This window comes from Oryctolagus cuniculus, chromosome 20, assembly GCF_051225735.1.
Source record: "Oryctolagus cuniculus isolate XC-2025 breed Fujian yellow rabbit chromosome 20, ASM5122573v1, whole genome shotgun sequence".
NCBI lineage: Eukaryota > Metazoa > Chordata > Mammalia > Lagomorpha > Leporidae > Oryctolagus > Oryctolagus cuniculus.
Genome location: NC_142886.1, coordinates 16573700 through 17679835, shown reverse-complemented (window position 1 = coordinate 17679835; position 1106136 = coordinate 16573700). Strand labels below are relative to the sequence as shown.

General features: G+C 41.2%; 8 protein-coding genes, 2 non-coding genes and 3 pseudogenes across 58 annotated transcripts; 7 read left to right on the top strand and 6 right to left on the bottom strand.

The window, feature by feature from the left end:
* Positions 1 to 60263: 60263 nt before the first annotated feature.
* On the top strand, positions 60264 to 84917 carry PLEK2 (pleckstrin 2). 2 transcript variants are annotated; one of them, XM_002719514.6, is made up of 9 exons: positions 60264 to 60759; positions 69300 to 69464; positions 74180 to 74361; positions 75868 to 75959; positions 76213 to 76400; positions 76569 to 76670; positions 79313 to 79396; positions 82583 to 82661; positions 84417 to 84917. In XM_002719514.6, the coding sequence occupies exons 1-9, from the start codon at positions 60718 to 60720 to the stop codon at positions 84542 to 84544; spliced, it is 1062 nt and encodes a 353-aa protein (XP_002719560.3). In that variant the 5' UTR covers positions 60264 to 60717; the 3' UTR covers positions 84545 to 84917. The 2 variants fall into 2 exon arrangements, with proteins under 2 accessions (XP_002719560.3, XP_089178249.1); XM_089322123.1 differs by lacking the exons at positions 60264 to 60759; positions 69300 to 69464; positions 74180 to 74361 and adding an exon at positions 75480 to 75636.
* A 4019-nt stretch (positions 84918 to 88936) lies between these two features.
* On the bottom strand, positions 88937 to 116007 carry EIF2S1 (eukaryotic translation initiation factor 2 subunit alpha). 3 transcript variants are annotated; one of them, XM_089322125.1, is made up of 9 exons: positions 115881 to 116007; positions 115016 to 115104; positions 108572 to 108813; positions 101935 to 102014; positions 100072 to 100223; positions 95333 to 95439; positions 93807 to 93904; positions 93012 to 93155; positions 88937 to 89491 (listed from the first exon to the last, which is right to left on the bottom strand). In XM_089322125.1, the coding sequence occupies exons 3-9, from the start codon at positions 108810 to 108812 to the stop codon at positions 89366 to 89368; spliced, it is 948 nt and encodes a 315-aa protein (XP_089178251.1). In that variant the 5' UTR covers position 108813; positions 115016 to 115104; positions 115881 to 116007; the 3' UTR covers positions 88937 to 89365. The 3 variants fall into 3 exon arrangements, with proteins under 3 accessions (XP_089178251.1, XP_089178250.1, XP_002719561.1); XM_089322124.1 differs by having other exon boundaries at positions 115016 to 115089; XM_002719515.6 differs by lacking the exon at positions 115016 to 115104.
* Positions 116008 to 116534: 527 nt separating this feature from the next.
* Positions 116535 to 137361, top strand: ATP6V1D (ATPase H+ transporting V1 subunit D; the record flags this gene model as incomplete). The annotated part of the gene is given in 9 exon segments (NM_001082368.1): positions 116535 to 116679; positions 122341 to 122458; positions 124795 to 124874; positions 128845 to 128912; positions 129316 to 129360; positions 131375 to 131478; positions 132292 to 132358; positions 135076 to 135154; positions 136712 to 137361. Coding segments are annotated over 9 exon segments (744 nt in total). The 3' UTR covers positions 136854 to 137361.
* A 3192-nt stretch (positions 137362 to 140553) lies between these two features.
* On the bottom strand, positions 140554 to 220556 carry PALS1 (protein associated with LIN7 1, MAGUK p55 family member). 8 transcript variants are annotated; one of them, XM_017349352.4, is made up of 15 exons: positions 220339 to 220556; positions 195297 to 195380; positions 189791 to 190309; positions 174234 to 174442; positions 164111 to 164188; positions 162869 to 163015; positions 160649 to 160810; positions 158636 to 158713; positions 156765 to 156948; positions 154646 to 154717; positions 153663 to 153734; positions 151874 to 152041; positions 150517 to 150719; positions 148961 to 149071; positions 140554 to 143513 (listed from the first exon to the last, which is right to left on the bottom strand). In XM_017349352.4, exons 3-15 carry the CDS (start codon positions 190155 to 190157, stop codon positions 143337 to 143339), a joined length of 2028 nt encoding a protein of 675 aa, XP_017204841.1. In that variant the 5' UTR covers positions 190158 to 190309; positions 195297 to 195380; positions 220339 to 220556; the 3' UTR covers positions 140554 to 143336. The 8 variants fall into 8 exon arrangements, with proteins under 8 accessions (XP_017204841.1, XP_069921224.1, XP_089178244.1 ...); XM_070065123.2 differs by lacking the exon at positions 220339 to 220556 and adding an exon at positions 219764 to 220236; XM_089322118.1 differs by lacking the exon at positions 220339 to 220556 and adding an exon at positions 219573 to 220221.
* On the top strand, positions 214888 to 220711 carry LOC149120074 (uncharacterized; annotated as a pseudogene).
* A 15313-nt stretch (positions 220712 to 236024) lies between these two features.
* GARIN2 (golgi associated RAB2 interactor family member 2) lies at positions 236025 to 259223 on the bottom strand. Its single transcript, XM_089322117.1, has 6 exons — positions 259074 to 259223; positions 254180 to 254388; positions 252497 to 253031; positions 251005 to 251252; positions 238709 to 238737; positions 236025 to 236089 (listed from the first exon to the last, which is right to left on the bottom strand). Exons 1-6 carry the CDS (start codon positions 259221 to 259223, stop codon positions 236025 to 236027), a joined length of 1236 nt encoding a protein of 411 aa, XP_089178243.1.
* On the top strand, positions 243335 to 243449 carry LOC127484677 (U5 spliceosomal RNA). The gene has a single exon (XR_007911841.1). It is a non-coding gene; the product is annotated as a U5 spliceosomal RNA (small nuclear RNA).
* A 24538-nt stretch (positions 259224 to 283761) lies between the features above and the next one.
* Positions 283762 to 852621, bottom strand: GPHN (gephyrin). 26 transcript variants are annotated; one of them, XM_070065114.2, is made up of 26 exons: positions 852387 to 852523; positions 845004 to 845067; positions 712795 to 712873; positions 624738 to 624795; positions 578721 to 578813; positions 539295 to 539389; positions 524944 to 525010; positions 519838 to 520110; positions 518466 to 518573; positions 498183 to 498317; positions 482043 to 482099; positions 479856 to 479927; positions 436991 to 437033; positions 417210 to 417347; positions 388883 to 388975; positions 374876 to 374931; positions 365730 to 365849; positions 364199 to 364257; positions 362316 to 362469; positions 341030 to 341151; positions 317456 to 317543; positions 305744 to 305817; positions 300174 to 300238; positions 293000 to 293103; positions 287147 to 287243; positions 283762 to 284760 (listed from the first exon to the last, which is right to left on the bottom strand). In XM_070065114.2, the coding sequence occupies exons 6-26, from the start codon at positions 539351 to 539353 to the stop codon at positions 284627 to 284629; spliced, it is 2118 nt and encodes a 705-aa protein (XP_069921215.1). In that variant the 5' UTR covers positions 539354 to 539389; positions 578721 to 578813; positions 624738 to 624795; positions 712795 to 712873; positions 845004 to 845067; positions 852387 to 852523; the 3' UTR covers positions 283762 to 284626. The 26 variants fall into 26 exon arrangements, with proteins under 26 accessions (XP_069921215.1, XP_069921204.1, XP_089178230.1 ...); XM_070065103.2 differs by lacking the exon at positions 845004 to 845067 and adding an exon at positions 563477 to 563515 and having other exon boundaries at positions 852387 to 852521; XM_089322104.1 differs by lacking the exons at positions 479856 to 479927; positions 845004 to 845067 and adding exons at positions 473759 to 473800; positions 563477 to 563515 and having other exon boundaries at positions 852387 to 852521.
* On the bottom strand, positions 393960 to 394068 carry LOC127484683 (U6 spliceosomal RNA). Its single transcript, XR_007911848.1, has one exon. It is a non-coding gene; the product is annotated as a U6 spliceosomal RNA (small nuclear RNA).
* Positions 581067 to 582228, top strand: LOC103351653 (actin-related protein 2/3 complex subunit 1A pseudogene; annotated as a pseudogene).
* On the top strand, positions 668245 to 668658 carry LOC108178622 (nuclear nucleic acid-binding protein C1D pseudogene; annotated as a pseudogene). Its single transcript, XR_016226486.1, has one exon. The product of XR_016226486.1 is annotated as a nuclear nucleic acid-binding protein C1D pseudogene (transcript).
* On the top strand, positions 851406 to 927172 carry LOC108178623 (uncharacterized). Of its 13 annotated transcripts, none has more exons than XR_016226482.1 (7): positions 851406 to 851545; positions 888788 to 888841; positions 889062 to 889153; positions 896421 to 896506; positions 903624 to 903738; positions 904524 to 904606; positions 917490 to 917542. XR_016226482.1 is itself a non-coding variant. In XM_089322114.1 (4 exons), exons 1-4 carry the CDS (start codon positions 852449 to 852451, stop codon positions 924427 to 924429), a joined length of 573 nt encoding a protein of 190 aa, XP_089178240.1. In that variant the 3' UTR covers positions 924430 to 927172. The 13 variants fall into 13 exon arrangements, 3 of the variants coding, with proteins under 3 accessions (XP_089178240.1, XP_089178241.1, XP_089178242.1); XR_016226483.1 differs by lacking the exon at positions 851406 to 851545 and adding an exon at positions 851742 to 851881; XR_016226479.1 differs by lacking the exon at positions 889062 to 889153.
* Positions 861927 to 883323, bottom strand: CCDC196 (coiled-coil domain containing 196). The gene is made up of 11 exons (XM_089322798.1): positions 883310 to 883323; positions 880521 to 880587; positions 880268 to 880452; positions 878611 to 878707; positions 877282 to 877332; positions 875149 to 875226; positions 874860 to 874943; positions 873929 to 873988; positions 872390 to 872531; positions 863095 to 863153; positions 861927 to 862912 (listed from the first exon to the last, which is right to left on the bottom strand). The coding sequence occupies exons 1-11, from the start codon at positions 883321 to 883323 to the stop codon at positions 862793 to 862795; spliced, it is 957 nt and encodes a 318-aa protein (XP_089178924.1). The 3' UTR covers positions 861927 to 862792.
* Positions 927173 to 1106136: the final 178964 nt, after the last annotated feature.

Here is a 1106136-nt window from a genome sequence, read left to right as displayed (position 1 = left end):
TTCTCTTCTCATAAAAATGGACTAGCATAAAGTCCCAACAGTCATTCACATGTTACTATGAACAAATTTTCTTTTTTTTTTTTTTTGACAGGCAGAGTGGACAGTGTGAGAGAGAGACAGAGAGAAAGGTCTTCCTTTTTGCCGTTGGTTCACCCTCCCAATGGCCGCCACTGCAGCCGGCGCACCGCGCTGATCCGATGGCAGGAGCCAGGAGCCAGGTGCTTTTCCTGGTCTCCCATGGGGTGCAGGGCCCAAGCACCTGGGCCATCCTCCACTGCACTCCCTGGCCATAGCAGAGAGCTGGCCTGGAAGAGGGGCAACCGAGACAGAATCCGGCGCCCCGACCGGGACTAGAACCCGGTGTGCCGGCGCCGCAAGGCGGAGGATTAGCCTATTGAGCCACGGCGCCGGCACTATGAACAAATTTTTAAAAATTTATTGGAAATGCAGAATTACAGAGAGAGCAGGAGATACACACACACACACACCACAGTGATCTTCCATCACAAAGGCCAGGGTTAGACCAGGTAGGATACAGGAGCTCCATCCAGGTCTCCCATATGGGCCCAGGGGCCCAAGGACTTGGACCATCTACTGCTTTCCCAGGCACAGTTACAGGGAGCTGGGTCAGTAGTGGAGCAGCTAGGACTCAAACCAGAGCTCATATGGACAGTAATACAGACAGTGGCCTAACCTGCTATGCCACAATGCCGGCCCCTAAAATTTTTTTCCCTAATTCATTTATTTGAAAGGCAATGTGATAGATGTGGGAGGGGTGAGAGAGACCTTCCATCTGTGCTGGTTCACTCCCCCAAATGGCTGCAACAGCCAGGGCTGGGCCAGGCTGAAGCCAGGGGCCAGGAAGTCCATTCTGGTCTCCCACACGGGTGGCAGGGACCTGCGCACTTGAGCCATCCTCAGCTGCCTTTCCAGGAGCACTGGCAGGAAGCTGGATCTGAAGCAGAGTGGCTGGAACTTGAACTGGCACTTTGATATGGGATGCCGGCATCTGCGGCAGCTTAAGGCTTAACCACTGCACCACAATGCTGACCCGGTATGAACAGATCTTCAAGGTGCTTCTCTCAGAGCCAAATGTTATAGAAAGAAAGGCCAAGTCTGCTTTATAGAGCTTCAGAGGAGGCAGGCCCCGAGTGAGCAGATGGAGGGGACTCAAGACCCTTCTACACCCTGTAGAGTGGATGCCTTTCTTCCTCCCTCCCTTCCTTCCTTATATTTATTTATTTGAAAGGCAGAGTTAAAGAGAGGTGGAGGTAGAGAGAGACAGAGGTCTTCCATCCACTGGTTCACTCCCCAAATGGCCTGAACAGCCGGAGCGGGCCGATCTGAAGCCAGGAGCCAGGAGTTTCTTCCTGGTCTCCCACTGCTTTCTCAAGCCATAGCGGAGAGCTGGATCAGAAGTGGAGCAGGGTCTGGAGCTGTCATAGCAGGTAAAGCTGCCGCCTGCAGTGCCGGCATCACATATGGGTGCTGGTTCAATCCCAGCTGCTCCACTTCTGATTCAGCTCTCTGATAAGGCCTGGGAAAGAATGGAAGATGGCCTAAGTTCTTGGGCCCCTGCACCCACATGGGAGACCTGGAAGAGGCTCCTAGCTCCAGGTTGGCAAAGCTCTGGCCATTGCAGTCATCTGGAGAGTGAACAAGCAGATAGAAGACTTCTCTCTCTGCCTCTGCCTCTATGTAACTGCCTCTCAAATAAATAAATGAGTATTTAAAAAAAAGAAAAGAAAAAGAAGTAGAGCCCATATAGGTGCCCATTTGGGATGCTGGCACTGCAGGTGGCAGTTTTACCCACTAGGCCACAGCACCAGCCCCCTGCCTTCCTTTCTCGATCCTTTTCCTCCTTCCCTCCTCTGCCTCACCCCCACTCACGTTCCAAGAGCACCACATTGAGAAAAGGCCCGGGAGAGCTAATGCCAAGAACCTTGGCTGTGTCTTCTGAAATATTCCCAGCTTTTGCAAAAGCTGAGTGATTAACTAACAGCTGTGAGTAAATGGCCATGACCTTGCCTTGTCATCCCAGGGTGTCTTTCTCAGAGGCCCCATGCTCCACACTGCTCCCTGAGAAGCCAACGGACAGGGGAAGGCCTGTGTTTGGTGGGCAGAGAAGCAGGTATAGGAAAAGCGAGTGACTGACTCGTGGTCCCAAGAGATTCTGGCTGCCTCCAGAGCCCAGCCCGAGGAGGTGCTGTGTGCAAAGAGAAGTTACAGTGTCTGGGGGAGGGAGGGCGGGGGAGAGAATGGGCTGTGAGGAAGGAGGTAGAGGATGGCATCGTAGCCACCACTTACAATAGCTGGCACAGGGATTCTCTCTGGGGGGACGGCTGGGAAATGTTGGCCTGTGGTACTCCCGGGTTGAGCACTGGGCCCATTGTCATTATGTGGGTTGCAGCCTGAGCCCCCTTGGCTGCAGCTACTCTCAGAGGGTCTGGAGCTACCAGGCCAGTCCTTTCTCCTCCTAGAAATAAGAGCCTTCTGCCAGGCCCCTTCTGAAGACTCCAGCAGGCCTGAGAAGCGAGCTGTTCAGTCCATCAATGCCCTCTCGGACACCTGCAGTGAGCCAGAGACCAGGCCAGTTACTGCGACGCTGAGGGCTCATCAGGGAGAAAGGTTGAAGGGAACGTTATTACAGGCCACACCCCCAAGGGGAGGCTCTAACAGAGGGGTCTGACCTTCCACAGGAATAGGTAAGGATTCCCAGGAAATAGATACTTAGTGCAGACCCGAAGGCCGATTAGTTATGCTTTCAGAGCGGGGCTGGATTCTCAAGCTCAGAAATGCAGATGTGGAGGCACACATTGTGGTGCAGCAAGTTGAGCCGCTGCTTGGGACCCTGGCATCCCATATCACAGCACTGGGTTCCCGTCCCAGCAGCTCAGCTTCCAACTCAGCCTCCTGCCAATGTACACAGGAAAAAGTGGAACATGAACCAAGTGCCTGGGCCCCTGCCATCCAGATGGGAGACCCAGATGGAGTTTCTGGTTCCTGGCTTCAGCCTGGCTCAGCCCTGGCTGTTGCAGCCATTTGAGGAGTGAACCAGCAGATGGAAGATCTTTCTCTCTGTCTTTCCCTCTTTCTGTCACTCTTCCATTCAAATAAATAAATAATTAACACAACTTTAAAAGGGAGGGGGTAGGGTATACAGATGATTATTTGAAAGGTACCTGGCCAGGTTCAATGCAGATCAATGTTGGCACATAGTGGGTGCTTTAAGAAACTCTTGATCAGTAAAGTCTTACTGTGCATCAGCCCCTGTGAGTCCATCCCAAAGCCAGGCCGAGTGTTCAGAGCTCCACAGGCTCTTCTGAGACCCTGAAGCTAGGACTTCTGCTTAGACAACATCCACAGCCATCATCTCTCTGCCTACCACAATAGAGCAAGTCACAGTACACAGGTCCCTGCAGAGCCCAGCTCACATCCTTTCTCCCTTCTCAGAGCCTTCAGGCCTTGGCCAAAGATCTGTCCATTGGTTCCTTGTGGTTGTGCATTTCCTTGATTTGGGCAAAGGTGGCCTTTTTGGTGCCCACCCATGGATGGTCTGATTTGTGGGGAGCAACTCGGACTAGACTGTTACTCGAATTAAGACTTATTCTATGCATCTGCTCTCCCACAATATGGCACTGGGAGAGGAGGAAACAGCTTCTATACAGCTGCCTCCAGTTCAACCAATAAACAGCAGGACCTGCTCCTGATTGGAGGAGAGCAGCGTACTTGGCGTGTGGGTAGCAGAGTTGGGATTGGTGGAAGAGGACTATAAAGGAGGAGAGAGACAACATGCACCAGGAACATCTAAGGGGAACATCTGAGGGAACAGCTGAGCAGCCCCCGAGAGAGCCGGCCTGCGGTGTGCCGCTCCCCCGCGGAAGTGGGGAAAGTGGCAGGGGGAACCGCCCTTCCACGGAGGTGGAGGGACGGTAGCCAACCCGGGAAGAACCAGCAGCAAACCCAGGAAGGGCCGAGCAGACGAAAGAACGGCGCAGGGTCCTGTGTCGTTCCTCCGCAAAGAGGGGGAGCGACACTGATTGGGCTCTTTGCCTCTGTTGCAACACACCTGCTCAACAGAAAGGAATTTGATTTTTAAGGGTCCATGAGATGGTAAGAAGTCCTGAGGCTGAAGCTGCTCGGAGCGTGGGGTTGTATGAGGGAACTTCAAAAGTTCATGGAGGGGCCAGCGCCGTGGCTCTGTTAAGGTCGAGATATGTCCACCGCCCGAGAAATGACTCCAAGAGACTCTCCCATGCAAATTGCAAAGGGTTTATTATTTTTCCAGCAGGCTGGGGCTCTCTGATCATGCCAGAACAGAGCAGCCTCGAGGAACTAAAGTATAGGGTTTATAAAGGCAAAAACCGCAAAATCGGGAGAGGGGATACACGGTTGCTAAAATCAAAAGAGAGTACATAGTTACTGGGGTCAACATAACCCAAGTCCTAAGTGAAATTAATATCCATTATAATTTTGACAATACCAGTTACAATCTTACAATTATCAATTATGATCTTGACATTAATCCAAATTATAGGTAAGACATAGACAAATCACATCTTTATCTTTAACCCAGGTGCAACCTTTCTACTTTCAAGCTTGAGCAGTCATGCTAGGGGGTTTTTGTGCTCTGCCAAGGGTGATGTAGTGCACTGCTATTGTCCGACTATTTGAGATCATAGTTGCAGACCAGAGTCTCACGGTGGGGGGGTGCTTTCCCAGAATGGAGTCTCAAGTGTTCCAAAATGGAGTCCCTACTGTCAAGGTGCTACTTCAGCTCACTAGGCTAATCCTCTGCCTGCAGCGCCAGCATCCCATATGGGCACCGGGTTCTAGTCCCGGCTGCTCCTCTTGCAGTCCAGCTCTCTGCTGTGGCCTGGGAAGGCAGTGGAGGATGGCTCAAGTGCTTGGGCCCTGCACCCGTATGGGAGACCAGGAGGAAGCACCTGGCTCCTGGCTTTGGATTGGTGCAGCTCCAGCTGTGGCAGAGTGGGGAGTGAACCAACGGAGGGAAGACCTTTCTCTCTGTCTCTCTCTCTCTCTGTCTGTCAAATAAAAAAAGTTCATGGAGAAACGGAATGAAGAGCTAGTATATTTTGATGCAAAAACTGTTTGACATCGACATATATTTTTCATAATGCACATTGAAGATCCCTCATGTTAGTTTCCTAGGGTCGCTGTAACAAATTGCCACAGGTAGTTTATTCCAAATTTATCCACTCACATTTCCGGGAGCCAGGAATGTGAAATGCAGGTTTCAGTGGATCCTTGTTGCTTCCAGAGGCTCTGGGGGAGAATCGCCCCTTGCCTCTGCCACCTTCTGATGGCTCTGGCCAGCCCCTAACTTCCTAGGCCTGTAGCAGCATCGCTCCAACTCCTGCCTGCATAATCCCATGGCCTCCTCCTCTGTCTGTCTGAGCATTGACTTAGGGCCCACCCAGCTTATCCAGGGTGATCTTCAGAGACCCTTTTCTTTCCTTTTTTTTTTTTTTTTGACAGGCAGAGTTAGACAGTGAGAGAGAGACAGACAGAAAGGTCTTCCTTCCATTGGTGCACCCCCCAAATGGCCGCTACGGACAGCGCGCAGGGAGCCAGGTGCTTCTCCTGGTCTCCCATGTGGGTGCAGGGCCCAAGCACTTGGGCCATCCTCCACTGCACTCCCGGGCCACAGCAGAGAGCTGGCCTGGAAGAGGAGCAACTGGGACAGAATTGGGTGCCCCGACCAGGACTAGAACCCGAGGTGCTGGTGCCACAGGCAGAGGATTAGCCTAGTGAGTTGTGGCGCCAGCTGAACCCTTTTTTCAAAATAAGGCCACATTCGCAGGTTCCGGGATTTTGGATGTAGTTGTGGGACCATTCAATCCCTTACAGAAGTCGAAGAGGAGCTCTCTGTTGAAGCCCTTGCATTCTATACCCACTTGGGAGTTCCAACAAGACCAAGAGCTAGAGGTACAGTGTAGGGTAACCCAGGCGAGCACTTACGAATTTAGGATAAGGATGCCGCTCTGCTTCTGAAGACACTTTCAAGAGTGGTTGTGATTTTCCTGTTTAAAGTAGATCTGATCCTTTTGCTTCTAATTCGGGCTCTCTAATGATTTCCATTTGTCCTTAAAATGGGCTCACCTCCCCAGTGAGGCTTACAAAACCCTCTGTGGTTAGCATCATTTCTCACTCCCCCCCCCCCCAGTCTTGCACAATCCAGGGAGGCTGACTGTGGTTCCCCCTGCAGAAGCTGCCTGCTCACTGCTTCTGGGTCTTCAGCCTTGAGGGTTCCCTCTCCCTAAAGCCCGCTCACTCCTTCTTTTAACCCAACTGGAGACTGGAGATGAGCTCCACAAAGCCAGCGTGGTTGGTCTCCATTTACTTGGCACCCACCCTGGCCCAGCTCTCAGGAAACTTCAAGAACATTCAGCACGGGATCTGTCCCTGCCTCCATCCCTGAAACTCAGAAGGTGACAGTGGCCAGCAGTGGTAACCCAGTTCTTCCAACAGATTTTAGCTGTCCATTCCCCCTACTATCACTGAAGAAGGCAGACTTGGTCTCCGTCCTTACCACGTGGTGCCTTCATCCGAATTGCAAGGCACTAAGAATTCTGATGGGCTGACTTGGAGGGGAATGGAATTCACCCAGATGTGGAGGGTACATCAGTCAGCTTGCACTGTGACACTGAGCTACCTGAAGCAAGCTACTTGTGAGAGAGAGTTTTATTAAGCTCCCAGTTTTGGAGGCTGAAAAGCCAAATGGCTTGATGTAGATTCTGGTGAGGGCTGCATGACAGATGACTGAGAATGTGCAGGAAAAGGTTCACAGGGTGAACCTGGAAGCAGAGAGAAGAGAGGCTGGGCCCAAAGTCAGGCTTTTATTGCAACCCCCTTGAGAGAACTCCCTTCTAAGAGCACACCCCCAGTGACCCACGGCCTTCCACTAGGCCCTCCTCCTCAATGTCCCACCACGTCTCAACAGTGTGACCCTGGCACCACACTAACAGCACAAGGGCCTTTGGGGACCATTCAGCACCAGATCACAGCAGCAGATCAGGAACTATTTCTAGGCTGGATTTAACCAGGAAGGGGGTGGGGGGTGATGAGCAGCACCTGTAGGGGGGAAGGATACCATATGTGAAGGCTAAGGATTCAGAAACGGGAGCACTTGCAGGTGTAACTCCAGCCACAGATGGAGGAGCCCCCAGAAGCCAGATTCAGACAATGGAATACCTTTTAAAGCAAGGCAGGGACATCCAGATAAAAACAAACAAGAAAAAACACAACCAGATTGTTATCCATTAAAACAAGATAATGTGCAAAGGAACAGGGAGATGCTTCAGGTTGGGTAGCCCATAAGGTCTTTGGGAGGAGATTTATTTATTTACTTATATATACTAAATATGTATTTATCTGAAAGGCAGAGTTACAGAGAGATCTCCCATCTGCTGGTTCACTCCCCAAATGGCCGGAGCTGGGCCAGGCAGAAGCCAAGAGCCCGGAACTCTGCCCAAGTCGCCCACATGGGTAGTAGGGACGCAAGCCCTTGAGCCATCCTGTTGCTTTCCCACGTGCATTAGTGGGGAGTTGGATTGGAAGTGGGGCAGCTGGCACTTGAACTGACATCACAGGCAGTGGCTTAACCTGCTGCAACACACTGCTGGCCTACAGGAGATTTAGTCTGAAACCAGGATCCCTTCCCAGGGATGTGACCAGGCCAGGGAAGGGTGTAGGCTAAGCCTGTTCTTCCAGAGGCCACATCATGGATTGAGGTCAGCATGATGGAAATGTGGGCCTGTGTGGTTTCTGCAAACTCTCCTGCCCTGGGGCGGATTGCACCAGGCTGGGCTTTGCAGGGCTGCCGTCTCAATCTCTCTCTATCTCTCTCTCTCTCTCTCTCTCACACACACACACACACACTACACCTGACCTTCATGAGATGGGCCTGCTGAGACCATCCTGAAGCCACTTGGAAATTCAAGTTTCCATCCTTCCCACAGAACCCTTGGAGTCCCAGGGATCTTGGCAATATTAGGACAGGAGCAGGAGCAGGCGCAGGCAAGGGCGGAGAAGACACAGGGACTGAATCAGGCCCAAAGGAGAACCGGTCCAGCCCTGACTCTGTCGTTTAGCATTTGTATGACTTTTGAGAAGACACCGAGTCCCTCGGAGACTTAGTTCAGTGGCTTTCATTCAACTTTAGCCGGTTTAGTTTCCTGGGAGCGCGTTGTGGCCTCCCCCAAGCTGAGTGCAAAAGTGAGCACGTTGAAGCTTTCATGCAACCGAGGTAACACAGATGGCCGCTGGGCACAGCGAGCATCAGAAACTGGAATATTAGACACCCGTGTTAGTGACAGAGCTGTGGGCACTGCCCGTGGGGGATTTTTATTGGCTAACTCTGGCCCAACCCTGTTAGTTGCAAGATGACAGCCATCCAAGTTCGCCTGGGACACAGGGGTTTCTCAGGGCAGGGGACTTTTTCAGTTCCCTGCTTAGTGGACATTTACAATGCCCTTACTAACTGAAGTAGGATTTGGTTCCGACTTTGCAGAGTGACCCTTCTGCCACTGGATGTGGCGCCCTTGGGAATTCTTCAGAGGTGGCCAGGTCTGGCCCTCCGTGGTTTGCCCATTGGCAGCCCCTGGGGCACTCTGACCTGCCAAGAGGTCTAGGTCAGACCCTGGGCCAGTCTGACCAAGGCCAAAGGTCAAGGCCAGAGGTCAGGGCCAGAGGCAGAAGATTTCAGGACCTCTTCAACACCAAAAGTGAGCCTCTTCCTTGGATCCCTGTAGGTATGAAAACGATGACGTTAGGTATTATTTTGCTGACTTGCACTCGATCTGTCCCCCCAGGGTCACTGGCCTGCTGGCCAGCAGGACCAGATGCTCCCTTTGCAGGAATATCTCACTGTCGCTGCTTTCACGTGAGCACTGAGAATCCTAAGGAACACAGCATTGTCATCTGCTGACGGACGAATCTCTGCATCCCTTCTGCTCGCTTGTATATTTTTCCCTCACGTGGATCTGCTGAACTTGATGTCCAGCCCTGGCTTGACTCATCACCTTGGAGATAACAGCTGACTTTGTTGTCCAGAAAGAGGGAGGGTGAGGTTTAGGGAGGGAGAAGGAAAGGGGGAAGACCAGGACATGGAAGGAGACACTGTTCCATATTCGTAACTCTTTTTGCAACCAGCCCCTTTCCCAATCTTGCTGGAATGTGGCCATCTACACTCTGTGTACTTCTGGGAACGTCCAAGTTGCCCAACAAAGGCGTAGGGGTCACTAGACCTGAATTTGACTCACGGGTCTCTGACTCACTTGGGTTTGTAACATGACCCAGAGAGGTATCACCTGAAGTGGGGCTGATAACCATCTGGCCTCCAGGAGCGCTGGGATTGGATGAGACAATGACTGTCAGAGCTTAGCATGCAATCCATGTCATACACTGTGTTCGTCTCACAGATGTCGCTTCAGCAAGCACGCTGGCTTCCTGCTAGGTTTGGGGATGTTGCTGATCTAGCCTGGATCACCTATTATTAACAGGAAGGCGAATTACCCTATTTACACGTAAGTCTTCTTGCTTACAAAATGGGGGTGAAAAACTCGCTCTATAGGATTATTGAGAAGGTTGAGTTACATAAAATAATTTTTCCTAGGAGCTGGCATTGTAGTACAGTGGGTTAAGCTACTGCTTGTGATGCTGGCGTCCCATATCAGGGTGTCAGACTGAAGTCCAGCTACTCTGCTTCTAATCCAGCTCCCTGCTAATGTGCACGGGAAGGCAGAAGATGGCCCAAATGCTTGGGCCCCGTCACACACCTGGGAAACAAGGACTGAGTTTCTGGCCCCTGGCTTCAGCCTGACCCAGCCTTGGCTATTGCAGGCATTTAGGGAGTAAACTGAGAGATAGAAGATCTCTCTCTATATATATATTTGTGTGTGTGTGTGTGTGTGTGATTCTGCCTTTCAAATAAACACATGGTTTTTTAAAATTTTAAAAAGATTTATTTATTATTTATTTGAAGGGCAGAGTTACAGAGAGAGGAGGAGAGACGAGAGAGAGAGAGAGAGAGAGATCTTCTATCCACTAGTTCACTCCCCAAATGGCCGCAATGGCTGGGGCTGGGCCAGACCAAAGCCAGAAGCCAGGAGCTTCCTCTGGATGTCCATGTGGGTGTAGGGGCTCAAGGACTTGGACCATCCTCCACTGCTTTCCCAGGTATATTAGCAGGGAGCTGGATCAGAAGTGGAGCAGCCAGGACCCGAATATGTCCATATGGGCTGCTGGTACTGCAGTCTTACCTACTATGCCACAGTGCTGGCCCCAGTAAATACATCTCGAAAAAATAACTTATCTACTATGGTGCAGAGGGTTAATGCCCTGGCCTGAAGCACCAGCAACCCATATGGGCACCAGTTCTAGTCCCAGCTGCTCCTTTTCCGATCCAGCTCTCTGCTATGGCCTGGGATAGCAGTAAAAGATGGCCCAAGTCCTTGGGCCCCTGCACCCTTGTGGGAGACCGGGAAGAAGCTCCTGGCTCCTGGCTTCAGATCGGAGCCATTGTGGTCATTTGGGGAGCGAACCAGCAGATGGAAGACCTCTCTCTCTCTCTGAGTCTACCTCTCTCTGTAACTCTTTCAAGTAAATAAAATAAATCTTTAAAAAAATATAACTTATCTAACATGCTTGCTACAGGTCCATGATCCCTTGCCCAAAACCCATGGAATTTTGCAAGACTTTTTGGGTTCCAGAAAGGAAATAACATTTATAAGCTGCCTATTTTTTAATTCCTGAGTCCGGTGTGGGTCAGCACCCTATAGTCAAAGGCATTACTTGTACTATTCTACACTGAAACATGAATATCACAGTACATGGGGTTAAAGACTGGATCATCTCGTGTCCATAGCTTGAGCGACAGGCAGGACAAGCATTGTATTTCCTACTTCACAGCTAGCAGGCCGGTGTTCAGGAGAGTGGGTTTTGGTGATGTGGCCCAGGGACTCCTCCTGGGATACCACAGAGCGTGACGGACAACACCCTGTTCTAACCATCCCCTTGCTTGGTGAACCTTATTCCCCACCCCACCCCATCCCCCGCCAAAAAAAAAGTTGCCACTACATAGTCAAGTTCTCTTGACTCGTATTTCTACCTTCTTTTAAGATTCTGTTTTTCCTAATTTGGTCTCTACTCTGGACAACACACTTGCTCTTTAAATAATTGCAATCTTCCAAAATCTTTATATAACCCTGTTATCTTAGTTATTCCCTTCTTGCTGGCATTTGCATGTTTGCAGTTTTGCTCCGTTCTACAATAATGCTTCGGTCATTCACTTTCAACTTTGCCTTGGGGATGAGTAAGCACATGGATTTGAAATCACCTGTCCCTTGGGCCCCCGGCTGGCTGGCAGCCTTTGGGGATCATTTTTCCAGGCACTCCAACTATACAGTTGTTCCCAATCAGCTCATCAATTAGCATTTATTGAGAGCTAAGCAGGGTACAGCATGCTCTGTGCTGCTTGGAGGCAAAAGACGTATAAACTATGTCTCGTCTCTAACTCTCAAGGATCTGAGGTGTAGCCAGGAAGGCCTTTTGATTCCAGATCAAGCTGTGTTTGTGCCCAGGCAGTCAGGCCTGCTAAGCAGGGTTGTTAGGATGGGCACCAGGGGATGATGTACACGATGAAAGCAAGAACAACTTTAAATAGGTCCTGAGCCAGCCTCTTGCCAGTCAAGGGATTAGTTCCATTTAACAAGAAGGTGCTAAAGATGGAATGGTGAATGGAGAAAACCAGCTCTGGGTTCTGTGGAACCTGCTCTGCCCCATCAAGTTTGACTATCAGGCTAGCACTCAGAGGGGGCCACTCAAAATCAACATACAACACCAGTTCCCTTGCTCTCCTTGCTGGAGGGTCGGTGAAAGGACTAAGCAAGGCCTAGGGGGCTGCCTCAATCCAGCTTTTCCTGTCTCTGTCCCCCTTGGCCCATCTGTGACATGAGCACCATGGTGACGTTCTCATGGGCCTGAGGATTGTCCCAAGTATCAGCTGAGAACCTGACAAGTGCTTTATTTTATTTTTTTAAATCTTATTTATTTATTAGCTTTGGGTATTTTTTAAAGATTTACCTATTTATTTGAAAGAGTGACACAGAGAGAAGAGAAGTGGAGGGGGGAGTCTGCCATCCATTGGTTTACTCCCCAGTTGGCTGCAACAGCAGGAGCTGCACCAATCTGAAGCCAGAAGCTAGGAGCCAGGAGACAGAAGTCAGGAGCCAGGAGCTTCTTCCTGATCTCTCACGTGGGAGCAGGGATCCAAGAACTTGAGCCATCCTCTACTGCTTTCCCAGGCCATAGCAGAGAGCTGGATCGGAAGTGGAGCAGCCTGGACTCCAACCGGCGCTTCAGGCCAGGGCGTTAACCCACTGTGCCACAGCACCGGCCCTGACAAGTGCTTTAGAAAGAACAAAGAGCTACCCAAATGATCTGGGGAAGGTTGGGAATTCATTCTCTGCCCTATCCTAGCCCCAGCACGGTGTGGGCCTGGCACGTAGTAGGTGTTCAATAAACATTTCTTGAAGGTACCAGAGAGCTGGCTGCTATCAGTACAAAGGGTCTTTCAAGAATTCACAGAAGCTGTGTATAATTTTAAAAGCTGTGCATGGATTTCAAAAATTTTTGCATCAAAATAAACCAGTCTTTTAATTCCATTTTCCATGAATTTTTGAAGCACCCTCCATACGGGACAGAGAACCACATGCCATTAAGTCTATCGGACACATTCTTGTTCTACCCCACAAAGCCATCTTCCCCAGGGCAGTCCTCATCCTGACCCTGTCACCCTGAGTCCCCCAGAACGGTTCCTTCATTCAAGACATCAAAGATCCAAAGTCTGAGGTTCAGCCCAGGACAGGAGAGCAGAGATCCGTCCATCTCTGGTTTCAAGGGCTGCCCCTTCACTTCCCGCTCCTGGCTGCTGAGGCAGGCAATGTCACCAGCCAGCACAGCACTGGACGGCTGGAGCCGGCCTCGGCCGTGCCCTCATCCGCTCCCAGCCAGGACCTCAGGTGTCCTGTCGCCTCTCAGCCCTGCAGTCTGCTGATCTCGCGCCACTTGGCGCCAACAAGGAACTCCTCAGCCCACACTGGGGACTTATTTCAAAGTGGCCAGAGCCTGGCTCGCTGGCTGGTCTTTTCCAAAGAGGTTTCCTGCCAATGATATTCTTATTGTGAGCTCTTCGTGGCCAGGACACCCTCCGAAGGTCTCTCCTGCAGGTGTGGCGCTGGGACGACGCACTTTCCAGAGTCTCTGACTTCTTCCTTACGCGTTTGTGTGTCTCTTTATTCTCCGTCTCCTCCACCCCAATGTGAGCTCCAGGAGGCAGGGAGCGTGGCTCATGTGCATTGCTTTCTCAGCCTCGTGCGGGGAACCGTGCCTGATGCAAGACACGCACTTAATAACGCTCGTAAATGAATGAGTGGACAAGCAAATGAACCTTTTTGCATGTTATTATATGGGATAAACAAGTTATTATAAATAAATGCCTATTATAAATGGCTTTACAAGGAAATGGCCATCCCCATAGGCTCTTGGAATTAACATGTACATTGTCCTGCTTCCTCCATTTATTATTTGTTAATTCATCCATTCAGTTATTCTTTCAACTCTGCCTCTGATCTGTAGGAGAGATGCGAATTGGATACTCATATGACATGTGTGTGAGGACTACAAAATCGGGGTGCGTGGTTCTAGAAGCATCTGTAATGGGGGATTTGGCCCCGCTGGGGACATCGGGGAAGAGTGCCTGGAGGAAGTCACAACTGCACCAAGATGTAGAAGAAGAAGAACACTGCAGGCAAAGGGGATGGCACAGACAGGCTTGGTAGGGGAGAAGCCAAGGAGCACCGGGGAGTGAGCAGGGTGAGGGTGCCACTGGGCAGGATGAGAATGGACAGGCAGCTGCAGTCAGAGCTGGGCAGGTCCCTCGGGGAGGCCAGAACAGCAGCAGCTGGGCAGCAACACCCAGTTGTGTCCAGTAGAGCTGCCCTGGGTCAGGAGAGGTCACCTCCTCCAAGACCCTGTTCTCTGTCTCTCAACCTGGATGAGCGCCTCCCCTCTGTATTCCCATGGGACTCAGAACTTCCCTTTGTTATATGACGGTACTTCAAAAAGTTGATGGAGAAACTGAATTAAAATATCAGTCTGGGGAGCTGTGGGGAACAGGTGTTGCGGCACAGCAGGTTAAACTGCCCACTGGGATGCCTGAATCCCATGTCGGAGTACTTGTTGAGTCCCAGCTGTTCCACTTATAATCTAGCTTCTGGCTAATGTGCCTGGGGGGCAGTGGGTGATGACTCAAGTTCTTGAGTTCCTGCCACCCACGAGGGAGATCAGGATGGAGTTTCTGGTTCCTGGCTTTGGCTTAGCCCAACCCTGGCTATTGCACCCATTTGGAGAGTGAACCAGCAGATGGAAGATCTCTCTCTTCCTCAATTTCTTCCTGTCACTCTGCCTATCAAATAAATAAATAAAATAAATATTTAAAATAATTTTCTGCACCAAAATGGGCTGATATATATTTTATTTCATTTACTAATATTTTAAAAAATTTATTTATGGCCCAGCACTGTGTACCAGGTAAAACTGCCATACTTGACACTGACATCCCATATGGTCGCCAGTGTGAGTCCCAGCCGCTCCACTTCCAATCCAGCTCCCTGCTTAATGCACCTGGGAAAGCAGCAGAGTATGACCCAAGTCCTTGGGCCCTGCACCCACATGGGAGATCCAGAAGAAGCTCCTGGGTCCTGGCCTCAGTCTGGCCTAGCTCCAGCCATAGTAGCCATTTGGGAGGTGAACCAACAGATAGAAGACACCTCTCTCTCTCTCTGTCTCTCTCTCTATCTCTCTCTCTCTGTCCTTCTCTCTCCCTGTAACTCTACCTATCAAATAAATAAATAAACCTTAAAAGAAAAAAAGATGCCCACATCCCATACTGGAAGGCCTGGGTTAAAAAAAAAATTTATTTATTTTAAAGGCAGAGTTAGAGACAGGGAAAGATGGGGGTGGGGTGAGATCTTCCATCTGCTGGTTCACTCCTCAAATGGCCACATGGCCAGGGCTGGGTCAGGCTGAAGCCAGGAGCCTGGACCTCCATTCAGATCTCCCACATGGGTGGCAGAGGCCCAAGCACTTGGGCCATCTTCTGCTGTTTTCCCAGGCACATTAATAGGGAGCTGAATTGGAAGTGGTGCTGCCTGGACTTAACTGGTGTTCATATGGGATACTGGTGGTGTAGGAGGCATTTTAACCCACTGTGCCACAACACCAACCCCCTATTTCTATTTTGTAAATATTTATATTATTATTTATTTGAAAGGTAAAGCAACAGAGAGAAAAGGGGAGAGAGAGAATAGGTTACTATCTGCTGGTTCACTCCCTAAATAGCTGTTAACAGCCAGGGCTAGGCCAGGCCAAAGCCAGAAGCCGGAAACTTCATCCTGTCTCCCACATGGTTGGCAGGGGCCCCACTTCTTGGGCCATCATCCAAAGGCTTCCTAGGTGCATTAGCAGGAAGCTGAATCAGAAGCAGAGCAGCTGGGACTCAAACTGGCACTTCAATATGGAACATGAGCACAATGCCAACCCCTGGTGCATAAATTTTTGAAACCTAGGCATAGTTTTTTCATATACACATTGGCCATGGAATTTTTGTAACTTATCAAAGTATACATTGGATCAATGAATGAGTGAGTCCCTGTGGGTCAAGCAGTACATCGGACAGGTGTTTGGAGTTCCACACACCCAGGGAGCCCCAGCCAAGTCAGGAATGCCCACAAGCGAGTGTGGACAAGGGTTTGCCCTGATATTTGGAGAAGGAACCAGAAAACTGGGGGGGTTGGGGGGGTGGGGAGGAGAGACAGGTCAGATGTATGCAGTTGGTGCCACATGAAGGAAATAAGGGCAGGAGGTGCCATCCCTGGCAGGAAGGAGGGATGACAGCTTCAAGGTGCTGGCAAGGACTGTCAACAGGCAGAGCTGCCTGGGTTGATAGGGATGAACAAGATCATCAGCTGTGCAATCAGTAGACGCTCATGACCTATGGCTGTGTCGAGTCCTAAGTGCTTTGCAAGTATTAAGCCATTTAAATCCTCCTAACAATTACTCAGAGCTGTGCTATGCTTTGACTATTACCACACCCATTTTATAGACGAGGAAACTGAGGGGCAGAGAGGTTAAGTACACACATCTGCACCCCCACCCACAGGGATGCAGCCAATCTGTGAAGCCAAGCAGGCTGGCCCAGGGAGGCTCTCACCCCTGCCCTGTGCTGCCCTCCAGCCACGATGGCTCTGCTGCCAGTGCTCATTCAGGCCCCAATTTTCTTTTCTTTTTCAAAATCTTCTTAGAGAGATGGAGATATGATTTTCTCCCATTTTGCAGAGGAGAAAGCTGAGGCTCAGAGATGGTCACAGCTCAGCCAGCTGACAAGCAGCAGGGCCAGAATCTGCAGTTGCAACCGTTCTCTCTGTGTCCAGGGCCTGCGGATGGCGGGGGGCTGAGCTCTCAGCCCAGGTCTCCTCCTCTGCATGGGAACCGCCACCAAGGGCCGGCAGATGGTCGCTCGCCCTGCACACCGCTGACTCGGCAACCTTCTCTCCCTAGCCTCCCTTGTCAGCTCCGAACCTTGAACCCCCCGCACCCCAGACAGCGACACCCTGACCTGGCACAGATCAGGAACAACCCAGTCCATCAGCAACTTTGGTGGGATGGGGGGTGGGGGATAGGTGCAGCTGGAATCTATTTATACATCCCTGATAGGCAGGAAGATGATAGCCAGACAGAAGGGAAGGTTGTTCAAGGATTTGGCGAGTCAGCAGCCCGGGTCCCTGAGTGGGCTGATGGGAGGCATCGGGGCGGGGCTGGGAGCCTCTGGCCGACCCTGTCTCCCCACCTGCATGATAGGTGCCTTTGCTGGTTCTGCCCCGCCCCTGCCCTCTCACTGGCTCAGGAGGCACCCGAAACCAGGGGAAGGGGCAACGTGACAGCCCACCCAGCTTCCCGGACGCAGCCCTAGGGCCAAGCTGACCCCTAGGGGTAACTCAAGAAATTTTGAACACAATTTGGTCATTCTCAACCTCAAGAATTCAACTCAAAACGTACCAGGTGCAGGCTTCAGCTCCTGAGTACCGCTCCCTGGGGTGACGTCACTCGGGCTGTACTGTGCCTCAGTTTCCCCACCTGTGAGGATAAAAATTTCACACGCCAGCTTGACCAAGGAGGCCTCCCAGAAACAGTAACAGAAAACAGCCTTCTAGCCGGCGCTGTGGCTCAATAGGCTAATCCTCCACCTAGCGGCGCCGGCACACTGGGTTCTAGTTCCGGTTGGGGCGCCGGATTCTGTCCCGGTTGCCCCTCTTCCAGGCCAGCTCTCTGCTGTGGCCCAGGAAGGCAGTGGAGGATGGCCCAGGTGCTTGGGCCCTGCACCCCATGGGAGACCAGGATAAGCACCTGGCTCCTGCCTTTGGATCGGCGCGGTGCACCGGCCCCAGTGGCCATTGGAGGGTGAACCAACGGCAAAGGAAGATCTTTAAAAACAAAAACAAAAACAAACAGCCTTCTGTAGGCTGAGGGTAGCAGCCTGGTGAGGGTGGGGGCCAGGAGGAGCTCTGGTTTCAGAATCAGGCAGATTTGGGTTCAAATTCTGCACCTGCCTCTTCCTGTCTGCGTGATCCTGGGCAAATTTCTTACTCTCTCTGAGCCTTGGGAACAATAACCAGTCTGCTCTCCAGCCAGCCCTCTGCGGTAGGTACTGTCTCTGTGGCACAGAGAGGGAAATTCACTTGCTAGGTCACACAGACAGCTACTAAGAAGCAAAGGCAGAATTCAAACCTAGGTAGTCCGACCGTGGTCTGTGCTCCTAGTCACTATCCCACCCTTCCCTGCTTCCCAGGAAAGCCGGAAGAGCAGAATTCCAAGCCTGGCCCTGCCAGGAACTTGAGACACATGGCCACGGGGTCTCAACTCTGAAATGAGGGAGAAGACCTTGATGATACACAGGTAGCTATACCTTTGATGTAGTGTAGCTTAGATAGATAATTTTAGGTTCACAGGCTGGAAGCCGCACCTCCTTTGCTCCATGTTGCCACGTTCATCTCGTGTCAATCAGGGGACCCCTCCCCAGGAAGTACCTCCCCTTACCCTGGACATGGGGGTGGTACCACATAAACACTTCCATTTTTCCTAAGTGCATAAAAAGCTGGGGAGACCGGACGCTCCATCTCTCCTCCCGTGAACTCAGGATAAGCCAGGCAGGGTGTAATAATTCCCTTTCTTTTGCCCCATTCTCCCAAAATAAAGCCTTATCGGGCCTGTGTATTTTTCTCACTTTGTAAATAAAGTTTATCACACTGCATGCTGTGTTTGGGTCTGTACTTAGAATTCTTCTCTAAGTAAAAGACAAGAGTCTGGAAAATTAACTTAGGACCAAACCCAACCCATAATACCTTGGCCTCCAAGTTGCTTCTTTCTTTTTAAAATTTTTATTTAATTTGAGATAAAGAAAGCTCCTGCCCACTGGTTCATTTCTCAAACGCTTGAAAGGGCTGAGGCCGGGCCAGGCCGATCGTAGGAACAAGTTTCCCAATCCACATCTCCCACAGGGGTGGTGGGGACCCCAGCACTTGAGCCAGCACCTGCCCCTCTCAGGGTGCAGGAGAGCCAGGCAGAACTCAACCCCGGGGCCTGGTGAGATTGTTCCTGAGACGCGCCTGTCTTCTGCAGGGCTTGGTTACTCTGTGAGATATCCCAGCATCCTTCCAACACACCCCTCCTGCACTGAGCTGCCTAGTGCTACCACTGGTCACTTACATCCCAAACAGACCCACCTGCCTAATGTCATTGTCTCAACATTACGATGCTATTAATGTGGGCTAACTAGTTATGTCCTTTCTGCTTGCTAAATCTTTTTCACTTTAGCTGCTATCAATTCAAGTCTCTGTCTAAAGTTCCTGTGTTGCCATCCTAACCCAAGAGGTGATGAAGTCAGCAGGTGGGGGGCTGGGGAGGTGACCAGGTAATGAGAATGCAGCCCTGGTGAGTGGGATTAGTGAGCAAGATTCGTGCCCCTAGAGAAGAGGCTCAAGAAAGACCACTTTGTACCTTTTTAGAAAAAAAAAATTATTTGAAAGGCAGAGACAGAGACATCTTCCATCTGCTGGTTCAGTCCGCAAATGCCAGCGATAGCCAAGGCTGGGCCAGGCTGAAGCCGGGGGCCAGGAACTCTCAAGTCTCCCACATGGGTGGCAGGGACTCAAGTATGTGAGCCAGTAATTGCTGCCTCCCAGGCCGTGCAGGAGCAGGAAGCTGGAACTGGAAGTAGATGTGCGGGCATCGCAAGAAGCATCTTAAGCTGCTGGGCCAAATGCCCACCCACTCCTTGTCCCTTTTGCCATGTGAGGACACAGTGAGGAGGCACCGTCTTGGAACCAGGAAGTCAGGCCCCCACCAGGTACCCGATCTTGGACTTCCCTGTATCTGTATCAGTGAGCAATGAATTTCTATTGTTTTTAAGCCACACAGCTTATAATAATTCTTAAGCAACCCTAACAGACTAAGACACTTCCCATGAGGGCCTCCTTGTCTAGTTCGTGGATCAGAGTGACTCCCAACTCTGCCTGGTAGTAGGACAGCAGCCACAGAGAGTGTATACACTAAGGAACAGAATTGTGTGCCAGGAAAACTTGATTTTACACAAAACAGGCAGAAGGCTGGATCTGGCACCCAGACTGTAGTTTGTCACCTCTTGGTCTGGTTGGATCTCAGACTGGGATCCTCATTTCTCCTTGTTAAACCCAATCTGTGAGCTTCAGCGGTGTTGTTTCGTATCCAGAGTCTGTCACCCAGCATAGCAGATCGGTGCACACTGAATGAGCTCTCATATCTTAATGGGCCATCAGTTGCTAAGCAGGTACCTGGGGGTGACTGTGCTGCTCTCCTGGGTAAGAGCACTGTGGAGAGAGCCCAGGGCTGCAGTGGGTGGGGTGCCCACAAGACGCTCTGCTCACCCCCTGCAGCACAGCCTCTGCTGCTGGGGGGGGCCTGCACCCTCACTTCAGACTCAGGGAGGCCGTCTCCTGCCGGCTTCCCTGCAGAATTGCTTTAGCCAGCACCCTCTGTGATTCAGTGTGACGGCCCTAGATCTGGCTATGTTACTGTATCCTCTTGTGATCTCTGGGCTGGGTGTACCTTAGCGATCCAGTCCAGTACTCTCTTGCTTCATTGGGGAGAAAAATGAAGCCCAAGAGGGGAGCAACTTGCCCAAAGGCACTGAGGACATCAGGAAGAAGCAGGTTGAAATCCGGGTCCTGTGCCATGCAAGCCCAGGGGCCCCCTTGTCAGCCTGGCTGCAGGGAGGACAGGAGGCTGGGGAAACTTGCTGGCCAGCTTGCCGTTAAAATGAACAGAAGTTTGCGATGGGCATTAGACCTAGCAGTTAGACACCCACATCCCATATTAGAATGCCTGGGCTCAGTTCTCAGCTCCATTCTCAATTTCAGCTTCCTGCTAATGAGCGCCCTGGGAGGCATCAGGTGATGGCTCACGTGAGTGATTTCCTTGCTCTCAGCTTCAGCCAGCTGTTGCCGGTCAATTTGACAAGTGAAGCAGCAGATGGTAGCTCTTTCTCGTCTGTCTGCTTCTCAAATTAAAAAAAAAAAAAAAAAAAAAGGTGTAGTTTTTCCTGGTATAACAATTTGAATATTCCCTCTAAAATCATTTGGAATTTAATTGCTGATGCTGGCACTGTGGTGCGGAGGGTTAAACCACGTCTTCAAATGCTGGTATCCTGTATTGGAGTGCTGGTTCAAGCCCTGGCCATGACACTTCTGATCTGGTTTTCTGTTTGTGCACGTGGGAGACAGGAAGGCAATGGATGATGGCCCAAGTACTTGGGACTCTGCCATCACATAAGAGACTGGGATAGAGTTTTGGCTCCTGGGTTTTTTTGTTTGTTTATTTTTTAAAGATTTATTTATTTATTTGAAAGAGTTACAAAGAGACACAGAGAGGGAGAGATAGAGAAAAATATCTGCTGGTTCACCCCTCAAATGGCCGCAACTGTTAGAGCTGGGCTGATCTGAAGCCAGCCTGGCTCCTGCTTTTGATCTGGCCCAGCCCTGGCTGTTGCAGGCATTTGGCGAGTGAACCAGCAGATAGAAGATCTCTCTCCCTCTCTCTTGTCACTCTGCCTTTCTAATAAATAAATTAAAAAAAAAAACCTTATAGTGTATATTTTAAAAACCCTAAAATTTAATTGCCATTGTAACAGTATTGAGGTGGACCTGGAAGAGGTGATTTGGGCCATGAAGGCTACGCCCTCATGTGTGTTTAAAGCCTTTTTTAAAAAAGGCTTTAGGGAGTGGGCATCTGGCACAGCTGTGAAGTTGCGTCTTGAGACGTCCGCACCCCCATCTCGAAGCACCTGGTTTGAGTCCTGGTTCCTTCGCTTTTTATTTTTTTATTTTTATTTTTTGACAGGCAGAATTATACAGAGAGAGAGAGAGAGAGAGAGAGAGAGAGACAGAGAGAAAGGTCTTCCTTTTTGCTGTTGGTTCACCTTCCAATGGCCGCCGCAGCCGGTGCGCTGCGGCCATCGCATCACGCTGATCCGAAGCCAGAAGCCAGGTGCTTCCCCTGGTCTCCCATGAGGTGCAGGGCCCAAGCACTTGGGCCATCCTCCACTGCACTCCCAGGCCACAGCAGAGAGCTGGCCTGGAAGAGGAGCAACCGGGACAGAACTAGCACCCCAACCGGGACTAGAACCTGGGGTGCAGGTGCGCAGGCGGAGGATTAACCAGGTGAGCCGTGGCGCCAGTTCCTTCGCTTCTTATTGAGCTTCCTGCACACTCTGGGAGGCAGCAGGGGGTGGCTCAAGTACTTGAGTCCCTGCCACTCACATGGGAGATCCAGGTGGGGTTCCTGGCTCCTGGCTTTGGCCTAGCCTAGAGCTGGCAACTATAGGCATTTGGGGAGTGCACCAGCAGATGGAAGATCTCTCTTGTCTCTGTCTCTTTGACTTTTAAGTAAAATGAAAATAAATAAATAAAACTTGTTTAAAAGTCAAAAAGGACTTTCCGAGTCGGCTCCCTCTCCTCGCTCTTCAGCCATGTGAGGAACGGTGGTACCCTCTCCAGGGGATGCAGCCTGGAAGTGGGAACAGAGAAAAGAAAAAGGGAAATATGATGGCAGCAACACTGTAGGGGTTTTCCACAGTGGAGGCCAGTAGGAAGCCAGCCTCATGCGGAGAGCAGCAGCGTCCTGGCTTGGTTATCTTTATCCTTTGACTGCAGACTTTTTTTTTTTTTTTTTTTTTGACAGGCAGAGTGGACAGTGAGAGAAGAGAGACAGAGAGAAAGGTCTTCCTTTTGCCGTTGGTTCACCCTCCAATGGCCACTATGGCTGGCGCGCTGCGGCTGGCGCACGGCGCTGATCCGAAGGCAGGAGCCAGGTACTTATCCTAGTCTCCCATGGGGTGCAGGGTGCAGGGCCCAAGCACTTGGGCCATCCTCCACTGCACTCCCTGGCCACAGCAGAGAGCTGGCCTGGAAGAGGGGCAACCGGGACAGAATCCGGCGCCCCGACCGGAACTAGAACCTGGTGTGCCGGCGCCGCAAGGCGGAGGATTAGCCTAGTGAGCCGCGGCGCCGACCTGACTGCAGACTTCTAGAACAGGCAATCACATTGTGCCCAGAGACTCAAGGTGTATGACAGGTTATTGGACTCAGTTTTCATGGATATTTATGCTGAATATATATGTACATACATATTCCTTTGAAAAAAAATATTTATTATTTGAAAGGCAGAGTGACAGAGATAGCTTCTACCTGCTGGTTCATTTCCCAAATGGCCACAATGACTGGAGCTGGGCCAGGCTGAAGCCAGGAGGCAGGAACTCCATCCTGGTCTTCCTCGTGTGTGGCAGGGGCCCAAGTAGGGCCAGCAAACTAGCACTTAGATATGGGATGCTAACATTGCAAGTGGTGGCTTAACCCACTGCACCACAATGTTGGCCCCTAAGTATGCACATATTTTCTTTCTCTTCCATCACAAGCTCTTGTCATACAGCACCTGTTCCTTCTGAGTTTCTTTTTTAAGATTTTTTTTTTTTAGTATTTATTTATTTGAAAAGCAGAGTCACACAGAGGCAGAGAGAGAGAGAGTCTTCCATCTGCTGGTTCACTCCTCAAATGGCTGCAATGGCAGGAACTGAACTGATCTAGAGCCAGGAGCCAGGAGCCAGGAGCTTCTTCCTGGTCTCCCACACGGGTGCAGGGGCCCAAGGACTTGGGACATCTTTTACTGCTTTCCCAGGCCATAGCAGAGAGCTGGATTGGAAGTGGAGCAGCTGGGACTAGAACTGGTGCCCATATGGGATGCTGTCACTGCAGGTGGTAGCTTTACCCACTATGCCATAGTACCAGCCCCATGATTTACTTTTTATTTATTTGAAAGGGAGAGAGAGAGAGAGAGAGAGGTCTTCCAGCTGCTGGTTCACTCCCCAAATGGCTGCAACAGCCAGAGCTGGGCCAGGCTAAAACCAGGAGCGTGGAACTTGATCCAGGTCTCCCATGTGGGTGCTATCTTCTGCTGCTTTCCCAGGTGCATTATCAGGGAGTTAGATCAGAAGCAGAGCAGCTGGGACTCAAACCAGTGCTCATATGGGATGGCAGCGCTGCAGGCCTCAGCTTACCCCCTTGTACCACAATCCTGGTCCCCCCTTTCTGAATTTTTAAAAAATATTTATTTATTTATTTATTTGAAAGTCACAGTTACACAGAGATAGAAGGAGAGGCAGAGAGAGAGAGAGAGAGAGAGAGAGATCTTCCATCCTCTGGTTTACTCTCTAATTGGCCACAATGGCTAGAGCTGTCTGATCCAAAGCCAGGAGCCAGGAGCTTCTTCCAGGTCTCCCACGTGGGTGCAGGGGCCCAAGGACTTGAGCCATCTTCTACTGCTTTCCCAGGCCACAGCAGAGAGCTGGATCGGAAGTGGAGCAGCAGGGACTCGATTGGCACGCATATGGGATGCAGGCGGCAGCTTTACCCACTAAGCCACAGCGCTGGAGCCCGGAATGTCAATACAAGTTCCCTACAAAAGAATGTTTACCATGTTGCCCCCGTTTGCCCACTTAAGCTCTCACTTTTTTTCCCACCTGTCTTCTTTGGAAGACTGGTTCAGAGGTATTTGACCCCGTCTCTCTGGTTGCAATTCCTAAGAACCCAAAGAAAATCCCTTTTGCTTTTGTCATTTCTGAGTTTGTGTTGATTGACAAACACAGGCCCTCACCAGACATCAAACCTGCCAGTACCTCGACCTTGGACTTCCCAGCCCCAGGAGTGTGAGAAATAAGTCGCCATTCTTTGTAAATCACGCGACGTCAGGTTTTCTGTTAGACCAGCACCAAACACAAGGAGACAGCTGGGAAGCCCTGTTTTAGGGACTGCTTCTCACAGACTTAGCTCCAAAGCCAAAATGACTTTTTCTTACATTAGCCATAAGGAAACTGTAACGTCGCGAGCTGCTTTGTGAACTTAAACCTTAAACTAGGTTAGGGATGCTTCCTTGTGAATGCACATTCCTATGTGTATTTTTTTTTCTGTCACCAAATGTGTCTTTTTTTTCTGATACCAAATATGTGTTTTTCCACACCAATAATCCAATTCGCCAACAAAAATTGGGTGTCTAGGGCCAGCGTTGTGGCATAGTGATGGCTACTTCACCTCCAATGCAGCTGCCTGCTAATGCACCTGGGAAAGCAGTGGAGGATGGCTCAAGTGCTTGGGCCCTGCACCCACGTGGGAGACCTGGAAAAAACTCCCGGCTCCTGGCTTTGGATCAACCCAGCCCTGGCTGTTGTGGACATCTGGGGAGTGAGCCAGTGGATAGAAGATCTCTCTGTCTCTCCCTTTCTCTCTGTAACTCTATCAAATAAATAAATCTTAAAACAAAACAAAAAAAAAAAAACTGGGTGTCCAACAATTAAATCTAATTCAACACAATTGTGACACTGTCACACTGGAGTTAACACAGGGAAAGGGCCCGTCTCACAAGGCTGCCGCTGCTTCATACACCTGCAGTAAATGGAGCCCCAGGTGACTCACACTTGGCCAACTACAAATCTGAGGGTCCCACACCCTCCTCTCAGGGTTGATAATTCTCAAGAATCGCACTGAGGGCCAGTGCCACGGCTCACTAGGCTAATCCTCCGCCTTGTGGCGCCGGCACACTGGGTTCTAGTCCCGGTCGGGGCGCCGGATTCTGTCCCGGTTGCCCCTCTTCCAGGCCAGCTCTCTGCTGTGGCCCAGGAGGGCAGTGGAGGATGCCCCAAGTACTTGGGCCCTGCACCCGCATGGGAGACCAGGATAAGTACCTGGCTCCTGCCTACGGATAAGCGCGGTGCGCCGGCCGCGGCGGCCATTGGAGGGTGAACTAATGGCAAAAAAGGAAGACCTTTCTCTCTGTCTCTCTCTCTCACTGTCCACTCTGCCTGTCCAAAATAAAAAATAAATAAAGAATCGCACTGAGGAAAGGTGCCCAGCTGGTGCCTAGTGCTTTCTTACAGAGAACACAATTCAGGAACAGCCAAACGGAGGAGATGGGGTGAAACAGGTGCACCCAGAACTCTTGGAACCTCATTCTTCAAGATTTCCTATAACTTAAAGACGGCACTGTGGCACAGCGAGTTAATCCGCCGTTCCATACTGTAGTGTCAGTTCGAGTCCCAGCTGCTCAGCTTCCAATCTAGCTTCCTGTGAATGTACCTGGGAAAGCATCGGAAGATGGCTCAAGTGCTTGGACCCCTGCCACCCATGTGGAAGACCAGGATGGAATTCCTGGCTCCTGGTTTTGGCTTGTCCCAGCCCTGTGTGCTGTGGCCATTTGGGAAGTGAACCACTGGATAAAATATTCCTCTATCTCTCTGCCTTTCAAAAAATTAATCTTTAAAAACAAAACAAAACAAAAAAGCAAAGAATTTCTTTAACTCAATCTCTAGCCCTTCACCCACCCTTGGAGGTCAGGAAGTGAGGCTGAAGGTTCCCATCTTGTAATCATGTTGGGCCTTTTGGGTGAACAGCCCCCATCCTGAAGCTACTTATGGGCCCCACACCATTACCATTAGCTCAGGTGTATTCAAAAGAGGCTCCTATCACCCAAGAAATCCCAAGGGTGTTAGGAGCTCTGTGCCTAGAACCCAGCACAAAGACCAAACATGTATTTGTAGAAGACCACACTAAACTGTACAGCTCCTGTCATCTAGGATGTTCATAGGTTAGAGGCAAAAACAAAAACAAAAACAAAAAACAAGAGTCTGAACACAATCAAGGGACCTTCAAAAGGTTTGTGGAAAACAAAATTAAAAGATTAACTTCATTCTGGTGCAAATAAATTTTGATGTCTTTTTAAAAATTTTTATTTGTTTAAGATTTATTAATTTGAAAGGCAGAGTGATACAGAGAGAGAGAGAGAGGAAGAGACCTTCCATATGCTGGTTTATTCCCCAAATGGCTGTAATGGCCAGGCTGAAGCCAGGAGTCAGAAACTCCATCTGGGTCTCCCACATGGGAGGTAGGGATCCAAGCACTTCGGCCGTCATCTTGCTGCCTTCCCAGGTGCACTAGTAGGGAGCTAGATCAGCAGCAGAACCTGAGCTGGTACTCCAAAACGGGATGCTGGGGTCACAGGCGCCACACGCAGGCCCCGCATCCCTCCCTCCGTGCAGAACTGCCTGCCATTGCCAGGACACTCACACCGCCTCCTCTTTGCTTCTGCTGCGCCATCTGCCTGGAATGCCTTTCTTCCCTTTTAAAATAAAGATTTATTTATTTTCTAGAAAGAGTTATAGAGAAAGAGCAGGAGAGAAAGAGAGAGACAGAGAGGTCTCCATCCACTGGTTCACTCCCCAGATAGCCACAACCAGGGAGCTGGATCGGAAGTAAAGCAGCTGGGACTTGAACCAGTGCCCGTATAGGATGCTGCACCACAGGCAGCAGCTTTACGCACTATGCCACAGCCCTCTCTTTTCCTATCCAGATTGCAGGTGATTAAAAGGGCTGTGGGACAGAAAACACTTTATTGCCAAGGCAGGTATTCTACAACATGGTACTCTAATTTGCATTTATTTCTACATGCCATGGATGCTGCCCCTGGTCTATAGAACAGAGGTCAACCTCGTTAGACGAGAACAGGACAGGACACAGTGGTAAACTGGCGGTGGGAGCAGGGACCGATGCTCCTCGATAGTCACCCTCTTTGGAAAGAGAAGCTCTTACTTTTACTGCTTCTGGTTTACTCTGCCTTCTGTGCTGCTCAACCTGATCTCGTTGCTCACACTTACAATTCTATTAATAGATAAAACTTGGGGCTGGTGCTGTGGCACAGTGGGTTAAGCTGGCATCCCACGAGGGCACTGCTTCAAGCCTCAGCTGCTCCGCTTCTGATCCAGCTCCCTACTAATGCACCTGGGAAGGCAGCAGAGGATGGCCCAAGTGCATGTGCCCCTACACCCACGTGGGAGCCCTGGAGGAAGCTCCTGGCTTCAGTCTCTAACTCTGTCTGTAACTCTGCCTCTCAAATAAATAAATCTTTCAAGTTGATGAAAAAGTAGAATTAAAATATAAACATTTTGGCACCAAAAATATTGAAATCCGTGTATAGTTTGTTCAAATCTGCATTTTATGAACTTTTTGATGACCCTGCATGTATACAGTCATCTGTCAGTATCTAGAGGGGATTTGTTCCAGGAACGCCCACTGCCCCAGAGAAACTAAAATCTCTGGATGCTTAAGTGCCTTGTACAAAATGGTGTAGTATTTGCATGTAACCTATGCACACCCTCCTGTATCCTTTGAATTATGTCTAGCTTATTTATAATACCTAATAAAATGTGAATGCCAGATAAATAGTTGTTGTACTCTACTGTTTAAGGAATGGCAAAAAAAAAATGTTGGTACATGTTCAGTACAGGTGCAGTTTTTTTTCCCCCAAGTATGCTTGATCCATAAGTGGCTGAATCTTGAATGCAGAATCCATAGACATGAGATTGAAAGCCATGAAGGCGGAACAGTCCCATGATCCACGGCTGGCAAACTGGAGGCCCAGGGAGCCAATGGAGAAGCTGCTGTTCAAATCTGAAGACGGGAGAACTCCGATGTTTTAACCCAAAGACAGGCAGGCAGAAAGAGCCTGATTTTTGCTTACTGCACTTCTCCTTTCTCCTAGTCAAGCTTCCAAGATTGGAGAAGGCTCAGACACATTGGAGGGAGTAACTTGCTTACTCAGTCTGCTGATTCAAATGTCAGGCTCCTTCAGAAACACCCTCAGAGAGACCCAGAATAATATTTAACCAACTATCTGGCCAATCAAGTTGAAAAAATTAACTGCCACAGGGGTGGGTGTTTAGCCTGGTGATCAATGTGCCCGTGACCCACATCAGAATACCTGGGTTTGACACCTGGCTCCAGCTGCTGGGTCCAGTTTCATGCCAGTGCAGACCCCTGGGGACAGGGGTGATGGCACCAGTAATTGCATTCCTGATACTCACAGGGCAGAGCGGGATTGGGTTCCCAGCTCCCAACTTTGGCCCTGGTCCAGGCCCAGTTGTTGCATGCATTTGGGAAATGAATCAGCAGATGAGGTCTTGATATCTCTCTCTGCTTTCCTAAAACACACACACACACACACACACACACACACACACACAACTAAAAAGCTGTGTCTACTGAGCCTAATAGAGCAGTCATCCCTGAACATTATGGAGTAAATTACATTCAACCCTTTCCTTGGCGTTAGCACTGTGCAAGAGTTGATTGTATACACGCATTTACTTGGCCTCACTGTAGAGGCGCTTGAAGGCTAGTGGCCAACGCATCATAATTTCCAGTGGGAAGAGAAAAAGGCCAAGGCCTCAGAGGATGGACTTCTCATCTGCCTTCTGTCACAAACCATCTCCATCCCTTGACAAATATCTCCAGTCTATGTCAAGCCCCCAGGGATTTGAAGTTTGCCTAGCAGAATTTGAAGGCACAGAGCTTCCTCTAAGCCAGAGAAATCCAACCTTAGACCCTAGATCAGTTAGCTTGATCAATAGTGACAGCCACCATGGGGAAATGCCTTTTCAATTGAATTTTTAATTGAAAAAATAAATCATCTAAATTTTTCATTCTATACCCCATTATATTCATATTTACTCCTTGCAAAATATTTAAGTAAAAGTTGATGCTTCCTTTTTATCCCCTGGCCTCAATACCCTGTAATATTGGCTCTCTATCTGTAGGAACATAAGAGTAGAGAAAAGGCAAGGCCTGGGGCTCTTCATGAGGCACCAGTGACAGGACAACCGTTACGATCAATGTTCTGCCTTCGTCCCCTACCGTCTCTTCCTCCCTCCCATTGGTCAGATGGAGAATAGTGGAACACAGGGAACGGAGCCCATCTGCTCCATGTGTCAAGGCCAGTGGTAAAACAGATCAGGGCATCAACACGGAGAGCTGGGTGCATCTTCACGCCCTAGCCACGATTTGGCGGTGGGGCAAGGTGAGAGGCAGAAACCTGATAGCCGGGAGTTTCAGTGTCTATCCCAACCACCTACATGTCCACACCACAGGCCATTGTCCGCAGGCACGTTTCCTTTGATCTTACGTCCATATCAAGGAAGTTGGATCCTTGAAAAAATAAATAAATAAACATTTACCCATCTCGAAACCAGTCGGATCTCCTGCCATTTATTTTTAGTTCTGTGGATGTGTACAGATCACCAGCAAGACAATAAAGAATGCAGATGCTTCCATCACTACCAGCTAATAAATTCTGGCTGAAAAGCCACTGGGGACAGTGTGTTCTGATGACCTTTGCTGGGGGAGATGCTGTGTCTCTGAGGAACAGGGAAGAGCAGGTGGACTGGGGCTGGTTATTCTGAGAATGATTCCAGCGCATTCTGAGACAAGGCTGGAGTCAGTGTGGAATGAGCCAAAGAAGGGATTCTCAGGGCCCTGCTCAGAAAAGCGAATATGACTCTGTGTGTGTGTGTGTGTGTGTGTGTGTGTGCATGGGAGGGGGGATAGTGGTGACTCACAAGGACGAGGCCAGGGAAGCCTACTTGTGGGTTCTGAACCAGAAAGGGGAGACTCTGGCCCTGATGGGGTCTGTTTCCAGAGGCTTAATGAGCATCCAGTGTTTTTTCCTATCAAGAATCTACTTCTCTTTCTGGTTAAAATTCGTCTTGAATTTCCCTCTCTTAAGCCAATTTTAGTTGGGTTTCAATTGCCCGCAAGTGAAAAGGTCCTAATCAAGCTATGGAAAATCCAACAGAAGGAGGATTAGACCTAAAGCAGATCTAGGTTTTTGCGTTGGCTCTGTCGGAGCCTGGCTGTGACCTTGAGTGATCATAGATCCCTTCTAGGCACAATTAACCCATGTGTAAAGTGATTTTGACTTAGATCCCTTTAAGTCTTCATAAATTACCATAAATAAACACTTCACCAAGTGATCGCCAATATTCCCATGAAAGATAGGATTTTTTTAAAGATTTGTTTATTTGAAAGGCAGAGTGACAGAGAAAGAGAGAGAGAGAGAGAGCTTCTATCTGCTGGTTCACTCCCTAAATGTCCACAACATCCGGGGACTGGACCAGGCTGAATCCAGGAGCCAGGAACTCCATCCTTGTCTCCCACACAGGCGGCAATGGCCCTCTTCCGCTGCCTTCCCAGGTGCACCAGCAGGGAGCTGGATGGCACACGGGGTCGTAAGTGGAGACTTGGCTCCTCTTGTATTTCATGAGCTCCTAGGTCCGTTTCAAACTCCAGTAGGATGAGATTGATTTTCAGCTTTGCAACTTTTCTTAAAATTTCTTCTCAAAATTGTCAGTTTTTTCATCGTCACTAACCACTATCCATCCTTTCCTCTTCCACAGCTGAGAGAACATAGTGCCTGCTACACTGAAGACAAGTTTCCCGCTAAAGGAAATGTATTGAAGAAAACTTCCTGAAAACCTACTCCAACACAAACAACAGCCTATTCCTGACACAACTCCAAATCCCTTACAAGTTTAGTAGTTAAAAAGCTAACCCTCGGGGCATAGCAGGTAAAGCCGCCGCCTGCAGTGCCAGCATCCCACATGGGTGCCAGTTCAAGCCCAGCTGCACGACTTCCAATCCAGCTCTCTGCTATGGCCTGGGAAAGCAGTAGAAGATGGCCCAAGTCCTTGGGCCCCTGCATCTGCATGGGAGACCCAGAAGCTCCTGGTTCCTGGCTTTGGATTGTCCCAGCTCCTGATTGGCCTAGCTCTGGCTGTTGCAGCCATTTGGAGAGTGAACCAGTGGATGGAAGACCTTTCTCTCTCTCTCTCTCTGCCTCTGCCTCTCTGTAACTCTACCTTTCAAATCAATAAGTAAATAAATAAATATTTTTTAAAAAACCTAACCCACTTAAGCTTCACAACAACCCAGGGAGACAGGCACAATTATTACCCCATTTTACAGATGAGGATACTGAGGCACAGAGACAAAATGAGGAAGCCACAAAACCATACGCAGTCGCCTTGGGCTTGCCTAACTCCACAGGGGCCAGTCTAGAGTGGATGCGTGTGTTTCAGGCTTGGGACGTGCAGAGCAAGTCGACACCTCAGATCCTGTGATTTCCCACCTGTGCTGTTGCCTGAAGCCTGCCACCTGTTTCCTCGTGTTGTCAACAACAACCTGAGCCACCATTGGCTTGACGCTCTGAGTGTGAGGCACTCCACCACCAAAATCTCACGAGAGTCCATTAGGAGAGGGGATTACTATTCATTTCTATTTTGTAAGACATAACTGCAGATTAGAGGAGTCACGTGCCCAAGGTCACCCAGCTGGCTAGGATTTGAACTGAGGTCCTCCTAACTCCACAGCCCCTACTCCTAACCCAGGAAACAAAGGAGAGATTTGGGGGCTGGGTGGCCGGAGCAGTGGAGCCTGAGACGGAGCAGCCGGTACCTGAGGGAGACTGTCTTCCGGCATTTCCGGGGTGGGGCGGGGGAGCGTGGGACATGCTGGTGCTTTTAAGGAAAGGATTTTCTCTGGAGAGCTTGGCAGTCTTGCACAGGAAGCCCGCCCTGCGTTGGTCCTAGGTGGCATCCTCACTGGCAAAACGGCCTGAGCCTCTTTCTGCCTCTCTCCTGCGTGTATCTGGTCCAGCGAGCCACTCCTACCTTCCACTCCTGTAGTGAGCACCACCCGTGGGCATAAGGGAGGATCTGGGCCCCTGGGAGTCCTTCCTGGGCCAACAGGCTGGGAACCACAGGCAAGGAGCCCGGACGAAAGGCAGGAACCTCCAAGGGCTGTTCAGCATCGTGTGCTCCGCTCGAAGTCTTCATTTGCACCCGAGACTTGAGATAAATTTTTAACTAGTGTTCCAGATGAATGCATTGTAAAGCAAATGAAACTATCCCATGGAAATATACACAAGAGTCTTCAGGGACTTGGTAGACTCATTAGTAGACAAATGTAGTTTTTTGATAGAGAAGCTACTGTGATTTATACTGGAATCACCTTCAGTAATTAACAATTACAAAAAAGGAGGATTATGTCCCCTTTTGCAGTCAGAAATATACAATTCCAGGAACACTCACTCCATTTTTTGGAATGAAGTGTTGCCCAATCTAGAATCACAAAATAATATCAATCAAGCCCTTTAACAAAGCAAAGAAGAGAATGAGAGGAGGGAAGAAATGAGCCCAGATCAGATAGGAGTTGAAACCAGCACCAGGCCCAGATCGCCCCTCTTCCAGGTTCCTGCCCCAGCCCATGCACCTGCATCTTCTAGAGTCTAACCCAGGAGAGGGCACCGGAAAAAAGTATTTTGGGAAAACCAGGGAGGTTCAAGAGAGCTCAGGGATGAGACCTGGAGGCTGTGGCCAAGATGGCTGAAGGGGCCTTGGTGAGAGGTACGGGAGGGGGCGCTAGACTGAGCAGAAAAGATCCTACCTGGGAAACTGACTCCCGGCTGTCCTATCTCAGCCCTGACTCCCCTGGCCTCAGCCACACTTGCCTTAGCCTATCAACTGAGGGTTTCATAGCCTGGCTGGGATGGAGCGTAAGAGCATGACTGCTTTGACTGTGGAATGAGAAGATGGGCACCATGGCTCCCGCCCCTCACTCTTAGCGGCCCTCTCTCTCACCAGGCTTCTCCAAGGCTGGTACACGGCACACCTGTCTTGGGGTTGCTGAAGTTGGAAATGGAGATTCTGCCCTGATTCCTCCCTCTTCCGCACTCACCAGCCCATCAGGAAGTCCTCTAGGTAGGAGGGCTCCAAAAGTTCATGGCAAATGGGAATTAAGAGATACAGTTATTAGGGCCAGTACTGTGGTGAAGCGGGTTAGGCCACAGCCTACAATGTTGGCATTCCAAATGGCGACTGGTTCAAGTCCCTGCTGCTCCACTTCTGATCCAGCTCCTGCTACTGCGCCTGGGAAAGCAGTGAAGGATGGCCCAAGTCCCTGGCCCCTGCACCCCTCACCCAGATGAGGCTCCTAGCTTCTGGCTTCAGCCTGACCCAGCCCATTGTGGCTGTTTGGGGAGTGAGCCAGCAGTTGGAAAATCTCTCTTTCTCTGTAACTCTACCTTTCAGAGAAATACAATACAATACAATACAATACATGCATTAAAAGATACATTTATTGTGGTGCAAAAATTGTGAAATCTATGCATAGACTTTTCAAACTGCAGTTTAAAATTTTTTGAAGACTCCTCATAGACAAAGATTTTAAAATATTTTAATTTTTTATTTATTTGGAATGCAGAGAGAGAGAAACAGAGAGAGAGACCATCTCCTGCTTCACTCTCCAAATGGCCACAACAGCCACAGCTGGGCCAGGCCAAAGCCAGGATCCTGGAACTCAATCACATGGGTGGAAGGGGCCAAGGACTGGAGTTGTCAGCTGCCACCTCCTAGATACACATTAGCAGGAAACTAGACTCAGAAGCAGAGCTAAGACTCGAACCCAGGCTCTCCTACATGGGACTTGGACCCACATAACTGCTGTGCCAAACAGCTGCTCCAGGATTATGATTTTTTTTGGTGCCATAATAAACTTACTTTTCATTTTCCCACATACTTTTTGAAGGACCCTTGTCCAACCTTCCAAATGGGCCTCAAACCTCCCCAGCTCTCTCCTTCTGCTCCATCAGCAGGTCCGTGCCAGCATCCCTTTCATCTGGATACTGTGGACTTTCCCACATGATCTCCTGCCTCCGATCCCTGCCCCAACAGCCTGTTCTCAGCCCCGCAAGCCACAGTGATGCCTGTGCCTTGCTTAAAACCCAGCGCTGTGGCGTAGTGGGTAAAGCCACCGCCTGCAGGGCCGGCATCCCAGGTGGATGCTGGTTTGAGACCTGGCTGCTCCACTTCCCATCCAGCTCTCTGCTCTGGCCTGGGAAAGCCAAGTGCTTAGGCCCTTGCACCCATGTGGGAGACCCGGAAGAATTTCCTGGCTCCTGACTTCAGATTGGCTTCAGATTGGCCGTTGCGGCCATTTGGAGAGTGAACCAGCAAATGGAAGATTTTTATCTCTCTCTGCCTCTGCCTCTCTGTAACTCTGCCTTTCAAATAAATAAATCTTAAAAAAAAAAAAAAAAAAAACCTCCAGTGATTCAGGCAAAAATCAAGATCTCCAGACTTCCAGACTTGGTCCACGTGATCTGGCCCCTGCCCACCCCTGCAACCATCTCATGCCACAGGCTTTGCCCCTCACTCCCTGCACTCCGCCACCTTGAACCTGGGTTCCCTGGACACCATGCCCATTGCTCTTCAGAATCTTTGCACCTGTGTTCCCCAAGCCTAAAGCTCTTCCCCGTCACCCAGGATCAGCTCAGAGAGGCCTTTCCCTGGGAACCTTCTCTGCTGCAGAACCCTGTTTATTTTCTGTCACAGCCCCTGTTTATTTCCCTCTGAGTACTCATTACAATCTGATGATGTCACTTCCAGACGTCGCTCACCTGCTGATTATCTGCCCCTTCCCCTGGTCTGCAGCCTCCAGGAGGGTAAAGGTCACGGCTGGCTGTTCCTGGCTGCACCTTCCTAGCACAGCGATTGTCATCTGGTGGGCGCTTGAGTAACGCTTTGGGGTGAAAGATGAAAGGCCCATTATGCAAAGCACAGCAGGGCCCCGGCCATCTGCCAGGCGTCTTGCCCACACTCTCCCTTCTGCTGTCTCCCTCCAGAGGCCAGGTCACTGCACAAGAGGCTGAAGGAGTGCTGCACCTGCTCTCTGGGCTGGTGTCTGACCCTGCAGGAAGGATCTGCAAAACGGTAGAAGGTGACCGTGGGTTCTAAGGTGCTTATAAGGGTTATAAGATGGAGACTGGGGGCGAGTGATCCTGAAGGAATTCCTGCCCGAGCCTGGTGTCCAATATGAAAAAGGGACTCCCTCTGCTAGACGTTACAGGGCTGTCGGAGACTGGGTGCCACCTAAGCAAGCAGCTTTAGGATACCCAGGGTGACAGCCAGTATTTCAGAGCCAAGGGACGGGAGATTGAAAGGGGGAGTGGGTCCCCACCCCCAGGGCTGCAGGCTAGGCCTGGCTCCCCCAACATCCCCAGCAACTCAGCTACCTGCGTCTGCTGGCCTGGGGTCTTGGGGTAGCTGGCCAACCTGGGTGGGACAATAGTATCTTGTGACAGCCACAGATTCTGGCAAAAAGTCCCAAGGCTCTGGGTAAGAGTGGTCTGTAGGTTCCAGGAAAGAGGACGCGAAGAAGCAAGGGTGCTCAGATCAGCCCCTGGGGAAGGAAGCCCTGCACAGCCAAAGCAGCTCAGAGCTGCATTAGCAACTCGTCCCATCAGACTTGTGTCCCCTCCCCATCTGGAAAAGGAAATATTCAACAGTCTCCAGGAGGCTGCCGGCTGGGCTCATGCTTTGCTCATTTCAAAAAAAAAAATTTTTTTTCGGTATCAAAATGTATGGTCAGTGAGTTGTCCTGTTGCAAGGACTACACTCCCAGCCGGCATTGCCCCCACGGAGCTGCCAAGGACACGGAGGGTGAGGCGTATGGGATTCGCAGTCCTGTGACAGATTTCAAGGCATAAATGGCCTTGAAGTCACCTGGGGACTGTGGGGGCCGAGGGAGAAGGAGGGAAGAGGCAAGGATGACTTGAGACAAGACTCCGGGGCATCTTTGTGAGTGTTCTGTTAGCTTTTCAGGTGACTTTCCTGGGAGTTCAACAAATAACAAAAAATCATCTGATCACAATGAGTTTTAAAAACAATTCATAGGGATCAGCATTGTCGCAAGTAAAGCTGCCACTTGCGGTACCGGCATCCCATATGGTCACCAGTTCGAGTCCTAGCTGCTCCACTTCTGATCCAGCTCTCTGCTGTGGCCTGGGAAAGCAGTGGAGGATGGCCCAAGTCCTTGGGCCTCTGCACCCATGTGGGAGACCTGGAAAATGCTCCTGGCTCCTGGCCTCAAAGCAGCACAGCTCTGGCCATTGCAGCCATCTGGGGAGTGAACAACAAATAGAACACCGACCTCTCTCTCTCTCTCTCTCTCTGCCTCTGCCTCTGCCTCTGCCTCTAACTCTGACTTTCAAGTAAATAAATAAATCTTAAACTAAACAGTTCATAGAACAAAACAGATATAATGAGCCCCGATGACTTGAGTCCCAGGTCCTGTCGTGACTGCTGGTGTCCTCTCCGCAGTCGCCACTCCTCCCTCGTCCTCTTTCTGCACAGGCACGGGGTCCGTCCGTTACTTGAAACGCTCTTAAGGCTTCCAGAGGCTTTCCTGGCCTGTGGTTTGTGCAGAGCCTAGTGGCTCTCAAACTGGAGCGAGTAATGAATCCTCTGGTCTGCGTGATGAAATGCAGGCTCCCTGGATCCCTGCACTCTGCTTCACGGCCCGGACTCCGAGCTGTGGGATCCCTAGACTTCACGTTGAGAAACGCTGACTTCAAAATCATTGCACGAGTGGTTGGTTCCCAGTCTCTTTCTTTTCCAATAACATGGCAATGAGGGCTTTGTAGAAATAATATTTTTCTTATGCATGTGAAAATTTATTTATTTAGGGGCAACTAAATATGACACTGTGGCATAGCAGGTAAAGTGCCGACATCCCATATGGGCACAGGTTTGAGTCCCAGCTGTTCCACTTCCGATCCAGCTCTCTGCTCCTAGGATAGCAGTAGCAGATGGTCCAAGTGCTTGGGCCCCTGCATCCCACTGGGAGAGCTGGATGGAGTTCCAGGATCCTGGCTTCTGCCTGGCCCAGGTCTGGTTGTTGCGGCCATTTAGGGGAGTGAACCAGCCAATGGAAGATTTCTCTCTCTCTCTTTCTAACTCTGCCTTTCAAATAAAATAAAATTTTAAATTATTTGTTTATTTAAAAGAGAGACAGCACTCTCTCATCTGCTGGTTCAGTCTCCAAATGCTGCAACAGCTGGGACTGGGCCAGGCCAAAGCCAGAAACTAGTCATGCGGGCATCGGGTCTATTAACTTCACTCCAGACTCTTGTCTTGTACCCAGAAAAGCATGCTAAGTGCACATATAAAGTGCACACAGTGATAATGACTTTATTCAAAAGGTGAGAAAATGAACACACACACGTGATCGTGTGTGGATCGCCCCACACAGAGAAATGAGTGGGCAGTGGGCCAGAAGACTGCCGGAGGAGGAGGGGTGGGGGAGAGGGAGAAAGAGTGCGAGCGAACACACGAGCATCACCTCCAGCCGTGGTCTGCAGTAGAAGAGAGAGAGCCCCTCCCAGCTGCTGGCCTCCTCTATGAGGTCAGGGACGGTGCCCCTCCAGACAAGAGGCCACCTGACGTGGCACCTCCACAAGTCCCACGTGGAACACAGCTTCCATATTTTTGCGGCATTCCCCCCTTAGGTCCCAGATGACACGGACGCATCCCAGGAAAGGGGTGTTTTGATTGACAAGTAGGATAGAATGACATGGGAGCTTGCCACTTCCGGCTCAGCAAGCCTACCCAGCTGCCTGCCTATCCCACAGCTCTAGGAATCCAGTCTGGGACTCCCGCACAGCGTAGCCACCACCTGCTGTCTCCCAGGATCTGCGTGAGCAGAAACAGACCCGGCCGGAACCCAGGCACACCAATAGAAGTGTGATTATAGAATCAAAGGACGAGGCCGGTGCTGCGGCTCCCTTGGCTAACCCTCTACCTGCGGCGCTGGCATCCCAGGTTCTAGTCCTGGTCGGGGCGCCGGATTCTGTCCCGGTTGCTCCTCTTCCAGGCTAGCTCTCTCCTGTGGCCCGGGAAGGCAGTGGAGGATGGCCCAAGTGCTTGGGCCCTGCACCCATGGGAGACCAGGAGGAAGCACCTGGCTCCTGGCTTCGGATCGGCAGCCATTTGGGGGGTGAACCAACGGAAGGAAGACCTTTCTCTCTGTCCCTCTCTCACTAACTCTGCCTGTCAAAAAACAAAACAAAACAAAACAAAACAAAACAAAACAAAACCAAAAAAGGAATCAAAGGACAGGAACTGTTTTGTACATTTCACCAAATCAGTATCCAGGGAATCTGAACAATCACATGTTAGGTTTTACCATCTCAGTTGATTTTTACAACAACATAAAAGCTGTTTAAACTGCAAGTTCAAGATTTACAGTGGTACTGTTCATCTTTCTATGTAAAGATTGGTGTGCAAGCTGCTTGTTTCCTTTGACTACTTATTAAAGGGAGCAGGAGACTGGTCTTTTATACTTGGATCTGTTCTTTAGCTATTTTGTACAGAAAGCTTGATCTGTCACATACATTTCTTCCTTCTTGGGTTTTTCTTTTCTCACTCTCTTTGCTTCGTGGTTTTCATTTTTGTGTTTGGTTTATTACATTCTGTGGCACAAAGGCTTTTAAAAACACATTTGGATCCCTCCGTCCTGTCTCTGGTATCTATTTCATCAATAGTCAGAATGCTTTCTGCTCATCACAGCTGAAGCACGTTTGCTTTTCCATTTCTTTCTCTGGCTTTTTGTGATCCACTGGAAATGTACTGAGGTGCATGGTGTGAATAAATAAATAAATAAATAAATAAATAAATAAATAAAGTAATTCTAATCCATGCTGACATCCTACATTTAGATGACAGTTCCTCATTGCGTTGCTGTTCACTCATCTTCTATCAAGCCCTTAAATCACTTTTCTGTAGTCTATTCCAGTCCCTTGACCCATCTTGTCCTTACCCCAATGATGACCAATCACTTTAAATTGACCGCCTAGTTTCTCTTTCCTCGTCAAAATTTGTTGATGCCTTGTCCACTCTCTCTCCAGATGAATTTTATGATATATTTGCTAAATTCTATCATGTGTCAGCCCCAGTCTTGCAATCCTGCTTTTTGCTAATGCATCAGGGAAGTAGCAGATGATGGCCCAAGTACCTGCGTTCATGCCACCCACGTGGGAGACCCACATGGAGTTCCTGGCTCCTGGCTTTGTCCTGGCCTGGCCCTAGCAGTTATGGGAATTTGGGGAACCAGCTTGGGGAAGAAAACCAGCACTCTGCCACTCTGCTTTTAAATAAATAAGAGAGGGGCCAGCACTGTGGTGCAGCAGGTTAACACCCTGGCCTGAAGCACCGACATCCTATATGGGTGCCTGTTCAAGACCTGGCTCTCTGCTATGGCCTGGGAAAGCAGTAGAAGATGGTCCAAGTCCTTGGGCCCCTGAGCCTGCGTGGGAGACCCAGAGGAAGCTGCTGGCTCCTGGCTTCAGATAGGCGCAGAGCGGCTCTGGCTGTTCCAGCCATCTGGGGAGTGAACCAGAGAATGGAAGACCTCTCTCTCTCTCTCTCTCTCTCTCTGCCTCTCCTCTCTCTGTGTAACTCTGACTTTCAAATAAAATAAATAAGAGAAAGTGAGAGACTCGAGAGAGAGAGAGAGAATCTTCCATCTGCTGGTTTACTCCCCAGATGGCCACAATGGCCAGCTCTGAGCCGGGCCAAAGCCAGGAGGCACGGGCTTCATCCAGGTCTCCCAGATGGGTTGCTGGGCCCCAAACCCTTGGGCCGTCTTCTGCTGCTTTTCCCAGGCCACTACTGGGGAGCTGGATGAGAAAGGGAGCAGCTGGGACATGAACCAGAGCCCATATGGATGCTGGTGTTGCAGGCAGCAGCTTTACCAGCTACACCACAATGCCAGCCCCAATAAAATCTTTTTAAAAAATAGAGCCAGAGAGTTATCAGACACAGAGCTGGAGAACTACGTGATGGTCGGGCAGGAACCCGGTGATGCACCTGGAAACCCAGGAACGCCAAGGGCCATCAGCAGCCTCCTTGTGGCCAAGAGGCCCGGAGAGTCTGCATCATAGCCTGCAGAAGGAAACACTGTGCTGACACCTTGATTTCAGACTTCTGGCTCCTGAACTGCAAGAATAAACGTCTGGAGATTGAAGTCACCAAATTGGTGGTGATTTGTCAAGCTGGCTTTAAATATCCAGTCCACCTGGGAGCCCCGGTCTGGCCGGAAAGCTCCCCGCTGTGGTTTTAACTGTAGGATTATCTAAAACCCAGAGGAGAGGTGTCCTCGGGAGCCTGCCCCCGGCAGAGAGTGAACAGCTCACTCCGGAATGTAAACACTCAAGATGTGATGAGATTTTTCCTGTTTCCTGGCCGACCGCAAGTCTCTTTGTAGAAGGCGAACTATTTATGGCACATTGCAGGTTCTAAGCACCCAGGGCTCTTTTCTTTCTCCAAGGCAGGCAGGGACGCGGGATTCAAAGCCTTTAGAAGCTGGGCTGTGACCACTGGGCTCTGACCCTTGTGCAGCCTAACTCGGGGCAGATCCTGTAACCTCCTGGAGCTGGGCTCCCCTCTGTAAATGGGCACACGAGTCATTTATGCGCAACACATCTTAGGGAGCTGTTGCTGGGACCTGATGACATGATTATGGGGAAATGTTTCAACTGTAAAACACTGAGCAGATGTTACAATCAATAGTGGTTTCCTGTGAGCAGGAAGAACAGGGTGAAAGGGTAGGAGGGACACACACTTCCCACAGAATATTCCTCATTGTCCCATGTGTTAGTTCCACATCCAAGGCGACTTCAAAAAGTTTGTAGAAAATGGAATTACAAGATAAGCTTATTTTGGCACCAAAAAAAAATTTTTTTTTTAAATCCACACGTGGTTTTTTTTATAACACAAGTTTTCCATGAGCTTTTTGAAGACTCCATACACACGAGCTTTTTGAAGTACTCTCCTGCTGAAACGATACGTTGGGCGAGCACTTGACCTAGCTAAGACACTTTGTCCCACACCAGGGTCCCTGGGTTTGAAGCCCACCTCCATCTCCTGACTTCAGCTCCCTGCTAAGGCAGACCCTGGGAGGCAGCGGTGACAGCTCAAGGACCTGGGCTCCTGCCACCCATGTGGGACACCAGGATTGAATTCTGTAGTTCCCTGCTTCAGCCTCCCACGTTCACTGCCAAGATTCTGCTCTTCAAGTTCTGTCACCACCTTCACCTCCTCTGGGTCTCGACCCCTCTGGACTGTCCACCCTGGTCCATAAGACTCTGCTCAGTTACCTCTCTGCCAGGAGAAAAAGGCGAGCCCTTCCTTTTTTTAAAATATTTATTTAATTATTTATTTGAGAGGCAGAGTTAGAGAGAGAGAGAGAGAGAGATGGAAGCTAGGGGTTAGGAGCCTCTTCTGGGTCTCCCATGTGGGTGCAGGAACCCAAGGATTTGGGCCATCTTTTGCTGCTTTCCCAGGCCATTAGCAGGGAGCTGGATTGGCAGAGGAGCAGTCCAGACATGAACCAGCGCCCATATGGGATGCCGTCACTGTAGACCGAGGCTAAACCTTCTACACCACAGTCCTCCCGGCCAACCTGCCTCCTTCCTTTTTTGGGGAGAGGGGGACTTCCAGCAAAGCCACTTGGCGCCCTTAGGGGAATCCTCACTCAGTTCTGTCATAGAGCCCCTCCCTGAGAGCCCGTGGGCACTCCGGGGAGCCAGGTGTGGGTCCAGCACACGATGCCCAGCCTTTCACTCCGTCCTTCCTGACCCGTAGGTACCCACCACGAATGTAACATCCGCCCACCGGGCCAGGAGGCTCCCTCTTTCACACCAAGTCTCTTTGTCTTCCCTGAGCCCTGATGCTGTTTCCTGTAACCTACACTTCCCTAGCCCCTGCTCTGTCTGGACAAACTCAGACTGTGTACAGGGTTCCTGTTTCATCCCAGGGGACCCTGGGTCTGTGTCATCCAAGGTGTACGCTTTTGTCCCGTGTAGGAGGGGGCTGCACTGTGTGACTGAGGCCTGTCTTCACGTGCCATTGTGTGTCTCAGCTCCCACCAAGCTATAACCAGGATCTCTTCTTACAAGAGTTTTTCAAGAGTGCTTGTGACTCACTTATACAAAAGTTCACGGAGTGGGCGGGCATTAGGTGTGGTGGTTAATATGCTGCTTGGGACACCCACGTCCCATCTCAGCGTGCCTGGGTGTGAGTCCAGGCCCTGCCGCTTCAAATTCAGTCTCCCACTAATGCGTACACAAGGTAGCAGGGGCTTGGTGACCACAAGCGAGGCTCACACTGGGTTCTGGGCTCCTGGCTTTTGTCTAGCCCAGCCTTGGATGTTGAGATCTCTCTCTGTCTCTCAGCTTTTCAAATAAAGTGAAAAGGAATAAATACTTTTTTAAATTTAAAATGTAATTTTTAAAAAAGATTACTTATTTATTCACTTATTTGAAAGGCAGAGTGACAGAAAGAGGTGGGGGGAAGACAGAGAAAGAGAGAGAGAAAGAGAGAGAGAGGGGAGAGAGAGAGAGAGAGAGGGAGAGAGACTGTATGTCTTCCATACCCTAGTTCACTCAGCCCTCAGTGACTGGGGCTGAGCCAGGCAAAGCTAGAAATCTGGAATTCCATCGGGATCTTCCATGTGGGTGTCCGGTGCTCAAGGACTTGGACCGTGCTTCCTAGGTGCACCAGCAGAGGGCTGGATTAGAGGCAGAGCAGCCAGCGATGCGGGGATCCCCAGGGGTCGCTTCCCTCACTGCACAACACCCACCCTAGAGAAGCTTCTTTTGGTGCAAAATTTCTGAAACTCAAGCCCAGTCTTTTTCATAATACACATTTTCCACAAACGTTTTGAAGGCCCCTCACAGACGTGGATTTCACACCTTCATCGTTAAGAGCCTCAGCTTTGATGGGTGTCAAAGACAAACCTGGTTCAATGCCAGCTCCACAGGTTGAGAGCTGAGGGATCTTGAGTAAGCTGCTTAACCTCCGGGAGTCTCAGTTTGTTCACTGCTAAAATGAGGATAGCCACAGAGCCAGGTGACCGGGCTGTTGGAATCACTGAACGAGACAAGACACCCGGAAGGGCTCGATGCTGGTACTGGCAGTGAGTAAGCTCGCAATAAAAGTTGCTTCCATTGTTGTTATTGTTGACAGAATGATCCGGGTTTAGTCATGGCCTCAGACCGCTGAACTTGATGAACCTGAACAAGTTGTTTCATCGCTCTGGGCTCTGCTCAGGCGCTTCTACTTGCCAACACTAGGATCATCAGCTGAGGTGACTTGCTGCCTACGGGGCCTGGGAAGAGAGGCTGTCAAAGCCCACCCAGCTCCTCAACAGCAAAGCCCATGCCTCTCCCTCTCTCTTTCTCTCTCTCCCTAGCAGACTCTCCTGCTGTTAACTAATTCAAAGAAAAAATTTTTGCACCAAAATAAACTTAACTTTTTGTTCTGTTTTCCTTGAGTTTTCCGAAATAACGCTCGTACTAACAGAACAAGGGACAGCCCTCAAACACAAGGTCGGAGGAGAGGCAGGACAGCCGGCTCATCTCCTTGAAGAGATGGTGGGGCCGACCCCGCGGTGCAGCGGGTTAAGCTGCCACCTGTGACTTCGGCATCCCATACAAGCACCAGTTCAAGTCCCAGCTACTCTGCTTCCAATCCAGCTCCCTGCTAACAGGCCTGGGAAAGCAGTAGAAGATGACCCAAGTGCTTGGGCCCCAGCCACCCATGTGGGAGACTCTGATGGAGTTCCTGACTCCTGGCCATTTTGGGGGTGAACAAGAGGATGAAAAATCTCTTTCTCTCGCTTGTCTCTCTTTCTCTCTCTGTAACTCTGCTTTTGAAATAAATTACTTAATTAAAGAAACAAAAAGAGGTGGTGGGTGTACAGGCTGAGGATCTGTACTGCCGTGTGACCTTGCTCAAAGTACTTCACCTCTGTACATCTCAGAGGCCTCATTTTTTGGAACAGGAATAATAACAATAGCTCCCCCCAGTGGGTAGTGAAGAATAAATGTCCGTGAGTAGGAGGGGTGGCCAAAAAGCTCATGGAAAATGTGTTGTGTGAAAAAACTATGCATAGATTTCAAATTTTTGTACTAAAATATGCTTAGATTATATATAGTGTGTGTATGTGTTATATATTATATGTAGCGTATGTATGTGTTTACATTATATATAGTATATGCATAGTGTTTATTTATTTATTTGAAAGAGAGACAGAGATGCTGGTTCATTTTCCGAATACCCACAGCAGCAAGACCTGGGCCAGACCAAAACTGGGCGCTCAGAACCCAATCCAGGTCTCCCATGTGAGTGGCAGAGACCCAACTACTTGAGCCAGTATCTGCTGCCTCCTAGCAGGAAGCTAAGTAGAGCTGGGACTCAGACCCAGGCACTCCACCGTGGGGCACGTGGACATCCCACACAGTGTCTTACCCCTTCGTCCAAATACCTACCCCTAAACTCACCCTTCAATTCTACTTTCCAGGCACTTTTGAAATCCCCTTAGAAAAGTGCTAGGCCACTGTGTTGCCTGTGAATATGCTAGATTTGGGGAGCAACGTACAGCTTTGGGCTTGGGGCACTGAGGCCACCTTGACGGGGAGGGACATGGAGGACAGTGCCGCTACTATTACCCTGGTGGCAGCCAGCGGCGACCCGGAGCTGACTGTGAAGTCTGGGTATGGGTGAAGGCTGAAACCACACTTCTGAGCTCTGGGAGACAGCGGCTGAGGAGTCCTGGAAATGTGTGCAAGAGTTTTTGCGGATGGTCCCCGAGCAGTGGCAGAACACACCAGAATAATACGGTGTCTGACAGTGACCATCATCACCCAAGGCAAGAGCCCCAGGAAGCTGAGAGGACCTCACTGTGTGCTCCAGGGTCAAACCCCCTCAAATGCGAGTTCTGCAGGAAGAAAACACAGCTGCGTGCCCTTCATTCCTCCGTGAAAATCAGTTCATCCGAAGAGCTAATATTTTAGTGCAAGTTAAGGGAATAAGAACGAAAAGCGGACATTCAGGGTATGTTCTAGTACCCAGCTCACCGCACACCAGGCAGATGGGCTCCCGGGCAGTACGCAGTAGTTCTGTTTGAATGTGTTGGGCCGGCTTGAGCCTCGCCTTGGAAGCACCCCTGAGATCTGCCTTTGGCAGTATTTCCCCAGGCCACAGCTGGGGCCGCCCTCTCTGCCCCCTCCCCCTTTGGGGACCAAAGATCTTACCTGCCAGCGACCCTGGTGAATTGTGTGGGACTTGGCCTCCCCCTAGTGGTCACTGGGCAGAAGTGCTATTAAAATTGGCAACAGGATGATTCTCCAATATCATTGGGGCAGTGCTTTAGGGTTAGAAGGGACTGTCCACTGGACGGTGCCACCTACTTTCTCACAGTCATCGGCCTGCTTGAGCACTTCTGCCCCACGCAGCACAATCCACCCTGGCCACCTCCAACATGCCTGCTTTCCCATTCCTTCCGCTTACCTAGTTTCTCCTAATGGGCAGAGGACAGGGCCTGGAGCCTGGAGAAGCCTGGGGAGAATGGGATGGGTTTTTCCCTTTAAGATGTATTTTTTTTTTTTTGACAGGAAGAGTTAGACAGAGAGAGAGAGAGACAGAGAGAAAGGTCTTCCTTTTCCGTTGGTTCACCCACAAAATGACCACTATGGCTGGTGCGCTGCGGCCGGCGCACTGCACCGATCTGAAGCCAGGAGCCAGGTGCTTCCTCCTGGTCTCCCATGCGAGTGCAGGACCCAAGCACTTGGGCCATCCTCCACTGCACTCCTGGGCCACAGCAGAGAGCTGGCCTGGAAGAGGGGCAACCGGGACAGAACTGGCGCCCCAACTGGGACTAGAACCTGGGGTGCCGGCACCACATGTGGAGGATTAGCCAAGTGAGCCACGGCGCCAGCCAAGATGTATGTACATATGTATTTATTTATTTATTTATTTATTTTTGACAGGCAGAGTGGACAGTGAGAGAGAGAGACAGAAAGAAAGGTCTTCCTTTTGCCATTGGTTCACCCTCCAATGGCCGCTGCAGCTGGCGCTCTGCGGCTGGCGCACTGCGCTGATCTGAAGCCAGGAGCCAGGTGCTTCTCCTGGTCTCCCATGGGGTGCAGGGCCCAAGGACTTGGGCCATCCTCCTCTGCACTCCCAGGCCACAGCAGAGAGCTGGCCTGGAAGAGGGGCAACCGGGATAGAATCCGGCGCCCCGACCGGGACTAGAACCTGGTGTGCCAGCACCACAGGCGGAGGATTAGCCAAGTGAGCCGCGGCACCAGCCGTGTGTGTGTGTGTGTGTGTGTGTGTGTGTGTTTTAAGATTTTATTTATTTATTTGAGAGGCAGAGTTACAGACAAAGAGGTCTTCCATCTGCTGATTCACTCCCCAAATGGCTGCAACAGCTGGAGCCAGGAGCCAGGAGCTTCTCCTAGGCCGTAAGCAGAGAGCTGGATCAGAGGAATAGGAGCAGCTGGGACACAAACTGGTGCCCATATGGGATGTCAGCACCCCAGGCAGAGGATTAGCCCACTACACCACAGCGCCAGCCCCCGCCATTTGTGTTTTAAAAGGAGGTCGTGTCTGTCCCTATAACAAAGGGAACAGCATAAAATAAAACTTCCAATAGGTCAAGGTATAGGGTCTAATACTTTCTGTTTTATTTATTTAAGAGGCAGAGGGAGAATAGCAGAGAGAATGAGAACAAGAACGAGAATGAGAACGAGAAAGAGAGCATTCCATTCACTGCTTCATCCCCCAAATACCTGCAATGGCCAGGCCAGAGCCAGGGCCAGTCAGGAGTCAGGAACTCAATAGGAGTCTTCCGAATGGGTGGGAGCCATCATTACCTGAGCCACTGTCACTGTTAACCAGGTGCACATTAGCAGGAAGCCAGAATCAGGAGCAGAGCCAGGACGTGAATCCAGACATTCTGCTGCAGGATGTGGGCACCCAAAGTGACCCTCCCCCCTTTTAAAGATGTATTTAATTGGGACTGGCTTTGTGGTATAGCAGGTAAAGCTAACACCTACAATGCCAGCGTCCCATATGGTTTGTGTCCTGGCTGCTCCACTTCCAATCCAGTTCCCTGCTAATGCACCTGGGGAGGCAGCAGAGGGTGGCCCAAGTGCATGGGCCCCTGTATCCATGTGGGAGACCCTGATAAAGCTTTGGGCTTCTGGTTTGGGCCTGGCTCAGCTCTAGCCATTTCGGCCATTTGGGGAGTGAATCAGCAGATGGAAGACCTTTCTCTCTCTTTCTCTCTCTCTCTCTCTCTCTCTCTCTCTCTCTCATATTATTTATTTGAAAGGCACCACATAAGAGAGAGAGAGAGAGAGAGAACCTTCCATCTGCTGGTTCACTCCCCAAATGGCTACAATGGCCAAGGCTGGTCATGGCCAAAGCTAGGAGCCTGGAACTTCATCCAGGTTTCCCACCTGGGTGGCAGGGACCCAGGGACTTAGATAATTTTCTGTTGCTTTTCCAAGTACAAAAGCAGGGAGTTGGATCGGGAGGAAGGGGAGCAGCCGGCACGGGAACCAATGCTCATGTGGGCTGCTGCATTTCAGGTAGCAGCTTAACCCGTCGTACCACAGTGCTGGTCTCCCAGGCAGCATCTCAACCCTCGCGCCGAATGCCTGGCCCCTGCCTCCATGCATTTAAAGGCATCAGCCACAGTCCCTCGTCTTGTTTCTAACTCCTTTGCTGAGATCATCACTGAGAGCCTAAGGGTGCGGCTTCATTCGTCTCCCTTCCCCAGCAACCCCACCAGACAGCCCGTCAGACCCAACACTGGGAGGGGACCTCACAAAGTTCATGGAAAATGCTTACTATGAAAAAAAAAAACAAACCATGCATGGATTTCCTTTTTCTTTTTCACCCAAATGAACTGCTTTTCCATCCCACCCCCTGCGAACTCTCCGAAGCGCCCTCGTGTTCTCTGGGGACCGCCGCTGTGGTCATCTCTACAAGGAAGTCTGAGAGTCGCGTGAATATTGTAAATGCGAGCTATGGAGTCTGTCTGGGCTTCTCATGTGTTATCTAAGTGAACCTCCTAGAGATGTTTTCTCCCGGGCAGCACACGCCCAGCAGGTAGTGCTGGCCTTCCTAATTTCTGGTACACTTTGCTTCCCCAAACAAAGCCGCTGGGCCAACAGGGGTGATCTCTTTCCTTTCCCAGTGGAACTCTGGAAGAATGAGAGCCATGAGAAGGGAGCCCTGCCACCCAGGGTCAGCCTCTCGGAGGAGCGGACAGAGGCAGCTGGGCCTTCTCTGGTGGGCAAGAGCTGGGCGGGGTCCTTAGGAGAGCCCCCCTTCAGGCAGGAGACAGGATCAGAGCATGGGGTCCTGAGGCCAGCCTAACCCCAGGGCTCCCCTCCAAGAAGCATCAGCAGGGACCCTGCTCACCAGGCCACCCCCCAGGAAAGACGCTGAGATCTGGATGGATTTTTTCTAAAAATAAAATTAAATATGAGGCTGGTATTTGTGGCATAGAGTTAAGCTGTCGCCTGGGAGTCCTGGCTGCTCCACTTCTAATCCAGCTCCCTGCTACTACACCTGGGAAAAGCAGTAGAAGATGGCCCAAGTCCTTGGGCCCCTGCACCCACACGGGAGATCCGGAAGAAGCTCCTGGCTCCTGGCTCCTGTCTTTGGATTGGTGCAGCTCCGGCCATTGCGGCCATCTGGGGAGTGAACCAGCAGATGGAAGACCTCTCTCTCTGTCTGCCTCTTCTTCTCTGTGTAACGCTGACTTTCAAATAAATAAAAATTTTTTAAAAAAGCAAAAGAAAATAAACTTTTTTTTTTTCATTTGAGAGGCAGAGAGCCCCATCTGCTGGTTCACTGCCCAGGTGCCCACAACAGCAGGTCCCACCGGGGACACAATCCAGGTGTCAAATCAGGAGTGGAACTTGGACTTGGCCCCAGGCACCCGGATATGAGACAAGTTTCTCAACCGCTGTGCCAAACGCCCACTGCCAGCTCTTCTTTCACCCTCCATATTGTACCTGCCCCGTCTCTACCTGACCTTTTTTTAAGCGCCAAGCATTGAGCCTTGGATTCTGGAAAGAGGCAGGCCGATTTCAAGTCCCGTCAGCGACACCCCGGACCCCGGCTCACTTGCACACTTCTAGGTACGGTGCCAGCCCCAACTCACCAGGGCTGTGAGGAAAAACCCCCACTGAGAGGGGGCCTCAAGGCAGCTGGGCGGGCACCGACCTCAGGCGCTCACCGTTCCCTGTCTCAGCCTGCTTGCCACGACTCCCCCGTGTTTTCTCACTTACCACTTCCTCTTCCCTGTGCTGCGGACACCCCCAGGCCCGCGTTCCCTCCAGTCCCCCACTTCCGGCTGCAGACGCGGCCCCTGCCCGCCTGCCCGCCCACTCTAGGCCGGGTCAGAGATCCCTGCACCGTGCTAGGGGCCTGCAAAGCCAAGCCCTGCAGTTTGGCCTGCGCTGTGCAGAACCACGCTGGGGGAGCCCAGGGAAGGGGTGGCTCCGGGGAGAGAAAGCTTTAGGGGAGCAGGCTCAGCTGTTACGATGCTGCATGGGATGCCAGCGTCCCGGATCCCAGGGCCTGGTTTGAGTCCTGATTACTCTGCGTCCAATACAGCTTCTTGCTAAGGCACACATAGATACTTTGGTCCTGCCACCCATAGCGAGAGACCCAGATGGAGTTCTGGGCTCCTGGCTCAGCCTGACACACTCCTGCTTTTCTAGGCGTTTGGGGAGTGAACCAGTAGATGACAGATTCTCCTCTCTCTCTCTCTCTCCTTCTCTCTCTCTCTCTCCCCCCCCCTCCCTTTCAAATATATTTTAAAAATGAATAAAGAAACATTTTTAAGAAGAAACAATTACAAAGCCACGTCATGACACCATCCTCGTGGTGTCCACAGAGGGCTACTTAAATTTTTTTAAATTCAATTGTGCAAACACATGCTCTCCCTCACCTCCCTTTTGTCTCTTCTGCTTGGGACACTGTTTGGAGAGAATGTGATGTCTGTCGCTGTGGCAACCAACACAAGGATGATGACAGAGCAGAAAAAAGTGACAAGCCCGGGTTTGGAGGGCAGCCTTGAGCCACTGGAACAACTCCACAATCGCCTGCTCGGGACTTCTGGTTACATAAAGACCAACCTCTCCCTGGCACTGACTTTTCAGTTACTTGTAGCCCAGGGCATTCTAAATCTCATTTTCTTCCGTGTGTGAGAGAAGGTTGAGGATGGTCCCCGGGACGCACGAATCACAGTTCTAGTGATTACTCTGGGCAGGCCCCACTGGACCCACCTGGCCTTCATTCAGTTAACTGTCAGCTGATCATTATGGACTGGCTTCCACATGCCAGGATTCACAGGGAGCTGCCATTGCTAAAATCAAGAGCAGTAGTGGGTGTTTGATGGAGCATGTCCGCTTGGGACATGAGCTTCCTATAGCACAGTGCCTAACTTCGGGTCCTGGCTCCACGCCTGCCTCCAACTTCCTGCGAGTGTCACCAGTGTATGGAAACACTCTCTCTGTCTCTCCTTCCTTCCCACTCCCCCTCTCTCTGAAACTCTTTCAAATGAATAAATCTGTTAGAAGAAGAAGAAGGAGGAGGAGGAGGAGGAGGAGGAGAAAGAAAGTCAGACAACTGGCAAATTCAAGCCCACAGCTGACTCTGCCAGATCTGCCCATGCATCTGTCTCCTTACCAGACTATGTATCCAGCTCCAGCTCCAAGCCAATCAGCAGTAAGGAGCATCTCCAGACCTGAACCTCAAAAAGAGACCCCCTAGGGGCCAGCGTTGTGGCATATTCAGTAAAGCCACTGCCTGTGGTGCTGGCATCCCATATAGGGGCTGATTTGTGTCCCAGCTACTCCACTTCTGATCCAGCTCCTTGCTAATGTGCCTGGGAAAGGAGCAGGAGATGGCCCAAGTACCTGGGCCCCTGTACCTACATGGGAGACCCGGAAGAAGCTCCTGGCTTCTGGCTTTGGTCTGGCCCAGCCCTGGCCATTATGGCCATTTGGAGAGTGAACCAGTGGATGGAAAACCTCTCTCTCTCTCTCTCTCTCTCTCTGACTCTGCCTTTCAAATAAATAAAATCTTAACAACAACAAAAAAGAGGCCCCTATTGCCCTGCTAGGGACTACACCCCCACACTTCTCCCACCCCTACTTGCAAGCATGCTTGGAATAGCCCAATGTGACTGATGTGTGGCCTTCCTGGAGTGGTACTAGTGAGCAACACCGCCACTTGAAGCATGTATGTCTTGCACAAGATAATAAACAGCGCTTGCGTAGAACACTGAGCCAGGTACAGATGAGCTGGAAATCCAGGCCAGGTGCTGATCGAAGTGCACTACACCTCCTTGACCCCATCAAAGCACCTGTTCAGCTCCTGACGGACAGCCAGTCAGTGGAACCTCTTCCTGCTGTGCTGTCTCCCTGTGCCCAAGCATAAGCCCCAATAAACCTTGTCTGGCTTGCACATTGGCCTCTTGTCAAGTGCTGTTTGCAAGTGAATCAAAGAGCCTGAGGTCAGTAACACTTCCTCTGCTGGTTCACTCCCCAATGCCCTCAAGAGCAATGCCTGGACCTGGCTGAAACTAGGAACCAGGACCTCAGTATGGGTCTCCCACATGGGTGGCAGGGACCAAACTACTTGAGCCATCATCTGCTGCCTCCCAGGGTGCATCTTGGCAGGAAGCTGGAATCTGAAGCAGAGCTGGGAGCTAGAAAGTGACCTTTCAGCTGGAGCTGAAGGAGGAGGAAGGGGGGTGAGTTAGGCAGAAGCTATTGTGGGCTGGCAGTAGAGGAGAGGGAGCCGCGCATATGAAGGCCCTGGCACAGAGAGAACTGAGCTAGCTGGAGAGCCTGTGAGGAGGGGAATGGAGTTGAGCTGGTAGAAAAGCTGTCCTCTGATGTCTTTCCAAAATCTGGTCTCCCAGCATTTCCCGCCCATTGCCCTGCTTCTTGGCTTCTCCCACACTGGCTCCCAGGAACCTTGCATCCTCAAGGATCTTTGAAGCTCCCCATTTCCGGGGTTCCACCTTGAACTCACCGCCCTCCCAATGTCCCTCCCCCTTCTTCCATAGAGGAATTGGACAACTGCATGATCAAAAGACAGAAAAAACCCTGGGGTAGGCATTTGAGTTTCAGTTCAGATCCATTTTCCAGCTTCTTGCTAATGCACATCCTAGGATCAGTTCCTTTGACTAAGGGGGCAGGGCAGGGTGGGGAGGGGGGAGGATCTAAGCTATAGGGGTGGTCCCTTGTTGCCTGGCACCTGGCTCTGGGATGATTAAGGCTGAGCAATATTGTCTCCCCGGGGTGTGTGGGCCAGATAGGAGAGGCATGGCTCTGGATTGGTTAGTTCAGATATCACAGGCATGTTCCAGACCAAGCCCTTGCTATCTCTAAGAATTAGCTCACTCAGGGAGAAGTTGGCAGGTTTTTTTTTTTTTTTTTTTAAGATGTCAGCATGCAGAGCACAAAATACATGCACATCACTGGGAAGCTCCCTCCCCCGCCTGTCATCAGTCACGTACGACTTATCTTTATTCTAAGTATTGTTCTAATAACCCGAGTTATTTGTTTCAGTCTATTAGATTGTGAGCAATTTAAGTGAGTGTGGGAGATGGGCACCCTGACAGCAATTAGAAGCGGCAGCTGGCACTAAGAGAGAGGAAAAAAAAACAGGAGAAGCAGAGCAAGAACCTCACAGCCCAGGAGCCAGCCTTCCTTTCAGACACAAGATGTTTTGGGGGCCTCCCCCTGCAGCTCCTGGGCGATTCCACGCCTTTGCCAATGGCTCAGGCTCTGCATCTCTCGAAGTGCATTAAGCAAATGATCCAATGGTTAGGATTGCTGTGTCTTTAGTGCCAGTTAACTTTGTGCCTCTGTCCATCTGTCCAGGCTCCTGTTCTCAGCACATCTGGGAGATGAGGTGTTACCTCCCTACTGTCACCCTTTTTTTCTTTCTGGGGAGACAGCTTGTTCTTTGATTCCCTGCCACGGGGCTTGATTTCCTCTTTTATGTTGGTCTACATAAGCTCACCATCTGATGGTCCAGTCATACAGGGAGAGGCTCTCTGGGGCTGGCCAATGACCACTTGTATGTCCAGACTCACCATGCACCAGGTGCTTTTGAAATGCCTTACACTTGGGTTGTCCTCTCAACAGCCCTGTGCGGCTCCAGCAGGTGCATGGGGTCTCCTGTGCTTCAAAGGGCCCCACGCTTGTTTTAATGCTTTGCTGTCATTGTCTTGAAATTCTCACACTTTGATTTTGCACCAGGTTCTGCAAACTAGAAAGCTGGTCCAGGGCTCATGGTGGGAGACCTTTAGGGGAGCAGAGTAACTTGTCCAAGGTCATCTCAGTCCTTGCCACTCCAGGTGTCCTCGGTGACCCAAGGCATCCACCACAGCCTAGTGCACACCCAGAGCTCACCAGCAGTGCCACTCAGTCCTGGCACAGACCCCCAGAGCCAGATCCGCACTTGACCAAGCTCAGACCCAGACGGTTCTCCATTTACTGGAAATGTATCCTTAATTGCACAGGAAAGACCTCCGTTTCTGAGCCTCCCGAGAGCGATTACCTTCACCCTACTTAGAGGAGATGAGTTTTTAAGGGCCCGAAGGTGCAGCACAAGAGAGTGGGCGCCCCATAGGCGGTCAGGAGCGCCAGCTAATTGAGGCCTGCCCCACCTCTAGGCAAGGTAAGCCGGGAGCCGAGGGTGCACACTTAAGGAAGCCTGCACTCTCCGGGCTCGACTTTGCACCTGCAGGATCCTAGGAGCGCGCGCCTCCTTAAGTTTTGCGCCCAAGACTCTGCGCTTGCCACGTCCTGCCCCGCCAGGAGGAGGCGGGAGTCTCCCCGCCAGTCCTCGCTGCTGACGCCTGTGGGGCACCCGCCCACGCTGCGCCACAGCTCGGGGCTCTTCGCTAGGCTCCCGTCTTGGGAATTCCTGTATAGGGGACGCCAGGAATGATTGTGATTGCTTGGAATCAGAATTCAGTTCCTCCTATCATCTTACATTTTACTCCCAGGAAGCTCGCAGCCTCTCCCAACCTCCTTAGCGCACAGCCCTGCGTTGGAGGTGGTTGGGGCTGGCTTCACCCCTTGTGCCTCTCCATAGCAAACTGCTCCACCTAGCAACGAACTTGGCTCCCGTGGGCGGAGCGTGGGGACCGGGGACGCCTTGATGCCTGTTTCGGAGTGTGGGTGCGCGCCCGGAGGGACACAGGCTGCTCTTCAGAGCGCAGCCCCGGGCCAGGCTCAACACCTCGGAGCCAGCGAGCAGCAGACTCCCTCCCGCGGCGCCCACCTCCGGGGTCCAGCTCTGCAAGGATGCGCGGGTCCTCGGCTGGCACAGAGTTCTGGGAGCGTTCAGAAGCTCAGCGCTAGTCCACGGCCGAGGTCCCCAGAGCCCGCGCGCCTTCCAAGAGGCTTGGAGAGATTTCCTAGAAGGATTCCCCAACCCAGTAAAAGGGATTGCCCGTGACAGAACGGGCAGGTCCCTGCTACATTTCCGTCAAAGAAAAACACTCGCCGCTCTGGGTAGCCGCAGTCTCGAGGGCTGTGGCTCCCTAAGTGGTTAGAGCGTTTGCGTGGCGCCGAATCCCCCTCTCTGGGGCCTGCAGCCCTGTAGGGAGGTGCCGCTTGGACTATGGAACGTGGACTGCACTTTGGCCCCCTGTGAGCAGATTTCCGGGATGCTTTTGCTTTTCCGGCAGTAAACAACCAGCACTGCTGTAAGGGGTGGCCCTGGGAGGCGCTGGTGAAAATCCTGTAAGTGATTCTGACCACCAGTGCGAGTCCCTGAGGCCTTGGGGCCAGAGGCGGCCCACAGCATCAGCTGATCAGCTGGGGATTCCCATGGCCACCCCTTCCTGCACTGGGATTCCCCAAACACCTCCAAGCCAAGGCTCTGCTCCTCTATTTTTTCCCTGCACACAAAGCAGTCCAAAAGAAAGCAAACCTCCAGGGAAATCATCTAGGGAAGGGAGTCTAGGAGGAGGGGAGGGGCCCTTATCACTATCCTACAGGTTGAGCCCTGCCGCTCCCCAGCTGAGTCACAGCATGCATCCTGCCCCACCCCCACCCTCCCTAGTGCCAAGGGGCACTTCTCCTCCCTGGCTGGGTTCTGGGGCAGAAGGGTGGGCAGAGCTGGTGGGGATCATGGAATCTGGGCTCTGGGCTGCCCCAGGGACAGTGACAACAACCCGCCCAAGTTGTTGCAGCTTTTCCAGAATAGAGGTGGGCTTGAGGGTGTTAATGGGAGATGTCCCAAGCCTTGTAGCCCTTCTGGGTTTCCATGCAGCATCATGGTGGGAGAGGCAGCTGGAATGGAGGAGTGAGTGTAGTAGTCAGCTTTCCTGATTTCTACTGTGAGGGTCGGCGCTGTGGCACAGCGGGTTAACGCCCTGGCCTGAAGCGCCAACATCCCATATGGGCTCCAGTTGGGGTCCCTGCTGCTCCACTTCTGATCCGGCTCTCTGCTGGGGCCTGGGAAAGCAGTCGAAAATGGCTCAAGTCCTTGGGCCCCTGCACCCGCGTGGGAGACCCAGAAGAAGCTCCCAGCTCCTGGCTTTGGATAGGCACAGCTCCTGTCATTGGGGCCATCTGGGGAGTGAACCCTCGGATGGAAGACCTCTCTCTCTGCCTGTCTTCTTTCTGTGTAACTCTGGCTTTCAAATAAATAAATAAATCTTTAAAAAACAAAAGTACTGTGGTAACAAACACTCCCCCAACCTCGGTGTTTACAGCCACAAGGCATTACCTCTCACTCATGTTGGCAGCAGCATTCTTACCTGATTTAAACAGCTGCATTGTGGGACCTATCTGGGCCAAGCTGGACCTGGGGCACAGGACAAACAACATGGCAGAGCGAAGCAATGGTGCTTCCAGCCTCCACTAGGGGAGTAGGCAATTTGCCTAGTGTGGTTGACACCTGTGTCTCATATCAGAGTATCTGGGTTCAATTGCCAACTCTGGCTGCTCATTCTAGTTTCCTGCCAATGCACCTGGGAGGCAATGGTGACGGCCCAAGTAATTGGGTCTCTGCCACCCATGTGGGAGACCTGGACTGAGTTCCTGGCTCCTGGCTCTGGCACCTGCCCAGCCCTGGCCATTGTGGACATTTGAGGAGTGAACCAAGAGATAGAAGCTTCCTCCCCCCCCCCCCCCCGCCTCTGAAGTAAATAAAAAATAAATTTAAGGTGCTGGCACTGTGGCACAGTGGGTTAATGCCCTGGCCTGAAGCGCTGGCATCTCATGTGGGCGCCGGTTCAAGACCCGGCTGTTCCACTTCCAATCCAGCTTTCTGCTATGGCCTGGGAAAGCAGTACAAGATGGCCGAAGTCCTTGGGCCCCTGCACCCACACAGGAGACCCAGAAGAAGCTCCTGGCTCCTGGCTTTGGATCAGCACAGCTCCGACCATAGTAGCCAATTGGGGAGTGGACCATTTGATGAAAGACCTCTCTCTCTCTCTCTCTCTACCTCTCCTCTCTCTGTGTAGCTCTGACTTGCAAATAAATCTTTAAAAAAATAAAAATAATTTTTAAAGATTTGTTTTTTAGAAGGCTTCCACTGGGATATGCAAGTGTTGTTTCATTGTTCAAAGCAAGTCACAGGCTCAGAAGTTGGTCAATGGGTTAGGGAGACAGAATTCTGTCCCTACAGGCATAGGGCAATGAATAGTTAGGTACAGTATTGCAACCTACCACAGTGGGTCTCCTGACATAGGCTGAAAGATTCCTTTTCAGGAAGAGAGACGGTGTAGTAGAGAGATCGAAGCTTAGGAACAGACAGGTCTAGATTAATGTTGGCCAATTAATTTAACTTCTCTGAATGTTTTCATCTACAGAATGGGAACGATACCTAGTTCACATGGTAATTTTGAGGATCAATGAGATGGTACAGGTGACGCCTCTGGCATACTAAAGTAGGAGCACAGTGAATACTTGTCCCTATGATAATTCCTCCCCAGCTCCATAACTCTGGAGGTACTCATTACCAAAACTCCTACTAGCCTCACAGGATTGGAATCGAATTGAGATCCCAAATCAAGAGCACTCTGGGGGCTGGCAATGTGGTGTAGTGGGTAAAGCTGCCGTCTGCAGTGCCGGCATCCCACGTGGGTGCCGGTTTGAGTCCTGGTTGCTCCACTTCTGATCCAGCTCTCTGCTATGGCCTGGGAAAGCAGTGAAGATGGCCCAAGTCCTTGGGCTCCTGCACCTGAATGGAGACCCAGAAGAAGCTCCTGGCTCCTGGCTTTGGATCAGCCCAGCTCCAGCTGTTGTGGCCATCTGGGGAGTGAACCAGCAGATGGAAGACCTCTCTCTTTCTGCCTCTGCCTCTCTAACTCTGCCTTTCAAACAAATAAGTAAATCTTTAAACATTTATCTGAAGTAATCAGAGATGTGGCAAAAATGTTTATATAAAGAGATAGTTATCACATTTTATTTACATAGTGAAAAAAGAAATTCAACCTAAAAGGAAATGATTAAATATATTATAATACAATCATGATGAAATTCTATGAAGTAATTAAAATTATTTCTAATGATCTGGTAAGCTTATTAGCTATTACAAGTGAAGAAAGGCAGTCAAAGTAAGTTTTTAAATAAAATTTGGTAGAAGTGTTATGTATATAAAATATTAATCATGTATCTGAGTAATAGGATTTAGGTGGTTTTATCCTTTTTGGTATTTTCTAAATTTTCTCCAATGAGCACAAATTTATCTACACGATCAGAAAAAACACCTAGAGGGGCCGGTGCTGTGGTGTAGCTGGTAATGCCACCACCTTCATGCCGGTATTCCATATGGGTGCCGATTTGAACCCCGGCTGCTCCACTTCCGATCCAGCTCTCTGCTGTGGCCTGGGAAAGCAGTAGAAGATGGCCAAGTCCTTGGGCCCCTGCACCCACACGGGAGACCTGGAGGAAGCTGCTGGCTCCTGGCTTCGGATCAGCACAGCTCCAGCCGATGTGGCCATTTGTGGAGTGAACCAGTGGATGGAAGACCGCCTGCCTCTATCTCTCCTTTCTCTGTGTAACTCTTTCAAATACATAAATAAATCTTTAAAAAGAAAAAACACCTAGAGATGTTTTCTGAAGCCTTCTGCAGATGGAGCCCTCTAGGCCTGCACAGCACCCTCTCCCGGCCGATGCTCCGAGGCTCCGAGGCAGGTCACCGCCCTGTGTCTGCCAGGAGCCAGCTTTGCTAGACCGTCCTCTTACCCTGTTATCTGAACCTGGCTGCAGGACCTTGAACAGGCGTTTTATTTCTCTAAACTTAGGGCATTGTCTTCTATAAAATGAAGCGTCTGACTGAAGGATCTTTAAAGATTGGCTTCTGAGATTCAGATAATGTATTGAGATATTCATTGTGAATAATGCTCCATGACTGACCCTTCTTCAATGTATAGATCTGAAACACAGCACTGGTATGTATCTAAAGCTAAGGGAATGGCTAACAGTGGAATTCACATCAGACTGTGAATCACCTACACCCAAACACTGATGTAACAGCTTTTAACACACAGCTCACCGACTAGGTGTTATCTGGCCCAATGGTGACCAGACGGAGATGAGCACTGGGGCGGTCAGTACCCTGGGAGGGAGAGGAAGACACGTCTGCGTGGAGGAGCAAGCCAAGTTCCTGGGTGTGGAGCTCCCTTCCCTTTCCTGTCCCCTGCCTCCAGCCTCAGCTGTTCACTGCTGTCTGCTTCCTCTGTCTCCATCCACCTCCCTGTGGCTGAGTGAGGCTGATGTCAGCGTGGTTCCCCGGTGGCTGGTGGCTCAGCCACCACAGCCTAGGAAAGGAAAGGGTGTGATTCATGCCCAAGTCCACTGCGTCAGCCAGGTGGGCCTGCCCGGGGGCTCCTCTGGGGCAGGGAGCTGTCCTGGCAGACACAGAACCCATCTATCTCCCTTTCCCATCCACGAACCCCTCTTGTCCGAGAAGATTCCATCCCTTCTAAGCCCCAGAGGCTGTGCCTGGGTAGAGCCAAGACAACTCCACAAGGAAGAAAATAGGCCTGGTCAGAGCTGCCCAGCCCATCCTCTCAGGTGTTGGGCTGGAGCCCAGCCTGTCTGCAGGGCTGAGTCGTTTTCTTGCAAGGAGAGTGTATTTTCAGTGCCCCGGTGCTGGGTGACCCTGGGCAAGCTGGAGAACAGCCTGGAGTTTCCATTCCCCTGGCCAAAAATAAATGTGAAATAATAAACTCACCTCGTGGAGTTGCTGTGCCCTAAGTAAAACCTACAGGCCTGGCTTCGGAAGGTGCGGGGTCGATGTTCATTCTGAAATAGAAGAGAAGCCCCATTGCCTTTGAACTTGCCGGTAGATCTGAGAGCTGCTGAGCCATCATCCAGGAAACACAGTGTCGTGAACTCGCCAGGTTATCTGGGGTTGTTCGGTCTATGCCTGTGCCATCCACATAGGTGCAGCAGAGTGGCCGGAACTGCAGCCTGGGCACCTGGGATGGTTTGGGGGTCACCCTTTTAGGCTGTGAAAGGTGCCTTGGGCTGTCCAGAGCCTGGGGACCCTTCTATCCCAGGGGCCGCTGAGCGTCTCTCCCCTGCTTGGTGAAGAGTCGGGACAGGGCCCTTTGTCAGGGAGTGTAGACAAGGACAAAGGAGACCTGGCCCACGCATTACTAGCCTGGACCAGTACTTCGTGATTTAGCTTCCGCCATGGTCTTACAGGCCATTGTCACTAATCCTTTGTTCAAATTGTGGATGCTGCCCACCGTGGATATTTTGGTACTTAGAAAACGATTGCATTAAAATATTATTTACCTAAATGGCTCAATTTCTTGGCACTCCTTTAAATTCTGCTCCTACTGATGGAATCCTTGGCTCTAGCATTTTTGGGGGCGGGGGGGGGTGTTTCCAGGGCAGAGGTCCTTGCAGACACTGTGCCTGTCTCCTTAAACCTGTGCCCTTCTGGCTCTTGGGAATTTTTCTCTGCCCCGCCTCCCCACCCCCACCCACCCCCACCAACACCACCACCAGAGGCCCAGGGGAAAAGTCCCCAGTCCAGGTCCACACTGCCCATGCTTGCACTGAGCTCAGAGATGTTTCCGTATCTTCGCAGTCCTTTCAGCTCCGTTTCGTTCCCGTATTAACCGCGGGCAATAGGCCAAGTGCTAGGCAGGCGCTGGTTCGGGGCGGCGAAGGAGGAGGCTGGACAGAGCTGGAAGAGGACAGGCAGCGCACGGTGCACCTGGATGCGGTGCCCTGCGCGGGCGGGGCGTCCACGTTCCGAACCGTGAGGACGCACCGCGGGCCCCGAAGCCCCTCCAGCCGGGAAAGTTAGGGCAGAAACCCCGATCCGGCTCGACTTCCTGCCCGGGAGGCTCCGCGGCCGCGGGCGCTGGACCCGCGCCAGGGAGGCGTCGCTCCCGCCGCGTCGGAGCCGCTTCCTGAGCGCGGGCTGTGCGGGCGCCGGGACGGCGCACCTGGGCTGGCCTGGGCGACATGGAGGACGGCGTGCTCAAAGAGGGCTTCCTCGTGAAGCGGGTGAGTGCGCGCCCGGGGCCCGGGGGACCTTGCGTCTCACCGGAGCGGGGCGCACGCGCGCCCTAGCCCGGGCGTGCCCGGAGTGGGGTCCGGCAGCGTGGGGACGGCGGGGCAGGGGAGGGAGGAGGACAGTGAATGGACTTCAGGGAAAGCTTCAGCTGGCAGAGCGGGGGCCACTCACGGGCACCCGGTGAGAGCCCCGCCTGGTGGGTGCGGTGTGGCCACAGAAGCCTGACTTAAAGTAACTTACTGAGCCGTGGTGAATATTTAAATATATTTTGTGAAAGTAGCATAGACAGGCGCCATGGTTTGCAACCAGTGAGAAGGGAGGAATGCACTTACCGTGCCTGGCGGGCCAGGGAGGCTGGCTGCCGTAACTCCCAGTAGTACGGCCTTGCCCCTTTCACCCAGTGGGAAACAAAGCCCGGAGAGGGTCTGTGGCTTGCTCAGGGTCACAGAGGAGGTGGGTGATGGGGCCAGAGTCAGCCCCCCTCGGGTCGTCCCCCAGACCCTTCCTGTCTGCCCAGTGCTGTGCACAGTGGGTTTCGTGATCACTGTGTTACAGGTGAGGACACACAGAGGGTGAGAATGCTGGTGGCTGGTGGAGAGCTGGTCCTGGCCCTGTTCTGACCCTCCATGCCTAGCTCTTCCCCATCACCACTGCAAGCAAGCGGCAGTCCAGACAAAAGCAGGATGCCTGGGATCAAGAAATTGAATGAGAGCAGCTTCAAGGGGAAGTTTGGTATTTTCCAGTTATGTTTGATGTTCCTACTGAGGTTAGCATGAGCGTCTATGCTAACGTGCAGCAGTGTGCACAGGTAGCGAAGGCTGGGGACGAGCCTCAGGACTCTTCCACTGCTTTCCAGTTCTGTGTGTGTGTGTGTGTCTGTGTTGGGGGAGGATAATGACAGATGAAGGGGCTTTCCTTTCCGTGACTTCCCCTGGTGGCCAGATCAGCCCCACTGGCCCCTGAAAGCTCAAATCATTGAGCCTTCTGTTCCCTCTGTAACGTGTCTGTATTTTGTTATACGTTATTTGATGCAGGAGGGAGGGTGGATTATTTGCTCAAAACTGCACACAAGGAGAGTGGGAGGCTGCAGCCGATCAAGGGTCACACTGGACATACACAGTCCACAATTCCACACCCAGTTTGTGGCTACAATGGTAGGCGGGTCCTTTTATGCAGCTTGTGAGGGGACAGACAGTGTGTGAGGTGGGCAGAGGGGTTTTGGGTGGACTCTTGGTAGCTGGCCCTGCTAGGGGCCTAGGAAAGAATGGAGTCAATACAAAGGACAGACCCCACCCTCCTCAGATGGGGCCTTGGGGGCCTCCTCCTGTTCCCAGGGAATACATACATGATCCCCCCACCACCACCACCTTGCAGTGTCAGAGGGCTGGAGCTACAGGGCCCCCCGGGGATATCCCCGGGAAAGTACAGGATTACCCACCAGATGGCCTGGGCAGGGAATCCAGGGTGCAGCAAAGTGAGCAGAATCAACGGGTCTGGCCTGGAGGACGCAGAGGACTTGGCTGAGATGCCCAAAACTCCGTTCCCTCCTCTGAGGCAAGCAGAAGCCACGCCCCTCACTGCAGGTGAGGGAGTGGCCCCAATGCCCAGGTTGTGGTCTCCGCCTACTGAGCCCTTCAGTTCTGACTTTTTCTCCTCCACCCCAGTTTCCCTTCCTCCCGGGTGACTGCCTGAAAAGTTACAGGTCTGCGGCAGTGGGTCGCGCAGATTTAGGAGGGTTTAGAGCTCGAAGGTGGGGCCGGCCCCCACCCCACGCTGGAAGGCAGACAGCAGAATAGTGGTCACCGGGCAGGGCAAAGCTGCAGACGGGCAGGCAGGGGCACGATGGGCTTGGCTCTGAATTCCGCCCAGACAAGAAAGCAGCAAAACTCCAGACGAAATGCAGGGCCTGGCTGTTAGGAGAGTGGGGGAGGAGGAGGCATGGATCAGCTGCGGGCAGGACCGCCTTTCTGGTAAGAAGAGGCAGAATGGGGCAGGCATTTGGGCTAGTGGCTAAGCCAACTGTTAGGATGCCTGCATTTCACTTTGGAGTGCCTGGGTTTGATACCCAGCTTCAGCTCGCTCGCTCGCTCGCTCCTTCCTTCCTTCTTCCTTCCTAAGATTTATTTATTTATTTATTTGAAAGACAGTGTTAAAGAGACAGAGAGATTTTCCATCTGCTGGTTCACTCCCCAAATGGCCACAATGACTGGAGCTGGGCTGATCCGAAGCCAGGAGCCAGAAGTCTCTTCCAAGTCTCCCACATGGGTGCAGGGGCCCAAGACTTGGGCCATCTTCTGCTGCTTTCCCAGGTGCATTAGCAGGGTGCTGGATTGGCAGTGGAGCAGCTGGGACTTGAACCGGCACCCATATTGGAAACTTTACCCGGTACACCACAGCACCAGCTCCCAGCTTCAGCTCCTGACTCCAGCTTCCTGCTAATTCAGTCTCTGGGAGGCAGCGGTGATGGCTGAAATCACAGTGTTCCTGCCGCCCACATGGGAGGCCTGGATTGAGCTCCTGGCTCCTAGCGGTGGCTTCCTCCTTGAGGGCATTTGGGAAATGAATCAGCAAATGGAAGCTCTCTTGCCTGCACCTGCTCTCTCTCTCACTCTGTCCAGGCAGAAGCACTTGTAGGCCTTGCTCCGGGTTCCCAGCGTGAATGCCATAGCAGTATTCACACGTTTTAGCCTGGGAATTTCATCCGTAGGGCTCTATTCCAAGGAAACACCATACAAGCTTTCTGAATACTGCTTTTTTTTTTTTAAAGATATTATTTATTTATTTGAGAGGTAGAGTTACAGACAGTGAGAGGGAGAGACAGAGAGAAAGGTCTTCCTTCCGTTGGTTCACTCCCCAAATGGCTGCCACGGCCGGAGCTGCACCGATCCAAAGCCAGGGAGCCAGGAGCTTCATTCCAGGTCTCCTATGTGGGTGCAGGGGCCCAAGGACTTGGACCATCTTGTACTGCTTTCCTGGGCCACAGTAGAGAGCTGGATTGGAAGAGGAGCAGCTGGGACTAGAACCGGTGCCCATATGGGATGCCGGCACTGCAGGCGGAGGATTAACCTACTGCTCCACGGTGCCGGCCCCTGAATACCGTGTTATTTATGCATGGAAAAAACTGGAAAATACCTATATGTCCTCCCAAATAAAAAAATGATTAGATAGGTTATGGTTATGTGGGTGTTAAAATGTTTATAGTAGTAGAATGCACAGATTCAAATGATAAAAGGTATGAAGAAAGAAAAAAAATATGCATACAAGAGGAAAGGAGTTCTGGAGGTTACAAGTCCAAAATCAAGGTGTTGGCAGGGCTCCCCACCCCTTAGGGCTGGAACCCTCACTGCAGCCACGCCAGGCGCCATATTGTTATACAAGGGGTTCAAAAATGTTCCTAGAAAGTGCAATTAAAAGGTATATATTTTGGTGGAAAAAAATTATGAAATGCATGCATATGAGGGACTTAAAAACGTTCATGGGGAATGTGTATTATGAAAAAACTAGGCCGGCGCTGCGGCTCGCTAGGCTAATCCTCTGCCTGTGGCTCCGGCACCCCAAGTTCTAGTCCCGGTTGGGGCGCCGGATTCTATCCCGGTTGCTCCTCTTCCAGGCCAGCTCTCTGCTGTGGCCCGGGAAGGCAGTGGAGGATGGCCCAAGTGCTTGGGCCCTGCACCCACATGGGAGATCGGGAGGAAGCACCTGACTCCTGGCTTTGGATCGGTGCAGCTCCGGCCGTGGCAGCCATTTGGGGAGTGAACCAACGGAAGGAAGACCTTTCTCTCTGTCTCTCTCTCTCACTGTCTATAACTCTCTCTGTCTCTCTGAAAAAAAAAAACAAACAAACAAACAAAAAAAAAAAACACAAAAAACAAACCTATATGTGCATTTCAAAATTTTTTGCCCCCAAATAAACATCTTTAATTTGTTTTCCAGGAACTTTTGGAAATTCTCCTATATTTAGACTGTTTTCCTGTTCTGCTGCCCTTGCCACAGCGCCAGTTTCCCCATTGTCAATCATGCATTATTGCTCTGTGAGCAGGGTGGCAGAAGCTTGGTCACGTGTCTGTCCCCTAAGTGCCAGGGATTCTGGGAAATTAAATTTTTTGTCTAGGACTTCACAACAGCTCCGTGTGTGTTTTTTTTCTGCTCGACATCTCTTGGCTATGTTTTGCCCCCTTGCACATCCTGCCCCCTTCCACCTTTCCCTGTAGTAGTAGTGTGCTAGAACTGTCCCAAGAAACCACAGACTGGGGTGACTTCAACAACAGAGATTCATTTCCCGTGGTCTGGAGGCTACAGGTCCAAGGTGGTTTCTTCTGAGGTCCCTCTCTCCGGCTTGCAGATGGCTTTCCTCTGGGCCCAGGCCTCCCTGGTGGCTCTTGCATGTCCAATTGCCTGTCTTTATTAGGACACCAGTCAGGTCAGATCGGGGCCCTCCCTGTTGGGCCATCTTAATCACCTCTGGATGGGCCCTGTCTCTAACTATGGTCACAGCCACATTCTGAGGTCCTGGGGTTAGGGCTTCAACATAAGAATTTTGGAGGCAACAGAACTCATCTCACAACACCTTTGGTGTTTTTTGTTTTTGTTTGAGAAAGACATAGAGAAAGACAGAGAGCTCCCATTTGTTTGGTTCAACCCTGAATAGCCCCAGTGGCTGGGACTGGGCCACGCTGAAGTCAGGAGCTGGGAAATCAATTGGGGTCTCCCACGTGGGTGGCAGGGAGCCGACTACTTGAGCCATTACCCCTGCCTCTTGGGGTCTGCACTGGTAGGAAGCTGGAGCCAGGACTTTGAACTGCGATGGGGGATGAGGCCTCTTAGCTGCTAGACTGAGCATCTGCTTACGTACCTGTGCTTACGTACCTGTGCTTACGTACCTGTGCTTGCGTACCTGTGCTTGCGTACCTGTGCTTGCGTACCTGTGCTTTCGGTTGAAGAGATTTTGCACTTTCCTCCTCTGCACCGCACACCAGCCCTCAGACCATCAGTTTGGGTTGCATTCTCTTCTCCCTACAGCGGCCACAGCCTGGTCCCCCAGCCCTTACTGCCTTGAGTTCTGCAGCACCCAGATGCCCCAGGCCAGCTCCGCTCTGCTGCCTGGGTTTGGATGGGGGTGGGGAGCTGAGGCTGGGCTACAGAACCCCAGGAGCTGAGGGCTAAGACCCTGGTTTTGTAAAAAAAAAAAAAAAAAAAAAAAAAAGACCCTGGTTTTGTTGTTGCTATTTCTAGTTTTCCTGTGTCAGATAAAATTGTCACCCCTCAGGAGGCCACATGCATGTTCTAAGTAAGGAACAAAGTGAAGAGATAAAAACTGTCAAATTCAGGGGACACTATGAATACCACTAAGGCGTGTTAGTAAACTGTCGGATTAGCTCAGTTCTAAGTTTCTTTATTTTTTATTTTTATTTATTTATTTATTTTGACAGGCAGAGTGGACAGTGAGAGAGAGAGACAGAGAGAAAGGTCTTCCTTTGCTGTTGGTTCACCCTCCAATGGCCGCCGCGACTGTCGCGCTGTGGCCGGCGCACCGCGCTGATCAGATGGCAGGAGCCAGGTGCTTTTCCTGGTCTCCCATGGGGTGCAGGGCCCAAGCACTTGGGCCATCCTCCACTGCACTCCCTGGCCACAGCAGAGAGCTGGCCTGGAAGAGGGGCAACCGGGACAGAATCCGGCGCCCCGACCGGGACTAGAACCCGGTGTGCCGGCGCCGCAGGCAGAGGATTAGCCTATTGAGCCGCGGTGCCGGCCTTATTTTTCTTTAAAAAATTAAATTTTTTAAGGGAGAGAGAGAGTGTGAGCTTTCCCATCTGCTGGTTCACACCCCCCCCCCAAATGCCTGCAATGGCCAGGCTGAAGCCAGGGGTCAGGGACACAATCCAGGCCTCCCATGAGGATGGCAGAGACCCAATTGTTGAGCCATCACTGCTGCCTCCCAGTGTGTGCATTTGCAGGAAGCTGGAGTCCAGAGCTGGAACTGGGCGTGGAGTCCAGGCTGTCTGTTGTGGGACCTGGGCCTGTTTAACTGCTAGGCCAAACACCTGTTCCTGCTATAACTGTTATTTGGTTGCCATAGCAACTTCTATTTGGAGACAAATCAGTGCTCCTGAAGCATATTTGCATATAAATAAGTTTCAGCTGGCAATTCCTTTTACAACTTCTCTTCCCTAACAGCTCTCAGTGTGTGCTGAGCATGGGAAGAATCATATCAGTTGCACCATGAATGTGAGAATGCAGGGGCCTTTGATATTAGTAAGTCCTAGGAAGGAAATGAATTAGCTCAGTGTCCTTGATTCAGATAAAGCACAACCATGTCAGAACCTAGCCTTGAAGGATCCCTGCTCGGAAATATGCTGAGAATGCGCTCGCTTTCTTTCTTTTTTAAATTATTTTTTAAAAGATTTATTTTATTTATTTCAAAGGCAGAGTTACAGAGAGAGAGGGAGAGACAGACAGAGAGAGGTCTTCCATCTGCTGGTTCACTCCCCAAATGGCTGCAACAGTCAGGGCTGGGCCAGACCGAAGCCAGGAGCCAGGAGCTTCTTCCCAGTCTCCCACATGGGTGCAGGGGCCCAAACACTTGGGCCATCCTCTGCTGCTTTCCCAGGCACACTAACAGGGAGCTGGATTGGAAGTGGAGCAGCTGGAACATGAATCAGTGCCCATATGGGATGCCAGTGTCACAGGTGGCGGCTTTACCCGCTGTGCCACAATGCTGGCCCCAAGAATATGCTTTCATGAGTGCACACCAAAACCATTTCTTTCTTTCTGTTTTTAAAGATTTATTTTATTTGAAAGAGTTACAGAGAGAGAGGGAGACACACATACACACACACACACACACACACATACACACACAGATCTTCCATCTGCTAGTTCACTCCCCAAATGGCCTCCATGGCTGGGGTTGGACCAGGCTGTAGCCAGGAGCCTGGAATGCCATCTGAGTGGATGGCAGCACGTAGGCCATCTTCTGCTGCTTTCCCAGCTACAGCAGGGAGCTGGACAGGAAGTGAAGCATTCGGGAGTCGAACCAGTGCCCATGTGAGATGTCAGGGCTTAATTCTCTGTGCCACAGTGCTGGTCCCAGACCTGCTTCTTTCTGATCACTCAGCTGACACGGTCCTATCCGCTGGTCTATACTGGAAACAGGCTCTCTGCCTTCACCTGCCTACCCTGTCAATTGGGGTTCTCCCACCTAAGAACTCCCAAAATTACTCTTCCTTTAATGCCTACCACAGTTGTGGCTTCAACATAGAAACTGCCCACAGTCTGAGGGCCCCGCATTGTGGAACAGCTGGTTAAGTTGCTCCTATATGAGCTCCTATTGAAGTCTCGGCTGCTCCACTTCTGATCCAACTTCCTGATGATGCTACGGGAGAAGCAGTGGAAGATGGTTCAGGTGCTTGGCTTGCTGCACCCACATGGGAGACCGGTTGGAGTTCTGTAACTGTCTTTCAAATAAATAATTTTTAAAAAAATAGAAACTGTGACTGGCGCTGTGACGTAGTGGGTAAAGCCACTGCCTGCAGTGCCGGCATCCCATATGGGTGCTGGTTTGAGTCCCAGGTGCTCCACCTCCGATCCAGCTGTCTGCTGTGGCTGAGAAAGCAGTAGAAGATGGCCCAACTCCTTGGGCCCCTGTACCCACATGGGAGACCCAGAAGAAGCTCCTGGATCCTGGCTTTGGATTGGCACAGCTCCAGCCATTGCAGCCAATTGGGGAGTGAACCAGCAGATGGAAGATCTTGCTTTCTCTCTGCCTCTGCCTCTCTGTAACTCTGCCTTTCAAATAAATAAATAAGTATATAAATAAATAAATAAAAATAGAAAGTAAAAAGAAAAAAGTCTGGAAGGGATGCCAAATGCTAACAATGGCTATCTCTTGTCACTGGGATTATAGCTGAGTGATTTTTTTCCTCTTCTTTATATTTTTTAACACTTAGCATGCATACTTTTTTTTTTTTTAAGATTTACTTATTTATTTGAAAGTCAGAGTTACACAGAGAGAGGAGAGGCAGAGAGAGAGAGAGAGAGGTCTTCCATCCGCTGGTTCACTCCCCAGTTGACCGCAACAACTGGAGCTGCCCCAATCCAAAGCCAGGAGCCAGGAGCTTCTTCCAGGTCTCCCACGTGAGTGCAGGGGCCCAATGACTTTGGCCGTTTTCTACAGCTTTCCCAGGCCATAGCAGAGAGCTGGATTGGAAGTGGAGCAGCCGGGACTGGAACTGGCACCCATGTGGGATGCCGGCACTGCAGGTGGTGGCTTTTACCCACTACACCACAGTGCAGGGCCCCTCTTCTTCGCAGTTTCTTTCAAGGTTTTTAAGCAGGAAAAAGGCCAAATGGGAGTTAGAAGGTCAATGCCAAAGGTCTTTGCTTCAGACCAAAGGTCCAAACAAAGATGCTGTTCTCCCCATCATTGCCGGAAAGTACTTTCCGTGTGGTTCCCTGTGTGTGGGGACAGCTGCCTCCACGTGACACCCTGCCCTTGGCCACCTCGCCTCAGGGTTTTTCTGTCTGATTCTAGGGTCACATCGTCCACAACTGGAAGGCTCGATGGTTCATCCTTCGGCAGAACACGCTGCTGTACTACAAGCTGGAGGGGGGTCGGAGAGTGACCCCTCCCAAGGGCCGGATCCTCCTGGACGGCTGCACCATCACCTGCCCCTGCCTGGACTATGAGAACCGCCCTGTAAGTGAGCCCCTGCTGCCGAGCTCCTCCCTGCCCTACACACCTCTGGCTTCTCTGGGGAAGGAAGGGTGGGTAACAGGAAGAGCTAAGAGTTATCCCTGGAGCCTGGGATTCAGATCCTGGCGTCCCAACGTGCCGGGTCTGTGACACTGGGCAAATAGTTAAACCTCTCTGTGCCTTCCTTTATTAGCTGGAAAATGGGATGATATCACGCATGGTTGTGATGAAGATCATCAAGGCAATGCACTGTGAAAACACTTGCAGGCTAGGAAGCAGGCTCAACACCCATGTGGGTTGTTACCGCTGTCTTGGGGTTCATTGTGATGGATAAATAGTCTGCAGTTGCAGCGAAAATTCTATTCCTGAAGAGGAGGAAGAAGCCATCCTAATCTGTTTGGGTTAGGTATGGCTCCAGGAGTAGAGATTGGGGCACAGATTGAAAGAGGAGAGATGCAGAAGTTTGGGGAAGGTGGTATGTCTTGAGTAAAAGTTAGGAGAGGGGCCAGTGCGTTAAGCCGCGACTGCAATGTAGGTATCTCCAAAGGGTGCCTGTTCAAATCCCAGCTGCTCCACCTCTGATCCAGCTCCATGCTAATAAGCCTGGGAAAGCAGCGGAGGACGGTCCAAGTGCTTTGGTCCCTGCACCCACATGGGAGATCTGGAAGAAGCTCCTGGCTCCTGGGTCCAGCCTGGCACAGCCCTGGCCATTGCGGCCATTTGGGGGGTGAACCAGCAGATGGACGATCTCTCTTTCTCACTATCTCTGTAACTCTGACTTTCAAATAAATAAAATTAAGTTAAATTTTAAGAAAAGGAGAAGACTGTGCACGGAGAGAGATTGCAGTGGATTCTGGGAAGAAGGGCTGCCCTGTAGCCATAGGAGAGAAAGTGGAGCTGGGAGATTAGCTGGGGCAAGCGGAGGTAATGTGGAGCCACTGAAGGTCATGAGAGAGCTTGGATGGACTGACGAAAACCCTCTCAGAAAGACTGTGTGTGATCCTGTGTCTGGCCGGGGGGCTGCCCGCCCAGCCCGTGCAGGAAGTTAGGGGGTGTGGCACACCAAGCCTCCCTGGATAGCCTGACTGCTGGCAGGCGGCAGGAGTCCCAGGTACATTTCCTCTGCCCCCGACCCTTGAAGGGTCTTGTAATTGACAAACAGCTCCTGGGTGTGGCCCAGGCCCATTAGGACCACCTGGAAAGCTACTGTAGCCTACGTGACCTTCAAGCTGGTTGGAGAAACACGCTGGCACCAAGATTGGCTTTATCCTATAGAATCAGTGTTGCCCTGAATTAGCCACGCCCCCTCCGCCTGCTGTTTGAAAGCTGGAGACTGATTGTTAATAAGCAAACGCCGTCACCCCACCATCCTGGCAGTGCATGGGCCTCGCAGGACGAGCCCACAAAGCTCAGTGCTCTGGTGTTGATAAAGTTTTGGTGTCTCATGTATTGAAGGCCACACCTTTTTATTTATTTATTTATTTGAGAGGTAGAATTACAGGCAGAGAGAGGGAGAGATCTTCCATCTGCTGGTTCACTCCCCAAATTGCTGCAATGGCCGGAGCTGGGGCAGTCAGAAGCCAGGAACTTCTTTGGGGTCTTCTTTGTGGGTGCAGGGGCTCAAGTACTTGGGCCATCTTCCACTGCTTTCTTAAGCCATTACTAGAGAGCTGGATCAGAAGGGGAGCAGCCAGGACACGAACCGGTGTTCATATGGGTGCGAGTGTTGCAGGCAGAGGCTTAGCACCAGCCCAAGTTCTTGTAGTCTTATGTAAGTGGTGAATGGATTAAGGGCATAAACGTAATCTAATTGTGGTGGCTGAAGGCTGGGCCTCTGGGAGGTGATTAGATTGAATTAGATCCTTAGGGTGGGACCCCCAGGATCAAATCATGGTGGCTTTAAAAGGGGAACCACACAGCCATAGACAGTGTGTGCCTCCTCTCTGCTTCCTGGCTTGCCATGTGAGATCCTTCCTTCATACTGAGCTAATGGAGCCTGCCCAGTGAACTGGGAGCCTCCAAACGATGAGCTGAAATGAACCTTTTCCTTCATAAGTAATTCTGCATCGAGTGTTTAGTTATAGTGATGGAAGCTAATGCACTCAGTTACTAATACGATTTCGAGGCCGTGAAGAACCGCTTTATTCTTTCTCATCATGTTTTTCTTCTTGGAGTCTTCCATACCTGCTGTGAACAGGAGAAAAAGAGACTGGAAGGAGTGAGATCAATCAAGGAACCTTCTAAGTAAAAAAAAAAAAAAAGGTGGGGACAGCATTGTGGCATAGCGCATAGCTGGTATAGCTGGTAAAGCCGTCACCCACGATGCTAGCATCCCATATGGGCACCACTGATTCACTTCTGATCCAGCTACCTGCTAATAACCTGGGAAAAGCAGTAGAGGATGGCTGAATTGCTTGGGCCCCTGCCACTCACATGGGAGACCTGGGTGAAGCTCCTGGCTTTGGCTTGGCCCAGCCCTGGCTATTGTGGCCATCTGGGAAGTGAACCAATAGACAGAAAATATCTCTTTTGCTTCCTCTCTATCTGTGTAACTCTGACTTTGAAATATATAAATAAAAATCTTTAAATCAAAATTAACAGGGCAGGGTGTTTGGTATAGTGGTTAAGTCACCACTTGGGATAACCACATCCTATATCAGAGTGCCTGGTTTGAGTCCCAGCTACTCCACTTACATCTTTTACTAATGTGCATACTGGGAGGCAGCAAATGATGGCTCAAGTAACTGGGCTGCTGCCACCGACACGGGAGACCTGAATTGAGTTCTAGACTACTGGTTTTAGCCTAGCTTAGCCCTGGCTGTTCTGGGCATTTGGGGAGTGAATCAAACTTGGGGGAATATCTCTCTGTCTCTCTGCCTTTCAAATAAAATGAAAATAAATAAATAATTTTTTTTTGACAGGCAGAGTGGACAGTGAGAGAGAGAGACAGAGAGAAAGGTCTTCCTTTGCCGTTGGTTCACCCTCCAATGGCCGCTGTGGCTGGCGCGTTGCAGCTGGCGCACAGCGCTGATCCGATGGCAGGAGCCAGGTACTTATCCTGGTCTCCCATTGGGTGCAGGGCCCAAGCACTTGGGCCATCCTCCGCTGCACTCCCGGGCCACAGCAGAGAGCTGGCCTGGAAGAGGGGCAACCAGGACAGAATCTGGCGCCCCGACCGGGACTAGAACCCGGTGTGCCAGCGCCGCAAGGCGGAGGATTAGCCTAGTGAGCCGCGGCGCCGGCTAATAAATAATTTTTAAAGGTTGAGAGAGAGAGAGAGAGAGAGAGAGATCTTCCATCTGCTGGTTTACTCCCCAAATGGCTACAGTAGTCAGATCTGGGCCAGGCCAAATGCAGGAGTGAGGAATTCCATCCTGGTCTCCCACATGGGTGGCAAGGATCCAAGCCTTTTGGACCATTCTCTGCTGCCTTCCCAGGTGCATTAGCAGGGATCTGGATTGAAGTGGAGCAGCCAGGACTTGAACCAGTCCTCTTGGTAGGATGTCAGCATCACATGCAGAGGCTTAACCCACTGCATAACAATGCCAGCTCCCCAAGTGAAGATTTATTTTTTAATTAATTAATTTATTTGAAAGGCAGAGTTACAGAGAGGCAGAGGCAGAGAGAAAGATAGAGGTCTTCCATCCACTGATTCACTCCCTGGATGGCTGCAATGGCCGGAGCTGTGCTGATCTGAACCCAGGAGCTAGGAGTTTCTTCTAGGTCTGGCACATGGTGCAGGGGCGCTAGGAATTGGGCTGTCTTTTATTGCTTTCCCAGGCCATAGCAGAGAGCTGGATCAGAAGTGAAGCAGCCAGGACTAGAACCGGCGCCCATATGGGATGCTGGCCCTGCAGGCAGCCCCTTTATATGCCATACCACAGCACCGGACATGAATATTTATTTAAAAAAATATTTATTGGGGCCAGCACCGTGGTGCAGTAGGTTAATCCTCTGCCTGTGGTGCCGGCATCCCATATGGGCACCGGTTCTAGTCCCGGCTGCTCCTCTTCCAATCCAGCTCTCTGCTATGGCCTGGGAAATCCGTAGAAGATGGCCCAAGTCCTTGGGCCCCTGCACCCATGTGAGAGACCTGGAAGAAGCACCTGGCTCCTGGCTTCCGATCGGTGTAGCTCCGGCTGTTGCAGCCATTTGGGGAGTGAACCAACAGAAGGAAGACCTTTCTCTCTGTCTCTCCCTCTCACTGTCTGTCTACCTCTCAAATACATAAATAAAATCTTAAAAAATTTTCTAAAAAATATTTATTTACTCGAAAGGCAGAGAGAGAAAGAGAGAGCAATCTTCTGTCCACTGGTTCACTCCCCAAATGGCCACAACGGCCAGAGCCGGGGCAATCCAAAGCCAGGAGCCAGGAGCTTCTTCTAGGTCTCCCATGTGGGTGCAAAGGCCCAAGCACTTGGGCCATCTTCTGCTGCTTTCCCAGGTGCGTTAGCAAGGAGCTGGATCAGAAGTGGAGCCCCCAGAACTGGCGACCTTATGGGATACGCGCTGCAGGCAATAGCTTCCTACTATGCCACGGTGGTGCCTCCCCCCGCCCCCAGCCAAGTGAAGCTTTAAAAACCACCTGCTGGGGTGTGGGCAAGGAACTGGGGCCACAGGCAGTCAGTGGGCCCCACCGTCTCATAGGTTTGCAGTGGCCCTGTGGTATCTTCCGTGCAGCATTCTCTCACCGGCTCTGCCTCTGTCTCTTCCCACAGCTCCTCATTAAGCTGAAGACTCAGACGTCCACGGAGTACTTCCTGGAAGCGTGTTCTCGAGAGGAGAGGGACGCCTGGGCCTTTGAGATAACGGGGGCTATTCACGCAGGGCAGCCGGGGAAGGTGCAGCAACTGCACATACTGAAAAACTCGTTCAAGCTGCCGCCTCACATCAGCCTGCAGTGAGTGCCTCCCCCCCACCCCGCCGCCCCTGCAACCGCCCGGCCTCGCTGCAGCCTCTCCTGTCTGTGGCCAGTGGGAGGAGGACCAGGCCCGGCTGGGGGCTGTGGCTGCCACTCAGGGCCCTCAGCTGTCCCTGTCTGGTTTATATATATATATATATATATATTTTTTTTTTTTTTTCTCTCTGCCTGGAAGTGGCCTTGTGTACCCACCCTGCTTCTGTGTAATCTCTTGGCTGCTGATGCTTTTTCTTCTTCTTTGTTTTTATTTTTTAAGATTATTTGAAAGGCAGAGTTACAGAGAGAGAGAGAGAGAGAGAGATCTTCTATCTGCTGGTTTCCTCCCCAGATGGCCACAATGGTCAGACCAAGGCCAGGGGCCAGGAGCTCCATCTGGATCTCGCATGTGGGTGCAGAGGCCCAAGCAGTTGGAGCATCTTCTGCTGCTTCTCCAGGCACATTAGCAGGGAGCTGGATCAGAAGCGGAGCAGCCAGGACTCAAACCGGAGCCCATATGGGATGCCGGCACTGAAGGCGACGGCTTAACCTGCTGCACCGCAAATGCTCTTGGTTTCTGTTAGTGAATGAGGTGCACACCTCGCTTCATTTTCAGCCAGGGAGATCAGAGCCACATCACGGCTCCCCAGGAATCTCCACCTACCAAGTTGGTCTTGCTTGCTGCCTGGTGGCGAGAAGGATGCATTCTGGGAGCAGCTGGCTGCTTGCTCAGTGGGGGTCCTCATTCACCCAGCAGGCAGTCACTGAGTGCCTTCTGCATGCCATGCACGGAGCCGGGTGCTCAGCAGATGCAAATACAGATAAGCAAAGTCTCATCCAGCCCGAGTACAGAAGCAAGAAATGAAAAAAGCGTCTTCCGGTGGTGGTAGTAATTGTCTTCCAGGGCAGAGGGAAAGCTGGTCTGTGGCGGAGGTGATTTGGTGAGGTAGGGGCATGCAAAAGGAGTTCCCATCTTGGAAACTCTCTGGTTTGCAGGAGAAGCTGCTGACCTCCCAAGCAGCAGAACCGTTGTGCCCATCAACAGTGTGGCATCCGTGCAGTCCTGGGCTCCGAAACTCCAGCCCTGGCACCGAAATCTTGACTGTGCACCTTGCGTGCATAGGAGCTGCTACACTGTACTGAGTGCTGGGAGGAGCAGCAGAGGGTGGCTGAGGGGAGGACTCAGAGACGCGTGCCCTTGAGAAGTAGCTGGAGGGATGTGGACTTAATGCAGTCAATCAGTGAGAATCACCTGGCTGCTGTACGTTCCTGTTTAAGGTAAAACTCACAAGTCCTTGCTCTTACTCCCAAAGTAATACCTGTCTGGCACAGGAAGAACAGAACATTTAGAGGATCCAGGGGAAGGAAAGAAAGGTCTGCAAATCCTGCCTTTCAGATTCTGGAGTGTGACCGGGTGCTCCTTTGCTGGGGTGTCCCACGGTTTGGACCCGTGGCAGTGCCCGGCGGTGCTGATGCGAGTCCTCTCTCCTTTGCCTGCCTTCCCTGCAGTCACATCGTGGACAAGATGCGTGACAGCAGCAATGGGATCCGGTCAAGCCCCAACATGGAGCAAGGAAGCACCTACAAAAAGACCTTTCTAGGTGAGCCTGCCCCTCCCCGCGCAGGGGCTGGGCTGGGCAGTGGAAACCCGGGAGCTGATGATCGGGGCTCAGGCACATGTTTGACCGGCTCCTTAGGAAGCTGGCCAGAGTTGCCTGCTGGACAGTGGGCATGGCTACAGCTCTTACAGAGCTCCCCAGGGCTGCTCAGGGGGTCCAAGTCAGTGAGGTCACCACTTCCTGTGGCTGGTCTGTGGTCTCTCATCTGACGGGCGCTGCCCTTGCCTTGACGCAGGCTCCTCCTTGGTGGACTGGCTCATCTCCAGCAGCTTCGCCGCCAACCGTCTGGAGGCCGTGACCTTGGCCTCCATGCTCATGGAGGAGAACTTCCTCAGGCCAGTAGGTGTCCGGAGCACGGGAGCCATTCGCTCCGGGGATCTGGCGGACCAGTTTCTGGATGATTCCACGGCCCTGTACACTTTCGTGAGTTAGGGAGGGGGTTCCCCTGGCCACCAGGGCTGAGGGAAGGGAGAGGCAAAGGAGGGGGTGCAGGGGGCTTCACAGTCTTAGGGAGAGCTTCATCCCGAGCGCACCCTGCAGCCTGGGCTGGGGTCTCTTTTCTAACAGCGCTTGCTCTTTCCTTTCCACTAGGCTGAGAGCTGCAAGAAGAAGATAAGCTCCAGGGAAGAACTCAGTCTCAGCACCGTGGAGTTAAGTGGCACGGTGGTAAAACAGGGCTACCTGGCCAAGCAGGTATGGCTACCTTCGAGCAGGGAGGAGCAGGACGGTTGGCAGACCCCGGGGTCGGGGGTCAGTGGCAGGAAGGAGCCAGAGAGAGGGAAGGCTGGTAATGCCGTAGCGCACTGCCCACCAGCAGAATCTGCGAAAGCGGGGCCCTGGGTCAGCCATGGGAAGCGAGGTGAAGAGCAGTGCACACACACACACACACACGTGCTCACTCTTTCACACGTGTGTGTGGACCAGCTCCAGAAAAATGTACACACACAGAATCCTCACAACACTGAGAAAGAACTTCTACGCCATTGCCCATTCGCACTTACTTTTCTCAGAAAATATGGATGGCTGGCTGGCTTGATGTTTTGCACCTGCTGGCCTTCAGCCTCCTGGGGCTTCGTGGGGGCTCTGCCTTCCTTTGTGAGGCCCTAAACATCCCCTTGGAACACTCTCTGAACAAAAGCTAATAATTTTCCTCATCCAAGTCCATAGGGTGAAGATCAGATTCTTCAGGGTAAGCTCAGTGATGAAAAATTGGCCACGGCCACTGCTCCTAAATAGCTGTGGGACAGCAGTTGTGTTAAACTGGAAGCAAACCGTCTCCCAGTACCTGTGCGTACCTAAAGTTCTATTCTGTGAACAAAGCCACGTCCCGTACTGGAGGTGGAAGCGGTTTTGCCCAAGTCCTGTGAATGTGCGTGTCTGTACAGTGGGCAGGTACCCGGCTCAGCACCACTCCCACTGTGGTTCTGAGCAAGCACTGTCGTTGTCACCTGTGTCTTGCATGTAAGGATCCCCAGCTGCTCTTAGATGATTTACCATCCATGGAGTTGCCTGTCTGGCCCACGGACTCTGCTTCTACTGGGCCTGACTTGGGTCCTCGGTGAGGGGAAGGAGAGAGGCCCCTGGGAGGACATGGAGAGGCTCTGAGGGAGTTCCAGGCCATGCCAGAGGGCTAAGGAAGATCTGTGATCCGGAGTGTGGGGCTAATGAAGTCTCTCTCTCTTTCACAGACACACACACACACGTCTTCACATTTAGGGTTTTTAAAAATTATATATTTATTTTATTTATTTGAAAGGTGGGGGGGGATGAGCGAGGGAGAGAAAGAGAGAGAGAGAGAGAGAGAGAGAGAGAAAGAGAGATCTCCCATCCATTGGTTCATTCCCCAAATGTTGCAATGTCTGGGACTGGGCCAGGCTGAAGCCAGGAGCCTGGCTTCATGCAGGTCCTCATGTGGGTGGCAGGGCCCCAGGTAGTTGGGTTAACTTCTGCTGTTTCCCAGGTGCATTAGCAGGGAGCTGGATCAGAAGCTCAGCAGCTGGGACTCAAAGCTGCACAGTCATGGGACAGCAATGTTGCAGGTGGCAGCTTAACCCGCTGCACCACAATGCTGGCCCCTCACTTAGGTTTTGTCATATAATGAATTATTTCTTGGTCTTTTGCAAATGCAGAACGTTCGAGGAGTTTTGCGCATATGTGTGCACGTGTGTACACATACATGCTGCTGCAGGTTGGTTTTTGGACTAAGCTACCCTTCAGGTGTCGGTGGGTTCAGGTTTGCCTGTGAGCGCCCAGTCCAGCTGCCACCCTGCCCTCCTTTATGGAGTGGTGTCTGGGTAACGTGTTCCCTTTCCCTCAGTGGTAACTCCCTTTGGCTCTGTCCACTTGACTAATGTGACAGTGGTTTGTTATTTTTTTTTCAAAGAGGACTATTTTATTAATACTGATTTAGCTTCTGGTTCTTTTAAACTAAAAACTGGGTGCTTGCATTGTGGCATAATGGGTTAAGCTGCCAACTGTGATGTCGGCATCCCAAATAGGTGCCAGTTTGAGTCCTGGCTGCTGCACTTCTGATCCAGCTCTCTGCTAACACACCTGGGAAAGCAGTGGAGGATGGCCCAAGTGCTTGGGCCCCTGCACCCATGTTGGAGACCTGGAAGAAGCTCCTGGCTCCTGGCTTGGGCTTGGCCCAAGCCCAGCCATTGCAGGCATTGGGGGATGAAACAGTGGATGGAAGACCTCTCTTTCTGTCTTTCCCTCTCTCTGCAACTCTGACTTTGAAAAATAAATAAATATGGGGCTGGCACTGTGGCGTAGTAGGTTAATCCTCCACCTGCGGCTCCAGCATCCCATTTGGGCACCAGTTCTAGTCCTGGCTGCTCCTCTTCCAATCTAACTCTCTGCCGTGGCATGGGAAAGCAGTACAAGATGGCCCAAGTCCTTGGGCCCCTGCACCCCCATGGGAGACCAGGAAGAAGCTCCTGGCTCCTGGCTTCGGATCGGCGCAGCTCTGGCTGTTGCGGCCATTGGGGAGTGAACCAACAGACGGAAGACCTTTCTGTCCCTCTCACTGTCTAACGCTACCTCTCAAATAAATAAATAAAAACCTTAAAAATAAATATTTACACTAAAGGCTGTTTAAAAATTGACAGGTAACAATTGTCTGTATTGAAGGTGTTTTTGCTGAAGTGTCACGCGGCAGGGGCTGATGTCAGGGCAAGTCCGGGACCCATCGGTGCAATCCCAGGGTTTCCCGGATTGTTCTGAGAAGGCAGTTCCGCTGGCGCAGGCTGGCTTGGTGGGCTTTGGCGTTAGCTGCATGGAGGCGGGAAGGAGGGACATGGAGCTGTCTCTGATGAGCCCATTCTTTCCCCCAGGGGCACAAGCGGAAGAACTGGAAGGTGCGTCGCTTTGTCTTGAGGAAGGACCCTGCTTACCTGCATTACTACGACCCTTCTAAGGTGTGTGCAGCAGCTCACCTGGCACCTGCCTTGTGACGTCTCCCAGCACAGCAGGCCGCCCACCGGCCTTGATGCTGTTGCTCCCCCTCTTCGTGGAGGAACGACACTAAACCCTGCCCAGGCTTCCTATCCGAGTCACGGCACCATTATGTCGCTCCCCGTCTTCGTGGAGGAACGACACAGGACCCTGTGCTGTTCTTTTGTCTGCTCGGCCCTCCCCGGGTTTGCTGCTGGTTCTTCCCGGGTTGGCTACCGTCCCTTCCACCTCCGTGGAAGGGCGGTTCCCCCAGCCACATTCCCCACTTCTGCGGGGGAGCGGCACACTGCCGGCCGGCTCTCTCGGGGGCTGCACAGGTGTTCCTTCAGATAGATGTTCCCCTTAGATGTTCCTGGTGCATGTTGTCTCTCTCCTCCTTTATAGTCCTCTTCCACCAATCCCAACTCTGCTACCCACACGCCGAGTACGCTGCTCTCCTCCAATCAGGAGCAGGTCCTACAGTTTATTGGCTGAACTGGAGGCAGCTATGTAGAAGCTGTTTCCCTTCTCAGCGCCATATTGTGGGAGAGCAGATGCATAGAATAAGTCTTAATTCCAGTAACTTAGTCTAGTCCGAGTTGCTCCCCACAGATGCCTCTCCCAGCTTCCCCACCAAAGCTGCTGCCGTTCTGAGTCTGTCCCTTGCAGCGCTCTTGCTCTTCCCTGATCAGCGAGAGCTTTCTTCCATGTCCACTCACTTCTTGTGGCAAGGCAGCATCATTATTTTGAGAGAAAAACCCAATCTGTCTTGCTTATTCACTCCCCCAAATGCCTGCAGCCACTGGGATGGGGCCAGGTCCTAGGACACAATCCAGGTCTCCCAAGCAGGTGGCAGGAATCCAATTCCTTGCACTATCGCTGCTGCCTCCCGGAGTCTGCATCAGCAGGAAGCTGGAGTCAGAAGCCAGAACCAGGGATCAAACCTGGGCACACAGATGCAGGACACAGGCATCTTACCTGGTGTCTTAACCACTAGGCTAAACGCCCCCTTTCAAGAAAGCATCTTTTAGTTTCCCTAGAGCCTGCTTTGATCAGACTCCCAACTGGCTCTTCCCAGCCTCTTCATCCTCTTCTATCTAAACATCCCATTAATTCTGTCTCCGTTAACCTGTAGTTCCCACCTACGTTTGGAGGAGTTTCTTTTACCATATAATTTTCGAGCTATAATTCACTAATCATCTTGTTTTTAAAAGAATTCACCAAGGGATTGCTCTTCTGAACTTGAGATAATAAGCGTGACTGCCTATTGAATTAATTCCGATCAAAAGAAGAGAACAATGGCCTTTTGTTGGGTTGTTCAGCCTCGTCTTGGTGAATGTATGATTCACTTTCCGAAATAGGGAGGAGTGGGCAGCTTTGGGAGGCCCTGCTGTAAGTTGAGAGCAGGTGGGGAGACTCCACCAGGACACAAGGAAGGACTGAGGGTTGGGGAGAGGCATGGCGGGAGGGCTCTCTGAGGGGTTAACCGCAAGGAATTCCAGAAAGCACCCTGGCAGTGTCTCGGGCTAGCTACAGGACAGAGTTGAAACCCCCCAGTGGTTAGTAAGGAAAAAAATACACAAATGGATGCAATGGACGGTTGCATTTTGCATTGCACTGTGTGCCCAGGCAACGTACTCCCCTTGTGCCCTGAGTCCACTGCCTGAGTGCAGGTGCCACCCTACAGGCATCCTGGCTCCTTGCTCCCTGGCTGTGTGCTCGTCCTGCATCCCGCCCTGGCTGCAAGCCCTGACCCCTCTAAGGATCTGTTTCTCAAGTCTCTTCCCTGAGGCTGCCCTGGAATTCTGCAGGCGAACCACAACCTTCCCTCCTTGGGCGTCTCACGTGTCAACATCTCTGGTGTTGTTATTTTTTTTTTAATTTAATTTAATTTAATTTTTGACAGGCAGAGTGGACAGTGAGAGAGAGAGGGAGAGAGAAAGGTCTTCCTTTGCCGTTGGTTCACCCTCCAATGGCCGCCGTGGCTGGCGTGCTGCACCGCGCTGATCCGAAGGCAGGAGCCAGGTGCTTCTCCTGGTCTCCCATGGGGTGCAGGGCCCAAGCACTTGGGCCATCCTCCACTGCACTCCCGGGCCACAGCAGAGAGCTGGCCTGGAAGAGGGGCAACCGGGACAGAATCCGGCGCCCCGACCAGGACTAGAACCCGGTGTGCGGCGCCGCAAGGCGGAGGATTAGCCTAGTGAGCCAGGGTGCCGGCCTCTGGTGTTGTTATTTAACTGCTTTTTGTTTGCTGTTGTCTTATGAGGTTGATTATTGATTAATGGAGAGGATGCTGGGCCCGAGGCACTACTTGGTGTATGTAACTGCTCTGAGTAACCTGAGATACTGCAAACTACAGTTCTGTTTTGCCAGGCACGTATAGAGACTTGCGTAACAGTGTACAAGGTGCAGGAATGTCTGTTGGTTTTGCAGAAGTGACAACTATCACTCTGTGTCATTTCTGTTGGCTGGCAAGATGCACAAGAGGGTTAAGGAGGCTGGCACATGCTTCTGGCATAGTGCAGGTCAGAGGCTCTGAGACATCTCTGGACATGAAAAGCAGACCGGGTTTTTTAAAAATAAAACTTCTTTTTAACATTTACTTATTTATTTTATTTGAAAGGCAGATGCACACACACATAGAAAGAGAGATACCTTCCATCTGCTGGTTCACTCCCCAAATGCCTGTAACAGCCATGCTTGGGCCAGGCTGAAGCCAGGAGCCAGGAACTTAATCTGGGTCTCCCACATGGGGAGCAGGGACCCATACTTGAGCCGTCAGCTGCTGTGTTCCAGGATGTGCATTAGTGGGAAGGTGGAACTGAACGTGCCGTGGGGGTTGGAACCCCGACAGTACTTCAGTATGGGATGCGGGCAGCCCACACGGTGTCTTACTGCTGCACCAAATGCCTGCGTGCCGACTGATTTTCAAGTCTGCTAGACTGCTAACAGCAGCACTGGTGGGCACTGTTGCTACTGGCTATGAAACAGAGGCTCAGACCTCCTTACTGGTGCATGGATCTTGGCCATGCAGTGTCCAAGTTCAGCTGCTTCTTCTATTACGACCTGCACTGACTTGAGCTGGCCTGATCAAGGAGAGCTGTAGGGACAGCAGCTCTTGCCTTTGGTACATTCACAATGTTTCTAATTAGGTTTCCTTTCCTCTGCAGGAAGAGAACAGGCCAGTGGGTGGATTTTCCCTTCGTGGTTCCCTTGTGTCTGCCTTGGAAGATAATGGCGTTCCCACTGGTAAGGTGCAACTTCGGCCCTGGCCTGGAGATCTGAGGGTCCTCTCTAACCTCAGTAATGTCCACTCCTGCAAGACTAGGCTTTGGAAGCTGAGCAGGCCTTTCTCAGTGAGAGGATGGTGTGAGTGTTGAACGATTTCTGAAGTTAGACAAAAGGGCATGGTGTGTTAAGCATACAAGCAAATACTCCTTGTTTTTAATGTAGTTTCCCCTCAGTTTGTGTGCTGATGGCCCATAAACTTCCACCTAAGAATAGTAGCTAAGTCCCACACAGTGCTGAGGGTTAACAACACACTTTAGTACCCGTTAGCTCAATAATTTCCCTAGAGCTGGCTGTGTCAGCTTTCGGCACTATAACCAAGGGCCCGAGACAGACACATTTATGAAGAGTCTGGGAGGTTCAGAGCCCATACCCCATGGCACGGGCTCAGCAAGTGCTGCTCCCTGGCTGTGGGCCGTCATGGCAGATATGATGGCAGGAGCTTGTATGGAAGCAGAGAGCAAGAACTCCGAAGGAGTCGTGCAAGAACTGCCTCATGCCCCTGAGGATCTAAGTGCCTCCCACTAGGTCCCGCCTCTTGTTTTTTTTTTTTTTTTTTTGACAGGCAGAGTGGACAGTGAGAGAGAGAGACAGAGAGAAAGGTCTTCCTTTGCCGTTGGTTCACCCTCCAATGGCCGCTGCAGCTGGTGCGCTGCAGCCGGCGCACCGCGCTGATCAGATGGCAGGAGCCAGGTGCTTCTCCTGGTCTCCCATGGGGTGCAGGGCCCAAGCACTTGGGCCATCCTCCACTGCACTCCCTGGCCACAGCAGAGAGCTGGCCTGGAAGAGGGGCAACCGGGACAGAATCCGGTGCCCCGACCGGGACTAGAACCCGGTGTGCTGGCGCCGCAAGGCGGAGGATTAGCCTAGTGAGCCGCGGCGCCGGCCTATTTTTTTTTTTTTTTAGGAAATGAAGATTTAAAAAAATTTCAAAGATCTATTTATTCAATTGAAAGGCAGAGCAAGAGAGAGAGAGAGGGAGAGACAAAGATCTTCTGTTCTCTGGTTTACTGCCGAAATGGCCACCAGCAGCCAGGTCTGGGCTAAGCCTAAGCCAGGAGCCCAGAATTCCACCCTGGTCTCCCAAATGCGTATAGGGGCACCAGCACTTGGGCCATCTTCTGGTGCATTCCTGGGCACATTAGCAGGGAGTTGGATTAGAAGTAGAGTAGCTTAGACTTGAACCAGCATTCTGATACGGGATGCTGGCATTTCAGGCTACGGCTTAACCCACTGCACACCAAAACACCAGCCCCTAGGTTCTGTCTCATAAAGGCTCTATGGTACCAGTACGACTACCCTGAACTAATCCTCTAACATCTAGACCCATGGGAGACGACCACACCTTATCTAAACCATAGCACCAGCTATAGCAGGAAGAGAATATTATCCCCATCTCATGGATATAGAAATTGAGGTTCAAAGAAGTCACACAATTTGAAGTCAAGCCCCAAAATTCTGTGCTTGCTAACATTTTGATGGGAATGAATTTGTAGATTATGGTTAGCACAGAGGGCAGGCAAGAGGGTTTCTAGGAACAGACAGGCCAGGCCTGAATGCGAGGGAGGAAAGGGGAAGGCGTGCACCTGGGGGATGCTTCTAAGCTCACAGTTTGTATTTAAGAAATAGTTCCTTGTATTATTTCTGTTCCTGTCTCGGTTCAAGCTGAAAGCGGACAAGGCTATAAACCACTGATTTTTTTTTTCCTTTGCCCAGGGGTTAAAGGGAATGTCCAGGGAAACCTCTTCAAAGTGATTACTAAGGATGACACACACTATTACATCCAGGCCAGCAGCAAGGCTGAGCGCGCGGAGTGGATTGAAGCTATCAAAAAACTAACATGACAGCACCCGCGGAACAGGGTCAGCTTCCTCCCGGGAGATCCGGATTTCCTGGAGAACGGGAGTGTGTGGGGACTTTCACTTTCGTACGTTTTGTACTGCTTTGGAGTGAGACTGCTGGAGTCCCTTGGATCTGACGGCAGTGGTGCTGCCTCCTTCCCCGTCTTCAGAATGTCTGCAGCGAGGAGAGGTGTGAACAGCCTGTCACCGTCAGCAGCTGGACTCCTGCCCACCCAACAGCCATTCCTTGGCTCCTTCTGTTGGACGCTAACACTGGCCGCGCCGTAACATTAGACCTAACTCTGGTCTCCTGCGGCTTTCTCTGAAATGATGTCAACAGCTTAACTCCTTTAGAATGAATAAAGACTGACATTTATTTTTGGCTATTAGAATTCCTGTACAGTCTTATAGTTTTCCAAGGTTTCCCAGTTCCTGACTCTGTTGTTCAAGTTGGTTACTGAACCATTTTAGGTGATCTGTCACTAAGACATACTTCATATCTTAACATTTTTAAAGTTTATTTCAAAGGCAGAGACAGAACGAGAGGTGTCCTCCATGGATTCACTCCCCAAATACCCACCAACAGTCGGAGCTGGGTTAGGCTGAAGCCAGGACCTGTGAACTCAATCCAGGTCTCCCACATTTGTGGCAGGGACTCAATTATTAGACTCTCTCTCTGCTTCTCCTCTCTGTGTAACTCTTTCAAATAAATAAATAAATCATAAAAAATAGATTAAAAAAAAGCTATAAATGGCCCTAACAGCCAGGTGTGGGCCAGGCCAAAGCCAGTATCCAGGAACTCCAATCAGATCTCCCACATGGGTGACAGGGACTCAAGTACTTCAGTCATCACCCACTGCCTTCTGAGGCACATTAGCAGGGAGCTGGACCGGAAGCGGAGCAGCTGGGACTCAAACCAGCAGTGCAGTGGGGAATGTCCGCTTGATCACCAGCAGCAGCTTCAACTGCTGTGCCACAGCGCTGGCCTGCTTCTTAATTTAGGGAGGGCGGCAGACTTTGAACATTCAGAGAATACTGCCTTGCTTTGGAAAATAGGCCTGTAGAAATATACACTGCAGACAAGAAGTCATAGACTTAGTTGGACATAACAGTCAAGCATACCAAAATAAATAAATAAGAGTAACATTACAGCTTTTCTATGAAACATGGGCCCTTACAAAGATGCACGGGAGCCTAGAGAAAGATGTGAATAGGAGAGAGTTAAGGCATGGGATGTTGGTTTTAAAATGAACGTTTAACTGACACAAATTCGTCCCAAGAAACTCTCCCAGCGGGCGGTTAATCTGAAGTAGTGAAAAGTCTGTATCATACAGCATTTTTAAAAGAAGTTTTATTACTTTCAAGTTTATACAGTAATCTGGCACAAGCTATTGCCAGCATTCTTGCCAAGTACAAGTGCTTGGACTTCTTTAATGAGGAGATAAAATATGTAATTTACATTTAAGGGGGAATGGATACTTCCAAAGTGCTTAAGTAAAGAATTTAACAGTTTAAACTGTTTCCTCCTAATCTTGCCTGGAATACCTGACCCAACTGATAAGGAATTCCAGGCAAATGGTTTATTCTTTAGGTCGTGAGACTGTCTTCTACAGCACCCATTTCCCATATGGCGGTTCACTGAGGTCTAGTGCTCCTGGAATTACTTTATTGCTTTTTGACTATCAGCAAGCGTTTATCTTACATTTGGTCCGACGGCTGCCTGCCTTCAAACTTGCGTAACTGCCTCACTCTATGGGAGATGTCAGGATCTCCCTGGGTTCCCAAGTAGACGACCATGAGTTTGAGGTAACCCAATGAACAAGTGGTGGCAAGGTATTGGCACCTGAAGACATCTCTAACCATTTAGCTGTTCTTGATGTAAAACAGGCAGATCATGAATGGTTGAAATGTTCCTGCTTAGCATGTCTTTGTAGCTCCCACTAATTAAGTGTCTGACCATTATCCACACCAGAATTGGTTTGTCTTGTTTTGCTAAAAACTTGATATGAAAATGATTTGGATGCTATTACCCTATGGCCATTACAGATTTTCAATTTATGCAAAAATGAGACACACAGTATTGCTAATTTTCAGTTATGAGTTGACAACCACTTGAGTTCAATCACAGGCGGAGTAAGGGCATGAAACTGTTAAGATTTTAAATGAAAAGACTCTGGTGGGAAACCCATTTGGGTAAGCTGTTCAACTGTCTTAATTCTGCTTGTTATTCAGAGTCAGGTATGTATCTTGTCCTCATGTATTTTGCATATAATTTTAGTTTGTTAACTTCTTCTTCATGGCATCAGTTAAATACTGGTCTTTTCTATGGCTAGGGTCATCAATTCACAAAAACTGTTGTGGAACTTAGCAAAAAGCCTATATAAAAATGACTTATCATGGAGGATACCAGTATTTTTCCAAAGTGCAAGTAAACAAAAAAGAAAATAAAAAGAAAACCTAATTCCCCTGGCTCACAGCAAAAGAGCACCTGTAATAACTTTGATGACATTCTTGATATTATATGCTTTATAAATTTTGACATCTCAAAAAAAAAAAAGCCGGCGCCGTGGCTCAATAGGCTAATCCTCCGCCTTGCGGCGCCGGCACACCGGGTTCTAGTCCCGGTCAGGGTGCCGGATTCTGTCCCGGTTGCCCCTCTTCCAGGCCAGCTCTCTGCTATGGCCAGGGAGTGCAGTGGAGGATGGCCCAGGTGCTTGGGCCCTGCACCCCATGGGAGACCAGGAAAAGCACCTGGCTCCTGGCTCCTGCCATCGGATCAGCGCGGTGCACCGGCTGCAGCGGCGGCCATTGGAGGGTGAACCAACGGCAAAAAGGAAGACCTTTCTCTCTGTCTCTCTCTCACACTGTCCACTCTGCCTGTCAAAAAAAAAAAAAAAAAAAAAAAAAAGCATGAACATTACATGCTAATTCTGAGTACATTCAGATTCTCTAAATACTCCCAATGTAGCAAACCGGGAGCAGTCTTCATTACCTCTTGGAAACTGGCCATTTGAAGTTAAACTTCTGGATTTAAAAAGCTGGTATAGGTTGCTGCCACATTATAGGGATTAAGCTTCCTAATTGGCACAAACTCTAACACATCTTTCACTTCTGTTTTCCAGTCCCTTTAGTATTACGTCTAACCATGGACTGATCATAGTGGTTTATATTTAATCTTCTAAGCATTTCAAGCTACTCCTAGGGCTAATAAAATTAAGTATGACTGGCACCTTAAGAATCCTAACAGATTAAATCTACAAAGACAAGCAGACCAAATTATTCTGCACCTCACTGCTGCAGCTCTAACTTTGAAAACTGTGTTACCTATGAAACTGTGCGTATACTTTAACACAGGGGTAGGGATACTTTTTTCTGCCAAGGGCCAGAAAAAAGGTATCTGTGACATCATTTGCAGGTCATACAAAATTATCAACTTAAGACCGTGGCTCACTTGGTTAATCCTCTGCCTTGTGGCGCTGGCATCCCATATGGGCACTAGGTTCTAGTCCTGGTTGCTCCTCTTCCAGTCCAGTTCTCTGTTGTGGCCCGGGAGGGTAGGGGAGGATGGCCCAGGTGCTTGGGCCCCTGCACCCACATGGGAGACCAGGAGGAAGCACCTGGCTCCTGGCTTTGGATCGGCGCAGCGCCAGCCGTGGCAGCCATTTGGGGAATGAACCAGCAGAAGGAAAACCTTTCTCTCTGTCTCTCTCTCTCACTAACTACCTGTCAAATAAAAAAAAAAAAAAAAAAAAAAAGAAAGAAAGAAAAGAAAGAAGTTAGCCTGCTATAGATTGAATTTGGAGGCCTAACAATTTCATGGGCCTTAGATGGCCCACAGGCTGGACCTTCCCTACCCATGCTTAACATAACTAGCTCTTTAAGATAAAAATGACAGCAATGCTGATTGTGTTCAAACAGATCCCTGTTCTGTCAGAAAACTGAAGCTCTATGTGGAACCTAGTGGGTATTTTATTCTAAGGAGGAGGGGTATCAAATTTTGGGTGGTGATACCCAAAATAGCTAAATCAAAGCAGCAGCATTTTTTTTTAAAGGCAGAACAAATTCTACTGCCCCAAATTACAAATGCAAGGCAAGGAGCTTAGTACACCAAGGAACCAATTTTCTCTCACACCACAGGTTGTCATCAGCTTCAAGTAGGCAAAAGGCACACACCTAGTGTAATTCTTTAAGTGCTTGTTATTAAGTCTCTTTCCCCCTAAGGATCAACTTTCACTGCAGTTTTCCATAAACTCTCCTTTTGATAGGAGCTGTTAAATAGATCCACTGTTCACCTGTCCTTATATTTCTCTATCTAGACTAAAATGAAGGTAACAGAATGAGGGTTCTAGCATTCAGAATGCTCTCAACTGGTGACACGAAGGAAGAAACCTATAGTTAAATATCCCAGAGATTTATTTCATGTTTGCTTGAATACATTTTATATAGAAAGGTTGGGATTATCATCATTTACTCTCGGTGCCCCTGGCAAATCACATGGAGGCACTGAATTACAAAGGGGTGCCGATTTGGAGACATCAGAAATGGAAATCACAAGCCCAATTTTAGGACTGTTCTTAGCTTAAAGGTTTGTCTCTAGTGAAATTAGGCCGCTCCCTTAAAAAACGCTCAATCTGTTGGAGGTACTGTGTGAAAACAGCAGACAAATAGGAGGGCATTTCATATGTTCTGGTCTGTTGGAAAATTTAAATACTTGGAAATAAAAAATTCAGCTTTGAAGTTTTCAATACTGGAAAACTTTCAAGTCTAGGGTTTGCCACCAGGAAGGGCTGCTTTGTGTTCCTTAAACTGGACTACTTCCCAGAGTTAATCTTCAGCTTTCGCTTCCATTTCTTCTGCATCGTCATCTCCATCCACTTCCGCATTTTCTCTCTCGAGCCTCTCCAGCTGCCTTGCAAGTTCAGTCTCATCTGTATCTGTGACCACTTTGGGCTGTGAAACAGGCGTAAGTTCAAAGTGAAGTAGTTAAATAGTGTACAAATTCAATTTCAGTACTACTACTGCCTAGTGTTTTAATTTTAACTTGTAAACAATTCTCTAACAACTTTATTCACTCAAAAAAAGTTGATGCATTATTATTTGAGAGGCAGACACATCAGATGTCCAGTAAAAAAATGCATTTTCTGGCTTCAAAATACTCTTCTAAAGGTTTCATTATACACGTGTGTGCATGCACACATATGTATGTAGAGACACAGAGAAATTAGGCTTCATTCTTGAAGAGAGGAGGGGAAGATAGGAGACTACTCTTGCTTCTAATCTTGAAATCAAACTTTAAGCATACCACATTTCAATTCTGACAGTAAAACATTTCTCCCTGTGGGGAGAAAGCCTTAACACCATTGGGGGCAACAGGCCTGAATAACCATTGCAAAATTTGATATTCTAGAACTGACAGTTTTTAATTACCTATTGAAAACCCCTAAAGGGGCCCCAAGTCATCAATTAATTTATGCTCAGCAGATTGTAATCCTAAACGTATGGAGGTACTTCAAAGTTCATGGATTTTATGGAATTAATGATTTTTTTTTTAAGATTTACTTATTTATTTGAAAGTCAGAGTTACACACAGAGAGAGAAGGAGAGGCAGAGAGAGAGGTCTTCCATCTGCAATGGCCAGAGCTGCACCAATCCAAAGCCAGGAGCCTGGACCTTCTTCTGGGTCTCCTACATGGGTGCAGGGGCCCAAGGACTCGGGCCATCTTCTATTGCTTTCCCAGGCACATTACTAGGGAGCTAGATCAGAAGTGGAGCAGCCGCATATGGGATGCAGACACTGCAGATGGTAGTTTAACCCGCTATGCCACAGTGGCAGCCCCAGGGTGTCTGGACTTGACTGCTCGCTCCAGGGACTTAAGTTCCTGCCAATAACAGGGGAGACCTGAATTGCACTTCCAGCTCCTGACTCTGGTGTTGACCATTGTGGGCATTTGGGAAATAGTTTGCTCTGTATGTATCTTTCAAATAATTTAAAAAAAAGGATAGGGGACTGGCATTGCGCCATAGTGGGTACAGCTGTCACCTGCAGTGCTGGCATTCTACATGGGTGCCGGCTGCTCCTTTTCTGATCCAGCTCTCTGTTAGTGTGCTTGGAAAAGCAGTGGAAGATGACCCAAGTCCTTGCGCCCCTATTATCTGTGTGGGAGGCCCGGAAGAAGAAACTGAATCCTGGCTTCGGATCAGAGCAGCTCTGGCCATTGCGGCCAATTGGGGAGTCAACCATTGGATGGAAGACCTCTCTCTCTCTCTGTTACTCTGACTTTCAAATAAATATAAATCTTAAAATAAAAAAAAAGAGAGAGAGAGAGAGAGAAAAGGAAAGAGACCTTCCACCTGTTGCTTCCCTCCCCATTTGGCTGCAGTGGCCACAGTTGGGCCAGGCTAAAGCCAGGAGCTTCATCCTGGTCTTACACGGGGGTGGCAGGAGCCCAAGTACTTGGGCCATCTTCTGCTATTTTTCCCAGGCCATCATCAGGGTGCTGGATTGGAAGTGAAGCAGCCAGGACTTGAACCAGCATTCATATGGAATACTGGCATTGCAGGTGGTGGCTTCTAATGGCCATGCCACAATGTTGGTCCCCTACTTATTTTTTAAAAAAATTATTGTGGGGAGCAAACCGGACTAGACTGAGTTACTGGAATTAAGACTTATTCTATGCATCTGCTCTCCCACAATATGGCGCTGGGAGAGAAGTAAACAGCTTCCGCACAGCTGCCTCCAGTTCAACCAATAAACTGTAGGACTTGCTACTGATTGGAGGAGAGCAGCGTACTCGGCGTGTGGGCAGCCGAGTTGGGATTGGCGGAGGAGGACTATAAAGGAGGAGAGAGACGACATGCACCAGGAACATCTAAGGGAACATCTAAGGGGAACACCTGTGCAGCCCCCAGAGAGCCGGCCGGCAGTGTGCCGCTCCCCTGCGGAAGTGGGGAATGTGGCAGGGGGAACCGCCCTTCCACGGAGGTGGAAGGGATAGTAGCCAACCCGGGAAGAACCAGCAGCAAACCCGGGGAGGGCCGAGCAGACGAAAGAACAGCGCAGGGTCCTGTGTCGCTCCTCCACGAAGAGGGGGAGCGACAATTATTTATTTGAAAGAAGGAGAGAGAGAGAGACAGAGAGACAGAGAGACCTACACAAGTACTCCCAGTTGCTGGTTCACTCCCTCAGTGGCTGGGGCTGGGCAGGGCCAAAGCCAGAAACCAGAAACATGGTCCTGGTCTCCTAAGCGGGTGGCAGGAACCCAATTACTTGAGCCAACATTGCTGCATCCCAAGGTCTGCACTGGCAGGAAGCTGGAGTCAGGAGTAGAAGCCTGGTATCAAACTCATGTGTCCCAAAGTGGGATGTGGCACCTTAACTGCTAAGCTAAATGCCTGCCCCTAATCTCAGGCTTTTTTTTTTTAAATAAAAAAGCTTTATTTATGGGGCCAGCATTTGTAGCACAGTGGTAAAAGCCATGCCACCTACAATACTGACATCCCATATGGTTCCTGGCTGCTCCACTTTCGATCCAACTCCCTGCTGATGTGATGGCCTGTTTTAAAAGTAGCAGAAGATGGCCCAAGTATTTGGTCCCCTGCTTCCCACCTGGGAGACCCAGATGAAGCTCCTGGCTTGGGCCTGCCCCAGCCCTGGCCACTGCAGACATTTGGGGAGTGAACCAGTGGATGGATGATCCCTCTCTCTGTGTCTCTCCCTCTAACCCTTCCAAATTAAACAAACAAAAAAAAAAAAAAAAAAAAAAAAAAGAAAAAAGTATTTGAAAGGCAGTATGATTTGGGGGGGGGGGGGGCGGTGTGGGTAGAAATCAATGATTTTCCATCCACTGGTTCACTCCTGAAATGGCTGGAATAGCTAGGTCTGGACTAGGCCAATGCCAGGAGCCAAGAACTCCATTCTGATCTCCCACATGGATGGCAGGTGCCCAAGCACTTCCGCCATCTTCAGTGTCTTCCCAGGCACATTAGTAGGGAGCTGGATTGGAAGCCAGCTGCTGGAACTGGAATGAGCATTGCAATGTGGCAAGAATGGGGAATATCTGGTCCATGTGAATTGTATAAAGCCCCTGAAATCATCTGGCCTGGCCCTGCCAAAGCAACTGCAGGTGTGACTCGAGATTCAATAAATCTACAGCAGGTTAATTTTTAACTTGATAATTCTGTATAGCCCACGAATGAAATTATAAATACCCAGATGGACATTCACAGAAAAAAGGTTCCTCACCCCTTTGGGATGCTGGCGTTGTAAGCAGTGGCTTAGCTTGCTGCAGCACTATTTGCCAGCCCCTAAACTCATATTTAACATTCCATTTTCCATGAACTTTTTGAAGTGCTCTTGTATTTGATGTTTTAAAGGGCAGTGATTAGGTATTTTACAGAGCACATTATTTGCCATGATTTAAATTCCACAAAGACTTTAGGAACAGAGTAAAAATGAAGGTCTTGAGCTCACCTCCATTTGAACATTAAACACTCCCCTCTTTTCCTCGATCTTCTCTTTGATAACAGCCATAGCTTGATTGAGGACAGAGAGACCTTCTGTTCTCTCTAGGGTTGTTGTAGTCATCACGTATCGAGGAGGAGCTATTAGATTAATCTAAAAGAGAAATAAAATTCAGTTATGAGTTTACCTACGAAACGTAACAATTAGGATGCCTAAAAATTGTGTTATTAATTTGTGGCATTAACAAATCACCTCAAAACTCCCAATCCTGTAGATGTGCAATTTGGGACCATTTATCAATGTAGTAATAATAAAGTAACCTAGTCCAGTAGCATAAACAGTCCATTGCAATACAGACTATGAAGAATTAATTATAGCTTCTGGCTGGCACTGGTGGCTAAACTAGTCATTTCCAGCATAATGGACACTTTGGCTCTAAGCTAAGCCCACAGAAGGAATTCTAAAAGATTGTGAATAACAGCCATCCAGCTTATTGCTAGAGTCAGAACAAACTTCACAGAGGTTGTTTGTGTGTAGTTGAGAGAGAAGGCTAGCCTTTTCAAGGTACTAAGAACATCTGGGCATTACATCTCTTTACTGAAGTTAGCAAGAGGATTCCCCATCTACTGTGACAGCAGTAATCACAAAAAGCCTACACATTCCCTAGAAATAGCACCAAGAATCACGGTTCAATTTCAAGGACAAATCACTTTTGTTATGAACACGATCACAGAAAAAAAATCCAAATAAGGATCTCATTTGGTTTCAACATTTCATCAGGGAGAGAGAAAACTGAGGACTCACTTTGATGGGCATGGTTTCCGTAGAACAATTCAAACCTGCTCTCAGGGCTTCTTTCACAGCATCAATGCCTTCATAACCATAACACGCCACTTCAATATCTAAAATTACAAAAATTCAAAAGCTAACACAAAAAACCCAGGAAGGATTACTTAAAGATTTAAAAGATATCAAGAGATGAGGTAGATACACTAGCATTCAAATAATTATAAAGGCTTCTATCACCTTTTAATTAGCAATCAATCCCAGTTATTAATTTTTACAATGAAAAATATCTAAATATACAGTGAAATAGTATCTTTTAATTGACATCAAGTCACCTAATAACAAAATTACAAGTGATAAAGATATTTAATAAACACTTTAAATTCTGGTTACGACTGGGTTGAAGTACCGATTCCGACCTCTCTGATATTAGTTTCTTGTTTATAAATGGAGATTAGGAGGGTGTGAAGGCCGAGTGAAATAACCACTGCGGTGTGTCTGCAAACTACAGCCCCTCTGACTCACTGATTCTACTTTTGGGAATTGGTTTTGAAAACTCTTGTATAAATGTGTAATTATTAAAAAAGATTTATTTATTTGAAAGGCAGAGTTACAGAGAGACAGAGACAGAGAGAGAGACAGAGAGAGAGAGAGAGGTGTCTTCCATCTGCTGGTTCACTCCTCAGATGGCCTCAATGGCCAGAGCTGTGCTAATCCAAAGCCAGGAGCCAGGCGCTGCTTCCAGGTCTCCCACATGGGTATAGGGACCCAAACACATAGGCCATCTCCCACTGCTTTCTCAGGTCATAGCAGAGAATTGGGCTGGAAAAGGACCAGCCGGGACTTGAACTGGCGCCCATATGGGATGCCAGCACTGCAGGCAGTGGCTTTACCCATTACACCATAGCGCCGGCTCCCAGTACATTTCTTTCTTTCTTTCTTAAGATTTTATTTATTTATTTGAGAGGTAGAGTCACAGACATTGAGAGGGAAAAAGAGAGAGAAAGGTCTTCCTTCCACTGGTTCACTCCCCAAATGGCCACAACGGTCGGAGTTGTGCCGATCCAAAGCCAGGAGCCAGATGCTTCTTCCCGGTCTCGCATATGAGTGCAGAGGCTCAAGGACTTGGGCCATCTTCTACTGCTTTCCCAGGCCATAGCAGAGAGCTGGATTGGAAGAGGACCAGCTGGGACTAGAACTGGCGCCCATATGGGATGCCGGCGCCGCAGGCGGAGGATTAACCTACTGCGCCACAGTGCCGGCCCCACCCCCGCCAGTGCATTTCTTTTGTTCGTCATTGTGGAAAAAAGAACTAACACAACTTAAACACTCATCAAAAGGGGACTAGTTTGTTAAAGCTCATCTGCTCTCCCAGCCATGAAAAAGAATAAGATCCCTATGTTCTTTCTCATGGAAGGGTATCCATGATATTCTGGATGGAAAAAGGTAGTTTGAAAAAATTCTGTATGATATGACCCAATCTTTGTAAAAGCAAATATTTAACAGTTTTTCTGGTACATACAAGTATTTAAAAAATCATTTACCTGCTCGAATTTTCACAGCCTGTGGGGTCAAACGCCTATTAATATTATTAATGAGTACTTCCCGTTCATCTTCATTCAAATCTAAACTATCCAAAATAGATGGATCTCTGATTTAAAAGACAAAATAAAACAAAGGGTCAAGGTTATAGTACCAGTAAGTGTAAAACAAAACATACTATACCATGAAATAATGCTCACACCGAAACGCATGGGCTTTAGGGTCAGAAATATTAGTTTTGGATTTTAATAACTGTGTCACTGGGCCTTTTCAAATGGTAAAATTGAGATGAAAATTTCACAAGACCGTGGTGAACACTAAATAAGATAAGGCAAGTAAAGCACTTAGCAGGGGATGACAAACAGAACACAATCAATTACCAGTAGAAAAAAATTACAGAGATCTGACTAAAACAAGAAACCTAATGTCTCCCAACACATCTGACATCCCACTATAATTAAGGTTTTCTATATAATTAGCAGCCTTTGCTTCAAGGACTTTGTAATCTAGCTTCAAAAGAATAAAAACAAGGAAAAACTTATAGAAACCAACCAGGAGAGGAAAGTGTTACTTCTAGTTAGTGCAGTTAGGAAGGATTTTGTGCAGAACTTTATCTGGCTCTCCTCCCAGCTGCCACCAACAGGGGTCAGAGTCTCAGTCACTAAATGTTTGTCGACCACGTGAATGACTAAAAGAGTGGTGCTTTCACAAGCACAGGCAGAATCACTGTAAGAAAGTTATATTAAGAAAGGAACGGCATGGGCAAGCATCAGGGCTAGAGACCATGGGTCTGGTAAAGAATGAACGGCAACAAAATTTAGGTGAAGGAAACTTTCCAAAGTAATAAGATAAGCCAACAGATGTGTCCACAAAGCAACAAGAGAAAGGAAGGCAAATGAACAGAAAATGGGCAAACGAGATGCTCCACAGAAGAAATACAATTAATATGAATAATATTTCAATTAATATGAAAAGTTATTAGGAGTGCACAAAATAATTAGGAGTGTACAAAATCACAAAATGCCTGCTGTATGTCAATCAGATAGTAAAATGAAAACAACAAACCCCAAAGCACAAAACCCTACACATTTATACATAAAATGTTGGCAAGAATGGGGGAAATGGACTACCTATCCAATTGCTAGAGAATATAAATTGCATAATTTTGAAGTATACTTTGGCAAAATCATGTCAGCTTAAAGACAATACAATCAACCCAATGATCGGATTCCACTCCTAAGTATTTATTTTAGAAACTCTCAAACCCATACACATGGAGACATGAACAGACTATTCAACACAGCATTGTCTGAAAAACAGGATGTAAGGGAAAAATACCTCAGTATCTCTCAAAGGGGAAGAGAGAGAAAACATAATTCTCACAATGAAAAACAACACAGAAATTAATATAAAGTTGCTATATTGATAGCAATTTGGAGAAATTTTGCTCCATAACAGCATTATAAGTAAAAATACAAGGGCTGACACTGTGGTGCAGTAGGCTAAGCCCCCATCTGCAAGGCCGGCATCCCATATGGGCACTGGTTCCCATCTCAACTGCTCCTCGTCAGATTCAGCTCTCTGCTATGGCCTGGGAAAACAAAGGATGGCACTTGGCTCTTGGCTTCAGAAAGGCCCAGCTCTAGCTGTTGTGGCCATTGGGGGAGTGAACCAGTGGACTGAAGATCTCTCTGTCTCTCCCTATCTCTGGCCATAACTCTCTTACTTGAAAGACAGAGTGACACAGAGAGGGAGATATCGATCTTCCACCTGCTGGTTCACTCCCCAGTGCATTCAACAGCCAGGGCTGGGCCAGGCTAAAGCCAGGAGCCTAGAATTCCATCCAGGTCTCTCATGTGGCTGACAGGCACCCAAGTACTTGAGCCACATCTGATGCCTCCCAGGTACATTAGCAGAAGCTGGATGGGAAGCAAAAGCAGGACTTGATCTAAGGCAACCTGCTGCACCACAACATTTGCCCCCAAATCAGCTTATTTAAAAATCTATTCATGTATTTGAAAGGCAGAGAAAAAGATCTCTCTCCAACACCGGTTCACCCCCTGAATGCCTGCAACACGTAGAGATGAGTCATGCTGAAGTCGAGGGCAAGCAACTCAATCCAGGTCTCCCTCCTTGAGTGATGCAGGAATCCAAGTGAACCTACTGGCACTCAGGATGCACAGTAGAAGGAAGGTGGAATTGGAAGTGGAGCTGGCCCTTTACCCAGGCTTTCCAAACTGGGATGTGGATCTCTTATCTGAAATGCTTGGGACCAGAGGCATTTTGGATTTCAGATTTTTTTTGGAGTCTGGAACAGTATGTGTGTGTGTGTGTGTGTATGTTTAAACTTGTGTCCTATCCCTAAGGTAGTTCATTACATGTGTGTGTGTATATATATATGTGCGTGTATATACATACACACACACACACGTAATAAACTTAGGGATAGGACACAAGTTTAAACATGAAGTTTGTTTATGTTTCATGTTTACCTTATAAATAGACCCTGAAGGTGATTTTCTTTTTGGTAGTTTACTGAGAGGCAAAGTGCAATTTTTCTTTTTCTTCTTTTAATTTGAAAGGCAGAGACAGGGTGCTCCCATTCACTGATTCATTCTCCAAATGCCTGCACTGACTGGGACAGAACCAGGTGGAAGAAACAGCCTAGGTGTCCTATGTGGGTGGGAGGGACCAAACTATATAAGCCATCAATCACCTGCTTCTTCCAGCTGCCTGCTAATGTGTACCCTGGGGGGCAGCAGGCAGTGGTTCCAGTACTTAGGTCACTACCACTCACATGGGAGACCCAGACTGAGTTCCAAATTTCTGGCTTAAGCCCAGCCCTTTCTCAGCTGAAAGCATCTGGGGAGTGAGCTACTAGACAGAAGGTCTCTCTGCCTTAAAAAAATTTAACTGAAAGAAAAATATCGAAGAGCATGCGGCAAAGAGTTAGCATTTGTTAAATAAACTTGGACAGTTGTGACAGAGTGGTAAAGCAAGAAAAGAGTGTTACAACAAAGGGAATAACACAAGCCACAGCGTACTGGCAACCAAGGGGGAGCAAGAGACAGAAGCTTGCAATGTAAACTGGGGCCAGATGACCGCAAGCAAAGCTAAGAAATGCACTGACCGAGTGCAGGACAGACACATTAAGCAGTGCTTAATGGTAAGGAGCACAGACTGTGGGTGGATTCAGAATGGGCTTAAAACACTGGCTCCACAATTTGTTAGTAGTATGACCTGAACAAATTACTTAATCTCCAATGTTAACTATTATCATTACTCCCACCTTTCCCACAGTGTGATTAAAAAAGAGTGTTACACAAGGGTAGTAGACAGGAAGAGATCTGGCACCTTGGAGGGTTGGCTTGTTGGTGCTTCTAGTTCCCAGGTCCCACCTGGCTATTCTGAGCACCACAGGGACCAATATCTTGGCAGCACAAGGCTGGACATGAATTCAGTGCAGGGTAAGGCTGCTCACGGAACGTGAACATCTAGGAAGGTGAAGGTGCCAAGACAGCAAGCGCAGAGAACTGAAGAAGTCTGGCTGTTAAAAGGAGAGAATGTAGGTGCTTGCTACAAAGCAATGCAGGGGGAAGACTGAGAAGTTTGTTTTTTGGTATGAACTGAGGAAACTAATATAATTTTTTACTTTTTAATTTGAGAGGGAAAGAGAGAAGAGAAAGGGGCGCCCATCCACTGCTTCCACTCCTCAAATGCCCACAATGGCTGGAGCTAGGCTGAGGCCAGGAGCTGGAAACTCAAACTATGTTTCCTGTGAGTGGCAGGAGTCCAACCACTTGTGCTGTAACTGTTCCCTCCCAGGGTGTGCATCAGCAGGAAGGCAGAATCAGGGGCAGAGCTGGGACTCAAACTTAGGAACTCTGATTAAGGGATGTGGATGTCCAAGCAGTCTCTTAACCGCTAAGCCAAATGCTCTCTCCTCCTGAGAGTATGTTTATGCTCTTGGTGCAAAAGCAATAAAGGTAAAGGCTAAGAACCAAGGGAGGCAGTTAATGGATGCAAGAGATCCCTCAGCAGCAGTTGGGCATGCTAGGTAAGATTAGTCTAAGAGCAGGAAGGATATGAATTTCCATGTGACAGGAACTCAGGAAGAAATGAGAGGTGGAACGGGGCTAAGTCTGTTCAGTGAAAGAAGCAGAGGAGTACTGGTGCAATGGGTTCTGTTTTCCTTGTAACGTTAAAATAGGCATTGAGAAGTGCAAGAGCATGAAGCTCTGAAACAGACACTATAAAAACGGGAAAGAACGGAGCAGGAACACAGAGAATGTGTGGCAGCATCAACCTGCAAGACTAATCTTTCCTAGCAGCACCCAAGACTAGATGCAACAGAAGGAAAAACAGGACAAAAGTTCATGATACTTGTAAGGAAGCTGTTGAAACGATAGGTCACAGTGTGCCTCTGCTGGATAAGCCAGGGAAGAGCACAAAACAAGAACAAACTAACCCAGGCAGAAAAAAGGTTTGGAACCAGAGCCAAATCAAGAAGAAATCTAACTCTGTGGGAGCTGGAAGGAAAGAAGGCTGTGATAAAATAATAGAATGTGTGAAGTAAAGGCTTCAGAGGCAAAGCACACTCTGGTGGTAAGACCCAAGGTGAGGGGCCATCTAAACACAAGCTGGCAGTGTGCACTGAAGGCCAAAGGAACTGAGTGACCCAGCAGATGGGAACTCTTTCTTTCAAATACTAAGAAAATGACATAAAGAAAGGTGTTCTTACGATACTGCATGTTTAAACGCATCGTAGGCACCGTATCCAGGTCTCTTGTACTTATCATCAAAGACCCACGCAGTTCTCTGGAACAGGCTTTCCAGTTGCTCATCCTTGGTGTATTCTAACACCTCAGCAACATGACGAAGAATGCTATACACCTAGAAACAAAATGAAGAGCTCAACAATTCCAAGATGGGAAATCTATAAAACTAGGTATTTTTACATTGGTAGATAGTATAACTTGACTATAGTAATTCATTAACAATAAAAGAGCTCTGTTCTTTCTCCACAGAGAGATATTCACACTATCATAATAATGAACCCAAGTTGGTATACTTAGTAGAAGTAATACATAATTTAGTGTCCTAAGACCTGGACCAAGTCTTGACATTGGACAAATTAACATATCTGAATTTGTTTCCTCACTTGAAAATGGAGATACTAGCACCTCTTCATCTTACTGAAGGGATCTCTGTATAGGTCAAATATGTTTGTATACAAATACTAGGAGTAGACAATTTAAATAAACATGTATTATTAACAATTATCCTTCAATCTTACCCAATAGCCAAATTCCTTTTCTAACCTCCTAAAAATACAGGGCTTATAGAAGAGAAAGTTTTATTTATTTCATTTAAAAAGGAGGTTTTCAGATTAGTTAAATTAATAAGGAAAGGTACTAACAGTGACTGTTTCATTTCACCATCTTATCCGGATAAGATCTGTTAACAAAGCCATTTTAACAGCACCCTAAGCAGACAAAAAAAACGCGCAGTTTTCCTAGAGCAGTGCTTCTCAAATTTGATGGCACCCAGGATTCTACAGTTTTAATAAGCAGTCAGGTGATGTCAATGCTGTTGGCTCAGTGACTACATTTTGAGTGGTAAGGACCTATCAGAAAGAGATTTTACAGATAGTGTTTCCAAAAGTGCAAACCACACTGCAGTATCAGTAACAAATACATCTGTAAAACAAAGAGAAAGATCTGGGTAACACTCTGCTGGCTTTCAGACCTTTACTCTAACTGGGATTAAGCAAGATTTAAAAATCTTTCCTTCATTCAAATATTATTTCTTTAGCATTTTATCTTGAGGACAGAACATGCATGGAAGAAGAGGACAAAAGACATGAGAAAAGGGCAAAGATAAAAAAACAATGGAAACAGTATCGTCAAGAACTGAGGATCCAAGGAGCAAAGGATAATTTACATAGGACCTAAGAACAGAGAAATATGTTAGAAGAAATATGAATAAAAGGGCTGATTTTGATTTACTAGCACTTATTGTAGATGAGCAGGAAATTACAGCAAAAATAGTAAGAAAAGGAAAAGAAATAATCCTAACAAACTGGGAAGAAAAAAAAAGTCCTATTAAGAGGCGGCTGCCTTTTCATGGATTCAGACATCTTGAAAACTTGCTCATTCTTCACATAGAACAGCTGGTAGTTCCTTCCTCTTATCCCACACCAGAGCTGAATATCAAGAATGCTGTTAGGACATTCCAATGAGAAATGAACTAAGCCAGCTGAAATCAGTTAATCGGACCTGAAATGGCTTCAAAACACTACCTTCCAGAACTCATTCAAGAATACTAAATCTTAGTAAGCAATACTTTAAGGTTGTAGTCTCTTGAAATAAAAAACACTGTAGAGTTGAACTTTTAGAATTTAAAATTTTCAATTGTATTTCCAGGTAATATATGACGGAAAATAGCACAGTTTACAAAAACAAAGCAATACAAACAAAACCGCACACACACACACACACACACCCTGTATCAGTTTTTGCTTTTCATTTTTCTGTCAGGAACAATTCAACTCATTATTTATTAAACACACAGGTGAACTAATGTGATCCCAAAATGAACTTACAGTTTTAGATTTTGTGAATTTGTCTTCACATTTGATTGCCTCCTCCGGAGAAACTCTTCTTTTGGACAAGTCAATATATCCTATGAGAAATTTTGAAAATAAAATTATCTCTATTCAGGTGTCCATATAACAAGTGGCAATTCCCCACCTAAAATCACTCTAACAAAATTCTGTATGAGAAGTACAAGAAGATAGTATTTGGGGGCTGGTTTTGTGGTATAGCGGGTTGAGCTGCTGCCTATGAGCCAGCATCCCATATGGGTGCCAGCTTGAGACCCAGCCTCTCCACTTCCTATCCATTGCAGTGGGAAAGTCTGAGAAAATAGTAGAAGATGGCCCAAGTGTTTGGGTATGTGCACCGACGTGGGGAGACCTGGAAAGGCTCTGGGCTCCTGGTTTCAGCCTGGCCTTTATGGTCATTTGGGGAGTGGACCAGTAGATGGAGGATCTTTGTCTCTCTCTCTCTCTCTGCCTTACAAATAAAAATGTCACCATGGTATCTGGTTTATGATTTACATATAACAAAATTCACTTATATAGTTCATGTAGCCACCACAATCAAGATCCATCAACTTCCAAGCCACCATAAACAAAAATTTCCATTTCACTTGCATTAAATGCCCACAGTGGGATCTCTGGGTTGTAGAGTAGGTATGTTTAATTCTAACTGCCAAATTCTTTCCTCAAGTGGATATTCCATCTTGCATTACCATAACAATGAGCAACAACTCCAACTGCTCCACATCTATCAGTCTAACAGAGATGCAGCAGCATCTCATTGATATTAACTTGCATTCTGTTGACTAATGATGTTCACCATCTTTTCATGTGTACACTTGGCAGCCATTTATCTTCTTTGCTTAAGTGTCTGTCTGAATTTTTTTTTGAAGATTTTGCTTAATTTGAAAGGTAGATGACAGCATGGAAGGGACAGAGAATGAGAGATCTTCCATCTGCTAGGGCTAGGCCAGGCCAAAACCAGAACTCCACCTGGGTCTCCCATGTGGGTGGCAGGGGTCTGGGCCATCTTCTGCTATCCTCCCAGACACACTAGCAGAGAGCTGGATCAGAAGCGTGATAGCTGGGACTCAAACTGGTGCTCCAATATGGGCTGCTGGCACTGCAGGTGGCGATTTTAGCCTGCTGTGCCACAACATTGGCCCCTCCTCAAATCTTGCTCATTTTTTAAAGGATAGTTTAGGTTTAATATATATTCATATATATATATATATTTAAACAATTCTTTAAATTTTGTTTTTTTTTTTTAAATTCTGTTAAGTTTCTTAAAATAGTATTTTTAATACTTGATGAAGTCCAGTTTATTAATTGTTCCATTTATGGTTCAACACTTTTCTGGTGTTGTATCTAGGAAATCTTTGTTTAACCCAAATTCATAAAGATTTACTCATTTTCTTCTAAAAGTGTTATTTATAGTCTTAAATTTTTAAATTTAGGTCTATGATCCATTTTAAGTTAACTTTGTAAAATGGGAGATAACCCAAGGTTCTTTTGTTGCATATGGACATCCAGTTGTCAGCAAGACAATTCCTCAGGGCAGGCATTGTGTAGTGGGTAAAGCCACTGCCTGTGATGCAGGCATCCCATATGGACCCCGGTTCACGTCCTGGCTGCTCCACTTCTGATCCAGCTCCCTGCTAATGGCCTGGGAACTGCAGCGGAAGATGATCCAAGAGTTTGGCCCCTGTCACCCACACGGGAGACCCGGATGAAGCTCCTGGCTTTGGCCTGTCCCAGTGCTGGCAGAGGCAGCAGCAGCAATCTGGAGAGTGAACCAGTGGATACAAGCTCCCTGTGTCTCCCTCTATTCCTTCAAAATAAATAAATAACTCTTGAGAGAGAGAGACAATTCTCTACTGCCTCTGTACCTTTGTTGATGACTGAGTAAACATAAAGTGTGGAATGTTCAACAAAATCAGCATTCCATACACTTCACTTGGTCCTGCTTCGTCATCTTTTTTACATATTGCTGCATTTTATAAGCTTATATTTTATCATACATCTTGGCACTGATGCTCATCATAGGTTTGGTAATTTTCTCGTTTTAGAAATAATGTCTTAGTTTATTTTAAAGGGTAAGAATCATTATTTTAATATTTGAAAAGGGGAGTGGGGAGATACTGTGTACCTTCTGGTTTACTTCTCAATGTCTGCAACAGCTGGAGCTAGGCCAGGCACCTGGAACGCAAGGAGTCTGGAACTCAATCCGGGTCTCCCAAGTGGGTGGCAGGGACACTACTACTGGACCATCCTCTGTCTCTCAGGATGTACACAGCTGGAAGCTGGATCAAAAGTGGGAATGGGATGCAGGTGTTCTAAGCACCAATGTAACTGCTGCACCAAGTGTCTGCCTGGGTCATTTGCTTACTAGGCTTATGATGATGGACTCATGAAATTATCAGGGAAGTGTCCTACCTCCTCACCTTTTAAAAATTTCATATAAGGGTACGTCCTAAAGTTTGTGGAAAGATGGAATTAAAAGAAAAATTCTGGTGTAAAATATTTTTGAAATCCACGAATTTCTTTCCATACTTATTTCCCAAAAACTTTTAAAAAAGATTATTTATTTATTTGTAAGGCAGTTACAAAGAGAGGGAGACAGACACACACAATGTCTATCCCCTGTTCATTTCCCAAATGGTCCCATCAGCCAGGGCTGGGCCAGGCCCAAGCGAGGAGCCTGTAACTCCATCTGGACGCTCCAGGAGGATGCAGAGGCCCAACTACTCGGCCCACTTTCCACTGCTTTCTCACAGGTATTAGCAGGCAGTGGGATTAGAAGTGGAATGACTGGGACTGGTATTGGTATTCAAATGGGATGCTGCTGGCGCTGGCAGTAGCTTAACCTACTGTGCCACAATGCCAGCCCCTTCACAAAGTTTCTGAAATCCCTATACCTGTGGATTTCAATTTTTTTTTGTACCAAAATCAACTCATCTTTTGATTCCATTTTCCCATGAACTTTCTGAGATACTTTCATATAAGATTCTTAGTATTTTTGCCTTAAATGTTTGAGATAATTTGTTGGTGAGGCCATCTGGGCCTGCTGTTTTCATGATGGAAAACTTATGTTCAATTTCTCTAGAAGATACAGCAGTATTTAAATTTTTCCTTTAATGCTGTATCAGAGTGAGTTGAATTTTTCAAGGAATTTGCCCATTTCACTTGCTGAAATTATTGGCATAAAGTCAGTGATACTTGCTTAGCCCTTTTTAATGCCTGCAGCTTCTGTAGTAACAGCCCCAGTCTAATTGCTTAGCTGGCCTCTACTTTGTTTGTGAAGAATGTATTTTTTTATGCATTTCTTTTCTTATTTTTTTTTAAAGATTTATTTTATTCATTTGAAAGACAGTTACAGAGAGAGGGGTCTTTTATCTAATGGTTTACTCCCCAGATGGCTGCAATGGCTGGAGCTACAACGATCTGAAGCCAGGAGCCACGAGCTTCTTCCAGGTCTCCCATGCGGGTTCAGGGGCCCAAGCACTTGGGCCATTTTCTATTGCTTTCCCAGGCCACAGCAGAGAGCTGGACTGGAAGAGGAGCAGCTGGGACTAGAACTGGCAACCATATGGGATGCTGGCGCTTCAGGCCAGGGCTTTAACCCACTGCGCCTCAGTGCAGGCCCCTCTACCCATTTATTTGCAAGTAAGTATACTTCTCATAGACAACACTGTGGACTCTTGGTCTTTTAAAAAAACTTAAAAATCATTTTATTACTTTATTTCAAAGGCGAGGAGAAGGAGAGAAAGAGAAAGAGAAAATCTCCCCAAAGGAAAAGTTGGCAACCTAGTGCAGGACTCTTATGTGGCTGGCAGAGGCCCAATTACTTGAGCTCTACTGGCTGCCTCCCAGCATGCGCACTATCAGCAGGAATATGGAACAGGAAGTGGAGACGGGAAGTGAACCTAGGCATCTGACACAGGATGTGGGCATCCCAGGCAGCGTCTTTACTGCTATGCCTGCCACCTGGGTCCTGCTTTTTAATCTAACAATCTCTGACTTGTTGTTTGGCTTATGTTTAATTATTGATATAACTGGATTCAGATTTATATTTTAAATATTTTCTATCTGTTCATTCTGGTTTTGTTTCCCCTTTCCTGACTTTAATTTAACTGAAATTTTTTTTACAACTTCAATTAAATTTAACCTTGGCTTTTGCTTACTCCTCTATCTATCAGTGATTATTTTAGGAAATAAAAATATACTCTAAAGTTTCTTTTTTAGAATCAAAGTTGTATCTCTCCATGTAGAATGTAAGAGTTATATAGCTCTATTTATCATCCTCATCCTGGCCTTCATATTTAGTTGTCAAATCTATTAAGCCTGCTTTAAACAAGGTTCTATATGTGAGATTCCTATCTATTTGGCATCCATTCACCACAGAGCCATATGGGATAGTGATGCTGCAGGCGGAGGCTTTAACTTGTTGCGTCACAGTGCCAGCCCCAAAGCCTTGTCTGTTAATTCTAACGTCTGGATCACCTCTGGGATAGTCTTTACTGCCTGCCTTCTCTTCTGTGTAGTTCGTATTTTCCTGCTTTGTATGTTTAGCAATTCTGGACTGTATCCAGGACACCACGAATATCTGGATTCATTTATGCTTTCCTTAACATCGGATGTTTCATTTTAGGAGGCAGGTGAACTGTCTGAACTTAGAACTCTGTCTCCCAAGTGAGGAAACTGAAATTTGTTAGCCCTTTTATCCTGTTGGGCTGCCTGGAGTCTAACCTATGTATCAGTAGTTCAGAGGCCAGCCACAGATTTGGGCACAACTTATATTTGGACTTTGGGACTCTCGTTTTGTGTGTGTCTTTCCTCTAAAACCTGTCATTACCATCACTTTCCACCTGCTGTAGTTGTCAAGAGCTCTTGTCTCTGGTTCTCAAGCCTGCAAGACTTCAGAGCCTGCTTTTGCTTGTTCTCATTGTTTTTAGGTAGGCATTTTAAAATTTGCCCAGGGTTTACAGCTGTTTCTATCCAACAGGACCTGAGTCCCTGGTATTAAACACATCACATGATTCAGATTCTGTTCTGTATAAAATTGCACTGTGTGGCTATGCCATGATTTATTTAGCCAGTCCTCATTTTGGCTGTTTCTTTTTTTTTTTTTTTAATTTTAATTTTTTTTTTTTGACAGGCAGAGTGGACAGTGAGAGAGAGACAGACAGAAAGGTCCTCCTTTGCCGTTGGTTCACCCTCCAATGGCCGCTGCAGCTGGCGCACAGCGCTGATCCAAAGGCAGGAGCCAGGTGCTTCTCCTGGTCTCCCATGGGGTGCAGGGCCCAAGCACTTGGGCCATCCTCCACTGCACTCCCGGGCCATAGCAGAGAGCTGGCCTGGAAGAGGGGCAACCGGGACAGAATCCGGCGCCCCGACCGGGTCTAGAACCTGGTGTGCTGGCACCACAGGCAGAGGATTAGCCTATCGAGCTGCGACACCAGCCTGTTTCTTGTTTTTAATTAATACTTTTCAAATCTACCATGGGAATATTTTTACATGTAGCCATTATACTTATATGAGTATACCTTTCCATTTTTTTCTGAATATACTTGAAAATATATTTGATTCCTTCTTTTGTATATGCTTTTTATACAGTAAAAAATTAAACACACAACAAGACACTATCCTAGGTCCTATTAGGGCAGTAATGTGAAGATTTACCCAAGTTTAAGAACGGTCTCAGTATTCAAATAGTTTAATAATTTTGTCAAGCTACAAGCAAGTCATATTGAAATATTTATTACCAACAATGTGCTACTTCCTAGAGAACATAAAATATCCTCTAAGTGTAATATCTATAATTATACTCAGGAAAAATTAAAATATGTCAGTATGTACAATGATTACTTGCAGAAATGAGAAAGTATCAAACTGGAAGGCTGGGGAGATTCAGAAAGACAAGTTCTGTCAAGGTCACTGATATGTCGTCTTTCAAGCATGATGGTAATTACTTACCTGAAACTAACACCAAATAAATTATAGTGAGATGGTTGAAACAAAAACCCAGTTAATGGGACTGTACACTGTGTTTAGAAAATAAAGTGCTCACAAAGGTGATGATTTACATGGGGTCCACATAAAAGGCACCGCCTGAGTAAAAACTGAATACCCACTGTATACTCAACACTGTCTAGGGGACAGAAATGCAATACTGGATTTAAGGTGTGTGTACACACAAACTGCTTTGTGAAAGCTTATGAAATGTTCCTAAAATCCTTTACCTTTGCCCAGTTTTCATGCTCACCCAATAATCTAATTACTAATTATTATTAATCTAGCGTTAAATAAGCAAAAGACAACCGATGCATTCATACCCAGCAGTGCAGATGGATGAACTGCTATTCTGGTTTACTTAAGTTTGGTCAGTGTGAGTGCATCACCAAGATCCTTATAAAACCTGGGAATACAATTCAAGTTATCTGGCCCAGAGAAATGAATCTTGGGCTGTACTAATTAAACTACTACTAACGTAAAGAGGTGAGGTCTTATTTGGATGGCTCATCGGTATCCTTCTCTAACAACTTTGCATGCTGAAGAGTTTAGGTACAGAAAGAATTATCTTTCACAACTTGCAAACAGAAGTCTGGAATTTATATTTTAGATTTTTTTCTTCACGTACCTTTTTCTTTGTCCACTCTAATGACAACCACACATTCATTCCTGCCGATTCGGATGAGTTTGTTTATGGAACGAATACGCCTCCTGGATAATTCACTGAGAAGAATCATGCCTTCAATGTTGTTGTATTCCAACAAGCTGACGTAAGCCCCCATTTCAGCAATGGATCTTACATTCACCATCACTACATCTTCCACCTCAGGAAATTTGTGTTGATAAAATCTACAACTTAGACCTGGCATTCTGCAATTTAAACAAAGAAATACAATCAATGCCTTTAGTTCAGATCAAAATAAAGAAATGCCTGTGAATTTTCCACATACTGCAACTGAAAATAATTCTTATCTCTCTCTCTTTTAAAGGTTTAATTTATTTGAAAGGCAGAATTAAAGAGAGAGGAGAAACAGAGACATCTTCCATTTGCTGGTTCACTACCCAAATTGCCACAACGGCCAAAGCTGGGTCAGGCTGAAGCCAGGAGCCAGGAGCTTCTCCAGGTCTTCCACACGTGTGGAGAGACCTAAGGACTTGGGCCATCTTCCACTGCTTTCTCAGGCACATTAGCAAGGAGCTGAATGGGAAGTGGAGCAGCCAGGACTTGAACCGGCACCCATATGGGATGCCGGCGCTGCAGACGGTAGCTTAACCCACTGAGTGACAGTGCTGGCCGCTTTCTCATCTCTTAAATTTCTTAAATGGCACCAGAAAAAATAGATGTTCAAGAAGGCCACTTTAATTTGTTTTGCTCCACATTTCTGAAAGGCTTGGGCAATTCTCTGGCACCAGTTTCAGATGAATCATAAAACGTAATGACGAGTACTGAAGCACCCTGAGACGCAGGATTAAAGGAACACTCAGGAGGAAAGCCCTGCTTCAATACCACCACTTTCAGGAGCACTAAATGACGGGAAGCATCAGCACTCTTATAAACCTATCAGCAAAACTCGAGCTACTCTTTCTCTTTTGTTTTTAAAGATTTATTTATTTGAGAGGCAGAGCTACAGAGAGAGGAAGAGATGGAGAGAGAGGTCTTCCATCTGCTGCTTCGCTCCCCAAATGGCCGCAACAGCCAGAGCTGGGCTGATCCCAAGCCAAGAGCTTCTTTTGGGCTCCCCAAAAAGTCCTTGGGTGTAGGGGCCCAAGGACTTGGGCTATCTTCGGCTGCTTTCCCAGGCTATTAGCAGAGAGCAGGATCGGAAGTGCAACAGCCAGGATTTGAACCAACGCCCATACAGAAGGCTGGTGCCATCCCCAAAGTTACTCTTTTTTCCAAGTTAGCTATGACTATTTATGCTACCCACTGTATAAAAGAATTTTCTAATTTTCCTAAGTCTAAATTAATCTAAAAATGATATACCTTATCTTTTATTATAGTCAAAGTTCTAAGATATCACAAGTCAAGGAAACAAAAGCTAACATTTTATTAATCATGAAACATTGTTTAATGAATATATATGCTCTTCTCATACTACTATTCCCATTTTTTCTTTTGTTGAAGAGGTATACCTAATCTTGACAATGGTTTCATCCATCTTCATTATCTTCAAGTTGCTCTTAACCTCTAGGCACTACAGATATTTTTAGCACCAAACCTTTCATGACCCACAAGCCTGAAGTAGAAGTGCATTTTTTTTTTTTTTTTTGACAGGCAGAGTGGACAGTGAGAGAGAGAGACAGAGAGAGAAAGGTCTTCCTTTTGCCGTTGGTTCACCCTCCAATGGCCGCCGCTGCAGCCGGCGCACCGCGCTGATCCTGGCAGGAGCCAGGAGCCAGGTGCTTTTCCTGGTCTCCCATGGGGTGCAGGGCCCAAGCACCTGGGCCATCCTCCACTGCACTCCCTGGCCATAGCAGAGAGCTGGCCTGGAAGAGGGGCAACCGGGACAGAATCCGGCGCCCCAACCGGGACTAGAACCCGGTGTGCCGGCGCCGCAAGGTGGAGGATTAGCCTATTGAGCCACGGCGCCGGCTCAGAAGTGCATTTTAAAAAGGAAGCTCTCAGACCAACAATGGCTGATGATTTTCTTTTTCTAAAAGATTTATTTATCTGAAAGGCAGAACGACAGAGACAGAGATCTTCGTCTACTGGCTCACTCCCCAAATGGCCTAACGGCCCAGGGCTGGGTCAGGCTAGGACAAAGTCAGGAGCCACAAACTTCATCCAGGTCTTGAGCCATCATCTGCTGCTTTCCCAGGCACATTAGCAGGCAGGAGGTTGGAAATGAAGCAGCCAGGACTAGAAACAGTACTCAGATACTGGATGCTGACGCTGCAAACAGCAGCAGCTTAACCCACTGCACCACAACACTGGGCTCTGGCTGATGATTTTCATGTTTTCCTGTTAACGTTTTTACTGCTGAGAGCTCAGAAGACAGGCAGTAATAGAACCCAAAGGCCCAAAAAGAATTTGTGAAAATTCACTTAACAAATTGTTTTTTCTAATCACTTAATTGGGTAATTAAGGCTGCTAGTACCTGACCTTAGAGGTATCCAGCTAGCTCACTGAACATGAGTTTCTGCTCCAGTGCTACCTGATACCCACAAGCACCACCTACTGGGAAGAGACAGGTATATATATATACATCACTTCATCACCTACAGGGTCCATATGATTTGGCTCCTGCCAATCTCCTTGGGGTGTCACTTCCCCCCTATCTTATAAAGAAACTGAAGCACAGGTTAAGCAGTCTCTTTCATATAGATAAGAAGCAGTAAAGAGTCAGGATTTGGGGGCAGGCGCTGTGGCACAGCGGGTAAAGCCACCGCCTGTGGCACTGGCGTCCCTACTGCTCCACTTTCGATCCAGCTCCCTGCTAATGCGCCTGGGAAAGCAGCTGAAGATGGCCTACATACCTGGGCCCTTGCACCCGCATGGGAGACCCAGAAGAAGCTTCTAGCTCCTGGCTTCAGACCAGACCAGCTCTGGCCATTTTGGACAACTGGCGAGTAAACCAGCAGATGGAAGATCTCTCTGACTCTCTTTCTCGCTCTCTCTCTGCAACTCCGCATTTTAAATAAATATTTAAAACAAAGAGTCAGGATTTGAATTCAAGAAGTCTGGATCCAGAGCGTGTTCCTATCAATCTGACTGTATTTTTCTCTTAATATTATAGATATATTATAATTAGAAACATCTTACATACGCCAAAAGCACTGCTAATATATTCAGTACTGGAACATGTCTCAGACTAGTGGAAATTACTAGTAACAATCTATTTAACAATAAAAAGCAGCATACTAAACAGTGGAGAGGTATTTTTGGTGTAGCTTGACAGAACAGGGATTTAGCAAATAAAGGGAAGGAGTTTGTCAATGGCCAGAATTACCCACTAACAAACAGCTGAGCTGGCTGTTTCATTAAACAGGCCTTTTGGGAGGAGGCAGTGGTGGACAACTGTTGTCAAATACCTAAATGTGAAGTACTCACACTTGAGAGCTAAAAAAAGCTTCAAATTGGGTATCAAAATAAATCACAGAAATATGTAGCACAGTTTTATGCAATTTAACAGGAGTTACTCACATTCACTTAACCAAGTTTCTCTAAATAGTGAGGGTGATACTGTTGTGGAAGCAAGGCTTAATTTTTTAAAATTTATTTTTATATATTTGAAATGCAGAGAGAGATTGTCCATCCACTGGTTCACTCCTCCAATGCACACAGCAGCCATTTGCAAAGTCCAGGTTGAAGGCATCTCCCACATGAATGGCAGGGACCTAACGAGCCATCACCTACAGCCTCCCAGGATACATATTAATTTTTTATTTGACAGGTAGAGAGAGACAGATCTTCCTCCCGTTGGTTTACCCCCCAAATGGCCTCTATGGCTGGAACTATGCTGATCCGAAGCTAGGAGCCAGGTGCTTCTCCTGGTCTCCCATGGGGTGCAGGGCCCAAGCACTTGGGCCATTCTCCACTGCCTTCCTGGGTCACAGCAGAGAGCTGGACTGGAAGAGGTGCAGCCGGGACTAGAACCGGAACCGGCGCCCATATGGGATGCTGGTGCCGCAGGCAGAGAATTAACCAAGTGAGCCATGGTGCTGGTCCCCAGATACACATTAGCAGGAAGCTGGGCTGGAAGTGGAGGCAGGACTCGAGCCCAGGCTCTCTGACGTGGGAAGTGGGCTTCTTAACCATCGAACCAAACCCTAGCCCTGTAAAGCTTAATCTGATGATTAAAAACATACACACAGTGTAAAAAAATCCTGGAGGGAGATAGGGATATAACTTTAAGGGGCAGGAGTGTTTTTGCAATATACAGGGTGAATAATGGAACACCGCCAATGCAGCATTCAGGAAGCACAAGAACACATATCACAAAGCACCTGCACATTGTCTGAAAGATCTTCAAAGTACTGCTTTTGCCGGCACCGTAGCTCACTAGGCTAATCCTCCACCTTGCGGCGCCGGCACACCGGGTTCTAGTCCCGGTCGGGGCACTGGATTCTGTCCCGGTTGCTCCTCTTCCAGACCAGCTCTCTGCTGTGGCCAGGGAGTGCAGTGGAGGATGGCCCAAGTGCTTGGGCCCTGCACCCCATGGGAGACCAGGAGAAGCACCTGGCTCCTGCCATCAGATCAGCGTGGTGCGCCGGCCGCAGCGCGCCGGCCACGGCAGCCACTGGAGGGTGAACCAACGGCAAAGGAAGACCTTTCTCTCTCTCATTGTCCACTCTGCCTGTATAAAAAAAAAAAAAAAAAAGAAAGTACTGCTTTTATGAAAAGATAATTTTCTTGGGGGCTGGATTCTAGTCCTGGCTGCTCCTCTTCCAGTCCAGCTCTCTGCTGTGGCCCAGGAAGGCAGTGGAGGATGGCCCAAGTGCTTGGGCCCTGCACCCCATGGGAGACCAGGAGAAGCACCTGGCTCCTGGCTCCTGATCAGTGTAGCTCCGGCCGTGGCAGCCATTTGGGGGGTGAACCAACGGAGGGAGGACCTTTCTCTCTGTCTCTCTCTCACTAACTCTATCTGTCAAATAAATAAAGAAAAAAATGGAAAGAAAAGGATAATTTTCTTGTAAGGTTTTTTTTAAAACTTTTTTTTTCTTAGCTGAAGAGAAATCACATGATTTATCTGGCCCTTTCATCATTTTCATAGCATCTTGCCTTATTTTATTTGGTCTCCAAAAACAATGTTGAGTCAAACAAGTATCACGCGTCATGGTGAAATCTGGGAGCAGCCCTAAATTTGGGTTCCAGTCCTGCGCACCTGCCTCTGAGGTGTGGTTGTCTGGGAAGGTGTCCCTTTTCATCTCTGGTTTCTCCTTTGTGCCATATACTTCACAGATGTGATGGGTCTATCCAATGCAATCAAATGTATGCAACAACATTTTAAAAAGTGTAATGTGTTACACAAACATAAGGTATTAAAAGGCAAAGGAGGGACAGGCATTTAGCCTAACCTTAAAGATGCTAATTAACATGCTTGTGTCCCAGACCGGAATGCTTGGGTTCAATACTTGGCTGTCACTGCCGAGTCCAGCCCCCTGCTGATCCAGGCCTTGGGAAGCAGTGGGGATGGCTGGTTATTGGGTTCCTGTCATCCATATGGGAGACCTGGGTTGCCTGGGCCTACTCCAAGTCATTTTGGAAATTTAGAGAGTGAAATTAGTGAATGCTTTCTTTCCCTCTCTCTTAAAAAAAAAAAAAAAAAAAAAAAGCAAAGAAGTATTATTTCCATTTTGTAATTTACTTCATTAACCAATTTTCCCCCCAGTACCTAAGGTGTAAATATGGAGTAGGAAACAAACTAGTAAGCAAATAATTACAATACAGAGTACTAAGAAAGCAGCACAGTGAAGCAATCAATTATCAAAGAATAGAAATATTAAACGTCCTCCTCAAGGACAAATGCTTAATACAGACTAGAGCAGGAGCTAAATGTAAGTCTTCTGACCTTACATTCAGGGCTTCTCAGAGTCTCAGTGTGACAGAGGACAACACTGTTAGGTGTTCTGATGCAAAAAAATCCATCTTTCAAAATATCTTAACCCACCTCCAAACACCTCACATTGTATGTTTGCCATATGACTTTTTTTAAGTGTTTACTTACTTATTTAACAGGCAGACAGAGATCTCCCATCCACTGGTTTACCCTGTAAACGCCCCAAGGGTCTCCCACAAGGACAGCAGGGACCCAAGTACTTGACCTATCACTTGCTGCCTCCCAGGGTGCCCACGAGCAGAAAAGCTGGAATGCGACAGGGCCAGTGCTTGAATCCACACACTCCAGCACGCGGGAATGCCAGGCAGCACGTTAAACCCCATGCTAGATGTCTGGCCCAGAGCTGCCTCCTCCCACGAGCGCACAGGCAGGCACCGTCCGGGGCACAGGAAGTCGACATTTCTCTGCAGGGTAGGATGTGCTACGCGACGATTCTGTCGGCTCCAGCACTTACTCAGCAGCCGTGCTCTCTCTGAACGCGAGTTCTAGGCACAGGAGTGCCGCACGCTTACCTGCAGCTGATACCGGAAGTCCCACTCAACTGCACAGCCTGAGAAGTGATAACTGTCACTTGACGGGAAGCAAACTGAGGTAGGAAGCTCTATTTAAGTAACCCATGAGAGTCAGTCAGAAGTTCTTTTTTCCCCTTAACTAACAACTCAATAGAGGGGAGAAAAAAACAAATCGAGACGTCTCCGCTGTATTACTTCTCCAAGAAGTGTTCCTTGCTGAACAAAAACCGTATAAGGCAGGCTAAGTTTCAGGGATACAAGGATTTGGGGTGAATTCGTATTTAAGCTTAGTCTTTCCCTACCTTGAGCTTTTCGTACGACCAGAATACTACAAAGATCCATCGTTAGCAGGATACTGCAAACCGACAGTAACAGTAAGAGACTCCTGGGTCCCAAGATTTAGTTTCAGTTCGAGTTGTGACTCATCCTACAGAAATGCACAACTAGAGCGAAAAGGCAATAAGGCTACGTTCTCAAAAATCAGATTAATAAAGCACTTTATGGGCCCAGATGTTCTCAACACCTATCCTTAGAGAAGAGATTGGTTTGATTTCAAAAAAAAAAAAAAAAAAAAAAGATGCAAGCTGGGAGCCGGAAAAAGCAGAGCTGGGCGTCCCGGGGGCGGAGGCAGGGTGGCTAGGGCCCCACCTCGGGGGAACCCCACTTTGGGCATATTGCAGAGGCTGTACAAGCCACTCGGCCCAGGACACAGCCCGAGGGTGGCGGCCGCGGTGTCCACACTTCCCGCGCAGGCACGGGAAAGGGTGGGGGCTTCGGCCCGGGGCCTACCCTCTCTTGACCACCCATGTCAGCGGACACAACCCAAAGCGAGATCTTGGAGAAACCGAGCCACGCGGTTAGCGACCTGAAGTATGCGTGTGAATCCCACACCGGGGTCCCGCGTCGCGGCTTCCAATCGCAGAAATCGGACTTGATCCAGCCGCACCAGCCGCCGAACCTCAGCGTGCGCTTCGCTCAACTCCACCGCGCATGCGGAGCCGCCTCGTCCCGCGCAGGCGCCGACAGACTAGCGGCGCTCTTCACAACTGACTATAGAGCGTGGGTCCTCCGAGTACTATGATTCCTAGGAGATCCTGAAAAGCACGTTTTCTCAGGATCTTTAATTTTTGCTAAGTAACTTTCAAGGCCCAGGGACGATGTGGGACCATAATTCCTTGCCCCTGAGTAGGAATCCTCGCTGTAAGTTTTCGCCAACCATGAGATGGCGCTGTGACCAACGACGTAAAACGGAAGCAGAGACAGAGTGTCTTCTTCTCTCCTTTCTCGCTCCCCCTACCCCGGCGCGTGCTGCGATCTGCGCAGTCGCGGGAGAGTTGGGCTGAGGAGGAGTGTGGGGAGGCGAACCGGAAGTGAGAGGTAGTTCCGCGGTGCGCGCGCCTCCACATCCGGGCATTGCCCTCGTCCAGCACCCCACCCTTCCTCGCCCTGACAACCGGAAGCGGAAGTGAGCGATGGGTATCCTCGCTGCCTCTTAGCAACGCGCGGGGTCATCTGACAGAACCAGCTGACTCCGGTAGAGGAAGGCGCTGGGGCGGCCAGTCCTGGAGCTGTTGCAGCCACGGTTTCCCGGCGGGGTACCGAAGCCAGTCAGCCATCGTCAGAATGTCTGGCAAAGACCGAATTGAAATCTTCCCCTCGCGAATGTAAGTAAAAGGGGGCGGGTGAGGGGTGTTTCATTCTCGTAGGGTCGGGAAAGCCTGCGCGGAGGGTCCTTGTTTCTAGGGCCGACCCAGGTTCTTTTTGAGAGTCGGGGTCCCTCACTTTCCTTCTGAATGAGTCAGGCTGGACAGGAAAACGCGGCTGGACTGCCGATCGTGTGAAGGTCCGCTGTCTTTACTCCCTAATGGAACCGTTCGGTGTTCCGCGAACCCTCACTGGGCCGGGCACTGGATTTACGCAGCGTCGGGGAAGATGCATGTTATGCAAAACTGTGCACGGGATTCAGAAATGCTGTGCACCCAAACACACATCTTTGAATTCAGTTGTCCACCGGCTTTTTTTTTTTTTTTTTTAATTTCCTAAGTGACTGCACCGTCGCCACCTCTTGCCCTTACAGAACTCAGTTTATAGTGGAGAGAGAGAAAAGGAGGTTTGGTAAACCGGCTCCGAGAAGGCTAGTTGATTGCCATGGGAAGCATACGGAAGAGTTTGGTGTATCAGAGCGGGGAGTTGCGCCGGCGTGGGCGCTGGCTTGGATCTTGCAGTGCCATCCTCGTTGACCTAGCGGCCCCTGCTATGGGAACATGGCCCGTGTTTCTGTGCCACTCACCACACTGCCAAGTTTGCATGTCAAACTCTCCCTCCAGACGCCCGTGTCTTGATTATGAGCTCACAGAAAGGCCCCAAAGTTCCCCTGGAATCTGCTCACTGGTGGGCCGCCTTTCTCTTTTGGGCAGAACACTTTGTCGGGAGAAACAACTTAGCTCTGCAGGTGTCTGGCCAGTTTGTAAGAAGAGTTGGACATCGCCTGAAATGGGCCTAACAGCTATGGGGAGAGTAAAGCGTTTGCATTTGTGTGCTGCCTCTCTCTCTCTCTCTCCCTCCCTCCCTCCCTCTCTCCCTCCTTCCGTTTCCACCTCCCCCTCTCCCTCCCTCCCTCCCTCTTCCTCCCCCCACCCCTCTCCCCCACCTCTCACTCCCCCTCCCTCTCCCCTCCCTCCCCCTCCCTCTCTCTCCCTCCCCACTCTCTCTCTCCCTGTCCCCTCCCCCCTCCCTCCCTTCCTCCCTTCCTCCCTCCTCCCTTCTCCCTCCCTTCCTCCCTCCTCCCTTCTCCCTCCCTCTCTCTTCCTCTTTTTCTCTCTCCCTCCTTCTCCCTCTCTCCCCTCTCTCCCTCCCCCCACCTCTACTGAGGAAGCAGAAAATCAGCTGTGAATGTGACGGTCTGAGCTTTCCTTTGTGGCCGCATGTCTTTGGTGGAGGTGTGTTTTCCTCATCCTGTCTTTTTCTCAGAGGATCTGAGGATGCTTCAGGTAAAAGCTGTTACATTCAAGCTCCAGACCCCTGATCACAGTCTGCCAGGGCCACTGCAGCTCCTGGTGGAATGAGAGGGCCTTAAGACGTGGCTTTCCCTTCACTGCTGACTTTGTAACAGCTGCAACACTAGGCGAAAGCAAGCCAGTTGTGGAGAAAGCAGTGCCTGTGAAAGAGGGGCCATTAGGACTACTCTGGGGTGGTGAGGACTGCAGAATCCGCACAAACCTCTGGCTGAGAGGCAAGTGAGCTGTAACATGGCTGCCAGCGGCATCAAGTCGTGTCATTAGGATGGCCCTCCAGCCCCCTACGAGAATGCCAGAACAGCTGGGAGGGGGTCGGCAGTGCCACAGTGGATTAAGGTGCTGCCCGAGATCCAGGCATCCCACGTGAGCGCTGGTTCAGGTCTCAGCTGTTCCACTTCTCATCCAGCTCCCTGCTAAGGCGCCTGAAAAGGCAGTAGAAGGTGGCCCGGTGCTTGGGTCCCTGCACTCCCATAGGAGACCCAGATGGAGTTCCAGGCTCCTGGCTTTGGCCTGGCCTACCTCTGGCTGTTGCAGCCATTTGCAGAGTGAACCAGTGGATAGAAGATACGTTTCTCTCCCTCCCTTCCTCCCCTCTTCCTCTCCTTCTCCGTAACTGCCTTTCAAATAAATTTTAAAAATTAAAAAAAAAAAAGGCAAAGATAATTTACTATTTCTTCTAGTCAACACCTGATTGATAGACCCTTGATTTCCCATTCTTAGATTTACTACAAAGGGCTCACAATCATGAATACGTAGCTATTACTGGGCAGAAGGGTAACACTCAGATTTATGCATGTATTTATTTGAGAGGCAGGAGGAGAGGGGGAGGAAGAGGCAGAATGAGAGCTCTTGCATCTATTTGCTTGCTCCCCACACGGCCACAATGGCAGGGCTGGGCCGGGTGAAATGTGGTCATCAGGAAGGAGGGTCTCCCTGCCTCTGGGAAGGTGGACTCCCACTTCCATAATTGCCAGCTAGCAAACATCCCTGGCCTAAGCGTATTTACACAGCCACCCCTCTGTAATCGTTCATTTCTTTGACTATTTGGGGCCTGCTCCACTCCATTCTCTTTAAAGAGAGAATTATCCATTAAAAAGCCCACTCTCCTCCATAGAAATCAGAAAGGAACTCTCTTCTTTCCTTGATTATCAGTGGCTACTGAATAAAGTCTGTTATCACTCTTGTAAATAATGTCTGGCTGTTCATCTTCCACAGGAGTCAGAATGTTAACATTTCTTCTTTTTACTTTGGAACTTTTATTTGGAAACTAAAAAGCAAAAATTGACCTTTTCAGGCTTAGACAAGAAAAATAATTGGTTTGTGAAGGAGAAAACTGCTATTGGAGACTGCTCAGCTTGCTGCTTGAGAGGAAAATCTGGTGCAGGGAGTAAATATTTTCCCCAAGGCCCAACAGCAGTTTCTTTGTCATATAGTCATATGTCTTTGATTCAGCTAGAAACAAAGTCATTGTCCTAGCTGAAGGTCAGACTTTGTTTTGTAGTTCTGAGCAGCTCTGAAACATGTACAAGAACAGGTTTTAAAAATCGTAAGCTGACCGTGGCGGCCATTGGAAGGTGAACCAACGGCAAAAGGAAGACCTTTCTCTCTGTCTCTCTCTCTCACTGTCTACTCTGCCTGTTAAAAAAAAAAAAAAAGAAAAAAGAAAAAATCGTAAGCTGGGTCCAGTGCTTTGGCTTAGCAGGTGGAGCCGCCACCTGCAGTGCTGGCATCCCTTGTGGGCTCAGGTTCAAGTCCTGGCTGCTCCTCTTCCTGTCTAGCTCTACTGTGGCCTGGGAAAGCAGTGGAAGATGGCCCAAGTCATGGGAGACTCAGAGGAAGCTCCTGGCTCCTGGCTTTGGATCAGCCCACCTCTGGCTGTTGCAGCCATTTTGAGAGTGAGCCGGCAGATGGAGAACCGACCTCTCTCTCTCCACCTCTCTGTAACTCTGCCTTTCAAATAAGATAAATAAATCATTAAAAAAATGTCCTAAGCTATGGAACATCTCTCTATCTCTCCTCTCTCTCTGTAACTCTTCTTTCAAATAAATAAACCATAAAAAAATGCTAAACTAGGGAACAGGCCTTTGGCCTAGAGATTAAGATACAGATTAAAACTCCAGCATCCTGTAAATGCAGACTCTGGGAGGCAGCAAGTGATGGTCCCTGCCATTCATGTGGGAGATCTCGATTGAGTTTCTGGTTTCCGGCTTTGACCTGGCTGACTTGTGGCTGTTCAGGACATTAGGGGAGTGAACCAGGAGATAGGAGCTCTGTCTCTTTCTCTGTCTCTCAAAAAACAAAGAAACAAAAATAAACAAGGATAACAGGGTTAAAACATTCCAGACTATAGTATTATCATCTGACATGTTCTTTTCACCCACTTAAACACCAGAGTAAACAAAACAACAAATTGAGAATGGAAACAAAAGAGGCACGAAAGAGGGGTCGATGTTGTGATGCAATGGGTTCCAGTCCCAGCTGCTCCACTTCAGATCCAGCTCCCTGGTGATGTACCTGGGAAGGGGTTGGAAAATGGCCCAAGTGCTTGGGCCCTTACCACCCACGTGGGAGGCCTGGATGGAGTTCCAGGCTTCTGGCTTTGACCTGGCCCAGCCCCAGCTGTTGTGACCATTTAGGAAGTAAGGCAGTGAATGGAAGATCCATCTCTCTTCTCTCTGCCTCCACCTTTCAAATAAATATGGGCATCAGTCTAAGTCCCAGCTGTTCCACTTATGATCCAGCTCCCTGCTACTGTGCCTGGGGAGGCAGTGGAGAATGACCAAAAAAATCTTTGGGCCCCTGTAGCCATGTGGGAGACCAGGTAGAGTTCAGCTCTTGGCTTTGGCCCATCCAGTTCCAGGCTGTTGCAGCCATTTGGGGAGTGAACCAGTAGATGGAAAAATCTGTATGTGTGTGTGTGTTTGTGTGTCTGTCTGTCTGTAACAATGCCTTTTAAATAAATGAATATATCCTTAAAAGAATTTAAAAAATCTGGTTCAAGCTGCTATCCTGCCTTTTCACTGAGTGTGAGGATGTTGTTCTACTTTTCTAAGCCTTATTTTCTTCATCTTTGTTAATGCTTAAAGTCTCTTCCAGCTATAGGATTGTCTTGATAACCTTAATCATAGAGTAATATTCGGTATATATAATAAGAATCTGGTGAAAAGGTCCATTGTTACATGCTGTTTTGCAGTGATTGTAACATGTTACAATATAGATACTTAAATCATTGTATATCTAGTTTGTACAATCTCTTGTTGAATTTTATTACCTGAACTTTTTTTCCCATATTTTATCTGGCATATGGTTGCAAGAAGAGAAATGTCGATTTTTGTATAATTTCAGTTTTGGGGCTTCTGATGGGGAAAAAATCAAAATGAAGGGAGAATTGAGTGTAAGTTCAGCTTGTCACTTCTCAGCAGCCTTATATATGTCATTTGTTACCTAGAGTCATTTACAGATTAATAAAACAGTTGGCATTTTAATAGAAAATGGTTATTATAAAATGCAGTAGGGGCAGAAGTTGTGGCTTGTATTTAAAATGATGCTTGGAGTGCCTGGGTTTGAGTCTGATCCAGCTTCCTGCTGATGTATACTCTGGGGAGCAGCAGATGATGGCTCTAGTGTACTTGTGTCTCTGCCACCCCAGCTGAGTTTCAGATTACTGATTTCAGCCCGACCCAGCCCTGGCTGTTGTGGGCTTGTAGGAAATAAACCAGCAGAAGGAAGATAATTTCTTTCCGATTCTTTTTCAGCTGGGAATCTGGAACTCCGTTTGGGTCTCCCACATTGGAACATCTTCTACTTTCCAAGGCACATTAGAAGAAAGCTGGATAGGAAGTGGAGACCCAGGGCTTGAACCAGCACCCATATGGGATGCTGGTGTTGCAGGCAGTGGCTTAACCCAGTGCACCACAATGCTGGCCCGGATCAATTTGTTTTTGTTTTGTCTTAATATACCTGTAATGGCAACTGAACCATTATTTGCGTTATTTTAACTTAAAAATCAAATAAGTACTTGAACTATACTGGTATTAGGAAATAAGTCTCCTGATAATTTTTATTATGCCCTAATACTTACTCCAGATCATTGACTGCAGAATTGTTTCTGATGTAAGTAAATAAACTTCATTTATGGAACACTCATGATAGAAAGCTTTTGTATTAAGAAACCATTTTAACCTGTCAGTTGCAAATGCTGTATATTCTTGATGTCACTACCTCAAAAAATAAAGGAGGTATTTTTGTGTCTCTTAAACACAATGAGTCTATGAGAATAAATGTCTTTAATTCTACGTCTTTGTATAGGGCACAGACCATCATGAAGGCTCGATTAAAAGGAGCACAGACGGGCCGAAACCTCCTGAAGAAAAAATCCGATGCCTTAACGCTTCGATTTCGACAAATCCTAAAGAAGATAATAGAGGTAGCATGAATGTTGCTTGGAGCAGTATTTTTTTTTTTTTTTCAAGTTTTATTTGAATTTATTTGAAATGCATAGTGACAGAGAGAGGGAGACAGAGAAAGAAAGAAATCTTCCACACAATGGTTCATTCCCCAGATGGCTGCAGTCACCAGGGCTGTGCCAGGCTGAAGCCAGGAACCAAGAACTTGATCTGGGTCTCCTGTGTGGGTGGCAGGGGCCCAAGCACTTGGATCCTCATCTGCTGCTTTCTCAGGTGTGTCAGCAGGGAGCTAGATTGGAAGCAGAGCAGCTGGGATCCATACTGGCACTCTGATACAGGATGCTCGTGTCGCAGGCAGTGAGTTAATCCACTGTGCCACAAGGCCACCCCCAGCAGTATTTATTTAGAAATATCTAATAAGGAAAATTGGCCCTTGGCATTTTTCTTTTTTATTAAAATAAATGATCCATTAAAACAATTATTTGAAATTCCAAGAGACCGAGATAGCAAGGGACAGTTGGTCCATCTGCTGCTTCACTTCCCAAATGCCTGTAATAGCCGAGTTAGGTCAGGCTGAACCCATAGGTGCAGAATTCCATCTGGGTCTCCACATAGGTGACAGGAACCCAAGTATTCAGGCCATTATCTGCTTTCTCCCAGGTGTGCATTAGCAGTAAGCTGGAATTAGATATCCTATTGATGGCTTAACTGGTAGGACAAACACCCACTCCTAATTTTCCTTTAAGTGATTTTTTAAAAAAGATTAATTTATTTATTTGAAAGGCAGAGTTACAGAGAGGCAGTGGCAGAGGGAGAGAGATCTTCCATTTGTTGGTTCACTCCCCAGATGACCACAATGGCCGGAGCTGGGCCGATCCAAAGCCAGGAGCTTCCCCCAGGTCTCCCACATGGGTGCAGGGGCCTAAGGCCTTGGCCCGTCTTCTACTGCTTTCCCAAGCACACAGGGAGCTAGATCCTAAGCAAAGGAGCTGGTACTCCAACTGTCCCTTCCTTCTGTGTGGGATGCTGAGGTTATGAGTGGCAGTTTCAATTTGCTGTACCACAGTGCCAGCCTGCAGTAATTTGATTTTCTTGATGAAATTTTTTGTGAAAATTCTATAAATAATCTGATTTATGTGTAACATGCTAAACAGATTTTCTACACAGCTTATCTTTTGACTTTCAGAAAAGGTGTCTTAATCTTTATTTGATCTAATCTATTAGTCTATATAGTTTTGAAGTTGGATATAAGGCTAAGGAAGGTCTAAAGAGATTAAGAAAATGTTCTCCTGTACTGTCTTGGTTACTTTACAGGTTTTTGAAAGCTGTTATCTATAACATCTGGATTAAAAATATTTTTTTTAAATTAAGAGATCAATTTGACCAAATCAGAAATAAAATAGGGAGCCCTGTCAGTAAAGATTCAGTTTTTTATTTCTTAATGCATTTATTCTAATATTTTAATTATTGTTTTTAAATATTTATTTATTTATTTGAAAGTTACAGAGAGTTACAGAGAGACACAGGTACAGGGAAAGAGAATCTTCCATCCATTGGTTCATTCCCCAAATGACTGCAATGGCTAGAGCTGAGCTGATCCAAATCTAGGAGCCAGGAGCTTCTTCCAGGTCTCCCACATGGATGCAGGGGTCCAAGCACTTGGGCCATCTTCTACTGCTTTCCCAGGCCATAGCAGAGCTGGATCAAAAGTGGAATAGCCAGGTCTCGAACCGGCGCCCATATGGGATACTGGCACTGTAGGCAGTGGCTTTACCTGCTATACCACAACGCTGGCCCCTCTAACATTGTAATTATAAAACTTATGATTTTGGGGACCGGCGCTGTGGCTCACTTGGTTAATCTTCCGCCTGCGGCGCCGGCATCCCATATGGGCGCTGGGTTCTAGTCACCAGTTGTTCCTCTTCCAGTATAGCTCTCTTCTGTGGCCCAGGAGGGCAGTGGAGGATGGCCCAAGTGCTCAGGCCCCTGCACTCGCATGAGGGACCAGGAAGAAGCACCTGGCTCCTGGCTATGGATTGGCGCAGCGCGCCGGCCATAGCGGCCATTTGGGGGGTGAACCAATGAAAGGCAGACCTTTCTCTCTGTCTCTCTCTCTCACTGTCTACAACTCTACCTGTCAAATAAATAAATTTAAAAAAAAAAAACATGATTTTGCAACATTGTTAGTGGTCATAATCGAATTATTCATAATTGGAAGTTTTCATTTGCTTTATCATTATTAAATATTTATATCCACACCTAGCATAAAATACTGGTGGTTATTAAGGAAACTTTATTTGATATAATTTTTCCCTATAGAAATCTTGGTTGAATTTGTTGGTTAATGCTTTTTCAGACTAAAATGTTGATGGGTGAAGTCATGAGAGAAGCTGCCTTTTCACTAGCTGAGGCCAAATTCACAGCAGGAGACTTCAGGTAAGCAGACTAAAGTGGGTGTTTTGAAAAAAAAAAAAACAAAAACAAAGTGCTTTCAAGTTCGTAATTTTCCTTTTTTTTCCCCTAATTTTCATTTAATTTTGATTTATTTGAAAGGCAGAGTTAGAGAAGGAGAGACACAGAGATCTTTTATTATCTGGTTCACTCCCCAAATGGGGGCAGTAGCTGGGGTTAAAGCCAAGAGCTTTATCCAGGTCTCCCACGTGGGTAGCAGTGCCCAAGCACTTAGGCTATCTTCCCCTGCTTTCCCAGGTGCAGTAGGAGGGAACTGTACAGGAAATAGAGCAGCTGGAACTCAAACCAGCACCCATATGGGATGCCAGTGTTGCAGGTGATGGCTTAACCTGCTGTGCCACAGCACCTGCCCCCCTAATTTTCATTTAAAGATCATTTTAGTATAAAATTATATAAGCATTAAAGAAATTACGTTAATATTAGGGGGCTTCAGAAATTCATGGAAAATCCATGCTTCTTTTTTTGAAAAGCATAGAGAGCTCTTCCATCTGCTGGTTCAGTCTTTAGATCCCTGCAATAGCTGGGGCTTGGGCCAGGCTGAATTCAGGAGCCAGGAACTCAGTCTGTGTCTCCCATGTAGGTGGTAGGGATGCAAATACCTGGGACATTAGCCACTGCCTCCAGGGTGCACATTAGCAGGAAGCTGGAATACAGAATTAGAGCCATCCAGTGTGGGATGTGGGTGTCTTATGTGGCATTTTAATGGCTGTGCCAAATGCCCACTCCATACTTTTTGTTGTTGTTTTTAAAGAATTGTATATTTGGGCTGGTGCTGTGGTGTAGCAGGCTAAACTTCTGCCTTAGGCGCCGGCATCCCTTATGGGCACTGGTTCGTCGAGTTCTGGCTCCTCTTCTTCCAATCCAGCTCTCTGCTATGGCCTGGGAAAGCAGTGGAAGATGGTCCCAGATGTCCCAGAAGAAGCTCCTGGCTCCTGGCTTCGGATTGGCTCAGGTCTGGCTGTTGCAGCCATTTGGGAGAGTGAACCAGTGGATGGAAGACCTTTCTGTCTCTCCCTCTTCTCTGTAACTCTACCTCTCAAATATAAATTTACTTAGTTGAAAAGCTGATGGGGGATGTGGTGGGGGAAGAAGAGCATGGTATATCTTTCATTCTTTTTTCTTTTTTTTTTTTTTTTAAAGATTATTTATTTGAAAGAGTTACACAGAGGGATAAGGAGAGGCAGAGAGAGAGAGGTCTTCCATCCACTGGTTCACTCCCTAATTGGCCACAACGGCCAGAGCTGAGCCGATCCGAAGCCAGGAGCCAGAAGCTTCTTTCAGGTCTCCCATGTGGGTGCAGGAGCCCAAAGACTTGGCCCATCCTCCACTGCTTTCCCAGGCCATATCAGAGAGCTGGATTGGAAGTGGAGCAGCCAGGACTTGAACCAGCGCCCAAATGGGAATGCTGGCACTGCAGGTGGCGGCTTTATCCGCTCTGCCACAGTGCTGGCCCTGAAAGCAGTATCTTTCATTTTCTGATTTCTTTTTTTTTTTATTTTAAACATTTATTTATTTGAGAGTCAGAGTTACACAGAGAGAGAAGGAGAGGCAGAGAGAGGTGTTCCATCTGCTGGTTCACTCCCCAATTGGCTGCAACGGCTGGGGCTGTGCTGATCTGAAGCCAGGAGCTTCTTCCGGATCTCCCACATGGGTGCAGGGGCCCAAGGACTTGGACCATCTTCTTCTGCTTTCCCAGGCCACAGCAGAGACCTAGATCAGAAGTGGATCAGCTGGGACTCGAACCAGTGCCCATATGGGCTGCTGGCACTGCATTGGCAGCCTTACCTGCTATGCCACAGCACTGGCCCCACATTTTCTGGTTTATTTCCCAAATATTGGCAACAGCTGGGGCTGGGCTGAGCCAAAGCCAGGAGCCAGGAACTTTTTCTGGGTCTCTCATGTGGGTGGCAGGAATTCAAGTAATTGAACTATTCTCTGCTGTTTCCCAGTTGCATTAGGGAGCTGGATCAGAAGCAGAGTAGCCAGTACTCTAGCCAGCACTCCAATATGAGATGCAGGCATCCCAAGTGGCAGTTTAACTTGCTGCACCCCAATGCCTGCCCCTCCTTAGGATAAATTTTTGAGAATGCAATAGATTGTTTAAAAGGCATGAGTTTTATGGGTTGCCATATCATTCTATGTGTTACATAGCATATGAAATGATTTGTATGGAGCAGGCTTTTGGTCTAATGGTTAAAACACAGTTGTCATGCATCATAGTGTATGGGTTCATTTCTGGCTCTGAGTCCTGACTTTAGCTTAAGGTGCCAGTTGGGAGACCAGCACCCCTATCAGAGTGCCTGGGTTCAAGTCTTTGGCTCCACTCCTAATTCTAGCTTTCTGCTGCAGTGATGGCTCAAATACTTGGGTGTTTTTGTTTTGTTTTTAAGATTTATATTTATTTGAAAGGCAGAATTGTAGAGAGGCAGAGGCAGAGAGAGGTCTTCCATCTGCTGGTTTGTTCCCCAGAAGGCCGCAATGGCTGGAGCTGGGCAGATCCGAAGCCGGGAGCCAGGAGCTTCTTCCGGGTCTCCTGCGTGGGTGCAGGGGCCCATGGAGCACTTAGGCCATCTTCCACTGCTTTCCTCGGCCGTAACAGAGAGCTGGATCGTAAATGGAACAGCCAGAATCAGTGTCCATATAGATGCCAACACTATAGGCAATGGCTTTACCCTCTTTGCCACAGCGCCGGCCCCAAGTACTTAGTTTTTTACCACCCATATGAGAGACCTAGATTGTGTTCCCTGCTCCAGGCTCTGGACCCAGCTATTGTGGGCATTTGAGGAATGAACCAACAGATGGTTTACAATGGCTTATGCCAACTTATATGATTCTCCAAATAATTCTGTGAGGTAGTTAAGGCAAGCATTGTTATTCTTTTTTTTATAGTAAATAAACTTTATCTTTTCCTTCTAGATGACATTGCCAGCAGTCACAGATTTGCATGCAATAGTTACATATTGACTATTTACAATTTATAGTGTTTTCCTCTGAAAAATATAGGAACAAAGGATAAGCAAACAATGAGGTATTGCCTTTTGGGATTTATCTTATGTCATAGCTTAAAGAACTAGTCTTTAGCAAATATCAAAAATTAATCTTGATAAAATAGTCAATTAAATGCTCTGTTTATCAGGAAAAAAACCATTGTTTCATCTTAAAACTTATTGTATAAGTCTTTGAAAAAAAAAAAAAACCCTAAAAATAAATTAGAAAAGCAAGCAAGCAGTTCAAATTGTTATTCTTAGTTTAAGTTAAATGTCTTCCTGAAGTCACATGGCTAGTTAAGGGCAGAGGTGTAAGGTGTTTAGGGCTTTGATTTTCCCTAATAACATGATGCTTCCATTCTTAGGTCATTTTCTAGGAGCTCTCGTTGGTGGCCAACGAGGACCACGTGGCCAGTTGAAGTGGTAGACTTTTAATTTTTTGCCAGTGCTGGTGGATATCAGCTTGCACGACTTTTGCAGTAAAGGGAAGAAATCAATAGTGAGTAAGTGGTGGTATGGAGTATGTTTTAGGGTCATAATCTTATGATAATAATAGGTGGGGAGCCAGAGTCAGATTAAGTTTTACAGGTTCCACCAGCTTAACCAATTTAATAGCAAACTTAGAAGGAACATTTTCTCCAGAGTACACTAGCAGAATCAGCATCTGTGAAGTCATATCCGTGCACCACACGCCTGACTGAAAATATAAACAGTACACCTACTGTAAAATCTTAGTGGCTAATGGTTTAATGATTGCTCTTTCTCTGCTCTCTGAGGCCCTCTTCTGGCATCAGTGATTTTTCTCTTTCTGTGACAAAAAGATAATTTACAAAACATACTTAACCGTGACTTCTCGTTGTTGGTATCATGTAATGTTGAAATTATACAGTGAGTCCCTGTAGAATTATTTCTAAAACCACAAATAAAGGCCTTTTCTTTTCCTGCAGCACCACGGTTATCCAAAATGTAAATAAAGCCCAGGTGAAGATTCGAGCAAAGAAAGATAACGTAGCAGGTAACTTTTCAACCCTTTAAAATCCTTGAAGGAGAAAAGGTGCCATTTAAAAATTACCCTGTTTATACAAGATCTTGATGTCCCTGTCACTCTCTTCTCTCCCATCAAAGCACTAACCAAGCCCGACTCTGCTTAGCTTCCCAGATCAGATGAGGTCGGGCATGTTCAGAACAGTGTGGTCGTAGACTACTCTCTTCTCTTTACAACAGGTTGGCTTTACATGTAGGTTAAAGCCATTAGCAATCAGGTCCCTATTACCCAGGATAATTTGACTTTTGGATTGAAATGAACACTTACAAAGGAAGGGTCCCATATCGTTCATTAAAACCAATTGTAATTCTTGACTTTTGAGTATTTTTTCATGGCCATGCTTGTTAATCCATATATGTTTTGCTTTTAACAGGTGTTACTTTGCCAGTATTTGAACATTACCATGAAGGAACTGATAGTAAGTGTGAAACTTTTTATGTTAGTAGGTATCTCTAGGATCTCCTTTGGTCTTTAATTGAATTTTGTTCTGGAAAATGGTGCTAGGTAGACCCTAGAGTTCAGAAGTTCAGTGTTAGAAGCCCTTTTATCTGATAGGGCAATAGTTACCAGTTTATCAAAAAGGTCTAATGGCCAAAAGCCATAAAACATTATACCCTACATTTTATTTTAACTTAGAAATACATCAACATATAGTCATTTGCCACTTTATTTTTTTTATTTTTTATTTTTATTTTTATTTTTTTATTTTTATTTATTTTTTTTTTATTTTTGACAGGCAGAGTGGACAGTGAGAGAGAGAGAGACAGAGAGAAAGGTCTTCCTTTGCCGTTGGTTCACCCTCCAATGGCCGCCGCTGCAGCCGGCGCACCGCGCTGATCCGATGGCAGGAGCCAGGATCCAGGTGCTTTTCCTGGTCTCCCATGGGGTGCAGGGCCCAAGCACCTGGGCCATCCTCCACTGCACTCCCTGGCCATAGCAGAGAGCTGGCCTGGAAGAGGGGCAACCGGGACAGAATCCGGCGCCCCGACCGGGACTAGAACCCGGTGTGCCGGCGCCGCAAGGTGGAGGATTAGCCTATTGAGCCACGGCGCCGGCTTGCCACTTTAAAAAGATAAGGCCTTTTCTTTGATTATGAACCCCTGACCAGACTTCTCTGTTATCTTTCTGCATAAACTATAACCATAATGCATTGTTTATAGATTCCAGTTTTGGTTTCTTTAAAGTGGAATAAGATCTTGGATACTATGACATAACCTGAATGCTGAATCTTTCTAGATATTTATAGCTCACTCCCAATTTTTTGTAATGTCTTAGCTACTCCACTCCTAATTTGACAGCATTTAATGGGTTGTAATATATTTATTAAGTATTTCCAAGGTAAAGTAACTTTTTTTCATAGAAGCAATGTTCTGCTGGCACTGACTTCATTTGTTCATGTAATAGTTAATTAAATCATATAGAATATTATCTATGGATCATGTAAAAAATAGATCATTCTAGAGGACCACCCATTAACAGGGCCATTATACAGTGGGTATCCAAAAGGAATAGGGGGCATTGGCAAGTTCAGCTAGTGAAATGAAGGTTGGTTAAAAGTTTTTCCTCTTGGGGCCGGCGCTGTGGTGCAGCAGGTTAGGGCCCCAGTCTGCAGTGTCAGCATCCCATATGGGTGCTGGTTCGAGTCCTGGATGCTCCACTTTGAACCAGCTCTCTGCTACAGCCTGGGAAAGCAGTAGAAGATGGCCCAAGTGCTTAGGCCCCTGCACCCGTGTGGGAGACCCGGAAGAAGTTCCTGGCTCCTGGCTTCAGACCAGCACAATGCCAGCTGTTGCAGCCATTTGGGGAGTGAATCAGCAGATGGAAGACCTTTCTGCCTCTCTGTAACTGCCTTTCAAATAAATAAATAAATCTTTAAAAATAAAGTTTCTCTTCTAGTTACATTCACAATAGTATGTGTAGTGTGTAAACTGTATATTTATTTTTTACGATTTATTTATTTGAAAGGCAGAGTTATAGAGAGGCAGAGGCAGAGAGAGAGAGAGATCTTCCATCCGCTGATTCACTCCGCAGATGGCCACAACACCTGGAGCTGGGCAGATCTGAAGCCAGGAACTTCTTCCAGGTCTCCCCCATGGGTGCAAGGGCCCAAAGATTTTTCTAGGTTCATTAGTAGGAAGCTGGATTGGAAGTGGAGCAGCCGGGTCTTGAACTGGCACCCACATGAGATGCCAGCACCACAGGTAGCAGCTTTACCCGCCACGCCGCAGCGCCAGCCCCTGTAAACTGCATTGAACAGCGTGTTCCTACAGTGTTGGGGATTGTGATGGACATTCCATGTTTGCATTTAACAGTGGTTGGTCAATGTGTCTTACCATGTTTGGTATTATTCTGAATTCTCTTCCTTTGGGGAACGTTATGGGGAAGTATTATTTACTCTCTAATTACAAATGTCGTGTGACTGGTTCTCTCAGGTTATGAACTGACCGGTTTGGCCAGAGGTGGGGAACAGTTGGCTAAATTAAAGAGGAATTATGCCAAAGCAGTGGAGCTACTGGTGGAACTGGCTTCTCTGCAGGTGAGTCTCAAGCAGAGTTCAGGAACCCTGCGGGTTGGTTTCTAAGGCTTACGTGAGGAGATTTAGCCCTTGCACCGGATCACACTGCACCGTGTACTTGGAACTGTTCCCATGATCCTTCGGGGAGCAAGCCTAATGTTTCTGTTTCTGAAATGGTGACTTCTGTATCATTGTCCCGGTTTTTTATTATTAATAAAATGTATGTGTAGTGGTAGTTACGTTCTTTGCTAGATGAGAACAGCGAAGTTGATAACTAGATTTAATCGCAGCTACAACATGGTTTGTACAGGAAAGCCAGTTTTTCCTTTTGTGACTAGTTAAGATGTAGGTTTATGACTGCATGATTATTTCCTGATGTCATTTTTCTTTATTTAGTCTGATGTAAAGCTCTGTGTTAGCTCTGTGGAAATCTCATACAAATTTTGTTTTTAAAACATGTGGAAAAGAAGCTGCCTTGGTTCCCAAATATTTGTCTTTCTTTTTAAAAAATGTTATATAATCTACTTGAAAGGTAGAGAAAGAGAGAGACACTGGTTCACTCCCAGTGTCTCGTAGCTGGGAACTAATCCAAGTGTCCCACATGGGTGACGGGAACCCAGGTATTTGAGCCATCACTGCTGCCTCCCAGATATGGAGTCGGGACTAGAACCAGGCACTCTGGTATGGGATGCTATGTCCCAGCTGGCACCTTAGCCTCCGTGCCGCGTCTCCCTCAACAACGATTTTACTAATGCAGTCTGCGTGGAGCCAGGTGAACAGAGTATGATTAGAAAGACTTTGTGCTCGCCTTATTAATGTATCTTCTTATTTTAGACTTCCTTTGTTACTTTGGATGAAGCTATAAAGATAACCAACAGGCGTGTAAATGCCATTGAGCATGGTGAGTCTAAGCTGCTGTGAGGCACTTTGTTGGTTCACTTGCCCATCCTCATCTGCTTTGCACCTGCCAGGGAGATGCACTGTGCTGCAGATTGAAAGGAGAGTGAGACACTGCCCCTGCCCAGTGCAGGGCTGTGTCAACACTGCAAGCAGGTGTTGAGAGAGATGTATGGTATGTGATGTGCGTGAGTTACAGAGGGAAGTGAAGAGTAAAGAGTTACAGAATGTTCTGTTTCTGTTGTTCATGCAGTTGGTAAAGGCTGGAAACTTCCTAAGAGTGTTAGTGTTTTCTTTCGTTCTTTCTAACGGTTCAGTGATAAGTATTTTTTAATATATTCAGTATTTAACTTTACATTCCTCTCCTTTAGGCCATTCTCCTTGATTTCTAAAAACAAAATTTTTCTATTATCTTTTATTTCATTATTTTAAAAAAATTGGCCGGTGCCGCGGCTCACTAGGCTAATTCTCCACTTAGCGGCAAAAGCACACTGGGTTCTAGTCCCGGTCGGGGCGCCGGATTCTGTCCCGGTTGCCCCTCTTCCAGGCCAGCTCTCTGCTGTGGCCAGGGAGTGCAGTGGAGGATGGCCCAAATGCTTGGGCCCTGCACCCCATGGGAGACCAGGATAAGCACCTGGCTCGTGCCATTGGATCAGCGCGGTGCGCCGGCTGTAGCCCGCCGGCCGCGGCGGCCATTGGAGGGTAAACCAACGGCAAAAGGAAGACCTTTCTCTCTGTTTCTCTCTCACTGTCCACTTTGCCTGTCCAAAAAAAAAGTCTGTTTATTTGTTTACTTTTGACAATACTTTTTGCTCAAGAAACATTCAACTTTAAGGTAAAGAGCAAAAACTGGATGAAATAAATTTTTTTGATTAGGTTTACATTAGTGTTAAAAAAATTTTTTTTTAAAGCTTTTTTTATTTTTTTTTATTTGAAAGGCAGAGTCAGACAGAGTGGGGAAAGACAGAGAACCTCCGTCTGCTGGTTCATTCCCCAGATGGCTGCAACCACTAGGGCTGGGACTGGGCCAGGCCAACACAAGGAGCCGGGAGCTTCCTCTGAGTCTCCCACGTGGGTGCAGGGACCCAAGGATGTGGGCTGTCTTCTGCTGCTTTCCCAGGCATATTAGCAGGGAGCTGGATAGGAAATGAGATGCTGGCATCACAGCCAGTGGCCTAACCTGTTATGCCACAACCCCAGCCCCAAAAGTTTTCATTTTTTAAGAACTCAAAATCATATTTCTTTCTCACTTGCTAGTGCCATGAATTATACATGGCTACAGACAAAACAAAATGCATAAGGGTAATAGTTTTCACCCTCAAGGAGTTTATATTCTAGAAGCAAAATAGGCAAAGTTTGTAGAGTCCAGTGGCTGACATAAAAAATTTATTGCATTTTCTCTGCTACATTTAAGAAAATATTTTTTATTTTAATTTTATTTAAAAGGCAGAGACAGGCTGGCACTGTGGCATAGTGGGTAAAGCCACTGCCTGCAGTGCTGGCATCCTATATGGGCACCAGTTTGAGTCCTGGCTGCTCTACTTCCAATCCAGCTCTGCTGTGGCCTGGGACAGCAGTGAAAGATGGCCCAAATCCTTGGGTCCCTGCACCCATGTGGAGACTCAGAGGGAATTCCTGGATCCTGGCTTTAAATCAGTGCAGCTCTGGCCATTGCAGCCAGTTGGGGAGTGAACCAACAGATGGAAGACCTCTCTCTCTGTCTCTCTCTGCCTCTCCTTCTCTCTGTGTAACTCTCAAATGAATAAATAAATCTTAAAAATAAATAAATAAATAAAAGGCAGAGACAGTGGGGCTGGTGCTGTGGCATACTAGGCTAAGCCTCCACCTGCAGTGCCAGCATCCCATATGGGCACCAGTTCGAGTCCCGGCTGCTCCTCTTCTGATCCAGCTCTCTGCTATGGCCTGGGAAAGCAGTAGAAGATGGCCCAAGTGCTTGGGCCCCTGCACCCGTGTGGGGGCCCAGAAGAAGTTACTGGTTCCTGGCTTTTGATTAGCTCAGCTCCGGATATTGCATCCATTTGAGGAGTGAACCAACAGATGGAAGACCTTTCTCTCTGTCTCCCTCTCTGTGTGTATAACTCTACCTCTCAAGTAAGTAAAATCTTTAAAAAAAAAAAAAAAAAAAGGCAGAGACAGAGAAATATCTTTCATTGATTGGTTCACTCCAGGAGCCTGGAACTCAATCCAGGTCTCGCACATGGGTGACAGGGACCCAGTCACTTTTGCCCTTGTCTGCTGCCTTCCAGGGTGCACATTAGTAGAAAGCTACAATTGGGATCAGGGCCAGGATTGGAACCTAAGCTCTCAGAGGATGTAGACTTTCCAAATGATGTCCTAACTGCTGCACCAAACACCTGTCCCTGCTCCATTTTTTAAACAGTGAATCGCTATTATATTTAAATTAACATCTGTGGCTCAATGACATATTTTCATATCTATTCAATTTAGTATCTGTTTTGTTCCAATACATTATCTGGGCATAGAAAAGACACTAGTAGGGCACATAAAGAATATTCCCAGTAATTACTTTGGGTGGTTAGGTGATGCTTAATTTTTTCTTTGTGGTTTTTTCTTCTAAGTTCTGTGCATTAAATTTACATTAATTTTACAGTTAGAGATAAGTATTACACAGGTGAGCACTAGAAATTTGAAAACAGGGAGTTTGAAGTTCTCATGTATATATATTTTTTTGAACTCTAGTCATCATTCCTCGGATTGAACGTACCCTTGCTTATATCATCACAGAGCTGGATGAGAGAGAACGAGAAGAGTTCTATAGGTTTGTTGAAATTGGAAAGTTATTGATCATTTTTTTTTTTGTTTTCCATATGTCAAAGGCTTGATTTGCTGTAATTCATAAGTTGGCTTATGTTCTTAAGAATTAGCACAGCATATGTTCTGTTCTGGTAAATCAGAAGAAACACAGGAGTTTCCTTTATCTGCTATTTTACTTTCTATGGTTTCTACCAAAGTCTGAAAATATTAAATGGAAGTTTGAGAAATAGTTCATACATTTTAAATTGTGGCCATCTGAGCAATATGATTAATCTCATGCCATGTCACTGTCCTGCCCTGTCCCATCTGGGATGTGAATTATCTTTTTGTCTAGCGTATCCAAGCTGTATACTACCTGCCTATTAGTTAAGAGTTGATTAGTTAATTAGTTGATCAGACCACCTGTAGCAACATCAAAGTGCATGTGTTCAGTTAACGCTTATTTTAATTAATAATGGTCCCAGTGCACAAGAATCGCTATGTTGGCAATTTAGATATGCCAAAGAGAAGCTGCAAAGTGCTTCCTTTAAGTGAAAAGGTAAAAAGTTCTCAACTTAGAAAAAAATAGTTCTTACCGTACCCAATCTGTAAACAATTATCATTATGTATGTACACTATTTTCTATCTGTAGTGATTTTTGATCTGCAGTTGGTTGAATTTGAACATGTGAAACCAACATATATATGAAGTATATATATATATATCCCTATGGAAAAAATTATATATAGTTTGGAATTGTTCTGTTTAAGGAACCCCCTGGGGGTCTTGCAACATATCCCTCACGGCTAAGGGAGGAGAATGGTGTTGCTAGATGCTGTGGAGACAAATCCATGCTGTGTCTTGCACATGTTTAAAAATGATTTATTACTTCAACACAGCTATGATTTATAATGGGTGTCTTTTACAGAAAACCTGAGAGTAGAAACAAATTAGTCACTAGGCAGATATGCATAGCATGTTGAATATGTTCAGGAGAAGGTGTAAAGTACTTGGGAACATTACCAAATAGTATAAATCATACAATTAGAGAATTAGCACAGAACTGAAGAGAGAAAAGCTGCATGTCTGTGAATTGGTTATGATGTTAGAGCTGTCGGGATAAACAATTAAATCAGTGGTGTGTCAGGGTTGATACACCCAGTGTAGAGAAGTGGATGGTATGTGAAAACAGGAGTATTTAGGGGTGACATACAGGTCTTAGACTTTGAGTACCATCTCAATGTGATTTATGTTAATTATCAAAGATTATTTAGTTTTGCCCTCCAATGAAATTCAGAGTTGTGGTGACTGAGGATTTTAATACATACCTGAATGCTCAGAATATATTCTGTTAGGAAGATTTCAAAATCAGTTTGGGATAGGAGCTTCTGAAATTAGTTATTAGCTGAGTGTATTCTACCTCAAATCTTTTTTCAAAAATGGGTTATCAATAAATTACTGAAATTAATGGGCATACCAAATTTTGTTCTAGTTGTGTTTGTTATCCTTGTTACAAAACTAGAAGCAGTCAAGTCTACTCAGGACAAATAGCATTCAGAAGATACCCCCTTTAATCTTGCAGGCTAAAGAAAATACAGGAGAAGAAAAAAATTCTCAAGGAAAAATCCGAGAAGGATTTGGAGCAACGGAGAGCAGCAGGAGAGGTGATGGAGCCTGCTAATCTTCTGGCTGAGGAGAAGGATGAAGATCTCCTGTTTGAATAATCGCTCCTGCTCCGGTTCTTTCAGAAACCCTAAGCTGGCTCCATGTTAATCTGTGGTGTGTAGGCTGTTTTCTGTTTTTGGCCCAAGACTTTCACTGATTGTAAAACCTACCTGGATGCTCACTGATGAGATTACTTTTGCAGACTCCTAATTCTTCCGTTTAGCACAAGTGAATGAGAATTGTAAAACCTGTCCAGGAACTCACAGAATTTACTCTGCAGTGGTGTCACGTGTTCCATTTATCTCTGTTGTGTGTGAGCTGCTCGCCAGGCATTTTAGGAAGCACCCTTAAGAAACATTAGTGTTCTCTGGCCAACTACTGAGCAGCAGGCCTTATTCCTACCCACCTGCAAACCCGCACTGTTGTCAGATTGCTGCAGCCACCCTGCGTTGCCATGGTACCTCACTTACCTTTCCTTGCATGACAGGTGTTTATCTTGTCTGTCAGGGGAGCAGTTCTGCCAATTTAAATGTGACTATGATAGAGAGTAAAATTATTTAAAAATAAGCTGTTCGTTTCCACATTATTTACTGCTGAGTAAGTCATGTTCTTATGCTTAGTGCACAGTATTGTCATCCACAGAACTTTCTCTTCAAAGAAAACGTGATAGAATTCCCTCCTCCTCATCAGTAGACTAAAAGGCTGAGACAACTGTTGCATCTGGGCTAATGATAAATGATTGTCAGTGAGTTAACAGGGCTTCGTCATACTTCTTTCCTAATCTAAGGAAAATACTAACTGCTCTTTTGGAGTAAGTAATAAGGTAACTTATTATAACAACTTGATGTCTTTCATATATGAAGATGAGGTATTTGAACAGACTTATCAGGAGAGTTGATGTTTTTAGAACTGTTTGATTTGGCATGCATCCAATTCCAGGCATTTTGGTCGTGGAACAGTTAAACTGTGACACCACCCTTATTAATATTTTAATCATTTGATACCACAGTCTACCTTTTTAAAGTACTAAATTATTATGCATACATTTTTTATTTTTATTTTTTAAACGATTTATTTATTTGAAAGCCAGAGTTATAGAAAAGCAGAGGCAGAGAGTGAGAGAGATCTTCCATCTGCTGGTTCACTCCCCAAATGGCTGCAACAGGCAGAGCTGGGCCAATCTGAAGCCAGGAGCTTCTTCCAGGTCTCCTGTGCGAGTGCAGGAGCCCAAGGACTTGGGCCATCTTCCATCAGGCCATGACAGAGAGCTAGATCGGAAGTGGAGCAGCCAGGTCTCGAACTGGTGCCTATATGGGGTGCCAGCCCTGCAGCTGACCTATATGGGATGCCAGCCCTGCAGCTGGTGGCTTTTCCTGCTGTGTCACAGCGCTGGCCCCACATACACTTATACTACTATTTAAAGTAACATTAATTATTATGTTCCAAGCACTATTTTAAGTATTTCATTGATATTATCTAATAACCATGTGAGGCTCAAGGAGCTTGAGTAATTGGTCCTACCTTCAAAAGGTAACGTGGTAAATCCAGGATTTAATTCAAAGCAGTCTGCTTTCAAAGTTTTTATAAGATAGAAGTTCAACTTTTTTCTTGCTTCCCCTATATTGGAGACTTTGGATATTTAAAGGTAAGATAGGGCTTGTCTTGGAGGAGCTGATTTGCAGGAAATGCTGTTGTTACTTGCAGAATTAAATCTCACATTGTATATTTAATAGTAATTATAAGCTGAACAACTAAGTTCACAAATATTTTAAAACTAAGTTAACAACAGAATTAACATCTAATCCTGCTAAAATCCTGGTGAGGTATAAATTGTGTCCTGTTTTTACAGGAAACTTTTAGGGAAACAGGCTTGGATAGGTCAAACAGCACAGCTAAAATTCATGTCAAGCATTATATACTGCTTTTCCAGGAAGCAAAATTAGTTTGAAGGTGAGAGGGGGTAGACAGATTATTTAGTGATTTTTCATTTAGGTAAATTCATTGTTCACCTTAAAGCATGGGCCAAAGTATTTTAGATTTCCCGTGTGGTTTTTTAAAAGCCCTAATATTTATTGGCTTTGGTTAAATTGCCTATGAAAATGCCCTTATGGTTTAGCATTTTTTAAAAAAAATTTTATTTGAAACACAGAGTTAAAGAGAGAGGTAGAGACAGAGAGAGAGGTCTTCCATCCGCTGGTTCACTCCCCAGATGGTGGCAACGGCTGGAGCTGCACTGATCCGAAGCTAGGAGCCAGGAGGAGCTGCTTCTGGGTCTCCCACATGGGTGCAGGGGCCCAAGGATGTGGGCCATCTTCTACTGCCCTCCCAGGCCACAGCAGAGAGCTGGATGGGAAGAGGAGCATCCGGGACTACAACCGGAGCCCACATGGGATGCCGGTGCTTCAGGCCAGGGCTTTAATGCACCACGCCACAGCACCAGCCCCAGTTTAGCATTTGTTAAAATGAAATCAAGAGCAAACACCAGACAGGTAATTTGCTGTGTGAAGTCGAAGTAATCTGATCCCAAGGGGAGGGACCAGATCAGGAACGGGAATAGAAAGCTGGACTGGGGTGAAGAAGGTATGTCTGAGTATGATTTGTGTCCTCAGAGTGGTAGTGTAGGAAAAAGGGATATGAATAGAGGCATGTAATATGCTGAAGTTGTATATTTTCAACAACTATCATGCTATCCTCAGTGTTCTCAAGTCCCTGGCTGCTTTTGAGGTAAAATCTGTCCACGTATTACATTCTTCCTCCCACAAAAACCTTTCGGCTTCATAGCCTTAAGCTGTCCATCTCTAATAAAGTTTTTTTTTTTTTTTTTTTTTTTTTTTTTTAAGATTTATTTGAGTTACACAAAGTGCCACCTTGCTGGCCCTCGTTTTTTTAATTGTTAAAACTTTATTAGAGGGGCCAGTGCGGTGGCACAGTGGGTTAATGCCCTGGCCTGAAGCGCTGGCATCCCATTTGGGCGCTGGTTCTAGTCCCGGCTGCTCCACTTCCAATCCAGCTCTCTGCTGTGGCCTGGGAAAGCAACAGAAGATGGCCCAAGTCCTTGGGCCCCTGCACCCACGTGGGAGGCCCAGAGTAGGCTCCTGGCTCCTGGCTTCAGATTGGCGTGGCTCCAGCTGTGTGGCCACCTGGGGAGTAAACCAGCAGATGGAGGACCTCTCTTTCTGTCTCTACCTCTCTCTGTAACTCTTTCAAATAAATAAAATAAATCTTAAAATAAAACAAACAAACAAACAAACAAAACTGTGGGGCCAGTGTTGTGGTACAGCGGGTTAAGCCACTGCCTGCAATGCCAGCATCCCATATGAGCCCTGGTTCAAGTCCCAGCTGCTTCACTTCCGATCAAGCTCCTTGCTAATGTGCCTGGGAAAGCTGCGAAAGATGGCCCAAGCACTGAGGCCTTGCATCCACATGGGAGACCCAGATGAAGTTCCTGGCTTCAGTGCTACTGTTTGGGGAGTGTACCAGTCGATGGAAGACATCCACTATATCTAACTCTAATTCTGCCACTCACATAAATAATTAAATCTTAAAAAAAAAACCAAGAGAGAAACAGTAACTATTTAAGTCTGTGCCAAGAGGGGGCATGCCCCACATAAAGAACAAATTAAATACCCCCCTACTCTCCCACCTCAGAGCATCTGATGGTCTTGCTTCTGGCCAAAATCTGAAGAGGAGGGTGTCTTCACTTGTGTAGAAACCTTGAGTGGGAGAGGACATAAACAGCTAGAGAACGAACTCGGTGGCTTTAAAATTTGCAATATATTTTTCCTTTTATTTGTACAATACAGCATGTAGTATGACATCTCGAAATAACAAGAGTGCAGATGCAGGGCAAGAGGGTAGAAGGCAGATTAACAACAGATGCCAGAAAGGTCACCTTTATTAAGGCTAAATCCCTGGTTTATATTTCCACACACATTCGCAAAATTACATTCAAATCATTCCTTATCACTACTTATTCCTTAGAACATGAAAAAAGGGGAACAATCCAGACATTAGATTTTCATAGAAAGCAAATCTGGATTAGTTTAAATATTATTCTCCTTCCATTTGTTCTGACTTAACGAAAATTTGGAAATGAAGCTATTTCCTTATTTGGATTTTCCAAGTATATTTCTTAGCTATTAGTATCATTTCTGTCAGTGGTTAAGATTCCCCCTTGCACAGGGCTCTCCAATCAAGACCATAGAGGGACAGGAAATGGAACTGGCCAGAGCTGCTCTACAACTAGGTACACAACAAGGTGCTTTTATCCTCATTTTTTTGAGGAAGGCAGCAACAATGGTTTTCACTTTGTTTAGGGGTTGTGTTGAATATCAGCATATCCATATCACTTAGAAAAAGTTTGAGACACAGACATTTCTTCTATGCAATGGAAGGAGAGAATTACTTTAATGACCCTGAAAATATGTTACCTTGTACTTCCCAAAAGCATAGCATGGCAGGGACCTTGGTATAAAATCTGCTTATTAAAGCCGTGTGTCTGAGTCTTGATAGCACTTGGCCCTAGTAAAGCCCCTCTGTCTGCTGGGGCACAACAGCCGCTCACTGACTGCCTGAAACCTCACTCTACCAGGACTGCTGAAAACACCTATCAGTTACACTCAAGGCAGATCAGACAATTCTGCTGGCCAGACTACCTATCACTCCTAGAGAATGTAAGCTGGAAAACTGAGACGATTAAGTGCTAAGTATATGCCTTGGTTTTCAAAGCCAATCACTGGTGTGACCACTGTATTTTCCTGACCTAAGTTGGAGTGTTTCAGATTTGAAGAGACCATATATATGATATTCCTTCCCTCAACCCCAGGATACTTTCTTCCTAAGGAACATTATCTTGAAATATTTCCAAATAAGACACACTCTCTAGCCAACTTAAGTTACGCAAATGTGAACAAAAAAGGCAACATATAACTGTTTACATTTGTTCAAATAAAATTATATGGAAGAGAAAAAAAATGAAATATATACATCACACTGAAACAAAATACTCATTAAAAACAAACAACTACTTATGTTAAATTAAGTGATAAGTCAGTATATTCCAGTGTTTAGCTTGGGAGCAGGAAATGCTGTAGCTAAAGTCATCATAAAAATAAAATCAAGACATTCACATTTGAGGTTTGTCACACACACTATCCTTAAAGGCCTGAAAAGATTACAACTTTCCATGCCAGTAATAAATGTTGAGCTATAACTACACAGACAGTACAAAAATCCCATTAGCTTAAACATTGCTTTTATGATTTAGCAAGCTGTTCCATTCTTGTCATCACAGGCACACCTTATTGGGATAAAAACTCATTTCTATGTGCTTAAGAAATGCCCTCCACCCCCTCACAATGTTATTTTCCTAAAATGTTCAAGTGACTTTCAGGTCTTCCTTTCCTTCTGATCTCAAAGTCAATTGTCATAGTATTTCCCTAAGATATATATGTATATAAAATTTTATTCCAATGCTGAACAAGTGTTATCAATGACCATTTATCGATCTGTTAAAATTAGTATACAGTACAGCAGCTATATTCATCAACATAATTCCAGTTTATTACCTACATACATAGCATAGCCATAGACTTTTATGGTGCTCATGTATAAAAATGCAAAAATGGTCAAATGTGTTATGTCCTCCCATGTATATAAAAAACTATTTGCATCATGAGGAAGAAACTTTGAGTCAACACAGTTTTATATTAATGCCATTCATAAAAATCTAATAGTCTATTGTACTATGCAGATCAAAGAAAGGAAGTGAGGCTATCAAATCATTGTAATAATTTAAGAAAAATCAAATTATAAAAGATCAGCATAATCTGTAAGCCTTTAACTGGATTACAGCCTGCTGGGGGTGCAGTCTGAGCCACTAAGCTTGGGTTAAAAAGCTGGTGCTTCTAACAGAATGCTTCTTTTTTTTTTTTTTTTTTTTTTTTGTTAGAGGAAAAAGACAATACAAATAAATTCAAGCCTAAACAAAGTAGCTCCAAACCAGAGTGCCACCGTTTTGTTTTTTCTTTTCTTTTTCAGGAAAGTTCTTTTCACTAAACCAGTCTCCTAAGCCAATACTGTTTTTGCCCAATGCAGAAAAGCACAGTCCCTTCAAAATATTCCCATGAAGTCATTTAAGTGTTAAATGACATCAATATTTATAAGTACATGAGACATGGACTATTGTGTACATACATACAAGTTTTTTTTATAGAAATATAGCCAAGCAGAAAAGATTTAGGTGAAAACAAAAGGTTTTAAGAGGGTAAAATGGAACTGCTGTGTTGAAAGCTTCCATTTAGAATCCCAAAGTGAGGCAAGAACCTTTAAAAAGCCATTTGCAGAGAATGAAGAAAGCTGTGCACACAGTTGCCTAAGGGAACTTTCTCCTCACTAGTTTAAGGGATGTAAGGATGAAAACCAGGTCTACAGCTTACACTGCTGCCTTCCACCTTATCTTCAATCTTGCTGAAGTATCAGGATATCTTCCTGTTGACAGCTTGACAGATCCAATCCAATTATGCTGCCGAACGGATGTTTCTTCACCTCAGCCAAGTGGATGGCACCCACTGAGGTTCAGTGTCCAGTTTGTTAATTAACCTAAGCAATTCCTGATAGGCTTTATCAAGATCTGAATTCACAATTGCTGTGTCAAAGTAGTGGCCATTGTTCTGCTCCATCTCTCTAGTCTTCTCAATGATTTCTCTCAACTCCTCAGGCTGCAAAGAAGAGAATAAAATCTGTGAGGTGACTCTTCTCTTTACCAAAATATAGGATGAGTCAGAGCCAAAGAACAAAGGCTGACTTACATCACAGAATGCAGACTGTTACTGTGAATTCCCTACAAACTTGTTTTCAAACATTTTAGGGAATAATAATTTCTTCCCCAAAGTAACATCTTTTGTAACCTGGAATGGACCTTCTGCTTGGAGCAAGGACCCAAAACATCATCTACTCTTGGATCTTGTAAAGACCCCTGCTCTTTTTATCTGGCAGAGTTAGGTAGAGAAAACACCATGGGAAAAGAAAAGGATTAAAGAATGGGTATTCTTTTCTATGAAAACATGGCTGGTTAGCCCAAAATTTAACAAACTAATATATACTTTTGGGGAAAACACTCGCTGCTGTGTTTCAAAACACAAATGAAGTTGTTAAAAGGCAAAAAAAAAAAAAAAAAAAAAAAACCACCTACCAATTTAGGAAACTATGCAGAACAGAGTACTCTATTTAAAATACAGAGTAAAGGGAAGGGCTAGTTCACAGAGCCAACCAGGTGGCAAGGCTGTAGGCAAAACTTAACTAAATTCCTCTGATTTTGAGGCATAGGTGTTACTCAAGAAAGTGAAACAGCCCCCAAATCACCTGTCAAGGAAGATAACTAATTAACTTCAAGGCCAAATGTCTGGGGCTGGTGCTGTGGCATAGTGGGTAAAGCCGCCACCTGCAGTGCCAGCATCCTATATGGGCGCCAGTTTGAGACCCTACTGCTCCACTTCCAATCCAGCTCTCTGCTATGGCCTAGGAAGGCAGCAGAGAATGGCCCAAATTCTTAGGCCCCTGCACTTGCGTGGGGGACCCGAAGATGCTCCTGGCTCCTGGCTTCAGACTGGCCCAGTTCTGGCCATTGTGGCCATTTGGGGAGTGAACCAGCAGATTGGAAGCCCTCTCTCTACCTCTGCCTTTCAAATCAATCAATCTTTGGGGGGAAAAAAAAAAAAAAGACCAAATGTCTCAGGTGTAAGCCATATACTGTACTGAATCCACAGGACAAAACAATTTGATTCATTCAACAGAACTCCTCTGACAGTATGAAAAGATCAGACAACTCTGGCTTGTCCTGAGGCAGTTTCTCACATGGCTCTCTAATTTTCATTCTGGAATGTTGCGCATCTGAATATGGAACACAGAATCCTTTGTTCCTTAGCAGGGGCTCTACTTCACCATTGTAACTGAACACACTGACATTTTAGCTAAAATTTATGTGTACTCAAAGCTCAATATTATTGAAAGAACATTATAAGACTCCACAGGATAGAAAATTTGTGGTCCTAGAGTTGAAATGTAAATGCTAAGCCCCACTCCACCTAGTGTTAATCAAATTCAAGGCATTACTTCATCTTATGCTAAAATAATCACAATTTATTTAGTACTTTGTCTGAATTTCTCTTCCAAATTACAATCTAAGACTAAGATGAAGTAAAATGTGTTAGTTCAAAATATTTTGTAATAAAAAACAACCAAAAATAACAGCCAAAATTGACCATCAATTTATGCTGTTCAATTAACCACTCTCAAGATTCTGCACCAGCTGAATAGATTCAGTGCACAATTAGGTAACTGAATGAGTAGTTACACTTTTTCATCCAATTACACTACTTTCTTAACACAATTCCATAATTAAAATGGAAGATTTGTTTTCATTCAACATTTCAATCATGTGAGTAATAAAACACATGAGAAATAAAGGAGATAAAAAAAAGTGAAATAAAAAGAATTTGATACACCAATCCTCTACCTAATACAGAATACATGTTTTTTATAGGTGTACATGCAACACTGATGAAGCCAAAACTCAGAGGGTCTATAATCTGATCACAATGGAACTATAAATCATTAAGGTGTTAAATTTTTAAGTCCCCAAACAGGTGGAAGTGTGGCTAAGCAGAAAATGGAAATAACATACTTTTAAATAACTCCTGGGCTAAAGAAGAAAATGAAAAGGGAAATTAGAAAATATTTCTAACAAAATGATAATAAAAATATTATTTAAAAGCTACTGAGGGGCCAGCGATGTGGTGCAGTAGGTTAATCCTCCGCCTGCAGCGCCGGAATCCCATATGGGCACCGGTTGTAGTCCCGGCTACTGCTCTTCCAATCCAGCTCTCTGCTATGGCCCGGGAAAGCAGCAGCAGATGGCCTGAGTCCTTGGGCCCCTGCACCTGTGTGGGAGACCAGGCAGAGGCACTTGGCTCCTGGCCTTGGACTGGCGTAGCTCTGGCCGTTGTAGCCATTTGGGGAATGAACCAATGGATGGAAGACGTCTCTCTCTGTCTCTCCCTCTCACTGTCTGTAACTCTAACTCTCAAATAAATAAATAAAATTAAAAAAAAAAAAAAAAGCTTCTGAGGTGTATGTAATTAGAGAACTGCTTTTGCTTAGAGGAAAATATATAACCACCAATGCCTATATTTAAAAAGAAAGATTAAAATAAGTGTTTATCTTCAGAAACTATGGCAACTGCAAATTAAAAAATGAGGAGGGTTAAATAGAAAAAGACAAAAGCCATCTCCTTTCTTTTTCTAAAGTTTTATGGTTAAAACTTCTAATTTCCATATCAAGTTTTAAATTACAGAAAAATCTGCTGGGATTTTTTGTTTAATAGCATTATTGAGCTATGTTTAACTTATCCATATCCATACAATGTATCCATTTAAGGTATATAATTCAGCAGTGTTTAGTATTGTCACTGAGTGGTGTGACTGACACTGCAATCAATTTTAGAACATTTGCCTTACCCATTCCCTATTTCCCACACCCAAAAGAAGCTTAACTAGCAGTCACTCTCTTCTCCCAAGCCCCAGCTGTGAGTGACCACATCTATTTTAGGTCTATTTCCCATTCTGTACACTGTATATAAATGCAATAATAACATGTGATCTACTGTACTTGGTGTCATTTCATCTAGTACAATGTCTTAAGGTTCCATACTGCAGCATGTAAATATCAGTATTTCATTCCTTTTTATTGCCTTGTTTTTCAGACTTAAAGCTATAGTAATCAAGACAGTGTGGTATCAGCATACACAGGAAGAGAGTTCAAAAATAATCTGCCAGTCCTTTTTGACATATCAATATAATATAATGGGAAAAGGGAAAAGGACAGTCTTTTCAACGAACAGTGATAGAGAAACTGGATATCAACTTGCAATTAAAAACAAAACTCTTCACTCAAACCTCACATGAAAGCAAAGATGAATTTGAGATAGATTATAGATCTAGACATACACAACAATCATTAACCATAAGAAAAATTAAAGTGAATCTTATTAATTAAAGGTATTATTAAAAAATACTTGAACTATTTGCAATTTACACCCCTGATAATGGCTTCATATATCCATATGTCTTGTAACTCAGTAAGAAAAACAGCCCAGTTTTAAAAAATGAGAATGCTTGAGGCATTTCACAGAATATGCCCAAATGGCTGTATGGAAAGATTATCACTAGTCATCAGGAAAATGAAAATAAAAACCATAATAATATTAATAACACCTATTCCAATGATAAAATAATATTACAAACCAACAGTAGCCAAAGTTGGTAAAGATTTGGACAACTGGTACCATCACACTCTGGTGGTGGTGGTGGGGGCAGTAAAATGGTAAACTTTTTGAAACAGTTTAGCAGATTTTTTTAAGATTTCTTTTATTATGGGAAAGGCAGGGTGACAGAAACAGAGGGAGAGGCAGAGAAAGATCCCCCACCTGATGTTTTGCTCCACAAATCACTGCAATGACAGGCGCAGAACCTAGGAGCCCAGAACCCCATTGAGGTATCCCATGCGGGTGGCAAGGGTCCAGGTATTTGGGCCATCTCTGGCTGCCTTCTCTGGTGCATTAGCAGAGAGCTGCTTGAACCAGCGATCTGATTTGAGATGCTAATGTTATAGGCAGCAGTGTAACCTACTGCACGACGCTGCATCCAGTTTTAATACAGTTAAAACACAGACTATTTGATACAGCAATTCTAGTTATATAGCCAAGAGAAAGGAAAACATAGGTCCATCAAAACACTACGTAAATGTTCAGAGCAGCTTTAATTAGACAAGTTAAAAATGGGAAAAAAATCCAAATAGTTTAAACTGGAGAATAAACAACTTGTGGTATATTTACATTAAGAATGAATGAACTGTTAGATGCAATACAGATGAATCTCAAAAACATGCTGATCAAAAGCCAGACACAAAGTTAAACATACTGCATGGTTCCATTTAGATGCACTTTTGTTGACAGACAAAATAAATCTATGACAGGAAGCAGATTCACAGTTGCCCAAGGAAGAATGCAGAGGTTTTAACTTCAAAGGAGTATAAAAGGACTTTAACATGTTCTGGCCCCCATTTATGGCTCTTGATGAAATAACAATGTTCTCTTCAGCCTAAAAATAAATAAGTGTGCAATGTCAGGGCCGATGCTGTGGCATAGCAGGTAAAGCCACCATCTGCAGCGCTGGCATCCTACATGGGCACCTGTTTGAGTCCTGGCTGACCCACTTCCCATCCAGCTCTCTGCTATGGCCTGGGGAAACAGCAGAGGATGGCCCAAGTCTTTGGATCCCTGTATCCGCGTGGGAGACCCGGATGAAGCTCCTGGTTCCTGGTTTCAGACTGGCCCGGTTCTGGCCACTGCGGCCATTTGGGGAGTGAACCAGTGGATGGAAGACTTCTCATTCTGCCTCTGCTTTCAAATAAATAAATAAATCTTTTTTTTTAAAAAAAGTGTGCATGTCATAATGAAAACAGAAAATTAGACTGAAAAGGAGAATGGAGTCTTCCCTGGTCCCTTGTATACATCCTTTTGCTTTATCACCTACGGTACTTCTGGTCTAGTTTTCATACCATATGGACTATTTCTTCCACATCTAGCACAGATCTAAAATACTTTTTACAATTGCTTTTATCTATCAGATTGCAGTCTATCAGACTAAAAGAAGAAGAAAAACAGAACATAAATGCTTCAATATGAAAAAAAGAGAAAAGCAAAAACACTCAAATTTGGCTCCCTGCAAATGTGAACTATCTAAAGGAAAAAAATGTGTAATGCATGAGAGTTTGCTGAGAATTTTGGTGGGGTCCACATAATTCTCCTGGAAATGTCACAGACCACATAGAGAAGATTAAAGACGTTTTAAGGATCCTATCTCAAAGACTACCATACATTTGCAGATAACAACAGGGAATGTGTGGGGAAAAGAGAAGACTTCTACTTTGGAGAGCTGCCATAGTCTTACTGGTGGCAAACATGGCAATTTTGGGATAAGTGCTATCACACAAAGAATACTCAAACTGAAAGCCCAAGCTGATACCACTTTTAAGCACTGTGACAGATTAGATCAGGATGAAATTATGTTTCTCTTTAATGGAATAGTACAAGATCATCCAACTTTACCTTTGGATTCTTGCCCTCTTTGGCCAATAATGCTCGAAGTCTTTCTTGTGAAGGGGGTGCAATGAAGATAATATATGGTTTTAAATCTGAATTCCGGAGGGTCTTCAAAGACTGCAAAGAAAAGATATTTGGATTTTAAAAACAATTTCCATCATTTAAATACTTCTCAGTAATACAGTAATGTAATTTTAAAAAGTATTGTCAATGAGTGTTCCCAAATACTTTAGAAGAAACAAGTTCAATATTGTAACATAAAATCATTCACTGCAAGAAGATACTGTGTAGCTATATACATACATGTATGTATCTATGTATGTATAAAACATATATGTAATGTGCATATATATTTACATACATATGTGTGTATATATATACTTACATACATATGGCTTGTTCTTTTATGTAATGAAACTTAAGTGAATGATATAGTATGACATTCAAGCGTGACAACCATGTGAAACTAAAATAAGATCACATACAGATTATAATAACCATATTTTAAAAATCCACTTCAGGTGTTAGGATCAAGATGTCTGTCTGCCTTTAAGTACAAATACAACCAGAAAAACCTCATATACACATGCAAAGAAAATTCTGAAAAAGCACATGTAAGGGAAAAAAAAAGACTGTTTCAATTAGGAGATTGTGGTTTTCACTTTGTCTTCACTCCATCACAGTGTGTCTTTAAACTGAAGTGTTCCACCAAAATGGAGATTATAGGGAAATGGCCTTTTCAATGTTAAGATGTAAAACAGTATGTTTAACTACTCTGAGTTCTTTGGTAAAATCTGTCAGCCCAAATAATATAAGCCATTCTGAAAGAATTTAGTAAAACCATTTATCCTTCTCTAAATCAAATGTGTACAACTGAAATATGAATGATCTTCGACAGTTCATGGAAATGCATATTATGGAAAAAGTAAGCATGGAGTTAAAAAAGTTTTTTGCACCCAAATAGCTAACTTTCAATTCCATTTTTTTCATAAATTTTTTGAAGTCCTTTCATAATACAGCCTAAATGTTTTTATCCACTTAAAAAAAAAAAACTTAAGAACACCTAGCTACTATTTTAGGATAGCCATTTCAGAGTCAATTCATTATTCTGAAAGGCAGAGACAGACAACTGCCCACCTGCTGGTTCACTCCCCAAATGCCCACAACAGCCAACACTAGGCCAAAGTCAGGGGCCTGGAACACAATCTGGCTAGCAAGGGGTCAGGTACTTGAGGTATAGTGCAGGAAGCGGGAATCAGAAGTAGAGACGGGACACAGGCATCCCAAGTGGCATCCAATATGGCAACCTGTGGTGTGACTGCTGTACGAACAACACCAGCCCCTATATTTACTGTATTTTGAGAAAGTATGTTATCGTACATAAGAATGTGTGTATTTTCTCCTCTACGAAAACTGAAACTTAGCAACCTGATTTTACACAGCAAATCAGTCAGAAAACAGTTAAGAATGTAATTATGCCTTATTGTTACTAGACCAAAATAGTTTCTGCTAATTATGTTATCCTCTAATTTTCACACCCTGGATCAAAATTTTAGCTTTACCTGTGTACGTAGACTTAAAAGACATATTTTGCCAGAGTTGATCACTTGCCGTACAGAATCTATGCTGGTTCCATACAAATTTTTCTCAAATTCACCATGCTCAATGAACTTTCCAGCGGCTATGTCTGCCTCAAATGCTTGCCGTGAAACAAAGTGGTAATCTCTACCAGCTACTTCATGGTCTCGCCTACTCCGAGTTGTATCTAGGCAAATAAAATCAGATAAAAATAATGGACATGAATCAGAGTGAAGACGCAGGATTATTTTGCAAATTAGAATCATTTTGTAATACAGATTATGAAATAATGAACTGAGGAAATGTTAAGAGCTAGTGTATTTACACCTTCATTGAGGAACGAACAAAAATGTGTATTACCTTAACAGTTACATTTAATTACCCTAATATGTTTTTTAAGATTCATTTTTTATTTATTTGAAAGGTAGAATTACAGAGAGGAGGAGAGACAAAGAGAAAAAGAAAGAGGTCTTCCATCCACTGGTTCACTCCCCAAATGGCCCCAACAGCCAGTGCTGGGCCAGGCCGAAGCTAGGATCCTAAAGCTACTTCTAGGTCTCCCATAGGAGTCTAGGGGCCCAAGCACTTGGGTCATCCTCCACTGTTTTCACAGGCACGTCAGCAGGGAGCTGAATCGACAGTGGGGCAGCTGGGTCGTGAACCTACCTCCATTTGAGATGCCAGCATCACAGGCGGAGGCTTAACCTGCTATGCCACAACACCAGCCCTCCATTTTTAAAAATTAATTAATTAGAGAGGCAAAGACTGACAGAGCTCCCATCAGCTAGCTGGTTCACTCCCTAAAAGCCCTGGAGCCAGGAAGTCAATCCAGGTTTCCCATGTGGTACTTCAGCTACTTGACCATCACTTGCTGCCTCTCAGGTTCTGCACGTTAGCAGAAAAGAAGAATCAGGATTAAAGCCAGAACTTGAACTCAGGGACTTTGACATAGGATGAGTATCTAAGGCACCTTAACTTCTATGGCAATCACTCTCCCCTAATTATCTTAATATGTTTTATGCTTCCACTTTAAAAAGCATATATACATATACAAATATTTGAGAGGCAGAGTTATAGACAAAGAGAGGCAAAGATTTCCTGTCTGCTGGTTCACTCCCAAATGGCCGCAACAGCGTGAGCTGGGCCAGGCTGAAGCCAGGAGCCAAGAGCTTCTTCCAGGTCTTTTTCAAGAACAACTATCTTTAAAAAATTGTCAAACATCTGGTTAAACAAACATCCTCTTTCATTGACAACCTTGATGAAATATCTCCCTTCACAGTTACGTTCCGAGGGTGCAGGTAAATTGAGTAGACAGGAAAATGGGAGCGCATCCAAACTTACGAGGAACTGCAGATGCAAAGCGGTCCTTTTCTTTGTTCATGAGCCTCTGACGCAATTCATTCTGGCCACAGTTCTGTGGACCGATTAGAATGATAGGTCTTTTCCTATTTGCTGGCTGATGGTAAAGTGACATTTCCTCATAAGTTAAGATCTCCTCATTGTCATAATCTTTGGAAAAGAAAAAGTTAGCTCTTCAGACAAATTAGATTACTGCCATATAATGATATACAGATCTGTCCCTCCTCACCCTACCCCCAATTATGGACACTTTATTATCATTAAAATACTTAACTTTTTGGATCAAGATGGTAGTAGATGGTAGTACTATATCATGAGCATTTTCCCATGTCCTTATAGCTTTGCCAGGACACTAAGAAAATGAATCTAACAATATACTACTAATCTTTTGAGAATTTTTTTACAGCTTATCTTGTTTCATATTGTTTGAATGGCTAAAAAAGTTGTATTGACCCTTATATAAATTAATGAGAAAAATTATGTCATTTTTGTACAATGCAGATACTTCTACTCAAGAGGATAGTTTCAAGGATCAGACAGAATGTACATGCTGAGCACAACAGCTGACACAGGTATTTACACACTGCTATAACCAGCTATCAGAGAAGCTGGAAAACTTTCCTGTAGTTGTGTAACTTGTTAACAGGTCATACTCATGCTATTCATACTTTCTGCATTTATATTTACTTTATTTTGGAACACTATCCTAGAGTCATGATGGGTGGGGTAACATTCCTAAAGCCCATTATCCAGATGAAATCAGAGCTGTTAAGTGGCAAGAAAAAAAGCAGACAACCAGCAGTCTGCCTTGCCCTCACTCCTATTACTTCACCTGACTGGGACGCAGCAGCCTCATGTATGAGACCCAGTCAGCACTAGATTCCACAAGGGCAGAGACCCATCTTAGGTTTGTCAGCGCTCAGCAGAGCCTGGCCCAGAATAAGTGTTCAAAGCAACTGTTCACAGGTTCTGTGCAGAGCACTGGCAAAGCTACAGATACACAAACCAAATTTGTAAATCAAAATGTTACCACATTATAAATATTATAAATATTGGAAGAAACCTGGTATTTTTGAGAGAAACATGTGCTGAGAAGGGAATTAAATATGCTGCTTATTAAAGTGGCTCAAATCTCAGATTTAGCTTTGTGTGGAATATCTCAACCATCCGTAAACATTTTATCTTCATTAGTGTATAAGAAACTGGGAGTGGTGGAAACTATTTGACTAAATAAAAGGTGCCCAATGGTAGGGCAATAGCCATCTGTCAGGTCCAGGGGACTTGTCATTGGGAATACAAGCCCAGGGTCATTAGAGCTTTTGATTTTAAGGGCAGCAATGACTTTAAATCTTTTTAATCTTAATAGTCAATTAAAGAGTGTGCCTCACTCAGTTAGTGGGCTCTGTGGAATGGATTGGCTCTGTAACGTGAGTTATGTTTTACTTCAAATACATCTGTTTTTAAAGAACTTGTTAGAAGCAAGTGTTAATTTTACAGGTTTAAATAATAAAAAAATGGAAACCATCAATTTTATACCACATACACATATACTACATAGTACTCTAATGTTTATACCATTTTCCCCCAATTATACACTGCATTACTCACGGGACTCCAAAAGAAAATTCCTACTGAAAAATTTTCTCAAGCACATATTCCATTAATAGGCAAAATGGGACTAGAAATAAAACTTCATGAAAATATCAGTTCACGTATTATTAGATTCAGACCCCTTCAGATATAAATTCCACCACCTGAGAGTAGAACTTACCATCATTTTTATTGGCATTATATAAAACCTTTTTCCTTTTCTTTTTATTTTTCTTTGCACACCATAGTTTTCCTGTTGAGCAATCAAATGAATTAATAAATATGGCATGTTTTCTTGAACAAAGTACATATTTTAAATAATTCAAATTGTTTAACAAGTTTTTCAAAATTTTTTTTCATTTTATTTGAAAGGTAAAGATACACACACACACACACACACACACACCCCTCTTCCATGTGCTGGTTCACTCCCCAAATGCCCCAACCATCTGGGCTGGCCCAGGCCAAAACCAGGAACCAGGAATTCAATCCTTGTTTTCCACATGGGTGGCAGGGTCCCAAGTACTTGAGTCACTACTGTCTGCTGCCTCCCAGGGTGCACATTAGCTGGAATCAGAAGTCAAGCTGGGACTTTATATGGGAGGTGGGTATCTCAAGCAACATGTTAACTGCTGTGCCAAATGCTTGCCCCAATTAATTTAAGTGTATCTACTCTTATTAAACTGTTCATAGATCATTTTTTAGTCTAGCTTTCCATAATAATAAATAATAAATAATAAAAAAATCTTTAATATCTAAATTTTGTATTTTTTAGCAATTTATTTTATTTGAAAGAGTGAGAGAGAGAGAAAAATGAATCTTTTATCTGCTGGTTCCTTTCCCCAGGCTGAGGCCAGGAGCCTCAAATTCCATCTGGGTCCTCCACACAGGTGATCATTGGGCCATTTCGGCCATTTTCCATGCTTTTTCAGGTGCATTAAACAAGAAGCTGACTAGAAGTGCAGCTTCACTGTAAGTAGTGGCTTAACCTGGCATATCACATCAGCCCTGTGGTCCATTCTTTATAGTCCTAAGGAAATCACTTTTGTTTCTCACATCACTCTTTTCACAAATTTATTTCTTAAAAGTTCTGATACACAAATTTAAACATGATTAAAGACGAAGACTCAAGAAACCTCTTACTAAGGTAAACATATATCTAACCTGATTTTTCTGGCTCCTTATCTTCTTCTATGGTATGCTTCATGGCTTCCCTTTGTTGTTGAAAGCTTTTTCCTTAACAGCAAAAAGAAAGAAAAGGGCAAAATAGTTAAGATAAAGTCTTTTTTCAATCAATGAGAAAATACCATGCTAACTCTTCATTTATATTTCCTTCCAAATCTTCCTACACCCTATGAAAGTAATGCTAGCTCTGGTATATAAACCTCCAACTGTTGAAAATATTGTTTCAACTCTATTCAACTAATCCTATGATATGCATTACTGGAACATATATTATGTATTAGAAAATATACATAAAAGCAAATACTAGAAAATTTAATAGCTCAACTGTTTAAAAGCTCTCAGTGAGCATTTTCTATGTCAAAGGAGAGACAGAGAGAAAGGTCTTCCATACGCTGGTTCATTCTCCAAATGGCTGCAGTGGCTAGAACTGAGCTAATCAGAAGCCAAGAGCTTCTTCCAGGACTCCCACATGGGCACAACGACCCAAGCACTTGGGCCATCTTCCACTGCTTTTCCAGGCTGTAAACAGAGAGCTAGATAGGAAGAGGAACAGCTGGGACACGAACTGGCGCCCATATGGGATGCTGGTGCCATAGGCAGAGGTTTTGCCTATGATGCCACAGCATTAAATATAGGAAGCTTTCAAAGTTTCTGTCTTCTTTTCAGACCTCTACCTTACTATATAATTTTTTTTCGAAGGACAAAGAGATTTTTCTTAGAAAATTCTGGATTACACTGGAGATTTAGTTTTATATCCAATTCTTCAAGCAGGGGTTCTTTAAGAAACAAATTCTATGTATGTTGGTATAACCTGTAGAATTTAGTACATTTCATAAAGAGCACAAGCAAAAACACTGAGGGTGAGACATGTAAGAAGCATTAAAAGAAACCTGGTTATCTCCAGGAGCTCTGCATTGTATTCATTGTAAACCAAGTAACTATGACTACAGAAAATTTTTAAGAGCATTCAAAATTTAAAATAAATATTTCATAGCCTCTAAGAATCATTCACATATTAAAATGTTTAAAAGCATTACAGTTATGTACTTCTGTGGCATTTATTTTTCATGATATGAACACTGTAAGATGTTTATAATGGCCACTTAATCCTTCTGATTATTGAAAACCATTGTCAAACTAAGGTGGGTCCATTTAGTAGTCCTCTAAAAAGACTTAGAAATGTCACTGAAATCTATTTACATTCAAAAAATCAATCCATCAACATTAGTTCTAAATAGTTATGGGCTAAGGCTCGCATGTTAAGATATCAAATTGACATCTGGCACAACGAATACATAGAAGTATGATGGCTGCCTAACATTCCAGGATTCCAGAGGATATCCTGTAACTGCTGCTCTGAAGAATCAGATTATAGCATCCTCTGTAGCCCTTATCTCTTTGAAATATGACTGACTACAGACAAAATCTGTTTCCAGCTTTGGAGTTTTAATTTTTATTTATTTTCATTTTATTTGAGGAGCAGAGAATCAGAGAGAGATCTATATGCTGGTTCACTCCCCAAATGCCTGCCATAGATGGGGATGGGTCAGGCTGAAGCCAGGAGCAAGGAATTCAATCTGGGCCTCCCACCTGGTGGCAGTGATGCAAGTACTTATCACCTCCCAGAATGCGCATTAGGAGGAAACTAGATTAGAAGCAGAGCTGGGTCTCAAACATAGACTCTCCATTTAATGGGATGTGGGCATCCCAAGCAGCACCTCAACCACTGTGCAAACAACTGTCCTGGCTTTAGGGTTTTAGAGCGAAAAGACCTCAGACATATAAGAACAAAAGTAAACATTATGTTGAAATTTTTCACACCCAAAAAAATCTTCTTGATTTTTAGCTATGATAAATCTGGTGGTGTTATTTTTCTTCTGATCACACTGCCATTCAAGAAAATACATCCGGCAGCTACTGCATAAAAACACAACTACATGGGAAGTGGGAACAGGAAGGTGGGGAAAACAATACAACTACATGAAAAAGCAAATCTGTTTCAAAGCATGAAAAAGTAAGTTTTTCTTCGTGAGGGTTTGGATTTCACTTTTTTTTTTTTTTTTTAATACCATGTACTTTCTACTACATTGTCTCTTACCTGGAACAAGCCCAGCTAAAGGTTGGTTATCTTCATCCCCCTCCCTGTAGGCCTGCCACCAGTTTGGATCTTCTTGACTGATCACATGAAGAATATCCCCTTTTTGAAAAGACAGACCTAACTCTCGACATGGAACATAAGGGTCATCTGAGGGGTCATAGTCAAAATGAGCCTTAACATGGATCTAAAAGATAAAATAAAAAATAAAATAACAGTAAAATGGCAATATAAATATTTAACAGATATATACTGTTAGGGATTTTTCATTAGTGCAAATAAATTATGAGTTGAAAAAAGGGTGTTCATTTAAGTAATCGTATTTTTGGGTAGTATTTGCCCAGGCTCAGCTGTTGTCTTCTCTATGATGAGTGTGAACACTTAAAGAGTATCTAAATCATTTTATTTTTAGCAGCTAATAAGCTGGTATACACAAAGGTGGCCCAAGGGCTTGAGTGAAGCAGAAGAAACAGAAACCACCTGGCATGTGAAAACAATGACTTTTGCAATAAGGTATGCAGTTTCTAAACCACTGCTATCAAAAAGGACAGACTTTCAACCTTATTATAGCTCATTTTATAAGCAGGTGTGTCCGTTTTCCTGGGATGTTAGTCTCTTGATTCCACTGTCAGTGCAACCACACCTTAATCTCTCTCAGTGTTTCTTTTAAAATGTCAGGTTCATGAATAGGTCACCCCAAATTGTTAAAATTATCTAAATCAATTTCTTTTTTTTCTTTTTTTTTTTTTTTGACAGGCAGAGTGGGGTTCAGGGCCCAAGCACTTGGGCCATCCTCCACTGCACTCCCTCGCCACAGCAGAGAGCTGGCTGGAAGAGGGGCAACTGGGACAGAATCTGGCGCCCCGACTGGGACTACAACCCGGTGTGCCAGCGCCGCTAGGCGGAGGATTAGCCTAGTGAGCCACGGCGCCGGCCCTAAATCAATTTCCCTGCACTCCAATTATCAATCACTCCCATTTTCTCCTAAGTCCCCACCTCCACTTACAAGGGACTCCTACTCAACTTTCAGTCCCTATAGATTTACCTATGCTGGACAATTCATGTAAATTAACTAATTCATGGCCCCTTGTGACTGGCTTCTTTCTCTTAGCATAATTTTTTAAAGGTTCATCCATATTGTAGCACATGTATATACTTTAGCCTTTCCTATTACCAAGAACTATCCCATTGGAAAATAAAATATGGTCTATATATAAATTCATCATCGGGAGGGCATTTGACTGTTTCTATTTTCTGGCTATATTATACGAACAATGCTCTTACGAACAAGGACTCCAAGTCCTTGTGAGAATGTACAAAGGTACCAAAAAGTTCACAGAAATGGCCTATCATGAAAAAAAATTATGCAGAGTTCAAAACCTTTTTCCACCAAAATAAATACCTTTAAATCAACTTTTTCATTAAGTTTTTGACATACCCTTATATATATTCAATTACCTTGGATATAAACCTAGGAGTGGAATTACTGGGTCAGTAATGAAGTTTATGTTTTAATAGAACTAGCTGAATAAATGCTTAAGATACAGCAATACACTCTCTAAAAACACTTTTTCCCCCTATACGAAGTATGTTTAAGTTAAATAAGCTCACTTATAACTACAAAAATGAGAAAGTTCAATGTTAGAAGTCACAAAAAAAATCTTTTCTATTTTTTATTTTACAAAGGTTGTTTATCCAATTTGAAATTTTGCAATTTTATATATTTTTTTAAAAAAAACTACTGAATTTACCTCTTTTTACATGAGTGTAGGAAATATTTAGAGTGCCATTTCTGATACAGAGAAATAAACAGAGCCACGGGGTGGGGTGGAGAAACCAATGAACATTAAAGGGGGAAAAAAAAAAAAACTTACTACAGTTTCTTTGGCAGGAGGAGGTTTGATGTGTTGACTGGGAATCAGAACAAATGTCAAAGTACCATGCATATCAGACTGTAATAGAAAGATCCAGTTAGTTTTAAAATCTGCATTTATTAAAATAATTCCATCATCATCTTATGATCAGTATTTCCCAACCTAGACTACTCAAGAACCCCTTTGTAAACTTTAAAAAAAAATCAATACAGATGAGCTACTTTTCATCAGGAAATGTAACTTAATCCTTCATGGATTCTGTTATATTAGTTATCCCAGATTATGACATTCTATAATTAATTCTGGTCCTTTGGGGGAAGCCATTTAGCCTACAAATCTTGGGTTTTTATTTTTTATTCAAGTTAAGTTTAGGAAGATCCTATAACGAAGGGCTGAAAGATGCTGTACTGCTGTAACAGTTATGGGTTATCTACTCTGATTAAAACAAAATTTGAAAAATTGTGACTGGGATGAGAAAAACAGCACAAATATACTCAACTCCCAGATGCCTCATTTTTGTCACTCATTCTAATTTTTTTTGAAGATTTTATTTATTTGAGAGGTAGTTACAGACAGAGAGAGGGAGAGACAGAGAGAAAGGTATTCCATCAGCTGGTTCACTCCTCAAATGACTGCAATGGCCAGAGTTGGGCTCATCTGGTCTCCCACATAGGTGCAGGGGTCCAAGGACTTGGGGCCATCTTCCACTGCTTTCCCAGGCCACAGCAGAGAGCTGGATGGGAAGAGGAGCAGCCGGGACACAAACTGGAGCCCATATGGGATGCTGGCACTGCAGATGGAGGGCTCAGCTTACTATACCACAGTGCTGGCCCTGCATTCTGATTTTTAACTGTAGGGTATCTAACTGCCAGATTCACTATTATTTCCCAGTATATCATTAACTGCTTTGTTTAGAAACCTCTAGCAAAGTAATCATCACAACTTCTGCTACTAATATCGCAGAAAACAGTGCTCAACCTAAATTTACCAGCTAATAAAAGAGGGCTAAAAATGATGATCATGATCAGTGGTAGTTTGCTCTACCAAAGCAAAGAAGGAAGGAAGGGAGGGAGGGAGGGAGGACGGAACAGAACAGAACAGAACATGAGGATGTTTTCTACAATTTACAACTCTAACAACCAATGCTAAGGAAATGAGAATACACATCTGGTCTCTGAGTTCATACAAAGCGATCATAAACTGTCCTCACAAGATGACTATAAATAACATGCTTATTTCTGCAATTAATCTGCATCTTAATATGGTAGCCATTGGACATATATTGCTCTTCAGCACTTGAAGAAAACACAACAATTAAAATCATGAGGCAAAGGCAGAAGGTTAAGGTGCTGCATGAAATGCTGGCATCTCATATGTGAGCGCTGGTTGGAGTCCTGGCTGCTCCACTTCTGATCCAGCTTCCTGCTTATATGCCTGGAAAAGCAGCGAAGGATGGCCCATGTGCTTGGGCCCCTACCACCCACATGGAAGACCAGGATGGAGTTCTGGACACCTGGCTTTGCAGCCATTGGGAAGTGAACCAGCAGATGGAAGATCTCTCTCATTTTCTCCCTCCCTCTGTCACTCTTTCAAAAAAATAAATCTTACACACACACACACACACACACACAAAAAGACGACACTGGCTTTGTTTTGTTAATACTTCCCCAGTGTCTAGGGCATAGTAGGAACTCAGTATTATTGACTGAATTAATGAGTTATATTACTACTGATTGCACAAAGCAATATAGCTTTTAGTAATAAAGCCAAAAGTAAAAAAATTTTACATATATATGTATGTGTGTGTGTGTGTATATATAACTCAGCGGTACCCATCAGAAAAAAAAACCATAAAAATTCTCTATTAATAAATATTGTGGAACAATTAAATCATGCAAAAATCAGGCTAGAAATCATCAAGTACTCTTATCAGTTATTTTTAAAATGCTTCAAAAATAACTTATTCTAAAGTCTAGCAACAAATCAATTATTCTTCCACCTTTGTCAACTTACCAATATGTCAAAAACCTCATTGACATCTTTCCCTCGAATTTCAATGCCATTAATCTCCAGGACTTCATCTCCTTCGTGTAACAGACCACTTTTCTCAGCAGCACCACCTTTTACTATCCGGCTAATGATCACAGATTCCATTTCATTGCGAACTGTAGCACCCTAAAAAAAACAGAAACAAGAATAAAATAAAACATCTAATTTTAAAATAAAAATGCAATTTTTTTAAATATTTCTTCATTTTAAAGTACTAATTTGTTCTATTCAACAATACTAACCCTCCTAATGTGCCTGGGAAAGTAGCAGAAGATGGCTCAAGTTCATGGGTCTCTGAACCCACCTGGGAGATCTGAAGAAGCAGCTATTGGCTCTGGATTGGCCCAGTCACTTGGGGAGTGAACCAGCAGATGGAAGACCCATCTGTGTGTGTGTGTGTGTCTGTTGTGTACAAACTCTGCCCTCCAAATTAATACATCTTTAAAAACAACAAAAACTAAAAAACACTTGCCTTCAATAATCTTGAGAAAAAAATTTACTTACACAGAGTAGTAACTGTAATTAGATTTGAAAGCTGACCATATTCTCACAACATTTTCTGCTTCAGAAACACTCTACTGATTAGAATTCTGAAACGAAGCAGATTTTTGAAGTATACACCAGCAGAAGAATGCATTTGCTTAAAAACAAGACCTATAATCAAGTTTGTTCTCCACACGCCAGATCCTATTCAAATGATTATACCGCATTTTGGTGTGGTTAGTGAAAATGACTCTTAATTTACGAAAAGTTTTTTCAAATTTAATATGATGTAGTGGCAAATACCAATCTGGTTAGTTATTCAAATGTTAACTATTAGCTGCATCCAATTTACATTAAAATGTACTAAACATTAATATTATACAAATTGGAAGCAAAAATTAAAAATGTATGTTCAGACACTGGAAATACAAGATATAGAGTAACACTTGAAAGCAGACAAGAGTTTGTAATATTTTTTTCCTAAACATTCATTTAAAAACGTTGCCATTACTTTCCTAATTTCTATTTTTGAGGAAGGGGAGAAGGCCAGACTAGTTAAACTGTCTATAAAATACATTCCTTATTCCATATACCATGTTATTCAAGGTACAATCTGAACCACCAGGATTGAAGAATATTTCTCTTCTAATAAAGAAACTTATGGAAACAGACTAAGAAATTGAAAAAAGTTTCAACATACAAAAATTTTAAAGAATTACAGAATACAGACTTTTAATTATATCTAAGTAATTATATCAATAAACAACTGCATGAAAAGATCAGAATTTCTAATTATTAAGGAAGTTGGGGGAACAATGAAGTAAATTACTTATTTTTTTCCTCATATATAAACAAACTTTTCTCAACTATAACAGGTACAGGCAAGAACACAGAATTCCAACAAATAAGCTTTAAAAAGAAAAACAACCAATGAGTTAATAGGGTCTTCAACCACCTGCCACACCCAAGATCTTTGTGTAGAAATAATCTCAGATAAGAGATGTGGGACAGAGGGCCCAGCGTTGTGGCATAATGGGTTGAGTCACTGCCTATAATGCTGGCTGCTGGCATCCTATATGGACACTGGTTGGAGTTTCAACTGCTCCACTCTTTTTTTTTTTTTTTTTTTTGACAGGCAGAGTTAGACAGTGAGACAGAGAGAAGGTCTTCCTTCTGTTGGCTCACTCCCCAAATGGCCGCTATGGCGGCCGCACTGCACCAATCTGAAGCCAGGAGCCAGGTGCTTCCTCCTGGTCTCCCTCACAGGTGCAGGGCCCAAGCACTTGGGCCATCCTCCACTGCACTCCCGGGCCACAGCAGAGAGCTGGACTGGAAGAGGAGCAACCGGGACAGAATCCAGCACCCCGACCGGGACTAGAACCTGGGGTGCCGGCGCCACAGGCGGAGGATTAGCCAAGTGAGCCATGGCGCCAGCCAACTGCTCCACTTCTGATCCAGCTCCCTGCTAGTGTGCCTGAGAAAGCAGTAGAGAATAAGGTCCTTGGGCCTCTGGGCCCACATGGGAGATGCAGATGAAGCTCCTGGCTTCAGCCTGGCCTAATGTGGCCATTTAGGGAGTGAACCAATGGATAGAAGATCTCTATAACTCTCCTCCTCCTCTCTCTCTGTAACTCTGCCTTTCAAATAAATAAAATAAATTGTAAAATAAATAAATAAAAAAAAGAGATGTGGGACACTTACCAATGGAATATCACGAGCCTTTTCTATACGAACTATTTTTACAGTTTCTCCTCCATACTGGCCAATGCTTTCATAAACTCTCTCCTCTGAAATGGGCTCCAGCTGCATTTCCTGCTCAGCAACCTTATCATGGGCCAATAAAAGAGCCTGTTTCAAAGAAATCCATAGCATTTTAAGGAACAGCACAACTCACTTCTATACAGTTATTTTTTAATCTCCTCATGTACATGGCATGCTTTCAAATTTATCATGTATACATCCAAACTTGTATCTTACATGCTCACTATACTCCATAAAAACAAAATCAATCTAAGAGGCATAAACACCCTAGATAATTAAAAATGTATGAAAAGCCGTCGCTTGCAGTGACACATAGTCCCAGCTGCTCCACTTCCAATCCAGCTCTCTGCTATGACCTGGGAAAGCAGTAGAAGATGGCCCAAGACCTTGGGCCCCTGCACCCGTGTGGGAGACCTGGAGGAGGCTCCCGGCATCACACTGGCGCAGCTCTGACCATTGTGGCCAATTGGGGAGTGAACAGGTCAGTGGATGAAAGACCTCTCTCTCTCTCTCTCTCTCTCTGCCTCTCCTTCTGTGTGTAACTCTTTCAAATAAATAAATATCTAAAAAAAACTATGAAAAATAACAAAAAGGATGAATTTTTGTCCAATTTTTATTTTTATAAGAGATTTATTTCTTTGAAAGGTAGATATACATTGAAAGAAAAGGTTAGATAGTATCCAATTATTATAGCAAGAAGTATTTCAAAAATATTGTTTAGTTCTAAACATGAATATATAATCTAAGAATTACTTTTGCAGATGAGGTTGTAAACATCAAAATAAGCTACACAGGGGTAGGCACTGTGGCATGCAGGTTAAGCTGCTGCTTGGTACAACTGCATCCCACATCACAATCCCAGCTACTGTGAATTTGCAATCTATTTTCCTGTTAATGTGCCTGGGGGCAGCAGATGATGGACCAAATATTTGGGCTCATGTCACCCAGGTGGGAGACTCGGGGTTCCTGGCTCCTGGTTTCAGCCTTGCCCAGCTCTGCTTGTTGCAGGCATTTGGGGAGTCAACCAGTCTCTCTGCCACTCTGCCTTTCAAATAAATCAATAAATCTTTAAAACAACAACTAAAACAGCTAGATAATTTCTGAGGTCTTTTTCAGCCCTAAAAGAATTTGATAAAGAAAGAAAGAAAAACCTGGAAAACCACATATGTCTTTTTTTTTTACCTGAAAATGTGGAGCATTCAACAAAGCAGTTAATTCTTGTCCTTCCTTCTGATGAACCGGTTTCAAAACAGTTTGTACCTAAGAAAGAAAAAAAAAAGATTATTCTTCCTAGGTTACAGGAAATCAGTAACACCTATCCAGGGTAGCATTTTTAAAATACAAGTTAAAATGGTGAAAAATACTAGAAAGAAAGAAAAATACTCAGGGCCAGCCCTGTGGTGCAGCGGTTTAACGCCCTGCCTGAAGCACTGGCATCCCATATAGCTCTCTGCTATGGCCTGGGAAAGCAGTAGAAGATGGCCTAAGTCCTTGGGCCCCTGCACCCGTGTGGGAGACCCAGAAGAAGCTCCTGACTCATGGCTTTGACCTGGGCCAGCCCTAGCCATTGTGGGAGTGAACCAGCAGATAGAGGATCTCTTTCTCTTTCTCTTTCTCTGTCTCTCTGTCTAGAACTCTGCCTTTCAAATAAAATAAATCTCTTAAAAAAAAAAAAAAAGAATTGCCATTTCTAATGCTAAATGTAGTTACATAAATAGAGATTAAAAATATAAAGTAGCGGCCGGCGCCGCGGCTCACTAGGCTAGTCCTCCGCCTTGCGGCGCCGGCACACTGGGTTGTAGTCCCTGTCGGGGCCCCGGATTCTGTCCCGCTTGCCCCTCTTCCAGGCCAGCTCTCTGCTGTGGCCAGGGAATGCAGTGGAGGATGGCCCAAGTGCTTGGGCCCTGCACCCCATGGGAGACCAGGAGAAGCACCTGGCTCCTGCCATCGGATCAGCGTGGTGCGCCGGCCGCAGCAGCCATTGGAGGGTGAACCAACGGCAAAGGAAGACCTTTCTCTCTGTCTCTCTCTCTCACTGTCCACTCTGCCTGTCAAAAAATAAAATAAAATATATATATATATAAAGTAGCAAGGTAACTGTTGGAACAGTTTTTCTTCCCTTGCATAATCACTGTTAGTGTGTTTTAATGGAATGTTGAGAGAAACTTTTGAAATGGAAATAATTCATTCATAGGCATAAATACCAAAATACAAGGACTTTTCATGTTACTTATGATAACAAAACTGAAACCTTTGTGAGAAGAAATACTCTGATTTTTTCCACAGTTCTTTTGAGTATTTTTCTTTCTTTTTTTTCTTTTTTTTTAAGATTTATTTTATTTATTTGAAAGAATTACAGAGAGAGGTAGAGACAGAGAGAGGTCTTATTCCACTGCTTTCGCAGGCACATTAGTAGGAAGTTGGACTGGCAGTGGAACAGCTGGGACTTGAAACAGCACCTTTATGAAATGCCAGCATTGCAGGCAGCAGCTTCACCTGCTGAACTACAACACTGGCCCCTGACAATTGTTAGACAAAAACATCTATATGAATGAAATAGAATAATCATTGTAACACAGTGAATTCTATTTAAAATTATCCAAGGTTGAACAGTCCTTGCATTTCTAGAATATGCCCAGGGTTATGATGATTTTTGTTAACCTCTTGCTTTATCTGTAGAATGACACCTACGATTTAAGTCTATTCAGAGACTGAGATAATGCCAATCTGTCTGCATTCATGCTCCTTTTATTCCTTAATGTTACTGGTATTTTTTCCTTCATCTAATTTATCAAAGGTTTATCTATAGTCTTGTTCTTTTCAAAGAGGTAGCTATCTTTTAATATTATTAAATATACTGTTCCTTACATTTAAATAATTTCTTTTCAGTTTATCTTTAAAATTTCTTTATTTGAAAGGCAGGGTTACAGAGAGAGAAGAAGAAACACAGAGATTCTTCATCCACTGGTTCACTCCCCAAATGGCCAGGACTGGGCCAGGCCAAAGCCAGGGGCTTTATCCTAGTCTTCCATGTGGGTCCAGGGACCAAAGCATTTGGGCCATCTTTTGCTGCTTTCCCAGGCACATTAGCAGGGAGCTGGATCAGAAGTAGAGTAGCCAGGACTTGAACCAGCGCCCATTAGGGGATGCAGTGTTGCGAGCAGTGACTTAACCCACTACACCACACTGGCCAATCATGTTTATTGTTCAGTTGATTTATATTCAATCTTTTCTCTTCTACCATAAATATTTTATTTATTTATTTATTTTTAAAGGTTTATTTATTTGAAAGAGTTTCAGAGAGAGGTAGAGACAAGAGAGAGAGAGGTCTTCCATCCCCTGGTTTACTCCCCAGATGGCTGCAACAGCCAGAGCTGGGCCGAGCTGAAGCCAGGAGCCAGGAGCTTCTTCCACGTCTCCCACATGGGTTCAGGGGCCTAAGGACCTGGGCCATCTTCTGCTGCTTTCCCAGGCCACAGCAGAGAGCTGGATGGGTTGAGGAGCAGCTAGGATTAGAACCGGTGCCCAGGCCGGCGCCGCGGCTCACTAGGCTAATCCTCCGCCTAGCGGCGCCGGCACACCGGGTTCTAGTCCCGGTTGGGGTGCCGGATTCTGTCCCGGTTGCCCCTCTTCCAGGCCAACTCTCTGCTGTGGCCAGGGAGTGCAGTGGAGGATGGCCCAGGTGCTTGGGCCCTGCACCCCATGGGATACCAGGAAAAGCACCTGGCTCCTGGCTCCTGCCATCGGATCAGCGCGGTGTGCCGGCCACAGCGCGCCGGCCGCGGCGGCCATTGGAGGGTGAACCAACGGCAAAGGAAGACCTTTCTCTCTGTCTCTCTCTCTCTCACTGTCCACTCTGCCTGTCAAAAAAATAAAATAAAAATAATAATAAAAAAAGAACCGGTGCCCATATGGGATGCCAGCACTTCAGGCCAGGGTGGTAACCCACTTTGCCACAGTGCTGGCCCCTACCATAAATATTTAAAGGTAAAAATTCTGCTCTGCAGACTACACTTCCCTAAAGTCTAACCATACTATGTGTGCTCATCATCAAGACCTCTGATTTTTTTACTTTTTCTGCACCCAAACCCAACTGCTCATCCAAAACAGTACTTTGCAGTAGGTAGAAAACCAAAACTATCACCTTTAATAAAGATACAAATAAATATATAGAATTTTCAAATAAGAACTTACTAAAATAGGTACCAAATCTTTTGTCTATTTTATCAGTAATTCCCCTATCAAGAGGAGATAATTTTTGAATTGATAAGAGATAATTTTGGGATTAACTAATTTTATCACAACAGTGGATCAAAGCAATGACAAGATCAAAATCAATCTGTCCTCTGCTCTGGTACCTAGAAACAAGCTTCTAATTGTAGAGTCCCATATGAACAGGATAGACAGGGTAGCATAGCAAATATTATCTTCTTCAAGAACCCTGTCATGGTGTTACTTATGTACAGAGGCTGTGATCCAAATGTTTCCCTTATTTATCAAATCTACACTAATTTAAAATGGAATCCACAGTGCCTGATCAGACATACTTTTTGATAGTTGGAGAAAGTCTTCAGGAAAAAAGAAAATTTTGTGCTACAAATGTACCATAGGTATGCAAAAGGTAACTAGTCAATTCAAAAACAGTTTTTTCAAAACAGAGAGGTATAGATTTATATAGAGAGAGGTCTTTCAAATGTTCACTCCCCAAATGGCTGCAATGGCTGGAGCTGAGCCGATCTGAAGCTAGGAGCCAGGAGCCAAGAGCTTCTTCCAGACCTCCCACACGGGTCCTGGGGCCCAAGGCCTTGGGCCATTCTCCGCTGCTCTCCCAGGTGCATTAGTAGGGAGCTAGATTAGAAGTGGAGTAGCCAGGTCTCGAATGGACTCCCCTATGGGATGCCCACACTGAAGGAAGTGGCTTTATCCATTACACCATAGCACCAAGCCCTGAGAATATAAGGACTTTTATCACCCGATTTTTGCCTCTTTCCTGGCCCTACCTTGTATTCCTCAGACCTCAATATTTTTCGTCCAGAATTAAAGTTGCTCGTTTTTCTCTGCATAAACGATGACAGTGATTATGCTAGTTGTTTCAGCAACCTAAACAGCCCCATTCTACTTGTCTAGATAACATTACCCATAAGACTACACACATCTGATTTAAAACTGTTGGTGGTATTGCAGCCCACTAGATTGAGCTCATCAAAGATGGAACTGTGTCTCATTCAGCTTTGTCTCTGACTACTGGCAGAATGTCTGGCAAACAGCACTCAAGTAATTGATGAACTCAATAAAAGGAAAAAAGGGGAGGAACTTATTCTTATTGTCTCCTTCACCTTTATTACCCACAGATAATATGTCCACTTAACTTTCTATATTTGATGTCTAATTATTATTCAAAATCTTATATTTGGGGCTGGCACTGTGGCGTAGTGGGCTAAGGCTCCACCTGCGGCTCCGGTATCCCATATGGGCACCAGTTCATGTCCCGGCTGTTCCTTTCCCGATCCGGCTCTCTGCTACAGCCTGGGGAAGCAGCAGAGGATGGCCCAAGTGCTTGGGCCCCTGTACCCATGTGGGAGACCTGGAAGAAGCTCCTCGCTCCTGGCTTCCCATCAGCTCAATTCCTGCCACTGCGGTCATTTGGGGAGTGACCCAGTGGATGGAAGACTTTTTTCTCTGTCTCTCCCTCTGTCTGTCTGTAACTCTACCTCTCAAATAAATAAAATCTTCAAACAAACAAAATTCCAAAATCTTACATCTGGTACAATTACAGAAGCCTCCAATGGAAGAATGCTTGTGTTTGTCACCTCACACATTTTCCATAATATTATCAGAATACTACTTTAAATTAGAAGTCCATTTTATCACGCTTCTATTTAAAACCTTCACTAGGAGACAGGCCTTTGGTCTAGCAGAAAGATGCCTGTGCCCCATTATCAGAGGTTCCTGGATTCAATGCCCAGCTCGTTTCCTCTCTTCCTACCAGTGCAGATCTTGGGAGGCAGCAGTTGATGGTTCTAGTAGTTGGGTCCCTGCCACACAGGTGCTTGAGATGGATTCTGGCTCCTGGCTCTGGTGCCAGGCCAGTCAGTGCAGGCATCTGGGAAACTTGTCAGAGATACAAGCAACCTCTCTAATTAAATAACAAAACAAAAACCTCAAGTAGGTCTGTAATCGCATATAGAGTAAACTTATTTAAAATTTTCTTTAGAGAAACATAAAAAGATCTAAATAAGAGAATTACTACCCAATGATAGTTGAATCAAAAGATTTTGTTTTGTTCTTCATAATAAATTCAAGTAAGAACAAATTCCTATTTTCCCAGTCCCTCTACAACTTTGTATTTCATTACTTTTACTGTTTTATTGCACTAGTGAGTACCTCCAGAAAAATGCTGAAAATCAATGGTAACGTCTGGAGATTATTTATCTCACTGCAGCCTAAATGGAAACATGTTAGGTGTTTCACCATTAGGTAAGATGCTATTAATTTCTGGTATCCATAAACAAGTTAGCAAAATGCACCAAGCTTTCTAGAACTTTAATCATCAAGGATAAAATACTCTTTTTCAGATTTTTTTTCTGCACCAATCTATTTATATGGTTTTCTCCTCTTGTTTATTCACATAATGTATTTTAAATACTTACCAAAAATGGATTCATCATAAACTAAATTCAAACATTAATATGGCTCACTTGGCCTTCAGGATTTGGACTGTATCTTTTAAGACCATATCCTATCTCTTACTCATTATTTAAGAAATATGCTAGGCTTTCTCAGTTACTACTGCCTTTTTGTCTTTTGACAATGGAATGTCTTTTTTCTTCAACTTCTTGATGAATTCCCAGTCCTTTTCCAAGACTCAGCAAATTAAATTTCCTTCTATGTGTCTTTCTTCTTCCCCAAAACTCTCCCATCCTTCTTATACACACACAGCATTGGGCACATTTCATAATGCAGTTGGCACCTTCTCACACCACCATCATAGCTCTTCTCAATAGATTGTAATTTACTCTATTCATTGTTATTCCCTGGTAATAGCCTAGTTTAACTTTCAGAGGTAGATGGGCACTTGGATTATTTCCAATTTGTGACTACTATCAGGTTGTTGGGTTCATAGCCACATATGAACATTGTGAGGATGTATTTTTCATTTATCTTCAGTATACATCTAGGAATGGAATTGCTAGGTTAGAGTCTATGATAATTAGCTTTAATAGATAATACCAAACATTTTTCCAAAGTGACAGTACCAATTTATACTCTATCAGCAAGTTATCAGAGTTTTAGTTGTTCCATGAGTTCACCAACACTTGGTATTAGCAGCTTTTAAATTTTAATTATAGTTATTCTGGGCAGCACTCTTTCATTTTGTTTTAATTTCTATGTAGGCTAATGATGCTAAACATTTTTTCATGCTTATGGGCCACCTGGATTTCCCTTTTCTTAAATTTGAAATGTTCTTTGGCAATTTTTTAAAACTAAGTAGTCTTTTTATTATTAATTTTAAAGAGGTTTTTTTTTTTTTTTTTTTTGACAGGCAGAGTGGATAGTGAGAGAGAGAGAGAGAGAGAAAGGTCTTCCTTTTGCCGTTGGTTCACCCTCCAATGACCACCACAGCTGGCACGCTGTGGCCGGCGCACCGCGCTGATCCGAAGCCAGGAGCCAGGTGCTTCTCCTAGTCTCCCATGGGGTGCAGGGCCCAAGCACTTGGGCCATCCTTCACTGCCTTCCCAGGCCACAGCAGAGAGCTGGCCTGGAAGAGGGGCAACCGGGACAGAATCCGGCGCCCCGACCGGGACTAGAACCCAGTGTGCTGGCGCCGCTAAGTGGAGGATTAGCCTAGTGAGCCGCGGCGCCGGCCAAGAGTTCTTGATATATTCTGGATACAGTTTTTATCATAAATACATATACACTTCAATATATCAAAAATCAAGTAATCATTTTCTGGTGTGCTTTTTTTTTAACTCTCTTAAAGTGGTTTTGAGTAAACAAAAGTTAAAAACTTAATGAAGTCTAAATTCCTAACCTTTTCTTTATAAAAGGTTATAATGGCTTTTCTTTATAAAAGGTTATAATTCTTTATAATGGGGTTGGCACCGTGGTACAGTGGGTTAAGTCACTGTTTGCTTGCTGGCATTCCTTATTCAGACTGCCACTTCAAGCCCCAGCTTCTCTGCTTCCAATCCATCTTCCTGCTAATACACCTAGGGATGGCTGCAGATGGCACAAGTATTTGGGCTCTGGGCACCCATGAGGGAGAACAGGATGGAGTTCTTAGCTGCTGGCTTCAACCTGGCTGTTGTGGCCACTCAGGGAGTGAACCAGTGGATGGAAGACAGCTCTCCCTCTCTCCTCTGCCTTTCTAATAAATCAATCTTAGAAAAAGAATAAAAATAAAAATCACTATAGGGGCCAGTGCCGTGGTATAGCAGATAAAGCTGACGTCTTTGATGCCAACATTCCATATGGGCACCAGTTCATGTCCCAGCTGTGCCAGTTCTAATCCAGCTCCCTGCAAATGGCCCAGGAAAAGAGCAGAAGATGGCCCAAGTGTTTGGGCCCATGCCACCCACATGGGGACATTTGGAAGTTCTTGGCTCCTGGCTTTGGCCTGACCCAGTGCTGGCCATTGCTGCCATATGAGGAGTGAGCCACAGATTAAAGATCTCTGTCTCTCTCTACAACTCTTTCAAAACTAAATAAATAAATCTTTAAAAAAGCACTGCAATAACCAAAAATTTTGTTTTCTGTTTATTAGTAAACATCCTAGATCATCAAATATTTAATCTGTATCTTAATATTTGAAGCTTTCATAAGCCCTTTTTGTTTTTTTAAGACTTATTTATTATTAGAAAGGCAGAGAGAGAGAGATCTTCTATATGCTGGTTCACTCCCCAAATGGCCACAACAGCTGGGGTTGGGCCAAGCAGAAACCAGGAGCTAGGAGCTTCTTCTGGGTCCCCTATGTGGGTTCAGGGACCCAAGAACTTGGGCCATCTTCCATTGCTTTCCCAGGCACATCTGCAAGGAGCTGGATCAGAAGTGGAGCAGTGGGACTTAAACAGGGGCACAAATGGGATACCGGCACTGCAGGCAGAGGCTTAACCCTCTATGCCCCAGTGTTGGCACCAAAAAGCTTTATTATTATATACTTAATTTCCAACATATTTTCAGCTATAAAAACAAAGAATATTTCCCTAATGTTTCACTAAATTCCTTGGGTCTGTTTTTATTTACTTACTTAGTTAAATTAACTTTCTATTAAAAATGATACAATTGGGGCCGGTGCTCTGGCGCAGCGGGTTAACACCCTGGCCTGAAGCGCCCGCATCCCATATGGGCGCTGGTTCTAGTCCCAGCTGCTCCACTTCCAATCCAGCTCGCTGCTGTGGCCTGGGAAAGCAGTAGAAGATGGCCCAAGTCCTTGAGCCCCTGCACCCACATGGGAGACCTGGAAAAAGCTCCTGGCTTCGGATCGGCGCAGCTCCAGCCATTGTGGCCAATTAGGGAATGAACCATTGGATGGAAGACCTCTCTCATCCCCCTCTGCCTCTCCTCTCTCTGTGTAACTCTGAATTTCAAATAAATACATCTTTTAAAAAAATGATATATTTAAAGCATGAGGTGATTTATTTTATCAAATACTTCATATTGAAAGAAATATGAATGTTTAAAAAGCAAAAACATGGGCACAAGAGCAGCCTAGCTTATCTTATACCACCCACAAAGCCTTGCCTAGTTTCAATATTCACTAAATAAAACAAGGAGACAGATTAGGTGATCGCAAATTTTTTCCAGTAAAATAAAGGCAATGGGACTGTTTTTTTTTTTTTTTTAGTTTTTTCTTTTTTAGATTTATTTATTTATTTATTTGAAAAGCAGAGTTACAGAGAGGCAGAGGCAGAGGCAGAGAGAGAGAGAGAGAGAGAGGTCTTCCACCCTCTGGTTCACTCCCCAAATGGCCCCAGTGGCCAGCACTGGTCCAATCAGAAGCCAGGAGCTTCTTCTGGGTCTCCCACATGGGTATAGGGGCCCAAGGCCCTGGGCCATCTTCTACTGCTTTCCCAGGCTGTAGCAGAGAGCTGAATCAGAGTTGGAGCAGCCAAGACTCAAACCGGTGCCCATATGGGATGCCGGCACTGCAGGCAGCAGCTTTTATCTGCTATTCCACAGAATTGGCACCTACAATGACTACTTAAAATTTAGAATGCTTATCAAATTTAACACTCCTCTGATTAGCTTTCTGCTAATATGTCTGGGAAAGCAGTGGAAGATGGCCCAATCACTGCCACCCACTTGGGAGACACAGACGGAATTCCAGGCGCATGGCTTCAGCTTGGCCCAGCTCTGACCACTGCAGCCATTTGGGAAGTGACTCAGTGGATGGAGGATTTCTTTCTCTGTCTCTGCCCTTCTCTCTGTCACTCTGCCTTTCAAATAAGTAAAATAAATATTCTTTAAAAACCATCTATCACAGTACATTAAAAGGTAATAATTTGGAATTCCCACACAGTTTTTAATAGAGGAAAATCTTGGGGCTGGCACTGTGGCGCAGCGGGTTAATGCCCTGGCCTGAAACACTGGCATCCCATTTAGGTGCGGGTTCCAGTCCCGGCTGCTCTTCTTTCAATCCAGCTCTCTGCTGTGGCCTGGGATAGCAGTGGAAGATGGCCCAAGTCCTTGAGCCCCTGCACCTGCATGGGAGACCCAGAGGAAGCTCCTGGCTCCTGGCTTTGGATCGGCGCAGCTTCGGCTGCTGTGGCCAATTGGGGAGTGAACCATAGGATGGAAGACCTCTCTCTCTCTGCCTCTCCTCTCTCTCTGTGTAATTCTGACTTTCAAATAAATAAATTAAAAAAAAATAAAGGAAAATCTTGAAAATATTTATAAGTAATTAATCTTAGGAGTTATACACTCATATTTATTATACTTATAACTTTATATCTCACTAGTACTCATATATGAGTTTATAATATAAAATATTCATAATTACTATAATTACTAAAATTATATTAAAGCATTAGAAAACTGCCCTCCAGTAATTCAAGTATTTCCATTAGTATCCAAATTTATACTTTTATTTATAAAATGAACTCATTATGAAACATAACTCTTTGTGTGTATATATATATATATTCAGGATAAAATACATATAGCAAAGTTTTCCGATACAATAAATTATTAACATTAATAACAGTAATTAATACAAACAAGCTTTAAAGTCACATCACAATAGTATACTGATTTACTAGCACTAATATTACCTTGTAGGTATCAGAATGATGCTCAGAATACATACCTCTTGTGCAAGATCTTGTGCATTGGAGATAAGAGGAAATGGAGGACTGGCTTTGTTCATGTGTACTGTAACAGCGTTGTGTATCTTAAATGCATTCTGGAAATCTCTATTTTGTACGAGTTGTAAAAGTAGTGAAATATCCTCCTGGCTCTGAGAATCTACCAAAGTGTGTTGGATATGCTTAAGTGAAGAAAACAAGTCTTCCACTTCTAGTAGGAGGAAAAGGTATCTAAAATTAATTTGCTTTGCCTTAATTCAACATGTGTTTTAAGATAAAATTTCTTAAAACAGTAACAATTAAAGTTTTCAGAAATAAACTTAAATATATCTCAGTATCAAGCCATGTCACTTTACATTTTTGAATAAGACTCTTTAAAATTTATACAACAGAATAACTTACATTCTTGAAAGTTTTAATTATAAAACTAATCATCATAAAAATAAACGAGGAAAACAGCAATAAAGAAATGTAAAACTATCACCAGCGCCACGGCTCACTAGGCTAATCCTCCGCCTTGCGGCGCCGGCACACCGGGTTCTAGTCCCGGTCGGGGCGCCGGATTCTGTCCTGGTTGCCCCTCTTCCAGGCCAGCTCTCTGCTGTGGCCCGGGAGTGCAGTGGAGGATGGCCCAGGTGCTTGGGCCCTGCACCCCAAGGGAGACCAGGAGAAGCACCTGGCTCCTGGCTTCGGATCAGCGCGGTGCGCCGGCCACAGTGCGCCAGCCGTGGCGGCCATTGGAGGGTGAACCAATGGCAAAGGAAGACCTTTCTCTCTGTCTCTCTCACTGTCCACTCTGTCAAAAAATAAAAATAAATAAATAAAATAAAAAAATAAAACTACCAATAATTCCATCACCTAGAAGCAATTTTTTTCCCTTAACATCAGGATAGTTCCTTTTTCCATGTAACTATACATTGTATTTATTTCCCCCACATCACTTAACAGACTTTTAAAACATATATAATGGCTCCATAATATTCTATTACACAGCTAAACCATACTTATGGTAATGAGAACACTAAATTTGAACATTTAAGTTGCTTCCAAGTTTTTGCTTCTGTAAATAATATTTCACTGCATAAAAATCATTGCTGCATATAAATGTCTGATATTCTGATGTTTTCTTAGAATAACTCCCAGAAACAGAACTTCTAAACAAGATTCTGATATTGAAATAAGGGAGTTTTTACTAATTTACATCCTATTAACATATTTTCACCAATATTATTTTAAAAAACCTTCAATTTCTTTAATAGGGAGGTTTAGGTTTACTCATTTTACAAGGGACTTCTTTGTGGTCTATAACACTTGAAATGAACATGTTCATTTCCTAAAATTGTATTGAAAGTTGTAAGTATGTGTATACAGATTGTACCTGTTATTGTGTACATATAGCACATACATTCCCAAATGATTAAGAACAACTGGGATTTTCTTCCCTGTTCCTCAACAGGGAGAGGAGGGGTGTGAGGGTGTGTGTGTATGAGTTTTATATGTTAGTTATATTTGTGGTCATTTTAAAAAAATCAATTAAGGCTTTTTAAAATTTATTTGATGGGGCTGGAGTTGTGGCTTATCAAATAAAGCAGCTGAGTTCTTCCTGGCTGCTCCCCTCCCGATCCAGCTTCCTGAGAGTGGCCTGGGAAAGCTGCAGATTAGCCCAAGTGCTCGGGCTTCCTGCAGGCATGTATGTGGGAGACCAGGAAGAAGCTCCTGGCTACTAACTTCAGTCTGGCCCAGCCCCAACTGTAGTAGCCATCTGGAGAGTGGATCAACCAGAGGATGGAAATGTCTCTTTCTCCCTGTGTCTCTCTCCCTTTCTCTCTGTAACTTTTTCAAATAAATGAATAAATCTGTAAAAAGATATATCTGAGAGGCAGAGAGACAGAGAGTATGAGATACCATCCACTGAGCTGGTTTCCCAAATGTCCAAGGCTATAAACAGGAACTAAATCCAGGTCTTCCATATGGGTGGTCAGAACCCATCAGTAGAATGCAGTAGCAGGAAGCTAGAGTCAGGAGCCAGACCTAGAAATCAAACCTAGGCACTTGGACGTGGATTAATGTCTTAACTGGCAAATTTACCTCTAGCCAAACACTCGACCATGTGGACATTCTTATTGTAGGGCATTTTTATCACAGAAGTTTTCAACTCTTCATGCATTAAGAATGAACCACCTTTTCTTGTGTGATCTCTTTTAATCTCTTCTTCTAGCCTCTTTTTCATTTTAACTGTTTAATCCATATGAAATTTATTTTGGCAAAGATTTGAGGTGAAATTTTAACTTTTTAAAAATTCTGGTACCACTTATTGAATAATCCATCTTTTTTCAACTGACTTATGATCTACCAAGTTCATATATCAGAGTCTGTTTCTATTTCACTGGTTCTGCAGATTCTAGGGCTTAATTATGTCGTTTATCTGCTTTAGAACAAGTGGTATAACCTTTTTGCCTAACACAGCAACATGGAATGTATACTAACTAGTTTTTTGAGGGGCTTACACTTATCACCATGTAGCCTTAGTAGGAATTTCCTCCAATAATGTTTGTGCATGCTCACATATATACAGTCTAGACCAGTATTTTAATTTGCCCTCCAAATATTACTTTCATAATACTGTTGCATTTTTCTTCTGATATTTTAACCAAGTATTTATATTGAATTTTGTTTTGAGAGGCAAAAGAGAAGGTGACAGAGCTCCTATTCACTGGTTCATTCTTCAAATGCCTTCAAAGGCCAGAACTGAGCCAGAGCTTGGGTCAGGACTGAAACTGGGAGCAGGAAACTCGATCTAGGTCTCCTAGGTGGGTGGCAGGGACCCAATTACTTGAACCATCACTGCTGTCTCCCAAAGTCTGGATCAGCAGGAGGGTGGAGCTGTGTATCAAATTCAGGAATTACATTATGGAACATGGACATCTTACCCACTAGGCCAAATGCCCACCTTGTCTTTAAATATTTTCTCAGAGTATCCTACTTCATAACTGAAATTACAACACTAAGCTAAGGTAGTACACTGGAAAAGCTTAGAAATAGAAATCAAAGCTGCAATTTTTGTGAACACAGAGGCTAAAAAGTATCTTTGATAATGGGCAACCAACCAGTGCAGCAAAACTGCTTAACTATGATTTAAACTTTCAGATAAATTTCTTAGCTGTTTGTCACGACCAATTTAGTGTGGAAACTTTCCATATTCTTAGGAAGAAAAGCTGCCTAAAGTTCTGCTATCCTTCAGGCTCAAATGTTTCCATTAAAATTATCTAATGAATAAGATGAACAGATTAATTTATCAGGCACTCAAAGTTCTCAAAACTTTACTAAATACATGTACCTGAACAAGCAGATGTGATCAAAACAACATGCAATTGGAAAAAATGAACACTCGAGAAAATACAAAATAGCAAACCCTCTGATGAAATTAGCAAGTATTTAGAAACACCAATTTACAGAATATTAAATTAATTATTGGCAACATTAACTTAAGGATTCTTGTTTTGATACAGTCTCATTCATGTTTTGGTTTATATAAAAATTAATTTTAAAGGTCAGTGTATTTAGTTGTAGGTTTACAAAAGCTTTGTTTCTAAATGGTATAACTTTAAAAGAATTCACAAATCTATATTATTTACCAATGTTAATTTCCTACACAAAGAAATGTTCTGTTTTAACAAGAATCCACCTAAATTCTTTAAGATTCGGTAAATCCCAAAAGAAATGGCAAAACAATCCAATCAGATATAACTAAATCAGTCCTGCAGGAAACGCACAATCTTCTGTAATAAAGGTGAAGACACACAGACAAGAGAGAGAAAAAAAAGAGTACAAAAAGGAGAGATTCCTTTCCTCAATCCCATCTACAGACAACAGACAAGGATGAAGAAATACATGCACAGAGAAAACAAAGAAATGGACAACCATAGGTCTAGCAAAGATTGACCTAAGTGCTAGACGGGGAGTGGACACAACAGAACTGAAGTAGAGAGATACCCAGAGCAAGGCAGGATGGAAATACTTTACAGAGGGGAAGTCAGAGGTAGGCAAAGCAAATCTGCCTTTGGTAATCAATTCTAATCACATTCCTCCAAATGTTTTATAGCTAGTTTAAAATCCTTGCCCTGTCATTTGATTTTCAGCAGAAAGTGTTCTAAGTTTCCATCATCCTCTCTACCATTTCACAACACTTAGATCTTGACTACCTATAATAAACGAGAGGATATATGATCTTAAAATATGAAGCATTGGGGCTGGCACCGTGGCACAGCAGGTAAAGCCACTGACTGTAGTGCATTTATCCCATATGGGTCCATATTGAGTCCCAGCTGCTCCACTTTGATCCAGATTTCTGCTATGGCCTGAGAAAACAGTAGAAGATGACCCAAGGACTTGGTCCCCTACACCTGTGTAGGAGACCCGGAAGAAGCTCCTGGCTTCAGATCGGCTCAGTTCTGGCCTTTGTGGCCATCTGGGGAGTGAACCAGATGCCTCTGTCTCTCTGTAACTCTGCCTTCTAAATAAATAAATAAATTTTTAAAGAAAAAAAAAAAAAAACCTCAACAACAAAGGTACTATCAGGTGAGGCTTATTCCACAGCCTGGACTAGCTGCTGTTTTGAGACACAATTAATCAGAACAAGAGAAACATATACATAAGTCCATAAATCCACCTCCCTGAACTCTGTCCTCTTCTGGTAAACCTCACCTGGTAGTCTAAAATGTAAAAAAAAACAAAAAAACAAAAACAAACAAACAAACAAAAAAAAACCACACCTCAAAATAGGTGATAGAAAACAAAATCACCATAAGTTACTCTATCTACAAACCTGCAAGATTCTGGGCAGCCATATGGGAACATATTTTGGCTACAAGAGTAAACACTAAAATTACCTAAGGAAGCTAAGGAATCTTCATCTCCAGAGATGTTTCAAAGCAATGGAGACACCCACTTACATTGGATTAGCTTTATTTTTACTTATTGGTCACATTTACCCCCCATAAAAACAGTTTCTAGAGATCTATTCCAGCATTAAGATTCTTCCATTTCATTGTATAAATAATACCAGTTTTTTTTTTATTATTATTATTTTTGACAGGCAGAGTGGACAGTGAAAGAGAGAGAGACAGAGAGAAAGGTCTTCCTTTGCCGTTGGTTCACCCTCCAATGGCTGCCGCGGCCGGCACACCGCGATGATCCAAAGGCAGGAGCCAGGTGCTTCTCCTGGTCTCCCATGGGGTGCAGGGCCCAAGGACTTGGGCCATCCTCCACTGCACTCCCGGGCCACAGCAGAGAGCTGGCCTGGAAGAGGGGCAAGCGGGACAGAATCCGGCGCCCCGACCAGGACTAGAACCCGGTGTGCCGGCACCGCAAGGTGGAGGATTAGCCTAGTGAGCCGCGGCGCCGGCTAATACCAGTTCTTTAAACCTACACTCGGCCGGCACCACAACTCACTTGGCTAATCCTCCGCCTGTGGCGTCGGCACCCTGGGTTCTAGTCCCAGTTGCTCCTCTTCCAAGTCCAGCTCTCTGCTGTGGTCCGGGGGTGCAGTGGAGGATGGCCCAAGTGCTTGGGCCCTGCACCCGCATGGGAGACCAGGAGAAGCACCTGGCTCCTGGCTTCAGATCGGCGCAGCGCGCCGGCCGTAGCAGCCATTTGGGGGGGGTGAACCAACGGAAAAGGCAGACCTTTCTGTCTCTCTAACTCTGCCTGTATAAAATAAAAATAAATAAATAAATAAACAAACCCACACACAAGAATCTCAATCCAACCAGCTTCATAGTTTTTTTCTGAGATATTTAAGATTTCTTTTCCCCTGAAACTATACAGTCAGATAATATTTACATGAGGGACTTAATACTACTGAGTATAAGGAAATCATGACAGTTCTAGTATATCTACCTGTTGAATCAAAATTACGACATGCATTTCAGGGTATCTTTGCTTAAATGATAGGAAGTATTTCTTTTTCCTTTTCAATTTTTAAAAAACTATTTATTGATTTTAAAGGTAGAGTTTCGTGGAGAGAGAGAGAGACAGATCAATGTTCCATCTGCAGGTTCATTCTCCAGATGGCTACAACAGCCAGGGTTGGAGCAAGCCACATGCAGGAGCCAGGAGTTTCTTTTGGGTCTCCCACATGGGTGGCTGGGGCCCAAATACTTAGACCATCTTTTGCTGCTTTTCCCAGGCCATTAGTGGGAAGCTGGATAAGAAGTGGAGCAGCCAGGACACAAACCAGTACACATATGGGATACTGGTGTCACAGGTGGCAACTTAACCTGCTATGCCACAACACTGGCACCTCTTCTAAATTTAAGAATATAAATTTCAGATACCTGAACTTTGGTATTGAGTGGACTAAGTAAAAATGAATTTGTTAAAAAATAATCAGAAACTCATGAAAGATCCTAAATAGTAATTACTCACTGACACAAAGGGTTAATAATTAAAAACAAATACTAGACAAGTACAGAACAAAGTTGAGAGACAGCAGAGAAAAATTCTTGCCTCTAAATGTGGCAAGATGATGGAAAATTGTTTTGAGGTAACCACTATTCAGTTAAGCACAAAAGGGTTATGATTTTTCCCTGGATAAAACTGAAAGGCACTTGGGGCCGGTGCTGTGGCATCGTAGGCTAAGCCTCTGTCTGTGATGCTGACATCTCATATGGTCGCCAGTTCAAGTCCTGGATGCTCCGCTTCTGATCCAGCTCCCTGCTAATGGCCTGGGAAAGCAACAGAGGCTGTTCCAAGTGCTTGGGCACCTGTGTTCACATAGAAAACCTGGGTCAAATTCCTGGCTCCTGGCTTCAGTCTGGCCCAGCTCTCCCTGTTGTGGCCATTTGGGGAGTGAACCAGAGGATGGAAGATCTCTTTTTGTCTCTCCCTCTCTTTGTCTATAACTCTGCCTCTCAAATTAAATAAATAAATAAATAAATAAATAAATAAATTTTTAGAAACATATATTGAAAGGCACTTAATGAGAGGGAGAAAAAAATCCCCAAATTTGGAGTCAGAATAACTGGTTCCTAGTAATATTAGCTTGATCACTTATTAGTTGTATTTTTTTTTTAAAGTTTCCTCATCCTTTTACCTGAGGAACTTTTAAAATATATATTTATTTTATTTATTTGAGAGGCAGAGTTACAGAGAGAGGGAGGGACCGAGAGAGGTCTTCTATCTGCTGGTTCACTCCCCAAATGGCCACAACAGCCAGAGCTGAGTTGATCCGAAGCCAGGATCCAGGAGTTTCTTCTGGGTCTCCCATGCAGGTGCCAGGCCCAAACACTTGGGCTTTTCCACTGCTTTCCCAGGCCAGCAGCAGGGAGCTGGAGGGGAATTGAACAGCATGTTTCAAACCAGCACATGTATGGGATGCTAGTGCCACAGCACTGGCCTCTTATTAGTTGTATTTTAATGTCTGGACAACCAAACTCAAATCTCTGGGCCTTTCTATAAAAAGAAAGGATTTCCTTAGAACAGTATTTCTCAAATTCTTGTTGGATAGTCATTAAAAATATACTTTATTTCTCAATCTTGCATATACATACTTATCTGAAGTAAAAAATTTGTACTCAAGTACAATATATTTTAATATTTTCGGCTGGCGCCGCGGCTCAATAGGCTAATCCTCCACCTAGCAGCGCCAGCACACCAGGTTCTAGTCCCAGTTGGGGTGCCAGATTCTTTCCCGGTTGCCCCTCTTCCAGGCCAGTTCTTTGCTGTGGCCCGGGAAGGCAGTGGAGGATGGCCCAACTGCTTGGGCCCTGCACCCCATGGGAGACCAGGAGAAGCACCTGGCTCCTGACTTCGGATCAGCGTGGTGCGCCGGCCGCAGCACACCAGCCATGGCGGCCACTGGAGGGTGAACCAACGGCAAAAAGAAGACCCTTCTCTCTGTCTCTCTCTCTCACTATCCACTCTGCCTGTCAAAAAAAATTAATATTTTCTATTTTATTCTGGATCATAAGAAATTACTGGTTGGTAGGATGGCTAAAATTTAAAAGGCTAACAAGTGGTTGCAAGTATGTACAGAAACTAGAACTCTTACATACTCCTGATGTGAATGTCAAAGGCATAACTACTATGGAAAAGAATATGACAGTTCTTCAGTAAGTTACATGTAAAATTATCATATGACCCAGCAGCTATACTTCTGGACATACATCCAAAAAAACAGAGAACAGGTGTTAAAACAAAAACTTATACATGAATATTTGTAACAGTACTACTCACAATACTGAAAACAAGTAAATAATCCAAACCCTTCACCAATAAATGAATAGATAAACAAAATAGCACAAAAAGTAGTATAGCTATACAATGGAATATTCAGTTCTAAAAAACCCATAAAGTACTTATTTACACTGCAACATGGATGAACCTTAAAAACCTTTGAGAAGAGGCCCATCACAAAAGGGCACACACTGCATGATTCCATTCATAATGATATTCCAGAATAAGCAAACCCAAAAGACAGAGAGTATAAACTAGTGGTTGAAAGGGGGCTCGGAAGAAGGGAGAATGGGGAGTCAGTGCCTGCTAATGGGTATGGAGATTCCTTTTAGGTTGAGGAAGACATTTTGTAATTATATGATGGTGATGGTTGCATGGCCATGTGAATATACTAAAAATGAATTCTACATTTTTTATACTTCTAAAAGAATTGTATTTTAATAAAGCTGTTACTTTAAAATGAAATTTAAAAATGACTGGTTAAGATACACAAATTAACTATGTATTAAAGGGTAGATGATCTCTGGTAGCTTCTGGATCTTGCAAAAATAAATTTTTTCAAATTATACTGTGTCATTTACATATATATTTTTTCATTTGGTTCTTGAGGAAACTCTTTAACTGAGGCTCAGAAAAATTAAGTTGCCCAAGGTCTATACGATTTAAGTGACAATAAAATGTATTTAAGCTCAGGCCCAGCATCTGGCATGGCAGTGAAGATGTTCAGATGTCTTGTGTCCCTCATCAGAGTGTCTGGTTCAAATCCCACTTTGCTTCTGTTCTGGCTTCTTGTTAATATACACCTACATGGGAGAACCAGATGGAGAGTTCCTGGCCACTGCCAAAAGCCTGCCTACCATTATAGGCATTCTGAGAGTGAACCAAAAGAAGACAGATCTGTCATTCTACCTTCCAAATATATAAGCATTTTTTTTAAAGTGTACTGGGGGGCTGGAATCATGGTGTAGCAGGTGGAGCCTCAGCTTGCAATGCCAACATCCCATATGGGCGCCAGTTCAAGATCCAGCTGCTCCATTTCCGATCCAGTTCCCCGCTAATGTGCCTGAGAAAGCAGTGGAAGGTGGCTCAAGTGTTTGGGCCCCTGAATCTACATGGGAGACCTGGAAGAAACTCTTAGCTCCCGGCTTCAGCCTGGCCCAGCCCCGGCCACTATGGCCATTTGAAGAGTGAACTACCTCTCTGTCTCTCCCCCTCTTTCTGTAATTCTGCCTTTCAAAATAAAAGAAGAAAGAAAATCTTAAAAAGTACTAGTTCTGACTCTGAGGTTCCTGCACTTTCAATACAACTATGACATACATTTCTGAATGTGCTACAAAATGATGAAGTAACTCTTTGAAAGAAGGAAAAGTTGGGGCCGGCGCTGTGGAGCAATAGGTTAATCCTCCACCTGCGGCGCCGGCATCCCATAGGGGCGCCAGTTCTAGTTCCGGTTGCCCCTCTTCCAATCCAGCTCTTTGCTGTGGCCTGGGAAAGCAGTGGAAGATGGCCCAAGTCATTGGGTCCCTGCACCCACGTGGGAGACTGGGAAGAAGCTCCTAGCTCCTGGCTTCGGATCAATGCAGCTCTGGCCATTGCAGCCATCTGGGGAGTGAACCAGCGGGTGGAAGACCTCTCTGTCTCTCCCTCTCACTGTCAGTAACTCTACCTCTCAAATAAATAAATAAAATCTTTAAAAAAAAAAAAAAAGAAGGAAAAGTTAAAATCTACTGATAAGTAGTAAGAAAATTTGAAGTATTTTGTAAAATACTGATGTAGTGCTTTTTTTAGTTATCCATACTTAACCAAAATTTATACAATTTATACAATTATAGATATAATACTACGAATTTTTATATTTTTTAAAGGTTTATTTTATTTGAAAGGCAGAGAGAAAGAATAAGATCTTCCATCCACTGATTCACTCTCCAAATGGCTCTGAAGCCAAGGGCTTGGAACTCTATCAGGGTCTCCCACGTGGGCCCAAGTACTTGGGCCACCTTCCACTGCCTTCCCCATGCAAATTAAAAGGGAGCTGCTGGGTCACAAGTAGAGTAGCGGGGCAACGTTGTGGCGTAGGGGGCTAGGTTTCCGCCTGCGGTGACCGTATCCTATATGGGTGCTGGTTAGAGACCTAGCTGCTCTTCTGATCCAGCTCTCTGCTTGTGGCCTGGGAAAGCAGAAGATGGCCCAAAGGCTTGGGCCTTGCACCCAGGCGATAGACCCAGACGAAGCTCCTGGCTTTGGACTGGCTCAGCTCTGGCCCTTGTGGCCATTTGGGGAGTGGACCAGCAGATGGAAGACCTTTCTCTCTCTCTCTCTCTGTCTATAACTCTACCTCTCAGGTAAAAAAATAAAATCTTTAAAAAAAAAAAAAGGACATAGAGTAGCAGGGCTTGAACCTGGTGCTCATATGGTATGCTAGCATTGCAGGCGGTGGCTTAACCTGCTACTCCATGACACTGGCCCCTGAATTTTTTAATTTTTACTTTTTTGGTTAGCACTAATTTTAGCCATTTAACTAAATCAGAAAACTCTCCAATAGTCTTCACACTTTAAATATTAAAACCTAGTACTAACAAGTTTAATCGTTTCATGTCCAGAAGAAGTCTCCAAAAGAACAGCTAATAAAAATTTGTTTGGAAATATCTACAGCAGTTAAAGAAAAACTTGATAGCAAAATGAATTGCCATCCCAGAGGGGCTAAAAACTAAAACTCAAGATTTATTGGCAGTAGAATTTTGTTAGCTTTAAATAAGCTCTATCTTTATTTTTGTAAAGTCTACCCACACTTTACAATTTTATTATTTTCATTTATTTGAAAGGCAGATAGAGACAGAGACAGAGGTCCCATCTGCTGGTTCATTCCTCAAATGACTCAAACAGCCATGGCTGGGCCAGGCTGAAGCCAGGAACCCAGAACTCAATCCAGGTCTCATACATGGGTGGCAGAGACCCAACCACTTCAGCCATTAACTGTTGCCTCTCAGGGTATGCATTACAGGAAGCTGGAATCTAAAGCAGAGTTGGATCATAAACTCCTAAATGGGATGTAGGATTCCCAAGTATCACCTTAACCTCTGTACTAAATTCCTGCCCCTAAACTTTTCAAAGCCAATCTTAAAAAAAGCTTATCACAATCAGACAAAATTCCAGTATATCATATAGTCAATCAAAGTCAGTTAATTATAGAACTGTAGGAAAGCTATTTTACTTTCAAATATACAGGCATTAATCAAGACTGAAATATGTTATTAATAATATGAAATGTTTTATCCTTTAACTGTATTCATCCTAGCTTTCTTCCTTTTTTAAATTTTCTTCTAATATGGCTTAGATTGGAAAACTCCTAATTACAAATTAGGATAATCTATTAACCAGAAAACAGGTCACCATGGCTATATGGTGGATGGGTGTGTATGCTTCTCTTATGTCTCATCAAGGGTATAACAACCACACACACTGTCACATTTGAGGGTATTTCAAAAAGTACACTGAAAATGAAATTAAAAATTTTGGTATAAAAAAAGAAATCAATGCACAATTTTCTCAAAATAAGTATTTTCCATGTATTATGAAAAAAGTTCTACATCAAAACAAGCTCATACTTTTCATTTTTCTAAGATAGATGGCTTTCTTTCTAAATACTCTATCCACTGCATCCACTTATCTACATCACTGGCCCAAAATTAGTTATCTGTAAGCACAAACACAGTGAAATCTAACATCTAGAAATATCTGAACTACCCTACGGTACACCTCATCCCACTCTAACCAGTATCCTGTTCCTTTCTCAGTATTTTTCTCAGAAGGTAAATTTGCCTTGATTCTGAAAGAGAACAAAGACAACACTTTTTACTTGTAGCAAAGCAAGTCCTAAAAACTAATGCCAATTTTAAGGAAGCCTCCTTAATACATCAAAATTTTTATACTGTATAATAATTACTGGAACTAAATTGCTATATCACTATTTTCTAATTTTCAATCCAATTCAAACTGCTTTTAAACAAGACATTTCAGTTATCTTCTGAGAATTTTCCATCAATTCTATCCCCCTACTTTTATTATTAAGCACTGCCAAATTTACAATTATTTTCATTCAAGAAAACTCCTGACAATTAAAAACCTAACTTTTCTAAGTACAGTTTCAGGAGTATGTTTTCTACTCACAGGTAAATGATGTATCACTTGGAAACCGAAGGCTCCCTCTCAAAGAAATAAATCAGTTGCCCCAACTTTCCCTCTTTTCAAACAAGGCTGCTGTTTCTGGCTGTGAAAAAGGCTGAGGAGTTGTTTCCTGTAGTGTGTGCACTAATCAAAAACTGGCAAGGAGACACGTACAATTGCAAGGGAGTACTTCTATTACAGTTTGATGTGCTAGCACATTATAAACAGGAAAAAAAAAGTTTGGTCAAAAGCCATTACGCTTCCTTATAAATTAAAACTTCAAATTCAGTATATTCAAACACTGTGGTTGTGACTGACAGAAAACAGCTTATTCTAGCTTTTCATGTTAACTCTAAGTAGACATTTGTGTTGAGTCTGTTAACATTAAATCTATCACTTATTTCTCAAAATTTTCTCATGTCCAAGAAATTACTTATAAATAGCTGTTGCTACATTTCAAATTACTCAAGTAAAAAATGTAAAACATCCTTAAGTTCAAGGATCATACGAAGGTATTTTTGAAAACCACACTGGATTACAGATTGGAAGAAAATACAGCTGTCCTTTAAATTAAACTTGGAGAAAAGTCAGCAATGAGCAAATAGGTTCTATTTTCTAAACTCAGGCAAAAATAAAACAAAACTCTAGTTTTCCCTTAAGACAATCTGTCTTACGTTGTAGATTTTCATGGAAAAAACTGAATTACAAGTTTAAACCAGCAATACAGGGGAAAAAAATAGAGCATTTTAGTACAAATTTTGAAATCCATGAATAATTTTTTCATAATACAGTTTCATGAAATTTTTGAAGATTTATTGTGTTCATGGTCTTAAAAATTTTTTGCACCAAAATAAACATCTTTTAATTTCATTTTCCTCAAACTTTCTGAAGAAACCTTATATTTGTTTCTTTATTGTGATAAGTACATGTATTGATTCTACACTTGATCTTAGCCAAAAGGCCAACAAGCAATACATATGAGTTGATTCTAAGTAACGCTGATAACAATTATGTTAGTCTTAAAGGAACTTACACAGAAAAGCAGAAGATTCAATTTAGGCTTGGGCTGAATATATAACAACATAAATTTTCTCCAATAAAGAATATTTATAGAGTATTTAATAAATAAATAAATAAATAATGGAGTGGCAGGAAATGAAAGCTATTAAGAAGCAATCAGGAATAAAGTATTTTTACTCTAATAAAACCATTCATATAATTATACTGACAAAATATGTAATTTCAAAGTTTTCATTGAAATTACAATATCCATCTGAAGACAAACTATCACTGAACATGTATCTATGATTTCTTAAGACAGAGAGGAACACACACATTTGAAATGGGGATCATGATCAAATTTGTAAGTTAAACATTTTCATGGAAACATGAAATTTAAAGTTTAAACTACTGATACAGGCAAAACAAAAACAGATGTGATATAGTAGAAACTGTTCCAAACTTGAAAGACTTAATGTATACCTGGTAGTTGTGAACAAATCAGAAAAAATTTGGTACCCACTTCCCTAGCCTTATGAGTACAGTACAGGCTGAATCTCAGCCTTGACTCAAACCCTTCCGCTTTGTGCTGTATATCAACTCCTGATCTGGCAAATTCAAACTCAGTTCTACCACTTACTAGCTCGGCATCTTAAGTAAGTGATTTAACTGAGTTTACATTTCTTTTTTTTTTTTTTTTTTTTTTTTTTGATTTTTTGACAGGCAGAGTGGACAGTGAGAGAGAGAGACAGAGAGAAAGGTCTTCCTTTGCCGTTGGTTCACCCTCCAATGGCCGCCGCGGCCGGCGTGCTGCGGCCGGTGCACTGCACTGATCCGATGGCAGGAGCCAGGTACTTCTCCTGGTCTCCCATGGGGTGCAGGGCCCAAGCACTTGGGCCATCCTCCACTGCACTCCCTGGCCACAGCAGAGAGCTGGCCTGGAAGAGGGGCAACCAGGACAGAATCCGGCGCCCTGACCGGGACTAGAACCCGGTGTGCCGGCACCGCAAGGCAGAGGATTAGCCTAGTGAGCCGCGGCGCCGGCTGAGTTTACATTTCTTTATCAACAAAATTAAGATTATCATCTGTTAACAGGATTGTAACAGGTATTTTATAGAATGGTGTTTGTTAAAGCACCTAATGTGGGACTTAAATGAATGGCAAAATGATGACAATAAAACAAAAATTCTTTCCTTCCACAGAAAAGATGAATTATATTCCTTTTCACATCTAAAAACCAGTAAATCACCAAGAAATAAAATACTACATTTGAGTTGGCCTAGTTTAAAAGGTAGCAGAAATTAACAATATAAGGCAGCATTTCTCAAATTGACTTTTACCAATTCTTAACATTAGTTCAGTAAGCACTTATGCGCAGGAGGATGGACAGTAAATTCAATGACCAAATATTCGCAGGAGGATGGACAGTAAATTCAATGACCAAATATTCTAAGTCTGCATTCTGTATCAATCTCTCATATAGATTCAAGCCTAGCAACATTCAAAACACTCCAAGAAATGCTGTAATAAGAAACTGTTAATTCATTTAACTCAGAGTTCTCAAAATGCATTTAGTCACAGAACTCTTTTTGTTTGCCTGTTTCTATTAATATCTCATTGGACTAGTTTTTGTTTTTGTTTTTGTTTTTCCCCACAAGACTAAAATTTCGAAACAGTACAGGGAAATCTGAGCTGTGCTTTATGTGTCTGATGCCATATGAACAACACCAGCTCATCTTAGCTCATCTTATTAAGACACCAAACAGAACATTAGTTAATAATTTTATCACTTTTATAAACTTATGACATACAGAAATTCAAAATCTGAAAACTGCTTTTCAGTATTTTGATATAACAGTTTGTGAGTTTGATATAAAAAGTACATTTCAGGACTTCAAATTAGGCCACATGCAAATCTTTTTGTATCTAAAAATCATGTCACAATGACTGAACATTTATGCCATAAGCTTTAGCTCTATGTGGCTAACAGTAAGCAATCAGTCACACAGCCTTTCCAAAAAAAAGAGGTGTTCTTGGCCTAGAATTTAAATTGCCATTACTTATATTCTCTTAAATCCCTCTTCCTTTCCAAACACATTTATATTAAGATACAGATGAACTAAATCAAAACATTTTCTATAATTCTGCTATTTTTACTTACCTAATATTTTCACAGCATAATGAGGACTTTCTAAGATAATTCCTTCCTCTGTATCAAATATAGGGTTATCTATTCCAGTTTTTGGAGGAATTTGAGCCAGTTTCTTAAGTCTCATGGAGGAATTAAGGTCAAGTTCTTGTTTTTTCCCTTCTTCTTCTCGCCTACGTCTCATGTCTTCCTGCTGTTGCCGAATACGCTCCAACTGTGCACTTCGCCGAACTGGCATCATCCTGGTGCCCAAATCTCCAGGACAGTCCACAGCCATCTCTCGGTGCTTTGAATGTTCCTCTGGTGATGCAAGACCAACATTTTTTACTTCACTGTCTGATTCTTCTGTGACATGCCCATTCATATGGGATGTTGTCATGGTTATCTATATGAACTTGCACCAATTTCTATAAATCAATTTTTCCTATAAAGGCAATTCTCTTGAGATTTGGTAGTATAAAATCCATGTTACTTCAAAAAAAATTCTTACATCACATAATAACGCTATGAAAAAGTATCCATGAAGGAAATCTAAGGGGAAAAATGGGGGAGGGGAATATAAGAATTATAAAAGCAGATTGTACAAAGCTTACTTCTAATCTTCACACAATATAGAAAATATCTAATAAGCATACAATATTATATTACTATGTAGATTAAGTACTTTCATTTTACAGATAATTCTCTGGAAATCAACGTGTTGTAAAAGAAAAAAGTCTTCTCTCAAGAATTTAAAGCATACTAAGAAAAATTATATACAGCAAGTGAGAAAATACAGTTTTGGTGACTGGTTTGGTAGAGAAAGTTGCTCATAAAAAAGGTGTTTTAATCATCTTTTGTAGTTTCAACATTGTATTTTATGTTCAATTAACTAATACATGGGATTGAAATAACTTCCTAGTTTCTGTAAAGAAACTTAATCAACTGATCTAGCATATAGCGAGGCCATGTCAGTAGCTCACTTGAAAACAGGCAGTATTTTAGGGAACAATTCACTAATTTCTAGGAGTTTTTGAGATGAAGAAGAAACCCAACTTCAATTACCATTAAGGCATCTACAGGATAAAACTACACAAAGTCAGAAAAGGCCTTCCTGGGTTATTATCTTTATGACTAGTCAGATTAAAAGAAGGAACTGGGGTAAATGATTATGAGGATTTATTTAGAGAAAATAGTAGTATCTGTTCAAGTCAAAAGTTTTAGAAGCCATACTGTAGAGCAAAGAGAAAACTGAATTTTCTTTCCTTTTTTTAAGATTTATTTTATTTATTTGAAAGGCAGAGTTAGAGAGAGAGAAGGAGAGACAGACAGAAGTCTTCCATCAGCTGCTTAACTTCCCAAATCCTAAGGCTACACCCAGGTGGCCAAAGCCAGGAGCCTGGAGCTTCTTCCAGATCTCCCATATGGATGCAGGGCCCCAAAAACTGTACTTTCATTCTGGCTCTACTACTTCCTCTAGCTTTCTGATTTAAGAACAATTTCTCCCTCAAAATCTCAGATTTACTTAAAAAATTTATTTGCAGAATTGTTCTGAGTTTTAAACAATATATGCAAGTTACAAAACAAAAAATATATACTTATATTATTAGTATTAATTTGATTCTATTTAAAAATCCCATCAACACATTAAAAAAAAAATTTTATTGGGGCTGGTGCTGTGATGTAACAGGTAGAGCCATGCCTGCAATGCTGGCATCCCATACGGTGCTGGTTCAAGTCCTGGCTGCTCCACTTCTGATCCAGCTCTCTGTGATGGCCTGGGAAAGCAACTGAAGATGGCCTAACTCCTCGGGCCCTTGCACCTGGGTGGGAGACCCGGAAGAAGCTCCTGGCTTCGGATCAGCCCAGCTCCGGTAGTTGCAGCCATTTGGAAAGTGAACCAGCAGATGGAAGATCTCTCTCTCTCTCCCTGACTCTCTGTAACTTTTTTAAATAAATAAATAAATCTTTAAAAAAAATTTTGTGCTGGATTACACTGGCATCAAGCCATTTCTCAGGCATAAATAGGCAGATTGTTTGTGTGTTTGTAAACCCACACATTAAATCTAATTAGTCTTCATTCACTCAAGACTTTAAAAATATTTACAATAATAAACCTACTACCTCCTTGAGTTAAATATTACTTCAATAAATAGGTTGGTTAGAGTACAATGCCAACTAAGCAAAATTAGAGTTTTTCCAGGCAATATTTCAAATGCCAACCAATCTTCCTCAAATGTCTCAGGTCAGTGAAAATAGAGACAGAAGATAGACTGTTTAAGACAAATTCTTCTAGACTATGAGGAAGACTACCACACCACTGATCAGAAAAATGTATGTATGTCACATGAGCCATATGAATTACATTTTTGTAAGAATTTTGGTAGATTCTGTCTTCCATTCAAATTTTAGTTTCTTTTTAACTATGTGATCTACACATAAGTACTTTATTGACAGTAGCTTGCCTTCTTTTGCATTAAAATGAGAGCATTTAGATTTAAATCAATTCTTAAATTTTATACGTTGATCATATACAAATGCAAATTCAAATTTATTTAAAATTTATTTAAAACTATTTTTATTACAAGTAAGCAGAAACTTCTACAGGAGTTATAGTAGTGCTATGCTTAATTTTAATAATCCGAGTATATATATTTCCAGAAATTTAAAACTCTCAACCTTCACTACTTACAACAATTACTGTGTATTAAAAATAAAATTTGGCTCAATAGGCTAATCCTCCGCCTGCAGTGCCGGCATACCGGGTTCTAGTCCCAGTTGCTCCTCTTCCTGTCCAGCTCTCTGCTATGGCCCCAGAAGGCAGTAGAGGATGGCCAAATCTTTGGGCTCTGCACCCGCAATGGAGACCAGGAGAAGTACCTGGCTCCTGGCTTCAGATCAGTGTGGTGCGCTGGCCGCAGTGGCCATTGAGGGGTGAACCAATGGAAAAGGAAGACCTTTCTCTCTGTCTCTCTCTCTCACTGTCCACTCTGCCTGTCAAAAAATAACTAAATTAATTAATTAAATTAAATAAAATTTGGGGCCGGAGCTGCAGCTCACTTGGCTAATCCTCTACCTGCAGTACCAGCACCCTGGGTTCTAGTCCCAGTTGGGGCACCGGATTCTGTCCTGGTTGCTCCTCTTCCAAGTCAAGCTCTCTGCTGTGGCCCGGGAGTGCAGTGGAGGATGGCCCAAGTGCTTGGGCCCTGCACCTGCATGGGAGACCAGGAGGAAGCACTTGGCTCCTGGCTTCGGATCAGTGCAGCGCCAGCCATAGCGGCCATTTAGGGGGGTGAACCAAAGGAAGGAAGACCTTTCTCTCTGAATCTCTTTCACTGTCTAACTCTGTCTGTCCAAAATAAATAAATAAATAAAAGTAAATAAAATTTGGGGCCAGTGCCGTGGCTCACTTAGTTAATCCTCTGCCTGCAGCGCCAGCATCCCATATGGGCGCCGGGTTCTAGTCCCGGTTGCTTCTCTTCCAGTCCAGCTCTCTGCTGTGGCCCAAGAGGGCAGTAGAGGATGGCCCAGGTGTTTGGGCCCTGCACCCACATGGGAGACCAGGAAGAAACACCTGGCTCCTGGCTTCGGATCGGCACAGCTCTGCCCGTAGAGGGCATTTGGGGAGTGAACCAATGGAAGGAAGACCTTTCTCTCTCTCTCTCTCACACTGCCTATAACTCTGTCAAAAAAATAAAATAAAATAAAATTTAATAATTAACCATGCATTTTTACTTATGCTAGTAAAAAACATAAGCTAGTCTATAAAACTTATGAACTGATATTAAAACTCTAAGGTTATTTATTGCTATTCTTTGCACTAAATCATGAGGGAAAACTGAAAGTCATGTACAAGGGACTGAGCCAGGTGTGATCTGGGTCAGAATTCTCATGCTTGGACTATCGTCATGACTGACTATCTAGATCTAATCTTTAACTGTCAGAAAAACTTTGCAACCTGATAATAATCCACTTACAATTTCATTTCGGTTATCTGCATTGGAGTGTTCACATTCTACTGGGAGACAGCAAAGAATTTATTAGAGACAGGAATCACTGTCTAATTTTTTACTCCCAGTGCTTAGGTAATACACAACATATAGGGATTGCCTAATAAATATTTGTTCAACTAAATTTAGAATGGCATAAATTCATAGAACATAAATACACAGACAATGGACTCTAAACAGGCTGTGGTAAAGGACGTTTGGAAATACTCAAACCATAAGGATACATTTCTATGGACTGTATTTCAATAGGCAACTAAAAATCAGACAGACAGTAGAATATGATCCAGGCAGATGAAATCACATGATCAACAGGAAGGAAGAGTGTGAGAATGGTACTTTCAGAGAACAGAATAGAAGATAATCAAGCTGGATGGGACGAATGGGAGCATGTAAAAGGATAAAACTGAAAACGCAAGCAGGAGACCAGATTGAGACGAGTTTTAGAGCTAAAGACCTTTATCTTGAAATTGGTAAGAATCATTAAAAGATATTGAGCAGAAAATGTTGTGATCATATGCAATTTTACAGAAATATCACTCTGAAGTGTCCAAGCATAGAAGACTGACCGTAGGGTGGCAATGAGATCAGTTTGAAAGCACTCATAAGAAACAGTCCCTGGGGCGGGCGTTATGGTGTTGCAGGTTAAGCCACCATTTGCAATGCTGGCATCCTATATGGGTGTTAGTTGGAGACCTGGATGCTCTACTTCTGATCCAGCTCCCTGCTAATGTGCTTGGGAGAGTAGCAGAGGACAGCCCAAATGCCTGGGCCCCTGCACCTAAAGTGTGGGAGATCCAGAGGAAACTCCTGACTCTTGGCTTCAGCCTGGCCTGGCCCAGCACCAGCCACTGCGGCCATTTGGGGGAGAGAATCAGCGAATGGAAGACTGCTCTCTCTCTGTAACCCTTTCAAATAAGTAAATAAATCATTAAAAAAAGAAAGAAAGAAATGGAGTCCTGAACACTAAGACAATGATAATGAAGAAAAGTTATAATGAAGAAATATTTAAGTTATATAATTAGTAGAATTTAGTGTCTATTTCACACAGCATAGCAAAAAGATGGAGAAAGGTTTTGTTTGGTTATGGGAGACAGAGTTCTGTAAAAGGAAGCTAAACAAGCTTCAATAAATGCGAATGACTGAGATTAAGGGAACTGAAAATAGCTTAAGAGGTACAGGCCCACAGAAAACTTGGTAACAACAGAATCATTTATGTAAGAGCTGGGATGCAAGAAGGTTAGCAGAAATACAGTTTTCTACATAATTACTACTCTAATTTTTAGGCAAAGAGAAATGGATATGCATAACCATCTTCAGTCTATACTAGAGTCCAGAACTCTAGAATATTTTTCAATTCATCCTTCTCCCACTTCTACAACAAATACTGCCCTTTAACCAGCAGCTGGGATGTCTCATTTTAAGTCATCAGCATTCCTCTGACATTCTAAGAGGTTGGACTACTTGTTTCCATAGAAACAGCTTTGTCAGCTAACATAGGACTCAGGCCAAGAACAGTGAAAAGAACTTACATTGTGCAAACTGGAAAAACCTTGTCTACTGTCCTTAGTTTCTGTTCTTTGGTTTTTCATAAAACTCAGGCTAACTTTCTTAATCTGTAAAATAGAAAAACAAAACTTAATCAAGTGAAGAAGTCTGTAGTGTCTTTGAGGGGAAAAAGAAAGCTTAATCAATATAACACCAAACTCTGTTTACAGATAGGTAAAATTTCTTAGTATACAGTCATAAAAATACACCATTACCACCACCACCCCAGTCTCTAAGGGACATGAATTACAATCAATGTTGCTGTGTATTAGTGCTGTTGGGAATGTCAAAAGATGCAGCCACACTGAAAAATCTGGCAGTTCCTCAAAAGGTTAAAAATAGTTATCCTACATCCCAGCAATTCTGTTCCTAGGTATACAGCAACAGAAATGAAAACATACATTTACAGGTAAAAGTACATGCAAAAACATTCATAGCATTATAAACAGTCAAAAAGAAAAAATTAAAATGCCTATCAACTGATGAATCAAAAGTTGTAGATTCATAAAGAAGTAGTATTATTTTATAAAGAGAAATGAAGTACACACATATCCTACAATATAGCTGAATCTGGAAAACAGAAGTTAAAGACGCCAGTCACAGGGTGGGCCTTGGGCCCCGCAGTGAAGACTTTGGATGGGATGCCTGAGTCCAATATCAGTGTCTGATGATGAGCTCTGGCTCCTGACTCCAGCTTCCTGCTAAGGCTGGACCCTGGGAGGAAGCAGCGATGGCTTAAGTGGTTGGGTCCTAGCCACCCATGTGAGAGCCTTGCATTCTGAGCTTCCACCTCTGACCTTGGCCAAGCTCAGGCTGTCACAGCATTTAGAAAGTGAACCAACAGATGGGACCTCTCTTTATCTATCTGTCTCTCAAAATAATTAATTAATTAAAAATATGGAATTCTGTTTAGCAATAAAAAAGATGTTCTACTGATATACATGACAACATGGATGGCCTAAAAAACATAATCCCAAATATTAGAGTCCACACTGTATGATTCCATTTATATGAAATTTCTAGAAAGGGCAAAATTAATACTGTAACAGAAAGCAGTTTGGTGGTTTCCTGGGGCAAAGGGTGGGAGTAGAGAGTCACCTCAAAAGGACATGAGGAAATTTTTTTCCCTGTGAAACTAGTGTTTAAAAATTAATTTCAATATTATATAAATTTACCAAAATTCACACCATATCCATAAAAACATATGAATTTTATAGAATGTAAATTATACTTCAATGATGCTTTTAAAAACTCATTAAGTCAAACATTTAAAATTAGGGAATTTTAATGTAGTATATCTATTTAGCTGACTTTAAAAAAAAAAACAAAACCTCAAATCACACAGTTTAGATGACATCTTGTTGCACGGAAACTGTATCTGAAAGAGACTGATTAAAAGACCATCATTGGGAGGTTGGTATTGTGGTGCAGCAAGTTATCAGAGCACTAAGTGCCAGCTGCTCCACTTCCGATCCAGTTCCCTGCCAATGAGCCTGAGAAAGCAACAGAAGGTGGTCAAGTACTTGGATCACTGCCAACCACATAAGGGATCCTGGCTTCAGTTCCAGGCTGCTGGCTTCAGCTGGCAGCCCCATGCAGCCATCGGGGGGAGTGAACCAGCAGCTGGAACATCGATCTCCCTTAGCCTAATTTAAATAAATAAATCTTTAAAAAGAAAAAAGATCACTGTATATTCCAAAAACAAGTCATATACTAGCATCACATAAATGACCCTATTTACCCAATAAATGTTTAACTCTGAATAAATTTAATTTTCTAACAATGAACAGGCCACACATATTTATAGAAAGAATTTAGTTATGTACAAAACTAAGTGAATAGAAGTTTAATGGAAATATATTTGGGGCTAGTCATGGAGGATATTTCCTCAGAAATTATTAGTCAGTAAAAAAGGCACAATTTAAACAAAAGTAAATAGATCACTCAATATTTAATTGAAAAATTACTTCTTAAATTACAGAACTAAAAAACTTTTTAATATTAAGAAAATTTTAAACCACATATAAAATAAAAATTACTTTAAAAACTATTAAGCAAATTCATAAAACAGACAAATCAGGCCCCCTAAAAGACCAAGTGCAATGTCCTGTGTTTGGTTTTCAATGGAATACTCTGACAAGTCCTACAATAAGGACATTTCTAAAATTCCACAAAGTTCATGTTTTAGGTTTCAGATAGTATCATTTAGATAACGGCATTCCAAAAAAGCCAATGCTTTTCTCATAGCTTTAAAACTAACTGCATTTAGAATGCACAATGCCACTTAAATTTGTAAAGAATAGAAGCAAACTTCTCATAATAAAAGAGTCTTCAAAGTAAAAATCTAATAAATAAAGATCTCAAAGGAGAATAAAGGCAATATGAGTAACAACTTAAAAATCACTCAAATCATCTGCTTTCATGGGCAGAAAAAAAGCCCACACGATTCCAAACACTTGATTCAGTTAGATAACAATAAGGCAATATCATTAGATTAGAAGATAAATCTTTTTCAGATGCAAACATTCAGAGATCTGGTAGCTTTTCTAGTCCTGGCAAAAAAAAAAAAAAACATATATAAAACACATCTGGGGGAGACACTGAGGCATGGCATGTGAAGCTGCTGCTTGGAATACCCACATCCTATGTGAGAATGCCTGGTTCAAGTGTTGGCTACTCTGCGCTTCTGATTCAGATTCCTGCTAATGCACCTGGGAAGCAGTGGATGATGGCTCAAGTATTTGGGTGCCTAACACACACTTGGGAGACCCAGATGGAGTTCCTGGGCCCTGGCTTCAGCCTTGTCTACTCCTGGCTGTTGTGGGTATTTGGGGAATGAACTAGCAGATGAAGATCTCGCTTTCTCTCTCTGTCACTCTGACTTATAAATAAATAAATAAATACATCTAAAAGAAAAAACACATAGCAATTGAAAGATTTAATTTACAAGTTCCTATTCTCACCTTGATATTCTAGGCCATACAATTGCCTTGAGACAAAATAAGATTAACATGGACAAAACAGTTGAAAAAAAATACTGCTGCATTTACAATTTGCTATCTATATTCTAAAATACTCATAAAATTTTTCAAATATTTATTTCCAAACTGGATACTCACATGCAGAAGAATGAAACTGGACCATTATTTCACATCATAAAAGAAAATTTCAACTTGGGGCAGGGCATTGGCCTATCAGGTGAGTTACTACTTGGGATACCCACATCTCATATGGGTTCAAGTCCCGGTTTCATTCCCAATTCCAATTTCTTGCTAATGCACACCCTAGGAGGCAGAGGGCAATGAGGTTCAAATAGTTACATCCCTGCCACTCTGGGAGAGACCTGCATTGAGATCCTGATTCTCAGTTTCAGCTTGGACCAGCCCCAGCCATGGCAGCCATTGGGAAGTGAACCAGTGGGTTACTGATATTTTGGACTAGATAGCTCTTCGTTATGGGCAGTGTCCTTTGCATTTTTAGTAGCATCTCTGGCTTTTACGAAGTAGATGCCAGTTAGTACAACTGTCTTTCCCAAGTTACAGCAGTGAAAATGTTTCTGGACATTGTCAAATTTCCTGAGAGGGGATGATGAATGGCAAAAATCAACCTTGGTTGAGAAACCATTAGTATCCACAAATGTTTCAGAAGTACTAAGGAGATAATTGAAGATAAATTTCAGCCAAAGCTGAGACACCCTGAGTTAAACACGAGAATATTAACTAATATTTTCTAATATAACTCGTAACCTGCAGCATTCAGTCTTCAATATTATTCAAAGATTTCTCATGTACACTGTGGCACCATAGGTTAAGCCTTGGCCTGTTGTGCTAGCATCCCATATGGGCTCCAGTTCGAGTCCCGGCTGCTCTTCTAATCGTGCTCTCTCTGCTAATGGCGTAGGAAAGCAGTATATGGGATGCTGGTGTTGCAGATGGCAGCTTAACCTGAAGCGCTACAACACACAGGCCCTCTTGATTTTCTTTCACATCTCCATAGGGATTCTCTCTTTTAAACAAGGAGACTTTATGAGAAACATATTTGCAAATCCAAACACCTACCAGACTCTTCTTGCTTTTGTTATGCCTAAAATTTAGGCATGCCCTTAGGTACCCCCAGGGAACACTGGGGTTGCATACTGGATCCTACTTTACCACCTTCCTATACACATGTAGATACAACTGTAACAGAAGTACCTTGCAATATAAAGAATCATATTATGAGGGGACAAGAGAGCACTGAGATTCTTTCTTTTAGCCAGATAATTAAGTTCTCTATATATTTTAGGTATTAGCTTCATCCAGGTCTCCCACTTGGGTAGCAGGGATCCAAGTACCTGGGCCATTTTTCACCACTTTTCCCATGCTATGAGCAGGGAGCTGGATTGGAAGTAGAGCAGCCAGGACTTGAGCCAGCATCCATATGGGATGTCAGTGTCACAAGCAGCAGCTTTACCTGCCACACCACAATGCCAACCCTTCCTATATTTTTCAGATGACATTTCCTGAAGTGAAAAGTGTTTTGCTTTTAATCTGTGGGAAATTCTCTATTTGTTCATATCAAAGACAAAGCTGAAAGTCTTAGGATGATATTCAAGACCACACGCTCATAGCAGGAATTGGTTGGAAGCCAAAGAGTATCAAAGATATCAAATGGTTGGTTACTTGAACTGCTCCATTATCACCTTCAATTCCTTAGTAATAAAAGATTAAATGTACCCAAAAGGTTAACAAGTTTTTTTTAAAAAAGGCACTAGGACAAAAGTTAATTTTCAAACTACCTAGAAATGCATTTTTTTAACATGTGGTTTAAAATTACAAGCAATATGGCTTTTCTGTGGCTAACAGTCAAGAATGTATATGGCCTAGTTGCAGAATAAGAATGGTCTAGATAAGGGACAGTGTAAGAGATAGAAGATAAACCAGAGGATACTCTGAATGCTTAACTAAATTGTTTGAATTTTCTCCTGCAAGCACTGGGAAGAGTATAGGTTTCTGAGTTAGAAAACAAACATGGCTTTTCAGAAAGCAAAATCTATTCTATACTGTAACCAGAGTTTGACTAGGAAGGAAATAAAGCAGCCAGTGAAAACAACGTTTTAATACTTTGCACATGAGAGCATAAAGAGTAGTAGAAGGAATGGAAAGGGATAATTCCAAACAATGGTTTTACAAAAGGATAGATGTGACAGGATTGAGACCAGCCAAATATAATTCTAAAACACTGTTTGACTATTAAAGCTGAGAGAATTCTGGAACTTTAAAAAAGGAAAATTTAGAGAATAAGATTTATCACCTGGGTGGAAGGAGTCTGGAGACAAGAGCTGGAAAGGAGATTTATTATAAATTCCTTCTTACAAGTATTGCATTTAAAGTGAGAGTTTTAGCAAATTCTTAAATACTAGATAGGACACCAAGGAGAAAGGATAGAAATACATAATATATATCATAATATTCAACATTATACAACATTATATAAAATAGTTATATTATAACTCCTCAACATAGCATGAGGATTTACTTCTCATAAATCCTTATCTTACATTTGTAAAGTGTTGCAGCTTCTACAGCAAAATCAAGCACATTATATAGTTTAATCTCCCAATTTCCCTGAAAGGTAGGTAGGTCAGATGTCCCCGTTTGCCAGACATGTAAAAACTGAAAGTTAAACTGAAAGGACAAGAGCTAACCTCCAAAGGGGTGAACCCTTCTGTGATCTGTTTGTTACATCTCTATAAAATGACATATGCTGACACATACTCCCTTCAAAAACCACAAAATTATACCAGATCAGAGAAAACTCATCTTTTTCTTTCAACTGATTGCTTCATAAAATAAATTTTAATATGATAATTAACTTCACTGTTATATATGTTAAAAGACTACATGTTTATTTTAGCACCTGAATGTGGTAACAAGACATTTATTGCTCAAAGTTCCCAAACACTTAGCTAACCAAACAGCAGAAGCAGTCATGGGTAGAAATGTGAATGAATTTTCCTACTACCTATGAAAAGGGAAACTCAGCTACCAATATTCCAGTTTCCTAGTGATGTTCCTGGGTTTAGTACATACCTCCTGCTTCTGACTACAGTTTCCTGCTAATGCAGACCTGGGAAGCAGTAGTGATGGCTCAAATAATTGGGTCCTTATCACTCCTGTGGGAGACCTGGATTGAGTTCCAGGTTCCTAGCTTTGGTCCTAGACAGAATGTTGCAATCATTTGAAGAGTCAGTCAGTGCATGAGAGCTTGTGCTGGCTCTCTACTTCTTAAAAAAAAAAAAAAAAAAAAAAAAAGAAAGAGAGAAAGAGAGAGAAAGAGAGAGAGAAAGAGAGAGAGAAAGAAAGAGAGAAAGAGAGAGAGAAAGAAAGAGAGAAAGAGAGAAAGAGAGAGAGAAAGAGAGAAAGAGAGAAAGAAAGAAAGAAAGAAAGAGAGAGAAATCTAAATGGCACTGCTAGGGCACTTAAAAAAAAAACAAGATAACATTACAGATTTCTTAGCCTGACATACATTTGGCTTCCCTTGACTTTGTACCAGAATACTTTTCCCACTTTGTTTCTCCATCCTTCATCTTCCAAATCAGGTTACTCAGTATTTCTCACAGGAAGGGACTTCAAAAAGTTTATGAAAAATTAAGTTTATTTTGATGCAAAAAAGTGAAATCCATTTACTTTTTCATAACATGAATTTTCCATATTTTTTTGAAGTCTCCTCAAACAAGCCCTGAATTTTCCACCTCTACAGATTACACATTGTTTCTTATACCCAGAAAAATTCCTCTCTGTTCAATATTTTTAATTGTTAATTTTTCTTTTCCAGCAAGTGTCATGAAATGTTGCTTAATCCTGTCTGCTCCCTTCTACAACCTATTCTTCTAGAGAACTTAATCTAATTTTCTTCTATAGCATTTATTTTCTACCTTGAATACAGAACATTTATCAATTCAAGTATACTACAAATTTTTTAAGGTAGAATTTAATGAGCTCTAATTTGATGAGCTCATACTATGTGCAATATAGTTATCTCTCCTTATTTATATTTTGTTACTCCTTGTCAATAAGAACAAAGGAGAGTTTAATATGAAATATTGAGAGAGCACACATTCATACATATAGCTTTTATTATGATATATTGTTATAATTGTAGCTATTGTTAATCTCTTACTATGCCTAATTTATAAACTAAAGTCTACCATGTAAATGTATGTACAGGAGAAAACAACATAGTATAAGGAAATCACTTCAAAAACATTGTGAAAATATAATTAAACCATACATAATTTCATTTTTCCCAAACCAATTTTAATTACTTTCCTATATATAGAATTTGGCATCCATGGCGGGGCGGGGGCACACAGAATATATCCCCCAAAGATAAGGGGGGGCTGTAGTATATCATGTTATATACACAAATGTTTCATGAATGAAAATCTTTTTTGGCCAAAGAACTACTTATGGTGGGGTGAGGTGGCTGGACTTTCTTAGTACAAATGACAAATGTCCCTATTTATAATTTTACAAATACAGTTAAATCAATATGAATTGCAGGGAGATGGTGGGCTGGCCCTTACACCTAAGATTCATTCTATGGACAGACAGCTATTTATGAGAGAGATGCATATGAAAGTGAGTTACAGCCTTTCTTCTTACATCAAATGAACACTTTCCTTTAAATTAATAAAGAACTGAAGAACAGTATTAGTTGTGTGATTAAATATCTCTTCTGAGGACAATGCTCCTAAGACTGCAAGAATTATAAATTCTGGTAGAAGAAAGAAATACACAGGTTAAGATAGGAAAAACTTAAGAGCTAAATATATTTTTTATAAAATACAAATATTCCTAAATTGATGTGAATTAGAAGAACATCTGAGCCAGCTTTGTGACCCAGCAAGTTAAACTTCAGCTTGTGATGTTGGCATCTCACACTGAAGCACTGATTTGAGTTCTAGTCACTCCACTTCCTATCCACCTCTCTGCTATGTGCCTGGGAAGGCAGCAGATGATGGCCCAAGTCCTTGGGCTTCTGCTGTCCATGTAGGATACCAGGATGAACTCCTAGGTCGTGGATTTAGCCTGGCCCAGACCTGGATGTTGTGACCATTTTGGGAGTGAACCAGTGGATGAAAAAGCTCCCCTCTCTGTTGATCTGCCTTCCAAATAAGAAAAAAAATTTTTTTAAGAATATTTAATGGATTATTATTAAGGACTCTAAAGAATAGTCCCTTTAAAAAAAAGTCCTTTTTTTATACTTTTATTCATTTTAGCCTAAAGTAAAACTAAAAAAATAACAAACAGAAACATTTATAAAAACAAAAGTGTATTCAGCTCTGGCCTTTGCAGCCAGTTGGGGAGTGAACCAGTGGATGAAAGACCCCTCTCTCTCTCTCTGCCTCTCCTCTCTCTGACTTTCAAATAAGTAAATCTTAAATAATAAAAAAAAAAGATACAGCAAATATTTTTAAAAAATGTGTATTAAAGTGCACAAACACACACACATTTAGGGTACTATTTATGACAATGTTAAAAGTTAAAATGACCTAAACCTACTTCCCCATCAAAATAAAAGAATCATTAAAGCAAATAATTTAAAACAAAATATTTTAATAGGAATTATACTTTGTTATTAAAGAGCTAACAAAATCAAGACAGCATTCTGAAACAAATCATGCAGATTTAAATTTCCATTCCTAGCCTCCAATATCTTTCCCATACTGCCATGTACAGCTCAAGTCCCAGAAGGATTTACTGATGGTTCTAACTTAATCATTAAGCCTTAAAGTACTTATTTTCTCTGTTTGTCATTAATCTGTCCTATGTGGCCCTGTTATTAAATTTTCATGTAGGAATATCTTATCTTCTCAACTACACTGCAAATACTCTAACAATTTCAACCTACTGGTAGTGGGTCTTTAAGCCCCTGTACAGTGTTATGCATGCTCATATTAGAAACTCAATACCTGCCACATCAAACTTGAATGAGCATTTAGATAGTATATATACCAAGTATTTAAATTTATATATCCAACTATTGTAAAACATTTAATAACCCAAGAAAGAAATTTTCCCAAATTCTTTGATAATCATAATGAAAAAGGAGTGATACAAATAATCACAGCAATGTTTTTTATAACCACTTTAAATAATTGACCCCCCCAAACTATAAGTGTATATGTGTTGTATGTGTAGTTGTATGACACATAACTATGTGTGGGCATGAATGTGGTTTTGTAAAACAGCAAATGATTCCATAAACTTACTATAAGAAAAAAACAATTCAATGTCTTACTCACAGAACTCAAGTTCTGTCTAGAGAGGATGACTTTTAACTCATTCAACAGTTTCATCTTGAAGTTACATTCATATTTCCAGTAACATGTTTGAGAAGTGTGTATATATTACATATTATGTATTTTATATCCACATACACCACCATTTTTTGTTTTCTTTTTTCAGTAACATTATCTAATGATCACCTACCATTAAGATGAGAATTTAGCTCTCTTATATATCCTTCTCCCCTTAAGTTTCACTTTTTAGTTAAATCACTAATATACCCCTATATTCTCTGGTAGAAGAATTAATGTATTTTTAAATGTATACATTAAAATCTGTTTCATCTTTGTGAGACTTAGCTTCTGAAGCCCTCTACCCTCCAGCTCTATGCTAGACATCTTTCTGCCCAAATCTATCCCTGACCTTCTTCCATTTGCCTCAAGTTCTACTTAGAAGTTTGCAGTATCTATGTTCTCTTGCTCTCCAGCTCTTAAAGGGTTCAGACAGTAGGAAAAACCTACTGGAAGGAAGGAGAGTGATAGGGTTCTTTATTCTCCCAATATCCTCCTGTAATTTGGCAGAGGTTAGGTTCCTTTAAGGCCACAGATTCCATTCAGTAACCCTACTTCTATAGCTATAGCTCTGGCAAATTCTAGTAATTTCTGCTGTTTTGCTCCTTCAGGCTTAGGCTTAGGTTTTCTGCTGTTGGTAAATCTGGTATGCTTCATTCTCCTTTGTTAATTCCTGATCCTTGCCCACACCTTTATTAACAGTCTTTTCACTAAAGGCTCTTCATCTGTTTCCTGCATGGAATCTGACATAACCATGCTCCAATTTGAAATCCTACACACATTTAGAGACATGCCACAAACTTAGAGACATCATCATTCCTTCATCCTTATCCTGGGAAATTCTCTTCACGTTGCTTCTCTTTATCTGTTTTTCTCTTCTTGAGAGAATCCTTTAACGGCTTCCAGAGAAAGGGGTCCCTGTGGGTAAATTTTCTGAGACCTTGACCACATACTTTGTGAAATATCCTTTTGCTTCCTTGCCCCAACCTGAATTTATTACAGCTTCTAATGGCTTCTAGCCCAGCCCTTCTGTTGTTCTCACCAAGGATATATTTATGCCGAGAGTAAAAAAGGTGGCATAAATATGTAAAAAAATGCTTTGGTATAAGGTTCATGTGCATCTGTGTGAGTGACCAATAATGCCCAGTGTCAAACTACAAAGGGCAGGAAATGTTATGTATTGTTGATTTTACAAAACATTAAAACATTTCTGGAGGGCAATTTTCCAACATTTACCAAATTTTAAAAATGAACCTGATGTATTAATTCATCTTCTATCCTAAACAATATATTTATATCCTATGCAATATAATTCTATAATCTACTGTAGCATTATTTGTAATAGCAAAAATAGAGGATGGCTAACCATCCATTCATCAGCAGGAAACTGAGTACATAAATTATAGTAAATACACACGATGCAACATAGTGAAGCTGTTAAAACTACACTGTCAAACATGGTAGCTACTTAGCCACATACAGATACTGAGCACTTGAAATGTGGCAAGAATAACTGAGAAACTGAGCTTTAAATTTTATTTCATTTTAATTTTTTAAAAAGATTTACTTATTTATTTTGAAAGAGTTACAAAAAGAGAGAAAGAGGGATAGACAGAAGGGGGGAGAGAGAGAGACAGAGAGAGATGTTCCATCTGCTGGTTCACTACCCAGATGGCTGCAACGGCCAACTTGGGGGCAGGTCAAAGTCAGGAGCCAGGAGTTTCATCTAAGTCTACCACATGGGAGGCAGGGGTCCAAAAACTTGGGCCATCTTCTGTTGCTTCTCCCAGGTCATTAGCAGGGAGCTGGAATGGAAGAGGAGCAGCCAGGACATGAACCAGTTCCATATGGGATGCTGGTGCTGCAGGCAGTAGCTTTACCTGCTATGCCACAACATTAGTCCTTTAATTAATTTCAATTTAAAAGCCGATCCTTGATTCTATTTTTTTTTTTTGAAAACTTTTAAATATTTTTGTAACAAGTTAGGGATGTTAATCAATTTTTCTCAACTATAAATTTAATAAAATCCAAACAGAAAATCAAGTATAGTCATGCATCTCTTAATGACAGAGATATTTCTGAGAGAAATGTATCTAAGGCTGAAGCCAGGAGCTTCATCTGGGACTCCCATGTGGGTGCAGGGGCCCAAGCACTTGGGCCATCTTTGGCTGCTTTTCCGGGTGCATCAGCAAGGAGCTGAATCGGAAGTGGAGCAGCCAGGACTTGAACTGGCACCCACATCAGCCCTTGCACTGACTCTTGTATCATGTCTATAATTTACAAGGACAGGGACCAGAGTTGTGGCTGCTGCCTGCAATGCCAGCATTTCTTACTGGACTGCCAGTTCCAGTACTGGAACCTCCACTTCCCACCCTGCTCCCTGCTAATGCAATCTGGGAAAACAGCGGAAAATGGCCCAAGTGCTTATGCCCTTGCCACCCATGTGGAAGACCTGGATGGAGTGCCAGGCTCTTGGTTTGGGCTCAGACCAGCCCTGGCTGTTGCAGTCATTTTGGGAGTGAACCAGCAGATGGAAGATTTCTTTCTCCTTCTGCCTTTCAAGTAAGTAAATAAATATTTCTTTAAAATGCACAATAACAGGAGCCAGGGCTTAGGCTATGTGCTTGTGCCCCTCCACCTATGTGGGAGATCTGGAGGAGGCTCCTGGCTCCTGGCTCTGGCCAGGCTATTGCAATAATTTGGGGGAATGAACCAATGGATGGAAAATCTCTCTCTCTCTCTGCCTCTCTCTCTCTCTCTCTAACTCTGCCTTTCAAATAAAATAAATATTAAAAAAAAAAAAAAAAAGATTCTGGGGTAGCACTGTGGTGTAGCCAGTAAAGCTGCCGCCAGCAGTGGTAGCAGCAGCATCCCATATGGACACCTGTTCAAGTCCCAGCTTCTCCTCTTCCAATAAAGCTCCCTGCTAATGTGCCTGGGAAAGCAGCAGAGAATGGCCCAAATGCTTAGGACCCTGTAACCATGTGGGAGACCCAAAAGAAGCTCCTGGCTCCTGGCTTTGGATCCATCCAACTCTGGCTGTTGTGGCCATTTGGGGAACGAACCAGCAGACAGAAAATACCCCCCCACCGTGTTTTTCCATCTAACTCTGCCTTTCAAATAAATAAATAAATCTTAAAAAAAATTTCACAATGACAAATTCTAAAAGAATTCTAATTACCAAACTCACATAGCTACTGTTTTGCTCTCAATTTATTCCATATAGGTCTTCTCCATTCCCTTTATTTTTTCTTGAAACACTTACATCTAAATTTTTGGGCCTCTAAAAAGCTTTACAAGAGATTCCAACTTCTGATTCCAAATGATTTACTGCTTACTAGAGAGAAAAATATGCTCCAAAGGTCATCAAATTAGTAGATGATTATCTCTACCTAAATGGTTTATTGGTATGTAAATCAAAAACCCTGGCTAGAACTGGGGAGAGGGTAGGGTCAGAACAGAACAGGATCATTAATCAAAATTAAAATGAATAAAACTCATACTTGGCATTATTATAAAACTGACGCAATGACAATCCACACAGTATTTTCAGGACCGGAAGTAGAGTTAAGTCACCAAAACTGGAAAGGAAAAAAACTTTCAAGGAAGACTGGTGAAAATATAAACATCACCACATTTAGAATTCAATAAATTTTAGTAGTATTGTTAATTAAAGCTATGAATAATGTGATTTTGACCAATTTTAGAGGAGAGAAAAACACATGGGATAGTCTAAAATCAATGTAGACCATTACTATATAGTAAATCCTATGGCATTGTGGCAGACACTCACAACCCATATAGACGTGCTGATTCTAGTAGTCCCAGCTGCTGTGCTGCAGATTTAACTCCCTACTAGTGCACCCAGGAAGCAGCCCACGATGGCTCAAGTACTTAAGTTCCTGTCACCCATCGGGGAGACTCAGATGGAATTCTTGGCTCCTGGCTTTAGCCTGGCCCCATCTGTTGTGACCATCTGGAGAGTGAACCAGCAGATAGAAGATGGACACACTCTCTCTGCCTTTCAAATAAATAAATGCATCTTCTAAAAAAGTGGGGTGGGGGGTAGCTAGTTAAACTTTCATTTAACAATGTCAGGTACTCACCTGATACAAAATCTTAGATAGTGGGGCCAGCATTGTGGTGCAGCAAGTTAAGCTGCAGACTACAATGCTAGCATCCATATGGCCACTAGTTTATGTCTAGGCTGCTCCACTTACAATCTAGCTCCCAGTTAATATTCCTGGGAAAGCAGCAGAATATGGCCAAAGTGTTGGGTCCCTGCTCCCCACATGGAAAATCTGTACTGAATTTCTGGCTCCTGGTTTCAGTCTGGCACAACTCTTTAAAAAGATTCACTTGAAAGACAGAGTTGAGAGGGTGAGGGAGAAGAAGTGAGAGCAATCTTGCTTCTACTGGTCTATTCCCCAAATGACCACATTGACCAGGGCCAGACTGAAACCAGAAGCCAGGAACTCTATCCAGGTTTCCCACATGGGTGGCATGGATCTAAGCACTTGGGCTATCTTCTGCTACTTTCCCAGGTACATAAGCAGGGAGTTGGATGGGAAGTGGAGCAACTTGGACATCAACAGACACCCATGTGGGATGCCAACGTTGCAGGCGGTGGTTTAATCTATTGTTGCTGGGCCCAGAGTCCTTACCCTTAAGAAATGTAAAATCTAGTATGGAAATCAGGTAAGTAAAAAACAAACCAATACAGTTTGAAAAGTGCTGTATCAGAACTACAGGAAATGCCACAGAAATTACCTATAGTGGAAGAGTATTCTAAGAGAACTTGAATAAAGAAAAGAACACTCATTAAAGGTTCTAGACACGATACGAAAGACATCCATTATACAAAAGGGAAAAAAGTGAACAAATATTAACACAAACATACTGAATAGAATTTGTTCTCACTACATAAGTGAGCTGTTTAAAGTATGGCGACACATTGCTTTCCCCCACAGACTTTCAGTATTGTTTCAGAGATGAAAAAGTTGACCTTAACATACAGTCACAATTACTCACTACAACAACCATTTCACACAAGTACAAAATTACTTAATCAAATTATTCAAAACCATACAATGTATTTAAAATATGTTTAAACATACAATAGCTTATCACTATTAGTTTGAATACCACAAACCAAGTTTGTATTTTATCTATGTCTTATTTAATAGTAATGGAGTGCTTAATGTATTATGTCTAATACATTATTATATCCTAATGTATTATCTCAATTCTTAAAATAAGACCTTCTGAATTAAGACACTAATAGTATCCCCATTTGGCAGATAAGGAGTTAGACTCTGACAAGTTGCCTAGAGTCACACATAATGTCTAGAAGATACTACAACAAAGTCTGACTCTAGAGTCTGTATTTTAAGTCAGTGCAAGTGCTGTAAATGCATTGTAATGGCTGTAAGTGCCTGTGGAAAAACAAGACAGAGCTAACATTATCAAATTTAACTGTTTCTGTCTTTGTAAAGTTAACCCGAAACATGTGAAAGTTTGATTTTCTCCCAATTTATAATAAACGAAATCATGTTTTGAAGCTCAATTTTTCTCAGTTAACAGGTGACTAGGATGAAGCAGACTCTCATATTAAGTTCACAATCAAAGAAAGATAAAGTTTAAAAAAATAAATGATAGGTCCCAGCACTGTGGCGTAGTGGGTAAAGCTGTCACCTGCAGTGCCAACATCCCATATGGGCGCTGTTTTGTGTACTGGTTGCTCCACTTCTGATCTAGCTCTGTGCTATGGCCTGGGAAAGCAGTAGAAGATGGCCCAAGCACACCCAAAGAAGCTCCTGGCTCCTGGTTCCTGGCTTTGGATTGGCCCAGCTCCGGCCACTGTGGACATTTGGGGAGTGAACCAACAGATGGAAAACTTCTCTCTCTCTGCCTCTCTATAACTCTGCCTTTCAAATAAACAAATCTTTAAAAGAAATGATAAAAGTGGAACCAGGAATTACTATGTTCCACTTTGAGCTGTGTTTCACTTTCAACATTTGTGGTGGGTCTTTTCCTTACATCAACTAATCTCCAATTAACCAGATGTCAACTGGGTGTGCTACAATTCAATTCTGATACTACATGGAGTTAAGTAACAGATACCACAAGCTAATGGCTCATTTCTACAAGCCTGTCCCCACTTTGGATGTCAAACACAAGTCCTGAGCCCTCCAGAACTTCTGACTGCCAATCGTATTAATTATAGGGTCCCTTGACACCCTCATGTTAAATAATTTGCTAGAACGGCTCACTTTACTTACTGGTTTATTACAAAGAATGTTAACTGAAAAAAAACCAGCCAAATGGCCTAGAGTGTTTCACCTGGTAGTTCAGACAAAAGTTAAGATGTTAAGATGTCTGCTTCCCATACTGGAGTACTTGGACTTTACTGGAGTATGGGGTTGGCTCCCAACTCCAGTTTTCTGCTGATGCAGACCCTGGGAAGCACTGGGTATGGCTTTAGTGACTGGGTTCCTGCCACACATATGGGAGACATGGACTAATTATGGTCAAATAAACTAAAATTAAATCCTTGCTATCAGTTGCAACAGAACCTAGGATAAAATGAGCCTCAGTTTCCTCATTTGTAAAACAGAGATGGGGCCAGAGCTGTGGCAACGTGGGTAAAGCTACCGCCTGCAGTGCCGACATCCCATATGGGTGCCAGTTCGAGTCCTGGCTGCTCTACCTTTGATCCAGCACTCTGCTTTGGCCTGGGAAAGCAGTAGAAGATGGCCCAAGTCCTTGGCCTCTGCACATGTGTGGGAGACCCGGAACAAGCTCCTGGTTCCAGCTTTGGATTGGCCCAGCTCTGGCCATTGCCATCATTTGGGGAGTGAACCAGTTAATGGATGGATGGATGGATGGATGGATGGAAGGAAGGGAGGGAGGGAGGGAGGGAGGGAGGGAGGAAAAAAGGAGAGAGAAAGAAAGAAAGGAAGAAAGCAAGAAAGGAAGTTCCCACCCAGTGGTTCACAGTTATACTGATTACGATGGTAGTTATACAAATCTACTTCCAATAAGATAGCACCAATCTATACATACATACATTGTACTAATGTCAACTTCTTGCTATTAATATTGTTCTGATGTAAATATAACCATTAGGAAAAAGTTTCTCTCTCCCTTTCTCTGTTAACTCTACCTTTTAAATGAAATAAATCAAAAAAAGTTTTTGAGAGATAAGTAGAACCTCTCTGTAGGTTCACTTCCTATGAATCTATAAGAAAAAATCTCACAATGCCAAAATGTTGATAAGAAATACAATAAACTCAACAATTTGCTGCTGAAATTATATATTAATGAAATGAATCATGCTGAAAGAGTTTGGAATTATTTTAAAAAGAAAAAGAGGGACAATGGTTAGCCTGGCATTAAGACACACACTGGAGTATCTGGGTTTGACTCCCAGGTCCTGAGAACTTCCTGCCAATGCAGACCGTGGGAGGCAGCAGCTTATTGTCCAAGTAATTGAGTTCCTGCTACAAACATGCAAGATCTGGATAGAATTCCTGGCTCCCAACTTTGGCCCCAGTCATTGCGGGTATTTGGAGAGTAAACAAGCAGATGAGAGCTTTTTGTCTCTTTGCCTGATTCTCAAGTAAAAAAAAAAAAAAAAAAATAATAATAATAAAGTTTGCCATTAGTCCAGAAAAACTGACCACTATGCTCCATCAATAAGTGATTTCATTCCAAAACATGTATCTTAGAACAACACTAATAAAAATTTCTATATTAATTGAAATATTCTATATCTACTCTGTGCAATAACATAGCTATTAGCCATATATGGCTACTGAGAACTTGATATATGACTAGTGCAACTCAGTAAAAATTTACTTTTAGTCCATTTACACTGAAACAGTTGTATGTGGCTGATGGCTAGCACGAGAGCACAGCCCTAGAGAAACAAATGTACATATCTACATAACACTACTCATAACAACTGAAAACTAAGAATAATTTAGAGGCCTACCAACACTAAAATAACCAAACTGCATTTTTAAAAAAATGAACTTTAACAATAACCACAACAGATAGGTTTTATAACAGTGTAAGTACATTCCTAAAATTCATTTGCATACTATTTGGACAATTCTGTGATTCTGTCTTGAGTTTCAAACAACTAGCAAATTGTCTCAGTACAATCTAATTGTTTAGGGTCTGCCTATACTTACTTTTTTTTTTTTTTTTTAAGAGTTATTTATTTATTTGACAGAGTTACAAAGAGAGGAGAGGAGCGAAATCTTCCACCTGCTGGTACATTCTCTAGATGGCTACAATGGCCAAGGCTGGGCCAAGACAAAGCCAGGAGCTTCATCTGGGTCTCCCATATGGGTGGCAAGTGGGCCAACTTCTGCTTTTCCCAAGGCCATTAGCAGGAAGCTGGTTTGGAAGTGGGGCAGCCAGGACTCCAACTGGTACCCATGTGGGATGCTGTTTTACAGACAACAGCTTTACCTATTATGGCACAACATCAGCCCCACTATATTTATTTCACAGCCAGATCTTTGAGGGCAATTCCTTTACTTAATACTACTCTGCATTCTGCTCAGTCTTTCTTGCACATTGAAAATATAAATATTGGGGCCGGCGCCGTGGCTCACTTGGTTAATCCTCTGCCTGCGGTGTTGGCATCCCATATGGGCACTGGTTCTAGTCCTGGTTGCTCCTCTTCCAGTCCAGCTCTCTGCTGTGGCCTGGGAAAGCAGTGGAGGATGGCCCAAGTGCTTGGACTGCTGCACCCGCGTGGGAGACCAGGAGGAAGCACCTGGCTCCTGGCTTCGGATCAGAGCAGTGCCGGCCACAGCAGCCATTTGGAGGGTGAACCAACGGAAAAGAAAGACCTTTCTCTCTGTCTCTTTCTCTCTCACTGTCTAACTCTGCCTGTCAAATAAATAAATAAATAAATAACAAAAGTCTTCTTTTGCATTGTCAAGCATAACACACTTAACAGTTTAGGTTCTAACTGTAGTTGAACAACACACATTTTTTAAACTAAAATGTCTAAGACTTTGCCACAGCTTCTGTTAAGGTTTTAGAAGACACAGAATGTAAGAACCGAAAACTAGATTTCTGGGAGTGCAGCCAGGCAACAAGAGGCAACATACCAGGCAATACTGTATTGCAGTATTGTATGAAATTTATGTGTAATTAAGTGTATGAAATTTAGTAGCTGACATTCAACCTCAGTTCTGCTTTTCACTGTGAGGGCAAGATTACAATAGTCATCATTTGGCATCTCTGCTTCCAATCTTTGAAAGAACACAGATTTTTAAAAAAATGTTGGGCTGGAACTGTGGCTTAGTGGGTAAAGCCACCGCCTGCAGTGCTAGTATCCCATATGGGTGCTGGTTCAAGACCTGGCTGCTTCACTTCCGATCCAGCTCTCTGCTGTGGCCCGAGAGAGCAGTAGAAAATGGCCCAAGTCCTTGGGCCCCTGCACTTGCGTGGGAGACCTGGAAGAAACTCCTGGCTTTTGACTTTGGATCGGCTCAGCTCCAGTCACTGTGGCCATTTGGGTAGTGAACCAGCGGATGGAAGACCTCTCTCTCTCTCTAGCTCTGTCTTTCAAATAAAAATAAATAATCTTAAAACAATAAGATAAAGTAAATGCCCACCCCGGAAAACGTATTTCTAAAAAAAAAAAATGCTGACATGTTTTATATGTTTGTTTTCATCTACTTGAAAGGCAGAGAGAGAAAGAGAGACAAAGACAGAGATACTGTCCATCTACTGGTTCATTCCCCAGTGCTCTCAACAGCTAGGGCTGGGCCAGACCAAAGACAACAGCCCTAAACTCCATCCAGGTCTCCCATGTGGGTGTCAGGGGCCAAGACACTTGAATCATCATTGTTGCCTCCCAGGATGCACTAGCATGAAGATGGGCCAGAAGCAGAGCAGCCAGGACTTGAATTGGTACTCCCACATGGGATGCAGGTATCCCAAGTGGTGACACAATCTACTGCACCACAAATCCACCCCAAAACAGCTTACTTTTGAAATTTATTTTCATTTTTTCTTGAAAGAGATCTTATCTTCCATCCTCCAGTTAACCCACACCAAATTATTCCAACAGCCAGGGGTGGGCCAGGCTGAAGCCAGGAGCCTAGAACTCCATCTGGGTCTCTCATGTGAGCGGATTCAAGCACTTGAGCCATCATCCCTAGCCTTTCCAGGATATGCATGAGTAGCTGGTACTCCAGAATGGGATGTGGATGTCCCTGCAGCAGCTAAATCCACCGCACCACAACGCCAACCCTTTAAAGGCACTTCTGAAGAACATAAGCAAAATACAGAAAGTCTGTGTAAAAAAATTTTTTTGTTTGTTTTTTCAAAAGGCAAAGTGAAGGAGAGACAGGGAGAGACATATACAGAGATAGATATTGGTCTTAGATTAGTTGGTTCACTCCCCTCATGTCTTTTTTTATATTTGACAGAGTTAGGGAGAGAGAGAGAAAGGTCCTCCTTCCATTGGTTCACCCCCCAGATGGCCGCTACGGCCAGAGCTACACCAATCCGAAGACAGGAGCCAGGTGCCTCCTCCTGGTCTCCCATGCGGGTGCACAGGTGCAGAGGCCCAAACACTTGGGTCATCCTCCACTGCCTTCCCCAGCCACAGCAGAGAGCTGGACTGGAAGAGGAGCAAACGGGACTACAACCCGGCACCCATATGGGATCTGGCGCCGCCGGCGGAGGATTAACCACGTGAGCCACGGCACCGGGCCTCCCCTCATGTCTTAAACCCAGACATTCTGATACGGGATGAAGGTGTCCCAAGTGGTGCCTTAAACCCTACGCTAAATGCCCACTCTCCATTAACTTCTTGGCATACCCTCAGACACTACAAACTGTAAAATAAAACTGACTCTCTTTAAACATTACACATCTGTTGATCTGTCACAAAGAGCTAAGAAGACTGAAAACAGAGATAGGAGAAGTGAATATAGCACTTATCATCTACTGTGTGTCACACATTTTGCTAGGTGCTTTCCACACCTTATTGTAATCTTTTCAATCATCTTCCAAGGTAGCTACATATCACAGACAGGGTAAATGAAGTTTTGCCTGGAATTACAGCATGGAATCATTACTGCAAGGCTCCTTCCCATTATATTACTACAATTACTGTCAATTCCTTTACTGATTTTTTTTTTTGCCTTCAGGCAGAGGCACACAAGCTAAAGCCCAAAGGTCAAATCAAGGCTGCCCTGTCCTTGTCAAGTACAGTCATATACGCCCTCAACAACGGACCCATAAGATTAGAATGGAATGGAAAAACTCCTATCAACTACTTATGTCACAGCTTAACATATTACTCACATGTTTCTGGTGATGCTGGTATTAACAAACCTACAGGGTATAAAAGTCCAGTATGTACAATTATGTACAGTACTTAATAGATGATAAAGATGTTACTGGTTTATGTATTTATTATTCTATATTATATAGTTTGTTATTTTAGAATGTACCCATACTTAAAGTTTATTGTAAAAAAATACTCCATGTTAAGCTGACAGCAGTCTCATATACTGTTTAAAGAAACCTCGCAGAATCAGCTATACTATCTGAGTTTGTGTAAGTATACTCCTTGATGTTATGTTAGCAGATCAATGAAATAATCTAATGACACTTTTTACCAGTCATTAAGAAATGCATGTCTGTGAAGTTTTACTAGAACAATCATGTTCACTTGTTTGGCTACCTTTACCTATTTTTTTATTTTATTTTATTTTTTGACAGACAGAGTGGACAGTGAGAGAGAGAGACAGAGAGAAAGGTCTTCCTTTGCCATTGGTTCACCCTCCAATGGCCGCCGCGCTGCAGCCGGCGCACCGCGCTGATCCGATGGCAGGAGCCAGGTGCTTCTCCTGGTCTCCCATGGGGTGCAGGGCCCAAGTACTTGGGCCATCCTCCACTGTACTCCCTGGCCACAGCAGAGAGCTGGCCTGGCGCCAGCAAGGCGGAGGATTTGCCGCGGTGCTGGCTCCTTTACCTATTTTTAAATGTATTTATTTGGAAGGCAGAGTGATAGAGAGAGGGACACACACAGATTTTCAATCTGCTAGTTTACTCCCCAAATGGCCACAACTGCCTAGGTTGGGCAAGGTTGAAGCCAGCAGCCAGGAGCTTCATTTGGGTCTCCCATGAGGAGAGCAGGAACCCAAGCACTTGGGCCACCTTCTGCTTCCTTCCCCAGCACATTAGCAGGGAGCTGGATTGGAAGCAGAGCATCCGAGACTGGAACATAGACTCCAATATGGAATGTGGGTATCTCAGGCAGCAGCTGGACCCACTGTGCTACAACGTAGACCCCTACCTTTCTGCTACTAACAGCTGAATCGAGTACCTGCAAGAGACCATATAGCCTACAAAGTTTAAAATATTTACAGAAAGTAGTTGACTCATTTTAAAGAATCAAAAAATCCAAGAACCTTACCTTAACATGCCTCAACATTTTCCATGTATACAGTCTTTAAGGCAGGAGTGTAAAATCATATGAGACAAAAGGCTAAATTGAGGCTGGCGTTGCAGCACAGGTGAAACCAATGCTTGCAAACAACAGCCTCCCATAACAGAGTGCTGGTTGGAGTCCCAGCAACTTGGCTTCCAATTCAGCTGCCTGCTAACGCACCTGGAAAGGCAGCAGAGGATGGCCCAAGTACTTAGGCCCCTCCAACCCTTGTGAGAAACCAGAATGGAGTTTCTAGTTCCTGGCTTCAGCCAGGCCCTGTTTTGGCTTTTCTGGGGGTGGAGGTTGGGGGACGGACAGTGAACCAGTAGATAGAAGCTCAAGATCTCTCTCTTTCTCTGTTGCTGATAAATTGAATTATGAAGTTACTGAAATGTTATTCTTCACAGTTAAATAGTCTCCTGTAATTTGAATGGGTAAAGAAAAAGTTTCACAATTCAAAACATATTTAATGAGCACTCATTTTTCATATAGGAATATACTCAGTTAAAAAAAAAAAAAAAGAGCATTGGGGTGGACTTTTGACATAATGGTTTAGATGCTGCTTGGGATGCCCACAATCTGTATTAGAATGCGTGAGTTTGGGTCCTTGCTCGGCCTTATTTTTTGGCAGCAGCAGGTGTGGGGGGGGGGGGGGCTGGAGGGGTGGGGTATGGGGAGTGGAGGATGGGTATGGATTTATTTATTTGGAAGGCAGAGTTACAGAAAGAGAGAGAATGACAGAGAGAAAAAGAAAGAACTTCCATCCCCTGGTTCACTCCCCAGCAGCCACATCAGCAGGGAGCTGGATCAGAAGTGGAGCAGCCAAGACTTGAATCAACGTTCACATGGGATGCTGGAGTTGCAGGCAGTGACTTAACCCACTGTGCCACTAAGCCGGTGGCTCTGCTTTCAATTCCAGCTTCCTGCTAATGCATATCCAAGGAAGCAGCAGGTAGTGACCCAAGTACTTGAGTCCCTGCCACCCACACACATGGGAGACTTGGACTGAGTTCTGTCTGCAGGCTTCTGCCTGACCATGTCACAGCTGCTAGAAGCATTTGGACAGAGAACTAGCAAGGATGAGAAATCACTGCCATTCATAAATTGTTGACAAGAATGTAAATTATTACAACTTGCGAGGGTAGTCTGGCCATAACTAGTAAAACTGAAAATGCATATCAACCTATTACCAGCAATTCCACTAATAGGTAGGTATATATCCTACAGAAATCGCACATGTGCTCAAGGAGACAAGCACAAGGATATTCACTAGACATTATCTGAAATTTGACAAACTGAAAACAACCCTTCAGTAAACGAATGAACTGTGGTTAGTGGTTATTTACAAAGAAAAGGGAAAAACACGCTTAAAGGAAAGCTCAACGCTGCCAGTCATTTACATGGTTTGGAGACGGTAACCTATAGGTTTATTTAACAATAAGCAATAGTGAGAACAAGCATTTAGAATAAGGAAACATGCATTTCAGCATTTAGTTCCAACTCTGCCACAGACAGACTATTAGCTATAGACTATAAAACTCATGTTCTTTTTCCTTGAAAATGAAAAGTTTAGAGTATATAACCTCTAAAGGTATCTTCCAATTCAATGACTTAGTATTTAATAAAAAACATATTCTAATGTACATATCAAGATACTATTTTATCAAGACACCCTGAAACCCAAGAAAATATCAAAGAAATAGCATGTTCTGATACATCAATTAGATCGAGTACACTGTTATGTCTGTGCTGAGATTTTTTTTAATTAAGAACATAATTCATAACTTAGGATCATAAATACCTGAACTCACCATACTGACTTGGGTCACCTTCAGGTAGAACTTACATTCTACATGAACTCTCCCATTTTAACAATCTAAAACAAGTTAACAAGTCCTCTATTTCTCATCAAGTTCAAGTCTGTCTAGCAAAAGTCACTCAGCAACATGGTAAGATTTACTCAAATTTTTTAACAAAGATAAAATAACGAATTGTCTTTTTCACTTTTGCTTGTTTCACCTTTCAAGCATTTGAATTTTTATAGCTTCAGCCTGCTACAATAGTTTAGATGGCCTTTTAAAACTTGTAATATGCTATGTCCATACACAGACCTAGTAAAAACTCAGTAGTTCATAATTCAGCAAAGCTTATTTAATAATTTTCATAGCCACCAATACTTACACTTCAAAGACAGCAATAATCAACACGTCATTTGTGCCTATTGCAGAATTTAATAGGTTATTAACTTCTGGCATAATTTAAAAGCATAATTAGGATACCATTATTAAAACATGGTAATTGCCTTTTTTTGAAAAAAAAAAAAAAACAGAAATTTTGATCTTATCAGCCAAATCAAAATTTCAAAATTCGTGTTCTTTCTTACAAGCTTTCCAAATCTGAATTCTTAAAATTCTAAACGATTAGGAAGACAAAACACACTACCTTGTAGAAACCAAGGAGCTCTCAGATTTTAATTTTAGCGTGAACTGCCAGGAAAAATCTTTCGACCAAAACCTAAATTCCGTACAAGTATCCGTCAATCACCTAAACAGAAGGTGAGTTGATACCACGAAGGAAGTTACATAATTGGCTACAAAGATCGTTTAAAGAGCCTTTCATTGAAAGCAGCTTACACTTTACAGGCTTCAAAGTTCAACTTGGAATCTGAGAGTAAATCACGAGAAACCAGTAACGAAATCAGGCTTTTCTTTAAAAGTGGTCACAAGGAAGCAGGAACTGTTTATTCGTCTAAAGGAGCAGCGCGCAGCAGAAGAGCAGGAGCTGAGTCAGAGAGTAACTCACGGCACATCCCGTCTTCTGAAGGGCAGGATTCCCCACGCCGAGGTCCCCGCCTCGGCCAGGAGGGAGTCCCCGAAGCCAGGGCAGCAGGACCCAGGGCTCCCTGCCGCGCCCCCAGCAACTCGGACCCGGCGGGCTGGAGCCTGGGCCAAGGTGCGTCCCCGGCCGCGGCTCGGGGAGGCGGCACCACGCAGGCAGCTTTCCGCCGAGGGACAAAGGTTGGCCTCGCACCCGCCGCCACCGCGGCTCCCGCGGCTCCAGGCAGCCAGCAGAGCAGCTTACGGTCCCGCCCGGGCCCGAGCGCACCGCGTGGGGGAGGGGGCGAGCCTGCCGCCCCTCCCCCGCCGCGCTCCCGGGGACCTGTTGATTAAGATCTCCACAGCCCGGCCGCCGCGGGTCCGCCTCTTACCTCCGCACCGCCGCGGCCGCCGATCGCCCAGCCACGGCCGCGCCTAGACACGGCAGAGCGACAGCCCTCCGGCAGCCCTTAAAACACCGGACCAAGAATCCCGAAACTCCCGGTTCCCCACCTCAGAATCCTCAGTCCCCGCCCCCTCCCCACCGCCAGCCTCCTCCGTCGCCGCCGTCGCCGCCGCCGCCGCCTGCGACTCCGCCTCGAGACCGCGCGAGACCGGCCCCCGCGGCTGCCGCGAGACCGCGCACGCGCCCCCGGGACTCTAGCGCAGCGGGCGCGCCTATCCCAGTCCCGCCCTAGAGCGCCCCGCCCACTACGAGGCCGAGAGGCTGGCGCGGTTCGCCCAATTCCGAGCCAGCGCGAAGGGAGTGCCCGTTCATTGGTCCGTTGTGTAGCCCTGGGGCTGTCGGTCACGCGCTCGCGCGGGCCTCTCAATATAAAAGGCGAACCGCGACGGATTCGCAAGCATTGAGGGGCTACTTTGGGGTTCGCGTTGTGGGTTAGGTGGCCTGGGGTCGCAAGTTTCCCTGAGGCGGAGTTGGAAGCAGGCCCAAGTTATACAGCCTTTGGCTCTTTTACGCCTGGATGACAGCTCCTGAAGAAAAATCCCAACTCCTCATGCCCTGTCAGGCACTTCACAGAATCTAACGTTTGGAAGATAACCGTGACAGGAACACCTGGATATACGTAGTGTCCCACAGGATAATTCTCTCAGAGGGTCCTAGATTCCAAAAAGCCAGCAGCTGGGACCGAATTCTGGAAGCGAGACATGAAGATGCCAAGGGCCCACAGCTCTGTCATCTAACGCTCTCGAGTGGATTTCGCGCTTCTTAGGCCAACTCGTGCCCAGGGCAAGGCCGGCACTCTGGGCAGCTGTATATGCTACCCTCTGACTGGGAGGACTTGCGCAGGTGCTGGGAGACTAAGATCCGTTGCGGACAGAATGCAGAGCTCTGCAATGTGTTCAGGGTACAAATACCGCACCAGCGAATTTGCCTCAACGCTTCTGATTGCAAGCCGCCATATGGGCTCTGTTTTGACAATCTGAACTTTGCCTTCGGAGGCGTCATATCCCATCTTTGAACAGTTCTAACGTTCGTTAGTCTCTTCTATTAGGCCAAAATTTGCCTATTACTTCAGTCTATTGTTGCTAGTGTTCCCAATCAACTATGGAGCCCTGACTAAGCGAACCATGTAGTGAAGATCTTTTTGAATCCCTACTTTATGCATATTTTAAAAAATCATCCCCAAATCTGATAAGCATTTTATGCGAGTTGTTGCTAAGTGTTTAATAAGATAGAGCCAGGGGCAAAGCTACATGTCACTACAAGAAACCTTAATCTTGCCATCAAAAATTTCTCGGTAGACTTTGAAAACAAAGGGACAACCAGTTTCAAATCTACACAACTGAACTGTCCTCGTGGCCTATATTTCTCCACAAAGATGCCAGAGAACTTGTGAAATGCCTAACTGAAATCCAGATAAACAGTCTCCAGGATTCCTAGAAACTGTTAGCCATACCCAAAAAGGAAAAAAGGTTAGTGTGTGTAGCTTAATTCCTTTTCTATGTCCTTAAATACAAAACAACAACAAACAAACAAACAAAAAACAAAACCAGCATCAGTTCCAGACAATCCCTCCAGTTCCTCAATGAATTTTTCTCCCTGTAGCTCGCTGTTTCCCAACCTTGGCACTATTGACATTGGGCTGCACAATTCTGGTGTGTTGGGATTGGGTTTGGGGGCAGACAGGCAGTCCCGTACATTGGGATGTTTAGCAGCCTCTACCCATGGTAGTAGCACTGCCCCCTCCTCACTGTGACAATTAAAAATGTCTCTAGACATAGCCAGAGATCCCCTGGGAAACAAAATCACCTCAGTTAAAAATCATGATCTAACTGGTTAAACAGATGGGGCTCTTTAGATAGTATCTCTTTATCCATACCTTGTAAAAGCATGGAATAGGCAGTTTTCCACAACACTTTCACCAAAATGAACCCTCCAGTTACCTAGCCTCACTTCCTCAGCTGCTTACATTTCTTTGTTACAAGACCTCACCCCAGTAAAATGCTGATCACTAGCAGTTGTTGATCTCAAAATATATGGAGATTTCTTAATCAAGTGCTATATGAATGTGACTTTTTTTTATTTTTAGCTCTTAAATGTACTTTTATTTTAAAAGAGGACAGACTCTGTGGCAAATAGGAAATCTATTGTCTGGTGATTGGAGCCATTCCCAGAATCCCCAAATCACAGAAATTACTGACTTCATATGCAAAAAGTGAAGGGAAACTGGGAGAGTGGAAGAGACTAAAATTGGAGGCAAGGTGATTAGATTTAAGTATTAGCTTTGCTACTAGCTAGTTTTGTGACTTGGATGTGTGACAAGCTTCCTGGGATTAAAAATTTCTCAACTGTAAAATAAAAAGAATGAACTACTATTTTTATTTTTTTGGCTTCAAGATTCTGGTAACCTCTGCATAAGGACTCTAACATGGATAGCATAGGGGGCTAAAATAATATTCATCTCAAAAATCAAATAGATAATCGATGGTTTAAAATGCACTGTCAGAAGGGTTGTTCATCCTTGTCATGAGGTGGTTCATCTGCTGAGTCACCCTGGAAAATTTGTAACTAAGTATTATGGGTGAATGGTGAAAGCCAAATCAAGTGTAAGGTAGAGAATAACCATAGTAAATATCTTTGCTCTTTTCTCATCTTGGCATCTGCTTAACTCATCATCTGTCAATATTCCTCATTACATGCTCATCTAATAAAATGTCATGCTATTTTATTTCATTGATAGTTTTGGGGAAATGTGTTAACATCTCAACTCAGCCATTTATAATAGATTTGAAATTTCAGTTTTCAAGATTCTATCATTCACTATGATTTGTATTCTTGACTAAGGTTTTCATTTTGTGCAAATGAAAGTTGAGTTTTCATAACTGAATTAGTAGCCTAATCACTTTATGATTGAATAAACCAAATGGTAAGAGATAAATTAAAAATATGATACTCAGTGATTCACATAAAAGATATTGCAGGCTAGTGTTGGGGGTGGTGAAAGAATTCACTGGAGCAGAGCTAGATTTATTGAACACATGGCAAGGAAGTAGTGAGCAAACAGGATAGGTAGGAGGTGACTACTGATGCAAACGGACTATTCTGAGGGATATACTTGTAGCAGCAGACCCTTCTTAGGGTGACTGTTGCCATATGCTTGCAAGGGGGCAGTGGTTGCACTATGGACTACGATCTAAGAAGCATACTTGTAACTGCATTTTTTTCTCAGTTAGGGTGTTTCCTGTGGTCCAACAGGTTTTCCCAGGTAAGTGATTTGCATCCCTGGGTGGAGCTGGGGAGCCTGCAAGGCCTTTAGCTTGGGGTTGTCACCAAATGCCCTAGGGCCACCTTTCCCATAAGAGAAGTTATGAAACAACAAATTGATGGGCACATTAATTAGTAAATATGTATCTAAAATTTAAAAATAACAAATAACAGAAAGCAGTTTAACAAACCATAAGCTTTTCTTACTTAATTAGGTTTGATTATTATTATTTTGATGTTTTATAGTAGTATTTAACCTTTCATAAATCTATATAAAAATATTATGTCCCTAAGCTAAGAATATTATGCTCATACAGTTGTCTTGATAGAAGGCCTCACTGTCTTCACTTAGCATCAGTATAATTCAGTATAGGTCAGTATTATTTTTTAACAAATATTCACTCATTAGTAAAAAATATACTGAGTACATCCTCTGTGCTAAACATTGTATTGTGGGCAATGAAATGAGTGACAGTTCTCATCCTAAAAGAATTTACAGTAAAGTGGGGACAAGATAAATAAAATAAAAACAAGTAAATGAAAATAAGGTACCATTTGTGTACCAAGGAAAGACATGATCTTATACCAGGAGGAACTTTACTCTCCAACTAGGGGTGAGGGTGGGCTCAGATTTTAAACTGCTGTGAAAGTATGTATAATAATAGGAAAAACCAAGATTTTATACATGCTTTTAACAAGATAGAAATGAGAGGTGAGGAGTATTGGAGAGCTGTTGGTCAAAGTATAGAAAATTTCAGTTAGGAAGAATGAGTTCAATGTCTATTGTATAACATGTTGACTATAGTTAACATATGGTATACTTGAAAATCACTGAGAGTATATTTTAGGTATTCTCATCACAAAAGAATTGTAAGTATGTGAGATAATGTTAATTAGCTGTTTAGCCATTCTATGATGAATACATATTTCAAAACATCATGTTAAATATACAGCTTTTGTCAATATAAAACTTTAATGTTAAAATTTAAAATAAAAAAATACACCTTTTTCTAAACTTTAATGTCTGAGTGAGGTACACGGATAAAAGCAGCTTGGGCTTATTGTGGGAATAACAGGGTCAACAATAACATCAGTGTAGGATATACAATATTTAGGATGTCAGCCACTTATCACACTTTTATTTGTACCATTTTGGTGGTCCTGTGTCAGGCTGGGATGTTTAGAGAAATAAAACATAGTCCATGAGAAATTTTAGAGAGAAGAGATAGGTTAAATATGGAACTTGAAAATTTTTAAATAAATATTTTATTTATTTGAAAGAAAAAATGTCAGAGACAGAGTGGGAGACAGAGAGAGAGATATCTCCCATCATCTGGTTCAGTCCCCAGATGGCCACAATGGCTAGGGCTGGGCCAGGCGGAAGCCAGGAGCCAGGAGCTTTTTCTGGGTCTCCCGTGTGAGTGCGGGGGCCCAAGTGCTTGGGCCATCTAAGCACTATCAGCAGAGAGCTGGAAGCGTCAGGGCGCCGGATTCTGTCCCGGTTGCCCCTCTTCCAGGCCAGCTCTCTGCTGTGGCCAGGGAGTGCAGTGGAGGATGGCCCAAGTACTTGGGCCCTGCACCCCATGGGAGACCAGGATAAGTACCTGGCTCGTGCCATCGGATCAGCGTGTTGTGCCGGCCGAAGCGCGCCAGCTGCGGCAGCCATTGGAGGGTGAACCAACGGCAAAAGGAAGACCTTTCTCTCTGTCTCTCTCTCTCTCACTGTCCACTCTGCCTGTCAAAAAATAAATAAATAAAAGAAATGAAGCAGCCAGGAGTGGAACCAGTGCCCATATGTGATGCTGGCATTGCCGCAGGTGGCAACTTTACCCCCTGTGAGTCACCAACGATCCTGAAAAATTTTCTAATAAAGGAAAGATCAAGACCAAATGTCAAGAAAGAGGAAATCAAGTCTGTTCTCCTTGAAATTACCTGTATCCAGGGGCAAGATTTGATGCAGCAGTTAACACATCTCTTGGGATGCCCATATTTCATTTCAGAGTGCCTGTATTCAGGTTCCAGCTCTGCTTCTGATTCCAGCTTCCTGATAATGTGCTCCTTCGAAGGCAGTGGTGATGGCTTAAGTACTGGGATTCCTGTCATGCACATGACAGACCCAGATTTGAATTCTTGTGTCCTGGTGTATTGTGAGCACTTGAGGAGTGAAGCAGCAGATAAAAAAATCTGTGTGTGTCTTTCTGTCTTTCAAATAAATATAAATAAAAATATTAAACCAGTCGGAATGGCATAATGGCGTCTGGCTTGAACTCCAAGGAATTGAAATCTAATGTCTCTTCTATTTTTTTTCTTGAACTCACTCTAATTGAACTTTAACTCCATCACTGCTTCAAAACAGCTTTCATTAAGGTCACCAATTTCAGCTACTTTGTTAAATTCAAAGGTCAGTCCTCATTTTGCATGACTTGTGAGCAGTATTTGATCATTTTCTCCATTTTCTTCTCCAGGTTCCTGAAACACCATTCTTGCTTCTCTTCCAGTCTCTCTAAAACCTCCTTCTCAGTCTTCTTGGCTGTTCCTTTATCTCCTCTGATGCTAAACTTTCGAGTGTCCCGGAGCGCTAACACTGATAATTTATTTCTCTCTGCCTGTGTTTGAATACCAGTCCTGCCACTTGTTAGTGGCAGCTTTACCCATCATGTTTTTTATAACTCATTCCTCAGATGATTTCATCTCATTTCATGACTTCAAATCCCATCTATACACTGTTAATTCCACATTTTTATTAGTCTGAACTTCTGTCCCAAACTCTAGAATTTTATGTTCAATTGTCAGCTCAATATCTCCACCTAAATTTCTAATGAATGTTGAAATTTAACTTTTCAGAATTATTGATTTTTGTTGTTTCCAGTTGTGTATTCTTTCACACTGCACATCCAATCAATCACTAAATCTTGTTAAAGCTACTTTTCAAAACATATCCAGAATGCAGCTTATACTGACCCAGGTTCTCTGATTCCTTTGGAGTGGAAATTAATAAGAGACCAACGTGCAACTGAGAAATTTCTTTAGGGGTTAATGCTCAAACACAAGGGAGACAGCACAGTAGGTAGAGGTTTTCCACCGAGTGGTTCAATGAAGGGAATTGGGCAGGAAGTTTTATCAAGTGGGGAGGCAGGGTAGCACCCTCTTTGTGATTGGCACTTTGGTCTGCACCTCGTCCTGTGTTCTGGTTCATCCCCCTTGGCATGTGGCACTTTGATTTGCACCTGGCCCAGTGTTCTATGCAAACACTGTTTCTCTTGCACACAACACACTGAAAATGGTGGTGTTGCTCACACACCACTCCAGGAAGGACTACTCTTGGGCATGTGTGCAGTCAGTAGGTAGTCTCTGTGCTTAGCATGTGGACGTTCCTTATTCCTAATTGGTTTGGAGCTGTGTGGAGTGATCTGTGATTGGAGATGAATACATTTTGGTAAGGAGGGGCTTGATTTTGTGAGTCCTGTTTCCATTCTGTCTCACAAGTATTTATCCCCAGTTCTGCTGCTACCAACCTCACTGATACTGACCCCTGTACTACAAACCATCGTCATCTCTTGCCTGAATTACTATAACATCTTTCTTCCTGCTTCTATTTTCCTTTCTCGGTATAGCAGCCAGAGTTATAATGCTAAAATACAATTGAGATCAAGTCACTTTCTGCTTAGTACTCTATGACGCAACATGGTCTTGACCTCCCTGATCTCAGCTTACTACTCTTTCCTTTTTTCATTTCATGTCAAACACACTAACCCCTTTGCTGCTTCTCATATCTTCCAGCAGCTTCTGCCTCAAAGCCTTTGCATTTGCTATTTCTTATGCCTAAAATATCCAGTCTCCATGGGCTACTTTTTCACTTCCTTTAGGTTCCATTTCAGATGTTACCACCTGTTGCACCCTAGATAAACAGCAACATTTCCTACCTCTACCTTCTAGAACTCCTTATTTCTTTACCCAACTTTACTTTTCATTGTACCTATTCACGATCTGATATACTCTGTACGATATGTATTACAGATATTCCCAAACTGGAATGTAAGCTCCTTAAAGGCAAAGACTTTGTCTATTTTATTCACCACTATGTATTTTTAGATTTCCTAGTTTTTATATAGTACCTGACACATAGGTGATACTGAAAAAAATACTTGTTGAATAAGTGAATGTGTGAAATAGACATGAGTAGGTAGAACAGGGATGATGAAAATATCAAAGAGAGACTTTAGCTCTGTCAAATGTTTGGCCTGTGACTATCCCGTTTAACGAATAATTTTTATAAAAGGATGATTTTTTTTCTGTTTCTGTGTGGAGAGAGAAGTTAACAGGCAAATGCAAAGAGAAAACTACTTGTATTTTATCACCTCCTTCCTATGCTTGTTGGATCTACTACTATATTAAGTCAACTAATTGATACAGCTGAGAAAAAGTGCCTTCAAATAACAAAAGATACGACTAATTGTACTTAATTTTTACTCATGAATTTACACAAGTTTCTTGCAAGTTCAGATATCTTATGTGTGACACATAAATTATAAAGGCTTATCAAATATGTGATGTGTTACTGGATGTGTCAGTTCAGAGCATACATATTTATCATGAGACAGACTGGGGGAAATCAGCCTAAGGAAGGAAATTTTGGATGGAAATTACAGATTATATAGTTCTAGTTAGAAACTTCTAAAAACTGTCCTTGGAAGCAGATGAATGAACCTTTATAACTTCTTTCTCATGGAAAAGCCCTAACCTTCCACTGTGATAGACTATAGCAGAACTGGAATAGGTATTGGCCCTTAACCAGATTTTAAAACGTGTGTTGGTAGAGTGGGAGATCTGGAGCCCCAAAGTGGACTCCTTTAGAGCCATGAAGTAGAAAATAGTTTTCTTTTTCCAGAGTGATTTTTGCAGTTTTTTCAAACCATATTTGAGAATATAAACTGTTTTGAATCCAATAAATGTAAACAATGTGTAGTTGTTGTCAGAGCCTGACTAACCAAGTACTTAGACTAAAAGTTTTCAGGCTTCATGACCTTTGGGTAACAGTTCAAGCAAATGCAGAAGGGCAGAACAGCAAACAAGAGTGTCCCAAGCCTTGTAATGTCAGTTCAGGGCACTGGAAAGCTGAGAACAATTTGGTAACAGGAATAAAAATGCACTGATTTTTTTTCTCTTTGAAGTTTAGAATAAATGTAGGAAATGAATATTTCTAGGACCTTAGTATAAAATATATGTAAATTTTCTCTCATTAAGAAAATTAAATATTTGCAAAGAGTGTCCATAGCTTCCACTGAAATTGGGGTCAGTGCCGTGGTATAGTGGGTAAAGCCTCTGCCTACAGTGCCAGTATCCCATATAGGCACCGGTTCTAGTCCTGGCTGCTCCACTTCCAATCCAGCTCTCTGCTATGGCCTGGAAAAGCAGTGGAAGATGGCCCACCCTTGAGCCCCTGTACCTGTGTGGGAGACCCAGAGGAAGCTCCTGGCTCCTAGCTTTGGATCGGTACGGCTCTAGCTGTTGTGGCCAGTTGGGGAGTGAACCAGCGGATGGAAGACCTCTCTCTCTCTCTCTGCCTCTCTTTCTCTTGTATAACTCTGATTTTCAAATAAATAAAAAGATCTTTAAAAAATTATTTCATGAAACATTTGGAAGTTTTCATATAAATTATAACCTGGAGGACAAGCTCTTCTAATAGTAGTATTAAGGATAAATGAGATTTTGCGATGCAAAATTACAAGCAAATGTAATATCTTCATTTCTGTGGGTCAGGAAACCAGTAGTAGTTTACCTGGGTGGTTTTGTCTTAGAGGCTCTTCTGAGGTTACATCAGGATGTCAGCTGGGACTGCAGTTATCTGAGGCGTAACTGGTATGGGAGAATCTGCTTCTAAGAAAGTTCACTCATGGCTATTAGCTAGAGGCCTCCGTTTCTTATCTTTTGACCCTCTTTTCAGAATGTAACAACTTCCCAGAGCAGAGAGAGAGAGAGGGAGGGAGAGAGAGAGGGAGAGGGGACCTTTTTAGTTCCCAAAACCACACACCACCTCTGCCATTTTACTAATTAGAAGCAAGTTACTAAGTCCAGTGTGCACCCGGGGTAAGGAAATTAGGTTCTTCTTGAAGAGAGGACTATCAAGTATCTATGAACATATTTTTAAAATCACCAGATAATCAAATGTTAGATAGTTACTTTAGACACCAACAAGTTATCATATTACCATATTTAGGCTGAAGAATATTTTATCTGTGACCTTAAAGCTTTATTTCCCTTTGAGCAAATGACACAGGGTTAAATATACAAAATCAAATAATGTTCAAACCATTATCACACATTGTGTCCAAATTCAATATAATAATAGCTGTGTTAGTTATTTCCTTCCCAAGCTCTCCCAACCCCACCCAACTGCCTATTCCAGTTCTTACAGTCCATATCCATTCCTTTCTTATGACAAATATAGGAAATACCATACTCCCACAATCCATAGCTAAACCTTTTTATTGTGGCACTTTGTCAGAAGGTGTTGAAAGTTCAAATAAATTCATACTCCAAAATTATATGCAGTTGCCCTTGTCTTCTAATTTAGACCCCAGCAAAGTTTAGTAGAGTCCTATGGCATGTTTCCCTTTTAGAAGTTGGGTTGCTTTTGTTCTAGTAAGGTAAATTTGCTTATAAGCTCAGTGAACCATAGATACTCTGTGCTCTTCAAACTCTAAAACTGCTTGATGTATTTAAAGGTGCATGGATCCCTGAATAAACTATGATATGTTAATTAGCTTGTTTATTTGAAAGAGAAAGCTTATCTACTGATTCATTCCCCCAAATGTCTGCATAAGCCTGGCTGAGCCACCTGAAGTCAGGACCCAAGAACTCAATCTGGGTCCCTCACGTCCCTCCTGCTTTCCAGGGTGCACATTAGCAGGAAGCTGGATTAGAAGCAGTAGCAACACTGCATCTCAGGCATTCAAATACAAGATGCTGGTGTCCCAAGTGGCAATTGAACCCACTGCACCACAATACCAGCCCTGATAGTAATGATCTTATGTGAGTTTCAAAAACAAATACGAACCAAAAAAAATTTGATCTATAATATAGCTCCTTTAGCACTTTAATGCCAGCCTATTTGAAAATGTTGAAACTTCAGACTAGGAATTTCTTTCTGTACCACTCATGCTAGCTATCTACCTGGAATGTCTAGGACACTCCTACTTTCTCCTGGTACCAGGTAGTGGTAGCAGCATTATTTCTAGTAAGTGGACAGGTAAGTACTTTCTTTGTGGTACATGCTTCTATAGCCGTAGTAGTGACCAAGGAAGAGTGTGCACTGCTAATATCTTAGTCTGTATTCAAGGGTTCTTCTCTCCCAACTGTTTTATATTTGAGGACTGACTATATCTAAATCATGGAGATCGTTACTTCCTGGAAAAGTAACACTTGGCATCCACTTGCAATAGTCATGTGATTAGCTTATTGATCTTTTGTTGAATTTTTCTTCAGAAATAGCATTATTGAGTCTATTCCATTTAATTTGATGGTCAGCTACTGTCGCTCCCCGTCTTTGTGGAGGAACGACACAGGACCCTGCGCTGTTCTTTTGTCTGCTCGGCCCTCCCCGGGTTTGCTGCTGGTTCTTCCCTGGTTGGCTACCGTCCCTTCCACCTCCGTGGAAGGGCGGTTCCCCCTGCCACATTCCCCACTTCCGCAGGGGAGTGGCACACCGCCGGCCGGCTCTCTCGGGGGCTGCACAGGTGTTCCTTCAGATAGATGTTCCCCTTAGATGTTCCTGGTGCATGCCGTCTCTCTCCTCCTTTATAGTCCTCCTCCGCCAATCCCAACTCGGCTGCCCACACACCGAGTACGCTGCTCTCCTCCAATCAGGAGCAGGATCAGCTCCTGGAGGTCAGCACTCAAGTTGGCAAGAGGCAGCTGCGTAGAAGCTGTTTTCTCTTCTCCCAGCGCCATATTGTGGGAGAGCAGATGCATAGAATAAGTCTTAATTCCAGTAACTCAGTCCAGTCCAGGTTGCTCCCCACAAGCTACACTCAACATTTACATCTGATATTTCTATATACCTCTCATTTATCCATTCACATGGAATAGCATCTTTTATTTTTTAAAGAAAACTTTTATTTAATAAATAAAAAATTTGAAAGTACAACTTCTGGATTATAGCGGTTTTCCCCCCATAACCACCCTTCCACCCACAAACCATCCCATCTCCTACTTCCTCTCCCATCCCATTCTTCATTAAGATTCGTTTTTAATTATCTTTATGTACATAAGATCAACTTTGTATATACTAAATAAAGATTTCAACAGATTGCAGCCGCATGGACACACAAAGTATAAAATACTATTTGAAGACTAGTTTTGCCATTAATTCTCATAGTACAGCACATTAAGGGCAGAGATCCTACATGGGGAGTAAGTGCACAGTGACTCCTGTTGTTGATTTAACAATTGACACTCTTATTTATGATGTCAGTAATCACCCGAGGTGCTTATCATGAGATGCCAAGGCTATGGAAGCCTCTTGAGTTCACAAACTCTGACCTTATTTAGACAAGGCCATAATCAAAGTGAAGTTCTCTCCTCCCTTCAGAGAAAGGTACCTCCTTCTTTGATGGCCTGTTCTTCCCATTGTGAATTCACTCACAGAGATCTTTCATTTTGGTCATTTTTTGCCACAGTGTCTTGGCTTTCCATGCCAGGGAAACTCTCATGGGCTTTTTAGCCGGATCCGAATGCCTTAAGGGCTGATTCTGAGGCCAGAGTACTGTTCAGGGCATTTGCCACTCCATGAGTCTGAAATAGCATCTTTATCTTATTGAAAGACTTCCAGTGACCCCACAGGGTTCAATGTTAGTAACAACACAATGTTGGGCTAATGTCCAATTGAGAAAAATAAAAGACAGTAACGAGTTTTCCAAAAGCCCTCCAAAAGAAAGAATTCATACATGTAAAAACTGAGGTTATGAATTAAAAATATTATAGTTTTGCATGGTCTCTAGCTTCTTTTAAAATAGATATTCACAACTAAATAGTTAAGATTTAAGAAATTAGGTTGACATGGATTTGAATTCTTAATGATTAGTTGTAGCTTTTATTTCTGCCCCATGGAAGACACTGCTTTGTTCTCTTGCATTGTGTTTTCCTGAGCTGTGCTTCTTTTTAGTTTAGTAGTTTGTATTTATCTGACAAAAGAAAAGAAGATGAAGATAGAGAAATCAGTTTATTTAACTCAAGAGTCTGATATGAAGGATATTTTTGAAGTTATTACTACTAAAACTAAAACAAATGCAACACAAGTAAAATAAATTATGTAGCTTTTCTTCTTAATATAAAATAAATATTCTTTAGACAGATAATATTTCATTTTTTAAATCTAAAGGTTGAAATACCAATATTAAAAGAATCTCTTAATTTTCTAAAGTGTTTTTAAAAACTTTCTATACAAGTAAGAACTTAATCATTCAAGATTGAAGATATGGGCTTATACTCTTTAAGATTTATATACATGACATTGAATTATTTGCAAATACTTAATCTGTGCTGAACTGAGTCCTGAAATTTGATCATGAGATTTACAGTTACCATAATATGCCCATTGTAAATAGGGGCCAAGTAACCTTTACGTTGTTTTGGTTATGACAAGATAAAGTCTTTCACATTATTTTATTTGCAATAATATGAAGCCTTTATTAGTAAAAAACATTTTTTCACCACTGGAATAATCTACCTTTTCCTACATATTAGCCATTCACAATGTAAGCATTTGGGAGCTACTTTTTTAGTGTTAGAAGTCAAAATTTAGATGTGGCATGTATATCTTTTTGTGTGTGTGTCATTCTTTGCATTTGCCAGTCTCCCTTAAGGTGATCTCAGTGTTTGAAATTCCATTATTATTTAATATATCAGTTGAAGGATGAAATCATCATTAAATATTGGATTATCTTTAAAGGAATTTTTATTCTTCTGTGGTAGATGTAGGAGCTTGCACATATCACTCTGTATTCCTCCTTATCATTGTCTGCTACCACCATAGAACAAGTTAAAGGGAATATTAAGAGCATTCTTAAGAGGGAAAAGAAGTGACTATAGGCACAGAGTAAAGAATATATGAGAATACTTCAAAAAGTATGGTAAGATGAAATTGAAAGATAAATTTATTTTGATGCAAAAAATTTTGATATTCATGCATACTTCTTCATATTGTGCATTTTTCATGAACTTTTTGAAGACCTCTAATTTGTGGAGGCCAGGGGATTATGTGTATGTATATAGATAATGCTAGTTTAGGGTCACATTGTTCTCATTTGGTACATTTGGTGTATATCTTAATGGGATCCTGTTAATGAACTAAATGCCCAAATGCTAATCTAGCCTTGGTGACAGAGTGACAAAAGGGTGGGTACCTCAATTCTATTAGCAGAACCCTGACAAGATGGACAAGTGGTTCCTGCCAAGGGCAGCCCTGGTTTACCAATCTTCCTCTCAATTTTGTCAACTCAGACCTTACACACACACACACACACGAGAGAGAGAGAGAGAGAGAGAGAGAGAGAGAGAGAGAGAATGAGCTATGATGGAGGAGGCAGCTGAAAATGCAATGCCCTTAGGTGGTGGTACTATTGCTGAGAGAAATTTCATTTTTTAGCAATTCATTGCAAAATTGGTGTTTCAACAAAACTTCTGATAGCAGGCCAGGATCATTACATGCAGCTGTTCAGCTTATGGACTGCACATAAACTACAAGGCAAATGGTGCATCCAGCCTCATGCAGTGTACAAACTGCACTGCTATATATGACAGCCCTATAGGCACTGTCTAAATATTTATATAATTCTGGTATGAAAGAAAGAGGTCTTGGCTGTGTTGGCTAATCTGAGAAAGCAGGTTGGAAAGAACTTGATGAGGGAGCAGAGCAGTGTAGGAATGAGAAACAGAGGAATTACTATAGCAGCAGCAGAAGCAGCAGCAGCAACAGCAGCAACAGCACGTAATTGTTCCAAGGCTTCACCCGAAGCTCCCTGTGCTCCCTGTGCTGATGTTATCTTTTGACCCCTGATGGGTTCTCCAGCCAAAACCACAACTCCTTACATTCTGTTTCACATATACTGTTATTACAATAGAAGTAATGCGATGTTATCTCAATGTTATGAGATTTAATTTATTAACAACTTTTTGTGAAAGTGTTGTATGATTTATATCTATGGAGACATAATCTTTAAAAGTTACCTTTAAGTTGTCTTTCATGGTTTTCCATTGACTTTGTCTTTTTCTGTTTTACTTTGCTTTCTTTTCTCATATCCATCCCCCTGAGAATGGGGGGAGACAGATTAGAAAGGGAGAGACAGATAGGTACATGATTGAGGAAATTAGAAGATTTTATATGAAGGGAGAGAGCCAGAGGGAACAAAAGAAAAAGAATGGAGAGAAGTGGAAGAGAGATGGTTAGAAAGGAAGTGAGAAAGAGAAAAAGCCAAAAGCAGGAGAGAAAAAAAGCACAGAGGGAGAGAGAACTTAATTTGGGTCTTCAAATCATGTTCTAACCACCTTGTAACAGTTGTTGTTATTGTTTCCCATGGAATTCATTGTTAGATTTCATAAACACATTCCCTTTTAGGGGCTTCCCTCCCTTTTTCTTACTAGCCTGGGTTTTACAACAGGGAATGAATCTGGCTGCTTAGGATTCTAAGGAATTTGATTTGTAATATTTCATAAGTGGAAAACAAAGATGGTGGGCAGGGAATGGAATGGAAACTCCCAGTGTTTCATAAGTGACTTTCCCTTCTCATTTCTTGAATCTCTATCTTGGGTCTAATTTCTTTCCATCTGGGAAAAAAGTACTGTAGGATTATAGAAAGCCTATTTTTGGGATCACAGCAAATCAGAAAAGTTAGGAGAGAAAGCCTAGAAAAATAAAAAATTAAGTCAAGAAAGGAGAGAGATGGACTCAGATCTCGAGAGACAAGTTTAACCTGTACCCTGCCTTGTACATAATAAGCCTTGTCATAAAAACAGAACATTTGAAGTGCCACTTTACCCCAAGTCTGTGTAATTCTCTCAAACTGCTCAGATGTTTGAGAGGCGAATTGAGAACATGGTCCCCGACTAGCGTTGGCTCAGAGCTGGGTGAATGTGAATCAGATGAGCTTAATAGTACCAGCAATTTAATTTACTGCTGGGGGAAGCAGTTGTTATTCTGGCTTTCTGACTAGAATAGATAGTGGAATTACCGATTCGTTTTTATTCTTCACTCAGATCAAGTTAAAAGGAATTGGGGATTAAAATTAGACTAACCTTTGCTTTTCTTGGAGGTAAAAAGTGTTAAGGATAAGAGTGTGTGAAAAGGGAAATGATTTAGAGGAGAGTGAAAAAGGGTAAAGAAATGCTAATCAGGGGGAAAACTGCAAAACTATACAAGCCTAAGTCAGAAAAAAAATGGAAAGACATGAGAGAGGAAAGAAAAGAAATGACAAAGTACATGAAAGAAAACAAATAGGGAAAATAATTAATACTTTGTGGAAAACTGCATGCCAATTTTATATATTGTATCATCCTTGTGATTTAATAAGCTCCAGTGGGATTTTGCTGCTCATTTGCTTAACTCCTGTTTTCCTTTGCTCCGTATTTCAAATTGCCTGTCGGAATTAGAAAGACCGGCCACCAGGACCACAAACATGTCAGCTGTAGGATCACAACTGCCAAGAGGGCTGGAGACAGCTAATTGTGTCCTCATCTCCCCACCTAACCTTATGTACACACGTTTTAGAGTTGAAGAAATTGAGGCCTAGGGAGATAAATGACATGTGCATGTAACAAAGGAAGTTTATCTAGAACTGAAGCCTATACTTTTGACTCGGTTTAATAGCTGATTTCTTCATCTTTTCCTTTCAAATTTCCTCCAGTTCCTTTTCCTAGCTTGTTTCATGGAAACTACTTTTTACATGTTGTCTCCCAAACTTCCATTTCCCCCTGCCCCACAGGTAGTCAGTGGGTAGCGCTTGTTCACTGGGGAATCATGTCCTTGTTCTTTCTGACTGCTCCTTACTTGGTTCAAGACTTTGGCACCCTTCACCTGGACTTCCTCCCTCTAGCCACCTCCAGCTTCTCAGAGACTACAGTCAGAGTATCATCCTACAAGATGACACTAATTTTATCATTTCCCTGTTTTTTTAGACATCCCTCTTTCGTTACCTAATAGCTATATACAAATTTATAACATAACCCCACATTTCCATAATCTGGCCACTGTTTTGCTTTCCAGCTGCATCTCTTGTTACTGCTAAACTGAACATGCCCAGCACTTTCCCATGTCTTTGATTTTGCTCATATCATTCCCTGTGTGGAGGATATTCTGATGTCCCCTTTCCTAACTCAAAACTGCCTCCTTCTTCCGGCTTTGGATCGGCATGGTGGCCATTTGGGGAGTGAATTAACGGAAGGAAGACCTTTCTCTCTCTCTCTGTCTCACTGTCTATAACTCTACCTGTCCAATGGAAAAAAAAAAAAAAAAGAAAAAGAAAAAAGAAGCTCCATCATGGTCTCTCCCTTTGCCTAACATACACCTTTATTTAAAAACAAACAAACAAACAAACAAACAACAAAAAAAAAACTGCCTCTTTCATAGAATCTTTCATGATTTCCTCTCCTGAGCTAAAAATGAGTTCTTTTCTTTTGAAGTAGATATGACATTCTGATTAATGTTACTTGTGCACATGTCTCAAGGGCAAGTAACATGTTCTATTAGTTTTTTTTTTTCAATTTCCGGCGCCTTCCACAGTGCTTCATATATAATAGACATCAAATGCTTGTTCCATTGAACAAAATTGAGTTTGTACCAGAAGACAGGTGAAAGAATTAATCACATAAAGGGTGAAGTAACAGCATCAAAGCCCTACATAAATTTCAAGTTTCCATGAATAAATGAGTGCCTCTGAATGTGCTAATTATATACGATATTATAGTAGGGCTGCCACTAGGATTTATCCTTTCCTTTAGCAAATGAAAGGAAAAAATTTGCCTGTACTAGACATCTCTGAATTTCTATAAATTTAGTGTGATTTCTTTATGAAATACAATTTGGGGTAGAAATTGGTGAAGTTCTATAAACTGCAAAGGTTGCAAAGGAAATTTTTGCATTTTTCTTGTAACTATAATAGTATTTCCCCACAATATTCTCAAATTCAATACTATAGATCGGAATATAGGCCAAAACACATTACAGTATGGTTTATTGGTACTAAATGTGATTAAAAATGTCTTCAAGTATCTTGGTTTGTTGAAGTACTGTGTTTCATTTTTTTCCCTCTCCACTTAAGCCAAGTTAAATGTTCTTCTCTCTTCCCTCCGTAATTTTCTCTTGAGTGCTGAGGCTAAGGTCTGTTCCATCTCCCAGATTAGAAAGTAATGTAGATGTGAATCAGTTGCTAGTATAGGGAGCGATTTCCTAGGTGCCTATAAGACACCTCAAAATCTTGTTACAAGTCAAAGATTCTTAGACTTGGGAATGTGCAAAGAAAAAATATTACAATCCTCCCCAAACCCTGGCCCCCATCCCAAGTGAACACCTCATTAAACATTGTTACCTAACAGTGAGGCAGAAGCAAAGATGTAAGCAGGAAGGATACAGATCAGGATGATTTTAGATTTACTAAAAATTTCATTGTGAACCATTTCCTTTACAAATTAGCAAGAACAGGAGGTCCTGATTATAGTTGTAATTTTGGATTCTACTCCTACAACTAGCAGTGGAGTGATTTGTGACTGATGAGTTAGATTCAAGGAACTGGGAAAACCAACTCGACCACTAAAGAAAAAGAAAACTGAAGTATTGCTTATCATTTGAAAGCTATCTGGGATGGACTTTGAAAAAGAGTTTCTACAGTGTATGGCTCTCAAGTGGGGCAAAGTCAGGAAAGGGAATGTATTAAAAAGTCTTCCTGGATTCCTTTGCTCTTATCTACTCTACTGCTCCAGGAACCAGAGATGACTACTGAATACCGAGGATCACAATAAAACATGCAGTGGAATTTGTTCCATACCTGAAGTGTCTGAATCAGTTTTCACGTTCCTGTGAAAATAAACAGTACATTTCAAAAAATTGCCTGTGTTACCACAAGTGTTTAGAAAAGAATCACTACATCTGAGATAACCAGTCATTCTCTAAATGCCTCGTGAATAGTGATGAAACATATTTAGCAAGCCTAGGCTGTTATTGATTATGACAATAGATAAAATTACCTAAACTTCTGTAACATGCAGGCTGGCTATCCAGTCTGTAAAACCCATAAAAGTGAATTGTGTGTAATAACATACAATATATTTTTTATTACATTTGTCACCAGCCACTCAGTGAGGCTGTGGGCTTTCCTACCTCTTCCATGCCCTCCTACTGGGATAGAAACTGGGGGAAGCTAACTGCCACTGCTCAGAGGCTCCAGTAAACAGGGTCAATTGTACTGAGTATGTAGGGTCTGGTAGAGACCTGGGAGTAAATTCTGGAATGATTAGGTAAGAGAAATTGCCAACTTCTGTTAGCTTCTTCCCTGCCATCTCTCTAGCCCTGTTGGGGATGACAACAGTTAGGAATTTTGTAGGCAAAGAATATACCTTATTTACATTTATTACTTTCCTGTGGCTTATTGGATAAAATAGGAGACTAGCAGTTTTTCAGATTATTTTACTTTTACAAATGTCTTTGAATAATGCAGATTATTTTCTGTATCCCCGGTTTTTTTAAATTAAAAACAAAATTAAAACACTTATTTTCTTATTCTCACTGGCATACTAAAACAAGCTTAAGTCAGTTTTCACTAGATCCTTGTTTCTTGACTACATGTTCAATAAATATTTTGGAAGTACTGCTACATGAGTGAAACTAAGAATCCAAGAACAATGCTATTTTCCATAGATATTATTTCTATAAGTAGGGATATTATCTTCCCAGATAAATGTACATAGATTTTCTAAATTTTTATTTATTTATTTTCATTTTATTTGAAAGGCAGAGAGACAATGAGACAGAGATCTTCCATCTGCTAGTTCATTTCTCAAGGGTCCATAACTGCCAGGGATGGGCCAGCTGGAAACTAGAAGCCAGGAATTCCATCCGGGTCTTTAATATAGGTGTCAGGGATCCAAGTACGTAAGAGCCATCATTTGCAGCCTCCCAGTGTGCACAATAGCAAGGAGCTACATTAAAAAATCAAGCAGATGCCCGGTGCCACGGCTCACTAGGCTGGCTAATCCTCCACCTGCGGCGCCGGCACCCCAGGGTTCTAGTCCCAGTCGGGGCGCCGGATTCTGTCCTGGTTGCTCCTCTTCCAGTCCAGCTCTCTGCTATGGCCCAGGAAGGCAGTGGAGGATGGCCCAAGTGCTTGGGCCCTGCACCCGCATGGGAGATCAGGAGGAAGCACTTGGCTCCTGGCTTCGGATCGGTGCAGTGCACCAGCCATAGCGGCCATTTTGGGGGGGTGAACCAAAGGAAATTTTCTCTCTGTCTCTAACTCTGCCTATCCAAAAAGAAAAAAAAAGAAAAAAAAAAAGATATCGAGGAGCTGGGACTCAAACCAGGCACTCTAATGTGGAATGTGGGCATCCCAAGTGTTGACAACTGTTGAACCAAATACCCACTCCTATTATGATCTTCTTAGATGTCTGGCAATACCCCCAAGTTCCACAATGAATCTTTCAGGGAGTAAAAGTTAAAATACTTGTAGTAGTAATTTTCTGAAGACTTTACAAATAAATATTCATATAACCTTTACCAAATAGAACTCTTGAATTAAATGAAAGTTGATCTTAATGATGAAAGTTTTCCAGAGGCTGAGAAATATCAAGTAAATGTACCTTACAAAATAGATTCAGGGGTCGGCTAGTTGGCTTGCCAGTTACCCTTGAGCTCCCAGCTTTTTTAGTCCAGGGTAGGGCATTTGGCCTACTAGTTAAGAAATCTCTGTCCATATAGGAATGCCTGAGTTTGATACCTGGCTCTGGCTCCTGACTTCTGAGGCTAGTTACCAACTGATGCAGATTGAGTGATGCAGTTGTGATGGCTCAAGTGATTGGGTTCTCTAGCCACACATGTGGGAGACCTGAATTGAGTTCCTGGCTCCCAGCTTCACTCTGGTCCAGCTCTGGCTGTTATGGTCATTTGGGGAGTTAAATAGCAGATGGGAGCACTCTCTCTCTCTAAAATAAATAAATGAAAAGTTCAAAAAATAGATGAAAATTAAGATAAAGCCTGCCATTATCCTCTTTAAAGCAAAGAGCAGAGTTGTGGCAGCATTATTGTCAAGGAAAAGGAAGACTATAAATGCTTTATGTAGTAAATCCTTCTTTTCTAAAAGACCTAAAGTGACAGTAGAGAAAAGTTTAAATCTCTATTATCTTTCACATATCTATATTAACATTGCTCAATTTACATTTTAATAGCTAGTGAAGCTAAATGCAGAATTTCCAACAAGGTCATTGTTCAACATTTTTTCAGTGTTCCAAAGTATACAGTTATAAAGTGTCATTGAAATTAATGGTGTTAAAGAAGAAAAACAAAATATGGAACTATTCATCAACCTCCTAGTCCTGGCTAAATCCTACAAATGGCCCTGCAATAAATTGTCAGTGAATTCCATTCAGTTCTTATACTACTACATCTGTCATTCATAATTAACATTCTCAAATTAGACTCCAGCTAGTAATTCTGCCCCTGATGCAAATAGGCAATAAAAAGGAATCTGTGCTTTATTAAATTGATTGGGCTTAAGAAGATTACTTAGAACCAAATATATCTTTCTGGTTTTGTCATCTATTTATTTTTTCCTAGAAGAGTCAGCAGATTAATGGCACAGAAAGCTGAGGCAGTGGAAGAGCAGAGCCTTCAAGAATTTGAGATTTGCTAGCTTTCAAGATCCTTTAATCTTTAAAATTCTATATTTTTTGCTGTTTAAAGAATTTTTCTCACCATTTCTAGTAGTGATTATAATAATGTCAATGACAAAATTTAGCATCTGCAAACACATTTTTCAAAAAATGTAACCTAGCATCATAGTTTTTATAATATTTTATTAAGCAATTATGAGTTAGTCTAGGGATGGGCATTTGGCCAAGTAATTTAAGGTGCCAGTTAAGATGCCCACATCCCACACTGGAGTCTGAGTTCGATTCTTGGCTCTGGCTCCTGGTTCCAACTTCCTGCTGATGGAGAACCTGAGAGGCAGGGGTGATGGTTCAAATAATTGGGTTCCTGCCACTCTCTTGGAAGACCTGAATTGAGTTTCTAGCTCCTGGCTCTGGTCCTGACCTGACCCTACATTTTGTGGGGATTTGTGAAGTGAGTCACTAGCCACTGGTTGGGAACTCTGTCTCTCTCTGCCTCTTTAAAAAAAAAAAAAAAAAAAAAAAAAAAAAAAAAGACTAGTCTAGTACTGATTTTGAAGACAATGTGCATTTGTCATTTGTCAAAACCCAATAGAACTACAACTCAAAGAATGAGCCTTAGTGTAAGCTATGGACTATTATGGACTATGGTTAATAATGTGTTATCATTAACTCATTAATTGTAACTAAATGTACCACACATGATTTTTTCTTCTTTTTTTCATACAAATAAGATTTTTAACTCTATGTACCATTTGTTTAATTCTGTAACTCAAACTGTACTAAAAAGTTTGTTAATGAACTTTTAAAAGCTTTAAAAAAGGCATTAAAAGCTAATCCAATGGTTGAAGGCATTCATTACATGCAAAAGAGCAAGGAAAGAAGAAGCTGAAATGATTTACAGTAACCTTGTGAGATGTTGATTTGTAGTGTGTTTATGAAGTGTTAGATAAGTGGGAACAGTGATTTTGAGACATAATGAAATAAAACAAAGTAACACATCAGAGTGACCAGACCTGATCAATTTTTATTTAGGTCAAATTGAGAAATTTGATCTTCCTATTTGTCTTAGACTTATGCTGAAAGCCATACTCATCTTCTAGCCCCCTGCATCTTGTATTATTCTCTCCCTTATCTATTTCTGACCAATGGTTTATGTTTCTTGCTTGCTTCTTTATTCTTCCTCTCTCTTTTACCTTTTTTTATCCTCTAACATGTCAGACTTAACAGTGGCTCTTCTGGTCATTGTTCATTTCCACGGAAATAACTCAGTGGCTCCCATTAAGAAATAGCAAAACAGGGTTTTAGGTAAAATTTATCTATTTCAGCTACTCTGTACCCTCTGTAGGAAGCAGGAACATTTCTTTGGGAAATAAGTACAATTCCCACATCAAACCATATTTTTTTTCTTTTCTTTTTTTTTTTTTTTTTTTTTTTTTGAGCTCCTAGTTATATAGGATAGATTTCTGGAAGCAAGCTCTCTTGAGTTTGAGCTGGTAGTTCATCCCATGACTGTACTAGGGAATACTTTATTTTCTCTGTCCTCAAGAAGAGAAGAATCCTTGCTAACCCCTAACTTTGCACATAGGACTGGCTTCTCCTAAGGCAGAGGTTCTTAAGCTTGAGTGTGTGTGAGAATTACTTGGAGGTCTAGTAAACCACAGAATGCTGTGTGCTCTGCCCTCAGAGTTTATGATTCAGTAACATGGGGTGGGGCCTGACAATTTACAACTCCAACAAGTTCCCAGTTGCTACTGCTGCTGGCGGATTGGCAGCCACACCTAAGAACCACTGGTCTCTGATTTCTCTTCAGATCGCTTAAATCTTTCACCTTTTACTAGGGATTCCTGTGGCGAGAAACAATTCTGAGGCTTAAATCAGTTTTTGAGGCCTTGTTTTGGCAAGGCTAAAAGAAAAAAAAATTCAGTACCCAGGAGCTAAAACAAATATCATTCTGATTTCCAGGTCTATGGCTCTCCTAAGAGTCAACATTATTCTTTTGCTTCCCTTGACCATCCTTACTTTCTTGAGAAAGAAGATTAAAAAGCAAGCCAGCCTTGAGTAATTAATCTTCAGTTGATTTAGATATTTTTGAGTATGATGTATTTTTTACATACTAGCCAATTTTATGTAATTGAAAATGAATTATTAGTGTCAATCATTTACTGAGTACCTAATATGTTCTAAGTCCTTTATATACTTCTTTGTCTCTTTCTTTCTTGGAAACCTACAATATACCAGATGTGCTTACTGTTTTCATTCTACCACTCTCCTTTAAGGAACCCTCCAGAGCACACTTCAATTTCACTTTAGAAATAGTTTTAGCACTATCAGTCATTTGTTTTAGCAGATCTTCCCAGTGACTAAATCAAATAATAAGAAATAGGAAAGTGTCTAAGACACCTGGTGGGAGACCGTCTAACATCTATTCAGGACAAATGGCTTAATGTTTGCTTTTGAGAGGTTTCTGGAGATAAAGACTCCCCAACCTACAGAAACTGGTTCTGTTATTTACCAGTATCTAATTTATTATATATATATTTTAAATTGATCAATTAATTGCTATATCGCTCTATTACTTTATAGTATTTTCCTTTGTATTAAAATAATTTTTACTTTAAATCCACTTTTAAAATGTAGCCTTCTGTGAACTTTCTTGCACATTGGAATATGGTCATTGTCTCCTATTAATTCATACTTTCTTATTGCTTCATTTTTTTTACTACATTAAACATATTTTTTAAGTTTTGTGGTTTTTTTCACTATTTCTTCCTAGGTTCAGTTTATTGGATAGTATAGGACCATCTCTACACTGTATTCAATGTGATTTCAATTTCAATTTTTTTTCAAACTATTCTAGATTCTGAACCTGCCTTTCCCTCCCACCTTATATTTTAGATTTATATTATTTTGCAATTATCAAGTGCTTCGCACTGTGAACTTTTTTTAAAAATCAGCTATTTAATCTCTTTAGGGATCTACATGGCACATATTATTCCCATTTTATAAATGAAGAAACTAAGACCTGAAGAAGTTAAGTAACTTGCACAAGATCACAAAGCTAGTAAGATAGAGAAACCACAATTTGAATCCAAACCTCATTCTCTAGTTATGTTAAACTATTTCCCATATTTCCAGCATGAGTTTACTTTTAAAGTATATATGTACTCAGTTGTATAAATTTTAATAGAAACACTTATTAATAGCTAGAACAAATATCAGTTTCTTTAATCAGTTACACCCAAAACAGTAGTATTTTCCCTTCTGTATGTAGAAATAGAATACTATTGTAAGAGTACATTTTTTTTTGAATTTTACTTTTCTAGCTTGTGATTCCTTATTTGTCATGTAGCCCTTTCATTGACAATTTATTTAAAAATTTATTTATTGGAGCTAGAGTTGTAGCCTAATGGGTTAAGCTGCTGCCTGCAATGTCAGCATCCCATGTGGGTGCTGGTTCGAGTCCTGGCTGCAGTGTGCTTAGGAAAGCATGAGAAGATGGCTCAATTCCTTGAGCCCCTGCACCCACGTGGGAGACTGGGAAGAAGCTCCTGGCTCCTGGCTTAGGATTGGCCCAATTCCACCATTGTGGCCAGTGAGCCAGAGGATGGAAGATCTCTCTTTCTCCTTTCCCCTCTTTCTGCTAACTCTGCCCTTCAAATAATAAAATAAATATTTTTAAAAAATATTTATTTATTTGAGAGAGAAAGAAAGATCATATCTGCTAGTTCATTCTCCAAACAGAGAAACAAGGAAATCGATCCAGATCTCCCACAGGGAGGCAGGAGCCCAATTACTTGAGCTGTCACTGCTGCCTCCCAGGGTATACATTAGCAGGAAGTGGGAGTCAGGAGCAAACCAGGACTTGAACCTAGGTGATTTGGGATGCAGGCATCTTAACCATTAGGCTGAACCCTCACTCCTGTAATTCTGCCTATTTCTTTTCCTAATAGGACCCACAGTCTCGCTAAATTAACATACTATGAAATATCTTATTTAGCCATACCCCTGCCAGTGATCATTTGGGTTATTACAGGTTTTAATTATGAAACGCTATATTCAAATAAGTTACTTTCCTTTTTGAGTTATTTCTTTGACACGTGTTCCTGTATGTTAGTGGTATAATTATTTGTAATGTGAATTGCCAAGTTATTCTGCAGAAAACTCTCTACCATTTACAGTGACACCATGAGTGTTTGACATCTAATGAAAAGTAAGTTGGTTATTGTTGAATTTGTATTTCTTTAATTATTAGCAAGGTTGATCCCTCAAAAGTATTTGTATTTTGGAGTAAATTTTCTATTCGTGTCCTTAGACCATATGTTAATTTGATCTTTACAAATTCCCATCAGCTATTTATATATAGAGATAATCTATTATTATTCTTTCCGCATTCAGTTGTGAACACTCATGATGTATGTATGCATGTATTTAAAATGATTTATTTGGCAGGTGTTTGTAATTGTTATGCAATCAGTTTGGGACTCAATTGCCCCAGAGCTCCATACTTCCCCAAGTCTCTGCTGAAATATCCCTTCCTCAGAGAACTTGCCCTGATACTCTATAAAATCTCCTGGCCTTCCTCAAATTACTCCCTACTCTTTTATTATTTTTTTAAAAATCATAGTACATTCCAGCTGGCATAATAAATTTTGTTTATTATCTGTCTCTATTAGAATAAAGCACTTCATGAGATAGGAATTTAATTACTTTCACTTCTGTATCCTCAGTACCTGGCACAGGGGGTACTCAGTGACCTCAGCGGGTGAGAAAAGATCTTTCTTCTGTAATTAAGGCAGTGATATTCCATTTTCTTCTTGCTCGTTGTAGTTAATTTAAATAATTTATTCTTTTCCTAGGATACAGTATGAATTTTTTTTACTAGTATTTCCTGGAATTTCCCAAGCTTCTTTAGAATGTGTATCAGTTTGAATCTATTTTTGTATCTTTATTTCTAATTCTAAATTAGGCACTAGTGATTTTAATGGCCATTTAATTATAACATGGCTTAAGATTTTATAGGACCAACCCTCCTATAGATGTTTTCCATCTAATAGTTTCCTTGAGAGTCTTACCCTGTCTTTTGCACATTTTTTAACAGTTTTAAAATTTCCATGAGTTATTTTGAGATGTCAACTAGTATTGTTTTAAATATTAACTCATGACTAGTATTGTTGTGAGCAATAGCTTAACCTGCTATGCCACGATGCCAGCCCCTATTTATTTATTTTTATTTATTTGAAAGTCAAAATGACAGAAACAGAGAAGGAAAAATGGAGAGAGGAAGAGAGAGATCAATTTTCTATGTGCTGATTCACTCTTCAAATGCCTGCAGCAGCTGGGGGTAGGCCTGGCCAAAGCATGAGCCAGGAACACTATCCAGGTCTCCCATGTGGGTGCCATGTACTTGAGCTCTCATCTTCTGCCTTCCAGGAGGCAAATTAGCAGGAAGCTGGATCAGGTGTAGAGGGTGGGACTCCATCTCAGGTACCCTCATGTGGGATGCAGGTGTCCCAAACAGCAGCTTAACCTGCTGTTCCACAGAACTCTGTCCCTATTCTAAGTTTTTAATAGAACACTTTTAGAATTTCTTTGTTAAAAACTGTGGGGAGCAATCCGGACTGGACTGAGTTACTGGAATTAAGACTTATTCTATGCATCTGCTCTCCCACAATATGGCGCTGGGAGAGAAGTAAACAGCTTCTGCACAGCTGCCTCCAGTTCAACCAATAAACTGTAGGACTTGCTCCTGATTGGAGAGCAGCGTACTCGGCGTGTGGGCAGCCGAGTTGGGATTGGCGGAGGAGGACTATAAAGGAGGAGAGAGACGGCATGCACCAGGAACATCTATGGGGAACATCTAAAAGGAAAATCTATCTGAGGAACACCTGTGCAGCCCCCGAGAAGAGCCGGCCGGCGGTGTGCCGCTCCCCTGCGGAAGTGGGGAATGCGGCCAGGGGGAACTGCCCTTCCACGGAGGTGGAAGGGATAGTAGCCAACCCGGGAAGAACCAGCAGCAAACCCGGGGAGGGCCGAGCAGACGAAAGAACAGCGCAGGGTCCTGTGTCGTTCCTCCACGAAGACGGGGAGCGACAAAAACAATATTGGCTCTAGTTTGAAGTAAACATTCTTTAATATTATTAAAGGAAAACACCATTATGTGAATCTTTTCTCTGATCAAAAATATAAAAATGTATCAACTGTGCTTAAAGTGCTATGGTTTTTTTGGCTCTTTTTTTTTAAAAATTAAAATTTATTTGTTTATTTGAAAGGTAGAGTTAGAGAGTAAGAGAGAGAGAGAGAGAGAGAGGAGAGACAGAGGGAGAGATTTTTTTTTTTTAATTTCAAGACCTAATCATTTATTTGAGAGGTAGGGTTACAGACAGAGAGAGGGAGAGACAAAGAGAGATTTTCCATCCACTGGTTCACTCCCCAAATGACCATAATGGCCAGAGCTGGGCTAATCCTAAGCTAGGAGCTAGGAGCTAGAAGCTTCTTTTGGGTCTCCCACATGGTGCAGGGGCCCAAGCACTTGAACCATCTTCTACTGCTTTCCCAGGCCATGAGCAGAGAGCTGGATCGGAAGTGGAGCAGCTGGGACTCAAATGGCATCCATATGGTGCTGTGGTGTAGTAGGTTAAGCCTCTACCTGCGGCCCTGGCATCTTGTTGCAGCCATTTGGAGAGTGAACCAGTGGATGGAAGATCTCTCTTTCTTCTCTCTGTATCTCTGCCATTCAAATAAATAATAAAATAAATCTTTAACATTTTTTCTTAATTTTATACTAAGCTTGCTATATTTTGTCTGCTAAGATTCTAAGAATTCCGCATTTATTGTCACAAGTAGGATTAGTCTAGAATTCTTTTTTTTCTTTGTTTTGTTTTTGCCTGCTAAATTATTTGCTTCATGTAATTAGGGAAACTAAACAGTATTTTTTTCTGTGTGTCTATATTTAAAAGGAAACATACATAGCATAGAGATAATTACTATAGTATCTCAAAAACTGTTCAAAAAAAGTCAGAACTATGTTTTTAATGGGAACTCTTTGACAAATTTGCTCTATTTTCTTAAGGTCTCAATTTCTGATAGTGCCAGTTTTGTCTTTCATTTTTGTTAAAATCATTTGTTTACTTTAGTATTTCCAAGTTATTAAAGCACAGTTGCATATAATCTTCATCATAACATTGTACTAATTTTTCTATTAATTTTCCCTTCTACCCTTTTAAAAAATAGCCATTCCAATGGTTTGACAGTTTTGTTGTTCTTTTTGAAGACTCAGTCATAGTATTCTGGCATTTCAAACTATTCAAAAATTTTTGATTAATTTATTTTTTAAAATTTGGTATATAGAGTTAGTGAGAGAGAGAGAGAGACAGAGAGAAAGGTCTTCCTTCTGTTGGTTCACACCCAAAATGGCCGCCTCGGCTGGAGCTATGCCGATCCGAAGCCAGGAGCCAGGTGCTAAGCACTTGGGCCATCTCCACTGCCTTCCCGGGCCACAGCAGAGAGCTTGACTGGAAGAACAACTGGGACTAGAACCTGGTGCCCATATGGGTACTGGCGCCCCAGGCAGAGGATTAACCAAGTGAGCCATGGTGCCGGCCCCTGATTAATTTACTTTTAAGTTGATTTTTCCCTCTTTTCTTTGCTTATTTTTCCTTTTTTTTTTTTTTTTTTTTTTGACAGGCAGAGTGGACAGTGAGAGAGAGAGACAGAGAGAAAGGTCTTCCTTTGCCGTTGGTTCACCCTCAATGGCTGCTGCGGCCGGCGTGCTGTGGCCGGCGCACCACGCTGATCTGAAGGCAGGAACCAGGTGCTTCTCCTAGTCTCCCATGGGGTGCAGGGCCCAAGCACTTGGGCCATCCTCCACTGCACTCCCGGGCCACAGCAGAGAGCTGGCCTGGAAGAGGGGCAACCGGGACAGAATCTGGCGCCCCGACTGGGACTAGAACCTGATGTGCGGTGCCGCAAGGCGGAGGATTAGCCTATTGAGCCGCGGCGCTGGCCTTCCATTTTTTGCTTACTTTTCCATAAACATAATTCATTACAGTCCTTTTTCTTTTCTTTCTTTTTTTTTTTTTTTTTTTTTTTTGGTCTTACTAATAGAACCATTTAGATCTGGTGTCCTTGGCAGTGTTCTTCCAGAATGATCAGCTTAACTTTTTTTTTTTTTTTTTTTTTTTTGACAGGCAGAGTTAGAGAGAGAGACAGAGAGAAAGGTCCTCCTTTTTCCTCTGGTTCACTCCCAAAGTGGCTGCCATGGCCAGTGTGCTGCAGCCAGCGCGCTGTGCTGATCAGAAGCCAGGTGCCTCCTCCCCACTCCCATGCGGATACAGGGCCCAAGGACATGGGCCATCCTCCACTGCACTCCCAGGCCACAGCAGAGAGCTGGACTGGAAGAGGAGCAACCGAGACAGACTCCAGCGCCCCGATCGGGACTAGAACCCGGGGTGCTGGTGCCGCAGGCGGAGGATTAGCCTAGTGAGCTGTGGTGCCGGCTGATCAGCTTAACTTTTATCTTCCTAACACTCCAATACTCACTCACAGTGAACTTGTGATAGACCTATTGGAACTATGAAAATAGTTTTCTCACATTATTAAGTTATTCATTGGAAGTATAGAAAAGTATGATTGCTACATAAAGAGTATACAGAGGAGCCTGTGTTGTGGCACAGTGGGTTAAGCTGCTGCTTGTAATGCCAGCATCCCCTGTGAGCGCCATTTATACTTGATCTTAGTCAAAAGGCCGAGAAGTGATTAAAAGCACTATTTGAGTCCTGACTGCTTTGCTTCTGATCCAACTCCCTCCTAATGTGCCTGAGAAAGCACATTGAGAAAGCACACTGAGAAAGCAGTGGAGGATGGCCTGAATACTTAGGTCCCTGCCACCCACATGGGAGACCTGGATGGAGTTCCAGGCTCCTGGCTTTGGCCTGTCCTAGTACTGGTCATTGCAGTCTTTTGGGGGAGTAAAGCCGTGGGTCAAAGCCCTCTTTTTTTATCTCTATCTTCTCTCTGTAAATAAATAAATAAATAAATAACCAACCAACCAACCAAATAAATATTTCAAATAAATAAATCCTAAAACAGAGAAACAAATGAAAGGATATACAGAGAAGAAAATACAGAGAAGTATAACGATAAAAGAAAATGTCTCCATATTTACTCTAGAAATCATTGCCTCAACTTCAAAATGTGAATGATATGATTCTATGGTATTTTCTGAAGCACACAACAATGGTCATCCGAGCACACAGCCCAGAATGCCAACTGAATGATGTGAGAAAATAGTGTGAAAATAAAAATTTGCTAAGGTAGAACCAAATATGGATAGATGAAAGTTGACTTTTACAGAGTATCATCTAGCAACACTATGCCTGAGTTACAGTGACTTTAAAGCATGTCTCTATTTACATTGCTTCCTGTCTTAGAATCCCCTTCAGCATTTTCCCACCTCACATACCTGGATTCAACAAACTTGAGAGCCCTGCTTTTAAAATTAGTCATCTTTTTGGAAGAGGTTTTATCATACACTTCTTTGGATGTATTTGCTTCACTTTCTAGTGGAGTCAAAGTAGTTTGAAAACATCTTTCACCTTGGAAAGTCAGTGTTATGTTTGAGATGGTGACTCGTTTTGAGGATTCTTTGAATTCATTCCTACTTTTTGTATCTCGTAGACACCCCGGCTTCAGAACATTTTCTGTTTTTTCCTTTGAAAATAGAAAATAGCAGGAAATCAGGTAATAGAAGAGTACCACACAGAAATAGATTGTTTATGGAGAAGTAATACAGTAGTTATTTCATTCATACTTTCCGAGTCCCCATCAATGCACAGACATAATAAAGAGGGAGTGAGACTTAGTGTTGGCTGAATGGCCACTAGGTAAAGCACTGGAAGCAGATGGTGGAAGCAGAACCCAACCTACTATAGCCTGACATCGCATGTTCAAAAGCTCATATTGTCATGCACACCAGTGTAATTTCACACAAGACAATGAGCACTTAATTAGAGTACTTCCTCTTTGTGAGTTGTTGGAGCAGGGAAGATTTTCTGGAAATGCCTTGCTACTTACTCCCCAGTCTGAAGTTGTTCTTAATTAAAAGCATGTAATAAGATGAGATTTTGGGGGGTTCATTATAATTCTAAGGAGTTTGTTTTTCAAAAGATTTAGATCCAGGAACTCCATTCAGGTTTTCCCTGTGGGTGGCAAAAAACTCAAGCACTTGGGCTACCATCTGTTGTCTCCCGGGCACATTAGAAGGAAGCTAGACCAGAAGCAGAGTAGCTGGAACTCAAACCAGCCCTCTGATATGGGATGTCGCCATCCCAACCAGCCATTTAACCTGATGCACCACAACCTGGGTCTTCTGGGTCTGACTCCAGAGTTCTCCATTATACCCTTGCTTTCTGATGGGGTAAGTGCAGGGGTGAGGAGGGTCACTGCGTATTTCAGGAGTCATATTACAACTCCTCTATACCAGCATTCAGGGATTGGACCTCAGTGTTAAAATTAACTTACTCAGGAGCTGGCATTTGGCCTGATGATTAAGAAACCTGTGTCCCACATTGGAATGCCTGGGTTCATTACCTGCCTCTGGCTCCTTACTCCAGTTTGCTTCTGATGTGGACTCTGAGAGGCAGTGGGGATTGGGATTGGGTTCCTGCTACCCACACTGGGGACCTTAATTGCATTCCCAGTTCCTTGCTTTGGTCTTGCTCAGCCCTGGTCAATGTGAGCATTTGAGGAATGGACCAGCAGATAGGAACAGACTTATTTGTTCACTTTCTCTCTCTCTCTCTCCATCTATTAATGAATTTTGACAAATTTAATTAGTTTACTCTGAGTAGGTTCCATAGCATTTTAATAACCAGTATCAGCTAGCCAAGAAGCATCACATGGTTACTGCTCTAGTTCTTGATTATCAAAGACTGAAAGTCTTCTGGGTCACCTACCTTTTCCTCTTGCTTGGCCTTGATTATATCATCATTTTCAAAGACCACTGTGACCCCTGAGAAGTTTGTGACATCAAAGTTGTCAGTGACTTCTGTGACTTCTGTGACAATTCTTATATCTGGGACTTCTGGGATCACATTTTCTGGAACATCTGTGACATCGGTGACGTCGGTGACATCTGTGAATTCTGAGAAATCTATGCTCTCCGTGACTTGTATGGCATCTGTATATGAATACATGTGTGGGCTTGATACAGCTGAGAATGCTGTAATGTCCATGATGTCCATGGATTCTGTGATTTCTGTGCTGTTAGTGATTTCTGAGAGGCTTGAGACCTCTGACACCTTGGAAGCTTTGGCTTTCTCCTGATTCAAGAGGGAGATGAGGTCCATCCACTGAGAAAATAAGGTGTCCTGTTTGTCTGCAGGGGCACAGAGCTGTAGGTAGTAGGCTCGACCACTCACCAGCTTTACTTTTAGACGCATGTTCTCAGCATCATGCACAGAAAGAGTCACAAACTGCAGAGGGAGAAACCTGCAAACAAATGCAAAGGTAGCATTATTTGGAGAACTATTAAGAAACCTATAAAAGGGCTTTTCTCTTATATTTTATAGTAACTTAAACAGTGAGACTCAGGACAACAGGATTGTCTCCTAAGACTGATGTACTAAAATACTGGAATGTCAACTTTTTAAAAAATTTATTCATTTATTTATTTGAAGAGGTGAGGAAGAGAGAGAGAAAGAACTCTCCCACCTGCTGGGAGTCTCCAAATGCCTTCAATAGCTGAGGCTGGACCAGGTCAAAAGCAGGAGCCTGGAACTCAACCTAGGTCTTTCACATGGGTGGCAAGGACCCAATTACTTCAATCATTACCTGCTGCCTCCCAGGTTCTACATTAGCAGGAAATTGGAATCAGAAACAGAGCTGGAACTGTAACCCAGGTACCCTAACACAGGATGTTAGGGTGATATCTTTTTTTTTTTTTTTTTTGAAAGTCAGAATTACGGGAAAAAAAGAGAGAGAGAGACAGACAGACAGACACCATCCACTGGTTCACTCCCCAAATGGCTGCAAGGGCTGGACCTGGGCCAGGATGAAGCCAGGAGTTATGAGCTTCTTCTGTGTCTCCCACATGGGTGGAAGGGGCCCAAGTACTTGGGTCATCTTCTGCTGCTTTCCCAGGCTCATTAGCAGGGAGCCAGGTTGGAAGTGGAGCATCTGGTTCTTACTATGCGACAATGCCGGCTCCCCAAGTGAGCCACTGTGCCAAATGCCTGCTCTAGGATGTCAACTATTTACCATGGGAAATTGTCCATTTTAATTAATCCTACAGAGTTGAATCTTGGAGTTAAGTGATATACTCAAAATCAAAGTGGAGTTAGCTGCTGAGACAAGGCCAGAGTTAATGCTGATGGAGTTGGGACATTGTGGGAAGATGAAGCATGCCCCTGAGCTTCAGTTCTTGTTGCTTAGGTTTCACTTTTGAAAGATAACCACCTGTTTGACTGCCTTTGCCATAAACTATTTTCCCCAACATTAAGGACACTGCTGTTTGTCATTGGCAGCAGGAAGTACAAGTGAAGTGCTCCTTTGGAACAACTGTCATCAGTGTTTCCATTTTCAGCCCCACAGGAGTCAAGTGTATATTCTGTGAGATCCTTAACCTCTTTCTAACTCACCTTGTGAGCACCAGTTTCTCTGTGGAAGGACATGTCAGGAGACTTTCAAACAGGGGTTCTGTATCTTCTGTATCTTTTTGGGCAGCAGGTGTCAGATGTGCCAGCAGCATCACATTGGGAGTCTTCTGGGTGGAACTGGAAGAACAGATGCCTACGGTCACCCAGTTGGCTCGGTTGTGAAGGTAAATGGATTCACCTCTTCTGTTGACCTGAGTGCAGAGAACAGGAAGTTTTCTGATAAAACGCATGGTCCCAACAACTTGGCTTACCTGAGCAGTGTGATGGAGGACAGGAAATAAAGGAGACATGAATCATCATGCGTTTGTTCCTTAACTTATGCTTATGTATTCTTGTGATAACACAATAAGCAGAGAGTCCCTGATCTATGGGGGTAAACCATGGAGAGCAAACATATGATTTAAGTAACATGATTTGACTAATTAATAATTATTATATGAAATGTTATCAAGTACAAGATGAGGATGCTATGGGAGCATGTAAAAAGAGACTGATTTAGATTATAGAGTGGGGATATAAGAGATGATGCTGGTAAACATTAAACAGCCAGCTCTCAGATGATGCATTTACATATAAGTTGTTTTTAAAAGCTACTTTTCAGGGTCCGGGTTGTGGTACAGTGGGTAAAGCATCTCCCCTGCAGTGCCAGCATCCCACATAGGCACCAGTTTGGGTCCCAGATGTTCGACTTCTGATCCAGCTCCTTGCTAATGTGCCTGGGAAAATAGTGGAGGATGGCCCAAGTGTTTGGTCCCTGCATCCATATGGGAGACTCAGAAGAAGCTCCTGGCATCTGGCTTCAGCCTGGCCCAACACTGACTGTTACAGCCATTTGAGGAGTGAATCAGTAAATGGAAGATCTACTTCTTTCTCTCTTTGCCACAAAGCCAGCCCTGTTATAGAATTTAATTTTTAATGCTGGCTGTCTAACAGATGACTTGCAAACTTCCTGAACAATTATCAATTGTCTGACTTCAGCACACCCCTGGTTATGGGGGTCACAGAAGTCTCCCCTGAGGAAGGCACCTCTAACTGACACTTGAACAATGTGAGAGATAAACTGGGTGCGTAGAAAGGAGAGGTTTTCAGGCAGAGGAACAGCATATATAAAATACCCAAAGTCCAAGTGTCTTGGGTAATCAAATCTCTGTCAGCTGGTGGAAGGAAGGCCTGGAAAATGGGTATAGAGAGATGGGAAGGAAGCCAGAAAGGAGCTACTCTTTGGTTTCTCAGCTGTGCAAAAACTGGTTCTATTAAAAAACCAATCACTGGGGCTGGCGCTGTGGCGTAGCAGGTTAAAGCCCTGGCCTGCAGTGCTGGCTGCTTCACTTCTGATCCAGCTCTCTGCTATGGCCTGGGAAAGCATTGGAGGATGGCCCAAGTCCTTGGACCCCTGCACCTGCATGGGAGACCCAGAAGAAGCTCCTGGCTCCTAGCTTTGGATCAGCTCAGCTCTGGCTGTTGCTGCCATTTGGGGAGTGAACCAGTGGATGGAAGACCTTTCTCTCTCTCTGGCTCTACCTCTCTCTATAACTCTTTCAAAGAAATAAAATAAATCTTTTAAAAATGTTTCAAAAATAAAAATAATTAAAAAACCAATCAAAGCCATTCAGAAAGAGGTTGTAGCATACATTATTGATTACTTACACAGAGCCATTTCCTTTCTGTAACACAGCCCTGGTTTTGTCCAGGGTGGCTAGTGATCCAGATCAGGGGTTAAATCCTGATTAACTGAAAGGGGAGTGATTCCAACCCCCATTTTCCTCCTCTCCAGTGACTGATTTCAGCAGAGGCATGTGACACAGGCCTGTCCAATGAGACCTAGGTGGAGCCTCCTGGTGGCTCTGGAACAGATTTCCTTAAAGGAGGTCATCCTAGGTGACCTTAGAAGGATACACTAGGATGAGATATATCTCATGTGCTGCTAGCAGCTACAATTGTCCTATTTGTGATGCTTTGAGGGTGACAGAGTAAAATGAGAGGACTTGGGTTCTCTCAGGGATGAGCTAGTTCTCTGGGGCTCTTTCATTCTGTTTGAAGTAATTGTTTCTCATTTTCATTTAAGCCAGTTGAGTCAGGAATCACAGTAATTTGCTGCCAAAAATGTACTAACCAGGATTGGTTGTGCTTTTTTTTTTAATATTTATTTATTTATTTGAAAGTCAGAGTTACACAGAGAGAGGAGAGGCAGAGAGAGAGAGAGAGAGAGAGGTCTTTCATCTGCTGGTTCACTCCCCAATTGGTTGCAACGGCCAGAACTGCACCCATCCAAAGCCAGGAGCCATGAGCTTCTTCTGGGTCTCCCACATGGGTGCAGGGGCCCAAGGGCTTGGGCCATCTTCTACTGTTTTCTCAGACCATAGCAGAGAGCTGGATGGGAAGTGGAGCAGCCAGGACTAGAACCGGCGTCCACATGGGCTGCTGGCGCTTCAAGCACCATAGCACCAGCCCCATGTGCTTTTTAATTTTTAAAATTTGTCAGCTATATGGGGGAGACACACACACACACACACATATACACAGAGAGAGAGAGAGTTCCCATCCACTGATACACTCCCCCAAATGCCTGCAATAGAGCCAGGAACTCAATCTGGATCTCCCACGTGGGAGGAAGGGAGCAGTGACCCTCTGCCTCCAGGATCTGATTTGGTAGCAAGCTGGAGTCAGGAGCCAGAGCTGGGGATCAAACCCAGATACTCTGACACGGGACATGGGCATGAAGTCCTAACTGACTTCTTAGCTTCTGGGCTGAACACCTGCCCTAGTTGTGCCTCTTGAAGGATATGACTTCCCAAATTATATTAGGGGGCTGTGTCTGAGCTGTAGACTGCTAGCTGTCTCTACCAGTGTAGGGCACATGCTATGTAATTTCATTAGAGCGGGCAAGAGGTAATATGGAAATGTCATGAGAAGAAAAGTGAAACAGGCCGGCGCCGTGGCTCCCTGGGCTAATCCTCCGCCTTGTGGTGCCGACACACTGGGTTCTAGTCCCGGTCGGAGTGCCGGATTCTTCCCCAGTTGCCCCTCTTCCAGGCCAGCTCTCTGCTGTGACCCGGGAGTGCAGTGGAGGATGGCCCAAGTGCTTGGGCCCTGCACCCCATGGGAGACCAGGAGAAGTACCTGGCTCCTGCCATCGGATCAGCGCGGTGCACTGGCCGCAGCGCGCCGGCCGCGGTGGCCACTGGAGGGTGAACCAACGGCAAAGGAAGACCTTTCTCTCTGTCTCTCTCTCTCACTGTCCATTCTGCCTGTCAAAAAAATTAAAAAAAAAAAAAAAGTGAAACAACAAAGTAAGATTATTAGTAGGAGGCCGGTGCCGTGGCTCAATAGGCTAATCCTCCGCCTGTGTCAGCAGCACACTGGGTTCTAGGCCCGGTCGGGCACCGGATTCTGTCCTGGTTGCTCCTCTTCCAGTCCAGCTCTCTGCTGTGGCCCGGAAGTGCAGTGGAGGATGATCCAAATGCTCGGGCCCTGCACCTGACTCCTGGCTTCGGATCAGCGCAGTGTGCCGGCCATTGTGGGGTGAACCAACGGTAAAGGAAGACCTTTCTATCTGTCTCTCTCTCACTGTCCACTCTGCCTGTCAAAAAAAAATTATTAGTAGGAAAGAGCTTTGTAGAAGGTAAAGCACTTCATGTCACGACTTGTCACATATGTCCTGGGGCATCACTGAAACAGGAGATGTTTCTGGAAGCTTCACCTGCTGCCTTTGGTACACTGGAGGTGGAGAGGTCACGCTGGTGCTTGGTATTAGTGCAGAGAACATGTGGAGGAGGAAGTGTCCTTACCTCTTGAAGTATCTGCTGTCCTCCTTGTCACCCCTCAGTGGAATCAGCTGTATAGATTCCTGAACATGTTGGAGGCAGAGCTAATAGCTTTGTGTTTGGTGTTAGACACTACTGTGGTGTTTCCATGAACATTAGGTGTGGCTTATACCAATTGAACTCATTTTCCCATTTCTCTGTTGGAATATTTAAATGTCTAATGTTTAGAGGAAACTAAGCACTGCTCTGAGACGCACTGCAACAGTTTCATTCATAATATATGAATGAAAAGCTTCCTTAGAAGCTCTCCCTGACACTATCTGACAAGTATGTTTTATCTTTGGAACTAAGAGCTGTGATTCATCTTAATCCACAGCTTATCACAGATGTTATTCTTTAAAATGTTTTTCAGGTCTAAGAAAGAAATTATCTGAATCCTTTCCTATGACAGGATATTTTCAAAATCACTTAGTGTAGTTTTGGGAAGATTATTATAGAACAATAATTATGGTAGAATTAAAACAGAATTCTGTCATGAAAGTATGTTGGGAACATTGGCGCTGGATGTCTCTTTAACATTATAATGCTTTCAGGTTGTTTAAAATTAAAAATTGTTCTTTTAATGGTATCACATTTTCCCTCACCACATTAAAAACATAATTCTTGGAGTAGATGTTTAGCCTAGTGGTTAAAATGCCAGTTAAGACCCCTGCATCTCCTGTCAGAATACCTGTGTTCAGTACTCAGCTCCAGCTCCTGACTCCAGCTTCCTGCTAAGGCAGACCCTGTGAGGAAGCAGTGATCGTTTAAGATGTTGGGTCTCTGCTACCCACATGGGAGACTTGGAGTGAGTTCCCAGCTCCTGGATTTGGCCCTGGCCCAGTCCTCATTTTTGTGAGCATTTACAGAATGAACCAGCCACTGGGAACTCAGTCCGTGTGTATGTCTTTCTCTCTGATTCTCTGCCTCTCAAATAAGTAAGTAAATAAGCAAATAAATACTTTTTAAATAAAAGGTACCACACAGTTCTTTTCCCAACCTCCTCCATTGTTTTAGAGAAAATTAGTTACTGAAGTTATTGGAACTTAATCCAGAGCACGCATATTATTTACCTGAATAAAATTGCTCTCTAACATGGGAGGAGATACAAATGGGTCATATTCTCCTTTGTCCAACATATTTTGAAGATATCCTGGATCTTGAGACTGTGGGACACAGAGGGCATCTTGTTCATCAGTCAACTTTTTGTTGTTCTTCTTCATTGTGCTTACATTCAAACATCAGAAAATGCAGGGAACAGAAATATAATTAATGGATACAGAGAGAATTTATCTGACAGTTGTCTCATTTATTCATTGATTCAGCAAACATCTGTATATGCTTGGCACTGTAGATGCATCTAAATAGGACTGATAAGATCCCTACCCACATGCACTTTATATTCTGTGAGGACACTGATAGTAAGCAAACAAAAAAAAGTTAGATTTTAGGGACCATAGAGACTCTAAAACAGATGCATGTGATAAAAGTGACTGGGGTATGTGGCTGGAATGGTTAGGAGAGGCCTCTCTAGGAGATCTCTCAACATGGACTTCCCTACCTTCACAAATTATTTTTTCTTTCCCTAATTAATGGTACAGGTACCATTTCCATCATGCAGGATTCTTAAATCCTTTTTTGTAAGTAAGGTATTAAAACTATGCTAAACTGTCAGAGAAGGGGAGTCAGGAGGGGAAGAATAGACATAATGAATAAAGAAAGAGAAATCAGGATAGCTTTTTAAAGTGGTGCAATTTTGAGATATTTCAAGAAGAGGAAAACAGAGAACACTATTCAACAATTGATGGATGGTAAGTAAGATGAGATATAAAAAACACTTCCTAGATTTAGCAATAAGGAGTCATTGATGCTTTGTTTGAATTATAATCATGAGGAAAACATGATTTATTATGGGGAATGACTTTTAATATTGTCATATGCACATTTTTGAACAGTTCAAAAATACTTACTGTAAGTCTTAAATGTTTTCCCAATCTTTCTTTAGAAAATATAGTTAATTTCTACATGCTATTAATAATTTTATGTGAGGAATAGTTTTTTTTTTTTTTTAATTTTTTGACAGGCAGAGTGGACAGTGAGAGAGAGAGACAGAGAGAAAGGTCTTCCTTTTTTGCCGTTGGTTCACCGTCCAATGGCCGCCGCGGCCGGCGCACTGCGGCCGGTGCACCGCGCTGATCCGATGGCAGGAGCCAGGAGCCAGGTGCTTTTCCTGGTCTCCCATGGGGTGCAGGGCCCAAGCGCCTGGGCCATCCTCCCCTGCACTCCCTGGCCACAGCAGAGAGCTGGCCTGGAAGAGGGGCAACCGGGACAGAATCCGGCGCCCCGACTGGGACTAGAACCCGGTGTGCCGGCGCCGCTAGGCGGAGGATTAGCCTAGTGAGCGGCGGCGCCGGCCTAGGGATAGTTTTAATTGCAGAATATGAACAAGACTTAGGAGAACCTCAACTTTTTAGTACAATATTGTTTGTTTTCAATTTTCAACTTTTAAAAATAAAACTACAGTGCTTTAAAAAACTATATTAAACCAAGAACACTTCTTCCAGACTATTCACCCATGACTGTGCCATAACTCTTGGTTGGGAGATAAATATTGGATACCTATCTAATTAGTGACAGTTCATTCCCTGCTATCTCCCTCTGTCTCTGAAAAATCGCTAAGTAGGAAACAATGATGCTATGCCATTAGATTTCACCTTTCATCTATTAGAAATGACAATTCTAAGAGAGAAGCAGGGGCCCAGAAAGCAATCTGTTCAGAACATTCAAAAGATCACTCTTCTTATTTGAAAAGATCTTTTTTCTGAAGGAGATATACAAATGACCAATAAGCACATGAGAAGATGCTCAAATTACTAATTATTAAGGAAATGCAAAGCAAAACCACAATGAGATATCATGTCATACTCATTAGGATGGCTACTATTAAAAAAAGCAGAAAATAACAAGTATTGGCAAGGATGTGGAGAAACTTGAAACCTTTTGTCCTATAGACAAGAATGTAAAATGGTACAATTGCCATGGAAAACAGTGTAGTGGAAATCTGAACTCTGACCACAGTTATTTCCACTAAACCTGCTTGTTGTGGCACAGAGCCTCCATTAGCACTCTTACAGTTATACACAGGGAAAGTAAAGTGAGTCAAGAAAATTAAGAAAGTCATATAGTTCACAGAACTAAAATGTAAAATGAATGAGACCAAAAAGGGAGCATTCATTTTAAAGGAGATAAAAAACAAAAACAACCACCTAAAACAAAGAGAATTAAAGTAAGAATCAACAAAATTTAATTAGTGTTAAGTGGCAGGCAACAAACACTTTTCATGAACTATCTCATTTAATTCTGATAATACTTTGAAATAGCCAGATATACATCTTATAGACCATGCAACTGAGGGTTTGTAAGGAAAAATTATGTATCCCACCTCACATAGTTTATAAATTCCCAAACCAGGAATTCAGACCCTTAGAGCCTGACCAGAGACGCTCACGCTATTGCTGAATGCTCAGTCCTGCCCCAGGTGCTTAAAAGTATGGGTGTGAGAGGTGGTCATGAGGAAAAATAAAGAGGAGCAAAATAATACAGAAAGTGCTCTTCCACTCTGCTTTCGGTTCCCTTCCCTTCCTGAACAAAGTAGTCATGAAGAGATTAGGTGGGACAGAAAGAGGTAGGAATCTGTACTGTGAGAAGTGGAGAGCCATAGCTCAGAACCCAAGGAAGGAAGAACAGTTAGAATTCCTTACACTTGGTCCTTCTCAGCTGAGTTCACAACTCACCTCCTGAAATCTAGAGAAATTCATCACTGTAAGCATCTTCTTTGGTATACTGGTATACTGCCAGAGAGGAAGATGAAAAGCTTGGGAAGTAAATAGAAGAGGGCGTGAGAAAGGAAGAGAGGAAAGGGCATGAGAGGGTGTGGTCTTGCAGCTCCATACGGTCTCATCCACACATATGATCAGATCTTACCTCAACTCAGGGCTGAGCCACAATCCTCTGTTGGAGACAAAATTTTTAACTCACTCCAGTTTGGGCTTCCTCCTTTTCATGATGAAGTCTTTTATGAAAGAAACAAAAAGAGTATATACAAAGGATTGAAGAGGATTTAGCTTCCCAAACTCAAGCAGATGTTTAAATCCCACAGTCTTAGGTTGATGGTTAATGTATTAAAGGTGATATAATAATTTTGCTATTTAGGTGGTGGGCCCAGTGGGAGGTCTTTAGGCCACTGGGGGCTTCTCCTTGGAAGGCGGTTTTACGAGAGAGTTGGTTATTTAGGGGTTGGGCCTAGCTACTCTTGCTCTGCTTCCTGACTCACAAGTAGCCATTCTCGATGCATGTTCTGCCATTGCCAGCCTCCACCAGATGCCAAACAAGTGGGCTGCCTGCTTGGACCATGAGCCTCCCAAAACTCTAAGACAAAATAAACCTTTTCCTCTCAGGATCTCAGTTAAAGTAATGAAAAACTGATAATGTATATAGGAAGCTAATTTCAATCCTAATCCTTATCCTTATTTCAAATGTTAGCTTCATGTGTAAAAAGAGTTCTAACATGCCGGTGCCACGGCTCAATAGGCTAATCCTCCACCTGCGGCACCGGCACACCAGGTTCTAGTCCCGGTCGGGGCACCGGATTCTGTCCTGGTTGCTCCTCTTCCAGGCCAGCTCTCTGCTGTGGCCTGGGAATGCAGTGGAGGATGGCCCAGGTCCTTGGGCCCTGCACCTGCATGGGAGACCAGGAGAAGCACCTGGCTCCTGGCTTCAGATCAGCACAGTGCGCCGGCCGCAGTGCACCGGCCGCGGCGGCCATTAGAGGGTGAACCAATGGCAAAAAGGAAGACCTTTCTCTCTGTCTCTCTCTCTCTCACTGTCCACTCTGCCTGTCAAAAAAAAAAAAAAAAAAAAAAAAAAAAAGTAGAGTTCTAACAAAATGAGGTGGGTGAATGAGCTGCTGTCCCTGTTTGTGTTGAGTTGTTGTTGATGTTCTTCATTGTGATCCTAAGTCCACAGCTCATAATTGATCTGAAATTGCCAAATCATAGTAATCCTGGGCTCCAGTGGCTAATGAGGATATGTGATAATATTGCAAAGGAAGTACTACAGATTGTACTACAGCAGATGTGTTTAAGTGCCACTTAAAATGCTTTCCTTATCATTACCTGGAAAACTTTGTTGGTGCCTTCTGGTAAGATTAAGAAAGTAAGAAAGTTCCCACACAAAACCTGCAGAATACATATCAGAGACTTGGAAGAAGGTCCCAGAGACTAGAGTACACCTTTAAGGAATGCACAGAAGAACAATAGGCAGATGTTGGGGATGAAATTCTGTCATAAGAAAGCACTGAGTTATGTAACTAGCAGTATATTTTCTTTCTTGATGGTACATAAAATAATTACATATCAAAATTGAGGGATCTTAGATTTGAGGGAATGCAGCAATCAACTCTTGTTCATCCAGAGGTGATTGACAGATTGCATATTTTGGAGGAAAAAAATCACTCTAACAAAGCAAAAATATCCATATATCAGAGGATAGATTAGTAAGTGGCTTACAATTTGGAGAGTCACAGTCCAAGATGGGGTAGCCTATTAGTTCAAGCATCTGGTGAGGTCAAGGGATTGCTGAGGGATGATCACATGGTAAGCCAGGAGGTAGAGAGAGAAGCTAAATTGAATTCAGCTTAAATAACCAACCCCCTCAAGACAGCCATCTTGGAAGCACAAGCCCTCAGTATCCTAAGGAATTCCCACTGGGCTTATCTTCTAGCTATCATAGTTAGATCAAGTCTCCATCCCTAATCCATTAACCACTAGCATAAGATTTTGGGGACTAAGCCCCCAATACATGGGCCTTTGGGAGTATATCCAGCTATTATACAAACCATAAGAGAGGGTGTATTTAATATTTACAGAATCTCACTGATCTTTAGATGCCTACATAGCCACTAGGACTAGGGAATGCTCTTCCCAGTACCCCTTCCCTGATGTGGCCTCTAGAAACCCTTGGATCTGAGAAGAAGTCCTCTGGAAAGCACTGAGCAGATGATCTTCCAGGAGAGCAGGTGTAGCTGTGGAATCAGGAAACACAGTGGGGAGGAAGAAATTAAGGAAAGGAAGGGATTCAGGGGGATTTGCAGTCATGACTGGGTCTGGCCTCCTCATCCCTTTTGAACCCTGTAGCAAAGGTGAAGTCAGCTAAAGAGCAGAAAATGTAACAGGCTCTTTTACCATCTTACATCTGCTGTGATGTTTGTTTCTGAATATTTGTCTTGGAATTAGTTTGACACTTTTGGGTTGAGTGTTTATAGATTGTAAACGCATGCTGATTCTCACTAGTTTTGTTGTAACTAATTTGATGTGATTTGTGCACTGCACCACTGTCTTGCAACCTCTCCAATGATCTGAGTTAATTAGTGGAGATGGCACTGTTCTTAAGACAGACAAATAGTTCTGTGAAAAGAATTTTGGTCACACACACACACACACACACACAACACCACCATACACTATGTCATTGGTTCAAGTTAAACCATTGATTGTCTATCAAATTAACTATTACTTCATTTATTCTCAATAGGAGATAGTTTTAAAGTTTTGGTATATGTCTTTCTAGTTTTAGAAATAGATTTTTAACTTAATGCATATATATATATATGAGGCTTATCAAAAAATTCAAGGAAAATTCATATGAAAAAAATGCAGGAATTTCAAAATTTTTATACCAAAATAAACTTACCTCTTTTTAAAAATAAGTGATTTTTTTTATAAGCTTTTTATAAAATTTTTTTGAAAGAGTTACAGAGAGAGAGGGAGAGACAGAGGGAGAGAGATCTTCCATCCACTGTTTCGCTTCCCAGGTGGCCATTAACAGTTGGGGCTGGACCAGGAAGAAGCCAGGTATAAGGAGTTTCATCTAGGTCTCCCATGTGAGTGCAGGGGCCCAAGTACTTGGGCCATCTTCTGCTACTTTTCCTGGGCCATTAGCAGGGAGCTGGATAGGAAGTAGAGCTGGGACGTGAACCTGCACCCATATGGGATGCTGACATTGCAGGCAGAGGCTTTATCCACTATGCCACAATGCTGGCCCCTAAACTTATCTTTTAGTTATATATTCTATGTACTTTTTGAAATACCTGTGTGTATCATATATTCAAATCATAAAATATAATGTATTAAATTTTGCCACAACATTAAATATTTTTCTTTTTAAAATAATTTTTTAAATATTTATTTATTTGAAAGGCAGAGTTACAAAGAAATGGAGGCAGAGAGAGAGAGAAGAGAGAAGGGAGGAGAGAGGAGAAAGAGAGAGAGAGAGAAGTCTTCCATCCACTGGTTCACTCCCCATGGCTAGAGTTGGGCTGATCTGAAGCCAGGATCCAGGAACTTTTTCCAGGTCTCCCAGGTGGGTGCAGAGACCCAAGGACTTGGGCCATCTTCTACTGCTTTCTCAGGCCATAGCAGAGAGCTGGATCAGAAGTGGAGTAGCCGTAACTCGAATTGGCCTTACCAACTACGCCACAGAGCCAGCCCCTTAAACAATTTTTATTTTTTTATTTTTATTTATTTATTTATTTATTTTTGACAGGCAGAGTGGACAGTGAGAGAGAGAGACAGACAGAAAGATCTTCCTTTGCCATTGGTTCACCCTCCAATGGCCACCACGGCCGGCGCACCGCGCTGATCCGAAGCCAGGAGCCAGGTACTTATCCTGGTCTCCCATGGGGTGCAGGGCGCCCAAGCACTTGGGCCATCCTCCACTGCACTCCCTGGCCACAGCAGAGAGCTGGCCTGGAAGAGGGGCAACTGGGACAGAATCCGGTGCCCCGACCAGGACTAGAACCCGGTGTGCCAGCACCGCAAGGCGGAGGATTAGCCTAGTGAGCCGTGGCGCCGGCCACAATTTTTATTTATTTATAAGACAGAGAGACAGAGTGAGAGAAAGAGAGAGAGGGAGGGAACGAAAGGGGAAGAGAGAGAGGCAGATATTTTCTATCTGCTGGTCACTCCCCAAATTGCCTGCAGTAGCTAGGAGCCAAGAACTCCATCTCAGTCTCCCATGTGGGTGGCAGGGACCCAAGTCTTTGGGCCATCACCTGCTGCCCTCTGGGGTACACATCAGCAGGAAGCTGGATTAGAAATGGAGTGAAGACTTGAATCCAGGCACCCCAATATGGGATGTGGACGTCCCAAGCAGGATCTCAATTGCTGAGGCAAATGCCCACTCCAACATTAAATATTTTTAAAAATAGCTATTACTAATCATGATGTGGAGCCTTTTGAAACATCAAAATCTCTTGTATGATGTGTGCTAACTTCACTGTGCACAACGGTTAAAATGATGTTTGAGAAACGGTTTTCTTTTCAAGGAAGCAAATTGGCTCAGGGTTCTCACTCTGACAACTCCTTGTACTTGGTTTTGCTTTCTTTGGGGAAGGGTAGAGAAGAGCAGCCTGAGAATCAGCTCAGCCCTCTTATTTAGGGATTCATGTTCACTGAGATATTAATTTTTATGGTTCAAAATAATTCTTATTTATATGAACTAGAATATTAATTTTGTTTCCATAATAATTTTATCCTTAGATCAGTTTCTAAAATAAGCTTATTGAGGTATAATTCATATACCATTAAATTCACTCATTTATAGGGTACAGTTCAATCAATTATTTTTAGTATATTTACACAGTTTTATAACCATCACCATAATCCAACTTCAGAACATTTTCATGATTAGACATGGATATATCTTTAATTTATTTAAGTTTTTATTTATTTGAGAGGCACATGGACACACACACACACACACACAGAGAACACACTCCAAACACCTATAATGGCTGGGGGTGGGCCAGGCTAAAGTTGGGAGCCAGAAACTCAATGCAGGTTTCCCATGTGGGTGGCAGGGACCCAATTACTTGTGCCATCAACACTGTTTTCCAAGGTCTATATTAGCAGGATGTTGGAGTCAGGAGCCAGAGCCAGTTAACAAACCCAGGTACCATGATGCGGGCCATGGATGGCTTAACTGGCATCTTAACTGTTCAGCTAAACGCTGCCCTTGTCCTTATTTCTCTTAACTAGTGCTTTTTTTCCTCCCTTCGATCATTTTATATTTTAAAAAAGATGCATTTATTTGAGAGCAGAGTTAGAGAGGGCAAGAGGGAGAGAGGGCGAGGGAGAGAGAGAGAGGGAATCTTTCATCCACTGGTTCACTCCCCAGATGGCTGCAAAGGCTGGAGTTGGGCCCATCTGAAGCCAGGAGCCTCCTCAGGTCCCCCACATGGGTAGAAGGGCCCAAGGACTTGGGCCATTTTCTGTTGCTTTCCCAGGCTCATCGGCAAGGAGTTGGATTGGAAGTGGAACAGCCGGGACTTGAACCAGCACCCATATGGGATGCCAGTACTTCAAGTGGCAGCTCTACCTGCTATGCCACAGCACCAGCCCCTCATTTTAGTCTTTTTGCGTAAAATCTATGATTTTTCCAGTTTCAGTTGAATGGATTTATTTGAACCAAAAATAAATCTATCATTTAATTAACGAACTAGCAGTTTCATTAGATCGTACTTTTCTGCAGATTTGCAATATACTTTTCTTTCTTCCTCTTTTTTTAAAAAAAGATTTAGTTATTCATTTGAAAGGTAGAGTTACAGAGAGATGGACGGAGAGAGAGAGAGAGAGAGAGAGATAGAGAGAGAGAGAGAGAGAGAGAGAGAATCTTCCATCTCCTGGTTCACTCCCCAAATGACCATGATGAGTGGAGCTGGGGTCAGTCCGAAGCCAGGAGCCAAGAGCTTCTTCCAGGTGCAGGGGCCCAACTTGAGCCATCTTCCGCTGCTTTCTCAGGCACATTAGCAGGGAGCTAGATCAGAAGTGGAGCAACTGGGAATCAAACCTGTGCCCATATAGGATGCTGGCATTGCAGGCAGTGGCTTCATCCACTACACCACAATGCTGGCCCCCTTGCACTAGAATTTTCATTTGGAAAAGTTTGTTGGCTACTTTTAATAGAAGAAAAAAAGGTAGAGAGATTCCATATTAAATCTGATTGTAGACCAGAAACCGATGCCAGTTGTGCAACATGGAAACCAAGCACAAGAAGCAGTGTAGCGTGTGATTTCCAGGAGTGGAGCTCCCTCTGCCCTAGACATCCCATGATGTCCCAGAACTTCCCATGGTATTTCAGAATGTTGGTAGAGATAAAGAACCAAAAGATAAGCTTAGAAATGGGCATTTATCCTAGTGGTTAAGATGCTGACTAGGATGTTTGTGTATTATTTCAGAGTGCCTATGTTTATTACCTGCATCTGGCTCTTGACTCCAACTTCCTGTTAATACATACCATTGGAAGATCAATTGATTGAGTTCCTGCCACCCACATGTGAGACATGGATTGAGTTCCCAACTCCTGGCTTCAGCCCAGCCCAGTCCTGGCCATTGCAGCCATTTGGAGAGTGAATCAGCAAATATGAGCTCTGTCAGTCTCTCTGCCTCTCAAATGGAAAAAAAAATAAGATAAGGTTATTTTGGTTCAAAAACAAATTTGAACAGGTTGGTATTTGGTGTAGCAGTTAAAGAAGTGTCTTGGAATGCCAACATTTCATCTCAGAGTACCTGTGTCAAGTTCCAGCTAAGCTTCTAATTCCACCTTTTTGCTAATCCACACCTTGAGAGACAAAAGGTGATGGCTAAACTACTTGGGTCCCTACCCATGTATTGGAGAATTGGATTGAGTTCCTGGCTCCTGGCTTTGGCCTGGCCCAGTTCTATATATTGTGGGCATTTGGGAAGTGAAACATTGGATTGAAAATCTCTATCTCTCTGCCTTTCAAACAAATGAAAACACACACACACACAAGTTTTGAAAACCAGGCTAGTTTTTTCATAATATTGATTTCCCATGAACTTTTTGAAGGCTGAGAACAATATGGAAATGGAGAATGTTCACATTTGGTGGTGTTAGGCTGTGTTTATTTTCCCAGGAATAAATGCAATAATCTGGAATTTTTTGGAAATTTGATGGCTGAGTGTTAGTAGGAATTGGGAAGAGCCAGCATTGAATTATTCCACATGGCTTTCTGCCTGTCTTATTCAGAGGGATGTCTAAAAACGTCCCTAAAATGCTTTGTATTTTAAAAAAAGTTTTTAAAAGATTTATTTATTTATTTTAAAGGCAGAATGGCACAGAAAGAGATCTTCTATCAACTAGTTCACTCCCAAAATGACTGTAACAACCAGGTCTGGGTCAAGCTCAAGCTACGGGCCAGGAACTCTCTCCTGGTCTCTTATATGGAAGGCAGCTGGCCATCTTCCACTGCCTAATTAGGTAGATTAACAGGAAACTGGATCAGAAGTGGAGTAGCTGGGTCTTAAACTGGCATTCAACATGGATGCTGGTGTTGCAAGTGGTGGCTTTACCTGCTGCACCACAATACCAGCTCCCTCTATAGATGTTTGCTATTTACCATTCTCAAGTGGTCTTTTCCCTCTAATATTTTTATAAACATTTTTCAAAACTATGACAAAGTTGAAATAATTCTATAGTAACATCTGTATATCCAACATCTAGATTCTTATGTGATTTTAAAAATGTTTAACTGTAATTACATGATATTTCTTAAATGAGACCATTTACCTGTCACTGTTGAAACTATTCTCTATGCCAGTTGGTGCTTTGAGGGTAATTCTTCATGGGACTTTGAAGTACAGCATTTACCTAAATTATTTTTTCCATGATTCTTAACATATTAATAAACGTATTTTTAGGACAGACAGGTCCATCAGAGTTCTAGCTTGAACTTTTTAGAAGGGCTCTCTGCATTCAGGATCTTTTCTGTCCAATTTCAGTAATTAAAAATAGCCATCTTCCTACAAATTTACTCAATTCTCAGTCACTTATGGAAGAAAATTGGGGTGACAGGAAAAATCAGGATTTAAACATAATCCATAAAATATTTTTTTATTTCAAACTCAACCTGTCAATGAGCTTATTGTTAAGAAAAAGAAATTCAGCCACCAAGTATTAAGTGCTTGAGCTTTCCTGGTTATTCAGTTGAGGTACAAGAAATGAAACTATGAAGAAAAGAGGAAAAGGGAAGAAAAATAGACATTCTGCCCTCAAATTATTAGAATTAACTGATTGATTAATTAAGTATCCTTCTCTCTCAGGTTCATAGCCAAGTTGCAGTAACCAGACAACCACTTACTTAAAGATGAGGCTGAAAAGATCTCTGGGAATCTCCTGGATGTTGATCAACTAGGAGAATAACCTCCAAATAGCACGTCTCCACTTGTTCACATTTCTTTAGCAGGTTGGTTTCTGTCTTCAGGGCAGGCAACTAACCCTGTGGTAAAATAAGTGCAGGCCAGACCACCCTGGGCATTGTTCTATTGCTCCTGCATCACAATGTGGTGACATAGTCTACCCAGAGAGAGTAGCCACTGAGGTGGTATCCTCAGCATTTCCTGGGCTCAGGTGGCAGTTCTAGCAATGTGGAGTTGTTAGGAGCTTCCGTAGAGAGAAAAGTCAATTTAGCAATAGAACCATGGAAAAGATAACACAGAAAAAGTTAAAAATACTTTATATCACATATCATTCAGTTGATAATACATTATTCAATCACCTATATCCTAGTTTTTATTGATTTAACATGCTTATTGCACCTTGGGCCTCTGTGAAGAAAGGTTTTAAAAGAATATAGTATTATTCGAGGCAACTCTGCTTAGAAAGACAATGAAGGCTGGACATTTAGCTTACCCATTTTATCTTCATCTCTACGGCATCCAGTGTGTTCTAGACATGTTCTGTCATAGGCATTCAGTAATTGTTGGGTGAATGAATGAATATGGATAGCTTCTCCCTGGAGGTATCCTCTCTCTTGAGACTATTTGGTTCCTTGTCCTTGCCTTTTGGTGTGTTTCAGATTCTCCCCTTTCATAGTATCCTTCTTCATTTCTGTGTTTCAGTCAAGTCTGCAGATGCTCACCTACCTACAACCTACCATCAAGGAGGTCTAGCTACCTCCTTGTCTGTGCACAAGGATGGAAGAACACAGCGGGATACTAGCTGACCACTCAGAATGAGGGAGAGCATTACTTTGCTGAATCTTCTCATCTGGGGTCACTTTCTTATAACAGGGTCCAGAAATATTTGTTGCAGACTAGACATGAAATACCAGTTTTGGAAGGATGGTAACATACCTATTGTCTCAAGAACCATAACTTCCAGTTGGGGCCAGGTATGGATGTCAGGAGACCATGGCACCCACTCCTACAGTATGTCTTTCAGGAAGTTTTCCTGGGAGCAGAGTTGAGGGCAGGGTATGTAGCTTGGCTATTCAGTGATATCTGTCTCTGGTGTCAGAGCTCAGGGCATATAGCAGGTTCAGTGTGAAGGCAAGGGAAGCCTGTCCCCATGCAGGCCTGAGGGGTTCTTCTGTTATTTTTTGTCTCAGATGCTGTGAGCCCCATGTTATATGCAGAGCACCACCTTTTTGATGGGCAGATTCTTCTTCCAGTCATGCCCTGGTAATTGACTAGGTTTCTAGCCATCCATTTCTTCATTCAGCAATTTATTGCATGACCACCACTTGTTATGTTCCTATTCTTCCTGCCAAGGACCAGGAAACATTTTTGCATAAATCTGATATCACTTCTTCAGTATTGATAATATTGATTTGATTCTGAGTTGTCTTGATGAAATCCTTTAGTATTATCTTTCATTTTTTTGAGGCAATTGATACATCAAAGTGTACAGCTATAATGCAAGAGGGAATTAAGAATTTGTCCTTATCCCTCCTGGGAGGGTTCTTTGTTTGTGCCTGCATAGGATTCTCCCTGCTGCATGTGCTAAGCTTGGAACAGGAAGGATTCCTGCCACATTCTATCTCTGGCTCCCATAGCCGGGTGCTATGCCAGATCAGTGCTGCTGGCCAGTTCTGTAATGAGCATGTACTTCTTACTGGGCAGTATGCCAGATGGGCTTCAAAGAGGAACAGTCTCTGCCCTCAGAGAACGTATCATGAAATCAGGGAGGGGCATGTTATAATATTTCATGTGATGCAGTGATGAGATTGAGTGTGCACGGGGACTCTGGGAGCACAAAAGCAGGGCACTTTGTTCAATCTGGGGATTTAGCGAAGTCTTCTAGACTCAAGTCAATTTATTTTAAAATATTTTACTTACTTGAAAGGCAGAATTACAAAAAGAGGGAGAGAGAGATGGAGATGGGAGGGAGAGGGAGAGCTTCCATTCACTGATTTATGCCTTAACGGGCTGGGTTAGGCCGGAACTAGGAATCTGGAACTCCTTCTGGGTCTTCCACGTGGGTGGAAAGGACCCAAGCACGTGGACCATCTTCTACTGCTTTCCCAGGTGCATTAGCAGGGAGTTGGATAGGAAGCGGTATAGCTGGAACTTGAATCAGTGCTAATATGCGGTGATGGCATCACAGGCAGTGACCCAACATGCTGTGCCACAACTTTGGTTCTCAAGTCAAACCTTGAAAGATTACCCAGTCTGAGCAAGAACACAGAGGCATAAAATGACAGGATTTGAGGTGGTAACTGCAATGGTCTGATGTTACATAAAATAGGAGAAGAGAAAAAAGTGAAGCTGGAGGAAGGAGAGACTAGAATGGGGGGGGCGGTTGAATGTCATAACTGGACACTGGGACCTCATCAGCTGCAGTGGTTTTCTAGTAGAGTTTTACAGGAGGGTTTTATGTTCTGGTTGATCATTCTGATAGCAGTGTGCAGGACAGATTTGGAGAGGGCAATCTTTGAAGCACAACGACTAACGAGTGGGAATGGAAAGGAGGGGGTTAATTTAGGAACTATTGGTAGACTCAGAATTTGGTGACTCATTGGATGGGGGTAGTGAGAAGTAAGATGACTCAGAAATTTCTGGGTTGGGAAGCAGTGAATGATGGTGCCATTAACCAGGAAACAAAATATAGACAGAGGAACAGGTGTAGGAGGCAGAGAAAAGCAGTTGCATGTCTGTCAGAACTTTTGTTTAGCATGACACCTTGTAGTCAACAGGTGACTAGTAAATAATTGACTGTTTTTTCCCCACAGAATCCTTTTATTTAATGACTACAATTTTCATAAGTACAACTTTAGGAATATAGTGATTCTTTTTTTTTTTTTTTGACAGGCAGAGTGGACAGTGAGAGAGAGAGACAGAGAGAAAGGTCTTCCTTTGCCGTTGGTTCACCCTCCAATGGCCACCGCAGCCGGCGTGCTGTGGCCGGTGCACCACGCTGATCCGATGGCAGGAGCCAGGTACTTATCCTGGTCTCCCATGGGGTGCAGGGCCCAAGTATTTGGGCCATCCTCCACTACACTCCTGGGCCACAGCAGAGAGCTGGCCTGGAAGAGGGGCAACCAGGACAGAATCCAGCGCCCCAACTGGGACTAGAACCTGGGGTGCCGGCGCCGCAAGGCGGATGATTAGCCTAGTGAGCTGCAGCGCCAGCCCAAGGAATATAGTGATGCTTTCCACCAAACCCTCCCTCCCACACCTCCTCCTCTTCCCTCTCCCATTCCCAGTCCCTTTCTCCACTAAGATCCATTTTTGATTAACTTTAAACACAGAAGACCAACTCTATACTAAGTAAAGATTTTAACAATTTGCACACACACACACAATATTTGAGAAAAACTTTTACAGTTAATTCTCATAATACAGCTCATTGAGGACAGAAGTCCTGCATGGGAAGTAAGTGCACAGTGACTCCTGTTGTTAATTTAACAATTAATACTCTTAATGTATGACATCAGTGATTGCCCGAGGCACTTGACATGAGCTGCCAAGTCTATGGAAGCCTTTTGAATCCACAGTCTCTATCAGTATTTAGATAAGGCCATAAGCAAAGTGGAAGTTCTCTCCTCCCTTCAGAGAAAAGTACCTCCTTCTTTCATGGCTACTTCTTTTCACTGGGGTTTCTCTCAGAGATTCTTCATGTAGGATTTTTTTTTTTTTTTTTTTTTTTTTTTTTTGCCACAGTATCTTGGCTTTCCATGCCTGAAATACTCTCATGGGCTTTTCAGCCAGACCAGAAGGCCTTAAGGACTGACTCTGAGTCAGAGTGCTATTTAAATTGATTGCCATTCTATGAGTCTGCTGTGTGGACTGCTTCCCATGTTGGAACATTCTCCCCTTTTTAATTCTATCTATTATTATTACCAGATATTTGACCTTATTTATATGTTCCTTTTAATAATTAATCTTATCTATATGATCATTTTAACACTTAATATTGTCACTTTAACACTTAAGATGACATTTTTACCACCCAGCTTAATGGGATTTGGGGTCCCATGGCAAGTTTTTAAAATGTACCATTGAAAGTAAGTCCATAGGAATGTATGCAGAACTATACAGGTTTACAGTTACAAACTTCCTCCTCTCTCTCTTATTCCCAATCTTATTTTTTACTGAGATCTATTTTCAATTGACTTTATACACAAATGATTAACTCTATGTTAGTAAAGAGTTCAACAAATAGTATGAAGAAGAGAAAAAGAAAAAACTGTTCCTCAACAGTCAAGAAAAGGGCTGTTCAAGTCATTGCTTCTCAAAAAGTGGCAATTTTACTTCTACAGATTTCCTTTTAGGTGCTCTAAAAGTTATCACAGATCAGGGAGAACATATGGTATTTGTCCCTTTGGGACTGGCTTATTTCACTAAGTATGATGTTTTCCAGATTCAACCATTTTGTTGCAAATGACTGCATTTCATTTTTTACCACTGTGTAGTATTCCATAGAGTACATATCCTATAATTTCTTTATCTAGTCTTCAGTTGATAGGCATTTAGGTTGATTCCATGTCTTAGCTATTGAGAATTGAGCTGCAATAAACATGGGGGTGCAGATAACTCTTATTTGCTGATTTCATTTCCCTTGGGTTGTTTGTTTTGTTGTTGTGACTGTTTTCTTTATTAAACTGGCAGTGGATTATATATATTATGGCATCATATCCAAAAGCCTATAGATTGGTGAGCATGGTCTGAGACAGTTTTCCTCTGCTGTGTTTCTGATCACATCCACTGTTCTTTGCAACTCCTGCCCCATCATACTTATCTCCTTTCTTTCTTTTTAAAACTTTTATTTAGTAAATATAAATTTCCAAAGTACAGCTCATGGATTACAATGGCTTCCCCCCCCCCACCATAACTTCCCTCCTACCCACAACCCTCCCATCTCCCACTTGCTCTCCCATTCCATTCACAACAAGATTCATTTTCAATTCTCTTTATATACTGAAGATCAATTTAGTATATATTAAGTAAAGATTTTATCAGTTTGCACCCACACAGAACATAAAGTGTAAAATAATGTTTCGGTACTAGTTATAGCATTAATTCACATTGAACAACACATTAAGGACAGAGATCCTACATGAGGAGTAAGTACACAGTGACTCCTGTTGTTGACTTAACAATTTGACACTCTTGTTTATGGTGTCAGTAATCTCCCTAGGCTCTAGTCATGAGTTGCCAAGGCTATGGAAGCCTTTTGAGTTCACCAGCTCTGATCTTATTTAGACAAGGTCATAGTCAAGGTGGAAGTTCTCTCCCTTCAGAGAAAGGTACCTCCTTCTTTGATGGCCCCTTGTTTCCACTGGAATCTCACTCCCAGAGATCTTTCATTTAGTTGTGTTTTTTTTTTTTTTTTTGCCAGAGTGTCTTGGCTTTCCATGCCTAAAATACTCTCATGGGCTCTTCAGCCAGATCTGAATGCCTTAAGGGCTTATTCTGAGGCCCGAGTGCTGTTTAGGACATCTGCCATTCTATGAGTCTGCTGTGTATCCCACTTCCCATGTTGGATCATTCTCTCCCTTTTTTATTCTATCAGTTAGTATTAGCAGACACTAGTCTTGTTTATGTGATCCCTTTGACTCTTAGACCTATCAGTGTGATCAATTGTGAACTGAAATTGATCACTTGGACTAGTGAGATGGCATTGGTACATGACAACTTGATGGGATTGTATTGGAATCCTCTGGCACATTTCTAACTCCACCATTTGGGGCAAGTCCGATTGAGCATGTCCCAAATTGTACATCTCTTCCCTCTCTCATTCCCACTCTTATATTTAACAGGGATCACTTTTCAGTTAAATTTAAACACTTAAGAATAATTGTGTGTTAATTACAGAGTTCAACCAATAGTATTACGTAGAACAAAAAAAAATACTAAAAGGGATAAAGTATTGAATTGTACATCAACAGTCAGGACAAGGGCTGATCAAGTCACTGTTTCTCATAGTGTCCATTTCACTTCAACAGGTTTCCTTTTTGGTGCTCAGTTAGTTGTCACCGATCAGGGAGAACATATGATATTTGTCCCTTTGGGACTGGCTTAATTCACTCAGCATGATGTTTTCCAGATTCCTCCATTTTGTTGCAAATGACTGGATTTCATTTTTTTTAACTGCTGTATCGTATTCTATAGAATACATATCCCATAATTTCTTTATCCACTCTACTGTTGATGGGCATTTGGGTTGACTCCAGGTCTTAGCTATTGTGAATTGAGCTGCAATAAACATTAAGGTGCAGACAGCTTGTTTGTTTGCCAATTTAATTTCCTTTGGGTAAATTCCAAGGAGTAGGATGGCTGGGTTGTATGGTAGGGTTATATTCAGGTTTCTGAGGAATCTCCAGAATGACTTCCATAGTGGCTTTAGCAGTTTGCATTCCCACCAACAGTGGGTTAGTGTCCCTTTTTCCCCACATCCTTGCCAGCATCTGTTGTTGGTAGATTTCTGTATGTGAGCCATTCTAACCGGGGTGAGGTGAAACCTCATTGTGGTTTTGATTTGCATTTCCCTGATGGCTAGAGATCCTGATCATTTTTTCATGTGTCTGTTGGCCATTTGGATTTCCTCTTTTGAAAAATGTCTATTGAGGTCCTTGGCCCATCTCTTAAGTGGATTGTTTGTTTTGGGGCTTGTTGTTATTTTTCAGAAACCAGCTCAAATGTCACCTTTTTAGAGGGCCCTTTCTTGATCACTTGATTAGTGATCATCTCTTAGTTCCGAATCCATCATTGCATACACTGTACTGGGGCTGGAACTCAGCAATTACATTTCTTCCACTAACTGGCTTTCTGTTCGGTTCAACAGTGGGTTGTATTATACTAGAGGGAGCTTGGAGAGCAGAAGACAGAAGCAGGGCTTATCGTTTCTGTCATTGTCATCCTGGCAACAGTAATTGGTTCTAGCCTACTTTTTTTTTTTTTTTTTTGGCACTCTATGAATCAGCAGCTAGGCATTGCCCTTGCTTTAGAGGGTGGAGTCACAGCACACATGGGTCTGAATGTTGAGCTTCTAGATTCTGATTCCCCTACCCTGTCCTTCCCAATCCCCACATCCTTGCTATTGGTAGGTGCTTTCTCTAGTCATAATCTCTGATATCCAGCCCTCCAACATCTATTTAACTTATTCTTATTTTAAAGCCTGTCTATTAAAATACTTAGTCTGATTTCTGCCATTTTTTTTAATGGCTGTACCTTGAAACAACCACTGAATCTGATTTAGGCCTGCACTCATTTTCTAACATTGGATTTTCTTCATTTATTCATAATTGTATTTAATTCTTTTCTTTCTCATAATGTATCTCTTCCACTTGGATATCAGAGATCTTATATCATTCATCATTGTAGCCTTGGTGTCTAGCATGAAGCTTGGCATACTGTAGAAGCTTAATAAATACTTTTAAATAAATGCAATTATTACAAAAGACTACAGGAGAAATACTGCTAATTGTAAATGGTCAGAATTGAGCAACACTTTAACTTTTCAGTTCTAGGCCAAGTATGCTTATAAAAATTTCAGAATGGAAAATATTAGTTAATCTAGACCCACCGTTATTGGAGAAATGATAGCTTTTTGCTTTGAATTCTGTACTTACATAAAACTCCATTTTCTACAACTAGAATTGATAATCACTTGTTAAGGTTAAGAATTGGTAATGAGTAGATCTACAAAGCTTTATTGGTAAGTAAATAATTTTAAAAATGAAATCCAGGGGCCGGTGCTATGGCATAGTGGGTAAAGCCGCTTCCTGCAGCACTGGCATCCCATATGAGCACCGGTTTGAGTCCCGGCTTCTCCACTTCCAATCCAGCTCTCTGTCATGGAAAGCAGAGAGTCCTTGGGCCCTTGTAATTTGGGAAGCGGACTAGTGGGTGGAAGACCTCTCTCTCTCTGCCTTTCCTCTCTGTGTGTAACTCTTTCAGATAAATAAATCTTCAAAATAAATGAAATCTTTCCAAAGAATCCACTTGCAACAACACTTAATAAAATTTACTTGGTAAACTTAATATGTTGTTTTCATTGTGTGATGTTTTGAAACACAAAGCCAAAAAATCTACTTCTAAAGGAACTGCTTAACTTCTGCGCAGCTGTAAATAAAAACCTGGAAACATATTCTACTCTTTTATTTGAGAATCAACTGCAAGGACAAAGACTTCTTTTTAAAAAAAAAAATTTATTTATTTATTTGAAGGTCAGAGTTACACAGAGAGAGAAGAAGAGGCAGAGAGAGAGAGAGCTCTTCCATCCACTGCTTCACTCCCTAGATGGCCGCAATGGCCAGAGCTGCACCAATCTGGAGCCAGGAGCCAGGAGCTTCTGCCGGGTCTCCCATGCGGGTGCAGGGGCCCAAGGGCTTGGGCCATCTTCCACTGCTTTCCCAAGCCACAGCAGAGAGCTGGATTGGAAGTGAAGCAGCTGGGTCTTGAACCGGTGCCCATATGGGATGCCAGTGCTTCAGGCCAGGGCGTTAACCCACTGTGCCACAGCACTGACCCCCTACCCCCACCCCCAAGGCTTCTAATATGTCACATATGCTTAACCCTTAAATAATTTTGTTCAAAGAAATGCAAATAGATGTCATTGATGGCTACTGTGCCAAGTAGAATCATTTATTGAAACTTTTTTATATTATATTTCCCTTATCTGCTCCAAATGAACTAATACCTTTTCCCTTTTCTAACTCAGAGAGAAAACTGTCCCTTTTCCTCCCCCAGGCTAATTGGGCCACCAGGATCTTCAAATCCAACCCTTCTTTCCTTTCTTTCTTTCTCCATAGGACTTTTTTTTTTTTTTTTCTTGAAAGGCAGAGGGAGACATAGAGAAACAGACAAGTCTTCCTTCCACTGGTTTACTCTCCAAATTACTCTCCAAATGCCCCAAAGCCAGGTTGAAGCCAGTAGCTGGGAACTCAATCCAGGTTTCTCATGTGGGTGACAGGGACCCAAGTACTTGAGCCATCATCCCAGATTATGCATTAGCAGTAAGCTGGAATTTGGAGTAGAGCAGGACTCAAACCCAGGCACTGGAATATGGGATGTGGGTGTTCCAACCTGCACCTTAGCTGTTGTGCCAAATGCCTGCATGTTTAACATGCTCAATCCACAAACAACAGTATTCCCTCCACCTTGCTATTGGCTCAAGCTTCCATCTTGTCTCTTCTCTAATGCACAAGTTCCAAAGAATTCACATTCAGTTTCTATTTCGTAAAGTGGCTTTTGCTGACAGTCGGTTATTGAAATTACAGTTCACAACTGACTGCCTAATCAGTGAATTATCACGAGCCTCTGTCCTTCACACTCCTTTTACATTCGGCAGCCGATCATCTTTCCTTTTTGCGATTTCAAAGTCCTTGGTTGTGGGACGCTGCACTCAGATTTCTTCAACAAACTGTCCTTTCCCTCTTTAAAGTCACGGCTTCTTCTTCCACCACCTCACGGCTCTGTCTCTTGGCAAGCCTTTCCTTGACAGTCGTTTCCTTCTATTTTTTCATTTCAAATATTACCCATCTGAATGCTTCCCAAGTTTGAATCCAGTCAGTATTGCTTTTGTGAACTCTTACCCTGTACTTTCAAGGGCTGACAGGACAGTCCACTTTAGTATTCCTTGAATACAACATGTCCAAACTCACCAGCTCCTCCCCAAGCCCATTTTTCTTTCTTTTTTTTTGTTAGTAGTTTTAACATTTTCTTGGTCAAGACTGAAGAGTTTGAATCATGTCTCATTCCTCTAACCTCCTTTCTAAAACTTGCAATCAATCAGAGAATTCTTCTTATTCTTCTAGAGGCACATTCATGTGTTCTGACATTTCCACCACCACCTCCATCCGTCACCTACACAATCATGCTCACCTTTTTTTTTTTTTTTTAAGATTTCTGTATTTATTTGACAGAGTTACACAGAGAGAGGGAGATAGACAGATTTTCCATGCACTGGTTTACTCCCCAGATGGCAGCAATGGCCAGACTGAAGCCTGGAGCCAGGAGCTTCTTCCGAGTCTCCCACATGGGTGGCAGGGACCCAAATACTTGGATCATTTTTTGCTGCTTTTCCCAGGCCATTAGCAGGGAGGTGGATCAGAAGTAGAACAGCCGGGACTCAAACCAGCACCCATATGGGATGCTGTTGTCGCAGGCAGTGGCTTATCTGCTACACCACAACGCCATCCTGTTCACTTCTTTACTGGTGTTTCTCACTCCACCTCAGTCCAACCTATCTTACTCAATGCTGATAGGGCATTTTCCTTAAAAGGACAGCTCTGATCATGGTACTTCCCTGGTAAAGAGTCTCCAATAGTTTTATTATCTCGAATAAATCTATATTCCTCGTTATCCAAGAACTTTATAGTTTGAGCCTTAAATAGGTATTTTTTTCTGTCTTACAATATCTTTTATCAAATTTTGTTTGTACAACAGGCTACTGTTTAAGATTTCCAAGTCTGAATCCTTACTCCTCTTGTATAATTTCTGTGTGACATGGACAAGTTTCTTAAATCTGTGCCTCAGTCTCTTCATCTGTAATATAGTAATAACCATTCTTATAAGGTTTCTATGAAATTTAAACACATGAAAAGTGTTTAGAAAAGTGCCTGGCATACAGTAAGCTCTATATGATGTATTTCATTGAAAGAATATTTATTGGTGCCTACAAATTCATACATATGCCAGTGATTCTTCTAAGCATTTGAGGATAATAAATGAACAAAAGAAACAAAAATTTCCTGCTTTTGTGAAGCTTATATTATGTAATAAAAATTATAATTATCAGCCGGCACCACGGCTCAATAGGCTAATCCTCTGCCTGTGGCGCCAGCACACCAGGTTCTAGTCCCGGTGGGGGTGCCGGATTCTGTCCCAGTTGCCCCTCTTCCAGGCCAGCTCTCTGCTGTGGCCTGGGAGGGCAGTGGAGGATGGCCCAAGTGCTTGGGTCCTGCACCCCATGGGAGACCAGGATAAGCACCTGGCTCCTGCCTTCGGATCAGTGCGGTGCACCGGCTGTAGTGCGCCGGCTGCGGCAGCCATTGGAGGGTGAACCAACGGCAAAAAGGAAGACCTTTCTCTCTGTCTCACTGTCCACTCTGCCTGTCAAAAAAAATTATAATTATCAATTGTCCATAACTCTGCTTTTGGAATGTTCTTCCATCATCTTCAAGTCCAGCTTCCTTCAAGACCCACTAAAATTCCAGCTTACCCCTTAAAATCTTACCTTGTAGGAAGTTCTTATTTGAAACCTCTAACCTTTCAAATCTGTACTATGGCATGTATCACATTGTACACACTCTACCATGTAGTCTCAAGTATTACAGCTTTCTGCATGTTTTTGGTATCTTCTTTATTGGGTAAAATATCAACTACCCCGACCTATTCATACGTATAAGTAGTAGCACAATGTGCTCTGTACCTAAGTACACAGTAGGTTCTTAATAAATGTTTGTTGAGTCAATGTAGTTAAAGAAATCTTTGCATGTTCTTTCACTGGTCCTCTATTATAAAACTTTATTCGTAAGGCAGAGCAACAGAAAGAGAGGGAGAGACAGAGAGAGGATGGGGATGGGGGAGGTGAAAGGAACAGAGTGGGGGTGGGGAGAGGTTGAGAGGTTGAGACAGAGAGAGAGAGCAAGAGAGAGAGAAGGGGTGGGAGGAAAAGGAGAGAGAGGGAGAGAGGTATCTTCTTGTTGGTTCACTCTCCAAAAGGCTGCAACCACCAGAGTTAGGCCAGGCCAATTCCAGGAGTTAGGAACTCCATTGTATCTCCCACATGGGTGGCAGGGCCAAACACTTGGGCCAACTTCTGCTGCCTTCCCAGGCACTTTAGCTCAATGCTGGATGGGAAAGTAGAGTAGCATGGACTTGAATGCTCCAATAGGTGATGCCAGTTTTGCAAGTGGTAGACCACCTGCTGCGTAACAATGCTGGCTCATCTGACCTCTATTAACTAAACTTATCTTCAATTTTAAGTACAAAAGAAAATTTAAAATAGAGCATTTTATTTTCAATTTTGAAAATATCAAATATCAATATAAAATGTTTTATTACTTGATTTTATCACAGTTATTTGGTCCTGCATGTTTGCTTTATTAAGAACAATATTCAACATACTTAATGATTCCCTGTAACCACCATTTGAAAAGTACCCCATTTTAATTAAAGGGATAATTCTTTAAAGATTTATTTATTTGAGAGTTACACAGAGAGATGGAGAGAGAGAGAGAGAGGGAGGGAGGGAGGTAGAGAGAGAGAGAGATTGATTTTACATTTGCTGGTTTACTCCCTAAATGGTTGAAATGCTAGACCAGCTGAAGTCAGGAGCCTGGAACTACATCCAGGTCTCCTCTCTGGGTGCCAGGAGACCCAGCACTTGGGCCATTCTCTGCTGCTTTCCCAGGCACATTAGCAGGGAGCAGGACAGGAAGTGGAGTAGTTGGGATTTGAACTGGCACTCATACAGGATGCTGGCGTTATAGGCAGTGGGTTAATCTGCTGCACCACAACACTGTAAAGGAGTAATTTTATTAAAGTATATTTTGTTTGCTGTATTGTCTGTGGCATGCACAGATTTTCCCTATTTCTTTCTTTTTAACATGATAAAAAATTTTCAGGGACTCATCTGTAATTTTCTGGTTTATTACTTATTTTTCCCTGTCCCAAAGAACTGTATGTGTTTGAAATTTGCTTTTATAGCATCTAAAATAAGAGTTGTTATTTTTCTTTGTCATCAAGTATATTCTAAATTTTCTAGCTACTATTATTAAATTATTCTCTAGTTATGACCAGAAAGACCAGACTAACTACATGTTTTCTTACTTTCTAATTTTTAATACAGTGATGCTATAGATCATAATGCTATTCCCCCCCCATTTACCATAAGACACTGTACTGCATGATACTGCATTTTAAATTTCTTCTCTACTATTTAACCTTAGGTCACCTTAGCTATTGCTTTTATCCAGGTAGACCCCTCATATGGCATGACAATCTTCCGTTTTTAAAGAGTTATTTTATTTATGTATCTGAAAGGCAGAGCCTGAGAGAGAGGGAGAGACAGAGGTAGAAACAGATGAGGGAGAGAGGGAAGGGGGGGGAGGGAGGGGAGAAGGTAGAGAGAGAGAGAGACATAGAGAGAAAGAGAGAGAGGAAGAAATTGATCTTCCACCTGCTGGTTCACTCCCCAAATGGCTGCAGCAACCAGGGTTGTGCCAGGATGAAGTTAGGAGCCAGGAGCTCCATCTGGATCTCTCACTTGGGTAGAGGAAACCAAGAACTTGGGCCATTATCTATTCCCTTCCCAGGTGCATTAGCAGGAAGCTAGATCAGAAGTGGAACAGTCAATCTGGTGTTACAAGCAGCAGCCTAAGCTGCTGTGCCACAATGATAGCTTCTCTCTCTCTCTCTCTCTCTCTCTCTTAATAACAAGGCCAACACAGTAAGATTTTAAATAATGATCAAGGTTTTTTTTTATTCATTAAGTTTCAGTATCATTACAGAAAATGTATGGTACAGAGTTGTTTCAACATTGTCTTTGCTCTTGATTTCCACATGAATGCTGGTAACACTAATATCTGTACAAGATCAGTCTTTGATTTTATTTTTTTTGTTCTGTACAATTTTTAAATGTATTGGTTAAAAAGGCTGTCAGCACTTAAGGAAGCATTTCCCCATCCCCCAGTTTGTTTGTTCAAATAAAAGGTATCCAGTTACTGCCCACGAGTACTGTGCCGTGAGGCTGCTGGGGTGAGAAACCTCCCCAGATGTTCCACAGGGGATGATTCTTGAGGCAGGGCAGGGCCTCCACCCCGTCCCTCTTCTTTTGGCACTGTGCACATAAACACGAGATACATGGTAAAGAACAAGCAGAAGCGCTCTGGAAAGCGGTTATGAAGCATACTAAGAAGGGAAATCCAAGTGTTGCCTACGCTAGTATAAATAAGCAGACAGCCTTGATTTAAGAGCATAAGTAGTTGTATTTTAAAGATGAGAAAAACACAAGTTCTGCAGGCACCTACTGCTGTCTACTAAAAGCTATCGCTATCAGACCTAGCATTGAACACACAAAGCAATTTGCAAGAAAGGAAAAATTTGCTTTGATATAATCAGAATAGAGTTGTCTGTTAAGATTTATTTTTAGGTGTTTTGTTCTTTAAAAGATATTTAAATTCATTTGAAATATAGTTCAAGATGTTGACTATACAGATCAACTTTCATCCAAATCAGAAAAACTAGCTGTGCCGTTGCATATTACAGGATACAGTCAATGATATGTGGACATGCATCAGAGCTTCTCCTGCTGGTGACCATCATAGCCGCCCAATGACCATGACATCCACCACCTCGCCCTTGTGGAGCTCCACATACTGCTCTGTCTTTGGAGGTAGCATCAACAGTCCATTGGCGCTGCGCATGCTCATCAGACGGCTGCTCATCTGATTACCTAGAAAGAAATGCTCTCGTTACAGCAGCACGTAAGCAGCACAGTAAATACGACGCCGCCTTTGGCGACCTTTTCAGAACGAAAACTGACAAGCAGAAATGCAGGTCTTCAAGGGGAAGAGAGATCATACTGCCCAGTACCTTTTTCAGATAGTGGTACTACTGTATCTCACCCCTCTCACTACAGCTTTTTTTTTTTTTTCACTACAGCTTTTAAAACAAACATTAGAATTGTTGCTTAAAAATATGTAACCAGGTTTTTAAATAAATATGCAAAATACCACAGAATTTCTTCATTCAAACTGAAGTGTTACATGTGTCCAAAAAGGAAGGTTTTAAAAACCGATTAAAATAATAATGATCATAAATGCTGCACTAGGTACAAGGTACTTTACTTAAGTATCTTATTTAATTCTCAAAATACCCAAAAGAGTCTTAGGTAATTTGCCCAGGGTCTTAGTAACTAATTTAGTGTCCAATTTGAATACAGGTCTCTCTGATGGCAAAGCGCATGCACTTAGTCTCTTGATGCTTGCACTTGATAGGACCTTTGTTTAAAGAGTTATACAAAATTTTCAGGATTTGCAATAAAAGTTAGGCAAAATAGGATTAGAGAAGTTGGGGAGAAAATTTGAAGTCTGAAGGTAATACCTATGGAACTCGAACTATCAAGATTGATTTATCTGTCGTTAAACTTCAGCAATACCTAGGGCATGGCTGAGGCCACAGATAATCACATCATAAATTGAGCTTTGTCAGCCATACATGGCAAGGGAGTGGCGACTCCATCCTCCTTAGCTCACCATTTACTGTAAACAAGTTATCTGTCCCACCCTTCTGATGCTTTGTTTAAGCCAGATAGGATAAAAGATGGCAAATCAGGTCTTTTGATGAGTTTTGTCCCTGCCTTGTAACTGAATGTCAAGCTGATAAGTTGTTTTTTTTTCCTTCACCAAAATTGTGCTTAAAAATGGCAGTACCATGTGCTGCTTCGTTTTTTTCCCTCTTTTGGAGCCCCTTTCCATGGTGCTCTGGCTGAAGGTCTTTGACTCTAATAAATCTTGATTTTAAATCTCAAAAAAAAAAATGAACTTTATTATTTAAAAAAATATTTTATTTATTTGAAAGGCAATGCAAGAGAGAGAGAGAGAGAGAGAAAATCTTCCACCTGCTGGTTCACTACCCAAATGACTGCCAACAGCCAGGGCTGAGCCAGGTCAAAGCCAGGAGCCAGGTACCCCATCCAGGTCTCCAACATGAGTAGTAGGTACCCAAGTACTTGGGCCATCTGCTGCTGCTTTCCCAGGTATGTTAGCAGACAGCTGGTTTGGAAGTGAAGCAGCTGGGACTTGAATGGGAGCTTCTGATATGGAATGCTGGCATCACAGATGACGGTTTAACCTTCTGCCATAATGCCAGCCCCTATATTGAGTTTTTTTTCTTTTTTCAACAAATTTTTATTTAATGAATGCATTTTTACATAGATACAACTTTAGGAATACAGTGGTTCTTTCCCCAATAACCCCCCCGCCCCCAGCTCCCATCCCTCTCCCATCTCCTTCACTATGATTCATTTTTAGTATGACTTTATATACAGAGGACCAACTCTATGCTAATCATAGACTTCAACAATTTGCCCCCACGCCCACACACAACATACCGAGTACAGTTTGGGGGAGAGAATTTGCAGCCGATTCTCATATTACAATTCAATAGGGACAGAGGTTCTCCCTGGGGAGCAAGTGCACAGTGACTACTGTTGTTCCTTTAACAATTAACACTCTTTTTTTTTATGACGTCAGTGATCATCCGAGGCTCTTGTCGTGGGCTGCCAAGGCTATGGAAGCCTTTTGTGACCACAGACTCCGTCGGTATTTGGACACGGCCATAAGCCAAGTGGATGTTCTCCTCTCCCTTCAGAGAAGAGTGTCTCCTTCTTTGATGACCCTTCCTTTCCTCTGAGGTCTCACAGAGATCCTCCGTGTAGGATATTTTTTGTCACAGAGTTTTGTCTTTCCATGCCTGAAATACTCTCGCAGGCCTTTCAGCCCGACCAGAAAGCCTTTTTAATCTCACATTTTAGGGTGGTATAGCCATACTTTCTTCCTTTTCCTACAACTATAGTTATACTCAAAACTTACCGGTTGAACAAACATATCCAAATGTTCTATAGTGCTAGATTTGTGTTTCAAAGGTTTACCTAGAAAATATGGCTCAATGAAGTAATTTTTATTTTTTTTACTCTTGTTCTGTTATGCTGTATTGTTTAGGAATAATTTAACTCATTTAACTTTCAAAAAGAAGAATATATAATAATTAAAAAATTAGGTATAACCAATTAAGAAGATTATGTATAAATTGTGTTTTAACAGATGTGAATGACCTACCTGTACTCTGTGCCCAAGGCAGTGGTTCTTGGTGATGCCAAGTGAGGATACACCGATGGTATTCTGGACGAGGATCCAGTTTTACATCACATGATAACTACAGAATAAAGAGAAAAGGAAAGCAAACATGGTCACCTGATCATTGCACAAAACTGCAGGGTGGTGGGAACTGCACAGAGAATACAGCAGATATGGGAAATAGCCTTGTCACTCTTATTTATATACTGCCATCTTATGTTCGTAATACAGGAAGTCCAGGAGTTGAGTCGTTCTGGTGTTCAGCTTCATGGTGGTCATAGTGGGGGAAAAAGGCAGATTAAAAAGATAAAGTCTGTTTTTATGGATTAAGAAGATGGACACCTGTAAATTGAGAAATTGAAGCAGGTATGTTGACACTGAAAATAAATGAGGGAGATCTAAATAAACGAATTCAATGTTCATCCATCCTCCATTCATCCATCCACGTATCCATCAAATTAATGTTAACTCAGGACCTAATACGTGCTGGGCATCATTCAGCTCCCCATTCATAAGCCTATCTTCAACATAAAAGTGAAAGGAGCTTTCTTTTTCTCTTGAGTATTCATTCTCCTAGTGATCTAATACAGTTATCAAATCTTAAGGCAAATGAAAGTCATCTCTACTTAAAGTTATACTGTTTTGATTTAGCTACATCACATGTTTTTCTCCTGGAATCCAAGTGAAACCCAATTCTTGTGTATTTGCTTGATTACATTACACCAACTCAGTTAATGCTGCATGTGTTTATAGTCTTTATCTACTGGTTGGGTAACCTGTCATTATTCCTAAATCATTCTGTGCTAATCTGAGGACAAAAAAATCACTCTCCCTTTCAATCCGAGTATGTCTGTTTTCCAGTACTAAACTAGGAGAGGTACCCACATGGCTGTTGTATTTCTGGTGTTTCATCAGAAAGCCTTTCCCTAGCAGTTACACTGATTGGTTCATGGAAAAATATTGAAAAGAGAACTGGATTGGGGGGGTCTATCAGACACCTAGGTCTACTGCCAGCTTTACAGCTAACTGGTGTGTTGTATTATCAAGTTATTTGATTTTCTATGCCTGTTTATTCATCTAAAAATAGTTAAATATAAACTTCAAGCTTTATTTATTTATTTATTTATTTAGACAGGCAGAGTGGACAGTGAGAGAGAGAGACAGAGAGAAAGGTCTTCCTTTGCCGTTGGTTCACCCTCCAATGGCCGCCGCGGCCAGCGCACTGCGGCCAGCGCACCGCACTGATCCGAAGGCAGGAGCCAGGTGCTTTTCCTGGTCTCCCATGGGGTGCAGGGCCCAAGCACTTGGGCCATCCTCCACTGCCCTCCTGGGCCACAGCAGAGAGCTGGCCTGGAAGAGGAGCAACCGGGACAGAATCCAGCACCCCGACCGGGACTAGAACCTGGTGTGCCGGCGCCGCAAGGCAGAGGATTAGCCTATTGAGCCACAGCGCCAGCCTTCAAGCTTTATAATACTAAAAATTTTAAACTATTATTTTATAGCTAACCTAAAAATGAAAATTTATTTTGTCTTAAAGAAAGATACTTATGTAAAATTGTAGGAGTCAGCTGCATCAAATTGAAGTGAATGAAGTTTTTTCATAGTCTCTTCACAAACAGTCGTTCCTTTTGTAGCTAGAGATGAAACCATTTAAAATTTGGCACTTTACTGAAATGCAGAATTCTGTATTAACCAGTATATTTATTTGTACTGACATTATAATTTTAGAATATTGCATTACTTAAGAAAGCACTTGTTTACCATGAACTTCAGTGTTTAAAAGAATGATGTACCAGAGATAAAAACTTAGATAAACCCTTTTTGTTGAGTAAAGCATCACAAGTGGTTTATGTTTCACTTCTGCTGATTTCTTTTGCTCATTTGAAACTGGGCAGTAGGCCATGGACTAGAATTGTTCCCTTAACATAGGCCTGGCACATAGTAGCCACTTAAGAGATGAAAATTGTATTATTTGCTGTAGCATTATCTGGTATTATTTATATGTAAATGTGCAGGGGAGAGAATTTACTTTTAAAAAAGTGAGGAGACCAAGAACACAAGCCATAGCTGAGGAAAAATATTTTCAAAAAAAGATTTATCTGATAAAGGATCATTATCCAAAATATACTAAGACCTCTTAAATTCAACAATAAGAAAATGAACAATCCAATTTTTAAAAAATGGACAAAAGACCACAACAGGTACCTTATCTAAAAATATACATATGGCAAATAAGCATATGATAAGATAGTCAACATCATGTGTAACCAGGGAATTGCAAGTTAAAACAACAGTGAAATACCACCACACACCTAATGAGAACGGTCCAAATTTGAAACATGAGAATAGCAAGTGCTGGCAAGGATGTGCAGCAATAGGAATTCTCATTCACTGCAGATGGGAATGCAAAATAGTACAACCACTTTGGAAGAGTGGCAATTTCTTACAAAATGAAATATGCTATTACCTGGCAACCCACCAACTATGCTCTTGGTATCTCAAATGAAGTAGTAAAAACTTAAGTCTACACAGACAGGCATGCTAATGTTATAGCACCTTTATGATCATGATTGCCAAAACTTGGAAAGCACCGGGATGTCTCTCAGTAGGTGAATGGATAAACAAACTGGTATATCCAGACTATGGAATATTATGCAGCACTAAAAAGAAATGAGCTCTCAAATCATGAAAAGACAAAGAGAAACTTAGATGCATATTTTCAAATGAAAGAAGTCAATATGAAAAGGCTATATATACTGTCTGATTTCATATGAAACTCTGGAAAAAGCCAAACTTCAGGGAATAAAATGATCAGTGGCTGACAGGAGTTAGGGGGAAGGCAGGAGATTTTGTGAGAAAAAGAGTCTTAAGATGACACACTCCAGGCCCTGAGTGGGGCTGAGACCCACTGCAGGATCTGGTTGGAATTTATGAAGAGGCTACGAAAAAAAATTTAAAGGTGCCTTATTACATTAATTATTTTTGATAAGTGCTATAAAAATTTGGCACTATCTGTATCAGTTCACTAGTGTAGGCATTGAGCATATTTACCCTGTACATCATCTGTCTGAACATACAACCTTTCACAAGGATTAAAAAATCCTTGTATGTAATAACATGAATCAGTTTCAAATCCTGTTTCCAAAGCTTCTAAAACCTAGTTATATTCCTCATTTCCTAATAAGTAAAATAATTTACATTTTCTATACATTATAGAAAGTTCTGTCATTTTAAATACCTCTTTTTAAAATTCATAAGCCATAATATTCTTGTTACAAGGTATCCAATAATATCTTTTAATGATCAATGATCGATCTTAATCAAAATAAACAATATTTCTTTCTACAACTACAAACACCTTAGCAATTTCAAACAATATAACATTTGTTGCAATGCCTGTAGTTTACTATGACATCGGTCAGAAAGCACTCATCAAGTGAAGAGACAAGGTGGACAGGTTAGAAAAGACTGGTGGTTATAACGTGCAGTCTCCCCCTGCTCTGGGAGCATATGAGGTGATGGTATTTTCCCTTTCCATCTCTTCGTCTTTATTTTTTTATAGAAAGGTTTCTTTGTAATTTGAAATGAAGAATTACAGAGAGAAAGGGAGAAACAGAGAGCACGCATGAGCTTCCATCCATTGGTTCACTCCCTATTTTTTCATCTTGTAATTACTCCATGAGGCAAGTTGTTAATATTAAAGGGATTACCTCAGTTATGTTCCTAGAGAAAAATGGTGAGAACCAGTGCAGTACAGGATGCTTTGATGGGATATTGAGCAAACACATGATAGACTGTCCTTGAAAGACTGGGTCAATAATTATATTTGATTAATTGCTAGAATTGTAATTTTTTTAGAATTATATTTTTGATTATGTACTGAAAATCAGGAGTGTTTCACCTTCAACCATGAATGATTAAGGAAATATGTAAAATATTTTAAACTGATGCTCTTCTGAATGCTTTGATATAAAAGAATGACATCTTCTGTACTGACTTGTTAAAAATAATGCAGGATTACACTATCCATAGGATGGTAACATCAAAGTACCAGCATTTAACATCCACTTTACTTCCTCAAAAAACTGGTGCAGGCAATGAGTGTGGCATCTGTTTTGGAGAACAGTAATACATGGTTTCTGTAAGCTGCATCTTGTGTGGTCAGAAAATAGAGATACTAAGATTTACTGTTTCAAGTAAGTGATGAACACGGTTATGATCCAAAGTGGCAGTTTTGTCAGCAAAGGTATATAGGTGATTAAGGGGAAGAAAAATAGGAGCCAAGCAGCCAAGCACACTGATGACCCACGCTTGCAGTTGCAGTGACACAGCTATGGGTGAAAGGTGTCTGACTTCTTCTGGAACCAGTTCTTAATTCCTGGAGCGGATAGGAAATGGGCAGCATCATGAACAACGTACAAGCATCAGTTTGATTCTATGGCATCACCTTGCTGTTGTCAGAATAGGTAGTTACCATCATGTCAGTTTTAAAGAAGGGAAGGTGGATGTTAAAATGATATGAAAGGATTTATAAAAGCTTTGCAAAGTCAAAGTCCCTCTTTCTCTCATAGCAATGTGGATTTTTCTTGTTTTTTTTTTTTTTTTTTTTTTTTTATTTAGCAAATATGAAAACAGTAAATTCAGTGTTGCTGATGTGACTCTAATACTCTGGTTTCTCTTCAGATCATATAAATCTTTCGCCTTTTACTGATGTGACTCTAAATCCAAGCTGCACACATCTGACCTCTTGACCTTTTTGTTCATTGATGACTTTTTTCCTTTGTTCACTCAATTTCAATTAAGTTTATTTTTAAAACTCTAGTTGAATTTAAGTGAATTTAAAAAATGAAGATGACCTCTTCATATCCTAGTTTAGACAGGGGTAGGGAGCCTTTTTCTGCCAAGGGTCATTTGGATATTTAATAACATCATTCATAGGCCAATTATCAACTTAAAAATTAGCCTGCTGTAGATTTACTGAATTTCAAGTCCTGCCTGCAGCTGTCTTGGCAGGGATAGGCCAAATGATTTTGCAGGTCTTACACAGCCTGCAGGCCAGGCATTCCCCATTCCTCATTTAGAAGGTCAATGTTAAAAATATCTAATGCCTGGGTTTTAAAAAATGTTTTTATCCTGTGTTTCTTCAGAGTAACATTTCATTAATATTTTCTGTTCTATGTTTTATATCCCTCTCGTCAGCTAACCTTAGAATTCTATCATATCTAAATTTGTATAAGAGCTCTTGAAAAGTAACGGTTTGATACTGAAGTCTATATTGCTGAGTTTTTCATGAGTAGTGCAGAAATTGTATAACAAAATTAGTTGAGTAGTAGTTAAGTCAGATTAAAGTTAGTGTTTGTGGGGCTGGGGATTCTTTACTTCCAAGTGACTTTTACCACAGGTGTACTTCCCAGCCTTAATGGTCTTCTTCTAAGAAGTATGGTTATTCCTTCCACCTGAATCACCAGAGTCTCGCGTTCTTTGGTTGTTTCTTTCTGAATTATTTGAAATTTATCATTGAGGTCACAAAAAAGTAACCAGGTTAATTGCTGCTGTCTTTACCTGAGAGGAGATAATTCTTGTCCTTTGCTCCATTCAGCTCAGCATGTGTTTAAACTTTTAAGCCTTGCTCTCTGAACTCCTATATGGAGTCACGTAGGAGAGGACTAAAAGTGACCCTGTCCCTCCATTTTTTATCATGAAGGGGAGAATATAATCACAATTTCCATAAAAATTAATATAAAATTCTGGATGTTTATTTTGGTAAGTTAGGAAATCACATTCTCCATTTTTACCGAGATTCAGCTGTGGTTTTTAATCATTAGGCAACATTACCCTGGCTTTGATGATGGTTGGTCGAGGATCCAAGATGCCCTGCATTTTCCTCAGTGCAGGCACAACAAAGAGATTGCAGGTGACCACGGCTGATACAGGATTCCCTGAAAGTCAACCAAACAGTTACTTATCGTGCACCACATACAAATTTGCCAAATAATTATGTTTGTCTATACGGGAGTGACTAGCCACTAGTCTTCCTTTTCTGAGTCGCCTTGAACCCAACAGGGTGCTAGAATACAGGTGTAGACAACCAAACGCCTCAGAAGGCACAAACATTTGGATCTTCCAGTAAAAGAGATTTCTGATACCCAGAAGCTGTTTAACACTATTTCTGCTTTCCTGAGAGTCACTGCCAATCTTCAGTTTTAAAATAGTTTGAGTTTTATACATCTACTTGCTATTTTTAAAGCATTTTAAAATAAAATTACTATAGTAATGTTTGTTACTCCAAAATTGGAAAACACAGGTGAGAATAGGAAATTTATCTATTATCTTCCCTACCCAGAAATTACTTTAAATTAAAAAAGAAACAAAATGGTTTAAGATGTGAAAGGACTTGAAGATGAATACTGTCTCCACCCATTCCTTCCAGTTCTTATGGTCAAGTTCTAAGTCCCAATGTGACTGTTTGGAGACAGGGCCTTAAGGTTAAATGAGATCCTAAGGGTGTGACCTAACCCAATAGGACTGGTGTCCTTACAAGAAGAGGAAGAGGGGCTGGCATTGTGGCATAGCAGGTAAAGCTGCCGCCTGCAGTGCCGGCATCCCATATGGCTGCCAGTTCGAGTCCAGCTGCTCCACTTCCGATCCAGCTCTGCCATGGCCTGGGAAAGCAGCAGAAGATGGCCCAAGTGCTTGGGCCCCTGCCCCTTGTGGGAGACCCAGAAGAAGCTCCTGGCTCCTGGCTCCAGATTGGTACAGTTCTGGCCTTTGTGGCCATCTGGGGAGTGAACTGGAGGATGGAAGATCTCTCTTTCTCTCTCTCTTTCTCTGCCTCTCTGTAACTCTGCCTTTCAAATCTTAAAAAAAAAAAAAGAAGAAGAAGAAGAAGAAGAAGAGGAAGAGGAAGAGGAAGAGGAAGAGTCCCCAGGGGTGTGTGTGCACAGAGGAAAGGCCATGTGAGCACAAGGTTGAATGTGGCCATCTGTAATGCAGGAAGAGAGTGCTTACCAGAAACCAACCCTGCTGGCACCTGGATCTAGAATTCCAGTCTCCACAATTGTGATAAAATAAGTTTCTGGTTTTTGTTATTCTTTTGTTTTTTCTTTCTTTTCTTCTCTCATTCTCTCTCTATTTCCTTCTCTCTTTCTTTCTCTCCCTTCCTTCCTTCCATGGTCCTTCCTTCCTTTTCTTAAAGATTTATTTACTTGAAGGGCAGAGATTCAGAGAGGAGAGATCTTCCATAGTCTAGTTCACTCTCCAAGTGGCCACAACAGCCAGATGAGGGCCAGGCTGAAGCCAAGAGCCAGGAGCCATGAACCAGGAACTCCATCTGGGTCCCCCATGTGGGTGGCAAGACTTTAAGCACTGAAGTCATCATCTGCTGGTAGCGCGGAAGCCTTGGTGTCCTAAGTGGCAGCTGATGGTTTTTAAACCATCCAGGCTATGGCATTCTGTTGTGGAAGCCCAGGCAGACCAATACAAATACCAAGTTCTTTTAAAGTTATAAGAATTTGAAGAATTTAACTGTACTTCTCCAAGAAGAAATCTAGGTGTGTCATGAATTTGGAATGAAGGATCGGCTATGAAAAAAGGTAAACAAACAAAACCATTGGCCTAAGAGTAATACATTTGGTTGCTTCTGTGGTATCATAAAGTAACTAACTAAGCTACATGAATTTGGCAAGTACTTTTATTTACTTAAAATTTTTATTCATTTTTATTTACTTGAAAGGCGGGGGGCGGGGGAGAGGGAGAGAGATCTTCCACCTGCTGATTTACTTCAACAGCTGCCATTTGGGAGTAAATCAATGGATGGAAGATCTCTTTCTCTTGGCCTCCCACTCTCTCTCTGTAGCACGGCCTTCCAAATAAATTAACAAATCTTGAAAAAACACAACAAAACAAAATCCAGGAGCCAAGAACTCCATCTGGGCCTCCCATATGAGTGGCAAGAATCTACGTACTTGGGCCATCATCTTGTGCATTAGCCTGGCAGGTACATTAGCAGGGAGCTAGATCAGAAGAGGAGGTGGGACTTGATCCCCAGTGTGTCAATATCGGATGCAGGCATCCCAAGTAGGGGCTTAACCTGCTGCACCATACTCCCACCCCTACCTCTCAAACCTTTTTGATACTAATTTTACTCATGTATAAAATGAAAGGTTTGGATTACATGATTGTCAAGATTCCTTCTAGTTCTAAAATTCAAATTTTATTAAGTAATTTATACAGTGGTATGTGAATTATATACTGGAGGTGGGGAATGGGCTATAAAATTTTTATCTTCCTTTAGCCCAAGTGCCATTAATTACATCATTAGAGTAAAAGGCAATGATCAATTTAGCTTCCCAATAGCTAAAACTACACCTTCAAAAGTAGTTAAGGATGAAATTTTTTTTAAATTTCAAAATGAGATGAGTGATATTAATAATTTCAATGGAAAAATGAGTTGTCCACTAGAATGGCAGAATTTAATCAAAATCAATTACTTTTCTCTCACCTCAAAATATAAGCAAATAGAAATTTTCCCAGAAAAACAAAAGGAAAAAGTCATTGTTTACTAATGATTAGAAAATTCTCCTAATAGTTCTGCTTTATAAAATTACTGTATATAGGTTGGCGTTACATAGTGGATAAAGCTGTTGCCTGCAATACCAGCATCCCATATGGGCGCCACTTCGTGTTCTGGCTGTTCCACTTCCTATCTATGCTAATGATAGCTCTACGCTAATAGCCTAGGAAAAGCAGTGAAAGATGGCCCAATTGCTTGGGCCCCTCCACCCACATGGGAGACCCAGATGAAGTTCCTGGCTCCTGGCTTTGGCCTGGCCCAGCCCTGGCTGTTGCCCGCCATCTGGGGAATGAACCAGCAGATGGAAGATTCTCTCTCTCTTTCACTGTAACTCTTTCAAATAAATAAATCTTTAAAAAATTACCATATAAATAATGAGTTGCTCTATATAAGAAAAAGAACTGTAAGGATTAAAATCAAATGTTGTGGGTCCGGCACTGTGGCGCAGCAAGTTAAAGCCCTGGTCTGAAGTGCTGGCATCTCATATGGGTGCCGGTTCTAGTCCTGGCTGCTCCTCTTCCTATCCAGCTCTCTGCTATGGCCTGGGAAAGCAGTAGAAGATGGCCCAGTCCTTGGGCCTCTGCACCCATGTGGGAGACATAGAAGGCTCCTGGCTCCTGACTTTGGATCGGCGCAGCTCCTGCCATTGTGGCCATCTGGGGAGCAAACCAGATGGAAGACTTCTCTCTCTGTCTCTACCTCTCTCTGTAGCTCTCTCTTTTTTTAAAAAAAATTAATTAATTGATTTTTTTTTGACAGAGTGGACAGTGAGAGAGAGATAGAGAGAGAGAGAGAGAAAGGTCTTCCTTTTGCCGTTGGTTCACCCTCCAATGGCCGCCGCGGCCGGCGCACTGCGCTGATCCGATGGCAGGAGCCAGGTGCTTCTCCTGGTCTCCCACGCGGGTGCAGGGCCCAAGCACTTGGGCCATCCTCCACTGCACTCTTGGGCCACAGCAGAGAGCTGGCCTGGAAGAGGGGCAACTGGGACAGAATCCGGCGCCCCAACCGGGACTAGAACCCGGTGTGCCGGTGCCGCAAGGCGGAGGATTAGCCTATTGAGCCGCGGCGCTGGCTTGTAACTCTTTCAAATAAATAAAATAAATCATTTTTTTTTTTTTGACAGGCAGAGTGGACAGTGAGAGAGAGAGACAGAGAGAAAGGTCTTCCTTTTGCCGTTGGTTCACCCTCCAATGGCCGCCGCGGCCGGCGCGCTGCGGCCGGTGCACTGCGCTGGTCCGATGGCAGGAGCCAGGAGCCAGGTGCTTTTCCTGGTCTCCCATGGGGTGCAGGGCTCAAGCACCTGGGCCATCCTCCACTGCACTCCCGGGCCACAGCAGGGAGCTGGCCTGGAAGAGGGGCAACCGGGACAGAATCCGGCGCCCCAACCGGGACTAGAACCCGGTGTGCCGGCGCCGCTAGGCGGAGGATTAGCCTAGTGAGCCGCAGCACCGGCTAAAATAAATCTTTAAAAAAAAACCCAAATGTTGTAAATGGCAGTTATTTATGGGTAGATGGGCAACTATAGTAATATTTCTTTATGCTTCTCTGTATTTCGTAACAAATAGTGAACAAGTGTCACTGTAGTGATTTTAAAGTTAAGAATATAGCAAGTAAGTACACAAAATTTAAAATTTTTCTTAAATAATTAATTTATTCTTATTCTAAATGCAGAGAAACAGAGAGAGCTCCTGTTTGCTGGTACACTTCCCAGATGCTCACAGTGGCCAGGACTGGACCATGCCCAATCCAGAAGCCAGGAATTTTATCCAGGTCTCCCACATGGGTGGCAGGTACCCAAGCACTTGAGCTACCATCTACTGTGTCCCCGGGTCTGCTCTGGCATGAATTGGAATCTGGATCTTGAGGCAACAATTGAGCCCACATACTATGATAGGGAAACAGGTGTCTCAATCACTAGGCCACATGCTTGCCCCAGTAAACATTTAGACTGCTTTAAAACTTTTCAAGGTTACTGACAGCTTTAAATGCATGGCCCCCAGGACAGCAGAAACTGAAAATCCTTGTAAATTTCACCACTTAGCTGTTTCAACAATCTGAACATATGCTGCCCTCTTTTGGCCTATTTAGGCTGCTCAGAGGAAGTTTCAAATTAAAGTAGCAATTTGAAAACAGATTTTAATTTTTTAACTTCTTAAGTAGATCAAGAAAGAGAGGGAAGAGAGAGATGGGGGAGATGGGGAAAGACAAGGATTTTTTTTTTTTAAGATTTATTTTTATTTATTTGAAAGGCAAAGGTAGAGAGAGAGGGAGAGACACAGAGAGGTCTTCTATCTCCTGGTTCACGCCCCAGTGACCACAACAGCAAGGGCTGGGCCAGTCCTAAACCGAGTCAGGAATTTTTCCAGGTTTCTCACGGGGGTACAGGGTCCCAAGCACTTGGGCCATCCTCTGCTGCTTTCCCAGGCATGTTAGCCGGGAGCTGGATCAGAAGTGGAGCAGCCCGACACCAACCAGCAGCCATATGGGATGCCGGCACTGCAGGTGGTGGCTTTACCTGCTATGCCACAACACTGTCCCTGTTGTAGTTTAAATAGGAACTTCAGTAGACAAAATAGAGTCTCTTTTAGGCAAGCGAAAGCTAGGGCATGGAGCACATTTCTTTAGATGATGATGTTCAGAGTATTCAAAGAAATATTAAAGGCCCTAAGAAGTTTCATGTTCTAGGTACATTTTGAAGACTATTTTAATTACATGTCTTCTCTCTCAAAATTTTCTATATGAGTGTGGGTATTTGGCATAGTGATTAGAAGTATGCTTGGAATGCCTGTATCCCATACTGAGTGCCTACTTCAAGTGCCCAGTCCAGCTTCTTGCTAACAGGCACCCTGGCAGGCAGCAGGTGATGACTCAAGTAGTTGAGTTCCTGCCACCCACACGAGAAACCAAGATGGAGTTCCCAGCTTCTGGCTTCCACCTGGTCCAGGCCTGGCAGTTGTGGGTATTTGGGGAGGGAACCAGAAAATGGAAGATCTTTGTCTCTGTTTTTCTGCCTTTCAAATAAGCTAAAATAAAAATGTTTTAAAATTTCCTATATGATAAAAATGTAATCTTTTATGCTTATTTTTTTAATAAAAAATAACAGCATCCGTGCTGGCTGTTGTGGTGGCCTTTGGTCTTTTTTCTTTTTTTTTTTTTAGATTTATTTATTTATTTATTTGACAGGTAGAGTTACAGACAGTGAGAGAGACAGAGAGAAAGGTCTTCCTTCCGTTGGTTCACTCCCCAAATGGCCGGAGCTACGCTGATCCGAAGCCAGGAGCCAGGTGCTTCTTCCTGGTCTCCCATGCGGGTTCAGGGTCCCAAGCACTTGGGCCATCCTCCACTGCTATCCCAAGCCATAGCAGAGAGCTGGACTGGAAGAGGAGCAGCCGGGACTAGAACCTGGCGCCCATATGGGATGCCGGCGCCACAGGTGGAGGATTAACTTACTGCACCACAGTGCCGGTTCCTCTTATGCTTATTGATATGGGTTTAAAATTGCTTTTAAAGTTCAGAATTTTTCTGCCTTCCTCTCTTCCTTATATCTCTACTTTGAGATTTACTTACTATACAAAGCAAGCAAGTAGTCTAAAGCTATGAGGCTTATGAATCTGAAAGTAATAAATCAGTTATTTTCTGAAGGAATCTGTGCCAAACAATAGGGAATTGGGCAGAATTATCAGAGGGTAATTTTAAAAGTAAAAAAATAACAAGTAGATACATAAAAGTTCCAAACTGCTTAAAAATTGGTCAAGATTCATCATATTGACTTTAAATGCATGGCTGCAAATAAAAAAAATTGACTTTGAAAATCTTTGTACATGAATCACTTTGCTTTTTCGACATTCTGATGCTGAGAGTTTGTGTTCACGGGGGAGCTGGTAGGGAGTGATGTGATGTCAGACCCACGAGGGGGATCTGGCTGAGAAGCACCATTACCAGTAACCTCATCTTCCCTGGACTCTCTCCCCTCAACTAACCCAACCTTGCAAGGACCAGAGGGAGTTTAGTGTTTTTTTGATCTAGTATTTGCATAGGTGACTCAAGGCTCTTTGGATCCTTGAGCACAATATTTCCATTGTGAGAAGTGACTGGACTGCTAACCACAATCAATTTCCTGTGAGGAAAAGGCAGGTGCTCCAGAAAGATGATGTGACAACTAACATTCGATTATCACCTTAGGGATTGGGAAGTGCTTTGGAAGATGACGTGTACTTTTATTTTCATACCAACCCTATGACGTAGGTATTATTTCTGTTTTGACAGGTAAAGAAACAGCCTCAGAGAGGTTAAATGATTGTGGGTTAGTAAAGCTGAGACTTGAGCCCAGGTCTTTCAGATTCCATGTCAAGTGATCTGATAGGGGACTTGGTAATGTGAGCAGTTCAAAAGTCTTTGATCACTTTTTCCATAAAAATCAGTTCCAATTATTCTTACCAGGTAGTGCAAAGATAATTTTTCTTACACCATCGATATCCAAAGTAGCGAATGTTGTTGGCAGGCTAGAGAAAAAAGAGGTAACTTGTTAGTGATCACCAAAATGGTATGAGTCAATTAAGTACTCCAGTTTTCTTGCTATGTGGCTACCCATACAGATCACTTAAATAAAAATACTTGTTTGTTAATTCACCTTTAAACCTTGATACTCTGAAATATTTCAGGAGTACCTAAATATATTTTTTAGCATCTTCAGTTTTCAAGTAATCAAACTTCTTGGTTTTGTGTACCTTATTTTTTTTTCTTGCTAGTATTATAAAAATGTACTTTGAATCCTGGCGTTCCCAAGTTTCCCATCCCTACAGTTAATAGTCTACTATTTTTACTACAGATTTATAATAATTCTTATTGTCAAAGACTGCCTCATAATATATGTCGTCTCCCTATTGTTCAAGATGAATATTTCTTATCTTTTAAAACTATACAAAACTATACTCAACAACACACATAAAAGCTCCCTATCAAGGGAGACTTTTGAAATATCCAAATAAATACAACATCCTGACTAGAACAAAACTAAGGCAACAATAATTTTTAAAAATGATCAAATTATATTTCCTTATAATTCTGACACAACTCTTATTGCGGGGGGGAGGTGAAGGGTGAGCAGCAGGGAGGGAGTGAGTAGTTGAGAATAGTGATTTTTTCCCCTATTACATCTCATGTAGAATTTTAGCTAAAACTCTTATATTAATGAAACTTGAGTGATGAAGCATCTTTAGGGAATGCTGAAATTTCCATATAGTTGGAAAGTTATACTTTTAAGCATCCAAACTGTATATATTTATTTTTGCAGGTTGATCTTTCAAAAATGGATCACTCTTGGCACGCGCCACGGCTCACTAGGCTAATCCTCCACCTGCGGCAACGGCGCCCTGGGTTCTAGTCCCGGTTGGGGCACTGGATTCTGTCCTGGTTGCTCCTCTTCCAGTCCAGCTCTCTGATGTGGCCTGGGAGGGCAGTGGAGGATGGCCCAAGTGCTTGGGCCCTGCACTCACATGGGAGACCAGGAGGAAGCACCTAGCTCCTGGCTTCGGATGGGCGCAGCGCGCCGGCTGTAGCAGCCATTTGTGGGGTGAACCAATGGAAGGAAGACCTTTCTCTCTGTCTCTCTCTCTCTCACTGTCTAACTCAGTCAAAAAAAAAAAAAAAAAAAAAAAAAAAAAAAAAAAAAAAAAAGGATAACTCCCTCATTCCCTTTTGTAATAATGCAGGGACACTGACTTTTTTTTTATACCATTGCTATCATTATTGCCTTACGTGATCCTGCCATAATGCAGTGATGTTAGGTCACGAGGGTACTGTGGGTTGTTTTCACTCTACACTAAGCTCCCTTACTGCCGTCCTTCTGTCATTCTTGCTTCTGTCTTTTTCACCCTAGTTTTACCTGTGACTCCCCTATAATGCCAGCCTGCCATCCTCTCAACCCTGAATGCTGATTTAGGTATGGGAACCAGGGTAATTGTCATATTGTAGAATGATGAATATAGTAACGATGGAACTATTTTATTTTATTCATTTAAAGATTTATTTTATTTACTTGAAAAGCAGAGTGACAGAGAGAGAGGGAAAGACACAAAGAAAGAGATCTTGCATCCTCTGGTTCACTCCCCAAGTGGCCACCATGTTTCTGGGCCAGGGTGAAGCTAACCAGGAACTCTATCCAGGTGTCTTACATGGGTGGCAGGGACCCCAGCACTTGAGCCATCTTCTGCTGCCTCCCAGGTACATTATCAGGGAGATGGATTGGAAGTGGAGCAGCCAGGACCTGAACTGGTGCTCTGATACGGGATTCCAGTGTAACAGGCGGTGGCTCAACCTGTTGCACCACAACAATCACTGCTTTACAAGTAACATCTGTGCATTACTCCAACTATTTCACTTACATCTCAGCACAATCTCATGAGATGATAACTATCATTCCATTTTTTAGATGCAGGAACCAAGATGTGACCCACGGTTGTTCTAACTTGATGGCTCTATATTTGGATAAAATTCGCATAGGATGGGAAGTGAAGTGATAGATAGACTTGGTGACATCTATTTTGGCTACTCTGAGGCTTGTTTTGCTTACTTCCTGATTTTTTATTATGTTTTATAGGAATGAGATTGCATTGTCCTATAGATTTAAGGATGGATTATTCGGCAATTATTGTTATTGTGTGATAAAAATAATGTCCAGTATGTATTCTTGAGAACAGTTTTGCTCACTGTAGATGATCCACAAACACAGGAATCTGTGGGGCTGGTGCTATGGCGCAGCAGGTTAAAGCCCCGGTCTGCGGTGCCAGCATCCCATATGGGTGCAGGTTCGAGTCCTGACTGCTCCACTTCCAATTCAGCATCCTGCTGATGTGCCTGGGAAAGCAGTGGAGGAAGGCCAAGTCCTTGGGCCGTTGCACCCACATGGAAGACCTGGAGGAAGCTCCTGGCTCTTGGCTTTGCATCAGCTTAGCTCTGGCCCTTGTGGCCATTTGGGGAGTGAACCAGCAGATGAAAGACCTCTCTCTCTCTCTCTCTCTCTCTCTGTTTCTACCTCTCTGTAACTCTTTAAAATAAATAAGTAAAACAAATCTTAAAAAAAAAAAAAAAAAACACCACCAGGAATTGGTGCATCTGGTTCCAAACAACAAATGCTTTTCTGAGTATCTTTGTCTTTCAAATAAAAGGTTAATTTCATTCTCAATGCACTGTGTGTCTGAAGAGCAAAGCTAAATTGTATTTGAGCTTTTTATATTTCTTTTTGTTCTAGTATTAAGTAGCAATTAGCTTTAAGTTATTACCTTTAGAGAGTATAAAATTCTGACCATTTAAAGGAAGCCCACTTAAATTTCTAAACCACTTCACCATGGCAAACTAACCCACAGATAATAAGAGTGAGAAGGGATTGCATAATATCTTTTTCCTTCTATTGTATTTAAAGTCAATTTAAATTACAAGGCCAATTTAAATCATCTTCTGCATCTTGCACATAATATGATTTATCTTAAAAGTATTCATTTAAAAATATTCCTTTTACAATAAAACATTTTGTCATTCTGCATAATCATTATGAGTATCCTATTGCTAGACTTGAAGTTTCTGTTCAAGCTTTGGAAGGCCATTTCCTTGCAGCAAAACACCTGTCGTTCAACTCTCCTCTCTAGATTAGTATTTAACAGCATTTATACAATGACTGAGGCCAGAGAGTGTTGTGACTTTAAGGGAAAATAGTAGACACTCGGAATTGAGGCCCTCTTAAAGCTGAAGCAAGTGGTCAAGAATAGACTGAAAAAAAAAAAAGAGTATAAAGAATACCATTATAGGTACTTGGAGTATTTTAAGTAATTGATATCACACAAATAATTCTCTTCTAGGTGTGAGGGCAAGTAATATCAGCTTCATTGCCATTGCAAAGGGAACCATCAGTTCAATTTCTGAGGTTAGTGAAAAGCATGGTGACATGGATGTCCTCTGTATTCTAATCAAATTAGTAATGCCATAGAGATAGGAGGGAACAAACCTGCACACATGTAGCATCGTAATATTTGCTTATAACAAATTACTTTCCTTGACAAGAATGATCCAAATCCCACAGTTTCTTTTCTTTTTTTTTTCTTTTTGACAGGCAGAGTGGACAGTGAGAGAGAGAGAGAGAGAAAGGTCTTCCTTTTGCTGTTGGTTCACCCTCCAATGGCCGCCACGGCTGGCGCACTGCAGCCGGCGCACCACGCTGATCCGATGGCAGGAGCCAGGTACTTCTCCTGGTCTCCCATGGGGTGCAGGGCCCAAGGACTTGGGCCATCCTCCACTGCACTCCCTGGCCACAGCAGAGAGCTGGCCTGGAAGAGGGGCAACCGGGACAGAATCCGGTGCCCCGACCGGGACTAGAACCCGGTGTGCCGGTGCCACAAGGCGGAGAATTAGCCTAGTGAGCCGCGGTGCCGGCCTAAATCCCACAGTTTCAATAACCAAAAGGCTTTGTTAGCAGCAGCTATATTGGTGCTCACTCAACAGGCAACTGCAGAAATATAACACCAAGAATTCTAACTTCTATCAAATTTGGCGTACAGCATTAGGCATAAACTGAACTCCATCCTAGAAAACAGCTGCATCATAAAGGTAAAGCCTGGTCTCTGTCCTACAGCTGACATTAAGTGCCCAATCAATCAGAAACAAGGAGGAGTATCGCAACATTTACAAGGATTCTAGAATCTGCTGGCGGCGCCCATTTAAACAGCTGGGAATTTTCCCCTCACTACTGGGGTTCTCATGAACATCATTAGGTTATAGTTCTGACCAAAGCACCATTACTGTTGTTGCTGACAGTGTGGAGGTGCACTGAACACTCACCCATACACTGAGAGCTTTGAATAGGGATAAAAAATTCAGAGTGGCAGGGGAATGGCCAGGCAAGCTACTGCTTAAAGACATATCTCATCAACACCATTGTTTGGCCTTCTTTGAGTATTTGCACTCGATAACAGAACCTCCCTCCATTCGCCCTTACTTAGGGGTTCTTAGTTTTAGGAGACATGCAGATCTTGGTATATGGTTAATTTTCCTTCCTTCTGGGAGGCAGCAGGAGGCAGTGAGAAACCCTACTTGTGAAGTATTCTTGCAAAGGAAAACAAAATGGAATCTGAATCTAATTAAGTCTTTATATCTACCTTTCAATCTATAGAACATACCAGAGATAGGGGGACATGTTAGATACAAGCGGGAACCAAATCCTTTCATTAGGAAATGTAATCCAGTTTCTCTAACAAGTCAGTGGCATAACCAAAGTAAAGGGAGAGAAGAGTAAATATTTCATTTAAGAGAGACTTAACAACCAAATACAATGAGTGGACCTTACCTGAATGCTGATTCAAACAAAACAGTTATAAAAAGATATTCTTTTTCTTGACATTTGGGAGAAATCTGAATATGATCAGAGTATTAGAAGATATTAAAGTATTATTGTTTATTTTGTTAGGTATGGTAACACCATCATAGGTATATTAGAGAATGGTGCTATTATTTGAGATGTATACCAAAATGACATGATATCTAGAATGTTCTTTAAAACAATCCAGCCCACCCTCCCCCAAGAAAGGCAGGGTTGGGGGAGGAGATTGATGAAACAGTGACAGAAAAATGTTCTCAGTAACTGAGGCTGGGGGATGAGCAAGTGAAGGTGCTGATTGTGTTTCCAATGTTTGTATATATTTGAGAGTTTTCATGCACACTGTTAAAGAATGAGAGAAAGTAGTATGGGGAGAAAGAGAACATGAGAAAGAAGGAACGCTACATGGGAATTAGAAAGGAGAAAAAGTTTGGAAAGTTGCTTTCTTTATATCAAACTCAATGATGCATAAAGAAGATGACTTCTTCAAATGAGTTGCACTTAAGAAAGTATTCTGATATAAAATTTATTTCATTGGGCTAGAAAGTCTGTAATAGAAAGTGCAAAGAAGGAAAGCATTTAAAACTTAGTTAAAGCAAGCCAAACTAACCCTGTATATGAAATAACAATATTGTTTTCATACCCTGGTTTCATGAAAACTCTGCCAAAATGGATCTGAGCGTGAAGGTCAATGTCCAGCACCTGCTTGAGATAGTCCTGCAAACAGTAAGAATGATCGCCTTACTCTCAAACATTTAACATCAGACTTCCAACTTTAAATGACAATGAAATGAACTGATAAGACTGAAATGAAAAAAAATTTAATTTTAGTGAAGTTCATTTGTTTAACATTCCTTCATTCTTCCCTTATTCATTTATTCATTCAATAAATATGAGTTAAGAACCTGGTATATGCTAAGTACCAAGGTAGGTACAGGGGGTAAAGCCTTCTACAAAAGAGAACATGTCCTTGCCCTCAAAGCGCTTTCCAGTGGGGTTTAGAGCAACAATTTAAATATATTCATGTACAATACCACTGCCTGTAAGTAGCTGGCTCTGTTTCAGGCAGAGAAAGGATGCTAAGTAATATATGCCTTAAGATATTGTGCCTAGGCAGAGAAGCCATAAGTATTAGTGTACTTCAAAAAGTTCATGGAAATGTATATGAAGAAAAAAACTATGCCTGGATTTCATAGATGTGTTGTAACAAAATAAACATATCTTTTAATTCATTTTTTCTATCAACTTTTTGAAGTACCCTTGTATGTGCCCTACATAATTCTGCTTAATGGATTTCAAATAACATACATTTCTTTAAGAGAGACATGGATAATTGCCCACAGGTTGCCAAACATAAAAAAAAGTCAACTAAAATGAAAACCAGGGAGGGAACTCTAAGACAGAAAACTAAGGAAGTTGGATTACTGCAGCTCATATTCTGTAAATAAAAGCCTGCAGCAATGACCAACCTAGAGAGATCTGACAAAACGTGATCTCTAGAAATGAATAGCTACACTGTCCTGTGGTTAGACACAAAGGGAAAACTGCAGACTTTAAATCTTCTCTCACGAGATACAGCCTCTAGGTCTATTACTGATTTTTTTTTTTTTTTTTTTGGACAGGCAGAGTGGACAGTGAGAGAGAGAGACAGAGAGAAAGGTCTTCCTTTGCCATTGGTTCACCCTCCAATGGCCGCCGCGGCCAGCGCGCTGCGGCCAGCGCACCGCGCTGATCCTATGGCAGGAGCCAGGTACTTCTCCTGGTCTCCCATGGGGTGCAGGGCCCAAGCACTTGGGCCATCCTCCACTGCACTCCCGGGCCACAGCAGAGAGTTGGCCTGGAAGAGGGGCAACCGGGACAGAATCCGGCGCCCCAATCGGGACTAGAACCTGGTGTGCCGGCGCCGCAAGGCAGAGGATTAGCCTAGTGAGCCGCGGCGCCGGCCTATTACTGAATTTCTTACTCACTAACCTAAAACCAAGCCTAGTAACCTAGCAAACTTTTAAATATTTCACAATCTATGAAACAGTTTATTTTACTTAAAAAATGTGTTCTCTTTTCTCCATCTCACACCCCTAGCCAACATCGTGTCTCCTGGTTTATTGCAATAGGTCTCGCTGCCAGTGGTCCCACTCTCCTCCAATTCATTCTCTGTTCAGCAGTGAGACAGGGCCTCTGAGCAACTGATTATATAACACTTCAATAACTTCCTGCTTTTTAGGAAAAAGCTGCATCTTTTAATCACAGCTAATATTCCTGCACTTTCTAGTCCCCATTACAAATCATTGTTCTCATCAGGCAACTCTCTTCCCACTCTTTCTATATTTTAACCAAAACTATATTTCATTCAGCTTCTTCTTTTTGAAAATTTAAAAAATTTATTTGAAAGGCAGAGAGACTCAAAGAGCAGGAGATCTCCTAACTACTGGTTCATGTCCCACGTGCTCACAATGGCTGGGGCTGGGAAGCTGCAGCTAGGAACATGGAACTCAATCAGGATTTCCCACGTGAATGGCAGAGACTCCCCCACTTGAATCATGGCCTGCTGCCTCCCAGGGGGTACATTAGCAAGAGGTTAGAATCAGGAGTGGAACTGGGATTTGAGCCCAGGTATTCCATTAGGAGATGTGGGCATCCCAAAGGGTGTTTTAGCTCTGTGCTAAATGCCCTCCCCTGCATTCAGTTTCTGAAACTCCCTTGCCTTCAGTCTTTGAAAAATGTTCTTCCTTCTGCTTACCCCCCATCCCACCCTTATTTCAGCCTCATTTGTCTTCTCAGCCTCCTCACAACTCCCAAGGCTGGAATGATAAATTACTTATTTTTATTTTGAGGTTATAGTATTAGATATGCTAAATTTAGAATTGTGATATATGTCTGGTGAACAGAACCATTTAAAATGACTAAATGCCCCTCTAATATCTAGTAATCCTTTCAATTTTTTATAATATTAATATAGTTATACCAGCTACTGTTTTTCTAAACTTTTACTTTTTTTTTCTATGTCCTTATATTTAAGTGTCTATAAGCAGCATATAATTGGCTGGTTTTTACAGATAACCCAGAATGACAATTTTTAGTTGTAGGACTTAGTTTGTATTTAGCATGATTACAGCTATATTTGTTTTTTTTTTTTAACTTTTATTTAATGAATATAAATTTCCAAAGTACAGCTTATGGATTACAATGGCTTCCCCCCCATAACGTCCCTCCCACCTGCAACCCTCCCTTTCCCACTCCCTCTTCCCTTCCATTCACATCAAGATTCATTTTCGATTCTCTTTATATACAGAAGATCAGTTTAGCATACATTAAGTAAAGATTTCAACAGTTTGCTCCCACATTTTAAACTATCACTAAACTATTTGTTTTCTATTTGTCACTTCTGTTTTCCCTTTTTTCTTCTTCCACACCTTCTTTAGGAGTCATCAAATATCTGTTCCTTTATTTCCTTTTCCTCTGTTAGTTTATTAGTTACATATTCTTATATTATTTTAGTGTTTATTTTAGAGATTACAAAATGCATCCTTTTATCACTTCCCAGGTAATATAAGAACCTTAAACAACATTAACTCTATTCCTCTTTTTATGCTGTATATATTACATATTTTACATACATTTTGAATGAATACTCATTTGTACATATATTTAAATATATTTTAACTCTATTATATATTTTCCCACATATACTATATATAAAGTATACTCTATATTTCATACATAATACTTACATATATTTTAAACCTTACAAGATATTATTGTTTTATACTGTCAACATTCATTTACATTTACTGACTTCTAATGCTATTTTGCTCTTTGTTCCTTTCCACATTTCCATAATCCTTCTGCTTAAAAAACTCCCTTGAGTATAGGTCTGCTCCGTTTTCATCTGGTGAAAACTGCCTTTATTTCACCTGCATTTTTGAAGGCATTTTTTTTTCTGGATATTTAGTTCCATATTGGCAATGATTTTTTCCTTCATTTTACAAAGATCATTCATTGTTTTTTGGGTTCTGTCATTTTCATTTAAGTCATCTCTGTTAATTTTATTTATTAAAGGTAATGTGTCCTTGTGGTAAGGTTTTCTCTTTGTCTTTGGTTTTTAGTAGTTTTACTATGATTATGTAGGTAGGTTTCTTTGTATTTATTCTTCTTGAGATTAGTAGAGATTCTTGGATCTCTGGCTTGATATTTTATAGGTTTTGCAAGACTAATCCAGAATCTCTTAAATATTTCCTCTCCTCAGTCTTTTTTTTTCTTCTTGAATTTCAATTACACATATGTAGACCACTCATACTACTCCATTTATCCTTTATGCTTTTTTTCCATACTTACTAACTCCCCCCCCCCTTTTTTTTTTTGACAGGGAGAGTTAGACAGTGACAGAGAGAGACAGAGAGAAAGGTCTTCCTTCCGTTGGACTAACCCTTTTCCAAAACTTTGGTTCTTATGAATAGATTCCAATTTTTTAGTGAAATTCTCATAATTTTTTTTTTTTTTAATTTGACAGATAGCGTTAGACAGTGGAGAGAGAGACAGAGAGAAAGGTCTTCCTTCCGTTGGTTCACTCCCCAAATGGCCGCTACGGCTGGTGCGCTGTACCAATGTGAAGCCAGGAGCCAGGTGCTTCCTCCTGGTCTCCCATGCGGGTGCAGGGCCCAAGCACTTGGGCCATCCTCCACTGCCTTCCCGGGCCACAGCAGAGAGCTGGACTGGAAGAGGAGGAGCAACCGGGACTAGAACCTGGCGCCCATATGGGATGCTGGCGCCGCAGGCGGAGGATTAACCAAGTGAGCCACGGTGCTGGCCCCATTTCTTTTTCTTAAACATACAAGAAGTAAAGTATATGTGAAGCAATATAAATAACAGGATCACTTTTAGGGCTATTTTATCAGTTCGTTCTTGTCTGAATTTTTAGTCATTTTGTTCTATTTCTGATATGTCTGATAATTTTAAAAAGTGAAGCCCTAACATATAATGAAAAGAGGTTCCAGATAATGACAAGTTCCTCCAGAAGGGATTCAATTTATTCTGGCAGTTAAAGTAAACTCCGGTTATCTTGGGATAAGTGGGAATTGAGATAATTTGGTGCTGGATTTCAGGCCTTCTAGGCTAGCTTATTTCCAGTTTGTTCTTATTCCTGGAACTTCTTCAAGGGTTTAAACTGAAAGCCTGAGATATTTGCTAGAGCCCCTCTTCCATGGCAGGTGCTGAATTCCTGAGATGGATGAAAATTCTGCTTATTTTATTTGCTTCTTTGCTACTCTTTGATGCTTCGCTTCTTGGCCTCTTTGACCATTACACCTCTCCCCTGACCTCTCTCCTAAGCCAAGAGGAACTGGTAAATGCTAGAAGAATTCCAGTTTTACCTCAGTGATTCACATTTCTCTGTGATCTTAGTGAGTTCAATGCTGGCCGTCTTGGTTGATCTCTTATACATCTATCTGCCTTTTCTTTTTCTTCTTTAGAGACTTTTGTGTAGCTTCGATACTTGATCTTAGCCAAAAGACCGAGAAGCGGTTGTACAGCTTCTATAGATATTCTTGGTGGGAGGGTAGGTCCAATTATGCTATTTCATCATAGCAGGAGAAATCTCCAGACTTTCTTAGGTGTTTCGATAGTGTTATGTCCTGACATCATGTACTTGGACTATACTGCGATGGCCTGAAAACGGGTATATATCCTCCGCTGGGCTACAAATTTTGTGGGTACATGGATCTATCTCTTTTTAAATTTTTTTAAAAAATATTTATTTATTTGAAAGGCAGAGCTAGAGAGAGAGAGAGAGAGAGAGGCAGAGGCAGAGAGAGAGAGAGAGAGAGAGAGATCCTCCATCTTCTGGTTCACTCCCCAAATGGCTGCAATGGCCAGAGCTGGACTGTCCTGAAGCAGAAGCCAGGAGCTTCCTCTGGGTCTCCCACACAGGTGCAGGGCCCCAAGCACCCGAGCCATTTTCTACTGCCCCTTCTCCGCCACAGGCCATAGCAGAGAGCTGGACTGGAATAGGAGCAGCTGGGCCTCAAACCAGTGCCCACTTGGGATGCCCGCCACGCCACAGTGCCTGCCCCATGAATTTTTTATATATCTATGCAATGAATCCCTATGGACTAGCACATGGAGTTCACTTGTCCACTTGTTAGTTCAGAGTTTTGAGTGACTATTAAACATCAGGAATTCTATATGTGCTGAGGATTTTATGGTAAACAAGGCAGATTTGTTTCCCAACACAAAGATATCCTCTTATATTTTATTGAGTGAGGAAGAAAAGCCAAAAATAAGTAACCAGCAAATCAAGTAATTACAATTTGTGGTACATGCTATGAAAGAAAGGAACAGACGGTAGGATACAGAATAACGAGGTGGAGTGAAGAATAAGGAAATGTCATTTTAGATTAGGTGATGATATCTTAGTTAAGCCCTGAAGGATTACATGGACTCAGGCATGTGAAGTGTGGAGGGAAGAGAATTCCAGAAAGAGGACACATATGAAAGCTGGTAATGGAGTAAAGAGTGTATCTTGAAAAAAAAAAAAAAAAAAAAAAAACAAGAAGGCAGCAGAAGTAGTGCAGGAGTAAGAGAGGCATAAGAATAAGATAACGTTGCAGACAGGCAGAGGCCACATCTGCAGAGCCTTAAAGTTATGATCCAGAGTTTGGAGAGCAGGTGCTTATTATATATTTTCTAAATGAGTGAACATATTTTACTTTTCATTCCATTTGACCAGGAAGGAGTGCTTCATGCTCCTAGGGACAGAGGGACAGCTTCTATCAGACACAGTGTCCAAGGCTGAGAATTATCTTTATTAAGTTTGGTCCACTCATTGAAGCAACAAGTCTTTTCTGACATTCTGAAACCCAGAGTCAGGTAGGAGCACTGGGGGCTTACAGAAGCTCATTATTCTCATATCTGCTGCATTCAATCTGACAAGATATCACACGTCATTTAGCTGCTGGAAAAAATCCATTGTTCACTAAGAGAAGGATAATAAAAAAAAAGAGAGAAAATAATATTATTATGAAAATAGTTTTGACCTTGCAGACCCATTTACAAGGTCTCAAGGACCCTTACAGGGGAACCACTCTGTTCTAAAGTTAGATGTCAGTTTGCTCTAGATTATAAAAGAGCACAATAAAGGACAAAATTTTGAAGGTGACCTTTATTTGCCTTGGTTTATAATATGTCTAAAATGAGAAATATGTTAAAACTTTATTGAATTCAAATTTGGAGAGCTTATTTCTGTGATACTGATTAATAATTTCCATATAATATGAAACTTTATTCTTATTGTATAATCTGCCCCTTTGTGTGCTTTATGTTTACTTTTGATTACTTAAAGAAATTAAAAAGCAGCCGACGCCGCGGCTCACTTGGCTAATCCTCCGCCTGAGGTGCTGGCACTCCAGGTTCTAGTCCCGGTTGGGGCACCAGGTACTAGTCCCGGTTGCTCCTCTTCTAGTCCAGCTCTCTGCTGTGGTCCGGGAGTGCAGCAGAGGATGGCCCAAGTGCTTGGGCCCCTGCACCCACATAGGAGACCAGGAGGAAGCACCTGGCTCCTGGCTTCGGATCGGTGCAGCGCTGGCCGTGGCAGCCATTGGGGGAGTGAACCAACGGAAGGAAGACCTTTCTCTCTATCTCTCTCTCACTGTCTATAACTCCCTCTCACTCTCTCTCTCTCTCTCACTGTCTAACTCTGCCTGGCAAAAAATAAAAAAAATAAAATAAGAAATAAAAAAGCAAAGAACAAATTGCTTCATCTACAAATGGACAAAACTTATTTATAATCATACTCATTTTCAACTATTTTATTTTTTTATTTTTATTTATTTATTTATTTTTGACAGGCAGAGTGGACAGTGAGAGAGAGACGGAGAAGGTCTTCCTTTTTGCCGTTGGTTCATCCTCCAATGGCCACTGCGGCCGGCGCACTGCAGCTGGCGCATCGCGCTGATCCGAAGCCAGGAGCCAGGTGCTTTTCCTGGTCTCCCATGGGGTGCAGGGCCCAAGCACTTGGGCCATCCTCCACTGCACTCCTGGGCCATAGCAGAGAGCTGGCCTGGAAGAGGGGCAACCGGGACAGAATCCGGCGCCTTGACCGGGACTAGAACCCGGTGTGCTGGCGCCGCAAGGCGGAGGATTAGCCTATTGAGCCGCGGCGCTGGCCTATTTTATTGTCATTTTGAAAAATTTGGTGGCCAGCGCCGCGGCTCAATAGGCTAATCCTCCGTCTGCGGCACTGGTACATGGGGTTCTAGTCCCGGTCGGGGCACCAGATTCTGTCCCGGTTGCTCCTTTTCCAGGCCAGCTCTCTGCTGTGGCCCGGGTGTGCAGTGGAGGATGGCCCAGGTCCTTGGGCCCTGCACCCGCATGGGAGACCAAGAGAAGCACCTGGCTCCAGGCTTCGGATCAGCGTGATGCGCCAGCCGCGGCGGCCAGTGGAGGGTGAACCAACAGTAAAAAAGGAAGACCTTTCTCTCTGTCTCTCTCTCTCTCACTGTCCACTCTGCCTGTCAAAAAAAGAAAAAAAAATTAGGTAACCAGTCTTATTTTTCAAATACTCATGATCTTATGTTAATCCAGTGCCCAGTTTTTTTTTTTTTTGGCGGTAAATCTTTTAACTTTGCCTTCTAAAGATCAACCCTAACTTTAAAAAAAATTTAAACATTTAAGAATATTCTTTATACCAAAAGTTATCCTTGAAATTTACTAGAGGGTCTCTAGAAAATCAGATTTATTCTTTCATCTTATAAAAAGAGATGTTAAAAATGATTAGGTTTGTCTAATATGTTACTATTTTAAGAATTTTATGAGAGGAGCTGTCATATCTGAGAAGAGATGTTCAGTTTTCCCGAGGTTAGATTCCTATAGGTAAATGTAATTAATATAAATATTGCAGAAATTTTTCAGCCTGTGGGAAGTCTCTGGAGGTTTGGCAATGTTCTTGCTGTTTAATTTTCAGAAGAAATAGTGATCTAATCTTTTTTGAAATAGGTATATATAGTAACCCAATAGGCAATTTTGCTTTTCTTTTATTTTGATATTAGTGGTTTCGGTAGGCACAACCACTGAGTATCTGTCATCTCTAGAAAGCTTTGCTTTACTCTGATGTTTGCCTTCAGGCTCTACTATAAGCTATGGACAAAAGCTTTTTTGTTTGCAAAAAACAATTGTTTGCAGAACACTAGGGAAAAGGATTGTAATAGGTAGTTAAAACTACTGACATTTCTAAGAAGACAGGCTTCTGAGGTGATATAATTTAGATAGCTTTCATCTTATCAGTGGAGCAGAACCAGTCAGGAATTCCAGATCACTTTAGTTTGGAAGCAGATGGTTTCATGAAAGCAGACTGCTAACCCAAAATCTAGCAGAAGATATATGACAAGGACTGACTGTAATGATAAGGAACATTTTATTATGTTTCCTTGTTTGGGATATTGTTCGTTAGTTTTAAATATTCAGTGGCTGCATGGCTCTACCTTTGGAAAAACAAATTCAATGGCACTTAAATGGGTAGTTAGCTCTCTTACTGTAAAATAATCAGGGCAAACTTAGTGAGCCCAGATTTTGTGATCAATCATTTTTTATGACTATTTTGATCACATGGGGGTGGTGGAGACCCTGTCAGGAGAAGTTAAGAGACTTTAAAATGGGCAAAAAAGATCACTAGTGTCCAGTGTAGTGTATCCTTCTGGTTACTGGAATCTTTTGTCTTTGAACAATGTTATGGAGATGTTTTGTTATGGAAAACTTATAGTAATACATGGCAAAAAGCAGACACTGTTTAAATGAAATGTTCACTGTCTTATAAAAATGAAACATTTTTTGAGATTTAAAAGTATTTATTAGAGTCAAAAATGAAACTCTTTGAAAAGGCTAGTTGGGACAGCATAAGATAGAGATGGGCAGAGATCTATAGGGAAGAAATGGTGGAAGAATATTTCTCCTTGGCTGGTTAGAGGATAGAAGTCTGTAGTTCCCATAAACAGCAATGGCCCCTCCCTCCCTTCTGCTTGGCACGCAATATTTTGGGGAGGTGGCCAGACTTCAGAAAATATGGTTGAGAAATGTGCCCACTGGCAGCCTAAGGTTCCCAGTCTCCCCACCACCCCAGAGTTGCTAGGAGGCTCAAAGGAGCAAAGACCTGACGTCTAATGGCACTGTAAGAATACTCTAGATGTATCCAGTGTAGACTAGTGAACTAGGTGCACCTCTCCAATGTTCTGGTTCTGCTTAAGTCCCTCCAGATTCCTTGGCATAATTCTTGGAAGAAACGAGTCTCAGTTGTAGCTTAAACAAAAATTGCTGCCAATCTTGTAGCTTAAGTGCTTAAGGTATGATTCAAATAGAAATAAATAAGAACATTTCTTGCCCACTTAAGTTTTTGCATGTAAGATTTACGCCTGCTACATAATGCTTCTGGATCTTTCCTTAATCGCCAGTCTTTTCAGTGACTGGTTTTCAGGCTCAGTTCCTGGGCTGAAGCAAATGATTTATCTCTTATGATTTTCTTTCTTTCTGCTGGTGAAGTACACTGGAAATGTCTTTGGGATTCAATTTGTTGGCTGGCAGGAGTTTGCTCATGTACGTTTTACTTCTTTCTTCCTGGTTCTTGTGTCATCTCATTACATCATCCCAAGGAAGTAGGAAGGACAATTATTAGCTCCTATGGAACACTTGGGATGCCCAGGTCCTAACATCTCTTTCTCAGTAAATGCCTTAGTGTGTCTTACTACACAACAAGTAAATAAAACCAATATGCTTAACTATCTTGGCTTTGTTTACTTGTGAGCAAATCTTTATGATAACTGACTTCTTTGTTAACACTTTGTTAATAATAATAATAAAAAAAGGTTAGATTGAAAAGTGTTCTGTCCTTACCACGGCTGAGCCACAATTGCCAAGCCTATGTATGTTGTAAGTTGTTTCTTCTTTGAAAGTACTAAAAAGACAAACTAGGCCTTCCAAGCAGACATTACCCCACAATTAAGTTCCTTAGGAATAAATATAAATTATACATAAAAATTCCTGGAAATAACAAACTTAACATTTACACAGCCCAACTTAAGGGTTTGCTCTTGTGATATTGACCGTACCACAGAGAGCCTGAAGGTAATGAAAGAGACACGTTGCACACACAGTGCAGACCTCAGCCCCAGCCTTAGAGACCTCAGGAGAGGCCCGCAGCAATTTGTTTCCTGGGGCTAAAGACACCTGGGGGACTTGGAGGGAAGATTAACCCAGCAATCTGTCTGGTCCAAGAACGCCTACCCGCGCTTCAGATCTTCCACTCCTGAATGTACTTTAAGATGGTAGTCTTGGACTGAGATTCTTTTTCTTACAGATTTTTGGCAGCCTAAGTGCTATTCCTAAACACTCTAAAACTAAAGTTTGTGCATGGAATGGAGGCACTGTCTGCTCAGGCTCACTTAGAGAAAATGCAGTTCACTGTCTAAAGAGTGAGATTATGAATTTAGGCAGCTTTACAGTTAGAGAAGGCAGGTTTCAAAAACAATCATATCTATACAAGATCTAGTTTAAAATAAAAAAGCTCTTGGAAAACATGAATTTTAGTAAAAATTGCTATTATGATAATATTGTTATATTTTTTCAATTTAGTCATTAAATGAGGTAAAAGAAAGCACAGAAAGGAATTATAGGCTGACAAAATATTCTGTGATCTGCACTATTTTTTGAGCCAAAATGTAAAGTTGTTTATTGTCAAAAGTATTTTACTTTAATAACATTATTCAGTGAACCCAATAGTCAGGATGAACTAACACATTTCATTAAGATATGAGAACATAAATTTAATTATACTGAAATATCAAATTGGGACTTTTATAAAACTAGTATCATATACAAAATAGTCCAGTAAAATCACATTGTGTATTTATATATTTTCATTATTACTATAACTTACTGGTTTTACAAATATGATCAAAAGGGATGCCTAATTTCCTTCATTCCTATGAGGAAGGGACCTATGTGTTCTTTATAAGGTTGGAATATATGATCGGTGACTTGGTTGTCTCTGACAAGTCATGTTCAAATTTAGGTAGAAGGAAGGACCTTAGAGCTTTACCCTGGGCGTAAATATCACATATAGAGGAAGAGACGTACGATAAAACTGAGAAGCAAGCCAGAAGTCTCCAGAACAGCAAACACCATTCTGTAACGGCTCTCTTGGGATAGGCTCTCTGCCCTACCACACTGCATCCCACCTTAGAAGACCAGTCATTTCTGAGACACCACGGGTTTTCAGCTTTGTGGATGCCTGGTTACGAACAATGGCTACCTCCCGGACCACAGTTTACTGACCATATGCAAGGGTACTGCAGCAGCTACCTCTTCATTTTTATACCTTTTCTCCCATGGAGACACCCCCTGATGTGATGATGACATCTGCACGGCTGATTCCCTCATTCAAGGCATTGAGTAAGTCATCTGGGCTGGAAAAAAAAGACAAATACATTAGCACATAAAGAAATATTTGGGATATAGTGCCAACTTAAAATGAACCCCCCTTATTAGCTGAGTAGACACTGACTTGAGTACAGCAATATATTCCATATGAAATGGGGATGGAATAGGTCTCAGCCTAACTGAAGCATAACTTTCACTGTAGAGAAAGGATCTTCTAAGTGCTGAAGCAGTGGCTACTGCTGCTTTCACGGAACTTTTATTCCAACAAGGTGGTATAATGAGGAGAGACAGTGAGATGTCAGGAGGATGTTTAACCATCCTGGTTTATCTAGGAATATCCTTGTTTTAGAACTGAAAGACACATGTCCTAGGATATCCCAGACAAACCAGGACAGATGGTCACCCTAGGTATTAAAAAGATCACATAGGACTCTTTGGAGGGAATGACTTACAGGACCAAACTCTGACAGATGTAAGGAATGGAAAAGGGCTTTGTAAAACGTGATCTATACAAGCAATGGCTTGGAACAGTGCAACAGTCTGGGAAATTTCTAGATCAGAGAGGGCAATAGCCTAACAAGAGTGAAGGACTTCACTGGAAATAGCTGGGATAGAGTGGAGGGGACATGATTTTGGAGGACTTTCAAACTCAGGAATTTGAATTTAGTCTACCGGAAATTGAAGGAGATCCCAAGAAATGTGAAGAGCCAGAGATGTTTGCTGAGAAAAGAGTAGCTAAACAAGAATATGGAAGGCAGAAACAGTATGAAATATCCTGAGTGGTAAAATTCCTGGCTCTCAACTGAAAATGCAAGGGAACCTGACTCTTTGATGGCATAGATCAGGGGTGGGTAATCTTTCTTCTCTGAATGGACATTTGGATATTTACAACATCATTTGCAGGCTTTACAAAATTATAAATTTAAAAATTAGCTTACTATAGATTTACTGAATTTCAAGTCCACCTGCAGTTTCCTTAGCAGGGACAGAAAAAATAATTTCCTATGACCTGTGGGCTAGACACACCCCAACCCTCACACAGATCAAAGACCTGGAGAGAAGACTGGAAAGAAATCGAAAGGTTTTATCTTCTGGTTGCTAGAGGGTTATAGAGGCCTCACCGAGGTTTATCAAGTGATATAAACAAAATACCAAACATAGGGACCTAAGAATGGACAGGATGGTAGGCAGCAGCTGAATCTACACACAGCTGGGCAAGGTGCTTGCAGGCATTTCCCTTCAACTGAACAGAATACACAAATGGTAAATTGTGTTCTGTGAAATTTTTACCTATGGAGTAGGGGTTGTTTCCCTTTACATTACCTGATTTTTTCTTTTTCTTTCTCCTCCATGGACATCTAACATGGGTATCTAAAAAGGAAGTAATCATGGCTTCTAATTTTCTAGTACTTGATTTTAGTACCTCTTGAGGCTCAACTGTATTCTTGGTCTTGGGTTCCATGAGATAACAACCCTCATGGTCCCACAAACCCCTCCTCTGCTTTAGCTATCTTTAGAAAGTTTTTCTGTTAACTTGAATCCAAGTAACCTCTCAATGAGACAGAATGTGTTCTCCCAAATCTTTCAAGATTCTGAAGTCAATTCATGTCCCTTTATCTTAATGCACTACTTGATGAGAGGAGAAAAAAGAAAGTTAGAGGCTTCACACGGCAAGATTTGTAACTAGGCTTTCATTTCACTTTCACGCAGGCATGACAGAGGTAAAGAGAGGAACCTGAGATCTACCAGAGACACTATTGGTACAGCACCTCTGAGAGATAAGCTAGTTTGGAGTGGCATAACACAGAGGTTAGACTGTGAACTACAGAGTCAGATTACTTGAGTTTAAATCTTGGTGCCACTATCAGTTTAGATTTATAATCTTGGACAAGAAGCTTAACTTCTCTTTTTCTCAGTATTCCTTTTGTAAAGCAGGGATGGGACCAGCGTTGTGATGTAGTGGGTAAAGCCACCACCTGTGCTGCCAGCATCCCATATAGGTGCTGGTTCCTGTCCTGGATGCTCCACTTCTCCTCCAGCTTGCTGCTAGTGGTCTGGGAAAAGGCAGTGGAAGATAGCCCAAGTGCTTGGGGCCCTGCTACCCCCATGGGAAACCTGGAAGAAGACCCTGGAGCATATCGGATTTCTTTGTACTATTTCACAATTTTTGCTTTGTAAATATAAAATTATTCTGAAATAAGTTATAAAAACCAAATAAAGTAAATATATAACATTTAAAAAATCTTACTTGTGTATGACAAATACTGATGATGATGGAAAAATTTGTACTTTTGAAATTTGAAATATTTTCTTAGCATTGTTACTAGAGGGGCTGTTGGATTAAGCAGATTAAGTGTTTTAGGTATATATGAGTGATTTTCCTTTTCTTAGAAAGAGGCAGATCTTGAAGGGATATCGTGATGCCACTTGAATATTCCTTCACTAAACACAATAGTTTTTTTTAAATTTTATTTAAGGTATACAAATTTCATGTATTTCATATACACAGATTTAGGAACATATATACTCTATACTCTTGCCTGTGCGCCCACTCTCTTCCTCTACTTTCTCATATACCCACTCTTAATTTTTACAAAGTTCAGTTTACTTTATATTCATAAGATTAACCCTACAGAGGAGAGAAGCTCCACTTTGACTATGACCTTGTCTAAACAAGATAAGAGTCGGAGAACTCAAAAGGCTTCCATAGCCTTGGAAACTCATGACTGGAGCACAGGGAGATTACTGATGCCATAAACAGGAGTGTCAATTTGTAAAGTCAACAACAGGAGTCACTGTGCACTTACTCCTCATGTAGGATCTCTGTCCTTAATGTGCTGTACATTGAGATTTAATGCTATAACAAGTACTAAAACAGTATATTTCACTTTGTGTTTCTATGGGGTGCAAACTGTTGAAATCTTTACTTAATGTATACTAAACTGATCTTCTGTAAAAAAAAAAAAAAAGGAAAGAAATTATCAATTCCCAACTCGACTCTCACTGGGATTAAACATGACAACAGGTCTGATCTGATTTCATCATCATTTAAAAAATCATCTATTATTTTTCACTTTATGTTTCTGTGTGGGAGCAAACTGTTGAAATCTTTACTTAATGTATGCTAAACTGATCTTCTGTATATAAAGAGAATCGAAAATGAATCTTGATGTGAATGGAAGGGGAGAGGGAGTGGGAAAGGGGAGGGTTGCGGGTGGGAGGGACGTTATTGGGGGGAAGCCATTGTAATCCATAAGCCGTACTTTGGAAATTTATATTCATTAAATAAAAGTTAAAAAAAAAAAAGATTAACCCTACAGAAAGTAAATAGTTCAACAAACTATGAGGGAAAAAAAACCAGTTATTCAACAGTAGAGATGGGGCTATAAACAGTCATCAAATCTCAAACTGTCAATTTCACTCCTATACATTACATTTTAGATACTCTATTGGCTACCATATGACCCAGCAATCTCAATCCAGGGAATTTATCCAAGGGAAATGAAATCAGCATATGAAAGAGTTATGTGTACTCCCATGTTCACTGCAGCTGAATTCACAACAGCTAAGATATGGAATCAACCCAAATGTCCATCAACTGATGACTGAATAAAGAAATTATGGTATATATACACTATGGAATATTACTCATCTATAAAAAAAAAAGAAAGAAAGAAAAAGAAAAACAAGGAAAGAGCCTGAAATCCTGTCTTTTGCAAGAAAATGGATGCAACTGGAAACCATTACACTTAGTGAAATAACCCATTCCCAGAAAGACAAATACCAAAGTTTTCCCTGATCTGTAGTAACAATTATAATTTTAATTAGATTTGGATGGTGATTAACCATTTCTTTATTTTAAAATTATTTATTTATATTTTATTGATATAAAGAAAACAGATTTTATGTAGTTCACAGATACAATTTCTTTTTTTAATTATTTTTTTTTGACAGGCAGAGTTAGACAGTGAGAGAGAGAGAAACAGACAGAAAGGTCTTCCCTGAGTTGGTTCACACCCCAAATGGCTGTGATGGCCGGTGCAGTGCGCCGATCCAAAGCCAGGAGCCAGGTGCCTCCTCCAAGTCTCCCATGCGGGTGCAGGGCCCAAGCACTTGGGCCATCATCCTCTGCTGCTTTCCTGGGCCACAGCAGAGAGCTGGACTGGAAGAGAAGCAACAGGGACAGAATCCGGCACCCCAACTGGGACTAGAACCTGGGGTGCTGGTGCCGCAGGTGGAGGATTAGCCTAGTGAGCCGTGGTGCCGGCCCACAGATACAATTTCTAAGAATATAATACTTTCCTCTCTCCCTTCATTTACCTTTACTCTTCCTTTCTTTTTAAGTTTTTGTAATACATTTTAAATATACTTTACAGGCAAAGGCTTAATGCTCCAGTAAATAAAGAGTTCACCAAGTAAAAAGTAGAAAGAGCACTGTTCAGCAGGAATATAGACAAAGGCTATAAACAATAATCAAATCCAAATAATTCAACTTCACTAATATATATTACATTTTTATATTCATATATTAGCTACTAAACATCAGAAAAATGTGATATTTGCCCTTTTTTGGACTGGCTTATTATACTAAGCATAATGATCTCTAGCTGCATCCATTTTGTTACAAAAGTTAGGATTTCATTCATTTTTATGGCTGAGTAGTATTCCATCATGTATATGTACAACACTTTCTTTATCTAGTCATCAGCTGATGGACAACTAGATTGGTTCCATATCTTAGCTATTGTGAATTCAGCTGCATAAACATGGGTACATGTAACTCTTCCATATCCTGATTTCATTTCCTTTAGGTATACTCCCAGAAATGGGATAGCTAGGTCATATTGGTAGATATATATTATGGATCAAGGATCTAAAACTAAGACATGAAATTACTAGAGAAAAACAAAGACATTGGGATAGGCAGACTTCTTGAATAAGACTCCAGAAGCACTGGCCAAAAAAAAAAAAAAAAAAAAGGCAAAAATAGAAAAATAAGATTATATCACGCTAAGAAGCTTCTGCAATAGCAAAGGAAACACTGAACAAAGTGAAGAGGCAACCAACAGAATGGAAGAAAATATTTGCCAACTATTAATCTAATAAATGATTAATATTCAGAATATATAAGGAGCTTAGGAAACTCAACAACGGCAAGAAAACAAACATTCCGGTTAAGAAATGGGGAAAGGACATGAGCAGCATTTTTCAAGACAGGAAATTCAAATGGCCAACAGACACATGAAAACAACGCTCAGGATCACTAGCCATCAGGAAAATACAAATCAAAACCAGAATGAGGTTTCACCTCACCACAGTTAGGATGGCTCTCATATAGAAATCAAAAAATAACAATGTTGGCAAGGATACAGAGAAAAGGGTACCCTAATACACTGTTGTTGGGAATATAAACTGGTAAAATTCTTATGGAAGACAGTATGGAGATTCCTCAGTAAATTAAAAATAGATCTACCACGTAACCACTTCTTTAAAGATAATTCCAGGTCATCTTGGAGTGAGATGAGAGGAACCTGTGGCAGCATGTGCCACTGGTGGTACTGCCTAAGCAAGAACCTTAAGGTCGCTACTGACTTTGAGTCCAGCCTGAACAACTAGCAGGGGCAGGGTACCTACCTAACCCCTGAATGGAGAGCACATCGCTTCCCTTCTGCCCCCACCAAGGTGTCCAGTGACCAGCAGGGAGGAAATGCCATCTTAATAAGGCAAGTAGAGGCTGATGTTACCTGGGTGCAACAGGGATATTTTATTGGAGAGATAAATCCACTGGCCCCACTGATTGAGCAACCTCCAGCAACCTGGAGGGTTGCTGGGGGGTGGGGCACCCTCTTAGGCCCATGAAGTGCTCCCCTCCCCTCACTCTATCAAGGCACTCAGATTCTAATTCCCAAGGCAGAACACATCCAAGTCAGCCAGGCAGCTGGCTCTGGTAACTCTGCAGCTCTTTCCATGGGTGGGTAGGCTCACAGGGCTGGGAGTTGACCCGTTGCTCCCTGTGACTGTTGGGGCCCTGTGCCTTGTGACTGTGCAAATCCTGTGACTGTGTGATAGGGCGTGAGGTGTGGTTGTGTCTTTGGGCAATCACTGGGGCTGGGTTTAGATGCTCAGAGTTACCTGAGTGCTGGGTTGGTCATCACAGAAGGCTCTGTATTCACACTGAGGAACACACAGATCCTTTGGTTCATGTGCCTGAATGGGTGGGATGTGTAGGCACGGTGGGCTCACCCAGGGCAGTTGGTTCACCTTGGAAGAGAGGGGTTAGGCTGGCTATGAATATACCAGCTGATGTAATAATACCCTCCCCTCTGCTGACGACAGAGGAGATCTACCACACCCACTTTGGTTATCACTCTCGACTTTTATTTTACCCTTGATCACTGGCCCCATCACTACAGCCTCTGGATATCATCTGAAGGACCAGGCATGCCAGTAAGCCATAGAGGCATATTTCTAAGATAAAAATCCTCTGAGGTGAAGCCCAGCAAGGGTTTCCATAGATGCCTAAAAATAAATGTAAATACAAGAAACATGAACAAGATGACAATATGACCCAAACAAAACTTCAATATTAGAATATGAAGATGAAGATTTGATTTCCTGAAGAGGAAATCAAAAGAATGATCATAAGATTACTCAGAAACACAGAGAATAAATACAAGAGTTAAAGAGATCCACAAGTGACATAGATGAGAAATTCTACTGAAAAAGAGATATTGAAGAGAAATCAAACTAAAATATGAGATATGAAGAATTCAGTATGTCAAGTGGAAGGCCTTAATGACAGATGTGGTGGGGCAGAACAAAGAATATCTGATCTAGAAGACTAGAAGACTAATCTTTGGAAATATTTCAATCAGACAAAAAGAAGAAGAGGAAGAAGAAAAAAATTTAAAAAATTCAAATAGTATTTGAGATATATAGAATACTATCAAAATACCGGAAGTGCATGTTTTAAGAATTCCTGAAGGTACGGAAATACAGAATGGATTAGAAGACCTATTCAGTGAAATAACAGCAGAAAATTTCCCAAATTTATAAAAAGATATGGACATCCAAGTACAGGAAGCACACAGAACTCCTAATAGACATGATCAAGAATGATCTTTACCACGTCACATTATAGTCAAACTTTCAAAAGTAAAAGATAAAGAAAAGATTGTAAAACGTGCCCAAGAGAAATGCCAGATTACCTTCAAAATATTTCCAATTAGACTGACAGATGATTTCTCATCAGAAACCCTATAGGCTAGGAAAGAATACAGAAACATAGACCAAGTCCTAAAAGAAAGAAAAACTTCAACTCAGAATACTGTACCCAGTGAAGCTCTCATTCATAAATGAAGGTGAAATGAAGATCTTCCAAAACAATCAGAAATTGAAAGAATTTGTCACCATTCACCCAGCCTTATAAATGATATTTAAGCATGTGCTACAAACAGAAACAGGAAGATAGCATCATGAAAGAATGTGAAAGCAGAAAATCCCCCTGTAAAAGTACAAAGGAAGCCGGTGCCACGGCTCACTAGGCTAATCCTCTGCCTTGCGGCACTGGCACACCGGGTTCTAGTCCCGGTCAGGGTGCTGATTTCTGTCCCGGTTGCCCCTCTTCCAGGCCAGCTCTCTGCTGTGGCCAGGGAGTGCAGTGGAGGATGGCCCAAGTGCTTGGGCCCTGCACCCCATGGGAGACCAGGATAAGTACCTGGCTCCTGCCATCAGATCAGCACGGTTCTCCGGCTGCAGCGCGCCGGCCGCGGCGGCCATTGAAGGGTGAACCAACGGCAAAGGAAGACCTTTCTCTCTGTCTCTCTCTCTCACTGTCCACTCTGCCTGTCTAAAAAAAAAAAAAAAAAAAAAAAGTACAAAGGAAATCCAAAACAAACAATAGGAATACTTTAGAAAAATGGCAGGACCAAGTCATTACTTATCAATGATAATCTAGAAGGTAAATGGCTTAAGTTCTCAAACAAAAACATACAGACTGGCTGAATGTATTAAAAACAAGACCCATATATTTGCTGCCTATAAAAAACAGACCTCACCAACAAAGATGCACAAAGACTGAAAGTGAAAGTATAGAAAAAGATATTCTATGATAATGGAAATAAAAAGTGAGTAGGAGTAGCTATCCTAATAGAAAAAATAGACTTTAACACAAAACTGTTAAAAGAGACAAAGAAGGGCATTATGTAATGATTAAGGAATCACTTCAACAGGAAGAATTAACTATAATAAACACATATGCATCCAATGCTAGGGTACTTGACTATTTAAAACAAATGTTAATGGATCAAAAGGGAGACATAGACCCCAATATATAAATAACTGGGGACTTCAACACCCCACTTTCATTAATGAACAGATCAGCTATACAAAAAATCAACAAAGAAATAACAGAGCTAATCTACAGTATTGACCAAATGGACTTAATTAATATCTACAGAACATTTAATCCCACAGCTGTAGAATACACATTCTTTTCATCAGTTCATGGAACTTTCTCTAGGATAGACCATATACTAGGCCATAAAACAAGTCTCAACAAATACAGAAAAATTGAAATAGTAACATGTATCTTCTCTGACCACAACAGAATGAAGCTGGAAATTACCAACTTAAGAAATGAGAAAATATGCAAACATATGGATACTGAATAACATGCTCCTAAATGAACAGTGGCTCATAGAAGAAAAAAGGAATTAAAAAATTCCTAGAAATGAATGAAGATGACAGTATAACATATCAAAACTTAAGGGATATAGCAAAAACAGTGTTAAGAAGAAAGTTTAGAGCAATTAGTGCCTACATCAAGAAATTGGAAAGGCATGAAATAAATGATCTATCAATGCATCTCAAGGTCCTAGAAAAACAAACAAACCAAACAAAAATTAGTAAGAAGAAATAAATAATACAAATTAGAGAAGAAATAAACAAAACCAAAACCAAATAAAGAAAAAAGATCAGTGAAATGAATAGCTGCTTTATTTAAAAAAAAAATAAACAAAATGTATATATCATTGGCCCAACTAACAACAACAAAAAAAGGGGTATGCCCCAAATTAATATAATCAAAGATGAAAAAGAAGATGTTACAATGGATACCACAAATATAAAAAGAATCATCAGCAATTACTACAAATAGCTACATGCCAACAAATCTAAAATTGTAGATGAAATGGATAGATTTCTATAGACATATAATTTACCAAAATTGAGTCATGAGACATAGAAAACCTAAGTAGACAAATAACTAAGATGTAGTTGAATCAGTAATAAAGACCCTCACAACAAAGAAGAGCCAATGACCAATGGCTTTACTGCTGAATTCTACCAAACTTTCAAAGAAGAACCAATTTTAATTCTCCTCAAACTATTCAAAAAAATTAAAAGGGAGGTAAGTCTTCCAAATTTCTTCTATGAGGCCAGCATCACCTTAATTCCAAAACCAGAAGAAGATGCAACAAAGAAAGGGAACTATAGATCAATATCCCTGATGAACACAGATGCAAAAATCCTCAATGAAATACTAGCTGATCGAATTCAACAACACATCAAAAAGATCATTCACCTGGACCAAGTGAGAATTATCCCTGGTATGTAGGGTTGGTTCAACATACACAAATTTATAAATGTGATACATCACATTAGCAAAGTAAAGAATAAAAATCACAAGATTATCTCAACAGGTGCAGAGAAAGCATTTGATAAAATACAACACTCCTTCATGGTAAAAACCTTAAGGAATTGGGTATAGAAGGAACACACCTCCACACAATCAAGGCAATAATTCGATAGCATCATATTGAAGGGTGGAAAGCTGAAGGCATTTCCACTGAATATCTACAGCCAGACAAGGGTGTCCATTCTTACGATTAAATATAGTTTTTGAAATGTTAGCCAAAGCAAGGAGGGAAAGAAGGAAGGAAGGAAGGAAGGAAAGAGGAAGGAAGGAAGAGAGGGAGGGAGGGAGGGAGAGAGGAAAGGAGAGAGGGAGAGGGAGAAAGAGAGGAAGAGAGTGAAAGTGAGAAAGAGAAAGAGAGAAAGAGAGAGGAAGAAAGGAAGGAAGGGAAGAAGGGAGGGAGGAAGGGAAGGAGGGAGGGAGGAAGGGAGGGAAGAATGAATCAAAGGGATACAAATGGGAAAGGAGGAGGTCAACTTATCCCTGTTTGCAGATGATATGATCATATTCATAGGGAAACTAAAAGACTCCACTAAGAGATTACTGGAAGTTTGGCAAAGTTTCAGGATATAAAATCAACACACAATAATCAACAACATTTGTACATACAAACAATGCCATGGCTGAGAAAGAATTTGTAAAACTGTCCCCATTCACAGTAGCTACAGAAATATTTAAATAACTTGGGATAAATTTAACCAATGATGGGAAAGATTTCTACAATGAAAATTACAAAACATTAAGAAATAGAAGAAGACACAAAAGAGTGGAAAAATCTCCCATGTTCATGGACTGGAAGAATTAATATCATCAAAATGTCCATACTACCCAAAACAATTTACAGATTCAATGTAATCTGAATCAAAATATCAAAGACATTCTTTTCAGATCTGGAAAAAAATGACTGTAAAATTCATATGGAGTCACAAGAGACCTCAAATAGCTAAAGTACTACTAAACAATAAAAATGAATCTGGAGGCATCACAATACAAAATTTCAAGACATATTACAGGACAGTTATAATCAAAACAGCCTGGTACTGGCAGAAGAAAAGATGTGGACCAATGGAACAAAGTAGAGACCCCAGAAATTAATATATGCATCTACAAATAATCTTTGACAAATGAACTAAAATCACTCCCTGGAAGGACAATTTCTTTAAGACATAGTGTTGGGAAATTTGGACCTCTATATGTGGAAGTATGAAATAAGACCCATACTGTATACCTTTTATAAAAATCAGGGCCGGCGCTGTGGCTCACTAGCCTAATCCTCCGCCTTGCGGCGCCGGCACATTGGGTTCTAGTCCCGGAGGATTAGCCTATTGAGCTGCGGCGCCGGCCGGGAATGTAAACTTGTACAACATTATGGAAGACAGCATAGAGACTCCTCAGGAATCAGGAAATAAATCTATGATATGACAGTGGCGGAAATGAAATCAGCATATGAGTTATCTGCACTCCCATTTCATAGCAGTTCAACTCACAATAGCTAAGATATGGAATCAACTCAAATGTCCATCAACTGATGACTAGCTAAAGAAAATGTGGCATATATTACTTAGCCGTAAAAAAGAATGAAAGTCTGTCTTTTGCAACAAAACATGCAATGGGAGACCATTATGCTTAGTGAAATAAGCTAGTCCCAAAAAAGACAAATATCACATGTTTTCCCTGATTTGTGGTAACTAATTTACAGAATAAAAAAAGATCTACTGTATATAAGTGAAACTGACATTGTGAAGTTTGAATATTGTTTATAGCCCTTGCCTATATTCTTGAGGAACAGTGGTTTAATTACTTACTACTTGTTGAATTCTTTATTTAGTGGTGGGTTAAGCTTTGTGATTATAAAGAAAATTCAAACTACGTCATTGTAAAAATTAAAGGAAGGAGAAGGGAGGGTAGAATCAAGGGAGGAAGTGACGAAAGGGTGGGAAGTATCACTATGTGTTTAAATCTGTGTATATGAAATACATGAATCTGTTCCCCTTATATAAAAAATTAAATAGGAAAGAAAAAGAAATACCAGCATTAATTTTTTAAAAGATTTATCTATTTATATGAAAGGCAAATTACAGAGAGGCACAGAAAGAGAGAGAGAGGTCTTCTATCCACTGGTTCACTCCCCAAATGGCCCCAATGTCCAGAGTTGAGCTGATCTAAAGCCAGGAGCCAGGAGCTTCTTCTGGGTCTCCCACGCAGGTGCAGAGGCCCAAGGACTTGGGCCATCTTCTACTGCTTTCCCAGGCCACAGTAGAGAGCTGGACTGGAAGTGGAGCAGCTGGGACTAGAACCAGCGCCCATATGGGATGCCGGCACTGCAGGCGGTGGCCTTACCTGCTATGCCATAGCGCCAGCCCCAGCATTAATTCTGATTTTTCAAGACTATCTATTCATTTTCACTTGACTTATTAAGTACCTATCCATGATTCTCTTAGAGTACAAATATTATATGAAAACTTTCTATGTGATGTTTTTGTAAATGCTAAGAATGTAAGTACTAGATGAGAGTACTGAAGATGAGACACTGAAGGCCTTACTGTCATAAAGTCTAGAATCCGGTTTTACCTCCAGTGCTAACCCTGAAAGTGTGCGTGTGTGTGGAGGGGGTTGTCTCATTCTCCTTATCTGTAAAATGAGGATATTTGCATAGACTGGGTCCTTTCCTATGTTACTTGATTTTTTTTTTCCTAGAAAGATTTGTTTATTTATGTATTTGAAAGTCAGAGTTAGAGAGAGGGAAAGACAAGAGATATTCCATCAGCTGGTGCACTCCCCAGATTTCCATAACAGCCAGGGCTGAGCCAGGAGCACCATCTAGGTCTCCCATGTGGGTTCAGGGTCTTCAGCACTTGGGCCATCTTCTGCTGCTTTTCCCAGGCAATCAGCAGGCAGCTGAATTGGAAGTGGAGTACCCAGGACTTGAAACGGTACCCATAGGGATGCTGGCATCACAGGCAGTGGCTTCATCAGCTATGCCACAAGGCCAGCCACAGTCCTCTCCTTCTTTAACATTCATTGATTTGAGCATTTTTAGTTTTTTTTTTTTTTTTTTTTGACAGGCAGAGTGGACAGTGAGAGAGAGATACAGAGAGAAAGGTCTTCCTTTGCCGTTGGTTCACCCTCCAATGGCCGCTGCGGCCGGCGCGCTGCAGCCGGAGCACCGCGCTGATCTGATGGCAGGAGCCAGGAGCCAGGTGCTTTTCCTGGTCTCCCATGGGGTGCAGGGCCCAAGCACCTGGGCCATCCTCCACTGCACTCCCGGGCCACAGCAGAGAGCTGGCCTGGAAGAGGGGCAACCGGGACAGAATCCGGCGCCCCAACCGGAACTAGAACCCGGTGTGCCGGCGCTGCTAGGCGGAGGATTAGCCTAGTGAGCCACGGCGCCAGCGATTTGAGCATTTGATGCTAGTTGGGACCCAGTTCAAACATAAAGGTGTCATTTTCAGATTGACCCAGATATCTACTTAAAAAAACACTACACTGCCATATCCCTAGCTACAACTAAACAGTTCAGGAAGTACAGAGGCCTTTTTGGGGGTATTTTAACAGATGACTACAGTTCGGGAGTTCAGACGTCTGTGCCTCTTAGCAGCTGTTAACCCTCTTTCCCACTACAACTCCATGCCCATCAGGTCCAAAAGGCCCTAGCAGCTTCCTGAGCTCCGAAGGTAAGCAGAGCTCTTAGTAGGCAAAAGAAAATCCAAAGTGCTCCAATTTTCAGATTGGGGGTGCTCACCTGGTAAAGTCTGTGCAAATAATCCAAAATCTGAAAAAATTCAAAATCTGCAATACTTCTGGCCCCAAGCATTTTGGATAAAATGTACTCAATCTGTATCAGTAATCTAAGAAGCCAACAACTGGAGGGTAAAAAATAAACACCCACCAACAAGATCCACACTGAGTTCTGGGCTCCTGGATTGGACCTGGTCCAGCCCTGGCTGTTTCAGGCATTTGGGAAATGAACCAGTGGATGAAAGATCTAATCTGTCTCTACTTTTCAAATAAATTAATCAGAAAATAAAAGATTGCTAAATAAACTATACAAAATAAGATATGTATACTGAAAATGTGAAAATATGAGATGCCTCAAAAGAATGGAAAAACTAAAAAATCTTAAATCACTTAAAGACTGTACTTTGAAAAAACTTATTTATCTGAAAGATAAAAGTGACACGGCGGGGCGGGGCGGGGTGGGGGGCGCGGAGGCAGGGAGAGCTGGCTCACTCTCCAAATTGTGGCAACAGCCAGGTCTGGTGTCAAAGTCAGGAGACAGGAACCCCATTCTGGTCTCCCACAAGGGGGATGAGCCCAAACACATGGGCCATCTTCTGTTGCCTTCCCAGGCACAAAAGCATGAAGCTGAGAAACAGAACAGAAAGGATTCGAATCAGTACCCCCATATGGGATGCTGTTGTCAAATGCAGGTTAATTTTCTGACCCACAGCTCTAGCCCCACAGTACTTTTTCTTTTTTTTTTTTTTTAGATTTTATTTGTTTATTTGAGAGGTAGAGTTACAGGCAGTGAGAGGGAGAAACAGAGAGAAAGGTCTTCCATCTGTTGGTTCACTCCCCAGATGGTTGCAACAGCCGGAGCTGTGCTGATCTGAAGCCAGGAGCCAGGTGCTTCCTTTGGTTTCCCATGTGGGTGCAGGGGCCCAAGGACTTGGGCCATCTTGTACTGCTTTCCCAGGCCACAGCAGTGAGCTGGACTGGAAGAGGAGCAGCCAGGACTAGAATCGGTGCCCAAATGGAATGCTGGCACCGCAGGTGGAAGATTAACCTACTGTGCCAAAGCACAGGCCCCCGAGGTGTTGTTTTTAATAGGTTTATTTATTTATTTGAAAGGCGGAGTTATAGACAGAGAGATCTTCTATCTGTTGGATCACTCCCCAGATGGCCACAGTGGCCAGGACCAGGCCACAGCCAAGTTGGTAGCTTCATCTGCGTCTCCTATGTGGGTGCAGGGGCCCAAGGACTTGGGCCATCTTCTACTGCTTTGCTAGGCACTGATCAGGGAGCTGGATCAGAAGTGGGGCAGCCAGGACTGGAACCAATGCCAATATGGGATGCTGGCATCTTAAAGTGGCTTAACTTGTTTCGTCATAACATGGCCCCTCGTTTTTTGTTGTTGTTGTTTTAATGTTATTTATAAGAGATGTACTTAAAGAGGTGAAAGACTTAAAATCACAGGTAGTACAAAAAGTCACCAGGAAACTGTAAATAAGCAAAAAAGGAGTGGCAATATTAATATCAAAATGGGATTTAAAGTTAAAGCACTATAAAGAATAAAGTGAGAAGAACAGCTGTGGCAACAGGCAAATTTGTAAAGAGGACAAAGCAATATGTAACTGTCACACAAGACGGAGTGCCCTATTTCACCCAGGCTCTGTGATTTTCCTCCAGATCTACATTGTAGGCACTTGGCAAATGAGCTAAATGACTCAAATCAGACTTCAAATCAGTCTCTCCACAGTAGCTTTGGACATGAACAGTGTTTAGTTATTGTTAACTAGAATGAAATTATCAGCAAATAATACTGTCTAGAGATCCAAAAAAAGAACTATTTAACATTTAAATAATCTTTACAGAGTGGACTGGAATTTTGTTTTTCCAAGATTAAAAAAAAAAAGGAAGAATGAAGGGGGGTTGAGAGAGGGAGAAAAGGAGGGAGGAAATACAGTTATCTTCTCATAATGTACTCAGGAAATACATGAAATCTGTTCTCTTTATGTTTACAAAAATTTAAAAATTATGTAATCACAAATAGTATTTTCTTTGAGAAGGGACCATGCTGAGACAGGATTGTGTATTCAAATATCTCCAAGGCTATCATGCAGAAGAGGGAGCCAATTTATTTGGTGGTGTCTCAGAGGGCAGAATTTGGGCTAGTGGACAGAAATAACAGGAGAAAGGTTTTGGCTTAGTATAATGGAAAAACATCCTTGTTGTAATAGCCATCTAATAATAGGATGTGCTGCCTCAGAGAGCAATAAGATTTTTCTTACTACAAGAATTCAAACAAAAACCTGATGGGGATGGAGAATTGTAAATGAGGTCTTTGATGGTTTTTGTCTCCACCTAGTAACCCAATGCCAATCTGATTGTTAAGGTTTTATTTTTCCTTTGAAATTGTACTTAAAAAGCCTACTGCCACCAGTCCCTTTGGGTTTTTTCCTCTCTTGAAAGTCCCCCTCCACTCTGCTCTGGCTGGAGGTCCTTGATTCTCATAAATACTTTTAAATATAAGGCCCAAGTACTTGGCAATATCATCCACTGCTTTCCCAGGGGCATTAGCAGGAGCTGGATCAGAAGTTGAGCAAGTAGGACTAGAACCAGCACCCATATGAGATTTCAGTATTGCTAGTCAGTGGCTTAACCTGGCAAAACACGGGCCCAAAGTTCCTTTTAATTCTAAGATTTTGTGATCCTATGGAAACAAATACAATGACTATTTTCTCAGAGACTGAAGCACAAAGGAAGAAAACCGAGTTGAGCATTTAAATATGATGCTCATCTTGAAACTCACACTCAAATAAAAAAGCATACCTCAAATAAATCTATCAGGGAATGAGTGTGGTTTTCTGTTCTCTTTGAACAGAAAAGGGTGTATATCCCATAAGAGAAAAACGCAGTTTATAAAAATGCAAAGATGAGAAGAACCAAATTCAGATGTAAATTTTCCTACTTTAAGAACATTAGGGCCAGTGTTGTGGCACACAGCAGGTAGGACTACTGCCTGCATATAGGTGCCGGTTCAAGTCCCGGTTGCTCCACTTCCAATCCAGCTCTCTGCTATGGCCTGGGAAAGCAGTGGAAGATGGCCTAAGTCCTTGGGCCCCTGCACCCATGTAGGAGACTCCAAGGAAGCTCCTGGCTCCTGGATTGGTGCAGCTCTGGCTGTTGCAGCCTATTGGGGAGTGAACCAGTGGATGGAAGAACTCTCTCTGCCTCTCCTTCTTTCTCTGTGTAACTGACTTTCAAATAAACAAATAATTTTTTTTTTTAAAGAACATTAGGTAAGCACTAAGAAGTTAAGGTTTATTTGGCTCAGAACGTACAAGTTTTAAGGCACTGGCTTTGTCTGAATAAATCACTGTGCTGTTAAATCTATCTTGATAATTTCTGCTAAATGTGCCAATTTTATAAGAACCCAATTTGCTATTTCTTCTGTTCTTCTGCTTCAGGCTTTCATGTGAAGAGGCAGCTCCACAAACTGGCAGTAGCAAGGGCAAGTGATTCAAGTCCAAAACACTAATCTATGACAGAGCCAAGCACGCTCAACACGACTGGAGTGAGGCAGCTGCTTTGATGGCCACTTTCCAGAGGCGAGGATCCTTTTTCCAATTGAGGGGATTTCTCAGCCCTTCAGTCCTTGAAAGGCTAGAAGGCACAAGTCAGCAGTTTAGAAACTATGTTACTGAGCTGTCTTAAAACTTACATAATAAGATGTAAACACTCAATAGTTAAAATCAGTTTAGGAATGATATAAATGTACTTATTGCTGAGTTCATTCAAAAAAAAAATAAAGCAGGTAAATTCCATGTATCTGGATCATAATTATTGCCTGGTATGTTCAAGCGCTAAATACATAAGATTGAGGAAGCAGATTTCCCTTTTTTGAAATGAAAGCCTTCTAAATGGGGGTTGGGGGGCTGTGTTATTACAGGTTACAGCAGGTTGCCGCTTGCGATGACTACATCCCATAGCGGAATGCCTGGTAAGTCCCAGCTCCTTGACATCCAGTTCAGCTTTCTGCTTTTTTTTTTTTTTTTAAAGATTATTAATTTATTTATTCGAAAGTCAGAGTTACACAGAGAGAAGAGAGGCAGAGAGAGAGAGGTCTTCCATCTGATAGTTCACTCCCCATTTGGCCGCAATGGCTGGAGCTGCACCAATCCAAAGCCAGGAGCCAGGAGCTTCCTCCAGGTCTCCCACATGGGTGCAAGGGCCCAAGGACCTGGGCCATCTTCCGCTGCTTTCACAGGCCATAGCAGAGAGCTGGATCAGAAGAGGAGCAGCCGGGACTAGAACAAGCGCCCATATGGGATGTTGGCGCTTCAGGCCAGGGTGTTAACCCGCTGCGCCACAGTGCCAGCCCCTCAGCTTTCTGCTAATGTGTACCTTGGCAGGCTCAAGTACTTAGGTCCTTGCTACCCACGTGGGAGGATCTGGTTGAAGTTCCAGGTTTCTGGTTTCAGCCTGGCCCAGTCCTGGCTGTTGCAGGCATTTGAGGAATGAACTAGTGAATGGAAGACCTTCCTCTATCATGTCATTCTGCCTTTCAAATACATAAAAATAAATAAACTTAAAGTTGCCTAAATTTATTCGGATTTTCCTCCCTCCTTTCCTTTACCAATATTCTTTTCTTCAGAAATATAAATGAATCACTCCAGCAACAAAGTTTTACATAGTGTATTATCTGGGGGATGTGTCTCAGTTACTAACGTAATTCATTCATTTATTAATGCAGTTCATGCATTGAAGTATGTCAGTACCATACTTCTTGGCCTGCTCCTATGGCTGAGGATTTTGGACTTACTTGGAAGGGACTCTATACAATTCTTTTTTTTTTTCTTTTTATTTTTTGACAGGCAGAGTGGACAGTGAGAGAGAGAGACAGAGAGAAAGGTCTTCCTTTTCTGTTGGTTCACCCCCCAATGGCTGCTGTGGCCTGCGCACTGCGCTGATCCGAAGCCAGGAGCCAGGTGCTTCTCCTGGTCTCCCATGCGGGTGCAGGGCCCAAGGACTTGGGCCATCCTCCACTGCATTCCTGGGCCACAGCAGAGAGCTGGCCTGGAAGAGGAGCAACCAGGACAGAATCCGGCGCCCCAACTGGGACTAGAACCCAGTGTGCCAGCGCCACAGGAGAAGGATTAGCCAATTGAGCCGTGGCACCGGCATACAATTCTTATCAGCAGTTATACAGTGTAAGTTTCCAAGTTCCACAGAAAGAGAAGATGGTATAGGAAAAGTGCTGTCTAATCAGGAGATGTAACCCCTAATTAAAATGCTGTGGACATAGTGGTTACCAAGACACACCTTGTCCCAGTCTTCATGGAGCTTATTACTTTCTGGTAGGAAAGCAAACAACATTGGCCCAACATGAACAAATCCTCTTTTTCAACCTGTTTATTAAGCCATACAAGATAGCAATTTCTCAAAGATATTTTTATAGGAAACTGAGAGAAAAGGGGGAAAAATCAGAGAGGCACATGTGAATATGCATCCAAATGATCAATATCTTAATTAAGTTCTGGCCACAACGATCTTGGCTGAGACGTAGCACTCTGTACTTATTTATGTATCCAAACGTTCTCATTTGTCTTAGACTCTTTTCCAATAGCAGCTCATGCTGCCTTGGAGGACAGAAAGAGGCTAACAGGTTATTGAGCCAGCCATGGGAAAAACTAGGACATCTACTATTCCATATCCAAGGTAAAAATGGGATGGTATCTAAAAGTATACAAAATCATAAAATTTTGTGCCAATTTGGAATATCTAGGTTTCATTAGTTTCATATTTGGGTAGGGGACATACAATTTGGGAGTCATGAGCATAAGGATTAGGATAGAAAATCAAGAGTGAATTAGAGGGAGACCTATATTTAGGGAATGAGCATAGAATGAAGTATTATTAATGGCAATACAGGATTGCAAATGGAGGATGAAGATGTAAAAATAGTGTGTTGGTAGAAAGGAATATAAAATTGTGGTAAAGAGGCCCAACAGCTGGGTTTTGCAGGCATTTTGTGTTTATATATAAATACCATATTTTGACAGAATATTGTAATCTACATACAGATAAATCAATTCTGACACTGTTTTGTTAATATAATAGCCTTGGCAATTTCTCTTGATTTAATCTGTTTCTTTTAAATTCTACTTCCCAATCTGAGGTTATGCTCTAGAGCTTTCTAAAATATTTTTACTACTAAGCTATAATTCCTTAAGGGAAGGATCAATATTTGTTTCAACTTTTATCTTCAGTAACTTTGGCTTAAAATTCAGATGATGCATGATTGAATTTATTACTTCCTTGATAATTCCTGTGATCCATGGACCAGCAAGCACTTTGATATCATTTGGGAGCATTGTTATAAATGCAAAATTATGGTGCTGGCACTGTGGCATAGTGGGTTGAGCTGCTGCCTGCAGCGCCAGCATCCCATATGGGCACCAGTTAGAGTCCAGGCTTCTCTACTTCCCATCTAGATCCCTTTAAATGTGCCTGGGAAAACAGCAGAGAATGGCCCAAGTGCTGAGGCTCCTACACCCACATAGGAAACCCAGAAGATCCTGGCTCCTGGCTTCGGCCATTTGCAGCTGTTTGAGGAGTGAACTAGCAGAGCATGGAAGACCTCTCTCTGTCTCTCCCTTCTTCTCTCTGTAACTCTGCCTTTCAAAAAAAAAAAAAAAAAAGTGACCTAACAAAAATACTGTATGAGGGAACTTCAAAAAGTTTGTAGAAAAATGAAATTAAAAGATATTTGTTTTGATACAGAAATGTTTTAAACACATGCATAGTTTTTCATATGCATGAACTTTTTTCCATAAACCTTTTTTCCATGTACTTTCTGAAGGCCCCTCATACACTGCCATCATGTTACTATAAAAACTGAAACACCATTGGAAATTTCATTTATTGATGCTAATATTTAATTGTCTTGAGATCCACACTGTTGTTTTGTGATAAACATTTCTTAATAATGCTGACATTACAGTTCACACTAAAACATGCCTTGAAAACAACATAAAGAACAACTGAACTGTAAATGTAACAATTCCGACTGCAAATCTCTATGCTATTTATATATACTCTTTTCACTTTGATAATGATGCCTTACAGTAAATTAAGAACAATTTTTTGAAAATCTAATGATGCAGATCTAGGCTTTGTCAGTCTTAGAATGCAAGAGGCCCAGAGTGAATGGTTTAGAATGCAGAGGCGTAATGTAGGAGGAAAGAATTTATAAATGTTCTAATGGAAATCTGTGCTGAGAGCTTAGCAAAAGAAACAAGGTACACACAATCTACAGCCTGTGCTCTGAAGGCTGCCGCCCTCGTCATTCTTTTTCCTATATGGTCATTTGCTAATGAAAGTAAATTTTTTTTTTACAGAAGCCTCTCTCTGCATCTCTCCAGGGAAACAAGCAGAGCCACGGGAGAAACACTGACCTGTGTTGAAAGCAGAGAGAGCAATAGTTCACGAATGTCAGCAGACACAGAACCCTGCCTCAGCTATGACAGATAAGGGGAGGGAATGACAGTTCTATTCTCACCATTTAAAAAAGGTTAGAGTTTAGTTCTTAAATGCTATGTGATTCTACTTCTCAGTCATTATCCTTAAGACCTACCATTTGACAATCAATGTAATGCAGAAGAGTAAGACTTTGTAACTCTGATTTGGATTGAGTTGGGCTAAAGTTGCCTTTGCTTATTATAGCTTTTACTTAAAAGGGGATAATTTAATAGTACAGTGATGATTATGGGAGGTGTGCTTCAAATATCCGAGAATTAACAACCATATTTGAGAAGTATTCTGTCCCTCTTGCCTTTCAAATAAATAATTTTTAAAAACACATTCACCAGAAGTTGTTATTGTCAAACAATTAATTTTCATTTTCAGCAAATAAGGAGACTTACAAGGAATAACATGTTTCCAAAGAGATAGCTCCCAGAGCAAGGAGAAATGGGTATCTTTTCTTTTAGAGGAAAATAAATATGCAAGGAGGGAAATCCTTGTCATTACATGTAAAGGTGGACACAAACTCACACAGGCACAAGTTCAGAAACTGTCTTTACAAACATTGAGGCTTACGGTCCTCCTGAGGTGCAGATCTTAGCATTAAAATGAAGCAAAGGATGACCGTTGGACATTTTTTGACACATCTAAAGGAATTGCTTTTGTGGTAGGGTCTGGACCAATTCAGGATAGTTGGTGTTCATATCTCTTCCTGGATCGTGGCTGAAGAAAACACTTTGGGAAACATCAGATGCTTTGGAAGCTTTAGGGTCCTGACATAGAAATGAGTTCCAGTAAAGACTTCAGAGCTACTGGGAGCATTAGCTGATGACAACACCACCTGGACTGATGATGGATAGAGACTAGAAATGAGACCAATACAATTTGGAATATCTAGGTTTCATTAGTTTCATATTTGGGTAGGGGACATACAATTTGGGAGTCATGAGCATAAGGATTAGGACAGAAAATCAAGAGTGAATTAGAGGGAGACCTATATTCAGGGAATGAGCATAGAATGAAGTATTATCAATGGCATTACAGGATGAGCTTCCCTCAGTGGTAAGGCGGTGGTAAGGGAGAAAGGGGTGATTATGTGTGGCAGATATGTCAAGGCATCCATCACTCAAATTGTTTCCTGGCTTTTGTGGCTACCAGGCTAATGTATAAGTGTTATGAAAAGCAAGTGTACTCTGGTGACCCGCAAAACAGTACCTGGTAAAAGATGGCTGAGGTCTCAAAGTATGGACTTGCTTTTGATCACATGTGAGATATTGCTGGAAATTCTCAGAAATACTTAAAGGATTTCGCAGAGAGATGAATTAATTTAGTACATGGGGGTAATATGCTCTTTTTTAAAAATGTATTTTATTTATTTGAAAGACAGAGTTACAGAGAGAGGTAGAAACAGAGAGAAAGAGGTCTTCCATCCACTGGTTCGCTCCCCAGATGGCTGCAATGGCCGGAGCTGCGCCAATCCGAAGCCAGGTGTACCGATCCGAAGCCAGGAGCCAGGAGCTTCCTCCGGGCCTCCCACGTGGGTGCAGGGTCCCAAGGACTTGGGCCATCTTCTACTGCTTTCCCAGGCCATAGCAGAGAGCTGGATCGGAAGAGGAGCAGCCAGGACTAGAACCGGCGCCCATATGGGATGCCGGCACCTCAGGCCAGGGCTTTAACCTGCTGTGCCACAGTGCCGGCCCTGTAATATGCTCTTAAAGATGGCAGTTACAAGGGCTGGCGCTGTGGCATAGCGGGTAAAGGCATTGCCTGCAGTGCCAGCATCCCATATGGGTGCTGGTTTGAGTCCCGGCTGCTCCACTTCGGATCCAGCTCTCTGCTATGGGCTGGGAAAACGGTAGAAGATGGCCCAAGTGCTTGGGCCCCTATACCCACATGGGAGACTCAGAAGAAGCTCCTGGTTCCTGCCTTCAGATCAGCCCAGCTCCAGCCGTTGTGGCCATTTGGGCAGTGAGTCAGTGGATGGAAGATTTCTCTCTCTTGGCCTCTGCCTCTCTGTAACTCTGCCTTTCAAATAAATACATAAATAAATAATTTTTTTAAAGATGGCAGTTTCATTCAATGTACCTCCCTTAGTTGTTTCAACTGGGTGAAGAGGGATTATTAGGGTAATATAAGGATAAAATATCATTATAAAAGTCCTAGAAAACAATTGTACTTAAACTTCAAAGAATTAGGCAGTGCTAATTTTGACAATCTCTCTTACTCTTCTCATCTATGTTTTTCTTGTCTTTCTTGAAACAAGTAAAAGTGTGAATAGAAGTAACAACATCATCATTACCTTCTATGGGAAAAAACTAATAGGATCAAAATGATCTCTGTGGACTTACACGTTTAGGAGAGGAAAATATATTTCTTCTGTTGTAACAGACACTCCAGGAAAGTGTCAATCCCTAAAGAATATATAGACCTCTGTAATTTTTTAGTTTTTGAAGAATGCAATCAGTAAAAATTATAGTATTAATTTCTCTTTGGCAGCAATCCACCTAGTTAGTACTCCAAAAATTCACATTTGTACAAGAAAATCTTTTCAAAATAAAATCTAATACTTACTTGTCTCCCACAATTCCCAAGTTGATTGTGGGATAACCATGTTCCTGAATTGTTGCTAGAAGGGTTGAACGATTGCTGTCTCGAATCTTTCCTGGTAAGAGGTCATCTTCAGGATTTAGCAACTATAAGGCCAAAAACCAGAAGTTATTTTCTTAGGATAATGTTGCCTAATGTGGATGGGAAAAGAAATACATATCTACTAGCACATCTAGCACCTACAATGGTATCAGGCACGTTTAGACTATATGCTCAAAGGATCTTTGAATAAATACTGAAAGCATAGGAAAGATGAGAAAATGTTCCTGTGGTCTCCAGAAAACGGTGAATGAATAACAGGCCAAATATCATACACATTTGGCTACAAAATAGTAACAGTGCCCTGGAGATACTGGGCCTTCTCCATAATTGGTAACTGAGCCAAACTAACCAAAACAATTACCTTTTTTCCTCCCAATATTATTTTCCAATTTGCCTTTCACCGAGAGCGCCTGAGGTAGACATTGCGTGACATGCTATTCTCAGGCTCGAAGGGAACAATGGCTTATTTTTTTCTTTCAAGGTTTTAGATCTCTGTTCTCAAGTGGAATTAACAGTACCAAAGAAGTTAAACTTCTCTGAAGGAGAGATATTTTTTGTCTTTAATACTAACAAACTTAAACAAGTAATACTTAGCTATATATATCCACAGTTCCATTACTCTGAATTGAACTGATCTTCAGAGATTATTATATGATTCTTACTATAATTATGGCTATGAAGAAAATTAGGGGATGATCAATATTAGGATGTTCCAATGTGGCAATTAGAGAAGGCAGAGCTTTGGATTAAGGCAGGGTTCAAATTCAAGTTCCAAAATTTTGTCTTAATTTTTTCTTTTATAAGATATGATAATATTAACTACTTGGTAAGGTAGTTGTTAGGATTGAGATAATGAACACAATTTATGCAGATTAGGAATATAGTAAAAATGATTCTTTTCCTTTCTTCATGATTTTTCTGTTAAAGCAACATCTGCTTTCCACCCAGTTGCTCTTACACTGCTACTCTTAGGTGCTAGTATGGGTGGAATCAGTTTACCAGGTAAACACAAACTATTAGCTTATAAGTACTAAATATTAGTGGATCCTTAACATCCAAAGACACATAGTTGCATCTTACAACTTTAATTAAATATCAATTGTAAAATACAGTTGATTCAGAAATATAAAAGAAAATACTTCTTTGAAGTGAGAAAATCTGAAATCTTATTTTAGGAAATTGAAGGAAAGCCTGCACATGCCAGAACCTTATGCTGTTAATATGGCCAGTACTTTGGGCTTCATATAACTGCTCTTCCAAACAGTAACTGCAAGCCCCTTTAATTTTCTTTCTGATTTGTTATTGATACTACATGGCCAGATTGGCTTTATATTAGAAAAATCATAGTTTTGCAACCAGCTGTCCCCTTAAAAAGACTGGAGAAAAACTCTGACCATTATTAGTCAGTGTCATCTGGAAGGCCTCCTTTCAAATACTGCATTAATTGAACTTAGAAGCCATGTGACATTTCAACCCACTTTCATCCTTAGTCATTGGCAGTGCTTGGAAAATTGCTATTATAATGCTAATACAGATAATTTTCTGATCTTGATTAACACAGTTATTGAAGTACTTATAATTTTATAAAGGCCAAAGCTTACAGGTCTTAAACTCTACAATAATCACACAAGTTGCTTCAGAAAGAAAAGTATAGTTACGTATTTTTTTTTTTTCACAGCAGGGTACTGACCACCAAGTAAGTAAAATTCCCCTGTTATTAGGGTGTTTTCTTTGCCATTTATGTCTCTCTCTCTATTCTGCTGCAAACAGTTCCAGAAATAACAGAACAATTAGATATCACTGATGAACCTATTATTTGTCTGTAAAACTGACATAAAGAAATAATAGCTAGTTAAATGAGGGTGTGGGATTTACGGTGTATGTTCAAAAAGACATGTAACACTAAATGGAAGATTATAAGGCTGAATATAGTAGATTAAACTTAATTTTTCTTGTTATAAGTGAATACTATTTTCTGTTATCTTATACTTCAAGTAATCTAGAGAACAATGCCTGAACCTTATTGGAGTAAAAATAAAAAAAGAAAAAGAAAATACAAAGTGAAACAAAATCTAACTCATCATCTCTATACCTTGTTACTTTCCTACCTACCACATACTCAGTTTCAATTCCTATTTTCTTTACATCAGTGACATCACCATCTTGCCACCTTCCAAACATTTGACCTTTTACTTTTTTTTTAAATTTTTTTTTTATTTTTTGACAGGCAGAGTGGACAGTGAGAGAGAGAGACAGAGAGAAAGGTCTTCCTTTGCCGTTGGTTCACCCTCCTATGGCCGCCGTGGCTGGCGCGCTGCAGCTGGTGCACCGCGCTGATCCAAAGCCAGGAGCCAGGTGCTTCTCCTGGTCTCCCATGGGGTGCAGGGCCCAAGCACTTGGGCCATCCTCCACTGCACTCCCTGGCCACAACAGAGAGCTGGCCTGGAAGAGGGGCAACGGGGACAGAATCCGGCGCCCCGACCGTGACTAGAACCCGGTGTGCCGGTGCCGCAAGGCGGAGGATTAGCCTAGTGAGCCGCAGCACTGGCTTGACTTTTGATTTTTACCTCTTCTTTTGCAGCCCACTCATCCCAAAGGCCTCAATTATTCACTGTATTCTAATCCATCGCCTTCTTCACCTTATATTTTTGTCACACTGTTACTACCTGATTCCCCATTCCTACCTTAATAGCTAAAGCCCTTAAATCTAGGTACTCTTTATTTCTTGAATTTTTAAAATAGCCTCTTAATGGTCTGCCTTGCCTAAAGCTCTTAATTTTTAAGAAATAAGAAACATAAACTTGGGGCTGGCACTGCTGCGTAGTGGGCTACGCCTCCTCCTGTGGTGCCGGCATCTCATATGGGTGCTGGTTTGAATCCTGGCTACTCCTTTCCCAATCCAGCTCTCTGCTATGGCCTGAAAAAACAGGGGAAGATGGCCCAAGTGCTTGAGTTCCTGAATCCACGTGGGACATCTGGATGAAGCTCCAGCAAGCTCCTGGGTTTGGATAGGCCCAGCTCTGGCCATTGTGGCCATTTGGGGAGTGAACCAGTGGATGGAAGACCTTTTTTTCTCTCTCTGTAACTCTGCCCCTCAAATAAATAAATAAAATCTTAAAAAAAAGAACCATAAACTTGCAAAATTGTACTATTATTACTTTTGAAACAGACAATCTTTACCAAACCATGATATGTAACTTGGCCTATCTCAAGTAAAAAAAAAATTAAAATTATTTTAAAGTCAGAATTAATGAGAAAGAGACAGAAGAGACAGAGATAGATCTTCTATCCACTTGTTCACTCCTCAAATGGCCTCAACAGCCAGGGCTGGGCCAGGCTGAAGCCAGGAGCCAGGAGCTTCATCTGGGTTTCCCACATGGGTACAGGGGACCAAGCACCTTGGCCATCTTCTGCTGCATTTCCAGGTCATTGCAGGGAGCTGGATCAGAAATACAACAGACAGGACTCAAACTGGCCGGCATGGGATGCCAGTAGTACAGATGGCGGCTTAATGCCAGTACTACAGACAGTGGCATAATCCACTGTTGTCACAGCATAGGCCCAAAGTCAAATTGTTTTTAACATAAGCTTATTTCAGACCTATAGACTCCAAGATAAGACATGGACAACTGATTTAACAGTAACTCGACATGAACACAGTACTCCAAAGATAAAGCTGATATTTCCAGGGACAAACTTATTTTACAAATTCTGATGGGCCCTATTTACTTTTACCTTAAAAACACCCCATAACCAACCACCATATTCAAAATCCTTTGAGTACCCTTCTGTAACTTCGTCCTTTTGAGACGCTACTGAGATCCTCTGTTGAAGGGTTAACAGAATATGCCAATCCCCCAAATACCACTTTGCTATAATTATTATATTAACTTATGTTACATCAGTTACTTGTAGTTCTTTCTCTCTAAAAAAATTTCTATTTATTTGGGAAGGGGAGAGAGAAAGGAACAGAGGGAGAGGGAAAGGGAGGGATGGGTGGGGAGAGAGAGAGCAAGAGAGAGAGAGCGAGAGCGAGCGAGCTTATCTGTTAGTTTACTTCCTAAATGCCCACAACAGCCAAAGAAACTCAATCCAGATTTTCCAGCTGGGTGGTGGGAACCCAATACCCTGAGCTAACACCATTGTCTCCCAACATCTGTGTTACAGGAAGCTAGAGTCAGAAGCTGGAACTGGGTATGGAACCAAGATATTCAGATTTGGGACACAGGTATCTTAACTGGTAGGCTGAGCACCTGCTGTTAGATTATTTTCTAAACTAGTGAAGCTGAGAAGAAACAGGTACAAGAAAAGCTCTCTGTCTTCTTCCTGTTTGCTTAAAAGCAGAACATAAGTTTACAAACATGTCCCATCCCCCTATCAGGAAGGACAAAACTTCACACCTTACCAGCCTGGAGATGGTACCAGAGGAATCTATAGACTTTACTAATCAGGCGTTATCTATCATTCAGTTGACTTCCCACAAGTTGTTGTCCCTAGAGACTCAACGTCTTTTTCCTGTCTTGTCACTTCTTTTTTTTTTTTTTTCTTGACAGGCAGTTAGACAGTGAGAGAGAGAGAGACAGAGAGAAAGGTCTTCTTTTCCGTTGGTTCACCCCACAAATGGCTGCCATGTCCGGTGTGCTGCCGCTGGCGCACTGCGCCAATCTGAAGCCAGGAGCCAGGTGCTCCTCCTGGTCTCCCATGTGGGTGCAGGGCCCAAACACTTGGGCCATCCTCCACTGCCCTCCTGGGCCACAGCAGAGAGCTGGACTGGAACAGGAGCTACCGGGACAGAATCCAGTGCCTCAACTGGGACTAGAACCCAGGGTGCTGGCACCGCAGGTGGAGGATTAGCCAAGTGAGCTGCGGCGTCGGCCCTGTCTTGTCACTTCTTTAATAATTTATTATTTGTCAACAAAAACAAAGTGGGAGGTATCACAATACCAGATTTCAAGACCTACTGCATGGCAGTTATAGTCAAAACAGCTTGGTATTGGCACAGAAATAGACATGTAGACCAACGGAACAGAATAGAACCCTGATATATTAATACACTCACCTAAAACCAATTTATCTTCAACAAATGAGCTAAAATCAATTCCTGGAGAAAAGACAGTCTCTTTGCAAATGGTGCTGGGAAAATTGGATCTTCAAGTGCAGAAGTATCAAACAAGACCTTAACTTACACCTTTGACAAAAATCAACTCCAAATGGATTAAGGAGATAAATCTATGACCTGGAGAAATTCTATAAGATATTGGCATAGGCAAAGACTTCTGGGAAAAGACCCCAGAAGCACATGCAATAAAAGTAAACATAGACAAATGAGATTACATCAAGCTAAGAAGCTTCTGCACTGTAAAGGAAACACTCAACAAAGTGAAGAGGCAATTGACAGAATGGAAGAAAATATCTGCAACATATACAACTGATAAAGGATTAATATCCAGGATATACGAAGAGCTCAAGAAACTCAACAAAAACAAAACAAACAATCCAGTTAAGATCTGGGCAAAAGACATGAAAAGCAATTCTTCAAAGGACAAAATCCAAAAGGCCAACAGACACATGAAGAAATGCTTAGGATTACCAGACTTCATGGAAATGCAAATAAAACCACAATTAGGATTCACCTCACTCTGGTCAGAATGGCTACCACCCAAAGATAAAAAAAAATGCTGAAAAGGATGTGGAGAAAAAGGTACACTAATACACTGCTGTTGGAATGTAAAGTATAACAACCTTTATAGATGACAGAATAGAGATTCCTCAGCAATCTGAAAATAGACCTGCATATGACCCAGCTATTCCACTCCTGGGAATTTACCCAAATGAAATGAAATCAACATATGAAAGAGTCATCTGTACCCCCATGTTTATTACAGCTCAATTCACAATAGGCAAAATAAGGAATAAACCCAGATTCCATCAAATGATAACTGGATAAAGAAAATGTGGTAGATATGCACAATGGAATACTACTAAGCCATAAAAAGAATGAAATCCTGTCTTTTGCAACAAAGTGGGTGCAACTGGAAATCATTATGCTTACTGAAATAAGCCAGTCCCCAAAAGACAAATATTGCATGTTTTCTCTGATTTATGGTAATTAATGTACAGAGTACAAAAAAAGTAATATATATGAGTAAAACTGACATTTTGAGATTTGATCATTGTTTACAGACCTTGTCTATACTCTTGAAGAACAGTGGTTTTTCTACTTATTACTTGTTGAGTTCTTCAGTTGTTGGAGGGTTAGGCTTGTGATTATAAAATAAACTGAAAGCATGTCATTGTGAAAATTACAAGAAAAAAGGAAGGAAGGAAGGAAGGAAGGAAGGAAGGAAAGTGGGAGGGAGGGAGGGAGGGAGGGAGGGAAGGATGGATGGAAGGAGCATGGCCTGGAGGGAGGAGGGGGTGGGTGGTATCACTGTGCTCTTAAATCTATTTATATGAAATGCAAGAAATTTGTTTACCTTATAAAAAATTTAAAATAAAACAAGCATTTATCGTTTCTGAGATATAAGAGATCCTCCATTTGCTGGTTCACTCCCCAAAGGCTTGAAACAGCCAGGGGTGGGCCAGGCTGAAGCCAGGGGACAGGAGCTCTACCTTGGTGTCCCATATGGGAAGCAGGTACCCAAGTATTTGATCCATTATCTGCTGCCCCCCAGGGTATGCTTTAGCAGGGAGCTGGATCAGAATTGGAGGTGGGCCCTGATCCCAGGCACAATCATATGGGATACAGATGTTCCAAGCAGTGGTTTAACCTGCTATACCACCATGCCTACCTTCAGCTCTGGTCTTTTATTTATTTAATTTTTGTGGCACTCCCAAAGCTAGCTGATATTTTTTGTTTGTCAAAAGAATAATAGTCCCAGGACTTTTAATTATCTCATCAGATTTATCCTAATTTTTGATTTGCTAAAGCATTGGTTTGATATTAACCATGCACTGTCAGTTGGCTATAATGCTGCATATCTATAAGAACCTTTTGCAGCTTTACCTGTTTGAGAAATTGGCTTTGGGAGAGAACTCTTTTCTAACCATTCTGGCCTGTTGATTTTTTGGGTCGGCTGTTAGGGACTTAACTTTAACATTGAGAACTGTAAACACAATATATGAGAGGGCTTCAAAAAGTTTGTAGAAAAATGAAATTAAAAGAGAACGTACATTTTTCACGAATTTTTTGAAGATTCCGAATGTAAGTGATATTTCCCACTTTGACTTTTGGCTAATGAGTTCACAGATACACTAAATAAGAAAATTGTGCTACCTCCTGGCATAACTCTAGCTTCTATTTTCCTTTCATTACTTCATCAAGACAACTTGGAATTGCAGTAGCTACTCTGGACTATGTTTCACAAGACTAACATTATTCATCTGAAAATATTTTTAAATAAAAGACTTGTTTTTATTTATTTAAAAGGCAGGCCGGCACCGTGGCTCAACAGGCTAATCCTCCGCCTGTGGTGCCGGCACACCGGGTTCTAATCCCGGTCAGGGCACCGGATTCTGTCCCGGTTGCCCCTCTTCCAGGCCAGCTCTCTGCTGTGTCCAGGGAGTGCAGTGGAGGATGGCCCAGTGCTTGGGCCCTGCACCCCATGGGGAGACCAGGAGAAGAACCTGGCTCCCGCCTTCAGATGGGCGCAGTGCACCGGCCACAGTGCACCGGCCACGGCAGCCAATGGAGGGTGAACCAATGATAAAGGAAGACCTTTCTCTCTGTCTCTCTCACTGTCCACTTTGTCTGTCAAAAAAAAAAAAAAAAAAAAAAAAAAGGCACAGTTAAGGAGAGAGGGGGGTGAGAGAGTGAGCGAGCAAGTATTCATCACTGGTTCACTCCCAGGATGGCTGCAATAGCAACTGAAGCCAGGAGCCAGGAGCTTCTTCTGGGTCTCCCAAGTGGTCGCAAAGGCCCAAGCTCTTGGTCCATCCTGCACTGCTTTCCCAGGTGCATTAGCAGGGAGCTGGATTGGAAGTGGAGCAGCTGGGACTCAAGCTGGTGCCCACACAGGATGCTGGTGTCTCAGGCAGTGGCTTTATCAGCCATGCCACAATGCCAGCCCACTTGAAATCATTTTTGAAAAAGAAGAGTAATATAATTCTGGATATCCAATGATTAACATTTTTACTATATGTGAAGATTCAAAATGAAATTTGAAAAAAAATGTTAAAAAAGTTCTTTTGTTAAACTCTAATGAGTATGTTCCTTGTCTTGTATGTCTAAAAGATTAATCACTTAACTTATTATCAAACCTTGTGCTTCGTGCAGAGATTTAATCCTTGATATAAGCATCAAGAACCTAAGGTGTGGTTTGAATTGGCTGCAATGGCCTACTTTCTCTGTTTCAAGTTTGAAGTGTTTGCAGGACTCTATGATTTTTCCCTTCTAAACAAAGGGAACAGTGATCAGACTTTTACATTAATTCTTTTATATTAATTAATGCTTCTATATTAATTCCTTCAACATCCAACGTAACCAATCCCTCATATGTTCTCATTTTTCTTTAACCCTCCTCTGTAAATTTACTTTATCAATTGATCAAAACCCAATTCTGGTCATCATGAGCATACTTTGGAACACCCAGATAAACAGAGCTAAAAGAGAGAGAAGAGTTGAGTTATGAACTCTGATGTGTATGTTTCTGCTCTAAATACCTTTTCATTAAACTCTGGGGGAAAAAAGGTTTAACTGAGAGCCAAGCTAATTGTTGTAGTTACTGTGTTATAAGATAAGGGAAGAGGAGCATAGAGAATTTTTAAACTTAATTTAAGAAGTCTTTAAAATTTTGGTTTATTACTGAGCTTTACAAACTGTATTTAAAAATTCATGTATTTTGGGCCAGCTCCATGGCACAGTAGGTTGATCCTCTGCCTGAGGTGCTGGCATCCCATGTGGGTGCCGCTTCTGGTCTTGGGAGCCCTTCTTCCAATCCAGCTCTCTGCTATGGCCTGGGAAAGCAGTAGAAGATGGCCCAAGTCCTTGGGCCTCTGTACCCACGTGGGAGACCGGGAAGAAGCACCTAGCTCCTGGCTTCAGATCGGCACAGCTCCGGCCATTGAGGCCATCTGGGGAGTAAACCAATGGAGAGAAGACCTTTCTTTCTGTCTCTCCCTCTCACTGCCTATAACTCTACCTCTCATATAAATAAATAAAATCTTTAAAAAAATTCATGTATTTCTATTAAGATGACTGGCAAAATGAGACTGATTTAATAATTTTTGTTATAAAACTATTCTGTGTTTTCTTAACTTTACCACCATGTCAGAAAAACTATATTAGAATACTATTTTAGTTGTGCAAGTTTTGGGTTTATTTTCCATACAAAAATACCAATTTGAATATTCTAAGATATCTTTCACTGGTTTTGCTAGAAAATAACAAATTTCCATTAATCTAAATTAGATGATTATATGGAATGTATCTGTGAAAAGAGATCAGTTCTATACATTTATTTATTAAAGATTTGAAAGTCAGTTACACAGACAGAGGGAGAGGCAGAGAGAGGGATCTTCATCTGCTGGTTCACTCCCCAAATGGCCACAACAGCCAGGGCTGGTCCAGGCTGAAGCCAGGAATCAGGAGGTTCCTCTGGGTCTCCCACATGGGTGCAGGGGCCCAAGCACTTGGGTAATCCTTTGATGCATTCCCAGGCACATTAGCAGGGAGCTGGATTAGAAACAGAGAAGCCGGGATTCAAACCAGCAATCTGATATGGGATGCTGGCATTATAAGCAGCAGCTAAACCCACTGCACTGTAATACTGGCCACCAGATAGCTTTTACTTTAAGAAAAATATTCTCTTTTTTCAAAATAAACAAAACATATTCATTACCTTACAAAAGCATTTCTCTGTTATATTCTTTTTGATTTTGTTACTGATAGGCACTTTATAATGTTTTTAATAAGAACTTTGGTATACTAAACATATTGTCCAAATACCCAAGATTATTTATCAATTGCTCAAATTAATATTAATTTGTGGTCTTCGAGTTAGCTAATGATGCAGGATTTAACAGTTACTTTTGTATAAGATATTAGGAGTTTAGAAGCATTATAAAAATTCGTCTCTTTTCAGGGTGGGCACTGTGGTGTAGCAATGTTCACTCACCAGTTTCAGCAGGCAAACTGATCTGGTTGGGTGTGAAGGGAGAAAATCTCTCTTGCTCTGATGTAATTTAGGCTTTACACTTTAATGGGATCCTTAATATATGAATTCAGAATAGAGGCAGCCAATTTGCGTTATATAAGGAATTGTACTACTCCCAACAATTCCTTTTCTACTTGTTTCAATTTGTGCAATTGAATCAAGAGCAGCGATACAGCGACCTTCAATCCCATATATCTGAGTAAGTGGCCTCAAAAGCTTGGCAGATGTCCTGAACGTTGCACTTGCTGGGACAGCCCAGACACTGTGTGTGTGTGGGGAGGAGGGGGCAGGTATCTCCCAGGTGGCTGTCTCTTAAACCATTTTTAAAAGAAGTTTTTAATAATCATGGCTACTTACTACTAATTTAAAAATATGGCCTATAACTATTTCTTGCCTTTACTTATGACATATTAATATCTTGTCTCCTCTAATAACTCTTCTTGACTTTGCCTTGCCCAAATTCAGAATAATAAAGCCACTATTTTATACCTCAGCTATACTTGAGTTTCCTGAATGGCTACTATAACTTGGTCCTTTCTCTATAAAAGAAAGATTGCTAAAATATTTGACACATTTTCATATCCAGATTTGGAAATCTAGAATCATGGCTTGGAGGTTCCATGCACACTTTGATAATAATGTTGTGTCAGTGTTTGTATGGCAGTGGATAAATGTGTAATCTCTGGACGCTTAAGTGTTGCTGTGTATCTACTGTTAAGCTTTATAGCTTAAAAAATTATCATGACATAAAGAAAATATGAAGACACGGTGTTTGTAGATATCAAAATAACCACAGAAAATTTATTATAACAGTGCATCAAAAAATGGTACAAATGTAGATTAATCATATTACCATAAGATTACAGTTTAATTTAGTCTGAAAAGTGACCAAAAGTGGAAGAAGTGAGAATTGAAACTGAAATTACGACTTATAAAACTGTAAACTGAAAACAGATAAACTGTGCCAAACTATGACATAGAACACAAACTAACTTAACTTAAATTGTTTTAACACTAGCTCCTTCAGACCATATGTTCTAAGATAAGAGAAGGAACAATTTGTGGGTAACTCCACATAGACTCTGATATTCCAAAAATAACTCTATTGACTGTTTAGCAACTTGCCTAGGTTACAAATTCTGACCAAGCCCTACCTAGATCTCCCTTATCTGTATGTAAGAAGCAACTGGCATGTCTGTAGGTCAGCAGTACACAATTAAATGGAGATTACTTTCTCAAATATCAATTTCACGCCATTTCTCCCCTTCAGTTTTACTCAGAGTTGTCTCCCAATCTGTCAGTCAATGACAATGAACTAGTATTTAAATAGTATGCCAAAGAATCAAGAGTTGCCTCCTTTTAGAAACTGCCATTAAAATTTTTTTTCTTGGGCAAGTGTTTGGCTATGCAGTTAAGATGCTGGATATGATGCCTGTGTCCCATATCCAGAGTGCCTGGGTTCCACACCTGGCTCCTGCTCCTTCCTGCTAATTCAGGCCCTGGGAGGCAGTGGTGATGGTTCAAGTGGTTCCTGACATCCACATGGGAGCCTTGGACTGAATTCCAGGTCTTTGGCTTCAGTTCTGCAGGCTTGCCCAGTGCTGCTGCAGGCATTTGGGGAGTAAACTGGCAGATGGAAGCTCTTTCTCTGTCCACCTGTTTGTGTTTTCCTTAATGTCTCTTTGCCTTTCAAATAAATAAAACTTTTTAAAAAATTTCATGCAGTTGTATTTTTCTAGAACTTATATATATATACCTAATACTAATATACTATCATTAGTTGCTTCTCCCCCCTAATTTTTACATATGCATGTTTAAGACCCTTTTATTTTAAAAGAATTATAAATTCATAGAAAGTAGTAAAAATTGTACAAAGAGGTCTTTTTTACCCTTTACCCAGTTTCCTTAATGGTCACATTTTATGTAACTGTGGTGCAGTATCAACACCAAGCCACTGATATTAGTGTTAATATATATTTATAATTCTTTGGTATTTTTCCACATGTGTAAATTTGTGTAACAGTCATCTCAATCAAGATATGACCTATTCAACCACCACAAAGATATTCCTCATGGTGACCCTTTAAAGTGATGTCTCCTTTTCCCTCCCATCTGTAACCTACTAGAACCATTAACATGCTTCCACCTTTATAATTTTGTCATTTTGGGAATGTTGCATAAATGGAAGCTATGTAACATTTGTTCTAAATGTGACCTTTTAGAAAATTTATATAAAGAGAAAAGATTTCATGTATTTCATATATATTGTTTTACAAACATAATGATACTTCCCACTCCCCCTCCTCCTTTCTCATTTTTCTTTTGATTTTTATGATGATATACTTTTAATTTACTTTATAATCACAAGCTTAATCTTCCTCCAAATAAAGAATCCAACAAGAAGTAAATAAAAAGACCAATGTTTCTCAGGAGTGCAGACAAGGGCTATAAACAATAATCAAACCTAAAGATGTCAATTTCACCCATGTACATTTTTTTTTTTTGTACTTTGTATACTAGTTACCACAAATCAGAGAAAACATATGACATTTGTCTTTTTGGGGTTGGCTTATTTCACTAAGCATAATGGTCTCCAATTGCATCCATTTTGTTGTAAAAGGCAGGATTTCTTTCTTTTTTATGACTGAGTGGTATTCCATTATGTACATATACCACATTTTCTTTATCCAGTCACCAGCTAATGGACATCTGGGTTAGTTCCAAACTTTAGCTATTGTGAACTGAGCTGCTATAAATATGGGGTATAGATAATTCTTTCATATGCTGATTTCATTTCATTTGGGTAAATTCCCAGAAGTGGAATGGCTGGGTAATGTGGTAGATCTATTTTCAGATTCCTGAGGAATCTCCAGTCTGTGGGAATGTACTAGTTCACATTCCCACCGACAGTGTTTTAGGATGCCTTTTGTCCACATCCTCACCAGCATTTGTTCTCTTTTGATTTTTGGATGACAGTCATTCCTCATTGTGGTTTTGATTTGCATGTCCCTGATGGCTAGAGATCCTGAACATCTTTTCATGTGTATTGGCCATCTGAATTTGATCCTTTGAAAAATGCCTGTTCATATCCTTAGCCCATTATTTAACTGGATTGTTTGTTTTGCTGTTGTTGAGTTTTCTGAGATCCTTATATATCCTGTATAGTAATCCTTTAACAGATTTTTAGCACAATGCCCTTGACTTCCATCCAGGTTGCTGCATGTAGTAGAAGCAATTGTGCTTTTTTATTGCTATTTCCTGTTTTTGGCTATTACAAATAAAGTAGACCATTTATATTTAATGTAATTATTGATGTGTTAGGGTTTATGTCTTTCATTTGATAATATTCCCTCTTTTTTTGCATCTGTTTTTGTTGCCTTCCTGTGGACTACTGAACTTTTAAAAGAATTCAACTTTTATTCAACTTTTATTCTAGTGTTTGTGAGTGTATTTCATAACTTTTTAGTGGTAGCTACAGATATTACATTATAAGAGATAGATTATAAGCTTTTTCCATATTAACATTTTCCATCCTTTTAATAATTCTTAAATTACCTGTGCTTTGCTGATGACAGATAATCTATAAATATCTATAGAATATTAAGTCCAAGATCGAGTTCTTAGATTTAAGAATAAAGCAGGGGAATCTCTTCTCAATTGCCTTTAAGGGAAAATGTTGAGGGACAGACAAGGAGTTTTAAAAGGCAGACTTTGAGGCTCTTCCTACCACTGGCTTATTGCTTATTGTTAGCATTTTGATACCTACTACACCTTAATTCCTTAGTCTGAAAGCCCCCAGGCAGTTAATCTATTTCCTCCTAGGCAGTACAGATAGAATATTTATCACTATGATATAAAAATGAATATCACTTGACACCTACAGACCTTGGGGGTATAGTAAGACTAGTGATATAATATTAGGCCCTGTTAAATCCCTAGAAGGGAAGTACTACATGAGTACATGCTGCTATTTTTAGTATAAGGGTGAAAATATTTTTAAAGATCATTTTCAAGTATTCTTATAATAAAATAAGATATCTAAGCAAAGATTAATCTCTCACTATTAATGAGAGCACATTCTAGTTAATTTACTGTCAATTCCTTGAGCACTGGGGAAAAAAAAGTGGAGAGCTGAGATAAGGGATGCAAGATGGAGGGTCAATAGGAATGAACAAAATAGAACTTATTGAATTCAAAAAAGATGGTACGGATGAGGAGTGGGTGATAAAAGACATAAGAAGCCTGTCTTAAGAGACTCCCCCACCCTGACTCCTCCTAATTCTCCTTTCAAACACAGCAACTGGGCAACAAGACTCTTATGGCAGTATTTTTTTTAAAACTACAGTGTACTCTTAAGTGGATATGAGGATGCCCACAAGTACAATAGATTAGGCAGCTAATAAAACATTTAAGGAGATAAGACAGCTTTAATATCTGTTAAATTTTCAGATGACATAAAATGGTATTTACAGTATGACAGCTACATAATAACAAACCAATATAAATCTATAACCATCAAAAGAAATCAAGGGTTAACATGTTTGAGTTAAAGCATGATGAGTTGTTTTTTTTGCCTTTATTCTAGCTTCAGAATATATGATGATAACAAAAGGTGTTTAAAAAATGTATGTGTGGTGACAGTCCAAAGCAGTATATGATATATGCAATGTGACTGATCCAAACGAAGCTTACTATAGGTATCCAGAACATAGAGAGAATAAATGTGGTGAATGTATCAATGGAAAGCCTCATGTGAGGAAGAAACATCCGAACTGAATTCGAAGATTTGAAAGTGACTGAATTTCAATGAGAAGAGATGAGAACAGACATGGAGTCTAGCTAGATGGCATATGATGAAAATGGCCCGAAATTTGGAAAATGTTAAAAAATTCACTGAAAGGCTGAATTAATGAATGAGAATAAAAGTAGGCCAACACTCTGAGTCTACTGGCACAGAGATTAAAAAAAAACAGTTACAGTGTGCAGTGTTTGCCATGGTTTGAGTATATCCCAAGACTTCTTGGGTTGACATTTAATCCTCATTATAAGGTATTAAGAGGGTGGGAATCTTTGGAGAGTGATTAGATAAGGTCACTAAGGTGGTAGCTGTAGCAGAAGAAGGAAAGCAATCAGAAAAGATAGACACAGACACAGACAAGTGTGCTCTCTCTTGCCACACGACACTCTGCACTGCCTCAGGACTGCCATCGGGAACACCGTCACCAGAGGATGCACCAGTGAAGCCTGCTTGATCCTGGACTGTTAACCTCCAGAACTGCGAGCCCAAACAAGCTTCTTTTCCTTACAGAGTAGCCTCCCTCAGGCATTTCATTATGTGATGAAAAGGTGACTCACACAGTTTTGGTGAGAATATGGAAAAACGGGTACTTTACAGTATTAAAGCAATGGAGGGCTAATCACTAATATTTCTGGAGGCAATTAGGCAACATATAATCCAAAATCTTAAGATAAACAAGGAATACCCTTTGACCTAGCAATTCTTTGAATTTAATAAAAATATGCAAATAAATAGGTTCATGATGACAACATCTATCAGTGTCAAAAATGGTCAACAAATACTTAACAGAAGCGAATTGACTAAATTAATTGTGAGAAACCTGTAAGATGGATTATTGAAAAAGATATTTGTCATATGCTACTTATGTAAAAAAACACAGATCATAAAACAGTACTGTCTGAGATTTACAAATAAATAGATATTTAAATGGCATATAAATAACTATATGTTATATAAATAACTATATGCTATAACCACTGTATGTTAGCAGTGGTTTCTTTTTCTTTTTGCATTCCACTAGAACATGTTTCATGAGGATAAAGATAGTTGTATTTTTTCAGTATTGTATCCCCAGCAACTAAAATAGTACTTGGAACTTAACTAACAATGTGAATGCATGCTTGCTTACATTTTTCTAGTTTTCCTGCACACTAACCTGTTGCTGCAATCTAATTTCTTTACATAAAAATAGGCTAAATATACATAAGAAAGCAGAAATTTGGTCTTGAAGAGATATTTTCAACATCCATGTTCATAGCATTACTACTCACAATAGCCAAAAGGCAGAAGCAACTCAAATATCCCTCAATAGGTGAATGGATACACAAAGTGTGATCTCCAATATGTAATTTCCACACATACATACATACAATGGAATATTATTCAGCCTTAGAAAGAGAAAATTCTGAAACAACCTGCAACACAGATCAACCTTGAGGATATTTTGTTAAGTGAAATAAACCAATTACAAAAATATAAATACTTTATGGTTATATTATATGAGGTACCTGGAGTAGTCAAATTCATAGTGACAGAAAATAGAATGTGGTTTCCAGAAGGTGGTGGGAAGGGAGAATGGAAGAGTTGTTTAACAAATACAGAGTTTCAGTTTTGCAAGGTTAAGAGTTCTGAAGATTAACTGCACAATGTATATTCAACACCACTGAACTTAACTTAACTGAATGTCAATTCAGAAACAGTTAAAATCCATGCAAGCATTTGGTGCAGCAGTTAAACTGCCACTTGAGATGCCCACATTCTGTACAGGAGTGCCTGGTTTGAATCCTGGCTTCTGTACTTCCAATCCAGTTTCCTGCTAATACACACCATTGGAGTAACTTGGGTCCCTGCCATTCTTATCAGAAACCTGGACTGAGTATCACGTTCCTGGTTTTGGGTTGGGCCAGGCCTGGTTGTTGCAGGCATTTGGGGAGTGAAACAGAAGATGGAAGATCTTTCCATGTATGTATCTCTATTTGTCTGTATCTGCCTTTCAAATAAAGTGGAAATAAATAAAAATAAATTTAAAATAGTTAAGATGATAAATTTTATGTCATATGTATTTTACCACAATTATAAAAATTTAACAAAAAAAGTCATTGATGATCTTGGTAAAAATAGTTTCAGAGAATACTAATGCCATTATAAAAAGACGCAAGTCAGGAAAAAGGTATAGTTTGGGTGGCAGTAAGGGAAAGATGGTGAAGGAGATTAGGTAGTGGAATATTATGTGGAAGCCTGCAAAAAAGATGCAAATGAAGGTTTGATCTTACAAAACAGGTCAAGGTCAGGGCTACAGATATAGAAACCAACTTTATATATTTGACATGAGAAGAAAACTCTAAGGGAGAGATTAGAAAGTGTTGAAGACAGAGCAGAGGGCAAAATCTTGAGGGATATTCCACATAGGCTACAGGAGAAAGAGAAAGGTAAGGAACAAAAGAAGGGAAAAGAAGTAATAGAATAGTCACAGAAGACAAGGAGAGACTGTTTTAAGGTTGTAGGTGAGGCATGTCATTGCTGTTGACTGGTACAGGTTAAGGAGGATGAACGTCAAAGGGGGATGTGGAGATTGGAAGGTTATTAATAAATGTCAGAAAGCAGTTTGTGTAGTAATGAAGCACTAATTAGAGTGGGGAGTTTTAAGGGAAAGTGGATAGTGAGCAAGGAAAGGCAACAGGTACAGATCTCTCTTTCAACAAATTTAATAGTGACTAAGAGGGGAATAATGTAGCAACTCAAGGAGATAACAGGGTGTTTAGGTATAGCTTTTCTTATTCTACTGGTAATTTTTGTAAATTTGGATGTACAAGGAGAAACCATTAGAGAGAAAACAAAGATATAGAAGATACAGGATATATGAATGGGTGTATATGAGTGACAGAACATGGCTAAAGGTGCCTGAAACAATATCTTCAAGACTAGCAGAGATTCCAGCACCTAGAGAAGAAATAATTATAGCTAGTAGTTTGAGTAACTAGATAATAAACATACAAGGCAGACTTCTGAAGATAATGGCAGTTGGTTGACTGATGTCCAGTCTAAGTCATGGAGGTCACTATTTAAAGTTTCAGGAGGATGAACAGTTTTCATATGAAATAGAGATGATACCATTTAAAAGTAGAAAATCAAACTGGGAAATAGAAAGGCTAGGAAAAAGAGGCAGATATATGTGGAGATATAGTCTCTTCTTGGCTCCTGGTGTGGGTCTGTCCCAGCCCTGGCTGTTGTGGACATTAGGAGAATGAACCAGAGTAGGAGTCTTTTCTCTCTCTCTCTCTCTCTCTCTCTCTCTCTCTCTCTCTCTCTCTCTCCCCCACCCCTCTTCCTCCCAGTCTCCCTGCTTCTCTCTTTCTCAAACAGTATATACAAAATTTTTACAAAGTAGATATATGTGAAACATATCAAGATACATAAAAACTAACACTTAAGGGGAGTTTGAACTGTGAATGGCTTAATTATACCTTTGCCACATTAATAGATAACAGGTCTTTTGGCCCATTCTCAAAATTCCTATTGGTTTCTAGGTATCTGAGGATCTCAAGCCTTCAGGGAAGATACTATGTTTTGTTTAATTCTTTTACCATTAATTTCAAATATACTGCCTGGCAGGGAACTAAGACTCCAAATTCTTTCTTAGATGCCATGATATAAGTACCATCTCTACTCTTACCCCATCACCTTTCCCTATTGCCAGTGAATGGTTTCAATAGTGTAAAAGGTAGCTTAAAAATACTATGAATATACTTTAGGGAATAACAGAATATCAAACCCTATAAAAACATTAGAGAGAATATAAGCAATATGGCTTACACAAAGTTCCCTATTAAATGGCTATTTATGAATGTGCTAATTTTATTTGGCTTACCCATAAGCTCAATCAGATACACAAAGCATATAAGTAAAATCACAAGTAAGGATGGTTCATGGAATCAGTTTAATAGATTTTTCTTTCTGATGTTAAGGAGAATATCAGTTGATCATAAGGATATTGCAATCATCAATGTATAGATCAAGTTGGAAATGTTGTTTTGGGCCAATCAGTAGTTTTTGGGGATGACTAATGCACTTATACTGAGAAGTAAGCAAATCTGGAATGCTAATTTAGCTGTTCATGAACAAAACAAAATATGCTACTCTTTTACCCTAGTCAAAAAAAAAAACAAAAAAACAAAAAAACCCAAAAAACCAAGTGTCATAGACAGACCCTTGAAATTTTCTATGTCAAAGACTTCAATAAATTAAAAATAATGGTAACAAAGGACTTCTTTTCAAAAGAAAGTTAGAGATTGAAGAAAACAATAAAGTTCTGTGATCTTTTCTTTAATAGGAAGGTCTAAAGGAATTATTCTTAAAAATTTCAATAGTTTCTGATTCTGCTTATATGGCTCTAAATTTACAGCTGATTAATTTTTCTGTATTCCCAGTTTGGCATTTTAACATCTAGAAAAAATTTTGTATAACGTAAGTATAACAGGAAACAAGATTTTTTAACAATTCTCAAGGACTGACCAAATTCCCTTTTTAAAAACATGCCTGCAATGAAATTGTGACCTATTTTGAATAGGATACTACTACAAAGGTTTTTAACTTTAGAGGACAAAACCTTGATTGTCAAACCCCTCGTGGTGATTAAAGATCATATGGGACTTTTAACAAGAAGGGCTAGCCACAGTATCTTGATTCATTGATTTATTTCCCAGAGGTTGCCCAACATTTCAGCAGAACAAAGGGCATAATTCATTGTCCTAATAAACTAAATACAGAGTTTGCATAGTGCTATGATTTGAATATGATGTCACCCCAACCCTATTGATGCAGAAATTCAATCTCCCAGATTTTATGTTAATTGGATTAAGAGGATAGGGAAACTTATTCAGTCTATGGTGTTCAGAGATAGGGTATCTGGAAATTGATTGGATTAGATAAGGTAATTAGGGTCAGAGTTCCATGATTGAACTGTGATGACTTTATTTTTTTATTTTTTATTTTTTGACAGGCAGAGTGGATAGTGAGAAAGAGAGACAGAGAGAAAGGCGCAGCATGCTGATCCGAAGGCAGGAGCCAGGTGCTTCTCCTGGTCTCCCATGCGGGTGCAGGGCCCAAGCACCTGGGCCATCCTCCACTGCACTCCCGGGCCACAGCAGAGAGCTGGCCTGGAAGAGGGGCAACCGGGACAGAATCCGGTGCCCCAACAGGACTAGAACCCGGTGTGCTGGCGCCGCAGGCGGAGGATTAGCCTATTGAGCCGTGGCACCGGCCAAACTGTGGTGACTTTATAACAAGGGTGGGGAATGTCCCACCCTTGGGCCTTAGAAAGCCCTTGAAATCATTTGGTTTGGCCCTGCAGGCAGGACCTGAAAGTCAATAAATCCATAGCAGGCTAATTTTTAAGCTGATAATTTTGTATGGCACGGAATGATGTTATAAATATTTCAATGATACTTGTCAGAAAAAAGGTTCCCCACCCCTGCTTTATAAGGAGAGGGACAGAGACCACAGATACAGACAGATATATGCAGTTTCTGTCTCTGGCAGTGTGCCATCTTTCTGCCACCTCAGGACTCTACCATCAGGAAAGTCATCATCATTGAGGACCCTAGATCTTGTACCTGGTTTCTAAAAGAAACTAGCCCAGATAAAACCTTGATTGTAGTCCCATCAGACTCATTTCAGACCTCTGACCTCCAGAAATATCAGTGAATAAATTTGTGTTCTAAGGCACTAAATTTGTGGTAACCTGTTACAGCTGCCATAGAGAATGAATACAGGCCTACTCCTAGTTCAAGGGGACAGGAGTGCAGAAAATGCAGGCTCTTTGAGGAGAGAACACCTAAGTCTTACAAAATGGACAGGAGGAACAGAAGAAAGAAGTCCAGCAGCTACTCTGCACTTTTTAAATAAAATAGCCTTCACCAGGTATCCTTGTAATGAAAAGCTAATACACACAGTTTAATAGCTATAGCTGTCAGCTAATATTCTTTGTTTTATGCATATTGAGTGTGTAGAAAGGTTGTAACACTTCATTCTAATCAATGAAATGAACATTTCTTAATATATAATTTCTGGTTCTTTTCATCTTCTGTACTTGAACTATCCTGAGGCCAACTTATTGGAAATATCTCTGTCACAGCAATGTGGACAAACTGATAAAATCTATAATCTACATGTTCTATTTTCAACACAGAACAGATGCCAGAAATACCTTTTTCTGAAAGCCCTTCCCTCCCACATTTTGTTTGTTTGTTTGTTTTACCTCATTCCCTGTAGACATGACTGCAACCACTGGAAACTTATTAACTTCAACCTCTGTGACACCTACAGTTGCCAGAAGACCAATCTCTGAGGGGCCCATGTGGGTTCCTTTGGCCAAAACGCATTCCCCTCTTTTAATGTCATGGCCGATGGGTCTGAAAGTCAAAGCAGAACCATTAGCAGTATGACTAAGAATAATATTTTCTCAACTCAGACGGAAACTTTAGTGTCAGAGAAGGAAGACACTCAAGGGGAGAAAAAAGTCAAAAGATGAAGCAAGAACAAAATAATAAAATGAAGGGAATGTAAAAACTATGCATTTAAAAAATGTTTATTTCTACTTGAAAGGCAGGACAACAGAGAGAGCAAGAGTGAGAGTGAGAGAAAGAGAGAGGGAAAGGGAGAGGGAATGAGAATAGGAGAGAGAGGAGAGAGAGAGAAACCTGTCATCTGTTGGTTCACTCCCCAAAGGCCCACAACAGCCAGAGCTGGGCCAGGTGAATGCCAGGAGCTTGAGACTCCATCTGGATCTCCCATGCTGTGTCAGGGGCCCATGCATTCGGTCCATTATCTGCTGTCCCCAGGATGTGTTAATAGGAAGCTGAATTGGAAATGGAGTAGCCAGGACTCAAATGACATCCTGAAATAGGATGTGGGCATCCCAAACACTGGCTTAACCTGCTAGGTCAAAATGCCTGCCCCAACTCTATGGATTTTTTAATTTAAAAGCAAAATCACACAAGAGAAGACAGAAGCAGAATTTGTGTATATTATTGCTAAACAGGAATATGTTACTTCATATTTGAAAACTATTTTACAAATAGCTTTTATTATATTACAGTGAACTGTGAGGTAGGTATTTAGCCCAGTGGTTAAGATGTTGGTTAACACACCTGCATCACATGTTGGATTACCTGAGTTCATTATCTGGCACTAGCTTTCTGCTAATGCAGACCCTGGGAGGCAGAAGTTATATCTTAAGTAATTAGGTTCCTACCACTCATGTAGGGGACCTGGATTGAGTTTCCCAACTCTCACTTCAGCCCTACTTGGGGGTTGTTGTGGGCATTTGGGGTAGTAGACCTGTGGTTGGGAGCTCTGTATCTCTGTCTGTCTGTCTCCCAAACACACGCACACACACATACATCCATATACCCCAACTGCAAACTTTGATATGAGGCCAGAGTTTGTATAAAAATATTTAGTAGCACTAAATGAAGTCTTTAACTGGTTAGCTTTCTGGCAAGAGGAACAGTACTAATTAGGTTATAGTCATAGAAGTAATTTCAGTTTGGATTACTTAAGTTGGTGTTGCTCTATGGCCACAGATGTATACTCACCTTGGCCTGCTGCTATAGGGTGGGAGAAGTGTAGCTTAATTATGAGGGGATGTAATAGTCTATCATAAGAAAAACAAAATATACACACTGTTTATGGTAGGACAGTAGCCTCATTTTTGTGTATAAGGAAAAACAGATTATTCCATTATTGTTGGTAGTCAGCAAAGAATGTGCTATCAGCTAATTACATACCTACCCAATTTTGAGATTATTTGTGTTAATACCAAATTCTAGTTAACCTAGGGGTGGAGTTGTATAATTCTGGATTATCCAAGGTTACAATTAACCATAGATTACATAGGCTTATCATTTTTCCTCCTTCTATGATATTTTAAACTATTTCACTTGTCTTTATGATTGTCATTAAAAAGTAGGCAGGGCAGAACTGGGATTCAGAATTTAGAAAATTCATTTTCTTTCTTGTCAAATCCCTATAAGCTAAGGGTTGACTGATAGCTATAGATTTATAATAGCTAATGTCTCCTTAGTTCATGACTATGTAGAAACAAAAGTTGGCTGTACATTATATATGTTATGAACTCACCTGATATCTTGGCCTGGCCGAGCTTGCACCAGAATTCGTACTTCAAGTTCCTCAGTGCCCTATAATAATAGCAAGTCATGTAATTTCAAACATAACAACCTTACAGGATTTCTGATTAGTAGAATTTATCTAATCAGAAAGGCCCAGAACATATAAAAATGTAGAGAAACAAAAAACCATTTGCTAAACCTTTTGGAAATACTATGAATTTCTAACATAGGATCCTAAAAAATATTTGATGACAATGAATACATAAATAAATATTTTCTCTAATTTTTATTCTTCTTAAAAATGGACCCATTCAAATATTGATTTATTTTATTGGTAGCATTCTCAAGGAATCTATCTATCCATTCATCCATTCAAACCAAATGAATATGTATGGTGGTAATCTCTTCTCTTCTGTCCTCATGAATCATGGGTTCAATACCATGGCACAGTCCCCAAATTCCTGAAAAATTTTTATGAACAACTTATAGTTTGCCTGGTAGTATACTTCTGTAAATTAATGGTGATCATCAGTTTTGTATTTATGGGCTGTGAATAATATTATGACACTGGAACTGTGTCTTGTCATCTGGCAGAGTTTGTGGATCCATGTGTTCTGTATTTCTGGCTTTCCTGATGCCAGTAAATCTGCTTGGACAGTTTTAATAGCAGGCAACATGATCTGTATGCCATGCATTAAATTTTATAAGCTCTACATGTGGGAAGGTGATTAAAAAGAAAACCTCCAGATCAAAAAATGCAGCTGTTTCTCAGCCTGGCAGATTTGCGTTATCTACATCCAGGTTAATATATTTACTTTTAACCTCAACTTTTAAAATAAACATTTTTAAAGTTCTTCACAAAACAAGACAGCCATCCATTAAAACCTCAGTTGAACCTATAACTTTTATTAGTGGCTGATACTTGGGTTTCAATGATTGTCACTAGTTTCAGTGAGATAAAAACTACTTAGAACCTTAGATCCTAGAGTTCTTTATTTGAGGGAATGGAAGTCAAAAGCCACATGTGTAATATTTCCAGGCTGTCATTTGGTAGCACAGGTTTTCCCTGAATCGCAGCAACACAGAAGTGAAAGGGTCATTTGATTCACATGTTTGGTTTAGTCTAATATTCAAGAACTATCCTGTGTTCTCTGTTAAATTATTCTCTATTAAATTCTGATATCATAAATTCCTTTACATTATTAGAAGTTCTTCTTAGTGACAAATTTCTTAGCTACTAGTTATATCAACAATTAATATCTGTCTTCTGTTTTACAGGACTTTTCTTCCTTGTTTGCATGTAAAACTTCTTGGGTCAAACATGGCTCAAATTCTGCAATCATGACAGCAATGATCATAAAAACTCCACCTATAACAAAACATTTTCAAGCCTAAGGCAAATTTTTATTTATTGCCTTGCACTGAAAGATCTCAACATAATCAAAAACAATGGATTAATTTCATTAACATTACACAGAATGGGAATGAGTTATAATACTGCCACAGGAACAATGGCACCATTAGACCTGGTAATGACGTACATCATCTGATTCCCTGATAAGTTCCGTATCTTCCACTTGTACTACTGCATCAGCACCGCAGGGGATTGGAGCACCTGTTGTAACTCGCATGACTTGCCCTGGCATTACCGTTTGAGTTGGCTGGAAAAGCAAACATGAAAGAAACAGTTGATTTACTTGGCTGTTGCAAAGGAAAAGTCTGCAGGGGACAGAACATCTTTAGAAACAACCATAAAAGTCTTTAAGAGTTACTCATTTTGGGTCAATGTAATAAAAGCTACTGACAAACACATGCACTCATACCAAAGAGACTTTAACTTGAGTGAAGCTGGCTTTACATGTACTTGAAGATAATGACTATTAGATGTGTTTTCCTGGTGTGCTGTTACCCTTTTTGAAGAAATGCCCCTGACATTTGCCACAATTACTCTAATAATGTGAAGTGTCTTAATATATAGAACGTGAGTTAATTAAAAAAACTAGGCCATATGATATTATGACTGAAACTTATGGAAAGTCTATACCTTGGTAATTTACTGAAGTTCTGGGATATCAGAAATGTACTATATATAAACTAAACTTTTTGTTTGAATAAAGGCAAGCCAGAAAAATCTTTGAAAATCTTTCTAAAACATTAATTCATTTATCAATTAATAAAAAAATCTAACAAATATAATTAAGAACTTAAAAATGATTTTAATGTTTCTACTGATTTGGGTTATTATTTTTGAAAATGAAGAACAAGAATTTTATTGTCTGAACTCATATATGGATGATAAATGATACAAGTCCTACCCTGCTAACCTCTCCCAGCACGGGGAAAAGCATGTTTCTGTAAGAATCATCTGTCATCTAATAGGTTTGATCTAACCTCAGGAGAGTTATTTGTTAGGGGAATTAGGTTAGAATTAGAAAAAGGAAGCTTCGACGTCCCCCAAAAGAAAATCCTGAGGCACTATTAATTCCCTAGTGTAAAAGATATTTTCCAAAGATGTCTGCCTCATAAATATTTAACATATTAGGTTACTACAATGTGTATATTCTTACCTTTACTGAGCTTTATGCTTAAAAATGTTTATAGTAGGGGCTGGTGCTGTGGTGCAGTGGTTTAACGCCCTGGCCTGAAGCACCTGCATCCCATATGGTTCAAGACTTGGCTGCTCCACTTCCAATCCAGCTCTCTGCTATGGCCTGGGAAAGCAGTAGAAGAAGATGGCCTACATCCTTGGGCCCCTGCACCTGCATGGGAGACCAGAGGAAGCTCCTGGCTCCTGGCTTCAGATAGGCGCAGCTGTGCCATTGTGGCCAATTGGGGAGTGAACCAGAGGAAGGAAGACCTGTCTCTGTCTCTGTCTCTGTCTCTGTCTCTCTCTCTCTGTGTAACTCTAACTTTCAAATAAATAAATAATAAAAAAGTTTACAACAGTATATTTAATCTTATTTTTTACCACCTAAAATAAATAAGTAAAACAGACAAACACACACACACACATGCACACACACATACATTTCCTTTAGGGAATGGCAAAGGAAAAATATTCCACCATTGGAAGTATAATCCAGGTAAAACTGGAAATTTGTTTACTAGAAAAGCCTTAAAATTTTTCTCCATAATTATTGTTCCCACAAACAAAAACAGTAACTACTATTGAATCTACCTCTGATACCAGGTACAGTGTGAAGGACATTATATATTGTGAAAAAAAGCAGAGATGTGTTGTGTTTGCTGTTTGCCTTTCCAGATCACCTCATCATTTTCTAACTAGCACTGTGGTTCAGAAGGCTGACCTCTGTGGCTGTTTTGTTTCGTTCCTTTTTTCAAATATTTGAGAGGCAGAAAGAGAGAGACAGTTTCCATCTGCTGGTTCACTCCCTAAATCCCTGCAATGGTTGAGGCTGGGCTGGGTGCCACGGCCAGAAACCAGGACCTTAAAGCAGGTACTGTATGTTGGTGGAAGGGGACAGGGAGAGAAAACAGGGGTTTTCATTTCCCATGCTATTTTCCTGCTTAGCTGTGCCTTGGTGATGACTAGGGCATCTTCACAGCTCCTGTTGGCTCACCTCTCCCCTTGCTATGAATCTCGTAAGTTTCAAGTATTATTTTCTCTCTGCTTTTTCCAGACTGAAAGGTGGTAATGGAACCTCACTGTTGGCAGCTGGGTACTTCACAGTCATTTGTTAGTTTCCTTTACCTTTGTCCATATCTTGGAAAAGTTCTCTATATTAATCTTACCTCTTTTTAAAAAAATTCATTTATTTAGAAGACAAAGTGATCATGACAGGGAGGCAGATGGAGGGGGGGGTATGAGGGAGGAGGAGGGGGAAGGAAAGAGAAAGAGAGTAATATCTTCCATCTGCTGGTTCATTCCTCAAATGCCTGCAACAGCCAGAGCTGAGCCAAAATTAAGTCAGGAGACAAGAACTCCATTTGGGTATCTCAGGTAGGTGAAAGGAACCCAAATACTTAGGCCATCATATGCTGCCTCCCAGCTGCATTTACCGGAGGCTATTCAAAACAATTGAATGGGAGTGAATCCTCCCAAATGCATTCTATGTAGCCAGCATCACCTTAGTTCCTAAGCTAGAAAAAGATACAACAGAGAAAGAGAACTATAGACCAATATCCCTGATGAACATAGATGTAAAAGTCCTCAACAAAATACTAGCTAATCAAATCCAATAACATATCAGAAACCAATCACCCAGACCAAGTGGGATTTATCCCTGGTAGGTAGGGAGGGTTCAACATTTGCAAATCAAGCAACGTGATACATCACATTAACAAGCTGAATAATAAAAACCACATGGTTATTTCAATAGATGCAAAGAAAATATTTAATAAAATACAGCATCCTTTCATGATGAAAACCTTAAGCAAATTTGATATAGAAGGAACATTCCTTTACATAATCAAGGCAACAAACCCATAGCATCTCATTGAATGGTGAAAAGCTGGAAACATTCCAAGTAAGATCCGTAACCAGACAGGGATGCCGACTCTCACCACTGCTATTAAATATAGTCCTGGCAGTTTTAGCCATAACATTAGGCAAGAAAAATAAATCACAGTGACACAAATTGGAAAGGAGGAAGTTAAACTATCTCTATTTGCAGATGACATGATTTTACATATAGGGTAAACAAAATACTCCACTAAGAGACTATCAGAAGTGGGAGGATATAAAATCAACACACAAAGATCAATAGCCTTGGTATACACAGACAATGCATGGCTAAGAAAGAACTTCTAAAATCAATCCCATTCACAATAGGTACAAAAATTTAAATACCTTGAGATAAATTTAACCAAGCATATCAAAGATCTCTATGAAGAAAATTACAAAACACTAAAGAAAAAATAGAAGAAGCCACATTAAAAAAATGGAAATACCTTCCATGTTCAAGGATTGGAAGAATTAATATAATCAAAATGTTCACACTGGCCGGTGCCGCGGCTCACTAGGCTAATCCCCTGCCTTGCGGCGCCGGCACACCGAGTTCTGGTTCCGGCCGGGGTGCCGGATTCTGTCCCAGTTGCCCCTCTTCCAGGCCAGCTCTCTGCTGTGGCCAGGGAGTGCAGTGGAGGATGGCCCAAGTCCTTGGGCCCTGCACCCCATGGGAGACCTGGATAAGTACCTGGCTCCTGCCATTGGATTGGCGCGGTGCGCCGGCCACGGCGGCCATCGGGGGTGAACCAGCGGCAAAGGAAGACCTTTCTCTCTGTCTCTCTCTCTCACTGTCCACTCTGCCTGTCCAAAAAAAAAAAAATATTCACACTACAAAAAGCAATTTACAGATTCAATGTAATCCCAATCAAAATACCAATGATATTCTTCTCAGATCTAGAAAAAACGATACTAACATTCAGAAGAGATCCTGAATAGCTAAAACAATCTGAAACAACATAAACAAAGCTGGAGGCGTCACAATACCTGTTTTTCAAGACATACTATGGGGCAGTTATAATCCAAATGGCCTGGTACAAGCAAAAAAAAAAAATGTGTACACCAGTGGAACAGAATAGAAACTCCAGAAATCTATCTATGCACCTACAACTAACTTATCTTTGACAAAGGAGCTAAAATCAATCCCTGGTGTAAGAAGAGTCTCTTCAACAAATGGTGCTGGGAAAACTGGATCGACACATGCAGAAGTATGAAACAACACCCCTACCTTACACCTTACACAAAAATCTGCTCAGAATGGATCAAGAAACTAAATCTATGAACTGATGTCATCGAATTAATAGAGAACATTAGGGAAATTCTGCAAGACATTGGCATAGGCAAAGACTTCTGGAAAAGACTCCAGAGGCACAGTCAATAAACATCAAAATTGACAAACAGGATGACATCAAGCTGAGAAGCTTCTGCATTGCAAAGAAATGCTCAACAAAGTGAAGAGGCAACTGACAGAGTGGGAGAAAATACTTGTGAACTATGCACCTGATAAAGGATTAATATCTAAATCTATAAAGAGCTCAAGAAATTCAACAAAAAACCAAACAATCCAGTTACGAAATGGGCAAAAGATTTGATCAAGCATTTTTCAAGAGAGGAAATACAAATGGCCAATGGACATATGAAAAATTGCTCAGGATCACTAGCCATCAGGGAAATGCAAATCAAACCACAATGAGGTTTCACCTCTCTTGTTAGAATAGCTCTCATACAGAAATGAAGACAGAGTAAATGCTGACAAGGATGTGGGGAAAAAGTACCCTAATCCACTCTTGGTGGGAATGTAAACTGCCACAGCCACTGTGGAAGGCAGTTTGGAGCTACCTCAGGAATCTGAATATAGACCTACCATACGACCCAGCCATCCTGGTGCTGGGAATTTACCCAACTGAAATGAAATCAGCATATGAAAGGGTGATCTGTACCCCCGTGTTTACTATAGCTCAATTCACAATAGCTAAGATATGGAATCAACCCAGATGTCCATCAACTGAGGACTGGATGAAGAAATTATGGTCTATATACACTATGGAATACACAGTGGTAAAAAAAAAAATGAAACCCTGTTGTTGGCAACAAAATGGATGCAACTGGAAACCATTATACTTACTGAAATAAGCCAGTCTCCGAAAGACAAATACATATTTTCCTTGATCTGTAGTAACTAATAGAGTACCTAAAATGTAATGTACAGAAGTGAAATTCACATTTTGAGATTCAATGATTGTTTATAGCCCTTGTCTTGACTTTTGAGGAATGGTGGTTTTTTTCGTCTTACTATTTGTTGAACTGTTTATCTTATGAGTATAAAGTAAACTGAAAGTAGACCATTGTAAAAATTAAGAGAGGCAATAAGAGGAAGGAGGAGGAAGGGTGGGCGCATGGGCCAGAAGGAGGGTACAGTGGAATGTATCACTATGTTCCTAAATCTGCACATATGAATTACCTGAAACTGGTTCACCTTAAGTTTAAAAAATATATATAATTTTCAATCTCTGATAGTACTTATAATGTGGGCCATCTCTTAATCCACTCAACATGATCATTTTGTACTACAGTGATTTTTAATGAAAAACATTTAAAGTTTTATGTTTTTTTAAAAAAAGATTTATTTATTTGAAAGGCAGAGTTGTGTGTATGTGTGTGTGTGTGTGTATATTTAAATTGGATTGGAAGTGGAGCAGCCAGGACTCCAAATGGCACCTATATGGGATGGGATGCTGGAGCCTCAGGTGGCAGCTTTACCAGATATGCTACAGTGTTGGCCCCAATATATGTGTTTTTATAGATGTACTAATGTCAAAACTAGCCTTTGAGCATACTGAACAGCAGCATTTAATGTAAGTCTAAAGAGACTCTTCTTTTGGTGAAAATGCCTTTTGACTAAAGTGGAAAGTTAATCCCAAAGTGAATTTCAAGGCAGTTGCTTCTTCCTCTTCTTTTTAAGATTTATTTTATTTATTTGAGAGGTAGAGTGACAAAGGGAGATGGAGATAGGAAGAAAAAAGAGAAAGAAAATGAGAGAGAGAGAGAAAGAGAGAGAGTGTATGAATATGAATCTTCCATCCTCTGCTTCACTTCCTAAATGGCCATAATGTATGGGTGTGGGCCAGGAACCAGGAACCCCATCTGGGTCTTCTATGTGGGTGACAGGGGTCCAAGCATATGGGCAGCTTCTGCTGCCTTCCCAGATGCATTAGCAGGGAGCTGAATCCAAAGTTGAGAATTTGAGACTTGAATTCACACTCCAATATGAGATGCTGGTGTTACAAGTGACAGCCTAACCCACTGCATCACAACCCTGGCCCCTGGAGCACTCCTTCTTAAACTGAACTGTGTTACCCTAGAATCCTGTATTAATTTACACAGGTTCAATATATCTTGGTATTCTGTAAATTTACTTCAAGTTTTATTGCAGTTGGATTCTTGTTTTGTTTTGTTTTGCTTTTTGTTTAGACCATTTTAAAATGTGTTATCTGTGTGGGTATTAAAAATAACATGGCTCTTCCCAAAGATCAGCAATTCTAAACAGTAGGTGAAGGATTCTTACCAATATAGAAACATTTATATATCTATGTAAAGTACACATATAAACTGCGACTGATCTGAATCAAGTGAAACAGTATATCGTAGCAATTTGTGAGGTACTTCCCTTAGACTGTTAAGATTAGTAGTTATTCTCTCCTTTTAATGTTTACCGACATATGCTATATGCTAAATATAGAGTAAAAAAAGTTCCAATTTTAAGTTTTCCTTAATGGAAGTATTGAGTTAGTTTTGAGTTCTTCCAATGATATCACTTAATAATTAATTACCTAACATTGACTCAGAATGTCCTGTGCTTATCAGTAACATTTAATGTCAAGTATTTTAGTATTCCAAGAAACCACATAGTAAATCACTTCCTCCATGGGTACCCAATGCTTGAATGTGTGTTCTTTCAGAAAGTGGCAGTTTGGCTCTTGCAGGATTCTGAAAGTGCTATAAAGTATATGTGACACATAAGACACAGATAAAGGCCATTACAGATTGTGTGAAGGGAAAAAAACCTTGTATCATTTTGATTTATTTTATTTTATTTTTGACAGGCAGAGTGGACAGTGAGAGAGAGAGAGACAGAGAGAAAGGTCTTCCTTTTGCCGTTGGTTCACCCTCCAATGGCCGCCGCAGCCGGCGCACTGCGGCCAGCACACCGCGCTGATCCGAAGGCAGGAGCCAGGTACTTCTCCTGGTCTCCCATGGGGTGCAGGGCCCAAGCACCTGGGCCATCCTCCACTGCACTCCCTGGCCACAGCAGAGAGCTGGCCTGGAAGAGGCGCAACCGGGACAGAATCCGGTGCCCTGACCGGGACTAGAACCCGGTGTGCCGGCGCCGCAAGGCGGAGGATTAGCCTAGTGAGCCATGGCGCCAACCTCATTTTGATCTTTTCACTATTGAACTTTTCTAAGGATTTATAAGAAGTTAGCAACTTCCAGTTTAACTTTACATTTCTTTGTGTGCTTGTAGCTAATACAGTTAGTGCTCTTAAGTAAGATTTTAGAGGTCCATAAGATCCTCAACAATCTGTTCTTTATCCCTACATATACCACGCTGTGGCTGCCACAAACTATTTGTAGTTCTCTAAGTATTCCAAGTAATTTTTAAAAACATCTCTGGGTCTCACAATGTTCTTTCTGTCTAGAATGTCCATTTCTCATTTGTGCTTTTGCAAAACACTCTTAGGTCCAGCTACAATGTCATTTCCCTAACTTCACCATGCTGAAATGCCTAACTTCTCTCTTTTGACTGATACCATTAGCATAAAATCTAATATATTATACTTAGATATTTTTCCATTTGATGTAAACTATGTAAGAGCATAACTATGCCTTAATTCAATCTATATCTCCAGAATCTAGCAGCTGGCATATACAGTAGGTATAGGTAAGAAATGCTAGATAGACTCATAGAAGATCGGACAAGTACTCCTTGAACAGTTATTATTTTGTGACTTTGTTATAAAATGACTTTGTCACAAAAACAGATGCTTTAGTTGCCTGTGTCTTATGGAAATGGGGATCAAGAAGTTGAATTAATTATGAGGTGAGTCATTCATAAAAAAGAATGAAGCCTAGTTCTTCTTTTTGTCAGGAAAAAGGAAAAAGGTCCTGGAGACTAGAGCCAGCCTGTGTGGAGCACGAACAGGGATCTTATCACTGCAGTGCCAGGCTTAGTTTCCTCTTCCTGAAGTGGGATACCCAACTGCTGCTACCAAGCACTCAAAAACACTATCTAAACATAAAAGTGGCAAAAAACAAACAAATTCTTTTTTTCAAAAAGATGGTAGTCTTGGCAAAAGATATGTCTCAAACTTTTCTTCCTTCACGTATCATATACTTGTATGTGCACTGACATAGAAAGGGATTAAGGAAATAGCTAGAAGGATGGTGCCACTTGTGGTAATACTAGCTCCTTCGTTTCAGCATCCAAGCATTGAGGAGATCCATGTAGTTCTATCAGAACATCAGCTTTTATTTTATTATGTTTATCCATTTACTTTTTCTTTTTTTTTTTTTTTTTTTTGACAGGCAGAGTGGACAGTGAGAGAGAGAGACAGTGAAAAAGGTCTTCCTTTACTGTTGGTTCACCCCCAATGGCCACTGCGGCTGGCGCTGATCCGAAGGCAGGAGCCAGGTGCTTATCCTGGTCTCCCATGTGGGTGCAGGAGCCAGGTGCTTATCCTGGTCTCCCATGTGGGTGCAGGAGCCCACTTGGGTGGGCACTTGGGCGATCCTCCACTGCACTCCCGGGCCACAGCAGAGAGCTGGCCTGGAAGAGGGGCAACCGGGACAGAATCCAGCACCCCGACCGGGACTAGAACCCGGTGTGCCAGCGCCGCAAGGCAGAGGATTAGCCTAGTGAGCCACGGCGCCGGCCTCCATTTACTTTTTATGGGAAGAGAGAATCACCCAAACACAGAGCTGGGAAGTGCTTGTAGGGCATATCTTTGAGCTATACCAACAACTTTATACCATATTTTAATAGTTGTGGATTCTTGAAGAAATGATTCTTTTGGTCCTCATGGGAACCATTCTTTCATTTCTTTGATAACTTTTGACTAATCCTTCTATAAGATTTCTACTACACTGATAGGAGAAGTTTAGAATTAGATGACCAGAGTCCAGGAAAAAGAAATCTTTAGTGTTTTTCAAGCCTGTGAATCTCACCTGTTCACCAGCTTGGGATTCCCCAATGATGAAACGGTCTCCTGGGCCATCAGCAGCTGTGAGATGGAACAGAGCCAAGAACAAACATCAGTATGGACCTACAGCAAGGAACAAGAATCTAGTATTGGAACTCTAAAATTTGAATCAAATAAAAGTGGGATATTTTTCTGATCTCTTAGACTACACGATGGCTTTGTGTTTTGTTACAACTGGTTTGATTCTTGGTATTCATAACTCCCAAGTACCAGTAAAAGCACCCTTTCAAGAACATGGCCTTCCTGTCACCCCACAATTCCTAAGCTTGGGCTTTTCTAATAGGAAGTTGTTTAAATCTGTCCTCCTAAGTAAATATTACCTTATTCATGTATGTATGTGTGACTTGTGTGTAGAATAATATATCTAGGTTTATATCACTAAATCTGAGGCTTTCCATTTTTACACAAAAATTTAATTAATTTCATATTATTTCCTTATTTATCTCCCAGTCTGGTCTTTGTAATAATCCAGTGAGGTAGGAAGAACGTATATTCCTTTCTTCATTTGACAGTTGAAGGAAATGAGTTACAGAATGAAGGAATGCAGGCAGAAAAGGTTAAGAACCTCAAACAGAGCTAAGATGTAGCCCCTGGTCTCTTAGTTCCCAGTACAGTGTTTTTTTAAAATAACAGGTCAAAATTCTATTTCTGAAAAAAATACATAGGTATAACTATATCACATTTGCAACTGGCTATTTATATTTTTAAAAATTTATTTTGAAAGGCAGAGCCACAGAGAGGCAGGGGCAGAGAGAGGGAGAGAGAGAGAGAGAGAGAGAAATCAAGAGAGGTATCCGGTATCCTCCATCCACCAGTTCACTCCTCAAATGACTGCAATGGCCGGAGCTGAGCCGATCAGAAGGAGCCTCCTCCAGGTCTCCCACGCAGGTGCAGGGGCCCAAGCAACTGGGCCATCCTCTACGGCTCTCCCAGGCCACAGCAGAGAGCTGGACTGGAAGTGGAGCAGCTGGGTCTCCAACAGGCACCCATATGGGATGCTGGCACTGCAAGGGGAAGCTCTACCTGCTAGGCCACAGTGCCAGCCCCGTCTATTTATCTTAAAATTGATAGAAAAAAAGTTTTAGAATTTAGAGGGATAAAACTTCTTATAATTTATGTTTTTTCCCCTCTTTAAGCAGTATAGTAATGGCCATTCTGGAGATTGAACATAGCTTCCAGACCAACATTGTGGACAAGGCACTGCCTATCAAATGAGTTTCATGGTCATAACCAATTACTGTATGATATCTACAAGCAGCAAGGTTTTAGGCAGGAATATACTGAAAAAATAATACTATACATGAATATTCTAATTATGTCTACCATCACATTGATAAATAACAAAACCAGTTTCCCTTTTAAAAAGGATACATGAAATTGTCTCTTTATACAACTACAAAGCAATTTTTTTTTCAAAAGGTTTCTGTAAAAAACTGTTGTAGGGGCTGGAACTGTAGCGTGGAAGGTTAAGCTGTCACCTGCAGTGCTGGCATCCCATAAGGGCACCAGTTTGAGTCCCAGCTGCTCTATTTCTGATCGAGCTCCCAGCTAATGGTGCTTGGGAAAGAAGCAGAAGATGGCTCAGTCCTTGACCCCTGCCACTCATATGGGAGACCCAAAAGAATCTCCTGGCTCTTGGCTTTGGTCTGGCCCAGCCCTGGCTGTTGAGGCCATTTAGGGTGTGAACCAGTGGACGGAAGACTCACTCTCTCTCTCTCTCTCTCTCTCTCTCTCCCCCTTTGTATGTCTGCCTTTCAAACAAATAAATCTAAAAAACCCCCAAACTCGAGCACTGTTTTAATGAATCAGTTTTTTTGCACAGATAGTTTTGGTTAACCTGATGTGGAAAGGACAAAATTAATATTGAGTCTCTTCTATCACTGGATATTCTATCTTGTACTTTATAAATATTATCTCATTAAATAATCTTCTGAACTTTTGTGTTTTTAAATCCTATTATTTTAGTATTCATATATAAAGATTAAAGAGTTTTCCTTCAATGTGTTTTTATGCCACTTTCATAGGTTATTTCTTTTTTAATGAAAGATTTAAAACAGACACAGTTATTAACATTTTTCTGATCTTGTTTCATCTACTCCTTCCACTTATTTTTCCAATTTTTAAAATTTTTCCTATGATAGAAAATTAATGTATCAGTGATTTTTCAGATTCTGTATTAACTGCATCTCAAATATGAAGAAACTGATTTTTACTGATTCATCATCTATACAAATAATAAGCACTTTGAACCTCTTAAAGAAACCAAAGTATTTTCTCTTTTTGTTTCCTGCACAGGGGAAATGTGCGTGGTTTTAAAGTAAAGCAGCTGAATCTGAATCCTTGTTCTGCCTATTATCAGTCTCAGGGCTTTCAGCAGAATTACTAAACCTCTCCAATTTTCAGGTTTTTTTTTTTTTTTCTGATAAGAATAAGGATCATAATAATACTTAAAAATAATACCTGTTAGAACTTTTCATTCATTTTATTCATTCAGTAAACTTCTATTTAGTGTCTTATAAACCCTAAGTATAACACTAGAAGCTGAGAACCAAACAGAGTAAAACTGGACATTGTTCTATTCTAATGCAGTGTTCATCTGTTGTAAGGCTTACAAACTCTGAATCATAAATGGGAAGGGGATATAAAAACATTTTATAAGGAATTTTCTAATGAAAAAGGATAGAAAGTATATTTCACATGTATGGTAAGGATGACCATTGTTTCAGGAAACTCAGTTTTTAAAAATATATGCTTATGCCGGCGCCGCAGCTCAATAGGCTAATCCTCTGCCTGTGGCGCCGGCACACCGGGTTCTAGTCCCGGTCGGGGCGTCGGATTCTGTCCCGGTTGCCCCTCTTCCAGGCCAGCTCTCTGCTGTGGCCAGGGAGTGCAGTGGAGGATGGCCCAAGTCCTTGGGCCCTGCACTCCATGGGAGACCAGGAGAAGCACCTGGCTCCTGCTTTTGGATCAGTGTGGTGCGCCAGCTGTAGCATGCCGGCTGCGGCGGCCATTGGAGGGTGAACCAACGGCAAAGGAAGACCTTTCTCTCTCTCTCTCACTGTCCACTCTGCCTATCAAATATATATATATATATATGCTTGTATGTATTGTATATGTTATATAGATATGTGTATACCATTGATTTGTGAGGTATAATGTACTTAATGTATTTCTTCCATGGATGTCAATAAACTAAAGTCACTGACATAGGGAGGAAGATACTTACTAATAAGAGAAATCAAATTAATGAAAACACACACACACACAGTTTTTTAAAACCACACTAAAGGGAAGGAACATGGTTTTATGAGAGTACACCATTACAGGACCTGAGGTACACTGGAGGCCTTGGGAAAACCATCTTGACAAAAGGATTTTTGATTTCAATATGAAAGAGGAATTAAGAGCTGAGTAAGTATGTGTATGTGTGTGTGCACATGCATGTGCACATGTGAGCATGTGCATACATGAGAGGGTGAGTGGTTGGGGGAGATGAAGTAGAAATGGTTTATCAATATGTGCAAAGATAATATTATGTTCAAAGGCTTCTGGTTCATGTCTGGCTTAGACCTTATCTAGTTTTCTAAGAGTACCATGATGATTCATATTTCAGCTCCATGACATATCCTACTTCTGCTACTAGCACTGTCCATCCTTTATTCTTGCCTCTGATTAAAGACTTTTTTGCTTTTAAGATTTAGCTCACTTTCTCTTCAAAGTCACAGCTGATGCCCCTCCCCTCAGGAGTAACCTGCTTAGTCTCTTGCTTCCTCAGAGTGGCCTGAATTAACTCTAGTTATAGTTTCTACATCTTTTTCACTAATTTGCTTGATTCAGGGGAATCCTACTATTTGCTGGACAACTGATATTAAATAGATGTTCAATAATGAAGTATTCAGGCCGGCGCCGCGGCTCACTAGGCTAATCCTCCGCCTTGCGGCGCCGGCACACCGGGTTCTAGTCCCGGTCGGGGCGCCGGATTCTGTCCTGGTTGCCCCTCTTCCAGGCCAGCTCTCTGCTGTGGCCCGGGAGTGCAGTGGAGGATGGCCCAGGTGCTTGGGCCCTGCACCCCATGGGAGACCAGGATAAGCACCTGGCTCCTGGCTTCGGATCAGCGCGGTGCGCCGGCCGCAGTGCGCCGGCTGCGGCGGCCATTGGAGGGTGAACCAACGGCAAAAGGAAGACCTTTCTCTCTGTCTCTCTCTCTCTCACTGTCCACTCTGCCTGTCAAAAAAAAAAAAATAATGAAGTATTCAAAATGTCCAATAAATCAATGGGTGTAACTCCTGGGAACCATCTTAGAAATATGAATATATGAATGATCAAATAAATACTATTTCCCAGCACAAAGTTCTGTATTTGCTATAAAACTGTCCCTTAATATCTGCCAAGAGGGATGGCTCCAGGATCCCACTGTATACCAACATCTGTGGAAACTCAAGTCTCTTTTATAAAATGGCACAGTATCTGCATATAACCTTTGCATATATTCCAGTATATTTGAAAACATCTAAAGATTACTTATACCACTTACTACAGTGTAAATGGTACATAAATACTGTTACACTATACTGTTAAGGAATAATGATGAGAAAAAAGTCTATACATGTTCAGTACAAGTGCAGTTTTTTAAAGATTTATTTATTTATCTGAAAGGCAGAGTCACAGAGGCAGAGAGAGAGAGAGAGAAGGAGGAATATCTTCATCTGCTGCTTCACTCCCCAGATGGCCACAAGGGATGGACTGAGTTGGGCTGATCTGAAGTCAGGAGTGTGGAGCTTCTTCTAGGTCTCCCATGTGGGTGCAGGGGCCCAAGGACTAGGGCTATCTTCCACTGCTTTCCCAGGCCATAGCAGAGAGCTGGATCAGAAGTGGAGCAGCCAGGACTTGAACCTGTGCCCAAAGGGGATGCCAGCACTGCAGGTGGCAACTTTACCTGCTACACCACAGCGCCGACCCCTACAGGTGGATTTTTAAAAAATTATTTTCAAACTGAGTTTGGTTGATTCCACATTTATGGGAACTGTGGATACGGAGGGCCAGCTGTATACACTTTCTGTTGATCCATATATACTGTTTTCTTTAAGATTTGAGTCACCACATTAATAATGTTAGAAAGATTGCACTGATTAACTCTATATAACTTAGATTATGTCATTATTCTATCTGGAATAGCAATTTGCTCATAAAATATTTGTTAAAAGAATACAGAAGGGGCCTGAGTGGCAGCGTAATTAGTAAAGCCGTTGCCTGGAGTACTAACATCTCATAGGGGTGCCGGTTCATATCCCGGATGCTCCACTTTCAACACAGTTCTTTGCTATGGTCTGGGAAAGCAGTAGAAGATGGCCCAAGTTCTTAGGCCCCTGTTCCCACGTTGGTAACGTAGAAGAAACTCCTGGCTCCTGGCTTTGGATCGGTGCAGCTCCAGCCATTGCAAGTCATTTGGGGAGTGAACCAGCAGATGGAAGACCTCTCTCTTTCTCTCTCTCTGCCTCTGAAATAAATAAACAGATCTTCCGGGAAGAAGCACCTGGCTCCTGGCTTCGAATCGGCACAGTGCCAACCGTAGCGGCCATTTGGGGAGTGAACCAACGGAAGGAAGACCTTTCTCTCTGTCTCTTTCTCTCACTGTCTATAACTCTACCTGTCAAATAAATTTAAAAAAAAAATCCACTCTGATCATTTAAAACAAAGAAGATTACAGAAATGAATTTGGCACTCCTGTAACATTTAGGTGGGAAATTTGTGAACTAACTGTGCTTAATATTATTGTGCTTTGTAAAATTTCTTAAAGAATTCCATAAACGTGTATATACTTTATCTCTTCAGCTAGAACACGAGCGCCTTAGAAATGGAGACCACTTCCTTTCTTTCTGTTTTAAACCCCTCTGCTCTTCAATCTTCCTTCTTTCTGCTGTTCTTGCCCCACATCCACACATACACTTTTTTTTTTTTTTGACAGGCAGAGTTAGACAGTGAGTGAGAGAGACAGAGAGAAAGGTCTTCCTTCTGGTGGTTCACCCCCCAGATGGCCACCATGGCTGGAGTTCTGCACCAATCTGAAGCCAGGAGCCAGGAGCCAGGCACCTCCTCTTGGTCTCCCATGCGGGTGCAGGGCCCAAGGACTTGGGCCATCCTCCACTGCACTCCCTGGCCACAGCAGAGAGACTGGACTGGAAGAGGAGCAACCGGGACAGAATCCGGCACCCCAACCAGGACTAGAACCCGGGGTGCCAGCGCCACAAGCGGAGGATTAGCCAAGTGAGCCGTGGCGCCGACCCACACATACATTTAAAATGCTTAAATCAGTGTTGTGTGCACATGCTCTAAATAAATGTCACTAAGTGGCTGGACATCATCCAAGGTAGTACAGCAGCAAGCATGGTACAGAGACTCAGGGGTTCAAAATCTAAGAGCTCTTATATATTCTAAGAAGCAAGGTTCTGGGGCTGGTGCTGTGGCTAGCAGATAAAGTTGCTGCATGTAATGCTGGCTCAAGTCCTGGCTACTTCACTTCCAATCCAGCTCCCTGCTAATGCACCTGGGCAAGCAGTGGAATATGGCCCAAGTACTTGGGCCCCTGCACCCACATGGCAGAACTGAAAGTAGCTCCTGGCTCCTGGCTTCGGATTGGCCCAGATCCAGGTGTTGTGGCCATTTGGGGAGTGAGCCAGTAGATAGAAGACCTCTCTCCCTCCCTCCCTCCCTCCCTTCCTCCTCTGCCTTTCAATTAAAAACTAAATCTTAAAAAAAAAAAAAAAAAACAAAAAACAAGAAGCAAGGTTCTTTATTGTCAGAGAGAAGGTGCACTCACTGAGAGAATATGTGTTCACTTATCTGTGTTCCTTACCTTACACTGAACCTTTCCACCTGCTAAGTATATCTCCATGTTGCTGAGTAAGGAAGGTTAAATCAACTAACAATATGGAAGGCTCTTACTACTGACAGAGGACTGATTACTAGGACTGCCATCATAACAATATTTCTCAGCCTTTAATTGCATACACATCACCTGAGGATCTAGTAAAAAACACAGAATCTGATTCAGTAGATCAGGGGTAGGGTGTGAAATTCTGTATTTTTTTTTTTTTTTTTTTGACAGGCAGAGTGGACAGTGAGAGAGAGAGAGACAGAGAGAAAGGTCTTCCTTTGCCGTTGGTTCACCCTCCAATGGCCGCCGCGGCCGGCGCACCGCGCTGATCCGATGGCAGGAGCCAGGAGCCAGGTGCTTTTCCTGGTCTCCCATGGGGTGCAGGGCCCAAGCACTTGGGCCATCCTCCACTGCACTCCCTGGCCACAGCAGAGAGCTGGCCTGGAAGAGGGGCAAAGGGGACAGAATCCGGCGCCCCAACCGGAACTAGAACCCGGTGTGCCGGCGCTGCTAGGCGGAGGATTAGCCTAGTGAGCCGTGGCGCCGGCCGAAAAGAAGCTGCTGCTGCTGCTAGAAACCATAAACCACTCTTTTTGAGAAGCACAGCATTATGACGTCAACATTAATACAGATGTATTCAGGCCAAGAAAAGCTGAATTGATAAAAAAATTAGTGAACCACAAAGTCCTGAGCTTGTGTTATCATGAAGGCTCACTATTACTTATGAAGACAGAAAAAATAATTATTAATCCATGTAAGTTGCTTATGTTTTTAAACAATTTTATAAAAGATGTACTTGTTTACCTGAAAGTCAAAGTTACAGAGAGAGGAGAAACACACAGAGAGAGATATATCTCCCATTTGCTGATTCACTCCCCAGGTAGCTGCAACAGTCAGGGCTGGGCCAGGCCAAAGCCAGGAACCAGGAGCTTCTTCTGGGTCTCCTATATGGCTGCAGGGACCCAAGGACTTGGGCCATCTTCTGCTGCTTTTCCAGGCACATTAACAGGGAGTTGGATTAGAAGCTAAGCAGCCAGGAGTCAAACTGTTACCCATGGGATGCCAGCATTGCAGAGGATTAACTCACTATACCAAAGTGCTGGTCCCCTGATTCTTATTTTAAAATATCTTAAAGAGACCATTTTAAAAAGCTGTATTTCAGGGGACCAGCATTGTGGCCTAGCAAATAAAAACACTACCTGCAATTCTGGCAACCCATGTGGGTGCCGATTTGAGTCCCAGCTGTTCCACTTCTGACCCAGCTCCCTGTTAACGGCTTGGGAAAACAGTGGAAGATGGCCCAAGTGTTTGGGCCCATGCTACTCTTGTGGGAGACTTGGATGAAACTGCTGGCTTCTGGCTTAGGCCTGGCCATTGTGGCCATTTAGGGAATGAACTAGCTGATAGAAGACCTCTCTCTCTGTGTGTCTCTCCCTCTCTCTCTGTAATTCTTTCAAATAAATAAACACATATTTTAAAAAATTTAAAAAGTTAGCCAGCGCCATGGCTCATTAGGCTAATCCTCTGCCTGCGGCGCCAGCACACCGGGTTCTAGTCCCGGTCGGGGTGCCGGTTTTTGTCCCGGTCACTCTACTTCCTGTCCAGCTCTCTGCTGTGGCCCGGGAGTGCAGTGGAGGATGGCCCAAGTCCTTGGGCCCTGCACCCGCATGGGAGACCAGGAGAAGCACCTGGCTCCTGGCTTTGGATCAGCGTGGTGTGCCGGCCGCAGCGGCCATTGTGGGGTGAACCAATGGAAAAGGAAGACCTTTCTCTCTGTCTCTCTCTCTCACTGTCCACTCTGCCTGTCAAAAAAAAAAATTAAAAAATTGTCATTTCCAAGATGAATTCCATAAGCTTTGATGGGAGAGGCAGAAGTGGAGGTATGATGGCACATGAACCTACAGCTTGGAAAGAAAATAAACTAAGTCATATTATTCCATTAGAAAAAACTAATGGATTCTAGGGGTCAGCGCCATGGCTCACTTGGTTAATCCTCCGCCTGCAGTGCCGGCTTCCCATATGGGTGCCAGGTTCTAGTCCCGGTTGCTTCTCTTCCAGTCCAGCTCTCTGCTGTGGCCTGGGAGGGCAGTGGAGGATGGCCCAAGTGCTTGGGCCCTGCACCCGCATGGGAGACCAGGAGGAAGCACCTAGTTCCTGGCTTTGGATCGGTGCAGTGCTGTCCGTGGTGGCCATTTGGGGAGTGAAGCAACAGAAGGAAGACCTTTCTCTCTGTCTCTCTCTCTCACTGTCTATAACTCTACCTGTCAAAAAAACAAAACAAAACAAAAAACTATTGGATTCCAAAGACTTTTGTCAAGACTTAAAATATTTTTTGCTTCCCAATTCTGATATACTTGCTAATGAGTTTTCTTTTCTGCTTAGTAATTATAGAATTTAATTAGACGGAAGTGATAAAAGCAAAATAAACCAAACCCTAACAGCAATTGTATTATGCAAGCATTTCATAATGCTTCATGCTAGACCCTGAAGCTGCTCTCTCTTCTTCCCTCTTTTTAAATGTCAAGGTATTATTTCTAGTATTATCTGTTTATTTGAGAATTTTACATTACATTATATGATATAAAATTGATATCAGTAGATAACTATTCATTGCAGCAAAACATTGTAAATTATTGTCCTCAATTTGCCAAATAATTATCCATTATTTACATTTTCCAGCCATCTTTTATCTCTTTAAGCCTCTGTATAATTGTAGTTATTCACTTATTTTCAAGAATAAGGAATCTCACCATTCAAGAAGGCTGAATGTATTGAGACCTATTATAAAGCATAAGTTTCAGATATCCTAGAAAATATTTTTTTTTAAAGATTTATTTTATTTATTTGAAAGAGTTACAGAGAGAGAAAGAGACAGAGAGAGTGGTCTTCCATTTGCTGGTTCACTCCCAAGATGGCTGTGGTGCTGGATGGCCCAGATCCTTGGGCCCCTGAACCTGCATGGGAGACTTGGAGGAGAGTCCTGGCTTCGGATAGGCACAGCTCCAGCGGTTGCGTCCATCTAGGGAGTGAACTTCTCTCTGCCTCTGCCTCTCTATGACTCTGCCTTTCACATAAAATAAATAAATATTTTTAAAAAAATTAGTTTTAACATGCTATTTTTGATTTTCTATATTTTCTAAAATTATTTCAAATCAGAATCTTGTAAAGGAGAAAAAAAATCTTAAGATTCACTTTACCCAAATGGCAAGGCTATCTCTTAATATATCTTTTCAGAACTGTATGTTATACATTATTCACCAAATAATTTGTTTATTCAAAATGGCTTTTTTTTTTTTTTTTGACAGGCAGAGTGGATAGTGAGAGAGAGAGACAGAGAAAAAGGTCTTCCTTTTTGCCATTGGTTCACCCTCCAGTGGCTGCCACGGCTGGCGCGCTGCAGCCGGCGCACCGCAGCCGGCGCACCACGCTGATCCGATGGCAGGAGCCAGGAACTTCTCCTGGTCTCCCATGGGGTGCAGGGCCCAAGCACTTGGGCCATCCTCCACTGCACTCCCTGGCCACAGCAGAGAGCTGGCCTGGAAGAGGGGCAACTGGGAAAGAATCCGGTGCCCCAACCGGGACTAGAACCCGGGGTGCTGGCGCCGCTAGGTGGAGGATTAGCCTATTGATCCGCGGCGCCGGCCCAAAATGGCTTTTTTTCTAAGCATTCTCAAAACAAGATCTGTAGAGATATGCCTTTCAAACTAAACTTTTTAAAGAAAGCTGAAATTGGGATCCTAAGATATTTTTGCTTTCATTAAAATCTAAGCAATTGTGACACTATAGAGCTTGGTGAGAATGCATGAAAAGGGAGATTAGTTTAATCAGTATAAAGGGGAAATGATACTTCAAAAACATGAAGAATAAAAACAGTGTATTACAACTGTCAATTCCAATTCTTTTTTTAGATTTATTTATTTACCAATTCTGTATGTCACTTTCATTTTCTTTTCTTCACTTCTATCTTTTAAATTCACTGCCTCCTGAAGTAGTTTCAAGTTTATTAGGTTATAGGTCTTCATATTATTTACATTATAATAACTTGATTTCTGCCTTCATTACATTATTATCTCTTACGGTTTTTGAAAGTTATTTCTATTTATTTCTTTTTTTCTTAATTACTGTATTACTGGTTTTAATTTTTCAACCCACATACCTTTAAGCAAGTGATCCTCCAACTGGTTTGGAGTTTTATCCCACATGTTTCTGAAGGATACTGGCTAATGCTTAGTGATCCAGAGCAAGTTAGCAACCTCTTTACACCTAGAGCATTAGCAATGATCATGAGTGCCACTGGGTATTACCGGAGGGCCTAAGGCAAAGGCAGAGGAGAAGAAAAAAGGGAGGAGAATAAAGGGAGTGGGGAGAAAGGGACCAAGTAAAGGAAGGCGGGTGGAGAGGAGCTGCAGTGTGTTAGAGTGCCATGACAACTGCCTCAAGGACATTCTCTATCAAGACACTGCGTGGGGTGAAATGACAGCACTGCGGAGACTAAAGGGGAATTCCCTTCAGAGAAATGAAAATCCCTTTAATTAACGAATATAGAAAAAAGACTTCCAGGATTCACAGAGTTTGTCTTCTTGAACTACAGACAAAGGTGAGGTGGTGTAAACTGAGAAATTCAGTGTGATTATAAGACCATGTCTCTTTATCCACTGATGACTCTAGCTGCCTCAGTTATGATGCTGATCTATCTACATACCTATCTATCTACCTACCTACCTACCTATTTATCTTTCTCACTACTTTAAGATTTAATCATGCTCACAAGTATCTGTTATGTGTTATATCTTTGTTAGAGAACTAGCAACACTGTTTAGAAAGAAAGTAATGTGAATTGGCTGCACAGCAGAAAATCTCTTGGATTTTTGCGCTGTGAGATATCATTTTAGATTCCTTGTGCATGTGTGTGAAATAAATTAAAATAACACTATTCCAAACAAAACAATAAAGACGGTACTAAATGGTAATTTCACATAAAACTTCTTTGATCCTAATTAAAAGTTAATATAAAAAGTAAAAAACCTCTTTTGATGGAGTCTATAGTAACAGAAAGACTTTTATGGCTCATGTACTTTTCTAAAGCTAAGAACAATACTGTCTTTTATTGAGCTGCTGCTACCTCATGTAAAATCACTGAACAACATTCTTTTTGAGAGTAATTCTGCCTCAAACATTTTCTTGTTTCCCCCTACTTTTTGTCTTTGTTATTTCATCTGCTATTGTTTTTTGTTCTACTTTGGAATTAAAAATTCTTAGTCATTTCATAATAATCCTGTATGGCTATAAATTATAAGACCAAAACAGAATTAATATTTTAGATGAGAAGTGAAAAACAAGAAGAGCCAATGGGGCAGTCAGATGAATAAAATAATTTTCTTTCTGAATAATAATCATTATAATAAACGCTATAGAAGGAAATAATTTGAAAAAAAAAAGGAATCATTGAGGAATTGTTATTTATGTTTGGTTTTGCTAATTTCAGAGATGTTTTAGTCTAGTAAGAGCAAGCTGAATGAGACACATCTGAGGAAGAATACACCAGTGGAAATTAAAACATAAGGTCAATCTCTTCATCCTTTTATGTACATAGAACATTTGAGTAACAGTTCAGATAAATGTGATCCTTTTTCAGAGATGATCTACGAAAATGTGCGTATAATAATAATAGTGATAATAATAATCATTAAACATTTAAATATTACTGAGTGCCTTTTTTGTGTGTGCAGGTACTTTACTAAGACTTTCTATAGTCTTATTTATCCTTAATACAAGCTGTTTGGTAGTATAAATATTATAATTATTGCCATTTTACAGGTGAGAAAGCTAAAGCTGAAAAAATTTAAGAGATTTGCTCAAAGTTACATAAATGGAACTGGTTGGTACTAGAACCCAGAGTACTCTTACTTTGCTCAAAGCCCATACATAAACTTAGCTATATGCTACATTACCTCCAACATAAAAAATTACTGCTAAAATGGTAAATTAATATGGAGAAGATCAATGAATGTGTTCAATTACAAGTAAAAGGTAATTCTCTTAATGGATAGGTATGCCTAGGTAAAGCCAAAGAAGAGACTCCACTGACCATTCAAAAAGAATTGGCCTTTTTAACAAGTCAAATTAGAATTTTTTTTAGATATTTCTTTGATATCAGCTTTGAGTTGGTGACCAACAACAATGTATTGCATTTTAGAAAATAGCAAAAGAGTAGATGTTAAGTAGTCTTACTATAAAATATGATAAGTATATGTGAGGTAATACATGTATTAGGTATCTCGACTGACCCATTCCACATATGCAAGTACATATTTGAAAACATGTTGTACATGGAATAAAACACCACAAAAATGGTTTCTAAGCAATTTAGTTGCATTTTCATTTTGTGTTCTTAGATTAGATTTTAGGCAGTCAAATGCTATTCAGTATTTGCTTTTAATATTCTCACAATCTCAGGAAACTGTGCTGGTACCATCTGGGTTCTAGGACTTTGACATATGGCATTTCTTTTTAGAGAGAGAATTAGAAGTTTCTGTCATGCTGCTTTTTCAAGAAGCCTTTTACTGATGTCTGCATTTAAAGCAGAATGGAATACCTTGCTTTATCCCTGTGCTGGAAATCTACTCTTTTTTTCCTGGGATCATATAGATATTTTCAGCTAGAAAACATTTGGGAAACTTCCAGATCAATACTGTTTCTGCTGTCTGGCACGAGTATGCATTGAAAGAACAGCATAGTGTTTTCACTTGATCACTCTATATTTATTTCTAAGCAAGAGTTTCTGTGTAACATATAGGGATAAAATAAAAGCACCATAGCATAGCTTACTTGTTCATCTCCTACACATGTCAGACAGCAGACAGTCTTGGTCTGGAAATTTTCCAGCTGAAAACCTCAATGTCACTCTCATTAAAAAGTTTTAATTAAGATTGTACAAGGAATTTACAGATATAGATTAACACTATTATCTGTGAATGAAGTTATTCTGACAGCCATTGGGGAAATGGAAGTACCAGTAATTTGGTTTCTGGGATAAGCCAAAAATTAGAAAACAATGCAGTGCGTCTAATGGTAATTAAAGAACACCAAAATATTTACCTCGGACAGCATAGCCATCTTTTACCGATGCTGGGAAGGGGGGTAGGTTGTCTTTTGCATACACATCTTGAGCAAGGACTCTCCCCATTCCATCTGAAAGAAATGAAGGAAATGTGAATATTGACAGCAGTAGGCAGTTATGCACAAGCTAGGAATGACATATTTGTTAAATGTCTGTCCCGGTTGATCCTCTTACAGTCCAGCTCTCTGCTGTGGCCCAGGAAGGCAGTGGAGGATGGCCCAAGTGCTTGGGCCCTGCACCCGCATGGGAGACCAGGAGGAAGCACCTGGCTCCTGGCTTTGGGTTAGCGCAGCGGCCATTTTGGGGGTGAACCAACGGAAGGAAGACCTTTCTTTCTGTCTCTCTCTCTCTCACTGTCTACTCTACCTGTCCAAAAAAAAAAAAAGATGGAAAGGATATACATGAAAGTAGAAAACATTTGTTATTTCAAAATGTTAAAATTATCTATGACTATTATTTCCTTTGCTACATTTTTCTGAAAATTTCCAAGTTTTGCATACTGAGCACATGTATTTTTAGTCATAATGTTTTTATTTTCTTAAAAAAAAGAAAGGTAAAGAAAAGGAAGGAGCTCTGAATCTTTCCCTTTGAATCGTAGCCTTTCATCCTAGCTTCATTAACCTAAGTGATGTAGTGACAGTAATAGGTGCCACTAACCTATTGCGTAGTGCATATTCAAACTAACCTGAGTATCATTTTTGGCTCAGAAATTTGAACTAGTGGTAGCAAGAATACGTTTCAAGAGCTGTTCCTCTGATAAGAACCTGTCTTTATAATAATTTAAAATAAGTAAAAGAAAAATAAATAGGAGATGTAAAATGAAAGAGAAAAGAAAAATCAAGATAAATAACAGGAGTTGATTTATTTGAGGTGTTTGTATAATCTAGGAAATTCCATTGTTTCCTGAGATGAATAAGTGAATTTATATTTTTGGACTTCGACTTTTAACCATCTAGGGCCTGTTTTCTATATCCCAGGATTTAGAAGTAAGCACCCAGAGATTTTAAATTTTGCACTCTGATCTACAGCAATAGTGATATCACTGATCCTTTGCAATTGAGAAGGGACACTTGCATTGAGAGAATTTACAGATTCTAATTCAGGTTCTTCCAGGAGGTTGAAACTATTCTGGAGCTACCCCAGAGCTTTGGACTGAATTTTGTTAAGACAGGGGAAGTGGTGGGACCAGAGGGCTTGGTTTGTATTCACATACACAACATTAATTTCCCAATAAACCTGAAGCTATAAGGTAGTCCATGGTACTGAGCCCTGTGGCATTTGACAAGGATCAAAATAAAACTCATGGCGTGCTTCCTTATCTCAAACCAATCTGGCCAGGGATATCGATCATGTAACAGAAACTCTATAGCAGCTAAGATCCCAGAGAATGATTTTGGGATTATGATGAACTCACTAATAGTGGTTAATCACCAAAGACAGCAGGAAAGCTCAGTTCTTCTGGCAGCTGGCTCTGTTAATCTAGGAAAGGTTTATTGACATTTTATCAATTACTAGGTAATATTACATCAATAATATAATTTAATCCCCCAAAGCAACATTTTGTTCATTTTTACAGATGAAGAATGAGAGGTTTAAACAGGATAGATAGGTAAAGGTAGGGCAGAAAATCTAGATCTTAGGAGATTTCAAGCCACAAGACAAGAGCAACAACTATAACCATTCATACTGCAAAGCCACACTGTCCGGGAGAGCAGGGTGACAGTGTCCTTCCCACAAGGAGCACCTGAGGCAAGTTTCAGCAAACCTGTCTGACTTTATTCACAGCCACCTACACTTTTAAAGGGCAGGGAGAAAGGGCGTAACTAACTCAGGGGAACACTAACTATAGGACAGAACTGACACTGGCGCCAATATGCCTCTCCAATCAGGTTGAAGGTAGCTTTCCAGGAGGGCCTGCGCCACACCTGAGAGCAGTTTACCTGATTGGCAGAAGGTGGAGGTGGGGAGAAATGTGCCTGGGCCTCCTGCCACCTGCCAGCAGTCAGGCTAACTGCTAGGATCGCCCACAGATTTTTAAGAGATTTCAAGCCACATTACAAGAGCAACAACTATACCCATTCATATTCCTTCATAATGATCTTTCTCTACTTCCCTTATATTAAAAAAAAACAAGGAAGTTCTTTAAAAAAATAAAAATAGAACCAGCATATGATCCAGTAGTCCCACTTCTGGGTATATGATCTAAAGAATTGAGAGCAAGGTCTTGAAGAGATATGTCTATTGTCTATGCTCATGTTCACAGCAGCATCATTAATAACTGTCAATTGTGGAAGCAGCTCAAGCACCTAGTGACAGATGAATGGAGGGCAAAATGTGGTATATACATGTAGGAATATTATCTACAGTTAAAAAGGAAGGAAATTCTCGTATCTGCTACAACATGGACAAACTTTGGAGAAATTATGCTAAGTGAAATAAGCTAGTCACAAAAGGACAAATACTGTATAAATCCTCTTACATGAAACATCTAGAATAGGTGAAATGATAGAGCCAGTGAATAGAATGGTGGTTGCCGGGGCTGGGAGGAGGAGGGATATGGGAATTAAGAGTTTAATTGGTACAGAGTTTTCAGCTTGGGAAGATGAGAACATTCTGGAGATGGATGGAACAATGTAAATATACTTAATACCAATGAGCTGTATTCTTAAAAATGGTTAAACCAATAAATTTTATGTTAGCACCACCGACACTAACAAGCAAGCCTCAGAAGAACTGTTGGCCATAAGCCATGGCAGCACACAGTCATCTGTCCACATTAGTTCCTTTTCCATAACCCAAAAGAAATAGTATGGGGTCAGTATGGCTCTCCTTAGTTCCACACTCCAAGTAGACAGAGGCTGACCACTTAGTATGCCAAATCTGAAAGACTACTGACACAGACAGCTGTAAATCTCAGAGTGGCTTAAAATGTAAATGAATGCATTACCATAATTCTCTGAGGCTAGGAATAATGATTATCTTTTGTTTTTGCAAGATTTGGACATATGGAAGTAAAAGGAAGTTGATTAAGAACTCAATGATAGTCAATTTAGAGAAAAGTTGACAATTTCTCCTTTTAATGCCTGAGTTACATCTTATTGTGTAATTCCATTCTGGAATATTCTCCATAGAATCTACTCACTCATAATTTTATAAAATTTGATTATGGAAAATAAAGTAAAAACTTTGTTCTAGCAGTTGCAATAGTAAGTATCTCCTATCCTAACATATACATAAATAGCCCTCAAATTTTTGAGAAATCTCAATAACTTTGGAGTGAAAAAAATGTATGTATGGCTGGGAATAACGGAGTGATTTATATGATATAAACAATCCAAACTTCATTAGTCCACAAAATAAAAAATCATATCCTACCATAATTAAACTGCTAGTTTAAGACATGTCTAGCACAACACATGAAATATTTATATTGAAATTGATCTTTATTTCTGACAAATGTCCAGTTTCTGACACAAAGTATGATTTGCTACATCCTAAACATACTGGGCTTTTATTTGTCTCTGTGCATTTGCAGGTAATGCACAGAGTAGGAAGCGCATTCCTTTGAAAGGGAGGGCATTTTTCTTTTTCCTTTTTTTTTTTAAGATTTATTTATTTACTTGAAAGGCAGAGTTACAGAGACAGAGTGGGCGGGGGGAGGAGAGGAGAGGAGAGAGAAATCTTCAATTAATTACTTTATTCCCCAAATGGCTGTAATGGCTGGAGCTGGGCCAGGCAGAAGCCAGAGCCAGCTTCCTCTGGGTCTCCCATGAAAGTAGGAGCCCAAGCACTTGGGCCATCTTCCACTGCTTTCTCAGGCACATTAGCAGGGAGCTGGATCATAAGTGGAGTAGCTGGGACTTGAACAGGTGCCCATATGGGATGCTGGCATGCAGGCTGCGGCTTTACTTACTATGCCGCTGCACTGGTCCCAACATTTTCCTTTTCCTTTTTCTTCTGGAAAATCTCATGTAACTTTGCAGATACAGTTCAGATGTCATCTCTTCAGTCTTCTGTTTCTTACCAAAGTAAATTAGTTCACTGACTAATTTATTCAGCAGTTCATCATCTATTGGGAATGTACTATATGCTAGACACTGGGGACAAAAATACCACTAGTACCTAGGTGACATGCTCAAGGAATTCACATGTATAGCACATGTTAGGAAGGGGAAGATGGATAAACAAAGAAGTGATGACAAGACAGTATTGTATGGGCAATGACAGAAATATTCACAGGGTGAAATGGGAGACATACAGAAACTACCTAACGAAGAATTTATGGAGCACTAAGAATGTTTCCTGATGAGATGATGCCTGAGCTGAGTTTCAAAGGATAATTGAGAACCAGGAAGGAAAGGAGAGAGCATTTTAGATAAATGAAACTCATTTCTGCAAAAGTAGAAATTCAATGAGGGGCTTTTATTTTTTCAAATAAAGATTTATTTATTAATTTGAAAGGTAGAATGACAGAGAAAGAGAGGGAGAGATGGATATCCTATCACGGAGCTCATTACCCAACATATAGGGTTAGGCCAGGCTGAAGCCAGGAGTTAGGAACTCCATCTGCATCTCCAACACAGGTGGCAAGGAACCAAGCCCTTGGGCCGTCATCAGCTGCCCTCCAGGCACATTAGTGGGAAATTGGATCACAAGTGGAGTAGTTGGCACTTCATTGGGCACTCCCATATGGGATGCAGGATTTCCAAACAGCAGCTTAATCTGCTGCACCACAACACTGACCCCAGTAAGGGACTTTAAGCAGACTAATGACTTCAAGTTAACTTGTCAACAGAGTTTAAGTCTGTTTTTTAAGAACATTCCTAGTGACAAGATATGAATAAAGAATGGTTTGGAGGGACTACATTTACTATTTTTTTTAAAAAAAATTAAAAACATTTTAGCTGACGCAGAAAATTGTACAAATTCATGGGGGTATACCATTGATGTTCTGATATGTGTGCACACTGTTAACGTATAATCAGGGTAAAAATAGCTCATTAAACAATTTTATTTATGTCGAAAACATTCAAATCCTTTTATCTGGTATTTAAAAATAATTTGGTATGCTTCATGAATTTGTGTGCCATCTTTTTTTCAGGGATCAAATTCATTGTCTCAGTATTGTTCCAATTTCAGTAATATGTGCTGCCAAAGCAAGCACTACATTTAGTCTTAATATTTTCATAACGTTTGTATCTCATATATTTTCACACTGTATTGTGGTTGTAAAAGTTTATTGACTTATTCAAACTGTGAATTCCTTGTCACGGCATGTATTATTTATCTTTGTATACACGGTATGAAGCACAGTATTTGGCACATTACAAAAAAGGTGCTGAATAAATGTTTGTTGAATGACTGAGTCAATGTAATTCATGATTGCAAGTAAAGAGAAAATATTTGGTATGCAGAGAAAATGGACTTTTCTATAAAACCAACAAATTGCAACCAAAGAGGACATAAAATGAAGAAGGATATTTTGCCGTTAATCACTAACACTTGTGTTCTACCTCTGGGCAAAGTATGTGGGCAAAGAAGGTGAGTGTTTGTTTTGCCCAATTAAAAACTGGGCAACGGTATTTGGTTAAGTGCTGGTTGGAATGCCCACATCCCAAATCAAAGTACCTGGTTTCAATCCCTGGCTCTGGCTTCTGATTCCAATTTCTTGCTAATGTAGACCCTAGGAGGCAGTGGTGATGGCTCAAGAAATTGGGTTCCTTCTGCCCATGTGGGAGACCTATATTGAATTCCTGGCTCCTGGTTTCAGCTCCCTGGCCACTGCAGGCCATGTGAGAAGTGAACTCACAAATGGGAGCTCTCTCTGTCTCTTTGCCTCTCAAATAAATAATTTTTTTTATTTGACAGGTAGAGTTATAGACAGTGAGAGAGAGAGACAGAGAGAAAGGTCTTCCTTCTGTTGGTTCACTCCCCAAATGGCTACCATGGCCACTGCTGTGCCAATCCGAAGCCAGGAGCCAGGTGTTTCCTCCTGGTCTCCCATGCCAGTGCAGGGGCCCAAGCACTTGGGCCATCCTCCACTACCCTCCCGGGCCACAGCAGAGAGCTGGACTGGAAGAGGAGGAACTTGGACTAGAACCGGGTGTCCATATGGGATGACAGCGCCGCAGGCGGAGGATTAACCTACTGCGTCATGGCGCCAGCCATAACATTTTTTAAATGGGCAAAGAATTTGAACAAATGTTCTCCAAACATGATATACAAATAGCAAGGATATGAGAAAATGTTCAACATCAAAAATCATCAGAGCATTGGAAATCAAATCCACAATGCAATATCACCTTATAGCCATTAAGCTGACTACTACAGATCTTGAAGAAATATTTGTAAACCTATGTTCACAGAAGCAATATTCACAAAAACTGAGAGGTAAAAGCAACTCAAATATCCACCCATGAATTAAACGGATAAAAAATGTGTCATATGCAAACACTGGAATATTATTTGGCCTTAAAAAGGATGGAAATCATGTTACACGCTACAACAGGATGAAACTTGAAGACACGTTAAGTAAAATAAGTACAAAGACAAATTCTTCATGATTCCACTTACATAAGGTATCTTAAGTAGTCAAATTAATAGGAACAGAAAAATGGTGGTTACCATGTGCTGGGACTAGAGGTAAAAGGGGACCTGTTTAATGAGTACGGAGTTTTGGATTTGCAAGATGAAATGCTTCTGGAGATCTGTTTCACGGCAATGTGAATATACTTGCCATTACTGAATGGCATACTTAAAAATGGTTAAGATGGTAAGTTTTATGGTACATGTTTTTTTTTAAACCACAATTTTAAAAAAAAGGGATGAAATACTGATATATGCTACAACATGAATGAAATATTATGCTAAGCAGAGGATGCAATTCATAAAAGACCACATATTATAAGATCCCAATTATATGAATAATTCAGAATAAGCAAAGCACACCAGTGGTTATTTAGGACTGGATAGGGGGTGGTGAGAGGACAAGAGGATGATAGAGGAAAGATGGAAGTTTATGGTAAGCTGAGGAAAATATTGTAGAATTGATTGTGGTGATTTTGCACATATCTGTGAACATACTAAAACCCCTTGAACTGTGTACTATAAGTGAATGAATAACTTTTTTAAATAAAAGATTTATTTATTTATTTGAAAGAGTTACACAGAGAGAAAGAGAGGCAGAGAGAGGGGTCTTCCATCTGCTAGTTCACTCCCTGATTGGCTGCAAAGGCCAGAGCTGCACCGATCTGAAGGCAGGAGCCAGGAGCTTCTTCTGGGTCTCCCACATGGGTGCAGGGGCCCAAGCATTTGAACCATCTTCTAGTGCTTCCCCAGGTTATAGCAGAGAGCTGGATTTGAAGTAGAGTAGCCGAGACTTGAACCAGCGCCCATATGGGATGCTGGCACTGCAGGCAGCGGTGGTTTACCCACTATGCCACAGTGCCAGCCCCAATTAATGACTTTTGACAAAATTTTTAATTAAATACAAAAGATTAAAAAATCATCTCAACATACATTTGTATTTAGAAAAGTCATAATTGTAACACACATACCATCTGGTCTTTAAAGACCTTCCTCAAACATCATGGAAAAAGAAAAAAAATTCATCTAGAAAGAAAGATGCTTTATACTTAGTTAAGATTATTAATATAAATTTAACAATATATGTAACTGTTGAGTTTCTTATTTTCAACTAATGCTAAATATAGGACCTGTTACTAGATCCCTACTGGATTGTCCTTGCCTTTCATTTTATCTGTGTACTTGAGAGGGAGGGAGGGAGGGGGAGGGAGAGAGAGGGAGAGAGAGAGGGAGAGAGAGAGAAAGTACTTATTTGCCAGTTTATTCCCCAACTGCCTACGATGGCTGGGGCAGGCTAAAGCCAGGAACACAGTCTAGGTCTTCCGCATGCGTGGCAGGGACCCAAGCACTCAAGCCATCACGGCTGCATCTAAGGGTCTAGGCTGGCAAGAAGCTGGAATCAGGAGCCAGGAATTAAACCAAGGAACTATCATGGGAGATACAAGCGTCTTAGCTGTTAGGATGAATACCTGTCCTAGTTCTGCATTGGTATCAAGTTCACTTACCAGTAGAGTTTGTCTCTTAAAAGTGAGAAGCATGCATTATATCAAGTTTTGATCTAAAAGACTAAGGGAAGAGAAAAATTTTACAGAGAAATATGCGATGAAGTGGAAAATCATAAGGGATCCCAGTTGGCACAGATACAAAAGAACTGAAGGAATGAATGTTGGCTATAACTCTGTTACATAAGCAAACATACCCAAATCTCTCAACAGAGTTTGGGACTAAAGAGCTGGATACCTTTTCCATGTAGTCAATATTATATTGTACTCACTGGCTGATCAGATGGATCCCTATGGGAATATAAAAAAGGATACAATAGTACTACAAATTATTTCATCACATGGGAGTGTCTCATGCATGCATACTGATACCTGCATAGATGTTAAATCATTCCTTCCCTTTGCCTAAAGTATTAGTGTTGAAGAAATTTGGCACATATGCTTTCATAATATTTATTCATTTTATTATTATTATTATTATTATGAGAGAGAGAGAGAGATCGAGAGAGATCTCTTCCATCCACTGATTCACTCAAATGCTAGGCCAAAGCCATGAGCCTGGAACTACATCCAAGTCTCCCATACATATGGCAACAGGAACCTAAGTTCTTGGTTTATCAACTACTGCTTCCCAGGTGCATTATCAGGAAGCTGGCTCCAAATCAGAGGTGTGACTTGATCCCAGGCCTGATAAGGGATTCCCAAGTGGTGGCTTAACCTGCTGTACCACAACACACCTCCCAATCATTCATTTATATTACATTATTCATAGTAATTCTGTTCCCTGATTGAACCTTAAATAATAGAGAAATTAGCACTGCGAGTGGGACCAGGGGACTCTAATATTAAGTTCTATAAATTTATCTGTTTTTTTTGCTCATGGTTTTCTTATCCAAATGTATTTAAAGCTCTTAATGACTTTGTTGTAAGCCAGCAGCCTCCATCAGGTCTCCCACGCGGATGACAGGAACCCAAGTACTTGAACCAACACCCATTGCCTCCCAGGATATGTATTAGCAGGAGGCTGGAATTGGGAGCAGAGCTGGGACTCAAATCCAGACTTTCCAATATGGGATGTGGGTGTCCCAAGTGGCATGTTAACTACTGTGCCAAATGCCTGCCCTCATATGATTTTTAGAAAGGCAGCCTTAGGTTCCAATCTTAAATAGGAGCCAGGCAGCAGTAACTTCTCACCTGGATACAATGACTGGTTTAGGTTTAACACTTGGTAGAGAAACAACAGTAAACAGCTGAAGCAGTGGAAACCAAATGACGTAATGTAAGATTTATTTTCAGGAAAACATGAACAAAATTCCTTTTCCCCAGCTGCCTCATTCTAATGAGAACTCCATTTAAAATAAGCAAAAGGTGGTTTTCCCAATATGTAATTTGTATAACTAATATGCTTGCTTAGGAACATTTGGAGGTGGGAGTTGGTAGCTTTTTACAGGCTGCAGTGAGCATTTTATGGTGTTGAGAGTTAGGCTGTGTGCCAAGAAGTTACAGTCCTGCTTTCAGAATTGAGGAGCTAATATCTATTCGGTTCTACTTTCCTCCACACACTGTAACCTGTAAGTTCTAAATAATGGCTTCAATTTGATGAAGATGAAGATCATACGATATACTTGCTTCTTTCTTCATTCTGTAGTGTTAGAAATCTTAGTGGCAGGGCTACGTATCACTAGGGACACTGGGTCATATAGACAATTAAGTGACTTCAAGAGGTTTATGTCAGAATATATAAAGAGTTCAAGAAAACCACAACAAAACAAACAACCCAGTTAAGAGTTGGGCAAAGGACTTAAACAGGCATTTTTCAAAAGAGGAAATCCAAATGGCTAACAAACACATGAAAAAATGCTCAGGATCACTATCCATCAGGGAAATGCAAATCAAAACCACAATGAGGTTTCACTTCACCCCTGTTAGAATGGCTTTCATACAGAAATCAACAAACAACAAATGTTGGTAAGGACTTGGGGGAAAAAGGTACCATAATCTAATGTTGGAGGGAATGTAAACTGGTACAGCCACTGTGGAAGACAGTATGGAGATAGCTCAGAAATCTGAATACAGACCTACCATATGACCCAGCCATCCCACTCCGGGGAATTTACCCAAGGAAAAGAAAATCAGCATATGAAAGAGTTATCTGTACCCCCATGTTTATTGCAGCTCAATTCACGATAGCTAAATATGGATTCAACCCAAATGTCTTTTTTTTTTTTTTTTTTTTTGACAGGCAGAGTGGACAGTGAGAGAGAGAGAGAGACAGAGACAAAGGTCTTCCTTTGCAGTTGGTTCACCCTCCAGTGGCAGCCGCGGCTGGCGCACTGTGCTGATCCGATGGCAGGAGCCAGGTGCTTCTCCTGGTCTCCCATGGGGTGCAGGGCCCAAGCACTTGCATCCTCCACTGCACTCCCTGGCCACAGCAGACAGCTGGCCTGGAAGAGGGGCAACCGGGACAGAATCCGGCGCCCCGACCGGGACTAGAACCCGGTGTGCCGGTGCCGCAAGGTGGAGGATTAGCCTAGTGAGCCATGGCGCTGGCCAACCCAAATGTCTTATCAACTGAAGACTGGATAAAAAAAATTATGCAATATGTATACCATGAAATACTACAAAGTGGTACAAAAAAAATTAAATCCTGTCGTTTGCAACAAAATGGATGAAACTGGAAAACATCATACTTAGTGAAATAAGCCAGTCCCAAAAGGACAAATACCATATGTTCTCCCTGATCTGTAGTAACTAATAGAGCACCTAAAAGGTAATCTATGAAAGTAAAATCGATACTTTGAAATGCGATGACTTTGAACAGTCCCTGTCTCAACTGTTGATGAACAGTTTTTTTCCTTCACCATTTGTTGAACTCTTTACTTAGTATAGAGTTAATTTTATGTGTATAAAATTAATTAAAAATAAATCTTAGTGAAAAATAAGAATGGGAATAGGAGAGGTAGGAAGAAGAAGGGTGGGAGTGTGGGTATGGTGGGAAGAACTTTGTACACCTTAAATAAAAGGTTTCTGGAGAAAAAAAAGAGGTTAATAAGAAGGAAGCAGAAAAGACTGTCTGGTCCACTGTTTTGTGTAGTTCACTTACTTGTAATACAAAGGTGGCAGAGTGTGAGTCAGAAAGGGTAGACTTGTCAGGTTGTGATTAGCACCCTAATAATTCAGCTTCCCATATGATAATAGTGTTTAACAAATCCTCTAATAGTTGGAGTGCTAGCATTATAAAATTGAGTTAAGTAGCCTAAAAATATCTTTAGAAAGAATATTTCAGATTCAAATGGCTACAGTGAACACACTTATGAGGGAAATTAAGACAGGGAATTCTTTCTAAAGTTAAATATGATTTATAGGCATTGAACGCATGTGTATTCTCCTTCAGTGAAAACCAGCACATGAATTAATCTGTAGTTATTCCAAAAGTCAGGTTTATGGACTAATGCAATAAAATTCCTATACCTTTAAAAGACATCATTCAAACAGTCATTGTGTTGTACATTTGTATTTTTCCAACTAAGGTGGCTCATTATCTTCCAAGGTGATGAGTAAGGGGAACAACTATAGCTCTAGTGTCCTAAAATAAAGCAAGTTTTATGAAGGACTATAGAACCTGGAGTAATTACAAAGACTATGATTATCAGAAAAGATAGTCAGGATTTAATAATACAAAAACATACAATAGAATTGGTAATGAGTTAGTTTTTTTTTTTTTTTAAGAATGCTAACTTCTCTTTCATCATTGAATTTCTGGTTTTACAAATAATATTAGGATAATTCAGTTCTTGTCCACCAAGAACCATTTTTCTGTAAATAGCAGATTGGCTGAATTAACAAACAAAACATTTTTAAACCATAGATGAATCACTACATTTTTATTTACAAAAAGCCATGAACGAACACACATTTCTCCTTCATCTAGAGGGCTTTAGATGTTTGAACATTAAGGCAGTGATGATTCTAAAGCATAATTAAATTCTAAGTTAAGGCTTTATGTTCTGAGAATTAGTTCTTAAGTACTTATTTGAAAGGCAGAATTACAGAAAAAGAGAGAGAGCCAGAGAGAGAGAGAGAGAGAGAGAGAGAGAGAGAGAGAGATCTTCCATCCACGGATGCACTTCTCAAATGCTCTGCAACTCCCAGCGTTATGCCAGGCTGAAACCAGGAGCCTGTAACTCCAGTTGTACAGCCCGCCTGGGCAGCAGTGAGTGGCCCAAGCACTTGAACCATATTCCATTGCTTTCCCAGGTACATTAGCAGGGAGCTGAATTGGAAATGGAGCAGTTGGGTCTCAAACCAGCACTTATATGGAATGCTGGCACTGCAGACGGTGGCTTAACACACTGTGGCACAACACTGGCCTCAGATTGGGTTTACTATATCTGTGTTACACATAGTCAATTATATGTATAAAATAGTAAGCTTGAAAAATAATAACTATATAATAATCAAAGTATTTAATCAAAATGAAAGATGGCATTTTTTAGGAGAAATATATTTTTAAAAATATCTAAAATGTCCATAAGGTCATAGAAAATGCTTTAATTGAGAGCAAATGCTCTTTCTCTTTTGTACTTAGTGATAGAAGTCATTCCATACACATGTCAAATGATTAGAGTGTCAAATGGACTTATGTCCAAGGTGTTAATCTGTCGGTCAGGATTTAGTGCCAAAAGCCTTTCGGAAGACACAAAGTCTTTACTTGAGAAATCAGTCAAAAAGGTAACTACTGCAGCAGTGCATGCTCTAATAAAAGCTAATAAATTAAAACTTAAAAAGTGATTGCCAAATTTTCATTGCTACTACTGGAAAATTCTTTACTGACGCTTGTTTGTCTCTTTTCATTTGCATTAGCTTTCACGATTCTACCTAATCTTTATAGCATTGCAAATAGACAAGAAGAAGTTACCATTTATAAAATTCTGAGTCCTGTCTCAGAAGTTTCATCACTGCAGGATAGGGTATTTTATTTTCCCTTTTAAAGTTTTATAACCCACTGAGCCACAACTCTGGCCCTCAGGAATAGGGTATTTTGATGCTATTCTTCCTCAGACATTTTCTATTTTCTTTCCATTTCAACTCAATTTTTTCCATAGCTTACTGTCTGAATCCTAATTTAATGCTATTAATACAGACTATGACTTTTTAAAAAATATTTGTTTATTTATTTGAAAGAGTTACACAGAAAGAGAAGGAGAGGCAGAGAGAGGTCTTCTATCCGCTGGTTCACTCCCCAAACGGTTGCAATGGCTGGAGCTGTGCCAATCCAAAGACAGGAGCCAGGAGCTTCCTCCAGGTTTCCCACATGGGTGCAGGGGCCCAAGCACTTGGGCCATCTTCTACTGCTTTCCCAGACCATAGTAGAGAGCTGGATCGGAAGTGGAACAGCCAGGACTTGAACTGGCACCCATATGGGATGCCGGCAATGCAGGCCAGGGCTTTAACCTGTGCCACAGCACCGGCCCCTAGACTATGACATTTCAAAACAAACATGTGGGGCAGCAGTTAAGACGTCAGTTGGGATGTCCACATCCCATATCATAGTGCTGAATTCCAGTCCCAACTCTGCTTCTAATTCCAGATTCCTGCTATGTGCATTCTGGGAGGCAGCAGTGATGACTCAGGAACTTGGGTCCCTGCCACCCACCAACAAGATCCACACTGAGTTCTGGGCTCCTGGATTGGACCTGGTCCAGCCCTGGCTGTTTCAGGCATTTGGGAAATGAACCAGTGGATGAAAGATCTAATCTGTCTCTACTTTTCAAATAAATTAATCAGAAAATAAAAGATTGCTAAATAAACTATACAAAATAAGATATGTATACTGAAAATGTGAAAATATGAGATGCCTCAAAAGAATGGAAAAACTAAAAAAATCTTAAGTCACTTAAAGACTGTACTTTGAAAAAACTTATTTATCTGAAAGATAAAAGTGACACGGCGGGGCGGGGCGGGGTGGGGGGCGCGGAGGCAGGGAGAGCTGGCTCACTCTCCAAATTGTGGCAACAGCCAGGTCTGGTGTCAAAGTCAGGAGACAGGAACCCCATTCTGGTCTCCCACAAGGGGGATGAGCCCAAACACATGGGCCATCTTCTGTTGCCTTCCCAGGCACAAAAGCATGAAGCTGAGAAACAGAATAGAAAGGATTCAAATCAGTACCCCCATATGGGATGCTGTTGTCAAATGCAGGTTAATTTTCTGACCCACAGCTCTAGCCCCACAGTACTTTTTCTTTTTCTTTTTTTTTTTTTTTAGATTTTATTTATTTATTTGAGAGGTAGAGTTACAGGCAGTGAGAGGGAGAAACAGAGAGAAAGGTCTTCCGTCCGTTGGTTCACTCCCCAAATGGCTGCAACAGCCAGAGCTATACCACTCAGAAGCCAGGAGCCAGGAGCTTCTTCTGGTCTCCCACAGGGGTGCAGGGGCCCAAGGACTTGGGCCATCTTGTACTGCCTTCCCAGGTCACAGCAGAGAGCTGTACTGGAAGAGGAGCAGCTGGGACTAGAACTGGCACCCATATGGGATGCTGGCACCATAGGCAGAGGATTAACCTACTGTGCCACCGCACAGGCCCCCATAGTACTTTGTTTTAACCACAGATATATTCAATAAAAGTTGTACAAATTAATCTGAAAAAACATTATTGAAAAAATTAATTCCCCCTTACTTTCTTGTGAAGAAAAAGGGACATAATTTTTATGTATGTTTACAAGCATTAGAATTCACAGAGAATGGGCTGGTTAGGAATGAAAGTTAGTTTAGGAGCTTATAGGCCTCTAATGAAAGGAAATAGGGTTTGAAATCATTTAACAATGTTTATGGGAGACTATCAATTGGGCTGACTAAACATAAAAGAGTAATGTAGTTATCGAACAAAATAAAAAGATGGGCTAGGGGCCACCGCTGTGGTACAGTGGGTTAAGGCCCCAGGCTGCAGCGCCAGCATTCCATATGGGCACTGGCCGCTCCACTTCCATCCAGCTCCCTGCTAAAAGCAGCAGAGGATGGCCCAAGTGCTTGGACCCCTGCACCAACGTGGGAAACCCGGAGGAGGATCCTGGCTCCTGGCTTTGGATTGGCTCAGTTCTGGGTGTTGTGGCCACAGCGGATGGAGGACCTCACTCTCTGTCTCTTCTTCTCTCTGTAACTCTCTGAAATGAATAAAATAAATCTTAAAGTGGGCAAGGTTTTTGAAAACCAGAAGATTTACAACAGTCAATCAGAAGGGACCAATTACCTTGTAATGAAGTTCCTTCTGTGTTAATCCTGTGAGAAATTAACTTTGAAATAATTCTAAAAAAAAAAAAAAGCCAATTATATCTCTAAATATTTTGTAATTGTGTGTTTTCTAAACAGACTTCAAGTGACTAAAGTATGGAAACACAAAGGTAAATTAATAGATGATAAGGGCTATTTTATCAAGGTTCATTTTATACATGGTCATCCTGGTGTCAGCTATCAATATGCAGTGAGGGGGCATCTTTTTCAAAGGACATTCCATACCTTCCTTTTAGGCTGGTAGAAAACTCTTTCTGTATCTTTCGAATCTCAACTGCCTCAAAATAATAATCTCAATCTCAAAATAATATGTATGCTAAAGTGGCTATTTTTGTTGGCAAATTCTAATTGCTTTCAGAGAAAGCTCAGATAGGTGACAAAAAGAGTGAACCCTAAACACATGGGCAACCATTTTGCTAAAATTACACAAATTTGATGAAAACTGTAAGTGTACTGAGTGAAATTTATTGCTAATATCAGCATTGACTTCACTTTACTTGGGAAAGCAGTAGAAGATGGCCCAAGTGCTTGGGCTCCTGCACCACTTGGGAGAACTAAATGCAGCTCCTGGCTCTTGGTTTCAGATTGACCCAACTCCAGCCATTGAGGCCATTTGGGAAGTGAACTAGCAGATGGAAGACCTCTCTATCTCTGCCTCTGCCTCTCTGTAACTCTGCCTTTCAAATAAATAAATAAATCTTTTAAAAAAAGACATATTTATTTATAATATGCTTTAGTTTTTAAAAAGAGGGGCTATATATATGGAACTATATAATGGTATAAATAAAAAGAAGTATGAAATAGGAAGATTATTGTACGTAGTTGTTACATATGGCAATCAGGACAAGGTCACAGGCCTAAGTTAATCTGGCTCAATTATAAACTATAAAAGTCAGCTCCTCCCAAACAAAGGCACTTCCTTAATGTGTAAAAGCACACAAGTGGTATCCAAAATACTGAGGGGAAAAAGGTACCTGAAAGTACATATACAGAGAGCTGATTGGTAATATGATTGTTGGATATGGAGACCATCATGAATACTTATGATTCTGCTGTACACACACACACACACACACACACATATCACTTCACAAACATAAATACAGCAGGCCCCTTTATCTGTGATTTCTTTTTGTGATTTCAGTTACTTATAGTCAACTATGATCTGAAAATGGAAAATGGAAAATTCCAGAAACTAAACAATTAAGAAATTTTAAATTGTATATCACTCTAGAAAACACGATGAAATCTTTTTTTTTTTTTTTTTTTAAAGATTTTATTTACTTATTTGGAAGTCAGAGATACAAGAGGGAGAGACAGACAAAGAGACATTCCATCTGCTGTTTCATTCCCCAAATGGCCACAATGGCTGGGCTGGTCCAGGCAGAAGCCAGGAGCCTGGAGCTTCTTCCAGGTATCCTACGTGGGTGGCAGGGACCAAATTCTTAGGTCATCTTCTGCTGCTTTCCTCAGGCCATTAGAAGAGATCTGGATTGAAAGTGGAGCAAGCCGGCACCACGGCTCACTAGGCTAATCCTCCGCCTTGCGGCACCGGCACACCGGGTTCTAGTCACGGTCGGGGCGCCGGATTCTGTCCCAGTTGCCCCTCTTCCAGGCCAGCTCTCTGCTGTGGCCCGGGAGTGGAGTGGAGGATGGCCCAAGTGCTTGGGCCCTGCACCCCATGGGAGACCAGGAGAAGCACCTGGCTCCTGGCTCCTGCCATCGGATCAGCGCGGTGCGCCGGCTGCAGCGCGCCGGCCGCGGCGGCCATTGGAGAGTGAACCAACGGCAAAGGAAGACCTTTCTCTCTGTCTCTCTCACTGTCCACTCTGCCTGTCAAAAAAAAAAAAAAGTGGAGCAGCTGGGACTTGAATTGGTGTCCATATGGGCTGCTAGCATCGCAGGCAGTAGCCTTATCCACTCTGCCACAATGCTGGCCCCAGCATGAAGAAATCTTGTGTCATCCCACTTGGGACATGAATCATCCCACTGTCAATACCTTCCATATTATCTACTCATTAGTATGTTACCTACTCATTAGTCAATTAGTGGCCCCTTATCAAATTATCAAATCAGTTGTGATATTGCTATGCTTGTGTTCAAGTAACTCTTATTTTACTTAATAATGGCCCAAAGCACAAGAGTGGTGATGCAAAGGAGGCAACAGGGCATAAAGACATGGAAGCAGATTAACTCTGGTTCTATGTTATAGTGCTGGGCATATCGGAAAAACATAGTATATATATATAATATATTATATATTATATATTATACTATATAATATAAAGTTATATATAATTTATATATAAATACAATTATATATTATATAGTATAATATATCAATATAATAATAAAGTACATAATATAATAATTTTATATTATATATTATATAATTTTATGTAAATATATAATATATAATTTTTTCCAGTACTATCCGTGGTGGGTCCTGGAACACATCCCATGTGGAAAAGGGATACTGTATAGAGAAATGTGTATACTATACAAAGAAATTTAATGAGATGTTCCTTTGGAAGACTGTAGGAAGGAGTATGAAGGTAATGATGCAATAAGATGAAGAAAAGGATATAATGAGATGTACATATTTTGGAAGCATAATGAAGTTCATGGACTGAAGAGATAAAAATACCTGAAGTGAATTATGAGTTCAAGTGGCCATATTCATGGAAAAATGGAAAATTACAGCGAATGCTAACATAGAACAGTATCCCAGGAGATACTTGCAAGTAGACAAGATCATTCCAGTTGAAGACCATACTACACTGGAAGTAGAAACTGGTGGCAGTAATTTAAGAATAAAAATATATACTTTCACTTGAAGTATGTCAATTCTTTGCTTCAACTGTGTAAAGTTCAAACAGAGATAAGCAGAAAAACAATGAAAACTGCTGTTTAATTAATTTTTTTAATGAGGCAGCACATGCCTGAATGACCTGGGTGGGTGGAATGTAAATCTGAGTACATTAAAATGCATGTGGGACCCAAAGATTGCTGCTGATGTGAGCAACACATGGAACTGAGTCCAGGAATTCTAACCTTCTAATTTAAAATGCTTAGCCCCATTATCTTAGAATGCCCATGTGGGAAGAATGGAGAGAAGGGAATCAGTTGCTAAATTCCAAATATAGCAGCTTAGAAAAAGCTATATTAGGGGTTGGCATTGTGGTACAGCAGTTTAAGATGCTACTTGTGACACCTGCATACAGTATGAGCACTGGTTCCAGTCATGGCTGCTCTACTTCCAATCCAGCTCCTTGCTCATGTGCCTGGGGAGCAGTAGATGGCCCAAGTGCTTGGGTCCCTGCAACCCACTTGGGAGACCCAGATGGAATTTCTGGCTCCTGGCTTCAGTCTGGCCCAGCCCTGGCTATTGCAGCCATTTGGGGAGAGAACCAGCAGATGGATGATCTCTCTGTCTCTCCCCCTCTCTCTGTTACTCTGCTTTCCAAATAAATAAATAAACCTTAAAAAAAACCCTTGATTATTGCCATATATTATCTGCTTGAATAGTATCCCACAACAGCCCTATATTGGGTAGATGTTATTTCCATTTTATGAAGGAGGGAGATAAGACTCAGAAAGGTTACGTAGCTTGTCCAAGGGCACAACATGAAAGGTATCTAATGGCAAAAGTCCTTTGAAGATGAATACATTCTTTTTCCTTATTTTCTGACAGTCCTGAACTCTCAGGAACTATCAAGCTCCAACATGACTTTTAAATTACTTTGGTGAGGACTTCCTACTGCTTAGAACCAGGAACTTAGGAATTTCTCCTTGAGGGCAGGAAATCCCTGCTTAAGATAACTGTTTATTTCAGTCGGCTAACTAGCCAGAAGTCAAGAACCAGAATATGTGCCTCTGTACTGTGGTCAGTGTTCTAAAAAGAGATACTTTAGTGCTTTAAAGTATAGTGCGTTCCAAAGCAAAGCTAAAGGTTCCTTGAGTAGAACTATGCTGCCTTTTGTGCAAAAATAAAATAACCCAGGTAAGAGACGCTGAAGTCTTTGATCATACCCTATTATACAGGAAATATATTATATAGGATTATATATTATATACACTATTATATATTATATTAGAGCTTGTGATTTGAAATAAAGTTCCCAAGACAGCAGAATCCTTCCTACTGAAAGTTCATAGGTTTTCCACTGTTTACTGGAAAAGATTTGGAATTTCAGAGAATGGTATCAGAATATTTTAATCTGCTGTACAATAGCTAATATCATAGTAAGTGTGAAGTTGTAATTTATTCATGTCATTATTATATCCATGTCAGTATTATAAGAAGAGGAATCATAAATGGTAGTCTTACAAATACAAATATTATCATTCACACTTTTTCCAGAAATGTCAGGCTAAGAAATAAAAGGAAAGCTGTTTCTATCAGTGGAACACTTGTTCCTTAAAATCCTTGATTGTTGGCCAGCGCCGCGGCTCACTAGGCTAATCCTCCACCTAGCGGCACTGGCACACCGGGTTCTAGTCCCGGTCGGGGCGCCGGATTCTGTCCCAGTTGCCCCTCTTCCAGGCCAGCTCTCTGCTGTGGCCCGGGAGTGGAGTGGAGGATGGCCCAAGTGCTTGGGCCCTGCACCCCATGGGAGACCAGGATAAGTACCTGGCTCCTGCCATCGGATCAGCGCGGTACGCCGGCCGCAGTGCGCCGGCTGCGGCGGCCATTGGAGGGTGAACCAATGGCAAAAGGAAGACCTTTCTCTCTGTCTCTCTCTCTCTCACTGTCCACTCTGCCTGTCAAAAAAAAAAAAAAAAAAAAAAAATCCTTGATTGTAAACAGGAGCCGAAAATAGTGGATATGCTAAAGTACAGGCCAGAGACAACAGAGAAAATTCATATGCAGCCAAAATAGTTAAGAGATTAAAGGCACTTGCTTTATTAGAATAATTTTCATATTGACTTGAGAAGCTGTGTGTTACAGTATGGATATCAGACTAGGAGTTAACAATTCTGGAGGGGGCAGCACTGTGGCATAGCAGGTAAAGCCGCCACCTGCAATGCCAGCATCCCATACAGGTGCCAGTTCAGGTCCTGGCTGCTCCATTTCAGATCCAGCTCCCTGTTGGCCTGGGAAAGCAGTGGAAGATGGCCCAAGTGCTTGGGCCCCTGCACCCATGTAGGAGAACCAGAAGAAGCTCCTGGCTCCTAGCTTCAGATTGGTGCAGCACCGGCCATGGCAACCATCTGGGGAGCGAACTAGTAGATGGAAGAATTCTCGCTCTCTCTTTCTGTTTCTCTCTCTCTCTCTTTGCCACTGCCTCTCTGTAACTCTGCCTTTCAAATAAATAAATAAATCTTTTTTAAAAAAAGAATTCTGGATTCTACTTGCTTGTTCTGATCTATTTGTTGTACTTTAAGAACATTATTACAACTCTTCATTCCAAGCTTCCTCATCTTTAAAGTAAGAGAGTACTTTATCTGCAAATTCCCTAAGTTTTTCATGTACATATTCTGAAATCCCTTAATAGAGTTATCCTATATCTATGGATATTCTGTACAGTAATCACTTCTAGAATTTCTGCACATGTTGTATTTGTAGTCTTCTGGGATTAATGCTGAACGTTATCAGACACAGAAAATCATTTTTTGAGAGTGGGCATTTAGCCTGGCAGTTGAAATGCCTGCATATTACACTGGCACACCTGAGTTCAATCTCCAGCTCTGGCTCCTGACTCTAGCTTCTCCTTAGTGCAGACACTGGGAGGCAGCAGAGGGGCTTCAGGAAAATGTGTTCCTGCCTCCTACATGGAAGAACTGGGATTGTGATCCCCACGTTGGCTCCGGCTCCAGCACAGCCCTGGTCACTGTGGGCATTTGGAGAGTGAGTCTGCAGTTGGGAGCTTGGTCTGGCTCTGTGTTTCACTATAGAAAAAAGAAATCATTATAGAGATGTTATAGCTCTAGACTGGCTCACAAGTTCGGTGTTTCTGGACTTATTTTATAAAATATGTGCTTTCCTTTAAGGGCTTCTAAGTTTGTAGCTATCAGAGTAATTGCAGAGGCAAAATATTTGGGATTTTAGAGAACTGTGAAGGCATTGTCCATCCCTGCCCCCTAAATTCTTAATCCTACTCAGTGGTTAATGAATGCAATTAAATAGTTTTGAGTGGCATCTACTTATATTCAAAATGAACTTTACAAGTTTGCTCATTACCATAAAATATTCATGGTAAAAATGACATTTTAAAAGTACAGAGCTGGCCAGGGCAGCCATTTTGGGAGTGAACCAATGGGAGGAAGACCTTTCTCTCTGTCTCTCTCTCTCTCTCTGTCTAGCTCTATCTGTCAAATAAATAATAAAAAAAAAAAGTGTAATGAAAGGGGTGGGCATTGTGGTGCGGCAGGTTAAGCTACTGCTTGGGATGTCCACATCCCATACTGGAGTGCAGGTTCTAGTACCGGTTACTCTGCTTCCTATCCAGCATCCTGCTAACATAACCTGGGAAGCAGTGGTAGATGATGGCTCAAGCCCCTGTTGCTCATGTAGGAGACTCGGTTAGAGTTCTGGGCTCCTGGCTTCAGCCTGGCTCAGCTCTGGCTGCTGCAGGCATTTAGAGAGGGAACCAATGGATGAAAGATCTTTCTCTTTCTTTTTCTCTTTGTTGCTCTGCCTTTCAATTTATGTAAAATAAATTAACATTTTAAAAACTGCAGTCAGAATGAGTTTTTAATCTTTAAATTTTTTTTTTCTAATTTATTTGAGATGGGTAAGAAGGGACAGGGAGGGCGAGAGGGGAAGAGGGAGACAGAGACAGAGACAGAGACAGAGAGTTATCTCATCCACTGGTTCTCTCTCCAAAGTCCACAATGGTGGAGCAGAGGTTGGGGGAAGAAGCTGGGATTGCCAGCCAGGTTTCCTACGTGTGGCAGAGACCCAGCTACTTGATCCATCACTGCCTTTCAGGGTCTGCTTTAGTAGCAATCTGGAGTGAGGAGTTGGGTCCAGGAACTGATCCTAGGCACTATGATGTAGGACTTAGGAGTCCTAACTGGGAGATCAAATACTTGCCCTTCTAATCCTTTGTCTGGGGAGAATTCTCTTCCCTTCAGGAAAAGAATTACAGGTCATACTTGACTCATGACAATTAATTTATAGTGATTCACACTTAAAACACTCTACATTTTTAGGTCTGTGTTATTCATTAGGACATTTATGACAGTGAACAAATATGCCAGTCAGTTTTTTTATGAAGCATATAAACAAGGTGTTACAAAAACATGAAGGAACATTACTTATTCCAGCTAGGAAGAGGGAGAAGTGGACACTGGGAAATTCTTCATCGAGGAGATGCCCCTTAAGCTCTATCTTAAAGACTCCATCGTAGTTAGCCAGGCAGGGAGTTCACATAAAGCTGCCCCAAGCAAAAATATAGTATGAGTAAGGGCTCAGAAGTAAAAGGGAAAAAGACACAAGAAGGGAGACACAATTTCTGATAAGAAGGTAGAAAACGAAACTGAAAAAAAAATAGCAGAAATTCTATTATAAGGGGCCATATGTGAAGTGTCAAGTTGCCTGGTTTAATCCTGAGGTGATGGTTCTCTTCATACCTCTGAGGAACTGCATGTAGGGAGTGTTCATAGCTACTCTGGTGGGGCCAGTATTGTGGTGCCGTGGGTTAAGCCGTGCTTGTAATGCTGACATCCCTAATGGGAGCTCAAGTTTGAGTCCTGGCTGCTCTCCTTCCAATTAACCTCCCTGCTAATGTGTCTGGGAAAGTAGCAGAAGATGGCCCAAATATTTGGGCCCCTGCCACCTGCATAGGAGACCTGGATGGAGTTCCTGGCTCCTGGCTTCAGTTTAGCCTAGACCTACCTGTTATGGTCATTTGGGACATGAATCAATGGATGGAACATCTCTTTCTCTCTGTCTCTCCCCCCAATCCCCTCCCATCACTATGCCTTTCAAATAAATAAATCCTTTAAAAAAAAAAAACAAAATTGGCCATTTGAACTGATTGCTTTGGCATCAAATTGGATGACTGATTGGAAGGAGGATATCAATATGGCTTGGGAGTTTGTTACAGTACTACAGGAAGTTAAAACAAAGACCTAAACTAAAACAGCAGCAGTGAAAATACAGAATAAGGAATGGATTCCAGAAAACAAAAAAGAAATAGGGGCCGGTGTGGTGGCGTAGCAAATAAAGCTGCTCCTGCGGTGCTGGCATCCCATATGGGCACCTGTTCAAGACCTGTCTGCTCCATTTCTGATCCAGCTCTCTGCTGGAAAGCAGTAGAAGATGGCCCAAGTCCTTGGACCCCTGCTCCCACTTGGGGGACCCGGAAGACGCTCCTGGCTCCTGGCTTCAGATCGGCCCAGCTCTGGCTGCTGCAACTATTTGGGGAGTGAATCAGCAGATGGAACATCTCTCTCTCTTCTTTTCTCTCTCTCTCTCTCTCTCTTTCTTTCTCTCTCTCTCTCTCCCCTTCTCCCTCTGTAACTTTGCCTTCCAAATAAATAAATAAATCTAAAAAAAAGAAATAAGTATTATAGGGATAAGAAAATCAGTTTAGCATTTGTCATATGAAATTTACTAGCAGCAGATATGTAGTACATTTGATGCATGAGTTGCGAGTTCAGGTAAGGTCTGGGCAGTGACATGGATTTAGAAATGATTTTATAGGTGGTATCTGGCATGCCTGAAGTCATTTGAAGTAAAAGTACAAGAAATGAAATATTCTCAATGTTGAGTTGGTTGGTAGGAAGAAGGGATAATAACAGATGATTTGAATGACGAGGAAGAGGGTGTTGTTAAAGGCAGAATGGAATCAAGGATAATATCAAAGTTTTTGCTCCCAGAAACTGGGTGGTAGAGAGTGGTCATGTACTTATATGGGGAAGAGTAGATTAGAGAATAAAAAAATTATACTTGATGAGAATGTGGAGCAAAGCCAGCCCTTATACATAGCTGGTGGGGATGAGAACTGGATCTACCATTATAGAGAACACTATATAGATTTATCTCAAAACTAAACATGGAACTACCAAATGACCCAGCTATCCCACTTCCAGGTATAGATCCAAAGGATATGAAATCAGCATATTAAAGAAACAGCTGCACTCCCATGTTTACTGCTGGACGATTCTCAATAGTCAAGATATGGTATCAACTTACATGACCATCAACGAATGAATGGATAAAGAAAATGTGGTAATATACATAGTGGACTATTTATTCAGCCATAAAAATAATGAAATCCTGATGTTTGCATAAAATGGGTGGATTATGTTTAAGTAAAATAAACCAGAGAAAGATAAATTCCAGAGGCTCATATATATATATTGTATATATATATGGAAGTAAAAAAAACAGTTGATCTGAACTTAGAATATTGATTACAGAGGAAGGAAAGTGTCAGGGAGGGTATAGAGGGAAGTTGATTAAGGGATCCCAAAATATACTCAGAGAGAGATAATAGGTTTTAGTGATCCACAGTGCAGTGTGGTGAGTATAGTCACAGCGATGTGTTACATACTCTAGGAAGACATGGGAGAAAGCTGCTGGTAGGCTCTGAACAAAATGAAAATATAAGGTAACAGAAACATAATTGTCTGAATTGATCAAATTATGCCATAAACAATGTTAAAATATTGTATTAAACCCCATAAAATGTACAAATATTACATGTAAATAAAAATTTTAAATAATAAAATAATTTTTAAAATTTGAAGAAGCAAAGCGTAAAAGGATAAAGAAAAAAAGACTAAAGGAAGCTCCCTGTAAAGAATTGACAATGGAGGGTAAACTTGTGAAAGCCAATAAAGGAGAGAATTACCACACTGATTCTCTCTCTCTCCACTGCATGAGATTCTAAGATCCACCAGGCAGGAGCTTTACTTTTTTTCCCTTAAGATTTATTTATTTAAGCATTTGAAAAGCAGAGTGACAGACAGAAAGGGAGAGACAGAGAGAGATTGCTCTTCTAACTGCTAGTTCACTTCCCAAATGGCCACAATAGCCAAGTGTGGGCTAGATAGAAGCCACGAATCAGGAACTCCACCTGGTCTCCCAACCACCTGGGCCCTCTTCCATTGTCTTCCCAGGCACATTACCAATACACTGGATCAGAGACAGAGTAGCTGGGACTGGAACTGGCACTCCAACACGGGATGCTGGTGTTGCAAGCAACACCTTAACTTGTTTTGCCACAATGCTGGCCTCAGGCATCTTTTACTCATCTTCGTATATATAGGATTTAACAGAGTACCTGACTTAGTAGATGTTTAACAAATATTTTTCAACAAACGGAATTGTGTTTTATATATGATATTGTCTAAATACCTAACTAAAGTGCCTAGAATATCTAATTATTTGCATTAAAAATTGATATTTTCTGTTTTTGGCCAGCGCTGTGGCATAGCAGATAAAGCTGCCGCCTGCAGCACCAGCATCCCAAATGGGCATAGGTTCGAGACACAGCTGCTCTACTTGATTCAGTTCCCTGCTAATATACCTGGGAAACAGCCTGGGATGGTCCAAGTGCTTGGGCCCCTGCATCCATGTGGGAGACCCAGAAAAAGCTCATGGCTCCTCACTTCGGATTGACTGAACCTCAGCCGTTGCGGCCATTTGGGAAGTGACCCAGTGGATGGAAGATTTTTGTATGTCTCTCCTTTCCACTCCGTGCCCCGTGACTCTTTCAAATAAATAAATAAATAAATAAATAAATATTTTTTAAAAATTGAATTTTATCTTACTAAAAGGTTGAATGAAAACTTCATTATTATTTTTCACTACCACAAATGGAAATACTTGACAAGGAAGTTCACGACCATTTAACAGTTTGCTCACTTACAAGTGACAACTGATTTGATGAAGAAATCTTAAAAAGATTTATTTATCTGAAAGTCAGCATTACAGAGAGAGGGAGAGAAGTCTTCCATTTGCTGGTCCACTTCTCAGGTAGCAGTAATGACCCGGATTGGGCAAGACAAATCCAGGAGCCAGGAGTCCCATCCCGGACTTTCACGTTCAGGGCAGGGGCCAGCGCACCTGGATCATTCTTTGCTGCCCTTTCCAGGCCACCAGCAGGAAGCAGGATTGGAAACAGGAAAGCAGCACATGAAATGGCACCCACATGGGAGGCCAGTGTTGCAGGCAGAGGCTCTACCCTAACTAAACCTAACTTACTTCCAGTATTAACTAAAACCATCTCTAGACTCATATATCATCCAATAGATAACAGATAATATTTATTTCCAGACTTATAATGATCTAGCATGCATCTGGACATGGAACAGACAGCTAATACCCAATATGTTCAAAATTAAACTCTAAATTCCCCACCTTCCTATCCCACTCATATGATGTCTTAGTCTCTTTCTATTCCCATCTCAGTAAACAGCAATTCAACTTTTCCACTTATTAGACTAAGACCTTAGAGACAGCACTATGCCACAACCCTGGCCCCAAGAATTTTCTAATTTTTATTTCCTTTGATGAGTAAAACACAAACAAAAGTTTAAGCCAATTGACATGTGTGGCATGTGTGTGTGCACATCTGAAGAATGTGAGTCTAAAGATGTAGGATAAGTACAAATTATATAAGAAAATTTTGTCCAAGTAGAATCACAGAGTAGGTAGCTAAAATCTAGCATCTAGTACTTCAGTAGCATTATGAAATAACATAATTTTTTGTCATTTACCATTATTTTTAATATTTTAATGGTCAAAGAAGAGCACTATCATATAGTGAAAAGAAGCATATAACTCTGGAGACTTAAATCCTACTGCTTTTTTGCTACTGTGAGTTACCCTGCAGCAAGTTTAGGGTGTTTGTACAGATGTTCTCTAATGGTCATTATAGTCTGAATAGTTTACCGTTTATTTATAAAACTTATTTTTCTTGTTTTTACTATCTACTTTATAAAAACAATTAAGAAATTACATTTTATTGAGATCTTATTAAATATAACGTCTTTTTTTTTTTTTTTTTTTTGGTGGGGGTAGGGCGAGAGATTTGTTGACTGGTGTGTCTCTCCAGCAACTTGGTCTGCTGGGATTGAATGTCTAAATACAACATCTATGCTCAAGTTTTAGAAATGAGAATCGTTGATTAAAAACTGAAAGCACTGGAGAATACTACCTTTATATTGGCTTTCTAAAAGCTGTTCTCAATGTTCTACTAGACTCTGAGAAGAAAATGAAGACAGATGAAGCAGAAAAACTAGGAACAGATGGACTGCTTAGTGTTCCACGGATAAATCAATGTATTTTTTACAGTTTATATTTAAATACAGATGCTGCTCAACAATGGGGTTATATTCTGAAAGCCATAATAAATTGAAAATATCATGTCAAAATTGCATTTCTTACATTTAACCTACTGAACATTGTAATTTAGCAACACAGCACACCATAGAGTATTAGTTGTTTACCTTCATGATCATATGGCTTGCAGAGGGCTATGCAGTACAAGAATGTTGGGTAAACTCAGGAAAGATCAAAAGGCAAAATTCAAAGTACAGTTTCCACTATGACTTTCATACCACTACAATGCTGAAACATCCTAAGTCAGAGATTTTCCACGTGGTTAACAAAATATATTAGATGTTTCCCAATTCAGACAGAAAAAATGTCATACAGACTCAGAGGTAACTGCTTTCCTCACCCAGTGCTGAAAGTGCTCTCTTTGGTTTATAGTGTTGGTATTGTGATAGACAGCAGAAACAGATGATTTTTCCCCATTTTTTTATGAAAAGGAAGCTTTATGGTATTATACTTTGTATACTGTTAGGGTTGTTTCTACAGTCGAGTAGAAATAAGAAATAACAAGAATGATGATAACTGTGAGAATGCTTAATAATCTCAATCTTGGGGAAACTGTGCATTAATGTTATGTGAATCTTGCTTGGGAAAAAAGTGAAGAAAATAAAGGGCAATGGGAGAATATGATAGTACCTCTGTAATTGATGATTTCTGTTCCAAGCACCGGAGTCATCTCCAGGACCGTGATAAAGGCTTTGTCCATAGATGTCAGAGGAAAAGGAGACATTCGGTGTCTTCTAGCCACCTTGGTGATATCAACAGCACTGTGACCTAAAAAGGAAAGCAATTAACTGAGAATATGATGCAGAAGCATTGATTAAAAAGTGAAATGACTTATAAATATCAGTGACTCCAAATTTCAAATGTCCCCAAATAAATATTACCAGGTAAAAAATTATTTCTCTTGCTTCTAGAATATAAGCTACTCTGGGGGAACAGTAAGTTAAGATAACAATATTACATCATATGTCAAAACTTGATGAAATTTCATGATGCTACAGGCTAATCCTATTTGAATGCTATGTGTCAAGGCACTGCTCTAAATTAACTCATTAGTCTTCCCAACAATATTATGATGAAGCACCATTATTAACCTTATTTAAAGATGAGGAAAGAGAGGTTTAGAGAGGTATATATCCTGCCTAAATCACAGAGCTAGTGACAAAAGAGCCAGGATTCAAAGTGAGGCAGTTTTGGCTTCAGAGTTCATGTCCTTAGCTAGCATACTGAACACTGAATGCTTAACAGATTAGTTAGCAAAATGAAATTCCCAAACTCAGATTTGTTTAGGATTTCATAGGAAATTTTCTCTCTTCTGAGAAAGATCATGGAAAAATTATTATTTAGCTATCTACTCCCTGTGGGACCTCTTCCAGTTCCATGGTATTAATATTACCCATAACCTAAACCTAACTTACTTCCAGCATTAACACCACCTCTAGACTCGTATATCATCCAATAGATAACAGCTAATATTTATTTCCAGACTTATAATGATCTAGCATGCATCTGGACATGGAACAGACAGCTAATACCCAATATGTCCTAAATTAAACTCTAAATTCTCCACTTTCCTATCCCACTCATATGATGTCTTAGTCTCTTTCTATTCCCATCTCAGTAAATAGCAATTCAACTTTTCCACTTATTAGACTAAGACCTTAGAGACATGCCTGATTGTTCTCTGTCAGAATCAAATGTAAACTGCATTTGAAACCGCTAGAATCTGTTCATTCCTTACCACTTCCATTTTATTGCACTTAGAACTACCACTTATTTCCTGAGAAACATAATAACCTCCTGACTGGTCTCCCTGCTTCCACTCTTGTCCCATTTTTAACTTATTTTCCACACAGTAGTTACAGTGATCTTTTTTTTTTTTTTACTTTTAATAGTTTTATTTATTAGGGCTAGCATTGTGGTGCAGTCGGTTAAGATGCCGCCTGTGATGCCAGCATCTCATATGAGCACCAGTTCGAGTACTGGATGCTCCACTTCACATCCAGTTCTTTGCCAATATGCTATGTGGAATAATACCTACCGTCATTCTTTATTTTCCTTACTCTATTTTACTTTTCTTCATGGTCACACACACACACACACATGCATAATCACATGTCTATAGCATATATAAAGTAATTACTTATTGAATTAATAAATAAATAATCTAATGAGAAAAAGGGATTTCTTGGGCTAGGGTTGTGGCACAGTGGGTTAAGTGCCACCTGTGATGCCGACATCTCATGTGAGTGCCAGATCTAATTCCAGCTGCTCTTCCTCCTGTCAGCTCCCTGCTAATGTGCCTGGGAAAGTAGTAGAAGATGGCCCAAGTGCTTGGGCCCTTGCCACTCATATAGGAGACCTGGATGAAGCTCTGTAGTTCCTGGCTTTGGCCTGACCCAGCTCCAGTTATTGTGGCCATTTGGGGAGTGATCAAGTGACCAATGTCTGAAAGATATCTCTCTCTTCTCTCTCTGTTTCTTCCCACCCCCTGCCCTGAAACATTGACTTTCAAATAAATAAATAAATAAGTCCTTTTTTAAAAAAGATTTCTTGCAGTACTATATCATTATGTATAAACAACATCATCTTACCCTTGGCACCTTATAAATATACAGCCCAAATAGTAGACAGAATAGGAATAACACAAACAGTGATGCTTGACTGTCCTAAGTGCTACCCACAAAGCCTTTCTTCTCTGGCCACTTTGCAGCTAGGAGTACCTGATACAACTCTGAGATGTAGGAGTAACTCTCTAAGGCAGCCTTCCTATTACAAATGAAAAGATAAAGCAGTGAAGCTTTAAGAGGTAACAATTGGGACTGGGTAGTAGGTAAAGCTGCTACTGGTATCCCATATGGGTGCCAATTTTAATTCCGACGGCTCTACTTTCTTTTCTTTTCTTTTCTTTTCTTTTCTTTTCTTTTCTTTTCTTTTCTTTTCTTTTCTTTTCTTTTCTTTTCTTTTCTTTTCTTTCTTTCTTTCTTTTTTTTTTTTGACAGGCAGAGTGGACAGTGAGAGAGAGAGAAAGGTCTTCCTTTGCCGTTGGTTCACCCTCCAATGGCCGCTGCAGCCGGCGCACCACGCTGATACGATGGCAGGAGCCAGGTACTTCTCCTGGTCTCCCACGGGGTGCAGGGCCCAAGCACTTGGGCCATCCTCCACTGCACTCCCTGGCCACAGCAGAGAGCTGGCCTGGAAGAGGGGCAACCGGGACAGAATCCAGCGCCCAACCGGGACTAGAACCCGGTGTGCCGGCACTGCAAGGTGAAGGCCGACGGCTTTACTTTCAATGCAGCTTCCTGCTACTGTGCCTGGAAAAGCAGTAAATGTTGGCCCAAGTACCTGGGCCCCTGCAGCTATGTGGGATACCTGGAAGAAGCTCCTGGCTTCAGCCTAGCCCAGCACTGGCCGTGCAGCTATCTGGAAAGTGAACCAGTGGATGGAATATCTCTTTCTTTTTGTCTTTCCCTCTTTCTGTAGCTCTTTCTAAATACATAAATAAATAAATCTTTAAAAAAATGGGAATGGCATTGTGGCATCTTGGGTTAAGCAGCCACCTTAATGCAGGCTTCCCATATGGGCACTAGTTCAAGTCCCAGCTGCTTCAATTCCAACCCAGCTACCTACTAATGGCCTTGGAAAGCAGCAGAAGATGGCCCAAGTGCTTGGGCCAGTGCTATCCATGTGGGAGACCGAAAAGAAGCTCCTGACTCTTTGCTTCAGCCTGGCCCTACATTGGCCATTGCAGCCATTTGGGGAGTGAACTAGCAGAGAAAAGATTTTTTTTCTCTTTCTGTTTCTCCCTCCCTCTCTCTCTGTAACTCTTTCAAATGAATAAATAAATGAAGAAGAAAGAAGAAGAAGAAGAAGAAGAAGAAATATTTTTGGCTCTTCTACCTTCCTTCTACCAGGAACATGATCCTGAGAGGTGCTGAAGCCATTTTTCCACCATGGGAATGCAAGCCCAATAGCAATGAAAGCATTGGAGAAAAAACAGTCCAAGGCCCTGATGACATTGTCAAGCTCATAAACAAACGCTATAGACTGTCACCTGTCTACAGATTTTTAATATGTGAGATAAATAAGCTCTCTTGAGTTTCTAGTCATTGCATTTTAGTAAGTATAGCACTTCTATCCTAACTCTAACAACATTCCAGACATACGCACTAAACTGACTTAAAGGCTCTGCACTGAAGAATTTCCATTTTAGTGTTGGCACTGTAGTGTGGAAGGTTAAGACGTTGCCTGCAAAGCCAGCATCCCACATGCCACCGGTTTGAATCCTGGCTGATCCACTTCCCATCCATCTTCCAGCTAATGTGCCTAGGAAATCAGCAGAAGATGGCCCAAGTCCTTGGGCCCCTGCACCCACCTGACTTCTGGTTTTGGATCAGCCCAGCTCTGGTCATTGTGGCCATTGGGGAGCAAACCAGCGGATGGAAGACCTCTCTTTCCCTCTCCCTCTCCGTCTCTGTAACTCTGTCCTTCACATAAATCTTAAAAAAAAATAATTTCCATTCTAAGACTAATGGCATTATCACAAGTACTCAAAGAAAAATCTATAAATTTGCTTACACTCTTAGAATGGCATTTCTCTTTAAAGGCAATCAAAATAAAGAAATTCTCAATGCTTGAAAGATTTTATATATTATTTATTTATATATTTATTTATATATTATATTATTTATATATTATTAGTGTTAAATTTGAATAGCATTTTCTATTCAAAGTTGTAGGTAAATACTTTAAAAAAGGATTATGTGTGATCTATCATGCACTAAAATTGAAATAGAAATTTATTCATAACTCACTTTTGTTGATTCTGGCTTAGCTATTCAAAATCATCATAAAAATAAACTGTCAAAACCAGTGTAACTTGACCATTATTGATAACTGATAGAGATATTGTATCTGCTTTTAATTCAGCTTTACTGGTTTCAGATCTGATTTTTTCATTGATGTGCTGTATTATGATGCATATTTTATAAAAGCTGTCCTTTTAAAATATGCTTAGTTTCTGAGGAGAAAATTTTACTTTTTTAATTGTATACGATTTATCTGTTGAATATAATTTTTAACAGAATAAAAACATTTTTGGCTTTTTTTCTGATTTTTTTAACTTTCAAAAACTTTATATAAAGGGAACAAATTTCATGTATTTCATACATACAGGATACGCCTAGCGGCGCCAGCACACCAGGTTCTAGTCCCGGTTGGGGCGCCGGATTCTGTCCCGGTTGCCCCTCTTCCAGGCCAGCTCTCTGCTGTGGCCAGGGAGTGCAGTGGAGGATGGCCCAGGTGCTTGGGCCCTGCACCCCATGGGAGACCAGGAAAAGCACCTGGCTCCTGGCTCCTGCCATCGGACCAGCGCAGTGCGCCGGCCGCAGCGCGCCGGCCACGGCGGCCATTGGAGGGTGAACCAACGGCAAAAGGAAGACCTTTCTCTCTGTCTCTCTCTCTCACTGTCCACTCTGCCTGTCAAAAAAAAAAAAAAAGCACAAGGATACTTCCCACCTAATTGTCCTTCATTTGAATTCTCCCTCCTGTTCCTTTTCTTACTTTTCTTTTAATTTTTACAATGAGATACTTTCAATTTTTTTTATAATCACAAGCTTAATCCTCCACTAAATACATATTTCAACCAGTAGGAAGTAGAAAAACCACTGTTCCTCAAGAGTACAGACAAGGGCTATAAATAATAATCAAATCTCAAAATGTCAATTTTGCTCATATATATTACTTTCTGTCTTATTTACCACAAATAAGGGAAATCAAATCATATTTGTCTTTTTTGGGACTGGCTTATTTCACTAAGCATAATGGTCTCTGATTACATCCATTTTGTTGTGAAAGACAGCATTTCATCCTTTTTTTATAGCTGAATAGTATTTCATCATGTATATATATTACAATTTCTTTATCTAGTCATCAGCTGGTGCATATTTGGGTTGATTCCATATCTTAGCTATTATGAGTTGATCTGCTACAAACATGGGGGTACAGAAAATTATTTCATATGCTGACTGCTAGGTCGTATGGTAGATCTATTTTCAGATTTCTGAAGAATCTCCATACTGTCTTCAATAATGGTTGTACCAGTTTACATTCTCACCAACAGTGTACTAGGGCACCTTTTCCCCCACATCTTTGCCAACATTTTTTATTTTTTGACTTTTGGATGATAGCCATTCTGACTTGGGTGAGGTGAAACCTCATTGAGGTTTTTATTTGCATTTCCATGATGGGTAGTGATCATAAGTAAAAACAAATTTTTATTGGACAGCATGGATTACCCATGATACATATATCCATTAACAAATATTTACTGAGTATATATACATATTTTTTAATTTATTTATTTGAAAGGCAAAGTGACAGAGAGTCTTCCTTATGCTGGTTCACTCCCCAAATACCTGCAACAGCTTGCACTAGGCCAGACCAAAGCCAAGAGCCAAGAACTTCATCCAAGTCTCTCATGTGGGTGAAAGGAACCCAAGAACTTCGGCTATCATCTGATGCCTCTCACACACATTAGCAGTAAGCTTACTTGGATGAACAGTGGGTGTCCTACACAGTGGTTTAACATGCCATGCCATAGGACTTGCCTAGAGCGTATTTTCTGACCTAGGCATACCTTAGGGACATGAGATACATGGAATAACATATATTCTATAATGAACAACACTACAGTCCAGCAGAAAAGAAAGACATGCCAAATAAATAACAACAGGGCAGTAAATTTTCTGATGGCTTTCTAACTGTAGATATTGGTAGTTGTGTGTTTTAGTTTTTTGTATGTTGGTTATAATTTTCTTGTCATTTATTACTCTGCATCTTATGCTATAAACACTGAAATGTCTGTCCTACCTCTGTCAGCTGATTGTTAACACCCTGAAGGGAGACCCTATATCTACTAATCTGTATCACTTGCCACTTTTGGAATAGTGCCTGAGGTAAGAATGAATGGTAAATATTTTAAAGTCAAGAGTGGGAAAATGAAGAGTCAAGTGGTGCTTTCTACTTTGTCTATATAATTTTCTAAGCCCTATATATTTAAAACTCTGTATCAGAAAGTGACTACTTAACTTGATAAGGATTATTATATATTCTGTTTGTTAATTATTTTTTGGTAATTATACTTATGGTATATGATATGGTATTTTACAATTTTTATACATACATAATACAGAATGGATAAATTGAACAAATCAATGTATTTTGATGTTAATGGGTAATATTGGTTCCTGACTACACCACTTGCATGTTAACAAGGGGCCTTTTGGATATATGAGTACAATAAATCAGTTAGAAAGAATACCTCAAAAAATATCTAAATTCTTAGATACATTAGCAGGTAGGGGTATGTGCATGAGCATGGAAATGTGTGTATGTGTTTTCAACAAATGGTCAAAATGCTTCTTCCTACTCACGACCCATACAAAATCACATAGTCAGATAACTCACCAATAAAGAAAAACTTGGTCCTATAACTATGAGGGAAAAAAGAATTTGTAATTTGCTTTGTCTACCTAAGAATAAAATGAATGAAACCGACAACTGCTCTTCCTAAGTAAAAGGAATGAACACCTAAATGGTAACATTAACATACCCAGTTCTGCTGTATCCCTCATCACATGCAGGATGACTATATGGACATGTAAGATTCTACTTTGTTTTATAGGCAGAGAGACAGGGAGGGCTGGGGAAAGAGCTCAAATACCTGCAGCTGTGATGGTGGGGTAGGGGAGGAAGAGCAGTAGCAAAACTGGGAGCTAGGATCTCAATCCAGGTCTCCCAGGTGGGTGGCAGGGACCCAGCTTGTTGAGCCACCACCAGTGTCTTCCAGGGTCCACGTTAGCAGGAAGCTGAAATCAGGAGTCAGAGCCTGGTACCAAACCCAGGCACTGATGTGGGATACAGACATCTCAACCTGTAGGACAAATGCCTGCCCCTAAGAGTCCATTTAAAGAAAGATTGTACCTAAATAAGTTTGAAAACCAGTGATCTAGGGGATCCAATGCTCCCATTTTGAAAGCCAAAGCGAATAAAATACACCACGGACCAAATACATAGGAGAGAGCACTAGCAGCAGAAGGCCAAGGCTAAGAATGCGTAGCACTGAAGAGTTCAGCTCAGTGTATCTTATTGAAGCCTCAAAGGGCTCTTCTGGGGGCAGCTCATTTTTATAAGGCATACATTTCCAAAATAAATCTGGTAAGCAAATATTTACATTTACTTTTCTTGTCTGTTTACATTTTGTTACTTAAATTTAAGTGAAAGGCAGAGTTCTAGAGAGAGAAGGAGATCGAGAGAGATCTTCCAACTGCTGGTTCACTCCCCAAATGGCCTCAACAGCTGGGGCTGGGCCAGGCTGAAGCCAAAAGCCAGGAGCTTCATCTGGGTTACACATATGGGTGCTGGGGCCCAAGGACTTAGGACATCGTCTGTTGCTTTCCCAGGTGCGTTAGCAGAAAGCTGGATTGAAAGTGGAGCATTCATGGCTGGCGCTGCGGCTCACTAGGCTAATCCTCGGCCTGCGGCGCCGGCACCCTGGATTCTAGTCCCGGTTGCTCCTCTTCCAGTCCAGCTCTCTGCTGTGGCCCGGGAAGGCAGTGGAGGATGGCCCAAGTGCTTGGGCCCTGCGCCGCATGGAAGACCAGGAGGAAGCACCTAGTGGCCATTTGGGGGGTGAACCAACGGAAAAGGAAGACCTTTCTCTCTGTCTCTCTCTCTCTTACTCTGCCTGTCCAAAAAAAAGTGGAGCAGTCGGGACTGGAAATGGCGCCTATAGGCCTGTATACAGGGTGCCGATACTGCAGGTGGTGGCTTAAACCATCATGCCACAATGCCAGCCCATTTGTTTCCATTTTAAAAAGAAGCTTAATCTCAACTATCTTCTGCTGTTGATGCCAGTGATTGATAAGGTGCTTTAAAATGAAAAAGCTTCAGAAAACCTTATAGTAGCTATCTTTGGCTTCTCTTATTTTGTACATTACAACTGAAAGCACTTCTTACTATCTCGGGTCACTAGAAAAAGTCAATCAGCATGAAAAAAGGATCAAAAAGCGCTTTCCCTATCAATCAACCCTCTTGGTGATTTTGAATCCAGTCTGATAGAAAAGAAAAAAAAAATGAGGAAGAACAATCAGCTTTTTAGCCTCTTAAGGCAAAACGTGCCTCATAGCCAGTGGCTATTAAAATCCATTTAGGCGGCCCGCACCGTGGCTCACTAGGCTAATCCTCCGCCTTGCGGCGCCGGCATACCGGGTTCTAGTCCCGGTCGGGGCGCCGGATTCTGTCCCCGTTGCCCCTCTTCCAGGCCAGCTCTCTGCTGTGGCCAGGGAGTGCAGTGGAGGATGGCCCAAGTGCTTGGGCCCTGCACCCGCATGGGAGACCAGGAGAAGCACCTGGCTCCTGCCATCGTATCAGCGTGGTGTGCCGGCCGCAGCGGCCATTGGAGGGTGAACAAATGGCAAAGGAAGACCTTTCTTCCTGTCTCTCTCTCTCACTGTCCACTCTGCCTGTCAAAAAAAAAAAAAAAAAAAAAAAAAAAAGCATTTAGGCAGAAGTAGGAAAGGAGGAATGAGGCACTTTTTTTTTTTTTTTTTTTTTTTGGACAGGCAGAGTTAGACAGTAAGAGAGAGACAGAAAGGTCTTCCTTCTGTTGGTTTACCCCCCAAATGGCTGCTGCGGCCAGGGCGCTGTGCTGATCCGAAGCCAGGAGCCAGGTGCTTCCTCCTGGTCTCCCATGTGGGTGCAGGGCCCAAGCACTTTGGTCATCCTCCACTGCCTTCCTGGGCCACAGCAGAGAGCTGGCCTGGAAGAGGAGCAACCGGGACAGAATCTGGTGCCCCAATCAGGACTAGAACCTGGTGTGCCGGCGCCACAGGCAGAGGATTAGTCTAGTGAGCCGTGGCGCCAGCCGAGGCACTTTTAAATAGGAAAGAAGGTTATAATGACAAGAAAGCAGAGAAAATAGTTTCCTATAAAGCCAAAATGTTGGCTACAAATATAATTTGATAGCTACCTTGTAAGTGAACATCAGTGGTGGCAAAGAAAATCTATAAAGCATCAGCTCCACTAAACTCAGTCATAGAATAAGACAAAAAAAAAAAAAAAAAAAAAAGCAAACATATGTCCTACCAAGGTGGTCACAGTGTTCAAAGGAATATTTATTTATAATAACAAAATTAACTGGTGATTTAGGGTTCTTGTAGATAATCTGAAGGTATTGTAGCTAATTTGGCAAAATAAACTGCAAAGAACTTTAGGATATGTGATCTAAATATGGGAATGGGAGTAGAGGTAAGGGAGAGAGTATAGATATCTGCTCCACTAGTAGCTGTCTTAACTACAGTGACAAGTTGAATTGTTATAACATCTAAATTGTTAGCAACCTTCAGCCATGGGTTTAATTTTCTGAGATAGATTTTTAGGGTTAAAGTTATTTGAAAGTGGTTACAAATTGATGCTGGAGGGGCTGGCGCCATGGCTCACTTGGTTAATCCTCCAGCTGAGGCGCTGGCATCCCATATCGGTGCTGAGTTCTAGTCCCAGTTGCTCCTTTTCCTGTCCAGCTCTCTCTGCTGTGGCCCGGGAAGGCAGTGGAGGATGACCCAAGTACTTGGGCCCTAAACCCGCATGAGAGACCAGGAGGAAGCACCTGGCTCCTGGCTTCGGATCAGTGCGGTGCGCCGACCGTGGCAGCCATTTGGGGAGTGAACCAACAGAAGGAAGACCTTTCTCTCTGTCTCTCTCTCTCACTGTCTATAACTCTACCTGTCAAAAAAACAAAACAAAACAAAACAAAAAAAACTAAAAAAACCCAAATTGATGCTGGATATTTCTCTAAAAATCACAGGATTTTATAGTAAAACTTACCTCTCTTATATTTTCTGGTTCAGTCCAGACATGGCACTGTCTATATTTTATTTCAGAATCTTTACAAGGAAAGTACCCAAAATGTTATTGAGATTTTATATCTTCCATGAAACAGTTATAATCTCAAAAAGACTATAAAAGATCTCAATGCAAAAAGAATATGGATTCATTCAGGACTGTTGTCCTCAAAGACATGCCTAAATACTAATGGCAATGTGTGTGATGTGAAGGCCTTCAAAGAAGAATAACCCTTCGTGGCTGATTTAAGCACTGCTCTTTCTCTGAGAGAAGAATCATTATCAGTGACTTAAAAAAAAAAAAAGATGTATTTATTTGAAAGGCAGAGCAACAGAGAGAGATAGAGAAGTAGAGAGGGAAATAGAGATTTTCCATCCATTGGTTCACTCCCCAAAAAGCCATTACAGTCCAGGCTGGGCCAGGCTAAAGCCAGAAGCCAGGAACTTATCCTGGTCTGCCACATGGATGCAGGCTTTCAAGTACTTGGGCCATGTTTCACTGCTGTGCCAGGTGCATTAGCAGATAGCTGGATCTGAAGTGGAGCATGTGGGACTTGAACTGGTGCTTGATATGGGATCCATTGTCACAGGCGGTAGCTTAATCCACTGAACCACACCAGCCTATCAGTGACATTTTTAAAGCCAAGAAAGAAAACAGTGGGAATTGCAGAGGAAATTAGAATTGTTTTAAGAATATATAATCCATGATTTCCAGATCTATAATAATTATTTCATGTTAGTGGAAAATTCAGATGTAAAGAATTCCACATGAATGACTAAACAGAAGAACCTATAAATGAGCCTTGATAAATATTTTGAAAGATATAAATTGACTGACTATAATAAAACAACTAGATGCTCCTGTTAGCATCAGTAAATACTGAAAGAGGGAATTCCTTGATGAAAAGACTTGCAGATACATAATGCAAAAAGGATATTGGAAAAAGAATTGTCTTATATTAGCTAAGAAACTAAAGAGGAAAAAGAAAGTAAGATATTAATGAAAGTGCTTATAAGGGGAAATCAAGTACTCAAATTTTTGTTTTATTATTGAACCACTAAGGGGAAGTTTCTCTAAATATTAAAGGACTATCCTGTAAATTTTTTTTATCAATAAACACATAGAAGTTATCATATTAACCTTAAACTCCAGTGACATTATAAAAAGCTCTTCCTTAGAGTAAAAAAAAAAAACTACACACTAATGGGTATCTCACAATTCATAACTGTAACCCTTGGATGTTTAATAGAGGATCATTCTTTGATATGTAAATGTGACAGCAGGGTATATTATACAAATGGAATGCTAGAATAAATATTCTCCTTATAGTCTCTTCCTTAAAATTTCTGAGGATTTTCCTATTGGTAGAGATTACAGCTAATTTGAATATTTATTTTGCATCTAGATTAAGCCCAAGTAGAACTCAAAGAAGTGCCACAGTTCCTTTATTTTGTAGGCAAAATTTCTATGAATACAGGCAGGATTACTGGGGTACAACCCATTAAGTTTCAAATCCACCCACAGAAACCTTTATCCCAGAGTGCAAATTATATTTTTAAACCAGAAGCTAAGACTGCACAGAGTCAATCAGTAAATTAAGTAAAAATTTAAGTAAATATGAGATTCAATGAATGTTGTACCTGTTCTTACAACACTTCTATCCTCCCTTTCAAAAAGTCAAATGAGTGGGATGCAGATTTGTTTAGGACATGAGGACAATAACCAGGATTGTCCTTTCCACTTCCACATAGTATTAATTTTCAGGCCTCTTTATTTTTAGTGCCTACTGAGGCTACATAATTAAGAGTTGTATATTTACTTTCTGCTTTCTTTAATAACTCTTTAAGTCAAAATAGTCCATATTCATTTACTTCCTCCTGAGAAAACCTATAACATGCCTGAATTGTGATGACTCAATGGTCTACTTGCATGCTTTTTATCAGTCCTCAACCAGGACCTTATACTTTATACATCCATGTGACTGTACTTTTATTCAAAAGGGATTACCTTTTGTTGTATTCTAAAGATAGAGTGAGCTGTAAAACCGACTCCATCTGCTGTTTTAACTCACAAAGAACATAAATTTCCAAAGAGAAGTTACAAATTTTGTGTAAGTAAATTTCATTACCTAAAATATGATTTATCTCAAGGAAGTAAATTTCTTCCTCTTGAAAAACTACAGACTATGACATTCCAGAATAATAACTAAGAGATAATTAAGAAGATCCCTGGTTCTCAGTGGTTATTACAGGCAACGAGTTCCCAACTCTCCTGAAACTGCCATGCCATTTGCATTAGATTTTTGTTACTAAAATAAAATATGTAAGGTAGGCTAACTTTTTTATTTTGGCTTGTTGTTTTGGAAGTTTACAGTACAGAATCAGGTGGACTCCTTTTGTTTGGCCTCTGGGTGATGGTATTCTTGCTGGCAGAGTCTGGTGGTTGTACAGAGTTTCCAAGGTAAGGAACATGGAATATGTGTATCTAGGACTATGTGGTCTCTTATAAAACGATCAAGATTTGGTTTCCACCCTCTTTGTACCATTGACACAAAATCTGAAGACTGAGCTCCTGAGTCTGAAAAACAAACATTCAAACCACAATGCCATTATATAATTTAATCAAGTCCTTAGAAATTGAACCTTTTCCTAGGCACCAAAAATGAACAGGCTTTTTATGAGTTGATATTAGCTCTTAAGTAACTTCCTACTCTTGCCTTACCTAATTATCATAAAACTTTATTCCTAGAGCATGATCCTTTGCCAGCAGTTAAATTTGTCCAGGTGGTAGACCTCAATAACTTCACCAGAGCCTGTCAGTTGGCAGAATTAAGAGGGTTAGTATATGCATCGACAGAGTATTGCTTTTGGGTTAGTCCATGATTTGGAATGCTTTGGAAATAAGGAGGGGGTCCTGACCTTAACAGAAACCCCAATTAGCTATGGTTAGCAATTTATAGAACTTTTAAGTACACTAGTGCTTCCTAAGATAGTGACTATTAAAAAGTAGAAATTTAAATACAAGGAGATACTATGGAGGCGAAAAGAAATGCTCTGATTATCATGCCAAGTAGACAGCTCTCACTAAGATTAGAGACTCTAGAATACCCAGAGAGACTAAATCTTTGGTTCAAAAGCAGTTCAAAGCTGCTACTGTAGAATATCACAGTTCAGAGTAAAAATTAGGAGAAATTTAGATGTAAACTGTTTTGCTGACAATTTGGCAACACCAAAAAACCCAAATGGAATCTGGCAAAAATTTTGCATGAAATTTTCCACTGTTGCTGCTACTATCTGCATGTTTGGGTCCCCTTCAAAATTCACATAGAAACTTAATCCCCAATGCAATAGAACTAGGAGGTGGGGAAATTTAGGAGGTGATTAGGGCACAAGTGCTTTCTAACATGGATGGGATTAGTGCTTTATATGAGAGATTGAGGGAGTAAGTTCTACAATGTGGGGGTACAGCATTCATCACCTCTGGAGAAAGCAGTATTCAAGACACCATCTTGGAATCAGGGACAAGGCCCTCAGCATATAATGAACTGCTCGTGCCTTAATCTTAAACTTTGCAGCCTCTAGCATTATGAGAAATAGATTTCTCTTGTTTATAAATCACCCAGTTAGTGGTATTTTGTTACCATGAATAGACTAAGACAAATGCAAACACTTTGCCACTGTACATAATTTACTATGTTTCATCTGTCACCAGCAATCTTGGTAAAAGTGGAAAGGTGTGACAAGACAAGAGTCCCCTGGAACTCTTCCAAATGGATGTCATAAAACAACTCTCTGCAGTGGGTTTAGAATATGTCTTGGTCATTGTTTGCTTATTCTTGGGATAGACTGAAGCCTTTCTTTGACAGACAATTACAACTCTAACAGTAGCAAAAATTACTTGATTTTTTTGTGTTCCTACCATGGTGATTCTGACCTCTCACTCTCTCTAGTGATAGAAGTCCCCATTTTATTTGGCCTATCACTAAAATATTACACAAAGCTCTAACAATTACGAAGATACTTCACTGACCCTATCACTTCAATCTTCAGGATAGGTAGAAAGATAAACATAATTCTAAGTATCAAAGTAGCAAAATGCTCAGAGAGTCTTGAATCTCCACTGCCCAAAGTATTGGCTTTAATGCCAATGAGATCATATTGTTCTGAAGTTCATCAACTCTTCTACATGAATTAGTAATAGGATAGCCCACACAACTAGAAATACCACCTTTGATTCTGAATTTTACACTAGTGAAAGCAAATATTACGAGAGATTTATGCGATATTCTCAATCTTATTATCAATAAGCATGGCAGTCTTTCCTCAACAATCGCTTAAACAGTGTTTGCATGACCTAAAACCCAAAACCTGGTCTTCCGGGAAATACATCAGGAAAACACAGGTCTGGAAAACCATCAGGTATAGTTCACAGTTACCACAGCAGTGGAACTCTAATAGTTTGATCACAGGATACATATCTCTCAATTAAAAAGACATGATCCATTCTTGAATTTATGGAAAATACCAAGTTGAGAATTTTAAGGAACTTTCTAGATATACAGTGCTCTGAAAGAGCTCTCTTCCATGTAAGACTTGTATCCACATGAGAGGTACAGAGCTTCCATCCAAGATACACAGAACAAGATCGATGGCCACACTTTAATTTACTTTCTTTTGTTCTTTATTTTCTTCTTTTTTCCCAATGAAGGCTTCTTCTAACTATGTTATTTGTATTCATATTCTTAATATTGCTGTTTGAATCCCTAATCATTCATTGGTGTGTGTTCAGTACCTTGTTACTTACTTATGAACTAGCTAAAGCAAGCAATCACAACAATTTTGTATACATTTTGAACACATTTTTCTCTGGTAGCCAACCACATTACCTAGTAGTGAATCTGTAGGTTTCTTGTGTAACATTACTCAACTATTAAGTGACTTTTCAAATGACAATTTCATATGGAAATTCAAAGCTTCAGATTAGGTCAATCTTAGAGGGGGAAGGAGTTTATCTCCACTGAGATAATACTGATTTTTATGTAGGAACTAGTTTTTGTAGCCAAATTTCAACATAAATAGAACTTGTAAGAGAATAGAACACAATAGTATGTTATTTTGAGTCTATCTCACTTTTACAGATCTTTTGGGATTGGCTTATTTCACTAAGTAAGTTTCAAGTTGCATCTATTTTGTTGCAAACAACAGGATTTTTTTTTTTGCCACTATGTAGTATTCCATGGTGTATATGTACCATAATTTCTTTTGAATATACCATTGTTATATCTTAAGTAGGTATGAAAGTTTGGACTGACCACACCCAAGATGTTAATGACTACATGTCAGCTCAGGTTGAAGAATGACCACGGGAAACTCTGGTAGCTGCAACCATCCAAAGCAACAGAGCTTTATTATTTTATTAGCACAAAATTCCTAGTCCATTCTTTAGAAACACAACCTTAGTATTGTAGAAAACTCCTTCTTTGAAGTTAAGAGTTATAAGAAACCTGAAAGTTCATTCAAGAAACTTTTGGAAACAGCCATCAACTCTTAAATAAAATGTATCCAGACAGTTTAAATACCAAGTCTCTCAGAAACCCTTTGCCTTGCTATATCTACCAAAACTAAATGATTATACTATAATCTTTATCAAATTCTTTTCAACCTTCCATATTAAAATATATGGTTTAAACCAAATCTCATAAATGTCCTGAATTTGCTCTTTCTTTTTCTGAGACCCTGAGACTAAGACTTTGTAGCAGTAGCATTCTCTGTTACTATAAGAAAACATTCAATTTCTTTTTTGTCAACAAGATGTGCTGATATTTTTAAGGCGCAAAAGGACAATTAGCTCCTCATTTGACAAAGTTTCCAAAGTTCATTTTTCCCTGGATAATTCTAGATAAAGTGTATTAGGTTCTAACACATTCCCCTTCTTTACGATCCACTGATCTGTGCTGACATATTTTTACATATATTAAAAAGAAGTTGATTATATGTTGTCTACATTTTGGAAATGTTCTTCTTGAGGGAAGTCAATTCAACAAATGAGTGAAAAAATGTTTAAAGTAGAAGGAATAGTAAACATAAGAAGGACTCATCACCTTGACTAAGGAGAACCCACATTTGTCACATGGGGCTTACACTTGAACTGACTCTTGAAGGGTAAGTACATTTTACAAGGAAACCAAGGGAATGGAAAGCTTATAAGGGAGATAGGGCAGAAAAGGTTTAAAGGAATAGAGGCAGAATATAGTGTAAACACAATAGGGGTACTGTAATATCGTTTCTATGTGATTGCAGAATGGTATTATGTGGCAAAAAAAAAAAAGGGAAAAAATTAAAACAGCCTAAATAAGCAAATGGTATATTGAAGTTAAATCAGATGCAGACTATCTCTTGCTGATTATAGTGTCACGATATGGTTATTAGCGTGGTATTGAAAGACCAAGTTTCTGGTAATAACAATACATAGAATTAAGAAGGAGAGAATGTTCCAACATGGGAAGCAGCCCACACAGCAGACTCTTAGAATGAAAATTGCTATAAATTGTACTCTGACCTCAGAATCAACCCTTAAGGCATTCTGGTCTGGCTGAAAAGCCCATGAGATCATTTCAGGCATGGAAAGCCAAGACACAGGCAACAGAAATGTCTTACATGAAGGATCTTGGTGAGTGAGACACCAGTGGAAAGAAGGGGCCATCAGAGAAGGATGTAATATTTTCTAAAGGGAGGAGAGAACTTCCACTTTGCTTATGGCCTTGTCTAAATACTGACAGAGAATGTAGACCCAAAAGGTTTCCATAGCCTTGTCACTCATCTCAAGAGCCCTGGGTGATCACTGACATCATACATAAGAGGGTTAACTGTTAAATTAGCAAAAATTGTGCAATTCCCTTGCAGGACCTCTGTCCTGTTGAGTTGTACTATGAGAATTAACTGTAAAACTTGTTCTCAAACAGTTTTTATATTTTGTTTGTAGGTGTCCAAATTGTTGAAATCTTTATTTAGTATAGAGTTGATCTTCTGTGTATAAAGCTGATTGAAAACAAATCTTAATAGGGAATGGGACTGGGAATGGGAGAGGGAGGAAGAGACGGGGTGGGAGTGGTGGTGGGAGAATGGGTATGGTGGAAAGAATCTCTATATTCCTAAAGTTGTACTTATGAAATTTATGCTCATTAAATAAAAGGTTTCTTTGGGGAAAAAAGTGTTATTGAGAAGAAGGACCATAAACTTAAAGAACTCATAGAATGAAGAGGATATGCTGCTTGATGTGCCTGTACATAGACCCAAATGGCTTTCTGGGCCATCTACATGATACCCTAAGAAATATATGACCAGAAAAACCTGGGCCATTATGAGGTCCATCCAAAGTCATTAATAGTAAACAAGCCACTAACAGCATAAATGAAATGAAAGACAGTCCTTATAACCCAAAGATCCATGACAGATAAGGAAGGTCCAAAGACATCTAAGAATTTATTTTTGTTCCTAATCACCATCCTCACTATTAGTGACCAGTCATTACCTTGAAATTAATAATAAATAGAAATTTTATAGTAATTATGGCAAAATGTCACTTTTTAAGTACATTTATCTTTTGTTGTTTTTGCTTTAATGAATATTCAATCATTGCTCCTCTGACTTTTAGGTTTCTCAGTCTTACATCTTAGTAAGGTAGTATATGATTTTATACCCTTTACTACTGAAACACCCCCCTAAGGTTCATATGTCTATCAAATGTTATTGAAAATCAGAAAAGTACACAAATTAAACATGTATATTTGTATTTGTAATTTATATAGCTCTATTAAAAATGTCTTGAGCAAGCAATTATAGTGTGCTTGCTCAAGAGTTGAGTTAATAGTTTTACAACACAGAAATGAGAAATTTTCACACTACTTAAAATAAACATGGATTATATTTTTTACCTAGTTGAAGATCTCCAGTTAATTTTTGACTGTTAAATAATACTGACATTCTACTGGAAATATAAATTGTTCCATTTGCTAAATCTCTCAGTAGTGTACCTAGTAGACCCATTCCAAAATGGTAGACTTGTATTTCTCTTTTAATAAAGATCAGGAAGAAGAAGGTATGATAGCAATAAGCTATTAAATGACAAAGAATAGCAACAAAGTAATTAAAATTTATATAGCACTTTTAGGATACCAAAATTTTTAAGGCACAACTTTAAATTTGACATCATTTCAAGGATACAAGTAAGGAGAAGCTACTTAATTTGTTTTTTTATAAAACAGGAGAATGGGGGATGACACTGTGGCATAAAGGGCTAAGCTGCTACCTATAGTGCTGGCATCCCACATGGATGTTAGTTGGAGTCTTGGCTGCTCTACTTCTAATACAGCTCCCTGCTACTGTGCCTGGGAAAGCAGAGGAAGATGGCCCTAGTCCTTGCAGCCCTACACCCACTTGGGAGACCTGGAAGAAGCTCCTGGTTCCTGGTTTTAGCTTGGTCCAGTCCTGACCCTGGCAGCCATTTGGTTAGTGAACCAGCAGATGGAAGATCTCTCCCTCACGCTCCCATTTGTTATGTTGCCTTTCAAGTAAATAAACAAATCTTAAAAAAAAAAAAGAAAAAGAAAAAGAAAAACTAACCAGTAGAATGAATAAAACACAAAGTTAAGTGACTCCTGAACCAAAAAATAAAATCAAGAATTTTTCACTCTTTGTTCAGCACATTTTGTTCTAAAACATGCTGCCTGTGAAGGTAGGATTTTATTGGAATTCAGTCACAAAATGATTATGATGTACCCTTCTTATGACTCACATATTCTTTCTCTCCCTAATTTAGCCTCATTTAATGGATTTGCACTATTACTATTTTCAGTTACTCTTTTTTGTTGTTGTTGTTAGTTTATTTTATTTATTTGAAAGTTTCAGAGAGAGGTAGAGCCAGAGAGAGAAAGAGGTCTTCCATTCCACTGGTTCACTCCCCAAATAGCCACAACAGCCAAAGCCGAGCAGATCTGAAGCCAGGAACAGGAACCTCTTCCAGGTCTCCCACACAGGTGCAGGGGCCCAAGGAGTTGGGTCATCTCCCACTGCTTTCAAAGGCCACAGCAGAGAGCTGGATCAGAGGCTGGCGCAGCTGGGACTTGAACTGGTGCCCACATGGGATGCTGGCACTGCAGGCTGGGGCTTTAACCCACTGTGCCACAGAGCCAGCCCCCAGTTATTCTGTTTTCAAATAACATTTTGGCAGTGTGGAAATTAAAGTGGGCTCATTTAGAATCACAAAGAAGTTTATTCCTGCCCTAGGAGTGTATCAAAGTTCTGTTATCATCCCGTAAAAGTGACTAAAGGAACTACTCATTAATATAATGATGTTAATATTTTTTGAAAGTTGAAAACCCTAACATTCATACTTTTGATAAAGACTTTCTCATCAATTTTCACAATCTCACTAAAATTTCATTTGCAGTTCTACTTTCTGTTGAACCACAAGTTCTAGTTCTACAGTCCGCTCTAAAATGATGAAATACTTACTGGCTCTGAGAATGTTCTCCTTGCTGCTGCATCTGGACTGGACCTGCAGAAAGAGCATTCACTCAGTAATTTAGGGCTCAAAACATGGATAGCCAGATACGCATACTTAATGGGCAAGCTCCTGAGGTCTAGGAGTAAAGGCTTTATATATCTCAGATCTCATAACATATTAATACAAATATGTTATATTTGTTCCATATATTTTCAAGTTTATCTTTTCTTTAAAGAAATAAATTATTTTCAGAAAAAGAAATGTAGGTTGCAATATTATAAATTGGACAGAGATAAAAATCAAAGGTAATTTTTAAAAAATTCATGTGTATTTGAGTTCAGTATAGTTGGTCCTCCATATCTATGGATTCAACTAACTATGGCTCAAAAATATTTGGAAAACTACTTGTCTCTGCACTGAACATATACAGACTATTTTTTCCTTGACATTTTTCTCTAAACAATACAGTAAAACAACTATTTACAAAACTTTTACATTGCATTAGGTATTGTAAGTAATCTAGAGATTATTTCCAACATACAGGAGAATGTGTGCACATTATATGCAAATACTATACCATTTTATATGAGGGACTAAGCATTTGAGGATTTTGGTGTCATGGGGGTCTTGGAACCAAGGGATGACTATTTATGGAAAAAAATTCAAGCTACTGCATATTAAGTTTTGAATATATACCCTTAATATCATGGTATTTAGTATATCTCAGGACCAGAATAATAATGAAATTCAAGTAACAAAGTTATACTCAAATATTCTATTATAGCAATATTTGTGTATATGTTAATGAAGGAAAAATAGAGAAATCCTCATAGGCAATATTTACTTTTGATCTAACAATTTTTGTCATTTATTGATTACATTGATTTATTATAGCATTGGTTATGAAAAATGGATTTTGTTGGAAATCAATTAAATTGAACTCATTCATTTATTAATTCATAGGTGTGTACATAATCAGTCAGAAATCCTTGTGCTTTGAAGTATTTAGGTCAATATGGAACATTTTTTTGAATGTTGTAAAACTGTTGTATTCAAGGGCCATGCTGGATAGCACTAACGTTGTTAATTTCAGTGGAAACTGTATTTAAACTCCATACCTCCTTTTCCCACTCCCCAGCAGCTTGCCCCAAATGGATATATATATATAAAAATTAACTTCTATAGTTTAACACAATCTACTATTGTAATGAAATAATTTATGAAAGGAATGTTGCAACTTAGGGTGGGTTATGGTTGTCCTTCCCTGAAAAAAACAATTGTTAATGTTTAAATAAACAACAACAATAAAAATGTCACAAACACACACACAAGAAAAAGAACACACACACCAACAAAGTGGGGGGGTACAAAATAATATCATATGTTTAAGTTATTCTCTTTTGGCCCAGATTGTTCAATTAGCTTTAAATATACTAGAATGAAGAATTTAAACTAGAATATAAGATTCTTATATGCTTTTTACTCAGAAGTCATATTAAAGAACAATTCTGGACCAAATGGGGAATAAATTCATGACTATTTAAAGAAAACAATACAGGGAAGAAGACATTAGAGTAAGGAAAAGAAAAGGAAGAGAAAGAAGTTTGAGGGTGTAAAACTAGATGGTATAAAGAAAGTATGAGCTTATAGAAGGGGATAATATGTACATGGAAAATGTTCTGCTATTTTTTTTATTGGAAATTCATACCAAGAGGGTAAGGATGACTAATGAACTTGCTGCAAAATAAATAAGCAAGTTGGCATACTATGGAATGAAAATAAGTGTAACTATACTACTACAGCCTTAAAGGAGAAAAGAAACAAACACTAGTAGACAAATTAATGGACAAGCTTAATAGAGAAACTACATTTTAAAAAGTGATTCAAGGAACACAAGAAAAAGCTAAAAGAGAAAAATCTGAGAGAGAGAAGAAAAGAAAAGAGGAAAATGTTGAAAGACAAAAAACAGAGTTCAAAGAAGTCAAATGGAAGTCAAGAAAGTCTTCAACAAGATGTAGAAACAGAAGGAGCCCAAACCCATAGCGCAAAGCAATGTTTGCGAATGGAAAGTAGCTCCTTTGATCAGTAATAGTTACTCTTAAGTCGTAGCCTCTATTCCTCCAGAGTTCATCTTTAAGCCCTTCCAATCTAGAGTGGAGCTAGTGTATGGATAGAAACAAGAGATTTACAATGAACAAAGCAGTTCAGATGAGTAGTTCAAATTGTCTTATAAAATGTCCCAACAGATTTATATGTTTATTATATACATTGAATAATGTATATAATTGAGATGATAGTGAGGACCTAGCTGGTTTTACCAAAAAATACCCAAACCAAACCAAAACAACAGCAAAACAACCTTAAGTGGCTTAAAATAAAAAAGAAACATTCATAACATGAATTTAATAAAGACATCCAAGGGTTGCTTTGTGGCACCTTAGTTTAGAAATAAATATACTTAAAACAGTTTTATTTAGAAAAGTTTGGGTGACGAAAATTGTTATTTGAATCTGGGCACTGAACAAAATTCACAACAGTATAACCAATGTTTTCCCACTTATATTACATTGGCTATGTGAATCGGATTTGGGGAAATTATTTATCACTTTTAAAATCAATTAATTGTAAAATTTACTTTACTTTAGTTATCTTGAGTATATTTATATCCATTAAAGAAAACAAGCTTTAAAAAACTTTGTTTACTATTTATGCATGTAACAAATGAACTTCTATCTTGTACTATGAAACTGATCATCCTCATAACACTTAATCGCAGCATTAAATCTCAATATAAAGATTTTACCTAACTCACAATGTAATGGTATTTAGTTCAGAGAATTAAATTGAAATATAACTATAATTATTGTTCTCACTTATATGGAATATAAAGAAGAGAACAGAATCTGTCTCAAGTTTTTTTGTTTTTCTCTTACCATTGCTTTATTAATGAGAAAAAAAGGAAAGCCTGAAAAAAAAATAAAACTAAGATTTTGACCTACTATAAAAGCTGTCAGAGATTAAAATGAAAGACTGAATGATATGGTATAAAATTACTTACTATTTTATTCTATTGGGACATGTTATTTGATTATAATTAACATCTAACTTTATGGTGTTGGCAAATTAATTACCTTTTCAGTTGGATCAAAAGTAAAATAAAATGTATAAACAGCATATTATATTAAAGCCAATGGAGGAAATTAAAAACACAAGAGATTTACTAAAGACAGAGGTATTCATTTACTAATCAGGATTTCTTTGAAACATCAAATAATTCATTTCAACATATGTTTACATGTGTAATGTAATTTTCACTGAAGATCACATTGTCCATTAAAAAATCTTAAGATATGAGACAGAGAACAGAAGGGAGAGCACATAATAAATGGTGAGGAACAAAAGTGAAAATGCCTTTTAAAAAAGGTGAGATAATTTTAACAAACAACCACAATCTTTAAATACAGTTAGAGAAATCACTTACCTTATGCTTAGGTCATAACAAGAATAGCACAGTGTTTAAAGTCAGCTCTTCATTATGGGAGGTACAATTGAAAGCCATAGGTTATAATAACATGAATTGCTACACAGAAATGAAGACTTTTTCAGCCCAACATGAAAAGCTAACTCTTATGGGAGAACATTTCCACTTACATGTAATGAACATGAAGAACTGTGGGTGTAAACATCAAAACACACCAAAACACAACTCTCACATCAAAAAGTGAGAGATGGCCCAATCTCTTAGGACACAGATCTCATCTGTGACCATAATTTGTGACATATAAAGGAAGGCACATCACTCTAACAGTGAAAGATGCATGCATAATGTATAATTATCCACGGACCTCCCCACCTCCTACCCCATTTGTACACACAAGCCCACTAAGATACAGGGAAAGAATGTAGTGCCAAGCTGTTATGAAGAAAGCAGGACACACGGAAGCGCAGCAGTGGTCATGTGATTTGAGAGGTGTTCTTCCCTTAAACCATCCCATCACCATGCTTATTTTAAAGAAGCCAGGAAAAGATTCCCTTTCAAAGCTGCAGTAGCTACGAGCCCCCAGCTTGAAGCTAGTGTATGGAATTTTGATCACCGTTCCCTGCGATGTCAGGGGCTCTCCAGTGGAAGCCGGTTGTGTAACATCAGTTAGTGAGGTATGAATGTGTGAATAACAAACATCCTTTCCCTTCTGCATGTCACAGAAGTAAGGGAGGAGAGAAACATAGAGTCAAACCCATGTTAAGGATAGGTTCAGAACAATATAAGGATGTCTAACTATTAAGATGGATGTTACATTTGGTTGTAGGTTAACACAAATGAGGTTTCTCAAAAACTTCCTCTATTTTGCTGCTCACCAGGCTAACTGGATTCTCTCTCCTGTAAATGCTATCTAGAATGGCTCATATTGAAAACCTGAGTAGTTGCTCAGATGGGGTCTAAGTCAAAAACAAAAGAAGTGTTCTCTGATGGACATAAAGAAAATTCTTTCTATTTTTAGCATGACTTTACGTTAGACACGGAGCTTCTACATCTGCTTACATAAGTAACCAGAAATTCTATGGGTTAAAAAATACAGTTCTAAATTTAATTTTTTTGCATTGTTGAAAGCAAACAACAAAAAAGGCTACCTACTTAGAAACTAAGTTTTCTGTTTACTTTTCTATACTATCAGTAAAACTTTTTTAACATGTGCTGTTCCTGTCAATAGGATCATATCAACTTAGGAAAAATTTCTACATTGCTTTCCTGTTATTGATGACAGTAACTAGTTAATGTCATCTAACTTTTTTTTATATGAGATGAATTCTGATTCATGTGTGGCATCTCCAATTTCATTGGCAGATTTGCAACTATTCAATATCATGTACTTACACTATCATTTTCTCTCCTCCATTCTATTCTTAGCAGGCCAGGCCAGAATAGCTTGACCTTCACTTTAGCATGGCTTTAGTATTTCAGGCTCTGGGTCCTCCCATAATCTGTTTCCTCATGAAAAAATAAAGATGTTGTGACTCAAAGGAGATAATACATGCATCAGTGGTTTTTAAGCTATAAAGACGGAAATAAGTATCAGTAGTTGTTACGATCACTGGCATCATTGACAGTTTTGAGAAAATTCTGATTACACAACTTTCTCATTATAAGAAGAAAGTTCTTATTCTTGACCCAAAGAGAAGGGAGAAAAATCCATTTAGAGTTATGTTTATTCCATGGGAACTGGCCCAAAATTTTTAGAAAGGTCATAGCCAGAAGTCCAAGTGTATAGTAGGAATGTAAACCATATAATGTGAGGTATGGAGCAAAGTCTGAACTCTTCTAGAAAGTGCCTTGGACTCTTGAGCTTTTAGACATTAGAAAGCTGCTTCCTCTCTCTAGAATACTCTGTTGCTTATTTTCTCATCCAAATAGGAATTGTCTTTTAAGATTTCGATTGTACCATCTGCAAAAATATTTCCTGTGTTTCTCAATCAGAAATAATATCTTCTTTTTCTAAACTCTTGAGATAACAATTTATCTACCATAAAACTCATTCATTTTGCATAGTCTGATGATTTTTAATAAATTTACACTGTTGTATAACCTTCACCATAATCTAGGATGTTTCCCTAAATTCTTAAAGTATCTTATTAAATCTTGTTATAGGATTTATCATAGCTACTCATATTCCAATTACTGTTATGGGTCCCCAGTTAGACTTGGTTCTTGGAGAGAAGGGACCATGACCTTAATTCTCTTTATATTTCTTAGTATGTCAAAAATAATGCTTTGTCAGGGTAAAGAAATATTTACCATTAGGTAAATCCAATAGGTTTTTTTTTTTGCAGTAATTATTTGTCCCTTTTAATCTCAGCAGACTAAAATTTTTTTATGATACATATATGATCATACCTATCCCTGGACCATGCAAAGCTGTTTCATCAGCTTATAAGGTATATTTACTTATTTGGGCTTGAATGTAGTTAAGATAATATTAAAAGAGTAAAGATTATAGCTATGGGTTATTTGAATATCCTCAGAATGATTTCAAGAATTTAGAAAAGACATTCCTATTGATATTATTTAAGGCTAATTAAATAGTAATCTTTAGAGTCCAACAAAAGTTTTTTTTTATGCCAAAATTTCAGGTCAGGTTAAGATTTCTTATTTTCTAAAAGAACAGAATGTTCTACATTTCATATGGTCCAGGTCACTAGGAATGACACAGATATGAGATTTATAGATGACAAAAATTTTTTGATGTCTTATGGTCCTTTTTGAATTTTTTTATACCTTAACTAAAGTTATTCAAGAATAATTTGGCTATGAAGTTTTATCAAAACTTCATTTTGAGTAACATTAACTCATAGAAATAAAGCATAAGAGGGTAGAGCAAAGGGACCATTGGCATTTACTCAAGTAATGCTGCTTTAGACTACCCAGAAACAGAAGAAAGGTCTGATTTAAATAATACTAAGCCAATAACTACAATCCTAGACTCTTAAATTCCAGTTCACTTCACTTCTCACTTACACAAAAATGGAGAACTGGTCTAGAAAAGCTTTCTTCAGTGGTTCCATTCATCACTTTACTAGAATAAATTAAGATACAAGTATTTGGCTCATTTGAGCCTAATGGTAACATTTGTATTTAATTAGATTTATGATATCACAACACATATTCAACTGTAGAACTAAAAGAATTCTGGCTTATTCATGACATGAAGGGTGTCATGATAGAGGAAAAATGTCCTTGGGAATTCAGTGGTATGGCTCTCAGTACTGATTTTTACTCTTCCTGTGAGGCCTTCAACCTGACATTCAACATTCAGAACTTTAATTTCCTTCTCCATAAAATGGAGAAAATTAAATAGGATAATGTATGTGAAATGAAGAGAGCAATAAAAATCTAAGTCAGTATTATTATTCTTATGTAGATTTTAAAACATTTACAGTCTATACAAGTATAATCTGGGGCAGAGAGGGATATGAAATCTGTATACCTTAAATAAAATTTTAAAAAATTTAAAAAAAGATTTTACTCCAGCTCATGCTATGAATCAATGACAAGTAATGGGCTCTAACTGCCAATTCTAGACTGGGGCTTCAGAAAATGGCTCAGTAAAGGTCTAAGGCAGCTCTCTGCAAGGTTTAATCAAGTGCTGTGGTGTCTGACTCTAACCAAGTTATCTCTTCTTTACAAATCCTGGTTTCCTCATGTGCAAAATAAGGATATTTCCAGAGGTTTTAAATGAAGTTGATAGGTCCTTTGAGAGAATCTGTGGATAAAAGTAAAGGGTCCATTCACTGGGATGGAGAAATAAAAATTACAATCTTTTTTTTTTTTTTTTTCCTTTTTAACAGGCAGAGTGGACAGCGAGAGAGAGAGAAAGACAGAGAGAAAGGTCTTCCTTTGCCGCTGGTTCACCCTCTAATGGCCGCCACGGCTGGCGCGCTGTGGCTGGCGCGCTGTGGCCGGTGCACCGCGCTGATTCGATCCGAAGGCAGGAGCCAGGTGATTCTCCTGGTCTCCCATGGGGTGCAGGGCCCAAGTACTTGGGCCATCCTCCACTGCACTCCCGGGCCACAGCAGAGAGCTGGCCTGGAAGAGGGGCAACCGGGACAGGATCCGATGCCCCGACCGGGACTAGAATGTGGTGTGCCGGCGCCGCTAGGCGGAGGGTTAGCCTAGTGAGCCGCGGCGCTGGCCAATTACAATCTTCATATTCAGTAATCTAATACTTATTATTTTATTTCATTATGAGGTTAGTAAACAAACCATAGTAATATGAACAGAAGCTTTTACTTCAAGTGGTTATGGATATCTATTTGTGTTTACCATGATTTTAAATTATAGTGATACCAGACCAGCATCTAGAGTTTACTTAATGTATTTCCAAAGAGGCAAGCATAATTAAATCACAATTTGATTTTTAAAAATATTTCATCATGATTTAAATTTATTGTTATTTTATGTAATCCCATGTATTTTTATTTCATACATTTAAACTTGTTTTTTTTATGAAAAAATTTCTGTAGGATTTGACAGAGTACCAATTGATTCCATCGCAGAAAAAAGGTTAAAAGCTTCCGAACAAGAAAACTTCCAAGATTCTTTTATCTGTAGGATTTTCTGGCTCTAAGATACCTTTTCCACCTCTGTTTGCTATCTTTTATCCAATGATGTATTTAGGAGTCATCCATTTTTTGGAAAAGATTAGTTACAGAATTAACCAGCTGCCCATTTAAAAGACCAGAACAAGAAACAAAAAAAGGGACATAATTACTTAGAAAAGTTATAAGTAAAATGAGTCACTTGCTCTTTTCTCCTCGATTTAGATGATTAATTAAGTAGAATAATTATTTAACAGTCATCACATTTAAAACCCTATATTCAAAAGCGATCACACACACACACACACACACACCCATAATTTTTTGAACTCTTAGTCACTTGTTGCTCACAGATAGAGCGCAACAACATGATCTATTACCTATGTATAATATAAGCCTTTGTAGGCATATAGACAATTTATAAGGAAAACAATTTCATAAATCTTTTCCAGAGGACAATTCTTAAATGCTTTTCCCAGTGTCATATGAATTTGTATTGTCTTAAATTCCACTGAGCTTTCCTAAGGCCTTGGTTAATGTGAAGAATTCCTTTTTGTTTTCCCCAAGTGCTGACCTCTTTTAAGGAAGCTGAAACTGGCAGGTTACACAGAGGTATACTGAATTATAATGACCATTGGAAGTTCCTTATTTGTTCTTTAAGAGAATATTATAACATGCAGAACATACATAAGAATGGAACTCGTTATCACCATGACGAATGTTGAAATGAATTTGCAGACAGATCAATTGATTAATAAGAAAAAAAATCAACTGAATCATCAGTTGGATAGAATCTTCATTTCTATGATATAGAATAATTTACATTATCATTTGTATATTACAACAAATTCCTTAAAAATTTCACCTGATAATTTCATGGCCTGGTAGCACCTATTAACATAATTTATGTCTGTTATTCAAATGTTCATTTGAAATTGTCCCCTAGTTTATATCTTCATTTTTATATGCAATTGTATGCAATTCCTGCTGTGGCTACTTTAGACTGCACATTTTGTTTTTACTAAAGTATTAAAACAGTAGTTTACCATATTCAAAACTGGAATAAATTTATTTGAAAATTACATTATTTCTTTTAAAAATCTTATCTAATGCATTTTATTACATTATATTATTCCAAAGGTTTAACACATAGTACATTTTTGTAGTTTTCTTTTTCGTCCAAGTCTAATGAAAACCCAATTTGTAGATTAACTTATCTTGTAAAGATTCAATTATGAAAAAGTCCCAAGGTGGACAGAACAAAGTAATACTATCAAAGAAATATAATGTGATATAGCAATTATATAAAATAAATATTTGACGTTGTATTAATATGTAACCAGGCATTACATTTTATTGGTGACATTTCATTTTAGATGCTTAAAAAATGAGGCAGCTAAATAATCTTGTATAAGGAAGTCAGAAGACAGGATATTTTTTCTTAGAAGCTGTTAAATTTAGGTTTATATAGTAGTCTGAGTTGTTTCAGTCCACTTTGCCTTATAAAATCTGCATTTGCTTCATCCATACTACTGGTTCTCCTCTCTCATACTAGTATAAATTCACCTTCACAAACCTCACATTCTTAAAAGAGCAAGACAGGTCAGATTACTTTAGATTTGTATTCATTTTTGTTTTTCTTAACACGTGCGAATTTGATCTATCAAAGCTAGAGACTTATGCATGTAAATGAATCTTTCTGTAAGCAGACAAAATACAGAAAGTTATGCTACCTATATGATTTGGTTAAATTATGTAATATTTAAAATATCGGTTTCCATCTCTAGAAAAATCAGGACAAGAATACTATTCATTTATTGAACAAATACTTCTTGAGCACCTACCCAATGCCAGGCCCTGACCTAGGTATAGGGAGTAAAGCATGAATAAGATTGACAAGGGCTTTGAAAACTTGGAATTTAAACTAGTATATAAATAAGACAGTTTTAGATAGCATTAGATATTCTAAAACAATACATAGTAATGGGAGAAAAAGTGAGTAGTAATATGGACTAGTTATTTCAGATAAAATGAATAAGGAAGTCTTCCTGAATAAGTATCATTTTAGTTAAGACTCAAAACAGTCAGATGAAAATCGAAGTAAAGAAGTTTCCAAGCAGAGGAAATAGCTGGTAGCATATAAAGGCCCAAATGATTTGAGTTCCTACCAAAAAAATTATTGTGAGGATTAAATAAACTAATGCAAATAGAGCACTCTTCACTATAACTGACATTCAATAAAGAACATGTATTATTCTGATGACAAGACTGTGAATGAAAATGATTATGGCTATGATTATGACACCAACTACCAAAATCCAGGCAATGGAACTATTTTCCTCAATCTTTCCTAGTCTCGAACTACTTGCAACCTCTTCCAAACCAAAGAATACTGCTGTAATCGTTTACAAGGGCAAAAGATTGGTAATACAAAGAGACACAAGGTGCTAAGACTTAGGATTCCAGTAAAGCAAAACAAAAATGTCTTTTGGAAAAAATGGTATTTCATCAAAATCAATGAAGGCCTCTGCTAAAAGGGAATACCTCTTTGTTGTTGTTTATCGAAGTTTAAAAAAAACCAAATTTCTGCATAAAGGCTCTTGTGATACCAGAATGCTATTGTTTCATAATATCTACTATACTTATCAGAAGTCTCAGGGCCAGAGCTATGGATCAGTGGGTTATAGCCCCAGCCTGCAATGCTGGCATCCCATATGGGCGCTGGTTCAAGTCCCGGCTGCTCTACTTCTGATCCAGCTCTCTGCTATGGCCTAAGTCCCAGGGCCCCTGTACCCATGTGGGAGATCCGGAATAAGCCCCTGGTTCCTGGCTTTATCCATGTGGGAGATCCCTGGTTCCTGGCTTTGGATTAGATCAGCTCTGGCCATTGTGACCATTTGGGGAGTGAACCAGCGGATGGAAGATCTTCTCTCTCTCTCTCTACCTCTCTCTGTAACTCTGTTTCAAGTAAATAAAAATAAATATTAAAAAAGAGAAATCTGATAACTGGCTCTGTACTTTCAAAGTGTTATGGCATTTTCAAAATTTATGGAAAAACATACCACATGGGATATAATAACTGTCAAACTAGTCAGTGTTTATACATCCAGTATATATCTATGGTACAATGGCTCAGGTGGGGTGAACCAAAGTAGTTTTGAAATATCTTGCCTGTTACTAGCCAGTTAATTTTATTCCTCTTTTGGCAAAATCACAGTAAAATAATAAAATATAGGATATATGGATATATATGACTTGAAATTATACACAGAATACACACATATATGCACAGTTAGTGCATTTATACACGTGTCTGTGTAACCTCTCTCCATTAGTGCATACCAAAAATCCTTACAGTTGTAAGTAGAATAAAAACATGTTACGTAGTGCATGGAACCTACTCTAGGAATGACCACATACTAGGCCATAAAGCAAGTCTCAGCAAATTCAAAAGAATTAGAATCATACCATGCAGCTTCTCAGACCATAAAGGAATGAAGTTGGAAATTAGCAACTCAGGAATCCCTAGAGCATATGCAAACACATGGAGATTGAACAACATGCTCCTGAATGAACACTGGGTCATAGAAGAAATTAAAAGAGAAATCAAAAATTTTCTGGAAGTAAATGAGGATAACAGCACAACATATCAAAACCTATGGGATATGGCAAAAGCAGTGTTAAGAGGAAAGTTTATAGCAATAGGTGCCTACATCAAGAAATTGGAAAGGCACCAAATAAATGAGCTTTCAATGCATCTCAAGGATCTAGAAAAACTGCAGCAAACCTGACCCCAAACTAATAAGAGAAGAGAAATAATTAAAATCAGAGAAGAAATAAACAGGATTGAATAAAAAAATTACAAAAAAACCCAGCCAAACGAAGAGCTGTTTTTTTTTGAAAAAATAAATAAAATTGACACCCCATTGGCCCAATTAACTAAAAAAAGAAAAGACCCAAATCAATAAAATCAGAGATGAAAAAGGAAATGTAACAACAGACACCACAGAAATAAAAAGAATCATCAGAAATTACTACAAGGACCTGTATGCCAGCAAACAGGGAAACCTATCAGAAATGGATAGATTCCTGGACACATGCAATCTACCTAAATTGAACCATGAAGACATAGAAAACCTTAACAGATCCATAACTGAGACAGAAATTGAAACAGTAATAAAGGCCCTCCCAACAAAGAAAAGCCCAGGACCAGATGGATTCACTGCTGAATTCTACCAAACATTTAAAGAAGAATTCACTCCAATTCTTCTCAAACTATTCAGAACAATTGAAAAAGAGGGAATCCTCCCAAATTCTCTCTATGAAGCCAGCATCACCTTAATCCTTAAGCCGGAAAAAGATGCAGCATTGAAAGAAAATTACAGACCAATATCCCTGATGAACATAGATGCAAAAATCCTCAATAAAATTCTCGCCAATAGAATGCAACAACACATCAGAAAGATCATCCACCCAGACCAAGTGGATTTAACCCTGGTATGCAGGGATGGTTCAATGTTCGCAGATCAATGTGATAACACCACATTAACAAACTGCAGAAGAAAAGCCATATGATTATCACAATAGAAACAAAGAAAGCATTCGATAAAATTCAACACCCTTTCATGATGAAAACTCTAAGCAAATTGAGTATAGAAGGAACATTCTTCAATATAATCAAAGCTATTTATGAAAAACCCACGGCCAGCATCCTACTGAATGGGAAAAGTTGGAAGCATTTGCATTGAGATCTAGTACCAGACAGGGATGCCCACTCTCACCACTGTTATTCAATATAGTTCTGAAGTCCAGCACCGCGGCTCAATAGGCTAATCCTCAGCCTGTGGCGCCGGCACACTGGGTTCTAGTCCCGGTCAGGGCACCAGATTCTGTCCCAGTCGCTCCTCTTCCTGTCCAGCTCTCTGCTGTGGCTCGGGAAGGCAGTGGAGGATGGCCCAAGTCCTTGGGCCCTGCACCCACATGGGAGACCAGGAGAAGCACCTGGCTCCTGCCTTCGGATCATTGTGGTGCGCCGGCCACAGCGTGCCAGCTGCGGCGGTCACTGGGGGGTGAACCAAAAAAGGAAGACCTTTCTCTCTTTCTCACTGTCCTCTCTACCTGTCAAACAAACAAACAAACAATAAAACCCCACAAATATAGTTCTGGAAGTTTTAGCCAGAGCCATTAGGCAAGAAAAAGAAATTAAAGGGATGCAAATTAGGAAGGAAGAAGTCAAACTATCCCTCTTTGCAGATGATATGATTCTTTATTTAGGGGATCCAAAGAACTCTATTAAGAGACTATTGGAACTCATAGAAGAGCTTGGCAAAGTAGCAGGATATAAAATCAATGCACAAAAATCAACAGCCTTTGCATACACAGGCAATGCCATGGCTGAGGAAGAACTTGTAAGATCAATCCCACTCACAATAGCTACAAAAACAATCAAACTAATATCATCAAAATGTCCATTCTCCCAAAAGCAATTTATAGATTAAATGCGATACCAATCAAAATACCAAAGACCTTCTTCTCAGATCTGGAAAAAATGATGCTGAAATTCATATGGAGACACAGGAGACCTCGAATAGCTAAAGCAATCTTGTACAACAAAAACAAAGCCGGAGGCATCACAATACCAGATTTCAGGACATACTACAGGGCAGTTGTAATAAAAACAGCATGGTACTGGTACAGAAACAGATGGATAGACCGATGGAACAGAACTGAAACACCAGAAATCAACCCAAACATCTACAGCCACCTTATATTTGATCAAGGATCTAAAACCAATTCCTGGAGTAAGGACAGTCTATTCAATAAATGGTGCTGGGAAAACTGTATTTACACATGCAGAAGCATGAAGCAAGACCCCTACCTTACACCTTATACAAAAATCCACTCAACATGGATTAAAGATCTAAATCTATGACCCGACACCATCAAATTATTAGAGAACATTGGAGAAACCCTGCAAGATATTGGCACTGGCAAAAACTTCTTGGAAAAGACTCCAGAGGCACAGGCAGTCAAAGCCAAAATTAACATTTGGGATTGCATCAAATTGAGAAGTTTCTGTAAGGCAAAAGAAACAGTCAGGAAAGTGAAGAGGCAACCGACAGAATGGGAAAATATATTTGCAAACTATGCAACTGATAAAGGGTTGGTAACCAGAATCTACAAAGAAATCAAGAAACTCCACAAGATCAAAACAAACAACCCACTTAAGAGATGGGCCAAGGACCTCAATAGACATTTTTCAAAAGAGGAAATCCAAATGGCCAACAGACACATGAAAAAATGTTCAGGATCACTAGCCATCAGGGAAATGCAAATCAAAACCACAGTGAGGTTCCACCTCACCCTGGTTAGAATGGCTCACATGCAGAAATCTATCAACAATAAATGCTGGAGAGGATGTGGGGAAAAAGGGACACTAACCCACTGTTGGTGGGAATGCAAACTGCTAAAGCCACTATGGAAGTCATTCTGGAGATTCCTCAGAAACCTGAATATAACCCTACCATTCAACCCAGCCATCCTACTCCTTGGAATTTACCTAAAGGAAATTAAATTGGCAAACAAACAAGCTGTCTGCCCATTAATGTTTATTGCAGCTCAATTCACAATAGCTAAGACCTGGAGTCAACCCAAATGCCCATCAACAGTAGAGTGGATAAAGAAATTATAGGACATGTATTCTATAGAATACTATACAGCAGTAAAAAAAAATGAAATCCAGTCATTTGCAACAAAATGGAGGAATCTGGAAAACATCATGCTGAGTGAATTAAGCCAGTCCCAAAGGGACAAATATCATACGTTCTCCCTGATCGGTGACAACTGAGCACCAAAACGGAAACCTGTTGAAGTGAAATGGACACTATGAGAAACAGTGACTTGATCAGCCCTTGTCCTGACTATTGATGTACAATTCAATACTTTATCCCTTTTAGTATTTTTTGTTCTACTTAATACTATTGGTTGAACTCTGTAATTAACACACAATTATTCTTAAGTGTTTAAATTTAACTGAAAAGTGATCCCTGTTAAATATAAGAGTGGGAATAAGAGAGGGAAGAGATGTACAATTTGGGACATGCTCACTCAGACTTGCCTCAAACGGTAGAGTTAGAAATGTGCCAGGGGATTCCCATTCAATTCCGTCAAGCTGGCATGTACCAATGCCATCTCACTAGTCCAAGTGATCAATTTCAGTTCACAATTGATCATAATGATAGGTCTAAGAGTCAAAGGGATCACATAAACAAGACTAGTGTCTGCTAATACTATCTGATAGAATAAAAAGGAGAGAACGATCCAACATGGGAAGTGGGATACACAGCAGACTCATAGAATGGCAGATGTCCTAAATAGCACTTGGGCCTCAGAATAAGCAAGCCCTTAAGGCATTTGGATCTGGCTGAAGAGCCCATGAGAGTATTTTAGGCATGGAAAGCCAAGACACTCTGGCAAAACAAACAGCAAACAAAACAAAACAAAACAAACAAAACCTAAATGAAAGATCTCTGGGAGTAAGATTCCAGTGGAAAGAAGGGACCATCAAAGAAGGAGGTACCTTTCTCTGAAGGGAGGAGAGAACTTCCACTTTGACTATGACCTTGTCTAAATAAGATGGGAGTTGGTGAACTCAAAAGGCTTCCATAGCTTTGGCAACTCATGACAAGAGCCTAGGGTGATTACAATTGTTAAGTAAACAACAAGAGTCACTGTGAACTTACTCCTCATGTAGGATCTCTGTCCTTAATATGCTGTACATTGTGAATTAATGCTATAACTAGTACTCAAACAGTATTTTACACTTTGTGTTTCTGTGTGGGTGCAAACTGTTGAAATCTTTAATTAATATATACTAAATTGATCTTCAGTATATAAAGAGAATTGAAAATGAATCTTGATGTGAATGGAATGGGAGAGGGAGCAGGAGAGGGGAGGGTTGCAGGTGGGAGGGAAGTTAAGGGGGGAGGAAAAGCCATTGTAATCCATAAGCTGTACTTTGGAAATTTATATTTATTAAATAAAAGAAAAAAACATGCTATGTATATGAAAGAACATAATTCTAATTTTCTATCATATGATGTATTGGTCTTATATAAAGACAACTCTATGTAAAGAAAACTTGAGTTTTGTCAGAATTCCCAATTGCTTAAAATATGTTAAAATATTTGATTTATAAAACATTAACATTTATTACTTCGAGGTGATCAGCATATGGGTATTTGCTATATTATCTGTTCCTGGTATATATTTGAAATATTTCATTAAAAACAGGAAATTAAAAAGGAAAAAAAGCAAACTGATTCACTACAGGATATAGCTATGAGTCTGGCAATATTCATAAATCCTTTACTTTAAAATTCTAAAATTTAGAACTTACGGTCATTTAATATTCTCTTGAATTCTTTATTCTATGAATAAACACAATGACAATGTTTTCACTTAAATATTTTTCATTATTGTTTTCCTTCAGTAAGTATTACTGAACTGAGAATGTTGCTAAATTATAACCACTGTTCTACAGTTTCACGATTGAACAATTTGTTCCCTTTACTCTTTTCAGGGTGTTCGTATGTTTCTCAGGTGTTACATGAGGAATACAATCAACTTATACTCTGCAGAAACTCATCTCCCAGAATTTTCCAACTCTAAAATGAAAATACTGGCTCTTCTTGAAATTCTTCCACAAAAGGAATTCTTCAATGAAAATTCTTTGTTTTATATATGTTTATTTCCTATTTATCTTACATTATTTGTAGACCTCCCTACTTTTTGCTTTCTTCTCTAATGTATTCCCCTTAGTTTTCCTTTCCTTTTTTTCTTTTTTAAAATTTATTTGAAAGAGTTACAGAGAGAGAGAGAGAGAGAGAGAGAGAGAGAGAGAGAGAAAGGTCTTCTGTCCACTGGTTCACTCCCCAATTTGCTGCAATGGCGGGAGCTATGCTGATCTGAAGCCCGGAGTCAGGAGCTTCTTCAGGTCTCCCATGTGAGTGCAGGGGCCCAAGCACTTGGGCCATCTTCTACTGCTTTCCATAGCAGAGAGCTGGATCGGAAGAGGAGCAACTGGGATATGAACTGGTACCCAAATAGGATGCCAGTGCTGCAGGTTGGGGCTTCAACCTGCTGCGCCACAGTGCCAGCTCCCTCCTTTTCTGAACTGTTAACAGGAGTTGGGAGGAGTTCAAAAAAGATTTTTATTTTCTCTTATTTACATTCTTCACAGAACATGTGAAGAACACACATTACTTAAGATGAAAAATAGAAACTCTTATTAAAAATAAAAAATTTGATTTTTAAATTTAAACTAAATTTAAATTTATGTATTTGAAAGGCAAAGTGACACATAGAGAGATCAATCTTCCTTTTTGTGGTTTACTTTCTAAACGGCCACAGTGGCCAGGGCTGGGCTGAGCTAGAGCGTCATCCATGTCTCCCACATCAGTGCAGGGGCCCAAGGAATTAGGCATCTTCCTCTGCTTTCCCAGGCACATTATCTGGGACCTGGATGGAAGCGGGGCAGCAGCTGCTTGAATCCGCACTCACGGGATGCCGATATTGCAGGCAGTTGCAGCTTAACTGGCTGTGCTACAACACCAGCCTCCCTCCACTTGCTTTCAATCCAGATTCTCACTAATGTACACTCTGAGAGGTATCAGGAGATGTCCAATTACCATGTAGAAAACCCAGATTGAGTGTTGGGCTCTTGGCTTTAGCTTGGCCTAGCCTCACCTTTGGCCAGTATTTGGCGAGTGAAGTCTCTGATGGCAGATCTCTGTTTCTTTCTGCCTTTCAAATAAAATGAAATGAAAACAAAGAAAAAAGATTTAAAACAATCCTAAAATTTAAACCCTTCAGTATACTATATACTGACCATTATATTATTTGCTGAAATCAGTCTTACTCAATTGTTGATAGATTTATTCTGAACCATCAATATATTCTTCCTCCATCATTCCCTTGCAACAGAGTACACTTGTTATCAAGTTTCAGTCCATCATCATGAAACAGTTGTGAAGCTAACTAGCTTATAAATCTGTAAGCCTGGACTCATTAACACTATGTTTTAACTAAAGTAACTTGAAAAAGGAATCTATATCCTATTTATAAAGTCTGTTGACCTAGAATTTTCTTTTTTTTTAATTTTATTTTTTGACAGGCAGAATTAGATAGTGAGAGAGAGACAGAGAGAGTTATAGACAGTGAGAGTCAGAGACAGAGAGAAAGGTCTTCCTTCTGTTGGTTTACTCCCCTAATGGCCGCCATAGCTGGCGCTGTGCTGATCCGAAGCCAGGGGCCAGGTGCTTCCTCTGGGTCTCCCATGTGGGTGCAGGGACCCAAGCACTTGGGCCATCTTCTACTGCCCTCCCGGGCCATAGCAGAGAGCTGGACTGGAAGAGGAGCAACCGGGACTGGTACCCGGCACCCCAACCAGGACTAGAATCAGGGGTGCCGGCGCCACAGGTGGAGGATTAGCCAAGTGAGCCATGGCGCCAGCCCAACCTAGAATTTTCAGCTAGATACAGTATACCTAATTTATTTACGATAGTCTAACCAAGACTCTAATTCCTGTGAGTTATATGGCCTAGAATTTAGGCATAGTGTTTTGGAACCCTAAGGCAGCTATGTACACTTCATTTTGTTCCTTCAAAGCAAATTCACTTTAATTCAATTAGTAAGGTTCATATATTTTCCAAGTGACTGAAAGGGGTTTAGTTATGATTCACTGAGAAGGGAAAGGAAAAGAAAAAACAGCTAGAGATAAAGAAAGTTGGTGATTTCTGGTGAAAACACACATACACACATACACACAAAAGGAGAAAAAACAGATAAAAAGCATACAACAAAATGAAGAGTAGAAAACTGTGGTAAGAATGTGGGTGAATGTAAATGAGGAAATGAATAATGGAATGAAGATTTTTATACAGACTATTATTCTCTTCACATTTCTTACTTCAATCTTCCAAATACATGGCAGAATGTAAAAATACAAGTGTTACCCCTTTCCTGAAGTTGTCTTTTAAAATAAATGGGCAACATTTACAAGGCAAAGCTTACAAAATCTAAGAAGGTATAAGAGTGTATGAGAAAAGATAGTTAGTGACCTATATTATGACTATGACTATTTTTTAAAGATTTATTCTTTTGAACGGCAGTTCAGTTACAGAGAGAGAGAAACAGGGAAAGACAGACAGAGAGATAACTTCCATCAAGTGGTTCACCCCCTAAATGGCTGCCAATAGTTGAGATGGGGCCAGGCCAAAGCCAGGAGCCAGGAACTCCATCCTGGTTTCACACATGGGTGGCAGGGGCACAAGTACTTGGGCCATTTTCCATGCTTTCCCAGATGGGTTATCTGGGAGTAAGATCAAAAACGGAGCAGCTGGGACTCCAATTGGCTATCATATGGGAGACTGGTGCTGCAGGCAATGGCTTTCCTCATTGTGCCACAATGCTGGCCCCTATCATGGCTATTCTGCTTTTTTCTTTAAAGATTTGTTTATTTGAAAGGCAGAGTTAGAGAGAGAGAGATCTTCCATCCACTGATTCATTCCCCAAATGACCACAACAGCTGGGCCTGGGTCAGGCCAAAGCCAGGAGCTTCTTCCAGGTCTTCCATGTGGGTACAGGAGCAATTTTCTGCTGCTTCCCCAGGTGCATTAACAGGGAGCCTGGATCAGAAGTAGAACAGCCAGGACTTGAACCAGCACCCATGAGATGCTGGTGTCGCAGGTAGCAGCTTAACTTGATATGCCACAGTAGCAACCCCTGCGGCTATTCTGAAGAGCAGTAGTTATATAGCTCTGTATAGATTGAATGTTTAAAAGGAAGTCAAAGTGATTTCAGACACAGCCTAAATCAATGACATATTATGACTATATTTACAGGGATTTAAAACTGTATACAAAGGCCCAGTAGATAACTGTAACTTGGAACAATCAGACCACAGCCTTGAAGTAGAGTTCAGTTATGTTTAAAGTTAGATAATTCCAAGTTAGAGGAGAGTGACATAGGAAGATTGCAAGAGTGGTGCATACACACACACGTACACATATACACACTGGAGAACATTTTAGACATGCTTCTATCTTTGACCTATAAAAGACAGAATGGCTACAAAGATCCCTGCTATAAAACAGCAGTTTAGGTTGAATGAATGAACCTAGATTATTTTGACTTGTCCTTTGAACTCTTGAATTGCACTACATGCCTTTAAAACTAACAAAATGGTGAGGTTACAGAAAATTGCTATGTGGAAAGGAACATAAACTAAAGGAGGTAATCTAGGGGCAAGCATCACGGTTACTCCACTTTCAATCCATCCTGGGAAACAAAAAATGTTGGCTTAAGAGCTTCAGCTCCTGCCACCCACAGGGGAGACCTGGATGTAGTTCCATACCCCTGACTTTGATCTAGCCTAGTTCTGGCTGTTGCTGGCATTTGGGAGTAAACCAGCAAATGGAAGATGTCTCTTCTTCCTTCCCTTTCTCTCTGCTTTTTAAACAGATGACAATAAATATTTTAAATAAATAAAATAATAGGGGCCGGAGCTGTGGCGCAGAGGGTTAAAGCCCCGGCCTGAAGCTCTGGCATCCCATACAGGTGGCCCGTTTGAGTCCCAGCTGCTCCACTTCCAATCCAGCTCTCTGCTATGGCCTGGGAAAGCAGTGGAAAATGGCGCAAGCCCTTGGGCCCCTGCACCCATGTGGGAGACCAGAAGAAGCTCTTGGCTCCTGGCTTCAGATCAGCTCAGTTCTGACCCTTGTGGTCATCTGGGGAGTGAACCAGCAAATGGAAGACCTCTCTTTCTCTCTGGCTCTACCTTTTTCTGCAATTCTGTCTTTAAATAAATAAATCTTTAAAAATAAATAAATAAATAAAATAATAAAAAGGAGTTAATTCAGTGATCCTGAGCTTTTGGTTATATTATTTTTGTTTGCTTAGACTTCATTAGCCTACATATCAAAGGATGGAATAATTGACAATGTGTGGTTGAACTGTTGTACTAGCATTATTTTTTGGGGAAATCATTATATAAATAAAGCATAATTGATTAACTCATGGCCCATAGAAATGCTTTAGGAATATAAAGGTAAAATTCCCAATTTAAGGACTATTTGACTACTTCCCATATATTTCAAGATGAATATGAAAGGAAGAAAATAAAGTTTTTCCCCCCTACTGGAACAAAAATATTTGGTTTAATTTATTTTGTGTTAACACAAAAAATGTATATATGAAATAAGGATAAGTACTTAATGAGACTAATGCTTTTAATGAGCATTTAAAATATTAAAGGAAACTATAAAGCTTATTTAAAAAGTTTGGGAGTATTATGAATATGAAGAAATTAAGTTATATTTGATATATTTCAAGCTGGGTGATTAGGCAGTGAAATTTTATGATGCATTGATTAAAATTAGTCAATATGACTCAAACTATTTCATACCCTCAGCCAAATATATTTTAGACAGCATAAAAATGAATTGAGTCAATATTTCCTCATACAAGCTCCTTCAGGTCTCACTGGAATCCCTTTTTTCTCCTTTTCACCCTCCAAACAAAATACAGTCTTTGAAGGGATACCAAAGCTCTGCAACTGAGGAGTTGCAGTGACTAATGTAGCAGCATGTGACTGCAGACTCAATTCTCACTTCTATTCCTGGGGAATTCCTGTCTTTGTCAAGCACTACACAGATGCTCATCATTATTCTGCAGCTTCAATATTAAATTTAAATGGGCTGGATTGCTACAGGAATCTTTCTTTCAGTGCAGAAGCACACAGAACATAGCAGCCTCCTTAAAGAGCAACACATGAATTCATGTCATGCTTCTCAACAACACTTAAGAATTGTAAGCCCAAACAGAATTAGATTTAATTATAATGTGTTGGTATAGCAGTGAGTAGCCAATGAGAAAAAATAACTGCAAGGTGGATTTTCATGACTCCAGGCGATAGTGACTCCAGGCAGGATGGTGCAGACAAAATTTCAAAAAATAGCTCCTTCTTTTCTTATCTGAAGACAGACTTATAAATAGGACAAAAAATTGCTAGTATAATTGAAAACTATGGTTACAAAAAGTCCATATAAATATGAATTCCATTCAGGGTTTCATGGAACATGAACCTCAAAATATCTTTAAGGTTTTTCTAAATTCACCTTTATTCTATAAGCTGCTGTTATGCTCTGCAACTATTTAATATGAGGTCAGAATAAGTGAGCTGCTCTATGACTACTGAAGCAGAAAAAGGAATGAAAAACTAGGGCTAGTTTCCTTCCTTCTTTCCTTCCTCAATCCTACCCTTCACTCTCCAACTCCCCTACTGCTTTCATGATTTTCCTCCCTTAAAATGGAAAACACTTGAGTACCAACATATCTACTTTTTCTCCCCTCTCAATTCTAAGATGTAAATTCAACATTAGTCGTAAGTATAATTTGTATCCAAATTTATCATGAATTTAGATTTTATATAATAAACTCCACTGTCATTCATAATTCTTTGCTTTTTCTAGTAACAGAAGTCACACGGAAATTAAGTCAAAACACTTTAAAAGGTAGATTCATAAATGATGCAGCCACATAATTTCAAAGAAGGTATGAGTTTTTAATTTATTATCCAATGGGATAAAAAATGCATTTGATATGGGGGAACTGGGCAAGAAGATTAGTTATCAATAGGTAAGCTGGAATTTTTTGCCAGTCCTACATCGTAACTCTATCCCCTTATCTTTCGAGCCAATATGCTCACTTTCCCTTGATGCATCTGTGTCTAATCTGGCATCAGGCAGCAGGAAGATACCATGATGGCCAAGTGGTGGTTAAATTCCATGTGGAGGCAGCATGAAATCCCCAGAAAGCCTCATGTACTCCAAACACCACCCCATTTGTGCATTCAGCTAGGGCACCACCCCCTATCTCCTAAAAGAGACTGATAACATGGGAGGTCCCCTTCTTTTGCTCTGGGTTTTGGGACCACACTTAGGGGTCTTTCTCTGGTTTCCTATTACTCTCTCTCCTCATAGGCAACTCTCTGGCCCACTCATGACGGGTATGTGTCTTCGTGGGACAGCCCACACTCACACATGAATGCTATTCACTCTCTCTTTCAAATGCTGCTCTCACTGTACTTATTGTGCACTATATTTATGCCTCTGCTTGAATTCTTACCTCTGTGGGGGAGGAACCTGGAATGAAGATTAAGACACAAAGGCCCCTAAGACAAGGGCACCCAGCAACTCATTCTCAATCTAGTGTGCCTGTACTCACTTTTGAGTATGTACTTCTGCTCTGTCAAAATAAATTTTATCTTCTTACTCGCCTTTGTATCTGGTCCTCAAATTCCTTCCTGTGTCAGCTACAAGAACTTGGTCCCCACCTCTGCCTCTTTTTCTACTTTGGAGAATAATAGCTGAATATAAAGGAAGCAAACATTTATTATATAACACAAGTAGATAAAAACACATGGAAAGACTATCAATATGGCTAAAAGGGATTCCAGTAAGATTTAAAACATGCCCTTAAATTCAACTTAGTGGGGACTGGTGCTGTGGTGCAGTGGGCTAACACCCAAGCCTGAAGCGCCGGCATCCCATAGGGGAGCCGGTTCGAGACCTGGCTGCTCTACTTCCCATCTAGCTCTCTGCTATGGCCTGGGAAATCAGTGGAAGATGGCCTAAGTCCTTGGGCCCCTGCACCCGCGTGGGAGACCCAGCAGAAACTCCTGGATCCTGGCTTTGGATCAGCACAGCTCCTACCGTTGCGGCTAACTGGGGAGTGAACCATCGGATGGAAGACCTCTCTCTCTCTGCCTCTTCTCTCTCTGTGTAACTCTTTCAAATAAATAAGTAAAATCTTTTAAGAAAATTCAACTGAGTGGACTTTTGTTATTTATTTATTTTTCTTTTATTTGAATGACAAAGGTGTGTGGGAGAGAGGTAGAGTGTTGGTTAAGGGGAGAGACTATCTGCTGGTTCACTCCCCAAATGGCCACAGTGGCTGGGGTAGAGTCAGGCTGAAGTCAGGAGCCTAGAACTCTATCAGGATCTCCCATGTAGGGGGCACTTGGGCTATGTTCTGCTGCTTTCCTAGGTGCATTAGCAGAGAGCTGGACTGGAAGGGAAGCAGCCAGGACTCAAATCAGCATTCTAATATAGGATGCCTATGTTTTCTCTCTCTCCATCTGAACCATACATTTCAAATAAATTTTCCAGGATTGATTTGGAAGACAGACAAAGCTCCTATCCACTGGTTCACTCTTCAAAAGATCACAATAGTCTCTGGTGGGGGCCAAAACCAAGAGCCAGGAACACAGACCAGGTCTCCCATGTGAGTGGCAGGAACCTAGTTACTTGAGCCATCACCTGCATCCCAGAGTCTGCATTAGCAGGTAAGCAGCAGAGTTAAGAATCAAGCCTAGGCATTCTGATGTGGGACACTGGAGTCTTAAGTATTAGGTCCAAGGCCCACCCCTGTACCAGTGACTTTAAAAAGCCAGTTCTCATATTACAACTGACCCTGTGCAGGTTGCAGGGATGTGGGGAACCCTATCTTTATAATGCTAGAGAGACAGGTATTTGGCATAGTGGTGAAGTGGCTCCTGGGAGCTCAAACCAGTGTTCCAATATGGGATGCTGGCAATGCAGGCTGCAGCTTAACCTGCTGCACTACAATGCTGGACCCTTAGTGGACTTCTAAAGAAAGACTAAATGTCTTTTGCAAACTGTTATTTCCTGTGCATATATTAATTGTTCTTACCCATAATGCTTACTGAATTCCTCTTTCTTTCTGGGTCTCTTATACTACTCAAATGTATTAACTCAGGAAAGCAGAAGAAAGGATTTAAAGAATAAAAACTTGCATTTTTCTCCAATATGTTTTTAAAGAGTAATAGCATGCTTTGCCTTTACCTCTCCTTTTCAAAGAGGTCTGTGTTTGGCAAGTTAGTTAAATAAGCCTTATGATCAAGTTTAGAAAAACTGATACATCTCCAATAGAGGAAAATCTGACCTAAAGAAGTATGACATTTTAAAAAAAATTTATTTGACAGGTAGAGTTATAGACAGTGAGAGAGAGAGAGACAGAGAGAAAGGTCTTCCTTCCATTGGTTCACCCCCCAAAGGACCGCTACTGCTGGCGTGCTGCGCCGATTCGAAGCCAGGAGCCAGGTGCTTCCTCCTGGTCTCCCATGTGGGTGCAGGGGCCCAAGTACTTGGGCCATCCTCCACTGCCTTCCCAGGCCACAGCAGAGAGCTGGACTGGAAGAGGAGCAGCCGGGACTAGAACCGGCGCTCATATGGGATGCTGGTGCCGCAGGCGGAGGATTAACCAAGTGAGCCATGGTACCAGCCCAAAGTATGGCATTTACATGTTATGTTAATAAGGCTCCAAAAATGCAAATCTATTCTAAGGAAAATCTGCCTTCAGTAAATTCTTTTTTGGGACTTAACAAGAATTTGGTGAATTTTTAAATAACACCCCCATGACTACTTTGTGAATACAGGACCTAAGAATGGTAATTTTCCTACAGACATTTTTGGCTTTAATACTAAATAGTTTTAATTTTCAGAGCCAAAGGCATTTCCTCTAGTAACACTTCAGAACACAGATACATTTATTGTAATTTAAAAAGGACAATATTCCAATTTTTAGAATCCTTGTGAGGACCCATATTTGATTTCTGCAACATTCTCTATATGTTTAATATGGCAATACATACTTTGTAGTCTAAAAGCTCAATAAATACTTGCTGATTTATCATGACCTACTGGTAGAGCTAGCAAAACTGAAAGCATAGGAGGTGGGTGTTGTGGCACAGGAAATAAAATTGCCTCTTAGGATTCCAGCATTCCACACTGGAGTGCCAGCCACTGTCCTGGCTACTCCACTCTGATCTAGATCCATGCTAATGCACCTGGGAGGCAGCAGAACTTAGGTTTCTGCCACCTTCTTGAAAGATCCTGACACAGTTCCTTGTTACTTTGGCCTAGCCCAGCCACTGTGGGCATTTGGGAATTGAACCAGCAGATGAAAACCTCTCTCTCCTCTGTCTCTCCCTCTCTGTCACTCTGCCTTTCAAATATATGTATGTATGAAGGTATATGTGTGTATATAAAAATATATAGAGAAATATATATTTAAATAGAAAACATATACTACCAAGTAAAAATAACATCATCACATCATTTTAATTTTTACTTAGGGCATCAAAATCCTTTTAAGCTCAGAGCATGTTTTTGTTGGGGTATCTGAAAAAATGATACCCCAAACTAGATGCTTTGACATACTGAGCACCTTGAATTAAAGGAATGAGAAGATCTTATATCTATCTTAGAATCAAGGTCTATCTAAGCTTTCCTTGTTTCTCTCCACTTTAACAGAGAGAGAGGCTCTCTCTGAAGTTCCCTTCTGATTGATGAAAGGGATTCTCTCCCTAAAATCTCATTAACCAGAGAAGGTTAACACATAAAAAAGAAGACTGAAAGATCTCCATCTAATATATATTTTTCTAATAAATAATATTATAAATGGTAGAGTCCTACATTAATCCAAATATGTCTATTTATCCTTCAATCCATTTAAACTATAACTTTAGCTTACTAAGGGTTTTATAAACTTTTGTACACTAGCCTAGAAATCTCTTCATTATTTAAAAGCTATTTCCATGAGAAGCTGCTTGCCCCACCATAAGTTCATGATTGTAGAGTATGACACTTAGTCAGTTTCAAGGACAATGTAGCAATGGAAATAAAAAAGCATTATTCATATTACCTATCATCTTCAGGGTTTATATATGTGCATAATAATCTAGACATCAAAGAGGAAAGTGATTTTGGAGAAAACAGACCATAACAAAACTGGATAAAAGATAGTCAACTGGCAGATGTTCATATATTTCATATCCATATAATTTACCATGATTTTAAAAAAGTAGCAGGCAGAAGTAGTAGAGGTGTTGATGTAAGGTAAAGTTCATAGTGGAGCTAATAACAATCTTATAGCCAGGTCATGGCTACTTGTTATATACCAAAGAAAAAAAAAAGAAAACAATTTATTTCATCAAAGATGTAGCAGACAGGTATTTCAAAAGAGTTAGTTGAAACTGAACATTCCTTTACCTTTTGACCTTTAACATAATAGATATTGATAAAAATTTGCAAAGTTAAAATAGTTGGGGGCATGGTTGGGTTTCAAATCCAGGGCTGGGACTCAAATCTCAAACTTTTAAACACACCAATTTTTAAAATCTATGCTGATTTAATCTTTTGTACTACTTCAACACTGTGAGAAAACAAATAAAATATTAAGAGCTGCTAAAGCACGACAATCTTCTTAATATGGTTACAAGCTGATTACAGAGGATATTTTTCAAAACTCCAAATAAAAACATGCCCCAAACTCTCAAACTCTAAATTTACATAGTAAGTATAGGCTATTTAGAGACTTTAGTTATCCAAAGAAAAAAAGATAATATGGAGAATTTAAAAAGAAGAAATCCTAAGTATAGCTTCAAATAACAAACAGCTTCAAGAAGTACTGAGCTACTTAAAAGAAGGAATTATTACATCTTTTTAAATTCTGGGAAAGAACTGAATTCCAGTGCACTTAACGTTCATTGTATGAAATGAATAAACTTTTCTTGATAGGAACTTAAGAGAACAGTTACACAAATTACTTTCTGTGCTCTGTGGTTCAGATTAGGAGCCTGGTTGAAAAGGAAATACTGTGAAAGAGGAAAAAAAAGGGTGATTAGAGAAAATGGAAAGATCTACTTGCTGAAGTCCAGGCTGTACATTCCATTACACCCAAATGGGTATTTATGTGAACAAACAAAAGAAAATTTACATTGCTGTTAGTCAAGAAGATACTTGTGTGAATATTTAAAAATTATACTGGGATTGGTTTGGTGGTAAACCAACCTGTCTGAAAATGTATGAGTATGGATCACAGCATGACATGACCATGAGCTGCTCAGCATTCATAAAACCTCTGAAACTTACAGGAAACTAGGCAAAAGGCATCAGGATTGCTTCCCAAACAAAAAAGACAATGGAGGCTAAGCAAGAAAGAAATACAGAGATACAGACAAAGTGCTGACCTATAGTACATAAGGCACCCAAAGGAAAAGAATGCTAGCTGTAAGTCCAATGAGGAATAAAAATCTCTGAAGTCAATTTCTTTCACTATTGGAAAAGAGAACAATGAAAAATGTCCACTGGAAGTTTATCTGTTGATCCTTCTTTTCACTTAAACTGGCTGCCAATAATCCCTTTGTATCTTGGTAATAGATGAACTGTAAGTCTGCTTCTTCAATCTGAAGCCTATATATAATTTATTAATCATCAACAACAGATTCTGACTTCAGTTGTGTTGAAAGTTGAATAACAAATATTTTCCTACTGGCTCCCCTCCCCCCACTTGTGTACCAATTCTGATTTCCACATGAATTCTCACCTGAACTTATGAGAATATGATTTTTTCATCATTTTTTTTCCCTAGTTGTTATTTATTGAAAGTCAGAGTGGGGCTAGCACTGTGGCATAGTGGGTTAAGTTGCTGTCTGTGGCGTTGGCATCCCATATTGGTTCTGGTTTGAGTCCCAGCTGCTCTATTTCTGATCCACCTCCCTGCTAATGGCCTGGGAAAGCAGTGGAAGATGGCCCAAGGCCTTGGGTGCCTGTAACCACATAGGAGACCTGGATGAAGCTCCTGGGTCCTGGCTTCATTCTGGCCCAGCCCTAGCCATTGTGGCCATTTGGGGAGTAAAACGGCAGATGGAAGATCTCTATCTCTTCCTCTCTCTGTAATTCTTTCAAATAAATAAATCTACAAATACTTAAAGACCAGAAAGGTATAGAGAGGGAGAGACACAGAGAGATCTTTCATTTGCTGGTTCACTCCCCAGATGATCTCAATAGTCTGGGTTGGGTCAGGCCGAAGCTCAGTCCAGGTCTCTATATGGGTATCAGGGGCCCAGGCACTTGGGCCATGTTCCACTTCTTTTCCCAGGCCATTAACAGGTAGCTGGATTGGAAGCAGAGCAGTTGGGATTCAAACCAGTTCCCATTTGAGATGCTGCCATCACAGGCTCTGGCTTTCCTGCTACACCACAACACTAAACATTTTGGTCTCTAGTAGCTTAGAACCCAATAAAGGAAAACAGTCAAACATATATATGTATATCATAAATACTATGACAGAAGTAGTATAACTTGCTATGGGAATATGTAAGAGATGTTCCTAACTCAGACTAGGGTGGGATTTGTTGAGAGATTATTAGGAAAGACATACTGGAGCTGGCATATATGAGCAGTCTTAAGGTACAATTATAATTTAGCCCAGTGAGGCATGTCACAGAGAAAAAGGTAACTGCAACTCACAGATGTTAGAAATGCTGACAACTGGAAAACTGCTAAAAGTATGTTTAAAAATAATTTTAGCCCATCATAGGAGGAAGACAGGATGATAAGGCTGGTAAACATCAACCCCTAGGGATCGTGGAAAGCCACTGAAAGATCTTTAAACGGAGAAAGAAGGACAACATAAAAGGAACTTCATTATTTAGCTATTGGAGTAATTTCAATCTGGGGTAATTAGGAATTAAGCATTCATCTCAGAAGAGAAAAACAACTTATTTAATGCTTACTATTTTATACTAGGTATTATACTAGCTCTTTTACATAAATTATCTATCAATTCTCCTGGAAACATAAATGTGGAAACATTATAAAAGCTTTTTCATTTGTTCATTTCTCAAATATTTTTAGTGAAAAACAAGGGAGAGGAAAAGATAATTAGGAGATTTCTACGCTAGGAAACTGTAAAAACATGACCTCTGATAGAAGGCATTTACAAAGGGACATACTGAGTTTGAGTCAGACAAACAGCAGCAGGAAATGTAAGTATGAATGCATGTAAACTATGTTAGTTTAGTGCATATTATCTATTATATATTTCTGTGAAGGAGAGATATATCTAATATATAACTATAAATATATATTTATATATCTATACCTCATTTTTCCCTCTCAAATATACACAGCTTATTATCTTTGGAAACACTTAGCTCAAAAACTTCATAACTTGTTATCCATGTATAAGTATTTCTTCATTTTAGCCTTTAAATTTTTCTTGCCTCATTTTCATTGATGACCTCTCTGTGGTACTTTAATAACCACAGGCCTAGCCTTGTGGAGTAGCAGGTTAAACTGCCATCTGCAGTGCCAGCATCCCATATGGGCACTGGTTTGAGTCCTGGCTGGCCCACTTCCAATTCAGCTCTCTGCTAATGCACCTGGGAAAGCAGCAGAGAAAGGTCCAGGTCCTTCGACACTTGCACCCATGTGGGAAAACTGGAAGAAGCCCCTGGCTTCTGGCTTCAGATCAGCCCATTATGGCCATTAGGGGAGTAAACCAGCAGAGAGAAGATCTCTCTCTCTGTTTCTCCCTCTATTTCTGTAACTCTGACATCAAATAAATAAATAAATCTTTAAAAATAAATAATCACAGTATATGTGGCAGTATTCAAGGATAAACAGAAGTTCACTAGTGTTAACTATAACAGCATGTTTTCAAAATTGTTTTTATTAAGGAAATTTAAACCTATGTCCAAGGGTTGGTATTTGGCACTACTGAGAAAGTCCACATTACAATTCAGAGTGCCTGGTTTTGGGTTCCAGCTCTACTTCCAATTCCAGCTTCTTGTTAATGCAGACTCTGGGAGGCAGCTAATAAGCGTTCAAGTAGTTGGGTCCTTGCCACCCATGTAAGATACCTGGGTTGAGTTCTGGACTCTTGGCTTTGGTCTGCACCAGACTGGCTGTCATAAGCATTTGGGGAGTGAACCAGCATATGGAAGATCTTTCTCTGCCTTTCAAATTAAATAAATAAATACATAAAAATTTTAAAAAAGATTGAAAAAAATATTAAAAACAGTATGTCCAAATAGACAGAAGTATCTATCACAATCTTATTTCAAAAATGATCAATCAGTTCTTTCTCAAGAATGCTTTAATCAGATTTATCAAATATACATATCAAAATGTATGGGTTTTTCCATTACCTTTGTAAGTCACTGATCTGGAAGTCAAAAGAGCTGTATGAACTTAATTTTCTTTTTCTTTTTTTAAAAAAGATTTATTTATTTGAAAGTCAGAGTTACACAGAAAGAGAGAGAGAAAGAGATAATTTCCATCAGCTGGTTCACTCCCCAGATGGCTGCAATGGCCTGTTTGGGGCCAGGCTGAAGGCAGGAGCCAGAACCCTTATCCTGGTCTCCCACATTGATGGCAGGGGCCCAAACATCTGCTGCTGCTTCTCCCAGGCCATTAGTATGGAGCCAGATTGGAAGTGGAGCAGCTTTGACAAGATTTGGTGCCTACATGGGATGCTAGCATAGGCTGCTCCTTTACCTGCTACGCCACAACGTGGGCCACAAACTTAATTTTCTTACTTTGACCTTAAAAACTCTTATATTTAAATTCATTTCTGAATATTCAAAAGTGAAGAATCAAGAAACTTTAATAGCAGCAGTTGCAATGTTTTCAATAGATGTCATTTCTAACAGATTTCTTCACAATGTCTGTAGTTTCCTTAACTACTGTTTATAAAATGGTATGGAAAAACACAGAAATGATAAAAGAGTAGAATATCAGATTAAATAATAAATCACTTATTAGAGATTTTCTAAAGGAGATTTTATTTTTCACTTATTTTAAGACAGAGAGAAGGAGAGAGGGAGGGAGAGAGGGAGAGAAAGAACGCTACAGAGAGAACTTCAATCTACTGATTTATTCTCCAAAAGCTTAGAACAGCCAGGGTTGGGTCAAGACAAAGCCAGAAGTCCGGAACTCAATCAGGGTCTCCTACACTGGTGGTAGGACTCAATTACTTGAGTCAGTACCTGCTACCTTATAGGGTGTGCATTAGTAGGAAGCTGAAATCATAAGCAAAGCTGGACTCAAAGCCAGGCACTTTGATGCAGGCATTCTAAGAGGGAGTCTTAATTGCTGCCCTGAAAGCTGCCCTCAAAGTAAGATTTTATAAAGTGGAAAATTTTAGGTGATTATCTCACAATGTAGAATATTTATTTTTATGACTATAGTTTCTTCTATTTAAAAAAATTTGTGGTTCAGCAGAATTTCAAAATGGTTCTATTATTTTCTTTTGGAATAAAAAATGTTCTGGTGTTTAAAGTCCAGTTCCCTTTTATCTCTTTTGCCCCTCTCTCTCTTCCTTCCTTCAGTATGTAGATCTACCATCTGCAACTCAACTGAAACTTCCATTTGAAACTCCAAAATGTTATTAAGGTTTGTTTAGATCAGAATTGGTGTTCTATTGTGCTTATCACAACTTTCCTTTGGTAGCTGAATGTTTTAAAGCATAGAATAAAAAATAATTAAACTTCAGACTTTGTCCACTACAGAAAATAAATAATTTTTACTTTTTTTTTTTTTTTTGACAGGCAGAGTGGACAGTGAGAGAGAGAGAGACAGAGAAAGGTCTTCCTTTGCCGTTGGTTAACCTTCCAATGGCCACTGCGGCCAGCGCACCGCGCTGATCCGATGGCAGGAGCCAGGTGCTTCTTCTGGTCTCCCATGCGGGTGCAGGGCCCAGCACTTGGGCCATCCTCCACTGCCTTCCCAGGCCACAGCACAGAGCTGGCCTGGAAGAGGAGCGACCAGGACAGAATTCGGCATCCCGACCGGGACTAGAACCCAGTGTGCTGGCGCCGCAGGCGGAGGATTAGCCTATTGAGCCGTGGCGCCGGCCATAATTTTTACTTTCTAAATTTCTATTATCTAAATCAACAGTATTACTGGGAAATCTAAGACATTAGATTTTATTTTTTGACAGGCAGAGTGGACAGTGAGAGAGAGACAGAGAGAAAGGTCTTCCTTTGCCGTTGGTTCACCCTCCAATGGCCGCTGCGGCCAGCGCACCACGCTGATCCGATGGCAGGAGCCAGGTACTTCTCCTGGTCTCCCACGGGGTGCAGGGCCCAAGCACTTGGGCCATCCTCCACTGCACTCCCTGGCCACAGCAGAGAGCTGGCCTGGAAGAGGGGGAACCGGAACAGAATCCGGCGCCCCGAATGGGACTAGAACCTGGTGTGCCGGCGCCGCAAGGCGGAGGATTAGCCTAGTGAGCCATGGCGTCGGCCAAAGATAAGGTTTTAAAGAGTTCAATTTACAACAGTAAAAGCATGACAGCTTGAATGTTTATTAATTTTTTGGTTTAGATTTTAAGTTAAAAATCACAATAGATTTATATCTAGTATATATTTTTATTTCTCAGGTAAATCAGAAATAGTAGTATTTCCACCAGGAGATAATACTTATTTTAGTTTGGTTTAAACTAAGAGAATTCTGAAACAAAGATGAACACTGTTAAAACAAAGTTGAAGATCAGTTAGAAATTTGGAAGCTGAGTTCCTTTCATTTTTCATTTTGGCTTGATGGGATTTTCTCCTTGAGACACTGATCTCATTATTCATACTATTTTTATGAATTCCAAATGTGAAACTAATCCCAAAGGACAGAAAACAACTAGCAGATTATAATTATATTTAAGTAAGATATAACAGGTGTACAATTACTATTTCTTCAATTACTAAGAGAAAAATAACAATAATAAATTACCCAGAGACTTCTTTCTAATATTTCTTTGACTCCAGTTTTGTATCTTACAGATACATTTTCTCATAATATATAACCCAAAACAATTTAGTAAATCTGAACAAGGCAAATACAATCATTTGAAAATACAAGACTGCTACATGGCAGTAACAGAGCTCATGACTTTGAGTTTCTGAATAGAAGCATGGTTTTCCAGAAAAAATAATTTTCTGCCACTTCTTTGCTAGCTTTATCACTTAGGAAAGATATCGAACCTCTTTGAGTTTGCTTCTTTGTCTTAAAAATGAAATTACAATAGTGTATTTTCTGAACATAGCTATTGTGAATATTATTTAAGATAAATGATATATCAAACATAGAACCCGTCACATTGTAAGAAAAATGTGTTTAAGAAAGGTTGTTCCTGGCCGGTGGTGCGGCTCAATAGGCTAATCCTCCGCCTGTGGCGCCAGCACACTGGGTTGTAGTCCCGGTCGGGATGCCGGATTCTGTCCCGGTTGCCCCTCTTCCAGTCCAGCTCTCTGCTGTGGCCCGGGAAGGCAGTGGAGGATGGCCCAAGTGCTTGGGCCCTGCACCCGCATGGGAGACCAGGAGAAGCACCTGGCTCCTGCCTTCGGATCAGCGCAGTGCGCCGGCTGAAGCGCACCGGCCGCAGTGGCCATTGGAAGGTTAACCAACGGCAAAGGAAGACCTTTCTCTCTGTCTCTCCCTCTCACTGTCCACTCTGCCTTTCAAAAAATAAAAAAAAAGGTTGTTCCCTAAATTACAAGGAGTAACACTTGCTGAGCAGTATTAGTTAGATGAGGTTACAAATTATTTTATCTTTTTACAACTCATGGATAGGTACACTTTTGAACAGGGCTTATTGTTTTCATTTTATGAATGCCACAGAAGATAATGAGGTACAACTGCTAACGCCAATGTGCTACATTTGGGTTGGAAACTTTATCTCTTTAATAGCAGAGGTAGGTGAAGATGTAAATGTGAGGGAAAGATTTCAAGCCATGGAAGATTTGACTACCTCCATAGTGATGCTATAAAATAAATAGTACAGTTTACTAATAGTCCTATCAAGACAATTCCAATGAAAAATTGAAATGCGGATATTCTTTGAAATTATAAGGTTTATAAGTCTAAACTTTTGTGAAAAGGACATTTACTAATTCAAGATTGAAAACAATTATGGGAGGTAATTTCTGTGCAGACAATTATCATGAACATTAAATTCTTTAAGGAGCTCTTCATTTTACTGGTTTTAATAGCATCATAAATGAAACATAAACACCACCCATGGAGACCACAGAAATGTGGCACTTAGTGGAATACAGAAACCCTACCAGAAATGACGAACTAGAGAAACACACTTCATGACAAATAGTCTGTGTGACACAATGAAAGAAACAAACCCAGATGAAGCCAGAGTTCATTTGCGAGCTGAGTGCCATGGAGCAAATGCCACAGCATACATGATATTCCCGAGAAACCAGTTCCATATTCCAGCCTGAGAGCCCTCCTGTACACAGGCTGTCACAGAGACAGTAATACCCTGATGGATGCTGTGGGCTGTGACTGAGGATGATGCCAATGGCAGACTTCTTATACACTCTCATGGGAAATGGAGCATTGCCTGGATGAAGTGGCAGAAAGAAATGGGTTACATATCTTTTATACTAGGAGTCATAATCATGGGGAATTAAGAAAGAACCTGTGGAAAATGTAGTGATGAGATGTTATCAATCTCCTCATTTAAAAGTCTTTCTTGACATTGTAAGTAGTTCATTTGCATTTCATAATTCACATCTTTTTACTCAGATGTTTTGAAAAGAAATTAACACTTCACAAAATCAGATTTTAGAGAAAAAAAACCTGTGACAGTCATAGCTTGCAAAATAAAAATTAAATTAGATGCCTATTGATTAAACAAATTCAACTTTGTGAGGCTATGAGTTTAGTTATACTACTTCTTTGAAAGATTTTTCTTAAAATTTGAAGTCTAAGGATATCTTGGCTGTGGCACTGCATATACTACCTGGTAGTTTAGATAATACCATGATCTTTCTGATTTTTTATTTGCACGATAATATTTCTACAATAAGAATTAAGCTTACAGTACTGGCAACTGTATGATAGTTAAAGTAAAAAACTATGATCTTAACATTTGTAGGCTTCTAAAGTCCTTTTATTTACTAGTCATATTTTAGTTAGGCTCTTCCCCCTCAGCTACTCTACTAATCTTGCTTTGGAAGTAATCCTGCTTTAGAAGCAGACTTAATGGGTATTCAAAGTCTTTCAATAATCTTTCAAAAAATCTGCTTTACAAAAGTAAGAAAACCAATTTATGCTATGGTTTAACATAGTAGGAGCAAGAATGAAACCACCCAAAAGGCAAAGAACATAGGTAAACTATTTTGTTAAAAGAACATGACTCATGGCTGATAATCTTTTTTAGACTACAAGAATCTTATGACAATACAAGTGTGAAGGAAATTATTTAAGAAACCTAATTAGTTTTAAAAAAGAGAATGAATCTTCTATTTTATTTAAAGATAGAGGAATTATACTTACTTTCACTTAACAATCAATTTTGTTGATTCTTTCTTACGTCTGTGGTTAAAGGGACAGGATTATCACTGATTTAATACAACTCTTCAGCTATCAAAGAGATACATATAGGTATGCAAACTGGAATCTGTCTTCAGCCAAAATGAGCTTCATAATAAATTATCTGGTTCAAAGGAATCTTTTTTGGAGTTAAGGCAGTAGTAACAATCAAATTGGCCATTTGGGCTTTAGCCATTTTAATATAATATAGTGACTGCCAAAAAAAAAAGGTTATTCAGACAACAGTACATTAAAAAAATAGAAATTTCCCCCTAAAACATGTGACTTTCCCCCCTTTGTCACCCTCATCCCTTTCAGCCAAGTGCAAAGTGCAAGGCAAAATAAATTAAGGCAAAAGGAAAATAAAATAAGATAAATGGTGAGGGGGCGAGCATGTTGTTGACCATGTAAGAAAATACGTGCAAAATGTACCTCAGACACACTATAGGTAGATGAGCACGAGGGAAGCCGAGCCTGGTTTTGCAGTGGGGAAAAGAAAACACTGTTAAAGAGGAAATGATAGAGTAGAAAAAAGGGTCTCAGAAGGTTTAGATGGCTCCATCACCAACATATTTGCCATATAACAGCCTTACTTGTAGACACTTGAGTTTGATAACATCTCAAGGCTCAAGTTATTTGAAGGAGAACCTTGTGATTAAAAAAAAAAAACCACCTTGCTTAAAAGAAAAAAAAACCATGACAAAGATGGTGCTCTTTGATCAGAATCTGGTATTACCTTGCTGAGAAAGATGCCTATTTATGGAAGAAAGTAGAGCACTAGAAATGTTTTTCTATGGTACCACACCAAATGCTATTGGTTTGACACTAGGGAATTGCATGTGAAACTGTTTACAGGATAACTCTACTTATATTTTCATTTTATTCTCTGAAGAAGGCACCAAAGTCAATGTGTGTCAGAAGCAGCACCATAAAAGATATAACAACTTAAACATAAAACTTTTTCCCTAATTAACTTTTACCAGCAGGTTTTACTGATTTATTTGAACAGCTATATTGTCAATGATTTTTTTTTTAAAAAAACAGGTAGTTTATACTTAAAAGCATGTTTAACCTTTATGACTTTGAGTGGATACTTTTCTGGCCTGTTCTTACTTTCTAGGCTGTAATACTACCATGTTCAATTCTGTGCCCTCTTCTTTCATTAGATTATTGCAACGACATGTATGCTCGAGTTGTTAAGTACGCATTCTCCAGTTACAAATTCTGCATGAAGTTACAAGTCACAGTTATGGTGGGGAAATTAAGGTATTGGAGAAGGTGACAAGGGCAGGAATCAGAAACACCCTTATACTATAAGATGTGTTCTTCAACTATTTCTAGCATTTAGCACAGCAGAATGTAGTAGGAGCTCAACAAGTATTTACTGAATGAATGAAAATACAATGCTTTTTCTTCTATCCTTAAAAAACTAAAGTGATGAAATAATATCCAGAAGTTTTTGTTTATTATCACAAAAATTTGCTATTAAAAAGTATCACTGCCAAATACTGCTTTGAGGTAGTTTCTGAAATTTTTAGTAAATAGTTTAGTAAATATAGTAAAATACAGCCTCTTAAATGAAGAAGTTAAACATTTTTTCAACCATCTACATTTTCTTTAGAAGAAGCTAGTTAGAAACCTTACTGTGAAGGTTTATACTGTTTCTATGATTATATTCATAAAGTGGAAATTCTTCAAAACATTTGAAAGTCTTTTTTCCATTTTCTATTACTAGGGAAATTTACTTGTTAAGGAGAGATTTTATTTATTCAATTCTAAGGAAGACACATTCCTTTGTGAGCATGAATTACCTCATAGATGTATCATGCATGCTTCAATTGGTGTCTTAGGCTACTGTAAGTGATTTTCTAAGTATTTGAAGGGAATGCTTTTGGTTTCAAGCTCAGGATAGAATTTTCTTATTTCTCAGAATGACTAGACCTTCAAAACCAAATTAATTTTTTATATTAAGAGAATTCTAATACACAGTAGCAAAATTAGCCTACTTTCTAAAGAGATACTCCTAAAACTGATTCACTGCCATCTTCATGATTATTGTAGTCTGGTCATATTTATAAGACATTATCTAGCAACATTCTCAGGATATTACATAATTACTTTAAATAAAACAGTAAATAAACGCATTAGTAATATAAACAAATTCATAATGTCAAATACAGAAGGTTCAAGCAATATTCTGCATACAAGAACTAAAAGATATTGAAAGCTGCCCAAAGAAAGTAAACTCTACAAATAAACTGATGTTTTACTCATTTAAGGACTAATGTTCCAGCTCTTATTCCCCATTTATTCAAAGCTGGTTGCTTCAATCTGGATACCTTTTATATTTTTCAGTGTTAGATATTAAAGTATGATGTATCACATGATCATGTCAGGGTTTCTCTCTTAGCTGTATAGATATATAAAGTTTTAGGCAAGGTAACATAGGAAGTTTAGCAGAAATCAAAGTTGGTCATGGTTTTCAGAGAGATAGCTTTATCAAGACATAATGAAGTAATAAACAGAAAAACAAATTGTGTACAACTAAAAATACTCTAAAAACTCATTTTGCAAGAACCTTAGGAGAAGAAGAATAAGACAATTTATACTCTAAATTCCTCAGGGGATTCCAAAATGAAGAGCGATGTGTAATATATACTCTATCTGTATGATCGTTCCACACATGAAGGCTCAATAGTAATACCATGAGCAGGTGGACTGTGTGTGTGTGTGTGTGTGTGTGTGTGTGTGAGGTTTTTGGTGGTATAAGACAGAGTAGGTAGAGAAAACAATGTAAAAAGAAAGAATAAAATTATAAAGGTAGAAGAGCTCAGGGGAATGACTCTTAAACACATGCTTCCAATGAAGAAAATCTGAAACCATCCCCAGAAAAAGGAGCAGCTCTCGTTTTCTTAAGCTCTAAGACAAAGATAATTTCACAGACCTTATTACAGACTCTGCAGGTCAGATCATCTCCACAACTCTCCATGGCAGGGCACAATCAACTGTAGATTATATGGCCATGTTTCAATAAAATTTTATTTTTGGACTCTGAAATTTGAATTTTGTATAATTTTCAAATGCTATGAAATGTTCTTCTTTTGATTTTTTTCAATCCAGTTTGAAAATCATTCTTAGCTTATGGACTAAGAGAACAGAATTTGGGTTGATGTGTAGTTTGCCATCTCTTGAGTTATAGTATTCACTTAATAAATATAAAAGCATAAATTAGCCTCCAATTTTCTATTAAAATTATAAGAAAGTTCAGAACTAATGGTGGGATGAAAATATTGACATTAAAAGGTCTAAAACAATCACAATTATCTAATTCATTATTTATATTAGCCCTATTTCATACTAGCCCTATTCAGGCACTTAGGAATTTCTTAACATTTAAAAAATCACTCTTCAAAAGGTTTAGTACTTCCCGAATTTAGATATTTTCATAATACTTATGGAAAATAATTTTAAGTGATAATTCTTCTATTGACTGATTTTTCACTTCAAATATCATATTCCTTTATTTTTGTTAGCATACCAAATCTTTATAATTATCACATTCCTTCTATTTTGTCACTTCTCATCTTAACTTCACATATATACCAATAAACTGTCTTTCACAAGCCATAATTCCTTTTATTGTTTTCCAAAGCCTATAGATAAATAACATATTTGGTTACCTAAAATTTATCTGCATATATATTTGTAGCAGAACTGAAATTTACTACAACATTACACAGACTATATATGTGGATGAAATGCAAAATTGTGGCTTATGAATATTTTTACTCTTGTCTTTTCTGTTGTAACTTCATGAGCATTTATCACTTTTTTCTGAATATTTCATTTCAGATTTCCTTAAACTTCTTCCTCTTCAGGTACTTAGTTTCTTTGCAAGTTTACCTTGATTATATTATCTAAACAAAGTATTGGTCTACATTATCTTTATGGTTTTAAATTCTCGACACTGCACTCACTGGCCTTCAATCTTGTGCATCACTTTTAATATTTTTCCTACTAGGTTCAAATATATGTTTAAATAGGAAATTAACTTTCCTTTATGTGGTTTCATTCTTCAGTCATTATTTTCAACACTCATTATTGTAAGGATAGTGGTAATTTTTACAGTCATTAAATCAGGAAAACTTTGCTTAGTGCAGAATTATAAATTTATTATTAAAATTGCTAAAACCATATTTAGGGTTCAGAATGCTGCTTTGTACAATGCATTGAAAGATGATACACTCTGGATTTAGAAATCGATAATTTAACACATCTTAAACTTTTTTGTTCTAGAACAGTCATTGTAGGATGAAGAATATGTTTTCACATCAGGAATAAAGAAAATGTAATAGTATTCCAAAAATTACATCTTAGAATATTTAACTTTATATCACTGATTATCATTAATAAATAAAGGTGCAGGCCTCTTTCTTTTCTAAAAGATAATATATTTTATATATATCATTTGAAGTATTAATGACTTAATTGAATCCTTATCCCACAGTCTAAATGATGTCTCATTTGCTTCAACTATTAAATAAACTATTTCATTGGCAACATGCTTCTGAATCTTTTATCTTACTGAAATAGGCATCAGTTTTTCCAATGAATTAAAACACTTCTCTTGGGTGTGGATATTTACAATACATTTTCCCAAAATGGAACTGTCATTGTATGTCAATTTATCTAATTTTTTAAAAATCTGTTTTAACATTACATAGTTATGAAAATTATTTTTCTTTTAAGAAATAATTTCTAATATCTAAAACATTTTATGATGTACTTGAGAAACAGGAATTAAACATTTAGCTAAGCATTTGATTTGCAGGGTTGAACGCTCTAGAAAAGATACTATTTGCCTTTGATATTTTTTTACTTGTTTGATTTTTTATCTGGTAGTTAATGAGTATCTTACAATGATATGCCTCATCTTTAATAATTTTTAAGAAAAAGTAGGCAGAACACTGTTTCTGAATGGAATAAAATAAAAGATGATGATGGTGAGATTAGCCATTGTATACAAATATAGGAATTGAAAAAATAAAAAGTGGCATGAAACAATCCAATTTTTATGATTCTGATCCTACACTAATACCTTAACCGTATAGACTTAAGCAAGCATCAACTTACTAGTCTCAGTTTGATTGAAAGAAAAATGTCTCTTGTGACTGGTTAGGGAGGATCATGACACTAAAATAGATACATTAGAATATTTTAGTGGACTTTGGAATGATATTCAGATGTGTTCAAAGTGATTAGTTCATAAAATTAAAGCTAATCATTATATTAAATACAGAGCAATAACCTCTGGGTTATGCTTATGGGTGATCTTTTGAGTTTTTTAAGAAAAGGACTGGCTCACATATAGAGATAAAAAAGTGAGATACTTGCATTAACTTCCTCCTCTTTAAAAACACTTTGAGCTTCTGCAATCATAAATTTAATATAAAGACAGACACATGTAATATAAAGACAGACACATGTGTATATGGTATTTAGTAAAAAAAATCTGAAAATACAGAATTAACATGTCCATAATTTTATTCTATTTTGAAAGCTAAGACTATTTTAGCAAAAACCACAACAGAAATAATCTTTGGAGAAGTAAATCAGAAGCTAAAATTCACAGGGATTTTCTAGAAGCTCCAGGAATGGGATAACAGGACTAAGTCATAAATTATTTACTGCAATAATAGCCTTTTTTTTTTTTTGCCATATTCATTCCCTATACCACTTTAGGAATTGTACTTCCATTTTCTTAAAAAGTTACATTCAGAAGAAGGACCAAATATTCTAAACATCTGAACTATATATCACAAAAAATTGTTAGTACTGCAATATTATGCACACACAATGGGTAATTATAAGGTGCTGTTCTCTTTCAAAGGTTTTCTTTGGTATATTAGCCTAAGCTCAGGTCTTTTAAATATATCACTGGAAAGCATGTTTGGTGAAGACGATCACTGTTAATTTTCTTATTTTAACAAAAAAATCTTATAATAATTCCCAAAGAATCTGAGTTAACATAAGTCTATTAACTCAAGACAACTGTGTCTGTTGGCCAGTTTACTTTTGTTGATACTTAAATACTTGTCATTTTCTTTGATGACTGAAATTGAATCAAGACTGTACCACTGAGATGTACCCATAATTTACAATCCTGCTGATGCATCCAACAAGGGACAGAAGACACTGTCAATGGAAAAGGTCCAATTTTCCTGAGAAGATCCCCAGACAATCACGCTATTGTATAAGAAAAACTAATTTTGAAAGAAGATTTTTATTTCGCATTGGGGCCAAAACATTATTAAAATCAATTACAATGTTAGTGTGGCTGAAGGGTCCTCTACCCTGACAATTTAATCAATAATTCATAAATGTGAGCATGAAGCCGCAGCTAGAAAAGAAACAGGGGAGGGAAGAGACAGAAAGTAAAAAAGATGGAAATGAGAGGACAAACCAATCAGATTTGGAATTACCAGTCAGCAGAAGTTTAGGGAAAAAAAATCACCGAGTGAAATCGTACATTTACTCTGAGAGAGTATCCTTTCACATTGCCTTCTAGGTGATCTCTGAGCTCCTCCAGCTTTCGATGGAGCTACATGTAAACATCAGAAAATGAATTGAAAAAGCAACTTGTTCTCTTTTCAGTTTTCCTCTTAAAAATAAGATCATAGCAATACACATTTCTCACTGCCTTTGGCAAACATTTCAAAACATCAAAGGTCTTTGTATAACATCAAGAATACATGTTCAACAAACCTGTGACTAGAGAGCCAACATTTTCTTGGTTAATTACTGTATCTTTTCTCCCCACAGCATTTGAGAAAATAAATTCTAATACTATTTTCATAAACCCCTAAAGATTCACTTTAGAATTTTCTATTTGGTAGAAACAGGAGTAAAAATACATAACAATTATGAAATTTGTCAAATATACTTTGTTTCCCAAATAAAATTTTTGATTTAAGGTTGCATCTATATTGCAATAAACTAACTGAACTGTAAAACATATCTTTTGTTCTTAAATATATATGCATATACATAACTGTACTGTATACACTTAATAACAATAAACATATTTATAACTTGAAGTTCTTTACATCCATAGCTGATTTTAGAGATAGTTACACACACACACACACACACACACACTCGCACAAACAATCCAGTTTATAGCAGATGGTGCTGCTGTAATGGATACGATTTTCATCTTTATTTTACTATCAATAATCTTCCAAAAGTAATGCTTCATGTATCTTCTCACATGAATCTAAGTCATAATCCATATCTAAAAAATAATGGATTTATTTTCACTTAAAGACAAAGATAAAATCTGGTACCTCACATTCAGACAGTGAGGAATGCTACTGAAGTATCACATTTTTCTGACTGAATAATTTTAACTTTCCTAGTTTCTGAAACAAACACAATCAACACTTCCCCTGTGATTATCCTTAGAAAAATAACATTTTAATAAAATAGCTACCCACTAGAAAGTAGTATTACATAACAGAGAGGATGGCTTTCTGGTATAAAGGACAGAAACATAGAAACACACCTTCATTCATGTGCACTCATGTGTGTGCACACACAAATAAACAAATAAACAACAAAAAAGTAAAACTAAGAAGGCAGAGGAGACAAGGAGAGGAAAGAGTGTAGAATTATTGTTTCATAAATTGTTGAATGGAAATAAATTGGAGTAGTGTAAAATTTTGAAATAACTCAATATTAAGCCTCAAGGTAGTTATAGAATTTGGGGGCATTATCTAGCAGTTTGATTAATTTAATAAGTTATTTCTGCTGTAAGGCCAAATGGGATTGAGAAATGACAAAGTGGTTAATTTTGTTGGGGGGGTTCTTTTGTACATTTTTAGAATACAGCAAATTTTCTAACTTGCATTTATGGTGGCAGCATTAAAGGTGACTAATGACTTCAGTGTGATATGTTGTTTACTTTTTCAATTTGATTAAATATTAGAGGACTAAGTGTCCAAGATATACTGACCAAATGGATATTCAGCAACTAACAAATGGAACCATCAAATTAGAAATTTTTCAGTTATATATTAGCAAATTATATACACAAATTGCAAATATTTAGATATTTGTTTCAGTTGATTGTCATATCAATTTTTTAAACTTTAAAAACATAAAGGGTAGTTAAGAGTACATAAACACTATTACCTAAATGTTGGCTCATTTTACTAGTAATATAAAATTCCTTTCTAATTTTTAAGACTATATATACTCAATACATGTTACTGTCTCATAATTTGTTCTGGAATGAACTACAAATGGTGATGACATTAAACATTTAAATACTTCTTACAAAAGAGTTAGAAGGGGAAGATATATTAGTTCTCTGTGTAACAGGAACTTAACACACAGTCAGTGACATCAATCAGAGGAACGGTTTACTCTAGAACCCCAAATTATAGGCACCTGTAATGAGGCAGTTGCCCTTTCTCTTGTTTGTGGTGCCATTCAAAGCTAGTTATTTGGCAGCTTGCCTTCAGCTGGTTGCTCTATGTGTAGCTGAAACAAAAAAAATAAAATGACCCAACAGCCAATAAAAATATTAAAATAAAAAAAATGGGATGGTGAAAAATGGAAAAAGCCCCCTACCTCCCCCGCCCTCCAAAAAGGAAGAAGTGTAGGCTATAGACGAAATCTTGCCAAAAAAAAAAAATGTTAGAAACATATTTACTTTGAGGGATCCAACTCTACTAGCAACTCCTTTGCTTTCATCCGGCCGTCTAATTTGCTACAATGAGGGAAGATGGGTAAAAGAGACAGAATAAAGAAAAAGTGAACTTAAAAAATTTTCTACACATTAGTAACACATGCAAGAACATCAATTCTCTATTTTAGGTACATCTTAGGATGTAAGAAGTTAACTAACTTATAGGCTGTATGACATGCTCTGCAAATAGTCTGGGCACTAGAATTCAGTCTGTTTCAGGACTATTCCTGAGATGAGGAAATTGGCACTTACTTTTGGTTATCTTGGGGACTTCTGATGAAGCAGTATCTGGAGTAGTATTACATTTGCATTTGGCTTATGAAAAACAAAGAATTAAAAATATACCTATGCACTCTTCCAATGTTTTGTATCTGTTCCATTTCAATATCAGAAAACATTATTAGCATGACTAGAAACACGAGTGTTTTCTAGGTGAAAAGATCAGTCCTGACAAGCATCATTCTTGAAAAGTGACAGAGTGAAGCTCCTCTACTTGTTGACCCAAGCACTGAGGCTGCTCAGCTGTCACTGAGATTATCAATTAAACAATTGTGCTGCCCAAATAGAAAATTTTAATGCCAGACCAATATATTCACTCCCTCAAAGCTTTCTGTTATCCCAAATGAATTTTCCTTTTAGGTAAGGTAGGGAAAATAAAAAATAAAATCGCTGTTTTTAAAACTTTTTCACATCACTATATAAAAGAGCAACAGAAGATTCTTAACACCAAGTGTTTTATTAAGTAAGGTATTTTAAAACAGAGCTCTAATAAGAACTAATGTTTTATTAATTTAAGGAAGCAAGCCAGGCACAAAAAGGGTGAGAAAAGGAAAGAAGCTTCAGGCCATCGCACAACGATGGTCTCAATTCAAACCGGCACAGATGGAGTTGGCTGCGATGCTCCCTCTCATATTAGGATACAAAGGAAATATCAGTGTGATGCCAAGTTCCCGGCACTAAAGTCCTCAGAAAAAATAAGAAATCTGATCATAATACAAAATTTCATTTCCTGAAGCAGGATGTATAGACTGTCTTACCCGTTTAGGACACTTCTGATAGCATATGGATTACTGCTGAAAAATACTACGGAGAAAAATGAATTTGTTTTGAAAAAACACGTTTTTGGCACAGAGGAACTGCATCAACTTTCGGCTTGATATAACAAGTTTTTACTATTTCTTTAGTATTAGCCATTATTGTAAAAAAGACAATCACTAATTGTCACTCTTCTTACTCACACAGAATAGTCAAATTTACAAACAATGAATACTAATTAGAATGTCAACACCTTCTAAGAGTGGACCTCCTGATGGAGACTGTGTTCATAATACCTCCTCATTCTATTATGCTATTTCTTTGCTAATAGGGAACAGCTTTATATCAAAAGTGGTTTTCCATCTTAAATGGAAATTCACAGTAACTGGATAATAAAATAGACTTGGTAGTTTCCTATAAAAATATAAATTCAAATGCCTCATGCTGCTTTCTGAAAACTTACAGAAACCATTACGATTTCTGAAATGTTATATATCAACAAGTGAACATTTACTAGATTTTATTTGCCGAAGGCTTAAAATAATATTAAGTCCAGCAACATGAGATATCTTCTTCAAGATTAAGGAACAATATCCCAGTTCAAAATTTCTGGTTTGAAAGTGTATTTCCTTAATAGGCTTGGAAATAAATGGGCTAGTAAAAAGTTGATGCTTATAAGAGGATGTATATGTATATATTAAAATCTCCATTTTTGTTTGTCCATCTGTATAAGAAATTTTGTTACTGTATTTATAGATGAAGAAATTCTTCTATACCATTTCCATTCCAAATGCAAGTACAAGTTCATAAATTTACAGAAGAAAATGTAAAAAGAAAAAAAGATAATCATCACTGAACTGTGAATTTGAAAAGCAGGCTATAAGATTGATTTAAATAGAGACTCTGAGGGAGCAGATAGCTTATAATGTGTGACATCAATTTGCTATACACAACTCTGTCTTTGAAACTTTCATAGGAGGAAGACTTTAGAAAATCATTGTGGTTTTTAAAATTGGATGTGATTATAATTCAAGTTTCATTTCATTTTTTGTGGCTCCTGAAGCATATAATAATATCTAATTCTGAAAAAATTCATAAATTTGAAGATCTGTTTCTATACACTAAAATTTGAGAAACAAGGAATAGTGAAATCAGTGATGAAATTAATGTAATGTTCTCATTTTAGTCAACCTTTCATCATCAATTAGCATAGATAAGATATTCATAGCTGATCCAAATGACTAATTACTATTATTTTGGATAAGAATTTAAAAGAAATCACAAAAGATTAACATTTACATAAGATGAATTAATTTGCTTTTCATGATAATTATAAAAGCTGGCTGCTTTTATACATGCTTTTCTATGAGGCTAAACATTCTTTATCAATAGCTAAGAGAGTTTAAATTATTAGTTTTCATATAGGATGAATTTCCTTATCTGAAATGCTTGGGTCCAGAAGCGTTTCAGATTTTGAAGTTTTTTTTTCATTTTGATGCACACTTTTGAGCATCAACATGACATGCAAAAGGTTTTGGATTTTCACATTAGTGATGCTCAACTTATATCAAACATAGGATGAATGCAATATAAGTGAACTTTGAGAAGAGGATATTAAGAACTGTGAGGATCATGAGTCAGCTGAGATTACTGGTTTACAAACATAAGTTGAAAATTAACATGTTTATAGCAAAACAAAAAATATCATTGATGATTTCATCAACCTGAAGAAGGCTTTCACTGAGTTTGTTAAAAACTATTAACTATAGGATAAAGAACATTTAGATCTTCTATTCAGTCTCTTACCCAGCCTGAATATATTTAACAAACTTTCCACTAGAAACAGCCTGAAAATATAGCATTACACTATATCATCTCTTTTGAAAATTCTAGGAATCTTTATGGATTAATTATTGAGGAAATTACTCCCAGAGATCAATTTCTAGGATGCAAACTGTAAAGCAATAAAGTGACTATGCTGTTTTAGTTACATTTTTGTAAGTATTTGGATTTGGAAATATCATGCACCAAAAAAAAATTGCCTGGATCTTAATCTAATACGTGGCATTGATCTCTTTTGATCTGGCCCAATTTTCTGAAACTGAGCTCACTGTAAAGTCATTTCTCTTACTAACAAGGTAGAGATCTATCCTGCCCTACCCTCACCTCACTTGTCAAATAGTAATTATAAATTACATTTTCACTAGAACTAATACATATTTTGGAACAGAAAGTCAATTTTATATTATTAAAAAATAAAATATGAAGCTTCAATAAAATTTTAGGTTGTGGCAGCCGCATTAAGGGAGGCTTCTATGTTATCAGATATATGCATTTACAATTCTCTTTAGTTACAAGATGTTTGGTGAAAATGTTTTAGAACAGGTTGCATATTTTGTATTTGTTTATTTTACCAAGGAAGGAATTGAGTTAAGAGAGTTCAGTGGCTTTCTGAACACACTAATTATTAAAAAAAAGCACAGTAGATATTAATTTCTAATTTTCAAGTTTTTCATTAAATTGAGGCTCTCGCCTCTGGAATGAGTAACAGATCTACTTTTTTCCCAATTATATACTTTATATTGGTTTAGATAGACAAACATTTCAGCTTCTTAGTTTGTTTGCTCTAAGTATATCATCTTGTAAAAACGTTTTGCTTAAGAGTTCAACATTTAAACAAACTCCCATAAGTAATGAAATACTTTTGGGATCTAGTGAGTATTTCACTTCAGTATATTATTCATATTACATTATTCAGCCCTTTGGATAAAATTTGTGCCTCATTGTATAGCAACTCTGTTTCACTCATGATTTATTAAGTCAAAGCAAAAAGAGACAAGAGAACTAAGAATTATACAAATGTGTCAATGAAAAAATAATTAATGTGTTTCTGGAGGAAAGGCAATATGAGTATAAAAATCAATGAAAGTATAAAAAACACCAAGTGAAGTTACAAAGAGTAATGAAGAAATGAGAAGTCATAAAATAGCATCCTTGTAGCGTAGCAAGTTACAGATCTTTCATATACCCCTGCTCTTGCATATTTGAAGGCTTTGATTCTTTATCATCTATTAACATTTGTAATTATTTACTTATATTTTATTATATGATTGCAATTTTGATCCTTATATTCTAGAATAGCTTTGAACCCATAGACAATATAATGTCTGCAAAATGAGACATTTTTAAGTAAATTATTACTTGCCACTAGCCAGAGGATAATTTTATCAATGTTTTTTTTCTTCCTCAAATTTTTAAATCTGTCAAAAAGATACTACAAATTAGCTATATTAAAATAGATGACTTTTAAATAGTATATTATATGTTATTAATAATTTTTATTGGTTGTGTTTTAGAAAAGAATGTTTATCTTTGAATTTCCATTGAAATATGATATAATTTCCTACTCAGCAGGATTAAGATGCTTATTCTGGATATAAACAGTTATAAGTAACTAGAGTTGGCTCTATAAAGATTTACTATAAATCTGAAAAGTGGGCAAAAGGACATCTCTATCATGACTATGTCCTAATTTAAAAACAAAAACAAAAACCTATTTTCCTGATTATAAAAATAATATACTTTGCAAAAAGTAAACTATGGGTCCGTCCCTAAGCAGCTTTGTTTACTTTTAAAAACCATATTATTATGTTTCTCAGTCATTAAATATTCTGAAAGGTATGATTTTCTAAGATTATAGAATATCTGTATCTACAAGTTATTTAATATAAGCATTAATTGTGGTAATTTTTCTCTAATATAAACATGCTGTGCTAACTTTGTATGTAGTCTTTGATGGCCTTTCTAGTAATTTCTTTTGGATAAATTTCTAGAAACAAAGTCACTGGCTAAAAAAAATCAAGGTCATTTCTCTTTTTCTGTAAGGTATAATGCATTTCAAGCAAATGACTTATTTGCTTAAAAGGTTACACAAATTTATATTCCTATCATTGTGAATAATAATATTCATGACACTGCTCATTACAGCATTGATGATTTCAATTTTAAAATAGTTATCAATCTTGTTGCAAAATTTGTATTCCTTTAAAATGTAGATTTCTAGTGAGGGTACTTTTTTCATGTATTTATTTGACCACATATTTCTTTTATGAAATGTGTTTTCCTGTCTTTAAAGCATGTTATTATTTTCTGTACAAGATTAGAAGAGCACCTGAGGACATCAACTCTTCATCTATTAAATTTGTTGTAAATATTTTACTTTCACATCAGCTCCACTATAAGCTCCTTGAGGCAAATGTTATTTAATCTATTCATTGCTATATCTATCAATGCCTAATATAATATTTGACACATAATATGTAGAAAACACATTCACTGAATGACTTCTGAATTATTATTATTATTATTATTATTATTTAATAAAAACAGAATGAGAAGGAAAAGAAGATAGTCCTGAAATTTTGGGCCAGAAAATATCTGACTAATTTCAGAATACATATCATATAATTTGATCAAAAAAGCTTTCTTCCTTTATTAGTTTTTACTTTGAAAGGCAGAGAGACTAAGAGAGACAAAGAGAGAGACACAGAAACACAGACATAACAGAGAGAGCTCTTACATCCTCTGATTCACTCCCCAAATGGCTGCAACATTAGGAGCTAGGCCAGGCCAAAGCCTGGAGCCTTGAACTCAAATCCAGGTTACCTAACATAGGGCCATTACCTGCTGCCTCCCAGGTCAAGCTTAGCAGGAAGCTGGAATTGGAAGCAAAACTGGGATTCAAACTCAGGCACTTGATTAACAAATATGGGGATCTAAAGTGGTGCTTTAATCATTATGTCAAATGCTTACACCTGTATAATTTTAAAATATGAAGAGCTAGAGAACAGTTTAATTTAAAATATACTCTCTTCTAAATTTCTCAATGGGCATGGCCAGTTAATTACATGGATTTGAATCATGCCTATATCTAATGTATTTTGCTGCTAAAATGTTGGCACAGGTGATGTTTCTTGGTCTGCTTTCATACAATGTTAATATTCTTAATTTCACTTTTTCTTGTATTTCTAAATTCACTTCCCTCTCTGCTTATCACCTGAATAAAACTACTGGGCACTGAAAAAAATCAGTATTCTGTTTAACAGACATAACGTTGACCTAAATGAGAACGATCTCAAGTGAAGTTACAATATTTTTAGTTGACAACCTCAAACATTATGTACTAGCTGAAATAAATAAGTGTAAAATAATTGTATGTGAATTAGATTTCAATAAATATGAGAACAAGAAAAATATTCAGTTGGTTTAGGAAGTATGCTAAAAATAGAATTATAGCCTTACAAAGGACTTTAGAAGCTATTTAACATCTTCTTGTTATAGCTAAAGAAACTGCTGGTTCTCAAGTTACAAAGAAGCAAACTTGGGGGTTGGTTCTCATTATGTACTGCCTCTAGTGCAATACTTTCATAATCAATGTTGTTAGCTTTTCAAAAGTTCTGGGTTCATGAATTTTACATGCTGCCAGTAAATCAGTCAAACGCAAATACTAAAACTGTTTCTTCCAATATCTCATTAAGATGAATTAATGAAGATGCAATACTGATCTATTCCTGGTAGCCATGTAAGCTATATTACTCATGAGACAAAAGATCTGCATATAATTTCCACAAAGGTATAATTAGTATAATTATATACAAGTTAAATTTAATTAGGAGAAAGTTCCAAAACATTCACTTCCAGAAGATTATCTATACTGAAAAATATCCAGAATAAAAGCTGGTGAAAAAGCTATGTTACCTCTATCAATTAATAAACAATAATCAAAATAACATTCTCGAACAGGGGTGGGTTGTATGAGGCCTGTGAAATCATTAGGTCTGGCACTGCAGATGGGACTTGAAATTCAAGAAAGTTATAGCAGGCTGATTTTCAAGTTGATAATTCTGTATGGCCCACAAATGGTGTTATAAATATCCACTTAGCCTTTTGCAGAAAAAAGCTTCCTTACCCCCATTCTAGAAGATAATTTAAAACATTTAAAAATGACATACAAAGATATTTATATTACTAAGTGTACAAATAGGTTCAACTACTATAGACAGTTTAACAATAGCTAATATTTAGTGAGTATTTATATTTCAAAATAGTGCTAAATGATTCATATACATTTAAAAATTCTTCCAACAACTCTTTAAGGCAAATAGTATTATTATTTTTATTTAACAGATGAGATACTTAGAGGGAAGTACCTTCCTGAAAATCATACATCTAGGGCATGGAAAAGGTGAGATTCATCCCCAGGCTTGTCAGACATTAGAATCTAGACTCTTAATTACTGCCTTGCCATTATGATAAAATATTTGAATGCACAGAAAAATGAGAATTATATACAGCAAAATTTTAACAATGGTTATTTATGTAGAGCATTTTACAACAACATTTTTCTCATATGAGTTTCCTAAATTTTTTGCAATGAACATATTTTATTTCTTTAAAATAAGAAAGAGACCATGCCAATTTTAGTTTGTCTTAGCCATAAAATATTAATTCTATAGCTAATAATAACTGTTTTCTGTATCTTTACAGGTATCAATTTTCACTTGAAAGTTCAGATTTCAGAGTGGCAATTATACATTTCATGGTTAGCTTCAGTGAAAAACATTGTTCTGTGAACACTAAATACTTAGAAAGGGATCAATAAATTCCATTTTCAATTATCATTAAACACAAAAGCAGAGGGGACATTTAAATCAAAGAAGGAACAGTCACGAAAGTGGAATCCTATATACGTAGTATAAAATCATAATAAAACCACTAAAAATAATTTGCAAACACAGTGTTTACAGTTGAAACACACTGTTTTCTAATTTCCATTTTATTAAAATATAAAATATTGTGCCACACTGGGTAGCACCTTTCTCATTAGAAAAGGAAGTAAGAGTACTATATTTTCTTTGAAGTCTCAAAATTCTGTTTTGCTCAGAAACTATGATAAACAGCAAGACAAACATGCAAAGGGAAACTAGATGTTAATGAACTAGAGCAGAAAACAGATTTCAAATGTCTATGGGAGTCAGGAATGTAATATAAATGATAAAATAGTCTGGAGGGTCTAAACAATGCCAGCTGAGCATAAACATATGTCAGCACTAGGAAATACTGCAAATTTGTTTTTTATTTGAAATTTCCCAAATTTTAAATGTGCAAAACTAATTTTTCAATGAGCCATCTGAGTGAGTCAGTGGATGGGGAATTGCTGTCTCTCTGCCTTTCAAATAAAACAGAAAATGAGCTATCCTTTATAAAATTATTTTCCAACAATTCAGGTATTACTTAAAAGAGGGTAGAAGACAGGATATCCTGGGAAAACATGAGATGTTAGCTAGACATGGAAGAAACATGACACTGAAAATAGAATTAGTTAGGAATTACAATTTCTGGTCTTGTATCTTCTAAGATTATGAAGTTTTTTTCACTAATCTAGAATCAACCTAGAATATACTCAGAGTGAACTATTTTTTAATGCTTAAGCATGTTATTGCTAGTTATTTACATAAAGGATCAGATCTGTTTGAGAATACCATTCCAATATCCTCTCTATGGTAAATATGGAAAAAATAAAGCTCAACATACCTTATTGTGACTCAGAATATTTTCAGGAAACTTGAACGTGTTGCTGATTTATTTTATCAGTGGTTCTTCATGATTCATGAAAAAAACCCTTTCAAGGGGTCCACAAGGCCAAAATTACTAGTATTACCAAAACATTATTTGCATTTTTCACTAAGCTGAAATTTGTACTGATGTTTCAAAAGCATTGGTGGACTGAAACCTCATTGCAAGTAAAGGAAGTGGATGTAAGTAGTATGAATAGTCATATTATTCACTGCCATGTGGTAACATTTTTTTAAAAAGGCTAGTCTCATTTAGTACTTATCCTCAATGAAACAGTAAGTATCAATTTAATTAACTAAAAGTTGACCTTTGAGTATGACATAATGGGAAGTATAACTAAAATACTGCTGCATCCTGATGTTGTCTGTCTCAAGGAAAAGTGCTTATGAAAATGTTTGAGTTGTAGATTGAATTTGTCAGTTTATTTTTAATATATATGCATATTTTTATTTGAGAGGGAGAAGGAGACAGGAAAAGGAGGGCGAGGGGAGATGTGGAGGGAGAGGGAGGGGGTGGGAGAGAGACAAATCCCTATTCTGTTAACTTCCCAAATGCCTGCAATAGCCTGAGACTGAGGGTTTGAAGCTCGGAGTTGAGAACTAATTTCAAGTTTCGCATGTGGATGGCAGGACCCAATCACCTGAACCATCACCACTACCTTCCGGAGTCTACATCAGCAGGAAGCTGGAGTCAGGGATCAAATCCAATTACTCCAATATGGAACAACGGTATCTTAACTGGCATCTTACATTTTAGGCCTACCTCATGTTTCTAAACTATCCAGTGTATACACAGGATATCATTTTTACTTGAAAGAATGAAAGAATAATTAATCAACTATTATTATTCAGACTGAGATGCTTTCTAGACACCTTCATGAAAATGAACAAAGTTTGCCTGTCAATTAAAGGAAAATCAACAGGAAAATGTATGTCAGCCACCATCAGCTTCATGGTTTCCAATACTTCCCAATGTGGTGATTAGATTAACAAAGATGATTTTGATATAATGAAGTATGTCAGCATTTGGAAGAATTATATTTTCCAAATGGCCAATATGTGTGTTCTAAAATCATGCTTGTGTAAAAGTTTTTTCAAAGTGCAAGACTGACCACTAAATTTTACTGCATCAGAGCCCTGAATGGTACTAGATAGGTTTTCGTATCCTACATTTCAACTATCTTTAATGGAACAAAAATTGTAAATTCTTGGTGTAGTATCAAAAAATAGTCACAATCATCTGAAAATGCTAATAAAATAAACTTTCCTTTTCTAATAACATATCTTTGTGAGGCTGGTTTGTTTTTTTCATATTCTTCAATAAAAACAGCGTATTAAAACAGACTGAAAGAAAGCAAATGTGAGAATTCAATTGCTTTGCATTAAGTCACACATCAACATGTATTTGAAAAATGTAAAACAATTGCTAGATTTGACCAATAATGTTGAGAGAATTATTGCTTAATCTTTCCCAGATGGGCAATAAACTTTGTACAAGAGAAAAATAAAGTCTAGGTTCAGTGAATATATTTTTGATTTCAATAATTTAGTAGTTCCCAACCTTTTTGTTGTTCGTTGATTCTACATGTAGAACTGGAATTCATCAATTTCTAAAATGTCATTAACAGTTGATCATATAATAATACACTAGTGTTGATATCATTTGAGACAAAAGTAAAAAATTTCATTTTGTTGAATTTTACTGAATTTGCTTATGCTCTTAAAAATAATTTAAACACACACACACACATACACACACACAGAACCTCAACTTGTAGGCACAAGTTCATACCTTTACTTAGTTTAGAATTGTAGCAAATACGTGAGATTCCCCAGAGACTTGGGAGTCTCAGGTTTTGCCAATAAACTAGCCAACTCTCATTCTGGTGTTTACAAAGGAAAGTGGTACAAATATGTTATAGTTTGTAAAACTAAACATTACTAGCGTAGAATTTCACAGAGAAAATTATGTTGATACTGGATCAATAGCATCACCTTTATGGGTAAAGGAAATCAAAACTTCCTTTCAAACTCACACATTTAAGACCATGAGTTAATAGTCTATCCAGATTATTCTAATTCCTTTGGCTCAAAGGACAAAAATAGAAACCTACAAGGACTCACAATTTTTCAAATTGGATGTGAGATAAGACATTAGTGTATTAAAGGGACATCCTTTCACATAAAGATATTTCAGCACATTTACTTTTAAGTCATTATATGAACTTTAGTGAAATTAGATACTGCAGGTGTTTACATTTTTGTTCTAAAGGGGGAAAACCCTCAACTTACTGGTTAGTCTGGGCATAAAATTCTAACTTTTAAGGTAAAGGGGAATATGTGGCTAAAGATTACATTCTCTTTTTAAATGTCCAAGTTCAAATAAGTAGGAAATAAAAAACTAATAGAAAATTGATCAATAAAATGTTTTCTATTTTAATAATGTCTGAAACAAACATCAACTAAAGGGCAAAACTGATCAAAAGTTTGGATTTTTTTCTTTTGTTCCGATTATTATTTTGTACCTCAAACCTCTTAACTTGATTTTTAAATAGAGATTCTGAGAGATGCTGCTGTCCTTAGTTGTGAATAATGTTCACTCTAAAAGAGAATTTATGTGTTAGAGAATTATTATTTCAGCACATCCTTTTTAGAACACTATCACCATTTTAGAACGCAAGTTCTCTAGATAAAGCCTACATTTCTTTAAATAGAATCCACATATGATTTTATTTCTTTGGCTTAGGCACTATTCTATTTAGGGTGATGAAAAACTAAAAATCCCAAATTTGTTCTTAAGACATACAATGTATCAGGAAACAAGAGGACTGAAAATCATTCATTCCAGTCAGATTTCATTTAAAAGAAAATATCTGACATAAAAATGCCTTTTTATCTCATATGTAATAAAATGTTATTTCAGCAAGTAAATATTTGCTGGAGAAAATGCTATTTTATTAATAATTATTTAGAAAAGCTGATGTATGGTAGTCTTCATTAGATTGTAATTCACATAGAGAAAAGAAATGAAAACATGGTATATTTTATAAATCTTTCTCTCACTAAAGCTGGAGAATCTTAAAGGATGAAAGGACAATCTAGAATACTTTACTTCAGTATACATACAAAATGTGAATCCAAATGATGTTTAACATTATAGTTGTTGACCTAGAGAAGTAAATGCAAACACGAATTTAGAGATCTATAGTCTAGTGATAAAGGACATAGAGAAAAAGGTTGGAACAGTTAGTTTTGAATCAATTCTTGGTTATTTAACCATTGAGTTCTCACAAACTAATTTAAGTGTTTTTGATGATTATTTCCATAATATCCTGTACTCCTGCTAATAAATAATAATATTTATTATACTTTATTATAATTTATAGTGACTTATTTTATCTGTTTAAAGGAAGGAACAGTGCTAACAGGCTCACTTGTTTCTGCACCATTAGAAAAGACTTACTTAATTTAATGAACTAACACACTCTCAGGGAGACAGGGATTTTAAGTCTCTCAACAGACATGAAGCTGCTCAGAAAAGTTAAATGACTTGCTTAATCAAATACGGTTACTAAGAAAAGAAACAAGCCTTTGAATCCAGGACTGCTGCTGTTAAGTCAGGTACCCTTTCTAGTGCTGGTCATTCATGACTAAATTATATTTCTGATGTAAAGAAAATACATTTAAACATATATTTCTGCACATGACATTCTATGATGTAGAAAGGGGATACGTATGGGGTTTTGCCAACACTAACATGTACTGGACTCTAAATATTAGAACCAATATGCAGTAACAATAAAGATGTCCAACTCAAACTGTATTTCCATATTTTGTGTTGAATACTATTCCTTGGATGTCTTACACAAACTTCAGGATGTCTTACATGTACTTCAGAATGTACACAAAGTCAAAATGCACTACCCTTTTACTCTCAAAACTTGCTGGTATTTTATATTCCTTATAACATCATAATTATCCAATTGCTCAAATTAGAGCAAATCACTTTTGTTTTCTTTTGCTTCAAATTTCTATGTTATAAAAATTAAAATAACTAACTCACCTAAAACAGAGGGAAGTATCAAAACCTATGACCTTGATATATGACTCAGTGAGGAGAGGCTAAAAAAATCATTATCTAACATAAAGAAATTGAAATTTGAAATTGGAGTTTGAAGTCAGTGGAGACTGTATCTGACAATATCTGTCATTGAAATTAAAGCACTTATAAGAACACATATTGGCTGGTGCCGTGGCTCAATAGGCTAATCCTCCGCCTTGCGGCGCTGGCACCGGGTTCTAGTCCCGGTAGGGGCGCCGGATTCTGTCCCAGTTGCCCCTCTTCCAGGCCAGCTCTCTGCTATGGCCCGGGAAGGCAGTGGAGGATGGCCCAAGTGCTTGGGCCCTGCACCCCAGGGGAGACCAGGAAAAGCACCTGGCTCCTGGCTTCGGATCAGCACAGTGCGCCGGCCGCGGCGGCCATTGGAGGGTGAACCAACGGCAAAAGGAAGAACTTTCTCTCTGTCTCTCTCTCACTGTCCACTCTGCCTGGCAAAAAAAAAAACAAAAAAAAACAAACAAACAAAAAAAAAGAACACATATTTTAAATTTAATTAAGCAGTCTTATCTTTCACATACTATTGAAAGTTTTAGCTATAGCGTTCTTGATTGGTGTCCACTGCCTTTAAAGCAGTCATTATTGCTATATATAATTCATTAAGCCTCTATCCAACACCAAACCTCATGTTAGGATTTTATTATTTGTTTTCACCCGCAGTGAAATGTTACTTCTTGGAGGGCCTTCTCTGATCAGCCTATCTAGATGAGGTTCTCCTGCTCTTCTTCTCCCTGCCCTGTTCCTTCCTTTCCTTCCCTTCCCTTCCCTGCACTGCCCTCCTCTTCCTCTATTCCTTCTTTTTTTAAAGATTTCTTTATTTTTATTTTATTTGAAAGGTACACACAGAAAGGGAGATTGAAGGGAAAGGGGGATGGTGTTCAATCTGCTTTTTCACTCCACAAATGGCCACAATAGCCAGGGTTGGGCCAAGCTGAAGCCAGGAGCCTGAACTCCAGCTTGGCCTCCCACATGGGTGGCAAGGGCTCAGTACATGGACCATCATCTGCTGCAAGGAGCTGGACTAGAAGCACAGTAGCCAGGACTGGAAATGGCACTCTGCCATGAATGCCAGCGTCATAACTAGCAATCTAACACACTGTGACACAATGCCAAGTATCCCTCCTGCTATTATTTCTATCAGTACATCTTTTACATGTACTTAAAAATATGATTATTAAGTTATAGTGAAATTTTAATTATTAAAATTTCTTGTTTACCTACTCATTTATGTTAGTAAACTCCCAACTAAACTGTAAACTCCAGGAACCTAGATGGAGACTGTATCTGACAGTATCTGTCATTGAAATTAAAGCACTTATAAGAACACATATTTTAAGTTCAATTAAGCAGTCTTATCATTTATAAGAGATTTTTATTAGAAAGGATAATTTGACATCTTTTACTTCTTAAAATATCAATATTTAAAGTATCTAGTGGTATTATATTAGTATTCTAATTCATCATTTAAAGTTTATTTTTAAAATTAACAACAAAGTAATAAATTCCCAGAATTCCAGTGCTAGAAAAAATCATATAAAAGGAACACAATTTTATTCCTGGATAAAAACACAGTGCTTCATTTGAATTCATTGTCAGTTTGAATATTTGAAAATATCAAGACAAGCTACTTGTTTTTCAAAAGTTTTACAATAAGTAAATTAATTCAATAAATGTTAACATTTCTAGTGCTTTACTTTGGAGGATGTGGAAGTGCTGAGTGATTTTGAAAATTGTATGTGATATCTTCTTTGTAACTAAGATGTAATTACAATGCTTATAAAGGCTTAAGAACTACTATATAATTTGGCCTAAGATATTTCCAAAATACTTACAATCACAGTATGTTATCACAGAAAAACAACAGAAACTTGGATAGTTCTGTATTCTCAATATTTAGGCCTAAATATTCAGTGAAGTAAATATCTTAGAGTGGATCTAGCTTTTACTTTTAATTATTTCTCAAATGCATTTAGCTTGTACAGTTGGAATTGAATATAGACAAATCATGGCATTTTTTAAAAAATAACTTAAAAGACAGATGAAACCTTGGTTTTCCCAACCAGGGTTTAAGAACTCTGATTTCATTCAGTTGCAAATGTAGCTGACTGGTACCCAGTTGGCAATGAAATGCACTTTACATATAGAATGTTCTTATAGTTTTTCTCCAGTGAGATTTACGACCTCATTTAGATGACAAAAGTAATCTATTATTTTTGACATATGTCTAAAAAACAGTGATATACAAGAGTTAATACTCTGAAGACTTTGTTGGGAAGGTTTTATTACAAAACATATAACAAATTGCACTGCCACATCTAGAATGTTTGAGATCACTTTTAGTCAAATGTAATTTGTAATATTCATAAAACTGATAAAAAGCTGGAATTGAGGAAGATACCAACATAGGTGCTTAAATTTGATGATAGACAAAAAGCTACAGTTTGAAAAATTAACTGTCAGATCCTTAGAGTAAATTTAATATACAGCCTGATATCTTAGTTCTTGTGCTAGTAAATAAGAAGGAAGTTACTGTTAACCTTTTAATAGCAATATGGGATCTATCACATAAAGAACCTGAAAGCACAAAGGACTAACTGATTCAGGAGAGAGATTCTAGGAGAAGGCAATCACAACAATAATTAAGGAGGCTAGGTAATTTATCAAACACATGAAGATGTAGGCAAGAAACAAATGTCTAATCCTTTCTCCCATTATGATTCAGTGATAAGCATATAAAAATAAAGACGAAAAAACTCCCTCCCTCAAAGGTTGGCATTAAAACTTTCTTTCTAATAAATTTAGATTTGTTTCCAAATATTAGGCAGCCACATTCCAAGTTGAATATATTTGAAAAAATTTGGAATGATACTAGAGCTGGGAGCTACCCCAGACTGGACAAATTAAAACAAAAACAAAAACAAAAACAAAAACAAAAAACAACCTTTGGTGATAGTATTTTTTTAATCTTGTTGTTTAATGGCCAAAAATACACTTATTCTCAGTATAAATAATTTTATATCTATACTGATGAGTATGGTTAAAAATAACAAGTCTACATCAAAGAAACAGGAGTTATAGGAAGTGATATCCCTAGCTGTGATGTAGGAGTAGACATTTTCTATGAAACCTCTAGATTGTCCTACTCGTGGTCTAATGTGACAATTAGTGAAAAATGAGTGGTATCTACTTTATATTCCATTTTTTTTCATAGTATTATGTTGCATGCAATCCAACCTTGACAAGTACAGGAAAATATTGGTTAGTTTCCCCAGATTTCCACAGCAGAGCAGGTGTCAGGTGCCAATGAGCTGTACTTACTTTTGGTGTTGGGCAGGAAGCTGTAGAGAGGCGAGATGTGGCCTGAGCACGAGGTGATTCTGAAGGAGTAGTGCTGAGGGAGGCTGTGTCTCGTGGGAGCACCTGAACACCACGAGAAATGATGGAGTCTGGAATCTGAACAAGAGGAACAGCCATGGTATAACATTCTGAAAATGCCAACAACATGTAAATCAATACCCGTATCTAAGTTTTTTTTTGAGGGCCAGGGCATTCTTTGCTGCTCAGCTCTCAAATAGCTGGTGCAATTTTTACTTAGATTCAAATACATCCAACAATTTAGGATAGGACAGTTTCAGACAAAATATTTTTTTCCAGCAAGTAATACTTCACCAAACATTTTTTATATGAGAAGCAGGTTAGCATCGTGAATGGAAGTAGTGTTTTTCACTCATATATTGACTTTGCCATTTAATAGTTTAAATTCTTGAGTAAGTTATTTAATTTCTAATTATTTTCCATTTCCATTTCATTCATTTTCAACCTTCTTCATATTCTGTCACAAGCTGACCTTTATGGACAGTGTTAACAAGCTATTTTGTGTTCTCTGGCTTCGAGTAGGGTTCAGTCTGTTGAGAGGAACTTCAGGTCTAATATTTATTCCTCTGAGTCTTTCTCCACTAGGCCTTGTGTGTCTCAATTAAAGATCACAGTTCCTTCTTTCTTGCAGCTTTTTTTTTTCTGGATTCTAACAGTACTCTTTCCCTTCACCCCAAGATTTCTTGTTGTGTTCCCTAAATTCTGCACAAACCATTGTAAATACCATAGGCCCATATTAAATTTTTCTCAATTTGCTATTTAAGTATGATATGTGATTTCTGCTAGGATATGGATGAGTATTTTTTGACTTGCCATTTTCTTTATCTGAAAAATGAGGATAATGATAGTATCCACCTCACTGGATTACTACAAAGTAAGTAAGAGAATGTATGTAAATTATTTAGCATTTAGAAGTAGTAAACATTTAACATGTTATTATTCAATATTGATAATTAAAGAGCAATATCCTAAAATTACTCAAACATAGACAATAATTCAGGTTACTTTTTAATATTAACATTTACATCGAAACAAAGTCATTATTTTAGATCATGTATAACTTAGTTCATGATCTGGTCTACCACTACTGGTCATAACTCTTCTAAGAATGAGAAATTCAGTTTTATGCAAAAGACTTGAAACACATATGAAAAATAACAAACAGTTAACATTCAGCTAACAAATACCATAAACCATATAAAACGTAGGAAGAAACAGATAGACTGTGACAGGGAAGAAGTCTTGATGTTATGTGTCATTTTTTACATACAAAGAACATAAAACTATTTTCACAGAAGCTCTTTTATTTAGTTTCTACATCAACATTCCCAGTACTAATGGTAATGTCACGATGTCAGTCCTTGACATTTTGTTAGACTTATGAACAATAAAGACATAATTAGGAAGAAAAGATATGGAAATTTGGACAAGAAAAACAGTCAATTTGCTAGGACATTTGAGTACTGAATTGTATTAAATATTTTCAGAAATTAGGGCCGGCGCTGTGGTGTGGTGTGCTAAGCCTCCGCCTGCAGCACTGGAATCCCATATGGGTGGTGGTTCAATTCCCAGCTACTCCTCTTCAGATCCAGCTCTCCAGTATGGCCTGGGAAAGCCATGGAAGAGACCCGAGTGCTTGGGCCCCTGCACCTGTGTGGGAGACCTGGAAGAAGCTCCTGGCTTCAGACTGGCATGGCTCTGGCCATTGTGGCCATTTGGGTGGGGAGTGAACCAGTGGATGGAAGACCTTTCTATTTCTCCTTCTCTCTGTAACTCTACTTCTCAAATAAATAAATAAATAAAAACTTTTTCTAAAAAAGCATTAAAGGTAGATAGTTTATTTTAGAAGTTATTTCACGCCACCTTTGTCTAACAAAAAAGGTTATTTATTGTAAGAAGAAGAAAGCCAAATGATTCTATTATTCCTCACATGATGCCATGTTCTTCTCATTCATAGAAATGACCATAATTAAACAACATTTATATGTGAGATAATTTGATGAATGCCTATCTACAATTCTGTAAAGCATTGTCATGATGGAACCCTATTTTAGGGACTACTGCATGTACTATACCTAATGAAGCACCTGCAAAAATTAATATCTACATCTGTGATGTATATATAGAAACATCCAGACTTATATACATAAGGATGTGTGTATGCATACATACACACAATACATATCTCTCTGTATGTGTTTCCATATGAATGTAATTTTAAAAAGCAGTAGTATATGTGAGGGTGAAGACAGTTTGAACTTTGGAGGCATAAATTTTTGAGTTATTAGATACATGAACTATTAGAAATATAAGTCTAGAACTCGAGAAAAAGTTAGGAATTGGACATACAATTTGGGAATCATCAATGTGATGTCTAATTACCCAAGGAGAATATGTGAATGAAAAACAATGATGGTTGAACATTTTAAGTGAGGGGCTGGATTGTGGTGCAGTGGGTTGAGCTGCTGCTGTGACTGGTAATGTGAATCCCAGCTGCTCTGCTTCCTACCCGGCTTGCTGTTAATGAGCTTTGGAAAGCAGTGTAAGATGGCTGAAGTACTCAAGCCCCTGCCACCTATGAGGGAGGACAGGATGGATATTCCGGCTCCCAGCTGCAGCCCAGCCCAGACCTGGCTGCTGTGGCCATTTGGGGAGTGAACCAGTGGATGTAAGGTAAGATTCTCTCACTCTCTCTCTGCCTTTCAAATAAATAAAGAAATCCTCAAAAAGAGAAAATTCTAGGTGACATCTGTATTATGGGGTTAAAAGAATAAAAGCAACTGAAGAAGAAAAGATCTGTTAAAGAGGTGACTATATATTCTAGTTTTTCTTTCAACAATTTGGGATTATATATATTATCCTGGCTCATTTTTCTACCTTCTTCATCATCTATTTTTAAAGCTTTATTAATTCATTTATTTGATATTTGAAAGGCAGAATTAGAGAGAGAGAGGGAGAGAGAATCTTCCACTTACTGGTTTACTCCCCAAATAGTCACAATGGTTGGAGTTGGACCAAGCAGAAGGCAGGAGCCAGGAACTCCTACCAGGTCCCCACATGGGTGCAGGAGCCCAAGTACCTGGGCCATTTTCTGCTGCTTTCCCAGACACATAAGCAGGGAGCTGGGTGGGAAGTAGAGCAGCTGGGACTGGAAATATCTTTCATATGGGATGCATGTGTTTCAGGTGGCAGTTTAACCTGCTGGTCCCAAAGTTCCTACTTTCTTTTGATACCTTCAGGAAGTGGCTTTCTTCTCTTATTCTAATACGGCTGCTGGAGCTTCAGCTATCACCTCTGCATTCCAGCAGGAAGGAAGAAGGACTAAAGAGGAAGTGCTCCATTTCTTTACAGTTATTTCCTGAGGTGGTTTCCGTGGACATCCCTTGGTTAGGACTTAGCTACACTTAGCTTCAAGAGAGGCTTGGAAATGCAATCTTTTTTTTCTTTTAATTTATTTCAAAGGTAGAGTGAGAGATAGGGAGAGCCAGAGAAAGAGAAAGAGATCTATCATCCTCCGGTTCATAGGAAAACAAAAAGAACTTGTTAGAGAGATGGAAGTAATTAACAAAATCAAACAGAAATACCTCAATTGAAAAGTCCTGTAAGCAAAACCAAAAAATGCAATAGAAGGCATGGATAGCAGAACAGATAATAAAAGAATCAGTCAGCTCAAAGAGACAGGCTATTTGAAAATACAGTGTTGGAGGAGAAAAAAACCAATCAAAAGGAACAAGAAAAGGTTATAGGAAATTTGGGACAGCATGAAAAGAGCACATGTCCAGGTTACTGGGGCTCAAGAGGTATTTGAGAATGCTGTAGGGATAGAAAGCATATTGTAAAAGAAACTAACAGAAAACTTCCAACCTAGAGAAAGACACAACTAGAGAGGTATCAGCAGTCAAAGGTCAGCAGTCAGATTCCACCCAATGAACTATAGGCTCAGATGTAACATAATCAAGCTCTCAAAGGTTACAGGTAGTGAACATACTCAAATTCTAAGAGAAAAGAAGAAAATAAACCATACAGAGGCCCATTGCACACTTTTCCTTCAAAGACACACACAAACTGAAAGTGAAAGGATGCAACAAAATATTCCATGCAAATAGAATTCCCTAAAAAGCAGGAGTAGTCATAATTCCAGCAGAAAAAGTTACTGTTAAGTCAAAGGCAGTAAGAGAGACGAGGAAAGCCGTTATGTAATGATAAAAAGTTCATACCAACCAGAGAAGATAATTGTAAATATGCATGTACCTTATATTGAAGCACCCGAATACATAAAGCAAATAACAGACCTAAAGGGAAAGACAGACTGAAATACAATAAAAATAGTGAAATTTAACATCCCACTTTCAGAAATGGACAAATCACCCAGACAGAAAATCAACAAAGAAACACTTATCTGCACTGTAGATCAATTTGATCTACAGAACATTTTGTACAACAGCTACAGAATACATATTCTTCTCAGCAGCACATCCTACAGGATAGGCCACAAGGTAGGTCACCAAATAAGCCTCAACAGATTAAAAAAGACTAATCACATTATCTTTATTTTCTGAGTATAATGCAATAAAAACTAGAAATCAGTAACAAGGAAAACTAGGGCAAATATATAAATACATGGAAATTAAATAGCTTAAATCTTGGGGTGAGAATTTTGGTGCAGGGAGTTGAGTAGCCACTTGGGATGCCCTCATCCCATAACAGAGTATCTGGGGCCGAGTCCTGCCTCCATTTCCAATCCAGATTTCCTCTAACAGAATTCCTGGTTCCTGGCTTTGGTCTCTTATGTACATTTGGGGAGTGAATTAGTGGATGGAAGATCTCTCTTCCTCCTTCTCTACCTATTATTCTGCCTCTAATTAAATAAATAAATCTTTAAAACAAAACAAAACAGCTTAAACTCCTGAGCAAGTACTGGATCTAGGAAGAAATTTAAAAAATCTATTGAAACAAATGGAAATGGAAGCACAGGCATAAAGTAAAAGTACTAAGAGGGAATTTTATAGCAATCAGTCCCTACAAAAAAAAAAAAAAAAAAAAAAAGAAGCCAGAAAGATCTCAAGTAAGCAACTCATCACTAGGCTACAAGGGACTACAAAACAGAACAACTGTGTCTGAAATCAGTAGAAAAAAGAAATAATAAAACTTAGAGCACAAATAAATGATACAGAGACAACAACAGCAACAACAACAAATATCAATGAAACAAAAAGGAGGCTCTTTCAAAATATACATGATCTGGACAATCCCTTAGGTAGACCAAGAATAAAGAATATTTAAATGCAAAAAATTAGGGGCTGGTGGCATGGTGCAATAGGTTAATCCTCCACTGTGGCACGGGCATCCCATATTGGCACTGGCTCTAGTCCCGGCTGCTCCTCTTCCAATTCAGCTCTCTGCTGTGGCTGGAAAAGCAGTAGAAGATGGCCCAAGTTCTTGGGCCCCTGCACCCATGGGGGAGACCCGGAAGAAGTACCTGGCTCCTGGCTTTGGATTGACGCAGCTCTGGCCATTGTGGCCACCTGGGGAGTCAACCAGCGGACAGAAGACCTTTCTCTCTGTCTCTACCTCTATCTTTGTCTGTAACTCTATCTCTTAAATAAACAAATAAAATCTTTAAAAAAAATACATAAAATCAGGGTTAAAAGGGAAACATTGGCTGGCGCTGCGGCTCACTAGGCTAATCCTCTGCCTGTGGCGCCAGCACCCTGGGTTCTAGTCCCAGTCGGGGCGCCAGATCCTGTCCAGGTTGCCCCTCTTCCAGGCCAGCTCTCTGCTGTGGCCTGGGAGTGCAGTGGAGGATGCTCTCTGCTCTGGCCTGGAAAAGCAGTAAAAGATAGCCCAAGTCCTTGGGCCCCTGCACCCACGTGGGAGACCCGAAAGAAGCTCCTGGCTCCTGGCTTCCTATCAGCTCAGCTAAAGCCATTGCAGCCATCTGGGGAGTGAACCAGCAGATGGACACATAGTTTCAGAGACATCCTAGATTCATCTGATAATTCATTCTTGCAGTTAACCAATGTTTACCTTTTCTTTTCCTTTTCCTTTTCCTTTTTCTTTTTGACAGGCAGAGTTAGACCATGAGAGAGACAGAGAGAAAGGTCTTCCTTCCGTTGTTTCACCCCCCAAATGGCCGCTACGGCTGGCATGCTGTGCCGATCCGAAGGCAGGAGCCGGGTGCTTCCTCTTGGTCTCCCATGTGGGTGCAGGGCCCAAGCACTTGGGCCATCCTCCACTGCACTCCCTGGCCACAGGAGAGAGCTGGACTGGAAGAAGAGCAACCGGGACAGAATCCGGTGCCCCGACCGGGACTAGGAACCAGGGTGCAGGCGCCGCAGGTGGAGGATTAGCCTAGCGAGCCGTGGCGCCAGCCCAATGTTTACCTTTTCTGAATTTAACACTCTTTTCTTCAATTTTTCAACTCTGATTTTCAAATAAATAAAATAAATAAAAATCTTTAATAAAAAAATTCTGATTATTTTAAAATTTACTGTGATGAATGATTTATAAATGTTGTCTATATTCCTTCTGAACCATTTTTATTCTTTTTATTTGTTGAACTCTTTATTTAGTGGAGTATTAAGCCTTTGATTATTAGGTAAATTAAAAATATGCTATCTCAAAAATTATAAATAATAGGAAAATGAAGGAATGAAGAAAGGAAGGAAGAGAGAGAAAAGGGAAGGAAGTATTATTATATTCTTAGTATTCTATCTATGAACTACATTGAATCTGTTCTCTTTATAGTAATATCACATTAAAATGAGAAATGAGCTGTAGTAATTATCATGTTTTTGCTGAGACCCAGAGCACTTAATGTATTAACAAATCCCAAGGTAGGGGGGAAAAAACAAACACAGCATCACAATGAAAAGATTATGCACCATGATCAAGTAAGATTCTTTCCAGGGCTGCAAGGATGGTTTACGTATATGCAAATAACATATATGCAAATCAGCAAATATACCACATCAATGAAGGACAAATATCACATGATCATCTCAAAAGATGCAGAACAGACATCAGATAAACTTCAACATCACTTCATGTTTTTATTCTGAACAAATGAGGTATAGAAGCAGTGTAACTCAATGTAATAAAGGACATACATAATACGTTACCAGCTAGCATAATACTGTAGGAAAGATGAAATAATGTAGGAAAGATAAAAGCTTTCTCTCTAAGATCTGGGACAAGATAAGGATGCCACTTTCCCCATTTTTATTCAACTTAGTACTGATATTCTTAGCCTGAGCAATTATGCAAGAGAAATTAATGAAGGACTTTCAAATCATAAAGAAGGAAGTCAAATAGTCATTGTTTACACATGACATGATACTATACATAGAAAACCCAAAGATGCTACTAAAAAGTTTTAGTACTAATACATTCAGCAAAATTACAGGGTATAAAGTTAACATGCAAAAACCAATAGTGTTACAGAATAAATATCAAATTATTGGGGGGCTGGCACTGTGGTGTAGTAGGCTAAGCCTCCGTGTGCAGTGCCAGCATCTCATATGGGTACCTGTTGGTATCCCAGCTGCTCCTTTTCTGGTATTCCAGCTCTCTGCTTATGGTCTGAGAAGCAGTGGAAGATGGCAAGTGCTCAGCCCCCTGCATCTGTGTGAGAGATCGGAAGAAGCTCCCGGCTTCAGGTCGGCCCAGCTCTTGCCATTGTGGCCATTTAGGGAATGAGCCAGTGGATTGAAGACCTTTCTTTCTGTCTCTCCCTCTCTCTGTAACTCTACCTCTCAAATAAATAAATAATGAAATTATCTGCAAAATAAACCAAGAATGTAATTCTAGTTCCAACTGTTCCCAAAAACAATTCTAGGAAAAATATTTAATCAAAAATGAGAAATTTATCTACAATGTTAACTATAAATCATTGATGAAAGAAATCAGAAACAAAGATATGGAAAAACATCCCATTTCATGGATTGGAAGAATCAATGTGTTTAAAATGTGCACACTATCCAAAGCTATTTACAGATTTAATGCAATCCCTATCATAGTACAAATGCCATTTTTAACAAAACTCAAAAACACGATTAAAATTTGTATGGAACCTCAAAAGACCCTCAATAGTAATAGCAATGTGGAGCAAAAGGAGTTTGACTTTAAAATATATCAGAAACATACAGTAATTAAAATAGTATGGTACTGGTATACAGTCCAACAGAACATAATAGAAACCCTAGAAGTAAACCCTTGCATCTATAGCTACTGATATATATTCCAACAGAATATAATAAAAACCCTAGAAATAAATCCATGCATCTCCAGTTATCTGATCTTCAACAGAGGTGCTAAGAACACACATTGGAAAAGTACAGTCTTTTCAATAAATGGTGCTGGGAAAACTGGATATCCACATGTAGAAGAATGAAAATAAACCCCTATCTTTTCATATACCAAAGTCAATTCAAAGTTGAATAAATAAATATACATAAAACTTGAAACTGAAATTACCGAAGAAAACATAGGGGAAATGCTTTAAGATATTGGAATGGGCAAGGATGTTTTTGGATCAGATCTGAAAAGCACAGAGACAAAATTTGATTTCATCAAACTTAGGAGTTTCTGCACAGCAAAGGAAACTATCAACAGAGTGAAAAGATGACCTACAAAATCAGAGAAATTTTTTGCAAGGGGCTAATATCCAGAGTACATAAAGAATTCAAACAACCAATGTCAAAAAACCTAACAATCCAATTAAAAATGGGCAGCAGTTCTAGACAGACATTTTTCATAGGAAGTCATACAAATGTCCAACGGGTATGTGAATAAGTGCTCATCATCCCTATCAGGGAAATGCAAATCAAAACCACAATAAGATATCATCTCACTCCACTTAGGTTGGCCATGATAAAGAAAAAGAACTAATGCTGGTGAGGATGTAGAGAAAAGGGATCCTTGCACGCTGTTGTTGAGCATACAAATTAGGACCACCAATGTGGAAAACAGTACGGAGGTTCTTCAAAAAACTAAAAATACAATAATCATGATTCAGCAATGCTACTACTGTGTATATAAACCAAGGAAAATGAAATCAGTCTGTTGAAGTGACATCTGCATTCCCATGTTTATTGCAGCACTATCTGTTTTCATAAACAGCCAAGAAATGGATACAACCTAAGTACCCATTCACTGATGAATAGATAAAGAAAATGCAGTAGCTATATACAATAGAATAATAATCAGTCCCAAAAAGGATGAATTCATGTTCATTCACAACAATATAGATGGAGTCGGAGGTTATTATGTTAAATATATTAAGCTAAAAACAGAAAGACAAGTATCATATCACACACATGTGGAATCTAGAAGAAGTGACCTTAAAGGTTACGAATACAAAGAAAGAAGTTCTGGGGTTCTATTGCACAGTAGGATAACTATAAATAATGTTATTGTACTGTATATTTCTCTGTTTTTTTTTTTTTTTTTTTTTTTGACAGGCAGAGTGGACAGTGAGAGAGAGAGACAGAGAGAGAAAGGTCTTCCTTTGCCGTTGGTTCACCCTCCAATGGCCACCGTGGCCAGCGCGCTGCGGCCGGCGCACCCCGCTGATACGATGGCAGGAGCCAGGTACTTATCCTGGTCTCCCATGGGGTGCAGGGCCCAAGTACTTGGGCCATCCTCCACTGTACTCCCTGGCCACAGCAGAGAGCTGGCCTGGAAGAGGGGCAACCGGGACAGAATCCGGCACCCCAACCGGGACTAGAACCTGGTGTGCCGGCGCGCAAGGCGGAGGATTAGCCTAGTGAGCCGCAGCGCCGGTGTTCCTCTATGGAAACTAGATGATAGGACTTTTGTATGTTGCCACCATAAATATTAAGTGTTTTGGAAGTTAGCTATATTTAGCTTGATTAGACATTATACAATATATACATGTGTCAAAACATCACGATATCCCATAAGAATGCATAATTTTTATGTGCCTATTAAATTATTTAAATTAAAAAACAAAAAATAAATAAATCAACGTAATATAGCACATTAATAGGATAATGGGCATAAAAAGTCCACATGATCATCTCAAAAGATGCAGAGCCAACATTCGGAAAAACAGAATGTCTTTCACAATAAAAACACTCAGAAACTAAGCATAGACGGCAACATTCTCAACTTGACAAATGCTACATAAAAACCCATTGCTAACAATGTACTTAATGATGAATGACTGAAAGCTTCTCCCCTAAGATCAGTAAGAATGTCTTCTCTCTCCACTGCTATTCAACACCGTACTGAAATTTCTAGCTTGGGCAATTACAAGAGTAAAAGAAATGAAAGGAATCCAAACTGGAAAGGAAAGAGTAAAAATATCTCTAGTCATAGATGACATGATCATGAGGGCACTTTAAAAAGTTCATGGAAAATTGGAATTAAAAGATGTTTGTTTTGGTACAAAATTTTTTGAAATTCACACATTGGTTTTTCAAGATGCTATTTTCCATGAACTTGTTGATGACCTTGTGTGTGTGTTTGTGTAAAATCCTAAAGAATCCATGAAAGAACTATTAGAGTTAATAAACAAATTCAGCAAAATTATGAGATACACGAGGAACACTCCAAAATCACTTGTATTTCTATGCGCCAACATTGAAATTTTTAAAAAAGTTAAAACAGCGCCATTTAAAATAACACCAAAGAGAATAAAATATTCAGAATTAATTTAACCAAGGTACAAAATATGTACATCAAAAATTATAAAACCTTTCTGGAAGAAATTAAAAGACATAAAAATAGAAAGGCATCTGTGTTAATGGCTTGTAAAATTTGATACTGTAAGATGGCAATATTGGTCCAAAGTTACCTACAGATTCAGCGTAACCTCTATCAAATTCCGATGATATTTTTTGTGGAAATAGAAAAATCCATCTTAAAGGACACTACATAGTCAAAACAACTTTGAAAAAGACATTTAGAAGTCTCAAACTTCCTGATATCAAAACTTGCTTCAAAACTGCATAACCAAAATAGTATGGTACTGACATAAGGATGGACATAGATCAATAGAACAGAACTGAAATTCTAGAGATAAGCACTCATATGTTTATTGGTAATTGATTTTAGATAAGGGTTCCCAAACAATTAATAGGAGAAAATGGTCTTTTCAATAAATTGTGATAGAACAACTAGAAAGTTACAGTCTTATCTGACATCATACAAAAAATTAACTCAATGCTAATCAAGGACATAAGGGTAAAATAACACAATTATAAGAAAAAAAATTCTTGGATTTGGTAAAGGATTCTAAAGATACTAAAAGTACAAGCAACAAGAAAAAATCATATAAGTTTAACTTCATCAAAATTAAAAACCTGTGAATCAAAGAACATTATCAAGATTGTGAAAAGGCAAGTTATGGAATGGGAGGAAATATTTGCAGTCTTTCTGATAAAGGTCTAGTATCCAGAATATATAAAGAACTCTTGCAACTCAACAATATTACTCTTACATGTATAACCAAGAGAACTGAAAACAAGTGTTCAAATATCTGTTCATGGGGTGGGTACTGGCCAAGTGGTTGAGACACTAGTTAATATGCCCAAATCCCATATCAAAGTGTTTGGTTTGATTCCCAGCTCTGGTTTCCAATTCCAGCTTCCTGAAAATGCAGAACCTTGGAGGCAGCAGAAGTTTAAGCAGAATTGTAGTGACTTAACTCAGCACAAATGAGAAGGAGAAATGTCAAATCACTTCCAAAAGTAACCTTTCTACTTTTAGAGAACTATTTAGTATTCTTATTATCTTAGGCAACTCATAGCATGGATAAAATAATTTGTCTCAGTTGACCTCAAATCCTCTGTAGATATGCAATGCAATTTCAACTGTGAATTATTAAACAACAGAATCTTTCTCATTAAGGGAGATTGTAGCAAAAATGCATACTTCCCGAGGAATTGTGCTGATTTTTTTTCTCATTACAGTGCTTTTCTATCAAAATGCTGGTTTGGCTGACTTTTTTTTTTTTTTTAAAGATTTATTCATTTGAAGGTCAGAGTTAGAGAGGGACACACACACACAAATTTATAATAATAAAAGTCTCCCGGGACTGGCGCTGTGGTGTAGTGGGTAAACCACTGCCCACAGTGCCGTCATCCCATATGGGCACTGATTTGAGTCCCAGCTGCTCTACTTCTGATCCAACTCTCTGCTATGGCCTGGGAAAGCAGTAGAAGATGGCCCAAGTTCTTGGGCCCCTGCACCCGCGTGGGAGACCTGGAAGAAGCTCCTGGCTCCTGGCTTTGGATTGGCATAGCTCTTTCCTGGTTGTTGTGGCCAACTGGGGAGTTAACCAGTGGATGGTAGTCCTCTCTCTCTCGTTCTCTCTCTCTCTCTGCCTCTCCTTCTATCTCTGTGTAACTCTGATTTTCAAATAAATAAAGAAATCTTTTAAAGTCTCCCAAAACAACCACATTAAAAAGGAGCACAGTTTCAAAAGCAACACTCTTCAATTCCTGAAGTGGAGGTTTTTGGAGACCAAACCAAGCATGGTAGCTGGCCATTTCCCGCATATATACCCTCTTCCAGCAACTTCTCTATTTAGAGACCTTTAAGGGTAAGATACATTTCTAAATCCGACTAAACATGCAAGCATGTTATATAGGATCTGAAATAATAAATAAATAAATGAATAAAAAATAAATATAGATTTCATATGAGTATTTCAATGGGTTATTTGAGAAAACATATGAGGAGGCTTTAAAAGATTAAGGAGGAGGCTTTAAAATGTTCATGGAAGAACAGAATTAGAAGATAGTGCAAATTTCCACAAACCTTCTGTACTTCCTTCATAGGTCACATATCACCCTACAGCTTCTGATAATGATCCTCCTACAGCTATGATTAAATGTTGTAAAATATTTACTGAAGAAAAATGTCAAACTAATACATATTGAATTTAGAAATGGTATTTGATAAGTCACTTATAAAATCCTTATGTTCAAGACAGAGTATGTGATCTTGATGGGCTGGAATAGAAATATATGTTTACTAGTTAAGCAAGAATAACCAATAGGGTTTCCAGAAGTACGTGAAATATCCTATCCTCCAAAAAAGTTTAATTAGTGACTTGAATGAAAGCATGTTTTATATAACTGGAGATGACAGAAGCTTACAGATTTATCTATTTGAAGGGCAGAGTGACAGAATGACAGAAGAAAGAGAGAGAGAGAGAAGAGAGAAAGAGAGAGAAAGAGAGAGAGAGAGAGAGAATCTTCCATCCACTGGTTCAATTCCCAAATGTCCATAACAGCTGGGGGTGGGCTAGGATACAGCCAGCAGGCAGGAACTCCATTTGGGTCTTCCAAGCAGTTGGCAGGAACTCAAGCACTTGCACCATCACCCTCTGCCTTCCCAGGCCCATTAGCAGGAAGCTGATCTAAAGCAGAACAGTTGGGACTCAAACCAGCACTGATGTTGGGTGTTCCAAGAGGCAGCTTAACCGACTGCCACGCTGCCCCTTCTTCATACTTTTAAAATACATACATTTATTCAAATCTAGTGGGGGTGGAAATACTCAGGATCGTTCTGTGCCAAGATAACTAAATCACAGATTACTAAATCAGCTCTAGCCTGACTTGTTCTTGGCGCTTCTGACCCAGAGATCAGAATTAACTTGAATTTCTTCCCAACCAAAGCACTGCTCCATCCTGCCCACCTTCCTCCCAAGCCACAATGGTCAGCCTTGGAGCTTTCTTTTTTCAAATTACTCTGTATTGTAGGTATCAATGCATATCTGTCAATGTGGATCTTTATGCTTAATTTATATGTTTGCCTATTATTTCCTGAGATGCCTATAACATACTATGTTTAGCCAGTCCTGCGCTGATAAACAGGTTTTTAGTTTTTCATTGTAAATAAAACCACTGTGATAAACATTTGTCAATATTTTCACCTTTGAGCAATTATTTTCTAGAGACAAAGTAACAGATGTAGAATGGCTGAAAAAATTGCTATAATGGACATTTGTTCTTTTTTATCATTCAGCCGCTTCTCACCCTTTTTAAAAAATGTTTAATTAGTTTTTAACAGATTCAATGTGATTTGTAGATAAAATTCTAAGAACATAATGATATTCCCTTTCTCCCTCCCCCTCTCTGCCCCCAATCGTCCCCTTGCTTCTCTCTGTTTTTTTTTTTCTTTCAGTTTTTGAGATAACATATTTACATGACAGTAAAAAGGTTAAATACTTCACCAAATAATAAGTTTAATAACTGAAAAGCCAAAAGGCCCTAGTTTAGTGGGAATATAGACAATGGCTATAAATAATCATTGAATGAAAAATGAACATTTCACCAATATACAGTAAATTTTTAAATAATCATAGAACAGTAAAACTGTAATAGTATAACAACCTTAACTATTGGTTTGACAAAGGTATAAAACAAAGTTTTATAGAACTAAGTCCTGGTGCTCACACTTTTTACTAAAGACCTCAAAAGCTTTTGTATTTATGAGTTATAACTACTGATATCTACTGAATTAGAAATTAACACAAATTTTAAAATACTTAGTCATTGATTCATTTGAAAAAAGCAATAATTACCAGATTGCATATTAATATAAATGATAATATTATTATGAAGAGTTTTCATTTTGTGGTAAACTGAGAAAGAACTGAGGTTCTAAAGTAAAATGTCAGTTTGCTGAAGAATATTTGAAAGAACATCATAAGGAATAAAGCTTGAAAAATGAAGTTTATTTCCACTGATTCATAATTCCTGAGCCTGAAAAGTTATAAAATATGTTCAGCAAAATTCACTTCATTTTTCTGAACTTTTCTTCCTTAGTTTACTGATTAATGCTTTTAGCTGTGATCTATGCAATCTGCCTAGATGGCAGAGATACTGTGTCTTACTAAAATAATATTCTGTACTATATATTAATTTTATTATGTGTTTGAGTATTTAAGGGAATAAACAAAGAACAAAAGCACTCATTTATGAAGAAGTAATTCTTCACAACTATATTAACTTTCATGTTTTAAAAATTAGTTTTTGTCAATTTGATTACATAGACAACCAAAAATTATTTCTTATGTATTCAGGATTGTATGTTAATTTAGTGTACAATTGACTTCTGATAGTTCAAAATCTGATGCTAAATATACAATAAATTTTAAAAATTCAGGATATCTATTGTCATCTTTTACATTTCCGAGCTTTTGTTTTTCTTTTAAAGATTTATTTGTTTATATGAAAGTCAGAATTACACAAAGAGAGGAGAGGAGAGGAGAGGAGAGGAGAGGAGAGGAGAGGAGAGGAGAGAAGAGGCAGAGAGAGAGAGAGAGAGAGAGAGAGAGAGAGAGGGAGGTCTTCCATCTGCTGGTTCACTCCCAATTGGCCACAATGGCCAGAGCTGCACCTATCCAAAGCCAGGAGCCAGGAGCTTCCTCCGGGTTTCCTACACGGGTGCAGGGGCTCAAGGACTTGGGCCATCTTCCACTGCTCTCTCAGGCCATAGCAGAGAGCTGGATCATAAGTGGAGCAGCTGGGACTGGAACCAGTGCCCATATGGGATGCCGGCACTGCACATGAAGGCTTTTTAACTTTTATGCCATAGTGCTAGCCCCAACATTTCTGAGCTTTTGCAAAATCACAAAAAATTATTCTTTTAGTACACAAAGAATTGTCAAATCAAGAGAAGTCCAGCCTTCCTTAGCTTAAATTTATGACTAAAATTTTATTAATATAAATATTTCAAAACTTGTATCTTTTATGGAAAGTCCATGCAGAACTGTCAATGCTCTTTCAGTATATAGTATTTTGGAAACAAAAGAGACCCATATAGCTAAAACAATCTAAACAAAAAACAAAGCCAGAGGCATCACAATACAACATCTCAAGACATATTACAGGGCAGTTATAATCAAAACAGCCTCATACTGGCAAAAACAAAAACAAAAACAAAAAAACCCAAACAGATGTGTAGGCCAATGGAGCTAACAGAAACTCCAGAAATCTATCCATGCATCTAAAACTAACTTATCTTTGACAAAGGAGCTAAAATCAATCCTTGGAGCAAGGACAGTCTCTTCAACAAATGGTGAAGAGAAAACTAGATCTCCACATGCAGAAGTATGAAACAAGACCCCTATTATACCTTACACAAAAATCCACTAAAAATGTATTATTATACCTTACACAAAAATCCACTAAAAATGTATTAAAGACCTAAACTTTTGACCTGATACCATCAAATTATTAGAGAACATTGGGGAAATCCTACAAGACATTGCCATAGGCAAAGACTTCTGGAAAAGACCCCAGAAGCACAGGCAATCAAAGCCAAAATTGACAAACAGGATTACCTGAAGCTGAGAAGCTTCTGCACTGCAAAAGAATACTCAGCAAAGTGAAGAGGCAACTGACAGAATGGGAGAAATTATTTGCAAACTATGCAACCAATAAAGGATTATTATTCAGAATCTATAAAGAGCTCAAGAAATTCAACAAAAACAAACAATCCAGTTAAGAAATGGGCAAAGGACTTGAACAGGCATTCTTCAAGAGAGGAAATTCAAATGGCTAACAGACACATGAAAAAATGCTCAGGATCAGTAGCCATCAGAGGTATGTAAATCAAAACCACAATGAGGTTTCACCTCACCCCAGTGAGAATGGCTCTCATACAGAAATCAACAAGCAACAATCCTGGAGAGGATGTGGAGAAACAGGTAAGTGAGTGCAGCCACTGTGGAACACATAGAGATACTTCAAAACTCTATCCTATCACATGACCCATCCATCCCACTTCTGGGAATTTTACTCAAATGTAAATAAATCAGCATATGAAAGAGTGATCTATATACCCATGTTTATTGTGGCTCAATTCACAATAGCTAAGATTGAAATCAACCCAAATGTCCATCAACTGAAGCCTGGATAAAGACATTATGGTATGGGCTGACACTGTGGCATGGTAGGTTAATCCTCCGTGTGTGGTGCCAGCATCCCACATGGGCACCAGCTCTAGCCCCATTTGCTCCTCTTCCAGTCTAGCTCTCTGCCATGGTCTAGGAAAGCAATGGAAGAAGATTCAAGTGCTTGGGCCCTTGCATGCATGTGGGAGACCTGGAAGGAGCTCCTGGCTCCTGGCTTTGGGTTGGCCCAGCTCTAGCTGTCGTGGCCATTGGAGGAGTGAATCAGTGGATGGAAGACCTCTTTCTCTGTCTCTTCCTCTTACTGTCTGTAACTCTACCTCTCAAATAAGTAAATTAAATCTTTTTAAAAAAATTATGGTATATATACACTGTGGAACACTACACAGCAGTAAAAAAACAAATGAAATTCTGTCATTTGCAACAAAATGGATGCAACTGGAATCCATTATTTTTAGTGAAATAGGCCAGCCTCCAAAAGACAAACACCATGTTCTCTCTGATACCATCTGTTCATTCTATAGGAACGAAACTGACACTGTGAGATCTGATGATTTTGAACAGTCCTTGTCTTGACTGTTGAGGAACACAGTTTTTTTTTTTTTCTTTTTTTTTTAATACTATTTGTTGAACTCTTAACTTAGTGTAGGCTTAATCTTGTGAGTTAATAGTTAACCAAAAACAGATTTCTTTGAAGAATATGAATGGGAATAGAAGAGGGAGGAGGATGAAGGGTGGGACTGCATGCAGGAGGGAGGGTAGAGCAGGAAGAATTACTATGTTCTTAAATTTGTATATATGAAATGCATGAAGTTTGTATACCTTAAACAAAATGTAAAAAAAGAAACCAAAATATTGTGGCAAAATACTCATAAAATTTGCAATCTTAATCGTTTTTAAAGCAGATTTCAGTGGTATTAAATATATTCACATTGTTGTGCAACCATTACTACCACCCATCTCTAGAACTTGTTTCATCATGTAAAACTAAAATTCTGTACCTATTAATAATTCTCATTCTCGGGAAACCATTTTACTTACTTTTTTTAAAATTAGCTAATTATGGAGGGTGAGCTTCTGGTGCAGTGGTTAAGCTACCACTGGTTAAGTGGTATGCCTAGATCTCATCTTGGAATCCCTGGGTTCAAGTCTCAGCTCCACTCTCAATTCCAACTTCCTGGTAATGTGTACCCTGGGAAAACAGCAGATGATGGCCCATGTACTTGCATCCCTGCCACCCACACGGGAGACTTTGATGGAGTTCCTGGCTCCTGGCTTTGGCTTGGCCCAGTCACTACTTTTGTAGGCATTTGAGGAATAAACCAGCCTATAGGGAATCTCTGTCTCTCTTCCTTCCAAATAAATAAAATATAATAAAAAATTTTAAATATTACTTAATTAGTCTAAATTTAAAAAGTGCAAATATTTATCATATATAATATGTTTTGAAATATGTATACATTGTAGTATGGTTAAATAGAGGTAAAAACATTTACAGTGCCTCATATTCTATTTTTCTGCCTATGAACTTTGACTATTCTTAAGTACTCCTATGAGTGGGATCATGCATTATTATTTTTTAGTGACTGGCTCATTTCACTTGGCATAGGGTCCACAAAGTTTATCCATGTTATAGCTTAAATTAGAACTTCCTCCCCCTCCTTTAATTTGTTTATTCATTTGTATGAAAGAGTGACAGAAAGAAGTTATCTCTATCCTGTTGTTCATTTCCAAAAAGACTGCAACGGTGCAATGGCTGGGGCTGGTCCAGACAGAAGCCAGGAACATGGAACTCCATTTGGGTCTCCCACGTGGGTAGTAGGGCCCCAAGTATGAGACATCTTCTGGTGTCTTCCTAGGGCACATCAACTGAGAGCTGGATCAGAAGTAGTGCAATGGGACTCAAATTGGCATAAACTATGATGAAGTGTCTTGGATTTAATATACTAATCTCAGGATGGAAAAATAGAGCTCTTTAAAAGTAGAATCTGATAGTATGAAATTCCTACAGAATTAATTTTGTTGCCTTGGTGTTTGCAAAACAAATTCAAGAGGCTATATGGGTAATATTCTTGCTATAATTTGGTAAAAAATTATCTCTGAGATCATAAGATTACTAGATTGTCTTGACTACATACTCTTTTGGATTATCTGTACTTTTCATTATCTTTCATTAATTTACAACTCTTCCAGCTATAGAAAACTGATTATAATCATGTAATGATGGTTATCCATACAAATGCAAATAAATTTTGTCCTGAGAAGGAGCAACTGATTATTGCCTTATATATTTTGAACAAATTCGTATCTATTTAAGAGTTCATTCTACCCTTCATAATTATTGCTAGTTGTCTTTAAGGTCTTCTGAATTCTTCTTTGAATTGGTATAATAGTTTAGTAGTTCTCTCATTAATTAATAATAAATATTCACATACTAATCATAAACTAAAATTTACTAATACTTTTACATCCAAAACTTAAATTTTTAATTTAGTCTTTGACTAACTTGTTTATTTCCAATCATGAATGGCTTGATGAATATAGGATAACAGTCTTCATCTGGCAGTGTCATCTCCAAAGAGACTACTGATGCTGAGTGTTGTGTGTTTAAAGCCAAATTTGTCTGTATAACTGGTTATTCTTTTTTCTATCTCTATCATTTTATATCCATAATAGAGACTGAGATTTGTTTTTTTTATATCCATGATCTAAATTTATTACTGTTTAATAATTTATACTTGTCAATTTATCTTTTTTATTCTTTCATAAATGATCATTCAGCCACTGACTAAAAGAACATATATCCTCAAAAGTTTTTATCTAGAGATTATGAATCACAGAATTTGCCTCAAAATTCAGTTCTCTAAATGGTTGTAATGAGAACACAGTGAAAGAACATAAAATGAGATGCAAAATCATGAAAAAAAGTTAATAATTAAATATTAACTCTATCAATCTGTCTAGTTTTTAAGAGTCAAAGTAATCCTGTTAAGGAGTGATCTTAATTAAGCCAGGCAATTTATTTAAAGGTATCTGATGAAATTGCTCCTCCCAAAAACAACTTCTGAGCAATGAATTTCTAGCAGGTCATGTGATGAAAGTTCATTGCCACAAACTACAGAATCTTAATGATAGTAAAGTACTTTAGGCAGAGAAGCAATTCTATTAAATTCTTTGATGGAATAAACCAATGGAGCTTTAACTTTCACATGTAAGCACTGATGAAGATCCATCACAACAAAACAACACATCTTCCATGATATGTTATAGCCTACCTCCACAGAAAGGAAGTAGTATATATTTGCAAAATCATTAACGTAAAAGCCTCGTCTTACCGGTTCATCTGCACTGCCTGTTGCATCATGGGAATAATTGATGAGACCAGGTATAGGCTGCTCACCGTGTGCCATGAAAACAGCAGGACTGGTGTAGAATGGATGCTTCTAATGCACAACACATAACAACTATGAATATAGTGATAGAAAAACATAAACCAATACAAACAAAATGACTGAAAAGGAGAAAAGGTGAAAATGAACAAATGGAACAATGAAATGCCAAAATTTTCCAAATGTAGAATGACAAAATCAGTTTAGATTTCAAATGCTATAAGCTTTGTTCTGAAGTTTGAAACTGAGAGTACTTTTAACTCTTTCAATTAAGAGTAAAAGAGAAAGAACATACAACATCTTAAAAATGTACCTATTTCACCACTTAATTTCATCAAACAAAACCACACAAAACAAATATAACTAGCCTTAAGTGAGGACTTAACGGATCACTGAATTGATCTGGAGACAAAACATAATTTTAGTCTTCAATGAAGGAATCATCTATTGGTTGCCTAAATGGACACTTCTTTTGATTTTTCTATTATTCTATCTATATGTTATCAAAAAAACCCCTCACTATTTCAAACTATCTGACTTACTTCAGGTAGCAATTAAATTTTCAATCTTAGGCTTTCAATTAATGAAAAATTATCATTCCTAAAAGTAAAATGCTACTTTCTGAAGGTATTAAAGCACACTAGGTGGATTTCAATAGCTATGAATAACAATGTAAATCATGTTCTGTGACTTTAACATGACTAAACTTACTCAAATACTATATTTACACCCAGAATTGCCCAAAGATAATTTGTAATACTTTAGCTTTATTTATTAAATATTTATTACTTCTCTAAAAAATCAAAACATTATACCCATTTCCTCTCTATATCACCAGGGTGATCTTTGTCAAGTAATATTTAAGTATTTGTTTATTTAAAGAAAAGTAAACAATTGCTTAACATTTAAAAGCCTTGTCTCTTAAAATTTTTCATAATCATTCTCAACTCATTTCTTCAATAATCTAAGGTCTTTTAACTTCAGTTTACTGCTCCTTTAAGAATTTGTGAAGGTTTGATGTTTTGAACACATAAACATTACACATTTAATATGTCCACAAAAATGACATCTTCGAAGAGTTCTCAAATGTCACATTGTTCATCAATGCAGCTATTACTTCAATGAGTAACAGCAGTATCTTTAATGCCTCAGAGTTCAGAACACACTTCAATGCCTTCACAAGAAATTATTCCAGTATGGTTTTTCTTAAGATTCACTAATGAGGTGTTAAATATATGGGGGCACATGGTACAGAGGGATGAAATCAGAATATTTATCTGTGGGTCCTTAAGATCTGAGTCTCTCTCAGCAGGCTTACCTTAGCAGCAATGGCTGCTGCAGTTATATGTGATGAGGAACTATCTTCTGTTGAAGCAACACCACTGTCTTTCTTCTCTTCTTCCTCTTCCTCACACTGAACCCCTTTGTCTTCTGTCTGTTTATGGGGGCTGGTTGTGGGAGGAGGGGAAAGAGGAGGTGGTGGTGAAGGTAAATCTTCAAGTTCATCATGCACCTCCTTTACTTTTACAATGGCATCACGTAAAAGGTCAATGGCGTGAGGTAGAGCTGGCAGTATGAATTGAAAGCATTCCTGTACACAGAGGAAGGAAAAAAAAAAAAAAACCCTGAAGATTAAGCACTTTCCTAGACATATAAAATAGTGGCAATCAAAGTGATTTGTGACTTTGGATTTGTATTTACCTCCATCAATCTCCAGAAAGAATCACACTGAAAGCACTGTCTTTGTGATACGAAATATGAAGTAAGCACAACATATATTACAGTATTCTCTCTAAGTCAAGGAACACAAAATTTACTTTTTGAAGTAAAATTTCAACACAATCTGGAGTTTAAAGATGTCTTAAGAAAGGTGGGAACAGCAGGAGCATTAACATTTTTAAAAGTTATCTATTTGAGGGGCACACACACACGGGGGCAGAGGAGAGGGAGAAGGAAAGAGAAGAGAGAAAGAGAGAAAGGCTCCCATAGGCTGGTTCATTCCTCAAATGCCTCAGACAACTCAGGCTGGGCTGGGGCTGAGAAAAGAGCTGGGATCACAATTTCCCACACAGGTGGCACCACTATGTGCCACCACTATGCCTCTCAGAGTCTGCACTGGCAGGAAGCAGAAATCAGAAGCCAGAACCAGGCACTCTGATGTGGGATGCTGATGTCTTAACTGCTAGGCTAAAGACCCAACCTAAGGGGGCCAGCGCTGTGGCACAGCAGGCAAAGCTGCCACCTGCAGTGCCGGCATCCCATATGGGTGCCGGTTCAAGTCCTGGCTGCTCCACTTCCAAACCAGCTCTCTGCTATGGCTTGGGAAAGCAGTAGAAGATGGCCCAAGTCCTTGGGCCCCTGACCCCCATGGGAAGACCCAGAGGAAGCTCCTGGTTCCTGGCTTTGGATTAGCGCAGCTCCGGCCATTGTGACCAACTGGGGAGTGAACCAGCAGATGGAAGACCTCTCTCTCTCGCTGCCTCTCCTTCTCTCTCTGTATAACTCTTTCAAATAAGTAAATAAATCTTAAAAAAAAAAAAAGACCCAACCTAAGTTTCATAATTTTAGTTAGAGCAGGACACTAGAAATAGTAAGTCATATGAGGACCAGGTTGTTTTGTTCAGCAAGCTGAAGTTCTGATCATCATCATAAAGTTATAGCTAGGTACAAGATATAAAATAAAAATAAGCTTATAAAGAGCTCTGAATAAAAGTAAATGTAATCTGCTGGTCAGATGCCCACTATTTTCTGTAATAAATCACCCGAACAGAATAGGTGAAAATTTAAAAAACAGAAACAGGGCCAGATACATTTGGGGAATAGGCAATAAGTTTTTCTCTTTCATTTTTTTAAAGAAAAGAATTATTTATTTGAAAAGCAGAGAGAGAGGGTGGGAGGGAAAGAGAAAGAAAGAGAGAAAGAGAGAAAGAGAGAGAGAGAGAGAGAGAGATCTTCCATCTTCTGGTTCAACTCTACAAATGCCCAAACATAGCCAGGGCTGTGCCAGGCTGAAGCCAGGAGCCAGGAAGTTCGTCTGGGACTCCTAAATGGGTGGCAGGAACCCAAGAACTTGGGCCATCATCTGCTGCCTCTCAGGTGCATTAGGGGGAAGTTGGATCAGAAATACAGTAGCCTGGACTTGAGTCAGAACTCCCAATACAGGAGGAAGGTGTTTCAACCCTCTGTGTAACAGTGCCTACCACCTCTTTCACATTTAAAGTAAATCTTAAAATCAAAGCTGTAAAGAAATATCTTAAAATTTTTTGGAGGGTTACTGGAATTCCATGATCGAGATCCAACCTTTTGACTCCATTTTGTACAGCTCAGTCAGTTTAGTGTTTAGTCTGTGCAGTGAAGAATTAAACCGTGACCACAGAGGTCTGCTCTCTGGGGAAGTGATCTCTAAGCCCTTGGAATATGCCTGACAGGAATGCCTTTATTTGCCTGGGGATTTTGGCCACCAGACAGTCTAACAATGTGGTTCACTTTGAGGACTATAGGCAATATGGCATCATTTTGCCTCCAGAAGGAACCAGACACTAAAGGCATCAACCTCACCTCCAAGAAAAGCAGGAAGATGAATCAGCTATATTAGCAGTATGTGATTGAGACTCAATAGAAATTCAATACCAAAGCCTCAGTTGAACATTCTTAGGTGGAAATACTCTGTGTGCACTGTCACAGACAGACGCCAGGAAGATAACATGTCCATGACTCCAGGTGGAAAGCACAGTGGAGCTCCTCCTTTGGTACCCCTTTTAGACTCTGTCCTATTCACTTTTTTCCTTTGGCTGATTTTCATCTGTAAATTTTCTCTGTAATAAACAATAATCGTAGATATAACAGCTTTCATTGAGTTCTGTGAGTCCTAGTGAATTATTAAGCCTGAGGTGGTTTAGGAATCTTCTGAATTTGTAGCTGGTGCCGAAAGTGAGGACACTATTTTGGAGTGCTCCAACTCTGTAGTTGACTATTTTTTTTTTGTTTTTCAGTTGGCCAGAAAGACCTTGACTCATTGAAATACATGCCTTGGGAAGAAGGAAGAGAGTACAAGATGATGAGCCTTTGATTTCTAGATGAATACAGTGTCACACTCCAACAAGAAGTTGGAGTTGTGTTGCAATTAGTTGCTGATGACAAATGCTACCAATAGAATTGGTAAATGATGGATCCATTTCCCAAGGAGTTATTTCAATAGATGTATGAAGAAATGCAAAAAAATAACAAATAAGCTAAATATGGATCCTGTGGTTATTGTTATTTGTACTATTGAAAAGGAAGGTAAGGGACAATGCTGGGGGCAGATCATGAGGCTATGTTTGAATTCTAGTTGGTCTGATACACAGTCACTAGTCTTAGAACCATTTCCAAAGAAAAAAGCTATGTTGGAACAACATCGTGAATCAAATTAGACTGACTCAAAAGGGAATGGGGACAGGAAAGGGAAGTAATTTTCTCAGCAGAGTACAAATATTTAAATGGTGATTAAGGAATGGATGAATAAAAAAGTGAACATTGGCCGGCGGCGCTGTGGCTCACTGGCTCACTTGGCTAATCCTCTGCCTGCCTGTGGTGCCGGCATCCTGGGGTTCTAGTCCCGGTTGGGGCACTGGATTCTGTCCCAGTTGCTTGGGCCCTGCAGCCGCATGGGAGACCAGGAGGAAGCACCTGGCTCCTGGCTTCAGATCAGCGCAGTGCGACGGCTGCAGCGCGATAGCTGTGGCAGCCATTTGAGGGGTGAACCAACGGAAAAAGGAAGACCTTTCTCTCTTTTCTCTCTGTCTCTCTCTCTCTCTCACTAACTCTGGCTGTCAAAAAAAAAAAAAAAAAAGTGAACATTGATGGGTACAAACAAAGATCTTACTGTGGCACTATTGTAGATCGGGTGGACAGATGGGAATCCCTGCTGGTTCCCCAACATTGAATCTTGAAGAATCCTAAACAAATATTCTCTATTTACTGTAGTTTGGAGGAATTAAAAAACCTGGAAGTTTGGATGACCTTAAATTGTATGAGGTGATTGTCCTACAACCTAGTCAAGATAATGGCTGGAAAAAGGTCTGTTTCATAGCCTATACTAGGGCTGGAGCTACATGGCCACATGCATATGAATTTGGTAAAAATAGCCAGAGAGTGGAGAAGAAAAAAAAATTTTTTTTTAAATTCAAAAGCCTGTTGAAGTCCCAAATGAGGTAGTTAATTAGCTGGAAACAGTAATATTACTTGGTGGAATTAAGGTGAAAGCTTGGATGAAAATTAGAACGTCTAGAGAAACAACATTATGTGAAGTAGGTGAGTCCCTTTTACTTGAATGTATTATGGGGATGGAAAATATGTTTGACTGAGAAACACTTCCCCTATTTAATGTTGTAAAACAGAGAACATGTAAATCACCTCTTTACTGTTCTGACTGGACATGCTAAATAGGAACTAATAAGATCCCTTGAGCTCACACAGGTTGTTAAGTTGCTGAACGTTAGGTGTACATATAGTGAAGACTGGGGCTTATACCAAGAACCTGTAAGTGACCCCCTGGAAAGAATGTGGCCTATCCTGTTTGAATATAAACCTGTTTCCCTAAATTTATCTATACCACATACTGCCTCCTCCAAATATTATCCATATGCAGACTGATACTATTATTGTATCTGTCATATAAATGCTATTATAAGTATAGTTTTCCAAATAATATGATTGTTTAGCTGTAAGAAAATCTTGGCCAAAGGTCAGAGAATACCCTATGTAGTGAAGAATTAGCATCACCTGAAGAGTGATGTCTTCAGCTACTGGGAGGTGATCTCCAGGTCCTTAGAATGTCATGTGTGATAGGAATGTCTTTGGTTTGAGGCGGCAGTCACCAGAATTTCTAAAAACGTTATTTATGATGGGAACTTTGGGTTTTATTGGTATTGGTTTGGCCTCTAAAACTGGGTTAAATATATCAGGCCAACTATGGGCACAGCTGAAAACAAAAGGCCAGCCACATAGGCAATGTGTGATGAGTTCCAAAAACACTCTGGAATGAAGAGCTCAGGTGAACTTCTCTGATGGGCAATGGTCCACATGTATTGTTACATAACAGTACTAGGAGATAATAATGCATTGATGACTCCACAGTGAGGTAATAACACTTATTTGTACTTCTGGTATATTTCCTGGATTGTCTTATGTATGTCTTTTGGTTAATTTTAATCTATGTATTTCCCCTGTAATAAATTACAATTGTGAGAATAATAACTTCCAGTGAGTTAAATCTTTCTAGTAAACTACTGAACCCAAAGGTGATTTGGAGAATTCCCATTTTTGGATTTGGTGTTAGAAGTGAGGACAGTCTTGTGGAAGGCTCCAACTTCTTTTGGTGATTAACTCTCACAGCTGATTACAAGTCCTTACATTAAACCATATAAATGTAAAGGTTATTTACCTGAGATCCTTTCTTGCTACCAGGTAGGTTAATTATAAGAGTTTTCCCTCTAATTCCACATACAGGCCTGAAAGGAAAAAAAAGTAGATGAATACTAACTTGCAATGAACACTTGTTTAAATGATTCAGTAACAAAGGGTAATCATTTTATTTTACACGTAAACAACTTTCAGGAATAACATTCATACAGTAATTAATTTAGCAACTGCTATAGAAATTGGGTATTCTGGCCAATGCGTTTACAGTAATAGTATGCTGTTTTGGAAAACTGCAATTAACATGGAATCAGAATAAATTAGCTTATTTAAACCAATTATACCATTAACAAATTACCTTTTATTTAAAAAGATTTATTTTATTTATTTGAAAGAGTTACAGAGAGGTAGAGACAGAGAAGAGAAAGAGGTTGTCCATCGGCTGGTTCACTCCCCAGATGGCTGCAATGGCCGGAGCTGCGCCAATCCGGAGCCAAGAGCCAGGAGCAAGGAGCCAGGAGCCTCCTCCGGGTCTCCCACGCAGGTGCAGGGGCCCAAGGACTCGGGCCATCTTCTACTGCTTTCCCAGGTCATAGTAGAGAGCTGGATCATAAGAGGAGCAGCTGGGACTAGAACCAGTGCCCATATGGGATGCCAGTGCTTCCGGCCAGGGCTTTAACCAGCTTTGCCACAGCGCCGGGCCCAACAAATTACCTTTTATGTAAAGCTTCAGCTTTATCATATCTCATACAGTTATAAAAATTCAATGAGATAGTACATAAAATTGCCAAGTGCAGTAATATTTATGTTCAAAAAAGTACTTAAGAGGTGAGAGAGATTTAGATTTAAGTTCTTGCTTCTCAGGAAGTCTGGAAGTTTTAAAGGAAAACAATGTTTTACACAAATAAGTGGCAGTGGGAAAGAGGTTGGAGAGCTCAACCATTAACAGGTTCATTGATAATCATAGGCGCTTTCATAGAAAAGCCTTTCAGAGTCACTGACAATTTCCAGGCCACATTTAAGCTAATTGGTTAAATAAGGAAAATAAGAGTGGAAAAGCACTCGAAGACTGGAGTTAATAGTCAATGTACTGGTTTTCATAAAAAAATGGGAATTATACTATCACTAATTGATTTTTATTGATTGTATTATCTCAGTCTCATGTTTGACAACAGAGATTATTCAGGCTATATTAAAAATTTTTCAGCTAAGATTTTTAGTCACATAAAAATATTTTCCTAAAACCTAAGACAGAATTTATTCTTTTTTTTTTTTTTTTTTGACAGGCAGAGTTAGACAGTGAGAGAGAGGGAGAGAGAGAGAGGTCTTCTTTTTTCTGTTGGTTCACCCCGAGATGGCCACTACGGCTGCCCAGGTGCTTCCTCCTGGTCTCCCATGTGGGTGCAGGGCCCAAGGACCTGGGCCATCCTCCACTGCCTTCCCGGGCCACAGCAGAGAGCTGGACTGGAAGAGGAGCAACCGGGACAGAATCCGGCGCCCCAACCGGGACTAGAACCTGGGGTGCCAGCGCCGCAGGTGGAGGATTAGCCTATTGAGCCGCAGCGCCGACCCTAATTATACAGTTCTTGATATGTTCCTATTTACTTAGGAATTTTGCTTTGCTTTCCCAAATGAAGTGCTATATTGTAATTTTTATTAAATGGACAGCTAATTGATTCTAGTATCATCATAAATATTATTAGAATATCATCAATTTTTAAAAAAGATTTATTCACTTATTTATTTGAAAGCCAGATTGACAGAAAGAGAAAGACAGTTATTCCATCTGGTGTCTCACTCCTCAAATGCCTGCAAAGCTGGGTTGGGCAAGGCAAAAATCAACAAGAATAACAACAACAATAACAACAAAAACAAGAGCCAGGAACTCCATTTGGGTATCTCACACCCAGGAACCCAAGTACTTGGGCCATCAACTACTGCCTTTCCAGACACATTAGAAGGAAGCTGGATAGGAAGAGCAGAGTAGCTGGAACCCAAACTGGCACTCCAATATCTGATGTGGTCATCATAAGCAACACTTTAACTGCTGCTTCACCCAGCTTGTGCTGGAATGTCATTAAGATCCTCGATTTCATGTGTAAAACCTGAAATTTTAACTAACAGCATAGTATTGCCTAGTAGAATATATTATTGACAACTTTAGGAAGTTTGTAGTATCTTTCTTCATAAGAATTAGAAATATTCCCATAACAATTATTGCATGGTATGCTTTCACCATTTCTGTGAAGGAGAGAAAAATGCATTTAAGGATATATGGAAAAATAATTTGAGGTACAGAAAATTTGATACATGCCTTTGGAATCTTGGTAAGTCTATCCTACCTTGTGTTTATGTAGTTCCTTTTCTTTCTTCTTCTTCTTTTTTTTTTTTTTTTAGATTATTTATTTATTTATTTGAGAGGAAGAGTTACAGACAGTAAGAAGGAGAGACAGAGAGAGAGGTCTTCCATCCACTGGTTCACTCCCGAAATGGCTGTGATGGCTGGAGCTGAGCAGATCTGAAGCCAGGAGCCAGGAGTTTCCTCCAGGTCTGCCATGTAGGCGCAGGGGCCCAAGGACTTGGGCCATCTTCCACTGCCTTCCCAGGCCATAGCAGAGAGCTGAATCAGAAGAGGAGCAGCCGGGACTAGAACTTGTGCCCATATGGGATGCCAGCACTCCAGGCCGAGGATTAACCTAGTACGCAACAGCGCCGGCCCCTTATGTAGTTCCTTTTCTACATACAGTCTGCATGATTTTACCCCTACTGGCCCTGATGCTGTTTATGTTAATCAGACTATTTTACTTATATAGCTCTTGTGAGAGTATACTGCATTTATAGAGAGAAGTAATGTGAAATAAGAATTATCAGTGGAGAAAAGTTGCAATCTGAAGTGATTTTTAAAGTGTGGTCTCTGGAGCAGTAACATTTCCATCATTTGTGAACTTTGATCTCCCACATGGGTGCAGAGGCCCCAAAACGTGGGCCATCTTCCACTATTTTCCTACACCATTAGCAGGGAGCTGGACTGGAAGCTGGGCAGCCAGGATACAAACCGATGCCTATATGGAATGTTGGCATCACAGGTGGCAGCTTTACCTGCTATACCACAATGCTAATCCCTTCCTTTTTAATTTCTGAGGACAAACTCAGGCTTACACCTATGTATTTCTCCTGAAAGAATTTTTAGCTGCTTTATCACATCATAAGAAGCATAAGAAGCCAGGCATATTCAAAACTAAATTGTACTGCAAAGCAGTTTTTTTAAAGGGAAGATATTTTATTTATTTTTCTTTTTAAAATGATTTACTTATTGATTCAAAAGGCAAATTTACTGGGAAGATAGAGACAGGGAGGGGGGGGGGAGCGGGAGGGGAAGAAGGAGAGGGAGAGGTTGAGAGAGAGAGAGAGAGAGAGAGAGAGAGGATCGATCTTCCATCTATTGGTTCACTCTCCAAAAAGTCACAATGGCCAGAGGTGGGCCAGGCCTAAGCCTGGAGCCTGGAACTCCATCTAAGTCTCCCATTTGGGTGGTAGGGTCCAAGTACTTGGGCCATCTTCTGCTGCCTTCCCAGGTGCAATAGCAGGGAGCTGGATAAGAAGCAGAGCAGCTGGGACTAGAACAGATGCTCAGATGAGATGTTGGCACTGCAGCAGATGGCTTAAGCTGGTATGTCACAACATCAGCCCCCGAAAGTGTATGTATATATACATATATATGAATATAAATATGTATATGTGCATAAATATATACATATATAAATAATTATTTATTTGTATTTGAAAGTCAGAGTGAGACAGAGAGAATGAGATCTTCCATCTGCTGGTTCACTCCCATGATGGCTGCAACAGCCAGGGCTAGGCCAGGTCGAAGCCAGGAACCAGGAACTTCATCTGGGTTTTCTTCATGGGTGGCATGGGCCAAACACTTGTGCCATCTTCCGCTTTTCTTCAGGCTTTTCTCAGGTCATTAGCAGGGAGCTGCATGGGAAGTGGAGGAGCCAGGACATGAACTGGCACCCAGATAGAATGGTGGAGTTGCAGATGGAGGCTTTATATGATATGCCACACACTGGCCCAAGAATATATTTTATAAGCAGGTAAACCAAGCTAATGTATAAGCTGGAATACTAGATTAAATTGTTAATGAATTCAAAATAAACTCATGTAATGGAACTCTGGCAGGAAACAAAAATAAAATATGAACACAAAAATTTGAGCTTAATTGCAGACTAATTTTAAGATAATTTAACTTATTTTTGCAATTTAAAAATATTTTGGAGCCTGGAATTGTGGCATAGCCAGTTAAGCCACTACTTACAATATCAGTATCCTATACGGGTGCTGGTTCCAGTCCTGGCTGCTCCAGTTCCAATCCAACTCCCTGATAAAGCACCTGGGAAAGCAGCAGAGAATGGCCAAGTGCTTGGGCCTCTGCACCCACCCCCTTCTGTAACTTTGTCTTTCAAATAAATAAAAATTTTTAAAAATCCTCATATATATGAAGCATGATCATCAGAATTCATTTATTCATTCATTCATTCATTCAACAAATATTAAATACTTAGAGGACAAGGCAGGGCTAGGCAATGGGGCTACAACAGTGAGTGAAATATTTTGCCTTGGTGCAGTTAAGTTTACAGAAAAACTTAATAAGTGTTAATATAGTTGAGTAAATGCTATAGGTACATTAAGCAAAAAATTAATGGGGACAATAGAACATTTATTCATACATGGGGGAAGGCTGGGGTAGTTTAGAAGGCTTCCAAAAGGAAGGAAAATCTAATCCGCTACCTGAAAAAAAATAGGATGTGTTTAAGAGGTAAAGAGAGTAGCAAGAACATATCATGTACAGAGGACTCAAAAGCTAGCAAGAGAATCTTATGTGTATGGTAACAATGAGGGTAGGTGGGATATGTTCTTAAAAGACGATGAGCAAAAACAAATTATATAGGCCTGGAAAGCAATCTTAAAGAATTCAGTCCTGGGGCATTGTGGTTTAGCAGGTAAGACCTCTGACTACAATGCTGGCATTCAATATGGGCGCCAGTTCGATAACAGACTACTCCACTTCTGATCCAGCTCCCTACTGATGCGCCTGGGAAAGCAGCAGAGGATGCCCTGGACACTGGGCCCTTGTGCCCACATGGGAGAACTGGAGGAGACTCCAGGCTCCTGGCTTTGGCCCAGCTCAGCCCTGGCAGCTGCGGCCATTTTTGGATGGAAAATATGTCTTTCTCTCTCCCTCTTCCTCCATCTCTGCCTTTCAAATAAATGAATAAATCTTAAAAAAAAAATGAATTCAGTCTTTGTCCTTAAACTTTTTTTTTTCTTTGAAGGCAGAGTGGACAGTGAGAGAGAGAGACAGAGAGAAAGGTCTTCCTTTGCTGTTGGTTCACCCTCCAATGGCCGCCGTGGCCAGCGCGCTACAGCTGGCGCACAGCGCTGATCCGAAGCCAGGAGCCAGGTGCTTCTCCTGGTCTCCCATGGGGTGCAGGGCCCAAGCACTTGGGCCATCCTGCACTGCACTCCCTGGCCACAGCAGAGAGCTGGCCTGGAAGAGGGGCAACCGGGACAGAATCCGGTGCTCCGACCGGGACTAGAACCCAGTGTGCCGGCGCCACAAGGCGGAGGATTAGCCAAGTGAGCCAGTGAGCCACAGCGCCTAGTGAGCCGCGGCGCCGGCCTGTCCTTAAACTTTATCCTCAATGGAAAATGAGATGCCATTGAAGAGTTTTGATCAAAGGAATAACGTGTTGATATTTGTATTTTTTTTTACCACAAAGAAGAAAGTTGACTGAAGACAGTTAGGAAAATTTTGAAATAATACCAGGGATGAATCAGTGTGGTTGCAAAGTTGATGATGAATAGTAGACTGCTTATAGTTCAGTGTATTCTGATAGTCCAAGAATATAATGTGACTGTTACTTTATTCCAAAATACTTTTGGAAGTTGTAATATATAAATAATAGTTTTTTTTTTTTTGACAGGCAGAGTGGACAGTAAGAGAGAGAGACAAAGAGAAAGGTCTTCCTTCCATTGGTTCACCCCCCAATGGCCGCCATGGCTGGTGCACTGCACTGATCCGAAGCCAGGAGCCAGGTGCCTCTCCTGGTCTCCCATGCGGGTGCAGGGCCCAAGCACCTGGGCCATCCTCCACTGCCTTCCTGAGCCACAGCAGAGAGCTGGACTGGAAGAGGAGCAACCGGGACAGAATCTGGTGGCCCAACCGGGACTAGAACCTGGGGTGCCGGCGCCGCAGTCGGAGGATTAGCCTAGTGAGCTGCAGTGCCGGCCTAAATAATAGTTTTTAAATAGTATGTATTTTGATGAAAACTGGTCCCAATTTACATATATAGAAGGTTAATGTTCTATATTCAACTCGATCACAACAGAGAAGGTATAGAAGAAAATGAAAAATACTGCTTTCCTCAGAAATTTTAATTAAGTACTCAAAAATTTAAAACATGCATAGAAAATACAGACAGTAACAGCAAAAACTCAAACTGATATACATCTTATCTAGGTGAAAAAAAGGAGTACTTCTGGTATCCTCAAAAAAAAAAAAAAAAAAAAAAAAAAGCTCTGTGTCTTGCCCTTCTTCCCCAGGTAATTATTATCCAGGATTGCAAAATTATCATTCTTTTGTTTTCAACAGCCTTATCAAGATACAATTCATATATCATTCCATTTACACACTTGAAGTATACAATTCAATGGTTTTTAAACTAAATACAGAGATGTGCAACCATTAACACAATTATTTTTAGAACATTTCATAACCCCTTGCAAGAAATCCATACCCAATATTAATCACTCCATATTTTACCAAATACTTATCTCTAGGCAGCCACAAATCTACTTTCTGTTTCTCTAGGTTTGGCTATTATAGACATTTCATGTATAATATGTGATCTTTTGTAACTAGCATCTTTTATTACCATAATGCTTTCAATGTTCATCCATGTGGCACAAATATCAATCATTTGCTTACTTTTAAAAATACTTTCCTAAAAAGACAGATATCATATGTTTCCCCTTATCTAGGGTAACTAGTAGAGTACTTAAAATGTAATGTATTGAGTGAAATGGACATTTTGAGATTCGATGATTGTTTACAGCCCTTGTCTCTTCTGTTGAGGAATAGTGTTTTTTCTTCATACTATTTGTTGAACTCTTTATTTAGTGTAGGATTAACCTTACAAGTATTAAGTAAACAGAAAATAGATATTTATAAAAATTAAGAGTGGGAATAGGAGAGGGAGGAAGAAGAAAAGTTGGAGTATGGGCAGGAGGGAGGGTGGCGTGGGAAGTGTTACTATGTTCCTAAATCTATATAGATGAAATACATGAAACTTTACCTTACACAAAATTTAAAAAAGAAAAAATCATTTCTACACACACTTATCTAAAGTTACTGTTCAGTTTAGCATGTTTTTGAAATTTACATAAATGAAGTCATATTGTATATATATTTTTATAGTAAATGTTTATTTTTAAATGTTTAATTAATAATTAATACACGAGGTCATAAATTGACTACACAAAATGACTTATTCTTCAAAACACTTTCTATTGATAATCTTAAACTTCATATATGAGGCTCCCATTTAATTATGATTAAACTTACAATTTTAAAATTATGATTTTTTTTTGACAGGCAGAGTTAGTGAGATAGAGAGAGAGAGAGAGAGACAGAGACAGAGAGAAAGGTCTTCCTTTTCTGTTGTTTCACCCCCCAAATGGCTGCTACAGCCGGCACACTGTGCCAATCCAAAGCCAGGAGCCAGGTGCTTCCTCCTGGTCTCCCATGCGGGTGCAGGGCCCAAGCACTTGGGCCATCCTCCACTGCCTTCCCAGGCCACAGCAGAGAGCTGGACTGGAAGAGGAGCAACCGGGACAAAATCCGGTGCCCCAACCAGGACTAGAACCTGGGGTGCTGGCACCGCAGGCAGAGGATTAGCCAAGTGAGCCGCGGTGCCGGCCGTCAAATTATGATTTTCAAGTTTTTCCTTTTGGTTATGTTGATTAGCAGCTATGGCTCTATTTATTGTATCAGTGCAGATTTGTGGACTTTTTAATTCAATTTGTTTTTTTTCTTTTGCATCTGTGATGTATTTATATAGCTTTTTCCCTCTAGAAACCTTTTATTTAAGGTATACAAACTTCATGCATTTCATATATATTATTTAGGTGTATATATTCTTATATGATTTGGTTTTCTCGTTCAACATTGTGTTTGAGATTCCCTCATGCTGATGTACAAAACAGTGGTTCATTTTCACTGCTGTATAATATTCTACAGAATGACTCTACCACAATTTATACATTTTCTTGACAGACATTTTTTGTGTCTGTTTGTTGCCATTATATTCCTTTATCTCTATCCTGGTATTTATGTGCAAGGTTTTCTTTAGGGTAGTGTTCTGAAAATTGCAGTTCATAACCAATTAATAGTGCATGCTATGGCTTGGATATGTCCCTCAAAAATCATGCAATGGTGGCAGGCGCTGCAGCTCACTAGGCTAATCCTCTGCCTGCAGCACTGGCACCCTGGGTTCTAGTCCCGGTCGGGGAGCCGGATTCTGCCCTGGTTGCTCCTCTTCCAGGCCAGCTCTCTGCTGTGGCCTGGGAAGGCAGTGGAGGATGGCCCAAGTGCTTGGGCCCTGCACCCGCATGGGAGACCAGGAGAAAGTACCTGGCTCCTGGCTCTGGATTGGCACAGTGAGCCAGCCGTAGTGGCCATTTGGGGGGTGAACCAATGGAAAAAGGAAGACCTTTCTCTCTGTCTCTCTCTCTCACTAACTCTGCCCGTAAAAAAAAAAAAAAAAAAAAAAAAAAAAAAAAAAATCATGCAATGGAAACTTAATTCACCATGCAACAGTATTAGGGGTGAAATCTAATGGCAGGTGTCGAGTAACAAGGGCTCAGTCCTCACTGCTTGGACTAATGTGGGTTGTCAAAGGTGTCAAGGCTTTGCGTTCAATCTGACTGTCTCCCACGCAAGCTCTCCTGACCTTCTGCTATGGGAATGATGCAACAAGAAGACCCTTGCTAGATACAAGCTTCTCAAGTAAGACTTCCCAGCCTCCACACTGTATGAAATAAATCTCTGTTCTATATGAATACCCTGTCTTAGGTATTTTGTTATAGCAGTGTAAAACTGAGCACAACAGGCAGTTGACTGATTTTGTCATAACTAGCATTTTAAACAAAAAGAACAAAAACATCAGAATGTTTTCCTTGTAGTTAGGATAAATATTGTTTCATTAAACTTTTGTGCTTTTAATATATATATGTGTATACATATGTTAAAATATATTCATATTCACTTAATATACTCCTGTTCAGAGACACTTGTGTGTGTATGTGCATGTGCTCTGGATTATAATATGAAGCATATATCTTGCTATGGCTTATGGTCAGAAAGTTTGAATGCTACTTTTTTACAGTACAGAACCAAATGTAGAGTTCTATAGCATTTGCATCAATTTTTCAGTACAGAACCAAATGTAGAGTTTTATAGCATTTGCATCAATTTTTATTTCCACTAGCGCTGTTGCTACCTATCCTGAGAATGCTTAATGTGGTCATGTTTATTTTTATTTATTATTTATTTAAGCTTATTTTATTTGGCTTATTTGAAAGGCACATTCACACACACACATACACACACAGAGAGAGAGACAGAGAGAGAGAAAGAAAGAGAGAGATAACAACACAATTGTGCAGAAAAAAAGATTGGGTGCAGAAAAAAATTTTTTAAAGTAATAGATAAAATATCTCCAAATTTTGTTATAAACTTACAGATTCAAGAAGTTCAGTAAATTCAAAGGGATAACCTTAAAGAAAACCACACCCAGACATATCGTAACTTGGTGAAACAAAAGATAAAGACAAATATCTTCATGGGGCTGGCACTGTGGCATAGTAGGTAAAGCCACCGCCTGTCGTGCTGGCATCCCATATAGGCTCAGGTTCAAGTTTCGGCTGCTCCATTTATGATCCAGCTCTCTGCTGTGGCCTGGGAAAGCAGTAGAAGATGGCCCAAGTCCTTAAGCCCCTGCACCCATGTCGGAGATCTGGAAGAAGCTCCTGGCTCCCTGCTTCAGATCTGCTCAGCTCCGGCCATTGTGGGCAATTGGGGAGTGAACCAGTGGATGGAAGACTGACTCTTTTTCTTTCTCTGCTTCTCCTCTCTCTGTGTAACTCTGACTTTCAGGTAAATAAATAAATCTTTAAAAAAAAATCTTGAAAGCAGCTAGAGAAAAATCACACATAAGGGAATAGCAGCAATCTGAATGACTGAATTTCCATTCAGGAACCATGGAGCCAGAAAACAGTGGTGGAATTAAGCTAGTTCTTAAAAAAAATGGGTGTCAACTCAGAATTCTGAATGTAATGAAAATATCCCTCAGGAATAAAGGTGAAGTAAAGTCATTTTCAGATGAAGGAAAGCTCAGAGAGAGTTTTTTTGTTTGCTTGTTTTTATTTGACAGCAGAGTTAAACCGCGCGAGAGAGACAGATAGACAGAAAGGTCTCCCTTCCGTTGGTTCACCCCCAAATGGCTGCTACGGCTGGCGCGCTGCCGCCGATCCAAAGCCAAGAGCCAGGTGCTTCCTCCTGGTCTCCCATGGCGGTGCAGGGGCCCAAACACCTGGGCCACAGCAGAGAGCTGGACTGGAAGAGAAGCAACTGGGACTAGAACCTGGCGCCCATATGGGATGCCGGCGCCACAGGCAGAGGACTAACCAAGTGAGCCACAGCACCAGCCCCCAAGAGAGAGTTTTATTTTAACTAGTTATAATTCTCAAATATTAACAATGCAATACAACAATGATCAATACTTAAGATTTAATATAAATCTCTTGTTATTAGCACTTTACATGGAGTAAATCATTTGATACAAGAAATTTGGTACTATTAACATCATTTTTATATAGCTGAGAGGACAAAAACACTATTAAGTAGCTAGTAAATGAGTGAACCAGAGGAGAACCCAATCTGGCTTCAGAGATGATGCTCTTAATCATCACTTCATGCTTTCTAACCTACTTGTACAAAAAGCAACAAAACAAAAGCAACCCTGGAAGGTATTAAGTTATTCAAGTAGATAAAAAGCATTTGAAACAGATGCAATGATTTAAAATATGTTTTATTGAATGCTGCTCTCTAGAGATAGAAACAGGAAGGAAAGGCATAAACTTTATGTTTTACCTTACTTGTAAAAAAAAAATTGCTATTAGAACTAGGGTGTGGGGTTGGTGGTGGAGTAGTGGGTTAAGCCACTGGTAGCAGCACTGGCATCCCATATGGGTGCCGGTTTGAGTCTCGGCTGCTCCGCTTCCAATCCAGCTCCCTGGTGGTGCGCCTGGGAAAGCAGCAGAGGATGGCCGAAGTACTTGAGCCATTGCATCCTTGTGGGAGACCCAGATGAGATTCCTGGAATCAGTAGATGGAAGATTCTCTTTCTCTCCCTACCTTTACCTCTACCTCTACCTCTGCCTCTGCCTCTGCCTCTGCCTCTGCCTCTGCCTCTGCCTCTGCCTCTGCCTCTGCCTCTGCCTTTTCCTCTCTCTCTGGAACTGTGCTTTTCAAATAAATAAATAAATCTTAAAAAAATAAGAAAGAACCAGGGTGCAACACTGATTAACCAAGATTAGACACAACAATAAAAGTTTGAGTACCTACTATGTGCCAAAAGTTGATTTGGGAGCTGAGGATATAAAAATGAGTAAGATAAAGCTCCTGTTCTTCAGGATTTTTTAAAAAACAATTTATATAATATGGAATGACACATTTCATAATGGAAGCATGTACTAAACCAAAAGGGCATACAAAATGCAAAACTGTAGAAAGGAATCATAAATCTAGTCATGACTGTTACTGAAATAATTTTCAAAAGGTTTTGAGAAGCACAAAAATATGAGCATCCAGGGAAATATTCCATAGTTCCCTTTTCTGTAATTATTGTGGGCTACTATTTCTATTTCAAAACTTGTAAAAAAAAATCACAATTATATCAACAATGAACAGAATGAAAAACCAGAAGAAGGTAATACCATACTGGGTGCAGTTATCAATTTTCCAAGCCTTCAGGATAAAGAAGATAGACTGGGGCCGGCGCCGCTGGCATCCCATATGGGCGCCGGTTCTAGCCCTGGCTGCCCCTCTTCCAATTCAGCTCTCTGCTGTGGCCTAGGAAAGCAGTGGAGGATGGCCCAGGTCCTTGGGCCCCTGAACCCATATGGGGGACTGGGAGGAGGCACCTGGCTCCTAGCTATGGAATGGTGCAGCACCAGCCTTTGCGGTCATTTGGGGAGTGAACCAGAGGGTGGAGGACCTTTCTCTCTGTTTCTATCTCACTGTCTGTGTCAAAGAAATAAATAAAATCTTTAAAATAAAAAAGATGATAGACTAATTATGAAGTTCTTGATGAGCACTTGCTATTTAATTTTCTATTTATTCAGCAGTCCAGTGCTCAGTAATTATGGATATACAGAAAGAAAACCTGGAATTAATCCAGAGAAACCATCTCGTAAGGCAAAAACCAATGTTAGACACTAGATGAAGACAGAATTCAATTTAAAGTGTTACCTTAACAGTTGCAAAGGTAATTCTCTAGTTAAACTGAGATCCTTAGGGTGATAACCATGTCTTATTCCTCTTTCTAAGAATCCCTAAGACTTAAAATGGGGATTGATAATAAGTATATAATTATGTTAATTGAATTAAAACATCATTATGGAAGTATTAACAAAATGAAGTTTAATTTCTTTTTGACTTTATTTGTGTATACCAGAAAGAGTATTTTTATGTTCAAAAACCACTATTTAACTTCATAAGGAAAAAAGTATCTAATGTGACCTATGAAATTACATGTGTAGGTAGCATCAGTGAGGGTTTAAAAAAGAACAATACAAAATAATCAACTTGAATTACTCAAAGACCAGCATGGACTTTTAAATTTAAAATCTCCACTAGGCTACTTTAATTCCTTATTTGCTCTTGTAAAATTAAATTTTATAATATGGCCCATATACCAGCCAAGAGAGTATTAAATCATCCACACACATTATCCTGTAGCTGTGCTTCAAGTGGCTGCCATTGATAGGGTATTAAGTTAGTTTAAGCAACAGAAAGAACATTATAACTCATATTCCATATAATTAAATGGAAATCATATTTACTTTTATGTTCATATTGTGCACAACATGCAATCACTATGAGTGATTTTGAAATCCACCAAGTTTAAAGATGCTGTGTGTTTTTAGGTTGCTCTGAGATCCACTATTAAATCAAGAGTCAGGAAATCAATAGATTCTAACCTGACACTTCTATTTTTAACTTAAATGATGTATCCTGACCTAATTTACATGATTTTAATCTAAGAATTAGCAAAACAGTAACAATAAAACAGATTAAGGATGAACATGAATATCCATATCAATAAAGGCATAGTTTTTTTTTTTTTTTTTTTTTTTTGACAGGCAGAGTGGACAGTGAGAGAGAGAGACAGAGAGAAAGGTCTTCCTTTGCCGTTGGTTCACCCTCCAATGGCCGCCGTGGCCAGCGCGCTACAGCTGGCGCACAGCGCTGATCCGAAGCCAGGAGCCAGGAGCCAGGTGCTTCTCCTGGTCTCCCATGGGGTGCAGGGCCCAAGCACCTGGGCCATCCTCCACTGCACTCCCGGGCCACAGCAGAGGGCTGGCCTGGAAGAGGGGCAACTGGGACAGAATCCGGCGCCCCGACCGGGACTAGAACCCGGTGTGCCGGCGCCGCTAGGCGGAGGATTAGCCTAGTGAGCCGCGGCGCCGGCCAAGGCATAGTTTTGAATATATTAATCCATTAATTTTATATAATAATTCAGCTATACCAAGTTGCCAAGAGTTAACATGAATTGAGCTTTTTCTATGATTATATATTAACAAACCTATCTACAAACTGAAATAAAAATTCCTGACTTCTGAGAACAAGCTATCTTACTAACTTTATTTAAAATAAACAAAATAAACAAGAAAATAAGCTTTATTGTTTTATTAAATTATCATTTCACTGTAATTAATGAATATCAAATGATGATTAGAAACAATTACAAAAATAACTTCACATTTTTAAAGACTGGACGCTGCTCTTGATTAGGATCAATTTTTTACATTCTCTAAGTTTATCATCATCATCATTATCATCATATCACCAAGAGAATTTGAAACTGTGGCCAAGATATAGGTAGGATATTAAAATTCTTTCAAGTCTTGAAAAAACCTGAGGGCAAATTTAAGTGTTGTGCCTAAGTTTCTTAGGCTTATCAGTATATTGTACTGATTAGTGGTATGGCATTAACTTTCTTTGCAAGATGTTGGTGACTTTCTTACCTAGAGAGCATGCCCAGAGGTGTAACATTAAGTGATCCCATCAGCATTGCCAGGGCCATCCCTGGTGCTTCCCGTTCTATCACTTCTTTTGTAGCCTGTAATTAAAGATTAAATAGCAGACTAAGTGAAATTTGCCAAAAAAGAAAGGCAGAGTAGTAAAATTATTTAAAAATAATTATAAACCAGGGTTTGCAGAAGTCATCCTTTGTAGTTCCCAGACATTTATCTTTTTATCCAGAGTCAGTTGTTCAGGATTTTTGAGTAAAACCCAAAGACCAAGAAAATCCAGACGAGTTTTCTATTAGCAAGTAGTTACAAGATCAGAAATATTTGATGAAATCTCATCTTGCCTAATAACTTAAACAACAAAAATAAAGCCTGACTGCTATAATAGCTCACAGGGCAAGAAATCTGCCCTAGTCCCATGTACTCCCCAACACTCTTTTTTTTTCCTGTTATTTTCCAGTAAAAGTTATTTTGTTTATTTCAAATGTAGGGAGAAAGAGAGTGTATTAGAAAGGCATCTCCTTTCTGCTGGTTCACTACCTAAATGCCTGCAATAGCAAGGGTTGGGCCAAGCCTAAACCAGGAGGTAGAAACTCAATCTGTGTCTTCCATGGTGGATAGCAAGGATCCAACTACTTGAGTCATCACTTGCTGTCTCCCAAGGTACACATTAGCAGGAAGCTGAACTGGGAGCAGATTTAAGACTTACACCTGGGTATGGTGTTTAGGAATCCTACAGGCCAAACACCTGCCCTTGCCTCCTACTCTTGGAATTAATCCCTGAAAATGTGAGATCATCTAATTCCTCCTAGCTCTATGCTTTTGTAACATGAATAAAAGGAACTCAAGAAGTCATCAAGTCAACTTTTCCCATGTACTAGCTAGAAAAACAGCTTAGCATTTACATTTTTCATATCTCAATATAAACTGATTTTTAAAAGAAGATTTAATGCAGAAGACAGGAAAATTTCATTGTCAGAGGGTCAATCAAAATACGTATTATAAGCAAATCCTCGAGATACTCTGAGTTCAGTTCTAGACCATGATAATAAAACAAGTATATAAAAGTAAGTCACATGAATTTTTTGGGTGTCCCAGTGCACATAAAAATTAGGCTTACACTATGTATAGTTTATTTATTTATTTATTTTTTTGACAGGCAGAGTGGACAGTGAGAGAGAGAGAGAGAGAGAAAGGTCTTCCTTTTTCCATTGGTTCACCCCCCAAATGGCTGCTACGGCAGGCACGCTGCGCCGATCCAAAGCCAGGAGCCAGGTGCTTCCTCCTGGTCTTCCATGCAGGTGCAGAGCCCAAGGACTTGGGCCATCCTCCACTGCACTCCCGGGCCACAGCAGAGAGCTGGACAGGAAGAGGAGTGACTGGGACAGAATCCGACACCCCAACTGGGACCAGAACCCTGTGTGCCGGTGCCGCAGGCAGAGGATTAGCCTATTGAGCCACGGCACCAGCCACTCTGTGTAGTTTATTAACTATGCAATTATATCTAACAAAAAAAATCAATGGACATATTTAAAAATATTTTATTGCCAAACAAATGCTTCAATCATGTAAGCCTTCAGCTGGCCATAATCTTCTCTTGGTGGATGGGCCTGCTTCTATATTGATAGCTGCTTATTGATCAACAAATATAATAATAATGAAAAAGTCTGAATAATTGCAAGAATTACCAAAATATGACACAGAGACACAAAGACTTGCTCTATGTAGGGCTGCCATAAATCTTCAATGTGTGAAAAACTTGGTGTTTGCAAAGTATAATAAATTGAAGTGCAACAAAATGAGGTATCTTGTTATACTGTAATAAAATGGTTGACATGTTTTAGGCTAAAAGTTGGGAAGGAAATACATGATGTGATGACTCTCAAGTTCTATTTCTACAAATGAATCAAGCAACAATAATTGTGAGAAATATAGGACTAAAGTTTGCAATGTGAGTATTCCAGTAAATAAGAGGAAAGACAAAAAAAAACCCTAAATTTTGGAGAAAAATAGAGAAAGATATTCCTAAATAAAAATGCAACTCTGGTTAAAAGTTGAGGACTTGGCACTTCAGTTAAAACATATCAAGTATATATTAAATGTTAATTGTTGTTGTAAATAAACCTGTTAAAGGTGCAAATAAATTGTTAATTAATCATTTAATATCATGCAGAATTCAGCATTACCAGAATTGATGCAATTTACTGGTCTACTTTAGTCCAGTATAATGCAATATTTATAAATGGCAGAAATTTAAAGGAAAATTAGCAAAGAATGCGTCTCAATAAAACCTGCTTTAAATATTCGGGACCGGGAGTTGGCTCTGTGGTGCTGTGGCCCATGGCCTACAGCACTGGCATCCCATACGGGTGCTGGTTCACTTCTTGGCTGATCCACTTTTGATCCAGCTCCCTGCTAATGTGCATCCCATATGGGCACCAGTTCGTGTCCTGGCTGTTCTACTTCTGATCCAGCTCCCTGCTAATGTGCCTGGGAAAGCAGCAGAAGATGGCTCAAGTGCTTGGGCCCCTGTACCCATGTGGGAGACCTGGAAGAAGCTCCCGGCTCATGGTTTCAGCCTGGCTCAACTCTGGTCATTGCAACCATTTCAGGGAATGAATCAGTGGTTGGAAGATCTCTCTCTTGCTTTGTCACTGTCTCTCCTTCTCTCTCTCTGTAACTCTGCTTTCAAATAAATTGATAAATCTTTTTTTTTTTTTTTAAATATAGGAGACCAGCAGGCAGCAAAAAAGGAAATTAAAAAAGACAAATATATCAGAACTGGAGTTACAGAGAGAGGGAGACACAGACAGGTCTTCTATCAGCTGGTTTACTTCCCAAATGGCCATAATAGCCAGGACTGAGCAAGGCAAGAGTAAGAAGCTTCTTCTGTGTCTCTATCTGGGTAGCAGGGCCCCAAGTACTTGTGTCATCTTCTGCTGCTTGTCCAGGCCATTAGCAGGGAGCTGGATCAGAAGTGGAACAGCCAGGACACGAACTGGTGCCCATATAGGATGCCAGTGTTACAGGCAGTGGCTTTGCCAGTTATGTCACATTGTTTGCCGGCAAAAAGTAAGTTTTTAAATTCCTAAATTTGGGAGTGAGTTACTAGAATATAAGTTAAAAGCTTAAAGATGTTGAGATAGCATGATGAAAACCCTATACATTATTTTTCAAAATCAATCCATCTGGTATGATTTTAATACCTCTGAGAAGAAATGTTACTTCTGCATCATAAATTGCTTGTACTGAGATTTACAACTTCTTTTAAGGGACCTTAAAATCTTAAATTCCTAAAAACCAAGCAAGAAGATGTTATTGAGGAAAATATTAAGAGAATTCTGGAGACGGTTAATACTTATTTCATTACCGCTGTAAAAAGTCATATAAGTAATGGTTAACACAATGAGTTCCAGGTTTGCAATGGTCTGGATGTAGTTTCTCTCACCATTCATGTGTTAGAAGGTTGATCCGTAGTTTGGCAATTTTGAGAGGCGATGGAATTTTTTTTATCCTTCATTAAGTATTTTTTTAGGGGCTGGCACTGTGGCATAGTATGTAAAGCCACTGCCTGCAGCGTTGGCATCCCATCTAGGTGCCAGTTCAAGTCCCAGCTGGCTCCACTTGTGATCCAGCTCTCTGCTAATGTGCCTTGAAAAGCAGTGGAAGATGGCCAAAGTCCTTGGGCCTCTACCCCAACATTGGAGACCCGGAACAAGCTCCAGGTTCCTGGCTTCAGATCGACCCAGTTCCAGCTGCTGTGGCCATTTGGTGGTGAACCAGCGGATGGAAGACCTCTGTCTCTTTGTCTCTCTGTCTCTTTGCCTTTCTGTAACTCCAGCTTCCAACTAAATAATAAATCTGTTAATTTTTTTTTTTTTAATTTGAAAGGCAGTTACGGAGAGATAAGGAGAGAGAGGGAGGGAAATTGTCTATCCTCTGGTTCACTCATCAAATGGCTACAATGGCTGGGGCTGGGCCAGACAGAAGCTCCAGGAGCTTCTCTGAGTCTCCACTGCTTTCCCAGCCACACTCGCAGGGATCTGGATCAGAAGTGGAGCAGCTGGGACTCCAACTGGCATTTATATGGGATGCCAGCATTGCAGCTGGTGGCTAACCTGCTGTGCCACAGAGCTAGCACCCTATGGAATCGTGAAGTGGTGGGGGCCAGCTCAAAGTAATTAGGCATTGCCTACAGAAGGGATTAATGCTGGTCTCATGAAGTTAGTTATCCCAAGAGAATGGACAGCTACATAAAAAGCTAGATGGAGCCTGATCGCTCTGGCTTTTCGTCTCCCCAAGTATCCCACTGCATGTCACTGTTTCCTTTCTGCTCCCCTTTCATTGATGATGCAGACAAGGGGGAAGGGTTCTCAGTAGATGCTGAACAGATAGGCCCCAACACTCTGAACTAAATATATTTCTTTATAAAGTAACCAGCCTCAGTTATTTTGTTATGGCATGGGGAAAAACTATGAATATAGGAGTCCAAATAAAGATGATGTACTCCAAAGTATAGTAGCACACTTCATTCAGAAAGGAGTGAAAAGAAGACAGAGAGCTGACACAAAGTATTTTACTTAAAATAGGATATTTCAAAGAGTTAACATTTATCCAATTAAACAACAAAAAATTATTTTGTTTCTTCTATGTATTTAGTAGTACTCTAGGAACCAAAGCTGCAGTAGCAAATAAGATAAACTCCAAGAATGTATAAACACACACAGTACATTAAAACTCAATTACCAAATTACTTAAAAAGAATTGCCTAAAGAGATACAGCTGATTATGTTTTTTAGCTACTCTAAAACACACCATTGGATTTAACCAAACAACTGAAGAGTGATCTATAAGAATGCCTCACTGTGGTCCTCTTTAGGAGGACTGATGGGAAAAAATTTCCTTCTAAGTGGCAATTAAATAGGGATGGGCACACTTCTATGCTAACTTTAAACCATGATGTTTGTAAATCAAGCTCCCCCTGAGAACAGAGACAATCTGAGGATATCTTTCAGTAGGCTTACTAAACACAGCTTAGTTTCATTGTATTCTTCCAGGCCTTACTTTTCATATTTACATTTTTTTTTTTTGACAGGCAGAGTGGACAGTGAGAGAGAGAGAGAGAGAATAAGGTCTTCCTTTGCCGTTGGTTCACCCTCCAATGGCCGCCGTGGCCGGCGCGCTGCGGCCGGCGCACCGCACTGATCCGAGGGCAGGAGCCAGGTGCTTATTTTGGTTTCCCATGGGGTGCAGGGCCCAAGGACTTGGGCCATCCTCCACTGCACTCCCGGGCCACAGCAGAGAGCTGGCCTGGAAGAGGGGCGACCAGGACAGAATCTGGCACCCCAACCGGGACCAGAACCGGGTGTACTGGCAGAGGAAGCCTAGTGAGCCGCGGCACCAGCTCCATATTTACATTTTAAAAAGTTCTGTTGTGTTTATGCATGGGCAAGCCATATTAAATATGTTTCAGGGTATAAATAAATATATGGATGGATAGGTGGACACAAGTATGTATTCTTTACATAATTCTGGCTGACAATTATTTCTGAAGATCTTCTGGAAAATTTGGCCTATAGATACAAACCCTGTGTATTTTAGAACATAAAAGAAAATATATATTGTAATGATGCCACTGAAAGAACTGGTGCTGATATGGTGATTGAGTTGATTGGAAGGTGTAAGACTTTCTACCGGCTTAGAAACAAACAGACCTTTTCAATAGGGCAGTCTTTAATAATGTACACATACAATCTTTCTTTTAACTGTATAAAATGTAAACATTTCCATAAAATACTGGAACCCCTATATCTCCTTTTCGTGTTGTCTTGCTATGAAACTGTTTGGAATAGAAGGAGATCACCATCTATGAACTTAGACAATGCCATTACATAGCTAATGACCATAGAACACAGTTTGGATTTGTTGTAGCACCTAACACAGTTCTCAACACATAGTATGTGCTCAATAAACATTTTGTGACTAAAGGAATGAATGAATAAATGAACCAATCTAGAATTGAAAGCTGGCTCTACTACCTGGTTGCTCTGTGAATTAGAATAAAACATTTAACCTCTCTGAGCTTTAGTATACTTAAAAATTAAATACATAATAAAAATGTTTATATTTTATAAAAGCGGTAGGAGAAATATATAAGTAAAGCACCCAGAACAGAGCAGGTATTCAATACATATTAGTATTTCCTATGCTTTCCCTTTCCAATTTCACTTACAACCTTGCAGATTTGATCATTTTAGTTAGAAATCACAAAAATCTAGAAAACAAGACACCGCAAAAACAAAGAATAAAAACAGAGAGAATAGAGAGCAAGAATTCAAATGTAAGAGCATTTACAAGTGCAACGCAGGAGAAAATGGCATCTAAATTTGGCAGCAAGCAGCCAAATTTTATGATGACTGGAAGTTGGAAAAGAAGGCAAGAGATAAGTACAAACAGATATAAGTCCAAAATGGAGAGGCACAGCTGGAAGGGCAAATTGCAAGAGGATAAAATGTAATTTAGAATAAACCAAGAGAAAGATACCCACCTAAATTATGAGAAAATTCAAACAGAAAATGGTTTTAAGAAGGCAGTTTTAGCATTCTGGCCTTAGAATCAGCCCTTAAGACATTTGGATCTGGCTTAAAAACCCATGAGAGCATTTCAGGCATGGAAAGCAAAGACACTGTGGAAAAAAATGACCCAGATGCAAGATCTCTGTGAGCTAGATTCCAGTGGAAAGAAGAGACTATCAAAGAAGGATGTACCTTTCTCTAAGGGAGGCGAGAACTTCCACTTTGCTTATGGCCCTGTCTAAATACTGACAGAGTTTGTGGACTCAATAGGCTTCCAAAGCCTTGGCAACTCACGATAAGAGCCTCAGGTGATCACTGACATCATAAATAAAGAGTGTCAATTGTTAAATCAACAACAGGAGTCACTGTGCACTTGCTCCACACGTAAGACCTCTGACCTTAATGAGTTGTAATGTGAGAATTAATGGTAAAACCTGTCTTCAAACAGTACTTTATACTTTGTATGTTGGTGTGGGTGCAAACTTGAAATCTTTACTTAGTATAGAGTTGGTCTTCTGTATATAAAGATAATTAAAAACGAATCTTAATGAAGAATGAGGTAGGAGAGGGAGTAGCAGGTGGAACAAGAGAGGGGGTAGGAGGCCAGGTATGGGGGGGAAAACCTCTATATTCCACAAAGCTGTACTTATGGGATTTATATTTATTAAATAAAAGATTTCTAAAAAAAGGGAGTTTTGGTAATTTTAATCACATATAATATAAAGGTTATTTGCATGTCAATGAGTAGATAATAAGTATTCATTACCAATAGACTATTCATTATCAACAACAAAAGGGTGCCATTAAAAGTTTGAAAATATTTTTAACTAAAATAAAGTTCATTTTCCTACTTCCTTATAAATTATTAATTTGTCATCAAGTTATTTTTTTCTCTGATAGTAGAGATCTAAATTCCTACTTTATATATCAATTTTTCTGATCTAACAGGGTCAAAAATAATGAGATTTAGTTAAATTTAGCAATTCTCTTTAAATATATTTAACTTCTAATATTTTCAACTATGAAAGTTTCAACTGCCTATGAAAAAAATCTCATAATTGTGGTATTTTTCTTTTATCCTTGACACTTTGAAGATAACATTAAAGTCAAAAAGATTCTTCAAAGATTGCCAAGTTGCAAAAACGGTGTCATAATAATTCTACAGCTAGCAATCTTGTTGATAGAATTCAGGTCCATTTTTAAACTTCAATGAAAACTAACAAAAAGTTATTGCTAGCAAACACTGACATATAAATTTGTATAAAATATAAATACCCAAATCTCAATGTGTAGAAATTCCTTACACATGGTGAATCTTTGTGAAAAATCACTTACTATGAGTACACTACTTTTACTTATTTTTAAAGACATAGCTTTATTAATGGAGGAGAATTTGTGTTAATATCCACATACTTGTTACCTGAGCAGACAGATTTAATGAAATTTTCTTCTTAATAATTTCTACAGTGCCTCTGCTTATTTAAGATTATGTAACCAGCAAAAACTATCTTTGAAATACCAACTAATGGCTACTGATAACTTTTTAAGCTATCGAGGTAAGAAATGGTTATAGTGGTTCTCAAACTTAAATATGAGAATTTCTCATTGGAACAGAGTATACATCTAACAAGGAAACAAATTTTGTAAAAACGGGTATAGTTAGCAACATTTTTGTGATTCCTGCCTATTAAAGAACAACATATTCATTTTATTCTGCATTTAAAAAATGGGCTATGGGGCGGGCACCGTGGCTTAACCGGTAAAGCCACTGCCAGCAGTGTCAGCATCCCATATGGGCATGGACTCTGGTTTGAGTCCTGGCTGCTCCAGTTCCGATCCAGCTCTCTGCTATGGCCTGGGGAAGCAGTGGAAGATGGCCCAAGTCCTTGGGCCCCTGCACCCATGTGGAAGACCCAGAAGAAGCTACAGGCTCTTGGCTTCAGATAGGCCCAGCTGTTGCAGCCATTTGGAGAGTAAACCAGAGGATGGAAGACCTCTGTCTCTCCCTGCCTCAGCCTCTCTGTAACTCTGCCTTTCAAATAAATAAATAAATCTTTTTTTTTTTAAATGGGCTATAATAAACTAAGAACTTGGGGGTTGCTTCTGTAAGCTTTCCATGCAACAGAGACAGTATCCTTAAAATACTTTTCTCTTGGGAGTACACTTGAAGGCTAAAACTTATATACATGGGAAACTCTCAGGGATGTTCAAGGAGCACCAGTTACAGTCATAAATCTACTCCCTTCTCTCCTCATTCAAGAAACAGAGTGAAATGGAAGCAAGAGCCAAATCATCATAAGAGCAGTCTTGATTCTATTCTAATTAATCAAATACATTCACTTGTAGATTGTTATTTTTTATATTAGTTGCAAACACTTGTCAACAATCACAGCATTTCTTTTTTTTTTTTTATTAAAAAAAAATTTTTTTTTGACAGGCAGAGTGGACAGTTAGAGAGACGGAGAGAAAAGTCTTCTTTTTGCCATTGGTTCACCCTCCAATGGCCGCCGCGGCCAGCGCACTGTGGCCGGCGCACCGCGCTGATCCGATGGCAGGAGCCAGGTACTTATCCTGGTCTCCCATGGGGTGCAGGGCCCAAGCACTTGAGCCATCCTCCACTGCACTCCCTGGCCACAGCAGAGAGCTGGCCTGGAAGAGGGGCAACTGGGACAGAATCCAGCGCCCCGACCGGGACTAGAACCTGGTGTGTCGGTGCCACAAGGCGGAGGATTAGCCTAGTGAGCCACAGCGCCGGCCAATCACAGCATTTCTATACCATAACAATGTGACTAAGTGGTTAAACATTACTTCCTCCGAGAAAAAACAGATGCAACCATGGAGTCTAAGTACTTGCAACAGAGATACTAATTATATTTGGGACACAGAATATACTGTATATCTTTTCTTTGGAGTTTTAATTTGCTTAAATATTTACATCTCCTGGAAGAAAAAAATATGTGAAAAAGAAGATACTCCATTTTGTTTTCTAGTTCAAGTTCTGCAACACATAAGATGTGGTCAAAGGATACAGTATAATTGTAGGGTGAATGCAAGCAAAAATAAAAATTTCAATATTTTAGTATGTTTCATCTTCTGTTCCATTAAATTAACATGTATTCTGCAGTCAGCTCAGAAAGTGAGTTGAGCTGGTTGTTATTGCAGTTCATCTCGATTCCTACAGTTAACATATTACTGTGTCAGGAAAAGTGTTTAAAGGTAATTATTTATTGTTGTAATTATAGCATGGCCTGTAAAGCAAACCAAACAACTTATCTAGCTCAACGAAGGATGTATTTCAATGTAGAAATAAAAATTGGTTTGGGGGTTTACTGAGAAACATTATGTTGTGTATAATATACACCATAGTTGTTGAAAAGATTTCTCAGTATTTTTCTCCAAATAAGATATTTAACCCTATTTGCTAACATTTAGATATCAATCCTTGCCCAATAACCAACTTGAGAACACAGAAGTAAATAGTCCTTGGCATTAAAATCTTTCCCTTTATACATTTATATTTCACATTGTTTCCCTCCTTCACCTAAACATTAATTTGATAATCAAATTATCATCTCAAAATATCAGGAACTCAGATGAGTAAATCACTTTTATTAATAATAAATTTTCATAGAGATACTATCTTCAAATTCTACTTATACTCATATAAATAGTTTATCTGATTCCCTCAAAATCAAGAGAATATTGGTATTTCTATAAATTATTAGCCTTTTATGCTTATAGTATACATTTATTCATTTTTGGTATTACTTGAAAACCAAAAGGTTATTCCAAAGTAGAGTGTGGGCTACATATCTTCCAATCCGCATAGAAAAAAATGTTATTCATTGTTGTTCCCCAAAAGTTGATACCCAGAGTTTGGTGTTACAGTGCGGTTGTTAAGCTGCTGCTGTTGAAGCCTGTATTCCAAATCAGACTGCCAGTGTGAGTCTTGGCTGCTCTGCCTCGGAAGGCAGCAAAGCACAGCCCAAGGACTTGAGCCCTGCTACCTACGTGGGAAAACAAACGCTGGCTCCTGGCTTCAGCGTGGTCCACACTTTGCTGTTGTGGCCATTAGAGAGTGAACCAGTAGACAGAAGATCTCTTGCTCTCTGTTGTTTTGGCTTCCAAAACAAAACAGAAAAAAAAAACCACAAAAAATAAAAAAGAAAACTCACAAAAAAACCACTCCCTCCCATCAAAAGCTGATACATAGACATGCAGAGAAAAAGAGGAATATGTTCTGGAGATTTAATATACAATATGATAACTATAATTCAAGGCATTGCATTGTATACATGAAATTTGGCAAGAAAGTAGATATTGGGCTCACTATGCACCCACAAAAAAGAACTATATAAGGTGATATAAATGTTAATTAACTTGACTTTGATAACTACTTCATAATGCATACACATATCAAAACATTGCGTAGTATACCATAAATGCATACATGTTTTATTTTTCAATTAAAATAAAAGCTGGGAAATAAAGAAATATGAGGGTGAAAGATAATCAAATTTGAAGCTGTTCTGAAAGGTTGCTGTGTTGATGAATTGGTAAATAAATAACCTAGCTTCTTTATTATAGCCATTATGGGGTTTTATTCTGTTTCTTGGTAGTGTTAAGTTATACACAGAAACATAAAAGCTGCCCTAAAAAATCTATATGGTAGATTTCCACTATATTAATTATCACACAGTTTACTCCATTTACTTAAAGCAGTGCAAATTTATAATATTCATATAACAAAATGACTTTAAGGCTGTGTTTAAGAATCTTAATTGAGAATAAAAGAAAGTCCTAGTCTAGGCTGTAAGTGCTATTTGCAAATGGCTCAGTGCCAGACGATTTAATAAAGCCTAAAACTTTGCTCTTTTGCCCTGAGTTATAATAATTTGCATTGAAAGCATCTGGATTGGAAACATGTAATTATCACACCTAAATTTCCCTTTCTACAAAACTGTATTCTCACCAAAATAGGCACTGTGATGAAGTGAGAAGAACAGGAAATAGATAAGGTAAAGGTAGTGGAGTAGGCAGAAAAACTGCTTGAGAAGGGATAAAAAGCAAAAATACACCCTTTCTCTTTTAATAATTTTTACAAGGTGTTGCATTTTGTCATGTCATACTATCATTAGTAGTTTTAAAATTGGGACCCAATTGGAAAATAGAAAAATGAATACAGCACTTTCCAAAAGCAAAGAAAAATTCAGTAGTTCTATTCTTTGAGAAAAGGTTAAGTGAATAGAAGTTCCAATAGTGAGGTGAGAGAAAAATGTATATGCAAATATATATACTTGGAGGCTATGACATATTGTACCTTGAATAAAATACTCTGCCCTCCACAGTTTTTCTCATCTAAACATTGATTTTAGTGTCACTAATTTTTCATTTTGTGATCAGGCATTTTACTCCTCATTTGTAATCTAGTAACCTAATCATCCTCTTTTTTCACTTATTATATGAATATCAGCTTTTGTTCTTATGCTGTTGAAATTAATCTCTCTCTCAATTTTCTATTTGTAAAAAAAGACAGCAATGCTTTTTGCTATTCTTCTTTTAAGTCTAACATAGTAGCACTACAAAGCATTTTTTCTTAACTAAAAGAATGTCATAAAATTTGTAATGCTAGTATAACTTCATATATCACATAAACTTATATATCAAGAAAAAAATTCTATTTCTCTTTTTCATTCCTTTGGGGAGGTAAAAATACAATACTATTATTTAGCCATATAATTCAATAATAGAAGAACTATATGTATCAGAAGTTTTTATTTATGGTGGCTTTCTTTAAAAACATCTAATTTATTACTTCACTTTTGTAAGTGAAAAAATAAAGATAACAATATGTTCTTTATGGAACTCAGCCTATAGACTCCAATTCTAAACTCAATCCATTAATCTAACACACACTTTAATCTTTATAAGGCACTACACTGTATTCGGAATAGGAAGGAATTTATACTCTGATTAAATTAGATAGAACAAATAAAATTTTTAGAAGACATCCTTAGAATGCAAAATACTAGCAACAATCTCAAAAACTTAATGATTTATCAAGAAGTAGTAGTTTTGGAGACATCAATTACAAGGACTATAGCGCTGGATATTATCATAAAACATTTCTACACATAGACCAGGAAAAGAATGCAAGGAGTTTGAAAATATCTTGTGAAGAAAAAGAACTAACAGCATCTCCCAAATTTAAGTTTTAAGTCCACTGGAAATCAGCAATGCAATTATGTACCTAAGTAAAATGAAAACATACAAGCAAGTGTGCCTGACTACTTGGGGGTGATCTGTTCAAATTGGTAAGTCACATAAGTTTATGCCAATTTTTAAATTCTTATAGTAACACCACACTAAAAATTATAGCTGTAAAAACCAAAGCAGCCAAAGGTTTGTTTCTTGTCAGAATGAGAGTAAGACTCAAGTAAGACTCAAGATTATTAAATAGGGGAACAGTCAACCCAGGTCACTTCTCTGCTGCTCACTAAAAAGAGAGGTCTTTGGGGTGGGCCTCATGGCCAGGGAGTTAATCCACAGCTTGGGATGCCCTCATTCCATAGCAAAGTACCAGTTGAGTCCTGGATATTTGGCTTCTGAATCAGCCTCCTGTTAATGCATTCAGGGTTACAGCAGAGGATGGCTCAAGTATCTGGGCCTCTGTGACCCATCTGGGACCTCCAAATGAAGTTCCAAACTCCTGGCTTTGGCCTGGCCCCATTCTGGTTGTCTATGGAGTCAAACAGCAGGTGGAAGATCTCTTTCTCCCTGTCTCTCATCCTATTATGTAGAGTAAAATAAAACTTTTTTTTTTAAAGAGGGAGGTCTTATTATTTTCAAATTAAAAAATTTTTTTTAATTTTATTTAAGATATTCAAATTTCACATATTTCATGTACAGATTTAGGAACACAGTGATACTTTCCACTCTCCTCTCCTCTCCTGCACAAGCTCCCATCCTTCTTCCTCTTCCCTCTCCTATTCCCCCTCTTAATTTTTACAGAGATCCATTTTCAGTTTACTTTATATTCGTAAGATTAACCCTACACTAAGCAAAGAGTTCAACAAATAGTATGAAGAAAAAAATATTGTTCCTTAACAGTAGAGGGAGGTCTTATAATGATTACTGTAAATCAACTATTATTATACTAAAAAAACAACTATGTAGAAGTCTCTATGAATATAATAGATAAAAAATTAGTTATAACTTTGAAGAAATATAAAAGAACAAATTAATTATTAATGAAAGTAGACCTAAGCCGGATGAAAGTAATATTTATTTTATTGGGATATAAACATCTTAAGTCGAAACTTAAAAAATGTTTTTTTTTATGATGAACATATTTTAACATGCTTAAAATTTCTCTGTAATTCCACCTTACTATGAATTTTACAAAAAATAATGAATTTATGGCCTTTTGGTTTACATATGTTCAAACAATTTTTAATGATTTGGCTAATTATGGTATAAATGGAATTAAAGGATGTCTAAAATATACTGTCCTTGAATTCTTAAAAGAATTCCTACTTAACAAAAGGTGTGTATTTTAAAAACATCTATTGTTATATCAGGTTTTGTATATTATTTTAATACTTATACATATATCTTCAGGTATGATTTGGTCTATAGTTTCCTTGTTATTTTTATTTAATTTTAGTAATAGGCTTTATTACCTTTATATATATTGAAATTTATTTTTAAATCCTCTGTAAATATGCAGTTTAAATAACAGAGGAATAAGACATGGGTTACTTTTTTTTTTTTTTTTTTACAGTGGTGCTATTGCCTTTTTTTGACTACGGGGAATTTTCCAAATTACTGCTTTATTTTCTTTAGGGGTACATGTACAAACAAAATTAAAACAGTAATCTCTCTATTTAGAGATAAAAACTGGGAATTCATTTAATTCCACTTCAGACAATTTCCTTATTACTCAAACAGACGCAATATAACCACTTTCCTTTTCTTTTTTCACTGCTTGCTTTTAACACACACACACACACACACACACACACAGAGTTCATAAATATCCCACTCTTGCCCTCATTTTCCCCTCCTGAGCTGAAAATCACTTTAATCATGGTTAAAAGTACAAAGATTAGAATCTTGAAACAAAGAAAAAGGACATACATTTTAAACAAAAAGTAAGCAAATACATAGCCAGTGCCATTGACCTTTATTCTATACACACTGTTACCCAGCTTGTATCAGATTCTGGACAAAAAGATTTTCATTAATTTTTTCATTCTACATTAATGATAGCATTTTTTCACAAGTTCTAACAGTAAACACAATATAGAAGTTATTTTGAATTTAACTTTAATTACCAACACTGAGGTCTGTTAATTTTCTTTAATGTATATATTTTGTATTTCAGTAACATAAAAGGTTTTGAAGACTGGCTAAAGAAACTGATCTCTACAACCTCCATAGCCAGTTAGTCTAGCAGCGCTATTGACTCCATTCTGAGAGTCATATGCCCTGACTTTGCTCACTGGACCTGCCCTCACTTAGGTACTCAGTGTCTCACATTTGAAGTTTTCTAATGACTTCCTGATTGGATTGATTCCCAATCAACATATTCTTCATTCTGCTTCCAAAGTGGTCTTTCTAAAATGCACGTTTTGTTATATTCTTCCTTTAACATCTTCAAAATCTATATCTATATCTATATATATAATTTCTTACCTGACAAAATCCAAATGCCTTTATATGACACAAACACCTTTCCTTATTTAACCCTACCTAGATTTTCTCATTTGTCCCTAACTACCTCTTTTGCTGCTTTTCCCTCAAAATTTACTCTGCAGCCATTCTGATATTGTGCTTTCACAGAATGGATTAATAAACATTGGTATCTTTATACAATGGACTACTATGTAGTAATAGGAATGAATAATCAAGTACATAAAATGATATGCATAAATTTCACAAAACATATGGAACGGAAATATTGCATATGATTCCATTTATATGAGGTTTCGTGGAAAACAAAAGTAATCTATCCTGCTAAAAGTCAGAATAGTAGTTACTCTTAATGACTGGGCTGCAATGGTAGGGGGCACAGGGTATTTTCTGGGATATTAGATAATATTCTGGTTTCTTGATGTGGTTGCGAGCTACATGGTTATGTTCTGTTTTTGAAAATCAATCAAAGCACAACTATATTATTTGTTGTGGGGAGCAGGGCCCGTCTCCTGTAACATGGCAGGGCCCGTCGCCTGGGAGACAAATAAGTACTAAGACTGTGGACAAATAAATACTGAGGACAAATACTGAGATTACCGAGACTAGACTAAACTGCTGGAACTGCTAAGACTAACTCTATGCATCTGATCTCCCACCACATGGTGCTGAGAGGGAGTAAACAACTTCCACCCAGCTGCCTCACCAATTCGACTAACAAGCTGCAGGAACTGATCCTGCCCCTGATTGGAGGAGAGCAGCGTGCTCAGCACGTGGGGAGAGAACGCCAGCAGAGCTGGGATTGGTGGAAGAGGACTATAAAGGAGGAGAGAGACAACATGCAAGAGGAACATCTGAGGAACCCTTGAGAGAGCCGGCCGGCGGTGTGCCGCCCCTCCGTGGAGGTGGGGGGGCGGCAGCTAATCCGGGGAGGACCGGGGAAAGAAACAACAGCAAATCCGTTGCTGCTCCTTCGCGAGCCTGCAGAGTGAGCAACATTTGTGCATTTTTTTGCAATTTAAATAAAAGGAAAATAATAACAACAAAAAATTTCCCCAGTGTCACTTCTTCCTTGAAAGTTTCTCTAAACTAAGTTCCTTGAGTAGACTTCATATTTGTTCCCACTATATCACATTTGTACCACTACTTTTATCAATTGTCTTATTATATTTCATTTATCCAAATTTTTCTGTTTCCAAATAATAAAGTACCTTTCCTGCTAAGATAATAATTTTCTATTCATGTATCCCAAATCCATAGCACAATGCCAGGAAGTTAGTGGGTACTCAATAATATTCTGTAAACATGAGAGTTTCTCAGTCTTTGCATTATTAACATACCAGGTCAGATACTTCTTTGTTGGAGAGGTTGTCCTGTGCATTGTAAAGAGTTAAGCATCCATTTCTGGCCTCTACTCTGCACGCTGTCAATAGGACACCTCCAACTGTCACAATCAATGTCATCAGGCATTGCCCAATGTCACTAGCTGAGAACCATTCATACATATATATGGTTCTACAGAAAAACACAAACTAAGTGTTCATTTCCACTGTTAAGCTGAATAGCGTGCATGTTAGGAGTGATTTAAAAATAGGCTTTCTTGAACACCAGAGGGAAAATTGAACTGTGCATGCCATAAAAAGGTTTTGAAAAAGCTTTAAACGTCTTGATAATCACATACAGAGCACATTAATTGCATGCTAGAATAATATTTCCTTTGGCATTCCTATGCAGAAAGGTGAGCTTTCCAAGCAAAATAATTGTGTGAATAAGATTATGTATTTGGTATTTTAAAAAATGACTTTAATAGTAGTGAAGTATCTTTAAAGTTCTGACTATATTTTCCAAGGTTTGTATCTATGAATAGTTACTTCCAAATTATTGAGGTTCAATAAATTTCTATATGTAATACATTTAAGTGAATATTCCATAAGAAAAGGATAGTTAGAAAACAATCATGCATTAGCTATAGGGGAAAACATCCTCACAAAGGTCTAAACTAGCATTATTAGAAAAAACTACATTTGTTTTATAAACCTCATGCTTTTGATTTGGTGTATGTTTCTGAGATTGACCTTTGTGTGTGTGATAAAGTAATTAGGAACAATTATGTTAATGGCAATTAAGAAAAGAGAAAATGAATTGGTTTATATTTAAAATGTATTGGCCGGCGCCACGGCTCACTAGGCTAATCCTCCGCCTTGCGGCGCCAGCACACCGGGTTCTAGTCCCGGTCGGGGCGCTGGATTCTGTCCCGGTTGCCCCTCTTTCAGGACAGCTCTCTGCTGTGGCCAGGGAGTGCAGTGGAGGATGGCCCAAGTGCTTGGGCCCTGCACCCCATGGGAGACCAGGAGAAGTACCTGGCTCCTGTCTTCAGATCAGCGCGGTGCGCTGGCCGCAGTGCGCTGGCCGCGGCGGCCACTGGAGGGTGAACCAACGGCAAAAGGAAGACCTTTCTCTCTGTCTCTCTCTCTCACTGTCCATTTTGCCTGTCAAAAATAAATAAATAAATAAAATTTATCAAAATGATATGGCTAAAAGATAAAGCTGAACTTCCCCAAATGATTTCCTCGCAAGGAATTCCTTAAACTCTTCTATGTTATTAGAATCAGACTTTAACAACAAGTACTCAACCAAAAAAAAAAAAAAAAAAAAAAAGTAAACCAACACAAGAGAAACACAAGAAAAGTGTTTAATCTGATTACTATTCTATAGGCCAATAAAAATATTTTGCACCTAACAAATTTCCAAGGTGAACATGCAACTCAAAAACTAATAGTGTGAATATATAAATGTATACATATATTCTAAGAGGATAGTTTGATACAATTTTGAGCATTATTCCAGTATAAGGAAATAGTTCAAAAGTGATTCTCAGAGGTGTGTATGACATTTATATTAAGAGAACGTTTCTGACAGAAAATATCTAGTGTTCTAAGTATTTAGTGACTGACAAATCCGATGTTTTTGTAGAATACTTGTTCAATGGAGAAAAGGTTACACTATATAAGAGAATGGTTTAGAGCAAAGGTTCTGGAATCATCACTGCATAGATAAATTACAGTGCTATAACCTTCTGCTGGGTCTATGATCTTGGTCAATTTATTTAATCCTTTAATATTTGTAAACCTAATTTTCTTATTTATAAAATGGTACCCATTTTGTAGGTTTGTTGGTGGATTAAATATGATACTGTATAAAGTGCTATCATAGTGGCTATGGTAGCAATCAGTATGATATTTTGAAGAAAGCCAAGATAAAAATTTGTATGAAATGTTCCCAGTTGTACAAGTTAATCAATTCATATTAGGTAACAATTGTGAGTTTGGGTTATTGGTGGTATTTATTTATTTTACTGTATTTTCCAAATTATTTTTTGGCAAAAACCCTATATTACTTCTATATTTGGAAAAAAAAGCAACTTAAAAAACCTACTGTGAAAATGATGAGCAAAAACCTTCATTTCTTCTCCTCTTAGATGACTACATACTTTTCAGTTAAAATTATATCTTTAAGGGGCTGGTGCTATGGCATAGTAGGTAAAGCCTCCGCCTATGGCAGAGGCATCCCAATATGGGTGCCAGTTAATATTCCGGCTGCTCCTCTTGTGGCCCAGCTCTCTGCTAATGTATGAAAGCATGGAAAGATGGCCCAACTGCTTGGGCCCCTGCACCCACATAGGAGACCTGGAAGAAGCTCCTGGCTGCTAGCTCCTAGCTTTGGATCGGCCCAGTTACAGCCCTTGTGGCCATTTGAGAGTGAACCAGCAGATGGAAAACGATTCTCTCTCTCCCTCCTGGTCTGTAACTTTGCTTCTCAAATAAATAAAATAAAATCTTTTAAAAAAATCACATGTTTAAGACTTATCTCACAATGAAAAGATCATTACTTTATGCTTATGGAATAACTATAAATAAAGAAAATGCTTTGCTCCCAATTTTCTAACTCTGACTACGAAGTATGGAAATTTGAAGACGGCTATTCTTACTGAGTGAAAAGGGAAATTTAGTGCTGATGGCCTTCAGTTGTAGAATATGCAAACTCTGCCTTTTATTACTCTCACAAAATCTAGTTAATTTTGATCAGAAGGCATTGGAAAGAAAATAACAGGGATTTTTATTTTAGGATCTGAGGTAAAGATGTCTATAAGGGAATTATTATCTCTAATTGCAAAGTGAACACAGACATGCACTACTGTCCTAAGTCTATGAACAAATCAAGAAAATTTGATTCCTGAACATCTAAGGAATTAAATCTAAGCAGTTTGTATGCTGTTGGTATGAACAGAAAATACTCACTGTCTTCCTAAGTACTAAACATTACAAAGAATCTAAAAAGCATTCTAAGATACACACAGAAGGTTTGGTATTGGCTTGTACTCATTGCAAAAATGCACAAAAACTTAATGAGTGAGCTTTTCAGATATTGGTAAATCTTAAAGTTATTCATTACTGTTACAAAAATAAGGTAAATCTGGGTGCAATTTCTATTTTAGTGCTTGTCTTGACACAAGAAGATCTTCCCATAGCTATGCTATTAAAATAAATAACTTCAGCAGAACATCAGAGAAAACAAAAACAAAAACAAAAACAGGTTATTCAAACTTCTCCTAAGTTCAGCTTTAAAGGAATCAGACAGAAGCACTGAGTGATAAGAAGAAAAACTAACTGAACTCAAATTGGAAGGCACACTTCAATATAGGGAGAACAAATAAATTCCCAGTTTAGATGATTCATTAATTAAGTCTACAATACAAACTAACGAATATGAGTGAACCTTCTAACATCAGGAATTCAAGTGAGTTTTCATTGATAGTGACTATAATTAAATTCCAGAACATTTTTAATACCAGTATAAGTTATACCTCAGAGGAAAACGTCCCTCACTGTGCTTGTAATTACATCCAAGAACACTGGTTATCTATTTATCTCTAGCTATTCTCTAACTCTTCCACTGTAACACTTACAAGTCTGGCTTAATGTAATGCTGTTTATTAATAGTGACCAATGAAATCACTAATCTTTCACTGAATGTTCTTGGCTTTAAAAATAAAGAAAATCTTGTTTTAAATTATTTTAAGTGTCCTTCAGCTATGATGAGGTTTCAATATACATTTTATTTTTGAATCAATGATGCTTAGAAGAGTTGAAAGTGCTTTCTCATATGCAACGAAAATATTTTCCCCAAAGAAGCAGAAGAATAAAATTTTATATCTTTAGAAATATATTTTTATGTTAAAGTTCTCTTTCTCTGCTGGAACATAAGCTCCTTGACAGCTAGGTCTCATATTTTTGTGCCACACACTTTGAGCAGACTACATAGTACAGAAATACACTTTCTTACTAGATTCTGAGAGAATTATTATATACAATAAATTAACTTTTTTCCTATGTTTACAGAATGCTAATTAGTTTATGTACCAAACTCAGAAAATTTAAGATACTCACTTGAATAACTTTCTATACTGATAGTTTAGATGAAAAACCTCAGTTGAGAAAGGTAGAATATGTAAAAGTCACCTTAAAATTATTAAAGAAGTAAAAAGATCACCTAAAATCTTCTTTCCCGCACTCATTATTAAGTACTCAGGTTTTAAACATGTTAAAAACAGGGACATTTTTTCTCCTAATTTTTGTAATTTCTCTAAGGTCTATGACACTATGGTATAGAGTTCAACTTAACTTACATTATGTTTAACACAAACACATGCTGACACCTGCATGTGCACACTATCTAAACCATTTCCCCAAAATCACTGAATCAGAATCTCTAGTGGTAAGATCTAAGAATCTTCTAATAGTGTCTACAGGCTATAGACGTCTGGCTATCGAGGATGAAAGACCACTTAACTGAAATTCCTATATGCATTATTAGTTCCTCTAAATATGACCTGGTTCCTTCACTGCAATCATCTTCATTTGAATACTGCCTTTCAAATGCCTGTCTCTGTTTTTTTTTTTTTTAAATCTGTATTATTCCATTTCAAAGACATGCCATAATTCTGTCCTAAAATTGGTCTTTTAAAAAAACTTCACCTTCTTCAGCTTCATTTCTTTTGTCCCTCAACCATCTATGATCTTTGTTATTTTAAACCTCATTCTTCCTTCTACTCTTAAAATATAGGGTCTCCTAACCTTATAACTTGGCTTTCCACAGCCTTTCTCAAAGTTTATCGTTTCTTCTGCTCCTAATAGAATATCTTGGACTTAACCATCTTGCATTAATTATGTAGTTTCCCTGATCTCTTTATTATTAATATAAATTTTTCTTAAATTGACAAAAGTATTAACGACTACTTAATTCACTTCTGGCTATACAACTAAAAGAACTGAAAAAAAATAAAACTTGAACAATGTTTACAGCAATAGTAACAATGTGGAAACAAACCAAGCATTCACAACAGATGAAGTAATAAACAAATGGTGGTATACACATATAATGGGTTACTGGTTTTAAAAAGAATGAAACTGTGATACATGTTACAAGAAGGATGAACCTTGAAAACATTGTTAGGTGAAATAAGACACAGAGGGCTAAAAATTGTGTGATTCTATTTATATGAAGGGTCTTTAAAAAGTTCATGGAAAAGGCATACTATAGAGAAATAATGCATAAATTTAAAAAAAAAGTTTGACCAAAACAAACTTATGTTCTAATTTCATTTCCCCATGAACTTTCTGAAGTACCTGTGTCTAAGTCATCTAGAATAGGCAAATTCCCAGAGACAGTACATCAGAATTTAACAGGGGTTGGAGCAGAGTATATGTGGAAAATTGTATGGAATGAGTACAGATTTTCCATTTAAAATGATGAAAAAGTCCTAGAAACAGTGATGAGGGTTATACAAAATATATTAATGCCACTGAATTGTACACTTAACATAGCTAAAATGATAATTTTTTAATAAATATTTCACAATCTTACAAAAAGCTACTAAAGGATTTTCCTGACTTTCCCAGAACAGTTTTGTTTCTACAAACTGAAAAATTTTATTGCTATTACCAAAAGAAAACTTAAAAACATCCTCCCATACTTTTTCCCCATATTCTCTAAATTTTTCATTCTGTTTTTAAATTTTTCCTTTTCCTCCTTTTTTTTTTTTTTTGTAAAAACAAGATAGCATTTAATATGGGTATTCAGCATTTTCTACATTTCAAACACAATGATGTGGATTCATACACATGTGGATCGCTTCAATCTGTACTACACATACACACCTTACTTTACATTTCTTCCTTAGGTTCTTGCAAATTCTATCAAAAATTTTCCCTCCTTCTTGTGTTTGTTCTTTCACTTAAATATAAAAAAGACTACATGCCTTAAGATGCAGGTAATTTTTCATTACAAGCTATTTTTAGATACCAAGTACTTTGCAAATAATGGGAAATACCTATCTCAAAAATTTACACTATTTGAGAAAAGGTAGTTTAAAAGGAGTGAAAGATAAATACATCAAAAGGATCTTTAAGGAAGTGATATTACATAAACTATGGGGAGGCTGAGAAATGATATTCTCTTAAAGAAAAAATAGAGCAGGGCTGAAAGCTACTTTAATCTGAACTATGAAGAGCTGTATGATAATTACATGTATTATTTTTAGACATGACACTTTAAAAGTTTTAAAAAATTTTTTGTTCTTTCTAAAAATGATTAAATAGGAGTAATCTGCTCTCATGAAACTGAAAAAACAGGGAAAATAAATTAAGAAATAAATTTAGTATATGGAAAACTAAAAGATCTCATAAAGAATAAATGTACATAATACATGATGCGAAAAGACAGCAAGCCAATATGATGAATGATTTAGAAAAAAATCCCTAAATAAAGAGAAGAATGTGAACTTGTATAAAAAAGCAGAAAGGATGGGTGGTAGTAAGTTTAACAAGTCAGTTTAGGAGTAAACTGGACTGGGCTTTTTAATAGCAAAGCCTTTCCTATTTCTAAAGTAAGTTTGGACAATATGCAGGCAGAATTTTCCTTGGAAGTAAAATCTGATCACAGTTACAAGACAACAGAAGAACAACGCCAGTGATTTATTAGATGAAGAGAACTATAAAGGAGGCAATATGGGCCAGTCAGCAGGTGGCAAGTACATAGAAGATGAATGCGTCTCACACAGATTAATGGGGCAGCCATGGGCAGCAAATAGGTAGAAGAGGCAATAGTCAAACAAACTCAGTCAGCAATCCCAACTTGGTGGCACAAGGCAAGTGGAAATGGATAGCAGAAGTGCTAAACAATCTGCACCTACTTACAACATTACAGGCATAGATTGGGCAGGGCAAAATGAGGCAGGCAGAGAGCAGTGCATTCAGTAGGCCACAAAGTAGGGAAATGGTACGAGAGCAGAGACAATGCTGGGAGTCTAAAACGCTGAAACGGCAGATGGGTATGGCAGTATCAGGTCATTTGCTGATGGACGGAGAACCAGTGAGTGAATAATGCAAACTGTTCAGCAGATGAGTTAAGTGAGGCAAAAAGTAGAGCCAAAATCCAAAGGCATTCTAGCAGGAAGACAGAACAATAGAGAAGCAATGACAGATCATCAGAAGCAGCTGGGTAGGGTAGCAACAAGCTATCAGCAGGGGAACAAAACACCATTCAGGAAAAGATGGAGATTGAGAATGAAGCAGTCCCCTGAATTAGGTGTCTTCCATCTAGGAATTAGTGATCAATAAATTGCATGAGAATCCACAAGAGAACAGCACACAAATGGAAATAGCAGATGGGTCTGAACTCTATAGCCCAGGGATACAAAATGACCCTAGAACATAGATACATAACAATCCACAAGGAAATTAAACAAATGGGAATGGGTCCAAGCATTTTTCATGATGATAAAAGAAATCAAAACACTAAAAATTATTAATCTGGAAATGATTGGCTGGGATTGAAGTCTTCGCTTACCCCTTTCTGGAGCCCACAAAATGGGAATGTTGGGAATTTCTGCAGCAGAAAAACAGAAGAGAAAAGGGATTTCTGACTCCCAGTTTGAGGAAAGCAGGTCAAACTTAGGGCTATATGACCTGGTTCAAGGAAAAAAGAACCAGCCTGAACCTTCTCCCTTCCTCAGAATCAAACAATTTCTGAGATTTGGGAAAGGTTTAGGAAGCCCTCACCCCATCATTTCCCACAACCTCCCCTTTCACACTTACCTCCAGTGCAAACAGATTCCAGCAAGGAGGTACTTGGGAAAATTCACTCCCATGTCTACATCATGGCAAAATTTGAAGGTGGCCAACTAACAGTACTTTCTGTGAAGGTCAGGTTTCTGATTCACTGGGGTCCCTTCCACTGTTTGTGAGTGAGCAGAGGGGACAGATTGCTAGAAATTGCCTACCTCTTTGAAAGTGGATGAAAAAAGAATCAGGGGGCAGTAATACCAATAAATACATGGTAATACCAGCAAATACCTTGGTGATCTCATAATTATCATGGATTTTAATTCCACTTATATATTGATAATATGAAAAGATATTTCTAGCCTAGATGTTTTCTCTGAACCGCCAGATGTGATTCAACATCTCCACTTGGATATACAAAGGCCATTTGTATATCCTTTAAAGTTCCCATGACCAAAATAAAACTCCCGATCATCTCCCTCAAACCTACCTCTTCCCATATTTGATTCCATTTCAGTAAATGGTAACTCCATCCTTCCCATTTCCCAAGTCAACTTTTGTGTCTCTTACTTGACTTTTCTCTTATTCCATCTGTTACCTCCACCTTCAAAATACAATGGTAATCTACTTCTTCTGGTCTAAGTCACTCTCATTTTATACTTGGGTTATTTCAATAGCCTCTGACCTGGTTTTCCTGTTACAATATAAGCAATATCATGACATCCCTCTGCTCAATTACACTAATAGTGACATAGAGGTTTTACAGGGCCCATGGCTTCCCCTCCGACTCCTTTAATCACTGCTCAAATTTTATCTTGTCAGGGAGGTCTTCCTCAATGGATGGCTCTATATAAATTACAACTCTTTCCTGCCTGGACGACCTATCCTCTGTCGCTGGTTTATTTTCATTCATAGCACTTACCATATCCAATACTACACATTTTACTTGTTTTCTTATGTTTGTATCCTTTAACTAAAATGTAAATCCCATAAAGGTAGGAATTTTTGAGACTGTTGATTGTTGTAATCCCAACATGTTGAACAACACCTGTCCTATATTTGGTAGGCTTTTATTGAATATTTGAGTCTATGCAGCATTAACTTTTTGTGGGGCTTTTCCTTTCTCTATCTCAAAATTTCAAAGCATTCTTCTAAATGCTTACCTACGATGAGCATTTTTATCAACGGAGCAGATGCAAATACACTTCAGGATAGGAATCTTCTAAAAATAGCTTAATCCATGGGCCAAATCCTCCCCACTGCCTGTTTTTCTGTATGTTCTGCAATCTAAAAATTATTTTTAAATTTTTAAATGATTCAAAAAAATCAAAATAACAATATTTCATGAAATTCAAAATTACATGAAATACAATTTTGATGTCCATAATAAATTGTTACTGGAGCATAGCCAGGCTCATTCATTTACATGATATATAAATGCTTTTGAGCTACAGGGCTGGCAGAGTTGGGTAGTTGTGACACAGACCATGCAGCCCATAAAGCCTAAAATATTTACAGTCTGTTCATTTAAAGAATAGATTTCCTAACTACTTTCTTAAGGCCTTTTATTTCATGAGGCAAAGTTTGAGCAAGGGTAGTTTAGAGTCTATTATCATTATGTCTGTTACTGCAGCCCATGATGCATCTTCGAAAGACACTGGAAATAGGATTAGCTTTCATTATCATATTACATTATTATTATAAAAAAAGTGATGATGATATTCATCTACTCCACAAAGCAGCCCACCTTAAGGGACATGCTAAAGAAATGTTAAGTCCTAAAAATTGCCAAAAGGGAGGGAATCAAAGAGGAAACAGAGCTCACAAACTGACCTAGTAACAAAGTATTACATAACAAACCAAATTTCTATACACCCCATTTAACAGTAGTGGAAACTGACATGATGTGAATCTCTTTTGAATATTATCAATGGAGTTATTACTAAAGTAACTTTATTATAGTAGGGTTGCCTATATAGTGTCATACTGAATCACAGTACTCTCTTAAATTTGCGTAATATTAAAATATAAGCCATTCTCTCATTGATTCAAATATATTTATTTTGTAGCAAAGAGTTCAAAAATTTAAACTTTATTTATTTGAGAGGTACAGACAAACACATATAGAGAGCTCCCACCTGCTGGTTCATTCCTCAAATGCTCACAATGGCTGGTGGCAGAAGCCCGGAGGTGGGACTTCAATTCAGGTGTCCCACATGAGGGACAGGAACCACAGTTCTTGAGCCGACACCACTGCTTCCCAGGGTCTGCATTGGCAGGAAGCTGGAATCAGGAGCTGGAGCAAGCTATTGAACCTATGCTCTGATATGGGATTTAGCTGTTCTAATTGTCTTAACCACTAGGCCAAATTTTTTCCACAGTAGGAAGGTATTTTTAAAATTTACAAAACTGGGGCCAGTGCTGTGGTGTAGTAGGTTAACCCTCTGCCTGCAATGCAGACATTCCATATGGGTGTCAGTTGCAGTCCTGGCTGCTCCTCTTCCTATCCAGTTCTCTGCTATGGCCTCAGAAAGCATTAGAAGATGACCCAAGAGCTTGGGCCTCTATATCTGTTTGGGAGACCCGGAAGAAGCTCCCAGCTCCTGGCCCAGCTCTGGCCATTGCAGCCATTTGGAGAGTGAACCGGTGGATGGAAGACTTTTCTCTCTGTGTCTCCCTTTCAGTCTATAACTCACTTCTCAATAAATAATAGAATATTTTAAAAATTTTGCAAAACTGTATTCAAAATCACTTTCTAATCAAACCTGACCTATATTTACCCTCCATAAAGTCTCACATCAAGGACTATTACATGCAAGGATATTATATTATTGGTTGCAAGTAAATTTATGGAAAGGTGTGAAGAAACTGAGGGGAGACACTTAAATTATCCCAATAACATTCATCACAAAAATGTTATTTTCATTTTTTGAAGAGAATAATTTATTACCTTTAATATCAATTAATCTTTCCAGCATAATCAACTGTTTCCTTTGCATTTTTGCCCTTGATCTTTGTGCAGTCTCTATCTCTCTTCATGAAACTGACAACAGTTCATCCTCAAACTCCATATTTTCAAAAGGTTTACTGCTTGTTTTGCTCAGCAGCTTTTGGAAGAACATGGATTATTTCTGAAAATTCTCAGCTGTGTGTCAGTAATGATTATCTGAAATGGTCATTCCTTTCATTCTTTAAGAGCAATCAGTCTCTTTCTAGGTTCCAATATAAAGAAATAATATTAATAAAATTACTATAGTCATCATTCCAAATCATTTATTTGGGTCTACTTTCTGACTCTGTATCAGTATCTCCTTATGGCAGAAAATAACAATATCCTGCCTTCATTAATACAGTTATATTATTCCAAAAAGTTCATGGGGCTGGCTGGCGCTGTGGCGTGGCAGGTAAAACTGCTGCCTGCGGGGCCGGCATCCCACACGGGCGCCAGTTCAAGTCCTGGCTGCTCAACTTCCGATCCAGCTCTCTGCTATGGCCTGGGATAGCAGTAGAAGATGGCCCAAGTCCTTGGGCCCCTGCATCTTCATGGGAGACCCCCAGGATGCTCCTAGCTCCTGGCTTCGAATTGGCCCAGCTCTGGCCGTTGTGGCCAATTGGGGAGTGCACCAGTGGGTGGAAGGCCTTTCTCTCTCTGCCTCTCCTCTGTGTAACTCTTTCAAATAAATAAATAAATCTTTAAAAAAGTTCATAATACTTGATATAAACCCATTTGTTGTCATCTTATTACATCTTTGTGAAAATCAACAGTTTTTATTCTATAAATGATTATCTAATATACAGAGAGATAAATTCACATTCATAATTTCAGATAATGATGGAGAGAGGAATATTCTGAAGTCGTCATTCCTGAGAATATATGTCCAGATACATCTGCTTTAGAATTTATATCTGCAAGACATACAGTGATATTTTGCAGTTAATGTCTTAGCATGTAAGACATTGGCAAAAAAAATCACATTACGGTATGCTAGCCTCTGTTAATTTGTCAGAGAAGGCTTGTAAGAGTGAGCTGGAAAGGTGATTTCAAGATTTTATCAATCTGATAAATTCAAGGTAAAAGAAGCACTTAGAATATTCTTTCTCCATTTCTTCTCCAGAACTACATTCTTATAGATTAGATTAGATAGTTGGTTGCTTTTTTTCCCCCCATTTCTAAAGATTTATTTATTTGAAAGACCAAGTGACAGAGAAAGGGAGAGAAAGATCTTTCATCTGCTGGGCTGGACCAGGTGAAGCCAGGGGCTTGGAACTCTAATTGTCTTTCCTACCATGGGCAGCAGGGTCTCAAACATGACAGCCACCTACTGCTAACTACCCACGTATGTTAGCAGGAAGCTGGAATGGAAGAAGAACTGCTAGGACTTGAACCTGCATTTTTTTTTTTTTTTTGACAGGCAGAGTGGACAGTGAGAGACAGAGACAGAGAGAAAGGTCTTCCTTTGCCGTTGGTTCACCCCACAATGGCTGGCGCGGCCGGCGCGCTGTGGCTGGCGCACCACACTGATCTGAAGCCAGGAGCCAGGTGCTTCTCCTGGTCTCCCATCAGGTGCAGGCCCAAGGACCTGGGCCATCCTCCACTGCACTCCCAGGCCACAGCAGAGAGCTGGCCTGGAAGAGGAGCAACCAGGACAAAATCCGACGCCCCAACCGGGACTAGAAGCCGGGGTGCCGACGCCGCAGGCGGAGGATTAGCCTAGTGAGCCGTGGTGCCGGCTTGAACGTGTAATCTAATATGGATGCCAGTGTCAAAAGTGGCCGCTTAAGCTGCTGTCACTAGAAAAAAAATCCTTTCAATATTTCTTCTACTGTTATCTACTTATTCTTAAAGCTAAAGTTCTTTTTATTTATATTATAAATAACAGTAAATATTTATGCAGCAAGTAAACATTGTTTTTAATGCCTTACTTACACTGACTGACATAATGTAACTACCCTAAGAGATAAGAATTGTCTTTGGCTGGCGCCGCAGCTCAATAGGCTAATCCTCCACCTAGCGGCGCCGGCACACCAGTTCTAGTCCTGGTTGGGGCATCGGATTTTGTCCTGGTTGCTCCTCTTCCAGTCTGGCTCTCTGCTGTGGCCCGGGAGTGCAGTGGAGGATGGCCCAGGTCCTTGGGCCTGCACCTGATGGGAGACCCGGAGAAGTACCTGGCTTCTGGCTTCGGATCAGCGCGGTGCGCCAGCTGCAGTGCGCCAGCCGTGGCGGTCACTGGAGGGTGAACCAACGGCAAAAAGGAAGACCTTTCTCTCTGTCTCTCTCTCTCTCACTATCCACTCCGTCTGTCAAAAAAAAAAAAAAAAAAAAAAAAAAGAATTATCTTTAATTTGCACACAACAAAACCAAGGTACAGAAAATTAAGTTGTAAAAAGGTAAGAAGTGGATCTGAGATTCAACCCAAATAATCTGTGCTTTTAACTGCTGCGTTGTGCTACTTTATAAATGGTTATATGGGCAACAACATTTTGTAGTTAGAATTCCAATGAGAAAGAGAACCTAGCATAATTTGTATCTATACTTACTTGTATGTTTACTCAAGATTGATCTTGCTTCACTATAAAGGCCCCATAAAAAGCTGAGAACATAGTCTGGTACAGAGAAGAAATGCAGTCAGGTATATAGAAAACTGAAGATATAAATTTATTTGTGGATTTCTCACATATGAAATTTTTAGCCTGGCCTTATTCTCAAAATTCTAAAACTCTGACCTCAAGGGGCAATGTACTTTTCCCTATCTAGGTTGCTATGTGGAAAAGCAAATTTTCTAGTTAATAGTTTTAAATGTACAGTCATTAATTGGCTTAATTTTTAATTTTACCACTGGCACTAATATACAATGGAGATTTTCTTTTTAATGCCTAAATAGACAGAGTGTATGTCTTACAAAGTTAAGATATGTAGAAAGAAATGAATGTAAAATTAATATAAAACTAAGCAGATGTAAGAGAAAAATATAGTATTTCTCTTCAAACACTGTCACAAAAAATCAGGAATTAACCTTCTGTGTTCATTCTTAAGGTAGAGTCAGGAACAGTGGGTTGAAATTACAAGATGTAACCGCAGGTTCAGACATTTGGTGTATGTGCTTGGCTGAGGAAATTACAAGATGAAGGCTTGTTTCATTTTTTATTTAAAGATTTTATTAGGGCAGGCATTGTGGTATAGCAGGTAGCTGTGCCTGCCATGTCAGCATGCCATATGGTACCAGTTTGTGTGTCAGCTGCCCATTTCTGATCCAACTCCTGCTAACGGCCTGAAAAAAGCAGTGGAAGATGGCACAAGTGTTTGGGCCCCTATCACCCATGTGGGAGACCTGGATGAAACTCCTGCCTCCTGGCTTTGCCCTGGCCCAGCCCTGGCTGTTACAGACATCTGTGGAGTGAATCAGTAGATGGAAGATCTCCTTCTTCTCTCCATCTCCCTCTGCAACTCTGCCTTTCAAATATTTACAGACAGAGTTAGAGAGAGAGCAAGGGAGAAAAAGAGAGGGCGAGAGAGAAACAGGAGGGAAGAGGGAGGGAGGGAGGGAGAGAGAGTGAAATTGCATCCATTGTTTCACTCACCAAATGGCCATTGAATGGCCACAACAGCCTGGGCTGGTCCAGGATGAAGCCTGGAACTCCATCTTGATCTCCCACATTCGTGGCAGGAGCCCAAGCCCAAGCACTTGGGCCATTCTCCACTGCTTTCTGAGGCACATTATCAGGGAGTCAGATGGGAAGTGGAGCATCCAGAACTCAAATTTGTGCTTATATAGGCAGTAGCTTAATCAACTGTGCCACAATGCCAGTTCCTGTTTGATATATTTAATTAACTGACTCAAATAATTTGATCGGCGGAATAAGTTACCCTAGGGATAATCCTATTTTAGACTCTACTGAACTCTCAGATAGAGGAAAAATGATTGAGAAGTTTTGGTAAAAGCTGGAATTAAGAAAAAATGTTTGTTAGGACTTTGAACTTATGGTCTTTGTTCTCAAATTCTAAGGTACCATAATTTCTTTGTTATTACAAAGTTTATAATTTATATAAAATGGTAAGCCAAGTGGAGACAGCACAAAATATTCCTTGTTTTGATTATGAGAGAAGTAGTGATTGTAAAGGTTTCCAAACAATAAATCAACCAAGTTGGAGCTTGTTGACTCTTAGCAGTTCAAATTTTATACATAAATAATTGTGTAGTCAGTGGGTTTGAAGATTACATCTGGACTCTTTAAAAATAGGCATAAAAACAATCTCTACAAAGAATGAAGTTATTCCTGGGGTTAGTGCTTTGGCGCAGCAGGTTAAAGCCCTGGTCTGAAGCACCAGCATCCCTTATGGGCCGGTTCTAGTCCTGGCTCTCCTCTTCTGATCCAGCTTCCTGCTATGGCCTGGGATAGCAGCAGAAGATGGCCCAAGGCCTTGGGTCCCTGCACCCGTGTGGGAGAACTGGAAGAAGCTCCTGGCTCCGGATTGGCGCAGCTCCGGCCATTGCGGCCACCTGGGGAGTGAACCAGAGGATGGAAGACCTCTCTCTCTGTCTCTACCTCTCTCTGTAACTGTCTTTCAAAAAAAAAAAAAAAAAAAAAAAAAAAAGGGAATGAAGTTATTCCTGCTGGGAATGTGTTGATGTATATTTGAATAAATGTGGATTCTAAAAAGGGTGTATTTTAAGGGGTCCCAATGGCATCAATTTATCATCTGTACTGGCTGATAGTGGACTACCATGAGTCCTAATTTCCAAAGAACCTCTGAAATAATGACAATTATTACTTTTTATTTTATTATATGGGAACACTCTAGCTATTCCAAGGAAGAAACAAAATAACATAGCTCTCTCCTTTTGGCATTGGCATCCCATAAGGGCACCAGCTCCTGTCCCTGCTGCTCCTCTTCTGATTCAGCTCTCTGCTAATGGCCTGAGAAAAGCAGTGCTAGAAGTCCCAAGTGTTTGCGCCCCTGCACCCACGTGGGAAACCCAGATGAAGCTCTTGGTTTTGGTCAGGCAGAGTGCTGGCCAGTGTGGTCAATTAGGGAGGGAAATAGGGGATGGAAGATTTTTTTTTCTTTCTCTCTGTTTTATCCTCTCTCTCTGTAACTCTTTCAAATAAAAAGATCTTTTTAAAAAATATCACTGATTACCCAAGTCTTTCTTAATCTTCACCTTTAAAGAAACATTTTGGCTGAACATTTCAGGTAATAGGTTTATACAGCCCAGGTTTGTCGTGTGACTATTTTAGGAGTATATAAACATGAGTACTGAGCTCAATGAAACCCAAGGTGCTTCATGTATATATTTGTTAAACTAAACAAAGATCATGAATGTTGATAGTACACTGGAAGGGCCAAGAGTGCCTATGCTCGGAAACACAGACTGCTTTTCAATGGACAATGCAATAATAGTAAGTCTCAGACATAAAGTGAGCTATTACTAAAAAGTTATCCCATCACAAATATAAGTTGTTACAAGCCAAATTCCAAGAATTTTTGGTGAAAAAGGAATTAGAATATGAAATATAACTGACTTACATAATTGCGATGATTATGTTCCTAATTAACTTTGTATCCAGAAGCTTTTAGAGGTAGGCTGAAAGAACTACTTAAGCCACATACACTAATAATCCATTTTTTTCACATCATATAGACTACAGAAATTCTTATTACTGTTTCTTTGTCTCATGATGTAAAGTAGTAGTGGGGAAATATTGACTTACACATTTATTTTTTTAACATATCTACCAGGTATATTTATAATTGACAATAGCTACCAGAAGTACAATGACTAGTAGCAGAAGGATTTGGGACTACCGTGTCTTATTAAAGGTAGTAGGTACTATTACTGATTAAATGAGGAAGAAGAAACTAAGATAAAAATGAACACTTACTTAGAGTTTACAAAGATGATAGACATGTTAGATTCTTTTATATGCATTCCTGCCCGAGTTTAGATAATCTTGGGGAAGTCAAATAATTAATCTGTCCTTGTTTCTCTACCTTTAAAGTAGACATGACAATAATGTGTTAAGACTATATAAGTTAATGTGTATAAAACAGTTCCAGACACATAAGAAGGGCTATATACGTGTTAGTTTTTTATTAGTTTGCTTTTATCACAAATATTAAAATCAATAACTTTAAGAGGTAGGCATTAACTATTATAACAGATGAAATAAGAAAACCGAGTTGAAATAGATGAACTTGCCTTACATTTTATAGTTAATAATTGGTAGAACTGCTATTCATATTTAGGTATGACATTATGGAAGTATTTTTCCAATATACCACACTGTATCCCAATATGTTTACAAAAGATAATACATGGGAACATAATTCCCATGTTCAGGACTATTTCATAAAAAATTCCTTAAAACTACATCAAATAACCATCAAATATGATAATATAAAATGGTATATTTTATTCAAACTAGTTTTAAATATTTTAAGTATCAGGTGAGGTTAGTAAATATAAATTCTAATAGGCAGTTGGCAGTTCAGGTCTATTTTGTCTTCTTTCTGGTACTTACACAGTATTACTGGTTTTCAAGCATTGTAATAGAAAAAAATGATGAATGACTACAAAAAACACTAAGTACATATGCATGTTAAATTATGAAATATATGAATTTTAACAACTTGAATGTAAAACAAATCACTTTCTTCTTTTTACATAAGAAAATTAACATTTTCATATAAAATTACAAATAATCTAAGTGTTTTAAATAAAAGTTTAGAGAGTAATCTGCTCCAAAGAAACCTAATGTACACTAATGAACTGTATATATCTTCTGGAACTCATAGTCTTTTCTCAGAAATTCAGGTTTTCCTTATACAAGGTTTTACATACATTTTTCCCTTTCCAGCACTGGTTATATTGTCAGATTTCTCTTTATTTTCCTAATAAGTTGGATATAATCATCCTTTTGAGTGAGTATTCCTTATATCAGACTTATAGTTTCCTAAAATTTTTGCTGTTCCTTCTTTGCATAATTATTTAGTAATGACAAATTACATCATATTTATTTAGTACTTTAGTAATGACAAATTACATCATTATTTAGTAATTTAGTAATGATGAATTACACCAACACATTTTTGTTAGGAGGCTTTGTGAAGAACACTTGTTTAAAAACTTTTTAAGAGATATTACTTACTGTATAATAAATTCATTTATTCATTTTTAAAAGTTCAAAATTTTACATATTATATGTAATAAGGTATATTTTATTTGTGTTACACTATATTATGATAATGGTGTGCTACACTTCAACGTACTAGTATACAGTTTCTTTTTCTGTCATCTAAAAGTAAAACATTTAAAATCAATGCAGAAAATTTAAAAAATGAGTAAGGATGACTTTTTGCCATCCAACAGACTAGAGATTACTAAACTTTTCAGCAAAGAGTCAGATGGAAAATATTTCAGGCTTTACAGGAAATACAGTTTTTTGAAACTATTCAATTCTGCTGCTATAAGCACAGATAATGCATAAATGAAGAAATATATCTGTGTTCTAGTAAACCTTCATTTACGGACATTTAAAATTTAAATTTCAAATAATTCTCACATGTCACAGTATTATTCTCTTTCTGCTTTTTTCTCATTCATTTAAATATGTAAAATATATTATTCACTTACAGGCCATGGAGAACAGGTGAAAGGCTAGATTTGGCCTGTGGGCTACTTTATCAACTCTGTGACAGCTTAGGGGCTTCTGGGTATATGGACTGTGTATTATCAGTTCTTGAACTCTGGAACCCAGCATGATGTTGCATACATATTAAGAATGAAAAATAAAAAGCTTGATGAATGAATGAGTGGATGGATTGGACACAAGTATTCTGGGTTATATTTAACTCTTTAATTTATGATTAAAATAATACATTAGTATATAATCCTGAATTCTGGTATGGCCTAGTATTCCAAAAGTGCTGAAAATTATGTCTTACCTTATAAATATTAGTTTTATAGTTTCTAATTTACTATAACATATAATTACTTTTTTATAATTACAGATACTCTTTTATAAATGTCTCAATCTTTTAGTCTATTCTAGAATAATGCATAATTACTAGCATTTCACCAATGACAACAAATTACTCAACCTTCACCTGATCGTGAAAATGAAAGGTAGTGTCAAAAAATAAAGCTTTCCATATCAAAATAAAACTAAGAACATGGAATATTATGCTGTTATATATAAGCTTTGATGGCAGCTCATTTTAGTGGCAGGGAGAAGGCTAGTAGTACTATAACTATCAGATGAACCATATTCTATGACAGAAGGCCTAAAAATAGAAAGAAACTCCTAATTTTGGAAAATCAATTCTATTAGTTTTATTTCTATAAAATATGTACAAAATGATAACCCTCAATAAATTTGCTATTTCATTCTCCTTGGAAAATTTAAACTAGTCAAACTTTTTACTTTTTTTCAGAGTTCATATCCATTGACAATAATTTAAATTGCTTCATTTATTTCATTTTTATCATGTCCCTCATTTTTCTCTAACAAAACATTCCATAAACAAATATCCTTTATGTTAGTCGATCAACCCAATTATTGACCAATACTAAATGTAAATTTTGCATATTACCAACTTAAAGGAGAAGTTTTACATTAGTCTATCTTGATCAAATTAATAATTATGTTTTCTATCAAAAATTATGATCCTATTTAAAAATATCTCTAATTCTAAATTGAATACTGGTAATGTTAGGCACAACAATCAATAAAGACAATAAAGACAAATAACTATATAATTCTGATCCAGAATTATATTTGTAAATTCTTATTCAACATGCCAGTATTTGCTTTTAGATCTTATAAAAATAGCAACTAATTAACAATATAAGGAAAATGCAAAATTAGTAGAAATATTTTGGTGGCCTTATATTACTTTAAAGTTTATTTTTTAAAGGTTTAACAGTTACACAGATTTTTGCCATATCTATCTAAATCAAATGTATGAATATTTGTATATATGACATGAGGTAAACCTATTAAAAATTATATTATTAACAATCAGATAAATTGCTTATTTTCAAAAGTAGACACTAGAGAAGACACATTTAGGAATACTTTTAACTCCCTTAAAAAATCCTAGTACAACTTTATTCACAGCTGTTATAGCCATATTTGAATACAGGAACACCTTATAGTTTTCAAGTAACTGAAAAGTTTATTTAAAAATAAAGGACTGCTTGATTTCTGATATCATGAAACATACAAGACCATGGAGATAAGCTTTTCTCAAAAAGTAGCACCCATGCCCCCAAAAGGAAAGAAAAATAAAGATACTAAAATAGCATAATTTGAAAATTTCTGATATATATGAAGATGGGAAAAAATAAAAAATGAAGCTAACTACATCAAAATGAACAAATGATTTAAGAAAACAGTGAAGATTTCATAGATTATTTGTTAATTACATGAATAATAAAAATATTTAAGCCTTGTAAGTTAATTCTTCTATAAAATGTCAAGAATAGTTAGCTCTTATTGATTACCCATTGCCACCCTGGTCAGTAGGCACTTTCATTTTCCTCAGATTATAGGGAACTAAACACAGAGTGCTTAAATGATTAGTCTATTGTGGTATAGCACAAAAATGTGTATTTTTTTGTTCTTCATTCCTGATCCAGATTCATCAAACACATGGAATTTCCTGATTAATCTGAATGTCTTTGTTACTCATAATAAATCTCCTTAGAACATACATGAGTTTCTGCCAGTGACTTAACCTGAGGCTTCAGGATGATCCTGCTCACCACAAACATCAGCTTTAGCCACACTCACTGAGGGTAGTGTGGGAGACTGAGCTCTACCAAAGCTCTTGAACAATGCCATTCTTACAGCTCCTGGATTTGTGAACAATGAGGTGCTAGAAGAGTTTCATCATTGGGGAGGGCACAGAACTTCTGCTCAACCTCTTCCCCATACTTTGCCATACGCATCACTTCCACCTGCTGCTCCTGAGTTTTACCCTGTATAATACATCAGTAATAGTGAAGAAGGTATTTTCCAGAGTGGTGTTAGCCATTCTAGCAACTTACCAAATCTGAAAGGGAGGAGATTGTGGAAATCACAGACTTTGTAGCCAAGAAGGACAGAAATATGGATTTCCAGGGTACTTGTGACTAGAATCTGAAGTAAAGGTAGTCTTGTGGGTTTCTGCCTTTAAACCTGTAGGAACTGATTCTAATTCCAGGTGGGTAGTGTCAGAATTGAATTGAAACGGAATGAGGGACATTTGATATCTGGAGAGTTAGAGAACTGACTGGTGTGGGGAAAAAAAAAAAAAGGCTCACACATGGTATTAGATGTGTAGCTAAAAATAATTACATTCTATGGTCACCTTATCAGTAAGCACAGAGCCAGAATTAAAATGTTTGGATTTTCAATCTAGCATTTTGGTATTAACTAAAATAACATGATATGAATTATTCCTTGTAATTAAAAATAATGTTATTACTTATTGTGAAAGTAATCTATGGTAAAATTTCTCCATTTTTATAGTAGAAAATTAGTAGTAATATGAAACTTCAACCATTATACAAAACATAGGGATATAAAAACTGAAAGTCATTTACTTCAAACACTTAACACAACACTTAGACTCAAGAAATCAATGTCTTCACATACATAGTCAATTATCAACAAAACAAAGCACAAACACACCTTTGCAGGAGATAGCTTCCCTCTCAAATTATTTTTTAGTTTGTCTCATACTAGCAAAGAAATTTAAAATTGTCCAAAGGACCATTTCCTGTTAGGACTTAGAAGCCAAATAAATTGTGCATTAATGAGCTTACTTATGCAGTTGAGGTTAATGAAACTCTGGATAAAACTCTTCCAATTGCTTTAAAAGCAAAACTATTTTCTTTGTAAACCGAATTATAACAATATATAAAACTTAGGTACCATGTTTTTTTTTTGCACAGGATAGAAAATATTTAAACTAGTTTAAAAATGTATTTTCATATACTACAGTAGTGGTTCCCAAAGTTTAAAAGTACAGCCTATGGAATTTGCAATATCTGTGTCAACTGGGACCCCACTGGAAACAGAAATTCTCACTACAGATTTATTGAATCAGATATCCTAGGGTTAGCGTTTAGCAATTTGGTTGATTCTGATGCATGCTAGTGTGAAAACCACAATACTAGCATAAAAAAAGACAGTAATTATATAGCAGATGCAGAGCATTAAGTATCTTGCTACTGGTAAGATAGTAGACACAACGTGCTAATTTGAGAATAGAAGCATACAATTAACGTTAAGTTGAAACTAAGTCAAGAAACACATTGGGGGGGGGGGGTAAAGGAAACTATCACAAGTGGTAATTTAAGTTTCCATGCCTCTTAAGTGGCACCTGAAATTTACAGATTCCTTAAAAGAGAAAATAAAGACACTGCTCCCAGTTATTAATGAATACTACTTACTCTTCATTCCTACCATAATTTTTATTTCTGTGTCAAGTTTGACGGTGATTCTTGTGGCATGAAGCCTAGATATTAATTTTGTTTTTTTTAATTTAATTTTTCATTTAAATGTAGTTCACATTTAGAATTCACCAAGAGTACTGTGCATTTGGTATAAATATTCTATTGCAATATCCAACTACATTGAGAAAAATGACAAGGGCAACTTAGGGAGAGGATACAGTTTTGAATTATTTTGACAAAGAACATCAGACTAGATGCCATGTTAAAAAATTCTGCTATCACTTTTTTTGGCAATGTGTCTTACATTTACCTGACATTGTAGACCACCAAGCAAATGAAGAATTACCTTCTGGACTAGTTCAATCTTCCTTATAATGTATCATTCTAGTTTAAGTCCAAAGGAAAAAGTCCAGAAATAAGTTTTTTCATAATTACTCTTCGACATCCATATTTTTATATTCTTAGAACCACAAGTCATTTGTTCTGCCTAGCAAAATCATAAAAATAATATAAAAATAGTAAAGAGGATTCAAAAATCATTATTAGTCTACTCCTTGAATATGAGAAAGACATGTACCATCTTACCTCTGGGGTGACATCTCGTGGTGCGAACCCTGTTCCTCCAGTTGTTAATATTAAATTAAGCTCCTTTTCATCACACCAATCTATCAGGGTTTCCTGAAAAGAAAACAATAGTATTGTCATATAAGACTTGTCTGCCTGCTCAAAATATCTAAGTCCTTGAACATGTCATATATAGTGAGGAAACAGATTCTTTTCAACAACTGACATAATTTTGAAGCATAATTCATTTAACAGTTTCATTCTTGATCACAAAGCTCTGCAGTTGAGGTATTTATTTTGTTAATTATAGAAAATGAGTATATAAACATCAAATTCTTGAAAATAAATGAAGCACAAGAAATACTAAGAATAGTTTTAAAATTAATTATTATTTATTTATAAGGCATATTTGAAGTACTTTTCAGCCATTGAAAAATATATTCATGTTAAAAAATTTACCACCAATAGATCTGCCATTTGCTCCAGCATTCCCACTGCTAGGTATATATCCAAAAGACATTAAATCATTGTATCAAAGAGATAACTAACATCATGTTTATCACATCACTATTTACAATATCCAAAATATGGATTCAAACATGGTGTCCATCATCGGAAAATGTGGTACATATATGGAAATACTATTCAACCATAAGAAAGAAGGAAATCTTGTCACTTGGAGCAAAATGGATAGAATTGAAACACATGATGTTGAGTGAAAAGAAGGAAGACACAGAAAGACAAATATCCCATGTTCTCCCTCATACTTAGGAGCTAAAAACAAAACAAAATGCCCCAACCAGAACACAGAATATTAATTACTAGAGGCCACAGAGTTAGGAGGAATAGGAGTATAACAAAAATGTAGGGAAAGCTTGGTGTGGGGCACATGGGAAATCTTTGTACTACTACTTCACAATTTTTGTTTTGTAAATTTCAAACTACTCTGAAATAAAAAAGTGATCATCTATGTGTCGATTATATGATTTTATTATTTAATAACTGTAACCCTATCAGCTAATTGTTCATGCTTTAGTTTTATAAGTGAGGGACTAGTGTCATTCATTTTTTCATTAGTAGATTCATGGAAATCAAAAATTTGGTGTTTTGTTGGGTTTTTCATGGGTTCTTCCTGAGTACTCAAAGTTCCACTATTTCCTTACCAATATTATGATGCTAAAGAGATTAGAGTTATATACCATAAAATGGTAGAGCTGGTAGAGACGTTAGTGGATTTGCCTCGTTGGTTTATGGATGAGACAACTGAAGCACAAGCAGTCAAAAACATTTACTCAAAATTACAGAAATAGTTGGTAGGGAAGTGGAACTAGGATCTATGTCTTGTTGCCTCTTTCTATCTATTGATAAATATATTAATCTACCATATATTTAGTTATTTATTAAAAAGAGCTATTAGTTGTTCATTAAATTACAATTATATACTTCCTTTGGCATTATAGTATGTTATTACCTTTTTACAATTGAGTCAAAATTCAAAAATATACTCAAATCTTTTAGTTGTTTTTAATTATATGTGAAATATAATCAGCAGATTGATACACAGCTATAAGTATAATGTCCTCAGTGCTCAGAATTCATCAATGATACAAAATGCAGGATAATTATTTTGAAGGATGAATCCAACATCCAAAAATGATTACTTCCTATCCTGACATATTTTTGTATTATCTTAATATCATAGGAATGTGTATCCCAAAGCCGAAATGAAGGGGATAGCTCCCTGTCATCATTAATTAATCGCAACAAATTGTTTTGTTTAAACTTAAAGATTAAGTTGTAGACTACTGACAACCTAATTGAAGAACTTCTATACATGTTATAATTTTTTTCTGAAGAAAGTAAAAAAATATTGGTGACTATTATTAATAAAAGCGCTTATGAGATGATTTCATAAACCAAAGTTAAAATTTAAAATTTGTGCTTCTTTTTTTTATTTTTTTATTTTATTTATTTTTTTATTTTTTGACTGGCAGAGTGGACAGTGAGAGAGAGAGACAGAGAGAAAGGTCTTCCTTTTGCTGTTGGTTCACCCTCCAATGGCCGCCGCGGCCGGCACACCATGCTGATCCGATGGCAGGAGCCAAGTACTTCTCTTGGTCTCCCATGGGGTGCAGGGCGCAAGCACTTGGGCCATCCTCCACTGCACTCCCTGGCCACAGCAGAGAGCTGGCCTGGAAGAGGGGCAACCGGGACAGAATCTGGCGCCGCGACCGGGACTAGAACCTGGTGTGCCGGCGCCGCAAGGCGGAGGATTAGCCTAGTGAGCCGCGGCGCTGGCCCAAATTTTTGTGCTTCTATTTAAAAAGTAGGAAACATCAAACACTCATCCTTGTAAATATTTAATTATTTCTGACACATAAAAAGCATGGTTTCCTTCCACACCTCCAAATCCCAGCCTTCTATCCTTTGAAAACACTAAGAATAATGTCTCTGCATCAGTTTTTACTAGAGCCAATAACCTGTCATGGCTGGAACAGGGATTGTACTCAGATTGCCTTAGCCCCAGTAGTCATAACTTGCATATCTACAAGAACAGGAGCCAACAGGTGAAAGCTCATGAAGTCAAGGAGCACAATGGACACATCACAGGTATTTACTGGACTCCCAAGAGCAACCACATCCTCACTTGCAGCCTATGTGTGGAGTCAGAAAGTTGGAATCTGAAAGCCAACCCTAGTGATCCTGAGGATTAACTGTGTGTTAACTTTTGTGATGCAGTCCTCCCTGGAGAACAAATTTGCTGTGGGAAGTGGAGCACAATTCATTTCTGTTTGTTACTTGAGTCTGAAAATGAATGGTATGTAAGCAAACACATCAAAAAGCCAAAACACTCCACAGTCCTCAGCTTGGACCGGCATCTAAACAGTGTTTTGCTGGCAGCAAGAACCTGTAACTTCAAATGCTGAGTGTTTTCTGCCTACATTAAAGAAATGGATGAAAAGCCAGCCAGTATTCCCTGGAGCAGCAAGATGCCTTTTGGTCAGCTGCTGTCATAGTCTGGTGACAGTGCTATTGGTGGCTAGGTCCACAGGGTCAGTTTCTCTGCCAGTGGAAATCTCCTGGCTTGGGCCAGTCATAGCACTGTATCCATTGTGGATGCATCAAAAAGCGTGCAGGTCTCCACTCTGAAAACCAAGTTCCTGCCACTCCTCAGTGTGAACTTTGTCTCAGATAATAGCACTGTAGCTGCTGGCCATGACTGCTGCCCAGTGTTCTTTAACTATGATGACCGCAGCTGCCTGACCTTTATCTCCAAGCTGGACATTCCAAAACAGAGCACCCAGTGCAATATGTCTGCCATGGAACGCTTTTGCAACACAGACAAGAAAGCCATGACCAAAGACTGCAACAGGGCCCTGGAGGCGCTGTACCAGAACAGCATCACTCAAATGTCTATGAAGTGGATAAGCAAGATTGTTGCAAATTTTGCACAACTGGCATCCACGGAGCCATGACAATTTGAGATTTTAAGACCTTAGAGAGGCCAGCACTGTGGCGTAATGGGTAAAGCCGCTGCCTGCAGTGCTGGCATCACTATGGGTGCTGGTTCAAGTTCTGGCTGCTCCACTTCCGATCCAGCTCTCTGCTATGGCCTGGGAAAGCAGTAGAAGATGGCCCAAGTCCTTGAGCCCCTGCACCCATGTGGGAGACTCGGAAGAAGCTCCTGGCTCCTGGCTTTGGATCGGCGCAGCTCCGGCCATCGTGGCCAATAGGGGAGTGAACCATTGGATGGAAGACCTCTCTCTCTCTGCCTGTCCTTCTCTCTCTGTGTAACTCTGACTTTCAAATAAATAAATAAATCTTTAACAATAAAAAAAACCACTATAAGTAAGCATAGTTGTTTTATGTGCTATATCTAATTATTCCAACACTTAGTGTCTAAACAGGGTTGATTCTATTGTCTAGTATTCCAGCAAATTCACACTCACAGTGTATCATTTCCATGTGTTTTCACATATTTATTAGTAAGTAAATTTCCATCAGCAATAATCAATGAAGAAAAACACTGTAGTTTCATGTCATGAATTTCAGAATTTGTGTGACTGAGTACAGAAACAAAAGATCTTTCAGAAGCAAAGTACAGCCTTGTGAAGTTCTAATACTGGTCACAAAGATGCATTATCAAAATGCTATAAATATCATTAACACCTCCATATCCAGAGAGATGCAAACTGAATGAGACTCCTTATTTTTTTCATCTTTTTAACAGCTGCTATAAGAAACAGATGTAGCAAGAGATGATCAAGATGAAGGCTCCAGGAACAAATGGACACTGATTTGTGTAACTAATCTCAAATTTGTTGATCCCCTCCTCCAAAATTTTGTGCTAAATCATTATCTAAAAATAAAGATTTCAGTACTACATACCAGACATTTAACAAAATTTCAGAGGGAACATCACAGTATTCCAAAGAGGGTTACATATTTTCTCTGGTTTCTTGCTTCCTCTGATTTTGCTCAGTGCAAGCTCCAGATCCGGTATACTCTGGGCTGATTTTCTATGTAGCATGTCTACAACTGCTTTGAAGCAAGCTCTAGTTTCAGTCCTGGACACTATTCTATTACTTTTACCCTGATAACCAAAAAATGAACAGAAATCTAAAGGCAAGAAGATGATACATGGAAAGAAATATACTAGTGCTATATCCTTATCTTTCATAGTATTCAATCAATTTTGCCAAACATTTAAAAAATAAACATGTCTATAACCTATTGTTGGCTACTACTTTTTTTTTGTACCTTTGAGGGAATCTTTGTTTCTCACATGTCTCTTATAATAAAAAATAGTTATTTTAAAGTTTATATATTCTTTTACTCAGTTTTTTTGTTTAATTGCAAATAAAATACTATTATGTAATATCTTTAGAGAGTTATCAGAATTTTGTTCATAGTTATGCCTTTTATTCATTTAAACATCTATTCATTCTTCTATCCATATAATAGGAAAGAAAAATGTTAGAATCTTTTATGACTTATGTTAATTCTGGGTAGTTAGATTTGAAACATTTATTTGTTTACCTTCATTTTATTTGAAAGGCAGAGACACAGAAAGAGCCAGAGAGAGAGAGAGAGAGAGAGAGAGAGAGAAAGAGAGAGAGAGGGAGAGAGAGAAGTATCTTTCATTCATTATATAGCTCCCCAAATGTTTGCAGCAGTCATGGTTGGATCAGGGTCACTCAGAAGCCTGAAACTCATGTGGAAGCTATTCCATATGAGTGGGCCAGCATTTGTTGACTCCTCCCACGTGCATTAGCAGGAAACTAGATGGGAAACAGAGTTACTGTGATACAAAGTAGGCACTCTGGTATGGGATGAGGGACTGTCCCTAATGATGACTTTTTTTTTTTTTTTTAAGATTTATTTGAAAGTCAGAGTTACAGAAAAAGAGGGAGGAAGGAAGAGAGGGAAAGATGGAACAAAGAGAGAAAGAGAGAGAGAGAGAGAGAGAGAGAGAGAGAGAGAGAGGAAGAGAGAGAGAGAGAAATATCTTCTATTCATTGGTTTATTCCTCAGGTGGCCGGAACAGCCAGGGCTGAACCAAGCCAAAACCAGGAGCCAGGAGCTTCATCTGGGTCTCCATCAGAAATTACTACAAAGACCTGTATGCCTACGAAACAGGAAACCTAGATGGAGGGATTCCTGGACACACATGGTCTACACAAATTGAGCTATGAAGACAAGAAAAACCAAAATAGATCCATTACCAAGTTGGAAATTGAATTAGTAATAAAGACCCTAACAAGAAAGAAAAGCCCAGGACCAGATGGCTTCACAGTTGAATTCTACCAAACATTTTAAAGAAGAACTAGCACCAGTTCTTCTCAATCTATTAAAAAAAAATTGAAACAGAGGGAATCGTCCCAAATTCTTTCTATGAAGCCAGCATCACCTTAATTCTCAACCTGAAAAAGATGTAACAGAGAGAGAGAACTACAGACCAATCTCTCTGATGAACATAGATGCAAAAATCCTCAACAAAATACTAGCCAATAGAATCCAACAACACTGAGCTCCTGAGACTCTATCATGAGAAAGCACCATCCATTCTCCCCCTCCCCACCATGAAACTCTGGTCTGAAACTATGATCTAAAACACTCAGCAATAGCAGTCCACTACATCACACCTGGCAACCTGTATCACACTTGGCAAAGCATAGAAACCCCCAGCATGATCGCTCAAGCTTGGAAGCAGATAGGCTGCACTTGGGCTAATGATAAAAATGTAATTTGTTTATGTCCTACATATGATTTAAGCCAATACCTGGATTAATGTCAAGATTACAATTGAAATTGATAAGACAACCACGTATTCCCTTCCCAATTTTGTGGTTTTTCCTTTTATAACTTCTGTTGCTTTGGGCTTCAAGGATGAGAATTCTTGAGGGCATGAACCCACTCTGTACCACTGGCAATAAAGGACCATCAAATTTTATCAGTGTGTGGTACTCCTTTGTTTGCACTTGCTCAGGTACAACACTTAAATGGGATTTATTCCTGGTGTGCAGGGATGGTTCAACATTTGTAAATCAACGTGATACTTCATATTAAAAAACTGAAGAATAAAAACAACGTGATTATCTCAATAAATGCAGAGAAAATACAACAACTTTTCATGATGAAAACTTTCAACAAACTGAAGGAACATTTCTTAACAAAATCAAGGCAATTCATGACAAACCCATGGCCAGCATCCTATTGAGTAGGGAAAATCTGGAAGCACTCCCATTGAGATCTGGAACCAGACAAAGATGCCCACTCTCATCACTGCTTTTCAATAAAGCCTTAAAAGTTCTAGCAAGAGCCATTAGACAAGAAAAAGAAATCAAAGAAGTACAAATCAGATCGGGAGGAAGGAAGTCAAATTTGGAGATGACGTGACTGTATATGTAGGGGATCCAAAAGACTCCACTAAGAGACTATTAGAACACATAGAAGAGTTTGGAAAGGTAGCAGGATACAATATCAACACACAAAAATCAACAGCCTTTGTATATGCAGACAATGCCACAGCTGGGAAAGAGCTCCTAAGGTCAATCCCATTCCCAATAGCTACCAAAAAAATCAAATACCTTGGAACAAATTTAACCAAGGATGTCAAAGATCTCTATGATGAGAATTACAAAATATTAAAGATTGAAATAGAGTAAGAGACCAAAAAATGGAAAAATCTTCCATGTTCTTAGATTGGAAGAACCAATATCAAAATGTCCATACTACCGAAAGCAATTTACAGATTCAATGTGATACCAATCAAAATACCAAAGATATTCTTTCTCAGATATAGAGAAAAAATGATGTTGAAATTCATATGGAAACACAGGAGACCCCAAATAGCTAAAACAATCTCATACTATAAAAAACAGAGCTGGAGGCATTACAATACCAGATTTCAAGACATACTACAGGGCAGTTATAATCAAAACAGCCTCGTACTGGTACAAAAACGGATGGATAGACCAATGGAACATAAAAGAAACACCCAAAATCAATCCAAGCATCTACAACCAATTTATCTTTGACCTAGGAGCTAAAATCAATCCCTGGAGCAAGGACAGTCTCTTCAACAAATGGTGGTGAGAAAACTGGATCACCACATGCAGAAGTATGAAGCAAGACCTTTACCTGACACCTTTCACCAAAATCTACTCAAAATGGACTAAAGACCTAAATCTACAACCCGACACCATCAAATTATTAGAGGACACTGGAGAAACCCTACAAGACATCGGCATAGACAAAGATTTCTTGGAAAAGACCCCAGAGGCACAGGAAATCAAAGCCAAAATAGACAAATGGGATTACATCAAACTGAAAAGCTTCTGTATTGCAAAAGAAACAATCAGCAAAGTGAAGAGACAACAGACAGAATGGGAAAAATATTTACCAACTATACAACTGATAAAGGTTTAATAACCAGAATATATAAAGAGATCAAGAAACTCAACAACAACAAAACAAGCAATCCAGTTAAGAAATGGACAAAGGACTTAAAGAGACATTTTCAAAGGAGGAAACCCAAATGGCCAACTGACATATGAAAAAATGCTCAGGATTGCTAGGTATCAGAGAAATGCAAATCAAAACCACAATGAGGTTTCACCTCACCCTAGTCAGAATGGCTTTCATACAGAAATCACTAAACAGTGGGTGATCCAGGCACAGCCTGGCTGGGAGATTGCCTGCCTAGACCATGCAGGAGGTTGAGAGGGCATGGTATGCCATGCCCCCCAGTAAAAACCCTGGTCAAGAGTTCAGCACATTGGGACCACCACAAGTGACCTGGCTGCTGGCAGTCAGCAGGGACCCCAGGCACATTTCCCCCACTTCCTGTTGAAGGGCCTTGTAACTGTCAACTAGGTAAGCAGCTCCCAGGTGTGGCCCAGACCCATAAAGACCACCTGGAAGGTTACATAGGCTACATGACCTTCAAGCTGATTGGAGAAGCATAGAGGCACCAGTATCTGCTTTGTCCTATAGAATTAGTGTTGCTACCCTGAATTAGCTACTCCCCCTTGCCTGCCCTTTAAAAGCTTGTGCCTGATTGTTAATAAATGAACACATTCATTGAAACTTGTCTCCGATGCCTCTTGTCGAAGAATGCTGTCATCCCATCATCCCCGACAATGTGGGCCTCCCAGGACAAGCCTATAAAAAACAACAAATACTGGCGAGGTTATGTGGAAAAGGCACCCTAATCCACAGTTAGTGGGAATGTAAACTGATAAAACCATTATGCAAGACAGTGTGGAGATACCTCAGAGGTTTGAATATAGATCTTCCACATGACCCTGCCATCCCACTCCTGGAAATCTACCCAAGGGAAATGAAATCAGCATATGAATGAGCTAGCTATCTGTACCTCCCTGTTTATCGAAGCTCAATTCACAACAGCTATGACATGGAATCAAACCAAATGCCTGTCAACTGAAGACTGGATAAAGAAATTATGGGATATGTACACTATGGAATATTAAACAGCAGTAAAAAAAAAGAGGTCCAGTCATTTGCAATAAAATGGATGGAACTAGAAAACATCATACTTGTGAAATAACCCAGTTTCAAAGGGACAAATTCTATATGTTCTCCCTGATATGTGATAACTAGTGGAACACCTAAAAACAAGTAGGAATGAAACTGACACTTTGAGAAGCAATGATTATGAACAGCCCTTCTCTTGACTGTTGAGGAACAGCTTCTTATTCTATATCTTTATCTTTCCCTTTAAAATATTTTCCTTATTGTTTTCTTTTTCAGACAATTCATTGAGTGGTCTACTTAACAGAGAGTTAATAATATATGTCTAAAATTAATTGAAAATAGATCTTAGTAGAGAATAAGAGTGAGAATAAGAAAGGGAATAGGAAGGGGGGTGTAGGGTGTGCACAGTGGAAAAATCACCAAGATCATAAAGTTGTAATTGTAAAATGTATGAAGTATGCAACCATAAAGAAGTATATTCCTACATACATTCACACAGACATACTTCTAAGGGTACAACCTAACAACCAGTCATAAAACCACAAAATCCCTTAATCTGGCTGATAAAATAGCAGCTTAAGTGTTACAAAGACCCAATGCACAGGAACAATTGGTAGAGTGACCATATAGATACGATTAAGAGTTAAAGTGATCATATTAACAAGACTAAGTGTTTGGAAACAAGAATAGATGGAGTTAAAAAGGAGTGAAGGTTCCAACATGGGAAGCAGTTCATATAGCAGACTCATAGAATGACAATCATTTTGAGTAGAACTCTGACTGCAGAAGCAGCCTTCAAGGAATTCCAGTTTGGTTGGAAAGTCCAAGGGGGAGCGTTTTAGGCATGGAAAGCCAAGACACTCTGGGAAAAAACGTCCTAATTAAAGGACCCATGTGAATGAGACACCAGTGGAAAGAAGTGGCCACCAAAGAAAGAGGTACTTTTCTCTGAAAGGAGGAAAGAACTTCTACTTTTCTTAGGGCCTTGTCAAGCTATTGGATCCAAAAGGCTTCCATAGCCGAGGCAGCTCATGTCAAGAGCCTTGGGTGATCACTGATGTCATATGTAAGATTATTGTTTGTTAAATAAACAATAAGAGTCGCTGTGAACTAACATCCCATGCAGGACATCTGTTCACAAAGAGTTGTATCATGAGACTAATAGTTGAACTTGTTCTCAAGAATCACTTCCTTTTAGTGTATTAAAAGGAGGATATTATTATGTCTCATAAGTTATATTCATATGTAAGAGCTCACAAAATATGTATCATACTTGGGTTCTTCTTTAAAGACAATTAAGTTTCAAAAAGGAGAGGAAGGAAGGGAAAAGGGGAGAAAAAGCAAAAACACCTTCGAGAAGCAATAAGAAAGAACAGCCCTTGTTGAGGAACAGTTCTCTTAGTTTTTTTACCCCTTCCTTCCTTCCTTCCTTCCTTCCTTCCTTCCTTCCTTCCTTCCTTCTTCCCTCCCCTCCCCTCCCCTCCCCTCCCCTTCCCTTCCCTTCCCTTCCCTTCCCTTTCCTTTCCTTTCCTTTCCTTTCTCTCTTCCTTCTTTCCTTCCTATTTCCTTTTCTTTCTCAGACCAAACAGGAGAGGGCAGAGGAAGGAGGGGAGTGGGTGGGAGACGGAGTGGTGGGAAGAATTACTATGTTCCTGATGTTGTATTTATGAGATACATACAAATAAAAAACAAAGAAAGACTTAAAGAAAAAGAGGAGGAGACAAAAGGAGAGGTCTTTCATCTACTGGTTCACTCTCCATATGGCCACAAAGGTCAGGACTGCCCAATGCTGAAGCTAGGTATGAGGAGCTTCTCCCAAGTCTCCACATGTAAGCAACTGGACCCACGCAATTGGATCATCTTCTACTGCTTTTCCCAGGCCATTAGCAGAGAACAGGATTGGAAATGGCACAGATGGGATTTGAACTGGTACCTATATGGCATGCTGGTGTTGCAGGCAGCAGCTTAAATGGCCACACTACAATGCCAGCCCCAAACCAGGAAATTTTTATTTCTTTATTATTTTTAACTTTTATTTAATAAATATAAATTTCAAAAGTACAACTTTTGGATTATAGCGGGTTTTCTCCCAATAACCTCCCTCCCACCCACAAACCATCCCATCTCCTACTCCCTCTCCCATTCCATTCTTCATTAAAATTCATTTTTAATTATCTTTATATACAGAAGATCAACATAGTATATACTAAGTAAAGATCTCAACAGATTGCAGCCACACAGACACACAAAGTATAAAGTACTGTTTGAAGAGTAGTTTTACCATTAATTTGCATAGTACAACACATTAAGGACAGAGATCCTACTTTGGGAGTAAGTGACTCCTGTTGTTGATTTAACAATTGACACTCTTATTTATGATGTCAGTAATCACCCAAGACTCTTGTCATGAGCTGCCAAGGCTATGGAAGCCTCTTGAGTTCACAAACTCTGACCTTATTTAGACAAGGCCATAATCAAAGTGGAAGTTTGTTCCTCCCTTCAGAGAAAGGTAGCTCCTTCTTTGATGGCCTGTTCTTTCCACTGGAATCTCACTCACAGAGATCTTTCACTTAGGTTATTTTTTGCCACAGTGTCTTGGCTTTACCAGGAAAATTTTAAAAATGGATATGGATACCAAGGAGCTTAGAGGTATGAAAAACTTCGAATAAACTGATACATCAATATGTTATGGTTACTGCTATATAGGAAGGATGCCCACTAAATAAAACTGCATTAGAAACATATATTGATGAATATATAATATCTAATTTACCATAGATAGACAATCATTAGAAATTTTTAGCAAAATTATATTCTTATCCAAGAGTACAGAATCCAACACAGTGGAAACTGGAACATTAGTATAGCTAGGAGGGAGTAAGTTTAGAAAATACATCACCTGTAGTATTACAGTATTTCTTATACTATTTTTTCTTTACATTTTTGGATAGAAATATGAATCACTGAATCAAGTAGACACAAGCTGATCTATCTAAGAATTATTATATAACAAATTCTTTCTACCCTAAAAAAATTTTAGGGCCATATTTTTGGTAAAGCCTAATGTTTGTTTACATATCTCTTCCTCTCAAAGCATGAGCTCCAAAATCATGTACTTCTGGTCTGTAATGTTAGCAGAACAGGAGAAGGATCCCATTTTGAGGCGTTTGAAACTCGGAAGGGATACAAAATAGCTGAATAGGATATAGCTATACTAACTTCATATGTTCTGGCATATTAGAAGAACAAAGGAAGGACTGTTTGTTTCCAGGGTCTTACTGATGGAAATTTTTGGCAAAGAAGTAAAAATACAACGAAGATCCCATGGGACAAAAGGAGAGAAGCTAGAGACACTGCTGAGCTGCTGTCTTATCAAATTGCCATTGGCCCCACCACTCCCAGTTTTAGCTAAGAGGGAATGCCATAGTCACCTACTGACTGTTACTTCAGCCTGAGGTCTGAGCAACTGCTGGGCTTGCAAGTGGTGAAGCCACATTGCTTTCCTTCCCTCCTGACTCTTGCAGAGTTGTTCCATCCCTACCAGATACTGAGTAGAGCCAGAGTCAGGGCAACATGTGCGGCAAAGCACAGATTCCCTGCACTTTATAACTGGAAGCTTTGGGGCATTAGTCCCAGATGTATGCTCTCACACTCTACATGAGCCAGGGGGATTCACCTTAGCTTCTGGAGGCTAACACCAGAAGCAGCCCATTAAAATACCTTCTCCCACTGGAAGATCTGGATAATGACCTCGCTATACCCTACATTACCAGGACTGTAACAATTAGTTCCAAATTTCTTGATGCCAATGGAATCTAAACAGTGAACCTAGGGAAGAAGCTACCTGTATTCTACCTCTCTGGACTCTTACCCTCCAGAGTAAAATCTCCTGTATATCTTGTAGTCACTCTGTAGAATTAGAGCAGGGTTCAGTTAATATCTGCTAGTCCTAGGACCATTACCAGTTGGACTCTCCTAGCAGGACCTGAGGAAGGGTCCACCCATATCACACAGCCCTAGAGCCACAGCAAGTGGTGCCACAAGCCTCAGCATCACTCATGCTTTACAGTATGACAACGGGATAGTCATCCTTGTCTCACTCAGCACCAAGAACAAGAAGACCCTGGCTATCACAAACACGAGGAGACTAACACTGAACTCTCTGTGGACCAAAGATACACATCCAAGGAAATCCATATTCATCTCAAAGACATACTTCTATTCCTTTGAAATGCAGCAGAATAGACTACTGTGTCTCTTGTAGACACAACTGACACTGATTAAGACAAAAGAAACCACTTAGAACCAATGCCAATGCTTATAAGCCAAGTGATACCCTGCATTACAGTTAAACCATAAATTCTTTTCCAACAAAACCTGCCTCATAAAAGAGACAATTACACCAGATATGCAGATGTCAGTGTAGGAGCATGGGAGACATGAAGAAGAAAGGTAACATGATGCCTTCAAAGAATATAATAACCCTCCAGAATAAGATCCTGAACTGAAGAAAATGTATGAATGACAGGTATAAAACTGAAAATAATGATTATATAGAAGCTCAATGAGATATAAGAGAATACAGATAGACAGATTAAAGAAATAAGGAAATCAATGAGTGACATGAATGTAAATTTGTTACTGTGGAGACAGAACTCATTAAGAAGAACCAAACAGAAATTTTGGAGATGAAATCTTCAATCAGCAAAATAAAAAATATAATTGAGAGCTTTACCAGAATAAACCAAATAGAGGAAAGAATTTCTGACTCTGAGGACAAGAATTCTGAAATAATCCAATCGGACAAAAATAAAGAGAAAATATTTAAAAAGAATGAAGAAAGTCCATTTGCTCCATTAAGCAAACAAATATTTGTTTTATAGGTATTCCTGAATGAGAAGAAAAGGAAAAAGGTGTTGAGAACCTGCAGAATGAAATAATAGTTGAAAATCGCCCAGGACTTGAAAGAGATATGGACATCCAGACACAAGAAACTCAAGGAATCCCAAGCAGACTCAACCAAAAAATATCTTCTTCAAGGTATATTGTAGTCAAATTGTCAAACTTAAAGACAAGGAAAATATCCTAAAGACAGTAAGAGAAAAGGGTCAATTTAATACAAAGGAAAACCAGTTAGATTAAAATCAGACTTCTCAGTGGAAACCCTACAGGCCATGAAAGAATAAGATTATATATTGAAGGTCTTAAAAGAAAAAAACCTTCCAATTAAGGATGTTATATCCAGTGAAGCTATTCTTTAAAAGTGAAGGAAAAATAGAGTATCTTCCAGATAAGCAAAAATAGAGAACTCACCACCACTAGCTCAGCCTTACAAGAAATTCTGAAGAGTGTACTGCATTAGAAGTAAACATAAACATACAACATAGGGTCCAGAATGTGGCATAGCGGGTAAAGCTGCCACCTGGAGTGCTGGCATTCCATATGGGTGCTGGTTCAAGTCCTGGCTGGATCACACCAACATGGGGGACTTGGAAGAAGCTCCTGGCTCCTGGCTTCATATTGGCCCAGCTCCAGCCATTGTGGCCATTTGGGGAGTGAACTAGCAGAAGGAATCTCTTTCTCTTTCTCTCTCTCTCTCTGCCTCTGTGTCTTTCTCTCTGTAACTCTGCCTTTTAAACAAATAAATAAATCTTTAAAAAAATCACCAAATTCACTATTGGAGTAGGCAGAATCATATCTAATCAACAAAATCACATGTCTTAGTTCTTATCTATCAATATTACCCTTGAATGTAAATGGATCAAATTCTCCAAACAAAAGATTCAGGTTGGCTGAATGGATAAAAAAAAAATCCATGACCCCACTATATGCTGTCTATAAGAAACTCACTTAACAAAGATATACACATTCTGAAAGTGTAGGCCTGGAAAATAACGCATGAGGCAAATGGAAACCAAAAATGACCAGGAGTAGCTATTCTGTTATCAGATAAAACAGACTTTAACTCAAAAACTATAAAAAAAGATAAAGAAGGACATTATATTTTGAAAAAAGTTTCTATTCAGCAAGAAGATACAACAAACATAAATACATATGCACCCAACACAAGACTAACAGATATAGACAGCAAATACTAATAGACCTAAAAGGAGAGATACACTCCAATACAATAGTGGTTGACTTCAACCTCCACCAATTCAGTAAATTTATAGATTACAAAATAAACATACAAAAAAGTAGCTTTTGTATATGTTAGTGATGAACTCACAGAAAGAGAAATCAATAAAGAAATCCCATTCACAATAGCAACAAAAAAATCAAGTATTTAGGAATAAATTTAACCAAAGAAGTACAAGGTGTCTACAATGAAATTAGTAAACATTGATGAAAGAAATTATCAAGGACACACAAAAAATGGAAAGATACTCCTTGTTCATGGGTTGGGAGAATCAATAATCATTAAAGTGTGTATACTACTTAAAGCAATATACAGATTATATTTTTAATATGTTCATATGATTATGCAACCACTATCATAATTTAATTTCATCGAATCAGTACTAAGGAAGAAACCCAGTAAACATCAGTAGTCATTCCCACTCTGATTGAGGGGCTCCAGAAAGCTAAAAATTTACTATTTGTTCCTATTACTTTGTGTATCCTAGATAATTACAAAAACAGAATCATATGTGTTTTTGTCACTAAGCTTCCTTCATGTAGCTTAATGCTTCAAAATTTGTATTTCTTGAATATAATACATGATTTATTCAGAATTCTATTGTAGCAAAAATATATGTAGAAACAATAAACTCATTATTTTAGCCATTTTTAGAAAAGAATTATTTTATTTATTTGAAAGAGTTACGGAGATAGGTTCACTCCCCAGGTGGCCATGCCGTTCTGAAGCCAGGAGCCAGGAGCTTCTTCTGGTCTCCCACTTGGGTGCTGGGGCCCAAGGACTTAGGTAATCTGCCACTGCTTTCCTATGCCATAGCAGAGAGCCGGATCAGAAGTGAAGCAGCCAGGATTTGAACTGGTACCCACATGGGATGCTGGCAATGCAGGCTATGGCTTTACCTGCTGTGCCAGAGCAAGGGCCCCTATTCATTTAATTCTTTATGGATATTGGAACTGTTTCTGTCTTCTACATATTTTGTCTAAGGCTGCCGAGAGCATTCATGCACCTGTCAATTCTTTTTAAAATGAGCACTGTCATAGTTTTCTGTTGGTATTAACAGACAGGCTACTTTATAAGGAACAGAGGTTTATTTAGTTCATGGATCTAGAGACTGGGAAATCCAAGAGCACTGCATTGGCGTCTTGTGAGGGCCTCTCCGCTCCATCACAACAGGGTGGAGAGCATCACAAGGCCAACATGGAACAACATGATACTTGAAGTCTCTACCTTTTCTTATAAAGCCACTGCTACCATAATGGGAGTCCTACCCTTGAAACCTCATTTAATTATCTCCCAAAGGTCCCATGTCCAAATGCCATTAATACGATGTTGGGGAGTAAATTTTCAACAAATGAATTCTGGGGAACACCCAACCCATTGCACCAATACAACCTATTGTGGAGCTGCGTGGTCATATGGTTCTACATTACAGATTTCCAGGAGCAATGTATGGTGGTCTTAATTTATCCACATCCTTTCCAACACTTACTATTTTTCATTTGCTTTTTATAATAGCCATCTTATGATAAAATGTGATGTGATTTGGTATCTTATTATAGTTTTTGTAAGATTTCTCTAATTACTGGTGATATTAAGCATGTTTTTATGTGCTTACTGGCCTTTTGTATGTCTTCCTTGGAGTCAATGGCAATATGCTGAATTGGGTTGTTGAGTAGCAGGAGTTGTTTATAAATTATGGATATTAATCCCGTATCAAATACATGATTTAGAAATATTCTCTTTCATTCCATGGGCTATTTTTGTTTTGCTCTCTTTATACTGTTCTTTAATGCATAGGATTTTAAATTTTGAAGTCCAATTTATCTATTTCTTTTTGTTTCCTATCATTTTAATGTCATATTTTCAATTTTAAACATTTAACTTTATTTCTTAGAGCAACACTGACAAGAGAGAAGAAAGCAAGGAGGAAGGGAAAGAGAATATTGAGACGTGGGGGAGGGAGGGAGCAAGTACTCCCCTATCCATGAGTTCACTCCTCAAATGGGCACAATAGCTAGGACTGGGCCAGGGCCAAAGTCAAGACAAAAAAAAAAAAAAAAAAAACCCAAAAACAAAAACACTATCCGAGTCTCTTACATGGGTGGCAGGAAACGAATTCAATTACGGGGGCCATTATCACTGCTTCTCAGGGTCTGTTCTGGTGGGGAAGCTGGAGTCTGAAGCTAGAGCCAGGAGTCAACCCAGGCATTTTGATGTGGGAAAGTGGATGTCTTAAATTGCTAACTAAATGCCTATTCCCGTGGTATAATATTTAAGAAACAAGATTATGAAGATTTTCTTACTGCTTTCAAGATTCTTAATTCATCTTTTGCTTTAGATAGCTTGATTATACATCTTAGGTTTGTTTTTTTGTGGTTTATTCTACATGGAGGTTTTTTACTTCTTGTATGTACAGATTCATATTATTCACCAAATTTACAAAGACATATATTTTGGTTTCTTTAACGCTCTACCATACAATGATACTTAGACTCCTAAAGTTGTCTGTATTATATTTTTTCTTTCTGCTCCTCAGATGGGTAATTCCAATTTTCTCATTTTTAAGTTTAATGATTCTCTCTTCTGCCAACTCAATGCACTGTTTTTCTGGCAGCAAAATTTTCATTTCTGTTATTTTACTTTTCAGTTTGAGATTTTTGCTTGTTTCATTTCTTGTCAAATCTATTTACAGATATCTTCATTTTGATCAGATATTTTCTCCCTGGTTTTATTTAGTTCCTTTTCCATGTTTTCCTTTACTTTTTTGAAATGCTTAAGACAGCTACTTTAAAGCTGGGCTATAAAATAGCTGGACTGTTCCTATCATTTTATTTTGTTTCTTTTTAACACAGTAACTCATACTTTCTGGCTTCTTTCCATTGTGATTTTTGTTGGTGTTGCTGAAAACAGGACATTTGTAAATTTTTAAGAGCTGTGTATAATTACTATTCCCATTTCTTCACCTTTACTTCATTCCCCAAATACTCTAATATGACTTGTACAGTCATCACCCCATTTCATGAATCTTTGCTAAGGTCACCAAACACTTACTCCATGCTGCCAAATCTGATTTCCACTCCTCATCCCCTTTGATTTCTCATTAACTTCCCTTTCCTCTAATACTACATAGTCAACATAATAACTAAGTCTTTTTCAATCTTCTCTTAAAATTTTCTTCTTTAAACCCTTTTGAACTTTTTGACACATACTTCTCTTCTTTTTTTAAAAGATTTTATTTATTTATTTGAAAGGTAGAGTTACAGACAGTGAGAGGGAGAGACAGAGAGAAAGGTCTTCCATCTGCTGGTTCACTTCCCAAATGAATGCAACAGCCAGAGTTGTGCCAATCCAAAGCCAGGAGCCAGGGGGCAGGAGCCTCTTCTGGGTCTCCCATGCGGGTGCAGGGATCCAAGGGCCTGGCCCATCTTCTACTACTTTCCCAGCAGGGAGCTCGATCAGAAGAGGAGCAGCCAGGACTCGAATAGGTCCCCATATGGGACACTAGTGCTGCAGGCAGAGGTTTAACCTACTGCACCACAGCACAAGCCCCCTCTTATTCTTCATATCTGAATAATCTGTATTTCATTTAATTGAAAATTATATTCTTTTCTCTTAAGATTTTTTAATTTTGTTTGAGAGGTAGAGTTACAGACAGAGAGAGGGAGAGACAGAGAGAAAGGTCTTCCTTCTGTTGGTTCACTCCCCAAATGGCCACAATGGCCAGAGCTGCACCAATCCGAAGACAGGAGCCAGGAGCTACTTCCCAGTCTCCCAAGGAGGTGCGGGGACCAAGTGCTTGGGCCTTCTTCCTCTGCTTTCCCAGGCCACAGCAGAGAGCTGGATTGGAAGTAGAGCAGCTGGGACTAGAACCGGCGCCCATATGGGATGCCAGCACCGCAGACAGAGGATTAACCTATTGCACCATGGCACCAGCCACCATATTCTATCTTTTCTACTGGGCTTTTATTTATAATACTTCCCTTTTCTGGTTGGCTGCTTCCTACTCCTCAGATATTTTTTAAACATCGTTTTCCCCCTTGTTTTATGTTTCCTAGCATACTGTACATCTATTTAGTAGTATTTACATATTAATTCAACAAACTATTTCATAAAGCAGTACTCTGTCTTACTTCCAACACCTAGCACAGTTCCTTCTATATAGCAAACAATTAACATATGTTTACAATATCTATGTATCTATCTATGTTCCAAAGTGAGGGGGCCTCAAAAGTTTACAGTTATAGCTTTAGAAAACTCATCAGCCCATTGATTTCTACCACATTCTATTCTCCTTTTTTTTTCCTTCTTGATCCACAATAACATTAATTCCTTTAATGCTAATATACATTCACTTTGAATGGCATCTGATCTCCAATTTCAAACATCAGTCAAGAAATTAGCTGAGTCAGAACTGAAAGTGACAGGAAGAAAAATTAAGTAGTGGCTACATGTACATGGTTTAGCAGTGTTAGCGATGCATGATCCCAAGAGGATATTCCTATGGATGGGACATGTTCTTTCGAAAACTCCCCCAGTGCTATTTTTTTCCTAATATACTTATTCCTTGCATGTTAATTTTTTTGCCTAACATTTTAGTAATAAGTCTAATATCAACAGCCAACTCTGCTTCCTATACTGTCAATATGGAAAATGCTCAAAGAATAATCAAACTCAAAAGTAGAGTATACACAACCAGTGAACGTGGTCAGCTCAAATACTGAAATCATACCAAAGAACAGAATAAATTTTTACAATGGAGGTGGCCAAAGTAGTTAAAGTCCCCTACATAGCTGTGGTTTTTAACAAGGATTGACTGACATAATGAAGAAATAACATTGATTGTCTGGGATTTATTCATTATGCAGATGAGAGGAAATATGGACTCCTGTTTGAAAGTTGAAGTTGATATGGTTTATAGACTGCCATGAAAAGAAAGCATATGAAATTACCATTATATTTTATAATGCTTATAAAATACATGCACTTTTAAATATAGGTATGTGAAATTTATTCATATTTTACATAAAATTGGAGTCTTGGTCATACAATGATTTATTGCTGACAACATAAAATCACTTTAATGCAATGGTCATAATTTGTAAATAGTGGTACAAATACTACAATATTCTGCTGCCATATCTTTCAATATTATAAGACTCAAAACAAAACAAATCTAAGGCCGGTGCTGCAGCTCACTAGACTAATCCTCTGCCTGTGGCGCTGGCACACCGGGTTCTAGTCCCGGCCGGGGTGCCGGATTGTGTCCCAGTAGCTCCTCTTCCAGTCCAGCTCTCTGCTGTGGCCCAGGAAGGCAGTGGAGGATGGCCCAAGTCCTTGGGCCCTGCACCCGCATGGGAGACCAGGAGGAAGCACCTGGCTCCTGGCTTTGGATCGGCACAGCGCACCAACCGTGGCGGCCATTTGGGAGGTGAACCAACAGAAGGAAGACCTTTCTCTCTGTCTCTCTCTCTCACTGTCTAACTCTGCCTGTCAAAAAAAAAATAAAAAATAAAAAATAAAATAAAATAAAATAAAATACTAAAATAGGATCCTTGGTCTCCATCCTTTAGTCCTATGTTGCTGGTTGACTACAAGTATTAATTGCTTCAATTATATTCTTTTATGTGCTCTGCAGGAAGGGTTCTCATATGTGGCAGTAAATGCATAACATAATCGTTCCTAAATGCTAGCTAACACTACGCTGCGATTCTTACCTCTTACTCAAAGTAAGACAGTTACTTTGTAATCAGGTTACAGGACACATTCAGCTCAAACTTACATCAACAGAAAGTTTATATATGTTTAAAAAATTGGTACCACATGTATGAATGGTTCATAATATATTACTTTGTCAAGGTAAAGAACAGAAAGCCAATACTTTAAAAATGTGTTTTTGGCTATTCAACATCCACCATCAGAAGACAATTGTAACATGGTGCAACAAATATGCTAATATGCAGCTTTCTCCCATTCATTTTTAGCTTTGACTTTTGCTTGGCTCAATTTTTCCGACTTTTCCTTCCTATTGCCTTATAACTGTGGACTCTAGAACCTTTATTCTGTATCTATATCTACTTAAATCTTGCTTGATTTTAAACCTAACTTAATCCTGATAACAATGATTTACCTTGTTAAGTAGGCTTTCATTATTCTCTTAAGCTTTTCTAATCTCTACATTTTCCAGTAGAACTTCAAAGAACATTTTTTTCTACATTCCTCAGTAATTTTTACCCAATGAACCTATGGGGTATTTGATATCAGTTATACTATTTCCACTTCAATGACTAAAATCATCCAGGTCCAAGTCAAGTACATCAAAAACTCTTTTAGCTAATGCTTTTGATTTTTTTTTTTTTTTTTTTTTTTTTTTGGACAGGCAGAGTGGACAGTGAGAGAGAGAGAGACAGAGAGAAAGGTCTTCTTTTGCCGTTGGTTCACCCTCCAATGGCTATTGCGGCCGGTGCGCTGCAGCCGGCGCACCACGCTGATCCGATGGCAGGAGCAAGGTACTTACCCTGGTCTCCCATGGGGTGCAGGGCCCAAGTACTTGGGCCATCCTCCACTGCATTCCCTGGCCACAGCAGAGAGCTGGCCTGGAAGAGGGGCAACCGGGACTAGAACCCGGTGTGCCAGTGCCGCAAGGCGGAGGATTAGCCTAGTGAGCCGCGGTGCCGGCCCGCTTTTGATTCTTTATCTTTCCTTGGATGTTGCTTCCTCAGTACTACTCCCATCTCCACTTGTTAAAATCTTCCTCGAATAAATTGTTTTAACTTTAAAAAGTTTTGTGGGGCTGGCATTGTGGCACAGTGGGTTAATTCACCTGTGATGCTGGTATCCCATATGAGTGCTGGTGTGAGTCCTGCCTGCTCCAACTCCCAGCTAATGTGTCTGGGAATGCAACAGAAGGTGGCTCAAATGTTGGGCCACTGCCACTCACGTGGGAGACCCAGATGGTGATCCAGGCTCCTGGCTACCGCCTGGCCCAGCCCTAGCCATTGTGGCCATCTGGAGAGTGAATCAGTGATGGAAAATCGCTCTCTTTCCCCCTCTCTCTTTGTAACTTTTTCAGATATAAAAAATAGATCTTAACATTTTTTTCAGTAATTTTGTAAAAATCACATTTAACAGTATGTTTAAATAATTACTTCAAAATTACTATTCTTCAAGTTCACACTGAAAGTTAATGCTACAATACTCTTCTTTTTTCTTATAGCTATAATATTTCCCTCTTCTGAGCTACCCAAAATGTTTGTCTTTTTTTAAAGATTTATTTATTTATGTGAAAGGGAGAGTTACACAGAGAGAAGAGACAGAGAGATAGATCTTCCATCTGCTAGATCAAACTCCACTGGCTACAATGGCCAGGGCTGTGCCTGGCTGAGGCCAGGAATCAGGAGCTTCTTCTGGGTATCCCATGTGGATACAAGGGCTCAAGTACTTGGGCCATCTTCCTCTGCCTTTTGAGGAGCATTAGTAGGAAGCTGGGTCAGAAGTGGATCACCTAGGACTTGACCTGGTGCCCATATGGAATGCCAGCATCACAGGTGGTAGCTTAAAATGCTATGCCACAACGCTGGACCTTTAGAGAGCTTGTCTTATACTTCTTCTTTAATATGTATTTTATTTTTAAAACAATCTGCATAAACTTCTCACTTTTGTCACAATATTGAAGGCCCCTTGGGAACAAAAACAATGCTTGGGGCATCATCTTGTCTTCAAGAGCAGTGGTTCCCACCATACATAGAAAATATCTGCCCAAGTAGTAAAGAAGTCAAACCAGTATCAAAATGCATGTGTCAAAAAGTTCTTATACTAATCAGGACAGTGTCTTACTTATTCTAAATGCTTAAACACTGTTTATTAAGTTGGATTAGAGCCCTGTTGTTATGTGACTATTATAGTACCAAATTGCCATCAAATGCACACTTTTACCTAAAATAATAGCAAAAGGAATCTCAAAGGAAAACAAGAATATTTGTGTTTTTCAATGTGTGCTTGCATTTGGGGTAGGATTTTTCTTCATTATACAGGACTGTCTTGTTGCCTGTGAGACAACAATACCCTAAGGCCCTAATGACTAAATGCCAGTAACCCTCTCTCTTCCCACCAAGAAATATGAAAACAAACAACACCAATAAACAGTTTCAACTGGATTCCATTAAGAACTTGTAAAACAGTTAAAATAAACTGATGGGAGGTATTTCCAAAGTATTCCATATTTCAAACAATCTAGGAGCCAGCACTGTGGCATAATGGGTTAGGCCGTCATCTGCAGTGCTGGCATCCCATATGGGCACCAGTTCGAGACCCAGCTATTCCACTTCCGATCCAGCTTTCTAATGTGGCCTGGGAAAGCAGTGGAGGATGGCCCAGGTCCTTGGGCCTTTGCACCCGCGTGAGAGACCCGGAAGAAGCTCCTGGCTCCTGGCTTCAGATCGGCATAGCTCTGGCCGTTGCAGCCAATTGGGGAGTGAACAAGCAGATGGAGGACCTCTCTCTCTCGATCTCTCTCTGCCTCTCCTTCTCTCTGTGTAACTCTTTCAAATAAAATAAATAAATCTCTAAAAAAAAACTAATATGATTATAGAAGCCCATATAACCTTAATCAGAAAATAACTTTTTTTAAAACAATACCATACCATTTCCAAGATCCAGAAAGCTTAAAATACCATAATACAAATCAGTTCAAATAAAACTTTAATGGGAAGGGCATTTGGTGTAGTGGTTAACAAGCTGCTTGAGATTCCTATATTCCATATTGGAGTGCCTGGGTTCAGGTTCCAACACCAGTCTTGATCTTAACTTCCTGCCAGTGCTCACATTGGGAGGCAGGACGTGATAGCCCAAGTAGTTTGGTCCCTTCTACTCAAGGAAGTACAGGATTGAGTTTCCAGCTCCAAGCTTGACCTGGTCCAGGCTGTTATGGGGATGTGTGGAGTCAATCAGTGGATGGGAGGTATCTCTCTCTCCTGCTCTGTCTTCCCCTTCTCCTGGCCCTCTGTATTTCAAATCAAATAAATTGAGAATTGTTGACTTGTATGTGTTCAATAAACACAGCTTTTATTGTTACTGTCAAAAACAGAATAACGAGTATGATTTTGCTCTTCTTGTCCACATTTCTATATTTAGTACGTTTTCTAATAGATTTTGCATTAGCAGTTAAATACAACAGAGGCAAATTGCAAACAGAGTGGCATGAAACTGTAGCAAAAGCTTTTTTAAAAAATGTATTTCTTTTGAGAGGTAGAGTTACAGACAAAGGAAGACAGAAAGGTCTTCTTCCATCCACTGGTTTAGTCCATAAATGGCCGCAACGGCCTAAGCCAAGAGTCAAGAGCTTCTTCTAGGTCTCCTATGTGGGTACTGGGGCCCAAGCACTTGGGCCTATCTTCCACTTCTTTCCCAGGCTATTAGCAGAGAACTGGATTGAAAGAATAGCAGCCAGGACACAAACCAGCAGCCATATGGGATGCCAGCACCACAAGTGGAGGCTCAGCCTACTGCCTCATAGCAATGAACCAGCAAAACTCTTACTGAAAATTCTTGAATTTAAAAGCTACCAAGTCTACTGGTATAGAATTAATAAAATACAAGATGTATATTAATTGAAGAGATGTGTATTAATTGAAAATCAACACACACAATCTGCTTGCATATAATGGTTTGAGTAGTGGCAATTTTTCATTTATGAAATAGGATGGGGGCTCACGGTGGCATGTACCAATGCCATCTCACTAGTCCAAGTGATCAATTTCTGTTCACAATTGATCATAATGAAAGGACTAAGAGTCAAAGGAATCACATAAACAAGACTAGTGTCTGCTAATACTAACCGATAGAATAAAAAAAGGGAGAGAATGATCCAACATGGGAAGTGAGATACACAGCAGACTCATAGAATGGTGGATGTCCTAAACAGCACTCTGGCCTCAGAATCAGCCCTTAAGGCATGCGGATCTGGCTGAAAAGCCCATGAGACTATTTCAGGCATGGAAAGCCAAGACACTCTGGAAAAAAAAAAAAAAAAAAAAAAAACCCTAAATGAAAGATCTCTGTGAGTGAGATCCCAGTGGAAAGAACAGGTCTTCAAAGAAGGAGGTACCTTTCTCTGAAGGGAGGAGAGAACTTCCACTTTGACTATGACCTTGTCTAAATATGATAAGAGTCGGTGAACTCAAAAGGCTTCCATAGCCTTGGAAACTCATGACTGGTGCATAGGGAGATTACTGATGCCATAAATAGGAGTGTCAATTTGTTAAGTCAACAACAGGAGTCACTATGCACTTACTCCTCATGTAGGATCTCTGTCCTTAATGTGCTGTACATTGTGATTTAATGCTATAACTAGTACTCAAACAGTATTTTTCACTTTGTGTTTCTATGTGGGTGCAAACTGTTGAAATCTTTACTTAATATATGCTAAACTGATCTTCTGTATATAAAGAGAATTGAAAATGAATCTTGATATGAATGGAAAGGGGGAGAGAGCGGGAAAGGGGAGGGTTGTGGGTGGGAGGGAAGTCATGGGGGGGGGAGCCATTGTAATCCATAAGCTGTACTTTGGAAATTTATATTCATTAAATAAAAAAAAAAAAGAAATAGGATGGGGAGAGGGATAATTTTGGAACAGACCAAAGGCTTTAGGAAAAATCATGAGGTATTTTTAAGTTGGAAATTTTAAGTTCTATAATTGAAGAAATAGAAATTGAAAATAATTTTGTTTGTCAATGCAAGGGCAAACATGAAGTATGATTTCAAGAAATGAAAACGTAACACATAAAAATATTTTCATTACTTTATCTGAGACTGGGAGTGTTGGTGATTATAAATTGTATTTTGGGTACATATGATGTTTTTACTACAGCTTTATTGATATATAATTGACAAGTAAAATTTTATATATTTAGCATGTAAACATGATGATTTGATATATGTGTACATTGTGAAAAAAGTATCACAAGTAAGTTAGTTAACCCTATCATCTTGTATAGTTAACATTATTTTTGTGTGTAGTGAAAACACTTAAGGTATAACCAAATTTCAAGTATTACATACAGTGTCATTAACTGTGGTCTATATTCTGTATAATAGATCTCCAGAACTTACTCATAGTAAGAGATGTTGTTTCTCATGAAGTCAGGCATGTCAAGACAAGCACTGCTAATGGTATTGACTGAAGTGACCCTAGGATTGCCTTTAAAACACATTAGTCCACACTAAGTAAGGCCTTTCTCTATTCTCTAAGTTGAAGAAGCAATAGTTAAACATAGTTTCCCACTAACTATAAAATTATTATCACCTATAAGGGAATAAAAGTTTCCACAAGTTGCAGACACTGGCACTCCAGACAAAATCCAAGTAATCTATAGGTTCACCAACTCATTTAAGAGTAATATGGAGAGTGGAGTGTCTACTAGAATTCAGACCCAATTTCTAAGTTCAACAGCTGGTCAAGATCCAAGTACACCTCTCTATTTGGGATACTAGAGGTCATATCTTTTCTGGATTTATACGTTTTTCCATTTCCTCAATAAAGACAATTCTTAACCACACCATGGGTAGCATTACAGTATTTACCATGTTCCATTAAACAAATGATAGCAACCTTAGAGGGCATACCTGCCATGATAAAGACTAGTCTCTCACTGGCCTCCACTAAGAAAGCATTTATTACTGTTACTTACTGTGGACTGCCTAACTTGTAAAAATTTACAAATTTTCCTTACTCAGTTGTGAGTTATTTGCAACACTGAGAAACCTAAGAAAACCTTGTAGGTTAGTAAGCATAATGTGCATGTACATATGTATGCATCTACAGCCTGTATGTTGAAAAAAGCTTTCTGCATGAATATTTGATAATACACTTAGATTACATCTAATCTTTAAAGCATGGAGGAGATATTTTAGCCATGAACAAATGCAGGTAGAAAAAGTCTTTTAAAAAAGATTTATTTATTTGAAAGGCAGAGTTACACAGAGACAGAGAGATCTTCTATCAGCTGGTTTACTCCTCAAATGGCTGCAAAGGCCAGTACTGGGCCAGGAATTAGCCAGGAGCCAGGAGCTCCATCGAGGTCTCCCACATGAGTGGCCGGGGTCCAAGCACAATGGCCTGTTTTGGCTGGGAAAAACTGGAAAAACCCAGTTCTGGATAGGAAGTGAGCAGTCAGAATAGAACAGCGCCCATGTGTGATGCCAGCATGCAGGCAGAAGATTAACCCTCTGTGCCACAATCTCAGTGGCGTAATTGCCAGCAATCTTAAACTGGTTCATGTGGAACTCTGAATTCAAAGACCAAAAAAAAAAAAAAAAAAACAACCAAACAACAAACAAACAAACAAACAAACAAAAAAACCTGAAATACTTTTCAGTTCTTGTATTTTTCAGTTCTAAAATTTGTTTGATTTCTGGTTTTCTGCTAAGATTTCTTGTTTCTTCATTCACTAGAAGCATACTTTCCTTTATCCCTTGAATGTAATTAGAGTAGCTAATTTAGAATCTTTGTGAATTCCATTATCTGGGTCATCTTCTAGTTAAGATTTTGGCTAATTATCTTTTCTCTTGAGAACATGTCATTTTGAATTGTCTCTTTGTATGTTAAGTAATTTTGGATTATATCCTGGAATTTGAGATTGCTATGTTGAAGAAATGCTTAATTTTTGTTATAATATTACTTAGAATATTGATGTGTTGTTTTAAACTTTAATAGGTAGATGACTTGGGCAGACTCAGTTGCAAAAACTGGTCTGAATTGGACAGTAATTCAAATTTCAGTTAAAATCTTTTAGTTTCACTAGGATTGCTTATAGTCTAGCCAATACATTCATGGTTCAAAAGGTCAGCCAGCAATCCGGGGTATTTATTTACAGAATCTGAGCTCCCCTCTGTTTCTCTCCTTTCCAAAATTTCTTCCCCAACTCTAAAGCAGCTGCAGTTGCTTCCAATCAGCTTTTGCAGTCAGTAAACCTGCTGGATTTTATGTCCAGGTAGAACAGATTGGGTCCTACTCTCAGGCTACAAGTTGTAAGAATGGTAACACCCAAACAGGGCCTTCTTTCAAGCATTAGGTTCTCTCCAGTGCTTTCAGATGGTAATGTCATGTGTTTTTCTGTTTAGTCTAGAGTTTATAATCATTATTTGTGGTAACAGACAGAAACTTTTTTTAACTTTTATTTAGTAAATATAAATTTCCAAAGTACAGTTTATGGATTACAATGGCGTTTTTCCCTCCCATAACTTCCCTACCACCTGCAACCCTCCCATCTCCCACTCCTTTTCCCATTCCATTCACAGCAAGATTCATTTTCAATTAGGTAACAGATAGAAACTTCTGATGGGAGCTCCCTTTCAACGTAATTTTTAATTTATTATTATTTATCAGTACAACTCAGCACCATCTCTATGAGTCTGGCATTTCAAACCATTCAAGTCATTACTACTGCATAGGCAATATGAAAAAATAACTGGCTGTGAATGAATTTTAGTTAAATGTGTCATCTGGTGAACTAGTTCTAGAAATAGTGGGGGAAAAATAACTGCTCTGTATTTTAACCTATCCTTAATTTTTATTTCACTTTTAATACCTTTTGCCTCAAATGAAATTAGTCTCAATGATTTTACAATCTTTCAAGGCTGCTTACTTTTTAAAAAGGCAAAAATGACTCAATAAACATAAAAAGTATAAACAAATATAAAATAACTAAAATTTTACTAGAGAAAATTCATTTGAAACTTTTTGGCAATCTTATACAAATTTCCACAAATTAATACACTCATGATTCAAATTTACATTTTCATTCATGTCATGAATAATTCCATATTGAGAAATACAGTTTGTTATAATAATTTTTCAGTCTGAATAATATTATGTATATAGTAATTTTAAAAATATCTAATAATGGATATTTAGGCTTTGTTTAGCTTTTCACGAATATAAACATCATATTACTTTTGTAAATTTTCTATCTGTATGACCGTGAGGAAGGGGATGAGGTAATGGAAAGGGAACAGCTTTAGAGACAAGGCTTTCTTGGGTACTGTTCCAGTGTATCTATTTATTAGCTTTGTGTACACAGGTAAGTTCACACAACTGCAACCCTACTGGGACATTTTCCATTATTCTGGGTACATCATAATAATTTTAAAAATAAGTTCTTATTTCTATGTACATACACACACACAAATATGAGAAATACCTTAAGGAAGCAACTTAAGGAAGTAAGTGATATTTATTAATGACTTTTGTATATATCAAAATTTGATATATCATATTGAAATTAAATAATTAGTAAGAAAAAGAAAAATTTTTGTCATAAATATAAAACCTTCTCTTGGAGGCTGCTATTGTGGCACAGCAGGGTAAGCGGCCACCTGTGACACCAGCATCCCATAGGGACACTGGTCTGAGTCTTGGCTGCACTGCTTCTGATCCAGCTCCCTGCAAATGACCTGGGAAAGCAGTGGTGGACTGCCAATTGATTGGGTCCCGGCCACCAAATGGGAGACCCAGAAGAAGCTCCTGGCTTTGGCCTGGCCCTGGCCCTGGCCACGGCAGACATCTGAGGAGTGAATCAGTGGATTGAAGATCTCTCACTCTCTCTCTTTCAAATAAATAAATTTCAAAAACAAACAAAAAACAGAAAGCCTTCTCTCAAATACCAATGACATACATACCTCTGACAAGGTTAAATGAATAATACAACTTTTCCTTTGAGTATAGCATTACAGGCTGAATACAGACAAATAATTGGCCATGGATAACATGGATTGTTTAATTAATTGTTTAATTAATTCTACTTGAGTCCTTAAGAAAAGTATCGGGAAAGCTTTGTAATTTAGTTCACCGATATTCAGCCCCTTTTTTTTATGAAAAAGTCTGATTTTTCAAATAACTTTTAACATGTGGTTTATTTTCCTAATTAGAATATCGGTGATTAAAATATATCTGATTTGACAACAGATGTTATGTCTATATAAATGTAAGTCATTATATATAAAGAATAGCAGAGGAAATTCATTTTAAGAAAATACAGTAACCTGATGAATTAGTCAAGACTTTGGAATAAAGGTATTATGCAATCATTATTAATTAAGAGAAGCAATAGATTGATCTATATATAGGCAGCAAAAAATATTAAAAAGACAGCTTTAAGATATCGTTTCAAAGACAGCCAAGAACTGTTCTCCTTATTAGGTCACAATGTTCTGATGTTGAGAGGAAAATTACCTACTCACATTATACAATGCTGGTTCTAAGTTCTAGTTTAAAATCAAAAGGGACTAATTGATCAAAAATATAGTAGAGACAAAATCTGAAACTATGTAATATTTTTTGTATTTGAAAGTGTTGTATTTCTTCCATCAATCCTCTGAGATGCTGAGAATAAGATAATATACAAAGAAGGCACACAGTTAAGTGCATAATACCAGAAGAGACTATAAGAGAGATGAAAATCATCTACAATGAACAAACCAGAAACGAGTGCTAACTTATTTAGTTGGGAAAGTGAATACATTTTAATTTGCATGTTCTTACCTGTATGCCTTAAAGACTCTCAACACTCACTATTTCCCCTGAAATATGCTTCTTCTTCTGAATCCTTTAACTCAGGGGAGTGGGACTATCTTCCATGAGCTTCCTAAGCTAAACTTTTGAATTTTCTTTTTCTAATTCCTCATTTCTCAAGTCTACAGGATGTCATCTATTGTGCATTTACTGTATAAGGTCCCAAGCTAAGCAATTTAACAATATTTCATCCTTACAATGAAAACAGATAGTTTTGCTATCCACCAAAGGTAAGTTTTACTACCTGTGTTTAGAGAAACATTTGGAACAGTTAAGATACATATAAGATTCTATTCAACTGAAGACCTTTTTTTTTTTTTATTAACCACTATGACACAACCCCATAGTTGCACTCATGTTGCATTTGCACTAATATTTGCACTCATTAGTATTTGCGATTTGGTCATTGTGCTCTTTATAAGCTTTATCAGGCAGAGAACTTCAGCTAGGGAAAAATAAATCAGAAAGACATTTAGAAATTAGAAACTTAAATGGATTCAAACACATGGTTGGTTTTCTCCTTGGAAAGTAATTGTGGATTATGGTACTACACAAGAATTGCGAAGCTACACAATAAGCTTATGAAAGACAAAATGAAATGTTGCATTCTTCCTAGTACTTTAGAAACAAAAACATCTATAGTAGTAAGCTTAACCCAAGCTTAATGCTCATTTCCTTATCAAGATGTTAGCTTTTGAGACTTACTATTAGGCTGGAGGATAGGGAGCTTGGCTAAATCTATTGTCTTTGATGACAGGAGACTTAACCCACTTTGCCACAATGCCAGCTCCCATTTTTCCAATCTTCTTCTTTCAACTTATGTCCCTCAAAAATTTCTTGAGAATCATCTTTATTTAATCCCTTAAGGAAGCCTATTATGGGGCTGGTGCTGTGGCACAATGGGTTAAAGCCCTGGCCTGCAGCGCAGTCATCCCATATGGGCAAGGGTTCAAGCCTCAGCTGATCCACTTCCAATCCAACTCCTTGCAAATGTGCCTAGGAAAGCAGTGGAGGATGGCACAAGTCATTGGCCCCTGCACCCACATAGGAGACCTGGAAGAAGCTCCTGGCTTGGGATAAGCTCAGTTCCAGCTGTTGCTGCGACTGAGGAGTGAACCAGTGGATGGAAGGCCTTTTTCTCTGTCTCTCCCTCTCTGTCTGAAACTCTTTATGGTTGACAGTTGTTTCTTCCAGCACTTGAAAAATAATGTGCTACTTCCTCTGTTGCCTCCTATGGGGTTTTCATATTGATAACAGTATTTTTCAGTTCTGTAATCTCCATTTGGGTTTTATTTCTTTGGATATATTTTCTATTTTTTCATTTGTTTTAAGGAAATTCATAATTGCTTGTTCAAGTATTTTTTTCATAGATATTTTAAAATCCTGGTAACACAATTTCAATATTTGATTCATCTTTATCCTGTAATTGTGTCTACTGAAGGTTTTTCTTCTCACTTCAGCTGTGATTTTCCTTGTTCTTGGTATGATGATTTTTTACTGACTCATCTCCAAGTGGAGCACCAACTCAATTCAGTCTTATTGAAGTGGTTGGGGTAGAAGCTCACCTCCCTGGCTAGGAATACTGACAATGAGAAAGAGAAGGTGAGACAGTGGTGTCCAGCTCCATTTTGCATTGCCTTATTTAGCCTCTTTGTTGCTAGACGGATTTCTTAGTCCATACTGCTATAACGTAATACATGAGATTAGGTAATTTATAATGAATAGTTCTAAAGGCTGGGAAGTCTAGTTGCAAGGGCTTGCATCTGATAAGGGCCTTTTGTAAAAGGGCAAGAGAATGAGCACATGCTGTGGGAGAGAGGGGAGGGAAGTGGAGAGAATAAAGAGGGTAGAGGGAAGAGGGAGAATGAGAAGAGGTGCACACAAGAGTGAATCTGCAGCTTCAAGTCCTTTTATAATCAGCATTACTTCATTCACAAGGGAAGATCCCTCATGACCTAAAGACTTCCCATTCAGTAGGCCTGACCTTCCAACACTGTTGCATTGGGGATTAAGTTTCCAATACATGCTTTTGAAGAGGGCACATTAAAAGAACAGCAGCAAGGATGGACGTTCTGCTCACTGCCAGACACCTTGACATTATCATGCTGGAGCAATCAGTGCATCTTGTTTTGTCTGAGCTAGTGAAGGAAGATCAACTCTTACTTGGTACTACTGACAATACCTTGACCACAGAATCAGAATGAAACCGTCTCTGCCAAGTGAAAGATAGAAGAATGAGTTCCCTGTTCAGTTCCACTTACAAGATGAAGGAGAACTCTGCTATCTGTTACAGGGGGATGGCAGGTGGAAAGGTAGGAAATCAGCTCCCTGCTTGCTTCTGTTAAAACAGAGCGTTGGGGGGAATCAGTAGTTTCTTCATTGGCATTTGGCAAGCACAGGGCAAGTATTGCCATGAAGGTTTTCTATTCTGTTACAGGACCTTGTGTGGTCTTTTGACTAGACAAATAGGATTTTTGTAGGAGCAATTTTTTTTTGTTTGGTCTGTGCCTGTTGGTGGCACTTGATTGAAGGCTTTTTCAATACCCTATCCAGAACATATAAGAAATAATAACATACACCAAGTAACTCATTGCCATGTCATTCCTGAAGTCCTGAGATTCTTGGTCAGTTTTTCTCTTTCCACCATTTAGAATCTTTCTATGTTTATTTCGTAATGCCTAGGAATCTTTTTTTGTAAGATCAATCTGGAAAGAAAGAAGCTATTACATGGTGGCAGAATAAAAAAGAAAACAAACATAGGATTTTCCTGACTTTGCTGAAAAAGAATTATAACCAAAACCATACAGTGGTGACAAAGAAAAACATAAATAAATCAATAGAATGAAAGTTAAGGAAAAGACAGGCTATGTAGTGTGTATACCTGTGTCTAGGCACAGGAAAACTTAGTATATGATAAATGAGGCAATTCAGGCTAGTGGGGGAAAATAAAGTTTTCTGTAATTTGTGGTGAAGAAATGAAGATACATACGGAAAATATCATATCAGTTTAGTCATCCACATACAAATATAAAAATATAATTTAAAGAATATTTAAATATAGATATTTAAAAAAATACATTTGAATTGGCAGTGTATATTTAAACATAGCTATTTAGTACAATTGATCTTAGCCAAAAGGCCAAGCGATAAACATAGCTATTTAAAATAACTACTTCCAAACTTGTACTATAAATTTGCATGATTATTTCAGGAAACAGTTCAATTTCACAAAGGAAAAGTTGAAAATACATACTTTATAAAACCCTGGAATTCCATTTCTCAGTATATTCTTCAGAGAAACTCTTACACATGTGTACCAGGGATGCTTTCAGAGAATGTTTATAGCATAATTTTTCATAAATGTCCCAAATGAAAACAAAGAAAAATTTCATAAAAATTTGAGGTTTCAATAACCTTGGTACAATGAGTAATAAAACAAAAGCAAACAAAAACCTTAGCTACATTAAAATGCATGAGCACCACAGCATGTGTTGATAAAAAAAGACACAAAAAATGCATTCAACATGACTTAATTCATATAAAAAGTTCAGAGGACACAGCTAAGTTACACTTCTTAGGGATTTGTGGAAAAAATTAGGAAAAGCAAGGAACTGATACTGATAGAGGCTTGGGATTAAGTTATATCCAGAGAGGAACAGCAGATTATGATTGGGCCTGGAATGTTTACTCTTGATCCCTTAACTTTGGCCAAGCAACTATTACATATTTTGAAGTCGCTTGTTATAATCAGTAAATATGTGCTTAATTTAGACTTTTCATGAGATAAAAAATGATCTCTAATGTTAAAAATGTGAAATACTACCATATCTGACAAAAGCTGAATTATCTTTCAGCAATCAGTTATTTTAATAGTCAAAAGTACATGGGGCTGGCACCGTAGCATAGCAGGTGAAGCTGCCAACTGCAGCACTGGTATACCATATGGGCACCGGTTCACATCCTGGATGCTCCACTTCTGATCCAGCTCTCCGCTATGGTCTGGAAAAGCATTACAAGATGGCCCAAGTCCTTGGGCCCCTGCACCCACGTGGGAGATCCAGAGGAAGCTCCTGTTTCCTGGCTTTGGATCGGCGCAGCTCCAGCTGTTGCAGCCAATTGGGGAGTGAACCAGTATATGGAAGACCTCTCTTTCTCTCTGCCTCTCCTTCTCTCTCTGTGTAACTCTGACATTCAAATATGAATAAAAAATATTTTAAAAAATAGTGTAAAGTACACATGGCATATTATAGAAAGTGAATCAAATTTCAACTGAATTGTACTCAGATAATTTCAGATTACATAGCTATTACATAACTAAAATGAACTTTTTCAAAAAGATTTTATTTATTTGAGAGGTAGAATTATAGACAGTGAGAGGAGGAGACAGAAAGGTCTTCTGTCCGTTGGTTCACACCCCAATGGCCACAATGGCCGGAGCTGCGCTGATCCAATGCCAGGAGCCAGGAGCTTCTTCCAGGTCTCCCACATGGGTGCAGGGGCCAAGGACTTGGGGCATCTTCTACTACTTTCTCAGGCCACAGCAGAGAGCTGGATTGGAAGAGGAGCAGCCGGGACTAGAACCGGCGCCCAAATGGGATGCCGGCACCACAGGCAGAGGATTAACCTACTGAGCCACAGCGCTGGAACCTAAAATGAACTTTATATCCAGAAGTTTCACATTTCCTCCAATCAAACAAAAATATTACATGTGATTTCAGCTGAAAATGCTAATGATGCCATCAAATGTTGATGAAATACTTTATAACAGTTTTTCTTCCAACATATTTGAAAGTTAGACCAATTCCATATGTTCAATGTTGCATACCTCAAACTATGAAGTTACTTTAGATGTAATATCAATTATCAGTTGAGAAAAATCATGTTACCTATTATTGATATATTCAATAAGTCTTTTAAAGTTAATTATTAACACTCTAGAATTTAAAAATACATAATGAAAAATAATACCCCTTAAAGAAAAGTTATTATTAAAATATAGACATTTCTTCTAATTAAAGAATATATTAACCCTCTGGTTTAAGGATGTGTCTTCCTCAGGGCTTCATCTTCAGTGAATTGTTACTACTTTAAACAGTTTTCCATGTAACTCTATTCACTAGCATGGCATCAACTAATTCATGAATGATGAAAATTCCATATAAATCTTTAGATTATATTTCTGTTCAGAGTGTTCTATCAATGACTTACTGGACATTTGATTATCTGAAAGGGACCTCAAATTAAACAAGTACAAAATACACCCTGTTTCCTTTCAATTGTATTACTTCCCCATTATATCCTCTCTAAGTTTGCAGCAAGATTTTCTACTCAATCTTCTAACCCAAAAACTAGAGTTAACCTCTCTAACTTCCACTAATCATTCAGTAAGTCATCAAGTATTGTTGATTCTACCATCTGAAGTAAGACTTTTTTTTTCCTCGAGGCTCTCTGCCACTGTTAAGTTTGGGTTTTAATCATCTCATATCTACATTCCTGTCATCATCCTCTTTCCTTCCAGTGAGAAGCTTTTATTCTCCATTGAAATAATTTTTTTTTCATTAAAAATAGAAACAACATAAAAATTATGAAGCTGATTATGTTGTTTTCTTTCTTAAAATCGCATAATAGCACTCTATAGTTTTTAAGATAAAATCCGAACTTCTTATAATTGCAAAGAGATACACCTCCAGAACTCCATCTTTACAGTCTTCATTTTATTTCCTATGATCTGTGGCTATATAATCTCATAGACATGCTTGCCCAAATGTCTCTCCCATCTGCATAGATCACCAATTTGATGAATTTATCTCTTAGAAAGATGTATTTCCTATGGATGAAGGTACTTCAAAAAGTTCATGAAAAATGGAAGTAGATGACACATTTACTTTGGTATAAAAAATCTGTAATCCATGCATAGTTTTTTGATAATATTTGTTTTCTACAAACTTTGAAGACTCCTAATATTTCTATAGGAATCGCTATTTATCTTTTCACCTAACACATATTTTAATCATATTTTAAGACAATGCTTTTACAACGGATGAATTTAAAATTTACATCCTTTACATAAATGTTATATCATTCTATACACATATATTTATTCACTGCTTAAGATTTCTAGAATGCAATTTTGCTGAGCCATAAAATGTATTTCAAGAAGTAGTACACTCCCTTTTTTCTCTTCCTCTAACAATAAATGATTATATTTTCAGAAGTAATTACTGAACCACAAATAATTCAAAAGTTCATCTTTATTCATTTCTATATCCTCAACTGAAAAATGAGAGACCTGGATTAGACCCAAATTTCCTTCCAACTAAAATATTTTATAAATTTACATCAAATTGGATTTAATCTCTTGAAAATCTTGATACTGAAAGGAGCCAAGAGCCACCATAAAAAAATGGGGCTCCTGAGACAAACCGTTCCAGAGACGGCCTTGGAAAATGGGGAGTAAACCGGTTCACAGAGAAAGCAGTCAGCTACTAACCAGAGATACACAGAACACCTGCCTTGTAGATAAGCCCCTTCCCTACGCTTGCTCAAGGTTAACTAAAAAAGCTACAAGGCACATAGCAACCTATTCCTCTCTCCTAGAAACCCCCTCCCCTAATGTATCCCTTTGACCTAGTACTTTTCCACCGACATTACCACTTTAGACTGCCATACAAGGCCCGCTACTGAAAATTATCCAATGAACTTACGCCAGCCTATAATATGTTAATTTTGTGGTTTTGCCCTTTAAAAGCTGTGTGAGATAGCTGCTCGGGGCTCCTCTCACTTGCTTGCTGCTTGCAGCAGTAGGGGGCCCATTTGTACAAATGAAATAAAAATTACCTCCTGTTCTATTGCATCGTCTGGTCTGGAGTCTGTGTTTCTGGGGTCGTCACAAGAGGACACCGCTTTTGGGGTCCTACAATACCAGAATATAATTATGGTACTAATTCTTTTTTTTTTTTTTTTTTTGACAGGCAGAGTGGACAGTGAGAGAGAGAGTGCGGCTGGCACATCACGCTGATCCGAAGCCAGGAGCCAGGTGCCTCTCCTGGTCTCCAATGCGGGTGCAGGGCCCAAGCACTTAGGCCATCCTCCACTGCACTCCAGGGCCACAGCAGAGAGCTGGCCTGGAAGAGGGGCAACTGGGACAGAATCCGGCACCTGGACCGGGACTAGAACCCGTGTGCCGGTGCCGAAGGTGGAGGATTAGCCTAGTGAGCCACAGCGCCGGTCAAGATTATTTATTAAGACTTTAATTTACTGAACTCGATATTGAGTTTAATCAAATGAAGATCAATAATTTATTGTCTTTACATGTTAATAATAATAGTACTTTTCATCCTTGACAACTGCTATCTAATTATTAATTTTCTTTCTATAAAATAGATAGTAAATTCAGTTCTTAAGGCACAGAAGCAACACACTATGCTAGTTGATTGAACTTAGTAAAAAGTAGGAGAGAAAAAGACGTAGTAATGTTCAGTAAGATCGAATCTTCATCTACTCTAAGGTAAAGTTTAATTATAATTCCCATACTAGGTTTTCAATAGAACCAGAAAGTAAGGGCTTTTAAAAAGTTCACAAAAAATGTACATTATTTTTAATTCTATTTTGCAAATCTTTCTGAAACCTTTTTTTAATATGGCAAATATAAAATTTTTATTTTACTTTGCTACTCTTCTTGACCTTAATAGACTCTTATACTTTAATACTCTTCTTGACCTTAATATACTCTTAGGTACAGAGAAACAGATTCAGTTTGTAAATAAAATGCTTTTTATTAAAATCATCTGCTAATCAATTTTCCTTGATACACTAGAAATATTGCATTCAATAACTTCTTAGAAATGCCATGTCAGTGGAAGCTGAGCCGCGGGAGGCGCCAGGGCCACCAGACCCGCCGGACCCGCTGGAGCCGCAGGGTCTGCGTGCCAGCGCTGGAAGGGGAGGTGAGCTAAAAACCTCTCGGTAACCTGAGACATTGGTGGGGAAAGGCAGAAAAAGCCTGCAGAGAACGAGGCCTGAAACCCCATTGGGGAAAGTTCACCAGGCTGGCTGGAGTCGAGAAAAAATCGAATAAATAAGGGGAACCTGCACGGATATTTAGCCTCTCTCTCCACTCACCTTACAAAACCCAGCAAGACAAAGGGCAAGTGCCATTTGAAGAAAGTAAAGCGGTATGCGCCATTTTGCATATCTAAAGCGGGTGTCTCTCATTAGCCAAGCAGAAAAACCCGACTCTGGTAAGCAAACGAATACCCACAGGGGCCAGATTTCATACATCAACTACTCTTAATTCCACTGAGCTGTGTGGAATTACGTCCCAACAGAGTCAAAAAAAAAAAAAAGAGAGGGAGAGCAAGAGCCAGCAAGAGAACAATCACGTGAATCTCTGGCCACACCCATCACAGCCTTTAAGGATCCATCAAAAGCAGACAGTCCTCTTAATCTAGAATCACAGTATAACGAGAAAAAAAAACAAAGAATATCTCCAATATGACAAACAAACGCAAAAGCCGAGGTAACAAGAACAAGGAAGACACTATGATGCCCCCAAATGAAACAGACACCCCAATTCAAGATTATGAAGATGATGAGATAGAAGAAATGCAAGATACGGATTTCAAAAAATTGATAAGAACATTAAGAAGTTCTCAAAAACAAATTCTTGAACTACAGAAATCCTTAATGGACAAGATAGAAAATCTCTCTCGTGAAAATGAAATATTAAGGAGGAATCAAAATGAAATGAAACAACTAGTAGAACAGGAAACTGTGATAGTGATAAGAAATCATAATGAAGTGAAGAATTCAATAGATCAAATGAAAAACATTAGAGAGCCTTAAAAACAGAATGGGTGAAGCAGAAGAGAGAATATCAGAATTAGAAGACAGAGCACAGGAAAATATACAATCAAACCAAAGAAAAGAAGAGGAAATTAGAAATCTAAAAAATATTGTTGGGAATCTTCAGGATACTATTAAAAAAACCAACATTAGGGTTCTAGGAGATCCTGAAGGCATGGAGAGGGAGAAAGGATTAGAAGGCCTTTTTAGTGAGATATTAGCAGAAAATTTCCCAGGTTTGGAGAAGGACAGAGACATCCTAGTACAGGAAGCTCACAGAACCCCTAATAAACATGACCAAAAGAGATCCTCACCACGACACGTTGTAATTAAACTCCCCACAGTGAAACATAAAGAAAAGATCCTAAAATGTGCAAGAGAGAAACGTCAGATTACTCTCAGAGGATCTCCAATCAGACTCACAGCTAACTTCTCATCAGAAACCCTACAAGCTAGGAGGGAATGGCGAGATATAGCCCAGGAACTAAGAGAGAAAAACTGCCAGCCCAGAATATTATATCCTGCCAAGCTCTCATTTGTGAATGAAGGTGAAATAAAGACCTTTCACAACAAACAGAAATTGAAAGAATCTGTTGCCACTTGTCCAGCCCTGCAAAAGACGCTTAAAGATGTGTTACACACAGAAACACGGTCATCAATACGAAAGAAGGTAAATGAAGGAAATCTCATACCAAAAGATCACAGGAAGTTCAAAACATATATCAGAAAATATCTTTGGCAAATGGCAGGGCAAAGCTACTACTTATCAATAGTCACACTGAACATTAAAGGCCTGAACTGTCCAGTTAAAAGACACTGATTGGCTGATTGGCTTAAGGAACAAAACCCATCTATTTGTTGCTTACAAGAAACACATCTTTCCAATAAATATCCATACAGACTGAAAGTGAAAGGCTGGAAAAAGATATACCATGCCAACAGAAATGAAAAAAGAGCAGGCGTAGCAATCTTAATATCGGACAACATAAACTTTACCACAAAAACTGTTAAGAGAGACAAAGAGGGACACTATATAATGATTAAGGGATCAATACAACAGGAAGATATAACGATTATCAATGACATGCACCTAATTACAGGGCACCAGTTTATTTAAAAGATTTGTTAAGGGACTTAAAGGGAGACTTAGACCCCAATACAATAGTACTGGGGGACTTCAATACTCCACTCTCAGAAATAGACAGATCAACAAGACAGAAGATCAACAAGGATATAGTAGATTTAAACGACACTATAGCCCAAATGGATCTAACAGATATATACAGAACTTTCAATCCTACAGCTAAAGATTTTACATTCTTCTCAGCAGTACATGGAACCTTCTCTAGGATTGACCACATACTAGGCCATAAAGCAAGTCTCAGCAAATTCAAAAGAATTAGAATCATACCATGCAGCTTCTCAGACCATAAAGGAATGAAGTTGGAAATTAGCAACTCAGGAATCCCTAGAGCATATGCAAACGCATGGAGATTGAACAACATGCTCCTGAATGAACACTGGGTCATAGAAGAAATTAAAAGAGAAATCAAAAATTTTCTGGAAGTAAATGAGGATAACAGCACAACATGCCAAAACTTATGGGATACAGCAAAATAGTGTTAAGAGGAAAGTTTATATCAATAGGTGCCTACATCAAGAAATTGGAAAGGCACAAAATAGATGAGCTTTCAATTCACCTCAAGGATCTAGAAAACCTACAGCAAACCAGACTCAAATCTAGTAGGAGAAGAGAAATAATTAAAATCAGAGAAGAAATCAACAGGATTGAATCCAAAAAAAATTACAAAACATCAGCCAAACAAGGAGCTGGTTTTTTGAAAAAATAAACAAAATTGACACCCCATTGGCCCAACTAACTAAAAAAAGAAGAGAAAAGAACCAAATCAATAAAATCAGAGACGAAAAAGGAAACGCAACAACAGACACCACAGAAATAAAAAGAATCATCAGAAATTACTACACGGACCTGTATGCCAGCAAACAGGGAAACCTATCAGAAATGGATAGATTCCTGGACACATGCAACTTACATAAATTGAACCAGGAAGACATCGAAAACCTAAACAGACCCATAACTGAGACAGAAATTGAAACAGTAATAAAGGCCCTCCCAACAAAGAAAAGCCCAGGACCAGATGGATTCATGGCTGAATTCTACCAGACATTTAAAGAAGAACTAACTCCAATTCTTCTCAAACTATTCAGAACAATTGAAAAAGAGGGAATCCTCCCAAATTCTTTCTATGAAGCCAGCATCACCTTAATTCCTAAGCCAGAAAAAGATGCAGCACTGAAAGAGAATTACAGACCAATATCCCTGATGAACATAGATGCAAAAATCCTCAATAAAATTCTCGCCAATAGAATGCAACAACGCATCAGAAAGATCATCCATCCAGACCAAGTGGGATTTATCCCTGGTTCAACATTCGCAAATCAATCAATGTGATACACCACATTAACAGACTGCAGAAGAAAAAACATATGATTATCTCAATAGACGCAGAGAAAGCATTTGATAAAATACAACACCCGTTCATGAGGAAAACTCTAAGCAAACCGGGTATGGAAGGAACATTCCTCAATACAATCAATGCAATCTATGAAAAACCCACAGCCAACATCCTAGTGAATGGGGAAAAGTTGGAAGCATTTCCACTGAGATCTGGTACCAGAAAGGGATGCCCACTCTCACCACTGCTATTCAATATAGTTCTGGAAGTTCTAGCCAGAGATATTAGGCAAGAAAAAGAAATTAAAGCGATACAAATTGGGAAGGAAGAACTCAAACTATCCCTCTTTGCAGATGATATGATTCTTTATTTAGGGGACCCAAAGAACTCTACTAAGAGACTATTGGAACTCATAGAAGATTTTGGCAAAGTAGCAGGATATAAAATCAATGCACAAAAATCAACAGCCTTTGTATACACAGGCAATACCATGGCTGAGAAAGAACTTCTAAGATCAATCCCATTCACAATAGCTACAAAAACAATCAAATACCTTGGAATAAACTTAACCAAGGACGTTAAAGATCTCTACGATGAAAATTACAAAATCTTAAAGAAAGAAATAGAAGAGGATACCAAAAAATGGAAAAATCTTCCATGCTCATAGATTGGAAGAAACAATATCATCAAAATGTCCATTCTCCCAGGAACAATTTACAGAATCAATGCAATACCAATCAAGATACCGAAGACATTCTTCTCAGATCTGGAAAAAATGATGCTGAAATTCATATGGAGGCACAAGAGACCTCGAATAGCTAAAGCAATCTTGTACAACAAAAACAAAGCCGGAGGCATCACAATACCAGATTTCAGGACATACTACAGGGCAGTTGTTATCAAAACAGCATGGTACTGGTACAGAAACAGATGCATAGACCAATGGAACAGAATTGAAACACCAGAAATCAATCCAAACATCTACAGCCAACTCATATTTGATCAAGGATACAAAACCAATCCCTGGAGTAAGGACAGTCTATTCAATAAATGGTGCTGGGAAAACTGGATTTCCACGTGCAGAATCATGAAACAAGACCCCTACCTTTCACCTTACACAAAAATTCACTCAACATGGATTAAAGACTTAAATCTATGACCCGACAACATCAAATTACTAGAGAGCATTGGGAAAACCCTGCAAGATATAGGTACGGGCAAAGACTTCTTGGAAAATAACCCAGAAACACAGGCAGTCAAAACCAAAATTAATATTTGGGATTGCATCAAATTGAGAAGTTTCTGTACTTCAAAAGAAATAGTCAGGAAAGTGAAGAGGCAACCGACAGAATGGGAAAAAATATTTGCAAACTATGCAACTGATAAAGGGTTGATAACCAGAATCTACAAAGAAATCAAGAAACTCCACAACATCAAAACAAACAACCCACTTAAGAGATGGGCCAAGGACCTCAATAGACATTTTTCAAAAGAGGAAATCCAAATGGCCAACAGGTACTTGAAAAAATGTTCAGGATCACTAGCCATCAGGGAAATGCAAATCAAAACCACAGTGAGGTTCCACCTCACCCTGGTTAGAATGGCTCACATTCAGAAATCTACCAACAATAGATGCTGGCGAGGATGTGGGGAAAAAGGGACACTAACCCACTGTTGGTGGGAATGCAAACTGGTTAAGCCACTATGGAAGTCAGTATGGAGATTCCTCAGAAAGCTGAATATAACCCTACCATTCAACCCAGCCATCCCACTCCTTGGAATTTACCCAAAGGAAATTAAATTGGCAAACAAAAAAGCTGTCTGCACCTTAATGTTTAATGCAGCTCAGTTCACAATAGCTAAGACCTGGAACCAACCCAAATGCCCATCAACAGTAGACAGGATAAAGAAATTATGGGGTATGTACTCTATAGAATACTATACAGCAGTCAAAAACAATGAAATCCGGTCATTTGCAACAAGATGGAGGAATTTGGAAAACATCATGCTGAGTGAATTAAGCCAGTCCCAAAGGGACAAATATCATATGTTCTCCCTGATCGGCGACAGGGACAATATCGGCGACAACTAACTGAACATCAAAGCGGAAACTTGTTGAAGTGAAATGGACACTATGAGAAACAGTGACTTGATCAGCTCTTGTCCTTACTGTTGATGTACAATGTAACACTTTATCCATTTTAGTATTTTTTTTGTTCTAGTACTATTGGTTGAACTCTGTAATTAACACACAATTATTCTTAGGTGTTTAAATTTTAACTGAAAAGTGATCCCTATTAGGAATCTGGAAAGCATTATGCTGAGTGAAATAAGCCAGTCCCAAAGGGACAAATACCATATGTTCTACCTGATTGGTGACAACTAATTGAGCACCAAAAAGGAAACCTGTTAAAGTGAAATGAACACTAGGAGAAACGGTGACTTGATCAGCCCTTGCCCTGACTGTTGATGAACAACTTAATACGTTATCCCTCTTAGTATTTTTTTGTTTATTTGTTCTATTTAATACTTTTGGTTTAATACTGTAATCAATACACAGTTATTCTCAAGTGTTGAAACTTAACGGAAAAGTGATCGCTGTTAAATATAAGAGTGGGAATAAGAGAGGGAAGAGATGTGCAATTCGGGACATGCTCAAGCTGACTTACCTGAAACAGTAGAGTTAGAAACATACCAGGGGATTCCAATTCAATCCCATCAAGGTGGCATGTACCAATGCCATCTCACTAGTCCCAGTGATCAATTTCTGTTCACAATTGATCATAATGATAGGACTAAGAGCCAAAGGGAGTACATAAACAAGACTAGTGTCTGCAAATACTAGCTGATAGAATCAAAAAGGGAGAGAACGATCCAACATGGGAAGTGAGATACACAGCAGACCCATAGAATGGCAGATATCCTAAACAGCACTCTGGCCTAAGAATCAGCCCTTAAGGCACACAGATCTGGCTGAAAAGCCCATGAGAGTATTACAGGCATGGAAAGCCAAAACACTCTTGTTTATGATGCCATAAACAAGAGTGTCAATTTGTTAAGTCAACAACAGGAGTCACTGTGCACTTACTCCTCATGTAGGATCTTTGTCCTTAGTGTGCTGTACATTGAGATTTAATGCTATAACTAGTACTCAAACAGTATTTTTCACTTTATGTTTCTGTGTGGGAGCAAACTGTTGAAATCTTTACTTAATATATGCTAAACTGATCTTCTATATATAAAGAGAATTGAAAATGAATCTTGATGTGAATGGAAGGGGGAAGGGAGAGGGAAAGGGGAGGGTTGCAGGTGGGAGGGAAGTTATGGGGGGGGGGGAAGCCATTGTAATCCATAAGCTGTACTTTGGAAATTTATATTCATTAAATAAAAGTTAAAAAAAAAGTGTCATGTCAACTATTTTTTTGGTTTCTAAAATGTATGTTTTCTAATTTTTTGGTCTTACTGATCTTACTAATGGAACTATCTATAATGCTCTGGGATATGAAGAAAACATATTACATACCCCATCTCCAGAAGCATACGAGCGATAATGCCTTCACTTCTAATCTTCTCACTTTGGGCAAGATTTAGCTCAACAGATTGGACAGAAATGCAGATCAACAATGTCTTTCAATTTATTAAAAGACTGATATTACTTATAATTGGTAAAGGCATATAAGGAAAAGGAATTGCAATGATATGAAAAGAATATCCAATAGGCACATTAATGCTTATATATAGTTGCTTTGTTATGTAGATTTTAATGAACTGCATATAAAAGTGTTCCTTTTTGATTCTCCTGATAAATTTCTCTGAAATGCATTACAAATGGCAGGTAAAATCTGACGAGGATTATCTGGCATATATATACTTTTAATTCAAGTAGGATTACCAAGAAATAAATGATGTCCTAACACACCCCCCAAATTCAATAATTTAAAGAAAAAGCAACTCTTCCCTCATTTCCCCTTGAGGATACTCTCGTTGTAAAGGTGAAAATCGCCATACCATACCTTGATTTCTTCTATTTCGTCTGGTACTATCTTGTATGCTGATATAGTCCCACCCAACCTGAAATTAGGAGAAGAAGATATTCTCAAAACCAGCAACAGTGTATGAAAAAATTAAGGAAATTTTTCTCCACTTGCACCAGAGTGCCACCAATAATTTCCCAATGCCTACCCCAATAACTATGGGTGGAAAACAACCATTTTGTACTTAAGTTTCCATTTATTAGCTTAAAAGAAGTAGATAATGAATGACTACTGAAAAAGGAAACATTATACTTTTAACTACAACTAGACTTCTCTTATTGATTCTCTTACTGAACATGTCACTTTTCCTATTGGATTCTCCCTAAACTAATCAGGAATCAATAGCAGACATAGACATCTTTTTTTTTTTTTTTTTTTTTTTTTTTTTTTTTTTGACAGGCAGAGTGGACAGTGAGAGAGAGAGACAGGAAGAAAGGTCTTCCTTTGCTGTTGGTTCACCCTTCAATGGCCGCTGCGGCCGGCGCGTGGTGCTGATCCGAAGCCAGGAGCCAGGTGCTTCTCCTGGTCTCCCATGCGGGTGCAGGGCCCAAGCACTTGGGCCATCTTCCACTGCACTCCCGGGCCACAGCAGAGAGCTGGCCTGGAAGAGGGGCAACGGGGACAGAATCCGGCGCTCCGACCAGGACTAGAACCCGGTGTGCCAGTGCCGCAGGCGGAGGATTAGCCTATTGAGCCGTGGCGCCGGCCCAGACGTTATTTTTAAAAGTACTTTTTAAGAGTACTTTTAGGTTTACAAAAAATTGGGCAAAAAGTAGTGAATCCACATATTCCCATTTATCCTGTTTTTAGTAGCAAGTAGCAGTGTGATATATTTGTCATAATTTATGAACCAATATTGATTTTGTATCTTCTAAAAAATACATAGAGACTCAGATGTGTTTATTTAGCACTGTCCAAGGGAATAGAAAAGAATTTGGAGGTTATAATTTAATCCCTAGGATTTTCTTTGCTGCAAGACAATGATATTACATAAAATGTTTACCTGTTCCAAATATATTGAAGATACTAACTACGATTTATATAAGATTATATGCCAGGCATGCCAATGTTATCTAATTCTTGTAAATGTCTCTATTATTTAAACAAAAAAGAAATTAGGATAGACATCCAGGGAGTCAGCATTGTGGCATAGCAGGTTAAACTGCCGCCTGTGGGATGCTAGTTCATGTACGCTGCTCCACTTTGTATCCAGCTTCATGTTAATGTGCCTGGGAAAGCAGTGGAAGATGCCCCAAGTGATTGGGCCCTTGTAACTTTGTGGAAGACTTGGATGAAGCTCATTTGCTCCTGGTCGTTGCGGTCATTTGAGAACTGATTTCTGTGGATGGAAGATCTGTGTGTCCTCTGTCTCTGTGTCCTTGTAACTCTGCCTTTCAAATAATAACTAAATTTTTTTTTGTAAAAGATGGACATTCAGTACTTTTTCTTGATGGAAAACACTTGTAACTAAAGGACTTAAAAGAAATATCCACAGGTATAAAATATGTATCAAATTGTGAATAATTAGTATGAAAAGAAGAAAAATTTCAAACAACTGATTACATATTCAAAAACATTCTGGATATACCGGGTTTTAAAGGAACCAGAAAACAAGGGAGCTTCAAAAAGTTCATGAAAAATGATACATTATTAAAGTCATTTTCATATTCTATTTCTTTTTATATTGTAGTTACTTGTGGCTAGCATTGTGTCACAGCAAGTTAAGCCCTGCCTTAAATGCTAGCATCCGATATGAGTACCAGTTCAGTTCCTGACTGCTCCACTTCATATCTAGCTTCCTGCTAATGTACCTGGGAAAGCACTCGAATATCATATACAAGCCACTTAAACATTCCAGAATCATTAGGATATCTTCTCCCCCAAATATAATATATTTTATCTTTTAAAAATAAATATAAATCCAAGCAAAAGATTATTATTAAATGAAATTACATTTAAACTTGCTAATATTTATTACCATTTATTCTGGGTAATAAGCCTATTATTCATATGTTCAAGTACTGTTTCATATACCTAAAGTTCTATGATCAAAAAGTGCATAGATTAAGAAATTTTAATTCACTTCAGATAAATTATACTATTGATGTAGTAAACAAGAAGATAGTAACATAAATAGTAAAAGAATAGAACTACAAGTTACTAAAATATAAACTTACATAAGTTTAACTTAAAAGAGGTTTAAAATTGACAATAAAATTTTGCTAAACTTTCAATTATAAAAGCTACTCAACTAGAAGTTGAGATTGGTGGAATATCAATGAAGAGATTAGAGGCAAAATACTATTGAAAACTCTAGAACTGAAATTCAGAAAGTTTGAAGTTAATTCAAAATAAAAAATCTAAAAATTACCTCTCACTGTAAAAGAGATTGGTTATAATTAAAGCAGTCTACAAGAATTGTTACAAAAATGGAATAGTAGATTACAGAAACAGTTTGTTAGAAAAATAACAACAAAGTTGTTACAATAAACTTTAATTCTACTTCAATAAATAACTTATTTTTTTTACCTTTATTAACGCTAATAAGTACTTCAAATACTACTTTACTGGAATCCAGTTCTGGGAAGAGTGCAGGAAAGTAGGTGTCCAGATTAATATTTTTTAATTAATTAAAAAGAGAGAGAGAGAGAGATCTTCCATCCACTGTTTCACTCCCTAAATCCAGGTCTCCCATGTGGGTGCAGGGGCCCAAGCACTTGGGCCATCTGCTGCTGCTTTCCCAGGTGCATTAGCAGGGAGCTGCATCGGAAATGGAACAGCCAGGATAGGAATCAGTGCCCATTTAGAATGCTTGGGTCACAGAAGGCAAATTAATCTGCTATACTACCAGGCCGGCCCCCAAACTAGTATTCTTGCATCAACTTCAAAACAAAACAATGGATTTGGCTGTTAAAAATGTGGGTTAAAGCCCTCTATTTGGCTTTACATATTTCTACTTGTATTAAAATGGAATATGGGATATACAAAGTATACATATGAATATTTTGTTAAAGAAGTAACAGCATAACTAGATGATCAAATGGCTAGGAATAGAAGAAACCTGCACAGCATCTACCTTATACTAAACACAGAACTGGGAAAGAAGATAAAAGTTCTATTGCCTGATTACAACTAAAATAATGGTAACTTTACGAATTCATAGTTTTGACCTTTGAATTGATTTCTGAATATTACATTTCTATTTTCATGGTACCACTGAACACAGATTTCAAATATCTGTAAGTTTAATAAACTATCAAGATTCCACAAACACTATACTCAGGCTTAGATAATAAAATAAATCACTACACATTACAATTTTCTTTTCCATTACAAATTCATTCTCATTGATGAAGAAAGAGTATACTCTGAAGGAAGAATTTTATTTTATTCTAGCCAATGCATAAAAATATTATTACACTGGCAGTGACAATGGTATTAACAGTATCAATACTAAGCCTAAGCAGTACACAGATTGAATATACTTTATAAAAAATGAAAGAGAAGAGCAGTGTTTTGTATTGTGTTTATTGGTTTTGGAATATATGCCTACACATAATGAGATACCTTGGGGATGGGACTCATAATTTATGTTTCATATGAACTACGTATAGGTAATTTTATACATTTTAACTGTGTCTGTACTTTGTTTGCTATGTCACAAAGCCAGGTATGGAATCTTCCACTTGTGGTGTCATGTTGCAGTACTCAAAATATTTCAGATTTTGGAGAACTTCGGGTTTCAGATTTTTTTGGATTAGGTACGCTAAATCTGTATTTAGCATTTACCATGTGTTAAGCATTATGTCATATTTTACATGTATTTTCTCACTTAAAATTCTATAACAATGGTTTTGGAAAAGACAAGTAATTTTTCGAAAGTCTCATAACTAGGAGTGAGAAAGCAGGGCTTAAGAATTTTGTTCCAGGTTGGGCGTGGTGCTGTTCAATTTCAGGCTACTCTGCTTCTGATCCAGCTCCCTACTAATATGCCTTGGAAGGAACAGATGCTGGCTCAAGTACTTGAGTCCCTGCCACATAGAAGTGAGACCTAAAGAGTTCTTGGCTCCTGGCTTCGGCCTGGCCCAGCCTCAGCTGTTGTGGCCATCTGAGGAGTGAATCAGAGGATGGAAGGCTCTCTCTGTCTCTGTCCCTCTGCCTATCTAATCAATCAGTCTTAAAAAAAAAAAGAAAAATTGACGAGGATTCTAAAACTCATAGGGAAATTCAAGGGACACAGAACAAGCAACCTTATAAACAACAAAGTAAGAGAATTCCCATTTCCTGATTTCAAGTTGCTAAAAAGTGAGAGCAGTCAAGACAATGTGGTACTAAGCATGAAGATAGATCCATAAAACAGTCCAATACAACTAAAGTAAAAAAAAAACCTTCACATTTATCAGTATTTGATCTTTGTTTTCTTTTACATTTTATATTAAAAACATATGTAATAAATTTGTATTTTAATAATTTAAAAAATTATTCAACATTTGAAGGGCACTGGTTCATTCCCCAAATGGCTGCAGTGGCCAGGGCTGGGCCAGCCTGAAGCCAGAAGCAAGGAGCCAGGAGCCAGAAGAAAATCCAATGGGGTGTCTCTTATGGGTGGCAGAAAGCTAAACAGTTGTATCATCTTCCTTGCTTTCCCAGACACATTAGCAGGGAACTGGATTGAAAACGGAGCAGACAGGACTCGAACCAGAGCTTGAATATGGGATGCTGGCATCGAATGTAGGATGCTGGCATCGCAGGCTGCAGCTTCATCTGCTGGCCCACATTGCCAGTCCCTGATTATTTTACATTGCAATTCAATGGCAGTAATTATATTCATAATATTCTACATTATTACTATCTATTTCCCAACACATTTGCATACCCCAAACAACAACTGTAACATTAAACAATAACTCCAATTGTCCCCACAACCTAGCCCCTATTAACATCTAATGTACTTTCTGTTGCCCTGAATTTGCTTATTCTAGACATTTCATCTAGTAAACAGCTTCTTGCTTATTTCAATAAGCACAGTTGTTTTCAAGGTCCATTGTAGCATGTGACAAAACTTTACTCCCTTTTCTTTTTTTTCTTTTTTCTTTTTGACAGGCAGAGTTAGACAGTGAGAGAGAGAGAAACAGAGAGAAAGGTCTTCCTTTTTCCATTGGTTCACCCCCCAAATGGCTGCTACGGCCAGCGTGCTGGGCAGATCTGAAGCCAGGAGCCAGGTGCTTCCTCCTGGTCTCCCATGGAGTCTCTATACTAAGCACTTGGGACATCCTCCACTGCACTCCCAGGCCAAAGCAGAGAGCTGGACTGGAAGAGGAGCAACCGGGACAGAATCCGGCGCCCCAACAGGGACTAGAATCCGTGGTGCAGGCGCCGCAGGTGGAGGATTAGCCAAGTGAGCTGCGGCGCCGGACTTTACTCCCTTTTATGATCGAATAAATTCCATTGCACATATACCACATTAATTTATCCATTCACATTTAGTGAGAGATATTTGGGTAGCTTTTTCTTTCGGCTGTTATGAATAATGCTGCAATAAAACTTGGCATACAAGCCATCTGTTTGAATCTCTTTTTTAAATTCTTTTGAGTACACATCTAGGAGGAAGAACTGCTTGGTCATTCTACCTTCCAATTACTGAGGAAACAAGCAAATTAGTCTCTACCATTACCTATGTCATTACGTATTCCTATGAGCAATATAATGAGGATCCAATTTTCTATTTTCCCAACTACCTGTTTTCACTAATTTTTATGGTCATTCTGGTGGGTATGAATCAGTATCTCATTGTGTTTTGGATCTACATTTACTTAATGATTAATAATATTGAGGATGTTTTGATGTGCATACTGGCCATTTGTATAACTGTGTAGAAATAACTCTTGAAGTCTTATTATTTTTAAATCGAATTATCTAAGTTGTAGACGTTCTTTCTATATTTCAAATTTCAAGACATTATCAGATATAATATCCAAAAGTTTTCTATTTATCTCTTACTTAACAATACGCTTTGATGTAAAAACATATTAAATTTTGAAGAATTCCAATTTGTCTATATTTTCCTTAGTTGCTGATGTTATTGTCACATAGCATAAGAATTTACTGCCATATTCAAGGTGAAGAAGATTTATCCTTATGTTTTCTTCTAGGAATTTTTATGGTTTTAATTATTATATTTGTTATTTATGAGTTAAGCTTTAATTTTTTATAGGACTGAGGAATTGATTTCTTCTTTTACAAATGAAATACAGCTATCTTCAGATTTGCAAAGGGAGCTATTCTTGTCCCAAAGTTGTCACATTTGGAGTTGGCACCTTTGTTGAAAATCCATTGTCCCTAGAGGTGTGTCTTCATATCTCAATCTTAAATTATATTACATTGGTCTATAGTTTTATTTTTATGCCAGTAACACACTGTTTTGTTACTGCATTGTCTGTAGTAAATTTTGAAAATGGAAAGTATGAGTCTATCACTATTATTTTACAAAATTATTTTGACAAGGACATGTCACAATTTCACAGAACTCTCAGCATCTGCCAAAAATGGCTGCTAGAATTTTAATAGAGATTATATTGTATGTGTAGATCACTTTGGATACTATTGAAAATTTGACAACATAAAATCTTTTCACTCAATGAACATGGGATGCCTATTCACTTCTTCAGGTCTTCTTTAATCTTTTCATCAATGCTTTGGAATTTTCAATGTACAATTCATTCATATCCTGGGTCAAATTTATTCCTAAGGGTTTTACTTTTTAGATGTTATTTTTTTATTTTATTATTATTTTTTTTTGACAGGCAGAGTGGACAGTGAGAGAGAGAGACAGAGAGAAAGGTCTTCCTTTGCCGTTGGTTCACCCTCCAATGGCCGCCATGGCCGGCGCGCTGCGGCCGGCGCACGCGCTGATCCGATGGCAGGAGCCAGGTACTTCTCCTGGTCTCCCATGGGGTGCAGGGTCCAAGCACTTGGGCCATCCTCCACTGCACTCCCGGCCACAGCAGAGAGCTGGACTGGAAGAGGGGCAACCGGGACAGAATCCGGCGCCCCGACCGGGACTAGAACCCGGTGTGCCAGCGCTGCAAGGTGGAGGATTAGCCTAGTGAGCCGTGGTGCCGGCTGATGTTATTTTAATTGAAGTTCTTTTTACTTCCTTTTCAGATATATTATTATAGTCAAATTTTTAAAAATGATGTGTGTGGACTTTGTATTTTGCAATTTTTAAAAAAAATATTAGTAACTTTCCTGTGGATTTTGTTTATTTTATATATATATATGTCATGTTATTTTCTATGAAAAGACAGTTTTACACCTTCCCTTTCCAATTCAGATGCCTTTTTTCTTTTTAGTGTCTAATTGCTCTTGTGAAAACTGCCATCATTATGTTCAACAGCAGGAGTGAAAGTGAGTGTCTTGTTAGTTATTTGAAGAGAAAGCTTTTAATTTTATACCACTGAGTATGAAATTAGCAATGAGTGTTTCACAGATACTTTTTATCACGCTAAGGAATTTCCTCTATTACTAGTTTTCAGTGTATTTGAAAAACTGCTGGATTTTCTTAAACGCTTTTTGTGTGTTTCAAATGATACGATCATTTTTATTCTATTTCTTAACATAATGTATTATAGTAATTGTTTTTCTTGCATTGAACCACCCTTGCATTCCTAGTATATTCCCACTTTCGTCATGTGTAAGCTTTTAAATGTTTTCCCCAGAAACCTTTTATTTAAGGTTTATAAAACTTCATGCATTTCATAAATACATTAGGAACATAGTGATTCTTCCCACCACACCTGCCCTCCCACCCTTCTTCCTCTTCCCTCTCCTATTCATTCTTATTTTTTTACTAAGATCTATTTTCAATTAACTTTATACACATAAGATTAACTCTATACTAAGTAAAGAGTTCAACAAACAGTATAAAAAAAAACTGTTCTTCAACAGTTGAGACAAGAGCTATTCAAAGTCATTATTTCACAAAGTATCAATTTCACTTCTATAGATTACCTTTCAGGTGCTCTACTAGTTATCATAGATCAAGGAGAACATATGGTATTGGTCCTTTTGGGATTGGCTTATTTGACCAAGTATGATGTTTTCCAATTTCATCCATTTTGTTGCAAACAATAGGATTTCACTTTTTTTTAAATTGCTGTGTAGTATTGCGTGGTGTACATATCCCATAATTTTATTATCCAGTCTAAGTTTACAGATATTTGGGTTGACTCCATATCTTAGCTATTGTGAATTGAGTTATAGTAAAAATGGGAGTATAGATAACTTTTTTTATATGCTGATATCATATCCCTTGGGTAAACTCCCAAGAGTGGGATGGCTGGGTCATATTGTAAGTCTATATTCAGATTTCTGAGGTATCTCCATACTGTCTTCCACAGGGGCTGTACCAATTTACCCCACTAACAGTGGATTAGGGTACCTTTTCCCCACATCCTCACCAGAATTTGCTGTTTGTTGACTTCTGCATGAAAGCCAGTCTAACGGGGATGAGGTGAAACCTCATTGTAGTTTTGATTTGCATTTCCCTGATGCCTAGTGATCTTGATCATTTTTTCATATGTCTGTTGGCCACTTGGATTTCTTCTTTTGAAAAATGCCTGTTCAAATCTGTTGCCCATTTCTTCCCTGGGTTGCTAGCTTTGTTGTTGTTTAGTTTCTTGAGCTCGTTATATATTCTGGATACTAATCTTTTATCAGTTGCATAGTTTGCAAATAACAGTTTGCCTCTTCACTTTGCTGAATGTTTCTTTTGCAGTGCAGAAGTTTCTCAATTTGATGTAATCCCATTTGTCAATTTTGGCTTTGATTGCCTGTGCCTCTGGGTTGTTTTCCAAGAACCATTGTGTATGCCAATGTCCTATAGGGTTTCCGAAATGTTCTCTAGTAATTTGATGGTATTGTGTCATAGATTAGGATTGTTGATCCATTTTGGATGGATTTTTGTACAAGGGGTAAGATAGAGACTCCCTTCATACTTCTGCATGTGGAGATTCAGTTTTCCTAGCACCATTTGTTGAAGAGACTGTCCTTGTTCTAGGGATTGATTTTAGCTCCTTTGTCAAAGATAAGTTGGTTGGAGATGCATGGGTTAATTTGTGGAGGTTCTATTCTGTTCCATTGGTCTATCCATCTGTTTCTGGGCCAGTACCAGCCTGATTTGATTGTAAATACACTGTAGTATATCTTGACACCTGGATTGTGATACCTCCAGCTTTGTTTTTGTTGTATAAAATTGCTTGTGTTTCCATATGAATTTCAGCATCAAATGTCCTTGGTATATTCATTGGTATTACATTCAATCTGTAAATTGCTTTTGGCAGTATGGACATTTTGATGATACTGATTCTTCCAATCCATGAACATGGAAGATATTTACATTCTTTTGTGTCTTCTACTTCTTTCTTCATTGTTTTGTAATTCTCATCACAGAGATCTTTGACATCTTCGTTAAATTTATTTTAAGGTATTTGGGATTTTTTTTGGGGGGGGGTAGCTATTCTGCGTGGGATTGATCTGAGAAATTCTTTCTCTGCCGTGGCAGTGAGTGTGTATACAAATGCTATTGATTTTTTTTTAAAAGATTTATTTATTGGAGCTGCTGCCTGAAGTGCCGGCATTGCATATGGGCACCGGTTCATTTCCCAGCTGCACCACTTCTAATCCAGCTCTCTACTAATGTGCCTGACAAAGCTGTGGAAGATGGTTCAAGCCCTTGGGCTCCTGCACCCAAAGGAAGATCCTGGACCCTGGCTTTGGATTGGCCCAGTTCTGGCAACTGCGGCCATTTGAGGAGTGAACTGGCAGATGGAAGAACCCTCTATCTCTCTGTCTCTCTAAGAGAATTTCTAAGATGCTTGAGTGTATAATTTTTTAAATATGCTGACTGATCAATTTGCTACTATTTTTGTATTTACAAGGCAGCTTATAGAAGTTCACTGAAAATGAAATTAAAAGATATTTTAATGCAAAAAAATTTAAATCCATGAGTAGTTTTTTTCTAATATATATCTGTCATGAACTTTTTGAAGATTCCATTATATATTAATAAAGGATATTGGTATGTACTTTTGTGATACCTTTAACTGGCTTTGGTGGCAAAATAATGTCAGCCTAACAGAATGAGTTAGGAAGTATTCCCATGTCTTCTATGTTTTAGAAGAGTTTAGGAAAGATTGATGTTCATCATTCTTAAAATATTTGGCTTAATTCACCAATATGGGAGCTGGTCTAACACTTTTCTTTATTGAAAGGTTTCTGATTACTGATCAACTGCTTCACCCATAGGTCTACAGAAATTTCCTAAATTTTGGCCATTTTCTCTAGGTTATTTTATTTGTTGTTTTATAACCCCTTTCCTAAAAAAAAGATGTATTTATTTATTTGAAAGGCAGAAAATACAGAGAGAAAAAGAGAGAGAAGGAGAAAAAGAGAGTTCTTTCATCTGTTGGTTCACCCCACAAATGGCCACAAAGGCCAGGGGCAGGACAGGCAGAAGCCAAGAGACAGGAGCTTCCTCTGGGTCTCTCAAGTGGGTCCAGGGGTCCAAATATTAGGGACATCTTATGCTGCTTTCTTAGGTGCACTAGCAAGGACCTGGATCAGAAGTGGAGTAGCAGGGAATAAACCAGTTTCCATATGGGATGCTGGGACAGCAGGTGGAGGCTTAAACCTCTATGCCACAGCACAGGCCCCCATATAATCCTTTTTACCACTATATTGTTAGTAATATTCCCATCCACTTTCATTTCTGTTTTTGGTTTTTTCATCTTTGTTGTGTCTTCTTAAATCAATCAATTAAGTTTGTCAATCTGGTTGATGTTCTCAAAGATCAATTTAGGATTACATTGTTTCTATTTTTTTATATTTCTTACTTCATTTATTCGCTCTATGAGCTTTATTACTCTCACTCGCCTTCTTCCATTACTGCTTTCTGTGTTTAGTTGTCTTATTTTTTCCATTTTATGAGTCATTTTCAGTATCACCTCTTTTCCATTTATATATATCTTTTAGATAATCTCTTTATGGTTATGATAAGGAACATCTTTAATAGTCTAAATTTCTAATGATTGAGTTTGAGCTGATACCAATTTAACTTCTAAAATATATGCAAAAAAGTTTCTACATGGCTCTCCATTTGTTAACTTTGGGTTTCTCACTTTTTCTACTACATCAAGGTATAAGGATAGATTATTTACTGGAAATACTTCTTTCTGCTTAATGTATACATGTGAATTTCCTGGTGAGCACTGCATTCATTGCATCCAGCAAATTCTGATATATTGCAATTTTTTTTTTCATTTGTCTCAAGATATTTTTAGGGGCTGCGCTGTGGCATAGTGGGTAATGCCGCCGCCTGCAGTGCCAGCATCCTATATGGGCGCCAGTTCCAGTCCCAGCTGCTCCACTTCTGATCCAGCTCTCTGCTGTGGCCTGGGAAAGCAGTAGAAGATGGCCCAGTCCTTGGGCCCCTGCACCCACGTGGGAGACCCAGAGGAAGCTCTTGGCTCCTGGCTTTGGATCGGTGCAGCTCTGGCCATTGCAGGCAACTGGGGAATGAACTAGTGGATGGAAGACCTCTCTCTCTCTCTCTTTCTCTCTCTCTCTGCCTCTTCTTCTCTCTTGTACAATTCTGACTTTCAAATAAACAAATAAATCTTTAAAAAACAAAGATATTTTAAAATTATTCTTGTGATTTCTTCTTTAACCCACTAGTGAAAAGTGGACTGCTTAATTTCCATATACAGTGATTTCTACTTTCTCTCTTGTTTATTTATTTACTTACTTATTTATTTATTTTGACAGGCAGAGTGGACAGTGGAACACATTTCCCTGTGTTCAGATAAGATATTTTGTATGAATTCAATCTTTTTAAAATATTGACATTTTTGGCAAACTCAATATTACCATCTATCCTGTAGAATGTGCAACATATTGTTTTTATGTTACCACTATTTTCAACTGAAACATGACTGTGCTTGGATCTCTTAAGTTACTATGAATAGTAAGTGTGCAAATATACTGATTTTCTTATTATAAATTCTATTAATAGACTTTCAATCAAATGACATTTTTGAATGAAATTATGGCATTAAAATAAAAATTAAAAATTGTCTAGGTAATGGTTATTGCTTTAGAGAAATTACTCCAGAAAAAATATTTTAGCCAACATTCATTTAGGAAAAGTAATATTTAAAGGTACTTCAGGGTTGCTCAGAATGTTTCCATTTTACATTCCTACTCACAACTGTCTCCCTACCAGTTTCCCTCAATTTTGTTATGGGAAATATTAATTGATCCAGTAGCTCATATCAGAACTATGGAAATCTTTTCTGGAAGTGTTCTTCTCTCTCAGTCCCTATAGCCATTAGTGATTGAACCATATTTCTACATGCCATAACTTATCCTCCATTTTTACTTTCTACCCACATTTTTAATAATATTTTCATCACAGCTTCTCAAGATGATTTTTGTAAATGCAACTTTTATAATTTCATCATATAACACCTAAGTAATACATTAATACCTTAAGAAGTTTGATAAGGCCGGCGCCACGGGAAATAGGCTAATCCGCCACCTAGTGGCGCTGGCACACCAGGTTCTAGTCCCGGTGGGGGCGCCGGATTCTGTCCTGGTTGCCCCACTTCCAGGCCAGCTCTCTGCTGTGGCCCGGGAGTGCAGTGGAGGATGGCCCAAGTCCTTGGGCCCTGCACCCCATGGGAGACCAGGATAAGTACCTGGCTCCTGCCATCGGATCAGCGCGGTGTGCCAGCCACAGCACGCCAGCCGCGGCGGGTATTGGAGGGTGAACCAACAGCAAAAGGAAGACCTTTCTCTCTGTCTCTCTCTCTCACTGTCCACTCTGCCTGTAAAAAAAAAAAAAAAAAAAAAAAAAAAAAGGTTGATAAGACAATCCCCTTTATAAATCTGATTCTAGGGTACATTTCTTATCTTGCCCTTTCATAAACTCTTTCTGTTCTTGCCATACTCCATTATCAGTAGTTTCATAAATGCTCCAGACAATCTCTTACCTTTATGTCTTTATATTACTCTTATTCTGAATGGTCTTTTTCATTCCACAAATTTCTAATTACCCTTCAAGATTTAAACAGCTTTCAGATGACTTACCCACGTTTTAAAAACAGAGATAAGCAGTTAGTCTACTGTGACTTAACAATGACTTACATCTGCATTACAACATTTACCTAACAGATAAATCTAAAGACTTATAAATCCTCCTCCACTGGATTATGAAGTTAAAGGTTATATTTTGAATATTTATGCTTGTATTTCCAGTACAAAGAAGGTATAAAGCATGATAAATTAAGAAATGTTTGGGGAATTGAGGAATAATGCCACAAGAGCTTAACATGACAACTTCGACAAGGCTCTTCAGCAAATCTTTTGTCCAATAGGAGCAATATATCTCTATTTTAATCATTTTTATAATAAATTTTTGGAACACACAAGCTGATATACACTGACTATTCTAAAATTATTTCTAGGGGCTAGTATTGTGCCATTGCAGGTAAAGCTGTCACCTGCAATGCTATTTAAAAAGCTATCAAATACAGCTTTAATAAACTTTAAGTAACCTTTATATTATTTTTTCAAGGAGATTCTGTTGTCTATTATGCTAAAAATTTCAATTTTATTAGAAAGTTTCTAAATATTCTAGCCCTATTTAACAGAGAAGGCTCAAAAGGACTCCAAACAGATTCAACCAAAAAAGACATTCTCCAAGGAATATTATTATCAAAGTGTCAAAAGTTAAGGTCAGATGCCGGTGCCGCAGCTCATTAGGCTAATTGTCCTCCTGCGGAACTGGCACACCGGGTTCTAGTCCCGGTCGGGGCGCCGGATTCTGTCCCAGTTGCTCCTCTTCCAGTCCAGCTCTCTGCTGTGGCCAGGGAGTGCAGTGGAGGATGGCCCAAGTGCTTGGGCCCTGCACCCCATGGGAGACCAGGAGAAGCACCTGGCTCCTGCCTCCGGATCAGCGCGGTGTGCCGGCCACAGTGGCCATTGTGGGGTGAACCAACAAAAAAGGGAGACTTTCCTCTGTCTCTCTCACTCACTGTCCACTCTGCTTGTCCAAAAAAAAAGAAAAAGTTAAGGTCAAAAGAATCCTAAAGATAGTGAGAGAAAAATGTCAACTCATATATGAGGGAAAATCTATTAGACTAACAGCAGACTCCTTATCAGAAATTCTACTGTCACAAAGAGAGTAGGATGAAATATTCAAGGCGCTGAAAGAAAAAAAACTTCCAACCAAGAATTTATTTCCAGCAAAGCTATCCTTTAGAAGTGAAAAGAAAAAAGTACTTCCTAGACATGAAAAAACTGAAAGAATTCATCACCCTCCAACCAGATGTACAGGAAATCCTTAGAAATAATCATACATTATACCTAGCAGAAGCTTAATAATGTTAGCTATACTAATATATATATATATATATATAATATAGATACTAAACAGAATTCTATGCTTGACTAATTTTTCTATTTGTGCACAGCCTGAGTATAAAAGTTTGGATTTTTGTTATTATTTTCCACATCAAGCACAGTGTCAATCCAATAGCATTTACTTAAATATTTAAAAATGATTCTTATATATAATGCTCAGAAATCATGTAACTTCATGGTTGAGTTAATACACTTTTTTTAAGAAAAACTCATGTTGATGTGATTTAAAAAATACTTAATTTTATTTATTTGAAAGGGAGAGTTATAGCATTTTACATTTCCATGAAATATATAGGTTATTTCCAATTGTTCTACATTCCTATAAACTATTCAGTCTTTTGTAAATTTTAGCCATTCTGCTAGGTGATATCCCACCTAGATTTACACATGCCTGTTGCTCACTTGGATATCTTTTGTGATCAACGTTTTTTACATATTAAGATATGCAGAGGGGCCACCACCTGCAGTGCCAGAATCCCATGTGGGCTCTGGTTCAAGTCTCAGATGCTCCACTTCCAATCCAGCTCTCTGCTATGGCCTGGGGAAGCAGAGGAAGATGGCCCAAGTGCTTGGGCCCCAGTATCCACATGGGAGACCCGGAAGAAGCTCCTGGCTCCTGGCTTCAGATCAGCTCAGCTCAGCTCTGGCTGTTGCTGTCATTTGGGGAGTGGACCAGGAAGATATTTATTCTCTCTCTCTCTCTCTCTCTCTCTCTCTCTGGCTCCCCTTCACTCTCAGTGTAACTCTTTCAAATAAATAAATCATAAAAAAGGTATGCAGAGAGATGGCAGCATGAAACCTAGACCTGCCAGATATTGCTGGCTTTGAAGATGAAAAGGGCCTCTAAAAGTTAGAAAAAGCAAGAAAACGGATTCTCCTTTAGAGCCTCCAGAAAAGTATGCGGGCCTACTGACATCTTGATCTTAGCCTAGTGAGATCCTGTATGGGCCTTCTGAGCTATGCAACTGTGAAATAATAAAGCTCTGTTAAGTTATTAAGTTTGGGGCAATCTGTTGTGGTAGATATAGAAATCTAACACATTAGTGTCGCTCCCCCTCTTCGTGGAGGAACGACACAGGACCCTGCGCTGTTCTTTCGTCTGCTCAGCCCTCCCCGGGCTTGCTGCTGGTTCTTCCCGGGTTGGCTACTATCCCTTCCACCTCCGTGGAAGGGCAGTTCCCCCCGGCCACATTCCCCACTTCCGCAGGGGAGCGGCACACCGCCGGCCGGCTCTCTGGGGGCTGCACAGGTGTTCCCCTTAGATGTTCCTGGTGCATGCCGTCTCTCTCCTCCCTCATAGTCCTCCTCCGCCAATCCTAACTCGGCTGCCCACACGCCGAGCACGCCGCTCTCCAACCAGGAGCAAGTCCTACAGTTTATTGGTTGAACTGGAGGCAGCTGGGTAGAAGCCGCTTTCTCCTCTCCCAGCGCCACACTGTAGGAGAGCAGATACATAGAATAAGTCCCACTTCCAGTAACTTAGTCTAGTCCGAGCTGCTCCCCACACATTAGTTAACATACAATGGCTGATCCTGATACAGCAAAAGAAACAGCTTACAATATGTATGTAAATATCAGAAGAAAAAGCTAAAAGCTAATGCTTGTTTCTGGGAAGTAGCAAGGAAGATATTGTAAGCTTTTATTGTTGTTATGAGATATTTTAGTATCACTTGACATTTTAAAACATGTGAATGTATTAGTTCAATAAAAAATAAAAATTAAACCAAGAAAGGAAAAAAAAACACGAACTCTGGAGGTTTTTTATATGGTAGATAAATCTGAATATATTTTTTACTTGCCATGAATAAGAGCAGAGAATTCAGCTAAGCTGAGTTATAACTCATCTTTTTATTATTTTTAAATTATCTTTAAAATTTTTTAGTTCTCCTCACCACAAACATTTCTATCTTCACTTCTACACTAGGATTGTTCGAAATCTGTGAGGAATACAAAGTGATAATTTTTAGTGCCAATAAGTTTATAATCTGTTATTTTTTAAAAGACTTATTTATTCAAAAGGCATGTACAGAGAGGGATTGGGAGAAAGAGAAAGACCTATCTTCCTATTGCTCCCCAAATGGCCGCAACAGCCAGTGTTGGGAAAGTTCAAAGCCAAGAGCTTGGAACTCCATGCAGGTATCCCATGTGGGTACAGGAGCCCAAGGACTTGAGTGATCTTCCTGTTTTCCAAGTACAGTAGCAGGGAGTGGAATCAGAAGAGGAGTAGCTGGGGTTTCACAGGCAGCAACTGTACCATAATGCCAGCCCCAGGTTTATTATCTTTATAGACAGGCAAAATATATATACATATACACACAGCATAAAGATCATATAAAGTCTGTGTTAACATATATAAAGTTACATATATAGCTTATACATTTACAATCACATAATATTTATGTAGACATAAATGATTAAATATGAGAAAAATAATTTTAAATAATATGTGAAAAATATGTGAAACATGGAGAATTTTACTGTATATTCCTAAAACACTGTCAAATTTCTTAGAAGTTCTTTTGGCCCATATCTTAGGCAAGAATCATATACCTTATTCAGCTGCAGAATCTCTTCTTTCCTCTAAAAGTCACTTAGCACTCATCTCTTACCTTAACTTTTCTTTCTACTTTCAATTTCTCCTTCAAAAGCCTTCAATTTACTACATGAAGCAATCTGGTACAATTTTGGCTTCTCCAATTTTCCTCTCTACTTGTTATCCAAGATGGGAATTGGGAGAATTGAAAGGCAGAAAATGTAAATATTTTAGTATGTTGTTTTGGTCTCTGTTACATAACAGGAGGCAAAGAAGAAAGTGGGAGATATTCCTAAACGAGAGTATAAACAAAAGTACAAAGGAAGCAACTGTACATATACAAGACAGATGGTAGAAAAATAAGAGAAACTGCTGAAGCTTAGTATAAATAAGTATGTAAAGAAGGGGGGAAATAAATTATGCAAGTACTGGAATGCATTATGAATTTTCTAAATTTTTTAATAGGCATAGAAATGATGAGACAGATTGAGAGTACTCTTGTCTGCTGGTTTATTTCCCAAACTCCTACAATGGTTGGGAAAGGGCCAGCCCAAAGCTAACAGCCAGGAACTAAATCCAGGTATCCCACGTACATGGTAGGAACCCAATTACTGAGTCATCACCACTATCTCCCAAGGTCTGTGTTAGAACGCAGTAGGAACCCATAGCAGAGCTAGAACTTGAACTCAAAATTCTGTTATGAGATATGGGTATCTTAAGTGCTAGACAAGAATAGCATGTAAAATGATTGAATTAGTGAGATTATAAGGTAGCAGGGTAAGAAGAACATGAAATATTCTTAAAAAATACATGATAAAGAAATGTACAGAGGTAGTACAAGCTAAAATGATAATATATATATAAAACATGTGACTTTTATATAATATAAACTATAATAATCACTGGTAGTTTCATGCAGTGACATGTATATACTTAAAGATGAATAAAGAAATCAGTTCACCAGTAGAACTGAACAAAATAATGGTTATCTTTTTTAAAAAAGGTAAGAGAATACATATGTCTTTAAAAATATTTTTAAGTGGACCAGAACAGATTTTAAAAATTACAGGAAACATAAAATTATAATACGATTTTTTAAATAATTAAGTTTTCCACTACCATACAGAAAAAAAAACTTGTTTTGAGGAATCATTATTATTTTTCATTTAAATTTCTTTTTGAAATAAACGGTAGATCACACGGTTAAGAAAAAAATTCCCAGCCGGCGCCGCGGCTCAATAGGCTAATCTTCCACCTAGCGGTGCCGGCACACCAGGTTCTAGTCCCGGTTGGGGCGCCGGATTCTGTCCCAGTTGCTCCTCTTCCAGGCCAGCTCTCTGCTGTGGCCCAGGAAGGCAGTGGAGGATGGCCCAAGTACTTGGGCCCTGGACCCCATGGGAGACCAGGAGAAGCACCTGGCTCCTGCCATCGGATCAGCGCAGTGCGCCTGCCGCAGCGCGGCAGCCGCGGCGGCCATTGGAGGGTGAACCAACGGCAAAGGAAGACCTTTCTCCCTTTCTCTCTGTCTCTTTCTCTCAGGGTCCACTCTGCCTGTCAAAAAAAAAAAAAAGAAACAGAAAAAGAAAAAAATTCCCAAGTTAGGAAAGTATAGTACAAAATCTTGCTCTCTAGACTACTCAATCAGTTTCCTATGTGTCCCTTTATGTAAAGGCAACTACATATCCCTCTCTCATGTTATGTATAATACAAGTTTTATATATTATTGTACATATTTTTATTAATAATTAAGATAATGCAGGCCAGTGCCGTGGCTTACTAGGCTAATCCTCCGCCTTGCGGCGCCGGCATACCGGGTTCTAGTCCCGGTCGGGGCGCCGGATTCTGTCCCAGTTGCCCCTCTTCCAGGCCAGCTCTTTGCTGTGGCCCGGGAGTGCAGTGGAGGATGGCCCAAGTGCTTGGGCCCTGCACCCCATGGGAGACCAGGAGAAGTACCTGGCTCCTGCCATCGGATCAGCGCGGTGTGCTGGCCGCAGTGCGCCGGACGCGGCGGCCATTGGAGGGTGAACCAACGGCAAAGGAAGACCTTTCTCTCTGTCTCTGTCTCTCTCTCTCACTGTCCACTCTGCCTGTCAAAAAATAAAAACAAATAAAAAAATAAGATAATGCTTACATATGCCTTCAAAAAAGATAATCTTATTCTACACTGCATATCTCTGGTTCTAAAGACTGTCTTGGTTACAATTTAAGTAAAATGTACCACTGATTTTTTTTCACATTTCCATGACTTTTCCTGGAAAGTTACATATTCCCATTTTGAACTAAAATATCGTCCTCTACTCTGTTTTCATCTCCTTTTACTTCTCGTATCATTGCTAATTGCATTGGTTTTAAGGCAGTAATAGAAAATTTAATGAGCTGAACTCAAATATTTGTAGGACATTCAAGGAAATAACTAATCTAGGTAATTCAGAGACAGTATATGCTTCCTCATTAATTGACAGTGTTTTCTGTTCCTGCCTTGCACAATTTTTAGAAACATGGCTGCTCTGTTTTCACATGTATGACAGAATTAAATGAACCCAACCCAGATTTATGCAATTTCATGCTCTTTATGACTACTATTTTAGCAAATATAAAAGTATTCATTTATATATTTTAGATTTTATGATAATTATATGTACATTGCTTTTATAGCCATCTTTTAACTAATTAAGAACTGGGTATAGAATTAATATTACCATTCAAGAGGTACTAAAAACAAATGGTTCATGTCCACGCAGGATCTATCACTTAAACCTATGTATCCCTGCAGTAAATAATTTACTCTAAATTCCACATTGCTTGCTTATGAAATGGAAATAATGCTATCATTTACTTCAGATGATTAATATGAACAAATAGTAGAAATATGATATTAAATACTAACGATATGATAGATGTTACATATTGACTATATAATAAACGAAATTGATGTTTATTATATGCCTACTAAACCTGCAAGCCCTCCATAATAAGTACTTTTTAAGTAAGTTTGTAAGTCAAGTGTACAAATTTATGTATATATTCAAATACTTTTTGACTAATACTACCATGTGCCACACAACATGTTCTGATTTAGATAAAAGACAGAATAAGATAGACAATCCTTTCCCTCTTATAATTTATTATAAAGGGAAGGAGATATTAGCACATAAGTGAGCAAATACTAATTAATTATAACTGTGACAAATAGTTAAGAAGAATGTCTTTAAGGTCAGAACCTAAAGTCAGTTCTGGAATGGAGTGTCCTTTACCTCTCTTGCTAATTCTCTGGTGCAAATATATTTTTTGTTATCATACCTGAAGGTTCTCTTTTTAACTAATATTTGTCTTTAATTCCCCTTGACAGACTAACAGCATGATACATTTAAATTACTGATTTTTCTGTTCCAAATTTTACTGGAAATATCTGCACAGAGATACATTTTATAATACAATGTTGGTTGACTATATTCATGAGTTTTAACATTTTTAAGAAATTTTCTTATATTCTTGAAAAACATGTAGCTAAATAATTATAGCCATGCACAAATATAAGATTTTTACAGAACCCATAAATCACAAAGACCTGAAAAGACTAGCAGAAAATAACAGTAGTCAAATAGCTCTATAAAGTTTACTACTCAACAGATAAAAAAACCACATGGAAATTTTGTCAAAAAAATGATACATATCAAAAAACTTCCAAGGAAATGTCTATTATTTGTGAGTCACTCATTTTTTAAAAAATATTTATTTTCAGCCGGCGTCGCGGCTTACTAGGCTGATCCTCCGCCTTGCAGCGCCGGCACACCGGGTTCTAGTCCCGGTCGGGGCGCCGGATTCTGTCCCGGTTGCCCCTCTTCCAGGCCAGCTCTCTGCTGTGGCCAGGGAGTACAGTGGAGGATGGCCCAGGTGCTTGGGCCCTGCACCCCATGGGAGACCATGATAAGCACCTGGCTCCTGCCATCGTATCAGCGCGGTGCGCCAGCCGCAGCCCGCCAGCCGCAGCGGCCATTGGAGGGTGAACCAACGGCAAAAGGAAGACCTTTCTCTCTGTCTCTCTCACTGTCCACTCTGCCTGTCAAAAAATAAAAAAAAAAAAAATTGATTTTTACCTACTTAAAGGGGAGAGTCAAGAAAGAGAGAAAGAGACAGAGAGACAGACAGAAGGGGAGAGAGACTTTTCCATCCACTGGTTCAACTCCCCAAAAGCCCACAATGGACAGGCTGAAGCCAGGAACTTCAAACTCCATCCAGATCTCCCAGGTGGGTGGCAGGGTCCCAGCACTTGAGATATTTTCTGCTGCCTTTGAGTATTCGTTAGCCAGAAGCTGAGCAGCAGGACTTGAACTGTAACTCCAACAATGGGATGCAAGCATCCCAAGCAGTGGCTTAAGCTACTACCAGAAAACACACACCCTACTCACTCATTTTTAAAAAGCTTCAGACACTGAGATGGTTTCACAGAACCAGAATAGTGACATAAGTTTAGAGCAACAGCAAGATATTTAAAACCCATGTTATATACTTATACCGTGACAGATTAATATTAAGCAAATATAAAGTCAAGTTAACTAACTATATTCCTACTAAGAAATGCCACAGAATTTCTCAAAATATTCTGCTTGTATAAACAATCTCTAATATGTTACACTTCTATGACTTTGTATTCTTAAACACTGAAATCACAACCCACCACATTAAGTTTAACACAAAATCAGAGACAAAGATTACTAACTTCTAATGAGTACAAAGACTATCAACTATTCTACTAATCAACATGTTATTTGGGTGCATACTTCGATTATACAGCATTGTAGGCTAAAGTGCAAATATTCACTGTTAACGTATTTTAAAGGTTCCACACAAGTACAGGAAAAAGAAACATAAAAACAACCCATCTAACCTTTATAATTCATTCTTTTTTATTTTTAAATTTTTTTAATTTTTTATTTTTTGACAGGCAGAGTGGACAGTGAGAGAGAGACAGACAGAGAGAAAGGTCTTCCTTTGCCGTTGGTTTACCCTCCAATGGCAGCCGCGGCCGGCGTGCTGTGACCAGAGCACTGCGCTGATCCGATGGCAGGAGCCAGGTGCTTATCCTGGACTCCCATGCAGGTGCAGGGCCCAAGCACTTGGGCCATCCTCCACTGCACTCCCTGGCCACAGCAGAGAGCTGGCCTGGAAGAGGGGCAACCGGGACAGAATCCGGCGCCCTGACCAGGACTAGAACCCGGTGTGCTGGCGCTGCAGGCGGAGGATTAGCCTATTGAGCCGAGGCACCGGCCTATAATTCATTCTTAATAAGATTCATATTCCCATAGCTGCACCTGAGCTATAATAACTTCTCTAAGAAAGTCTTCAAAGGTCAAAAGGCCATTTTAATTTTTTTTGAAAAGGAGGCAATAAGTTAGTGTAATTTAACTCCTTGAGTACAGTAGTATAAAGTGAGTTTGGTGCAACAAAATTACTGAAGAAAATAGCATTTAGTTTTTTAACAATTTTATAGATTAGTAGAAAATAAGTTGTTTATATAATAATATATCAATTACTTTAGAAAATAAGAATTGGTAGCATTATAAAAAGCCAGTTTTACACATTTCTTCAATTATTACATGAGTTATACACATTATTCACTGCAGAGAAGTACACTTAACAAAGTTTTAAGGTTTTGATTTTAAATTAGGACCTACTGACCATGTATTCTGTACTTCAGTGATCAATTTGAGATATTCAACAGTGAAAAGCATTGCCAAAATACAACCTTAAACACTTTTAGTGTTCCCATGATCATCAGATTCTATGTTTAATAAAAACAAGATAATTCAGAACAAGGAATTTTCCCCCAAGTTAGGGAAGCATTATCCTATCATCATATAATCATAATGGTTTCAACTTTGTTTTTATTAAGTTAATGATATGAAACAGATGACACACTCAACTTCTGTTAATTCAGTTGGGCTGGGCTTAGGGAAACCAATCAGAGACAGGACAGTATTGATAGAGTGAGGAACAATGGAGAGCCTTTAATTAAGACTAAAGGGGTAGGGGAGGAAGCAGTTATAGGAACAGAGTGGGCGTAGGTATATGAAGAAAGGCTGTCTGACAGAAGCCCTGGTGACATGATAAGGGGCAAACAAGGGGAATGTTTTGATTTCTTTTTTTTTTAATCTTTTATTTAATGAATATAAATTTCCAAAGTACGACTCATGGGTTACAATGGCTTCCCCCCCCCATACCGTCCCTCCCACCCACAACCCTCCCCTTTCCCACTCCCTCTCCCCTTCCATTCACATCAAGATTCATTTTCGATTATCTTAATATAGAGAAGATCAGCTTAGTATACCTTAATTAAGGATTTCAACAGTTTGCTCCCACACAGAAACATAAAGTGAAAAATAATAGATGATTTGATTTTTTTTAATGATGATGAAATCAGATCAGACCTATTGTCATGTTTAATCCCAGTGAGAGTCAAGTTGGGAATTGATAATTTCTTTTTTTTTTTTTTTTACAGAAGATCAGTTTAGTGTACATTAAGTAAAGATTTCAATCGTTTGCACCCCCATAGAAACACAAAGTGAAATATACTGTTTGAGTACTCGTTATAGCATTAAGCCTCAATGTACAGCACATTAAGGACAGAGATCCTACATGAGGAGTAAGTGCACAGTGACTCCTGTTGTTGACTTTACCAATTGACACTCCTGTTTATGGCATCAGTAATCTCCCTATGCACCAGTCATGAGTTTCCAAGGCTATGGAAGCCCCTTGAGTTCTCCGACTCTTATCTTGTTTAGACACGGTCATAGTCAAAGTGGAGGTTCTCTCCTCCCTTCAGAGAAAGGCACCTCCCTCTTTGAAGACCTGTTCTTTCCACTGGGATCTCACTCACAGAGATCTTTTTGCCAGAGTGTCTTGGCTTTCCATGCCTGAAATACTCTCATGGGCTTTTCAGCCAGATCCGAGTGCCTTTAGGGCTGATTCTGAGGCCAGAGTGCTATTTAGGACATCCGCCATTCTGTGAGTCTGCTGAGTATCTCACTTCCCATGTTGGATCACTCTCCCCTTTATTTATTCTATCGGTTAGTGTTAGCAGATACTAGACTTGTTTATGTGCTCCCTTTGACTCTTAGTCCTTTCATTATGATCAATTGTGAACTGAAATTGATCACTTGGCCTAGTGAGATGGCATTGGCACATGCCACCTTGATGGGATTGAACTGGAATCCCCTGGTATGTTTCCAACTCTACCAATTGGGGCAAGTCAGCCCGAGCATGCCCCAAATTATACATCTCTTCCCTCTCTTATTCCCACTCTTATATTTAACAGGGATCACATTTCAGTTAATTTTCAACACTTAAGAATAACTGTGTGATAATTACAGAATTAAACCAGTAGTATTAAGTAGGACAGACAAAACAAATACTAAGAGGGATAATGTATTAAGTTGTCCATTAACAGTCAGGGCTATGCTGATCAAGTCACCATTTCTCATAGTGTCCATTTCACTTCAGGAGGTTTCCTTTTTGGTGTTCAGTCAGTTGTCACCGATCAGGGAGAACATATGGTATTTGTCCCTTTGGGACTGGCTTAATTCACTCAGCATGATGTGTTCCAGATTCCTCCATTTTGTTGCAAATGACTGGATTTCGTTGTTTCTTACTGCGGTATAGTATTCTAAAGAATACATATCCCATAATTTCTTTATCCAGTCTACCGTTGATGGGCATTTAGGTTGGTTCCAGGTCTTGGCTATTGTGAATTGTGCTGCAATAAACATTAGGGTGCAGACCGCTTTTTTCTTTGTCAATTTAAACTCCTTTGGGTAAATTCCAAGGAGTGGGATGGCTGGGTCGAACGGTAGGGTTATCTTCAGGTTTCTGAGGGATCTCCAGACTGACTTCCATAGTGGCTTGACCAGTTTGCATTCCCACCAACAGTGGGTTAGTGTCCCTTTTTCCCCACATCCTCGCCAGCATCTGTTGTTGGTAGATTTCTGTATGTGAGCCATTCTAACCGAGGTGAGGTGAAACCTCATTGTGCTTTTGATTTGCATTTCCCTGATTCCTAGTGACCTTGAACATTTTTTCATGTGCCTGTTGGCCTTTTGGATTTCGTCTTTTGAAAAATGTCTATTGAAGTCCTTGGCCCATCTCTTAAGCGGGTTGTTGGTTTTGTTTTTGTGAAGTTTCTTGATCTCTTTGTAGATTCTGGTTATTAACCCTTTATCTGTTGCATAGTTTGCAAATATTTTTTCCCATTCTGTCGGCTGTCTCTTCACTCTCCTGACTGTTTCTTTTGAAGTACAGAAACTTCTCAGTTTGATGCAATCCCAATAGTTGATTTTGGCTTTGACTGCCTGTGCCTCCCGGGTCTTTTCCAGAAATTCTTTGCCTGTGCCAATATCTTGAAGGGTTTCTCCAATGTTCTCTAATAACTTAATGGTGTCAGGACGTAGATTTAGGTCTTTAATCCACGTTGAGTGGATTTTTGTGTAAGGTGTAAGGTAGGGGTCTTGCTTCATGCTTCTGCACGTGGAAATCCAGTTTTCCCAGCACCATTTATTGAATAGACTGTCATTGCTCCAGGAATTAGTTTTAGATCCTTGATCAAATATAAGTTGGCTGTAGATGTTTGGATTGATTTCTGGTGTTTCAATTCTGTTCCATTGGTCTATCCATCTGTTTCTGTACCAGTACCATGCTGTTTTGATTACAACTGCCCTGTAGTATGTCCTGAAATCTGGTATTGTGATGCCTCTGGCTTTGTTTTTGTTGTACAAGATTGCTTTAGCTATTCGAGGTCTCTTGTGCCTCCATATGAATTTCAGCATCATTTTTTCTAGATCTGCGAAGAATGTCTTTGGTATCTTGATTGGGATTGCATTGAATGTATAAATTGCTTTTGGGAGAATGGACATTTTGATGATGTTGATTCTTCCAATCCATGAGCATGGAAGATTTTTCCATTTTTTGGTATCCTCTTCTATTTCTTTCTTTAAGGTTTTGTAATTCTCATCATAGAGATCTTTAACGTCCTTGGTTAAGTTTATTCCAAGGTATTTGATTGTTTTTGTAGCTATTGTGAATGGGATTGATCTTAGCAGTTCTTTCTCAGTCATGGCATTGCTTGTGTATACAAAGGCTGTTGATTTTTGTGCATTGATTTTATATCCTGCCACTTTGCCAAACTCCTCTATGAGTTCCAATAGTCTCTTAGTAGAGTTCTTTGGATCCTCTAAGTACAGAATCATATCGTCTGCAAAGAGGGATAGTTTGAGTTCTTCCTTCTTGATTTGTATTCCTTTAATTTCTTTTTCTTGTCTGATGGCTCTGGCTAAAACTTCCAGAACTATGTTAAATAGCAGTGGTGAGAGTGGGCATCCCTGCCTGGTGCCAGATTTCAGTGGAAATGCTTCCAACTTTTCCCCATTCAATAGGATGCTGGCTGTGGGTTTTTTATAAATTGCTTTGATTATATTGAGGAATGTTCCTTCTATACCCAGTTTGCTTAGAGTTTTCCTCATGAACGGGTGTTGTATTTTATCAAATGCTTTCTCTGCATCAATTGAGATAATCATATGGTTTTTCTTTTGCAGTCTGTTAATGTGGTGAATCACATTGATTGATTTGCGAATGTTGAACCATCCCTGCATACCAGGGATGAATCCCACTTGGTCTGGGTGGATGATTTTCCTGATGTGTTGTTGTACTCTATTGGCCAGAATTTTATTGAGGATTTTTGCGTCTATGTTCATCAGGGATATTGGCCTGTAATTTTCTTTCAGTGCTGCATCTTTCTCTGGCTTAGGGATTAAGGTGATGCTGGCTTCATAGAAAGAATTTGGGAGGATTCCCTCTTTTTCGATTGTTCTGAATAGTTTGAGAAGAAATGGGATTAGTTCTTCTTTAAATGTCTGGTAGAGTTCAGCCGTGAATCCATCAGGTCCTGGGCTTTTCTTTGTTGGGAGGGCCTTTATTACTGTTTCAATTTCTGTTTCAGTTATGGGTCTATTTAGGTTTTCTATGTCTTCATGGTTCAATTTTGGTAGATTGCATGTGTCCAGGAATCTATCCATTTCTGATGGGTTTTCCTGTTTGCTGGCATACAGGTCCTTGTAGTAATTTCTGATGATTCTTTTTATTTCTGTGGTGTCTGTTGTTACGTTTCCTTTTTCATCTCTGATTTTATTGATTTGGGTCTTTTCTCTTCTTTTTTTAGTTAGTTGGGCCAATGGGGTGTCAATTTTGTTTATTTTTTCAAAAAACCAGCTTCTCGCTTGGCTGATTTTTTGTAATGTTTTTTTTTTTTTGATTCAATCCTGTTAATTTCTTCTCTGATTTTAATTATTTCTCTTCTCCTACTAGATTTGGGTCTGGTTTGCTGCAGTTTTTCTAGGTCCTTGAGGTGCGCTGAAAGCTCATTTATTTGGTACCTTTCCAATTTCTTGATATAGGCACCTAGTGCTATAAATTTGCCTCTCAATACTGCTTTTGCTGTATCCCATAAGTTTTGATATGTTGTGTTGTTGTCTTCATTTACTTCCAGAAAGTTTTTGATTTCTTTTTTGATTTCTTGAATGACTCAGTGTTCATTCAGGAGCATGTTGTTCAGTCTCCATGTGTTTGCATACTTTCTGGGGTTTCCTGAGTTGCTAATTTCCAGCTTCATTCCGCTGTGGTCTGAGAAGCTGCATGGTATGATTCTAATTCTTTTGAATTTGCTGAGACTTGCTTTATGGCCTAGTATGTGATCGATCCTAGAGAAGGTTCCATGCACTGCTGAGAAGAATGTGAAGTCTGTAGATGTAGGGTTGAAAGTTCTGTAGATATCTGTTAGATCCATTTGGGCAATAGTGTCAATTAAATCTGCTGTTTCCTTGTTGATCTTCTGTCTTGTTGATCTGTCTATTTCTGAGAGTGGAGTATTGAAGTCCCCCAGTACTATTGTATTGGAATCTAAATCTCCCTTTAAGTCCCTTAACATATCTTTTAAATAGACCGGTGCCCTGTAATTAGGTGCATATACATTTATAATAGTTACATCTTCCTGTTGAATTGAACCCTTAATCATTATATAGTGTCCCTCTTTGTCTCTCTTAAACAGTTTTTGTATTAAAGTTTATTTTATCTGATATTAATATGGCTACCCCTGCTTTATTTTGGTTTCTGTTGGCATGGAATACCTTTTTCCAACCTTTCACTTTCAGTCTGCATGCCTCTTTGTTAGAGAGATGTGTTTCTTGTAGGCAACAAATAGTTGGGTTGTGTTCTGTGAGCCAGTCAGCCAAACGGTGTCTTTTAACTGAAGAATTCAGACCATTAATGTTCAATGTGACTATTGATACGTAGTGACTTTGCCCTGCCATTTTCCCGGAAATATTTTCTAGTATATGCTTTGAGCTTCCCATGCTCTTTTACTGGTAGGTGTTCTTCCTTTCCCTTCTTTCATATTGATGTCCGTGTTTCTGTGTTTCTGAGTGTAGCACATCTTTAAGTATCTTTTGCAGGGCCGGACGAGTGGCCACAAAGTCTTTCAATTTCTGTTTGTTGTGAAAGGTCTTTATTTCACCTTCATTCACAAATGAGAGCTTGGCAGGATATAATATTCTGGGCTGGCAATTTTTCTCTCTTAGCACCTGTGCTATGTCTCGCCATTCCCTCCTAGCCTGTAGGGTTTCTGATGAGAAGTCTGCTGTGAGTCTGATTGGAGATCCTCTGAGAGTAATCTGACGTTTCTCTCTTGCACATTTTAGGATCTTTTCTTTATGTTTCACTGTGGTAAGTTTAATTACCACGTGTCGTGGTGAGGATCTCTTTTGGTCATGTTTATTGGGGGTTCTATGAGCTTCCTGTACTAGGATATCTCTGTCCTTCTCCAAACCTGGAAAGTTCTCTGATAGTATCTCACTAAAAAGGCCTTCCAATCCTTTCTCTCTCTCCATGCCTTCAGGAACTCCTAGAACTCGAATGTTGGTTTTTTTAATAGTATCCTGTAGATTCCCAACAATATTTTTTAGGTTTCTAATTTCCTCTTCTTTTCTTTGGTTTGACTGTATGTTTTCCTGTGCTCTATCTTCTAAGTCCGATATTCTCTCTTCTGCTTCACCCATTCTGTTTTTAAGGCTTTCTAATGTGTTTGTCATTTGATCTATTGAGCTCTTCATTTCATTTTGATTTCTCTTCACTATTACACTTTCCTGTTCTACTAGTTTCTGAGTTTCATTTTGACTCTCCCTTAAAATTTCATTTTCACGAGATTTTCAATCTTGTCCATTAAGGATTTCTGTAGTTCAAGGATTTGCTTTTGAAAACTTCTAAATGTTCTTATCATAAAATTTTTGAAATCCGTATCTTGCATTTCTTCTATCTCATCATCTTCATACTCTTGGCTTGGGGTGTTTTGCTTATTTGGAGGCATCATAGTGTCATCGTTGATCTTGCTCCCTCTATTTCTGTGTTTGTTACTCGGCATAGTTAATTCTTCTTGCGTCACTGTGGGTTTTTTTGTTTGTTTGTTTGTTTGTTTGTTTTTTTATACTGTGTCCGTGTTAAGTGGACTGCCTGCTGTTGGAGGAGCCTTGGAGGCTTGAGATGGGTGCGGCCTGAGAGCTCTGCCTGGTTCTTCCTGGTTAAGGGTGTGCAAAGGTGACACCCTCAGGTTATGCGTGGTAAATCTCTCTCTTTTTATTTATTTATGTATTTTATTTATTCAGGGGGTAAGTAACACCACATGGCATGGCTGTGCAGAATTGATGGTATTTCGCTTCCAGTCTTTGGCTCCTCTGGACTCCCACTGGGTTGCCTAGGCTACTGAATTGTAGTGACTCAGTTCCTTAGCTCTCCCCCATTGATATGTAAATCCAGAGAGGAGGCCTGCTCTTTGTCTCTTGGGAATTCTTCAAGCCTTGCAGCCTTGTAACCTTTGCAAGGTTAGGGGGAAGAGAAACCCCGAAGCTTTTTTTTTTCCTTCTTTCCGGTAGTGAGTTGGCTGCACTTTCTGACCCCCCTCTAGATTCTGACCCCCGTTTCCCCAGCAATGTCTCGGGTTATTGAGCTCACCTCCCCTTCCAGCGCCGATGTGTGGACTCGGAGCCCTGAGCGTCCCAAGTCTCCCCGCTGTTGTCTGTGTGGCATGCACTCCCCTTCGAGCACTGGCGCGCAGACCCTGGGGCTTCCGCGGCTCGGTCCCGCGACTTGGCTTCCGCGCGGTGGGCGACCTTGTTCTCCCAGTAGGTCCTTCGATTCACGGCCACTCCATCCAGAAGGGTTTCCCCTGCAATATTTTCCTGGTTCTTTTTTCTGCGGCTACCGTAACTCCCCTTTTATTAAACTAAATTTTCCTGGACTATCGGTGCGCGCCCTCACTATTCCGCCATCTTGGCTCCGCCCCTTGATTTCAAAAATAGAATCCAATTCCTAGTTCTCAGGATCAATGGTCAACAATATGCCTCCAATTTCAAATAGGAGAAAACATGGCTTACCTTAATTGTGAAAACTATAGCTATAACTTACCTATTCAATAAACACATATAAACAGAAGTTTATTCTGTGGATTTTTTTCAAGTCATACATCTCATAGAGACTACAAAATAGAAATGCTAACTAAAGAGAATTATTCAAGGGGCCGATGCTGTGGCATAGCAGGTAAAGCCACTACCTACAGTGCTGGCATCCATATGGATGTCAGTTCATGTCCAGGCTGCTCCACTTTCATGCAGCTCTCTGCTATGGCATGGAAAGCAGCAGAAGATGGACGAAGTCCTTGGACCACAGCATTCACATGGGAGACCCAGAAGAGGCTCCTGGCTCCTGGTTCCTAGTTTCGAATCAGTGCAGCTCTGGCCATTGTGGACATCTGGGGAGTGAACCAGCAGATGGAGGATCTCTCTCTCTTTCTCTCTCTCTCTCTCTCTCTCTGCATCAACCTCTCTGTAACTTTGTCTTTCAAATAAATAAATCTTTAAAAAAAAGTATTTTTAAAAAAAGAGAGAAAATTATTCTAAATCAAGAGAAAAAAAAACAAGATATTAAGCTGTCATGACTATATGAATTATAAATAAAAGGAAAAACAAACTGGTTACAAAGAATATTGCTTGTCTGATCATATGTCTTAAAACCAAGAGTAGGGGCCAGTGCTGTGGTATAGTAGGTAAAACCACCGCCTGCAGTGCCGGCATCCCATATGGGCACTGGTTCAAGATCCGGCTGCTCCACTTCCAATCAGGCTCTCTTCTATGGCCGGGGAAAGCAGTGGAAGATGGCCAAGTGCTTGGGCCCCTGCAGCCATGTAGGAGACCCAGAAGAAGCTCCTGGCTCCTGGCTTTGGGTCGGTGCAGCTCCAGCCATTGCAGCCAACTGGGGAGTGAACCAGCAGATGGAAGACCTCTCTCTCTCTCTTTCTCTCTCTCTTTCTGCCTCTCCTTCCCTCTGTGTGTAACTCTGACTTTCAAATACATAAGTAAATCTTAAAAAAAAAAGAGTAGTTTATTTCTGATTACTATCTTTTATGTATAATTATTATTATCATATATTATAACACTAAAGACTTTAAGAGTACAAACTGAATATTTAATGTAAATGAATTACTATTAGTTTCTCCTCACAAATTTCTGGTGAGAATGTAAAATAGTATAGTCACTTTGGAAAACAATTTGAATTTCTTAAAATGTTAAACCTAGTGCTGCAACATAATAAAGAATTCTTAAATATTTATAATAAGAATAGGCCGGCGCCGCGGCTCACTAGGCTAATCCTCCGCCTAGCGGCGCCGGCACACCGGGTTCTAGTCCCGGTTGGGGCGCCGGATTCTGTCCCGGTTGCCCCTCTTCCAGGCCAGCTCTCTGCTGTGGCCCAGGAGTGCAGTGGAGGATGGCCCAGGTGCTTGGGCCCTGCACCCCATGGGAGACCAGGAAAAGCACCTGGCTCCTGGCTCCTGCCATCGGATCAGCGCGGTGCGCCGGCCGCAGCGCGCCGGCCGCGGCGGCCATTGGAGGGTGAACCAACGGCAAAGGAAGACCTTTCTCTCTGTCTCTCTCTCTCACTGTCCACTCTGCCTGTCAAAAAATAAAAAAAAATAAAAAAATAAATAAAATAAATATTTATAATAAGAATAAAATGTTTATATTATCAAAAGGAATGCTCACAGCCAGCATTATTAGAAACTAGCCAAAAGGTGGAAACAACACAATATCTATTAACTAATGAACAGATAAACAAATTAATGTAATAAAACAATGGGATACTGCTCACAATTAAAAACTGAGTATTGATATATGTTTTAACATCAAAGCACCGTAAAAATACACCAAGAGAAAAAATTCAGACACACAAAAACCTACCAGTTTTATAGTTCTTTTCTTTTTTTAAAAGATTTTATTTATTTATTATGACTGGCACTGTGGCTCACTTGATTAATCCTCCGCCTGTGACACCGGCATCACATATGGGTGCCGCGTTCTAGTCCCAGTTGCTCCTCTTCCAGTCCAGCTCTCTGCTGTGGCCCGGGAGGGCAGTGGAGGATGGCCCAAGAGCTTGGGCCCCTACACCCGCATGGAAGACCTGGAAGAAGCACCTGGCTCCTGGCTTCGGATCGGCGCAGCAGCGGCCGTGGCGGACATTTGGGGAGTAAACTAACGGAAGAAAAACCTTTCTCTCTCTCTCTCTGTCTCTCTCTCTCTCACTGTCTATGATTCTACCTGTCAAATAAATAAATTTTAAAAAATATTTTATTTATTTATTTAAAAGGTAGAGTTACAGTGAGAGGGAGAGATAGAAAGAAAAGTCTTCCATCCACTGATTCACTCCTTAAATGGCTGCAATGTCCGGAGCTGAGCTGATCTGAAGCCAGAAGCCAAGAGTTTCCTCCAGGTCTCCCACACAGGTACAAGGGCCCAAGCACTTGGGTCATCTTCTATTGCTTTTCCAGGCCATAGCAGAGAGCTGGATTGAAAGTGGAGCAGCCAGGACTCAAACCGGCGCCCATATGGGATGCCAGGGCCGCAGGAGGAAGATTAACCTACAGTGACACAGCCCCGGTCCCAGTTATATATTCTATTCTTATAAAAGGTCCACTATAGGCAAATATTTAATGATAGGAAATAAACCATGATTATCTAGAGTGGAGCTAGGGTGGAGTATGAAAAGGAGTTACAAGCTATGGACAGAAAGGTTTCCTTTGGGATAATGGGAATGTTTAAAATTAGGTCATGGTATTGTCTGTCCAAATCTGTAAAGGCGCTAAAAATCATTGAACAGTACAGCTAAAAATTGGTCAGTTTTATAGTATGTACAGTACACATAATTAAGACTATTTTTAAAAATTAAAGTTTGCTTTGTTTTCCCTTGCCAGCTATTAGAGTGCTTCTGCTAAAACAGTCAAATACAATTAATAAAGCAAATACTTTTTGTATTGGACCAAAAGACCTATCTTTTACTAACATATCAGTTAATGATATGAGAAGAGATACCAGAACAGAACCTGTGTTAAAATATTTCTTGAGTAGAATAAATGCATTCATACCTGTTACACCTGTTAGCTATTGTTGTCCCCAAAAAACTCAACAGGCTCAAAACAACAACTTATTTTTTCTACTGAATTAGAGGAGAATCTGCCCAATGTCTGCTCAAGACTTGGTTGAATCAGGTAGACTCATGGATACATGGCAAACTGAGTGGAGCATTATCAGATTCAGTTGGAGCTTGACTATCCACAGAAATCCTCAAGTCCATTTTGGTTTCTTTCTTTCCTATTTCCTATTGCACTTTCAACATGCCTCTATTTTTTGCACAGTGAATTAAGTTTATGTGTATAGTAATTATAAATTAAGACATAAATATAAGAAAGCAACAAAGCTATGGACTCTGTTCTTATCTGCAATTACTTGATACCAGTACAGAGTGACATACAGCAAGTTCTCAGTTACCAAATAAACTAAATTTGTATGATTATATGGAATGGAAATGACAAAGCCTCAAAAACTTACCTTGTTTCTTTTGAAATTAAGGAACACAATGATGAGAACTAAAAGATTCAGTTTGGATATGATTTGAATGTGTTTGCCAAAGGCTCATGTACTGGCAGAACTAAAGTGGTGGTACCTTTAAGAGGTGGGCTTAGTGGAAGGTAGTTAGGTCAGCAGGGTTGCAGTGCGCAGAAGGGATTAATGTAGTTCTTGGGGAATCCTGATTAGTTTCCATGAGAGTGAGTTGTTATAAAAAAGAACAAACCTAATTTTCTGACTCTTGCTTGCTTCCTACCTCACCACATATTGTCTCTCTTTCACATGCACTCCTGCCATGATGCCATCTGCCATATTGTGATGTACTCAGTGACAGTGAAATACTACACAAAGGAAATTGTGTCATTTGTGAAAACTTAAGAGATGAACCTGGAGGCCATAATGTGAAGTAGAACAAGATAAGCAAAGAAAGATAAACACTAGATAATCTCACACATATTTAGAATATCTAATATACAAACATATTTAGAATACCTAAAACATACAAATACATGTTCACAATATCTGAAGAGAATGGCAGTTACCAGAAACTAGGGAGGCAAGCTGAGAGAAAGAAAAAGGGAAGGGGCTGGTGCTGTAGCACAGCAGATTAACACCCTGGCCTGAAGCACCAGCTTACCATATAGGCGCTGGTTTGAGACCTGGATACTCCACTTCCGATCCAGCTCTCTGCTGTGCCCTGGGAAGTCAGTAGAAAAAAAATGGCCCAAGTCCTTGGCCCCCTTCATTCATGTGGGAGACCTGGAAAGGGCTCCTGGCTCCTGGAATCGGATCGGTGCAGCTCCAGCAGTTGCGGCCAATTGGGGAGTGAACCATTGGATGGAAGACCTCTCTCTCTCTCTCTACCTCTCCTTGCTCTGTGTAACTCTGACTTAAATAAATGAATAAATCTTTAAAAAAAAAAAAAAAAGAAAAGAAAAAGGGAAAGAGGAGATGTTGGCACAAGGGTAGAAAGTTTTCATTAGACAGGAGTTATAAGTTTTATTAATCTACTGCATATCATGGTAACCACAGTTAATATTAATATATTATACTATTTCAAAATTACTGCAAGAGTAGATTTTAAACATTATGACAAAAAAGAAAAGGCGATATGTTTGTGAGGTGGCAAATACATTAGAATGATTTAATCATTCTTATATGAAAATATAACTTCATACCTCATAACTGTATATAATTACTGTCAATTAAAGATGAAAAAAGCAGATAATATATATATTGACCAGGACTTTTAGAGAAAAGAAATACATACTAGGTGAAAACAATCTATGAAAAGATTTCTATAAATTAAAAGTTTAATCAGACTGAAATGGTTTATCAAATGTTAAGCATGATAAATGAAAAGTGTTATTATGTGACATATTATTAACATGCAATCTGATAAAATATGAGACCAGAAAAAGGAAAAATAAATAATGATTCTTCAAAAAAGATAAAGAAATGACAATATGCAAATCAACGAAAACCAGAAACCCAACAATATTACATTATAGAAAACAACTGTTTTAAAATTATGAGGGATTTCCAGGCTGGCGCCGTGTCTCAATAGGCTAATCCTCCGCCTTGCGGTGGCGGCACACCGGGTTCTAGTCCCGGTCGGGGCACTGGATTCTGTCCCGGTTGCCCCTCTTCCTGACCAGCTCTCTGCTGTGGCCAGGGAGTGCAGTGGAGGATGGCCCAAGTGCTTGGGCCCTGCACCCCATGGGAGACCAGGAGAAGTACCTGGCTCCTGGCTTCGGATCAGCGCGGTACGCCGGCCACAGCGTGCTGGCCGCGGCGGCCATTGGAGGGTGAACCAACGGCAAAAGGAAGACCTTTCTCTCTGTCTCTCTCTCACTGTCCACTCTGCCTGTCAAAGATAAAATTTTAAAAAATTGGCCGGCGCCGCGGCACACTAGGCTAATCCTCCGCCTAGCGGTGCCGGCACACCGGGTTCTAGTCCCGGTCGGGGCGCCAGATTCTGTCCCGGTTGCCCCTCTTCCAGGCCAGCTCTCTGCTGTGGCCAGGGAGTGCAGTGGAGGATGGCCCAGGTGCTTGGGCCCTGCACCGCATGGGAGACCAAGAAAAGCACCTGGCTCCTGGCTCCTGCCATCGGATCAGCGCGGTGTGCCGGCCGCAGCGGCCATTGGAGGGTGAACCAACGGCAAAGGAAGACCTTTCTCTCTGTCTCTCTCTCTCACTGTCCACTATGCCTGTCAAAAAAAAATATATGAGGGAATTTGCTTAAATTCTGTATCTAGCCAAACTATCAATGTAAGTAGGGAAAATAAAACCTTTTTAGGGACACAGGATCTCAGATACTTTACCACTATCTGTAGAGGCCAGATTCTACCAAAATTAGAAATGAATCCAGGAATCAGCAACAGATTCAAGAGTGCAATGAAGATAAAGCACACAATTATGCCCATGTAGTAGGCCTATTGAGTAAAAGGCCTCTAGGAAAAAGCCAGGGCACTCTGGGAATGATAAATTTAAATATGAAAACATGCAACACATGAAAATGATGACACTGAGACACTTAATGACAGGGTGAATGGCATATGCTATGAAGGAAGAAAAAGGCAATTAGAGACTTTCAAGAAGCTATATTAAAAAACAAAGTCATAGTCCAAATATAAAGCAAATACGAATGAGTCATTATTTTGAAGTCATGGAATGTAGGAAGGAAGAATGTATTTGCTCTTGACCTTTTATTAGCACAAAGTTAAGTGACATAGAAATGCAATTTCTTCTTCATTAGGAAATTAATACTGTTAATATCATTCATACCAACTGGTCTGCATTGAAAAACATGTACAAATTATAAAATTTTGAATACAACTTGTTAGGTTGCAGTTAGGGCACTTATTTCCTCAACTTAAGAACGTGAAAAGAACTTGTGTTCTTTTCAAAACAAACCTACCAAACAGCCTAAATCAATGTAATTACCAAAAAGTAGTGGAACAAAGAGAAACGAGATGATATAAGTCAATTCTTCACTTTTTGGTGTAGAAGGCCCATAAGTAAACAAAAGAACTGGACTGTTATTTTAGTATGAAATTAAAAAAGAATAAAAAGTGCCTGTTGCTAGGGAGCTGGTATAGGACTGGATGTGGAAAGGATGGCACCTTTCTTTTATTTTATGGTCTTTTATTCTGCATGAACTGTTTTGCTACTTTGCCATGAAAAAATATAATAGTGGGACTTTGGTCCAGAGCTTAAAAATATGCTTGGGATACACATATCCCATACAGAGTATCTGGCCTAGTCCTGGCATTTGGAGAGTAAACCAGTAGTGGGGAAACTGCCACTTCCTCTGAAATAAATAATAAATAAAAATGAATAAAATTAAAAAAAAACACAGGAACTTCTTACTAACACGTGTTTATAACACATAGTGGAGTAATTGTAGGGCTTCTATAAATCTGTCACTAAGAGGCAGTCTCAGCAAAAATTTACATTTGTGACTTTAGTGAAACCAGAAATAATGAAACTTAAACATGAATTCTGATGGGATAGATCTAATATGGGACCTGAAATCCCTATTACTTACAAGGTCCCAGGTGATGCCAGTAATCTGTACCAAGGATCAAGACATTAATACAGAAACAGACATCAAGATTATTCTATGAAGGGCTGGCACTGTGGCACAGTGGGTTAAAGCCCTGGCCTGCATCCCATATGGGCACCGGTTTGAGTCCCAGCTGCTCTACTTCCAAACCAGCTCCCTGATAATGTGCCTGGGAAAGCATTGGAGGATGGCCCAGGTCATTGGGCTCCCGCACCCACATGGGAAACCCAGCAGAAGCTAATGGCTATTGGCTTTGGATCAGCTCAGCTCCAGCTGTTGTGGCCACGTTAGGGAGTGAACCAGTGGACGGAAGACCTCTCTCTCCCTCCCTCCCTCTCTCCCTCCCTCCCCCCCCCCTCTGTCACTACCTCTCTCTGTAACTCTTTCAAATAAATAAAATAAATCTTTAAAAAATTATTACTCTATGAAATTATATAAGATTTCAAAATGAAATTGACATAAATACTACTTTTTGTTTAAAAGTACATTTCCTAAGCAAGTCCCAAAGGGACAAATATCATATGTTCTCCCTGATGGTGACAACTAACAGTGCACCTAAAAGGAAACCTGTTGAAGCGAAATGGACACTAAGAAACAATGACTTGATCAGCCCTTGTCCTGACTGTCGAGGAACAATTTACTACTTTATTCCTTTTAGTATTTTTTTGTTCTACTTAATACCATTGGTTGAACTCTTTAATTAACACACAATTATTCTTAGGTGTTTAAATATAAGAGTGGGAATAAAAGAGGGAGGAGATGTACAGTTCAGCACATGCTCACTCGGACTTACCCCTAATGGTTAAGTTAGAAACATGCCAGGGAATTCCAATTCAATCCCATCAAGGTGGCATGTACCAATGTCATCTCACTAGTCAAAAGTGATCAGTTTCAGTTCATAATTGATCATAACGACAGGATTAAGTGTCAAAGGGATCACATAAACAAGACTAGTGTCTGCTAATACTAACTGATAGAATTAAAAAGGATAGAACGATCCAACATGGGAAGCGAGATACACAGCAGACTCACAGAATGGCAGATGTCCTAAATAGCACTCAGGCCTCAGAATCAGCCCTTCAGGCATTCGGATCTGGCTAAAAAGCACATAAGAGTATTTCAGGCATGGAAAGCCAAGACACTCTGGCAAAACAAAAACAAAAACAAACAAACAAACAAAACACAAAAAACAAAAAACCAAAAAAAAAACAAAACACAAAAACCTAAATGAAAGATCTCTGTGAGTGAGATCCCAGTGGAAAGAACAGGCCATCAAAGAAGGAAGTATCTTTCTCTGAAGGGAGGAGAGAATTTCCACTTTGACTATGACCTTGTCTAAATAAGATCGGAGTTGGTGTACTCATGACAAGAGCCTTGGGTGATTACTGACATCATAAATAATAGTGTCAATTGTTAAATCAACAACAGGAGTCACTGTGCACTTACTCCCCATGTAGGATCTCTGTCCTTAATGTGTTGTACTATGTGAATTAACGGTATAACTAGTACTCAAACAGCACTTTATACTTTGTGTGTCTGTGTAGGTGCAATATGTTGAAATCTTTACTTAGTATATACTAAGTAGATCTTCTGTATATAAAGATAATTGAAAATGAATCTTGATGAAGAATGGCATGGGAGAGGGAGTGGGGGAGATGGGATGGTTGTGGGCAGTAGGGTGGTTGGGGAGGAAAAAACAAAGGAAAAAAAAGTACATTTCCACTAAAATATATGAAGATTTAAAGCACACAGATGACAATAAATAAAGAAAGGAAAAGAAAAAAAAGCACATAGTTGGAAGAAATTTAAATCATTAAAAAAAAAAAAACAAAAAAAAAACTTGTGCTTCAGGGGCCAGCACTGTGGAACAGTTGTTAAAGCCATGGCCTTTAGCACCAGCATCCCATACAGGCACCAGTTCAAGTCCTGGCTGCTCCACTTCCAAACCAGCTCCCTACTAATGCTCCTAGGACAGCAGCAGAGGAAGGCTCAAGTCTTTGGGCCCCTGCACCCACCGATGTGGGAGACCCAAAAGAAACTTTGGCCTGGCCCAGTCCCAGTCATTGTGGCTATTTGGAATGATGGCCTGGGAAGGCAGTGGAAGATGGCCCAAGTTCTTGGGGCTCTGTAACCATGAGGGAGACCCAGAAAAAGATCCTGGCTCCTGGCTCTTGACTTTGGATTGGCCCAGCTCTGGCTGTTGCAGCCATTTGGAGAGTAAACCAGCAGCTAGAAGACCTTTCTCTCTATTTCTTCTTCTCTGTCTATAACTCTGCCTCTCAGATAAATAAAATAAAAATCTTTAAAAAAAGAAGTCTTACATAAAAAATAATATAGATGTAAATTTTAATATTTTCTTACCATTCTGAAACATTTTCATATTAGATAATGTACATAGGCTAAGACAATATACATGGTATCTCTTCGAAAATTCACTTGCTTAAAGAACAAGAAACTTATTTCTTTCTCATATAATAGTTTGGTCAAGGACCAGTAGTGGTTGTACTCTAGTCAGATATTCAGGCTGATAAGGCTCTACTATATTCAACCTCTGGCTTCTAAATCTGCCATAGTCATTTCAATTCTAGTAAGACAGAGAAGAAAGAACATGGACAAATACGCATACAAGTTTATATGGCCCTTGTCAAGAAATAGCAAACATTTAATTTAGGCTCCTGGAATTCAGCGACAGTCACACCTGATTGCAGAAATGCGACAACATATATTCTAGTGATATACTAAAGAAGGTAAGCATTTATTTGGGTAGACAGGTTATATAGTCTGCCAAAAGTCTTCAAACACATTACATACAACCCACTTCAGAGACCACCGATCTGGATTATGTAGCCATGTAAACCACATGGGAGTTTGTTCCTGAGGTTAATCTCTGGAGATTCTGATTCTGTATGTTTTGGATGAGGGTCCCAAATAATTATTTCAAATAAGCACTCTAGGTGATTCTGATGTAAATCGTACACAGATATTTTGAAAATCATTGCTGCGGCCCTCTGGTTCTAATTTTGTGATTCATAAACACGCATAAACTTGATAAAGAAGAGAAGATGCTCTAATCTTTCCTCTACATACAGCTTGTATCTAGTGTAAAAAGAAAACAAGATAAAAGGAAAAGAAAGATGGATGTCCTTATTCCAATCTACTATAGACGATACTAATTTTAGCAGGTTCCAGGAAATCATGGCCAAAATGTAAGTGCTACAAATTTTTCACTATCATTCAATATTTTAAAAGTTCTAAGGCTTTTTAAAAACAGAACACTATAAATACCGACCTAACACTTTTGCCAAAATCACATAATTAATTCTGACTCAAACTCAACAAAATTAGAAAATCAGCCATATGATATCCATGAAATTCACAGACTTTATTTTTAGGTCAATTGTTCTAGCTTGCCTGACTTCCTGGAACACGAGTCAAAGACACCTTGCACAATTAGGAATAGTAGTATTCCTAATTGGGGGAAATAAGTCACAGCTATCAAGTTATGAAGTCTTAGAGAGATTCAGTTCAACCTAAGTTTCATTTGTTTTCAAATTAAATCAGGAAATTTGCTATGTGGAAAATACAAAAGCCCCCATAATAATGAGAATGTTACTGAGCCTTGATAAGTTAACTACTTTGTTCTTGCTACTGCCTGCATAAAAGAGATACATGTTGGCATTATTATAAATCAACTTTGCCTCCATTGCCAAAAGAATCACTGAGACCACCTCTGCCCTTGTATCCCTGCCAAATTAATGTATTTTCCCTCTCCATAGTCCCCCTCTGGACCATGAAAACCATGGCTACTACTTTTGTGTTAGTGCTATCCACATTTCCAGACTTGAAAAGAACACTACGATGATTAAGGCTGGATTTTAGTATCACAGTAGTGATATAACCTTGTAAAGCCCAAATCAGAACCCTGGCCAAGGAATGCCTCCTAAGAAAACCAAGAATCTTAAAAGAGATACAAACAAAAACAAAAATAATCCAACACAGATCTTTACATTCATCACAAAATTTAATCGAAATTAATCTGACTTACATGTAAAACATAAAGCTATAAAAATCTCTGAAGATAACAGGAGAAAATTTAGATGATCTTCGGTATTTGTGATTATTTCTTAGATATGACAGCAAAGGCATGATCCATGAAAGAAATAAGTTGGAGTTCACTAAAATTAAATTTTCTGCCCTGTGAAAGATAATGTCAAAACAATGAAAAGCCAAGTCATAGACTAAGAGAAAAATATTTGAATTACAAAATTCTGATAAATAACTATTACCCAACCTATACAAAAGATACTTAAATTCAACAGCAAGGAAATGAACAATCTGGCTTGTAAAATGATGCAGTGGCTTAAGGCACTGCCTATAACACCAATATGCTATATTAGAGTGCCAGTTCCAAGTCCTGGCTGCTCTACTTAGGGTCCAGCTCCCTGATAACGTCCCTAGGAAAGCAGCATAAGGTAATCCAAGTACTTGGGCACCTGCCTCCCAGATGGGAGATCTGGATGAAGTTCCAAGCTCCTTGTGACCATTTGAGAAAGTGAATCTACAGAAGGAATCAGAAATGAACAATCTGAGTGAAAAATAGGAAAAACACATTAACAGATACCTCAAAAAAGAAGATATACAGATGGCAAATAAGCATGTAAGAAGATGCTCCATATCATATATCACCAAGGAAAGGCCAATTAAAATAACAAAGCAATACAACTGCATACTTGTAAAGATAGTCAAAAACCGGAACACATGATATCAAACACTGGTGAGGACAGGGAGCAACAAGAACTCTCATTCATTGTTGGTATAGCCACTTTGGAAGACAGTCCAGCAGTTTCTAAAAAACCTAAACTTTTTCAGATTTCAGATTCTTCCTCCATACCATATTGACACAGCAATCTGTTATGAGGTATTTCCCCAAAGGGATTGAAATTGATGCCCACATAAAAATCTGCCTGTTAAGCACCAGTGTTAAGGTGCAGCAGGTTAGGTGGCTGTCCGCAACATCAGCATCCATACATGTACCAGTCGGAGTCACAGATGTTCCACCTTCAATCCAGTCTCCTGATAATGCATGTGGGAAAACAGCAGAAGATGGGCCAAGTACTTGGGGCCCTGACACCCACAAAGGAGACATAGAGTTCTGGGCTCCTGGCTTGGGCCTGGCTGTTGTGGCCATGTGGGGAGTGAACAAGAGGGTGGACAATCTCTCTTTCTCTCTCTCTTTTTCTCCATCTCTCACTCTCTGGAACCCTGCCTTTCAAATAAACAAATTTTTAAAAAAATGTGTACATAAATGTTTACAGAAGTCTTATTCACTGCTACAAAATGTCCTTCCATAGATAAAGGTTAAACAAGCTGTGATACATCCAGAAAATGGAATATTACTTAGTGTTAAAAATTATTAAGCTATAAGCTATCACGGCTAATATTATGATGCAGCAAGTAAACCACCACGCACAATGTTGGCATCCCATGTGTCTCAGCTGTTCTACTTCCAATCCAGCTCCCTGTTGGTGGTCTGGGAGAAGCAGTGGAAGATGGTCTAAGTGTCTGGGACCCTGCCACACATGTAGGGGACCAAATAAGGCTACTGAGTTCTGGTTTCAGCCTAACCCAGTATGAGCTGTTGTGGCCATTTGTGGAGTGAACAAGCAGATGGAAGATATGTGTGTGTGTGTGTGTGTGGGGGGGGGTGTGTTGCCCTCTCTCTCTATGAAATTCTTTCAAATAAATGAATAAGATCTTTAAAAGAAAAATTACTAAGCTATCAAAGCATGAAAAGAAAAATAAAGTAAGTGAATATTACGAATTGAAAGAAGTCAATCTGAAATGACTATCTACTACATAAAATTGAGTATATAACATTTTGGAAAAGGCAAAACTGTAGAAACAGTTAAAAAAAATTAGTAGTGTCAGGAGCCAGAAGAAAGGGAGGGTTAGAGGAGGCGAGGAGTCGGAGGCTTTGAGCTGGTCATAATGGCAGGTGAAGAAATTAATGAAGACTATCCAGTAGAAATTCATGAGTATTTGTCTGCATTTGAGAACTCCATCAGCACTGTGGATGAGATGCTGAAGACCATGATGTCTGTTTCCAGAAATGAGTTGTTACAAAAGTTAGACCCACTTGAACAAGCAAAGGTGGATTTAGTGTCTGCGTACACATTAAATTCAATGTTTTGGGTTTATTTGGCAACTCAAGGAGTTAATCCTAAGGAACATCCCGTAAAACAGGAATTGGTATTCTTGATATTACTCTTTTGGCTGATGGGAGATTTTCCAAGTTACTATGTACGTTTGATGTAGCCCAAAGGATGGCAGCTTCAGCCTGCTTCACTGCTTTCTGGTCCACAGAGATTTTTATCTTGTTTTTGAGCTCACCATTATATGTTTGTTTTTCTGTCCTATACTTTATCTACCATTGCTTTCTTTATGGAGTAAACGGTGAATCAAAGCATCAGCTCACTGCGCCACACTGAGTGAAAGTCTAAAAGAACTGTGGAAATGACCTCCGTGTGTCAGACACCTCAAACAGGTGGAAGTTTCACTGCATAACATCGGATGAGTTTCCTGATCCTGGAACTCCGGAGGGAGACAGTGACTAGAGAATGCCAGGCGGAGGACTTGGTCTCATCCAGTGGTGGGAGGGGAACTCCATCCCAAGACTGCTTGTTTGCTGTGTGTGTTTCCCTCTCCAGTTCTCACAGAAAATGTCTGTCTGCTTATCTGAAAGTGAGCTAGCCACACTCAGCAAGTTGTTTTGCCTTTAAGTTTTGGCTTAAAGGATTCTTCCAGATATTGTTTGCATGTAGACTCTTGGATGGGGTGACCTAATGTATCTGGTATTGGGGATAAGTTCCCCACAGAACTCTGTCCTGCAGGATGTCTTTGTGTTGGAGTGAGTTTTCTTGACAGTTACAGATCTAGTATATGATGTCCTCAAGTTGATAGTGCAGGAAAAGTCTACTTACATTTTGTTTTGAAAGAATCCTCTTATTTGGTTTGCATTAGTTATTGAATAGGAAGTATTTCAAAAGGATTTGTGTTTCCAGTTGAAATAAAAGTATCCAAAAATCAAAAAAAAAAAAAAAAAAAAAGAAAGGGAGGGTTAGATAAAGAGAACTTTTAGGAAAGTGAATTATATTATATTAAGTACTATAGGAAGGTTACTTTTATTTTGGGTTTTCAAGTAATGGGGAAAACATGCCATGGCCTGCTTGTTTTTTAAACTGTTTTCTTCATAACTAGTGTTAACTTTATTGCTAAATTGGTATTTCTCAATGATGATAGTTTGAATAGAGATAACACGTAATATATATTATTAGATGAAAGCAAAACAAATATTAGCACTTACTGCATTCCATTATTTCAAGTCTTTTTTTTAAAAAAAGACTGATTTATTTATTTATTTATTTGAAAGGTAGGGGCCGGCGCCGTGGCACACTAGGTTAATCCTCCGCCTGCGGCGCCGGCAACCCATATGGGTGCCAATTCTAGTCCCGGCTGCCCCTCTTCCAGGCCAGCTCTCTGCTGTGGCCCGGGAGTGCAGTGGAGGATGGCCCAAGTGCTTGGGCCCTGTACCCCATGGGAGACCAGGATAGGCACCTGGCTCCTGCCATCGGATCAACGCAGTGCGCCGGCCACACTGCGCTTGCCACAGCGGCCATTGGAGGGTGAACCAATGGCAAAGGAAGACCTTTCTCTCTGTCTCTCTCTCTCTCACTGTCCACTCTGTCGAAAAAAAAAAAAAAAAAAGAGAGAGATATTTTTGTCTTAAATAAAGAAAATATGGTAGATATGAAGCATCTCCAAAATTCATGGAAATGAATATTATAAAAACAGTATGCATGAATCTCAATTTTTTTGCATCAAAATAAACATCTTGTAATTCAATTTTCCACAAACTTTTTTGAATTATGCTCATATACATAATAAAATATTATTCAGCAATAAAAAATGAAATCCTGTCCTTGGAGCAAGGTTGACAAAACTGGAGGAGATCATGTTAACTGAAATAAGCTAGGCACAGAAAAGGAAATACTGAATCTTCTTGTTCTGATGAGAAAGCTAAAAAAATTGACTGCATAGAAGTACATAATAGAATAATAGCAATTAGAGGTTACCAAGGGACCCAGGGAATGGGATACGCAGAGGTTGGATAATTGGTACCAAAGTACAGTTACATAGGAGGATTAAGATTTTTGAAATGTTCTATAGCACAGTGGTTTACAATAATTTATTACATATTTTATAAAGAACTAGAAAAGAGAAGTTCAAAGGTTCCTAATACAAAGAAATAATAAATCTTTGAAGAAATGGAAATGCTCAGATTTTGTCATTATATTTTTCATTATATAAATGTATTGAATTATCATACTATATTCATAAATACATAAATATTATGTCAATGAAAAAGAGATGCAGTGTATACCTAGAAAAGTTTTATTTTAAAAATAAATATGCAATTTTTAAAATATTTGGATTCCTTTTATACTTCTGAACATGTAGTATTTTTCAAAATATAGTATAAATGCCTGGCTCTTATCAACTGCCCCCTGTAGAGAAAGAGTTTTGCCTATCGTGTTCATTATTTCTGCAGTCCCAGGCCAAGAGTTGATGCTCATTAAATTTTTATGGAAAGAATAATTTAATGAATCAATATTTCATTTGTAGTCAATGTCTTCTGATGTTGTAGAAAAATCTTCCATTTCCGATACAACTCCCTACTAATGGACCTGGGAAAACAGCAGAAGATGGCCCAAGTGCTTGGGCCCCTGTATCCACGTGAGAGACCCAGATGAAACTCCTCAGCCTGGCCCAGTCCTGGCCATTGTGGTTATTTGCAGAGTGAACCAGTAGATGGAAAATTTCTCTCTCTCTCTCTCTCTCTCTCTCTCTCTCTCTCTGTTTTACTCTCTCTCTCTCTCTGTAACTATGACTTTTTTTTTAAAGATTCATTTATTTATTTGAAAGTCTGAGTTACACAGAGAAGAGGCAGACAGAGAGAGAAAGAGAGTTCTTCCATCCGATAGTTCACTTCCAATTGGCCGCAACTGCCAGAGCTGTGTGAATTTGAACCCAGGAGCAGAAGCTTCTTCTGGGTCTCCCACGTGGGTGCAGGGGCCCAAGGACTTGGGCCATCTTCTACTGCTTACCCAGGCCATAGCACAGAGCTGAATCAAAAGTGGAGTAGCCAGATGTTGAACCAGTGCCCATATCAGATGCCGGCACTTCAAGCCATGGCGTTAACCCATTGCACCACAATGCCAGCCACAAACTTTCAAATAAAAAAAATCTTTAAAAAAAATCACTGATTAGGTTCACAAAAATCCTGCATAAAAATGCTCATAGCAAATTTATGTGTGGCAGCCAATATCTAGAAGCAACCGAGAAGTCTTTTGATCAAAAGGCAAACCATGGACTATACATACAATGAATACTATTCACCAGTTGATATATGAGGAAAGCCAATCTGAAAAGGGCAGATACTTTCTGAAGTCCACTTATTTCATGTTCTTGGTAAAACAAATTATAATAATGGAAAATAAATCTGTTTGTAGCAGAGGTGGTATGATGATGTGAAGAGTGTGATTATGAAGTGAAGGTACAAAAGATATTTTGGGAATGATGGAAGTATTCTTTGACTAGAAAAGGAAAAAATTGGTTTTACTGTTTAAATACTTAAAATGATAAGATTTTTTTTTAAAGCTTTACTTATTTATTTAAAGGGCAGAGTTACAGAGGGGGGGGGAGAGGAGAGAGAGAAAGGAGAGAGGGGAGAGAGGGGAGAGAGAGGAGAGAGAAAGGAGAGAGAGAGAGAGGTCTTCCATCCACTGGTGCGCTCCCCAAATGGCAGCAATGCAGGAGCTGGGCCAATCCAAAGCCCGGAGCCTGGAGCTTCCTCTGGGTCTCCCATGTGGGTGCAAGGGCCCAAGACCATCTTCTACTGCTTTCTCAGGCCATTGCAGAGAGCTGGATAAGAAGTGGAGCAGCCGGGACTTGAACCAGAACCCATATGGGATATCAGCACTACAGGTGACAGCTTTACCCACTAAGCCACAGTGCCAGCCCCTAAGATAAATTTTTAAAAAGAGATAATAAAAATTAAATTAGGGTGTCAGCATAAATAATCTATCCATAAGTAAACTGTCTTTAAATGAGTAAGAATTACTTTGGGGCCAGTGTTGTGGCACAGTTGCTTAAGTCACAGCCTGCAATGCCAGCATCATATATTGGAACACTGCTTTTACTACCAGTTGTTGTGCTCCTGATCCACCTCCCTACTAATGCATCTGGGAGAGTACTTGTACCATCTTACACTTACATGGGAGACTCAAATGGAGTTCTGGGCTCCTGGCTTTGGCCTGGTCCAGACCAGGCTGTAGTGGCGATGATGGGAGAGATGGAAGATCTCTTTCTATCTCTCCCACTTTCTCTGTCATCCAACCTTTCAAATAAACAAAACAAACCTTTTTCTAAAACACAATCACTTGAATAAACTCATTTATATAGCAAAAGTTATAGTGGAATATTTCCAAATTATCTGAATTTTTTTTAACAATTGACCTGACAGTTTTCACAGCTACTAAAATATGGAATTATCCTATATCAAATTTCTGTCATTCTTTGGCAAAACAGTGAAGAGAATTCACTACTAAGTGCTACTTATGATCCTTGTCACAATACTGTATAAAAAATGTATAAATGATATTTTGGGATAATCAGAAAAATCTAAAAATAGATTTATATCACAACAATATTATATACAAATGAGGGTACTGTGCATAAAGGCCTTATTTTAAGATACACATGTGGAAATATACAGTGGTGAAGCACCATGATGTCCGCAACTATTTTCAAGTGGTATAGGTAAAAGAGGGAAGAAAAAAAGTGATACATGAATATGTACAAGGCATGTGCTATAAAATATTAATCATGAATCCAAGTGCAGACAGTACAGCTGATCATCATACTCTTCTCTCAACTTCTCTGAATGTCTGAAAGTTTTCAAAATAAAAAGTTGAAAAAAGAATTGAAGGCCGGCGCAGTGGCTCAATAGGCTAATCCTCTACCTAGCGGCGCCGGCACACCAGGTTCTAGTCCCGGTCAGGGCGCCGGATTCTGTCCTGGTTGCCCCTCTTCCAGGCCAGCTCTCTGCTGTGGCCCGGGAGGGCAGTGGAGGATGGCCCAAGTCCTTGGGCCCTGCACCCCATGGAAGACCAGGATAAGTACCTGGCTCCTGCCTTCAGATCAGCGTGGTGCGCCGGCCGCGGCGGCCACTGGAGGGTGAACCAACAGCAAAAGGAAGACCTTTCTCTCTGTCTCTCTCTCTCTCACTGTCCACTCTGCCTGTAAAAAAAAAAAAAAAAAAAAAAAAAAAAAAAAAAAAGAATTGAAGCAAAAAAAAATTGATGGGTTAAAAATGATGAATTTATTACCAAATAATGTAGTTTATGTAACTTCTACTGAGATGTACACATTTTTACAGTGTAACACTTGGTGTCTTCACTATTCTTTGTCCTAAATGGTCTGACTAAAGTGTGAGTATAATCAATTTGACTTAAGGCTTTATGAAAGTCTACCATCAAGATGAAGGCTTTCTATCATACTTTATATAATACAAATATGAAGTAGAATTTGGTAACATAATTGCTGACAAGAATTTTTTAAATTATTCATTGCTATATTAAAGCTTCAACAAAAAAACTACAACAAAAAAGCCACACCATTAAAAATAACACTGTCTTTCTAGATGGAAACTATCTATAAAAGGTTCAATCTAGGAAGCAAGAGTTTTTGTGAATTTGTCTACAATAAAATATTTTTTTAAATATATTTATTTTATTTATTTGAAAGGCAGAGTTACAGAGAGAGAAGTAGAGAAAGGTCTTCCATATATTCTAAATGGCTGCAACAGGGAACTGGGCCAAGCCAAAGCCAGGAGCCAGGAACTTCTTCCGGGTCTCTCATGTGGGTTCCAGGGCCCAAGCACTTGGGAAGTCCTCTGCTGCTTTCCCAGGCCATTACCAGAGAGCCGGATTGGAAGTAGAGCACCTGGGACTCAAACCACAGCCCATATGGGATGCCGGTGCTATAAGCAGCAGCTTAACCCACTAAGCCACAGTGTTGGCCCCCATAGTATCTTAAAATGTCTGGCCAACCATATTCTTAACCTTTTTTTTGTTTTTTGTTTTTTTTTTTTTTTTTTTTTTGACAGGCAGAGTGGACAGTGAGAGAGAGAGAAAGGTCTTCTTTTTCCATTGTTCACCCTCCAATGGCCACCACAGTCGGCGCGCTGTGGCCAGAGCACTACACTGATCCGAAGCCAGGAGCCAGGTACTTCTCCTGGTCTCCCATGGGGTGCAGGGCCCAAGCACTTGGGCCATCCTCCTCTGCACTCCCAGGCCACAGCAGAGAGCTGGCCTGGAAGAGGGGCAACCGGGACAGAATCCGGCGCCCCGACCGGGACTAGAACCCGGTGTGCCGGCGCCACAGGCGGAGGATTAGCCTAGTGAGCCATGGCGCTGGCCCTTAACCTTTTAATATTCTGAAAAATACTGAATCAATAAAACTGAGTACCTACTACATGGCATCAGACCATGTTTCTATGTAAGAAAATTTATGAATATTCTTTTGAAGTATAAGAAAAATCATGAAAATACATTAGATAATTCATTGTTATTCTAAGCATCAGAATCATTAAGCAGGTAGCTGTGTGCAGTTACTTAGTACATACTATGAAAATCCAAGTCTCTCTCTCATACACACACACATACACACATACAACTCCCTGCTGGTGGCCTGAGAAAGCAACAGTACATGGGCCCAGTACTTGGGCCCTTGCACCCATGCGAGAGACCTGGATAAAGTTCCCAGCTTTTGGTTTCAGCCTGCACAAACCCACACCATTGTAACCATGTAGGGAGTGAAACAACAGATGGAAGGCCTCTATGTCGCTCCTCTCTCTGTAACATTGCTATTCAAATATATAAATAAATCTTTTAAAAAACAAACGAACAAGAATTCTACAATAAGAATTCTACAAAATTAAATGTTTATTCTATTTTGCTTTAAATAGGATAGAATCCACAGTGCAATGGTCGCCAAATTAAAAGGCACACATACCAGGGGATATGCAAAATTATCAATCAGGAAATAAAATGCAAGATTTTTTTATTTATTTTTTTAAAAATGATTATTTATTTACCTGAAAGCAGAGTTGGGGATAGGGGTAGGCAGAGCTCTTCCATCTGCTGGTTCACCCTCCAAATGTTTACAACAGCCATCAGACTGAGCTAGCCTGAAGCCAGGAGCTGGAAGCCAGCTCCACTGGGTTCTCCTGCATGGGTGACAAGGGCCCAAGTACTTGGGCTATGTTCTACTGCCTTCCAAGGTGCATTACCAGAAAGCTGGATCAGAAGTCGAGAAGCCAGGACTCAAACTGTCACTTTGATATGGGATGCCAACATTGCAAGCAGCAGCTTAACTTGCTGTAATACAATGCTGGTTCCTATTTTTCTTATCTAATTTTCTTTATTAGTTCCGGAGCCCCAACCGGGACAAGAACCTGGGGTGCCAGCGCCGCAGGTGAAGGATTAGCCTAGTGAGCCGCAACGCCAGCTCTCTTCATATTTTCTTCAACCTCTTATACTAATGGATTTCCTAATATTGAATCACCTATATTCCTGAATAAATATCTCTGGCATATTTTTTCAAGTACCTAAGGGTAGAGGTTGCAAATGGAAGGGAAGAAAGAAGGAGTAAGGAAGAGAAAGACACAGAGAGGAAATAAAATTATTAGTTAACTGGATAATCAAGATAAAAATCATATATTGATGATTATAGCACCCTTCCAATTATTGTACAGACCTAAAATTTTTCAAAATAAAAGGCTGTGTGCACTCTGGCCTCAGAATCTGCCCTTAAGGCATGAGGATCCGGCTGAAAAGCCCATGAGACTATTTCAGGCATGGAAAGCCAAAACACTCTGGCAATAAATAAATAAATAAATAAATAAATAAATAAATTACCTAAATGAAAGATCTCCGTGAGTGAGATCCCAGTGGAAAGAACAGGTCTTCAAAGAAGGAGGTACCTTTCTCTGAAGGGAGGAGAGAACTTCCACTTTGACTATGACCTTGTCTAAATATGATCAGAGTCGGTGAACTCAAAAGGCTTCCATAGCCTTGGAAACTCATGACAAGAGCCTAGGGTGATTACTGACGCCATAAATAAGAGTGTCAATTTGTTAAGTCAACAACAGGAGTCACTGTGCACTTACTCCTCATGTAGGATCTCTGTGCTTAATGTGCTGTACGTTGTGATTTAATGCTATAACTAGTACTCAAACAGTATTTTTCACTTTGTGTTTCTATGTGGGTGCAAACTGTTGAAATCTTTACTTAATATATGCTAAACTGATCTTCTGTATATAAAGAGAATTGAAAATGATTCTTGATGTGAATGGAAGGGGAGAGGGAGCAGGAAAGGGGAGGGTTGTGGGTGGGAGGGAAGTTATGGGGGGGGAGCCATTGTAATCCATAAGCTGTACTTTGGAAATTTATATTCATTGAATAAAAGTTAAAATAAATAAATAAATAAAAGGCTGTGAAATTTGGTACAAAGAAGATATGAACTGTTCAGCCAACTTATATATGCAAGAATTAAAAACATAAAAACAAATCATACTGACAAGTTGCAAGAAAACAAGAAATGCTATTGGGAAGTTAAAATGCAGTAAAGCAAATGATATTCAATATAATGGATGTATAGTAATTCAAGGAAATTTTTCAATCATATATCTCCTGTACTGAACTCTAAATTTCATTTGAAAAAACAATCATACTACATATGGTTTCATACTTAATCTCCAAAGTCTAATGCAATAATAGCATATAATAGACATTCAATATACTTAGTATATGAAAAAAATTAAAACCAAATTGCTTACATATTACATTTGAATGTCCTGAAAAGGCCAACTCTAAAATATAATTGCATTTATAAATTTTAATGAATAGAGTAATTCCTCTCTTTTTTCCAGTTTCTTTTATTTTTTTAATTAATTAATTTAAGGTAAGCAAATTTTATGTATTTCATATATATAGACTCAGGAGCACCGTGATACTTCCCACCCAGACCTCCCTCCTGCCCATGCTCCCATCCATCCTTCTCTTTCCTCTAAGAAAGACCTCTCTTAGTGCCACGTTCAAGAAGAGATATGTTCTAATTGAGAAATATTTTATCATAAAGAATTATAGTGTATTGCCAATTGGTATAATTTTTGAAAACCTGTAATATAATCATTTGAACTTACATTTTAAAAGGCTCTTTGACAGTTCAGATAACATTACAAAATATTGCATACATTAGTGAGTGAGCAAATGAAAAACTCCTTTCAAGTTGCTTACTAAGTTTAAATTCCCAATAATCAAGAGGTAATTCAACATATTCCAAATATTTGTTATATAATTATATATTATATATTATTTTATAATCACATAATCATAAAAATAATTTTTATCTTTCATCTACTTCTACTGAGATATCATACATTAAGAAACTACAATATCAAACAAATCAGTGTTTTAAAAAAATCTGGCATAGGAAAATCCTTCTGAAACATATGACTTAGAATCAATTTTGGGGGTTGGCATTGTGGCAAAATGGGTCAAGCCATCAACTGCAATAATGCATCTCATATGGGCAACAGTTCAAGTCCCTGCTGCTTCACTTCTGATCCAGCTCCCTGCTAATGCACTTGGGAGAACAGCAGAGGATGCCCCAAGTACTTGGGCTCCTGAACCTACACTGGAGACTCGGAAGAAGCTCCTGGCTCTTGGCTTCCACCTGGTCCAGTCATTGCCATTGTAACCATTTGGGTAGTGAACCAGCAGATGGAAGATTTCTTTCTCTCTCTCTCACTGCCTCTTCCCTCTCTGTAACTCTACCTTTCAAATCAATAAAATAAATCTTGTTTAAACACTTTTAATTCTTAGTGGCAGTTTTATTAAGGTTTTTTCTAAGTAATAAAATCATTTTATAACAACTGAAAAATACAAAAGCAGAAAATTGAATAAAGTATCTATAATACTAGTGCTCAGAAGAACTCTATTATTCTAACATACTCGTTATATATATATATATATATATATATATATATATATATATATGTTGTTACACAAAAATTACTATTCATTGCATTTTAGATCAATCTATACATAGCAATATCAAGGTAAGTATTTTCTACATCACATTAAATATTTACAAAAACATTTATAACGGATGATCTGTAAATCTCTAATCTTTTTCCTGTTGTCAGGCATATTCTTTTCCTTATTGTTTTCTTCTTATAGAAAGCGCCACAGAAGAATGAGCTTCTTTAACCATATACTTGATTATTTTCTTTTTATGCATTTTTGTGTGATTTATTTCTTGAGCTCTCTTTCATATTTCTGATCATTTTTTCTCTTTAATGTAATCAGGAATTTTCCTCAACCCATTTTTTACTTTATTATTTCTCTATTGCATCTGCTCTGCTCATTACACCACTCAATTTTTAATTTAATTATTTTCTTTTAAATTATAGAAATTGTACTTGGTTCCTCTTTAAATTTTCTTGCAATTTTAACAGTTTCCTGGTCCCTGTTTTTCCCTTACACTTTTGCTTTTAAGTTTTATTGTGTTTAATACTGTAAGTGGGGCCAGTGCTGTGGTGCAGCGGGTTAACACCCTGGCCTGAAATGCCGGCATCCCAAAATGGTGCCGGTTTGAGACCCAGCTGCTCTACTTCCAATCCAGCTCTCTGCTATGGCCTGGGAAAGCAGTAGAAGATGGCCCAAGTCCTTGGGCCCCTGCACCCATGTGGGAGACCTGGAAGAAGGTCCTGGCTCCTGGCTTCAGATCCACACAGCTCCGGCCGTTGTGGCCAATTAGGGAGTGAACCATCAAATGGAAGACCTCTCTTTCTCTCTCTGCCTCTCCTTCTCTCTCTGTGTAACTCTGACTTTCAAATAAATAAATAAATCTTTAAAAATAAAAAAAACACTATAAGTAAATAAGCATAGTTGTTTTATCTGCTATATCTAATTATTCTAACACTTTATGTCTAAACAGAGTTGATTCTCTTGTCTAGTATTCCAGCAAATTCACACTCACAGTGTATCATTTCCATGTGTTTTTTCCAAATTTATTAGTAAGTAAATTTTAATACTTCTTTGAATTTAAAGGTAAATGTCTATTAACCAGAGATTTTGCATTTGTTTTTGTCAAGTACTGAGAAGCACTATCAATTATGGACTACTTTACACTAAATTTATATATTTAACATTTCTATGTACAGCATAGATTATGTGAATCTGAATTATAAACTCATTCAAAGGTCAATTTATGTTTACTACTTCCTAGGAACTTTCATAAATCTGTTACTTCCAGCTCAGAGGTAACCTTCTTTCCATTTTCCAGTCCTATAGGAATGAGAGTGTTTAGGGGGAATTAGATAGTTGATTAATCTCCTTAATGTGTTCAACGGAATGGCATACAAAAAAGAAATATGAAAGAAGCACAAAGTAAGATATATATTGATTACATTTGCTGGTTGAAGACAGTAATCAATTTCTTGGAATTATACCACAGTTTTAAAATAATTTCACGGAGGGAGGGCGAGAATAAATTTTTCTCTTAACATTCTTAACAGAAATTTTCTTTAATTAAGGTGATGATTTTAAATAGCAAACAAATTAACCTACCAGAACTCTAAATTTAAAGAAGTAATATATATTATAAGAAATACATTGAACAGTTTTTATGCTTATTTAGAAACTGGATATTTCAATGAAATAATGTAATCACGATAATGAGAATCCTTTCTAAAACAGGATTTAACATTATTTTAATGATATAATGTAATGTTTTAGAAATAAGCTTTCTGTATCAACGTCGTTCTGCTCAAAGCAAGACATATGCTGCAAAAAAATCAAGAGTCAACAATGCAGGGGCCAACACTGTGGTGCAGCAGGTTAAAGCCCTGGCCTGAAGCGCCAGCATCCCATATGGGCGCTGGTTCCAGTCCCAGCTGTTCCTCTTTCGACCCAGCTCTCTGCTATGGCCTGGGACAGCAGTAGAAGATGGCCCAAGTCCTTGGGCCCTTGTACCCACATGGGAGACCCGGAAGAAGCTCCTGGCTCCTGGCTTCGGATTGGCGCAGCTCAGGCTGTTGCAGCCATTGGGGGAGTGAACCAGCAGATGGAAGACCTCTCTATCTCTAGCTCTCTCTACTTCTCTCTGTCTCTACCTCTTTCTGGCCTCTTTCAAATAAATAAAATAAATCTTTAAAAAAAAAGAGTCAACAATGCAAAGATTTCCAAGTATTTCCATTTTTCATATTGTACTCTATAATACTTTTGGGTAGTTAGCAGAACAGATGGCTCAGAAGGATAAATATTTGTACCTTAACATTTTAAGTAGAGACTATACATATAACAGCAGAATAACTTTATAATAGGATGACTTCTCTGACAGCAGACTGTTCTCATGGAGCTATTCTGGGGTAGAAAAAAGTCTGTTTTACTTTAACACTTTAAAATAAGACAAAGAAGATAATTTTTGAATTAATGGTTCTTGAATTCCTAACTTGGATTTGAGATAGTCTTTCGGGGTGATGTTCAGGAATGAATATAGACAGGATGAAAACCAGTTTCCTATCACCTTGGTGTATCTTTTCAGAACTCACTGCAATCTTGAAGAGTCAGATCTAGCTTCCAGATCAATTTTACTATTTTAAATATTCTATAAAGGATGGGTCTCATTTGGCTATGGTTCTGGGGTAGACAAAAAGTTCTAATTCCAATTTCAAATAAAGTATCAACAAATTCAGACATTAGAATTCTTAAGTTTGTAGTCTGCTCTGATTCTAGTCAGCATGGATTCCTGTAAGAGTCTTCCAGAGAATCAAATGAATTATCTTTTTGAACCATGAAAACCCAAGATATTTCATTAATGCTCCTATGTCCTGGTAGTTATTAAAATAGAAATGTTGTTAAAAACTTATTTAAGGAAATGGCTGAGCCAGTTAGAAGACCATAAGTAAAAAGGAGGGAAAGATGATATCTGTTTGATCCTAGTGGCTTATGCTGATGTATGACATACAGCCTGGTTATCACAGGACCCTATAATGACAGCTGCAAATTTAGAGTTAAATTTGGATATGAACTCATATCACACAAAATTCAAACACAATCAAAAATTCCAAAAAAGAAAACTAGGAAAAACAAACAAAATTCAAATAGAAGTTAGTTGACAGACAAGAAAAAAGAAAGGGCAAAGAAAAAAGGCTCCCCTGAGAATTAATATCAAAAACTCACATTAATGGAGGTTTAACGGTCTGATTCAAAACTTTCAAAAATTTAGCATTTTCAGATAGGTATGAGACTAATATGCAATGGAAAATCAAATTCTTCTGTGAAAGAATGAACTTCATACTTACAAAACACATACCTCAACAATAAACTTAAACTTATTTGAGTTATCAATAAGTTTAAAATAAAGAAAAACTGTGGTGAACAGTTGGCCCAATCGTTATATTGCTACTTCAGATGCTTGCATCCCAAAGCAGAATACCTGGTTTTGAAGCTCTGCTCTGGTTCTGATTCCAGATACCTGCTAATGTACACCTTGGCAGGCAGTAGTGATGGCTCATGTACTTGGGTCCATGCCACCCATGTGGGAGACCTGAACTGAGGTCTTTACCTTACTGGCTTTACCCTGGCCCAGGCTGGCTGTTGTTGGCATCTGGGGAATTAATTAGTGGAAAAAGATCCATCTTCATTGTGAGGAAAGAGTGAGCAGGAGAATCTTAGCAAAGCACACCGCTGTGAATGCTGGCAGCCCTTCTTACTGCAGAGTTCACAACTGCCTCAGCTTTGGAGTCCAGTTAAATGAACCACTTGGGGTCTACATGGTAGCACTGCTACAGAAAGGAACTCGCATTGTTTCCCTTCCACCCTCCATTGCACAGGATGCTACAGCCTTGAGAACAAAGACACTGAAGTTTATTTATAGGAAACCTCAAAAGACCCAGAACAATGAAAGAAATCCTGAACAAATATAGTAATAAAAACTGCAGGGTACTAGCATAAAAAACAGATCTATAGACAAATGGAATAGATTAGAAAATCCAAAAAATAATCTGTGCATATATAGCCAACTGATTTTCATCTAAGGTACAACGAATATGCATTGGAGAAAGGACTGTCTCTTTAGCACGGGTGTTGTGGCAGAGCAGATAAAGCTGGCACTGCCAATGCCAGCACTCCATGTGGGCACCAGTTCGTGTCCTAACTGCCCCACTTACAATCCAGCTACCCACTAATGGCCCGGGAAAAGCAGCAGAAGATGGCCTAAGTGTTTAAACCCCAGTCACTCACATGGGAGACCTGAAAGAAGCTCCTGGCTTCAGCCTAGCCCAGCCCTGGCCATTTTAGCCATCTGGGGATTCACGATCAGTGGATGGAAGATCTCTGTCTCTCTCTCTCTTTTTCTGTAACTCTGTCAAATAAATGAATAAATCTTTTTTAAAAAAATTAGAAAGGACTGTCTCTTCAATAAATGTTGTTGGAGAAACTGGAGATACATATGTAGAACAATGAATCTAGACCTCTACCTCTCACCATATACCAAAAAGAAACCCAAAATGAGTCAAAGATCTAAATGTAAGACCGCACACTAGATAACTGCCAGAAGACAACACAGTGCAAACACTTAAAGACATTTTTGCAGACAAGTATTTTTTGAGAGACAATGACATGATCAGCCCTTGTCTAGACTGTTGAGGAACAACATATTATTTTATTCCTTTTAGTATTTTTGTTGTTGTTGTTGCTCTGTTTGTTCTACATAAGACCACTGGTTGAACTCTGTAATCAATGCACAATCATTCTTAGGCATATAAAATTAACAGAAAAGTGATCTCTGTTAAACATAGGAGTGGGAATAAGAGAGGGAGGAGATATATAGGTTGGCACATGCTCACTCGGACTTACCTCCAAAGGTGGAACTAGAAATGTGCCAGGGGATTTCAACTCCAATGAGGCAGGTACCAATGCCAACGCACTTGGTAAAGTGATAAGTATAAATACACAACCGATCAAAAAGATAGGGTATGTGTCAATGAGATTTCACAAATAAGACCAGTGTAAGCAACTAATGAAGGATAGAATTAAAAGGGAGAGAATGATCCTGCGGGGGAAACAGGACACACAGCAGACTCATAGAATGGCAGCACTCCTGCCTCAGAATCAACCCTTGGGACATTCAGATCTGGCTAAAAGGTCCATGAGAGTCTCACGGGCATGGAAAGCCATGACACGGTGGCAAAAAACAATCTAAATGAAAGATCCTGGTGAACAAGACCCCAGCAGAAGGAACAGGCCATCAAGGAGAGAGGCGCCTTTCTCTGAAGGGAGGAAGGAACCACCACTGTGATACGGCCTTGACTAAACAAGTTCAGAGTCGGTGAACTCATGGGGCTTCCATAGCCTAGACAGCTCATAGCAAGAGTCTCGGGTGATTGCTGACATCATAAATAAGAGTGCCAATTGTTAAATCAACAACGGGAGTCACTGGGTACATGCTCCCCATGTAGGATCTCTGTCCTTAATGTGTTCTACTATGAAACTTAAAAACAACACTACTAGTCCAACAATACCCTATACCTTGTGCGATTGTGTGAGTGCAGCCTGTTGAAATCCTTGCTTAGTATATACTAAGTTGATCTTCAGTATATGAAAGTAATTGAAAATGAAACTCGATGAAGGGCGGGATGGGAGAGAGAGTGGGAGAGGGGAGGGCCACAGGAGGGAGGGAGGTTGTTGGGGGGAGCCACAACAATACAAAAGTTGCACTTTGTAAATTCACATTTATTAAATAAAAAAATAACTATATAACAAACAAAAAAAAGAAAAAGAAAAAAAAGAACTTAATACTTAACCCTTTTAGTATTTTTTATGTTCTACTTAAAACTATTGGTTGAACTCTGTAATTAATACACAATTACTCTTAGGTGTTTAATTAATGCTATAACTAGTACTCAAATAGTATTTTACACTTTGTGTTTCTGTGTGGGTGCAAACTGTTGAAATCTTTACTTAATATATGCTAAATTGATCTTCTGTATATAAAGATAATTGAAAATTAATCTTGATGTGAATGGGAGGGGAGAGGGAGTGGGAGAGGGGAGTGTTGTGGGTGGAAGTTATGGGGGGGGGCATTGTAATCCATAAGCTGTACTTTGGAAATTTATGTTCATTAAATAAAAAAAAAGGCCCTAAAAGCACCAGTAATAAAAGCAGAACTAAACACAGGATATTTTACCAAATTCAGTACAGCAAAAGAAATAAACAGCAGAGTCAAGAGACAACATACACTATGAGAAAAATATTTGTAAAATATTAATCCGACAAAGGGTTAATATTCAAATATATAAAGAATTCAACCGCAGCAAATAATCTGATTTTAAAATGGGCAAATGATGAACAGACATTTCTCAAAGGAAGGGCATGGAAATGTTCAATATGTATATTTTTAAAAATGCTTAACATTAGTCATCATCAGCTAAAAGCAAGTCAAACTATAATGAGACTTCATCTATTTCTGGCCAGTATGACTACAATCAAAAAGACAAAACATAAATAAATAGATAAAAACTACTAGTGGGAATGTAGAGAAACAGGAACTCAAACACTATTGGTGGAAATATAAACTAGTACAGCCAATATAGAAAACAATATGAAGAATCCTCAAAAAACTGAAAACAGAAATAGTAGATAATGTGGTAGTCTCAATACCAGGTATACATTGGGAGGAAATAAAATCATATGAGAGAAACCTGTATGTCCATGTTTACTGCAGCACTTGTCAAAATAGACAAGTTGAAATCAACTGAGATGCTCATTAATGGATGAATGGATAAAAACTATATGGTACACAGGTACAATGGATTATTATTCAGTCACAAAAAAGGATGAAATCCACTCATTTGCAGCAACATGAGTGGGACCAGGGGTCACTATGTCAAATAAAGTTACCTGGGCACAGAAAAACAAGTATCACATTCTTTCACTTATTTGTGGAATCTAAAAAAGTTGATCACATAGAAGCAGAGAGTAGAACAGAAGTCAATAAAGGCTAGGAAATATATGGACAGGGAGGAGACAGAGAAACTGGAAAATGAGTACCCAGATACATTTGGGAGGGGGAGTAGTTCTAGTTCTGTATAACACAGTAGAGTAACTCTAGCGTATAAAAATTAATTTTACATTACATAATAGAGAAGAAGATTTTAAAGGTTTCCAAAAAAGAAATGATAATATTTGAGGATATGGAAATGCTAACTACTTAGATTCATTTCACAGTTTATACAGTTATGAAATTATAATACTCTATCCCATAAATAAGTATAAATATTATATGTCAATTAAAAATTCAGGCACACACATAAAATCTATGACAAATTCCTAGTACTCTCTCATAACAAGGTACCCCAGATCCTCTGGTATACATACTGCCCTGCAGTAGCAAGCTAAATAAATCTAACTTTGATAATTACAATATAGTGAACATGCTTACCAATATTATATTAAGTCTGTTTTTTTCCCATTTTTTTAACCAAGAGTGGCAAAACTCATGACAGTCCTGGTGATCACTAGCTGGCTGGCTTTGATGAATGCAAGTTCCAGCAGAAATTTGAAGTTGTCTTCACTTTAATAACACAATCTTGGAGAAGAGCAGAGCAGATTTACAGTGTACTCTAGAAAATTTTCTACCAGAATCTTTGGTTCCATACAAAAAATGAGACTGTCACTCTTCTTTCTGACAACCCCTTGACTGTTAGTGCCAACTGATATATAATAACCTTTATTTTCCATGTTTTTTTCTCTCTTCTGTTGTTAAATTGATTCATCTTAAAACTGTAATCATAAAATATTCTAATTCAAATTCTCATGCAAGGTAAACATACACAAAAACAAAAAGATCTTTGATATTGTGTTTGATGAGTTTTAACATATTTATATAATACTTGTGAAACTCTCATCCAAACAACATACAATGATCTCCCACCCCCTTATCCCTGAGGACATGCTTTAAACTCCCAGGGTGGGGGGCTGAAACTGCAAATATTACTGAATCTTGCGATTTTATACTTTTTCTATGGGAGCTAAGTACTTATCACACACTGTGGTCACAAATATTGCACTCTGAAGTGCAGCAGAAAACTTTTCTTCACAATTTCACAGACAGATTTGTTCTTAACATAGGTCTTAACAAACTCAACATATGATTTATTTTTTTTCTTAAAAGTAAAAAGCTAAACTTTTCACTTAAAGGAGGCGCCCTGCCATCATAACTAACTTCATGAGTTTGGGCCATTATTAAGTAAAATAAGAGTTACTTGAACACAAGCATTGTGCCACTGTGAGAGCTGATCTGATAACAGGCAGATAGCATATACAACATAGGTATGCTTGACAAAGGGATAATTTACACTAAGAGAGCAAAAGAGTACAATGGCATGAGATTTTACTATGCTTCTCAAAATGGTGTGCAATTTAAAAATTATGAATTGTTTATTTCTGGAGTTTTCTATGTAAATTTTTGAACTGCAGTTGATCATGGGTAACTGAAACCAGAGAAATCAAAACCATGAATAATGCTCTGTACAGACTACTGTCACTACTCTAGAAATATTCCACATTCCTCTTTCCAGTAAATTCCCTCCCTATCAGTCACCTACTTCCACATTTCTATCGCCATAGGTTAGGTTTTAAAATCTGTGTTATATAGTTTATCCAGCTTGTTTTGGTTTTTAGGGTGAGACTGCCCCACCTTATGCACATAAACTGAGTATTAACTCTTGAGTTTTAAACACATAATCAGTAAACTGTTTCTAACAATTGTAAAGTAGTTATTTTCTGTTAGTCCTATGTATTTTTCCTGTTCACAGGGAATTTCTGTTAACTGTAAACTTTTATATATATGTGTGTGTATATATATATTTGACTTCTTAAGGAAATATTCTATATAAATACAAAGTAGTAAAAAACCTAAAATCATAATATCATCAACTAGCATACTGCCCAATTTCTAGCTACTAATAATCAAAGCTCCTATAACAGACCTGGAAGATTACCCTAACAACTGTAATTAAAAACAAGTAAAAAGATTCATAACTAGATTGACTTACTCCTCACTGGAAATAAGAAAGGCAGTAAGTCTTTATCAGAACACATCTTTAAAACATCACCATCTTCTAATTCAAATTGATTACAAATTTCATGGTTTTTTTTCTGAATTTCAAAGAGCTTCTATTTCGGTTATTATACCTCTACTGATAAATGAAATTCTGAGAGCTCGAAGCATTAATTATTCCAGGTTTTTCTGGAATAAACTCCCCCCAAAAAGGTACATTGTTTAAGAATAATATGTTTTCATCAACTTAACAGGAATCAGATAAGGCATATTTGAAAAGTCTTACAAAGAAGTATTTACTTTGGGGCACTGTTTAATAATTTATGCTAATTTTAAAACACCTATTTATTTCTTTTACTTGAAAGAGTATCAGTCTAGGCCGTTGCTGTGGCTCACTAGGCTAATCCTCCGCCTGTGGTGCCGGCACCCCGGGTTCTAGTCCCGGTTGGGGCGCCGGATTCTATCCCGGTTGCTCCTCTTCCAGTCCAGCTCTCTGCTGTGGCCTGGGAAGGCAGTGGACGATGGCCCAAGTGCTTGGGCCCTGCACCTGCATGGGAGACCAGGAGGAAGCATCTGGCTCCTGGCTTCGGATTGGCGCAGCACACCGGCCGTAGTGGCCATTTGGGGGGTGAACCAACGGAAGGAAGACCTTTCTCTCTGTCTCTCTCTCACTGTCTAACTGCCAGTCAAAAAAAAAAAAAAAAGAAAGAAAGAAAGAAAGAAAGAGTATCAGTCTTTTTTTTTTTTTTTTTTTTGACAGGCAGAGTGGACAGTGAGAGAGAGAGAGAGAGAGAAAGGTCTTCCTTTTGCCGTTGGTTCACCCTCCAATGGCCGCCGCGGCCGGCGCGCTGCGGCCGGCGCACCGCGCTGATCCGATGGCAGGAGCCAGGAGCCAGGTGCTTCTCCTGGTCTCCCATGGGGTGCAGGGCCCAAGCACCTGGGCCATCCTCCACTGCACTCCCTGGCCACAGCAGAGGGCTGGCCTGGAAGAGGGGCAACCGGGACAGAATCCGGTGCCCCGACCGGGACTAGAACCCGGTGTGCCGGCGCCGCTAGGCGGAGGATTAGCCTAGTGAGCCGCGGCGCCGGCAGAGTATCAGTCTTAATTTCATCTCTTTTGATCCCCAAAACTTAAAGAAACTGATTGTAGTCAAAGACATTAGCAATAATTACAATGCTATGGATCAAATCTTTTATCATGGTATATTATAAATGTCATGGCAGAGAGGCAATTTGAATAAAAAGTGTTAGAACTTTATTAACCTATTAAACACCATGCATACATACATGACCAGCTTGCAATTTTATGCCAAATATTTAAAACCTGAAATATTTTAAAAATGGAAGCTTCAGTGAAATTTTAGATTAATACACAAAAACTGAATGAAGTATTCAGTATTTACAAGAGAATTGTAGGGAAGGAACAATAAAAACTGAGTAAAAATAGTTATACAACTCTACTGCCACATGAAGCACATTGTTTTCCAATGAAGGCCATGAATATGAGGAGAATGCAGAAATAAATACAGATCCAGCTAAATCAAGAGTATAAAGAGTAACAGCATACACCTTAAACTTGATCGTTGTGCAAGATTGACACTTGCTAGCTGTGGCGCCCAACTCAGGCTGCCTTAAAAAAAATACCATAGGCTGAGTGGCTTGCATGAATAATAGTATTTCTTACAGTTCTGGAGGCTGCAAAGTTCACTGAGATGGTGGTGGCATGATCAGGTTCTGGAGAGGGCTTTCTTCCTGGCTTGCAGACAATCACCTTTTGCTGTTTTCTCATATAAGGTAGGAGGAGAGGGAGGGAGATTCTCTTTTTTAAAAAGCAACAGCCCTATTCCTATCCAGTCTGCTATGGTGCCTCAGAGCTCCCTACACACCAGGGATGGATCTCACAGCAGGATCAGAGGGTGCAGTATAGCATAGACTGACATTCTGACATTGCAAACATCTAGCTGAGTGAAGTGCGCTGGCACTGAGTGCTCTCTCTGAACACTGAATCATCCAGTACCCTCCAGTGCAGTAGAGGGTAGGAGTCTAAACCCCCAATCAGCTCCAGCATTCACCTCCCCAGACAGTAGCCAGAAGTGCTGCACCATGCCCACATTAGGTCAAATTAAAATTTCCACCCAGGCTGTCAAGCTCAGTTTCAGTTTTAAACTTTTATACTAAACTGCCTAATATATTTTCTGTAGATAGTATTTTAGTATAAATCATTAAGTTCCCAGCTATTCTACCTTAGGCAGATCTGTGTACAATGGATATAGAAAAAGCAGTATGAAATAAGAAAAAAAAATAGAGAAAAATAGTATTTTTCATGTTCTATAAACAAATTCATACACAAAGTGCTATTTTTATATCCATATATATGTGTAAAAGACATATCACGATCTGACTAACAGCTTCTGAAATGTGATGATGTCTAAGATTAGATTCATCCACAATGTTAGAGAAAAGAGATTTCTCAGATTTTAAATGCCAGAACACATTCTGGGATTTATAAACATAAAAGAGTAAATGATGGGTAACTGGAATCTATTTAGCATATATTTGTATTTGTAAAAGCAATTCTAATATCTCAGCAACTTAATATAATGTTGTCAATTAACTTTTTAATTATAAATAACTGAAAATCCAGGGTAATTTATGAGAGTAGTATGCAAAGTACATATATTGATATTAATAATCTCCATGCTGTTATGTGTAAGCACGCAACTGACAATAAGCCTCACAAGGACAACTCCAAATATATCTTTCCTGCTCAAAAACTTTCCTCTTTGTCTTTCAAAGCTTCCCTTCAACATAGCTTCCCACTACTTTTCTTCCCATACCTAATGCCGAGGATACTCAAATTTCTCCAAACAGCTCCTATTCTTTGTCATTGTAGAGGCAGAAAGAGACATGGACAAACCAAGAGTGCACTATCATCTGGTTCACTGCCCGAATTCCACAAAAGCAAGGGCTGGGAGGGGCAGAAGCCGGGATCCAGCAGCCAGGAATTCTAGCTGGGTCTCCGATGTGGATGCTACACAACTAAGTATTGAGTCATCACCACATGCTACCTCCAAAAATGTGCATAAACATGGACCTAAACTGGAATCAAAGGTGGAAACTGACCCCAACATTCCAGTATGGCATGCAGGCATCCCAAACAGCAGTTTAATCTGTTACACTAAAACCTCCATCCCCTATTTGTTCTTAAAACAGCTATTACAGAACTGAGTATAATATTCTAAGTTTAGTGTGCTGAGTACAGATAACGGCCCACTAAATTAACAGGTAATCTAGATAATACAATTCCACATACTAGTCTAAAGCTTTGATTTTATTTATTTATTTATGATTTATTTTATTTACTTGAAAGAGTTACAGAGAGAGTTAGAGACAGAGAGAGAGGTCCTTCATCTGCTGGTTCACTCCACAGATGGCTGCAACGGCCAGAGCTGAGCCAACCTGAAGCCAGGAGCCAGGAGCTTCTTCTGGGTCTCCCACGTGGGTGCAGGGGCCCAAGGACTTGGGCCATCTGCTACTGCTTTCCCAGGCCATAGCAGAGAGCTGGATTGGAAGTGGAGCAGCTGGGACTAGAACCGGTGTCCATATGGGATGCCAGCACTTCAGGCCAGGGCTTTAACCCACTGTGCCACAGAGCCAGCCTCTGCTTTTATTTGTTGTGGCTTACTCGTATGCAGTTGAATTATCATTGGTTCACATTACGCTTAACTAAACTCAGTAGACTTATTTCATAAAACTGCATCTATGCTGGCAAATAGCATCTTGTATTTGTGATACATATTTTTGTTCTCACTGAAATGAGGTTATTTTTATGTTTCTATCATCCAGCCTATGGAGATCACTGACAACTGATTAAATATATTTCTAAAGTCAATAATCCTCCAATATCATATAATAATGACATCTGATAAATAAATCTTCCAAATCTTGTGACTAAAAATGTTGAACAACACACAACAAAAACAGAAAAACTGTATAACACTGAAGATTTTCTTCCAGTTTGACATTAAATTAATAAACAACAAATTTATATACCATTTCCAACCACTCATTTAGTCACAAGGACATAGTAAAAAGTCTACTATCTTAAACAAGATTCACTCTTGTTAGGATTTCACTGATTAAATCATAAAGCATGTCTATCATCGTTTTTAACATCATTATTCACATTTAATATTTAAAAAGTATTTTGTCTTAGAAACTCTGAGTTAAGTATAGCACTATAATTAGGCTCATTTAACATGTGAAGAAACTGTCTCTGAAAGATTAAGTGGCTTAGCTATTGTGGGGAGCAACTCGGACTAGACTAAGTTACTGGAATTAAGACTTATTCTATGCATCTGCTCTCCCACAATATGGCGCTGGGAGAGGAGAAAACAGCTTCTACACAGCTGCCTCCAGTTCAGCCAATAAACTGTAGGACTTGCTCCTGATTGGAGAGCAGCGTACTCGGCATGTGGGCAGCCGAGTTAGGATTGGTGGAGGAGGACTATAAAGGAGGAGAGAGATGGCATGTACCAGGAACATCTAAGGGGAACACCTGTGCAGCCCCCCGAGAGAGCCGGCCGGCGGTGTGCCGCTCCCCTGCGGAAGTGGGGAAAGTGGCCAGGGGAACCGCCCTTCCACGGAGGTGGAAGGGACGGCAGCCAACCTGGGAAGAACCAGCAGCAAACCCGGGGAGGGCCGAGCAGACGAAAGAACAGCGCAGGGTCTTGTGTTGTTCCTCCACGAAGAGGGGGAGCGACAGCTATCATGCTACATGGAATATATCCACTAAACTATAGGAAGTATACATTGTAGCTCTATACTCTTCCTCAACTTGCAAGCGTTACAGAGACCATGAAATGCCTCCCAACATTCTTAGTCCAGGTCACAATGAGTTGTTTTCTTTATCATGAGTCAAACTTTTTCTGTAAGTAATCAGATTCTAAATATTTTGGGCTTTGTGTGATATATGGAACCACTGTATCAGCTGTTAAAGAGACAAAGCAGCCATAGGTAATATATAAATACATGAACAAGGCTGGGCTCCAATAAAACTATTTAGCGTTCATTTATCATTATCTTACCAACAATAAACATATTCTTTTTTAAAATTGCAGTCTCAATAAAGAATAAACATATGTATTGGATAGTCACTAGGATTCACTGACTTTTAAAGAATATGACATTACCAAAATTTCACTAAGATTACTGGAACTCATAAGAGAGTTTGGTAAAGTTGCAGGATATAAAATTAACACACAAAACTCAATAGCCTTCAGATATACACACAATGCCATGGCTGAAAAATAATTCGTAAGATCAGCACCATTCACAATAGATATAAAAAATGTTAAATACTTTGGAATAAACTTAACCAAGGAGGTAAAAAATCTCTACAGGAAAATGACAAAACATTAAAGAAAGAAATAGAGGAAGATACAAAATAATGAAAGAATCTTCCATGTTCATAGGTTTGAAGAATTAAAATCATCAAAATCTGTATATTCTCAAAAGCAATTCACATATTTAACGTGATTCCAATAAAAATATGACATTCTTCTCAGATCCAGAAAAAAATGCTAAAATCCATATGGAAACAAAAGAGATCCTGAATAGCTAAGCAATCTTAAACACCAAAAACAAAGTCAGAGGCATCACGATAACAGATTTCAAGACATACTACAGGGCAGTTATAATCAAAACAGCCTGGTACAAGCACAAATATAGACATGTAGACCAATGGAACAGAATAGAAACCCCAGAAATCAATCCATGCATCTACAACCAACTAACCTTTGATGAAGGAGTAATATTAATCCCTGGAAAAAGGACAATCTTTTCTTTTATTTATTTATTTATTTATTTTATATATTTTTTTTTGACAGGCAGAGTGGACAGTGAGAGAGAGAGGCAGAGAGAAAGGTCTTCCTTTGCCGTTGGTTCACCCTCCAATGGCCGCCGCGGCCGGCGCGCTGCGGCCGGCGCACCGCGCTGATCCGATGGCAGGAGCCAGGAGCCAGGTGCTTTTCCTGGTCTCCCATGGGGTGCAGGGCCCAAGCACTTGGGCCATCCTCCACTGCACTCCCTGGCCACAGCAGAGAGCTGGCCTGGAAGAGGGGCAACCGGGACAGAATCCGGCGCCCCGACCGGGACTAGAACCTGGTGTGCCGGCGCCGCTAGGCGGAGGATTAGCCTAGTGAGCCGCGGCGCCGGCCAAAGGACAATCTTTTCAACAAATGGTGCTGGGAAAACTGGATCTCCACATGCAGAATTATGAAACAAGACCCCCACTTTACACTTTATACAACAATCCACTCAAAATTGATCAAAGATCTAACTCTACAACCAGAAACCATCAAATTACTAAAACATCAGGGAAACTCTGCAAGACATTGGCATAAGCAAAGACTTCGTGGAAAAGATCCCAGAAGCACAGGCTATCAAAGCAAAAATTGGCAAATGGGAATGCATTAACTTGAGAAGCTTCTACATTACAAAGGAAACACTCAGCAAAGAGGCAACCAACAGAACAGGAGAGAAAAAATCTGCAAGCTATGCATCTAATAAAGAGCTCAAGAAACTCAACAACAACAAAACAAACAATCCAGTTAAGAAATGGGCAAAGCACTTGAATAGGCATTTTTCAAAAGAGGAAATCCAAATGGCCAACAAATAGATGAAAAATGCTAGGGATCACTAGCTGTCAGGGAACTGCAAATCAAAACCACAATGAGATTTCACCTCATCCATTAGAATGGCTCTCACACAGAAATCAACAAGAAATGCTGGCAAAGATATGGGGGAAAAGGTACCCTAATACACTGTTGCTGGGAATGTAAACTAGTACAGCCATTGTGGAAGATAGTATAGAGATACCTCAGAAAGCTAAAAATAGAAATACCATATGACGTACCAATCTCACTCCTTGGAATTTACCCAAAGAAAATTAAATAAGCACATGAAAGAGTTATCTGTACTCAATTCACAACAGCTAAGATATAGAATCAACCCAGATGTTCATCAATTCATGACTGAATAAAGAAATTATGGTACTGATATGTGTGTGTGTGTATGTCTGTAACTATCTACTCAGTTGTACAAAAGAATGAAATCCTAACTTTTGCAACAAAATGAATGCAACCAGAAACCATTATACTTAGTGAAATAAGCCAGTTCCAGAAAGACAAATACTATGTTTTGTACTAACAGGGTACGAAAAAATATAATGATGAATGAAACTGAAATTTTGTTTAAATATACTCAATGAAATTAGAACAATAAAATCACCTAATAGCAAATTTATCTGAACGTATCCCCCATATTAAACAGCATGGGACTGTAACATGAGTTTCTACTAATTGAATATACAACTTAATTTTCTCCAAAATTTTTTATCTCCTTTTTATCTGTGAATCCTGTAATTTCACACAGATTTAAAATTATTTACATAATAGTAACAGTTCAAAACTAAATCAGAGGCCAAATATTATTTACAAAGTATCTAACCATGTTTTCTGATTTGAACAGTTCATATGAAGAATAACTCAGAGGATAAAATATACCACTAGTGAATTTTATCACATCACTTACAAAATATAATTTTAAAGTCATAAAAAAACCTCAGGCTAAACATATTTTTTAAAAAAAATGTAGGAGCTGGTACTGTGGTGTAGCAGAAAGCCATGGCCTGCAATGCTGGCATCCCATACTGGTGCCAATTCAAGTCCTGGCTGTTCCACTTCTGATCCAGCTCCCAGCTAACATGCCTGGAAGGCAGTGGCAGATGGCCCATATGCTTGGGCCCCCGCACCCACATGGGAGACCCAGAGGAAGCTCCTACCTTTGGACCAGCTAAGCTCTGGTTGTTGCGGCCATTTGGGAGTAAACCAGCAGATGAAAGCTCTCTATCTCTATCTCTATGTCTCTCTTTTTCTCTGTAGCTCTGCCTTTCAAATAAATAAATCTTTAAAAATATTTATTTATTTATTTGAAAGTTAGAATTACAGAATGAAAGAGAGAGATAGAGAGAGAATATGAATCTTCCATTCACGGGTTCACTCCCAGGAGAGCTACAATGGCCAGCAGTTGACTAGACCAAAGCCATGAGCCAAAAACTTCATCCAGGTCTCCCACACGGGTGGCAGAGGCACAAGCACTTGGGCCATCTTCTGCTGTTTTTCCCAGGCCATTAGCTGGGAGCTGGATTGGAAGTGGAGCAACCATGGTACAAATTGGCACCTGCATGCGATGCCAGTATCATAGGTGGTGGCTTTACATGGTATGTCACATATCAATTGTTATTGGTGACATGTAAAATCATTAAAGAAATGTTTAGGGATAGGTGTTTGTTGTCACTTGGGGGGCTGGCCCACGATACAATGGGTTAATCCTCTGTCTGCAGTGCCAGCATCCCATATGGGCGCTGGTTTGAGTCTCAGCTGCTCCTCTTCCAATCCAGCTTTCTGCTATGGCCTTAGAAAGCAGCAGAAGATGGCCCAAGTCCTTGGGACCCTGCACCTGCAAGGGAGACTGGGGAGATACACCTGGCTCCTGGCTTCGGCCTTTGGGGAATGAACCAACGGACGGAAGACCTTTCTCTCTGTCTCTCCCTCTCACTGTCTGTAACTCTACCTCTCAAATAAAAAAAAAATCTTCAAAAAAAAAAAAAAAAGAATGTCACTTGGGATACCCATATCCCATATATAGTGTCTGGGTTCAAGTCCTGACTTTGCTTTAGATTCCAGATTCCTGCTGGTGTGCACCCTGGGAGACAGCAGGTAATACTTCAAGTAGTTGAGTCCCTGATAAGCATGTGGTAGACCCAAACTGAATTCAAGGTTCACAGCTTTAGCCTGGCCCAGCTTGGCTGTAGCAGGTATTTGGGTAGTGAAGCAAAGATGGAAGATCTTGATCTCTCGCTGTCTCTCTCTTTCTGTCAATATATATATATATATATATATATATATATATATATCTCACTCTCTATTAAAATAAAAACTTTAACAAAATATTTAGTTCAAAATTTCCAAAAGTTCTTTGAAATAGGCTATGTTTTCTTTAAAGATTTATTTTTGTTTATTTGAAAGAGAAAGGAGAGGCTGAAAGAGAGAGAGATAAAAAGAGGTGTCTTCCATCTGATGGTTCACTCCTCAATTAGCCACAACGGCCAGAAATGCACCAATCCAAAAACAGGAGCCAGGAGCTTCTTCCAGAAAGGACTTGGTCCATCTTCTACCTCTTTCCTAGGCCATAGCAGAGAGCTGGATTAGAAGTGGAGCAGCTTAAGACTCAAACCAGCGCCCATAGGGGATGCCGGTACTGCAGGCGGCGGCTTTACCCGCTCTGCCATAGGCCAGCCCTGAAATAGGCTATGTATTAAATGGCATCTGATAAAAAGAATACTTTTTAAAACCATTCAAAAAGACAGATCTGGGCTGTAGATCATAGCTCATCAAACCATATTCTAGATCATATTTTCAAATTATATAATGTCTATCCAGTACAAGAAAGGAGGCCAATATAACAACAAAAAAAATCCGGAGAACACAACTACACCAATATCTTTAATTCTGTTTAATCTCAATGTCACAAGTATACTCAAATCCACATTTCATTTGGTTCTTTAAATACTTACATACTTCCCAGCAACTCTTTAAAATAAAACTCTTAAATTTCACAAAACCTAATACTACTCTGAACTTATATATCATGCTACATAACAAAGGCAAATTATCAATTCAGTTACATAGTAGACACTCAAAAATATTTCTTGTTCAATGAAAGTCATCACTAATAATACAATTCAGATAACATTTAACGTATTTAGTTGATCCTGAAGTAGATTAACTAAAAAATGCCTCAGTATCTATGAAGATATATAACTGCATAGTAAGGGATTGGGTACAAATACGAATTTCTGCGATGCACATACAGGAGCAAAGAAAACTATACATAGGGGTTGGGTGCAGACACTGTAACACAGTAGGTTAAGCCAACACGTGGGTCACCTATATTCCATATCAGAGTGCCAGTTAGAGTTCTGGTTACTACACTTCTGATCCAACTCTCTGCCAATGTTACTTGGAAGCTGCATATACTGGCTGCCACCCATATGAGAGACCTAGAACAAGTTCCTGGCTCCTTGTTTCAGCCTGGCCTGGCCCTGACTTTATGGTCATTTGGGGAGCAAACCAGTGGTTGAAGAGATTTCTCTCTTTCTCTCTCTTTTATTTCTTTTTCTTTTTTCTTTTTTTTTTTTTTTTTTGACAGGCAGAGTGGACAGTGAGAGAGAAAGAGAGACAGAGAGAAAGGTCTTCCTTTGCCGTTGGTACACCCTCCAGTGGCCGCTGCAGCCGGCGCATCCCGGCCGGCGCACCGCGCTGATCCAATGGCAGGAGCCAGGTACTTATCCTGGTCTCCCATGGGGTGCAGGGCCCAAGCACCTGGGCCATCCTCCACTGCACTCCCTGGCCACAGCAGAGAGCTGGCCTGGAAGAGGGGCAACCGGGACAGAATCCGGCGCCCCGACCGGGACTAGAACCCGGTGTGCCGGCGCCGCAATGCGAAGGATTAGCCTAGTGAGCCGCAGCACCGGCTCTCTCTCTTTTATTTCTCTCTCTCTCTCATGGTGCCTTTCAAATGCATACATAATAAATCTTTTATTAAAAAAAGAAAAACTACACATGTATCCTGATATAAAATATTAATATATAGAAATTTTCTATTTATGATACACAAATAACCGACAAATAAAGTATCAGTTATTGATAAATTTTATGTGTACTTGAAAGATCTTTACTCCACAGTTGTTGCTGTTAGTATTCTGTGTAAACAAGGTCAAATTGTTTACCACTTTATTTAAATCTTCAAATGATTCTTTTCTGATTTGTTGCATCAGCTATGAGAAAGTGTCTTAAAATCAACAGTGACCATATACTTGACTATTTCTCCTTTTAGTTCTTTCAACCAACTTTTCCTTAATGTATTTTGAAACTCTTATGAAGTGTAAAAAAAACCTAGGACTATTAGAATTTATGGTTGGATTGACTTTATTGCCATTATGAAATAATCTCCTTTATCACGACAGTAGTTCTTGCCTTAATGTCTACTTTGGCCTTCTAAAATAATCACTCTTGGTCAGGCATTCAGTGAAATGATTAAGAGGCCATTTGGGTGCCAGGATCCCATTTTCAGAGTGCCTGTGGTCAAGTTTTGCCTCTCCTTCTGATTCAGCTTCCTGTTAATGCATACCCTGGGAGGCAGATGACTGCTGAAGCACTTGCATCACTGCCAGCCATGTGCGACACTCAGATAGTGGTCCTGGCTTTGGTGTCACCCAGATCTGGCTACTGTGGGCATCTGGGGAGTGAACCAGCAGATGGAAGATGTCTGCCTGTGTGTCTCTGACTCTCTCCATATGTATTTCAAACAAATCAAAGTAAATTTAAAAAAAGAGAGAGAAAATAACAAATGATTACAAGGAATTGGAGAAATCTTCATGCATTGTATGAAGGAGGGGTCTTCATACATTGTTGGTGGAAATGTAAAATGGTATAGTCAATATGGAAAAAAGTAAGCAATGTCTCAAAAAATGCAACAAAGATATATATATATATATACATATATATGTGTGTGTGTGTATATATATATATGCCTTTTTTCAGTATATTGACAGAAACATGAGAAAACAGGGAATCTAACAAACATTTATGAAACCATTTTTGTACATAACAGTATTATTCACAACAAAGTGTAAAAGCAACCAAAGAGTCTGCATAAAGATGAATACAGAAACAAAACACAGTATATCTACACAACGGAATATTATTTAGCATTTTAAAGAAATAAATTTTTACACAAGCTGTGGCATAGACAAATCTTTGAAACCACTATATTAGGGCCAGTGCTGTAGTGCAGTGGGTTAAAGCCCCAGCCTGTAGCACTGGCATCTGATATGTATGCCGGTTCCAGTCCTGGCTGCTCCACTTCTGATCTAGCTCTCTGCTAATACGCCTGAGAAAGCAGAGGAAGATGGCCCAAATCCTTGGTACCCTGCATCCAAGTGGGAGTCCTGCATGAAACTCTTGGCTTCTGGCTTTGCATCAGCTCAGCTCCAGTCACTGTGGCCATTTGGGGAGTGAACCAACAGGTGGAAGATCTCTCTCTCCTCTCTGTCTATACCTCTATCTGTAAATCTGTCTTTCAAATAAATAAAATAAATCTTTTTTAAAGAAAAGATAACACTATATTAAGTCTGTCACAAATAAAAAATATTGGATGATTCCACTTATATATTTATTGCAGTCAAATTCATAAATACAGAAAGTAAAAATGCTATTGCCAAGAGCTAGTACAAGGAGAAATGGAAGTTAGTGTTTAATGAGTAAAGAGTTTCAAGTGGAACTTGAATGGCGATGGTAATTACACAACACTATGAATGTATTTAATACTGTCAACTTTAAAAATGGTAAGGTGGTAAATTTTATACATATTTCATACAATCTCTAAAACTAAAAAAAAAAAAAGCCTCATCTCTTCAGAAAACATTTTTGGCACTTCCTCAAAATGTTAAACCTGAAGTTACCATATTAACTGGCAATTCTACTGGCAGATTTATACCTAAGAGACAAGAAGACAGACTTTCACACAAACACTTATATACATATTTCATAGGAACATTATTAACTATAGCCAAAAAACAGGGGGAAAAATGCACATAACTAGCAACTGTTGAATGAGTAAATGAAATGCAGTATGTCCATAAAATGGAATACTATTAAGCAATAAAAGTGAAGTACTCTTACATGCTACAACACAGATGAGTCTTGAAAATATGATGTTAAGTGAAAGAATCCAGTCACAAAACACAATTGTGTCATTTTATTTATGTGAAATATCCAAAATAAGCAAATAAAGACAGAGTTGATTAAGGGTTGCATATGTGAAAGATGTTGGGATTTATTTTTGGGAAATGAAACTGCTGTAAAATCAACAGCAGTGATGGTTGCACAACTTTTACCAAACCCATTGCAATGTAAACTTCAGGTGTTGAATTGTATGGTATGTGATTATATCTCAACAAACAATACAGCTATTTAAAAAAATTCCTTGGAAGCAAAGGTATTGTAGCTGATCAGACTCTATCTACACAACCCCTTCCAAAAAACAAAAGTGAACTCACAAAAATCAGTAATATAAAAAACAGAATTTCAGCAAGTCTCATCCTCTTCAGTGACAGCCAGACTATATCCAAAATAATGTGTTCAGTTCTTGCTGTTATGTTGAAAGAGAGGCACTGACAAACTAAAACTTATTCTGAGTGTCTTTCTTATATCCAACTACCTTGAATGCCATAATATCTGAATAAATGAAAGATTAAACTAAACTTAAAAGTTACATATAATGTATATAAGAAATTATCTTATTTTACCTATTTTTTATCAAGATGGACAACTGATCTTCGGACTGTTTCTTTTGTTTGTTTGTTGTTTTGTTTTATTTATTTGACAGGTAGAGTTACAGACAGTGAGAGAGAGAGGGAAAGGTCTTCCTTCCATTGGTTCACCCCCCAAATGGCTGCTACGGGTGGTGCTGTGCCAATCCGAAGCCAGGAGCCAGGTGCTTCCTCCTGGCCTCCCATGTGGGTGCAGGGGCCCAGGCACTTGGGCCATCCTCCACTGCCCTCCCAGGCCGCAGCAGAGAGCTGGACTGGAAGAGGAGCAACCAGGACTAGAACCAGGCACCCATATGGGATGCCGGCACTACAGGCGGAGAGTTAACCAAGTGAGCCACTGCGCCGGCCCCTGGACTGTTTCTTACTAGCAATATCTACTCCTTTCCCAAGATATTGTTGTTCACAGAGGTATCCTAGAGTGAAAAACAGTAATCTCTGTTGTGTTGTATTCACTTGGCCCAAAAATTACAGCAGGGACCATGCATACTTTATTCATCATCATTTTCGAAGATCTGTCATATTAAGTGACACATAATAGGTACTCATAAATATTCATTTATTGTTCTAAACTTTCCAAATTAATGGCTCTGTGATAGAAAAAAGAAAAATATTTTAAACTTAGTATTTTAAAATTCCATAATTGCATTTCATCCATTTGAGCTGAAGCATTTGAAGACTTAATTATGATACTTCAGTCTAACTGGACTGTAAGAATTAACACTCAAAGCCAGGTAACTAAGTGAGATGCTGAGCAGAATATAAATGTCATCTCACCCCACACTCTGCAATCACGTGTTTTCTACCTCTAACTATGCTGTTAATCCACGAAAGAGAAGATAAATTTAGACAAAGAATACCATATTCTTAACATGCTTTTTAAGCCGTTGCCTTTTAAGAAACAAGATAATTTAAGTCTGAACTACTCACAATATTTTTTTCCTCTACCAAAATTATAGTATGAAAGTTTTTCTCAATGTGAGCTGTTCAGAAAGTACATTCAGCTGAAAATATTTGCAGGGATCCTCCTGATTTCTTTTGGAAAGAACTGAATCCTTTCTTGGTTACATCTGTTCTGGGTATTCTGAGCAGCAAATGACTCGAAGTCAAACCATGGAGATTACTGATGTTACTTTTTGCACTTCACTTAGAACTAGATCTCTCAATATCTCATAGAATTAATCACAATGTATAATGATGATTAAAATTTAAATACAGTCATCAGGTCACCAGAAAATACATCAGGTTGGTGTACTGAACACCAACAGAGTGCTGAATGCTAATACAAAACTGCCTGAAGAGTAGAGAAAAGGCAGGCATTGCCAATGTACATTCACTACACGTTGAATCTGTTACTCCTTAGTCCATCCATTACCCATTCTTTCATTTAGTAACTAAATTGCTCATTCACATATTCATTTCTTTATTTAAGGAGTATTTCTATGTCTCTACTGTATATTAAATGCTGTAATGGGTGGTAATGACACAATAAAACACAAGCACACTCTCGGCCCTAAAGAAGGCTGTAATCCATTGACAAATACAGATCATTTATACACAATTATACCATAAAAAGTTGTGGTGCATGTTTAGAAAACACATTAGAGTATTGTGAGATCATGGAGAGAAAAAACAAACTGTCCATTCAATCAGTCTTCTGCCCTAAGTAGATTGAATTAAATTTAAAAATTAGCTTTCTGTCTAAAGTTAGCTTATATTTAATTTCTCTCAGATGGCAAAAAAAAAAAAAAACATTATGGTAATTGTCATTTACTACACTATCTGAGAAACAGCTGCCCAACAGTGTAGTATTATGGGAATTTCCCCAGCTGGGTAGAGTTAATTTAATTTTCCATAATCTTTCAGAGAACAGTATTTTAGAAATTTTAAACTCAAAACATCTAGAAAAGAAACAATTAGTATCTTCTAGCTTTTCTTCTGGCATTTTCTTACTAATTTTGGCTGAGTCACAAGCAGGTGTTTCTTAAGGGGCTCATTAGGGAAGCAAACTTATGTGGACTTCTGATTAGCAAACCTCTTTGCCTGCCTGTTTGACTCTTCCCACTTCATAGCCAGCAATCTTCCACTGAAAATTCCATAAAGGAGTCCACACACTGGACTTGATGTGGAATAGGCAGGTTTCATTCAGATCTGCTGAATTGAAAGTCACTGCAAGCTCCCATATATAATTCTATGCTCCTATATGTCAGTCAAAACATTCCCTTTCCTGGGACGCATTTGCTTTATACAGGACCTAAGGGCAGAACACCATGAAAATCTGGAATCTGAGCTCCACATGGAACCTCTGGAGGTGCCACATAATTCCTAGGTGGCTTCAGGCCAGCAGAGGCACCACTTCCTACTTCATAAATGAGACCATCAACTAGGAGGGGTGCATGCTCCCTCTCTTGCTGCAGAACAGGGCTGGAGGTGGAACATAGGTTCCCCTTCTCTCTTTTCTCTCTCATTCCTACTCTTTTCAGGCAAACTTTTGGCCCAATGCCAACTCGTGATGGGTATTTCTCCACCTTCTTAAGCGTCTAAGTGTGTTCACCTTCTCACCTTTTGAATAAATTCCATTACCACTTTTGCACCACATACATCTCTGCATTTAGAATGCTTGTCTGGGTGCAATGTAAGAGCCTGGAGTACAAGTTAATAAACCCCATGCCCACACCAAGTTCAAGGAGCATTTTGCCACTGAGGCTTTTTTTGTGAGGCTATTAAGTCTCATTCTCACTTTTAGTCTCTATAGTTTCATTGATCATATATCAACATAAATTAAAAGCAAATAAAACCAAAGTCTATTACTCTATCTATGAATATATACTGGCAAAATACTCATTTTAAAACATTTATTATGAAAAAAAAGATCAAAAAAGCATTTTGCATGGGGCCAGTGCTGTGGTGTAGGGTTAAAGCTCTGCCCGTGGCACTGGCACCCCACATGGGATCCGTTTTGAATCCTGTCTACTTAACTTCCCATTCAGCTCCCTGCATGTGACCTGGGAAAGCAGTGGAGGATCGCCCAAGGCTTGCTCCCCTACACTCGCGTGGGAGACCCAGAGGAAGCTTGTGGCTTCTGGTTTCAGATGCAGTCATTTGGGGAGTGAATCAGTGGATGGTGGGTCTTTCTCCATGTTTCTCCCTCTCTGTAACTTTTCCTCTCAAATAAATAAATAAATCTTATAAAAAAAAAAAAAAGGAAAAGTGTTTGTGTCCAGGCCATACCAAAAATCTGTGTTTCAAATAAATAAATCTTAAAAAAAAAAAAAAAGTGACTACAACAACAAAGTCAAAACTAAGAATGGGAGTGAAAGCACAATATGTAGATGTCAAGTAGCTTATAACTGTAGATTTTTATGACTTTGGATAAACCATAAATTGAGTTTCAGATTTTACATCTCTAAGCTAAAAGAATTAATTCAGTTTGATTCTCCTGGTAAGAAAGAAAATTCAGCGGCTGGTGAAGTACAGCAGATTAAGCCATCACCTGTGATGCCTGCAACTCATATGGGCGCTAGTTCAAGTCCCAGCTGCCTCATATCCTATACAGCTCCCTGCTGATGGCCTGGGAAATCAGCAGAAGATGGCCCAAATACTTCCCAAGTGGAAGACAAGGATAGGGTTCCAGGCTTCTGGCTCTGGCGTGTAGTGGCCACCTTGGGGAACCAGTAGATGGGAAACCCCTCTCATATCTTTAACTCTGACTTTCAAATAAATAAATTTTTTTAAAAAAAGGAAAGAAAGAAAGAAAAGAACATACAACCCAATCAAGACTTCACTGAAATCTTGGAAGAGTCTGAGAAGACAGCCCAGTGAAATTGTGCTCAAACTCCTGGCTTGGAGAAATAACAAACGCAGGTTTTTAAAGCTGATGAGTTTATGATGATTTGCTATATCACAATTTAAAAGTGATTTAAGTAGATAATGCAATCATGGATATCAAAATTTAATCATTGACTTTAAACTGCCATATCATCATTCATCATCAGCTAAGTAGATTTCTAAGCAGTGTAACATATTCATGAAGTTTCCCTTCCTTCTCATAGTCAATCTCTTTCCTCCTAACACCTTTTTTCCTTAATCCCCTTCTTCTTTTCTTCCACCCTGCCATTCTGCTAGCCTTTTTTCCTTTCTTCTTTTCTTTTCCCTTTCATCCTATCATTTTTCTTTCTTCTTCCTTCTTTCCTTCCTTTCTTAACAAAAGCTTCATGGGGAGGATCATCTCCTTTTGAACACTTCATCAGTGCTTCCACTGATTTTGTGTGTACAACACTATTCCTCATTAAAGTGTCATAACAGAATGGTGATTACGGATGCTTGACTCCATTTTTCTTTTTGGTTTATGGTGCTGAAGAGACTTTATGATTTATTTTATTTATTTGAAAGGCTGAATTACAGAGAGAGAGTGTGGAGGAGGTGGGGAGAGAGATCTTCCACTTGAGGGTTCACTCTCCCAAATGGCCACAAGGGCCAGAACTGTGCCAAGCTGAAACCAGGATTCAGAAGCTTCTTCTGGGTCTCCCACATGGTCACATGGGCTCAAGCAATTGGGCAATCTTTTGATGCTTTTCCCAGCACATTAGCAGGGAGGTGGATCAGAAGTAGAACAGCTCAGGCTACACCACGAAGAAGGACTCTGAAGATCTACTTTTTAAGAAAAAGAAAGCACGGAAAAATAGAAAAAAACCTATTGTTATTCTACAAATTGAACAATAACCAATAGAACAATCAATTCATCTGAGCCATTCACATTTACGTATATGTATTATATAATCACTAATATCAACAAATAGAGAATAACTACTATCAATTTAATTATACAATCCTTTAAAATTATCACAGGTAATACTACCAATATCTATCTAATTGAGATACTGTGTACAGGTAAGTAAAATGTTCTATTTTGAAGTAGTAACAATTCTTGTTCATGCATAAATTCTTCCTTAACAACTAATCAATAAAGTGGACATCTGTTAGCTTTTATTACTCTCTGAGCTCACCTTCTCCTCTACATACTTACAGGTCTGATCACAGGTATCTGCCCTATAATTAGTCACTCAATATAGCCTATTCCTACAACCACAGCGATTGGCTGAGCTATGGTCAAACAAGATAAATGAAATTATTACTCTCTCAAGGATTTTAAAGTTGATAGAGACCATTGAGCTATAAGGAAGAAAGGAGAGGGAGCAGAAGAAACAGAAGAGAAGAGGATGGCAGAAGGTGAGAGAGACCCAGATGCAAAAATCCAATAATTTTATTTCTTAAGGTTCACGAAGCTAACCAGGCATCTGAAACTTAAGATTATGTATTCCTTACTAATATAAGTCAATCAAGTCCCAATCTGCTTTTTAAGTTAGTTTGAGTTAGATTTCTGTACATCGAAAATAATAAAATTAACTACACTGATATATTCCATTAAAAAACTTAAATAACAGATTGCCTATCTATATGCCTCAAGAAAAACACATAGATACTATTCATCTTGGATCACATTTTCCTAGTTACAAGAACTATATTTCTTAAACTATATTGCTAAAGAACTTCAGCATTTCCCAAAGATTTCTGATTAAATAGGTTCTAAAATGAATGAACCCACTAAAAATTAAACCTATATTCTTAGAAATACTTGGAAATAAAGAAATGTCTTCTAAAAAGCATAGTATATCTATCTATAGTTTTATAGTTTCAACATAGAATAATGTATATATTTTATAGTGGCACTAAAAACTATACACATTTTAGAACAGGAAGTATATAACTCAAAACAACCTGATAATGACAAAAACTTATATTTTGAGATAATTTTGAAAACTGTCTTAGATTTAGAAGAACTACTGACAGCATGGCAAAATGAAAAATCCATAATGTCTAAAATACTGCCATTGGAAAAATTAATTTCTATACCAAATGAAATTTATCTATAGAAAAATAAAGGATAACAACATAAAAACTGTCTTATTTTGTTTAATACATGTTAAAAGCCTCAAAGACACTCTAAAATTAAAATTTTATAAGTAGTCTCAAAAAATTCATCTACCTGAAAATGCAGTATGAGAATGTACAGCTCTACAGAAAATAATCACCTGAGAAACCAATGTTTATCCTCTGCTGACTGGCATTTTTAAGAAATTCAATTCACCATAGCAACCTGTCTTAACACCAGCAGATAAGTACAGACTATATTTAGAGATGATTGCTTTCCAGACAGCAATCCTGCCGTTCCTTCATATTTAATGGCATGATCCCAGGGACTAAAATATCACTTAATCAGATATACTGTAGTGTGAAGACAGGTATCCTCAGGGGGAAAAGGCTATGTTTCAGAACCACCACAAATGATAACATTTGTAGAGAAGTACATAAAAATAAACACAATTTTCATGTTTAAGAAATTTACAATTAGATAACAACTATTTGTCCAATTTTACCTTTGTTCTTACACAGAAAACACCATTATAAAGCACTAATGATCCATAATACCCAAATATATTTCAACCAGCAGGCTGTTGTTGCTGTTTAGTCAGTATGCTACATTTCCAAGCTGTTACCCACTAACTAAAAAGAGAAAAACCAAAAAGTAATCCTCTATGATATAACAAGAGCAGTTGTAGTACAGAAGTCAACACAAAATGCTTCAGATTAATTTCTTTTTTTTCTTTTTTGACAGGCAGAGTGGACAGTGAGAGAGAGAGACAGAGAGAAAGGTCTTCCTTTTGCCGTTGGTTCACCCTCCAATGGCCGCCGCGGCCGGCACGCTGCAGCCGGCGCACCGCGCTGATCCGAAGCCAGGAGCCAGGTGCTTCTCCTGGTCTCCCAGGGGGTGCAGGCGCAAGCACTTGGGCCATCCTCCACTGCACTCCCTGGCCACAGCAGAGGGCTGGCCTGGAAGAGGGGCAACCGGGACAGAATCCGGCGCCCTGACCGGAACTAGAACCCGGTGTGCCGGCGCCGCAAGGCGGAGGATTAGCCTAGTGAGCCGCAGCGCCGGCCCAGATTAATTTCTTAAATTGCTATGATTACTAAATTATTACAGATGTATTTGTGCTTTATATTCTTCTTTATATTTTTATTTATTTATTTTTTTTATTTTTTGACAGGCAGAGTGGACAGTGAGAGAGAGAGACAGAGAGAGAAAGGTCTTCCTTTGCCGTTGGTTCACCCTCCAATGGCCGCCGCTGCAGCCGGCGCACCGCGCTGATCCAATGGCAGGAGCCAGGAGCCAGGTGCTTTTCCCATGGGGTGCAGGGCCCAAGCACCTGGGCCATCCTCCACTGCACTCCCTGGCCATAGCAGAGAGCTGGCCTGGAAGAGGGGCAACCGGGACAGAATCCGGCGCCCCGACCGGGACTAGAACCCGGTGTGCCGGCGCCGCAAGGTGGAGGATTAGCCTATTGAGCCACGGCGCCGGCTTATATTCTTCTTTATAATAACAGTGAAGCAAATTTCTAGTTTATTAAATATAGTTTTATATAGTTCATTTCCCATAATACCAGGATATTATAATGGTCAAACAAAGAATATCACTTTTTCTTTAGATAAGTTACATGAAAGTTTTTATTAAAGAGAATGCATTGAAAAGGAAATAAAGTTAAATTAAAAATACCAAGACCGCCCATTAGGATGGGTCATCATACCCATTAGAATGGATACTATATGTATTTTCAAAAATCTGTACTGGTGAAGATGTTGAGAAACTGGAACTCTCATACACTGCCATTGGCAATGTGAAATGGTACAGCCACTAAAGAAAACAGTTTGGTTTTTATGTAATTTTATTACAATTAAAAATAGAATTACTATATGATCCAACAATTCCCTTTTTGGCTGTGAGATATTTGCACACCCATGTGATTATTCACAACAATCAAAAAGCAGAAGCAACCCAAGTGTCCACTGATGGATGAATGGATAAACAAAATGTGGCACACACAGAAAATGGGGAACTTTCCCCATTTGACCAAAAGGAAAATTACTAACATCCTATATCTGAATTACGCTTTTGGCATTCAGAGATGATCAGTTCTCCTACAAATTAAATGATCCTTTCTATGTCTTCACAACACATATCTAAGAACGTCCTTTTAACAGCCTTTGTTAATTAAAGAAGACAAGACACATCCATACATCCTCAATCAGCAACATCCCCACGTATACATAATCACCATCAGCATTGTGAATAATAGAGATTTCTCTAGTTCTTTCCATTCACATGTTCCCATTCTCTTTTAATTCTTAAATATTCAACAGCTTTTAAAATATCCATAAATGAGTCAGAACTCAAATAATCAGTTATGCCAGTTTACAAAAAATAAGAAATCTTAAAGCATAAAAATGGTAATGTTTTTATCTCTTACATTCAGCAGAAAGTCTACAGGGACTTGAAAGTATTTATGAAAATTACCTCTAAAGAGAACATACCTGAACATAATTCAAAATAGTTATTTACATAACCTTTTTGCATATAGTAGTCATGTCTATAGAAGAAACAGCACAAATGATATTTTATTATTTAAATAGCATGCATCTCTCTGCTTAAAAAGTAATTATATCATATAAAGTTATGGTAAGAATTTACATGAAAATTATGTAGTACATTAGCTATGTTTCTAATATGATGACAACATCAAGTTCAACTTGACAACTTTTTAATACACTATTTAGAGACCACAACTGCAATAAGATATCTTACAGCACAACTCAGATTAGCAAATTATATAGTAAAAGAAAGCAACCTTGGATTTATAAGCATAAATAGAAAATAATATATGAAAATAAATTATTTATTTCAAAATTTAGCTTACATGAAAATTATTAACTCAAATAAAATTCATAGACACATTAATCAGCCAAAAGTAAATGTCAAGTTCACTTACTTTGTCTTATACTTAATAGATATAGGATTGTATTTGAAACAAGTATTTTCAGGGTAACCAAGAAAAAAGGCCTGTAAGTATCCACTTCACCTCAACCCTGCTAGAAGTTGGAAATGCTCCATTATAGCAGATCATAAGTTAGCAGCAAGACCAGAAAGTGTTGCTTAGAGATTCGCAACTTTCTCATATTTCCTTTTTCCCAGTGCATTCCTCCATTGTTTTTACACTGCTCACTCATTCAAGCCCAGTGGTTCATTTTATTACTACGAAAACAAAATCTTGCAGTATGCATTGTAAAGGTTATGGAAATTACAGAATGCCTATCACATTATCCCACAAGCTTGACACAGATTTAGGGTATGAATTAATCACTTTAAGTTCTGCCTTTTTAAGGTTCCCTGAGGTAGTAACCACATCATCTAATTCTGAGTGCTTTCTGTTGAAACATCATTTTATCTATATACTTGATTCAGTTTTATTTCTGTGATTTGTTCATAGAAATTATGCATTTGCTTAACTATCTGATGAAGACACACAACACACTGCTCTGAGTGTCAACAATGACCAGAAAAGCCTAGGTTTTCCCCAGCCTGCTTTTTCTACTTCTGCTATCCTAACTTCCTTTCTAATATCACTATTGCTTGAAATATCTAATTCTCGTTACCATCAATTCCTTTCAACATCAGTAGCTCAGGTGACTCATAATATGTATCTTTAAGGCACATTAACAAAGAATGTATTTACTTTATACACATTATTCTAATATTTTTATTTAGTGTATTTATTAAAATAACATATTTATGCAATTTTAATAACCATTAAAGTACTTGTATTTTTTGAGAGGATTACTGTAAAAAGAGAAATTTCAGTGACTATCCTTATCAATGTTGCAACATAAAGAATTTGACTTCATGTAGAACCAAGAAGTGTACACAAATCAATTTTAAAAATAGCAAAGATTTATATCAAGAGTTTGGTTAAGAAAGATACCTGGTTTAAGAAAACATCTTCATCAATGAAGTATGTACTAAGTGAATACTGTAATCAGAAAGGAACTCAGAATAAACTATTTCTCATCATAACAACTAGAAATAATGCACCACACTGGACATGTCTTTCTCTAAAGGATTTTACCAAGAAAGAAATATATCTATAAAATAATTGTATGAATTTGAGTCATTATGGTACATCTTAATAATTCTTGATAAAGAAAAAACTTTTTCCAAATCCAAACAGGCAGAGATCAAAACAAATTATTTTACCTTGAATTCTAATATTTATATACTCTAGACTAATGCCAAGAGGCTAAGTCAAGTTAAGAGAATGCTACTGAATTAGTATGTCTGACTGTTTTAAAACAGAAGTTATTTTGTGCATCCAGTAAAGTTATCTGATATGAATTTTTCTTTTATTCTAGGATAAAATTCAGAATTTACTAGTAGTTTGAAAGATGAATATGATTCTACATATTAGGAAGAAACACAAAGCACTCAAAAAACTAGAGTTCATTACTGTATTCAAGTATAATTCTCCACAGCTTTTAAATAATTAAAATCCTTATGGGCAGATTTTAACATATTATTGTATTAACAAATATAATCATATTTGACTAAACATACACCAAACAAGTAGAGCACTAATGAAAAAACCTTTTCATTCTAGTGGGAAAAATATTTTGATTATGTAATTTCCTCCCATATCCATAAGGAAAATAAAATTCTTCATGGAAATGGTTCAATGTTTATTTACTAGGTATGTGTACATTACCAGAGAATAATTTTATTCTTGGTTAAAGGCAGGGCTGAAAGGATAGCTGTTAATCTTCACAGGACTAAAATTTTGGAGAAAGAACACTGTCAATGTTTGAGTGAAGTAATAGATGGAAAAAAGATAACAAAATGGAAAGAGTAGGAAAAGCAATCAGAACTAATTACATTATAAACTTCAATAATCAATATATATATTCAGCACTCTCTTGTGATAACATATTTTCAAAATGACTGTTCAATCAGTAAAAAATCAATAATCTTTAAGTTCAAATATTCTTATGTTTTATTGCTCACAAAATTTTCAACGGAGTTCCTAGAGAAACTTGTAGGAGGGTAGAGATCACATGCAATCTAGAAGACTGATTTCTTATTTTAAAATATTTTATTATATGCATCAAACATCATTAAAGTACCCAGACTTAACCAGCTTTGAATTTTTTTCTTTACATAAAAGACAATCTTCCTGAGAATGTGGGCTCATATAGAAGAGAATATGTATATTTCCTGGTAAATAGGAGTGCAAAAAATTAATGAATTCATGAAGTAGAAAATGATATTATAACCAAGTATATGCTGTTAAGAGTGGCACTGACTCATAAGCAGGGAAATTTAAAACATGAACCCCACAAAATTCTGCAAAATGTTTGTGCCATATACACCTTTCTAATGTGGAATATCAGAAACACATTTAATATGTTAAACTAAATACAGTTACTACAAGCAGCTATTTTATAGTTCTAATTAAAATACAAATAATTATGGTAATTATATTTTATAAACTTAAACTTAAAGTGAACTAAATTAAATCCTACCTTCCAAAGCAAACCAATTACTAATCATCTTCCCTGTCTACTATTTCCACACTGGTAAGATATCACCAGCCATTAGCTCTGTACCTTTAAAAATCAGTCACTAATAATAACATTCTTTCATTTAAAATTCTTCTGTTCCTTAAAATAAACTGTTCTATCAGACTTTGCAACATCTACCATAAATCATTAGAAAAAAAGAAACAGTCTACCTGTAAATTAGCTCCTAGCCCTCTTTTGAAAAAAGTAAAACCAACAATAAAGTTTTAAATTACATGTAGTAATGAAAACCAAATACTTACAAAGAAGGATCTTGTACGAGATCTTTGAGATTTATCCCACTGCGATCTTCTGCAAGATTCCTGAAGCAACTATCACTCACTAAACAGGAATGGGGGAAAGAAAAGAAAATTAATTTTTGTTTACATTTCACATAAGCCATTGCTGACCAAAAGGAATTTTGAGAAGAAAATTCACTTTTTTCCCAAACACCAATATTGATTGATTTTAGGCTTCATCAATTTAGCAACATATTAATATTTAAGGATAAACTCAATATTTCAATCATATACACTAATTTAAGCACACTGATTTTATAGAAATATAATATATAAAATAATAAACATGCTGGTCTAAATTTTATTCTAGAGGATCAATAACATCCTTTTCTCCTTTCCAGCTAAAGAACTAACTCTGGGGCTGGTGCCGCAGCTCACTAATCCTCTGCCTGCGACGCCGGCACCCTGGGTTCTAGGCCCAGTTGGGGTGCCAGATTCTGTCCTGGTTGCTCCTCTTCCAGTCCAGCTCTCTGCTGTGGCCTGGGAAGGCAGTGAAGGATGGCCCAAGTGCTTGGGCCCCTGCACCCGCATGGGAGACTAGGGGGAAGCACCTGGCTCCTGGCTTTGGATTGGCGCAATGCGCCGGCCGTAGCGGCCACTTCGGGGATGAACCAACAGAAAAGGAAGACCTTTCTCTCTATTTCTCTCTCACTAACTCTGCCAGGAAAGAAGGAAAGAAGGAAAGAAGGAAAGAAGGAAAGAAGGAAGGAAGGAAGGAAGGAAGGAAAAGAAAGAAAAGAAAAGAACAGAACTAACTCTGTTTTCATTTGTTATATATTAGATTGTTTTCAAAGATTTTACTTAAAGAATTTTTACCAAACAGATTTGATGCAAGCTGAAACACATACGCAAATTTCCAAACTACAGTAGTTCTACCCTCCATTACTTAGTAAATGACAATCATAGTTTGTCTAGCATCATCAAGAATTACTGTATACTTAGAAATATTTGTAAAATAGACTATTTAGCAGAGTTCTTGCCTAATAATAAATAATTTTTTGTATATATTCATTTTTCTAATCTAGAACTAGGCAATAATTGATATTTATTAATGTGCTAAGCACTATGTGCTCATATTCTCACCTACAATAAGTATAATGTAGTACTATATATACTCAATATGATCTCTGATGAAACATTTATTCATTTATTTTACCATTTCCTTCATTTATTTGAGAGGCACAGAGAGAGAGAGAGAGGCAGATAAACAGAGCTGTGGTCCACTAGTTCACCCACCAAATGACCAGAACACCTGGGGCTGGATGAGTCTCAATTCTGGAGCCAGGAATGCAACTCAGATCTCCCATATGGACATCAGGAACCTAATAGCTGGAGCCATTACTGCTGATTCCTAGTCTGCATTAGTAGAAGTTGGATTTAAGAGTGGACCCACAGGGCCGGCGCTGTGGCGTAGCAGATTAAGCCACTGCCTGCAGTGCTGGCATCCCATATGGGTGCCAGTTCAAGACCCAGCTGCTCCACTTCTGATTCAGCTCTCTGCTATGGCCTGGGAAAGCAGTAGAAGATGGCCCAAGTCCTTGGGCTCCTGCACCCACGTGGGAGACTCGGAAAAAGCTCCTGGCTCCTGGCTTCAGATCGGCACAGCTCCGGCCATTGCGGCCAGTTGGGGAGTGAACCAGCGGATGGAAGACCTCTCTCTCTCTCTCTGCCTCTCCTTCTCTCTCTGCCTCTCCTTCTCTCTCTGTGTAATGCTGACTTTCAAATAAATATAAATCTTAAAAAAAAAAAAAAAAGAGAGAGAGTAGAGCCATGATTTACATGATATTGGATGTCTGTGTCTTAACTGGCATCTTAACCTGTAAGTCAAATGTCCATCCCTATTCAATCATTTTGGATCAGTCTATCAAATTATTAGAAAATATATATGAAAGATGTAACAATCTCTTATTTCTAGGGGAGGCATTAACATCCTATCTTTCTCTAGTCAGGAAGGATTTTCCTGTAAAATAAATTTACTATTTTTAAAAATTCATGCCTTAAAAACACTGTGATCACAGTGTTAAAGTCAGATCCTCTCACTGCTTGTAGCATTCACTATCTACAAAGAAGGGAAGCTATCTGAATTCTAACATACCATATTAATTGTTTCCAATTTTATATAAATCTCAAAGAATAATGAGAAAGTATCTAGCATGGGTTAGATTTAATAAAGTGTAAATATGAGGGGCTTCAAAATGTAATGAAAAGTGAAATAAAGGAAAGTTTTATTTTGGTAAAAGAAATTAGGAATTCATGTATAGTTTTTCACAATACACATTTTCAATGACATGTCTTAGGACCACTGTTGTGACTATAGTCTAGCTCAATGCTTGTCTATATCTTAATAATTGTAATTATTCTCACATTATGTTTCCTGGTGAAGTAAAACTTTAATCATTTTCTTAAGAAAAAGACTTAATTCCCAGAATCTATTATTGGCTTTTGTTTGTTATAGCATAAGATGGAAAGATACAACAATTTGGGAACTTACAATTTAAAAATATGTGTTAAATTAACGCGAAAATTTTGTACTTTATCCTAAGAGGAAAACTTACTTGCTTCGATCTTAGGGCAAAAAGATATCATTCAAAAGATACAAGCATGGCCATGCATAACCTACTATTTATAACTCAAATGATACACTATCTGCTAAATGCCACAAATATATAAATATCCAAAGAACTGAAGAACCTAGCTAGATAAAATGGCAATATTCTCTGAAAACTACATATATTGGAGGCTGCAGCATCAAAATAATTAAGGCAAATAAACATAGTTAACTATATGTTACAGGTATCTGTACAAGAGATTTCTATATACTTTCCTAAGAGAACAGGTTTGAAAATTCAAATTGCAAAATAATTAATTATAAAAAGATCTCTGAATGAAAAAGCTAAATTCAAGATTCCATTTCCAGAAAAGAGAATGTAAGATAAACTTAGAAAGTAAGCAAGTGCCAAAAGAATTGATAGACATGTTAAGAGAACAAAGACAACAGCAACACAGATAGGACTGCCATAAACCATATCTGAAACTATGTAAGCACTAAAATAAGTGATAGTATGTTTTAAATTACCAAATAAAATAATCTACTAGTTCATGTTAATATATTAATCAATCAAAACTTCAGCAAAGTACGTCTACAAAAAATATTTACTAGCCATGAAGGGGAAAAATTGTGAAATTATAATGCAGAAATATAGCACATACTATAGATACATAACATGCAGCTGAATTAAACACTACTAGTAATAAGACAAATACAATAAAATAAGCCACCTGATGAGATACAATAGGAAGAATACAGCATCACTTTTGTGCTAGTATGGACAAAGATGTATAACTTAGCATAAGATCAAGCAAGTCATTTAGAGGTATTTACTCAAAAGAAATGAAAAAAATACACATATACAAAAATATTTGTACAAGAATATTTGTATAAAAAATCAACTAATAGATTTTTGAAATTGTAAAACATCCTTCCAATGAAATATTAGTCAGCAATATAAAAGTTTTTATGAATACCATAACATAAACTCAAAAACAAAATGAAAGTCAAACACAAAAGAGTATATACTGTAAGACACCAGGTATATACAGCACAAAATTGGTAAAACTAATTTATTGGGATGAGGGAAAAAGAAATCTTGCCTGTCAGCTGACTTTTTGTTGATGCCTTGAAAAGTACTATTTTCAGAAATAAGAAAGAGAATGCATTTAAAGAAAAATAAAAAGTATAAAGGAATTTATTATGTAAAAAATGAAACAGTCTAAAGAATAAAATGCATTGAAAGCAAATAGCCTAAAGAATGTACTGTAAGTAGTAAAAGTAAAATTTGCTTAAAGATTTATTTTTTTATTTGAAAGGCAGAGTTAGATAGAACAGAGGCAGAGAGAGAGAGGTCCTCCATCCGCTGGCTCACTCCCCAAATGGCCACAATGGCTGGAGCTGAGTTGGTTCAAAGCCAGGAGCCAGTAGCTTCCTCAGATCTCCCACATGAGTGTAAGGGCCCAAGCACTTGGACCATCTTCTACTGTTTTCCCAGGTGCATTAGCAGGGAACCAGATCGGATAGGAGCAGCCAGGACTCAAAGTATAATAAAGTATAAATAAATTTAAACTCTAAAGAAGGAACTAGCCTAATCAGGAACAACAAGAAAAAATGTAACAAGAGCCAAAATAGCAATGAGAGATCAAATTTAATATTAGCAGAAAACAGTAATATAAGATCTATATAAATCAGTATACAACTATACCGGGAATAGGAATAGACCAGTGTACACTCAAATGAAATGGTAGAAAGGCCCTAATCTGAGTGAGAGTATAGAAAGTGGAATGGTGATAGCCTTGAATGAGTAGACCAAACTGGATGGAATGGATGGTTCTACTAGGTGAAATAAAATAAAGACAAATCAATTTTTTCTCATTTCTTAGCAGATATAGATAATTATGAGCTTTTGAACCTGGGTATTTACAGGGCAATACTTACTTGCTAAGATTTAGGCACCACAGCAAGCACATTACTTGTATTATTCCATTTAATCTAATCCTTTTCCCAATTTTGTGAGACATTGACATCCCCTTTTCTATAGACAAGAAAATGAAGCTTGGAGCAGGTAACTAATTACCCAAATATCTCAGACACAGCCAGTATAGATTGTTTTAATTTTTAAAAAATTATCAACTAAGAGAATACTATTATCAATTATATAAACATAAAATTAGGTAGAGTATCTAGACTGGAAACTAAGTAGCAGAAGGAAAGGATAATATAATTCAGATAACATGAACCTGAACCTACAGCAAGATTTAAAAAGAAAAAAAAATGAATGCTTAGAAGGTGATGAAAGAAAACTGCGCAGGCTTAGAAATTGTTCAGGCTGGGGCCAGCGCTGAGGTACAGTGTGTAAGGCCGCCAACTGCAATACAGGCATACCATAGGGGTGATGGTTTGAGTCCCAGCTGTCCCACTTCTAATCCAACTCCCAATGTGTCTGGGAAACCAGCAGAAGATGGCCCAAATACTTGGGCTCCTACACTCACATGGGAAAACTGAAAAAAGCTCCTGGCTCCTGGCTTCAGACTGTCCCCGCCCTGGTCACTGCAGCCTTTTATGAAGTGAACCAGGACAACCTTGAGGGGGCGGAGCCAAGATGGCGGAATAGTGAGGGCGCGCACCGATAGTCCGGGAAAATTTAGTTTAATAAAAGGGGAGTTACGGTAGCCGCAGAAAAAAGAACCAGGAAAAAATTGCACGGGAATCGTGAATCGGAGGACCTACTGGGAGAACAAGGTCGCCCACCGCGCGGAAGCCAAGTCGTGGGACCGAGCCGCAGAAGCCCCAGTGCTCCAAGGGGAGTGCATGCCACACAGACAACAGAGGGGAGACTTGGGACGCTCAGGGCTCCGAGTCCACACATCGGCGCTGGAAGGGGAGGTGAGCTCAATAACCCGAGACATTGGTGGGGAAACGGGGGTCAGAATCTAGAGGGGGGCCAGAAAGTGCAGCAAACTCACTACCGGAAAGAAGGAAAAAAAAAGCTTCGGGGTTTCTCTTCCCCCTAACCTAGCAAAGGTTACAAGACTGGGAGGCTAGAAGAATTCCCAAGAGACAAAGAGCAGGCCTGCTCTCTGGATTTACATATCAATGGGGGAGAGCTAAGGAACTGAGTCACTACAATTCAGTAGCCTAGGCAACCCAGTGGGAGTCCAGAGGAGCCAAAGACTGGAAGCTAAATACCATCAATTCTGCACAGCCGTGCCCTGTGGTGTTACTTACCCCCTGAATAAATAAAATAAATAAATAAATAAAAAGAGAGAGATTTACCACGCATAACCTGAGGGTGTCACCTTTGCACACCCTTAACCTGGAAGAACCAGGCAGAGCTCTCAGGCCCCACCCATCTCAAGCCTCCAAGGCTCCTCCAACAGCAGGCAGTCCACTTAACACGGACACAGTATAAAAAAAAAAAAAAAAAAAAAAAAAAGAAAAAGAAAATGAAGTGAACCAGCAGATGAAAGATCGATCTCTCTCCCTCTCTTTCTCTCAATCTCTCTCCCTCTTTCCCCCCCACCCTTTCTCTCTTTTAACTCTGCCTTACAAATAAATAAATAAATCTTAAAAAAAAAGAAATTGTTCAGTCCTGGAAACAGATCATTTGCATACATGATAAAGAAGAATAAAGTGAGAAATTTATCCAATAAACAGAAGAATAAAAACCAACATTAATTTATAACATAATTAGTTCATCTAAAACTAAAACGTATTAAAACTGTCACAATATACGACTTAATACAATAAGAAATCTTCCTAAAGACAATTATCTAGTAGTTGCCATCATATCTATATACTCAAAATAAAGATGCTATCCTGTTTTAGTTACACATACCAAAAAGCTTTTTAGAACTCATACAAACTTGCCTCACAAAATAATACTGGGCTGGGTGTTTCACACAGCAATTAAGACACTGACTGAGACACCCATATCCATATCAGAGTGGCTGGTTCAAATCCCTACTCCTCCACTTTTGAGTAAGCTTCATGTTCATATGTACCCTTGAGAGGCAGATGATGGCTCAACTACTTGGGTCCCTGACATCCACAAGGGAGACTCAGATTTAAGTTTTGGACTCTTGGCTTTGGCCTGGTCCAACTCTGGCCACTGCCAGCATTTGGGGAGTGAACCAGCAGATGGAAGAACTGTCTATCTCTGTCTCTCTTCCTTTTAAATAAATAAAAAGTTCTAAAAATAAAACAGTAATTCTTACAAAGAAAGACCTACTGAGAAAAAAAAATTACATAAAATCATCCAATGATAAAAATACTGGAAATTTATATTTACTTTATAAGGGTATAAGGGATACAAAAATACTTCTTGAGCTAAAATTAAAATTGCTAATTGTTCTTAAAGATGAAGTTTCATTTTCCTGATAATACTGAACAAGAGGAAATAACACAGGCTATGCACTCTCTTTAAATATATGTAAAAAGTTAACATTAAATTGGTGGAAAATAAAATTACTTCATAGTGAAAGGCTATGAACAAATTAATATAGGAATATTCATAGACTGTGTAATTAACTAACATGACAAGAAAATCTGCTCACATGATGGCTTTTCAATACTTCATGGAAAATATACCTTATTGTCTAACACTATTTAATAAAATTTTTGAAGTACACCCCAACAAATTAGGAAAGGATACTAATTGTCCAATCCCTAGTATAATCTCACTGAACCTGCCCTTCTTTGTTTCTTCCAATTTCTCTAACATTTATTTCCATCTTGTTTATAGTTTTATATTCCAAGGCGCTAAGGAAATGTGAGCGGATTCTTTCTATCCCAAGATGGGATCCAATTAGGTATATACTTCTCAACATAATTATCTTTCTTTTACTGAATTCCCTAATTATAATCTCTTTTAAATCCAAGGAGCCAGTGAAAAGTATAGAAAGGAGCAGCATGAGCCACATAAACTAAGTCTGTAAAGAATATCTTTCAGCATTTTGTCTTGTCCATTTCCTCTCTTCCCCATTCCTTATATCCTCAAACTCTACTCTAACTGTCCAGTGAGTTCCACCAGAACCAACCAAACTCTAGAAGTAATCCAGGCTCTCCTCTTATCCTTCATTAATATGTAACCATCGCTTGTTAAATTTAATAAACTGGGTTAATTACAATAACCTGCTAATGTTGCAGCTAACATGTAGGGAAAAGTCAATCTAGTGAAATCTTACTTAATCCTTTTAGGAATAAATTAAGTGAATCACAGAGAAAATGACTTGTAATTATCTTAGAATTCAAGATCTAGAAAAGAGATCATAGAATATAATTATTCTATAAAGACAACATAATTGAGAAGTGGGATTTTTGATAAGGTGCCATTTTCTTTATACATAGTTAATCACTGTTAGTAACTGAATTTTGTACTATGTGGGTCCCTGACTGGTTATTCCTTCACTGTATTATCTTCCTATTATCACCTAGACACCAGGTTCCAATCTTCACCAACAGCTGACAACAAAAACATTAAATTTTTTACTGCTCAGCACAAAATAAACCTAATCCAAAGAGATTTATATAAAAGTGAGTAGAGGGGAGATTCTATAATAAAAGTACAAATTAATGGAAAAATAACCTAAGTAATTAGAAACACATCATCACTAATTTAAATAGGGGATAAAAAGGACCAAAGGGTTAATTCTTCCATTAAAAATATTTTTCATATCTAAAAATGCAAAATAACACATCATATAATTTACATATGTAAGCCTGCAATACCTTAAGCCTAATGATACTAAATCTTATTAGCGAAACCCTCATACACCGCTGAGAGGAACATAATTGGACCACACTGGAAAATAATCCAGACACATTTTGTAAAATTAAAAAATGTTTATATGCCAGAAATTCTACACCTGGATATCTACACCAGGGAAAATTTCACATACACATGATTCCCTGAAGCATTTTTTTTGCAATAGTAAAAATTCTGAAATAACAGAAAAATAAATTGTGATATATGTGCATTTATGCAATATACTACTTCTCAGAAGTTAAAATGAAGTAAAAAGCTAGATCTATCATATGAATATACCTCAGAAACAATGTTGAGGGGGGAAAAGTATGTTTCAGCATATATATAAAATATGCAAGACAATATTTTCTGGATATCAGAAAAACAACATAAATGTAAATGTAAAAGCAAGCATGGGCATGAAAACACCAAATTCAGAATTAGGGATACTTCTGGAAAGCAAGTGATGAAGGAAAATGATACAGATAAATAATTCAAAGACTATCATTCTATCTGTAATCCTTTTTTCTTAAATTCACTAGTGATTACCTAAACTTACTAGATTAAGAGCACTTTAAAATTTGTTGCTAACTATCTTCTATTCCTCTGAACAAGAATATTTTATGTAAAAAATCTTCAGAAGACTATATTAATTCTAACATTGAAATGCAGGCATTCCTAATAAAGCAAATTCTGGGCCGGCGCCGTGGCTCAATAGGCTAATCCTCCACCTTGCGGCGCCGGCACACCAGGTTCTAGTCCCGGTCGGGGCGCCGGATTCTGTCCCGGTTGCCCCTCTTCCAGGCCAGCTCTCTGCTATGGCCAGGGTGTGCAGTGGAGGATGGCCCAGGTGCTTGGGCCCTGCACCCCATGGGAGACCAGGAAAAGCACCTGGATCCTGGCTCCTGCCATTGGATCAGCGCGGTGCGCCGGCTGCAGCGGCGGCCATTGGAGGGTGAACCAACGGCAAAGGAAGACCTTTCTCTCTCTGTCTCTCTCTCTCACTGTCCACTCTGCCTGTCAAAAATAAATAAATAAATAAAAAAATAAAGCAAATTCTTAGTAGTCAGAAATTACAAAGCAAATTATAACTATACTCTTTTATATCTGATGGGATTATAAAATTCTATACTTGCAGTCAGTTATTGATCTTCCACAAGAATTTTATCTCCAATACACTTGTATGCAATCCAATTACAAGCACAACAAGTTGAATTGTTTATTATTCAATTCATACTCATATGTTAACCTCTTTCACTATAAAGACAGGCTGAAAAGCTTGTGGTATGTTTTAATGAATGGAAAATATACTGGGGGCCAGCGCCAAAGCTCACTTGGTTAATCCTCCGCCTGCGGCACTGGCATCCCATATGGACACCAGGTTCTAATCCAGGTTACTCCTCTTCCAGTCTAGCCCTCTGCTGTGGCCCAGGAAGGCAGGTGAGAATGGCCCAAGTGCTTGGGCCCCTGCACCCATGTGGGATACCAGGAAGAAGCACCTGGCTCCTGACTTTCGATCAGTGCAGCACCGGCCGTGGCGGCCATTTGGGGAGTGAACCAACAGAAGGAAAACCTTTCTCTCTCACTGTGTAACTCTACCTGTCAAATTAAAAAATATATATATACACACACACACACACACATATATATATATACTATATCTGTCTTTATTAACTACCTGTAAGACCCAGCTAAGAAGATAATAAAAATTATTATGTAAATCTAACAACTCAGAGTAACTAGAAGTATGGCATTCAAAAAAAATTTTTTTTTTTGAAAGGCAGAGTGGACAGTGAGAGAGAGAGACAGAGAGAAAGGTCTTCCTTTTCCATTGTTCACCCTCCAATGGCCACTATGGACGGCACGCTGCGACCGGTGCACCGCGCTGATCCGAAGCCAGGAGCCAGGTGCTTCTCCTAGTCTCCCATCCGGTACAGGGCCCAAGCACTTGGGCCATCCTCCTCTGCACTCCCGGGCCACAGCAGAGAGCTGGCCTGGAAGAGGAGCAACTGGGACAGAATCCGGCCCTCCGACCAGGATTAGAACCTAGTGTGCCAGTGCCACAGGCGGAGGATTAGCCTAGTGAGCCACGGCACCGGCCACTGCATTCAATTTCTTTTTTCTTTGACAGGCAGAGTGGACAGTGAGAGAGAGAAAGAGAGAAAGGTCTTCCTTTTCCGTTGGTTCATCCCCCAAGTGGCCACTACATCCGGCATGTTGCGGCCAGCGCGCTGCACCGATCCAAAGCCAGAAGCCAGGTGCTTCCTCCTGCTCTCCCATGCAGGTGCAGGGCCCAAGGACGTGAGCCATCCTCCACTGCCTTCCCAGGCCACAGCAGAGAGCTGCACTGGAAGAGGAGCAACCAGGACAGAATCCGGCACCCCAACCAGGACTAGAACCTGGGGTGCTGGTGCCACAGGTGGAGGATTAGCCTAGTGAGCCACGGCGCCAGCCTATGGCATTCAATTTAATACATTATATCTTGCTGCTTTTATTTAAAAGGATCATATCCTAAATATATTAAGTTACCTGCTAACATTCATCTTAATAAAATCCTACTCAGATACATATATTACTATTAGCATTCCTGTTAAATAATTATCCTACAGTGAATATTTTTTATCAGAATGAGAATAAGTATTTTTCATGAAACAATTACTTAAATGAATGTAATTCTCTGAGAATAAAGTTTCTTACAGCTCAATAAAATGTCAAAACTTAGAAGAAATTAATTATGAATATAGAAGAAACAGAATAACTTGTATACATTTACATATATTTTGGGCTAAATTCAATTTTCTCTTCTACAAGCTAGAACATAAATTTCAGTCCTTGCCTATGAAGACGCTAAATAGATTCTGGTACTCTATTTATTATCTGCACATACATAGTAGATGGCACAGGAGATGCACCTTATGAAAAACAGGGGTATTAATTGAAGGTTAGCAGACTAAATGTTGAAAAACAGCCTAATCCTATTTGAAAGTTAAATATCATATGTTCTCCCTGATCGGCAACAACTAACTGAGCACTAAAGGGGAAACTTGTTGAAATGAAATGGACACTATGAGAAACAGTGACTTGATCAGCTCTTGTCCTGACAGTTGATGTACAATGTAATACTTTATCCATTTTAGTATTTTTTTTGTTCTAGTACCACTGGTTGAACTCTGTAATTAACACACAATTATTCTTAGGTGTTTAAATTTTAACTGAAAAGTGATCCCTGTTAGGAATTTGGAAAACATTATGTTGAGTGAAATAAGCCAATCCCAAAGGGACAAATACCACTTGTTCTCCTTGATAGGTGACAACTAACTGAGCACCAAAGGGGAAACTTGTTGAAGTGAAATGGACACTATGAGAAACAGTGACTTGATCAGCTCTTGTCCTGACAGTTGATGTACAATGTAATACTTTATCCATTTTAGTATTTTTTTTTGTTCTAGTACCATTGGTTGAACTCTGTAATTAACACACAATTATTCTTAGGTGTTTAAATTTTAACTGAAAAGTGATCCCTGTTAGGAATTTGGAAAACATTATGTTGAGTGAAATAAGCCAATCCCAAAGGGACAAATACCACTTGTTCTCCTTGATAGGTGACAACTAACTGAGCACCAAAAAGGAAACCTGTTAAAGTGAAATGAACACTAGGAGAAACGGTGACTTGATCAGCCCTCACACTGACTGTTGATGAGCAACTTGATATGTTATCCCTCTTAGTATTTTTGTTTGTTTGTTCTACTTAATACTTTTGGTTGAATACTGTAATCAATACACAATTATTCTTAAGTGCTGAAACTTAACTGAAAAGTGATCTCTGTTAAATATAAGAGTGGGAATAAGAGAGGGAAGAGATGTGCAATTTGGGACATGCTCAAGCTGACTTACCTCAAACGGTAGAGTTAGAAACATACCAGGGGATTCCAATTCAATCCCATCGAGGTGGCATGTACCAATGCCATCTCACTAGTCCCAGTGATCAATTTCTGTTCACAATTGATCGTAATGATAGGACTAAGAACCAAAGGGATCACATAAACAAGAATAGTGTCTGCAAATACTAGCTGATAGAATCAAAAAGGGAGAGAATGATCCAACATGGGAAGTGAGATACACAGCAGACCCATAGAATGGCAGATGTCCTAAACAGCACTCTGGCCTCAGAATCAGCCCTTAAGGCATGCGGATCCGGCTGAAAAGCCCATGAGAGTATTTCAGGCATGGAAAGCCAGGACACTCTGGGGAAAAAAAAAAAAACCTAAATGAAAGATCTCCACGAGTGAGATCCCAGTGGAAAGAATGGGTCATCAAAGAAGGAAGTACCTTTCTCTGAAGGGAGGAGAGAACTTCCACTTTGACCATGGCCTTGTCTAAATATGATCAGAGTCAGTGAACTCAGGGGGCTTCCATAGCCTTGGCAGCTCATGACAAGAGCCTAGGGTGATTACTGATGCCATAAACAAGAGTGTCAATTTGTTAAGTCAACAACAGGAGTCACTGTGCACTTACTCCTCATGTAGGATCTTTGTCCTTAGTGTGCTGTACATTGAGATTTAATGCTATAACTAGTACTCAAACAGTATTTTTCATTTATTTATGTTTCATTTATTTATGTTTCTGTGTGGGAGCAAACTGTTGAAATCTTTACTTAATGTTTGCTAAACTGATCTTCTGTATATAAAGAGAATTGAAAATGAATCCTGATGTGAATGGAAGGGGAGAGGGAGTGGGAAAGGGGAGGGTTGCGGGTGGGAGGGACGTTATTGGGGGGAAGCCATTGTAATCCATAAGCTGTACTTTGGAAATTTATATTCATTAAATAAAAGTTTAAAAAAAAAACAAAAGTTAGCAAACTAAATATTGAAAATCATAGCTTATTCTACCACACCACAAAAAGAATACTCATAGCAGCAGACAAGTCATATAGACAAGTGATTAAAGGGTTTTCTCAAGAACAAAATGGCTCAAGGGAAAATACAGTAAGATAGTGGCATTCATGACTTCAACAAAATTGCTAGATAAACTATCTAATAACTCTATAATGAAATCTACTAGATTATAAAGCTTATCATATCACATAAAAAGTATGCCTCCCTATTAAATATAAATGTATATATAGGAATCACACAATATGTGAAGAAACTTCCTTATGAACAACAAAGATGAATCTAAACAAATTAACAAACAAAAAAGAAATAAAGACAACGGAAGAAACAAAAGACTAAAAACAAACTATGATGTCATTAAAGGAAGATCAAGATGTAGGCTTGGAACAAGAATAAGAAATTATTAAAAATGGGCATTCAAAAAATAAGAATTCTTGGAATCTAAAAATGTGAGATGCAAAATGCATTAAAAGGTCTGAAGACACATGCAAGGAAAACAAATTACCAGGAACTACAATGAAAGAATTAAAATTACAGACAATAGGATAGAAAAGTTAAGAAAATCAAAAAATGAATTGAGAAGTCTAACATCCAACCAGAAGTTCCAAGAAAAGTAAAAAAAAAAAAAAAAGAAAGAAAAAGAAAAAGAAAAAAAAGGAGGGCCAGATTAAGGAAATAGTAAGAAAATTTCCTACGATTTAAAAATACATTTCCAGATTAAATAGAACTAACAGAGTGAACTAAAGAACTAAGTACCTAGCAGAGCAAATTAAAATTATTTTAAACCCTTACCACAAAACATCCTCAAGAAATTTCAGGGGGCCAGTATTGTAACATGGCGGGTAAAGCCATTGCCTGCAGCATGGGCATCCCATATGAAAGCTGGTTTGAATACCAACTGTTCCACTTATAATCCAGCTTCCTGCTAATGGCCTGAGAAAAACAGCAGAAAATGGCCTAAGTGTTTGAGACTCCCGCCACCCATGTAGGAGATCCGAATGAAGCTCCTGGCTCATAGCTTTGGCCTGGCTCAGCCCGGCCACTGTGGCCAGGAAGATAATCCCTCTTTTCCCCTCTCTCTCTCTAAATCTAACTTTCAAAATAAATAAATAATTTTTTAAAAAAGAAATTTCAGAATAACAGTACCAAAAAAAAAAAAAAAGAAAAGAAAGAAAAAGAAAAGAATAGAGAAGAGAAGAAAAAAGATTCTAGGGAGTAAGAATTTAGCCTCGTATCTAAGATGCCTATATCCCATATTGGAGTACCTGGGTTCAACTTTCTACCAATGCAGACTTGAGGGGTAGTTGGTGACAACTCAAGTTACTGGGTTTCTGTCACCCACATAGCAGATTTTGAATGCATTCCCAGTTTCCAGCTTTGGCCTTGGCCCAGCCCTGACTGTTATATGCCTTTGAGGAGTGAACCAGTAGATGGATGGGAGCTCTCTCTGTAAGTCTGTCTATCTCTTATGCCTTTCAAATAACTACTAAAAAATGTTTAGAGTCCAGAGAATGAAAATGACTAAAGGACTGAATATTCACTTACATAAAAGATTAAGAATCAAAATGCCATTGGAGGCTTATGGTTTCAGCTCTGACATGTTAAAAGCTTAAAAACTGTTCCTCTAATCCTTACAATAAGAAAACACTTGACAAACTAAAAGTCCATGATTTTTCTTGGACCTGTCCAAGGACACAGGGCAAACTGTCAACCCTAAACCTGGAAAGTCTAGTACACAGAGAGAGACACAGAACCCAAGATGTGCTTACTTGGAAATCTTAAGTATGTTACAGAATGCTTAGCAATTCTGATGAACTTGAGGTGGAATGTAAGGAGCAACAGAATAAAAAGCTCTATGGGCTTTAGTCAAAAGGAGCCCTTACACATCTGCAGTGTTTTCATCTATGAGAGCCTCCAGGTTCTCACAGGGAAAATTTAAGGAAGCTCCAATGTGGCCTTAGTGGCATTACAACAGTAATGTGGAGTTTTAATACCCCACTTTCAGCAATGCACAGATCAACCAGACAGAAAATCAGCAAGGAAACAGCAGAGTTAATCAACACTATAGACCAAATGGACCTAAAAGATATCCACAGAACTTTCCATCCTACAGTTGCAGAATACACATTCTTCTCAGCAGTACGTGGAACTTCCTCTAGGACTGCTCACATACTAGGCCATGAAGCAATTCTCAGCAAATTAAAAAAAAAAAAAAAAAAGAAAGAAATCAAACCATATATCCTCTCAGACCACAATGGATTGAAGCTAGAAATAAGCAATTTAGGAATCTCTAAAACACCTGCAAACACATGAAGACTGAACAACATGCTCCTGAATGTATGTGGGTCATACAAGAAATCAAAAGAGAAATCAAAAAATTTCTGGAAACAAATGAATATAAAAATAATTAAAAATTAATCTTGATGAAGAATGGGATAGGAGAGGGAGTGGAAGATGGGATGGTTGCAGGTGGGAGGGAGGTTATGGGGGGAAAAGCCACTATAATCCAAAAGTTGTACTTTCGAAATTTATATTTATTAAATAAAAGTTTAAAAAAAGAGAGAGAATAAGTAGTGTGACACTGTTGTTGTTTACTATAACTCAGAGCTAATATTTTCATTTCTTTAAGTGTGTCAATTGTTTGTATAATTAAAACTCAATACACTGCGTAAATCGTGTTCAAAAAAAAAAAAAAAAAAGAGAGAGAGAGAGACACCATGAGAGCATTCAAGCATGGAAAGCCAAGAAAATGTAGCAAAAAAAAAAAAAAAAAAAAACAACAACAACAACAACTCTACATGAAGGATCTCTGTGAAAGACCCCAGTGGAAAGAAGTGCCCATCAAAGAAGGAGGTACTTTTCTCTGAAGGGAGGAGAGAACTTCCACTTTGCTTATGGCCTTGTCTAATACTGACAGACTTGGTGGATTCAAAAGGATTCCATAGCCTAAGCAGCTCATGTTAAGAGCCTCCAGTAATCACTGACATCATTAACAACAAATTAAATTAACAACAGGAGTCATTGTGCACTTACTTCCCATGCAGGACTTCTGTTCTCAATGAATGGCATTATGAGAATTAACTGTAAAACTTGTTCTCAGTTTGTGTGCATGTGTGTGTGTGAATTGTTGAAATCTTTACTTAGTATAGAGTTGGTCCTCTGTGTATAAACTTAATTGGAAACGAATCTTAATGGAGAATAGGACTGGGAATGGGAAAGAGAGGAGGAACTGGGGTGGGAGTTGGGGTGGGAGGGCAGATATGGCAGAAAGAATCATTATATTCCTAAAGTTGTACTTATGAAATTTGCACTCATTAAATAAAAGGTTCCTTTGGGAAGAAAACCTTTAAAAAAAACCTACAGAATGGAAAAAATATTCATAAAGTATTTAATTTCTAAAATTCTATATAAGAAACTCAACAGCAAGAAAACAAATAACCCGATTAGCGAATGAGCTGAATAGACATTTCTCAAAATGGGACACATGGTCAACAAACTTAGGAAAAACAATGCTCAGCAACACTAAACATCAGAAAAGTACAAATCAATTCAAAACCACTATAAGATATTGCCCCAATCCATTTAGATTGGTTATTATCAAAAAGATAAAGATAGCAAGTGTTGATTAGGATGTATAGAAAAAGGAACCTTGATACACTGTTAACATTAATGTAAATTAGTACTGCCATTATGGGAAACAGTATACAAGTTCCTCAGAAAAGTGAAAATAAAACCATCATATGATCCAGCAATCCCACTACTGAGTTACATACCACAGAAAACAAAATCAGTAATTCAAAAAGATATCTGCACTCCCATGCTTACTACAGGTTATTCACAACAGTGCAAATATGGAATTGACTTGCTAATATCAATGGGTGAGCAGATGAAGAAAATATGGTATGTGATTAAGAAGAACAAAATCATGTCATTTGTGACAACATGGGTGATCCTAGAGGACATTATTTTAAGTAAAATAAGACCCAGTAAAACAAATACTGCATTATCTCTCTCATATGTGGTATCTACTTTTTTAAAAAAAAAGTTGAACTCATAGAAGTAAAGAACAGAAGGATGGTTTCAGAGGCTGTGATAGCTGAGAGACAAAGAGTTGGGGAACAGTTGTCCAAAGCACATATAATCATAATTAGATGGAAAGAATAAGTTTATGTGATCTATTGTATTGCATGGTGACTACTGTTAATGATGTTATGTTGTATACCTGAAAAACTATTTAAGAAAGTAAATGTTAAGTGTTCTCACCACAAAAATAGTAATTATGGAAGTTGCTTATTTGTTACTTAGCTACATTTAAACACTTCACAGTGCATATGTACTTCAACATCTTCTGTTGTATACTATACAATAATTGATACAACTATATCAATTCAAGAAACTTTAGGGGCCAGCATCATGGCATAGCAGGTAAAGCCACTGCCATGGCACCATCATCGCACATGGGTGTTGGTGTGAGTCCCAGCTACTCCAATTCTGATCCAGCTCCCTGCTAATGGCCTGGGAAAGCAGTAGAAGATGGCCCAAATGCTTGGTCCCCTGCACTCACATGGGAGACCTGGAAGAAAACTCCTGGCTCCTGGCTTCAGATTGGCCCTGCTCTGGCCATTGCAACTATTTGGGGAGTGAATCAGTGGACGGAAGGTATCTATCTGTCTGTCTGTCTCTCTCCCTCCCTTCCTCCTTCTCTCTCTCTGTAACTCTGCCTTTCATAAAATCAAATAAAGCTTCAAAAAAAATTCTAAAGCCATTCCATAGACTTCTGCTTCTGCATAATATATTATTTAGTCACAATAGTGTCAAGATCAATAACATGTTAAATGAACAAATAAAAATAATCATTATTTAACAACAACAAAAAAACCACAGTGCTAGTAGGCAAAGAAACTTAAAAGAATTAAAACCCAGAACACGAAAGAAAAGAAAAGCTAATTTCACCCTTGTTGTTATAGTGACAGCAGAAGGAAATTAAAAAAAATAGAAGAAGAAGAAGGATGAAAACAGAAAAAAAAATTTAATGACTATTTACAGGCCACATGTGGGTACCCATAAAGGTTAGAATATCTAGAACTCCCACAGCAGTCTTCATTCACTGGTTCTTTTCTTCCTTGGGCAAAGCTGTCACCCAGAAATGCCCCCTTGTTCCATTCAACTGGCCTGGACTTCCACTAGGGGAAAGAAAGAAGCAACATGTCCAGGAATGATCAGGACAAAATCTTAAATTTTCAAAATAGATCTATATAATCTCTTATCTCTCTAGTTGTGCTAACTAGCAAAGACAAAGTCAGGCAGACATGATCTCTTTCTAAGGACAGCCACATTTTACCAAGAAATGTACACCAGAACAAGTGAGAAACCTGCTTGATCTCATATTTCAGGAGGTCAATACAGGATTCAACAACAGCAGATGAGTGTGGGTGGTATGAAACATGGTCTCAATCAAATACTGTGACCCACTCTCTACTAAGACCCTAGTGACAAAAAGCATATCATTATCAGACTGTAAACAGTTCAGGTCAAAAACATGACACATTAGTTTCAAGAGTCAGGGTGAGGAGCCAGCATTGTGGTACATTGGGTTAAGCTACAGTTGCAATGTCAGCATCTCATATCACAATGTTAGTTCAAGTTTCAGTTGTTCTACTTCTAATACCCTTTCCTGATAATGCAACTAGGAATGAGAAGAAAATAGCTTAGGTACTTGGGCCCCTGCTATTCATGTAGGAGATAAGGACACAGTTCTTGGATCCTGGCTTTGGCCTGGCCCAGACCTAGCTGTTGTGCCTATCTGGGGGGTGACTCAATGGATGACAGATAACTGTCTCATGTGCTCCCTCTCTCTCTACTTATCAAATTAATTAATTAATTTTTTTTAAAAAAGAGCCATAGTGATAATATGGTCACCTAGACAGAGTATAATAAGCAAAAAATAAAAAAATAAAAAACTATCAATAACAGTTAACAATAGTCCCAGGATGTGGTCAAAGGTCCTTTACCATAAAAAAATGAGTCAAGTTTTTTCAGGTCTGTAACAACTTTGGTAGGTAGTAACGACTTCTCTTTAGAAACATAAAGTCTTCTTTTGTGTGGCGTGGAAGAGGAGGACAATTCTATGATGATGGATAGGTTGCCACACCAGGTACAATGATGGAACCAAGTGGCCGTGGTAGTGATCTAGGCTGTACAGGTTTGATGAGCAGCTTGATTCCAGTCAATCTCATCAGAAACAACTCCATGCACTAGGCATTAAAATTTATGACTCAGACCTTCCAGCAGACAGTTATTGTTTGTTTCCTCAGCTAGTACCCCGACAGAGAGGTGTGTGCCTGTAATCTGATATTCTTATTCAAGTGAGGCCATAAGAAACAGCCCAACATTCAGGAAAAATACAACAAAGTTAATCCTTAGGAGTACTGTCAAAGGCAAGATTTAGAAAACTTTATTCTGAAAAGGATAGTAAATATTTTAGGCTTTGCAAGTCCCATAGTCTCTGGTACATACTCCCTTCATACCCTGACACTTTAAAAAAAAAAAAAAAAAAGTAAAAATCATTCCAAACTCAAGAGTAGCACAAAAACAGGCTGCAACCAGATTTAGCACACAGGATGAAATTTGCCAATCCCTAAGGCAAAGAAAATGGCTTTCAATTCAGCCTTCCAGAATTGTCCTTGAAGCTGGAGGGTGGCTGCCACCCAGTGGACACCATCAGCTTTTCACTTAGCTAAACCATCAGCGAACCAGTCCAGACATTTAAAGTAAATTCTATGTAGTATGTAAGAATCCCTCGAGAGCTTTACCCACAAGGTTAATTTAAAACAATTTGCCACTGAAAATCTTATTCAGCTCTCTTAGTTAGAGTCAGGTACTTCTTTCCATACTGAAAAACCACCAGTGTCTAATAGGCATATGTTAGGAATGACAGTTAACAGCCACAAATGACTATAATCCTAGGTTGGAAACGTGGGGAGTACAGAGTAGACTAAAAGGAAAAGGATGGTGGGAACATCAAAAGAAGTGTGTAAGTTTTTTCTACCCTTTGGATGCTTGTTCCAGGGTCGGTGTCTAAATTCCAGAGTTGCTTCCTCCTTTGTGTAGCTTCTTGTATTTAAAAAGCATTCTAACTCAGGGGGCCTATGTACCACTGAAGCTCTTACCTCCAACTTTAGCATTTCTGGCAATCCCTGTACCAAACTTTCCACCCTCACATAGGATCAGGAATGGTATTGACTTAGGCACCTATATTCAACAGATTCTAAAATTTGAGTCCCTCCTCTCCTTCAAAGTCTATGAGGGCACTTGGTTTTTTCCTGGAAGCAAGCTGAAGTTGGAGGATACAAGGATAGTAGAATGAAAAGACACAAAGTGGTATATACTAATTAAGTGTGGCTTTCCATTTACATTCTGTTTTGAGCAGCCAGTCACATGTTTCAACCAAACTAACTTCTAATGTTGTTGGCTCATCCAAAGGTATGTATTCTTACTGTTGACACCATTTATTTAGTCTTCAGGGATGATTTAACTGAGTAGTCACAGTAGTACTGAATTTATAAGGGCCACAGGGCTTGCAACCATATTGTCAGAATAACTTCTCCTTTTTCTTTCACATAGATGAGAGCATACACCAAGAAAAGTACTTGGTACTTGTTCAAATCCTCACTTACTAACCTATAAACATTCACTGATAGGTGGGGTAAGGGCAGAATTTCCTCTCCATTCTCTGTTTACATCCAGCACTTGGGCAAAAGCATTGATAATCAGGTTCTAGGAAATCTCACATCTCTTAAACAAGCCCAAGAAAATCCTTGTATTCCTTCTTCCATAAGGCCATATCTCTTAACAGCATCATATCTACTTACCAAATCAGATAAAAGCCATTAGAACTAATAAGTAGGTTTAGCAAGGTTGCAGAATGCAAAGTCAATATGCAAATATCAACTTACTTTCTACAATTAGCAATTAACAACTGGAAAATGAAATACAAATTTTTAAAGTATCAATATAACATAAATATAAGGAAACGCTCAGGAATAAATATGATAATAGATACAAATTACTTGCACAATGAAACTACAAAACACTGCCAAGAAAACTTAAAAATCCAAATAGACATACTTTCTTAGATGGTCAAAAGACTTAATATTGTTAACATGTCTAAATATTGTTAACATGTCTCAAAATCAAGTTATACAGATTCAACATAATTTCAGGCAAAAGTCCAAGAAGATTTTACCATATAATTTGATGAGGTGATTCTAAATCTCATATGAGGTAAACTAAAATAAACATTCATATGGAAATGGGAAAGATCAAGAAAAGCAAACCTAAAAAAAAAAAAAAAAACTCTGAAGAAGAACAAAACTAGAGAGTTAGTTCTACCTGACTTCAAGAATTATTATAGGAACTGACATTGTGGCATGACAGATTAAGCCACAGCCTACAATGTTAACATTTTATATGAGAGCTGGTTTGAGTCCCAGCAGTTCCACTACTGATCCAGCTCCCTGCTAACACTTCTGTGAGGAAAGCAGAGGATGGCCCAAGTTGTTGGGCTCCTGCCACCCATGTGGGATATCTGGATGGAGGTACCAGCTCCTGGCTGGCCTGCCCCAGTCCTGGTTGTTGCAGTCATTTGGGAAGTGAAACAGGATATGAAAGATCTCACTATCTCTCTCTCTCTTTCTCACTCTGTGTGTGTGTGTGTGTGTGTGTGTGTGTGTCTTTCTCTGTCTCTCTGTGTAATATTGAATAATAAATAAATCTTTTTTAAAAATCTATTAAAAATAATTGTTATAAAAATATAGCTATCAGTACAGTATTGGTGGAAAAATGGATAACTGGGTCAACAGAAGAAGAAAAAGGTGCAGGAAGAAATCCTCATATATATGAATATTTGTTTTTATTCAAAGGTGCAAAAACAATTAAGTAGAGAAATGTTAGTCTTCTCAACAGATGGAAAAAATCAGATGGACATTTGGGGGGGGGTGAATTTCAATCCAAACCACATTCAATACAAAAACTCACTTAAAATCGATGACAGAACTAAAATTGTAAATTTCTTAACATCTACAAAAAAATACAGGAGAAAATCTTTCTTGGGTTAGGAAATATTTCTGAGAATCAATACCAAAATACAACCTATAAGAGGACAAACTGATAGAGAATTTCATCATAACATTTTATTCTGAAATAATCAGACTCACAAGAAGTGACAAAAAAATCTACAAAAGAGCTCTATATATCCTCTGTTCAGCCTTCTCAGTAGTAATAAATTGTCCAACATCATGCCCAGGAAATTTGACATTTGTACAACACACTCAACAAATACAAAAGCCATATTCCGTTTTGACCAATTTTCTACATGTATTCATTTATGTGTATATGTATATATGGTTAGTTCGATACAATTTTATAACAAGTATAGATTTAACCATTGCCATGATCAAGGTAGAAAATAATTCCCAAACTGCAAAATAACTCCTTCATTATTATCTTTCTGTATTCACATTCACTTCCTATATCACTCCTGTCCCAGCGGCAACCGCTAAACTGTACTTCATCTTCATAATTTGCTTAATTTTTATTCCTTTGAGAAACAGAGAGAAAGGCAGTAAGAGCTCCTATTTGCTGATTTACTCCAAAAAACCTATAACAGCTGGGGCTGGGCCAAGCCAAAACTAGAAGCTGGGAAAGCAATCCAGGTCTCCTATGTGGGTAGCACCTACTTCAGCCACCACCTGTTGTCTCCAGGGCTCACATTAGCAATAAGCTGGAATTGGCAGTGGAGTCAGGACTCAAACCTAGGTGCTCTGATATGGGATGCAGGTGTACTGAGTAGTGTCATCACCACTACGCCAAACATTTATCCCCACCCCCCATTTTTTTGAAAATGTTATATAAATGGAATCATAAATTATGTAACCCTTCGTCAATAACTTTCTTTAGTAAGCCTAAGACGCTTGAAGTCTGTCCAGGTAGTTATATTTATCACAGTTATTCCTTTTTATTGTCTAGTTCTATTCCATTCTGGATGTACCAGAGTTTGTTCAATTATTCACCCAATGAAGGCCATGAGAGTTGTTTCCAGTGTGTACACTACCACAAAGTTCCTAGGAATATTCATGTATAAGCTTTTGGATGAATGTATGTTTTCATTTTTCTGGGAAAAAATTAAATGACTGCAATTGCTGACCTACATGGGAAGTATGCATTTACTTATGAACTATTTTACCTAATAACTTCTTTAGAGTCCATCATTAAATACAGACACATTCTGAGGAACTGGAAGTTAGGATTTCAACACAGGAATTTGGAGGAAACCTAATTAACTCCATAAAAGATTGTTCAGTGCTTGTTTGTTGTTTTTTTCTCCTTCCTAACGTTGAGTTCTGAGAGTTCTTTATTTGTTATGGGTATAAGGCTTTTATCAGGTATATGGTTGGGAAAAATTTTCTACATCCTATAGCTTATAATTTCATCTTCTTAATTGTCGCTCCCCCTCTTCGTGGAGGAGCAACACAGAACCCTGCGCTGTTCTTTCGTCTGCTCGGCCCTCCCCGGGTTTGCTGCTGGTTCTTCCCGGGTTGGCTACTATCCCTTCCACCTCCGTGGAAGGGCAGTTCCCCCTGGCCGCATTCCCCACTTCCGCAGGGGAGCGGCACACCGCCGGCCGGCTCTCTGGGGGGCTGCACGGGTTCCCTTAGATGTTCCCCATAGATGTTCCTGGTGCATGCCGTCTCTCTCCTCCTTTATAGTCCTTCTCCGCCAATCCCAACTCGGCTGCCCACACGCCGAGTACGCTGCTCTCCTCCAATCAGGAGCAAGTCCTACAGTCTATCAGTTGAACTGGAGGCAGCTGTGCGGAAGCTGTTTACTTCTCTCCCAACGCCACATTGTGGGAGAGCAGATGCATAGAATAAGTCTTAATTCGAGTAACTTAGTCTAGTCCGGATTGCTCCCCACACTTAATGGTCTCTTTTTATAATACAATAGTTTTTAGGTTAGACAAGGCTTTATTAGCTATTTTCCCTTTTATGTGTTATGCTTTTGGTATGATATGTAAGGTCTCTTCACAGAACCCAAGATGTCAGATACTCTCTTAGATTTTCTTCTAAGACACTATTTTATAGTCATAATTTAAAACTTCTGCTCTTTGTAAGACAATGTACTGAGAATGAAAGACAAGTCAGGACTGTGTATAAATAGGCAACAAGGAAATGTGAATTAAAACCAAATGTGGGGCAAGCGCTGTGGCTCACTAGGCTAATCCTCCGCATGCGGAGCCAGCACCCCAGGGTTCTAGTCCCGGCTAGGGAACCGGATTCTGTCCCGGCTGCTCCTCTTCCAGTCCAGCTCTCTGCTGTGGCCCGGGAGTGCAGTGGAGGATGGCCCAAGTGCTTGGGTTCTGCACCCACATGGGAGACCAGGAGGAAGCACCTGGCTCCTGCCTTTGGATCGGCATAGCGCCAGCCATGGCAATCATTTGGGGAGTGAACCAATGGAAGGAAGACCTTTCTCTCTGTCTCTCTCTCACTGTCTAACTCTATCTGTCAAATTAAAAAATATATATATATTAAAAAAAAACAAATGTGATATACTTTTCAGAATGAATAAAATTAAAAGATTGATCATAATTAAGTATGGACAAGGATGTGAAGAAACTGGAATATTCAGACATTGCTAGTGATAACAACTATTTTGGAAAAAAATATCGCTTCTTAAAAAGTAAAACTAAATAGTCCAGCCATTTCACACCTAGGTATTTACCCAAATGAACAAAGCAAATGTTCATACAAAGACTTTTATATGTATATTTATGGTGGTTTTATCTGTAATAGTCAAAAGGTAAAAAAAAAAGTCTATGAGTAGCATGGATAAACAAACTCATACAACAGAATTTATGAACTGACAATAAGAATAAATGGTTAACAATCACAACCTCAAAATTAATTTTGCTGAGTGAAACTACAGAAAAATTATCATATGCTATATGATTCCATTTATGTAATGTGAAGTTCTAGAAAATGTAAACTAATTACTATGAAGGTAAACAACTCAGTGATAGGCAGAGGTAGAATGACATGGAGGGACAAGAACTTTTGGGGAATTTTAGGGAAATGAAAAATAGGTTTACTATCTTGACTTTAGCATGAACTGTATAATACACATACACACATATATATATAAAACTATTTTTAAATGTATACTTTATTATATGTTCACTCCCATTCCTCCAAATAAAATGAAAAACATAAACTTCAATTATCAAATTAGAGCCACAGAGGACTTTACTAGTAAATTCTTTCTACTATGTAGTTTTTTTTATTTTTATTTATTTATTTATTTTTATTTTTGATAGGCAGAGTGGACAGTGAGAGAGAGAGACAGACAGAAATATGTTCCCTTTGCCATTGGTTCACCCTCCAATGGCCGCCACGGCTGGCACGCTGCGGCCGGCGCACTGCGCTGATCCGAACCCAGGAGCCAGGTGCTTCCTCCTGGTCTCCCATGGGGTGCAGGGCCCAAGCACTTGGGCCATCCTCCACTGCACTCCCGGGCCACAGCAGAGAGCTGGCCTGGAAGAGGGGCAACCGGGACAGAATCCAGCGCCCCGACCAGGACTAGAACCCAGTGTGCCGGCACCCCAAGGCGGAGGATTAGCCTATTGAGCCACGGCGCCGGCCTACTATGTAGTTTTCCAACCTATTTAAATAAGGATGACATAATCAGATAGCAAAATATTTACAAAAATGTGGAGCAAACTTTACACTGCTCATGAAAGGTTAAAAACTTTTCCTTTGGGGGCTGGTGTTGTGGCACAGAAGGTTAAATCATGGCCTGCAACACTGGCATCCCACATGGGCATTGGTTCAAATCCCAGATGCTCCACTTCTGATCCAGCTCTGTGAATGGCCTAGGAAAAGCAGCAGGGCCCATGTACTTGGACTCCTGCCACCCATATGGGATATACTGATGAAGCTCCTGGCTCCTGATTTCAGCTTGGCTCAAGCACTGGCAGTTACAGCCACTTGGGGAGTGAACAGCACTACTTCAGCTATTCAAAATAAATAAATAAATAAAATTTTTTTAAAAATCAGCACTCTCATTTAAAATTTTTTCCTTTGAAATTGGAAATGATATAAAAATACCCATATTATTACTTATATTCAAAGTTGAAATGGTACTGCTAATCAAAAGTAATTAAAACTAAAGTTTGGGAGTGAAAATATATAATTTTCATTTATCTCAAATAACAATCTTATAAATAGAAAATGCAAAGAATGTTTAGATAAACCATTAAAAGTAATGTGCATTCAGCAAGTTTGAAAGAGGTAAGTTCAGAAAAAATTAACACATAATTACCTATGAAAATTTTTTAAAGATTAATTTCTTTGAAAGGCAGAGAGAGACAGAGAGACAGACAGAGAGAGAGAGAGAATCTTTCATCTACTGGTTTACTCTCCAGTTGCCAACAGCAGCCAGGGCTGAGCCAGGCTGAAGCCAGGCGCCTGGAAGTCCATCAGACTCCCAAAAGGGAGGCATGGACCCAAATACTTGGGCCATCTTATAAAGATTTCTTAAAAATGATATCACCTACAAAGTCAACACAAAGTATCACATTACCAGGAATACAGCTAACAAAAAATGTGTGAAATTTCCTCCACAGTAAAAATTACGCCAATTTTATTCAGAAAACTTAAAGTACCTAAGTAAATGAAGGGTTACACCATATTCATGGATTGGAACCCTCAATGTTTAAAGATATACTTTCATTCATTTACTTCTTAACTACTGATGGTGACCAGAAATTTAATGATAAACTGTAGACTTTACATTAGGATTGGATGACAGTACTATGTACATCAATCTAAGAGCATACATTTTAGAGTCAGTTAAAACTGGTTTGGAAATCTTTCTGCTACTTTCTACTCATTTGACCAGGGAAAATATATTTAATCTCAAAGAAGTTTGATTTCCAAACTGCAAAATTTTTAATGGGATGCCCAAATTAATACCTTCATGAAAAATTCACTTCTTACTATTTTCTTTTTATTGTTCAAGATCTCAAAACTTGTAATTGAGACATTTGAACTTTGAAACTAGGTTATCCAGTTCCAATGTTTGTATACATAAAACAAGGATGTTACCTCTCCAAAACATTACTTTCACAAATACAAATGTAAGTTATATACTGTCATCAAAAAGTTTCCAGTGGGAGAGATAAGACATAAACAAACAACCATAGTAAGAAAAACTCAAATAAGTTTTCGAAGATGGTGGAATAGGAAGGGAGCACACTGATAGTCCGGGGAGAGACAGTTTAATAAAAGTGGAGATACTGCAGGTTCAAGGAAGAGTAGGGGAGGAAACAGCAGAAGAAACTCTTCCGGAACGCGTGATTCACAGTGGACCTGCGTGGAGAGCGTGGGAGCCCACAGTTCGGGACACCAGCGGCAGACTCAACACACCAGCGCTGGAACGCGAGGTGAGCAGAACCTCAATAGCCCAAGACACCGGCAGGCAAGCAGAGAGAGGAGACTAGAGGGAACGACCCCCGGGGGGAAAAAGTTCACCAGGCTAACTGGAAGAGAGAGAGAGAGAAAAAAAAAAAAAAAGGTGACTGGTATGGACACGGGTTTCTCTCTCTCCGCTCACCTCTCAAGGGCGAGCAAGACAAAGAGCAGGCGCCATCTTGGACATACGTCATAAGCAGAGCGACCTCAGGTCTGCACCAGCCCTGAGCCTAGCAGGGCGGGGCGAATTAACAGGAGATTAGGACCTAGTAAATTTGTGGTGCTACTGGACTGAGACTGTGAAAAAGGAGACGGTGGGGGAGAGAACTCACGGAATTCACGTGAGTACTCTCCAGAGACGCTACAATTCTGTAACTTTGGCAACCCAGTGGGAGACTGAAGGAGAATCAGCCCACTCTGAGGGCAGAACAGATTCCCTGTGTGGTCCTTGGGAAAGAGTTTCCGATCTCTGGCTCCTGTGGGTATATCATTTGCCTGCTAACTACCTCCAACTTCGTTCAGCTGTGTGGAATTATGTCCCTTTTGAATCAAAAAAAGAAAGAAAGAGAGAGAGAGAGATCTACCACGCCTAACCTGGGAGTGTCACATTTGGCACACCAAACAGAGCTCTCAGGCCACACCCATCTCAAGCCTCTAAGGCTCCATCAAAAACAGACAGTCCACTTAATCTAGAGTCATAGTATAACAAGAAAAAGCACCACAGTGAAGAAACCAAAGAATATCTCAATATGCCAAATAACAAACGCAAAAACTGAGGTAATAAAAACAAGGAAGTCACCATGACGCCCCCAAATGAAAAAGACACCCCAATTCAAGATTATGAAGATGATGAGATAGAAGAAATACAAGAAGCAGATCTCAAAAAATTGATAAAAACATTAAGAAGTTCTCAAAAACAAATTCTTGAACGAACTACAAAAATCCTTAATGGACAAGATAGAAAATCTCTCTCGTGAAAATGAAATATTAAGGAGGAATCAAAATGAAACGAAACAACTAGTAGAACAGGAAACTGTAATAGTGACGAGAAATCATAATGAAGTGAAGAATTCAATAGATCAAATGAAAAACACAATAGAGACCCTTACCTTACAAACAGAATGGGTGAAGCAGAAGAGAGAATATCAGAATTAGAAGACAGAGCACAGGAAAATATACAATCAAACCAAAGAAAAGAAGAGGAAATTAGAAATCTAAAAAATATTGTCGGGAATCTTCAGGATACTATTAAAAAACCCAACATTAGGGTTCTAGGAGATCCTGAAGGCATGGAGAGGGAGAAAGGATTGGAAGGCCTTTTTAGTGAGATACTAGCAGAAAATTTCCCAGGTTTGGAGAAGGACAGAGAAATCCTAGTACAGGAAGCTCACAGAACCCCTAATAAACAAGACCAAAAGAGATCCTCACCACAACACGTTGTAATTAAACTCCCCCCAGTGAAACATAAAGAAAAGATCCTAAAATGTGCAAGAGAGAAACGTCAGATTACTCTCAGAGGATCTCCAATCAGACTCACAGCTGACTTATCAGAAACCCTACAAGCTAGGAGGGAATGGTGAGATATAGCCCAGGTACTAAGAGAGAACAACTGCCAGCCCAGAATTTTATATCCTGCAAAGCTATCATTTGTGAACGAAGGTGAAATAAAGACCTTTCACAACAAACAGAAATTGAAAGAATTTGTTGCCACTTGTCCAGCCCTGCAAAAGATGCTTAAAGATGTGTTACACACAGAAACACAGAAACACGGTCATCAATACGAAAGAAGGTAAATGAAGGAAACCTCACAGCAAAAGATCACAGGGAATTCAAAGCATATATTAGAACTTATCTTTGGCAAATGGCAGGGCAAAGTTGCCACTTATCATTAGTCACATTGAACGTTAATGGCCTGAACTGTCCAGTTAAAAGACACAGATTGGCTGATTGGGTTAAGGAACAAACCCATCTATTTGCTGCTTACAAGAAACACATCTTTCCAACAAAGATCCATACAGACTGAAAGTGAAAGGCTGGAAAAAGATATACCATGCCAACAGAAATGAAAAAAGAGTTGGCGTAGCCATCTTAATATCGGACAACATAAACTTTACCACAAAAACTGTTAAGAGAGACAAAGAGGGACACTATATAATGATTAAGGGATCAATACAACAGGAAGATATAACGATTATCAATGACATGCACCTAATTACAGGGCACCAGTTTATTTAAAAGATTTGTTAAGGGACTTAAAGGGAGACTTAGACCCCAATACAATAGTACTGGGGGACTTCAATACTCCACTCTCAGAAATAGACAGATCAACAAGACAGAAGATCAACAAGGATATAGTAGATTTAAACGACACTATAGCCCAAATGGATCTAACAGATATATACAGAACTTTCAATCCTACAGCTAAAGATTTTACATTCTTCTCAGCAGTACATGGAACCTTCTCTAGGATTGACCACATACTAGGCCATAAAGCAAGTCTCAGCAAATTCAAAAGAATTAGAATCATACCATGCAGCTTCTCAGACCATAAAGGAATGAAGTTGGAAATTAGCAACTCAGGAATCCCTAGAGCATACGCAAACACATGGAGATTGAACAACATGCTCCTGAATGAACAATGGGTCATAGAAGAAATTAAAAGAGAAATCAAAAACTTTCTGGAAGTAAATGAGGATAACAGCACAACATACCAAAACTTATGGGACGCAGCAAAAGCAGTGTTAAGAGGAAAGTTTATATCAATAGGTGCCTACATTAAGAAATTGGAAAGGCACAAAATAGATGAGCTTTCAATTCACCTCAAGGATCTAGAAAACCTACAGCAAACCAGACCCAAATCTAGTAGGAGAAGAGAAATAATTAAAATCAGAGAAGAAATTAACAGGATTGAATCCAAAAAAAATTACAAAACATCAGCCAAACAAGGAGCTGGTTTTTTGAAAAAATAAACAAAATTGACACCCCATTGGCCCAACTAACTAAAAAAAGAAGAGAAAAAAACCAAATCAATAAAATCAGAGATGAAAAAGGAAACGAAACAACAAACACCACAGAAATAAAAAGAATCATCAGAAATTACTACAAGGACTTGTATGTCAGCAAACAGGGAAACCTATCAGAAATGGATAGATTCCTGGACACAGGCAACCTACCTAAATTGAACCAGGAAGACATAGAAAACCTAAACAGACCCATAACTGAGACAGAAATTGAAACAGTAATAAAGGCCCTCCCAACAAAGAAAAGCCCAGGACCAGATGAATTCTACCAGACATTTAAAGAAGAACTAACCCCAATTCTTCTCAAACTATTCAGAACAATTGAAAAAGAGGGAATCCTCCCAAATTCTTTCTATGAAGCCAGCATCACCTTAATTCCTAAGCCGGAAAAAGATGCAGCACTGAAAGAGAATTACAGACCAATATCCCTGATGAACATAGATGCAAAAATCCTCAATAAAATTCTCGCCAATAGAATGCAACAACACATCAGAAAGATCATCCACCCAGACCAAATGGGATTTATCCCTGGTATGCAGGGATGGTTAAATGTGTGCAAAACAATCAATGTGATACACTACATTAACAGACTGCAGAAGAAAAAACATATGATTATCCCAATAGACGCAGAGAAAGCATTTGATAAAATACAACACCCGTTCATGAGGAAAACTCTAAGCAAACTGGGTATGGAAGGAACATTCCTCAATACAATCAATGCAATCTATGAAAAACCCACAGCCAACATCCTAGTGAATGGGGAAAAGTTGGAAGCATTTCCACTGAGATCTGGTACCAGAAAGGGATGCCCACTCTCACCACTGCTATTCAATATAATTCTGTAAGTTCTAGCCAGAGGTATTAGGCAAGAAAAAGAAATTAAAGGGATACAAATTGGGAAGGAAGAACTCAAACTATCCCTCTTTGCAGATGATATGATTCTTTATTTAGGGGACCCAAAGAACTCTACTAAGAGACTACTGGAACTCATAGAAGAGTGTGGCAAAGTAGCAGGGTATAAAATCAATGCACAAAAATCAACAGCCTTTGTATACACAGACAATGCCATGGCTGAGGAAGAACTTCTAAGATCAATCCCATTCACAATAGCTACAAAAACAATCAAATACCTTGGAATAAACTTAACCAAGGACGTTAAAGATCTCTACGATGAAAATTACAAAACCTTAAAGAAAGAAATAAGAGGATACCAAGAAATGGAAAAATCTTCCATGCTCATGGATTGGAAGAATCAATATCATCAAAATGTCCATTCTCCCAAAAGCAATTTATAGATTCAATGCAATACCAATCAAGATACCGAAGACCTTCTTCTCAGATCTGGAAAAAATGATGATGAAATTTATATGGAGACACAGGAGACCTCGAATAGCTAAAGCAATCTTGTACAACAAAAACAAAGCTGGAGGCATCACAATACCAGATTTCATGACATACTACAGGGCAGTTGTAATCAAAACAGCATGGTACTGGTACAGAAACAGATGGATAGACCAATGGAACAGAATTGAAACACCAGAAATCAATTCAAACATCTACAGCCAACTCATATTTGATCAAGGGTTCAAAACCAATCCCTGGAGTAAGGACAGTCTATTCAATAAATGGTGCTGGGAAAATTGGATTTCCACGTGCAGAATCATGAAGCAAGACCCCTACCTTTCACCTTACACAAAAATCCACTCAACATGGATTAAAGACTTAAATCTATGACCTGACACCATCAAATTATTAGAGAGCATTGGAAAAACCCTGCAAGATATAGGTACCGGCAATGACTTCTTGAAAAACACCCCAGAAGCACAGGCAGTCAAAGCCAAAATTAACATTTGGGATTGCATCAAATTGAGAGTTTCTGTACTGCAAAAGAAACAGTCAGGAAAGTGAAGAGGCAACCGACAGAATGGGAAAATATATTTGCAAACTATGCAACTGATAAAGGGTTGATAACCAGAATCTACAAAGAAATCAAGAAACTCCACAAGATCAAAACAAACAACCCACTTAAGAGATGGGCCAAGGACCTCAATAGACATTTTTCAAAAGAGGAAATCCAAATGGCCAACAGGTACTTGAAAAAATGTTCAAGATCACTAGCCATCAGGGAAATGCAAATCAAAACCACAATGAGGTTCCACCTCACCCCAGTTAGAATGGCTCACATTCAGAAATCTACCAACAATAAATGCTGGAGAGGATGTGGGGAAAAAGGGACACTAACCCACTGTTGGTGGAAATGCAAACTGGTTAAGCCACTATGGAAGTCAGTCTGGAGATTCCTCAGAAACCTGAATATAACCCTACCATTCAACCCAGACATCCCACTCCTTTACCCAAATGAAATTAAATTCTCAAACAAAAAAGCAGTCTGCACATTAATGTTTAATGCAGCTCAATTCACAATAGCTAAGACCTGGAACCAACCCAAATGCCCATCAACAGTAGACTGGATAAAGAAATTATGGGACATGTACTCTATAGAATACTATACAGCAGTCAAAAACAACGAAACCCAGTCATTTGCAACAAGATGGAGGAATTTGGAAAACATCATGCTGAGTGAATTAAGCCAGTCCCAAAGGGACAAATATCATATGTTCTCCCTGATTGGCGACAACTAACTGAGCACCAAAGGGGAAACTTGTTGAAGTGAAATGGACACTATGAGAAACAGTGACTTGATCAGCTCTTGTCCTGACAGTTGATGTACAATGTAATACTTTATCCATTTTAGTATTTTTTTTTGTTCTAGTACCATTGGTTGAACTCTGTAATTAACACACAATTATTCTTAGGTGTTTAAATTTTAACTGAAAAGTGATCCCTGTTAGGAATTTGGAAAACATTATGTTGAGTGAAATAAGCCAATCCCAAAGGGACAAATACCACTTGTTCTCCTTGATAGGTGACAACTAACTGAGCACCAAAAAGGAAACCTGTTAAAGTGAAATGAACACTAGGAGAAACGGTGACTTGATCAGCCCTCACACTGACTGTTGATGAGCAACTTGATATGTTATCCCTCTTAGTATTTTTGTTTGTTTGTTCTACTTAATACTTTTGGTTGAATACTGTAATCAATACACAATTATTCTTAAGTGCTGAAACTTAACTGAAAAGTGATCTCTGTTAAATATAAGAGTGGGAATAAGAGAGGGAAGAGATGTGCAATTTGGGACATGCTCAAGCTGACTTACCTCAAACGGTAGAGTTAGAAACATACCAGGGGATTCCAATTCAATCCCATCGAGGTGGCATGTACCAATGCCACCTCACTAGTCCCAGTGATCAATTTCTGTTCACAATTGATCGTAATGATAGGACTAAGAACCAAAGGGATCACATAAACAAGAATAGTGTCTGCAAATACTAGCTGATAGAATCAAAAAGGGAGAGAATGATCCAACATGGGAAGTGAGATACACAGCAGACCCATAGAATGGCAGATGTCCTAAACAGCACTCTGGCCTCAGAATCAGCCCTTAAGGCATGCGGATCCAGCTGAAAAGCCCATGAGAGTATTTCAGGCATGGAAAGCCAGGACACTCTGGGGAAAAAAAAAAAAAAAAAAAAAAAAAAACCTAAATGAAAGATCTCCACGAGTGAGATCCCAGTGGAAAGAATGGGTCATCAAAGAAGGAGGTACCTTTCTCTGAAGGGAGGAGAGAACTTCCACTTTGACCATGGCCTTGTCTAAATATGATCAGAGTCAGTGAACTCAGGGGGCTTCCATAGCCTTGGCAGCTCATGACAAGAGCCTAGGGTGATTACTGATGCCATAAACAAGAGTGTCAATTTGTTAAGTCAACAACAGGAGTCACTGTGCACTTAACTCCTCATGTAGGATCTTTGTCCTTAGTGTGCTGTACATTGAGATTTAATGCTATAACTAGTACTCAAACAGTATTTTTCACTTTATGTTTCTGTGTGGGAGCAAACTGTTGAAATCTGTACTTAGTATATGCTAAACTGATCTTTTGTATATAAAGAGAATCGAAAATGAATCTTGATGTGAATGGAAGGGGAGAGGGAGTGGATAAGGGGAGGGTTGCGGGTTGGAGGGACGTTATTGGGGGGAAGCCATTGTAATCCATATTCTTTACTTTGGAAATTTATATTCATTAAATAAAAGTTAAAAAAAAATACAAAAAAAAGAAAAAAATAAACACTACAATGCTTAATATTAAAAACAGAATGGGAGAAAATGGTTGCAATTAATAACGAGAATATACAAGGAACTCAATTACAATATATGAATATATATATTTCAATTAAAAAATGGACAAGAGACCTAAATAAACAATTCTAAAGAGAAGGCAGGCCGGCGCCGCGGCTCACTAGGCTAATCCTCCGCCTAGCGGCGCCGGCACACCGGGTTCTAGTCCCGGTTGGGGCGCCGGATTCTGTCCCGGTTGCCCCTCTTCCAGGCCAGCCCTCTGCTGTGGCCAGGGAGTGCAGTGGAGGATGGCCCAGGTGCTTGGGCCCTGCACCCCATGGGAGACCAGGAAAAGCACCTGGCTCCTGGCTCCTGCCATCGGATCAGCACGGTGCGCCGGCCGCAGCGCGCTGGCCGCGGCGGCCATTGGAGGGTGAACCAACGGCAAAGGAAGACCTTTCTCTCTGTCTCTCTCTCTCACTGTCCACTCTGCCTGTCAAAAAAAAAAAAAAAAAAAAAAAAAAAAAGAGAAGGCATACAAATGGTCAGCAGGTACATGAAAAAATGCTCAATATGACTAATCATCAGGCAAATCAAAATCACCAAGAAATGTCACTTCACCCAATTTAAATTGGCTACTATCAAAGACATGTGATAACAACTGATAGTGAGGATGTGCAGAAAAGGAAACCCTATGCACTGTTGGTGGGAATGTAAAGTAGTACAAGCATGTAGAAAACAAAATGGAGGTTTTTCAAACAGTAAAAATAGAGGGACACATGTTGTGTTGCCGTGGGTTAAGCCACAGCTTGGGACACCTGCATCCCATATCAGAGTGCCTGGTTTGAGTCTCAGCTACTAGGAGCATCTGATCCAGCTTCTTGCTAATGCAACTGGGAGGCAGTGAAAGCTCATCCATCTTCTAAGATTCCTGCTGCCTCTGTGGGAGACCTGGGAGGAATTTCTGGATCATATTTTTGGCCTGGCTCAGCCCCAGCCCCAGATGTTGTAGGCATTTGCGGAGTCAATCAGTGGATTAAAAATTCTCTCTCTCCCTCCCTCCCTTCTCCTTTTCCCTCCCTGTCACTCTTTCAAATAAATAAATAAATGTTTTCATTTTTTAAAAAAAAGATTTATTTATTTATTTGAAAGGCAGACTTAGAGACACAGAGCAAAGACAGAAATCTTCCATCTTCTGATTCACTCCCCAAATAGCTGCAACAACCAGGGCTGGCCCAAGCTGGAGCCAGGAGCCAGGAGTCAGGGGCCAGGACCTTCTTCGGGGTCCTCCACCTGGGTGCAAGAGCCCAACAATTTGAGCCATCCTCTGCTGCTTTCACAGGTGCATTGGCAGGGAGGTGGAACATCCAGGATTCAATTGGCACCCATTGGGATGCCAGCACAGCAGGCCATGGATAAGCTGTTGTGTCACAGTGCAGGGCCCTTGTTTTAAAGGTAAAAATAAAACTACTGCACAGTTCAGCCATCCCACTATTACTGGGTTTATGTCCAATATGTCCAAGAGACATCTGTATTCCTATGTCTACTGCAGCACCATTCACAAGAATTAAGAAACAGAAGAGGTCCAGCACTGTATGGCCGCCACCTGCAGTGCTGGCATCCCCTGTGGGCACTGGTTGAAGTCCTGGCTGTTCCACTTTCGATCCAGCTCTCTGCTATGGCCTGGAAAAGCAGTGGAAGATGGCCCAAGTGTTTGGGCCCCTGCACCCATGTGGGAGACATAGAGGAGGTTCCTGATTCCTGGCTTCTGCCTGACCCAGCCCAGCTGTTATGGTCATTTGGGGAGTGAACCAGTGGATGGAAGATACCCCCCACTCCCTCCCTACCCCCTCCCCATAATTCTTACTTATAAATAAGTAAATGTTTTTTTTAAATCGTTGTGTTTGTATATTCCTTAAATTTTTCAAAATACAAAGTTTTAAAAAATAAGGAATAACAGGTATGTAGAGGAGCTAAGGAAGAGACAGGAATTGAAGGTCATCATGGAAAGTCCTTGGAACTGGCACATTTGGTAGATTTTGGACATGTGAATATTTTTTTTTTTTTTGACAGGCAGAATGGACAGTGAGAGAGAGAGAGAGAGAGAGAGAGAAAGGTCTTCCTTTGCCGTTGGTTCACCCTCCAGTGGCCGCTGTGGCCAGCGAACTGCGGCCGGCGCACCGCTCTGATCCGAATCCGGGAGCCAGGTGCTTCTCCTGGTCTCCCATGCGGGTGCAGGGCCCAATGACTTGGGCCATCCTCTCTGCACTCCCGGGCCATAGTGGAGAGCTGGCCTGGAAGAGGAGCAGACATGACAGAATCCGGCGCCCCGACCAGGACTAGAACCCGGTGTGCTGGTGCCACAGGCGGAGGTTGGACATGTGAATATGATGAATAACCACTTCATAAAGAAAAAAACGTGTAACAAAATGATCAACATACTATTGGTATTGGACTATTTTATGGACAGTTAAGCTTAAAGTCAAGAAAAAAGGATAATAAGAGATACATCTGAAATTTAAACAAACAAACAAACAAACAGAAAAAAACACCAGATTTGCAGGGGGGAGGCGCAGGGAGGGTGAGATCTCACACACACACAAACAGCCAGAAATGCTAGACCACAGAAAACAGGTTAGGCAATACAGAATTATTCTATACATTCAAGTTTGGTGGTAATAGGATAAGAGTTAAGTGTCAGAAACTTCAGTTATGTGAGGGATACAATGTCACAGTAATGGATAATGATGCTAACAAGTTAGTGATAGGGAGAATGCCGAGTCAAGGATAGATAGATATTGAGCTGCTATTTGATGGTATAAAGATTTCAAAAGAGCAAGTATCAAATTACATAATTTTGAAGAGATTTAAACATGAGTTTCTTCTCCTTAACACAATTTAATACTAAGAAAACTAACCTACTGAAAACAACTATGTGATGCCAGTTTGAAGTCTGATGCCAATTTCCTCGAAATTTATAACTGGAAGTGTTAATTTACAACTAGAAGTGTCAATCCAATTAATTTAAGAATTTCAGTTTGGGATGATGTTTTAAAAATAACCTAGTTATGGGATGAGTAAAAAGGCCTAAGCAACAATTCCACATTTGCTACAATGTAATTCAAATAGCAATGAGTATATTTTCTATGATTTTTTTGCCATTACAGAAATGCTGTTCAAAAAAAAGGATTTATACTGGGGGTGAGGGCATCTTATATAAAAAGTTTCTTCATCCCAGTCCCATTCTTCCACTTCTACCAATGTCTATCAACATGAAAATAACACTGTACATATATTTAATGGACTAAATTTTAGTCAGCAGAAATCATAAATGTTCTCATCTAACTTTTCTAATGAAAGAAGAGAAATACGGGGCCGGCACTGTAGCATAGCAAGTAAAGCCAATGCCTGCAGTGCTGGTATCCCATATGGGCACTTGTTCAAGTCCCGGCTGCTCCACTTTTGATCCAGCTCTCTGCTATGGCCTGGGAAAGCAGTAAAAGATGGCCCAGGTACTTGGGCCCCTGCCCCCGCGTGGGAGACCCAGAGAATGCTCCTGGCTCCTGGCTTTGGATCAGCACAGGTCTGGCCGTTGCCAAATTGCGTCCAATTGGGGAATGAACCAGCAGATAGAAGACTTCTCTCTCTCTCTTTGCCTCTCCTCTTTCTGTGTAACTCTGACTTTCAAATAAATAAAAGAGAGAGAAATACATAACTAAATTATTAGTCAAAGTCAACCTGAATATTCTTGAACTGTATATGCTTCTTAACTGAAAATTTTCGAAGTTAAGTTCACAATTATTAAAGCTATTCCAATTATTTGAGAGCTATGTAAGGGAACAAAGAATATTGGCTTCCCCAAACTTTAGTCAGGCTATTTCAGCAAGAATTTTGTTAGTTCAGTTTAGCCAGAATCCCTCATTGCCTGAATAAGTGCTATTAGTAATTTTCCATACACTGACCCCTAACCCTGCTTTTTTGCTATAAATTCTCACTTGTCAGTGTTGTATTTGAGCTGAAAAAAAAAAAAAAAAAAAAAAAACAAAAACAAAAACTTACCCCTTCACTGCAAAATCTCACTGCATTTGTCTACTGCAATGGTCCTGAATAAAGTCTTCTTTACCACACTTTACCAAGTATGGTTGAATGTTTTTTCTTTAAGGATAAGCAACTATTGCTTATATTAGTTTCAATAACTAAAATAGAAGCTTAAAGCTAAAAAATAAAAAATTTAAAAGTAGATATAAGCATTTCTGGGTATATATACAGTTATATACTGGAATGGTTTTCTAAAAAGTAAAATCTGATTTTCTAAAATTTTTCATTAGAAAGAAGGACACTGAGATTAAAGAATCCAAGATAACCAAATAGAGTGCCCAGTGCTCACCTCCTCTCCAAAGAACAAATGAACAGCTGTATGTCAAGAGCCCAGGCTGCTGCAGTGCACATTTGTCATGTTAAAAACAAAGCCATATTGCCAGGGTGGACAGAAGACCCACATCATTGCAGTCTGACATACATTCTACCACACTTGTACAAAAGGCTGCAGCTTCACAGACCAACTGAACTAAGCAGTGATCCCAGGACCCAAGTCCAAGCAGTGCCCTAAACTAGAGGACAGGTCATTACAGAGCAGGGAGGGGACACCCCCAAGACTTGATTAACCAAGGTACTTGCTCCCTAGACCTTGGAGTCTGTTGAGGTACTCTCCTCCAAAATCCACTCATGATGACACTGTCAGAAAATGGGTTTTCTTGATTTCTTTTTCAAAGTTAATTAGTATATAGAAACACTACTGATTTTTGTAACTTTACTAAATTTGTTGATTAGATCTAAGAGTTTTAAGTGGAAACTTCAGGATTTTTATATGTAAGGTGATGTCATCACCAAATATAGATGATTTAATTTCTTCCTTTCTGATTTTTAGCCTATTTGTTTAGTTTTCTTGCCTAACTGCTCTGCCTAGGACTTCAACAACTATGTTGAATAGAAGTGGTAAAAATGGACATCCTAGTCTAGTTCCTAATCTTACAGGAAAAGCTTCCAAATTTCATCAATGAATGTAACATCAATGATGGATTTCTCACCCTTAATAACGCCCTCATGTTCCTGTGTGTCCTTCTCACTCCCTAAATAAACTTTAAACTTTACCATGCTACATGCTGTGTGAGCCTGTTTTAGAATTCTTCTCTAAGTAAAAGGCAAGAACCTGAAATAATAATTTCTAGGCTAAACTAGCCCATAACAGTTACTGTCTTTTATTCTATTAATATAAAGTGTCATACTCATCAATCTGCATATGCTAACCATACTTGCATCCTAGGGATATATTCCACTTGATCGTGATGAATCACCATTTTAATATGCTATTGAATTCAGTTTGCAAGTATCTTGTTGAGGATTTTTGCATTTATGTTCTCTGGAGATATTGGTCTAAAATTTTCTTTTAAGTAGTCTTGACAGCTTTTGGTATCACGTAATGTTAACCTCATGAGTTTGGAAACTTTTGCTACTCTTTTTTTTACATAGAGTTTCAGAAGGACTGCTATTAGTTTTTCTTTAAATCTTTATAAAATTCAGCAGTGAAGGAAGGCATCAAGTCATTGGATTTTCTTTGGTGGAAGAATTTATACTCTCTATATCCTCATTATTGGTCTGTTCAGATTTAAATTTTTTTATGATTCAGTTTTGGGAGGTTCCAGGTTTCTAGTAGTTTATCATTTTCTTCGAAGTTATGCAATCTGTTGGCATATAATTGTTCATAGTAGTCTCACGATCCTTTGTACTTCTGTAATATCTATTATAATATCTCCTCTTTCACTCCTGTTTTTATTCATGTGAGTCTTTTTTTTTTCTTGGTCTATCTAAAGGTTTGTCATTGTTTTTATATTTTCCAAAACCCAGTTCTTAGTTTTGCTCATCTTTTCTAATGCTTTTAAAGTCTCATTCATTTATTTCTTCTTTGATCTTTATTATTCCTTTCTTTTACAAATACTAGGCTTAGTTTTTCTTTTTTTCTAGCTCCTTGAGGTATAGCATTAAATTCATTATTTGGAATTCTTATTTTTTTGATGTAGGCATATACTGCTGTACAATTACCTTTTAAGAGTTTCCAAGATGGTTGAATAGAGGTACTCAGTGTTCACCTTCTCCTCCACAAAGAAGAACCAAAACAACAAATAAAAATAGCTGCATCTCAAGGTGAGTGCCTAAGGAAGAACACCAGAGTTCAGCTGGGGAATAGCAAAAACCCATTAGGACACAAAGACCTGGGATGACAGCAGAGGAGGAAAAGCCAATCAGTAACTAAGACTTTGGCCCAACAGCAGGGGAGAATTTCCATTGCACGGCAAAAAGTAAACAGGAAAGCCTCAGCAGAGCCCAGCTGCACAACAGCCTTAGTAGGCAATCCTAGTTACAGGAGGACTCCACATGCACCACAAACCTGGAACCCAGTAAAGAGAGCTGCCCGGGCATCTCACAGTCAGTCGCTGTCATTCAGAGAAGAAATTCATATTAGATTCCCCAAAATCTCCAGAGCAGAGTTTACAGCAGTATGGCACTGTCTTAAAAAAGAAGTCACTGTCAGAATCAACAGTGTCCTAGAAGACAAAGCCTATCACATATCCCTATTCCCAAGGCTCCATATACATACAGACAAACTGCAGTCACAAATCCAACTGTATCTAGCAGATCAACTGTGAACTTAACACCCTAGCTCACACACTGCACTGCAAGAGACAGGAAGTGCCACCTCCCTTCAAGGCTCTCCCCTCCTACTGCCACCCAGGAAGTCACTGATTACATCAGGACCTACACACATGAAGACTTGCAGTCAGGACTCCTGTGACCCCAGTCTGGTCTGCCACTGCTGCTTGGAACTATGCATACTCTCCAGACTGCTAAGGACTATGCTTGCACTCAGGCTGCTTGCAGTGCCAGCACTGCTTCCTTGGCTTTAGGCCCACGCAATGGCAATAGCTGAGGGTCTGGGCACCCTGCCCATCCTGCTGGTAACACAAGTCCTGTGACCCTTGGATGACTGGAAGTCAGCAGTCTGCATAGCCCTGCTTTCCAAATACCAGGGAAGCTCACACTGTGTTGGGCTTTCACAAAGGCAGTGACAAAGTATATGTGAATACTGCTTATCATAGTGCCAGTTGTTCCTACAGCTTCAGGTCCCTGTACTTATGGAGGATGATGGTCTGCATCCTGCCCCTTCCCACACCAACAAAGATTTCGTGGCTTCAAGCCACTGCACATTGATGGAGTCTGCAAGTCTGATCATCCAGCTGTGAGCTGGTCTGGCAGCTTCAGGTAATCACATGGATAGTAACTGGAAGAATGCACACTCTGCCCATCTTGGCACCTGCCAAGGTACCTCTGTATAAGGCCCTTGCACAGTGATAAGAAATCCATAAACCCAACAATTCTGGTGCCATCCAGTCCTCCAACTTCAGACCCTTATGCAAACAGAGCAGAGGGGTCTGCACAACCTGCCCATGAGTTCTGCTACACTGGGTTCTCAGACAGCAACCAGGGATCTGAATGCCCTGTGCATCCTGGTTCCAGCTGGTCTTTAGGCTCTTTCACAGCCAGAGGCAGGGTTTTGTGTGACACACCTGTCTCAGAACCAAAGTGGATACCATGGTTTCAAGGCCCTCACACAGTGACTGGGGCTCCATGTGCCCCAAAAAGCCTGGCAGTAGCTGGTTCTAAGACTTCTGGCCTTCACACAGACACAGGCCAGGAGTCTATATACCCCACCTATCTCATCACCAACACAGATTCCACAGCTTAGGGCTTCAGCCTGGACTGGGATCTACGGTCTATACATCTAAACCATACGAGGCCCTCACAAGGCTTCCAGTCTTTGAAAAGGCAAGAGGTTGGGGCTGGTGCTGTGACGCAGCAGGTTAAAGCTGTGGCCTGCAGTGCTGGCATCCCATATGGGTGCCAGTTCAAGTCCCAGCTGCTCCACTTCTGATCCAGCTTTCCTTTGTTTTGGCCTGGGAAAGCAGTGGAAGATGGCCCAAGTCCTTGGGTCACTGCACCTGTGTGGGAGATGTGGAAGAAGCCCCTGGCTCCTGGTTACAGATAAGCTCAGCTCTGGCCATTGAGGTCATTTGGGGAGTGAACCAGCAGATGGAAGACCTCTCTCTTCTCTCTCTCTTTCTCTCTGGATCTCTCTCTCTCTCTGGCTCTACCTCTCTCTGTGGCTCTTTCAAATAAATAATATAAATCTTTAAAATAGAGAAAGAGAGAGAGAGAGAGAGAAAAGAAAAGGCAAGAGGTCAGTGTACCCCCATCAATCCCTAGTCCTGCAGTTTCTGCCCCTTGAAAAGCAATGGCTAGGGGACTGTGTACCAAAGATCCAAGTAACCCTATTGGCTCCAGGAGTGCCCTACACTATCTACTACAGCAAAAGGAAGTATAGAGAGATTATAATACAACAACCAACTAGAAGAAGCCAAAGTAGCCTACTAAACACAAACCAGAAGATACACCTTCAGATAAAGGTCTTATCCACAAAAGCTACTCTTTAAAAACCAACAGATGGGGACCAAATTGTGGTGTAGTGGTGTAGTTGCTACCTGCAACACAAGCACCCCATTTGAATACCGGTTCATGTTCTGGCTGCTCCACTTCCAATCCAGATTCCTGCTAATGACCTGGGAAAAGTAGTAGAAGATGGCCCCAGTACGTGGGAGACCTGAAAGAGGCTCCTGGCTCTGGGCTTCAACCTGGCACAACCCTAGCATTGTAAGCATTTGGGTAGTGACTCAGCAGATGGAAGGTATCTCCAACCTGCCCCTCCCCCTGCCCCGTAACTCTGCCTTTCCTACACATAAATATACTTTAAAAAAAAAAAAAAAAAAAAAAAAAAAAAACCAGAAACAATGGTTTTGACAGATATGCAAAAATCCATGTAGAGACACAAGATGTATATGAAAAAATAATATATGATGATACTCTCAATGGCACACAATAATGCTTTAATAGCAGACTACAAAGGAAGAATGGCAAAATATCCTACTAAAAATTCAAAAGAATGATTGCAAGGATACTCAAAGAGCTATAAGAGATACAGGCAGATCATTAAAAATAAAATTAGGAAATCAATGCATTATATAAATGAGAAATTTAACACAGATCTTGAAAAAGAATCAAATAAAATCACAGAAATAAATAATTCAACGTTAAATATAAATTATAGTTGAAAGACTCAATAACAGACTAGATCAAACAGAAAAAAAAAAGGATATCTGAACTTAAAGACAGGTATTTCTGAAGAAACCTGAAAAAAGAAAAAATGAAGACAGCCTCCATGAACACTGGGAACATGTAATGGCTTAAATGAACTAATATTCATGTAATGAGTACTCCTGAAGGAAAAGAGAAGAGTAGAGGCACAGAAAACCTATTCAATGACAAATAGCTGAAAATGTCCTAAATCTGAAGAAATATATGAATAATCAAGTACAGAAAGACCATAGGACCCCAAGTAGACATGACCAGAAAGGATCCTCACCATGTCACAATATAGTAAACTTCTAAAAAGTATGACACAAAGAGAAAATCCTAAAATTTGAAAAAGGTTACTTTTTTTTTTTGACAGAGTGGACAGTGAGAGAGAGAGACAGAGAGAAAGGTCTTCCTTTTCCATTGTTCACCCCTCAGTGGCCGCTGTGGCTGGCGCGCTGTGGCTGGCGCACCGCGCTGATCCGAAGCCAGGAACCAGGTGCTTCTCCTGGTCTCCCATGCGGGTGCAAGGCCCAAGCACTTGGGCCATCCTCCACTGCACTCCCGAGCCACAGCAGAGAGCTGGACTGGAACAGGAGCAGCCGGGACAGAATCCGGCGCCCCGACCAGGACTAGAACCCAGTGTGCCAGCACCGCAGGCGAAGATTAGTCTATTGAGCCGCGGCCCTGGCTGAAAAAGGTTACTTTTAAGGGAACCTCAATTAGATTAAAAGCAGATTTTTCATCAGAAATCTTACAGACTAGGAAAGAACTGAATGATATATTCCAAGTTCTGAAAGACAAGAAATGCCAGCAAAAAATACTTTACGCAGTAAAGCTATCTCTCATAAATGAAAGAGAAATAAAGACTTTCCAAAACAAGCAAACATGGAAGCAATTCATTACCACCAAACCAGTCTTTCAAAAAGATGTGTTAAGGGTCTCCTATATACAGAAACCAAGAAAGACAAATCATGAAAATATGTGAAAGCACAAAACCCAATAGAAAAAGAATAAAGTATATTCAAAACAACCAGAAGAAATATTAAAAAAATAGAAGTAATTACTCATGATTAATATCTGAATGTAAATGGACTGCATCTGCCAGTTAAAAGATACACATTGGTTGAGTAAATTAAAAAAAAGATTTAGTGATATATTTCCTATATGAAATTCACTTCACTAGTAAAGACACAGTCAAATTGAAAGTTAAAGCCTGGAAAAGGGTATTCAATGAAAACAAAAACAAAAATGAGCAAGAGTAACTACACTGATATAAGACAAAATAGACTTTAAGATGAAAACTGTAAAAACAGACAAAACTGATACTAAATAATGATCAAGGGATCAATTTAACAGGAAAATATAATGATGATAAATCAGTATGTACCTATTGCTAGAGCACGCAGTTTTATAACAAACATTATGGGGCCATCATTGCGGCACAGTGGATTAGGCTACCACCTGTGATGCTGGCATCTCATAGCTGAACGCCAGTTAAAATCCTGCTGCTCACCTTCCAATCCAGCTTCCTGCTAATGTGCCTGAGAAGGCAGCAGAAGATGTCCCAAGTGCTTGGACTTTTGCTACCCACAAGAGAAACCCAGAAGGAGTTCCTGGCTCCTGGCTTTGGCCTCACTCAGCCCCAACTATTGTGGTCAATTAGGGAGTGAACTAGTGGATGAAAGATCTCTTTATGTTTCTCCCTCTATCTCTGCAACTCTGGCTTTCAAATAAATAAATTGTAAAATAAACAAATACTATTAGATCTAACAGAAGGAAAAATGCCCCATATAATATTAGTGATAATAATATAATATATAATATATAATAATATTAGTAATACCCCACTTTTTAATGGACACAAAACCCATACTCCCCCAAAAAAAAGCCACCAAAGAAACACCAGAGTTATACTATACAATAGATCAAAAGGAGCTAACATTTGCATAACATTCTATACAACAGCTGCAGGATACATAGTATATGAAACATTCTCAGTAACAGCCATAAATTAAGTTTCAAAACAAGTCCCATTACAACTTCCAAAAAGCAAATTATATCATGTATTATTTCTGACCACAATGGAATAAATTAGAAATCAACAGTGAAGAAACTTTAGAAATTATTCAAATACATGGAGACTGAACAACATGATTCTTAATGAATACTTACTGAAGAAATCAAAAAGAGAAATTTAAAAATTCTTTGAAAATATTGAAAATGGAAATACAACATACCAAAACATGAAACACAGCAAGGCAGTACTGGAAGGACAGTTTATAGCAATAAGCTCCAGATCAAAAAACAAATTGAAAGATATCAAATAAACAACCTAAGACTACATCATAGGATAAAATCTTAAAAAAAAAAAAAAAGCTCACAGTCAGAAGTAGAGACATAATAAAAACTGGATACAGGTAAATGAAATAGTTTAAAAATACAAAAGACTAACAAAATGAAGAGCTGAAGACCAGCTTGTTTGAAAAGGAAAACCTGATAAACCTTTTTTTGGACTAAGAAAAAAAGAATACACAAATTAATAAAAAATATTCAACAAAATACTGGTAAATAGAATCCAACAATATATCAAAAAGATCGTTCACTCCAAGTTGGATTTACCCAGTGATGCAGTGAGGGTTGAGCATATGCAAATCCATGAACATGACACATAATATCAACAGAATGAAGAATAAAATTCATATAATTATTTCAACAGATGCAGAAAAGCAAGTTATAAAATTCAACACCGGGGCATCTCAGGTAAAGCCATCACTTGCAGTGCCAGTATCGCATATGGGTGCTGGTTTGAGTCCTGGCTGCTCCACTTCCAATCCAGCTCTCTGCTATGGCCTGGAAAAGCAACAGAGGATGGTCCGAGTCCTTGGGTCCCTGCACCCATGTGGGAGAGCCAGAAGAAGCTCCTGGCTCCTGGCTTCAAATCAGCTCAGCTCTGGCCATTGCAGCCATCTGAGGAGTGAACCAGTGGATGGAAGACACTTCTCTCTTTCTCTCTGCCTCTGCCTCTGCCTCTGCCTTTGCCTCTCTGTAACTCTGCCTTTCAAATAAAAAATAAATATTTTTTAAAAATTCAACACCAATTTATAATGAAAATTTGGAATAGAAGGAACGTATCTTAACATAATAAAGTCTATATAGGATAAACTCAAAACAATATCATATTGCATGGGGAAAAGCTGGAAGAATTTCCTCTGAGATCTGGAACCAGACAAGAATGTACTTTTTTTTTTTTTTTTTTGACAGGCAGAGTGGACAGTGAGAGAGAGAGACAGAGAGAAAGGTCTTCCTTTTGCCGTTGGTTCACCCTCCAATGGCTGCCGTGGCCAGCGCGCTGTGGCCGGCGCACCGCGCTGATCCGATGGCAGGAGCCAGGAGCCAAGTGCTTTTCCTGGTCTCCCATGGGGTGCAGGGCCCAAGCACCTGGGCCATCCTCCACTGCACTCCCTGGCCACAGCAGAGGGCTGGCCTGGAACAGGGGCAACCGGGACAGAATCCGGCGCCCCGACCGGGATTAGAACCCGGTGTGCCGGCGCCGCTAGGCGGAGGATTAGCCTAGTGAGCCGCGGCGCCGGCCAAGAATGTACTTTCAATGATCTTATTCAATATCGTATTGGAAGTTTTATCCAGATCAAATAGGAAAGAGAAACAAAAGGTATGCAAATAGGCATGAAAAAACTCAAACTATCAGTTTGCAGATGAAATGATTCTATACAAAGAAATTAGAAGATTCCATCAAGATACTATTGTGGCACAGAGGATTAAGACCCCACCTGTGATGCCCACATTCTGCATGGGAGATAGTTTGTGAACCAGCTGTTCCACTTCTGATTCAGCTTCCCGCTAACGCAACTGAGAAGGTGGTGGAGGATGGCTCAAGTGCCTGAATGAAGTTACAGGCTCCTGGCTTTGGCCTGCCCAGCCCTGGCCACTGAGGCCATATGAGGGTGAACTCTGATAAGAGATGTAACCATTCCAAATGGTAGCTTCACTAGAGTGCCAAATGCTCACCATAATATTCTTAATCTTTTTTCACTGTTTTTAATTTAAAGTCTATTTTATTTGATATAACTAGAACTATCTTTAGTCATCTTTGGTCTCCATTTTCATGGTGTAGCTTGTCCATCCTTTCACTTTCAGCATGCATGTCCTTAAAAGTGAGATGGGTCTCTCGCAGGTAACGTATAGTTCCAACTCTTAAATTTTCTTTCCTATCCTTTCAGTCACTTCAGTTCTTATGATTGGATCATTTCATCTATTTAAGTTCAAAGGAACTACTGATGGCTAAAAGCATACCACTACCATTTTGTTAACTACTTTCTGATTATTTTATAGGTTATTTATACATTCTTTCATATCTGCTTTCCTTTGTAATTCAACAATTTTCTTTGTTATTATTCCTTTTTCTTTACTTGTTATCTTTTGTATGTCTTCTGTGTGTTTGTGGTCACCAGGAGGCTTACATCAAACATAACTGGTTTTAAGACAATTTTGATTGTATAAATTAATTCTAGACTTTTCATTCCAACCCAAACTACATTTTAGGTTTTGGATGTCACAACTTTGTCTTCTATACCACATCTCCTTTAGAAAGTTATCTTATTTATTATTCTTAATTTTCTTTTCACATTCATATTGAAGAGTGATTTATATACCACTGCTATATTATTAGAATGTTCTGAATTTGTGTAGTTGCTTTTACCAATGAGTTTTATGCTTTTACATCTTTTCATGTTAATAATTAGCACTGTTTCCTTTAAGCTTGAAGAACCAGCTTTAGCATTTCTGTAGGATAGTTCTGGTGGGGATAAACTTCACCAGCTTATATTTGATTGGCAAAGTCTTTAACTCTTCTTCATTTTTGTATATGTTACAGTATTTGGTTGGTGGTACCTTCGGTACTTTGAATATATCATCTCACTTTCTCCTGGCCTATATAAGGTTTCTGTTGAGAAATTCACTGCTATCTTTACTGGAACCTGCTTACGTGCTACTTGCTTTTTTTGTTTGGTTGCTTTTACAAACCTCTCCTTATAATATGCCTGGTATTGCTTGTTTGGATTTAGTTCTGTTGTAGATTTTTGACATTCCTATACATGAATATTTCTACTTTGCTAAAAATTTGAAATGTTGTCTGCTATTATTTCTTCAAGGAAGTTTTCTACTCCTTAGTCTTTCTCCTCGCCTTAACAAACTCCTATAACTCAAACATTTGCTTTTTTGATATTGTCCCATACATCCTATAAGGATTCTTTTTATCCATCTGACAGTATATTGTCAAATAACCTATCTTTGAGTTTATAATTTATTCTTCTTGAAAAATTCTATTATTGATATCTGTTGCAATTTTCCCTTTCATTATATTTTTCATTTCCATAATTTTTTTGAAATTTCAAATTCTGTTAAATCTTATTTTGAAAATTTATTTTCCTAATGATTTCCATGACCTATTTCTCTGTATTTTCATGATGTTTACTGAGTATCCTTTAAAACAGCAACTCTGAATTTTCTGTCAGGCAGTTGGTACATCTCCATTTCTTTCAGGTCAACTATCAGGATATTGTTGTGTTCTTTTGGTAGTGTTATTGTTCCTTATTTTCTCATATTTACTTTTGCTTTACATTAATATGTTTGCATTTGATGAAACATTCACATATTTCGCTTTACAATAATTAGTCTCACTGTGGGAAGACCTTTGAAAATTGGGGAGTAGATGCAAGGGCACTTATTTGGTGAGGTAAATCAGTTCTGGCACTAGAGACGGTGCCTACTATATAGTCTGAAATTCTTTCAACTGAGGTTGGTACTGACAACTGCAGAGATCCTCAGTGGCCAGTGCTGTACATGTCTATGAGGAGAGCAAAGATTACTGAGGTCTCCGAAGGCAATGACTGTTAGAATTCTTTCTGTCTCTTTATCACCCTCCAGGGGACCCCTTTTACAAATAGGTCTGCTGTGAGGACTAACTTGCAAAGTGGTTGGACCACGAAAATCTAAGGAGTTGTATCTGTGGAGTGGACAAAGAGCTAAGGTCTGAAACACAAGCACACATGGAGCCAGAACAGTTCTGGAACTGAAGATAGTAATGGCACTGATGAACAAGATACAAGCATCTCTGCTGCTGCATTGGTAATTGTGCAAGGTGAATATAATTGTAAAGCATTTGGGAGTCATGAATGGGGGCATACACATGACCAGAATTATAACAGCTCTTGGGGCACGGTGGGTTATAACTCTCTAAAGCGGTTTAGGTGGTGACTGGATCACTGGCAGAGGAAGCAAGGGCTTGACTTTGGTACCTGGAAGTAGCTCCTTCTGGTGACAAGTTATGGTGCATGAACAGAGGTAAGCCTAATGCAGTCACAGAGCCCAGGTTTGGAGTGCGGGCACTCTTAGAACAGCTACTGCTCCAGGATTAGGACACACACACAATTGGAAATGATGGCATTTCCTGTCCCAAAGTGACTAAACAGTAGATATTTCTTGGGGAAAGAGGAGAGTGCAACCAAGTTTGCTCATTTAGGTTTTCTTGGAAGCATGGTCATTGGTTACTTCAGTTATAAGAGATTCTGATGTCTGACTGTGGAGTACTGTTGGTCCTCCCTGTTCTCCCAATTCCAGCTTCAGTCTTGTCTTCTTTGCTCCTAGCCAACTCCTGGTATCTCAAAACCAGTCTCACCATTGTTATGTGGATTGTCTCCATTACTGTTTTACTCCACTATACTGTTGCAGAATCTTCAATGGGGTTTTGGGCCCTCTCTGGAGTATTCTAACTTGTGGACGGCTCTCTATATATGACTGGAGTGAGGTGAAGTGCAATAGTTTTATAAGTAAAACAGGGAAGTTGTAAGGATTAAGTGAATTACTCATCATAGCACCTGACACAATTATGAGAAACTACAACCAATGATAAAGCAATAACATTAAAAAAGAATATGGCTAAGAATTTTCCCCCAACAGATTAAGGACATTAATCCACACATACAAAAAAGAATAAATCATGATAAATAAATAGAAATCCATACCTACATACATTTTAGTGAATGTATAATACAAAGAAATAGAAATATTTAAACAGCCCATGTTAAAAGACAGGTTAACTTATAAAGGAATAACAATTAGTTTAGTGGAAGACTTTTCAATAGCTCAAATGAAGCCAGAAAAAAAGGAAATATAACATCAAATGATAACAGAAAATAATTACAAACGTAGAATATTAATGGGGTATGTTGGGAGATAGAGGAAATCTTTTACCAAGAGTAAAAACTAAACATTTCCAGATAACAGTTAATGGGTTTGTCTAAACTTTTGAAAGTATTTTTCAATAAAGTATACTAAAGATAGACTATATCCTCAAAAGGAAACTGTAAGATATAAGTGGATATGGTGATCAAAAAACTGGGTTGAGGTCAGCACTTTGGCACAGCAGGTTAAGCCACAACCTACGATACTGATAAAACATATTAGAGATAACCTCTATGAAAATCAAAAAGGCATTTTTTACCTAAATGAAAAAGCAGATTTAGAAATTTCTAAGTAATTGCAAGGAACCCTAAATAATCAAAACATCTTGAAAAAGCTGAACACAGTTGGATTTGCATTTTATAATCTTACCAGAAAACTATAGCAATCAAAAACATTTACTAGCATAAAAAAGCCATAAAAATCTATGAAACAGAATTCAGAGTGGAAAAATCCATATCTATTGACAAATTATCTTCAGTAATAGTGACAAACGATTCAACGGGGGAAAGACCAACATCTCAATAACTTGCGCCATGAGAATTTGGATACATACATGAAAAAGAATGAAAGGAGACCAGCACTTCACACCACTTAAAAATTAACTCAAAGAGTTCAAAGACTTAATGAGAGCAAAATCCATGAATTTCTTAAAAATTAGCTCAAAGAGTTCAAAGATCTAATGAGAGCAAAAACTATTAATTTCTTAAAAATTAACTCAAAGCATTAAAAGACCTATCAGAGCAAAAAACTAGGAAGCTCTTAAAAGAAAACATAGAAGCAAACATCATGACCTTGGATTTTACAGTAGTTTCTTAGATATGACATCAAAATCAAAAGCAACAAAAGAAAAATGGTCTTGTTCTCAACAATATTAAAACTTGTCCCACCAAAAAAAAAAAATTAATAAATGAATTCAATAAAGTTACAGGACACAAAATCAACACACAAAAATCATTTGCCTTTGTATATAATAATAATGAACAATTTTAGGAGGAAATTAAAATAATTCCTCTGCAATTGCATCTAAAAGAATAAATTATTTAGGAATAAACTAAAGCAAGTGAAATGCATGAGCACTGAAAAACTACAAAATCTTACTAGAAGAAATTAAAGACAGAAACAAACTACTTCATGGGTTGGAAAACTTACTATTATTACAGTGTCAGTATTACACAAAACAATTTAAAGATTTTATAAACATATGAAAATCCTAATGGTGTTTTTTGAAATAGACAAAACTATCCTAAATATTCACATGGATTCTCAAGGAATCCCAAATAGTCAAACAATCCTGAAAAACAGTTAGAAGTCTCATAACTATGAATTTCCAAATATATAACAAAAATAATCAAAACAGCATGAACTGGTATACACACAAGTATGAAGACCAACTTAAAAGAATTCTAGAAAGCCCAGAAATAAACACTCACTTGTTTGATTGTATGCTTTTTGAATAGGGTGCCAAGACATTATTCAACAAATAATACTGGTAAAACTAATGGTATTGGTACTATCAATAGTCTAAAAAAAAAAAAAAAAGAAAGATGGACTATTGCCTTATACTTTATACAAAAAAAAAAAAAAAACTCAAAATGAATCAAAGATCTAAACTTAAAACTATTTAAAAAAAAAAAACTTAAAGAAAACATAGTGGAAGGAAACACTTCATGACACTGGATTTGGTAACATTCCTCAAGTATAACTCTAAAAGCACAGCCAACAAAAGTACAAATAGATAAATCATACTACTCAAAAATTTAAAATTTCTGTGCATCAAAGTATAAAACCAATGAAATGATAAGGCAATCTAATAGCAGAAAACAGAGATGGCAGCTACCAAACACACACACACACACACACACACACAGAAAATAACAGGTGTTGGTAAAGTTCTGTTGTAGTTGGGATCCATGTGTACTATTGGTAAGACTGTAAAATGTTATAGCTACTATGGAAAACAATATAAAAATTCCTTAAAAATGATAATTACCATATGACCCAAAAATTCCATTTCTGTAGAAATAGCTCAAAGGAACAAGAGGGCCGGCTGCCGCCGCGGCTCACTAGGCTAATCTTCCACCTAGCGGCGCTGGCACACCGGGTTCTAGTCCTGGTCGGGGCGCCGGATTCTGTCCTGGTTGCCCCTCTTCCAGGCCAGCTCTCTGCTATGGCCTGGGAGTGCAGTGGGGGATGGCCCAAGTGCTTGGGCCCTGCACCCCATGGGAGACCAGGAGAAGCACCTGGCTCCTGCCATCGGATCAGCGCGGTGCGCTGGCCACAGCGCGCTGGCCACGGCAGCCATTGGAGGATGAACCAATGGCAAAAGGAAGACCTTTCTCTCTGTCTCTCTCTCTCTCTCACTGTCCACTCTGCCTGTTTAAAAAAAAAAAAAAAAGGAACAAGAGGGCCTCAAAGAGGTATTTGTACACCTCTGTTCACAGAAGCATTATTCACAATAGCCCACAGTAGAAACAACCCAAATGTTCATCAGTGGATGAATGGTAAAACAAAATATATCCATGCAATAAACTAGGCATCCAAAAAAAATTAAAAAACTATTTGACACATGCTTCAATATATTAACCTTAAAAGTATTTTACTAAATGAAAGAAACTAGACACCAGCAGGCACTAGGGTGCCAGGGTTAAGCTGCAGGCTACTATGTTCCCAACAGAGCTTTCTGGGAATGCACCTGTGAAGGGAACAGATGACTGCCTAATATTTGGATCCCTACCAGCCACACTGGAGACTCAGATGGAATTCCGAGCTCCTTGCTTCCACCTGGCCTGGCCTGGCCTAGGATGTTCCAGGCATCTGTAGAGTGAATCAGCTGATGGAAATTCATTCTCTCTCTCTCTCATTCTCTGTCTCTCTTCCTTTCAAATAAATAAATCTTTTAAAAAGAAAGAAGCTAGACATAAAAAGGCATGTGTATAACTTCACATATCAAATTTTTAAAATATGTAAATCCATAGAAAACAAACTGCAAATTAGTGGTTGCCATGGACTAGGGAGGGGACTGCTTAATGGGTACAGGGTTTCCGTTCAGAAACTGGATAATAGTGTTGGTTGCACATTGTGCATGTATTTAATGCCCATGATTGTATGGTGCATAAAAAAATAGCAAAAAAAGCAGTTTTTATGGCAAGTATTTTACCAAAATAGAAGACGTATTCATTTCTTTCCTTTTTTGACTTTTGTACTATTAATATAAACAGAACAGATTTCATGTATTTCAAAGGTACAAGTCTAAGAAAATAAACTTCCTCCATCAATCCCTCAATCCACTCTACTTTTAACTTTTTCCTTTAATTTTTTTTTTTTTTGACAGGCAGAGTGGACAGTGAGAGAGAGAGACAGACAGAGAGAAAGGTATTCCTTTGCTGTTGGTTCACCCTCTAATGGCCGCCGCGGCCGGCGTGCTGCGGCCGGCGCACCGCGCTGATCCAATGGCAGGAGCCAGGAGCCAGGTGCTTTTCCTGGTCTCCCATGGGGTGCAGGGCCCAAGCACTTGAGCCATCCTCCACTGCACTCCCTGGTCACAGCAGAGAGCTGGCCTGGAAGAGGGGCAACCGGGACAGAATCCGGCGCCCCGACCGGGACTAGAACCTGGTGTGCCAGCGCCGCTAGGCGGAGGATTAGCCTAGTGAGCCGCGGCGCCAGCCTTTCCTTTAATTTTTACAATAACATACTTTCAATTTACTTTATACTCACTGGCTTAATACACCACCAACTATAATAATCAACAAATAAAAAGTAGAAGGATCACTGTTCCACAGAAATACAGATAAGGGATAAAAATAATAAATCATAAAATGTCAGTTTTATTCTTACACTTTTTTATATTCTATATTAACTACCATATATCCAAGAATGCATATATTTGTCTTTTTGAGACTGGCTTATTTAGCTAAGTTTAATGGTCTCAAGCTATATCCATTTTGTTGCAAAAGACAGGATTTCATTCCTTCTTACAGCTGGGTAGTACTCCATCATATATACATACCACATTATTTTTATCCAGTCATCAGTTGATGGATAAATGGGTTGATTCTAATTTTAGCTACTGTGAATAGAGCTGCTATAAACATGGGGGTATAATTAACTCTATAATATGCTGATTTCATTTCCTTGCAGTTAAATCCCAGGGTGGGATGGTTGGGTCATATGTACATCTGTTTTCAGATTTTGGAGGAATTTCCATACTGTCTACCATAATGGTTGTACTAGTTTACATTTACACCAACAGTGTATTAGGGTACCTTTTTCTCTACAGCTTCACAAGCATTTATTATTTTTTGTTTTTTAGATGACAGTCATTCTAACTAGGTGAAGTGAAACCTCATTGTGGTTTTTATTTTAATTTCCCTAATAGTTAGTGATCCTAAGCATTTTTTCATGTGTATGTCAGCCATTTGTAATTCATCCATTGAAAAATGCCTATTTATGCCACCTGCCCGTTTCTTAATTGGATTGTTTATTTTTTGTTGGTTACTTTCCTCATCATCTTATATATCCAGAATATTAATCCTTTATCAGATGCATAGTTTTCAAGTATTTTCTCCTATTCTATTGGTTGGCTCTTCACTTTGTTGTGTTTCCTTTGCTGTGCAGAAGCTTCTTGATGTAATCTATTTCCTCTATTTTGGCTTTTCTTGCCTGTGCTTCTGGGGTCTTATACAAGACATCTTTGCTTATGCCAATGTCTTACAGAGTGTCTCCAGTGTTTGCCTCTAGTAATTTGATGGTATCAGACTGTAGGTTTTGATCCTTGATCCACTGTGAGTTGGTTTTTAAGATGTAAGGGGGGGGGGTGTTTCATCCTTTTACATGCATAGATCCAAGTTTCCTACACCATTCGTTGAAGAAACTGTCCTTTTCCAAGGAGTGATTTGGGCACATTTGTCAAAGATTAGTGTGTTGTAGGTGTGTGGATTAATTTCTGGGATTTCTATTCTGTTCCATTGATGTAGATGTCTACATTGGAATGAAAAATGAAATCCAGTCATGTGCAACAAAATGGATGAATCATACTTAGTGAAATAAGCCAGTCCCAAAGGAACAAATACTATATGTTCTCCCTGAGTTATGATAACTAATAGAGCACCTAAAGTCAATCTGTAGAAATGAAATTGATACTTTGAGAAACAATGTTTAAACAGCCCTTGTCTTGATTATTGAGGAACAGTTTTTTTTTTTTCATATTATATGTTGAACTCTTAACAGAGAGTTAAACATATGTCAATTGAACTGAACAGAGAGTTAAACAAGTCAATTGAAGCAAAAAAATTACAAGAAAATCAGTGAAATAAAGAGCTGGCTTTTGGGGAAAAAAATAAACCTTTGTTCCAGTGGGTAAGGGGATCCAAGTTAGTAAAATGAGAGATGAAAAACGAGTTGTTACAACTGAAGCCACTGAAATAAAAAGAATCATAAGGAATTACTACAAATAGTTATACACCAACAAGTTGGAAAATCTAGGAAAATAGATAGATTTCTGGAAATATATAATTTACCAAAATACTGTTATAAATAAATAGAAAATCTAATAGACCAATAATCAAGATGGACATTGAATTACTAATGAATACCCTCCCAACAAAGAAAATCCCAAGACGAGATGGCTTCACTACTTAATTCTACTAAAGTTTTAGTGAAGAACTAATCCCTATTCTTCTTAAACTATTTAAAACAATTGAAAAGGGAGGGAATCCTTCCAATTCCTTCTTCGAGGCCAGCATCACCTTAAATCCAAAACAAGAAAAAGATGCAACAGAGAATTATAGACTTATATTCATCAGGAATGATGAATATGTATACATAACATATATACAAAAATCCTAAACAAGACACTAGCTAATCAAATTCAACAACACATCAAAAATATCACCCACCTGGACTAAGTGGGATTTATGCTAGGGATGCAGGGAAGGTTCAACATATGCAAATCAATGAAAGTGATACATAACATTAACAAACTGACAATAACCACAAGATTATCTCAATAGGTGGAGAGAAAGCATTTGATAAAATACAACATCCTTTTGGGCATAGAAGGAACATATCTCAACATAATCAAGGCAATATATGACAAACCCACAGCCAGCATGGTGTCTATACTTTTAACTTATAGTAGATACTAGCAAACTATTCTTAAATTATCTCAATCATTTTTAAGATATAAATACAATGATAAAATAGCAAGATCATTTTTCCTGGAAATATGTAAGCTTGTTCTCCTGGCCTTTAAAACAACCTCATTAACAAATTACTTAAATCATTTCTGAGCATTACCTCCTGGAAATGACTTCAAGGACATTTTAACAATTAAGTACCACAAAAATAAAAATCTTATTACAGGATAGTCACAAAATGTTCCCAGTATCTGTTAAGCCTTTCCTTTTCCCCTGCCTTTACCTCCAACTCTTCTCTCTCAATCTTATTTCTCTCAATTCGGTTGAGCCAACAGACAGGGAAGGCAGGAGTTAGGAAGCTGATGCTGGTCTTGAATCAAAGCCCTTAGTTTTTTGTCTTGGAGTAGAAGCAAGGCTAGAAGTCTAGAGGAAAGTTTTAAGGCGATAAACAGGCAAAAAGAACTTTTGCTGGTATTCTGTCATAAGTGTAGCAAATATATAAAGAGCATAAAAATGAAAATTTAAAAATGAAAGTTTGATAGAGATGAAATTCTTCCTAGTTAAGGATAGTTGTGTTATAATTTGTTTTATATTGAGGCCGGTGCTGTGGTGCAGCGGGTTAACGCCCTGACCTGAAGCGCTGGCATCCCACGTGGGTACCAGTTCTTGTCCGAGCTACTCCTCTTCCAATCCAGCTCTCTGCTGTGGCCTGGGAAAGCAGTAGAAGATGGCCCAAGTCCTTGGTCCCCTACACCCACATGGAAGATGGGGAAAAGGCACCTGGCTCCTGGCTTCGGATCGGTGCAGCTCCAGCCGTTACGGCCAGTTGGGGAGTGAACCATCAGATGGAAGACCTCTCTCTCTCTCTCTCTCTCTCTCTCTGCCACTCCTCTCTCTGTATAACTCTGACTTTCGAATAAATAAATCTTTAAAAAAATAATTTGTGTTATATTAAAAGTAATGTAACTATTCAATATATACAAGTTACTTCTACTTCATTTTGCCAGATTGCCAACAGAAAAGTATGCCTCTTATTCACAAAAGTATAAACCTTAATATGACTTTAATGTAAAATGAAAATAATTACTTGGATAAAAGCTATTGTAAGAATGAAGCAATATAACCAATATGATGAGAAAGTAGAGTTCTAAAGAAATGAACTGGGGCCAGGGCTGTGGCGCAGCAGATTAACACCCTGGCCTGAAGCGCCAGCATCCCATGTGAGCCATGGTTCTAGTCCCGGCTGCTCCTCTTCCAATCCAGCTCTCTGCTATGGCCTGAGAAAGCAGTAGAAGATGACTCAAGTCCTTGGGCCCCTGCACCCACGTGGGAGACCCGGAAGAAGCTCCTGGCTCCTGGCTTCACATCGGCACAGCTCTGGCCTCTGTGGCCATGTGGGGAGTGAACCAGTGGATGGAAGATCTCTCTCTCTGTCTCTACCTCTCTTTGTAACTCTATCCTTCAAATAAGGGCCAGTACTTTGCTCTATTTCTGTGGGGAGCAACTCGGACTAGACTGTTACTGGAATTAAGACTTATTCTATGCATCTGCTCTCCCACAATATGGCGCTGGGAGAGAAGTAAACAGCTTCCGCACAGCTGCCTCCAGTTCAACTAATAAACTGTAGGACTTGCTCCTGATTGGAGGAGAGCAGCGTACTCGGCGTGTGGGCAGCCGAGTTGGGATTGGCGGAGGAGGACTATAAAGGAGGAGAGAGACGGCATGCACCGGGAACATCTATGGGGAACATCTAAGGGGAACATCTAGCTGAAGGAACACCTGTGCAGCCCCCGAGAAGAGCCGGCCGGTGGTGTGCCGCTCCCCTGCGGAAGTGGGGAAAGCGGCCAGGGGGAACCGCCCTTCCACGGAGGTGGAAGGGATAGTAGCCAACCCGGGAAGAACCAGCAGCAAACCCGGGGAGGGCCGAGCAGATGAAAGAACAGCGCAGGGTCCTGTGTTGCTCCTCCATGAAGAGGGGGAGCGACATAATGGTGCCGTGACTCGGATAAGGAAACTTAGGAGGGAAGAAATGACTCGGATATGAAACCTAGGACAGATAGGAAACCTAGGAGGGAAGAAGAGGGAAGAAACGGGAAGAAGCAGGAAAATACCGGAGAGAGAGACTAGCAAAGAGCCTAGGTGCCGGAAGAAGCTATTGAAAGCCTAGGCAGAGACTCGGATATGGACTGTGGGAAAGAAGTTAGGATTGAAAGCGAAAGTGAAAGCTTTCATAGACTCGGATGCGGACTATGGCGGGGAAGCTAGGAGACTGAAAGCGAAAGTGAAACCTGGAGGAGGCTTGGACTCGGATACGGACTGTGGGGAGAAGCCAGGAGAAATGAGAGGAATATTGTTGGAAGAAAACTTAAGAAAACATACCGGGTAGAGAAAAATGTTAGGGAGGATGAAGCCGCGAGTGCAGGCCAAGGCGGAAACATAAGCCACCTTGGAATTCTTCAAGTCACCCCGGGGAGCAAGAGGCGAAGATCTGGAACCAGAAGCAGAGACGTGGGCCGCCAGGTTGGAATTCGCCAGGTTAGTCCGGGGAACTTGGACTGAATGCCGGTGGTGGCGGAAACATTCGCGGAAGCCGCCGCGTGCAGAGAGAGCACGGGGCGTGAATAGATAGGGAACGCAGGGCTGGCACGAGGCCGTGGTGCGGGCGCGAAGTGTGTGGAGACCGCGGAGTGTGCGCGCGAAGCCGAGCCGCGCAGATGAGAGAAGCGCGGGCTGAAGCGGCACAGAGCCGGGAACCCGCCGGCGGGGCGAGGCGCCGGGAAGCCGCGCAGAGCCGTGAAGCTGCCGCGGGGCGAGGTGCCGAGAAGCTGCTGCGGGGCGAGGTGCCGAGAAGCAGCCTCGGGGCGAGCGCCGCCGGGAAGCCGCAGGGATAAGAGAAACAGAAGTTTAGAAGTAAAAGGAGAGAAATAGGAATGCTGGAAGATAGAAGTAAAATGGGAGAAATAGGAATGCCCGGAGATAGAGAAATAGAGAAATAGAGAGGCCTCCCTACAACACTGCAATGTGAGAGCTTGGATTCGGTCTGCCTGATTAGGGAAGTGGTGAGCACCTGCGGGCGGCTAGCAGCTTATGCGCCGCAGGTCACCGAAGACAGGCACATTATCAACACCAATAAGTCACCCCACAACATGGCAATGAGAGAGCTTGGATTCGGTCTGCCTGATTAAGGCGGTAAGCACCAGCAAGCAGCTCGACCAGAGTATGAGCTGCAGGTCACCGAAGATAGGCACGAATCAACACCAATAAGCCTCCCCACAATATGGCAATGAGAAGGCTTGGATTCGGTTTGCCTGATTGTTAGGGCTTGTAAGCCCCTGCAGGCAGAGCAGAGCATGCGCTGCGGGGCACCGAACACAGGCACACATCAGCGCCTAAAAACCTCCTCACAACATGGCGAAGAGAGGACCTGGATTCGGTTTGCCTGATTGATAGGACTTGTAAGAACCTGTGGCAACTCTAGCAAGCAGAGCAGAGTGTGTGCCGCGGGACACCGAAGACAGGCGCGTATCAACGCCAAAAAATAAAAAGAAAGGGGGATCTGTGGGGAGCAACTCGGACTAGACTGTTACTGGAATTAAGACTTATTCTATGCATCTGCTCTCCCACAATATGGCGCTGGGAGAGAAGTAAACAGCTTCCGCACAGCTGCCTCCAGTTCAACTAATAAACTGTAGGACTTGCTCCTGATTGGAGGAGAGCAGCGTACTCGGCGTGTGGGCAGCCGAGTTGGGATTGGCGGAGGAGGACTATAAAGGAGGAGAGAGACGGCATGCACCGGGAACATCTATGGGGAACATCTAAGGGGAACATCTAGCTGAAGGAACACCTGTGCAGCCCCCGAGAAGAGCCGGCCGGCGGTGTGCCGCTCCCCTGCGGAAGTGGGGAAAGCGGCCAGGGGGAACCGCCCTTCCACGGAGGTGGAAGGGATAGTAGCCAACCCGGGAAGAACCAGCAGCAAACCCGGGGAGGGCCGAGCAGATGAAAGAACAGCGCAGGGTCCTGTGTTGCTCCTCCACGAAGAGGGGGAGCGACATATTTCTATCATAATATTATTATGTTTCACATTTGAAAACTGGTGCATAAACGGTACATACTAAGCACATCACAGCACATACCATTTCTACTTTCTTTACTCTAGAATCAAGTTTTTAACCTGTGGGAGCTTTAGTCCCTAAAAACTGAAGCTTCTCTAAATGCAATGTTTTCTATTAAGAAAGAACAAGAAAATATATTTTGCTACAAGGAAAATCAAACTCATTTCAAATGCCAAACTTGCCTTAATTGAAATGTCTTAATGGGGAAAAACACATATCAAGATGCATCACCCCAAGAGACTTCAACAGAATAGGCTCTATAAATACATGTATAAAGATGGACAACAGAAAGCTGTTATGTGACATCATTACTGACCATAACGAAATATAAAAAGATTATGAAGGAATATAAACTAGATAATCTACATGCAATGAACAAATATCTAGAAAGACAAAAATGACAAAAAAAGATTCTCAAAGAAATAGAATATCTGGACAAGTAAGTAACAAAATTGAATTAGTAAGCTTAAAATTTCTAAGAAGAGAAAGAGATCAAGACTGTCTCACTGGTGAATTCTACCAAATATTTCATGAACGAATTAACCAATTTTCTTCACAATTCTTCCAAAAACTAGAAGGGAAACTAACATTTCCCAATACATTTTATGAAGCCAATATTACACTGTTTAAAAAATGAACAAAGACATCTTTTTTTCACAAAGAAAGAACACTACAGACCAATATCCCTTATAAAAAAGTAAACACAGGGGCCGGCGCTGTGGCGCAGAGGGTTAACGCCCTGGCCTGAAATACCGGCATCCCATATGGGCACTGGTTCTAATCCTGGCTGCTCCACTCCCCATCCAGCTCTCTGCTATGGCCTGGGAAAGCAGTAAAATATGGCCCAAGTCCTTGGGCCGCTGCACCCACGTGGCATACCCGGAAGAAGCTCCTGGCTCCTGGCTTCAGATCAGTGCAGCTCCGGCCGCTGCAGCCAATTGGGGAGTGAACCATCAGATGGAAGGCCTCTCTCTCTCTCTCTCTCTCTCTCTCTCTCTCTCTCTCTCTCCTTCTCCTTTCTCTGTGTAACTCTTTCAAATAAATAAATAAAAGTAAAGTATTGTTATCCACAATATACAAAGAATTTTTAAAAGTACACAATAACAAACAAATCCATTTAGATATCGGCAGAAACCTTAATAGACATCTCACCAAAGAAAATATACAGATGGCAAATTAGGCATATAAAAACATACCCAGCAATGTATGTTATCAGGGAATTCTAAATTAAAATGAAAAAGAGATATCACTATATATCTATTTGTATGGCCAAAACTAAAAATTTTGACAATAATGGGGAAGATGTACAGTAGCAAAAACTCTCATTTATTGCTGGTAGTGCAAAAAAGTACAGCCACTTGGGAAGAGAGTCTAGCAGTTTCTTCAGTAAAATAAAAATTACAGGACAACAACGCTTTAGACTAACCCTCATTAGGTTCCAACAAATTAGGGTAAAAATTAAACAACTAAAATAATCCTTTGCCTGTTTTGTGTATTTGGAACCATAGTTAAAAATCAATTGATGGAGGTAGCATGTACCAATGCCATATCACTAGTCCAAGTGATCAATTTCTGTTCACAATTGATCATAATGATAGGACTAAGAGTCAAAGGGATCACATAAACAAGACTAGTGTCTGCTAATACTAACCGATAGAATAAAAAAGGGAGAGAACAATCCAATATGGGAAGTGAGATACACAGCAGACCCATAGAATGGCAGATGTCCTAAACAGCACTCTGGCCTCAGAATCAGCCCTTAAGGCATGCGGATCTGGCTGAAGAGCCCATGAGAGTATTTCAGGCATGGAAAGCCAAGACACTCGGGGGGGGGGGGGGGAACTAAATGAAAGCTCTCTGTGAATGAGATCCCAGTGGAAAGAACAGGTCTTCAAAGAAGGAGGTACCTTTCTCTGAAGGGAGGAGAGAACTTCCACTTTGACTATGACCTTGTCTAAATACGATCAGAGTCGGTGAACTCAAAAGGCTTCCATAGCCTTGGAAACTCATGACAAGAGCCTAGGGTGATTACTGATGCCATAAACAAGAGTGTCAATTTGTTAAGTCAACAACAGGAGTCACTGTGCACTTACTCCTCATGTAGGATCTCTGTCCTTAATGTGCTGTACATTGTGATTTAATGCTATAACTAGTACTCAAACAGTATTTTTCACTTTGTGTTTCTATGTGGGTGCAAACTGTTGAAATCTTTACTTAATATATGCTAAACTGATCTTCTGTATATAAAGAGAATTGAAAATGAATCTTGATGTGAATAGAAGGGGAGAGGGAGCGGGAAAGGGGAGGGTTGTGGGTGGGAGGGAAGTTATGGGGGGGGAGCCATTGTAATCCATAAGCTGTACTTTGGAAATTTATATTCATTAAATAAAAGTTAAAAAAATTTAAATTGGAAAGCAAATTAGAACCAGATGTTAGTTTAACCTAAATATAAAACATCATAAATGTAAAAAAAATCAATTGATGGGGCAGGATAAGCCGCTGCCTGTGATGCCAGCATCTTATATGGCATCCCAGATGGGCAAAGGTTTATGTTTGGCTGTTCCACTTCTGATTCAGCTCCCTGATAATCCTGGGAAAGCAGTGGAAGAGGCTCAAGTGCTTACGGCCCTACCCCCAATGTGGGAAACCCAGAAGAAGCTCCTGGCTTCAGCCTTGCCCAGTCCTGGCTGTTGTGTCCATTTGGGAAGTAAACCAGGATATGGAAGACCAAACTCTCTCTCTTTCTCTCCCTCTAACTCTGCCTTTCAAATAAATAAATAAACCATTCAAAAAAATCAATTGATAATAAATACATTAACTTATTTCTAGGCTTGCCATTCTGTTCCAAGAAGGCTGGGGTCATGATACTACAGAATTTGAAAATCTGTTACAAAGCTATAGTAATTGAAACAGGATGCTACTGGCATAAATACAGACATATAGGTCCTGGGGTCCATCTCTGTTCTCTTGTAGTTCACTAATCCTTAAGACAATTATTTCAAGTTCTTTGTTAAGATAAAAAATCTGAAGTTCTTTAGAATCAGATACTGGTGCTTTATTTTTTTTCCATTTAGGGTGTCACATTTTCCTAATATTTTGTCATCATTATGGATGTGCACTAGTATACACACACTTGAAAAAATAAAGATTTATTCTAGCCTTTGAAGACTAGCATTGATGAGGAAAAGCCTTCATTGGCTTGTCCAGAGATTCTGGGAAGTCTAGTGTTGTCTATGCTGATGGAGTCCTTCAGCATGCTGGCTGGCATCTGGGTCTGTGGAGTTAGACCTAGAGTCTCAAATGCGGCATAAACTGGGGCTTGGTTTTGGTGTGGTGGGCCTGGATCCTGAATCCACAGGAGCCAGTTGACAACAGGTTCACTGGTAACTATTCTGCAGCAGACTTTGAGCCTGAATCTGTAGGAATTGGCCAAGCACAGAGATTTTCATGGTATCTGGGTTTACAGGGGTTGGTCTGCCAATGGGGGAGGCAGGGAGATTCAGTACAGAGTGGGTTCAGGATCTGAGTCCACAAAGATAGGCTTGTGGCCTGGCAAATGCAGGGTTGGTCCTAGAATCTGGGCCCACAGGGGTCAGCTAGTGTCAGAGAAAGATCAGCACTGGAACAAGCCCAAAAGCTTGGGCCAGTCTGGCATTTTGGTAAGCCTGTAAGCTGGGTCTGTGGGTGCCAGACAGGAGTCTAAAGTTACAAAGGCTGGCCTAGTACAAGGGTTGACTAGGTTCTGAATCAGCAAGAAGTCTGGAGCTGGGGTCTCTGGATGCTTGCCTGGTTGGGCAGGGCCTGAAGGCTGAGTCCATAGATTGTGGCCTAAAGTTTGGGACTGTGGGTACTGCTTTGATGCTGGGTCTACAGGTAATCAGACGGAATCTTGGGTTTTAGGAACCAGCATTTGAAGCTCTATAGAACAGCTTGAAATTCATAGAACTGGTGAAATGGATGGCTTCATGGTGAGGGACCAATACAGTGCTGGGTACATTCTCTGCATCTAGAACCAGCCCAGAAATAGCAAAGGCCTCGTGCCTAAGACAGGGCCACAGATTGAGTTTGTGGTGGCCAGCCTGGTAGAAGAGCAAGGCCAACTGGCAGGAGGGTCATTCCACTGCCTAGGGCCACTAGGACCAGCCTAGAGTCTAGAGCCATATGGCCTGGTGTGACACCAAAATGAACCTAGAGGTTACCAGCATGGAACCCAGGGTTTGAGGGCCCATCTAGGGTGAGAGAGGGTTTCACTAGGGCAGACTCAGAGTTTTGGTATTAAGTCCACTGCTCACATCCTTTCCCATGCTTCACATGAAGGGTATCTCCTCCTGCACTGTCCTGCCTGCGAATGGAGGAGTAATGAGAGGAATGTGAAACTGTCCTTCCGTCTCTCTTCAGCGTATCTCTGACTTATGTGCTACCTCCAAATGCTTTAATGTCTGCTTTCCTAGTTCTGTGAAGATATTTTTCTGCATGCATAGGTGTTCAAATTGATGTTTCTGTAAAGAAATGAGCACTGGAGCATCCTATTTTGACATCTTGCTAACCTCTCTCTTCCCAATGGGCTTTTTTTTCTTTTTTTTTTTTTTTTTTTTGATAAGTAGAGTTATAGACAGTGAGAGAGAGAAGAGAGAGGAGAGAAGAGAGAAGAGAGGAGAGAGAGAGAGAGAGAAAGGTCTTCCTTCCATTGGCTCACTCCCCAAATGGCCAAATGGCCACTACAGCCGGCACTGCACTGATCCGAAGCCAGGAGCCAGGTGCGTCTTCCCGGGCTCCCATGCAGGTGCAGGGGCCCAAGCACTTGGGCCATCCTCCACTGCCCTCCTGGGCCACAGCAGAGAGCTAGACTGGAAGAGGAGCAACCGGGACTAGAACGGGCGCCCATACAGGATGTTGGCACCACAGGCAGAGGATTAACCAAGTGAGCCAGGGCGCCAGCCCCCTCAATGGGCTTCTGAGAGAGCTACTAAACACAATACACTGTCCTTACATAATACAGGGGTAGAGACTTAAACCAATCATAGGTTACCATAATACCCCTTTATCATAGCTATAGTAATATCTCTAAGAATGGACGGTGCTAGAAGCTGCCAAAGTCATGCTTGCCCTCCCAACTCCCATACCTTGTAAATAGACAGATTATCCATCATTGGTCAGTCTGGGTGAAGTCCATTTACAGAGAAGCAGAGACCAAAGAACTATGGTGGCAAAGAGAATCCTGATAGCAAAGATAATTACCAGGTTCTAGTACTCTGTGTCTCTGTGGTGGCCTTGAATCCAGGATATAGTGATATTCTCTGAGATACATACATATCATAAAATAACCACAATTCAAAACCCTCCCCCCTTTTTAAACACTAAGGTTATATCACATTAGTCCAGTTTTTAAGCTTATTTGTTATGGAAAATGACTCTAGTACTCAAATTTAAATCTTGCTCTATAGGCTAGAAAAAGACTTATATTTCACCATTAAGGCAGCAATTTAGAGACAAAAAACAAGGGTTACTTGTGATTTGTATTTTTATTGCCACTGTTCTTCCGGTGTTTAACACATACTCCTAGTTAGCTCAGGAATGAAATTGGTGAGTTGAAAGGAAACCAGTGAGTAAACAAATGTTTGGGTTTTCAGATAATATACATGATAATATATTTGATACACATAAATTTTACACATCAGTGGAGTACCATTTGATTTTTCAATATATAGATACATTGTGTAATGTTCAAATCAGGATAAACATACCTCCTGTCTCATACGCTTATCATTTCTTTGTGATGAAAAAAACTCAATCATTCATAGAATTTTGAAACACACAATGTATTGTTACTATCTAAAGTCACCATACATTTTCAAAAGAATGCAAAATCTTACTTCTTCTATCCTACTATAAATTGACACACATTGATCAACCATTCCAATCCTCCTCTAACTCCTACCTCTGCAAACTCTGTTAATCATTATTCTACTCTCAACTTTTTCACATTCCACATATGTGTGAGACTATGCGATATTTATCTTTCTGTGACTGATTCATTTCATTTAACAACCTCTAGATCTATCCATGTTGATATAACTGAAAAAAAATTCAGTTGGGGGTCATTTACAGTTTATTGTTTATCATGTAGAAATTGGAATTATTTACTCAGTGTTTTATTTTTTAACCATAGGTCAGATATAAAAGGAATAGGTCTAAGGTTGTTAGGAGGATGCACTAAGTGGCAGTGATCCTTAAACTTACTGGTTCGGCAGCTTTCTGTTCTGGGAAGAATGATAGCCTTGGCCTGCAATGACTTCTGGTGTGCAACTGTGGCACTTTTTTCTAAATGCAGAGTATTAACTTTTTCATTCTGATGGTGGAAAAGAAGGGTGTGTGGATGGTGTCATGTGAGGAACTTGCCCTATTGACACTAAAACTATGAGGACTGGGGGTTTCCAATCATAAAGCATTTGAGAAGTTATGAAAAGCATTTTACCATTTTTTCATGCAGAAATGTATGAAAAATTAATTTCGATTCATCATGTGTGCACTATTTTTCTCAATAAAGAATTTTAGCCAAATCAGCAAAATGATTAATAAAGTGCATGCAATTAAATTTTTAAAAATAGTACAGGTGGTTTTTAGGGTGGGAGTAACAGCATCATCTTTGGATTGCCTGTTTTGTGCTAGGCAATATTTCATTCACTTACTTGTATAATCTCATTGGCGCTCATAATAATACCAGGTATTAAAACACACATGAAGACCAATGGAACACAACAGAAGACTCCAGAAATAAATTCACACATTTATGGTCAATTGACTGATGGTTATAAAAGATGCAAAGAACACATAATGAAGAACAGACAATCTCTTCAATAAATGAAGAGGAAAGCTAGACTTCCAAAGGCAGAACAATCAAATCAGATGCCTATCTTACACAACACACAAAAACCAACTCAAAATAGATTAAAGACTTGAATATAGGGCCTCCTGCTATGGCGTAGCAGGTAAAGCTGGCACCTGCAGTGCCAGCATCTCTTATGAGTTGCGGTTTGGGTCCTGGCTGCTCCACTTCCATTCCAGCTCTCTGCTGTGGCTTGGGAAAGCAGTGGAAGATGGCCCAAGTCTTTGGGCCCTTGCATCCGTGTAGTAGACCCGGAAGAAGCTCCTGGCTCCTCACTTCGGATCAGTGTAGCTCCAGCCATTGCAGCCACCTGGGGAGTGCACCAGCGGATGGAAGACCTCTCTCTCTCTCTGCGTAACTCTTTCAAGTAAATAAATGAATCTTTAAAAAAAAAGAAAAACTTAAATATAAGATCTAAAAACCTCCATGACATTGGTCCAAACTATTATTTTTTTTATTATGACCTCAAAAGCATAGGCAACAAAAGCAAAAATACACAAATGTGATTACATCAGACTAACATCTTCTATACAAAAATAAAGTTAGCAGTGAACTGAATGAAGAGACAACCCACAGGATGGATGAAAATATTTACAAACCATACATTTGGTAAGGGTTGAATACAAAATGTGAGTATATACAGAACTCTAACAACTGAAAAGCAAGAAAAGAAATTTTACTGGGCAAAAGACTGAAATAGGATTTTCTCAAAAAAGACATGCAAATGGCCAACAGACACATGAAAAAAACATTCAACATCAATAATCTTAAGGGAAAAGCAAGTTATAGTCACAATAATGACCTATCACTTCATACTTGTCCAAATAGCTACTATCAAAAAGACAAGACAGTAAGCATGATGAAGATGTGAACACTTTCACACTGGTAATGAGAATGGAAATCAATATAACCATTATGGAAGAGCGTGGAAGTTCCTTGAAAAATTAAACATAGAACTACCATATGATCCAACAATGCCACTTTTGAACACACATCCAAAGAATATGAAATCAGTGTGTTGAAGAGACATCTACACTCCCAAACTCATTTCAGCATTATTCAGAAATTCAACATATAGAATCAATCTATTCAGTCTTTTAAAAAGAAAAAAACCCTTAGGCCAGTGCCACGGCTCACTAGGCTAATCCTCCACCTAGCAGCGCCGGCACACCGGGTTCTAGTCCTGGTCGGGGCGCCAAATTCTGTCCTGGTTGCCCCTCTTCCAGGCCAGCTCTCTGCTGTGGCCCAGGAGGGCAGTGGAGGATGGCCCAAGTGCTTGGGCCCTGCACCCCATGGGAGACCAGGAGAAGCACCTGGCTCCTGCCATCGGATCAGCGCAGTGCGCCAGCCGCAGCGTGCCGGCCGCGGCGGCCAATGGAGGGTGAACCAACAGCAAAGAAAGACCTTTCTCTCTGTCTCTCTCTCTCACTGTCCACTCTGCCTGAAAAAAAAAAAAGAAAGAAAGAAAGAAAGAAAGAAAGAAAGAAAGAAAGAAAGAAAGAAAGAAAGAAAGAAAGAAAGAAAGAAAGAAGAAACCCTGCCTTTTGTGACAACATGGATAAACCTGGAGGATATTCTGTTAAGTAAAATAAGCAAAGCAACAAAAAAAATACTACACATTTTCACTTATATGTGGGATATTAAAAAGTCAAACTCATAGAAGCAGCAAGTAGAATGTTGGTTCCCAGGGTCTGGAGTTAGGGGGTGGGCCTGAGCAGTTGTTAAGTCAGAGAACACAAAATTTCTCTTACAAAGGAAGAATAAGTTCAATGGATCTGTCATACATCACAGCGACTAGAGTTATTAGAAATATACTATTTAGAAATTACTGATATGAAGTATTCAACACATGCCAATAAAGCCCTCAACACACATCACATGTCTCAGTGTATGTCAATTCGTTCAAATTAGCTAATCCATAATGTATTTTTTTTTTAATTATTTATTTACTTGAAGGATAGAGTGAGATGGAGACAGATTTTCCATCTACTGGGTTACTCCCCAGACGTCTGCAACAGTTAGGCTGACCAAACCAAAGACAGGAGCCAGGAATTCCATCTAGGTCTCCCAGATGGGTGGCTAGTACTTAAGAGATCACCACTGCCTCTCAGGTACATTTGTGGGAAGCTGGACTGGAAGCAAAGTAGTCTAAACTTGAACTAGGTACTCTAATACACAATGCACGTGTCCTAAGCGGTAACTTAACCCACAGCACCAGTATACATATTTTAAAACAACATGTTGTGTATCATAAATATACATAATTCTTGTGAAAAAGTAATGTTTAAAAAGAGCACAGTAGTGTATGTTACGAGGAAGGGGGTCAGTAAACAAACAGAAAGAGCTGCTTGTCAAAGAAAAATAATCTCTTTTCTAATTCAGTGTTAGAATTATAGTGATACTTTTGCCCTCAATTCTCTATAATCAACAAATTTGCTGGTGCAAGGGGAAAGAGATTTAGTCAGTTTTTAGGGGAAAACAGCTTTTTCATCAAGGCTTGTAACTATCAACAGAAGTGTTTAAACACAGGCCCTCAGTCAGTATTAATAAATTTAAAATTGAATATATAAAGATTAATTACATAATATTTCATATGCTGAAAATGACTGACTTTCTGTATGGTACACAGCACAATAAATTTTGTTCAAGAAGCTTTTTCATTCTTGGAAATACATATTTTACATATATATTCAGGACAAAATGTAACCATATATTTATAAACATGACAGTATCTAGAGTACTAATGATGAAATATCAACATAATTTTCATTACTTGATTATCCTGAGTTGAAATTTCCAATATAATATTAAAAATGCTTTGACCTAGGAAGCAGAAAAGATATGCTTAATGACAAAATACAGGAAAACATAGGATGATGATGGATAAAGTGATATATACTGTAAGTAGTGCAAAGTATGCTTTTGATAGAATTCAATCTGTTTAATGTACTAGAAAGAGAATATATTTAAAGTTCAAATTCAACTGCTATTTCCAACCAAGGAAATTTTTAGAATCAAAGCACCTGCTTACTCATATTCTTTCATTACAATTTCTTTTGAAACTGAATAAAGAAGCAATTAAATTTAAAAATAAGAGAATAAAAATAACTGAATAAATATATATTTCCCCCTCTTTTTTTCTCTGGAAATAATAGACTGCATATTATGTTGGTGACTCAGTAGATGGCACTGTTCCCATTAAATCAAAATGAATCTAAATATCTGGCTTGAAATGCCACAGCAGGGAAAGAGGACATATGGGCTTTATCAAGAATACTAACTTGCTTTCACTAAAAATATAAAAATAAAATTCTAAACATTTGTATTAATACTCTAAATCAATAAAAGCTTAAATATGGTTATTTATAGAAAAGTCACTTTTTCCTTACTGTAACTTCACTAGAATTCTATAAATTTCTTTTTGAAATATTAATAAATGGTTAATAATACTTCTAATAACACCATTTTAATGAAAAATAAATCGGTTATTTTCTGTAAATAAAATGTGAAATAAAAATACTCCCTATTTCTCTTAACAATGCCTTGTTAAAAACAGAAGAACATTAGAGAATGTTTTCAAAATACTAATCAGGCTGCCATTCATCCAATTTTGCATGTGCAGTTATATTTTCTTTTTAAACATCACTCAATACACTCTTCATTTACTTAACTAGTTAATTACCTAACTTCCTACAAGCTAACTACCCAAACTTAAGCTCTTTAATGGCAAAGAATATGTTTTATAAATATTCTCAGACAAAATGTATTCAATAATTATTATTTTTTTTTAAATTTATTTGACAGATGGAGTTAGACAGTGAGAGAGAGAGAGAGAGAGAGAGAGAGAGAGAGAGAGAAAGGTCTTCCTTCTGTTGGTTTACCACCCAGATGGCCGCTACGGCCGGAACTATGCCAATCTGAAGGAGCCAGGTGCTTCCTCCTGGTCTCCCATGCTTGGTATCCCAAGCACGTGGGCCATCCTCCACTGCCTTCCCAGGCCACAGCAGAGAGCTGGAGTGGAAGAGGAGCAACCGGGACTAGAACCCGGTGCCCATATGGGATGCCGGCACCTCAGGCAGAGAATTAACCAAGTGAGCCATGGCGCCAGCCCCCAATAATTATTTCTTGAGTGGAAATGTACATCAGTGAACAAAAGTAACAGAATAACACCAATAAAATATGTATCTTGGACGGGTAATTAACCTGAATATTTATATGAGTTCTGCAGTTATTATTATTTCAAGAAAAATAATTCATATAAGTTAAACAGTGTTATAATGGCCATTAGAGGTCTGAGTGGCATATTTATTCATTCATTCAATGTATTTACTGAGAACCTACAATGTACTATACATCTTCACAATCCAAATACAAACAAATCCATGAATTTTAAAGGAAATTATGGCAATGCTAGACATATCAGCTTGTATCCCACCTCTTTCTCTCATTCTCTTGCTCTGCATTTCAACAGAATGACCAAGCCCTGGGAAGATGTCAGATGAAAGCAATTCAGTATTGAATCATATTATCTGCTCATTTTTTAGGGATTAGCATTAGTCATCCTTCCAGACCAAATAGTGACAGAGAGACACTGCTGCCACCATCCCAAGTTCCCTAGGATGCTAAAAACACCTAAGATAGACAGCTCCTGAAGGCGCCAATGCCTCTCTGGAGTCTCAGCTTTATCTAACCCCAGATGCTCAAGATTCCAGAGTTGTATTTTGCTTTGGTTTCTGCTCCTCTATTTTTTTTTATCAGTACTTTCTCTACGGGCCTAAATCAGATATCTGCTACCTTGCAGAATTCTGCTAAAGATAATAATTTCACTTCTTCAAGATGATCACATATAGTACATTTCCTTATACATCATGGTGTTAGCTCCATTTGAAAAACTAGTTCCAACAATACTGTTTTAAAGACAACCTAGACTGTCACAGCTTTTGATTACTTTCTTTTATATTCAGTTTAATTTCTAAATTCAGTATCTGAGGCCAAATTTATACTCCAAAACTTCAAAGAATTCCAAAGAAGCTAAGACTGTTAAGTTCTCCAACTTCAGCTCCTTAATAATTGTCACAGGGCCGGCACCACGGCTCACTAGGCTAATCCTCCACCTGCAGCGCCGGCACCCCAGGTTCTAGTCCTAGTTGGGGCGCCAGATTCTGTCCCAGTTGCTCCTCTTCCAGTCCAGCTCTCTGCTGTGGCCCGGGAAGGCAGTGGAGGATGATCCAACTGCTTGGGCCCTGCACCAGCATGGGAGACCAGGAGGAAGCATCTGGCTCTTGGCTTCAGATCGGCGCAGCACGCCGGCCGTGGCAGCCATTTGGGGGGTGAACCAAAGGAAAAAGGAAGACCTTTCTCTCTGTCTCTCTCTCTAACTCTGCCTGTAAAAAATAATAATAATAATAATTGTCAACAGTCTTGTGCTGTCCGGAGCAACCTTGTTATCTGCCCTAAACTGTGAGATGTTCTGCTCTATTCTGAAAAATATTTAGGAGTCTATGAATATTCTTAAGCCTCTAAGACTCAGAGTATCTGTAGTTTAGACCAAACAAAAAATCAACAAACAAACAAAACAAAACCCCACAAATAAAATTAACTTCCAGTGCTAGATCTGACTCAAGAACAGATGAAGAATTTAAAACTTCCCTCAAGGAGCTGTCTGGTTGGGTTAAAAGTCATAAAGTGGTAAATTAACACAGTATGGGAAAGTATAGAACTCAAACCTAGGAAAATACAGACAAAAAGTATTTACTATCTGCTATGTGTCAATTCTTCCATATTTTTATTTCTTCATAAAATATTCAACTATCTTTTCAAATCAGCTGCAGAATTTTAAAAATTATTCCAGGGTTAAGGATATATGTGTCTACCTACTTGACTAAATGGAAATATCTCTTCAATGAGGGCTATTATACACTTAAATGGATTATACTGAAATGGTGGAATCTCTTCGTCTAGAGATTTTTAAAACAGGTTAATGACACTCAAATGTAAAAGAAGCTTTAAGGTTCCCGAAACGAAGAAGATGGATTTGCTAAACTCCTTATAATGTAAAAGGTAAAGGTAGGAGAAAGGAGGGAGACTTATTGAAAAATGGCATAAGGTAATTTGAGCTCAGAAAGTGCCGAAACTCTTAATAAAGACAAGAAGCACTGAGGGATTTTTATAATTCATAAACTGTTGCTATAGCAAACAAATAGGAGATCCTAAAATGGATAGAAAGTAAAAAGATGAGGGGTTCTTTTTTGCTTTTATGTTGCTTCTTATTTTTTCCTGAATGTCTGAGTTTTCTTTTTGTAATACTGAGAGTTTTTTTGTTGTTGTTGGCAGGCAGAGTGGACAGTGAGAGAGAGAGAGAGACAGAGAGAAAGGTCTTCCTTTGCCGTTGGTTCACCCTCCAATGGCCGCTGCGGCCGGCGCATTGCACTGATCCGAAGGCAGGAGCCAGGTGCTTCTCCTGGTCTCCCATGCAGGTGCAGGGCCCAAGAACTTGGGCCATCCTCCACTGCACTCCCTGGCCACAGCAGAGAGCTGGCCTGGAAGAGGAACAACCGGGACAGAATCCAGTGCCCCAACCGGGACTAGAACCCGGTGTGCCGGCGCCGCTAGGTGGAGGATTAGCCTAGTGAGCTGCGGCACCAGCCGAGAGTTCTTTAAAATTATTTTTTTGTTGTTGTTAATTTGTTTAAGAGAGCAAGCATGAGACTGTTGGGGTTGGGAGGAGATCATCTGCTGGTTTACTCCCCAAATTTCTGCAATAGCTAGGGCTGGGCCAAGAAAGCCAGGAGCCAGGGACTCAATCTGGGTCTCCTACAAGAGAGACAAGGACCCAAGTAGTTGAGTACCTGTTGCATCCCAGGTATTAATGGGAAGCTGGAATCTGCAACAGAGCAAATCCTCAAACCTAGGCACTCACATTGGATGCAGGCATCTCAAGTGGCATCTTCACCAATATGCCAAACAACTACTCCAGAAAGATTTCTTTCAAAACAAACTTTTAGTTTCATATCTCCAGTATATTTTTACCTATTTTAAATATTACTTATGTTATTAACAGTGTATGAAATAAAAAAGACAAAATTAACAATGCAAAAAAATTACGTTAATTCACACATATTATATGGTATCTTTTTCTACTAATTTTCTTGATTTTAAAACATGAAATAGTAATAACTTCAGTTATGATAGCAATAATCATTAACATTTTACAATAATTATTTAATAATAACCATCATGTAAGGTTACTAAATTTGTTATCAAATCACATATAAATTAACCAAGGTTCAAAATGATTAATCATCTATTCAAAGTTCAAAATCTGAAGTTACAGCAAAAAATCTGCAAAATCCTCTGAATCCTAATGTTTTTTTTTTTTTTTTTTTTTTTTGACAGGCAGAGTGGACAGTGAGAGAGAGAGACAGAGAGAAAGGTCTTCCTTTTGCCGTTGGTTCACCCTCCAATGGCCGCCGCGGCCGGCGCGCTGCAGCCGGCGCACCGCGCTGATCCGATGGCAGGAGCCAGGAGCCAGGTGCTTTTCCTGGTCTCCCATGGGGTGCAGGGCCCAAGCACCTGGGCCATCCTCCACTGCACTCCCTGGCCACAGCAGAGGGCTGGCCTGGAAGAGGGGCAACCGGGACAGAATCCGGCGCCCCGACCGGGACTAGAACCCGGTGTGCCGGCGCCGCTAGGCGGAGGTGAATCCTAATGTTTTATGACTATACTACTTATTCCAAGCCCTTCTTTGCTCTTTGCCATTTAGCACTAAAGAGTGCATATCAGTATTCAGTGTATAAAATTTTTCTCACAACTGAATTATTCACTTTGTGATGTTGAACTTATATAAACTGACATTTAAATCAAGAGGGTGAACTTTTGGCCAACTCTTGGAACACATTAGAAACTATCACAAAACCACTGCCACTCTAATCTACTAAAAAACAAACAAACAAAAAAATACTTTGATTTTTATTTCATACAGCTATATACTTCAAAGGATCAAAACCTAATACTTTATCATTAAACAATGAATCATGTAAAAGAAGATGGCATGCTTTAAAATATGAGAAACGCTTTTGTTTTAAGCGTAAAACTGTTAATGTATTTATGAGATAATTTAGCAACTTATCTCAGTGTTCTCTCTCCAATATACCTTAAACAGAAAGTCTTATCTTAAACAGAAGTTATATAATTTTAACTCAAAATCTGAGAGGAACACTTCGTCATTCCAAATTATTTCTCTTTAACCTAATAAATTAAAGAAAACATCTTGAGAATTTGGACAAAATTATTCTTTACTATATTTTTAAAACATTTTAGCCTTCTATTATTACATTGATTGTAATTTTTAAAATGAAATTTATTCTTTATTCTTAATCAGATTGTACCTATTCATCTACAATGGATAAGTTGTCATGAAATTAAACACTCTACTTACTTGGCTTCAACAATTTTAACAATTTTTAAGGAACATAAATTTAAATTTTTAAGAACCATATCTTTTTATACTTTTTTCCATAAAAACTATTAGATTAATCTTCAAAATAACCTTTCTAGTAGACTTATCATGCTAATTTTGGTGGTAAAGAAAATGAGGCTAAAAGAAGATATATGATTTGTCCAAAGGCAATTGAATCCAGAGGCTAAATCCAGGTACATAATACCAATTCCAGTGCTTTCCCTACTATACTATGGCAGCCACAAATGAGATGAAACATTGTAAGAAAAAACAGACTTTCAAAGGGGTCTAATATTCTGTGCACCAGTATAATGATGTTCTTCCTCTGGAAAATAAATGAGACTAACAAATCATAATCTTTATTACCAGTCAAGGTATAAAAAGGCACTGTATTCTCTTCTACAATATGGATCATATATTATCACTGAAGGATAAGGAATAACATTCGAAAATTCCATGTTTACAGACCTCTTATTAACTCTTTGATATCTTTATCCCTATAAATAACTTAAGGACAAACTTGTCCCCTTGTTTCCCAAACTAAGAAAAAAGAAGCTTTATACCACAATTTCTGCTATGGCGACAGTAATATGAAAGTTCAGAACACTTTGCGCTTTTGCAGGAACAGTTATTTGCTAGTACCAATACACAGCTGGACACAGATTAGAGTCAAAATGCTCCTATTGTGCAACCCACAGTTATTGAGCTAAAAAATCTAGTTAGAACAGTAAAGATTTTTTGTACAACTGAGGATTCCCACTTTCAAAGCAAGGCACAGAAACAATACAAGTTTCACATAATTATAGTTTGTCTTCTATTGGATCAGAAATAAAGGGCATGAGAAACACTTTTGAGAGGTTTATGCTTGCTAATGTACTCAAATTTTCATTTCATGATCAAAAGAATCAAGGTACAAAGAAAGTCAGTTTCAGCTTTCCTGAAATTGGCAGCCACTAGAACAAATGTTTCACATCAACCTAGAGAATGGAGTTGGGAAGTCAATGAAACACAACTTGTAATAACACAGTTAACTGGGGCCGGCGCTGTGGCATAGCAGGTAAAGCCAACACCTGCAGTGCCAGCATCCCATATGGATGCCAGTTAGAGTCCCAGTTGCTCCATTCCCAATCCAGCTCTCTGCTATGGCCTGGGAAAGCAGAAGATGGTCCAAGTCCTTGGGCCCCTGCACTCATGTGGGAGACCTGGAAGAAGCTCCTGGTTCCTGGTTTTGGATAGGCACAGCTCTGGGTATTGCGGCCTATTGGGGAGTGAACCAGTGGATGGAGGACCTCTCTGTCTGTCTCTCTGCTTCTCCTTCATACTCTCTGTGTAACTCTTTCAAATAAGTAAATAAATCTTAAGGAAAAAAAAAAAAAAACTGCTAATTAACTAACAGTATAAGCATAACATCCAAAACAATCGCCCTAGAGGTCTTACATGTTTCACTCATTTATTCATTCTTTCTTTCTCATTGCTTTTCAGACTTACATATTTGAAAGGCATAGTTGGGGGTGGAGGGCAGGGGCAGGGACAGAGATAGAGACAAAGCAGTAACTTCCATCTCGCTGGTTCACTCCCCAAAAGACCACAACCCTCAAGGTCCAGAACTAAATCTAGGTCTTCCACATGGGTACAGAGGCTCAAAGACTTAGACCATGTTCTGCTGCCTTTTCAGGCTAACAAGGAACCAGATCAGAAATGGAGTAACCAGGAATTTGAACTGGTATTCATATGGGATGCCTGCATTGCAAGTGGCAGCTTAATGGCTATTCCACAATGCCAAACAAACTGAAATTCTTATGGATTGATATTTTTATTTTATACTGAATAAATAAACCAAAGTAAAGAAAGAAACTGAAAGTACCTTCTGTTTCTATTCCTTAATTCATGACTAACTTGTTACTTTTCTCATATTCTTATTGACACATTAAAATATTTATCTATTTTCCAAGGTCAAGCATGGAACTTATCTTCATTTTTTTTACCTGTGTCATACATTCCAGAATGTAATCTCTTTTTTTCAAGATTTATTAATTTGAAAGGCAGAGTTACAGAGAGGCAAAGGCAGAAAGAAATAAAGAAAGAAAGAGCGAGAGACAGAGACAGAGAGAGAGAGATGGCTCACTCCCCAAATGGCCTCAACACCTGGAGTTGGGCCATTCTGAAGCCAGGAGCCAGGAGCTTCTTCCTTGTCTTCCAGGCAGGTGCAGGGACGCAAACACATGGACCACCTTCCCCTGCTTTTCCAAGGCCATTAGCAGGGAGCTGGATCAAAAGAAGGGCAGCCAGGACATGAACCAGTGCCCATATTGGATGCCGGCACTGCAGGTGTCAGCCCCACCTGCTTTGCCACAAAGCTGGCAAGACTAAGCAAAATTTTAAAAATAAAGATGGCTTAACAATGTGAATGAAAAACATTTAATTCGCAAATATAATGCAGAAAGTTAAATGTTATGTGTTACTATCCTGGTTTAATTATTATGTTTAATTATCCTTCTTATATAACATTTCCTGATTGACTTTTTTAATATCAAGAAATGTATTTTTTCTTTTTTACAATAACTCATTCGAAACTGTTCATCTATTATATGTCAGGTATTACACTACCTATTTAGGATGTAGCATGTGAGAAAACAGCCTCTTCTTTTATTCTAGTTGCCAGAAATGAACCATCTACTTAAAAAAAGAAGTTTAATTATCAAAAATTAAAAATATACATCCTAGGCCGGCGCCGTGGCTCACTAGGCTAATCCTCCGCCTAACGGCGCCAGCACACCGGGTTCTAGTCCCGGTTGGGGCGCCGGATTCTGTCCCGGTTGCCCCTCTTCCAGGCCAGCTCTCTGCTGTGGCCAGGGAGTGCAGTGGAGGATGGCCCAAGTGCTTGGGCCCTGCACCCCATGGGAGACCAGGAGAAGCACCTGGCTCCTGCCTTCGGAACAGCGCGGTACGCCGGCCACAGCGCGCCAGCCGTGGCAGCCATTGGAGCATGAACCAATGGCAAAAGGAAGACCTTTCTCTCTGTCTCTCTCTCTCACTGTCCACTCTGCCTGTCAAAAACAAAAACAAACAAACAAACAAAACAAACAAACAAAAAAACCATATGAACCCTCAATCTAATTCAGGAGTAAGAAACAATCCCATAAACTGGGTAGCTGTTTTTTTTTTTTTTTAATTTATTTATTTATTCAAAGGCAAGAGTTAGAGAGAGGCAAAGGCAGAGAGAGGAGAGGGAGGTGAGGTCTTCTATCTGCCGGTTCACTCTCCAAGTGGCTGCAATGGCTGGAGCTGCGCCCATCCAAAGCCAGGAACCAGGAGCTTCCTCCATATCTCCCACATGGGTGCAGGAGGCTCAAGGACTTGGGCCATCTTCTACTGCTTTCCCAGGCCATAGCAGAAAGCTGGGTCGGAAGTGGGGCAACAGGGACATGAACCGGCACCCATGTGGGATGCCGACACTGCAGGCGGCAGATTTACTGGCTATGCCATAGCACCGGTCCCTGGTTATCTGCTTTTATAAAGTTCTATTCTAATATAGCCACATCAATTCATTTATGTATTGTCCATGGTTTTTGAGTTACAATGGCAGAGTCAAGTAGTAACAACAGAATCCTTATGGTCCATAAGCCTAAAATATTTACTGTGTTGCCCTTTAAGAACTTGTCCTCCAAACCCATGCAACTCACTGGCTTCTAGTCATCAAAATTGAAGTATCACTAATTAGATGTTTTTTCCTATATTTATGTCACATATATCTTTATGTCACAGATATCTTATCCCGCACCCGCCCCAAGGAAACCTTTTATTTAAGGAATACAGAGCCAGCACTGTGGTGTGGCAGGTAAAGCTGCCGCCTACAGTGCTGGCATCCCATATGCGCACCAGTTCAAATCCTGGCTGTTCCACTTCCAATCCAGCTCTCTGCTATGGCCTGGGAGAGCAGTACAAGATGGCCCAACTCCTTGTACCCCTGCACCCGCATGGGAGACCCAGAAGAGGCTCCTGGATCCTGGCTTTGGATAGGCGCACCTCTGGCAGTGGTGGCAGATTGGGGAGTGAACCAGTGGATGGAAGACCTCTCTCTCTGCCTTTCCTTTTCTCTCTGTGTAACTCCGACTTTCAAATAAATAAATAAATCTTAAAAAAAAATACAGACAATAATTTCATTAAGTACAACTTTAGGAATATAGTGATTCTTCCCACCGTATCTACCTCTCCCACCCACTCTCCCGTCCCTCCTTCTCCCATTCCCAGCCCCATTCTCCATTAAGATCCATTTTCGATTAAATTTATACACAGAAGACCAACTCTATACTAAATAAAGAGTTCAATAATTTGCAAGTAAAAAAAAAAACCTAAAAGCAAAATAAAACAAAAAACTGTGCCTCAATAGTTAAGACAAGGGTTGTTCAAAGTCATTACATCTTGAAGTTAATTTCACTTTTTTTGTCCTGTTGATGAACAACTTAATACTTTACCCCTTTTAGTATTTTTTGTGTTCTACTTAATACTATTAGTTGAACTCTGTAATTAACACACAATTATTCTTAGGTGTTGAAATTTAAATGAAAAGCGATCCCTGTTAAATATAAGTGTGGGAATAAGAGAGGAGATGTACAATTTGGGACATGCTCAAGCTGACTTGCCCCAAATGGTAGAGTTAGAAACGTGCCAGGTGATTCCAATTCAATCCCATCAAGGTGGCATGTACCAATGCCATCTCACTAGTCAAAAGGGATCAGTTTCAGTTCATAATTGATCATAATGATAGGTCTAAGAGTTAAAGGGATCACATAAACAAGACTAGTGTCTGCTAATACTAACTGATAGAATTAAAAAGGAGAGAACGTTCCAACATGGGAAGCGGGATACACAGCAGACTCATAGAATGGCAGATGTCCTAAACAGCACTCTGGCCTCAGAATCAGCCCTTAAGGCATGCGGATCTGGCTGAAGAGCTCATGAGAGTATTTTAGCCATGGAAAGCCAAGACACTCTGGGGGTGGAGGGGGGAGACCTAAATGAAAGCTCTCTGTGAATGAGATCCCAGTGGAAAGAACGGGCCATCAAAGAAAGAGGTGCCTTTCTCTGAAGGGAGGAGAGAACTTCCACTCTGACTATGACTTTGTCTAAATGAGATGGGAGTTGGCGAACTCAAAAGGCTTCCATAGCCTTGACAACACATGACAAGAGCCTATGGTAATTACTGACTCCATAAACAAGAGCGTCAACAGTTAAGTCAACAACAGGAGTCACTGTGCACTCATTCCCCATGTAGGATCTCTGTCCTTAATATGTTGTACAATGTGAATTAATGCTATAACTAGTACTCAAACAATACTTTACACTTTGTGTTTCAGTGTGGGTGCAAACTGTTGAAATCTTTACTTAGTATATACTAAACTGATCTTCTGTATATAAAGAGAATTGAAAATGAATCTTGATGTGAATGGAATGGGAGAGGGAGCAGGAGAGGGGAGGGTTGCGGGTGGGAGGGAAGTTATAGGGCGGGGGGAGACACTATAATCCAAAAGCTGTACTTTGGAATTTTATATTTATTAAATAAAAGTTAGAAATAAAAGAAACTTACTTAAAGAAGCATCCAAGAATGATGCATCTTTTGGGAGCACTTAGACATAGTTATACTACAACTCTTTGAGGACAGAGGTCCTGAATGGGAAGTTAGTGCACAGTGACTCTTATTGTTCATTTAACAATTAACACTCTCATATATGACATTAGTGACCACCCAAGACTCTTGACATGAGCTGCCTAGGCTATGGAAGCCTTTTGAATCCACAAACTCTGTCAGTATTTAGATAAAACCATAAACAAAGTAGAAGTTCTCTCCTCCCTTCAGAGGCAAGTACCTCTTTCTTTGATGACCACTTCTTTCCAATGTTAAAAATATCTAACAATTTTTGGTAAAAACTTTTAAAAGCTTAAGATCATTTTTAAACTACTTAATTATTATGTTTACCCTACCTACATTATTATGACTTATTCCACTAGGAAACTGCTGATCCTCTCTATACTTTAGGTTCTTCATCAGTAAAATGAGGACAACTATTAATTAGTTATTACAATTGTTACAAAAATGTGATTACTGGGATTGGCATTGTGGCACAACCGCTTAAGCCACTACTGCAATGCCAAAATCCCATATGAGTTCCAGTTCAAGTCATAGCTGTTCAACTTCTGATCCAACTCCCTGCTAATATGCCTGGGAAAACAGTGGAAGATGGCCCAAGTACTTGGGCCCCTGTCACCCACATGGGAAACACAAATGAAGTTACAAGCTCCTGGCTTCAACCTGGCCCAGCCCCAGCTGCTGTGGCCATTTGAGGAGTAAACCAGTGAATGGAAGATTCTGTTTCTCTCCCTCTCTGTGACGCTCCCTCTCTCTGTAACTCTGCCATTCAAATAAACAAATCAATCTTTTTTTCAAAAATGTGGTTATTGTAAAGATTAAACAAGTAGTAAATAAGATATAAAGAGCTTAACATAGATTGGCACATAAAATTTCCTCAATATTAAAAGAAAAAAAAATAAAAGAATATCCCCTCTGCCCTACCAGTAAATGGAAGGTATCTTTTTGTCTTTCTTTCAAATAAATAAAATATAAATAAGTAAATAAAAAGTAATGCCACTAAAGCCAATAGGGATTTTCCCAAGATCTCACAACTAAATAATTTCAGAATTAGGGCTGAAACCCGTACTTACTTAGTTCTTAGTAATAAATATAATCATCAAGTTTGCTAGCCCATTAAACTTTTTCTCAAAAATGTTTAGAATCAAAACAAAACTAGTATTACTTAAGCTATATTCCCTGAAAAAAAAAAAGGAATAATGAAGTTAAATAATAAGAAATGGAATGCCAAAATACATAAATCCTATACCAGTTTACCATATTTCTTTATCAAGACACACACAAATCCAGATTAAGAAATTCATCATGGGCCAGCACTGTGGTGTAACAGGTAAAGCTACTGCATCCCATATGGCCGCTGGTTCTAGTCTCGGCTACTCCACTTCCTATCCAGCTCTCTGCTGTGGCCTGGGAAAGCAGTAGAAGATGGCCCAAGCCCTTGGGCCCCGCACCTGCGTGGGAGACCCAAAAGAAGCTCCTGGCTCCTGGCTTCGGGTCGGCCCAGCTCTGGCCTTTGTGGCCATTTGGGGAGTGAACCAGCGGATGGAAGACTTCTCTTTCTCTCTCTGCCTCTGCCTCTCTGTAACTGTTGCCTTTCAAATAAATAAATAAATAAATAGAAGGAAGGAAGGAAGGGAGGGAGGGAGGGAGGGAGGGAGGGAGGGAGGGAGGGAGAGAAAGAGAGAAAGAGAGAAAGAGAGAAAGAGAAAGGAAAGGAGAGGAGAAGAGAGGGGAGGGGAGGGGAGGGGAGGGGAGGGGAGGGTAGAGGAAAGGAAACTCATCAAATCCAGGTAGAAAAGATCTAGGAAGCTCAAAGTTTCACTTTATTCTGAAAGAGTCCATTGTTACCAAAGAGAAGGACTCTCAGACTCTATTCAATTCAATAATGTGTTCAAATTAGTTATAACATCAATATGAAAGAGAAATGTAATAAAAAAATGTGTAACACTAAGCCATAGATCTTCAACAAACGGACAGCCAAACTTTACACTCAGACTGTTGTGAAAAGCAACATTTTTATTCAATGGGTAATTCATTTTAATTATTTTCTAAATTAAACAAAATCTGAAACTCATAATTCCATTCCTCCCATTTTACATGTGACTCATTCAATATAAAAATTAACTAGAAACAGAAAATTTTACTTATCTCTCTCTTCCTCTCTCTTTTACTGTTTTTTGTTTGTTTTTTTAAGCATCAGAAACAGAGAGAGAGGCCCATATACCAGTTCACTCTGCAAATGGCAGGGGCTGGGTTGAAGGAGAAGCCAAGAAGAGGGAACTCAATCCAAGACTCCTTCATTGGTGGGTAGTAACCTAATAATGTGAACCATCATAGCTGGCTCCAAGGATCTGCATAAGCAGGAAGCTGGAATCAGGAACTGGAGGTAGGTAATGAACCAGATACTCTTATATGGGAGATAGCCATTTTAACAGCTAGGTTAAAGGTCTACCCAAACATTTTCCTTAAAACATATAACCATGATAGACAATTTGAGAAAGACAAAAGGTTTAATGATATACATGCCAAAAACAATTATTTCTATAATAATTTAACTGCGAAAAGTTCTTGCCTTATAATCATTTTAGCACTTTAAAAGAAACAAATTAACAATTATCAATCTAAATTTAATTTCAGTGCTCTAAAATTATAGGATAGTACTACTTACTTATTTGCATCCTTACTTGTATCAGGGAGGATTTCAAATACAACTGTGGGTTTTTCTAATGTGACAAGAGAGCATAAATTAAAAATGAAGTCATTAAAACAAAAAATAAATATGAGGCCAAAGTAAAACCAAATAAGATTAAAAGTATACCATCGGGTAAACTCAGTGTTATGTTTAATAGGTGCATACATTTGAAGGCAGATTTAAATATACTCAGCCACTGCCATATGCATAAACTGTTTTTTGAAAGGTTATATTCAAAATTGTTCATAGACTACCTTTCCGGAGAAGGAAGGACTAGAGGATGAGGTTGAGAAATAATGAGGATGCAGATAAAGAAGACAAATTGCCAAAGAAGATAAACTAATTTTTCAATTTATACATTTCTATACTGTACTGAATATATCATGTGCATATATTTGAATGATTTAAGTAAGTCATAAAGTACTAAGCAGATCATAGAAACCTTAACAATATATCTCTCCACACAAACTGAAATAAAGGCAAAAGGGTATAGAAAGTACAGAGAATTAGATAATAACGAAAACCCTTGAAAAAAGAACAATGTGATATTTTGGGGGAGAAAGAAAAGACAAATGCTGTTTACTATCACAATATTGGATTTGTGCTCCAAGAGAATCTCCACCCCCCCCCCAAAATTACCATTTCTATATTCCTCCTACTCCTTGCTTTAAAGTACTGCTAGTTTTAGAATTTAGGAAAGTCCCATACAGCATACTTCAACAAGTTCACTGAAAATGGAATTAAAAGATGAGTTTAGTTTGGTGGAAAAAATTTGAAATTCATATGCAGTTTTTTCCCATTACACATTTCCCATAACTTTCTGATTATCCTTTGTATACCTGGATTTCAAAATTTTTGTATCAAAATAAACTTATCTTTTAAAATTTATTTCCCTACAAATCTTTTAAATACTCTGTCCATCTGAGTACCAGACCCTACTTAAATAAAACAGGATGACTAGAGTAGCAGTACTCAAGACCTATTTTTTAAAACAAGTTTTACTCATTCTCAGTAAAAACACATTGAATTTTTCTATAAAGTTAAATTGATTGAATTGACAAGACTTTTTTTTATTCAGTAACTTTGTCCTACCTTTTTTCATGTTAAAATGTTCCTTTGGGATCAGCATTGTGGCATAGCAGGTAAAGGCAACAGCTGTAGGGCAGGCATACCTAATGGGCACCTATTCCAGTTCTAGCTGCTTCACTTCCCACCTAGCGCCTTGCTTTTCCCAGTGCCTGGGAAAGCAGCAGAAGATGGCCCAAGTTCTTGGACCCCCATAGGAGACCCAGATGATGCTCCTGCCTCCAGCCTGACCCAGCCCAGGCAACTGTCGCCATTTGGGTAGTGAACCAGCAGATGGAAGACCCCTCTATATATACCTCCTCCCCCTTTCTAACTCTGCCTTTCAAATAAATAAGTCTTTAAAAAGAGATGTGTCGCTCCCCGTCTTCGCGGAGGAACAACACAGGACCCTGCACTGTTCTTTTGTCTGCTCGGCCATCCCCGGGTTTGCTGCTGGTTCTTCCCGGATTGGCTACCAACCCTTCCACCTCCGTGGAAGGGCGGTTCCCCCTGCCACTTTCCCCACTTCCACGGGGGAGCGGCACACCGCCAGCCGGCTCTCTCGGGGGCTGCTCAGGTGTTCCTTCAGATATTCCCCTTAGATGTTCCTGGTGCATGTTGTCTCTCTCCTCCTTTATAGTCCTCTTCCACCAATCCCAACTCTGCTACCCACATGCTGAGCACGCTGCTCTCCTCCAATCAGGAGCAGGATCAGCTCCTGCAGGTCATCACTCAAGTTGGCGAGAGGCAGCTGCGTAGAAGCTGTTTACTCCCTTCTCAGCGCCATATTGTGGGAGAGCAGATGTATAGAATAAGTCTTAATTCCAGTAACTTAGTCTAGTCCGAGTTGCTCCCCACAAGATGCTCCTTTATGATATAATTATGACAGTTGATAAAGATTGGATTTCATTATACTTAGGGAAATTAAAGTGAACACTTCTTTGTTCATCTTCCAAAGTTTTTAACATAGTCTATCAGTCATTAAAATCCAAAAATCCAGGAATCACTAGTGTATAAGGACAATTATTTTTCTGCACCCAGTGAAAGGCTTAAACCTCTCTGTAACTTAATACGGATTACATTTACATATCAATAGCTATCAATTTCCCCAGAAATCCAAAGATGAGCAGGAACTTCAGGAAACATTAGATAGTCATTAAAGAATATATTTTTATGCCCTCTGAATGCTTCAAGTGGAACATGCAATGAATTTATTCGTCAAGTACTTACTGTGTACCTTCCATGACAATAACAAAATAGTAAGATAAAAACTTGCTATCAGAACCAACAGTTGCCGGCGCCACGGCTCACTAGGCTAATCCTCCGCCTAGCAGCGCCGGCACACCGGGTTCTAGTCCCGGTTGGGGCGCCAGATTCTGTCCTGGTTGCCCCTCTTCCAGGCCAGCTCTCTGCTATGACCCGGGAGTGCAGTGGAGGATGGCCCAAGTGCTTGGGCCCTGCACCCGCATGGGAGACCAGGAGAAGCACCTGGCTCCTGCCTTCAGATCAGTGCAGTGTGCCAGCCGCAGCACGCCGGCCGTGGCGGCCATTGGAGGGTGAACCAGTGGCAAAAAGGAAGACCTTTCTCTCTGTCTCTTTCACTATCCACTCTGCCTGTCAAAAATAAATAAATAAATAAAATAAAAAAGAACCAACAGTTAGTAGGCAAGAAAAGCAAGACTAAGCATTTCAATATTTAAGTGGCTGAGTAAACTAGTGACTAAGACACTGGTTAGAATGCCAGTGTCCCATATCAGAGTGCCTTTGTTCAATACCCTCCTCCAGCTCCCAATGCCAGGTTGCTACTAATGTAGACCCTGGGAGGTGGCAGGTAATGACTCATGTAACTGGGTTACTGCCAATATGTAAGACCTGGATTGAATTCCCAGCTCCAGACTTCAGCCCTCACCCAGTCCAGGTTGAGGGGATGGGGGAAATTAAGCAGCAGATGGGAGTATTCTCCCATTACCTAGTCAATGGAAATGCAAAGTCACAAAAATTGCCAAGATTAAAGTTGCTTCAAAAAAAAAGTTTTTTAAATAGCCATAGAGTACAAGTTTCAGGAGCTGAGTTCTTTCCATGTTCACAGCAAGGTGGTGAATCAGACAGGATGCGTAACACTGAAACCAAATTGCTAAAAAAAAATTAAAAAGGGTTTAGTCATTAAGAAATAAAGAAAAGATATTCAAACTGGGATGTAAAATGAGAACATAACAAGCAGTTCTGTTACTAGCTTAGGATAATTTAAATTTCCTTCAACTTAAAAAAAAAAAAAAAGATTGGTCTTCCATTATTTTTCTGGCTGAATGATCACTTGAATGCTCAAATAAACATTACACAGCCCCAGAAGAAAAATTTAGAGAGCTAAAAGTAACAGGGGTAAATGTCATTAAACTGAAATCTAGTAATCAGGAATAATGCAAAAAGAACTCTTCATTCCTGCTTTTAGAACAAAAGTAGATCAACAAAGAATTAGGTACATATATGCAAATCCCCATATACTAAACCCTACACATCTAGCATGAAGTTGAAGGGGCCCAGGGAATTTCACCTCAAAATATGACACCCTGGTACAAGAGGCTTTGCTATTTATCTTTCTAAAGACCCAAACTGCCACAGAGGAAAAACAACTGCCTTTGGTCCTCTCTACGAGGTTTCATTAACTGAGCTGAAGACAAGAATGTAACCACATCTGCATAAGCTTTATTACAAGCTATTTTTTTTGTCTCCCGAGTCATTCCTTCTTCCAAAGAAAGTCATTTATGAATTACCTTCTGTCCTCAACCCATTCATTCCCCCTAAAAATCACTTACTATCCCTCAAAACTGCCTATACAGACCACCATTTCCCACTTCCTATTCAAGGAGCAGTATATAAGTATCTAAACCATACTAGATTTTTTGGGTAATCACTCTCCTATGAGACTCCTATGGGACTTCACCCATGCACATTAATAAATTTATATGCTTTTTCTCCTGATTCATATATTATCAATTCACTCCAGAAACCTAGACAGTATAAATTATATATAAAACATTAACCATACTAAAAGTTATACTCTATATTAGCCTTTAAAATCCTATTTCTAGCATTTAAGAAACTGTTCATTAGTCTTTTTTTTAAAAGATTTATTTATTTATTTGAAAGTCAGAGTTACACAGAGAGAGGAGAGGCAAAGAGAAAAAGAGAGAGGTCTTCCATCCATGAGTTCACTCCCCAGTTGGCCACAACGGCCGGAGCTGCGCCAATCCAAAGCCAGGAGCCAAGAGCTTTCTCACATGCAGGTGCAGGGGCCCAAAGACTTGGGCCATCTTCTACTGCTTTCCCAGGCCATTGCAGAAAGCTGGTTAGGAAGTGGAGCAGCCGGGTCTCAAATCGGTGCCCATATAGGATGCCGGCACTTCAGACCAGGGTGTTAACCCACTGTGCCACAGCGCTGGCCCCTGTTCATTAGTCTTCTATGTAAAATAATTATTCTTTAAGAGATCTAGGGCTTTACAAGTTGTTTAATTGGAAGATCTTGATAGATTATATTTATGTGAATACAATTTTAAGTGAAAAAAGGATTTTATATGCATAGTATATAAGCAGAATAATGTCTCTCACCCCAGCTGCAAATGTTCTAATCCCCGGGAACCTATGAATATATGAAGAGGTTCAAGTATGCCACCAGAAAATATGTCACTTTGACATAAGGATTATTTCAAGATAAAGACAACTAAGAGTAAGTCAACACGTAAGATCTTCCCTCTCCCTTTCTACCAAGGAGGGGAAGGACCAATTCTTAATTCTTAATCACTAGAAGAAACTCTAGACTGACCACTCCACAATAGACAGCACCAGAGGAACCTACATAACAAATCTTACTATCCTTTATCTGCCATCAATTTGCCCCCTTATATTTACCTTACAACAATTTGCTGTCCCTAGCAGCTCAAATTTCCATTTCTTTTCAAACATTTCTCCAAAATTATTGTTCCTTAGTTATGATGATAGATAAGCCCAAATTCTAACCATCCCTCTGAGTTACTCACCACTGAGTACTCCCAGGTGTATGAGCAACCCAAATGTTTATTTCCTCTTATTTGTCTTTTTCCTCCAGTTTTATTAAGGCATATTTGACAAGTAAAAATTGTACATATTTGAATTGTGTAACAAATTTTGATATATACATTGTGAAGATTATTTCAAACTAATTAACATATCCATAATCTCACATATTACTTTTTGTGGTAAATTTAAGATATAATAAATATTTTTGTGGAATATATAAGATCTATTCTCAGCAATTTTCAAGTATATATTAATTACAGTCACCACAATGAACAGACTCACTGAAATTATTTTTAAGATCTATTTTGTTTATTTGACAGAATTACAGAGAGAGGTAGCACAGAGAGACAGAGAGGCCTTCCATCCAATGGTTCACTCCCCAAATGGCTGCAATGGCCAGAGTTGAGCTATTCCGAAGTCAGGAGCCAGGAGCTTCTTCCGGGTCTCCTACATGGGTGGAGGGGCCCAAGCACTTGGGCCATCTTCTGCTGCTTTCCTAGGCCATAGCAGAGAGCAAGATTGGAAGTAGAGCAGCCAGGACTCGAACCAGTGCCCATATGGGATGCCTGGCACTGTAGGCCGGAGCTTTCACCCACTGTACCACAGCGCCGGCCTCTCCCAGAAATTATTAATCCTGTCTAAATGAAACTCAATCTGTCTTTTATCAGTCTAATTTACAGGCTCAGCACCCTATGCCCCACAACCCTAGAGAACTCAGAAAAGGCAAGAGGAAAAAAAAAATTTTTTTTCCTCCCCTACATATAGCAAAAACAAAAATCGCAAATGTAATTAGGGACCCAATCTAATTACATGCATCCTTTAAAAAAAAAAAAAAACTTCTAGTTGCTTTTTTAAGATTTTATTACTTATTTACTTATTTGACAGGAAGAATGACAGAGAAAAAGAGAGAGTCTTCTATCTACTGACTCACACTCTTTTTTTCTTTTTAAAGATTTATTTATTTATTTTAAAGTTGGAGTTACAGAGAGACAAGGAGAAGAAGAGAAAGAGGTCTTCCATGTGCTGGTTCACTCCCCAACTTGCTACAACGGCTGGAGCTGAACTGATCCGAAGCCAGGAGCATAGAGCTTCTTCTGGGTCTCCCACGCAGGTGCAGGAGACCAAGGACTTGGGCCATCTTCTACTGCTTTCCCAGGCCATAGCAGAGAGCTAGATCGGAGTGGAACAGCCAGGACCCAAACCGGCGCCCATATGGGATGCTGGCACTGCAGGCAGCAGCTTTACCCACTACACCATAGCGCCAGCCACAGATTCACACTCTTTTTTTTTTTTTTTTTTTAAGATTTATTCGATTTATTTGAAAGACAGATTTACAGAGAGAGGTAGAGAGAGAGAGGTTTTCCTTCCTCTGGTTCACTCCCCAGATGGCCCCAATGGCCGGAGCTGCGCCAATCTGAAGCCAGGAGCCTCCTCCAGGTCTCCCACGTGGGTGCATGGGCCCAAGGACTTGGGCCATCCTCTACTGCTTTCCCAGGCCATAGCAGAGAGCTGGTCTGGAAGAGGAGGAGACGGGACTAGAACTGGCGCCCATATAGGGTGCCGGCGTTTCAGGCCAGGGCTTTAACCTGCTGCACCACAGCGCCTGCCCCAGATTCACACTCTTGATGGCCACAACAGCTGAGGCTGGACCAGCTGAGGCCACCAATGTGAAGCTGCCTTAGGGTCTTCCATGTGGGTGTTAGGGGCCCAAGCATTTGGGCCATCATTTGCTGCTTTTCCAGGTGTATTAGCACAGAGCTGGATAGGAAGGAGAGCAGCTGGGACTTGAACAGACTCTCATATGAGATGCAGGATTTAAAGACAGAGGCTTAATCTACTGTAACACAACACCAGGCCCACTCCCCACCTGAGATGTTTTCAAAGAAAGGTAACTAACAGAACAGCTCACAGTGTGAAAACAACTCAACACATCATTACAGACTTTGAAGAAGGAAGGTGGCATTATGAAAAAAAAATGTAGCCAGCCTCTAGAAGATATGAGGAAAGCAAGAAAATGGATTCTCTCTTGGAGGCACTAGAAAGAAATACAGCCCTATCAGTATTGGACTTTTAACATTCATAACTGTAAGAAAAACTTATATTGTCTAAGCCAGTGTGTGGGGAACATCTAACCTGCAGGCCATATAAAGCAGACAAAATCATTTGGTCTGGCTCTGTCAAGGCAACCACAGGTAGAACTTGAAATTCAATAAATCTATAACAGGCTAATTTTTAAGATGATAATTTGGTATGGCCTGTGAATGTTATAAATACCCAAAAGGTCCTTGGCAGAGAAAAGTTTCCCCATCCCTGGTGTAAGCCATCAAATTTATTACAGTAGAAACAGAAAAGTAATAGAGTATATATTCTATAAATAATTTCAATTTTATAAGTTAATGTACCAATTTTAATTACTCAACCTAATTCTAGAAACAAAGACACACAACATATACACTACAATAAGAAAATTTTTATTCTATTTATAGTCCAACAGTTAAATATCTGACTTTATTTCTTCATCTTTGAATGCCAATTTCCTCATCTACAAAATGAAATCTACAAAACAACTGTCATGAAATAAAATGGCAATTACAGTCAATACTATCTCAGATTCAAGACACCTCAGGATTAGGCAAAATACAGAAATGTGTGTTAATTCAAGATTACATTACTGAGAATAACATAATTCCACTTACAGAATGAATTCTACACTAACTGAGATAAGCAATTAAAACAAGAATAAGAATTCCTTAAACAGTAGGATCACATTTCAAGGCACAGAAAACATGAAAGATTTATTGATAGCCAATGATATATATAAAAAATACATAGGTATAATCAGTATCATTATAAGACACAGACATTAAAATCAGATTATTTTTCACTTTGACATTTTGTCTTTTCATTATTCAAGTTACACAATTCCACAGAAAAATTTAGTTTATCTTTAAAGATTGTTATCTTCTTTATTTTCCTCACCATGCTTTAGCACTTTTTATTCAAAAGATCAGTTGGAAAAAAAAAAGGCATTTATGTCTTTTCTGAAAATAAATCCAAGTGGGTATATATGTTATCAAAATGCTGCAGAGTTCCATCATCCTTTTAAATCATTAAGTTTTAGGACAGATTTTACCAATCAGAGACAATGATAAACATAAAACCAAAATTTGAAAATCATTATATTAAACACAAACATTTCAGGAGGTTTACAACATTAAATGTTTAACCATGAGACATCAATGATAGACACTTTACATTTATATGGATACAGACACAAATTTTTATTTATATTCTATAGATTAAAATGAATGTAGTAATAATAATTGTAATACCTTAAGATTAAAAAATGCTGTAGTTCTTCAGGAAGTTAAAACCATCAGTGTCTTACACAGCTTACCAGCACACTGTGATAAAGATTACCAGAACTCTTCAATTGGAAACCCACTCCACTTTGGTTTGAGAGGTTTAGTATTTAAAAAAAAATCATTTTCTCAGACTTTTAAGAAGAAATATTTTATTGTGAGGGTTTTCAGTGATTTTTTCAAATAAATTACTGAACTATTCCTAAAATAATGACTAACTACTAAAGACTGTCAAATGTCTTGCGGTATTTAGCAACAAACCATATATTCCAACTAGTTCAATAAAATATTCTCAAACCAAAATGAGAATCAAGGACAAGAAGATTATCCCAATTTGAAATTCTACAACAATTAGATTTGTTAATAAGTCAGTTCTTTTTTAAAGATTTATTTATTTGAAAGAGTTACACAGAGAGAGAAGGAGAGGCAGAGAAAGAGAGAGAGGTCCTCCATCTGCTGGCCCACTCCCTAAATGGCCACAACGGTTGGACCTGCACTGATCCGAAGCCAGGAGCCAGAGGCCTCCTCAGGGTCTCCCACGCGGATGCAGGGGCCCAAGGACTTGGGCCATCTTCTACTACTTTTCCAGGCCATAGCAGAGAGCTGGATCAAAAGTGGTGCGGCCAGGACTCAAACCAGCCCCCATATGGGATGCTGGCACTGCAGGCGGCGGTTTCACCCACTACACCAAAACACTAGACTCACTAATTCAGTTTTTCAAGTCAAGGTGATCTGATGACTGTTTTACCATACACCACAGAATTCAGTAGATTAAGGGGGAAAACATACAGATACTCTGACAGTGAATACTATCGACTTTTTTTTTATTTTTTTATCAATTTATCAATCTATCTATCTATCTGAAAGTATTCCACCAATTTGCTGGTTCACTCCACAAATGGCTACAACAGTGAGTGACTAGGTCCGGCCAAAATTAGGAACCAGGAACTCAATCCAAGACCCAAACCACCTTCTGCCTCCAGGGTGTGCATTATCACAAAACTGGAGTAACCCAGGACTCAAAAACAAGCACTCCAATACAGGATAACAGCATCTCAACCAGAGTCTTTTTAACAGTAGGCCCAACACTGGCCCTTTAATTCAAATTAATTTAATTTAATTTAATACTTTGGCCTTATTTATGAGAAGCATGAGGGCTCCAAGAAGAAAAAAAACCTACATAACAACTATATGGTGTGTTTATATGTAGTGTGTTCTACCTTATGATTTAATGTAAATAATATAGCTTTTCCGTTAAAAGGAAATATATTCCACTTAAAATCATAATTCTGCCATCACATATGAAAACAAATTCCTAAAGATGTGATTCTTGGGCCAGTGCTGTGGCGTAGCAAGTACAGCCATCGCCTGCAGTACCGGCATCCCATGCAGGCGCCGGTTCAAGTCTCAGCTGCTCCACTTCCAATCAGGCTCTCTGCAATGGCCTGGGAGAGCAGTGGAGGATGGCTCAAGTCCTTGGGCCCCTGCACCTACATAGGAGATGGGAAGGAGCTTCTGGCTCCTGGTTTCAGATAGGCACAGCTCCAGCTGTTGCGGCAGCAGATAGAGGACCTATCTCTCTCTCTCTGCCTTACCTTCTCTCTTGTAACTCTCGTGTAACTCTTAAAAATAAATAAATAAATAAATATATGTTTAGTTAAAAAAAAAAAGATGTGATTCTAATAGGTGATTCACATGAGCAGTCACTTTAAATGCCAAGTGTCTCACTCTTCACTTAAATAAGTAATGACTTCTCTTTTAATTATAAGTTCCTTTAAATTAAGCCTTCATTTTATCATTATATTTGCAAGAAAGTTTGACAAAACAGTTTAATATCATAGCACTCATTAAACATTATCAGTTGGCTTCTTAATTAGGTTATGTAGCAGATGACTAAAGTGAATCCTTTGTACATTTTAGTAACCAATATGACAACTGTCATGAAGAAACACCAAAATCATGCAAAGTAAATCATGCTAATATAAAGTACTTCCATAAATATGCAATAAATTTGATGGCAACTGTTCAATATATATATAAAACTATATAAAAAGACTTTTTAAAACTAGCTTTTACATGCAGGTACACATAATTATGGGATCAAAAGTTTGGGGTACATGATTTACTCTCTCATAATTAGTTAATCTAAATATGAACAATTTAATTTCATCTTATAGATCAGAATGTGTGCCAAAAAACGGATATCCAGCAGAATTCTTTATATATTCCCAATTACTTCACTCCACTTCAATACCCAGAGTTTTTTTGCAGTCCATTCATGTAAGAAATTCTGACTTCAAGAATATTCTGCCTTGAACTTCCAATCAAGATGGTACAATAAATTAGACTCACCCCATCAGTTCTAAACACATGGTGATGACAGACAAAAAGGATAAGAAAAAAAGTTTTTAAATAGTTTGACTTTAGGCCGGTGCCGTGGCTCAATAGGCTAATCCTCCACCTAGCCGTGCCAGCACACCGGATTCTAGTCCCGGTCGGGGTGCCGGATTCTTTTCCGGTTGCCCTTCTTCCAGGCCAGCTCTCTGCTGTGGCCCGGGAGGGCAGTGGAGGATGGCCCAAGTGCTTGGGCCCTGCACCCCATGGGAGACCAGGAGAAGCACCTGGCTCCTGCCTTCGGATCAGTGCGGTGCACCGGCCGCAGCACACCAGCTGTGGCGGCCACTGGAGGGTGAACCAATGGCAAAAGGAAGACCTTTCTTTCTGTCTCTCTCTCACTATCCACTCTGCCTGTCAAGAAAAAAAAAAAGAATCTAAAAAAAAAAAATAGTTTGACTTTAAAACTATAAACCCAACTTAAATATTGGCAAAAGACAGGCTTTGTGATACAGCTGGTTAAGCTACCACTTAGGACACTGCATCACATATCAGAGTGCCTGGGATCAAAATCTGTCTCCACCTCCAATCCAGCTCTGTGCTGATGCACCTAGGAAACAGGAGATGATGAGGCAAGTACCTCCGTTCCTGCCACTACCATCCACAGATGGAGTTCCCATCTGCTGGCATGGGCCAGGTCCAGCTCCAGTTGTTATGGATATTTGTGGAGAGAACCTGAAGATGTTACATAGTGGCTAAGAGTTACTGAATCCCCACATAGCACCATTCTAGGCATAAGAATCTGCACTGGAACTGCTCATTACCTATCTGTTCATACACTCAAGTGTGTATGAAATTCTAGCATTAACATTTTAATAGAATCAATATGGGGCGGTTGGGCTCATTTCTAAAGTTTGTCCAAGTATAACGCAAGAACTTGGTAAAATGGTACCAAAGTTGATCAGATGACCTTTTAATATTACCATTAATTGGAAATAACATAGCTGATCTTTATATGAATACATTTTTCAATGATATTTCTTAATCATTAATTCAAGTTGATAAAACTTGGTTTAGAAAAAACAGGGGGAGTGTAGTGAGTTCACTGGAAACAAGGTTATTCAATATCATCTTGATTTCAATTTCAATTATACTAAAACATTTAAATTGACATCACCTGGTCATAAATAAAACCAGCAATCACAAAGTAACTTTACATTAACAAAGCTCAAAATCTGAATAATTCAGCATTATTTTGAAATGTATAAATAATGCTTCTACTTTGCTCACTCTTAAGTAGATACCCCTCAATAAGATTTCAAAATTTCCTTTTATATTCCCTCACTTAAAACACTCAATTTATTCAAGACCCAACTGCGTTTCAATAAGTCCCTTATTTCAGTGAGATGAAATTTCAATATATTATAATGTAGATGTTAAGGAGGTGGACAATCAGCCGGCGCCGTGGCTCAATAGGCTAATCCTCCACCTTGCGGCGCCGGCACACCGGGTTCTAGTCCCGGTTGGGGCGCCGGATTCTGTCCCGGTTGCCCCTCTTCCAGGCCAGCTCTCTGCTATGGCCAGGGAGTGCAGTGGAGGATGGCCCAGGTGCTTGGGCCCTGCACCCCATGGGAGACCAGGAAAAGCACCTGGCTCCTGGCTCCTGCCAGGATCAGCGCGGTGCGCCGGCTGCAGCGGCGGCCATTGGAGGGAGAACCAGCGGCAAAGGAAGACCTTTCTCTCTCTGTCTCTCTCTCTCACTGTCCACTCTGCCTGTCAAAAAATAAAAAAAAAAAAAAAAAAAAAAAAAAAAGGAGGTGGACAATCCCAACAAATTCTGGATGTCCACATTCTTAACTTAATGTCTTGAGTTAGATATATCACTTCACTTCTCTGCTTCTTCACATGCAAATTTAGAGAATGGTCACATTATTTCATCAGCTTTTATTTTTAACTGATTAACATATGTAAAGTACTCAGTACTGAGCCCCATTTGTAGTAAGCATCATATAAGCGTTAATTCTAATTATTAGAGTTTTTCTGTTACACAGAAAAAGCCCTGGGGTAGGGGTTAAATTTAATACTGCCACCTGTTAAATCTTTGAGCAATTTACTTGACATCTGAGTTCCTCCATTTCCTTACCTGTCAAAACACTAAAGTCTGTTTCAGTTTGAAAATCCTTGATTATGTTATGTTTTAAGGAGCAAATTCACAGCTACTTCCCTGCTCCCATAACATTACGGGTTCACTTCATCTGTTCATTTTGAAGTTATTTATTTCTTCCTTAAAGTCTCAATTCTATTCAATTACTTTAATATACAACAGCTTCATTTTTCTTATTTACCTCTGGTAATATTTTCCTAGGGGCTTCATACAACTGTAATCTTATTTGCCTGTACTCAATCATGTCATTTCCTATAATCTGTCGAGGCAGTCTCCAGGAAAGAATGTGATTTCACCTATAGGCGTCAGAGCATGGATCTGAATCCAGGATTAATACATCAGAATGCTGTTATTTTCTGTTAATTCTCACGGTTTCCTTGTCGTACTAGGATGAGCATGAAATTAGTTATCAAGAGAAACCAAGTTTGAGTACCGACTCTGAAACTTACAGTATATGTCGTCATGCTGAACCTCAGTTTCCCCACTTATAATAACTGATATAAGCAAGAGTTTTAAAGGAATTAAATTACAAGGCCGGCGCTGCGGCTCACTAGGCTAATCCTCTGCCTTGCGGCGCCGGCACACCGGGTTCTAGTCCCGGTCAGGGCGCCGGATTCTGTCCCGGTTGCCCCTCTTCCAGGCCAGCTCTCTGCTGTGGCCAGGGAGTGCAGTGGAGGATGGCCCAAGTGCTTGGGCCCCTGCACCCCATGGGAGACCAGGATAAGTACCTGGCTCCTGCCATCGGATCAGCGCAGTGCACCGGCCGCAGCGCGCCAGCTGTGGCGGCCATTGGAGGGTGAACCAATGGCAAAGGAAGACCTTTCTCTCTCTCTCTCTCTCTCTCTCTCACTGTCCACTCTGCCTGTCAAAAAAAAAAAAATTTAAATTACAACAAAACGCATTATAAAACCTAAAGGCTACATCTTTTCAATACCTTTTTCTTGCCAAAAAATGTCTATTTACAATTCATTGCATTATTACATTTTCTCCCCGAGTCCATGCATCATAGGTCATTATCAGTTTTTACTCAACATTCTAAACCAATCTTCTATTTCTCAGATTATTTTGCTTCTTTTAATTCATAAAAGAAACTTTCTGTGTTTGGAAATAATTCTACTGAACAGAGGAAATATAGTCATTCAAAAATTTGTTGAGCATCAACTACATGGCAACAATTATGAACCACAAACTATATATGGAGAGAAACAAGAGACCTACTAAAATGGGAGAAAGATCATCAAAAGTAGAAGTCTAGGTGCTGGCACTGAGGCATAGCAGGTACAGCAACCACCTAGGCACTGGCATCCCATATAGATGCTGGATTGTGTCCTGGCTGCCTCACTTCCGATCCAGCTCTCTGCTAGTCTACCTGGGAAAGCAGTGGAAGATGGCCCAAATGCTTGGGTCCCTGCCATCCAAGTGAGAGACCCAGAAGCAACTCCTGTCTTCTGGCTTCAGCCTGGCTAGCCCTGGCCATCGGCCATTTGTAGAGTGAACCAGTGAGTGGAAGACTCTGTCTCTCTTACTCTCCTTCTCTCTGTAACTCTCAAAATAAATAAATAAATCTTTAAAAAAAAATAGAAGTCTGACCAACTTTTCACCCATCTATAAGGAGCCAAGAATATTCTTTTTCCTTCTCTCTCTTTAATCCTAACTCCTTCCACCTCCTCTGTTGGTAGAGGAAAAGAACAAAAATAATGCTAGATTTACTTGTAAAGGCTACACCAAAGAGAATGAGATGATACAAGGTATTCAGAAATCTATAGCACTTCCAAAACCTCCAGATACCCTAAGTAACTAAGAAGCAGAAGAAGCAAGAGAGCTAAATAACTGAACATGTACAAATGTCACACATTTTTTAGTTTTATACTATTAACACATTTAATATCAACATAACCTTGACAGGTAGGCGTTCTTCTTTCACTCAACAAATATTCACTGAGCACCTGTTATACACTAAGCACTGATCCAGATACCTGTAATATATTAGTAAAAAACAAACAAACAAACAAACAAACAAAAAAAACAAATAGGTAAAGTCCCTGCTGCAGTGGAATTTATCCTGTCAAGGGGAAAAAAATAAATATTTCCTTATTTTGAAATAAAAATTATGTTAAGGTGGGCATTTGGCACAGCAGTTAAGTCACCACTTGGATTCCCACTTCCCATACTGGAATGCCTGTGTTTAAGTCCTGACTCCACTTCCAATTCTATCTTTTGGCTAATGTACACTGGGGAGAACAGCAGCTGATGTTTCAGATACTTAGGTCTCTGCCACCCACCTGGAAGAGTCAGATTGAGTCCTGCGCTCCCAGCTTCAGCCTGGCCCAGCCTGGGCTACTGTGGAAATTTGGGGAGCAAACCAGGCAATGGAGGATCTTTGCCTGCCTCTCTCTCTCTCTCTGCCTTTCAAATGAATATAATTAAGTAAATGAATAAATAATTTTTAAAAGAGAATTATGTTAATGAGCAATAAATACTACAGGAAAAAACAGTGAGTAAAGGGGATCAGAGAGATATAAAGGAGAGGTGTATGTCAAAAGGAGAGGGAGTTACAGTTTTAATAACAGTGATTTGAAAAGGTGACATTTCAGGGAGTAGATCATGTGATTAAACGAAAAGAATTACGGAGCCAATAAAAGTAGAAAGTAGAAAATAACAGAGCATCACATCTTAAAAGAAGATGTGTGAGAGGGTAACTGAGAGAGAAGTAATCCAGTAATCCAAGTAAGACATAGTGGTAGTTTGCACCTGAGGTAGTAAAGGTGGAGGAATTTATATATGCTGTATATATTTTCTTATTTTGAAGACACAGTTTGACAAGATTTTACTGACAAATTAGTTATGCGGTAAGCAAAAGAAAAATCTAGGACAGCTGAATATTAAAAATAGAACAGAAATTTACTAAGTTAACAAATATTTGGGAATAGTTAAAGGTAGAATATTAGTAATATGGTTTGAGACATAGTAAGTCAATTAGATACTCAATTAGCAATGTCAAACAGGTACAGATATAATTGTGTACATGTGAGTAATTCAGGAGAGGGATTTTTAAATGGGTATAAGATTTAGGAGTTTTTAGCATAGATTTGGTGTCCAGAGCCATGATCATCCGGAGTATTAGTGCAGATAGAGAAGAGAAGCAAAGACAACTACTCCAGCTTTTAAGAAACTGAGGAGAGAGGGAGGACAAATCATACAGAAAGATTTTTTAAAAGTGTGACATTCTGGAAGACAAGTGAAGAAGACATATGTAAAAAGGAACAATGAATTATATCAGATACTGTTGCTAAGTAAAGGGAGATGATGAAAATTGAGAATTAACTTGAGATTTAGCAACATGAAGGTCACTGGTAACCTTATCAAGAGCTGTTTCAATACAATGATAATAGCTAACTGTACTAGATTTAAAAGGAAATGAAAAAAGGAATTGGAGATTATAAACACTGATAACTCTTTCAAGGAGATTTTTAGAATTAGTAAGCAAATAAATAGTGTTACCTGGTAAGCAAAGTAGGGTTAAGTAAAAGAAAAAAATCACAATTGTTTTGCTTTATGACAGTAATGTAGTATGGAAAAAATTATGACACAGGAGTGAAAGTGGAGAATTGCTAAAACAGTGTCATTAGGAACTATAGGAAAACAGAATTCAATGAACAAAGGAAGGGACTGCCTTCAGAAAGGCAAGAAAGTAATGAGAAGGCTGAAAATATGGATAGAAAAGCTAGTAGATGGGTAGATGCAATAACGGAGTCTCTGCAAGTTTTGTTAAGATTGCTTCCATTTTCTCAGGTAGGAAGCAAAATCATCAGCTGAGGGGAGACTCAGGATGGATATTATTGAGAAGTCTGAAGAAAGAAAACATAAAACCAGTCACGGCCATCTTATAAACAGAATAAATGATCTAGGAAAATATAATACAAATGCTAGGTAGTATTATAGACTGCCAGGATATCAGTAACCATCACTAGGAAAAACATGGTTTTGCATGTTACTCTGGGCACATATGAGGAATCTTCAAAAAGTGCATGGAAAATGTGGATTATGAAAAAACCATACATTAATTTCAAAATAATCTTGTACCAAAATAAATTTACATATATTACAATTTTATTTATTAAAAAGGCAGAGTTAGAGAGAGAGAGAGAGAGAGAGAGAAAGAGATTCCATCCACTGGTTCACCCCCAAAATGGCCACAACAGCAGGAGCTGAGCTGGTCCGAAGCCAGAAGCCAAGAGCTTCCTCCAGTTCTCTCACGTGGGTGCAAGGGTCCAAGGACCTGAGCCACCTTCTGCTGCTTTCCCAGGTGCACTAGCAGGGAACTGGATCAGAAGTGGAACAGCTGGGACTTGAACAGAGACCATATGGGATGCCAGCACTACAGGCAGCAACTTTACACACTACATCACAGCACCAGCCCCTAAATTTATATTTTAATTCTATTTTTTGCAATTTTTAAAGTACCTTCATTCAGTTTCAGAGGTACAGATATAAGAGCTGAAAAAGGATAAAGGTAAACAGGTTTATAGTAAGACTAACTATGAAACAGACAAGAAAGGTGAAGGTGTATGCAAAGTAATTGAGTGCACGTCAAAAATAACAAAGGGCTAAGAAATTAGTTGGATAAAAAAAGGAAGTGATGACTCAAGGGACAGAAGGACAATTCAAAGATGAAAGGATCAATAAGTTAATTACTATCTCTATTTCACAAACAAGTAAGTTGCCCAAATTACACAGCTTTTGAGTGACATAACTGGAACAGAATCTAAATCTAGAACTATCTTATTCAAGTTATTCTGCCCATGGGACCAACATCCACCAAAGCTGTCCTGCAAAGCTGATTTTGATTGGTATGCCTATCTCCAAAAGGAAGGTCCTAATTCAAAACTACAAGTTAGACAGTTCCTCCCAGGCTACTTTGATCACCCTTTCCTTCCATGTCCAATACTCAGAACCTAGTAGTATCCAAACTCTCACAGGATACTGAGTCTTGCCCTCCCACAATGTGTACATAATTACTTTCACTTTTCTCTTCAGACGGACCTCCTTTATGAAAATGTGAACCACCAAGAAATGTACTGAATAGAAAAATGTTTATACATACAAATCATTCTAATCTAGAGTCTGGTTAACTCACTTTAATCTCTGTGAAATATAATAGGTAGAGGGCCGGCGCCGTGGCTCACTTGGTTAATCCTCTGCCAGCGGCACCGACATCCAGTCCTGGTTGCTCCTCTTTACAGCCCAGCTCTCTGCTGTGGCCCAGGAGGGCAGTGGAGGATGGCCCAAGTGTTTGGGCCCCTGCACCCACGTGGGAGACCAGGAAGAAACACCTGGCTCCTGGCTTCGGATCGACACAGCGCCAGGCATAGCAGCCAATTGGGGAGTGAACCAACGGAAGGAGGACCTTTCTCTCTCTCTCTCTCTCTCACTCACTGTCTATAACTCTACCAGTCAAAAAAAATAAAAAAAGAAATATAATAGGCAGAAATAATAGAGCTGGATCAAAAGCTTCTTGTTCTTGACTTTTATTATTTCTAGCATGCTCTCACTTAAAAACATATTCTTTACAAAATCCTAGGATTCTGATTTTTACCCCCTTTCAAAGAGTGTGAAAGTGATGACACTGACATGCCATGGTCAGATCCACCCAAACTTGAGTTCAACGTACTTTTCATTTAGAACTGTAAACTGAATATTGTAGTAAGCCTGGGACTAACTGAAAAAGCAAAACTTAAATGGAATCAGCTTGTTCTTATGAGTAAATAGTTTTAAAAAAAGTATTATTTATAGTTTATGTAAATATCATTTTTTTTGAAAGTTAGAATTACAGAGAGAGAGAAGAGACAGAAAGAGAGAGAGAAATCTTCCATCCACTAGTTCACTCCCCAAATAGCCAGGCTGCAGCCAGGAGCCAGGAGCTTCTTCCAGGTCTCCCACCTAGCTACAGGGGCCCAAGCACTTAGGCCTTCATCCACTGCTTTCCCAGGACCAAGAGCAGCAAGTTTGATTGGAAGTGGAGCAACTGGCAATTAAACCAGTGCCCATATGGGATGGTGGCATCCATGGACAGCGGCTTAACCCACTGTTGCCCCATACCATTTTATTTATTTATTTATTTAGATATTTCAGAGGTAGAGTTACTGAGAGTGAGAGGGAGAGACAAAGAGAGAGGTCTTCTGTCTGCTGGTTTACTCCCCAAATGGACACAGCAGTTGGCGCTGCACTGATCCGAAGCCAAGGGCCAGGAGCTTCTTCCAGTTCTTCCACACAGGTGCAGGGGCCCAAGCACTTGGGCCAACTTCTACTGCTTTCCCAGGCCACAGCAGAGAGCTGGACTGGAAGAACTACTAGAACCGGCGCCCCATGGGATGCCGATGCTGCAGGCAGATGATTAACCTACTGCACCACAGTGCCGGCCCCTCATACCATTATTTTTAAAGAATCCATTTCATTAGCACAATAAAATGGTTTCAAACATAACAACATCACTGACTGATTATCTGGGAGGCAGAAAGCAGAATTCTGCTAGAAACATTACAGATCTCTGTAGTTAATTTATGTTTAATTGGCATGTGTGGTGGATTTTATCACAGTTTACAATTGTTCACACTATCTACTTTCAAAAGGATAATCATCCCCACCTGTTAACATGTAACTAACAATACTCCAATAGGAGTAAATATCCCTGCTCCAGGCCGGTGCCGCGGCTCACTAGGCTAATCCTTTGCCTGCAGTGCCGGCATCCCGGGTTCTAGTCCCAGTTGGGGTGCCGGATTCTGTCCCGGTTGCTCCTCTTCCACTCCAGCTCTCTGATATGGCCCAGGAAGGCAGTGGAGGATGGCCCAAGTGCTTGGGCCCTGCACCCGCATGGGAGACCAGGAGGAAGCACCTGGCTCCTGGTTTCGGATTGGCGCAGTGTGCCAGCCGTAGCAGCCATGGGGGGGGGGGGGGGGCGGGGGTGGTGGTGGTGAACCAACGGAAAAGGGAAGACCTTTCTGTCTCTCGCTGACTCTGACTGTAAAAAAAAAAAAAAAAAAAAAAAAAAAAATTCCCTGTTCCATTGATGTTGGCCTTGACTACTAATTTGCTTTGGCCAAAACCATATAAAGAAATGCCCAAGCAGAAGTTTTAAGAGCCACTGTGTATTTCTGCCAAATGTATTTCTCTTTCCTCTCAGTTACAAGAACAGCATGGCCCAAATAGGACTTGTTTTCTAGACTGGATATCAAAATTAAAAGATATGTGGAGCAAGAGCAGAGCTATTGTTAACTTTCAGCTAACATGTAGCAAGAGCAAAAAACAAACAATTGTTGAAAGCTTATGAAATATTGAGGTCATTTTTTATGCAACATAACTCAGCAAAAGTTTACATAGTGTATATTACTTTTATAATAAAAATAGATTTCAATCTTTAAGGACAGCAGTTATTACAGTACTTCAACAATTCAAAAAAACGAATTGCAATCACATTTTTAAGACATCAGAGTACTTATGAAGTAAATTTAGATGAACTAAAATTCCAGAAAGAGAAAAGCCTCTTCCTAAGTCACAATCACTTGCCATTTTCTTTCCTAGGAGCATTTAAGATTTGGGGCACAGACTAAGAATTGAGATTGGCCAAGGCAGAAGGATGCTATGGGTGAAAATAGAAAGCTGCAGAGCTTTTTTGTGCAGTGGTCTGAAAACTACAGAGCCCCAAATACAAGGCTAAAAGGAACAGTTGCTGAATTCTAAGTGGTGCAGAAGGCTGCAAGACTGAATGTCAAAGTGAAGTCTCCCTCAGTCTCATGATTCTTCTGAAAAAGTCTTTCTGGAAAAAGGGGACTAATCACAAATAACACATGACGGCTCTCTTACATTTGCCTGAATTTAAAACAGTATGAGCAAGGATCAAAGAGCTAATCTCAAGCCTCCGAAGAGCAGAACTGAATCTCATGCAGCCTTTCAGACCTGTTCAGAAGAAATCTGACAGATTCTCAAACAAAAAGGTAGTAGGTAAAGAGAGAGAAACCAGGGATAAACTAATAAAACTTACTAAAACTGCAATCTAGACTGATCCTAAATAAAATCCACCTCAACTCCTAATTAAATTAACTGATAATTCCTCACAATTGGCTTAAAAGTTGAAAACGAGAAATATCTCTGGTACAAAATATCATATTCAGTTTCTACACAGTTATATACAACATTTTATATACACAAATTATAATGTATGTTGAAAGACAAAAGAAGTGACCAGTAGACAAAACAAAAAGCAGAAAAAGGAAGTAAAGTCAGAGATGGTGCAGCAGATAATGAGATTAGGAAACAAGGATTTTTAAACTGCAAGGGTTTTTATTATTATTTGAAAGGCAGAGAAAAAGAAAGACAGATGAAGAGAGATCTTCTAACTGCTGATTCACTTCCCAAATGCCCGCAACAGTCATGGCTGGAACTCAATCCAGGTCTCCCACATGGATGGCAGGGACCTCTTCGACCTTGCTATGCCTTCCAGACAAACGTCCATAAACTAATAAACTAGATATCAAATAAAAAAAAAAAAAGTGCTTCCTAGGATGCCCATTACCAGGAAGCTGGAAGAGGAGAATAGGCAGACTCAAAATGCTCTCCTATATGGGATGCAGGCATCCCAAGCCCTGACTTAACCACTGAGCCAAATGCCTAATAAATATGTTAATGAAAAGAGAAAGGTTAAGCTACAGCCTGTGATGCTGGTGGCCTGTATGAGCACCAGTCCTGGCTGATGCACTTCTATCTGGCTCCCTGCAAATGTGCCTGGGAAAATAGCCGCAGATGGTCCAAGTACTTCTACTACTGTCACCCACGTAGGAGACTCAAAAGTTGTTCCAGGCTCTGGGCTTCATCCTGGCTCAGACTGAGTCATTGTGGTCATTTGGAGAGTGAACCAGCAGATGGAAGCTCACTCTTGGGCTCACTCGTTCTCTCTCTCTCTTCTTCCCTGCCTCCTTCTCTCTCTCTCTCCTGTAACTCTACCTTTCAAATAAAATGTTTTAAAAATTCTTTTAAAAGAAAGAACAGAGACAAAACTTATGAAAGGATAGAGATGATCAACCAAGAAAGAAAATTTATTGAAAAAGAATCAGACTTCCTAGAACTCAAAATATAAAATATTAAAGTCACTGGATAGATTTAATATTAGGCTGGCACAGCAGGAGAAAGAACTAGTAAGCTTAAAAAAGCATAAAATACTCACTTTAACCAGAAAGAGAAAAGATCAGAGAAAACAAGCACAGAGACCAGTGGGTCACATTCAAAACACCTAACATAGTTTAGTAAAGAGAGAGAGATTTGCATTGAAGCAAAATTTAAAGATATGTAAGACGAATTTTCTAAAGTTGATGAAAAACATAAGCCCAGAATGCCCAAAATAGGATTAATGAAAAGAAAATATCATGCCTAGACACCAAATGTCAAACTACTCTGAAATAAAAGCAGAAAGAAAATATTAAAAACAACCAAAAAATACTCTTTTAAAGGAGTTAAGACTGACAGCTGACCTTTCAACAAAAGTTACAGGTCAGAAAACAAGAATTACATATTTAAAGTGATGAAAAAATAAAGATGGCAACCCAGAATTCTGTACCAGTTAAGTTTTTGCTTCAAAAAGAAAATCAAAATACAGACACTGAAGACAAATAAAAACTGACAAGATCTGCATTTAGCAAACTGTCACTACAAGAAATATTAAAGGAATTTTCTCAGGCTAAAGAAAAATTATCCCTGATGGTAGCAAAGATCTGCACACATTAATGAAGACACTAGAAACATATATTCAAGGATAAATATAAAATAATATTGATTAGCTGGCGCTGCGGCTCACTAGGCTAATCCTCCGCCTTGCAGCGCCGGCACACCGGGTTCTAGTCCCGGCTGGGGCGCCGGATTCTGTCCCCTCTTCCAGGCCAGCTCTCTGCTGTGGCCAGGGAGTGCAGTGGAGGATGGCCCAAGTGCTTGGGCCCTGCACCCCATGGGAGACCAGGATAAGTACCTGGCTCCTGCCATCGGATCAGCACGGTACACCAGCCGCGGCGGCCATTGGAGGGTGAACCAACAGCAAAGGAAGACCTTTCTCTCTGTCTCTCTCTCTCACTGTCCACTCTGCCTGTCAAAAAATAAAATAAAAAATAAAAATAAATAAATAATATTGATTGTATACCTAAAAGATTATAGATTTATATAATAGATTAAAGTAAAGTATATTTTTAAAAAGCAAAAAGCACAGGAAGAAATAAATGAAGTCATAGTATCTAGGGTTTTGCATTATTTGGGAAGTGGCAAAAGTATTAAGCTGTACTAACCAATCTAGAATCTTTACTAAAATCCCTAGAGTGGGCATTTGACACAGCACTTTAGACACCTGGGATGCCCCATATCCCATATTTGAGTGCCTAATTCAAGACTCAGATACTCTGCTTCTAATCAGCTCCCTGTTAATGCATACCCTAGGAAGCAGCAGACTATGGCTCAAGTACTTGGATCTCTATCACCTAGGTAGGAGACCCAAATTGAGCTGTGAGCCCTGGCTTCAGTCTAGCCTTGTCCTGGCTATTGCAGGGATTTGGGAATGAACTAGTGGGTAGAAGATTTGTTTCCTTACATTTAAGATAAAAAATGAAAATAAATAAAAAGCAAAATATCATGATGAAAATTACAGAAGAAGGTAAGGGCAGGTGTTACGGCACAGTGGGTTAAGCTGCTGCCTGCAATACTAATATCCTATATGGGCACTGGGGTTTGAATTCCAGCTGCTCCACTTCCAATCCAGCTCCCTACTACCGTGCCTGGGAAAGCAGGCCCAAGTGCTTGGGCCCCTGCACCCACATGGGGAACCCCAGTAGAGTTCTTAGGCTCCTGGCTTCAGTCTGGCCCAGCTCCAGCCATTGCAGCCATTTGCAGAGCGAACCAGCATATGGAAGATATTCTCTCTCTCTCTTCCCCTCTCTCCCCCACCCCTATAACTTTGCCTTTCAAATAAATAAATCTTTAAAAAAAAACATATAAGTGAAAAGTTAATGAGTAAAAATGGAATTTAGGGGCTGGGGCTGTGGCGTAGCGGGTAAAGCTGCTGCATGCAGTGCCAGCATCCCATTTGGGTGCCATTTCAAGTCTCAGCTGTTCCTCTTCTGATCCAGCTTTCTGCTATGGCCTGGGAAAGCAGCAGAAGATGGCCCAAGTCCTTGGGCCCCTACACCGACATGAGAGACCTGAAAGAAGCTCCTGGCTCCTGATCGGCCCAGCTCTGGCCATTGAAGCCACATGGGGAATGAAGCGGCAGATGGAAGACCTCTACCTCTCTCTCTCTCTTTCTCTCTCTCTCTGCCTTTTAAATAAATAAGAAATATTTTTTAAAAATGGAATTTAGAAAATTTGAAAAAACAGATTGGAATTAATATTTTAAGAAACCAGAAAGAAAAATAGTGAGATGATTAGTCAATATCCAAATATATTAGTAATTGTATTAAATGTAAACAGAAACAATATTCCAATTAAATCACAAAGATTGTTAAACTATATAACACATATGACCAAATTATATGCCATTTCCAAGAAATATAACTCACACACAAGAATACAGATAGGAAACAAAAGAAAAAAATTACCTTAGAAATCTGATAAAAGGAAAGGTAGACTGACTATATATTTTTACATTTTTTATTTATTTATATTCTTGTTTATTTGAAAGGCAGAAAGACTGACACAGACAGAGTAGGATCTTTCATCAGCTGATTTACTTCCCAAATGCCTACAACACAGGGCTGGGCTAGGACAAAGCCAGGAACCTGGTAATCAATCTGAATCACTCAGTTGGGTGGCAACGACTCAAATACTTGAGCCATCATCTTCTGTTTCCTGGAGTATGCCAGCAGGAAGCTGAATCAGAAGTACAGCCTAGATTTGAGCCCAGGCACTGCAAAGCGAGATGTGGGCATGCAAAATGACCTCTTAACCACTGTACCAAAAGCTTGCCCCTACAATGATTGAACTGAAACTCCAAAGTAGGCTTTTTTTTTTTTTAATTTTGTGTATTTATTTGAAAAGCAGAGTGACAGAGAAACAGGGAAAGGGAAAGGGAGGGGAAAGACCAAGAGAGAGAGATCTACTATCCACTGGTTCTTACCCCAAAAGGGCCCAAATGGGCCAAAGCCAGGAAGAAAGAACTCCAAAACTGGTCTCCCTCATGGGAGGCAGAGCACTGCCTTTCCAGGTACATTAAGGAAGCTGCACCACTGGGTCAGAAGTGAAGTAGCCAAAACTCAAATAGACACTCTCATATGGGATGTTGGTATCAAGCAGGGGGTTAATCCACTGTGATATAACATGAACCCCTAAGGTAGCCATTAAGGCAAGAAATATTATCAGCAATAAAGAAGGTCATTTCATAATGGCAAAAAGATCAATCTTATAATAATTCTAACAATCCTGTTTTTTATACACTTATTAAGAGTTTCAAAATACAGAAAGTTGAATGAATAAATAGAAAAACAGGCAAATCTATGGTTATAGTTGATAATTTTAAGATACCTAATAAATGGTAGAACAGGAAAAAAATAATTTGAAGACCTAAACATGATTAAACAATCTGACTTAATGGGGCCGGCGCCATGGCACAGTAGGTTAATCCTCCGCCTGCAGCGCCAGCATCCCATATGGGTGCCGGTTCTTCTCCCAGCTACTCCTCTTCCAATCCAGCTCTCTGCTGTGGCCTGGGAAAGCAGTGGAGCATGGCCCAAGTCCTTGGGGCCCTACATCCACATGGAAGATGGGGAAAAAGCACCTGGCTCCTGGCCTCGGATCGGTGCAGCGCTGGCCGTGGTGGCCATTTGGGGAGTGAACCAGCGGCCTGAAGACCTTCCTCTCTGTCTCTCCCTCTCACTCTGTAAGTCTACCTCTCAGATAAATAAATAAATAATCTTAAAAAAAAAAATCTGACTCGTTGACTCCATACACTAATAGCAACAACTACAAAATTATAAACATTCTTTTCTTTTAAACAATTTTTTTTTTTAATTTGACAGGTGGAGTTATAGACAGTGAGAGAGAGAGAGGGACAGAGAGAAAGGTCTTCCTTCCATTGGTTCACTCCCCAACACGGCCGGCGCTGCGCCGATCCAAAGCCAGGAGCCAGGTGCTTCCTCCTGGTCTCCCATGCGGGTGCAGGGCCCAAGCACTTGGGCCATCCTCCACTGCCCTCCCGGGCCACAGCGGAGAGCTGGACTGGAAGATGAGCAACCACGACTAGAACTGGTGCCCAGAGGGGATGCCAGTGCCCCTAAACATTCTCTTTAAGTACACATGAAATTTATCAATCTTACAGAAACTCATAATAAAAAAGAAAAAAATTCCCCATTCTTTTTTATGAGGTCAATAAGCCTTGATACCAAAATCTGACAAAATATAATAAAGGAAAATTACAAGCTAGTGTCTCACAAATAGATGTAAAATCCTAAACAAAATATTATCAAATTGAATCTAATGACCCATTAAAAAAAGATAATACATCATGACAATGTGAGGTTTACCTAAGAGTAAAAAGTTAGTTTATCATTTGAAAAAATCAATCTGTGTATTTCATTACATTACAGAATTAAAGACACCATTTCTCTTCATAAAAGCAGGAGGAAAATTTCATATCTATTTACTACTTAGAAAACTATCAAAAAACTAGGGATAAGAACTTTTTAAATAAGATACAATGAACCTACAAAAACCTACTACAAATATCATCATTAATGGTGAAATATTGAACATGTTTTCCCTGAGTTCAGGAATGAGATTATTACTATTTCTATTAACCACTGTTCTGGGATCCCTGGCCATTGCACTGGGGAAAAACAAATAAATAAATGGAAAGGAATAGGGAAAATAGTCTATTTTCTGTTATGACATGATTATATATTTAGGGACTACAAAAGAATCTATAAAGTATTAAATATTTAAAATAAAGAAAATTTGGCAAGATTGCTGTTTATAAGACCAAAATAGAAACTCAACTGTACTCCTATATATTATTATGAAACTTGAAAATGAAATTTGGGGCCAGTGCTGTGGCACAGTAGGTTAATCCTCCACCTGTGGCACCAGCATCCCAAATGGGCGCCAGTTCTAGTGCCAGCTGCTTCTCTGCCAATCCAGCTCTCTGCTGTAGCCTGGGAAAGCAGCAGAAGATGGCCCAAGTCTTGGGACCCTGCACCTGCTTGGGACACCCAGAAGAAGCTCCTGGTTCCTGGCTTCGGATTTGCCCAGCTCCGACCACTTGGGGTGTAAACCAGCAGATTGAAGACTTTCTCTCTCTCTGCCTCTGCCTCTCTGTAACTATGCCTTTCAAATAAATAAATAAATCTTTTTTAAAAAAAGATAGCATATAATCCCCAAAAAAGAACTGAAGTCAAAGACCAAAAATATTGGAAGAACTTATATTACCAGATATCAAGTTGTTTTTTGTTTTTTTTAGAAGCTGAGTTGTTTTTTTTTTTTTTTTAAGATTTTATTTATTTATTTTGAGAGATAGAGTTACATACAGACAGTGAGAGGGAAAGACAGACAAGAAGGTCTTCCGTGCACTGGTTCACTCCCCAAATGGCAGCAACAGCCAGAGCTGGGCCGATCTGAAGCCAGGAGCCGGGTGCAGGGGCCCAAGGACTTGGGCCATCTTCTACTGCTTTCCCAGGCCACAGCAGAGAGCTGGATTGGAAGAAGAGCAGCCGGGACTAGAACCAGTGCCCATATGGGATGCCAGTGCCACAGGCAAAGGATTAACCTACTGCACCCTGGCGCCGGGCCCCAGATATCAAATATTAGTATAAAGATATGGCAATTAAGACAAGGCACTGCTGGTAAAAACATAAACAAATAAACCAGCAGAAATGAATATACACTCTAGAAACAGGCCCATGTGATTTAAATCAAAGGTATTCTACAATTAAATAGGGAACAGGTTTTTTGGTTTTTGTTTTTTTTTTTTTTTCCTCCAAATGGTACTGGATCAACTTTCTACTCCATATGCTTAATAATAAATTCTTGATCCCTACCTTACATCATTCATAACAATTAATTTGAAATGTATAACATAGAACTTCAAGTAAAAGAGAAAGCAACAAAGTTTCTAGAATAAAACCTCTGGAGAATATCTTTATGATCCTGCAACTAAGCAAAGATTTCTTAAACAAAATGTTTTTTAAAAACCCATTAACCATAAAAAGCAGGCTTGCATAATTATTTATTATAAGGCACTATTTAGAAAGTGAAAATACCAGTTTTAGACTGGGAAAATGTATCTGCCATATAAGGTCTCAAAATAAGAATATACAAAGAATTACAAAAACTCCATAAGAGATGCTGCTGCACACAAACCAGAAAGCTAAAATTAAAATTAGAAAGACTGACAATATCCATCTCTTAAAAAAAAAAAAAAAACACACACACACACACTTTAGGGGCCATTGATGCGGTTTAGGAAGTTAAGCCGCCATCTGTGATGCTGGCATCTCATATGGGCGCTAGTTCCAGACCCAGCTGCTCCACTTCCAATCCAGCTCCCTGCTAATGCTCCTGGGAAAGCAGTGGAGGACAACCTATGTGCTTGGGCTCCTGCACCCACATGGGAAACCCAGATGAGGTTCCTAGCTCCTGGCTTCGGCCTGGCACAGGTCATCGCAGCCATGTGGGGAGTGAACTAGCTGACGGAAAATCAACCTTTCTCTCTCAATGTCTCTCTCTCCCTCTTTCTCTCTGTATAACTGCCTTTCAAATAAATAAATAAATAATCTTTTTTTTTAAATATATTTATTTATTTGAAAGGCAGAGTGACAGAGAGAGAGACAGATTGTCCATCCACTGGTTCACTCCTCAAACAGCCAGAACAGCCAGGGCTAGGCCAAGCTTAAGTTAGGAGTCAGAAAATCCATCTGGGTTCTCCCACACAGGTGGCAGGAACTAAACTACTTATGTCATCATATGCTGCTCCCAGGTATGAATGTACAACAGTTCAGTTGTACATTGTTGTTAGTAAGATGTAAAATAGTACAACTACTTTGGAAAAGAACTACCTAGAAATTAAAAAAAAATTTTTTTTTATTTGTTTGAGAGGCTCACTTTCCAGCGCAGGTGTGGAGGCTCTTGGCTGCTGGAGTCCCAAGCCGTGGGCACCCACACTCTCCACGTAGGTCCACCATGTCCCTCCAATTACAGAAGAGTTTCCTCTGCTGTTTTTTCCCTAATTCTTCCCTGAGACTACACTAGCTCCACTTTTATTAAACTTTCTTCTCAGTAAGCTCCCTCCCTATTCCACCATCTTGGAACCGCAAACTCTACCTAGCAACTTTACTCCTAGAATGATAGAAGATGTTCCTCAAAAGACACAAGAATAGTTATAGCAGTTTTAATTCTAATAATCAAATCCAGAAATAATTTAAATGTCCATTAACAGAATAAATAATGATTGATTCATTCAATGGAAAAGTACACAGCAATAAAAAACCTGTAAATAAACCAACATCATCAATGAATACACAAACATTATGAGTGAAAGAAGTCATTCCATTTATATAAAGTTCATGAGGCAAAACTATGATGATAGAAAAAAGCATACCAGCAATTACTAGTGAGTGGTAGGGAAAGTGAATACTGGCTAGTAAAGGGCATAAAGAAAGCTTCCAGAGTGCTGCCAACGTCTGATATCCAAACCAGAATGGCATTTACAAGGGTTTACATGCATGAAAAATTCATCATAGCATACAATTAACATCTGTGCATTTGACTAGGTACAAATTTTAAAATTGTGACTACAACAGGCATTTCAAATGGGTATGTATTTCAGGTAAACCTTTTTTTTTTTTTTTTTTTTTTTGACAGGCAGAGTGGACAGTGAGAGAGAGAGAGAGAGAGAGAGAGAAAGGTCTTCCTTTTCCGTTGGTTCACCCTCCAATGGCCGCTGTGGCCGGCGCACCACGCTGATCCGAAGCCAGGAGCCAAGTGCTTATCCTGGTCTCCCATGTAGGTGCAGGGCCCAAACACTTGGGCCATCCTCCACTGCACTCCCCGGCCACAGCAGAGAGCTGGACAGGAAGAAGAGCGACCGGGACAGAATCCAGTGCCCCAACCGGGACTAGAACCCAGTGTGCCGGCACCAAAGGCAGAGGATTAGCCTATTGAGCCACGGCGCCGGCCCAGGTAAACCTTTTTTTTAAAAAAAAAAAAAAATATTTCGTATGAAAGGCAGAGTTATAGGCACAAAGAGAGAGAGAGAGAGAGAGAGGAAGATAGAGAGAGGGAGAGGGAGAGAAATTCCATTGGCTGGTTTATTCCTCAAATGACCATAATAACTCAGGTTGGGCCAGGATGAAGCTAGATGCTTCATCATTGTCTCCCACATGGGTGGCAGTGTTCTAAAATACTTGGGCCAACTACCACTGCTTTCCCAGGTTCATTAACAGGAAGCTGGATCAGAAGTGCAACACCTGGGACTCAACCAGTGCCCATATGGGATGCCGGCATTGAAGGCAGCAGTTTAACCTGTTACACCACAATGCAGGCTCCTCGGGTAAATCTCCTTACTACATGGGATACATACATTGTATAATTCTTTAAAAATACCTAAGACTAAGAGAAAGGTGGGTAGACTTTTAGCTCTAACTCTTATCATTTGGATGTATAGGTTAAATAAGTCACTAACCTAGATCTTAGTTTCTTTACCTACTAGAGTGGGTTAGTACAAATAATCCCTAAATTCTTTCTGTATCCAAAAATATGAGCTTTCAGATAAATTGTTTAATTTTTTAAAATCCTCTAATTTTAAACTATCATATTGTCACCTAGGCTTAAACGTAGCAAAACTGTATTAACTCTTGTAATTCTAATTCAAGAAGGCTGAAATCAAACAATTGCATGCTATTGTTTATCCTGAATTTCTTAAACCTATATTTAAGTTCATCTACTTTAGCCTAGACACTCTAGTGCCACCCCTCAACAGCCAAGAAATCTGACAGCTAGATTACTTTTCTTTTCTTCTAAGGATGGATTATTTGTTCTTTCAGGCTCTGCTCAAACACCACTTTTTTAAAAATGCCATCCCAGCCGGCACCGTGGCTCACTAGGCTAATCCTCCGCCTTGCGGCGCCAGCAAGGTTCTAGTCCCGGTCGGGGCACCAGATTCTGTCCCGGTTGCCCCTCTTCCAGGCCAGCTCTCTGCTATGGCCAGGGAGTGCAGTGGAGGATGGCCCAAGTGCTTGGGCCCTGCACCCCCTGGGAGACCAGGAGAAGCACCTGGCTCCTGCCATCGGATCAGCACGGTGCGTCGGCCTAGGCGGCCATTGGAGGGTGAACCAACGGCAAAAGAAGACCTTTCTCTCTCTCTCTCTCTCACTGTCCACTCTGCCTGTCAAAAAAATAAAAATAAATAAAATAATAAAAAATAAAAAAATAAAAATGCCATCCCTCCTACGGCCACTCGGTCAAAATTAATTGTTCCTTCTTCTATGCACTCACAGCATGTGCTTGTACTTCTATTATAGCTCTTATTTCAGTGTATATTTAGTTTACAGTACTTGCATTCATACATGCAAGTGGGTCCTTTCCAAAGGCAGGATATACCCAGATCAGTGAGCCAGATCTGACAAATCAATCCTGGAAGTCAATGAGTGACAACAGCAAGATCACTTTCATATGTGATTCTATGCTACTAGTGGCAAACAGATAGCAGATACTACAAGTGCTGTTTCCTACTCAAAGCAGGAAGAGATTACAATGAGTTTTCAAGATACTGAACTAATTCCATTCCTTACTTTAGTCTCCCATAAAATAGCAAAATAGCCAAAGGCAGACAGCTGAATAAAGAAGTAAGTTAGATTGGCCGGCGCCGCGGCTCACTAGGCTAATCCTCCACCTAGCGGCGCCGGCACACCGGGTTCTAGTCCCGGTCGGGGCGCCGGATTCTGTCCCGGTTGCCCCTCTTCCAGGCCAGCCCTCTGCTGTGGCCAGGGAGTGCAGTGGAGGATGGCCCAGGTGCTTGGGCCCTGCACCCCATGGGAGACCAGGAAAAGCACCTGGCTCCTGGCTCCTGCCATCTGATCAGCGCGGTGCGCCGGCCGCAGCGCGCCGGCCGCGGCGGCCATTGGAGGGTGAACCAACGGCAAAGGAAGACCTTTCTCTCTGTCTCTCTCTCTCACTGTCCACTCTGCCTGTCAAAAAAAAAAAAAAAAAAAAGAAGTAAGTTAGAGGGCTGGCATTATGGCATAGTGGGTAAAGCCACCACCTGCAACTCAGGCATCTCATATGGGCAAGGGTTGGAGTCCCGGCTACTCTGCTTCCAATCCAGCTCCCTGAGAATGTGCCAGGGAAAGCAGCAGAAGATGGCTCAAGTGCTTGGGCCTCGGCACCTATGTGGGAGACACAAAAGAAGCTCCTGGCTTTGGATCCGGCCCAGCGCTGGTCATTGAGGCCATTTAGAAGATTTCTCTGTGCCTCTGTCTCTGTCTCTCTTTCTCCCTCTCCCTCTCGCGTTTGTGTGTGTATGTGTGCATCTCCATCTCTCTGTGTAACTCTGCCTTTCAAATAAATAAAATGAGGAAATGAGTTACTTATTAAAATAATTAACAAATTAACTGTCAATAAACAGATGGTTATGGAGAAATGGACTCTTTGAATGCTATACATTCAGCATCCTTGTTCTGTCAACTGACTATGTGATTGGTACAATATAACTTCTAGCCCGTGATTACAGACAACTGGTCTAAGACAAAGTTCTTCCTTAAAAATTTTAGAAACATACTACAATAATAGTTAGTCCTCTGAATGGTTGAGAAGGTAATATGTAAACAGGGAACTGTTGATGAGACTATTTTTCCCAATACAGAAAAGGTGGATTTGTGGTACCAGAAAATGAAGTTTACTCACAATGCACAACAAACATAAGAAACAGTCCTTAAGACTTTCAACACTGGGTCCAATAACCTAGGGTTTCATCTTATAGCAGGGTTCCTTTTTACTAAAACTAGTTCAATTTGGATTCTTGCAACCAAAGCTATCCTGTATAGGCTGTTACTTTGATGATCCAAACTTAACCATGCTTCCCAGTGTTTACACTCTTGTGTAGTCTCTTTCCATAATGACTCTGGACTGAACCTGTGACTATTTTGACCAACAGAATAATGGTGAAGTAAAATTGCCAGTTTCAGGCCTAACCCCTAAATGGCTTGGCAGCTTCTTCCTCCAGTGCCACCTGGAACAAAAATACCAAATTAATTAACAGAAATGTGAGAGATATTAAATTATAGTTTTAAATATGTTTTGGGGTATTTTGAAATGCAAATTTAAATTAATATAAAAGTATAATTCACATGCAAGTAACTTAGAAATATATTTTCCTAATACTGATTGTGTTTTGGAACATAGGTTGGCAAACTATTACCCTTGGCCAACTATGGCCCATCATCTGTTTTTATAAATAAAATTCTAATGGAACACAGTCATGTTCATTCATTTACATACTGTCTATGGCTGCTTTCATGCTGCATGGGCAGAGCTGAGTAGTTGTGACAGAAATTTACTATCCAGCATCTTAGAGAAAAAGTCTGGCAAACCTTGTCATACTCGTACATTACTTGGAAAATGTTCTAATATAAAAATGACTTAAATGCGCTTGGGAAGGCAGCAGAAGATGGTCCAAGTGCTTGGATCCCTGCCACCCACATAGGAGATCCAGATGGAGTTCCAGGCTCTTGGCAGTGGCCTGGCCCAACCCCAGCCATTGCAGCCATTTAGGGAGTAAACCAGAGGATGGAAGATTCTCTCTCCCTCTCTCTTTCTCTCTCTCTAACTCTGTCTTTCAAATAGTTAAATAAATCTTTTTTTTTTACAAAAAAACTTAAAATGTAAGTTCATTTTACAACCAACAACTCACACTTAAAACATGAAATTATAAATATTTAGTAATTTTAACACAATACAAAGTCTACCATATACATTACTGAACTGAGCTATGCTTGTTAACAAGTAAGGCTATGACTAGAATTTTGTGGACCATAAGTATAGTTCATACTGCTCATGGACAGGAAAAACAACAGAATAATAAAATTAGATCCACTGCTATTTAATTGACTTAAGTATCCACTATTGGGAGGGTGGAGTTGAAATGCCTCTATTGTACATCTTCAAGTTTCTCATATACTAGATATGATCCACTTCTGAATGGCATTAAGAGTCAAAAAGGAATGTGTGTTTCATCATGATACACATTTGCAAAATTTTTAAATTAATACTTTACAAATCCACCTGCAGAAGAAAACTGGAAAATCCAAATCCAGTGGTAATCCAAGATAATGTTCCCCAAACTTTCCTGCCAAAAATTATCTCTTTCTCAATCTCTAAATTCTATAGATTATATTTTAGCATCTGAGAGTTCACAAAGTATCTAATTTTATACATAATAATATTGTTCCTTATGCCACAAAGCCATCGTTTATTCCACCTAAAACACATAAAGTTCAAGCCTTGACTCCCCATCCATGGAGTTTGGTTTTATCCTTACCCACCAAATCAACCATCAACTAGGTACACAGTTTTATTTTACTATCAGTTTATCACCCTGCATTAGTGCACCATTTGTATAACATTCAAAACTTTGAAAACACTTTAACTTTAGTACTTAGAACCCTATATATAACTATAGTATCTGCATATATACATGTAGAGGCAGTTTTCTCCACAGGTCTTAACAAGCCTTAGAGATTATCACAAGTTCTTTCCCACAGACACTTTATTTTGAACCTATATCTCAATTCTTGCCTGTAATTACTTCACTACAAACAGCCCAAAATTTAAGCTGGAAAATATGAGTTCAGATGAAGCAAAGGCCTGGTACAATACTGAGCCTTAATGATGTGTCTAAAATATGATCTATTAAAGTAATGGAAAAACACCATGAAGATAAACTAACATTTAAGTCAGACATCTAACAGGTGTATTACTTATTTTTTGTTAGTATGTTCATAAATATAGTTATATTCAAATTTATTATAATATCACATTTAATCAGTATTTATAATGAGGGCACACTCATTAAATGCTTACATTCATTACCTCCCTTATCTCAACAACCCCTTAATACGGGCATCAGTATTGATTCCCATTTTACAGATGAAAATATTGAAGCTAGAGAAGTAATTCTTTTTTTAAAAAAGATTTATTTATTTGAAAGAGTTACACAGAGAGAGGAGAGACAGAGACAGAGACAGAGAGAGAGAGTCTTCCAGCTAATGGTTCACTCCATTGACCGCAATGGCCGGAGCTGAGACTATCTGAAGCCAGGAGCCAGGAGCTTCTTTCGGGTGTCCCACGTAGTTACAGGGGCCCAAGGACTTGGGCCATCTTCTACTGCTTTCCCAGGCCATAGCAGAGAGCTGGATCAAAAGTGGAGCAGCTGGGACTAGAACAGGCGCCCATATGGGATCCATATGGGATGCCGGCACTGCAGGCAGCGGCTTTAACCGCTATGCCACAGTGCCAGCTCTGAGAAGTAATTCTAAAAATTTAATTTAACTTAGATATAAACCTAGGTGGTTTAATCCAGAGCCCACCTACTATTCTGAATAGCTGTGTGAACTTAAAACATAATATTGTTTATTGAAGGTATATGTCTTATTTTTATAATTTTTATTTTATTTATGCTGGCAAAATAATCACAACTTTTTGGTGGGAGAAATACTAATTTTTGTTTTCTAGGTTTATGGTATAGTATTACATTTAAAATCAAAAAGAAAAAAATGCTGATAATACCTCAAACACCCCTAAATCACTATTATTCTTCCAACCTTAACAATGAAAATCAGTTATTACACTTACATTCATGCAATTTTATTCTAAATCTTAACATTTTGTAATTTGAACTCTCTGTAACATATAATACTAAATGAAATAAAATTGTATGTATTGTGCAAAGGGAATAACATCTATTTCCATTCACACTTGGTATAAATTTGTCTTTTATCTAGCAATTTTTCCTGTTTTAAGGAAGGCATTTCATATCAATAATTTTGCTGTCTGTAACAGATTGTTGATAACATGAATGCAAGTCATCAAAGAATGAAAAAAACAAGATACATTTCTGAGACTCAATTTATTTATTTATTTTTAAAGATTTTATTTATTTATTTGACAGGTAGAGTTACAGACAGTGAGAGAGACAGAGAGAAAGGTCTTCCTTCTATTGGTTCACTCTTCAAATGGCATAACAGCCGGAACTGCGCCGATCCAAAGCCAGGAGCCAGGTGCTTCTTCCTGGTCTCCCACGCGGGTGCAGGGGCCCAAGCACTTGGACCATCTTCTACTGCTATCCCAGACCACAGCAGAAGACTGGACTGGAAGAGGAGCCACCGGGACTAGAACCAGAGCCCATATGGGATGCCGGCACCTCAGGCAGAGGATTAACCTAGCACACCACGGCACCAGCCCATATTTTTTTTTTTTTTAAGATTTATTTACTTGCTTTAAAATCAGAGTTACAGAGAAAGAGAAGGAGAGGCAGAGAGAGAGAGAGAGAGAGAGAGAAAGAGAGAGGTCTTCCATCTTCTGGTTCACTCCCCAATTGCTGCAATGCCAGAGCTGCGCTGATCCAAAGCCAGGAGCGAGTAGCTTCTTCTGGGTCTCTCATGCAGGTACAGGGGCCCAAGGACTTGGGCTGTCTTCCACTGCTTTCCCAGGCCACAGCAGAGAGCTGGATTGGAAGTGGAGCAGCTGGGTCTCACACTGGCGCCATATGGGGTGCTGGCACTGCAGGCGGCAGCTTTTCCCACTACACCACAACGTCGGCCCCTGAGACTGAATTTAAAAATGGCCTCTTCTTCAGATCGCCGCAGCGCCAGACATAGCAGCCATTAGGGGAGTGAACCAACAGAAGGAAGACCTTTGTCTCTGTCTCTCTCTCTCACTGTCTATAACCTTCTCTCTGTCTCTCTCTCTCACTGTCTAATTCTGCCTGGCAATAAATAAATAAAATAAAATAAAATAAAAATGGCCTCTTAACCACTGCCCCAAAAGCCTGTACCTAAAATGATTATATGTCAAAGAAGACTTTTTTTTTTTTAATTTTTTTCTGTATTTATTTGAAAGGCAGAGTGACACAGAGGGACAGACAGAGTGAGAAATCTTCCATATGCTAGTTCACTCCTCCAAATGGCCCCAACAGCCAGGTCTGGAGCTAGATCAAAGACAAAAGCCAGGAATTCCATCCTGGTCTCTCAAGTGCAGGAACTCAAGTATTTAAGCTACCTTCTGCTGCCTTCCCAGGTGCATTAGCAGGAAGCTGGATCAGAAGCAGAGTAGCCTAGAGTCAAACTAGCCCTCCACTGTGACATGCCAGGATTGCAAGTAGCAGCAGCTTAACCTGCTATGCCACAACACCAGTCCCAAGGGATTAGTAAATCTAGTCCTGGCTGCTCCTCTTCTGACCAGCTGTCTGCTATGGCCTGGGAAAGCAGTAGAAGATGGCCCAGGTCTTTGGGCCCCTGCACCCACACGGGAGACCAGGAAGAAGTTCCTGGCTCCTGGCTTTGGATCGGAGCAGCTCTGGCCGCTGCAGCCACCTGGGGAGTGAACCAGTGGAAGGAAGATCTTTCTCTCTGTCTCTCCCTCTCACTGTCTGTAACTCTTTCTCTCAAATAAATAAATAAAATCTTAAGAAAAAAAAAAAAGGCAGCAGCAGCAGCAGCTTGTGGGGAGAGCAGTTGGGAAGCCTCCTCTTGGGACACCAGAATCCCTAAACCCAGTTTCCTGCTAATGCAGATTCTGGACAGCAGCAGAGGATGAGTCTGAGTGGTTGGGTTCCTGTTATATGGCAGGGAGATTTAAATTGAGTTCCTGGCTTTCAGCTTCACCCAGCCCCTAGCTGTTACAGGCATTTGGGTTGGGGAGTGAGCCAGGGTATAGGAGCTCTCTTCATGCGTGCATGTGTTCCCGCTCGCTCTCTCTTTCCTTGGTGTTTTTTCTCTCTCCATCCCTCTCTCAAACACACATTTTCTCTGCCTCTCAAATAAAATAAATATTAAAAAAAAAAAAAAACTAAAGGAGTCCTTTTGCCCTTCCGCCATGTGAGGACACAGCTAGAAGACACTATCCATAAATAGGCCTCACCAGATACAGAAACGGCTGACATACTGATCTCAGAATTCCCAGCTTCCAGAACTGCTTCTGTTGCTTATAAACTACCCAGGCCAAGGTAGCTTGTTATAGCATCCTGAATAGATTAAGACATCTTCTCTAATGTGATTGTGGTGAGGTTACCCAATTACTGTCCTTCTCCAGAGGATGTACAAGTGGCACACACCTGGCTAATCAAAATCCTCACTCTTTCAAAGGTGGACCAAAGACAGACACTTGAGCCAACCTAAGTCAAGAAGCGGCCTAGAATTTTATACACAAATATCACAAGAAAGAATATCTTCTATATTCACTAGGTGGGAAAGGGAAAGCCTGAAATTATCTGTATTATAATATCCAAACCTGCACCAACCCTCCCAATTCTGAATACACACACAAAAAAAGTGAGCCTGGAACATACTCAGAGTACTGATGTTAACAGAATATTAGCAAGCATGATTATATTAGGCCCCAGATTATATTGTTTGAATCCCTAAAGTCAGCTATGAGCTCAGTATCTGTTATTTGCAATAAAAAGATTCAACTCTACTCAAGGAAGGTGGGAATGTTAATTATCCTTTTTGGAAGGCAAAGTGGGTAATTTCTTTCAAAATGTTAAAATTCATATAGTTTGACCCAAAAAATCTACTTATGGTAATTCATCTTACAAAATGAAAAAACTCCCAAATTTGCAGTGATGAATGCACAATATTATTATCTACAACATTTGTCACAGTGAAAAATTAGAAACTTCAATGTCCATCAATTGAGGACTGATTAAATATGCTATAAAATAGTGCCATTAAGAAGAAAAATGTATATGAACATCCTTAATGATCTATATGAAATAATTTTAGATGCCAAGAAGGAATATAATGTAGTGATTAAGAGCTTATACTTTGGGGTAGAAGTGGGGAATCCCAGGCCCACAGGCCATATAAGGCCTGTGAAATCAATTGGTTTGGCTCTGCCAAGGCAACCACATACAGAATTTGAAATTCAATAAATCTATAGCAGGCTAATTTTTAATGATAACTTTGTATGACCCACAAATGATGTTATAAATATCCAAATGGTCCTTAGCAGAAAAAAACGTTCCCCTCTCCTACTCTAGGAACAGGCTACATGATTCAACTTGTAGCTTGGTTTCCTATGACAGTAATTCGAGCAAGTTACTTACTCATTCATGGCTACAATTTCCTCAATTCTAAAATGGTGATAATACTATTACCAGGATTAAATTAATTAATAGGCTCTAGAAAATATTTTACACTTGTAAGTTGTCAATAAAGTTATTATTTTCACTAACATAAAAAGATGTTCAACATATGCTGCAAGAGTACAGAGTGAGAGAAGGTGCAGGAACTATATACAAGCAAAGATTACAAATGCAAATACTTATTGAGGTTAGCCTGACAATATAAATAGGCCAAGTGGGATCTGTGGGAAACTAGAGAATACATGCCATATCTCCAGGGGATAACTACTCTAAACAACTAATGTTATGTGACAAAGAAGCTGCAGTGCTGCTAAATCTTACAAAGTTAAAAATATGGGTTTCATATAAAATGTATCTTTTTTTTTAACTATTAGAAACTAATACTTTGGGGCTGGTGCTCTGGTGTAGCAGGTAAAACTGTCAACTAAAGTGCCAGCATTCCATATGGGTGCCAGTTTGAGTCCCTGCTGCTCCACTTCCAATCCAGCTCTCTCTTCTATAGCCTGGAAAAGCAGTGGAGGATGGTCCAAGTCCTTGGGCCCTGCACCCGCGTGGAAGACCCATAAGAAGCTCCTGACTCCTGGCTTCAGATCAGCCCAGCTCCAGCCATTGCAGCCATTTGGGAAGTGAACCAGTGAATGGAAGACCTTTCTCTCTCTGTCTTTGCCTCTCTGTAACTCTAACTTTCAAATAAATAAATAAATCTTAAAAAAAAAAAAAAAAGAAAAGAAACTAATACTTTTTCTAAAGACATAGTATGAGTCTAGCAAAACATGTGTACTGGTCAGTTAAGTTCAGTGGCCCACCAATTTGCAAACTCTGATATACTGTATGGTTCCACACACAATATATCAAAAATTTGCATATTAAAGAATAAACAAAAACAAAAGAATTTTGTGGTTAGTACAGAAAAGTCTAGAGAAGTACGGTGATTGGGATTAACTTCATACTTTACTTTTTTACATTAGTACATCTTTACAACACACAATGGGGCTGACATTGTGGCACAGCAGGTTAGGGGGCCAATACTTAGGGGGCCAATACTTAGGATACCAGCATCCCACAATGGAGTGCTGCACAAGTCCTTGCTGCTTGGCTTCCAATCCAGGTTCCTGCTAATGAGCCCAGAAGAGCAGCTGACGATGGTCCAAGTGCCTGGGCCCCTGCCACCCATGTGGGAGACCCAGAGAGAGTTCCAGACTTCTGGCTTTGGCCTGACCCAGACCTGGTTGTTGCAGCCATCTGGGGAGTGATTATTTCAGTCTGTCTCTCCTTCTCTGTCATTCTTTCAAATAAATAAATATTTTTAGGAAACCACAAATGTACTTTAGTAAGTTTTTGTTTGACTTAAGAATTTGGGAGTATTTCCATTTCCAATTTAATTCAAATATAACTCCCAGCACATGGACATTAATTTTTAAAGTTTGCATTGCAATTGAAATGTTAAGTAAGTACTGACTCTTAACTGGAAAGAAGGGGATCACATTTTAAATATGTCATATTTTACTCCTAAAAAAGTGTTTACTGTATTCAATTTCTTCCTTTTTTTTTTTTTTTTTTTTACAAGCAGAGTTAGACAGTGAGAGAGAGAGAGAGACAGAGAGAATGGTCTCCCTTTTCCGTTGGTTCACCCCCCAGTGGCCGCTATGGCCGGCGCACTGTGCCGATCCGAAGCCAAGAGCCAGGTGCTTCCTCCTGGTCTCCCATGCGGGTGCAGGGCCCAAGCACTTGGGCCACAGCAGAGAGCTGGACTGGAAGAGGAGCGACTGGGACAGAATCCGGCGCCCCAACTGGGACTAGAACCCAGGGTGCCGGTGCCGCAGGCGGAGGATTGGTCTAGTGAGCCGTGGCGTTGCCCCGCATTCAATTTCTTATTTCCAAGACATTTAATGGTTCTGAACCTGAATTAGACTTCAAAGATTAAGTTCAAGGGTATTTTTTCTTAGTGTTTAAAAAAAGCAAACATTGTGCCACAGCAGGTTAAGCCGCTGTCTGGCGTACCAGCACCCCATATGGGCACAGGTTCAAGTCCTGACTACTCCACTTTCAATCCAGTTCCCTGCAAATGCACCTGGAAAAGCAGTGGAATATGGCCCAAATCCTTAGGCCCCTGCAGCACGTGGGAGACCTGGAGGAAGCTCCTAGCTCCTGCCTTCAGCCTGGCCCAGACCTAGCCATCATGGTCATGTGGCCATTTGAGGAATAAACCAGCAAACGGGAGACCTTTCTCTTTCTCTCCTTTGAAACTCTACCTTTCAAATAAATAAAATAAATCTTAAAAAAAAAAAAAAGTAAATAGAGAATTAAAGAAAGCATTTCATTTCTACTTAGTTCTCAGATTCTCTTTGTTCTCCTTTCACAAGTTTCTTAATTCTTATTAACATGTTCATCATCAGGTGACAGAGTTCGCCATGATCCTAAATGCTCCAAGCATAAAGAAATAAGTAGAGGCTGATGCTGTGGCATAGCAGGTAAGGCCGCCGCCTGTGGTGCCAGCATCCCATATGGTTGCAGGTTCCAGTCCCGGCTGCTCCTCTTCCAATCCAGCTCTCTGCTATGGCCTGGGAGAGCAGTGGAAGATGGCCCAAGTCCTTGGGCCCCTGCACCCATGTAGGAGACCCAGAGGAAGCTCCTGGCTCCTGGCTTCAGATCGGCGCAGTTCCAGCCATTGCAGCCAACTGGGGAGTGAACTGGCAGATGAAGGACCTCTCTCTCTCTCTCTCTCTCTCTCTGCCTCTCCTTCTATGTCTATGTAACTCTAACTTTCAAATAAATAAATATTAAAAAAAAAGGAAGTAAATCCATATATTATAGTAAGACTCATCCGTCATTTGAATCCAAAAGTAAAAATATTTACTTTTAGACCCTCACTTTGAGCCTAACTGAATGTAATACCATATATATTTCTCAGAGCAGCTGATTGTGTTCCAAGAATATAGTAGTTTAGAAACTTTTTAGGAAAGTGCAACTGTACCAAATCACAACTGAAAAGAAAACACATTATAGAACTATACCATCGGGGCCGGCGCTGTGGCACAGCAGGTTAACACCCATATGGGTGCCGGTTCGAGACCCAGCTGCTACACTTCCAATCCAGCTCTCTGTTATGGCCTGGGAAAGCAGTAGAAGATGGCCCAAGTCCTTGGGACCCTGCACCCACGTGGGAGACCCAGAAGAATCTCCTGGCTCCTGGCTTCAAAACGGCGCAGCTCCAGCCATTGTGGCCAATTGGGGAGTGAACCATCGTATGGAAGACCTCTCTCCTCTCTCTCTCTCTGCCTCTCCTCTCTCTGTGTAACTCTGATTTTCAAATAAATAAATAAATAGATCTTTAAAAAAAAAAAGAAATATACCATCACACTCCACAATAACCGATATTCAGAAAAGAATATACAAGTGTAGTTGCTAGGAGTATGATCAGACTTAGGCTTGAATTCTGGCATAGACTTCTACCACCTTGAGCAAGTTAACTAACCTTTCTCTACTCCCTAGTCAAGTAAGAGGAATAAGATAGTACTTTATAAAAGTTGTAAATATTAAATAACATATCCTAAGTGCTTATCATAAATAGAATACATAAGTGCCCAAAAATTTTAGCCATAATTATTTAAACCTGATTAAACAAACAAACAAACAAAACTGTACTATCTTCTATTTTAGAAAGCAAGAAGTGTGTAGTGGTTAAAAATTTGCTTCATGGGGACTGCATCGTAGCACAGTAGGTTAATCCTTTGCCTGCAGCACTGGCATCCCATATGGGTGCCAGTTCTAGTCTTGGCTGCTCCTCTTCCCATCCAGCTCTCTGCTATGGCCTGGGAAAGCAGTAGAAGATGGCCCAAGTCCTTGGGCTCCTGCACCCAAGTGGGAGACCAGGAAGAAGCACCTGGCTCCTGGCTTCAGATCAGCGCAGCTCCAGCTGCTGCGGCCATTTGAAGAGTGAACCAATGGAAGGAAGACCTTTCTCTCTCTTTCCCTCTCACTGTCTGTAACTCTCTCATATAAATAAATAAAAAATCTTTAAAAAAATTTGTTTGAGGGCCAGCCAGCACTGTGGCATAGTGTGTGAAGTCTCTACCTGTAGTGCCAGCATCCCATATGGGTACTTGTTTGAGTCCTGGCTGCTTCACTTATGATCCAGCTCTCTGCTATGGCCTGAGAAAACAGTGGAGGATGGCCCAAGTCTTTGGGCTCCTGCACCCATATGGGAGACCAGGAAAAAACTCCTGGCTCCTGCTTTGGACTGGCCTAGCTCTGGCCATTGCAGCCATTTTGGGGAGTGAACCAGTGGATGGAAGACCCCTCTCTCTGTGTCTCTGCCTGTCTGTAACTCTGACTTTCAAATAAATAAATCTTTTTTTAAAAAAAGTCATCTCAAAAATGGCTTAGCTTGAAAACAGTTTTAGAGATTGTACTTATCTGTGTAAAAGATAAATACATTAAATAAAATATAGAAATGCTTTATTCCCTGAAATGCAACGTAAGTGAAGCATGAACTTGTCCATATAAAATGATTCAACAACGTTTTCACGTTAATACTAAAACATTAGCTTCAAGAAGACAGGGACTGAGCCTGACATCTTTTTTAATATTATTTATTTATTATTAGAGAGGTTGGGGTGGAGGGAAGAGCAGGAGCACAAGTGTTCCCCCAAATACCTGGTTCTCAAAATACCTGAACAGCAGAGATTTGGGCAGGCTAAAGCTGAGAGAGGGAACCAGGTTTCCCACATGAGTGGCAGGAACTCAATTACTTGAGCCATCACTGTTGCCTCCCAGAGTCTGTATTAACAGGAAGCTGGAGACAGGAGCTGGAACCAGGCATTGAATCCAAACATTTTAATGTGGGACACTGGCATCCTAAATGGAATCTTAACCACTAGGCTAAACTCTCACACCAAGATTCTCTTATGCATTATTACATCCCTCAATTAGCACAGGGAGTAGTACATAGTAGGTGCTGAACTCTGAACACAGTATTTTATTTGTTCCTCACATTTACCCCATAAGATAAGCATAATTACCCCATTTTAAAGCTAAGCAAATGTAAGTAAAATATGGCTGAGTACCTTGAAAGTGGTAGAGGAGGTATAATCTTGACTCCTATCAATGCCATCTTGACCAGCACTAACCTTATCATAACAGCATTTTCCAAATTTTTTTTACCTATAATTTAGGGAGTAAATCAGTGGATATGTGTGGGGGGGGGGGGTTGCCCCCCACCTCTCTCTCTCCCCCCGCATCTCCCTCTCTATCTCTAACTCTGCCTCTGAAATGAAAACTTTCTAATTTTATAACTTTCAGTTTATAAGACAGCATCAACTTTGATTATCATAAAATAAGCCTCATATCAACTATGTCCATCAACTGAAGCAATATATGAAATTTGACACTAAAAACATCTCAAAAGTACAGCATTATTATAATCCTATTACCAGGAATATACAGCTTTTAAAAAATACTCAAACCCACTCCCCCTACCCTGAACTGTCATTTTAGTAACAACAGCCAAGCTCTGGCTTATCTAAATCTTGCTGGGTACCAACTCCCTAAGGAACTATATAAATTTCACAGCATTCAATTCTTTTATTAAACACCTCCTAAGCAATTATTTCATTAATAGATAAAGTGACAATAGGGCACGAAAAGAAGACGACAATCACCTATTTCAGGAACTTTGAAATGCACTTTGAATAAGAAATGTATACTCATATATGAAAAGCCTAGCAAACTGCTCCAAAGCAATATACAAAGAGTAAAATAACTAAAGATTACAGTGTATCTAGTTGAGTTAGATGCATATGCTAGTCATTTTTACACACACTACCTTAGTTCTTAAAACTCTGTGAAGTAGATATTATCTTCACTTTGGAGAAAGAAACTGAAATTCAAGGGATTGGATGAATTCTCAAAATAAAGGGCAAATCAGGGTCTTAAATCCAAATCTAACTATAAAGTCCTTTTTATTTTTAAAACTACATCATGCAACCTTCCAAGTATACATGATTGCAGATACACACAACACTTAGAAACACTGTAGAAAAACAAAAACAGATATCATTGAAGAATTTCTAGGAAAGATTTTATTGAGGAAGTGAGGCTTGAGCTAAGTTTGAAACTAATAACAACAAGAAGAGTAATGCCACAAAAATTTCAAAATGAAAAAACCTAAATTTTTTCCTTAAGTTTGTAATGAAGCAAATTTCAGAAAATTTGGGTTTTTTTCATTTCTTATTCCCTTACATTTTTATATATATTCTACCCATACACCATAATTACTCCCAGTATAAAGATAGAAAAGAAAATGAACTAAGTCTAATGTCCTAGATTTCTCTTTCCAGTTGGTCAAGATGCTGACAGACAGAAACATATTACCAGCAGAGCCCAAAAGGATCTGAGAATGATTCCTTCATTTTAGTGATAAGAAAAGTTGAAAGAGTATATGTATGTTAATTAATATGCTCAAGGTTATAAAACTGCTTGCTAGACTAGGGTTAGAACATAAATCTTCCAGTGTTTCTTCTATGACCCAGTGCATCATAATTTTTTTGACGAAGTAGTAATAACAGAAGAATGACAAATTTTGCTACTATGCAATGAGTTCCTTGAAATTTTTTGAAAATTCTGATTTTATCTTAAAGGCTCATGTGAATTCCGTACTCTGTGCCTAATTTATTCATGCTTATCTGAATAAAGTGATTTAATTACATACTCTCAAATCAAATTGATCCTTCAAAAGTTATATTTGTTTCCACAGCTTAAAAGCTAAGTTTTAAAGTAGCCTCAAAACAATACCATGTACCCCAATTTGAGAAGCAAAGCAGAAATTAGGGTAACGCTTCTTTCACATCTCAGTCCCTTGTTCCTCTAGTTTTCAAATTAAGAATTTTTTTCTAAAGTACAACAAATGTAATCCTGCGCATTCAAAATGTATAAACACTGACAAAGCCAATGTAAAAGCTTTGGTGTTGTTTATTTTAATTACAAAAGTTTCAGTGAGGGGCAAACGCTGTGGAGTAGTGCATTAAGCTACTGTCTACAGTGCCAGCATCCCATATGGGCGCCAGTTCAAGTCCCAGCTGCTCCGCTTCCAATCCAGTTCTGTTAATGCACCTGAGAAGGCAGCAGAGGATGGACCAGGTGCTTGGGCCCCTGCACACCCACGTGGAGGCCCAGAGGAAGCTCCTGGCTTCAGACTGGCCTAGCTGCAGCTTTTTGGGGGCGTGAACCAGCAGATGGAAGACATCTCTCTCTCTCTCTCTCTCTGTCTCTCTCTCTCTCTCTGTCTCTCTAATGAATAAATAAATCTTAAAAAAAGTCTCAATGAGTTTTGCTTTCTTAAATTAACTAATTAAATATAAACTCATTTATGAATTCATTAAATGACAAATAGAACTTCTGTGCAGTACTTCACTAGGCATTTGCTTTCTGAAGTCACTAGAAAATTTTTTTATTAAAAGGTTACATGCCATCCACATTACCAGTTCCAACTATTTCAAGCAGGCTAAGTAATATTTTCCTCTTCCTTGATGTTTTCTTCTCTGCCTAGATGCAAAGGAAGAAAACCTTTGTGAGATCACTTCTCTGCTCTTTGGGCAAGATCAAGTGTAGAAAACTCTGTGGTCTCATTACACTGTTTTTCATGATCTCTTTTTGTAGCATCTCAAATTGTAAAAACTTCATTGCTCTTCAATCCTTTACAAAACCAAAGTATAGATTTTATTTAACTGCTTCCAAAACTGTTTCCTGTTTAACTTAACCAATAAGTTATCACCAATGACAATAAAAAATAGAACTTTATTCACTACCTCCTCTCCAGTAAATACTATATACTTCAGTTTGAAGCAATAGTCAAATAGTCAATAGCTGTAACTAAGTTAAACTCTTACTATGTAGCCACCAAAGTTTATAGTCTTTATATAGTGATAACAGGAATAAGCATATTTGTTAGAAATGTACATTTTCCTACTTCGACTAAACATTTAACTCTCTAATATATTGCTTCTTACCAAAAATTCATGAAAGAACAATCCAATTTGGAAAAGAAGCTCTTTTTAAAAACACTCATTTAGCTCACTATTAAAAACACATATCACAGATCAGGCATTTGGTCTAGCAGCTAGGTAACTCATGAGTTGGCACACCTGCATACTACATTTGAGTACCTGGGTTCAAGTCCCAGTTCCAGTTCCTGATTTCCTGATTCCCACTTCTTGTTAATGAGGATCCTGGGAGGCAGCAGTGACACTTCAAGTAGCTGGATTCCTGCCACCCACCTGGAAGACCTGGATTGAGTTCCAGACTTCTGGCTTCAGCCCCTTGGCTAATACAGACATTTGGGGACAGATGGGAATGGAATTCTCATTCATATTTTTTTTCTCTCTCTCTTTCACTCTATCTCCAGCTCAAGTAAACAAGAAAAGGGATTTGGTGAGTCCTTAAAAGGAAAAAAAAAAGATAACTTTGCCAGAACACACAATTCCACCTATGGTAGGATTACATTTTGTTTGCAATAATGATTTGTCTACTTAATGACATCCATTTTCAAAACAAAGAAATACTTATATAAATAAAGGAATAAAATAAACATTTGACCAATTTCAGAATTAAAAGAGTAACATCTCCTTGGCTCAAAACTTGGTTTTTGAATATTTTGAATGACTTTATTTATGAATAACTGAAATACTCCTTATAACTGTAATATTTTTGGTATTCTAATTTACAATTAGATTTTTATCCAACCTCTATTACCTAGTCTTATATTTGTTCCAATTTCCCCTATTAATTTCATATTTACAGTTTAATGCAATAAAATAGAACAAAAATACAAATTTTTTAAATGCCCTTTCCTAAAAACTTGAATATTTTTCTTTCTCATGCTGCTGTTAGTGAAAATTTAGGTTACAGATTATTATTTTTAGGGGCCGGCGCTGTGGCGTAGCGGGTAAAGCTGCCACCTGCAGTGCCGGCATCCCATATGGGTGCCAGTTCTAGTCCCGGCTGCTACACTTCCAATCCAGTTCTCTGCTGTGGCCTGGGAAAGCAGCAAAAGATGGCCCAAGTCCTTGGGCCCCTGCACCCTCATAGGAGACCTGGAAGAAGCTCCTGACTCCTGGCTTCGGATCAGCACATCTCCGGCTATTGACGGCCATTTGGGGAGTGAACCATCGTATGGAAGACCTCTGTCTCTCTCTCTCTCTCTCTCTCTCTGCCTCTCTGTGTAGCTCTTTCAAATAAATAAATAAATCTTTAAAAAAAAAAAAAAAAAAGATTGTTATTCTTAACTAAGTACCTAAGCACCAAACATTAGTAGTGGCTAGCTAACTGAATATTAAATACCCAATTATTTATCTTGTTCTACACTATATATCTTCACATGTAGTCAGCATTTTCCTGGTAATTTTTTATAAAATTTATTTATTTTGTTTGAAAGGTAGAGTTACAGAGAAAGAGTAGGTTCACTCCCCAAAGGGCCACAATGGCCGGGATTAGGCCAAACCAACATCAGGTGCCTGAAATTCCAACCAGGTCTCTCAAGAGGGTGACAGGGACCCAAACACTTGGGCCATCTGCTTTCAAATGTGCATTATCAGGGAGCTAAATCAGAAGTGGAGCAGCTGGGACTCGAACTGGTATTCATATGGGATATCGGCATTGCAGGCTGTGCCTTAACCTTCTGTGCCACAATGCCAGCCCCCTGGTATTATTTCTGTGGAGCTTTAATAGTGATAGAACTACTATGCTGCCTTGATAAACAGCTTTTCTCAAAATAGAAAAAGTAGGTGAAAAGTGACACATTTGAAATACAGTGAGCCTGTTATGTAATTGTTAAGACTGACTATAAGTATAATTACTACTGAAGCTGTTAAAAAAAATCTAATCTGCCCTACATCTTGTTTCTGGTTTTGCAGTGGCAGATACATTTTAATTTGCCTCATGTTATTCACTCTCACATTTTATGTCTCTGATATAAAGAGTAATACAAGCAGAGAACATTAGAAACAATTTTTTCCAAACTTTCCAAATTACTGAGTTTTTTAAAATACATTTTTAAAAGATTTACTTATTTATTTCAAAGGCAGAGTGACAGAAAAAGAGAGAGAGATCTGCCATCCAGTGGTTTACTCTCCGGATGCCCACAACATCCAGGGCTACGTCAGGTGGAAGCCATGTGCCAGGAACTCTATAAGGGTCACCGACATGGAAGGCAAGAACCCAAGTACTTGAGTCATCATCTGCTGCTCTCCCAGGCACATTAGCAGGAAGCTGACTGGAAGCAGAGGAACTGCTCAACCCAGCATTCCAATATGGGATACAAGCATTGCAAGCAGTGGCTTAACCTGCTGTGCCCCAACAGCAGCCCCTAAATACATTTTTCAATGACACAAATAAATTATTCATATTTATAGAGCACAGTATGGGATTTCAATACATGTATACAGTGTGTAATGATCAAAACAGGGTAACTGGCCTATCTACCACCTCAGTCAAACATTATTACTTTGTGTTAGTAGCATTCAAAATCCATTATATTAGATACTTTGGAAATATGCAGAGGCCAGCTTGTGGCATAATGAGTTAAGCTGCCACCTGTGTTCAAGTCCCAGCTGCTCCACTTCTAATCCAGTCCCCTGCCAATATGCCTGGGAAAGCAGCAGAAAATAGTGGCCCTGCACCCACATGGAAAACCAGGATGAAGCTCCAGGCTCCTGGCTTCAGCCTGGCCCAGCCCTGGCTGTTGCCACCATTTGGGGAGTGAACCAGCAGATGGAAGAACTCTGTCTCTCCCTCTCTGTCTGTAACTCTTTCAAAGAAATAAAAAAAAAAAAAAAGTTTAAAAAATATATATCCATGTAATTGTTGTCAAATATAGTTAACCTACTGTGCTACAGAAGCACACTGGAAGTTATTCCTCCTATCCAACTGCATCCTGATACCCATTAACCATTCTCCCCCTATTCCCACCTCCACCAACACCCTTCCTAGGCACTGGTAACGATTATTCTAGTCTACTTCTTTGAGAAGCAACTTGAGCTTCCACACAGAAGTGAGAACATGCAGTATTTTTATTTCTAGGCTTGACTTATTTCACTTCAAAAAATGATGTCCAATTCTATCCATGTTGCTGCAAAGGATAGAATTCTATTCTTTTTTATGGCTGAATAATATTCCACTGTGTATATGTAGCACATTTTCTTCATCCATCCATTCATCCACCAAGGGATACCTAGGTTAATTCCATATCTTGGCTATTGTGAAGAGTGCTGTAAAATTATGAAAAAACAGATATGTCATTTGACATACTGATTTCAACTCCTTTGGATATATATCTACAAGTAGGACTGCTGGATCATATGGTAGATCTATTTCTAGTTTTTTTTTAAAACCTTCAAACTATAGAAACAGAAGTATTAAACTACAGACCTTAAGTCACCCAAGATCGTATAACCTTCACTTCTGGAAGATCAATGCAAAACAGTTACTCAGTTACTATAAAAATACTGTTCTCAAAGATGGACAATGATCTTCCACACAGAGGCCAACGATGTGGCACAGAGGGTTAAGCAATGCCAGCATCTCATATCTACACTGAGTTGAGTCCCAACTTCTTGGCTTCCAACCCAACTCCCTGCTATTTCACCTAGGAAAACAGAGGAGGACATAGGAGGACCCCTATGACCCAAGCGGGAGACCCAAAAAAACCTCCCGGCTACTGGCTTCAGTTTGGCCCAGCCCTGGCAGTGACAGCCATTTGGGGAAAGAACCAGCAGGTGAAAGATCTCTCTCTTTTCTCCCTCTCTCTAACTCTGCCTTTCAAATAAATACATAAATCTCAAGAAAAATCTTCAATATAAAATGTTCCCATGCAACAATCTCTTTTTATGTACATATTCTCATTTTCCTGCCTAAAAAACAATTAATATAACTAAAATATCCACATTACATTAATTATCATAATTTGATTAACTACATTTGTGCACATCATCAGAAATTTGAAGACTGTATATCATAGTCACCAAATTCATAACTGAAATGAAAATAACAAAAATATAGAGAATGAAAATTTGTAAGGTACAAATGCAAATATTATTTTTCTACAAGTAATCAAAATGTCCCAAAGAAGTCAATCAGGACTCTAGAAATAACAATACAATTTTATGAAAATATTATCTAACACACTATAAAGTGTTTGTGTGGGTAGATCACGGTTTCCACAACCTTTGTAACAGAAAAACACTGAAAATCACTATTATGAAATATGCTAAGGAGATTTTATAAAATAAGCCCTACTATGCTAAGGAGATTTTATAAAATAAACCCTACCATAAATTGCACAGTGTTAACTGTGTTCTCTTAACTAAGTTTCCTTAAGAATGAAATCAAGTTATAGTAAGGTAAGAGTAATTTACATAGTAAAAGCAGAACACTTTACAACACACCTTCATTGCTTCCCCCCAAAATCATACAGAATGTCAAGACCACAGAAATTTAGCTGCTTGTAATAAAATCCACTATCCTTGTCCTAAATTTGCAGCTCCCTTTTCATTCCTTCAGCTGAAGCCTTATTCCTAGCTCTAGAATTTGCCCCCTGGACTGCTGCACCTTTGTTCTCAAGACATAGCTTCTCCAAGCTGAGACTGTCTTCATTCCACCCCAAAGTTACATTTTCTCCTTGATATTTTGCCTTTGCCACCTACCTATTCCACCTGGGCTTTTCAAGGCCTTTGTATTGCACTTTTATTCTGCTTAAGAGCTTTAGCCTCAACCACATATTTATTTATTTATAGTGTTGCTGCTGACTTTCAACTCCCCTTAATTAAAAATGCCAGCTTTTCCTCCCTAGTAATTGTACTAAATTCTCCCTTCAGGTAGTAGTTACATTTGCCCTAATCCATACGAATATGGAATTCCTTCTGCATTTAGCCACCAGATGTGTAACACAATGTAGAATAACTACAAATATCTGCATATCAATGTAATCCCTAACAAACTGTCAGAATACTAGACAAGAGCTATTTCTTTTGGATCACTCTGTACAACACCTATTATGTCACTTGACCAAGCTAAGACAATTCATTAAATAAGATTATTAGAGAAAGTTTAAATAAACAAAAAAGATAAGTTTTATGTGTGTGTTTAGATAGATATAAATTTAAACATCTATGGCCTTCCTGACATATTTTGGTTTCTATTAAACTTCACTCTCAGTAACGTTTTCATTTTCAAACCATGTTTAGAATTTAAAGTGCAAGTTGAAGGCTTATATATTCACTTTTACATATGGCGATCAGAATCTGAAAATTAGCAAAGTCAACTGTAAGAATTCTGTGATACAACTGAATATTCCCACAAGAAACACTTTCAGAACCAAAAAAAGGGGGGGGGGGCAGCACATCTCTGGTTTTGAGGGGTTCCGTTCCCTGCAACTGGTTTGGACTAGTTTCTATATCCAAGGGGGCTTCGGATTAGGAAAATTCAATAAATCGCCATTCCTATCTGGAAAGAATACCAGGGAGAGGCAATCTGTTTACTTTAAAAGAAAGGAAAGGGGGCGGTGGGTTTCCCCTTTTCGTGAAACTCAGGAGCTAAATTAAGCTTTGCATTCAGTATCTACTGGCAGTCTCGGAGATTTTTTTTTCTTCTAGTTAATAATAAAAGCAAGCCTCATTCAATTTCGTCCCTTCCCGAGCACCGTCTCAACCTGTCAGAATTTGACAAGCGGAAAAAAAAAATTAAAAAGAAGTGGGGAAGACACCAGGATTCCCGTCTACAATCGCTTCTTTCCTAAATCACACCTCTGAGTCTCGGATTTCCTTCGCTCCAAACTAAGCCCTTCGATTCCAAAAATAGTTCTTTAACCGCCGCCTCGCCACTCGAGCACACACACACCTTGCCAACTACGGGACCACAGCAGACACCCCCCTCCAAAGCGGCTCGCTCGACATCTGGAAGTCGTGCCCTGCAGCAACTGCCTGTCGTCGAATCGAGGGCTATCACCCAAATGCAACGCAGCGAGGGGAAAGTGAGCTCCCCGCCGGCCTCGGGACCGTTCGCCGGGGGGTGCCCAGGAGGGAGGGGGAGCAAACACCACGACTCGGGGAATCCTTCCCTCTCGAGTGAGAACGGCTGGATCCCCGACCAGGTGGCCGCAAGCTGCAGCCCGTCCAGGTCGGAGAGGCAGGCGGCGGAGGGCCGGTGGCTCGGAAAGGCGGAATGCAGCTACTTCCCGAGGTCCGAACGCGAGCCGGTCCCCAGCTCCCGGGGGAGGCGAGGGGTGTCCCGTGGGTGACTGAGGGGATGCCCGGCCCGCCAGGGGCAGCCTGAGGAGGAGCAGAGTTTCGTCCGGCCGGTGCCCGGGGTAAGCACAGCCCGAGCGGCGTGGGGCCGCCCAGGCTGGGGGGAGGGGGGGAGGGGAGCGAGGGAGGGGGTAGACATGGGATTCCCCCCTCTCCCCAAGAGCGGCCGCGGAAGAAGCGCCCCGACCGGCCGCGAGCGGCGTGCAAGGACTGCGGAGCCGGGATCCCGCTGCCCGCACCAGCAGCTCGGAGCCCCGCAGCGCCCGCCGCACCGGCCCCCTCGGTCCCCGGGGGCCGGGGACTTCGGCTGCGAAGGCGCTGGGGCCTGACATCCCACGGGGCCGGCTCCGGCTCCCCGGGGGGGACACGCGGGAACACCCCAACCTCCAGCAGCTCTCAAGGGTTGTAAGATGCACCCCCCCCCCACACACACACACCCCGGTCCTCCTCCTCAAGCCTCCTCTCCTCCCGAGGCCGCAGTCAAGCGCCGGGCATCACAGGCGAGAAGCCTGAGGCGAGTCGCGGACAGCGGCCGCGGCCGTCCCCCGGACCTCCGTCCCCGGTTACCTGTGAGGACTCCGACGCGGATTTGATGGTCGTGGTTAGTGAGGATCATTCCCTCGGACGCCATGTTTCCCAGCGCAGTCACCGCACTGACAGGAGCCCGGAGAAGCCGGAGCCCGGAGCGCGCGGGCCGGGAGCGCGCTCGCCTCGGAGAGCGCGAGACCGAGGGCGCCCGGGGAGCGCGAGGCGAGCGGGCCAGCGGGGGGAGGCGGCGGAGCGCTCAGTGGCCTGCGTGGGGGAGAGGCCGCGCCGCGAGCGCGCGGGTCCGCGGGAGGGGCGGAGTCAGGGCGCGCGGCCACGGGTCCGGCCCGGAGGCGGCGAGCCGGCGCGGGGGGCGCGGTGGCCGCACCGGGAGAGCGCGCGGAGGCGGCGGAGCGAGGCCACGGGGACCCGGGGCGCTCTGCGGAGCGGGAGACCCGAGGCGGCGAGGTGGCAAGAGAATGAGGGAGGTGGGGTGGAGAGAGAGAGCACACGCTCGGGAGGTTGCGGAGGCGGACTCTGGCACAGGGGCGGAGCTACACCCCGAGGCGTGGACCTCGTGGAGAGTGCAGGGAGGAGTGCGAGCTCGGCTGCCGAGGACTGGGAGCGGGAAGGAGCCGGCCCGGACGGAGTAGGACCGCGGAACGCCGCTGGGCGCGCGAGTAACGCGGGATTGGCTGAGAGGACGCGGAGCGGGTGCGCGCGAGGCACGAACGCAGCCCTCGCCGGGCCCCAGGCAGAAGCAATCCCCGGCCGAGCCCGGCGCCTCGTCGCTCGTCCGCTGCCCCTGAGGGACGGCGCTCGCCGGCGGCCCGGCCGCTCGGAGGGAGCGCGCCGAGGCTCTCCTCGCAGCCCTCGGCAACGGCCGGTCGCCCCGCCGAAGGCGCCGGGGAAGCTAGCGGGGGCTTGGAAAGCCGCGTGGGTGGCAGGAGGGAAGCTGAGGCGACGGAGCCTGCCGGGGGCGGAGAGAGCGGTGTCCTGTCCCGCCTCATCTTGTGCGCCCGCTTCCCCAGTCAGCCGTCCTTAGGTGTCGGTCGGTACTGGACGACACCGCGAGAGGACCTGCCTGCCTTCTCCTCCTCCCATAGTTTGGTCGCCGTGAGCCAGCGCTCCACGACCTTGCTTTCCCATGAAAAGCCTCCGTTCGCTTCTCCCACCTGCACCACAGTCGGTTGCCGCGGCAATTGAGTTTTCATTGCAGTATTTGTGAGAGAGAGACGAGGTTACCCTGAAAATAGCTTTTGCTGACACTTATTCCGCATGCCTCTCATAAAATGTGTTCTTAATCACCTGTGGCTATTTTTGTAGGTCGCTTAGTTACTTTTTTTCTGGCCTTTCCAACTTATGAATTTAAAGGGGGGGGGTACACTTTTTTTTTTTTATGTTCCCAGCCCTGGTTAAAAATCTGGGAGCATAAAAATGTAAACCAAAGTACCAAAAACAAAGGGTAATCAGCAATGTTAGTACACAGTTAAAAGCAGAGTTTTTTTTTTTTTTCTCTCTATTTTTTTATGTCTATTTGAAAGGTAGAGTTAGAGATCTTCCATCTGCCAGTTCACTGCCCAGATGGCCGCAATTTTGGGGACTGGACCAGGCCAAAGTCAGGAGCCAGGAGCTTCACCCAGGTCTCCCACTTGGTTCCGGAGGCCCAAGCACTTGGGCTTCCTCTTTTGGTTTCCCAGGCGCATTAGCAGGGAGCTGGATCAGAAGTGGAGCAGCCGGGACCTGAACTAGAGCCCATATGGGATGCCAGTGTTGCAGGTAGCAGCCTAACCGGCTGGGCCACAGTGCCATCTCCTGTAAGCTTTTTTGTTCAACTGAAACATGAAATTGCTCCCTTGAAGGTTTACAGTTTTATGGATTCCATTTTAAATGATGGAAAGGACAAAGGAGATGCTAGGTGGAATTGAAGTGAAATAAAAGTGAATGTTTTAATTTTATTTTTTATTTGTTTGAAAGGCAGAGACAGGTCTTCCTTCCACTGGCTCACTCCCCGTATATTTGCAATGACAGGGCTGAGCCAGGCCAAGAGAATGGAACTCCATAAGGGTCTCATGGTTGGCAGGAACCCGAATAATTGATCTGTCAATTCTTAATCCCATGGTGTGCATTAGCAGGAAGCTGGAATCAGAGACCCACTTGGGACTGGAATTGCATCCAAGCATCCTAAGCTGTGTCTCAACCACTGTGCGAAACATCTACCCCAGTTCATGGATTTTTTAAGTTGATGAGGTGTATTGCTAATATTTTTGGTGGTTTATTAAAATTTTAAACCAGATCTGACATGTTTCTTATAATTATCACCCTAGATCCTGGTGGCCAATAGCATTGACTAGTTTCAGAATGAGGGATATGGATGAGAAAGGCATGTCTAAAGAGAATGAGTTCCTTTATCTGAAACTAAAGATGAAGAGCAGATAGTTGGTTACATACATTCTTACCTTTTTTTTTTTTTTAAGATGTATTTATTTATTTATTTTAAAGGCACAGTTAAAGAGAGGCAGAAAGAGAGAGGTCTTCCATCCACTAGTTCACTCCCCAAATGGCTGCAACAGCCAGAACTGGGCCAATCTGAAGCCAGGAGCTTCTTCCAGGTCTCCTACGTGGGTGCAGGGGCCCAAGGACTTGGGCCATCTTCTACTGCTTTCCCAGGCCAGAGCAGAGAGCTGGATCGGAGGTAGACCAGCCGCGACTCAAACCGGCAACCATATGGGATGCCGGCCCTGCAGGTGACAGCTTTACCCGCTATTGCCAGTCCCTATTCTTACCTTTTTAACCTATCTTTTTCTCTAGGGTATTCCATTTTAAATAATTAAAAATATTTTGAACTTTTAAAAAGGTAAAGTTCTAGACCTACCCACCACCAGGTTCTGTGACTTTAAACAAGTTTGGACAGCCCCATCACCCTTTAAATAAGGTGGTAGACTAAATTAGTACCCTTTAAGTAAAGTGGTACACTTAAAATGCACCCTTTCAGCATAGAGTATTCCATAATTATCATGGAAGGAAAGTGGCATTTTTGTTTCACAAATTATTAGCAGAGGACAAGGGACTAAGTTTTTGCATGTACTTCACTCACTGACTCACATATGTTTAACCGTACTTGATCTCTGCGAGGAATTGCTCTTGATCTCATGAATGACTGTTTCAATGTGCTAAGATGCTGCAACTAGACTCTGAGAGGTTGGGCTCAGGTTCCTGCAGTCACTGGAATGTGGAAAGTGGAATGCCTCCAAGACAGGTTGTTTCTAGCATATAAGGAACTGTAACAGCTTGGCTGTGAATAGTGTCTGTCATGTGTGAACAGGGTGTGATGGCAGCATGGCCTCAAGGATAGGTGCAATGGCTATGGCTCCGGAAGCAGGGCATACACTACCAGTGGCTCTAGTTCAAGGTGATTCTACAAAGCAGCAGCTTAGGTTGTAGGTGCGGGAGGGCACAATGTGGGCACCTCTGATGGAGTATGGCGGTGTGAGCTCCAGGCGTGTCTTAACAGCCCCAGGAGCCTGTGAGGACTGTAGGATTCTCTAGCAGCAGAAGACTGTAGGTGTCCATGGTAGTAATGGAGGCTCCTGGGGGACCGTTCACCTTTCCCACAGGAGAAAAGGCCTGGCCAGGAAGGCAGAGTTGACAGAGGCGGTGTTTTGTTCTCTTCTCTGTGTGGCCATCTTTCCTCTGGGTCTCTTACTTCTCTGCTCTACTCCAGAGCTCTGCCTCAGTTGCTCCAATCTAAATGAGGTTGTCTGTTCATTGTTTGGGTACGTTTTTGTGGGGCATACAGGTGTTAAGTCCCTGTCTTCAGCCATGTTGCTAACATCTCAATTAGTATGTGCTTTTTTCTCAGCAGGAATCTGTGTACAATGCTTTCAGTTTTTAGGATTCAGAATATATAAATCAAGAAAAGAGAGTCTCAGGCCTGAACACTGAAGATGAAGGTTGTGACCTTTTTAAAAAAAATCAAATGAATTCTGCTTTTCTTAAAATATTAATTGGTTTCCATATAATCAAAACTTAGCTTAAAGCCCAACTTACAAGAAAAAATACTGTCACGATAAAAGCAGTTTACAAAAAGAAACTTATCGGCCGGCGCCGCGGCTCAATAGGCTAATCCTCCACCTAGCGGCACCGGCACACTGGGTTCTAGTCCCGGTCGGGGCGCCGGATTCTGTCCTGGTTGCCCCTCTTCCAGGCCAGCTCTCTGCTGTGGCCCGGGAGTGCAGTGGAGGATGGCCCAAGTGCTTGGGCCCTGCACCCCATGGGAGACCAGGAGAAGCACCTGGCTCCTGCCTTAGGATCAGCGCGGTGCGCTGGCCGCAGTGCGCCAGCCGTGGCAGCCATTGGAGGGTGAACCAACGGCAAAGGAAGACCTTTCTCTCTCTCTCTCTCTCTCTCTCACTATCCACTCTGTCAAAAAAAAAAAAAAGAAAAGAAAAGAAAAGAAAAGAAACTTATCTTATTGACCCAAGTAATATCATTTATTCCCAGGTTGACTAATAATTATGAAGAAATAGTTTATAGGAATGTTGACATCATGTTTTATACTAAAAGTGAATGTTAAGTAAAAGTTTTAGATATTAAGAAGCATAAGTGAATTTGTGAAAGATGCAGAGGATGTGGATTTTTCAGTTATCCTGAAAATTCTCATTTGTTAATGTAATTATTTATTATTTGAAAGGCAGAGTTACAGAGAGAGTGAGATCTTCCATCTGCTGGTTCACTCCCCAGATGGCTGCAATGGCCAGAGCAGGGCAGGCTGAAGCCAGGAGCCAGAAGCTTCTGGGTCTCCCACGTGGGTGCTGAGGCCAAAGACTTGGGCCACATTCCACACTCCACTGCTGTATCAGACACATTAGCAAGGAGCTGGATCAGAAGTAGAGCAGCCAGGACTCAAACCCTAAACTGGAGCCCATACGGGATGCTTGTGTTGCAGGTAGTGGCATTACCAGCTACACCACAATGCTGGCCCCAGTCAAGTTATATTATTTTATTTTATATTTATCTGCCTGTCTCCTGCTGTGGAATTGACTGGGTGTTGAATAAGTCTCCTTTTTCAACATAGAACCTTGGGAGCTGGCACTATGGCGCAGTGGGTTAAAGCCCTGGCCTGAAGCCATATGGACACAGGTTCTAGTCTGGGCTGCTCTGCTCCTCTTCCGATCCAGCTTTCTGCTATGGCCTGGGAAAGCAGTGGAAGATGGCAGAAGTCCTTGGGCCCCTGCACCCGTGTGGGAGACCTGGAAGAAGCTCCTGGCTCCTGGCTTCAGATTGGCACAGCTCTAGCTGTTGCAACCATCTGGGGAGTGAACCATTGGATGGAAGACCTCTCTCTCTGTCTCCACCTCTCTCTGTAACTCTTTCAAATAAATAAAATAAATCTTTAAAAAAAATAGAACCTTGTTCTCTTCCCATTTCCAATGTTTGAGGACTAAATGTAGAATATATGAAGCAATAGAGACTGCAATAGAGCTGCAGGCCCCTCCCAAGGTGCCGGAGGGGCTGGTAGAAATTTGTGTTGGAATACAGGAATTGCAGAACCTTCTATTAAAAAATGAGTTACTGCCTAACATGACAATAGTTCACAAAAACAACCATAAAACTGGATTTTCTGCCTAGATTTAAGAGTGTAAGATGGCGGCCGACACTGGCATAGTGGGTAAAGCCACCACCTGCAGTGCCAGCATCCCATATGGGCACTGGTTCAAGACTCAGCTGCTCCACTTCTGATCCAGCTCTCTACTGTGGCCTGGGAAAGCAGTAGAAGATGGCACAAGTCCTTGGGCCCCTGCACTCACATGGGAAGACCCGGAGGAAGCTCCTGGCTTCATGTCGGTGCAGCTTCGACCATTGCAACCAACTGGGGAGTGAACCAGCGGATAGAAGACACCTCTCTCTCTCTCTCTGCCTCTCCTCTCTCTGTGTAACTGACTTTCAATTAAATAAATAAATAAATAAATGAATCTTTAAAAAAAATGTTTCTTTCCAAGGAAGCCGTGTAAAGTTACAGGTAGAATACAGCGTTAGGGCAAAGAATGAGAAAGTAAACTTTAAAAAAAGAGTGTAAGATAAAGACATTACAAACTGTCAGTTGCCCTCCTAAAGGCAACTCTGAGGTGCAATGATGACAAATATCCTTGGAAGAGCTAGAAAGTAAAGATAAATAAATGTGAAAGGCCTCTGAATAGTACTCACCAATGTTAATTTGTAAATATATTGCTGATAGGAAAGAGTTTTCCCTCAGTTGACCTTGAAATTGAAAAGTATCTCCCAAGTACAACAATATGAGGGGTTTTATTCTCAGAGACATTATTAGACTATTACAGTTACGAGTAAAATTGTAGTGATGTTTCAATCCCAAAGACTTTGGGATTACTAATTCAGTTCCCTATAGCTTGATTTGGAGATGGGAGTAGCCTGCATAGAGACATATTTCAACCAAACTGGAAGGTAGATACTCTGTAATGTAATTGATTTATAAGTCTCTTGAATTAGTCTCTGATTTTTTGATAAGTTAATGGAATAAATTTATACCCACAAAAATTATATCCACCAAATTACAAGCTTATGTGACTATCAGCCAACCTGATAACTTTTACATTGCCATAGATGAAAGAGTACAATGTCTAGTCTTAAAGACAAAGTAGCATAAAAGAGTACAGTGTTTCAGTTTTGTGTTTTGAAGAAACTGGAAGGTTGAAGCATTTGAGAGAAAGATGATAAACCTGATAATGAACTTATAGTTTCAATATTTTGGGAAGGCAAATAATTTTTTAGAAGTTACAAATTTCTGCTAGCAAGTAAACTATTTTACTTCATGCCTTAACTAAAAAACAAGAGAGAATGGGGGTAGGTTATATATTCTAAAAACTCATTATCATGGTAAAAATGGCAATATAATTTTGAAGGGGAATCGAAGGCTCTGAGGTTAAATAACTAGTTCAAGGTAGTCATTGGTAGAGGTATTTTATATTCCTGTCATTTGTTCTCATTGCTGTGTCTAGGCCAAATGACTTGGAAAATCTCTCAGGACTGCCAAAGACTTTAAGAGATTAAATAGATACAGAGGTAGCTTTCTTGAAACAGAGCATGGATTGCATACTCAGCTAACTCAGTTGGTAGAACATGACACTAATCATTTTAGGTCTGTAGATCCTGCTATTTTTGTGGATGGAGAGGAAAGATAGAAATCAGATTGGAAGATGAGCTGGCAGTAATAATACCTAGGCTCTGGTAACCAGCTCTGATCCCAGTGAACTGTGGGACATTGGACATACTTTCAATGTAACTGAAAACCGTTTCCTCTTTTATGAAGTGAAGGAACTTTATACTTAAGTTTCTTCTAATGCCAAAATTCTGTTATTTCTTATAGATCTTTTCCAGTCTAAAAATACGTTTTTAGAGCTGGCATTATGACACAGTGGGTTAAACCACCGCCTGCAATGCCAGCAACCCTATGAGCACCAGTTGACTTAGCTCCCTGCTAATGTGCCTGGGAAAGCAGCAGAAGGTGGCGCAAGTGAAGCTCCTGGCTTTGGCCTGCCCTGCCCCCCTGCCCACCACCACCATTGTGGCCATTTGGGGAGTGAACCAGTGGATGGAAGATTCTCTATCTGTCTTTATATCTCCCTATCTCTGTTATTCTGCATTTCACATAAAAAAAGTAAACATTTAAAATAAATGAGTAAATAAAATACAGTAGTCTAATCCTCCACCTAGCAGCGCCGGCACAACAGGTTCTAGTCCCGGTCGGGGCGCCGGATTCTGTCCTGGTTGCCCCTCTTCCAGGCCAGCTCTCTGCTGTGGCCCGGGAGTGCAGTGGAGGATGGCCCAAGTGCTTGGGCCCTGCACCCCATGGGAGACCAGGAGAAGCACCTGGCTCCTGCCTTAGGATCAGCACGATGCGCTGGCCGCAGCACGCCGGCCGCGGCAGCCATTGGAGGGTGAACCAACGGCAAAAGGAAGACCTTTCTCTCTATCTCACTCTCTCACTGTCCACTCTGCCTGTAAAAAAAAAAAAAAAAAAAAAAGTACAGTTTCTGAACTTTACCTTTAAAATGTACCTTTACAGATTTAAATTGAACTTGGGAGAAAGGAGAATTTGTATTGGTTGGCTTACTTTGATAATTACCAGAAAGTATAAGGGATTCTTTTGGATTATGAAATGTGTTGTGACAACATTCTTGTATTGATGTGAGATAGGAAATTAATGACAACTTAGAGTAAACAACAACAAAAAAAGATCTGAACCTCTCAGGAAATACAGTAAAATATAATGGTAATTTACACATGATGGTATTGAGACAACTGGGACTTGGCAATCAACTTTCTGTTGCCTTATGTCATTTACTGAGCCTTGGTTAAATCCCAGACACTGTGTTGGGTGTCAAAATGAAAAGGTGGGGGCCTACGTTGTGGTGTTCAGGTAAAGCCACCAGTCCTGTGATGCAGGCATCTCATATGGGCACCGGTGAGTGTCCCAGCTGCTCGACTTCAATCTAGATCCCAGCTAATGGCCTGGAAAAAGCAGCCAGAGGTGGCCTACGAGTTTGGGACCCTGCCACCCCATGGGAGACTCAGAAGAAACTCCTGGCTCCTGGCTTTGGCCTGGCCCAGCCCTGGCTGTTGCCACCATATGGGGAGAGAACCAGAGAATGGAAGATCTCTCGATCTCTCTCTGTCTCTCTCTCTCTCCACTTCTCTCTCACTTTCAAATAAATAAATACTTTAAGAAAAAAATGAAAAGATGAACAAGATATAGTCCTGAGCCTCAAAGAGCCCATCACCTGGTGAGGGAGATAGCTGAGTAAACCAAGAATGGGAACATAGTTCATTAAATGCTATGACAGAAGTAAGAGACCCTTGTGTGCAGTGGTTCTCAAACCTGGCACACATTAAAATTTCCCAAGGGAAGGCCTTCAAATAGTACAGTTGCTTTTGCCTTATCTCTTAGAGATCATGATTTAAATGATCTGGGAATGGATCCAGGTCATTTACAGGCTGTTTCTCAAACCCCACAAGGAAATTCTAATATGCAGCTGGGATTGAGAATCCCTGAGACAGAAGGACACCAAACTCAGTTCTTAAGAAAAACAGATAATGGTCAAGCAGACAAGGAGAGCTCTGTGCAGGGAGGTAATAGAACTCATGGTACCTCCGGGGAGCTGGAGGTGATTCTGTAGAGCTCAGTGTAGGAAGTTTCAGGGAAGGAGGACGTGGGGAAGGATGAAACTGGGACGTAAGGCAGGAGGCAGTTCATCTGTGGTCTGTGACGGAGTTTGGACTTTTTAACAAAGTTGATGGACAATCCATGATGGCATTATCTTTTAGAAAAGATAGCTTCAGGGGCTGGCGCTGTGGCTTAGCGGATAAAGCCGCTGCCTGCGGTGCCGGCATCCCATGTGGACGCTGGTTCAAGTCCCGGCTGCTCCACTTCCGATCCAGCTCTCTGCTATGGCCTGGGAAAGCAGTGGAGGATGGCCCAAGTCCTCGGGCCCCTGCACCTGTGTGGGAGACCTGGGTGAAGCTCCTGGCTTCGGATTGGCGCAGCTCCAACCGTTGTGCCCAATTGGGGAGTGAACCAGCAGATGCAAGACCTCTCTCTCTTTATCTTTCTCACTCTGCCTCTCCTTCTCTATGTAACTCTGACTTTCAAATAAATAAGTAAATCTTTAAAAAAAAAGAAAAGATAGCTTCAGCAGTACCATGGAGGATGGATTAGAGCAGGAATGGGGAACCTTTCTTCTGTTAAGACACATTTGGGTATCTCTAATATCATCTGTGGGCCGTACAAAACTACCAACTTAAAAATTAGCCTGCAGTAGATTTATTAAATATCAAGTCTCGCCTGCAATAGCCTTGGCAAGCTAGACACAGGCCTTATGTGGCCCGTGAGCCAGATGTTCCCCACCCCAGGATTAGAGGGACTGAAAGCAGAGAAACCAATTAAGACACTATGGTAATCCACATAGGAAGGAGGCCTAAACTAAAAGAGTAGTACTGGCAGGGTGGGAGAGAATTCAAGGAAAAGATAACAAGGAGGCAAAGTCGATAGGACAGGTGGATATGGTTTGTGATGTGGCAGTTACTTTTCTTTATTTTGTACTTAGTCTTGCTCATTTGGTGGATCTGCCTAGAATTAAATATTTCAGAGGTAGCAAGGAGCTCCGTTTTATGGACATGTTAACAACTTCCAGTGTGGAGTGTATCTAGTCATTTAAAATCCAAAAGCGATCAAAATAATCAGAGGCTGTTTACAATCCCTAAAATGACTAAATTCCTGACATGCTTAAGGCCAAGCATCTAACATTTCCACCCAGATTGGTGGGGGGAGAGCGGGAAAACAGCACTAAAACAAAGGTTTGAGAGATTTTAATTAACACAAATGGCTGTGCCTAGTCTTTAAATCTGTCCAAAGCAAATGGAGTGAAAGCCTTCTAATCCTTCAGAGCTTCTTCTGGCAGTGACCTCAGAAAAAAGAGCCTCCCTCCGCCATCATCAAAATGACTTCCTTTAGATCCTTGTTGTTCCTTGTAGGTCTTTGATCCCAGGAATCTCTGAGGCGGGGAACAAAATGGGGCGGGGTAGGGGGAGGTAAAACATCGAGTGTCCTAGCACTGAACTTGGCAATACCTCTATAAAATATTAAATTAGACCTTAGGCTAACAAATGTATTCCAAAAATCTCTATCCACTATTTAAGGCTTTAATGTGATTTTTTAAAAGAGAATAGTTCTTACCACATTGGGGTCATGTCCGCCAGTAGCTGCTCTGTCTATAGTTGTGGTCCCCTTAGTACCTGATGGAAAACATTAGGAAAATTAGGGCTTCCTTTGAGGGGGAAAAAAAAATTCTGAGTTGCATTGCTATAACATTCATCATAGTATTATATGATTGTACCACTGTAGGACTCAGTGGTATCAGCATTCATGTAAACTTTCTAATTTTTGTTTCAGAAAATAACTTAAACAATTTTTTTAAACAGTATTTTCAAAGTTGGAGTGGTATACTTTTTTTCTACTGAGAGCTTATATCCCACAAGAGCAAAAAATCATTTGAGGATTACATATAAGGAAAAAAAACTGAGGCTACAGAGTGTATTTTAGTACAATTTTTTTTTTTTTTTTTTTTGACAGGCAGAGTTAGACAGTGAGAGAAAGGTCTTCCTTCTGTTGGTTCACGCCCCAAATGGCCGCTGGCTGCGCCAATCCGAAGCCAGGAACCAGGTGCTTCCTCCTGGTCTCCCATCGGGTGCAGGGCCCAAGCACTTGGGCCATCCTCCACTGCACTCCCTGGCCACAGCAGAGAGCTGGACTGGAAGAGGAGCAACTGGGACAGAACCTGTGCCCCAACTGGGACTAGATGTGGGGAGCAACTCGGACTAGACTAAGTTACTGGAATTAAGACTTATTCTATGCATCTGCTCTCCCACAATATGGCGCTGTGAGAGGAGTAAACAACTTTTACACAGCTGCCTCCAGTTCGACCAATAACCTGCAGGAGCTGATCCTGCTCCTGATTGGAGGAGAGCAGCGTACTCGGCATGTGGGTAGCAGAGTTGGGATTGGTGGAAGAGGACTATAAAGGAGGAGAGAGACAACATGCACCAGGAACATCTAAAGGGAACACCCGGATAACATCTGAGCAGCCCCCGAGAGAGCCGGCCTGTGGTGTGCCACTCCCCCGTGGAAGTGGGGAAAGTGGCAGGGGGAACCGCCCTTCCACAGAGGTAGAAGGATCGGCAGCCAACCCGGGAAGAACCAGCAGCAAACCCGGGAAGGGCCGAGCAGACAAAAGAACAGTGCAGGGTCCTGTGTTGTTCCTCCACGAAGAGGGGGAGCGACACTAGAACCCAGCGTGCTGGCACCGAAGGCAGAGGATTAGCCTAGTGAGCCGCGGCACCGACCTTAGTACAAATTTTTTAAGAATTAAAAAAAATATTTGAGAGGCAGAGAGAGAGAGACAGAGCTCCTATTTGCTGGTTCACTCCCCAAATGTCTGCAAAGGCCAGTGCCAAAGCTAGGAGCTGGGAATTCAGTCTGGTCTCCCATGGGGGTAGCAGGAACCTAATTACTTGAGTCATCACTGCTGTTTCCCAGGGTATACATTAGCAGGAAGCTGGAGCCAAAACGAGGCTGAATATAAACCTAGGCTCTCAGACTTGGGATGTAGGTGTTTTTTGTTTTGTTTTGTTTTGTTTTTAAGAGTTATTTGTTTTTACTTGAAAGGCAGAGTTACAGAGAGAGAGAGAGATGCAGAGACAGAGAGCTTCCATCCACTGATTCACTCCCCAAATGGCCGCAATGGCTAGGGCCTTCCTCCACCACTTTCACAGGCACATTAGCAGGGAGTTGGATCAGAAGTGGAGCAGCTGGGAATCAAACCCACGCCGGTATGGCATGGCAGCATTTCAGGCAGTGGCTTAGCCCGCCATGTCACAGCACCAGCCCCAAGATGTAAGTTTCTTAACCATTAGTCTAAACAACTCCACCCCTACCCCAATACAAATTTTACTTGAAAAAATGAAATGATAAATCATGTATGTATATGTATACATATATATACATACCCTCAAATAACTCAGATATGTATCCACAAGAATGACCAGCTGTGGATAACACAACAAACAAAACATAAAGGTGAGGATAGGGGAGGAGAATGAGGGAGAATGATACGCACAAGCTGACTGGGAGAAGGGGCAATAAAAAGGGGAAAGATGGAGAGTTGTAGGGTACGAAGTGGGACCTATGCCAAATTAAAATATAGGGGAACTTCCCTCAGTTGAATTTTATTAAATATCAAATAATTTTAAAGTAATTATGTCCCATGCAGTATCTGGGACACACTTGTACTAAAAGTTCTTTGTTTATCTGAAATTCAGCTTTCAGTACATGTGAATACTGTATCCTAGATATCTGCTTTTCTACTGAGTGTGTGATGCAAACAAGTTACAGAATCTATTGTCATTCATTAAAATAATGCTAGGGGTGGGTGTTTAGTCTAGTTGGCTAAGATGCCAATGTCCCACATTGGAGTATCTTCAAAATTACATTCCACCTTTTCTCCAGCTCCTGATTCCACTTTCCTGTTAATGCAGACCCTGGGAGGTGGCATTGATGACTCTAATAATTGGATTTCTGCCACCCAAAGACTTAGAATGCATTCTTGGGTGTTCAGGGCATTTGGGGAGTGAACCAATGTATGGGAGCTCTCTCTTTTTGTCTCTGCCTCCCTCAGTCTCAAAAAAATATTTGACCTAATATTGACAAAGGTCCACTTTTTTTTTCTATCCTCAAATTTGTACTTATGGGGAAAAAAAGCATTTTATTTTCTCCTGGACTTATGTGAGGTTTTATACGAAATGAAAGAATGATTCAGATTAGAAATTAGCTCGTGGCCAGTGCCACGGCTCACTAGGCTAATCCTCCGCCTAGCGGCACTGGCACCCTGGGTTCTAGTCCTGGTCAGGGTGCCAGATTCTGTCCCGGTTGCCCCTCTTCCAGGCCAGCTCTCTGCTGTGGCCCGGGAGTGCAGTGGAGGATGGCCCAAGTGCTTGGGCCCTGCACCCCATGGGAGACCAGGAGAAGCACCTGGCTCCTGCCATCGGATCAGCGCGGTGCGCCAGCCGTGGTGGCCATTGGAGGGTGAATCAACGGCAAAGGAAGACCTTTCTCTCTCTCTCTCTCACTGTCCACTCTGCCTGTAAAAAAATAAAATAAAATAAAATAAATAAAATAAAATTAGCTCGTAACATACTAATACTATAAACCGAACTTGGACATTCAAAAAGCTCAGATTGCCTCAAACTTGCAGAAGCCTGTGCTTCAGGGCAGCATTGATCAAGGACCCAGATTTAAGCTAACTGTGGCTGTGGTTTTCCGCCCCTGCCTGTCAGCATTTCAGCCTAGCACTACTATTTTCCTTTCACTAGCACCTGCTGAAGTGTATTTCAGCCATCAGAGTAATACTGAAGTGAAGTAAAGGTTAAAACTGAGAGGAATGCCGTGGTTTCAGAACAGAGAGAGTTATACAGTAAATAAGATCTCAAGACTATTCATTTCCCACCTCAGTGGGCTTTCACCTCCATTTATAAATGTAGCATAATATTCATATCCAACCTTCAAGTTCTTCTCAAAAAATGAGTTCAAGCAAATGCTTAGAGGTGGGGCTTGGCAGTGGTGTAGGGGAAGGGGAGGGGTGGGTGGGAAGAGGAGGAAAGCAATACTGTCAAAATCAAACATCACCAGTTATATTATTATCGAAGATAAATCCCTTTAAACATCAGCAGGTATCATGGAAAATTCAGCTGAATTTAGAGACTGCTTGGTGCCTGTGCTCTCTAAGATAGGTGACTGCCAAAGGTCACAAATTGTTCTCTTGACTCTACAGAAGCCAAGGATATGTGCCATTTACCCTGATTCAAATTACAGTTTTACTCTGGTGGGGAAACAAGCCCTTCAAATGCAACCTGAAAAACCAAAAGGAAAGATTGCGTCAGCGTGTAAACAACAGAAAAATGTTTTCCTCTTCTAGACTAGGTGAGGCAGTCTACTAAACAATGGTAATGCTATACCCTGGGCCTCATGGGAATTTGCAAGCAGGGATTGCTTGAAGTATAACAAAGTCAGTAAGATTAACACAGGAGTGTATTTTGCCGAATGAATAGATCACACCACTGCAACTCAGCCAACCAGCACACAGGACAGTGGAAGGAGGGATTCTTGGCCAAAAGCAGTTGGGTAAACTCTCCTTGTACTTGGAAGTGCCTAGACCAGAAGGACTTGTACCCTGATTTGCTGGGAGATATGCCCAAAATTACATTCCACCTTTTCTCTAAGACAGATTTGTGAGATTCAATTCTTTTGAAAATAGATGAAAAAAACACTATTAAGTACTCAAACTTCAGATAATCACCACCTTATGCAATTGCCCAACCCCCTCTTGAATTCCATGTCCCAATGGCCTGATTTATCTGTGGTAGAAAAAAAAAAAAAACAGTATTGAACAAACATTGTGGAGGAGGTGGGCAGTGACTTTCTGGAATGGAGGGAATGTAGATCGGGGAGTTGAATAATAGATAAAGCTTGTAGAGCAGAACACCAAGTTTAATAGAATCTAATCAAGGCTGCTAGTAATACACTTTAGTGCCACAGAGTGTGGAACAAAACATCAATAGATTTTTTTTTCTTTCATTTGATATATAAATATGGTACATTTTGTCCTGATGGCAGGAGAAGGCCAATCTCTCCTGCAGCATTTCACGTTCCTGATTACCACTCACTTGTAGACTTGAAGCCTGATGGGGTTGGTGCCACCTACTGGGATAAATGCAGAAATACAAATCTCTCAACCTGTTTTGGAACCTTTCTTTGTTACTGAACAAATTAACAGTAGAGTACAAGTTTGGATTCAAAGCACAGCATTTAGAGATGGAAAATGCACTCCCATTTTACAGCATAGTCTAGGAAATGAGCTTTGACTACAGACTCAGAAGCCTGGCTTCTATGAGCTTGTTTCTGGTTGTGTAACATTTATTCCATAGAGTCACTGTGAGGGTTATGCCACGTGCTAAGTTTTCAATATATTCTACTATATGTTAAGGTTGGTTTTTGATCTTTCTTTTGAGAGTAGAGAGACAGGGAGGGAAAGAGAGAGAGAGAGAGAGCTCTCCAATCTACTGCTTCACTCCAAATACCTGCAATTGCTAGGGCTGGGTCAAGGCCAAGTCTAGGAGCTGCAGACTCAATCCAGTTCTTCCGCATGGGTAGCAGGGATCTAACTGAGCTATCACAGCTACCTCCCAGGGTCTGCACTGACAACAAGCTCGAGTCAGGAGCCAGAGCTGGGAATTAATCCCATTGGTTCCAATGTGGGATTCTGGCATCAACTGTGAGACTAAACACCCACTCCTTTAATGGTTGTTTTATATAAAGAAAAAAAAAACTGAAACGAAATGACTTGTTTTGGTCAAATAACTGGAATGTCCCAAAGTAGCGCCTCCAATTCATGCACCTAACTCTCAACTCTGCTTTTTCCATTACATTACAACTTCCCAAAATTTGATGGTAAGATAATTTTAGTAATGAATAAATTTAGGATGTGTTGGAACACAGCATTAAATACTATAAATCACAGTGAGAAAATTATTCCCTAATTCATTTAAATTTGATGGCCTCAAGGAGGGCATTTCAATTTAGCACTGGTTTTCTTTAAAAATAGTCTATGTCTTTGCTAAACTCACTTCCTAATAAAGATATAACAAGTTTCAAGCTTCAGCATCTTTCTAGGCCGTTAAACTTTTGTTGGTTTCTTTTTGTATGCTTATAAGTTTATCTTCTATTATGAACAGGTTTTTTGTTTGTTTGTTTGTTTCCCCATTTAAAATAGTATTAGAGGAGCAGGCATTTGGCCTAGTGGTTAGGATGCTCATATCCCATATCAGAGTGCCTGGGTTCAGGTCCAGGCTCCACTCCTGCTTCCAGCTTCCTGCTGATGAGCACCTAGAGAGGTGGCAAGTGATAGCTCACATGACTGGATTCCTGCCACACACATAGGAATCCTGGATTGAGTTACCAGCTCCTGGCATGGGGCCAGTGTGGGCATTTGGGGTGTGAATCATCAGATAAGAGCTCCCTCTCTGTGTCTCTAAATTAAAACAAAACATACGAATTTTATTTTCATGCAATACATTTAAGAAGTCAGTCTGAATAGGAAATAAATAATAGTGTAAGTGATACACGAAGCTGGGTACCACACCAATGTTGGTAAAAATCTCTTAACAATTTTAAATCTCTCTATGAAGAGAACTTTTCAGCAAACACTAAAGAGTATAAATAGGTTAATACAACCAAAATCTTGGACTTTTTTAGAACTACTTAGGCTCAAATAAACCCAAAGATTTTGTATATGTGTGTTAGAAAGTGAAAACTGCCTATTATCAATGTTTCATGCATGTGGGATCAATAGAACATAGATCAACTGACTACTCATGCCTATGGGTACGTTAATTTGTAGCAGCTGAGGAGAATATGGCCCTGTCCATTCCCCAGGAGTGTAAGAGAGAAGAGTCTTGGTTTCAGAGCTGTCCTAGTTCAAAGTTGACTTAATAGTCTGTAAACAGGGTGGGGGAGGGTCTCCCGAGGGACTCAAGTTGACTGGAAGCCTTCATGATTTACCAATCTAGGTTTGATCTGAACCTGGAGCTAAAAGGATTTTGGCTCTTTACCCTTTGGAACCCTTGAGATAACCTTCAGCTAATTTTGAAAGAATTCATAGCCTTCCTCTCCTGTATATTTCTAATTTGTATCTTAATGTCTATAAACTATTTCTGGTTGCATTCCAAGTTCTTTCTTTACAATTCTCTGCTGTCCAAGTCTTACCCAAATATAAGGTGAAAGAAATATATGTATAAAACACTGACTGAAGGATAAGTAGTCCATCAAGTCTTCTAAGTTTTCTAAATTTTACCATTGGCCAAGTCAGGTCAGCACAATGCCATGTACCTTGAAAATCATCTTGAGTTGGTTCATTACTTTTTAAAATTTCAAATTAATAATATGTTATCAGTTTTCACCAAGGAACACATAAGCAGCCTAGGAAATTTAGATTCTAAATTCATATTAGAAATGTTGTTGAGGACATTAGCTGCTATTATCACACATATAGTGTTCTGTCTCCATTATAAAGACCTGGAAGAGGTCTCAATACAAAAAAAGTGCTACATTTCTCCAAAGCAATTGGTTTCCTGTACCTGGTGGACACTGAAAATCTGTTTTTTTTTTCCCCATTCAGCAAATGTTTATTGAGTACCTGTTATGTTCCAGACACTGAAACAGCGGGGGTAGAGGTAGACTTTCTATATGACCCACCTCTAGACATTGTCTACAAACAAGTTCCATTCTACCTACCCAAAGCATCCAAAATTGGGCTGGCCCAGACTGGTGTCAGCTAGCTCTAGTACTGGGCCAGGTAGGACCTGCCATGAGCTATAAGCCAGGGTTAGGACTTAATATGGCATAATAGTTCAGCTATTAAAAAAAACTTTTGAGAATGATCAAAAGTCAGTATGTTAAAAATAACCACAAGCCACTGGAGGGAGGCCTCTGTATTTTTTCATTCCTCATTCATACTGGTAGTGAAGCATAGGATAGGATATTTCTGCTCCCTTGCCTATGATTTTTTTCTGGGGCACTCTGGTGCCTATTCCTAATGTAACTTGTGTGTATGTCTCCTGAATCAGTTGGGTTCTCTTCCACATAATGGTTCTGAAGGTGCAAGATTTAGGGACCTCTCCCCCTGGCAGAGTCCTAATATGGCACAGGGCCATACATGGCAAGAGACAGGGACCACAAGTGTGTCTGTTGTCCCATTTTTTTTTTACTGGGAAATTCAGACCAAACTTGTAGCCTACCTCTAGCAACTATAAATTACTTCCATTATGCTGTTTCATGATTTACTTGACTTGGACTTATGTTCCCTCTCCTTTGATTTGCTCATCTATTTATTTCATCTTACGTGTTGTGCATGACTTGTATATTTCATTTTTTTAATTTACTTGAAAGAGATACAGATAGAGGTCTCCCATTCTCTGATTCATTCCCTGAACGTCTGCAACAGCTGGAGTGAACCAAGCTGAAACCAGGTCCCATGTGGGTGGCAGGGACCCCATGATCTGAGGCTTCACCCACAAACCACCACCCAGCCCAGGGCATCAGCAGGAAGCTAGAACTGGGAGCAGAGCCAGGACTCCAATCTAGGAAACTGATTCTAGGCACTCCGGGCATCCCAAGCAGCATTTCAACTGATAGGTCAAAACCCATCCCCCATGTAACTTTTTTTTAAGAAAAAATTATTTTGTTTTTATTAAAAGGTCAAGAGACAGGATAGAGAATGAGAGAGATTTTTTTATCCATTGGTTCACTCTCCCAGAAGCCCTCAATAGCCAGGGCTTGGCCAGACTGAATCCAAGACAGGAAGTCCATCAAGGTCTTCCACCTGAGTGGTGGGGACCCCAGCACCGAGTCATCATCTGCTGGGTCCCCAGGGTGCACATGAGCATCAAGTTGGATTGGAAGTGAAGGCAGGACCCTACCCCAGGCACTTGGATATGGCATGTGGGCATCCCAAGCAGAGATGTGCCATCATGCCCACCCCTATGTGTGACTTATAAGCTGTTCAATCTCTTCACGGAATAAGAGGAGGAAATTAGAGATATACATACTGATACTGATAACATTGTTATCCCTTCGTCGTGAATTCTCACTGCATATCCACCTTTAAAAATAGAGATACTTCAAAAAGTTAAAGGAAAGTGGAATTAAAAATAATTTTGATGTAAAAACTTTCTGCATACAAGGTATCTTCCAAAAGTTCATGAAAAACATTAAAAATTATGGATTTCAAAAATTGCTTGCATCAAAATAAACCTTTTAACTCCTTTTCCATGAACTTTTTGAAGTACCCTCATACAAAGTTCAGATACATATATACTTGAAAATTCTCTCCCTGCCTCTCAGAGCCATTCCTTTATTCTATCTTCTATGGGGAAAAACACCATGATTTCCTCTAGTGATGCTACAAATTCTTTGAGTGATATCTCTGAAACTCCCAGAGGAACAAGGGATTGGTGAAATTCACAAGCCATTGTGAAATGTCTCTGAAGTAGTAGAATCAATTCCAACAAGATTCATGAGATCAAACAACTCTAATTCCTAGGAAAGGGGAGAAAGTGAGAAGTGAACTAATGTCTTATTGGGTGCCAACTCTCTATCAGCTACATACACTAAGTATATGAAATATTACTTTATCAAGGCAAACAATTTTCTCCATAGAGGACCCTTACCTTGGATATGACAACTTTTGAGTATTAACAATAATGAAGATAGTAAAAAAAAAAAAAAAAAAAAAAAAAAAAAACACCTAACATATTTGCCAGGCATTGTATTGCTCACTTTGCAAGTAATATGGTATCCGGGTATCCAATGTACGACAAGCCAGACAAAACCGCAAACTGCATATTGATGACACTATACCTACCTTGGAATCCTGGAATATTTAAAAATGCTTGCTTTGGCTCAAAATTTTGCTGTAAGTATAGTGATAATTTCAGATCATTGGCCTTCTGATAGTTCTTCAAGGCTTCAATTCTCAGCTCGATCACTTTGCCATGAAAGTCATTCTGAAAGAGGATTTTTATCTTTATTTTTTGCCAGGCAGAGTTAGTGTGAGAGACAGACAGAGAGAGAGTTATAGACAGTGAGAGAGAGACAGAGAGAAAGGTCTTCCTTCTGCTGGTTCACTCCCCTAATGGCCGCTACGGCAGGTGCTGCGTTGATCTGAAGCCAGGGAGCCGGGTGCTTTCTCCCGGTCTCCCATTTGGGTGCAGGGATCCAAGCACTTGGGCTATCCTCCACTGCCCTCCCTGGCCACAACAGAGAGCTGGACTGGAAGAGGAGCAACCAGGACTAGTACCCAGCGCCCCAACTGGGACTAGAACCCGGGGTACTGGCGCTGCAGGCGGAGGATTAGCCAAGTGAGCCCCGGCACCGGCCAAAAGAGGATATTTTTAAAACTTACTCAGATAGTGTTGATATCTAAACTCAGTGTTACTTGAATATTCTTCACTCAAAAGTCAAAGAAAAATATCCTATCGAGTTTGATCTATAAAGGCTGGGCAGAGGTGAGTGTTTAGTGCAGTGGTTAAGACTCCCATTGGTGCATCCACATCCCATATCAGAGTGCCTGGTTTTAGTCCTGGCTCCACTTCTACTTGAGCTTCCTGCTAATGCAGACCCTGGGAAGCAGCAGATGATGGCCCAAATACTTGAGTTGTTGCCACCCATGTGAACTCCTAGATGGAGTTCAAGCCTCCTGGCTTCTGCCTGGCCCAGCTCCAGCTGTTGTAGACTTTTGGGGAATGAACCAGCAAATGGAAGATTTCTCACTGTCTCTGTTCCTTCTGCCTTTCAAATAAATAATTAAACAATATTTAAAGGCTGAGAAAAAGTGTATGTGGTTCCATCCCCCCCGTTTCAACTCGGAAGAAATACTATATATTCTAAGTCACTCAAGGTGGAGCCAGAGACAGGTTTGTTTTGCCATTTCTTGATAACACATTTCTTTTAGCAGGATAATTGGTGATATAGGATGAAAGGATTTTTTTTTTTTTTTGACAGGCAGAGTGGACAGTGAGAGAGAGAGACAGAGAGAAAGGTCTTCCTTTGCCGTTAGTTCACCCTTCAATGGCCGGCGCGGCCGGCGCACCGCGCTGATCCGAAGCCAGGAGCCAGGTGCTTCTCCTGGTCTCCCAGGGGGTGCAGGGCCCAAGCACTTGGGCCATCCTCCACTGCACTCCCTGGCCACAGCAGAGAGCTGGCCTGGAAGAGGGGCAACCGGGACAGAATCCGGCTCCCCGACCAGGACTAGAACCCGGTGTGCCAGCGCCGCAAAGCGGAGGATTAGCCTAGTGAGCTGCGGCGCCGGCGAAAGGATTGGTTTTTAACAATATGAAGCTAAAAGCTTTTCTTTGTATGAATGAAATCATATCCTATATCCAGCCTTGGAAGACCTTAGTACCTGGTGGATGTTGGCTTGTTCCTGATACTTGACCCATTCCATTTTCCTCTGTTGCTTTTCCTGGTGGAAGAAAGAGCCTCTGGGTGACAAAGTAAATCAAGATCAGAAATCAGTTTTCTTAAAATGCTGAAAAACCTTTACAAAAGTATGATGTCATAAATTCACTATTAAATCAGTTTCAGCTGTACAGTCCTTGGGCCAGCATTGTGGAACAGCATGTTAAGTGACTGCTATAACATCAGTATCCCATATCAGAGAACCAGTCCATGTTCTGGCTGTTCCACTTCCAATTCAGCTCCCTGCTAATGCTCCTGGGAAGGCAGTGGGGTATGTTCCAGGTACTTGGAACTCTGGGTTCCTGGCTTTAGCCTGGCCCAGCCCCAGCCATTGCAGCTATTTGGGAAGTAAGCCAGAGGATGGAAGATTCTCTCTCTCTCTCTCCTCCCTCCCTCCCTCCTTCTCACTCTGCTTTAAAAAAAAAAAAAAAAAAAAAAAAAAAAAAAAAAAAAAACACTTTAAAAAAGCCTTCTATAATCCTCTTAATTGACATCACCTGTACAGTCCACTCTCTAAAAGTTAAATGAATAGGGTTATTTTCTGTGAATGAGTTGCTTATGGGAAGATTAGATATAAGCAAATACTTTCAAATAAATTTTCAAAAGTGAATTAACAAGTGTGCTGGTATCACATAGCTATTGCAGAATTGGAATTGTTGGTATAGCTTCTCTTACTTTGCCCTAACATAATTTTCCAGAAACTTATAATGTCAGTCTAACTCAAATATAATTTCCTAGAGGAAGCAGATTACTTATAAAAATTTGCAATGATTCAAGAGCATATCATAGCTTAGGCAGATTACTGCTGCATTAAAAATGTCTAATTTATCTATTTACAGCTGTGAGAGCTACTATCATTAAGATGGTTGTATTACCTTCTTTATCTCCTTCACTTTCTCTGCAAATGATACCTCCAGTTCATTCTTGGTCCTCCTAGGTGACGAGGGGGATTTGGGAGCCTGGGAAAAAAGAAGAAAGCTAAAGGAATAGGAGGTCCCAGGAGAAAAGTGCAATGCTGGGCAGACCACAGAGGCGACATACTCTACCCTAGTTGCCCAGACCATACCTATTTGCCCTCCCAAAATAGCTCTGATTGTCAATAGGATGGTTCCTGTTGCATTATACCAACAATCCTGAAATGCTAAGCACATGCAGTCCACTTACCTTTTCATCCTCAAAGTCTTCCTTGGTTTTTATCTGTGGTGCTTTTTGTTGATCACGGAGTTCTTCTGTCTCAAATGTCTGTGGAGAGACATTTCGGTGAAGCTTTAAATTAGTGGGAATTAATGTGAGGGAAGTGGAAAACCAAAATGGGCAAATGCTTTTGGTTCCTGCCAATCAGCAACTTCTCAGAGCCTTACAGGAAAAGTCTGCTAACAAAGGGGGATGAACCCTTCCACTTCATCTCTTAAATGAACCTTCTAATAATAAGTCATTAACTTAACCTTTATTATATGACACTTTAAGCTACTTTCTACATTACTTGCACAATTCTACTACATTCCATTCTCATTTAAGCCTAACAACTCTTTGAGGACTATTTGATTTCTGTTTTATAGATGAGAAAACAGACTTTAAGAGATTGTATTTTGTTTAGAATGAGACAGCTAAAAAAGTGCAGAGCTGCAATTTTATAATGTATACAACCTAAATTTTAAAAATTTTACGACACCAAGGGAAAGACAGAAACAGAGACAGATGGATAAGAGCTTCCATTCACTGGTTTACTCTCCTGATGCTCACAATAATTGGGGCTAGGCCAGGCGAAAGGCAGGAGCTTGAAAATCAATCTGGATCTCTCATGTGAATGGCAGAGAGCCATTATCTGCTATTTCCTAGCATGTGCCTTAGCAGGAAGCTAGAATCAGAAGCAGAGCCAGGACTCAAACCCAGGCACCATGACACAGTGGTGCAGGCATCCCAAGCAGCACCTTAACTGCTATGCCAAATGCCTGCCTGCCCCCAGAGTTGGAATTTGAACCAGATCTTTTTTACTCTGAAGCCTGGGTTCTTAGTCACTAGGCAAGCTGCTCTCCTATTTCTCCTTGTCAAAAAAAAAAAAAAAAAAAATCAAGGCTACTCAAAAAGTTTGTGGAAGTGAAATTGAAAGATAATGAGAATTTCCTGTTAATGTTTTTAAGCCTTCTGAATGGGTAGGGAAAGTTGGTCACAAGCTAAGGTGTTAGGACATCCCTTATAAAAAGTCTTTTGGGAGCTCTGGAGAAGGTGAATTTTGATAGAGAATTGTGCTGGTACCTTTCTTACCACAAGGAGTCAAGAACTTGAGAACTAACACTGACAACTCATAGAAGTGATTTGTAGCTGCTACTGAGAACCAGAAGTGAATCTCAGTACAAGATGCAGGGCTTGAAGGCATCCTGATCTTTGGTGGAAAGGTGAACTGAAAACAGCAGCCAGAGATCATATCACACACCTGTTTCTATCAGAAAACACAATTCACTCCTCTAACTTCATAATGTGCAAAAAAAACACTGGTGTCTCAAGGGCTTAGTCCACAAAGGAATTCTCCCCCTCATCCCTTGTTTTCCCAGCTGGAGGCTCTAATATCATTATCTTAAACAATTTGGTCATCATTGTAAAATCAGGGAAATTAGAATTGGGTATCATTTGTTCATTAATTCAGCTTAGACTTATTGATTTTCTGCTATGTTCCAAGCACTGTGTTAGGTGCTAGGGAGTCAGAAAAAGCAATCAAGACATTAGAGGAACTTGTATTCCAGAAAGGAACAGGGAGATAAGACATGAGTGAAAAATTAATAATTCACAAATAGTAAGTTCATATATGACAACTGCTATGGGAGACAGAAGCAGAGCTGTATAAAGGAAAGTAGGAGGGCCTCTCTGAGGAGGTGACATTTAAACTGAGACCTGAAGGAAGAGAATGAGCCAACCACAAGGAACTAGCATTACAGACAGGCAGGGGGTAAAGCAACAGCAAAGGCCTTAAGACAGTAAAAGGCTTGGCCTGTTTGAGAAACCACAAGGTGTGTGGTTTCCTAGAAAGCAAGGGGAGGGCTTCTAGGAGAGGAGACTTGAGAGGTGGGTACAAACCAGATTGTACCACAGTAGTGAGTGGCTGAAAAGGGTTTTCATAAGAAGAGTGACATGTTTTGATTATTTTAAAAAGAGCAGTTTGGATGTTATGTGAAGAGTAGATTGGAATGAGGCATGGGTAGAAACAGGGACGGGGGGTGGGGGGAAGGGGCCTCAGGAAAGGGGGATTCTTTGCATGGTGATCTGCAGGATAATACTTTCAGGAGATCCTTAGAGGCACACCTTGTTCCATAGCATCGCCATTTCCTTCCGAAGCATCTTGTTTTTCCTTTCCTGTTGGAGGGAGAAAGAACCAAACAAACAGAAACATGTGTTTGTTCAGCCACTAGAGTGAAGTTGGAAGAAATTACTAAGACAATGATGGGAAAGGGGTGCAGGGATATAGCAAACCACAGAGGAAGGCAAAATCCAGGAACATGAGCAGTGAGTTTAATGAAGATAATGACAAAAAGAATTTAGCAAGTTACTGTTATGAAAAATAAGTTTAATTACAGTGATGTGAGATGATATCAAAATACATAAGTTCCTAACTTAGAAAAATTTCTCTGGAGGTTGGCCTGTTAGGTAGGAAGTCAGATATGAGCTTATGTGTGTGTGACAAAGGCCTAAGGAGACATTTGGGTCCAGCATGTGCATCTCAAAGTCATCCCAGTAATGTTTCAGGGGCAGCCCAGTATTTGCATCCTGCCCTGCTCCTTCTACCTGATAACCTGCCAGGTAGGGGTCCCCTCCCCTTCTGCCTGATAACTTTCCAGGTACAGCCCAGTATCTGCACTTCAAATGCCCTCCCTGCTCTTCCTCTAACAGGGAAGGTGCCAGCCAGACTTCCCCTGTCTGATAAACTCCTATCTGAGTTTTCTCCCTGAAGTTTTCTATTTAGATCCATAAAGTCTTTTGTTTCAGGAGGTTATGTGTGAAGACAAAGACCCATCTCCTTAAAAACCAGACGGCGCTCTCAGCCCTCTGCCTCTATGCTGGGTCGCCGGCCTGCCAGCCCAGGTGTAATCTCTCCACTCAACCATGTAACCTTGCTCCTCCCCCCAGTCCAAACAGCTGGGCACTCTCTCTCGGGTCCTGTCTGGAGATGTACCCATCCGTTCTTACGGATGTCCTTCCCTAATAAATTTTGCTACTTACTCTCCACCGTTCTGTCTCACGCCTGAATTCTTTCTTGTGTGAAGACAAGAACCCTGCCATTCACCAGTAACAAGCCCACTAATGTCTAATTTTATTTCCTTATTTGCACTTTGATTGATATTTTTTATTCTTTTTTAAATGATAAGGGATAACATGCCTATATTCTTTAACCCCTAGACGAAAAAGTTTTTAAAGTCAAAAAAATATGAATTTTTACTAGCTAGTCCTGTTCTTCCCAACATTCCATCTTACTTCTTTGGCTCACACTGGACTTTGTAGACCAAGGACATAAATGTGTTGGAGCATCAGTTGCTAGAGATGAATACTTTGTCTTCCACCCATATCTGACAACAGCAGCAATGGAATTGAGTCCTGTGCAGGAGGCTGTTCCCTGGACCACCATTAACATCTTACCAGGTTCTGTTTCATCTCCTCTGCTTCTTTAATTAGCTCCATAACTGAGGATTCATCATACCCCTTCCCTGCCATGATCTGCCTCATGATCTGCAAACTAGAAAAGAGACATCATAAAATTACATATCTCCAAAACAGTAATATTAGCATTATGCAACAGTCAGGAAGACAGTGGGTGAAGGCTGCAATCTAGGGAGTTATGGAAGTTCTGGACATGGCAGTGTCTCTGTGAGTAGGATGATTCCATTCCTAATTGACATTCATCTTAGCTGTCTGCTCAGTAATGCATTTCGTGCTCCTAGGTCTCCACAGGTAATGATACTCCTTTCTACTCCTTCAGAAGAATGTTTTGGTGTATGACTTTTGGTTCTTCCCTGTAAAGGAGGAGGTTGAAGAATCTGATGTCCAGGATAAATCTCAGAGTTACTCCATTTCCTTGTCTGTCCATCTCCTTGTAACTCCCTTGGTTCTCCAAATAAAGATATTTGAGTTTTAGGGGAGAAACCACTTATATCCTTGTGGTAGTCCCTAGAGAATTAAAGTTATAAAGAAGTTTCTAACAAAATTGCAGTCAATACCAACTCTTTGTGAAATAGGATATCCCTTAAATGTATAAATGTATGGGATGGGTGTTTGATCTGTTACAATACTTTGTTGGGATGCCTGTATCTTATGTCATGATGTATGGGTTCCATGCCTGACTCTGCTCCCAAATCCAGCTTCCTGCTTATGTGCAATCTTTGATTGGAAGTGGTTGGGTCCTTGCCACTTATGTGAGAGACCTGGATGGAGTTCCTCACTCCTAGATTAGGCCTGCTTCAGCCCTGGATACTATGGGCATTTGGGGAGTGAACTAGCAACTGAGACTGTCTCTCTCTCTCTCTTTAATACATAAATAAAATTTAAAAGGTATTGTTTTGTATTTGTGTGCCTTGTACTTTTTCCTCCCCATGTCTCAGCAGTTGTCTAGGCTTTTGTGTTTTCTTGCCCTGAGGGAAGTCTGTGTTGCTGGATTGTAAGCAGCTGGTGCTTGACCACACATTTTTGCCTTAGTTTTTGTTCTCCAAAACTCTGAGTCCCTTAAGATGCTTATGACAAGAATGTTCACAAAAAGTAGAGCAACTGAGGTGAAATCTTCTGAGACTAGAAAGGAATGAGAATTGATGAGTTTAAGAGCAATAAGAACTCTAGTAGTTATGACATCAACTGCCTTGTATGTTTAGAATGGCTGGACCACAACCCAGAGGGCTGCTAGGGTCAGAAAAAAATTTCATATTTCACGTCTCAGCAGAGAAAAAGTAGAGTCATTTATCCTAAAGTGATTCTACAAACATGAATAAGGAAACAATCAGTGTAACCACGGGACACTGAGGTGACTAAAGGTTCTTACGTGTTTCTGAGGTGGGCACGCTAGGGGGAAGAGTAATAATTGTAGCCCTTTGAGATGAGGGCTGAGTCATATTCAAAACAAAAAACCTGAAAACTCCTTTCACTCTGATTTTGTGTTTACAAATTCTTTACCTACCGAAGCTAAGGGTCCAGACTTTTTTAAGAAAACAAAGCAGAACCCAACAATGTAAATGATCATTGCCAAGCTTATGGAGTTTAAGTCCTGGAGGCTTTCTAACTCTAGGAATCCTGAGTGCAGAGCCCTTACCTTCTTTGTTTTTCCTCCAAGTTGGACATCAACTTCTGGAACAAGAGGTTGTTCTTGTCTTCTAAAGGTTTTAGCATCTCCAGCAGTTCCTGCTTCCTTAGCTTTAAGTCCTCATTCAATTCCTTCAAGTAGTTGTCATCTATTTTAGAGCTTCCGGGGGAAGGGACACCAGCCTTTAGCCTGGGCTAGAAGAGAAAGAGCCTCATCTCCCTCCTGGGTAGTTCCCATTTAGCAATGGCCACGCAAGACTCACCTTTTTGAGGGCAAGCAAGATCCTGAAGAGCTTGCACCGCTTGTCATCTTGAATGGAAATGTTTTCTCTAAGAATAAAGAGGCCTCTTTAAAATATGTGCCTTAATTTGCCATCCAGTTAAGTCCTCATTTTTGAGCTGCTGTTCTTGAAACTCCTGTTGCATTGGACTGATTTTAGTTACAGCTTGAGGTCACAATGGCCCTAAGACCACAACATCAGCAGGTATTTTAAGTAACTCCAGCATCATTGACAGCTTGTTGTCTAAAAATACTAACTGCTCTGATCAGTTCTTGCCTTAGCTTTACACAAATCCTAAAACTCTAAATCTGAAGTCTGTGAATGAATTGAATAGAATTGCAGCATATCTATGTTATAGGATTTCTATAGTCTTAGAAAATGGTGGCTTGTCAAAAATAACTCATTAGTCTTCTGTATATAAAGTTAATTAAAAATGAAATTTTAATGAAGAATGGGATGGGAGAGGGAGTAGGAGGTGGGATGGTGGTGGGAGTGGGAAGGCAGGTATTGGGGGAAGAACCACTATATTCCTAAATGTACCTATGAAATTTGTATTCATCAAATAAAAGCTTCCTTAAAAAAACTCATCAACACTGTGACATACATCCCTCTGGGGCATGCCTACTATCTGTAGGGCAGAGCTTTGGAGTCTGTAAATGAGGAAAAGATAAAGACAAAGCACCTGCCTTCTGGAGATTTTAGGAGGAAAGACCGCTTCTAAATGACATTTAAATAAATAGAGATCAAAGGTCTATAGATAGAATAGACTAACATAATATACAAGGCATTGTCATTATTTTCCAACCCTTAAAACATGTTAGAGAATAATGTCAAGGTAAAAAATATTAGGCATGTAGCAAGAGAATATAATTTGAGAAAGATCCATACTGTCAATATGTCCCTCCATAGCCAGGAAGTCTGTAATTCTAGGTTTACCTTCAAATTGATTCTGCTTCTATTTTCCTCTTTTTATTAGAACTACATTTTTTTTCTGGGCCCTGAAATCATCATCATGTCATTTAATGAGTAGAAGATAATCCAAAGAGTTATACATTTGTTTTTCATGCCCTTATTTTTTTATTAAAATTTTTGTAAATTGGTATTTTACTTATTTGAGAGGGAAAGAGAGAGAGAAACAAAGAAGAAGAGAGATGCTCCCATCCATTGGTTCACTCCCCAAATGGCCACAGTGACTGAGGCTGGGGCTGGGGTTCGGGCTGTGTCAGAGTTGGGGCCAAGAACTTAATTTAATTGTCTCTAACATCATTTAAACACAGTTTTAGAGTGGTAGAGCGATATTCTTAGGAAAACTCTCAAGTGTGAGTCTTGTCAATTTTAATTTTAACTGAACATTCCTGCATTTTGTTGGGATGTTCTCCAAAGTAGCTTAAACACTTTTATCTTTTGGGAAACCTTAAAAGCAAAGTAATATAGAAATAACACAAAATTTACATTGTCAGAACTTGGTTTGGATTTTGGCTTCATTGTGAGAAGTGAACTGCCATTGAGCAAGTGACTAAAATCTCTGAGCCTCAGTTTCCACTTTTTATAAACGAGACTGGTAGTACTGATTCGATAGGTTTGTTGTGATGGTGAAATATAATACTATGTAAAGTGCATGGCTCATGTTAGGTGTTCACATTTTAGTGAATTTTTGTTTGGTTGGCTTTGGTCTCAGCATTGTTTAATGACCCAATTCAGCAGTCAGATTAAAAATAAAAAAAGGGTGATTTATGTGACACTAATGAAGCTTAAACTTCAGAACCCTTCATTTTCAGAGTTTTTGTCCCAAAAGGCCAGAACCTCATTTTGTATTTATAAATTTATATTTTTCTTTTCTTTCTTTTTTTTTAAGAGTATTCTCCAAATGTGCAAATGTGTATGCTTATAGTCCTACAAAACCTGGATCTTTCCCTCCTAGGTATCCCCCACACCAAAACTTCTTATGGGCAGACTTTGTGGCACAGTGGGTTGTCACTACCTGGGATGCTTACATCCCATACCCGAATCACTGGTTCAAGTCGTGGCTGCTCTACTTCTAATCCAACTTCTTGCTAATGCATCCTGGGAGGCAGCAGATACTGGCCCAAATACTTGAGTCCCTGCCACCAACATGGAGATTTAGATGGAATTCCTGGCTCCTGGATTTAGACTGCCCCATTCCTGAATGTTGTAGGCATTTGGGGAGTAAATCCAAATGTAAGGTCTCTCTCTCTCTCTTTCTCTCTGATGCTCTTTCAAGTACATGAATATAAATATATATTCTTAAAAACTTCTTTTTAGATAGTCTGTACAAATACTTTTACTAAAAAGTATTTACATGTATCATTTCTAAGTTGTGCTAGATAACTAATACAACATGCTATTAAATTAGAACGGTCTTATCATGTCAACCATAATTCACATTGGTTGCACTAGGAATATCCATGAAAGGTTTGGATTGAATGGGGTTGAGCAAACTCCTCAGAGTTAAAAGAAGGAACTGGGTGCACTAATTATTATTAATAGCATCTGAAACTGTGTTTGTGGCAGGTGGCAGCAAATAGTGGAGGACAAAAATGGCATTGATCACTAAAGCATAACCTCTTTAAATTTCATGTTGTGACATTTGGCTGGCAGAACTATGATAGAATTTTAAAACACTTAATGGGTAGGCAGTATCCCAACTCACCTTCCTTTCTGTCCTTGTTGTAAATGATTCAAAGAGAAAGAACACTTGCTATTCTGATGTGGCCTGTTCGGTAACCAATCAGCAACTTTTATTTCCTCACATTCCGACGCCCATGTCTTTAACTTGGAATGTGACTTCCAAGGAGAAAATCTGACTTATAATATTGTACACAGACACTACAGTGAAGAGCTTAGAAGTGAAAGAGACAAAACCAGTCCTAAGAAGGAATAAATGATGCTCAACATTACCCTCTGGAACAGAGGGATGAGAGAGTGAAGCTATAGATGAGTAGAAAAAGTGGAAGAGAGGGACATTAGGCACTGTTTTCTTGAAGTAGAAGTTAGGCCTCTATTGATTGAGGAGGTATGGTAGGGACTTCTGAAGAGTGATGACTAGAGATTGAGAATAGCACACCTGGGCAGTGGAAAAAGACCCCAACCAGGCAGGCATGAACGACTGCCAAGTAGTGATATGGGTCAAGATGAGGTTGGAAATTGCCGATTTTACATGGCACAAATCACCAGTTGGACAGTTTTTCTGTAGCAGTAATTGGCAAACTAGAAGCAGTAGTAGAGAGAAGAGATGGTTGGTTGACTCCGGGCTGGGATTTGGCATAATGGATAAAAGCAGAAGTTCAAGGGTGTGAGGGAGCTGAGAATACTGGTGAGAGTCTATCAGGGGAGAAAATGAAAAAGGGGTTGGCTAACGGAGGAGAAGCCGGGGCAAGGGCTGAGATGTTGGAGTTTGGAGGTAGAAGAATGCAGATTATCTTTGGCGAACATACATCTTATGAAATAACTTTTGGAACCTCATCACTATTTAGATAAATTATAGTAGCAATTCATATTTTTATGCTGTAAACTTTGTATGTGTTGCTTCCTTTCACTGCATAATAGTCACTGAAATTCATGTGGTAGCTCAAAATAGTCCTTATAACGAGCTGTTCACAATTACTTCATCCAACATTATAGCATTTGATTTTAGTGTCTGTTAAGGAAAAGTGTGATGATTCTATAATCAGAGAACTCAAGAGCAATACCATTTTAGTGTTAGTTTTGCCAGTGGAAAATCAGATTAGTCTAATTAAACCAGGTCTCCAAGAGTAGAGGCAATTATTTTCATATTAAAGTGAAAAAGCAAAACAAAACAAACCCAGAAGCTTTCCTATCTTTGCTTTCCTCAGCTTTGGTTGTGGCAAAAAAAATTTACAGAATTCCTCAGTGAGGAAACATGAGGACCTTCTGTTTCTCTCTGACCCAGAGCCAATTCAAACCTTAAGGGGATATAAGGATTCCTTTAGGGGCTGGCACCGTGCTGGTGCAACGGCAGCGGCAGCGTAGTGGACTAAGCCTCCGCCTGAGGCGCTTGCATTCCATATGGGCTGGCTCCTGTCCCAGCTGCTCCTCTTCCAATTCAGCTCTCTGTCTATGGCCTGGGAAAGCAGCAGCAGAAGTGCTTGGGCCCCTGCGCCTGCGGCGGGAGATGGAAGAAGCTCCTGGCTCCTGGCTTTGGATCAGCAAAGCTTGGGCTATGTGGCCATTTGGGGACTGAACCAGTGGATAGAAGAACTCTGTCCCGTCTCTCCCTCTCTCTCTGTAACTCTACTTCTTAAATAAATATTTTTTTAAAAAAAGAATTCCATTAACAAAAACAAGGAGATATGTGCTGGCAGAGTCATAAAAGCAAAACTTCTTGGCTCATAAAGATCACTCACATCTCTTCCTTTTTGTTGGCACCTTCTCCTTAACCCTTGCTATAGCTGTCCCAGGCTCAGCTATCCCTACATTTGGAGTGAATCCAGGCAGTTGAGAAGATTGAGATAAATTTGCGATTCTTGAATTCTCTGCGTTATTGTTAAGGTCTTTTTGTAAGTAATGCATTCTCTTACTGTGTCCAGATACTTAGCACAATGGTTTTTAAACTGAAGTATATAAACTTTCACAACACTTTCCAAGAAATATGGAAGGGAAAATAGATTTTAGAGAATTTTTCCCTGGATTCTTGGTTTCTACAAATACTTCACTAAATTGGATCTGCCTTGTCTCTTTTCCACCTCCCCACTCCCAATCACCCTTCTCCACTAGTTAAAAGAACAGAATACCTTTCAGCCACCCTGAATCTTGCTTTAGTGACTTGCTTTGTGGATGTGTAAAAATTCTAAGGCTTTAAAACTAACTACAATTTTAAATGTTGGTGATGGAGTTAAAGAGAGTAAGTTACTGCTAACAACTGGGTTACAAAACTTTTTTTAAAGAAAGATTTATTTATTTATGTGAAAGAGTTACACAGCGAGAGGAGACAGAGATGTTCCCTCTGCTGCTTCACTCTCCAAATAGCTGCAACAGCTGGGTCTGGACCAGGCCTAAACCAGGAGCCAAGAGCTTTTTCTGGATCTCCAACATGGGGCGCGGGCCCAAGCACTTGGACCTGTCTTCTGCTGATTTCCCAGGCGAATTAGCAGGGAACTAGATTGGAAGAGGAGTAGCTGCATCTCAAAGCAGCACTCATATTGGATGCTGGCATTGCAGGTGGCAGCTTTACATGCTACATCACAACGCCAGCCCCAAATTCTTTTTCTGGTTAGATGGTTTCCAATTCTTTGCTTTTAACAAAAATTGAAGGAACACATAATCAAACAATCAGCTTCTGTTTATTAAAAATTAAATTTTGGTAATAAATTATTGTATGATTTTTGCTTATTCCAAAGGAGTCTAAAGGCTTGAGTGACACTGCTATAACAAAATATCTTCTATTCCCATCTACTAATTTATATAAACAAGTTTTCTCAATGAGTGTTATATGTAAAACAAAAAATATGAATAAAATTTATTCTGAAGGCTGTCTTATTCTAGCAAGAGGTACTATTCACCTGTGAATACACCAGCTAACTAGGGGAGAAAACAGCTTATCCATCAAATTAGTGGAAACATTCCAGAAAAAAGTTACACATAAAAATTGTTTACTAAATACATACTATATATATGTGTGTGTGTATAGTGTGTGTGTGTGTGTGTGTGTGTGTATTGTTGAGTATCCCGTATCTGAAATGCTTGGGCCTGGAAGTTTCCAGCTTTTGGATTTTTTTTTTGCATTATGGAATATTTGCATATACATAATGAGATATCTTGGGGATAAGACCCAAATCTAAAAACAAAACTCACTTATATATGCATTTGTACACATAGAATGAAGTTAACTTTATACAATATTATTAGTGTGCCTGTATTTTAACTATAAACTATCAGACAAGGTCAGATGTGGAATTTTCCATGTGTACTGTCATATTTGTGCTCAAAAAATGTCAGATTTTGAAGCATTTCAGATTGTAGTTTTTGAGTTTAGGGATACTCATACTGTATATGCTTTTATCAACTGTGTTCTAATAATAAATGTATTAATTCAATTCTGAAGAAATTTTAACATTCAGTGTTTTAAGGTCACAGGAAATAAAACTTGAATGTACATTTATATTTATTTTGCAGAGAAGTTTGGTAGTGTGCTTAAAAAAAGGCTTTTGGGGCAGGAGCTTTGTATAGCACTTGACACCACCTGGGATGCCTGCATCCCTCATTGGAGTGCCTCTGATTCCAGCTTCCTGCTAATGTGCACCCCAAGAGGCAGTGGTGATAACTCAAATACCTGGGTCCCTGGCACCAAAGTGGGACACCTGGATTGAATTCCAAGCTCCTGGCTTTAGCCTTGCCCGGACCCAACAAAGCTGTTGTGGGCATTTGGGGAATATGCCAGCAGATCGAATGATCTTTCTCCCTGTCTTTGCCTTTCAAATAAATTTTATTAAAGTTAAAAGAAAAGACTTTGAAGCATAAAATATATTGCATTAGAATAAAATTCTATGGGTGAGGTGTGATAGAAACTTGAGCTCAAGGACAAAAAGAAGAACATGTAAAATTTTTGACTGCTGAAGAAAAATTTATTCACCTACTTAGATTTAACTGGATATGGGTATTTGAGATTCATTAAGTACATTGTAAAGTACTATAAAAGATTTATTTGAAAATGTCAATATTATGATATACCAGAAATGGTATTTTTTGTAAGTATTAAAATTTAGAACAAAAAATTTTGGGTGTCTAGTTAAAAATGCATGAAATGGTACCTACTTTTTCAAAATTCTCTTAGAACATACAAGAAAAAAGTCGAAGGATCATTGCTGTAGGGCAGAGATTCTGTGGCTCTGATGGGATTTAAGAACCACTTGGGAACTTGTAAAACCTGCAGATTTTCGGGCTCATCTCCCAGAGGTTCCCACTCTGTAGATCTGGAGAATGTGTGGTTTTAATGAGCACTCCCTGGTGACTCTGATGTGGGATTTGTGGACCAGCCATTGAGAAATACTGCTTCAAGCTTCCTTTTCTGATCACAATGCATCAGCAGAAAGCTGCCTACTTGAATAATTTTTTTCTGGACTGCCCATAGAACTGCTTCCTCTGAGTCATATTTTGTGTCATACATTCACCTTTCACTTGGGATGTCCTGAGAGAGTTTTATGTAGCAATTCCTGCATTTGTAAAGAAAATTATCCAAGACTACTCCATGACCAACACTCCCCAGCCATCATCACTACCCACACATAGCCACAATACATTTCTTTCAGAAATAGGTCCTAAAGGAAGTGTTGCTTCTTCGTGGGAAATATGGGCATGCATACTTCCTTAGGGACAAATGTGAAGCAGTGTAAGACTTTGCACATTTAAGTTCTAACCTGTGTTTATGACCTCATAAGCTAATTAATACCTTTTGGGGGAGCTGGGTTTTTAAATAAATTTTTTATTATTTTCATAAACTATCATAATCCTTTGTAGGTAAGTATAAGAAAGTAAACAAATGATCAAAAATTATTATAATTGTTTAAAATATTGGTTTCTTTCTTTTTTCAAAAGTTTTTAATTTATTTGATATTGAGAGAGCATCTCTCCATCTACTGATTCACTCCCCAAGTGCCTACAATGGCTAGGGCTAAGCCAGGCAGAAGCTGGGAGCAAGGAACTCAGTCTAGGTCTCCTATGTGGGTTGAAGGGACTCACCCACATGAGCCATCACCTGCTGCCTCCCAGGGTGCACATTAGTAGGAAGCTGGAATTGAGAACTGTTATAGGATGTGTGTGTGTGTGTGTATGATATAAATACAACAGATTGAAACCAAAAGCAAAAGCATTTTATAGTTTGTGTGTGTATGTGTTTGTATATCTATAAAAGAAGTTTGCTCTGTTTGTGGAAACTGAAAATACGTTGATGAAGTTTACTGTTATATTTACTGTTACTTAACTGTAAGACATGTTGGAATTTAAGGTGCACAGCTGGCTTAAGGTATATAGGACAAACTATATGGGGGAGGTAGCTGTCTGCCTGGGCTTCAGTCCCATCAGAAAATTGTAGTATCTAAAAAATTTGAAAAGGAAGTAGAATATCTTAATATGGATCAATCCAACCAGTCAATAGGGATTTTTTTCAAATCCACAGAATTCACTAGACCTTATAGGCTGGTGGCTAAGAAACTCAGTACTCCTCTAAATATACCTTAAATCTTTTAGAATCCTTAAAAATATTTTTTTTGCAGAACATGCAAGCAACAAGCCTGTAATAGAGGACTTCAAGAAGTTCATGGGAAAATGTAATTAAAAGATAAGTTTATTTTGGTGCAAATTTAAAAAAATATATGAATAGTTTTCTCACAATATCCATTTTCTATGAATGGTTTGAAGATTCTTGGTATGCATGATTCAAAAATCATTTATTGGTCCCACATCTAAAAAATGCTGTGGTATGCCCTAGACCTGCCTGTCTGGTCCCAATGTCAAACCAGTCACATAAGACAAAATTCTTTCTCATAGGACTTCCCAGGCTCATATTAAAACCCTTCCAGGACTGCTAGTCTTTTGTAAATTGAAGAAAGATGCCTCCTCTAGGCAATCAGGACTCTGAGGTACAAGCCCTGGCAGTGGAGGGGAGGAGGGCAGCCCCTTCCCACCTCATAAGTGAGAGTGTCCTTTTTAGGTTATCACTTGTACAAGCATATGCAAGTTAGGCACCTTAAGTGAGAGAAGCTGGTGAGGCAGGGTCAGGGGGCTAAGTGCAGGTGTGGAGCCTGGTGCAAGGTGGGAACTTTGGAGGGTTACAGGGACGTGAGCTGTGGGAATAGGGGGTCAACTCCAACTGAAAATGCAGACTCAATCCAGCCACTTTTGGTTTTTATTTTCATTTATTTAAATTATATGAAGCACAGAGAGGAGAGAGAGAGACAGAGACAGAGACAGAGAGAGAGAGAAGTCTCCCATTCTCTAGTTCAGTCCTTCTAAATGCCCACAACATCTATGCCTGGCAAATTCAGGGACCCGACTATTTGAATCATCACCTCCCATGATACATGGTAGCTCAATTACACCATACTTAATTCTTTTATTTTTTTTTTTTTTAAGATTTGTTTATTTATTTATTTATTTATTTGAAAGTCAGAGTTACACAGAGAGAGGAGAGGCAGAGAGAGAGAGAGAGGTCTTCCAACCGATGGTTCACTCCCCAAATGGCTGCAATGGCTGGAGCTGTGCCCATCCGAAGCCAGGAGCCAGGAGCTTCTTCCAGGTCTCCCACGTGGGTGCAGCGGCCCAAGGACTTGGGCCATCTTCTACTGCTTTCCCAGGCCATAGCAGAGAGCTGGATTGGTAGTGGAGCAGCCAGATCTTGAACCAGCGCCCATATGGGATGCCAGTGCTTCAGGCCAGGGTGTTAACCCACTGTGCAGGCCCCAACTTCATGGTTTTCAAGAGAAGTTGAATATCTAGAATGTTTTGTGACCTCCTGCCTTTTAATTTTTAATTTTTTTTTATTGTTTATTTGAAAGACAGAAGGAGAGACAGAGAGAAATGAGCACTTTCATCCATTAGTTCATTCCCCAAATACCTGTAATGGCTCTTCAGCTTGAACCAAAGCTGGGGGCAGTAAACTCAGCCCTGGTCTCCCAGGCAGGTGGTGGGAACCCTATCACCTGAGCCATCATCACTGCTTCCCAGAGTCTGAGTTAGTAGGAAACTGAAGTCAGGCTCTGCAGCCCCAAAGCAAACCCAGTATTCCAAAGTAGGACACAGGGGCCTTAACCCCTAGGCCAAGTGCCTATTCTCTACTGACTTTTAAATGTTGTGTGTACATAACACATATTGATGGCCTGCATTTGGCCTTTAGACTGCCATCTTGGAAACTCAATTCAAGATAAACCAATCAACATTTTCCTATCACATACTTTTCTTTTTACTTTAAAATAATAAATTATTATCGCATCAAGCCTTTCTTTTATATAGCACCATTTTAAAATTTGTATTTCCAAATAAATAATTAGTGGTGTATAAGTGATAATTAGCAAAATATAAAGAGGAAGAGGTTGAGCAGGGCTTTGTATTCCTGGGTGACAAACTTCAGAATCTTCTGTTTTTATAAACTGCTCTTTCCATGCAAAAAAAAAAAAAAAATTTTTTTAAATTCAAAGACTTGTTTAATATACCAAATCATACTCCGTTTCCAATTTTATTTTTTTATTTTTTTAAAGATTTATCTATTTATTTGAAAGTCAGAGCTACACAGAGAGAGAAGGACAGGTAGAGAAAGAGAGAGAGAGAGAGAGAGAGAGAGGTCCTCCATCTGCTGGTTCACTCCCCAATTGGCCGCAACGGCCGGAGCTGTGCCAATCTGAAGCCAGGAGCCAGGAGCTTCTTCCGGGTCTCCCATGCGGGTGCAGGGGCCCAAGGACTTTGGCCATCCCCTACTGCTTTCCCAGACCACAGCAGAGAGCCAGATCAGAAGTGGAGCAGCCGGGTTTTGAACCAGCGCCCATATGGGATGCTGGCACCTCAGGCCAAAGTGTTAACCCGCTGCACCACAGCCCGGCCCCTCCAATTTTAGTTATGGTGGATTGTAGCAAACTTTCTGAGTGCTATAAAATGGGGCACCAAATAAAAACATTTATGAATTACAGAAGCATTTTAAATAAACGAAATTTTATTTCTTAGGTTCATATGCTTAAACTAATCTATAAACCAGCCAAGCAGCGTTTGCTAATAAATAAAATTAAACACATTACATAGTAGCATATCATGATAATAAAAGACATGAATGAGAACAGTAACTCTAAATGTTTTAGTTCATTAAGGATTATTTACTCTGATGTCCACATGGCCACAAGGTTTGATTTAAGGGATTCACATTAATTGTATAAGCTTTCTTTGGGAGTTTTATATTTTAAAATATGACTGTCTTAGGAACATAAAGAACTTTTAAAAGGTTAAATATATTAATATGTAAAGCCAGTATTGGACAGGTGATCATGAATCTTGTCCATTGAGCAGACTCAATAATTACTAAATTGTCTAATTATTAAATTGGACATGATCATTGAATGCATCATCTTTTTTCATCTGGAAACTTTTTTATGTGTAGCAGACACTGTCATTTGCCGTAACTTCAGTGTTACCTCCCCTTTCTTCCTTATGTCCAGTCCTAGAGTTAAGATCACCATTGGTGTGTGTCGGTTGTGGCAATTCAGATCCTCTTTGTCAGTGATAAAGGTAAGATAGACATGTGATCGAGTCCTAGCTGAAGAAATACAAGGGGAAGATAGCAAGTGCTTCTGGACAAAATTTTCCCTCTCTAATGAAAGGAGACAAAAACAAAGAAAACATATATTTTCTTTCCTAATTTGGACACTGCTTTAAAAATATAGAAAGCTTGGAACTGCTGGATCCATTTTGGAATAATGAGGTAGATGGCTAACTCAACACCTTGAGATGGTGGGACCACTACCTTCTGACTTCTTATTATATGAAAAAGATAAATGCCTTTATTGCTTAAGCTATTGCTGATAGTTAGGTTTTCTGAAACTTTTAGCTTACTGTAGTCTACCCTGAATGTCACATATCTGCAGTTGTGCCAAAACCAGCTCACTGGCCTGTGAGCTGACTGTGCCTATCTCTTCCCAATTCCCCATTCAGTGACTTCAAGTTGGTAGCTTTAAGTCATCCATGGTGGGAATCTTTACACCTTGGGACTAGACCAAAGATATCTCTCAGGAGTTTCTTATGATTGTTAACTCAGTAGAACATCATAGGATGACTTAGCCTGTTTCTAAAGATAATGCAATTCTACTGTGCTAGCTCTCATCTTTGAAAGTGTGCTGTTGGGGGGCCAGCTTTGTGGAGCAGTGTGATGTCCTGCCACCTGTGATGCTGGCATCCCTCGAATCCTGGCTGCTCCCCTTTTGATGCAGCTCCATGCTAATGTGCCTTGGAAAGAAGTGGAAGATGGCCCAAGTGCTTGGGCCCCTGCCACCCACATGCAAGATCCAGATGGAATTCCAGGTTCCTGGCTCAGCCTCAGCCTGGCCCAGCTCTGGCAGTTGCTTCCATTTGGGGGAATGAATCAGCAGACAGAAGATATCTCTATTTCTCTCTCTCTCTCTCTCTCTCTCTCTCTCTGTGTGTGTGTGTGTGTGTGTGTCCTTCCCTCTCTATCCATAACTCTGCCTTTCAAATAGATAAATAAATAAATAAATAATAAATAAATAAATCTTTTTTTTTTTTGACAGGCAGAGTGGACAGTGAGAGAGAGAGAGAAAGAGAAAGGTCTTCCTTTGCTGTTGGTTCACCCTCCAATGGCCTCCGCGGCCTGCGCGCTACGGCCGGCCCACCGCGCTGATCCAATGGCAGGAGCCAGGTACTTATCCTGGTCTCCCATGGGGTGCAGGGCCCAAGGACTTGGGCCATCCTCCACTGCACTCCCTGGCCACAGCAGAGAGCTGGCCTGGAAGAGGGGCAACCGGGACAGAATCTGGCGCCCCAACCGGGACTAGAACCCGGTGTGCCGGCGCCGCTAGGCGGAGGATTAGCCTAGTGAGCCACGGCACCGGCCAATAAATCTTTTTAAAAAGTAATGAAGATCACTTTTAGGGGCAAAGGTTTGGTCTAGCATTTAAAGACAGTGGTTAGGCTGGCACTGTGGCTCACTAAGCTAATCCTCCGCTTGTGGCTCCAGCACCCCGGTTTCTAGTCCCAGTTGGGGCGCCAGATTCTGTCCCGGTTGCTCCTCTTCCAGTCCAGCTCTCTGCTGTGGCCCAGGAAGGCAGTGGAGGATGGCCCAAGTGCTTGGGCCCTGCACCCGCAAGGGAGACTTGGAGGAGGCACCTGGCTCCTGGCTTTGGATCGGTGCAGCGCGCCGGCTGTGGCAGCCATCTGGGGGGTGAACCAACAGAAGGAAGACCTTTCTGTCTGTCTCTCCCTCTCACTAACTCTGCCTGTCAAAAAAAAAAAAAAAGAAAAGAAAAGAAAAAGACAGTGGTTAAGAGGCTCGAGCTCTACATTGGAATATCTGGGCTGTATTCCAGCTCCAGCTACTGATTCCGTCTTCCTGCTAATGCAGACTCTAGGAAGAAATAGTGATAGCTCAAGTAACTGGGCCCCTGTTAGCCACATGGGAGACCTGGATTGAATTCCTGGCTCCCAGCTTCAACCCTGGCCGTTGTGGGAATTTGAGGACTGAACCAGCAGATAGGAACTTGCTTGCTCTGTGTCTTTCTTTGTCTCTCTGCTTCTTGAATTAAAAAAATTAAAAAAAAAAGCACTTTAATCACAAATGGTAATGAATTAGATCAAGCTATATTTAAATTGTGGAGTTTTTTTAACCAGAAGAAGATTTAGTAAATTTGAAAAGAGCAAAAGTAATCTTGAGCAATGTTAAAGCTAATCTAACATAATGCAACCAGTTAATAGCAGAGTCCAATCTGCAGTTTGACTCTTCATTTCCATGTAATGATCTTCCCAGTACACCACAGAACCATTATATAATTTATACAATAAGAGCAACAACAATAACAATAATTCTTTGCTTGCCAATATGTAACCTCAAATCCAAATAGTAAGCTAGTGAGATACTCAATTTGTCTATAAATAGACCAGTCTAGTTTTGATTATGCATATAATAAACCATGTTTAATTATACACATATTTCTAAATTTTGGCCTAGTCAGCAAAGATGCAAAATTGAAGAAGGCTGACATGTGGAAATTGCTAGCATGAGATCACAAACTGCCAACAGCCTCAGTCACCATTACCCACAGTTAAGCCCTGAGGGGTAACTGGGTGATCAGCACTGGATGTGGCCTGCTGCAGTACACCAAGGACACTCACAGCGGGCATCTGCCACCCACATCTATTTCTCAGAGGCTGGAGGACCATCCATGGCAGGCTGAACTGCTTTGCTCAAGGGAAGAGAGTCAGACAATTGTAAAGGAGAAACCACTTTGCAAGATGAGATGAATTCTGCAAGGACTTGGGGTGGATTCATGGAACAAATGTTAAGGCCAGATTCTGAGAAGTTAGGAAATAGCTGGCCAAATGTGCCAGCAAAGATCAGTTACTGAAAATAATCAATAGTTTTCAGAGTATTTGTGAGAGCTTGTGGTGCTGGTGAAAGTGAAAACTGGTTCATTTCTGGAAAGCAATTAGGCATAACAACCTTAAAAATAAAAATGCTGCCCAATTTTGACATGCTGACCGTGGAATGAGGTGTATAGGGAGTTCATTGTACTGGTCTCGATTTTGGGGAACAGTTGAAATTTTATAGAAATGATTGTAGTATTTGGTTCAAGAATTCTCATTTTTGTGATCTATTTTAAAGAAATATAGGCATGGGGACAGTGCTGTGGTGCAGTGGGTTAAAGCCCCAGCCTGCAGCACTGGCATCCCATATGGGCGCCGGTTTGAGTCCCGGATGCTCCACTTTCAATCCACCTCCCCACTAATGTGCCTGGGAAAGCATTGAAGGATGACCCAAGTCCTTGGGCCCCTGAATCCACATGGGAGACCAGGAAGAAGCTCCTGGCTCGTGGCTTTGGACTGGCTCAGTTCCAGCTGTTGCAGCCATTTGGGGAGTGAACCAGCAGATGGAAGACCTCTCTCTCTGTCTTTACCTCTCTTTGTGACTCTTTCAGAATCAATAAAATAGCTCTAAAAAATATAGGCACAAAGACTAATCAACACTAATTATAGAGTTATAAAAGTTGGAAGTATTCTAAATTTCTAATGGGAATGGATGAATAAATTATGATATACATTTAATGAAATGCAATGGATCTATTAACATAAAATGTTTTGAAGAATATTTAATAAGGAAAGAAAATGGTCAAAATACATGGGAGATTAATAAAAAAAAAAATACAGAGGAGCCGGTGCTGTGGCGCAGCAGGTTAAAGCCCTGGCCTGAAGTGCCAGCATCCCATATGGGCACCGGTTCTAGTCCTGGCTGCTCCTCTTCCAATCCAGCTCTCTGTTATGGCCTGGGAAAGCAATAGAAGATGGCCCAAGTCCTTGGGCCCCCGTGCCCATGTGGGAAACCCGGAAGAAGCACCTGGCTCCAGGCTTCTGATCGATCGGCGCAGCTCCAGCCATTGTGGCCATCTGGGGAGTGAACCAACGGAAGGAAGACCTCTTTCTCTGTCTCTACCTCTCTCTGTAACTCTGTATTTCAAATAAATAAAATAAATATTAAAAAAATACAGAACAGTATAGTCTATGTGTGTGCATTTTGAAGACTGGAAGAAAATATATTAAATCAAGATGTTCATAATGATGATGTTATTCCTTTATTTTCCTAAACTTTCCAAGTTTTCTCTAATGAGCATATATGTTTTTAAATTTAAGAATAATTTTTTCTTATAAAATTAATACATGTTAATTTAAAAAATAGTAAAAGAAAGGCTGGCGCCACGGCTCACTAGGCTAATCCTCCACCTGCGGCGCCAGCACCCCAGGTTCTAATCCCAGTCGGGGCACCGGATTCTGTCCTGGTTGCCCAAGCTCTTCCTGCCCAGCTCTCTGCTGTGGCCCGGGAGTGCAGTGGAGGATGGCCCAGGTCCTTGGCCCTGCACCCGCATGGGAGACCAGGAGGGAGCACCTGGCTCCTGGCTTTGGATGGATGCAGTGTGCTGGCCGCAACGCGCCAGCTGTAGCAGCCACTTGGGGGGTGAACCAACAGTAAAAGGAAGACCTTTCTCTCTCTCTTTCTCACTGTCTAACTCTGTCTGTCAAAAAGGAAAAAGAAATAGTAAAAGAAAATTTGAACACCTTTTAAAAAGTAATATAAAAAAGTTTAAAAAAACAGAATTTCTTAAATCATTTGGAGGTAATTTTTTTTCTCTTTCCTTTTTTTCTTAGAGGGAAACACAACAGTAAAGGGTATGTTCCTCAACCAGCTTGAACTCTTGAAAGGACAACTATGCGCCCAAAGTGTGCAAACTCAGGTAAGGAACGCAGTAGACTGACTGACAATGCCATTAGGGTGGTGGGGGAGAAGAGAGGTAAGTCTTTAGGCTGCATGGGTGTTGGATAGAGTTTTGAAGTAGTTGAGAATTGAGAATGAATGTTTTCAGGAGCAGCGATGATCTGTGGGAAGCTACTGAGAAGGACAACTATAAGAAAAGGGCTTAAAAGACTCTTGCCCCTGCTGGGGTCGGCACCTTGGTGCAGTAGGTTAATCTTCCACCCATGGCACCAGCATCCCATATGGGTGCCGGTTCTAGTCCCAGCTGCTCCTCTTCCAGTCTAGTTCTCTGCTGTGGCCCAGGAATGCAGTGGAGGATGGCCCAAGTCCTTGGGCTCTGCACCTGCATAGGAGACCAGGAAGAAGCACCTGGCTCCTGGCTTCCAACTGGCACAGCTCTGGCCATTGCAGCCATCTGGAGAGTGAACCAGCAGATGGAAGACCTTTCTCTCTGTCTCTCCCTCTCAGTGTCTGTAACTCTACCTCTCAAATAAATAAATAAAATCTTTAAAAAAAAGACTCTTGCTCTGCATTCTGAATACATTCTTCTCTTTGGAGTGCTCAAGAAGCTAAGGAAAAAATTGGAGAATATTGTTTCAATAGTTTGTGACTCCCTAAGTGTGTGCCTTTGTATATGAGAGCAGATCAAGTGAGGCTCAACCCAATTTATTTGAATTATACCACAGTCCCCAAACTTAACACCCAGAAATGTAGTTGCATGACTCTAGAAATCTGAACAACTTTCTTACAGGACCTGAAAAGTCCTAGTCTAGACAAGTTGTTGCCAACATTTTTTTTTTTTTTCTCTTTGGCAACACACAAGACAGATGACATTCCCAAATGGGATATATAACCGAGCATCCAGGGTTGAGATATTTCTCTAACTCCAGTTCTTATCTCCTAATTAAGAAGGCAATGCTAGTGAGTGTAATGTTATTATAAAGAAACCCTTTACTGCACTTTGATCTCTATTTGAAAATGGTGATTAATGCATAAACTTTGGCAGTCTTTCACAGGCTCATCCTTTGGGTAGGGCAACTAGGGTAGCTGCCCTGAGACTCAGAGGCATTATACCTGATTCCTTTGTTCTGAATGCAATTCAGATCACATTAAAAATTTCTGTCTGTAATGGTATCCAAAGAAGCTTATGAAAATTGCTGATGGTGCAGCTTCCTTTCAAGTGAGATTATCTTGGGCAGGCAAGACTGGTTGAGTTGCTAGGGTCCCACACCCATCTAAGGGTGGCCTTACTCAAACTTTTCTCAGGATAAAATTACAAATAAAGAATGCACTTTCATTTTAAGCAGGCTCTTTTTACCTCTTAATGAAAGTAAGAAAAAGTAAGTATGATAACTGATGATATTTATTCACTATACACATTTACTATGTGTAGGCGTTCTTCTGAACTCTAGGGGCTCAGTAGTGAATTAAGGCAGACAAGATTGATCTCTACATTTCTGAAGCTCTCGTTCTACTGAGTAGAGACATATCAGGCAGGAAACAAAATTGGAAACATATTTGGTTCATTTGCTGCCTCATTTAAGTCATTCATTTACCTAACATGTACTAAAGATACTTGATATGTGCCAGCGTGCCAGGTATTCTAGGCACCCTCACATAAATTATGAAGATATTAAAAAATTAAAAGTATGAGTTTATTTTGGTGCAAGAACAATTTTAAATCATGCATTTTTTTCATAATACACATTTCCCACATATTATGAAAAACATTTTTTGCATCAAAATAAACTCATTTTAACAATTCTTATTTATTTTTATTTGAAAGGCAGAGTGACACACAGAGAGAGACAGAGAGGGGGAGAGATTTTCCATTCGCTAGTTAACTTCCCAAGTGCCTGCAATAGCCAGGGCTGGTCCAGGCGTAGGCTGGGAGCTTAGAACTCAATCTAGGTCTCCCACATGGGTGGCAGGAACCCAAGTACTTCAGCCATCATCTGCTATCTCCAGGGTGCACATCATCAGAGAGCTGGATCAGAAGCAGAGATGAAACTTGATCCCAGGTACCCTGATATGGGATGCATGCATCCCAAGTAATGGCTTAACTCACCGTACTACCATGTTTGCCCCTAAACCCATAGTTTTAATTCCATATTTGCTGCAAACTTTTTGAAGTGCCCTCATAGCTCATTTAATTTTTGAAAAAACTCTGCCAAAGATTTTTTTTTAATTTAAAGATTTATTTATTTATTTGAAAGGCACAGCTACAGAGAAAGAGGGAGAGAGAGAAAGAGAAACAGAGAGTGAGACATCTTCCTTCAGCTGATTCACTCCTCAAATGTCTGCAAAGGCCAGGGCTGGGCCAGGCTGAACTTAGGAGCCAGGAGCTTATCGGGATCTCCTCTGTGAGTGACAGGTGCCCAAGCACTTGGGCCATCTTCTGCTGCTTTCCCAGGCCATTAGCAGGGAGCAGAATTGGAAGTACAGCAGCCAGGAAATGAACTGGTAACCGTATGGATTGCCAGTGTCGTAGGCTGCTGGTTAACCCACTATTCCACAATGCCAGCCCCCGACCAAAAGTACATTATTATTTCCTGTTTATAAATATATAAAAATATAGTTTATTATAATAGCTAGAAATAGGAAGCAATCAATATGTCCTTTATAGGAGATTTATTAAGCAAATTATGATAATATACACAATAAAATGATATATTATGCAGCTAATATAAAGACTTCTATGCACTGATATGGATAAAGACTTAAGTGTAAAAAAAGGCAAAACACAGAATGTAGATCATGATTTAAAATCAGTTACTGTGGTTTTTTAAAAGATTTATTTATTTATTTGAGAGGCAGAGTTAACAGAGGGGTGGGGTAGGGTGGAAACAGAGAGAGGTCTTCTATCCACTGGTTGAATCCCCAAATGGCTGTGATGGCCAGAGTTGGGCTAATCTGAAGCTAGGAGCCTGGAGTTTCTTCCAGGTCTCCCAAATGGGCGCAGGGTCTCAAGCACTTGGGCCACCTTCTACTGCTTTCCCAGGCCATTAGCAGGGAGCTGGATTGGAAGTGGAGCAGCCAGGACTCAAACTAATGCCCATATGGAATGTCAGCTTCACAGGCGGAGGCTTAAGCTGCTATGCCACAGTGCTGGCCCCAGAACATCTCCTTTTAATTAAATATTCATCCTTCAGCAATTCTGAAATGTTAATTACACATATTAGCCTCTATTTCAGTTAAAATTCTTAGTAGTAACGTTATTAAGAAGAATGTTTGTACCTCTGGGAGCTTTAGGGGTATAACTGGCTTGTTTCAGGGTCATGGGAATTTAGTTCTTGGGTTTTCTGTATGGGAATGAAGATAGGTAAATGTTATGTTAGAGAAAAACATGTTAACTTGTATGCCTGTAGGTAAGTGTTCTTGTGTATGTGCGTGTTGAAGGGCAGGTGTTGTCCTGAATCAAAAGTGAGGGGACCAAGGTGAGTGGCATGATTTAGAAAAGGTGCTCATGTTTCATTTTTTGTATTCACAGTACCTAGTGCTTGCCTCTAGTAAGTAATTAGTGCTTGTTAGAAGCACGGTCAGATTATCTGAGGATGTTAGGAGTGCGTATGCAAGGCAGGTGATTTGCATGCAGTTAAAGCAGTTTCTGGGATCTATAATATAATTTGATCATCCTGGTTGGATGGAGATGCAAGAGAAAGTGTGGTTCAGAATATAAATTACACAGTTCCTTCTTATCCCCAGTGGGAAGGCATATCCCCCAAGTTTGCTGATTTGGAAAATCCTTATTTTTGCAAGGACTGAATTCCCTTGCTTGCTATTTATCAGCATTCTGCTGACAAGTCTTGTTCCTTCTCTGTCCTTAGCCCCTTTTTTGTTTTTCTTATTAAAAGATCTATTAAATAAAAAAAGCAATTCCATAGTCCAACTATTTCAAAATCTCATTTCATCTCATTTGTCATTTATTAATGGGCCTATTTGCTCTCCAGAGTTTCTTATCCCCCAGATATATTTGAGGAAACTCTTTAAAATCCATGGGGTTATTATTACATCACTAGTTCTTTTTACTGCCTAAAAAAATAAATCAGACTCAGACTTTAATCACTCTATATATTCCTCTTCCCACCCCGCCCCCATTTTTCTATTTCAAGTACTTTTTTTTTCTTCTAAATCTAGTATTCTGAAAATTCCTAAGTGAGTTCAGGCTGGATCTATTTTTGTTTTGAGAAATTTATCAGATGAATTGCAATTTATTATTGGTTACCTCTCGGTTATTTGAGAATGGTTTGGTTTTTTCCCTATTATTGTTTATCTAACAATTTCCTTCTATCATTAGGGTATACAAAAATGTAGCTTGTTTTATGGGTATTTCATATTTTTCCCTAATTTTGACTTCCTATTCGTTTTCTAATTTAAAATAGGGTTATTTGGAACCCATTTGAAGTAAATCCTTTCCTATAAACAGGTCTCTCACTTATATTCAGTTCTAATGATCATTTTAATATTCTCCTTTTGCTTTTCTATATTCACTCAGTGTTACTGAATGGCAAACTCAAGAAAAGGAAAACCCCTTTACTCTCAGAAGGATGGTGTGGAAAGAACATTAGGTTCTGAGTCAGGAGTCCACTGCTAAGCTTTCTGCTTCACACTTTCTTTTATTTTATTTCACTGGATTTGGGCTTTGTCTATACCTCTCCCTCCATGTAGAATCAATCATCTTCCCTCTTATCTAATACTGAGAAAATGCATAAGAACTTTTGCAAAGTATTATGAAAGCCTGTGAAAAAGGCCATTATGTAAATGTCCAGTATTATTATGCTGGAATGTTGCCATTATCCTGTATGCAAAAGGATAAGATTTAGAATAATATTAGCTCCTTTCAACCTCCATTCCAAAGGAAGTTCAGCAATGAAAATACTAGGAGAATGACTTTTGTACCGTAGGCCCCTTGCAGAGCTCTAAGACACCAGCCATTGTTTTTTTCAGTGGTGATTACTCTCATTATTATTATGTTTACCTTCTGGGGGAGTCATGGCAATGGAGAGAATTCATAGCAGGATGCTCTACTATTGCTTTTCTTTCTTTCTTTCTTTTTTTTTTTTTTTTTGATGAGAGAAATGAAAGGGAGGAGTGGGGTATTGGCTGATCTAAATGGTCCAAATAACTTAGTTTATATGTGTGTATATTGCAGAGGGCAGGGGATGGGGGGACACAAAGATGTGTATGTAATATATTGTGAATCTAGTACATACTATCTCTAGTACCTACATACTACCTCTAGACTCACTAGAATGTACAAGATAGCATGAGACATTTCTAGATGTAAAGGCGTCAGCATCCTACATTGGGAAGTTTCAGGGCACAGAAAAGCCTAGTTGGCCTCAAAATACTTGCTTCCTCAATGCCATAGTCTGAAATCTCCACCATGAGACCTGCTACACTGAATTGCATTTTCAGTCAACTGCTCATTTTGAAACTCCCTTGTAAGACTAGAGGCTTATGTTTGAGGCAACTAGCAACTAACTGGCTGTTAAGTATGTAGAGGATTAATTCTCCAACACTTGCAGAAAAGATGACATTTGGATGGGGTTTGAAGGATGAGTAGAGGTCGCAAAGTCAAGTGCCTTATACAATTAACGTAAATATTTAAAATACCTTAGATATAGCAGAGTAAGTACTAAGCTGATTTTGTTACTAGATAAGAATAATATCTATCTCACCACTGATTACAGGCCTGATGAAGTTGCACCCCCCCCAAATAGCACCCAAAATCCAAAAACATATCAAAGCCCTATAGAAGTCCTTGCTCACCAGTTTGAGACCCCTGATTTAAATAGATGGAGGAAGGATAGTGAGGTGATAACAAACCGAAGGAATAATATGGAAAACTAATAGTTGCTGTGAGCTGCATGTTACTTAGGAGGACTTTACTACTGTTGGTTAATTTATCACAGCTATTGGCAATATTTCAGGAGCACGGTATAAGAAATGACCTCTGTTCTTTAGAAGAGATAGAAACGGGTAGAGCAATAGTCTGGAGTGAACAAAGGGCATCCTAATGGCCCAAAGGTTCAGAAATATTTTCCATAAATATTTCACTATTTATGCTAACATATTCTTCTTTAGAATGCAGATGTCAATCAGAAAAATGTAAATCATGTCACCTTCTATAACCTAGCTGAGATTAATCCCACAGAGGGAATAGAAAACTCTATGGTGGAGCAGGAGGGAGGAAGTTTAGAGCTTGAGGGTTGGGTAGAAGTCAAAACTGTAGGTGGGTGTGAGTGCTCTGGCAGGCTGAGGCAACTGGAGGAGCCTGCAGGTGGTGGGGGTGGGTCCTGCAGGACAGGAGGGAGCAAGCTTTGCCTGCTGTGCAGTTTTGCCTAGGGCAGCTAATTGCTTGTGCCCAGAAAATTGCCTCTGGAAGCCTTGGGCAATATGCAGTAGGTTTTCCCTGATGCCTAGTTTATCAGGCTAAGTTGAAATTTGGTGAGGAGGAGAGAGGGGAATGATGAGCTGAAAGAATTCCTGAGCTGAAAGAAACTTCAGAGGTCATCCAGGAAAGTGTCTCTAATGATGAGAAAGGGAACTTGCACCCCCAGGAATCTCTGGATTCTTTGGCCAAAGTAAAACTGTCACAAGCAGAAGTATCTTTGAAGCCTCTTGTTTTATTTTAAAACTGTGTCAAATTTTTTTTGACTCAACATATTTTTACATATATGAGAAAAGCATTAATATTACTACAGTTGATTCACCAATCTCTTAATAAGATTGCCTAAGTGTTTATCCCTGCTGAGTTGAATGACTTGGCCTAGACATCCAGCTAGTGAGGGCCAGATATGGGATAAGCAGTCCGATCTCCTGACTATCCTGCTCTATCTCAGCAACACACTAGCAGAGAGGAGATTAATAGTGGGACAAGGTGATGAGGGCAGGGAGGGCTTGACGTGAGCAGGAGCCGGGTAAAGGAGGGGGAAGGTACTAAGAGGACAAGTGGAAGGGGTCTCCCCTCTCTAGTTGTTCTTAGGATTGACTCTGGTATGGGTATGAACATAGAAAGGAAGTGAAGGAATTCAGCATTCTCTATTAAGTGCTTTGTACTGGACATATTGTATTTGCTATCTTAATTTTCATAGCAACTGTGGAGCAAGTTGCCATCGTCATACAACACAGGAAGAACACGTGCTGAGGTTAACAAATGCACCCCTGGCTCCACAGCTGGTAAGAGGTAGAGCTGGACTTTCAATCCAGGTGCGTGTGGCCAGGCCACACTGCAGCTTTTCCAGGGCAACTTATTAAATGTCTGAGATGTGCCAGATACAAAGCTGGGTCCTTTAATGATACAAAAAAGGAGCTTAGTAGGGATATAGACAAGGAACTCTTGATGGTCTTGTTCTCAAAATTTATAATTTCAAGAAGGAATTCCTTAATTTATTAATTGGTCAGCTTCTATTTAATGTCCCAACCTGGTTGAGAAGTTGATGGGATCACTCATAGCTATAAAAACTGGAAGTTAATCTCAGTTTATTAATGCTTTATAGCTTTGCATGGCACACAGAACAATGCTCTCAAAGTGCTCTAAGATATTTATAGGTTCAGGAAAGAAAAAAAGCAAAATAAGAAAAACCCCTGGTGTTAGCAAAATTTTTTTCAAAAGTGTGTAAAAAATAGAGAAAAATACTAAGTATATTTCTCATGGTCTTCTTATGTGAACATCTCTTTAAGGAATGCTGGGCAATCCTAACAGCAAAGGATTTTTCCTATATTAGCTGGAGGGTAAATGACTGGCACTCAATTTATCATTTTATCAACTTACTCTGAATGTTTATGTGCAGATGTATATTGACTAGTTTAAGATCTTCAGCCCATATAGTAATACTGTGCATATTTGTGCTATCCATCAAATTTTGATTATGTTCTTTGGAAGCTATGTTTTCCTTGAGACCTTTTCACTACCTAGTCCAGATGTCTATTATATTTCATGAGCTCATGTTGATCTTTCAGTACTACATTGTAATGTGGTTTTTGTTTTTTAGATCAAATATGTTTGGAAAATGCTGATCTGGTACTTCCTGCCAAGTTGGTGCCATGCTCTGATTGCCAGTTTCCCAAAGGATAGGTTGGTCTTGATTTGGTTTCCTACTTTTTGAATTCTTGGTATATCAGTAGACAGACCTGTAATGTTTAATGCACCTATACCTACAATGTTAAGTGCACACAGATATAACCTTTTCCTTAGGTATTTGATAATAAGAAATGGTGGTTAAAGTTTTATGTTGTATATTTTGCTACTGCTACAACATAAAAGATGCAATGGAGTGATAATGGTACATGAAGAATGCAATCTTAAAAACTGTAAAAAAAATTTGGAGTCATAATCACATCTTAAAAATAAATAATATTTTATATTGTGTGAGAAAAAGTATAACCAGGAACTAAATGTCTCCTACAATTTAAATAAGAAATAAACTCATGAGGATATTTATGTAGAATTAAGTAAATGGTCTGACCATCGTTTGCATTTATTCAGGTGTTTTCAGCATCTGGCAGAGTGAAACATAGTGTGAGCTCAAGAAATATTTTGTGTGTGTATTCTAAGATTTATGTATTTATTTGAAAGGCAATATTACAGAGGGAGAAGGAGAGAGAGAGAGAAAGAGAGAAATAGAAAGACAGAGATCTTCCATCTGCTGGTTTATTCCCCGAATGGCCTCTATGGCTGGAGCTCGGGCAGGCCAAAGCCGGGAGCTTCATCCAGGTCTCCCACATGGGTGCAGGGGCCCAAGTACTTGGGTCTTCTTCTTCCCAGGCACATTATCAGGGAGCTGGATAGGAAGGGGAGCATCTTCCAGGACTGGTATGCTGGAGTCACAGGCAGCAGCTTCACTCTCTACACCACAGCGTTGGCCCCAAGAAATACTTTTTGAATGAATGATAAGGTTATTTCAGCTCCGGGATTCTTTCCCTAGTTGTTGATTTAACCTCTTTACTTTTTAGAGCAAGTTACATAACATATACCCTGAGAAAACAGTGAGGCTGTCAGATTAAAAAACAAACTGTTGTATGTAACAAATACATCTGGGTAACACTTTTTTAGGAAGTTTTATTTAAAAATAATTTACATACCTTTGTTACTATTTTGGAATGTACCTTAGGAAAAATTAGCAATTTCATATGGTTTTATCTTGGTTTACAAATTACTGGCTAGTGTGTGCTTGCAGTTTCAGGTGAAAGTAGCACTGAAATGTAGAGAAAATGTACTTTAATTTTCATTAAAAGTGCTCTTCTTTGCTTCCAAATGCCAGGGACTTAAAAGTGATTTCAGAAATCAGAGCAAATATTACAGCACCTTCATTAAAATATGTGAGGCTGGCACCTTTACTACTAACTTTTATGATTAATCACAAATCTCCTACCAGAGTCTGTGAAATGACCATCTGAATATATTGTAAGAAGACTTTAATGGTCTTAAATATTGATTACCTTAACACATAGACATCCCTTCCATTTCTGACATTAAAACAAGCATTCTCAATTATTATGATTAAAAAGGATGGTAGTCGTTTATTTCACAGTTAAAAATATAATAAAAAAAGTAGATCTATAATTTGTTTTTGAGAATATTACCAATAATGACAAAAGGAAAGGAAATTAATTTTGATCATTCACTAGTTGCATAATGTTAAATCCCTAAATGATTATGATCGTTTCACTGGTCCCCAGAAACAGCAGTGATCGAGGGAAAAGTCCAACACAGGAGATATAATAATTCCTTGCTTCTCTGCTTGTGGAAACTACCACAAGGGAGACCTCAGGGCAGAAACCTTCAAAGCCAAGAGGTATGAGGGGGAGAAGGTGAGAAGCCGCAGGCTGTTACTCCTGCTTTCTAGCTTGTATCCAGTGTTCCCTCTTTGTTCTCTGTGTCTGCTTAGCAATGTTGCGATGAGGCTGAGGTTACAAGAGAATGGCCAGGGGCCAGTTTTGTGGCCGTCACCTGCGCAGGAACCCATATAGACGCTGGTTCAAGTCCCGGCTGCTCCACTTTCGATCTAGCTCCCTGCGGAGGATGGTCCTAGTGCTTGGGCCCTTGCATCCATGTGGAAGACCCAGAAGAAGCTCCTGGCTCCTGGCTTCAGCCTGGCTCAGCCACACCCCAGCTTTTGTTGTCACTTTGGGAGTGAATCAGAGGATGGAAGATCTCTCTGCCTCTCCCTCTCTCTTTAACTCTGACTTTCAAATAAATGAAGAAAAATCTTAATGGCCAGTTACCTAGACTTGCTAGTAGACCGTTCCAGTGTTAGTGGAGGAGTGAGGGGGTGCTGTACTATAGTTTGGTGACTGTAAAATCTCCCAGGCATTTTTTATGTTTACATTTACATACACATTTTTAAAAATAGTCCCATATGGCATATCCTACATCATACCTTGTTTCAAAAATATTAATGTATATAATATATTAGTGGTTAACATTCCAGCTAAGATGCCCATGTTTTCTGTTGCAGTTCCTGGGCTTGATTCCCCACTCTGGGTCCTGATTCCAGCTTCCTGCTAATGCAGACCCTGGGAGTCAGCAGTGATGGCTCAAGTAATGGTTTCCTGTCATCTACATGGGAAACTTGGATGGAGATCTAGTCTCCTGGCTTTGGCCTGGCACTGCCATGGCTGTTGTGGGCATTTGAAGAATGAATCAGAGGACAGAAGCCCTTTCTCTGTTTGTTTCTCTCTCTCTTTCAGATAAATCAATAAAAGTTATACACACATACACAATGAACTTTCCTTTTCATCATTTTAAAAACATTTTATTAAAATACAGTGTACATACCAAGAAATGTACCTAAGTGTGCAGATCAATTTTTTTTTTTTGCCATCTGATCACTCATAACCAACACCCAAATTAAGAACAAAGCACTACAGATACTCAAGAGACCTCACTATTCCTCCCTCTATTTTTTAAATCCATCATTTTTACACAACAGTCTTCTTAAGAGCTTCTTAAAATTCCATTGAACTGGTGGTGCTCCAGTTTATCTAACCAATTTTCTATTGTTGGTCTCTAAGTTTTTCTTAATTTATTTTTTTACTATCATTAACAACATTGCTGCTAAATCTGGGCATAAATCGTTAAATCTTTCAAATAAAAACCCTGAACTGGAATTAGTTGGTTGATGATGAGGATTTTGAATGACTTCCTGGAGTAAACATTTGGCTCCTGAGAGAAAAGCTAGGGAAGAGATCAAAAGCAGTAGAATAGCCCTTTTCATTCGGGGGTAACTTTTTTTTTTTTTTTTTTTGACAGGCAGAGTTAGTGAGAGTGAGAGAGACAGAGAGAAAGGTCTTCCTTTTTCCATTGGTTCACCCCCCAAGTGGCTGCTATGGCCGGTGCTCTGCGCTGATCCGAAGCCAGGAGCCAGGTGCTTCCTCCTGGTCTCCCATGTGGGTGCAGGGCCCAAGCGCTTGGGCCATCCTCCACTGCCCTCCTGGGCCACAGCAGAGAACTGGCCTGGAAGAGGAGCAACCGGGACAGAATCCGACGCCCCAACCGGGACTAGAACCCGGAGTACCGGCGCCGCAGGCGGAGGATTAGCCAAGTGAGCCGTGGTGCCAGCCTCTGGGGTAACTTCTTAAAAGAGTATTTTTAGAAACATAGCCATGTACTTAGGCAATTATTTCAAACTAAAGCCAGAGAGATAAATTGGGTGAGGAAATCTGAAAAGAATGAAGCTTTTTAAAGTATTAAGTGTTCTCAGCACTTCCCATGTGTTGTCTCAGTTTAGTTCTACCATAACTCTAATGAGTAGGTAAGGAACAGAAGCAAGAAAAGCTATACTACTTTTCCAAGGCCCCACTTAGGCTGTGGCAGAGCCCAGGGTCATCCATGTCACAACACACATGCAATGCTGTTCCATCCAGCACACTGGGTAGCTGAGGCAGAGTAAGTCTATGGTGCACCTGCTATCTTTATAAAATCTCCTACTCTTCTTGTTTTTGAAAGGCTTAATTTCCTACCAATGTCACATCCTCTCTTGCTAATAGACTCAGTGACTATAATCTTAAGTATTTTACAATTCACCACCAACTGTGGATAAGTCATTTAAAAAAGATTGATCGGTGTTAATTATCAGGCACTACATCAACTGTTGCCACAGGCTAATTACTGAATTCTGACAGCTGGTGTAAGTAAACAGTTCTTTTTATACAATTGTACTCTATCAGGACATTGCTGGATTCTCCTTGTATAAATTCTTTATCTTCCAATTAACTTGAAAGTCCACTAGGGATGCGTATACACCATAGGGAAGCTTGTAGTAACTGTCCTTGATGGGAAGTGATGTTGCATGTGTTTTGGTTTTCACATAGTAGCACCAGTCTTTTTATTCTACCCAACAATGTCCAAGTCAACATATTCTGAAGAAAGCGTGGGCCCCCATAATACTTTTGCCTTTGCAATGACTGAAGATGAACACACATTGGTGTTGCAGTGTTACTCAATGCATGCCTGAATAAATGACTTACGCTTACAGTCAGCTATAATGACCAACTGGAACAGATATTTTCCTTGCCCCATTGCTGCTTCATTTTTCCTTCAAAATCTCCAGCTTCTTTTAAGTTCCAGTAAATTGTATAGCACGGTGATTAAATGCATGGATTCTGGATGCTTATTAGTTGGCTTCCAATTCTAGTTCTGCTGTTTACTAACTGAGAATTCCTGGGGAGAATTCTTCAGCCTTAGTTTCCTGATTTGAATCTCCAAGTCTACGTCTCCACCTGTGACTGTAGATCTGTAGATCTGTATGTGAAATTATCTAATTTATGTCTCAACTTGACTGTTTAACAGGTCTCTCAAAGTTAATAATACCAAAGGAAAAGCCTTCCTCATGTCTACTCTCCTGTCATGGCAATGGCAATACCACCCACCCTTTGTTCAAACCAAAAATCTGGGAGTTATTATCTTTGATTCTTCTTATTCCTTCACTCCCACACCCAACTCATCAGTGAACCTCCCCTCACCTCCAAAACAAATTTCCAGTCTGCCCACATCTACCAACACTTACCTAAGTCACATTATGTCATGCCTGGGCTCCTGCAGTGGTTCTTTGCTGGTTTCTCCTCTTCCATTCTTACTTCTTTAAAATCCAATCTCCCCAAGAAGACAAATACAGCATGTTCTCCCTTATATGTGGAAGCTAAAATTAAAAAAAAAAGTTTGTGTATCAATATTCCTGCAAATACAGTTTTGACAAGCTTTGTTTTATATATTTTCCATGATAAATTGTTAAGAATCTTATACTATTATAGTTTTGATGATCTGTGGTTACTTTTGAAATTTACTGCATATGGGTGAAATAGTCATTTTCCCATTTGATTATTGGTTATAGCCCTTGCTACATTTCTGCTAAACTAGGATCTTTTGCTTTTTGCTTGTTGAACTCTTTATTTACTGAAGGGTTGACTTTACTGGAGTCCTTGGCTGTAATGTAAATTAAATATATGTTATCTCAAAAGTGAAGGGGAGAAGGAAGAAAGGGAGAGAGAAGGTAGATGGGAGGGAGAAAAGGGAAGGAAGGAGGGAGAAAGAGTATATCATATTCTCAGAACTGTGTTTATGAATTGTATTGAACCTGTTTAAAAAAACAGAAATAAAAGAGTTTCAGAGAGAGACAGAGAGAAAAAGAGAGAGAGAGAGAGAGAGAGAGATCGATCTTCCATCTGATGGTTTATTCTCCAGATGGCTGTAATGGCCTGGGCTGGTCCAGGCTAAAACCAAGAGCCAGGACCTTCGTCTGCGTCTCCCATGTGGGTGGCATGAGCTCAAACACTTGGGCCATCTTCCACTGCTTTTTCTTAGGCCTTTAGCAAGGAGCTAGATCAGAATGGAGCAACTGGGACATGAACTGGTGCCCATATGAAATGTTGGTGTCATAGGTGGCAACTTTACCCACTATACCACAATGCTGGCCCCCAAAATGATTTTTATAAGCATAAATCATATTAATCATTCCCTCACTTGAAATTCCCCAATGGCATCTCATCCATTCAGAATAAAAGCCAAACTCCTTAATCTGCCTTTTCAAGTCTTACAAAATCAAGTGCTGCCCTGGATTGAATAGTGGCTCACCAAAATTCATATCTACCTGACATCTAAGAACATGACCTTATTTGTAAATAGGATTTTACAGACATAATTAAGATGAGGAATTGTATACCCTAAATCAAATGGCAAGTGTCTCTACAAGAAGAGGAAAAGGCACACAGAGAAAAAGAAATATAGGAAAGAAGGCTATGTGATGGTTAAGGTAATGACTAAGGTGATGTGGCTCCCAGACAAGAAATACCAAGGATTGCCAAGAGCCACTGGAAGGTAGGAAAAGGCATGGAATAAATTCTCAGAGCCTACACCTTTGGAGGAGAAGAGCCCTGCACAGAACCCTGGTTTCAGACTTGTGAGCTTCTAAAGCTGTGGGAGAATGAGGGAATTCTGTTGTTGGTTTAAGCCATCAAGTGTGTTACAACAGCTTTAGGTTCTTGTATAACTCTCATTTCAACTGTTTTTGCTATCTATCTTCCAATCACTGCTCTCCATTCTCTCCTTGGGACTGGAACACCAGACCTGTTCTCAACTTGTGGCTTTTGTACTACCTCTTCCCTTTACTTGGAATTCTTGTTGTCAGATTTTTGTATGGTTCCTTCTTTAAAAAAATTATTTATCATTATTATTATTGATTTGAAAGGGGGAGAGAGTGTAAGAGAAAGAAAGAGAGAGAGATTTCCCATTCACTAATTCACTCCCCAAATGCCTTCGATGATTGGGACTTGGCCAAGCTGAAGCCCAGAGGCTGGAACTCAATCTGACTTTCCCATATGGGTGTGAGGGACCCAGTACTTGACCATCACCTGTTGTATGCATTAGCAGGAAGCTGGAATGGAGGATGGCAATGGAGCTCCAACCCAGGTACCTAATGTGGTAGTTCTAGGTGGCATTTTAATTGCTGTGCCAAACATGGATCCTTCATGTCATTCAAATATCAGCTTTTCCTCAACCATTTTAAGTGTCCTCCCAAACACTCTCTATGACATCACCTTATTTTAATTGTCTGTTTTGTACTTCATGCAATCTGACATTTCTTTTCTTTTTTTAAATAAAGATTTATTTATTTATTTGAAAGGCAGAATTACACAGAGAGAGGGAGAGACACAGAGAGGAAGAAAGATGTTCCATCTGCTAGGTCACCCCCCAAATGGCTGTAATGGCCAGTGCTGGGCCAGGCCAAAGCCAGGAACTTCTGGGTCTCCCACATGGGTGCCGACCCCAATTTTTTGGGCCATCGGCTGCTTTCCAAAGTGCATTAGCAAAGAGCTGAATCAGAAGTGGAGCAGCCAGGGCTCAACCCAGCACCCATTTGGGATGCTGGTGTTGAAGGCAGTGGCTTAATCCACTGTGCCACAATGCTGGCCCCTATCTGACATTTCTTATTCATTTATTTATATATTTATGGAGTCTATTGCTATCTCTCTCTCTCTCTCTCTCTCTCTCACACACACACACTTATATTCACTAAAATTGCACTGTTAAAAATGGTACTGACTAGCTATATGTGGTTATTCAAATATAAATTCAAATTAAGTAAAGATACAGTTTCCAAAGTTCGATAGTCACATTTCAAAAGTTCAGTAGCCACATGTGGCTGGTGGGTACCATAACAGCATGGATGCAGAATATTTCCTTCATTGCACAAGTTTCCATTATACAATTATGCTCTAAAATGTAAGCTCTGGGAAAAGAAGAATTTTATATTCTCAGTACTTTGAATTTATCTGGTACATATCAGAGGCCAAATAAATATTTTTTGAATCAAAAATGAATGAGCTTTCAAGAAAAACACTGAACATTGATATGAATGAGTTTTGCAAAACTAAATGAGCATCCCTGCTATTGGAAAGCTATATGCCTTTCAGGGGGAAGGCAACTTCTACTTGCCTGGACAGTTTCTATAACCACATCTGTCATTCATCGTTCTTTGTTTATTTACTCAGTAAGCACTCAAAATCATATCTGTTTGTAAAGAGAATTTTGACAAATTCTTTTGTCAGGACTGGAATCTTCTTTGACTTACAAATGAAAGCTTTTAGTAGGGACCCATTGAGAAGTGAGAGGAGCCAGTAGGGGTATGGGCTGACTATTATTTTCTGTGCAGCATAGCATTTTCTCAAGATGTCTAAAGAGACAGTGTTATCAATCTTACATCTTTAATAATTATTTCTCTCTGCTTTGATTAATGTGGGTGTAAACTGTGTCTGATGTGGCAGCATGTATCTGAAACATTCTGAGACAAGAAGAGTCAAAAAGTATTTTAATTTTAAAAATGAACTTTAAATAGACTGAAAAGGAATATGATTACTTAATATAATGGGTAAAATACTATATTACTGTATTAGGAGAAAAATTAAGGAAATATATCTTTGTAAAAATTGTAGGACAAATAGAGGTAGTATGTTTTTAGATCACTTAAAACCTTGACTATTAATATCCAGTTCTTTTTTCCAGTTATTAGAATGAGGTTATTATTAAAACTTATTCATGTCTGATACTATATCCAGAATATAAAAAGTGTTGATTTTCTTGAAGCCTTTCAAATTCATTAATTATAGCATTACAAAAATCAAAAAAGCAACAATAACAACAAAGATCTCTTCCACTAACAGTATAAGAATATACCAACGACCAATAAACTAAGGAAAAAATACTGAATGTCATTAGCTACCGGGAACTAAAAATCAGAACTGCAGTGAGATACTCCGTCACATGTAGCAGCATGGCAGGAGTCAGAAACAGGCAAACGTCGCTGAGGTTGCAGAGCAATTGGAGCCCTCATCCATTTCTGATGGGATTGTAAATTGGTGCGGTCACTCTGGAAAACACTCTGGTCGTTCCTCAAACGCAGAATTACAACAAGACCCAGCAATTCCACTTCTGCATAGAAACCTGAAGAATTGAAACTAGGAACAATACATGTATGCCAAATCTTCATTGCAGTGCCACTCAGGTAACCCAGAGGCAGAAATAGCCCCAGTATTCATTAACAAATGAAAGGATAAACAAAATCTGATATAACCTTAAATGCAACGTTATTCACTGAACCTTAAAAGCATTCTGTTAAATGAAATAAGTCAGATACCAAAGGACAAGTGTTATTGGATTCCACTCACACAAAATATCTAGAGTAGGAAGTGCATAAAAACAGGAATGAGATTTTAGGTTCTAAGAGGCTGAGAAAGGAGGAGGAAAGAGAGTTATTGTTTAAAGGTTAGTTTCTGTTTGGGGTGATGAAAAAGTTTTGCAAAGAATGATGATGGTTGTACAATATTGTGAGTATAATTAATGCCACTGAATTGTACATTTAAAAATGATTACAGGGGCAGGCATTTGGCCTAGTATATAAAAATACTGTTTAGGATGCCTTTATCCCATATCAGAGTGCCTGGGTTCAAGTCCTGGCTCCAATTCAGATTTCAGCTTCCTTTTATGAACACCCTGGGAGGCAGCAGGTGACTGCTCAAGTAGCTGATGTGGGAGACCTGCTGCCCATGTGGGAGATCTGGATTGAATTCCTAGCTCCTGGCTTAGGCCTGGCCCAGTCCTGGCTATTGTGGGCACTTGGTAAGTGAACCAGTGGAGAGATTTCTCTCTCTTTCCAGTAAATAAATAGAGAATAAATAATTTCAAATAAAAAAAAACTGTTGGTTTTTCATCCCTCTATTTTAATACTTAGAAGGAAGCTTATTGATTAGGTAATAGTAAATTATGATTGATTAGCTGATGGAAAATTATTACTCATACTTCAAGAACATTTTTGATTGAAAAGCTAGGGGCTGACAAGTAATTTGCAGGCCAGTTCTGTATAGTGAACTTGAATAATATTTAGTAAAACTTACTCATTTTCTACTACAAAATTGACCACAGAATAGGGTTAGGGCAATATAAGAATGCAAGAATCATAACTTCATCTGAAACACTACAGATAGTGCATGCATTATTACATAATTAAAATAACATATATCCATTCATAAACTTTATATCTATAATCATTGCTGATTTTTTAAAAAGATTTTATTTATTTATTTGAGAGGTAGAGTTAGAGAAAGAGAGAAGGAGAGAGAGAAAGGTCTTCCATCTGCTGGTTTACTCCCCAATTGGCTGCAAAGGCCGGAGCTGGGCCAATCCGAAGCCAGGAGTCAGGAGCCTCCTCTTGGATGCAAGGGCCCAAGCACCTGGGCCATCTTCTACTGCTTTACCAGGTCATAGCAGAGAGCTGGATCAGAAAAGGAGCAGTGGGGACATGAACCGGCATTCATATGGGGTGGCAGCGCTGCAGGCAGAGGCTTAGCCTACTATGCCATGGTGCCAGCCCTGCTGATGATTTTACATGTGATTAAATAGAGGAAAATGCAGACAACTGGAATAGTACTTACTTGTTGTAAAAAGAATAAAGAAGGACGTGGGGCTGGTGCCATGGTGCACTTGATTAATCCTCCACCTGTGGCACCGGCATCCCATATGGGCACTGGGTTCTAGTCCTGGTTGCTCCTCTTCCGATCCAGCTCTCTACTGTGGCCCAGGAAAGCAGTGGAGGATGACCCAAGTGCTTGGGCCCCTGCACCCACGTGGGAGACCAGGAAGAGGCACCTGGTTCCTGGCTTCGGATCGGCGTAGCTCAGGCCATTGCAGCTATTTGGCAGGTGAACCATTGGATGGAAGACCTTTCTCTCTGTCTCTCTCACTGTCTGTAACTCTATCTGTCAAATAAATAAACAAAAAATCTTTAAAAAAAAAAAAAGAATAAAGAAGGACGTGTGTATGTGTGAAAGAGAGACGGGGTGGGGGGAGATGGAGAGAGAAATGAAAAATTAGAAATGATTTTGAAAACAGAACCTTGAAAAGGTTCAGAAAGTTTGCTTCTGGCTCTTTATCGGCTCTAACCCTCCATCACAGAGGGACTTCTCAGCCTTTCTGTGTTATGTTCAGAGGCCAGAAACCCGTGCCTGAGTGAGAAAGAAGCTCTGGTAGAGGTGAGGTTGTCTCATCGCCACTGGGGTTCTAGAGATGGCAAGAAAGGAACTTGAGAGTTGTAGCACAGTGATTCTTGCAATCTTGGTGAACAGTGCCTTAATTAAAATAACCCAATTTTATGTCCACCAATGTCGGAAAGAATGGAGTCTTTTGGTCATGAACAAAAACTAAGGAAAAATAAGATGTCCTCTTTGGGGGTTTCCCCTGCACAGTCCACCTTTTCCAGAAAGTGAGTCTCCTCTCTTAAAGTCAGTATTTCTTCAGGGATGTCACCGTATTTTCCCTTGCTCTGTGCTGCCATGAATAGTAGAAGAGATGACAGGGAGGAGCGCAGAGCCAAGGAGGGAGGATGGGAAAAAGAATGCAGGGACAAAATGTGGCTGTCAAGAATATTCATGGGACCCGCATTGTGGTGCAGCAAGGTAGGCGCTGTTTGTGATGCTGGCATCCCGTGTCTGAATGTCAGTTCAAGTCCTCCTAGCTACTCTGCTTCTAGTCCAGCTTTGTGCAAACATCAGTGCCTGGGAAGGCAGCAGATGATGGCCCAAGTATTTGGGGCCCTGACACCCATGTAGGGGAGCCCAATGGAGCTCCTGGCTCCTAGCTTGTGGCTTCGGTCTAGGCCAACCTTGCTGTTGTGTGGCCTTTTGGGTAGATGAACCAGTGGATGGAAGAGTATCTCTCTCTGTCTCTTTCTTTCTGTTTGCTGCCTTTCAAATAAACAAATAAGCAAATCTTAAGGAAAAAAAGAATACTCATGAGGATTCCCAGACAGACTGCAAATCCAGGGTTCACCCAACCTTGCTTATAAAAGGAATTCGGTTAACATATATTTAGAAAGATAATAGATAGGGAGAAAGACACAGCCTGAAACATAAATTTAAAAATGTGCTCCGAATTAAAAAAAAAAAAAAAGTCAAATGTCAATCCCTCCTGTGTACAACCAGAAGAGCTCTCTTCTTTTTTCCTTTGAACAGTTGACATGGATCTGGATACAGAAATGACTGCTTTCTGGCAAGGGAGGGGAGTTGGCACAGTGGTCTATGAGAGGCGGAAAGAGAGGAGGAAGGCCACCAGGCAGATGTTCCTGCCAGGGGTGCTGCCCGCAGCCTCCTTAGATACTCAAGGCAGTTGCAAAACTAAGCTTGTGTCTTGAATTGGGCTCTGGGCTCCTCTCCTGGATTTGAAAATAGGCTGGTTCTGAGCAGAGCCTGCAGCCGCATGGAGCCCGCCTTGCGCTGCCCGCCCCTCTGCCTGTTTACCGTTCCTCCCGCCCGCTTCCCAATTCGCTTTGGCAGCTGTGCAGAGAGGGAAGTTGCTGTGGCAGCTCTCATCTTGATTCTTTCTGCCTTTGACCTCCAGATTCTAATCCCAGGGAGAGCTTTGAGGACCCCACAGGACTCCTGGTCCTATTTTATCTCTGCCAGGCACTCACTGCGCCTGGAAATTGAAGGAAGGAAAAGGATTAATGGCATTATTTTGCTGACTCTGTTTTAACTTAACCCTGAACAAAAATGTAGAAAGAAAGACAGGGAAGTAATAAAGGTTGAGCAAATAAACAACTATTCTGTTTTTGAGACAATCTTTGCATGACAATTCTCAAATTGGACAAGTAGGATTAGCACTTTATATTGCATAAGCCATCTGTCACTGTAGATTCAGTAAATCAAATAGCAGATTTAAAAATCTCCAAGTAATATGTCATTGTACAAGCGATAAAAACAGTATCTGTGATTTGCTTGCAGCAGAAATTATAAATAAGAGTGAGAAGAGTCAATATCTTGATTATTTAGTGCCTGCATCCTAACATCCAGTCAATATGCCACTACAAGACCAACATCCCTTCAACTTCCTCTATCATATCAGTTCCCTACTCCAGATAGTTCTTCCTCTCCTTTTGTTTTCCTAATCACTCTCTTCTAAACTGATATTCCAGGGACCGGCGCTGTGGTGCAGCGGGTTAACGCCCTGACCTGAAGTGACGACATCCCATGACATCCCATATGGGCGCCGGTTCTAGTCCTGGCTGCCTCACTTCCAATCCAGCTCTCTGCTATGGCCTGGGAAAGCAGTGAGTGGAAGATGGCCCAGGTCCTTGGGCTCCTGCACCCACGTGGGAGACCCAGCGGAAGCTCCTGGGTCCTGGCTTCGGATCAGCACAGCTCTGGCTGTTGCACCCATCAGGGTAGTGAACCATCAGACGGAGGACCTCTCTCTCTCTGCCTCTCCTCTCTTTGTGTAACTCTGACTTTCAAATAAATAAATAAATCTTCAAAAAAAATGAACTGATATTCCTGCAAGTTTTCAATTGGTCTTTCAAAATTCACCTCTAGTTTCCCACTAGCTAGCCAACAGAGACCTCTGTTACAGTCAAAGTATTTACCTGTAAACATCAGGATACTTCAAAAAAGTTGTAGAAAATTTGAATTAAAACATGTTTATTAGGGCATGCCTTTGACACAGTCATTAAGGTACCCGTTGGGATGCCCACATCCAGATTGCAATGCCTGGTTTGAGACCTGGCTCCTCCACTTTTGATCCAGGTTCCTGCTAATGTGCATATGATAATGGCTCAAATATTTGGGTTCCTGCCAACCTTGTGGGAGACCTGGATTGAATTCAAGGCTCCGGGCTTTGCCCTGGATCAGCCTTGGCTATTGGAGGCATTTGATAAGTAAACTCTCTAACTTTCAAATAAAACAAAAATATGTAAATAAAACATTTTAAAAGGTATTATCTTTGATGCAAATTTAAAAAAATTCCTTGCATCATTGTTTCATAAAACATGTTTTCCATGAAATTTCTGAAGTTTGCATGGATTTCAAAAATTGTTTGCACCAAAAATAAAATAATGTTTTAATTCCATCTTTAAGCAAACTCTTGGAAGATCTCTTGTTCACTATGATCAGCTCGTTATGCTCCTTGCCTTCTTTGAGTCTAATCTTCTTCTGTGGAATGTGATGCTTTCTATCCAACTTCACCTGCTCCGCAAGATGCTCAACATCTTGACTCAAATCCTCCAATTTCAGTGCAGCCCTCCCTGAAGATAGCCTGATATGTCTCTCCTCCAACCTTCTACACAGCCTAAACAACTACACAGTCTAGCTTCTGATTATACCACTGTCTCACTCTTAAATAGCATAACATGTGAAAGAGCCTTATAGTCTAAGAACCTTAGCAATGTTTGGCATATAGCAGCCACCTGATAAATATTCATTCATTCATTCATTCATTTGTACTTCCATAATGATTGTTTTCTCCCCAGTAAGTATGGCAGCTAATTGAAGAAAGTGATCATTTTTTCCTTACTCTTTGTGTCCCCAACAGGGCCTGGCACCCTGGAGAGTGCTCTGCAGATAATCAATAAGTACTTACTGACTGAATGATTGATTGACTAATGCACTTTGCATTTGGATTCCAAGCATGGAAGCCCTTCAGGGTATCTTGATTTTTCTCCAAATTATTTGAAATTGACCTCTACTACATGATGGAAAGTTCACCTAATCTTTTGCAAATGGGAAAGTAGAAATACCAAGAGAGGATACAAAAAATACAAAGAGAGAAATACAAGCAGGGGATTAGTGATAGGTACAAGCCAGAATTCAAGGTCAAGCATCCTGATTGCTAGTCCATTGAATCTAATCATAAAACCATTCTTTTTATGTAGATAGCTTTTGCCCACTTATTAGTCCCTGATGTATAAGCTATGGTATGTTACTACATGGATCAGTTTCTAATGTTTTGTTTTTCAGTGACTCTTACAGGTTAGTGTTATCCATCTATCATAGTGGTTGTGTTTTGTTTCTTAGTTGGCCTTCTAAGGTGTCTTTACATTTTTGGTGTCTTGGCACATAATAGATAGTTAATAAATAGTTGGTGAATGGATTGATATTATCAAATAATATTATCTTTTTAAGGTACTAAACAATTTACATATCTAAATCCTCTTTATAGCATTGAGGGGAGGCAAACATGTAAGTTGCCTTATTTAATTCATATTCTTATTGCTGAATCATGCCTTTGCTTATTTGTCCTTTAAGGGTTAAATAAGAAATTGAATCAACTATAGCATCCTCCTTGAGTTGATTCCTAAACCACAGGCTAAACTAGGCTCTAATTTTCATAGGTAAAAGTATAACACTTACATGCGTAAGGAAAGAATATAACTTTTCCCATCTGAAATAGGAGGTAATACAAGGAGACATAATTATTGGCCCCAAGTTAGTAAAAAAAAAAGTTTTTTAAACCTGACTCATCTGTGCCTTATGGATTTCATAACTGATGATTAGCTTCTAGCTTCTCTTAATCAGTCAAACATCCATTTAAGGGACAAATTGATTAGCTCCTTGCATAATTAACGGAACATTAAGTATCATCACTTTGAGTTGAAAAAATTGTTTTGATTAACAGCAAATATGCACAGTTTAACATTAAAACATTAAATAGTGTGATCTCAAATCATTATTAATCTGTTTTTCTTCAAAATGTTGAGGAGGTGTTTGCAGCGAGCTCTGTGACCAATGTTTGCAATTTCCAAAGTATTTTCTGGCTGGCATTAATTCTAATATTACCTTTTCTCATAGAATAAGAGCATAATATAATTCATAAATAATAACCAACATCACCATGTGATCAAATTTTTAGTTTTTACTAACCATACTTAGTGAAACAGTAAACAACATGGTTGTGAGGCATAGAAGAAAGAAGTAATTAAATATTAAACTTTTACAAATAATTTCAAAAAGAATTGGTAAGGATTGGAGAAGGATTGGCAAGACTGTTAAAGTGGAGTGGTTATCAAAGGCATCAATGTCATAAAGGAGAAGATTCATGAGCCAGTATGAATTACAGAGTTGAACAATGTTTAAATATAAAAGAGCAGAAGTGAATGAGACTTTGGAGAAATGAAAAATGCAGAAGGTTCCTCTTGCTGAAGCCAGGTCCAAGGAGATATTCAAATGGGAAAGAAAAACTGAGAAACGGATCTTACAGGCCACAGGGGGTTCAGCAAAGTTGTTTAAAGATACGCTATGTCAGTAGTCCAGAGAAAATTGCATTAAATTGCACAAACACATAATTAAAGATAAACATTCAGTATGTTAGGCAGCACCATCCTGGGCCAGATGGTAGTTGGTTCTTAGTACACCTTGGGCACTGAGGACCTAATTAGTCTTTGCAAGAAGGTGTGCAGATGTCAGTCAATCCTGGAGTTTGTGCTGAGAGGGACAGGTTAATGGAGATACTAGAATATTTGAAATTGATGAGTCCTGAGGCAAGTTTCAAACATTATTTTCCAAAGTTTAGGAACTTAGAAAATATAGCATGAAATTTAGTTTAGGCCTGTTTCTGAAAGTCCAAAAGTACATGCTATATGCTTGTCTTTCTAATTCTTCATCTCAAATCCCTAGTCCCAGTAAGAATTAGCTTAGAGAACTGTTTTGTAGGCAATAAGATACTGAACTACTAATCTAAAATGATCATGTTATTTACATTTTGTAAAGACTTATTTATGGCCGGCGCCGTGGCTCAATAGGCTAATCCTCCACCTAGCGGCGCCGGCACACCGGGTTCTAGTCCCGGTCGGGGAATGGATTCTGTTCCGGTTGTCCCTCTTCCAGACCAGCTCTCTGCTATGGCCTGGGAGTGCAGTGGAGGATGGCCCAAGTACTTGGGCCCTGCACCCCATGGGAGACCAGGAGAAGCACCTGGCTCCTGCCTTTGGATCAGTGTGGTGCGCCGGCAGCAGTGTGCCAGCCGCGGGCGGCCATTGGAGGGTGAACCAATGGCAAAAGGAAGACCTTTCTCTCTGTCTCTCTCTCTCACTATCCACTCTGCCTGTCAAAAAAAAAAAATAAAAAGATTTATTTATTTATTTGAAAATCAGAGTTACACACAGAGAGAAGGAGAGACAGAAAGAGGTCTTCCATATGCTAGTTCACTCCCTAATTTGCTGGAATGGCCGGAGCTGCGCTGATCTGAAGCCAGGAGTCAAGAGCTTCTTCCAGGTCTCCCACATGGGTGTAGGGGCCCAAGGACTTGGGCCATCTTCTACTGCTTTCCCAGGCCATAGCAGAGAGCTGGATCAGAAACGGAGCAGCCAGGTCTCGAACCGGCATCCATATGGGATGCTGTCACTGCAGGCGGCAGTTTTATCCGCTAAGCCACAGCGCCAGCCCCATGTTATTTACATATTATTACATTCTATCCATTCACTCAGATATTCGGTGTGACAATGCAAATATAATCTGAGTGATAGCAAAGAGCACGGAATTCCTGAGAAACAGTCAAATAAGTTGGGGTTCACTAGACCAGAGTCTCAAATGTTATTGTTCATAAGTATTGCTGGGATAATAAGTCAAAAACACAAATTTCTAGAGTTGTCCTGAGTAATTCTCATTCAGTAATTTTGGGGTAGGAACTGGAAATTTGCACTGTTAACAAAGATTGAGAGGAGATCCATGGACCATAATTTGAAAATCATACATAAGAGCTCCCTGAGGGTAAGGACAGTCATTTACTTTATAATTCTTCAGGACATAATAGTTGATGCTTGTTGATTATTAACCATGTATTTTTTAGTGAATAAGTGAATGTCTCACAATTATGTTTCACTCTGGATTACTCTGTCTTAATATCAAAATATTTTAGCTTTTGCAATGTTAGCCTAGAAATTCCAATCTTAAATCCTTCATCCTAAACAAGAGAATCACGCTTTGCAATTGGAATTCCTGTGTGTTTAGTCATCCAGCAGCTCACACTGTCTGCCAGGGCCTATTCTGAAACACTTAAGGATTTATCAATGAAATAGACAGAGATCTTTCCCTCATGGAGCTTACATTCCAGAAGTATGCATGTGTCATGTGTCTAAGTTTAAGGCTTCCAGCTATTTTCTGGAAATATAAAGATATGATCTGAGTTATTCATACCAAAGTATTTCTTCTAGATGTTTGAATTAAATAAAAAATTCATTTTGGCAACTTTTTCAAAGCTCACTGAGGAGAGGAGAGATTGGCTTAAAGCACCAGGGAGTTTTATTTTTGCATATAAATATTTATGTGTGTAAAGGGGTATGTGGTTAATTACAAGCGACGGGAGGAGAATGACAGATGCTTAGATCCTCTGTCCCCATGGAGAGACAGACCTTGCTTGCTGGAGTGTAGTGGCACATCATGTGGTCTGTGTACTGAATCACTGATTTAAATATTGCAGCAGCTGGAGTGCAAAGTGTATCAGCAAATACTACAGGAGGAGAAGCGCTTGTGTCCTGAATACAAAGTAAGGATGAGACAGGCTCGCATTGTCACATTGAGCAAGCCTGTGGATGCCTCCTTCCCTTTGACATTTCAGTTTCAAAGGAGACCCAGAGAAGGGCAACAGGACAGGCCAGGGAACACAGGTCACACACAAGCAGGTAAATAAGTAAAGGAGACCTGTGTTTTGTGACTAATTCCTAAACTTCTATTCCCTGTCCAAGAGAGGGGGAGAGAGAGAGAAAGAAAAATACTCTTATCCTGCTAGGGAAAACCAACTCAGTGAATTCATCTCCATAATGAAAGCACTGACCCAGACAAGTGTATTCCCTATTTCAGTGCTCATGGGGAAAATGAGAAGGAGAAACTAGAGTTTTCTTTGGCACCTTTTTTTTTTATTGTTTTCACTTTTGGTGTGCTATGAAGTTTAAAATTCTTTGATCAATTTTATTTAATCAATAACATCTATTAAAGCTTTCTAGCTTTCACAGATCACCTTTTACATTATTTACTATTATTTCCCCTATTTTGTAGATTAGAACTCAGAGCCAGAGTTCAAATGATTTTACACAAAGATTACTCATTTAGTAAGAAGCAGAATAAAATCTAAATCCAGGTGTTCTGATAACAAACTTTATTTCCATCATCATGCTGCTATTCCTACAAATACTCCTTTACTATCTCTTAAAAATGTTTATTTGAGAGGGGGAGAGGGAGGGAGAGTGTGGGGGGGGAGAGAAAGAGAGAGAGAGACAGAGAGAGAGAGAGAGGATGACTGTTGGTTCACTTCCCAAATGTCTACAATGGCCAAGGCTGGGCCAGTCTGAAGCTGCAAGCTAGGAACCCAGTCCACATCTCCCATATGTATATCAGGGACCCAGTTGGAAACAGATTAGTAGGAAGCTGGAACTGGGAACAGTAAACAGTAGTAGGACTTGAACCTAGGCCTCTGAATGGGATATGGACTTTTTTTTTTTTTTTTTTTTGACATGTAGAGTTAGAGAGAGAGAGAGAGAGAGAAAAGTCTTCCTTCCATTGGTTCACACCCCAAATGGCTGCTATGGCCGGCGCTGCGCCAATCCGAAGTCAGGAACTAGGTGCTTCCTCCTGGTCTCGCATGCGGGTGCAGGGGCCCAAGCACTTGGGCCATCCTCCACTGCCCTCCTGGGCCACAGCAGAGAGCTGGACTGGAAGAGGAGTAACTGGGACTAGAACCTGGAGCCCATATGGGATGCTGGCACCGCAGGCGGAGGATTAACCAAGTGAGCCATGGCGCCGGCCCCAAGGGATATGGACATCTTAACTGTTAGGCTAATTGCATTCCTGTTTTTGGCTGTTGTTATTGTCTCTGCTTTCCCTTTATAATTTCCAGAGTCAGAAATGACAGAAAAGCTGGAGGAGTGAGGCAAGGGTGGGAGGCGAAGAAATTGGTTAGTGCTGACTGATAGAACCTTTCTATGTACAGATAGGGTGTGGAAAACAAGTAGGAAAAATAACATGCAGCTTTAGAAGAATTGCATGAATTCAAACAGTAAGTGAAACAATGAAATAGCTAAAAATGCTAACTCTTTTTCTCAATATTCTAGATCCCTATCACCTGTCCTGAAGATGTCAATCACCTGGTAAACTTCTTGGAGAAATCATCTGGCTGGAAATAACCACCAAAGTTCCATGACCTCACAAGAGTCCTCTCAATTTCAACCTGAAAATGTCTGTGATTGGGACAGACATTTGGATCAGAGGTTAGGATGCTCCTGGCTTCTGACTCCAACTTCCTGCAGACCCCTAGAGAGGGGTTCTACCACCCACAGTGGACCCCTGGAGTAAGTTCCTGGTTTCTCATACCGATTGTGGCCCAGCCTTGGCCCTTGTAGGCATTTAAGGAGTGAACCAGCAGATGGGAGGTCTCTCTGTCTATTTCTGCTTTTCACTGTTTCTTTTCCTCTCAAATTAGAAAAAAAAAAAGATAAAATATCTGATGGTCTTTAGAAGTTACAGCCTGGGTCCTTTAATATGCTGATTTGTCATAAGTCTGAGTCACAGCTCATCGTCCATGTTGACACCAATGAGTTTGTAGTGTGTGAGTGGAACAGCAGGGACCACTGAGCTGGATTCCATTCTGCCTCATGCCTCATCAACCAGATGGTTGGCTGTATCAAAGCCAGTAACACTGATGTCAGAGGCGAGAGAACACAGCTGGATTTTCAGGTTCAAGGGGAAAGAGGGAATCTATATTGCTAAAAGTTTGGGAGGAAATTGCCTTTGGACTAGTGGATAGAGCCAACTAGAACTGATGGAGAGTGTTTAACATTAAGTCCTGCAGCAACATTTCTGTGTAATTGCTTTTGGGGCCATGGTAGAGTTTGAATCCTCTTTATTTCACACCTGCTAACAGGCCTACTGGTGCCAGCCGGCTTGCTGCTGTTCACCAGATCTAGAGGTTTTAGCACTGACATATCAAAACTCCCATCAACTCCTGGCTACTACTGTGTGTCTTCTGCTACCCCTGGGGTTTCTAATGACTCGCTTGAAACCAAAAACTGCGAGGATGGATAACAGCTTAGACGACCAGCCCCTGCAAACTTATTGATGAAGATTACATTTTTATGAGGTTATCAGTATAATTTAGCATTTTAGCTAGGATTTGAGGAAGGTAATACTTGTGTTTGCTTTCTGACTTGATCATGCTAGAGCTAGCAGGAAATTTAATAGGGCATGGTGGCGGGGTGCGTAGAAACAGAACTATTCCCTTACCAAGACTTATAAAGACTTATAACAGTGTGGGAGACCGAGAGAAAGATCTTTACTACATCTTGGTTGCTGCTAAAATTTTCATCATCCAAGCCTGTCTGGTTCCTTTGAATATAAATACTCTCCTTAGCCATGGCTCTGAAGGCCATGCGATCTGGTATCTATCTTGTTGCCACATCAGAGGTCTTACCATTCCTGGGCCACTTCGGGGGAATGGAGTGCAAGTTCCAAGGCTCCCACTCTATAGGAATTCATTCATATCCTGTTTATCATTTATGTATTATCCATCTATCTATCTATCTATCTATCATCTCTCTCTCCCTCCCCCCAGGGTTCAGGTTTCTAATCCTTTGTTTGCCAAGCTCCCAAACAAAGATCTTGGGGTGAGGATGGAGAGGGGTGCTGCTTCAAGGGTCTCTTTTGAAAAACAAAGATGCTCACTATACTGATTTCCACAAACAAGGGAGACTGATTTCAGGGCCATGATGACCCTCTCGGAAGGGAGGTAGGATGAGGAATATTCCCCTTTCGTTCCTTGTATCCTACTGCAGCAAGAACAAGGTAAAATTAATATCTCAATGAATCATCCTGCCACACAGAAGTAGGTGACTTGTAGGTTATTGAGGTTCGGTGAAGACTTGTGGGACATGCGCACTATCTATGATTGAATCAGGTTTGGGGAAGTAGGACCAGAGAATGATTGAGCAATGATTTGCAGATGAGTGCTTGATCCAGGAAGATTCAGGCAATACTTCACCAGGACAATAAATGTGGCATTTGCTGTCAGGAGAGTAACACATCCAGGGAGGGAGAGCTATTCAGACGGAAAAGTGCAGGACCAATAAACAGCGTTGCTCTTGCCAGGAATGCCTGCATCTACGTGTGCATAAAATGCTTAAGCAGTCATCTCTGGATGCTGCAGAAAAGACTCTCCCGCAGCTGCTGCAGCAAAAGGGGTGCCGAGGATTTTAAACCTCGGGAATTAACCTATGTAAATGACTTCTGGGTAGCAGGGAAGATTTTTTTTTTTTTTCGAAAAGCACTCAGCCCAGAAGTAGCTCTTTTCTTGCCAACGTTCTGGGTGATTTATAGAAGTGTTCCCTCTGAAGAGTGCAGAGAGAAGGAATTTTGCAGCAGGACGTGCTTGTTGAACTGGAGGCAGGAGGTGTCCCCTGAAGTTGTACCAATTCCACAGGAGCTGAGTGCAAAGATCTGTTCCACCAAGATAAAGACACTTATTTTAACTATAACAATGCATGGATGAGATAGAGTTAACAGTACTTGGTCCTTTATAGTGTCTTTTATTGGTTAATCCTCCGCCTGCGGCACCGGCATCCCATATGGGCGCCAGGTTCTAGTCCCGGTTGCTCTTCTTCCAGTCCCACTCTCTGCTGTGGCCCAGGAGGGCAGTGGAGGATGGCCCAAGTGCTTGAGCCCCTGCACCTGCATGGGAGACCAGGAAGAAGCACCTGGCTCCTGGCCTTGGATCGGCGCAGCGCCAGCCATAGCGGCCATTTGGGGAGTTAACTAATGGAAGGAAGACCTTTCTCTCTGTCTCTTTCTCTCTCACTGTCTATAACTCCACCTGTCAAATAAATTTAAAAAAAAGAAAAAAAAAGTCTATTATTTATAAATAGAAAGAACTGCATGCTTGGTGCAATTATGACATACCAGTGTTCATCAAAAAGTTTGTGGAAAATGGAATTAAAATATAAGTTTCTTCTGATGTAAAAATTTTGAAATGCATGCATAGTTTCTACATGATACTCATTTTTCATGAACTTTTTGAGGATCTTTTGTACAATAATAAAATAAAGAAAAGGCTAATTTTTTTTTTTTTTTTGACAGGCAGAGTGGACAGTGAGAGAGAGAGACAGAGAGAAAGGTCTTCCTTTGCCGTTGGTTCACCCTCCAATGGCCGCTGCGGTCGGTGCGCTGCGGCTGGCGCACTGCACTGATCTGATGGCAGGAGCCAGGTACTTCTCCTGGTCTCCCATGGGGTGCAGGGCCCAAGCACTTGGGCCATCCTCCACTGCACTCCCTGGCCACAGCAGAGAGCTGGCCTGGAAGAGGGGCAACCGGGACAGAATCCGGCGCCCCGACCAGGACTAGAACCTGGTGTGCCGGCGCCGCTAGGCGGAGGATTAGCCTAGTGAGCCGCGGCGCCGGCCTAATTTTTCTTTTTAAAAGATTTATTTATTGGGGCCGGCGCCGTGGCTCAATAGGCTAATCCTCCACCATGCGGCGCCGGCACCTCGGGTTCTAGTCCCGGTCGGGGCGCCGGATTCTGTCCTGGTTGCCCCTCTTCCAGGCCAGCTCTCTGCTATGGCCAGGGAGTGCAGTGGAGGATGGCCCAGGTGCTTGGGCCCTGCACCCCATGGGAGACCAGGAAAAGCACCTGGATCCTGGCTCCTGCCATTGGATCAGCGCGGTGCGCCGGCTGCAGCGGCGGCCATTGGAGGGTGATCCAACGGCAAAGGAAGACCTTTCTCTCTCTGTCTCTCTCTCACTGTCCACTCTGCCTGTCAAAAAAAAAAAAAAAAAAAAAAAAAAAGATTTATTTATTTACTTTAAAGGCAGAGTTAGAGAGAGGCAGAGGAACAGAGCGAGAGCATTCTTCCATCCGCTGGTTCCCAGATGGCCACAATGGCTGGAGCTACACTGATCCGGAGCCAGGAGCCAGGAGTTTCCTCCCACGTGGGAGAGTGGGACTTTGGCCATCTTCCACTGCTTTCCCAGGCCATAGTAGAGAGCTAGATCAGAAGTGGAATATCCGGGACTCAAACCAGCGCCCATTTGGGATGCCGGCACTGCTGGCGGCGGCTTTACCCGTTACGCCACAGCCCTGGCCCCATGCCTAACTTTTAAAAATAGTTACAATATTGCTGAGTGCCTTTGCTAGGTCACAAAAATGTCTACAAATATGTCCCCTCACCATATCCATACTACCGATGGCGCCTTCGTATCTTGACTCTGGGCTAGGTCTTGTGACCTGCATTGGCAAGTGGGAAAGCAGCAAAGGTGACACAGGTGGATTTCCAAACTGCTGGAATGACAGAGTTGCTCTGTTGCTGCTCTTAGAACTCTAGACGGTCATGTTAATAAGCCCAGGCCACCCTGTGGAAAGACAAGAAACATGTGGCCCACTTATCTCCATCATCAGAACCAAGGAAGGGCTGAAATCCAGACACAAGATGAACCAGCTGATCAGCCACAGATGGTAGATGCATGACTAAATGACACTGATGCCAGTGGCAGAACTTCCTAGAGAAACCCAGCCCAAATTTGGACCTACCAAATTGTGAGCTAAATAAATAGATCTTTTTTAAGCTACTAACTTCTGGAATATTTTGTTATGTAGCTTTGCTCTGTAGCAATAGATAATGGATATAGTTCTTTATACACAGATGGCTCATTTAATGTTCACAACAGCCCCATAAAATAGATATTATTACCACTCTCATTTTATGTGTGAAGAAGCAGAGACAAAAGGAGAATGAGACCATGGGCCAATCTCACACAGCTTGGCAATGGTAGGTCTGAGACTAAGGCTTCCCGATCCCACAGAACTGTTATGCATGATAAACATTAACTTAGGTCTTAGATAATTGTTTATTAAACCAAACCAAAAAAAAATCTGTCTACAAAATGATTTAATTATATTCACAAAAAAAAAACCTAGAAGGAGGCGTTGGGTGAAGTGGTTAAACGTTGCTTGGAACTCATGGATTCCATGGTGCATTGCCTGGGCTCAAGCCCTGGTTCCACTGCAGACCCTGCTAACGTGTACACCATGTGGCATCAGGTAAAAGCTCAGGTATTTAGGTCCCTGCCACCCAGATGGGAGGCCAGGACTGAACTCCTGGCTCCTGGCTCCTGGCTCCTGGCTCCTGGCTTCAGCCCAGCCCCAACAGTTGCAGGCATTTGGAGAGTGAATTAGCAGAAGGGAGATTCTATCTCTCAAACAAATAAAAATAAATTTTAAAACTAATTTATTACATATGGTTGATTATTATATAATTGGGTTGACATACAAAATGCTGTGCGTACTTCATGAATAGAGCAACAAGTTTGGAAGTAAGTGTATACCTGTGAAAGCATCACCACACTCTACACCATAAACACTTATCACCTCCAAAAGCTTCCTGCTACCTTTTTATTCATTGTTATTATTGTCATTATTTTGTGATCAGGACACTTCATCTAAGATCTCATTTAGTCAATTTAAAAATCTTCACTTCAGTATGTTAACTAGAGGCACGATGCTATGTGGTAGATCTCCAGGATATATTCATCTTGCAGAACTGAGGCTTGGCACCCTTCCACTCCTCCCTTCTCATTTCCCCACTCCCTGTCCCCTCGGAGCCACTGTTGATTCTGCTCCTGCTGCTGTGTGCTGGACTGTTTTAGATTCCTTGAATACGAGGGCACTTAAAAGACATTTTGGAAAAATGGAATTCTAGCATAAGCTTATTCTGGTGCAAAATTTTTTAACTACCTGCATTGTTTTCCTTGATAATATACATTTTCAGTGAACTTTTTGAAGACTCTTGTATGTGTGGATTTAAAACTCTTTTTGCTCCAAAGTAGACTCATCTTTCAACTTTTTTTTTTTTTTTTGACAGGCAGAGTTAGACAGTGAGAGAGAGAGAGACAGAGAGAGAGTTACAGACAGAGAGAGAGAGAGAGACAGAGAGAAAAGTCTTCCTTCCGTTGGTTCACTCCCCTAATGGCTGCCACGGCCGGCGCTGCGCCAATCTGAAGCCAGGAGCCGGGTGCTTCCTCCTGGTCTCCATGCGGGTGCAGGGACCCAAGCACCTGGGCCATCCTCCGCTGCTCTCCCGGGCCACAGCAGAGAGATGGACTGGAAGAGGAGCAACCGGGACTAGAACCCGGGGTGCCAGTGCCACAGGTGGAGGATTAGCCAAGTGAACCACAGCGCTGGCCTAACTTCATTTTCCACCATCTTTAAAACATTTTTATTTAAGAGGCAAAGTGACAGAGAGAGCTGCCATTTCCTGGTTCACTACTCAGATGCCCTCAGCAGCCAGGATGATCAAGCTAGGAGCTAGAAACCCATTCCAGCTCTCACATGCAGACAGCAAGAACTCAGTTACTTAGGACATCCTTGCTGCCTCCCATGGTCCACATTAGCAGGAAGCTGCAATCAGAGCTGGAGCGGGAATTGGTGTGGATGTGGGATGTTGGCATCCTAACCAGCCTCTTAATTACTAGACCAGATGCCTGCCCCTCTTTGGCCTTTGGGAAGCATCTTCATAAGAGGCATCTTGGGGTATTTGCCCTTCTGTGTCTGGTTTATTTCACTTAGCACAATGTCCTCTAGGTTCATTCATGTTTTTCCAAGTAGCAGGATTTCTTGATTCAAAAATCAGATAATTTTTTATTGTAAAGTTTGAATATTCATCTTTGAATTGTCTCAAAAAAATGCCTTGTGTTGGGGCCAGCGCCGTGACTTACTTGGTTAATCCTCTGCCTACATCCCATATGGGCGCCGGGTTTTAGTCCCAGTTGCTCCTCTTCCTGTCCAGCTCTCTGCTGTGGCCCGGGAGTGCAGTAGAGGATGGCCCAAGTGCTTGGGCCCTGCACCCGCATGGGAGACCGGGGGAGGTACCTGGCTCTTGGCCTCGGATCGGCGCAGCGCTGGCCATTGCGGCCATTTTGGGGGTGAACCAACAGAAGGAACACCTTTCTCTCTGTCTCTCTCTCACTGTCTATAACTCTACCTGTCAAATAAAAAAAAAAAATGCCTTGTGTTAAAAAGAACCCCTGAGAGAACTTCTGACCCTGATGGGCAGATTGACTCACTTTTTATACATTAAAGTACACACAGATGAAACAGTAGGTTTCAGGAAGGAGAGAAAGACAGAAAAATGGTGAGACAAAGGAAGACATTTTTAAAATCCCAGTTAAGCTACTATAAATGAAAAATACAGTGTAAGAAATGCAAAGCAAATTGAATGGGGCTGTTAGTTAATTAGGACTGTGCAGTATAAACTTCAGTGAGTGTGAGGACATCACAGTATAAGGCATCCAAAATGAATCATTACTAGAAAAAAAAAAGTCAGTAATCAGAAAATCAGTGATTCATGGAACACTATCAGGTATTTTATTGTACATATAATTGGAGCCCCAGAAAGAGATAATGTGAAGAAGATACAAATATACATTTGCATAAATAATAAAAAATATTTCCACAGATGATGAATTTTATAAGCCCACAAATGCAAGAAGGTATCTCAACTGGAGGGAGCAGAAGAAAACCACATGAGGCACTGCTGAGATCCAATGACGAAGATGAAATCCTAAAGCAGATGGAGCTAAAAGACATTTGACTGCAGAGGGACAAAGATATGAACGATAAAACATTTCTTGTTAAAAACCATGTAGATGAGAATACAGTGGAGTAATGTATGGTGGGGGGAAAATCTGCCACCCTTGGATATACATACCCAACAAAAAGACATTTCAGAAAGTAAAGGCAAAAATGAAACTTTCATAAAAATAGAGCAAATTCATCAGCTGTAGACTAAACAGCAAGAAATGTAAGATGAAGTTCTTTAAGCACAAGGGAAGTCATATCAGGTGGAAATATATACCCATGAGAAGGAATGAAAAGGAGAAAAATGCATGAAAATATAGGGGCTAACGATGTGGGGTAGCAGGTAAAGCCGCCGCCTAAAGTGCCGGCATCCATGTGAACGTGGATTCAAGTCCCGGCTGCTCCACTTCTGATTCAGCTCTCTGCTATGGCCTGGGAAAGCAATGGAAGGTGACCCAAGTCCTTGGGCCCCTGCACCTGTGTGGGAGACTGGGAAGAAGTTCCTGGCTCCTGGCGTCAGAACGGCGTAGCTCTGGCCGTTGCGGCCGATTGGGGAGTGAACCAGTGGATGGAAGGCCTCTCTCTCTGCCTCTCCTTCTCTGTGTAACTCTGACTTTCAAATAAATAAATATTTTAAAAATATATATAAAAGACACTTTTCTCATTAAAATTCTTCAAAGGATGATTACTTTAAAATGAGAACAATATATTTTGTGATTAATGATGTATCCAGAAATAAAAATGTAGCACTATAATAGCACAATAAACAAAAGTACACTATGTTGATTTTTTGAAGATTTATTCATTTATTTTGAAAATCAGTTAGAGAGAGTGAGGGGGAGACAGAGAGAAAGTGATCTGCCATCCGCTGGTTCACTCTCCAGATGGTCTCGATGGCCAGGACTGGGCCATCTTCTGCTGCTTTTCCCAGGCACATTAGTAGGGAGCTAGATAGGAAGTGGAGCAGCTGGGACATGACCCAGTGCCCATGTGGAATGCTGGCATTGCAGGCAGAAGCTTTATCCACCCACTAAGTCACAGTGCTGGCCCCTGTTGATATTCTTATGCATGAAGAGGTATCACACTATTTGAAGGCAGATATGATAAATTAAAGAAGTATGTTTTATTTTTAAAGTTTTTTTTATTATTTTTTATTTTTTTGACAGGCGGAGTGGACAGTGAAAGAGAGAGACAGAGAGAAAGGTCTTCCTTCCGTTGGTTCACCCCTCAGTGGCCGCTGTGGCCGGTGCACCGCGCTGATCTGAAGCCAGGAGCCAGGTGCTTATCCTGGTCTCCCATGGGGTGCAGGGCCCAAGCACTTGGGCCATCCTCCACTGCACTCCCAGGCCATAGCAGAGAGCTGGACTGGAAGAGGAGTGACCGGGACAGAATCCCGCGCCCCAACCGGGACTAGAACCCCGGGTGCCGGCGCCGCAGGCGGAGGATTAAACCTATTGAGCCGCAGCGCCAGCCAAGAAGTATGTTTTAAATCTAAGATGTTTTAAAAAGTCTCTACAGACTTAGAAAAAAGTTTAAGCCTTGGTAAAAAGTAGCTGCCAGAACTAATTTTATAGCTATTGAATCCATCAAAAACTCAACTCAGGGACCAGCACTGTGGCGTAGTGGGTAAAGCCACCGCCTGCAGTGCCAGCATCTCATATGGGTGCCACTTTGAATCCTGGCTGCTCCACTTCTGATCCAGCTCTCTGCTATGGCCTGGGAAAGCAGTAGAAGATGGCCCAAGTCTTTAGGCCACTGCACCCGTGTGGGAGACTCAGAAGAAGCTCCTGGCTCCTGGCTTCTGATCAGTGCAGCTCTGGCCATTGCAGCCAGTTGGGAAATGAACCAGAAGATGGAAGACCTCTTGCTCGCTCTCTCTGCCTCTGCCTCTCTGTAACTCTACCTTTCAAAAAAAAAATAAATCTTTAAAAAGAGAGAGAGAAAATTAATATCAGGTGAGTAGTTCTCAAAATATGGAATATTAATAGAAATACTGAGAAATCAATGAAGAAAGAGGATATAACAATTCTAAATATGCATGTACATAGTGGAAATCTGAAATATGTGATGTAAAAGTTGATAGAATCATAATGAGAGCTAGACATCCATAATTATAGTTGGAGATTTCAACATTCCTCTCTCAGTAATTGATAGTAGAACTACACAGAAAATCTGTAAAAATAAATATTACTTTGCAGACTGCACATCATCTATGTGGGAACTCCCCTAAGTCATTTCCGAAAAGCTACTAAAACTTACGAGTTTAGCAAAGTCACAGGATTCATGGTCAATTCAAAAAATCAGTTGTATTTCTACATATCAAGTCTCATTGTTCATGGACTCTGTATTTATAAATTTGTCTATTTCCTAAAATTCATCTGTAATCTCCAAGTCTATACTCATGGTGCCGTCACAGTCACTGATGGACAAGCAGGAAGCAGTGGAAACTTGGAGTCACACTCATGCTCCCTACTGAGGTTGAACAGTGGTAGTGTGTCTTCCTGCTTTAGTTCCTATGCTGTAAACAAGTGTCATTTTTTTTGTGGTCTATTTAAAATGCCACACCTTTCACATAATTGTACTTCTTGTTGGTGGTTTTACTATCAAAAATAGCCTCCAGTCAAATTTTATTTATTGTTCTTAAGCAAGAGAGCTATATTTGCTTTATGAGGAAAATCCGTGTATCATATACGCTTCATTTAGGCTTCAGTCACTGTGCTGTTGGTTGAGTCAATGTTACCGGACCTACTATATAATAAACAAAGTGTCTTTAAACAGACTCACTTATGTATTGATCAGCTAGTAAAAATGTTGACAGGGGCTTGCAGAAATTTTTTTAAAGATTTATTTATTCATTATTTATTTGAAAGGCAGAGTTACAGAGAGGCAGAGGCAGAGAGATAGAGAGAGAGAGAGAGAGATCTTCCATCCGCTGGTTCACTCCCCAACTGGCTGCAATGGCCAGAGCTGTGCCAATCCGAAGCCAGGAGCCAGGAGCTTCTTCTGGGTCTCCCACACAGGTGCAGGGACCCAAGGACTTGGGCCATCCTCCACTGCTTTCCCAGGCCACAGCAGATCAGAAGTGCAGCAACCAGGATTCAAGCTGGCACCCATATGGATGCCAGCACTGCAGGTGGCATCTTTACCTGCTACGCCACAGTGCTGCCCCTGTCTGTGGTATTGGTAATAGAGATGTATGACTGTGTTTTGAAAATGCTTAACCTTTGACGACAGACCTGTGTATAGAAAAGGGAGATGTTGAAGGCACAAGAAATCCCTTTCACGTTTCATCAGGTATGACTCTGGGTTTAGCACACTCAGCTTGTCTAATACTGTTAGCGTTGTCATTACTCACAAACTTCAAATACTTTGCCTACATTTTCTTTTTTGACTTTTTCAGTTTTTAGACAACGATTTTTTTTTGACAGGCAGAGTTAAACAGTGAGAGAGACAGAGAGAAAGTTCTTCCTTCCCAAATGGCTGCTACGGCTGGCACACTGCGCCGACCCGAAGCCAGGAGCCAGGTGCTTCCTCCTGGTCTCCCATGCGGGTGCAGGGCCCAAGCACTTGGGCCATCCTCCACTGCCTTGCCCCGCCACAGCAGAGAGCTGGACTGGAAGAGGATGAACCAGGACTAGTACCTGGTGCCCCAACCGGGACTAGAACCCAGGGTGCCGGCGCTGCAGGCGGAGGATTAGCCAAGTGTGCACGGCGCTGACCCCGACAAAGATTTTTTTGATATAGGATTTATTGTGGTAAATATATATGTAACATAAAATTAACATTATAAATATTTTTAAAGGGTAATTCAGTGCAGTCAATTTTATCCACAACGTTGTGCAACCATGGTCATGATTTCCAAAACTTTTTCATCACCTCAAACAGAAGCTCCATAACAACTAAACAACCACCCCCACTGTCACTCCATTCTGATAAACTTCTATATACTTTCTAAGTCTGTAAATTACCTAAAAATTCATATTAGTGGTATCATACTTTGACCTTTTTTATCTGACTTATTTCACTCAGCATGTCTTCAAGGTTCATCCATTCTCTAGTGTGTCATAATTCTCTTCTTTGTAAAGACTGAATCATATTTATTTATATGCATAGACCAAGCTTTACTTACCTTCTATCTGTTGATAGATTTCTAAGTTGTTTCAGTGTTGCAATGAACACTGGTACACAAGTATCTGTTCAGTCTGCTTTCTATCTCCTTGGGCATATATATATGTAGGAGTGGAATTGTTGGATCGTATTGTGAGAAAATGATTTTTTAAAAAGATTTTATTTATGTATTTGAGAGGTAGAGTTACAGAAAGTGAGAGATAGAGAGGCAGATAGAGAGGTCTTCCATCCACTGGTTACTCCCACATGGCCGCAATGGCCAGAGCTGAGCCAATCTGAAGCCAGGAGCCAGGAGCTTCTTCTGGGTCTCCCACTTGGGTGCAGGGGCCCAAGCACCTGGGCTACCTTCCACCTGTTTCCCAGGCCATAGTGGAGAGCTCGATCAAAAGTGGAGCAGCTGGGACTCAAACCAGTGCCCACATGGGATGCCAGTGCTGCAGAAGGAGGATTAATCTACTGTGCCACAGTGCCGACCCTGAAAATGATTTTTACAGCATAAATAGTGAACATTACAGAAGAATTAAAGTGCAAGGGCCGGCGCTGTGGTGCAGCAGGTTAAAGCCCTGGCCTGCAGTGCCCGCATCCCATATGGGCGCCAGTTCTAGTCCTGGCTGGTCCTCTTCTGATCCAGCTCTCTGCTATGGCCTGGGAAAGCAGTAGAAGATGGCCCAAGTCCTTGGGACCCTGCACACATGTGGGAGACCGGGAAGAAGCTCCTGGCCCCCGGCTTCGGATCGGCGCAGCTCCAGCCGTTGTGGCCATCTGGGGAGTGAACCAGCAGATGGAAGACCTCTCTCTGTCTCTACCTCTCTCTGTAACTCTGTCTTTCAAATAAATAAAATAAATCTTAAAACAAATAAAGTGCAAAGGTAAACTTGGAGAAAGAAAAAATCTATAGTAAAAATATTTTTTCTGTCTTGTTCTGTGCTTCTTTAGCATAATTTTTAAAAGCAAACTTGTGTACATATGGTCCCTGAAAGTAGCTTCTGTGATCACCTTCTCTTTATAGCTTCTATCCGCTAGCTACACCCTCAAAGGTGAGATGCTTGCCTTTCTAAGCAGGAAAAGGCTAGAAGAATCATAACTAAGATAGCTTCCACCAGGAAAACTCCTCCCAATTTGCTGAGGGCTTTCCCATCACAGCACTGGAAGTCCCACATCTGAGAAAACCCTCCTTCTAGGAAAATTGAGACAGTAAGTCACCCTACTTTAAGGCCTGCCAAAAATGTATACTCTTTTACATAAAGGCCTTTGTGTTACTGTTGTGGATTGTTATCATGATGGTTTTATCATTTGTAAAAAAGGGGCATAATATTTCCTATAAGTATGCTAGATATATTTTGGGGAAAATAGTGTGTGGAATTCTTTGGAATGGTATAGGCATTAGGAAAATGTGATATTGGTGTTACTTCTTAGAGGGATGTGTGTGTACAATTTCCACACAATGCCTAAATCTAATTTTCCACCAATAATCTCAATCAATTTTTTCAAAATAAAACTTTTTACGGGGGGCAGTGTTGTAGCTTAGTCAGTTAAGCCCCCGCTTGTGATGCATGCATCCCACATGGGCACCAATTCAAGTCCTGGCTGCTCCACCTCCTACCCAGCTCCCTGCTAATGTGCCTGGGAAAGCAGTGGAAGATGGCCCAAGTGTTTGGGCCCCTGCACCCACGTGGGAGACCTGAATGACGCTCCTGGCTCCTGGATTTAGCCTGGCACAGCCCTGGCTCTTGCAGCGATGGTAAGAATGAACCAGCAGATGGAAAATCTCTCTGTCTCTATGTCTTTCTCTCTGTCTCTTCTTTCTCTGTAACTCTGCCTTCCAAATAAGCAAATAAGTTTTTTTTTTTTTAAATAAAACATTTTTTCCCAAGCAGCTGGTATTCAGGCAAACTTACTGAATCAACTTTGGTTCTCTTTTCATTTACACCTTTGCTTTGAGAACTCAAATAGAAAATACCCGAACTGCAGGGAGTGTTGCAAAGCAGAAACATTCTTCATGGGAACCTAGTCAGTTGAATGGGGATGGTTGCCTTAGGCAAGGTACCAGGTTGAACTTCATGTACGAGAAGGAGAAAGGACAGATGAATGTCAAGATTTCTAGAGATGGTGCTGGATTACAATATTTACAGACCCCTATAAGAGAAATACATAATCTGTGCATATTACACAGCAATGCTGGCAGAATCTGTGATGAGCACTGTGCATTCCAATGCATGTAACATATATAAGGACTGTATATGGCTTTCCTGCCATTCAGGTCTGCATACGAATGACTTTTGAAAATCTTTCAGTTTTAATAGCATTCTCATAATTGTAGATAGAAGACTGATGTTGAGTGAATCATGCCAGTATCTTTTGGACTGAAATAATGAAATATTAAAAAACAGAAGAGGGACCAGCATTGTAGTGTAGTGGGTGAAGCTGCCACCTGCTTCCCATATGGGTGTTGATTTGTGTCCCTGCTGCTCCTCTTCTGATCCAGCTCCCTGTTATTGGCTTGAGAGAAGTAGCAGAAGATGGGCCAAGTGCTTGGGCTCCTGTCACCCACATCAGAGACGTGGATGGAGTCTGGGATTCTGTCTTTGGCCTGGCCCAGCCCTGGCAATTGCAGCCATTTGGGAGAGTAAAACAGTGGATGGAAGATCTCTCTCTCTCCCTCCCTCCTTCCCTCCCTCTCATTCTTTGTCTCCCTCTCTCTCTAGAGCTGGACCTTTCTATATATATATTAAAAATGGAAGAGAATTCAGAGCTCATCTTGTCTAAGATGCCCAATATCTTGTAGGAAATATTAGTAATAACAATAATAAATAAGTCCTTAAGATTCCAATCCTCTATTATCTCATTTAGTCTGCTTGATTGTCACATTAAATATATGTCAGTAACAGCTGCAATAAAAGGCCAGAACCAGGTAATACTTGGGTAACTCAAACAATGCTACTTACTAGATAACACAGCAGGAAATCAGCATAGCAGAATGATTCTCTAATGAGACAGAAATCTAAGCTTCCAGGATTTCCTCCACAGGGCCTTATATACCAGTGGATGGATGGTGATTTGCTGTCGAAATCTGAGAGACAGCACTATGAAGACATTCATGAAGTAGTTTTTTCAGAATAGTCCATTTAAAAATAACTTTCCAGCTTTACTTGTCAGCTTCATTAGTCTCTGATTTTCTGTTAGAAACCCTAATTATAATGATAAGAATCACCTTTTATTAAGTGCTCACTATGTTCCAGGAACATTAGCACGCTTAATCCTCACAACATCCATGGTAGCTATGATCACAGCCGTGATGAAGGGATACTGACATTCTGGCAAGCTAAATACCTTGCCCAAGTTGTGCAGAAGGGGATTACTAGGATTTTAATGTGGATTTATTTTTTCTTTATGGTTACAGCCTTGAGGCTCTACTTTAAGAAAAGTGTTCTGCAGAAATCTAAATACCAACCTAGACAAATCAAGAATATGCTATTCATGTTATAAAAGGATACTTCCTTTACAAATTTTCCTTAAATAGCAGGATTTCTTTACATTAGCATTTCCTCAGCACATTTTGTTTGTTGGTCAATAGTGACTTGAGGGAGAGTCTGGGGGAAACCCTGCCAAATACTAATCAATCAAAATTAAAGACAAATAATTCATGGAAGAATTAAAAAAAATCATTGGGAAAGTATAACTAAATATATTTCTTTTTCCACAAATACATATCTCCTAGAAGTGGATTGATTTGGTCTAGAAAGGTATTCTTTCTAGGTTGTTCAGAGACAACTTTTAGAAGTCCTACCTTATAAGAAGCCCTGTCAGATGTCATTAAGAGAATTACTGAACTGAACTGAGAACTGGAGACAAGACTCTTATTTATGAAATGGGCAGACCAGTTAACTAGGTATGCTAAACGCTGTACGTAAAAAGATGCTGCTAAGACCCAACAAAAAATGCTGCAATGATTACTTTTATTCCTTAGAATCTTCAAACAAATAAAATTGTTCTCATTCTGTTGTAAATCATAGATGTACCGATAAATTTAGGCAAAGTGAAACTTACCTGCATAGTGTCTGTTCTTTAAAGTAAATTGGAAGAGACTAAGCACAATTAATTCATAAATGTTGTTTAAAAAAAAAAGAATCTTCAGACTTGAAGATCTCGGGGCTGGCACTGTGCCCTATTAGGTAAATGTGCAGGCATCCCATATGGCCGCTGGTTCAAGTCCCAGCTGCTCCACTTTTTTTTTTTTTTTTTTAATTGAATAGACTGTCCTTACTCCAGGGAGCTCCACTTCTGATCCAGCTTGCTGCTAATGTGCCTGGGAAAGCAGAGGAAGATTGCCCAGGTCCTTGGGCCCCTGCACCTGCATGGGGGAGCCAGAGGTGGCTCCCGGCTCCTGGCTTGGAATTGGCTCAGCACCAGCTGTTGTGGTCATTTAGGGAGTAAGTCAGCAGCTGGAGGACTGCTCTCTCTGCTTCTGCCTCTGCCTCTGCATAACTTTGCCTTTCAAATAAATAAATGAATCTTTAAAAACAAACCTCCCTGTCCTCTAAAACAAACAAACAAACAAACAAACTTGAAGATCTCTTGTATCCTCCCTTTAATTACTTCTATTTCAGACAATACACATAGAAAAACTTAAGTACTATCCAAGGAGCACAGTGATTAGAACCGTAGGACCCGATTTAATATCACGGAAGAGCAGTAAGGGAAGATGTGATAGAATCCATAGCAAGGATGTTTTGAGTAAACAGAAACTAACTTTCTGAAGAGGACTCTACAGAATGAGAAAGTGACAGGAAGAGATGAACATGATGTGAAGGCAAACAGCAGTAAGCTTCTGCTTTAATAAGCATGTATGATTAGACAGCAACATGCATACATAATCAAACAGGACTCAACCACCAAGATGTCAGACTGACTCAAGAAAGCCTGTTCTTCCTAAATACTCCATTGAAGATAATTTTCCAGCTTTACTACTTTAGCTTCATCAATCTCTCATTTTTATTGTTACAACTCCAAGCATTTGATTTCACCAACATATTCATCTTAAGCATAACTCTCCTCATCCCCCCCCCCTTTTTTTACACATTTCTTCACATTCTGCTTGCTCTATCCCTGCTGGATATTTCTTTCATAACAATAAAACAATAAAATAATAATAGCATCTAACATTTGTGGGCTTCGTTTTTGCTAGAATGTGTTTAGTACTGTATATGATTTATACTTAATCACCCCAGGAATGGAAATTTAGAGAGATTATGTGATTTGTTCAAGGTGATACATATCTAGATGGTAGAGCCAGAATTTTAACACAAGGCTCTGCCTAACTTTAATCTTTACTCTTGAATCATTGCATACCACCTGCCACCTGCCACCTCTGTAGGTGTTAGGGCTGTGACATGCTTAGTTGTGATAGGACCATGGCCTTGAGACTATGAAATCATTGGTCTTGGTTAATGAGGGAGGGGCCTCCAAGATAACCTAGCAGTAACTGTTTGCTCCTTTATCTTCTCATTTATGACTCTCTAGTTTCTGATTATTCTCAGAATATTTTTGGGAGAGTAAATAGACAGCTATTATTTTAAATCTCAAATTTACATTATGCTAGGGAAGTAGTCAAAGATTAAATGACTTGCGGGTTGGAGGGGATTTGAGGATATGGAGCGATAAGCCAGGTGGGGCAACTGTCCTTACCCTGGGGCTCCTGGTCTAATGGGGTGCAGACCTGGAGCTCTTGGTTCCCTCTCTCCTCTTGCAATGGTTTGTTTCTGCACTATCTATATTTGCCTTAGCAGAATTGTGTTATGGGTTTATCTTAGGGTAACCTGGGATTACTCGTGGAAGGCTACCATATAAACCTATACTTAGAAAATTGAGGTCTGTGTTTCTGAGATGAATGGAAAGGCAAGTAACAAAACACACAATTCATTATGTCAAATCTGATTTTAATTCTCCTTAAAGAAATAAAGCAAATGGCATGACATTTTGGCAGTTTCTTGAAAGCACCCACATTTGATTTGATGAGATGTGTGCTCCTATTTGAGTCGTGTCCAAAAGAGGGCAGACAGATGGAAGGCTTTTACAAAAGGGAAAAAAAATCCTGGTTAGTGTGAGCCTGGAATTCCTAAATGGCTTTCAATTTTTTTTTTTCTCTTGTAAAGCAATAAATAGGTCTTCACAGATGGGCTAGCACTTGAGTTAAAAGCACCCTTTGAAAAATTACAATCAATGAGAGCCTTACACAGATGTAGATAGTTCAAACACATGCAAATCATAGCAAATCACACAGGGTGAGGCTAGAGAAACCAGTCTTTAAAGAAGCAAATATACACTCAGAGCTGTGAAACAAACTGCTGTGACCCTCCAGCATCGCTTTTCCAGCTGGGAGTCACCACCCATTGCTAGGTATGAAATCAATTTAATCGGTTGTAACCAGAATTTGCAAACAGGGTGGTGGTGGTGGGGACATGAACCAGCACTATTGGGAGTGTACCATGTGTGGTGAGAATAAATGCTGTTTCCTGAGGGTCTGTTTCACTTACACACTGTGCACCGGGTCCTGATATATTCCTTACTATAGGTCATGGTGAAAATATCATTATATTTTTTAAATTGTACCTGTGAACTATATTGAATTTGTATTAATATTGAATCAACATGAAAAATAAAGTATCAAAATAAAGATACTGGTCTAGCAGATGACTAATGCAACTCTACTCAACACAATGCAATTCTACTGATGAACGGCCAGACTTTAGTATGCATGGTTAACATCTGAGTTGTGCTTCTTAGTGCATCAAGTAGGTCTCTGTCTCTTGAGCAGAGTGGGCTAGGGGAGGCCTGTGAAAATGCTCTACCTGCTGGATGCCCCTGGCAGGGATGCGTGGGCGGACTCAGAAGCCTGTGTGTGCTGACATGAAATGAATGTCCAGAGAGCAGATGATAAAATGTCTTTTATGTGGACTGAGCTCAAAAGGATTCTGCTTTCGGATTTAAGAGGATGGTAGAATTAAGCACGTGATGAGAAACAAATGACCCAGAAACCGAGCACAGTGGAGAGCAAACAGTGACAGTTTCTGTAAATAATTCCTAAAACTTCTTGAAAATAACAACAAGAATCTAATATTTATTAAGCACTTAACATATACCTATACTTTGTTAAATGTTTTACATGAATTAACTTTTTTCTTTGAAATAAAAGATTTATTTAATTATTTGAAAAAAAGAGTTACAGAGAGGCAGAGGCAGAGAGAGAGGGGTCTTCCATCTGCTGGTTCATTCCCCAAATGGTGGCAATGGCCGGAGCTGGGCCCACCATAGCCAGGGGCCTGGAGCTTCTTCCAGGTCTCCGACGCAGGTGCAGGGGTCCAAGCACTTGGACCATCTTCCACTGCTTTCCCAGGCCATAGCAGAGAGCTGAATGGGAAATGAAGCAGCCGGGACTCAAACTGGCTTCCATATGGGATGCCAGCACAGCAGGTGGCGGCTTTACCTGCTATACCACAGCGCTGGCCTCTTACATGAATTAACTTGTAAGAGTCCTAGGAGACAAGCACTGTTATTGCTGTTTTGAACATGAGGAAATGCACACTCACAGACGCTGAAAGTTACACAGCTGTCAGTGGTGGAAACCGAACTTAAATGTAGGTTTATCACCAAAGCTTAAATCCTTCCTCATTCTGTACACTGCCTCAGTCTCTGCATAGCACATCCACTGCTGAGGCTGAATAGACAGCAAGGGCTTAGGAACCCTACGAATTATCCTGAAGTCCCCCTTCTCTTCCACTCTCCACATCAAGGCCATTCATTCTCTGCCCACGATGTGAGGTACGCCACATCCACTCCTTTGTCTACCACTTTTGCCCTAATCCAAGCCACTCTTATGTCTCACTATAGGCTGTAGAACCATCTCCTAAATGTTCTCCTGCCTGTCCCTTGTGCTACCCTGGCATCCATTCTCCTGGGGGTAGCTAGAGCAATCTTCAAAAGACACATATCAACTAACATCACTGTTTTCCTTTGAACTTGGAATAATAAACAAACCTGTTATATTCCAAGATCTCCACAGACTTAGAATAAAATCTAGACTTGTTAGCATTCAAAGACTGACATAGTCTGTGCCCACCCTCTCCACCTATCTCTCCAGCTTTATCGCCTGCTATCCTTCCATAGGCTCTGACTTAGCCCTGGAAAGTGCTTTGTCCGGGACCAGTGCTGTGGCATGGTAGGTTAAGCTGCTGCCTGTAATGCCGGAATCCCATATGGACGCTGCTTTGAGACCCAGCTGCCCCACTGCCTATCCAGCTCCCTGCTAATGCACCTGGGAAAGCAGTGGAAGATGGCCCAAGTGCTTGGGCCCCTGTACCCATGCAGGAGACCTGAAAGAAGCTCCTGGCTCCTGGCTTCGGATGAGCATAGCTCTGGCTGTTGCGCCCATTTGGGGAGTGAACCAGTGGATGGAAGATCTCTCTCTCTCTCTCTCTCTCTCTCTCCCCTCTCTGTAACTCTGCCTTTCAAATAAATAAAGAAATCTTTTCTTTTTTATAGTGCTTTGCTCAGATCTTAGCAAAACTGACTTCTTTCCCCATAGAAGACACTCATGGATTATGCAGATGAGGGCGTGCCCTCTGACCCTGCCTCCCCATGATGCTGCCTGCCCTGACCTGTTCCCTGCTCCAGTTGCCCCAGATTTACTTTCTGTGCAGTACTATTCACTGTCGGAAAGTGTATTCTTTGCTTACTTATTTATGGTCTGTCTGCTTCTCTAAGTGCCGAAGCCCTGAGACCTTGTTCGTATTGCCCTGGGCAATATTCCCAGCCTTCAAAACAGGGTCAGCCTGGCAATAGCACATGCTAAAAATATCTGTGAATACATGACCAAGAGAATGAATGAATTTGTTTCAAGATATTTCAAAGGCCCGGGCTCCTTATTTCTCTTCACATTTTTATTTTATTTTTAATTGACAAATACTAATCATATGGGATAAATGTGATGTTTTGACATGTGTCGACGTTATGGCATGATTATATCAAGTCAATTAATGCATCCATCATCTCACATTTGTAACATGTTTTGGCAGAAAGAACATTTAAAATCTATCTTTTCAGCAATTTTGAGCTACATAGTATTATTATTAATTATGGTCACCAGTCTAAGTCTGTGCAATAGCTCTTGAAAATGTATGCCTTCTGTCGTGCTGAAACTTTGTACCCTGTGATCAATGTCTCCCCAGTTTCCCACCCACCCCACCCCACCTCCCAGCTCTGGAACCCCCATTCTCCTAGTCTCTACTACAGATTTGCCTTTTTACCATCCCACACATAAGTGAGATCCAGCAGGATTTGTGTGTCTGCACCTGGTTTGTTTCTCTTAGCATAATCTCCCCCAGGTTCATCCATGTTGTTCAGATGACAGAACCGCCTTCTTTTTGAAGACTCAGTGGTATTCCATTGTTTATGTGTCACACACTGGTTTTTGGTCCATTCATTGGTTGATAGACACTTAGGTTGAATCTGTATCTTGCCATTCTAGAGCAACTATGAACAGAGTTCAGCTGGGATGGCCTCTTTGTCCTACCAGTTGGTGTGATATGTCAATGCCAAGGGGCCTGTCTGGACTCCAGACCAGAGCTCCTCAGAAGGTGGCTTCCTCAGTCACTTTCATGTTAATTTCTCCTTCCCCGTGAGACTTATTGCCATGACCCCAACAGTCTTGAAAACACCTGCCAGAAAACCAGAGTTCTGTGACTTCTCTGAATCTTGAGTCCTTTATCTGTAAAACAAAAAGAAACCTACATAGTAGGAATGTTTGAGGATTGAATAAGAAAGTGGCCATGAAAAAACAATATTAGCTGTTGCAATTATCACTCTCTTCAGGTACTGGCGAGGAAGGAGAAGTGGATGTGGAAGGGCTTTCTGTCAATTACAAACTCGGGAAAATGCCTGCATCCTCAAACAGCTCATGAGCAACCAAGGTGTCATCATCAAGACCTCGTTTCCCCTCACCCCACATCCAGTCGCCTCCCAGCTCCTGCAATCCTTCCTCCTCTGTCCAGTGGAGGTGCCCCTGTTTAAATCCCCTTATCACTTGAGGTTTGCAGAGGCCAAGAATTTGATTAGATGGGCTGATGTGCCTTGTAGTTTCTTTCCTTTACTTGAAAATTCATCTATGCCTTTCTAGAAGACACTCCGGCTTTTGGTGCCACCGACGGCTCCAGGCCGTGCAGAGCAGCATGCTCTCTGGGTTTCTCAGCCCTCTGTGTGGTCGTCCAGAATGAAGGGGTAGGGGTGGGTGTTGTGGCACAGCAGGTTAAGCCACCGCTTGGGAAGCCCATATCCCTTAACTGGAGAGCCGGATCAAATCCAGCTCATTTGTTTCCCATCCTAGGAGGCAGCAGATGATGGCTCAAGGGCTTAGACCCTTGCTATCCATGTCGGAGATCTGCATGGCGTTCCAAATGGAGTTCTGGTCTCCTGGTTTGGGTCTGATCCAATCCTGGCTGTTGTGAACAATGGGGAAGTGAACCAGTGGATGGCAAATCTCTCTCCCACCCCCACCCCTCACACACACACACACACACACACACACACAGAGTTGCTCTGCTTTTTCAAGTAGATGAAAATAAACAAACATTTTTTTAAAAAAAGCATGAATGAAGTAAACCTTGTCACTCCCCCTTCGTGGTCCTCACGGAGTGAAAGGGTTGCTGAAACCTCTTAGGACTACACTGGGCTCCTGGGAAGTTCTGCTTCGCCGCTAACTTCTCGCGGTCAGCAAAGCCACCTTGCTTGCCTGGAGTCCTCGTCACGCCCTCATCCAGGAAGGCAGCCATATTTTCACTGATTTTCCTTGCCCTTTTGTTGGTACGAAACCACTTTCGTTTGTTATGATTTTTTAAATAAACTTACTTTCCCCATTCTCTCTTCCCTTCTCATGTAATTACATACCAGCTGGATGGACTACCGTAACGGCCGCTCAGTGCTTTTGCTGCCTTTAATCTCACACCCCTGCAATCTAACTTACTGTTCTTGTTAGGATCTCATCCCCGCAGGACCGCCACACGACTTTCACAGGGACAATTAGGCAGTCTGGGGAGCACATGAAAGCCAGAATGAGAGAGTCGGTGAGCCATGGCTCCTCTCTTTCCTATCCATCTCCAAGGAGCTACTCTAAGTGTCTAACTGTGGATGAAATAAGACGGGGGTGTCCCGGCAGGCCAATTCCGGGTCTGCTTATGCACTAAATTGCTGATTAACATGGGCAGCTCACATCATGTCATCGTGTCTCTGAGCCTTAGTGCGCTCATCCCCAACCATGACAATAGTAGTGGTAGTAATGGGTCGTGTTTCTTTTGAATTCAGCGTGTATCAGGCACTGCTTTAAGAGACTGACATGTCTTTGAAATAAATACTACTGTGGCCTGCATTTTACCCGTGGGAAAGATGAGGCTCAGAGAGGTTAAGGAACCAGTCCACAGGCACACAGCAAGACGTAATTGGGACCGTGCTTCAAACCCAGGTAGTGGCTCCAAACACTGCATTTGACTACTACAAAAAAGAGTTGAATTCAATGAGCTTCTGGGGTCTCGCCAGCTCTGAAAATACCTCCAGTTCATGCGCCAGAGAAGGCTGCTGTTTCTCCTAACACACACCCTGGGTAGGGACGGGGAGCTCTGTTAAGGTGTGACACTGCGGCCCGTATAGTTCATCCTCCAGCTGGGAACGTCGTCTAAATATAGAAGCTCTCTCAGCATCGCGAGGACTGACTAAACTGGGTTAGTTGCCGGGCAAGGTGCTGGAGGCAGAGCGAGCGGAAAGGTGAGCCAGCTGCGCGGCCGCCCTGCACAGCCATGTAGGGCAGAACTCCTGCCGAAGCTCCGCCTGCTGGCATCACGGTTTGCACCGCGCGCCCTTTAGCGGGGTTATATAACGCTGATTAAGGTAGATTACTTTATGAATCAATCCGCCTCTCCGAGAAACCAGGGCATTTTGCCAAATCCTTTCTCACCAGGCTGACAATTTCCTACCTAAGGTTGATTCTCTTCCCGCTTGTTTTCAGCGGCAAGGGAAAACTCTGGCATGTGTCTGATTCCTGCTTGGCTGGACCGTCTTGTATGCGTAGCTCCCGGCAGTGTTAACTTTCTTGTCTGGATTATTCTGTGGGAGATGTTCCTGGGCCCTCCAGATCTCGTGGAGAGTTGAAGTGTGTCCCCTTAGAAGAGGCCTCAGTTGTAACCTCTGATGCGTGTGAAAGTGACTTGATTTGGAAATGGAGTCTTTGCAGGTGTCATCAAGCTGTGATGAAGTCGGCTGGGGTGGGGTGAGCCCTGATCTAGTGACTGGTGTTCTTGCACGAAGAGCAAATCTGGGCACAGACACACTGACACACACGAAGATTGCCACGGAGTCAAAATAATGCATCTACAAGCCAAAGAGCATCAAGGATTTTGGGCAAACATCAGAAACCAGGAAGAGGCAGGAGGATTCCCCCCCCCCCCCCCCCGACCCTTCTGAGGAAACATGGCCCTGCCCACACCTTGCTGTCAGGCCTGGAGCCTCGGGAGCTGCAGAGGCTGAGGGAAGGTGCTGTTTCAAGACCGTCACAAAGCTTCTTACGCAGGCACTGAGCTCAGTTCACACACTGCTGAATGGTGGAGTTAGGTGAGGACTGTGCTGCTTCCGTTGAGAATGTCGGTTTGGAAGTCATTGATAAGTACCCTTGACAGAAGCAGTACGTGTGGGTGGGACAGAAATCCCGAATGCAGCGGAGGCGAGGGAAAATGGGAAGAGAGGAGGTGGAGAGACAATACAGACTCGTGGAGTTTTGCTGCAAACAGGACGGAAAATGAGTGTGCTAGCTGGGGGAGAACTTGATGCCAAGAGAGAAGGGGGTTTGTGTGCTTACTGAGAGGGGACGCACTGGAGCACGAGAACGCATTCTCCTGAAAGAAGAAAATTACAGAAGGGATACCGGGAAACCTGCTGTGGTCATGTCTTACATCGTGGGGGAGATGAGATTCGGCACCCAAGGGGAGGGGTTGGCCCAAGAAAGGAGCACAGAGCGGATCCATTGCACAGGAGGAAGGCAGACTATATGGGTACTGATACTGCTGGGTTGTTTGCTAGACAAGTGAGAACTCCTGGGATTTTTCTCTGATTGCTGTTTTCTCAGCAATGTAGGAAGCAAGGTCAAGGCCTAAGAGTGAACAAGGAGGAAGAGGTGTGATGTCCATGAGGGTGGGAGAGTGAACAGACTAAGGAAATATAGTAAAAGAATTTCCAGACAGTACTGTATAAAATTGTCAGAGATTATTTTGAGTAGTTTAGAAAACAAGCATTAGAAATTTCATACAATTTTAGACAGGCCTCTGGTGGAGACCATGCTCTGGGCTTAGGAATACAAAGAGGAATCCTGACCTCCAGGAATTTGAAATCAAGTATAAGCAACAAATAATAAAGACATGAAAGGTCCAAATAATACTGGGAGACAATAGAGGAGATATATGTGACAAGGAAGCACAGATAACTGCTGCATATGTTCAAGGAGCCCAGAGGAGGCAGAGAGGGGATCTGGAAGTGATCCGATGCTTGAGGGTGATAGCAGAGATAAATTCAGAGAGGAGCAAGTGAGGATAAAGGAAATAATAGGAACAGAGACCAAAGCTCAGGGTGAGAACAGGTAAATATAGATCATCTCCAAGCAGGATTGTCAGATAAAATACAGGACACCCACTTAAGTTTGAATTTCAGGCAAACAACAAATAATTTTTGGTATAAATAATAACCCACGACTATAGACCTGAAATCAAATTTAACCCTGTAGTTATCTTTACCAAATCTGGCAACCCTAGCCCCAAAGTTAAGGGAAACCAAAAGAATGAAAATGGAACCAAGGGAATGGATAACTGCAAGAGTGCAAAAGGGGTTCAGTGGTGGCACATGTTTCAACAAAGCCTTGGAGAGATGTTAGCACTCATAGCGTTTGCTGGCATTTGACAAAGCAGTGAAGGCAGAGACCCAAGCAGCAGATAGGGGCCACTCAGTGGAGAAGCTCAGCAGTAAGAAAGAAGAGAAATATGTAGTTTAAGGTTAAATGTGGAGAAGGACCCCAGACCCTGGGCTCCTAGGCACAAGAATACTGTATGCATTTAGATACCATATGAACAACAAAGATGACATCTTTTAGATATTCTGTAAAGGCCAGAGTTTGGCTAAAGGGTGAGGACAGGGGTGGCTGTCTTGGGACACACACATCCCATTATCAGAGCGCCTGGTTCCTGTCCTCCTTTGCTTCTCTATCCAGCTTTCTGCTAATGCTCATCCTGGGATGTTTCCCATCCAGTCCCTGCCATCCCCGTGGTATAACCAGATAGGCAGAGTACGTTGGCCTGGCCAGCCCTATTTGTTGTAGGCATGTGGGGTGTGAACCAGCAGATGGAAATCTGCCTCTGCCTCTCTGTCCTGTTCTCTCTTTCAAATAAAGTGAAAATAAATAAATAAAATTTTAATAAATCAATGTCAACATACCTATTCCTTAACTAGGCCATATATGATTTTTTTAAAAAGTGATAAAAGCAAAGAGTGGGCTCCGAGTTTGGCTGGCTTGGTAACTGAAGCTCTAGATGCCCTCTGTTGAGTGGACAAATGAAGGGGGCCACGGTCACGAGCAGAATGTGGGAGATCTTCCTGTTGTCCGAATTTCTGGTTGAATTCAATAGTAGACCACATTCAGATATTCTCAGATGGAAATCAGATTGTGAATTTCAGATGACAAATCACTTCGTAGAGTGCACTCTTTGCCCAAGGAGGTCTACCTTATACTCAATTTTATTCCTTACAACTGAGTAGAGGAAAGCCTCAAAGAAATTCTCCAAGAGCCAGGCAGCTGTGAAAAAGGCAAAGGTGGGATTCCTCCTGCCCTGCCTGTTAGAGTGAGGGGCCTGGATCACAGAGCAGAGCAAGTACAAGGGCTGTGCACTCTCCGTGGGCGGAAGCCTCAGGACGACAGTGACACAGTGACGCATACTCCCCACCACGTTTTATTCTTGGGGCCTCAAGGTTTCTAAAGTATCGCTATTGAATATTTATGGCTGAGATGACTGCCCCTAGAAAGAAAAGGTGGCACCTGTGGGGAGAGGCTTTTAAAAACGAGAGTTAACAGAGTGACCTTTGACAGTAACTGCTAATGGATTAGGGTCAGGGACAGCTCAGGGCTCACAGACCTTAAAAATATTGTCACTTATCTTTCTCCCTGAATGGACTGTTCATCTTGCCAGTTCCTATAGTTAATTAGAGTGTTAACTCTGTCTATTTATAGCGGCAGACACTTCACTGGCACGTGGAAAATGCTGATTATTAATCAGGGGCTTCTACTGACGCAGGGTGGAACGAAATGTAATTATTCAAATTAGATTTAGGCCAAGGTCTAATGACCTCACGGGCATCATACTGATTCTGCAAGTACTAGTTTCCGTAAGCTATGTCTCCGGAAGATGTAGAGATCCCAATCTTCGGGAACCTTGGTGTGAACAGTGATGCCAATTTAGGCACACCTCCCCCCCGTCTTTAAAAGGATTGTGTCCTCTTCTATAAATGTACCTGTGCACCTGCCAGCTCATGACTCAAAATCAGCATTACTGAGTAAATCATTATACAAAGTAGCTATGGATGTAGAATTTTAATAGCAAATCAATGAAAGTTCATTTTCATGGATACTATTAGGGAGGGTATTCACCTAGCCTGTCTCCTAGCATTTATCTCATTGCTTTATGCTTTGGGGAAAGAGCTAAGATCTTATGTAGGTAATTAAAAAAAAAAAAAAAAAAAACAGACTTGAAATAGCCCAGTGCTCTCTACTAGATTTAAGCAAACATTCTTCGCAAAATTTAATCATCGAGGGATTTATGGGAAGTAAGGATACCCTTAGGGTAGGAAGAGCAGAGGAAGAAAACTTGAGAGAATTTCTCTGGGCAGCTTGCAGCTGCTTAGGAGGGGCTTCTTTAAGCACTGAGTGGGAAGACAGGTGTGACCAGTGTCTGCTGTCTCCTCCACGCCCACTGCCCCTTGAGTTAGACGTTTTGAGACTCAGCTCCTGCTACATCGGGGCCTCTGAGCGTTTCACGTGGAAGTAAACTTTCCTCTTCTCTGTAGAATCAGGCACACGCGAAAAGAGCACCTAAGGCTGTTTTCATTTTTCCATGAATGCTGGGGAAACCTAGAGAATGCTTTTTCACTGCTTAGCAGGTGGGAGCGGAGGAATCGGTGCCTTCGCTGTATTGCCACGAACCTCCTGCTTGCCTTAGACAGGGCTCGTTTACTTACAAGGAACGGAAATCATCTCAAAGACGCTTATGTAAAAATGTGAGATCTACGAGGCAGATGGACTTCCAAGATCTGCTGAGGAGGTCCAGGGCTATCCACCCAGGGCAGGTCGTGCAGCTGGGGCTCGTGCAGATGCACAGGAGGGCTCGCAGAGCTCCACGCCCCTCGTCTCTGCTGCTCTCTCCAGTGGCTGCTCCCTCTGCTTAGCTTGTGCACAGCCCATCGTAAATGCCCTTAAGTGCTTTGCTCAGTCTCTGGGTTTTGAAATATTCTTGTTCTGCAGCCCATACCTACCTGATTTAATTTTTTTGCTCTTTAAAAAAAGCATTTAGCCGGCGCCGTGGCTCAATAGGCTAATCCTCCACCTTGTGGCGCCGGCACACCGGGTTCTAGTCCCGGTTGGGGCGCCGGATTCTGTCCCGGTTGCCCCTCTTCCAGGCCAGCTCTCTGCTATGGCCAGGGAGTGCAGTGGAGGATGGCCCAGGTGCTTGGGCCCTGCACCCCATGGGAGACCAGGAAAAGCACCTGGCTCCTGGCTCCTGCCATCGGATCAGCGCGGTGCGCCGGCTGCAGCGGCGGCCATTGGAGGGTGAACCAACGGCAAAGGAAGACCTTTCTCTCTCTGTCTCTCTCTCACTGTCCACTCTGCCTGTCAAAAAAAAAAAAAAAAAAAAAAAAAAAAAAGCATTTAAAATTTGAGATATATCTCATGTAACCTGAGATTCACCATCTTAACGTGTACACTGCAGTGGCTTTTAGTGTATTGATGATGGTATCCGGCCATCACCACCATCCAATTTCAGAATATTTCCATTGGTCCGGAAAGAAGCCCCATAGCTATGAGAAGCCCATCTCAGTCACCTCCTCCCCCAGACCCTGTGCAACCACTAATCCACTTTCTGTCTCTATAGATTTGCTCATTGAGAACATTTCATATTAATGGGATAATGCAATATATGGCCATTTGCATCTTGTTTCTCTCACTTAGGATGTTTCAGAATTCATCCATATCAAAGCAGTAATAGTAGTTCATTACTTTTAATGGCTAAATAATATCCCACTTACGGATCTATTGCATTTCAATTATCTATACAGCAGCTGGTGGACATTAAGTTGTTTCCACTTTTTGGCTATTATTAATAATGTTGTAAAAATTGTTTTGTTTTAAATAATTATTTTATTTATTTGAAAGATAGAGTTACAGTGAGAGGGAGAGACAGAGAGAAAGGTCTTCCACTGCTGGTTCACTCCCCAAATGACTGCAAAAGCCAGCATTGAGCTGATCCAAAGCCAGGACCCAGGAGCTTCTTCTGGGTCTCCCACATGGGTGCAGGGGCCCAAGGACTTGGGGCCATCTTCTACAGCTTTCCCAGACAATAGCAGAGAGCTGGACCAGAAGAGGAGTAGCTGGGACGTAAACCGGCACCCATATGGGATGCCAGCGCTGCAGGCTGGGACTTTAACCCACTGCATCACAGCCCTGGCCTCAAAAATTGTTTTTTAAAACTTATTTTTTGGGGGCCAGTGCTGTGGTGTAGGAGACTAAGCCTTTGCCTGCAGCACCAACATCCTATATGGATGCTGATTCATGTCCTGGCTGCTCCACTTCTGATCCAGCTCCCTGCTAATGCACCTGGGAAAGCAGTAGAAGATGACCCAAGTACTTGGGCCCCTGTACCCACGTGGCAGCCCTGGAAGAAACTTCTGGCTCCTGGCTTCAGATCAGCCCAACTCTGACCATTGTGGCCATTTGCAGAGTGAACCAGTGGATGGAATGCCTCTCTCTGTCTCTCCCTCTCTGTCTATAACTCTGCCTCTCAAATAAATAAATAAAATCTTTTTAAAAAATTAGTATTTTAACTTAGAGGTATCTATATTTAGTTGTATAATGTGATATTCTGATATGTGTCTACATTATGGAATGAATAAATTAAGCTAATTAACATATCTATCACTTCACATACTTCTCTCAGTGATGAGAACATTTAAAATCTACTCAGCAATTTTCAAGTATACTTTATGTTACTATTATTATTTTTTATTTTTATTTATTTGGAAGGCAGAGTTACAGAGAGGGAGACACACAGAGTAAGAGAGAGAGAGAGAGTTAGAGATTCTTCCATCCACTCATTTACACCTTAAATGGCTGCAACGAAGCCAGGAGCCAGAACTCCATCTGGGTCTCCCATACATACAAGTCCCAAGTGAAAGTTTTTCAAGATTACACTTTTTTAAACTTGCTGGTTTTTTTTTTTTTTTTTCAGCTCCCAGTAGCACATCTCTGTCTTCTACCTCAGTTTTATTTTTAGTTTTTTGAGAAACCTCTACACTATCTTCCAAAAGAGCCATGGTAATTTATTTGTTAAATTTTTATTTATTTATTTGAAAGTCATAGTTACACAGAGAGAAAGAGAGGCAGAGAGAGAGAGAGAGGTCTTCCATCTCCTGGTTCACTCCCCAATTAGCTGCAATGGCTGGAGCCGCGCTGATCCGAAGCCAGGAGCCAGGAGCTTCCTCATGGGGTACAGGGGCCCAGGAGCTGCACCCATTCAGGCACAGGGGCCCAAGGACTTGGGGCATCTTCTACTGCTTTCCCAGGCCATAGCAGAGAGCTGGATCAGAAGTGGAGCAGCCGGGAATACAACCCGCGTCCACATGAGATGCCGGCACTGCAGGCGGTAGCTTTACCCATTACACCACAGTGCCGGCCCCCCTTTTTTTTTACCTATTATGCCAAAGCGCCAGCCCCAGGTCCCCCTTTTTAAAAAAATTTATTTATTTATTTATTTGAAAGTCAGATTTACACAGAGAGAGAAAGAGAGGCAGAGAGAGAGGGGGCCATGGTAATTTATAATACCACCAGGCGTATAGAAAGGTTCCCTTTTCTCCATATCCTCACTAATACTTGTGTTTTTTTTTTTTTTATCATAGCCAATGTCACAGGTGTGAGAAAATATTTCATTGTGGTCCTAATTTATGTGTCTCTGACGATTAGAGGTATTGAGCATTTTTTCATGCATCTGTTGGCCATTTATATGTCCTCTTCCAAGAAATGTCTATGCAAGTCTTTAGCTCATTTTTAAGTAGGATACTTTGTTTTCCTGTTATCTGGTAGTCTGTGTTGCTTGTATGTTTTGGACAGCATGCCCTCTCTCAGGTGTTATTTGTAAATATTTTCTACCAGTCCATGGGTTATCTCTTCACTCTATTAATTATTTCCTTCCTGTGCAGATTTTGGTTTGATGCAATCCATTTAGCTTATTTTTGCTTTAACTGCGTGTGCTTTTGGGGTCATATCCAAGAAATCTCTGCTAGCACCATATGAGAATTTTCCCCTACATTTTCTTCCAGTAGTTTTATAGTTTCAGGTCTTATGTGTCAGACTTTAATCCATTTTGTGTTGATTCTTGTATGAGGGATGAGATAGGGCTTATTTTCTTTCTTCTGGATGTGGACATTGTTTCCCCACTACCATTTATTGAAGACTGTCTCCTCCCCATTGTATGCTCTTGTGGTTGAAAATCAATTGTCTGTAGGCACATGGGTTTATTTTTGGGCTCTTTATCCTATTCATTGATATGTCTGTTTTTATGCCAGTGCGATGCTGTTTTGATTACTCTATCTCTGTGATATATTTGGGGATTCAGTAGTGTGATGCCTCCAGGCTTGTTCTTTTCAGCTAAAATTATTTTGGCTATTCAGGATCATCTGTGGGCTCACGGGCATTTTAGGATTGCTTTTTTAATTTCTGTCTTTCTGAGAAAGATGTTGGAATTTGGAGAGGAAGTGTGCTGAATCTGTAGATAGCTTTGAAGAATCTGAACATTTTAACAGTATTAACTCTATAAATGTATGAACATGGGGTATATTTCTATTTACTTGTGGTTTTCAATATATAGACCTTTCATTTCCTTGATTAAATATCTTATTTTTGATGCTATTATAAATAAATTGTTTTTATAACTTCTTTTCAGACAAATCATTGTTACAGCATAGAAATATTATTGATTTCTGTAAACTGATCTTATATCTTGAAACTTTATTTATTGTTTTTTATTTTTTATAGGATTTTTTTGGTGGAGTCCAGAATTTTCTGTATCTTGTCATTAGTAAACAACAGCAAAAACCACTTCATCCTTTTCTAGTTGAATATATTTTATTTCTTTCTCTTGCTTAATTGCTCTGGTTAGGACTTCCAGGACAGTGTTGAACCGAGGTGTTGAGAGTGGGCATCCTTGTCTCATTATCCTTTTCTTAGAAGAAAAGCTTTCAACTTTTCATGATTAAGCATGCTATTAAATTTTATCAAATGTTTTTCCTATGTCCATCAAAATGATCATATGATTTTTGTTTCTTATTCTGTTAATGTGATGTGTTATTTTTTAAAAAAAGATTTATTTATCTATTTGAAAAGCAGTTAGAGAGGGGGAGAGAGAGAGAGAGAGATGATCTCCCATCTGCTGGTTCACTTCCCAAATAGTCACAATGGCCAGGGCTGGGCCAGGCTGAAGTCAGGAGCTTAGAACTCCATCCAGGTATCCTAAACGGGTGGCAGGGGTCCAAGTACTTGGGCCATCTTCCACTACTTTCCCAGGCACATTAGCAGGGAGCTGGATAAGAAGCAGAGCAGCAAGGACTCAAGCCAGCACTCCAGTATGGGATGCCAGCATCACAGGTAGCGGGTTAATCTGCTGTGCCACAACACCAGCCACTGATGTGTCATATTTATTGAATTACAAATGTTGAACCATCTTTATATCTCAGGGATAAATCTCACTTGATAGTGATGAATGATCCTTTTGGTGTGCTGCTTAATTCAACTTGCTACCAATTTTTTTTGGAAGATTTTTGCATCAGGGTTATTGGTCTATAATTTTCTTTGCTTGTAATCTTCTCTGGCTTTGGTACTGGGTATGAACCCCAAGTGTAAATTTTGGTGGAAGCTTATCTTTTCAATTCTTTTTGACATATATCTAAGTTTGGAATTTCTGGGTCATATGGTAATTCTTTGAGGACCTGCTGTACTGTCTTTCACACTGTCTGGACTTTTTTACATTCCTACCAGCAATGTTTGATGAGGCTCAGAGCTTGCTAATTCCAGAATTCTGGGAAACAGAGTCTGGTTGCTCCATATCAATCTCAGGATGAGTAAAACATGTATTCCATTCAGGAGTTCAGGATGGGGTTGGGCACTGGGGCGTGGGTGTTGCAAATCACAGGATACAGTCATGTATGCAAAGGACCATCATTTGCTTAACAGTTTTCGGAGGAAAGGTGGTCTGTGTATTTTTGATTTCTCTTTTCCTGTAAAATCGGCACCTAACCCCCGGCACGCCACATTTAGGATGGTCTTGAATTGCAGAAGTGCTCAGTTGATGACAATTTGTTATTCTTGAATTGAACTGAATTTTTCTTTAAGACAAACACAGAAGAGTTGGAATGATATTTCTTACTTAAACCTGGGAGACAAATGAAAACTCTAACCCAGTGGGGATCTGACAACTGACAAACGCATACGTTAGAGAAGCAAGCGAGCAATTTGCATAGAGCAAGTTAGTGACTGTGCTGGAATTAGCATTTGGAACTCAGTGCCACTGGCCACTTGTTGATTGGAAACTTATATCGTTATCCTTTGTTATCTTGGGACCTGAATTCTCATTCTTTATTCATTATTTGGAGAATTTGTATACCAAATCTCACTTCTATGTTTCAAAATCAGTTGTTTTATAAAAATCTCAGAATACAGTCAAGCCCATCTGTTCCCTTTTCTACATTAACTACATTAACTTATTTCAGTAAAGCCCCAGACAGTCCACAGAGAGAGGCAGTTTTAGGAAAGAAAACTGAGTATGAAGGAAAGATTTTAGGGTCATTGAGATTTATTCCCCTTATACACAAAGTCTGCCTGCAACAGCCTGAGATCACCTTGGCATAAAGCGTGTCTCCCATTTGGGAAGCTAATCATGTAGCCTGCACATGAGGGGAATAGCAAGCAAAGGATTCCCACTACAGAAGGTTTAACAATCGGGAGCTTAAGATATTGTGATGGAAATGAGGCTGGTTGCACAGCATCTTAACTGAGCATGGCTCTGGAGCTTGTCTCCTCGTATTAAAGCTCTCGAACATTATTGATTTGAATTCAAATGTGGAGAAGGATTTAACATTTGCTTTATTTTCTGTGAAAGTCAAGATAAATAGACACCAGCAAATCTGAAGCTGAGTTAGACTCGTGTGTGTGTGTGTGTGTGTGTGTGTGTGAGAGACAGAGATGCAAAGAGAGAAAGAGATTATTAGATGTAGAGATCAATGTGGAACATTAAATAATGATGGCTAACAAATCATAGATAATCTTTACTTACCCCCATATTATTTTTTAATACTTTTTATTTATTCCACATGATTAAAACTACTAGAACTCTTTCAAAGTTAGGTATCTGAGTGGCAACTCAAATGTTACATGAGTCGTCTGTCTCAGCTCATGGACTGTGGGCCGTGTAGCTTCTTCTCTATTCCTGTCCTAGGAAGGCCTCCAGACACAACATGTGACACTGATGGATGGTCCCCACTTGGATCTTTATTGAAACCTCCACACAGTACAAAAAAGGGTGAGACAGTTCATACCTCAGTAAGGAGTGGACAGCTAACAGGTCAATAGAAACTCAACTCGAAATTGCTGTCACAGCAACTTGTTACAGCTTTTGGCTTTGATGTACAGCTACATCACTTTGTAATTCAGCAAATGCAGTGCTTAGGGATTGCTCCATTAGATGCAGCTTTAACCAGAAGTCAGATGATCTGGGTCCCAGTTCCAGCTGGAACTGTGTGACCTTGGAAATATTTCTCAATACCTCTGAGATTGATGTTGAGATTATTTCTTCATCTGCTGGAGTGCTGAGGTGGATGTTGGACTTTCCTAACCAGGATTGAATAGGGTAATGCATGTGGGAGCATTTGAGAAAGAAAAGAAAAGGCGCAATCTAGACAACAAAGCTGGACAGGGAAGAATTCCCTTGGGAACATCTTCCCGCGTAGGGTGGAGAAAATGGGAGAAGAGAGCTAATGTGCTTCTGCGGCAGGTGTCACACATTTTGACTTGCTTAACTCCACCAAAGTTTGTATTATTTAAAAAAATTATTTATGGGGCCGGCCTTGTGGTGTAGTGGGTAAGGCCACTGCCAGCAGTGCCGGCATCCCCTATGGGTGCCGGTTCTAGTCTCTGCTGCTCCACTTCTGATCCAGTGCTCTGCTATGGCCTGGGAAAGCAGCAGAAGATGGCCCAAGTCATTAGGCCCCTGTACCCATTTGGGAGAACCAGAGGAAGCTCCTGGCTCCTGGCTTCGGATTGGCTCAGCTCCTGGCATTGCAGTCATCTGGGGAGTGAACCAGAGGATGGAAGACCTCTCTCTCTACCTCTGCCTCTCTCTGTAACTCTGCCTTTCAAGTAAATAAATAAATCTTTAAACAATTATTTATTAATTTTAGAGGGAGAGGGAGGAAGAGAAAAACAGAGAGCGAGCGAGTAAAAGAGAGCTCCCATTTGGTGGTTTACTCCTTAAATGCCTACAATGGCTAGGGCTGGACCAGGCTGAAGCCAGGAGCCAGTTACCCAATCCAAATCTCCAATGTGGATGGCAGGAGCCCAACTACATGAGCCATCACTGCCTCCCAGCGAAGCTGGAGTCAGGAATCAGATGTGGGAATCAAATCTAGGCACTGAAGCGGGACATGGGCACCCTGGCATTACTCCTCTCATCTAGCAGGTACCAGTGAGGTGCTTGAAGGTGCTCTGTCAGTTGGCACTGAACAGAGACAAGATGGGAAGAAGGGTGTGTGACTCCCATGCTAGGTCTAAGACTGGTGATCCCTACCTCACTGGTCACTTCTAAATCAGCAGCCCATCTCTTCTTCCTTGTCACGTATCTGTTACATGACTCTGAGAAAATTAACTTGTTCGTCATCTATACAAGTGGCATTTACAGCACTCTCTTTGCAGGCTTGTTTGATGGATTAAAGGAGTTCGTCTGTGTCCGGTGCCTGGCCAGGTGTGGGCACAGAAAAGGTGCCCCATCCATCTCTCCCCGAGTCGGGCTCTCTGCCTCGTCCCTGCGGCTGGCTCCACGCTGCTCTTTAAGTTCAACCCGTGCCTCAAGGCTTCCCTTCTCCCTTCAGCAAGAAGAATGAGAAAATGTCACTGCACATTATCTTTCCATTTTTACTGACATTAAAAAAATGTTGAGAAACACTCTTAGATATTTTCCAAGCTAGGCACCTAAGCAAACTCTCTGGAGGAGGATTATTCGTCAGTGGAGGGAAAGAGTGTGCTTAGAGTGGTTGCTCAGCGACAGAGACTCAGGGCAGAGATTTTTGACATTAGTCGTTTCATCTCTATTTTCTTAATAGCTGAAAGTCATGGCACCACTTGTCCCTCTTAGTGTCCATAATTAATCCCACTTAATATTTGTCAGCAAGTGAAATTTTAATAGAGTTTGCGAAAGAAACTCTATTTCACTGTAAAAAATAAGCCAGGTACACAAAGACAAATATTGCATGTTCTCTCCCTTCGATGAAAGTTTATCAAAGTCAATGTGAACTTAGAACAGATGATTACTAGAGCCTGGAAGGGGGAGGGCAGAGGATAAAGAGCGATTGGGTAGCAAGTACTAAAACACAGCCAAATAAGGAAGCGAGTTCTGGTGTTCCCGCTGCACAGCTGAACGACTGTGGTCCACGATAATGTGTTATATTCTGTGTGAAGAACTAGAAGAGTGGCGCTCCCAGGCTGCGTATGTAAGCCAAGGAAAACAGAAAGGCTAATTACCTGTTTTGATTGGTTCACATTGTGATCTGCATTGAAATATTGCACTGTACCCCAGAAAATGTATAAGTATTGCATATTAATCAAAAATTTAAAATCAAGCCATTTTTCACTTTAAGATGGTAATTTGAAGCCACACACTTAAATCCCTTTCCTCCAACAAAATTCGTTTGAGGGGCTGATGCTATGGCATAGCAGGTAAAGCCTGCAGTGCCGGCATGCCATATGGGTGCCAGTTCAGGTCCTGGCAGCTCCACTTCTGATCCAGCTCTCTGCTGTGGCCTGGGAAAGCAGTAGAAGATGGCCCAAGTCCTTGGGTCCCTGCACCCTTGTGGGAAGACCCGGAAGAAGCTCCTGGCTCCTGGCTTTGGATTGGTGCAGCTCTGGCCATTGCAGCCAATTGGGGAGAGAACCAGTGGATGGAAGACCTCTCTCTCTCTCTCTCTCTCTCTGCCTCTCCTTCTCTCTCTGTGTAACTCTGACTTTCAAATAAATAAAATAAATCTTTTTTTAAAAGAAATTCATTTGAAAATATATGTAGCAGAGCTACAGAACAGAAAATGATGCCACCATCAGGTCAGAAACTCTAAGAAGTTTCTGTAAGGTACGGTTTACCTAAATCTAGGTGTAGGATCTTAGCGATGAGAAACTCTTGTTTTGTGAATTTTTCAATAAAACTTGGCTGTGAGTTGAATTGTGTCCCCTCAAAAGATAAGTACAAATCCTCAATTCCAGAGACTATGAATGTGGTCTTTTTTTTTCTTATTTTTTCTTCTTTCATTTGTTTTTTTTTTCCTTGTTAATTTCTTTTTTTTTTTCATTATTATTTTTAGAATGTGGTCTATTTGAAACAGGGTATTTGCAGGTGTAAGCAAGCTAAAACAAGATCACACTGGCTTAGGGTAGGCGCTAATGCAATGACCTGAAGCCCTTATGAGAGAAGGGACATTTGAGCACAGACACACAGGAAAGAGGCGGAGATGGAAGTGACACAGCTGCAAGGCAAGAAATGCCACGGAGAGCTGGAAGCCAGCCGAAGCTAGAGCAGGGCAAGGAGGGCTCTTCTCCAGAGACTCCACAGGGAGCATGATCCTGAGGGACCCTTGGTTGTGGATTTCCAACTTTCAGACCACGACAATAAACCTCCCTTTTAAGTCATCCAGTTTAGGGTAGCCCTAGGAAATCACGCAGCTCAGCTGAGTACTGACCCAGTGACAGTTCAAAACATGTGAAGGAAAGACTCCCCTGGGATGTAAGAGGCCTCATTCCCTCAGCAGAGCCCCACATTGTTTCCAGGCTCAGAGCAACAGCGGCTGAAGCAAATGTGGACTGAATCAGAACCCTGCGGAAGGTCTGGGGAAGTGGGATCTCGACTCCCTACGGAGTAGCGGACTCGGTGCTCCTCCCTTGCCATGACCTGTGACATCAAGTAAAACAGAAGCAGCAGCACAGCGGATTCCCACTGAGAAAAGCTGTGCCAGGTCAGAGAAGGTGGGGGGTACTACGACAAACCCAGAAAACCCACAGGGCGCAGGAGGAAGCTTTTTGCACATGCTCTTCGCTAACTTCGTAGAGACAAAACTGCTGGTCTTGCAAGAATAAAACTACAGGAATATGAAAAATTTCCTTTCTCCTTTGTCTGAAACCGAGCAGCTTGAATAGAGATCCATACGGTTTTAGATAAGCCACCTTTCAAATCTCAAAACAGAGATGGGGCCGGCGCTGTGGCGTAGTGGGTAAAGCTGCCATCTGCAGTGCTGGCATCCCATACGGACAGCAGTTTGAGTCCTGGCTGCTCTGCTTCTGATCCAGCTCTCTGCTATGGCCTGGGAAAGCAGTAGAAGATGGCTCAGTCCTTGGGCCCCTGCACCCACGTGGGAGACCAAGGAAGAAGCTCCTGGCTTTGGATCGGTGCAGTTCCAGCCATTGCAGCCATCAGGGGTATAGACAAGCGGATGGAAGACCACCCCCACCCCCGGCCTCTCCTTCTCTCTGTGTGTAACTCTGCTTTTCAAATAAATAAATAAATCTTTAAAAAAAAACAGAAAAATATATAGAGAGAGCTTCATTTTTCTAAAGACCCATTGCTTTTACAATTTTCTTTTTCTTTTAAGATTTATTGATTTATTTTAAAGTCAGAGTTACACACAGAGAGAGAGAGAGAGAGAGAGGTCTTCCATCCGCTGGTTCACTTCCCAGATGGCCGCAACAGCCAGAGATGCACCGACCCAAAGCCAGGAGCCAGGAGCTTCTCCCGAGTCTCCCACACAGCTGCAGGGGCCCAAGGACTTGGATCATCTTCTACTGCTTTCCCAGGCCATAGCAGAGAGCTAGATTTGAAGTAGAGCAGCAGGGACTCGAACCGGTGCCCATATGGGATGCGGGTGCTGCAGGTGGCTTTACCCGCTATGCCACAATGCCGGCCCCTAGACCGCCATTTGTTAAACTCGAACTTTCGTTGAGCACTTTGTGCATGCTGGACATTATGCTAGGATGAGGGTTTCATTCAGAAGTAGCATCGTATGCAAAGATCTGAAGGCAAGGCAGAGAGTTCATGGGACAAACAAGGAGCTGAAATAATGAGTAAATAGGAAAAACAAACAAACAAACAAAAGACCAAACCACTGGATCTGGGAAAAATTTAAGTATTATCCAAATTATTCAAATAAAGGAGGCCAGTCAGAGCAATCAGAGGAAATGATTATCTGAAATGGACTTACTTCAAATAATCAGAAAAAGGAAAAAAAAAACGTATTTGAGGGGCCGGCGCTGTGTCACAGTGGGTTAACACTCTGGCCTGAGGCGCCGGCATCCCATGTGGGTGCCAGTTCCAGACCCGGCTGCTCCTCTTCCTGTCCAGCTCTCTGCTGTGGCTTGGGAATGCAGTGGAGGATGGCCCAAGTGCTTGGGCCCTGCACCCCATGGGAGACCAGGAGGAAGCACCTGGCTCCTGGCTTCGGATCAGCGCAGCGCGCCGGCCACAGCGCGCTGGCCGCAGCGGCCATTGGAGGGTGAACCAACGGAAAAGGAAGACCTTTCTCTCTGTCTCTCTCTCTCACTGTCCACTCTGCCTGTCAAAAAAATAAGTAAATAAATAAATAAATAAAATAAAAATAAAAAAGGTATGTGAGTCACCAATTCTTTTTAATATTTCAATTTAAGATTAGAGGGGACATTGTATTTATGAAAACAGAACAACCTGAAGCTAGGAAATATTGCCATACAGTCAGACACATAATCCTTAAATTAAAATTTTAAATAAAGGCAGCAGAGACAAAATTGAATTCTGCAGTAAATTGAATTGGTGAATTAGATGATTAGCTTGAGAAATTCTCCCAGAATGAAGAGGAAAATATGCAAACATAACCATATGCATGTAAAGGGGGAGATATACAGAGTGTAAATCCAACAGAGCCAATATGGGTATAATAAAAATACTAAAAGGAGACAGCAGCTAGAGAAAGCGCAGCAATAAAGAAACCATAGAAAAAGGTAACCCTTACTTAAACACTTGCATCTTCAGACACCTGTTAGGTATCAACCCAAGATTAGTATACAGACTCCCCACCCATGATGCAGCCTAAGGCCCTTGACTTCCTACACTCTCGGAAAAACAAAAGCAAACAAAGCCAAACAGATCACCAAGAAAGGGGGAATAGTAAGTATTCCAGCACACTGCTTTTCTACCATACAAATTGCTACTAGATAGGGAATAATTTACATAGAATTTTGCGGAGAAAGATTGTTACCGAAGAATTTATTTGGTTTATGCATGAAGTAGTAGAAAACTTGTTCTCAAGAACTCATAAAGTGTTCCTCTTCCTGAGAAAAATTCCTCGAAGAAGTCCTATAGCAATTCAAGAAAGAAATCATGTGGTTCATATGGGAAGAAGTCAGAGCATCACACAATTTTTGCAAGAAATGAACAATAACATTTAATATTAGTGTGTGGATAATTACTGTTAACATTATGGCATTAGTAAAACAATTAAAGATGAAACGCTGAATCTGAAAATATAGTTTATCCTGATAAAGAGTTGGAAGTATAAAGGAAGAGGAGAGAAATGGATGGGGGATATGGAAAGACAAGACTTTTGTCTGATTTGCTTTTTTATCCCCAGGTGAAGAACATTGGCTGGGACATAGTAAGTTTTTTTAATAAATGAATGAAAAGTCTGCAAAGTGTCCATAATCAATTAGCAAGAAAGAATTCTGTGAATTAAATAACAAAAAAGACATTCTAATAGAAAGTAAAAATAAAAGCACAATTTCCAGAAAATTTGAAGAAAACTCAAGTGGGGAAAAGAAGAAGAAAAAGAAGAAGAAGAAAAACAGAAGATACATTCAGGCTAATTAGTAATCAGGAAGATGAAAAGTAAAATAACAAAGATATCCCAGTTCTCATCTATCAGTTCGCTTGGTAAAGATCAGTATGTCTGACAATATCAAGTGTTAGTAGCTATATGGGAAATAAGAACTCAGCCTATTGGGGTACCAATACTTTGGAGAATTTGTCAAAATAAGCAGAGTTGAAGATATACATATCTATGATGCAGCAATTCCACTTCTAGGTATAAATCCTAAGGAAACTAGCAGATGTGCCCAACATGAATTCCTTCAAGCATGTTCATTCGTATTGCCTGTGACAGTGAAACGACCTAAACACTCATTGAAAGGGGAATAGATCAGTGAACAGTGGTTAATTCATACAATTGAATAGAATACACCAGTTAAAATTAGTAAAATGCATTTGTGTGTGTTTAAGATTTACTTATTTGAGGGGCTGCCACTGTGGCATAGCAGATAAAGCCGCCACCTGCAGTGCCGGCATCCATATGGGCGGTGGTTCAAGACCCAGCTGCTCAACTTCTTTTTTTTTTTTTTTTTTGCCAGGCAGAGTTAGACAGTGAGAGAGAGAGACAGAGAGAAAGGTCTTCCTTCCGTTGGTTCACCCCCCAAATGGCTGCCACGGCCGGCACGCTGTGCCGATCCAAAGCCAGGAGCCAGGTGCTTCCTCCTGGTCTCCCATGCGGGTGCAGGGCCCAAGCACTTGGGCCATCCTCCACTGCCTTCCCAGGCCACAGCAGAGAGCTGGACTGGAAGAGGAGCAACCAGGACGGAATCCAGCGCCCCAACCGGGACTAGAACCCGGGGTGCCGGCACCGCAGGTGGAGGATTAGCCAAGAGAGCCACGGCACCAGCCTTTTTTTTTTTTTTTTTCCTCCACTTCTGATCCAGCTCTCTGCTATGGCCTGGGAAAGCAGGCCCCTTGGGCCTTGGGCCTTGGGCCCCTGTACCTACATGGGAGACCCAGAGGAAGCTCCTGGCTCCTGGCTTCGGATCAGCGCAGCTCTGGCCGTTGCAGCCAACTGGGGAGTGAACCAGCAGATGGAAGACCTCTCTCTCTCTCTCTCTGTGTGTAACTCTGACTTTCAAATAATAAATAAATAAATCGTTTTTTAAAAAAGATTTATTTGAAAGTCAGAATTGCGGAGACAGAGAACTTCCACCTGTTGGTTCACTCCCCAAATGGCCGCAATGACCAGGAAGAAGCCAGGAGCCAGGAGCTTCATCTGGGTTTCCTACATGGGCGGCAGGGGCCTAAGTACTTGGACAATCTTCCTCTGCTTTCCCAGACACATTAGCAGAGAATTGGATTGGAACAGGAGCAGCCAGGACTTGAACTGGTGCCCACACAGGATGCCGGTGTTGCAGATGGTAGCTTAACCCACTATGCCACAATATCGGCCCCTTGTGTTTCAACTAATATCAAAAACATAAAGTTTGTAAGAAAAGAGTGAATTCTAGAATTGTATGTAGAGCATGCAAGCACTCATATACATTTAAGCTTTCCAAGCCTTACACATGCATTAGTATAAATTGCATTTGCCCACGTAGGTAGCTAATGAGAGTAGGAAGCAATAACTAAAATGAGATATCCTAAACTCCTAACAAGTGATTGCCCTTGGGGAGGAAGTATAAGAGAGTTTTGAGATTGTAGACTATAACAAAGGTTTATAACTTTGCAATGTTTTACCTGTTTTATTAAAAGAAATCTGAAGCATAATCGAAAATGAATCTTGATGTGAATGGAAGGGGAGAGGGAGTGGGAAAGGGGAGGGTTGTTGGTGGGAGGGACGGTATGGGGGGGGAAGCCATTGTAACCCATGAGTCGTACTTTGGAAATTTATATTCATTAAATAAAAGATAAAAAAAAAAAAAAAAAAGAAATCTGAAGCAGAGGCAGAATGTCAATATTTATTAATTCTGAACAGTGGATACATGTATGTCTTACTATTCTTGTACTATATTTTTAAAACTGTTTGCACTGTCCCTCAAAATGTAGTAAATATTTAACCTCATGTTCTTATAAGAATTTCATTATAAGTTTGGTGAGTTTCTAAGAGAGGAGGCAGTGACCCCATGTAACTTCTGAAAAGATATTAAAAACAATAGCATAGGCCGGCGCCGCAGCTCACTTGGCTAATCCTCCGCCTGCGGCGCCGGCACACCGGGTTCTAGTCCCGGTCGGGGAGCCGGATTCTGTCCCGGTTGCTCCTCTTCCAGGCCAGCTCTCTGCTGTAGCCCGGGAGTGCAGAGGAGGATGGCCCAAGTGCTTGGGCCCTGCACCCGCATGGGAGACCAGGAGGAAGCACCTGGCTCCTGGCTTCGGATCAGCGCAGCACGCTGGCCACAGTGCGCTGGCTGTAGCGACCTTTCTCTCTCTCTCTCTCTCTCTCTCTCTCTCTCTCTCTCTCTCTCGCTGTTTAACTCTGCCTGTCAAAAAATAATAATAACATAATAAAACTTATTGTGTGTGTTGTGTATATGCATTGTTTTTTGAAGAGGGTATAACTTGGTCCTTTTCAAGGGCATTTGCAAATGTGTGGAGGGGAGATCTTGATCTGCACAATAGTTGAGCAGTGCTACTGGAATGCTAAATATTTATTGTGGAATTTGCAGGCCTACCCCCATACAACAAAGAGTTGACCAGCTCTAAATGTCAACTGCATCCCCTCGAGAAATATTGAGTTAGGAATTCTGTTGGTGCTGAGTTAGCATTCTGTTTATAAGAGAGAATCCTGCTACAGAGGTTTAAATACCTTAGTACCTTCTTTTCTGCATATAATATGAGGTCTGGAGGTTGCTGACATTGGTTCAGTAGTTCAAGGATGTCAGGGCCCAGTCCAGAGTTTCTATTTGCCCTTCCCTCATCATCTCACAATGGCTGCTAAAGCTCCAGCCACCAAAGGAGAAGAAAGAAGGATTGGAACAGAAAAAGGCAATATCTGTACTGAGAAGGCAAGACTTGGCCAGAAATCTGCAGTAGGCTTTTACTTAGGTCTTATTGTACCACATGGCCTTGCTTGCCACAGGGACTTCTGAAGTCTTTATACAAGAGAAGGAAAGGAAAAAGGGGCTTGGAATAGATATTAAGTAAACCAACCCACAGCATTTGCTGCAAAAGTGAATAGGTTACATTTTCTCCATACTAAAATAAAAACAATTGGTGCATTGCGTTCACTCAGGAAAACAGAAAGCACTCAGAATATTTAAAACAAGGGGAGTTTAATGCAGAAAGTGGGTTACACAGGCTAGAAGAACAGAGATGCTAAATAAAAGACAGTGGGGCAGCGCAGAGAAAGCAGCCTTAGGAAACCACTTCCTACTCAACACTAGAAAAACGAAGGCAGACGGCAGGATTACTAGCATCACTTGGCAGAAGCTGGAACCAGGACAGGCCCATCTTTCAGGAGCCGGAGCCAGAGAGGGAGCTGCAGCTGCAGCTACTGCAGAAGAAACACAGGAGAGCAGAGCGGGAGGAGAGTCTGGCTTACCCCTTTTGTTGCCAAGCAACACCCCAAATGAGCTGGAGGGGTTGCTATAGGACCCCCAAACCAGGTCTACTCTACTCACCGATGCACAGAAAGTCAATCACTTGACATTAGCATTGTGGAAGAAAGTAGACATTTATTGCAAAGAGCCGAGCAAGGAGAAGGGCCGCTGTTGCTTGATTCTGGGCTCCCTGAGGAGTTAGGGGTGAAGGTTCTTACAGATTGAGATTGGAGTTGGCCAGTGGTGCTCCTGACCATTGTGCTTGGACCTGAAATTCCTCTAAGTAAACCCCTCTGGACAATATGTGCCATCGAGGCTCTTCTCTATGCAGAAGCAATGACTCCTTGAGTCTAGTGAAGAGAAGCTCACAGGGCCTGCTGGATCGGTGCCTCCAGTCAATGAAATCCTTCTGATGTAGGACGGGCAAGGACACCTTAGGCTAAGGGAGATGGAGAAGAGACTGTGTCCTGTTTTACATGATAGGGGTTTGGTTTCAGGCCTTCAGTTGCTCAGTTCTACACCCTAGTGGGTCTCCAACAGACCCGGTCACCTGGCTTCTAGCTAGTTTTGTCCAATAGAAGAAACTGAAATCAGTGGGGAAAAGTGAAACTGAACCCCTAACATGAAAAAGCAGGACTCAGCCTCTTGTCTGTCTCCCTCAGCCCAAGGTCACCTTGCTGTCTGTTATCAAAAGGAATTCAGTGATTTGAGGGAGTGTTGCAATTGACCAAGGCTGTACTCACCAGACCCAAGGAGTCACTTCCTTCTCAGATAAGAACCTTGATGGCCAGTATTGCCCAAAGGGGGTTTGCTTAGGGGAATTCCAGCTCTAACGACCACCTACCTTAACCCCCAGACCAACTGGAGTCCACCTGGCCATCACAAATTCCCTAAAGAACATGGCAGCTCTGACCAGTCAAAGGAGGGTCACAAGCACCACTGGCCAACCAGGAACTTGCACATGAGCTCATCACACAACTCTAAGCCCCAATTTCAATCTATAAGCCTTCTCCTTGACTACTCAGCTACTACTAGCTGACCTGCTCCTTGCTTTGCGCTTTGCAATAAACACTTACTTTCTTCTACCACTTCTATGTCATTATGTTGGGTGAGCGGACTCGGTTTGGGGGTTCTATAGCAACTCCTTCAACTAGTTTGGGGTGTTGTGTGTAATATAAAAAATTCAATAAGGAATACATAAATAAATAAATCCGAAGGTGAACAGGTTCAGTACCAAGCATACTGGGTCAAAATGCAAAACACACCTCTGTGTAACGTAAAGAAAGATATAAACAATAAAAATAAATCAGAGTGGCCAAACTAATATCAGCTGATAATGTTGAAATCAAGACTGAGGTCATTAAATGAGATAAAGAAGGGCTCCTTCTCTTACTTTATTACTTTCTTTTTAAAAATTCTAACAGGGGCAATTCATAAAATAGGCATGACTGAAACTTAAAGTACTAAATAGTATGGCATCACAGGTGTCCACACACACACACACACACACACACATGCATGATAACTTTTAAATACAAAGAGAAGTTCACAAGTACCACAACCACAGAAAGCGACTTTAATCCCTTTGCTAGATCAAGCAAACCAAAGTAAATAAGGACTTTCAACTGTAATTCATATTAAGGCAAATGGCTGCAGCCAAACCTAACATTAGAGATGTTCGTAGCTTTAAGTGTCTTTATTAATACGTAAGAAAAATGAAAATAAATGGATCAATTATGGCCTCAATTCAAGAGAACATAAAAAGTCAATATAACTTTAAGGTAGCAAGAGAAAAGAATCAATAAAAATGCCAGAAATCAATATGCGTAAAAGAAGAGTGGGATTGATAGATTTACCAAGAACCTATTTCCAAAAGTCAACAAAAGACACAAAGTCTTAGAAAATCTTAGCACAAAAACAGCAAAAGCCAGAATATCCAGCATCAACAATGAGAATGAAGGTGAGCGTTCAGTGCAGTGGTTAAGTCACTGGTTGGGCTACCCCATCCCATGTAAGAGTGCTGGGGTCTCGGCTTTCAACCCAGCTTCCTGCTAACGTGAAGTCTGGAAGGCAGCAGGTGATGGGCTGAAGTGCTTGGGTCCCTGACACTCACGTGGGAGACCCACATGGAGTTCTGGGCTCTTGGCTTTGGCTTGACTGAGTCTCCGTTGTTACAGACATTTGGAGAGAAAATCAGTGTTGTAAAGTGCTCTCTCTCTCTCTCTCTCTCTATATATATATATATAATACACACATTATATATATATTATACACACATTTTATATATATTATACACACACATTTATATATATATATATATATATTTCTCTCTGAATCTCCACTTTCCAAACAAAAAGGAAACTCTTTTCAAAGAATAAAAACAATAACTTAACTACAGATACTGAGATTAAACCCAACGTATAAGCCATATTATATATAATTTAGTCATAATACACGTTAAAACCTCAACAATAAGGATGATTTTATAGTGAAATTTAAAAATTATGAGGTTGAAAGAGGCCCTATTGCAGTTCCTGAGGCCCTCCATGGAACCTGTTCTTTTCCTGTGTGATGTCTATCATGATGACATGCAAGCTGAATCACTGATTTTCCCCCTATTGGACTAAAAGCTTCCTGAGGGCAAGGGCCGCCTATCATTTGATTTCGCATCTCCAGTATCTAGCTAAAGGACTTACTGCAGATGCTCAGGGGATACTCATTGAAAATAATTTCTTCTTTCCTCCTTCCTCTGCTTTCTCTCTATCTCTTCCCCACTTCCCTTTATATTTTTTCTCCTTGTCCAACACCCCATAGTGTTACCAAGAAGCATATCCACTGGCGTAGAATAAGGAGCGCCCTATTTATGTCATCTTTTATGTGCTATGGATGATCTATTCTCTGTAGATTCCATCGCCCTGCGAAGGAGACATGAGCATGCAGGCTCCAGCGTGGGGTCCGCAGAGGGTTCCTCCACAAGCAGTGCTGCTTATCGAGCGCTGCCCAGAGCTGGTGACTCAGAGAATGGCCCAGCAGGCTCTGGCTGTTGCTAGGAAACAGCAGTTCCCTTGTGGAACCCAGCACCACACTCGCAGGTTGTCCCTGATAACTTGGAGGAAATGAAGAGCTGTCAGACAAGGTAGAGGGAAAAACAAAAATCTGAAATGAAGAAAGCAATTTTCCTTGCCCAGCACTAAATGACATGTATCTATGGGGATTAGAGCCAAAAATAGTCAAAAGCGAGGCTGGCATCATTAACAAAAAAAAAGAAAAAACCTTTTGCTCTTGCTACTTTTGACGTTGTAAAAATGTGCCATGGGAACACAGCCAAAATGTCTGTTCTATAGGAAATCTTGGGGTTTTCTGGAGCGTTGGCCGTGGGAGGGTCTCGGGAAGTGACGCAGGGTTCTCCCTCAGGATCAAGGGATCCTGTCCCTTGTCCACTCTGACTTGGAGCCCTCTGGGTGCCTGGTCAGCCGACTTTTGCAAGTGACTGCCTTCCTTGGCCTCCAACACATCTTCGCCAGTGTTGCCCAGGTACAACCAGAGAGGAAACACCAGGTAATTTGGTTCTCAAATTTCATGCAAAATTATCTGAAGGGGTTCTTGTTTTTGTCCCTAATTTTATTTATTTTTCAGACTTGAGAGAGAGAGAAGGAAACTGAGCTCTCATTTGCTGGTTCACTCCCCAGATGCCTTTGCAATGGCTGGAGTAGGCCATGGTCAGAGCCAGGAGTCAGTAACAGAATCCAGACCTCCCACATGGGAGGCAGGGACCCCAGCTGCAAGAGCCACCTGCTGCCTCTGAGGGCAGGAAGCTGGGTCAGAAGCCAGAGCTGGGAATGGAACCCAGGCACTCCAATGTGGGGCCTGGGCTACTTAACCGCTAGGCTAAACACACTCCTGGAGGCTTTCATAAACGCAGGTTGCTTGGCTCTGCCCCCAGAGCTTCTGATTCAGGAAGGGGCTGAGAATGTAGACTTCTAATGAAGGCCCCGGGTAACACTAATCATGTTGGTCCAGCGTCCACACTTTAGGAACCTCTGCCGTACAGATCTAGCAAGGGATTGCCAACTCGCTTGGCTGATGAAAGACAGGGACCTACGGAAGAGCAGTGGATTGCCCAAAGTTACTTAGCTGCTGGAGGTGGGCTCTAGCCCAGGCTTCCTGAATTGAACACCAGTGCTTCCTCTACTACAGAATGCTCTCCAAGCAGTGCTTCTTAAAAAAATTCTCCAAAAGACTCCAGATGGCCGCCAACAGGGGTGGTCTGACCAAGTGAATGCCAAGTTGCTAAATCCAACCCTGATAGCGACAGCTTTGCGTATGAAGCCAGAGACGGTTTGCAAAAGCCTTTGTGTGCTTCACAGCGTTGTCTCTCATATTTCCAAATACTGTGGATAGAAGAGGAAGCATGTGGAAGAGGAGCAGACGCAGCTAAGCAGGGCTCCGACACGTTTCCAAGGAGGCGAGGCTCCAGCCTTGAGTGCCATGCTGCTGAGCCAGGGCTGCCGGCAGGAGCCCCACTGGCCTGGGACTCAAACACGCGCCAGGCGGTCTCTCTCTTGCCCGCCACCCACCTCGCCCCAGCCTGTGAGTGTGCTGAGATGGTTTTAGAGAGGGTGCTTCAAAAAGTTCATGGAGAATGGAATTAAAACACAAGTTTATTTTGCTGCAAAATTTTTAAAAAAATCAATACAGTTTTTCATAGTATGCATTTTCATTTTTCCTTTTTGGTTTGTAACAAGGTTTATTTATCTATTTGAAAGGCAGAATGAGAGAGAGAGAAAGAGAGAGAGAGAGAGGAGAGAGGTGTTGTCCATTTGCTGGTTCACTTCCTAAATGGCTGTAACAGCCAGGGCTGGTCAAGGCCAAATTTAGGAGCTGGGTGTTCCATCAGGGTCACCCACATGGGTGGCAGGGGCCCAAACACTTGAGCCATCCTCCGCTGCCTTCCTAGGCACATTAGTAGGCAGCTGAATCAGATGTAGAGCAGCTGGGCCTCCAACCAACGCTTTGATAGTGGATGCTGGCGTTGCAGGAGACACAGCTTCGTCCACTGTGCTGCGATGCTGGCCCCCGTAATATGCATTTGCCACGAACCCTTAGAAGACACTCGTATGTGTGGTTTTTGAAATTTTTTGTGCCAATATAAACTTATCTTTTAATTCCATTTTCCATGCGCTTGCTGACGTATTCTCATAGACATTCTTTCCACTGGTGCTTGAGAATGGACTTCATTGGTCACCAAGACTAATTGTAAGCTGCAGGATACAAAAGGATTCAGTCAGCCAAGCAACGCTTTGTTAACAAGACCAAGCCAAAGCAAAACTAGGGTGAGTCTGAGTTTGTCTTCAGCCTCCGGTCCCCTCTTTGACCCTCCTATATCTCTCCGGGGCTTGGCACTCTTCCCTGGCCGCCCTGATTTCTACTCCTGCAACACCTTGCTCTTTGTTTACCTTCAGCCACACTCTGCTAAGGTGTGAGATAAAGGAGAATTAAGGGTGTGTTTGTTCACAAGCCTTTTACGTTTAATGAAAGACATATAAAGGTTAAAAACTCTCTGATGCCGAAAAAAACAAAAATGAAGCTCTAATGATGAAATCTGGGGGCATGATAGGGGACTGGGGAGAACCTAGGAACCAGGACTTTCCCCAGAATTCTTTTAATTGTCTCTCGTAAGTGGCCACGATGATTTCCCAGTAAAGCTAAAGCTGATCTTCCGTAATGACAAGACCGATAGAAGACAATGCCTTATGAACCATCACTTATATTTGCAGTACAAGGGCCCTTCAAAAGGTTCACGGACAAAAGGAACTCAATATAAGTTTATTCCAGTGCAAAAAAAAAATTGAAATTCATGTATAAGGGCCTTTAAACCACTCACGGAAAGGCATATTATTAAAGAACTACATAAGGGGGAGTGTTGTGGCGCAGTAGGTTAAGCGACTGCCTGTGACGCTGGCATCCCGTATCAGAGCCCTGGTTCAAGGCCGAGCTACTCTCTTTGCGATCCAGCTCCCTGCTCACGCACCTGAAGGCAGCAGAGCTTGGCCCAGGTACTTGGGCCCCTGCCACACACTCAGGAGACCTGGATGGAGTTCCAGACTCCTGGCTTCAGCTTGGCCCAGACCTGGCCATTCTGGCCATCTGGGGGAGTGAACCAGCAAATAGAAAATCTCTCTCTGTCATTCTGCTTATCAAATAAATGAATAAATCTTAAAAGGATTTTAAAAAAAAATTTCTGATCTAAATAGACCATATTGTTTTTAGAGGAGACAGAGGTTTGCTGAGTGGGCAGAAGGCCTTAGGCATGAAAATAAGGAGGAGGGACATTATGGTGGCCCACTGGAGGTCATGCTTTGTGTGCTTTAGGTCCAGGGCAGTGGGGGGCAGACAACACAGGGCATTCTGCGACCTTCAGAAAAGCAGGGGATGAAGAAAAAGTGTGTTGGGCTGGCAGAAAGGCAAGACAGTGTTTTCAACGGAGCAGAGGCCATTCCTGGGTACCTGGAGTTTCCACTCCTGTAGCTAAGGCAAGCCTTAAGAAGGTGGGCGTCTGCTTCCAAATTACACTTCCGCTGGAAACAGGAAAATGTCTGCAGGCACAAGCAAGGGCTCGTACTGCCTGAGGTCTCCCCGGGAATGCTCTGTATGCTGCGTACTGCGTGCTCGAGGTTATAATCCGGGCTATGCTGTTCCCGAGTAGCCTTGGATACAGTGGTGCACTTCGTTAATACTGTCTTTGAGAGCTTGTCCCATATTTCAGGTGTCCGCGAGGATACTGGGAAAAGGGATTATGTTAACCAACAATATTCCATGTGTTAAGTGACTCTTGGGAAATTAATGTTGCAATTGCGTTGACTAAGGAGTTCAGAAGGAGGGCATTTCAGGTGTGTAGATTAGCAGACTCAAAGGGACTAAGATGGGAACACGCTGAATCATAGACGAGAATAAAATTCTTAGCTTGTCACCATGGGGAATCTGGGGATAATAAGCAGTGTGGTTGGACAGGTGATCTGGGACTGTGTGGGGTGCCACACTGCAGAGGCCTGACTAGGTGGTAAGCATCTGGGCATCATTGAATATTTCTAGTGTCATTCTAGGAAGATTATTCCAGCAATACACAGGATGGTGTTGGAACGCAAAGGACCTGGGGCAGGAGAGAAGACATAGGGGTACAGGAATAACTTTTATATGCAGTGATAAAGGGATGCCCTTGGATGCAAGAGGAGAGGAAGGGCAGCTATGAAAGATACTGAAAGCAGTCCCTTTCGCTTGCTGATGAGAACATCGATTGTTTGTTGAACATATTGTCCCTGCTGAAATCTTGTGGGTAAGGAGTAGATTTTCTTGCTCTTCTTTTCACCTCACGTTCCTGTTGCTTGTTTTCTCAATGTGATCTTCTGTTGTCTTAATAGGGCAGTGGAGCTCTGCTCATTAAAACCGTGCAGCCCATTACAAGTATCACTCACTTTAAGTAACTGATTTTATAGCATGGCAAACCTGCCAAGTTGATGAATTAGGCACTGTACTATTTTGCACAATCTGGAGTCTCAGATGTAGGGAATTTTGAAAATTGGCAAATCCTGTGGCAAATGGCAGCACCTGCTGGCAAATATGATATTACAGGCTGACTCCACACGGTGGAGAAATGGCCCCGAAAGGGGTGAACAAAGAGGGCCAAGCGGCAGGGGCTGGGAGGGTGCAGGAGGGGAAGCCGTAGACTGGGAGACATGCATATACCCTGAGGAAATATGGACAAACTATCAGCGAGGACAAGAAAACCCCACACTGGGGGAAATCAATCCAGAGAATTTTTAAAGGCCTCGTATGTCTCTATCACTATGCTACGTACTTCGAACAATGTAAATGTGACAATACACAAGGTTCCTGGCCTCATAGGAGGTTATTCTATTAGAAGGATACATTCTACAGATCTACATGCTGTCAAAAGTTCTTTGGGTATGGCTTTGCTACAGTATTTCAAGTCTGAGTACCATCCCCAAACCTTCTTCACCAATAGTTTTGTATTTAATGCATTTGAAAATTCTTTCTTGGGCATTGTTTTCCATATGAAAACAACTTTTAATATCATACTGCAAGTTGGTGGGGGAGGAGGGAGCAAGGATTCGCCTTACATCCACTTTTACTAGGATTCATATATTCTATAATGGTGGCTTCTCAAGATTATATGATTCAGGGCTGGCACCGTGGTGCAGTAGGTTAATCCTCCACCTGCGGTGCTGGCATCCCATATGGACACTGGTTCTAGTCCCGGCTGCTCTTCTTCCAATCCAGCTCTCTGCTGTGGCCTGGGAAAGCAGTAGAAGATGGCCCAGGTCCTTGGGTCCCTGCACCCATGTGGGAGATTGGGAAGAAGCACCTGGCTCCTGGCTTCGGATCGGCACAGCTCCGGCCATTGCAGCCATTTGGGGAGTGAACCAATGGAAGGAAGACCTTTCTCTCTGTCTCTCCCTCTCACTGTCTGTAACTCTACCTCTCAAATAAATAAATAGAATCTTTAAAAAAAGATTATATGATTCAAGGATGATGACAAGTCTTTATAAGATCGGATCATAATTTTTTTTCAGGGATATTGATATGCAAGAAACCTCCATGGCTTCTTGTTTGTTTATATTCATCATTTTTCCCCCTGAAAGAATGAAGACCATTTTAAGACATACGTGGTCAGCAAACCATAAAGAACTAACCATGTGCAAAACTTTAGCCTAGCAAGGGATAAGATGAAGCGTGGGATATAGGGACCACTCTTAAAGAAAGAATGTGGCTGGGGAGATAGGGCTAGTCTCTAAAATTAACAAGGAGTAAAATATAATCCATCACAAATGCAGAGTGCTAAAGAGAATAGTTTCTGGAGCTGAATTTCTGGGTCAAAATCCGGGCTATGCTGTTCCAGAGTAGCCTTGGGCAAGTGACAGAACCTCTGAGAGTATGAGCCATCAAAGTGGGATAGTACTAACAGTTCCTGGCTCGCAGGGTGGGCTGCGAGTTTACAGTAGGCGAATACACGACTGTGTGTACAGCCTGACATCTAGTAAGCACCCTCTGTATTAGCAACTGGCAATATGGAAAGTGGCAAATGAGTGACATATTCTGCAGTCTGAAAGAGTTGGCTGTACATTGTCTGGGAAATGGTGACAACAAAGAAACTGCTTTCAGGAGAAAAGAACACAAACGGATGACCTGAGCGTACTACTGAGATTCTGGAAGAAGTGTGATTCATATCCGAGAAGAGACAGATCAGCCTGGATAACAGAGCGGAGGAAGGCACGCGGCTTGTTTCAGGGAAAGGAAGACAAGCTACTCTGGCTGGAGCAGTGTCCGCCTAGTGGAGACGCAGTTCTGCATTGCGATGCTCGTAGGAGGCCTGGCCTCCCAGGCTAAGAAGTCAGCACTTGACTCTGAAGACTAGGGAGCCGCAGAGAGGGGTTGAATGGGACAGATAGTGTGGCACATCAGGAAAATCAGCCTGTGCTCGGAGGGTGCAAGGTCACAAGACAGGTGAGGGGTCAAGTCCACGTAGGACCAGAGGTGCTGCAGACTGGCTGGACAGGGGGAAGGGCTGACGGAAGGAAGACCAGGTGGAGCTCATTCAGGAAGACTGGCTGACAGTGGTTGTAGGAGCCTGGGGAAGAGGTGGGGCGGAATCCTACCGTGGGAATGACTGAGCTGTCGCCAAGTGAGCCGAGGAGGATGTGGCTGGGATGCGACGGGTGAGGAGTTATGTTCTGTGCATGCTGAGGGTGAGCCAATAGGAACAAACACGCGTAATGTACGGGCACTGTACATCAAGAGACTCAGACCAACTGGAGGAAAGTATGTTAAATGAAATGAATCAGACACAGAAAGACAAGGAACGCGGAGAAGCTTGCAAGTTGATACAAAGAACTAGAGAGTAGATCAGTGATTACCGGGGCCTGCAGAGGGTGCTGGGGGAGATTGAGAGGCTGGCTCAAGGATACAGGGGTGCAGTTGGACGGGAGGAGTAACTTGTAACGTTCTATAGCACAGTAAGATACTGATGATTCACCATGAATAACTGCATGTTTCAAAATAGCTAGTGTGGCAGCGCGCCAGCCGCGGCGGCCATTGGAGGGTGAACCAACGGCAAAGGAAGACCTTTCTCTCTGTCTCTCTCTCTCACTATCCACTCTGCCTGTCAAAAAAAAAAAAAAAAAAAAAAAAAAACAGCTAGCGGCAGCAGCATTGGGATTAGCAGTGAAGACACTGGGTGAGGCGCCTATGTCTTCTACTGCAGGTGCCTGGGTTCAAGTCTCAGCTCTGCTCCCGTTCTAGCTTCTTGACATCCTGGAAGGCAGTGGTGATGGCTCAAGCATCCGGGTCCCTGGCACCCATGTGGGAGATCTGGATTGAATTCCCGGCTTCCAAGTTAGGCCTGGCTAATTGGGGGAGTGAGCCATGTATGGGAGTGCTCTTTCTGCACCCAAAATAAACCTTAAAGTAAATAAATAATTTAAAAACCATAGCTTTTGGAGACGATTTTGAATGTTCTCAACACTGCGGACTATGTCTGAGGTAACGGATATGCCCGCTAGGTTAGTAACATGGCCCAGTCTTATCTGTGGCGCTATCTACCCCCTCCCCCATTGCTGGAAGCCAGGTGACCCCACGGCCCAAGTACCGGTGTCGGCTCCACCCCCACTTAATGGGATTCTCTGCTCCTTCTTCCCTGCCCGCCTCCCACAAAGGTTTAACCGGAGCTGTTCGGGAACACGCACTCCCGTGACCTCTCTCTCTCTTGCCGCTCTCCTCCTCTCTCTCACCCTCTCACCCCCTCCTGACAATAAGCCTTACCTCTAACTCCAGTGTTTGGTGTGTTCTGTGGGGGCCTTACAAGTTACCCTGATCTGACCATTGCACTTCTTATATATGTATTACAATGTCACACTGTACCCCATAAACACTTACAATTAATATGTCAATCAAAAAATAAAAAAGCTTTTTTTTTTTTTTCCTAAGGGGCTTAGACAAACGTCCTCAGAAGTTTCGGGGTAGAGAGGACCCTCGAGTATGGGGTGTATCTCCAGATCAAGGTCCAAATAATGTTCTCAACTTTTCACTTTCAGCACAGGACACGTGGCTTCTCTGCTTTTAGGCCGAGTCTGGGTAGCAATTGTCCAAGCTCTTCGGAGAGCCCTTGGACGACGTGCAGTTTCCACCTTTATTAGCACTGAGTCTGGCCCATCTCTCCCAGCTAATGCACATTCAGCCTTTTGTGCTTTCCTCCTGGGACCCCCTGTCTCACCTTCCAACTTGGCATTAATACGAACGCCGAGCGCTGGAGCAGAAAAATCAGAGCAGCACGCGGTGCCCAAGACCCGCCCCGACCAGCGCCCTGGCGTCGGGGGCTAAGCTTCCTCCTGCAGCGCCTGCACCCCTTACGCGAGCCGGGTCTAGACCCAGCTTCTTCTCTTCCGAGCCTGCTGTGGCCTGGGAAAGCCGTGGAATATGGCCCAAGTCCTTGGATCCCTGCACCCACGTGGGAGACCCGGAGGAAGCTCCCGGCTCCTGGCTTTGGATCGGCGCAGCTCTGGCTGTTGTGGCCATTTGGGGAGTGAACCAGCGGATGGAAGACCTCTCTCTCTTCCTCTTTCTGTAATTCTACCTCTCAAAGAAATAAATAACATCTATTTAAAGAGAGAGAGAGAGAGAGAGAGAGAGAGAGCGAGCTTCTCGAGGAGTTGCCGCTTCACCGGAGTGGGACGTCTGGGAGGTCTGGGCGAATTTCGTCTTTCGGGTGAGAACTGCTCTTTCCTCCGCCAAAAGGCTGACACCGTTAGAGAGGGTTTGCTGTTTGCAACCTCATTGAGCAGCGCGCTCAGCAGTGGTTCATTAAGCTGTAAGCAGCTGTGGAGTGGCACCAGAGACTTCGGGGGCACTGGGTTGAGATGGTGGTTTCACTGTTTAACTTCTGAGTCTGGGGCCATTAGAGCGCTGTAGGAGCAACAGACAGAGTAGCAAGTGCAGTGAAAACGCACACGGATAGCTTTTCCCTAGCGCTGAAGCAAGGCTGTGGGCTCTGAGATCCAGAAATAGTAAGTGCAACGCACATAAACCGAGGTGGGGTACATTTTGCAAGGGATCATTTGTTTCCCCATGTCAAGGCTTGAGTGGTCAGATGCAATATGTCTAGGAAGTAAAGTAGAAATAAAAATTCTCTTCTATAGCTTAGCCTTTTTTGCCAAATTGTCGTTAAATGCATTTCCATATGTCTTAGGTTTTTACCTAATTTTTTTCCCTATGTGGCATTGGGAATGGGTTCAAAATTCAAAATCATCTTCAGGTTACGGAATTTCTGCAGCGTGCAATCTGTTCACCTGTTCTCCTTCCGCTTCTAAGTCAGCAATGCCCCCAGTGGCAGCGAGCTTAAACAGCTCAATATGCTTTGAGTCATACTTTACATTTTTATAACTTTTGCTTGTTTTATAGTCTAATTTTAGGCCTGACTTATTTTTTTCTCTCTAAGCGCTGTATTAATAAAATTCGCAATACCTTGACTGTAGCGAAGAGTCAAATATCCATTGGATGTTTCACAATCGAAGCAGGCAGGCAAGAGCTCAGGAAGAAAGTCGCTTTTGGCTTTGGTGATGCTTCCATGCAAGCTGTGTAGGCAGGAGTAAGGCGCAGTCCGTTCCAGGCCCATGTGACCATATGCAAATGACTTAAGTGATCTGTTTCCCAGTTTCTGATTAGGGCTATATGACCTTCACAGAATCATTGTAAAGAATGAAGAGGAAGTGCCTAGCAGAATATCTAACATGAATAGGCCTTTAAAAAGCCTTTTGAGATGGCCCAAGTGCTTGGGCCCTGCACCCCATGGGAGACCAGGAGAAGCACCTGGCTCCTGGCTTCGGATCAGCGCGGTGCGCCGGCCGAAGTGCACCGGCCGCAGCGGCCATTGGAGGGTGAACCAACGGCAAAGGAAGACCTTTCTCTCTGTCTCTCTCTCTCACTGTCCACTCTGCCTGTCAAAAATAAATAAATAAATAAAAATAAAAAGCTTTTTGATTTCAAGGAAAGTGTCAGAAGAGGTGGAGAATCTTCATCATGAGTTGACTTCAAAAAGTTCATGGAAAATGAAACAAAAAGATGTTTGTTTTGCTGCAATCAATGTCTGAAATCCATGTGTAGTTTTTCATAATACTTATTTTCTATTAACCTTTTGAAGACCCCCTCATGTGCATGGATTTCCAAATCTTTTTGCACCAAAATAACTTACTTATTTTAAATTCTGTTTTTCCCCCCATCAGCTTTTTGAAGTGCCCTCATGTAGCAAAGTTCCTGCTGTGCCACAGTGATGCTACAACCTCTATCGTGGTGCTGGCTGCAAATCCTAATCCAGTCTTTCCATACATATTTAGAATTTGTGATGAAAGGGAACTTGGCTATCTCCTGGAATGATGTGTACTTTTTCTAAAGGTGAATTTCAAAGTTTACCTTTCTGCTTTTAATAATATAAAGCAAGAGCAAAAATGGGCTGGATAAGACCTGTCCCATTTGCCATGAGACATTAAGGTTGCTTAACGTAATGAAGACGCAATAACAGCCAATATGAGGGGGGCTGTGTGAAAGCTTCCGTGTCTGAAAAGAGCATCTGCAGATGCTACTGTGGTTTCAAGGCTTCAAGACTGGACTGCTGCCTCCTGGAGAACCACAAGAGACAGCCATGTTCCCAGGGACTTCCCAGACCGTCTGTGGGTATCAGCGTCTCTAACCAGCATGAAGACGTTCAGTGTAATGGACCTATTTTTGTTTTAAGCCTTAAATGTCCTACAGAAGCAGTGCAGAGGAATTATTTCTGGGAAGGAATTGGAACTTGCTCTCAAGAACACCACCAGGCAGCTTGGCCTTTCCTACCGATTATGTATGACTCAGGAAATCCGAGAAGATGGACGGCTCGTAATTAATCAACAAATCCCCTAAATCAAGTACAAGTGGAGGCCTGCAGGCTCCTTTTGACCAGGTGTTCTCTAAACTTATTGTTGGCCTTGGAGAGTGAGCCTGTGGTCCCCAGGGACTGCAAGGTCAGTGGGTGTGCTCACTTGCAAGGTTTAATTGGAATGCCTCGCTCATTCCCTCGCCCAGCGTTTTTTAAAGTCTTGGCTCACTTCTAAGTTATACCATTGTTTGAACCTCACATCTTTTTAAGATTTATTTATTTGAAAGACAGTGACCAAGAAGCAGGGGGGTGAGGGGCTGGCTCTGTGGTTTAGCGGATAAAGCCAGTGCCTTCAGTGCCGGCATCCCATATGGGCACCGGTTCGAGTCTCAGCTGCTCCGCTTCCAATCCAGCTCTCTGCTATGGCCTGGGAAAGCAGTAGAAGATGGCCTAAGTGCTTGGGCCCCTGCACCTGCATGGGAGACCTGGAAGAAACTCCTGACTCTGGGCTTCGGATTGGCGCAGCTCCAGCCTTTGCAGCCAACTGGGGAGTGAACCGGCGGATGGAAGACCTCTCTCTCTCTCTCTCTCTCTCTCTGCCTCTCCTTCTCTCAGTGTAACTCTGACTTTCAAATAAATAAATAAATAAACATTTAAGAGAGAGAGAGAGAGAGAGAGAGAGAGAGATCTTACATTCCCTGTTTTCCTCCCCAAATGCCTGCAACAGTGAAGGCTGGGCCAGCTCATAGCCAGGAGCCGGGACCTCCATCCCGGTCTCCCAGGTGCATAGCAGATGCATGAGCAGGAAACTGGACTGGACATACAGAGTAGCCCAGGCTCAAACTGGCACTGTGATATGGGATGTGGGTAACCCACTGCACCACAAGCTTGCCCCAGAACCCTAAATATTGATTTAATTTATATAGCCTCTGAGAACCTTACTGTCTCATACGTGTGTGTACACTAAAAAGCTGCCTTCCTGGGTAAAGATCTTAAACGTTTATGAGAAACTGCCTGCATTTTAGCACTCACCTGGAGTTAATCTGTTTCCTGTCTGTAATTCCAAACTCTTGGAGAGGATTATGAGGCTGTAGCCAGCTTCCTTGTAACTTATTCAAATATGAGGGTAGTTCAAAGAGTTCATGGAAAAATGGAATTGAGAGACACATTTATTTCAGGGCAAAGTATTTTGAAATTCATGCGCTTGAGGGGACTTCAAAAAGTTCATGGAAAAATGCACATTATGAAAAACCACACATGGGTTTCAACTTTTTTGCACCAAGAGAAACTTATCTTTTAATTCCCTTTTCCCTGAACTTCTTGAAGTCCCCTCATCTGGAAGGGGAACTCCTGAAGATGGCAGCAGTACTTTAAATTTCACCAGCCCGGAAGGACCTGTGGCTGAGGCAGTAGGAAGCCGGCGATGGGATGGCACTTCCCGGTTTGTGATCCTGGTTCCCCCCATTCCGTGCCGACATATTTCAGATTTCAACTTCTCCTCTGACAGCCTTGCCTAGCATAAAGCATAGATGGAGAAATGTGTGTGTAAACCTCTCCTGAAAGGAGGGAACTGAAAGATATTTCCCTCAAATGCAGATTCTCTCTCCACTGGAGTGCGAAACTGAAGGAATAGAAACAGAAATTATAGATAATATACTGATTTTTAAAATGATATTACCCTCTACAGGCTAGTTATACTATTAGACAGAGAATGAGCAAATTATTTCTTCCGCTTCCCGTTGCCAGAAATGCCCATTAAAGAAAATTAATGTTTATTCTGTAATTGCTGAAAACTATAAATTGCAATGCCTGTATGTGAGAGGCCTCCATGGACATAAATGAATCTTTCACATTTGATTTGAAAAGCTATATTATTCATATAATTTTCTATGCAAAGCTGAAGAGCTAAAACATATTTTCTAGGCTGATTATTATACTGATATTTTAAACTTAATTAGATATTTATATGTGTTTATATAAAAAAGTCAAACAGGGGCTGGTGCTGTGGCACATTGGGTTAACTCCATGGCCTGAAGCGCTTGCATCCCTTATGGGCATCGGTTCTAGTCCGGCTGCTCCTCATCCAAAACAGTAGTAGAAGATGGCCCAAGTCCTTGGGCCTCTGCACCCACGTGGGAGACCCAGAAGAAGCACCTGGCTCCTGGCTTTGGATAGGTGCAGCTCTGGCCATTGCGGCCATTTGGGGAGTGAACCAGCGGATGGAAGACCTCTCTGTCTCTACCTCTCTCTGTAACTCTTTCAAATAAATAAAACAAATCTTTTAAAAAAATAAAATCAAGCAATACATAAATATGATGAGACTTCAAAAGGTCTATGGAAAATGGAATTAAAGGATAAAATAAAGAAATAAACTTCACTTCTCAATTTAAGCTCTTTCAAGCTCAAGACACTTTTGCTAAGCATAATACCAGCTGTTTAGTCCATGCCCAAAGAATAGTCTTGGTGATTTAATCAAGTCAACACAAGCCTTCATACATTATTAACTGATGAGAAACAGGTGCCCTTCAAAGATATTTTTAAGGTTAGGAAACAAAAATAAGTCAATGCACAAAAATTCTGAATTAATGCAGCAGAACAAATTTTATTGTTTATAAAATTATATTTCAATAAATCTTAAAAAAGAAGAGGATGGTAGTCTAAAAAAAGAAAAATGTCAGAAGGAGTCACATTAGGACTGTAAGTCAGATGACTAACGATTTCCCATCAAAACCCTCACAAAATTGTTTTTGTTTGATGAGAGGAAAGAGCAGGATTGTTGCGGTGAAAAAGGACTCTGGGGAAGCTTCCCAGGCATTTTTCAGCTAAAGCTTTGGCTAACTTCCTTGAAACATGTAAGCAGATGGTATTGTTCTTTGGTTCCCTTGGAAAGTTAACGGCAAAACACTCTGCATATCCCCAAAACACTGTTGCATGACCTTTGCTGTGGTTGATGTGCTTTGGCTTCCACTAACCACGTCCACCCCTCGGTAGCCATAGCTTTGGTTGTGCTTTGTCTTTGGGAGCATTCTGGGAAAGCCCTGTCTCCGCTGTTCCAGTTCCTTAAAGAAATGCTTGGGGATGTGCATACTACTTGCTTAAGATTTTTATTGAAAGTTCTGTTCCTAGCTGCAGCTGACCTTGGGGCAACAGTTTTGGCATCCGTGGAGCAGAGAGTTTGCCTCACTTTCATTTTTCAGTCAGAATTGTGTAGGCTGAATCGGTTGAGACGTCTGTGGTGTTAGCTCTGGTTTCTGCTCTTTGTTATTGATCCTCTTCCATGAGGGTATGAACGTGATTAATTTGCTCCTTGCAAACTGATGTGGATTGTCTCCTGTTAAAGATCAGGCTTTGATCTTCAACAGTGTCCCTTCTTAAAATGAATTATCTGTTTGTAAGCTGCTTCTTTCTTTAGGGCATTGTCCCCATAAACTTTTCATGAAGCATCAATTTTTCACACCACCTCTACTCAAGCTTCACCATGAATTTGATGTTTGTCCTAGCTTCAGTTTTAGAAGAATTCATGTTGAGTTGATAGGGGCTGTTTTCAAACTGATGGCTGTCTTCTTAATGCCTCAAACTATATCCTGCTCAGACATGATATAACAAGTTAGCATGGATTTATTTTGGTGCAAAAAATTTTTAAAAACCCATGCATACATGGCTCTCTCTTTCTGTCCATCTCCTAATCTCTCTGTTCCTCTGTGTGTGTGTGTGTGTGTGTGTGTGTCTCTCTCTGTCTCTGGATATCTCTCTCACACTCTCCTTCTTCTTCTTCACCCTTTCCCTCCAGTCTGTTGGGTTTCCCCCAATAAGCCCTTTCCCTTAAAAAAAAAATGCATAGCTTTTTGTAATATGCATCTCCACAAACTTTTTCAAATTCTCTTGCATATAAAAATTAATAATTGCCTCTGCTCTATTCTGCTTTCTCGGGTATGTTCAAAAAAGCATTTACCAAAAATTTCACCACCAACGTGCTGCAGTTTCATGTAGAGCCAGCCTTATATGCCGGTGCCTTTCTTCATGTAGGTGAGAGTCACTGAAACAGAATGTTGTCTAGAGTATTTTATGCACTGTACAATTTAGAGAATACAGATCAGCTTCTAAAAGGGTTGCAATAATAGATGAGTGTCCATTTTTCCACCTACTTACCAGCAATTGGGGTTATCAATATTTAAAATTTCTTTTTACCAATCTTATAGACAGACGAGTTATCGTTTTCCAATTTTCATTTCCCTAGCAAGAGCGAATGTTACGATGTCTAAATGCATTGGCCTACAGCCCAACTGCCTGATTGTGCAGCTTACGGCTGTGTGGCCTTGGCGAGTTCCGTTCCCCTGTGACTTGGCTTCATTGTTCTCAGTGAAGATAGGAGAAATAATAGTACCTGCCACATAGGATTCTTACCAGGTTTAATTGAGTTAATATTTGTAAAGACTCAGAATGGCACTTGCAGCAGTGTCTCATATATAATAATCACAATAGAGACAAAGCAAATGCGTTCTAATGAATTAGGTGAACATTGTTCTATACGTTTGTTAACCGTTGCATTGCTTCTGTTAAGTGAGTGTCAAGAAGTGGGTATCCAGTCTAGAGGTTAAGACACCTGTGCCCCACATCCGAGTGCCGAGATGTGGTTCCTGGTTCTAGTTTTGACTCCAGCTGCCTGCCGATGTAGAAGAGGAGGCAGCGGTGAAGGCTCAAGTAATTGGATTCCTGCCGCCTATGTGGGAGGCTGGCTCTGGCCCCACGCGTTCAGGATTTGCGGAGTTTACCAGTGAATGGGAGCTCACTCTCTCCACCCCCCATCTCTCTCCTTCCCTCCCTCCCTGCTTCCCACCTTGTCTCTCTGCCCCTTAAATAAAACAAGAACAAATATGAATATCACAGTGTTTATTTTTTACTGTGAAAAACTGGAAGCATGTTTCCTTCACTTTTGCCATCAGCTCGCTCTTAGGGGAAAGCCCAGCCGTTCTTGTCTCCCACCTCCCCCTTCTTTGAAATGTCAAACACGGAGAACAATTTTCGCTGAAATGTTCGAATGAGGAAGAAAACAGAAAGGTTTGGGGAAACAGAAGAACTTTCTAAACAAAAGATTGTTCCAGGATTAACCCCGCTCTATAAAAACATGGCTTAAACTTCCCTTCTCAATAGGTGGGACCTCAGTTTACCAGGATAGAGATTTAAATCCAGTATTGGCTTGAGAGAGAGAGAGAGAGAGAGCACCAGCGAGCTAGGGGGGAGGGTGGAGAGGAGGAAACAGTTGGAAAGCAATTTAATTGCCAAGGGTACAATATTACAGAAGAAAAATAGTCATTTGATATCTTGGATTTCACGATACCTCCGCCTTTCCTGTCGAAATTACTAACCACATGCCTCTCTCCTCAATTGGTTATTTTTCACTTGAATTTGTCCTCTCTAGGGAATCTTGTATTATTTATCAGTCACATAAATCTAAAAACACCCAGCATCAGGCTTGCTGAAATGTCAGACACAGCTATTTCTTATGTTCTTCCTCTCTGCTTCTATCGGCAACATGCTCTTTTTAGGTTTTTTTTTTTTCTTACAATTTCAGTAGGATGGTGAGAGACTCTTTCAGGCATTGGTTTTCATATGTTTTAGTTAAATTCAAATTAGGGCAGAAATAGTCCATTTCAGAATGAGGAGAGAGAAGAGGGAGAGAGAGAGAGGGAGGCGGAGAGAAATCGTGCCAAGCAATGAGAATGTTTATAGAAATGTGGCCCCTTGGTAATCCCAGTCTCTTCTATCTTCTCCTGTTTGCCCAGCTCATTCCCCCTGAGAAGGGGAGGTAGTGAGAGGCCGAGGGTTCACACACTGCCTTCTGCCCTGCCTGTCCTGTTGCAGCCCTGCATGGCCCATGTGACAGCCCCAGCTGATCCACGTGACAGCTACGGCTGGACAGTGCAGAAGCCGTAGCCAGCCTGCATGACAGCCCAGTCTGCCCCATCTAAACACCTTTTCTGTACACTGTCCATAACCCCCCTTTGCAGGTATGGTCCAAAACTCCCTCCCCTCCTGTGTTTCTGTGTGTTGGAAATCAACAAGTTCCACAATGTTGCAAACTTTGAATCAGTGCCAGCTAGAAATAGGCAATATGGCTGCAGGCTGTGTCCCTGTGATGACTTTTAGATTATTATAATATTATTAAAATAAAATTATCATGGCGGACACTCCCACTCCCACGATGCACTTGACTCCATGCTGAGATTTCAAAAACAGGCACAGAAATGGTACTCAAGCTCCACCCCAAACTCTTCCTCCTTTGAATATTCAATTAAATTCCACCCCAGGAATCACCCTCTATGCCTCCAGATACCATAAAATGATGGCCCTGAACCTTGTTGGTTGCAACCCTTTCTCTGTTGAGCTTTCCCACACTTATTCCTGGAGTGTGCACTTTTGTTTTAAATATAAATCCAAAATCAAGGTGCCAGGAAATTCAGGGTGGGCCCTCTGCATCCCAGGTGGCACCTTTTTGCCACCCTCACGTGGCAGAGGGGCTAGAACAGGGCTAGAGCCTCACCCAGGCCTCCCAGAGGATCTGCCTGTTCATATCAGCCCTTTGGGGACCAGCTAGCAGCATGTGAATGTTGGAGAGACTCGGAACACACAGGCCACAGCACAGGCTTAGACTTCATGGCCCACACCCAGAATCATTTTCTTTCGTACACTCTCCATTCCCTTTCTCCTTGCTTTTGCCATCATGCTACTCTGAATTAATTACCACAGGGCTCAAGTGAGTCGTCCAGGCGGCCAATCTCACAATACCTCCCCAGAGAATTTATTCCCCCGCCCTCCTAGACCATCACCTCATACTTTAGCCTCTTCCTTCAAACCTCCAACACCTGCCGCTACTTCTTACTCTCCGCTCTGGCCCTAATTGCCAGCCTCACTGAGAAGATACAAGAAAGCGAAGAGCGATTCCACGTGTGCTCGCCATCAGACCTCATAAGCTGTTGTGTCTGTGTCCTAGTTCAGCTCCACTGTGTGAGGTGGGAGGACTGTTCCTGCCCCTGAGCAGGGTCCTGCCTCCCCCCGCCCCCCCCCGCTGGATTCTGTGCATCCCCCACATTTGCTGCCTCACGGACAGCACTCCTGCAATTTTACATTCTCTCCCCTGCAAGATCAGTTTCCTTCTCTTGGTTGTTACCATCAGCTTACAAGCAGATTGCAATATCCCAACCTAAAAAAAAAAAAAAGTTCTGTTTTCAATCTAGGTGTTGATCATGAGCTTTATAAATAAATTGCTACACAGTCTTTTTTTTTTTTAAGGCTTATTTATTTTACTTGAAAGTCAGAGTTGCACAGATAAGGAAGGAGAGGCAGAGAGAGGTCTTCCATCCGCTGGTTCACTCCCCAGATGGCCGGAGCTGCGCCAATCCAAAGCCAGGAGCCAGGAGCTTCTTCTGGGTCTCCCACATGGGTGCAGGGACCCAAGGACTTAAGCCATCCTCTACTGCTTTCCCAGGCCATAGCAGAGAGCTGGATCAGAAGTGGAGCAGCTGGGACTCGAACTAACGCCCATGTTGGATGGTGGCATTGTAGGCCACGACTTTAACCTACTGCGCCACAGCGCTAGCCCTTACATAGTCATTTTAATATTATGTGAAATATTATGTGAAAAGGTGTAAAATATGGAGCTGACTCCTTTCCCTTTGTTCAAATCCCCAAATTAGTGGTAAATAGACATTTTATAAAATGGCATAAAGCAAGTCTTGCTAATTTTTTTTTTTTAAGTTTTATCTATTTGACAGGCAGCAGGGCTGACGCTGTGGTGTAGTGGGTAAAGCCGCTGCCTGTGGCACTGGTATCCCATATGGGTGCTGGTTCGAGTCTCAGCTATTCCATGTTCCTGGCTTCTGATCATCCCAGCTCTGGCTATTGCAGCCGTTTGGAGAGTCAACCAGCAGATGGAAGGTCTCTGTCTCTTCCTCTCTCTTTCTCTCTCACTCTGCTTTTCAAATAAGTAAATAAACCTTTTTTTTTTTTTTTTTAAGAAAATGAAAATGAAAGGCAGAGTGGCGGAGAGAGATCTTCCATCTGCTGGTTCACTCCCCAGATGCCTGCAACAGCCAGGCCTGGGCCAGCTCAAGGTCAGGGGCCCAGAACTCCATCCGGGTGCCCCAGTGGGGCAGGGACTCATGTACTTGAGCATCATACACTGCCTCCCAACACCGTGCCAGGAAGCTGGGTGGGAAACAGAGCAGGACTGGATCCCAGGCACTCTGTCACGCGCTTATCCCAAGCACTGGCTTACCACTTCTCTGCCACAACGCCCACCCCAACTGTGACTTCTACATCTGGATGGATTTCAGCAGGAGCTGTCACCAGGTGTCTGTGCAGCAATTAATGAAGTGGACATTGATGGGCCACCAACTTCTAGTAAGCTTAGGGATCGTGTAATTTTGATACAGATAATAGTCAAGTTATTTCAGGAATAGTATAGTGTAGACCCTCTCACCATCAAGAAAGTGTCAGAAAAATAATATACAAATTCTTTTTTTAAAAAATGATTTATTTATTTATTTGAGGGGCAGAGTTCCAGACAGAGAGGGAGAGACAGAAAGATCTTCCATCCGCTGATTCACTCCCCAAATGGCCTCAGCTGAGCTGATCTGAAGCCAGGAGCCAGGAGCTTTTTCTGGGTCTTCCACGTGAGTGCAAGGGCCTAAGCACTTGGGCCATCTTCCACTGCTTTCCTAGGCACATTTGCAGGGAGCTGGATCAGAAGAGGGGCAGCCTGGACAGGAACCGGTGCCCATATGGAATGCCAGCACTGCAGGTGGAGGGTTAGCCCTCTACCCCACAGTGCCAGCCCCAATATACAATTATTAAAGGTGAAGCCGTTTAGGCCATTAATAAAATACATACATTTTGCCTAAGGACAGTGAACCCCTTCTTCTCCAAATTCTTGAATTATATTTCCCAACCCCTACTAGGAGTTAGTGTCTGAAGGACACAGAAAAGTTCATGGAAAATGCATATTATGAAAAAAGCTATGCATAGATTTCAAAAATTTTGCATCAACATAAATTATTTTTGATTCCATTTTCCACAAACTTTTTGAAGTACTCTCACACTCCTCAGAGGGCTCCTTTAAAGATACAAATCAGATCACATCGGTCTCTGAGCATCCCCAGCCTGACCGGCAGGACTCCACACCGCGTGGCCCTCTGCCACCACCCCCAACCCTCTTGATCCCACTGCTCCAGGCACACTGCCCTCTTGGCTTGTCCTGGGGCGGGCCAAGCACTGTAGCTCCCAGGATTCCATTACTGTGCCCTCTGCTTGGGCTCTGCTGCCCCCACAGGTCTGAATCACTCTGTTTAGGCCGCAGCTGCAATATCACTTGATGACAAAGGCCGAACCACTGCCCGCCTGACCCTGACCTAGCAGCCACCCTGACCCTGACCTAGCAGCCACCCTGACCCTGACCTAGCAGCCACCCTGCCTCCATCCTGCTGTGCTGCCGCAGCTGCCTCATCTGGCTTCAGGCTACTTAGCACCACCTGACGTTCTAGCTGTTGTCTGTCTATACCCCTTTCCATAGCCATAAAGGAAGCTCTCTGAGAACAGGGCCTTGGTTTGGTCACTCCTGGATGCCTCTGATCTAATGCCACCATTATGTGCTGAACAAGTGGCTGAGTGTGTTAATGAACGGAAATGGTCACAAAGAAATGATCACCTCTCCTGTTGTTCTGTCATTGAATTCAGTTTATAACCGAGAAATCTCTTCTTTTGGCCTAACTTTTCAGCTTTGTAAAAATGCTCGTGTGGGAATAAGTGTGCCCCTCTCCCCTACAAGTCAGTAAAAACTTTCCAAGATTTATATGGGGACCAGAAGACAGGAGGGATGCGCCTTTCACAAAAATAAATGAGAGGATGCAGGACTGGGAAACCTCAAACTACAAGTAAGTACAGAAACGAGTGGAGTGTTTGCCTTTTCAGAAAGTGTCTGTGTCTCTGGGAACCGAGGCTGTCTTAGAATGACAGTATTACTTTAGAGTTCATAAATAGCTTTTATTTTGAATCATCTCCATTTCACAGGTGGGCAGACTGACTCTCAGATTATAAGAGGGCGGGAATGGGGGGAAGAAACACTATATCCCTTAAAGCTGTACATATGAAAAATTGTATTTGTTAAATAAAAACCTTCAGAAAAAAAGATAAATTAGGGGTGGCTTTACCCCTGGAGCCTAGATGGTCAGACTGAGTTCCACCTAAAGAGACAAAGGGTTGGGACCTTGGAAACTGCTCTTATCAGATTCACCTAGGGGGAGTGTCAGTGGGGGAACTTTTTCTCTAAACATTGTGCATATGGCTTGCAAAGGTGGCACCGTTCCTAAAACAATGAGATTTTTTTTTAAAATGAGAATAAAAAATTTTTGTAATGATGACTTTACCAATCATAGAAAGATTGTGAGAACCAGCTTAAAGATACTTCTATTTTAATTTCTCTTTTGCTTAGGTATATCTGTTAGCTTAGAGTTTATTTGATGTGTTTCCATATTTTTTAAGAATAAATTTTTAATCCTTAGTTGATTTTGAAATTTTAGAAGCCTGTGATCCAGATATGCTTATGTTATTTGTAAGGACATTATGGCTACGAAGAGAAAATAAAATTATAGGGGCCAGCGCTGTGGCGCAGCAGGTTAACTATGGCTACGAAGAGAAAATAAAATTATAGGGGCCAGCGCTGTGGCGCAGCAGGTTAACGCCCTGGCCTAAAGTGCTGGCATCCTATATGGACGCTGATTTGAGTCCTGCCTGCTCCACTTCTGATCCAGCTCTCTGCTATGGCCTGGGAAAGCAGTAGAAGATGGCCCAAGTCCTTGGGCCACTGCACCCGTGTGGGAGACCTGGAAGAAGCTCCTGGCTCCTGGCTTCTGATCGGCACAGCTCAGGCAGTTGCAGCCAATTGGGAAGTGAACCAGCGGATGGAAGACCTCTCTCTCTCTGCCTTTCCTCTCTTTGTGTAACTCTGACTTTCAAATAAATAAATAAACCTTTAAAAAAATAAAATGAAATTATAATGAGGAACTTTGTAGATTCTGAAGGATCCCAAGATTTCATTTTAATTTTTTTTAATTTTCAAAGATTTATTTATTTATTTGAAAGACAGAGTTACACACAGAAAGAAGGAGAGGCAGAGAGAGAGAGAGAAAGTCTTTCATCCACTGATTCACTCCTCAGTTGGCCACAGTGGCTGGAGCTGAGCTGATCTGAAGCCAGGAGCCAGGAGCTTCTATTGGGTCTCTCACACTGGTGCAAGGACCCAAGCATTTGGGCCATCTTCTACTGCTTTCCCAGGCCATAGCAGAGAGCTGGATTGGAAGAGGAGCAGCCAAGACTTGAACTGGCACCCATATGGGATGCCAGCACTGCAGGCGGCGGTGTTACTCGCTACACCACAGTGCCGGCCCTGAAGATCTCATTTTCAACAGTACATATGTATGACTTCCTCTTAAGGTAGGATGTATGTATTGTAAGGCAGGTAGGTGATGCACTACAAGACCTTACGACTTGTTATTTCTCTTGGTATAAGTGGAAAATGGCTAATATTTTGCATGCTAGTGACTATTCTCCAATCCACATCCTAAAGTCAGTTTTCAGAGTGGACTTGGTATATGTATTGTTCCTGGCCACTGTCCTCCTTCCGGCTCCTTCTACGAAAAGAGCCCAGGCTGCTAATATGGTGTGTGTCCTCAGAAACAGGTGCATCTGCAGCAGGAGGAGAGGCCACACCCTTGCCCTGAAATGAGAATCCTGTTTCTCTGCTGGCCACTGCTGCCTCCCCTCCTACAGGCCTGTCAATTTCCACCTGCAGGAAAAGTTAAAGGGGAAGTGGGCCTGTTTAGGGCTTCCAAGGAAGGACAGAAGGCTTAGTGGGGACAGCTGGGAGCCATCCTCATTGCAGCAGGGTTTGGCTTGAGAAGCGGCTGGGTGTTTTTGCCAAGGAGGAGGAGGGGCTGCATGTCTGCGCACGTTCAAGTAGTGCAGAAGGGAAGGTGCTTCCGGGTACCTGTTGGAGTTCTGAGATGTTTACTCTCTGGAGTATTTAGACAAGAGGAGATGGACAAAAGAACATACTTCTGTCCTCTTCCTAATATTAGCAAACTTTTCTGTTTACTGCCCAATTCCGTTGCACTCAGATCTCTGCATTCTAGGGACCTTTGTGAGTGAGCATAGCCAGAGGCGTGGTCAGGAGCTGTGTGAGTGACAGCTAGGACAGGATCCCGGGAGTTCTTGCACTACAGGTCTGGTGCTATGGGCCCATTTATCTTGTGTAAGGACGGCCAGGGCATTGTCAGGGGCTTGCCTGTCCAGAGGTCCATAGGTTCTTTCCTGTTTGCAGAAAATGAGACATTATTGAGATAGTTCAGCCTTTGCCCTTAGTGAAGAAAAACATCGTAGACTTGTATAATGCTTACTGTATTCCAGCTACTACTCCACACACTTTTCACATCTTCACCCACGCAATCCTTCTAACAGCTCCACAAGGGAGGCGATGTTATCATGCCTGCTTAGCAGAGGAAGAGGCTGAGACACTGCCAAGGTTCAAGGACTTGTTCGAGGTCAAGTAGCTAGAAACTGACAGAGCTGAGATTTGAACTCAGGCAGTCTAGCTCCAGAGTCTGTGAGCCTCTCCACTGTGCAGCCTTTCAACCTTCCCCTGTCCCAGGAGTGATGATTAGTTAGCCAGGGATTCTAGTCACTGACGTGTGCTAGTAACAAAGATGGGACGTGGGGGTGTGTGGAGGGCGGGGACAGCGTGAGTGCTTGCAGGTAAGGATGGGATGTGTGCGGTTGCAGAAAGGGCAACATCCCCGTGGGATGGAGGCGCTCTTTGCTTGCAACTTCCGGCACCACAAGGGCTATTTGTGCTCACTCACAGGAATAGCACAAACAAAGAAACCAGATGTTGCTCTTTGTAGCTTATTGTCCGGTTTCCCCCTAGGCTCGGTACACAAGTTAGTGTTATTATCATGCATAAATTCAGATAGAAGTTGTTAATGAGTTACAAACTGGGTTCAGAATGTGCGCATCTTGTACCTGGCTGAAATATCTGGTTATTGAACGTTTTGATGCTGCAAAGGAACCAGACATTTCCATTGTCCTTTGAGGAAAGAACAAGTTAGTCCCAAGTTATTTCCAGTTCCATTTCATGACATTCTGAATCTTTGCACCATTTGGAAAGTTCCAAGATCAAAGACTACGTAAGTGAATGAGCTCTTGTCACACCAAAAAGACACTTGCTGTGTGCCCAGTTTCTCTTAGGAGCGTAGACTCCAGGCAGGGCAGCCAGACCCGTTGCACCTATAGCATTTCCAAAACTACTTAGGGATGAGTCAGGGCTGAGTGGAAGTTAAGGACCAGAGGTGAAGCTTGGTGGTCTCTGGATGCCACCACTGTCTCATGGTCATTATCACCTTCATCATCAACACTGACAAGCATTTGTAAGGTGCTTCACAAGTCATGACACGTGTTGCTGCTTCCTTTTCTTTTTCCTCACTGTTTCTGTTTTCCATTGAAGGCTAGTGCTAAATTACTGCAAGTTGAAATTGTTCCTTGGAGTGATTTAAAACTGTGGAACAGGGACATAGACCATTACCAACTCTTATCTAAAATAATTAAACAGTGGTTAAAATTAAACATATAATTACGTCGGTTGTCTTTGACAATTAAGATATGGTTATAGTCTTTGACTATTAAAACAAATAAACATTAAAACCAGGGTCTGTGGGACCAATGTAAAAGGAAGATAATTCCAGGTTTGTAGTCTTTTTTGTAGTAACATCATTTCATGTCCAAAAATGCATTCTAGAAGCACTTAAAGCTGACTTCAATAACCATTAAAGAGAAGGATACCAGGAATTGGGTAATAAAATTGCTACAGATTTGGCTTGAAATTTTTTCTCATGGATATGACCTAACTGAATAACAACCAACAGTGGGAATATGATGGTTACAACACTTATTTTTAGCTCTTTCTCAAAATGTAGATCCTCAAAAAATATTTCTCAATTTGAGATGCTGGGCAAATAACTTAACCTCTCTGTGTCTTATTTGCTATTACTGGCATTTTCCTGGCCAAACTCTCAAAGGTTACTTCTGCCGGCCAGCCCATAGGAAGGCTTCTCAAGGACAGCACCATGTAAATGTCAAAACCGGTGATCAGGGTGTAGACCAGTAGGGAAGGTGTGCTGCCTTCTTGGCCTAACAACGCTGTTGTTAGTGTGACCTCCAGGAAAGTCACTTTGTTTGTGGGTATGTGAGCATGTGTGCATCCATTTGAACTCTCATGGAGTACAGATTTCAAGTCAGGTTTTGTTTTTATCTCCGTGTCTTCCAGAGTTTATAGCTGTCAAGCCAGAAACATTCAGGTTTGTAAAATGAAGGCATCTTTTTATGCACAAGCTCTTTTCTCCTGTAGCTGAGCTTAGATGTGAGGATAGATGGAAACACAGTTTTCCTTGTCATTAACCAACTTTAAAGGCAACTTCAGTTTAATAGACTGTAGCTGAATGCTCCCAGCCCAGCCAGCTCCTCTCTGCTTGAGTGCAGGCAAGAGTAATTCACTCTCCGTGGGAAGCAGAAAGGGCATGCACTATTTTCCTAAGGAACCCAAGGAAAAGCTGTGTGTCTGACAGGTGGTGACAGGCCTCCACCCACTGCAAGTGGTGGCCGAGTAGCAAGTCTGTTGAGAACTGTTGTCACTGAAGTGTGTGGATTTACTTGCTGGAGGGATCTCTCGCTGGAGTGGTCTCCTGGTGTGATTGCCCTCCCAAGGAAGTCCATGCCTAATTTTGCATTCTGATGTTGTTTTCCAGAAAAGGTTCAAATCCAATTAGGAATCACGAGGCTAATTGTGGCCAAGCACCAAATATTGTAAGAAACAAAGATCCAGTTTCCTAATGAAAAGACCTCATTTGAGACAATTCAGTTCTCGCTTGAAAACTTAATTGGACTGCTTGATCTTTGGGTTCTTTCAAATTCTGCAGTGTTTGCTTTTGTTCTATAAAAAAAGGACCAGGAAACTGTATTGTAGACAAGCATCCCATTTCTGGAATGCTTTTAAAATTAAGACAAGAGTTCTCTGGCAAAGGCATCACAGTGCTTGGCAGTGTCCAAAGCTACCTCCTATTTTTCTGTCCTTATTCAAAAAATACATCTGGGCTCAGGATCTTGAGTCTATGGAAGTCACCCATGGGGCTCTTTATGGAGAAGCCGTCATCATCGTTCCGTGCGGGTGGGGGTTGGCCTTGGAGATCACTGAGGGAAGATCATGAACCTGCTGTGAATCTGTATCCAAACCTGACCCTCAGGAGCCTGTGTTCTGCTTTTGAAGAAGCTGCAGCGGGAAGTTTATCTGCCAGGCACGCTTTTGTCTTCATCTTGACGTTCCTTTCCTGCCTATAGTCCTATCAACTGTGATCCGGGCAACATTTCCTGTTTTCCCCTGGCATTCATTTTTTTTTTTTTTTTTGACAGGCAGAGTGGACAGTGAGAGAGGGACAGAGAGAAAGGTCTTCCTTTTCTGTTGGTTCACCCCCCAATGGCCGCTGTGGCCGGTGCGCTGTGACCGGCAAACCATGCCGATCTGAAGCCAGGAGCCAGGTGCTTCTCCTGGTCTTCCATGCAGGTGCAGGGCCCAAGCACTTGGGCCATCCTCCACTGCCCTCACGGGCCACAGCAGAGAGCTGGCCTGGAAGAGGAGCAACCGGGACAGAACCCGGCGCCCCGACCGAGACTAGAACCCGGTGTGTCACCTGGCATTCAAATGTGGTTGTCACTCAAAGTCAGACCTCTTGCAACTGGAGTAACTGCCACACTCAGGGTGCTTTTCTTGGGTACAAAGCTCCCCACTGTGCTGCAGGGTAGAAAGCAGTAGATGAGAAACCCTATGGAAAATGGCGGGCATGCACTTGCTCCAGAGGGCATTTGGGTTTTTCATTTATACGAGGCTACTTCTAGACTTGTAAGGAAATATGAGGTACTTGAAAAAGTTCATGGAAAGTGAATTTAAAACATAAGCTTATTTTGGTGCAGAAATAGCTGAAATCTGTGACTATGAAAGGTCTTTCAAAAGTCCGTGGAAAATGTGTATTATGAAAAATCTATGCGTGGATTTCAAAAATACTTTTTTGCACCAGGGTAATCTTACAATTTAAAAAAAATATTTATTTTATTTATTTGAAAGACAGAGTTCCAGAGAGAGGTAGAGACAGAGAGAGAGGTCCTCCATCCGCTGGTTCACTCCCCAGATGGACGCAACGGCCAGAGCTGAGCCAATCTGAAGCCAGGAGCCAGGAGCTTCTTTAGGGTCTCCCACGTGAGTGCAGGGGCCCAAGGACTTGGGCCATCTTCCACTACTTTCCCAGGCCACAGCAGAGAGCCGGATCAGAAGAGGAGCAGCCGGGACTAGAACTGGCGCCCATATGGGATGCCGGCGCTTCAGGCCAGGGCCTTAATCTGCTGCGCCGCAGTGCCGGCCCCACCTTACCTTTTCATCTATTTTCTATGAACCTTTTGAAGCGCCCTCATACCTTAGTGGTTTATCATTTCTGAGTGGGAGCCCATAGACTAGAAACCAGCTCTAACTGTACATTGTGTCAGATGGTTGCTGACATTCAGTGTGTTGTCACAGCTAGTAAGAACCAGAAAACCATTTTTGGTGCTACCAAGACTCTTCCTAGGAGTAGAAGGAAGAGAGAGAAGAGTTTTTCTTGTGAGTGTCAATCAAAAGGTCATACAGTTCTCAGAGACCTTGATTTTCCCATTGTTGATTTTTTTCTCCCCTCCTGCTTTTGGGTGTTGCTTGTTTTACATCAACACGCGGGGGTGCCGTCTGTGTCCATCTGTGCAGATTCTCCTGGGAGTGGATATAGGACATGATTTCTGGAAGACACTGCATGGAGTACCAGTTCTGACGAATGGTTCTTTGTTGAGTACGTTGATCTTGTTCATTTTTTTTTTTTTTAATTTATTTGAAAGGCAGAGTTATAGAGAAAAAGAGAAAGAGTGATAGAGGGAGAGGTCTTCCATCTGCTGGTTCACTCCCCAGATGGCCACAATGGCCGTGGCTGGGCCGGGCTGAAGCCAGGAGCCAGGAGCTTCTTCTGGGTCTCCCACAGGGGTGCAGGGGCCCAAGGGCTTGGGCCATCTTGCACTGCTTTCCCAGACACATTAGCAGGGAGCTGGAAAGGGAGTGGAGCTGCCAGGACTAAAACCAGCAGCCACAGGAGATGCTGGAGCTGCAGGCAGAGGCTTAACTCTTTGCATCACAGCGCTGGGCCCTGATCTTGTTTGATTTTTAAGGCTTTGTTTCTAGACGCCTGACCCTAGGCACACTCAGCAGAAACAGCCTTCTGACTTCATGTCCCTCCCAACCAGGGAAGCCATCAGCCGTACCCTTTCATGTCGTCCATGAAAGCCAGATTGTGTCTCTGGCCTGAATTCAATGAATTGATACTAGAGCTCTAATCGTCCACATTCTTTGTGTGTGTGTGTGTGGTTTTTTTTTTTTTTTTTTTTTTTTTTTTTTTTTTTTACTTAAATGCAACAGCTATTGCTGGACTTCGGATGGAACTGAGTGAAATGAGTTCCAAATTCAGGAACTCCTTAGGGAATTATGGTGCCTGGGGAAGTGGGAAGTGGGAGAGGTGAGCCCGCTCCTCTTTACATCCACAGAAGTGTTTTCCTAGGTTAACAAATCCCAATGCTGAATGGAACTGAAACGTAGGGGGTGATGTGCATAACTCGGACACAGAACTGCCAGGCTATGGGTCGTGCAGGCAGGAGAAGTGAGGGATTCACTCTATAGGAAGAAAACACATTTGGCCTTCTGTAGCCCCAGCTTCTGCATCTGCAGATCCCAGCAACCACAGATCCAAAATGTATGAAAAAAGAAAAAACAAAACTCATGTCTGTACCGACATGTGTAGCCCTTTAAAAAAAAAAAAACTTGCTATTAATCCCTACACAATACAGTGTAACAACTATTTACATAACATTTACATTGTATTAGGTATGATAAGTAAGCTAGAGCTGACTTCCAGTATATTAGAGGATGTGAGTAGGTTAAATGACAATACCGTGACATTTTCTATAAGGAACTTGAGCACCCACAGATTTTGGAATTTCGAGGGGGGGGGGGTCCTGGGTCCATTCACCCACAGATATGAAGGGATGGCTAAAAGTGCTTATCAAGATTTATAAATGAAGAGCTTATCTGGATAAAGAGAGCATCTGGGTTAAATTGAAAGAGAGAAAAGATTTAGATTGAAGGATATAGTTATAAACCTCTTACTCGAAATGGTTTTTTTTTTTTTTTTTGAACATCTTATTCATGCTGCTGAGTGATAGAACTTAATGATGATGGCAGAGTTGAGTTAGCAGGATATTACCTGAAAAGGGAGCACACCAGGTCTTATACTGTCAAAAAATTTTAACAGGGCATTGGCAAGGTTGTATTGATATAGGTGTTAGAAGAAATGGAACATTTTAGCAGTCCGGTGCACTTGAGAACTAAATGACACAGAGAATTTGCACCAAAGGAATAAAAAGAAAGAAGTGAGAACTGTGAAAAGGGCTGGTCGGGGAAAGCTTTTAGAGGAGCTAATGATATTAGCTATGAGCTGCCTATGTGAGCATTTCTTTCTGCATGCACTATCTCATGGACTTCCGGAAAGGGAGGCGGGATTATCTCCATGTTGCAGCTTCTGAAACAGAGCAGCAGAGAGGTAAACTAACTTGTCCAAGACCTTCCATTTTGTCAGTGGTAGAGCTGGGATTTGAACTGAGTCAATTAACTGCTTTCCTCTGTGCCAACACTGTCATTGTTGGGTTGGCCCCGAGAGATGGCTGCAATTGATCCAGAGGTAGAGCAGCTTAAGAAGAACATTAGACCTTGGGGAGGGGCGGGGCTGAACTCTGGCTGCTTACCACACACGTCACCTTGCAGAAATGGAGTTGAAGAGACCGGTCTGGACAGACGTGTCCGGATTCATGCATGCAAGTCTGCTGACACCAAATAAAATGCTCTTTGCACCACATTTTGGTGATAAAATATTTTATTACATGGTTGGAATGAAAGATAATAGGCCTTCAAATGCCAAAGCATAACACATTGCGAATCGGTTTGCTAATGGATAGAGAAATCATAAAGGAGGAGGATCTGAAAGCCAAGTCCTGTGGTGAGGTAGTGAGACGCTCATGATGATAAATAGTGTCTGTTCCCTGGCTTCCCCCCAGACTGCTGCATGTGTGTGTGTGTGTGTGTATGAGTGCGAAAGGGTCTGGCACACACCCAGACTCCCAGAGAGACTTCCTGCTGTGCTTGGCGGTGGGCCCACCTACTCTCCAGGGGCAGAACTAATTGTTGCAGCTTTCTGCAGCTTGTCAGTGGCGACATTTGTATTACTTTCCATTACCTAACTCCTGAGAAGCTCACATCCTACTTTCTCTCTCTTTGAAGATGCCAGGCTGGCTAAGCCAGGCTGTGGACATGACCACACCACCGCAAGAAATATTTAAGATGATCTGGCTGAGGGAAATTCCTGTTACACTGCTCGGGCTTGATGTCTCCTGGTTTTACTCTGAATGTCTGATTCCCATTGCCTAGCATTTACTCGCCTGCACGAATTCTTTTCCAGTTCTGGATGGCGTCTAGTTCCCAGGAACTTCCCTATCTGTGGCTCCTAGAAAGGAGCAAGCTCCTCCCTCATAGGCCCAGTGGAGAACCCCTGGTCTGGGACGCGGAGTAGACATCTCTGCTCTTGCCTGCCCTGGATCCCTTCCTCCTGCTGGTGACACCCACCTCTCCGTGGTACACTCAGCTGTTGCGGGATTCCCTGCTGAAGTGCTGTGTCTTCTCTGAGCACATGCATGCATACATGTGTGTCCCTGCGTGCACGCTTAGGACCGCATACATGCAGCATGTGACAGGCTAATCAGAAACTCTCCTCGGGAATTTAAATCTTTAACACACTGAACCAAGCCTGGAAAGCGGTTGAAGGGGTGACCTGAGATGACTGTCCATTAGTGCTCATTTCTGATTGCTCTATGGACAAATGTTCAACTTTTCTTTAATTGTTGTGGATTGCCCCACGCCCTTCCCCAAGTTTCTTTTTTTATTGCTGTTCAAATTAGCTGGAGTCAGTTCCTGTTGTTTGTGACCAAAGAACCTTAACTGGTGCAGATCTTTACTTGTTTGCAATCAAGTTGCCTGAGACCAGGCTGACCCTGAGACGACAAAATCCTTTTCGTCTGAGTCCAAAGACTGCCCACCTGGTGACGAGATAAAGCTGTTCTCTTAGTGGTCACCTGAACCTGGACTGGCAACCTTTCTTGTTCCCTGTTTTCCTGCTTTGAGCCAGGATCGGCCTTCTTTGAATGTGCCATTTCTTGGTCAACATCCTTAAGCTACTGCATTCTTTATTTCTTTAAAGATTCATTTTTATTTATTTGAAAGAGAGTTACAGAGAGAGAGGTAGAGACAGAGAGAGAGGTCTTCCATCCATCCACTGGTTCACTCCCCAGATGGCCGCAACGGCTGGAGCTGTGCTGATCCGAAGCTAGGAGCCAGGAGCTTCTTCTGGGTCTCCCACTCGAGTGCAGTGGCCCAAGCACTTGGGCCATCGTCCACTGCTTTCCCAGGCCATAGCAGAGAGCTGGATCAGAAGAGGAGCAGCCAGGAGCAGAACCAACACCCATATGGGATGCCGGCGCTTCAGGCCAGGGCTTTAACCTGCTGCTCCACAGCGTCGGCCCCAAGCTACTGCATTCTATTATCTGCTGTGGCACTAAAAACTTTTCCGCCTCCGGTAGTTTCTCTACAATCTCTGCAGCATGTCTAGACGGGGGGTCCGGGAATTCACTGTTTGAGGAACTCCTTTCTCATAGGCCAGTGTTTCCTAGGCAGCAGTGATAAAGGGGTGAGTCTGGGGTTGGGGTAGACCTGTGTTAGCATCTCATCTCACTATTTATGGGTGACTTTGAGTCAATTACTACATCTACTTGTGCCTGTAGGTCTTCAGACTGCTCTGTGACCTTCAGTAGCCTGTGATACACATGAAAGCGTGTGGACCATTCAGTGCAAAACCATCGGTCTCTTGGGGAAAATGAGTTCTAGAGATGATCAGTTTACTGGTTTCATGTAATTTTTTTTTTTTTTTTTTTTTTTTTTTTTTTTTTTTACAGGCAGAGTGGACAGTGAGCGAGACAGGGAGAAAGATTTTCCTTTACTGTTGGTTCACCCTCCAATGGCTGCTGTGGCCAGCGCACCGCGCTGATCCGAAGCCAGGAGCCAGGTGCTTCTCCTGGTCTCCCATGGGGTGCAGGGCCCAAGCACTTGGGCCATCCTCCACTGCACTCCCGGGCCACAGCAGAGAGCTGGACTGGAAGAGGGGCAACCGGGACAGAATCCGGCACCCCAACCGGGACTAGAACCCACTGTGCCGACACCGCAGGAGGAGGATTAGCCTGTTGAGCTGCGGCGCCGGCCATCATGTAATTATTTATGAGATGCCATAGCTAAGAGAACACAAGCCCAGAGAAGGTCAGTCATTTGTTCATGGGCCTCCAGTTACCAGTTACAAAACCATATCTGGAATGCAGCCTTGTTGATTCCCACTAGAGTGTCTGAAAAGTATCTCTATGCTAAAAGTTGTCTTGACGTCATGTCTTCATGGTTTTACTATATTATTATTATTATTTTTAAAGTGGCATAAACAGATCTTCTTTAGTAACTACAGACAGTAGAGGGAAAAACTGAGCTCCATTCTGACTGTTGTGGAGGTGACTAGACTTTTTGCTATTTTATTTCATTTAAAAATTTTTTGATTACTACATGAAACTTATGTATTTTCATGTGGTAGTTGGTATAAACCAATCAAACCAGGCAACTAGTCTTTGCATGTCCTTACCTTTACTCGGTGTAGAGTCTTCCAGCCCCTCTGCCAGTTCTTCATACACTATATAATACATTGTTGTGAACCGTAGTCATCCATCTCCACCCCTCCCCAACCTCTAGTCATCCATGTTGTAAATTCAGATAGACTATTTTCTGCGGGGTTTTTTATTAATTAATTCCAGTACTGAGTTTGTCACTGCACAGATTCTTCAACTTGGGATGGGTGATAGTAGAGAGCTGCATGGAGAAGGGGAGAATTCTCCCGTCTAAGGGACAGGATGTTTTAGGTCATTGCTTCAGGACAGCAGGGCTCTGTGTAGCGCAGAATCGAGGTCCCCAGTGTCTGAGCCTCTCTCTATAATGTGTGTACTATGGGATGCTCGCATCACAGGCTGCTGAAGGCCAAAGAGCAAACGCCTCTTTCCCAGGCAGAAGCTCTGTGCTGGAAGTTAACATAAAGCCTGCCCATGTGTGTGCCCTCTCTCCGGTGAGTTTTCAAACAGTCCTGGTGTGAGGTCTTCCAAATCCAGCTGCCGTGGGTGGTCCATATGGCTGGCTTGTGTCTGATCAGGAAAAGACACTATGAGAGTGATCTGGTCACCCCAGCTCCGCGTCCTCGTTAGGGTCAAGAGCTACTCACAGCTCCCATGAGCCAGCCCAGCTGTTCTGCCATCCTCTCAGCACTTACCAGTCCAGGCAGGCTTCCGGTGTGGGGGGGGGGGGGGCGGGGCGGGGCTGCTGAGTTACATGAGACATAAATGAATCAATACAAACCAATTCCTTCACAAAAGAAAACCCAATTAGTCCCACTGCTGGGAGAATCAACAACTGCTCTCTCCCAGCAGCTAACACTTTCCAATTCCTCTACACAACGGCGGTCAGACTTCTGTTAATGAAAAATACATATCCAGGTTGTTATTGTCAAGCTCTTAAGCCTTGCCAAGTTTGTTTCCTAAAACACAACTAATAATGGAAACTTCACTGTGGGCTCAGGAGGGTTTACATAGTTTAGAGAAAAGTCAAACTTTATGTTAGGAGATAAAGTTCACATGAGGTGACAGGGGTTTCTTGCTTGGCCATCTTTGCAAGAGGGAGATCTATGACTAGGGGATGAAAGGGAGGGTGTGACCCCCTTGTCCCCCCACTCCTTCCATGGAAGCTCTTGGAAGATGTTGCAGCTCAACTCTAGACTCCAAGAAGAACAGGCCCTTCTCACATGGCTTTCCAGGTGCAGGAGAGGTAAAGACCCCAAAGTCCATGCATCGAGCGAAACTGGCTGTTTGATTCATTTGCCATTCAACACTCTTCCCAGTGACCCTGGCAACCAAAAAGACATCTACCATCCAGGGTCAGTGCAGAACATTCATTACCACACTGGCAACTCCGATTTTGTGAATGACAATTACCCACCGGAAGTGGTTCTGCAGATGTTGAGTGTGTGGGTTTAGAGACAAACTGCCAGGGTTCGAATCTTGCTTCTACCACTGCTAGATGTACGACTTTCAATGGGTTGATTTACTTCTTTAAGCTTCAGTTTCCACACTTGTAAAAGTGCAGCTGACATATGTATGTATGTATATGCTTGCATTTCGGTACCACCATTATTTTATGCACAACTAAGGAAGAAAAATTGCTGCCAATTAAACTGTGACACAGCATTGATTGCAAAGCTCACCAATTTTAGAGTTGCTAAATGCAAAAAGAAAAGCGTATTACATTTGGGGAGATAAGAGTACTTCATGGACTGATGTGAAGACTAAGAGACATAATTTGTATACATGCCTAGTATTTTGTCTGTCACACAGTAAGTCCTAATAAATGATTACTACTATTTTTACTGCCAGAAGGCGGTGGGTTGCATAATTTTAGCAAATAATTTAATCTTCTGTGCTTTATTTTCTTCATCTTTAAAATGAATGTGTAGCCATATGGTCCTGCCATCCAGAATTGGGAAGAAAAACTAATTAAAAAACGTTTTTAGGTTCTTCACAGCTCTAAATAGCTCCTTCTGCTATTTATCTTCTGTGTCTGAAAATTGATAAGGAAATATGAGGGTACTTCAGAGAGTTCAGGAAAAATGGAATTAAAAGATAAGTTTATTTTGGTGCAAAAAATGTAAAGACCACGCACACAAGGGGTCTTGAAAACATTAATGAAAAATGTATATTATGAAAAATCTATGCGTGGATTTCAAAATGGTGGGCACTAAAGTAAACTTATTTTTCTATTTCATTTTCCACCTTTTTTTGTAGTATCCTTATATACTGTGTTTTTTTTTTAAAGGCTGCATCAATTTAATTGGAATTCCTGCCCAATTTAACTTAGAATTTATTCATATTTCTGTTGTAATTGTTGAAAAAGATATTTTATTTTTTGCTTTATTCTCCTCAATATAGTTTTGATATTTCATGAATTGTTTTATATTGAGAGGGAATGGTATCTAAATATAGTACTTTCACATTGGAAAAGCGTAAAATAGCTAATTGTGAAATTCTGCATTCCTGTGAACTCCCACAAATTTTAGAAGACTGATGGAGTTAATCCGGTTGCACTGGGTTAGATGAGAAAGAAAGTGAGTCCTAGGTAATTGCAAATGGTCACTCAACACAAAGGTGATTCATTTAAAGCAAATCTCAAATACTGGTCACATAGAGCCTTGTTATTGGATCCTACTTTGAGTAGAAAGGAACTTGCCTAATAGGATAAGTATTGTGTGAGAGAGGTTCAATTTAATCCACCTTCAGTTGTTGAACATTCAGTATTAAGCAGACATGGGGTTGGGTTTTAGAGACACAAAGACATTTAAGACAAAGCTCTTGCCATCCTAGAACTTGTGATCTGGTAAGAAATGACGACCCAATGAGATGAATGCTAGGAGAGTGACACGAGAATGCCAAGAAAGCAGCAGCTCATTCTGCCCAGCTAGGCAAATAAAGCTTTAACTGCTTATTTATTTGAGAGGAGAGAGGGAAGGGAGAGAAGGGGAGAGAGTGAAAGGACTCGTGTTTCCATCCCCTGGCTCACTCCACAAATGCCCACAACAGCCTGGGTTGGGCCAAGCCAAAGCAGGCAGCCAAGAATACCCCCTACCAGCCAGGGTCTGCATTAGTGAGAAGATGGGAGTCAGGAGCTGGCGCTGGGTATTGAATCCAGGCACTCTGATATGGGTTGTCCCCAGAGGAAGACTACAGGTTGTATATAAGTTCACAAAACAGAAAGGTTGGGGGCCGGTGCTGTGGTGTAGCGAGTTAAGCTACTGCCGTCTGCATTGCCGGCATCCCATATGGCTGCTGGTTCAAGTCCTGGCTGCTCCACTTCTGATCCAGCTCTCTTCTAATGTGCCTGGGAAAGCAGCAGCAGATGGCCCAAGTGCTTGGGCTTCTGCACCTGCGTGGGAGACCTGGATGAAGCTCCTAGCTCCAGATTAGCCCGGCTCTGGCCATTGCAGCCATTTGGGGAGTGAACCAGCAGATAGAAGCACTTTCTCTCAATCTCTCTCTCTCTCTATGTATCTCTCTCACTCTCTCTGTAACTCTGCCTTTTTTTATTTTAAGATTTTATTTATTTATTTGAAAGGCAGAGTTACAGACAGTGAGAGGGAGAGACAGAGAGAAAGGTCTTCCTTCGATTGGTTCACTCCCCAAATGGCCGCAGTGGCTGGAGCTGCGCTGATCCAAAGCCAGGAGCCAGGTGCTTCTCCTGGTCTCCCATGGGGTGCAGGCCCAAGCACTTGGGCCATCCTCCACTGCACTCCCGGGCCACAGCAGAGAGCTGGACTGGAAGAGGAGCATCCAGAAATAGAACTGGCGCCCATAAAGGATGCTGGGACCACAGGCAGAGGATTAACCTATTATGCCACGGGCCCGGCCCCCTGCCTTTCAAATAAATTATAAAAAACAAAATACAGAAAGGCTGGAAAAGAATATTGCCCACATAGAGAAAAGCATCTACAAAATCTGTGGCTATGAAAGAAACAGCTTTCCCAAAACCTAGCCTTACTCCAGTATGAGGCATACTGTGTGTGTAGTTTGTGTAGTTTTGTTTGCCTTTTTTTTTTTTTTTAACAGGCAGAGTGGACAGTGAGAGAGAGAGACAGAGAGAAAGGTCTTCCTTTGCCGTTGGTTCACCCTCCAATGGCCGCTGCAGCCGGTGCACCACGCTGATCCGAAGGCAGGAGCCAGGTGCTTCTCCTGGTCTCCCATGGGGTGCAGGGCCCAAGCACTTGCATGTAGGGGTTGCAGACAGTTGTGATGGTGATGAGACACTGGCAGAGAAGCCCGAGATGAGATTGCCAATGGTCTCAAGAAGCTACCATGGGATTTGGATTTTACACCATAAGCAAACAGCGTAGCTCCTAGAAGTGTTTGGTGGTGTACTCAGTGCAACACGATGATGAATTGCTTCTGGGGTGATCAGTGATACGGAGGAGCCAGAAGTGACTTCAGGTGTTTAATTTTGAATCCTGGATGATTGAGGGGTGGGAATTCATTTATAGAGAATATAAGAGGAGCAGTAACAATGAGTGAAGCACGTGATCGGGACTCAGGAGATCTGCAATTTGTTTTGTTTTAAAAGATGACCTTTGGAAATATTAGAGGAGGTGATTGTGTGACATAACGCATTGCACTTTTCAGCGCCCTTTTTCGTTGCGTTTTTGGACGTCAGATGGAGAGAAAGATGACTTAGGAGTCAGGCTGCTCAAATTTAGTTCCTGACTGGGACAACTACTAGTTGTATGATTTAAGGAAGATGCTTAACCTGAGTTATCTGTTTTAAAAATGTGGAGTAGGGGTCGGTGCTGGGGTGTAGTAGGTTGAGCCTCTGCCTGGGGTGCCAGCATCCCATACGGGTACCGGTTCATGTCCTGGCTGCTCTGGTTCTGATCCAGCTCTCTGCTATGGGCCTGAAAAAGCAGTAGAAGATGGCTCAAGTGCTTGGGCCCCTGCACCCATGTGGGAGACCTTGAAGAAGCTCCTGGCTCCTGGCTTCAGATTGCCCCAGCTCTGCCCATTGCAGCCATTTGAGAAGTGAACCAGAGGATGGGAGACCTCTCTCTCTGTCTCTCCCTCTCTGTCTATAATTCTGCTTCTCGAATAAATAAATAAATCTCTAAAAAAAAGTGGAGTAATAACATCTGCCTATACACTTTTTTCTAAATTATGTATCTGGTGCAGAGTAAGACTCCAATAAATGTTTGATCTTGCACTTTTTATTATCTTTATTGTAGGAGTCTGCATTTCAAAATGAATTTCCTGACACTTTTGATGAGAGGAATATTATTTATCATTTGATACTTTTGTCCTTTGATTCGAGGCAGCATAGCATAGTGATGGTAAAGAATACGAACGCAGAACCAGAGCATCTGACGCTTGAAGGCTGTGTGACCCTGGGCAAGTTACTAACCCTTCTGAGCCTCACTTTTCTCATCTAGAAAATAAAGGCAATGTTGGCATTTACCTCAGTGGATGTTTTTAAAGCATTAAATGAGATAGTATATGTAAGTGTAAGTGTATCTGTTTTGACAAGTGCCTGATACAACTCAAGCGCTTGTGAATTTCTTATCCTTATTTTAATGTTTAAATCGTGACCTGAGTGGGGGTACTGCAAAGCTCCCCGAGAAGCAGCTGCTTTTCTGTGTCAGTGACTCCCTTCAGAGGACAAGAGAAGTCCCCACAGAGAGTCCCGGAGCCAGCTGCGTCACACTTGACTTGTCCCTCTGGGCAGCGAAGCCATGGACTGCAGCTGGTGTCTGAAATGGCTTCTCTGAATTAAATGGGATATCTTGCTCCCCCAGATTCTGTGTGGGAGGCTTCATACATTTGGTTTGGTAATGAGTTTGCTTTTGAGCCAAAGAAGAGAAGAGAATAAAAGAAGAGAGAAGGCGTGCGAGGCAATCAGAGGAACCTGGAGGCTCAGATCCTCCCCGAAGAAAAAAGGAGCCGGCGTTTCTGCAGAAACAAGAGGGAAACAAGCAACAATCTCAGAGCTCATTAAGATTGCACTTTGAGATAGCACCAGATGACAGTAATGGGACTCCTGAAGCCTTTTTAACTGTAAGCAGGACAAAGGGATGGAAAGGGAGTGCTCGCCACAGCGGGAAGATCACGCGTCCAGGCGGTGGGCACTACACGGAGGCACCGTTCCAGGCTGCTCACTCTCTCCAGAGTGGCTGCTCCCCTTCCTCTGGCGAATGATAGAAGGACACTTGTTGTGTGTTTACTTGTACTGAGTTCTTGGAGCTCTTAAACTCACGCAGTCCCTGTTAGAGGAGTGGGAACTGAGGCTAATGGCGGTGGGAGCCACGAGGGACTGGTGAACCACAAGGCATTTTGCTTTGCAAAGCCCCGCAGAGTCAAATATGAGTGCATCCAAGTTTTTCTTGAGTAAAAGCGTTTCCTTTTTAAAAAAGACGATGGAAAAAGAGAAGAGCCCGTGTCCCATTTCCCACTGACTGATGGGCCTCACAGCTCCACGTGGCTGCCGCTCCTCTGATGAGCACCCGTGTCGCCTCTCTGATTTTTCCCATCAGAGAAGTACAAGTCACCCTCGGCATCCTAGGATGAGACAGAGCCTGAATGCAAGCTCTTGACATTGGTGTTTGTCCAGATTCAGCGCATGAGCTGGGAACCTTGTCATTCAGTCTCGGGTATGAGAGGAAGCCGACGTCCATAGTTATCTGACTCAGTTCTTTCAATGGACATCATCCTAAGAGGGGTTTTGAGAGCATCCATGGATCTGAAGAATTAAAAAAAATTTCAGGGCATCTGATTGGCTCATTTCAGAATGATCTCAGGAGGCATAACTGCAAAGCAGAGCCACGGGTCTGTAGTTGTCACTGGACGGGCCACACTTGTTGAATTCAAGTGAGGGTGTGGAGCCCTATAGGAAAATGCAAAGGAAAGAAGGAGCTCTTTTTCTTTCTTTTCCCAAAGCCTTGAAGCGCTTGCCCTGCCTCCTGGTATTATGAGTTTTTATGTGCAGTGAACAGAGGACGGTGAGAACCACAGGAGCCGGGGCCAGTGTTCCTCCTTGTCCCTTTACAACCTCGAGCAGGTCACTGAGTCCTTGTGCACAGAAGTTTCTTCATTAGCGAAACGAGTGAGCCAGAGAGAGATTCTTCTAGTGTCTTTCAGCTCTAAATGTGGGTGATTCTGAGTGAATGCGAAGTAACACGGTGTGAACAAGAGGCTTTGTTCACGCACTCAGCAACATGGAGCGCGGGCGAGGGGCTGAGGACTCTAATGGGGCTGTGGATGACAGGAACACCTCGTGCGGCTCTCAAGAGCCTCTCAGAGGGAGAAGAGAGACCGATCAGCCCGCGATTGCAGGATCTGTGTTCAGTGCGGGCCCATGGAAGCTGGGGGTGGGGCGGCTGTCCAGAGGAGGGTGGCGCTAGCTCTGGGTGGGGCAGGGTGGCCGTGGGGGCTGTGGTGGGGATGTCTGGCATAGGCCTCAAAGCAGAAGTTCCTCCGAGAGGGATGAGGGGGAGTGTGCTGGCAAAAAGCGCAGCGTTGACGAGGTGCGCACGCCATAGGCTGGCAGGGCTGACGCAAGAGCAGATGTTTCAGTGGTGGGGAGTAACGCGCTGGGAGGGGGACAGTTGTTGGAGGCTTGATTGGGAAGAGCCTCACCTGTCCTTCTAAGCGCCTTTGCGTTTATCCCAAAGGCATTGGGGAATCACGAAGAAGGTCACTCAGGTCGCACCGTGGGCTCTGAACCGTGGGAGGCTGGAGGGGAGAGGAAGCTCTTAGAGAGGCTGTTTTGATGGTGCTTGGGAGGACTGGTGAGAGTCTTATCTGGGACTGGAACCATGGGAGCGGGGAGGAAGGGGCACCTTGGAGAGATGGCTCAGAGATTGCATTGATAGAATCTGCTTGTTTATTCATTCCACACTCAACAAACCCTGTCCAGTGCCCACTATGATTCAGCAGTGTGAAACCGGCACTACCCAAAGGGCATGAACACTACTGAAATGTAAGATGGGAGTGGTCAAGGTGGGATGAGCAAGTAGTGCTGGTCTGGTGGACTTCCTGGAGGTGGTGAGGTCTGACCCAGGACAGAAAGAGACATGAGTTTGTAGAAGGGGGAACATGATGCCTGGATGAAGTGAGGGGATGACCAGTAGATTTGCTTGACTAGCAAAAAGAAGCCTTCATTAGTGCTGGAAAAAGGTGGAGACATAGGAGGTGGGAAGACTGATGTGCTAAGGCACAGGGAACTAAAGGGATTTTATTTTAGGAAGAGAGGGAGTGTGCAGTGCAGTGAAGACGAGGCTGAATAAATGCTTGAGGACCTGGATCATTTCACTGCCTAGCTGGGTCACTATTTAAGTCACTGAATGTCTCCAGGGCTCAGATTTATGTAGTTTGAATGGGAGCAAAAATGGTGTTGAGTGAGGCAAGCAGCTATGAGACAACTGTAGTAGTCCATTTGAAAAGTCCATTCGAAATGCATTTTCCACTACACAAACCATTGGCCAGATGTTATGTGCAATGTGAAGCCACGGAACAGATGTTATTTAGACACTGGGAGCTGAGTAACATGAAGTGGCAGAGAAATGCTATTCCCAGGGCCAGTGCTGTGGTGTGGTACCCAGCATCCTATGAGGGAGCCAGTTTGAGTCCCGGCTGCTCCACTTCTGATCCATCTCCACTGCCTGGGAAAGCAGCAGAAGATGGCCCAAGGTGGCTGTGCCCTTGCACCCATGTGGGAGACCTGAATGAAGCTCTCGGCTCCTGCGTTGGCATGGCCCAGCTCTGGTCATTGCAGGCTTTTGAGAAGTGAATCAGTGGATGGAAGCTCTCTCTCCTCTCTCTGTTTCTCACTGTAACTCTTGACTTTCAAATAAATAAATAAATCTTTTTCACACACAAACAATACTAGTGTCTGCTAATACTAACTGATAGAATAAAAAAAGGGATGGCTGGCGCCGTGGCTCAACAGGCTAATCCTCCACCTAGCAGCGCCGGTACACCAGGTTCTAGTCCCGGTCGGGGCACTGGATTCTGTCCCGGTTGCCCCTCTTCTGGGCCAGCTCTCTGCTATGGCCCGGGAGTACAGTAGAGGATGGCCCAAGTGCTTGGGCCCTGTACCCCATGTGAGACCAGGAGAAGCACCTGGCTCCTGCCATCGGATCAGTGTGGTGTGCCTGCCGCAGCGCGCCGGCCATTGGAGGGTGAACCAATGGCAAAGGAAGACCTTTCTTTCTGTCTCTCTCTCTCTGTCCACTCTGCCTGTCAAAAAAAAAAAAAAAAAAAAAAGGGAGAGAACGATCCAACATGGGAAGTGGGAATCACAGCAGACTCGTAGAATGGCAGATGTCCTAAACAGCACTCTGGCCTCAGAATCAGCCCTTAAGGCACTCTCATCTGGCTGAAGAGCCCATGAGAGTATTTTAGGCATGGAAAGCCAAGACACTCTGGCAAAAAATAAATAAATAAATAAAAAAATAAAAAAAGAGAGGACCTAAGTGAAAGGTCTTTGTGAGTGAGATCCCAGTAGAAAGAACGGGCCATCAAAGAAGGAGGTACCTTTCTCTGAAGGCAGGAGAGAACTTCCACTTTAACTATGACCTTGTCTGAATAAGATCAAAGTCAGCGAACTCAAAAGGCTTCCATAGCCTTGGAAACTCATGACTAGAGCTTAGGGAGATTTCTGACGCCATAAACAAGGGTGTCAAATTGTTAAGTCAACAACAGGAGTCACTGTGCACTTACTCCTCATGTGGGATCTCTGTCCTTAATGTGTTGTCCAATGTGAATTAATGCTATAACTAGTACTCAAACAGTATTTTACACTTTGTGTTTCTATGTGGGTGCAAACTGATGAAATCTTTACTTAATATATACTAAATCGATCTTCTGTATATAAAGATAATTGAAAATGAATCTTGATGTGAATGGAATGGGAAAGGGAGTGGGAGATGGGAGGGTTGTGGGTGGGAGGGAAGTTATGGGGGAAAAGCCATTGTAATCCATAAACTGTACTTTGGAAAATTATATTTACTAAATAAAAGTTTTTTTAAAAAATGGAATTCCCAGCCTGCAGGGCACCTAGAAGCAGAGATATTATCCAGGAATATGGGGGATTCCTGCTTCTACTTTCTTTTTTATTTTATTTACAGAGAGACATAGAGAGAGAGATAGAGAGAGAGAGAGAGAGAAGGAGAGAGAAAGAGAGAGGTCTTCTATCTGCTGGTTCACTTCCCAAATGGCCACAACGGCCCAAGCTGAGCCGATCGGAAGCCAGGAGCCAGGAGCTTCTACCAGGTCTCCCACGTGGGTGCAGGGGCCCAAGGACTTGGGCCATCTTCTATTGCTTTCCCAGGCTCATTAGCAGGGAGCTGGATAAGAAGTGGAGCAGCTGGGACTTGAACTGGTGCCCATATGGGCTGCTGGTGCCAGAGGCTGGGACTTTAACCCACTGTGCCACAGTGCCGGCCCTTACTTCTACTTTCTACCCTCTTTACTATCTCATTCCACTTCTACCTCAGCGAGTTTGATGAAGAAACAAAAGATTGATGGTTATTTGGAAATATTTCCTATCAAAGGTGTGGTTTATATGCCTATAGAAATTTTTAAAAAATTATTTATTTGGCAGAGAGACAATGACTGAGAGTGAGAGTGAGAGCCACAGACACATCCACTGCTTCACTACCCAAATGCCCACAACAGCCAGGGCTGGGCCAGGATGAAGACAGGAGCCCAGAATGTCATTAGATTATCCCATATAGATGACAGGGACCCAAGAACTTGATCCACCACCTGCTGCTTCCTGAGATGTACAGGAGCTAGAATGTGGAGTTAGCACTTGAATCCCGGCCTTTTGATACGGGATGTAGACGTGCCAAGTGGTGACTTACCCCATAGGCCAAATGCCTGTCCCCGTGTTCACGTATTCTTGGATAGAGATTCCAGTCCCGAATATGGAAGAATCTGCGTTAGGCAGTGTCGTGATGACTGGCTCCTCCACCTGCTCTGGACATCAGGGGACACTGCCGCTGCTCTGAGCGGCTGCCCCATTGCTTCCTGCATTTTTGGCCGAATAAACCAGGCGTGTAAACTTTACAGATTAAGTGGATGTGGCTTCTCCTTGCCAATTTGAACATACCTGAATGCTTCATCAGTCTTTGCTCTCAATTTGCAGGCTAATAGAAAGAGAGATATATAAACAAATCAATCACAATGTGACATATGGTCTTTAGTTCCACAACTAGCTGGGGCTAGAAAAAAAAAAAAAAAAAAGCTCTGTCGAGTGTGGCTGTATCCTAACTTCAGGGTTCCAACAGTTGAGCTTCTTTCTGTTTTTTTGTTAGACCGTCACAAGGAGCTGAAACAAGTGGAGATGCCCCGGTTCCCCAGGAGAGCCTGTGCTGGGGCGGGGCAGGGGCCTGAGCCAAGGGAAATGTGGTTGTCCTGGTCCCTCCAAATCAACCCTGATTTGTCTTGCTTGGAGCCACACTGCCTGATCTGCCTGTGCCTTCCGTCTTTTCTCGGTCCTCATCCTTCTTGGGCTGAGTGATGAGTGTAACCTTTTTTTGTCTTACGTGGATGCTCACACAGAAGCAAGCATCAAGCTGAAGAGGCTGGGGCTTGGCCTCCAGGGAATCCCCGGGAGGGGACCTCTGAGGTCAGTGACTCCATCCCCTTCAAGAGGCTTAAACCTTCACTGTCATTATTTAGCTATGAAAATTAAGGCAAATAGCTTATCCTTTTTTATGTAATTTGCTCATCATTTTAAAAGCAACTATTCATCCCTCTTTCTTAAAAAGCTACTATGAGGATAAAATACCCCTTGGAAAGTTACTATTTTTTAAAATTAATTTTGCTTTTTTACTTTCTTTGTTTAAGGACTTATTTTATTTAGCTGAGAGACAGACAGACAGAGAGGTCCTCCATCTGCTGGTTCACTCCCCAGAGGCCTTAATGGCCAGTGCTGGGACAGGTCAAAGCCAGGAGCCAGGAGCTAGGAGCTTCATCCGGGTCCCCCACAAAGTCACAGGTTTACTCCTCTAAATCCCCTAATGGATGGCCAGGGCTGAGCCAGACCAAAACTGGAATCTAGGAACTCAATCCAGGTCTCCCAAGTGGGAAGCAGGATCCTGACAACTTGAGCCAGACTTGCTGCCTCCCAGGGTCTTCATCAACAGGAAGCTGAAATCAGGGCCCGGGTCCAGGAATCTAACCCACGACTCTGATGTGGGGCGTGGACATCTTAATTAGCTTCTTAACTGCTAGGGCAAACCGCACCCCTGCTGGGGTATTTTGCGAAATAGAGAATCACTAAATACAGTGCGCTATTTAATTCTCAGTCCTACTGTAGCTTCTTCTGGCTTCCTGTATCTACTACCACTTTTAGTTTTTATCAGCTGTCTTGAAGTGTTCTTAAATTCTTTCCATTTCAAACCACTGATGAGCAACCTGGATTCATGTTCTTGCTGAGGGACACCTGAAGTCAGCTCTCACTCCTAACCAGGTCTCCATCCAAAGCCAGATTTTCAAATTTCTTAAAAAAAAAAGTTGGTGGGGGGAAGAGGCTGAAAGTTCAATAGAAAGGTTGTCTGGCAGCCGGATGAGAGAAGGAATTTCTTTCAGACTTTTCAAGAAGACAGAATGGAAGTCTCAGCATATAAATTACTTTTTAATGGTGTCTTGAAAGATGTGTTATTCTTCCCTGTCTGCTTCTCTGATCCTGCCCCTGAACATGGTCTGTGTGAGCAATTAAAGCATCGTGTACCTCAAAAATGAAAACAAGTGGAGCCTTCGCAGACGGCGAAAGGAACCTTGAAGATGTCCTGGCTTATTCATCTGTCTCATGAAGTAGGGAGCTTGGGTGTAGAAGAGGTGGAACGCTTCCTCTTGGCCTCCGGCTTTCTGGTGCTGAGCTGACACCAACCCCAGGGTTCCTAGCACCCTGTCCAGGGTCCTCACCATTAGGACAGAAGTAAGATATGAACACAAACCCCTAGCTACCTTTTTCTTTTTTCTAGATCGACATGCATTTTGTTTGGTATATTTAAAGTGATACATTTTCTTCTGAGTAGATATTTCAGTTAACTTTCTGCAGAACATAAGTAATCCAAAATTCAATATCAAAATACAGCAACACAACGAGTGAACACAATGTGAATGTGTTAACTGTGGAAGAGGCTTATAAAGAATTGCTAAAATAATTTAATCATATTAAACATGATAAATAAAATACTTAAACAGCTTTGTGACCAAGAATATAAAAATATATTAAATGTCATTTTACTTGAAAAAAATATTTGTTTATTTGAAAGACAGAGTTACAGAAAGAGAGGGAACGACAGAAAGAGAGAGAGATTTTTCATCCACTGGTTCACTAGGCCAGGTCGAAGCCAGGAGCCTGGAACTCCGTCCAGGTCTCCCACACGTGGCAGGGACCGGAGCACTTGGGCCATCCTCTGTTGCTTCCCCAGTACATGAGCAGGGACCCAGCCACCGTGAGGCTGAGAATGGTGTTCTAAGGTCAGTACCAGGCCTCAGCGTCCAGCCTGGTGGGAAGGGGGGCAGAGGCAGGCGAAGACCGCAGGCCATAGGGACGTCGCTCTTTGCCTACATTGTCAAAGGGCAAGGATCACAGCAACACCTCAGATGTGTTCACATTGGAGCTAAAACATCTGCTGTATGGGCTCTGGGTTGTTCTTATTTCACAGAGGAGGAACGATTCGGGGCAACTGGCTAGTTGCCTTTCCCCTAGTTCAGAATTGTTCCAGTTATTTTGGTCTTTCTGCTTTCTCCAGTTCTTCCCCAGCTGGAAGCCTGGTGGCCTTTTGGGGGATCAGGTGATGGAGAATAGGGGTTCCTGGGAGGAAGGAGGGCATCCTTCCATTCAAACCCCATCGTGGTGAACTCCCTAGGGCGGTCTAGACTCCATTGGTGTTAACACAAATCAAGCCTACTTTAGTTATGCAGGCCAATGCCTGGCGCTTAGAAATGGTTGCTTCACATGATCTCACCGTGGTGAACATTCTCTCTCCCCCACCCCCCATTTTGCTTGTAGAAATGAGTTTCTGGTAAGCCTAGAAGAAGTAGGGTCTACCTGGGGAGATAGGCCCGATCCCTCCATCTACCCTGCTCTGTCTCGTCTCTGGGTGACACAGTGTGTGGCTCTGTCCTTGGCAGTGCAGGACTCACTGTGTGGTAACTCTCCCTCTTCTCTGATTGACTTGGTGGTCAGGGGGCCTCTCCTAGAGGGGTATCCTAGAACCCTGGCGGTCTCACCTCTGCATAGATGAGGCAGCAGATTTTAGGGAATTATTTACAGTTACATGACTCCCAGATAACATGGGGCAGTGACTCTGAGGCTGGGGGAATGCAGGGTTCAGATGTTCTGTGTGTAGGGGATTCTGGGCTTACCTAAAGCTGGAAGGAGCTTAGGGTAATCTACATCAGCGGGGATAGGTTTGGGTTTAAGGCATTTTGGGGCCTGGCTGCAGCACAAGGTCATTTGGGAGGCAAAAGACTTAAGAGAGAAAAGCATGCTTGTTTATGGGGACGGGGCACTGTGGATCTGCGGGAAGAATACAGAGAAGAGATGGCTCTCGCCAGCCCTGAGGGGTGACGTGACTTCCACAGGGACACAGAAGTAACCCTCGTCCCCATGCTATCAATCAGGTGGATCTGCTTTGCCAAGCAGCTCCCTGGTTTGGGGAGATGAGGGAAACGAATCCTCATTAAATGACTCAGGGAGAAACCAGATGTTTGCAGCTGAGTTGGGCTGCATGATGCCTGCAACCTGCTGTGGCCAATTCGTTCCTGGGTCGCCCATCTGACCTTTGGTCCACAGAGGGGAGCAGCGAAGTGCACCTTCTGCCAGTGGCATAAGGGAATGAGACCTCCTCCCACTGTTGCGTCACGAAGCTTATCTGGTGGTGGTTTCTGTCTGAAAATGCCAGCTGATCACACCATCTGCCCTCTGGATCCCAAACCAGTTGAGAACTTGGCATGGGAGTCAAGAGAGGCTCAGTGTCTACCTTTTTCTAATCCTAGGAGAATGTGGCTCAATCTCCAAGGAAACATGGACTTCATCATAGTCTCCCATACCTGAATGGCGCATATAAACCCTGCATGGGCAGGGGAGCTGCATCCCCCAACGGTGCAAGGTGGACTTCTACACGTCTAGAGTATGGTGGAAAGCAGCCCGTGGGCAGGCTGCATCCAAAAGGATCTCTGGGAGCTGGGCACACTCTCAGGACACCTCCTTGGGTCCACAGATGGGACATAAAGGGGACGGAGAAGATGGAGGGAGGGAGGACTTTCCCCCAGTTTGTCAGGAGGGCACGTGTTCTGATTTGAAGGTCTAATGCAGGGACAGGGGCAAAAGATAGCCCCTGTCTACCCATCCTCCACAGAGAAGCCTGCCTATGTCCACACCTAGAACCACAGTCCTCACTCGCTGCCCACCTCAGGGGCCGTGTTCTACTGATGTTGTGTTTTCTCTCAGCACACAAAGATGGGTTTCTTAGTAAATCCATGTCCATGCCTTGGTCGACACCTTGGTGCCAGTGGCTTCCCCGGCCTGGGTACTCCTTTGCAACAGCTTTGGGCACCAATTGTTGATGCAGGAAGTCATAATGAGACAAACCAGGAAAGGAAGAGGTGAGATAGTGAAGGGAGGGCACCCAGGGAAGGGTGCTGACAAGTGAGTAGCCATGTAGGTGGCTGGACCTTATGGCCCTAGGGAACTCTATGCCAGCATAGAAAACGTGCCTCGAATAATCCCGAAGTCAGGAGCTGGGATGTTTATTCATTGCATTCTATCAGTCAACCAGCTGCAGGCTGCTTTTCTAGCATTTCTGGGCTGCAGTGCCCACGAGATGCAATTTTTGCTTCATGGAGTTTAACCCAGTCTAGCAGCTAGAAGTGAGACACTCACCAGCTCCCTGCGATTTGTCTCCGGTTTTTGTCGCTTTTGCCACAAGAGGTTGTCTGAGCTCTGCTCTCAGGCAGCATGTGCCACAGCTGGTTCAACCAGTGAGTCAGCCACAGGTGGTGCTGACAATCCCATCCTTTGGCCCATCAGCCTCTACCACGTGCAAAGAAAGTGACAGCCTTGAACAAATCTCCACAACCAACTCCATAACCGGACAAGGTCTTATAGAAACTGTCGAGAGGTTGGCAGATACCACGATGCTTTGGAGGCCCCCTAGATGCCTCCGGCTGCCGAATTGCTGACATCACTTCAGATATTCACTAGTGGAGAACAGGTGGGTTTCTAACAAGTTTCTTCCTCTTTAAGTGGGGTGAACTCTGCCTGCCTTCTACGCCATCATTTACGATGCTGGCACAGGGAGCAGGCATTTAGCTTATTGGTTAAGATGTCTGCATTCCACATTGGAGTATCTGGGTTTGGTTCTCAGCTCTGGCTCCTGACTCCAGCGTCCAAACAACACAGGCCTTGGGAACATGCTCAAGTGACGAGATTCCTGCTGCCCCTAGGAGAGACCTCCAAGGAGTCTCCAGCTCCCCGCTCCAGCCCTGCTTGTCAACTGTCCCACGTATTTGGGGAGGGAGCCTGCAGATGGGAGCTCTTTCTCATTCTCTCTTTTTCCTGCTCCTTTTCTCTTTCCTTCTCTTTCTGTTTGTTTCTCTCTCTCTCAAATAAAAAAAAATGCTGGCCTGGGTACCTGGACCAAAGCTTTGGGCTGGAACCTGGATACCAGCCAGTGAGGCCACTCTCTGGCTCTCCCTGGGATGAATAGGAAAGTGAAGCAATGCATAAGTGATGGCTTTTGGGAAGGCTGCATCTGAAATAGACCCATCACCTGAACGTCCCAGCTTCTGCCCTGTTCCCTGACCTCAGGAGTCTATGCTCAGCCTAAGTGCTGTGAGAGGCTGCTCTGGTTGGTTGCTATGGTTTTATATGGTTTGGGTGTGTCTCCCAAAGATTCATACACAAAAAGTGGACTCCCAGAGTAGTGATGTTGAGAAGTGGTAGAATCTGTGACTGGGTCATGACTGCCCTCAGATAGGGATTAATGCTGGTCTTGTATTGTTCAGTGCAAGGCCAACTCACATGCCTGGCACCTTTCCCACATCCCTTCCATATTGCAATGCAGCTGGAGTGGGGGGAGGGGCCCATATTCTTGGACCTGCAGATCTTCGAGCTAAGTAACAGTGGTTTTTTTTTTTTTTTTGTAAAGTACCTGCCTTAGGTATTTCGTTATAACAGCAAAAAGCAGACTAATACACTGATCTCTGTCCGTCTCCTTAGATACCTTTGTGCAGCTCCCTCCATGGGATAACTTATCTTGCTCCCTCCCAGGGCCTCTTCTCAGATGCACTTGGTGACCAGTGGGATTTTTCCTGGAGCCTTGAGGTTCTCACCCCAACAGATTTGAGACAGTGGATTTCTAGGGATTATTTGCAAGTTTTGCCAGATAGAAATAATGTTATATGAAACCACACCTTCTAGGCTATAGTTCATCATCTTCAAGACAGACCTCCCAATTGGCTTTCCTATTTCTTGGTACAAATGAGACAGTTTTGGGGGTATGAACTTCAGTCTATGTGATTCAGGTATGCAAGAGTAGCTGAAACGGATGTAAAACAGCCAGGACTCAAGCAGTGCACCGATACTGGATGCCAGTCTTGCAAGTTGTGACTGAACTCACTGCCTAAGTTTGCTCCAAACTTCACGTTTGTGATGTCTTGAATTTTTTCTTTCTGAAATATTCCATTGGAGTCCTAACCTCAGGTACCCCTGTGTGGGGAGCAACTCGGACTAGACTAAGTTACTGGAATTAAGACTTATTCTATGCATCTGCTCTCCCACAATATGGCGCTGAGAAGGGAGAAACAGCTTCTGCTCAGCTGCCTCCAGTTCAACCAATAAACAGCAGGACCTGCTCCTGATTGGAGGAGAGCAGTGTACTCGGCATGTGGGTAGCAGAGTTGGGATTGGTGGAAGAGGACTATAAAGGAGGAGAGAGACAACATGCACCAGGAACATCTAAGGGGAACATCTATCTGAAGGAACACCTGTGCAGCCCCCGAGAGAGCCGGCTGGCGGTGTGCCGCTCCCCCGCGGAAGTGGGGAAAGTGGCAGGGGGAACCGCCCTTCCACGGAGGTGGAAGGGTCGGTAGCCAACCCGGGAAGAACCAGCAGCAAACCCGGGAAGGGCCGAGCAGACGAAAGAACAGCGCAGGGTCCTGTGTCATTCCTCCACAAAGACGGGGAGCGACATAATAGTGCCGTGACTCGGATATGAAGCCTAGGCAGGGCTTAGTGTCGTTCCTCCACGAAGACGGGGAGCGACACCCCTGAAGATGGTGTTATTTGGAGAGAGGGTCTTTACAGAGGTGACCAGGTTAAAAAGAGGTCATTCAGAGTATGTCCTAATCCGATATGACTGGTATCCTTATAAAAAGGGGAAAATTTGGACACAGACCTGCACACAGGGGGAAACATTATCTGAAGAAGGCAAGGATTGAGGTGCTATATCCACAAGCCAAGTGTTGCCAAACATTGTCATTGAGCCACCAGAAACTTTGAGGCATGGGCAGCTTCTCTCTTTCTGCTCTCAGACGCAATCAATAGAGCTGATGCTTTGATCTCCCACGTCTAGCCTTCAGATCTCTAAGACAATATGTTTCTGACGTTTAAGGCTCCCAGCTTGTGATGCATTGTTATGGCAGCCCAAGCAAGCTAGTACAACGCGCAGTTCTTTTTCATTCATGATGATGAACTTGATCTTGCTACTTCAAAGCGGTTGCAACCGCCTCAGTTGAAAGTAGTTCAGACTCTGCCCTTCTTCTGTCCTTTTCTCTGAGTGGTGGCTGTCTCTCTGGATTCTGCTGATAGGTCTTTGTTTCTCTTTGTTGTGTTGGCTCTAAATGCTCTGTGTCCACTCCTCATGCCTCCCCTGGCTTCAGGTCACTGGGTTCAACCAGTGTGCTCAGCTTATCATCTCTGTCTTAACCGTGAGCCCTCACCAGGTCCATGGCTCATCCTCACGCTTCATTTATGCTTGCCATGAGTGACGTGGGGAGGGGTCTGGGGAGGAGTGTCAGGCAGGGGTATTAGTCAATTTTTCATTATTATAACAAAAACTGGGGACAGGCTAACTTTTTTTTTTTTTTTTTTGACAGGCAGAGTGGACAGTGAGAGAGAGACAGAGAGAAAGGTCTTCCTTTGCCATTGGTTCACCCTCCAATGGCCGCCGCGGCCGGCGTGTTGCAGCCGGCGCACCGCGCTGATCTGAAGCCAGGAGCCAGGTGCTTCTCCTGGTCTCCCATGCGGGTGCAGGGCCCAAGCACTTGGGCCATCTTCCACTGCACTCCCGGGCCATAGCAGAGAGCTGGACAGGAAGAGGAGCGACCGGGACTAGAACCCGGTGTGCCGGCGCTGCAGGCAGAGGATTAGCCTATTGAGCTGCGGCGCCGGCCGACAGGCTAACTTTATAAAGAAAAGTGGTGCATTTAGCTCACAGTTCTGAAGGCTCAAAGACTCAAATCTGATGATAGCCTTCTTGCTGGCAGAGGGGCAGGGTGGCAGGTGACATCCCGTGTGCATCACATGGTGACAGACAAGGCATGCTGTGTCTGTCTGGTCTCTCTCTCCTCTTATAAAGTCATGAGGATAGAGGCTCTGCTAAAGGCCTGATCTAATCCCAATCACCCCCACCCCCGAAGCCCCACCTCTAAATGCCATAGTCAGTTTAAGTTTCCATCCTCTTAAAACTCACGATGGGAACTAAGCTCCAGCCTGGGGTTGGAAGGATAAACCATGCTCAGATCACAGCAGCAGTGGTGGGCAGTCTTTCAGATGTGGTACTGAGCTCCCAGGGCAGGGAGAGGGTAGTCTCAGGTTATACCCTCTGCCATCCCAGACCTAGTTCACCACCACTTTGCCTCACCATTCACATCAAGGAAAGAATCATCTGTGAAACCGTGGTGTATGAACCTTGCAGTATCCCACAGAAATTTGGGACTGGAAGAATTCCAAACATTCTGAAAGACCATCAGTGGAAGAATTCAAGTGAAAGAGTATCTAGATTATGGAATACCATGCACCTGTCAGAAAGTGTGAAGGCGCTCTCTTTATCCTGACATGGAAACATCTCCAAGACAAACTTGCCCAACAACATGGATTGCATGATTCCATTTCTGTAAAAATGAAATATGTATATATATATATATGTGTGCATAGATGCAGAAGCAAAGAAAATCCAGGGTACATAGCTAAGTCTTAAGAGTGCTTCCAACAGTGCTTCCAGGGGGCACGTGAATTGGGAGAGAGGGGCAGATATGTGAAAGATGATGTTCTCTTTTCCCTCAAAAATCTACTAATGTTATATAAAATACTAAGAGGACTATATCAATGAATTATGAAATGTAACAAATAAAAAATAAGCCAATTCCCCGGAATAGCATGAATTCTACTGAGAATGGCCTGCCCACACTAACCTGTGGACTCAGTAAGTCTGAAAAGCACCAGGCACACTTGTGGACTCCCACAGAACTCTCTTTTTCATTGAGATACTTCTATTGTTAGTGGAAAGCTTCTACGAATAAACAAAGGATCAGAAAATGCAGCTCCCAACTGTCCTGCAGACCACAGCCCACGTTAGCACTGAGGCCTTTGGCAATCCAGAAGGAATGCAGCTGAATCAAGTAACAAGGGGAAATCAATATCTCACTCATGTTCGGCCTGCCCTATTGCCCTCTATTACGTAACTCAGCACGCAGGGAATTGATCCATTTCTCTTCTGCTGGAATATGGTGCCTCTAACATTTTCATTTATATATATTAATTTTTAGGAGGAGGACTTCATTTCATGGTGCAGTTTCCTCTCTCTATAAAACTGGTGGGTGAATAGCAGAGTTTCAGGACTCTTCATGTTGGAGCTCCGTTCAGCACACTAAGTAAACATTCTGGAAGGGAGAGTTATTGGGTCAGGACAAGGATAATAATGGTCATTAATAACCATCACTCATCACAGGGTTCTTCTTCCCCAAGCTCTTCTAACCTGTGCTCTATAAATGCTGTGTCAGGTGCCAGGTGTACTCTCCATTGCCCCCCTCCCCAGACGCACCCAACTTGGAAGGAGTTTACTGCTGCTGTCTTTAGGAGCCCTGACCTGTGTAGACAGCACTCTCAGATCCCTTCCTCCACCTCTGGGGAGAGGTTAATGGTCACCAGGCAAGATGGCTAGGGGAAGGGAGTGGTAGAGTCTAATTAGCAGCTCTTGTGGGTGGGCCCGTGAGGGCGTCTCTGTGAACAGGACACATTGGAGAAACCTCCAAGTCTGTGCTAACTGCCTTCTGGATGCTGTGGCTATTTGAAAGGCCCTGAGGAAATCAGGTCTTTATTGCAAGTCTAAAATGTTCATCATAACTCTCTCTCTTGTCCTTGCCTGATTGTTATGGCTTTGAAATAAGCTTGAACCACATGCAACCAAATTATGTCCCCATTTTGTCCACGAGCACCTAGATGATTTGTGTAACCACCACGCTCAGTGTGGGTCCCTGTCCTCACTTGTTCCCTGCCTCCCCTGTCCAGTGGTCCCTCCCTGACTGGCAGACTCCCCATCGATACAAGTCTATAAATCTTTGTAAACGAGTTGGAACAGGTTTTCTGCTTTTTGAAGATGTGATTGGAACATTTTATTTATGTATTTAAAAGGTATAGTTACAGAAAGATAGGGAGAGACAGAGTTCTTCCATCTGTTTGTTCACTCTCCAAATGGCCACAACGGCTTGGGCCAGACTAGGCCAGGCTGAAACCAGGATCCAGGAGCTTCATCCTGGTCTCCTACGTGAGTGGCAGGGGCGCAAACACTTGGGCCATCTTCCACTGCTTTCTGAGGTGCATTACCAGGGAGTTGGGTTAGAAGTGGAGCAGCAGGGGCCTGAATTATTGCCCATATGGGATGCCAGCATTGCAGGCGGTAGCTTAACCAGCTGTGCTTCCACGCTGGCCTCCTGCCTGGACCCTTTAAAACACAGATTCGTGTATCTTTATTTTTTTGAGTCTTTGAGTAGGTGGTCGAGTCATTAGGGATAAGAAAGAGCAGGCAGGACTGATTGTAAACATCATAATTATAGTTGAAACCTTAAAGAGCATTTGTGAGCTGTTATTACTGTTTTTGCCCTCTGATTTGTGTCTGTGTATTCCAGAAACCTAGATCAACGTTTATTATACCAACAGGTAAACTCTTTATTCTCTGAAACTCCTAGGAACATCCACCTGGTTAACACGCAGGTGAACATTCTGCTTATGTACTCTTTCCTTGTGGTTCTTGCAGGCAGACTTTTTTTTTTTTCTATGAGGGCAGGAGCTAAAATTTAAAAGCATCTCATCTGACAATTGATTTGGGAAGGATTCTTTTCAAACCAAATGAATGCCAAAACAAATCAGCTCCCCGAGGTGACGCGAGGTCTCCTCAAGTGGTGCCTGGTAATATTAATAAACCAAGAGACGCCTCTGCTTGTCATATCCGTGTCCCCAACCCTGCAAGCAGCAAAGAGCAGCTTTGGGGGCTCCTTTTAAGAGGTTAAAGCCTGCCATCTTGTGGCTATTGAGAAGAATTACACCAGCATTTTGTAAGGGAACTTCAAAAAGTTTGCGGAAAAATGGAAGTGAATGTTTATTTGGGTGCTTTTTTTTTTTTTGTGAAATCCATGCAATTCTTTCGCAGTGTGCATTTCCTATGCTTTCTGAAGTCCCATGTATGCATGGATTTCAGTTTGTGCCAAGTTAATATTTATTTTCATTTTCCATCAACTTTGTATAGTAGCCACGTGTCATTTGTGGGGCTTTACCAAAGGTGTTATGGGCATGCACTCACAAATGATATCTGAATTTGGCTTGTGCTTATTCTCTGATAGAGCAAGAGCACTAAGATTCGCAAATCACCAGGGTCTTTGCCATCTTACCTTCAGGTGCACGTGGGACGGCAGATGCTGGGGTGAGAACAGTATTGAACTGTCAGGTTCCTCCCTTAGAATCTGTTACGCTGAAAAGCAGGACCATCTGGGATGCCAGTGACTGCAGCCGCCTCCAGTTCTAGACAAATGGGTAGTTCTTAAAGAGCTCCTCTGATGAGCAGAAAAACTTCAGGCTTGTTAGCTAAAGTGTCATTTGCAGGTACACCTGCAAACATCATAGCAGGTGGTACGGTAGAACACCCAGTTCAAGAGGCTGATCGACTCATCGGTGCTCAGCAAAGAAAAACTAACGATGCCTGCAGGTGGTTGGGGGGATTTTCCTTCAACTTGGACAAATGGGGATTTAAAAATGAGAGCATCTTCAAGCTACTCCCTCCGGCCTGTGTTTCTAATAAGGTTAGAGACCATCTGGAAGACTTGCATAAAAAAAATCTATTGGTTGGATTTTTATTTATTTATTTATTTTTTTCACATCTTGCTCCTGTTTTCTACAGATTCTAGAAGGACAATGATGGGATAGCAGCTGCTATGATGTGTGCAATCCTTCTGGAGGTCAGAGCATGAGAAAGAGAGAAGGAAACTGGGCTTACTGAGATAACGAGCCCACTTCAGAAGTAAGAGCAAGTTTGAGGGGTCTCAGTTACTGCCACATTTTCAGATACAGCTGCATAATTCCTTTTGTTTGCCCATCTGAGAGCAGGAAATGATGGGAATGAGCCAATTTGCCTGCTGATTGTTATCAAGGAAGTTACTGTTGTGGGACAACCTCCAAGGATAGCAGTGTGGCAGGGGAGATACACTCTTAAAAAGGGTGTATGACAGATTGAATTTGAGGGTTTTTTTCCCCTTCTTAGTTTTTTTCTTTCTTCCCCCGCCCCCACCCCCTTTCCCATGTGCCATCTGATTCATAGTCAACTTGGGAACAGAAAATCACCTTGAAGTAAATGCTCCTTGTTCTTCAAAGCACACTTGAGTAGGCTTCCTTGGTTATGTAAATGCCAGACTAGGCCTCCTGGTCCCAGGAGAAGGGGATAACCAGACATCCTGTGCTTTGAGTGGTTTAGAAAAGGTTGCCTTTTGTCTCATGGGAGGAATTGGTGGTGCAAAGCAGTGGGGAGGGCTGTGTGCCGAATACAGTTGTGTGGTCAAATAAGAGGATTACTTAGAGTTGGCTGATCACTCCCTTTCCCCTACTGTGACATCTTACCTTGACCTTTGTACCCCGAACTCTCCCAGTCTTTCCCTAGCGCTGTTCTTGCCTCATCTGCTCTGCAGGATCTTGCTCCTCTGATACCCTGCAGATCTTCCTCAACGGCTTGGTCCTGCTAAAATTTAATTTTCAGCAAGGTAAAATCAAGACTCTCACACAAATGTAAAAGAAACACATCTAAGACGTTAGAGGGTACTTCACAAAGTTTGTGGGGAAATGGGTTTAAAAGGTAAGTTTATTCTGGTGCAAAGTTTTTGAAATCCATGCGTAGCTTTCCACGATATGCATTTTCCGTGAAGTTTTTAAGGCTTCCTCATATCTAACTCATCAAAGAAGAAATCTGTAAGATGTTACCATCAGGTCAAAGGAAAATTTGAAGAACAGACACATGCATGTGTACTTAGGAAGGCTATAATACATTTGCCTTTAAATGGTTAAAATTGTTAACTTATAGCACAATAAAATGTAATGCTTGGAGTCATGTTTTATATCAGGTAAAAGTCAATTATTTCTCTATGGGGACAAAATTCACTCACAGTGCTGTGGACGACAATCACCTGTGTTACCATCAGTTTTCTACAGATTAACTTCTGTCTCTAGAGAGTTGCAAGACAGCCTGGCCAATAGGAAGACAGTGGTGCATGGCTCTTTTGACTTGGCTACCTCCTGGAGGGTTCACTAAGCAGTACCTGGAAATCGCAATAATTTCAATTGTCCCTTTGTAAGTTTTTTTCTTTAATTTTCCTGACAGTCCTGAGCTCTCTACCCCTTCTACTCTGCTGAGCAAGCTCACCAAAGCCACGGCTTCAATTAGCTCCACTAACACCAGACTCTGAACCTTCTGTCTTCTTAGTTCTCAGCTCCAAACCCATCTTACTTGACAGCTCCTTTATGTTTTTGAGACTGAGAAAGAAGGCAATGTGCTCTAGATCTTTTAGCTTGTTCCAAGAAAAGCCGAGGTTTGAATTCAGCATTATCTGATTTCAGAACCAGAGCCAAAGCCAGTAATACCAGCAGTAAATGGTTCTGGAGGTACCCGAGCTGACAGGACCGACGCCTACGAGGTAGATCTCTCCCCTTGCTGTCTCACTGTGGGGAGGGGTCTCCATGGAGGAGGAGACTGGGGGCGGGAACCTCCCCATTTTTCCAACTGCACCATAGACAAGAGGCAGTGCTGCTGGCTGCCCATGGTGACTGTTGATGAGGCAAGAGCAGGTGATAATCCTTCTCCAATACTGAGGTTTAAGTGACGGGGGGGGGGGGGGGGGGATTCTGACATGGCGTCCTTGATCTCTTGATCCAGTTACCTCTTAGTTCTGTTTAATGAGAGAGGCCTTCAGCCTTGTGTTGTATAGTAGTGGAGTTGGGAGGGTGAGTTTTTCCCGGGGTGGGGATGGCCTTGCCAGGCCTTCCAAGGGTGTTCCCTGTCTTCTACTTCTGCCCCATTACCGCGGTTTCTGCTATCTCATCGTCCTTTTAATGCATCCCTTCTTATGTGCCCACACAGTCAAAAAGAATGAAATCTCAGGATCTTTCCATCTCTGATAGGACTCACATGTTGAATAGCAAATTTCGATCTATACTGATGCTTCTTTCTTCTTCTGTGGTCTCTTAATCTTCTGGTTTCCCAAGCCTGAATTCAGGAACTGCTCAACCAGTTTGTGACCAAATGAAGACAAGTGACAGGAAGATGAAGGTAGCCAGTAGCTAAAATCCTTGCTCAAGGGGGAGGAACTCACGGTGGGAAAAGTTCATACGTGGGAACTGTTCTGGAGGGGGTGGAGTCTTGCAGCTAGCAGTTAACCACGTGCCTGGTCCTTCACTCTTCTCTGCCAGTTAGACCACCCCCGTGTTGGCAAAGACCATCTCAGCGGAGACTGATTTACTTTATTGGGAGGGCACGTGCAGGTCAGGTTACTTGCCCTTGGTGTCCACATAGAACTCAGGGAACACACATTTGGTTGAGCCTGGGTAAGCTGTCAGTACTCTCAACACAGGGCTCTAGATGAAAATCCCGGTGAAGGGCCGGTCCCGTGGCTTACTTGGTTAATCCTCCGCCTGCAGTGCTGGCATCCCATATGGGTGCCGGTTCTAGTCCTGGTTGCACCTCTTCCAGTCCAGCTCTCTGCTGTGGCCCGGGAAGGCAGTGGAGGATGGCCCAAGTGCTTGGCCCTGCACCCGCATGGAAGACCAGGAGGAAGTTCCTGGCTCCTGGCTTCGGATCGGCGCAGCTCCAGCCATTGCAGCCATTTGGGGAGTGAACCAACAGAAGGAAGACCTTTCTCTCTGTCTCTCTCTCTCACTGTCTGTAACTCCACTTGTGAAATAAAAAAAAAAAAAAATCCCGGTGAAAACAGAGCTGCAAACTAGGGGCCCGAGGGACTGAACTTCGGGGAACTTCTCCCCCTCCACCGCCATTCACTTGAGTCACCAACCACGTTACAGATACGGACTTTGCTGTCTCGTCCAGGTATCCACAGGGCCTGCAGCATCCTTGAGCCAACTGCAAGCCCCTGCTGGGCTCCTGAAGGTCAGGGGTGGGGAGCAGCTGGTGACAGCTTTGCCAGCTACATCCTCTTCCGTGACCTCACGCCCTGGCCTGTGTGCCCCACCCATTTTCCTGGGGAGGACTCCTAGCAGGGCCGGATCTCACGCCCTGGCCTGTGTGCCCCACCCGTTTTCCTGGGGAGGACTCCTAGCAGGGCCGGATCTCAGCCTCAAGTGCACGCTCAGCCTGCTCTTTGTGAGTGTGTTCCTGGTCTCAGGAGAGCGAAGGCTCTTCTGTAGCCGGAGAATCCTACACACGTTTCATTGAACTCCTGGCACGGTGAAAAGCAAAAAGGTCCAGAGCACATCTCCTTGGAAGTCTTTGTTTCCCTTTTCCATCAGAACCGCCTGAAACCACTTTCCAGCAGAGACGGCATTGCTGTTCCGCGCAGTACTTCAAATAGGACTGCCTTAGAAACTGCCCGTAGTTCTCTTGAATTAAAAAAATGCTCTATTTTTAGGGTGTTTCTCTAGAATGAGGTGGACTTCTCCCCTGCTGACCATCTCTCTGCTTTTCCAGGGTCATCTTCTGGCCGTTTGGGGTGAAAAGGGGGTTTTATAAATGTTACCAAGGTGAGATATAATTCACATCTAAAATTCAGGCTTTCAAGTGTACAATTAGGAAGCTTTCATTGTGTTCAGAAAGTTCCACAGACATCACCGTGATCCAATTCCAGAATATTTTTATCACCCCAAATGAAACCCTATACATTAGCAGTCACCACCCCATCCCCCACCTCTCTGTCCCTAGCCCCTGACAAACTCTGTGAGCTGGCCATTTCTGGACATTTTATATAAATGGAACTGTACAATATGTGTGTGTGTGTGTCTGACTTGTGTCACTCAGCACAATGTTTTCAGAATTCATCGTGTTATAGAAGGTATTGGGACTTCATTCCTTTTCATTGATGAACAATATTTCATTATATGGATTTACTACATTTTGTTTCTTGATTCATTAGCTAATGGACATTTGAGGTGTTTTTACTTTTTGGCTATTACCAAAAATGCTACTGTGAACACTCACATATACGTTCTTGCGTGGATGTATGTTTCCATTTTCTTTGAATGCATATTATATTACGTTGTAGTGGAATTGCTCCTGTAACTCTGACTTGTTGAGGAACTGCCAAACTGTTTTTCAAAGAGGATGCAGCAGTTTACATTCCTCCCGACAATGTATGAGGATTGCAGTTTCTCTACAACTTCCCCAACAATTGCTGTTGTCCATCCTTTAATAATTATAGCTATCCTAGTAGATGCGTGTTTATACCGTTGTGGTTTTTAGTATATGTGTCGTAAGAAACATGACAGTGAGAGACCTACAGAGTCTGGTGAGCCATGAGCACAATTGTGCCTCAGATCCCTACAATTTGTCCATCTTTCACTGCTAGAATCTTTTACCTATTGAGCAATAGTTCCCCAGTTCCCTCTCCCTCCAGTCCTTGGAAACAAACATTCTGTTTTCTGATTCCACAAGTTGAGCCACTTTGGAAAGTTCATATAGATGGGCTCCTGCAATTCTTGCCCTGCTGTGACGGGCTGGCTTCAACAGCATGGCATCCCCAGTCTTCATCCATGTTGTAGTACCTGACAGGATTCTCTTTCTTCCTTGTGACTGAATAATATAAGGGGATTTCAAAGATTTGTGGAGAAAAATGGAATTAAAAGACAAAATAGGGCCGGTGCCATGGCTCACTTGGTTAATCCTCCACCTGCGGCACCAGCATCCCATATGGACACCGGTTCTAGTCCTGGTTGCTCCTCTTCCAGTCTAGCTCTCTGCTGTGGCCCGGGAGGGCAGTGGAGGATGGCCCAAGTGCTTGGGCCCTGCACCCCCTGGGAGACCAGGAGAAGCACCCGGCTCCTGGCTTCGGATTGGTGTAGCTCTGGCTGTGGTGGCCATTTTGGGGGTGAACCAATGGAAGGAAGATCTTTCTCTTTGTCTCTCTCTCTCACTGTCTATAACTCTACCTGTCAAATAAATAAAAAAAAGACAAAATAAAAATAAAAATTTTATATTTCAACATAATCTCCATCAGGTTGAAGACAGTGCTGTAAGTAATGATACCAGCCAATTAGTAAATCCCCAAATAACTGAGAATCTTGGGAATTTAACCATGTCAATACAGTCTTGCTTTACATTATTAACTAAGGAAAATGAGTGCCCTTCAAAGTTTTTGAAGATTATGAAACAAAAAGAAGCCAGAAAGAGGCCAATCAGGACTGCACAGGGGATGGTTAATGATTTCTCGTCAAAACTCCAATGAAATTGCCCTTTTCTGATGAAGGCAGTGAGCGAGAACATCATTGAGGTAGAAGAGGACTCTATGGTGAAGCTTTCTGGGCATTTTTCTGCTAAATCTTTACTAACTCTCAAAACACTTTCTTAATAAGCAGATAGTAGCGTTCTTTGTCTCCAGAAAGTCAGTAAGCAAGATACTTGAACATCCAACAGCAACAACTGTTGTCATGGCCTTTGCTCCTGACTGGTCCACTTGTTCTCTGACTGGACCACTTCCACCTCTCAGTAGCCACTGCTTTGATTGTACTTTGTCTTCAGGATCATACTGGTAAAGACATGTTTCATCTCCTGTTACGATTCTCTGGAGAAATGCATCAGGATCTTGATTTTACCTGTTTGAAATTTCCACAATTTCCACCAAAAGCTCTGTTCTCTGCAGCTTAATCTGACCACAACAGTTTTGGCACCCATTGAGCAAAAAGTTTCCTCCATTTTAATTTTTGAGTCAGAATTTTGTAAACTTAACCAATGGAGATGTCTGTATTTTTTTTTAGATTTATTTTATTTATTTGAAAGACAGAGTTACAGAAACAGGTGGAGACAGAGTGAGAGGTCTTCCATCTGCTGGTTCACTCCCCAGATGGACGCAATGGCTGGAGCTGTGCTGATCCAAAGCCAGGAGCCAGGAGCTTCTTCTGGGTCTCCCATGTGGGTGCAGGGGTCCAAGGAGTTGGGCCATCTTCTACTGCCTTCCCAGGCCATAGCAGAGAGCTGGATCAGAAGAGGAGCAGCCAGGACTAGAACCGGTGCCCATATGGGATGCTGGTGCTTCAGGCCAGGGCTTTATCCCACTGAGCCACAGCGCCAGCCCCTGAAATGTCTGTATTATTGCATATTGTTTCTATGGTTAATCAATGATCCTCTTCAAATAGAATATGAAAAAGGTTAATTTTTTTTGACAGACAGAGTTAGACAGTGAGAGAGAGAGAGAGAGACAGAGAGAAAGGTCTTTCTTCCATTGGTTCACCCCCAAAATGGCCACTATGGCTGGAACTACACCGATCCAAAGCCAGGAGCCAGGTGCTTCCTCCTGGTCTCCCATGCGGATGCAGGGCCCTGCAAGCACTTAGACCATCCTCCACTGCCCTCCTGGGCCACAGCAGAGAGCTGGGCTGGAAGAGGAGCTACCGGGACAGAACTGGCGCCCCGACCGGGACTAGAACCCAGGGTGCCGGGTTCTAGATTAGCCTAGTGAGCTGCAGTGCCAGACAAAAAAGTTTAATTTTTTTCCTCACAAGTGGATGTGGATTGTTTGCACTGTACACATCCTATATTTATTTTGTTTATACATTTTATTAGTATTTATTTACTTTGATGTTTTGGAAATTGATTTTTTCTTATTTTCATTTTTGGATTATTTATTGCTAGTGTATAGAAATACAATGGATTTTTGTATATTGGTCTTTTTATTTATTTATTTGAAAGACGGAGTAACAGAGACACAGAGGCAGAGAGAGAGAGAGAGAGAGAGAGAGAGAGAGAAAGGTCTTCCATCCACTGGTTCACTCCCCAGGTGGCTGCAATGGCTGGAGCTGCATGGATCTGAAGCCAGGAGCCAGGAACTTCTTCTGGGTCTCCCATGGGGGTACAGGGTTCAAGGACTTGGGCCATCTTCTATTGTTTTCCCAGGCCATAACAGAGAGTTGGATCAAAAGTGGAGCAGCCGGGACTCGAATGAGCACGCATATGGGATGCTGGCACTGCAGACTGGGGCTTTAACCCACTGTGCCACAGCACTGGCCTGTGTATATTGGTCTTATATCTTGCAATCATGTGGAACTTGTTTATTAGTTCTGATAGTTTTATTGTAGACTTAGGATCATGTCACCTGTGAGTGGAGATTGATTTCCTTCCTCTGTTGCAATATGATGGTGTCTTTTATTAAGAGGCCTTTTTATTTTAAAAAAAGATTTTTAATGTTTTAAAAAGTTTATTTGTAAGGCAGAGTTAGAAAGAGGGAGAGGGAGAGGGAGAGGGAGAGGGAGAGGGAGAGGGAGAGGGAGAGGGAGAGGGAGAGGGAGAGGGAGAGGGAGAGGGAGAGAGAGAGAATCTTCCATCCACTGGTTCAATTCCCAAATGGCTGCAACGGCCAGGGCTGGCCATTTCTGAAGCCGAAGTTAGGAGCCTGGAACTTCTTCTGGGTCCTCCATGTGGATTCAGGGGCCCAAGCACTTGGGCCATCATCCACTGCTTTGCCAGGCACATTAGGGGAGCTGGATTGCAGGTGGAGTAGCTGGGTCTTGGACCAGCACACATATGGGATGCTGGTGTTGCAGGTGGAGGCTTAACCTGCTTCACCATAACTCCATAATGCCAGCCCCAGGAGGCTGTTTTAATAATTAGCCTTGTTCTCACAATGAGATCCCCTCTCTATCACTGCTTCTGTTTCCCCCTTGACCTGCCGCCTCCCCCTAGATCACATGGCACAGCAAACAACTTTAACATTGATACCAGACATCAGAGTTTAATGGCCATGTATTATCTTGCAGTGGGAAATTGCTCCCTACCAATGTTTTTTTCTTATGATCTCAATGTGTGCACATCTTCTTGAGGCCTCCTTCTCTCTCTACATTGCAACCCCTCACAAACTCATGTGTTGAACCCTTAACCTCCAATGCGACTGATTTGGTGGTAGGGAATTTAGGAGGCAATTAAGGTTAAATGAGGTTATGAGAGTGAGGTCCTAATCTGATAGGATTGTAAGAAAAAAGAAGATATATATGGGGAGAGAGAGAGGGAAGGAGAGAAGAAAGGGGAGAGAGAGAGAGAAAGGCAGGAATAGATCATATACTCACACTAAGCACAGTTTATGAGAGAACAAAGCAAGAATCTGGTTAGCTCAAGCAAAGAAGAGAGCATTCAGTGGAAATTGTACCCCATTGAATTTTAATTTTTGAGTTCTACAGCCTGTATATAGAATTGTGAGAATACAAATGCCTATTATTTAAGGTACCTACTCTAGGGTATTTACTTTGACAGCCCAAGCTAACAAATGCAGTTGTCCTCCTACCTCTTCGATTTTCAATCACTCCAGACCCCCTTGTCTTCTGTCTTTGGGATATCCTCACAATTTCCTTTACATTATTATGCAAGAAAAATTAACCCTCATTGTCTCTCCCACCTCCATACATCTATACTCAGGTACCTTTCACCATAAAAGCAAAAGAAATAAAATGAAGGAAACCAAAACCCAGCTGCAGATAAAAACACCATGTTAAATCCAGGAAAACACTTTTCTCCCATGGAGGGGATTTATGTCCCTCCCCTGGCAGTTAGAAATAGCTACCATGAGGTTTGCTAAAAGATAAGACTCCCTCGCTACAGGGAATTAGAAACTCCTTTCTATTTTTTAAGGGGAACTTCTCTGACGAGAGTTGCTATCTGAGGAATCGCAGCATCCCCAGGCTCTAACGCTGGAAGCCTGCCTGTCTTCCTGTGTGCCAAGCAAAGTAGGCTGGTGCTGGTGGATGCGTGTGGGTCTGCACAGCATAACCTGGATCTTCCACATGTTGTGTGACTGTGAGACTCGTGCGGGACCCACATGGGAGCAGTGTCTTCTCTCAGGTCTTGGATATGAAAATAAAAACCAGTACTGATAAAATTCTTAAGGATGTGGACTTTGAGGCTGGCGTTGTGGTGTAGCAAGTAAAGCTGCCACCCACAGTGCCAGCATCCCATATGGTCGCTGGTTCGAGTCCCGGCTGCTTACTTTTGATCCAGCTCTCTGCTATGGCTGGGGAAAGCAGTAGAAGATGGCCCAAGTCTTTGGGCCCCTGCACCCGAGGGGGAGAACCAGAAGAAGCTCCTGACTTCAGACGCACCCAGTTCTGGCCGTTGCGGCCATTTGGGGAGTGAACCAGCAAATGGAAGACCTCTCTCTCTGCCTCTCTCTGTCTATAACTCTCTCAAATAAATAAACAGATTTTTTTTTTTGAAAAAAGACAAAAGATTGTCATTGCAGGGGATGAAATCTTTGTAATAGTCACATTAAAAAAAGCCACTAAAATAGGGATTGGTGATATTTGTCTAAAAAGGCCAGACAGTATATGTTAGGAAACTGGCACAGTTTTAGCCAGGTGGCCACATGGCCCAGCTACCTGAGCCAGGCTCCACCCCCATCCTAATGGGATTTGCTGCTCCTGCTTCCCTGCCCGCCCTCCGGCAAAGTTTTAAAAGGGCCTGTTCCTGCACACGTGCTCTCTTGGCCCTTTTCTCTTGGCCCTTCTCTCCTACTCTCTTGGTCCTTCTCTCCTGCGCTCTCTTGGCCTCTCTTGGCTTCTCTCCTCCTCTCGTCTCTCTTCTCCCTCCTTCTGTCTCTCTCTCTTATAGTCTCCTTTTCATTTTTCCTTCACCGCCCCTTCACTCTGGTCTGTAGGGTGTTCCCCAATAAACCCTTTCCCTTACTCCAGTGTTCGTTGTGTTTTGTAATGGCTAACATTAATATATAACAGTATATATTTTAGGCTTTGTGGGCTACATGGTCTTTTTTGTGACTAACAGCTTTGCTGGTTAGAGTGAAAGCAGACACAGACAATATGTAAACAAATGAGCATGCCAGTATTCCAATAAAACTTTATTTATAAAAACAGGAGGCGGGGGTAGCCAGAGTTGTGGCTTGGCTGGTTAAGCTGTCGCCTGAAAAGCCAGCATCCCATATGTGTACTGGTTCGAGTCCCAGCTGCTCCGCTTCCAGTCCAGCTCTCTGCTTATGGTCTGGGAAAGCAGCAGAGGATGGCCCAAGCGCTTGGGCCCCTGCACCCATGTGGGAGACCCAGATGAAGCTCGGGGCTCCTGTCTCCTGGCTTCAGCCTGGCTCAGCCCTGGCTGTTATAGCCATCTGGGGAGTGAACCAGCAGTTGGGAGATCTCTCTCTTTCTGTCTCTTCCTCTTTCTCTCTCTCCAACTATGATTTTCAAATATAAGATAAATCTTCAAGAAACAAAAACTAAAAACAAGAGGTGGGCCATTTTGGCCTATGGGCCATACTCGTCTGACTTCCACACTAGAACAAGGTTAGGAAGAAGAAAAGAAAACTCAGTGGGACTGCAATAGCTGAAGAGGCGACCGTGTGGATTCCTTTGTGAGAGAAGGAGTGACTGCCATCGGATGGTGGGAGCACCTCCTGCTGTATGCGAAGCTCCAAGTGTCACTTAACTGACTGCTTTGCTCATAAATGTGGCAAGTATGGAGAAGAAAAGACAAAAGGACATGCAATACCACTACTTTTGTGATAAGAAAGGACTGTTCAATTCAGTTGAAACTCATTTATTTCATTTTAAGTACAGAGGAAAGAAAATCCATAAGAGAGACTCCTTCAATTATTTCCATTCATCTGCAGAATGAATTTTTCTATCTACAAAGGTCATTCAAAAAGTTCATGGAAAATGCAATTAAAAAAAGGGGTGTTTGTGCTGGGGCAAAGATTTCTGAAGTCCATGTGAACTTTTTGCACCATGTGTGCTTTGCATGAACATTTTGCAGTACCCTTGTATGGGGGCGTGACCTGGGAATTCACTGAATGTCGAGCACAATGGTGAAGCCATACCCTGCAAACCCTTTCTTGAGACTGCAACTCTAGCTCTTCTGGCTTTCTTCTCTGTGCTGTAGGGGTGCTTTCACGACTCCTCAAGTAGGGAGGGGCCTTAAGATGAGAATGGAGGGGTGGGCATTTGTCACAGCACTGAACAGGCTGCTTGGGACACTTGTACCCTGTACTGGGGTGACTGGCTTGGAGTTCTTGCTCTGCTTCTTGTTCAGCTTCTTGCTAACGCACACCCTGGGGAACAGGCAGGTTTTGGCTCAAGTGGTTGGGTCCCTACCGCCAACATGGGGGACTTGGATGCAGTTCCTGCCTCCTGGCTTTGTTATGGCCCATCTCAGGGGTTGCAGGAATTTGGGGAGTGAACCAGCAGATAGCAAATCTCTGTCTGTCTCGTCACTCAACAAGAAAAGAAAAGAAAATGGATCCCTTGGCAGGCTAGAAATGTAGCCTGTCCTGTACCAATTGCTCGCTTAACCTGGAAGTGACCTTGCTACCAAACAAGGTCTTCTTCCTATGTGTCTTCTTCTTGGGGGAGAATGGAGAAAGGAGGGGAAGCTCTTCACTTCCACCCGACTCCATTGCATTGAATGACCCAATAGTTCTTCATATGGAGTAGTGAGACTATTCAGTTTTAGTTCTAATGAATCGGTTCTAGTAGGTTAATCTCCTAACCATTGGAGCCTTCAGTGTTGTTGTTAAGTCTGCTGAATTACAGAAGAGATACACTTCTGTGTAATTATCTCAGGAATTATAAAGGCAATAAATGCATGATTGCTTTTTATGAATACATTAAAGTAGAGATGTGTAACTGGCACTTTAATGATATAGTGGCAGCAAATTAGATATTAATGTGATTACAAAATGACAATTACTTTCGGCAGTTAATTGGCACCACCTTTCTGTAGTCCTTTTCAATACATTGTTGGGGACTCTCATGCCAATGAGAAATGGAATCATTCTAAGGCTGAGTGGGTCCTACAAGGAAGAGTAAGTTAATTACTTAACAAAACAAGTGGTTGATCTTTATAGTCTCGATCAATGAATCTTTGGGGTTTAATAACAGCAGTAATACACTATATCTCTTTTCCTGAATGATGCCCAAATGATGTATAAACTTTTTGTAATGTAATTACCACCCATAAATCACTTCATTTCTGAAATACTGTGGTTTCTGATGAGATGAGATTGCTTTTCACAATCCCATTAATTGAAGAAGGAAAGAGATGAAAAATCTTACCTCTGCTAGAAAGGCAGCTAAGGATAGGAAGGTTATTTGACTACATCTCACATACAAACTAGCTGAGAAAGAAGTGATAATGTCATCACAGGTAGAATAAAAGGGTTGGAAAGCACTTTTGCCTATACAATTAAATTTAATCCTTACAGCTCTGGTGTTGGTAGCAATGATTTTATGCAGATTGTTCTAGAAAAAGACTCAAAACATAAATCTAGTGGTTTATAACAACATCCCAAGTCTCGACCAAAGGAAATTTCTGTAGCCATTCTATATTTTATGGGACATTTGACCTGCTTTTTATATGTTAATAAAATCAAAAACACACATTCTTAGAATGTTTTGATTAAATAGGCCATTATTATTGATAAACATATTGAAATTGATAATTGCAATATTTCCTTATTTCTTAACATCCTAATTCTATATGTTGCTATATATACCCTCTGTATTGAGTTTCCTGACAAGCCTCCTGTTCTCTCCTGAAACTGAATGAGATTAAGCATCTCTCAATAATGAGAACAGACCCTGTATTGACTGATTTCCAACTGCTATCTTTGATTTTTCTTTTGCATATATCTCAGAGTCCCCAAACAGTTCTTTCTGCATTTTAATATCTAGCAGCAGAAACTGAGTTATAAAGCAACTGAAAACACTGGCAGAGTGCAAGCTGGAATTGAGGCCACCTCACAGGACCTTCAAGTCATATTTGAAAAGCCATCTTGTGGGGCTAGAGAGAGAGATGGTTAGCTGACAGCCACTAGGTGCCAACCAGGGGACACGTGTATTTAGAATTCTGTTTCCAAATACTCAGAGTTAATGCATAAAATCAGCCCTTTGTGTTTCTGAGTTTTTGGTTGCAGAGTGAATATTTATGACTCCAGAGATATATGCGTTCATTCATTTATTCATTTGTGCATTCAACAATTATTTATTAAATGCTTGTGATGTTCCAGGCACTGTGCCATCTGCTGGGCACACATAAATGAATCCATGCATGTGAGTTTTCAGCTTTGTGGGGAATACAGCAGAAGCAGCTCCCATATTGTTCTTTCTGCTGATAAGCAACCTTCCTTCCTGATGGAGCTGGCTGATTATTTTCTGTCTTCCTGTGTATGTCTTCCCTCCCTTCCCCCCTCTCCCCTTCTCTCCTTTCCCTTGCTTTTCCTTCTCCTGTCTCCTCCCTTTCCCTTCTTCCTCTCTGTCTCTTTCCAATGGGGTTCCACGTGTGGTGTGGGTTTCATGTCAGTTGAATTATTAGATAATGCTAATTTGGAAATGTGAGAGAGTAGACTCCCGTGGACCAGTCTTATCTCCTTCCAGCTCAAGTTCCTTTTTCGATGGGTTTCAGATTCCCTGGCTATATTAAACATCCCCCAGAGGAACGTCAGTATTTAAGAATACCCTTCGCTGGTTCTCAGTCACATTTCTTTATTCTGTTTTGCAAAGGAGGAGTAGAACGAAGAGTCAATATTTTTCCACTGAACTGCCATTTACTGAGCTCGTACTGTGTGCCAAGTAACATCTGTAGGTGGTCACTACCTTCTCCCAGGGAACTTTTGAGATGGTGTTAGGTCTGGAATAGCTGGGGTTCTGGCCTCTCACACCCCGAGAAAGGAGATGGAGCCCGACCTCAACAGAGTCAGGTTGCGTTATTAGAAGCAGAGAGGTTGGCGACAGTCTGTGCACGTTTAGAACTCAGGTTTTTATCGGGTTAAGGAGGGAGTTTGCAGCTATGGGTAGGGGGGTTAGAAGGTGGGTGGCAGAGAGTCGGGGCTGTTCGAAGCCTCTGGGAACTGTCCTCTTGTCTGTTTCATAGCTGCCCCCGCAGCTTCTCTGCTTCGCCATTTGCATTGCAAGGAGTTGAGAAGGGGCTGATTAGGCACCACGGATCTCCACGAAAGGGAGGAAGTGGGGGGGTGGGGGAGGGGAGGGCGGAGGGGAAAGGTGCAACACGTCCTTTAGGTGGCGCTGTTATCCGCTTTCTACAGATGAAGGAATTGAAGTTGAGCACGGTTTGGTGACTTGCCTAGGGTAACGCATTTAGTTTGAGACAGAGCTGGGGTTGAACTCAGGACCATGAGTGTACATAGCTCCCACGCCCTCATCAGTTCTACCACTTTTAGACCCTTACATGCCCTTAGGCCCACCACCGGTATTTATTTGGATTCTTCTTGTGTTCTTCAAGTCTGTAGAAGAAGCCAGTGCTGCTTCTCTCTCGCCTACAAGACTATGTTAACTACGTTTTATTCCCATAAGATTATCATCTGGTGATTTTGCTTTCGGTTTAATTCTAGAAAGAGCACTGGCTTTGACCTGGTTCTGGCCAGATCTTTCAACATGAAACAATTTCATAAAAAGGAAATTTTTATTTTCTCTTTCTGGGGTTAAAAAGGAATCGACTACATCATTAAAGGGTCTCTACAGAGTCTATTTTTACTTAACGTTAGCAGCCTCCTTTTGCAAGTAGAAAAAATGAGGTACAAAGGCATAACTAAATTAATTTTGTATCACTCTGCAGTTAGAGATTAATCGCAAGAAGTAATAAAGATTGTTTTGCTGGGGTTATCACATGAAGATAGTATTTTTAACAGAAAAAAATTGAGTTGATTATGCAGATGCTTTCAATTTTCAAAAAATTACTTTCTATCTACTTAAGAGGCAAAGGCGGGGGGGGGGATAGAGATGGGGAGAGAGAAAGAATGAATGCTCCCATTCATTCGTTCTCTCCCTAAATGCCTGCAATGGACTGGTGTAGGCTGGGGCTCAGCTAGGAGCCAGGATGGCAATCCAGGTCTCCCAGCCAGGTGGCTGGAATCCAACTACCAAAGCCATCACTGCTGCCTCCCATGATCTGTGTTGAAAGGAAGCTGGAATTAGTGGAAAGAACAGGCCATCAAAGAAGGAGGTACCTTTCTCTGAAGGGAAGAGAGAACTTCCACTTTGACTATGACCTTGTCTAAATACGATCAGAGTCGGTGAACTCAAAAGGCTTCCATAGCCTTGGCAACTCATGACAAGAGCCTAGGGTGATTACTGATGCCATGAACAAGAGTGTCAATTTGTTAAGTCAACAACAGGAGTCACTGTGCACTTACTCCTCATGTAGGATCTCTGTCCTTAATGTGCTGTACATTGTGATTTAATGCTATAACTAGTACTCAAACAGTATTTTTCACTTTGTGTTTCTATGTGGGTGCAAACTGTTGAAATCTTTACTTAATGTATCCTAAACTGATCTTCTGTATATAAAGAGAATTGAAAATGAATCTTGATGTGAATGGAAGGGGAGAGGGAGCGGGAAAGGGGAGGGTTGCGGGTGGGAGGGAAGTTATGGGGGGGAAGCCATTGTAATCCATAAGCTGTACTTTGGACATTTATATTCATTAAATAAAAGGGGAAAAAAAAGAAAGGAAGCTGGAATCAAGAACTGGATCTGAGACTTGAACCCAAGCACTCAGAGGTGGGATGGGGGGGTTATCAATCACAAGACCAAATGCCTGCCCCATGCTGGTGCTCTTTAAAATTCTAGCATCATTCAGCATGTCTTAGAGGAAGTCAGAGGGAATTTGTAAATAAATATCACTGGCTTCAGATTTTATTTTAGGAGCATTATTTGCTTACCACAAAAATGAAATTTTGCAACTTGTCTTTGAAGTCCGCTCAGCTAGTAAACTGTATTCGCAGCTGAATAAAGGCTTTTAACTCTTGATACATTGCTTTTGGTTGTTTTTGTGCCTGTTTGCAATAACTTCCCACAAGGTTCATGTGAAACAAACTCTAGTGTCAGTAGATAAGCTGTTTTAGCAGTTAGAATTAATTCTAAGCGTCTGAGTGAGACACAGTGCACATTTGCTAGGCATTCAAGGTCTGTCTGGAAGGCCAAGGTTATATGCACGCCTGAGTTTCCATTATGTTCCTAGCAATGGTGCTTTAAAATAGGCATGTTGGAAGGAAACCACTGGAAAAGCTGGGCACGTTTTTAGTGTATTTGGAATACGTGGAGGCGTTCTTTTATTCACTCACTGATTATTTTGGCAGTGACTTATTGAGTGCTCACTGTGTTCAGGGATCTAGGATACACAGAAACAAAGCAGAAGAAACTGGAACAGCCAAGGTCACTATTTCTTCTTGAAATATTTTATACAATTCACAATGAAGTCATATGGGCCTTCTTTGTGGGAAGTTTTTTTGTGGGAAGACTTTGAACAGGGAATTTAAAAATTAATTTTAGTTTGCTAAGCTGTGTGTGTACTTTATGGCAGGGTTTTTTTCTGTAATATCTTTTTTACTAAGCTTTCAACGCTTGTAGGATTTATCATGATGTCCTCTTTTTCATTCCTGACGTCTACTTGCATCTTTTCTTGAGTGAATTTATCACCATACTATTCTTTCCCATAAGCCTGCTGTTTTCTTTGATGGTCCCTTCTATTGTGTATCTGTTTCTTTTTCATTAATATATGCTCTTATCTTCACTGTTTCCTTCATTTTCATTTCTTTTGTCTCAGTTTTCTAACTTCTAGAAACGTATACTTAGTGAATTTATTTCCAGCCTCCTTCTTTTCCTGTTGTATGCGTTTAGGACTGCAAGTCTCCACAGAAATATTGCTTATATACTATATATATAGCATACATTATGTTGGTTACAAAATTTCTTTTGTGATTTCTTCTTTAGCCCATCGGTATGTCAGTTTACTTTTTAATATCCAAACACAGGGACTTTCTAGTTACTCACCTTGATTTCACGAAAGCCAAAGAACATATTCTGACATGATTTTGCTGTTTTACAGATACACTGAGACTTGCTTTATAGCTCTAAATATGGCGACTTGGTAAGTGTTCTGATGTTCTTGAAAGGGATACACATTCTGCAGTCTTTTTTTTTAATACAGGCAGAGTGGACAATGAGAGAGAGACAGAGAGAAAGGTCTTTGTTTGCCGTTGGTTCACCCTCCAATGGCTGCCGTGGCCGGCGCACTGCGCTGATCCGAAAGCAGGAGCCAGGTGCTTCTCCTGGTCTCCCATGGGGTGCAGGGCCCAAGTACTTGGGCCATCCTCCACTGCACTCCCGGGCCACAGCAGAGCTGGCCTGGAAGAGGGGCAACCGGGACAGAATCTGGCGCCCCAACCGGGACTAGAACCCGGTGTGCTGGCGCCGCAAGGCGGAGGATTAGCCTAGTGAGCCGCAGCGCCGGCCATCTGCAGTCATTAAGTGCAACGTTCTCTCTATGTAACAATTGTGAGAAGTTTGTTAACGGTGCTATTTGATCTCCTGTGGCCTCATTTTGTCTTCATTTTTTCTTTTGCTGTGTGAGAGTATTATGTTGAAATTTTCCACCATAATGGTGAAGTTAAACATTTCTCTTTATTTCTTGCATTACATATTTCAAATCTGTTACAAGATGAAAGCAAATGCAGCACAGTTACAACTTTTTGGTGCTCTTTATTCTTATGCAACGTTGTTCCTTAAAGCCAATAATGTATGTTGCTCTGAAGACTTATTTGGCAATCAATGACAGCAATATAGCTGCCACAGCTTTCTTCTCGCTAAGGTGATCATGGCATATCTTTCTCTGTTCTCTTACTCCTGATCTCCCTTGTGGGGAGCAACTCGGACTACACTGTTACTGGAATTAAGACTTATTCTATACATCTGCTCTCCCACAATATGGCGCTGGGAGAGGAGCAAACAGCTTCTACCCAGCTGCCTCTCACCAACTTGACAAGCTGCAGGACCTGCTCCTGATTGGAGGAGAGCAGCGTACTCGGCATGTGGGTAGCAGAGTTGGGATTGGTGGAAGAGGACTATAAAGGAGGAGAGAGACAACATGCACCAGGAACATCTAAGAGGAACACCTGTGCAGCCCCCGAGAGAGCCGGCCGGAGGTGTGCCGCTCCCCCGCGGAAGTGGGGAAAGTGGCAGGGGGAACCGCCCTTCCACGGAGGTGGAAGGGACAGTAGCCAACCCCGGGAAGAACCAGCAGCAAACCCGGGGAGGGCCGAGCAGACAAAAGAACAACGCAGGGTCCTGTGTCGTTCCTCCACGAAGAGGGGGAGCGACATAATGGTGCCGTGACTCGGATATGAAGCCTAGGCATGGTTTAGTGTCGTTCCTCCATGAAGAGGGGGAGCGACACTCCCTGTTTTATGTAGTATTATACATAAATTCATCTCTCTAAGCTGGGCTCGGATTTGGCTCTTGAATCCATGCGGGAACTTAGTCCCCGGAGTTTTACGTTAATGCTACTAAGGCAGAGAATCACTCCAGTATGGTGTTTGCAGATGAGGCCTTTGGGAACTGATTAGATTGGATTAGGCCATTTGGATGGAGCCCCTGTGATTGAGTCCTGGTGGTTTTATAAGCAAAGAAAGACCACATGGACATGGGCACGGCATCCCCTGTCTCTTGCCATCAGGACTCTGTCGGCAAGAAGGTCTCCATCGGATGAGGACCCTAAGTCTTACACCTCCAGAAACACGAGTCACTTCGAATTTCTTTGTAAAGTTAGACTGCAGCAAGTACTTTGTTATAATACAGAAAAGCTGACCAATATCAGCAGTGGGTATGGTTGCGTGTGTATGTACATATTTAAAATCCAACCCCCCAATTTTTATATTCTAACCAAAATGTTCAGTTCATTTACATTGAAGGAAATTACCAATATATTTAGGCCTAAGTTTACTATCTTACTATTTGCATTTCATTTGACCTAAGCTATGTGGTTTTATTCCCTCTTAAATTTCCCCTGTGTCTTTGGATTATTTTCGATTATCTCGAGTTAAACATTATTTTACTGTTTTCTGACTGGTTATTTTAGAACTATGTTATGCATCCTGGACTTACCAAAGTCTAACATATACTAATATTTTTTTTAAAGATTTATTTTATTTATTTGAAAGAGTTACAGAGAGAGGTAGAGAGAAAGGGGGGGGGGGAGTGAAAGAGAGAGAGAGAGAGAGAGAGAGACCTTCCATCTGCTGGTTCACTCCCCAAATGGCCACAATGGCTGGAGCTGATCTGATCTGAAGCCAGGAGCCAGGAGCCTGGTCTGGGTCTCCCACACGGAGGCAGGTACCTAAGGTCTTAGGTCATCTCCCACTGCTTCCCCAGGCCATGGCAGAGAGCTTGATGGGAAGAAGAGCAACCAGGACATGAACTGGCACACATATGGGATGCTGGTGCTGCAGGCCAGAACTTTAATTCACTGTGCCACAGTGCCGGCCCCTATACTAATACTTTTTATTTATACCAAATAATCCAGGAATTTTAGGATAGTACTACTCAAAGTGTGATTCTTGAATCAGCGGCTGGTTGACAAACTGCTTCTGGTTTTCAGCGAACTAAGAAGCTTGTGCCAGAATGCAAATGGCACGTATCATTGAGCACACTCTTCCGCTAAGTGCGTGAGTGGTGCATCTCACACTCGGGAGCGATGGCCTTATCTGGTTCTGGAGCGGGCACTCTTGGTGGCACTGCACTGCGTTGGAACACTGTATCTCAAAGTAAATTCCGTAGGCGCATGTTCTGTCGTCATACATTGCAGTTTTTTATATGTTTTACACCCAAGAAGACGTTATTGTGGTTATATACGGTTGACATACCTTTGTGCTAACCCACACATATAGCCATTCACTGTTGTTTGTTTCTTTTCACATCTCTAAAGTTTCATCTGGGTTCATTTTTCTTCTGCTTAGAGAATACCCCTTTGTCCATTCCTTGTGTGTAACTTTTCTGTAACAAATTGTCTTTGCTTTCCTTCATCTGAATGAGGTTTGTCTCTGGTTCTTTTTGTTTTCCAGTTTCAGCTTCTATGAAAATTCTGAATTTTGCATTTTATTTCCATGATCATTCAACATATTTAAACAATCCATTATCTGGATCCTCTAAGTGTCTGTACTGTGTGCTCTTTCTCTTAGTTTTGGTAACGCTGTCCTGCTTCTTTATGGGCCTTGATATTTTTAAGTGTGTCCTGAATATTAGGTATGAAAAACTGAAGATTGCTTGGGGCCTGGCGTATATTACCTTCCTTAGAGAAGAGACTTGTTTTTTTCTAGAATATATGAGAGGCAGTAGTAATTCGCGATCTCCTTTTTCTAATCATGGGTTGAGAGGATTTGGGCTTCATTTTCTCCCAGATCTGTCTTTGCTCTCTTCGCTTTTAGGGCATAGCTCCTTGTGGCCTGAGGTGGTTAATTTTATGTATAAACTTGCCTAGGCAACCATTATACCTAGATATTTGGCTAAATTCTGTTGTAGATGTTGCCATTTGAGATGAAACTGACGTTTAAATGAGTAGATTTTGAGATGAGATTGACATTTAATGCGTAGATTTTGAGTAAAGCAGTTCCTTCCATAACGTGGATGGTTCTCAGCCGGTCCGCTGGAGGCCTTGCGAGAAAAGACTGAAGACCCTGAGAAAGAGAATTTTTCCCTCCGGAATGCCTTTGATTTGAGCAGAAACACAAACTTTTCCTTAAAAATAAGTCTCCGCACATTCTATTGGTTCTTTCTCTCTGGAGGATCCTAACAAACACAGCGTCTGAAATCTAAGACTGGGGGTTTACAAAGATTCTCTTCCTTACCAGGCCCCAAACTCTCACTTTCGTCTCGTGGATTAAAGGTTTGTTTAAAGCTCTGTTCAGTTTCCCTACCTCTCAGCCGCCTTTACATGCACTGGAAGATTTCCCCAGGGGAAAAAAGCAAGCTGCAGTGGGTTCTTCACTCTGGGTTTCCTTCTTTCCTTGGGTCTTGGCCATAATCACTCATGGCCGTGTTAGTTCTCTGATGCCCAAAGAAGACGCAGGATTATTCCCCCACTTTTCTAGTTGTTCTCTGTGGGGTAGCTGGTGGACTTATTTAGTCTCCATTACCAGAAGGGATTCTCCTGGGGTAAATGACAATCTGCTCCTCTTGAACAAAATCTGTGCAGGAAGTCAGACGAAGATTTCAGTTTTGCTTTCATTAAGTTGAGTAGATGTTGAGATGTCTAAGATAATAGGACAGTGACTGGATAAACAATCTAGAATTTATAAGAGAGATTTCTGTGAAGAAAAATTTGGCTGTGAGCAGTATACAGATAACATTTAAAATGATGAAAATTTAAATGAGATCACCTAAGGAGAAAGTGTAAGATAGTGAACAAAAAAAATGGGAAAGCTCTGTTAGGAACTCAACATTTAGACATTAGTTAGAGGAGGAGGCATGAGTGAGACACTGGTAAAGTGTTCTCAGAATGAGCAAATGCGAGCCTTCAAGGTGTTCCTGGAAAACGTGTATTACGGAAAAGCATGGGGTAGGCTTCTGGTGTAGAGAGTGGGTGAGATGCCACTTGGGGTCCCTGCAGCCCATGCCAGTGTCTGGGTTCAATTCCTGGCCGTGCTCTCAGTTCCAGCATCCCCCTGGTATGCACCCTCAGTGGCAGTGGAGATGGCTCAGGCACCTGGGACCCTGCCATCCATGTGGGGACCTGAACTGAGTTCACAGGACCTGGTTTTGGCCTGGCCCAACCTCATCCACTGTGGACCTCTGGGAAATGAACCAGCCTATGGGAGATCTCTATCTGTCTTTCTCTGACTTGGCAATAAGTAAAATAAAGCTAAATAAATAAAATCATAAAAAGAGAGAACCGTGCATGGGTTAAAAAATTTTGACACTAAAATCAACTGATCTTTTAATTCCATTTTTTTCTACAAGCTTTTTGAAGTACCCTTGTATGGTGTCATAGAAACAGAGAAGAAAGAGAATTTAAAGAGGTAGAGAATGATCAACTATGATTTATGTGATGGCAAGTCTGACAAAATAAGGCCTAAAAAAGAACCTGAGGATTTGGGTCTCACAGATATACAGGAAACACTTGATAGATGACCGCGCGTGTGCAGTCGTGTGGGTGGACAGCCCCAGAAGAGTGATTCAGGGCTGTGGGAGGCCTGCCCGGCGGCAATCACCCTGGTGGCTTTCAATCTCTAATCTGATAATGAGCTCTGTGCTAGCTCAGCCTGAGAGACGTATTGGAAGCCTGTGCTGTGTCCTTTCGGCACATCGTTTGGGTGATGCCTGTCAAGTGCAGAGAGGGATGGTGGTGCTCCTCCTTCTCCCTAAGCTTCCCAGCTCTTCAGGGAGCAAACCTGCAGCTCGTCCCTGTCCTAATCCTGGGCAGAGCTGCGCCTCCTGAGGTGAGCTTGCCTTGTGCACCGTCCCCCAGACCCCTAACCGGATGCCTCCTCTGGACCGGAAGGCAGAGGCAGTGTCGACCTCTCGTCCTAGAGAGGCGTGCTCCTGCACAGCCGAGTTTTCGTTAGTTTTTGGTCTGGGAGAAAATTTAGACTACAGAAGAACCTCTTCTCCTTTAAGTTGATAATATATCCACGATTATTGTTGTTGGTGCTGTGATCTATCTCCCTCTTTATTTTGTCTTTAGCACTTTTTGTCTCACATGTAATATTTGTACATTTTTAGGGGCACAGTGCAATATTGCAACACATGCATATAGCATTAGCTGTTCCAGTTAGGCCACTACTTTTAGTTGCTGATAATTCAGAAAATTTCCATGATACAGATTGAAAAAAGTGGCGGTAATATACAGCACGCATCCCACTATCATCTCCTTATTTTTTTAGAAATCATGAAGGAATGGCTGCTTCCCTGTGGACACTGCTGGGCCCTGTGTTCGTATGTCCATGGTGAGCTTGACTCCTGGACATCCAGTGGTCTCTAGACTGTAGTGAGAGGGCATCTGTACCACAAGGAAAAGAGTAATCCCAAGTCCATTGCCTTCTTGGAGTCAGCGTGGAGTAAAACATACATCCTCACTCCGAGCCCGTGGACTTGGAATCGTGTGTAAAATGAATTTACTTATTTTAAAACTTTATCTGATTCATACCTGATGAGGCAAGCAGAGCTGAGAGTCAGGCAGGAAATTATAGCAAACTGGCTTGCTCAAGCAGAGTGCGTTAGCAAGACACCGTTCTGCTGATCTGAGGAAAAGCTGTTTGGATGTAGTTTAAGGCCCCATTAGATGTGGTCTTGAATCAGTGCGATCCCAGCCAAGCTGTCTCACTCTACTCATTTGGTGGATTTTGATAGTCATTAAAGAAATCATATATGGCAATAACTTCATGAGTGAGATTAAATAATCTGTTGAGTGACTGGCAAGATGATACAACCCTGAAACGTGTTAATTCTGTGTGATTGAGTCACTTAGTCTCCCTGATTTTGGTCCTTAAATGTGAAGTGGGAAGACGAGAGCACCTGTCCTGCCTGTATCACAAGGTTGCAAAGATGTCCAAGCAGGGTAATACGTGGAAGGCTTGGGATGAAAGTAGGGCTTTGATTATTTTTTTTATTTTTTTATTTTTTATTTTTTTTTTACAGGCAGAGTGGACAGTTAGAGAGAGAGAGGGAGAGAGAGAGAGAGGTCTTTCTTTTGCCGTTGGTTCACCCTCCAATGGCCGGCGCGGCCGGCGCGCTGCGGCCGGTGCGCTGCGGCCGGTGCACCGCGCTGAACCGATGGAAGGAGCCAGGTGCTTCTCCTGGTCTCCCACGGGGTGCAGGGACCAAGTACTTGGGCCATCCTCCACTGCACTCCCTGGCCACAGCAGAGAGCTGGCCTGGAAGAGGGGCAACCGGGACAGAATCCGGCACCCCGACCGGGACTAGAACCCGGTGTGCCGGCGCCGCTAGGTGGAGGATTAGCCTAGTGAGCTGCGGTGCCAGCGGGCTTTGATTATTGTAATGGAGCAGCCCTCTCTTGGAAGTCATCACTGTGGTTGGGGAGTCTCTCTGTGGCCTGAAGGTGACATCTAGCACTCGTCATCACCCAGGACTATCACAGATCCTTCGGAAACTTTAAAAGACTATTGCAAACATTGAGAAAAATAGCCAAGGGCTTAAGCTGCCGAAGTCATAGAGAGTGCCCTAAGAGGAGTCATTTTACCAGTCTGGAGGGAACGAGGCGTTTTCATTGACTGGTGATGGCTATTGTAGGCAACTCCGCCAGCACCAAAGCCACGAAGCATAGAAGTGGGGACAGGAGAAGTCTGGAGAAGAAATGGGGGGTGGGCGCATGGGAGACCAGGAGAAGCACCTGGCTCCTGGCTTCGGATCAGTGCGATGTGCCGGCCGCAGCGGCCATTGGAGGGTGAACCAACGGCAGAAAGGAAGACCTTTCTCTCTGTCTCTCTCTCTCCCTGTCAAAAAAAAAAAAAAAAAAAAAAAAAGAAAGAAATGGGGGGTGGGGAGATGGGAATATGGGATGATTTGGGACAAAATAACAAAACAGCAAAGTGATAATGAGGGTGGTGATAAGAACTCCTGGATCAGTGGAGAAAGAAATTTAAAAAAATTGGAATTAGAAGCTCTCAGAGATCATTCATTCCAGGGATGAGAAATCCACTGGTCATGTGGGGGCAAATTTCCCATCAGGCGTTGCTGGTGAATCGTTGTACTGTCTCTGCCCAACAGAGAGATCTGAGTGGCAAATCAAAGAGTGATGGCAAAGCTGAAGTGCTTTCTCCTGCGAGTGTGTGGGGAACCTGCTTGAAGCCCATTGGAAGAGTGTGTCAAAGGGACCAGCGCTGGTGCTGTGGCACAATAGGCTAATCCTCCGCCTTGTGGTGCCAGCACACTGGGTTCTAGTCCCGGTCGGGGCGCCGGATTCTGTCCCGGTTGCCCCTCTTCCAGGCCAGCTCTCTGCAATGGCCCGGGAGTGCAGTGGAGGATGGCCCAAGTCCTTGGGCCCTGCACCCGCATGGGAGACCAGGAAAAGCACCTGGCTCCTGGCTTTGGATCAGCGCGATGCGCTGGCCGCGGCGGCCATTGGAGGGTGAACCAACAGCAAAAAGGAAGACCTTTCTCTCTGTCTCTCTCACTGCCCACTCTGCCTGTCAAAAAAAAAAAAAAAAAAAAAAAAAGGGACCAGCTCAGCAAGCGATTTGATTTTCCATGATGAGTTGCACACAGCCAGGGGGTCAGGCACAGAGACAGTGGATGACTCTGGTCCGCTGAGAGTGGTCAAGGCCACCACAAATCAATTAAAACAGACACAAGAAGTAAGTTTTATCCAACACCCTTATATTACAACCAGAAAACTTGGGCATAAGGGGTGAGAAGTAACTTATTCAAGTTCACACATTTAGTCAAGCAGGGATAAGATCCAAATTTCTCTTTCTCTAGTTGGAAACTCAAGATCCATCTCCATTTGGAGAAGTGATTCCTGAAAGGATCAGGCAAAGTAGAGTAAGGAATGTCTTCACCTACTAGGGTGTAAGCCAATGGGTCTGGAGCCAGTACTTTGAAGACGAGTCTGTTAGTTTCCTAGCGCTGCTGAAACCAAGTACCTTGACCTGAGTGGCTTAAACAGAGTCTGATGGTAACAGCTCCCAGTTCTGGAGTGAGACAGCCAAGGTCAAGGTGTAGCAGGGAGAATCTGTTCCATGCCTTTCCTGCAGCTTCTGGTGGCTGCTGGCAATTTTTGACATTTGTTTCTCGTAAGAAAAGTCATCCTGATTGCTGCCTTCATATTCACATGGTGTTTCTCCTAAGTGCATGTGTGCCTCTGTGTCTACATCTCCTCTCTTTATAAGGTCATGATTATATTGGATTAGGTCCTGGTCTAATGATGTTATCTTAACCTGATTATTCAAATAAGATCATATTCTGCAGCACTAGGGGTTACAAGCTCAACATATTAATTTTGGGGGGTTGCAGTTTAACTCAACAGTGAGATAACGTTTTCTCTAAAATCTCTGGCTATGGGACCCAGAAAGCACCTAGTCTGATAGTTGCCTTATTGAAGTCAGATTTAGCATTAGGGTTGATTCTTCAAGAAGTTGCCAATGATAAACCATGCAGATGAAGTCATAGGCCATTACGAATTCTGTATTTATTTATTGTATATGTTCCAGTTCTTATTATTCCGGGTGAGAGGAGAGGAAGTGGTCAGGCGGAGGTGGTACTCTGTTTATGCACCCAAATAATCATCTACTAATTCCATTTCCCACCAGCTTGTTTCAAGTAGCCACGTTTGAATCAGGGGATGCCAGGAATCCAGCGTGTTCTCTGCCACCAGACAGAACACAGAAGCAGGTGAGGTGGCCAAAGCTCTCCGCTGCCTGAGAGCCCTGCTGCGCCCTGAGTCATGAGACTTGTCTTTGGTGGTGGCTCTGTGCTTCCCATTTCTTCTCAGCTAACCGTGCTCTGTGGAGCCTCCCGCATCCACGCTTCCAGCTCCCTCAAACACTGAAGACCTCGCCTTGGTCCCTCCTCCACCACAGGAAAGCTATTTTTAAGGAGATATCTAAAATATATTAATTCACAGTTGGGTGTAAATGACTGCTAGGAGTTCAAGCAGGTTCCTTGTTTAAATTGATGGTCAAAGCCTTTAATCAGACCAGAGAAGTCCTAGGCTAGAAGTATGGAACCCTTCAGTTCTAAATGGCACCTCTCTTATCAGCTAATCAGCCTCCACATTAATGAAGCATTATTAACTTACCCTTTGTAATCGTCAATGATACAGAAATTTCCTGATTACATTAGCAGTTTTTCTTTAATTTTGGGAAGATGCAAGATAGAAAATCCCAAAGATTTTGTTTGCAGTGTTTTACTTAGCTACATCTGTTCTGGCTTTCTCCATTTGACTCAACCAGACGCGGGCAGCACAGGATTTGCTACTTGGGCCTATCACAGCCCCTCTGTTTTCAGTTGGCATAGAAGTATAAAATCCATGGCTGTCGCTATGGCATAGCTGGTAAAGCCACTGCCTACGATGCTGCGTGCTCCACTTACGATCCAGCTCCCTGCTAACGGGCTGGGAAAAGCAATGGAAGATGGCCCAAGGGTTTGGGTCCCTGAAACCCACATGGGAGACCTGGATGATGCTCCTGGCTCCTGGCTTTGGCCTGGTCCAGCCCTGGCTGTTGTGGCCCTCTAGGGAGTAAACCAGAGGAGCAGGTTCTCTCTCTGTCTCTTTCTCTGTCTGTGTAACTCTGACATTCAATGAATAAATAAATCTGCATAAAACAAAGAAATATAAAATCCAATCCTGGTTGTCAATTGACTATAAGAAAGGCATTGTCCTTTCTACCCTGTCTCCTCGATTGTATCAAATATGCAGAATCATTCTTTTTTTTAAAGATTTATTTATTTGAAAGTCAGAGTTACACAGAGAGAGAAGGAGAGGCAGAGAGAGAAAGAGAGAGAGAGAGAGAGAGAGAGAGGTCTTCCATCCACTGGTTCACTCCCTAATTGGCTGCAATGGTCTGAGTTATGCCAGGAGCCAGGAGCTTCTTCCGGGTCTCCCACGTGGGTGCAGGGGCCCAAGGACTTGGGCCATCTTCTTCTGCTTTCCCAGGCAACAGCAGAGAGCTGGATCAGAAGTGGAACAGCGGGGTCTCGAACCGGCGTCCATATGGGATGCTGGCGCTTCAGGCCAGGGCTTTAACCCACTGCGCCACACCGTCGGCCCCGCAGAATCACTTCAAGAAAAGGAAAGAATGAACTTCACCAGCCTTCCCTTTGCCTTGACAAGATCAGTGTCCCTCAGCCTTTTCAGTAACTCAGGTGAAGAGAAGGGGTCTAAGTACCTTGGTTCAAGTCAGATACAGATGTAGGAGTAGGTGGGGAGCCTGGCGGAATCGTGGGAGGTGAGTATTCCCTGGCTGAGCATTCCTGGTCTCCCTTGCTGTTCCTCACCAGCTTTGGAGCGTGGCTCAATCAGTCACTGAAGCTGACATCAGCTGCCTGGGGAGAGCCGCCCCCCTCACCTCCTGGGAGCACTCACAGTACCCTTCAGAGGGGCAGGCAGGATTCCTTTGATGGTGTCAACCCAGAACCAGAAAATCTCTGCTCTTGTTCTTTCTCTTACTCTAGTAACTGAGTAACAACTTTATAGGACATATCAGGAAGTGGCAGATACAGGCAGTAGGACCAGCAGCTGATAAATAATTCAGTGAGAAAGAGATTCCTGAAAATCAAAGTGATGTGATTGGAACGTTCTTGATAAATATAACAGGTTTACCCACATTTATTACATTGTATTGTTACCACAAAAGCTAATTTATTCTGAACTTACAAATATTTTTTCCATGAAGAGAATGGCTGGGGATACTGAAAGTTCTGGGGTGATCAACCCCCAAATTACAACTAAGTAGCTTCTTTGGAACAAGTGCATTTTTAAAAAAGATTTGTTTATTTGTTTATTTGGAAGGCCGAGTTACAGAGAGGCAGAAGTAGAGGCAGAGAGGAAGGTCTTCCATCCACTGGTTCACTCCCCAAATGGCCACAACAGCTGGAGCTGGGCCAGTCTGAAGCCAGGAGCCAGGCGCTTCCTCCAGGTCTCCCACGCAGGTGCAGGAGCCCAAGCACTAGAGCCATCTTCTACTGCTTTCCCAGCGCAAAGCAGAGAGCTGGATCAGAAGGGGAGCAGCCGCGTCTTGAACTGGTGCCCATATGGGATGCTGGCACTGCATGCAGTGGCTTTACCCGCTTCGCCACAGCGCTGGCCCTATAAATGCATGTTTAAGTTGACTATCACTCACTGAATTTCTTTGATCATTGGATCCATTGGGTACCCTCATGTGCTATGAGGTTTCACTCTTGCAAATGAGAAAGTCTTATGTTCTCAGCAGACACCTTGGGCATGGCATTCTGGTTTGGTTGAGTGAATTCTTTTAGGGGCACGCTGAAATTCACCCATAGCTTGCTTGACCATCTGCCTGTCTGGCCATACGCACTTTCTTTCCTTTACTATATAATTATGTTTACTTAATTTTTTAAATTTCAAGTTTAAACACACCAAAACAAACTCCAAACAAAAAATTATAATTTCGAACAATTAAAAAAAACCTACTCAATAGTTAGTCTCCTCCCACTATTCTATTCACCCATTTTCTTGGCTCTTTTTTCTAAAGGAGCCAACAATTGACAGTTTCTTCTGTGTTTCCAAAGATGTACTAAGCAAACATTAACACAAGAGTAGTTCAAAAAGTTCACAGAAAATAGAATAAACAGATGTTCCTTTGGGGACAAAACAATTTGAAATATCTGAGGGCGTATGTGGATGAGGGTCTTTGAAAAGTTCATGGAAGCGCATATTATGAAAAGACTGTGCATCCATCTCAGTGTATTTTTGCACCAAAAATAATCTTCTCATTTCATTTTCCTCAAACCCTTTTTTTTTTTTTTTTTTTTTTTTTTTTTTTTTTTTTTACAGGCAGAGTGGACAGTGAGAGAGAGAGAGAGACAGAGAGAAAGGTCTTCCTTTTGCCGTTGGTTCACCCTCCAATGGCTGGCGCGGCCGGCGCGCTGCGACCGGTGCACCGTGCTGATCCGAAAGCGGGAGCCAGGTGCTTCTCCTGGTCTCCCATGGGGTGCAGGGCCCAAGCACTTGGGCCATCCTCCACTGCCTTCCCGGGCCACAGCAGAGAGCTGGCCTGGAAGAGGGGCAACCGGGACAGAATCCGGCACCCCGACCGGGACTAGAACCCGGTGTGCTGGCACTGCAAGGCGGAGGATTAGCCTAGTGAGCTGCGGCACCGGCCCCTCAAACCCTTTGAAGTGTTCTCATCTCTCTCTCTCTCTCATATATAAAACACACAGTAGTACTAAACCTTGCTTTTTTCACTAAACCGTATGTCCTGGCCATTGTGATCTGTCATTGAGCTAACTCCTTGCAATGGCTGCATAACATTCGTTTTATGAATGCATCATCATCTATGTAGTCAGTTTCCTGTTGATGTTTGGGTGACTTTGTCCATTACTGGAGGGATTTCTGAAGTGGAGGTGGGGAGAGGGAACAGTGACTCTGGGCTTTGTTTTGATGGCAAGGTATGACTCGGAGATTGTTGGGAGCAATTGAGGGGCATTGTAGAAGCTGTGTGGGAACAAGAGAAGTAGTTCAAAAGAGAACAGATGTCCTGCAGGTGCCTTAGTGGTCTTCTTATGTGATGTGATCTCCTCCTCTCCTCTACCTCCTGAAAAAATCCTCAGTACAATTGACACGACTGCCAAATGCATTCAGAGTTCATTTACCTGGCAAACATCATGTACCTGCTATGTGCTAGACACTGTTGTAGGTCCTGAGGAGACAGCAGTGAACAAAGCAAACTCCCTGATATGTTGTTTACATTCAATGGAGAGCAACAAAATTCAAAACAAAGAAAGACATATCAAGCCGGGCAGAGGGCTCGGAGAGCAACGGAGGGTGTTGGGATTGTTCTTGGGAGAGGATGCAACGTGACGCCTCACAGCCAGGGGAGTTCACAGGGGCGGGGGCCACAGGACAGTCCCACCATGCCTGGGTGGCTTGGAATCCCAGGTGCATCTGCACCACTCCCCTCCATGGTCCCACAAAATGTTCCCATTGCTGGCATTGCCAGCAGATGGTGCCAGGAACATAGCAATGTCTCCTTTGCAGGTATGGGATGGAACTGGGTGGTGGTGGGGGCAGTGTAGGGCAGGAGAGGAGAGAGGAGATGGCAGCCTTGGGGGGCATATGTGTTTATTCTACCCACAGATTGACTCAACATCCCTGAGTTATCAAAGCGCGTCTCATCATTCACTGTTTAGCAGGGGGCAGGGAAAAATATTCATTATTCAACATGAGCTGAAATGAAAGCGCCACACTTTGTAAAACATGCAAGGTTACCTACTATGGTAACTGCTTGCAGGGTTTTAATGTGTCTGCAGCATGGCTAATTAATTTGCTGTGAGCTTCATTGGAATCCTTATTTGAGATGATTGTCTTGGTAACTGAATGTACCACAGAGAGCGAGAACATCAGACGTGCCATTTGGGGCTGCTGTAGGAATCTGAGCCGTTCATGGGCCTTTCTCAGCCACTACCCCAGAGACTGCCTGATGCCCCTGTCCTGCTCCTTTGGACTTGGGGGGTGGGCGGGGCTTACCAGACACCACCCAGCCTTCCATGTCATACGGTGCTACGGTTTCGAGTCCAGGGCTGGAGTTTCATATTTACTAGCAGCCACTTAACTGTGTGTGACCTTAGGCATTTAACGTCACTCTCTCCTCACCTGCAAAGTTGGAATGATTTCAATACCTACCTCAGAGATATGCTGCAAAGTTAGCAGTCGGTGTTTGCAAAGCACCTGGTCCAAGTGCTCAAATTGAGTTGTTTTCTTCTGCTTCTCCCATGAATTCCTCCTCTTCACCCTCCTCTTTTTTTTTTTTTAAGATTTTATTTGTTTACTTGAAAGTCAGAGTTACAGAGAGGCAGATGCAGAGAGAGAGAGAAAGAGAGAAAGTTTTCCATCCTCTGGTTCACTCCCTAGAAGGCCACAATGGCTGGAGCTGCACTGATCTGAAGCCAGGAGCCAGGTCTCCCATGTGGGTGCAGGGGCCCAAGGACCTGGGCCATCTTCCACTGTTTTCCCAGGCCATAGCAGAGAGCTGGATTGGAAGTGATGCTGCCTGGAAGTTGAACCAGTGCCCATATGGGATGCTGGCACTGCAGTCAGCAACTTCACCTCCTACACCACAATGCTGGTCCTTCCTCTTCCTTCTTCATCACCACTACCATCATCATCATTTTTCCCTTTATCTCTCTGTTTTGTCTCTAATGCGTGCTGGGATTTGAAGTTTTGTGTTCAAACTGTGTAGACTATATCCCACTGGCACGACTGAAACCGTCTTCTAAGGCCTCAAAGGGATAAGAAATTGGGTAACTTGATTCTTGCTCTGGGCTTTGCTGTGGCCGGGAGACTTGGAACAATCCCTTGGCTTCCCTTGGCTCTGCCCTTCTTATGGTTTAAATATGAGTTTGGGTCTCCCCCAAGGGCCCATGTGTTAAAGGCTGGTTCCCAAAGTCTTATGTCAATGACACTAAAAGGGTGGAAGTTTAATCCAATTGTGGTGTTCAGAGGGGAAGCCTTTTGGAGGTGATGAGATTGGATTCAGTTATTAGGATGGAGCCCCCATCATTGAACATGGTGGATTTAGACGAAGAGACAGAGACACGTAGGCTCCCTCTTGCCGTGTGATGCTGTGTGCCACCTCAGCGCTCTGCCAGCAAGAACTCCCCTCTCCTCCAGATGCCCTACCACTGGGGCCGTCCCATCTTGGTCTGCAAACCTCCAGAACCATGAACTAAACAACCTTCTTTCTTTCTTTTTTAAAAAGATGTATTTATTTGTTTGAAAGGCAGAGTTATGGGGTGGGGGGATATAGAGAGAGAAGTCTTCCTTCTGCTAGTTCACTCCCCAAATGGCCACAACAGCAATCCAAAGCTGAGCCAGGAGCTTCTTCTAGTTCTCCTACATTGGGTGCAGGGGTCTAAGTACCTGGCCCATCTTCTGCTGCTTTCCCAGGCACATCAGCAGGGAGCTGGATTGGAAGCAGAGCAGCCAGGTCTCGAACCAGTACCCATATGGGATGCCTGCGTCACAGGTAATGGTTTAACCCGCTATGCCAAAGTGCCAGCCCCAACCCTTTTTTCTTTATGATGATGTTAATTTTCTCAGATATTTTGCTGTTGGAACAAGAAGCTGACTCATACAGCCCTTCTCTCTTCTAAGATAGAAAGAACAAAATTAATGATCTTTCAGATCCTGTCCCACTCTGAAGGAAGTGTTGTCTAAATGACTACAGCTGGGTAAATCAGGATGTGTTTGACAGCATGTAGCAAAGTAACCAATAGTGGCTTAAACAAATGGCATAGACATGAAAAAAATTCTAAGTTTAGCAAACCGAATTCAACAGTGTGTTAAAAGTTTATATGTCACAACCAGCCTGGTGTAGTTTTCTGTTTGTATCCTTTGAACATAGCTCATTCAGTAGTTCACTAAGTGTATCGAGATGATATTAGACGTTTCCCAAGACCAGAAATGATGTCTTATACATCTTTGTACCTCTCAGAGTTTCTAATTTAATATTTTTACTACATAAATATCCATCTATTTAAGTTTACAAAAAATAGTCGAAGAAATGGAAAATCCTGGGTAATTGTGGTATGACCTAGTGTGTCACCACCTTTGTGTCTCTGATCTAGCAGTAACTTGTAAATTAATAGATTGTTGAAACTTCTGTTTTTAGCCTAATGGCTTGCATTTATAATTCCTTGGGAGCTCTTAACACATCACAAGAATATTATTAAACAACAATTAACCTTGTGAACAAAGGAGAAGTCACAAACATTATTTATTACTTTGCCAGTTTCAATAAAGACCTAACATGCTAATAGCTTTTCATGGAGACAGCTGCCATCGGTTAAGTAAAAACATCATTAAGTTGCAGCCATAAGTATCGATAGAGGCAGACGATCCTGGGTTGCTGATTGCTGACAGGCATTCACTGGTCTATGGGTACCCTTTCCAACAGCTTTCTGTTGTCTGATGTTATTTTATGACTGTCAGTACATCCGCATCCACGTGCGTTTATTGAATGTTACAGCTCAGAGGCATTTAAAGAAACTCTCACCCAACATCGTTCAGACGGTGGCTAAAGGTCTCTCGGGAGTTTCTAGGAGTCTCTTAGGGACTTCACCTTGGAAGGTGAAAGACAGAGGACGATTCCCTGGGCGAAACGGAGTACTTTGCCATGGCTGTCTTGATGCAAAGTTGAGGCGGACTCTGTTATTTTGATGCAGATATGTAGCCATGGCAAGGCTGCACAAAATGATTCTGTAAAATCATACAATCTATGGTCCTTGCCATCAGCGCTGTGTGCAATAGCTGCCCTTCGTCCTCACTCCACCCCAGTCCCTACCCGTGTCCTGGTGATTTCCATTTTCAATTTTATTCATATTTCAATTTTATTCACTTAACTATTGTTTGAGTTTTTACACATATTTATTACTTTTACTCTGAAAACAACATTAAAGATGTGTCTTAGAAGCCTGATTAAACTAGCATAGGTTCTTAAGAGCATCAGGGCTTATCTCCCCAAACCAGCATTACGTAGGAATATTATGAAAATGGAAATGCCTATGGCCAGAGTTCTGAGAGAATTGAGAGAAATGTGTTTGGTCGTGTCCTGTGCAGTCTGGAGCTGAGAACACGAGACTAAACCTCCGAACCCATAGTGACTTCAACTCTGATAGATGAATGAGGACATTTGAGACACGAACCAGCCAAAGTGTGAGTGAATTCTGAGAAGTCTTGGGGCTCCCTCTGTATTGCAACCTCGTCCCATCCTCACTGCATCGCTCATCCTGACCTCAGCCACAAGTTGCCACCTTGGAATGGTACTGGCAGTGTGGTAAGGCCCAGGTAGGGGTGGGCTTGCTGATTTTCCGTGTCACGTGGTAGATAAGGTTCTTGTAGCTGCTGTGAGAACTTGCACCCTTGGTATCTTGAACAACTAAGGTGTATCTTCTCACACTTCTGGACGCCATGTGTCCTAATCAGAGTTTCAGCAGGGCTGTGCTTCGTCTGAAGGATGTAGCGGGGGTTGTTCTTTGTCTTTTCCAGTTTCCCGTGGTTCCAGGTATTCCTTGGCTTGGGGCTACTTCAACCTCTGCTTCTTTCATACGGCCTTTTCCTCTGTGTCCTCTTCTTTTTTATGTGTCTTACAAGGAAAGTGGACTCAGGGCACACTTAAGTAATCCAGGATCATATCCTCATCTCAGAACTGTCAGCGGCATAGCCAGCATTGTGGCCCAGTGGGTTAAGCTGTCACTTGCCATGCCAGCATCCCATACCGGAGCACTGGCCAAGTCCCAGATGCTCTACTTCCAGGGCAGCTCCCTGCTCCCTCCCAGTGCAGCTTCCTGCCCTGCTAATGAGCCTGGGAAGGAAGCAGATGATGCCTGAAGTGCTTAGGCTCCTGCCACCCACGTGGGAGACCCAGATGGAGTTCTTGGCTCCTGGCTTTGGCCTCTCCCAGCTCTGGCTATTGGGACCATTTGGAGAATCAACCAGCAGATGGAAGATCTCTCTCTTCCTCACCCTCTCTCCCCCTCTATCTCAAACACACACTTTGTCTCTCTCTCTCTGTCATACTGCTCATCAAATAAATAAAATAAATCTTTAAAATAATCCTTAATTGTATCTGCAAAGACCTTTTTTCTAAATAGGATGATATTTATTTATTTAATTTAGAGGTTTGTTTATTCATTTGAAAGGCAGTGTTACAAAGAGGAAGAGACAGAGTGAGAGATCTTCCATCTGCTGGTTGATTCCCCAAATAGCCACAATGGCTAGGGCTGTGCAAGCCAAAGCCAGGAGGACCCAGGAGCCAGGAGCTTTACTTGGGTCTCCCACATGGGTGGTAGGAGCTCAAGTATGTGAGCTTACACTGCTTTCACGGGTGCATTAGTAGGGGGCTGGTTAGGAAGCAGAGCAGCTGGGACTCAAACTGGCACCCATATGGGATGCTGACATCACAGGCAGCAGCTTAACTACTGCACTACAGTACTGGCCCCAAACAGTATTTTTTTAAAATATTTTTCTTTATGTATTTGAAAGGCAGAGTGACAGGGTGCCGGGGGGCAGGGGGAAGTGCTGGAGGAGAGTCTTGCATCTGCTGATTGATTCACTCTCCAAATGGCTGTAATGGCCAGAGCTGGACCAGGCTGAAGCCAGAAGTCATGAACTCCACCCAGGCCTTCTACGTGGGTGGCAGGGCACCAGGCACTTGGGCCATCTTCTGCCCCTCTCCCAGGTGCATTAGCAGGGAGTTGGATCAGAAGTGGAGCAGCTGGGATTCAAACTGGCAATTTGATATGGGATGCCCATGTCCAAGTAGCAGCTTAACTTGCTGTACAGCAACACTTGCCCCGGCTTCAAATAGGATACCTTTTAATTTTATATATATAAGGTACTACAGGTTCTGGGGATTAGTAGACAGACATTTTAAGGAGCTACCATTTGATCTAGTACATTTGGTAATTTAAAAATATTGGTAATTTTTTAACAGTTCAAAGTTTTGGGACCAACATTGTGGTGCAGCAGGTTAGGCTTCTGCAGTGCTGGCTTCCCAAATAGGCGCAGGTTCGAGTCCTGGCTGCTCCACTTCCGATCCAGCTCTTCGTTAATGCACCTGGGAAAGCAGTGGAAAATGGCTCAAGTGTTCAGGCCTCTGCACCCATGTGGGAGACCTGGAAGAAGCTCCTGGCTCCTGGCTTTGGCCTGGCACAGCCTTGGCCATTGCAGCCATCTGGGGAGTGAACCAGCTGATGATGATCTCTCTTTGTCTCTCCTCTCTCTCTCTCTAACTCTTTCAAATAAATAAATCTTTAAAAAATAAAAATAAGTGTAAACTTGTTTATAATGTGATTTTTTAACATGTATGTGGAACTGTTTATGCGTCTATCTTAAAAGTGTACAAGAAAAACAAGTAAATTTCAAACCCTGTGCCAGAAAATGCTCGCTCTTCCATTCTAACCTGCAGCTGCCTAAGGAGCTACGGAGAACACACACACAAATTATAGTTTAAAAGTTCAGGAAAGAATGTTAAGGAGGAAGCTGTGAATAGGAGGGTCAGTTTCGAGTAGAATTGGTGGTGTTACAAGCTTAAAGAGGCCAGATAGGTAATTTAAGCATGTAAAAAGAGTAAGAAAAACAGGAGCAGAAACATGGTGGAAAATAGTAATTGACTTCATAATTAGTAGGTAATGATAGTGCGTAGCAGGAGTGTAGGGAACTGGGGACTGAGAAGGGTACAAGGAGTCACAAGGTCATGAAAAATGCAGATTATGAAAAAAACTGCGTGAATTTCATAAGTTTGCAGTAAAATAAGATCATCTTTTTAAAAGGATTATTTACTCGAAAGAGTTACAGAGAGAAGGAGAGAGAGAGGAGATCTTTCATCCACTGGTTCACTCCCTACATGGGTGCATCAGCCAGAGCTGGACCAGGCCAAAGCTAGGAGCCAGGAGCTTCTTCCAGGTCTCCCGTGTGGATGGCAAGGGCCCCAACCCTTGAGTGATCTTCTGATGCTATTCCCAGACCAATAGCAGGGAGCTGGATCGGAAGTGGAATAGCTGGGACTTGAACTGTCATCCATGTGGGATGCTGGCATTGCAGTCAGTGGCTTTACCCACTATGCCATAACACCAGCCCCAAACCTATCTTTTAATTCCATTTTCCATGAACTTTTTGGAGCACCGTCATATTGGTTTGGTCCAAGAGGAACGTACTCTTTAGCCGCCTGCTGACAACTATAATGCAGAAATGCAATGCAGGCTGCATCTTCTCAGGATAAAATCGGGGTTTTACATGAAATATTCCCGTATCTTTATGTGGTTCGGCCCGGCTATGCTCTGATAACCCACAGCTCCCCTCTCCCAGGGAGTCCTGGCACCTCTCCAAGGCAGCCTCCCTCCGTGCCTCCACAAAGCTCTCCAAGTGGCACCCTCTCAGCACCAGCTCTCCACGTTCCCTGTGGCAGGTGTTACAGGTTGAACTGAGTCCCCAAGAAAGGCGTGGTGGAAACTTCACTCCTGGTCCTTCAGAATAAGACCTTGGAGATGAGATCTTTACAGAGGTAAACAAGTTACAATGAGATCATCGAGTGGATGCTAATGCAACAGAAGGAGACATTTTAGACCCAGGGAGAGACACACGCAGGAGAACGCCATGTGAGGGTTGGAGTTATGCTGCCACAAGCCAAGGAACTACCAGAAACTAGAAGAGAGGTCTGGAACAGACTCTTCTCCAATGCCTTCCAAGGGAGCGTGACCCTGACAATGCCTTGAACTCAAGTTTCTAGCCTGCGAAACTCTGAGACCATAATTTCTGTTATTTAAGCATTTGGTTTGTGGGCTCTGGACTAGCAGTCCTAGGAAAGACACCAAGACACAGAAAGCTGGCGCTTCTCCCCACCTCAGCCTCAAAGGCACTTGCCATTCGTGCTCAGCCTACAGGCCGGAAGCAGCCACATGGCCCTTCCTACGACGAAGCAGGCCCCGAGAGGACCAGGGTGCTGGTGAGCGCCTGCCATATCTCACGCTAGCTCTGATTTTACAATGTTGGCAACTAAATCAGTTTGGGAAGAAAGAAAAGAAAAGACAGCAAGTGCATACTGAAGGCACCAAGCAAACTATCCCATGGTCTGGATTTCCCTGGAGTGTTCCAGACTGGGGCCTGCTCTTGAGGGCAAACCCACATGTGGTGCCCGTCTGTCCGTGGAGTGAGCTTTGCATTTTGGGAGGAATGTGGATATTAGCCCCCCAAGAGAAATAAGCAGGTTTGGTGCTCCGACCCTTTGTTACCACGTGGAGGTCAGGACTTGGGGAAAGGATTCCAAAACATGAGACTTGGGGCAGTTGGGGAGGGGAGGATGCAAAAAGTACTGTCCACTTAGTGTTGAGCAGAAGCTGATGTTTTTCTATCCTATGCTCCCCATCCTTCTCTTTTTAAAAATAACAATTTTTATTTTCATTGTATTAGAAGGGCAGGAAAACAGAGACAAGGAAAGACAGAAATCTTCCATTTGCTGGTTTACTCCCCAAAGGCCTGCAAAAGCCAGAGCTGGGCCGGGCTGAAGCCGAGGAGCCCCGAACTCAATCCGGGTCTCCCACGTGGGTGCAGGGACCCAAGTACCGGAGCCGTCACCTGCTGCCTCCCAGGGTGTGCGGTCGCAGGAAGCTGGGATTGGAAGCAGAGCTGAGACTCGATCCCAGGCACTCAGGTATGGGATTCCAGCTCCCCAAGCATCGTCTTAACTGCCTGCCCCACTTCTCTTTCTCTCGCCTTCTGAACATATACTCTACTGTTCCTGGGAACCAGATCAGTCCCACCTGTTGCTTCTGAAATTATATGAGGAAACTTCAAAAAGTTCATGAAAAATAGGATTAAAAGATAAGTTTATTTCCATGTAAAAGCATTGAAATCCATGCATAGGAGAGCTTTTCACCAAGTTCATGGAAATGTGAAAAAACTATGTGCTGTGGCATAGTGAGTGAAGCTGCTGCCTGCAGAGTTGGCATCCCATATGGGCTCCCATTGGAGTCCCGTCTGCTCCACTTCCGATCCAGTTCGCTGCTAATACACCTGGGAAAGAAGTGGAGTTTGGCCCAAGTCCTTGGGCGCCTGTACCCATGAAGCTCCTGGCTCCTGGCTTTGGATCCGCCCAGCTCTGACCATTTGGGGAGTGAACCAGCAGATGGAAAACCCCCCTCTCTGTCTCTCTCTGCCTCTGCCTCTCTGTAACTCTGTCTTTCAAATAAAATAAGTCTAAAATAAAAAAAAAAAAACTATGCTTGGATTTCCAAAAAGAGTTTTGCACCAAAATGATCTTTTAATTTCATTTTTCCATGAACTTTTTGAAGAAACTTGTAGGTGAGGTTGATTCTGGGGGAGGACTCTGGTGAGCTGCCCGCCATTTTTTTGTTATTTCTGGAAACATGCAATCTAAACTTCAAAAACTTGCTTAGAAAATAATTCTTTTTTAAAAGATTTATTTTATTTTTATTTGAAAGTCAGAGTTACACAGAGAGAGGAGAGGCAGAGCGAGAGAAGTCTTCCATCTGATGGTTCACTTCCCAGTTGGCCACAACAGCTGGAGCTGTGCCCATTCGAAGCCAGGAGCCAGGAACTTTTTCCTGGTCTCCCACGTGGGTGCAGAGGCTCAAGGGCTTGGGCCATCTTCCACTGCTTTCCCAGGCCACAGCAGAGAGATGGATTGGAAGTGGAGCAGCCGGGTCTTGAACCGGCACCCACATGGGAAGCCGGCACTTCAGGCCAGAACATTACCTGCTGTGCCACAGCACCAGCCCCAGAAAATAATTCTTACAAAACAGTTTGTTGGGCTATTTTGGGACCTTGTATGTGTTTCTCTCTGTGTGTGTGTTCATGAGCATATTTATAACCTTGATTTATCTTCAATGCGGCAGCAACATTTAAAAATTATGTGTATGTGATATATTTTACTCTTGTGCATATAATTTAAAAATAATATATCTAGGTTCTTCCAACTGAATTTCTCTTAGAATATATATCACATTAACTTGGCTTGTGGCTCGTGCTCAAAATTATTCTTAAAGAATATGCTTGGTTGATTTCACTGAGCCAAAAATGTTTGAATCTCCTGAAATGTAAGAGAAAGAAATGAGACAAATTGTACTTTTCATGTACTGTGGCACTAGCTAGAGATATATAATTGGGCTTCAGGCCAAATTCTAAAGGCAATTGGAGCTGCTTATGTCAATTGGGCATAATTATTCTTCAGCTCCTGTTGACAGAAAGAAAAATTGGGAGTGATCTGCTTCCCCAGGCTGAGGATTCAGGGAGAGTATTTGGCTGCAGATCACGGCAGAGGGGCGCGTGCAGAAGCCACTGATTTGTCATTTGAGGGGAGCAGGGAATCTTTGTGTAGCAGCTTCCTTGGGCCATCTGTTCTCTGGCTAAGAGAAAAACCATACACTCAGGAAATGTGGACTGAATACCGAGTCTTTCCTAGAGAGCGTCCCAGCCACTGAGCTTTTTTTCTTTTCTCTGGTGCTGCCTGTGGGAAGGGGCAAGGTCTGCCCTGAACAGGCTAAGGTTGTGGCTCTAGGTTTGTTTGTTCAGCAAATATTTACTGAATCTGCTAGGTTCCAATAGTAAATGCAATACATCTGTGATAAGCCCCAGATGTTTCACTACTGATAGTCCAACATAGCAAAATGCGTCTGTCCTGAACAAGAGCGAGACTTCTGAGCAGGTCAAAAGCTTCCAGTAAAGCAGAAATGGCAACATAAAAACTATTTTGGTTCACTCCCCAAATGGCTGCAACAGCCAGGGCTGGGCCAGACCAAAGCCAGGAGCCAGGAGCCAGGAGTTTCTTCCAGGTCTCCCACGTGGATGCTGGGGTCCAAGCGCTTGGGCCATCCTCCTCTGCCTTCCCAAGCACATTAGCAGGGAGCTGGATCAGAAGTGGAGCAGCTGGGACTCGAAAAGGCACCTCAGGGGTATTTGCACTATAGGCAGTGGCTTAACTCTGCTCCACAGTACCAGCCCCAGAACATGAAGAATTTAATCTAAGACTTGTGTGGACAGGGAAGGGAAAAGAATAGGCCCTGGGCTTTCTGACTTCCTAACTTGACTTCAGAGACATAATCCATCAGTGCAAAAGGACAGATGACGGGCTGGACTCTAAACTGCATGCGCTGATTCCTAGGGGTTCTTGGACCATCAGTTCCCTCCACTCTAGTATATTTTCTTTTAAAATTTTTATTTCTTTTGAAAGAGGGAGAGACAGAGATCTTCCATCCATTGACTCACTCCTCAAATGCCTGCAACAACGGGGGCTGTGCTACACGGAAGCCAGGAGCCAGGAATGCAATGTGGATATCCGTGAAGGTGGAGTGACCCAAGTCCTTGAGCCGTAACCTGCTGCCTCCCAGGCTGCACATTAGCACGAAGCTGAAATCGAGAGCAGAGCCGGGCCACAATCCCAAGCAGGCCAATATGAGACGTGGGTGTCCCAAGTGGCATCAGATGCCCCTCGGTCTACTGGTTAACTGGCACTTGCCCCTCGGCATACAGCTGTGCTTGTGTTTTTCCGGAACAAAACCAAATCTTCAGTTTGCTTTGAAGTTCTCTTTTGGACTCCATTCTTAGAAGTTCTCCTTTGGATTCCATTCTTTTCTTTGGTGATTGGAAGCATCCGTCTCCTTGATGTTCCTCCTACCTCATCTCTCCTGTGGAATGCCCTGGGGTAGCTTTTGCCTCTTCTGTTTCCACGACTGACCCAGGGGAGGCCACCAGGATCCCTGAGCGCGTGCTCCATGCCTCCGCCCATGTTAACATTTGCATGACATTTGACTCTGCTGACCAGGCCTTTTCTGAAGGCCTCCCCTTCGCTGGCTTTTTACTGACCCCAAATGCTCTTGAGTTTCAGTCCCTTCCTGGCTCTTTCTCTTGCGCACCTTCGCGAGTGACTCTTATTCACCCATTGCTTAAATGACATTGCCTGAGGTTTGAGCCTGGCCGCCTCTTCTTATCACTTTACTAACCTTCCTTGGGTCACTTCATCCATCTGCTCGTCCTAAGCCAGCCTCTGTCCATACCGACAATACCCAAATCTAGATTTCCAGCCGAGGTTGCTTTCTTGAGGCAAACCATGTACTGCTATTCGCTTAATTTCTCCGTGACGATCCTCCAGAAACCTCAAAATCAACAGCTGAAAGGTGAACGCTTGCTCTCTCCTCCATCTCCTGCTTTCTCTCACCACAGTGTGCCGTATCCTTACTCCCTACTCAGCTGCCGAAGTCACATCCCCGAACTCTCACCACGTCCTGCCAATCAGTCCTACCCGCGTGCGCTTATTCAGGTACTTCCCCTTTTTGTCATCCCTATGACCACTATCTCAGCTCGGGCCTTGATTTTTGTTTTCCTTGAATTGTTGTCCACCCCAGATTCATGTGGTGAATTCCCAGCCCTCAGTGCGGCTGTCTCTGGAGCTGAGGTTAAATGAGTTAAATGAGATGTAAGAGTGGGGCCCTACTCCAGTAGACCTGGTGCCTTCATGGGTAGGGAATGGAAGGGGAGGGACCGCACTTAACATTCTGGCCTTGCAAAATTACAGAGTGTGCTGTGCCCTCTCTGTCCCTTGGCAAGCACTCTGTCCCTGACCAGACTGCCCCCCGCCCCAACAATGTCCACTTGCCCTTCAGTTGCATCTCTTCCACGAAGCCCTGTATCACTCAACTCTTCCCTCTCCAGTCGGCTGCAGGCTGTCCCAGGGCTCCCGTGGTCCCTCCCTGCCCTCCCCTAGTCCCCTTCTTGGGCAAGGATCTGTGAAGGACAGGGCTGAGATCTTGTCCATCTTTCTGTTTTCATCCCTCTGCATGGTGCTTGGATCTAGTAGCTATTTGAAAAATGAGTTTGGGTGAGTGAACAAAGAGTAAACAATATCTATTCTCAGGGCTACAAAAGAAGATTTGACAAATCACTGTGTTGTAAGTCACAGTGGGGGAAAAAAAGCCAACTAGGGAGAAGCCACTACTTGGGTCCATTTTACCTTATGATCCACTTGACTCACGCATAGAACAAATGCAAGAACAAGATGATCATTATGGTCCTCATAGTAATGACAACAGAAACCTTTGTTTATTGATGCCATACTGTATTCCTATGCCTGAAATGTGTCATGAATTATGTATAAAACATCTCATTTGATCTTCAACACCACTCTGTGAAACAATTATATATTACTGCCATTTTACACATGAAGAAACAAAGGCATAGAAACCTAGTACTTTCCAACATTCTAAACAGTTTCTCAACACAGAGTGAGACTGTTGGATGCCAATTGCCCAACTAGTGCTCATCAGGTTGTGAAATGTATCTTTAGGATGCTTCCACTCCTTAAATATCTTGAGTATCCAAATTGCAGAGACCAAAAGAATGATCCTGTAATTATCAAAAGTACATACAATACATGCCGTAATTACATAAACGCATTGTAGAGACACTTAGCAGCTGAGTAATATCAATCAGGGATGAGGGATGGAGACCTTGAACTGTCACCTCCAAGTTGGGAGGGTTTCTTGCATTTTCAACCTCAGCACTATTAACCTTTTGAGCAGATAATTCTTTGTTGTGGGTATCCTGTGTACTGTAGGATGCTTAGGATGTAAGTGGCTCCACCCACTAGGAACAGCACCACCCCACTCCAGTGTGAAAACCAAAAATGTCTGTAGACATCACTCTAAGTCTCTTGGGGACAAAATGACCCCTATTTGAGAAAATTGGTATATTGAATGCAGCTCTGATGATCTCATTTTTTACATATTTCTACCAGGTGCCAGACAAGGTTAGTTTGGGAAGGACGGCGGGTGATTACATGGCAGATTTAAGGAGCACCAGGAACATCTGCCCACAAATGTCTCTCCTCCTGGAAAAATCCATGCCCGGAGACCCTGAACCGGGATTCCTTGTGGTAGGTTACATCAGAGGCCTTGATTATTTCCCTTTCAGTGTCTAAAATCCTTGGGAGGGATTTTATAGACGGTTATAGCCAGTATTTATACATCACCGAATGGAGAATGTGAGAGTACATTTGAACCAAGAGAGAGAAAAAACTAGCAAGACATTTTCTACTGAAAAAGCAGCAGGGGGCAAGGAGGCAGAGCTGGTAGCAGGAAGGAATGGGGGTTTGGGCATGGTGTTGCTGCAGGCTAGACCAGGATAGGAGCCTGGAGTCTTCCTGGCGAGGAAGAGTGGGTAAGAAAGGATTTTGCAATGCGTGAGGAGAGTGTGCAGAACTGAGTTAGACGTGCCTGCGCCGCGGCTCACTAGGCTAATCCTCCACCTTGCGGCGCCGGCACACCAGGTTCTAGTCCCGGTTGGGGCGCCAGATTCTGTCCTGGTAGCCCCTCTTCCAGGCCAGCTCTCTGCTGTGGCCTGGGAGTGCAGTGGAGGATGGCCCAAGTGCTTGGGCCCTGCACCCCATGGGAGACCAGGCACCTGGCTCCTGGCTTTGGATCAGCACGGTGTGCCGGCCGCAGCGCGCTGGCTGCGATGGCCATTGGAGGGTGAACCAACGGCAAAGAAGACCTTTTTTTTTTTTTAATTTTTTAATTTTTTTTTGACAGGCAGAGTGGACAGTGAGAGAGAGAGACAGAGAGAAAGGTCTTCCTTTGCCGTTGGTTCACCCTCCAATGGCCGCCGCGGCCGGCGCACCACGCTGATCCGATGGCAGGAGCCAGGAGCCAGGTGCTTTTCCTGGTCTCCCATGGGGTGCAGGGCCCAAGCACCTGGGCCATCCTCCACTGCACTCCCTGGCCACAGCAGAGAGCTGACCTGGAAGAGGGGCAACCGGGACAGAATCCGGCGCCCCGACCGGGACTAGAACCCGGTGTGCTGGCGCCGCTAGGCGGAGGATTAGCCTAGTGAGCTGCGGCGCCGGCAAGAAGACCTTTCTCTCTGTCTCTCTCACTATCCACTCTTTCTGTCAAAAAAAAAAAAAAAAAAAAAAAAAGAACTGAGTTAGATGTAAGCTTTGGGGTCTCTGGTGGGGGCGGAGGATAAAGACAAGGCAAAGGAGGAGATCTGGACAAGGCCTGCTGTTGTGGATGTGGCTTCCTCCTGTGGCCTCATCTCACTGCAGTCCTCCTCCTGCCAGGCTCCGCCATCCTGGCCTCCTTCCAGTTCTCGAAATGCTCTCTGGTCCTTTCTGCTTTTCCACCTGCTGGTCCACCTGCCCGGAACCCGTCCCCCTGCCCCGCTCCCTTCTGCCTAGTTCACTGTTACTCGTGCTTCAGCACTGAGCACAGTCTGTTACTTCCTCCAAGACGCTTCACGGCACCCTGTTCTTCAGAGTGCGTTTCTGTTTATAATTGGGTATAATTTGGTGGAACTGCTTTAGTGTTTACTCTGTCTCTCCCAAACTTCAAGTCTGTCAGTTTTGCTTGTCGTGGTCCCAGGAGGACGTAACTTCAGGACTGGAATATAGCATGTGCTCAATAAGCCATTTAGAGTGAATTCATGAAGGCCTGAATTTTCCTGCTTCATAATTGTGCCTGGCTGGCTGGAGACAGGATCCAGAATGGCAGAACACATGATAGGAGGGTAAAGAAAAAATCACAACAAAAGGAACAAACTCATTACACCAATAGTTTTATTTCTGTTATTAAAAAAAAAAGCAAACTTGTTCTGCTTGATGGAATTCTAGGCCATGGAGAAATGGCATTCCTGGCTTGTGTAGTCAAAGTTATCCTTTTTTTTTTTTTTTTTTGAGAGGCAGAGCCACAGAAACACACACATATACACACACACACAGGGAGAGAGAGAGAGAGAGAGAGAGAGAGAGAGAGAGAGATCTTCTGTCTGCTGGTTCACTCCCCAGATGGCTGCAATGGCTGGAGCTGGGCTGATCCGAAGCCAGGAGCCGGGAGCTTTATTCAGGTCCCCGACACGGGTGCAGAGGCACAAGCACCTGGGCCATGAATTCATCCACTGCTTTCCCAGGCCATAGCAGAGATCTGGATTGGAAGAGGATCAGCTGGGACACAAACCGTTGCCTGCATGGGACGCTGGTGCCATAGGCAGAGGCTTCACCTGCTTCACCGCAGCGCCAGCCCCCAAAGTTATCTTTAAAAGCAGTCAGTCATTAGGTTATGGGACTGTTTTAACCAAACTCAGAGTTCTTTTTTTTTTTTAAGATTTATTTTATCTATTTGAAAGGCAGAGTGACAGAGAGAGAGAGAGAGAGAGAGAGAGAGAGAGAGATCTTCCATCTGCTGGTTCACTCCACATGGCTGGGCTACGTTGAAGTCAAGAACCTAGAACTCCTTCAGGTCTCCCACATCAGTGGCAGGGGCCCAGATACTGGGCCATCTTTCGATGCTTCCCAGGCACATTAGCAGGGAGTTGTATTGGAAGCAGATGCTGGCATTACAGGCAGAGGCTTCACTTGGTGTACTACAATGCCAGCCCCCAGACTCCAAGTTCTTGTTTCATTTAGAGTTGAATCACATTGGCCAAGGAGATTCTGGGTATATGGGCCTCAATCAAGCTGTCAATTGGGCAGGAAGCAGTTTCTGTTTCCAGATTTATCTGCCAGTGGCCATTTACCTGCCAATGGTCCAGTGACAAAGTTGGAACCTCTTAGCCTGCTCGGGGAGTGGTGATATCCTGGGCATTTCCTGGAACAGTCTCCAAAGGCAGTTGAACTTCGAATTGAACAACTCTTTTAGTTGAAATACGTTTAGGGTTAACTGATGATAGTAATGTTCTCTGTTGGCCAGTGGCAATCCTTTTCATTACTTCAGGGTGGAAGTCAACTCAAGTTCGGTTTCTTCTAGATGCATTTTTGTTTCAGGGTTAAGCAAATACTAGGAAAGAAACATGAAAAGAGAATCTTCTGGGAGTCAGTCCTTATCAAGTCAGCCTTCGAAAGATCAAGGTCAAGTGCTAATCAACACGCTTTTACAAGTGTTAAATATATTCCCAGCATTATGCTAGGAACAGAGGTTGTAGTGTGGAACTAGACGGATGTGGAGTTTATAGACTTGATTTCTAGGATGTGTGCATCTGGGTTGTGGAGTGGCAGTGGCCGGGCAGCCGAGCCCTCCCCGTGGCCACGATGCCCAAGAAGGCCAGCCCTGCAGAAGTGCTGGCTGCTGAAGGAAGAGCCCGAGAGGAGATGAGTGAGGCTGTTGGCTAAAACTTGCTCCTGCCACGGTGGAAACGATGGCAGCAGGGACAGGCTGGACGAAAAAGTGGAAGCAAAAGGGAAAAGAAGAGCAGTGAGAACAAAGGCTGAGGCTCACCAGGAAACCAGATTTCCTGCTGAAAGTGAGTCTCCTTGTCCCATCACCCTTCTCGTACAACCCAGAGGAAGATTTGTATCAATTATTTGTAAATATAATTTTTAGTAACTCTTGAAACATTTTTAAAGGTTTGTTTATTTATCTGAAAGGCAGTTACAGAGAGTCAGGGAGAGAGAGAGAGAGCGAGCACGAGTGAGCGAGAGAGAGAGAGAGAGAGGGAGAGAGAGAGAGAGGGAGGGAGGGAGAGAGGAAGGGAGAGAGGGAGGGAGGGAGGGAGAGAGAGAGAGGGAGGGAGGGAGGGAGGGAGAGAGAAGTCTTTCATCTGCTGGTTCACTCCCCCAAATGGCCGCAATGGCTGGCGCTGTGCTGATCCGAAGCCAGGAGCCTGGAGCTTCTTCCAAGTCTCCCATGCGGGTGCAGGGGCCCAAGCACTTGGGCCATCCTCCACTGCCTTCCTGGCCATCAGCAGGGAGCTGGATCGGAAGTGGAGCAGCCAATACTGGAAGCTCCTGGCTCCTGGCTTCAGATCAGCTCTGGCCATTGCAGCCACTTGGGGAGTGAACCAGTGGATGGAAAAGCTCTCTCCCTGCCTCTCTCAGTCTCTGTGACTCAAATACATAAATAAATCTTTAAAAAAAGGAATTGTATCCAGCTGAAACTGAAATGTCTGTGTGTCGCTCCCCCATTCGCGGAGGAACGACACTAGACCCTGCGCTGTTCTTTCGTCTGCTCGGCCCTTCCCGGGTTTGCTGCTGGTCCTTCCCGGGTTGGCTGCCAACCCTTCCACCTCTGTGGAGGGGCGGCTCCCCCTGCCACTTTCCCCACTTCCATGGGGGGGTGGCGCACTGCTGGCCGGCTCTCTCGGGGGCTGCTCAGATGTTATCCGGATGTTCCTGGTGCATGTTGTCTCCTCCTCCTTTATAGTCCTCTTCCACCAATCGCAACTCTGCTACCCACACGCCGAGCACGCTGCTCTACTCCAATCAGGAGCAGGATCAGCTCCTGTAGCTCATCAGTCAAACTGGCGAGAGGCAACTGCATAGAAGCTGTTTCCTCCTCTCCCAGCGCCTTATTGTGGGAGAGCAGATGCATAGAATAAGTCTTAATTCCAGTAACTTAGTCTAGTCCGAGTTGCTCCCCACATCTGTGTACTGATTCTCAACACCAATAAAATCTCATTTATGAATAAAAATCTATCTGTGTTTCTTGTCTCTGTCTACTGTGTATCATCCACCCATCCATCTGGTCTATCAAGGAGTATCTCAGAAATGAATAATGAAGGAAAACTCCAATTCATGCCAGTTTAAGCAAAAGTACTAAACTCCTAACAATACAAACTCATCAAGAGTAAAGAAAATTGTGCCTGAGTACAGAGAAGAAAGCTTTAAAACATTTAATTATTTTATTTCTTAGGAATAGATATTATCTTCCTTAACAATGATTAACAACACAAAATGCTCTTCTTTTAACAGTTGTTACTTCTGTATGGACTCACACAGAGACACACAGATGTGTACACATGTAAACACATACATGATGTTTAGGCCATGCGGTGAATTTTGTTCTCAGTCAGTATCTCTTATGAAAATGTTTTACAAACATAAAAAAAGCTCACGAGGTCTGGTGGTGGGCCAGAATGGACTCTGAATTGGAATAATCCCCGAAGCTGAAGGTCACAGAACAGTCACGTTTATCTCCTAGCCCCTGCCTGCCTTCTCTCTCATGACTGGGAGCTGTTGTTTTTCTGGATGTGCATATAGGAAAAACACTGTCCCACTGCTTAAGGAAGAGGCGCGTTCAGGATGGCCACACAGGGTCCTCCCAGCCTCACCTGTTCTCCTTCTTCCCCGTCCCATTGACGTGCTTGGGCCAGGGATGTTGAAGATCGGCCGAAGGCCTCCCTCAGCACGCATGACTCATGTGTTAGCCTGGGTCCTCCAGGAGGCAGATGCTAAGGATTCCAGCAGGGGAAATGGCTGAGAAAGTGGAAAGGAGCTAAGAGAGCCTTGGGGAGCAGCGACGGCACGAGGCAGGTCTGACTGTGAGTGAAGGAGAGAGGAAAGCAAGGCTGGACGGGAGCATCCAGACGGCTGAACAAGCTGAAGAAAATCCCCAGGCAATGCACGTGGGGAGGCACTGAGCCGAAGCCGCCCATCGGTAGAGTCCTCCGTCTCCCAGTGACGGGCCTGCCTGAGTCCCAGCCGCGCTTAGTCACTGCCTGGGAGCAGCGTGTGTGCAGCGTGGCCTCAGAACCACGGCGGTGAGGGATTCCGAAGGCTGTCAGAGGCAGCAGCAGCTCGGGGCCCTTGGTGGCGGCACTCCCTGCAGCTGGAAGTCTGTGAGGCACTTTCTCGGGGCCACCACAGCTCCCCCTCTGTTCAGAAGCTGGTGTGGAAGCATGCCTCCTCCATGCAGCAGACGGGAATGTGGTCAAGGATCTGAGGAAACAGCGGATGGGACAGATACCAGCGTATAGGACTGTGATTTCTCTCCAGGCCGCTGGCCGCCTCCTAAGTGGATGAAGTCAAAGATGCGGTGATCTGGGGAACGGGGTGGATTTTGTGCTTCTGTATCTGATGTGAGCAAGTTTCACAAATCCAAAAGGCAGCAGGGGGTGTGATAACTGAATGGGCAAATAATGAGTGAAGGAGTGGATGCACAGTTGAAATTGGAACAATCCTAGAAACTCAGGGTTAGAGTAGACGTGTTTATCTCTCACCTTTCCTGGCTCTTCTCCAGGTTGCTCCCCTCTCATGGCCCAAGCCAGTTTTCTCCTTAGATGGAAAGAACTTCCTGATGTGAGTGGGCTCTCTCAGCCTCCACTCCACCCTCTTCCCGGTATTCCATGTTGACAGGCAGTAAAACCGACGTGTCTCAGAGCCGTGGGTGCAGACTTTGTTACCTGGAGGAAAGGAAGTGTGTGCTGTTTTTCCGTAGGTGTGGCTGCTGGCTATAGGTGTGGCATGCTGTGTGAGTGCTGGCAGAGCTGAGTGATGGGGGCAGGATCCCAGTCTGTGCACCCACTTTGTGGGGCTGAAGTGGAGTTGTGGCCATGCCCTACCCAGCAGCTTCCTGATTTGTGAATAACTAAATGAACAAATAGTTGTTGACTGAATAGACATGTATATGAATGAACAAGCAAATTCATTCATGAACAACAATGTCCCATTTGAGGAGCTGTGGGAGGGGGAACTTTAGATCCAGAGTTCAGTGGCGTCTCTCTAGCTGTTGCTCCTCCAGTCCTCTCAATGTCTTTGAAAACCCCTAAGACACAAATTAATTTCTCCACTTGACTACCTGGATTAGCTTTTGTTTCTGCACTCAACCCTGACTATACACTAAACTGCCCCAGCAGGAGGATTGGTGTTCATTAATTCATTTATTCATGCATGCATGTATTCATTCAAGAAATGCTTATTTTTCCCATGTAGTTATTGAATATTGAGGCACTGAGGATTCTCTAGTGAATTAGACACTGGTTCTGTCTTTAAAGAGTTTACAGTTGAAAGGCAGGGTCTCCAATAGGGTGGGGGAGGCGGTGCAGAGAATTAACAATTAGAAAGGCTGGTGTAGAATGGCTAATTCACATGTATTGAGCATCCATTCTGCGGTCATGGGGTTTTCTATGCTTTATGGTAGCTGGTCATCACAGCAATCTGGTGAAGGAGATTGTTACCCCCCTTTTTGCAGACATGCAAACTGGAACTGAAGAGGCTACCTATCTCGTCCAAATATCTGAATCAGGATCCACCCGACCCCAGACTGCAGGCTCTGGGAAAGCAAGCATGAATAGCTTTGGGCAGGGTCCCCTGCACCTTGCGAGAAGAGAAGAGCGAAGCCTCGGGCCTCCTCTGTTCCCAGCATCTCCCCCGCCCACCTTGCTTTCTTTACTCCATCTCCACTTCCCCTTTCACTTTGGGTTTCCTTTCCTTTTTGTTTCCTTCGATGCTGATCCATCAACGCCTTTTCTCTAACGTTCATTCTGCTATTGATTTTCCTTTTGTCTTTTTTTGTTGTTGTTGTTCTCCTGGGTCTGGGCCTCTTGCGTTTCTGTCTGTTCACCACTCTCTCCTTCATCTTCCCTGTATCAGGTATTCTCTGCATCAGTTCTGTCTTGGGTATCCTCGGGCCCTCTGCCTGTCTCTCTGAATCAATCATTCCTCTCTGCCTGCCTGTGACATAGCCCAAAGGGTCTCTGACTTAGAGCACTTGTTTGGACCTCTCTCTTTCTGATTTCATGTTCAAGTTTACAAGACAGATGGTTTTACCTTATTTCTTGGTTCTGCCTTTGGGTGGGAAAGTTAAGGAATTCTTACCTCCGCAGCTCTCAGTGAAAACACTCATTTGTTTATCCATGAGAGTTTTGACTCGCCGTCCTTGTCACCTCTGGAACCTGGTCTGTTTTTGTCACCTTGCTCTTGGCGCTGGTAGAACTCAGCTGGCAGAACCACTCTTCCTTTGCTGCTCTCCGCCTGGCTCCATAGGGGAAGGGATGGCCGTGCAGGTGTGCCAGCCGCACACACAGTGGGGCGGCACGGGGCGTGGCGATCCCACCAGACTTCTGTAAAGTGTTAGTAGTGACTGGAGGGCAGGTGGAGTGAAGAACAGAGAACTCGGAAGGCTCTTCTCCCAGTGCACCTCCTCTCACGCTGTTCCACGTGCAATATGTGCAGAGCCCTTTGCTGCAACTGTGCTGTCTGTGGGCGCTGCACATCCTAAGGGAGAAGGAGTGGTAGTTGAAAGGGCAAAAGGCACGTGTTTTCCAGATCCTCTCTGGAAAAAGAAAGACATCCCAGCACGCTTGCTTTCTCCAAGGCTGTTTTACCATTTGGGAAGGCCTGCCCACGCTTTCTTTTGAACTAGAATGGAGAAACCAAGGAAATTATGGATCAGTTTTGCCCTATCATCATTTTCGTTTATTGTCAGACTTTGTTCTCATTCTCGGCTTGTCTCCCAAGACTCCACCGGAATGGCTGCCTTCCCCAAATTCCGGGTTCTTCCTCGGATTTCATCAGTAAAGATGTGGATATCTGTTTTATATTTTTCGTGGTAAGCACCTTAACCTTTTCAAAGACTGTAATAATCACAAGTGAATTGCATAATTCAAGAGCTCATTTCCCTTTACTTAATCAAAGATTAAATATGTGGTCAGGTGGTTGCTTCTAAATGAATCACCCTCTCCTGGCCCTTGGGCTAGAGGGGCCCTTTTCCACGTTAACATGGAATGGCTGCTCAAAAGTTAATGGGAGCTGAGACTCAATGACTGAGCAAGCCCTTTGGTTCAGAGGCAATCAGAGTCCAGCCGTATGTCATGGTAGTGAACTTGCTATTCGGACTTGGGAGCCACACTTTATTATTTTTTTTAGAAAACTTTTATTTAATAAATATAAGTTTCGAAAGTACAACTTTTTGGATTATAGTGGTTCCCCCCCCCATAACCACCCTCCCACCTGCAAACCATCCCACCTCCTTCTCCCTCTTCCATCCCATTCTTCATTAAGATTCATTTTTAATTATCTTTGTATACAGAAGATCAACTCTATACTAAGTAAAGATTTCAACAGTTTGCACCCACACAGACACACAAAGAATGAAGTGCTGTGTGAAGATTAGTTTTACCATTAATTCTCATAGTACTGTTCTGTCCAAATTTCCCAATCAATGCACAAGGCACAGTCGCGGATGCAAAAGCAGAGGTTTATTTGTTACCAGTCGGCTGGGACCCCTTACCCACACATAGCCATTTAGCAGTGCACAAACCTTATATGTAGGTTACCTTCTTATTCTCTATTTGGCAAGGTATTAGGACCTAGCATGTTCATTGGTTCATTTAAACGTAAAGGCTATACATTATGTGGTGGGAACACCACACAAAGGAGATGGCATGGGGAGGAACTGGCCGGAAGCATTGGGCCATAAATTCCAGGGGAGCTGGTGAGGAGCAGAAGGTCATAAATTCCAGAAGAACTTACTTTCTTTGTTCTCAAGGACCCGGCCTTCCTCCTTCCTGGTCCAGGATGAGGCCTGTCATGGTGTTACAGCAGGCAAGTAAGCAAGCCAGAGTACAGAAGTGAAACCGGCATTCAGCAAGCTAGGGACTCCAACTCCCACAGTACAACACATTAAGGACAGAGGTCCTACATGGGGAGCAGGTACACAGTGACTCCTGTTGTTGATTTAACAATTGACACTCTTATTTATGACGTCAGTGATCACCCGAGGGTCTTGTCATGACTGCCAAGTCCATGGAAGCCTCTTGAGTTCACAAACCCCGACCTTATTTAGACAAGGCCATAGTCAAAGTGGAAGTTCTCTCCTCCCTTCAGAGAAAGGAACCTCCTTCTTTGATGGCCTGTTCTTTCCACTAGGATCTCACTCACAGAGATCTTTCATTTAGGCCATTTTTTTGCCACAGGAGCCACACTTTTTGAATCTAACCTACAAACTGGAATTTATAGTTAAAGTGATGGAGTGGATGAAACCTACATTCTAGGAGGACTGGTGAACCAAGCAGGTTGGAAAATAGAAGGAACAATGTGAGAAGCAGGAGAGACAGCGATGAATAAGACAACATAAGACAAGGCTGTTTATCAGAGAGGTGGAATGTTTTCCTTTAGAACACAGGGCACTGAGATAAAATGGAAATAAGGAGAGCCTTTGTTGAGTATTTAATAGCCATACTTAATGCTTTATACTTCAGTCTTTGGTTTATTTGCATCATTCTAACAGCCTCATTTAACAGGTGAGAAGCCTGGAGCTCAGAGAAGTTAAGAATCTAGCCAGGGGCCGACGACGCTGTGGTGCAGCAGATTAACGCCCTGGCCTGAAGGGCCAGCATCCCATATGGGTGCCGGTTCTAGTCCTGGCGGCTCCTCTTCCGATCCAGCTCTCTGCTATGGCCTGGGAAAGCAGTAGAAGATGGCCCAAGTCCTTGGGCCTCTGCACCCACATAGGAGACCAAGAGGAAGCTCCTGGCTCCTGGCTTCGGATTGTTGCAGCTCCAGCTGTTGTGGCCAATTGGGGAGTGAACCATCGAATGGAAGACCTCTCTCTCTCTGCCTCTCCTCTCTCTGTGTAACTCTGACTTTCAAATAAATAAATCAATCCTTTTTTTTTTTTAAGGAATCTATCTGAACATCAGGCAGCAAAAGAAGGCCAGAGCCAGAATTCAAACTCAGGTTCCTTTGACTCTAAAAGCAATGCCCTTGGAGACAGCAGCCACGTGCCTCAAGGGAGGGCATGGTAAACAAACAGCTGCTTGTTGGAGGAGTCAAGAAACTCCTTTGGTTTTTGCATGACTAAGCCTTTATACCTCCCCACCAGATGTGGTGAGCACCTCCTACCTCGCAGTCCCATGCATTAGCAAGGGGGATGCTTCCCACTCGTCTCAATTCACAGGGCAAATGCCAGGGCATGGGTTCAATGGAAACGCTCTCCCCTGTGTTCCAATCTACTGCTGATGTGACAGGGACAGGACTGTGAGAACAACTCCTAATTAAATAGCTCAGAGCTTCATTAGGAAGACGGGGCTGGATGCAGGCCTCATCAGGCAAGTGTTGACATCACAGTCCACACTAATTGGTCCCTTGGCTGGAAGCCTCATGCAACACAGGAACTGGACACCGAGGGGTGGGGCCCCGGGCTTGCTGAAACCTCTTTCAAAGCAGATTTAGAGCTGTCGCTGTTGGTCAGGAAGGGGATTCCTAGAGGCGCAATCTAGGGCCTAGGGTGGCGCTTGTCACTGATTTTCTCTTATCCAGTCAGTGATCTTAGACTCCGGGCATTTCTGTTGTGGCTGACATGCATCCAGTGCACGTATGCACACCTGTGCACACATACACGTTCATGTGTGCATGTGCACTCAAGGCTGTGGAGAAATATGTAGAGTTGTGGCATCTCTGTTATCAAAGCAAAACTAACTTATTCAGCGAATCTTCCTGCTTTCGTGATGTGATAAGTATTCAGGAGACCAAACGACCCAAGGAGGCTTCCTGTAAGAAAATATTATGAATTCTTGCCCCTGTATCTTAATAACCAGAGCTGGTGAGAAGGTATGAGCACCCGCTGGTGTGTTCTGGCTTTCATGGCAGAGGTTTGTGCTGGGTTCTCTCTGCTGGGAGACCCTCCTGACTCAGGGGCTCTGCTGTCTAACTCTTTGCTTTGTGTCCAGACCATGCAAGCTGTTGAGACCAGAAAATACCCATGCAAACAACAGATCCCCCAAACAGATTAGGAAGTATTCAGTATCGGGATTCTGGGTCCGTCTCTGATTAGTCTGTTTATTTTCTCCCTGAGATCCTGAATTAGAAAGCAATATTTCGATTTCATGAGAGGCAGGTTAGTTTTTCTCAATGTTATTAGTGATGCAATTGAGGCTTAGAGAATTCCAAAGAATTATGCAAGGCCTTACCATTGGTCAGAGGCAGAGCCATGACATGTTTCCAATCACTTGTCCCAAAACATAGCACTTTTTCTGCTATGTGGCTTTCTCTATAACATTTTCTTCTCCCTCTCACTTGTTCTGTTGTAAACCTCCCCATGGCAGACGACACACTTTCAGCAACCTCTGCTTTGTTATCAAGTCATTGTTCCATAGGTCCTTTTTTTTTTTTTTTTTTTTTTTTTTTTTTTTTTTTTTGACAGGCAGAGTGGACAGTGAGTGAGAGAGACAGAGAGAAAGGTCTTCCTTTGCCGTTGGTTCACCCTCCAATGGCTGCTGCGGCCGGTGCTCTGCGGCTGGCGCACCGCGCTGATCCAATGGCAGGAGCCAGGTGCTTCTCCTGGTCTCCCATGGGGTGCAGGGCCCAAGCACTTGGGCCATCCTCCACTGCACTCCCTGGCCACAGCAGAGAGCTGGCCTGGAAGAGGGGCAATCGGGACAGAATCCAGCACCCCGACCGGGACTAGAACCGGGTGTGCCGGTGCCGCAAGGCGGAAGATTAGCCTAGTGAGCCTTGGCGCCGGCCCCATAGGTCCTTGATAGGTTTGATATCGAACACAAATGAACTCAAAAATAAGTGAATGGTGCTTGACCTTATTTTTAGGTATTTGTCTCCTGGCAGGGAGACTTCAGGAAGCTTGGGTGGGGCCAGCATTCATCTTAGAATGCCAGAATCCTGTGTCAGAGCACCAGTTCGAGTCCCAGCTGCTCTTCTTCTGATGCAACTCCTTGCTGGTGTGCCTGGAAATGCGGTGGAAGACAGCCCAAGGATGTGGGCCCTGTCATCATGTGCAGTGGCTTCGACCCGGCCCAACCCTGGCCATTGTGGCCGTTTGGGAAGTGAACCAGCAGTAGAAGATCTCTTTCTCTTTCTGTCTCATCTTCTCTTGCTGTCACTCTAGTGTTCAAATAAATAAAATAAATCTTTAATAAAAAATTTTTAAAGAAGCTTGTGTTTGTACTACCTTCCCTATGGCACTGAGTGAATGAAAAATGGAGTCAGGGCTGCCGTTTCTCGCGTGGTCTAGAAGGGTCTGGAATGGATTGGATCTTAGGAGCGATATTGTGCTGTGAAGTAAGGGCCGCGTACTGAGCATTTGTAAGTCTGGAGGAATACCGTGACAGTTCTTTCACAGATTGGCTTGACCACTTGCTCATTTATAATCTAGTTACTGGGTAATGCATATTTTGAAGTGTTTATTTCTGTTAAATCATTCTGTATATGTTTCATTCATGTCTGCTTCCCTGGCCCCAGTGGAATTCTTTCAAAGGAGTGGAAAAAAATATTTTTTTTGGGTAGAACTAAAAGCAATGTTTAAAAAGTCTGGAATCATCAGCAGGAGCAAACAATGTTTATTGTATGATGTTTTCTTCTATGAATTTAATAAGCTGATGTATTATTTTTTAAAGGTTTATTTATTTGAAAGGCAGAGTTACAGAGAGACAGGGAGAGGGAGAGAGGGAGAAAAGGAGAGAAGGAGAGAGAGAGAGAGAGAGAAAGAGAGAGAGAGAGAGAGATCTTTCATCTTTCATCTGCTGGTTCATTCCCCAGTGGCCACGATGGCAAGGGCTGGCCAGGCTGAAGCGAGGAGCCTGGAACTCCATCTGCGTCTCCTGCAGGGGTGCAGGGATTCAAGCACTTCGGCCACCTTCTGCTGCTTTCCCAGGCGCACTAGCAGGGAGCTGGATCGGAAGTGGAGCAGCCGGGACTCAACAGATGCCCATATGGGATGGCGGCATCGCAGGAGGTTGCCTAAACCGCTGCTGCGCAGAGCCGGCCCCGGGTTGCTGTGTTTCTGAAAAGGATGTTGTTGCTCTCCCTCGATCTTGTCTGGGTTCTTTGAATCCTGAATGCCACGCATTCTGGCATCTAACCTATTCCAGGAAGCTCAATGCTGTTCCCTGGAACAGAAGAACTGTCTTGCCCTTTAGTTGTTGGGACAGCTGGCACGTCTTGGTTCTTCCTGGAACTCTCCAAAGGACTGAGTGGGGTTCTCCTCCCCACTGCTGGTTGGCTGAGGGTGAGATCTCATCCCTGGAGGCCTGCCTCAGGGCACTCTTCCTCTGCCTGGCTCTTGGCTGTCTGAGCACATGAGCACCCAGCAGGTGAGATTCCTGTATCTCCAGACTCTGGGAGAAGCATATGAAGTGGGTCTGCTTCGAGACAGAAAAGGGTCCACTCAAGAAGCTCACTGACACTCTGATTCCCTGTTAGCCTGGCGTCCGGGCCTCTGAACTGCAGGCTTCACCCGATTTGAATCTCAAGGAATACCACAGTCCTGTCTCAGGTTAAAGTGACTGGAGCTTCTGGGCTGGCACTGTGGTGCAGCAGGTTAAAGCCCTGGCCTGAAGCACTGGCATCTAATATGGGTGCTGGTTCAAGTCCCGGCTGCTCCACTTCCAATCCAGCTTTCTTCTATGGCCTGGGAAAGCAATAGAAGATGGCCCAAGTCCTTGGGCCCTGGCACCCACATGGTAGACCTGGAAGAAGCTCCTGGCTCCTGGCTTCAGATCAGGGCAGCTCCAACCATTGAGGCCATCTGGGGAGTGAACCAGCAGATGAAAGACCTCTCTCTCTGTGTCTACTTCTCTCTGTAACTCTTAAAAATAAAAAAAATGTGATTGGAGCTACTTTAAATGGCCTCAGCATTCGGGAGGAGCCGTGGCTTTGACTTTCACGGACATCGTCTTGTGTATGCAAGGGCATCGTTCCCTGGTCTCTCTGGGACCCAACAGCCAGCATGACCGGCTGCAGAAGCAGCTCTGAATGCCTGCTTTCAGCCTAGACACAGAAGGGCCTTTCTTTCTTTCTTTCTTTCTTTCTTTCTTTCTTTCTTTCTTTCTTTCTTTCTTTCTTTCTTTCTTTCATTTTTGACAGGTGGAGTGGACAGTGAGAGAGAGAGAGAGACAGAGAGAAAGGTCTTCCTTTTGCTGATCCGAAGCCAGGAGCCAGGTGCTTCTCCTGGTCTCCCATGGGGTGCAGGGCCCAAGCACTTGGGCCATCCTCCACTGCACTCCCTGCCACAGCAGAGAGCTGGACTGGAAGAGGGGTAACCGGGACAGAATCTGGGGCCCCGACTGGGACTAGAACCCAGTGTGCCGGCGCCGCAGGTGGAGGATTAACCTATTGAGCTATGGCACCGGCTGGCTTGTGGTTTTAGCCTGGTCCATTGTGGCCATTTGGGGTGTGAACCAGTAGCTAGAAGAGCCCTCCTGCCCCATTTCTTCCTCTCTCTGTAACTCTGCCTTTCAAATAAATACAAATCTTTAAAAAAAAAAAAAAACAAAAAAAAAAAAACAGAGTCACTGAGTCCTGCATCAGAGAACGTGGGTTGATACCCATCTCCAGCTTCCAGCTGCTGCCAGTGCAGGACCTGGAGGCAGCAGGTGATAGCTCAGGTTCTTGCCTCACACATGGGTACTTGCATTGAGTTCTGAGCCCTGGGCCAGCCCCAGCCACTGAAGGCACTGGGGAATGAACCAATAAATGGGAGCACTCTCTGTAACTCTGTATCTTGAATAAACAATTTAAAAAAAATGATTTTATTTATTTATTTGAGAGGCAGAGTTACAGACACAGAGATGAAGAGACAGAGAGAAAAGTCTTTCATCCCCTGGCTTGTGCCCCAAGTGTTTGCATTGGCTGGAGCTGCGCTGATTCGAAGCCAGGAGCCAGGAGCTTCCTTCATGTCTCCTATGTGGGTGAAGGGGCCCACACACTTGGGCCACCTGCTTTCTCAGGCCATGGAAGAGAGCTGGATTAGAAGAGGAGCAACCGGGACTCGAACCAACGCCCATATGGGATGCCAGCGCCACAGTGGAGGCTTAGCCTACTATGCCACAGCACCGCCCCCAAATAAATACATTTTTTAAAAAGAACTAAATTATTTGAGATGTACGTTTTTTAGAGGAGAAATTTGGAAGCTACTGGTGTTCCATGAAAGCCTGGTAGAGAAGAGGGCTCTAAAGCTCAACCCGAAGCGGATGAATGATCTGCATACGTGGGGAGAGGTGAGAGCAGACATTCTAAGGAACAAGCTTAACAAAATGCTTGAATTTCAGGGAGGGCTAATGAGGTTAGCAGAGGGTTCAAATCAGACAGTAATGGGAGTGATGGGAGACAAGGAGCAGATATCCTGGCTCTGCAGGCTCAGATGCGCAAGGGTCACACGGAGGCAGAAGGAGCGGTTTCTGGAAATAGTCTAGAAGTGAGATAATGAGGTCCTGGGCAGACAGGGGCGGGCTGGGGGGGCCTGGGGAAGAAAGGACATTTTCATGTGCTGACAAGATTCAGGGCGGTTTGGAGTCTGAAGGTACATCTGAGTAATTAGGCAGCCGCTGGGAGGAGGAGATTAAGGTGATGAATAGCCCTCTTTGGGAAGCAGGAATGATGCATTTCAACCTGGGGTCAGAGCAAGGTGCAAGGCTGCGGGGGGGGGGGGGGGGGGCTTGAATGCAGCTGATTTGCACCCTATTGATTTTCCTGAGCAGACCATTTTCACCCCATTGATTGGGCTGTGTTTTCTTATTGGCTGGAGGTCACTTTGTTCCCTTTAGCATCATTTTTATGGTGCCTGGCTACTTCCTCTTATTAGCGTATGCTGCTCCAACGATGATTGCCAGCCATTGACCAAATGTGACATTTCCACCCTGGATCGCTTTTACTGTTTGGAGAAAAGTTGGGGGTATGATCAAGCAGTTGAACTTACAAAGAGGTAGGGGCTGGAGAGAGGTGGTTAGCACAGAGACTGGGCTCACAGGAGGTACACTGTCCACGTGTGTTAAATCTTGGGCGGACCATAAGCGGGTAGGTGGGAAAGTGGCCGGCGTTGCATTGCCTGCTGGCAGTCTCACAGAGCAGCCGAGCCACGCTTGTTTAAGGCAGCTGTGAATGCCACTGAGCAAATTCCCTTCTTTATGTTGTGCTCTGTTTCCTCCTCTGTGAAGTCAGAAGTCGGTAGCAATGGGTAATTCCCACACTGGCTCCTTCCACTTGTTAAAATCCTATCATCTTATGCCACTTGGTTCAGTTAGTAGGTCTGGGCTCAAACCTAGGGATTTGTAATTTTAACAAACTCTAGATAATTCTAGTGAATTGATCTGGGGCTCAGTGTCTGAGGACCTGTGGTCTGTGTGCCCTCTGGGCTCCTTCTCATTTTTTCCTCATTTTTGTCTGTCTCCTCTTCTAGTGAGGACCTCCTAATTTCCCACTCTTCAGATAAACCACACCTTGCCCCCCTCCATGTGTAAAACCTGCTTCTGTACCTTGATAGGACTTCGATACAATGTATCCGCCTTCTGAGCACTGTGTGTATTTTCAGCCATATTTCTGTTGTTTAATGAGAGTGTTTTGTTCTGGTTAAAGGAGTTCCAAGCAACAAAGATCAGGGAGGGAAAGCAGTTTAGGGAATTTGGGATGGGACAAGATCAGCCCTGTAAGAAAGGAGAAAATTTGGCTCCATGGTATTCACCTAACAGGAAACCACCGCGGATCTGACTTCTGCAGCTCATATATTTTCTGCCCATGGATATATCCCAAACTTAAATAAGTAGTCTTTTAAGCAACAAAAGTGTTTTAGCTTTGTGGAGAGCCTTGCTGGAGGATTTCTTTTTAAGGAATAATAATAATGGGTGATCTGATGATAATTATCTTTATTGAGGGCTTACTACAGTCTATACAACCTATGCTAAGTACTTTTATATATTATCTCCAGCAACTCTCACCACAACCACTGGAGATAAGTATGTTGCTATCTCTATTAGACAGATGAGCAAATAAAGTTTATATATATGTCCATACCCACGTAGCAAGTGAGCAGTGGAGCAAGGAGTGAGTATTGGAGCCTGAGGACCGAATCATCACACAGTATTGTTTGACTACGTGATCTGATGGAGGAAGCGAGAGACAAGGCTTGGTGAGTAGAGGTCCCTGGGCTTAGATCTCAGACATCCATCTACCTTCCACTGCTGTTCTCTGTTTCTAATCTCAAGTCAAAATAAAGTTCAGAGATTTTCTGCCAAATGAGATGAAATGCAACATAAAATAGATTTTTCTTTTTAATCTTCATTGATTCTATTTTAAATGCTTGTCATTTATTTGTATGGATCCCAGTTTCTGCCATATTGATTTTACCTCAATAGTTTCCTTTAATATTTCTCTTTAAAATTTTTTGTTTATTTATTTCATTTTATTTGAAAGGCAGAAAGAAGAAAAGACAGACAGATAGATATGTCCTGGTTAATTCTCCAAATGCCCAAAGCAGCAAGAGCTGGGCAGGGTTGAATGTAGGATCCTGGAGCTCTGCCTGGCTCTCCCATTTGGGTGGCAGGGATCCATCTACTTGAGCCACCACCTGTTGCCTCCAGGCTGCTCAGAAGTAGGAAGCTGAAATAGGAAGCAGACTGAGACACAAGCCAGGCACTCTGGTGTGGGATGTGGGTGTCCCAAACAGACTCCTAACAATTTCATCAAATTCCTTCCTCTCCTTTAAAATTTTTTGTATTCTGATCTGCTGGCACTGCATTCTTTCAGTGTTTGTACAAGAAAGCCTCATTTAGTTGAGAAAGATATCTTTGCCAATTATAGAATTCTTTTTTTAAAATATTTTTATTTATTTATTTGAGAGGTAGAGTTATAGACAATGAGAGGGAGAGACAGAGAGAAAGGTCTTCCGTCCGCTGGTTCACTCCCCAGATGGCTGTAATGGCCAGAGCTGTGCTGATCTGAAGCCAGGAGCCAGGAGCTTCTTCCAGGTCTCCCATGCAGATGCTGGGACCCAAGGGCTTGGACCATCTTCTATTGCTTTCACCAGTCTTAGCAGAGAGTTGGATTGGAAGAGGAGCATCTGGGACTAGAACCGGCACCCACATGGGATGTTAGTACCACAGGCAGAGGATTAACCTACTGCTCCACAGCACAGGCCCTGCCAATTATAGAATTGTTAACTTTTTTCCTTTTAATGCTTTAAACAAGATTTATTTATTTTATTTGAAAGACAGAGTTACAGAGAGAGAGGATGAGATAGAGATCTTCCATCTGCTGGTTCACTCCCCAAATGGCCGCAATGGCTGGGGCTGGGCCAGGAGCCAGGAGTTTCATCCAGGTCTTCCATGTGGGTGCAGGGGCCCAAGGACTTGGGCTATCTTCCACTGCTTTTCTAAGAGGCACATTAGCAGGGAGCTGGATCTGAAGTGGAGCAGCCGGGACTTAAACCAGCACCTGTATTATCGGATGCCAGCACCACAGGCAGCAGGTTAACCACTGCCCTCATTGCTGGTCCCTCTGTTAACACTTTACATACGTTCCTCCACTGTCTCTGGCTTGCTTGATTTCTAACAAGAAGTCTCTTAAAATTCTTATTTTTGCTTCTTCATATAAAATGTATCTTTTCCCTTGTTCTCATAAAGATTTTGAAATTTGTCTCATGTTTTCAGCAGTTTTAATATGTTTAGTTTCTTTGCTTTGTCTCTTGACAATATTAATTTCTTTTTTTCACGTCTTATAATTTTTTTTAAAAGCTTGTCATCTTGTATAATATAGTAGAAACAGTCAATAGCTTTTGTGGTCTGGAAGTGGGCATAGCTTTCTTTCTGCTAGGTTTGAGAGAACTTAGTTTAGGGTTTGTTGTCATGGTTAGCCTCACTCAGTGCACTGAAGGCTTGAAGTTCCTCTAGCATTGCCTTGTATTTAGAGGGGCACAGGTGAGTCAGAGGGCTTTTCTTGATGTTTTCTCAATCCTCAGGTTTCTTTTTTTTTTTTTTTTTTAAGATTTTATTTATTTGAGAGGTAGAGTTACAGAGGGAGAGACAGAGAGAAAGTTCCTCCCTATGCTGGTTCACTCCCCAAATGGCCGCAACAGCTGGAGCTGAACCAGGGGCCAGGTGCCTCCTCCCGGTCTCCCATGTGGATGCAGGGGCCCAAGGACCTTGGCCATCCTCCACTGCTTTCCCAGGCCATAGCAGAGAGCTGGATTGAAAGTGGAGCAGCCGGGACTAGTACCAGCATCCATATGGGATGCCGGTGCTACAGGCAGAGGATTAACCAAGTGAGCCACGGGGCGGCCCCAATCCTCAGGTTTTGAACTTGGAACTTGCCTCAGAGACAGTCTTCATGGATGCTCTTGGAACTCTCCAGCAGTGTCCTATTGTTACTTGTTACGTAACTGTTACTTGTTGCTTGTCAGCCCCTATTGTGGGGAGTGGTCTGGACGTGGTGAGACATCTCTGTCACCTCCTTCTAAGGAGACAGTCTCGGGTGTGCACTGCGTCCTGGGTCTCGGGGCTGTGGGGTACCTGGCGCTTTTGTCCTCTTTCCAAGGTGTACTGCTTGTATCCCCAGGAATAGAGGACGCTGCATTTTCCTCCTCGGCTGTAGCAGGTTTTCCTCCTGACCCCCAGGCGCCCAGGGAGGTCTATGAGGAATAAGCTGCAATCGTTTGTGGATTTCCTGGATGCCTGCTCTCCCCCGGGGGTTTGAAATACCCTCAGTTGCCTACACTTGGCCTTAACCTACTCATTAACAATTTTGACTGAGTTCTTCTCATGTGTGATGGCAACTGCCCAGATAAGGAAGGCCGCGTGACCTGGCTCTCCCGCCAGGCACCAGTCTTTCCTTATGAAGTTCTTCTGTTGCTTCGGCTCCACGGTGGTTTCAAGAACAATTTCAGATGTGCTATTTGGAGCTGTGTGTGTGTATATGCGTGTGTATGTGTATGTGTGTGTGTGTGTGTGCATATTTATAAATTTTTATTCCTTTTTTTGAAGTATGAGAGTGCCACTTTTTCTAGAACCCTCACCATGCACTTAAAATTATTTTGTTTATTTGAAATACAGAGAGGGAAAAGGCAAGATTGAGAGAGAAACAGAGATAGAGATAGACAGAGATCTCTCTCATCCACTGTTTCACACCCTCAAATGCCCACGACAGGCAGGACTTGGGGCCAGGCTGAAGCTGGGAGCCAGAAACTCAATCTAGATCTCCCCCGTGGAGGGTGGGGATTGCATTTCCTGAGCTATCATCTCTGCCTCCTAGAGTGCACGTTAGCAGGAAGCTGGTTGGGAGCAGAGACGAGTTTTGAGCACTGGTACTCCAGTACGGAATGTGTGATGTCTTAATTGCTACGCTAACTTTTTAAATTTTAAGCCTCCCTGCGTGTGCACATGCTGTGCTTTCTGCCTGAGATTTCTCCCCACTCCCCTCCCCTCCCCTCCCCTCTCCTCCCCTCCCCTTCCCTTTTCTCTACTTGGCAGCCTCCTGCTTGTCTTGATTCCTGTGACAGGGCCAGATTTGCAAAGAGATTGAATCATTACATCGTTTCATGATTTCAAAGACCAAAGTCAGGATGTGGAGACAGAATACTCAGGGTTTGAGTCTCAGCTGTATCCTCTGTAAGTCCCTCGTGGTCTCTCAGCCTCAGTTCCCTTCTTTGTAAAGCAGGAATGCTGACATCAGGACAAGCTACTTTGCCAGGTGAGACCATGTGTGTGACAACACCTGACATGCTTTTAATGCTCAGTTCCACCCGTCACCCAATCAACAGTCTGCGTTGGAAAAAATGCTTCCCAGCGGTTCAAGAGGGTTTGTGGCCCAGAGGGAGGAGGCCTGGGCTTGTGTCCGAGTGGCGCCTCCAGGGGAGCAAACTCTGCCCTCAGCCAGCAGCTGGGAAGTAGAAATGCTTGAAGCAAAATCTGGCCTGGCCCTGGAAAACCAGTGTTTCCTTGTTTTATTTACAAAGCTTATTGCCAAACGATAAGGAAAATAAATTGATTTCCATCTTTACTGATGTGTTAAAATTGCTGCAACACCTCATATTACAAAATGGATTTACTGTATAAATTGGAACATAATTGGTACTTCAGGCAGGTCACAAATCTACTTTGGCAGGAGCATATCACTCACAGTACATTGATTATAAAAATTAGTTAATTCAAGACAAACATTGCCTTCCCTGATTCCTGGCACAAATCTTCCAAATCCTCCATGCACTGCTGCTCTCGAGCTGAAAGATGGATACCCGTCAGGTCACTTGATTCTCTGCAGGCCTGATTTAGATGGTACTTACGTTAGCGCATCCACCAAGAACAGATAGATCGCATTTATTAAATCTGCCAGGCGGGAACCTAAATGATGGGATTTAGTAATATTGCATTAATATGTTGCTTTATTTACTGCTTCCTGTCTTTCCGGCATAAATTTTCTCATGGAGAATGTCTCCTAATTCATTCCATTTGACTTTTTCATGAGGAGCAGGGGCAGCATCCAGCCTCACGAGAAGTAGCGCATTCTGAGTGCCTCTAAGTGATGGACAATATTGGTGCTCCACCGACATTCCTTCAACAGTGTTCTCATGGTGTAGTGTGTGTATGTGTAGGGGGTAGGGGTGCAGCAGCATGGCCTTTGCTGTATTTTCCTCCCGGCAGCTGGCACCTGCAGCTCTTTGGCGGGGCTCCGTCCATCAGCCTCATGGCGCCTGCTTTGCCACACAAGGGCCTGTGTTTTTACGTTCCTTCAAGGTGGTCCTTCACCAATGACCCATGGGGTCAGGAGCTGGAAAGCCCAGTTCCCCTGACACACTTACAACAGTCTAGAATTCTGCAGGGTCAAGCCAATGCCGCTTTCTATGAAGTTGGCCTGAAATTGTTCCTTTATGTGACTTCTTCTCTTTCTCTGCCTGTTTACCCTGTGCCCTTAGTGGGTTCCTGGGGAGCACTTCCTTAACAAATCATGTGTACATGAATCCCTGTCTCAGAGCTGGCCTCTAAGTGCCAGATAGAAACTAGTACTTCAAGTCTGCAATCTCATCTAAACTCATGATAAACTCACGAGTTGCTCATATCTTTATCTTAAGCTTTGTTATAAAGCCTATGAGTTGAGCAGTATTTTTACTGATTTTATACAGGAGGATGTGACATTCACAGAAGGTTAAGAGACTAGGTCACCAGTGTTCCCGTCATCCATTGCTGCATAAAACAGTGGGTTTCTACTTCCTACTCATGTACGTTGCCCACCTACCTGCAATTTGGGCAGGGCTTGATTAGGCCAGCTCATCTCAGCTCTTTTGGAGCAATTCCACAGGGACTGATGGTTTGCTTCCAGAATGGCTCATTCACATGTGGCTCACCCTCCACATGGGGTAGCTTGGGCTTCCTTACAACATGGTGGCTAGGATCTAAGATCAAGCATATTAACAGACAATGAGGGGCTAATGCTGCAGTGTAGTGGGTAGGGCCACAGTCTATAGTGTTGGCATCCCATATGGGCACTGGTTCAAGTCCTGGATGCTCCACTTCCGATCCAGCTCTCTGCTATGGCCTGGGAAAACAGTAGAAGATGGCCCAGGTCCTTGGGCCCCTGCACCCGTGTGGGAGACCCAGAAGAAGCTCCTGGCTCCTGGCTTCAGATCAGCTCAGCTCCAGCCATTGCGGCCAATTGGAAAGTGAACCAACAGATGGAAGACCTCTCTCTGCCTTTCCTTTGCTCTGATTTTCAAATAAATAAATATTTTTAAAAAAGAAGGAAATTCTGCAAGATGATGAACCTGAAAGACACCACGCCAAGTGAAACAGGCCAGACACTGAAAAACAAAAGCACGACTCCACTTACATGAGATATCTATTTAGATGCATAAAAAGCACAGAACAGGCCAGTGCTGCAGCTCACTAGGCTAATCCTCTGCCTGCAGCGCCGGCACCCTGGGTTCTAGTCCCAGTTGGGGTGCCAGATTCTGTCCCAGTTGCTCCTCTTCCAGTCCAGCTCTCTGCTGTAGCCCAGGAGTGCAGTGGAGGATGGCCCAAGTGCTTGGGCCCCGCACCTGCAGGGGAGACCAGGAGGAAGCACCTGGCTCCTGGCTTCAGATCAGCGCGGTGCACTGGCCTCAGCAGCCATTGTGGGGTGAACTGTGGGGAAATTAGTTACAGGAGGCAATTCAAAGATGGCGTCCAAAGGAAGTAAGGTGGGCGGTACCCAAAGTCGTTTACCACCAAAGCTGATTGGCCACACAGCATCAGTGGAGGTGACGACAACTGATGACAAATGTACAGACATATGGCTGGTCCTGTAAAAAGTTGCCCTGTAAAATGATCTTTTAAGTAATTGGTTGGTCCTTATGCCCTGCCCCAGTAATCCTGTGGTCTTGTGCTTTAAAAGGCTTTGCTATGCGCACAATAAACTGAGTTCTTGCTTACTTGACTTGACTCTCTACTGCATCTGACTGTCTCCGGGATCGGGGGGCTGGGGAACGGGTGAGCGGCGCACTTACCTTTCTTCGGACCCAGTCCATCCTTGTTCAGGTGGGCTAAGACCCTGCAGTGAACCAACGGCAAAGGAAGACCTTTCTCTCTGTCTCTCTCTCTCTCACTGTCCACTCTGCCTGTAAAAAAAAAAAAAAAAAAAAAAAAAAAAAGCACAGAACAGAATGGCAGCTGTCAAAGAATCAGGGGCTTGGGAAATAGAGATGTTGTTCAATGGGTATAGCATTTTACACATGGAAGATGCATAAATGCTAAAGATCTTTTGCAAACCTACTGCCTGTGTAGTTAAAAATGCTATGTTGTGTTATTAACAATTTTTGCTTTAAGGGTAAATCTCATATAAATATTCTTACCAGGGGTGGAGGGACAAACAAAAAAAACACAAGAAAACTTCTGGAGGTGAGGTATATGTTTATTACACTGAATGTGATGTGGCCTTATGGGTACAAGCATATGTCCAAACTCACAAAATTACATACATCAAATATATACAGTTTTCTTATGTGGATAAATATCAGCCTGAACGTTCTGACATGCTTCCCATCGAGAGCTGGATGCACTCTGAATTCTGTGACTGCACGATCAAGAGGAGATAGGTGTGAGACTCTGTCAGCGTCCGTGCCCAGGACTTGAGAAATTGTCACCTTCTGTTCACTCTCTTTTTTTTTTTTTTTTAAGATTTATTTATTTATTTGAAAGGCAGAGTTACAGAGAGGCAGAGGCAGAGAGAGGAGAGGAGAGAGAGAGGGAGAGAGAGATCTTCCAGCTGCTGGTTCACTCCCCAGATGGCCACAATGGCCAGAGCTGAGCTGATCCGAAGCCAGGAGTTAGGTGTTTCTTCTGGGTCTCCCACGCAGGTGCAGGGGCCCAAGGACTTGGGCCATCTTCTACTGCTTTCCCAGGCCACAGCAGAGAGGTGGATGGCAAGAGGTGCAGCGGGGACTCGAACCAGCACCCACAGGGGATAGTGGCACTGCAGACAGCAGCTTTACCCACTACACCACAGTGCTGGCCCCAGGATTTCCTTCTTAAATTCTGAATAATACCCTCTTGTTAGTATATTCTATTTTTTCCTTTATTCACTCATCCATTGATGGATATTTAGGTTGTTTCCTTATCTTAGCTATTATGAATAATGCTGTAATGAACATGGGTCTGTAGAAATCTCTTTGGGATCCTGATTTTGAAACTTCTGGGGCAGGTACACAGAGCCGAGGAAGAGGGGGCATGTTTTTAATTTGCCATTCCAATGGGCTAGTAAGAAGTGAGGATGGGATTCAACCCAGAGCTGCCTAAATTTATAGCCAGTCCTTGTGCTTCTAAATGTCCTTGGTGTTCACCTCTTCTTCCTTCTACTTATTGGCCTGGCTCTTCTCCGGTGTGGTAACCTGCCCTGTGCAGGGAATACACCTTGAGAAAATCATCTGGCACACTTTAAGATGGATAGTCCACTCCGGTGTGTAGGGTTCAATACATTACACTTCATCTGTGGTTAGAAAAGGGGATAAATAAGTCTTTAATTAGCAACTGTAACTCAATTTGGGATGTTAAAATATGATGGTAAAGATTCACTTTGTTAATTTGCATCAAGTAATCAATAATCAGGGATGGATCAGCTGTGGTTAGGTGGCAGACAGGGATATGTGAGCAGAATCTGTTTGGGTTCTGGAGACGGCCAGGGGAAACATGGGGCTGGCTCATCTCAGGGCTCAATACATCAGTGATTATGCTGAGAGAGAAGCAAGCAGGCTTGGGGTTAGCCAGGGGCAGACATCTGGAAGCCAGCAGCCATTTGTGGAGAGAGGAAGGAATGAGATATTTGGAGCAATGTTATACTTGGGCTTCTGAACAATAGATACCTAAGCCTGGCACACCAGGCAGGTGCTGGTAACGAGGATACAAAGTTCTTGGTGCATTTCAGGACAGAGGCTCATATAGAGTAGCTGTTGTGAATAATCAGGGACTGAGGGAGGGGAATTTTCCTGGGAGTGCAATGAGTGGAGCAAAAAATCAAAGTCACATTTGTGTTAAAAGGAATCAAGATGAGTCCTGCTGGGCTGGCGCTGTGGCTGAGCGGGTTAAAGCCCTGGCCTGAAGCACCAGCATCTCATATGGGCGCCGGTTCGAGTCCCAGCTGCTCCACTTCTGACCCAGCTCTCTGCTATGGCCTGGGAAAGCAGTAGAAGATGGCCCAAGTCTTTGGGCCCCTGCACCCGCGTGGGAGACCTGGAAGGAAGCTCCTGGCTCCTGGCTTCGGATTGGGGCAGTTCCGGCTGTTGCGGCCGTCTGGGGAGTGAACCAGTGATGGAAGACCTCTTTCTGTCTCTCCCTCTCTCTGTAACTCTCTCTTTCAAATAAATAAAATAAATCTTAAAAAAAAAAAAAAAAGATGAGCCCTGCAGCTAGGGTGAGTGCCCAGTTCACTTTCTGGGATATATTGTGCATCCTGCGATCCCTCATTTATGGTAGACTTGTCCCTGTTCTGTAGTTCATAGTCTGCTAGTATGATTTGATTGACTTACCACACATGAGTGGTTCAAAGGAAACACGAGTGGGGTGGGCATTTGGCTTGGCGGGTAAGACACCCACATCCATATTAGAGCACCTGGGTTCAAGTCCTGGCCCTGGGTCCAGCTCCAGCTTCCTGCTAACACAGACCCTGAGAGTCAGTGGCTGATGGCTCAAGCAATTGTGTTCCTGCCACTCACGTGGGAAACCTGGCTTGAGTGTCCTGCTTTTGCCTTCAGCCTGGCTCTGTTCTGACCATTGTGGGTGTTTGAGGAATGAGCCAACGGATGGGAGCTCTCTCTATCTACTCCAGGTTCCAATAACAAGAATGACCACAGCAAAAATCACTACAATAATAACAGCTGTTGTTACGATTCACAATATTCATTGAATGCTTATTGTAAACCAAACACTATTTAAAGCACTTTCTATGTATATATCATTGCATTTTCACAAGTCCATGAGGTAGGTGCTATTATTATCTCCCTTTACAGATTAGGAACTTGGCTAAGATCATAGCACCAGGGTGTGGCTCCAGATCTTCTGTTAGGCTACATGGCCTGCTATGCCTTTTGGTATTGGGAAGACAATAACTCTATAAGAGGGCCGAGAGCTGGAGAGAGACCAGTCCTGATGCACATGGTCTTCTCACTCCCCTTTGCCTGCGGTCACTCTGCACCTTCCACAGTCTTGCTGTGTATGGGAGGATCCTGTTCAAGTTCTAGTTTAGGTATGCGCAGCTACTATTTAAATACTAACACAGGTTTCCTTTGATTTCACATAGAGTTATTATAACTAAGGCTTTTGCTGTCAGGCAGGACATACTGATAACTCCCAATCAAGAGGAAAACTGAATGGCAATTGAAAGCTCCCGCTTTAAGTTTTTCCTGAGTCCTGAGTTCCGTGAAAACAGTATGAAAAATATCTCTAGTGAACTGAAAGAGAGATTTTCTGGACAGGTAAATGAGATTATTCTGGCTTAAAAAAAAAAAAAATAAGTGAGGAGGGGGGTTGGGCAGCGCTGTGGTGTAGCGGGTAAAGCTGTAGCCTACAGTGCCAGCATCCCATATGGGCACCGATTCAAGTCCCAGCTGCTCCACTTCCGATCCAGCTCTCTGCTATGGCCTGGGAAAGCAGTAGAAGATGGCCCAAGTGATGGTGCCCCTGCACCCATGTGGGAGACCTGGAAGAAGCTCCTGGCTCCTGGCTTCAGATCGGAGCAGCTCCAGCTGTTGCAGTCATTTGGGGAGTGAACCAGCAGATGGAAGATCTCTCTCTCTCTCTCTGCCTCTCTGTAACTCTGCCTTTCAAATAAATAAATAAATCTTTAAAAAAGTATACGTGAACCCAACAATAGCAGGAAAGAGGGCAAACTGACCCAGAAGTGAAAAACAGATACTGAATTTCCCAGCAATGCTTGTAGCTAGTGGTGATCATGTGACCTACTTCTGGCCAATAAAATGTAAGAGTGAGTCTCTCTTGGAGTATCTGAAAAAGATCCAAGCAGGAGAAAATTCACCTCCTCTTTCTCTCCTTCTCCTGTTTTCCCGAGTCACAGCAACCCTTCTCCTCATTCACCCTTTCAACTGGGGCACCAAGGGCTCCCTGCTGTTGCTAACTCAGGGTGCTCCTCCACACCCTTGGGTTCTCTTCACCCTGCCCCCACCTTTGCAAAGAGTCATTTCAGTAACCATCCAATGGTCTGTATTTATGTGCACCATCTGCTTGCTGCCAGGGTCCTACGAAAACAAGCAGCACCTATTTGCCAGGCTCCATGCTAATCTCTGGAGCGCCAAGGCGTAGATCAGCTCCTCTGTGAGCTTGCCTTGTACAAGAGTGTTTCCATGGCCGGCGCCGTGGCTCACTAGGCTAATCCTCTGCCTTGCAGCGCTGACACACCGGGTTCTAGTCCCGGTCAGGGCCCCAGATTCTGTCCCGGTTGTCCCTCTTCCAGGCCAGCTCTCTGCTGTGGCCAGGGAGTGCAGTGGAGGATGGCCCAAGTGCTTGGGCCCTGCACCCTACACCCCATGGGAGACCAGGATAAGTACCTGGCTCCTGCCATTGGATCAGTGCGGTGCGCCAGCCACAGCCGCCAGCCGCGGCGGCCATTGCAGGGTGAACCAGCGGCAAATGAAGACCTTTCTCTCTGTCTCTCTCTCTCTCACTGTCCACTCTGCCTGTCAAAAAAAAAAAAAAAAAAAAAAAAAAAAAAAGAGTGTTTCCAGGGCTCATGGAAAACCATAACTCAAAGAAGTTGTTTATTTTGGTGCGAAAATTTTTAAAATCCATGCACAGTTTTTCCATTATGTGTGTTTGAAGACTCCCTTGTTGCATGGATTCCGACACTTTTGTGCTAAAATAAATGTATCTTTTAGTTCTATTTTTCTATGAACTTTCTGAAGTATTATTGCATTAGGTGGCAGGTGCATAACAGGCTAGTATGTGCAGTGAGGGAGCTATAGGACAATTTCCAAAGCCAGTTTCTGAAAACTAAGCTGGGATCTGCCTCACACCTCAGCAGTGGCGAGTCCCACTGTGCAGTGCAGAAAGCCCAGAGATACTGCTCACAGAGCTCTTGTTGTTGAATCTGTTACTGGTCCCAGGAAGAGTGAGGGGTGACTTGTTTGAGTCTTCCAAGTTGAAGGTGCAGAGACAAAAGCAAGTGCAACCTTCCCTCTAGCTATTCAACTAATTACTTTCTACAAATTCTCCTACTAGCATGCCGTGGTCTTTTTTAATAAGAGGGTTTAGCTTTTTATCTCACATCCTTGTCATGTGCAAAGACAAGATTTCTTTTTCTTTTCTTTTTTTTTTTTTTTAAGATTTATTTGAAAGAGTTACAAAGAGAGGTAGAGACAGAGAGAGAGAGAGAGAGAGAGAGAGAGAGAGAGAGGTCTTCCATCGGCTGGTTCACTCCCCAGATGGTTGCAATGGCTGGAGCTGAGCCTATCCGAAGCTAAGAACCAAGAGCTTCCTCCAGGTCTCCCACATGTGTGCAGGGGCCCGAGGACTTGAGCCATCCTCTGCTGCCCTCCCAGGTGTATTATCAGGGAGCTGGATCAGAAGTGGAGCAGCTGGGACTTGAACTGGTGCCTGTATGGGATGCCAGAACTGCAAGCCAGGGCTTTAACTCACTGTGCCACAGCTCCAGCCCCCAAAGACAAGATTTCTATGTGCTGACAGGTACAAGTTAAATTTTAGTCAAACGATGAGAAAACACACATCACACACACACACACACAGACGCGAGCATGGGTTGTCCCACACAGAGACATACGCGTCATGAGTGAGCAAGGGCCAGATTTTCCTGTAAGGAGAAGGGGTGGGGAGGAGAGACAGAGGGAGCCTGCCGGTCCCTCCGGCCATGGTCTGTGGTGGGAAAGAGAGACCCCCTCCTAGCTGTTGGTCTCCGTTATGAGCTTGGGGCGGTGCCTCTCCAAGTGTGACGCCACCTGGGAATTACATGGCATCTCCACATGTTCCACGTGGAGTTCAGTTTCCATATTTTCATTGCGTCGTCGTCTTAGGTCCCGGATGAAGCAGATGCTTCATCCCAGGAAAGGAGATATTTTGATGGACAATTAAGAGGATAAAATTATTTACAAGGTGAAGTGGGGCGGGGTGGTTTGCAGGTACCTCTAGCTCACCAGAACTACCTCGCTGCCTGCCTAACCCATATCACTTAGAATCTATCTATTCTTTCCCGAAAATTTGCCAATTTCTTCACTCTTTTGACTTAAGAAATATCACAGTCCTTTTTTGTTTTCATAAATAAGTAAGGTTTTATTTTTCTCTTATGATGAGAGAGTTAGAGATAGGCGCTGTTGCTATACTGTTTTAGTTGTTCAGGGACCCTGTTTCTGTATAAATTTCTGCTCCACCAACCTCAGGATATTAGCTTGTTGTCTTCACGCTTGCTTGTTTCCTCATGGTTACAAGATGGCAACCGCAGCTGTGTGGACAGGACCACTTCACTCAGGGGCTGCAGCCTGCCCGTGGCAACCTCTTAAGAGAGGGCGCGGGGAGTAAATTCTCTGAACTTACTCTGCTCCCTCCTTTGACTTCCTGCTGTCCCTCTCTAGTGACTGAATCTAGCTGGGTAACGGGGTGAGGGTGCCCCCTTGATGCAGGTCGCACCTGCATGACTGGATGTCACACGGCCCAGAGCAGCGTGGACGAGGGTGGAGGGTACATACGTGCAGGTAGAAGGAAGCTCCCCCGGCAGTGCGTGATGACTGTCTGCGGAGTGGGTGACCATCCTGTTTGTGCAGCCCATGTAGCGTACTCCCTGAGGAAGTGAGCCTTGTGTTCTGCGTGGTCTTCCCTCCCGCCTTCTCTCTCCCCTCCCCTCCCACACTCTCCCTTTCCCCTCTCTCTTATTCTGTTTGCCTCTCTCCCACTCACCTAATAATTGCTTACTGTGTGCTATTTGCCAAACCACGTGCCAAACAGCAGGTGTGTGAGATGATAGGACACCATTGCTAGAAATAACAAATTGGAATAAGCTTCTGGCAGTGTTACGATGACATTTGGCTAGAATAAGGAGTATCTGTTCTCTCTGCTGCCCCGGTCACACTTCCTAATAAGGTTTCGGAAGGAAAGGAAAGTGTGGAGAACAGAGTGACAAACAGGCTTCAGTTGCCCGGGACTGGGAAGTTGTCCTGGGGGTTCTCTTCTGGCCCTACATAGCATTAGCCAGAGGCTGGCGCCGCGGCTCACTAGGCTAATCCTCCGCCTAGCGGTGCCGGCACACCGGGTTCTAGTCCCGGTCGGGGCACCGGATTCTGTCCCGGTTGCCCCTCTTCCAGGCCAGCTCTCTGCTGTGGCCCAGGAAGGCAGTGGAGGATGGCCCAAGTGCTTGGGCCCTGCACCCTGCACCCCATGGGAGACCAGGATAAGTACCTGGCTCCTGCCATCGGATCAGCGCAGTGCGCCGGCCGCAGCGCACCAGCCATGGCAGCCATTGGAGGGTGAAATGTCCACACTGCCTGTCAAAAAAAAAAAAAAAAAAAAAAAAAAAAAGCATTAACCAGAGCAAGGCTAACTCCAACCCCCCATCTTGGGTATAACTGTTCTGATTAGAGCACCAGGTGCTTTTACAATGAAGTTTGCCCTGCGCTTGGGGACTTTTCTTTCTGTATCCCGGAGGAGTTGTGGTCTGCTCCTAGGCCATCCCTGTCCCATATGAAGGAAGAGTGCAAGACCATCTGTGCTCCCGTGTGACTCTGGAGGAGGGGCAAGGCCCTCTGCTCCCAGCCACCAAACCCTCCCTCACCTCATTGGTGACCCCTGAAATTCCACCTTCATCTCTCATTTCCTTGGCTTGATTTTGATGTGACAGTGCCCACTGGAAGAACAGGAAGAGGTGTTGAGGGATAAAAAGATAAGGCTAGGAGCGCTGAGGATAGCCTTATGTCAAGACAATTGGCCTAACGATGGACTTTCTTCTGGTCTGGCTCGGGTTCTGTTTGGTGATTCTGCTAATTCGAGAGCTTACCTTCCCTCCCTTCCTTTTATCTTTTCAAGGTTCTGTAACTTTAAACAGAGGTATAGATGTGCGTAAACACCACTGCAGTCAATTTAGGGCCAGTTCTATCACCTCCCAAAGCTCCTGTGTTCTCCTCTACCCCTGCCCCTAGGAACCACAGGTCTGTTCTTCATCATGATTATTTTGCCTTTTCAAGAATGACATGTAACAAATGGAACCACGCAGTGTACAACCTTTTGAGACTGGATTCTTCCATCAGCCTAATGCCTCTGAGATTCATCCAAGTTTATGTGTGTTACGCCATCTGTTTTTGATCTCACTCAACAACGCAATGCCTACAATCTAGGGACTAGAATACTTTACTGCCTGCTGTTCTGATCTTATTAAAAGCCAATGTTATAGTCAGGATTTTTCTTTTTTTTTTTTTAACCTGGGGTATTCACTCAACCTCATCCAAGAAATTGGGAGTTTATCACATAGATCCAGGGTTCTCCTAAGAATCCCAAAAACGACTCCCATCATAGCCAGGTCTGAAAATGGGAGGTGCTTCAGATCCAGGGCAGCTTTGGGGGTGAGCACGTGGCCAGCTTCTCTCTCAGGAGCTGTGTGGTCTCTCCCTCGTGTTTCTCCATCTGGGCACCTGTGTGCTCTGTTTTCGCACTTTTCTGGCTGGCTTCCCTGATTACATATGACATCTACTTCCCTTGTCGTTAAATTCAACACATGGCCCACCCTTGCCCTCACAACTGTGCAGCAGCGGTCTCTGCTTCCAGCTGGGGTTTTAGAGTCAAAGCGATCTGATTGACTCTGCTCATCTTTCAAGCCAGGCGTCACAGGTCTCCGGCTATCTGATGAGACATCTGCCCTTCTGACCACCTGTGTCCAGTGCAGAGGAGGTCATGGTGTCTTAGCAGAGTAGATTCTGTAGAAGAGGGAGAGGTGGAGGTGGGGGCAAGCCATGGTGGGCAGCTCTAGTGTTTTCCAATAAGAAAATACTCTTTGTGGAGGGGTTTTGAAAGGTCTATTCATTTCTTCAGATTTTCTGCTCCTCATTCTTTGATCAAACCAGATCTTAGGGAAGATGCATCTGCTGTCCCTATAGATGTTATCACTGAGCCGCATTTCATTTTCCTGCCAACTTTCATCGCGAGACATAAAAGAAAGAGCCCTGTTGAAACTGTGACTTTATTTTCTGTTGTCAAGCCATCCTCCATATAGTGCTTCTAATAGGAAACTCCATGTGAGACATTTATTTTAGGGCTAAACTGAAGAATACAGTTTACTCCCCCCTAAGGAATTGGCACATTTCCTTCCTTTAGAACAAAGAAACTTGGATGACTTACCAGCCTCTCTCTGTGTGGGGGCTTGGAAAACTCAGTCTCCGATGAGCTAAGATTCAGCTATAGCAGCAGCAACCCAGACTCTTAGGATCTCCATGTCTGTGTTATTGGACTTATCTGGGTTTAACCATAATTTTCTTGATCTTAGATTTTCTTGATATTTGAATTGCTTCCCTTTCACCCATCTCGTGAATGAGGACAGATCTAAACAAACATATAAAACACACTGGCGAGAGCAATGGCCTGCAGAGTCCAATACAAGGACCCAGGCTACCATCCTGACTATGCCAATAGGTCTCTTCCGACGACAGATGTTCACGGAGCCAACAGTAATAGTTGTATCCTTTTCAAGGTGAAGAAAAGGATGAGATC

Excerpts from the sequence above, each read along its gene's own strand:
- PLEK2 (XM_002719514.6), top strand. The coding sequence starts at position 60,718 with ATGGAGGACGGCGTGCTCAAAGAGGGCTTCCTCGTGAAGCGG. Across the intron at positions 76,401-76,568 it reads CCACGGCCCTGTACACTTTC|GCTGAGAGCTGCAAGAAGAA; the intron begins GTGAGTTAGGGA and ends CCTTTCCACTAG. Across the intron at positions 76,671-79,312 it reads AGGGCTACCTGGCCAAGCAG|GGGCACAAGCGGAAGAACTG; the intron begins GTATGGCTACCT and ends TCTTTCCCCCAG.
- EIF2S1 (XM_089322125.1), bottom strand. The coding sequence starts at position 108,812 with ATGCCAGGTCTAAGTTGTAGATTTTATCAACACAAATTTCCTGAGGTG. Across the intron at positions 102,015-108,571 it reads TAGAGTGGACAAAGAAAAAG|GATATATTGACTTGTCCAAA; the intron begins GTACGTGAAGAA and ends AATTTCTCATAG. Across the intron at positions 89,492-93,011 it reads TGTTTAATGTTCAAATGGAG|CCCAAAGTGGTCACAGATAC; the intron begins GTGAGCTCAAGA and ends CCTGTTTCACAG.
- PALS1 (XM_017349352.4), bottom strand. The coding sequence starts at position 190,157 with ATGACAACATCCCATATGAATGGGCATGTCACAGAAGAATCAGACAGT. Across the intron at positions 156,949-158,635 it reads CTCCTGCCAAAGAAACTGTA|ATCCATGTTAAGGCTCATTT; the intron begins GTAAGTTTTTTT and ends TTTATCTTTTAG. Across the intron at positions 143,514-148,960 it reads AAGAGGGCAAGAATCCAAAG|CCTGAGGAGTTGAGAGAAAT; the intron begins GTAAAGTTGGAT and ends TCTTCTTTGCAG.
- GARIN2 (XM_089322117.1), bottom strand. The coding sequence starts at position 259,223 with ATGAAGAAGAACAACAAAAAGTTGACTGATGAACAAGATGCCCTCTGT. Across the intron at positions 238,738-251,004 it reads CTCAAGTTTGTTGAATCCAG|GAACGTGAAAACTGATTCAG; the intron begins GTATGTGAGGTG and ends TTATTTTCACAG. Across the intron at positions 236,090-238,708 it reads AACTGATTCAGACACTTCAG|GCTTGTATAGTTTTGCAGTT; the intron begins GTATGGAACAAA and ends TTTCTGACTTAG.
- LOC108178623 (XM_089322114.1), top strand. The coding sequence starts at position 852,449 with ATGTTTCCCAGCGCAGTCACCGCACTGACAGGAGCCCGGAGAAGCCGG. Across the intron at positions 852,813-896,420 it reads GGGAGACCCGAGGCGGCGAG|AGGGAAACACAACAGTAAAG; the intron begins GTGGCAAGAGAA and ends TTTTTTTCTTAG. Across the intron at positions 896,507-904,523 it reads CCCAAAGTGTGCAAACTCAG|ATCAAATATGTTTGGAAAAT; the intron begins GTAAGGAACGCA and ends TTTGTTTTTTAG.
- GPHN (XM_070065103.2), bottom strand. The coding sequence starts at position 852,450 with ATGGCGTCCGAGGGAATGATCCTCACTAACCACGACCATCAAATCCGC. Across the intron at positions 374,932-388,882 it reads AGATGGCTATGCTGTCCGAG|CTGCTGATGGCCCAGGAGAC; the intron begins GTAAATATTTTG and ends TCCATCTCACAG. Across the intron at positions 300,239-305,743 it reads AGAGTTTTCATGAAACCAGG|CCTGCCAACAACATTCGCTA; the intron begins GTATGAAAACAA and ends TTTTTTCTCTAG.
- CCDC196 (XM_089322798.1), bottom strand. Across the intron at positions 878,708-880,267 it reads TTGGAGGAAAAACAAAGAAG|TTTGCAGATCATGAGGCAGA; the intron begins GTAAGGGCTCTG and ends TCTCTTTTCTAG. Across the intron at positions 872,532-873,928 it reads AACAAGCCAACATCCACCAG|AATGACTTTCATGGCAAAGT; the intron begins GTACTAAGGTCT and ends ATCCTCTTTCAG.